The sequence below is a fragment of the Typopeltis vanoorti genome, chromosome 3, assembly GCF_054136105.1.
Source record: "Typopeltis vanoorti isolate ZY-2024b chromosome 3, IOZ_Tvanoo_1.0, whole genome shotgun sequence".
Taxonomy (NCBI): domain Eukaryota; kingdom Metazoa; phylum Arthropoda; class Arachnida; order Uropygi; family Thelyphonidae; genus Typopeltis; species Typopeltis vanoorti.
In genome coordinates, this window is record NC_143551.1 from 58,855,983 (window position 1) to 59,954,561 (window position 1,098,579).

The 1,098,579-nt window shown below is 35.7% G+C and overlaps 3 protein-coding genes, 2 long non-coding RNA genes and 1 other non-coding gene across 13 annotated transcripts; 4 read left to right on the plus strand and 2 right to left on the minus strand.

Moving 5' to 3' along the window:
* The first annotated feature begins 27,441 nt into the window (after positions 1-27,441).
* On the plus strand, positions 27,442-150,241 carry LOC150108180 (uncharacterized). 5 transcript variants are annotated; one of them, XM_090415636.1, is made up of 9 exons: positions 27,442-27,561; positions 74,549-74,606; positions 109,032-109,195; positions 112,994-113,185; positions 122,640-122,780; positions 127,977-128,117; positions 136,642-136,788; positions 137,112-137,261; positions 149,076-150,241. In XM_090415636.1, the coding sequence occupies exons 2-9, from the start codon at positions 74,594-74,596 to the stop codon at positions 149,145-149,147; spliced, it is 1,020 nt and encodes a 339-aa protein (XP_090271762.1). In that variant the 5' UTR covers positions 27,442-27,561; positions 74,549-74,593; the 3' UTR covers positions 149,148-150,241. The 5 variants fall into 5 exon arrangements, with proteins under 5 accessions (XP_090271762.1, XP_090271761.1, XP_090271765.1 ...); XM_090415635.1 differs by lacking the exon at positions 27,442-27,561 and adding an exon at positions 61,710-61,840; XM_090415637.1 differs by lacking the exon at positions 27,442-27,561 and adding an exon at positions 62,058-62,156.
* Positions 92,305-99,661, plus strand: LOC150108181 (uncharacterized). Its single transcript, XR_016550647.1, has 3 exons — positions 92,305-92,521; positions 92,718-92,780; positions 99,583-99,661. It is a non-coding gene; the product is annotated as an uncharacterized LOC150108181 (long non-coding RNA).
* Positions 150,242-178,504: 28,263 nt separating the features above from the next.
* r (carbamoyl-phosphate synthetase 2, aspartate transcarbamylase, and dihydroorotase rudimentary) lies at positions 178,505-668,172 on the plus strand. Its single transcript, XM_090390424.1, has 44 exons — positions 178,505-178,677; positions 204,251-204,351; positions 210,794-211,060; positions 222,874-222,932; positions 230,491-230,574; positions 245,069-245,210; positions 284,408-284,582; positions 293,455-293,640; positions 307,014-307,115; positions 327,096-327,255; positions 328,985-329,116; positions 341,949-342,182; positions 358,480-358,701; positions 377,045-377,233; positions 398,884-399,117; positions 405,825-405,962; positions 430,833-430,915; positions 435,179-435,425; positions 447,811-447,909; positions 448,041-448,142; positions 461,616-461,798; positions 471,527-471,745; positions 480,519-480,686; positions 490,789-490,971; positions 506,003-506,107; positions 520,863-521,108; positions 530,071-530,319; positions 544,733-544,897; positions 550,910-551,041; positions 569,045-569,246; positions 573,644-573,759; positions 582,597-582,812; positions 587,119-587,241; positions 594,703-594,817; positions 597,577-597,651; positions 600,213-600,415; positions 603,992-604,069; positions 620,793-620,934; positions 624,863-624,933; positions 625,238-625,363; positions 630,588-630,743; positions 651,325-651,426; positions 657,237-657,331; positions 668,070-668,172. Exons 2-44 carry the CDS (start codon positions 204,267-204,269, stop codon positions 668,170-668,172), a joined length of 6,513 nt encoding a protein of 2,170 aa, XP_090246550.1. The 5' UTR covers positions 178,505-178,677; positions 204,251-204,266.
* On the minus strand, positions 583,619-583,689 carry LOC150108183 (small nucleolar RNA SNORD36). The gene has a single exon (XR_016548150.1). It is a non-coding gene; the product is annotated as a small nucleolar RNA SNORD36 (small nucleolar RNA).
* A 10,965-nt stretch (positions 668,173-679,137) lies between the features above and the next one.
* Positions 679,138-734,049, plus strand: LOC150108184 (uncharacterized). 3 transcript variants are annotated; one of them, XM_090390638.1, is made up of 11 exons: positions 679,138-679,318; positions 687,299-687,441; positions 687,606-687,791; positions 697,119-697,304; positions 700,181-700,255; positions 713,320-713,436; positions 713,906-714,067; positions 722,609-722,626; positions 725,890-725,974; positions 728,118-728,200; positions 733,831-734,049. In XM_090390638.1, the coding sequence occupies exons 2-10, from the start codon at positions 687,363-687,365 to the stop codon at positions 728,194-728,196; spliced, it is 987 nt and encodes a 328-aa protein (XP_090246764.1). In that variant the 5' UTR covers positions 679,138-679,318; positions 687,299-687,362; the 3' UTR covers positions 728,197-728,200; positions 733,831-734,049. The 3 variants fall into 3 exon arrangements, with proteins under 3 accessions (XP_090246764.1, XP_090246763.1, XP_090246762.1); XM_090390637.1 differs by lacking the exon at positions 728,118-728,200 and having other exon boundaries at positions 687,562-687,791; XM_090390636.1 differs by lacking the exon at positions 728,118-728,200.
* A 38,772-nt stretch (positions 734,050-772,821) lies between these two features.
* On the minus strand, positions 772,822-809,014 carry LOC150108185 (uncharacterized). 2 transcript variants are annotated; one of them, XR_016548121.1, is made up of 3 exons: positions 808,838-809,014; positions 788,474-788,603; positions 772,822-773,243 (listed from the first exon to the last, which is right to left on the minus strand). It is a non-coding gene; the product is annotated as an uncharacterized LOC150108185 (long non-coding RNA). The 2 variants fall into 2 exon arrangements; XR_016548120.1 differs by lacking the exon at positions 808,838-809,014 and adding an exon at positions 808,352-808,440.
* Positions 809,015-1,098,579: the final 289,565 nt, after the last annotated feature.

The following is a 1,098,579-nucleotide window of genomic DNA, read 5'->3' on the forward strand; positions in this document are numbered from 1 at the left end:
CATCATCTCGGTAGACCTTTTTCTCCATGTATAGGTTTTATGTTGGGGTGATCGCTGCGACGGGCTTTAGTCATTTTTCATAGTGAGTTATCTTCAGTTTTTAAGGAGCTTAGTTTCCTCTCCCATTGCTGATTCTTATGGTTTTTGATTGCATATTGGACTAGGTTTGTTGCCCTGTTAAGCTCTTGTTTATCCTGAGGTGATAGTGTTGCATGGTACCGACGTCTAATACTGTTTTTGTTGTGGATAAGCTTTAGAATCTCTTCTGGGAGCAGGTTAGTTTGAGCTGGAACGGTAACGGTGGAGGCTGTTGCAAGGCCAGTTTGGATTGTGCTTTCCAGTTTATTGATCGCTATGTCTACTTCTTTGGGTGAGGAGATAGTTTGGACAGGGCCTGTGATGTTGCTGAGAGTTGAGTTGAGCTTCTAGAGATTTATGCAGGATTGTCCGGGGATGGTGTCTGCTCTGTATGCGAGATGAAAATACTGAGTTTCTGGTAGAAAATTCTACTACCTCAGTGGTAAGTTGGCAAAAGGAAGCGTTTATTTTATGTTTACTGACTATGAGCCTATGTAGCTCAGTGGATTGTGGCGTTTGCACTCCACGGCGCTTGACTGCACAAAGGAAGACTTGTTTTCGAATCTAGTCGGCGACTAGAGGAAATTTTCTAAACCTTTTTTCGATTCCCTAGTTAGTCGATCTCTGGCACGGGGAAGCGGTTTTTTTTCTCCCGGAAACTCGTGTATTTCGTCCCGTAAACTCAAGAAAATCGACCGTAGAACCCACACCATTTTTAGACATTAAAAATATTGTGTTAGGGTTAAGAACCACGTGATGGTGGCACTTGTTGAGCGCCTCTTCACTGCTTGCCGTTTAATTAGTGATAGCGTTGGGCTAGCTATCTCTGATTGGCTACCAGCGGAGATTGAACTGGCCACTCAGTCTCCGAAAGTTAGGTTAGGCTAAAACGGCCTCGCTTACTTCCTATTCGGGAACAAAAAAGCGCTAGCTGATTTTTATTTTTTTTATTTATTTTATTTATTTATTAATTTTTATTTTTTGTCATGTTCACTGATTTAAAGCAGCTCATTTCGTGAAACCTGCTGTTTTCCAACAGACCAGAAATTATTTGCTTTACCTGTATATTAAAGAGTTTTTCTCCTAGAGTTACAGAGAATGAAAACCGATTTAACTAAAATTCCTCACCCCGTGCCTGAAAACAAGCTTAACTTGTTTTATTTATTTTATTTTAATTTTGATTTATCCCTCGCTGATTTCTTATCCACCTGATATTTTACCAAATAGTATCGAATTACATCCAATCCATCCCTAGCAATTGCTACCAAAAATTTTTACTACTAAAATAAACATTTCTGAGTATTTATTTCCAATGATTCATATAAGTCATTTGTAAATGATGCCAGTTAATTAACTACTTTACAATTCTCAAAGAAATTAAGGCAGCTGTATTCAGATAAATAGCAAAATTTTTGAGAAGTTACCTAGGATCATTTAAACTTAACTAGATAATGGCTCTAACAATGAAGAAGAATGAGAGAATTGTCCACAGCAACCTGAGAATACCTACATTTCCAAAATTCTTGCAACATCGCAAAAAAAAAAAAAACTATATAAAATATTTTAAGTGTCTGTTTTTAGACTTGCAGCAACGGTTCTGACCATAATGCTAGACTACCTTAAAAAAGACTGTTTATAGGTTAGTATAGTCGCCGACTTTTTCTAGTCTTTTTTTAGCCAGTTCGCGAATTAATCGGGCTATGATGCATTTCAATATCTCGGGTCATAAATTCCACAACCCAGAAAAATCGACAGAACTCACAGTATTTCGACAATAATTTGAGATCGAGTTTAGAATCACAAGATCTCGACAGCTGATTCAAATCACAAGATTTCGATCTTGTGATTTGAATCGTTTCCCAACGGTTTTAAAAATCATTGGTATCTATGAATTGAGCTATCGGTGAGATTGCTAAAGATGGAAACTAGCTGCCTACTAAACCTCAAATGTATAAATTTTATAATAAATTGTATTAACTTGTATAATAAATAAATTTATTTATTTATTTAATGGGCATTTTACTGTGAGGTCTGTTTTGACCTACAAAACAGCATGTAGCTTGCAGAGCCTGCTTTGTTTACCCAGTTTAGCAGCTACATCAGTTGATGACGTATAAAAATTAGACCGCTAACACTTTTCATTCCCCCAAAGGAATAGATGAAACATTTATTAGCTCTAATTAACTTTTTTGAAGACTAGTGACTAGCCTCCACCCTTACCCAATCACCGAATAGCTGGCCCATAATCATCAATTATATTAATTGGTACCTGTGGAGGAGAGCATGGCAGACAACTGAAGTCATCTCAGTTCCTAACCATAACATTTATGTTATTATCTGAAATAATGCTACTTATACTGTAGAATTTCTTGAGTTATGTGATGATGAAACACTTGGTTTCTTGGAGAAAAAAACCGCATGCTTGTGCTAGTGATCCACTAAACTAATCGAAAAAAGACTTAAAAATATCCTTCTTGCTGGTGACTAGAATCAAACTTAGAACAGCCTTTCTTTGGAGAGCCTAACGCTATGGATATAAATGTCATTTTCACAGGACTACACGGGCCTTCTTGATGACATATCTGTCCAAATACGCCTCTGTTCCTTATGGAAAGAGCCGAAATCGATAGTGAATACCATTTTCACTTCAAAAGTAGTATTCGCTATTGATTTCGCTAATGTTACTCAATGAGTTCGAACTCCATTTAGTGCCACAGCCACTGAGCTGCTAACTAAGTGAAGCAGCGTCCATGAAAATACCTAAATATAATATAAAAAACGTAATACACAGAGTGTGCTAATTTCAAGCGATTGGAGGCAGACGTCAACTATCAAGTGCAGAACTCTCTTCTGGATACAATCTAGCATTATGAGGGAACTTTGGGTGCAACACCCCAGCTGTGATTTAAAATTCATAGTGTTGGGAGATGATCAGAACAGAAGTAGTATTTCGAGCAACAAAGAACATCAAGCTTCTTGAAGGCCAAAGAGACTATAGACCTAATGTGTTTATGCCAGGATAGGCTGAAAATGAAAGTTAACCCAAAAATTGAAAAATAGTCGTCATTTGTGAGTAGAGAGTGTTTACAAAAATTGAGGGAGATTGACATGATCTTTCTTCAGGAGATGGCAGCTTAGCCATCTACTGAAGAAAGACCATGCCAATTGGAAATGCCGGTGGAAATATCAAAAGCTATCACACGAGATTCTTCAAATCTTTCCATGACCACGATCCAAAAAGTGGGAGTAAGGTTAGCGAGGTCTGCTGTAGAGGAAGAATGACGAAATTCGTAGTGGTGATCACTAATTAATCTATGAGTCTCTAGGTACTGAATAAGCTAGTTACTGATATCTTCTCTATCACTGTTAAGAGTATTCAGGTGAGGACGTTAGTTTGTGGCTGAATTTTATAACTCTTTTCAAGAACAGGCTGGATAAAAGCTTGCTTCCGTTGTGTTAGATTCCATATGATAAAGCTTGCAAAGGCGATATAAGAAGAGTGTTAATTCTAGAGCTCAGGCATCCAGCATAACTAGAAGGATACCATCAGAGCTGGCGGACTTATTACATATGTGATTGAGTATTATTCTGCTATCCTTCTGATGAAAGATCAAAGTAGATATACCATGGATAGTTTGTGGAATAATAGGGGGAGATTTGCTTCTGTTGTCTAATGAAGAGTTGTTGTTGTTGTTGGTACACAGGGACCTCTATGTAGTCCTAAGAGTAATTGTGTTTGTAGGAGAAGACTGATAACGAGAACAAGAGGTCTGCTTCATCTCTAAGAAATGTTGCCATTGTTTTGTCAGCATTGATATACATTTGATGCAACGGATTTACTCGGATATGTGACATAACTGTAGAAATTTAATGACTAGAAGTCGAGAAATACCAAGATAGAAAAAAAACCTTCATTATTTGAATGCGTAAGTAGTTTCCGCTTCTTACAAGACTTCACTGGGTGCATGACATGGAAAGAGAAATACAAAAAAAAAAAAAAAAAATATATATATATACATTACAAAGGAACAACAGCTATAAATTAAGTTGCAAACATATTACTGACATTTGAAGGTATGCCATAGCATTGTTGGCCACGTTCACACGGGCATGATCTCGTATGTGTCAAAGCTGGACAGATGAAGAGTGACAATCAGATAGGTTATAGCTAAGGTTAGTATGAAGATGGAATGGATTGAGGACAGTTTCTACTGATTCCACAATTCTCCTCTCCAGTTCATCATAGCATCTAAAAAGGTTTTCTCATTAATTCCTGAACACTGAATGAGTGATGGAATCGTCACCGTTAGATTGAGCAGAATTAAAAACGTGATTAGTTAGTATGGTGGCTCTAGTTTTGCCATGCGTGATATCTCTCACATGCTCTTCCTTACGCAACATACTCTTCTGTATGGATTTCTCCATCTGAACAAAATACCGCAGATTGCAGTTACAGGAAAGATGGTAAGATTGACTGCTATCCAACTTTGGCTCAAACGAGATCATGTCTAACAACATTATTGTATCCAAAACGCCTTCAAATATCAGCAATACGTCTGCAACTTTATAGCTACTGTTCTCTTGTAATGTATACTTTTGCATTTCTCTCTTTCATATTATGCACCCAGTGAAGTCTTTTAAGAAGACGAGTCTTGTTCTGCATTTAATAATAAATAGGTTTTTTTTTTTTTTTTTTCATTTTGATATCTCTCAGCTTCTAGTCATTAAACTTCTTGAAATTTTGACTGGATCTCACTCTGCATTCATGCAGAGAGTACAACTATTGTTAAAAATTACATCCACAAGAAAGCATTAAAACGGTAAAGCCATTCACTACTTATATAATGGTCTAAAATTAGTCACATGATTTTAGACCATTACATAAGTAGAGAATTCCTTCCTCCCACTTTATTGGAGGAAGAATAATGTTGCTGCTAAGATTAAAAATTGTTCATGATGATGATGCTGCCGTGCAAAGCAAACAGGTGACTCCTTTTATTTCAATTTTAATGGAACAGGTCAGGGTTGTTGTTCTCTATTTGGTGATGATGTTCACGATGAAGGCGACTTCTCAACTTTTGTTTGGAGACTGCAAGAAGATAAACTCTCTCGGTGAGGTGTGTTGCGCTATCTGTTCTTGTGTGCCAAAGGTAAAACTTGTATAGCACTGCTTTAGCAGTGATGTAGAAATAGCTGTGGATTTTGTGGTTTACTGATTGCTCTTATATAAGGTTGAGATATTCTTCAGAGTGCAGATGGCAGCAGGTTGGTACTACAATTTTCCAAGACGAAAGGATCAACTGGCTGTTAGTGGAGCAATCTAGATAGACAACCCTTACAGTTCTGGTCCGATTGCAGAAGAGACAGTTTGATACCAAATCCGGATTAAATTAGTGTAGTTTATTCGGGGGGTAGGAAGGACATTATGCCACATTCGCCATTATACGTGTGCATCGGAATTGGTAGCTGTACTCCGATTGGGTAAATATCATTTGATATTTACCCAATCTGAGTTAAATATCACTTGAACATCGCTTACTGCGATGTTCAAGTGTTGTCTGTTGAAGGTATCTGCTGTGAAGGTTGGATTATGATTGCATATACTTTGTGAATGTTGGACAAGTTGAGTGCCACCGTAGTTGTGCTGGACTGTAAGGCTTATGTAGGTATCAAGTCTTCTGCTGTTGGTTGTTGAAAATCTGCTTCAGATGTGATTTCTGGAATAGCCCACTGAAGCGAAGTAGGTTTAGTTATTAAGTAGTTATTACCAATACCTGTTTCCAGCAACATCCACGATGAACCTATATTTGGATATCTAATATCGATAAGTCAAGGCACCAGGTTGATTACAGTCTTGTTCTCCATCCTCCATCGGTGGAAGATAAGCATCGCTGACGTGTATACTTGTCCTGTAGCAGAGTGTATTACAGGCCATTAGCTAATAAGAGCCAAAGAAAACTAAGACTGCGAAACCTTCCAAGTTAGGCAGGTCCCATAAGACTGGACTCCAGAATAATTTCTAGTGGATTCACAGAAGAAACTTCAAATATGTTGGATGATATTTTTGAAACTAGTGAGGCGAACTCACCTAAAATGCTTTGGAAAGGAGTAAAGGTTATACAAGATACATACAATAAGTATCTAGACCTAATTAGAAAACCAAACATGGGATCTACTCGAAAGAATGCGGTTGGAGGAACAAAGACACAGAACTGGGGAATATAATAGTTTTAACCCACAATGAATATCAACAAACACAGAAATGGAGAAGTACTAACAGAAGAACTGGAAATCATAAACAGATGGAAAGAATACTATGAGGACCTGTACAGCAGAAAGTATAACGAATATTTCAAGGAGTCTTCTCACCAGGATTATTTCGATTTGGAACCTTCTCCACTAAGGCATGAGGTCGAAAGGTCACTTAAACAAGTTAATAGCAATAATTCCCCAGGTTCAGATGGAATTCCAGCAAAGTTAAGGCCACAGGGAGATGAAGGGATAAATACAAGAATATGGGAAAGAGCATCATGGAATAAAGCAGTGGTTCTTAACCTGTGTTTCCCGGAACATTTGTGTTCCGCGAACTGATTAGAAGTGTTTCGCCGGTGAAAGATGTCACATAACACAGTTCTGATTGTAATTGGCTACTATGATCCTAACAGCAGAAAACTGCTCGTTGACTTCTAAACCAATAGAATTTATGGTACGATTTTTAATGTGTAAAAATTTAACAATATTGGAAGAAAAAATTTCGAGTTCTTTTCCTTCCTTAAATACATATAATTATAACTGGATACGAAGTCCATTTAGCACAGTTTTTACATCACGTTGTGAATTTTCGTTACAAGATGAAGAACAATTAGTTACCTTGTCAACGGATCATACTCCAAAAATGAAATTCTTTGAAATAACTCTTGAGGAATTTTGGATTTTTGTCCAATCCGAATACCCAGCTCTCTCCACAAGAGCAATGAAAATTTTGTTTTTTCAACCTCATATTTGTGTAAGCTCGGTTTCTGGATATTAATCAATATAAAAACTAAAAAGCGTGAAAGACTTACCAGTAGTGCACTCAGGATTTTATCTTGGGGGGGGGGGGACGAGTTGAGTAGACGATTTGAGAATACACACTACGCATCGAATACGACCTATGACTGAGCATCTGCAATGATCGCTAATATTAGACCTGATATTGTAGAAATCTGCAAAAGCGGCCAAGCTCAAGCATCGCATTAAAATAAGTTCTATTTTTATAAAATTCAACACCATGCATATTTCATGGAGTTCATGGAGTTGCATATGCAACTCCATGAACACCAAAAGCATAATGCTTTTGGTGTTCCCATAATTTTTATTATATCAAAAGTGTTCCGTGACTTCGAAAAGGTTAAGGACCACTGGCCTAGAGACTGGAAGTAGTTGGTTTCGTTTTCATACCACCACTACATAAAACAGGAGATATTATTATTATTATTATTATTATTATTATTATTATTATTATCTGAAACCTCCAGGGAGTCAAGGATACATCGAGGTAGGCTGTAAATTATCCAACCCAGCTATCATTCCTACCCTTGAATTCATTTACGCTAGATGCACTCACTACCCCTAAGGGCAAATTATTCCGCTCACTCACTACTCTCTGAGAGAAAAACCTAGCTCTTATCTCTTTCTTCACTGAGAACAACCTTACCTTCCATGAATTCCCCCGTATTCTCTCCCCGCCTTCCATATAACGAAAAATGTCATCATTTGAAATTCTATAACACCCATTCAAAAGTTTATAGACCTCTATCATATCACCCCCCCTTTCTCCTGTTAACCAGCGTCTGTAATCCACATACTCGCAATCTGTCCTGGTAATCCAAATCCCATAATCCTGATATAATCTTTGTAACTCTTCTTTGCACCCTTTCCACAGCTTCTTTATTCTCTTGGAGCCAGGAAGACCAAATTTGCGCACATTAATCCAAGTGTGGTCTTATCAAAGTCTTATAAAGAGGCAAAATTACTTCTTTATCCTTACATGTCAAGGTTCGCTTCAGCATAGAAATTATCCTCTGAGTTGTATTTGCAACTTTTGCTGTGTGACCTTTTAACTTTAAATTCTTATCCACCAAGATCCCTTGCCTCTTCAGTTTCTTGTAGCATAATTCCGCTAATATAATATGCCGCCGGATCTCTAATCACGCCAAAATGCATAACTTTATACTTACTAACATTAAACTGATAGCCATTTTCGTTTGCCCAGATTTCCAGTCTATTCAAATCATTTTGTAATTGCTGAATATCAGTAGCATCCCTGATTACCCTGCCTATCTTCGCATCAGCAGCAAACAATTGCAAATATGATGATAGACCCTGCTTGATTCATTAATGTATAATGAATCTATTCATTATACATTAATGAATAGATTGAACAATAATGGCCCAAGGACTGAACCCTGAGGTACCACTGGTTACCTTAAATCTGGCAGATTCACACCACTGTGTACCACTTTTTGATATCTGTCTGTTAACCATCCCCTGATCTAAGCAAATAGATTATGTTCCAATCCAATTTTCTCCAGTTTACGCAACGGCCTATCGTATGGTATCCTATTACATGCCTTAGAAAAATCCAACATTATCATAGTTTATCCATTTCCTTTATCCAACTCGGCAGTAACATTGTTATAAAATATGAGCAAATTGCTAAAACATGAAACACTTATTAAACCCATGCTGTTCCCTGCAGAGTACAGAATGATTGTCTACCCATTTCTGTATGCAAGTTCTTACTAACTTCTCTAAAATCTTCACTACCACACCAGAAATACTAATAGGTCGGTAGTTAGACACATCAGTTTTTGCACCATCCTTGTGCAATGGAACTATATTACATTCCTTCCCTTCCTGTGTATCATTCCTGAGCTGAGACTCAAGTTATACAAATGTGTGAAAGGCCTAGCCAATTCAGCTGAACATTCCTTTAACAAACGGGCAGATATTCCATCTGTCCCTATTGACAAATTCTTATCCAGGTTATCCAAAAGCTCTTCAACCTCATTTTCAAGAGCCTCTAACTCTTCATCCAACGTAGCAATATCACTATGCACGATACTACATACACCTGGTTGATATATCTTAACAAAGTGAGCACTCGTTAACTGAAACAATCTCTTTAGTTTGAGGGATTGCGTGAATTCCTCTTACGTCCCAGTAAGAGGAATTCACGCGTGGGTATTAGCTACAATATTGGCATGAGAGAGAGAGAGAGGCTACTAACTTTTGAAGGTTTCTCATAAGGTAAGAAATCACTTATATAGTGTGATATTAAGAAAACGATTCTTTTGATATAATATTTAAATCTAACTCATCTTAAAAACCGCATTAAGATAAGATTTATGGAAGAGCGAAAGAGAAGGAGACAGCAAGAGAGAACAATAGGATGGATTATATGTACATGTATATACTGTGAGATCGCAGATGCGAGACCCCTCCACACTTCTGCGCATGCCAGAACAAGGCGAATCCATTCCGATAATAGGGTAATCAATGCGTTTCGTGAGATGTCTTTATATATATATATGGCAGAAACTGCTTAACATACTTGGCAAGGAACAGAAAGCTCGACTGTCATTTATAGGGGTCAAGGTTAGTGCATTTGGCCATTACATATCCTGATTTAGATTTTCTGCAGTTATTACAGGTTCTAGCGTAAACTGAATAAGATGCTGGAGTTTTAACCTGAGATACTGTGTATGCTGCAATTTTAGCTTGGACTGCTTTGGCACATTTTTTGAAAAACGAAGGATACGATAAGGGTTGTGGATTTTGACTGGAATGGGGAATAAAGACACTCATCCCAGCAAGAATAATTTCATTATTAGATCACAGCAAGCGCTTGGATCAGGAGTGCAGAAGCAATAAGTAGACAACAAGAAAGAGGTATAGAAATCCCAAATGTCATCTCAATCAGTATGATCATAGTGCTGCAGGATTCAAAGCTGAGAGAAAGGCTACTAACTTTTGAAGGTTTCTCATAAGGTAAGATATTACTTATATAGCGTGATATTAAGAAAACGATTCTTTTGATACAATATTTAAATCTAACCTGGAAGAAGGACGATCTGTAGAAAATGAATGATGAACAACGTTGTGGTCTGTGTTGCCCAGAGGATAGCGAATTTCACCAGTGTATTCGGAGGGAGAGCTGTTTAAGAAAAAAGTCCAGGTTGCTGGGAGAATGATAGAATTATCTAGAATCCTGGTGAGTTGGTGAACAATTCGACTTATATCATTACAGATAGCGAACAAATTCAGCTTCGTTTTTAGCTTGGTCTGTAAAATTAGAGAAGATGAGCCATTCGGACTGCTGGACGATGAAATCTCCAAAGATGATGAAAACTGATTGTTTGGACGATTAGACTCTATGTGATCAATTACAGAGATAGATAATCAGAAAGTTCAGTAAAAATCATAAGAATTAGAAGAGAGGTCAGTGTTGCAAATTAAGGCAACAAAATGAGGCAAAGAAATATGAAACAAAGTAGAACATTTAAAAGACATTCCAGGTCTGATTATCTTTGGCATGGGACATCAGACTTGACAAATACACATGTTCCACCATTCTTACGAAAGGTATCATACACGATGCACTGGGAAAAGTTTAGGTTAGCTTTATTTGTAGAGGATACCAGTTAAAAATTAACCATGATGAATAACAGATCTGGTCTGAATGTCTGTAACTGCTAGTGCACTCACTTTTTTACATGCTGTTTTGTTGTTTTGATGGGAGGATACATTTGCTTATTTTTGGGGTGTAAGTGCACTAATTGGAAAGAAGTCAATGTGTATCATGCCATGTAAGGAGTCACGTGTTTGTAGCTGATATAAATTTGAAGAATGTGATGCTCCCAAGTCAGTGCAATCGTATCCGGATGAAATGGCTGCAAGAAGGGAACTGACAGAGAATGAATGAGGAGTTGTGATAGGTTGCCATGTTGCATGTCTCTTACCAGTGTTGACAAATTGGGCTATTCCAGGTCAACAGTTAGTGATACCATACTGAGATGAAAGCGCATAGAGTCAACTACAAGTGCTACTTGCATTAGATGACCCACCACACTCACCAAACATGACTGTAGGGTGCTACGAAAGATAATATGTAAAAACCACAAAGGTATCGGCGGACACTTTGAATACGAAGTTGCGGACATCGACTTGAATACGAATATGCACAAAAACATTCAGAACCGAGGCTCACTACATGGGTCATGGTAGGACAACAATGTGCAAGCCCGACATTACCCGAACCAACACACAGGATCGTCTTCAGTGGTGCAAATAGCGTGTACAGTGGGACGTGTGAGCTTGAAAAGCTGTGTTATGGAGCGACGAATCACGCTACACCCTCTGCCACGCAGATAGACGGGTGTGAGTGTGGCGGATGCCAGGTGAATGGCCCTTATCAGAGTGTGTAACCCCAACTATGAAATTCGAGGTGGCAGTGTGATGTATGATCCTGTTTTTCCTGGTTTGGCCTCGGATCTCTGTGGTATCGCGAACATTGAACTCCGAGAGGTATCTGAATATTCTAGACAATGCAATACTTTGTGGTATTTCTACGGAAATATCTCTTTCAGCTAGACAATGAACCTATCATATGGCTGCTGCTGAAACTGTGTGATTTGTTAACATGAACGTCACCACACTTGACTGGCCTCCACAGAGCTCTAATCTCAAACATGTTGAACATCAGTGGGATGAACTGGGGTGTCGAGCAAGGTCAAGAGGTCCGCCCTACAACAGTACAGGACCTTATTACATGCCTGTAGGAAGAATTGTCCAAAATTCTCATTGATTGATATCGTCGCTTGTGGAAAGTATGCCCCGTAGGATTGCTGCAGTCATCAGCGAAAGAAGGTCGTACATCTTAATACGGTGGTGTATGTACAGTATATGTATATACACGCCAGTGTGTGTGTGTGTGTGTGTGTGTGTTTAGGAGTGGGGTATATGGTATGTACTATTTTTGTTTACAAGAGACTTTTGCCTTAGAAAATTAAGTAAGGGTAAACAGTCAAAAAAATACATTTCTTAATGGCATTCTTCTACATTGAGGACATTCATTACCATAGCAAGTAAACCTACAATTGTATTTTTTTTTTTTTTACTTTATACTGTAAAAAAGTTATCATCGCCATTTCAAATCGTTTTGGAAATAAAAAATGGAATTATAAGGGGGGGGATATTCCATAAAGCTCACATATTGCAGCAATTCTCTCTCTCTATATATATATATATATATATAATTATAAAACAAATATATATATATTTGTTTTATAATAATTGTCGTGCGGTATAATATGTAGTTTCGAAGTTTGAATTCAAAACAATTCTTTCTGTTTATTAAATCATTTATTATACCTCGCGATAAAGTTGTCGTGCCATTTTAGAGAAGTTAATTAACACTTCGCAACTTTTCAAAGAATGAAAGCTAATTGGAAAACAAAGTAAGGTAAACATGGTGTTAGAGTGTTTGGTGCTCTTTCTAACTTTGTAAAGAAATCGATTTTAGATTCCTTGCTAATTAACGAGTCATTTAGGAATCCAAGTACTTACAAAGTAGTCGATTGTTGGGTTGCACTTAATCATGTCGTTATAAGAGCAACAGGCGTTCTTAAAATAGAAAGTTTTTTTTTCACTTTCATTTGCTTTATAATTATGAAATTTAATAACTAAACCAGGAATTCTCAACGTTGACGATAAATTTCTTATTTAATCACTTCATGTAGAGAATTTTCCTTTATTTATGGATATGCATTTGACGGAAATTGTTAAAAGAGCTACAGAGGTAAGGTTACACGTTTGTCTTTAATTTAGTTGCTTCTCTGATATATTCTCGATCGAATGTTTCGCTGATATATTCCAGGAAGGTTGCAATTGCTTTTAACCACGTTGAAACTTCTGGCCACTGTGGAGACAGTGTTGACAAAAACTGAATTATAAAAGACTTTTCATAGTTTGATTGAAATTCAGTTATTATTATTATTATTATTATTATTATTATTATTATTATTATTATTATTATTATTATTATTATTATTATTATTATTATTATTATTATTATTATTATTATTATTATTATTATTTTATTCACATAATTGAAACACAGTCAACACAAGATATCATTTAAACAACAATTTGACTGGTGATACAGAACAGTTCAAATTCTACCCAAGAATCTAAGAATAGTCCGTCAGGTAGCATCGTAAAATATGGACTGTTCCAAGTAAGACTGTTTTTTGTAGTTCATATTGGGATCACTTCTTTGATGTTTAATTGCTGTAAATAATTGGACATCTTCTTTGAAGTTACACCAAGTGCACCGATAACTATTGGATGACTTTGATGTGTTTAAGCCACAGTCGGCCAACTTCGATTTCCAGATCTCGATATTTAGTAATTTTTTCCAGTTCTTTGTTGTTAACGTTGTTATCACTGGGCACTGCGATATCAATAATCCAAACCTGTCGATATTCGATAATTGTGATGTCAGGTCTAGTGTTCCAAATACCAATCAGTTTGTATTCTAAAGTCCCACAGAATTTTCGCTGTTTCGTTTTCCAATACTGTCTCTATTTTATGCTGCCACCAGTTATCAGAAGTAGGAAAGCCTATATAAAAATGTTTTGCATACATGAAAATAAATTATTTTGGCTACTTGCTGCAGGCACTGATTAGATGTTCTACAGTCTCGTCTTTCTGATCGCGTAATCTGCATTTGCTGTTATTATTGATGTTCAAAATTTTTGTTTTCGTTGCATTGGTTTGTAAAGCCTGTTCTTGAGCTGCTAGAATAAATCCTTCCTATTCTTTTTTTTAATATATCCATATTGTAGCCATTGCCACGTCTTGTTCACGTCAATTTTGTCCGTATTTATTCGAGATACTTCTCGAATAAATTGGCCATGCAAGGGTTTATTTTTCCAGCGCACATATCGGTTATTTTGTTGTTCCTTTTTTTGTAATCAGATTTGTTTCCTGTTGCTTTTAGAAAGTCCTCTTGTCTAATTGAATGAAGCATTGGCTCAGAGCTATTGTTGATGTAACTTCTTAAACTAATTTCTTCTTCTTCAACAGTCTGTCTCACTTGCAGCAGACCCCGTCCACCTATTCTCCTTGGTAGGTACAACCGGTCAACATCACTTCGTGGATGTAATGCATGATGCATAGTCATTCATTTTCTCGTTTTGCGTCCAATTTGTCAAGGTCTTCTTTTGTCCAATCTATTATGCCAGCTGCGTATCTGATCACTAGCATAGTCCAAGAATTCATTGCTATAATTGTGTTTAATCCATTTAATTTTGTTTTCAAAATATTTCTATCTCTTTTGATGTATTCTGATGCTGCCTGCTGTTTAACTTTCGAGTGGAGAATATCACTGGCTTCTAATATTCCTAGGTATTTAAAGTGTTCGTCAGCTGAAATTGCTTTTATATATTTCTCTTGATAAAATTAAAATTGCTAGTGTCATTAATTTTTTCCTCGTTTATTAGATAAAATTGCGCATTTATATAAACCAAATTCCATTTTGATGTCCTGACTGAAAATACGAACTATGTTCAGTAAAGAGTCTATATGCTGGACCGATTTTTCATATAATTTCAAGTCACTCATATACAATAGATGAGAAATGTTAATATTACATTTAGGAATTTCATATCCAAGTTTTGTTTTCTTCAAAATCATAGATAAAGGTATCAAAGAAATGTTGAAGAGCAATGCTGACAAGGAATCCCCCTTGGAAGATTCCACGTTTAATGCTAATATCTCCGAATCGTTCATTATTCAATATTAAAGTTGTTTTCCATGATTTCATACCAGCAACCAGAAACGAACATATGTTTTTGCTCATTTCAAATATTTGTAGTGATTTTAGGATCCAAGAGTGTGGGATGGAATCGAATGCTTTCTTGTAGTTTATCCATGCCGTGTTTAAGTTAATTTTTCGTCTTTTTGAATTTCTGAGAATAATTTTTGAAAATTGCCTTTTTGTTCAATGGGATAAATCTGATAAGTAGTGGTACATGAAATTTGCTATGATTGCAGTGAACAGCTTAAGCATAGTTGGTAGGCATGTTGTTGGACGATAGTTACTTGGGTCTGCACCCTTATCCTTATCTTTCATGAAAAGAAAAGTGCACCCAGATATTATCCAGTCTTCCACTACGCCTGGCTGCAACAAATAATTAAATTGTTCTGCCATTCGATAATGTGGACTGGTTAGATTCTTTAACCAAAATCCATGTAGTTCGTCTTTTCCAGGTGCACTCCAGTTTTTTTAATTTTCTAGCTGTGCACTGATCATTTCTTTAGTGATAATGACATTTTGCATTTGTTTTTGTTTCATTTCTGATTCTATTTCCTTAATCCATGAGGCATCTTTATTGTGTTCAATAGGATTAGCCCAGATTGACTTCCAAAATTTGACTGTTTCTTCTTTTTCTGATGAATGATTGTTTGTATTTGTATTTCTCTGGAACGAAGTGACGTTGGTTCTGTCGAAATTGCATATTTTGCACATATTGGTTTATTCTGGCTTCATATCTTTTAATTTTCTGTGCAGTCGCTATAATTCTTCGGTAACTTCAGCAATTGTTTTGTTGGCCAAATTATATGTATTAATCAGTTTGTTTTTGATGTTATTATTTTTCAGCCATCCTTCTTTAAAACTCTGAGTTGCTCAAATCAGTTCGAAGTTTGTTGACTTTTCGATTCAACCGGATTTTCCATGGTGCAGAATGTTTCATCCTCGGCTTTTGCTCTTGAAGTTTGCAACCAAGCTTCACTGTAATTATATAGGCTGTGCTGTATAGGAGCCGATTGGTTTCCTTTATGCTGTTGGTTGTGGTGGTTTTAATCACAGCATTTGCGTCTAAGAGGAGCTGTTTTTGCTTAACTTTCTGTAAAGCTTTTAATGGTGGTAGTCTCATACGGTCATTTATGGAGTTCATATGTTCCAATATCTCTGACTTCATTTTACGCTGCACTTCTGTCAAAATATGCTGAGGTATGTCGTCAGCTTGATGCTTACTGAAATGAATTCCAAAGTTTGATATAGCTACCTCCTGATGATTTGCTGTTACTGGCGTTGTTGGTTTATTACATGACTCTTGCAGCTCAAGTTCGGTAAATATTTTGTTACGGAAAATGAAACCTTTTTGGTCCATAAGTCTTTGTTCTGTTATTGCAGATTCTGGGAATTTTTGTTTACAAATTAAATGCATACGTTTTCTAAAACCTCATTTTTCTGGTGCTGATCTGTAAAAACATTTCATAACTTCTCTGTTTTCTTCTACAATACAATTTTTTACGTTGGGTTTCTTCTAGTCGCCTTTCAGCTTCCTGCCTTGATTGCCCAGCAAGGAGAGCTGGGTCCTGTAGCCCACTTGTCGCCTGATGCCCAGGATCCCCAACATCTGATGCAGTCCTTGATGACCTGAGCGTCAACTGATCCGGTATGGATCTCTTCTCACTTTTCACCATTAAGATGGGGAATGGAACACTGTTAGTCTGGCTCCTCAGTTGAGACCTGTCTGACAAGGGTGGCCGTGCTCGCAGCTATGCTACCACCGGAATAGCTCTCAACATCACTGAGCACGCAAGCCCCGCCACCACGACAAGGCCATGTTCCTTCGAGGGATTATTATTATTATTACTATTATTATTATTATTAATTTATTAACTAGACATGTCCATAGAGTACAAAGACTCATCGTGGGAGGCCCTAGTTACTATTATTCACACAATACCAATCATACCTCTCCTTAAACTGGTTCACTGGAAGAGTAATCATCTCCAGAAATCCATTCCACTCATTCACCAGTCTACACTCAAAAAAAAAAAAAAAAAAATCTAGACCTCACATCCCTACTAACCATCTTTTTGCTGAACTTTCTATCGTTCCTTCCTCACCTAACATATATTGAAAACTCGTCAGCTTATATGTTTCTGCCATATCTCCTCTCCTCTGTAAAATCTTGTATGAAGAAAAATTAGAACAAAATTTTTCTATTCCGATTTTACTTGGGAATTAAAAATTATACAAGATACTTGGAATTAACTTTTAACTTAATTTTGCTGTTTTATATCTGGTAAAACATTAGAGTAAATTGTTAAAATATTTAAGAACCACTGAACTTTTACAAACAAAGAAATGGCTCAGACAGGATTAGACATGTAGACCTGAGGCTAGCGCAAATCGCGAAGGTCAATGGGTTGCAGGTTTTCCGCCAAAACTCAGCAACAGCAGGATGGCGGAGAAAACCCCTCCAAGAAAATCTGGACTGTTTAATCTGAGGAAATTCCAAGATCGGGAGAGTAGGATAAAAGGAAGAAATCGAGGGGACAAATCGCTCTGTTCCTAGCTCTCGCTTTGAAGAGGGTCCTGTGTCCAGCCGTTCCAAGGACGGGGGTTTCACGTCCCGCCAGCAGAAGTCCTACGATGATAGGAGGTTCGTAATAGTGACGGTCTATTCCAGAAGACCCACCGCGAAGTTTCTTGAGTATGCTGTATCATCGTTGCCGTAAACCAGTGCCTGAACGTGGTTTTCACTGGAAGGAAGATAAATGTGTTCGTGATCTCCAGGATCTAATATACTGAACTAGCTGCCAAGCTTGCACGTAAGAATTTTGTAGAACTCTAGATTGTGAAAATTAAGGCTAAGAATGCCGATCCCATAGTTTGCATAAAGAATATTCTTGTGAAGTCGGAAAGCCGCACTTCTAATTAATTGTGAACTAATTGTTTACAGAGTTCAGAGAAATTTGCTAATGTTATGTGATGAAAGGGAAATTGATTGTAAAGTTCAGTTATGCCTAATTCTGTTTATTTGCCTGAGTTTAGTTATGTTAGAGTGTGTATATGTCTATCCACGTGTCTGATTGCCATGAGCATCTATATTATCTTTGTCGTAAAACTTAAGCGAGAAATGCTAATATAATCGAGTGGAGAACCAGACACGTGCTTTACTTTGTCTCCATTGTTATTTAGCGGAGTTAATCAGAGACAGATATTTTGATATGTGTAGTTTTAATCTTTGTGATTACCTTGACTTAGAATGAATAAACAGTTTTGTTTGTTAATAGCTTGCCCGATTCTGCCTTACCAATGCATTGTCTCATAAAACAAAGAACCTGTGTGTCCTGAAGATAAAATATCCACAACTGACTGATATTACGTTTTAAACATTGTTTGAATTAGAATTAAATTTTTGAGATATATCCTTTGCCCACAATGTTGAGCTGGATGTTTCTCTTGCATGTATGGGAAAGACATACAATTCCTCTACGCGATCTTTAATTGCGCAGTCGAAAAAACAAATCAATTTTTAAAGATCAGTGCAAGAGAAAGTCAGCAAGATAGACAAGGGAATTGGTTCCATCCCAAATCACTTCCTGAGTCTAGACTACGTACACGTGAATATTAGCATACTTACGACCTAGAAAGGGGGGGGGGGGGTTAAATTATAGCCAGAGAGGATTAAAAGTGATTGAACTAGCTCAAGCAACGACTGATAGGAAAAAAGATATTACAAAGGCGCTGTCCGACATTTAATAACAAAAATTAAATTAATAACATCATAAAAATAAAATAAAAAATAAGAGATATTATTACACCTCCGTTTGTATCATATTTTCTCTACTCTTGATGTGTCAAGAGTATGGAATGCTTCCACACTCCAGAAACCATCTTATTCACCCGCTTCTGAATCCTCAATTATTTCCATATCCCCAAGAAATCTCCTGCTACCATAACTGAGCCTAGCAGTCTAAATGTGGACGTATCAAAGCGTTATACAGAGGAATAATGACTTCTTTATACCCACTAGTCAGTGCGTTTTCAGCATTCAAGTGCTGAAATTTCATGGTGAACTGGGAAACTCAAATTCCTCTGAAGTTCAGTTCACAGTCCAGCGTGAACTCCTGAAACCCTTAGCCTCACCAATTTCTATATTTGCCCACAATGTCAGTTTATTCGAGTCATCCTGCAGGATTTCAGTATCGCTTTTATTTACTATTTTCCCCTCTCTCTCTAAGTTAGCATTATTGGCAAACAACTAAAGATTACCTATCAAATCATCTCTAGTAGTTAATGTTCATATTAGACAGCAGTGTTCCAAGAACAGAGCCATGCAGCAAAACACTGGTCATCTGTCTATTCTATCAGCTGCCATGTTATTCATTTTACCAATGTCATATCCCTCTCCATTTGCACTAGTTTACTTAACAGATTACCATGTAGTTCTGTTAAATACTTTTCCAAAATACACATCAGAGTATAACCATTTCATTTATCTATAAAAAACTTTAGCACCTTTATTTTATTTATCTCTGTTATTACTCTAATAATGATAATAATAATAATAATCCGTATTACTTACATCTCTAAGTCCCACGACCTACCAAAACTAGTTTTCAGAACAATAATTTCAGGATAACATAGTAACGTGCCTAAATATATATTTTTGTCTGTAAATTACGTGCGTTCTCCCTGCTGGTTTTTCCTGGTTGCGAGATAAAAATACTCGATTTCCCTAGCAGAAAACCTTCCATCTCATTATGAAGTTGACTATACTCACCTTCCATAGAAAAGCCCGAAAGTTCATCGCGACAACCTGGATTGTAATCCAGTTTTTTCCAACGAAAGGGCTTCGTTGAAACTTACTGAACTACGGACGCTTTCCACTCTACTATAGAAGCAGAGTAAATTGCTAAAACCAAGATTATCTTATTCCTATCTATCATTCCTGAATTTTGGTTTTCACTAAGTTTTACAAAATCTTACCCAGAGGCGCGCCGGCCATATGTGCAATGTGTGCGACGCACACAGGCGCCAGGATAGTAAAGGCGCCAAAGATTTGGTATGATATTTTAAATAAAGTGAATTTTGTCAGCAAAATACTGCAGTCTTCATCTATGAATTTCTAACTTGCTTTAGATGCATTGAATGATCTAAATCAATTTTTAAATGATTATAGGTCTGATGAAACTTTCAAAGAAATTGTAGAAAGCTCAAAATTAATTGCAGCAAAATTTGACGCAGAATCTGTATTTTGTAGTAGTAGACCACGAAGGCGACGTAAAAAGACAACACAATTAAATTTCGAACATGAAAATGTAAATATGAATTCATTTCAGTTTTTGTATTTGTTAAGTACTTGGAAATAAAGAATATTTATTATCTTGTTGTAAAAAGTTACTACAAAAATTAACACATGAGAATCATTCAGACATTGACGTAGACGATTTATGCAAAAAAATTTTATACCGTCATCTATTTATTTCTAATTTTAAAAACGTTATATATCAGATAATTCAGTATATTTATTCAAATGACTTAACTACATTTATCCAAACTTTACAATTGCTCTTCGGATTTTTTTGTCATTACCGGTATCTGTAGCATCTGAGGAACGGTCCTTTTCTAAACTTAAAATTATTAAAAAATACTTGCGCTCCACAATGGTACAACACAGACTTTCAATTGCCATTATATCAATAGAGTCGGATATTTTGGATCAACTTGATGTGCATGATATTATTCGAGAATTTTCATTAATGAAAACTAGAAAAGTTCAATTCATTAAGTGATTTTTCTTTATGTTTAAATATTTATTTAACTATTTCTTTTCCCAATAATGTTGAATATGTTCCTTTATATACTTGTAAGTTACTATTATTTATTTATTTTATTATTTATTTACTTTATTATTATTTTTTTTTAAATTATTTTTGTTGTTTTTGTACTCTTCTTGTATGCTTATTGTTTTTTATACATTTTTTTGTAATTTCTGCTTTTTGTCCAATAAACTTATAATTAATATTAATATATTTCGTATTTCATTTTTACTCACTGATAAGTTTTTATAAAGTGATTTTTTATTGTAGGGGTATAGCGCGCCCGTTGTGTCAGGCATACACAGGTGCCTGACACAACTAGCGCGCCCCTGATCTTATCCATCGCTCCTGAGACAGTAGCATGTTTGTAATTCGTAAACCTTTGTTTATAATCCACCCTTATGTCATGGAACTAATTTTATCTCATAATTCGAATTTGCTTTATGTACCATCAGAGTCGGTTTATAAGGCCAAATGATATCCTAAGCACGGCCCAACAATGGTGTCACCTCTGCCCTTCCGTTACTAAATTGACAAGACATGCAAACTTAATAAGTGCTGAAGGTAAAACAAGAGATTGAAAATTCAGTTTCTTGCAGGCCAGACTCACAACTATATTAAATAAAAACTGATTTTTAAAAATTTTATTTAACACTAAATAGAAGTAAGCAATATAATCAAATTATTTATCTTATAACAACAAAAACAACCACAACAACAACAACAAATTTTCAACGCTGTTTTAGGCATTTTTTAATAAAATGGTTCCAAGGAAAGGAAAAATACAAAAATTTAATGAAAATAATTTTTAATCACTCTCCCACCAAAGAGTGTTGCAGAAAGAGTTATGGACTGATATCTAGGGAGAGAAAAACTGTGGCGCTCTAAATGAGTACTTAAGGCACCTTCTTTGGTGCCCTAAGCAGTACCTTATTTCACTTAATGGTTAATCCAGGGCTGAGCACCGCGTTCTACATTTCTAACCTGTGCTTTACTGTTCATGAGCCTGATGATCACATATTGCTTGATATTCCCTCCATAATATCTTCTTCGAAGCTCCTGCTTAATGATGCTACTCATCCATTTAACTTCGACCTTCTCCTCCTGACTCTAGGAATGCAGTTTAATATTGCTTCCTTCAAATAACCCTTGCTTATTTCCCGATGCACAGTTAACTCTTTCCCTAACTCCCAGCTGTCCCATAAGATTATCGTAATCTCTAGCTCTGTAATTCCACATAAATACAGTTAAATGTACAGTAATTCTATAAAAATACTGGTAGAACTGTATTTTTTAATTATATTTTTAACTAAATCATATCGAAAGTTGATATTGATCTACTTTGATATATAATTTTTTCTATTCTTTGAAGTTTGGTATTGGGAAAATATAATTTCATTCACAGCAACTCACATGTCAAGTTATCGAATATCAGTTTGGTTACTCTCTTTGTGAAAATAATAAACAATATTTCTTTATTATTTTTTCGACGCGTAGTCACAGTCTATAGAAATCAAGAAATGAAATAATGTCATCTCGAATAGGATATAGAATTTCATTTCTTGATTTTTTTTTATTTATTAATGAGAAACGTGTACAAATTTCTTTGATATACGTTATGTATAGTACTTTGCTTTTTTTTGTTTCTTTGTTTGTGTGCGTGGTTTGTAGCAATTGCGCAGTGAGTCCATTGTTTTAAATTTATCGCATTCACTTAACTTTTTATCAACCTGAAGAAATTAAATATATAATTACTGTTATATTAATTATTTAATAATAAATTTCATTAATTTTTATATTGATTCTAATTCATATAAAATGTAAGAACTTCAAACCAAAGCTACTATCGTTTCATAAAAAGTTGCTTCCTGGAATGGACAACAAATAACATAATCTCGCATTCTCTCCCTCTCTTTTAATGCAGATGATAAAGAAGGAAAAAAAAAAAACACTGTCTTAATCAATTATAGAAGCGAATAATCGATAATAAAGAGTTTGCTAGGTTACGTTTACTCAGGTTAGAGAACTCTGGAATGATGTCATATTAATAACAACGAATACTCTCGTCTGTCTCGTTCTTAAAGCATTATGTTTGCGTCACGAAAGTTTTAACTGCTCTGATAATGTGCATCTTTATTTTTGGAAATGGATATCAGATTATGAAATTGCTATATTCATGGATCAATAGTGGCAGAAAAAGAAACGGTTTCCAGACATATTCAGGTTTGCTAAGTTTGGATAGCAAAAATGGTGAATAGCTTTCTTTCTCTCAACACGGGATATTTTCCTTCACTTCTAACTCAAAAAACTTAAAACAACAGTTAATTAGATATTCTATAAACAATGGACTCACTGTACGTAAAACAGATATTATTTAAAATAACAACGAAAAAAAATATTTTTTTTTTGTTCGTATGCATGACAGTATACAACAAAAATCATATAGTTTTCTCGCAGAAGTTAGCTGTAAATAAATAAATCTTCTAACATCTTTCCATTTACACAAAAAAAGTAAGAAGTATTTTTTAAGTCAGAAATATGTAGTAAGTAGCATCAACGACAACAGTTGCGCTTTTAAATCAGGATTTATCTTTAAGTGTATTTTATTTATTTTTTTATTTTTATTTTTATTATATATATTATATCTCTTATATTGATGGAATTCCGCCGTTGTAAATATGTCGTTCAAAGCATATGCTTGTTTTGCTTGTGCCTAGAGTTAGTCCTGTCCACAGAGCATGTTATGATGAAGACCTCTAACCACAGGGTATAAATGATGAAAATTTATTTTCAGTTTGGAATTGTATAAAATTTTTGTATATGCATGTTTAATTATTTTATTAATTAAAGAAGAGGGAAATATGTAACTTGAGATAATTTTTAAGTTCAAACTATCATGAATAATAATATACTTATAAAGTTTTAAGACACTCCCATTTTAAACCCGAATTTTATTCTTCCTAATAATATCCAAAGTGCTCTTCATGATCCACAAGGTACAAGAATCATACCGTTCCAGTCTATAGTATGATGCGATCATCTGAATTTGGCCCTCAGTGAACCCCCCCTTCCCGTTCTGTACAGCCGATCCTGGCCAGTTTCCCACTCCTCCTTCTCGTCGGTCTTGTTATAGATGCCAACTTTCCCGTAGATTTTCCACTTATTTTTGATAACGCTAAACTGAACAGAAAAAATCAGATCTGTCTTCTCGGTCTGACTCCAACGTTTGTCGGGAATAATCGCAGCACTTCTGTAACATCCCTTTTCGCTTAAGACGTTGCTTCTCTTCTGAACAATTACTTACTCTGTACAAATCTCAAATCTCCTCAACCTTGGAAAAATTACTCTCGTGTTTTGAATGGTACACCTAAGACTTCCCTAAAAATTCTTGACGCTGTTCTGAAAACGTGGTTCGGTTGATTAACGGCACCTCTCTCACACAAACTCTCTTCAGTCACTCTCTAATAGAGGATCAGTTACCGCATTGTGTCTCTTCTACAGATATTTCCTTGGCCGCTGTTAAGCAGAACTACCATCGATTATGCCTTCCATTTCTGCCAATATCTACAGAACTTGAACAACAACTGCCAACATCTCTTTACAGTCGAATTGCATACTTACCGAACTTGCTACTCCTAGTCATTTTTCATTCTATCCACCTCAATTTTGCGGAACAGTCCCCTCCATGAAGTATTTCAGAAAGAATTACAATAGCCAAGTGTTTAAGAAGAATATCAAGAGATTACTCTGCTCCTGATCCCAACCCACACGCCGCATTTATTTTGTCATAAACCCTTCTGCCTCTTGTGTGGGTGGGAGTGATGAGCAGGGCTTATAGCAAATATATGCGATAAGTGGGCTGAGTTCAAGAGTATGTCATTCATCGGCCAGTATTTCTTTGGAGGAAGGAAAACCCCAAGTTTCGATAGGGGAAAAATCCTTCCGCTATCATCTGCGATTATATTGAAGAATTTCAAGCCTTATGAATTTAGACTCCGTATGGTAATGTGTTTCATAGACTACTCTAAAGTCTTTGACTGTGTTCAATGTGAAACTGTGGAAAGTAATGAAAATAACGGGTTTTCCTCAACGCACTATCAGGTTGATAGCTAACTTTTACAGCGAGCAAGAAGCCACGGTAAGAACAGGTGTTGGGTAAGTGATTAGCTTCAGGTAAGAAGGGAGTCACGCAAGGATGCCTACTTTCTCCTCACGTGTTTAGTATCTATGCTGAGGACATCATGCGTGCAGTGTAGCATTGGATGAACTTAAGACAGGAATTAGGATAGGTGGTAGATTGATCGGTAATCTGAGATGTGCTGATGACACAGCACTACTGTGTAATGACAAGGAAGAATTAATACAAATTCTTGACAAAGTTAATAGATCAGTAAGAACAGGGAACTTCAGCTCAATACTCGCAAGACAAAGATTATAGTTCTCAAAGGAAATACAGACAGAGGAGCTCCTGTGAAATAAGAGTATTTTAAAGGAGAAAGAATTGAGGAAGTCACCAAGTTCGAGTAACTGGGATCCATTATTAATATGAAGAATTGCTGCTCAGAAAACGTCAGAAGAAGATTAGGAATGGCTAAAACAATAGTCAGAGACTTGTCTACAATCTGGAAGGATGGATATATCTCCACACCTTAAAAGAACAAAGTTGAGAATTTCGGATGTAGCTGTTTTTCCAACAGTGACTTATGAATGTGAAACATGGAACCTAAAGAAGTCTGATAGGAATAGGATTGCTACTTTTGAGATGTGGTGTTACAGAAGGCTGTTGAAGATATCGTAGTATAATGAAAGGCGAACAAACGGATGGGGGCTACAAAGGATCGGTAGAACTTTAAGATTCCTTAAGGATACTAACAGAAGAAATTTGAAATCCGAGGGACACGTTGAAACGATGAAAGGATTTCTCAAAACAGTAACAGGAGGTAAAGTTCCTGGAAAAAGAGGAAGGGGTAGATCGTCAATGAGTTGGATTAATAGTGTCTCTGGAGTGACTGATCTCCAGAGAGTTGAAGCCTCCAGAAAAGCACACAACAGTACTACCTGGCATGGAGCGGCGTGGTATATAACAAGCAACTGAGTGACCATACCATCTGATGATGTCACTGAATAGATAGATGGATGAAACATTATTTTCCTTTTGCAGTTTAGTCGCATATATTAGGTTTCAATACTATTTTAAAATAGCTTCAAAAAGTATTTTTAATGAAATTGCTTTTGTAAATTCCCAAGCGTTTAGCTTGGTCAGTATCAACAATTCCCTGTGGTCAGAAAGACCTGGGTTTGATTCCCGCCTATGATGCGAAGAACTCTTAAAAGGGTTTTTTTTTTTTTTTTACTGTTTATTTATTTTATTATCTGCAGGCGAGTTAGACGGTCTCATAGAGTAATGGTGGAAGGTTTTTTTCTTCCCAATAACTCGGGAGAGAAAAACTCGAGCTTTTCATCCCGCAAAATAGGCAAACCAGCGAGAAGAACATGCAATTAAATAACATATTTGGTCTCATAGTGTTAATTGCTTCAGTCCTAATTCCAAAACAATTTTAAGTTCCTTCTGGTCTGGATTTCTAATAGAGGTTGTGTGTGTGTGTGTGTGTGTGTGTGTGTGTGTGTGTGTGTGTGTGTGTGTGTCCCCTTACCCACCAAAAATATAAGGTACATTATAAAATCCGTAAAAATATGACCTAGTTATTTGTCTCACCGTCCAAATTTCAAAGCCTTCCTAATTTACTGAAAAGATCTGGAACAGCGTACTCCATTTGCCGGATACATTTTGGTATTAATGCATTAAAAAGTTCATTAAATTAATTTTAATTGAATGTATGTTATTAATTATATTTAATTACATAAATGAAAGAAATCTGTCGCTCGGAAATTTATTTTTATCTCTAGTCAATGAAATTAGAAAAAATAAATAAATAAATAAAAATAAAAGAAGAAGAAGCTGCAATGGTTGGAAAACGATTTTTTCAATGAAGAATCGGCTAATTGACGGACTCATTGATAATAAGTCCTATAATATATAATATTTAAGAACCAATTTACTTTTCTTAGTCCTTATGCAAGACACTTCACGAAAACTGGCCATTTTCTTTTTTCTTTTTTTTTTTTTTTCATTCGTTCTTTTTTCCCCTTTCCTCTGCAAATAAGTGCTATCTATAGTTATTATAGTAAGATAAGTTAGCAACTACAATTCATCATGATGCAATTCGTCTTTCCTCAGTTTTGTACATTCTCTATCGCTATTGATCCATGGGGTTTTTACTACGCCTAGCATACTTTTTTATTGCGTAGTTATTTTTAATAACCGACTTTCGTGCATTTTGAAAATGTGTGCGTAATCTTCTGTATTACAGCACTATTATTTATTTACGTCATAAATAATGCATTATTTAGTGTGATAAAAAAAAAATGTGTTTTTATTATACTCGTGGCCAACCAAAAAATTACCAAACTAAAAAAGTGACCTTGACATTTCCATGTGAATACCATAACCTCCTACAGTCAAGTGACATCGTTGAGTATTCGATAAGAAACTGGAATTATCATTATGTGAACATAAAATGAAAGGACAAAGGACAGAGATATATTTCGTTAAATTTAGTGGGTAAACCACACGCTATCATCTAATGAGTAAAATCTCGTCATATTCGTACCTTGGTTAGTTTCTAAACCAAACTTTGGATCACTAAATATATCATATCGCATTGATATGATGACTATGTTTAACCAGGAGGATACTTCAACTTTAAAGAGAAAGGAGTGCTTGAGATTGTAGAAGAAGACGGATAAATATTAGTAGGTTTTCTAAAATTTCTCATTTTATTGAAATAATTTATTTTGATTTTTCACAAATAACGTTTATTTCAAAAGTTTTGAATAAAAACCAATTGTTATGTTCGTGTAACGCCTTTTAATCACCAATGTATGTGTATGTGTGTGTGGGGAGGGGGGGGTCACAGCCTCAGTCGGCAACAGCCATGACATTTAATTGAAAATACATGGGCTTGATGCTAAGACGCTTTAAAACCATTATAAAAGTATGAAGTATGAAGAACCATTATAAAAGCCAAGTTGAAGTGAATTATCTTAACTCAGAAGGGCTTCCCCCCCCCCCCAGTAAAACAGGCAGACCTTCCTTAACTTACATAATACACTGGCTGTCTCAAAGTCTTAATTGTTTTAGTGTAATTCCGAAGAAGCCAATCCAATTTCCAACTCAATCGCTAACGATGATACCCCGTTAAGTGGATAGACCTGGTTTGAATCCCACCTAAGACACGGAAGATCTCTATAGGGACGTTTCAACTGAAGGTAAGTCAACTGTTTCCATAAGGAACTGTCAAGGTTTTTCATTTCACAAGACCGATAAACCAGCCAAAGAATATGCACAGTTGATTGGCAGACAAGATTAGATGCAACAGACAGCATTAAGTCCATTTTATAAATATACTAGAGGGCTCCTCCCCCCTGACGCCTACAGCACCCAATCCCCCAGTGTTCCGGTCTGGTAAACCGGTTCTCCTTGATTCTGATTACTCGAATTTTGAAGACTCGACACTCAGGGTAGCCCCTGAGTCTCAAAACGTTTCAAATAACTTGACAAAAATGTTACACAAAAACGTTACAGCCTACATTTGTTTCAAGCCGACATCACATTCGTTTCCAATTTCAGCTTATCATTTATAGTATAGAATTCATTTATAGTATAATATATGGATTTCTTTTGTTATTTTGTTATAAAAAATTCACAACAGTTTTTCGCTTTGATTTCTTGAGGAAGGGAAATATACGAATTGGTTAAGAGATGGAAAGCTAACGTGCTAGCAATAAACAAACAATTGCAGTTAAACATTATATTCAGATGAAAACAACTCGATACATTTTTGACATTTGTTTTTCATAACAACTGCATCAAATCTACGTGTTTAAACTGTGCAACGTCAGCTATTCGTGTTTTGCGTTATTTTAGAGAGCACGTATATGAGAGCAAAGGGTATTTGAGATATCCTGGATATGAAACAGATTTCAGGCTGCATGTTGTGCTATTGCAGGACCACGCCGAAATAAATAAGACTATGAGTAGTAGTATGTTGATTCAGGAACGCATGTAACCGCATATTTATTTTTGTAGAAAAAACAACATTCCCTTACTTCTTATATGTATAAATTTCCTAATTTGCAATTATTAGAACTTAAAAATAATGTTTGGACAGTTTAGCCCTGTTATTTACATAACGCAAAGATAGTAAACATTCTGGTAAATATAGTTGGTCAGTCATTAGCGATTCTATTAGTGCTGTTATTCTGTTTAAACAGTGGTGTAGCTAGAGCGTTTGCCACCCGGGGCGATCCCTGAGTTTGCCGCCCCTCTCAATACACATCAAAAATACTACAAAAAGTCAAAACGACGTATAAGGAAATAAATTAAAACATTGTGTTTATTTTTGAAGTAAAACTTTAATTTCAACATTCTAAAATGCTATTTTTCTTGCTTTTCTGTTGGCAAAATCTCGATGACATTGGAAAGTCTATTTCATAGTAATGTAGGTAATTCTTAATCAATTTTATTTAGAAAAACTCCTCTCATAACTAGCAGCACTTACAGCAACTGTGAGGAAAATTCGCAGATATTTCAATATTTTGAACTGAGTTCTCGAGACTGTGTTTTAGAATTAACTGCAAAAATTCAAAAAAGGTTCAAAGTTCCGCCCGGGGAAGACCCCCTCCCCTCCCCTAGCTAGGTCTCTGTGTTTAAGTGTACATTATTCAAAATTATTTGTATAATTTTACTGCAAATCGTCTTCCTTGAAACATTTGAAAGTCATTCACAGTTCATTAAATTGCACGTGGTTTGTAGATTGTAGCAAGCAGCTCATTACAAGGTACACATCGTGTGACATTTAAATACATACAGACAGTTTATGGCATTCACTACATACGCATGTCAAAGCCTCTGTTTAAAACTTCGATGCATTGTTGGTCTACCTTTGGCAATGACTACGAGCATTGGTATTCTCCTACAGCCTTACTGAATGCTGAATGCTGATAAATGGGCACATGCATTTTGGCTGATTCCTCCACCAAAAGTGCAGTCAATGCTTGTACTAAAATTGGGCACTTTAGTCTCGCCAACGTTCATGGTCTTCCCCAAATTGACCGTAAGTTCAATGTAAGGCTCTTACATAAATATTTTTTTATTTATTCGTGTGGGGGTTCCCCTTGTTCCTCGACCGTCCCTTAGGACTGGTTGAGCCCCTCCTAGTGAGGGATTAAGTATGTATTTTATGAGTGTAGATCCGTGTGTGTGTTCACGAGACAAGTTTGCCTGTTCTGAGAGAGACGAAAACCCCGAATTTCCGGGTGAAAAAACCCTCTACCATCGTATGAGACCAGCTCGGGAATCGAACCCAGGTCTTTCCAACCAAAGGGCTTCGTCTATACCGACTGAGCTACGGAGGCTCAACATAAATAAATAATACAATAATAAAATCTTAGTAGCTATCCTATATAAGTATGTGATATGAAGTGTGTATAGTCGAACTGGTCTCATAGACTTCGGTTTCGGCCAGTAAACAACCTGAATCGAATCGAATTTCGAGCCTTGTTTGGGGCAATATGGGATAGAAGAAGCAGCAGTCCTGTCACGGAAACTGTGGCTGTGGAGTTCAGTATAAAACTTTTATGACACAAATCTCTACAGCTGATCACCTGGTGAAGAGAACCCACTGATGCACACAGAAATAAATACACAAGCCTTACCATCATTGTTCGATATATTTCCGTCAGTTGATGTAGCCTCCAGATGATTATTTCTTTAGTTTCTTTTTCCAGTAATGTGTCTATCTTGGGATGATCTAAATATGCTGAAATACGGACAAATCGGTCAGAAGAACACACGCAAATTAAAGACAAAAATATCATTTGAGGTGAGACAGTTAATAGCGTTATGTGTAGTTGTAGTGGAGATGGTGGATTGTGTGCAGTAGAGTGGAATATCCTCCTTCCATGCGTTCTTGGACTCTTGGAGGTGAGAAGTAATAGTAATATGCTGAAACGGTCATTCTTTGCCTTTATATGCTGCTTAGCTTGTCACTGAAAACTGGCTAAGATTCGCATAATGTTTGCAATAATGTATGAGTATATAGGGTATAGAGGGGAGAGGGTGAAAAGTAGGTTAGCTAACATAACCTTCTTATTGGACATAACCATAATGTCCAACTCATGAGCTTTTATGTACTAGCTTCAAACCCACATCTTCCTGCAGCTCAATAAGCTCTGTCTCTATTGAAGTAACATTCGCGGTAAAAGGTGTGACACCAATCACAAAAGGATTCACAAGAAATTCAAAACATGGCTTTAACTTTTTTTTTTAGTAATGCGCTTGCGCAGCTCAGTGGATGCTTCGTTTGCATACCACGGCACTTGACCGCACGAAGGAAGAGAATCTTAAAACTCCTTGATTTGATATTCTCTCTGTATAGTTAATCTTTTCAATCGTTCTATAACACCACATTTCCAATGCATTAATTCGTTCCATATCTCTCTTTCTGAGTGTCCATGACTCACTTCCATAACTAGCAATACTCCAAACTGTTGCTTTCTTGAATAGTGGAAAGTTAAACCATGGTGGAAAGTTAAACTGTTGTTTAACTTTCCACTGTTCCAATTCTAACACCTATTTTAGTGTTCTTGTTATTAAAATTCTCTTCATTTCCATAAATGCCGATTTAGCTTTAGCCTATTCTATTTCTAATGTCCAACTCTGAAGTTCCTTTCTCTGAGATCCAGCTACCTAAATATTGAAATCTTTCCACTTCTTCTAAAATCTTTCTTCCACATCTTATCTTTACATTATCTCATATTTTTCTGCCCATTACCATTATCTTGGTCTTCTTTGTGTTAATCCTTTAGTTCGTACTCTTTACAAGAGTTTTCAATTCTTTGAACAATTTGTTGTAATCCATTTTCACTTCCTGCCATCACCACTACATCATACGCATATCTTAAGCTATTATAGATTCTTCCATTTATTTTTATTCCTTCTTCTACATCCTCAAGTGCCTCTCTAAACATCTGTTCACTATAAAGGTTAAACAATAATGGTGATAACTTGCATCCTTGTCTAACTCCTCTCTCCGCCGGGAATTCTCCTATTTCCTCTCCATTTACACATACTGACGCTGTTTGTGACCAATATAATATCTTTAAAATTTCCAAGTTATAAGAGTCAATATCGATATTTTCTAGAATATCAAAAAGCCTTTTATGTTTCACTGTATCAAATATCAAATGCCTTTTCAAAATCTAGAAATCCCAAAAAACAACTTTCCACCATGGTTTAGTGTTTTCTCCCCAATAATTTTTAGACAAGTTATAGCCTCTCTAGTTCGTCTGTTGGTTCGGAATCCAAACTGTTCCTCATTCATTTCTTTTTATATTTTATTCTTAATTCTCTCGAAAATTATTTGTGCCAAACTTTTTGCTGTGTGAGTTATGACTTATCGTTCTAAAATTGTTACAGTCTAAAACTCCCGTCTTTTTGGAATGACTACGCAAATAAAATAGAATAGTTTAAAAAATATAAAAAAATACTGATAGAAAATTAAGTGCCAAACATTCCTGAGACCTAAAAATTTTTCAGCAGCGTGCAAAGTTGAGTTATAAGACGTGACAGCAAAGCTTTTTCCTCAAGTCCCTTACTTTGGTTATTTAAAAGTTATTACTACCAAGTGGTATAACTCAACTCTGCACACTGATAAAAATTTTCGAAATCCTTCCACATGCATGATGAGTAAATTGATTTAAATATTTTTCTTGTCTTTTTTTCAAAGTGATATTTTATTAATTTGAACTCAGCATGAGTACATCATTACCGAGACCTAGAGCTTTCCTCTGAATTGTCTGTAAAATTGTCATGACACTTCAATATTTTTGAATAATTCAGTGCATGCTGGATTAATGTGTATGCTAAAGCATTATCAGTTATTAAATTCATGGAAATAGTAGCAAAGTTCCCCCTGATAGATAAACTTCATAACCAACTTCCATTTCAGTAGGTTCCACCAATATTTTTCAATAATATTATAATAAATTTAACTGATATTTTTAATAGATATTCGACTTTTTTATTTGAATGCTCTTGGATTTAAATCCCATCAAAAATGAAAAAAATTTTCTAACCCTTGCTAGGAAGGCTGATCAAATTTGTCCTAGAGAAGAGATTCAACCCTACCCTCTAGGAATCTATGGATTTTCTTCCGCAAAAAAAGTTCATTAGAAAAGCAGTGAGGTTTTCGGTTAATTATACAACTGAAGGCCATAGTCTAGATATTGTGTAAATCCTTGTGTACTAAAATTACTATAATTGCAAATTCCATCAAGAAGATACCACATAAAAAAATTAAATAAAATAAAAATAAATAAATAATAATAACTTATTTGTCTGCCAAGTTGACAGAGTGAATAACAAATCAGCTCTCTAACAGACTAACTTCGAATCTCGTAGTGGATATAAATATTTTTGCCAGTGTCTTTATGTGGGAGACGAATTTCATCGTTGGGGGTGAGTCCATTGCCCGCTTATTTCAGGCTTGAAGTGGCTTAAAAAAGTTCCTTGTTTGGTGTGTAGAGCTGGTTTCAGGATTGCGTAAAAATTATTATTATTATTATTATTATTATTATTATTATTATTATTATTATTATTATTATTATTATTATTATTATTATTATTATTATTATTATTATTATTATTATTAAGAGAGACCTCCAGGGAGTCAGAGGCTCATCGAGGGAGGCCACATACTACACACACCAGTTATCATACTTATTCTTGAATTCATTCACACTGCTTGCACTCACAACATTCAATGGCAATCCATTCCAATCACGCACCACCCTCTGAGAGAAAAATCTAGCCCTTACACCCTTTTTGGCAGCCTTCAATCTCAGCTTCCAAGGATGCCATCGGATCCTTTCCCCACCCTCCATAAATTGAAAAATCCTGTTTGACTCTTTCAGCAGTTTGTAAGTCTCAATCATATCACCCCTCTTTCTCCTAGTGCTTACAAATCTACATATCTACAAATTCTCAACCTGTCTTCATAATCAGTATTCCATAATCCTGATATCATTTTTAACACTTGCCTTTGTACTCTCTATGTAAATACATATACATATAAATTATATGTATGTGTGTATATAAAATACACATATACATATAATGTAAAAATATCCTTAGCCCGGCCATAGTAATTATGCACTATAAATTTACAACGTTTCATTGGTGGAAGTCACATTTAAAAAATAAAAATGAAAAATGTACTCAAAAATAACATGCCACATACGTTTATTTCACCTTTACCGATGTCATATGATGTTTTATGCTTCTTTATTTTTGCTTTCTAGAAACCAGTAAACCCTTATATATGAAATTCTAACTTAACTAGAAAAGTAGGAAAAAACAATTGTTCTACTTCTCTCAATGATTTCTCTGTGTCTAGTGTGGATCATTCTGTTAACGTTTGCAAACATGAATCATACCATGATCGATGTTAGATTTTCCAGTACTGTTACGCTGAATTATGAGTAGATGGGAATGTGTGGTGCATTACGTTTTTGAACAGCTGAAAAAGAAAGTTTGTTTCCGATTTCAAAATCTTCATCTCTTTGTAAATCCTGTGCCCATAGACTGTACTAATGTTCCGCTAGCTTTATACTACTACTAATAATAATAATAATACCTTTTTTTAATCGATAACATTTTTTTATTATCATAAAGAATATTTACGATATATACAATTAAAACATATTATTACATTTTCTACTCAGTACTAAAACAACATAACAATAACAATAATACTCTTATTGACCTTTGAGTATAGATGCACTTTTTTTTTTAGCACCGTGATACAAAGATTTCATTGTTAGTACTTCGTTTTTGTTACGTTTAGTTTAGTCAAACAATCGGTAAAATTAATATATACAATTATTATTAATAGTATTAATAACCATTATTAAATAGTTATTCAATCTTCGTAATTCATATGTATTATTACAATTTATACGTTGCACATTTGTTCAAACAAATACTTGTTATAGTCATATTGATATTTAAAAGCCATCATCTTTATCATCATCTTGCTTGCATTGTATGGTTCATTATATAACAAGGATATAGTTATTACATTCGTTCTTTATTACACGGATTAAGGTGCAATTCTAGAAGCATTCTTTTTTTTTCTTTCCTTCTTTATTTATTTTATTTTTTTATTTTATAACTATACTTTTCATAGAGAGATTATTATTATCATTCAGGATATTTGCAGTTATACGGTTAACACATTGACGTCTGGTCGAGGAACTTAATGTTAAGTTGACTGTTGACTTCTATGGCAAGATGGACATCAATCCCTTGGATTTTTATCCCGTAATCGGTATTTTTTAATTGTTTAAAGAAAGAAAGTTTTGAGCACTTGGATCGCCCTAATTAGGGCTGTGCTGTGTAAAATTATTTCAATCTGTGATCAGAGTTGCCTTTGTGTTTCCATCTGTCTTTTTCATCGTAATCTGATGATTCACGAATGAGTTGGTTGGGATGGAGTGATGCCTGAGCAAAGTACTTGGCTGCTATCTGGAAGAGGAACGTAGGTATGTCTGGCAGGTTTCAGTCTTGGTGGAGGAGAGTGTTCCTTACAAACCATGGGACATCGAAGATCATTCGGAGGCATTTATTTTGGATTACTTGTAATATTTTGATGTTGTTAGGGGAGGTGTGGCTCCACGCTGGTGATCCGTAAGTTAATGTGGGGCTGACGATTGCTTTGTATATTCTTAGTTTGTTTTCTGGACTGAATTTGCTTCTTCGGTTGAGTAGAGGGTAGAGTTGAGTTATTGCTGAGTTAGCTTTGTTACAGGCTTAAGAGATGTGGGAGTTGAAGTTGAGGCGGTTATCTAGTTTGATTCCCAGGTATTTTACTTCTTTTTGCCATGGGATATCCGTATCGAACATTGTGACTGCTCCGTGGTGGTTTGCTTTCTTCCTTGTAAAGAGTATGGCCGTGCTCTTATCTGCATTGACGTTTATTCTCCATTTTGAAACCATTTTTCAAGATTTGTTACATTTTGCAGTCGTTGCGTGGCTAGGTGTGGTGTGATTGATCTGGCTAGTATCGCCATGTCATCTGCATAAAAAGCCATGATGGTTGATGGAGTGTTTAGGATGTCTGAGATGTAAATATTGAAGAGTAGTGGCGACAGAAGTGAGCCTTGTGGGACACCTGCAGTGATACTTCTTGCAGAGGATCTGAGGCCAGGCAGTTTCACTTGAAATTTTCGGTCTTTCAGATAAGAGTCTATGATTTGGATGAGGTTTAGTGAGTATTTTGCAGTTATTAGTTTGTAGATGAGGCGTTTGTGCCACACTTTATCGAAGGCTTTCGCCACGTCCAGGAAGATTGCACCTATATGTTGTTTCCAATTGAATCCGGTAGTTATGTATTCTATAAGTCTGTGAACCTGTTGAGTTGTGCAGTGACCTGTGCAAAAACCAAATTGTTCTTTTGGGATTAGGTCTAGATTGTCCGTTTCGTTTTGTAGGCAATTTAGTATTACTTTTTCTGCGATTTTCCCCAGGCCTGACAAGAGGCTGATAGGTCTGTAATTCTGGGGGAACTGAGGTGCTTTCCCCGGTTTGTGGATGAGGATTATATCTGCCTGCTTCCAGCGAGTGGGGAAGTAGTTTAGTCTTAGCATCACGTTGATGATAGCCACTAGATGCATTATTGTTTTGTGAGGGAGTGCTTTTATAATTTTATTTGAAATCTGATCAGGACCTGGTGCTTTTCTGTTGTTGAGGTTCTTGATGATTTGTTATATTTCCTTTGGCGTAGTATAGCTTGCGTTGTCCCGGCTGATGGGATGACGAAGTGCACAGCGTACTTGCCTGTGGATTTTTTCGATGAAGCTCAAGTCCGCATGAGTGTAGTTTGGTTGAAATTGCAGCTCCTGGGAGTCTGCAATGGCTTCTGCTTTCTCATCATCTCGGTAGACTATGCCTCTTTCTCCATGGATTGGATGTATGTTGGGGCAGTCGCTGCGAAGGGCTTTAGTCATTTTCCATAATGAGTTGTCTTCGGTGTTTAGGGAGCTTAGTTTCCTTTCCCATAGCTGGTTCTTATGGTCTTTGATCGCATATCGGACTAGGTTTATCACCCTGTTTAACTCTTGTTTATCCTGGGGAGATAGAGGTGCATGGTAGCGACGTCTGATCTTGTTTTTGTTGCGAATAAGCTTTGGAATCTCTTGTGGAAGCAGGTTAGCTTGAGCGGGAGCGGTAACGGTGGAGGCTGTCGCAAGGCCAGTTTGGATTGTGCTTTCCAGTTTATTGATTGCTGTGTCTACTTCTTTGGGTGAGGAGATGGTTGGGATAGGGGCTGTGAGGTTGCAGAGAGTTACGTTGAGCTTTTAAAAATTTGTGCACGACTGGTTGGGGATGATTTCTGTTTCCCCATCTAGGCTAAGCAGAACCGGGTTATGGTCGGAACTGAGATCATTAACAACCTGTAACTGCAATTGGTATGAGGTGTTCCTGAAGATGGCTATATCCAGCACATCAGGTTTGCCCAGCGGTCCGTAGTGTGTTGGTTCGGCAGGACCTGCTATGGCGATGTTTCTTGTCATAGCAAACTTGTGTAGGCTCCTCCCATTGTTGTTGGAGCTTCTACTATTCCACGCTGGATGTTTAGCGTTTAGGTCTCCTGCCATTATTGTTACTTCATTTGTGTTGAGGAGCTGGGAGAGATCCGCGGCTAGTAGTGGTTTGCTTGGAGGGTTGTAAACAGAATGTGGTTTTATTCTACCTGTATTGTTGGTGTGTATCTCAATTCCAGTTTCTTCCAGGTTTGTGGTCGTTGTTTTCTTGATCTCATTGTATCTTTTTTTTTTTTTTTTTTTTGTGAAGATAGCTGTGCCACCCCCTCTGGCGTTGAGCCTATCATTCTTGAGTAGTGTGTAGCATCTTAGTTTGGGGTTATGACATGGCCGGAAGAGAGTCTTGTTGATTAAAAGGATGTCCACTCTATAACGCGCAGCAAATTCTTCCAATTAGGAGATTATTGTTTAGCCCATTAGTATTCCAGAATGCGATCTGTATGGAATTTATTGTGATGGTCGAATTATCCATTAATGATTGAGAATATGACTTGGGTATTTTTAAGAAATCTGTTTGTATCACCCTGGTTTGGATTTGATTTGCTAAAATCTGTTAGCATTTCTCCTGAAATGGCGGCAAACATCGCGGCGGAGTTTTGACTGCTTGGTATAGTTTCTGCCGATTTGGTGTGTGAGGAAACCACTGAGGTGTACGATCTATTATCTGGTGTAGGGGGGATGTAGCATGCTTCTGAGTTGATGGGACTCCTGTTTCTCTAGCTTTAGAGATTAGATGGATGGGATGAGTAACCTTTGTAGTTCGCCGGGTGCGGCCCACCGCAATTTGTGCATTTAGCGGGAGTAGTGGGTGGTTTAAAACATGCATGAGAGGGATGATTGCCTCCACATTTAACGCACTTGTACTCTTCTGCGCATGCCCATATTTCTGGCAGCGGTGGCATTGACCCGCAGATGTTTTCCTTCTGAGAGGCACTGTCTTAATTACTAGGTTGCAAACAATTTTTAGGTCATATATTTCTCTCTGGTCTTTACTAATTTCCTAAAACCAGAGGCATGGGACGTTTGTCTGCACGGTACATGCGCGAGATTTTTATAGGTTCTAAGCCTTGTGACTTGATATCAGCGGCTATCTCCTCTGATGTTATTGGATGACGTCAAATTCCTTTCTAATATCATTATTTTATTCTAATGTCTGTACGCATGCGCGCGCGCGCGCGCACACACACACACACACACACACACACACACACACACACACACACACACACACACACACACACACACACACACACACACACACACACACACACACACACACACACACACACCGAGCTCAACAAATGAGCTCGCCCGTTGAGAGAGGATTCGGCAGCTAGCTCGTAGCTACAGACTGAATAAAATAGAACTTTTTTTTTAATTTAATAAAAATTAACTTTCTAAACAAAATATTTTTAATTTTAAGAAAATGCAAATTAATATGCGTACTATAAAGGACATTCTGGTAACAAAAATTAATGTAACAAATTATATTTTCCAAAAAAGTTCAATGTTGTTTTTACTATTTTTTTCTATTATTATTCATTCAATTGTCCTTCTGGGAATGGCTCTCACGAAAGGAAAGCTCCAACCACGATACAACGCTACTAATTCCTTTATTATTATTATTATTATTATTATTATTATTATTATTATTATTATTATTATTATTATTATTATTATTATTATTATTATTTGGTGTTTAATGTGTGTAATATATATATTACACATATATATTACACACATTATTATTACACATATTATTACACACATACACTATATATATATATATAGTGTATGTGTGTGTGTTTCACATAATGCAAAACATCTCCTTTTGGACGTGTATATTGCTGTGTGTATTATAGGAAGGGTCACTATCCAGGCTCATTTCGCTATTACTGTGGTCTCATCGGCAGGATCCACATCCAGAAAGATGCCAAGGTTAAAAAAGAGTTTCATTGCTTCAGATGTCATGTAATATTTTCATAACCAAAATTAGATTTAATAGTTCAGTGGTAAGTTACTTACGGCCACTTACAATTGTTCTGGTTTAAGAAAGAATTGAAAATATTTACTTTTATTTTAATTTAAAATGAATTATTTTAACTCTCACTACGCGACAAAGCTAATATGTGTAGAGAAAGCGAGATTTTTTTCCGGCTTATAATATGGGCGCGCGCGCGTGTGTGTGTGTGTGTGTGTGTGTGTGTGTGTGCGTGCGTGAGAGTGAGAGAGAGAGAGAGTGAGAAAGAGAGCAATCGTATTGGTCTTTGTTTTATTATTAATGGCACTTCTTATTTGTGTTATTTAGCAAACTATTCAGTCATAGCCTTTTGTCCAAAAATTAATAATAATAATAATATTAATAATAATAATAATAATAATAATATTATTATTATTATTATTATTATTATTATTATTATTATTATTATTATTATTATTATTATTATTATTATTATTATTATTATTGTCACCACATGCCGAGAAATCTTATCCCAATTTACCTCCGACTTTATTTTCCACTGTAAAATAATAAGGTTGTGTATATTGTGCCAACTACTTCACACTTTTGCATTTAAGAATGACATATGAAAGGTCACTTTTGGTGTTAAAGTGTGGAATATGGGGACTAATTGGTCGCTGAGTTATATATTTGGTATAAGTGGACAGCGGCCAGAAAAGTTTGGGAAATACTGACTTAAGGAATCACCATTACTAGCAAACTTGTTAAAATATCGAATTAAGGGCCGTACTTATGCACAGGCGCATGAAGCTCTAGCTGGGGGTTCAAAAAGTAGGACCCCAAACAATAAAGGAGGACCCTGGAGCATTCTAGCGCCTCGGAGCCCCCGCCTCGAGAAAAGTGTAAGTACGGCCCTTGTCTCATTAAATATTTTAAAACGATGACAATTTAGGTCATTTGCATATGTTCTTACACATGTGACAAGAATGTCTGACAACAGACACTGGGCAAAGAAAACAACAGAATGGATACAAAGAACTGTTATAGGAAACCAGGTAGACCGGCGACATTTTGACCGATCTTGTGCATTTCTCCACCATAAATGTCCATAATATCTTTTTGATGATATAAAAAAAAAAGATATTATGGATAGAGAGGCATTTGTTCAGCAGTGGACTGAAGAAAGCTGTTGTTCTTGATGATGATGTTCGCAAAAGACAATAATTACGCGAAATACAGCATTAGAAGAAGATAACGATGAAAATACTTTGGATAAATGATGGAATATGGAAACGAACGAGATTGATTAAATTAAGGAAACGTCACTTAATAAGGTGCGACTGTGTATTTTATTTGAAATAATCGTCGTCTGGAGGCTGTCAGTTTTCTCGGTTGACAATCCTATGATGACATAAAAACTGATGATGAACTGATGATATGATGAGACTGACTGAAACAGATTTACTCAAAAACTTTAACTGAAAAAAAAAAAAAAAAAGCAGTTCAGAACAATATGGAACTAGCACAACTTGTGACTCTATTGATTGTATTTTTCATATTTACACTACTTTTGCTTTTCCCGTTTCTATGGATGTTCATATGCAACAGTAATAGAGAAATATTCTGCAGGTCATGAAATAAGATTTCTTTATCATACTTGTTTGAAAAATCCAATTTGCTTCACACATAGTTTTTAAATGGAATATGCTTTCTGTGCTATCACTGAATTTTTGAGTAACAAAAGCCTCACACCCTTAATGGTTTTCAGAGGAACACAAACCTGTTATTACAAACGGATTTTTTTTTTTTTCACAATGTGCAAACGGCTTATTTCTTTCTCTCTATAACAAAATGGATTTAAAGAAAAAGATATGGACGCAAGGAATAATTAGTTAATACTGATCAAAATCCTGACTAGTAGGGATGATTTATGCCGCGGCCTCTTTATATGCTTATATTCATAGTGAACATTTTCTAAGCCATTTAAAACTTCTGAATAAAATTTCCATTTCATTTTTCATTTGCAGAAGTTTTAAACAAGCTTTTCGTACCTTGCAAGAAAAGAAAAAGAAATAAAAAGCAGATGATGCCTAGGAAATCTTTTAAAACAACATCGACCGGAATATGTATACTACGATGATTGGCAATACTTTCCATTCTGTTTAAACATTAGAGAGAGAGAGAGAGAGAGAGAGAGAGAATTACCTAAAATTTATAACAAATTATTATAATATTAATAAATAAATAAAAGAACCGAGAGTATTGCAGTCACTGCGCACACACTGATTCAAGTATACGTTTTCAAATGATTGATTCCTTAAACTTAAACTGGTAATACAGCTTACACTTATGTTTAAAATTAAATACATATTGAGATTCAAATTTAAATACAAAATGAACATTGATATCAGCTTTCTTTAACCAGGATCGCTTGTAGTTTGAATGCAACAGACTCACAGAGATCGCTCACCAGATCAATAATGTTATCTTTCTCCTGTTGCTACGGGTACTACGATCTGGCAGCAGACAGCCTGACATAAACACGTTAACTGCTTTTGAATATACCAATGACTGTCTAGCAGCAGCCTTCGGTGACTGACCGTGCTGATTCCGGCAGTATGAGTCATCTTTATACAGCATTTTGTGCCTTAAACGGTCGATTTTTTGCAAAATTTCATATGTAGGTCACAAAACCATATGTGTAAAAGAAACTATATTATATATTAGTACATTTCTGAAAGTATCGTTTACTCAACATATTATTTAAATTAAGTTGTTTCAAATGAGGCGCTTTTAGCAAATATATGTATAATACATATATATTATACTATATATGTACTATATATTATACTATATATGTACTATATATTATACTATATATGTACTATATATAGATAGCATCAATGATAAACTGAAATGTTTCATCTCTATTGTGTTTGTTTGTGTCGCATGTTGTATTGTTATTTAAATCTGATTTCAAATGACCATGACCTAGTACTACTGTGATGCTCGACCTCGTTACTTGTGAAGGCTATTTTGAAAATTTACTTTAACAAAAAAGAGTGGGGTTTATCCGTCACAGAATCTAATGTCATAACATTATCGCTTATGTTTTGTATATATGGTCACAGAAAATGGTAAAAATAAATCTGTGATCTATCAAAATACATTGGTATTTTGATAGATCTTAAAGATATATCAAAATACCAATGTTTTTGCAAAATATAGTTTATTGACATATGAAACTAATTAATTGGCTTATTATTATTATTATGCAATCTGCATATTACGATAAAGTGACTTTGTTTTTTTTTTTTAGTGAGTTCGGAGACGGGGTCAATATATTTATATGTTGCACTTTTTTTTTTATTACAAAATCTTTATTTTTACATTGTTAATTTACAAAAAACAAAATTTTATGCCACTTGACTAGATGCATCAATTAACATAAAATGGAATATTTTCTTGAGGAATGTATATTCTTAAATATATATTGAATCACGACTTAGTGCCACTTTTCCGCTGAATACCAAAATAAGAAAATATTTGTTTTAACAGCTATAATTACTCCTACTGGCAAATGTAATTATAATCCGGAAGGTAACATACATAACGGGGGGGGGGAGGAAATCTGCAACAAAACAGGGGATTAAAATAGCCCGAGACAAAAGCCTTGTTTTGGGGATTGTCCCTGAAAATCAGAGACGAATGGTCACCTTAATATACGATGACATTACTAGTGTCAAATAATCCTTCAAATATTTTTCTGAAATCGTTTGTTTTTTTGAGACATTCATCTGTGAAAAATGTCATATCACCGAAATATGAGAAGGCAAAAAATCACCTGCATAAAGTTTGGACTATGAATATAATAAAATATTGTAATGTTTACTCATAAGAATAGCCAACAGTGCTCCCAAACATTTTGCCATATAGTAGATAAAAATCTTCAACTTATAGGCTGAAGTATAAAGAATTGTATATTTCCATGAATTACAAGCTGAAGTATAAAGAATTTGTATGTTTTCCTTAATATAAAATTCAAGGAAAATATACACATCGCTGCCATTTACTTGCTAGAAAAAAAAAAAAAAAAAAAGAGAAAGAAAACAGAAGCCTGCATTGAAGCAGTAAAACGATAGCTGCATTGTGCCAAATGCGCTCAAACACACTGCACGAATTGCCCTAATTTGATTTATTCTCAAGCTAAAATAACTATGTTTTTAATTTAGGTACAAGTACAATAATTGTCGTTTTTATGCTTTCAATCCTTGAAGTCCCCAGACTTTCGTCAGTTAATATATAATACAGTATTGTGAATATCTTGAAAGTGAACACAGTACTGTCAGCTTCCACTAGCATTTGCCGAAATATATTTTTTTTAAGAAAGTTATTCAATTACATTAATTTAAGATTTCGCTGTTTAGAAAAATACAGGCGAAAAAAGTAATTAGAAGTCAGCGCATGACGTATGATGAAATGCTTGGGATGTAATTATTATAATATATATATATATATAGAAAGTATGGATCAAAGTGTAGGATCAGCTAGACTTGCATCACTTGCAGGCGCAAACTTGACTTGTTTGTCTGTTTGCTTACTTGGGAAATGGAGTAAAACCAGGTTTAAAATTGCTTGGTATTTTTAACATATATATATATATATATATATATATATATATATATATATATATATATATATATATATATATATATATATATTGAGGTAATGGGATATAGAGGTACAAGTTTATAGAGAAATTGACTGACTTTAAGGCCGGAAAGATTATTTATAAGTGGAAAACAAATAAAATCAGATAGCGAAATAATAAAATGGGCTCAATGCAATGAAACGATGAAAAAAAAAAATCTAGTTGACATTAATGTAGATAATACAGAATTTCTCTGCTGAATGTAGATAGAGTAGAATTCGTTTCTTTTCAAAGTTATATGGCTTGCATTAATGAGAAAAGAAACGAATTCTATTGCAAAAATAGCAAAATGTAAGTATGTTGGGCCTTCAGAGCATGCGTAAAGCGCATAACGTAACTGAGGTTTATTTAAGTTCAAAAAAGGTGGAGTAACGACATATTCTTTTTTCTTTTCTTTTTCTTTTTTTTTTTTTTGACATTCATGGCACATCATGAATTATGCATCATTACGCATTCATATTCAATGATCAAAATGTGAAGTCACTATTGTATTCAGAATATTCTGCTACGATTACAACCCAAGAAGTGGCACTTGGAGATTTGTATTTCGTGATAACAATACTACTTTCCTTCCTCACTCCTCTCTCTCTCTCTCTCTCTCTCTCTCCCTCTCTCTCTGCTTTATCTTGCAGGAAATTCCGCATCCTCCTTGCTCCTTGTACAAGTTATTGACATCTGGTACCAAGAATTTTTTTTGTTGTTGTTTTGTTCAAGATTCAAGTTTGCACTAAAGAGAAGATATGGTGATGATTACAAAAAAGCAGGCAATTTTTAGAGTATTTATATTTATTTATTCATTTTTTTTTAACACTTGCCGATTCAAAATACACGAGTTTTCCAAATAGTTTCATCAATGGCACAAACAGCGAGCTCGCTGGTCAAAATACGCTGCCATAGTATGCATTTTATTTTTGTTGCAGTCTACCCCTCCCCCCCTTCCTTTTCATCAACTACCTTTTAATATTTCACTAATATAACTAAATAGTATTGTTAGCAGTTTTCTGGTTATTCTACTTCTGCTGATCGCTTCATTAATACGTATTTAAAACAAAGTGATCGCAACTGGTTATGCAAAAGCACACTTGTTATACACGACATGGTTTTGCTCGTTACTCGAAGAAGAAAGACGGTTATAGGAAGTTGTGAAGTGGGCGTTTAAAATCGATCTAGTGCAAGTTCTTAAACCTGGAAACCAGTAACATGAGGCCTACACAGGTTGTTAAATACCTGTGTAGGCTTCATTTTTCCAACGGTCGTAAAGTCCGTTGAAGGCCATTAACCGTCCTCCACCCTATAAGGAAATGGCACCGCCTACGTGCTTGTGCCGAGATCTTTCTTTAACGTCTGGTATTTCTCCCTACACCGCATGAATCATGCCATAATCTCTAAGAGATGTTTATATTCAACGGTTGCCGACGATGAACTTCATTAAATGGAAATGGAGGGGTGCGGGGGGGGGGAACACCTCAAAGTTAATGAGATCATCTTTTCTCTAATAAAAATATTCTATTCCTTTCATGCAGGATTAGACTTTTAATATTGTATTTCTATTTATATTTTGTTGTTCATCTCTTTAACTATATATATATTTAACTATATATATATATATATATATATATATATATATATATATATATATATATATATATATATATATATATATATATATATACACACACACACACACAAAAATTTGTTGGGCAGTCTTAATTTTTCGTTTCAGTACGAAAAATTTGCAGATGTCAAAATAACATTTGGCAAATTATTTTACTATCATTTATTTATACAAAACAAATTCTCTCTAGCTGGATGGAATTTAATATCATTTGAGATTTAGGACGTCTCCAAAAATACGCCCACTCAGTTCAAGTTTGGTTTCAGTCGGACCATTTTTATGGCAAAAATCTGGAAGAGCGATTCGAAATCTATACTAGAATATGTGCAATCAGTTTTGGGGTTTAATTTGTCCATTTTCAATAACAAAATTAGGCAAATTTTGCAAAATAAAATCACATGCTTACAGTAGATAAGATTTATAAAAACAACGACAGGTTCAATAGTCGAGATAATGGATAATGTTGCTATATAACAAAGGATTCTTCTTATGATTGTCTCTAATGATGTCACTGATTGTCAATGATCAGATTTTGATTATAATTTGATTTTTTAAAAAAGCAGTTGTTTAGAGTCAGACAAATCTTTTTAACATTCAGGTCATTTATATTTGCATTAAATATTTTCTTAACCACATTTATATAATTTATTCCATATTTAAATATTTTATTTTATATTCACATATTTTATTTTTTAATTCACACATTAACCATATTTATACATTTTTTTTTAATTTAGCCAACCTTGAAATAAGAATGGTTAAAGGAGATGAAAAGTTCAACGGAAGTATTCCCGAAAATTTGCCATTGTGAATTGTTTGAAATGTGAATAAGAAATGCTTAAATAGGACAAAATCAAATTGCGTGCCTAGAGCTTGAAAAACACATAGTGAAACTTGTGCAATTTCATTAAGCTAGACATTCCCAGAAAAAAATGTGATATGGAAGGAATACCTTTGGTATATGAATAAAGTCAGTCATGAAAATTCAAAGCTCAGGCGGAAGAGTTACAATATTTGTAACTCTTCAGCCTGAGATTTGAATATAAATAGAAACTGGCTTTGCCTGCGGAAATCCAAAGAATTCTATTGTTATGTTGCAAGTAAAAAAAACAAAACAATGATTCTGAAACTGAGTGCGAATGATGTGTTGGTGGCAGATGGAGAAGAGATTGTTCAGCTGATGAGCTTTCACTTTGTTAATAGCTATATCAAATCAGAGTAAGTGATATAGACTCAGTGTCACATCTATAATGAATAATGTGTACGAGGAAGAGGTACTAGCATCAACTAAAAAAATAATTCGACTATAGGTGCTGATGAGATTTCAGCACGAATGCTAACAGTGTTCAGCAGAATCGGCTGTGACCTTGACTAGGCTATATAACTCGAGTCTTAGAACAGGGAAGATTCCAGAGGAGTGGAAAAAACCTATGCTAATCCCGTTGCACAAGGCATTCAAAGACTGATGCATCTCACTGTCCAGTAGTAGTGAAGATAATGGAAAATTTGGCGAGATCTCGTATACAGAAATGGGTTGGCAGACATTATATGCATTGTAATGAATAGTTTGTTAAGGAAGTTCATGTTTGAGTAAACTAACATTTTATAACAATGTTATGGTTGAATTAGACAAGGGCAATAGATATACCATGATTCTCCTTGGACTTTGCTAAAGCTTTTAACAGGATACTACGTGGATGACTGTTGCATAAGTCGGAGGATATGGGATTGGAATATAAACTATTAGTTTGGATGTGAGGATGGTTGATTGAAAAGTAAAAAGTGGCGTATGGGATGTGAATCTGCAAGAATTAAGGTCACCAGTAGTGTACCTTATGAATCATTCTTCTCTCCATATCATTAATGATATGGAGAGAAGGAATTTGATTGGACTAATTGATCTGTTTCCGCAACTTGCTCACATTTTACATGTTGCCGTTGAGTTGGACAAGAGGGATGGATACACCATGACAGTTTTCGACAGTTTCCAAGTCACAGCATGGAAGAATGTTGCATAAATTAGAGAATATGGAACTGGATTATAAAATATTAGCGTGAATATGAGGATGGCTGACAGACAGATATAAAAAAGTGTTATATGGGGAATATGAGTCTGCACGATTTCAAGTGACCAATGGTGTACCACAGGGGTAAGTTCTCAGTCCATTGTTATTCAGTCTTTACATTAATGACATTGGGAAGGATTTGACACGTAACGTATAGCTGTTTGCTGATGATGCAAAGATAAGTAGGTAACCAGGAATACAACTGGCAAGCATCATTTATAGAATGTTTTGAATAAGGTGAAATTGAAGGCAAGTGAAAATGAACACCAGTGCAATGTCAATAAATCTAAAGTTATGCAGTTTGGTTGAATGAGGTCATTAATATCGTATCACATTGGTGGGGTCATCATAGAAGAAAGTGATCAGGTTATGGAACTTGTTTAATAGATAGGAAGCTAGACTTTAAGGATCATATATCAGAGATTATGAATACAACCTAGAAGATAATAGTGACGTAGAAACGAAGCTTGATTTGTAAGGATAAGGAAGTCATTTTGCCTTTTTATAAGGCTATGATATGGTCATCTGACTCTTCTGCATTTAGTACTGTACTAAAAACTGAAACTTAAATATGAATCTAAAGTGTTTCAGGATCCACTATGTTGAGTGGAGAAGACACAGTTTTAGGGCGAGTATATCTGTGCTATAGTATTTATTTATTTTTTATTTCATTTTATTTTTGTGGTGGGTCAGGGTGAAGAGGAGGAGGAGAGTAGAGTGGTTAAAACATACATACTAAAGATACCCCCCCCCTAAGAGTTTTTTTTTTCTTCTTCTTCAACTTTATTGTATGAATGATTTATTATATAAATCTTAACATTTAATGGCACGCACAGTTACTGACTTGCCTCTGACTCATGACCTTCTGGTAGCAATGTTAAACAGCATGGGGGGGGGATGCATATCTCCATCTATCAAAGAATAGATGGAGATATGATTTTCAAAGGTGGCATTTCATAGGGAAAGATTTTTAGATCTCATTAATATCTCACTTGTCATGCAAGAATCTTTTATTCACATAGTTTTAACATTATTAAACTAACGGATAATTTTTGAAGCCAGTTATATTGAAGGTCTTGCAAAGCGGTACTTGTTGGCAGGGCCGGCCATCTCGGGGATGCAGTGGGTGCAATGCGCCCGAGCCCCACGATCGAGTGGGCACAGGCGGTATACATTTGCGGAAACGTATTATATTTCGAATGTTTTTTTTTGTTGCTTTTTTTTGATTTCCTGTGCCAAAATCATTTGCAGGTAAGAGGTTTTACAATACGTTTATTTCGAATCCTTTAATTTTTACCTTTGAAAAATATTTTAGGGCCCCAAAAGATTTCTTGCACCTGGGCCCCTTTATAGAGAAGGCCGGTTCTGCTTGTTAGCAAGAATTTTACAGTAATAATGAGCTACAGTAAATGAATTTCAAATTGGAGGGGGAAGAAAATCGAGAGGAATAGAGGAGACGAAAAGATGGGGTGACATTGATCGAGTTATAGTATTCCTTTATTTCCCATTCCGTCCTCTTTCCCTTTTAAAATTCAACTAAAGTTGGCGTGAAAAGTGAGACATTTGTTAATAAATATTTCAGGGAATATCTATTTGAGAATATTTTAATCAAACGTTTATTGTTGATTAACAAGAAAACGTGACTATGTCGTGAATCCTATTTTACGAGTGGTATTCTGTAATGTTTCTTTTGTCATTATTTAAATAAATAAATAAATAAAAGAAAAGAACACTAGTGATTTTTTGAATATCCAATAACTGTGTACCGAATATCAGATAACTGTTTCAACTTAGAAGTACTTTAAAAAAGTAATAAAAAAAAAGAGCGTTGGTGCCTCTAATACCATTTTTCCAGATTTTAGTAGGGTATTTTCCTTAGCACTAATTTACTGTGTAGTATATCGAATTTCAGATTTTAATTCTATTTGGACATGTCTAAAAAAAATCGGCTATAGTCGTGTACATTGTTTTTTAAAATATGGAAATTCAATCCTGAGATCGTACAAAATTTCTTAAAGATAGATTGATGATGATTTTATGCTCACTCGTAGACCCGCACTTCACATGTGTAGCCATTCTCATACTGTGGCTAGTTAACTCACCTTTAGTCGAAAGAGACCACATAAAGGTTCCTCACCTCATGGACGGGAATCAAACTCGGGTCTTTCCGACCCCAGGGCTTCGTCTATACCGACTAGCTACGGAGGCTCAAGAATTGGTTATATATTCAAAAGTAATTAGTACATGTTGACAGGTGAAAAATGGACAGATAGAATGATGCAAAATTGAAACTTAAAATTTACACACGAATATCATTAAAAATTGCTCAGCTTTACCTTCATAATGAAGGTCATCATTATTATTACTGTATTCAATTAACAGTCGCAGTCAAAGAGTTAACGATGTAACCACGTAACGATGTAATGAAATCTTTGACTGGCAGGTGAATCGAAGTTGGGCCTTATGCAAAGACCTAGGAATTAACTAGATGGGGTCATAATGTTTCATAAATACGTCTGGTTGCTCCTAGCATTCCTATGATAATTGAAACTCTCCTGTTGAAATTTTGTTCCAAATTCTTTGAATTTCAATCTCCAGATCCCTAAACTTGGTGAGTTTTTCATGCAGTTTTCCTTCTACTCTATCATCCCCCTTAATGCTACTTCAGTAAATCACTTGTTGTTCAACTATAGTGTTATTATTATTAGGCTCGACATGAAGTGCAAAAATTCATTGTCGGTGATCTAACCATACCTAACTAACATGATCCTAAATGAATTCAGCCTTATTAGTAGCAAACCACATATTGCTGTTCATGGATTAAAAAAAAAAAAACAACAACTGCAAGTCTTGTTGAATTAATTTGGCTTCACTAAACCACATATTCGCTCTTCTGGGATCAGCATATACTTTCACACAAAACCAATTGTTACATTCTAATAATCGACACTTATCAATACGAACAGAATCAATAAATAAAAATACAGTTAAATGAAACTATTTTAAACAGATTTAGTAATAGTAAATTTATTTCTATTTTTACGTTAATCATATCACTACTTATTTTAAAAATTCAGTTAATTTTTTTTTTAAACAATAAATACGTACATATCTTTATATCAAAGACCTTTTTGTACTGAATCCCTTCCCCAAGATTAATGTTTACAAGGAACTCAACGAATTTAAATTTACATTAACATTGAAATTAAATAAAGATGAACATTGAAGGTGTTTGGACAAACACTGAATCCAAGATTAAAATCTGAATGAAAATTTGCTAACATTACTGTCCTTAGGACTCACTTTCGTCTTCAACATGTCAAAAAGAGTTTTGAATGCAGTCTCATATTGTACTCCGAAAGACAAAATACAGTGTGAGCCATTTGATTGGAAAAAAGACTTGAATTTTTCAAGAATCTTTTCTTTTTTTTCAAATGAAGGTAATTATCCAGTGTCATATGAAAGCATCATGTTTTTTTCGTCTTAGACAATCTACTTTAATAGATGAGTTTGTTTTTTTTCTGGTAAATCAAGCAAATCTACCGAAGATACACTCAATTAACGGACAAAGTACGTTCGATTGATGGAATAGTGATGTATAGTGAAGTGTCAAGTGCTATGCAATAATAATAATAATAATAATAATAATAATAATAATAATAATAATAATAATAATAATAATAATAATAATTTACAGCAATTAAACATCAACGAAGTAACCCCCATATGACCTACAAAAATCATTATTACTTGAAACAGTCCACATTTTACGACGCTACTTGACGGACTATTCTAAGATTCTTGGGTAGAATCTGAATTGTTCTGTATCGCCAGTCAAATTGTTGTTTAAATGATAACTTATTTTGACTGTGTATCAATTATGTGAATAATAATAATAATAATAATAATAATAATAATAATAATAATAATAATAATAATAATAATAATAATAATAATAATAATAATAATAATAATAATAATAGCAATGCAGCATAAAATAGAAACTGTATTGGAAAACGAAATAGCAAAAATTCTCGGGGACTTTAGAATACAAACTGATCGGCATTTGGAACACAATAGACCTGACATCACAATTATCGAACATCGACAGGTTTGGATTATCGATATTGCAGTACCCAGTGATAACAACATTAACAACAAAGAACTGGAAAAAATTACTAAATATCGAGATCTGGCAATCGAAGTTGGCCGACTGTGGCTTAAACACACCAAAGTCATCCCAATAGTTATCGGTGCACTTGGTGCAACTTCAAAGAAGCTGTCCAACTATTTACAGCAATTAAAAAGCAATGAAGTGACCCCATATGACCTACAAAAAACAGCATTACTTGGAACAGTCCATATTTTACGACGCTACTTGACGGACTATTCTTAGATTCTTGGGTAGAATCTGAATCACCAGTCAAATTTTTATTTATATGATATCTTGTTTTGACTATGTATCAATTATGTGAATAAAATAATAATAATAATAATAATTTTTAAACTGTAATAACATTTTATTTATCATACAGAGTATTTACATATATACAATAAAGCATACTATTACATTTTCTGTTCAGTACAAAATGTAGAGTACAGTGATTTTTTAAAAAAATGTAAATGTACATAATTTTTTTTTTCAATATCAATATCATAGCTTATTATTATACAACCTATTTACGTATACAATTTTTTTTATATTAGTATCTTCATTATTATTATACATACTGACCGTTTTGTTACATAATTTGCAGTCTTTGATTATGAGGATTAAGTGTAGTTGAATGAGGCGGATTAATCCCACCTACTTCGAAGCTTGGGTCAGCTTTTATGAAGAGAGTGGGATTAGCCATCACTATTTATGTTGCTGTTACTGTTTATGGATGGGATTTAAGCATTGGATGCTGGTGATTTGTGATGTGTATATTAGTGTTAATGGTATATTAACTTTGTTGGTATATTTTCCAGAGTTCGTGTTATGTTCTGTAGTTGTCTATGTGTTTTAAATTTCTTGTTAGGTTGTTGAGTAGTGTGGGTATCTGATGTGATCTCACAAAAGAACCGTATGAGTTATTGAGGGGTGTAGGGATGCAGAGAGTTGTTGTGGGTCGAGTTATGCGATATGTGTCTCTGTTGTTTCTATAGGTGATGTTGAAGTAATTCTTTAGTAATATTATGTAGTGTTTCAGATTTTTAATGCTCAGGATTCTGTGTATTGCCATAGCTGGTCGGATAGTGGTTGTTGTGTATAAGGTGTCGAAATCATTGTTGACACAATTTTCCTATGTAATATTTCTAATTTTGTTAGGTGGCTGTTTGATGTGTTTGCATAGACTGTTATATCGTATCTGAGTAGGGATTCGCAGATACGGTGATATAGGAGTTTTTTTTTTTATGTTAGATGGAATAATGTCTTTTACTTGGAAGAGTTTTGCTGCGATGATGCGGAGTTTGGTATGTAGGTATTCTCTAGGTTTTGTTCATTTAAGGTGGCAATCTATGTAAAGATCAAGGTATTTTGCATGTGTTGCAGGTTTGATTTCGGGACATTGGCAGGTTTTTTTTTTTGTTGTTGTTAATGCAGCGGTATGTGTGACAGCGTATCGATAGTGGTGCGGGTCGCATGATTCTCGGGTTGTGTATTATTAACATCTGTGTATTGGTGCCGTTGATTACAATTGCGTTTTGGTAGAAGTATGTTGTGATTTCATTTAGGTTAGGTTTGTGCTTTGGAGAGAGCCGTGTTGATGTCTGTGTGGATCGCTAGTAGTGCGGTGTCATCTTCTTACTGAAATATTTGACTTCTTATGGCCAGGTTATGAACATCGTTAATGTATATCTTGAATAGAGTGGGTGATAACATGGCGCATTGAGGGACACCGTGTTTTATTTGTATACCCCAGCTGTGATATGTACCTATTTTGGTTACTTGTGTTTTGTTTGAGAGATATTTCCTGAACCAGGTATGCAGTGTTCCTCTTACACCTATTGAGTATAGTTTGGTGAGTAGTATGTCATGATCAAGTGTATCAAATGCTTTGGTTAAGTCAGGCAGTATAATGGTGTACTTGTTTTTTTATCGAGAGCTTTGTTTATTGCGTCGGCGATGTCTTCTAATAAAGTGATGGGGCTTTTTGTTTTCTGGAAGCCGTATTGGTTTTGTGAGATGATGTTGTACTTCTGTAAATAGTTCTATAGTCTGGTGTGTGTTATTTTTTCTAGAATTTTTGGAATGACTGGTAGGGTAACTATTGGTTTGTAGTTCTGAGTATCGTTTCTTTTACCATGTTTGTAAATTAGCGTAATTATTGCAGTTTTTAGTTGTTGTGGTATTAATAATGCCAGTGTCGAATATTATGTTCACGAGTCTCAAAAAATTGGATTTATTTGTTCAAAGTGTGTTAAAAGGTTTGTGTGTCTTATTTTGTCTATTCCTGGAGTGGTCTTTGATTTTAGCTGTAAAAGTTCTTCTTTCAGTTCCTGTTTTGTTACAGGTGGAAAATACATAGTTTGTTTGCTGACTTTGGGCCGGTAGTTTTTTTGTTGATCGTTGATAGATTGTATTTTTTGAGTTGTGTGATATTGTTTGTGAAGGCATGGTTGAATGAGTTTGCTAGTTTCTCTTGGTTTGCATCCTGACCGAAACTTTTTGCAATAAAATCTTGTGCTGAAGTTTTCTTTTTTCGAATTACTAATTTGTTAAGTGTAGCCCATGTTTGCTTCATGTTGTCGTTATATTCCATGAATTTTTGGAAGTAGTGGTGTCTTTTTGCCCTACGAATTTTTGTTGTTAGTTGATTTCTTGTGTATTTGCATAATGTTTGTAAATGTGTGTTACTGGGTGACTTTTTTAGTTTTTTCCATAGATTTTCTTTTACAGTAATGCTATTTAATATGTCGCATTTATCCATGGATTATTGTCTGTTTGTCGCCTCATTTGTAGGCCTTGTTGCTTTTTTTGTATATTTCTGTGAACTTTAGTTGGAAATTCTCATATAATGTTGCAGGATCATTATCGAGTTTTGTCGACTTTTGTAGTGGTGGGAAGGGGGGGATAGATAACGTAATAAAACGAAGTTGAGACAAAGTAGTGATCGGCAATTTTGACGTTAATTACTGATGATGTATATGTATGGATGGGAGCCCGTATGTTGATATGATCAATACACGATTGTGTTTGAATTGTTGAGTATTTCTTCTCTTGTTGGGGAGTTAATGGAGTTAATTACTGATGATGTATATGTATGGATGGGAGCCCGTATGTTGATATGATCAATACACGATTGTGTTTGAATTGTTGAGTATTTCTTCCCTTGTTGGGGGAGTTAATGGTAGGGTTTATGTTGTACTGACTTAGTATATCAAGGTATGTGTTAGTGGTTGAAGAAGCGTGGTCAAGAGTATTGATATTATGTTTGTCGCTATTTGCAACTTCCAAAATTAGTGTTTCCGCATGTTCGAAATGAGTTTGTTTTTCAGTCGCATTGTATTTTTCATTGTATTTCATAAATGCCATCTTCTCTTTTGTTTGGTAATCTGGAAAATTGGTAAATTGGAATAATAATAATAATAATAATAATAATAATAATAATAATAATAATAATAATAATAATGTAACGCAGATGATGTAGATAAAGATTTGCAAAGCTCCTGTCAGATGACGTGACTTTTCTTGAGCGAATGCTATGGAGTAAAATTAGGGGAATTAAAAGATATTTGTTTGACATAAGTACATTAGATTCACGATGTCGTTGATTCACCGTTTGTACAGGAGTGTGTATCACGTATTTGTTAATTAAGCGGAAGCAGATGAATAAGAAGATTGGAGTATTTTAAATGGAATAAAATTACAAAGTTGCAAGAATAAAAACAATACTGATTCATCATTTAGAAATTTCACTAGATTTTCGACTGTTATTGGAAACAACACGACTCGTCATTAATAATAATAATAATAATAATAATAATAATAAAGCAGGTTTGATGTGAGACTTTATTTGATCTGGGTTAAAAAAAATAATAAACTATGGCATAATTCTTTGTAAAATGAAACCAAGTAAATTATTATTATTATTATTATTATTATTATTTAGGCCTCCAAGGAGTCAAAAGACTCATCGCGGGAGGTCCTTCTGATTACTTTTGTTTAAAATAAAGAAATAAAGAAAAAAAAAAGTATATCTGAAGGTCATATTACCGTAATAATGACGTAATTTATAGAATAGTAGTTTCACTATACATAAACGTCTTTTTCGTCTTTGCGAAATTCAGCTGTAATATTTTTAATTTCACTTATTATCGCATTTACACTTCGTATTTCATTATTACGACACATCCAAGGAATCATCACGAGAGGATGCCCCACTTCATACCACCCACCATCTACGCACATTACCATCTACTGCCTACCAATATAGCATCTTTGTCTGTAAATTGCATGTGCTCTTTGTACGATTTGCCTTGGATGAAAAACCGATTTTCTTGGAGAAAAAATCTTGCTAATTCCGTCTTAACTTACCTTCAAGAAATTCTTGAAGGTAAATATAAAGATTTTTTATATAAATATTCTTCTCTTGTCGACGAGAATCGAACTCAGGTATTTTCCAATCAAAGACACAATTCCCCATCGCTCTTTTAACTGGGCAACGGAACCGCATAACAAGTACCTCTTACTCATAAAGCAAAATTTTCTTCCTCTTTATTCATTCCTTTTATTGCTGTCTTTAGAGAAGTCTCTCCTCTCACGTATTTCCTAAAAAGTACAATCTACAGTTCTTCAAATTCAATGCTAACATGTTAATTCTTACTCCTCACCTTTCTGCCCAGTCACCGTAATAATGCACTATAGGGTGAACAACCCTCTCATGGATGGGATTATTATGATTCTATTTCAATGCAAATGAAATCCTTATTTTTTTTCTCTTGTTTTGGATGAAAATTTAAGAAACGTAAGGTGGTTTGAAAGCACAAGGTAAAAATATAACCAGATTCTTTTTGTTAAAAAATATTCATAATCTCTAATAGAAAATTATAGATAAAATACATAAATTCTCTAACACCTTTTCATTCCCCAGAAACAGTAGAAGACATTTCACCCATTACCCAACTTTAGTGCATTCTCATTGTGTGCTATATAAAAGGTGATTGGGAAAAACGGGGCTTTCGCTCCCCTTCTGTAAAAATAAGATACTTGGCAAGCATGTCATCGCTACACCTTCAACGGGTCTAACAAACAATTTGGGATTTTCTTTCTAAAGTTGAACTAAAATTATGAGCATTCTGGAATGGACAGTTTCGTAAAGTTCACTTTTTAAATGAAATAATATTAAAAATGTCATCTTGTGATATCCATTGACATCAGTGGATATCACAAGACGGGTGGTGATAAGGTACAGCTTCTTCTTCTTTCGCTACGCGTTATTCCCGCTTCCTATGAAGGGTCCACATGTTACTTAGATGCGACTTCTTGTTAGTACTACTCCCAACCGACATGTCGCCTGGTCTACCGCTGGAGGGGGGGGGGGTGTATATTTTTGACTGTAGAGGCGTATGTTCATGGGGCCGATTTACCTGCTTGCGGGATGAAAAACGCCAGATAAACTGGCGGAAAAACCCTACTGACCGTGCCCAAGATCGGCTAACTTGGCTATGCCTGAAGAGCATCCTCAAATTCCTCACGTCTACGACGGGAAGCGAACCTGGGATACTCCTTCCACAGGCATATGGTTGCGAAGCGCAAAGCACTAGGCCAGGGGTCGGCAACCTGCGGCTCGCGAGCCACATGCGGCTCTTTGGATGTGAAGCTGCGGCTCTTTAGTTCCATACGCAAATATTATTTATTTTATCAAAAAAAAAAAAAAATGTAAAAATCGTTCTGAATCGATTAACGAGGATTAGGCACCGATTCTATCTCTCAGCCACTTGTACTCGCTTTTCACGCACCCCTCCCCCGTGACACGCATCGTCACTGTCGTCAGTCCGTCAGAAGCTCTCGGAAGTTTATATGTTTGGCAATTTTCATTGATTTCGGCATAGCTGGGCATAACACCTTTACTCGTAAACTAAGTATCTAATATTTGCCAAAATTAAAAAAAAAACTAAAATGTGCAGACTGCGCCGTGATAAACACGTTCTGACAAGTCCGTTCGTGCCAGTCGGCGATCACCGCACACGGGAGGCGACCACAGATGCGACGAAACTATGTACTTATAGTCAATCAGTACGTGAGAGTGAGACAAACAGTGTTTCGTGTCTAAATTATTTATTTTAATAATTAAATTATTAGAGAATTATTTATTTTATTTAGGTAGGTATTTTTAATTGGGAAATATCGTTGTAAAATGTTTTTTGATAAATTATATTTCATTATGCCCAGCTTCTCGTATCCGCTAAAACAGTACAAGAGAGAATAGCTAAAATGTCTTCAAATGTAACATATTTGCAGGTGGAAGATATTCAACCTTCTTCTGCCTTATCACTTGCTATAGATGAGTCTTGCGACATAAAAGACACGGCACAAGTTGCCCTTTTTGTCAGGTATATGTCTTCCCAAGGTCCAAAAGAAGAACTTCTAGGATTGCTACCGCTCTCGGGACAAACTAGAGGGGAAGATATAGCGAATGCCGTGCAAAAATGCCTTGAAGACAATAAGATCTTGTGGCTCTTTAAAAACTTTTTAAAATTTTGTGGCTCTTTAAAAACTTTGAAATTTTGTAAATTGTAATTTTTGACTCTTCCGACTCCAAAGGTTGCCGACCCCGGCACTATGCTACCCGCGCGGACGCTGATAAGGTACAGCAATATCATGAATTTCGTGATAACTCTTAGTAAGGGAATACCATGAGTATACATATAAATACTAAATTAATGACCGAAAATCTTATGTAAAAAGATTTTTTTTTAATAGTATAATTTTCGCCTGTGTGTCACAGGCATTTTCAGTACATGTTAAGCTCAAATTAAACAATAACTGACAATTCCAACAAAAAAGCGCCACCTAAGTAGCTAGTGTAAGAATAACTAAAAAGGTCAATAAAATTTCCGAACAACAACAACAACAACAAAAAAAAACTATATATATACAATAAAAAGTTAGGAAAGAATAGCTGATTTGTAAAGTACTATCTCCCATAAAGGGGATAGACGTAAACCATCGGATCTGTTTAAGTTAGGAGAGTGGAGTAAAGTTTCACATGTTTCTTTATAAAGCCGTTCTATGAGAAACCGACTTTTGTGAAGGAGTCTTGTGTTTTATCAATGAATTCTATGTCTGGTTAAGATGGCATGTTCTGCAAGTCCAGACTGTTCAGGTTTAAGGTACTGAATATAAGACTGGTGTTCTTCTAGTCGAATAGAGGCAGATCTTCCTGTTTGTCCGAAATAAGATAATCTACAAGAGCAAGGAATCTGGTAGACACCTGGATAATTAAGATGTGGAAGCTTGTCCTTAGGAGAAGTGAGAAAGGTGCAGATTTTTTTGATCGGTCGAAAGGTAACAAAATATTCAGTGGTTTTAAAACTTTTGCTATACGTTCACTAATGCAATGTACATAAGGGATAGGAATGTGCGTTATTTCTTCTGTATTTGAAGAGGAAGACATATTAAAACTACTCAAAGCTCTTTTGATGAAGGAATTCTTATATCCATTAGATAGAAAGGCAGAAATAATATATTGCAGTTCTTTCTGTAAGAGAACGTCTGAAGAACAAAAGGAGTTGGCCCGATGAACCAGTATTTTAATATTAAAACACTGGTTCATCGGGCCAACTCCTTTTGCCAACAACTATTCCCCGCGAAATACACACACACACACACACACACACACACACACACACACACACACACACACACACACACACACACACACACACACACACACACACACACACACACACACACACACACACACACACACACACACACACACACACACACACACACACACACACACACACACACACACACACACACACACACACACACACACACACTTCCCATGAGGCTAAAAATGTTTACTGAAATTATCTTCATGAATCATCATCATAGTACTATATGAAAAATTTACATCATTACTAACTTCTTATCTACAATTTTCTTCCAAATCAGTTTGTTACTTGTCAAGACTCCAACATTATCAGATCTTATATTTCTCTCGTCTAAGGCACTTTGTACCATATGAATCCACCTATGTATATCTTGGTCTTCCTCTGGATCGTTTTCCTTGGTCTTCCGGAAAACTACCCAGATTGGCAGAACAAGCAGAGAACACTTGTTTTGCTAATCTTTCCTCACCCATTCTGTTTAAGTGACCATACCACCTGAGATTAGCACTGCTAATGCATTCCTGGATCCTGACAATGTCAAGTTCTTTCCTAATGTCCTCGTTTTTAATATGATATTGCCATTGATGGCATCTGTTCACGCCTCTAATCATTCTCAGGACTACTCTCATATCTGCAGTCTCTAGTCTTTGGTCAAGTGTTTTACTTCTGACCCAGCTCTCAGATCCATAAGTTAAAACTGGTTTGAACACTGTCTTGTATACAGTTAATTTAGTTTTCTGACTAATTTCTCTCTTATTCCATATGAATTTATTCAATTGACTTCCTACCATACCAGCTTTGTTGATTCTGTTGTCTATTTCTATATTTAATTTACCATCTTCACTAAAAATCATGCCTAAGTAGCTGAAATGTTTTACTTGTTCCAGAGGTTCTCCGTTCACAACACAGTTGATATTTTGAGCGATTCTACCTATTTGCATTGTCTTGTTAGATATATTCACTGTCTCTGCGCTCACCACACTCTCAGGCAATGCATTCCAATCACTCACTACACAAAAAACCTGCTCCTTACTCCCACCCTCCTTATGAAATTATCTTTCGTATACATAAATGGAATTTTTTTCACTGTTTCCGTTAAATAAACTTCGCTTTATTCTGATTATACTGGCTAATAAACGGAGTGATAACATCAACAAAACCTCCCAACAGGATTCTATAATAAAATGCAACTTTTTATAAATAAAAAACCAGCAACTTGTAATAATTATTACCTCTGGTAATAATTAATTTGGGAGGTTTGGCTCAAAATGGGTGAAGATAGCAGGAGAACAAGAGGTCATCCTTGTGAGCAAGGGAGTAAGGAGCAGGTTTTTTGTATGGAGAGTGATTGGAATGCATTGCCGGAGTGTGGTGAGCGCAGAGACAGTGGATATATTTAAGCCGCGGTATGATAAGCTGTGTGTATAACAGTGGACCTTCCACGATGAGTCTTTGACTCCATGGAGGTTTTTATAATAATAATAATAATTATTATGAAATTTTTAAACTACCACAAGCGAATAGCAAATACTTCTCTTTCTTCCTAATTAATATATTATATTCAGTAGCTCTTTAAACATTATACAGTATCATATATACTGTATCCTAATATTCTAATTATTATTATGTTTAATATAACTAACGTATTTTCTGTTTTGTTTCACGATTTCACCACGAAGATAGACTTATGTTTGATGGATAAAACTTTCATTTCTGTTAATAATTAATTGGGGAGGTTTTGCTCAAAATGGGTGAAGATAATTTTTAAGTTTGCTCGGGTGCATAACTACTTTTCATTTTTTCATTAAAGGACATCTACATCTTCTGGGATTTCTGAATCTGACCGTTGCTATGTTTGTTCCTTGTGGGTTGGCTTCTTTTTAACATGAAGCGCAACCTGTTTTTCAAATACTGTGTCTTCCTGTTTTCGTAACTCAGTGATAAGCTAACATTAATAACAAGTATCTGCGTCGAGAGTTTGGCCGTCGCCCAATCAGAAGCTTGAATTCAAACTTGCAGCCAATTATTTTAAGTTCGTCTCTTGGTGCTTTGTTTATGATTTTTAGCGGTACCTATAAAATAACAGAAAGGAGTATATCGTTAGAAATTTTGATCTAGAGTGTTTTTTAAGTGCGTTTATTTTAGCAGTTGCAGTTAAAGTATTTTCGTTTGTTTCGTGGTGGTGAATGGTAAGAGTTTAAAGGTTTTATCTCGTTTTTATTTATATCAGTGAAACTTGAATGATATTGGTTGCAATCGTTGGTATAACGTCATATTCTTTGTTTATTTTTATTTACACTTCGATACACCTTTCGATTAGCGTTTGGTAGACATTATATCTGATATGCGCAGTAACTATCTAGTCAAGTGTTCCATTTCTTATGCGAAATTTCTATCAATTTATTCACCAGAAAGTGACTTTCGCAGGTTTTTAATCTCGGAAGTCATTTAAGTGTAATATATGTTTTTGTTTTTTTTAATCTCATCACGGAATAATTGCTAGCGGTAAGATTGGTCTTTTCAGTGTGGGTGGGTGAAATCTTTTTCACAATGAAATTAATCTTATGGATTTTTTAGTATACTGATGTAACACGAATTACATTCAAAGTTGATAGTTTCCCTTTTTTCACTGAATATTAGGGCAGAGTGGGGATCGTATTCTGAGTGAGAAAGAGAAGAACATTCAATATTTATATTTATTCCGACCTTTCTAGTCAAGTCCCAAAGCTTCGCATTAATTGTTCGTAATGCCGTAATCGAATTGTTTTCTGCATTAATGGTTTGAAGTATCTGACTAGAACAGTGGCTTCTATTACTCATAGGTCTATGAGCTTAGACTCCCTGGAGTTGTAGTCCACGAATACAAATAAGCTTCGTAGTCAGTCCTTACTAATAAAGTAACATTTGCACAAATGCTTAAGAATTACGAAATTGTATATCTTGCATGATACTTGAGAGAACTGTTAGATATGGATTTCTAACATTTAAAAGTAAATGATAATGTCGCTATCTACAAATCGGAAAAGAAATGTGGAATTTGTGTTTTATCTTTGCTGACCTTCGGATCATTTGTAGGGAACATGATTGATTTGATTATTTGAAGTTCAGAAACTAAAGTCTAACTTCCAGTAGATGTAATTGTGCATGATAAAATATTTCTGAGATTAGTTGGTTGTAATTAGAATTGAAGCAGTTTCATGACAGTTGACTTGTGTATCTCTAGTAGATAGCTGAAAAATCTAGGTTCATAAGAATTTATAATCTAAAATATCAAAAACACCCTGTCAGGATTATGGAAGAACAATCTTCTGATCTTCTTTTAAACCTGTTGTTATTTGATCAGTAATCCTGACCTTTCATGGTTGGGAGTTGCATAACAAAGTTTTATGTTCATAACAACTATTAAATTCAGTAAATATAAAAATTCCATTCTGCCTACTGATATCTTATTGACAGGATAGCAGGTTCCTAACCACTTTGCTGAGATGACCTGTTGGTATTATAAACTGACAGATGTTGAATTTTTGTATTCAACATCTGTCAGTTTTGGATGGACCCTCCATCGCTCAGTCGGTATAGATTAAGCCCTGTGGTCGGAAAGACCTGGGTTCAATTCCTGTCTATAACACAAGGAGCCTTTATCATGTTGTTTTGGCTAAATGTGAATAAGCTGAACTGGAGGTAGAGTTTTTACTCCCAGAAACTTGAGTTTTTATCTCTCAAAACAGGCACACTGATCCTGTGAACACGTACATTTATAGACATAAATACTTGCTGTATGGCAAGAAATGCATTGGGAAACCACTTTGTTCCATAATCGTTATTCTCTAGTAAAATAGCATATTGCTATCCCACCAGTAATAAGGTTGAGGAGGGATGTTTAGGATGGCATTTTTTTCTGTAGGCTTCTGTGCCAGACCTAGTCAAAGATCCTGTAAATGTTAAACATCTGCAAGTTTGTCCTTTCCACAGTGTTAATAATGCAGAATAAATTTATGCATCTAGTAGCAAAATTCATACTGCTGTGTGTGGGAAATTGAATGTTACCTCCATTATTTTTGACAGAAATAAGTATAGTAGTTTGCTGGCAGACATTTTAGGGATTAGCTCCTCGTTTGTGAGATAATTTATTTGTTCTAGTACTTTTCTAGAACAAATAAATTAACTTTTCTATTTAGTTTTCTACCACTTATTTGTTCTAGTACACAAATAAGTGGTAGAAAACTTCTTTAGGATTGTATGTGGTCAAAATTCAAATGTGTATCTATGCAGATATACGAAACAAGTGCATAACTTCCTTTTTTGTGTGTACAAAAGCAAGTTATTTTTCTGCATTTGGTACTTTCAAAGTAATTCAGATTTTAATTTTAGCATCAGTTGTACTCTTAATGTAGTTAATTATGCAGACTCCTCTGAAAAGTTGAAGTTATCCAAGGAAGACATCTTCTAATTGTCTATCTTATCAGATGTCGTCTCCTTCCAGGAGGTTGACTACCATAAGCTTCCACCATGTATGGTTTTTGGGCTTCTTTTACATTCTTCATAGGACAAAAAGCAGTCCTTAATATTTCCCGTCCAATCTGTTCTTTGTCTCCCTCTTCTTCTTTTTTCTTGCATCATGGCATAAAAAGGGGGAAAAAATTTTCCCTTTTCTTAATGATTTTCAACAGAGTCTTATCTTCTCCAGTCATCTCTAATATTCCTAAATGAGTTTTTTTGGCAGTCCATGGGACTCGAAGAATTCTTCTGAGGATCCACATCTCAAGGGCTTTTAGTTTATTTTCACAATATTTTGATATTGTCCAGGTTTCTGCTCCATATAGCAGTGTTGACCATATGTAGCATTTGGACAGCCTAATTGTTTTTGTGTGAATTTCCCTTGAGGTCAGACTTCTTTTCATGCTAATGAAGGCTGAGCTAGCAATTTCTATTTTTCTTAATATTTCCTTATCACACTTTCCATTCTCTGTAATTAATTGACCCAAATATAACTACTTGATCTGAAGTATTTCCTCTGACCTTAATATTTATATCGGGTATTTTCTCTTGTTACCAGCATGGTTTTGGTTTTTGAAGTTGAAATTAAGTCCATATTTTTCATTAGTTTCAACATCTCTTCTAGTATGTTTTGAACATTTTTTTTATTTTCAGCTAGCAGTACTGTATTTGCATATCTTAAGTTGTTCATATTCCTGTCTCCTATGCTGATCCTTTAAATATCTTCTAATTGCTGGAAGATATTTTCAGTATAGAGGTTAAACAATATAGGAGAAAGAACACTGCCTTGTCTGACACCCTTTTTTACTGAGAATTCCTCTGAAGTTTCTCTTGATATTTTTATTGAGGCAGTTTACTCCCAATATAGATTTATCAGTAATCTGGTATCTTTACCATCTACTCCTAATTTTCTGATGCATTTGATTAGTTGTTTATGTTGTATATTGTCAAAGGCCTTTGCGTAATCAATAAAAAATAAGTAGACTTCTTTCTGCTTCTTCGGATATCTTTCTATAATAGTTCTAATGTTGAAGAGCCCTTCTCTAGTTCCTTTATTTTCCTGAAAACCAGATTGTTTCATTAATTTCCAATTTGATTTTATGTTTACTTCTTTCTAGGATGATATATAACATAACTTTTGCTATCAGACTGATTGTTCTGTACTCCTCACATTTGATTGTCTTCGATTTTTTAGGTATTGGTAGGAATGTGGAGTGTTTAAAATCTTTTGGCAGGTGTCCAGTTTCATATATTTTGTTACATATGTCAGTCAGTGATCTTATAGCCTTATCATCTAAAGCCTTTAGATATTCTGCCATAATTCCATCTATTCCTGCGGCTTTTACTGGTTTCAATTTCCTAATGGCATTTCTTACTTCCTAGGTAAGAATACTAGGCCCCTCTAAATCTTTTTTGCATTGGCTTATCTATCCTATCATGATTGTAGAGTTCCTTTGAATACTCTCCATCTATCCCTTAATTTGTTTTTCTCCATTAGGATGTTTCCACTGATATCTTCAATGCAATTTAGAGCCTACTCCTTTTGCAAGATTTGCTAGTTAACTCCATAACTTTTTCATGAAGTTCTCTGGTTTTGTGCTTTTTGTCCAAAAGTTCAATTTCCTTGCATTTGTTGAGCTATGGTTCTTTTGCAATCCTACATTCTTTCCTGATTTCCTTGTTTAAGTTCTTGTATTCAGGACGAATTTTGTGTTTCTTTCTTTCCTTCATTTTCAGAATCTTGTCATTCATCGAGGGTTACTCATCTTCTCAAATTGGGGAATTGTTTGTTTTACTGCCTTTTTTATGCCCTCTTTAAATTTCTGCCATCTATCCTCAATCTTGTCTTTAGGGTAAGGATACTTGGTGTATGTATCGGGAATGTTAACAGCAGTGGATTGTGTCAGTTCCTTTAAAAATTTATCTTGTATTTCTTCATTTTTAAGAGAGCCAAGGTCATTTTTCTATGTTTTATAGGTTTCATTGTTTTCTTTAATTTTATTGTTGCTTTAATGACCACAGGGTTGTGCTCTGATCCAATATCAGCCCCTGGGTATGTTTTGGCTTGTAAGATGTTATTCCAGAATCTTTTTTTAATCATTATATAGTGAATCTGGTTCCTACAGCTGTCTCTAGGACTTCTCCATGTGTAAAGTCTTCTAGGAGGGTTGCTTAACAAATACTTTATTTAGCAACCCTCCTAGAAGACTTTACACATGGAGAAGTCCTAGAGACATTGTTTTCTTCACAGAACTGTTTTAATCTTTCTCCTCTTGGATTTCTCTGTCCCAAGCCGTGGTTTCCCATGCAGGAAGAGATCTTTTTTGAGCCTACTTTAGCATTTAGATCTTCCATAATAGTTATATCATCTGATTTAGCATTGTTAAGTGCATTTTGAATGCCTTCATAAAAACACTATCTTCATCTGGGTAATCAGAAGTAGGTGCATATATTTGGACAATAAAAATATTAAAAGGTTGAGCTACAATTTTTAATGCAATTATCCTGTCACTTATGAGCCAAAATCCAAGTAAGTATTGTGTAATCTTATTTTTTAGTACAAATGCTACTCCATTCCTATGACTGTCTCCACATGAGTATATAATTGAACGGCTCTTTCTGTTTATTTTTCCACTATTAGTCCATTTGACTTCGCTGATACTAGCATTGTCAATTTTCATTGCTTCAAGTTCTTGCATAAGGTTATCTAACTTCTCAGCTTCATATAAGGTCTTTACATTTTAAGTTGCAAGAATTAAGAGATTCTTGGTTTTCAGACATGAAGGATCAGGAGATGTCCTCCCTGGAGGGTTTAAGGTATCTTCATCATATGCTATTTTCATAGTATCTGGCTTATGTTCTCCAGTTTCTTTTTCTTCTTCCTTGTAATGTTTCCAAGAGACAAAAGTTGCAGTGTCCAACCTTGTCTCTATTGCTTAAATCCCACATGTTCTCTGGTTCATGGTTTACTACGGAAGGTTACATGGTGAGGTCCCTGTCTCTTCCACTGTGACTGGCCACATCTGTTTTGTCTCAGAGTGTGCCTGGACTGTGTCACATAGTTTGCTGTCATGCCTTCATTACCATTGTCAAATTAAAATTTGGTCATCTGCTAATTCTGCCATTCCAGTCTTCAAGTGCAACAAATGACCATGCCTAAATATCTATAACCTGCAACTGCAGATTCATGCATCCACTTGTATGCTATAAGAACCTGACTTTGCATATTTCTAACTATACTACTATACTGTTAGCTAACTTTCTGAGATGAATTTCCTTTGCTTGTCACAAGCTGATGAATTTTGCTTATCTAAGTTCTTACTAACTTGTGTCACTTCTTTTTCATTCATTACTGAAACTTTGGTCATTCCCTCAGTTTGTCCTCTTGTGTAAAATTCCACAAGCTTGATTACCTTCTTCTGGATCTTCACATTTGGCTTCTCTTCCTCTCTGCACTCCAAATGACCATTACAGAAGCACTCAGGATGTCTCATCAGAGCTTGTATGGTTGAAATAATTCCTTATTAGAAGTTACTGTTCTCTTTTTAATGTAAGGGTTTAACCACTCAATCTGATCTAAACTTATTCTGCCCATTATCATTCCCATGTCTAAAGCTGCATTGACCACTTATGACAAACTACGTTAATATAATACCCTTCCCACAATGCATAACCTTGCACTTGCAACATTGAATTGAACTGATTCATTATCATCTGTCCATAATATCAGTTTACTCTGATCAGAAACTTCCTTTACTCTTCCTTACTTGATCACACAGCAATATCCTACATATATTACTATTCAGACTAAATCCAGTATATTCTTCTGCAGCTTCTCCCACTTAAGTGGGGTCACTGTTGACAATGAGTCTCCTCCGCACCTTCCTGTCTTGGGCTGTCACCACATCCAAGTTCTTCAACCTCAAGTTCTCTTCTACCAGCTCCCTCCATCTCTTCTTTGGCCACCCACGCTTCTGCCTTCCTTGCACATCCATCTGCATGACCCTTCTTCCCACATATTCATCCTCCCTCCTCATCACATGACCAAACCATCTCAACCTTGCCTCCTGTATTTTCGTTCCTAAGTTAGTAATTTTCACTGTTCCCCTGACATAGTCATTTCTCAGACGATCCTTTCTGGTCACACTGCACATCCACCTAAGCATTCTCATCTCTGCTCCTTCCATCCTGCTGATGTTATTTTTCCTCAGGGCCACAGTTTCTATAGCATATGTCATAGCTGGCCTCGCTACTGTCCTATAGATTTTGCCTTTCAGATTGATCGGCACCTTCTTATCTCATAACACTCCAGCCATCTCCCTCCAGTTCCTCCAACCCGCTTGTATCCTGCATCCCACTTCCTTTTCAGCTTCTCCATCTTCTTCCACTGTTGAACCTAAGTATCTAAAGTCTCTCACCTTCCTGATGACATTTCCTTCCAGCTCCAGATCTATCTCCTGTCTGTCCTGTCTGCTGCCCACTGTGCAACACATACTGTCTTACTTCTGCTCAGTCTCATACCTCTCTCTTCCAGTACTTTTCTCCATCTTTCCAGTTTAGTTCCCACTTCTCTTGAATCTGCACACAGCAAGATGTCATCTGCATACAACATTGTCCAAGGTGCATCTTCTCTCACCCCCTCTGTTACCAACTCCATCACAATATTAAACAGAAACAGACTTAATGCTGACCCTTGATGCAGGCCAACTGTTACTTGAAAACTTTGTCTGTCCCAGACAGGTCCGAACACTTGTCTTCACATTTCTGTACATTTCCCGCGACAACCTGACATATTTCTCCGGCACTTTCTTCTCCCTCAGACACCTCCAGACTTCCTGCCTTGGCACTCTATTGTATACTTTCTCCAGATCAATAAATGCCAGATATAGCTCCTTTTGTTTCTCTCGATACTTTTCCATCATCTGCCATAATCCAAAGATAGCATCTGTTGTTGATCTACCAGGCATGAAGCCAAATTGTTCCTTTGCAATCTCCACCTCCTTCCTCAATCTACCATCAAGAACCCTTTCTAGGATTTTCATTGTGTGGGACATCAACTTTATTCCTCTGTAATTTTTACAGTCTTGTGCACCCTTTACCCTTGTAGTGGCAAACTTTCATGAACAGGTCTCACAGCAGGTCAATTCCCTCTTTCCCCCAGTGCTCTCCACTGGAATTCTGTCAGGGGCCCACTGATTTTTCCATTCCTCATCCTCTTCATGGCCTCCATCACTTCCACTCTACTGATGTTCTGCCCATCTCCTGAGTCCTTGCATTTTCCTCATTCAAAAGTCTCTCAGAATATATTTTCCATCTGTTTCTTATGTCCACATCCCTCCATAATACTTTTCCTTCAGCGTCTTTGATCTGCCTCACATGCAAGATGTCCTTTGCTGCTTTATTTCTACAACTGCCTAAGTTTAGAACCCTGTGACTAACCCACTTTCCATACTCTCTCTCTCTTAGACTTAGAACCTTCATGCATGCTAATTAGCAACTATCATTATTGCAGGCTTATTTGCATATACTTAACTCTAGAGTTTTAGTAGCTTTACCTCCTGACTCCTTCATTTCCATCCTTTGATCTATCTAGATGGTTAGTGAATTTCTTCTTTTTGACTACTGATTTCACTTTCTTCACCATGGCTATCACTGCCTTAGCCTGATCTTCCTTTTTTTTTTATACTGCCAGTTTGTCCATTACCTTTTTTTTTTCCTACACAGTGCCCATTAAGTAATGAGATTGAAGTGTGTTGTAATTGAAGTTGCAGCTTTAGAGTCGGGTGATGTAGCAGTTTTCGTTTGGCAACTGTTGAAGTAACAATGTGAGTGGAGCATGTCAGAAGTTCCATCATGGAGCAAAGAGTTGTGATAAATTTTTATTCCTGAGATTTGTTCCTGAGTCCCCCATCCACAGTGAACAGTCTTGTGGTAAAAATTTATCATAGCTCTTTACTGTGATAAATTTATCATAGCTGTGATAATTTTTATTGTCCTCAATACAATTCTTGTATTGAGGACAATAAAATTTTATTGTCCTCAATAACTGAGTCCTCAATACAATTTATTGTATTGAGGACTCAGTTATCACAAACTTTTTTTATTATCATAAAAAAAGTTTGTGATAACTGAGCTGTGCACAGGTGTTCTGCTGGTTTTCAATATTTAAAGAGGAGAGGGACTCCCTGAAGTGGCAAGACAATTTTTTTTCTTTTTTTTTTTTTTTTCTTCAAATGCTGCTGGAATTACCCACTCCAGATTTGTTCCTGAGCCCCCCACCCACAGTGAACAGTCATTATTATTTAGGAGTAACGCAATGTCTGTATGCCTGCATATGTGTCAGGAAAGAACTGTCCCACAACAATTGGTTTCTATTGCACACTGTGCGCTGCCTGAGAAGCAGTATCTGGCTTCTTGGTCTGTGTGATTGGGAATCTCCTCCCCTCCCCCCCAGATTTGGCTCCTGCAGACTTTTCCTCTTCCCAAAGATCAGGTGTGCCTTGAAAGGAGGGAGGGGTTTCAGGAACATTAACATCCAACACGGTGTAACCTACTCAAGGAGGTTTCCATTCAGCACTTCCACTGTGCCCTCGAATACCTGTACTACAGATGTAAATATTGTGTGGAGTTGGAGGGAAATTATTTTGAATCTATGTAATTGATAATAAGTTATATCAAACAAAGAACTATTTATTTAATTGATAAATAGTTCTTTTGTTTTGACATAATAATTGTCTCATTACTTAATGGGCACACTGTATATGCAGCTTTTGTTATTCTTAATCATCCATTTAATTTAAACGATACATCATGTGGACTGAGTGGAGGATCTTCAGTTGTTTGTTGATGATGCAAAGTTGAGAAGAATTATAAGTAGCACTGCTGATGTTAATTCCCTTCAGGAAGATTTGAATGGACTTTTTACTTGGACAAAGGAGTGGAGTTGTAGGCTTAATATTAATAAGTGAAAAGTGTTGCGTTTTGGAATGCAGAAATATAAGGCTCTGCACTATATTGATGGTGCCGTACTGCAGAAAGTGATAGAGATTTAGGAGTGATGGTTGACAGTACTCTGAAGTTTAGAGGGCATGTTGCAAAGACTGCTGCTATGACAACAAGTAATCTAACATGTAATAAATTTAGTTTATTCTTTTATCCAAGTGTGAGCAAACAAAGTTTGCACCTGAAAGTATCTTCAGGACTGGGGTAAGGTGGTACAACAATGGGCAACTAACTTGTTGCAAAGGTGGAGCAAGCTAACATCACTCCTATCTCAGTATCTTCCATAATGCAAAACACATCTGCTTGCAGATATGTATGTTATGCATTAAGGGAAGGGCCACTACCCAGACTAGTTTCAATCTTTATTGAGGTCTCTTCAGTGGGAGCCAGGCCCAAGTGGATATACCAGGCAGAAGCATTAGCAAGGTCATCTCTACCTATAGGAATTGCCAAAGTTAGCTTACTCCACCTTTGCAATGAGTTGCCTGGTGTTGTTCCACCTTACCCCAGTCCTGAAGATACTTTCAGGTGCAAACTTTGTTTGCTCACACTTGGATAAAGAATTAGACTAAATTTATTATAGTCTAACCAAGTGAAAAATAAACTTTCAGCATCTTTCTCTAATTCCAGAGTAATTTAATAAAAAGGTGGCACATCATTTGGCAACTCCTATAGGTAGAGATGACCTTGCTAATGCTTCTGTCTAGTATCACCACTTGGGCCTGGCTCCCACTGAAGAGACCTCAAAGGTAGAAACTAGTCTGGGTAGTGGCCCTCCCTTTAATGCATAACATTGTACATATCCGCAAGGAGATGTGTTTTGCATTATGGGAGATACTGAGATAGGAGTGTTGGTAGCTTGCTCCACCTTTGCAACGAGTTGCCCGGTGTTGTACTACCTTACTCCGGTCCTGAAGATACTTTCAGGCGCAAACTTTGTTTGCTCACACTTGGATAAAGGATTAAACTAAATTTATTATAATCTTAACTAAGTGAAAAATAAACTTTCAGTACTCTAACATGTACAGAAGTGGTTGTGCCACTATAAAGCACTGGTCAGACCACACTTGGACTATTGTGCTAAAATCTGGTCACCTGCTTCTCGGTGTGATTTGGAGACGGTTGAGAGGTGAGACAATATCATGACTTTGGACTGCTGGCTATGAAGAGGTTGAAAAATGTGGATTGCAGAGTTTAGCAGATAGAAGGAAAATAGGTGATAGGCATTTTAGTTAGATTTTATAAAGGATTAATTCAGATGAGATAAGGAGTAGAAGGTGAGATGGGAAAAACCAGAGGTCATCCCTGGAAGTCATGTAAGAGTGTGGTGAAAAGGGGTGTAAGGAGTAGATTTCTTAAGTATTTTAAGATTTGGTGTGATAAACTCCTACAATGAGTAACTCCATGGAGGGTGCAGTTTAATCTCAAGATTAAAACTGCATAATTGCTCTCCAGTTGGAGACAGAACAACAATCTCATTTATACCCAGATTCTCACTTATCCAGTCTTCTTGCATTAGACACATGCTGCTTAAGGTAATTTTCTCAATAACTCTACAAATTCTTTTCCTTGCATTGCATGCTTTCTGCTCTAGTTTGCACCCCAATAGTTAATTACCCATAATGATAAATCTTTTTTGGTTATAAGGAAGACTATTCCTGCCTGTCCTCTTCAGGTGATCTTGGTGTATAAACATGAACTGTTTTTTTGGTCCTGTTAACCTCTATTTCACACAAGTCTTGAATCCTTTTCTTTCATTTGGTGCTAAAAATTCATGCTTTTTTTATTTGATGCTTCTGTCATAGTATAAACCACCAGACTGTTTTCAAATTGAATACATTATGTTTCAAGTAAGCAGTTTGAGTTGATTCATCAAATTCCTTACCTTGCTGCTATAGTCATTGTTTTTTCTTGTCTGAGAATTAGTCTCCTGCCATTCTTGGACATTCCTTCCATGTTAATCATTTTTTCTCTCTGGAATGTCTTCTGTCATTTACTTCATGTTTCCATGCTCTTGTGAATCTACCTTGTTATATCTAATAAATATAGATAGATTTGTCTATCTATATTTATTTATTTTATAACAACAAGCTCGCAATCTTAACTTCATATTTACTCTTTGCTTATTCAACTACTTTCATATCTTCTCATCTCCTACTTCTCCTTTTATGTGGTCTGTTTTAAGCATTTCCATCACTTGTTTTATCTGTATGTATACAATCACATCATGAATCTTACTCTTGGAAATCATGCCTTTTGTTAGCATAAACATAACTGTATCAGTTAAATATCTATCAACTTTTTTATATACATATATCCCTGTCCCAGACTAGAGTAGTTTGTCTGTATTTTGCATTGTGAACTCTACTGTACTAGAACAGTTCTTGGAATGGGGAATTTTTTGTGCTATTGGTCTATTAGGATTTTGAATTTTCTGTTTAACCTGTTGGTTATTTTATAATTTTCCTTAATTATCCTGTTGAAATCCTAGGTACTGCCTAGGATTTTATGCTACTCTTTATTGAAGAAATGCAGACTCTACCAACTTTCATAGATATATTTGCATAAGAAATTAGTCATTTCTTTCCTGTTTAATTTTCTGTTAGTAGAACCTGATTTTTTGAAACAAATCACAAGAGTAAGTTAGATGAAACAATGTTGAAAATTTTTCTACTTAGTTATACTATAAATTAAAAATGCCTAGAAATTATATTCTTTGTTTAATCCTTTATCCAAGTGTGAGCAAACAAAGTTTGCACATGAAGTAACTTCACGACTGGGGGGGGGGGGGGGAACTTTTATGCTTGGATAAAGAATTAAACTAAGAATAAAATTTCTTGGAATCTTCAATTTATAGTAAAACCAAGTGGAAAAACTTTCAACATCTCTAATTGAGATGTTTTAGTAATAAGGGGGGTGGCACCTTAATATGACTTCTGCATTACTTCAACCTTGGTATCACTTCTGGGTCTGACTCCCACTGATGAGACCTGAAAGGTTGAAACTGGTCTGGGTAGTGACCCTTCCCATAATGCATAGCATTATACATGTCTAAGGATATGTGCTTTGCATTATGGGATACTAAGGTAAACAATGTGAAGTCATTAGCCTCTATGCCCAGCCGTGAAGTTACTTTGTACACAAACTTTGTTTGCTTACACTTGAATAAAGGATTAAACCAAGAATATAATTTCTTGGCATCTTTATTTTATAGATGAAACAATCTCTACATTATAAAAATAGAAATGTTTGGAATGTCACTACACTGCCACTAATTTAATCATAATTTCAGTTTTTTTGGAATTTTTACTGCTTTAAATACTAAGCACTTTCATAAATTGATAAATACTAATAATATAATTATTTACTTATTCTATGACATTTATTTTCTCCTTTAGAACGTAATACATCTTTTGAGGTCATCTGTAAGAAGCATTTTCACCATGTCTTCTGAACGTGAGTATTAAAGCTTCTTAATTTATTTTGTTACATGAAACTGATTTGTATTTTATTACAAGAAGTTAGTTGGTCACCATTAAAATTATCCAAACAGCTCCATGAATATTAAAAGTTTGGGGTCAAACAAAATTTAATTTTACTAGAATTCATCTCCTGCCATACCTTGAAGGTGATTTAACAAATCTGTGGTTGCCAGTTTGCTACATTTATTTAAATAAATTTAAAGAAGCATAAAAAGTAATACCATTCTGATCAGGCAGCAGATATTTCAACTGTATATAGCAGCAGCAGCAGCATCATGGTGAACTTAACTAGAACATAAATGACTGACTGCCTTTTTCTGCACTGAGTTACGTATTTTTGAATAACTTTTTATGGAACCATCTTCACTGGGTAAGCAATGTGCAGTTTTGTTTGTAGCTAAGTAATATAGCAGCTAGAGAATCTAGTTGCTTGGATTTCAAGGTGATGAAATGTTTAACATGAAAATTGGAGGAATGCATCCCAAAAAGAAATAGGGAAGTGGTCTCCCACTAAAATTCCAGAACTTGGAGATTCCATGCAACTTAATTATATTGTAGTTATAAAAGTTTTTTTTTTTTTTTTATTATTATTATTGGACCATTTAAGTTTATTCTTAATATTTCTGTGTTGAGATAAGAATCCACTGCAAATTCTTTAGAAGGCATTGGATTGAATTTGTGATCATTGAATTAGGTGAGAGCCCTGTAATATTGTATGGAAAGATTTTCAGGATAAAGATCTGTCCACATCACATCCAGTATCTAGCCACAAAATCAGTATCCCAGTTGATTGCATCTTGACCCCAGATTTGGTCATCTGGGTTTTCTTGGAGACCAGGAGGTGGTAGAGAAGATTTAGAGACAAGACTAAGCTGATATCAAGTCTGTGGAATGCTCCTATGAGGATAGATTGAAGGTGTTTGGGTTACAAAGTTTGGTTGATAAGCCTAACTTTTGAAACTTAAGATATTAAAGGGATTATGTAAAAATTGATTCAAAGGAAATTTTTTCAATATATGGCAAATAGTCATAGAACTAAGGGTCATCTGTGTAAGAGTGGTTAGTGAGCTGAGGTGCAGACTAGATTTTTTTTCATGTAGTAGAATGGATTGCCAGAATTAGTTGAGTTTCCTGACTGTGAATAAGCTTAAGGAGAGGTATGTGTGTATGATAGTTTAGGTCTCTCATGATAAATCTCTGGAGTTAATGGAGATTCTGTATTGTTGTTGTAATAATGTTTTGCTTTACACTAAACATAATTCTCAAGCCATTTCAGGCTTCCAGTAATTAGGTCAGTGGTCTTACTTCAGCACTGAGATTTACCTACTACCCAAGGATAAACATCTATCCATCACAGCATTCAGATCCATAGCTTAGCTGTCATTGACATAGATGCTTCGGAAGGATTCTACTAAATAAGATATCGAAGGAGGTAAAAAATCACTTGTAAGAACTTATGAGATGTCTTTATGGGAAAACTAACAAGCATAACTTCTGCACCACACTTCAGTTTATACAGAAATTTACTATTATGCTGAATTGCAATTTTGTTGCTGATGGCACTAAAATTAGCATGTAATCAACAGTGTTTTATAAATGATGTGGATAAGTTGATGTGTTATTATGGTTTGGAAGTCATAAAACTTAAGGTAAATCTCAGTCTTTGACAGGGGTCTTCAACCTTTCAGATAGTGTGGGCTGCATTAAAAATTTCAATGAAACCTGCTGGCCACTAAAGCTATACTGCAGTATTTAGAATTGTAGATGCTTTCCAGATTCACAAGGAACACTGTGCATTTGATACTTTACAAAAAGTCTTATAAAAATAAGCAAACTCAGCTTTAAGAGCATAGGTAGGAGTTGGGTTCATGATGAGTAAATATAATCAATACTTGAAAAAATAATGTAATGAAGAAAACATTCATTTTTTACAACGTCAATGGGAAACTTGGCAATGTTTTTTCTTGACCAGCTTGTCGATGTTGGAAGTTGCTATGTGCAGAGTATTCTCGAGATGTTGGTCTGTAATCTGAGTCTTGGACTTCACATGCTTCATTCTAGAGAACTGCTCACATAAGTATGTGCTTCCTAACAAAGTGCACATCTTCAAAGCATGCTGGTGAAGATTAGGGAATGAGTCCTCAGAAATGTAGTCTTTTGTAAAATGTAAGCAAGGGCACATTGAATAATTTTTCTCTCAAAGAAGAGTTGTTTTGGAGTTCAAGCAGTTCCATTTGTATTGAGCCTGGCATTTCGGCAGAATTGACACTGAATGGCATTGAAAATAAATCTAAAGAAGACTGTTGGTTATGAAAATCACTAAATATCGCATTGCAACACGGTTAATTTTGTAACGTATTCATCAAGATATGAACAGTTGGACTCAGCAAGAAGCTGAAAATGAATCTAGTTTTTTTTGCGAGTTGTGCCTTTCAAAGTTTGAGCTTGGCCACAAAAGCTTTGTGATCAGACCGTGTGCACCAGTTGATCTTTGGATTGTAGCTGCATACTTAGGTCATATGCAACGCGATGCCAGTCACAAAGGTGAAGTCTGTCATCCACTTTGGATTGTTAAATTCTGCAATCAGATTCCCCTTGGTTTGCATGAACTTTTGTATTTCGCTCCTTAAGTCAAAGACTCTTAAGAACCTTCCCTCTGCTCAACCAATGCACATCACTATAATAAACCACATCGCCGTGATCCGCTTTGCACTCTTGGGTCAAAAACTCTTGGAATTGACGATGATTCAATCCTCTTGCTCTAATGTTGACGACACTCGCAATAACTTTTATGACATTCTCAAATCCAATAGTTTTCATGCACAAATTCTCTTGGTGGATTAAGCAGTGGTAACAGACAATCTTTTCCTTCTAGTTCCGGTTCTCTCCGTAGTAGTGCAACAAATCCTTCGTTCTTTCCCACCATAGCAGGGGCACCATCAGTTATCACACCCTCGATGTTGGTTAAGCTGAGGTTGACACGCTGGTGCCTTTTCTTGGTGGCTTCAAGAATATCAGTGCCTTTCATAGGTATGAGCACTGACAGTTCTTCTGTCACAGTGAATTGTTGATACAGCCAGTTGTGCTGTATCTTTCACATCTGTGCTCTCATCTAAAGCAAATGAATAAGACATAAATTCGGACGACTGTTTTTTTTTTTTTTTTTTATTAAAGTTCCTTCAGTGTTATTGACAAGTTCTTCGACACGTCGTGTTACAGTTACCCCAGACAAACTCGGTTTTTTTTTAAACACTTCCTTATTATTTGGACACAGAATTTTGCCAGCAGTGATGACACTTGTCCAAGAAGGCTTTTGATTTTTTTAGCAATTTTTTCAGCTATTACATAACTTACTTTGATGCATGCTTTGCTCTCTTCTCTCTGCCTTTTTAAACATGCCCTGCTGGCATTTTAAATCAATTTGGAGATGATTCACTTTATCCACACAAAAGCTGCTCTTGAAGGTGATCGAAATTGGATGCATGCTTTGTCTCATAGTATTATTTTTATATTGTATTCTTTTTACACTGACTCATGACAAATTAAAACACCCTGGCTTATTGTCGATCAGCACAAAAAAGTACAAATTGGTCCACTTTTCATTAAAAACCCAACAAGAATCTCTTGATTTAAGCTTTTTACTTGTAGATGCCATAGTGATGGAAGGTGAACCCAAAAAATGATCCAAAATTATCCACTGAATGTCTGGCAATATAAAACCACAATAGGTTATGGCTGACACGACGAACCTGCATGTGCATATATATACGAATATCACGCTGTTCATGACCAACTGTGGATGAGATCCTCTTTATTTATATGAAAATAACAAAGTATTGAGAACCTTAGATGTATCTGGAAGGCACTAGTGCACTTGAACGAACTACTGCTTCAGCCATCTACCTGTGATTAGTAATTAAGTACTGCTTGATGCTGGTAGAGATGGCTGAAGAAGCATGTCTTTATTTTTATAGGATTTTATGTAAAGTATTAAATGCACAGTGTTCCATGTGAATCTGGAAAGCATCTTACAATTCTAAATACCGTAGTAGTATTTAGTGCTTAGTAGTCAGCAGACTTCATTGAAATTATTTTTTATTTAATCGTTTTAATATTAAGTGGCCATTTTTTCAAAATGGCCGGTGGGCCATGGCAAAGAGCTCCGCCGGCCATGCGTTGAAGACCCCTGCTTTATGAAATTCATTTCTCATTGTTCTATTATGCTATTTTTGGGTTGGGAAGAAAAAAATTTCTTGTTGGGGACCAATAGTTATTTTACTGTTTGAGTCAAACCTTCAGAATTTTACTTTGAGATTTGGTTATCTGCTGATAACCACTGATTTCTATTGCTATTAATTTTTATGTACTATACTATGGAAATGATCAGAGTTTTGGATTAACTTGTTTTTAATTTATTTTCTGTGAAATTCATTTTAAAATAGTGGTTTTGGAGTCTCCGTAGCTTATTTAGTATCGACAAGCCCTTTGGTCGGAAAGTCCTATGTTCGATTCCTGTCAGTGACATGACGAACCTTTTTATCTGATCTCTTTCGACAAAAGGTGAGTTAGCCGGTCTCATACTGAGAAAGGATTCACCTGGGAACTCAGTTTTTCATCCCTGAGAATGGGCAAACAGTGAACACATGCATTTACAGACATAGAACGCACCGGGAGGTATAGGGCTAACCACCTTATCCTTGAGTTACGGTTGAGAAGTCCAAGAATAGTTGGAAGGGCCTGGGTGCATAAGTGCTTGTTAGAACCACTGACAAGATGGTTTTGTTACATCTTGTTAACTGCTACCTTTTTTTTTTTTTTTTTTTTTTTTTTTTTTTCAAATAATAAACATGAATTATAAATCATATTTAGGGGATATGATAAGTTGGTAGGTTCTCACTGAGTACTGATGAGGATGGGCTGGCAGTGTGGGATATAATCAACCAAATCATTCTCACATTCCTGACATATACCCTGGGGGGGGGATGCAAGAATTACAACATATTAATTCCACCTTCTTATCTAATGATTTTAAAGGTTCTTTCATCAAAAGAGCCATTTAACAGTAATGGTATCTATACCTCTCCAAATATAGAAGAAATAACTTTAATCTCATTCTTATGTGCTAGGCATTAGTGAAGGCATAGTGAATATTTTTGTTACCTTTTGCTCTCTCAGAAAAATCTGTGGGACAAGCTTCCACCTCTCAATTATCCAGGCATCTATTGAATTCCTTGCTCTTGTGGGCGATCTTATTTTGGACAAACAGGAAGATCTGTTTTTCTTCAGCTAGAAGAACACTCTTATGAAATAAGAGTCTGGACTTGTGGAGCCTGCTATCAACACTAAATGTAGAGTTCATTGGAACAATAAGAGACTTCTTCATAAGTTGTTTCTCGTAGAATGGCTTTATAAAGAAACAAGCAAAACTTTACTTCACTCTCCTAACTTAAACAGATCTGATGGTCTACATCTATTCCCTTTAGTGGTAGATAAGAAAGATTAGCTGATTTAAAAAGTACTAACTCATCGTTAAATTCCTGACATGTACCCTCAAGGGGTGTACAGGATATGATAGTACTACATGAAAAATTTACATCATTACTAAGTAGGGCAGCCTTTCTCCATAGTACCTTATGAGAGGTGTCCAAGGCATGGTCAGAAAGCCCTGAGCGACCATAGTGGTGGAACTGGATTTAGGCTTTGTGTCCAATAATTTGGCTATCTGGCCATAATAGGACAGCCTGCAACTGCATGATGGATCTTGGTAATGGCTGGTCTTTGGGGGGTGGGGGTGAATATCACTGCGTTCACATTACTGCTTTATTCCATGAAAATAGCAATTTGACTTTGCCAAAATATTGCAAAGTATTAAGTTTTTCTAATTAATAAGATACATTGCTAATTTCCTTTAAATAATACTAGCTTTAGATGTCTGGAGTAATTATGTTGAAAGACTTAAATGAAATGAGCAGTGATAAAACAGTAAAATATCAAGTGGAATGCAAAAGGAGTATATATATGTATTTGAGATAGAAAAAGCTATCAAAATCCAGAAATGTGGGAGTGTAGCTATAGTCAATGTTTGGTCAGATATAGAGGTATAAAACTTGTATTGGCTACACTACATAATTCAGAGGGCCTGGTCAGAAAGTCTAATTCCAGATCATTAGAGTAGATCATCTATCTCTCCCTTCCATCTGCTTCAGACGGGTTGGGTTTCCTCCTAATGAGGAGTCATGGCAAAATAATGAAGTCAGCATGCCACTCCTCTGCTGCATCCTTATTGGAGTATTCATGACTGTAGTCAGTGTGTGTTCACGGGGAGCCGGATTGCAGGATGAAAAAACCCCAGCTAAACTGGTAGGGAAAACCCTACTGCCTGTGCCCAAGACAGGCTAACTTGGCTATGACTGAGGAAGATCCTTGAGCTCCTCACGTCTCAGACAGGAATCGAACCTAGGATACTCCTTCCCCAGGCATATGGCCGCGAAGCGCACAGCCACTAGGCTAACCGTGTGGACAGAGTAGATCATAAATAATGAATTTCTGTGGTTTAACGAATTATTTAATTTCTGGTATGGTGACCATATGTCTAAACAGATTGATTTGATTTAAATAAGAACTTAAACCAGTAAGGTTTTTAAGCCATTGCATTATCCAGGACTTGCATCATCTGGAGTTCAAGATGACTAGAAAAAAATTAATTGAACATAACTTTTTATAAGATTCAACAAATAGTGACAAAAATTGCATTATATTAACTAATGTGGTTTTTGCTGTCATGTTCTCATATCCCAGTTCTGTAGTTAGATTTTTGATGAATGCAGACCCTACTTGATGTAGGATTAACATTGGTTTTTGTTGCATTGTGTGGAGCATTTTTAAGGCATCCCTTTTTTAAATTTTCTTATAAAACAGTTATGATCAATATATGGCATTTTCTTTTTTTTTCTTGCTAAATTACTTGGTTTGGTGGCCTGTATTTGTGTGGAAGGGTAATCCTGATGTCTGCTTTTTTCCCTTTTTTTTTCTTATTGTCCTTTGTGTTCAGACATGTATTTCTCCAATTTTATATATTTGGTTTAATCCTTTATCGAAGTGTAAGCAAACGAAGTTTGCACATGAAGCATTTTCAGGACTGGGGCAACTCGTGGTAAATGTGGTATAAGTTCTGATCACTTGCCTTAGTATCCCATAATGCAAAGCCCATCTCCTTGGTGACATGTATAATGCTATGCATTAAGGGAAGGGTCACTACCCAGACTGGTTTCGACCTTTATTGAGGTCTCATCAGTGGGAGCCAGACCCAGAGGTGGTAGAAGTAATGCAGAAGTCATATCAATATCACATGTATTTCTCCATCTGGCCTACATGGCAAATGCCACAAGAGCAGCGAATATTTATATACTCTGGTTTCTTTATTGGAGAATGTGGAGAATTTATTGAATGTATAAACCTCTAAATCTTATACATTGGGAAAAAGAAATTACTTGTAATTGTGGAGCAGCATTGCAACTTTTATCTTGCATCAAGGATTTTGTTAATCTTCAGTTTGTATCCATTGAGGAAAGAGCAAGTATGCTGAAGGTAATGCAGTTATTTTTTAAATTTCTTTCTCTGATGTGCTGAAAATGTAGGCCTTAGCCTGTAATGCTTTCACCATGCTTACCTTTTCTAATGAACGCTGGTGTGAAAGTGGCATATCTTCCAGTTGTGATTAGTTTTCTGTGTACAGAAAAGATAAATGTTTTTCCTTCCTCAGATGCATCCATCAAATAAGATGTCAATGAACAGTAACTTTCTGTGAGGACCTCCCAGTTCAGGAGTGAAGTTAATTTTGGATGCAAGTTTTTTTTTTGCTTTGTTTTTTGTTCCCAACCAAATAATGAAAATCTCATCTGTGTGCTATGATGCCTACTTTTGGAGATAAAGCAGTTAAGATGCCATGCTCTCAGGCAATACATTCTAATCATTCATAACTCTTGATGCAAAAAAAACTGCTCCTCGCAGCTTCCAAGGATGACCTTGTTCTCCCTCTATCTCCCACCATTTTATAAAAAAACCTCTGTAATGTTAATCCTATAACAAATCCTTACCAATTTATATATCTATCTTATCATCCTCCAGACCCTGTAAATTGCATCCTCTCAACCTTTCTTCATATTCAACATTCCAGAGATCAGAAACTACCTTAGTCACTCTTGTCTAGACCCTTTCCAGCATCTCTTCATACTTTGAAAAACTAGGTGACCAAATCTGTGCAGGGTCCATATATGTGGCCTAATCAAGGCATTATACAATGGAACCAGAATCTCTTGACTTCTGTAAGTCAGTATTCTCTGCATCATTGTTAGAATTTTGTGTTGTCCTCTAAATTTTAGATCCTTATTCACTACCACCCCAAGATCTCAGATTTCCTCCATCTCTAACTATATATCTCCCCACATCCATGCCTATTCACTGTATTTATCTTTCCTCTTCCAAGAAGGCCACAACATCTCTACTTCTCATAGTTTACTGTTTGCAGATGCAAAGTTGGAATAGTGTCCCTAAAACAGACCTCTGAGGCATGCCACTTTCCTCTTCCAAGATATTGTCCCCCTCCCCATACACAACTAGCTGACATCTATCACTTAGCTAATCTTTAGTTCAATGCACTAGTCTAATATTCAACCCCATGTGCTCTAGTTTGATTATCAACTTATGCAGCAATCTAGCAAATGGTTTTGCAAAATCTAAGTATACTACTGTGTATATCCATATCCCTCATCCAATGTAGCTGTCACCTTATTCTAATAAGTAGATTATTAAAACATGACCTCCCTTTAGCAAATCCATGCTGTCCAAAGATAATACCACTGTCAATTCAATTCTGGACCTGGTTCTTACCAGCCTCTCGAACACCTGACACACAGATTGGCATATAACTTAATGTTTGAGTTCTGTCACTTCCCTTATGAAGCAGTACAATCTTGCATTTCTTTGGAATGCAAGATTGTATTAAACAAATTCAATTCCCTGGGCACTTTCTTTCAAAATACATGGTGATATATCAAGTCCCATAGCCTTATTAACATAAAGTTTTGTTCAACTTCCTATATACCTCTTCTTCACTGTCTCTCCTCATCATCCACTGTTCCAAATTTTCTATTTTGTCACTTTCACAAGGATGAAAGACCTTTATGAACTGATTATTAAATATCTCAACTATATCCTATGCAGCAGCTATTCTTATACCATTTTCTCCAACCACTGCTATCCTACCATAATCTATTTTATTGTTGGCTACATATTGAAGAACACCTCCCTAACGGTATTTTGCTTCATTAGCTAACTGCTGCTCATCTGCACTTTTGCTACCCTTACAGAGTCATCCTCCTTGCCTGTTCTTTGTACTCCTCATCGAATTGATTATCACTCATCTTATGTTGCCTTCTTTGTATTGCATGCTTAATCTCTTCATTCATCCATTTCACACCTACCTTATTTAACCTTCTGACCCTTGAAATACATTTAGACATTGCTTCTACTAGATTGTAGAAGAGGAATTAACATATTTCATGGTGGCATATATAGACATGACTACTCAGGAGTCAGCCAAAAACGTTTTGTGGATGGATAAATTTGGAGGCACAAGCATAAGAGATATTTCTAAACTATCACTGGTAACAAGTTTGTGTGCAAGATTTATTTAAATGATTCTAATTTAGTGATGCTTAATCCAAATCTGCAGATTCAATCTGTTTTTTTAACAGAAGCATATCTTTAACATATTTTCATAGGCTCTAGAATATTTTATCAAAAATTAATTGGTACTGAGGCATTCATACAGCAGTAGTCTGAAAATAGAGGTTTGATTTGAGTAATAGCATAACACTCAGCTTTAGTTCTCACTTGCACTTGGATATCTTTTGGATCTCACTTTAAAAAATGAGTTGGAAAATAAGTGTACAATGTTTTTGTCTATCGTACATATTAAGCTGAAATCTGGAAACAACAAATGCAAAGTGAATCAGGGTGAGAGGGAATGATGGAAGAGGAGAGAATAGAACCAGTAGAAGAAAGTGAATGAGAAAATGCAAGTGTGTATGTGTGCGAGAGAGGTGAGCAAGGAAGGAACATTGGTAAGAGGTGTGTGATGTATGGAGACTAGATTTGTGCTGTGCAAAATAGAATGCCTGGAGGAATTAAAGTATGGCTATGCCAATTAAGAGAGGTGAAAGGGTGGATGAGATGACTTGACTGGTGGTGGATAAGAATGACTGGAGAGGCAGTGCAAATTGGGTGGCAAGAGATCTGAGGTTCATGCTCTAGGTTGTGTGGACTAAGACAGAGGGAAGATTGTATGTGTTGTCTAGGTATGATAATGCAGAGAAGAATATTAATAATGAATAGTATAATAGCCAGAATGTGTTTAAGATAGTTGGAGGGCATTTTGAGGACAAAGGAACAATATGCAAGAGATGGCTTACATTTGAACGAGGAAGGATGTAGGTATCTGGAGTGAATGCTGTTCTCTGAACGAGTTGCTGTGCAGGGAAACTAGAATTATTGGGGGGGAGAGCTCTTATGGGAATAGATGCTTGAGAGAAGGGGAATAAGTTCAGTAATACTGAATCCATTGGAATCTGGAGGGGATAATGATAGGTATAGAAAGAATGAGTTCTTTATACTAATGCCAGGAGTATCTGGAATAAAGGAGACTAATTGGTGGCACTGATAGCATCAGTAGGTCCAAAGATTATTGGGATCTCTTAGACATGGTTGATGGAAGCTGATATACTAACAGGAATAGAAGTAGCAGGGTACAGCATTTTTTAACAGTATAGGAAGGGAAAACAGTGGCGGACTACTGCTTATAAGTGACATGTCCTCTCAGAGTGTAGGATTTTGGAGCGCAATAGCACTGATTTTGAAAGCATATGGTGTGAGGTAGAGTTGGACAGGATATTTAGTGGGGGTGTTACTACAAGACATGGAGCATAGAGGGGATGAGGAGCAGGAGATGTTTAGGCAGTTGAGCTTGGAAAGTGCAAGAAGAATGATTTGTTATAGGAGATTTTGACTATAGCAGTATAAATTGGGAAGAGGAAGCTGCATGTAGTAATAAGGGAGTGGAATTTCTAGAATGTCTTAGGCAACATGTAGTAAAAGGAACAAGAGGTTGAAGAGTTTTTTTTTTTGGATTTGGTCATAGCATCAGAAGAGCTGATTATAATTGAGATGGCATCTCTCTTCCCAGTTGGAGAGAGAGAGTGACCATGTGGTTTTGACTTGGAAGATGAATAGACATGCAGGAATATCAAAAAGAATTGATGTGGCTATACTAGTTTTAGATATCAGATGACTATAGTCTTAGATATCAACTTGAGGTAGTTGCATGGAGGGAGGAATTGTAAGGGGAAGATATCATTAGTGCTTGGGAAGGAATATTTATTAGCAACAATACCAAGCTGTATACTGCGAATGAAGACGACAACAATATGGTGTAAAATGGATGACGAATAATATCACGGAACTGCAGGTAAAAAAGAGGTTATGGAAAAGATAAGGAGCTAGGTGGAGAGAGATGCATGAAAGATATGACTCAGGCCAGGAGAGTGACAGTGTGGTAAGAAGGTAAAACTGGAATATGAGAAGAGATTGGCTCTGAGATCCAAAAAAAAATCCTCAGCAATTTTTTTGCTATGTGGCTAGTAGGAGGAGAAATGTAGAAGAATGACATGGGATACAAATGGGAATAGTGACTGATACAAAGGACATAGTGGAGTTGTTCAATGAACACTTTATTGGGATATTTCATCCTGAAGAAATTAGTTTTAATACTAGAGGGATAGGGCAGGTTTGAGGTTTAGAAATGCAAGAAGAGAATGCTTTAAATACCGAGCACTCTAGATGTCAATAAAGTAGTAGGACTGGATGGAATTTTCGACTGGTTTTGAGATAATATGCTAAAGAATTGAGAGCTCCCTTGACCTGGCTTTTTAGTGAAAATCTGACCAAGTAGAAGGGTAAGATAGTGCCATTGCATAAGGGTAGTAGCAGACTGGAAGTGTCAAACTATAGACCAGTTTTTTCATCAGTAGTTAAGCTCTTGGAGAAACTAGTGAGGGATCATATACAGTGTTGGGTAGAGATGAGGGTAATGTTATCTGTGCGAGTCAACATGGATTTAAGGGGCATTCTTGCTTTAATAATATGATTTACCTTTTTATAATAAAGTGACAAGAGTAGTTGATGAGGGAAAGGCATGTTCTACCATTTTTTTATTTGGATTTTACAAAGGCTTTTATAGGGTACTTCATGATAAGCTGATATTTAAGTTTTAGCACATGGGTTAGATGTCAAGTTAGTGAACTAGGTTCAGGATTGGCTATCTGATAAGCATCAGAGTTGTGAATGGGAGAGCAATATCAAGAAGGCAGAAAGTTAAAAGTGGGGTTCCACAGGACTTAGTACTGGCATCTATGTCTAACCTTTTATATCAATGACATTGCAAGGGAGATATTCAGTTTGCAGATGTTGGTAGCCCTACAAGTTTTGAAAAAACTGGATAGATGGACAAATCAATGGGGTGTCAGTTAAATGCAGCTAAATGTAAAGTCTTCAAGTTTGGGATATATTGATGGGAGGCTGCATCCTCTATTGGAACAAGTAGGGGAGGCAAGGGATCTTGGGGTGATTGATAGAAACCTGAAATTCAGGGAACATATTGTAAAGGTGGTGAATGTAACTTAGAGGATTGCTGCAATATTGAGGAGGACACTGACCTGCAGAGATAAGATTTGTCATTCCATTGTATGAAGTCCTGATTAGACCACACTTGGACTATTCTGAAATTTGGTCCCCAGGATTTGAAGGAGATAAATTAACTGGGAATGAGTGCAGAGGTGGATAAAGATGATATCAGGACTGTACAATATTAGTTATGAAAACAGGCTGAGGGAATGTGGACTGCAGAGTTTGGTAGATAGGAGAGGTGATATGATTGAGACTTAAACTGTTGAGAGATAGTTACCGAGTTGACACTGAAGATTTCTTTTTGTTTGGAACAGGGGAAGGAGCAAGAAAGAGAGGCTATCCATGGAAGTTATAAAAGGAAGGGGGTGAGGAGTGGTTTCTTTGCATGAAGGGTGGTTGAACCATGGAATTCATTTTCTGATAGTGGTGAAAGCATGAATGATTAAGGAGTGGTATACTTTGTTTTCTAGGATGGGCCTTTCATAGTGAGTCTTGTGACTCCATGGAGGCCTGAATCATAATAAAAGTCACTTGCATAGTAAGGACTACATATTTTCACTATAAGTAAAGATATCCAAATCTTTTAACAGCTTGCAAATCTTTTCAAGAAACAGGAGAAACCTACAGATTTGATCTAAGAAAACTACATATGCAGATTTTTGACCTTCATTAGCAAATCGGCAATACAATACAAATTGGAAATAGTACAAAAATTGTCATTCATTCTTTTACACTACAAAAATCTAACAACAAAAAAAAAAATTTTTATATTGTACTCCTTGATTATTACAGATCTAAATTTTCAGAATAAAATTAAAAATTTAAGTACCAGAAATTTTTGGTCACCAGAAATGATATTTATTTTTTGGTACTTGGTCCAAGTCTTATCTTGACTTTAGTTATGAAATGTGGAACCAGTATAAAAATTGGACTCCATTTTGCATAATCTAAAATTAATTTGATTCAATGGAAATGCTAGTTTTAATTTGGAGATAATGATCATTTAGTTATCTGAACTTGACTCGTGAAGCATCATTCTTTGGATCTTCCACTACAAGATTTCAGCAGATGGAATTAAGTGACCTTCATTAGACTTGAATTACTTAACCATTAACTTTTTAGTTTGGATCTCTTTTTTCAGTAATGGAACTTAGGAATTTTTTATCTCCTGTATTTTAAGACCAGAATGCATAGCAGTACAGACTTCAGAAAGGAGAGTGCATTGCATGATGGGATACTTCACATGCAGACTTGCACTTGAGTATTGGATTAAACAAGCATATATTATTTCTTCTGTTTATAATTTACATAGAATAGCGATTTAACTACCATAGTGTTAGTGGTCTTAATTTTTTAGCCCAAAACTTGGTTCTTATTTGTGTATTATCAGAACAAACTTAAAGTATTTTCCTTGTATAATACTAATGGACTGTCCATACTTATTGCAGTACATAACAAATATATTTTTGATTTCTAAGTTGGTGGAAGTACTAAGATGCAAAAACCACCATTTTTAATATTTGACAATTGTATACTCATTAGTAATTGCCTTACTAATGAGTACACAAAGGAATTTAGAAAACATTTGCTTATAACACAGGAAGATAGTTTCGATTTAAACTGAATCCCCCCCCCAAAAAAAAATTTTCTATGAATATTAAACTTCCAAACTTTGTTCAATGCTTCAACAAAATTGGACCTCTATTATAATTTAACTTAAATTTCTGAATTTAAGGAAGATTGATGCTCAAACTAATGAAGTATTAAAACATTCTCATTAAGCCTTTTAATGAGAATGTTGTAATACTTCATTAGTTTGAGCATCAATCTTCCTTAAATTCAGAAGTTTAAGTTTAAAAATTAGAGTAACAGAATTGCATGTTAGGAAAAAAAAATATTTAATATGTAGCTAAAATTCTACATATTAAATTTTTTTTCTAACATGCAATTCTGTTATTGTAATTTTCATAATAAACTAGAAATATTGGCCTGTGACTAGTAGGCTTAGTGCATTTTCTAAGCTTCAGTTGCTTCTGATATTGGTCAAGTCCTGTATTTTTGATTCATCTCTTCTTTAGACCAAAGAATTGATCTATGAAAAATGTTTCTACTGAGCAGTATAATAGTATTGATGGTATCTAAAATGTGATTAGTAAAGTCTGTTGCTAGTACTCTGTATGAGAACTTAAAACAAAAAGGTAGTCTTTTTTTATTATTATTAAAAAATAAAAAGCTAGAAATTGAAATAACCAGTAAATTAATAGTTACCATGAAACATCCATCCTGACATTTACATGTATCCCCCCCCCTCCTCTTATTTACTAAAGTTACTGTATGATGCAGGAAATAAATGCATACTTGTGCTCTGTGCCAGTTTTTTTCTCTCCCTTTAGTTAACAGTTTATCAGCAAAATAATACCACCATTCCATGTCTCAAACTTAAATTTCACTATAAATTGGTTGTAACAACTAATACAAATCCTGTATTCTAACTAGATGCAGACTAGTTCTAATACTACACTGTGGTAGATAATAGATGAAAAATTAAAACCCTTCGGAACAGAATTAAGTTGAAGCAACATTGATGCATAGTGTCATCTCTTTGAATAGTTTGGAGGTACTTGTTGAAGTTTAGTGAAATCAGAATAGAGAATTTCCATCCTATACGATGTCAATTTGGGTAGCTTACAGGCCTATTCAAAATAGCTATCTCTGAAAGATAGTAATCCCTAATGCAACCAGGTGTGTGTAAAATTCTATATTCTTGTGATCTAAGGTATCTTACATAAGTTCTGCTTGTTGATCTGATCTTTTGAAATAAACATCTTTTGCAGTGCAAAATACCCAAGTTAAAATCTGGGCTTGAACATCATGCAGCCATGACAAATCATGCCATTGATTGGGACATGCCAATCATCATTACACATCTAATTGAGGAATTCACTTCCATGGCTTTCAAAAGAAAGAAACTAGCAAGTCATCTTATGACATCTGGAAATCTTAGCAGATCTAAACATACCATGTAAAACTACAGTTTATTAGTAGTAAATTAACTATCAAAACCTTTTAATTTATAGCACCTTACCATATCAGATTACATGTCTGTAGAATACTATGGTTTCATGGAATGCCACTCTACATGATACATTTTAAGTTATGGTATATGGAATAACTAATTTTTATGTACATGTTAGAAAATGCCTTTTAGGAATTTCAAAAATCTTACTTCATGTAGAGCACTTTTGTTTTTATTGGACTTGGTAAGTCTGCATAGAATTTCTGAAACTTCTTTTGGATTTTTTTTTAAAGTTATGAATCATACAATATTTCTGCAATATATTTCTTTTGTTGCCTATTTCAGTTCTTTTCTGCATCTTTAATATGTTCTGTTAGGATCTCTGTAAACCTTCCTCTTTCATAAATGGATGGAGACTACTTATGTCATTTTGAAGTAATTTAGATGCTGTCAAGATGTAAGGCAGGGTTACTGCATCTTTTTTGTATTTTTGATTTTCATGGTTATTTTCTCCCCTTGGATGGGAAGATGGAGATTATCACTCTCTTATGTATTTTAAAATAGGGTGTGGCTGGGGCATAAGTTCAGACTCGTTCCGTTACTGTTATGAAACGGTCATTTGAACCATAGTTATTTAATGCCTTGTATATGCATGCTTACTACACAAGTGACATAATGGAAACTTGGTACCACATCAATACAACACAAGCTTAACTTGCCCTCAGTTTTTGTCCAATTTTGGGTGAAATTCTTCAAATGGTATAAGAATATTCCCTTTATTCATGCAAATACATTATACATTTAAAAAAACATAATTTATTCTCCCCCCTCTTTTTTTTTTCAATACAGAATCTTGGGAGTAAAGCATTTGATGGGGGGGTGGACTTAAAAGATGAATGATCCTTTTCTTACTTCAGATCCAGTTACCTTAGATTCTCTACCAACTTCCTGAACCTGCAAGTTGTGAATTAGTCCTCTTGGAAAGGCATGATTGTAAGAGATTTACTGCTCAGAGGATATAAAATTGAATCACTTAAATTCTTCTAAAATCTTATTTAAATCCCATGGGGGATAAATCTAGATATTTATAAACTTGTATATTTAAAGGTATTGGGCAAATACCTTTTAAAATTTTTGTAAGTCCATACTTTCTTTCTTTATACAAGAAAGTTCGCTTTCTTTGACTTGGTTAATTCTGTGCCAGTGCAGTTGTTTTAAATCGCATACTTTCATTTAATTAAGATCTTTTAAATTAAAAGTTGGCATGGCTCATGTATTGATAGTTCATGTAGTTCACCTGATTGCTGAAATTTAGCTTAGTCTCCTTATGAAGAAAATAATCTAATTTAATGAGCACCTAATTGAAATATAGTGATAGAACTTAATAAAAAAAAAATAGAATCGCGTAACTCCATATTACTTAATTTTCTTTTAGACTCTAGCATATTGGCGACTTGCATACTTTGACTCGATTTCGGAACAAATATTTCATTGCAAAGTACGAAAATCATTTTGGTCAAAAATACGACTATATGCCATTATGAGATAGTTAGTGGATTATTTTATTTAGACGAAAATATCGAGCATATATTTAGAGCTATACAACTCTTGACTGTATTTTCGATATGAAATTTGCTTTAATTATAGTGCACAACTTTAGACTTGCTTTAAAATTCACGATTTCCAATCAATTTTGGTACACCCCTCTCTTAGGAATAGAGACTACCCATGAGTCATCTCCTTGCTCCTACCTATCAAATACTTCGACGCAGACAGTGGTCTGATTAAGCAGAGAGGCGACTGTCTGGCAGGAGACGCCGTAAAATCGTAGGGAGTTTACTTGAAGTGGCTTGCTCCTCTGGCATCGCCTCGTCTGGGTGTTGGCTTCACTGCAGAAACATATCTAGTGCCGGAAAGCCACCTTCATTCATTGCCCACCGAAAATTCTCCCCATCCGAAAATGCACTTGTGAGCTTACTGTTAAACTTTTAAGTACGAATTTTTAAGATTTAATATCTACTCGCAGCATCCTACATAATCATTCACAATGGTGGGAACAGCCCTAATAGTAGATGCTGTTAGGAAATCTGTTCTTCAATGTTTCTGCCGATCGTGCCAAGTAGCAATTGTAGGTGAGTTGAGCCCGGCCAGTGTTTCTTTTCGATATTTCTGCAAAACAGTTGCATGAGCTGCATGTTGATTAACTCGTGCATGTTAATGCGCATTCTCTTCGTCCTTAAATTTTAACGTGCTTAAATTGGAGGCAAAAGCATCTGCATTCGCCATTTTCTGTTTCTACAGAAAGATATCAAGTTTTTTACTTTTCAGAAAAGCCACCTCCATCCTCTAAGAGCGTGGTGAAAAGACCTCCGAAAAAGGTGGTTTTCTTAGGTAAGAAATTAATGGTATATTTTCTTTATCGGATGTTATTTCAAAATGAGTAAATTATTTTATTTTTACTAATTTCCAAATTGTTTGGTGGTTTGAAAAGGTTGTCCAGGTGACTCACTGCAGAGATCTGCACGTTCGCGCATGAGCATTGAAATGCAGAGAATAAAATAACGTAGAATCTCGTCGCCCAGTGCAAGCACTGATGAGCAGTGCATCCTTTCGTTAAATTAAGTAATACTTGGAAAATCTAAGTTTTAAATAAGCCGTTATTTTATCCAAGAATAAATGTAGAATATACTTCATAATACCTAACATAGGAATACCTTTTCGTAATTTCTTATGAAAGAAATTTAATAACGATATTAAGGCAAATTAAACTGAATCATTGCTTATGTACTAGATGTATACATAACAGCAAGTAGCAGCTCCCTCACAGTTCTAGTTGCTACCGACTTAGCAACGGTGTATGGTAAAGCATAACGCAAATGAATTTGAATTATGTACTCCTTACCAAAACGAAAAAGAAAAGTACAGTGTATTCTGCCTCCGCATCTCCAGTTTCTTCCTTGACTGTTCATCAAAAAATAGTAGGCCTGCTATGCTTAAAGCTGGGTTTACTGTTAACCCATATTGAAAAAAAAAAAAAATCTCTTCCCCATTTTTGATTCTGGCTCCTGCTATAAATGCAGTTCAGATGTAGCCATATTATGTGGTTATCCCTATAACAGAAGGCATTGGCAAAAGATAGCCAAAATAAGTTTAGTTTTTTGTTGTTGTTTTTTTAATTTATTTTTATTATTAACTGGTAATCGTTTTGGGAGTATTAACTCTTGAAAAATGTTATGCCACCTGAATCAAAAACTGAAACTGGATACTATTAAATTCAGTTAATTATTTGAACTAATTGTTCAGACATTAGTCGTGCTATTTCGATATGTAAATACTGTAAGGAATTTACAATGTCCAAATATAGGTTTTATGCACAAATTCTGTTTGCTTAGCTGTGCAGCAAGAACCACGAAATTTCTTAATAGCTTATCCTGTCACGCGCAGATAGATTCCTTTTTAAACTTGCACGAGTGAGGGTTCAGATGTAAATAATATTACTCTGATTCCAAAATTGTTTACAAGACGAAAATAACACTAAGACGGTCTTCACTATAAAATTCGATTAACATTAGTCAGGATATCATTAGTGTAGTCGAACATTTTGCTTCCTCCACTAATGCTAACGTCCCGAGAGTAATCCATTGAAGTCAGAAACATGTACTAAAGAACATGTCTGAACAATTAGTTGTAATGGAAGCTCCACCAGACGCCCTTGATAAACGTTGAAGATAACTTTCAAATATGCATGTAAGATCATCTGGGCGGGGTTCTTGGGTTTTTAAGCACTACAATACGAAGCCAACTCGTGCTATAAGTTTTAGGATCTATCACTTTGGAAGCTTTAGCAATTTGTTTATTTGTCTGTAAAATAACGTGCAATTTCTTTAAATAGTAAGGTTCATGTTTCAATAACAAGACAAGTTATAACGGTAACTTATTTGATGTGCAGCATATTCGTGATATTAATATAGGTGACCCCATTGTCGTATAGATTAATTCCTTAACGCTTCGATACTAAATAAACATCGAGCGAAATTTTAATGCTTTGGAAATTAGTTTCTTTCACTATACCTTCTTTACAGTAAAGAAGATAAAATGGATGGTATCAGTGCTTTCCCTTCTCTCCTTCCTTTCGTAAATTAAAATTCACGATGTCTGAAATTTTATACGAATGCTAATAGAAGCATTTTACCACAACATTTAATAATCCTTCAAAAATTTCAACCTAGCGATAATTAGAATTGAAGTGGGAAAATAAACCAAGTAGGTTTCATGAGATTGTCTATTTTTGTTATATACTGTCAGGCTGATCATGTAGATTTGAAGTATAGGTTGGATATTTTATTCTAATACCATTCCTACAAACTCATTTGTAGGATTTCCCCCCCCCCCCCACTGTAACTTCTCAGTGTGGGAAGAGGTTATCCAGTTGGAGAATTCTGAATATTCGCAAGAAACTCGTGTAATGCAAGATGAGTTCTGCGTAAAATACGCAAGCCTTAAAGGTGTTTCTCATTTTCAGAACGAGATCAATGACAGACGCATGTAGGTGAATTCGCTGGTGTTTCTAATGTGCATTAGTTCAGAAGTTGCTTAGTATCATGGACGTGGAGTGTGATGCTACACGATGGGCAAATGAGCAAATTTCATCTGATTCACGTGATATTTAGCTTCGAATCTAAGGCAAATCTTTACACATTACCAGTTCAATGGGAATACTACCTGGGTTTCCTTTTCTCACCATAATATTTCGAAGTTGCGTTTAAAATTATTTTGGACTGGAAATTGTACAGGAATATTTGATTGATAGTTTTTTTTTTTTTTTTTGTTCCAGGAAAAGAAATTCTTTTCAGTATGAAATGTTTAGAACTTTTACGGATGAATAAATGAAATCTTCGGTGTTTGAAGTATGACTGACGAACAAACGAACCACTTATCAATCTGCATTTCTGGTTGAGATCGTCTTCTGCCATTAACTAGTTTTTGAGGTTCAGCATATTTTGTATTTGAGATACGAGGCTATTTCGAAATATTGAGTAACCATTGCTTTGCAAGGTCGATAATCAAAATAGTAATTTAGCTTCTTAGTGTGTCACTTAATAGCAATCTTTAGAGATCTGGGTAACGATATGTGTTGGCATCGATTCTACAAGACGGAAGCATTCAGCAGGTATACTCGTCCATGACAAGTATGCCTGCTGTGCTATGCTAACTTCCATTATGAGATAGATTTCACTGCTTGGTCTTTCAGCTCTATTGGAATCCTAATTACAGTTAGGAAAGTTTTAAGCAGGAAGGTCATTCATGCTCGTTCAATGCTTTCACGATGTGAACACTGGCATGTTTCATCTTGCTAGTAGTCGCAAAAGAGCAAGGAACTCACCTGCCATAGTGCTTACGTAGGATGTTGGTCTCAACTTATCAGTGGGTAAAGAAAACCCTGAGGACAAGAAGGTTCTGTTCATAACCTAAACAAGAATAACTGAAAAATTATGCCTAGAGTACATAATTTAAACTCTTCAGGAATCATGACCAGGCCATAACTTTGACACATTGCAACTTTTACAAAGGCACCGTCACATATATGTTATGGTTAAAGTGATAAATCCGATTATTATTAATAATTGCCGGTTAAAGTGAATAATTAGAATTAATCACTTTAACCGGTTAAAGTGAATAATTCCTAGAGGAGTCTGGTACATGTAATAAAAACATGTTTATAGGTTTTCATTCTCAATAGAAATTATAACAGGTTAGGTTATAAAGAAAAGTAAGAAACGTTTTCGGTGGGAAATCATTATAAACTAACCTAATCTTTATTGGTTAGGTTAGTTTATAATGAAAAAAGTAAGGAAAGTATTTCTTTTGCACTCAATGAAATCAGAAATCTTCATAAACTAACCTGCATGTCGAACCAGAGTGTAGTTTGTCGTGGGCAGATGAATGGGGATAATAGATAAATCGGAGAGGAACTGATCAGTGTTGATGAGAAAAGAGGTACAGCAACGACGTTTATCTATTATTCCCATTCATCTGCCCACGACAAACTACGACTACACTCTGGTTCGACATGCGACATCCAGGTTAGGTTAGTTTATAATGATTTCTGATTTTCATTGAGAGCAAAAGAAGTACTTTCCTTACTTTTTTCATTATAAACTAACCTAACCTGTTATAATTTCTATTGAGAATGAAAACCTATAAACATGTTTTTATTACATGTGCCAGACTCCTCCATGTGTGTGTGTGTGTGTGTGTGTATATATATGTGTATATATACACACACACACACACACACACACACACACACTGTTGTAATAGAATATTTTTGCAAAAACATCTGAAATATATTAATTCCATTGATCATAATGCTGTATAGTGTATTAAAAATAATACAAGAAATGTTAACAGTGTAAGTAGAAGCAAATGTGGGATTAGTCTTTCGCTGAAACTTTCTTAATCCCCCCCCACACACAAGAACATGCTTCATGTTAAGGGAAGCTATTGATCGCTTTCTTCAAGTTGGGATTGTAGTTGAACACTTCCTGAGAGAATAGAAACTGTTTCACTTAGATAATAAAGGGTATGTGGCTAGCCGCTATATTTTAATACTTAATCAAATTACTCTTTGGTTCAAGATAAGAATTAACAAAATGGTTTCGTTAATTCTCTTACTTTTCAAAAATAGGATTTGAAATATTCGTTTTTACTATAAGCAACAGTTTTAATTGCTAAATACTGTATAGTGAACCTATCTACAATGAAAAATGCTCTAAAGGAAATGTGCGTTCCGTAAATATTCTTATTTGTTACGATCATTTCCTTGCTTGTTCTGATCATCTGTAGAGGGTGAAATAATCTTTCGGTGATATGGCAATGTTTTGACTTGCAGTTTTTCGATGCAACTTGCTAATTTTACTTCATATGGACCGTGCTTTCGGAGTAAGATACCTGTTAGCACTGTCATCTGCTGTTCTGTTATGCTCAATAAGCGTCACCTTTTTTCTTGTATTAAAGTGTGACAACCGCATACCAATCTCAGAGCTGATAATGTCCAATACACTGGCCTTTTGAAATGGGTATTTTGAATTAAGTTTAAAAAAAAAAAGTATTTAATCAATGATCCCTTAAAGCTGAGATTGCTATAATCTGTTTATTGCTGAGAATAGCTAATGCTGTTTTTACTTCGTAAAACAAACTGATGAAATATATTAGCCTGCCACTTTCGTAAAATGTTTGACGTAAAAGCGGTAAATAGTGTCCACTCGATCGCGCATTTCGATTTCGTGTTAAGCGAGGTTTTTCCTGTAGTCTTGCTTCTCTATTGTCTCTACTTGAATAATTAATCCAGGAAAGAAAGTTATTCTAGCAGATACGCCCTTCGCGGTAAGAACATTCATCAGTTTTTTGCCTGTTAAAATGTATTTCGAGTTTTGAAATTTATCGTTGTTTTTGTTCTCTACTTCTTTTCTTGGTAAGATTTAACTTAAATGACGTTAAGAAAAGTATCCTCGCTCTATGTACAGCGAGGATAAAGGATGCAGTTTTTTCGCTATACGGAAAATTCTTAAGCGCTTATCAGATTCATCGTATGCTATGCTTGTGATTTTGACATTTATTTTGAAATCTCAAAATACAATTACCCCCCCCCCCCCAACTGGATCATTTGCAGCAGCACAGTTTATTGATTATATTTGCAATTGCCTGAATGAAATTTCGTTAAAATATATTCCACCCCTAAATGACTCGCTTTTGGTTTTAACCAGATTTTTATTAACAAAGCGTTCCAACCAATAATTTCAGTGGCCGAATTTAATTATTTCAATGAGCTGAAATTGATAATGCACATTTTAGTTCAAACCTTAAATTTTATTAAATTGACAGTTCCAGTAGCCTTGTGCAGTGCCGTTTCGTTAACTCATAGTTTCTATATTCGGCATGAAACTCTAAAGTTCGGCGATTCCAAGCGTGAGCAAATACCTGGATAGAGCAGCAACTGACCCTTGAAAGTAGTGCAAGCTGAGGCAACTCATACAAAGAGTGGAGCAAGCTCCGATCACTATTCTTGATATTTACCCATAATGTGAACTTAACTCTTAGGAGCTGTATTATTGTTCAACATTATGAGAGGTCACTACCCAGACCGGTTTCGACCTTTTTTGAGGTCTCATCAGTGAGTAGGTAGACCAAGTTAATACCAAGTTTGTAGCGAACAGAACTTGCATCCCTTCTATGAGGATTGCCAAGAGGTGTCCTATTAAATTACTAATTATAATGAAGAGCCAAAGGTACAGCTCCTAGGAGTTAAGTTCACATTATGGGTAAATATCAAGAATAGTGATCGGAGCTTGCTCCACCCTTTGTATGAGTTGCCTCAGCTTGCACTACCCCTTCAAGGGTCAGTTGCTGCCCCCCAGGTATTTGCTTACGCTTGGAATCGCCGAACTTTATATAGTTTCTATATTCGGCATGAAACTCCTTAAGTTTCTTATTCGGCTAAGAAACTATGGGATATAATATCCCTTAACTTAAGTTCATGTCGCCGAATTGAAGCCTTTGGCTCTTCATTATAATTAGTTTCGTTAACTGTTTCCAATTAGAATTACATCGGGAAATAAACCAGGTTTTTCTTAACTAGCTCAATAGTATCCATCGATGCATTAACTTTGTCCTGGAAGAGGACATTTCCTGGACGCTTATGATCCATCTAGCCCGAAACTTCAATAGCTAGAGAAAATAGTTTTTGTACCATCTAGAATGGCTACCACATATTCAGTGTATAAAAATCGCTTAGACAGTCCTCTCCCGGGAAATTGGATAATTTTTTCCCACGCTTCAGTTTTCTGAAAAATTTCCACGGAAAATCAATGATTTCAGCTTCCTTAGTTCGTGGATCTCTGGTCTTTGCAGAATTCACTTTGATTGTGCGATCTGTTACTCTTACATCTAGGTAACGATGTTTTTGGTATATACCAAAATCGTTAGTTCGCTCTCTCCCCTCCCACCATCACAAATGGAAGCTAGAAATTTAGTGATAGCATTCTTGCAGAATTCCGTTCACGGTAGTTGAACCGAATCAATTTTGAAAATATTTGATCATTTTAACATTTGAATCATCTCATTTAGAACTTTTAATTGCAAAAATACACTGACAAAGCTGTTCTCCATTGTAATAAGTTGCATTCATTAACAGCCATCTTCCCTGGAAGTCTGTCACCTTTTTTAAAAAGTCATACTATTTTACGTATTCGGAGTTAATTGCAGTAAAACTTACTTCTGGACACCGGCATTTCAGGAACTGTCAGTGCTGTTCTTCAGTTATTTCACAAATTCTGGATCCATATTGTTTATTCTCTTTTCGCAGTCGCTGTTCATATTGCATGTAACAGAGGATCTGATTGCTCGTGGAGTGACTTCCGTTATTTCATTTCAAGTGAAGACAAAGGGCTACTGCTTCAAAACGAAATGACTTTATTTTGGAAGATAACTTATAGTGGAATGTATGTCTGATTATTGAAAAAGTGCTAATCAACCATTGAACAACAGTGTAGCAATTTTTCACAATGTATGACTTAGTTGTTATGATATGTTTAAAATAATAAAGATCAAAAGAGATCACTAATTTATATCATATCCAATTATTATTCTAATATATTACAAGTACACTACTATGTGAGCCCTCGTAGTAACTGAATTTTGCAGCGACTGTATCGCACAAATTTAATTTTCCAGTTACCAGTATGGTCCACGGCCCTTGGTTACTCATAAAAAATGTATAAATTATTGTAAACATTCACTAACTTATTTTAAACATATAAGGAAAATATTTTTGTTTATAACAATCAGCTCAAAATAAATATTAAACTAACAAAATGTTGATGCTTTACTTGAATTATATATTTATAAATATGTGTTGAGAATAATAACATTTTGTACAAAAAAAAAGCCTACTGTATTTTGCTTTCGAAACGTGTCATTTGAGTGGGTTATTCATTCAATGCTAATTCTGAAGTACACTAGTCTCCCCTTATCTGTTGGGGATACGTTCCAAGACACTACTGTACCCTATATACTTCCTATACATAATACCTATAACATTTAATTTATAAATTAGGCACAGTAAAAGATTAACAATAACTAATAATAAAATACAACAAAATCATAGCAACCTCAGCATGCGTTTTTATTATTTTATGAAGTCGGACTTTCATCTTTTTTCACTTAAAATGCATTTTATTTTCGCTTTGGGGCCTTATTAAGTAAAATAAGGGTTACTTGAATATGAGCACTGCGACAGTCGATCTGATAACCGAGAACTACTCAGAACGGCGCGCAATTTAAAATTTATGGATTGTCTATTAGTAAAGAGCCATACGGATTCATTTCGGCGATGTAAAATTGCAAAGGCAAAGTGGATATTAGATCCAACATTCGGCTTTGAAATAATGTCGGATCTAATCTACTTTGCCGATGTAATTATAAATTGGTTTTATGGAATTTTCCATTTAACATTTTCAGACTGGGGTTGACCGCGGATCGCGAACCCGTGGATAAGGGGGTGGGGTATCTACGGTAACTGGAAAAATGATTTTTAAAGCATCAAATGGTTGACTTCATCGTTGGAAAAATAGCCAGTGTCAGTACATCGGTGACTTCAAAGGATTGGTATCCTTGGATAGTGATAATGAATTTGCTTCAGGATTTCTAACGCTGAAATGGATTTTTATATTTCTAGCTGTACATGGACACGTTGATACAAAGGAAGACAAGCAAGCGAGCGATTGAGATATTTATCATTAACGCCGGTCGCGCACTGTTCCGGCATATACGTTAGATTCCAGACTACAATCATATAGTGAATCACTGCTTTTTTTTTTTTCCCCGACTCGTGCTTTATTGACGTGACTAAAGCACTTATATACGTCATATTGTGAAAATTATTCTAAATTTTTCATTTGAATAAAGTTATTCTGAATAGTTTGGCATAAGAACATGTCAATCAATAGTTTGGTCATCAATGTACGCTATTAAGGTGTTCCCATTTCGGCAATAAGATTGTCTCGTTTACGAATAACTGTGATATTAACTATTGTAGCACTTTTCAACTAAGAACTCCTTCGTTTTTAACTGTAACAATAGTGTGAGGTAAGTTCAGTCTATCTCGTTGTTCATCACACCACTCAAATTAATAATTTTACTCTAACATGTAGTAATGTTAAATAAGTTTACGCATCTTTGCAGTGGAAGCAAAAGTACTCTTACTTAGAAATTTTCTACCATTATAAACAATAAAATGGTTTTTAATTCACAGCCAAAAACAATAAACACGGATGTAGTGTAGCGAGCAACGACGTAAATAAACTCGGGTCACGAATACTGCGTACTGTTGATTCACGGTATCGTCCTGTCGCTGAAACTCGTACGAGCTAATGAGTCTCTAAATGGGAATTAGTCATAATTGCAAATCGTATGAGCGGATCGCTGTAAAGTGGGGTATTAGTGTACAGGTAACCCTCTTATAACGCGGTCTACAATTTCTAGTAACCCTTTATTTTATTTATTTTTTCATATTTTTCACCGCGGGATTTAAAAATCAAATTTTATCTTCGTTAAATTTGTCTGTCCGTATCGCGCAAGTAGTTATAAATATCGAATTTAGTTTTATTGTATCACTGAATAAGGTACTGTACTGTACAGAGGGCTTTTGCGGTCTGTCATTCTCAACAAATAGTACTATTAGAGACGATAAAAACGGAGCTAACTAATAAATCACATCTCCCCTCTCAGAAACTACACTGTATAGACTTGAGCAAAACCATATGTTGCACCGAAACACAGTATCTTAATAAAAGCTATTGTCCAATTTTTCAATTATGAAATAAGTGTTTTTTTATTGCATTTGAAATTCTCGATGTCATTATGACAGATCACAAAGGCTAACTTAAAATAAAAGACTACCAAGAATTGAAATATGCCATATAATGTATGCGAGTTCGTTCGCCTGCCACCTCAAACGCCAACAAGAAGCCATAAAATTCAACCAAGCGTTGAAACGTTTGTGTGATTTGAGCCAGTCAGTAATAAGAAGTTCCATCGGAACGATAAATAACACCGTGTTGTGAATGTGTTTAAAACTAATAATGAATGTTATGATAGTTTCAGATGTTATGGAATTCGATTGAAGAGAATTAGCATTTCAACTCAACAATTGTTGGTTGGTTTGTCTTTGGGTCGGGTGATCTTTTGTTAATACCGCACCAAAACGTCTTTGGTGTAAAACAAAATTCAGCTTGTATGTATTGTAACAATTAAAAAAAAGAACTTGACTAATTCATAAGCATATAAAAGGATATCACCTGTAAATCGTTGATGTGCCAGCAAAATTCTCAGATGCCACCTCTGGCATGAGTGCCATAGGTTCGTCATCTAGGGTTTACTGTATAAAGTGTTTATTGTTGAAAATTGTCTTAGTTTTCTGCCAGGAAAGCGCATTTAAAATCATAAGTGTGTTATTCTCAAGCAGAGCAATTTATTTTCTGGTGAGTTACATATGTAATGATTTTTTTAATGTAAAAGTTTATTTTTATTGTAATGGCCACTAAAACAGCAACGAAAGGGAAAAAAATCAACATTGAAGAGGAAATTAATTTCTCTCGAAGAAAAAATTAAAATCTTGGATCGGTTGAAAATTGGATAAAAACCAGGAGTTGTTGCAAGGACTCTGAATTTAAATGAATCAACAATTCGAACAATCAAACAAAATGAACATAAAATCCGAGAAAGTGTTATTGCTGGGTCAACAGCAAGTGCAAACCGCGTTGCTCGTGTTCGCGATATTCTAATAGAAAAAAATAGAGAAATCTCTAATGGTTTGGATAGAAGATTGCACTCAAAAGAAAATTCCTTTGGATGGACACCTTATTAAGCAAAAAGCTCTCAAAGTTTATAAACATTTAAAAGAACTTGATCAAGATTCTTTAGAAGAAATCTCTCAGCATGGATTTTCTGCCAGTAAGGGTTGGTTCAAAAACTTTAAAAAGCGGTTTTCTTTGTATAATCTTAAAATCCAGGGAGAGTCAACATCAGGAGATGTTGAAGCTGCCTGGAAATACTCAGCAGAACTTTTAAAAATCATTAAAGAAGGTGGTTACAGTGCAGACCAGGTGTTCAATGTGGATGAATCTGGGTTATATTAGAAAAAAATGCCAAAACACGCCTATATTTTGAAAAATGAAAGATCAGCTCCTGGATTCAAAGTTTCTAAAGATAGAATTACTCTGTTTTGTAGTAATGCATCAGGTGATTACATGACAAAACCAATGTTCATTAACCGATCTACAAATCCTCATGCGATGAAAGGGCTCGACAAATCCATCCTACCTGTTTATTGGCGGGCCAACAAAAAGGCATGGGTTACAGCTAGCATGTTTGAAAATTTGGTTTTTCAAGTGTTTTGTACGTGATATAGAAAGCTACACAAAGAAAAAGAATATGGACTTCTAAAATTCTACTAATTTTAGATAACTCGCCAGGCTGCCCAACAAATTTAAGCCATTTGAATATTAAAATAACTTTTGCTGCCTAATACTACTTCACTTATTCAACCACTCGACCAAGGAATAATATCAACATTTAAGTCATTATATTTGGCGACCATTGCAATTAATTTTGGAAAAAATGGATTCTAATCCAAATAAGACGCTGCCTCAAGCGCTTTCAATAAAATTGAAAGGAAAGAAAGTTTTCAATATTGAATTGTGTAAAAAATTATTTCTCTGTCCATTAAGGAATTGCAACCCTCTATGCTGAATGCTTACTGGAAAAAAATATGGCCTGAAGCCGTAATGGAACAAAATTTCGTACCTCCAGTGGATGCTAAGCTATGTTGTATAATAAACGTCGCACACATTTTTGGTGGAGAGGGCTTTTGCAATATGGTTGAAAATGAAGTTAGTGAATTAATTGATGGAGAAATAGATTTAAAAGAGGAACTGGTACAATTAATAGATGGGATCACACCAAATGGTAGGGAAAGTTCTGCTGAAGATTGTGATGAATCTGTTAAAGAAATTAGCAGAAGGATTGGACTTGTCAAGAAAGTTAAGTTATTTTATGGATAATGATCCCTCAATGGAGCATTGAGGGATAATTTTCCCGAGCGCTCTGCTCGGGAAAATTCACGAGACAATTGGATATTTGTTTAGCGCCATATTATGAATTTAAAAAAAAAAAAAAAAAAAAAAAAAAAAAAAAAAAAAAATTGCAAAGTCTTATTACTGACTTCTTGACTAAACCAGCTGAAGTATGCAATGAGAATTATACAAATGTCCAAGAGATTTCAAGTGGTGACGACCTCCGGCCACTTAAAGAACAACTACGTAATGTTATTTCTGAAGACCATGATGACTATTAAAATATGCGCTTTATTTTATTGTCTAAAATATTTATGCATTATGTGCAATGAAATTTATCTACAATTTGTAATTTTTAGAATTTTATACAACGTATTTGCCATAGTTTGTTTTCTTAACCTACATGAATTACCTGAATTAAATAAAAATATTATTTTTGTTGGATATGTCATTGTTTATATAATTTAAAAAAAAAAAAAAAACGATTTCGGGACCTAACCCTACTTTTTCTATGTGATCCATGTCTCGTATAACGCGGCGTTTCTATGGAACCTAACATCCACATTATACGAGGATTACCTGTATTTTGAAACGGCCACCCAAGGAAGTTACCATGGCTCTGCTTTCTGCACAAAGTTGACTATTAAGTGAAATATTGTTCCTGTATTTTGGATGAAAATGTAGACAGGATTATGATTATTACTATTTAATTCCATGACAAATTTTTTACTTTTGATTGCCGCCCAGTGTTAAGCATATATGTGCTTCTTCCCCTCCCCCCCCCCTTAACTATTGTGAAATTAGAGGAATTTTACTGTCTGGTAGCACATAAATTTTCCTGTACCAGGATGTAGAACAGGAAGTACTTTGTATTCAAAATTAAAAATTGAAATTTTTGTGAAATCAGATTGTTTATACCTTAACTACTTTGTTGCATCATGAAGTAGTTAACTGGGATCAAAAGCTAATCATTGACATACTCCTGAATCTAAACTTAATGTACGTTTTGAAGAGAAAAAAAAAGCTTTCGGTTTTAAAAAAAATTAACTCTCCTTATGAAGCCTATTTTACTGTTGGTTTTCAGAAATCAGGAAACATTTTCATTTATAAATGTTCTGGAATCCTCTACATGAATATTTCCAAGGACTTGTTAATTAAAAGTGTTTCATGATCTGATTTCTCCAATAACTAGACAACTTTTTTTTTTTTAAATAGCATTCCTAAATTCAATAATATTTTCTCCTGAAAAAAAAAATGGCATGCTGTCATGCTAAGAATTTTTCATCCAAAGTTCCAACAATTATTGTTGCTTGAGTATGTATAATTATTTAATATATAATTAGGGTGGTTGCATTTTTGTTTTGGTTAGTCACATGTGACATCATTTTGATGCCATATGGTCACTCTCCTACCTCATTGAGTTTTTGGGAGTGAAGCCTTTTGCTAGGTCACAGATGCCATTTTCAGAAAGAGGTGTTTGTAGGACAGTCACAAATATCAATCTCCTTTAGCCCTTACACAGTAGTAACAGGTAATGCATGCTTTGCTAGCAGAAAACTGTGAGTAACTTGCAAAAATACCCAATTATAATTTACTGAATGGTGATTGGAAATTGTGATTGCCTGAAAATTGGGTTTTCTTGAACTTTTATTTTTCATGCATAACACTAGATAATAGCATCTCTAGTGAAGTTAGATGTGCATCCTTTGGATGTGTGTTTATTTATACTTGGCTGAAAGGGTGGGTGCTTTGCATTATTGGATACTGAGGCAATTTATGTGAAGGCATTAGCCTCTATATAGGGACTTAGATGTTGGATTAGATGGGATATCAGCTAGGGTTTTCCAAGACTGTGCAAGGAAACTGGCAAAGCCTTTGACTAGGCTCTTTAATTGAAGTCTCAGCTCTGGTGGAGCTGAGAGCCCTTTTCCATGGGAAAAGAGAGAGCAAAATAATTCCATTGCATAAAGGAGGTTCTTAGACTGCAGTAGCAAATTATTGACCAATCAATATCTCAGGCATGGTGGTAAAAGTACTAGAAAAATTGTCCTAAAAGAATTCAAGAATGGATAAATACAAATGGTACTGTATGAGGGTCAACACATGATGGGTTGTTAATGTCTTAATGATTTACTAACTTTTTATAATAGAGTAATAGCCAAGTTGGATAAAGGAAATGACTACACAATGATTTTGCAAAGACATTTGACAGAAAACCACATTGAACTGTTATACAAATTTAGAACGAATGGGAATGGACATGACACTGGTAGTGAATAAAACGGTGGCTGCTGGACAGATATCAAAAAGTTGTTTATGGAGGGGCAGAATAGAGGTGTAAACAGGTTATTAGTGGTTTATTGCAAGGTTCAGTGTTGGGACCATTGCTGTTTAATTTGTACATAAATGATATAGGAAATATTCTGTTTGTTGATGATCCAAAATTAGGTAGAGTAATAGTTAAAGCTATAAGTGGAGAGCTTGTAGGAGAATTTAAATATGCTGTCGGTATGGGCAAAAGATAAGGGGTGCAGTTTAATGTCGAGAAATGTAAAGTCATGCATCTTTCCCTAAGTGCGATGCTCTTGTCATTCTCAGTAAATCTTTCTAGGAAAGTGATGCTATAATTACAAGCAGTGTACCACATTGATCACACTGTACTCCAGGAAATAGATGAAGCTAGAAATTTAGGGGTGGTGGTAGACAGAGTTAAAGTTTAGAGGACATGTTGCTAAGATAGCCCATAAGATTATTTGGCTATTGAAGAATACATTAACAAGTAGAGATAAGAAAGTTATTCCTCTTTATACAACCCTGATACACCCACATTGGGATTACTGTGCTCAAGTCTGGCTCTCTTGGTGATGAGAAAGCTGTGAAGAGGATTCAGAGGTGAGTAGCTGGTGAAATATTCCCTATCAGGATAGATTGGGGGTATGTAAATTGCAGAAGTTTGTTGATAGGAGAAAGAGGGGACATGGTAGAGACCTTTAAGTTGTTTAAAGGGTTTATAGAATTGATGCATGGGAAATGTTTCAGCACTTGGCTAGAGGGACTACAATAAGGGGTCATTCCTGGAAGTTGAATAAAGGTGTGGTTAGTAGAGGATGTTAAGACAAATTTTTTGTTTGGAGAGTGGTGAACAAGTGGAATGGATTGAGTCATTTGAGTGCTTTGTCTGTTAATGGCTTCAAGGAGAGGTATGATAGATTGGGTCTCCTGCAATAAGTCTTCGGATTCCATGTAGGTGCTCCCCCCGTATTATAATAATATACAAATAGCCCAGCCATGAAAATACTTCATGCATAAACTTTGTTTGCTTACATTTGGATAAAGGAGGTAATCATGAATATAATTTCATGGCAAGTTATAACCAAGTGGAACTTTCTACACCTAATTAATCATGGTTAAGTGGCCATGTGTCCACTCTTCACTTGAAATAAGAAGTGCAAACTATTGGCCCATCCAACAACTTCTAGAATAAAGATTTTTTTTTTTTTTTTTTTAAAAATGCTATTATGCTTATCTGAAAATGGCATTTCTAAGAAAATTCTTAACTTCTTGATTTTTCTAATTCATTATGCTTTCAGTGCCACCATGCATGCTCTAATTCATTGATCTTAATTTTTATGGGATGGTAGACTACTGGGCCAAATGTAGTTATACAAGATATATAACAAGTGACCTTGAAAATCTACCTTCCCACAAAATGCAACGGCAGGTATAGTGGAAACCAATGCATAATTTTCAGTTTTTTGTTCAATTCTTTAATACCTCTGTTTTAATCTTGCACCCAAGCATACGCCATGTTTTTTTTGCATAGGATTAAAGCGAGAATATATTGTCAAGTATAACATGCTTTGTATCTAAGCAGAAAAGCTTCAACTTGTACAAGCTGATGTATTTGATGCCAATTTATTCTTAGCTGTCAACTTGTTTGTATGAAATTAATTTTGATATTTAAAATAATTATTTTATTACTTTTGATGTAGTTCCAATCCATGAAAGGCTTATTTGTAAACCTACAGCACATTTGTGTTGTGGAATATTTTATTGATTTTTATTTTTTACATAGACTAGAAATCCTATTCTATGGACTGAACATTGAACTTTAAACAAAGCCACTTCAGGCATTCAATAAACAGGATGGTGATCTCACACCAGGTGATGAAATTCACCTGCCTAAAGACAATATCAAACATCCATGGCAGGATTCAAACTTGCAACCTCTTGCATATTGTTAAATTATACATTTCATAAATTTTAGTATTTGTAAACATTTATTTCTACAGCAGTCTTCACTTAAAATCCTGCAGTAGCAGAAAGAAATGTAGCATGGCTCTGAAAATAATTTTCTCATATGACTGTTTTTATCTTTACTATTTCAGTTAAAGTACTTCAAACACAACTCCACATAGGTAAAATACAAAATTTCATTTTATCTCTCTTCCTCATTATTGCATAATTCCTAATTCACTTTTTCATCTAATTGGAATTAAACATTTTCCAGCTACTGAAGTGCGTGCCTCAGAACAATCAAAGGGAGGAATGAAGTATGAGCTGGTGCTATCTGAACCAACAACGGATTCACCAAGATTGCCTCCAACCCCACCTAAAAATATCTCTGTAGAACACATTGAAAACAAACTTAAAGCAGCAGAAGAACGAAGACAGGTAATTTCATTTTTGCATAATTTAAAATTAAGCCTTTATTTTTATTTGATACAGAATATTAAAATTAAAAACCATAGTTGCTTTTTGATTTTCAGCAGTTTCATGCTCAACAGTACTAGTTTTATTTGTAATGAAACTAATTGCTAAAGTTTCACTTGGCATTGAACCATAGTCATCTGAATTTTGAAGAAAGTTTGACCTTATGTGATGCACTTTGGTTTTATAGTGTAAAAATCTGAAAATCCATATCAACTCATCTCAGATTTCCTGTGGATAGAATGAAATGACCACAATTGCATATGGTACTGTGGAAACCAGTTGGTTACTTGTTTTTTGCATATTATGATTATTTTGATCTCATTTGGCATGTGATGTGGTCCAGACTTGTGTGCATTCACTCATCTAGATTGTTTATTTGTTTTCTTAGCATGCTTTCCTTTAAAGTTAATCTTCTTATTGTAGCTAAATTCTTGTGATCCTGGTATAATTATGAATGCCACTTATAATACATTTTTGGAAAGATAGGGTTATAATATTATACAGGGTGTTCGGGATAAATTTGACATATTTATAATTAATTATATTTTTCCGTAAGTTACATGTATTAACACACACTTCTCTTCATTTAAAAGTTTGGACCCTTCTTCATTCATATACAAGATGTCAGAAAGGATGGATAGCTGGAACCCACCTGAATCATGGAAGAGAATAACTTGTATCATGATGATTCGTGCCCGCCATCAAAATAAGGATATTACGACTGCTGCCCAACCCTGATTACAGTAAAAACAATCAGGCATGAACTAGAGACTTGCAATGGTGACTACGAGGATGTAGCAAGAAGAAAGATCCCTAGCAGACGATCTGATTGCGTTCGTACAGCAGAATTCCTCGCAAATCTGCAGGAACAGGTGTTGAAGAACCCTGGCATTGGAATTCGGGCTTTGTTCGTGGAGTTGCTAACTGTAGTCAAGCCCTGGATAACAAGGGTAGCCAATGGTAGGCCGTATGTATGGCAGCAGGATTCGGCCCCTTGCCACACCTCTGGGAAAAGTCAAAAATGGTTGTCTGAAAATTTCTACGACTTCACCAGTCCAAATGTTTGGCCTCCAAACTCCCCAGACCTTAACCCCATGGATTATTTTGTATGGGGCGCAGTTGAAAAAGACACCAATTGGAGTGAACCCTTGTGCATATAATATATAGGTACACTCGAAAATAAATCAACAATTATTTTTAAACAGAGATCATTTCTATATGCAGGATTAAATTAATAAAAACCCTATATTTAAATAATGGTGCAGCTAGTAGGATTAATATTATGATAATATTCTTTATATAAACATCCTTAAATTAACACTATCTCATTTGTTATGTTTATTATTACTTTCAAATTTTAAATTTAATCTATTTCTGAAGCTTAGATTTTCTGTAAAACTAACCCAGTGAGATAATCACCAAGGAAGGTGAAGTCTCCAACTGTCTTCCCTTTACCAATTCCACTGACTGAACTGGAAAAATAGCTCATGTATTTGCTATTGATCTTAACTATTTCTTGGATCTTTTATCTTGTGATGCCAAGCAGTGTGACATGTAATTTCATTTAATATTTTCTGTGGTCAGATTACTATCTCAGGTTGCTTGATCCAAATACTTGCTTTAATTTGGTTAATAAAATAATTAGTTTGCATAAAGGCTTCATTTTCCCATGATCTAAATCTGTCCACTTTTGAACTTTTCAACAAGTGCTAAGATATCGTCACTAATCCAGCAAACCTTCAGAACACTCAAATGTTGAGTTATTACTCACTCTGGGCTTATTAGTTTTGACTGAAAGAATTGTATAATTTTTTTTTTTTTTTTGCAAAAATGTGTGCATTCTTCTCTGTTAAGACCAGTAGAGTAACCTATCCATAACTCATTGAAACTTATTTTTCCTAAGTCGTGCATCAGATATTAGAAAAGATAAACCTGGGTCAATAGCTATATAATTGAGAAATTCTACCTCAGTCAGATGAAACCTGCTTTTCAAGTTTCGAGTGTCTACTGCAGGTGGAGTCCTGAATTTCTGTCTTATTTCATTGGACAGTCAATTCCAGTGTGATTAAATGTCGCACTGGAATTCTAACTAGACACTATAAACTTGGTCAGTGTTGCCTGCTTTCCATTAAGATGACTTACTGAAACAATCTTAATTCATCTAAATCATCTCTTAAATGAGATTAAACAAAGTAAGCCCCTTAATTTAAAATTCTTGATAAACATTTAAAATCTGTTCCAGGTGAAGATTTTTTAAAGGAATTTTTTTTCTTTTTAATCCAGAAATCCTGCTTTAGAACTCCCCCCCCCCTTTGTATTGTTTGCTGTTTTGTGCCTTTAAAAAAAATTACCTAGGGGAAAAGGACTACAGAAATTTTATTTTCTGTTTGGATTTTTTCTCAAGTTATGACAATTGATATAAGTTTATGGTGAAAATGCTAATGTCCCAATATTGATTTAAAAATAACATTGCAAAAATATCCTGCGACTTGTTTATTTCCTGGTTTTATTAAGGAAACTGACATAGCCAAATGCAATTGCTATCAAAATAATATATAAATGAATAACTTACTTTTCATAATCATTTCAAGGAAATGATACCATAATTATTATACACTACTTGACCAAAAACTATAGCTATAACTCCTTTATTTTAAGGAATTACATAAATGTTTAGCATTTAGTCATTTTTTAACAAAATATTGTCTAAGATAGAATCTTTATAAATAAAACTTCTAGATGACTCTGCCCACTACCTCCAATCCCAGGAATTTCCGAAATTCAGTGCACCTTTTTACCATACAACAAATCACTTGAACCTATTTTTTTCAGTTATTTTGATGTAACAAATTTTAAAAGATTAGGCTGTTATTAGTGATAAAGCCAAATTTTATATTTGGCAAGAGCCTATAGCTAAACTGAAAAAGCATTCTAATTTTATTTTTGCTGTTCAGGCAACTGCTATAGGCAGCAAAACATTCTCCCCTCCCCATTCGATTAGGGAAGAAACACTGATAAAGAAAGAAATGCAATGCTGAACATTTTTCTAATGTCTATTCCAAATTGTATTTCTTTGTTGGTGATATATAGTATTAACTATATATTACTCAAAAGCATAGTATAAGGTATAAGCTTGTGATTTAAGATTTTGTTATTTTATTTTTTTTAGGCTCTAATTATAATTATTTTTGACATTTTTTTTTTTTTTTTTTTTAAAACTGAACTTGTGGCAATGGCAGCCCTAGCTCTATGTTAACATAATGCTTGCTTACAAAATGAATTTTTTCCTCAAGTAAAAATGTTAGCAGTGCTATTTGCTTAAAATGGATAATTTGTTAGTATATGCCTTTCTGAACTAAATCACAGAAATGAAAGCTTGATGCCATTAAAATGTGAATTAATTTTTGTCATAAAGATGCTAACTCATTGATTTGTTTCTTGGAAAGTGTACCATTTTAAGAGTATAGGAATTCAGTTCCTTGCAAACTAAGGAATTAATTTTTTTTTTCTAATATTTATGGTTTCAAAAAATTGGCATTTAAGAAATTGATATCAGAGAAATGCAAATCTTGAACCTTCCTAAATTTAAGTGGAACTTCTTTAACCTGCATAGTTTCAATAAGCAGTTCATGTTATGAGAAGACTTCTGTGTCAAATAAAACTAAATGTGAGCTGTTCAAATTTTTGTGTATGTAATAATATAATAGTGGTAGTTCTGTATCATTAGAACAGAAAATTTATCTTAACACTTTTTTATAGTCACTAGAAGCCCAGAAAATAAATAATCTAAATGCGAAATTGAACCATTTGCAAGAAGTAAATCAAAAGAAGCAAGAATGGAACAACGTCTTTATGCAGTCTACAAGACGAAGCTTAGAGAACAAGATGGAAGCCAATAAAGAGAATAGAGAAGCATATTTGAAAAGTATCCAAGAAAAAATGAGAGAACATGTAAGTAACTAGTTAACCTATCAAAAGCAAAATTTTATGGCACTTGCAGGCAGTCAATGAAATGTCTAATTACAATAGTCTAGAAGAATAAATTTTTACCTCTTGTTTCTTTTGATCATCATGTTTCTTCCATAAAGCCTCCATATAATGATTACTTTGCACTTGGCAAACTAATTTGCCCAAACATTTCCTGCTCATCATAGCTATATTCCCTGGTCTATAGCAATGTTCTAAATATATTGTCTATCTTGCACCAACTCTCAAAGCTATTAGTGTTATTTCCACTGATTCTCTATCCTGAGAGGATTCATTTGATCTCTTATCATAACACCCCACCATGTCATTTATCTTCCTTCTCCTGTCAAAATATATATATACCCTTCTAATTTCTATCCCTATTAGAACATCCTCCTCTGATGCCAACAATCTCGGGAGAGCATGAGTCAGTGAATGCAACAAACTCATTCCCCTCTATTCCTAATGCTCCTAACATTTGCACACAGGGAAATCAGTGTATTGTCAGTATTCTTGTAGCCATTATTACTCCACTTGGTTCTGCAATAGTGTACACCAGTGATGGCGAACCTTTTTTACCCAGGATATTAGGTTATTTATTTAATAGGACATTGATATAAAATCTATGAATTCATATTATACAATTAATTTAATAAAGTGAAATTACAAACTTGCATTACATTTAATGACTTTTCTGTTGCTGAGTACTGGTAGAAAGTTTCTTTATAGAAGGGCTATAGTGTGTACATTTTATTGCTACACAGGCAGCGCTCAAATCATTGCTCAATCTATTTCTCCCTTTTGATTTGATATTATTTAAGGCAGAAAATAGTCACAAGAGTATGTAGAAGAGAAAATTGTTAGAGCTTTAACAAAGATTTTAAGAGCATGAAAGTTTTTGGGAAGGCTATTCCACACGCTTAGAATTTCAGTCTGAATTTTTACATGTGGTATCATGCAGACATAATTTCTCAAGTTCTAATTCATTTCTATGAGCAGTAAACTTTCTTTTCCAGATAGGATTACATGGGAAGTTGGCTAATTGCATTTCTAGATCTTTTAAATCTAACCACTCAAAGCTATCTAATTTAAGATCCATGAATTCTGTTTCATCAGGATACTTTTTGAATTGGATTATTTGTTCCAACATTCAAAATTTCTCAAATCTAGAAGAACACTGTTCAGTTACTGACTTTAGAGCTTCGATAGATTGGTTGATATGTTATTCACGATTTTTGGGGCTGGTTTCATTAAAAAAAAAAAAAAAAAAATTTTTTCACTCTTGGGAAATACTTAAAATTGTTACTTTCTAAATCACGTTGAAAGATTTTGAGTTTGTTCTCAATGCTCTTGATTGTGCTAAACTTAACATCGACAGATTTTCCAAAACCTTGCAATTGTATATTAAATTCGTTCAGGTGCAATGAAAAATCTGTGAAAAACATCAGCTTACTGAGCCAAGCAGAATCATTCAACTGAGAAAATTCGTGCTCCATGCCCTTCGTATTTAAATATAATTTTATTTCATTTAAACATTCAACAAACCGTTCAAGTACTTGGCCATGACTCAACCATCGAATATTATTGTACATTAATAGACCATTGTACACTGATTCAACTTCGCTTAAAAGTGCATTAAATTCTCGTTTGTTTAAAGCCCTGGCAGCAATAAAATTAGTTACCTTTGTCACAATTCTCATCACATCATCCAAATACTTTAAGCCTGATTTTGCACACAGTGTCTCCTGATGTATAATACAATGGAAACAAATCAGGGGATGACCAACATATTCTGTAAATTGTTTGATAAAACCGGCATTATGGCCAACCATATTAGGCGCGCCATCAGTTGTAATCAAATGTTTTCGATAAATCTGTCTATTTCTCATGGAACACTTTAACAACAGAGCCACATGTCTTTTACCTGTCAAATTTTCTAACTTTATCAACTCCTCGTGCATAGAATCGCCGTGAACATACCTTGCAATAATAGCCAATCGAGCTGATGATGTAATATCTGTAGTTTCGTCAAGACAAATGGAAAAACAATGGCATGAGTTCAAGTCTTGTTGTATTTGATTTTCTGTACTAGCATTCATTGATATAACTCTGTGTTTAATAGTATGCCTACTTAATGGTAACTCTTTCATGCACTTTACAATAGCTTCCTTATTATGAAAGTCTTCAAATAAAAATAGTGTACACCTTACGAAAGCTTCTTTAATGTAATCACCATCACTAAGTTATTTCCCATGTTCAACAATAGTATGTGAAATACTATAACTTGCAGCTACTAAATTTGAAGGTCCTGAAACAAATTTAATTAAAGTCCCTGATTGTGATTCTGCCAGTTTTAGATGTTGCGATATGTATTCTTTGCGTTCTTCAAAAGGTTTTTTTCTAGGAGCCATTTGTGCTTAGTTTCAAAATGTCTTCTTACATTCCAAGTTCTACTCACAGATAGCTCGCCACACAATTTACGGAGAACTTTATTGCCTCTATCAATAACACCACATTGTTCAGTCCAGGCATCTTGGAAATTTCTTCCACTTCCTTTCTGTGAAAATTTTAGTTTTTTATTAGTGCTAGCTGCCATTGTAAAAGGGTTCACAAATTAAAAAAAGAGCACAGTTATATACAGTAATAATTAATAGTAAATAGCAATTACTAGAAATGAATTATACACCATCAACTCAAATTACTTAAGTGGCAGACCATGCCATGCAAGACTACCACTACTTCTTTCATCAGGGTTGCCAGATTTATTACCGGTACGTTCATAGCAACCTTGTTACATTTTGCTCTGTCATGCTACTAAATAGCAGCTATTTAGTAGGTTTTGTTGCGACGTCATCTTAAGTTGTTACTATTTGCATCATTTAATAAAATTTATTGAATTTATTAAAACTATAAAAATGTTTTCATTATTTACTCAGATAAATTCAATATTTAATGCTGCGAATCATTTTTTTCTGTTAAAGTGGTTTTAAATATGTTTAGAACTTATTACTCAGTCAAGAGACTTGGAATGCATGCATGAATGAATTTCACACAGAAGTCAAATGAAAACTTTAAAGTTTATAATATATAAAGCACGTATTTATAAGTTTGTATCATATAATATTGATGAGTTTTATAATATCATATGACTATGCAGAAATTATAATGATTAAGAAAATGTAAACTTAAAACGCTCATTGGCTAGTTATTACAAAATAAAATAGAAATACGCTAACTATAAAATATAATTCTTTCAATGAACCGAACCCTACCTTCACCTTAAGTGAGAGCAATCTTACACGATTTATTGCAGTTTTTTCATCAGAATACCAATATCTTTCAACATCCAAAGTGTCACCTGAAACCCTCAAGTGTGTCGGTGCTAACACGAGTGTCATAGGTTTGCCATCACGGTGTACACCCTCTTCTTTCTCAAGCCACTGTCTCCACATGAGGTGTTCCATTCCACCCTTGCAATTACAGTTTCCCTACCCTGATGCTCACTTGAAAGGATGAAGGCATTTTGATAATGTCTTCATCCTTAAATTTTCAAATGTAATCCATCTCTTGCACATGGCTCTATTCCATTCTCAAATGTACTCTACAAATCTACATATTCCAGAGGTAGTATGCAACATGCTCACTATCTTCCCTCTGACATTTCTGCTCCACTATCTCTAATATGAAATTTCATACTCCACAATTCACACTGACTCCCAGGTCATTTGTACTAATCATTACTATCATCTCTACATTTTCACCACTATTCTGCATATCTCAAATCAATGAATCTCCATACTATCATGATATTCAGAAAAAATTCATCCATGTTTCACCAGCATCCCTGACTCTTTCTGCTTCCATCCACTTTCTTAGTTCCTCTCATATTTTTGCCTTGCTTTCCCATCTCACCCAAGTTTTTCCAATTTCCTCTTCCCTTGTCTCTCCCATTCTCTTGCCTTCCTCTGTGTTTTAAGGCTTAAGTGTTGGAAGGACACAATATTGGAAGTTTAATGGACTATGAACAGCACTGGGAAAGGATTAAATATTTTTAATCTTTCCAGTATTTCATCTCGGTCTGCTATCTTCAGGAAATATAAACTAACACTTGTAACACACTCACACAGACAAGATGTCTCTGACTGAGACAAAATATTGAAAGGATTAAAAATAGTTTTTATCCTTTCCCAGTATTATTCATACTCCATTAGACCTCCAACATGACTTCCTTTCTTCTTGCACTAGCCAACATCCTAATCTCTTTGCCTTCTCCAACTGACTTCATTCCTTCCATCTCCTTTCTCAGCAGTTCTATTTCCTTCCATACATCCTACTTTCGGCTCATTCACACACAATCATGGCCATCATATATAAACCCATCTCCCTCTGCCACACTGTCATAGTCAAATCCATATGTAGTACATCTTTTCTTTTCACCCTCTAGCACACTACTGGTATCCACAATTTCACTTCACCTGTTTCCAAGCACTATCTCCCATTACTTCCAGCTGGCCACATTTCATACACATTTCTAATCCTCACTTGTCCCATTTTTAAACCATGGGAGGCATACATGCTGCATGCAAGCTATGAAATCAATGTTACAAAAGTCTTTAAATGATGGTGCATTGGGCAACAATGTGTTAGAACTGGCTGCCACCATGTTTAATATGATCAATACAATTGTACTGTATCCAAGTGTATTAATATGATCAATACAATTGGATACAGTACAGAATAGTAATATCCTAACAAAAAACTACACTAGTGATGTGGGGGGGGGTCAATTTCAGCAGCACAAACATATTGGTAATAAAATTCTTTCTTATTAATACTTATCTTTTCTGACTGTTCATGCTCTATCACTGCCCATATTTTATTCTAAATGCTGACTTCGGTTCTACATCTAGGTTTTTAAAGCTTTTGCTTTTGGTACATTATCATGATATTTCTTTTTAGATCTGCTTTTATAGATTGAAAAAAGCTATACAGTTTTTTTTTTTTTTATAAACTACTTGTAATAAGGGATTATTAAGACCATATTTTATTGTATTTGATATTTTAATCTCCTGGCAGCTTATGGTTTCATAAATATTTTATGGAACCATAAGCATAGTTTCTACTTTCTACTGAGATAAAGTCCTGTAATCAATCAATTTATATGTGAAAAGGAAAAGTGTATGCTCAGTTTTGTAACTTGAACCTTTTTATTCAAGCATATTTGAACATCTTTAGCAAATATCAAACTTCAAACTACTTCTTTTTTTTTTTTTATTCTCATTAAGGCCGAAGACTTACCAAGATTGACTAAAGATATCTTTATAATATAAAGAGTGAAGATTTCTAATAGCATTTTCCAATGTTGATTTGTTCCTTATTTCTTGGGATACTTTCTGGCTCATTTATTTATTTTTTTCAAAATAATTACATCAGACATGACTTATCTTCACTCCCTATCATAAAGAACAGCTTTTGTTTATTAAAAAAAAGTTTAATGTGATTTAATAAAAAATGTAATACAAACCAATCTGAAGATGCTGTTCTTAACAGCAATCTTCTAGCATCACTGGAGTATTATTGACTGTTCCATTCCTGGAGCAGAAATCCAGTAAGCTCCAATTTTCTTATAACATTTTTGTAGATGTGACCCATTATTTTTTTGTTTGTTGTCAAAGAACTTTAATTTTCTTATTTACAGAAAAACCTTTACTGGCAGAAATAAGCTGTTTCTTATTTCTAAATGTACTCACATTACTTGAAACTATTTTTCATCCAAGTTTATCTTCATATTTAATGTTGAGTACTTTAGCTGGTCTTCCCATTCCGTCATCCTTAGTGTCTTGAATAAACTTTTTCTATGTAGAAGGCATTCACTATTTTGGTGTATATGTTATGTGACACCTCCAGGGAGTCCAAAGACTCGTTGAGGGAGAGCGTGCAAACAGGCATCGAACAATTGAACCCCTTCCAACTACTGACTGCGCTCAAACTTTCTTAACTTTTTGCAGCCATTAGTAGCAGAGGCTTTACCGACTGACCAAGTTTGAGTTACTTGTTTCTAGGTATATACAACTCAGTTTTTTTGCAAAGGAGGGAGGAAAGAGGTGCAATATTTCCACATTTCTTTCATTGACCTGGTCTTGGAACATTTTAGAAATAGTTTTTAAATTTTTCTGAATTGCAGCATATGCCATTGTAGTCCAACACTAATACATAACAAACATAATAAAATGTTTGCATTTGTCTTTCCCATCTTACTCATTGTATTTCTTTGAAAACATTGATGTGCCATCCTTCTAAAGGAAAGGATGTAATTTGACTATTGACAGTGCTCAATTTTCATTAAATTCTCAGTATAGCCAAAATAAATATAAACTTACAATTTAAAATTTCAAATTGTTATATTGAGTGGTTGTGTACTTTAGTACTTGTGTAAAATTGATTTTTATGTTGTGTTTTTACATAAGAAAATTAGTGTAGATTTCCATGTTTTTAGAGTTTTAGTGGCTTTATGACGTTTTTCTTGTGTCTTTTATTGTGATATTGTCAGCATGGCACCAATGTGATGAACAAAAGAAAGAGATCCTACATTATACCTTCTGTAAATTGTACAGAAGGTATGGTGTAGGATTTGTTGGTCTGTGTTTGATGGAAAGAAGGATTTGTACAATGCTGATGGACTACATCTAAATGGTTTTGGTGCTATTTAAACTGAGAGCTTTTGTTCGTTGAGCATGTTGAAACGCAAAATCAGGAAAATTTAAGCAATTAGGGTAAAAGCAAGTGAGTTTGTGTGAAGGCACCCATGAGGCGAGTAAATGTGAGCAATACCAAGCATGGAATCTAGTATCTCGAGCAAAAATATTGAATAGGGTAGTCAATTCACAAAAAATTGGGCTACTAAAGGGTTGCTGCAGTTTCTATATACCAATTCCAGAAGTATCAGGAATGAGAGGAAGTTTTTGGCATTGGTTAGTGCAACTCGACCAAAAGTTGAGCATTAGTGAGACTTGGCTAATGTAGTTACAGGGATTGAATGTGAAGGGTTTAGTATCTTCAGAGAAGAGAAGATAGGATGGGAGGAGGAGTAAATGCTGATGATAGCATGCGAATTGCAGCCAAAAAGGACAGGAGGGAGGGTGGGTGGCTGTTCATTTGAAACAATCTGGTGTGAGATTGTTTCACACCGGTGGAAAAGTCGCAACCAAAATTAGTTGGTTGTTGCTATAGGCCAGGGAGTTCCACAGATCTGGAAGACATGTCATCAGATTAGTACAATGAGTACATGTCAAGTGATTATTATGGGGGACTTCAACTATGGAGATATAGACTGGAAGGAAGATCACATAGCAGGAAGGAAATATAATTTATACACCTGCTAAGAGAATTACTTCAGGCAGAATGTGATGGAGACTAGGAGTGGACCAGAAGAGCTATCCATAACCAAGGTGACCATATTGCTTCCAGTTGGTGAAAGTGACCATGTGGTCTTGAGTTGGAGATTGTAAAATAAGGATTATTCTATCAAGAAGGGGTATATGTGGAACTACAAGGTAGATGATTATGACCAGCTTAGGAAGAAGCTTAAATCTATGCCATGGTATAAAACACTGCAGGGTAAGGATCTTAATAGTGCATAAGATATACTTAAGGGTCATCTAGAGGAAGTAGTATTAAATTTGTATACCCAGGATAAGGAGAGTTAATCAGGGAGGAGTTAGATGGATGAGTAATATCACTAAGCATGAGCTGTAGAAGAAAAATGCTGTGGGTATATGAAGGCAAAATCAGACTATGAGAAGAATCTAGCCCAACAGGCTACAGGAAATTCCAAAGAGTTTTTTGTTATGTGGCAAGTTACTGAGTGACCACTTTGCAAGGGTATATCATCCTGGTGAGGTTACTGCTTTAACCTATGTGACCCACTAATGTGGGAACAGAGGTGAATGAATTTGAAGTTCTCGGAATATTGCACAATCTCAATGCAAATATAGCTGTGGGATTAGATGGGATATCAACTAGGGTTATGTGAGAATGTGCAAGGGAACTTTAAATCATTTCTGGTAGAGTTCCAAGGGAGTGGAAAAGGGGAAAAATAATTCCCTTGCATAAGGGAGGTTTTAAGACTGCAGTAGCAAATTATAGACTAATCAGTGTCTCAGGCATGGTGGTTAAAGTACTAGAAAAATTGGTAAAAAGAGAATTCAAGAATGGGTAGATTAAAAAAAAAATGATATTGTATGGTCAGTCAGTAAATTACTTTTAGTAATTTACTAACTTTTTATAATAGAGTAACAGCTGAGTTGGATAAAAGAAATGACTGATTTTGCAAAGACATTTGACAAATACCACATGGAACTCTGTTATGTAAATTAGAACAAATAGGGATGGATAAAACTGGTTATGTGGAGAAGAGGCTACTGGACAGATATCAAAAAGTGGTATATGAAGGGGTGTATGAATAGGAAGTGGTATATGAATTGAGGCAAAAACAGATGACTAGTGGTGTGCTGGGAGCATTGCTGTTTAATTTACACATAAATTATATAGGAAATATCCTGAAAGTAAATATTCAGTTGTTTGCTGATGTGAAATTAGGTACCTTAATAGTTAATGAGAGTTTGCAGGATTTGAATAAGCTGTCGGTATGGGCAAACGATAATGGGTGTCAGTTTAATGTTGAGAAATGTAAAGTTTTATGCATTTTGGGATAAGTAGATTACAAACCATGTATCACATTGATGGCACTGTACTCCAGGAAATAGATAAATAGAGATTTAGGGGTAGCAATAGAGTTAAAGTTAAGAGGACACATTGCTAAGGTAGCCAATAAGATTACTTGGCTATTGAAGAATACATTAACAAGTAGAGATAAGGAAGTTATTCCTCTTTATAAGACCTTGATACATCTACATCTGGATTACTGTGCTCAAGTCTGGTCTCCTGTTTCTTGGGGATGAGAAAGCAGTTGAGAGGATTCAGACGAGTGACCAAGATGGCGAGTGCTTTGGAATGTTTCCTATGAGGATAGGTTGAAGGTGTGTGGATTGCAGAAGTTGGTTGATAGGAGAAAAGGGATATGATAGAAACATTTAAATTGCTTAAAGGGTTTTATAAGACATGCAGGGGAAATGTTTCATTACTTTGCTAGAGGGAAACAAGGAGTTGAATAAAGGTGTGGTTAGTAGGGGGTGTGAGGACTAGATTTTTTTGCTTTGAGAGTTGTGAATGAGTGGAATGGGCTGCTAGAGTTAGTTGCAAGTTCTGTGTGTGGGTGTGTGTGTTAATGGGTTCAAGGAGAGGTATGATAGATTGGGTTTCTCAGGATGAGTCTTCAGACACCATGGAGATGCCAATAATATGCTTCAATATAAGATTCACTTGTTTTATATGCTAGCTGATTTGAGAAAATATAATCTGATATAACCTTTCTTTTCAGGGATTGCATGTAGATGAGATCAGAAAAACTGTTGACAGTCCTAATCTAGAAATCTTGGATGCTATTCAGAAGAAATTGGAAATTGCTGCTGAATCTAGAGAAACGCATATTGCTGCACTGCAAGAGCGTTTAAAAGAACATGTAAGAAGTGTATTAATGCTATCTTTATATTGACCATTTTTGATAATCTCTCATGAAAGATTGGAAACAATGCATTAGACATGCACATTTAAAATTGTGTGTGAGAGAGAGAGTATTCTTTTTTTTTAATATTATTTTTATAGTGGCTACTAATATATTATGAACAAAAATAAATTAAATCTATATGAATATTTGAAACTCTGAACTTTAGACATAAAATTCAAGTTGTTAGATTTGCAAATAATTTTGTTCTGAACACCTTTTAGTATGGGGGAGGGGGAGGGGGCTGGATAGTTCTGATAAACACCTAGAACAAAAATATTAAAGCAACTGATATAACCACAATAATGAACATGCTAATAACAATTATGAAGGTAACTTATATCCTTGTATGTTCTTTCTTGTAATTATATCATTTTTGTTTCAGGTGTTTATCAGCCCTTTCCCTCCTTGTATTTAAATATTGTTTATTAATCATGCACTTACCTGGATTAACAGGTGTAAATAGTACTGTAATAGAAAATTTAGTAAAGAAAAAAAAGTAAAACATGGGAAAACTGTTCAATTGCAGACCAATAGAACAAGTAAAATATTCCTGATATTGAGATGGTTTTTATAGTGAATTAGTAAATTAATGGAATAAGCAAACTAGTATGGTGTTGAGCCACTTGAATAAATTTATATGGAAAAAGATTACACAAACACTAAATTGTATTAGACAAGATTCAAATTTCAACTTGCATATCTGAGTTTAGTTGAAAAAAAAACCAATATGAAAAACTTGACTAGATATAAGTTAAATTGGAGTGATTGGATGTCATCATCATCAGTGGCTGAAACATTAAAAATTAAGATATCAGAGAGGAACTTCATGTTAGCACTTCGAAAATATGTGAGCAAATCTAATTAAAGCATAATCTAAGATGCTATGGCCACTTTGGGGAGAAAAGGCAACAAAACAGGTTTAATTGTGCGAAGACCAAAAGCTTAGGTGAAGTGATGCTTTTAGAGTTGCCTTAGACATAAGATCTGACAACAGTCGAGACAAATTATTTTGATAACTTGTTGACACAGAGCTAGTATTAATGTAAACTTAATCATGTACTATTATATATCCTGTGAACAAGTTGTACAGAACTTTCTTGTGGAGAGAAAGTTTAAATGTACATACAGTTAACTTTCTGGCATATTTGCTATTCTACCTTTTTTTTTTTAAGCAGGAAGATTAGTGAGCGATGAATTCACTAGGGGATGCAGTTAATATCCTAGAGGAGCAATCAAAATCAGTGCCAAAGTGTATGCACTGTCAACAGTGCTGTTGCTTTTTATGTTGCTCCCGCCCATAAAAGGTTATTTGGAAACCTATGGTATTATGAAATTTTATGTTTGTTTTATATCTTTTTAATTTATTTTTTTTTACATAGTATAGAGACCAAACACGAGACTTTTTTAGCCACTTCGGGCCTCCAGTAAGTAGGGTAGTAGTCTCGCATCACCTGATGAAATTCATCCCCCCCACCTAATATTGCTTGATATGATGCAGCAGTGGAAGATGCATTTTTGTTTTTAAAGTGCAAGTTATCAACAGTGTTTAAGTTTCTCTTGAAGCATTAAGTACCATAGTTGGGTCATCTATTAGTTTTCATGTTGCCTACTGTGAAGCTAATACCAGTATACAGAAATGAACAGAACCTTAAATCCTTAGTCTTGAGAATTGGCACAACAGCATACTTTGGAGATGAATGATAGATTAATTGCATCTGTTTCATAGCATGAAAATGAGTAGTTACCCAAAAAACATTCTGCTATGTTATTTGGGTTGTCTAAATAGCTTGACATGTCTTAAGTAATTGTTTTTAAGAACAAGCATTATTGGTTACTTGCAAAAAAAAAAAAAAAAAAAAGAAAGTCTAACACCAGATTCAATTAGCCCTATTGTGTAAAAATTTATCTCTGTAGAAACTGAATTTCACATTAGACATCTAGTAGGAACATACAAAATAATACTTCTCTTGCAGCAGGACAAGTCATTTTGACTGGTCAAAACTCTTTGCCTAAAACTTTCTATCAGTAACCTTTTTTTTTTTTTCTTCAAATTCAAGCCAAAACACTGGCTTTGGAAACCAGTTTAAATTTATATGAATGAACCAAGATCATCAAGCTTAATGAAGAAACTTCTATATAGTGAACCAAATCAATCTCAGTGAATTATACTCATTTTTAGCAGATTTTGATAACTGCAATCGAGTAGTTGTATCAAAGATGGTAAGCATGAAAGGTATTTAGTAAACCTAATAAGTATGTAATATCTGTGGAATAGTGGAATGAGCAGTTTGAAAAGGATCTGCATTTTGAATTACTATAGAATGCAATATTTTGCATGTTGAAGTATCTCTATGGATCATTTAGCATTATAAGTTGAAGCTGTTCAGATAACTGAAATATTCCATCTACTATTAGTATGCCTAAATCTAATAAACAAGAAACTTGGATATTTAATCTGCAAAATTTTAAATGAGCTATTTAGCCTTCCTTGCAAGTACAAATTTCTCTGTATAGTTTTTAAAGGTGCCTATATATATTTTTCACTTCAACAAAGTGAACAACCTATTCCTGTGAATAGGTTGTTTTGAAACTGAAGTTCCTGATACTTATTAATGCTCAAAATGGTTTCATTACTTGTATTTTGATAAGTAGCCACTGTTACTTAGCCATTTGCAAAATGACTTTAAAAAGTTACTTTTGTTGAGCTGATTCAGTAAAATCTTATTTACATTTTTAAGCTGTACTGTTATGAAATGTGTAGATAGATATCAGATGGTATTCTGATATGGAGAATATCTTGTAACTTATTGAAGTTTTTTCCACTTGGTTAGACTATAATAAATTTAGTTTAATCATTTATCCAAGTGTTAGCAAACAAAGTTTGCACCTGAAGTAAAAGAGGGTATAAAGATGATGAGTATTTTCAGGACTGAGGCAACTCATGGTAAAGGTGGACCAAGCTCTCATCACTCCTTGTCTTAGTATCTCCCATAATGCAAGGCACATCTCCTTGCAAACATGTATAAATGCTATGCATTAAGAGAAGGGCCACTACCCAGACCGGTTTCTACCTTTATTGAGGTCTGCAAGGAGATGTGCTTTGCATTATGGGAGATACTAAGACAAGGAGTGGTGAGAGCTTGGTCTACCTTTACGACGAGTTGCCTCAGTCCTGAAGATACTTCAGGTACAAACTTTGTTTGCTTACATTTGGATAAAGGATTAAACTAAATTTATTATAGTCTAACCAAGTGGAACAAAACTTCCAACATCTTTTTGCAACTCATATAGGTAAATGACTTCTCCATTGCTTCCACCTTAGTATCACCGTGTCTGGGTAGTGGCCCTTCCCTTAATGCAGTGTTTCTCAAACTTCCGATATCCGTGTACCCCCTTCTTAAATTTTCATTATTACCAAGTACCCCCTAATTAATAAAAAAAATAAATTAATTTAAAATATTAATTAAAATTATATCTATTTTGAATTTATGTTCATGTAAACAAAAAAAATGATTTATTTTTAAATTTTGGTTTTCTCTAGATATGTCAGATGACACACTTGTCAATTTCATTGGATCCAGATGCAATATCAATGTTTTCTTGTTGCTTACAGTTGTATTTGCTATATTGCTCTTTTTTTGGGGGGGGTGGGGGGGTGTTATAAATCCAATCTTTAACCAATGATCTATACGTAAGAATTTGAAAGCTAAAAAAAAATACTGTATTTACTCGAATATAACTAACTTTTTTTTTTCTCAAAATTAACGCTAAAAAATTGTGTTGCAAGATGCATGCGGGAATTTTCAGAAACTAAAGTTTTCAGAAAAAAACTGAAAATGGTACAACCTACCAAGAAGCTCCTGCTTGCTATCACTACTTTTGGCATTGAGAGCAGTTTGTTTGTGTGCCTCATCAGAATCATCTACCCAAATAGCATCATCTTCTTTCCCATTATTTCAAGCAAAAATTACCAGTAATTTACAAGACTTGAGATACGTAGAGCAGCTTTGAAGAAGTGCATATGATTGGTGCGGTATTAAGACAAATTAGTATTTCAACAGTTGAGTTGAAATGCTAATTCCCTTCAACAGAATTCCATAATATCTGAAACACATTCACTATATAATTCTTAGTTTTAATACGTTAATGACAGGGGTGGTATCAAGCAAAACCATATGTTCCACCAGCAACATATGGTTTGCTTGGTCTATACAGCAGTTTCTGTTGGACAGGGGTTGCGATTCAGTAGTTAGTGTCGTTTTATTCCGGTTGTTTCTAATTGCACTGTCTGTTGAAAAATGACTCCTTTAATTATGCATGGCTGAAAATGCCATGTACCTCCTAACGACCTTTCGTGTATCCCCAGGAGTATGCATACCACACTTTGAGAAACCCTGCCTTAATGCATAGCATTATACATCCTCTGCAAGGAGATGTGCTTTGCATTATGAGAGATACTAAGACAAGGAATGATGAGAGCTTGGTCCACCTTTTACCATTAGTTGCCTCAATCCTGAAGATATTTCAGGCACAAACTTTGTTTGCTAACACTTGGATAAAGGATTAAACTAAATTTATTAATATCTTTTATGTTAGCCCTATTGTGTATAAATTTATCTCTGTAGAAAGTGAAATTTCTAGTAGGAACATCCAAAATAGTACTTTTCTTGCAGCAGGACATAAGCCATTTGGATTTGCATTGAAAGTTTAGGGAGAAAGGAAACAGTTGAATAAAAAATAATAAAATAAAATAAACCTTCAGCTGACATTCATTTTGAATAGGTTTCTTGACATTTCAAGGATATACTTACAAGGCTTAGTCCTGTTTTAAACAGTAATGATAGAATGTTTCTGAATATAACTAGTTTTAATTCATTAAACAAAACTGTTTATTCAACCATTCATTGCAAGTTTCATGTTTTCTGTACCCTGTTAGCAGTTAAGTTGCACCTGTATTGATTTTTAATGTTAAAGATCTAGAAATATTCCATTGTGGATGATAAGTTTCTATAACTTTACTGTTATTGTACTTTTCACTGAAAATATGAAATATGGTCTTCATTTCAGAAAGATAAAATTATTGTAATTAGCATCCGAATATTAATTGTAAAAATTTTTGTTCATTGTATAACTTTGTCTTTACATTCAAAGGACAAACACATTGATGAAGTAAGAAAACAAATTGATGAACAGTCTTCCCAACTTAGAGAGAGGCTTCAGAAAAAGTTAGAGGTTGCCCAAGAGAACAGGGAGTCACTTTTGAAAGAACTGCAAGATAAACTTCAGGAGCATGTAAGTACTTAAAATATTGTTTATGGCCAGAAAAATAAAACTTAATCACACAAACCAAGCCAGAATCTTTTCACTAAAAACTCGCATTCTCATCCACTTTATTAACATCTGTGGCATTTACACAAACATAAATGACATTTGCTACCACTTGCAGTCCTCAGACCAGACGTTCTATTCTTGACAGAAAAGCAAATTGCAATTGCATCTCCTATTGTCCACACCCAGTGCCCAAACTACACACTTCACAATTCTTTTTGCCACTAGGGTGGCACCTGTGTTGGATTCTGATTATATAGAGAGTAGAGTAATTATTTGGTTCAGAATCCAACATGATCTTCCATCACAAAGGCTAGACTTGTAAATATTATTTAATGTAAACAACTTATTTTACAATTTAATATTCATATAACTACTTTAATTTTATCTAATTTAATTAATTATTCAAAGATATATGTATTAATAATGAAAAGACTGTGTTAAATATTATTAATCTATTTTAATTATTACTATGTTAATATAAGAACTTGTATTTGATAATTTAACTGCGCATTATTTGGAATGTAAATATTCTCTATTTATTCCTGTTTGTAAAGTTTAACGTTATGTAATAGCTCAATTTTATTATTTTATTTTGTTGTCATGGAAATGTATGTAAGTGAGCGAGCACGTTTTGGAACACCACGTGAAGTTTATTGAAAGAGTTTTAGAAAGAAATCACGAAGAATTTAGGCGGGAAGAACAGATATATAAGCGATAAACGCTGAAATTAGAATTAAGGGGATAAGAAGGAAACAGAGAAAGAGGATTAGCATTAGGTTGGAATCGGAGCATTCGGGAATCACAGTGCGATAATAGAGAGTCGGCAAGTCACTCAAGCAGCTAATAAAGTCTATTAGTCGAAGTGGATAGCTAACAAGTTGTAGAATAACAATTATAGCTACGGAAGACAGCTGAGTGACTACTAAATAGACTAGCAATACTTGAATTGAGATTTAATTTCAGGGCCGACCTTTCAAGGACACACAGAACCTTGAAGCAAAGCACGAAGTTACTAAAGAATAGTAGAGCTGTAAAGTTGAAGTATACCGATAGCTGTGTTTAGAATTGTAGTGTCTAAGAATTAATTTAATGCCGGAAGAGTGAACAACTGTGCATATAAAACCTAAAGTTAAGGAATTATTGTGTTGCCCTATTTCATGAGTGATCAGTAGTACTTTATGCAACATAGTTTGTTTATGTGTATTTGGACCGATGATTAATTCAGTTATTGCTTAGAAGAGTTATTTTAATGAGTGCCGCTTACTGTTTAAAGTGTTTACAGTTATAAAAAAGTGTATAAGTAGATGAAGATAGAAGATTATCGGTAAGATTATTCCAACCATTAATATTTCTATACCGAGAAGTGTGAGTTTCATCCTAGAATTTCCTTATATTAACAGTAACTATTGCGGAGAATTAGCTAAAGTGTATATTTAAAAGTGTTAGTTTGTGAAGAGGTGGTACTGCAATTTTTGTCATATTTGGAACTTAAGGAACTGTGAGAAGACTGTATTATAGAGATAACAGATTTACCATTGTATGAGTTGTATGATTGAATTTACCTGAGGAGTTAAAATGTTTGTGATATCTTAATTAGTGATTTGAAGTTAAGTGTAAAATTTGATTTTAAAATTAAATGTTTGTTTTTGTTTATCTAAAGTTGTATTTTGCCTGAATCTCTTACTGCACCATTCATAAAATATTCAAACCAAAGCGGGTAAATTAAGTAAGTCAAATATACTCGGCCAGTATATATTTTAAGGAGTAATAGTTGAGGGTTGATTTATCTTCAATTCTTGAACTAATCCAGATATAGAGTGGCGCAGTCTATAAATATAAATTTTCTCTATATTTGTATTAGAAATCAATTAGCAACTATTTTTTTTAGGTTAAGAACATCGTAATAACTAAATGTCGGATCCAAAGTATAGATTTGGAAGAATTAGGATCCAACACCTGTGCCTTTTTGTGAAATCAGATATAGAATGGCTAACTTATCTGAAAGTTAACCAGAGAATGGTTAACTTTTGACATTCTTTGGCTCAAGGTTTCCTTGTCCTATTTAGTAACACTAATGTGTTGCATTCTCCAAACACTGAACCATTCTGACCTCTTCTCATTCTGTTCCATGAATCTCAACTATCTACAATCTAGCTATCCAAATTGTGAGGTCATCTTCCTGAGCAACCTCAATGTTCACAATTCCAACTGGCTTGCCTATTACAACACTACTGACTAAGCTGTACAAGAAGCAGAAGTCTTTGCCATAAGTAATGACCTAACACAAATCATACATCTTCCTATTTGAATTCCTGATAACCTGCTTCACTCCAAATACCCTGGGACTCTCTGACTAGTTCTCCTTCCAGATACATGGTAGAGGTCTCATTTCCTCTTAGCAACTTGCACCACAATCTTGTACAAGTCTCCTCTCTCTCTCATAGAATACCACTCTTAACCTTGCATTCTCAGACACTACAAAGGAGCCAACTGGGATGACCTCTGGAATTTCTGCGCATCCTTTTCTTGGTGTGACTATTGTTTCTGCTCATCTCAACCTAATGCCTGCTGTGAGTGAGTTACAGAAATTATTCTCACTGGCATAGGAAGACTTTCATCCCCAATTCAAGGCATAATCCCCACTTGCTTTCCAAGCCCTAGTTCAGCTGAAAGTGTATCAAAACAGTCGAAGAATAAAATTTAGCTTACCACAAGTGGCTCACTTCAACATATGCAAATCAGTCATCAGCAGATCCAAATCTTTTTGTAAAGGCAAATAAAAAAAAAAAAAAAAAACTTGGCTCCTGTCCAAATGGAAGCCATTGGATGCAACTTCTCTCCTGCACTTTCATCTCTCATCCTAATGGCACCCCTATTACTTCACTTAAAGATAAAGCTGACCTCTTGGCATCATTCTTACTCAAACTCTGGCATTGATGACCAAGGAAACCACCACTTACCGTAACAGAATCTACTGACCAATTGCCATCATCTTAGTCCTCTTCAAAATAATGGAAAAGTTATCAATAGCCAACTCCTCCACTATTTGGAGGCCCACCAATTAATCAGCTATCACCAGTACAGATTCCACCATCCAAGATCCGCAGTTGATCTCTTAGCTTACATCATCCACCTACTTAACATATTGCCATCCTTTGGTCTCCCTGCTACCCTCTAATTGGGTAACCAGCTTTTGCTCTGGTCATTCTGTTAGTCATGGAGTGCTTCGAGGCTCTGTCCTATCACCTACTTGTTTATAAATGACCTACTTTCAACACCACTAATCCTATCCACAGCTTTGCTGACTATAGTATTCTCCACTCATTCAACAGACATGCAGTACTGTGACATCCCAGGCTACAAGATCTACAACCAGTGCCTTTAAACATTGATCTTTATACTATCCTTTATTGGAGCAAGGACAACCTTGTTCATGTTCAATGCCACTGGAACAGTCTTGCCTTTTTTTCTTGCAAAAGTTCTCAAATCACTTATCCTTACCCTCAGTAACACACACAAATTGCCAGACAAGATCAGATTTCTCTCTACTTGGATTAACGTCTCCAGTCTGTTCTGGTATAAACACATCATATCAATAGCATCCTCAGCATCCAAGGAACTAGGCCTTTTCTTTCATTCAAAAGGCTGTTTTACACCCAACCAATTCCTAACTATATACTGATCCACCCTTGCTTAGAATACTACTTGTGTGTTGGGGGGGGTGCACACTTAGAAGGGTTTTTTTTTTTTTTTTTTTATCTCAGTCCTCATCTGCACCCCACACATGGGATCAATATATAAAAAATAAAAGAAAATTAAAAAATCTCTGGTTTGAAGCTTTTTTTAGTATAGCAAATCTTTCATCACTTCCAAAAGTGATTTGTCACTTTTGGACGTGATGGGCAATCACAGTTTACTTAAACATCCAGTAGATTCTTGTTGTGGATCAGGAAAGAAGAGTTGATTTTGCAGTCGTGTTTCTCACCATGCTGAGGGATTTGAGTTGCATAACTTGTCTTGATAGCAAAGGATGTATAACTTAAAATACTGAAGTACAAGATGGTATTTCTTAACTCTTGAGGTGCTGATAGTTGTGTTTACAAGACATGTTATAAAGCTTGTTAGTACTATATGGATGCAAGCTTAGTTGCTTTTGGGAACTGGGAATCTTCCTGTCGAGTTATTTTTACTTTGTTTCAGGTTTTCTAGGGTAGGGTAGTCACCTCCCTATCGTAGCCTAGCCTAACCCATTTATAACAGTATGAATGAGATTTAATTTGTTCAAGAATGTTTTATAGTGAAAAGATTTTGTACTGTGAAGAAAAGAATTAAACTCTCCACTTGGTGAGTGGTTACACCAATTGATTCACTGTCTTGTAACCTAACCCTTCCCTCCCACAAATCACAACTTATGATCAGTACTGTTAATGGTTGCTATTTGTTGCACCATTGTAAACTATGGCTATCTATTTATTCTGTATTATTAATTTCTTATTCTTGGTTCTATCTCTTACTCTACCTTCCGTGATTATATTTTTATACCTGAGAGCGCTAGAATTTTATTTGTTAAGCTGTGCCACCAGGCCTCCTTGTGGTATAAGAACAAGCAGTACTCCCAGTAGGTCCTAATCTAACACAAAATCCTCTCTTAATCAAATTACACTTGTGGCTTTCTATGTGTTCCTTATCTATCATTTAGTTCCCGCTCACAGGATTGTGTTTATTTGGAAACATGCATTGCATATTAAGGATCGGGCGGTACTCATTGAATTTAAATAACAAGCATGTTTATTAAATACTAATACTGAACATGCAATAAGGAAGTTGCTTCTTATATCTTTAACTTAAGCTACACTCTATATGACAAATTTCTACAGCATACTTCCACAATTATATAACATATCTTACAAAATCACTGCAATATAATTTGACTCCTATTTTAAACAAACTAATTTAGAACAGAAACTCTATGGTAATTTTCTGTAATTATGCAGCATAAAGCCTTAGAATTCCTTACAATTAAACATTTTGCCCAATCACTTTTTAGGAATTTGCTATACTCTGATCCATACACTTAATAATTCCAACCATAAAGTTGCATTAATTATTTTCAGGCTATAACTATCTTATCACATTAAACTTAGCAGTCCATTAAGGTAGTTCCCCTACATCACATACAAAAATATTATACAACAATTGACTCGCATGAATTCTTTTTGCCTTTTGTGCACTTCTTCTCAGAGTCCTTAGTTTCCTTTTCTGTCTCGGATTTTGAGTTCTTTCCTTAGAGGTTTACGGAGCACCGGCATTTCATTCAGAACAATTGGCAGGTGTGGGACATGATTTCCCGGCATCTTGGGGATTCAGCGTACAGAGCACATGCAGATTTGGCTCATCGGCAACACATTGGGTCCGGCCTTAGTTAATTGCTTCTGGTAACCGCCATTTTTGATCTGGACGATTTGCCGTGGATTGACCTCTACCTTGTTATCTCCTTAGACTTCTCTCTGTTCTAGCCAAAACTGTCTGCCCACTTTGGTTGAAGATCCTTGCCTTTATATTCAGTCTTTTCTGGAACCTTGGTTTAAGGGTTGAAATCCCTGTACTTTACTTTCCCACGCAACCTCTGGATGTAGGTTTTGGAACCCTAGATATTTTCTCGTGGCTCTCTTGATCTAAAATTTCCACCAACTTCTCTTTTCTCCCCTTTTGTATGTTTTTAATTCTTTTTACCGGACTGCGGAACTATGTTTGAATCTTTCCGCCCCTTTCTCCACTGATCTTGAGGGTCATCTAAGACTGAACGTGTAAACAAAAGGGCTCTCTTACACTTTAAACAGAGCACTAACATCAAATAACCTTCAGATGACAAAGGCATTGCTTTTGGCTTTACCACTTTGACATTCTTTTGTTTGTGCAAGCGAGCAAGCTAATTCCCTTTGGGCTTTATACATAGGCTTTTAGTATTCTATTTACAATAACAAGCTTTCTAGATGCGACCTCTGTAAAAGTCAATGCAATAAAAAATATAAAAATTTATGTTGCATCAAATTTTACAGTACTACTTTCACTACAAATCATGTTGCTTGAGCCTCTTCTGTTTGTCTAAATCGGTGTTTATGTAAAAATAGTGACTGGGAAATTTCGTATTTCTCTCTATGCAGCTGGAGGTGATAAGATGATTTTCATTGTTTCGAAGTAATTTAGATATTTTTGTCACATTTGTTCTTACCTGAGTTAATGTCCTATCTTGATGTCTTTCTGCAAAACTTTGGGTTATACTGTGAATTTCCATATTTCTGGAAATTGAGAGAATGCAATATAAACAACATATCCAATGATTTACTCATTTATGCAATTTATGTGAAACACTGCAAGAAAAATAGTTTCTGTAGACTAAACAGTAGATGTATTACTTAAGCTTTTAATGTTTGTTTTGCAATAATTTAATCTTCAGTTAAGTGATTTCTTATGCTAAGAGCTCAATCTGGTTACCATGTATTACTACTACTGTTATTTTTAAAAAATTTTCTCTTGTAAAGGCATTCACTGCATATTTTTTCATTAAAAAAAAAATCATGCACAGAAAGCAATTTCTGCAAATTGCACCATAATCTTAATTCAGTAAAGGGTAATATGCTATCGTTCCTTATTTTCAGAATAAGGAGGAATTCTGGAAAACTGGAGTTTTATAGTTTCAGTAGATGAAATTAGAACATCCAGCACTACTTGTTCATATTTAGTTATGAACATGGATGGCATGGTGGTGAATATTAATAATTCATCTGTCTTCCTCTAGTTTTTTTCTTTCCATTTTGATTCAAAATGTCCAATTTCTGTTAACCTTTCACTTTCCATTCCACTTTGACACACTACCACAGCTTCCATTACTGAATATTAATGGCAGGAAAAAAAAACTAGAGGAAGACAGGTGATGTAATTTATGTCTTCAGAAGATGATGGAAAAATAAGATTATCCAGACTGTCAGGTGTGATTAAACTGGATGTTTGGATATGACAAGCACATTATTACTGCTGCTAATAATCCCAAAGATGGTTTGATATAAAACCAGACTTTAGGCAGAGGTGTGTGGTATCCTCATTTTTATTCACTGTATGGATCACATTATTATTATTATTATTATTATTATATCACACCTCCATGGAGTCCAAAGACTCATCGAGGGAGGGCATGAACTCTACAACTCTTAGTCTCACTACTCCACCAACCTTCATCTACCACCACTAGTGCTTTCACAGACAATCTCAAACATCCATGCCCATGGTGGGATTTGAACCTGCAGCCTTCTGGCTGGAGAGTGGATATGCTAACCACCCAGCCAACCAGGTGCCGGCCTGGTTGGCTGAGTGTTTAGGATAGAAAGTGGCATTAAACCTGATATCAGATAAAAAAAAACAAAAAAACTTGGCATTTTGCTCTGTAGTCGATAATGTTATACTCCTAAATCCAATCTTCAGGACTCTAAATTGAATAACTGTTATAAAATTGATATGAAAACCAGTAAAATGAAAATTGTGTGGTATAATATGTGCCTTCTTGAAAGTACATATAAAGAAAGATTTGTATAGCCTAGCATATTGTCCTTTCATTTTATTTGCTAAGTTCAAAGGACTCATGGCCAAAAAACTTAAGCATCTAAGGTAACTAGCTATTTGTCAGTTGTATTCTCAGACCATTTTTTCCTGAAATTCCAGTTTATCCCAAAGAACAAACTTAGACATCATGTGAGATAAGCTAACTTGCAACGATTGTGAAATATCTTTCACATGGCTAGTACTATTTATCCATAAAATCAACTCAATGCATACATTTGTGCATTAACTTTGACTGCTTCAATAAAACGGTTAAAGCAGTACCCTTCACTAAGGACAGCAAAAATTCACTTGTCTACCTACTAATGATACCAATATGAATTGGTCTCTAGATGTAAGGCAGCTGTTGTCACAAATACTCAGAAAATACAGAAATTACAATGAAGTTATATCATGCACAGACTGTAATGGAGGAAATGTGAAAATAACTTGCCAATTATTTTCTAGTCTGATCACATAATACCAGGCTATTTTTTGCATTTACTCAGCAGTTCTGTTGTTGAAATGTTTTGTGAAGAAAGGATGATTTTTAAAAGATGTGGACCAGATATGTAATATATCATCTTAAATCAAAGTGCCTTTATTTATTTACTGTTAATGCACTTGTACATTTGGACACGTACCACAATTTCAGTACTTTTTTGAGAGAGGCATATCCTGATGGTAATGCAGAGGTAAACTAACTAGTAAAGAAGCTCCCCCCCTCCTAAAGTACTGTATATGCTACTTAAAATAGCATGGATCTTATTTTACTAATGATGTTCAGATGGTATTTTTGAAATTTGCTATTTTGACCTCATTTGATGTATATTTGATAGTTATATGTATATGTTAATGTATCTTCTATGTTTTTACTCTTCCTATTTCACAGAGGAAACATGTACTTCAAGTGCGTCAGGTGAACGAAATAAATATTGACAATTCAAGTAAACTTCAACAAATTAGCCAAAAACTGAATGAGGCCGAATTGAAGAGAATGATGCAATTGCAGGCTATACAAGATCGGCAACAGCAGCATGTAAGAGTGCTTTCTTAAAGGAAGCTGAAACTTTTAAACTTGCATTACATAATGCTGGTGACTTTGGTGCTTCCTCTTCTGTTTGCATTGTATCATGCTTTGCTTTATTTGATTTTATGCTTGCACTTGCACATAGGCATGCAAATTTCAGAGAATTTAATTTGCTGTTTTGGATGTAATTCAAGTTAGCAAATGAATTTGTTTTATGGTTTGGTTTTGCAACAAGTTTCAATTTTTAATGTTATAATTAGGAATTATTGCATGTTATGTTATGCATGTACTAAGTTACCTTTTTTATTCCTTACCTATATTGTACGAAACAGAAGAAACATATACTTGAAGTGCAGAAAATGAATGAAACATATGTTGAAAATTGCAACTGTAAGTTGCAACAAATTGCCCAAAAACTGAGTGAAGCTGAAGTAAAGAGAGTACTCCAGTTGCAAGCCATGCAAGATCGTCTTCAGGAGCATGTAAGGCTACTTTCTTTTTGAGAGCTATTGCAACTTGTAAAATTGCTTGCATTAAGCTGATTTTTCTTACCATCTTCTGTCCTCTTAATTTTGGTTTATGTTGCTATTAATGCTTTGTTCCTCTTAAACTCTTTCCTTTTAGTAGCATCTTGTGGTAACTTATTTGCACCTAGTGTTATTGCTCATAGTAAGTAAAAATGTTTCTAATCTTTAAATGATTAGAAAAATTTTTAATTTTTCTAATCATTTAATTTAAAAAGTGAAAATGCTTATTTGTACTAATCATGTGTTATCAAGATTAATTATGTTAACTTTTGAATAACTATTAAAAGTTGGATTTGCTTAACTCCATGAAAAATCATTCTTAACTGGATATGTAGCTTGTCTTGCAATCAGTAAAGAATACCGAATATCCATAAATAGGATTGTCTTAATTTTTTAATACAGTATTTGGAGTATTATAGACTGAAAATATCATTAAATTTTAAAAATTAATGGAATTGACACTAATGCAAAATAATATTCAGATCTTGAATAATATTGATAATATTGGATGAATAATATACTAAGTTTATCCCTAGAAATAAATTTCATAATAAATGGAAGTCAGCTGGATGACCAAGTTTTTATTACATCCTTGCATTCTTAAAGGAATTTAATGTAAGAAAAGGTATGGAAAGGAATACTGAGTTGATAAATCTGCTATTAAGTATGATAGATTAGACTATACTTATCCTACTAAATAAGTATATGATGTTATATTCAGGCAATAAACAAGGAAAGGAAGGAGTAGCAGTAGCATTCAACACGAAACATGAAGATAAATTTTTTGATTCCTAGGTAGTTATGTAGGCAAAATGAGAAATTGGACAATGAAACTTATTTGTGCTAATGGAAGGATCTCCTAAGGAATAAGTGGAGGAATTTTTCGAATCACTAGAGCAGGCAAGCTGACATAAGGAAAATAGAAAAAGTGGTACTTTTTTGGAAATGTAGAATAGGAAGTGAATCCCACCAGTATATAAACAGGTTTTGAGCAAAATTGGAGAAAAGGGCAAGACTAAGTATCTGTTGGATTTCTGTTCAGGATATGGACTAGTCATTATTAACCATGTTCCAACATAGGTACACTCTTGTAAAATTATACCATAATTTTACACTGTGATGGTACAACATGATCTTCCAACATAAAGATGTGCATAAGTTAATGTGGAGAAAAGACAAGAAATAAGAAAATCTCGACTTATTTTTAATAGTAATATCACGTTTCAAGATGCAACAGTGCACAGGGGATTTGAAATTGGAAGTGACCATCACTTAATTTTAAGTAGGATAAAACTGAATATCACATAGCATATATAAAGTTTTTTTTTTAAGATAAAGTTCAACCCTTTTGGTAAACTGTAGACAACTATACAAACATGGCTGAAGAAAAAGTTCATTGATTCAGCAAGGGAGACATGTCTTAGCCTGCAAGAATAGAAAAATAAGAATGCCATGGTGGACACAATTTTGTATATTGACGAAATGTGGAAAGGCAGCAGGAGTAGATCATATTTGACCAGAAATGCTGAAGTATGGTGGTATAAAAGTCTTATAGTGGCTGCACTGAATGGTTCAGAAGGCCTGGACAGAGGGAAGAATTCCTGATGATTGGAGGAGAGCTCTAATAGTATCCATATATAAAAAGGGAAATAAAACTGAATGTGAGAAATACAGAGGTATTTCCCTACTGAGTGTTCCTGGCAAGATTTATGCAAGTGTACTTGAGAAACGGTTGAGAAGAATTATGGAAGAAAAGCTTGGTGAAGAACAAGCTGGATTCAGGCCAAATAGAGGCTGTCAGGATCAGATATTCATTTTACAACAAATAGTTAAGAAAGCATGGGAATATAACAAAGATCTGTATTTAAGTTTTGTCGATCTGGAAAAGGCATATGACAAGGTGCCAAGAGAGAAGCTATTCAATATGCTACAGTTATATGGTGTGAATGGGGCATTATATCAAGCCATACTTAGTCTTTAAGTTGTAAGTCAGCAGTTAGAATTGAAGGAAGTACAGGAAGATGGTTTAATGTTAAATCTGGTGCGAGACAAGGATGTACATTATCCCCTCTGTTATTCATTATCTATATGGATCACATTATGAAGAAAAGTGGTATTAAACATGATATCAGAATTGGAGATGTTAATGTCAGCTCTTTGCTTTATACGGAAGATGTTATACTTTTGAATAAATCCGATACAAGTTTGCAAGATTCCCTGACTAAATTGAATAACTGTTGTAATAGATATAGCATGAAGGTCGGCAATAAAAAGATAATGAAAATAGGTAGAATCGTTAAAAATGTCAACTGTGTTGTGAATGGAGAACCTGTGGAACAAATAAAACATTTCAGCTACTTAGGCACGATTTTTAGTGAAGATGGTAAATTAAATATGGAAATAGACAACAGAATCAACAAAGCTGGTATGGTAGGCAGTCAACCTGAATAAATTTATATGGAATAAGAGAGAAATTAGCTGTATATAGGACTGTTCAAGCCAATTTTAACTTATGGATCTGAGAGCTGGGTGTAAAACACTTGACCAAAGACCAGTTTGCAGATATGAATCCTGAGAAAGATTAGGGGCATGAACAGATAACATCAATGGCAATATCATATTAAAAAAGGTTATTAGGAAAGAACTAGACATTGTCAGCATCCAGGAATGCGTTAGCAGAGTCAATCTCGGGTGGTATGGTCACTTAAACAGAATGGGAGAGAGGAAAGATTAGCAAAACAAGTGTTCTCTGCCAGGTTGGCAGGAAAATGACCCAGAGGAAGACCAAGATATAGGTGAATTGTTACGGCACAAAGTGCCTTAGACGATAGAAATATATAAGATATGATAATGTTGGAGTCTGACAAGTAACAGGCTGATTTGGAGGAAAATTATAGATAGGAAGTTAGTAATGATGTAAATTTTTCATGTAGTATTATCATATCCTGTACACCCCTTGAGGATACATGTCAGGAATTTGATGGTGGACACAAGAAGTTAGTCCTGGAAAAGATGAAAGCATACCAAAAATTCCTAGCAAAAAGTTAGCATATGACCTAAAAGAATACAGAGAAAAATGCAAGAGCTAAGCTATGTATGAAAGTAGCTACACAAGCCATAATACTTCAGTTATAACATAGAATGTAAATATTGCGAAATTATTTTTGATGCTATTGAAAATTTTTGAGAGTACCATAAAAGGAATCAAAGATGATAAAGGTGACATGAGAACTGAAGATAAGGATATCCTAGATGTCTGGAGTAATTACTTTTAAAGATTTGAACAGTGACAGAATAGTAGAAAAACTTGTAATAAAAATGTAAACAGGAGTACAAATCAATACTTGAGGTAGAAAAAGCCATCAAAACTTAATGTGGAAAGGCAGCTGGAGTAGATATTTGACCAAAAAATGCTCAGATATAAGTCTTGCAGTGGATATACTATATCATCAAATTCCAGTTGATTGGAATAGTTCCCATCTATTTAAAAAAAAAAAAAAAAAGCTGAATATGAGAATTAGAGGAATTTCTAAGTGTTCCAGATAAAATCTATGCAAGCATTCATGAAAAACAAGAAAATTGTGGAGGAGAAGCACAAGCTGGATTCAGACCAAATAGAAGTTGTGAAGATCAGACTTTAACTTTATAACATAAGTTAGGAAATCATTGGGAATATGACAAGGATCTGTACTTGAGTTTTGTAGATCTGGAAAGGCATGTGGCAAGGTGCCCAGAGAAAGTACTCAAAACACTACAGTTTTTTTGCTCTTATTTGTCTATATGGATGACATTATGAAAGTAAGTTGCATTAAACCTGATATTAGAATTGGTTCAAAATATCAAACTTTGTTTTTTTGTTTATACAGATGAAGTACTCTTAAACACATCCAGTGTTTATGATCTTAAACTTTCCAATATTTGCTAACTAAATTGCATAACAATGATGTGTGAAATGGCATCAATGGCAAATTCATATTAAAAAAAAATTAGAAAAGAACCTGACATTGTTTGCACTCAAGAATGTGTGAGCAGTACTAATCTAAGGTGGTATGGTCACTTAAATAGAAGGGGAAAGGAAAAGTTATCAAAACAGATGTTTGATGTAAAGATGGCAGGAAAAAGATCTAGAGGAAAACCAAGGTCTATGTGGATTGACTATCAGAAGTGCCTTTAGAAGAAAGAAATGTAAAAGTGTAGTGCTGTCACAGTAGCCTGAACACTTTTTGAGAGAACATATCAGGAAATTGATGATAGATTAAGACAATCGGCATTAAATTGATTTGATTTAGATTTGCAAAGCATCACTTGAACTAGTTCAGAATGTGAAAATTAGCTCAATGCTTTGTAGATATGCAAACCAGTAAGGATAAACAAATCAGGCATAACAGCTCCTGCAATTACAACTATTCAGCTGTGGTTGCTGTAGAGTAATACTTTACAAGTTTATATATAAAGTGCATCTGACTAGGGAAGTGGTCAAATATATGGATTTTTTTTCAGAAAAGGTTACATTATGACCAGCTGAGGAGTAGACTCTTCGTTGTATCATTTGCTTAGATGGAAGGGATACTGGCATGGGATGCATTTAGAAAATACTTAAATGATGAGATATTGGAATCTGTCCCTAGTTCAAAGAATAATTAAAATTGGAATGGATGTGACAGAATCAGAAGAGATTGCCTATTTTGTTAGCTCTCAGCTGAACAGTCAACCTGGTGTAAGAGGAAGTACTTCTTCTTGCATAATCTCAACAAGAATGGGGATTGGGATGTCATTTTGGATGCTAAGTGTTCAGCTGAACTGGCTATGCTTTTGACCAGACTGTATAATTTGAGTCTCAGAATAGGGAAGATTCGACTGGAGTGAAAAGAATACATAATGATAATTTCATTACACAAGGATGTCCAAAGACTAAGTATTGATCTATTATCTCAGGAATAGTGGATTTTGGAGATGTTAACTTCCCATACAGAAATGTGACTGTGAATCTATACAGCATGGATTTACTAAAGGAAAGTGATGTTTGAGCAAGTTGTTTCATTTTATAATGTTATGGGTTAGATAAGGGGAATGGATATAGCACGATAGTCCTGGATTTTGCTAAGGTTTTTGATAGGATATAACATGATATACTATTTCTTAAGTTAATAGATATGGGATTGGGTTATAAACTCTTATTTTGGATTAAGGTATGGCTGATTGACCAGTAACAATTGTCCTGTATGAGGAAGGGTAAATCTGCAGGATTTAAGTTGATCAGTGATGATACCACAGATCAGTTCTCGTTCCATTCATTAACGACATTGGGAAAAATTTCACAGGTGACATGACTGTTTGCTGGTGATGCAAAGATTAGGGAGGGTAATTAGGAATGAATGACATGCAGCACTTGAAGGATGCTTTGAATAGACTAGAAATATGGGCATTGGAAAATGGAGCAGTTCACTAGTAAATGTCAAGTTATGAACCTTGATGTGATAAGATATTCAACGATGTATTATTATATTAGCAGTATTATACTAGAAGAAATTGATCAGGCTAGAGATCTTAGTGTTAAAGTTGAAGTTCAAACACCATATAAGGATTGCAGTTATCCTCTGAATTGTTTGCAATACTGAAATGAAGATAGACATGTTGAGTCATTTTGACTCTATATAACTTTGATATGAATGCATCTGAACATTCTTCGCACAAATCTTGTTTTTAAGTGATGCAGATACAGTGGAGAGAGAGTACAAAGGAGCGTTAAGATATCAGAATTGTGAAATGCTTGAGGACAGATTGAGAATTTGTAGACGCTAACAAAGAAGAAAGGTTGCTGCGTGTGTACGGGGAGTGAGAATAGGGACGCGTGCGGCCTGCCTGTGGGTTGTTTTTGATTTTTAAGAGTGAAAAAATAAAATAATTTGAACCAAATTCATATTAGGTATTTTAATTCTATCAATAATCTCATGTTGGTAATTTTATTTGGTGTTTTTACATCACTATGCACCCACATTTTTCAAATATTAGATGTGTCAAAGAAGCGTTCTTACACTGTTTTGTTCCAATGCGCATGCTCCAGGTGCTCACAGAGAACAAGAGCACACAGTTAGTGTTGTTTGTTCAGTTATAGAGGTTGTGTCACTGCTGCATTGTGATGAGACTCTCGTATAAATCTTTTTTTTTTTTTTTTTTTTTTTTTTTTTTTTTTTTTTTTTTTTTTTTTTTTAATGCAGCCCTCAGATTACCTAAGTTTGGACAGCCCTGGGATAGACGTACAAACTTCTGAAAAGGTTGTTGTATAGGATATTGGAATTTTTAATTTTATGGAGAGTGGGGAAAAGGATGAGAGGGCATCCTTGGAAGTTGAGAATGAATGCATTCAAACTGGTTAGAGCTAGATTTTTTTTTTTCTCTGAACAATGATTGGAATGGATTGCCTTCAGAGGATATGAGTGTGGTGAGTCCCTGACTGTCTGGAGGTTTCTAGTAATACATGCACACTAGTTTAAGAGGTAAATGGTACTTGAGGAAGAAGATTCAGATATTATCTCATATTATATGAAAAAATTTTAATTTCTGTTGCTTTGTAATACTTTTTGGAGAATTGCAAGGATTATGGATGAGCTTTGTTCAAAAGTAATGAAAAAAAAAAAACAAAATAGAAACTTTATTCAGAATGTTCTGGAATGATGGAGATAACTTTTACATGTCTACTTTTTGAGGTCATGAGGGGAAATAAGTTGATTGCCATGTGATTTATTTGGATTTTAGCAAAAGCCTTGGATACTGTTCTGTGTGACAACTTATACCAAGAAAGAAAGTATACCGAATCGGTATTGAAATGTCAGAAATCGGTTGATAAATGTGCCCTCTAGTTACTGTAGTTTTATTGTTTTCCTGACCCATATGGAGTCGCAAGATCCATCGTGGGAGGTGAACACAGTATCATACCACTTCTTAAAATCATCCAGTCTGTATGTTCACTATCCTCTCAGGCAATGCATTCCATGTTCCTACGTGCAGAAAAAAACTTACTTTTTACCCTTTTACTCGCTCTCCTTTTTTGCAACTTCCAGGCCTCTTTGTCCTTGCTCCTTTCCTGTGTTCTATATGAAAAATCTCCGCAGTGTTTTTGATAACTCTTCAACAGCTTAAATGTCTTGATCATATCCTTCTTTTGTCTTCAATCTACCAAACTCTACAGTCTGTATGTCCTCAATCTTTCTCATAATCAACGTTGCACAGTCCTGACATAATTTTTGCTCTGTCTCTCCAAGGTTACTTCATCCCCTTCAAATCCTAGTGACCAGATCTGAGCACAGAAATCCAGATGTGATCTGATCAGTTTTATACAATGGGACCAGACCACTTACCTTTCATGGTCAATGCTCTCCTCAATAATGCCACAGGTCTGAGATATCTTCACAACCTTTGCAGTATATCCTTGCAACTTCAGACTCTTCATAACTCCACCAAGTGAGTATGAAGCATCCTATCTGTGGATCCCAAATTTTAAAACCTTACATTTAGTTGCATTAAACTGATATCCTCATTGTTTATCCACTTTTCCTGATTCAAATCCTTCTGAATAGCCAAAATGTCAGAATTATTACTAATAACCTTCCCATCTGCAAACAACTAAACATCTTCTTGTAGTCTTGTGACAATAACATTGCCAAAGATTGAACTGCAATGGTCTTATGACTGAACCCTGTGGAACTCCACTTGTAACCTTCCTACTCCATGATACTGCTCTTCCATATACAATTCTCTGATCTCTATCAGAGAACCAATTACTAATCCATTCCACTAACCTGATATCCAAACCCACATAACGCAACTTAAAAATCAACTTGTCATGTGGCACCTGTCAAATGCCTTGGGGAGGGGCAGGGTGACCATTTTACCTTCATCCACTGCTCTTTTTACTCTGTAAAAGGTAACCAGATTATTAAAACATGAAACCCTTTAACAAATCCAAACTGGTTTTACCATCATCTGCCCAATTCTGTCTACAAGTTCTTATCAATTTCTCCAAATTCTTAACGACTACAGAAGAAATGTAAACGGGTCTATAGTTTGATACCTCCCATTTTATCACTACTCTTATGTAGCGGTACTGTCTTACCCTCCTCCCCATTGTGAGACTTTCATTAAACAGACAAGAAATTATATTCTTAGTTTAATCCTTTATCCAAGTTTAAGCAAACAAAGTGTGCACGTGAAGTTACTTCATGACTGGGATACTTGTATACAGAGGCTAATGACTTCACATCAGTTGCAATGCACATGTCCTTGCAGACGTGTAATGCATTATGAGAAGGGCCACTACCCAGGATATGTGCATTGCATTTTGGGATACTAAGGCAATTGATGTGAAGTCATTAGCCTCTGTATACAAGTAGTCCAGTCATGAAGTAATAACTTCACATGCAAACTTTGTTTGCTTAAACTTGGATAAAGGATTAAACCAAGAATATAATTTCTTGGCATCTTTAATTTAATTTATAGTATAACCAAGCAGGAAAAACTTTCAACAATAAACAGCCAAGTTAGTTCCATAGCACATTCCCTTTAAAACATGTGGCAAAATTCCATCTAGTCTCCTGCCTTATTGACATTTAGTTTATTCATTTTTCAGAATACATTCACTTCTAACATTTCACCACTTATTCCACTTCTAGGAATGAAGCGTGTAGTACCAAGATTGAAAGTGATTATTGAATAGCTCAATTATGCCATCTGCTTTGGTCACCTGATTCTCATCCTGCAAAATAATCCATCCACTACCATTTTTTATATTCTAATTTTTTTTCTCTTTAAAATACTAGTGACTCTCCTAGCCTGAGCCTTATATTCCTCGTGCAACTTCACCTCTTTTTCTATGCTTTCCATAATCTTTTTCTTCTGAAAATCCCCTTTTGTCATCCATTTGACTCCAAATTGCTTTATCTTCACTTGAGATATGATCTGTCATTGCTGTCCACAATTTTTTCTTAAGTATCTCTCATGCACCAACATCCCTCTTCCTTTAAATTCTTTTATCTACTGCATTGCTGCAAGCTAGTTTCTAAGTCTGATATAGTCACCTGCCTTATAATTCAACATAACTTCCTTCTGTTTTGATACCTCCCCATGCCTATTCATCCTCTAAGTCAAGACTACCTGGTCACTCTAACCAACAGTGGGCAAGTATGCCATCTTGGTCACAATCAGATCCTCTGATGCTATTATGACAAATCCAGAACTCTTGCATTCCTTCTGCCACATGCTGTCTAAGATCATTTTCCCTCAAGAAATCCAAAAATTAAATTCCCTTATTACTCCATGCTGTCTCCTCTGCCCAGCTTAAAGTGAAAAAAAATTACTTCCTCTCCAAAGCATTTAAAATATGTGGAAGGATTTTTTTATTTTTATTTATTTTATTTTACATAGTCTAGAAACCCTACTCTAAAGACCAACATAGTGTTTTTCAAGCTATTTCTGCTCTCCAGTAAGTAAGGTAGTGTTAATTCATCTCCCATCATCCCATCTTTTGCAGCCAGTTAGAGAATTGAAAATGTCAAGTTTTAAGAAAGAATTGGTTATTATAGCAAGAGTTAAATTCTTGGATAATTTTTATATATAAATATGTTTAGGAGAAAAAGAATGGAAAGGCGTAAAGATAGGTTATAAGTGAATATACATCTCGCCTTATACACGCTTCAATTATGTGATTAAGCATTATAGGTATTTAGTTTCCTTGCTGTTCCTTCTAGCATTGATTAGTTGGACTATGATTTCTGCTTATAAACAAAACTGATCCTGAACATATTTGGTAATAGTTTGGTAGCCATTCAGCTTTAAGTATGAATTGGATACTTTATGGAGTTTGTCATTCCTGCCTTAAATGGACTTCTCTCCTGGTGAATAGTAATAATTGTAGTAATTGAAAAAATTGTAGATTACAATTGAAGAAAACCAATAGAATACTTTGGCTTCCTTATTTCTTTGATTTGCTAAGAAATCCTTTAGAGTATGCTCTGTGCAAACACAATGCATTTTTGAGGTAGATAGTTATTAAACAGCAGTAACTACTGAACTCTTCATAACTATAGGTTTATAGTTTTTTTTTTTTTTTTGGTGGGAGTTGCAAAGAAAAAGCTTATTCTTAATGACATTTGAGAATAATACTTGCTGATATTTGTTCCTCAAACAAAATTTTTTTTAGATATGATGTAATAAAAATTCTAAATGATGTGTAATATTGATATTTAAAAAAACTGGAAGTACGAAACATCATGTGGTCCCTCTTGCTCTGATGGCTGGTCATTGACTCTCCTGTTGTAGTTAGGTGTTTATTGCCATAAGTGATACGTCATGAAAATTTCTTCTGTACACTTAAATTGGATTATGAAAATCTTCATTTCTAAGAAGCCAAATGAGTTCCAATTAAATATGGAGAAGGCACAGTAATTCTTCTCCTCCCCAGCAGTTTTATGTGGGTCCTACCCATGAAAGGTTTTGCAAACCTGTAGTACATTTATACCTATTTGGGCTAAGGATTTTTTTATTTTTATTTATTTATTTTATTTTACATAGTCTAGAAACCCTACTCTAAAGACCAACATAGTGTTTTTCAAGCTATTTCTGCTCTCCAGTAAGTAAGGTAGTGTTAATTCATCTCCCATCTAAAGACGGTGAGGCTGCAACCAAAATGTTGATGTTATATATATATATAAACCCTAAACAATTCAAACATCGATGCCCACAGTGGGATTTAAACCAACAACCTGTTGGTGGTTAAGAACAGATATGCTAACCACTCAACCAGGCTGTCTATCTAGCCATGCATTGTATTCAGTACAAAGCAATGTGTTGATGCCCTAAAAATATTGCCATCAATTTCCACAGCATCATTAACACTTTGTTTCTGTTGTGGTAATATTAAAAAAAAAAAAAAAAAAAAGTAAAGTAGCACTAAATTTTAATTTTGTGGAAGTCCGTATGCCTGTAAAATCAGTGAGGCTGCAACCAAAATGTTGATGTTTATATATATTAGTCCTAAACCAAATTTTCACAATGGAAAATTGCTGTGATGGAGGAAAGCATACTGCAGATAAAGCAAAATGGTACTGTTTTTTCAACTATGTAGAAAGTGTTAGTAGAAACTTTGGTCAATGCATTAAGTCTCTTAGTTTGATCCTATATTTTTTATTCAATTTAAAAGAAAAAAAAATTAGAAATGACTTTTTCTCCTCCAGTTGAATGCTGTTTTCAGATGTAAAAAATATTTGAATTATTGTGCCTACCTTCAGTATTTTTTAATACTTAAAAGTTGATCAAACTGTTGTTGAAACTCTGCTTTCTTTAAAATTCACCACTACTAATAAAAACTAATTCATTAAGAAACCTAGATATGATTGTGTTTTTCATTTTATTGACTAGTTTGTTTATATGCATATGACAATTATATTATTTCTACTTATTTGCTACTCATTTCACCTAAAATATTTATGTATAATATAGTAGTCTCTGAAGTGTCCTTAAGAATCCTTTGAAGTATCTTTAGAATGAGTCCTTCGAAAAATTATTGAAGTCATAAAAATAAAAGTAATGAATTTCTATTTGGGAAATGCTTTAAATAAGCTTCATGATAACACTGCTTATTCTGTAAATGTGGATTTGAAGAATTGTTATTGAACTTCAGCTACAATAATTTCAAATCACTAAATTTTATTTTATATAATGTAAAAGTTTATTTAATATAAATATGTAATTAACGTTTGTTTTCATGTCTTTCAGGAACGCCATGTTGAAGAAGTGCGCAATAATAAAGCATCCAACATCAACTGCATTGCTAATTCATCTGGATAACATGCTCAACCTTGATCACTGCCACCACCTGAAATACTCCTGTAAACGATTCAAATTTACACTTCTGGCAAACTATTCTAAGATTTAGTGTTAGATTGCATGTGCTAGTATGATGGCAACTGTCTTTGTGAATGATTCTTCAAACTGCTGCTTGATGTTTGTAAATTTGCTGAATGTATAATTGCCTCTGAAGTGGTAATGACAGTGTCAACTGAACAGCACCTGGAACAATTTCCAGTGCATCTGTGAAGCATAGTCACCAATGTTTAGTATCTAATGGATGCTGAATGCTTATTGCTTGATTAGAGGGAAACAGCAACAGAATTATCAGAGCAATAGAACTTCTCTGGATGATGTCCTTTTTTTGGGCTTAGTCACTGTAAAGTTCACTACTTAATCTCAAATGTTTTAAATACTACTCAGCATCCAGAATATACAAATAGCTTGGTGAAGTAAGGCAAATGCTTAAAATAGCAACTCTGCCAATAAAATGCACTTTCTTTATCTGCAGTAACTCAACTGCATATTGTAGATAGATAGAACTGCCAAAAATTAGAAACTCTTCAATTTGTTATAGCCAAAATATTTGGTTCAAGTTCAGTCTAGTTATTTCACCAAGCTAATTGTTTTATCATATGCAAATACTATCATTGAAATATATTTTCAAGTGCCCATCAGTTACTTGAAATATAAAAGGACCAATTCTACACTACTAAACTTGGTCCACACAGATACTGATTTCTGCCTTAAGATGTTCTGTGATTGCAGTGTTAAGAGTAAATTTTGGGTGTGGACCTTGATTTGATTTTGCTGTTAAGCACTTAGAGGCAAAAGTTGTTGCTACTTTATATTTTTGTACAATATTTCCTTTGCAAATTTTGTAATGTTTGCTTTGTTTGTTTTTAACCATACTGTTGTATGTAGTCCTTTGTCTTAAATCAATAGTCTCTTTGACACTAACTTGTTATAGTGTTTTTAAAAGAAAGATCTTCCCTTGTACAACAGCTAAAGGCTTGACAGGAGTTCGTAACCTGGCTGCTTGTGCTTTGTTACTGATGTATGTTTTGAGTCATTAAAAGCTGCTGTCATGGGTATGAAGTGTGATGTAGTCAATTTTATAATTCCCTTTTAAATACATTTTCTTTAAAAATTAAATGGCTCTCATTGCTGATTTAAATCTCTTTTTTTATCTTCTTATAAAATATTTCTGATAGCTAACAGAACATTTTCTCCATCTACTGATTGTTAATCACCAGGAAAACTTAATGAGAAAATGTGTGAAACAACTAGTTTTGAATTAGTTTATCACAAATATTTATCAAGTCTTTTATTTAAAAAAAAAAAACACATGACCACTTAAATTATTAAAATGGTACAATAATTCCTTCTTGATAAGAGCAGAATAACATGTTAAATTTTTAGTGCTGTTGCTGATAAAATAATACTTAAGATTAGAACAATGTTTTTTAGAATTCCTTAAAGCTGTTTTGAAGGCAAAATGAACAGCTGTCTCCCACTAGATGCTGTGATTAGTTGTACATTGTTCATAAGTCAGGTCTATTGGACAGTGTGCAACTCTTGATTTCTCATCTTCATGTTTGAATATAGTAGCTAATAGCTAAACTAACTATACTCAAACTAAGAATGAAGACCATCTTTTAAATAGTGTTCAATTCTTCTTGACTGCAAAAAAAAAATATTTGGAAGTTGAATTTAAATAGATTGACAATCATGCCTCTATACTAGAGCCAAAACTACAGTATGTTGATTTACCTTCTATCTTATAAATTATGTGGCTTGTTTCCTCTCTAATGGATAGCTTTATGGTTTCTCGACCAGTGTCAGACTATCCCAGAAGTCTTTTTTTTTTCTACTTTTGTCCCTCCACACACATGTAGAAAGTTTTGTTTTTTTACCTTGGGTATAATATATGTTAAAGATGCCAAGCTATTTTAAACCTGGTTTTACTCCATTTCCCAAGTAAGCAAACAGATAAATAAGTCAAGTTTGCACCTGCATGTATTGCAAGTCTAGGAGACCCATAAAGTAGTAAAAGTCTAGGCAACTTGTGGTAAAGGTGGAATAAGCTCTGATCATTATTCTTAATATTTACCCTTAATGCAAAGCCCATCTTCTTGAGATGTATGATTCTATGCATTGAAGGCAAGGGGCCACTACCCAGACTGGTTTCTACCTTTCAGTGGGAGCCAGGCTTAGAAATACCAAGGTTAAGTAATACAGAGCTTAAAAGTATTTTACCAAAACAAGTTACCATAAGGTGCTTCGCCCTTATTAAATAACAAATCTCAGGATGAGAGATAGATGTAAAGTTTTTTTTATCTCTCATCCTGAGATTTTTTATTTAATAAGGTCAAAGTACCTTATGGTAACTTGTTTTGATAAAATACTTATATAAGCTCTGTATTACTTAACCTTGGTATTTCTAAGCCTGGCTCCCACTGATGAGACTTCAATAAAGGTATAAACTGGTCTGGATAGTGGCCCCTTGCCTTCAATGTATAGCATCATACATCTCCTCAAGGAGATGCCCTTTGCATTAAGGGTAATTAAGAATAGTGATCAGAGCTTATTCTACCTTTACCATAAATTGCCTAGCCTTGTACTACTTTACAGGTCACCTAGACTTGCAATACATGCAGGTGCAAACTTGACTTATTTGTCTGTTTGCTTACTTGGGAAATGGAGTAAAATAGCTTGGCATCTTTAACATATATATAAAAAAATTAGTTTGAATGACTATGTACCGAGAATAAAAAAAAAACAACAAGGTTTTAATATTAAGACACAACTAGTTTCGTTGAATGATTCAACTTCAGGTATCACAGGCAAAGAATTATACAAAAAATGACAGACGATAAAATTACATCAACAAATCTAGTATCTTAGTTGTATCTTAATATTAAACCATGTTGTTTTTTCATTCTTGGTATATAGTCATTAAAACTAATTTTTTATAATATTTTCTACCCAGTAAAGATGAACAATAATATCAATTTTCCTGATGACGAGGAATTAAATTTGCTTATCAAAGAATAACAGAAACATCTCAGGACCATTGGATTATTCATTAACAGACTAGTCTTTCTCAAAAGATAGAATGCCACTTATATCGTCCCCCGTTTTATCAATTTTAAAGAATCTATTAAAACTGCTAGAGCTGAAAGAATTTACCGCAGAGCTAAACTAGAGCTTTTATCGAAACGCATTTTTGATACCAAACATAATCTAGCTTCTTATTTCTCTAAAAAGACCTCTTGAAATCCATTTATCTAATTCTCTAGACAGTTCATCTTTGTACAATTTAAAAGAAATTAGTGCTCTAAAAGCTTGAGTCCAGAACACAAGTTTAACCTCATCAGAAAATTTGATTCTCTTAAATGTATACAGGATCGTTCCACTTCTCATCATAATTCTACTTTTTTTAAAAATAGTTGTAATTAATAATTTTTCCCATTGGCTGAAGAAAATGTACTTGCTAAAGGTCTACAATTTTGTTATCGCTCCTACCTCCATACCTAAAGAATTATTTTTAACCAAGATAGAAAAAGCTGCATCCTTATTACCAAACCAAGAAGCTAACCTTTGTATGGAAGCTATATTCACCATAAATCATGCAAGACCACCTTCAGATAACATTTCTCATTCTGAAAGATCAGCCATTAAAAACTTAAGAAATAATAATGACATCATCTGAATTAAATAGTGACCCTACAATAGAACTACATAAGAGGACCAACAATTTACTGAAAACCACCTTGGAGTTACCAAGAAACATCCATCTTTCCCTCAGGTCTCTTCATCCACTAATCCCACAATTATATAGCCTCCCTAAGATCCATAAATTAAACTCTCTGCTCAGACCAATTGTTGAAGGCATACTCCCCTACTTACAACCTATCTAAATACCTTGCATCCTTTTTAAAAAGCCCATCTGGAACTTCCTCATCTCATATAAAAAATAAAAAAAAATTCAGCTGATTTTGTGTCAAAAATCAAAGACATCAAACTTAACAAATCAGATTTAATGGCAAGTTTTGATATAGTTCCTCTCTTCACAAATGTAAGAAGTCCTCCATCTTCTCCAGAACAAACTATCCAATAAATTCTTTTCCTTACTCTCACTGTGTAAATTCAGGATACTTCAAATTCAAAAAAGATCTACAAACAAAACTCAGGATTGGCTATGGGCAGTCTGCTCTCTCAGATTCTTGCTGATATATTTCTATAAGGATTTTGAAGAAAAAGCAATTAATTCCTCCACTCTTAAACCAAAAATTTGGTATCGTTATATAGATGATATATTCCTCATCTGGGAACAGATGACGAATGTATCAACAACCTCAATTTGTTTCTAGACCACCTCAACAAGTTTCATGAAAATATCAATTTTACCTTCGAACTGGAATCCAACTACTGCCTCTCCTTTCTGGACTTAAAACTTACGAGATGTGCTGAAAATATCAAAATCTCAATTTTTAGAAAACCGACTCGCACAGGATATCTTCATGCTTCTTCCCATCACTACCCTCTGCAAAAATGTAGTATTATTTCAACCCTGGCACATCGAGCCAGATCTTTACTTACAGATGAAACAGAACTTTAACTCCATTTTCTTAAAAGGACTTTTGTCAACAATGGCTTCTCTCTTAAACAGATTGATAGATTTTTCTCTTTCCATCACTCTACTGCTACTGAAGATTCTTCTCTCCCAAGAGCTTTTATTTCACTCAAGAAAATTGCCATACATCGGCTCTCTCTCCTCAAAACTAGCAAAAATTCTTAAAAAATTAAACATTACAACTTGCTTCACTACATTTCTAAAACTTGGTTCCATACTAAGTAAACCTAAAGTGAAACATCTCTCTACTCACTATGGAGTCTACAAGATTTTGTGTGAATGTGGAAAACCATACTACGGCCAGACAGCTAAATCCATTCTTTTGCATATGGAAGAACACCAAAGAGACATTTCCTACGATAGGACCAGAGCCAGTGCTTTCTCTCTCTAGCCACGTTCTCTTCTCTATTAACTTGAAGGCTGCCAACACCTCTTAGACTGGCCAAAAACTTCTAATATCCATGTGTGTTATGATGAACTTGAAAGATCATCGAATCTAGAGAAATTTCACTAGATTCATCCCGTATTAATAGCTGCCTTAGCTTCAATCTCTGATGCATACATTGCCTCTGTTCAGTATTGGTGCACTTGTGGCAGCTCATGCACGTAGTCAACTTTAATTTAGAACTCAAGCTCTCATTCCTATTTTTAAAATGTACTATTGTCTTTTATACTAGATTTGTTGATGTAATTTTATCATGTCTCTGTCAGTTTTTGTATAATTCTTTGCCTGTGATACCTGAAGTTGAATCATTCACGAAACTAGTATCTTAATATTAAACTTTGTTTTTTTCATTCTCAGTATAGTCATGCAAACTAATTTTTTATATTTTCTACCGCGTAAAGATGAACAAAACAATTATATGACCTTCTTACGCTGATGTCAAATCCCATTCATACAGTTTTGCTGATAAAAGTATGCTCCATTTTTCTTTGACAAGTTGAAGAATATTCAAATATTCCATACTGCTTCACGATTATGCATAACTACATGCTGATCTATTTGCTATTCTTCAGTGGGGGTGAGTGAGACTGCATCATTAATTTCAATAATACTTAAAATGGTCAGGTTTTCTTTTTTCATGAAGATCTCAATCTTAAGATTTTAATGTTCAGATCACCGAACAAGATTAATCGCCTTGTATTTGTTACCATTCAACTCTTTACTTCTTTGGGATACAGATGTATCCCAAAACTTCTTTGTTCCCCAAGTCTTGTTGACTGTGGATGGTGAATCAAAAAACCTCCCTTAAAAATCTTTTTCTACATGAAAATGGTCAGGTTAATTGAGGATGCTGCATATGTTGTTTCCTCTTTTTCTCCTCTCTACAAATGTTAAACATCTGCTGGTATTCAAACCCACTGAACCAACATAAACTATTTGCATCTTTCATGTCACCTTGTGTGTGTGTGGAATTGAAGTAGAATAAAAAAAAAAAAAAAAAAAAAAAAAAAATATTCAATAAAGTAGATATCAGTGTAACTTTATATACTAAAATGCTCAACCACACTGAATTGCATTTCAACAAAAAATGACAGACTTCCTCCAGAAGTCACATATCTTTTATTATTATTATTATTATTACGGGTATCTCCATGGAGTCAGTAGACTCATCGCGGGAGACCCAAACTAGCAAAACAATATCTGTCATATCTCTTGAATTCATTTACAGATGAAGAGCTCACAACAAAGTCAGGCAATGAATTCCACTCATTCACCACCCTCCAGGCAAAAAACCTTGTTCTGACACCTTTGTTAACCACACTCTTCTTTAATTTCCAGAGATGACCTCTTGTTCTTCCATCACTATCACACAGCTGAAACATTTCCCCTGCATCAATCCTATAAAAACCTTTTAGTAATTTGAATGTTTCTATCATATCCCCTCTTCTTCGCCTATCAACCAATCTCTGCAATCCACAAGCTCTCAATCTATCAATGTAGGGAGCATTTTTTATATCACTCACCAACTTGGTCACTCTTCTCTGAACCCTCTCCACAGCCTCCTAATCTCCAAGGAATCCAGGTGACCAGACCTGAGCACAGTAATCCAAATGTGGAGGTATCAATGCTTTATAAAGGGGAATAATAACCTCTTTATCTCTGGATGTCAGTGTGTTCCTCAACAACCAAGTAATCCTATGTGCAATCTTGGACACCTTAGCAATGTGTCCTCTGAACTTCATCTCCTTATCTACCAATACCCCTAAGTCCCTAGCCTCATCAATCTCTTGGAGTACCTTTCCATCTATGTAGTACACAGCTGGTAATCTTTTAATCCCAAAATGCAGGACTTTACACTTTTCCACATTGAACTGACATCCATTTTCTTTTGCCCATTTTACCAGCTTATTTAAATCCTCCTGCAAACTTTCAACATCAGCTTGATTTTTTATTGCACTACACAACTTTGCATCATCAGCAAACAACTGAATATCTCCCTTTAAGCCGTTTCCTATATCATTTATATACAAATTAAACAACATTGGCCCAAGCACAGAGCCCTGAGGCACACCACTGGTCACCTGCCTCATTCTGGACTCGGCTCCTCCATACACCACCTTATGGTATCTCTCCCTGAGCCATTCTCCTATCCATATCACCAATTTAATATCCATTCCCATCTGCTCCAATTTGCGTAACAGTGTTCTATGGGGTATCCTGTCAAAAGCCTTAGCAAAATCCAGAAGTACCACTGTGTAGCCAGTTCCTTTGTCCAACTCTGATGTTATTCTATTATGGATAGTTAATAGATTGCTAAGGCAAGATCTACCTTTAACAAAACCATGTTGGCCTCTATAGAGTATCATATCCTGATCCACCCATTCTTGAATTTTGTCTTTAACCAACTTTTCCACTACTCCTGAGATGGTGATTGGTCTGTAATTCAATACCGCAGTTTTAGAGCCACCCTTATGCAAAGGAACCACTTTGCCTAACTTCCACTCCCTAGGGACCATACCAGAGTTCAAACTTAAATTAAATATCCAGGTAAGAGGGGTTGACAATTCATTTGCACATTCACGCAACACCCGAGCTGATATTCCATCTAAGCCTACCGCAGTGTTTGCATTTAAGTTTCGCAATATATTTAATACCTCTGATTCTTTAGCTTCAATTCTCACATTAGGTATTGCTATAGGTATAGAGATATCCTCACTTGGGTGATAGACTTTTGAGAAGTGATCACTCAGTAACTCGACTATTACATCTGATTTTGTCACCTCAATACCATCAGCACCCACTAAGGTTATCCTTCCGAAGTCATTCTTCCTCTTACTTGCCACATAGCGGAAGAACTCTTTGGGATTACCCTTGATCTCTTTGGCTAAGGTCTTCTCATAATCTGATTTAGCTTTTCTTACTATGCTGGTAACCTTCCTAGCTTGAGCCTTGTACTGCTCATGGGTGTCCTGATCGCCCTTCTCCTTGTAAATTCTCCATAACATTTTCTTTTTTTGTAGTTCAAGCTTGATACTACTGCTCATCCATCTAATGCCTGCCTTGTTTGACCTCCTGACCATGGGAACACAATCTGATATTGCTTTCCTCAGATACCCGCTGATTTTATCCCAAGCACTGCTAACATCTTTCCCTTGCAATATGTTCTGCCATGGGATGGCTGCAAGCTCACTCCGAAGCTTGTTATAATTGCCTAACCTGTAGTTTCGTACATACCCCTTCTTAATAGAAAAATCCACAGATTTTGCAACCTCCCAAGTCAATACCACATGATCGCTTTCACCAACTGGAGGTAACGAGATCACCTTACTTATGCATATAACCTCTGAACCAATAACCAGGTCCAACACTCTCACACCAGGTGTCCCTTCAGTTACGTGCTGTTTCAAGTAATCTCGTAGCAGATGTATGAACTCCATTTCCTTTTTGCTACGTGATATTTCCTCCTTCCAATTGATATCACCATAATTAAAATCCCCCATAATAATCACTAAGCCTTCACTCATTGCACTAAGTTGCTGATGCATGAATTCAATATCTCCCCCTGTACTCCCTGGCCTATAGCAGCATCCAACTGTATATTTGGTTGCGTTGGTCACTATTTCGCACCAGACTGCCTCAAATGAACTCTCATTCACATGTCTATCATCATGATATACTACTTTCTTTGGCTGCAACACATCAGCTATCATCAACAGTACTCCTCCTCCTGTTCTATCTTCTCTATCCTCCCTGAAAATACTGTACCCATCACATTCAATTCCAGTGACCACATCTTCTGCTGACAGCCAAGTTTCACTAATGCCTACAACTTTTGGTGAGATTTCACTGACTAATGCCAAAAATTCTTCTCTCTTATTTCTAATGCTTCTAGCATTGGTATACAAAAATTGCAGATTCCCTCTAGATCTTGTACCGGCTTTAGAACTGATATATAAGTCACTAACTACCGTAGTCCTATGCCGATTTTTTTCCCCTCTCTTCTGCAATTTATTCTGCCTATAAGGATCAATAAATACGCAATCAGTGCTAAAGTTTCTCTCTCTTACACTCAACCTTTTCAATATTAGTTTCCCTGCCCAATAACTTCAACCTGTTCAGAAAACAATAACTTCTTCAATCGCTTATGTCCTTCCATGTTAAGATGCAGTCCATCTCTAGCATACAACTGCCTTTTTCTTTCAAACACACTCCAAACATCAACAAACTTCAGACCTCTTTTTCTGCACATTCTTGCAATCATATCATTCATTATCATTGCTCGTCTACTTAACTTGTAATTGTCAAAACGAGGTAGCACACACACTATTCTCCCATTGACACTTTTCCTCTTCACAATATCTAATAATGTTCTTAAATCTTTTCCTACCCGATTTATACTACCTCTCAGGTCATTCGTACCCACCATAACTATCATCTTGTCTGTTTCATGCCCTCTCTTTATTGCTAAAGCCACTCTTTCTATTGTACCATCAGCCAAGCACTCCTCATGCATACCACTCTCCATACCCTTAATCATAGAATCACCATATATTTTACCACTATTAACTTCATTCAAGTTCACACTCATGGACTCATTCTCTACACTATTCAGCATGACTCTCCCAGCTTCATTACTCAACTCTCTAGTACTTACCCCCCCACTCTCACTACATCTCATTTCTTCTTGGCCACTTGTGGTTTTATTATGTTGACTCCCAATCACTCCCATACTATTTATTACTGAATCATTCATCAAAGACTCACCCATATGTAATCCTGTTCTAGTTACTTCAGCTAAAGTAATCTCTATAGTCCTAATTTCTCTGTTTAACACATTAAACTCAGCTTTAACTTCCAGTATCTCCTTACCGATCACTTCCACTTCCTCATGAAGAAGATGAAGGTCATTTTTCATTTTCATAAACTCCCGCCGAAGTTCTTCCGCTACGGTCCCGATGTCAGCTTCCATTCCTAAACGCTCCAGCCTATCCCGACACTTCTCACATACGTCGACATTTTCTTTCTTTTCATTTTGCCAGACCGACCACAGATCCTTCACATTTTTCGGTGCATACATGTAGCAGTTTCCGCAACGCATCCATTGCGAAAAATCTAACGCTGAGCCAGCCTTTCGTGTAGTAGTAGAAGTCCTGCGCGCCGCTGACGTACGTTTCTTGTTGGACGCCATCTTTACACGTTGATATAGTGAAACAAACGGCAGTGAAAACACAATATATACAACACAGTTCTAAACAATAATACCACTGAAGGACACTTGTTTCTAACCGATGCACAATTTTAGCACAATTTGTGACAAAAAGCCACACTATATTTAACTTTAAAAACACGTTTTCTAGACTAGCTTAACTCGACCGCCACATCTTAGCTGTTCAAAGAAACATTAACATGCTCTCTTTTGGTATTTTTCACCATTTATGTATTTGTGGTAGTGCTATGCTATAGGTTTTTTGCCTTGTGTGTGGAATTGAAGTAGAAATGAAAAAAAAAAAAAAAAAAAACTGTTCAATAAAGTAAATCTTATTGGTGCTTAACTTTATATATACTAAAAAGCTCAGCAATTCTGAGTTCTGATGTTTCAACAAATATTTTCATTTATAACAAATCTATTCATTGGTAGCTTTTCTATAGTGTGATACTTAAAAACCAGGTTAGGAGAAAGACCAAATAGCAGAATTTTCAAGTCAGAATGGAATATAAAGAGATGACAGTATTTTTCAAAGTGCCAGATTTTTGTATTTGTTAGTCATTTATTCATCATCCAAATAGACATTTTATTTAGAAGATACTATATAAACAAATAGAGATAAATTGCTGTGTGTTCCATTAGCTAAAAGAAGCCATAACAGTTTTCTTGGATTTGTTTATCAGACAGTATCTTCTAAGTAAAAAGTCTACTTAGATAAGTGGGCTATACAAGTGGAAATTTGTAATAGCACGAAGTTCTTATGTTTGTGAATCAGTCACCATCAGTGAATAAAATTTCCATTAGAAATGGAATCAGATACCATTAACATTTCTCACTGGAACAGTTAAGAATGACAAACTTCAGATAGTGCTGCCATTTCATTATATGCTGTTTTCTACACTTTAGTAGGTATGGCCACGGGTACTCGTCCTGTTGGCTAGAAGCTAGGCATTGCTGCCTAGAAAAAATAATCACTAAGTATGACTATCTTCTCTCAGCTGTGAATTTTTGTCATACATCTTAACTATATATCACTACTTCATATGCTAAAGACATTTCAGAAGGGAAAAAAAAAAAAGTTATTCTACATTGCTTTTTGCTTAAAATCCTTTAGACGGTCATCATCCTTGATTAGTCCCAGGCACCGACTATATTCAGTCTTTCTACAATTCTAATTACAATAGACAGATTTGGTTTCTTTATTAGGACCATGGTAATTTACTTCCAACTCTTCAAGGTTGGATTCCTTTTCAGAGAATCTGGAATGTTTTATATCAGCCTATCTTAAGTGACTGTTCCATCTCCTGTGTGAAAAATTATCAAATGGGAACATTTAACTGATCCAGTAGATCATGCCTGCTGGATCAGTGTTGCAGCAATGCGTAGCTTCTGGCCAACAGGATGAGTACCTTTTTTTAATGTCTATGCATATTTTGGCTAAAATGTGTACCTTTTGTAAATTTCAGTGATTTCCCACTGGCCATATCTTTTCTTTTGAGAATGCCAAAACTGAAGTAAAGGGCATTTCAAAAAGAAATATTTAATGCTTTTTAATTTATTAAAGGTTTTAGAAGTAAATAGTAAACTAAAATGTAAATTTTTGATGTCATTGTTTACAAAAACTTAAACCTTCACTTCAAAACTAAACATTTCATTTCTAAATACATTTCCAGATAGATTCAGTTGGGTATTTTATACAGTTCTCTAACCAATCTCCAGATTTAACATATTTAAATTTTTATCTATGGGACTGATAAGGCTAAAATTTAACATAAAAGATATATTGTGGAATTGAAACAATGTATTCAGGAAGTCATCACAACATCTCCCTATTTGTACTGGAGTGTGCTATTGAATTAGAATGTAGAGAATGCTAGTGTCAATCTGTGAAAGATATTAGTACCCATCTATTTATAAAAAAAAAAAAAAAAAAAAAAAAAAAAAGCTGAATGTGAGAATTACAGGCATTTCTCTGCTAAGTGTTCCTGGTAAGATTTATGCACATATTTTTGAGAAACAATTAAGAAATTGAGGAGGAGAAACTTGGAAGAACAAGCCGGGTTCAGGCCTAATGAGAGTTGTCAGGATCAGGTTTTAACTTTTAAGACGTAGTTGAGAAAATCATGGGAATATAACAAAGATCTGTAATTGAGTGTGTAGATCTGGAAAAGATATAGACAAGGTGCAAAGAGGAAAGCTTTTCGAAATGCTATAGTTATATGGTGTAAATGGGACATAACAAGTAATACATAATCTATATTTCAGTTGTAAATCAGTTAACTTCCTGTACCTACTTAAATTTTAAGTCAGGTGTGCAACAAGGGTGTACATTATCTCTACTGTTATCATCTATATGGATCACCTTATGAAGGAAAGCAGTATTAAACCTGATATCAATATTGGATATGTTATTTTCAGCCCTTTAATTTATGCAGCTGATGTTCTAGGTTTATATTTAGGAGTATATATATAAGTCTGCAGGATTCCCTGATCAAATTGAAAAACTGTTGCAATATATATATATATAAGTCTGCAGGATTCCCTGATCAAATTGAAAAACTGTTGCAATATATTTGGTACGAAAATCAGGATTAAAAAGACGACGAAAATAAGCAGAAACATTGAAAACATCAACTGTATCCTGAATGGAGAACCTGTAAACCATTTCAGTTATTTAGACAATTTTTAGTGAAGATGGCAAATTAAGTTTGGAAATAGATGGCAGAATTTGCAAAGCTAGTATAGTAGGAAGTCAGCTGAATAAATTTATATGGATTAAGAGAGAGTAGTCAAAACACTAAACTAGATATATACAAGACTGTGTTCAAACCAATTTTAACTTATGGATCTGTGAGCTGGGTTAGAAATAAAAACTTTTGATCAAAAGACTTGGAAACCTGAGAAAGATTAGGGGACTGAACAGATGGCTTCAATGGCAGTATAAAATATTAAAAATGAGGATATTAGGAAAGAACTTAACATTGTTAGCATTCAGGGATGTGGTAACAGAGTTAATGTCAGGTGGTGTGGCCACTTAAACAGAAGGGGGGGTATTAACTATACAGTTATTTGCCATGATGGTAGAAAAAAGACCCAGAGGAAGACCAAGATGTAGGTGGGTTGATACAATAAACAGTGTCTTAGAAAACAGAAATATATAAGGGCTGATAATATTGAAATCTTGATGGATAATGGGCTAATCTGGAGGAAAATTATTGATAGGAAGTTAGTACTACATGAAAGTTATATCATTACTATCATAAGATCCTGTACACCCGTTGAGGGTATGTCAGGAATTTGATAAGTATACTAGTGTTTAGGATTAAAATGGTATCTTCACTTAATATCTTAGTTCTTATTTACTTGGAATTCTTTGGTATTCTTTTTTGAGAAGAATGCCCAGAATTTAGAACTAAATGAGTAATTTAACTTAATAAGAATTAGTAAATTAATTGAAGCTAATATAGGGTGTATTAGCTTCAATTAATAACTTAATTGTTTAATGCATCTTCCCTGTGATTATCTGCTAGACACTAATTGCAAGCTTTCTACTGTTGATACTTCATGTGAATACTTAATAGATATTTGTGCATTATTTTATTATTTAAGAAATTTTTTCTCAAACACTAGATAATACATAATACACCATTATGTATTATCTCAGCAGTAATGCACATTAAACTGAATTTCTGCTCTATCATTTAACTGAGGAGAGATAAGTCTCCATAGCTCCTTGGTATAGACAAGTGCTCTGGTTGGAAAGACCCAGTTTCAAATCCCATCTGACATGAACTTTTATTAGTTTTTCAGTCAAATAGTAAGTTAGTTAGCTCGTTCATACATAGGTGGAGGATTTTTCTCCTCAAAACTGGTTTTTTGTCTCTCAAAACAAACTGGCTACATGAACACACACCCATATATACTTATTGGATATAGCAGATGAGTAGCATTCCAGCTGCATTAATTCAATGCGAGTGCTAATCAAGACTGGGCTCCACCTGTCTTAAGGGCCAGATGGATTGAAGAGAAACTCTCCTTAGTTAAAGAAAAAAAAAGTAGTTATGTTATAGTGGTGACGAATAGTGAGCAGTTAGAACAGTAAACAAATAAGCAGTTTTAATTTAGTTTAATCATTAATTTTTGGTAGTTTTTTTTTTATAAGGGCAATAGTATGCTGTTAAAAAAAATTGTCTATTATTATCATCCTAAGACCCTCCTGACTGGAGTTGCTCGTCTAGAAGGGACACGCAGCTCATCATACCTTGCCTTAAACACACACAAAGACACAACACTCAGGCAACACATTCCAATCATTCACTATACTCCATGAAAAAAATCCTCCCTAGAAGCTTATACAGCTTCTAGGGAGGACCTCTTGTTCTCCCACCATTATATGAAAAACCTCTTCAACATTAATCCTATAACCCTTTACTAACTTGTATGTCTCTATCATATTACTTCCCCTCTTTCTCCTATCCACTAAGTATGTTTTATGTATTATACTGGATATTGTTAGTATGGTATCAGTGCATAATAGAAATTATGGCAGCTGAGATATCTTTTGTTCATTAAATTCTTGATATGTACCCTCAGTTGGATATACAGGATAATCATACGTTGAAGTAATGGTGTAACTTTTTCACTACATGAAAAAAAGTTACACCATTACTAGCTTCTGATCAACAATTTTCTTTCAGATTCATCTTATTGGAATAATATCTTGACAGATTCCAATATTATCAAATCTTATTTCTATCTTTTAAGAGGATCTTTTTACTGTATCAATCCACCTACATTTTGGTCTTCGTATGGGTCTTTTCCCTGCCAACCTTGTTTTGCTAATCTTTCCTCTCCCATTCTGTTTAAGTGACCATATCACCTGAGATTAGCTCTACTAACACGTTCCCGAATATTAACAATGGCAAGTTCTTTCCTAATATCCTCATTTTTAATGTGATACTGACTGCAATCTGTTCACTCCACCAATCTTAGAACTTTCATATCAGAGGTCTCCAGTCTGTAAGTGTTTATTTCTAACCCAGCTTTCAGATCCATAAGTTAAAAACTGTTTCAACACAGTCTATTGCTAATTTAGTGTTGACTAATTTCTTTCTTATTCATATAAATTTATTCATCTGACTTCTTACAATACCAACTTTGCTAATATTGCTGTCTATTTCCATATTTAATTTATCATCCTCACAAAAAATTATGCCTAAATAGCTGAAATGTTTTACTTGTCCTATAGATTCAGGATACAGTTGATGTTTTCAATGTTTCTGCCTACTTTCATTGTTTTTGTCTTTTTATTGCGATTTTCACCAAACTTATTATAGTTTTTCAATGTTCAATTTAATCAGGGAATCATGCAGATTTGTACTGGATTTACTCAGAAGTATAACATCTGTATAGAGCTACAATTAACATCACATTGAAACTAGCTATATATATATATATATATATATATATATATATAATATTTTTCCTTCATAATGTAATCCATATAGATAACAGTGGAGATAATGTGCACCCTTGTTGCACACCTGATTTTACCTCAAACCATCTTCCTGTATCCAGGGATGTACTTACACTTTTCTTGAGGCACTAGTGTGCTCTAAGACTCTTCCTCATTGTTTGGGGTCCTTAAATTGGTCCTAATTTTTGGGACCACCAGAGTCACCTGTGCATAAATATGACCCTGCCTGTACCTCTTTCAGGTCTAACTGCTGACTTATACCTTAGAGACTATGTATTGCTTGATATATAATGTCCCATTTACACCATAACTGAAGCATTTTGAAGAGCTTTCCGCTTGGGATTTTGGTGTTGACTAATTTCTTTCTTATTCCATATGCCTTTTCTAGATCAACAAAGTTTAAATACAAGTTCTTGTTATATTCCCAAGATTTCTCAACTATCTGTCTTAAAGCAAAAATCTTATCCTGACAAACTATTTGGCTTGAATCCAGCTTGTTCTTTACCAAGCTTCTCTTCCACAATTTTTCTTAGCTGTTTCTCATAAATCTTACAAGGAACATTCAGTAGGGAAATACCTCTAATTCTTGCATTCAGCTGTATTTCCTTTTTATAGATGGGTACTATGAGAGCTCTGCTCCAATCATCTGGAATTTGACCCTCTGACCAGGCCTGAATTATGCAATGCAGCCACTTTAACACTTTTATATCTCCATACTCACAAGAAGAAGATGATGTGAAAAGAATATCATGAGAATAAGAGTGAGAAGGGTTATTAAATATATAAAGCTCAGGCCAGAAAAGTAACAAGTATTGTGAGGAAAGCTTAATCAGAGTATGAAAAGAAATTGGCCATGCAATTTTAAAGGCAATCCAAAAGAATTTTATCATTATGCCACAAGCAAAAGAAAGAATGAATGTGGAAGAATAACTTTATTGAATGCAGATGGTTCTCGAGTGTCAGAAGGTCATGAGATTGTTCAGTTAATGAGTGCTGTGCTAAGATATATCAACCAGGTGTATGTAACATGGTGCGCAGTGCTACTGCTACATTGGATGAAGAGTTAGAGATTCATGAAAAATGAGGTTGAAGAGCTGTTGCATAACCTGGATAAGAATTTGTTTATAGGGACAGGTGGAATATCAGCCCATTTGCTAAAGGAATGTTCAGCTTGGCTATGCCTTTCATGTTTGTATAACTTGAGTCTCAGCTAAGGAACGATACCGCAGGAATGGAAGGAATGTATGATAGTTCCATTGTACAAGGGTGGTGCAAAAACTAATGTGTCTAACTACCGACCTATCAGTATCTCTGGTGTGGTAGTGAAGATTTTAGAGAAGTTGGTGAGAACTTGCATACAGAAATTGGTAGAAAAACATGCTGTACTCTGCAAGGAACAGCATGGGTTTACTAAAGGAAGGTCATGTTTTAGCAATTTGCTCATATTTTATAACAATGTTATGGCTGAGTTGGATAAAAGGAATGGATACACTAGGTTAATGTTGGATTTTTCTAAGGCATTTGATAGGATACCACAGGAAAGCTGCTATTGCATAAACTGGAGAATATGGGATTGGAACATAAACTTTTGACTTGGATCAGGGAATGGTTGACAGACAGATATCAAAAAGTGGTATACAGTGGGTGTGAATCTTCCAGATTTAAGGGAACCAGTGGTGTACCTCAGGGTTCAGTCCTTGGGCAACTATTGTTCAATCTATACATTAATGACATCAGGAAGGATCTAATATCAGATGTGCAATTGTTTGCTGATGATGCAAAGATAAGTAGGGCAATCAGGGATGCTAATGATATTCAGCAATTACAAAATGATTTGAATAGACTGGAAATTTGGGCAAATGAAAATGGAGTTCCAGAGGCATATTATATTAGTGAGGTTATGCTACAAGAAACTGAAGGGGCAAGGGATCTTGGCATATCGCTGGATAGGAATTTAAAGTTCATAGGTTACATAGTAAAAGTTGCAAATACAACTCTGAGGATAACTGTGATGTTGAAGTGAACCTTGACATGCAAAGATAAGGAAGTCATTTTGCCTCTTTATAAGGCTTTGATAAGACCATGCCTGGATTATTGTGTGCAGATTTGGTCTCCTGGGTTCCAAAGGGATGAAGCTGTGTAAAGGGTGCAAAGAAGAGTTACAAAGATTATATCTGAATTATGGGATTTAGATTATAAGGACAGATTGTATGTGGATTGCAGACTCTGGTTAACAGGAGAAAGAGGGGTGATATGATAGAGGCCTATAAACTTTTGAATGGGTGTTATAGTATATCAAATGATAAAATGTTTTGTTATATGTGGAATTTGGGGGAGAGAACATGAGGCATCTGCAGAAGTTAAATTTATTTGCAGCCAAGAAAGGGATAAGATAAGAACTAGGTTTTTCTCCCAGAGAGCAATGAGTGAGTGGAATAATTTGCCCTTAGGGGTAGTGAGTGCATCTAGTGTGAATGAATTTATAAGGGAAGGTATGATAGCTGGTTTAAGTAATTTATAACCTCCCTCGATGAGTCCTTGACTCCCTGGAGGTCTCAGATAATAATATTTGAGCATTTCTGGCTATATTTCATCTATTCCAGCTGCCTTTCCACATTACAGGCTTTTGATGACTTTTTCTACTTCAAGTATGGGTATGTATTCCTGACTGCATTCTTGTTGAGAGTTCCTACCATTGTTGACACTGCTATTTCATTTAGCAGTCTTTCAAGGTAACTACTCCAGACATCTAGAATATCTTTATCTTTAGTTTTCATGTCAAATTTTATCATTTTAAACTTTTTCAATAGCTTCTAGAATATTTTGCCATGTTCCTGATATTTATTTTCTATATTCTTACAAAAGTCTTCTGATGACTTTTGTTTAGCTAGTTTTACACAGTGCTTTGCTTTCTTACATTGCTGTCTGTATTCTCTAAGAGCACAAGCTGACTTGCTTGCCAGGAACTTTTGATATATGTATGCTTTTCCTTCACTGCCTCTTTAACTTCCTTAGTCCACCATGGAGTTCTGATTTTTCTATCCTTACAACCTCAACACATTCTGGCTGAATCAATGTTTCTTCAGTCTACCTCTGAAAGCTGCTCAACCTTGATTTGTTTTTAAAACTTTCTCACTCTTTTCAATATGAAATTCAATTTTATCCTGCTCAAAAGTAGTGATCTCTTTCTATTTCAAATCTTCTGTATACTGTTGTGTCCTGAACCAGTTGGAAAACATTGTTATCAACTATAATATAGTCAAGAAGATTTTCTTATTTCATGCATCTTCTATCTATTGAATTTGTGCACATTTTTATGTTGGAACATGGTGTTAATAACTAATCCATGTCCTAAAGAGAAATCCAGCAAGCATTTACCATTATTATTAGCTTTGAGCTTTTTCTCCCAATTTTCCCAAACATTTCTATGTCTAGTAATCATTTCCTACTGTGTTTAGATTGCCAATAAGGACCTCCTTTTTCATTGAGTCAGCTGCCTTCTGTAATGCCTCAAAAAATTGCCTCCATTTCTTCCTTAGTAGAACCTTCTGTGGGAACATAAGCACAAATAAGTCTCATTGTCCAGTTCTCCATTTTCTGATATTTACCCACATCACTCTTGATATTGCCTGCCATTCAAGATTATCCTCGTATTTAGTGTTGAATACTATGACTACTCCATCTTTTCTCTGATTGTTATTGGCTGAACATAACATTTTGAATTTGTCGCTAAGAAAGATCTCACCTATTCTTGTCTTCTTTGTTTCGGTCATGCCTATTATGTCCATCTGCAGTACTTATCCAATTCTTTTGCTAGTTTAATTTCTTTTCCATTGATGCTTCTTATGTTTACTAGTACCAATCTTGAATTCTGATGTTGATTTGGGACGTTCTGGGATTTGTTTCATGTTTTAGCTGGCTTTTCACTGTTTGTCCTGGTTCCCTGATGAAAACAATGAGGACCTTGTTGAACTGGACAATGCACCAGCCAACATGAAATACTGTTATGTACCATCATTTTACATTGTGGTTTAAGTCAATAAGAATACAGTTTGGCTGGTGCATTGTCCAGCTGGTCCATCCTTGTTCGTTCAGTATCCAGGTAGACCTAACAGGGCGCACCATGAGAAGGTGAGGATTGAACATTAGTTCAGAAGCCCCAGTCGGTTCTCTGCATTCCCTAGTCATACAGCTCTGACCCTTATGCATCCATATCTTTTGTTAGGGGAGTTTAACATAAGATTTTGTTTGCAGTATACTATATATTTGCTAGCGTAAATGAAAGATTTGTGGAAATAAAGAAATATCAGAAGTGTTTTGGAAATGAATGCCAGTTGTGTGAGATGATGAATTAAAAGCATAATGGAGTGGAGAATGTTGACAAAAGGGAGGAAAATTAGTATCTACAAGATTAAAAGCACATTAATGGAAAACCGGAGATAAGAGAAATAGTACTTACATGGAGTTGTCCTTTCAAGGACAGCATGAGGCACAACTGTCGACATGTTTAAGAGAGAAGAGAAAAGAATGCATGACACAGTTGAACAAGAGAAAAAAATTTTTTTTTGTCTTGATTATACAAGAGGAGTACTTAATAAATTTAGTTTAATCCTTTATCCAAGTGTGAGCAAACAAAGTTTGTGCCTGAAAGTATCTTCAGGACTGGGGTAAGGTAGTACAACACCAGGAAACTCGTAGCAAAGGTGGAGCAAGCTCACAACACTCCTATCTCAGTATCTCCCATAATGCAAAACACATCTCCTTGCAGATATGTATAATGTTATGCATTAAGGGGAGGGCCATTAACCCAGACTAGTTTCTACCTTTATTGAGGTCTCTTCAACGGGTTACCCCAGTCCTGAAGATACTTTGGTGCAAACTTTGTTTGCTCACACTTGGATAAAGGATTCGACTAAATTTATTATAGTCGAACCAAGTGAAAAATAAACTTTCAACATCTTTCTCTAAATCCAGAGTAATTTAATAAAAAGGTGGCACACCGTTTGGCAACTCCTATAGGTAGAGATGATCTTGCTAATGCTTCTGCCTGGTATCTCCACTCGGGCCTGGCTCCCACTGAAGAGACCTCAATAAAGGTTGAAACTGGTCTGGTTAGTGGCCCTCCCCTTAATGCATAACATTATACATATCCGCAAGGAGATGTGTTTTTCGTTATGGGAGATACTGAGATAGGAGTGTTGTGAGCTTGCTCCACCTTTGCAACGAGTTGCCCGGTGTACCACCTTACCCCAGTCCTGAAGATACTTTCAGGCGCAAACTTTGTTTGCTCACACTTGGATAAAGGATTAAACTAAATTTATTATAGTCTAACCAAGTGAAAAATAAACTTTCAAGAGGAGTACTTAGTTTGAAGCTTTTATTCATGTATAAAAATTAATATTAATGAGGCTGTCAAGATGCAAAGAGGTGAAGTGAAAGTTGATTGTTTTATTATGCACGAATGACGAACGGTGAAAAGTCAGGTATGAGAGAAGATGAGAATTATTGGAAGAGTGAAAAAAAGAGTAAAGATTGTCAGTTATCACAGTATGATAAAGGAGTTGAAAAAGGAGTATATGATTGCAAATGAGTTAATGCATAGGTTGTGAAGGAGGAATTTTGTGCATTTTGTAGACCTATGTACAGAAGGGTTTACATAAGACTGATGCTGCATTTGAATGATAGAGGTAGGTGTGGTGTTGCACTGAGAATGTGGAAATGCAGTCAGGGAAACAATGTTTTTTTTTTTGGAGGTGGGAGGGGGGATGCAGTGAGTATGTACTGGTACCTATGAAGCAAGAGAGTACAATGAGCAGACAAGTTGAAAGCAGTCTCTCAGCTGAGTAGGTGGTTGTGGATGATGTAATGGGATACTGCAGTTTACGTATATGAATACAGGAACATCAAGGAATATATATGGAGTGTTTTTTTTTTTTTTTTTTTTGCATTGGTTAGTGCAACCTAACCTGGAATTATAGGTATAATCTGATTGGAACGCGTGGATAGGCTTATGTGTTCGTCAGACATGTTGTAATAGGTTTCACGATATAAAAAGAACACAGATGGTTAAGAAAATAACTATTTATTAACTTAAAAGCTAATATTTCGCTGGTATTATATCCAGCATCTTCAGAGCACACAACACGAAGTTTGTTAAAAGGCAAGACAACCACAATCCGATGTAACAGTGGGGACAGTATAAGTGATTGCAGCATGCAACACAAGACTAAAGTCCTAATATGGCGCCATCTAGGTTTAAAAAAAAAAAAAACTCAAAGTTTTGAAATAGTAGTCCAAATGATAAAAAATAAAAGTAATAAATATTTATTTGGTCTTAGGATGACTGTCTCCCAAATCTTTGGTAGATTTATACAGCCATACTTGTTAAAGTTTGGAGTATGTTTCAAGGCTTCTATTTATTCCAGGAACAACCTCTCTGACTTGTAGAAGCTTCTGTGCATTACTTTTGTTTCTTTCCAATTGATCTGTGTGCAGGGGTATCCAAAGCATGGTCTGCCAGACCCGACTTACCATAGCAAAAGTGTCGAATATATTTTTTGTGTTCACTGAGGTGGATGTCCACATTTCTTCCTGTCTGTCCGTAGTAGGCTTGATGGCAAGAACAGGGCACTTCATAGACACCTGGATGTGATAAAGAAGTGCATTTGTCCTTAGGTGAACGGATGAGAGTGCTAATTTTATGTAAGGTTTAAATACTGTGCGTAATTGGTGTTTGTTAAGCACCCTAGATATCTTTTCAGATGTGCCTTTAATGTATGGGATGGTGATGGTTTTGTTGTAGTCTTCTGTGGTAGATAGAGGGGATTATGGGTAGCATTCAGTATGTTATCTATTTTACGGGGATTATAACCATTGTTTAAGAAGGTTTGACGTAGGTGAGAAAGTTCAGCACTGAGAGCAATGTCATTGGAACAAACTTTGTGTTGTGTGCTCTGAAGATGCTGGATATAATACCAGCGAAATATTAGCTTTTAAGTTAATAAATAGTTATTTTCTTAACCATCTGTGTTCTTTTTATACCGTGAAACCTATTACAACAAATCTGATTGGAAGATGCGAGTTATTAGGATAGGATGAGAAGTATGGCATTTCCGGGAGAAAGATGAGAAAATAAGATTGAGGAGACATATTGTTGATAATAACAGTAACTCTCCCCAGTTGTGATAAGGTGATAAATAGGATAAAATATAATTGGAATTGGATACAAGAGAAGTTGTATGCATTTTCTCAAATTAGTGCAGGTCAAGTAATTATTATGGAGGGGGAGACTTCAGCTAAAGAGGCATAGATTGAAAGAGAGAAAATCACATGGTGAAAAGGAAACAATTATTTTAAAACAGCAGCATATGGTGATGATAGAAAATAATTTGTAGAAGTTGGTTAAGAAGTTCTGGATCTGGTGATAGTATCAGGATCTTTCCATAATCAATGTAGCCACACTGCTTCCAAGTGAAATGTCAGTTTTTTTTTATAAGTCTAAAGTTATGCATTTTTGTATAGAAAGATGAGCTGTGTACTACACTGATGGAAAATTTATTTCAGAAATTTAAGCTAAATTTGGGAGATAGGGAAGTTGAAGTACAGAGCATATTGCAAGAGTCGTCAAAGTAGCTTATAGGATTACTTTGTTATTGAAGAATAACAAGAAGAGATAAAGAAATTATCATTCCTTTTAAATCCTTAGTTTTTTTTTTTTTTGGGAGGGATGAAGTGGAGAGAATCTAGGGATGAGTGGTCTGTGGAATGCTTCCTACAAGGATAAATTTAAGGTTCGTGTTTGTAGAAGTTGAATGATAGGCACATAAGATATGATAGAAACAAGTTGCTAAAAGTTTTATAGGATTGATGGAAAACAGATTTTTTAGTTTGTGGCTAGCAGGAATAGAATAAGAGGTCATATCTAGTAAAAGACATCAAGACTACAAATTGCTTGAATGGTGAATGAGGCATATTGGCTGCTAGTCTGAATACTTTGTCAGTGAATTTCTTGAAGGAAAAATATAATGAACCTTGTGAATGGATAATGCAGGCTTCCTGAGATGTTTCCAGACTCCCTGGAGATGCTGGTGCAATAATAAAGGGCATTAAATTAAGGGGATAAAAATCCCTTATTATTTCTGGTGAGACCTCAAAAAAGGTTGAAACTGATCTGGGTATGACCTCTCCTCATAATGTAAAGCAATATTACATCTCCTAGGAGCTGTGTGTTTTTACATTATGAGAAAATATCAAGGATAATGAGGGAGCTTGCTCCACCTTTGCTTCGAGTTGCCTTGGTGTGGTACTACCAGGTGGTCACTTACGCTTGGATTTGCTGATAGTTCGTCGGCATGAAACTCTTAGATCGTAGTTTTCGATCTTAGAGTTTTGCATGCTGGCTGTTAAATAATAAGGGATTTTTATCCCCTTAATTTAATTAACTTCGCCAGAAAAATAGCCGTTTGGCTTTTCATCTTAGTTATAATAAAGGGCATTGTTCATAAATATGTAATTAGTAAACTTTCTCTGAACAAATTCGTAAAAGATCCAAGAAATATATGGTTACAATGAATTTTTTAGAACAGCATTAATCCTACAGACTTTTTGCTGGGACTTTTTTTTTTTTTTTTTGCAGAATGTTACAGTGAATGAGATTGCTGTAAACAATGATGGTGAGTCACTTTGTCATAGTGTTAGTCCTTAATATATAGAAGCTAAGAAAATATAATAGCCATTATGCATATAGCTTTGGAAACTTACATTTTTTTAAAAAATAACTTTCATTCCCTATGTGACTACTGCTTACCTCTCTTAATGAACTCAGAACAAGGTTCCTGGTTCATATAATCTCTTTCTTGCAATTTTTTTAAGCTGTAATTTCTATTTTTACAAGGTACTTGAAGCCAACTGGAATAGTTATAAGAAATTTTTAAAAGTATAGGGTTTTTGTGGGAGAGGGATATTCTAGTTTGTTTTAAAGCTTCTTAGAAGCTAATGAATCTGTTAAGCAATAGTACAAAAATGACTTGATATCCATCATAACTAACAAACATTGAAATGTCTTACCAGGATGAAGATGCAATTGTATATATTCAAAAATAGATAAATATAGAAACACACTTTCATTTGTGGCTTGCATCAATGACCTAGGAAAAATCAGTCAATATTGTATTTCATTTGATCATCTTCCACAGATATCACAATTCTCAAGTCACATTTCTCACCTGTGCTGAATATATGAAATTCACTCTGGCTAGACAGGTACCCAGTGATAAAATCAATGTATATATCACTTTCACACTAGACTCAATTAATATGGGGAGTTGCTATTATTTATAACTAATTATAGTGCTGTACATTCAACAAAAGATGACCATCTAATTGCTATAGTGGCAAGAGATTGACAAAATTGTGCTTCCCAGGTGGAAAAATTAATGATGTTAGGCTGTTAGAGCATAAAAGGGTTAAGCGAAAGAGCTGATAATTTTGGCTGGAACAAATGATTTGAAAGAAAAGTATGGCATGAGGGAGGACATGAAAGAATTACTGGAAGTAGCAAAAGAAAAGACCTAAGAGTTAAGATAGTGAGGCTGTTGGTGTGATATGACAGTAGAACTGAGAAGAAGGGCTATATGACTTGATGCATAGGTTATGCAGGAAGAATGGTGTGGAGTGAGTTTTGATGAGCAAAAGGACTTATACAAGGATGGTTTGCATTTGGTCTGAATGAATTTGGTGTTCAGAGTGTAGAAAAAAAATGTCAAAGTGAAAGTGGATGTGCAGAATCAGGGAAAGTTAACTTTTAGGGGAGAAGCTGTTGAGTGGATATGCAGATATCGGTGAGGCAGTTGAGTGTAAGAATGTGTATAAAATACCTAAGTTAGGCATTTTATACACTGGTAACAAACCAGAATGGGACAATTAGTATAATGTGTAAGGATAGTGATAGGCCAAAGGGGCTTTGTACTTTATATGTACACTAATGCGAGAGGAAGAATTTTTGGTATTGGTTAGTTCACTCCTGGGCAAAGGTTATTGGCATTAGTGTGCCATGGCTGATAGAAGATGATGTAGTTAGTGGGATAAAATGTGAAGGGTATAATGTATTATCTCCCAGATATCTAGGTTACCAGATGTGTGCAGAAAAATCCAGATGTAGAACTGAAACAATAGCTTGATCACTTCTTTATCCCCAGTTGTCGGCATCTATTTCATGATGCCAGCAAATTTCTAAGTAACCTTCACAACTTTTTTTGCATGTCTTAACTTCAGTTCATCCACCAACAATCTCTTATGTCTTCCTCCACCTGCTGAAGTGAATCAACTGATATAATACATCTTATTCCATCTCTTCTAGGTGAAGTGCCAATGTATTCATATCCTCTTGTAGCAGAAATACACTGGAGCACTGTGTCATTACTTTCCTCAACTTGGCATCATCTACAAACAAATATATCCTCTCAATCCTTGGAAGTATTTCAATAAATATATAAATTAAACAGCAATCCCACAATAGTGCCCTATGTTACATCACCCTTCTTTTTTTGAAACATTGCTTTCCCATACAGAAGTGGAGCTAGATTATGTCTGCATGGTAAAAATCATACTTACATTCTTTTTTTTTTGAGTGTGATAATTAGTAAAATATTCAATGCCATACCTTCCTACGCCACTGCTACCATGTGCAACTTGCTGTCTTCTGTCATCTAACTGTTCCTATATTCAGGCTATCAGTTCACTATCAACCCATCTCAATTTTACCAATGATTTATCATGGCATGTGATCTAATTAATGTTAATTACTTAAAATATTACAGACCTTATTAGAAATCCCTGGAGAGCACTCTACATCCCTGATGTCTAACCCTATTGCCACTACATTCGTCAAATTGTAACTTCTAGTGGTGTTAATGTCCTTTTGTGTGTGTATAATTTTCTGCATAAAAATACTTAAAATAAAATTTAAAGGAATTTAATTTTTATCATAAAAATTATGAATATAATTTGATTTTTATTTCAACAATTACCATCTTTGAGATTCACCCATTAAAAATTACCTCTTTCAAAACATAATTTAATTACATGTGACCAGTGGTGTACCCAGAGGGGGGGAGGACAGGGGACCTTTCCCCAGCCCCCAAAGAAAAAGGGGAAAAAAAAAACACCAAAAAATTTTCCAAAAATCTTTTCCTAATTAAAATTCATTTTTTTTAAAAATGTATGTTGTGTCTTGTTTTCTATTTCTATACTAATGAATTAGCGATCATTGCAAATGCTCAGTCATAGGTCGTATGCGATGCATAGTGTGTATTCTCATATCGTCTACTCAACTCGGGGCCCCACCCAAGATTCAATCCTGAGTGCGCTACTGCATGTGACAAACACATTTCATACCAGAAACTACTGTGAAAAGGTTGGACACCATTGCTCTGCACCGTACAAACAGCTGTCTACAATGCTTGACTTTTATCGATACATCGTACAAACAGTAGTATCGATGAACGATCGAGAATTCTCTGGAAGATTTGCTTTTATGTGTAGTGAAAACTGTTTTCCAGAGGGGTGGGGGAAGAAACCTTGATACTTCCGTATGAGATCAGACTTAACTCATCCTGAAATGGGGGGAAAAAAAAAAAAGGATTCTTATCATTACGACGAAAATAAGAACTGAAAATATACGTAACTCTTAATTACGCAATGTTTGATAGTTGTACACTTATAACAATGTAGTTTCATATAATTATATTATAAACACATTAAATCATGAACGTTGCAAAAAAGCGAGGTTAATAATGGACAAGAAATTATATTCTTGCTTTGATCCTATATCAGACAATACAATTTCTTGTCTGTTATGCTTTACTTGATAACTAATTGGAAAAAAAATAACTTTCTCCAAAGCTCGATTGTGTATTAATTTACATTACGTTACGTAGCAAAGATTTAATATTTGTAGGCACATATTCATATGTACAATGGAGACAGGGACGCGATGTAGTGTCCGGCGCCTGTGTGCAAAACTTTAGTTGGCGCCCCTATCCTCCCCCCCAATAAAAAACCACTTAAAAAAAACGTTTTCTTTAAAGTATTTCCTCCTCTTTGGCGCCTGTGTGCGTCGCACATATGGCCGGCGCGCCCCTGAATGGAGATAAACATTTACAAAACAGATTTCAAACGTTAAGATCAGTGCAAAATAAGTCGTGATTCATTCTCTGTCTTCAGTTCTGGCCATCCCAAGAATTGCCGTATTGTCGAATCTTCATTGCTTGAGATCAATATTTCATTGAATAGCTTTTATACCATCATTACATAGCAAATAATTTTTTGAAGTCCGATGTAGTTGTGTGATCCATATTTGCATATCTTAATATGCAGAGAGAATGGCTTTTAAATGTTAAGATCTAATTAGAACTAAATCACAATCAACAAAACTAGCTAATTCCTTGGATATTTGGGATGCATATGAAGTTGAAGATAGACTAGATTAAAAGTTTATAATACACTAACATTGGAAAGACTTTTAATAGGATTATATTGATCAAGTGCATATAATAAACAACTAAGTTATACCAACTAGTTTCACCAACTAAGGCTGTTGGCATCTTCAGGGTACATAATTGATGTAAGGCACGAAAAAGTAAAGTAGTTGTTTATTATATGCACTTGATCAATATAATCCCATTAAAAGTCTTTCCAGAGCTTTTTGGTCAAGAAAATTAAACGTTTTTTAACATACATTAACATTACCAACACTATTATGTGGAAGTGAAATTTCGACAATAAAACAAGCCAAAAAAAAAAAAAAAGCAAAGATTAATAGCAGCTGAAATGAAATTCATGAGGAAAAATATGTTTACTTTATTTGATCATAAACACAAGGACATAATGAAAGCATTAAATCATGATCTAATAATGGAGAGAGAAAATAAAGAAATAAAATTGGATGGTGCATGCAATATTAATTAATAGAAATAGACTACCCAGATAAGTCCATTATAAACCATCAGATGAAAAAGACCAGACCTCTCATTGAAGAGACGACTTGCTGATGGTTTTCTGAGGCTGGAAAAGGCTTGAATCCTTGAAGCGCATGATGAACATCAAGAAAGGCAAATTAATTTTCGCATAAGTCTTATGACAATTGTTAACTCTCTTGACATTCATACACCTCGAATTACGATTCCATTTCCAACTTTCTATTTGAGATTAAGTGAATGTGATCTTGTCATGTCATGCACTTTGGCGGTGAATTTAAAATAGTGGATTGAGAGTGTGGCGCTAGTTTCCAAGCGCCGCGAGAAATGACAGCACTATATAACGTGTTTGCCATGTGGATTTACTTCTTTTCGCAAACTGGATTTGTAGTTAGTTTATATGTAGTACACGTGTTATACATTTTCAGTTAAAGGTGAGCATCTCACAGAAATTAACATTTATTTCTTTTGTTTGCTGCTATGGTTTAAGAAAAGTGATAGTTCAGAGTTGCAGTGTTCCTGTGAAAACTTTTGGAAATAAATAAATAAAAAAAAAAAGATTTTTTGCCAGTTGTTTCAGAGCAGTATTTTTCACTATGCGAATTCCGGACAAACATGTGACGCAAACGTCTACTGGACTTTGAAAAGAACGATGTTGAAGTGTTTGCTTTGTTATTGCATTTCGCTTATGTTTTTATGCTGATATTTTACGTTATGATAATTTTAATATCATGCTGCTGCTGACGCTAAATAAATATTAATGCTAATCCTTGAAAATAACATGAAATCAGTTAGTACATTTTGTCATGTTTGTAATAAGTCAAATGAGGTATTACGAAAGCATATTACAAATTTCGTTGTTCTTATAGAGTTAATACGTTTTAATGAAAGTAAAACAAATATTTTTGTTGTGATATACTAGTGCCGTCTACTTTATGTATATTCGGGGACCGGTTTTATTATTTCGTAGTACAGTGAGATAATTGAAAAAGAAGAAAACTAAAGGATTCCCTACGCAAAGCACCCTCCCCCTCTCCGCAGGAAACATATTGCACATGAACCTTCTATATTGCGTTTTTTGAATTAAACGATTTGTATGTGTTTTTGCGGGATATATGAGTAAAATAATTTGATTATCTCTCGTACGTGCATGGTTTTTAACTCATTAGTATCCAGCGCTTTTATTTTGATCATCGAGGAAAATGGGGATACTTGTTTTTAATTGTGCCAGTGTAAAAAATAATTTAGGTGCCAAATAACGTCATACAGATGTATATGTATGCAGGAGTAACATTCATTCGAATTGCTGGGAGCTAAATTACGATATTTCCAAATTACGGAAAATAAGATATTACAGTTGAAAAGGAATAGTGAATTAGTTTTTAAAAGCAGAACTTTTCTTTTTTGTTATGTTCAAAATAAAATTTCTTTCACCATCTCATCCTGTAATATGCAAATCGCTTATTGACAACTATAAATAAGAACATCGAAAAAAATCTTTATATGGAATGTTAGTTATTACCAATAGAATGATTTTTCCATAGGTCAGATTATATATTGCATTGAGGAAGTAAACAATTTAGTTTACTTCCTCAATACAACAATGATCAATCTACAAAACCAAAAAAAAAAAAAAAAGACTTCTGTCCTACAAATGAATGAGGACACTTATAAAGGAACATATTGACAGAAATTAACATCCCTCTTTGGCTGTGAAAACTGCTTCACTGCATAGAAGACTTTCAACAAATTTTTGATAGAAAGTTAGCGATTTGTGCTCTGCTACTCCTTTAGAGCATTAAGTTCCACTGGAGAGGACCATCTTGGCCATGTCCCTAATTCTGTGTTCCTGTTCATCTAACCCCAATGCTCTGCCAAATTCAGGTTGAGGCATCGTGCTAGGCTACTAGTAATGTTCCAGTGTTATTCTTTTCATATTGCATATGTCAGTCATTGTTTTGCAACGGTCTCATACACCTACTAATCTAAGTATAAGGACTAGGACCATAAAATTGCCAAAATGTAGGATAAGTGAAGTTGTCTAGAACATCTGTATAGGATGATCTAGCAGTCTTTTTTTCATGTGCCACTAGCAGTGAACCTTCATGTCATGAGGAGTAACTTCATATTGTTACATTGCCATATTTGAACTTCTTAATTGGCGTAACACTTGGGTAATAAAAGCATGCTCCAGGTATCCATCCTCCATACCTATATGGATCCATCAGACTGGAAGATCATGTAGCGGAGCATGATTTCTGTTTGCTCCACTACCTAGGTTCTGTGTATTTTGGTCTGTCAATTTGGTGCTGTTAAAGGACTGTATGCTGTAATTCTTATTACATGACACACTCCAAGGAGCGTAAGGAGTCTTTGTGGGAGGACACTCGACTAGCTCCATTACACACATTCCAATGTCTTCCCTGCTTAATCCTCCAGCTGCACATGATGCTACTCCAATCAACATGCCATCTACTGTCCACTACTACCACCAACAACAATAGTACTTTTCCTGTAAATTGCATGTGTAATCTTGGCTGATTTACCTGTATTCAGGATGAAAAACTAGTTTTCAGGAGGAAAAAAAACCCTAATCTCTGTATGAGATCAGTTATTTTTTTTCTCACTTGAAAAAGCCCATATAAGGATTTCTCTTGTCATGACAAGAATTGAACTCTGGTCTTTTTCCAGTCAAAGGGCACAAATGTCCTGCTGTTCTAGTTGCGCTACGAAGCCACCTAAAATTTGTGTCCCTTGTCAAGGCTTGAACCTGGGACCTTTTGAGTTAGGTGGATGTGATAACCACTGTATTACAGATATTTATTGCATGCATCCATCTACATGTTTTGGAAACATTTAAGGGATTGTTTATAGCTGCTTACATCTCTAGATTCTTGAGCACCTGATTTGCAAGATGAGAACTAATTTTAAGGAGTTTTTGGTTTCTGTTAGTATTTTAGTCCTATGTGGTGATGCTGTGGGCTCACTGTCACCTGTGATTATTCAGCACATAATCAACTGTGGCCTTGGGAAATTCTAGATTGCTGCTATACGAATGGAGATTTTCCTCAAATGATATTCATCTATCATTTTCCTTGGAAATGCTGTTTAACTCTCATCATCAGCATACTGTAACAGCTCAAACTGATCTCAAGATAACTTGATTAGAGGTTTTTTGTGTTGCGCCCACCCGTGAAAGGTTAATTACAAACCTATAGTGCATATTGTGCCATGGGTGGGCTGAGGATATTATTATCAAGTTTATATATTTTGTATTTCTTTTTAAATTTATTTTTTACATAGTAAAAAACCTTCTGCTAGAGAACAAACATGGAACTTTTTCACTTTGAGCCTCCAATAAGTTGGGCAGTGGTATCTTACCTGTCAATGAAATTTATCTCCCGCCTAAAGACAATTGCAAACATCCATGCCCTTAGTTGGATTTGAAGCCACAGCCTATTGGAGAATGGGTATGCTAATCACTCAGCCAATCAGGCTGGCAGAGTGGTATCCCATGACTTGTGGTAGGATCGTGTACATATTCATGTGTTTGTATATATGTGAATATTTCATTATACTAAATGAATTGAGTATACATGCATGTATATACATACTTAATTCTAAAAGGAATTAATGTGGAATTATAAGACAGGTGATATTATAATCTTAGAAAATGGCTTGGGCAGTTGCATTAGTGGAAGAATTGGAAAGGAGAAACATAGTACAATTTCATCAAATGACATGGTGTATGCAAAGGTATGTGGCAGTGATGGCAACTTTGTGTATATACACAATATGTACCTTATGTTAAGTAGCTGCTTGATTTACATTGCCCTGTAGGAAACCACTTATGATTACTTTAGATGTGAAGTGACATAGAAATCGTGTGTTCTCCAGAGAAGGTTCCCAGCTTACCCAGCTCTTGCCTGTGCAGTATATTTGTATTGCACAAGCTTTTATACTTAACAGGAATTGAAATAGAAGGGTATAGTGTGTTTCAGCAGGAAAAGAAGGGCAAATGGGTGGGTATTGCTGCCTTATCCAGTGGAACCACTGCATCTTTCTTGACAGGTTATCATCCTTGTAGCAAGTTTTTTTTTTTTTTTCTTATCATCAGAAAGGAAATCATATTGGACAAGAAATTATATTTTTGATTTTATTGTTTACCTAGACACCAGTAAACAATATCTCACATTTTGAATAATGAGATCTTTAAGACTGGTCTGTATAGGTAAAGTTGATAAGGCTCTGTATTACTAAAACCTTGGTATTTAGGGTTTAGCTACTCACTGAGGAGACCTCAAAAAAGGTTGAAACCGGTCTGGGTAGTGACTCCACCCATAATGTATTGCAGTATACATCTCTTAGTGAGATGTGCTTTACATTATGGAAAATACTAAGAATGGTGATCAGAACTTTACCCACCTTTACAATGAGTTGCCATGGTGTTGCACCACCTTTAGACTTGAACTACGTTCAGGCACAAACTTAACTGTTTGCTTACTTGGGATTAGGAGTAAAATAACCAAGTTTATAAAATTACTTGTATTTTTTATATATATATATATAGAGAGAGAGAGAGGGAGGGAGGCTTTTGACTTTACATTGAATTACCTCATTATTCCCATAATGTAATACCTCTTTTTTGAACATGTATTCCAAGCATATAACGTAATTTATTGTCATACATAATTTCCTTTCTAACCAATGGGGTGGGGGGAAAAACTTGCTACACCTACTTTCATCCAGATAATTTTAATAAATGATAAATTATATTATTATTATTACAGTGTTACAGGCAACTCCAAAGAGTCCTTAGACTCATCAAGGGAGGCCCTATACATGTCAAGAACTATCCAACATTTGTGCAGTCATCACACCCATAACAGACTCTGGCAACCTATTCCACTCATTCACTACTCTTCACACAACAAACCTAATTCTAACACCCTTGCTCAGTTTACATGGATGGCCCCCTAGTCCTTCCACCAACACAGCTGTTCTGAAAAATTTCCTCTGAATATTTCCAAGAAACCCTGTCACCCAGATCTGCATGCAGCAAGATGGGGTCTAATCAAGGCTTGATAAAGAGGAACAATAACCTGCTTGTCTCTGCTCATCAAAGTATTTTTCAATAACCAAGTGATCTGATGAGCTGCTTTAGCCACTTTTGTTTTGTGACTCCTAAACTTTAACTCCTTATCCACTGACACTCCCAAGTCTCTGGCTTTGTCAATTTCCCAGAGTACAGTTCCACCAATGTGATATACAGCCGGGAATCTTTTCATCCCAAAATGCATAACCTTATACTTTCCACATTAAACTGACATCTATTCTCCTTTGCAGTCTGCCAATCTATCCAAATCATCCTGCAAAATTTTGATATCGTCTGTATTAACTATTGCTCTACCTAACTTTGTATCATCGCAAATAACTGAACAGTTCCTCTCAGATCCTTTCCTATATCGTTAATGACGGTCCAAGAACAGAATCCTGTGGCACGCCACTAGTCACAGGCCTTCTTTTGGACTCTACTCCTGAATAAACTACTCTCTGATATCTCTCCATCAACCACCCTCCTATCCATCTCATCAACCCTATATCCATGTCAATGTGCTGCAGTTTACTGATTAGAATTCCATCACAACTTCTCTAATACTTTGACAACAACTCCTGATATGCTGATTGGTCAGTAATTTGCTACATTAGACTTGGAGCCTCCTTTGGAATGCAATGGAACAATTTTCCCCTCTTTTCACCCCCCCCCCCTTTAGGACTAACCTAGAGCTGAGACTTAGATTAAACAATATGGTCAAGGTGACAGTGACAATTTCCTTGCCACTTCATGCAAAACTTGAGCTGGTATACCATCCAATCCCACAGCTGTATTCACATTAGGGTTCTGTAATATGCTATCACCTCTATTTCATTTACCTCAGTTCCCATATAAGCCTTTGACTCTCTCATTCCTACAATATCACCACCTGGATATCTACTATTTTGACTGATTCAGTTATCTCTCTAGCATTGGCATTCCTTCAAATCATTCTGCCATATACATTCTTTCTATTACTTGTACCATATTGAAAGAACTGTTTGGGATTCTTTTTAGCCTGCATTGCTAAAAAGAATCCTGTCATAACCTGTCATAGCTAACTTCCTGTCATAACCTGCTTTTGTCTTTCTTTCCATACTAGTTATATTGCTACATCAGTAAGAACTACAGATTTACCTCTCACTGATGCAACCCCAAAGGTTGAAACTGGACTGAGTGAACCTTCCTATAATGCATGGCATTATACACATCTGAAAGATGGATTTCTGCGCATTATAAGATATTGAGGCCATTTGTCTTGAAGCCACCATCTTTGTATATGAGTAGCCTAATTGTGAAGATACTTCATGTGCTTTTGTTTTCTCATGGAAGAGTGAGGGAAAATGGAAAGAAAGATGATTGTGACATAATTAATGAATGATTCAAAAGCGGCACTTTATGGAGATTCAGTTATTAGAGGTGTGGTTAATGAGAAACTGCACAAAATTTATTTTTCTGGAAGTAGAGCAAGCAGAGTGATTGAGGCATTGGATGTCAGGAGTAAACAAGCAAAAGAGTTGGTAATAGGAATGAATTTTGACACTTCACGTATCTCCTGCAGGTTGCTGTGGAAACGGGGAAGTCACTGATGATATGTTTGATGATCTGTAGAATATGTGTGCAGTCACAGTAAGGGCTATCTGCCATATTTCATTTATGTAGGAGATGCTGCATCTGCCCTGATTCACCCTGATTTTGTTAATAGTTATTCATAGCCATCTAGGAAGGATGAAGCCAGCTGGTGGCTGCAGGGGTCTTTCACAAGAGAGAGAGAGGGGGGAAAGCAGTGAATAGAAGAGGCAGGAAAGTAGGGTAGAAGAGATTGAAGGAATGCTTATGGAGAGATGACTAGAATGAGTGAAAGGAATGAGAATAAGAGGTCAAGACATGGAGAAGTGGGGGGGGGGTCAGGATGGATAAGGAGAATGCACGAGAAGTGTTGATGCTGAAAGTGAAAGTGGTTGCATGAACAGACAAAGAAATGGAATGGCTTAAGTGTGTATGTGGGAGGGGGATGTCTAGGGGAGGGATATGGAATGGGTGGTGATTACCAGGGAGAGGTATGGAGGAGTTGCATCTGATAAGTAATGTTGGTACTACTTGTTATAGTCTGAGAAGTGAGATATTATGTTTGTTTGCAAATGCTAGAAGTATTTGAAATAAGAAGGAACGAAATTGTTGTATTGATTGGTTCATTTAATGAAAAATTATTGTTGAACAGTTCGGTAATGTAACTTATGCTAAAAAGTTGCATTTATGTCTCCAATCATATCTGCATATAACTGCTGAATATAATAATAAATATAGGGCTCTGTACAGGGGGGAGAGGAGTGTTAAAGACATCTTCGGTATAAAAATAAAAGTTTAATCAAGCTGATTGTTAACAAGTATGTGGCAAAGGCTTTGATTTGAATTGTTTTCTGCAAAAGAAATAAAACTGGACACAAAGTGTTTTGCAAAAACTGGGAATTACAACAGAATCTAGCTGCAATCGTAATACAGAAAGCAATGGTGGACTCACTTTAACAATGGAGAGGCATTTTGGAGGAAAAAGTGTGGTTTACTTAACTGATAAAACTGATGATCTTTCCATCAGTTGTTGTATTGAACCAATCAATACAACAATTTCATTCCTTCTTATTTCAAATACTTCTAGCATTTGCAAACAAACATAATATCTCACTTCTCGGACTATAACAAGTAGTACCAACACTACTTATCAGATGCAACTCCTCCATGCCTCTCCCTGGTAATCACCACCCATTCCATATCCCTCCCCTAGACATCCCCCATAAAACTTTTAACTGATGATCATTCCATCTGAAAACTCATTGCAGGAGACCTGCATTCCATTTATGTAGGAGATAGCTGCATCTGTCTTGATTCTGTTAATAGTTGTCTATAACCTTCTAGGAAGGAAGAAGGTTATAGACAACTATTAACATATAGACAGTTAATTTTAAAATCTCTTCCCCTATCTATCATCCCTTTCCTTGAACCAATCAACAAACTGCTCACAACTGATATTGCAACCCATTCCATTCATTTACAACTCTCGAAGTAAAAAATCTAGTCCTAGCACCCCTACTAACCAAGCCTTTACTCAGCTTTCCAGGGTTGATTTCTTGCTCTGCACCCTCTAGTCCAGTGCTGAAACATATCTCCTGCTTCCTTCTATAAAACTCTTTAAGTAACTTAAATGTTTCTAACATATCTCCTCTTTTTTGCCTATCAACCAACATCTACAATCCACATACTCTCAATCTATCCTCATAGGAAACATTCTGCAGACCACTCACCATCTTGGTTGCTTGCCTCTAAACCCTCTCTGCTACTTCCTCATCCTCAGGAGACTAGACCTAAGCACAGTAATCCAGATATGGATGTATCAAGGCCTTATAAAGAGGAATAACAACTTCCTTATCTCTACTTGTTAGTGTTTTCTTCAATAAGCTGAGTAATTTTATGAGAAACCTTAGCAGCATGTCCTCTAAACTTCAATTTCTGTTTGCCACCCTCCCTAAATCCTTAGCTTCATCTCTTTCCTGGAGCACAGTTCCATCAAGGTGGTACACAGCTTGTAATCAATTTATTTCTAACTGCATAACTTTACATTTCTCCACATTAAACTGACACCGTCATCTTTTGTCAATACTGACAGCCTATTTAAATCATCCTGCAAGCTCTCTTCATCATCTTGATTAACTGTTATCTAATTTTGCATCATCAGCAAATAACTGAATTTCCTTTCAAATTATTTCCTATATCATTTATGTACAGATTAAACAGTAGTGGTCCTAGCAAGGAACCTTGTAGTATACCACTAGTCACATGTTGCAATAATGAGACCAAGTTTGATGAGGATGACAACCTGACAGGAATAGAGATGGAGGGACATGTTTTCCATGAAGATACAGGGCAGGAAGGAAGGGGAGAGCTGTTGATGATAGTAGAGTATGTCCATCCAAGGTGGAGACACTTCTTCTTCTGCAGCTTTTCCCACTTAAGTAGGGTTGCTGTTTGTAGTGAGTCTCCTCCACAACCTCCTGTCTTGGGCTGTAGCCACATCTAAGTTCTTCATCCTCAAGTCTTCTTTCACCATCTCCCTCTATCTCTTCTTTGGCTGCTGCGATTCCTCCTCTCCTGCACATCCATCTGCATGACCTTTCTTCCCACATACTCTTCCTCCTCATCACATGACCAAACCATCTCAATCTTGCCTCCTGTATCTTTGCTCCTAAGCTCGTAACTTTCACCGTTCTCCTTACATAGTCATTTCTCAGACAGTCCTTTCTGGTCACACCACACATCCATCTAAGCATTCTCATCTCTGCTACCTCCATCCTGCTGATGTTATTTTTCCTCAGGGCCACAGTTTCCATAGCATACGTCATAGCTGGTCTCACTACTGTCCTGTAGATTTTGCCTTTTAGATTGATTGGCACCCTCTTATTGCATAGCACTCCAGCTCTCTCTCTCTCTCCAGTTCCTGCATCCCACTTCCTTCTCAGTCTCATCATCCTCTTTCATTGTTGAACCTAAGTATCTAAAGTCACTGACCTTCCTGATGACATTTCCTTCCAGCTCCAGATCTATCTCCTGGCTGCCATCCCCTTTGAGTAGAAGTAAGACAGAGTATGTGTTGCAGTCTCATACCTCTCTCTTCCAGTACTTTCCTCCAACTTTCCAGTTTAGCTGCCACTTCTCTTGATTCTGCACTCAGCACATTGTCATCTGCATACAACATAGTCCAAGGCATGTCTTCTTTCACCACCTTCGTCACTGCCTCCATCACAATATTAAACAGGAACGGACTTAATGCTGACCCTTGATGCAAGGCAACTGTCACTGGAAATCTTTCTCTTCCAGGCAGGTCTGAACTCTTGTCTTCACATTTCTGTACATCTGAACCAGCCTGACATATTTCTTTGGTACCTTCTTCTTCCTCAGACACCTCCAGACTTCTTGCCTTGGCACTCTATCATACGCTTTCTCCAGTTCAATAAATATCAGATATAGCTCCTGTTGCTTCTCTCGAAACGTTTCCATCATCTGTCGTCGATCGACCAGGCATGAAGCTAAATTGTTCCTTTGCAATCTTTACCTCCTTCCTCAATCTACCAGCGAGAACCCTTTCTAGGATTTTCATTGTGTGGGACATCAACTTTATTCCTCTGTAATTTTTACAGTCTTGTGCATCCCCTTTACCCTTGTAGATGGGGACAAGAGTACTCTCCCTCCATTCCTCGGGTATATTTTCTTGTTGGCAAACTTTCATGAACAGGTCCCACAGCAGGTCAATTCCCTCTTCCCCCAGTGCCTTCCATGCCTCCACTGGGATCGTGTCAGGGCCCATTGATTTTCCATTCTTCATCCTCTTTATGGCCTCCTTCACTTCCACTGTACTAATGTTCTGCCATCCCCTCATAAGGCTCCCCATCTTCTCTGTGAGTCCTTGCATTTTCTTTATTCAAAAGCCCTTCAAAGTATATTCTCCATCTGTTTGTTATATCCACATCCCTCCTTAATATTCTTCCTGTCTTTGATCTGCCTCACATGTATGATGTCCTCTGATGCCTTATTTCTACATTTTGCCAATCGATAAATCTTTCTCTGTCCTTCCTTTTGTTTCTAATTGATCATAAAGGTTTTGATATGTCATGGCCTTCGCCTGTGCAACAACTCTCTTGGCTTCTCGCTTTTTCTCTCTGTACTCCTCTCTGTCCTCTTCCACTCTTGACTCATCCCACTTCTGCTTTGCCTTCCTCTTAGCAGTCACTGCTTCTTGCACATTATTATTCCACCACCAACCTTCCTTCTGCTCTCTAATCTTTCTAGATGTTTCACCAAGCACCTCAATTGCACAGCTTAGAATTGCTTTTGAATTATGTCTCCACCAATCTTGTATACTCTCTAGTCCTTCCGAGATTCTCTCTAACACCTTCCTAAAATGGTTCCTTACACTCTCTTCTTTTAAGCGAAACCACTTAATTGTCTTTCTCCCATGGCTTCGAAAGGTTCTTATCTTCGACTTTATTTTAAAGTCTGCACACAGCAGACTTTAAAATAAAAAGTCTGCGCACAGCATCCAGTGTTGCTGCACCACTTGATCTGTTGGGATTACCTTACAATTTTTTACTGCCTTAAGATGTTTTCTTCTAGTCAAAACGTAGTTAATCTGTGAAAATTAATTACTTTGTGTTGTTGCCACTTCTAAATGTTATCAAATGCTCTTCCCTCTTACAGAAAAAGGAGTTCACAGTTGCCAGATCAAACGCTACTGCAAAGTCCAAAATCCTCTCCTTCCTGGTTCATCATTCCCACTCCATAGCCACCATGTACCCTTTCACAGTCCCTATTCTGTCTCCCTATGTTCCGTTCAAGTCTCCTCCGACAATTACCATCTCGTTTTCTTCCAGTTCTTTCATTTCTTCATCTAGCATGTTCCAGAATTCATCTTTCTCTTCTGCTGTACAGCCAACTTGTGGGGCATTGACACATAAGATGACCAGTTGCTCTTCTCCAAGATCCAGTTTCATTTGCATGATCCTGTCGTTCCTCATACCCACTTCCAGTACTTTGCCGTTCATTCTGCCACCATTTCTTCCCTCTTTATTCGTTCTGGAGTAGAACAATTTATACTTGTCTCCTAATTCTTTCGCCTTTTCCCCTTCCACCTTGTCTTCTGCACGCATAAAATGTCCAATTTCCTCTTTCTCATCATGTCTGCCACCTCTCTTCCCCTTCCAGTCATGCTTCCAACATCCTAGGTGGAGACACTAAGGGGAAAATAATGTCAGTGGTTTTTAGGTAGCGCTGTACTAGAGGTGGACAGGATGAAATACTTGGGCATTGCTATAGACCTGGTAATGTGGAATATAGTGAGAAGGAAGGAGACTATATAGCTTGCGGCTATATCATGGAATGAGGAACTGGATTGAAAGGAGATCAGTGCTGCTTGGACCCTACTTAAGAACTGTCTAGCATAGGCAGCTTGATTGTATTCCAAGGATTAGGAGGTTAAATAAGGTAATGTGAAAAAGACAGATGAAAAGGTGCATGCAGTCTGGAAGAAGGCATTATGGAGGCAGCACAAGATGAATGGTATTAATCAGTTGCTTGAGGATTACAAAGAGCAGGCAAGGAAGGAGATTCATTTAATAAGGTATGAGCAGCAATTAGCTAGAGACCAAATAAACCCAGTAAGTTATTGCAATATATGACTAGGAGAAGAAATAATGATTATGGAAAGATATTGGCAGACATAAATGTTAGAATAAATACTGCAGAGGATATCACTAAGATATTAAATGAGCAATTCACAAAGATATTTCCCTGTAAATGTAACATCATGCAGTGCTTATTGCAGTAGGAAGGAAGGAGGAGGAGAGAACAGGAGGTATGTGGGAAATTGAATGAACTTGATGTTAAGACTTGAATGACTTAATTGATTCATCACTGTTTAGAGGGAGTAAACCGTTACTTTGACATCGTTCTTTAACATGAGTCTTACAGTGGGCCAAGTTTCATAGGAGGACAAAATTGTAATACTTCATCTTCTATCCCTTTTTATAACCATTTATGGTTATAGGCCTCCTCCATTTGCCTCCAACTTTCTCTGTTGAATGCTTCCTAATGCAACATTATCCAGCCATCTCCTCTAGGTCATCTTTCCATCTTCTCTCTGATTGTCTAGGCATTTGTCTTCCTTCATATAGATGATTGGCTTTGTCCATCTATCACTGTTCATCTGAGCGATATATCCTGCCCATATCCATTTTAATTTGAAAATTTCTTCCCCTATATCAAACACGTTTGTTTATTTTCTTATATCTTCATTCCTTATTTTGTCTTTCAGTTTGATGTTTAGCATGGCTCTCTCTCCATTCTATACTCAGTTTTCCTCATTTTGTTCAGTATTTGTTTGGTTATTGGCCGCATCTGATCCATATGTCATAATTGGGATAAAAAAAGTTTATCTCTATTTACTCGTTTTATTTTACTGCACAGAAATTTTTGCAGTTTGCTAAAAGCTATCCAACCTAGTTGAATTCTCCTTTTTATTTCATAAATGCTTTTTTTTCCCTAAGGTAAAGGTTCCACCAATGTCTACATATTCTATTTTGTTATTGTATATTGTTATTTGTTCTTCTGTTATCTGGTTTCTTTCAATATTTGTCAGTATTTAGTCTTTTCATTGTTTAATCCTACTTTATTTGATTTGTTTAATTCATTCATCATTTCTTCTAGTTCTCTTTTGATGTTTAAGATTACTACAATATCATAAGTATATTGTAAATGATTTAGCTTTTTACCATTAATGTTAATCCCTTTGTCACTCAATCTGATTCACTCAGGGCTTATTCTAATACTGCATTGAATAATTTGGGTGAATTAGTATCTCCTTGGTGTACTCCTTTATTTGGAGTGGGCTGCTGTGTTCATTTATAATGATACTAGCAGATGCTTTTTGTATATTTTATTAGCTGTATATTATTTTGGCTTACTCCATGTTTCTTCATTGCTGTTAGGATTTCTTGTTTTTTCAACTGAATCGAAGGCTTTTTTATAATCTATAAAACCTAGGTACAATATCAAGTTGTACATATGTTTTACTAAGTCTGCATTTTTCTGTTAGTTGATTCAATGTATGCAGATGGTCAATTATGCTTAACTCCTTTCTGAATCCAGCTTGTTTATTAGGCCGATCTTCATCCAATAATCTTTTGATTCTGTTTGTTACTGTTTTTATAAATAGTTCATATACTTGTGACAATAAGCTTATAGGTCTGTAATTTATCTTTTTCTGACATGTCTTCTTATATATCCTAAAAGAAAAAGACAAATTATTACAATTTGATGAAACATGAGGGTTAAAGGGTTTTAAGATATGTTCATTCTTGTGGTTATATCAGTTTAATATCATTTTTGTTCCAGGTGTTTATCAGAACTTTTCAGCCCCCTCCCTTGTATTATTTTAATAGTTTTCTGTTCTGATGTTCACACTATGATATATGCTACCCAATAGAGGTCATCATGCTGCTGGCAACCACACAGGTAATCACTTCATTGTCACTCTCACCAACTGGAGGTTGATTTGACACCTCATTTATAATTACATAATCTGATGAGATGATCAAATTCAAGACGCTCAATCATCTTGTGCTCTCTGTTACATACTGTCTGAGGTAGTTGTCCCTCAAAAACTCACTCATTTTCTTTACTTCCAGTTGCTATCTCATCATCTCACTCTATATTGTCATAATTAAATCGCCCATAATGATCACTCTTTTCTTATTTGCTTGACTAATTTGATTATACATTTCTTATTTCATTCTATTCACCTCTATCTCACACCATACTGCCTCAATCAAAACCACTGGCACTATTTCCTTCTTGCATCGCTACTTTGTATGGACATAACTTTTTCTCTATCATCAATAACACTCTCCCTCCCATTTTACTCTTTCTATCTTCATCTTCATGAAACATATCATACCCTTCCATCTCTATTCCTGTCAGGATGTCATCCTCATCCAACCATGTCTCACTTATTCCAGCAATTCTTGGGTGAACAGATTCAATTAATACAAACATTTCATTTGCCTTGTTTCTTACTCTTCTAGCATTTGTATACAAAGATATTAGCTAATTCCACTGATACTACTTATTTGATATGACTTATTCACTTGTTACAATGTTGCTGCATCATTTCCAATCCTCTGAGGAAAAAAGTCTTTTACTTGTTGCACGAACCAATCCTCAGCTGCAGATATGACTATCTGTGGTAAATTTTGTACCTTTCAAATGTTTCTTTAAATGTGAGAATAGGAAATAGTCAGATGGGGCCAGGTCTGGCAAATAGGGTTGGTGAGGCAGACATTGAAAGCCCAAGTTGTGTTTTGTCTGTTGGGTTTCATGAGCAAGTGCAATGTCCTGCAAAAGCAATACGCCTCTTTTCAGTTTCCTGTGGCATTTTTCCTTCAGTACCTCCTTCAATTCCTTCAGAGCTGTTGAATAAACTGCTGCTGTAACAGTTTCACCTTTTTTTTGGGTTACTTGGTAAGGATTACACCATCCGTAAAAGACAATGGCAAGAACCTTTCCTACTGACTTGTGGGTTCAGAACTTCTTTGGTCATGGAGAACCTTTGTCTCCACTCCATTGATTGGTCTCTGGGTCATAGTGATGAAGCCATGGTTTCATCAGCCATCACAATATTACCCAAAAATTTTATACCTAACTTCTCAAAATGATCCATTCTTTGAGATGGCAGCACACGTTCTCTCTTTTGCTTGGCATTCAAACATTTGGGGACCCACTTTGATAGAGCTTCTGCATGTTCAGATCTTGGTGGATAATGACCCCAAATCCTTGGATGTCCCCAGAGTCTTTGCAATGTTTTTGGCTGGTATTCATCTATTATCAAAGATCATGGCATGCACTGCATTGATGTTTTCAGATGGATTGCTGTGGAAGATTTTCCTGATCTGGGGACATCTGTTGTTTTGGGAAGCCCAGTTTTAAACTTGGCCACCCACCTGGCAACTGTTAGATATGCTGGGGCACAGTCTCCTAAAGTCTCACATAAAGCTTGGTGAATCTCAGTTGTGGGCTTTCTTGCACCACAAAAAAACTTGATGATGGCCTGCACCTCTGTCTTTGAATTTCTTCAAAACCTCTGACATGTCTTCTTATATATCCTAAAAGAAAAAGACAAATTATTACAATTTGATGAAACACGAGGGTTAAAGGGTTTTAAGATATGTTCATTCTTGTGGTTATATCAGTTGCTTTAATATCATTGTTTGATATACTTTTGTTTATGAGAAAACCTAGTCCTCTCTGCTTGACATAATCTGGTCCTTTCTAGTAAAAAAAAAAAAAAGTCCTTTCCTCCCTTTATACTTCATGAGGAAGGTAATAAGACTAAGGTTTCGAATTATAGGTAAGTTATGTTTTAGTAGTCTTCTTATGGCATTATCAGCCATTATTCTCTCCACTACTGGATGAAGACCCTCCTCCCCACCCCATAGTCCTCCATTCAGTTTTATGTTGAGTTTTTCTATGCTTCTCAGATGGAATGCAGATACATAATGTGTGGGGATATCTTGGTGATAAGGGATGCCTTGATCAGGTCATATATGGAGCACAGATTTACTTATCTGATTTTCAAAATGTTAGAGATATTGGAAGGGATCCAGTGATGATGGTAGTTTCTGGTCCTAGGAATGTTCAATATGAAGAAAGATTGAGGAAATGTAATTTTCAGAGCCTAATGGATAGTTGAAGGAAGTTTTTAAGGGGGTTATTACACAATTAATGAGAAGTGTATTTGTAGAATGGGGGAGAGATGGGAGAGGGATAAAGAGGCCATCCCTGGAAGCTGTATATGGAAGGTGAGCAGAGGGATGAGTAGGTTTTTTTGTGTGGTGGTGGGTGATTGGAATCTGTTGCTTGATAGTATGGTGAGTGCAGAGATAGCTCATCTAACTGTCTTAAATAGATTCACTATGTGTGTGATAGTAGGACTTCCCATGAGAATTTTGACTACTTCTTTCCATTCTTTCAAAACTCATCCAGTCCTACTGCCTTGTTGATCTGGAGGAACTCATTTTTAATCCATTACTTTCTCCTTCCTCTAGGAATGAAACTTCACTTGTCAGAGTGACCAGTTAGACATCCAACCTCTTTCTCCCTCTGAGTTTATTCCATTGCATGCTTTACCCATAGCTCAAAATAGATGTTTTTGTCATCATACTTTTCATGGATTTAGGCATAAAATGGCCTGTTCCAACTTCAGAAGTCTTCGTTGAATCTCTTTAGAGGACATCCTGGTTTTCGTTTTCTTAATAGTTTGTCATTTAATACTTGTTTTGGTAATCTTTCTATTTTCTTTCTTTGAATGTGTTCCATCCATTTATGTTTATTTTTTAATTTTTTTTCTATTACTGATTCCTGGTTTATATTATAATTGTCAGTATCCATATTTTTTATAAGTAACTTTTTGACACATTACTCTGTGGGATATATTTCAGCAATATCCTACATCAAATTGTATGGATGGTTTTTAAATGCGCTTGGACCAAAGCATGTTACATTAGATATCAGAGTCAAATGCAGGTTTGGATCTAGTGTACATCATCCATCAGTTATGCAATCTGTACAAAAGTGGTATGAGATAAGATCTGGAAAAAAGTAGAAGTAGAATACACCATTTGTCTACCCTGAAAAATAATGGATGTGTAGTTGCTGAACCCAAAGCAGTCACACTTTAGGAGAATGCTTTGCTAGAATTTCATATCCTCAAGGAACAGCAAGAGAAACAGAGGCTAAACTTCTCAGATGACCCTACAGCTAACCTATCTATTCAGATGGGTTAGCTGTATAGTCATCTGTTCGTTAAGGAGAAGCTGAAAAGAATGCTTCTTCTTGAATGCATTGTAGCATCTGAGACATTCCTTTCTTTTAGTGTTGTATGGTAATCAGCTTCTCTCAGATAAATTTCTCTTGTGTTATCTTAAATAGAATTTAGCTTTGATGTAGTTTCTAAATAATTAATTAATTTGTGATTTTATCTGTATGCTAGAGATGGGCTGCATCTGAACATGGAAGGACATAAGCGATTAAAGAAGTGACTGTTTTCAGAACAAGTTGAAGTAATTGGGCAGGGAAACTAATATTGAAAAGGTTGAGTGTGAGAGAGAGAGAGAGACTTTAGCAGTGATTGTATATTTATTGATCCTTATTTGCAGAATAAATTGCAGAAGAGAGGGGATAAAAATTGGCATGGGACTACTGAAATTAGTGACTTGTATATCAGTTCTAAAGCTGGTACAAGAACTAGAGGGAATCTGCAATTTTTGTATACCAATGCAAGAAGCATTCGAAATAAGAGAGAAGAATTTTTGGCATTAGTCAGTGCAATCTCATCAAAAGTTGTAAGCATTAGTGAAACTTTGCTGTCAGCAGAAGATGTGGTCACTGGAATTGAATGTGATGGGTACAGTATTTTCAGGGAGGATAGAGAAGATAGAACAGGGGGAGGAGTACTATTGATGATAGCTGATGTGTTGCAGCCAAAGAAAGTAGTATATCAAGATGATAGACATGTGAATGAGAGTTCATTTGTGAGGTGGTCTGGTGTGAAATATTGACCAACGCAACCAAATATACGGTTCGATGCTGCTATAGGCCAGTGGGTACAGGGGGGAGATATTGAATTCATGCATCAGCAAATTAGTGCAATGAGTGTAGGTTTAGTGATTATTATGGTGATGTCAATTGGAAGGAGGAAATATCACGTAGCAAAAAGGAAATGGAGTTCATACATCTTCTACAAGATAATTACTCGAAACAGCACATAACTGAAGGGACACGTGGTGTGAGCGTGTTGGACCTGGTTATTGGCTCTGAGGATATATTGCATAAGTAAGGTGTCCTTGTTACCTCCAATTGGTGAAAGCGATCATGTGGTATTGACTTGGGAGGTTGCAAAATCTGTGGATTTTTCTGTTAAGGGGTATATACAGAACTACAGGTTAGGCAATTTTGACAAGCTTCAGAGTGAGCCTGCAGCCATCCCATGGCAGAACATGTTGCAGGGGGAAAATGTTAGCAGTGCATGGGATAAAATCAGCGGGTATCTGAGGAAAGCAATATCAGATTGTGTCCCCATGGTCAGGAAGACAAACAAGGTAGGCGTTAGATGGATGAGCAGTAGTATCAGGCTTGATCTGCAAAAAAAGAAAATGTTATGGAGAATGTACAAGGAGAAATGCAATCAGTACACCCATGAGCAGTACAAGGCCCAAGCTAGGAAGGTTACCAGCATAGTAAGAAAAGCTAAATCAGATTATGGGAAGACCTTAGCCAATGAGATCAAGGGTAATCCCAAAGAGTTCTTCCGCTATGTGGCAAGTAAAAGGAAGAATGATTTTGGAAGGATAACTTTAGTGGGTGCTGTGATGGCATTGAGGTGACAAAATCAGATGTAATAGTCAAGTTACTGAGTGATCACTTTTCAAAAGCCTATCACCCAAGTGAGAATATCTTTGTACCTGTGGCAATAACTAATGTGAGCATCGAAGTTAAGAAATCAGAGGTATTTAATATATTGCAAAATTTAAATGCAAACACTGCTGTAGGTTTAGATGGAATATCAGCTCGGGTGTTGCATGAATGTGCAAAGGAATTGTCAACCCCTCTTACTTGGATATTTAATTTAAATTTGAACTCTGGTATGGTCCCTAGGGAGTGGAAGTGGTTCCTTTGCATAAAGGTGGCTCTAAAACTGTGGTAGTTAATTACAGACCAATCGCCATCTCAGGAGTAGTGGTAAAAGTATTGGAAAAGTTGGTTAAACACAAAATTCAAGAATGGGTGGATCAGAATATGATACTCTATAGAGGCCAACATCGTTTTGTTAAAGGTAGATCCTGCTTTAGCAATCTAACTTTTTATAATAGAATGACATTTGAGTTGGACAAAGGAACTGGCTACACAGTGGTACTTCTGGATTTTGCTAAGGCCTTTGACAGGATACCCCATGGAATACTGTTACGCAAATTGGAGCTGACAGGAATGGATACTAAATTGGCGATATGGATAGGAGAATGGCTCAGGGAGAGATATCAGAAGGTGGTGTATGGAGGAGCAGAGTCCAGGATGAGGCAGGTGACTGACCAGTGATGTGCCTCAGGGCTCTGTGCTTGGGCCATTGTTGTTTAATTTGTATATAAATGATATAGGAAATGGCTTAAAGGGAGATATTCAGTTGTTTGCTGATGATGCAAAGTTGGGTAACACGATAAAAAAATCAAGCTGATGTTGGATGATTTAAATAAGCTGGTAGAATGGGCAAAAGGTAATGGATGTCAGTTCAATGTGGAAAAGTGTCAAGTTATGCATTTTGGGATTAAAAGATTACCAGCTGTGTACTGTATTGATCGAACTGTACTCCAAGAGATTGATGTTGGTAGATGTTCAGGAGACACATTGCTAAGGTGTCCAAGTTGCACATAGGATTACTTGGTTGTTGAGGAACACACTGACATCCAGAGATAGAGGTTATTATTCCCCTTTATAAAGCGTTGATACTTCCACATTTGGATTACTATGCTCAGTTCTGGATTCCTTGGAGATGAGGAGGCTGTGGAGAGGGTTCAGAGAAGAGTGACTAAGTTGGTGAGTGATGTAAAAAATGCTCCCTACATTGATAGATTGAGAGCTTGTGGATTGCAGAGGTTGGTTGATAGGCAGAGAAGAGGGAATATGATAGAAACATTTAAATTACTGAAAGGTTTTTATAGGATTGATGCAGGGGAAATGTTTCAGCTGTGTTGATAGTGATGGAAGAACAAGAGGTCATCCCTGGAAATTAAAGAAGAGTGTGGTTAACAAGGGTGTGAGAACAAGGTTTTTTGCCTGGAGGGTGGTGAATGAGTGGAATTCATTGCCTGACTTAGTTGTGAGTTCTTCAAATATAAATTAATTCAAGAAGAGATATGACAGATATTGTTTTGCTAGTATGGGTCTCCTGCGATGAGTCTGATTCCATGGAGATACCTGTAATAATAATAATTTTTTATTTATTTATTTTTATTTTTTCACTAGAGGTCATGCCAGTAGAATAACTGGTGATCAAATCATCGTTTCTTTAGCTAACTGTGTGAAATGTAACTCAGCTCGTCCTTGTATATACTTCAGATGATGACCTTAATATGAAGGTCAAAATGTCAGGAAATTAAAATAGTTATTTATAACACAGTTGTTAAACTCCATAATTTCTAAAATCAATCTGAGACATTCATTGTGAGATGATAAAACATCTCCCTGGACCACTTCCTCTTACTGTGCAACAGAATGCTTACTAAGGAGTTGTTCCTGATTCATGGCAAAATTTGTCATTACCTTTTCAAGCTGGGTAAATATCAAAAGATCTTTCACTGAAGAACTTTCTCCCATAGTAGGTGGTGAGCTGTATGTTAATGACTACAATTTTCTGTCATTCTTAAAACATTAGGGACATTGATCGACAACTTCATCAAGCACTTGATCAGTGTGTTCATGAGCTCAGAGATAGGTTGGTGTTTCAGCAGGAAAAAAAAAATCTTCTGTATATGTTTTGATTGAAAATATAATCCTAATTGCAAAGAGCACTGAATATCTTCAGCACACTAGAATGGGGGTGCTGATTGATGTTCCTTGCTTTACTGTATTGTGCACTTATTTCCTGAGAACCGAATTAGATTATAGGTCACAAATCTATGGTTCTGCAAGAGAGAAACAACCTGCAATGGTTGGATCATATCTGTTGGGGGTGTACTGAACCAAAGAAAGATGAATGAGAGTAAAAGTGAGAAGAATGATAGTGAAAGTTGGATGCATGTTAGTCCGAAAGTACGGAAACAAAGAAAGATATGTGAGAGTGAAAGTGAGAAGAATGATAGTGAAAGTTGGACGTATGTTGGACCAAAAGTACGGAAACAAAGAAGGATGAATGAGGGGGAAAGTGAGAAGAGGGGGTCGAGAGTTAGAAAGTTAGAAAGATTTAATGATAGACTGAATTGTCGCGAGGTTCGGAAGGCGAATTGGATTGGATGAAGCAAGAAATGAAATGGATGCGGAATGAAATTAAGAGAATTCAGGTCAAAACTATTAAAATAAATCATGATGGCATGAAAGAGTTAACAAAAGATGAGCGAGTAGCATTGTATGGCGACTCCATTATTAAAGGTGTGCTAGAGGATAAAATGCACAAGGTATGTTTTCTAGGCGGTAAAATGAGTAGAGTGATTGAGGCATTGAATATGAGGCGGGAACGAGCAAAAGAGTTAATTGTATTAATTGGTACAAATGATTTGAGAGAGAACAAAGAGCATGTCAAAATGAATGTCAGGAGACTGCTTGGAAAGATAAAGGAGAATAGTGTGACAGGAAGGGTGGTCAGTGTGTTGCCTAGGTATGATTGTGGTGAAATGAAGCGGAGAGCAAGGATATTATGAATGATATTCTGGCTGAAATGTGTGAGGAGATGGGAGTACAGTTTGTTAATATGTGGAATGAGTTTGAGGGACGAAGTGAGCTGTATGGGAGCGATGGACTGCATTTGAGTGGTTATGGTGTGAGTCGCTTGCAGAGACTGCTGCTGGAAGGTAGAGAAGTGAATAGAGAGAATGAATCAGATCGAGAGGGGAGTGATGTGGAAGAGCAGGAGAGTAAGACAGGAGAGATTGAAGGAGTGGAAATGAATGTGGAAGTGAGTGGTATGAGTATAGAAAATGAGAGAATGGGTGTGCAAGAGGAGCAGGGAAACGGGGAGGCTCAGGGTGGACAGGGATACACAGCATGAGAAAGGTGGATGCTCCAAGAGGAGGTGAGAGCATGTGTAGGCAGGAAAGTAATGGGATGATCAGGGATCAAAAGGAAACAGATGGAATTGCAAAGGGTTCTAAAATGAAGAAGCAGAAAGGGAAATGGCCCCAGTCCAGCATGGAGAGATCACATCGAGTGAGTGGTATCAGTGGAACTAGCTGTAGATCCAGAAATGAGTTGTTGTGTTTGTATACCAATGCTAGAAGTATAAGAAACAAGGCGGATGAAATGGTTGCACTATTTGCGTCTGTGCACCCAGAGATTGTCGGAATAAGTGAGACATGGTTAGATGAGGATGACATCCTGACAGGAATAGAGATGGAAAGATATGATGTGTTTCATGAGGATAGAAGGGGTAAAAAGGGAGGGGGAGTGCTATTGATGATAGAGAAAGAGTTATGTCCATACAAGGTAGAGATGCAAGAGGGAAATAGGGCCAGTGGTTTTGAGGCAGTATGGTGTGAGATAGAGGTGAATAGAATCAAATACTTGGTGGAATGTTGTTATAGACCTGGTAATGTGGATGGTGGTGATAGTGAAATGTATAGTCAAATAAGCCAAGCAAATAAGAAAAGGGTGATCATTATGGGTGATTTTAATTATGCCAATATAGACTGGAATGAAGAGATAGCAACTGGAAGTAAAGAAAATGAGTTTCTTGAGTTTTTGAGGGATAACTACCTCAGACAGTATGTAACAGAGGGCACAAGAGGATTAAGGGTCTTAGATTTGGTCATCTCATCGGAGGATGTAATTATCAATGAGGTATCAAATCATCCACCAATTGGTGAAAGTGACCATGAGGTGATTACTTGGGTGGTTGCCAGCAGTGCAAGGACCCCTGTGAAAAAAGGGTATATGTGGAACTACAAGGAGGGTGATTATGAAGAGCTCAGGAGACAGCTTGCAGGTGTAGCATGGAATGAGGAGTTAGCTGGAAAAGAGATCAATGCAGCTTGGGGGATTTTCAAAAAATATTTAGTGGATGCAATGTCTAAATGTATACCACGGGTGAGAAGGTTAAATAAGGTAGGTGTGAGATGTATGAATAAAGAGATTAAGCATGCAATACAGAGAAAAAGGGCATTGTGGAGGCAGCATAAGAGAAGTGGAAGTAACCAATTTCATGAGGTCTACAAAGACCAGGCAAGGAGGGTGACTTGGTTGGTGAGAGTAGCTAAAGAGAGGTATGAACAGCAGTTAGCTAATGAAGCTAAAAAGAATCCTAGGGAGTTCTTTCGATATGTAGCCAGCAAAAGAAAGAATGATTATGGAACGATGACATTGATTGGAGGAAATGGTATAAAGACAGCTGTTGCAGAATGTGTGGTGGAGATACTTAATGAGCAGTTCATAAAGATCTTTCAATGTTGTGAATGTGACTTCGTGGAGAGATTAAGAGCAGTTGATGATGGGGAGGAGAGACTGACTGTAAGTGAGCAAGAGGTGTTTGGGGAGTTGAGTAAACTAGATGTAAATAAGGCTGTGGACTTGATAATATATCACCGCGTATTCTGAAGGAATGTGCCAGAGAGTTGACACCTGCCTTGACATATTTTTTTAATACATGTCTTGCACTTGGTCAAGTCCCTAAAGAGTGGAAGGAGGGCAAGATTGTGCCACTTCATAAAGGAGGTGATCGAACTCAAGCATCAAACTATAGGCCTATCTGTGTGTCAGGTGTTGTGGTTAAATTGTTGGAGAAGCTTGTGAGAACTAGGATCCAGAGTTGGGTTGACAACAATGGTATAATCTTTGATGGACAGCATGGATTTGCTAAAGGGAGGTCATGTTTTAGTAATCTACTTACTTATTACAATAAAGTGACTGCTTCCTTGGACAGAGGAGAAGGATACACAGTAATATACTTGGATTTCGCAAAAGCTTTTGATAGAGTACCTCATGATAAGTTGACAGTCAAACTAGAGCAGATGGGGTTGGATATTAGATTAGTGCATTGGATTGGAGACTGGCTATCTGATAGGTATCAACAAGTTGTGTATGGGGGTGCAATATCCAGGAAAAGGAAAGTCACTAGTGGAGTGCCTCAGGGATCTGTTTTAGGGCCATTACTATTTAACTTGTATATTAATGATATTGGTGAAGATTTGGATGGAGATATTCAGTTGTTTGCAGATGATGCAAAGTTGGGACGAACCATAAAGAGTAGTGAAGATGTTGTGGCCTTGCAAGAAGACTTGAATAAATTGAGTGATTGGGCAAGCAAATGGGGATGTGAGTTCAATGTTGCAAAATGTAAGGTTTTAAAATTTGGAAAACAAAGATGGGATGCAGAATTTATGCTTGGTGAGAATATATTGTTGGAAGTAGAGGAAATAAGAGATCTGGGAGTGATAGTGGATAAGGATCTAAAATTTAGGGGACACATCGCCAAAATTGTGAAGACAACACAAAGACTTCTGGGAATGATGAGGAGGACACTGACGTGTAGAAGTAGGGAGATTCTTGTTCCATTGTATAAGGCTTTGAGTAGGCCACACATGGACTACTGTGCCCAGATTTGGTCACCTGGTTTTCAGAAGGATGAAGAGATGTTGGAAAGGGTCCAAAGGCGACTGACTAAGGTAGTTTCTGACCTCTGGAATGTCGAGTATGAGGAAAGATTGAAAAGATGTAATTTGCAGAGTCTAGTGGAGAGAAGGAAGAGGGGAGATATGATAGAGACCTACAAGTTGGTAAGGGGTTGTTATAGGATCAATGGTGGAGAAGTTCTACAGAGAATAGTGGGAGATCAGGGGAGAACCAGATGTCATCCCTGGAAACTGTATAAAGAGGGTGTGAGTAGGGGAGTGAGAGGCAGGTTTTTTTCGTGCAGAGTTGTGAATGATTGGAATGCCTTGCCTGAGAGTGTGGTGTCGCAAGGAGTTTGAATGTGTTTAAGACCCGGTACGATGAGATGTGTGTGAGATAAAAGGACCTCCTAGATGAGTCTTTGACTCCATGAGGTCTTGTTTAATAATAATAATAATAATAATAATAATAATAATATGAATAGCTATTAGTGCATTTTGCACATCACCTGTTCAGAGCCTTTGTCACAGCAAATTAACTTGCTTTTGCTGTGACAGTAATAGTTGTCATTTAACTATTCCTTAAAAAGTCTGAGTATCCTATATAGGCTAGTATTTTTTTCTCTGTTCAGAAATTCAATACTACATGCAAATGCAGTGCTATTTACCCCAATTGGTATGCATATGAAAGTAATTATACAAGTTCTTGAGCTTAAATGTAGACATTACCTGGATTGAACATGATAGTATTTCCCCATGGGAGGTTTGTACTCCATCATGCAGCCTCTCACTGTTGCTAAGTAAGGGACTCACTCCATCAGTCTGTTTGCAGTTGTTTAATGCATAGAGTACTCTGATTACTTATGTCTGTAGGTGATAGTTCAAGATCTCAGACCTCTGCTGGATATGCTGTTTTATTTATTTTTTGTTATTTGTTTTATTTTATTTCTGTATTTTTTCTTCTATTGATTCCTAGTTTAATTCTTTCATAATTTCATTTCTTTTGTGATTGAATAGAGTGATCGACATAATCTTTTCTTTAAAACTACCATAGTTTTAAAGAATTTCTACCATATTTAAATCTATGGTAGTTTTCTACCACAGATTTAAATATGGCTTCTTGTGAAGTCTTGAAACTCCTTTAAGGAGTCTTGATCAATAGGTCTGTTTCTAAGAAATTGTTTTTTTTTTTTTGCTGTGCAAACTATAATAGCCTCTTATGTATCCATCTATATTTTACTTTTTTTTCTATATTTTACTCTATATTTTCACTGCACTGAATGTGCTTTTATTGGTTAAACATTGATATCTTCATTAAACATTTGACTTCTGTCTGAAGAATATAATTATTATTTTTATAGAGTTTTGAAATAGAAAATGCTCGCACGCTTGATTCTAGAAGATAATTCTCAGTTTACCGGAACTTTATTTGGTTGCCAGACAAATGTTGCTGGTGAAATTGGTAAGTATATAGATTTAAATTATTTCAAGGTATATTAATTTGGGAATAAACATTACTTATGAAGAATTAATATCATTACTAGCTTGTGTTTTTCTGCTGTTTGAATTTCATTTTAATTAAATGAATTATATACTGTACATAAAAGGTATTTTAGTTCCTTTCCTGTACATGAAGAGATACTTGAAGGTTTGCCAATACAGCTCTATGATCATTGAAGGTGTGGATAGGGTTTTGGCCAGTAAGAGATTTATCAGCATAAAAATAATCATAATTTGTAATTATGAATCTTTTTTAGTTTTTTTTTTGTTACTTTTTATTAGTTTTAGTTTTAGGAGTATAATTGCCATGTGCCTGATATTGATATCAAAACGAAATGTAAAGTATGTTAGATTATTATTATTACGTGACTCCTCCAGGGAGTCCAAAGACTTAGTGGGAGGGCACCTACTCCCAGAGTCCACCAACTACAGCGAACCTCGTCTGTCAACGGCATCTACTGACCGCCACAACCACTAGTATTTTCACAGATATGCTAACCACTCAGCCAACCAGGCTAGTTTTACTGTACTTACTGGATATCTGATAGTTCTAATAATTTCAGTGTTCTTTATTGTAATTCACATTATGTAATTCTCTTTTTACCAACAGTAATTACATATTGCCCATTACTACTGTCTTGCTTGTGGCTTAAGAGAACAAGTTGGCATGCTCACTGAGGAGATCGAGTGATGGATAGCTTAGAGAGAGAGCATTTTGTATACCTTGGTAATGGAAGGGGAGGAAAAAAAAGCGAGAGAATGGAAGTTTGAGAATGTAGAATATATTAATAGATTTCGAAAAGAAATTGTAGCAAGGTGAATTTTTTAACTGAGAATGAGTTGAGACTGTCAACAAGTGAATAGTAAATAAAAGGAGATATTAAGTAGACATTCTATTTAAATGTTCGAAGAAGTGCAAAATGGAAAGTTTCGTCTTCTGTCTTAAGAATACTGGTGATATTATTTTATCAGAACAAGAGACAGAATTAGTGAAATCTGAAACGGTAAAGTGACTTTAATGAAGAGCTCTATTTTAATAGATTTTAGCTATAAAGTAGTAACAGAAAATGTTTTTTCTCTGGTAAAGAATTTGCAATATGTGCATCTTATAATAAAATTACCTAAGAATATCTGTACTCCAATAAAACAGTGAGGATGATTGGAAAAATATATGCTAAATGAGGAAACTGCATAATCCTATGGAAGTTAGTTTTATATTTTGAGAAAAGGCCTAATAAAGAACTGACTAATGAACATTTATTGTTTATAGGCATTCATTGTGATAAACAATGTTCAGTGTAGTAGACTAATTAAGCTCATGTAAAATGAACTATTAATAGAATGAGTTAGTGAGAGAATGACTTTATCCTCTAAAGATAGAGATCATCAATTCTAGTTTCTGTTTAAGGCATTGAATTCTATTAGTTGTATAGATATTAATTTATCAGAAAGAAATAGAAAACCAGAGCATTCAAAATGAAATGCTTAAGAAATGTAACTCGCTGGTCATAACACAAAACAAACGAGCAAGTCAAACACAAATTAAACTATAGAGAAGATATCATAGCTATAATTCTTAAACAGCAATTAAGATGATTTGGAAACCTCCAGAGAATGTCCTTTCAAAGATTACCAAATATAGTCTTGAATGGAATCATTATTGAGCTTCAGAGATGACAGAAATGGGCAGAGAACCAGATGGCCAAGATTTGTACATAGGGACTCAATCAATCATCTGACAGATGAGAAAGAAGAATTTAATTATTTACGATATATATAGTTCTGTTTAGTTTCATTAAAAAAATATATTTTTATTCAGTGTTGAGTCAATCATTTCTTGGATTCTAAAATAAGAATTAAGTCATTATGCCAATTGGATTGAACTCTTGTATTTTACCTAACACTCGGTGTAAAAAGCAATCTCATTACAGAGAGAGATATTAACATAAATGGCACAGTGGACAGGATTATGAACAGAGGGAAAAGGTGCTTGGAACACTTCTGTGTTAGTAGGGAAAGTCTTAAGTTACAAATGTTCAGTGTTATGTACATTGAATGGCAAGAGAGAAAATTCTCTACAAAAGAGAAAACATAAGATAGGAGCTTGCAAAAGGATCCCACAAGTTAGTTCTGAATTAATGAAGAGCTCTATTTTGATGTTGCTGGATTCTGTATGGTCACTCCCCTGCCTCATAGAGTTTGGGAGTGATTCTTTCTGCTAGAAGTGGTAGATGCCCTTTCCACATGTAAGTAGGATAGTCACAGGAATACTAGCAGAAAGGAATGCAAGAAAAAAAACCTTACGAAACACTGGTTTTGTGCATAGCTACTTCTCAGTGTAGAATGATGTCAAGAGGTTGTCATGTTTAGCAATTGGCAGTTGACATTATCACTGAAATAAGCATTCTAAAAAAAGCAAAAACATCTCAAGAGGTTGATATGTTTAGCAGTTGGCAATTGATACTATCGTTGAAATAAGCATTCTAAAAAAAAAAAAAAATGCATTTTTGAGCTAAAATAAAAAGGCTGAGGTTTTTATGAAACATTTGTGATATTTTAGTCTCATCCAGAAAGTAAGTAGTGCAGTTGAACATCACTTGTTCATAAATGCTGAAATCTAAAACTATCTAAGCAGTGAGATAATCCATCCTTGGAGATTTCAGCCTTCACAGTTCTGATTTGCTCCTCTTTAACTTCACAGAATAAGCTGGAAGAGAAGCTGAATTATAAATTAAAGATGCCAAGAAATTATATTCTTGGTCTAATCCTTTATCCAAGCGCAAGTAAACAAAGTTTGCACCTGAACTATTTTCAGGACTGGGAGACTCGTATAAAGAAGCTTATGACTTGCTCATCACTTGCCTTAGTATCATCTCATGCTCTGGCCCCCCACTGATGAGACCCAAATAAAGGTTGAAACTGGTCTGGGTAGTGACCCTTTCCATAATGCATAGTATTATACATGTCTATAAGGATATATGCTTTTGCATTATTGGAGACTAAGGCAAGTGATATGAAGTCATAAGCTTCTTTATACTAGTTTCCCAGTCCTGAAAATAGTTCCGGTACAAACTTTGTTTGCTTACACTTGGATAAAGAATTTAAACCAAGAATATAATTTCTTGGAATCTTTAATGTATAGTAAATGAAGTGGAAAAACTTCCAACAAAGAGAAGCTGAATTTTTTACTGTTTTAATGATCTAATGTAAATTTTTAACCTACCTACCAGAATTTTAGATATTTCCCATCATTCGTCCAATATCCTGGATCTTTTCTTAACCATATCTCCCTCTAAATATACTGCTGACATTAGATCTCTTGGCAACTGAACACAATCTTGTTTGATTCATTTTCTATAGATTATCTTTCTCCCAGCCATTCTCAGCCTTGTATCCTATGGCACTACAGTGGTGCCATTTAAGATGACCAAGATTTTTGCGACTGTTTTCCATGTTCTGATTATTGCTCTATCATGTTAGATTTGAAGGCCTGTGCATTGTATTCCTTGGGAAACACATGAGAGGGAAGGCTGTTCCAGAGTGTAGCATGAGGAATAAAGGAGGAGGAAGAGAAACATGTTCTATGAGTATGGAGTTGGACTGTGAAGGGGTGTTGAATGGCACCTGCACATGTTTCAGTGGATTTTGTAGAAAGAGAGAGCAGGAGTTAATAATGCCAGTTCTGATGAACATTTACCATGGAAATATTAGAAGTTTTCATGCAGAAGATAATAAATGGCTCTGTGAGAGTGGTTAGAATGAGTTTGTAAGATATGAGTCATTTATCAGTTTGACTGCTCCTTTCTGTATTGATAGAGAATTTTTAGGGACCTCTTGGTGGCACCATCCCAGATGTGTGAGAATACTCGATGGATGAGCAGATATGTGATTTGTATGGAGTTAATAGCTGTTCAGAGGTAAACTAATGCCTTGAGTGAAAGAGATCCTAATTTTTTGGATCTGAGCTGGCAGTAGTTTCTAATGTGTTTATGCCATGGGTGTTTGATGTCATGGTAATCGCAAGGAGAGAAATCTCATCTTTCTCAGAAATTTGGGTGTTGTCAAAGGTAAGTCTTGGGAGAACATGTATCTTTTTTTGTGGGAAATAAGGCAGAACTATTTTGCAGGCATTGAAATTGACAAGGTTATCCAAGTCCCATTGAAGAATAGTTTAGAGATCAGCATTTAGGTTTACAGTGGTTGTTACTCTGTGAGTTGTGTTAGTGTTTAGTGCAGTGTTTGTCAAGTGAGAAGGACAAATGTAGTGTACTGTTGTTGGTGAAACTGGAGTGATTGTCAACTAGAGCACATTATTGATATACAGAAGAGAGTGGATGAAAGGACAGAACCTTGTGGGACCCCAGCATTAGTTACATAGAAGATAGGGAATCGCCATCACACACATGTTGATGTGTGTGATGGTGAGAAAACTGTGAGATCCATCATTCAGCCTGTCGCATTTCTGCAACACAGTTGCAGAAATGCGACAGGCTGAATGATGGGAGCTTAGTTAATGGGCCCTTGTGCCAGATCTTATCGAAAGCACTTGGATATATTAAGTGCAACCACTTGGGATTTGCCAAACCTTTCTATGCTACTTGTCAATAGACGAGTAACATAGGTGAACAGATCCCCCTGTTGAATGGCATTGGCAGAATTTATACTGACAGTCATTTATTTACTCGAGTGCTCTAAAAGTAGTGTAGGAGTTGGGTAGTGATGGTTCTCTCCATTGCTTTGGAGAGGACTGAGGTGAGAGATTGAGCAGTAGTTTGATGGTAAAAATTTGTCACCCTTTTGTTACACATGGGCTAATTTCCATTGTGTAGGGTAGATGCTAGTGGAGTAAGAGAGCATTAAGAGGCAGCATAGAATAGAAGATGGCTTTGGAGCACAAGTTGTTAGGACAACTGGAGGAATGCCATCAGGACCAGAGGACTTCTTTTGGTATCTAATTCAGACAGAATTTTCCAACTGAGTGAGCAAATGAAATTAACAAATGTTATATTTGTTGTCAAATATTATTTGTTACACTGGCTTCCTAGCCAAAATTTCGACCAGCCAGTCAGTTTGTTTAGTCATAGCATGTAAGATAGTGTAGTAATGTTTTGCCCCCCCCCCTCCATCAGCCCAAAAAAAAATTAAACATAAAGGGAATAATAATGCTTATATTTTGATAACCATTATTTAAAACTAGAATTTATCTATTTTAAGATGAATTCTAAATTTTTTTTTTTTTTCCCCATTACATTATTTATTTCATGTTTCGTTATACATGTCTGAAAGGAAGTGTGCTTTACATTATGGGATACCAAGGCAGTTGATGTCATTAGCCTCTATATACAAGTAACTCAGCCTTAACATGTTCGCTGCCATGCTACTTCGGCATAGTCTGTTCCCGTATGCCGAGCAATTTCACTTCAAGGTCAGTACGGTAATCTTGTTGCCGGTGGTCAGCGTCATACAAGTATACTCATAGTTGGCTTGTGCAGAGCATATGCCATCTATAAGAATACACAGTTTTGATGCTAGCTCCACAAGCCAAGCATTTTCACTTCTTCAAGGTGAGTACGGTAATCTCGTTGCCAGCAGTAAGCGTCATACGAGTATATTCGTAGCTGGCTGTAGCTGGTTTACCAACTACAAGTATACTCGTAGTTGGCAGCGAATGTGTTAAAGATATTTCATATGCAAACTGTGTTTGCTTGCACTTTAATAAAGAATTAAACAAGAATATACTTTCTTGGCATCTTTAATTTATAATATTGCCAAGTATTTTAATAATAATGTGATACACCTTTGAACTACTTGTACGTGAGAAATATGTGATTTCTGCATTACTTCAACCTTGGTATCCTTTATGGTGTGGTTTTCACTGATGGTAGCTTGCTTCCAGGGGAGTAGAGGCTCTTCTCTTGCTTGGTGGTGGGCATTTGCCTGTCACTGAGTAGAGCCACTACTCAGCCTACTACCCTGGAGTGATTCAAGTCAGGATTGATGAGTTTAGCAGTGATCTGATCCTTTAGTCACTCAGTGCAATTTAGAATGATCCTGTAGATCACTGTGTTTTTGGAGAGGTATCCCTGCACTTTAACATACCTCAAAGCTCAACAAAATTGGTCTGGGTAGTGGCCCTTCTCAGAATGCATTGCATTATATATGTCTGAAAGGAGGTATGCTTTATGTTATGGTATACTAAGGCAATTGATGTGAAGTCATTGACTTCCCTATACAAGTAGCCCACTCATGAAGATACTTCATGTACAAATTTTGTTTGTTTATTTGATAAAGGATTAAATCAACATTATAATTTCTTGGCATCTTTAATTTATCTAATTTGTTTGTTTTGAATATAAAGATTTAATTTTTGTTTTATGATGTTTATCTCATAATTGCTATGTTAGTGTTCCAGACAGGCATGGTTGGCTATCCAGAGTCACTCACAGATCCATCTTATCATGCCCAGATTTTAGTGTTGACATATCCATTAATTGGAAATTATGGCATTCCAGGAAGTGACTCAATTGACAGCATTCCTGTGTCGTTTGAGTCTCATCGTATTTGGCCAGCTGGATTGATTGTTGGAGAATTAAGTGAGCACTACAGTCACTGGAGTGCAGTTAGATCTCTTTCAGATTGGATGTTGGAGTATGGGGTTCCAGGAATACAAGGTAATTAAATTCATTTCTCGATATGTATGAATTATATAAAGACATGAAATTTTTTATCTGTAATAAAAATATTTCTCTCTTTCTGAGAAATGAGAATTGGTTATGTAACTGCAGACCATAATAAATTGGGAAAATTTGTGGAGCGTTTACTAGTACTTCTTTGTTTTCTTAATGTAAACAGATTCAAGCAACTACAAATGTCATGTTGTCTTAACAAGTGTTTTAGAATAGACATACAATGTTACCAGGGTGGTCTGAAAAGTTCTTGGCCTAACAATAAAAAAACAAATTTATGATTTAAAAATTATTTTATTTTTCAGCATAATCTCCCTTAAGACTAATACATTTATTCCACAATGCTCCAGCACCATTATCCTGTCCTTGTAGTGGTTCTCAGTAAGATCTGCAAAATATCCCCTCTAAAGGTGCAATCAACTCTTGATTAAAAAAAAAAAAAACGCTGACCAGTGAGGAAGAGTTTTAGTTTTGGGAAGAGATAAAAGTCAGAGGGAGCCAAATCTGGGGAATAGAGTGGATGTTCCAACAATTCATAGTGCAAGATCCCTTAATTTTCTCATTGCCAAAACACCTTGGCGTGCAGGTGAATTGTCCTGATGAAAAATGATTTTTTTTTTCTTCTGCAAACTGGGTCTTTTCTCACGAATTTTTTTGTCTAGTCTGGTTAAAAGATCGGAATAATATTCCCCGTTATTGTTTTACCCTTTTCAAGATATAAAATAAACAAAATAAACAGCATCCCAAAACACTGATGCCATGACCTTTCCTGCTGATGGAACAGACTCTGTCTTTGATGCCGAACAACTGGCTTCTGTCCACTGTTTTGACTGCTGTTTAGATTCTGGTGTTTAATGGTGAATCCAAGTCTCATCCATAGTAATAAATTGATGCACAAAATCAGTTTTATTCTTGTTAAAATGCTCCAAGCACCATTCAGAGATTTTCATGTGAGTGCGTTTTTGATCTGCTGTAAGAAAGCACGGCACCCATCTTGCGCAAAGCTTTTTCATTTGCAATTACTCATGCAAAACATATCCTACATGTTCTTTTGAAATGCCTATAGTCTCAGCAATTTCATGCACTTTGACTCGCTGGTCATACAATACCATATCGTGCACTTGATCAATGATTTCTGGTGTTGTTACACTTTTTGGACGTCCTTCACGTGGATCATTTTCGAGGCTGGTATGGCCACATTTAAACTCGGCAGCCCATTTCTTAATTGTCAAAAATGAAGGAGAAGAGTGCCCATAAACTTTTATGAATTGCGAATAAATTTCTTTTGGCATTAAACCTTCTTTTACAAAGAATTTTATAACCACGTGATACTCAATTTTATCCATTTCAAGGGATACAGACAACACTTTTGCTTCAGACAGCTGTATAAAACAAACTACTTGATAGAATGACTTGCTATTTCACATGGATGCTTATGACAGATGTACCAACTTAGAAAAAAAAAATATCTTGCCGATAGTGTTACCATCTATGGTCGAGGCCGAGAACTTTTCAGACCAGCATTGTGTGTAACAACATATATACCTTCTTTTTTTTCCCCTATATATATATATATATATATATATATTGAGAAGAGTGAGAAGTACACTGTCCCACATTCTTCACTGAATTTTGGCATTAGTTTGACTACTGTGGTAGAATAGGCCCAAGTAGAATGATGGTTGTTAGGATGATAAGGGATTATCTGAAGATATGCTGGAAATGTTGAATCAGAGTGCTTTAATTTATCCTACTTCACATTTCAGGTTGAGTATCTTGCCTATTTATTACCGTTTTGTACAGAAAAGATCAGCACTGAGTCTTCTATCATGGAAGATTGAAATCCCTCTTCAGATCTACTCTCAGGCATAGTTGCCTGAAATGCAGATTCAATTATGTCTGTCTGTTCAGCCTAATTGCAAAATTCGAAATTTGCAAATACTTTTGGAAAGCACCACATGAGGCTCAGAGAAAGAATGTTAATTAACACTTTCACACCTTGCTGGCTTCATGCCGAAGAGAAGACCTATCTCTCAATGATGGGGAGTTTTTACCATCTTGTTGAAGATGGGTTCCGTAAGAATCTCAGGAAGTGAAGCTGTCTTAATTGTCAAACCTTCTATTAAAACTGTCTATAGATTTAAGCTCTTCCATCTTTGAAGATCGTCTTTGTAAAAATTTGTTAATTTCTTGGGTACACGAGATTCTTAAAATGTAAAGAGGAGAGAGGATGTCTCTAGTAGCAAAGGTGAAGGTATATTTATGCACCTTTTCCTGGGTTTTGTTAGGTGTTAAGAAAGAACAGAGCATAAAAATATCTTGTAGTTGGGTCTCAAATTTTGAGACCCAACTACAAGATTTTTTGGAGCAAGAAATAAATTTATTTAGTTACACATTATCAAAAAATACAGTTAATCTATTAAGTGTTCTAGGATAATGAGAATCTTTATTGTATTGTGAAGGACACTAGCAGCTATTTAATAATTATTATTCTTCCTCTTATGGCTGCAGTGGTTTGTACTGCAACCTACTGTTTCTAGTACTTGTTCAGCATATTAAATTTTATCTCAGTTCTTATTTACATAAGAATGTTCTCCTAGGTGAATTACTAAGTATCTGTCTGCAAATCAGTGACCAGACATAAGAGACACTACAAATTAAACAAACACGTTTTTAGTTTAGTTCTTGATATTCCTGGTGTGCTACAGCATCAACAGACACTAAAATTATAGCTTGGTAAGAATGATTAAGATTGGTTGCTTACCTAACATGTTTATTCAAAGGATTCTATGACAGTTGCATAAAGGGAGACCAGAACAGCCTTGTTCTATACCTCTGCTGTATGATATAGGTATGGTAAGCCCATTGTTAAATCTTTATGCAGTAAATGAACCAACTATCAGTGTTAGTGTAACATTTTAATGGCTTGAATTATGCCATATGGCCAAAATTGTAGGCTTTTGGCCCTGGTACATTCAAGCCCTGGAAATAATCAACAGCTTTTTCTTGATCTAGCATTGGTTTAACTGTTGTTTGCAACACTTCTTAGATCCCTAATAAGATGCAAGTTTTTGTGGATGGATCTTCTTGGGAGAGAATAGTTCAGGTGCTTGTCTGTTATTTCAGTCAGAATGTTTGAGTATGTTGGCAATACTTTTTTGATATTATTTTACAGTTGTGACAACAGATTGATACATGTTATACTGGGCTAGAAGCCATTATTCCACAGCTACATCCACATTATGTGGGGAATAGGTCTAAGCTGTTTCAAGAAAAATTGATAAAATTCAGCAGGTAACTTGGAGGTTCTTCTTTTGGTAGAGAAGGGCAGGCTTTTATCAAATCTTATAGGTTGATCAGATGCTCTTTATAGTACATTGAGGAAACTTTGCAGGAGAATTTTGTTAGCATCTTCTATGATTCTACTACCACCTTGTTATAGCAGAAAAGATGCTTGACATTTTTCCAATGAAAAATGTTCTTGAGTGCATGTGTTTATGTTGTGATTTTATTCAGGTTCCTATTGCAGAGTGCCCCAGGCTTTAGCAAAAACAACAGCAAGCATGTTATCTAAGTTCACTGCTGCTACAGTTGATATGAAGGTTGAATATCTGCTCAGATTCCTTTTGACTGTATTTTTGAATGAATACCTCAACTTTAGACTCGAAAGTGACCACCAGTCAATGATCTATGCCTGTGAACACTTTTTGATACTATATGTTGATATGTTTGAGCTGTTGAGATTCTGTATCATGCAACAAACAAATGGTAGATACATTATGTACTGTTTCTGTGTCTATGTCCAGAGGATAATGCAATCAAGGTCTGATATGAGATAAAAAATGTGTGATGCCTCTTATGAAGGGATATGCTTGGATATAGTACCTGCTTAGACATGCATAATAAAGGACTCTGGTAGAGCCCTTATCCCTCTTCGGGAAGAACGTTTTGTGTGCAAGTTGACATATATAATCAGTCACATGATTGATAATTTCCTGAAGTGTTAAGCTAAGGCTAGACACTGTTCACGATATCTATCCATTGCAGGGTGTTGTTAAAATCTCAGGTCCTACTCTGCAGTGTTAAGGTGGCTTTGTATGACTTCCAATCTGCACTGTGACCTGTAATCCTGGTGGGATATAGATATTATATGTATTTGCTTCAGCAGAAGTTGTAATGAGTGATTTTAGGGCAATCAATCATGGATTGATTGCCCTAAAAAGAAATCATAATTTTCGAGGCTTAGTAGCTTTTATTGTGTATTCTGACTGTGACTCCAAACAGTTGTATAGCTGCACAGTGGTGCAGGTGTAATGCCAGTGCTTCCACTGGTTGGAAGTTTTTTTTTTTTTGTAAGGAGTGGATATTATTCTCCTGCAGCATAACTATTTCAAGGATATGTTGTTGTAGGATAAGGTTGTTGTACAGAGTTATCACACATCCTTTGGCATTTAATGTTAGAATTGCTAGGGAATTACTCATGACTTGTGTTATTTTAGTTGATTTGGAAGGTGTGATTAGGGCTTATGGATAGTTATGTTGCTGCTGCTGGGAAGTCCCTAATCAGAATTTTTTTTTCTGAGATTAATGATTTCCATTTTTCATCCCAAAGTTTTTAGTTATAGCTTAGTGATCACACTACTGATGCCACTGGTGTAGTTTATAGCTTACAGATCATAGCATCTCCTTAAAAGTGCTTTGTTGCACAATCACAGAAAATTTAAAATCCTCTATTTCTTTGCAATATGAATTCTAAAATCCCTTTTGATCAAGTAGCTGATGATGTTCTGAAACAAACTATATGACTGGTGTAGTCATATGCAGTGACTGGTTTTTGTGATAGCCTCAATCTCTGAAGCTCCGAAAATGCTCAGCTGTTAGTGGGTCTTCTATGTGAGGGGAAAACTGCATTTTGTTCTTCATCTGAGGACTTGGGAAGCTTGAGCTCCTCTTTCCACTATGTTGGATCCCTCCTGTAGAAGCTTCTCTCATGTAACCATGATGATTCACTTTTAGTTGTTTGGATATCTATTTTCCTGTATTTGTTATGTTTTTTGTTTTTGTTACTTTTGTCTGTTTCCTCCTGCCCATTTTTTTGCAGGCTGCTTTTAGAGAGTGCTAGTTGAAGTTCTTCCAAAGGCAAAATTTCATCAGTGGTATTTTATTTTGAATTTGGGATATTTGGTATATGTTTTGCACTTTAGAAGCTTGCTGTTTCCATTTTTTGTTGTATTTTCAGTTTCTGATTTGTTAGTATTGATGGTATCATCAGCTGGTTTCTTGTTTGTTCTTGAGAACATATGAGTGTGCTTTCTATATATATTGCCCTCTTCATGGCAGTAGAAACTAAGCAGATATGTTGATTAACCATTCAAATTGCCATATGGATAAAATGTATCAAAACTATAATCTTTATCTATGTTACTTCATTAGTATCCAAATGTTACATTAATTTTAATGAACACTTCACATCAAGGCCAGTTTGGTGGTTAAAAGGTGTAAGCTGCTCTATTTATCATTTTTGATTGGGAGTCATTCGTTGTCATCCAAGTTTTTGGCGTAGACAGAACTAGATAGTAGTGTGCAGAGAATTCATTTCTTGACTTATTTCTGGTGGGGCAGTAGGAACTGTTACCTTGCCATTGATTGGTGTAAGTGTTATTGGTGAGAGATACATGCAGCATGCACCAACATTCATGCCTTTTTCAGTTAATGTCTTAGACCACAGTGAACAATGTGTCAAAGTCTATTTTCATGGTTCCAGCAGCTCTTGAAACTTAATATTTTTGGATGAGACAAACTTCTAACTTCAAAAAACTTCTAAAATCAACTGCTTCTAAATATTCTTCTTGCAGCATATTTTTGATTGTAAAAATTACTATTCAGTTGTCTCGAGCAAACATAGTTGGTTGATTATGCATTATTTGTATTTGCCATAGCTATCCAAGTAGGAGAAATTCACACAGGGCTATTTGTTACAATATTGCCATAAAGAGAGAGAAAAAAAAAAACTGACCTTTTTTCCTTAACTTTGGGCAGCGACTGGTGTCTTTTCTGCTGTTTGGAGCTTCATGAGACCTTTGACTGATTCCCGAGACAGGACAGGTGGTGTTAGCAATAAATCATCACTGCTTGTTGCAGTGATGATTTGCATATTTTTTGATGGTTGTGGCTGCAGGGAATGTGAGCTTGAAAGTTATCACAAACTCATGCATTCATTTACAGTGACAAATATGACTTATGATGACTATGCATATATCAAGAAGAGATTTAATAATGTGATAGATCTTAGGTTTATGATTATTTTAATACAATATTTAAGTATAACCTTAAAAACTGCATTAAAATTATTTTTCAATAGGGGTGACATCTATACATTGATTTGTATAGATGTGTATACATGGTATAGACAGAAGGGATTCATGGGATTTGAACACATGTTAACACAGTGTCATTTAATTATTAGTGATTGATATTAAAAACCTGGTGCCAACAGGCTTTTAATTTTCATATAATTAATCTCCATCCAACCATTTAGATTCCCTAATAAAAATCGTTTTTATGATAAGGACTGGATTTTTTGTTGTAAGATTTTTATTCATAGCAACATGCTTTGATTCCTGGTAGCTTTCCTCAAGATTTTTTAATAAAACAAAACAAATAAGATTTAAACGAGCTGCACCATCGAGAATACTGATTACTGGAATAATTGAGATCCAAGCTGTGGTAAGGATCTATTTAGTGATTTGTAAACATGAAAAAAGAAGCCTTATTTCCATGAAAATATTCCTGGTTTATCTGAAATTGGATTGTATGTTATTGTTGACCAGCCACTTCATTTTTATAAGTTTGGAGGATATAGGAAGATTTATGTAAATTTATGTGTATAAAACAGTCCATGTGACAGAACTGTGAAGGTGTTTTTTAATGGCAAGTTGATTTGCAAAAAGTTGGACTCCAGAGCATATTAGTATTTTGAGTGAGAATCCTCCTCTGGAGAACCAACAGTTGTTTATAACTTGCAATAAGTAAAGCTACATCATACAGTGAAACCTATCATTTAATGGCTTTCATGAACACATCAGTGCCACAGTGCAATTCATCTTTGCATCCATTAGTGGTAAAACAGAGGCTTGACCTATTTGGCCAGCAGAAATATCATTAAATAATAATTTAAAAAAAAAAGTTGGTTAGAATAAACTATTTTGAGATTTTTCATTTTCAGTCTAAAATGTTGGTAACAGTATTCTAAGGTATGACAGATTTAGGATTTAAAGTGACAAGTAATGCCCTTGCAATTTATCTTTTGGAAATCAAAGAATGCAAAGATATGTGTTAGACAGCTGTAGGTAAATTCTTAGATCTAAGAAGAGATCTAATCTAGGATTTAAAATTATTAAAGATAAGGGGAAGTAATATATTTTCATAAGATATAAGACTTTGTAGTATTTCCAGTGATTTTCTTGTAAAGCAATAGATGCTAGTAGGAAAAATTTTAAATTAAAAGGATATGGGGAAAAAAAAACAACTATTTACTGATATTTTTATTTCAGTGGTCTGGAACCTAACCTGTCATGAGTATGGGGTATGCCTGTACTGAATAATAGCAGAAGAAATGAGCATCTAGTCTTAAAGGAGAGAATTTTTATTGTTATTTTTATAGCTTTAAGTTGTTGCTTTTGGCATTTTAAGATGGATACCAACAAAATAGGATAGCATATAATCATCAATTTTGTGGTGTGTGTGTGTGCTCAAGGGGTGTTCTAGCTACTATGACAGAACAGCATAATTAAGTTTACATTATTATTAATCTCCTATCAACAATTTTTCTCCAAATTGGTATGTTAGTTGTCGGCACTCCATCTTTGTTGTATGTAACATTTTGTGCTTCTAATGAACTTCTGACTGAATCAGTCACCCTAGACTTTGGTTTTCCTCTGGTCTCTTTCTTGCCATCTTGGCACATCGAACAAACACCTGTTTTCCTAACCTTTCATCTCCAATTCTGTTTAAGTGACCATGCTACCTTAGATTTGTCCTGCTCATACATTCTTGAATGCCGATAGTAAAGTTCCTTCCTAACGTCTTCATTTTTAATATCATCGATGCCATCTGTTCAGATCTCTAGTCTTTAATCAAGTGATTTATTCTAGCCTGATTTCAGATCCATAAATTAAAACTGGTTTGAGCACTGTCTTGTATACTGCTGTTTGGTGTTTTAACTAATTTCTCTCTTATTTCAGGTAAATTTATTCAACTGGCTTCGCATGATATTAGCTTTGATTATTCTGTTGTATATTTCCAAATTTAATTTGCCACGTTCACTGAAAACTGTGCTTATAAGCTGAAATATTTTACTTGTTCTGTAGTATCTCTATTGAGAATGCAGCTGAAGTTTTCTATGTTTGTACCTATTTTCAATAGTTTTGGTCTTTTTATTGCCGATTTTGATGCCAAATTTATTACAGCTGTTATGCAATTTAGTTGCAGAACTCTGAAGACTTGCACTCGATGTATTTAGGAGTACATCTGCATAAAGAAATAAGTTGAAATCTCTGATTCTAATATCAGATTAAATGCTGCTTTCTTTCACAATGTGATCAATATAGATGATGAATAAGAGTGGAGATAATGTGCATCCTTGATGTACCCCTGATTTTATATCAAACTATCTTCCTGTATTTCCTTAAATTCTATTTGCTGACGTACAATATAGACTATGTATAATGTTCCACTTACTTCATGTAAATGTAGTGTTTTGAAAAGTTCTTCACTGGGCACCTTGTTGTATCCTTTTTCCACATCTACAAAACTTAAGTAGAAATGCTTGCCAATATTCCCATGATTTCCAACTATTTGTTGTAAAGTGAAAATCTATTCTTGACAACCTCTGTTTGGACTGAACCCAGATTGTTCTTCTCTAGATTTCTTCTTCCACATTTTTCCCAACCTCTTCAAATATGCTTGCATAAATCTTACCCGAAACACTTAGTAGTAGAGAAATTTCTTTGTTATTCTCATTCACTTTTATTCCTTTTTTAAATAGATGAGAACTATACTCTCTGACCAGGCTTTCTTTCTGCTTTCATTTTTTGCTTCTTCCAGCAACTTCTTTACATCCTCCCTCATACAATCCTTCTCACCTCTCAAGTCATTAATGGCAGCCAAAACAATCTTTCACCTTACATTTTTGTATCCTGACATTATCACTAATATTATTAATTTTCATACCAGGGGAACCATATTTTGTTGCTCTTTCATTAAGTGCTCTCATTATAGATCCTCCATACAAAATTACCTCCTTGCCTTGTTTCTCTCATTCATACGGTGTTTTTTCCTGGACCTCTTGCTTTTTCTCTTTTCAGCTCTGCTGATCTCTTCATGTTTCTATAATTTTTCAGTTTCACACTTTGTCCTGTGAAGGACTACATGTAAGTGCAGTATTTTCTTATTGAGGTTCTCTTCATTCTCCTGTCCTTTCACCTTTGCATGTTCAACATTAATTCCAGTATTAACAATTTTCAGTCTGCTGTCAATATTGTATACTTCTATTATTATATGCTTCATTCTCTTCTCACAACTGGCACACTCGCTTTCAAAACATTTGCCACACATTCATCCAGGTTCACTCTCCTTTCACAAATCCTTCAACTTTCGAGACAAATACATCTCTCACTCACTCTCACACACACACACACACACACACACACACACACACACACACACACACACACACACACACACACACATACTGCACTGAACAAAACCATGCAAATTCATCCAACAAAGACGTCTTGACAATCGTAGTTCTACCATCCATTGGTGCCATACTGATATCTATTTTAAGTAAGTTCAAGTTCTAAGAAAGAAATGGAGGAATTTTTTGATGCATTAGAGAAGGCAGCTGACTCAACGAAAAAGGAAGAGTTTCTCCTTGTGGGAGATCTATGCAGCAGAAAAAGAAATGATTACCAGACATGTAGGAATGTTTTGAAAAAATTTGGAGAAAAGAGCAAAGCTAATAATAATGGTAAGTACCTACTAGATTTCTGTTCAGGACATGGACTGGTTATTACTAACTCCATGTTCCAACATAAAAATGTCACAAATTCACATGGAGAGATGCAAGAAATATCTCATTGACAATGTTATTGTTGATAGTGATGTTTTCCCCCTGGTTCAGGTATAAGAGCATAAGGATATGAAATAGGAAGTGATCACTATTTAGTTTTGCAGGATAAAATTGAATTACATATTGGAAAGAAGAGTATGTAAGAAAGTTTTAAAATGAATCAGTTATTGAACAGCTCTGAGGTGAACTGTAGACTAAAATACACAAACAGCATTCAAGAAAAGATTGAGAGTTTGAAAACAAGAATCAAACCTTGGAGGTTCAGTGGCAAACCCTGAAGAAAACATTGCTTGATTCAGCTAGAGAGGTATGTGTGGTGAGGTTGTAAGGATAGAAAAATCAGAGCTCCAATTAGTTGCAGTCAGGGAAAAGAAGAAAGCATAAAAGAAAGAATTGTAAGCTATCTGGTGAAAAGATATGCTGTTAGGAAGCTTGTGAAAAACTGTGATTTTTCCTGGTTTATTGAGTGTTTTCTTATATTAACTAGTTTATTTATTGTACTAGAACATTTAATAACAATTGTAGAAGTAGTGTTAGTTTTTACTACTCTTATTAAGAATGGTTCCAAAAACTCATTGCAACAAGGCAGTGTCTAAAGCACAAGTTAAGGTTTTTTTTTTTACTACAGAGAATCTTTGTCCCGATGATCGGAAGCATTGCTGCAATGATGATAATATATACGAGGATAATTTGACATTTGGAATATCCTAATTAAAAGAAATTATTAGAAAATTAACCAGAGAACTGGAAAAAGTGGAAAAAGGTTTAACAAAACTTAGACAAGATAAGAAAAAGGATCAGAACAAGATGCAGGAAAGCAGTGAACTTGATAATAACAACAACAAGGTAAGTGAATTAAAATCTAAAAAAAAAAACAGGTGATATGGTACAGTGATTCAATTGTAAAATTTACACTTGCCAAGAGGAAGTCACTACTTCTAGCTTCCCAAGGGCGAAAATTAGATATGACAAATGTAATTGAAAAACAGAAAAGTAAGTGATGGTAGTTCTTGTAAAAACTAATAATTGAAGTAGCAACAAATACGATATAAGTGAGAGGATATGAAAGGTCTATTGGAAGAAGTGAGAGAGTAAAAATTGTAGGCTTGCTACCCAAATACCACAGTACCAAGTTAAGGAGGGCAATGATAGCAAATGATTTGATGTGCATGCTGTGTAGAAGAAATGGATACAGATTTGGAGATATGTTTTTGATAGCAAAAAAGACTTATATAAGAGAGATGGCCTGCACCTGAATTCATTTGGCATTAATAGCCTGGAAAAATTACTTATTGGGATGAGACCTAACTCAGAGTAAGGGGAAACTAGATCATCTAGAGAGGAATGGAGAAAATGTGAAAGTTCAGCTATAGTATGCAAACATGAGAGATATGAATGGCTTTGAACATGGTTATGTATCTGGCAAAGGGGTGGAAATATATGCTTTGGGTTCGAACCTTTTGAAATAACTTATTTATTAATAAATAAGTTATGTATAACTCCATATGAAAGAAAAGGCTGAAATATATTAGATCCACTGCAAAACTGCCATTGCTAATGCATGATTAAGCATTAAATACCAAAGTTATTTTTATTTTTACTCTGCTTGACATGTAATGTTATTCAGAATATGATCATTAAATGCAATAAATTTTTCTGTTTTTAGGTATCGATACAAGGGAGTTGACCAAAAAGATTCGTGAAGAAGGAACAATGTTAGCCAAGGTAAATACTATTGAAGTTGGTCATTATTATGGTCAGGCGATGGATAACAATATGGTAAACATGAATGTTGAACATGTGATTGGGTGACATTGATTTTTATGTTGTTTGGTTAATGCATATTTTGCAGAATGATCTGTAATGATCTTTATGATATTATTAACTCAAACTTTCATTCTACACTGGATATTTTAAAGGATGATATTAATACTATAGCAGCTGTTTAAGGACTGAAGTTTGCTTATATATCAGGATGAGCTGTAGCCCATTTAATACCATGGGCAAGCCAGTAATTTTGGAATCCTACTGTTTGAACTTTTCAAGCCACCTTGCACTTTCATTAAGTAGGAAGTTGGTATTACACTGGACAGTGAACGTCATCTGCCATTTAAAAGGTTTCTACAAATATTCATACTGCACAGGGATTTGAACCAGTAATCTAGTTGGAGATTAGTGTTACTGTCCACTGGCAGAGATTCACATATCATGTAGAAATGGAGAACAAAATAAAGCTCCCAGTATTCATTCCACATTTTCCATTCAGGATGAGCTAGCAATTTGTAACCTCATCTTCAAATTCCTACCATGTACCTTCAAGGGGTGTACAGGATATGATAGTGCTACATGAAAAATTTACATCATTACTAACTCCCTATCTACAATTTTCATCCAAATCAGTCTGTTACTTGTCAAGACTCCAACATTATCAGATCTTATATTTCTATCATCTAAGGCACTTTGTACCGTATCAATCCATCTATACCTTGGTCTTCCTCTGGGTCATTTTCCTGCCAACCTAGCAGAGAGCACTTGTTTCACTAATCTTTCATCGCCCATTCTGTTTAAGTGACCACACCACCTGAGATTAGCTCTGCTAACGCATTCCTGGATGCTGACAATGTCAAGTTCTTTTCTAATATCCTCGTTTTTAATACGATATTGCCATTGATCGATGCCATCTGTTTGTGCCTCTAATCTTTCTCAGGACTCTCATATCTATGGTCAAGTGTTTTACTTCTGACCCAGCTCTCAAATGCATAAATTAAAACTGGTTTGAACACTGTCTTGTATTCAGCTAATTTAGTGTTCCGACTAATTTCTCTCTTATTCCATATGAATTTATTCAATTGACTTCCTACCATACCAGCTTTGTTGATTCTGTTGTCTATTTCCATATTTAATTTACCATCTTCACTAAAAATCATGCCTAAGTAGCTGAAATGTTTTACTTGTTCCACAAGTTCTCCGTTCACAATGCAGTTGACATTTTCAACGATTCTGCCTATTTTCATTGTCTTTGTCCTTTTATTGCTGACCTTCATACCATATCTATTACAATAATTATTCAATTTAGTCAGAGAATCTTGCAGACTTGTAGCAGATTTATTTAGAAGTATAACATCGTCTGCATAAAGCAAAGACATTAAAATCTCCAATTTTGATATCAGGTTTAATACCACTTTCCTTCATAATATGATCTATATAGATAATGGATAAAAGAGAGAAAAATGTAAATCCTTGTCTCACACCAGATTTAACATTAAACCAGCTTCCTGTACTTCCTTCAATCCTAATAATAAAGACTGAGTATTGCTTCATATAATGCCCCATTGACACCATATAACTGTACTGTATTGAATAGTTTCTCTCTTGGCACCTTGTCATATGCCTTTTCTAGATCGACAAAACTTAAATACAGATATTTGTCATATTCCCATGATTTCTCAACTATTTGTTGTAAAGTGAAGATCTGAACCTGACAGTCTCTATTTGACCTAAATCCCGTTTATTCTTCACCAAGCTTTTCTTCCACAATTCTTCTCAACCGTTTCTCAAGTATACTAGCATAAATCTTACCAGGAACACTCAGTAGGGAAATACCTCTGTAATTCTCACATTCAGTTTTATTTCCCTTTTTATATATGGGTACAATTAGAGCTCTACTCCAATCATCAGGAATTTGTCTCTCTGTCCATGCCTTCTGAACTATGCAGTGTAGCCACTGTAAGACTTTTATACCACCATACTTCAGCTTTTCTGGTCGAATATCATCTACTCCTGCTGCCTTTCCACATTTCAAGCCTTTGATGGCTTTTTCTACTTCAAGTATGGATATGTATTCCTGACTGTATGCCTGTTGAGTGTTTTTCACCACTGTGCTATCACTGCTTGTTTCATTTAGCAATTTTTCGAAATAATTATTCCATACTTCAAGGATATCTTTTTCTCCTGTTTTCATGTCATCTTTATAATCTCTAACTCCTTTTACATCACTCTTCTCTCCATTTCTGAGCTTCTTCAACAACATCCAGAATATTTTGCCACCTTCTTGATATTTATTTTCTATGTTCTTGCCAAAGTCCTCCCATGACTTTTGTTCAGCTAGTTTTACACAGTGTTTAGCTTTCTTACATTTGTCTCTGTATTCTCTAAGAGTACCAGCTGACTTATTTGCCAGGAACTTTTGATATGCTTTCTTCTTTTCCTTCACTGCCTCTTTTACTTCTTGTGTCCACCATGGAGTTCTGATTTTTCTATCCTTACAGAAAACCTCACCACATGCCTCTCTAGCTGAATCAACCAATGCTTTTCTTAAGGTCGGCTTGCCACTGAATTTCCAAGTTTTGGTTCCTGTTCTCAAACTCTTTCATTTTTTCTTTAATACTCTTTGTGTATTTTTGTCTACAGCTCACATCTGAGAGCTGCTCAGCTTTTATTTGCTTTAAAACTTTCATACATGTTATTCTTTTCAATATGAAATTCAATTTTATCCTGCTCAAGACTAAACAGTGATCACTTCCAATTTCAAATCCCCTGTACACTCTGGTGTTCTGCACCAGGAAGAAACACATCACTATCAACAATAACATAGTCAATGAGACTTTTCTTATTCCTTGCCTCTTCTCTCCATGTGAATTTGTGCACATTTTTATGTTGTAACATGGTTAGTAATAGCCAGTCCATGTCATGAGCAGAAATCCAACAGGTATTTGCCATTATTATTAGTTTTGCTCTTCTCTCCAAATTTTCTCAAAATATTTTTGTATGTCTCACAATCACTTCCTACTCTGCTATTTAGATCCCCAACAAGGACCAACTTTTCATTTTTCATTGAGCAGCTTTCTCTAGAGCCTCAAAAAATTCTTCAATAGAGCCTTCTGTGGGACCATAGGCACAAATAAGTCTCATTGTCCAGTTCCCCATTCTGATATTTGCCCATATCACTCTACTTGAGACTGCTTGCCATTCAAGAAGATTAGTGTTGAATACTATGGCTATTCCTTCTTTTCCTCGATTGTCATTGCCTGAATATAACATTTTGTATTTATTGCTCAGAAAGGGTTTTGTCTTTTTTGTTTCAGTCACCCCTATTATATCGATCTGGTACTTATCTAATTCCTCAGCTAGCTCCATTTCTTTGCCATTCAGGCTTCTTATGCTGATAGTACTGATCTTCAACTCTGGTGATATTGAGTTGGGGTGTGTTTTAGGGATTGTTCCAGTAGTTGACTTTTCGCTGTTTGCCCTGGTTCCCTTTCAAAAATAAAGGGGGTGCCTTGTTTAACCAGGCAATGCCCCAGCCAGCATGAAATTTTGTCATGTTGTACCATCATTTTGTATTTTGGTTTAAGCCAATAAGAATACAGTTTGGTCTGCTAAATCCCAAATTGCCAGCCCATCCTCATTCGTTGTATCCATGTAGATACCCAACAGGGTGCACCATGAGAAAGTGAGGATTGGACATTAGGTCAGAAGCCCTGGTCGGTTCTCTGCATTCCTTTAAAGGCTGTTTGGAGTTTTCCTCTCAGTTGTATAGCTTTGACATTTAAGCACCCCAATTTATAACCTTGCTAATCAAATTGTATTTTGTATTGGTGGAAATCTGAACATGCACCATGGGCAGCAGCACAGTGAGAAATAATTATGATGTATCATTACATCGTAATTGGTCTGGACTTGCTTAGTTATACATAGTTCTGCAGATTTTGGATCAGGCCAAGTAAGTTCGAAGTTAGTCATAGAGTAGAAGAAATAGAAATATTATAAATACTTCAAAATAATTAAATTTCTTCTTTCAAATTATGAAAGATTCCATCTTAAACAAAGACCACCTCATTTAATAAGAAATATCTGATATATATATTTTTATGGTTTCACAATAATACAGTTTTTGTTTATTCACAGGCAAATTTAAATAGCAAATGCTATGAGTAGTTGACATGGTTATAAGCAGTGCTTTTTTTCTTAGGTTTTTAAAAATTTGAGATTTATTGACAGCAAAATGTATTATAAATATTCCAGTAGATTGTGTTCATGAATTGAATTTTCAGTTTTGATTACTCCTGTTGTACGCAACTGGAAACAGGAAGTTGTGTTCACTTCCGATTGCTTCCAATATCAGTTCAATATTCACTTTGCAACAGGCAGGTGTTCACGTGAGTTTTGATTTAATCTAAGTTAAATCGGTGCAATCATTGTTCATAATGAGTAAAATAAGTAGTTGCTTTATGCCAATGAGTAAAAAAAGGAAGGCTGATGGAGCAGAAATTGTTGAATCTACTTGTGATACTGTAAAACAGAAAATTAGCACCGAAAATACACTTGGCGAAGGGGATCACCAAACCAGGACTGAAGATCCACATGGTCAAAAGGAAGATTCTGATAATGATTGGCCCCAATATTGGACTCTTTTGCAAAAAAATGTTAGAGAAACGAGTGGCTGTATGTCAAGAATAAAATGTTGGGATGTAAAGTGTGTCATGATGTCGGAAGTCTTGCCGTCGATAAACATGGGAACGAAAATTTCAGCAGAGTGGGAAAATGGTAAAATCAGTCATTTTGGAGAATCTTGCAAACAACAGTTAATGTCATTAAGAAAAAAGATTTACAATCATAAGGAGAGTGCAGTGCACAAAGCGAGACGACGAGGGTATATCTGAGGATATGCTAGAAGTGTGGAAGTTGCTGTAATAACATCTTCATGGTGAGTACTGGCACCTTTTTTTCCTGAAAAAAAAAGCACTAGTTATATGTATATTAATAATTCTGTTGCCCCTTTTGATCATGCAATAAAAATTTGTAACTGTGGTTAATTTAGTGGTTAGTGTCTTCTTTGCTTTTTAGCCAACAGACTATTGGTTTTGGTGGGTAGAATTCACATTAAAAAAAAAGGGGGTTGCTTTCAAAATAGTATGAGCTGAAACATTTGACAGTCAACTTTATTCATTAACTAAATCTCTAACTTCTGTCCACTGATCAGTTCTCTAAAAGATGTGCCCATATCTGTCTGCAAAACCAGCATTTGTTTTCACTTTTTAATGCACAGAAAATGATTTCATTCCAGTTTCATGTCTTCAAATAAAATAAACTGCTGTTATCTCTGCTTTACTCTTAGATATTGATTAACTGGCGAATAATTGAAGGATTTTTTTTTCAATGAGATTAAAAAAAAAAAACAACTAATGGAACAGCAGTTAAGATAACACAAAAAAGAGCACCAAGACCTGCTATATATTTTCACAACTAAGCAAAATCACCTTTACATAGAATTCATTCCAACTTACTGTTTATAAATTGCATGAATCCTTTTCCTTTAAATACCTAAAGAAAAGTTCTTAATTTTATCAATTTACTCAAATTATCAATAAGTTATTTTAACTCAACTGAAACACGTTAATTTAAATGCACATCAAAAAAATAGGTGAATATTGTGGAGGATCTTTCTCTACATTTCCAAATGTTAAAATAATTTTAGAATTTTAGAATTTCTTCACAATAAAGAAGAATACTTTAAATCACAATTTTTCTATATGAAACCTGTCTTGTCTTCACTGAATTGAGTTGCAACATGTAGCCAACATGGATGATTATGCAGGTTGAAGGTTTATGCTGCTAACAGAATTTGCATTTTGCTTCATAAATCTAGTAGAATTTTTCTAGAGTGAAATCAGTAGCATTCTGAAAATGTGCACTATTAAACCTTCTTTTGAAATTCAGATTTAACTCGCATTACATAACATAAGTCACATGGAAATTTGCTACAATGTGAATGTATACTTGAATCAACCCATACCAAACTTATATTGCAGTCTTCTTCTTGATCCCCCCCACCCCAGCATCTTTGTTTAAAATGCTTGCTTTACTATTCTTTCACCTCCCATTGTGTGCAGATGATCATACCATCTTAGATTAGTTCAATTTACATTTTTAAATATCAAGTTCTTTCACACACACACACACACACACACACACACACACACACACACACACACACACACACACACACACCTTTTTCATATTATCCATTGATGCTATCTGTTGAACCTAATTTTCTTCAGAACTCTTGCATTATCTATTCTTAGATCAACTGTTTTATTTCAAACCCAGTTCTCAGATCCTTAAGTTAATTAGCAAATACTGTCTTGTATATAGATGACTGATCTTTTTAATAATTTTCCTTAGTCCATAAAATTTTAGCTGGCTCCTCCATACCAGTGTTTTCTGTTTTGTTATCTGCATCAATATTTAATTTGTTATCTTCATTAAAAATTGTACCTAAACAACAAAGTATTCAACCTGTTTTATTTGTTTACTACTGAGAAGGCACTTGTTTTTCATATTTCTCTTTATAGTTTCTTTTTTGTTGCTGCTTGTTATCAAACCAAATTTTTAACACTAATTTAGTGTTGCAAATTTCATAGAGGATAAATAGTAAGCATGGCAATTGGGAATGAAACTAATCTTTATCAGTTGCTCAGTTTCCTGCTTAGTTTCACTACTTCTTCCATATAGGAATCTTTTATGGGTCATAGACAGGTGTCATTATTCCCATTTTAAAATTTGACCACATGACTCTTGTGGTCAAATTTTAAAATGGGAACAATGACACCTACACATACATTCTTGATGGTTCCATTCAAGAAGCTTCTTGTTTAGTTTTCTTTTTATACTTGTGTATTACGAGGCCCTTTACTTCATTTATCTGAAACTTGACTTTACTATAGCTAGTCCTCAGTGTGCTGCTAATTGTAAAATTTTTAATTTTCAAATAATGATTGGAGACCAGCATTTTGAGAGTTCTGAGTAAACAGATTGATATTCTATTTATTTGACTTAATTTGATTTGGCTATTTGTAAATCTGACACCATTAGCATTCAAAAAGGAAAGGTAAGCACAGTGTTTTTTTCCAGAATATAGGAAAACAACCCAGTTTGAAGACCAAGATGGATACATTTAGTAGTGCCTTTAGAAAATATAAATGCAAGATTGAATAGTATATGATATCTTACAAACAAGATTCACTGGAAAAAAATTTTTCATAGATTTTGTTGTTATGACTCCTGAACCAAAAAAAAAAAAGTTCCTAGTATGTTGCCAATAGTATTACTATGACATGTGTACTGTACTTGTATTTTTATATAAACTCTTAATTTCTCATCTCTGCTTATGCATTTATTACTTGCTTTGCAAAGTTTAGTGTAACAATGAACATGTGAATGATAAATGTCACATTGTCAGTTAAAATTCAATATTACCAACAGTGTTTTTTCCTGCTTTCAGATTATAATTGAAGGTATATCCATTAATGCCATTCCTTTTGTGGATCCAAATGAAAGAAATTTAGTTGCAGAAGTTTCTTCCAAAGTCAGTTATTTTAAATTCCTATGTATAAACATTTATTTATTTATTTTGGATAAAATAGTTGGAAAACAATGTTTATTTGAATTTAAACGTATCATCGTATCAGTCGATTGAAATTTTACTTCAGTGTTTTCCACCATTGTAATTATAACAATTCCACATCTTTCCAAATCAGTTCCCCATTGAATGTTTCCTTCTTTTCTGTCATACAGTGGCTTATTAAATAATTCATGTATTCTTTAACTTAACGATTTTGTAAAGAATCAGTTCTCACAAGAAATATGCATTGCCCCCTTTTAAAATCCAAGGCCCACTTACCAGAGATTAATATATGGATCAATAATTCCCAATTAGACAATGATTAGAGATTTGAATAATTTTGAATGACTGAGCAGCTGAGAGATACAAACATGCTATTTTAAATATACTGTATTTGCTGGCATATAAGAAGCACTTTTTTCTTTTGAAAATAGGTCTGAAAAATAGGGTGCGTCTTATACACCGATACTCCAGTTTTTTATTACTTTCATTTCTGGAAATTTTCTCTGTTCAGAGTTATGCGATTTCTTTCTTGCTTTCTTGCGGTGTGTGAGAGCATTCCAGTTAAGTAGAGTTCAGTGGATGTGCTTAAAACTGCTTAAAAGAGTGTTTGTACATGTTCACACAAAAGGCTGGATGGATGGAGGAGGAATGAGGTTATGGATAGCTAAACTTTGGTCTAGGCACCATGGCGGATTGTTGAAGATGCCTGCTTTGCTAGTATGAGATCAGTTTCATTCTCACAGAACAGAAGATGTTAAAAATAAACTCAAGGAATTGAAAACTCGGTTATCTGTAATTCGAGGAGGTCTAACTAGTCAGCTTCAACCTTTAGGAACAGCTGGATGCAGTCTTCAGATTTTGAGGTTACGCCATCAGGAAGAAGGAAGAGGCCTAACATTTTGCAAGTTTGTGAGTGGATCAAAGCTTCATGGGATGCTGTGAAAACTGAGACAGTGGTTAAATCATTTAAGTATGGCATTAGTAATGCACTGGATGGTACAGAGGACAATTTGTTGTATGATTACTCACATTCTGATTTAGAAGAGGTTTCAAGTGTCTCTTCATTTAGCTCTGGAGATGAATTTCTGGGTTTTGACGAAGAAGATTAAAAGGTGGGTATTCTTTCCTAGTTAGATTAGTTATTTGTTGAAAGTAGACCTACTTATTACTTTATATTTGAAATACTGTAAATTCATTATAATATTCAGTGCTGAAGTTTTTTTCCTAAATAATGTGTACAAAAAAGGGGGATGCATCTTATACACCGGGAAATACAGTATATCTTAAAGTACACAAGATATGTATAAATATCTTGAACAGAAAAATAAAGTAAACATAGAAATATTAAAAGAGAATAAATTTCATATCATATTTATGATGTATACCCTCAAATGGATGTACAAAATACTGTATACTCCAGTTTTCCTTCACATTTTCCTGTTCTCTCAGGACTCCACTATTGTTGGATCTCATATTTTGGTCTTCTTAGGAACTTCTGACTGCATAATCAAGCTATATCTTGGTCTTCCTCTATCTTTTTTCTGCCATCCTGGGATCAAACACCCGTTCTTGCCTCTCATTCTGCTTAACTGACCATGCTGCTTAATATTAGCTCTGTTTACATCTTCCTGAATGCTAGTAATGATAAGCTTTTAGCATCTTTATTTTTTTTGATTTAATATGATCTGCCATTGTTGCAATCTGTTCGTGCCCCTAATTTTTCTCAGACTTATATCTGTCATCTCTAGTCTTTAATCAGCCCGTTTTATTTCTAACTCTATTAGATTCATAACTTAACTGTTTTGAATACTGTCTTGAATATAGCTGGTTAACTGTTTTGACTAATTTCACTCTTATTCTGTATTCATTTGACTTCCCATCACACCTGGGGGAGGGCGCTTAAGAGTCAAAGCTATATAACTGAGAGGAGACCCCTCCACATAGCCTTTAAAGGAATGCAGAGAACCGACCAGGGCTTCTGACCTAATGTTCAATTCTCACCTTCTCGTGGTGCACTCTGTTGGGTATCTACCTGGATACTGAATGAACAAGGATGGGCTGGCAATTTGGAATTTAGCCGACCAAATTGTATTCTTATTGGCTTAAACCAAAATTTCAAATAATGGTACAACATGACAGAATTTCATATTAGCTGGGGGCATCACCCAATTAAACAATGCCCCCATTGGTTTTGCCAGGAAATCTGGGAAAACAGCAAAAAGTCAGCTACTGGAACAAATACTAAAACTCACCCCAACTCAACATCACCAGAGTTCAGTACTATCAACATAAGTAGCCTGAATGGCAAAGAAATGGAGCTAGCTAACGAATTGGATGAGTACCGGATCGACATAATAGGGGTAACTGAAACAAAAAAGACAAAAACTGGTGAGATCTTTCCAAGCTATAATACAAAATGTTATATTCAGGCAATGACAACAAGGAAAAGAAGTAGCCATAGTATTTAACACTAACTAAATACAAGGCTAATCTTCTTGAATGGCAGGCAGCCTCAAGTAGTGATGTGGGCAGATATAATAATGGGGAACTGGACAATGAGACTTATTTGGGCCTATGGTCCCATCGAAGGTTCTACTAAGGTAGAAGTGGCGGAATTATTTGTGCCAGTTGCTTTCTCTAGAGCAACTGGTACAATGAAAAAGAAAAAGTTGGTCCTTGTTTGGCGATCTAAATAGCAGAGTAGGAAATGATTGTCAGCCATACAAAAATATTTTGGAAAAATTTGGAGAAAAGAGCAAAGCTAATAATAATGGCAAATACCTCTTGGATTTCTGCTCAGGACATGGACTGGTTATTACTAACACAATGTTCCAACATAAAAATGTGCACAAATTCACATGGAGAGAAGAGGCAAGGAATAAGAAAGGTCTCATTCACTATGTAATTGTTGATAGTGATGTTTTCTCTGGTGCGGGACACCAGAGTGTACAGAGGATTTGAAATTGGATGTGATCATCATTTAGTCTTGAGCAGGATAAAATTGAATTTCATAATGAAAAGAAGAACATGTAAGAAAGTCTTAACACGTTCATTGCCAATCGCGCAATGCGAGTTCTCACCAAACGGCCTATCGTGTGGACGTCACCAACTAAATTAAAAAATTAAAAAAATTTGGCCACCACACGAAATTCCAATTTTCAGCTTGGCAATGAAAGTGTTAAAGCAAATAAAAGTTGAGCAGCTCTCAGATGTGAACTGTAGACTAAAATACACAAATATTATTCATGAAAAAATGAAAGAGTTTGAGAACAGAAATCAAACCTTGGAGATTCAGTGGCAAACCCTGAAGAAAATACTGATTGATTCAGCCAGAGAGGCATATGGTGAGATTGTCTGCAAGGATAAAAAAATCAGAACTCCATGGTGGACACAGGAAGTTAAAGAGGCAGCGAAGGAAAAGAAGAAAGCATATCAAAAGTTCCTGGCAAATAAGTCAACTTGTGCTCTTAGAGAATAGAGACAAGTGTAAGAAAGTTAAACACTGTGTAAAACTAGCTAAACAAAAGTCATGGGAAGACTGGTAAGAACATAGAAAATAAATATCAAGAAGGTGGCAAGATATTCTGGAGGTTATTGAAGTTCAGAAATGGAGAAAAGAGTGCTGTAAAAGGAATTAGAGATGATAAAGGTGACATGAAAACTAGAGAAAAAGATATCCTTGAAGTATGGAGTAATTACTTAAAAAAAATTGCTAAATGAAACAAGCAGTGATGAAAGCACAGTTGTAAAAAAAAAAAAAAAAAATACTGACCAGGCATGCAGTCAGGAATACATATCCATACTTGAAGTAGAAAAAGCCTGAAATGTGAAAAGGCAGCAGGAGCAGATGATATTTGACCAGAAATGCTCAAGTATGGAGGTATAAAAGTCTTACAGTGGCTGCACTGCATAGTTCAGAGGAATGAACTCCAGGTGATTTGAGTAGAGCTCTCATAGTTACCTTGATGGTCCTGTGATTTCAGTCAGGATTTCTCCAGCTATTCCTGCCTTGGGCCTTTCTTTTCCATTTTCTTCCGACTTTCTTAATCATTGGGTCTTCCCACCTTAAGGCTGGTCTTCCAGGTTTCCTTTTGATATCTCTCGGATACCAGTTTGTAATTCTGACTGTCCATCTGTTGTCTCTCATTTTGGCGAGATGTCCTGCCCATCTTGTTTTGCTGTTGTAGATTGCTTTTATTACATCTGTGAGTTCAGACTTCTTCCTGATTTCTGTGTGTCTTATGTGGTCTATTTTGTTTATATTGCACATTCTTCTTTTTATTGCACGTTGAGTCGTTGTTAATCTTTGTTCTTCTTTTAAAGTTGTGTTCCATGTTTCACTGCCATAAGTTAATGCTGGTGAGATGTGACTATTGAAAAGATGGACTCTTATTTCTATATCTATGTTTTGGTTGGTAATTGTTGATTTTATTTTGTTGAAGGCTATCCAAGCAGCTCTTTTTCTCTTTGATACGTCATTATTCATTTTGATGGATTGGCAAAAGTAGATGTAATCTTCAACTTTTTTTTTTTTTTTTGATGGTGTGGGATTCTAGAGTGATTGTATAATCTTTACAGTATTTGTTTTTCATCCATCTTGTTTTGTCCAGATGTATTTCCACTCCAATTTTTTGGTAGTTTTGGCTTATGTTATTCAGCATTGATTCTAAGAGTTTGGGTGAGTGAGATCAATACCACATCATCGCCGAATGATAGGATATTTAACATTTCACCATCAATGTTTATTCCACCTTTCATGTCAGTTTCTTGAATGATGCTGTCCAGAGTAGATGTGACGAGATTAGGTGATAGGACATCGCCCTGACATACTCCTCTACTTAAGTTAATTTTAATCGGGTGATTGAAAAGGGGTGATATTTGTGTCCTCTTTGAAGATATCTTTTATGAGTTGGATGTATGCTTTTTCTATGCCTTGTTCTATTAAAGCTTGGAATACTGTGTTATGTTCAACAGTGTCACATGCCTTTTTAAAATCTTTCAAAAGAAGACAAAGTGGTATCTGGTATTCTCTGCATCCTTCTGTTAGCTGAGTAATAGTTTGAATGTGATCTATTGTCAAAGCCTTTTTTGAAACTGGCCTGTTCTTTGTAGCTATTTTCGTTGATGGAGGTTTGTATTCTGTTTAGGATGACTGGCGAATATTTTGTATGTGTGTGCTAATGGGCAGATGGGTCTGTAGTTACTGATGTCGTCTTTATCATCTTTTTTATGTAGAATTATGGTCTTGGATGTTTTCCATTCAGCAGGTACTTTCCTTAATTGTGTGTGTGTGTGTGTGTGTGTGTATATATATATATATATATATATATATCAGGTAAATCTTTCTGCTAGAGCTTTAAAGAGTATTTGTCCACCCATTTTTAATTCATCAAATTTTATACCGTCAATTCCTGGTGATTGGTCATTTTTCATATGGTTGGTAGCCATTTTTACTTCTTCTTTAACAGGCCTTTAAGGCCGACAACCTTCCAAGCATGCTTATATTTAGTAACCAAAGTAAGAGGATAGGATGGTCACCCCTATGCCTCTAAGTATTCCTGGCTGTATCCCTGTGTTTTCACGGGGCCAGTTTGCCTGCTTGCGGGATGAAAAACCTCAGATAAACTGGCAGAAAAAAAAACCTGCTGTCTACGTCCAAGACTGGCTAACTTGGCTATGGCTGAGGAAGATCCTTTAGCTCCTCACATCGGCGATGGGAATCGGACCTAGGACACTCTTTCCCCAGGCATATGGTCGCAAAGCCACTAGGCTAACTGTATGGACTTAGATGAGTAAAGGCTCTCATAAAACGATTTTACTATTTTTTTCCATTTCAGCTCTGTTTGTGTGTCTGTTTCCTTGATTGTCTATGAAGGTTGATGGTAGTGGTTGCTTTAGATTTATTTCTTTTTCTACTTTTTTTTAGGCTACTGCAGAGCCTAGCTGCTTATGCCAATTTTGTCATTCTATATATGTTATAGTCATCTTTGATATTTTGCCTCAGTTGTTTACAGATAATTTTATATTCTAAACAGTCTTTTCCTGTTTCTTTCAGTATTCTTCTTTTCTTCAATAGTTCTATCGTCCTTGGCGTTCCCTGGTCTTAGGAGGAAGTTCATAGGAGTTTCTTCCTTTGCAGTTCATTAACTGATTATTAAAGATTTGTTAAATCTTCGATGTCATTTTTTAATTTACAGTCGGTTTCTTCCACATTTTTTTAAAATTCTTCTGGGTTTATCTGTCTTGAGTGTTTTTTATGGTTGGACTGTGCTCGTATGCGTTCTGCATTTTTTCTATGTATTTTGAGGGTGGCTCTTATTAGACGGTGGTCTGAATGAATGTCGCAGTAGGTTTTCCCAGTGACTTTGACATTTTTTTATTATTCTTTTGCAATATGTTAGAATGAAATCAATTTCATTTCTTGTTTCTCCATTTGGAGGTTGCCACGTCCATCTTTTTCCAGTTCTCTTTTTAAAAAATCTATTCATAATGTACAGCCCTTCTGTTTTTTGACACATCAAAGGCTCATTAATCGAAGCATTCTTTTCACCAACATTACTAAACCAAATTTTTAATGCTGATTCAACTTGAGTATCCTTACCGATCAGGCTCTCCTCTGATTCATCTTCTCATTAGCGCAATTGGAAGAACGATGGTATGTTGCACCCTTCGATTAGAAAAGGTCTAAGTTCGATTCTCGTCATGACGGCAGGAATCTTTATGGACTTTTTTCAATTGAAAGTGTGATAGCCAATCTCATATGGAGTTAGCATGGTTTTTTTCTCCTGGAAACTCAGTTTTTCATCCCGCATACAGATACAGACAAATCAGCCCTGCAGAACAACATGCAATTTATAGACAAAAAATACTAGTGGTGGTGGTTGTTGGCAATAGATGCCGTTGATGAAGGTGATTGTAGTAGAGGTTCTGTGTGGTAGTGGAGACGGAGAGTTGTACAGTGGGTGTCCTCCCACGATGAGTCTTCAGACTCTTTGGAGTTGTCACAAATAATAATAATTAGTAAGAGCTAAAGGTTCAATGTTTGATCTATTCTTCAAGATCTTACACAAGAGTGATTTAAAAATTTTTAAATGTACAGCTGCACTACCCTGATTCATTTTGGGCAACTTATCACTCCAAAATTGTTTCTTTTTCTTAAAGATAAATCTAAGTTTTGTTTCTGCCATAATGCTAAGGGCTGTTTTAACGAGCACTTTAAGTCAAATTCACTTACTAAAAGAGAGCATGAAAATAAACTCAAAAATCACAATTAGATTCTATTTATACCCCTCCACCCCTCCTGCATTTGCCTAGAAGATATGATTTACAGGAAGAATAAAATTAACAAAAAAAGTCAGGTTTCGACAAATGTTCTTTGTCAAATTTTCTCCTGATTAACCCATATTTCTTAGAATTCTGAGATGCAAAAGGCCAAACACTTGAGGATTTTAATAACAATAACGGAAACTTTGATTATAATAGACAGATTATTTTAAATGGTGTGTTTTGGGACTGACCGATTTTGATAACAATAACCGATTGATAATATTATCTACGATCACGATAAGCGGATTCTACTGTAATAGAAATTTATCAGTAGTTAAAATTTGTAAAATACACCTAGTTTCAAACCAGCTAAAATAGAACTGGTAGCTTCATCAGGTCTTAAATATCAAAAATATGTAAATAGATCACAAAGTTAACTAAATTCTGAAAGACTGTTACAAGAAAAATAAATTCATACTAACAAATAATTATAAAATTGAGTGGCATGCATTAGCTGTCTGTAGGTAATGATGGAGAGTGATTGTTGGCCAAGTTGAAGTCTCTGGTATTAAAAGATTTAATAAGTGATTTCCATATGTGACATATGGAAATTTTTTTTATTATTTTTTTTTATTATTTTTTATTTTTTATGTTGGGCCCATATACAAGAGGTTGGCTGGTCAACCTATAGTATGTTAGTACCGTATATAAGTGATGGGTTGTGAAAGGAGAAACCTGTTTACATTTGATTTAAATGCCTGCATATTGTATTCCTTGGGAAATATGTCAGGGGGGAAGACTGTTAAATATCAGTCTTCCCCCTTTTCCTCCTCATTCATCCCTGCTACTGCAGTACTGTTCCACAGTACTGCAGTAGCAGGGATGAATGAGGAGGAAAAGAAACTTGTTCTGTGGGTTTCGAGGTGTACTGTAAAAGGATGTTGGGCGGCAGCTGTACATGTTCCGATGGGTTTAGTACAGGGTGGGGGAATTATTGATGCTGTTTCAGATGAACATTTCCCGTGAAAGTATTTATAGAATATACAGATTGCAGAGACTAAGCATCTACATGAAAGTGAGGGGAGCGAGTTGGTGAGGGATGGGTCATTTATTAGCCTAATTGCTCTCCTCTGTATTGAGTCAAGCATTTTGAGGGTGCTTTTTGGAGCCCCCCACTCCAGATGTGAGAGCAGTATTCGAGAGCTGGGCGGATTTGTGACTTGTATAGTTTTAATAGCTGTTTTAGGAGTGAAGTAACGTCTTGAGCAAAAGAGAGAACCTAGTTTTTTGGAAGCTGAGGATGGAATGGTCGTGATGTGTTTATGCCAGGAGAGGCTTGATGTCAAGGTAATTCCGAGAAGAGAAATTTCGTCTTGTCTGTGAATTTGAGTGTCATCGAAAACAATGCTGTGGGAAAATGTTCTTTTTTGTGAGAAATAAGACAACTGGGTTTTACTAGCGTTGAAGTTGACAATGTTATGAGCCGCATTGGTGGACGGCTTGGAGGTCGGAATTAAGGGCAGTGGTGGTTGATGTTCTGTGGGTTGAGGCGAGTTGTGTAGAGTAGGGTTTGTCAAATGAAAGGGAGGAATCTAATGTGCTGTCATCTGCAAAACTGTGTATTGGGTTAGAGGTCAACTGAAGTAGGTCATTGATATATAGAAGGAAGAGGGTTGGTGAGAAAACTGAATCTTGAGGGACCCCGGCATTAGTTGGATGGTGAGAGGATAGGGAGCTGTCTACCATCACACAGTCCTGAGGCAGTCCAAATGATGGGAGTTTGCTTAGTAAGCCTTTGTGCCAGACTCGGTCAAAGGCTTTGGAGATATTGAGTGCAACTACTTGAGATTCAGCAAATTTTTTCATAGTGTTTGTCCAGTGATGGGTGATGTATGAGAGTAGATCTCCTGTTGAACGGCTTTGACGGAATCCATACTGATGGTCGCTTAATAGCCGGGTACTTTCAAGGTAGATTAGGAGTTGAGAGTTGTTGATTTTCTCCGTTACCTTTGATAGGACTGAGGTGATTGAGATGGGGGCGGTAGTTAGATGGCAGTGATTTGTCACACATTTTTAGCAATGGGTTGAATATAGGCCAGTTTCCAGGTTGGGATATACACCAGTGGAGTATGAGGGTATGTACAGGTGGCATAGGATAGGAGTCGGTTCAGATGCACAGACCTTCAGGATAATTGGAGGAATTCCATCTGGGCCAAGAGACTTTTTAGTGTCTAATTTAGACAGCAGGTTTGTGATGTCTTTTTTTGGCAAAAGGATACAAGGAGCATTGTATGTTGGGCAGTTGGAATGACTGGAGGGCATTTGCCATTGTCAGTTATGTGTGCATTGGAGGCAAAGTGTGATGCCAGGAGATTAGCTTTTTCTATGGATGATGTTGCAATTGAGCCACCCGGGTATGATAGAGATGGGAATTGTGTAGGGCAAAAGTTATGGCTAATTGCCTTGGCAAGAGACCAAAAGGCATGGCTGCCATTTGGACAGGCTGCAAGCTTCCTGCTTTTGACCCGTTCAAATTCTGTTTTGGAAGTATTGATAATTTTCTTGCATTTGTTTTGGGCTTCAGTATAGATATTGAATGAGGATGGGGTTCTTGATTTGAGCCAGTTGTGGTATGCCCGATTCTTCATTTGTACAGCCTTGGCACATTTTTTGGAAAACCAGGGTTTAGTTAGGGGATGGTAGGTCTGAGTAGTGTGGGGAATATGTTTTCATGCAAGTGAGGATCACTTTGGTGATGCGTTCAGTGCATATGTTTGGACTGGAAGACCGGAAGAACAATAGTCTAACCATGGGAATGAAGCATAGTAGTCTCGGAGACTGTCCCATTTGGCACTGTTATAATGCCAAACTACTCTTGTGTGGGAGTGACAGTGTAAGTGTTGTTACATGGGGGAGGAGATGAGCACTAAGTTGTGGTCAGAATTGCCCAGGGAGGCTCACTACATTCACTGCATATTTGGAGGGGTCATTAGTAAGGAAGAGATCTAGGGTATTTGGGGAGCGGTTTGGGTTATCTGGTATTCTGGTTGGTTTTTGAACAATTTGTGTGAGGTCATCGGTGACTGCAAATGTTTCGGCATTGCTGTCTGCAGGATCTGTATAACTGGAAGAGGAACGCCAATTGATGTTATGGATGTTGAAATCACCCAGGAGGATGATTTTGCTGTTAGGAGAGTGGGACTGAGAAAATCAACTTTTAGGGAGAGGAAATGAGAGAGCTCAGAGTGATTGGTGGTATTAGGAGAGCGATAGACAGCAGATGAATTTGACTGAGTGGGGGAGGGATCTCTTCAGTCAAAGAAGGTCAAAGTTTGGTGATTCTAAGTTAGTTGCTCTCTGGCAGGGTATGTCAGAGCAGATATATGTACAGACGCCTCTCTTGGGTCAAAAGGAGTTAAATAGTGTATGATTAGGAAGGTTGATGAATAGTGCTGGGGGGAGGTGATATTTGAGTTTCTGTTAAGAAGAGTAGGTGGGGTTTGGTGGACTGCAGATGGTAGTAGATGCTATTAAGGTTGGAGTTGAGGCCGTGGATGTTGGTGAAGTGGATATGCAAGGTTCTGTGAGGCATGGATTTTACCCCAAGGGTCTTGCACATGTACTAGGCAGTGTCTGCATGCTGGTGTCCTTGGTGGCTGCTAGTGGCATTCCTTGGTTTTTGTACACGTTTGGATTGTTTGTAATTTATCACTCAACTGTTATCTCCATTTGGTGTTTTTCTTCTAGTTGTCTTTGGAGTTGGCGTCTTTTTTCTCTCCGGGCAAAATTTTCTCTCCGGTTAAATCAGGTCGAGCGCGGATGTGCGACTGGGGGAAAGTGTCCTTTTGCTTGTTGTCTATCACTGTTATAAATTTGGTTGTGTTTATTGGTGAGTCACAGGTCACTTTTGCGAGACATAGATAGTTTGTTCCGTCCTTTCTTTTGTTTATGGGTCTGATATAATGGCATTTGACGATATTTCTGGGATCGAAATTGCATTCTCCTGCACGTTTGCCGATATCTTCTTTTAGGGAATTACCATTTTCTGTCGGAAAGTTGAGGATAACAGCATTGAGTTTCCTATTTTCTTCCTCGAGCGACTCGTGTACCTATGATGTGATTAGGTCACGAAGCTCGTTAGCAGGCACGGGTGCACTTGCGGTCGGGCGCTGATTGTTGAGCGTCTCGAGCTTGGTTTCCAACTTTCCGATTTTGGAGGAGATGGTATCGATCATGATATTAAGCTGTTGCTCGAGGTTTGTGACTCTTTTGCCTAGGTTTAGTATCTGTTTTACAGAATGGAGGCACATCGTACAGAAGTAGGGTTGGTTTAGATCGGTGAAAAGCTTGTGTGCTAATCATTTATTTTTGCACAAGAAATATGTATCCAGTTGCTGCAGAAATCGCACAATATACCTTTTTTCCTTCTTTGACCTCAGTTTCACAGCTGTGGCATGTCGTAATGTCATTCGATTTGTTGGTGGTCGGCGACGCTACGCTAATGGGACTCGAGGTAATCTTCTGTTGTTGGCTTTTGTTACCGTCATCTTTATTTCAGACAGTAGGCATAATGCTTTCACGTGGCTGTTTTTTAGTTGTAAAATATAGCAGTTTTAATGGACTATGGGTACTTAGGATTTCTGCTGTAGTAATTGGCTGCTTAGTATCTTCTGCTACTTTTCCATTTGCTGCTTATTTTTTTACAAAAAAACACTTGCAGTTATGATGAAATGCGGGAGCACAAATTTAACATTACTTATTCGCTGGCATCACCTATCACTTTGTCACTTATGTTTATTGTTCGTCGTATGTCACTTAGTTCTTGGTTTTTATCCAGTGATCCTTGTGAAAAGATCACTCTAAACAATTCTTTCAGAAGTGGGAATAAAAATTTTCATCTACACAAGTCATGGTCGAAACGTTCCAGTCATCTGCATGGTTAGTATTATAAGTATGTTAAGCAGGAAAAAAAAAAAAATCTGATCCAGCCAACCAATGCATGATACACAAATAGTGTAACTGTTCATGCATTGGGGAAGTTATTGGAAAGTCCTTCAGTCATGTCTGAAGTAAATATTAATTTACTTCAGACATGTAAATAATCAACTTGCCAATCTTCACATAAAATTAGGAACACAAAGACCTTGAGACAGCAATGAAGGGCTGTTGTGCTTAAAATAGGCATTGGTATCCACTGGCATGCAAGAGTGAGCACCAATGGCTATCTGTATGATTTACATGTTTGCAGAGCAGCAAGGTGATTTAAAATAAATTACAAATACATTTAAAAATCACATCGATTTGCATGAAATATGATTCTTTTAGTTGTATAAGTAATGGAATAATTATTTCTCTTATCATGATGATGAACAGAGTAGATGTAATTTATATCATGGCACACACATTGCACAACAGTGAAATATTACACTGTACATTGGTAGAATTAATTTGATGTCTTGTATGTTTTTGTAATTTTATAGATCACCCTCTTCCTGAACAAAATAGTCACACAACATGTTACAAATTGCTTACCCTCTAAGTAAAGTTAATCTTGAAGGGACATTTTATTTGAGATTTAAAACTACTTTGTCCTTGTCATCCTTGCAAAAAGGTACAAACTTAGCCACAAAGCCTGACTATTGGTGCGATGAGGGAAAAAAATAAAACATCAGACTGAACTCAACTCTGTATCTGTGTAGTGGTTAATGCTATCAAAACTGTAATTAAAAGTAACAATAGTGTGAGATCTTCCCCCCCTCCCCCCACATTTTAAAGTGCAGTTATTTTTATCTGCCCCCCCGTGTAATTTATATAAGGAAATGCATGGTCATCAAAATGGAAGTTGCTATCTGCAACTTCCATTTTGATGACCACCTCAAAGATGGAATCAACTTTTATGCTCATTATACCCTATTGATTCTGGTACATGATTATAATTGGAAGTAAAATTATAAACAGTTTCAATTTGGATAGCTATATGTCCATGAAAGTTGCTGGTTATTATTAGTATGAACTTAAAACAATTGCATTTAATTTTTGTGAGAAAGGTTTGTGATCATTGTGCTGAGGCTAGTAGCAAAATTATGCTTATACTCCATATTTCAACAAGAATCTTGCTGTTTGTGATTTATGAGTGAAGAGTTTTCTCTTCTACATTATCCTTATGTGGACAAAGAATAGTTTATAGCATTAGGTTTGCTGTAAATGCATTTTCTTTAGAATAGTTGCACTGATGCTATTATCTGGGATTTTTCAGTAATGTGACAGTGAATGAGTTCACTATAATGGCATTGGCTGTTTTGAAAATTGTCTGTGCTACCTGAAAAAGGCTAACTGCTGCTGCTGCTATTAGAACTTCTGATAACATGGGTGGGAAGTAGCCAAGTTGAACTTAATGAGAGACTTTGAATCATTTGGCAAAGCTCATATCCATTCAGCTTTCTCTCTGCCATAAGCAGCAGAGAGGGGGGTGGGGGGGAGGATGACTAAATGACTGGACCTTATTGAGTCAAAAACTTATCAGTGTTTGGGTTTGCAGAGCAATTCCTTATTTCTTGGTATTCTTATGTGGGGAGTAATGTATTTTGAAAAATGCATATTGGGTGACTTCATTTTTATTCGAAACCATTGAGTGATGGAAAAAATATATGAATTTATCAGTACTTACAATAGTTGAAGTTCATCTTTGCTATCATGAATTACACGAACCTTAGTTTGTGTAATTGGACAAACTGGTTTATTAGATTGAAAATTTTGAGAAGTTTTTTGTCTTTCAAAATATTTTTGTAAAAAGAATCAAAAATCAAATGAGTTAAACAATAAGAAGAAGCCATGTACTTGATCAGTCTGATGAAACCGCACCTGTAAATGTAGTTTATTTCATTTATCTCCAGCAGGGTTTGTCTTAGCATTAATTTATTCATTCAGAATAAATTATAAAAATTTCAATAAATTTGAATCAAAATTAAATAAACCAGTAAGATATTTTTATCACTTCTGCAAATTATCAGAAAACTGCAGAGCAAAATCAAATATCAGCTAAGTATTTTAAATCACTAAATCACTCCTTTTCAAAAAGCAAACATTCATTTCATTTAAAGTAGACATTTTAAGTTTAAGAAAACTATAGTTTTTAGTAATAGCTTATAATAATTACATTTTATTTCATGCATCTTTAATTCTTTTGAAGGCACCCATGGAATATAATACAAATGGATCTCCCAGAATTTTGTTTATCGACTGTGGACTTAAAAATAATCAAATAAGATGTCTTGTTCAGCGAGGTGCTGCCGTTCGGGTTGTACCATGGGACTATGATTTTTACAATGAAGGTAAAGTGATTTTCTTGAGTGTTTCTTTCACACAATACTTTTCCCAACATTTAAAGAAATTACTTATGTTGTTTCAGAAATAAAAACAAAATCACTTAATTCCAAGCAGTTAATGATATAACTGCTCTTTAAACAGAAATGCCACTTAAATGAAGCAATTTATAAGTTGAATGCTGATTCACCACTACATAACACTGCATAGTCTTCTGAGGCTGCAGTTTTCCAGTTTGTTTTGAATGTATTTCTGCCATTCCCTTCTAGACATTTCTATGTTTGATTAATTTCATTATACAGGCTCCTTCAGGGGGTCTGGCTCATTCTTCGTATAGGAGGTCCTCTTGTAGATCATATAATGCTTATCTACCTGTCATATCTGTTTGAAAACATTTACTTCATATGCATTCACAACATTCACTCGGAGCCCATTCTGTATACTTTCCACATGTCACGAGAAGGACATAGATCTTGTAAGTTTCCTAATCACACACCCTTGCTCAGTTTCCAGGCACTAGCTTTTTTCTCTACCCCCCTACCCTACCATGAGCTGTAAACTTCATTTGGGTCTATATTGTAGGATTTCTTAAGCAATTTATGTTTCTATCATGTGTCTCTTCTCCTCTGTCTGTTACTCACTTTGAAGACCACATTCCCTCATTCTATTCTCATGTACACAATTCCTTAAGTCCAGTCATCTTGGTTAACTGCTACTGGTTCTTTTGAACTCAGGTGACAATGATGTTTGCCAATTTGCAGGAGCAATTATCATGAAAGTACCTGTAGAAGAGACACAAAAATTAAATAATTTTTTATGTGAGAATGATTAACATGATCCTGTGTGTGTGTGTGGGGGGGGGGATGGTCATCTAGGAATAAACTTGCGGACAGCATCAAGAATTTTTAATGATGTTTTAGGTGCACCACCCCAAATTTGTGAACAATATTCTAAGGATGTGAAGATTTGGGATCTATATAAAATTAGTAGTTGGGTGAGTGTAAAATAGTTGAAAGTTTTTTTTTTTCACTTGGTTATACTATAAATTAAAGAGGCCAAGAAATTATATTCTTGGTTTCATCTTTTATCCAAGTGTAAGCAAGCAAAGCTTGTTTGTGAAAGTCACTTCACAACTAGCAATTGATGTCATCATCAGCCTCTATATACAAATAGTCTAGTTGTGAAGTAACTTCATGCACAAACGTTCTTTGCTTACACTTGCATAAAGGGTGAAACCAAGAATATAATTATTTATCATCTTTAATTTATAGTATAACCAAGTGAAAAAAAAATTTTCAACATCTTTCTCTAATCTAGAGTATTTTAGTAATAAGGTGTTGACACCTTTTGATGACTTGTATATGGAAACCACTTCTGCATTACTAAAACCTTGGTACCACTTCTGGGTCTGGCTCCCACTGATGAGACCTCAGTAAAGGTTGAAACTGGTCTGGATAGTGACCCTTCCCATAATGCATTGCATTATGGGATACTAAAAACTATTGGGATGGAATCCATTGGAAAATTATTTTGGAATCCTTATATAGTTTGTTTTTTGCTATGTCTAAGTATTTCTTGATAGCTAGTGTAGCAGTTCTTAATAGCTTGAAGGGCTGCTAAGGAATCTGTGAAAAATATAAATTCCTTTTGGTTTTGTTTATCCAAATGTTGCAGTGCTGTGCTAATGGCTATTAATTCTGCATGGTATGAGTTTGCATTCTATTCTGTTGGTTGTTTTTGGCTCTATATTTTGAGAACCATAGATGAGTCAAAGGCTAATCTAAGGTGATATGGTCATGTAAACAGAATGGGAGAAGAAAGTTTAGCAAAATAGGTGTTTGATGCCAAGATTGCAGTGAAAAGACCAGAGGAGACCACAGTCTATTTGGATTGATTCAGTTCAGAAGTGTCTTAGAAGAACAAAATGCTAGATATGACAATATTGGAGTGCTCACAAGTAATAGACTAATTTGGGAAAATTGTTGATAGGAAATTAATAATAATGTAAACTTAATCATGTGGTGCTGTCATAGTAGCCTGAAACTTCCTTTGAGGGCACTTATCAGGAAATTAATGTATTTTTTGTCGAAAGTCCACAAGAAGCATACAGTGTTCAGTTGATGGCATGAAAGGAGGTGAAGGATACTGCGTTGCCAATTCTGTTACCTATTTCCAAAAGGGACTCTGTGTCATAGTCCATTTTGTGTCCTTTATATTATCTGGTGTGAAGGTGAGGTTGACTTTACAGGTAGAGGCTGTATATTGTGCATCCCTGCTCATTAGAGGCATATATAGTTTTGTCAGTGCCTTGGACAGTAGACAATTCTTTACACCTTGTTCTCATTGAGATTGTATAGTCAATAATATAGAGGTGGCAGTTTTATTCCTGAAAACAGGCATATTTTTCATCTTGCAAAACAGGCAAACTGGCCAAAACTCGTAATTTAGCCATAATACTCTGTCTCATAGCCTTAGCTGCTTCATCCATAATTCTGAACAGTAGCAACAATCAAGAATGCAATTATTTGATGTTATGACACATTAACAGTCTGACTCTTAACTTTCTATTATCACTAAGGTCTCTAGCTTCATTGACTGCTTATAGCAAATTGTCATTAATAAATACTCTGCTTACGATGTCTGGAATTTAAAATTCATAACCTTTTGCAGCAATGTTGAACTGATATTCATTTTCCATGTGTTAAGGCAGGGAAAAACTGCAGGGAAAAACTCATGTTAGAGGCTCAGTGGAATGAAATAGTGCTAAGAAAAGATTAAAAATGTTATTTAACTTAGATACTTCATGTGCAAACATTGCTTACAGTTGGATAAAGAATTAAACCAAAAATATATAATTTCTTAGCATCTTTAATTTATAGTATAACTAAGTGGAAAAAACTTTCAGCATCTGTCAATCCAGAGTATTTTGATAATGAGGTGCGACACCTTTTGACTACTTGTATATGGATAATACTATGGTTTAAGCCAATAAGAATACAGTTTGGATGCAAATGGTGGCTCGCGTATTAGTGATGCGTTTTGATCAGTGCAATAGTTTTGAATGATATTTATAGAGGTAAGTATTCTTCATTTTCTGAAATTTCATATGCTATTGCTTTGCACATTTAGTTAATTGCTCGATATTGCTGGCAATCCTTTTAATCTGCAATATCCGCTACAAAATTTCTGCTGGCAGGTCTCGAGACCTGCGGGATTTCTAATTGCGATCATAAGCAATTCCCCAATCACCACCTACTAGATATAACAACGAATAAAACAGACATGGATAATATAACTGATCTTCTAGAGCATCTAAACAAAGAGCAAGCACTAAAACTGTTTAAATTATTGCTTAAAAAATTTGATACGGAATGGCCAGGTTTCCTAAACCTGTACACACAACCAGAAGAATCCGAAGATATAGAGGACGAAGTAGAAGAGATCAATGACATGACCATCTCCCTACCCGAGAGCCACAGTCAGACAGTCTTCACAGAAGAACAAACGAATAAAAGACGAAGAATCGAGGATGATCATATGGAAAACGAAACACCCTCATAAACAGTGCCGGAAAAAAGGGAAAAGGTCCCCCTGGTAATTCTCCGTGAAAAGGAAAAATGGACCACAGTTGCAAGAAACCTGAGAGAACATCAAATTGATTACTCCTGGGCCAGAAACACCGACGAAGGAGTAAAAATTCAACCAACAGCAGTCACAGACTACAGAGGGATAACAAAAATGATGGACAACAACAAACTGCAGTACCACACCTTCGCACTAAGCAGCGAAAGAAATCTAAAGGTTGTACTGCGAGGTGTCACCGAAGGCATTACCTCTGAAGAGATTGTGGCAGACTTTACCCTGCAGAGCCTAACACCAATCAAAGTCAGCCGGATGTACAGATCCGATAAACAACCGATGCCATTAGTATTGGTCAAGATCCAGAACACACAAAGACGAATTTATGACATAACTGCAGTATGTGGACTTAAGATAACAACAGAACCACTCAGGAAAAGGACATCAGCAGGGCAATGCCATCGTTGCCAAAAGTTTGGCCGTGCCCAAAGAGTGTGTAAAGCAGAGTTCAGATGCCTGAAGTGTGGCGAGAAACATCAAACCATTACATGCACAAAACCAAGAACCACATCAGCCAACTGTGGAGGTCTCCACCCAGCAAACTATAAAGGATGCAACCACCACCCCAGAAATCACAGAACTACAAGACCCGTCCAACCTCCCCCAATCTGGACCACTCAAAGCATCTCTGCTGCACAATCATCAAACCAACAAAACCCTATCCATAAAAGTCAGGAAAGGGCTCAACCTTCCACCAAGACCTATGCAGAAGCAGCCCACCCAAAGGACACAATACAAAGCAATCAAATAGGCTCCAATATTACAGCAATACTGACTGCCTTGCTAGCCACTATGCTGCAGGAATTCAGCAGAACAAACCCAACTCCATCCTCCACAAAGAGATTCCTGCAAGGAACCTATTCCATACTCATAGCACTGAATTATGAATAAAACAAAGATAAAACCCAACTCGCTTCTAATTGCAGCCTGGAATGCCAATGGCCTCACCAACAAGACACTAGAACTACAGGAATTTGCACAAAGACACAACCAGGACATAATGCTGATCAACGAGACCCACCTAAGACCTGCCAACAACCCAAAAGTGAGAGGATACACAATATACCGTACGGATAGACTCGGCACCAGAGGGGAGGCACTGCCATCTACATCAAACCGTACCTCCACCACAATGCCATATCCAACCCACAGACTTCAAACCTGGAGACCACAGGAATATAAGCCCACACAAACAATGCTGGAAGCCTCAAGATATTTGCTGCCTACAACTCACCAAGCAACCCTCTACTGACAACAGACCTGGATGCAGTCCTTGGCACCACAGACCCCACCATCATAGCAGGAGACTTGAACGCCAAACACACAGCATGGTTTAGCACCACCAACAACAGAAGTGAACGCATACTACACAACTATTCAACACTTAACTCAGTTGTGGTAGCAGGACCCACTGAGCACACCCATTACAGCCCTCATGGCAGATCAGATGTACTTGACATAGCTATCCTTAGAAACATCAGTTATCAATTCAAACTAGAGACGATCAGTGAACTCTCATCTGACCACAACCCAATCCTGATCAAACTTGGCATGCAAGACCAACTGGCCCACCAGCACACCTTCATATCATGGGATAGGCTAGCTAAAATCCTACCAGAATACATTGGTCCTGTACCCATCATACACAAAAAAGAAGAAATAGATGAAGCAGTAAGCAATCTAACAAGCCAAATTAAAAAAGCACTAGAAGCAGTCACCAAAACCACAACCAACCACCCAACCAGTTGGCTCCCAGAAAACATCATGGACCTCATCAGAACAAAAAACAAAGCCAGGAAAAGATACCACAACACAAGAGCCCCACAGGACAAGAAAATACTGAACAAGTTGAACAACCAAGTCAGAAAAGCACTTCAAATCCACAGGAATCAGGATTGGGACAATAAACTATCATCACTCAACCCAGAAGATTACTCAATATGGAAATTTCTGAAGAGTCTGCGCACCAAACACCCCCTACTGCCCATGCAAACTGCTCATGGAATGGCGCACACTGATAAAGAAAAAGCAGAAGCAATAGCAGAAAACCTAGAAAAACAATGCAGCCCATCATATGACAATATAAACATCGCCCACATTTATAAAGTCCACCAACAGGTCAAGCGTACCTTAAGACAGTCAGAAGACAAACCAGCCAGCATCACCCCCACTACTCCAGTTGAAATAACCAACATCATAAAACATCTAAACAACAAAAAAGCTCCAGGTCCAGATGGAATTACTAACAGAATCATCAAATTACTTCCTAGAAAGGCTATCATACACCTGGTTAACATAACCAATGCAATACTGAGGATACAACACTTCCCCACTGCATGGAAAACAGCCGACATCATACCAATAAAAAAAGCCAGGAAACAATCCACAACTCCCCCAAAGCTACCGTCCAATAAGCCTCCTTTCCAACCTAGGAAAGATTGCTGAAAAAATTATCCTTTCAAGACTACAAAAAAAATCAGACCAATTTGGAATAATTCCAAACGAACAATTTGGCTTCCGCTGTATGCACAGCACAGTGCAACAAATACACCGACTAGTGGAGCATATCACTCAAGGATACAACTGGAACCTTCACACAGCTGCAGTTTTTCTGGATATTGCCAAGGCCTTTGATAAGGTATGGCATCAAGGATTACTCTACAAACTCATTCAGGCCAACATTCCAATAAACCTTACCCGTCTAATAAAATCATACCTCACTGACAGATCCATGCAGATAAAAATAAATGGCACCATCTCAACTAGGCGCCAAATCCTGGCAGGAATACCGCAGGGATCTCTATTGGCTCCTTTACTTTTCACAATCTACGTGGCTGACATTCCTCAGAACCTGAGACTACCATCACAGCCCTATATGCTGACGACACAGCCATAATGACAAGATCTCTCCACCCACACCTGGCAATCAGTCGTCTCCAAGATACCATCACAAAGCTAGAGAAATGGTTCTCCGACTGGAGGATACAAGTAAACCCCATCAAAAGCTCAGCTATACTATTCACCAGACGCAAAGCCTTCATCCAAGATGATATTCATCTCTTCGGTAAAAAGATACCATGACAGACAGAAACCAAATACCTTGGAGTACAGCTAGACAAAAAGCTAAATTTCAACAGCCATATCAAGCTCATAGGCACAAAGACATCCAGAACCATATCCCAACTCTATCTTCTGATCAATCGCAACAGCAAATTGGATAAACGCAACAATCTGTTATTATATCAGATGGTAATACGACCAGTAATCACATATGCATCCCCGGCATGGAGTCGCACATCCAAATCTAACATCCGGAAACTACAGAGGATACAAAACAAATGCCTCCGGATGATCTTGGACGTCCCATGGTTCGTCAGAAACACGCAGATCCACAGAGAAACTGAAACCCCCTGACATCCGTTCTCTCCTTCATGACCATGCGGAAAAGTTCTTTAGCAAGGCACATTCTCATCCCAACCCACTAATCAGACACGCTTCCAGTTATAGTGAACATGACTATCACAAACATAAAAGACCTAAGGCAATCCTGCTTTCAGCAGAACAGAGCTAATTCCAAGGTTCACAAAGTGCGAGCATAAGACCCACAACCTCCCCCCATCAAGCTTCTCGACACAGATAAAGGGGAAAATAAAAAGCATTTTATGCTTCACCCAGCAAGCCAGTAACGTTGTTGTTGTTAATACAGTTTGGTTAGCTAAATCCCAAATTGCCAGCCCATTCTCATTTGTTCAGTATTCAGGTATACATAGATTTGTTCAGCAATAACAAGACAATGAAAATACGCAGAAGCATTGAAAATATCAACTGCATTGTGAATGGAGAAGCTATAGAACAAGTAAAACATTTCTGCTACTTAGGCACGATTTTTAGTGAAGATGGTAAATTAAATATGGAAATAGACAACAGAATCAACAAAGCTGGTATGGTAGGAAGTCAACTGAATAAATTTATATGGAATAAGAGAGAAATTAGTTGGAACGCTAAATTAGCTGTATACAAGATAGTGTTGAAACCAATTTTAACTTATGGATCTGAGAGCTGGGTTAGAAGTAAAACACTTGACCAAAGACTAGAGACTGCAGATATGAGAGTCCTGATAAAGATTGGAGGCACGAACAGATGGCAATATCATTAAAAATGAGGATATTAGGAAAGAACTAGAATTTAGCATCCAGCAATGTGTTAGCAGAGCTAATCTCAGGTGGTATGGTCACTTAAACAGAATGGGAGAGGAAAGATTAGCAAAACAAGTGTTCTCTGCCAGGTTGGCAGGAAAAAGAGCAAGACCAAGATATAGATGGATTGATATGATGAAAAGTACAAGATAGAAAATTGGAGTCTTGACAGGTAATAGATTGATTTGGAGGAAAATTGTAGATAGGAAGTTAGTAATGATGTAAATTTTTCATGTAGTACTATCATATCCTATACATCCCTTGAGGGTACATGTCTGGAATTTGATGTATATGGATAATATATGATTTTTGCATTATTTCAATTTTGGTATCTCTTCTGGGTCTAGCTCCCACTGATGACCTCAAAGGTTGAAAATGGTCTGGGTAGTGGCCTTTTTCATAATGCATAGCATTATATATCTGAAAGGGTGCATGTGTGCTTTGCATTATGGGATACTGAGGCAATTGATGTGAAGTTATTTAGCTTCTATATATAAGTAGCCTAGTCATAAAGATACTTCACACTTGGATATAAAGGATTAAACCTGGGGTGGGGAACCCCCTCTCCCGCAAGTCTATTTCAATTTCCCCTCTGCTGATGTACTTGTATGTACATGTAAATAAAATTTTATAATAATTTAAATTTATTATAATTAAATTTATTTAAATTTAAATAATTAAATATACAAAATCAAAAATATCTATATTACATAAAATATAATCGTCTTATGTCTGGCAACCATCAAATTAAGACCAGCCATTAAAATAAAAATAAATTGAGAGCATTTCTTTGCAGGCAAAGTTCAGACTTTCTCTGATTGGTTGCTTCCCAATTATCGGCATGACATTTTCCCGTGTGTCAAAACATTTTGACTTTGTTTTTCTCATGCAGTACTGTGAGTGCCTTGTAATTAACCAGTTGACAACTTTATTCAGTTTATTTTTTTAAATGACAAGTTGTAGTGAAAAGCGTTAAAAAAAAAAAAAAAAAAAAAAGTGGTGAATATGCTCCGTTTTGTGAAAAATGGACAGAAATACTTTATTGAAATTAATGACAAGTGCATTTGTCTTATTTGTAACAAGCATGTTGCAGTTTACAAAAAATATAATCTTGAACCACATTATTTGAGTAAGCATAAGAAATATGAAAATTTAAAAGGATCAGAACATTTAGACAAGATAGCGACTTTGAAAGAAAATATAATCAAAAGCTGATCTCTTTTTGAAAAGCTTATTCAGGAAAGACCATCTGTAACTCAAGCTAGTTATGCATCGTGTGAACAAATTGCTAAAAAAACTTAAAACCCATAATGAAGGTGAGTTTGTGAAAGATTGCATCCTTACTACCATCGAGATTTTATGTCCAGAAAAACTGAGTTTGTTTAAAAATATTAGCCTATCAAGAACTGTTTTTGACATTATTAAAGATATCACTGATGACATCCAAACTTCTTTGAAAGTAGATTCAGCAGAATTTGTGTTTTACTCATTAGCCATTGTTGAGACTACTGATCTATCAAATACTGCACAAATAGCTATATTTATACAGGGAATAACTACAGATTTCAATATACAAGAAGAATTTCTTGTTTTAAAATCAGTGAAGGGGACAACTAAAGGCGAAGATTTATTTGAAATGGTCAATTCAGCATTAAAGGATTTCGATTTACTGTATGAAAAATTGAGTGGTCTCGCTACAGATTGTTAAATTTGCTTGATTGTTATAATTATGTCTTCTTCTTCTTCTTGAGTATTCTGCAATTCAGTAGGTTCTTCTTTTAGTAGCAGAAACTTTCCTTCCACTCTATTCTGTTCTGAGCCTTCTCTTTCAAGGTTGTGTACCTGTTTCCATTGAGCATGTCATCTAGCATTGTTTTCCCTACTCTTCCTCTGGGTCTTTTTCCATCTTTTTTTCCTTCAATGGCATCTCTGATGATTCCATTCCCTCTCAGAATATGTCCGATCCAGTTTTCCTTGCTTCTTTTTATCCTCCTTAACAGACTTCTTTCTTCTTCTACTCTTTTTAAGACCTCTTCATTAGTTATTTTATCTGTCTATTTGATTTTTTCCATCCTTCTCCAAATCCACATTTCAAAGCTTTCCAAAATCTTAATTTCTTCTTTCTTCAATGTCCAAGTTTCAGCTGCATAGAGGGCAACACTCCACACATAACATTTTATTAGTCTTTTCTTTAGGTTTTTATCCATTTTACTTCTGAATAAATTCCATTTTCTATCAAAGGCATCTCTTCCCATCACTATTCTTGCTTTTGTGTCACTTTTACATCTTCCATCACTGCTAATTATATGTCTACACAATTGTAATTAAACGATACCATATCAGATGAGAATGTTGCATATTTACTTATTGAGATATATGTTGCACACTACACACACTATATATGAGTTAAAATTTGCCAGTCGCCCGCAGAAGCGACTGGCAATTAGCAATTTTCGCCCTTGATACTAAAAAGGTTCCCCACCCCAGGATTAAACTAAGAATATTATTTCTCGGCATCTGTAATTTAAAAATGTTATTAAATTCTTCCAATATTTCATATGTCACTGAGACATTGTCTGGGATTACAATGTGAGGCTTGTAACACACACACACACACACACACAGGCACCACAAACTAAGTGAAACACATGAGCAAAAGACCAGTGTCCTAATTGAGTGGGGCACCCTTCGTGGGCATCTGTTGACAGCCTAGGTTATAAACTGGGATCTTATGGGAACTATTAGTGTTTCCTATATTTTGGGAAGTTTTATGCAGCCATATTTATTTGGTTTAGGTTGATATTTGAGAGCAGCTGCAAATTCCAAAAATGGTCTCTCTTCTAAATTTACTGTGATGGAGCATGGTGGTCTTTTTCCAGTTGATTCTATGAACTGTAGCTAAAGCATGGTCTATAAGGCCCGATTTGCCATAGTCATGACTGCAGATGTATTTTCTGTGTTCTTCCAAGCAGATGTTGGCTGATCCTCCTGTCTGTCCATAGTAGGCCAACTTGCAGGCACATGGCACTTTATATATTCCAGGCATAGAGAGCGGAGGGAGATTATCTTGAGTAGAGTGTATGAGGGTAGCAAGCTTTCATTGGGGCTTTCAAACCCATGCAGGGATTATATTTTTTTAAGATTCTGGGCTGTATTTTTTGAAGCGCCTTGGACATATGAAATTATGATAGCATTACTAAAAACCTTTCTGAAGAGAAGGTTGAGGATTGGGGAAGGACTAGTTATTATTTTTTTATATGGAAACTGTAGTCCTTAAATAAGGTGTGGTGTATATGATTCAGTTCTGTAAGAGAAGGACTCACTGGAACAAAGGCTGGCTATAGGCTCTATTGATAGTGTTTTAATGATACCATATTGTTGATGGGGAAGGGGTAAGTTTGTGAATGTATCTGCCTGTTTAGGTGGACTTCCTATATACCGAGAAGGACAAATTACCATTGGGTAGGCATGTTACCAAGGTGTCTTGAAAGGCTAAACTATTATTGGTTTCTTTTTCCATTGTAAGACTGGATTCTAGGATAGACTATTGAGGTGAGAGAGGAAAGAATGTAATGTCTGGGCCATGAGGCCAAATGAAGAACACATCACCAACATATCTTAACCAGATAGAAGATTTGAGAGGAGCCAAGTCAAGAGCTTGTTTTTCAAAATATTCCATAAAAAAAGTTGGTGGGGGATACAACCTCCTCACACCACCAACTTAGAGGGCACACCAAATAGAGGTATACCCGCTATCTGTTTATGAAATTTGTGCTTTCATGAAAAATATCCAGAATGGATAGCAAAGGAAAAGTGATCAGTAATATCAGGAGGAAAAACCTTTTTTTTATAATTGATAAGGTGTCATTTCTGTAGCATCTACTTTAGGTCTTGGGGGGGGGGTTCTGTATCTTTGGTAATCCATATATCTGGGGGGGGTTGAGAACTGAAAGATCTGAGTTTTTTAGTGACTTCAGGAGGAAACTTTGAGCAGACTTCAGTTTTTGATCTGAAATTTGGTGGGATTGTAATCTAAAGGTGTGTAGGTGGAGTAGTCTCTGAGAATGTCCATTTTTCTATTGTGTTTGCTGGTATTAGGACTAATTGAAGAATTAAATAACATTTTTTAATCCTCTCTTATTGCTGTTTCACTCCATTACCTATGACTTGATATTCATTATCATTTGGCCATTGAACTTGGTTGTTCAGCTTACAAGAGTTCTGTATCAGAAATGTCCCATATAACTAACTTTGCACATTGAACCTAGAGCAACTCCAACATCATGAAAATACAAGTAGCAAGATTCCAACTATATATAGAATTCCATGATACTCTACTGGTCACCTTTCTCTGTCAGCACACTTCAATGCATTACTCGGATATGTCAATTGGTTGCTCTCCTAACCATGCCACAGGCCTATTTTGCATACCCATCCCTTTGAGTTTGTGTAACAGCCTTCTGTGTAGAATCCTGTTAGATGTCTTAGCAAAATTCAGAAAGTATTGTGGTATAGCTATTCTCCTTTATCCAACTCTGCATTTACTATTAGTCACTAAAATGTGAGCAAATTGCTAAAGCAAAACCCACTATTAACAGTGACATGATGTCCTCTGTAGAGGATTAAGATGCTGTCTACCTCTAGTTGCAGATCCTAATTAGCCACTACTCTTAATGACCTTCAAAAGATACTGATTGGTCTGTGATTGTTTTCTTCTGTCTTCTGATTATCTTGCACTTTTTCCACTCATTAGGAATTATGTTCATGTTTGAACAACTAAATCAGAAGCGCTGCTAATTTTCTTGCATGTACCTTTGCACCATTGCAGATATCTGATCTAATAATCCTACTGCATTCAAATGCAGCTTTTGTGGCAGCTTTAATATAATTGTCAGGCTATATCAAACTTTATGGACAACAGGAAAGTTTGTCATAGTCCAGTGGTTTGCTATAGTAAATTGCCTTTAACACAGCATTGTATCTGTTTGGCTTGGTTAGAATTTTTGCTAGTTTGTTATAGCAGTGTTTGCTATATTTCCTCAGCATCCTGATAATGAATGAGTTTGCCAGGATAAAGTGATTGCTTTAGAGTTCTGCTATTTCTAATGCATCTGACACTTTCCTATCTTCCACATTCATTGAGGCTACTTTTCTGTGGTTGTTCTTCCTTTTATTTTCTGCACTTAAAAAAAAATATTTTGGGTTTCCCTTTATTGGAAAGGATAACTGCTTTTCATGGTCATATTTCTCTTTTGCTGTCATTTTCTATCCTGCTTTTTTTAAAAATTCTGCTCCTGGATCCACATTTTCTTTTTATGCAGTTCTGACTGTAGTCTTATTCATTCATTTTAATGCCTATGCAATTTATTTTCCTAACACTTGGAATGCAGTCATAGCTTCTTTAGACATCTGTGACCACTTCCTAAGTGGTCACAGATGTCTAAAGAATCAGCTTTCTAAAGAATGTCTAAAGTAGAGGAATCAGCATAGTAAAGGAATGCTGATTCCTCTATTATGCATTTTTTCATGCTAATGAGCTAGCTGCCTTCTTTTATAATTGCCTCTATTATAGTTCCACATACAGTATATCCCTTTTATTCACATTTCTCACATGATTTTCCATATTTCATCCATCTTTGATACATAATCTCACTCTCTCCAAATGGAGACAAAACACACTTTATTTACATACATATTCTCAGATGCTCTTGCTAGATACAATATTCTTGCACAAGTCTAATCACATGCTGGTTAACACTATAAATTCTTTCCATTGCGTGGCCTACTTTCTCTCTCTCTCTCCAGTCTCTATCCCCCATAGTTGAAATCACCTATGATTGTAGTCTTACTGGCATCCACAACAGTAATCTGTCTGCAGTTCAGTTCTCTTCAGAATGATCCTTTTGTGTGACAGTACACAACTATATTTTTTTCCTGTTAACATCATCCTCTCACTAAACAACTTCATACCTACTGCATGTATTATTTATGCTACTGCCACATGGGATGTCTACCATAGTTGGTTTTAATTCCTCTGTGATCATTGGCAGTATTCTCCCACCTACTCTATCCTGTCTTCCCTGAATACACTGTACCCATCACTTTCTATTCCTGTTAGGATAGTCAGGTCTCACTAAAGCAAATAACATATAAATAAATCTGATAGTCTTTTATACCTCTACAGAGAATAAGTAAGGCCATTTTAACCCTATTTAACTTTTTGGAGACTGAGGTGACAGTTCATTCTTCACCAGTAGCCAATCAGAGGTAGTTGGCTCAAGATTATCACTAATTATAAATGGCATCCAGTAAATAGATAGTGAAAAAGTGTGCCATCTCATAGTCCTTAATACAATGTATTTGTCTGAAATAGTGTGGGTTCTATGGTCAATTTTCTTGAGTTTTCAGAACAAAAAAACTATTTTCCGAGACAAAACCCACTTGCTCATGCAGAGATCAGTATTGTGGGAACTAGTTGAAGAAAAGGCTTGAAAAAGTTCCTCTAGCTGGTGATTAGATTCAAATTGAGAATGCCTTTCTTCATTTGGTCTAGTGCCATGGATGCAAGGACCATGTCCATAGAGCTATACAGGCCTAATTTTTAATTCCATTTCATTTACTAACACTTAAAATTTATCTTTATTCTTAGTGCTTATAGGATTAGTAAACATGCATAGTAACTTACCACAAGGGCAATTCATATACAAGTAACTTAAAACCTGATTTTTTAAATAAGCAGCCTATGTTGTTCATCAACTAAATTCCTTATTTTACTGCTATAGTCACTGCTTTTGTGTGACAAAACTAGTCCCACAGTTCCAGAGTCATCCCTTTTGTACTGTCCTATCTTTTTTTCTTTCTCATTTTCACTCTCATAACAGACCAGATATCTCACTTTAGTATATGCCTCCAAGTATTCATGCAGCAGTTCTGTTGCACCTGGTTTTCCTGACTATGTATTTTCACTCTGAAAAAATTCTCCATGAACTTAGAACTTAATACCAAATCCATTCAAGTGTAATCCATTTACCAAAATAAACAAAATCGCAACTTTTTGGAGACTGATACTATATATATCTCACCTTAGCGTATGCCTTATACACATTATATATATATTGTGCTGCATCAGTTTTTTTCTGCATGGTTTGCATTGAATTATTAGCATACACTGCTGTCTAGGGGTTACTCATTTCAAACCTTAGCAGTAGATTCAGTCTTGACCTTTTTTTTTTTTTTTAATTTCATTCTTTCTCTTATCATTCAGTTTCTTTTGGCTAATGCAATCATATTGTCCATTTGTTCTTACTACTGCTTATAGCACCATTCATGTCACGAATGTTCATTTCTTATTTGCTCACCTAGCACATCAAGATATCCTGTACTTTTTGATACTTCCTCTTCTCATATGTTGTCTCTCTTTTTTTTTTTTTTTTTTTTTCCCACTACCATTGAGTATTATGAAGTGTTCCTTGAAGTTGTGAATTTTTTGGGCTGCCCTCTTATGCTCATTCTTCTACTACTTATGTATTACCTATTCCACTACATTTCTCATTACACGTACAATCTTCCATATTATCACTTGTAATTTGGTTGCTTTTATTCACTCTCACTGACAGTTTTGTTGCTATTATCTCTAATGATAATCGCAACAAAAATTTGTGAACTTACTTTAGAAACACTTTTTACACAGTATTCTGCTTTTAAATCACAAACCATTCACCTTCACTCATTGGAGTACATTTCACACATCCTACGCTTCATGAAGTTCCTTATATCATGCTACTTAAAGAAGAATTTAGGTGGCATTATTCTGGCTGGTTCTTTCTGATGCCATGTATCATCCTATTACTTTATAGCACTCTGCATACATGTACACTGTATATCTAAAACTATCCTGACACAAATTAGAAATCAATAGCACTAATCTTTTTGGCAATCATTATCTTCTTTGGCTTATCCACCTACCAACTGTTAGAGATGTTAGATCTGTAGCATATTCTTTAAACCAATAAAATCAGTTTAAGGAACATTACCTACCTATGCTGTGACGTATTCACTTTCGAATAGTTCTTCCTTGTGAATAAGTTAATATTGCAAAATGGGGAAAAATGATGAATTATGTTGTGCATCAAAACATTGCTTCACCATTTAATGCCATACTTTGCAACACATGTTTAATCATTTTTACTGTGATACAGTAACTCATATCTTGCCACACATTTTAGTCCTATTAGCCATACATTAGTCATAAACTGGCACTTTTACTGACTAGTTACTTTGATGCCAAGGCTGGCAGCCAACAAATACTTGTCTGCTTTTAAGACTTCAACTCTGGTCCTGGTCAGCAAATCTCCAACAAGTAGGTCATGAGTTTAAATCTCACTGTTGCTGTACATGTCTGTATTAGTATTATATGTCGGCCTGGTGGCTGAGTGGTTAGCGTATCCACTCTCCAGCCAAAAGGCTGCAGGTTCGAATCCTGCCATGGGCATGGATGTTTGTCTGTGAAAATACTAGTGGTGGCAGTCGGCAGTAGATGGCATTGGTGTAGATGGCGAAGGTAGTTATGATTGGTAGAGACGGAGAGTTGTAGAGAAAGTACCCTCCTTCGACGAGTCTTTGGACTCCCTGAACGTGTTATATAATAATTATATTGCATTACTTCCAATCCTCCATGGAGTCAGAAGACTCATCATGAGAGGTGAAACTCTCAAAGATCATTATCATACCTTGCCTTGAACACATTCATTGTTGGAGTACTCACCATCCACTCTGATAGTACATTTCATTTATTCACCACTTGACACACAAAAAAAATATTCTTTTCACTTCTTTATTCCCATGACCTTTGTACAGTCCCAGGAATGACCTATCATTCTTGCATCACCCATATCCTGCGCAGTAATTCCCCTTTGTCTATTCGGCAGGCTCCTCTCACCAATTTCATCATCATCATACGTATCAAGGATTTAGGCCTAGTATGGCTTGTTCCGGCCTTAGAAGTCATCGTTGAATCGTTTAAGAGGACGTCCTGGTTTTCTTTTTCCTAATGGTTTGTTTTGGTAATCATTCTGTGAACGTATTCCATCCATCTATGTTTATATTTTTTAATTTTTTCAATTACTGGTTCTTGGTTTAATTCTTTCATATCTTCGTTTCTTTTGTGATCAAATAGGGTATACTTTGCAGTTTTTCTCATAAACTTCATTTCTACTGTTGTTAATCTTTGTTTGTCTTTTTGTTTTATTGTCCAGATTTCGCTTCTATACATTAAGACCGGTAGGGCTAATGTATTGTATACTTTTAGCCTGGTTTGTTTTTGAACTAGGTTTGGTTTAAATATAGAGTTAATTACTCCTGTTATTTTTAAATATTTTGCAATTTTTATGTTTATATCTTTTCCATTTTCATAAGTGATCATACATCCTAGGTAGTTAAATGAATTCACCTGATCTAAGATCTTGTTATCTAATACTATTTTAGTTCTTTAAAGGATATTGTCCTTTAAAGGCCATAGTTTTTGATTTTTCTGTTGATATTATCATACCATAATCTTTGGATATCTCATTTAGATTTAAAATAGCTTTCTATAAGTTATCTTCAGAATTTGTAATTATTATTTGGTCGTCTGCAAAGAGGAGAGTGTTTAAGTTAACTGTAGGTGAAAGTTTAATTCCTTGATGTAAATTTTTACTCCATTTTATTATTTCATTTAAGTAGATATTAAAAACAGTTGCTGAGAGGGGACATTCCTGTCGGACCCCTTGGTTTATCTCTCTTGTATATGATAGCTCATGATTTAATCTTATTTGTATTTGATTATTTTCATATATACTTGTGACAGCTTTTAGGATATTATTTGGTTTTTGTCTTTTTTTTTAATATGTTAAATAATGTTTCTTTTAACTTTGTCAAATGCTTTTTCAAAGTCAATAAATGCAATATGTGTTTCTAAATTATATTCTCTTCTTTTCTCTATTATTAATTTTAGGCAGAAGGCTGGGTCTATACATGATCGTCCTTTTCTAAATCCATTTTGTACCTCTAGAATAAAGTTTTCGGAATATTTCATTAGTTTGTTATTTAAGATTCTGCTGTATATTTTGTAACATGAATTTAGTATACCGATAACTCTATAGTTTTTAGGGTCATCTCTATTACCTTTCTTAAAGATAGGAATCACAATTGCTTTTTTCCATTCTATTGGGGGGATACCAGTTGAGTAAACTTTATTTAAAAATAATAAGAGTCTTCCTTTGAATCTTGTTCCTGCGTATTTATATAGTTCTGAACCTAGCTTATCTTCTCCAGGTGATTTTCCGTTTCTTGTTTCTTTCAGGCTGATTTCTAATTCTTCTTCAGTTATGTCCTTTTCATTTTCGTTAATTGTTTGCCAGTTGTCTTTTTTAAAATATTTGTCTATCCACAGTTCTGTGTAATAATTTAGAAATTCTTCTAATTTCAATTCAGTGTTTAATTTTATGTTTTCTTTGGTATCTGCATTAAGGTGTTTCAAAATCTTATATACATTGGGTCTTATTTTATATAAATCATGTTCTAAATTAGAAACAAATTTATTCCATGATTCTCTGTCTTTTTCTGACTTCTCTTTTAGCTATGGCTCTTATTCTTTTATATTCTATTTCATCTTCTAATCTTTTACTGCTTAACCATTTGTGATAATCTTCTTTTTTCTTTTTGATTATTTCTTTGATTGTATCATCCCAGATCTTCAGTTTTTTTCTTTTATTGAATTTTTTGGTCTTTCCTAAACTTTCATTTGCTGCTGCATTTAGTATCGTTCTTATATTAAGCCATTCTATTTCTATTTCTTCATTTTGTTTTATTTTATCTAGATACTGGTTAATTCTTTGTTCATATAGCCATTGTACATTTGTGTCATTCAATAGTCTAGTTCTATAAACAAATGTTTCAATTTTTCTTTCTGTTCTTGTTACTTGTAGCCATTTAGGTGGTAATCTTAATTTTATTTTAACAAGGAAGTGGTCACTGCTTATTTCATATCCTCTGTGAACTCTAACATCTAGTGAATATTTTGATGTCTTTTCATTTAATATGAAGTAATCTAATATTAATTTCCATCCTCTTGCTGCCCAAGTATATTTATGTATGTCTTTATGTTTATAGAAGGAATTCATTATTTTTAGGTTATTATAAACTTCAAAGTCAATCAATTTTTTATCATTTCTGTTTAGAGTGTGTTCTCCATGTATTCCTATATTATTATTAATTTTCGTGTTTCCAATTCTTGCATTTAAGTCTCCTGCTAAAATTATGTAATCATTTTTATTTATTTTATTATATATGTTTTGTAGCTGATTATAAAAATCAATATTTTTATAATCAGTATTTTACAATCAATATTTTTATCCTTCTCTTCCTTCTTCTGGGGCATATAAACCAATTATTGTTAAATAGCCTCTATCTATTTTTATTCTAGCTTCTATTATTCTTTCATTCCATAATTTATAATGTTTTAACTGTTTTGAAAGGAAGTTATGAATCCAAATCATGACTCCTGCTTGTGCTCTTTGGTCTCTGTCAACTCCACTGTATATCACATTAAAATTTTCAGTTCTCATAGTTCCTTTTAATTTCTTTTTTGTTTCAGTGATTACTGCTATTTTAAAACTTCTTTCATTTAATAACTGGTCTAATTCTATTTCTTTATATGCTATTCCTCTTACATTCCAGTTTGCTATGTGTATTATATTTTGTCGTTTCCATTTTCGCTTTCCCTTTTCCATTCCAGGGTCGTTTCCCATAGATTCAATCCGATCATCTTTTTCTGTCAGCTTACAAGTATGGTTATGTTCTCCATGTCAGGGGACTAGCCTGACGATGGAATAGTTCAGTGGTAGGGCTGCTATCTTAAGGCTTCTGAACTCTCCTTCTTCCAAATTTAAACCCATAGGAGGAATAGGGTATATTGAAGGGGAAAGGGTAGATTATAGAAGAAATATAGTAAGGTTTATAGAGAGGACATAGTAGTAAGGCCAGAAATGAAAAGACCCCATGGCCCTCGAGTACTCTAATAGCACAAGGGTCATAAAGTAAGAAGAGTTGGCTGATAAGGCCTTATAGGAAAGATTAAAGTAAGTGGGTCTTCCTCAAAGTAGAAGAAGGAGAGGATAGATCCAGCTAGGGGTCCATGGGAGTGCCGCTTCCCTTACAATCAAGATGATTGCCCCTTATGGCCCTGTTGGTCCACGAGTCCTTATTCAGTATATTCGGACCATCCCACCATATATATATATATAAACACGCACGTGCATGTGTACACACATACACACGCACGCATGCACACGGTGGGCTCCCCTATCCGCCACCCAGGGGACACTCTCTAGGGGTTACAGGGTCCCCTGAGAGCTCTCACCAATTTATACATCTCAATCATATCACCTCTCCTTCTTTCTCTTATTGCCCAGCTCTGAAGACCACATTCCCTCAGTCTCTCCTTATATTCAATATTCCATAGTTCTGAGACAGTCTTAGTTAGTTGCCTCTGCACTCTCTCCAGTTTTTCCTTATTACAAATATAGCTAGGTGACCAGATCTGTTCACAGAAATCCAAATTAGGCCTAATTAGTGCAGCATCTTTTGCATTGTAGCAAAAGATGCTGCACTAATTATCCAGCAATTTTCTGGATAACTTACACATTCATGGTGTCTCCTAAACTTCACTTCCCTATCCACCAATATAATATCCCCAGATCTCTTACCTTCTCCACCTTCTGAAACAAAGTTTCTCCCAATATGGTAAACTTCATTCCATCTTCTCTGGCCAAAAGTGTATAACTTAGGCACACTGAAATCACATCCCCATTCTTGATGAAATCACTAACCTATTCAAATCCTCTTGTGACAACAGCACATCAGAACTTTCTGACATTGCTCTTCTTAATTAAGCATCATCAGCAAACAACTGAATATTAGTGTTCCCAGAATTGAATCCCGTAGCATCCCACTTGTCACCTTTCTGAACACTGTACTTCCATACACAACTTGCTTGTTCCTATCAGTCAACCATCCCTGTAACAAAGCTATCAACCAACTATCCATCTCCATCCTGCTGAATTTCTACAGTAGTTTATCATGCAGTACTTGACTGGATGCTTTAGCAAAGTTCAAATAAATCACCATGTTGGTCTTTCTTCTGTCCAGTACACTAGTCATCCTATTACAAAATGCAACCATGTGAGAAAGAAATGAAAGGGGAGACAGACTGGAGTTTTGCAGAAAACACACAAATTGATAGTGACTAACACCTGGTTTCAACAACATGAGAGAAGACTATACTTGGAGAGCACCTGGACAGAGAGGTGAAGAAATCAGATTGATTATATATTAATTAACTCAAGATATAGAAATGTAATAAAATATGCAAAAACTTATCCTGGAGCAGACTGCAATAGTGACCATAACCTGCTCACAGTTAAAGTAAAAATCAGATTAAAACGAATAAAGAAAATGCAACTAGAAAAATAAGAATTGATGAACTAAAAGAAAAAATATCAGCGAGAAATATCAAGCTGAACTAGAAAATAAGATTAGCAGTATTAATACTGCTAGAAGTAATCTGGACCGATCCAAGAGAGAAAATCAAGGAATATGCTAAAGGTCTTCCTGGTGAGGCAGAGAGGAGAGGAAGTAAGCCCTGGATTACTGAGGAGGTGATAGAAAAAAATGGATGAAAGAAGAAAATGAAAGAATAGGAACAGCAATGAAGCCCAATTCAAGTATAAAGAAATCAATAAACAAGTAAAAATTCTGGCTAAAAAGGCAAAGGAAGAATGGCTCAATCAAGTCTGCAAGGAAATAGAGGAAAATGATACAGCAAAGGATATGAGAAAGGTCTATGAAGACCTGAACTTGATTTCAGGGAAGAGAAGGATGAAAGAGGAAAGATTTTGTTGGAAAAAAATTAAAAAATTATAAGATGGAAGAAGTATGTTACAGTACTTCATGTAGATGAAGATAATTTGGAATGTAATCAGATAGAAAATGATGATGCCCCAGAAATTAAGAAATGGGAAACTGAAGCAGCCATTAAAAGAATAAAGGATAGGAAAGTTCCAGGAGTGATGATATTCAAGGAGAGTTACTGAAGGCATTGGGAAAGGAAGGAATAAAATTTCTATCCATCTTTAATAGAAGTCTGGAGGAGGATCGAATACCTAAAGACTTCGTAAGATCTATTTTTATTCCTATTCCCAAGATTACAGGAACGATGGATTGCAGCAAGCACAGAACTATCAGCTTGATTAGCCAAGTTGCAATAGTCCTAATCAACATAATATATAGAAGAATGGAACAGATGATAGAGAGAGAGAGAGAATTAAATGAAGCATAGTTTGTTTCAGGGGAACCAGGGAAGCTATCACAACACTACTGATATTGGGGGAAAGAATGATCAAGTGCAATAAAGATTTATATCTGTGCTTTGTGGACTATGAAAACGCTTTTGATAACGTTAATCACTGTTTTATTTGATATTTTGCATAAAATAGGAATAGATAAAAATATGAGAATTTTGTTCAGAACATACAAAACTCAAGAAGCCAGGGTCAGATTTGAAGGAGCGGATACTGAATTGATCCCCATAAGAAAGGGTGTGGGATGTCCCCATTCCTTTTTAATCATGTTGGAGGCTTAATGGATTTTTTACAACACTCAAAAAGAATTAAAATAGAATTTAATACTTCCTATATTTCATCCTAGTCACTAGGACATCTACAGGGATTACAAAAACAATTAATGTAACATGCACACACAAATCTTACAATACTAAGCCCAACCACGTGGGTGACACTAAAGTCCTATCTGGGTGGAGCGCCCTCTAAGGGCGGTGGCCTGGAATGTAAGGTGGGAACTCTGGTGATGAGTGTTTCCCAAATCTTCAGAAGCTTAATGCAACTGTATTTATTAAGATTTGGTTGGTTTCTGAGAGCTGCTGCTGCTGCTTCTAAGAAAAGTCTCTCTTTCTTGAATTTGCTGTGGTGGAGCATGGTGGTGTCCAAAACATGGTCAGCAGCCTGAATGGCCATAGTTGTGTTTACAGATGTAGGACTTGTGTTCCTCCAGGCGGATGGATGCTGATCTGCCTGTCTGTCCAAAGTTCGCCAGCTTACAAGAACAGGGTACTTTGTAAACTCCAGGCAGTGAGAGAGGAGGGAGCTGATCTTTTGTAGAAGTATTTTAATTCTTTTTTTGAGTGTTGTAAAATATCCATTAAGCCTCCAACATGATGTCCTCACAGCACTTAAGCCTCTACACACAAATTCCTTTTTAATGTCTATAGTGAATGTATGATAAGGGAGGCCTTGGAAGATCTGAAGGATGGAATCAAGATAAACGGGCAGATGACATTGTACTTATGACCGAAACAGCGGAAGGCTTGCAAAGAATTTTGAACAGACTGAACAGAATTGGAAATGAGAGATATAAAATGAAAATAAACATTCAGAAGACAAAGTAATCAAGATTTCAAGGAAAGGAAATGATGGGATGGAAATCACTTTGAATGGACAAAGAATAGAAAATGTAAAAAGCTTTGAATACCTTGGAAGTTGGGTAACAGAAGACAATAGATCTGATTATGAAATTAAGAACAGAATTAAAAAAGCAAAAGCAGCGTTTTTCTAAATATACCACATATTAGGAAACAGAAATCTGAACAAACAGTTAAAAGTAATAATCTTCAAGACATTGATCTGGAGCATGGAGACATGGATATGAGTCCTGGACAATCAATAAGGAGATGAGTGACCGATTGAATGCATTTGAAATGTGATGCTTGAGAAAAATGGGTCGTATCAGCTGGGCTGAAAGAGTGAACAATGAAGAGGTTCTTAAAAGATTCAAAATGAAAAGACTATATGGCTATTATCCAAAGAAGAAAAATAGCATTTGCAGGAGACATTTGATGAGGGATTCTTCTGGAGAGCTTCCCAGAATAGTATTGCAGGGGATGGTGGAGGGAAGGAGAGGAAGACCCAGACTGCAATGGAAAGACAACATCAAAGATTGGACAGACAAGAATCTTACAGAAGCAATAGATAGAGAGGCATGGAAGCGGACTGTTCATCAGCTGCAACCCTCTTAAAGAGGCGGCCACAGGATTAGATTAGATTAGATTAGTCTCTCTCCTGTCCAGTACACTAGTCATCCTATTATAAAATGTAACCATGTTGCTAAAGCATGCCTTCCCTTTAACAAAAGATTTTCATTCTCATCAATCCAGGTTTGTATTCTGTCTCTAACCAGCCTCTCTAACATCTTCATAACTACACTTTGATATACACACTAGCCTATAGTTTGATACTACTGACTTGGATTCTTCCTTGTGGCACTATTTTTCCTCCTTTAAACTCTTCTGGGACTGTTCCTGTTGCCAGCCTTTGTTAAACAACCAAGTCAAGGGCACTGTCAGGTCTTTTGCACATTCCCATAATATATGTGGTGATATCTCATTCAGTCTCACAGCTTCATTGGCATGAAGGTTATTTAATATTTTAAACACTTTCCCACTCTTGAACTGTTAATCTTTTGTCCTCCTCCTTATTGCTATTCAACACTAATCTTAGCTCCTACTTGAAATACACAAATGAAATACTCGTCGAACATTTTCTCTATATCTAAAGTCAGTCTTTAACTATAGAATTCTCTAAGATTTTGCTTTACTGCTTCAACTGATCTTTTTACATGCTAATTTCTTTCCGTACTACATTTATTACCTTCTTAGCCTATACTCGTCATGTTTCTGAGGGGTATCGCTTCAGAAGCATGAGGAAGTGCCTGCATAATTTCTCAATACATCCATTTCTCTCCTACTTTATTTATTTCCAAACCTTAGGAATTCAATCTGACTTTGCCATGAGTGATTCTGCACTAAGTCTCAGGCACTGCTGATATCTTTCCCCTTCAGTTGATCAAGCCACTTGGCATCATCAGTCTGTTTTCTTAATTTATCATAGTCATCTGTTCTGTAATTTGACCCATCTCATGTTCTGTGCAGCTTGCACCTGGCTTGCCACTCCCCATGTTAAAACCATGATCCCTAATCAGTGACGTCTTGGTGACATCTTCTATTATCATTGTATGAGATAATATTATTAAATCTAACACTAAGTTCCATGTGTTGCTTCAGGAATGAAGGTTAAGTCCAAAATTAATCATTAGCAGTCTAGTCAATGTAGGAACAGAGGAGAGTAGATTGTTCTTCTTGGCTCTGCATATGTCATCATCCCACACATTATTTACTAAGGGCTGATGACCCATCTATGTGTAGGAAATGTAACACCTGTCTTACCATTCATCATTCTGATGGAGTGTGAGCACTTCACTCAAGAGAGAAATTACAAATTTACTTATCTGGCCGATAGCCAGTTGTTATCTGACTTGGACAGATTGCATGATGTGTTTGGATTTTTAAAAGAATGTTAATTTATTCAAAGGCATTTGATTATGGATTTGTGTGTATGTGTATATATATGTGTGTATATATATAAACAGTAATGCGTTGAAAACAGTGTGTGTGTATATATGTATATGTTAATTAGTTTAAATGACTGATACCGAGAGATAAAAGAGGTGACATGGTTTATTTAAAAAGATTTTACTTACTTAGTCAACTAGTTTCATTGAATGGATCAACTTCTTTAGGCATCACAATCGAAGAAATATACAAAAAATAACAGACTTAAAAATTGCATTAATAGTACTAGTACAAAAGACAGTAGTATATTTTGAAAACAGTAATGCGAGCTTGACTTCCAAATAAAAGTTGACTACGTGCTGTCACGAGTGCACCAGTATTGAACAGAGGCAATGTGTTTGTCAGAGAGATTGAAACTTAGACTGTTATTGATATGGGAAGAATCTAAGGTAATTTCTCTAGATTCGATAATCTTTCTTTCAAGTTTATCATAGCAAATATGGATATTAGAAGTTTGTGTCCAGTCCACAATGTGTTGGCTCCTTCATCTGAGTTAACAGAAAAAAGAACGTGGCTAGAGACAGTGCTGGTCCTATCTAGTCCTGTTGTTGTAGGAAATATCTCTACGGTGTTCTTCCATACGCAAAAGGATGGATTTAGCAGTTTGGCCATACTATGGCTTTCCACAATCGCATAAAATCTTGTAGACTCTTGGAAACTGAGTGGGAAGATGTTTCTCTTTAGGTTTACTTAGTATGGAGCGAAGTTTTGGGAGCGTAGAGAAGCAAGTTCTGAAGCTAAATTTCTTGAGAACTTTAGCTAGTTTTGGTGAAAGAGAGCTGATGTAAGGCAAAGAAATAAAGGCTCTGGGGAAAGAGGGATCTTCAGAAGCAGTTGAGTGATGGAGAGAAATAAATTTATCAATCTTATTAGGAGAGAAACCATTATTAATAAGTCTTTTTAAGAAAAAGGAGTTCATTTTCAATTTCTGTTTCTTCTGTATGTAAAGATTTGGTCCGGTGTGCTAAGGTGAAAATAATACCAAATTTTTGCAGTTCGAAGGTAAAAGATTTTTTTATGAAACTTGTTTAGGTTGTCCAAAAATAAATTGAGCTTCTTGACGCAGTCTTCCCAGATGAATAATATATCATCTATATAACGATACCAAAATTTTGGTTTAAGGGGGAAGGAGTTAATAGCTTTTTCTTCAAAATCGTTAAGAAATATATCTGTGAGAATCGGAGAGAGTGGGCTGCCAATGGCCAGACCTGAGTTTTGTAAGTAGATCTTATTGTGATATTTGAAGTATCCTGCCTTTATGCAATGGGAGAGTAAAGCAAAGAGTTCTTTGGATAATTTCTTCTTAAGAAGATTGAGCACTTCTTGAGCAGGCACATTTGTGAAGAGAGAGACAATATCGAAACTAGCCATTAAATCTGTTTTTTAAGTTTGATGTCCTTGATTTTTGATACAAAATCAGCAGAGTTTTTAATATGAGAAGAGAAAATTCCAGAAAGATTTCTTAAAGTTGTGAGGTATTTAGAAAGGTTGTAGGTAGGTGAGTGTATGCCTTCAACTATTGGTCTGAGTGGGAAGTTTGCCTTGTGTATCTTGGTGAGACCATATAATCGTGGAATTAAAGGATGAAGTGACCTAAGTGAAAGGCAGATGTTTCTTGGTAACTCCAAGGTGATTTTTAGTAAATTATTGTCATATTGTGCAATTCTATTATAGGGTCACTATTTAGTTCAGAATAAGTATTACTGTTTTTGTATGGAAGCCATTTTCACCATAAATCATGCTAGACCACATTTCTTACTCTGAAAGAGCAGCTATTAAGTCCTTAAAAAATAATAATGACATCGTTATTCTACCTGCTGACAGAGGGAATGCAATTGTCATCTTAGACAAGTCTGATTACCATAATAAAATTTTGGAACTTTTAAACAGTGATACTTACTCTGAACTAAATAGTGATTCTACAGTTGAATTGCACAATAGGACTAATAATTTACTAAAAACCACCTTGGAGTTACCAAGAAACATCTGCTTTTCACTTAGGTCACTTCATCTTTTAATCCCATGATTATATGGTCTCCCCAAGATACACAAGGTAAACTTCCCACTCAGACCAATAGTTGAAGGCATACACTCACCTACCTACAACCTTTCTAAATACCTCACAACTTTAAGAAATCTTTCTTGAATTTCCTCTTCTCATATTAAACACTCTGCTGATTTTGTATCAAAAATCAAGGACATCAAACTTAAAAACAGATTTAATGGCTAGTTTCGATATTGTCTCTCTTCACAAATGTGCCTGCTCAAGAAGTGCTCAATCTTCTTAAGAACAAATTATCCAAAAAAACTCTTTGCTTTACTCTCCCATTGCATAAAGGCAGGATACTTCAAATATCACAATAAGATCTACTTACAAAACTTGGGTCTGGCCATTGGCAGCCCACGCTCTCTGATTCTCGCAGATATATTTCTTAACGATTTTGAAGAAAAAGCTATTAACTCATCCCCCTTAAACCAAAATTTTGGTATCCTTATATAGATGATATATTCCTCATCTGGGAAGACAGTGTCAACAACCTCAATTTATTTTTGGACCACCTAAATAAGTTTCATGAAAAAATCTCTTTTACCTTTGACCTGGAATCTGACTGCCTTCCCTTTCTAGGTCTGAAGCTTACCAGATGTTCTGAAAGTATTAAAATCTCAATTTTTAGAAAACCTACTCATACTGACTGATACCTTCATGCTTCTTCCCATCACTATCCTCCACAAAAATTTGGTATTATTTCTGCCTTAGCACACCAGGCCAAATCTTACTTACAGAAGAAACAGAAATTGAAAATGAACTCCTTTTTCTTAAAAAGAATTTTATTAATAATGGTTTCTCTCCTAATGAGATTAATAAATTTCTTTCTCTCCGTTACTCAACTGCTTCTGAAGATCCCTCTTCCCCCAGGGCCTTTATTTCTTTGCCTTACATCAGCTCTCTTTCACTAAAACTAACTAAAATTCTCAAGAAATTTTAGAACTTGCTTCTCTATGCTCCCAAAACTTTGCTCCATACTTAGTAAACCTAAAGAGAAACACCTTCCCACTCAGTTTCCAGGAGTCTACAAGATTTTATGTAATTGTGGAAAGCCATAGTATGGCCAAACTGCTAAATCCATCCTTTTATGTATGGAAGAACACTGTAGAGATATTTCCTACAACAACAGGACTAGATAGGACCTGCACTCTCTCTCTCTCTCTAGCCACGTTCTTTTTTTCTGTTAACTCAGATGAAGGTCGCCAACACATTGTGGACTGGACACAAACTTCTAATACCCATGTGTGCTATGATGAACTCAAAAGAAAGATTGTTGAATCTAGAGAAATTACCTTAGATTCTTCCCATATCAATAACAGCCTAAGTTTCAATCTCTCTGACACACACACATGCATTGCCTCTGTTCAATACTTGCGCACTCGTGACAGCACGTAGTCAACTTTTATTTGGAACTCAAGCTCGCATTACTGTTTTCAAAATGTACAAGTGTCTTTTGTACTAGTACTGTTAATGCAATTTTTAAGTCTGTTATTTTTTGTATATTTCTTTGATTGTGATACCGAAGAAGTTGATCCATTCAGCTAAACTAGTATCTTTTTAAATAAACCATGTCACCTCTTTTATCTCTCGGTATCAGTCATTTAAACTAATTAATAATATTTTCTATCGAGTAAAAATGAACAATCATAATATATATTGGATACTGCATTGTAAATACAAAACTTTGTACACATATTTTATACTTTTCATTATTTTATCTCCTTGTAACTATTTATTCATCGTAACTTAGGGCTGCCATATTTTGGGAAACCCAATACCGAGGCATGGGTGACCAAAAGAATGATGAGGCTTTATGCCATGAAATGCCATAGTTATTTTGGCAGTGCTAACTTTTCTTTCATTGCTGGTATTTGGCTTTACAAAATAAGTATCAGTTGGAATTGGAACTCTAAATACTCAATTTGAGTTTCTGAGTGTTAATGTGTTGTGTGATATCTGATCGTCCCCCATCTGCAATACTAAACATTCATCTACAGATTTTGCCAACTTCATCGTTATGTTTCCTTTTGCAGTAAAATTCCATTCTTTCGAATAATCATCGTTAAAAGCGCACTTTTGTTTTGACATTGTTAAAGGCTTGAGGAAAGAAACAATTTAATTTACCTTTTGTATAATTAATAAAGAAAATATAATTTATCTTTAATTATATATTTTATGTATTAACCAAATATCGCACATTCGAAAGAGGTGATATATTATTTTTTAATAATTATTGAAATAATATCCACATACTGTACAGATACTGCACAAAGTCCAAATAAGAACTGTTTGAAAATACAATATATCTCTACAGAATTATAAATAAAATGCTTATACTAAATAAAAAGTGACCAATGAAAAAGACAGTTGCTGCCATGCCACTGCCGCCATAAACTGTAAACGCAATTAATTTCCTCGAATTATCAGTTTTTATGACTTACAAATCAATTTAAGTTGGATTATTCAAAAAGAATATTAAATTATAATTACTTAACATAATATATATAATTTTATCTTTTCATTAAAAGTACAGGTCATTAGGCTGTCCCTACAAGTACAATATAGGACGGACAGCAAAATTAATAAAGTACTGGACATCCTGTATATATGGGATGTCTGGCAAGCCTATTGTAACTATTATTTATTTATTTATCTACCAACACCCTATGTACTGCTGTAATCCATGTCATGGTGTAGTGTGACCTTTGCTGGACTTGCACCATTAAACCCCAAATCATTCAATCACTCAAGGAATTAGATCTCCTTACCCACACATTTACTTCTTCCATAGTTAGTCACCCATTATTATCACTCTCTCCTGTCACTCATTACTCTTGTCTCTCTGAACAATTCAGAATCATCTTCCTAAGCATTTCCTGGCTTATCATCTTGCTAAATATCTAAAATTTGTGCTAATCTCATACCGAATGGTCCAGAGCTATTATGTTGTTTTCTTCAGATTCCACATTGAGAGGGCACAACTGTTCTGAAATCATTAGTACTACTCCACCTCCTCCTCTATCTTTTGTCTTTTAAAAAATGCTATAATCATCGCATTCTATTCCTTTGAGAACATACATCATTCTCTGTTAGCATGTCTCACTGACACCAATGATTTTGAGGGCCGACTGACTGTATAAAGGCAGCAAATTCTACACCCTTATTCAATACTCCTTGCAGTGGTGTATAAGCATAATAGTTTTTCCCTTGTTCCCCTTTCCTTTCCATACTTCCTTATCTCATATTTTAAATAATTTGACTCTGTTGCTCCCATTGAGGCCATTCCTATCTTGTCTTCCTTATCTCACACCATTTCTGGCATCTTACTCACAGTCCCACCATAGCACCATCATCATAGATATCTTCACGTTGCAAATGAATTTCATTGTCTGGTGTGAGCCTATCACCATTCAACTTAGTTGAATAAAGTTGCTTGAGAGCATGCCTCAGATTAAGGCTTCTGGATTATCTAATCCTTAGCCTATCAAGAAACACATAATCTGTTTAAGCCCTGTAGGAAATATTTAAAACCCAGTGAGGAACTCTACCTTAATGCATTTCACTGTTATTTGCGAGCAGGAGTAGATGATATTCGACCAGAAATGCTGAAGTATGGTGGTATAAGAGTCTTACAGTGGCTGCACTGGTTACAGGCAAATTCATCGAAAGACAATTCATCGAAAAAGCAATTCGCCGAACGACAATTTAACGAATGGGAGATGGTCCTGCTCTTGGTGGATGGGGGTCCCCATCCTAGTGGGCAACAACACTTTTTCCAGCATACTCGGCTTGATATGGCTCTGGAAGTAGCCATTAATCTGTCAATGTAAAATTTCATATTACAATATATTCCATTTATTTACAACTGGGTTCTGAGTTAAATCAGATCCTATTTGTACCTGCCTCAGCCCATACTTGTTGGTGACTTTAATGGTCTCACTTTGTGGGATAGTGCAGACACGAAGGGATGAGGCTGTATAGTTGAGCATATGCTTGACAGTAATGACCTCTCCCTTCCACAGACATGCCTGTAAGTTCTACAATAAATCTTATAGTCTGCTCTGCTGCTGTTCATGGGGAATGTCAGAGAACATATATGGAACTGATAATTTTCTTGTGATTGCACTATACCCTCACAGGAGCTATGTTCTCCCACACAACGTCCATGTGGAAAATTGACTAGGCTAACTGAAATATTTTATTTCGTCTTGCAAAATTTAATGTTGAAGCAGTCAACTAGACACCTATTGATGAAGTATGTTACAGATTGTATTGTACAGGCAGTAATTGTATTTTACAAACTTCATCTCATTTTCTACTCTATCCAGGGCTATGATGGAATCTAGAGTGCCACCATAAAACAAGATGAGCAAGGGGTATATTTTGCAGATCTCTATCACATCAAATCTCATAGCTTTTAAACATGCTCAGCCCAAAGCACTTATGTTAGATATCAGTCAGGAATGCCTGTGGATTGAGTTTACATCATCTGCTGATGATGAAAGTTATGGGATAAGATCTGAAAAATGCAGGGTAGATAAAGAACATGCCATTCATTTCCCTTGCTGAACGTAAAGCAATTGCAGACCCTTTTAGGGGAAAGCTTTGCTATGATCTCCTACAGCTTCCTATCCTCCTGAATTTTTAATATTGAAAGAATAAAAAGAGAAATGGCTGCTGAACATTTTCTACAAATGCGCAAGATTTATACAATCAACCATTCTTTAAGAAGGAACTAAAAAAGGATCTGTTTACTATCTTTCTCTCTCTCTCATGCCAGTGTGGTAGGGCCTAGTGACATCCATTATCATGATAAAGCATCTACCATCTTCAATATAGATCCTCCAAGTATTCTACAACAGAATACTTGGAGGAGGAGTTTCCAAATTCATGGCATAATTGCAATCACCATTCCAAAATTAGGAAAAGATCCAACAGAAGCTATGCATTACCAACCTATCATTCTTAATCAGCTGTCTTTGTAAGATATTGGAGAAAATGGTAAATTCCAGACTGCTTTTCTGTTTAGAAAAGAACAATCTTTTCTAAACATCCCGTGTGTCCAAAGTATGAGAGGAGTACCTACCTCCTCTCATATTTTGGACACACAAAATGTTCTGTTGAAAAATGACTCTAAGAACACCAGTCTTATATCAACAACAATAAACCTGAAAAATTTTGCCTTACTCATCATGGAGTGGACACTGACCATAGTATCCTCTGATCCAATACTTGCCTCTCATATCTGTGCAGATTTAGATCATCAGATTTCTGACATGTACCCTCAAGGGGGTGTACAGGATATTATGATAGTACTACATGAAAAACTTACATTATTACTAACTTTCTATCTACAATTTTTCTCCAAATAAATCTGTTACCTGTCAGGACTCTAATATTATCAGATCTTATATTTCTGTCTTCTAAGTCACTTTTTATCAATCCATCTGTATCTTGGTCTTCCTCTGGGTCTTTTTTCTGCCAACCTGGCAGAGAACACTTATTTTGCTAATCTTTTCTCTCCGACCATACCACCTTAGATTAGCTCTAACACATTACTGGATGCTAACAATGTCATGTTCTTTCTTAATATCCTCGTTTTTAAATATTGTCATTGATGCCATCTGTTTATGCCCCTAATCTTTCTCAGGATTCTCATGTCTGTGGTCTCTAATCGTTGGTCAAGTGTTTTATTTCTAACCCAGCTCTCCGATCCATAAGTTAAAATTGGTTTGAACACTGTCTTGTATACAGCTAATTTAGCATTTTGACTAATTTCTCTTTTTTAATGTTTATTCAGTTTACTTCCTACCATACCATCTTTGCCAATTCTGTTGTCTGTTTCCATATTTAATTTACCATCTTCACTAAAAATTGTGTCTAGGTAGCTGAAATGTTTTACTTGTTCTATAGGTTCTCCATTTACGATGCAGATTTATGTTTGAGCAATTCTTTAAAGAAAGTGAAGTACTCCTACACCACTCACATTAAATCATAATGGATGCCTTTCTATTGCCAAGATTTAGGAGAGTCTCATACACATAAATGTAACCTTATTTTATTTTGTAACAACCTGCAAGGTGACCCTTCAATACATGGCTCAGCTCTATAAATAGAATTGCCATTAAAACCTTGAAACACAAGCTAAGTTCAGACAAGTGATTTCAAAACTGGATTTTCTACTTTAAGACAGTGTTGTGAAATCGTTTTTTTTTACATTATGACAGATTATTTGGAAAACGATTATCTGTATTAAAGTTTTGGTGATTGGGATAATGAGCATGCAAAGGTGCCTCAAGAACTGCTATTCAAAACATTACAATTTTATGCTATTCAAGTTCAAGATTGGAGTGCTTGCTGTCTTCTGTTAGAGTATGAAAGCTCTGAGAAAAATCGAGTGAACAAATGATGACATAACAGAATCATTTAAAAACGATGTTAGAAGGAAACTTGGCTTTATCATTCAAGAACATGAGAACAAAACTATTATCAGGTGATATGTCAGTTAAACAGAATGGGAAATGCAAGTGTTTTATTCCAGGATAGCTAGAAAAAAGCCCCAAGAAAGAGACTAGGATGTGAAGGTAGTTTGATGCAGGTAATAGTACTTAAGAAGACCATGGTGTAAGATTATTTGAAGATGTGATAAATTATGAATTAGTGTGTCAGAAAATTCTCAGGAAGCTGGTAGTAATTTGAATGTAATTATATAATAGTATTATAATATCCTCTTTAATAAATTTAGTTTAATCCTTTATCCAAGTATAAACTTCCAACATCTTTCTCTATATCCAGAGTAATTCAATAATAAGAGGTGCGCCTGTTTTGCAACTGCTATAGGTAAATATCTTTCTCCTATTGCTTCTGCCTTAGTATCTCAAATTGAAAAGATGGTGGTATCGATAGTTTGGATTTTGATAGTTGATATAAAATGTGATTTAAGGAATTTTGACTAGTTAATTTACTAGTAGTAAATAGTTTTATTACTATAAACAATTGGTTTATTTTCAAAGAGGTCTTTTTTATACACCAAAAAATCAGCTACGTAGGTAAGTCAACAAATTTCAAAACAAGGGTGATACGTTAGGCCTACTGCCTTTAGTATCACCATTGTTTCATTGCTTCATTCACTTCATTAGAAACTGTCTATTATTGTGGTAAGGGAGAGACATGTCCTGCTCTACAGAACAGGGCTCGGGTCAAACCATGAATGCACCATACGAAGAACTTAATTTTAAACAACTTCTGGCAATATTTAAACACGTAGGCAATCTTCTTCACACAAAATGGCCAGGAAAAATTGTAGTTCATGAAATAAAAGAAGTTGATATACAGATGACTCTCATCTCTTAGAACTTCTTCAAGACAGCACCAGCAAAATAGCAACAACTGTTGAGGATAATCTCCTTACAGACCACACTGATTATCAGGAGGTTCGCGCTCGCAAAAAACGCAAAACTGCAGCCTCTGAACCATCCAATGCAGATGGAATGGAAGAAGATGGTCCTGTCCTGCACTTTTCCACCTCCTCAAGGGAAAAGATACCCCTGATTATTCTGCATGAAAAGAATAAATGGATGTCGCTAAGGGCTACAATGTACGACCTACAGATCTCGTACAGCCAAGCGAAGAATGTCACAGACAGTATTAAAATCCAACCCAGGTCAGTGATGATTATTGACAGTTAACCTCTGAATTGAATACCAGAGGTATTCAGTACCACACTTTTTCACTAGGATCAGAAAAAAACCTCAAGGTAGTGATTAGATGTGTATCTGAAGAAGTCACTGCAGATCTACACCAGCAAGATTTACCACCTGTAAAGGTCAGCAGAATGACCAGAAGAGACAGGACTCCAATGCCACTGGTATTAGTAGAGATCAGTCAAACCTACAAGCACATATATGATCTGATGTCCATTGTGGACTGAAAATTACTATAGAACCATTAAGGAAAAGGGCTTCAAGAGGGCAATGCCACAGATGTCAGAAGTTTGGTCATGCCCAGAAAATGTGCAAGGCTGAATTTAAATGCTTGAAATGTGGGGTTAGCCACCTAACAAATACATGCTCTAAGCCAAAATCTACCCCAGCTAAATGTGCCAACTGTGGTGGTCCTCACACTGCCAACTACAGAGGATGTGCACACAATCCAAGAAATAGAAAATCAGAAGGAACATACTCTTCCTCTCTTAGCACACCTACATCAGAGAATACTTCACAGCCTCCTAAAGATCAACATAAAGGGTCAGAAGCCCATCTGCTGAAGTCAGAGGCCCTTAAAAGAACAACTAAGCAACAACAGTCTAGGACATATGCAGATGTAACTCGCCCTAAACAGACATCCCCAGAGCAGCCAACATCACATCCAAATCTGACAGCTATCATTACCTCTTCTTTGGCAAATATGCTGTTGGAGTTTAGCAGATCTGACCCCTTACCATGCTCTACTAATAGATTTCTAAAGGATGCATAAGTCATTATCTCAGTGCTCACTCATGAACAAAAATAAAATAAAAATGCAAACGGATTAAGAGGTAGAATCCTGGAGCTCCGGGAGTTCACCCAAAGGCATCAGCCGGATGTACTCTTGATAAGTGAAGCCCATCTCCGGCCATCAGATAATCCCAAAATAAATGGATACTAGCTGTACAGAACAAACAGATTATCCTACAGAGGAGGCAACACTGCTATTTACATTAAAAATTACATCAATCATCACTCTATAAATATTCCATCTACCACTAATCTTGAGATTACAGGCATAGAAATTCCCATGTGCACGGTGGGCAAACTAAATATTTTTGCAGCATATAATCCTCTGCAAAAAACATTACTGTTTTCAGATCTGAACGCTGTACTGGTCAACAGGGAGCCTGTCATCATGGCTGGTGACTTTAATGCCAAGCATCCTATCTGGAATAGCCGTTCCACAAATAAAAATGGTCACATCCTCGCAAACTACTCTGGATCCAACAATGTTGTTGTGGCAGGCCCCCACACTTGTCTTCCCCCCTCCACTTATATATACCTTGGGATAAGCTATCCAAGATATTCCCAAAATATATTGGTCCTGTACCATTGATTAAATCCACAGAGGAAATTGAAACAGCTATAAAGGATCTAACTAAACAAATCAACACTGCTGTTGCAGCAGTAACTATTTCCAGAACTACCCCAAGATCTAACCACTTGCCAGAAGACGTTATGAACTTGATCAGAGAAAAGAATAGAGCAAGAAAAAGATATCACAACACACGAGTACCTCAAGATAAAAGAATCTTGAACAGATTCAACTCTAGAGATGCCCTCACAGCACACAGAAATCAAATTTAGGAAGGAAAATTGAATTCTATCTCTCCTGATAACCACTCCATATGGAATCGTATCAAAAACATCAAGAATAAAAATACCTCTTCCCTCTCTCCAAACAGATACTGGCCTTATCCATGCCGATGCAGACAAAGCAGAGGCAATAGTAACATCTCTAGAAAAGCAATGCAAACCCTCTTATGACCATCTTGACTTCAATTACATGTACAAGGTCCATCGACATGTCAGATCTTCGCTCAAACTTTCTGTCACATACTCTAGTGACATCACCTGTAGAATTATATGACATAATCAAGAAGCTTAAAAACAAAAAGGCTCCTGGACCTGATGAAATCTCAAACAGGGTGATAAAACTACTACCCTGCACAGCTATTGTGCATCTGACTAACATAATAAACTCCATCTTACACTACAAATATTTTCCTTCCCACAAGGAAACTAGCAGATGTAATCCCAATCCATAAACCTGGAAAAGACCCACGATCACCTCAAAACTACAGACCATTTAGCCTCATCTCCAACTTAGGAAAAATTGCCGAGAAAGTCATTCTCACCAGACTCCAAGAACTAGTGCACAAACTAAACATTCTTCCTGAGGAGTAATTTGGATTCCGTCAATTTCACAGTACTACACAAGTATACAGATTAGTAGAATATGTCACCACAGGATTTAACTGGTGTATGCACTGGCACTGTTTTCCTTGACATAGCCAGTGCATTCGACAAAGTCTGGCACTACGGCTTGCTATATAAAATAACATCTGGAATACCATTGGAAGTGGTTCATCTGATCAGATCATACCTCTATGATAGGCGCATGCAAGTTAAGTTAAATGGCACACTCTCCATACAAAAACGCATCTTGGCTGGTGTCCCACAATGATCACTACTGGCACCCTCTCTTTTCTCCATTTATATGTGTGATATTCTGCACAACCCACTGTCATCTTTCAAAGCCTTATATGCAGATGATACAGCGATATTAGCCAGATCTTTAAAACTGCACCTAGCAATCAAAACTACAGGAAAATCTACTGATAATTGAACAATATTTCACCAAATGGTGACTTAAAATAAATCCTCAGAAGAGCATAGCCATACTGTTCGCCAGAAGATCAATGCTTCCTGCTTGAAACATTCTCCTGTTTAACACAGAAATCCCTTGGCAGTCTGAGATCAAATATCTTGGCATATTGTTGGACTGAAGATTGACTTTCAGCTTCCATATCAAGTCTCAATGTCTAAAGACGTCAAAAATCATTGCACAGCTCTATCCTCTAATAAACAGAAACAGCAAATTGAGCACCAGAATCAAGCTACTTATATATAAATTGATGATTCATCCTATACTCATCTACGCTTCTCCAGCTTGGAGTCATACTGCTAATGCTATCCTCAAACTACGTGTGCAGAATAAATGTTTCAGAATAATCCTGAACGCACCATGGTTCATACGCACTGTGCAACTTCACTGAGACACAGAATTCCCCTATATTTATACCTTCATGCAAACTATAGCAATAAAGTTCTTTTCAATAGCATCTGTACATCCTAATAATCTAATTCAACTAGCTGCAAATTACGACGCAACAGATTACACCAAGTACAAAAGACCGAAAGCTATTTTAAACTGCTACCTCAATGATTAATTCTCAGGGCGAGCAACAGGCTCATTAATATTTTCCTTCTCACAGTCTTCCTCATCAGATAGTGGAGAATATGAAAAGCATCTGCTTCACCCTTTAAACTGATAAAGTTGAACCTTAGTATCTCCATGATTGGGTCTGCCTCCCACTGACAAGTCCTCAATAAAGGTTGAAACCAGTCTGGGTAGTGGCCATTCCCTTAATGCATAGCAGTATACCATATCTGCAAGGAGATGTGCTTTGCATTATGGGAGATACTGAGACAAGGAGTGATGAGAGCTTGGTCCACCTCTGCTCGGAGTTGCCTGGTGTTGCACTACCTTTCCTCTGTCCTGAAGATATTTTCAGCCTCAAACTTTGTTTGCTTACACTTGGATAAAGGATTAAAACTAAATTTATTATATTCTAACCAAGTGAAAAATGAACTTCCAATATTCTCTTTGCTCATTTGAGGGTTCATATCATATTTATTTATTTTTTAATACAAGAATTAAACTGAGTTATCTCATTAAGCTTCTGAGTCAATTGTCCAGCCATGTGGACTCGGTTAAAATTGAGTTAATATAAATGATTTGGAAGATGACTCTTGATAGGAAGTAAGGAAAATCTTAATTTGAGTTCATACACAATAATAGGATAGAATGTGCTTACTGATGATTTGTTTAGTTGAATGATATTTTGGAATGCAATGATGTTGCAAAGAGAATTACTGCATATGTTTAAAGGAATAGAAAAATCAATTCTTTATAAGCATGAATTCTTTAAGTGTTTTATAAAAGATTTGTCCAATATTTAAGAAATTGATTTTTTTTTTTTTTTTTTTTCAGATTTTGATGGTCTTTTTCTGAGTAATGGCCCAGGCAATCCAGAATTATGTGCAAAAACCATCACTCATATTAAAAAATTGCTGACTCAAGAGAAACGACTAAAGCCAATATTTGGAATCTGTCTTGGTCACCAGTTGCTTGCATTAGCTGTTGGAGGTAGGACGTACAAGATGATGTAAGTGTTATTTACTGCGATTTTCGTCATCAGTGCCATGGATCCAATGCTCTTTTGTATCTGATACATTTTCACTTTTTCCATTGCCATGTGACACAAGTTGTTTCCTCCTAATCATTTTTTGCATTAGATTCTCTTCTAGTTCTTCATTCATTACTTGTTGCATTGATCTAATGGACCAGATCACATTGACTAGTTATTACTAACACCATGTTCCAACATGAAAATGTGCATAAATTCACAAGGTGGGAGGCAAGAAACAAGACTGTTGTTAGTGATGTTTTCCCTCTAGCTAGTACACAAGAGTGTACAGAGGATTTGAAATTGGATGTGATGACTATTTAGTTTTGAGCAGAATAAAATTGAATTTTATATTGAAAAGAAGAGTGTATAAGAGTCTTAAAATCAAACCAAATTTGAGCAACTTTTATAGGTGAACTGTAGACTCAAATACAAACATTATTCAAGAAAAAAAATGAAAGAATTTGAATATAAGAACCAAACCTGGGAGATTCATTTGCAGATCCTGAAGAAAACATTCATTCTTTCAGAGGGGGCATGTGATGAGGTTGTTTGCAAGGATAGCAAAAATCAGAACTCCATGGTGGACTCCAGGTATTTTATGGTATTTTAAGAAAAATACCATTCAACATTTTGACCTCTATGTAAGTCAGCTTGTACTCTTAGAGAATACAGAGAAAAATGGAAGAAAGTGAAGCACTGTTTAAAACAATGATCTTTACATATATGAGTGTGTGTATAGAGAGAGAGGAGTTCATACATTATGTATTCCTGACTTACATAGAGGTCAAAATGTTGAATGGTATTTTTCTTAATTGTAAGTAAAATAATTGCCCTAATGTGTGTGTTTGTATCCATAAATGATATGATCGTAACATGCAGGTTCCAGTCATATCCCACTAAAGGAGTGTTATAAGCCTGAAGAACAAGAGTTAGCTCTGGAAATTGTGTGGGAATTTTGGTTAGTAAGCATTGTACTTTTGTTTTGTTTGGAATGTGGCAAGTGTGTTGTATTCAGCACACTTGCCTCATTTGAATAAAAAGTGCTTTGTTCGTTGAGTAGGGGGGGGGTATGGATATTCTGCAATGTTTTCAGATTATGTATGTACAATTGATAGCTATCATATATCAGTTAACTTCTTAATTGATTGTTGATCATACAGGTGAGGGGAAAAAAATTGCTAGTAATGCATGAATCAGTTGCCTGTTTGGCCTATCACAGAGGATAGGATAAATTGTGATGGGCATGAGTTTACATGGCACTTTCCTAGTTGGTGGCATCAGTTACACATGAAAGGGAACCAAGCAGTACACAGTTGTTTAGCATAAGTTGATACTTTCTTGAACTGAATTAAGGAAGCAGTCTGTGTGGTTAACAATTCTTTTTTTGTACTTGAAAGGTTAATTTTTTCCTCTGTATGGTAAACTAAATTGTTCATTAAAAACCACAGGCTTTATTTTCTTAATAAACAGAAAATATTTTAGATGCTTAATTTTTGATATCTGTATGAAGAATATTTCAAATCTTATTCTCTAGGACACCTTGATCTGAAAAAGCATATGTGCACATCTTTTAAATGAACTATTGGAAAAGAAAAAAAAGTTCTTTGCACTTTGTGAATAATATAATAGCTGTTTTAGAAACAGTTATGAATAGTCATACCCTGACTTACGTGAATCCAGAGTTATGCGGTTTCTTATATGTACATATTCCCGTTTCACTTCACCACTCGCTGTATGTTTCCGGCGCCAGCCGCATTCGCCAGTGTCGCACATGCTGTGAACAAGCACTGACGTGTTTCGTGCATTCTCCATTCATACATGATTTTTATAGTCTACAAACCTTGTGATTGTTTAATGTTATGTTCTTGATACAAATTTTATCACATAAAAAATAATGTCATCCAAAAAAATCAAGTCCGATTCTTATATAGCTAGCAAGAAAAGAAAAACATTGACTTTGGAAACAAAACTCAACATTATTAAGGATTTTGAAGGTGGAATGAAAATTTGTGAGCTAGCAAAGAAGTTCAATCTACATGAATCTACAGTAAGAACAGTCATAAAAGAAAGGTTTACAGATTTTGGAGCACATAGATTCTAACGAGGAACGAATTGTAGCCACAAGGCAAGGAATAAAAAAATCATTGGCTTGCTATGAAGAAATTTTGCGTGATAAGAAAAAGACATTATGCTGTCAGACGAATCTATTAGATTTTATGAAATGATCAACATAGAAATAACTTTCTTTTTTTTATGTACGAAAAACTACAATTATGATTGTATTTCTTTAAAAAAAAAAAATAGGTGTTTTTATAAACCTTTGTCCCAATTAACTAATATTTTGTATGTTTGTATATATAAATTACATGCAAAATTATACCCTGAGTTATGTGAATTCGACTTGCGTGCTTTTTGTAGGTCCCACCTACTGCATAACTTTGGGGTATGACTGTACTGCAGTCCTATCCTATAAGAAATGTTCATCTCTAGCCTCCTGGAAACTTAAAGAATAAGTCTGAATTTGAAATGCACTTACTTCACACAAAATTCTTGAAATGATTTCAGTTGTCTAACTAGTAAGCTCAGGATATTCAACATAAGATTCATATTTCAGAATTCAAAAATATGACCTGAATTCTGAAATTTTAAAAATAATCATGCTATGCATAAGAAAAATAAGTATAAAAGAAACAAATACCAAGACATAAGCATCCAGCACAAAATACTATAGGTGCATTAACTGATTCAGAACTAAAATAAACTATTCTATAGGGAATGAAGCAAATTATTATACAATTAATTCTAGACAATAAATTATTATTATTATTGCACAGCCACCTTCATGGAGTCTTAAGACTCATCATGGGAGAACCAAACTATCAACACTATCGTACCTCTCCTTGAAACCATTAATAGACAAAGCACTTACAACTGATTCAGGCAACCCAGTCCATTCATTCACCACTCTCCAAGCAAAAAATCTAGTTCTCATGTCTTTGCTAACCACACTCTTACTCAACTTCCAGGGATGACCTCTTGTTCTGACTCCTCTAGCCAAGTGCTGAAACATTTCTTCTACATCAATCCTATAATATCCTTTAACTTAAATGTTTCTACCCCCTCTTTTTTTTTTTCGCCTATCAATCAACTTTTGCAGTCCACAAACCCTCAATCTATTCTCATAAGGAGCATTCCACAGACCACTCATAATCTTGGTCACTTGCCTCTGGAACCTCTCCACCACTTCGTCTCCAAGAAACCCAGGTGACAAAGAAGAACGATAACTCCCATATCTCTGCTTGTTAATGTTTTTCTTCGATAACAAAGTAATCTGTTAGCTACCCTGGCTACTTTAGCAATATGCCCTCTAAACTTCAACTCTATCTACTACTACCACCACCCCTAAATCCCTGAATTCATCAATTTTCTGGAGTGAAGTTCTCTCAGTGTGATACACAGCTTGTAATCTTTGTTTGCCAAAATGTATAACTTTATACTTTTTCACATTAGACATTTATGTTTTACCCATACTGTCAACCTATTGGAATCATCCTATCACCTTGATTAACTATTACCCTACCCAACTTTGCATCATTAGCAAACAACTGAATATTCCCTTCAAATCATTTCCTATATCATTTCTGTACAAATTAAACAGTGGTCTAAGCACAGAGTCCTGTAACATGCCACTGGTCACCTGGATTCTGCTCCTCCATACACTACTTTTTGGTGTCTGTGCATCGGCCACCCTTCTATCCATATCAGGTCATATTTTTGAATTTGCATAGTACAGTTCCATGTGGTATCCTGTAAAATGCTTTCACAAATTCCAGCAGCCCAAATCCAAAATTCCTTTATCTAACTCAGCTCTCACCATATTATAAAAAAGTTAATAGATTACTAAGCCAAGACCAATGTTGCCTGTCATATCATATTTTTATTCACCCATTCCTGAATTCTCTTTTTGACCAACTTTTTCAGTATTTTTATCATCACTCCTGAGATTCTGATTAGTCTATAATTTGCTGCCACAGACCTAGATCTTCCTTTGTGCAAAGGAATTATTTTGTCCTCCTTCCATTCTCTTGAGACTGTCAGAACTGAGAATTAAACAGCCTAGTCAAAGGCATTACTAGTTCCTCTGCACATTCTCTTAAAATGGGAACTGATATCCCATCCAATCCCACAGCTGTATTCAAATTCAGATCTTGCAATATCCTAAGAACCTTCAAGTTATCAACCTCTGTTCTCACATCAGTCTGTCACAACAATATCTTGTATGATATACCCTTGCAAGGATGATCACTCAGTAGCTTAATTTCTTCTGCCTATATTACTTCTGCTATCTGCACTCATTAAAGTTATCCTTTCATAGTTATTCTTCCTCTTATTGCCATGTAACAAACTCTTTGGGATTTCCTTTCACCTGTTTGGCTAATTTCTTCTCATCTGATTTTACCTTCCTTAGCATGCTGATCATCTTTTTGCCTGATCCTTGCACTGTTCATGAGTTAGCTGGTTAATCTTTCTCTTTATATACCCTAGACAACACTTTTTTTTGCAGCTCATGCTTAATGATAGTACTCATCCATGTAACTCCTACCTGATTTATCCTTCTTACCCAAGGTAAGGAGAATAAATCAGGCCTATAGCCTGATTTATTCTCCTTAACCACTTGTATATTTTGTCCTATTAGCCTCGACCTCGCACTAGATTGACTCAAAAGATTAGTAGTCAGTCATGTCATCTGCCTGACTGACTCCTAATTTTGTTGGCTACAATTCATCTGCTATCATCAGCAGTATCCCATTCCCTGATTTACTCTATCCTTCCTGAAAATGCTAATTCTTTCATGGTCTATACCTATAACTATGTCACCTGCTGTTAACCAAGTCTCACTAATGCATGCAACTTTTGGCAAGATTGCACTAACCAAATGCCAAAAACTCTTTCCTCTTATTCCTGATGCTTCTAGCATTGGTATATAGAAAATTGTAGCATTTCCTTATGCCCCAATCATCTTACATCCTGAATTGACTACTCCATTCGATATTGTTATCTGAGAGACTAGATTCCACTTTTTTTTTTCATTCACTTCATGGATGCATCAACACACACACACACACACACACTTGTCTTTATCCACCCTAATTGCTTTAGTTTTCTTTACTCTGTGCCACATTCTGTGAACAAAGCTCTCTGACACCTACTCCAAATCCATTTAAGGCAGTCCATCAGCACTTTACAAATCTTTCTGTCCACCAAACTTAGATCCATAGGGTGCACAAACCCTAAGTCATTCCTTCTGCACTCAACCTGCGTATTGATTCATTAGCTATTGTCACTTTCCTTCTCAGTTTGCCTCTATCATAGCATGGCAGTAGACCTAAAATTTCACACTCTCGCTCTTTTTTTGCTTCTTCCAACAACCGTTTTTCTATCCTTCCTCATACAATGTTTCTCACCTCTCACGTCATTGGTTCCAATATAAACTGGCAAATTTATATTTTAACTGTGCCAGCCAGCTTCCTATTACAAGAATATAATTCAGGTTCAGGGAAATATTCCTAGGTTTTAGGCATATACGTTAATCTAGAATTCACATGCGAGTATATAGATCTCGGTACCTTGCAATTGTGACCTTAGATCTAATCTCAATTATATAATTATCTAAACTCCTTCCTGCTATTTGGTTCTATTTTCACAAGTGGTAGTTTGACACCTCGAATTCAGGCAAGACTCAGGTTCAAGTAACAAAACAAGTTTATTAATGCTAAAAGATAGGTACATTAAATTTTGTATTAAGTTATCAACACTTCTGAATTGCTAGCTAAGTGAATGTCTTATGCTTAGCTATACAAACTGTTCAATACTAATCTAACCTTTTTACATAAACTGACATGCAAAATCATGGATAATTAAACAATGTCGCACTCAAGTTGAGTTCCTTCATTCACATTTACTTTAAATAGATATTTCACAACTCATTTCTCTCTTAGTTAAATTTACTTAATTAACAAAGAGTTTTCACTACTTCAATCATATACAAATCAGAGATTTATCCTATACAATTCTTTGTCTAATAGAATTGGCTGTATTAATTACTCTATCCTGTCAAAGTTCTCTAAAATGTCCTCAGTCTTGCTTTATCAAGACACAAATTCTACCTTCAAACAATCTCAAGATATAAAACAAAAGGATCTTTACTTTACCAAGTACCTCCGAAGGTCTATTAGCTGACCCGACCACGTGTTGCTCGAGTCATCCTTCGTCTTGGCTGGTTCTGGGTCAGGTCTCATGACTGAGTTGTTCCGTGCTCTGCTACCGGACACAAATCAGGAAATGGCTGGAACTACGAGCCTTCTCTGCTCACTCGGGTGGGTCATTCAGCGTTTGGCACCATTCTGCATGAACTATTGATTCTCGTACGAGTCTCTACGGAATACCTCTCAGTGCAAGTCATGAATACGGCCGGCTGTCTGTCGACATAGCACCCTCAGGTTGTCCTATCTCCGATCACTCGGCGAGAGTCCTCAATCTCCAAAATCCCGAAAGAAAACAGAAAAAAAGCCTAGAGCTTGGTGTTTATTGCCTTAAATATCCTTTCTCAGTGCCCTCTTTTTCTGTATTGTTTTTTCGCATGATCCATAACTTACATTGCCCTTAGGTTGATCCCTTGCTTTCCCTCCTTGCTATTAGGTGTTGTTTTCGTGGAAAGGCACTTATGTCAGCCTTCCCCGTAAGCTGCAGCCTTCGGCGTTACAACAGGCACTTGCTGCTTAGATGTGACCGTTGATCGTCATTTCTTACCTGGCGACTTAAGATTTTTTTGAAAGCTTAATAATACATAAATTAAGCCATTATTCCTTTACATGAAATGCTAATCTGACATAATTCTTGATTTTAGCTTTCAGTTTGACAATAAATAATTCCAGTACACTTTCACATACAACAACTTAGGTGTTTCTTACTTTCTGCTGGTAAGCAGGTATTATGCAAATTTCTTTATTTTATAAGGCTTACATGTTAGATCCTGAATGAATAACTTGTCAAGAAGTTCTCCATTCAATATCTAACAAAGGTTCCCTCTTTAATGAAAAAAATTTTATATTAAGAAAATTTTTTCTTAACAGATGTCTCCCTTTCATTTTCTTTGCTTTCCTCAGTTCTTTGGGATTTGCCCCTACATTCTGCTTGTGAGCATAATTAATAAGCAGTATACTTGTTACATTTACATCTCTGTCTGCAATATCTTCATCTGGGTGTCCCTTTTCTTCTGCATGGTCTAATTTGTCAAGATTTTCTAGAACCAATGTTGAAGCGGCATTGCTCTGTCCTACAATTGAAGACTGTATGTACACTGTTTCCTTTGGTTGTTCTGTGCTTTCTTCCTCTCAGGTGTTTTTCATGCAAGTTGTTATCCCCTTTTTTCTGTACTATCGGTCCCTTTTCAACCTCCATGGTCTTTCTTCTCTCTTTGAAACAAGCTTCCTTACTAGCGTAATTACAGGAAAAACTGTACTTAGACAGGAAGTCATTTCCTAGGATTAATCCTAAGTGTGGAGAGGAACATTTTGGCAAGATTGGAAAGTTGTGCCAGACACATGCCAAATGCTGGTAAATTGATCTTTAGTCTCACAGACCTCGTAGCTCGGGTGACTGAGGAGGATGTTCCCAGTAGTTTGATGGGCTTCCTTAGAATTGAATAGTGTAATGTTCAATAAATATTAACTGATACTTCTACTTAAGTTTTATTATTACATTTAATTTACCTCTCATACTTTTCTAATGTATACCACAGATGTTCATCTTTAATGAATTTAGACTTTTTTTTGTATAGATAACACATCCGTTATCTATCAAAAAAAAAAATACAGTACTTAATGGATCATAAGTTTCCTTTCTTACTCCAGAATGGTTTAAACTGAAATTTTGCTAGTTTTATCTGAAGAAAAACCAAGACATTGCAATTTTGTACACAACTTCTCCTATTGTAAGTGAAAGCACTGTACATTTTTAAATTTTCTCCTCCTTCTGGGAACCTAAACTTTTGTAGATTTTTATCCAAACTGAAAGAGCAACAGTCACTTGAACCTGAAGATCAATAAAAGTTCAGCCCTTACTCTCTAATCCCTTGCAAACTTGATGGTAAAACACTCTTGAAAAGTTTTACTAAACATGACATTGTAAAGCATTATAAGGTTTTTTTCATCTCCCACTTCCATACTCTGTTGTCTTACTGAAGTCTATTTTGCCTAAACAAAAAGCTATGATTACAAAATTTCATACACAGCTGCTCCTCATAAAAAAAACATAAAAATGAAAACGTTCTATTAAAGTATCATTAGTCTCACATATAACTATCTCTCATCTAAACTGTTATTGATTTTATGTAATGGTTAAAAGCCAATACTCTGTTACACCATTAAAATCAATTGCATGATAAAGTAAGCATATGTATTTGTTTCTGATTTTAATACAAAACATGTAATAAATTTTACATAAATTCTCTGAGACATGGTGACCTCCTTTTCTATCTGTTGCCATTAGGGCTGGGTAGATAAAGTTAAAACTTTCTCAGATTAAAATTTTGGATGTTTGGATTATTACATGGCTCAAAATTTTCTAGGAAATTCAGTTTTTGTACTGCATATTTTCACTGTTTGCAATAATGAGTTCAAAATATTTGGTTCTGTGGACTAACACCTGAATTTTCCATATTATAGCAGAGTTATAGTGCTTCTCTTCATTATAGTAGTGTTTGTTATAGTATATCTTCTAATTTTCTCTTTACTTATATTAATGCTAATGTTTTGGTGTACTTTCAAGTTATTTGTATTTCTTCCAGATATGGTAATAGAGGTCATAATCAGCCATGCATTTTGCCAGACACAAAAAGATGCTGCATTACTTCTCAGAATCATGGATTTGCTGTAGATTCTGAATCACTTCCTGATGATTGGTCCCCACTTTTTACCAATATCAATGATAATACTAATGAAGGTATTGTACATAATACAAAGCCTTTCTTTAGGTAAGAAAAAAATATTCATATATACTTTTTTACATGTTTTAATAATTAGCATGTTTAATTTCAAAATAGTAAACATTTGTTTTAATGTCTACAAATTGCTAAGGTTAGTATCATACATTGTGAATTGGTGTCAAGGGTGACTACTGTTTGGGTTCAAGATGATTTTTATTGCACCTCGTCTTTTATTTTATACATTAAAACTGCTTGCTTACTTACTGCTGCCATGTCTGACTTTTTAGCAAAATAAACTGTATATATGTGAACTATATGTAGATATGACTGAGGAGTATGCTGGGTTCTGCATCATGGTATCGATTGTAGGATGGGAACGATATTGACAGTGGATGAAAATGTTTAAAAAAATACTTAAATGATGCAATATTGAAATGTGTCAGGAATACATAGGGTAGGAGTGAAATGGATGTGTAATCTTGTTAATAAATTTAAGAAAAAGATGATGTGGCAAGAATACAGTGTGCATAAAGATTTCAGTTATGAATATTATAAGTAGCAGACAAGAAGAGTCAACTTTTGTATGGAAAGCAAAGTCTGAGTTTGAAAAGAAACTGTCTGTAAACTAAACATAAGAATTCTATTGCCATACTGAAAGTAAGAGAATGAATATGAAGGATAACTACTGAATGCAGATGGTATGTAAGTGACAAATGCAGAAGAGATTATTCAACAAATGAGTGTCCATTTTCCTTTAAAAAAAAAACAAAAAAACTATCAACTTGGCGTATGCAACATTGCGCTTGCTGCTTCCTCTTCACTGGATGAAAAAAAACTCTGTGAGGAAGTACTAGAAATGTTGAACAAACTGAATAACAATTCAGCAAGAGGGGCTGATGAGATATCAGCATATATGCTAAAGGAATTGTTCAGCCTAACTGAACTACCCTTTTGACCAGCCTATATAATTAAAGTCTAGGAAGTTTCCACAGGAGTGCAAAGAATGTATGGTAATTCCATTGCACAAGGGTCCAACTATCAGCCTGTTAAAATCTCTATAGCAGAAGTGAAGATTTTGAAAAAGTTAGGGCTTGCATACTGAAATGGGTTGACAGATAATCTATATTTTGCAATGAACAGCTTGACATGACTAAGTGAAAGTCATGTTTGAGTAGCTTGCTTAGATTACAATCAATAGTAACATAAATAATGTTCCTGTTGAGTTAGACAAGGGGAATGGATACACTATTACTTTTGGACTTTGCTAAGACCTTTGACAGAATACAACATGGATGACTGATGTAAATTTGAGCATATGGGATTGGTTTATAAAATATTAGTGTGAATATGAGGATGACTGATATCGAAAAGTGGTATATGGGGGATGTGAGTGTGCAAGATTTTGGGTAGCTTGCATTTGGCGTACCACAAGGATTGGCCCTTGGTCCATTGTTATTCAATCTTTACATTAATGATATTGGAAAGAATTTGACAGGAGATGACTGTTTTCTAGTGATGCAAAGATAGGCAGGGTAATCAGAAATACAGCTGTTATGCAGTATTTGCAGAATGATTTTAATAGGCTGGAATTGGCATATGAAAATGGTTGTCAGTTGAATGTTTGTAAATGTAAAGCATGCACTTTGATGTGGTGAGATATCCAATGTCCAATTATATTGGTGTGATTATGCTAGAAGAAACTGATCAGGCCAGGGATCTTTTGTAGATATGAAATTTTTCTGGATATGAAACTGCAGTTCAAGATCCATATAGCAAGGATTGCAAATACATATCAGAGGATAAATGGAATGTTGAAATGAACCTTGACATGTAAAGATAAGGAAGTTATTTTGCCTCTTTACAAGGCCTTGATATAAGACCTGAATTGGACTATTGTGTGCAGGTCTGATCTCATGGTTTGTGGTGACTGACACAGTGGAGTGCAAAGGAGGGTGTTAAAAATTATATCAGGATTATGGATTACAGATTATGAAGACAGATTGAGAATTTGTGGACTGCAGACACTAGCAAACAGGAGAAAGATGTGATATGATTGAGTCCTACACACTTATGAAAGGATCATGCAGGATATCAGTAGATGGAATTTTTCATTTTATGGAGGATGGGGAAAGGACGAGAGGGCATCTTTGGAAGTTGAGGATGAATGCCATGGAGAAGTGAGATGAGAGCTAGATTTTTCACTCAGAGTTTGTGTGATTGGAATGGATTGCCATTGGAGGTAGTGTAAATTCAAGGTGTGACAGCTGCTATAGGTAATATGTGGCCTCCCTTGATTAGTCCCTGCCTTCTTAGGGTTCTCTCTTAATAATAATTAATTATACCATCTTCCTAGGCTCAGTGACCTCTCATGGTCAAGTGACTTGGTTCCTTATAACAAGCCTGCTTACTGTTATGATAGAACAGTCAATCCATCTGCTTTGTCTATAAATTGCATCTATTTTCTTCTGGCTAGTTTACCTGTTTTGCAAGATGACAAACACCAGAAAATACCAAAATGAGCTTTTTATTCTCATACAGAAATGGCAGTGTTTTCCCTCCTGGAAACTTTTTTCCAGAAGGAAAAACTGCCACCTCCATATGGGCTATTAAGTTAATTTTTTTCTGAATTATTGCAAACCATGGGAACATCCTCATTCTTTGCCTTTACTTTTTTTCTTAATCACTTTTCTACAAATGTCTTGTCTTCCATTCTCTTTAAATGGGAATGATTAGCATTCAAGAGTAGAAGAAGCATTTGTTCCTTTGTAATATTTTGGTTTTTAATGTGTCTCTGCCATTTCATTTGTTTGCATCTGTATTCTCAGAACTGCTGCTGTTAATTAATTGCTTTATTTCTGAAACAGTTGATTAACAGCTAATCAGGTAATTTTCTTCAGAGATTTGCAGTCATATAATAAATCTTGTTAAAGCTTATATTCATTCTGGGCAGTATTCACATGTGCAGACACTCCCCAGTATGAACTTACTTTACCATATGAGTGCCACTTCTGTTGCAGGTGGGAGCATTTTCACAAAGTTTACATGCAATGTTTTTGTTAGAATTTTATTTCTAAAATTAGCATTTGAACTGTCTTAATGATATTGAAAATCTCAAATGCATTTCAAACTGATTTAAAGTTTTACACACACGTGGGTATGCATATTCTATGTGTAAGCTATATAGAAGGAATGAATGCAGGTTTTTGAAGGAGTGAGTCTGTGGAAAGACGGTTTCTACAAGAGGGATGGCCTACACTTGAATGTGTTTGATATCAGAAGCCTTGAGAAATAATTAATTGGTATTAGACCCAACATGGAGTCAAGTAAACTAAATTTTGATGGGATGGTAGTAATGTTAAGAATCTGTGTGTAAGAATAACAGTGTTACATAGTTATGTTAATGATAGGAATGGGCATTATCCTGGAAATGATTGGGAAGAGAATTCTGTTCATCCAGTTTGAACTTAAATGTTTTGTGGAATGAAAAACCCTGACACCTCCTGTTTCTTTGAAGTAAAGCTAGGTTAATTCACAGAAACCATATCAGATAAACACCTATTCAATGAGATCAAAGGCTGTTCTATATTATTGTTGCACAAATTTATGATTAATTATATATAATAATAACATAAAACGATAGATGTTAACATGATTCCTCCAGTATAATTTTATTTTACACTGCCACGTATATCAATAGCCTTTTATCCCTTCTACTTGACAAGTTCATGTCAGGGCAATTAGAAATCTCTTGCTGACACCTTTATGTGTGTCAAGAACAGTTGTGAATAGAAATACTTTCATTACAGGCATATGAATTATTAATCATAAGTTGAAAGCCTGTTGTTTTTATCAGGGAACCAGAGTGAACAGTGAAACGTCAGCTCCTGCAACACTACCTTATTCATTATCAGCATAATTCAAGATTGGCACCATCAAAATGAGCATCGATGGAAAAGAAATGGAACTAGCAGAAGAATTGAATTAGTACCAGATTGTCATAACAAACAAACAAGACAGATGCGATCTTCCTAAGCAACAATTTCAAATTGTTATATTCAAAAAATAACAATAAAGGAAAAGGAGTAGCTATAGTACTTAACACTAAATACAAAGATAATCATCTTGAATGGCAAGCAATATCAAATAGTGATGTGGGCACACATTACAATGGAGAAACTGACACCTGTTTGTGTCCACACAAGGCTCCTAAGGAAGTAGTAGAGGAATTTTTTGAGATATTATACATCCTCTGTCCAAAAAGAAACCGAACTTTTCAAAAATAGAAGAAACTAGTGGCGTCAACTGTTTTGTTGTTGAAAGTGGCAACCTTTATTAGTGTTGTGTCAACAGTTTGTGACATTTGTTTCATTAGAAGCTGAGTTATAGTGCCAAGAGTGACGGTATGTTTTGAGGAATGGTTGGTCGTCACGATATTCATGCCATATGCGACGAATTCTCGCTATCAATCGCTTCATAACTTCAAGATAAAACTCGCCATTGACCGTTTGGCCAGGCAGAACGAATTCTTTGTGGATAATTCCCTTGGAATTGTAGAAACAAATCGGCACTGTCTTTATTTTTGACTTCTTCAAGAGACTTTTTTCTGATGCCCCTCTTCTGGTGTCTCCACTCAGTACTCTGGTGCTTTGTTTCGGGCTCATACTCAAAACACCACATTTTGTCACCAGTGACGATCGTTTCAAGGAAGTTTGAGTCCTTACGAGCGGGTTTAATCAGGTCCTTGCTGTGGGACCTACCCAGACTAGTTTCGACCTTTATCGATTTCTTCAGTGGGAACTCTTGGCAACTCCTATAGGTAAAGATGACCTCACCATTGCTTCCGCCTGGTATCTCCACTTCTGGGCCTGGCTCATACTGAAGAGACCTCAATAAAGGTTGAAACTAGTCTGGGTAGTGGCCCTTCCCTAAATGCATAACATTATACATATCTGCAAGGAGATGTGTTTTGCATTATGGGAGATACTGAGATAGAAGTGATGTTATCTTGGTCCACCTTTGCTACGAGTTACCTGGTGTTGTTACTACCTTACCCCAGTCCTGAAGATATTTTCAGGCACAGACTTTGTTTGCTCACACTTGGATAAAGGATTAAACTAAATTTATTATAGTCTAACCAAGTGAAAAATAAACTTTCAGCATCTTTCTCTAAATCCAGAGTAATTTAATAAAGGTGGCACACAGTTTGGCAACTGCTATAGGTGAAGGTGGCCTCGCAGTTGCTTCTACCTGGTATCTCCACTTCTGTGCGTGGCTCCCACTGAAGAGACATCAATAAAGGTCAAAACTAGTTTGAGTAGTGGCCTTTCCCTTAATGCATAACATTATACATATCCGCAAGGAGATGTTTTGCATTATGGGAGATACTGAGATAGAAGTGATGCTAGCTTGGTCCACCTTTGCTACGAGTTACCCGGTGTTGTTACTACCTTACCCCAGTCCTGAAGATATTTTCAGGCACAGACTTTGTTTACTCACACGTGGATAAAGGATTAAACTAAATTTATTATAGTCTAACCAAGTGAAAAATAAACTTTCTACCCTTGACAGATTTTGACATGTTAAGTTTTGATATTCGCTAATGTGCCTTTGACAGAGTCCTTTGACCTCATTAAGCCACATATCATTCCTGAAATAACTGCATTATTCTGATTCACCATATATGCAGGTTATTTCTTAGGGACAGAAAAATATACAAACAGCTGGACAGGACTGCAATTGGCTCACCTCTGTCATCCCTCTCTCTATAGCCAATTTCTATATGGAACATTTTGAAAATCAAGCACTCAGCACAGCAACACTTAAACCAATAGTTTGACTGTGCTATGGTTGATGTGTTTGCTGTTTGACCTCATGGTCCTGACACATTAGATACATTTTTGATGCAGCTTAACAGCCAACTTCCTAAAATAAACTTCACTATAGAAAAAGAAAGTAACAGAGGTCTACCTTCCCTTTCTTGATTACACTAGTGGCACGACTGCTATTGGCTCATTATCCTTCATTTGCAGAAAACCCACTCACACAGAAAAGCATTTACAGAAACACCACTGCTATTCTCCCAACAGTATAGCATTCTCAAAACACTCAAGCCAAGTCTATTTGTTCAAATGACACACAGCCCTTGAAACTGAGCTTGGGGAACTTTGCAACACCTTTTTAGCCAATTGCTACAGCCCATACAAAATAGATAAAATATTGCATGCATCCCCATCCTCCTACATTCAACACACTGCATCACAGCAAACTATTTCCATCCTACATGTTAAGGATACATTGGAAAAAATAGCCAGTTATCTACAAATATGATCTCCAAGACTTTCCAACTTTGTATCAACTAGCCTTCATACATTCTCCTAAAGATCAACTGCATTCTCTTGAACATCTCAGAGTGTATAAAGCTGCATGTATCTGCAGTTTAATCCACTTTGGATAGACTGGTAGATTAGTTTAACATCCACTTTAACATCTTCCAATCCTGACTTGCCACATGTGATCAACTGTATGGCAAGTCAGGATTGGCAGTCCATTCTCTGGATACTACTCCTACATATAGGATTAGATGAAGGGAAACATTTATATTACATAGTTGTTATAGGTCTGAGCCACTCTTTTTAGAATCAGCTATGAAGCACCCTCCAAACATCAACAATTATGGTTGCATTAATTTAGTGAAGATCTGAGAGACTGTCACTTTAAGACCTGATAGCCTGCATTTTCTAAATTAACTTTATGATTATCCAACCCATAGAGGATGCCATTAAGGACATTAGTTCTGTTGTCATTTATAATTTATATTGTTTTCCACAATTACTTAGTCTAATGCTGTGTCTGTCAGTTATAATTGTGCTCTGATGATGCTGGGTAGAAAACCAGTTAAATATTAATGAATTTAATGAATGTGTTTTTAATTTTCTAGTTTATTTTTGTTTTTAAGTGAGGTCTTGTGAAGAATTTTGTTGATAGTATTTTGGCTGAAGCCATTTTTCAGGAAGGTATTGCTGATAACTTTTAATTCATCTTTAAGTGCTTGTTCATTGGAGCCAATCTTCAAAACCCTGTTTTTCAGCATGTGAATGACACCTAGTTTTTGTGTTGGCTGGTGGTAGGAGTTTGTGTATATATTGGCAGTATGTATAGTGTTACGTTTTTACCCTTTGCTCATTGTTATATCGCTATCTTTATATATTATTCTTTACGTGATTTACTTTCTTATATATACTTTGGCTTCTATTTGCTATCTTTAACTTCATGTATCCCTAGGTCATCTATCTTACTTGAATATGTGATCTTATTGCTTATCTAGCAAACTTTTCAATTTTTTTGGGCCCCCAGAAATACCTGATCACTATAAGCTATCCTTATTCACTCAGGCAAATTTATTTACTGCGCCAGCCTGGGCCTTAAGGGTAGAGTTAAACTCAGCCTAAGGATAGTTATAGCGTATCAGGTACTACTAATATCATTTACTATAATTCAGAAGCCTTTATTTGCAGTCATGTCCCTTTTCTTTCTTAATTGGGATATCCCTGCGCACATATATGATCAGGTTCGAAATTTTATGAAGGGTCAGCCAGCATGCTCAGAAATACAGGCATGAAAGGTATCAAACAATTTTAATGAATTCATTACTTAATATAATACAGGAACAAAGCAATTATTAATACTAAGTTAAACTCTTATTTTCCTCTCACTCTCTCGTTCTTAAAATAAACATTGATTTCTAAATCTTTACAATTCAATTTTCTCAACTTATTTGACATTTTAGTTTACAACTCATTAGGCCAGCTAGGCATTTAGCACATTAATATTTTCCCTCGAGTGGATCACGACCAAGTATCTAATAAACTAATAGTTCTTAAAGTTCAGTCCAAAGGTATAGTTATTCACATAAATTTCAATTCTTCATACTTCCTTTTATCACATATTTGATAATACACTCTTTTCCGTACTGTTAGCAATTTCTCTAAAAGGGGCTAGAACATATGAAAATACTTATCTACACTGTTTCAGTTTCTCTCCGTCCTTCCTTCTTTGTGAAGATTCTGGCTATCTTGATTCTACCGCCACGTGGGATTCAAGTGCTCTTCCTGAATCGGGCGCTGTTTCTTTGGTATGGATTTACGTCAACACTTCTTCTCATTGACGGCCTACATTCGATCTTGCCATGCTGGAACTTCTCGAAGGTCAGCTCTTAAAAATAAGAACTGAACCACGATGAACACTTGTAGCACACGGTGAGAATACAGGAACAAACAAAACGGGGCAGTTTTACTTCGTGTTGCGGGTTTTATACGCTCCCCAAGAGCGTCTCTTTCCTTTCCGAGTTTGATTTCTCCTATCGTCCTGCCGATTGGTCCCTGACTGGGTGACCTCACCGATCCTCATACGGAGCTTTCTAATTCCGGGAATACATGCATCGTGATATTTTTTCAGTTGTAACACCTGCGGGCGCTTACGCTCCTCTTGTAGCATTAGGGTGACCTTTGCCCCATCTTGCCAAATAATTTGCATTCTTTTACATGTAGACTATCACTAATAATTTCTCTTACAATTTGCCCCTTTTTGTTGACTTAGTTCATTTGATATACAGATACATTAACTTCAGTTCAAAATTTAATTTACAAGATGTTATTTCCTATAAAACATAGTCACACTGTGCTAAATGATAAGTATGCTTATTTAATTTATGTTTACTGTTAGACTCTGGAAGGGTACCCTCATTTAGAGTGAGGTAGCCCGTTTCAGATCTAACAGTAGGCTTCTGGTAAACAGTGAAGGAAAGGCCGCCAGAAGGAAGACATGTGACAAGTGTATCTAGAAAAGGAAGTGTGTTCTGACTTTCCATCTCAATTGTGAATGGTATCCATTTGTGTTTAGGTGGCTGAGGAAAGTGTCTAATGGCTGGCAGCCATGTGACCAGATTGTGAATACATCAACGTATCTAAGCCAGACTTTTGGTTTTAAAGTAAAGGAATTTGGAGCACATTGCTCAAAAACTTTCATATAAAAGTTAGCAATTGGGAGAATAACAGTGAGCTCATGGCTGTGCCTTCTTTTTGTAAAAAGGATACATTGTAATTTGTAAGTAGAAAGTGTTTTGCCACATGAAATAGCCTGAACATAGAATGTAGTAGATGTGCAAAGAGCATTGTGATATCAGATGGGGAATCTATACCTTCAACTATGTTCTGGTTGTGAATTTTTAAACCATAAATTCTCAGGAAGAAGCATAGTATGGAAGCGTTTTTTTTTTTTTAACTATATCCTCGGGCTACTGAAGGAAAGAAAAAAGAACTTGTTTTACTAATATTTCCTCTCCCATTCTGTTTAAGTGACCATACCATCTGAGATTAGCTCTGCTAACACATTCCTGAATGGTAACAGTGTGAAGTTCTTTCTCAGAACTAACTTTCATATCTGTCTCCAGTCTTTGATCAAGTGTTTTATTTCTAACCCAACTCTCAGATTCATAAGTTAAGTGGTTTGAACACTGTTTTGTGTACATCTAATTTAGTGTTTTGACTAATTTCTTTCTTATTCAATATAAATTTATTCGGCTGACTTCCTATCATACCAGCTTTACTAATTCTGTTATCTGTTTCCATATTTAATTTGCTATTTTTGCTAAAAATTGCACCCAAATCGCTGAAATGTTTTACTTGTTCTATAGCTTCATTATTCAGGATACCGTAGATGTTTTCAGTCTTTCTATCTTCATTGTCTTTGTTTTTTTATTGCTGATTTTCATACCAAATTTATTACAACAGTTATTCAAGTTACTCGGGGAATCTTGCAGACTTGTACTGGATTTATTAAGAAGTATAATATCTGCATAAAACAAACATCTAAGATTAACACATTGCCAATTTTAATATCAGATTTAATACTACTTTCCTTCATAATGTGATCCATATAGATAATGAATAAAAGTGGAGATAAAATGCATCCTTGTTGTACACCTGATTTAACATCTGCCTGTACTGCTAACTTAAAGCTTAAATAGAGATTATGTATTGCTTGATATAATGTCCTATTTATACCATATAACATGTTTTTGAAGAGCCTTCCTCTAGGCACCTTGTCATATACCGTTTCCAGATCTATGAAACTTATACACAAATTCTTGTTATATTCCAAGATTTTTCAACTATTTGTCTTACAGATGAAAATCTGATCTTGAATCTAGCTTGTTTTTCACCAAGCTTCCCTTCCACAGTTTTTTTTTAGCTGTTTCTCAAGTAAACTTGCATAAATCTTACTGGAACACTCAGTAGGGAAATTATTTCCCTTTTTATAGTAGGACTCTATTCCAATTCATCCAGAACTTGACCATCTGACCAGACTTCTGAATCATATAGTGCATCTGCTGTAAAACTTTTATACCTCCATATTTGAGCATTTCTGGCCAAATTTCATCTACTCTAGCTGTCTTTCCACATTTCAAGTTTGTGATGACTTTTTTGTTGTGTTTTTTTCTACTTCAAGTATGGATATCTATACCTGACCCCATTCATGTTGGGAGTTTTCTACCATCATGCCAACACAGCTTGTTTCATTTAACAATCACATTTTTTGTTTGGAACATTGTTTTGGTAATAACTAGTCCATGTCCTGAATAGAAATCTAGCGGGTAGTTACCATTACTATTAGTTTTGTTCTGTTTTCCAGATTTTTCCAAAACATTTCTATACTTACACCAAGTTGGTAGATCTTAGTGAAATTGGTACTCATTAGTTTGAACAATCTCTTCTGTTTATCATCTCCATCCAGTCGACATTCTTTCAGGTGCATGTTTTCTTTTACTTGCAGCATAACAATAAATTCTTTTGGGTTGTCTTTAGCTAGGAACACATTGCAATATTGCATGCTTTCCATGTATTTCTAGTATCCTTCCCATCCAGCAACCAATACCATAAGACTGATATTCTTCAGTTAGTTGTAATTTAGAACATGACCTTTTCTGAATGGAATATCCATATACTTCCCAGGTCAATACAGCATAACCGCTGCTACCGAGTGGAGTCAGAAGAGTCTCATCTGTAATGGAAATCCCCTCTGACACTATGATTTAGGTCTATCTCTTTGACCTTCATCACATGTTGCTTGAATTTGTCTTGCAATAGCATTTGGATAATTAATTCATCCATGGTGATTACTCATTTAGCATGCACACCAGGTTGATTGGGTGATGTATATCATTGTCACCAGCAACTGATCTGCTAGTTCTGTAACAATGACCTGCTATGTATTTAATCTTTTTAGGCTCTGCCTCACACCAGATAGCTTCAAACTCACTGCTGCATTGAAAAATTTTACTAGTATTGCCACCATAGCTCTTACCCTGACTCAAGTCATTATCCTGGTATTAGTGATATCATGTACTGCATACCTTGTCCTCTCATATCTTGCCTTTCTTTAAAAATAAGGTTCTTTTTATACTTGATTCCATTTAATATATCTGCCTCTGAGATCCAGGTTTCACTAATGTCAACAATCTGAGGCTTCAACATATTTATCAAGAAGGCCATAAACTCTACCTGTTTACTCTTGTCATTCATGTACAGATACAAATTACCTTCAGGCTTTTTTGATTACACTTCTCTGTAGTTTGTATGACCCAGTTTGGACAAGTTTCAGATTCCTGTTCATATCTACTGCCTCACTTATGCAGACATCCTTGAAATACTTAATAAGTAAGCACTGGACAAGCATATAATCATTCTTTCATCATAAATCGCATCCATGTTTATAAATGCTTGTCATTCACATAGTTTCATAACTTTGATTCTCTAACATAGATTCTTGCAATGATTCTCATGATTTATTTATTGCTCCCAACTCTGTATTAGGTTTCATACCATTAAATAATTTCTCCAGACTCTTGATATCAGACATTCAACTGTAGGCCATCCCTCTTATAGAAGTCCATTTTTCCTTCCGAATGGATTTGATCCTATATATTGGGATGAGTACCAGCTGGTTATGAGAGTATAAGTTCTGGTATGCAGCTTTTTATTATTATTTTTATCTGCGACCTCAAGGGAGTCAAGGACTTATTGAGGGAGGCTATAAATCACATAAACCAACTGTCATACCTTCTGTTAAATTCATTTACACTAGATGCACTTGCTACCCCTAAAGGAAAACTATTTCACTCATTGCTCTGTGAGAGAAAAACCTAGCTCTTACCCCTTTCTTGACTCTGAACAAACTTTTTTGATACCACTCATGTTCTCCATACCTTCCATATGATGAAAAATTTCATCAGACGATATCCTATAACACCAGTTCAAAAGTTTATATACCTCTATCATGTCACCCCTCTTTCTCCTGTTAACCAGAGTTTGTTATTCACATGCTCTCAATCTGTCCTCGTAATCTAAATCCTATAATTTTGGATGTATCTTTGTAACTCTTCTTTGCACCTTTTCCACAGCTTCTTTATCCCTTTGAAACCCAGGAGACCAAATGCACAATAATCCACTTGTGATCTTATCAAGGCCTTTTGAGTACAGTTCAGGGAGATATCAGGATGAGAGGATTTGTATCTAGGTTATTTTGATTATTTTTTCTTGAGAAAGATTACCTGAAGATATATCTAATCTCCTGTCTTGTCACAGCAGTACTAAAGAGGAGCTGCAGAAATTATGCTCAGTATCTTTTATAGGAGACCAGAAAGCATGACCACCATTTGTACAAGAGGTGAATTTTCTCTAGTTTGCCCATTCAGATTTGGAATTGTGTGCTGAGAAAGAGATTACAGTTTTTGTTGGCTGAGAATGAGCCTGGAGGTCGTGTGTTAATTGCTTGCTACTGGCTGAATTTTTTTGTCTGGGACTGCTTTAGCACAACTCAAACATGAGTTGGATAGCTGCTATGGGTATTAATTTTGAACAGAGTGTAGAATTATTATTGTTATTCAGGCCTCCATGGAGTCGAAAGACTCATCGTGAGAGGTCCTTCCTAAGAACATAAAGTCTGTCAAGACTCATCGAGGGGAGATCCTCATAATGAATGATGACCATTTTAGCAAGGATAATTTTATTAACTTCCTTGGAAGAGAACTGTAGTTTTTTTTTTTCATTAAGCATTTCTGTTCATCTTAATTCTGAAAAATATTACAACAGGCATTTGAGGCAAAAATGATAGCATAAAATTTCAAGTGTAAGAATGATATAGTTTGTTGCAGCTATGATAGCAACTAAGAGAAAAGGTATAGATCAGACTAAATAAGAATTGAAAGAATAATTATTTAAAAATGTTGGAGAAAACTGGTGATGAAGTTTTATGATAAGTTGTTTGTGTTACTTTAGCTAAAATGATAACAGGAAATTTATTCAATATTTAAAGAATAACAATTCAAAATATAATTGTTTTTCTAAACTTTATTTATTTTTTAGTGTCCAGTTTCATCCAGAACATAGAGCTGGACCTGAAGATTTGGAATTTTTGTTCGATATATTTATTGATTCTATAAATGGTCACAGGATGGGCCATGAAGGGTAAGTGTTTTAATTACCCTTTAGAAAATCAGATTTGGTAAATGACAATCAAAATACTAAAAAAAATGCATAGTTGCTTTATGTTAATTGTATTGAATATTCTGGAAAACAAGTTTGCCTAGTTCTCAACAAAACGAAAACAACTAAGCTTTATAGTAATGGCACTTCCACTCTTTATCTTTGTAGGCTGAAGATTAAAGAATTAATTTAAAATTTTTAAAATAGAGTAATGAATTGAATACCTGGCTAATTTTGAAGATTGAGGTGCAGTATTCAATATTCAGTTGAAAAATAATGTGAGATTAGAACACATTATGGAGGGAGAAAACCAAATACAAGCATAAATATATACACCCATGTATTTAGTTTTAGTAACTACATGAGCATATATCTAAAGTGATTATGAAATTTAAAAATTTTTGAGCTAAAAATTTAAACGCTGTTAGTAAACATGGTCAGTTAGCAGTATAAATGAATGTTCTGGCCATTTCAATTGGATTTGTTAATGGAATAAAATTTAATAGCTTGCTGGACTAGATTAAAAAAAGAAAATTGTTACAGTAATCTGGACTAGATTAAAAAAAAAAATTGTTACAGTAATCTGTCATTTATCTGACTACAATTTGTAGGCAGTTTTCCATTCTAATAATTGAAGGATCAAATAATTTAAGTACAATTACATGGTGCTCTATCATAAGCTGGTTGAGATACATGCCTTATTTAATTGAAGGATTGTTATTTTGAAGGGCAGATAAACTGTAGATTACTGTAGTTGTAGTATGTTGGTTTGTGAGTAAGGAGGAGTAATTTATCTTAACATGAGGGCAAGATTAGATAGTCAGTCATTGATATGAACATAGTATAAAAAAAATATGAACATATATATAGTAGAGAGAGAGGGTGGTTAGGTTATTTGGATTTATAGCAAAAGCAGCTCATGCTGTGAGTGTATTATGTCTGTTAATTGCATGTGTTCTTATGGCCAGTTTCTCTGTTTTGACAGATGAAAAAAAACCTGAATCTCTGGGAGGATAACCCTTCCCCACCCTCCCCAATTGTGTAGAAGATTGGCTAAATCATCTTAGGTTGAAATTCCTGATAAATGTTCTTCACATCCTGGACAGGATTTGAGTCCAGCTCTTTGCAACCATAGGGGCTTAGTTTAAACTAACTGAGGTACAGAGGCTCGAGAGAGTGAGCAACACATAGGTCTCCACTTAAGTTGTAATGTCAGCAGTTAGAAAATTCATTGAAGTATAAAAAAAAAAAAAAATTATTTGTTGAATCGGAGATTATGAGGGCAAGTATCATTACACCTGATTATCAGGATCAGAAATATTCAGCTTGGCTGTTTACCTTATGCAGATAACATTTATAAATATATGTGGATAACATATTCTGGACTTAATTACCACTGTAACAGTTTGTTTCTTTAGAAACAAAACAAGAAAAGAAACTATTCTCAACAGTGGCCTATATAACAAGATGTTTTTTCAGCCATTTAGGTCCAAATTTTAGTGAAGATGGGAATTAAAATTTGGAAATAGATATAGAAGAGCACAACTGGTGGGGTTGCTGGTAATAAATTATCATTACATGACACCTCCGGAGTGTCATGTAATAATAAGCCACTCTGTCTCCAACAACTACAACGAACTGTAACTGCCATCATCACCAATACCATCTACCACCCACCACCACTATTATTTTCACAGGCAGTACAAACATCTGTGCTCATGGTGGGATTTGGATCTGCAGCCTTTTGGCTGGAAAGCAGATACGCTAACCACTCGGCCAGCTAAATTTATGTGAAATAAGAGTGAAATTAGCAAAAACACCAAGCTAGCCTTATACAAGACGGTATTCAAACCAATTTATGGATTTGAGAGCTTTGCTACAAATTAGAATTGATCAATGACTAGAGCACAGATGTGAGAGCTGACACATTAGACTGAATGGATGGCATCAGTAACACATATTAAAAATGAACTTGATGCTATCATTTAAGAATTGGCTAGTAAAGTTAATCTGAGATATTATATGGTCCCATAAACAGATTGGGAGCTGAAAGGTTAGCAGAACAGCTGTTTGACAGTAAAAAGATCTTGGTGAATTAATTTGGGTGTAGGAAAACAGATTTAGGTGGAAGTATATTGATGTTTTAGAAGACTGAAACAAAAGATCTAACAATATTTGAGATGAAACAGATAGCATTAATTTGGAAAAAAAATTGTTGAAGGAAGCTAGCAATAATGTAAACTCGGTCAACGTAGTATTATCATAATATCCTATACACCACTTGTGGGTACATATCAGGAATTTGATGACATGGTCAAAACATCTGCATTCTACTTGGCTGCCCATCTCTGTGCTTTGTAATACTGCTTCTATAGCTCTCTGAATGATTGATCATGTTATATGTGGTGTCCACATCATGGTGTCCACTTTTTGAATTCATAAAGGAGAACAAAAGGTCAGCAGCTCATTTTACGGAGGTCTCTCCTAGTGAGACACTTGTGGAAATTATACCATCTATATATTCAATAAGTCCATAACTTGCATTTTATCTGAGTTTTTTCCTAATGGTTTTAAATCATAGCACAAGAATAATAAGAGAATAAATTAATATTTATTTGCTGATATTTCACTGATGTTATACCCAGCATCTTCAGAGCACAAAACATTTTCACGCAATATGTGAACAGCCTACTAGTTTTTCACATACTGTGTGAAAATGTAATGGATGACACAGAACTAAAGTCTTAATTGGTGTCCTAGAGTTTAACAAGTATTAATTTGATCTTAAAATTACTGCTCCCAGATTTTTGGTAACTTGATACAGCCATACTTGTTGAGGTTTGGAGAATGCTTTAAAGATCTTTCTGATTCCAAAAGATATCCAGAGTTTTTAATAATAAACTCCTCACTACTTTTGAATAATATATCAAATTGGCAACCCTTATTCATTCATCTAAGGATAATAAACTTTTTATCATGTCCAGGAGTATATGAAGTGCCCTGTACATGTGACCTGGCTTACTCTGTTGACATCCTCCTCGGAGAACATAAAAAAAATGCATTCACATCATCGTTATGGCAAGTTGGGATTAGCAGACCATGAGTTGGATACCCCTTCATACAGTATTAGAAGAAAAAAAGTGCTATTTATAAATCAGATTATTTTTGGAAACAGCTTTAATAGATTCCCTAAACTTCTAGGGAATCTATTAAAGTGTGGCTGTATCAGTTTACTAAAAATCTGGACATAGTCATTTTTAGATCAAATTAATACTTGTTAAAACTCTCTTCATCCAACAATAGATGATGACACCAATTAAGACTTTAGTTCTCTGTGTTATCCACTGCAATTTTAAACTGTTCCTACTATTAACTAATTGTTGCTGTTTGTGTACTGTGACAAACTGTTTTGTGCTCTGAAAATGTAAGTGTAACATGAGAGAGATATCAGTAGATAAGTAAATCAATATTAATTTTTCACATTCTTACCATTAAAAGAAGCATAACATGAACTGCTACAAAACAGTTGAATTTTACTCCATTAAGTTGAATCTTTAATGAATGCAAGTGTGACTGCACAAATCAGTATTTATTTGGGTGTATTCTCACCAATCTGCAGGATCTGTGATCACTCACTGACAAAAGTTTCTTATTTTCCTTTTCAAAGTGCTGTGCTTCTTGAAAATGATGATAGAGATGTAAATACTCTTAGTCCTTGCATATCAGACTCCTGTTCATGGTTAAGAGGACATCCCAGTTATGGTAATGGCCCTCTTCATTCTTCCTCTTCTATACTTTTCTTATGTTCTTTGCTTTATTTCTCTTCAGTTATGTTTGCTCTTTTGCCTTATTAGTGGAATCCAATGTGAGATTTTTTGCCATGTGATCCATGGTTGGTGGGAGTATGCATCTTTTATTTTCAAAATTTTCAGGATCCTTCTTCCCAAGTATCCTACTAATTGCAGATACCATTGATAGGCAATAAGGGTTCTAGCAGTCTTTCAATGATTTGGCCTCTTCCTCAGCATTATCATAGGGGATCCTGGATGGCCCATCCAGTGTCCTTCAGCTAGTTTACCCATAATTCAGTGACAAGGCCAAATTCTTGCTGTTGTAATGTCTAACATAACCCTGCCATGCCATTTCCTAGGTGTGTTTATTGCTTGCTGGAGTGAACATTCATTTTTTTTTCTCTCCATAGTTGGTAGATGCATGCATCCTTTATTTTGAAATTTTTCAGGAGCTTTCCCAGGTACCCAATCAATTGCAGATACCATTGATATACATCATTTGATAACAGAAATAAGAAACAGAAGTCTGACACATGTATAAATATACCATTGTTTTTCATCATCTGTGCCACAGGCAAAAGGTAATAGGAAAATGTTACTATTCTTTATTCAAAAAAGTTTAGCAGCATTTTCAGTATCTCTAATTTAAAAATAATTTAAATGTCAGGAATATCATTCTCAGACTGCTAGTTGTGATATCTGCCACATATTGTTTGGTGTGGTAGTAAAGAGTGTGATAATTCTTGCTCTGCGAAGAAAACTAAACGTATCAACTTTGAAGGGACATTTCTGAATATGCCAAAAGTGGACTGGTGAAAAAAAAGATGCAAATGTCTGACCAGAACATCCCATATCAAGTTTCAAGAAGGAAAGTCCCCACCAAACATCCTTGTCCGAAAGTCCCTGTATAGTGAGAAGGTGACAGTTAATAAAATATCAAAAGCACTAGCAATCTAAAGATGTAGCCTTCATCTCATATTTTGAACACAGGTGAGCTTTATGATAGTGCTTCTCTTTGGAATGTACTAATTGCACAAGGTATGGTCTTCCTCCTGAAACAAATTATCCCATTAAATGAGAACCCATTTGTTAAAAACTTGCAAAGCAGTACTATATAAAAAAAAATTACCAGATACATCTGTAGAAAAAAATATTGATACTACTTTGTTCACTGAATCTAATGTAAGCATAAAGATGATGTATTAAACATTTTTCCAGAGGGAAGGGTTGTATGGGTACTGGCCTTTTTATACTTATCAAAATCAAAAAAAACAAAAGCCAGAAAAAAGTAAGTCCTCATTGTTTGAGAAATCAGATAAGTCTACAAAGGAAGAGAGAAAATTTTTATAGTGAAACTGTTGTAGATTCTGCAAAAAGACCATGATATGTATGATATCATGGTCTTTTTGCTGAGATACACGTGCTTCTGTCTGTAGGAGATATTAAAACACAATTTGAGGATCTACTGTAACATTTCTGTTATTCATAAAACCTTGCTCATGGAGGAGTTATCATCCTTCTGGGCAACCATATCCCTTTCCAGCGCATCCACATTAACACTATTCAGGAAGCTTTAGCCATCTGCCTCTCATTGGGATTTTTTTGTTGCAATGTGTTCCATTTATGTGGTTCCAAGTTAACGTGGACCAACCATGATAATCTTATATTAGTCATCATCATGTCTATCAAGGATTAAGCCTAGAGTGGCCTGTCCCACCCTTAGAAGTCATCATTGAATCTTTTAAGAGAGGACGTCCTGGTTTTCTTTTCCTTAATGGTTTGCAGTTTAAAGCTTGTTTTGGTAATCTTTCTGTTTTCATTCTTTGAATGTGTTCATCCATTTATGTTTATAGTTTTTAATTTTTTTCTTTTTACCCATATTTTTTATAAGCAACTGTAAAAATTCGATGTTACCAAAATAAATTATCTAAAAACATTGACTTTTTACAATAGGAATTCACCTGAATATTTTTTAAAAATGTGTATTTTAACCACCTATGTAAAGCCATCTGTATAAAGAGCAAAATAAGCCCAGAGGGAATTAACTTGCTCATTGTTTAAGAAAGGATGTAAAAGTATTGAAACCAAGAGCATCGCCCGAAATTCGGCATGTCTTTTGAAGATTATTTGCAAGACCCATTACAGGTGACCTTCAAGGTCAATATTGAAAGGGTGTGGCGCGAGTAAAGGGAGGAAGTAAGATTGTCGGCGAATTTTCGAGAAACATAATACAGGGTTCTCCAAACTACTAGCAAGACTCGCACGGGGACGCTAGGGATCCCAAAAACTTAATCAAAGGTGCAGGGACTCTGGTGTATAAAAGGGTTGGTTCGAAGATGAGAAGGGCTTCCTTTTTTCATGATCAGTGATCCATCCACGAGAGAACGAGGACTGAAGTGTCATAATTTCCAGTGGGGAAGACGGAGAGGCCCGTCCACTGATTGTCGTTCCAGTCACAGCCGAAGATATCCAGAGGTGATAAGTTAAGGAGAAATCTTGCTGTATTGGTCCTGACGTCGAGTAAGCACATGACTTGACCTACGCAGCGATCCTTTGCCAGGCAGTTCAAGATGCCGGAAAAGCCTACCTATATCCCGTCAGCTGCCGTGACTATTCATCGGTGCCCTATAACACTTTGAGGAGAGAATCCCCCCCCACCCCACCCCTCGAGTGCCGGAAAGGGAAAAAGGACGGAAGACACATGCAAGATAAGAAGAGACCCATGTTAGTCTATTTATTCATAATTTGTTTGTGATTTAAGAAAGAATTTCCTATTGAACTGCTAAATTGTCTAGTTTAAGGAGACAGTGTTTAGAATGTTAACATGTCTCATAAAAGTGTGAAATAGCTAATGAGTGAAACATGAGCTAGTTAATTTCCCTGGGAGAAAATATTGAGCTATTGAAATTTTTTTAATTGATTATATTTATGATTGAATTTTATGATAGAGTATGTTCCTGGTATCATACCATTGGAATGTTTGAAACTCAATGAGGTGGATTGTATAAATATTATTGCCTAGATTATGATGAAGTACTTGAAAGGAATGAGATTCTGAGAGAGATATTTGTATACATGTATGTTATATTTTGATAGATACTAAATTGGAAATGTCAAGCGCACCTAACGAATTCATGTTATGTGTATAACTTCCTGATAGTTTTAATATAAAGTATGCTGTTTGAAAGTCTAAGTGCGAAAGAATATATTAGAAACCAAGTTGAGTGATTGAAAAAGACTAAGAATTACCTTTCATAAATGAATCTTGTGATTTCATGTGATATGTATAATTATTTGATCAGAAATTAAACTTGTTATTGTTGATAAAAATAGTTGTCTGGTTCAATCTTTTTGCAATGCACTAATCCAAAAAACACTATTTTGTACCTGAAAGCGGAACCCCACTGATTAGAAGTGATTTATGAGTAAAATTTGCCATGACTGCAAACCTGGCTAAAATAGGATATAAGTGATTAACTGATCTACTAGGGTATAAAACTTTCTTTTGCCTATAGGGGAATTTCAGAGGCACAGTCTTCAATCAAATAAATATCTGGAGATCCCAGGCAAGAAAAATTATACTTAAGGTAGAACAATAAAGAAGGGAAATAATAGAAAACTAGTGTTAAGTTGAAGAAACATATATAAGCAGAGATATAAGATATACAGAGAACAGACTTGTCTCATATATTACACAACTTTCTGACACATTACTCTGTGGGATATATTTCAGCAATATCCTACATCAAATCTTATGGATGGTTTTTAAATGTGCTTGGACCAAAGCATGTTACATTAGATATCAGAGTCAAATGCAGGTTTGGATCTAGTGTACATCATCCATCAGTTATGCAATCTGTACAAGTGGTATGGAATAAGATCTAGAAAAGAGTCGATGTAGAATTACACCACTTATCTACCCTGAAAAATAATGGATGTTTAGTTGCTGAACCCCAAAGCAGTCACACTTTAGGAGAATGCTTTGCTTGAATTTCATATCCTCAAGGAACAGCAAGAGAAACAGAGGCTAAACTTCTCAGATGACCATACAGCTAACTCATCTCTTCAGTTAGCTGTATGGTCATCTGTTCGTTAAGGAGAAACTGAAAAGAATGCTTCTTCTTGAATGCATTGTAGCATCTGAGACTTCATTGTGAGATGATCAAACATCTCCCTGGATCTCTTCCTCTTACTGTGCAACAGAATGCTTACTAAGGAGTTGTTTCCTGATTCATGGCAGAATTTGTCATTACCTTTTCAAGCTAGGAAAAGATCTTTCACTAAAAAACTTTCTCCTATAGTAGGTGGTGAGCTGTATGTTGATGATTTTCTGTCATTCTTAAAACATTAGGGACATTGATAGACAACTTCATCAAGCACTTGATCAATATGTTCATGATCTCAGAGATAGGTTGTGTTTCAGCAGGAAAAAAAATCTTCTGTATATGTTTTGATTGAAAATACAATCCTAATTGCAAGAGAGCACTGAATATCTTCAGCACACTAGAATGGGGGTGCTGATCAATGTTCCTTGCTTCACCTGTATTGTGCACTTATTTCCTGAGAACTGGATTAGATTGTAGATCACAAATCTATGCTTCTGCAAGAGAGAAACAACCTGCAATGGTTGGGGGTATATAAATAGCTATTAGTGCATTTTGCATATCACCTGTTCAGAGCCTTTGTCACAGCAAATTAACTTGCTCTTGCTGTGACAGTAATAGTTGTCATTTAACTATGCCTTAAAAAGTCCAAGTATCCTATATAGGTTAGTGTTTTTTTTCTCTGTTCAGAAATTCAATACTACATGCAAATGCAGTGCTATTTACCCCAATTGGTATGCATATGAAAGTAATTATACAAGTTCTTGAGCTTAAATGTAGACATTACCTGAATTGAACATGATAGTATTCCCCCATGGGAGGTTTGTACTCCATCATGCAGCCTCTCACTGTTGCTAAGTAAGGGACTCACTCCATCAGGCTGTTTGCAGCTGTTTAATGCATAGAGTACTCTGATTACTTGTTTGTAGGTGATTGTTCAAGATCTCGGACCTCTGCTGGATGTGCTGTTTTTCCTGACAGCATCTCTAGTCAGATTCCACTATTACTGCTGAACTGCATTCCATACAACTTGAGAGTATGCTGAAAAGTTGTGATGATCACCATGAAGGAATTGAAGTATAACCATGTAACTTACACCTTATTCTACGTATTTCCCATGAAGTGTTATGCACTTGTTAGCGTGTAACACTTCTGCATCATTTGCAATCCTCTGAGAAAAAAAAGTCTTTCCCTTGTTGCACAAACCAGTCCTCAGCTGCAAATGACTTCATTGTGTGTGGTAAATTTTGTTTCTTTCAAGTGTTTCTTTAAATTTGAGAATAGGAAATAGTCAGATTGGGGACCAGGTCTGGCAAATAGGGTGGGTGACGCAGACATTAAAAACACAAATTGTATGTTGTCTGGGGTTCATGAACAGTGTGAGCAGGTGCATTGTCCTGCAAAATCAACACACACCCTGCTCAGTTTCTCACAGCACTTTTCCTTCAGAACCTCCTTCAGAGCTGTTGAATAAACTACTGCTGTAACAGTTTTGCCTTTTTTGAGGTACTTGGTAAGGATTACATCATCCATATTCCAAAAGACAATGGCAAGAACTTTCCCTGCTGACTTTTGGGTTTGTAACTTCTTTGATCATGGAGAACTTTGTCTCTCCACTCCATTGACTGTTCATTAGTCTCTGGGTCATAGTGATGAAGCTATGTTTCATCAACAGTCACAATATGAACCAAAATATTTGCACCTGATTTCTCAAAATGACCCAAAATTCCTTAAGATGACACTACACAGTCTCTTTTGTTTGGCATTCAAACATTTGGTGACCCACTTCACCGAGAGCTGCATGTCCAGATGTTGGCGAATAATGACCTCAACTTGTTCTCTGGATATCCCCAGAGTCTTTACAATGTTTTTAGCTGGTATTCATCTATCGAGGATCATTGCATGCATTGCATCAATGTTTTCAGGTGTGATTGCTATGGAAGGTCTTCCTGACCTAGGGACAATTGTTGTCTCAGGATGCCCAGTTTTAAACTTGGCTACCCATCTGGCAACTGTTGGATATGCTGGGGCACAGAGACTTTAGAGGACTAAAGTTTCACACACAAAGTTTGGTGAATCTCATTTGTGGACTTTTCTTGAAGCACAAAAAACTTGATGATGGCCTGCACCTTTGCCTTTGAATTTCTTCAAACCTCTGACATGTCTTCTTATATATCCTAAAAGAAAAAGACAAATTATTACAATTTGATGAAACATGAGGGTTAAAAGGTTTAAGATATCTTCTTTCTTGTGGTTATATTAGTTGCTTTAATATCATTTTTGTTCTAAATATTTATCAGAACTATAATCCTCCCTCGTACATTAAAAAAAAGTCCAGAAATGCGATTTATACAAACTTGCCGATGTCTTTATATGGAATTTCTTCTCTTGCATATATTCCACATCTAGTGCTCTATATTTTGCAAATATTGTATCAAATGAAGACCATTAATATTGATGTTTGTGCTAGATTCCTGATCATGTTGGAATGAAGGGGAAATGACTGCAGAAACAACTGCTAGGTTTGCTTGCACTTTCTCTGTATGCAGTTTGTTACTTCCTTATACAGAAGGTAATTAATAAAAGTAATCAGTGACCATCATAGGAGACATTAACAAAAAAATTTACAGTTTGGTAGAAGCACAAGGGAAAGTTGTTCTTGCTGGGTTAGTCATCTTACATTCATATCTATGTGAGGGCAGGTGACCCACTTATGATATTAACAATTCTTGTTAATATCTCGAGACAGCAAAGAAGAATTTTACTAATTTAATTTTTATACACTCATACAAATCTTGTCAGGCTTGGACAATTATATGAAGTTTTTAACGTTTTGCAAAGAATCAATTTGTATAGATATCTCTGATCAGGAAATGTCATATGTTAGTATTCAACTTTAGAAATATTTTTTTATAAGATGCTATTTATCTATTTATTTGTTATTACCTGGTTTATTGCTATATATGATGCAGTATAACCTTGCTGCTCTTGCACCAATAAATAACCAATCAACCAACCATTTTTTACTTAATGCTTTTCAGACAGCCATTTTAGAACAATTAAGGGTGGGTGTGTGTATATATATTTGCTAAGTACATTCAAGACCACATTATACTGCTCAAACAATATTATTTTGAGTTTGGCTTTTAATGTCACATAAATTAGCTGTATACAAGACAGTGTTTAAACCAATTTTAACTTGTGGATCTGAAAGCTGGGTTATAAGTAAAACACATGACCAAAGACTAGACTGCAGATATGAGAGTCTTGAGAAAGATTAGGGGCATGAACAGATGGCATCAATGGCAATATCATATTAAAATCAAGGATATTAGGAAAGAACTTGATATTGTCAGCATCCAGGAATGCATTAGCAGAGCTAATCTTAAGCAGAACAGATTAGCAAAACAAGTGTTCTCTGCCAGGTTGGCAAGAAAAAGACCCAGAGGAAGACCAAGATATAGGTGGATTGATATGGTAAAATGTGCCTTAGAAGACAGAAATATAAGAGCTGATAATATTGGAGTCTTGACATTTAACAGACTAATTTGGAGGAAAATTGTAGATAGGAAGTTAGTAATGATGTAAATTTTTCATGTAGTACTATCATATCCTGTTACACCCCTTGAGGGTATCTATCAGGAATTTGATGATTTTCATACAGCTCAAAATTATCTAGTTTCTTACATATGTGAATGTACATAAATAAGAAATATGGCATTTAGGGATAATGATTACAAAATCACTATTGGTATCCTCAGCAACAACTCTTGAGTTCTACTACAAAAACTGAAGTGGATAGCAGCATAATCAAAGCTTAATGACATAGCCAGCTTTTTGCCTGTGTTCAGTTCAATGACTTAAAATGGAATGCATTGCTGTTTACATGTTCTCAGAGAATTAGCCTGTGCAACTTTGTCATAGTACATAAACATAGTAGTGCTGTGGTAGCTGAACTGCAAAATTATCACCCTGTTCCTCTGAAATCCAACATAATAAACTGTATTGTTTAAAATGTAAGGAATCAATCCTTTAAGTTTAGCAGATTTCTGTTAGAAGTACTGTGTGTGTGTGTGTGTGTGTGTGTGTGTGTGTGTGTGTGTGTGTGTATTTGCAAGTACTCCATATATACACATTTGTTATGAATATTGGTATGTTTTTTAAACTGAATGTACAAATATTAACACATTCATGCTGTGCCAGAACAAATCACCCTTGTTCTATACTTCATCATGGGGTATTTATGCAAGAGTTTGTCTTATGATGCCTGTTTATATATTGGTGGGCACATCACTAATTGTGTTTGTTTCAGTTGAAACCAAAACAAATCTTGTAGACTCCCATCCCATATACCACTTTTTGGTATCTGTCAGTTAGCCATACTCTTATCTATGCTAATATTCTATAATCCAAACCCATATTCTCCAATTTATATAAGTCTTCCATGCTGTATTCTGTCAAAAGTCTTAGCAAAATCCAAGTGTCATGGTATATTCATTCCCCTTGTCTAGTTCTATGATAACAATGTTATAGAATGTGAGCAAGTTGCTAAAACAAGGCCTTCCCTTAGTAAACCCATGTTGCTCATTGCAAAGTAGAGATTCACTGAATGAATGAAACAAGTATCTACAAATCATGCAGATACAAAGCCATGTCTTGTGTATGACACATCATACACAAGACATGGCTCAGTGTGAATGTGTTAATGAAGGAGAATTAGCTCTTATGCTGCTGAAAGTTTTTTCACCTGGTTCTGTAAATTAAAGATGCCAAGAAATTATATTCTTGGTTTCATCCTTTATCTAAGTGTAAGCAAACAGTTTGCACATGTAGTAGTCACTTCACAACTGGTCTACTTGTATATAGAGGGCATGTACAGTAACCCTTGTATAACACAGATGTTAGGTTCCATAGAAATGTCACGTTATATAAATCTCCTTATTATAGATCACATAGAAAAAGTAGAATTATGTTCCAAAATCGTTTTTTTTTTTTTCAATTATATAAACAATGACATCCAACAAAAAATATTTTTATTTAATTCAGGTAAGTCATATAAGTTAAGAAAACATAAATCATGAAACAAAATACATAGTATATAAACTTATAAAAATACAAATTGTACGTAAACTTCATTGCACATAATGCATAATTATTTTAGGCCACGGGTCTTCAACCTTTCAGACAGTGCAGGCTGCATTAAAAATTTTGAAGCCCGCGGGCCACTGAGCTATACTGCAGCATTTAGAATTGTAAGATGCATTCCAGATTCACAAGGAACGCTGTGCATTTGATACTTGACATAAAATCTTATAAAAATAAACTCAGCTTTAAGAGTATACGTAGAGTGTCGAGTTCGTGATAAGTAAATACAATCAATACGTGAAAAAAAAGATAAGTAAATACAATCAATACGTGAAAAAAAGATAATTTAATGAAGAAAACATTCATTTTTTACAATGTCAATGGGCAATTTGGCAATGTTTTTCCTTGACCAGCTTGTTGATGTTGGCATCAGTGTTGGAAGTCGCTATGCCCAGAGTATTCTCGAGATGTTGGCCCGTAATCTGACCCGTAATCTTGGACTTCACATGCTTCATTCTGGATAAGAACTTCTCACATAAGTATGTGTTTCCTAACAAAGTGCACATCTTCAAAGCATGCCAGCGAAGATAGGGAATGCATCCTCAGAAATGTAGTCTTTGTAAAAATGTAAGCAAGGGCACATTGAATCATTTTTCTCTCAAAAAAGAGTTATTTTGGAGTTCAAGCAGCTTCATTTGTACCGAGCCTGACATTTTGGCAGCATTCACACTGAATGGCATTGAAAATAAATCTAAAGAAGACTGTTGGTTACGAAAATCACTAAATCTCTCTTTGAACTCACTTTGCAACATGGCTAATTTTGTAGCATATTCATCCAGAGATGAACAATTGGACTCGCCGAGAAGCTGAAAATGAGTTGTCTTTTTTTGCGAGTTGTGCCTCCCAAAGTTTGAGCTTGGCCACAAAAGTTTTGATGTGATCAGAGTGTGCACCAGTTGATCTTTGGATTGTAGCCATGTATTTAGGTCATTCATATGCAATGAGATGTCAGTTACAAAGGCAAAGTCTATCATCCCACTTCGGATCGTTAAATTCTGCAATCAGTCTCCCCCTTGGTTTGCATGAACTGCTGTATTTCGCTCTTTAAGTCAGACTCTTTTAAGAACCTTCCTCTGCTCAACCAATGCACATCGCTGTGATCCACTTCGCACTCTTGGAATTGATGATGATTCAATCCTCTTGCCCTAAGAATGTTGACGACAGTCACAATAACTTTCATGACATTCTCAAATCCAATAGTTTTTGAGCACAAATTCTCCTGGTGGATTAAACAGTGGTAATGGATGAAATCGTTTCCTTCTAGTTCCCGTTCTTTTCATAACAGTGCAACAAACCCTTCGTTCTTTCCCACCACAGCAGGGGCACCATCAGTTATCACACCCTCGAGGTTGGTTAAGCTGAGGTCGAAACGCTGGAGCGTTTTCTTGGTGGCTTCAAGAATATCAGTACCATTCGTTGTTCCATTCATAGGTACGAGCGCTAGCAGTTCTTCTGGCACATTGAATTGTTGATCAGTGCCATGGACAAAGATAGCCAGTTGTGCTGTATCCTTCACATCTGTGCTCTCATCTAAAGCAAGTGAATATGATGTAAATTCGGACAACCGTTTTTTTTTTCAAGTTCCTTCAATGTCAGGCAAGTTCTTCAACACATCTTGCTACAGTTACCCCAGAGAAACTCATTTTTTTAAACACTTCCTTATTATTTGGGCACAGAATATCACCAGCAGCGATGAGACACTTTCACAAACTCTCCGTCCAAGAAGGCTTTTGATTTTTTAGCTATTACATAACTTACTTTGACGCACGCTTTGCTCACTTCCCTCTGCCTTTTCAACGTACCCTGCGCATTTTAAATCAATTTGGAGATGGTTCACTTTGTCAATACGAAGCTGCCCTTGAAGATGATCGAAATTGGATGCATGCTGTCGTTATGTTGTATTCTTTTGATACTAACACTGATTTACGACAAATTAAACACACTGGCTTATTGTCAATCAGCACAGAAAAAAGTACAAATTGGTCCACTTTTCATTAAAAATCCGACAAGAATCGCTTGATTTACGCTTTTTACTCGTAGACGCCATAGCAATGGAAGGTGAGCCCAAAAAAATGATCCAAAATGGCCGTGTAACAGTTATTATCCACTGAATATGAGACATATTGCACTAATGAAAAAAGTTGGGCAATATAAAACCACAATAGGCTATCGCTCACACGACAAACCTGCTTGCACTTATTCACGAATATCACACTGTTCATGACTGACTGACTATGGATGAGATCCTCTTGTATTTATATGAAAATAACAAACTATCGAGAACCTTTGAGATGTATCTGAAAGGCACTAGACAGTGCACTCAAATGAACTACTGCTTCAGCCATCTAACTGCAATGTTAGTATTAGCACCCAAGTACTGCTTGGCACTGGGTAGATGGCTGAAGAAGCATGTCTATTTAATATTTATTTTTATAGGATTTTATGTAAAGTATGAAATGCACAGCGTTCCTTGTGAATCTGGAAAGCATCTTGCAATTCTAAATACCACAGTATAGCTTAGTGGCCCACGGGCTTCATTGAAATTATTTTTTATTTAATCTCATTTTAATGTTAAGTAGCCATTTTTTCAAAATGGCTGGCCAGCCAAGGCAAAGCGCTCTGGGGGCCACAGGTGGTCCGCATGCCATGCATTGAAGATCCCTGTTTTTAGGCAAAATAAAAGTGCATATTTTAATCGTCATCATTACTTGAAATCTCTTGGACATCATTAGTATAATTCTCATTGCATATTTTGGCTGGTTTAGCTATCAAGAAGTCAGTAATAAGACCTTGCTTATCACTATGCTGCAATTTTTTTATTAAGTTCATAATACGGAGCTAAACAAATATCCAATTGTCTTGTGAATTTTCTGGAGTGCTCGATTGAGGGATCATTATCTGTAAAATAACTTCCTAACTTTCTTGCCAAGTTCCAATCCTGCTAATTTCTTTAAACTGAATTCTTTAACGGATTTATCACAATCAGGATCTTCAGCAGAACTTTCCCCACTATTTGGTTAGACATCATCTATTAATTGTTCTTCCTCATTTAAATCTGTTTCCCCATCAATTAATTCACTAATTTTGTTTTCAACCATATTCAAAAGCCCTCTAAGTGGCCTAATACTATAAAAATAAAATTTTTACATAAAAAAAGCATTACATATTGTATGTAACTCACCAGAAAATAAAGTGTTCAGTTGAGATTAACACACTTATGATTTTTAATGCACTTTCCTGGCAGAAAACGAAGACAATTTTCAACAATAAACACTTTATTGTTGAAAATTGGTAAATACCCATTAGCCTACATGCATGCTAATGGGTATTTACCCTAATATAAATTCGCCACTTATAACTACATGGAAAATATGTACAGGCTGATGCAAATTTAACGAAGATAAAATTTGATTTTTAAGTCTCATGTGAAAAATATATGAAAAGATAATGGGTTTCTACAATTTGTAGACTGCGTTGAACAAGGGTTACTACAATTTGTAAGACTGCGTTATATCAAAACCGCATTGTATAAGTACCACGTTATACAAGGGTTACCTGTATAATGCTATGCATTGTGGTATGGGCTATTGGTGTTGCATTATTGGATACTAAAGCAAATGATGTGAAATCATTAGCCTCTGTATACAAGTAGCCCACTGATGAAGTAACTTTACGTGCAAACTTTGTTTGCTTACGCTTGGATAAAGGATGAAACCAAGGATATAATTTCTTGGTTTTTTTTTTTTTTTTTTTTTAATTTATGGCTTGTGTTCTTACTATTACCAACAGTTTATAGTATAGAAACTCCTATTCTGTGAAGGTTTCTAACATCAGTATGTTAAATCATATTATGTTGAAGTTCTGGGATGTGATGAAATTTAGGACTTATATAAAGTTCCTAAATTGTGGAATGTAATCTACACTCTTTCAGTTTTATTATCAGATACCAAAGAAAACAAAATTAAACACCGAATTGAAATTAGAAGAATTTCTAAATTACTACACAGAATTGTGGACAGACAAATATTTTAAAAAAGACAACTGGCAAACAATTAACGAAAAGGAAATAACTAAAGAAGAATTAAAAATCAGCCTGAAAGAAACAAGAAATGGAAAATCAGCTGGAGAAGATAAGCTAGGTTCAGAACTATATAAATATGCAGGAACAAGACTCAAAGAAAGACTTATTATTTTTAAATAAAATTTATTCAACTGGTATCCCCCCAATAGAATGGAAAAAAGCAATTGTGATTCCTATCTTTAAAAAAGTAATAGAGATGACCCTAAAAACTATAGAGGTGTCAGTATACTAAATTCCTGTTACAAAATATATAGCAGACTAATGAAATATTCCGAAAACTTTATTTTAGAAGTACAGAATGGATTTAGTAAAGGTCGATCATGTATAGACCCAGCCTTTTGCCGAAAATTCATAATAGAGAAAAGAAGAGAATACAATTTAGAAACACATATTGCATTTATTGACTTTGAAAAAGCATTTGACAAAGTTAAAAGAAACATATTAAAAGAAAGACAAATACCAAATAATATCCTAAAAGCTATCACAAGTATATGTGAAAATAATCAAATACAAATAAGATTAAATCATGAGCTATCATATACGAGAGATAAACCAAGGGGTCCGACAGGGATGTCCCCTCTCAGCAACTCTTTTTAATATTTAAATGGAAGAAAAATTTACATCAAGGTATTAAACTTTCTTCTACAATGAACTTAAACACTCTCCTTTTTGCCAAAAACCACATAATTACAAATTCTGAAGATAACTTACAGAAAGCTATTTTAGATCTAAATGAGATATCCAAAGATTATGGTATAATATCAACAGAAAAATCAAAAACTATGGCCTTTAAAGGACAAGATCCAGCAAGAACTAAAATAGTAATAGATAACAAGATCTTAGAACAGGTGAATTCATTTAACTACCTAGGATGTATGATCACATATGAAAAAGATATAAACGTAAAAATTGCAAAATATTTAAAAATAACGGGTGTAATTAACTCTATATTTAAACCAAACCTAGTTCAAAAACAAACCAGACTAAAAGTATGCAATACATTAGCCCTACCAGTCAATGTATGGAAGTGAAATCTAGACAAAACAAAAAGAAAAAGATTAATAACAGCAGAAATGAAGTTTATAAGGAAAAACTGCAAAATATACCCTATTTGGTCACAAAAGAAATGAAGAAATTATGAAAGAATTAAACGAAGAACCAGTAATAGAAAAAATTAAAAAATATAAACAAATGGATAGAACACGTTCAAAGAATAAAAACAGATTACAAAAACAAGCCATTAGGAAAAAGAAAACCAGGATATCCTCTTAAACGATTCAACGATGACTTCTAAGGCCGGAACAGGCCACGCTAGGCCTAAATTCTTGATACGCATGATGATGATGATTATTCGGGACACCTCCAAGGAGTCCGAAGACTCATCGCGGGAGGACACCTATTGTACAACTCGCAGTCTCCGCCACTACGTCGATCCTCTACTACCAATCTCCAACATCAGTGCCATCTACTGCCTACCACCACAGCTAGTATTTTTTGTTTGTAAATTGCGTGTGTTCTGAAGGGCTGATTTGTCTGTATGCGGGGATGAAAAACCAGAGTTTCCGGGAGAAAAAACCCTGCTAACTTGCCTTCGATTGAAAAAGTTCATATGAAGATTCCTCCGTCATGATGAGAATCGAACTTAGGCCTTTTTCCAATTGAATGGCGCAACATATCGTTCTTCCAATTGCGCTACGGAGGTGCTTTTTGGTTAATGAAAAATTGAAAAATATTCCTGGATCTCTAGAAATATGTTTACATTTTCAAAATTGGCTGTTATGGAGAAAAACATTAAACTCTATAAAGAGTTTAATGTTCTATATTAAACTCCATTCACAACTGTGTTGTGAATGGAGAACCTGTGGAACAAGTAAAACATTTCAGCTACTTAGGCACAATTTTTACTGAAGATGGTAAATTAAATATAGAAATAGACAACAGAATCAGCAAAGCTGGTATGGTGGGAAGTCAAGTGAATAAATTCATATAGAATAAGAGAGAAATTAGTCGGAACACTAAATTAGCTGTATACAAGACAGTGTTCAAACCAGTTTTAACTTATGGATCTGAGAGCTGGGTCAGAAGTAAAACACTTGACCAAAGATTAGAGACCGCAGATATGAGAGTCCTGAGAAAAATTAGAGGCGTGAACAGATGGCATCAATGGCAATATCATATTAAAAACGAGGATATTAGGAAAGAACTTGACATTGTCAACATCCAGGAATGTTGACAATGTCAAGCAGGGCTTGACATTGTCAACATTCCTGGATTAGCAGGGCTAATCCAGGAATGTTGCAGGGCTAATCTCAGGTGGTATGGTCACTTAAATAGAATGGGAGAGGAAAGATTAGCAAAACAAGTGTTCTCTGCCAGGTTGGCAGGAAAACGACCCAGAGGAAGACCAAGATATAGGTGGATTGATACGGTACAAAGTGCCTTAGACGATAGAAATATAAGATCTGATAATGTTGGAGTCTTGACAAGTAACAGACTGACTTGGAGGAAAATTGTAGATAGGAAGTTAGTAATGATGTAATTTTTTCATGTAGTACTGTCATATCCTGTACACCCCTTGAGGGTACATGGCAGGAATTTGATGATGATGACTTTTAGATACAACATTGACTATAATTTTTGCACAGTCTGCTTCACTGGGCTGCTCATTTTTAAACAAAAATGAAAAAATACTGTTTTTAAAAATGAGAATTGTTCTATAGTTTATAAAGCATTAAATACACATTTATTTCAAGTGTGGTTAATAATGAATAGATTAATAGTCCTGTTATAAGATTCAAATATATGTGTTAATTTTTGCATTTCCTTTTCTATAATCTTATAGACCATCAGTAAAAGAGCGTATCCAGTCTTACTTGGGATGTCAAACAACTGTGAGTGATGTATTTTTATCTTCAACCAAAAGACCAAAGAAAGTCTTAATCCTAGGTTCTGGTGGCCTGTCTATTGGTCAGGCTGGAGAATTTGATTATTCTGGCTCTCAGGTTTGGTCCTGTTTAATGTTAAATTCAGTATAGTGATCTTCATAAATTTTTCTACATGTTATACTCTGATTTTTATATTTTCGTAATAATAAAACTATGCTTTTTTTTTTTTTTGGAGGGGGGGGGGATAATAAAATTATGTATAGTCTGCCCACAGTTCAGAGAACTATAGCTGGCAGAGTGCTAAGAAGAGTCAATTCATATTGACTCTTCAATATAATAGTACAACAATATCAATAATGTTGTACTATAATTTTACAATAATATTGGTGTCTTGACAGAAATTGGATGAAAATTATTGATCGGAAGTTAGTAATGCCAGAAAGACAAATTGGTTGAGTTTGTTGCTTTGAATATATTGTGGCCTAAAATTGTTGGCATTAGGGAGACCTGGCTCTCAGAGTCAGATATGTTAACTGGAATTGAATGTAGGTATAGTATTTTTAGGAATGACAGAAGAGATGGTAGGTATTACTAATGAAATTAGATGACTTAAGTCCACTCATCTGATTTCACACAATAATGTCCCATGTAGTAGTGAATATCTGGTTTGAAGTGGAGGCTAATAGGTTGAAATATATGGTGGGTGTTGCTAAGATTGAAGAAATGCATCACCAAGTTACTGTGAGGTGCTAAAAAGGATAATTATTATAAGGGAGTTAAGTTATCCAGACATTGATTGGGTAACAGAAAATCCATAAAAATGAAAGAATTTGCTCAGTTGTTACAAGACAACTTCCTTAAATGAAAGAAGCAACTTAAGGCCAAAGTGTTAGATTTGGTCACAGAATCAGAAGGGGATCTCAGTTGAGGCTGTGACTGTTTTGCCATAATTTGATTACAGCAGTTGTGCCATTCTTTACTGGAAAGTAGTAATCATATAGATGTTCCAATTAGGACAGGTTACATCTTGAACTACAAAGCTGGAAATTTTGACCAACTCAGAAGAATACTATCTTTAGTCCCTTGGTATTAATTACTGAACAGGAAAGATAGCAGTGCAATGGGATTTTTGAAAAAGTGCTTAAATGAGGCAGTATCTAAACATATCTATAGAGTTTGATAAGGGTGATGGATATACTGCAGTGTTTTTGGATGTTGTCAATGTTTTGATAGTTTTACACTAGTTGTCACATGAACTTCCAAAGTATTTCAGTGAACTGAAATGTAAGTAGATAATTAAATAAAAATTAAATAGCTATAATTTCTCTACATTCACCAGAAACACAGCAACATCTAATGGTAGATTAGATGTTACCATTCCAAACAGTCAGCCCACCATGGATCTCGCATTCTCCACGAGAACCTGGATCTCACATTCTTCTTAATTAGCCACACTGACCAGCTTTTAGACAAGGACAGATGTCATCTTGGTTATCTACTGCTCGATCTTTTTTTTTTTTAGCTGTCTACCTATCTCCCTCTAAACCATAGTAACTATCTGCAGACAGCAATCCAGCTGTGGTCTTATTTATGATGATTTGTTTTTGTAATCTGATCAAAAGATGCTAGCTGGTATTACTTTTTAGCACATTGATTACTGACTATGAGAACTCTTAGCTGGCAGTCTGTATTTGGACGCCAACCACAAGATATTTCGTATTGTCTTGGCAATATAAATGCAATTTTTTGCAATAGGCAGTCAGTGTGTTAATAAATGTTTGCTTTCATGTGTAACAATTCACTCTGAGTGAGCAATTAACTAAGAGTTAAAATTTTTTTTTTCCAGGCTATTAAAGCATTAAAAGAAGAAAAGATTAAAACAACATTAATAAATCCAAATATTGCAACTGTTCAGACTTCGCCAGATCTAGCTGATAAAGTATATTTTTTGCCTGTTACCACTGATTATGTTACTTGGGTATGTTTTTTTTTATTATTATTATTAGTGAGTCTTTAATTATGTAATAATAACAAATATATACTATTGCCTTCAGTTCTAAGCTGCTTTCCTTAATCTGTAATATGCTGTTATTCTCAAAATATTCAAAATGTCAAGTCTGATTATTTATTTTAAGGCTATTAGACAAATAAAAATCATTATGCCTTTGTTAATGACATGTTGTCATTCTATATATATCAGTAAGCAAAACTTTGTTTTCATTACTGGTAGCTGAGTCTAATTATTCCTTGAAACCTGAACATCATTAGAAGACACAACCTCATTAAAAGCGAAAACTAGGTTTACACCTGGACTAGCTGTTTTGATAGATTTTCACCTGGACAGCTAGTCCAGGTGAAAACAATGTGGCTTATTGAATTAAATATCTAGAAAAAAAAATTGTTCAAATCATATTCAGTGCATCTTGAACTTATATGCATAGAAGATAAATGAAATTTGCTTTCTTCAGGATACAATTGACAATAGATGATCCCTAATTAGGGACTCCACCCGTTCCAGTGAGCCCTCTTGTTTTTATAGCCTTGGTGCAGGCTGTAAACAAGAGGGCTCATTGGAATGAGTTAGAGTTCCTGATTAGGGATCACAATGAATTAATGCAACTGGCATATCACTCCTCTGCATCCCCTAAAAGCTGTAATCTATGTTCATCGGTTTGCCTATTCTGGAAGATGAAAAACCCCAGTTTCCAGGAGGAAAAAAGTCCTCTACCTTTTGTGCAACAGTGGTTAACGCATTATTTCATTATGTTGGAGGTTTAATGGATTTTTTACAACACTCAGAAAGAATTAAATTAGAATTTAATACTCCTATATTTCGTCCTAGTCACTAGGACATCTACGGGGATTACAAAAACAATTAATGTAACATGCACACAAAAACTTACAATACTAAGCCCAACCACGTGGGTGACACTAAAGTCCTATCTAGGTGGAGCGCCCTCTAAGGGCGGTAGTAGGTGGCCTGGAATGTAAGGTGGGACCTCTGGTGATGAGTGTTTCCCAAATCTTCGGAAGCTTAATGCAACCGTATTTGTTAAGATTTGGTTGGTTTCTGAGAGCTGCTGCTGCTTCTAAGAAAAGTCTCTCTTTCTTGAATTTGCTGTGGTGGAGCATGGTGGTTTTCTTCCATGATACTCTGTGGGTGGTGTCCAAAACATGGTCAGCCAAGACTGAATGGCCATAGTTGTGTTTAACGATGTACGACTTGTGTTCCTCCAGGCGGATGGATGCTGATCTGCCTGTCTGTCCAAAGTACGCAAGCTTACAGCAACAGGGTACTTTGTAAACTCCAGGCAGAGAGAGAGGGGGGAGCTGATCTTTCGTAGAACGGATAAGGGTAGCAAGTTTGCGGTAGGGCTTATATGCTGTGTGTAGGTTATACTTTTTTAGTATCTTGGCTATTTTTTCCGAAGTGCCTCGGATGTAGGGTATGGTGATGGCATTTTTAAATTCTTGTTGACGAGAGGGACGGGGAATGGGGGAGGAATTGATTATTTTTTTGATACTGTGTTCACTGTAGCCATTGGAGAGGAAAGTTCTGTGTATGTGGTTAAGCTCAGTAGTGAGGGCGGTTCCACTGGAACAAAGATTGTGGGCTCTCTTGGTAAGGGTTTTAATAATGCCATATTGTTGTGAGGGGTGGTGGTGGGAGAGTTTGTGAATGTATCTACCTGTGTGTGTGGGTTTTCTGTATACAGTGAAGGCAAGTGTATCATTGGGCAGGCGCGTGACTAAGGTGTCTAGGAAGGGTAAACAATTGTTCTTTTCCTTTTCCATAGTAAACTGGATTCTTGGATGTAGGCTATTGAGATGACCGAGGAAGGAGTCTAACGTGTCTGGGCCATGAGATATTCCAAGAGAAATACCCAGAGTTGATGGCAAAGGAAAAGAGATCTAAGATGTCTAATTTAATTCTTTCTGAGTGTTGTAAAAAATCCATTAAACCTCCAACATAATGTCCTCACAGCACTTAAGCCTCTACACAAGAATTCTAATCATCCATGGAGAAGATTTAGCACGTAAATCCAAGCAATATGGTAAGTCAAACTACGACTATCTGGACAACTAAATAGGCTGGCCTTTTTAAAAAGATGTCGGGATACAAGAGTGATACCGAAATGCGTTAAAATGGAGACCAATTTCCATTCCAAAAAAGCACTCCGTATGTATAAACGTGCCAGCCTAGCATTACTACGCAAGCAAATCGCCTCTACTCGTGCCGCCCTCGCAGTGACGAACGCCGCCATTGGCTCCCTACATACAGAGCTCTCCACCATTCTTAACCCTGAACTTTGGTCGATTCTCTCTGACATTTCAGAAACTTCCGCACAGAGAGAATTTCAAAAAATAAAAAACAAACACGTCAAGAAATACAGCAACCTGGTTAAAGACAAACCACAACCACAAATTCAACTGCTTCAGACAGTAATTAACCTCTCTTCCAAAAGACTCAACGAGGATGCCGTCAGCGCCCTTGGCCTCGGCCGTAATTTTGCCGTCGCCCCAAAAGAAGTGCCGATGCTCGATGTAATGGTTAACGTCGAACAGGGGATCGGTCGCCTACTGTCGGAGGTAGCCAACATCCTCGCTCACTCTTCGCCTCCAAAAAGTAACTTATCATATGCCCAACGCATGGCTCTCCAGAAACTACGCAAAGAAAAAAGTATCGTCATCACCAGAGCGGATAAGGGTAATGCCACAGTTGTTCTTAATACCAGCGAATACAATTGTAAAATGAACACTATCCTCCTCGATCGCGCTACCTACATCCTGCTAGAACACGACCCCACAAAAACACAAGTTAAGAAATTAAAAATCTTACTTAAAAAAGTAACCTCCTGGCCCCTGGCCCCTGACATCACGAAAAAAGTTACACCTTTCTGCTCCCATCCCCCCCGAATATACGGTTTACCAAAAATCCACAAACCCAATTCCCCACTCAGACCTATAGTAGATGCCACCAATGCACCTTGTTACAGACTGTCTAAACAGCTGGCCAACTCTCTGTCCCCCCCTCACCGGAAATTCAGCTTCCTATATAAAAAACTTGACCCACTTTAAAGCCCTCACAGAAAATTTAACCTTGAACAATACAGACATATTGGTAAGCTTTGATATCTCCTCTTTGTTTACCAATATTCCTTTAACTGACACTTTATCTCTCTTAGAAAACGTTTTCCCCTCTGACATCTTAGATCTCTTTTCCTTTGCCATCAACTCTGGGTATTTCTCTTGGAATAACAAAATCTACAAGCAGATAGAAGGAACCGCCATGGGTTCCCCCCTCTCACCCCCCCTTTCCAATTTCTGTATGGAAGATTTCGAAAAACGAGCCATAGACTCAGCCCCACTCAAACCTTCTATCTGGCTAAGATATGTAGATGATGTGTTCTCCATTTGGCCTCATGGCCCAGACACGTTAGACTCCTTCCTCGGTCATCTCAATAGCCTACATCCAAGAATCCAGTTTACTATGGAAAAGGAAAAGAACAATTGTTTACCCTTCCTAGACACCTTAGTCACGCGCCTGCCCAATGATACACTTGCCTTCACTGTATACAGAAAACCCACACACACAGGTAGACACATTCACAAACTCTCCCACCACCACTCCTCACAACAATATGGCATCATTAAAACCCTTACCAAGAGAGCCCACAATCTTTGTTCCAGTGGAACCGCCCTCACTACTGAGCTTAACCACATCCACAGAACTTTCCTCTCCAATGGCTACAGTGAACACAGTATCAAAAAAATAATCAATTCCTCCCCCATTCCCCGTCCCTCTCGTCAACAAGAATTTAAAAATGCCATCACCATACCCTACATCCGAGGCACTTCGGAAAAAATAGCCAAGATACTAAAAAAGTATAACCTACACACAGCATATAAGCCCTACCGCAAACTTGCTACCCTTATCCGTTCTACGAAAGATCAGCTCCCCCTCTCTCTCTGCCTGGAGTTTACAAAGTACCCTGTTGCTGTAAGCTTGCGTACTTTGGACAGACAGGCAGATCAGCATCCATCTGCCTGGAGGAACACAAGTCGTACATCGTTAAACACAACTATGGCCATTCAGGCTTGGCTGACCATGTTTTGGACACCACCCACAGAGTATCATGGAAGAAAACCACCATGCTCCACCACAGCAAATTCAAGAAAGAGAGACTTTTCTTAGAAGCAGCAGCAGCTCTCAGAAACCAACCAAATCTTAACAAATACGGTTGCATTAAGCTTCCGAAGATTTGGGAAACACTCATCACCAGAGGTCCCACCTTACATTCCAGGCCACCTACTACCGCCCTTAGAGGGCGCTCCACCTAGATAGGACTTTAGTGTCACCCACGTGGTTGGGCTTAGTATTGTAAGTTTTTGTGTGCGTGTTACATTAATTGTTTTTGTAATCCCCGTAGATGTCCTAGTGACTAGGACGAAATATAGGAGTATTAAATTCTAATTTAATTCTTTCTGAGTGTTGTAAAAAATCCATTAAAACTCCAACATAACGTCCTCACAGCACTTAAGCCTCTACACAAGAATCATTATTTCATTGAAAAGACTTTTAAGGTTCTTGACATCATAGACAGGATTCAAACCCATGTCTTTCTGGCCAAAAAGCTCATTTATATCAACTGAGCTATGGAGATTTCAGTGGAAGATTTAAATTAGATATGTTTATCACAGCTTTTCCTGTTGCTGCATGTAGTTAGTAGCCAGGAGATCCATGGATAGACTTACTGCCATGATCTCTCTCTAGCTCATTTAGCATTATCCAGGGTGCACTTCGAGGAGGCACAATGGAAATGGGAATGGAACATGAATACTAATGCCCAACTCGAAACTTGGTTTGATAGGCATTGTCTCAACATCCCAGTATGGAATTGAGCTGAAAGACACGGATAACATTGAACAGGATTCATACCGGCCATGGAAGATGTGCAAGCTTTCTGTACAAGTGGGGAAAATTCCTTCACCAGAGTGTGACTGCGGGCACCCGAATCAATCAATCCACCATATTTTCACTGAGTGTAGTCTTCGTGCATATATGGATCAAAGAAACTACTTCCTGGAGGCGACAACGCCTGTTAGAGATTGGATCAGGGAACTCGATCTTGTTCATCGAAAGTGTAATTGTCTTTGTTTTACTCTGTTTGTCACTTACTTTTTACATACTTATATTGACTTGTGTACATGCACCTTTATAACTGCCTGTAGGTTGCCATATGCTAAATAAAAAATAAATCTTTCATTTTTCAATTGACTCAAACTTTTGAAATTTTAGTGAAGCCCAACTTCCAATTTCTTCCAGATGCAACCTTGAAGTTGCATCCATAAGTAAACGAATTTTCCAGAAAATGACTGTTGATCATTTGAAGAGTGGACATTTTGTAGGCAGCTAAAACAGTGTTATTTGTTAAAGGTTGAGAGTTTTTCAATCTGTTAACATATGGTATGGGTCCCGTGACAATTTCCTATATATATATAAAAAAAAAAAAGTGAAATACTGAGAGAATAAGAGGTTTGCTGTAGCTTAGTGACATTAATTTTCTTAGTAGGATTGTTGTTGCTAGTATATTGGAATTTCAAAGGAGGACTTGCTTCTGAAACCAAGTAGTCATTTCTCAGTTGCAGCATAAGTATCTGAATTTGTTCAAGATATATTATTATTAAATCTCCATAGAGTCAAGACTCATTGTAGGAGATCCCATTGTCACGTGTATTACACACATCTTTACTTTGCTTCTAGACAAATTCAACTTATTATTATTCTTGTTAGTTTCAATAAGAAACATTGTCAAATGATATGTCAATAGTACTTATAGTGTCATTTTCCTGAAGTTCTGCCAAATTTTTTTAATTTGTATGATCATTTATTTTAAAGCTATTGGATACACATGAAGAAAATCATTATGCCTTTGTTAATGAAACATTGTCATTCTAATATTTTACAAAGCAGTAAGTGAAACTTTTGTTTTTGTCATTGGTTGCTGAGATGCTATTGAGTCTAATAATTCCCCAAAACCTAATCATCACTGGAAGACACATAATTATAACTCATTAAAATGTTAAAACCAGGTTTATATAAACCAGTATAGTTTTTGTACTTGTTAACTGCTAAATCAAAAGTTAATCTAACATAATACAGTAACTGGTCCTCCCAATACTCCTCTATGGAACTGAATGCTGGAATCTCAAAAAGGCTGAAGAGAAAAATTATTAGTTACTGAAATAGGTTGGCTAAGAAGATTACTTGGAGTATTTCTGTTGGATCGACTAAGAAATGAAGACATAAGGAAACGACTAAAACAAGAAATAACAATAATAGACAAAATCCAAGAAGGAAGACTGCGATGGTTTGGCCACGTGACCAGAATTGAAACAGAAAGACTACCATCTAATGCCCTGAATACAACGATGGAAGGTAAAAGATCCAAAGGATGGCTTAGAATTAGATGGATAGACAAAATAAAAGAGGACCTGAAAACCAAATCCTGGACAGAATTGTTTTGTCACTCACTTTAGCAAACTCCTAGGTGACTGTAACGATAGTAATGAATAGTTTGCTATATTTAAAATGTACTTTGAATGGTGATTTTTATATATACTTTACTGAAGCTTCAATAATAAGTTCCTATAGTTTAAATTATTAATTGGAGCAATAAGCTACATATTGAGGATTTCAAAACTGTGGCTAATAATTATTCAGATGAGAATTATGTTGTTAAAAGGAAAGAGAATAGCATGTACTAATCTTATCAGACAGTCAAATGGATGTGTAATCCTGTCGAGCAAGAGATTCATAAGAAAAGAATTATGGAAGGAATACTGGGTGTAGTATTCCTTCCACAATGCAGCAACTATCCCCTTATGCCTTATGTAGGCATAAGGGTATAGTTGCTGCATTGAATTCCTCTTTGTAAGCCTATTGGAAGTTAGATTAAATCTTAATAGACTTCCAATAGGCTCGCATATTATCATCACTCTGCCAAGCAACCAACTGTAGTGTAGAAAGTACTGATGATATTATGGAATTGTTATTGAGAGGGAGATGAGGAAATGGAAATTATTATTAATGGGAGAAATTTAAATAAAATGGATGATAACGAAGGAGAATGAAGAAGCTGATAGTACAACAAGTAGTAAATTTTCAGAGCAACATTATAAAGCTATTTGAAACTTTTACATAAATCTACTGTAAAATAGAATGGATACACTAATGCTTGGTTGGCTGGCTGGTTGATTGAGTGTATAGCAAATTTGCTCTCCATTCAACAGGCTATGGGATCACATCCCACCTGTAGGTGTGGATGTTTATGAATGTATTTAGGTGCTAGGTGAATTTGGTTCTCTGGTTGGAATCATTACTCTTTTTGGAGAGCTGAAATGACTTGAAAAATTTTTCTTAGAACAATGCTTCAAAATTGTCTAACATTTGGCTTGTCCATAGTACTAATATCAATGCATTATAGGATTTACCTTTTATGCATGGTATTTGCAAAAAAAAATGTGTGTGGAAAGTTTTTTTACTTTGGGTGTATTATATTATACATTACAGATACCACGAAATTTCATACTTGGTTTTAATATTTTTCCGAAGTAAGCAACCTTGCATGTGAAATATATTCACGTCTGAGCTACTTATATATAGATGCTAATGACTTTATATCACTTGCCTTAGTATGTATCCCATAATGCAAAGCACATCTCCTTTCAGGCATATAAAATGCAATGCATAATGGAAAGGGTCATTACCCAGACCGATTTCGACATTTATTAAGGTCTCATCAGTGAGAGCCAGACCTGGGAAGAGATACCAAGGTTGAAGTAATGCAGAAGTCATATATATCTCATATACAAGTAGACAAAAAGGGAAAAGGATTAAAATATGTCTTTAAATCAACTGTTTTATTTCTAACTTAACTCTCAAATTTATAAAGTAAAAATTCATTTCAATACTGTATTGTATACTAGTTGTTTTGTCTGATTTCTTTCTTATTCTATATAAATTATTCACCTAGCTCCCACCATACCAGATTTGCTTATTCTAATATCTATTTCCATATTTGTGGCATCACTAAATAGCTGAAATATTTTGCTTGTTCTGTAGGTTTTCCATTGAACATGCAGTTGAAGTATTTCATTTTCCTATTTTCACTGTCATTTTAATGCTGTAACAAATTTGACTTTTCATGTCAAATTTGTTACATTAATTACACAAATTCACTATTCATTTGATATCATATTCTTACACCTGATATTAATCAAACCACCTTTCTGTATTACTTCTTTTAATTCTAATTACTATAATACAACTTATATATAGATTATGTATTACTCTGTGTAACATTCTATTTAAATATCCCATATAATTAGAGCAGACTGTGAACAACTTTTTTTCTTGGCATCTTGTTGTATGTTTTTTTCCACATCTATAAACTTAAATCCTTGTTATGCTAGGAATGTTTTTGTCAGTGTTACTCCACAGTTAAAGAATCAAATGGGGGGAGGGAGTGGAAAACTAATTTTATTGATTAACCGACTAGTTTTGTGAAAATCTTTTGTTTCACATCATGAAAATTACATGAATAAACTAAAAAAAAAAATGGGTAATAACAGTGAGCATCATTACCCATGGGTCCAGTGCCCATTGGTTCCCGATACTTGTGTCGCCATTCTTTTCCATTTCTCTCTGTCCATAGCCAGGCGACTCAAATCTGCAAACTCCCTTTCACATAACTCTTTTACATCAAGCCCTCTTGCATTGGCCATCCTCTTCTATTTATACCGTTCATTGTTCCAAGCATTAAGGTTTTGATCTTTCTGCTGTTATCCATTCTACAGATATGTTCAAAAAAACTAAATTCTTTTGAATTATTTTCTGTATTAGATTCTTTTTGCAGTTTACTTTGTGATACAGTTCTTCAATTGTTGCCTTTTGCACCCATCCAGTTCGAAGAATCTGTAACATGTTCTTTCAGAAGTCAATATTTGTCTCAGTCTTTGACCTTTATCCATGTCTCACAACCATAGAGACACTTGTGAATATGCATGTTTACAACAGTCTCAGCTTTATAGGAAGGCTCACTAATTTATTTTAGTTTTTGTTATCCAAGATCTTATCTCTTTTTAAGAGATAAGATCTCGCATCTCAGATTTTAAGAGGTACAGCAGTTTGTGGGATTGCTGTATATTACCAGTAACTATGTGTGTTGTGAAGAATTAGAGAAGATCAGACCTGATGTGAAATCGTTCCTTGTTTTTAGTTGTGCTGTATAGAATGTTTCATTTCAGCTGATTCTTTTCTCCACATAGATTTTTTTTTTCTTTTCAAAATCTATGGAGCATTTTTGTTTTTGCCATAATGCTTGGTGTTTTGATTGATAAAATGAAAGTCTGATTCTGACAACCTTTATTTGGCCTAAATCCAACTTGTTCAAGTTTATCTTCCACAATATATCTTATCGTCCTCTTCAGTATACTTGCATAAATCTTAATTGAAATAGTTAATAGAAAAATTACTCTGTTATCACTAACTCTTCTGACACAGGCCAGAAGAGTTACAATTATCACATCAACCTCCTTGGAGTTAGCAGTAGTTAGCAAACTGGCTCTGCATGCTAGTTAACCCCAAAGGATTCTATTATTGGTGCAAGTAAAAGAAAGAATTAATGTGAAACATCAATTATTAATGAGGATAGTATATAGGTAACAGATGGTTCAACTAATGAGTGTCCATTTTCTAAGAACTAACACTGAGCTCAATGTTGCATACCTGGTGTATGTAATATGAGCCCAGGTACTACTACATCAGATGAAGAAACTCACTTTGGCAGTAGTCTTGGATATCAGCATGGATGGTAAGAGTGTTCATCTGTGGCTTTGAGTTGGCTATACAACTTGTCTCTACACAGGAGTGGAAAGAATGTATGATGATCCCTTTGCACAAGGATGGTACCAAGACTGATATGTCTAACTATAGGACCATCAGTATCTTTGGAATAGTGCTGAATATTTTGGAAAGATTGGTAACAGCTTGCATACAGAAATGGGTTGACAGAAAATCTGTACTTTTCAATGAATAGCATTGGTTTTTACTATGTGAAGATCAGGTCATGTTTGAGTAACTTGCTAATATTTTTATAATAATGTTAGTTGAGTTAGACAAGATGAATGGATACACTGATAAAGATTTTGCTAAGTGTTTTGACAGAAACAGCATGGAAGGCTGTTGTACAAGTTGAAGGATATGGAATTGGGTTCTCAACTACTTGCTCGGATAATAGGATGGCTGACTGATAGATCAAAAAGTGATGTGTGTGTGTGTGTGGGGGGGGGGTCTTCAAGATTTAAGGTAACCATTGATGTACTCTAGGGGTTAGTAGTCCTTGATACGTTGTTCTTCAGTCTTTACATTAATGTACTGGAAAGGATTTCATAAGAGACATACAGGTATGCTAATGCAAAGATAGGTAGATTAATGAGGAATGGACTGACATGCAGCACTTACAATGATTTCGATAGGCTGGAATTGAGCATATGAATGGCTTTCGGTTTGAAATGAGTAAATAAAGTTATATTATCTTTATTATACCATCTTAAAGTTATACCATCTTATGTAGGATCACTTCTGTGATGTGATTTCCAGTTGCATGTTATAAATGTAGGATCATTCTAGAAGAAACTGATCAGGCTGGGGGATTTCTGAGTTTTAGTAGATAGGAAGTTGAACTTTATGTATCTTATAGCAAAGATTGCAAACAACTCAGGATGGTTGCAGTGCTGAAAAACAGACATTGACATATAAGGATAAAGAACTTATTTTGCTTCTTTACAAGGTCTTGATACTATCACACTTGAACTATCGTGTTCAGATCCGATCTCTTGATTTCTGAAGTGATGCAGATTTTCAGAGGTAAGGATGCAAAAGAAAATGTTAGATATTCCAATTACTGTAAAATGTAGTTTATGAAGGCTGATTGAGAATTTTTAGTCTACAAACTAGGCAGACAAGAGAGAAAGAAGTGATATGATAGATCTTCTAACATCTGAAAGGGTTATGTAGGACCAGTAGATGGAATTTATTTTATGGAGAGTGAGGTGAGGACTTGTGTGCATCCATAGAAGTCAAGAATGAATGCTGTCTAAAGAGATGAGCTAGATTTTTTTTCTCGTAGAGCCTGTTGCATGATTGTAATGCCTTACCTTTGGAGGTGGTGAATGTAGATGATGTGAATGAATTCAAGAAAAGATGGATCATTTCAACTAAAATTATCATGGGGGCTGAAGTTGCATTATTTTGTATTTCGAGCAAGTCATTTTGTTACTCCATCTTTTAAATCAAAGAAATTTTTTTAAAAAAAATATATAATATTGTGCCATATCCATTTTTTTCTGTATTTTCTAAGAAACGTTCAATACACTTTCTTCTTTTCCTTGACTGTCTCTTTAACTTCCTAGGTCCACCAAGGAGTTCTGAGTTTATTCTTGTTAACAATTTAATCAATTGGTGTTTTATTCAGGGTTTGTGACAATGTCCAAGGTTGGTTCTTGTTTTCAGACTTTCAGTTTTTCCTGAATAATGTTATCCAGAGTATTTTATTGAAATTTGGTATTTATATCCTTAAATAGTTGAGCTCCTGTGAATGGTCTGAATGACCATTTACAGGAGCAAGGAATAAATCATTTTAATATAATCCCCTCTAGATGGATGGAATCCAGGATTTGTGATGTACAATGTGTCCATCTATATATGGTGATTCAAGTTGGTGGTTATTTTTATTCTCAAATTAATTTTAACTGATATTAATAATTCTAAAGATGAAATTTATCACAATATGGTATATAGAATATGTTGAAATTTCAGTCATTTCAATTTTTATATCAACTAATTTTATTTTGGTATATTGAATGCTGTTACCCTATAGAAATGCTGTTATGATATCCACATTTCTGTGATTGTAATTGTTTTCATAATTATATACCATTACTAATTATTTAGAATATTTTGATTATTCATAGATTTACTATGTTATGTTGGCTGTATATACTATTGCAAATTTCATGTATCAAAAGAGGAAATAAATCCTGGTCCAACATTCCTTTAGGATAGCCTCTTGTTATCTGTATGTGTTCTGTTACTGTCATCCTCTGCAGGAACATTATCTTTGAGGAAGGGTATTGTAAGCTGATATGCTAGTATTAAATGTAATAGTCATTACTTTTATATATTAACACCATAAATACTTGTTTTATAAGGGCCTGCGTAGCTCAGTGGAAGTGGTGGTTGCATCCTTTGTGCTAGACTTAAGTTCAAAGTCTAGTCACCAATAGAGGGGTCTTTTCTAAGCCTTTCTTCAATCAGTTCCTGAGTTAGTCGGTCTCTGGCATTGGCAAGCAGATTTTTTTCTCCTGGAAACTTGGATTTTTCATCCCATAAACTTGAGAAAATTGACCATAGAACCCACGCTATTTCAGACAATAACATATCCTGTTAGGCTTGGGTATCAAGAGATGGCAGAACCTGTTTGCTAGTCTCTTCATCAGTTGGTGCTTATAATTAGTTATAAGTTATAGTTATAGATTTGGGCCAGCTATCTCTCTGATTGGCTTCCAGTGGAGATTGAACTGCCGACTTAGTCTCCAAAACTTAGATAGGGCTAAAATGGCCTTGCCTATTCCCTATAAGGGAATAAAATGCATTACCTATTTTTTTTTTATGCTTGTTTTATCTAAGACAATGATTTTTTCATTTTGGTTTAAAGTATGATTTTAAATGTTATTTTTCAATATAGGTTATCAAATCAGAAAGACCAGATGGTATTTTATTGAATTTTGGTGGCCAAACTGCACTTAACTGTGGTATAGAATTGCAGAAGAAAGGTGTATTTGAAAAATACAAAGTTCAGGTATTAGGAACTTCAATTGCTTCTATAATAAATTCTGAAGATAGAAAACTTTTTGCAGAACTGGTTTCAGAAATTGGAGAAAAAGTTGTACCAAGTGCTGCTGCATACTCTGTAGAAGAGGTGAGTTTTTTAATTAAATGGCTGTGCATCTATTGTTATTGTAGTAACTAATCACTAAGTCTGAATTAAGCACTGCTTTCAATTATAATGAATAGTGTTGACAAGTCTGTTTTTTCCTATATATTTCTGAAAATATCAACTTGCTGTTCTCTCCCTCACTGGTCCTAAGGTGTAGGTAAGATAATAGGGTCTTGCAATATCATCATCAAATTCCTGATATCTACCCTTATGGAATATACAGCATATTGTGATAGCACTACATGAAAAAGTTGCACCATTACTAACTTCTGTTAACAATTTTTCTCCAAATTAATCTGTTATCTGTGAAGACTCCAATATTATCAGCTCTTATATTTCTGTATTCTAAGGCATCTTATACTGTATCAATTCATCTAGATCTAGGTCTTCTGAATCTTTTTCCTGATAATCTAACAAAGAACACTTGTTTTGCTAATCTTTCTTCTCCAAATTCAGTTTACATGTGAGTTGCAAGACTCAAATGTAGATTGAATACTGCCTGATGTAATGTTCCATTTATACCAAATAACTGTAGTGCTTTTTGAACAGCTTTTCTCATGGTACCTTGTCATATGCCTTTTCCAGATCTAAAAAACTTAAATATACAGATCCTTGCTATATTCCCATGATTTCTTAGCTATTTTTCTTAAAGATGAAAATCTAATCCTGACAACCTCTGTTTGGCCTGAAAATTCCTATGTAATTCTTACATTCAATTTCCCCTCCTCCCCCATTTTTATAGATGGATACTAGAAGAGCTCCACTACAATGATCTAAAGTTTGACTCTCTGTCCAGGCCTTCCGAATTATGCATTGCAGCCATTGTATAAAACTTTTACCTCTGTTAATTTTTTTTTTTTTTTTTTTTTTTTAGGTTCTATATTATATTTTTCACCTAACTTTTTACAGGTTCTTTCCCTAGGCCTGTGTGTTTAGTGTTTCACTATACCAGTCACATGAAAAATTAAGCTTCTGTTTATATATTTTATTAAAGCATGTATCTCTAAATATAACATATAAAATAAATTTGTGTTAGAATATTAGTGACTCTCTCTCTCTCTCTCTCTCTCTCTCTCTCTCTCAGCTGTTCATTTCCATAATCACAGTAGAGCATATGCTGTATTCTGTCAATTTACACCTGCATGAAATGATATCATGAGAGCCATATATCATGAACAGCAAAGAGACATTTTTCCAAAAATGGAGAACTGGATACTTTTAATTGCAATGTGATGAAATTTCTTTTTCCACTTGATCGTTATTTCATTGCACTCAGTCTACAGGTATTTTTTAATTCCAACAATGTAGAAAGGTATGTACATTTAGCAGATTTGCTGCTAAATGATAAGCTGATTCTGCTGATGACTTAACCATGGGACATGGTAAGGGTTATGGTCTTGCTAATCAACCACTAACAGTGAAACTACAAGTATTGCTACCATATTCTTACAGTAAAATATCATTTTAACATAATATCAACATAAATTATATTTTTATACATTTTTTATTTCATTTTCAATTACCTGAACTAACAATATTTTCTACAGAAAAAATGTTATTTTGAATATCTTAACATCTCTATATTTGAGCATCATCTACTCCATCTATCTTTTCACATTTCAAGTTTTTGATGGCTTTCTCTACTTCCAATTGCAATCCTGTTGGGTTTCTACCACTGGGCTGTCACTGCTTGTTCCATTTACTAATCTTTCAAACTAGTTACTCTAGACATCTAATATCTTTATCTTCAGTTTTCATGTCACCTTGATCATCTCTTATTCCTTCTGCAGTACTCTTTTCTCCATTTCTAATAGCTTCCAGGATATTTTGTTACCTTCCTCATATCTATTTTCTATGTTATTTTCAAAATTTTCCCATGACTTCTGTTTAGCTAGTTTTACAGTTCTTTGCTTTCTTACATTTTTCTCTATATTCTCTTAGAGCACAAGCTGACTCACTTGCCAGGAACTTTTAATATGCTTTCTTCTTTTTTCTTCACTGCCTCTTCAACTTCCTGAGTGCATTATGGAATTTTGATTTTTCTTTCTTTTCAGATAACTTCACCACATACCTTTTTCTGGCTGAATCAATGTTTTCTTCAGGTTTTTCACTGAATCTCTAGGGTTTGGTTCTTGTTTTCAAACTTTTCATTTCTTCTTGAAATAGCTCTGTGTATTTTAATCTAGAGTTCACATCTGAAAACTACTGACATTTGATTCATTTATATACTTTCTTACACGCTCTTCTTGTCGATATGAAATTCAGTTTTATCCTGCTTAAAAGTAAATGGTGATCACTTCTAATCTCATACTCTTATGTCCTGAGCCATTCGGAAAACATCACTATGAATAATAACATTGTGATTTAGATTTATTTCTTGCGTCTTCTCTCTGTTTGAATTTGTGCATATGTTTATGTTGGAATATGATGTTAGTAATAACTAGTTGTGTCCTGAACATACATCCAGCAGGTACCTACTATTAATTATCTGATTACATGTTGTTCAAAAACACAGTAAACCTTCATAATGCCAGCATTTCAGCAGCATACTAGGAGACAACGTAATTATATCCTGGTGTGTTTTCATGTTTGGTTCCTGCCAGTCCTTTGTGTTCTGTCATTGATGTACAATTTTCTGTTGTTATTATTATTTTTTCCCACCCATGTAAGGTTATTTGCAAACCAGTAGTATATTTGTACTATGGCTGGGCTAAGGATTTTTTATTAATTATATATATTTTTTGGTATTTTTAATTTATTTTTTTACGTAGTCCAGAAACCTTGCTCTAGAGCCCAAACATTGAACTTTTTAAAGCCACTTCAGGCCTCTAATAAGTGGGGAGGTGGTCTCACACATCAATGAAATTCATCTCCCACCTGAAGACAGTCACAAACTTCCATGCCCACAGTAAGATTCAGACCTGCAGGAAGGGGCTCCTTTAATCTCCACTCAAAAGATCATTGATATGTCGATAATTCAAACTATCTCCATTTCTGACTTCACAGACCCTGCTGGAATAGAGGCTGAATTGTTTGCTTTCATTATTAATTGAACATAAGTCATTCACCAACCCGGAATACCAGATTATCCTTATAATTTTCCTAACATCCTGGTCCTTTATTTTAACAGCACTTACTTCAAATATCCTTCTGATGTTAGCTCTCCTCTTGGCAACTCTGACCATAGCAACTTTTTTGCTACAGATCATTCTTCTTCCAGCCTGTTGGTTGGAGAGTAGGGATCATAACCACTCAGCCAACCAGGCTGGCTCATTTCCTTTGTTTTATTTCCTTTATTCTGTTTCCTGTTATTTCCTTTATTCTGTTTTCCATCATTTCTATTCTGTTTCTGCTTTCTTTATTTCATTGAAATGAAGTGTGAAGAGTAATCTTTTTTTCCTACATTCATTATATTGAGTCTTGTGTGTGTAACAACCTGTTTCTCTGGTCCCTAAGGGTTAGCTGTATTGAGCATCTATCTGCTGTACCACAATATTCCTCCTTAGCCCAAATATGATTAAAATTTTTCCAAATTATATAAACTAGTTCTATATCATCTGATATGTGCATGTATGCACAATAACAGCACTGTAAGAAGAATGAGTTATCTTTTGAATGAACTAAACTATGCAAGTCATTGAAAGTTTATCAGTACCTTAATAAGAATTAATATCTAAAGCACATCCTTTGTTAATTTATTACTGATCTGGCATTCAAAATACAGTGAACTGTCAATGATACCATCTTTATCAACAGGTTTGTATGTGGAACACTGTTAAAGGCTTTGCTGGAATCTAATTAGATCATTGATATGTCCATAATTCAAACTATCTCCATTTTTAACTTCACAGGTCCTGCTGGAATTGAGGCTGAATTGTTTGCTTTCATTATTAATTAAACATAAGTCATTCACCAACCTGGAATACCAGATTATCCTTATAATTTTCCTAACACCCTGGTCCTTTATTTTAACAGCACTTGCTCCAAATATCCTTCTGATGTTAGCTCTCCTCTTGGCAACTCAAGGCCATTCTCATGCCTTGTAGTACTGCATTAGTAATACTGAATTTTGCTTTTGCTCTTCTAATCCAAGCATTTGCTCTAATCGAATAACTGAAATTATTCTTGTAGGAAGGGGGCTCCTTTAATCTCCACTCTAAACCTCTGACTCCTATCTGGCTCTGATTCTTCAAATGTGCCAAAGCAGTCAGAGACAGAAATTCAGCATACATTCAATGACTCAAGTTAAATCTTCAGCTTCTCAATCACTTAATTACAACCTTTAACAGCTGTAAAAATAATAATCATTCAATCCAAAAGACTTCAGAAATACGAAATATGGTAAGCTTGCCTTCTAGTCCCTTGCTAAAGCTGTTGGGCTTAACTTCTGCCCTTCCATATCTCTCTCTCTCTCTCTCTCTTTGGATAATATTTCACTTACCATCGAAGATCAGTTTTCTCCCCTTGGGTTGACTTTCATATCTAGCCTATTCTGGTACAAACACACCAAGTCTGGATCCTCTTCAGTCTCCAAAATGTATTGTTTTTTATTCTGACAGTTCTCTTATGCTCAACTCGACATTCTGAATTTACAATCTGTCCAGCCTTAGAATGTTGTTCGATTTGAGGTGATGCAGTCAAACCTCCCTCAAAATGCTTGACTAGATTTGCAAATTGAGATCCAATTGGAAGACTATATACAAAATGCTAAATAATTACAGAAGTCACTTTTCTTACATTTACATTGTTTATTCTACAAATAAACAATGTAAAATTGTTTATTTGTAGAATTATTGGCTATGTTTCATAGCAATTTTCAATACACTATAGGAAGATAACCACAAAAAGAGAGAACAATTAAATTGAAAGTGTGATATTATATGTGCTATGACCGCAGGAGAATAACTCCCTCTGTATTAATAGATATTAAAAAATAAATTAAAGATGAATATTTTAAATTTAAATAATTAATTACAATTTATTAAACACATGGATAGTGAGTATTAGTTAGGATAACTTCCAAAATTGAGACAGTTTCAGGCAGTTGTTTTTGTTGAAGTTAGGATTGTGAATGTGTGCTTCACAGCTTTCTTTATACAGTTCTTTCAAGAAGAAAATACCTTTTGTGTAGAACTTCAATAATATTCTACTGAATTGTGTATTTTGTAGATAAGGCACCATTGCTAAAGAGCTCAATAAATCTGGTTATCTAGATTATCTGATTTAATAGATGACCTCTTTCTCACTGCTACTCTCCAATCCCTTTCCCATAGAGGTCCTTGATTCTGGCTGCCACCACTCCTCTACTTCTGCTACTCATCAAAATTTCAGCTCCAATCTCATTGAATCAACTTCTAATTCACATCTTTCATTACATATGCCTCTGTTCTTTTGGAAGTTTTTTCCATTCAGTTTTCCCCAATGAATAAAACCTCCTGATGTTTACAAAATACATCAGATTTATACACCAATGAATAGAACCTCCTGATGTTTACAGAATACACCAGACCTATTATAGGTCTGGGAGCTGTGTGTGTAATAATCATCCTAGTTAACACTACTGTTCAGTGTTGTTTTTTTTATAACTCTTTTGCAAAAACTTTTAAAATGGTAATTCCCAGAATCCCCCAAACTTGCCACCTTCAATCATTAACACCAACTAAGGGTACATAATTTCCCAGCTAGCTTAGATTGAAAATGCTAAATATACTGTGACTCCCTTAGTATTTTGATGTGCTTGGTACAAATTACTTGGTAAAAATAATTTCCTTTTGAGACATGTTAAAAAAAATGTGAAAGGAAAAGCCAGGGATGCAGAAAAAAAACATTTTCCTGTATTTAAATTGTAAGCATTAAAGTGGTTAGATGCAGGCGAACATCAGTTGATACAGGTGCTTCTTTGCAGTTAGCAACATCTACTATAAGCACATTTAAAAAGCACAGTAATTGACATTCATATGTATCTGGAGAGGAGCAAATTCAGATACAAAAGGCAGCACAAGATGACCATATAAGTAGAGCTGTAAGGCATGGTGGGATATTTTGAAAGCAGTATCTTGCTACATAGTGCTCCTTCATAAGCAAAAATGGAAACGATGATCATCCCTTCATGCTACATCTTCAAGATGCTGAAGCTCTCAGAAAACACTCAGGCTGGTCTTCATTTAAAATGTAAAACTATATGCAAATGCCAGTTTCTGTGGTTTAGTAGTTCTATGGGAAGTTTTCGGTATTGAGACCACATTATTACGTAATTAGAGTTTAATAAAAATAAGCAATTAAAACTACAAGTTTCGTAAGTCGCATGACTTACATCAACAGGGGTACTGGTACCTAAAAGGTTTACAAAAAAAAAAAAAAAAAGCCTGTTAACAATTAATTACACATATTATTTTTTTGATAACGTCACAACTGTAACATATAAGTGATAAACCAGAATACAAATGGCAAATTTGTTACTGTATGCTTGTTGGCTTTCGTAAGTTGTACGATTTACAAAACTTGTCGGGTTTTAATTGCTTATTTTATTAAACTCTTTAATGACATAGTAATGTGGTCTCAATACCAAAAACTTCCCATAGGTATAAAACTATAGTTTTTGTATAATAATATTGAATAAATCTCAATACTGTTCTATTCATGTTTTGTTTTTACATTTCCCTATTTACATAAGGTTAAAATGATCCTATTTGGCATAGTTTCATTTAGCACTCTAAATTAGGATTACATTATTACTAAACTTCTATCAGCAATTTTCCTCTCTCTCTCTCTCTCTCTCACTAGTCAGCATTCCAATATTCTCTAATCTTATATTTGTCTTCCTGAGGGTTTTTTTTTTTTTTCCTGGCATCGAACCTCTTCGTTAACCTATCCTCTTGCATTCTCTTTGACCATAAACCTTAGATTAGCTGTTCTCACACATTTTTGATTACTCCCAGTGTCAACGTCTTAATATCTTAATTTTTAATATCATGCTGCCATAAAACCAATGAACAGTAAATCAGTATACATATTTCACTGTGTATTTGTCTTGATGAGGCAAATTAAATTAAAGCTTCAAAATTTATATTGGCTTTTAAGTTTTTGCAGGCAAATTTGGCAATCCCTTAGCAACTTTTTGATTTTTTTTTCTAGGTATCTACCTGGATACTGAACGAATGAGGATGGGCTGACAATTTAGGATTTAGCTGACCAAATTGTATTCTTATTAGCTTAAACCAATAAGGTGATGGTACAGCATAACAGAATTTCATGCTGGCTGGGGCGTCGCCTGGTTAAACAAGGCTTCTGTTGTTTTCGCCAGGGAACCATGGCAAACACTGAAAATTCAGCTACTGGAACAAATCTTAAAACCCACCCAAACTCAACATCATTAGAGTTTAAGATCAGTACTATCAACATAAGAAGACTGAATGGCAAAGAAATGGAGCTAGCTGAGGAATTGGATAAGTACCAGATCGTCATAATAAGGGTGACTGAAACAAAAAAGGCAAAAATTGGTGAGATCTTTCTAAGCAATAAATACAAACTGTTATATTCAGGCAATGAAAATCAAGGAAAAGGAGTAGCGATAGTATTCAACACTAAATACAAGACATCTTCTGGAATGGCAGCAGTCTCAAGTAGAGTAGGCAAATATCAGAATGGGAAAATGGACAATGAGACTTCTGTAGAAACTTCTGTGGGACCATAGGCATGTCCCACAGATGTTTCTACTGGTACAGGACACTAGATTGTACAGAGGATTTGAAATTGGAAGTGATCACCATTTAGTCTTGAGCAGGATAAAATTGAATTTCATATTGAAAAGAAGAAGAAAGTTTTAAAGTGAATAAAAGTTAAGCAGCTGTCAGATATGACTGTAAACTGAAATACACAAACATTATTGAACTAAAAAAGAAAGAGTTTGAGAACAGGAACCAAACCTTGAAGATTCAGGGAAAGCCCTGAAGAAAACATTGATTTGATTCAGCCAGAAAGGCATGTAGATTATCCTCAAGGATAGAAAAATAAGAAGAACTACATGGTGAACACAGGAAGTTAAAGAAGTAGTGAAGGAAAAGAAGAAAGCACATCAAAATTTCTTGGCAAATAAGTCGGCTTGTGCTCTTAGAAAATACAGAGACAAATGTAAGAAAGCTAAACAAAAGTCATGGGAAGACTTTTTTAAGAACATAGAAAATAAATATCAAGAAGGTGGCAAGATATTTTGGAGGATGTTGAAGAAGCTCAGAAATGGAGGAAAAGTGCTGTAAAAGGAATTAGATATGATAAAGGTGAAAAGAAAACTGGAGAAAAAAATATCCTTGAAGTATGGAGTAATTACTTTGAAAAATTGCTAAATGAAACAATCAGTGACAGTACAGTGGTAAAAACTCAACAGGCATGCAGTCAGGGGCGAATTCTCTCTGCTTGCTATGCAAGCTCATTACTTGAGAAAAGAAGTAATATTTATTTGTTAATAAATGTGCATTTATAAGCATTCCATTTAGGATTTTATTTTTGTAGACAAAAGACTTCTTAAGCTTGCACGGCAATTTGAACTATGCGTTGTGTATCGAAGGCCGATGCTTGCTAGTCTAGTCAAAGCTATCACGGCTTGCCCGGTTGTGGGAGCTTCCAGGTCCTCGCTGCAGCACTGTGATTTCATGCGCACGTATAGCCAAATGTCTATGCATTTGGCTATGCGCGTCACGTCGTCTTAAACACAGGCTGTATTCAAATAGCTAAATTGAAAAAGATAGAATATCATTTGTAAAGTAAATGTTGTATTTGTATGATTAAATGTACATACATTTCTAAATATATAGTTTTAAATGGTCAGTAAATTCATTATATCGCTAATCGGACTTCAATCACACCTCTCACTCCCTGAATGATAACAAGAGCAACTGTGAATTTCAAGACCAGCATTCGCCCCTGCATGCAGTCAGGAATACATATCCATACTTGAAGTAGAAAAAGCCATCAAAGGCCTGAAATGTGGAAAGGCAGCTGGTGTAGATGATATTCGACCAGAAATGCTCAACTATGGAGGTATAAAAGTCTTACAGTGGCTGCACTGCATAGTTCAGAAGGCAGAGGGACAAATTCCAGATGATTGGAGTAGAGCTCTCATGGTATCCGTATATAAAAATGGAAATAAAACTGAATGTGAGAATTACAGAAGTATTTCTCTACTGAGTGTTCCTGGTAAGATTTATCCAAGTATACTTGAGAAACGGTTGAAAAGGATTGTGAAAGAGAAGCTTGGTGAAGAACAAGCTAGATTCAGGCCAAATAGAGGTTGTCAGAATCAGATTTTCATTTTGCTACAAATTGTTGAGAAATCATGGGAATGAGAGGAGATTTCCACATAGCTTTAAAGGAATGCGGAGAACTGACCAGGGCTTCTGACCTAATGTCCAGTCCTCACCTTCTAGTGGTGTACCCTGTTGGTTATCTACCTGGATACTGAACGAACGAGGATGGGCTGGCAATTTGGGATTTAGCCAACCAAATTGTATTCTTGTTGGTTTAAACCAATATACAAAATGATGGTACAACATGACAAAATTTCATGCCGGCTGGGGCGTTGCCCGGTTACACAAAGCCCCCATTGTTTTTGCCACATAGAACCAGGGCGAACAGTGAAAAGTCAGCTACTAAAACAAATCTGAAAGCACACCCCAATCCAACATCACCAGAGTTAAAGATTGTTACTATCAACATAAGAAGCCTGAACGACAAAGAAATGGAGCTAGCTGAGAAATTAGATAAGTACCAGATCGATGACTGAAACAAAAAAGACAAAAACTGGTGAGATCTTTCTGAGCAATAAATACAATATGTTATATTCAGGCAATGACAATCAAGGAAAAGAAGGAGCAATCATAATATTCAACACGAAATACGAGACTAATCTTCTTGACTGGCAGGCAGTCTCAAGTAGAGTGATGTGGGCAAATATGAAAATGGGGAACTGGACAATGAGACTTATTTGTGCCTATGGTCCCACAGATAGTTCTATCAAGGTAGAAGTGGAAGAATTTTTTGATGCTTTAGAAAAAAAAACTGACACAATAAAAAAGTAAAAGTTGGTCCTTGTTGGGGATCTAAATACCAGAGTAGGAAATGATTGTCAGACATACAAAAATATTTTGGGAAAATTTGAAGAAAAGAGCAAAGCTAATAACAATGGCAAATACCTGTTGGATTTATGCTCAGGACATGGACTGGTTATCACTAACACCGTGTTCCAACATTAAAATGTGCACAAATTGACATGGAGAGAAGAGACAAGGAATAAGAAAAGTCTCATTGACTTTGTTATTGTTGATAGTGATGTTTTCTCCCAAATGCAGGATACCAGAGTGTACAGAAGATTTGAAATTGGAAGTGATCACTATTTAGTCTTGAGCAGGATAAAACTGAATTTCATAATGAAAATAATAACATGTAAGAAAGTTTTAAAGCGAATAAAAGTTGAGCAGCTCTCAGATCTGAACTGCAGACTAAAATACACAAAGCTTATTGAAGAAAAAATGAAAAAGTTTGAGAACAGGAAACAAACCTTGGAGATTCAGTGGCAAACTGAAGAAAACCCTGATTGATTCAGCCAGAGAGGCATATAGTGAGGTTGTCTGCTAGGATATAAAAATCCATGGTGGACACAGGAAGTTAAAGAGGCAGTGAAGGAAAAGAAGAAGGCATATCAAAAGTTACTGGCAAATAAGTCAGCTTGTGCTCTTAGAGAATACAGAGACAAATATAAGAAAGCTAAACACTGTGTAAAACTAGCTAAACAAAAATCAGGGGAAGACTTTAAGAAGATAGAAAATAAATATCAAGAAGGTGGCAAAATACTCTGAAGGTTGTTGAAGAAGCTTAGAAATGGAGGAAAGAGTGCCGTTAAAGGACTTAGAGATGATAAAGGTGACATGAAAATGGGAGAAAAAGATATCCTTGAAGTATGGAGTAATTACTTTGAAAAATTGCAAAATGAAACAAGCAGTGATAGCACAGTGGTAAAAAAACACTCAACAGGCATACAGTCATGAATACATATCCATTCTTGACGTAGAAAAAGCCATCAAATGCTTGAAATGTGGAAAGGCAGCAGGGGTAGATGATATTTGTTAAGAAATGCTGAAGTATGGTGCTTATAAAAGTCTTACAGTGGTTGCACTGCATAGTTCAGGAAGCCCGGACAGAGGGACGAATTCCCAATGATTGGAGTGAAGCTCTCATAGTACCCATATATAAAAAGGGAAATAAAACTGCAAGTGAGAATTAAAGAGGTATTTCCCTACTGAGTGTTCCTGGTAAGATTTATGCAAGTATACTTGAGAAACGGTTGAGAAGAATTGTGGAAGAAAAGCTTGAAGAACAAGCTGGATTCAGGCCAAATAGAATCTGTGAGGATCAGATCTTCACTTTACGACAAATAATTGAGAAATCATGGGAATATAACAAAGATCTGTATTTAATTTTTGTCGATCTGGAAAAGGTATATGGCATGGTCCCATGAGAAAAGCTATTCAATATGCTACAGTTTGTGGTGTCAATGGGGCATTATATCAAGCAATGCTTAGTCTTTATTTGAGTTGTAAGTCAGCAGTTAGAATTGAAGGAAATACAGGAAGGTGGTTTAATGTTAAATCTGGTGAGACAAGGATGTACATTATTCCCTCTGTTATTCATTATCTATATGGATCACATTATGAAGGAAAGTGGTATTAAACATGATATCAGAATAGGAGATGTTAATGTCAGCTCTTTGCTCTATGTGGACTATGTTATACTTCTAAATAAATCCGCTACAAGTTTGCAAGATTCCCTTACTAAATCTTTATTCTTGTAGGGCTGTATATTCGTTTTTGGATAAGTTGGATTTTGGAGGTTTGGGTTTCGTGAGAACAATTAAAAAACAACAAAAAAATAGTAATCACCAAAGCTGATAAGGGAAGCTCCATTGTGGTACTCAATCAAAAAGACTACAAAGGTAAGCTAAATTCTTTAATACGAGACCGTACTATTTACCTCCCCATTGAATATAATCCGACCAACTCAGATCAGAACTATCCACAGACTCCTTAAGAAAGTCACTTCTTGGCCTATGGAAGTCACCAACAAACTTAAACCTTATAACTCTAGACCCCCCCGATTATATGGACTCCCAAAAATACATAAACAAAATGTGCCATTACGTCCCATAGTGGATGGCATTGATTCCCCCACATATAAATTAGCCAAACATTTAGCCAAAACGCTCACACAGTACACTGGCAACACACCATCACACATAAAAAACTCGGCCCACTTTAAAGCCAGTATAGAAAACCTCACACTCCAACACACTGACATAATGGTCAGTTTTGACGTCTCCTCCCTATTCACTAATGTCCCACTCAAAGAAACCTTTGAGCTCATCCAAGCCAAGTTTCCTCCCGATATCTCAGCCCTATTTCAGTTCACAATGAACTCAGGCTATTTCGTTTGGCAAGGAAAGTTCTACAAACAGATAGAGGGGACAGCCATGGGTTCACCACTTTCCCCACCCTTGGCCAATTTCTTTATGGAGACATTTGAAGAGAAAGCCTTAAACTCCGCCCCACAAAAACCCACTATTTGGCTTCGTTATGTGGATGATGTGTTTGCTATTTGGCCACATGGCTCAGATACACTCCACTCCTTCCTAGCACACTTAAACAACCAACATCCCAGAGTCCAGTTCACCTTAGAAAAAGAGGAAAACAACACCCTCCCCTTCCTAGACACTTTAATCACCCGCCAGCTTGATGGAACTTTGGTTTTCTCTGTTTACAGAAAACCCACCCACACTGGCAGATACATTCACCAGCAATCCCACCACCCCCCTCACAACAATATGGGGTGATAAAAACACTATATAACAGGGCAAAATTAATCTGCTCAGATGACAAGGCCCTGACTATGGAACTAAACCACATCCTCAACACTTTCTTAGCCAATGGCTACAACCCCCAAAAAATCCAAAAAATACTGAAACCTATAAACCACAACCCCCCTCCCCCCCCTCCACAATAAAGACTACACCAAGTCTATCACTATCCCCTACATCCAGGGCACCTCTGAAAAAATAACTAATATCCTCAAAAAATATGACCTTACTTCCTGTTACAGACCATATAAAAAGTTGGCATCCCTTATCTGCTCTACCAAAGACCAACCACTTCCCCTAGACCTACCTGGTGTATACCAGGTCCCTTGCAGCTGCAAATTGTCCTACTTTGGCCAAACAGGCAGAACAACAAATATCAGGATTTCAGAACACCAAGACTACATCCGGTTTCACCAGTACAGCCGCTCTGGGCTGGCAGACCATGCCCTAGATACCCACCATAAAATTCGTTGGATGAAGACAAAAATAATCCATCGCAGCAAGTTTAAATATGAAAGACTATTCAAAGAATCTTCAGCAGCTCTAAAAAACGTTCCTAACCTCAACAAATTTGGGTGCATGAAACTGCCCCAAATTTGGGAGACTTTCATTTTGAGAACTTCAGCCCAACTGCCAAGACTACCAAATTAGCCTGCAAGAGGGCACCATTAGGACTTTAGGAACAAAATTAGTTCTTATTTTCTTCCTCATTTGCTTTGTTAGTTCCTTAGTGCACATACCATATCTTTATGTTCCCGAAGATGGCAGTGTGACATTGCCGAAATATAGAAGTGATTCATTAAAGTTATCTTTAATTAATTTACTTTATATGCGTTGTCAATTCCGTAAATTAATTACCAGTTATGTCTAACCAACGTATAAGTCTTACTACTAGTATTATTTAATTTATATATCTATGATATAATTCATGGTGTGAAAGGAGGTTTTTTTTTGCTGATGATCTTAAATTAATAAGCGCAATGTCAGGAAGTCCTGATGTGATGTTATAAGAGAATTTGAGTAGATTGTAATATAAATTGAAAGCCAATTGGCTATTTTTCTGGCATCCTTAATAATAATTAAGGGGATACAAATCCCTTGTTGTTCGACTGCCAGTAAGCAAAACTCTAAGATTGAGTACTACGAATCTATGAGTTTCATATATACCGGAAAACTATTGGTGAATCCAAGTGTAAATGACCACTTGGTAGTAAAACACCAAGGCAACTCGACGCAAAGGTGGACAAGCTCCCTCACTGTCCTTGATATTTTCTCATAATGTAAAAACACAGCACCTAGGGGATGTAATACTGTAATTACATTATGAGGAGAGGTCACTACCCAGACTGGTTTCAGATAACTTAAACCTTGTTATCTTCCAGGTATACCTACTCACTAAGAAGACCTTAAAAAAGGTTGAAACTGGTCTGGGTAGTGACCTCTCCTCATAATGTAATTACAGTATTACATCCCCTAGGAGCTGTGTTTTTACATTATGAGAAAATATCAAGGATAGTGATGGAGCTTGCTCCACCTTTGCTTCGAGTTACCTTGGTGTTATACTACCAAGTGGTCATTTACACTTGGATTCTCCAATAGTTTTTTGGTATATATGAAACTCATAGATTCGTAGTTCTCGATCTTAGAGGTTTTGCTTACTGGCAGTCGAACAACAAGGGATTTGTATCCCCTTGATTAGAATTTGAGTAGGTTTGTGCTTGGGGCTGAAAAATGGGGATGTCGTTTCAGTGTTCCTGAGTATAAAGTTATGCACTTTGGTCAGATAAGATAGAATGAGGTTAACCATATTAAAGGAATTTTGCTTCAGGAGATAGAGGAGATCAGAAATATGGAGATGATTTTGGATAGAACTGAAGTTCAGGGATACACTGCAAAATTTGTGAGGATTACCCAGAAACTTGTGGAGAATGCTGATGTACAGATAAGGAGGTGATAGTTCCACTGTGTAAGACATTGATTTGGCCTCATTTGGATTTCTGTGCACAGATCTTTTCACCTGGCTTTATTGGTGATAAGGAAACGTTAAAAAGAGTGCAGAGGGGATTAATAAAATAGTGTCTCTGGATTCTGGAAGATTGTGCATGAGGACAGATTGAGAGAATGTTGTCTTCCAAGCTTGGTGGATAGGAGGGATGATATAATTAAAATGTACAAGTTGGCGAGAGTGGCGTATCAATTAGATATAGAGAAGTTATTGCATTGGATAATATATTGTCATATATTGGATAATATATGACAATGACAGGCTTTTGAGCTAAGCACGTGAGGGAAGATGGGATAATAAATGATGCGAGAATGAGAAGTTATTCCTAGAAACTGTAGATAGGTCATGGGAGTATGGAAGTGAAATGGAGATTTTTTTTGCTTGGTAGATGGTGAATCAGTGGAATGTATATTAGTGGAGTGGGTGGTAAGCACTCCAACAATGAATGTATTCAAAGTAAGCTATGAAAATTGTTGTGGTCTGTGACTTCTTGTAATGAGTTGTCTGATTCAAATTATTGCTTGCAAGCAATACTAATAATAATTAGCCTCCCAATATGGGGCAGATAAACTGTATGCTATGTTGATGGATCAGTACTCCAAGAATTTGATGAAACTAGTGATTTGGGTATGTTGGTGGCTGGCGTGTGCGTTTGAGTTCACCAGGCATATTGCAAAAGTGAGAAAAAAACACGAGCTAATAAGATTCGTTTGTTATTGAAGGACACACTAACAACCAGAAATAAAGAAGTTATCAGTCCTGCAAGGTTTTGATTACGGCAACAAATAGATTACTTTGCATGTCTGGTTACTTGGGTTTCTTGTGAAATGAGGAAGTAGGGAAGATCTAGAGGAGAGAGACTGGCTTAGTGAATGATCTGTTAAATACTATCTAGGAAGATAGATGAAGGGTTTGTGGGTTGCAGAAGCTGATTTATAGATAGAACAGAGGTAACTGATTTGTTTAGAACTGGTACTAAAAAACTAAATGTTTTATGAATGATATAGAGGAAAATTTTTGTAATAATATAGTTTGCAGGGGTGTGAGGACTAGATTTTTTGCTTTGTTGATAAATGCATTTGTGGAAATTCCCATGTAATAATGGAGATTCCTGTGCATTAATAACAGTAATAGTATTCTTTTTATTCACACTGCATTTTTTATTGTTTAAGCTTTTAATAATCATATAAGTTGCGTTAATATTAATTCTTTGTTTTATAGACTTTGCATAAAATTTTCCATATACTGTAATTGAAAATAATTACTGCTTGCTTGTGTTTCTTAGATGCTGGTAAAATGTTTTTTTAATGTTTGCAGTTCATTCTGTGAAATTTACAGCTGTAATTTTTTTTTTTTTTTCTCTTTGCTAATAGGCACTTAAAGCTGCTGAAGATCTTCGATATCCAGTATTAGTGCGCACAGCTTATGCTTTGGGAGGATTAGGCTCTGGTTTTGCAAATACACCTGAACAGTTAAAAATGATTGTCTCACAGGCATTAGTAAGATCTCCTCAGGTTTTATTAGACAAAAGTTTAAAAGGATGGAAAGAAGTGGAATATGAAGTTGTTCGTGATGCTTTTGATAACTGCATAACAGTAAGTTTATTAAATAGTGTGTATTCTAATAGTCTGCATAACCGCAGACTACTACTACTACTAGCAAAATAGCTTGAAATATAGAAATGAATGCAAAAAGTGATTTGCAGTATTTTTTTTTTTTTTTTTTAAATATCTCAGATGCCCCTGATCAGAAGGCTTTCAAAAATGAAAATATTGGGAAAGTATTATTTGCATTAACTTTCTGTATTTTAGTAGGCTTATTGTTGTTTTGTCTGTTGTCATCAGGGAAATACAAAATAGTTACTTAAACTGCTAGTATATATAACAGGCTAATTTTTTTTTTATTCTTAACCATTGTGCAATTTATTCATGTACACAATTGTAGTATTAGCTTGTTTCAGCTCACAGATTTTAACACTTCCAAATTTAGTTTAAAGTGCCAAATATACATAATAAATGATACATGCATTAGTATGTCTAATCAAGCTTGGTATCTTATCATTTCTGTTGTGGATGAAGCAAGCAGTTTGAGCAGCACATCTGAATAAAGAGAGAAGAGTCATTCCACAATGATTTTCTTTATTCATATGTGTTGCAAATCCTTTTCTAGGATTTTGCTTCTCTTTATTGTTTATGCTCTTTCAAAAAGTGGTCATCAAATTCCTGCCATGTACCCTTAAGGGTGTGTAGAGGATATGATAGTACTACATAAAAAATTACTAACTTCCTATCTACAATTTTCCTCCAAATCAGTCTGTTACTTGTCAAAACTCCAACATTATCAGATCTTATATTTCTATTGTCTAAGGCACTTTTTACCATATCAATCCACCTCTTGGTCTTCCTTTCGGTTTAAGCTTTTAATCTTTCCTGATCTTTCCTCACCCATTCTGTTTAAGTGACCATACACCTGAGATTAGTTCTGCTAACGCATTCCTGGATGCTAACAATATCAAGTTCTTTCCTAATATCCTCATTTTTAATATGATATTGCCATTGATGCCATCTGTTCATGCCTCTAATCTTTCTCAGGGCTCTCATATCTGCAGTCTATAGTCTTTGGTCAAGTGTTTTACTTCTGACCCAGCTCTCAGATCCATAAGTTAAAACTGGTTTGAACACTGTCCTATATACAGCTAATTTAGTGTTCCAACTAATTTCTCTCTTATTCCATATGAATTTATTCACTTGACTTCCTACCATACCAGCTTTGTTGATTCTGTTGTCTATTTCCATATTTAATTTACCATCTTCACTAAAAATCGTGCCTAAGTAGCTGAAATGTTTTACTTGTTCCACAGGTTCTCCATTCACAACGCAGCTGACATTGTCAATGATTCTGCCTATTTTCACTGTCTTTGTCTTTTTATTGCTGACCTTCATACCATATTTATTACAACAGTTATTCAATTTAGTCCGGAAATCTTGCAGACATAGCAGATTTATTTAGAAGTATAACATCGTCCGCATAAAGCAAAGAGCTGACATTAACATCTCCAATTTTGATATCATGTTTAATACCACTTTCCTTCATAATGTGATCCATATAGATAATAAACAACAGAGGGGATTATGTACATCCTTGTCTCACACCAGATTTAACATTAAACCACCTTCCTGTATTTCCTTCAATTCTAACTGTTGACTTACAACTCAAATAAAGACTAAGTATTGTTTGATATAATGCCCCATTGACATCATATAACTGTAGCGTACCGAATAGCTTCTCTCTTGGCACCTTGTCATATGCCTTTTGCAGATCGAAAACTTAAATATAGGTCTTTGTTAGTACAGATCTATACAGATCTCAAAAAGTGGTGTTACTTGCAAATACATAGTATTTACAGGGAAAAATTGTCTTATGTCTGAATTAGTCTTTTAATGGTATATTTGTGAATAGAGGCTATCTCAAAACTGACCATGATGTTAGTGTCTTTAAGGATAGAAGGATAGAGTCTGAACAAGATTTGAAGTGCAGAGTTTTTAACACATGAAGTGTGGCCTGCAATGAGAGAGAACTCTTGGGCTAAGTGTTTTGTCACTTTATGTGTAGGGAAAGGAAACTAGGTATGTCTGTTATGGGTCTCAAGGAATGTGTTCTGTTTGTGCATTTTTGGTAGTCTATAAATCAAGGGAGGGTGAGAGCTGGATTATACGATTTAAGTTTTTGAATATAATAAAATTAGTTTAATCCTTTATCCAAGTGTGAGCAAACAAAGTTTCCGCCTGAAAGTATCTTCAGGACTGGGGTAAGGTGGTATAGGTAGAGATGACCTGCTAATGCTTCTGCCTGGTATCTCCACTTGGGCCTGGCTCCCACTGAAGAGACCTCAATAAAGGTCGAAACTAGTCTGGGTAGTGGCCCTTTCCTTAATGCATTAAGGAAAGGGCTTGCTCCACCATTGCAACAAGTTGCCCTGGTGTTGTACCACCTTACCCCCAGTCCTGAAGATACTTTCAGGTGCAAACTTTGTTTGCTCACACTTGGGTAAAGGATTAAACTAATTTTATTATACTCTAACCAAGTGAAAAATAAACTTTCAACATCTTTCTCTAAATCCAGAGTAATTTATTAAAAAAGGGTGGCACACCATTTGGCAACTCCTATAGGTAGAGATGACCTGCTAATGCTTCTGCCCGGTATCTCCACTTGGGCCTGGCTCCCACTGAAGAGACCTCAATAAAGGTCGAAACTAGTCTGGGTAGTGGCCCTTTCCTTAATGCATAACATTAAGGAAAGTTGCATTATGAGAGATACTGAGATAGGAGTGTTGGTAGCTTGCTCCACCTTTGCAACAAGTTGTCCTAGTGTTGTACTACCTTACCCCAGTCCTGAAGATACTTTCAGGCACAAACTTTGTTTGCTCACACTTGGATAAAGGATTAAACTAATTTTATTATACTCTAACCAAGTGAAAAATAAACTTTCAACAATAAGTTTTTGAATGGTTTCAGGAGGACAGGATGTAACTTTTTATAATGATTTTTTCTTGGAGTACATTTTTTGTCTGAGCATGGTCAGTGTCAATTAAGCAGTAAGTAGATTGATCTCTGAATTAGATCAACATTTTGTGATCATATTCAGACCGATCAAGCACTACCATAGCATCATCCACATTAGTGGTGGTGATATTTTGGTTTTGAAATTGCTTTTTTAGTATGGCTAGCTTTTTTTTTTTTATTTTGGTTTAACCAATAAGAATGCAATTTGGTCGGCTAAATCCCAAATTGCCAGCCCATCCTCGTTCGTTCAGTATCCAAGTAGATACCCAACAGGATGCACCACGAGAAGGTGAGGATTGGACATTAGGTCAGAAGCCCTGGTCGGTTCTCCGCATTCCTTTAAAGGCTATGTGGAGGTCTCTTCTCAGTTATACAGCTTTGACCCTTAAGCACCCCCCATGATATCAAAATTGGAGATGTTAATGTCAGCTCTTTGCTCTATGCGGACGATGTTATACTTCTAAATAAATCCGCTACAAGTCTGCAAGAACTGTTGTAATAGATATGGTATGAAGGTCAGCAATAAAAAGACAGACAATGAAAATAGGCAGAATCATTGAAAATGTCAACTGTGTTGTGAATGGAGAACCTGTGGAACAAGTAAAACATTTCAGCTACTTAGGCATGATTTTTAGTGAAGATGGTAAATTAAATATGGAAATAGACAACAGAATCAACAAAGCTGGTATGGTGGGAAGTCAATTGAATAAATTCATATGGAATAAGAGAGAAATTAGTCAGAACATTAAATTAGCTGTATACAAGACAGTGTTCAAACCAGTTTTAACTTATGGATCTGAGAGCTGGGTCAGAAGTAAAACACTTGACCAAAGACTAGAGACCGCAGATATGAGAGTCCTGAGAAAGATTATAGGTGTTAACAGATGGCATCAATGGCAATATCATATTAAAAACGAGGATATTAGGAAAGAACTTGACATTGTCAGCATCCAAGGAATGTGTTAGCAGAGCTAATCTCAGGTGGTATGGGTCACTTAAACAGAATGGGCGAAGAAAGATTAGCAAAACAAGTGTTCTCTGCCAGGTTGGTAGCAAAACGACCCAGAGGAAGACCAAGATATAGATGGATTGATACGGTACAAAGTGCCTTAGAAGATAGAAATATAAGATCTGATAATGTTGGAGTCTTGACAAGTAGCAGACTGATTTGGAGGAAAATTGTAGATAGGAAGTTAGTAATGATGTAATTTTTTCATGTAGTACTATCATATCCTGTACACCCCTTGAGGGTACATGGCAGGAATTTGATGATGATGTATGGCTAGCTCTGCATAGAATAAATTTTATTTTCAACACTTCTTGCCAATTTTAGAATGTTGGTTATATCCAGCCAAATATTATTGGCAGTGTGCATAGGAAATGATACAGATGACTCTTTTCACCATTATTTGAGAATGAACAGTTACTTAGGAGCTGTAGTGGCTGAATTGGAGGATTGTGATAGCTTCTTTCTTTAACTGAATGGATGATAGGTTGATCAGTCTGGTCTGTTGGCAAATGAGGATTCTGTATTTTCCTTGGGAAGATTGTTGAATTTATGTATATTGTGGCTTCTGCTTTTTAAATTCCTTTTGTGCTGAAGTGTTGGAGATCTTCAAAAGAATTGTCCAAAGCTTCATCTTGAGTGAGGTCACAAAACTCATTCTTTAGCACTTGAATAGCGTCATAGGTGTCAACCAACGTGGCACGTGTGGTATTTGACACTTACTGAAGTGATGTGCCTTATGTCACTTCCGTTACGATCCCTAATCTGATATGCGTATACTTAGATAATTGCATCATCATCCATTTCCTGATATATACCAAAAGAGGTGTTCAGGTTACTATGACAGCACTACTGTCATAGTAACATGAACAACCTGGCAGAATCTATTCTCACATTCAGCTTTATTCCCCTTTTTTATAGATGGATACTTACTTTCCTGCCAACCTGTTGTTTTGGTGTTCAGATTACTATGACAGCATTACATGATTAAGTTTATATTATTATTAATCTCTAATCCATAGTTTTCCTCCAAATTAGTCTATTACTTGGCAGCAGTCCAATATTATATCTAACATTTTGTGCTTCTAAGTGACTTCTTACTGAATCAATGCACCTAGACCTTGTTTTCCTTTGGGTCTCTTTCCTGCCAACCTGGCAGAGAACACTTGTTTTGCTAATCTTTCCTCTTCCATTCTTCTGTTTAAGTGACTATACTACCTGAGATTAGCTCTGTTAACATGTGTCATGTTCTTTCCTAATGCCCTCATTTTTTATGCGATTCTGCCACTGATGCCATATATTCACTCCCCTAATTTTTCTCAGGACTCTCATATATCTGTATTCTCTAGTCTTTGGTCAAGTGTTTTATTTCTATCTCAGATTCATAAGTTAAAATTGGTTTGAACACAGTCTTGTATTTGTACATTGAAGGAGCCTCCTCGTGGATTGTGTTATATACAAAAGTGATCACTCAGAAATCACAATCGGGCGTACCCTGGGCGACGTTGGCTAATCCTTCAGCTACCGGAACAATCATGCGAACTATAAATCAGCCTTCTTCAAGGCTAGCTTTTAAGACAACTTCAATAAATATTGAAGGACTGTCATCCAAAAAGGAAGCTTTATTAGCAGACATGTGTGATGCACGCAAATGTGATGTTTTAGTTATCCAGGAGACACATCGAGGGGTAAAAAGCAGTAGACCAAAAATTCATGGCATGAAATTAGTTGCTGAGAGACCACACGAGCAATACGGTAGTGTTATATTTGCTAAACCAGACTTGGATATTAAATCTATACATATGACATCCCATATTAATATAGAGATATTAACCATCGAGATCAAGTCCTGCACAATCACATCGGTATATAAGCCACCTAATGAAGATTTTGTCTTCAAAGAATCTACCAACTTTAATGCCCAGAAGGTTAAAATAATACTCTGAGACTTTAATTGTCAGAGTTTAACATTGGGCTACAAAATGACTGACAGGAATGGTGCTGAGCTGGAAAATTGGGCTGAGAGAGGAGGACTGAAGCTGATCCACGATTCTAAGTTAAGACCATCATTCAATAGTGGAAGGTGGAGAAGAGGATAAAATCCAGATAACATCTTTATCAATGAACAAGTAGCTGTGCAAGCGACGAAGATAGTAGAAGAGCCGATACCAAGAACTCAGCAGAGACCTGTTACTTGTGAAGTCAGAGCCGTTATCAATCCAGAGATAGTACCTTTTAAGCGACGGTTTAATTTTAAAAAAGCAAGATGGGACGGATTTGCGAAGAAACTTGATCAAACAGTAAACACTCTTGAAGCAGATCCAAGTAACTATGAAGAGTTCGTGAATACCATCAAAATAGTATCTCGGCGGCACATACCATGAGGGTGCAGAACTCAATATATCGCTAGGCTTAATGAAGACCAGACGGAACAACTAAAAGAATATAAAATCAGATATGTCAGGGATCCTTTCGCTGTAGACACAATTGAGGCAAGCAGAAAACTGATGGACAAACTCACAAATGGTAGAAAGCAGAGATGGATGAAGCTACTGCAGGATTTGGATATGAAACAGAACAGCAGACGAGCATGGAAACTGGTGAAGAATTTAAGCAACGATCCAACTAAAACTCCAATTTACGTAACAAAGGTCACGCCAAACCAGATCGCTCACCAGCTATTATTGAATGGCAAGACAGACAAGAAGATAATGAAAACCAATCTTACGTGCATTAAAGAAGCTGAGACTAATTCATTAGCCTCTCCGTTATCCGAAGAAGAACTAAGAAAAGCTATATGTCACCTGAAAGAGAATAGAGCTGCTGGCCCAGACGACATTCAGACAGAACAGATAAAGCGTTTCAGTCCGGTAACCATCCAATGGCTGGTGAAATTGATGAATAGGTGTGTAGAATCTCTTCAGTTGCCCAAATTATGGAGAAAAGCTCAAGTGGTTGCTTTACTTAAACCAGGAAAGGAACCTACAGAGTCGAAGAATTTTTGCCCTGTATCTCTCCTCTGCCACTTGTATAAAGTTTTTGAACGAATGATTCTGGAAAGAATAGCAGCAAACATTGACAAGAAACTTATACCTGAGCAAGCGGGTTTCCGTCTGGAAAATCCTGCTGTGGCCAAATTCTGAATCTTATGCAGCACATCGAAGATGGTTACGAGAAGAAGCTTGTGACTGGAGCAGCTTTTATCGATCTTTCAGCAGCATATGACACTATTAATCACAAGAAACTGTTGGTCAAGCTGTACCAAATAACAAAAGATTTTCACCTCATAAATGTAGTTAAAACCATGCTCCAGAATCGACGATTCAGGGAAAGAAGAGCAGATGGAGAAATCAGAAGAATGGTTTACCTCAAGGAAGTGTATTGGCCCCGATGCTCTACAATACTTATACTAATGATCAGCCAACCCACCCACAAGTGAGGAGGTTTATCTATGCTGAAGGAGTTTTGAAGAAGTTGAGAAGAGGTTGACAGAAGCCTTAGAAATACTCTAAGGCTTCTGCCAGTTACTATGAGACCAATTGCCCGAAGCCTTAAAATACAAGACTCAGGTATATGCTTTCCATCTGCGCAACAGGGAAGCAAAACGGCAGTTAAATATTGTCTGGAGAGGAAAACGCCTTGAACATTGCAGCAATCCCAAATATCTTGGAGTTAAGCTGGATCGTACCTTGTCGTATAAGGTACATTGCCAGAAACTAAAAGGAAAAATCTATGCAAGAAATACATCATAAGAAAAATAACTGGCACGACGTGGGGAGCTCAATCAGAGGTACTTCGCTCGACGGCTTTGGCATTGTGTTTTGCTGCAGGGGAGTATGCTACCCCAGTGTGGGTGGCATCCTCCCATGCGAAACACGTGGATGTGGCTTTAAATGATACCATTAGGATCATAACCAGATGCCTAAGACCAACCCCCAGTCAACAAGCTGTATCCCTTAGCAGGCATAGCACCACCAGGCATAAGACGTAAGTAGCCAGTGAAATGGAGAAAAAAAGCAGATGATGGACGAAAGACATCCAATGTACGGCCATATCATCACGGCTTCTCGACTCAAATCGAGGCATAGTTTTATGCATAGAACTAAACCATTGATCCATAAACCTGAGGAGTGACGCCTTGTTCTATGGAGGGAATTGGTTCAACTTCAAGAAGCCCCCATAATTAAGGAAGAGTTAACTAAGGGATAGCACCTGGAGGACTCTGAACCATCTTAGAGTGCGAGTGTCCAGATGCAGAAGTAACCTGATGAAATGGGGTTATGCAGATGATGACAACTGTGACTGCGGAGACGTCCAAACTGACGAACATCTTTTATGTTGCCCAGATCTAATCGATGTGTGCTCCACAAATGACATTCTGATGGTCAATGACAAGGCGATACAAGCCGCTGTTTTTTGGATGGAGAGGATATGATTGGTGTTCAGAACTCGGAAGGTAAGTAACACAGTCTTGTATGCAGATAATTTAGTGTTTTGACTAATTCCTCTCTTATTCCATATAAATTTATTCAGCTGGCTACCTACCATGCCAGCTTTGTTTATTCTTGTCTATTTCCAGATTTAACCTACCATCTTCACTAAAAACTCTGCCTAAAATTGTTCTTTAGGATCTCCATTCAGAATGCAGCTGAAGTTTTCTATGCTCCTACCTATTTTCCTAATTTTAGTCTTTTTTATTGCTGATTTTCATGCCAAATTTGTTACAGCTGTTATTTGATTTAGTTAGAGAATCTTGGAGATTTGCTCTAGATATGCTTAAGAGCAGAATGTCAGGGGTCCCCTTTGTAAAAGGGGGCCTTGACATCCAAACTTGTGGAAGTCAGGGCCCACTTTGTAAAAATTTAAATATTTCACGGCCCCCCTCGAAAAAAAAATCGTAATATACAACATATATTATTATAATATTTATTGTATTTATATTCAATACAAAACATACGTATCGAATATTGCAAAAATCAAATGCAAATATTACATTTTTAGCATCTTACATACACGTTTGACATGGCACATTATCTTATATAGATAGATGTTATTGTACATTTGCAGTACAAGCATATGAAACATAAAATGATTAGTAATAAAGAAAGAATTAAAAACATAAAAGAAGTTTAATAACAATTCAATGTGATGGATGTGTTTCAATACTGCTACACTAAAAGTCAATATCAGGTGAAATATTTGAAACTGCAATTCTTGATAGATTTCTGCTTTGAAATGAAACATATGAATAAGCATACGTTTACTAATATTCAAATACGCAATACGCAGGAAGCAAAATTTTTGAACCCCTGCACCAATGTGCGATTTTTTTCCATTAAAATATAAAAAAAGAAATAATAAATAAAAATTAAATACGTTTCTTTTAAGATGAAAAAAAATCTACTTAGTCTTGAAGCATTTTCAATTTGTTTTCGTTATTTCATGGCCCCCTTCAACAAAACCTACGGCCACCAAGGGGGCCGCAGCCCACAGTTTGGGAAGCGCTGCTTAAGAGTACACCATCATCTGCATAAAGCAAAGAGCTAAGTTTGACATCTTCAATTCTAATATCAGGCTTGATGCCACTTTCTTTCATAATGTGATCTATATAGATGATGAATAAGAGTGGAGATAATATGCATCCTTCTCTTAATGCTCATTTTATATCAGACAATCTTCTTGTATTTCTTTCAATTTTAACTGCTGACTGACAAATATAGACTATGTATTGCTTTGTATGATGTTCCATTCACCCCATATAACTGTACTTTCTTGAAAAGCTTTTCGATGGGCACCTTGTCATATCCCCATGATTTCTCAACTTTTTGTCTTAAAGTGAAAATCTGATCTTGACAACCTCTATTTGGCCTGAACTCAGCTTGTTCTCTTAAGTTTCTTGTCCATAATCTTTCTGAATCTCTTTTCAAGTATGCTTGCATAAGTCTTACCTGGAACACTTAGTAGAGAAATTCCTCTGTAATTCTTACATTCTGCTTTATTCCTCTTTTTTTATAGATGGATACTATGACAGCTCTACTCCAATAATTAGGAATTCAACCTTCTGACCAGGCCCTCTGAATTTTTATTACATGATACCTCCAGGGAGTCCAAAGACTCATTTAGAGAAGCCACCTCTCTACAATTCTGAATCGCAGCTGCACCAATGCCCTCTACCACCCACCACCACAACTCGTATTTTCAGGCAATCACAAACATCCATACCCACAGCGAGATTCGAACCTGCAGCCTTGTGGCTGGAGAACGGATATACTAATCATTCGGCCAACCAGGCCAGCAATTATACAGTGTAGCCACTGCAGAACTTTTATCTCTCCATACTTGAGCATTTCTTGTTGAATATTCTCTACTGTTCTTATCAGCTTAATATATGATATGAGCTACAAGATACTAAACTGATTTTTGAAAGAGGTGGTAAAGTGCTTAGGGCCTGCGCCACCTTTGCTGTGAGTTGCTTGGTATTGTATAACCTCAGAAGCAATAACCTTGGATTATTGCTTCTTGACCTCTCTCTCTCTCTTCTTTTCTGTGGTGATAAACATCACCATAGAAAAGAAAGTAACAGTTGAACGAAAGTAACATTTCTTAAGAAACTAGTGAAAAGACTAACAGCTCATTATCCTTCTCTATTTACAGAAAACCCATTCACACAGGAAGGTATTTACATACACGCTGTGTGTGTGTAGGGTCAAGATTTAAAGTGTATTTTTTATTGCGGGTCATGGTCAGAAAAAGTTTTGAAAAATGATGTATTAGAGGGTAGCTGAAATAAAGGAAATTTCTGCTTCTTGATTTAAAAAAAGAAGAAAAAAAGCAAATTGTGAACAGCAGGAGAAAACTAATATCAGACATACCAAAATATAATGGTAAAATTTGAAAAAAGAGTGGCATTAGTAAATAAGTACCTTCTAGATTTCTGTTCAGGGGTGGGGGGGGACATCGGAGCAGTTTGTTATAATGAATTCCCTTTATCATGGCATTGTACCTTATGGAATATGCAGGTGAGACATTTTGGCACACGGTAATAGCCATCATCCTAAAATAAACATCACCATAGAAAAGAAAGTAACAGCTATATCTCCTTTCTCTTAAGAAAGGAACTAGTGAGAAGAAACATTCACACAGGAAGGTATTTACATAAGCAATCACCTCCACCATCCTCCAAACAGTATGATATCCTTAAAATATTTACTCACTAAGGCTATTTTAGAGTTCAGTTGACACAGTGCTTAAAACTGAACCCAGGGAACTTTACAACACCTTTTTAGCCAATGACCTATATAAAATAGATCCCTTCTACACCTGACACAGGATCACTGCAAAATCATTTACCATCTCTCATAAGTTAAGGGTACATTAGAAAAAAAAGCCAAAGTTCTCTGCAAATATGGTCTCTGCTTATAGAAACCATATTAGAACAGCTTATTACCTTCATATATTCTCCTAAATATCAACTGCATCCTCTTGAACATCCTAGAGTGTATAAAGTGGCTTGTATCTGTTTTGGACAGACTTGTAGTTTACATCCACCTTGATGAACACCAAAATTACATCTGCAATCATTTTTATGGAAAGTCAAGATTTAGCAGATCATCTTCTTGGTACCTCTTCATACAGGAGTAGATGAAGGGGAAATGTCTATATTACATAGAAGTTATAGGTTCGAGAGACTATTTTTGAATCAGCATTAGCTCTGAAGTATTCTCCCACCCTCAATGAGTATGGTTGCATTAACTTACCAAAGATCTCAGACTATCATTTTAAGACCTGATAGCCTGACTTCTCTAAATTAATTTCATGATTATATCATACCTGTAGACATGTAAGAACATTAGTTTTGTTTTCAGTTTCAATTTGAATTGTTTTTCACAATTACTTAGTTCTGTGGTGTGTTTTTGTCTTACACATATAATTGTGCTCTGATGCTCGTTAAAAACCAGCAAAATATTATAAGATTAATTAAATGTGTTTTGTTTATACCATGAAGCATTACTATGAGTTATAGTACCAAATAAATCCAGTACAAGTTTTGTGAGATTTCCTGACTAAATTGAATGACTGCTGTGAGTAACAATTTTGGTATGTAAATCAGCAATAAAAAGACAGAGAATTAGGCAAAAACATGGTAAACACTGACTGCATCCTGAATGGGAGAACATATAGAACAAGTAAAACAGTTCAGCTATTTAGGCACAATTTTTAGTAATGGTGGCAAATTAAATATAGAATTAGACAACAGAATTAGCAAAGCTGGCATGTTAGGTGAGGTCTGCAGAAAGTAAAGACATAAGAATAACATCACATCACCAATTTTGATACCAAGTTTAACCACCTAACTGGCCATGACGTCTATAGATGTCAAGCTTATCAAGGATGTGAAGTGCATATTAAAATTGTAATACCATTGATAATACATTGAAACATATGATGGGTACGAAGTGCATGAGGAATGTGTATTTTATCCATGTGGCCGGTTGCATGGTTAATATCACTTTCGTAATGTGATTCATATAGATAATAAATGACAGTGGAGATGATATGCTCTCTTGCTGCACATCTGATTTAACATCAAACCATGTTCATTTACCTCCTTCAGTTCTAACTATTGAATTTACAGCTGTTATAGAGCCTATGCATTGCTGATATGAAGATTGATTTATACCATATAACTGTAGCGTTTTGAATAGCATTCATCTTCACACCTTGTCATATGCTTTTTTCAGATCTACAAAACTTAAAAATACAGATCCTTGTTTACATTCCTATGTTTTCTCAACTATATGTCTTAAAGTGAAAATCCATTCCTGACAACCTCTGGTGAAAATCCAGCTTGTTCTTCACCAAGCTTCTCTTCTATAATCTTCTTAGCCATTTCTCAAGTATGCTTGCATAAATCTTACCAGGATTAGGGAAATTAGGGAAATACCTCTACGTATTACATTCAGTTTTATTTATCTTTTTATAGATTGGGTACTACAAGAGTTCTACTCCAATCATCCAGAAATTAACCCTCTAACCAGACCTTCTGAATTATGCAGTGTAGCCACTGAAAATTTTTTATGCTTCCATGTTGGAGGATTTCTGATTGAATATCATCTACTCCAGCTGCTTTTTCCACATTGCATGTTTTTGATGGCTTTTTCTACTTCAGGTATCTATTTATTCTTGATTGCATTCCTGAAGTAGAAAGCCATCAAAAACATGCAATGTGGAAAAAGCAGCTGGAGTAGATGATATTCAATCAGAAATCCTCCAACATGGAAGCATAAAAAGTTTTCAGTGGCTACACTGCATAATTCAGAAGGTCTGGTTAGACATGGAAGCATAAAAAGTTTTCAGTGGCTACACTGCATAATTCAGGTCTGGTTAGAGGGTTAATTTCTGGATGATTGGAGTAGAACTCTTGTTTGGTAATTGGAACAAGCAGTGGAACAATCTTTAAAAGTTATTATGTCACCATTATCTTCCATTTCTAAACTTCAACAGCCTGTAGAAGGCCACCCTTCTGATATTTATTTTCAATGTTCTTACCAAAGTCTTCCCATGACTTCTGTTTAACTAGTTTTACACAGTGCTTTGCTTTCTTACATTTTTTTGTTATGCTTTCAGCACAAAGCTAACATGGAGGATTTTTTGAGGAATTACAGAAAGCAAGTGACAACAAAAAAAAGGAAAAGTTGCTCTTTGTTGGAGATGACTATCAGACATGTTGAAATGCTTGGGGAAAATTTAGAGGAAAGAGCAAAGCTAATCAGGAACATTCAATACACTTTCTTTTCCTTTCCTTTCCTTTTTTTTTGAGCCCACTATGTGGAGGTTTGATTTTTCTATCCTTGCATACAAGCTCACCACATTGCCTCTCTGGCTGAATCAATCAGTTTCTTCAGGGTTTGCCACCATATCTTTGAAGTTTTGATTTTTATTTTCAAACTTTCATTTTTTTTTCATTAATAATGTTTATATATATATTTCTGTCTGCAGTTCACCTTCAAAATCTGCTAGATTTTGATTCATTTTAAAACTTTCTTATTCTTCTTTCAATACGTAATTTCATTTTATCCTGCTTAGGATTAAATGGTGATCACTTGTAATTTCAAATCCTCTGCATATTTTTGTGTCCTGAGTCAGTCTTAGAACATTGCTATCAACAATTATGTAGTAGTCAATGAGACTTATTTCTTACACTTCTCTTCATGTAAATTTGTGCACATGCAGGTACTTATCATTATTATTAGCTTTGCTCTTTCCTCTAAATTTTCCCCAAACATTTCTACATGTCTGATAGTCATCTCCAACAAGGACCAACTTTTCCCTTTTTTTTTTTGTTGTCACTTGCTTTCTGTAATTCCTCAAAAAAATCCTCTGTCTTCATTAGTAGGACCTTCAGTGCTGACCATAGACACAAATAATTCTCAGTCCAGTTTCCCATTCTGATATTTTTGCTCTACATCATCGTGCTTGATATTGCCTGAAATTCAAGGTCTTTCTCGTATTTAGTGTTATTATCGGAAATTTTTTCCCACTTGATTAGACTATAATAAATTTAGTTTAATCCTTTATCCAAGTGTAAGCAAACAAAGTCAAAAACAACAGACAAGATATATCGAGCTTATCTTCCCATTTCTCCAGAACCAACCATGTCATTAAGTGGGATAAAAGCTGTACTCCTTACATAGAAGGGGATTACCCCTCTCGTATTTTTAAAGCAGCCACAACAGTCACCCGTTGTGTAGAAAATCCTACTAGGAACCAAGGTTTAATCTTATCCGAGATCTGGAAGACCTTAATTAGATCTCTAAACACACAAGAAATGAACTTTAGTACCAACTATAAAACGTTTTCCTAAACAAGTGAAATCATGTACATGCCACACGTGTATTGCACACGTTCATTATTGTTTTGTAATTTATAATTAGAATTCTGTTAATGTCTAGTCTGTAACATGTTTTGTTAGCTTTAGTTCCTATCATCAGTCCTGTACCCTGAAGATGCCAACAGCTCAAGTTGGTGAAACTAGTTGGCATTAAATAGTTTTTTCTCAGATTCTTGATCAACATTTCCCAAATTGTTTAATGGAAACTGACACATACTGGCCAATATATACACAAAAACTCCTACCACCACCCAACACAAAAACTACGGGTCTTGTTCAGGAAATAGTCAAGGGATATTTGAGCAAAGTAGTATCAGACTAAATACTAGGGTTAGGCGGATAAGCCAGGTAAAAGTAAAATGAATGAGCAGCATGATTAAGTAGGAAGCACAAAAGAAGAAAACATTATGGAAAATATATAAGAATAAAGTGATCAGCAAGCTCATAAGCAATACAAAGCACAAGCAGGAAGAGTAACAGCACAGTGAGAAAGGTAACATCAGATTATGAAAGAAAATGAGCAGGGTAGGCCAAAAGAAATCCTAAACAGTTCTTTTGCTATGTGATGAGCAAATGGAAGAATAATTATGAAAAGAATTTATTTAACTAACGTTGACAGTAATAAGGTGACACAAGCAGAAGAAATAGATGAAATAGTTACTGAGTGATCACTTCCCAAGTGTGTATTATCCTGGTGGAGATAATACAAAGAGGCTGATGTGACAAACTACGATGAGAATAGAGGCAGATGAACTCAGAGTGTTTCAAAAATTAAGAAATCTGTAGGTGACCATGGGATTGAATGAAACACCAGCCTGTGTGTACGTGGAATATAAACTCTTGACTTGGATTGATTAAAGGTTGACAGACTGGGTGTGAATCTGCCAGATTTAAGGTGACCAGTGGTGTACCTCAGGGTTCAGTTCTTGGGCCATTATTGTTCAATCTCTATATTAATGACATTATGCAGAGTCTATCATCAGATGCACAATTGTTTGATGAGGATGTGAAGATAGGCAGGCAATCAGGGGTGCTACTGATATTCAGCACTTACAAAACGATTTGAATAGGCTGGAAATTTGGGCAAACGAAAATGGCTATCAGTTTAATGTTAGTAAGTGTAAAGTTATGCACTTTTGCATGATTAGAGTTCCAGCGGCATATTATATTAGCATGGTTATGCTACAAGAAACTGAAGAGGCAAGGGATCTTGATGTATTGGTAGATGGGAATTTGAATTTCAAAGGTCAGAGCTAAAGTTGCAAATACAACTCAGAGGATAATTGCGATGTTGAAGTGAACCTTGACATGTAAGGATAAGGACGTCATTTTGCCTCTTTATAAGGCTTTGATAAGACTACAACTGGTTTATTGAATGCTGATTTGGTCTCCCAGGTTCCAAGGGGATAAAGGAGCTGTGGAAATGGTGCAAAGAGGAGTTATTATTACATAACACCTCCAGGGAGTCCAAAGACTCATCGAGGGAGGGCATCTATTCTACAGCTCTCCGTCGCCACGAATCCACCAACCATAACTACCTTCATCATCTACATCAATGCCATCTACTGCTGACCACCACCACTAATATTTTCACAAACATCCATGCCCATGGCAGGATTCGAACCCGCAGCCTTTTGGCTAGAGAGCGGATATGCTAACCACTCGGCCAACCAGGCTGGAGTTACAAAGATTATATCTGGATTATGGGATTTAGATTATGAGGGCAGATTGCGAGCTTGTGGATTGCACTCTGGTTGATATGAGAAATTGAGATGATATAATGGAGATCTATAAACTGTTGAATGGATGCTATAGGATATCGTCTGATGAAATTTTTCATTATATGGAAGGTGGGAAGTGAACAGGGTTATCCATGGAATTTAAATTTGTTCGTAGTCAAAGAAGGGATAAGAGCTAGGTTTTTTCTTACAGAGCAGTAAGTGAGTGGAGTGCATCTAGTGTGAATGAATTTAAAGGAAGGTATGACAGCTGGTTTGGGTGATTTATAGCCTTCCTCAATGAGTTCCCCACTCCCCAGGGTCTCAGATAATAATAATAGTTATTTTGTCTATAATGGTATGCACACTACATAACCTATTCATATCTCATGGCAGAGAAAATTAGGATTCTGTTTGATAAAGTAGGGAATTACTTTGTTGTACTGCCTTCTAGTTTTGTTTTTGTCAGTTCATTTGCCTCATATGCTGCTTTTTCAGAGATTTGAAACACATTGAAGTTTTTTTAATTTTTATTTTTTATATTGTACAGATAGTATAGTGTATTAAATTTTTAAATTAAAAGCATACAGTTTGAGTTAACTGCATTTAAGTTGTCAGTTCTACACCATTGATCTTTATCTCACAGGTACTTACTTTTTAAGTTTGTTCACCAGAATGCACTAATATAAAATGGGCTAGTAGCTAATGTTTTTGTGCACTTGCAACGTACAGTCCTGTAAGCTTTCTGAAAAAATTTACTTGTACATAATTTGACACCTACAAATTCATGTCTTGTATTTAGCGGTGGTTATTCTGAACACTATGCTGCCAACCACCCACTCATGCATCACTGTATACCATTCAGCCTATACCATCACAGTGGGAAATCTTCCAGTGGATGATCTGGATTCTGGAAATTTGTGACAGTACTGAGATTCTGTTTTAACCATCTGTCATATTTTAAGACTGACATTATTTCTCTTGGTGCAGCCATTATTTTACCAATTTTATTAATCTACCTGAATCTTGTATACTCAGCTTCTATATGATTTATGAAATATACCTTATTTCTAATTTTTGATGATTTATTTTTATACATTTAAAAATGTTTATATGCAGGCTTTTTTATATTATACATATACAAGTATTTTCATGATGCTGTTTTGTCAAATTGATTTTCATTATTCTACCACTTCCCTCACAGCTGCAAACACAACAGCTGTGAGGCTAATAATAATCATTTGCAATTTGTCTTCACAGATTTGCATTTTTGCCTTTCTCATATTTTATTCATATTGAAGGATGTCAGCATTAATCTTTTTTATAAAAACAGTAATGGTGCTCTTTCTTAAATAGCACTTCTCTCTCTCTCACACACACACACACACACACAAAGCACCAGTGTGCTATATAAGCTTTGCAACCTGTTGTGTGTGGGATTAGTGTATTAAAAAAAAAACTAAATTATTCGTAAAAAGATACTAAACTTTCTTACAAGAATAGCTTCTACAGAACTATTTATGGGAAAACAATCTACAGTGTTAATAACAGCTTCAAGTTTTAAAATTATATTTACTAAACAAAGAATGGTTTAAAATATAAGAAATTAGAACTGGAGTTATTTTTTATAAAGCTCAGATTAAATTTTTAAGCATGATTTTGATGTCAATTTTGTATTTATATTCTAGATATGGTTTATTTGATCAATATAACAAATTATGTTGCTTCACTTTATTAAATTATATATTTTTATGTTTGCAGGTGTGTAATATGGAAAACATTGATCCACTAGGTATTCATACAGGAGAATCAATTGTGATAGCCCCAAGTCAAACACTTACAAATGATGATTATAATAAGTTAAGAACTACTGCCATCAGTGTAATACGTCATCTTGGTGTTGTTGGAGAGTGTAACATTCAGTATGCCCTTAATCCCAACTCACATGAAGTAAGTTCTATAGTAAGGTTGAATTTTTGGAAGTCAGGACTGATTTTAATGTTACTATATGGGATATATTATGTCTTATAGAATTTTAGCATTCAAAATTTTAAACCATTGAAAATCATGAACATTATTAAAATAATGGTGAAAATAATATGGCAGACTTAACTGGCCAGTATGTTTCTAGTGTTTGTGTGAATGCTGAGTCATCAAAAATAAAGATCAGTAACAAATGAAAGTGAATGAGTGAACAAATGGATCCACTAACATTAGTGAAGTTCCACTTCATAGTGTGAATTTATGTTTATACTACTAGTTGCCTTACTACTACATTTTTGAAGATTTCTATCACATGTTTAATACATTACGTCGAAGCTGTAAGATTTATTTACTTTGGAAGTGTCTATAAATTTAAACTATTTTTTCTAAAAATGTCTTATTTAAGACATTTTTAGAAAAATATCTTAAATAAGTCATAAGTCTCAGTTCAATTCTGAAGATATGACTTCAGAATTTAACTTTCTGAAGTGATATCTATTCAGAATTTGTATTTCAGGTAAAATTCACTTCCTTCCTTCTCCATTATAAAGAAACATATTTTTGACAATTATGATTGCACAATTTTCAGTCTATGTATGAACATGCATTAGAATATTCATACATATTGTTTATGCATTTTTTTTTTTTTTTTTTTTGCAATTGTAGATAGGAAGTTAGTAATGATGTAAATTTTTCATGTAGTACTATCATACCCTGTACACCCCTTGAGGGTACATGGCAGGAATTTGATGATGATGATGATTGTTTATGCATTCATTTATAGGATCCATAACATAATTAATTCACAGTATTAATTGCATAGTATTACAAAAATAATCGATGTCTGCAGTTAGTGAGAACATGTGCTTATTCCCCAAATCACTGATGACAGATCAAGCTGTAATTGTCTTTAGTGATAGCCAAACTCTTGGGAAAGGTTTGTACTGGTAGTTTTGGACCATATTGATGATTGCTTCATCTGGCATCAAAATTTATCTTCTATAATGAATTGAGGTTAAGGCTCTTTAGTGAACAACCAAAGTGCCATTACATTGCTCCTACTAGTTGTCTCTGAATCTTGCATTAAGACATGCTAATTGCTCTATTCATACAAGACCAGAAGTGACTACCATCATGTTGCAAATGTAGAAGGTTTTACATGTGTTTACAAAGTAAATTATGCTAGATAAGGAATTATATTCTTGTGTTAATCCTTTACTCACACATGAGCAAATAATTTATGCTTGAAATATCTACTATTTATTCAGGTGTAGTTCTGAAGATATTTTATGCTCATAAATTGTCATTTTGTAACAATTCCTTGTTACGTGATGCACATTCATTCTACAAACTTGGATGTCAATCCTAATGAGGATATAGTGCATTCATTTCTCCCAATGGACTTCCAGTTCTGCTTTTTGTGGTATGTTTGGAGTATTTGGAATACCTAAATCTAGAACTGTAGTTGATTGCCTACATCTCTGTAACTGCATCAATTGAAGAATTTGAAGGAAAAAAAAAAAAAAATCTTGAGAAAATTTGAAACCAAACATTGAAAACATTCCAGCCATAGCTAGAGCAGTATCACAGAGCTCTCAATTTATCATCATAGCCACTCACAGAAAACATTTGCAGTCAATGAATAATTTTATCATTACTGTTGGATGTTTTTTCTAGGAATTTCTGGTCATGATTTCTAGAAAACTTGACCAACATTGATGTCAGACCTGTTAATTTTATGGGTATCGCTTCACTAAACTAGCCACTATCATTTCGACTCTTCTAAACATCTAAAAATTTGAAGAACTGCTGGTCAACATCCATATTGATTTCAGTTTCACATCAAATCCTTCTCACTCTCATCTTTTGTTCCATCTACTCGTTCTTGGGAACAGCCTTCCTCACATGTTTCTCCCGAGAGATATGACCTCTAGATATTAAAAATATGTATCTACGGTTTTTTTTTTTTTTTTCAAAACTACTAATCCACACATGATAGTGTAATAAATTAAAGATACCAAGAAGTTTTATACTTGGTTTAATCCTTTATCCAAGTGTAAGCAAATAACGTTTGTGCCTGAAGCATTTTCAGGACTGGGGCAACTCGTATAAGGAAGCTAAGACTTCACATTACTTGTCTTAGTATCCCATAATGCAAAGCACTTCTCCTTGCAGACATGTATAATGCTATGCATTATGGGGAGGGTCACTACCCAGACCAATTTTGACCTTTATTGAGGTCTCATCAGAGGGAGCCAGACCCAGAGGTGATACCAAGGTTGAAGTAATGCAGAAGTCATATTTTCATATAAGAGTTGCCAAAAGGTGTCACACCTTATTATTATAATACTCTGGATTAGAGATAGTTAGTTGTTAAAAGTTTTTCCACTTGGTTATACTATAAATTAAAGAACCTTGGTATCACCTCTGGGTGTGGCTGCCAATGATGAGACCTCAATAAAGGTAGAAACAGGTCTGGGTAGTGACTGTTCCCATAATGCTTAGCATTATACATGTCTGCAAGGAGATGTGCTTTTGCGTTATGGGATACTAAGGCAAGTGATGTGAAGTCAATACCACCTTTACCATGAGTTGCCCCAGTCCTGAAGATACTTCAGGCACAAACTTTGTTGCTTACACTTGGATAAAGGATTAAACCAATTATATAATTTTTTGGTATCTTTAATTTATAGTATAACCAAGTGGAAAAACTTTCAACAAATAGTGTAATAAGGTTTGCAACCTCTCATCTATCAGTTTAAGTTTAAAAGGGAAAGCTGTTTGTTCCAATGATACAACTACTGAAAGTTTATTTTTCACTTGGTTAGACTATAATAAATTTAATTTAATCCTTTATCCAAGTGTGAGCAAAGAAAGTTTGCGCCTGAAAGTATCTTCAGGACTGGGGTAAGGTGGTACAACAACGGGCAACTCATTGCAAAGATGGAGCAAGCTCACAACACTCCTATCTCAGTATCTCCCATAATGCAAAACACATCTCCTTGCAGATATGTATAATGTTATGCATTAAGGGAAGTGCCACTACCCAGACTAGTTTCGACCTTTATTGAGGTCTTTTCAGTGGGAGCTAGGCCCGAGTGGAGATAGGTAGAGATGATCTTGCTAATGCTTCTGCCTGGTATCTCCACTCGGGCCTAGCTCCCACTGAAGAGACCTCAATAAAGGTCGAAACTAGTCTGGGTAGTGGCCCTCCTCTTAATGCATAACATTATACATATCCACAAGGAGATGTGTTTTGCATTATTGTAGATACTGAGATAGGAGTGTTGTGAGCTTTCTCCACCTTTGCAACGAGTTGCCCGGTGTTGTACCACCTTATCCCAGTCCTGAAGATACCTTCAGGTGCAAACTTTGTTTGCTCACACTTGGATAAAGGATTAAACTAAATTTATTATGATACAACTACTCTGTATTCCTTTTCTAGCTAATAGTTTCAATTCCCATAAAATAAGTATATTGTTACACATTTCCCCCCCACACAATTGGTCTTTCAATTTCTTCCTTTAGTTGTTTCATTATGTTGTTCTGTATGCTCTTGTTTTCAAGTTTCCCACCTCTGTTGGATTACTTTCTGAGTTTCTCTCCCAACCCTTCCCATACATTAATGACCTCTCAATACTCAAATCCCCTTCATAGTTGGAATGTCTAATGGTTCTCCAATAGATATCCCATCACATAAAAGTATGCACAATAAAACTAAGCACTAATAGAACTTAAGTTTAAAAGACTTTGGAATCAGTAATTATTAGCATTCAACTTAATATATGCTGACATCATTACAGCAAGTCCATTTTTGTAATAATGGTAGCACATATGTATCCAGAGCAGAGTAGACAGTGCTTAGTGTTAAATTGTGAATGAAGACATTTGGGAATTATAACTCTTCATTCACATTTAACATAAATTGCCATAACTTAAGCAAGACTTGTAAATATTATTTGATGTTAATCTCTTGCTTGTAAATTATTATTCATATAATTACGTAGAGTTTTGTTTGTTATTAATTAATTATTTAATCTTAGAATATGTAATAATAATCAAAATACTCTATATAAATATGTCATTCATTTTATTTAGTTTATTCTGTAAAATTTATTATGAGAAACTGTGTGTAAGTAAATTTAAATGTATATTATATGAATTGTAATATATCTTTTTTATTTTGTTTCTGTATGTAAGAGTGATTTTATGTAATTCTTCTGATTAGATTTGATTGGTTGTTGTCAAGGAAACTGAGTTAATTTTAGATAACGCATGCGTGGAGCGTGAGCTATGGTATTCGAAGGGAGAAGGAGTTGATATGATCTGAACTGGCTAGAACCGGATTTTGGCTGGAAGAATGAAGGTATTTAATTGGAAAACAAAAGTAAAGAGGAAAAAAGCGTTCAGGACAGCAAGGAGTGAAGTAACGGGTGGCAGTAAGGGGATTTGGGAAATGCCATAAATCGATTAAGAAAGGACCGTGAAATTAATAGGCAATTCGGAATATTTCTACGGAATTCTAAAATTACGATGGATTCAAATTGTTTTGAGGAAGAATAGTGTAAAGCTGAATTTAATGCATAGAAGAAAATAAGGAATAAGTAGATTACCTAAAATGAGTGTGTCAATACTTGTGAAACTCTATGTTTAATATTTCAGTTATTATAGTGAAGATTTCTTTTGAATAGTGTTGCTTCAAAGTAATAGTTAACTACAGTTTTGAGTGTGCCTATAGTAAATCCAGTGTGTAAAAGGTGTAACCCGGTAAGAGCAGTCTTTCTTGTATTTCAGTGTGAAGAAATAAGAGTTAGCTCCGCCTGATGTTCTTAACATTACCTGTGGCGTTCTACTAAAAATAGCCGAAGTATGGAGGTTTAAAGTGTTTCCCCCCTTGAAATGATAACTGCCTCATAATTAAATTAAGTGTTTGTTGACTAAGAGAAAATTAGAGAAGTCTACCTTAAGAATAATTACTGTAAAATTCTGGAACATTGAACTGTGTGAACCAGTTTCAATTATTCGGAAGAATATAGAATTGACAGCTGAATGTTTAATGCCTAATGTTTTATGTTTGTTATGAGTATTTGAACTAAACTGATGTATAAAAGAATTGAATTATATCATTGAATATAGACAAGTTGTGATAATAGTATTTAAGCGTTGGAGAATAAGATCTGTAAATTTAACTTCAATCTTTTACCAAACCGAGAGGCTACTAGTGTCTCAGAGATATTTTGAATATTGTTCAATTAGATTATCTTGCTTAGAAAATTATACTTAAATGTACATGTTCTATAACCCTGTATTAAATGTTTATTTTATTGAATTCAATTTGTTGTTTGCCTGATTTTTCTTCATTGCACCGCTCATAAATTTATTCGAACCTTGCGGAAGCCTTAAATGATAATATTAACCTCGGCCTGTATAAAGTGAGATTGCAAAGGTTAGTTGATGATTGATTCCTCTGTATTGTATAGACTAATCTGAATATAGGGTGGCGCAGTATAATATAAATTTCCTTATACTCGGATCAGTATCAATCAGCATCTAACAAAATAAAAACGGAATTTCAAGAAATAAGAATAGATGGAACAATTAGCAAGATGGACGATACAACAGTGCTTTGAACGTACCTTCATCACAAATTCAGATGAAAAAAATCTTCATAACTTGCTGTGGAGTTTAAAATCTAGTTATGGAGCATCAACAGTTAAATTTGTTCCTTAATCTAAAGAACTATAGTTGAATTTTTTTAATCCAAAATTTGAGATTGTTATCTAATCATATAGGATTCGATATCATAATCTATAGCCAGCGGACTAAGCTGACTGTTGTCAGCTGAACCCACTGGCTATAGATTGATATATTAAATCCCGGATGATTTTTTTTTATTATTATTATTCAAATTGCATGAGGCCTGCCTTATTAATTTTTTTTTGAGCCCACCATGGAGGTTTAATTTTTCTATCCTTGCAAACAACTTCATCACATTCCTCTCTGGCTGAATCAGTCAGTTTTCTTCAGGGTTTAAAGGTTGATTCTTATTTTCGAACTTTCATTTTTTTCTTGACAAGTATGAATTTAATTGTGACAAAAGAAAGTTCCAGACAAAGAAATATTCCAGACGGATTAACTTATGACCTTAGACAATTACTGGCGAAGGTCAAGTATGTACTGGGGCTTCCCGCCTTAACACAACGACGGAAAAAGGTGGCTAGTGGAGACCCAGGAAATACCCAAGGGATCAAAATTGGTAGCAGTTTCAAGGTCAAAGGAAGAGAATAAAAGGGGGATGGATCGAAAGTTCAGGCTCTTTCTTCCCCGCAGGTAGTAAGAAGGCTCTTTCTCATTATTGGCGTGTGGCTCTTAGGTGCACACTTTTTGGATTTGTCATCGCCTTTACCCAGACGTTCTGGCTCTCGATTCCAGCCGTAGATGCAAGGAATTCCAGTGTGTTTTGCAGACTCAAGGTCGCCAATCCATGTCCTGCCAACAGACGTCCGGAAGTAATAGAAGGCTCGATTATGCAGTAATGACGGTCAGTTCTGAAATTCCAGCCACCAAGTTTTCTAATGGTTTCTGTCGATGAAATATCTTCGATATTGTAATAGGTGCCCGGTAGTGAGCTATAACGAAGGCAAAAGAAGGATCTACAATTGCAGACTGTACGACCAAGTAAGGACTTGTATTAGAAATTTCTAATACAATGAATGAAATGTGTGGAAGAGATTGCTATTGTATTGAAAATTTTGTTAGAGTTAAGATCATTAATAAGGACTCTAGGTCATGAGTTTAATTTTTGTGAAATAATCTGCTGAGTTATATGTGGTAAGATAGAGTTAGCATATGTGAAGGTTTAGAGTGCTTGATATAATTTAATGTCTGAAGTAAAAATATGATGTAGTATGCACAAATCTGTTTTAGTGTATGAATAATTATTGGAATAATTAGTGCATTAGTCAATTTGTTTAAAGAAGAATTGTGAAGCTAGGTTGATTAATTTGAATCCAAGCTAATATTGATAAAAAGTATAGAGCCTGAGAGATATTTTAATTTTAGTATTGATCCTTTTGTACTTTCTTTCAATTAGAATGAATAAATTGTTTTGTTTATCAAATAATTTGCCTGATTCCTGCATACTAATGCACTGCTCATAAAAATCGAACCTATATGATCTAAGGGGATGGTTTGCCACAACTTGCATGTAAAGAAATTGTGCAAACGTATCAATTTAATTTTATCTTCTCGCCCTAACTTTCAAGCAGTAGAAGATCAATCAAGTGGCACAGTCATTACAAAAATATAAATTTCTTAATTGATTTTGTGCGATTGTTTAGGAACTGCTACGTTAGGTAGGCTTACCACACAAGGTCTAACTAACTGCAGAAAAAAAAAGAGGGGGGGACAAAATATAAATTTAAGTGAAGACGTAGATAGATAGAAAAAGAATAAACTAACGAATATTTTACAATGTTATGGAGCACCCAAGATCAGAATGTGTCTTGAATGCAACTCTATTGCCAACCTTTGTTGTACTTTTGGCAGTAACAGTCTTCGAAATATGGAGTGAAGATTGCAGATGGTGACTGATTTTATTCTGATGATGGCTTTCTCAAAACAGCCTTACTCTTCACCCTTTAAATTGATTTAATCTTTCATCATATATTGTTTTACTTTCAAGACATTTACATTCTTTTCTTATCATTTACAGTTTTTACATTCTAGTTTTTAATATTTTTCATTTTTAAATTTTATAATGCAGGAGTTATGGGTGCCAACCCCCTGCACAGTCAAAAATCTGCATATAACTTTTAACTCACCCAAAACTTTACTAATAGCCTACTGTTGACCAGAAGCTTTACTGATAACAAACAGTCGATTAACACATTTTGTTAATCGACTGTTTGTTATCAGTCGATTAACAGAAAAGAAAATGTCCCTGCGTGTGTTCTACTGGCAAACCGGCCAGTAGAACACACGCAATTTACAGACAAGAATACTTAGAGGCATAGGGGGTAACCTGCTTATCCTTGTATTACGATTAGGAAATCCATGGATAATTCGAAGGCTAATGGGTGCTTAAGTGCCTGTTGGATGGAGAAAAGAAAATCATAAGGAAGAGAAATACATTTACAGTACTGTACTACATTTATCAATACCGTAAGTTTATGTTGTCTGTTTACAAGATGAATTGCCTATCTGTCTGTCTTATATGATACAAAACACTGTAGATATTATGTATTACTAACACTAGACATCAAAAATGAAAAGATAATGTGAAAAAGAAATTCATATTTATAGGTATAACTATTCATCCATTGTATAATAAATTTAGTTTAATCCTTTATCCAAGTGTGAGCAAACAAAGTTTGCGCCTGAAAGTATCTTCAGGACTGGGGTAAGGTGGTACAACACCAGGGCATTCCTTGCAAAGGTGGAGCAAGCGACCAACACTCCTATCTCAGTATCTCCCATAATGCAAAACACATCTCCTTGCGGATATGTCTAATGTTATGCATTAAGGGAAGGGCCACAACCCAGACTAGTTTCGACCTTTATTGAGGTCTCTTCAGTGGGAGCCAGGCCCAAGTGGAGATACCAGGCAGAAGCATTAGCAGGTCATCTCTACCTATAGGAGTTGCCCAATGGTGTGCCACCCTTTCTTAATAAATTACTCTAGATTTAGAGAAAGATGTTGAAAGGTTATTTTTCACTTGGTTAGAGTATAATAAATTTAGTTTAATCCTTTATCCAAGTGTGAGCAAACAAAGTTTGCACCTGAAAGTATCTTCAGGACTGGGGTAAGGTGGTACAACACCAGGGCACTCCTTGCAAAGGTGGAGCAAGCTACCAACACTCCACTTGGGCCTGGCTCCCACTGAAGAGACCTCAATAAAGGTCGAAACTAGTCTGGGTTGTGGCTCTTCCCTTAATGCATAACATTAGACATATCCGCAGGGAGATGTGTTTTGCATTATGGGAGATACTGAGATAGGAGTGTTGGTATCTTGCTCCACCTTTGCAAGGAGTGCCCTGGTGTTGTACCACCTTACTCCAGTCCTGAAGATACTTTCAGGTGCAAACTTTGTTTGCTCACACTTGGATAAAGGATTAAACTAAATTTATTATACTCTAACCAAGTGAAAAATAAACTTTCAATATTCATCCATTGATGATGAAAAGCAGCAATATGATTGCTTTATGGTAGCCTACTGTAATGGATACAGTTGTTTCACGGTAACCTAGTTTGTACACTAATGAATGAATCATCATAAAATTTTTATGGCATACAGTATTACAGTCATAAGCTGATACACAGTTTCTTCAATTACAAGAGAGAATCATGCTGTACAGTAATGTACAGTACTCTTTGAAAGCAAAGTTATAAAACAATAAAAAAAACTAATACATTATTAATTTTACGTTAAATATCACTCATCTTATGCCTCTGTAAGGATAGGCTATCCACTTCCATATAAGTCTTGCACATGATATTCTATATGGCGAATACTTAGGCAATTATCATGACACAGAAACATCTCATGCAGTTCTTGCAGACAGTTATTAGATTTTCACACACACACACACACACAACAGATAAGTTTATTAATTGTACGGCATGATGATTATATACTATTCATTAAGTAGAAGTGGATCATCATAAAGGTCTTCATCCTTGTCTTCATGTTGAGTAGGCAGAAGAAGAGGAGGGGTTGGTCTTGTTGTTTCAGGGATGGCTGATGAGGAGGTGGAAGGAGAGGCAGGCACACTTGATGAAACTTTACGGAAATACATCGTAATTTCTGTCTGGCTTTTTTGCTTTTTCATTTCCCCACTAAAAATCTTTCTATATGGTACTACTCTTTCTTTCACCATTTGCTTTAGTTTCAGGATCCATGTCGTAAAAGAATTCAAAAGCAGTCTTGAATAATCAGAATCTTTCTGCCAGATAGTCTAATGTTAATTTGTTTTCTGGCACTGCTTCCTCCTCTGTCTTCCTCATCATCCGGCACTGGTTTAGAAGCATTCATCTAATCATCTTCTGTTAATTCTTCTGGTGAAGTGTCTGTTAGCTCTTGAATTTCTATAAGATTCTTCCGCCCCACCTTTTTTGTCATATCCACAATTTCTTTCGTGATTTCCTCGATTGACTCTGCCATAAATCCTGGGAAGTCATGTAACATCTGGACACAATTTTCTGCAGCAGGAATTTATTGTTTCGGGCTTGACTGCCTTTCATATCTTTTTCTATAATGACAATGGCATCTTCAATGGTGTAATTCTTCCAGACTTTTATGATCTCTTTATCGTGGTTCTCTTCCATAGCATTAACAATACTTTCCATAGAGTACCATATGTAACGAGGCTTAATTTTTTATGACTTCTGGTCTTCAGGCTGAATTAGATGTGTTGGGGGAAAGTAGACCATTTCGGCACCTTCAACGTACTCATGAGGTTCTGGGGTGCCAAACAAGGGAATTGTCCAATATCAAAAGAACTTTAAAAGCCCCCCCCCCCTCCCTTACTGGCAAGATACTTCCTGACTTCAGGGACAAAGCATCAATGAAACCAATCCATAAAAAAAAAAGGTTCTTGTTATCCAGTCCTTGTTGTATGACCAAAAGACTGGCAGCTGGTGTTTGACCTTTGAGGCTTGGAGGTCAGCAGTTTTACAGATAAGGGCAGTCCTGATCATAAACTTAACTGTATTTGCACAAAATAGAGTTAGCATATCTCTTCCTACCTAAAATCCTGTTGCTCACTTCTCCTCCTTACTAATAAATGTGGCTTTTTTTATTCCAGAATAGGGCTATTTCATCTGCATTAAAAACCTGTTCAGGCAGATATCCTTTCTCCTCAATGATTTTCTTAATGGTGTCTGGAAATTCGTCTTCTGCCTCTTGGTTGCAGAAGTTGCTGTTTCTGTTATCTTGATAATTTTTAACCAAACCTCTTTCTAAAATTATCAAACCATCCTTTGCTGGCATTAAATTCTCCAGCTTTAGATCCTTCACCTTCCTTTTGCATTAAGTTGTCATGTATTGACTTCGCTTTTTCTTGAATCATATCATCATCAAATTCCTGTCATGTACCCCCCAAGGTATGTACAGGATATGATAGTACTACATGAAAAATTTACATCATTACTAACTTCTTCCATTTTCCTCCAAATCAGTCTGTTACTAGTCAAGATTCCAACATTATCAGATCTTATATTTCTATCATCTAAGACACTTTGTACCATATCAATCCACGTATATCTCGGTCTTCCTCTGGGTTGTTTTCCTGCCAACCTGGCAGAGAACACTTGTTTTGCTAATCTTTCCTCGCCCATTCTATTTAAGTGACCATACCACATGAGATTAGCTCTGCTGACGCATTCCTGGATGCTGACAATGTCAAGTTCTTTCCTAATATCCTCATTTTTAATATGATATTGCCATTGATGCCATCTGTTCATGCCTCTAATCTTTCTCAGGACTCTCATATCTGCGGTCTCTAGTCTTTGGTCAAGTGTTTTGCTTCTGACCCAGCTCTCAGATACATAAGTCAAAACTGGTTTCAACACTATCTTGTATACAGCTAATTTAGTGTTCTAATTTCTCTCTTATTCCAATTTATTCATTTGACTTCCTAGCATACCAGCTTTGTTAATTCTGTTGTCTATTTCTATATTTAATTTACCATCTTCACTAAAAATCGTGCCTAAGAAGCTGAAATATTTTACTTGTTCCATAGGTTCTCTGTTCACAATGCAGTTGACATTTTCGATGATTCTGCCTATTTTCATTGTCTTTGTCTTTTTATTGCTGACCTTCATACCATATCTATTATAAGAGTTATTCAATTTAGTCAGGGAATCTTGCAGACTTGTAGCAGATTTATTTAGAAGTATAACATCGTTTGCATAAAGCAAAGAGCAGACATTAACATCTCCAATTCTGATATCATGTTTAATACCATTTTCCTTCATAATGTGATTCATATAAATAATGTATAACAGAGGGGATAATGTACATTCTTGTCTCACACCAGATTTAACATCAAACCACCTTCCTATACTTCCTTCAATTTTAACTGCTGACTTACAACTTAAATAAAGACTAAGTATTGCTTGATATAATGCCCCATTGACACCATATAACTATAGCATATTGAATGCCTTTTCTCTTGGCACCTTGCATAAATCTTGCCTGGAACACTCAGTAGGGAAATACCTCTGTAATTCTGACATTCAGTTTTATTTCCCTTTTTATATGTGGGTACTATGAGAGCTCTACTCCAATCATCGGGAATTCGTCCTTCTCTCCAGGCTTTCTGAACTATGCAGTGCAGCCACTGTAAGACTTTTATACCTCCATACTTCAGCATTTCTGTCGAATATCATCTACTCCTGCTGCCTTTAATGGCTTTTTCTACTTCAAGTATGGATATGTATTCCTGAGTGTATGCCTATTGAGTGTTTTTTACCACTACGCGATCACTGCTTGTTTCATTTAGCAATTTTTTGAAGTTATTACCTCCATACTTAAAGGATATCTTTTTCTCCCATTTTCATGTCACCTTTATCATCTCTAATTTCTTTTACACCACTCTTTCCTCCATTTCTAAGCTTCATGAACAAGCTCCAGAATATCTTACCACCTTCTTGATATTTATTTTCTATGTTCTTGCCAAAGTCCTCCCATGACTTTTGTTTAGCTAGTTTTACAGTGTTTAGCTTTCTTACATTTGTCTCTGTATTCTCTAAGAGCACAAGCTGACTTATTTGCCAGGAACTTTTATTATTCTTTTTTCTTTTCCTTCACTGCCTCTTTAACTTCCTGTGTCCACCATGGAGTTCTGATGTTTCTATCCTTGCAGACAGCCTTCCCACATGCCTCTCTGGCTGAATCAATCAGTGTTTTCTTCAAAGCTTGTCACTGAATCTCCAAGGTTTGGTTGCTGTTCTCAAACTCTTTCATTTTTTAATACTGTTTGTGTATTTTAGTCTACAGTTCACATCTGAGAGCTGCTCAACTTTTATTCGCTTTCAAACTTTCTTACATGTTGAAGCCTATTGGCTCTTTATATTTAAGTTTCTTACATGTTATTCTTTTCAATACGAAATTCAGTTTTATCCTGCTCAAGACTAAATAGTGATCACTTCCAATTTCAAATCCTCTGTACCAGGGAGAAAACATCACTATCAACAATATAGTCAGTGAGACTTTTCTTTTCTTTGCCTCTTCTCTCCATGTGAATTTGTGCACATTTTTATGTTGGAACATGGTGTTAGTAATAACCAGTACATGTCCCGAGCAGAAATCCAATAGGTATTTGCCATTATTATTAGCTTTGCTCTTTTCTCCAAATTTTCCCAAAATATTTTTGCATGTCTGACAATCATTTCCTATTCTGCTATTTAGATCCCCCACAAGGATCAACTTTTCCTTTTTCATTGTGTCAGTTGCTTTTTCTAAAGCATCAAAAAATTCCTCCACTTCTACTTTATTAGAACCTTCTGTGGGACCATAGGCACAAATAAGTCTCATTGTCCAGTTCCCCATTCTCATATTTGCCCACATCACTCTACTTGAGACTGCCTGCCATTCAAGAAGATTAGCCTCGTATTTAGTGTTGAATACTATGGTTGCTCCTTCTTTTCCTTGATTGTCATTGCCTGAATATAACATTTTGTATTTATTGCTCAGAAAGATCTCACCAGTTTTTGCCTTTTTTGTTTCAGTCACCCCTATTATGTCTATCTGACGCTTATCTAATTCCTCAGCCAGCTCCATTTCTTTGCCATTCAGGCTTCTTATGCTGATAGTACCGATCGTTAACACTGATGTTGAGTTGGGGTGTGTTTTCAGATTTGTTCCAGTAATCGATTTTTCGCTGTTTGCCCTGGTTCCCTGGTGAAAACAACAGGGGCTTTGTTTAACCAGGTGACTCCCCAGCCAGCATGAAATTCTGTCATGTTGTATCATCATTTTGTATTTTGGTTTAACCAATAAGAATACAATTCGGTCGGCTAAATCCCAAATTGCCAGCCAATCCTCATTTGTTCAGTATCCAAGTAGATACCTAATAGTGTGCACCACGAGAAGGTGAGGATTGGACATTAGATCAGAAGCCCTGGTCAGTTCTCCACATTCCTTGAAAGGCTATGCGGAGGTCTCCTCTCAGTTATATAGCTTTGACCCTTAAGCACCATGTGACAATAGATATATAAAATAGATATACAAATCAAATATTTACTGATAATAAATCATAAAGAAATTTATTTTAAAACAATTCTTTGGTATACATATAATTTGACCATTTATTAAAGAAGAAAGCAAATTTGCATACTAATGAGATTGACGTGCTTGATTATTTTTACGTAAATAATTAAATCCTGGCTATATATTTGATACTGCAGGACATAGAGCATCTTCAACGTGTTTCAGAGTTGATCGATGTTTTGATTTTATAATTGTCAATTCTGAGTATGCTGCTTCACATAAATATACGTAGTACAGTATGGCTGATGTATTTAGGGCCATTTCAGAAATTGTTGGAAATTCTGTCCTAATCCAAAGTCAAAATTCATTTAACGATTTTTTGGAAAACTCTAGTTTTAAACCTGTGCTTGATAACTCGGCAAATTATTCTTGAACTTTTAATGGCAGATGACTGATGTTTTTTGATTTCATTTGAGTATAGTTTATGAACCCAACTTAGTTTTTTCGAATCAAAATTTGAAGGGAAGTATTTCAGAGACTGTGTCTGCAGGCACTACGGATGATCAATTATAATTCTTACAATTAAATCTTTGGGAAGATTATTTTCAATCATAAAAATCATCTGTAGCTGTAAACATTTCTAAAGAACCATTTTCCATCCTATTCTTCCATATGTTAATTAACTTATTTAGTAAAACTTTCAATTTTATCTTTTAACATAAATGTTAAAATTTTTTATTTGAAGCGACATGTTCAAATCATTGAGTTTTTTGAAAATTCCAGCAAATAATTTTTTTTAAAGCCATATGTTTATGAAAAAAATTAACAAAATCAATTTTCTGCTCAGTCAAAAATAGAACTTCATCTTTCAATTTCAATAATCTGTTTAAAGTTTGCTCTCTTGAGAGCCATCTTACCTCTGCATTTAGTAATAAACTTTTGTTATCGGAGTCCATGTCTTTACGAAGGCTTTAAAATAAACTAGCTTTTAATGAAGTTAATGATTTTGGTAGTATCGCGAAACACATCTACCTCTGGTGATATTTTTTTGGCTACGAGTGCCTCCCGATGGATAATTCAGTGAGTAAAAGTGATATGTTCATAGCCACCAGCTTTAACTTTTGCTACAAATCCAACATTCTCGTCCATCATTGCTCCAGCCATCTGTACAGACTCCAACACAAATTTTTCACTGTAAATCTTCATTTGTGAAAAATTCATAGACTTCAAGATATATATCTTCCCCTCTTGTATGCCCTTCCAAATGGCAACAAAACAATAATTCCTCATGTATGCTTCCTTCATAAACATATGTTACATAAAGTCACAACTGTGCCATGTTAGAAATAAGTTGTTTCATCTAACTGAATTGCAAACTTTGGGCTGCCCTTAAGCCTGGTAATAAGCTGCTGGAATTGGTCATTATTAATTTCAAAAATTCTTTTGGAAACAGTATCATTCGATAAAGGAATTTAAGAATTTCATCCCCATACTTTTTCCCATGAACTATTCCTGACATTTTAATAGCAGCAGGTAACATGAGGGCTTTTTAGTTTTTGCAATTAAATAAGAAGTTTCATAAGATAAGAAGATTAAATAAGAAGTTTCATATTGTTACTGTCAACGAAAAGTAAATACTTTTCGTTGACAGTAACAAATTTCTCAAAACATTTGTTTTTCTTTATTTGAAGATTTTAAAAGTAGTTCATAGTTCAAAATATTCCTTTGGTTTATTGCAATACTCTGCATGATTGATATTAAGGTGGTGTTTTAGTTTGGCTGATTTCATGCTCTCCACAGCCAAAACTTCATTGCAAATTAAGCAAAGAGTATTTTCCACATCATCATAATTATTAGAAGTAAATCCATATTGCAAAAATTATTAGACCTATTTTCTTTTTCTTGTCAATCCAGATGTGCTAACGATGTACTGCCTGGTAGTGAAGATGGCTGCATTGTCATCAGTATTTTTACCTTTTCTGTCTAAATTTAGCCATTTATCCGTAACTGAAAAATATTTTTTTCGGTTATGACTACATGAATGATAGTAGAAAAATATTAAGTCTTTGTTTTCCATAATTAAACTATTATGTTTCTGTAAGAGCAGAAAACTTTGTATATACAGTAAAAACACTGCAATTTATAACATACAATAGTTCTCGAATCTGAGCTGAGGTGTTTCTGGTAGCGTTCGGTAGCATTGGCGGTACATACAGTGCAAAGTGCGGGCGTTGTGTGTTCAGAAACAAGGCTGCAGCGAAGTCGTGTGATGCATCATGGGCAAGCGCTGCCAGAAACACCTCAGATTTATTACGCGTTTGTTTTCAAAATAATTTTTGGTCATTGCGTGTTAGAAACCTTTTACTGTAGCCAAATTTTTTGTGACCCCCACATCCAAATATGCAATCCCATATGGGGTCGCAACCCACAGTTTAAGAAGCTTTGGTCTGTAGGTATATATATTTCTTATAGTAATTTTGCTCCCACGTAAAAGCTGCATTTTCAGTAAGAGATGGGGAGGGAAAAAAAAGATATTTCGCAAAAAAGTGCAGTTTTTGTACCTGCTGGTGTAGATGCAGAGATGGCTTCATGAATTTCCTTTTCTGTTTTTATAATGGTCCTTACACTGGATTTATTTATCTTGAAATGACTGGCAGCTGCAGAACTCAATCTATGGTACATATCAAGCAATTCAACTGTTTCTTGTAATGTCATGACTTTTCTGTGCTTTTTGGGAGCACTTCCAGCATTACTAGTGGTACTTCATATTTAAGGTGTACAGTGTTGCACTAAACATGAAAACTAAGCAAGAACTACAAGAGATCACTATTTACTGTAGAGATGAACTGCTCAAATGAAGATGATTTGCGTCATGGCGTTTAAGCAGATACTTGCAACACTTGAGCTTGCCACAATAGTAACAGGTGACAGCTAAGAAATTAAGTAGTACAGTATGTATTACAGTTAATTTCATGCAGTTATGATTTAATACTGCATCTTTATGTTTGTTTACACTTCTCTCAACTGTGAATGGCAGCATGTAAGGCCTGTAAGTTTTGGTAAATTTTAACTTTTTATAATAGATTTTTGTATATTTTATGGTAGTAAATGATAAAATAGACTAGTATCTACATATATTTTATGCATTCAAGGCATATCTAACTTTTTCTTAATTTTTTTGATATTTCTAGGCTTCATGGTTATTCTGAGTTTTTTCAAATTGTCACAAATCTCCAAAAACATTTCCAGTATATATATTGAAAAAAATCAGTGTATAAGTGGACCCATGTTGTTTAAGGGTCAATTGTATTTTACTAGTCATATCACATCATTCATTACTGGATTTATTTTCATCTTTTAATACTATCCTATTATTTTTATGCTTTTTAACTTCTTTTTAAATTTTAAAACTCAATGGAGTTCCGTCTTACTATTTTACTTATCACTAATATCATGCTCGTTCATTACCATTTGCAATCTCCACTCCATATTTCAAAGATCAAAAGCACAACAAAGGTATGCTTTAAATTAAAGATATACCAAGAAATTATATACTTGATTTAATCCTTTATCCAAGTGTAAGCAAATAACGTCGCCTGAAGTATTTTCAGCACTGGGGCAACTCGTATAAGGAAGCTAAGACTTCACATTACTTGTCTTAGTATCCCATAATGCAAAGCACATCTCCTTGCAGACATGTATAATGCTATGCATTATGGGAAGGGTCACTATTATGGGATACTAAGGCAAGTCTTGGCTTCCTTATACAAGTTGCCGCAGTCCTGAAAATACTTCAGGCACAAACTTTGTTTGCTTATACTTGGATAAAGGATTAAACCAAGTACACTTGGGTCTCATTTTATGCGTTTTGAAGTTATGCACCGCATAACTTCAAAATGTATGTGTTGCAGCACATTCTGGCGTAACGTGTAAGCAGCGAGTGTCCGTAAAGTTTAATTTTGCATGTGTGTTTGTTTTTTCGTTATTGTAAGTCTACATTTTGCTAATTTTTATTTTAAAGATTTAATTTGACACAATGGAGAAAAAAAAAAGCACCAAAGAAAAGCAATTTCTTTGGAAATGAGAATTGCAATTTTAGATCGCTTAGCAAAAGGAGAGGGATCTATGGCGATTGGTAAACATTTTAATTTAGGCAAATCTACTATAAGAGCAATTAAAAAAGAATGAAGTCGCAATAAGAAAATCTGTCATTTCTGGCACAAAACTAAGTGCCAAATTATTATCGTATTCAAGAGATGCTTTATTAGAAAAAACGGAATAAACGTTCGTAATTTGGATTGAAGAATTAACTGAAAGAAGAATTCCTATAAGTGGTTATAGGAATTCTTGTTTAATTACGTTATTTAATTAAACAAAAAGCTCTTCGGTTTTGTGAACAGATGAAGCAATTGGAACCCTCTACTTCCGCTTCCCAGACTGATAAAGAATTTTTGGCTAGCAAAGGATGGCTAACTGGGTTTTTAAAAAAGAATGTACTTCATAACGTGAAGATTACAGGCGAGGTTGCAGTAGTTTAATGCTGATGAAACAGGATTGTTTTGGAAGAAAATGCTTAGTCAAACTTACATCGCAATGTCTGAGAAAAAACCAATTGGGTTTAAAGTAAACAAAGATCGAGTAAGTTGTTGCTTTGTAGCAATGCATCAGAGAATCGAATGTTGAAACCCCTCCTAGTAAATCGATCTCTAAGACCACGTGCTCTAAAAGGCAAAGATCTAAAATTGCTGCCAGTACATTGGATGGCTAATACAAAGGCCTGGATAACAACTGCTGTATTTACTAAATGGTTCAATAATTGCTTTTGTACCAGAAGTGGAAACAAATATGAAGCAGAAAAGCTCTCGATTTTAAAGTTTTATTAATTGTTGACAATGCACCAAGTCATCTGCATTTAGAACATCCAAATGTGCAGATAGTTTTTTCCACCCAATACAACAAGCATTATTCAGCCTTTAGATCAAAGCATAATTGCTACTTTTAAAAAATATTACGTTAAGCACACTTTTCAATTTATATTGGATAAAGTAGAAAATGAATCATTAACAGTAACTGATGTTTGGAAAAAATTTTCTATTTTGGACTGCTTAAATCATGTTGCATCTGCTATCGCTGAAATAAGACCACAAACTTTAAATGTCTGCCAGAAAGCAGCTTGGCCTGGAGGTATTGCAACCATACAAACATCTACATTATCAGCTGAAATCATTACTTTGGTACTTGAAATTGGTGGAGAAGGTTTGATAGATTTAGCCAGAATGATGTAGACGAATTGCTTGTGGATAATACCTTAAGTGTCGATGATATTATTGGATATTGATTAACTTTAGATATCGTCGAAGATCCTGAAAATGATAGTGAAGTGGAAGAAAAACCTGTCTCCCTGACTCTGACTGCAAATATAATTTGGAAAAAGGTCTTGAACTGTGCAATAAATTGGAATTTTTTTATTTATTTTTTTTTTTATTTTTTTTTTTTTAATACAAATTCTGAACGAGCCTTTAAATTCCAATGTGAGCTGATGAACTATGTCTGGATATTGTGAGCTGTATAAAAAATTAGTAAAATCATCATCATCACAAAGTTTAATTATTGATTACATTGTCAAGAAAAAAATCAGCACAGAACGAGGGTGAAGCTATAATTCTGTTTGTGAAGAACCATTGCCTTTACCATACAGATCTAATGCACTGTATCTTTTCTGGTGATAAAAGTGATTATTTCGCCAGTTCACAAACGTTGCTGAATATTGTCTAATAGCCACGATAATTCTGATTAAAAAATTTAAAAAGAATTGTTTCTTTTCAATAAAATTAAATGAATAAAGCTTTAAAACAAATTTAGGCATTCCTATTTTCCTGAATTGTTATGAACTTTTTCATGCGATTTTAGGTTTATTTTAATTTCTTCGGTTTCATGTGGTTTTAGAAAATTATGGAACCTATTCCTAATTTTTCAACATAAGTTAGGTCTTTTTTGTGCGATTTTTTTATATGCTGTTTTCTGTGGAACGTATCTACCGCATATAAAGAAACCTCACTGTATATAATTTCTTGGTATCTTTAATTTATAATATATCCAAGTGAAAAAAACTTCCAACAAAGGTAGGCTTATTATTATTACATTATTATAATGGTATCTCCATGGATTCAGAAGTTTCATTGTTGGAGACCTTGCATCAACATACTAATCATTATTCACACAATACCTATCATATCAATACCTTAAACTCATTCACAGATGAAGCACTCGCAACTACCTCTGGCAATGCACTCCGCACATTCACCACCCTCCAAGCAAAAAATCTAGTCCTAATACCCTTGTTAACTACACTTACAATTTCCAGTGATGACTCCTCATTCTCTTCCTTCCTTCTGCACTATAAGAAAAAAAGTCATCAATATCAATCCTACAAAACTCCTTTAATAACTTTGTTTTTATCATATCTCCTTTCTTACACCTATCAGCCATTTTTTAGAACTCATAGACCTTCAATTTATCCTCATATGAAGCATCCCTCAGATCTGCAACAATCTTTATTACTTGCCTCTGGATCCTCTCCATGACTTCATCACCAAAAAATCCAAGTGACCAGATCTGTGCACAGTAGCCCAGATGTGTACTTAATGCCTTATAAAGTTGAACAATAACTTCCCTATCCCTGATTGTTGATGTGTTCAACAACCATGTAATGATCATAATTTAATATATATGCAATGGCCATGTAATATATGTATATATTCATTAAATTTTTATTTAGTTTTAATCAAAAAATAGAGTTGCAGTCAAAAGATATGTTCTGATGTTAGGTGCTCCATAACATAAAAGCTTTGCTTATCTCTTTACATCAAAAAGTGTTTTACCATAATCTTTCTAGAAAGCATTTAAAAGAGGAATGCTAAACATTGTTTGAAAAAAAAAAAAATCAGTCAATGATTTTACTATCCAAGTCTGAACTTTTTGTATCTCTCACTATGAATAGGAAATCTGGTTATTTTCAAGATTTTTGTCAGAGAAGTTATTTTCTAATCTGCTTTTTAGATCTCCAACCAGGATTTTCTAATGCCTTGAAAAATTCTTCCTTCTTCCTTATTAGAACTTTTTGTGGGACCATAGGCACAAATAAGTCTCATTGTCCAGTTCTCCATTCTGATATTTGGCACATTACTCTACTTGTTATTGCCTGCCATTCAAGAATTTTATCCTCGTATTTGGTGTTGAATACTGCAATCTTTTCTCTGATTGTTATTGCATTATTCATAAAATATTATAAAAAATTAGTGTCATTGGGCAATTATTTACAGTATTTATTATAATCATAGTGGTTAAGCACTAACTGCACTACTCATTGCTTTAGTAAAAAAAATTTTTTTTTCTCTCTTTTAGTATTATATAGTAGAGGTGAATGCCAGGTTATCCAGAAGCTCAGCTTTAGCTAGTAAAGCAACTGGTTATCCACTAGCTTATGTTGCTGCCAAGTTATCATTAGGTATTGCCTTACCTGATTTGTGTAATTCTGTTACCAGTTCTACAACTGCATGTTTTGAACCAAGTTTGGACTATTGTGTGGTCAAGATACCACGATGGGATCTGGGAAAATTTCTTAATGTCAGCACTAAGGTGAGTTTCATTATGCCTATTGATATAACACAACTCAGCAAAATATTTAATTTAGATAATTTACCTGTTGTCTACTCATTAACTTTTTGTGTTCCATATCATTAGAAGTTTTTCACTTATTTAAATGAACAAGGATGTGCTTGATGGGTTGGTACCATTTAACCAAATTGTATTCAGTTAAATTGGTTACCTTACCTGCTGTTGTGATATTATATAGAAAGGTATTTAGTGTTTGGCATCAGAATAACCTTGAAAGAACTGAAAGTGGGCTAATGTTGTATGAAATATCAATCAGAAGTAAGTTTATGTTGGAACTGTAGAAATACTGTTGAAATAAGTGGTGCTGCTGAAATAAAGACCATAAACAGGTGATATCCTTCTAAATAAAAATGGTATGAATTATTTGCATCTTTTGGCTGCTGAAAATTCAAAAATGAACAAGATAGTTATTAGAGAGAATGACTATGGTAAAGTAAAACAAACTTGTGCTTGTTGGAGGGGAACTAGTGTAGGTGCTGCCCTTTTCACTATCTCTCTCTCTCTCTCCAGAAAATACACTAAAATTATCAGGTTACACAACAATCTTTCATTAAGAAGAAATATGAGTGCCACAGAATAAAGAGCCCCAGACACCCCAGCAGAAAAATAAAATCACCAAAATTCTAAGCATTGTAAATAGAGTTCAGTTTGATGACTTCTTGGTGGATGCTTTTCCTGAAGACAAAGATATTGACATGGAGTATCAGTTTCCCAAAAACAATCCAAAAATGATAAAGCAAAATCTCAAAAATTAAAACAAGAAGCCAGACAGATCCACCATAAATGATTAATACAGTTCCTTCAATGAAAATATAATGTATTCTGAAAAACCATGGATAATATGTGACCTCTTGTAGTAGCATAAGCTGGTGTGCAGGAGATTGTTTTGAAACCAGATGAGAACTCTTACAGTATGTCAGTATTCATCTCTATGTACAGAATAGAGAATGAACCTTCCCAAAGTTATCCTTATAGATGACCATATCTCAGTTCAGCAAGTTCTCTCAACTTGTTGTAGGTATTTCCCATAATCCTAATGATCTCTTGCAGTCAAACTTCCATTCTTGTGGGAAATTTAAATGGTTACAAAATTTAGTGAAGTATTGCTCATATCAAAAACTATAGCTTCGCCCTCTTTAACACAGAAAACATCTTCCAAATTTCTATCCAAGAATTTCCTGTTAGTGATTATTCTCCTTGCTGGTTATAGTGTGTTTTCATGTCATATCAGAATTGAATTAAATTAAGGAGTGCAAGCCATCAGCCATCTTCATTATAAGCTGTAATAATCTTTTGCACTTAAAACATAACTGAATTAACTTGTATTCATAGCTGTGTCCCAGAGGTATTGTTACTGTATGCTAGAAATGTGCAGTTGCTTATTCAAGATTGCAGGCAGTTCTAATTATAGATCTTAGACTAAATATATACTATACATTTTATATTTCTAGTTCCTTTATCATTTAATTATAGTTTATTCTTAATGGCAGGTCAAAATAAGAGAGAGACTTGTATACTATAACATAGTTTATCTTTGGTGTGGGGGACAATTGATATCGAAAATGGTTGTAATAATTTACTGAACATATTTGGGTTATCTTCCAGCTTGGTTTGTGCATTGATAACGTATTATATTTTTAAGAAAAATGTTTGTGTGAATTATAAAATTTAATCCTTTAAGATTTCAATTTTAGTGTATAGTTCATTAGTTGCATAATCAAACAAAATATGCTGTTTGTTGAAATGTGGCAGTGAATATGAGAAGTGGAAGTTGGGATGGGTTTGTTGATGTCAGTAAATTTGTTAGATTGTTCCATTTCTTATTATGGTGCTGCTTTATTATATAATGTATTTTATATATTTATTTATAATATTTTCTTTTATTATAAACCAAAAAAAAAGGTCAGCTTTATTTATTATCTTACAATTTTGTGGCTACATGAAACTCATTTCAGAATATTTCAATGTCTTAAGCATTTTATTTTTACTCAGTGATATCACAGAAATATAACTGAACATGAATGCTGATCACCATGTAACCTTAAAAGAAAGAGTTAACATGAGAAGTTGCTACTAAAGGCATGGCAAGTAAGCTGTTACAAAGTTAAATAGTAAAGTTTTAGAAAGTTTTCTGCTTGGTTATCAAGTAAATTATAATAGATAAATTATATTGTTATAGGATAGGCAAGCAAAAAAATTTTCTACAGCTCTCTCTGTTCCAGAGTATTTTAAAAATATGGTGATGTACCATTTTAATGCACCAATTTAACTTTTAATGCCAAAATTGGGAAGTTCACCCCAGGCACGGAGGATATTATGGGCAGGTTCGGAGTTGATAACAGAAATGAAAGAGGTGAAAGAATTTTAGAATTTTGTAAAGCAAATAATCTATTTATCTGTAACACTCTTTTTTTTTTTCCATAGACCTTCCCACAAATACATATGGACCTCACCAGATGGTACAACAAAGAACTGTATTGATTACATTCTAATCAAATGCAATTGGAAATCATCAGTGCAAAATGTTAGAACTTTAAAAACTCCAGACTTCGACACTGACCATGAACTGCTAGCAGCAAAAATTAAACTAAAATTCAAGTATCGTAAATCACGAGCTCCTATCAACAAAGTGGACCTGTCAAAACTGAAAGAGAAATCTATGCTAGATAATTTTCAGACACTAATAGGAAATGAGTTTAGAAGATTATCCTATGACAATATGGAAAATACATGGAATCAAGGTAAAAAAATTGTTACAAGTACTGCAAGAAACATACTTGGTACAACATCAAGACCAAATCATGAATGGATAACCCCTGAAATTCTAAATACTTCAGAAGAAGAAAGAACAGCAAAGCATATATTAAATATAAAAAATACAGAAGAAAATAAACAACATTATAAGAATCTTAAAAACAAAATGTGTCATTTTGTACCATCATTTGTATTTGTATTTTGGTTTAACCAATAGGAATACAATTTGGTCGACTAAATCCCAAATTGCCAGCCTATAGTGGAGAAATCATGGGAATATAACAAAGATCTGTATTTAAGTTTTGTCGATTTGGAAAAGGCATATGACAAGGTGCCAAGAGAGAAGCTATTCAATACGCTACAGTTTGTGGTGTCAATGGGGCATTATGTCAAGCAATACTTAGTCTTTATTTGAGTTGTAAGTCAGCAGTTAGAATTGAAGGAAGTACAGGAAGATGGTTTAATGTTAAATCTGGTCTGAGACAAGGATGTACATTATTCCCTCTGTTATTCATTATCTATATGGATCACATTATGAAGGAAAGTGGTATTAAACATGATATCAAAATTGTAGATGTTAATGTCAGCTCTTTGCTTTATGCAGATGATGTTATACTTCTAAATAAATTTGCTACAAGTCTGCAAGATTCTCTAAATTGAATAACTAAATTGAATAACTGTTGTAATAGATATGGTATGAGGGTCAGCAATAAAAAGACAAAGACAATGAAAATAGGTAGAATCATTGAAAACGTCAACTGCATTGTGAATGGAGAACCTGTGGAACAAGTAAAACATTTCAGCTACTTTTTTTATTGAAGATGGTAAATTAAATATGGAAATAGACAACAGAATCAACAAAGCTGGTATGGTAGGAAGTCAATTGAATAAATTCATATGGAATAAGAGAGAAATTAGTCAGAACACTAAATTAGCTGTATACAAGACAGTGTTCAAACCAGTTTTAACTTATGGATGTGAGAGCTGGGTCAGAAGTAAAACACTTGACTAAAAACTAGAGCCCACAGATATGAGAGTCCTGAGAAAGATTAGGGGCGTGAACAGATGGCATCAATGGCAATATCATATTAAAAACGAGAATATTAGGAAAGAACTTGACATTGTCAGCATCCAGGAATGTGTTAGCAGAGCTAATCTCAGGTGGTATGGTCACTTAAACAGAATGGGTGAAGAAAGATTAGCAAAACAACTGTTCTCTGCCAAGTTGGCAGGAAAACAACCCAGAGGAAGACTGAGATATAGGTGGATTGATATGGTACAAAGTGCCTTAAATGATAGAAATATAAGATCTGGTAATTGGAGTCTTGACAAGTAACAGACTGATTTGGAGGAAAATTATAGATAGGAAGTTAGTAATGATGTAAATTTTTCATGTAGTACTATCATATCCTGTACACCCCTTGAGGGTACATGGCAGGAATTTGATGATGATAAAAACAAAATTGATAAAATATGCATATCTGCCAAAAATAACTGGTTGGAGGAAAAAGCAAAACTCTGCGAAGAAGCTAATAAAAGAAATTATAATTAAACGGTATACAAAATTATCAAAGAATTAACTAAGATCTATAAAGATAAACCATTAACAATGAAAGATAAAAACAATCTAGAAACTGGGTCAATACAAAAAATTAAAATTATTTGGAAGGACTACTATCAAACATTATTTCAAAAAGAACAGGAGGAGGAAAATATAACAGAAAAGATGATATATGAAAAGGCACCACCCATAACCTCAGCAGAAATTATAAATGCAATAAACCAAATGAAACTTTCAAAAACTATGGGTAAAGATGAAATATCTATTGAACTATGGAAATATGGTGGCAAGGAAGCCATTAATTTGTTAATGAATTTATTTAATCAAATTCTTTATACTGGAGTAATTCCAACTGACTGGAAAATGGGAATTATTATACCAATTGACAAAAAAGGAGACAAAAGAATATTACAGACCCATAACACTCTTAAGTCATAGTTATAAACTATTCATTCGAATTATACAAAAGAGAACACAGGTCCTTACAGAAAAAATCATAGAGGAAAACCAAGCAGGATTCAGGCCACATAGTTCCACTATAGACCATATCTTCACCATTAATAATATAGCAGAAAAATATTGGGAATACAACCTGCCCATATACTGTTGTTTTATAGATTTTAAGCAAGCCTTTGATTCAGTTAATAGAAACAAATTGATCTATCCTAAAAAACGTAAAAATGGATTCTGATATTTTAACATTTATTACAAATTATTATGGAGACACCAAAGCTTTTGTTAAAACAAACAACATTAAAACCGAGAATTTCAGAGTCGAGAAAGGTATAATGCAGGGATGCCCTCTCTCACCCCAACTCTTTATCCTCTTCCTAGAAGAAGTCCATAGCCAAAGTCCATGTAAAACCATAGCCAATGAACCAGGTGTAAAAATCAATGGTACCAACATTAATCACATAAAATTTGCGGATGATATCATTATTTTAGCAGATTCTAAACCACAGCTAGAAAAAACTGTTAATATTTTAAATGACTCTTGTAAAACTTATGGTATGAAAATAAATCTTCATAAAACAAAAATAATGAAGATAAGTAGAGAAGAAGAAAATATTTCTATAAATCTTGAAAATCACCTGCTGGAACAAGCTAATAAATATGTTTATCTTGGCAGCCTTATATCTAGTAACCTCAACAATATGGAAACAGTAAAACACAGGCTAAACCTAGGTTGGACCAACATGAATAAACTAAACAAAATATGGAAAAATAAAAAAATCCCAACGAGGCTAAAATTAAAATTATATAAAACAATTATTATCCCAGCGGTTACTTATTCTTCAGAAGCCTGGAGATTAACTCAACAACCAATCAAGAAACTTTAAGCATTTGAAATTAAATGCCTCAGAAAAATTAATAACTTCCCAGATAATATAATAGACACAATCATTAAGCATCAACTGAGATGGTTTGGTCATATTCAGAGAATGGCCCCTCATAGACTCCCATATTTAGCTCTGAATGGATATATCGGAAGAAAAAAGGCCTAGAGGCAGACCAAGAAGTACTTGGATAAAGTTGCTGAAGGAACGTTCACATCTACCCAGCTATAGAGTCATGATTGAGATGGCTAAAGATCGCAATAAGTGGAGAACCTTTCTTCTTAGTGGACTCAACCCGTTACCAATCGGATGAGATGATGATGTACCATTTTGCTTATGATAGCAATATACTTTTATATATGAAATATGACTTCCATATTGATAATTAACCTTGGTATTTTCCTGGGCTTGGCTCCCACTGAGTGAGGAAACCTTATAGGTTGAAACTGGTTCTGGACAGTGGCCCTTTCCATAATACACAGCAAATATGAAGTGTGCTTTGCATTATGGAGTAGATAAGTAGCCTAGTCACAAAGATACTGCAGACATTGTTTGCTTACGCTTGAGTATATAGGAATAGATAAGAAATTACATCTTTATTTTACTATTATTTACTTGATATATATTTATATCATTTATATATCTATACCGATTCACGACACTTGCAATGAAATAGAGTATGGAATATCATTGCAAGTGTTGTGCATTGGCTTACTCACACTTTATTACTGAAAATCATTTGCAGTCCCCCACCCTTTTAAGAAATTAAAAAGGATAGAAATTTTCTTTATTTGTGCTATAAATATATTAATATATCATTACATAAATCATACTACAACCACATGCATCTTTGGTGCATGTGTTTGTATGAGAATGTGTGGCAACTCTTGGTCGCTGATCATTCTGACCATAAAATAATTTAATTTCTGGATTTCAAAATATGAAAGTATTTTGGTTACAAAATGGTTACATAACAAATTATATATCAGTTTTATTATTTTTCTTTTCCTCTCTAGATTGGCAGTTCCATGAAAAGTGTTGGGGAAGTGATGGCTATCGGAAGGACTTTTGAGGAAGCATTTCAGAAAGCTTTGAGAATGGTAGATGAAAATGTCACTGGGTTTGATCCTTATCTTAAACCTGTCAGTGAAGAGGTACTTTTTAATGTAGTTATTTATTTATTTGTATTTTTGTAAATAATTATTTTCATCCAATTTGGATATCAGTTATGCAAATCAAAAGGTGACTCATTATGTTTTATGAAATCATAAAACATAAACGAATCAGTCACATCATCTTCCTTACCACACACCTTTGCAAGTCTTTTGTTATCCATAGAACAACTGAATTACCAGTAGCTAAGGAGTTATTTCCACGTGTTATTTAATTACTCATTAAACAGCGCTTAAAGTATTAAAAAAAAATTAAAAAAAAAGCAATGTTCAACATTGGTATTGTTTAAGGGCTGCAAGAAAAATATTCCTTTTTTTTTTTTTCCCCTTCTAGTAAGCAAATTTTTTATCGAATAGGATAAATTTGATATTTCATTAGGCCATGACCTAATGTACTATCAGTAATGAAATACTATGAAATATCTTACATTTTCTGTGTGCATTGTTGCAACTTTGTCTTAGTCTTGCTTTTATTTTGAATAAAAGATTTTATTCAAAATAAAAGTAGTATCATTCAATTAGTAGTATATTTTTTTTAAATGATCTTTAGATAAAGTTCTAAGATCCCCTCAATTTTTTTTTTATCTCACTCATCCTCAGGAGCAGTTTGAGATAATATATTCGACCAGCCTGGTTAGTACAGACTGTTGCTTAAATCCCTAAAGACATCAATAGTTGAGGTGCTATATACATTGACAGGAGTCAAGTTTTCTCAGTGTCGATGTGCCTCTATATCTGAAAATAACAAAGAGCAAACTGGCATCTGGCTCCAATGTAATAGTGACTTTAAAATACTATTTTAAGGTCACTATTATAAACAGAAAAAGCTCAAAGCCTTCTTGTTAGCAAACTGAATTTCCTATGAAATGGCAGGAAATTGTACATGGATGAAAAAATCACAACTGCAAAGAATAATAGGAGATATATGAGAAAGAACTAAAAGAACACAAAATTATAAAAATGAAAATGCAGAATTAATGTTTAAATTTCAAAATTCTGTATTACCTGAAATTAATGTTGCTTAACTGGAAATTTTAATAATCAATTAAATAAGTGCAATTTACTATGGCATAAAGATCTGCAAAGGAAGGATATTCACAGTGCATGGAGGATAGTAGTCAAGAGTTATCTGGAGGAAGCAATATCACACTACCCAAGGTCAGAAGGGTAAATTCGGTAGGAGTTAGATGGCTGAGTAGTATCATTAAGCATGAGCTAGCAAAAAAAAAAAAGAAAAAAAGAAAGAAAATGTTGTGAAGGGTATATGGGTTGAAAGGTTGACCAGCTTATTCAATGAACAGTACAAGGATCAGACAAGAAAGGTGACTAGCATGTAGATTATGAGAAGAAATTAGCTGAGCAGGTGAAATGAATTCCCAGAGATTTTTGTTATTATTATTTATTTATTTATGTTGCAAGTAGGAGTAAGAAAACGATTATGGAAGGATAATTTTAATGAGTGCAGATGGTAGAGAGGTAACAGAGGCAGATGAAATTTTTGAGCTACTGCGTGACTACTTTGCAAGGATATATCATCCAAGTGAAGATATTGTTATTGCAGAAGTGACAGGGACTGATTTAAGAAGTTGCTGAATTGGAGGTACTTAGGATATTGCATAATCTGAATGAAAGTACAGCTGTGGGGGTTGAATGGGATATCTACTCACATTTTACGAGACTGTTCAGGGGAACTGGCATTGTCTCTGCCTAGGCTGTTTAATGTATGTCCTGGCCAGTGGAGGCTCATGGCTTGAAATCGTGGGGGGGGGGGGTGCAACTTTCGAAATATACATACACACTGTAAGTACAGTGTATACGTGTTTGAATAAAATATCAAAATTATGGTAAAAATTTTAAAAAAAATTAAACATGAAAAAATATTGTTTATTATTGATAAAATTATAAAGTTTAGTATAATTCAAAATTATTTAAAAATTAAATTCATTATCGTAACCTCAATAATGTTCTAAAATAAAAACTATAACAAATGTTATGTCTTTGATTGTAGTGTCCAAATATTTAAAGAGATGGAGTAAACAGGATAAGCACTACGAACACTCTACTACTGGCACAAACTGCATATAAACAACAGTGGAACTGCGCGACAGACAGCACTGCATTATACTAAAGCTCGCACCTCACTATGACATGCATATGCTTGCGCGTGTAGCAATATGACACTGGTAAACAGTGCTGCTAGCGTCCTTCGTCCTCCTAAGTGCTACAGGATGATTTTTATTTTTTATACAAAATAAGAAAATTTTTTAGGATTGTTGATGATAAAATTAAATATTACAAGCAAATATAAATAAATTAATAAAATATTTATATATCGAGAAAAATTGGGGGTGCTGCAGTTCCACCAGTGGCTATGCACGAGCCTAGCTCTGGCAAAGTCCCAAGAGTGGATGGAGGGCAAAATAATTCCTTTGCATAAAGGAGGATAGGATCTAAGTCTGTGATAACAAATTCTAGACCAATCAGTATTTCTGGAGTGGTGGTAAAAGTATTGGAAAAATTTGTCAAAAAAAGAATTCAGGAATGGATGGATAATAATATGATCTGAGGGACGGCATGGCTTGGTAATCTAACTTTTAATAATAGGGTGACAAATGACTTGGATAAAGGGAATGACTATACAATGATACTGTTGGGATTTTGATTAGGCATTTGACAGGATACCACATGGAACGTTATTATGCAAACTGCAACAAATGGGAAATGATATAGGAAGGGAGATGTCCTGTTATTTGCTGATGATGCAAAGTTAGGTAATAGTTAATCAAGGTGATGTAGAGAGCTTGCAGGATTTGAATGGTTTGATTTGAATAGGCTTGACAGTATGGGCAAACCATAATGGGTCTCTGGAAAAGTGTCAAGTTATACATTATGTATATTATAACATTATACCATAATGTTATAATGTATCTAATTGTTATTGTATAAATCTCTCTCTCTCTCTCTCTTTTCTGTCTCCAGTAGTGTCAAAGATTACAACCTATGTACCACATTGAGGGAAATGTACCCCAAGAAATTAGTGAAGCCAGGGATTTGGGGTAGTAGTAGAGTTGAAGTTTAGAGGGCGCATATTAGCAAGGTTAGCTCACAGGATTACTCTGGTAATTGAAGGATGCCCAACAAAGCAGGGATAAGGAAGTTATAATTTCTTTTAATAAAGCATTGATATGACCACATCTGGACTGCTGTGTTTTCCTCTGGTCACCTGGGAAATCAGGCCTGAGCACTACATAATTTCCACGCCTTTCTGAAGAAGTATTATTTGAATTTCAAAGATGTAAAAACAAATCAAAGCAGTGATATGTTTAGGGAAAACATTTATTTTATACGAGTTGCCCCAGCTTGCACTATCCTTTGGGATCAGTGCTGCAGTATCCAGGTATTTGCTTACGCTTGGAATCGCCGAACTTTATATAGTTTCTACTATATTCGGCATGAAACTCTTTGAGTTTCTTATTCGGCTAAGAAACTATATGGGATGTAATATCCCTTAACTTAAACAAGTTATATGTCGCCGAATCGAAGCCTTTGGCTCTTCACATATCTAATAATTTATTAGAGCACCTCACGGCAATACTCGTAGAAGGGATACAAGTTCTGTTCGCTACAAACTTGATATTAACTAGGTCTGGCTACTCACTGATGAGACCTCAATAAAGGTCGAAACCGGTCTGGGTAGTGACCTCTCTCATAATGTGAACAAAAATACAGTTCCTAGGAGCTAAGTTCACATTATGAGCAAATATCAAGAATAGTGATCGGAGCTTGCTCCACTTCTACCACGAGTTGCCCCAGCTTGCACTACCCTTTGGGATCAGTGCTGCAGTATCCAGGTATTTGCTTACGCTTGGAATCGCCGAACTTTATATAGTTTCTACTATATTCAGCATGAAACTCTTTGAGTTTCTTATTCGGCTAAGAAACTATATGGGATGTAATATCCCTTAACTTAAACAAGTTATATGTCGCCGAATCAAAGCCTTTGGCTCTTCACATATCTAATAATTTATTTTATTTTTATGTCAAAATAATGCTTTGTTCAGCTGTATAAGCACTGAGACCAATTGCTTGTCACATTTATATGTCAAAAGTAGAGCACAACAGACCACCTTCAAGAAAGCAGTACATGCAACCATGTTTGAGTATTTACCCCCCCCCCCAAATGCTGAATTACATTTAATGTTTCTTTAAACATGTGATCTCTCCAGCCCACAAGCTCTTTGTCCATCTAGCTGGAAACTACTAGTCATAATAGAGCTTCATGGTACAAAGAATGCCAAAAGAGGAAAAGATACATTTATTAAACTTAATGGTATTTCACTGGCTTTTTACTCAGCATCTTCAGAGCACAATTATAACTGTGACAAGTACATGGCACTAAACTAAATAAATATGGAAAACAATTTACATTGTAACTGAAACTGAACAAATGTCCTTATGTGGACTAGATAATAACCTTAACTTGGAGAAGTCTGGCTATCAGGTTTCAAAAACTACAAAAACTTCATAAAGCAATTTTTTTCAAAAGCAAATAAACATATGTACATATAAAATTCAAGCTCTATTCAAGTTATATGCATAACCTGAAATAGAACTACATTTGAAATTTTCCGTATCTTTATGACAGTTTGTAATACTAATTGAACAAATAGGTTCAAACAACAAAATTGAAACTAGCATGAAATACATATTGAAAACTATGTGTAAAAATGGACCTGCCCATCATGGAAGAAACATGATCTGCAGTTGAGCAAGTTCCTACCAGGTGCACAATATGTGCAAAACAAAGACTGAATTGAATGTGTCACCATCATCAAGTTCCTGCCATGTACCCTCAAGGGGTGTACAGGACATGATAGTACTACATGAAAAATTTACATCATTACTAACTTCCTATCTACAATTTTCCTCCAAATCAGTCTGTTACTTATCAAGACTCCAATATTATCATTATCAGATCTTTTATTTCTATCGTCTAAGGCACTTTTTAACCATATCAATCCACCTATATCTTGGTCTTCCTCTGGGCCGTTTACCTGGCAGAGAACACTTGTTTTGCTAATCTTTTAATATTTAATCTTTTGCTAATTTTTTTCCTCTCCCATTCTGTTTAAGTGACCATACCACCTGAGATTAGCTCTGCTAATGCATTCCTGGATGATGACAATGTCAAGTTCTTTCCTAATATCCTCGTTTTTAATAGGATATTGCCATTGATGCCATCTGTTTGTTCTCCTAATCTTTCTCAGGACTCATATATATCTGTGGTCTCTAGTCTTTGGTCAAATGTTTTACTTCTGACCCAGCTCTCAGATCCATAAGTTAAAACTGGTTTGAACACTGTCTTGTATACAGCTAATTTAGTGTTCTGACTAATTTCTCTCTTATTCCGTATGAATTTATTCAATTGACATCATACTGTAAAAATAATCATAATTTAAAATTCTGAATATTTTTACAAATTGTTAGTAGATTATTAGTTTTGGTTTCATAATACGTATTGTTGGCACTTGCGATGTGTCTGTTATTGATGTTATTTTGTCAAAATGAAATGTGAAGCATTAAAAAAAAACTTAAGTACTTACTGGATTTGGATAGTTGTGTTACTTTCAGAAATTTTATTGTAGTTTAAAATTATTAAATATTGTGTTTTATGAAGACATTCTCTGGTCGCTAACAGAGACAACGTGTCAGCTATTACACTTAACTTCTAGCTTGCCACTTTCATGGAGTACACGTGCTCGCTGAGGAGTTTGATGTGTGATTGACAGCTGACAAGAAGAACATTCAGTATTGAGGTAAACAACAAGAGAGCATTTGTATCGAAGTAACAGAAGAAAAACGAGAGAGAGAGGTAATGGAAGTTTAAGAATGCAGATGGAGGAATTTTGTTCTTACGAAGTTTATTTAGTTGTATCTGACAGTGGGAGGAATATTAATAGAAGATTCTAAAAAAGGAATCGTAGAATTGTGAACCTTTAAAGTAGAGGAGTTAAGACTGTAAATAAGTATTGATAACTAAAAGAAAATTTTGCAATTGACGTTCTATAGGAATGTTTGAGGAAATACTGATAAAAAATTATACCTGTCTTAAGGACACCGGATCTATCTGTTATTTCTACTGGAAAAGGAGACTGACTTTAACAACTTAGATAAAGCAGTAGAAGAAACCTTTTTTGCTGGTACAAAATTGAACTGCATGAGGTAAGAGTACTTAACTTCGGAATTCAGAATATCTATACTTCAGGAGGAATAATGTGTACTACATAAGAGTGACGAGAAAGGATCCTATGGAAATGAGGAGAATCTTAGCCTTAACAAAGAAACTGACTATGAACATTTTGTTACTGTGTAAACAAGGTGTTTGGTCTAGTAGATGTGATTAAGTATATGTTAAACAAACTAGTAATAGAATGAGTCTGAGAATGGATGATCTCTAAAGTGTAAGTTTATTTTAAAAGGTCTAGGATCCAGTTAATTTTGTAGTTAGTTCTGCAGTTTTGTTTTATTAAATGTGGATATTTTGTATTTGATATTGAGTCAGTGATTTTTCGGAGATTCTGAAAGAAACAGTTAAAAGTCATTGCACCAATTGGAATTGAACCATTGTGCATATATTAAAAAACACTCGGAAATAGAAATAATTGTTATAGAGAAAATCTCATAACAAATGAGGATTGATAATAATTAATAAATAATCTCTTTTATAACACTACCATACCACCATTGTTGATTCTGTTGTCCCCCCCCCCCCACCCCCCCCCCCCCCCACCCCCCCCCCCCCCCACCCCCCCCCCCCCCCACCCCCCCCCCCCCCCACCCCCCCCCCCCCCCACCCCCCCCCCCCCCCACCCCCCCCCCCCCCCACCCCCCCCCCCCCCCACCCCCCCCCCCCCCCACCCCCCCCCCCCCCCACCCCCCCCCCCCCCCACCCCCCCCCCCCCCCACCCCCCCCCCCCCCCACCCCCCCCCCCCCCCACCCCCCCCCCCCCCCACCCCCCCCCCCCCCCACCCCCCCCCCCCCCCACCCCCCCCCCCCCCCACCCCCCCCCCCCCCCACCCCCCCCCCCCCCCACCCCCCCCCCCCCCCACCCCCCCCCCCCCCCACCCCCCCCCCCCCCCACCCCCCCCCCCCCCCACCCCCCCCCCCCCCCACCCCCCCCCCCCCCCACCCCCCCCCCCCCCCACCCCCCCCCCCCCCCACCCCCCCCCCCCCCCACCCCCCCCCCCCCCCACCCCCCCACTCTCAGTGAGAACAATAGAAATGAATGAAGCATCTTGCTTCAAAGAAGATGTTGCTTCCTGCCTGCCATTCTACAGAAAAAAATTAAGAGATTTATGGATTAAAAAAATGGTATCATTTGCTTAGTGAATACAGTTTTGCCAGATCCAGTGTTAATAATGATACACCTTGATGAATGAATTGTATGAAATCAATTACTAGCTGATTTTTGAAGTAATATACACATCTGGAATGTGATGATAAACTCAGTGATATCTTTAAAAAAAAAATTGCATATAACATATTAAGACTTTATATTATGTTAAGTTAGATAGGGCTAAATGGTCTCGCCTACTCCCTGTACGCGAATAAAAAGGCATTAGCTGATTATATTAAGACTAAGTGTTGATTATGATCATGATTGGCCTAAAAGTGTACATTAAAAAAATATATTTTTGATTGAACAAATGTGAGTTGTTATTCTGGAATAATATTGATAGAGAGTTTCTAAAGAGTAGTAAGACAGGGTTGAATGAAGAAAAAAGTTTCGATGAATTTGGAGCAGCTTCCCAAAAGAGAGTGGTTATTTTCTAGCTGCATTTCAGTCAGGCAAAATTTTTGCACCATGTGAGTTTTGTAATTGCTGACTTTGTTAAGATAGTTTTCAGTACACTTAATTAAGTGGAGATACCAGGCAGAAGCATTAGCAAGGTTATCTCTACCTATAGGAGTTGCCAAACAATGTGCCATCTTTTTATTAAATTACTCTGGATTTAGAGAAAGATGTTGAAAGTTTATTTTTCACTTGGTTAGACTATAATAAATTTAGTTTAATCCTTTATCCAAGTGTGAGCAAACAAAATTTGCACCTGAAGTATCTTCAGGACTGTCGTAAGGTAGTACAACAGAGGTAGAGATGACCTTGCTAATGCTTCTGCCTGGTATCTCCACTTGTGCCTGGCTCCCACTGAAGAGACCTCAGTAAAGGTCGAAACTAGTCTTGGTAGTGGCCCTTCCCTTAATGCATAGCATTATACATATCCGCAAGGAGATGTGTTTTGCATTATGGGAGATACTGAGATAGGAGTGATGTTAGTTTGCTCCACCTTTGCAACGAGTTTCCTGGTGTTGTACTACCTTACCACAGTCCTGAAGATACTTCAGGTGCAAACTTTGTTTGCTCACACTTCGATAAAGGATTAAACTAAATTTATTATACTCTAACCAAGTGAAAAATAAACTTTCAACATCTTTCTCTAAATCCAGAGTAATTTAATAAAAAGGTGGCACATCGTTTGGCAACTCCTATAGGTAGAGATGCCTTGCTAATGCTTCTGCCTGGTATCTGCACTTGGGCCTGGCTCCCACTGAAGAGACCTCAATAAAGGTCAAAACTAGTCTGGGTAGTGGCCCTTCCCTTAATACATGACATTATACATATCTGCAAGGAGATGTGTTTTGCATTAAGGAATTGTGTAAATGTAGCTCAACAGAATTCATATGATAAATTAAGGCTATGAAAGACCATGTTTGAACAAAATTAATCATAGAAGATAAAATAGAATAAATGATAGTTAAATTATTTAGTTTGCATAATCTAAACGCTATTAATGAAGAAATAAGTAAATTTCAGAGGAATGTGTTAAATAATTTTAAACAGATGCTGAATAAAAAAAAATGATGACAAATCAAAGTTAAATTTTATAAAGTAATGGCCATTCCCATTTTGTTAAAAGGTTTAGAAATGCAAACTGTTAGAAAGAAAGATGAGAGTAGATTAGCAGCAGAAATGACATTTTAAGAACAAATGTAGAAAATTAGACCTAAAAAATGAATACATCATAAAAGAGCCTAGGTTATTTATAATATAAATGAAAAGATAAAAGGAATATAGAGAAAGAGCATTTATATACAATGGAAAAATATTGGCTGACAAAAAAAGTAGATAAAAAATAGACCGGTGGCAAAAAGAGAGAGAGAGAGGAAGCCCACTTGTAAGATTGAAAGACCAATGAAGCCAGAACATGGGGGGGAAAAAAAAAAGTCTAATCTTTAAATAAGAAAAAAAATAGAGAAGAGTTCAACAAAAGGCATCAAAGATCAAAATAAGTTAAAACGGCTTATGGAATTACCCAGTGGTAATTTGAAGGGTTTTTTGTAGGATCTCTAGACAATTGTGTCATCATCAAATTCCTGACATGTAATCTCAAGAGGTGTATACAGGATATGATAGTACTACATGAAAAACTTACATCATTGCTAGCTACCTATCTACAATTTTCCGCTAAATCAATCTGTTATCTGTCAAGACTCCAACATCATCAGATCTTGTATTTCTTGTAGATAGACTTATACGTTCGCTACACATGACTTTAAATTTTTCAGGAAATGAAAAATTTAAAGTCATGTGTGGTGGGAGAAAGCCACTTTACTACACCGTAGCAAATATAAATATGAAAGATTGTTCCTGGAATCAGCCTCAGCTCTAAAAAAAATAACTCAACAAATTTGGGTGCATGGACTGCCCCAAATTTGGGATGCTTGCTTCCTTAGAACAACAGCCAAGACAACTCAATTTAGCCAACTAGAGGGCACTTTTAGGACTCTAGGACCAATGCCATTTGCCTTCTTCGGCCTCATTTGCTCATTGTTAGCGCCTGCATGCACATATCATAGTTTTATGTTCCCAGAAGATGGCAATGTAACATTGCTGAAATATTGGAAGGTATTAATTAAAGTTTTTTAATTAATATTTTAGTATATGTTGTTATTTCCTGAAAAATTTAAAGTCCTTATATTTCTGTCTTCTAAGGCACTTGTTACTGTATCAATCCACCTACATCTTGGTCTTCTTCTGGGCTTTTTTCTTGCCAACCTGACAGGGAACCCTTGTTTTGCTAATCTTTCCTGTTTAAGTGACCATACCACCTGAGATTAGCTCTGCTAACACATTCCTGGTTGCGAACAGTGTCATATTCTTTCCTAACACCCTCGTTATTGTTCATGACGTGGATCTTTCTCAGGACTCGTATATCTGTAGTCTCTAGTATTTGGTCAAGTGTTTTATTTCTAACTCAGCTCTCAGATTCGTAAGTTAAAATTGGTTTGAAAACAGTCTTGTATACAGCTAATTTAGTGTTTTGACTAATTTCTCTCTTATTCCCTATAAATGTATTCATTTGACTTCCTACCATACCAGCTTTGTTGATTGTTGTCTTTTTCCATATTTAATTTACCATCTTCACTAAAAATTGTGCCTTTGTAGCTGAAATGTTTTACTTGTATAGGTTCTCCATTCACAATGCAGTTAATATTTTCAGTACTTCTGCCTATTTTCATTGTCTTGTTATTGCTGACCTTCATACCAAATCTATTACAACAGTTATTCAATTTAGTCAGGGAATCTTGCTGACCTGTACTGGATTTATTAAAAAGTGTAACATCATCTGCATAAAGAGCTGAGATTAACATCTTCAAATTTGATATCAGGTTTAATTAATACAGCTTTCCTTCATAATGTGATCCATATAGATAATGTATATCCTTGTCTGACACCAGATTTCTCATTAAACCATCTTCCTCTACTTCCTTCAATTCTAACTACTGACTTACAACTCAAATAAAGACCAAGTATTTCTTGATATAATGCCCCATTGACACCATATAATTGTAGCGTTTTGAATAGCTTCTCTTTTGGGACCTTGTCATATGCCTTTTCCAGATCTACAAAACTTAAATACAGATCTTTGTTATATTCACACAACTTCTCAAGTATTTGTTCTAAAATGAAAATCTGATCCTGACAGCCTCTATTTGGCCTGCATCTAGCTTGTTCTTCATCAAGCTTCTCTTCCACAATCCTTCTCAACCATTTCTCAAGAATACTTGCATAAATCCTACCAGGAACACTCAGTAGAGAAATACCTCTGTAATTTAATTCTCGCATTCAGTTTTATTTCCCTTTTTTTACATGGGTACTATGAGAGCTTTACTCCAGTCATCTGAAATTTGTCCCTGTGTCCAAACCTTATGAACTATGCAGTGCAGCCACTATAAGACTTTTATAGCTCTGTGCTTGAACATTTTTGGTCGAATATCATCTACTCCAGCTGCCTTTCCACATTTCAGGGTTTTGGTGGCTTTTTCTATTGCATGTATGGATATGTATTCCTGATTGCATGCCTGTTGAGTACCATTGAGCTGTCACTGATTGTTTTATTTAGCAATTCTTCGGAGTAATTTCTCCATGGATCAAGATATCAACTTTATCATCTCTAATTCCTTTTACAGCACTCTTTCCTCCATTTTTTGAGCTCTTTTAACTTTTAACAACATGATGAAAATTGCTTCAAGCAATTTTCATCATGTTGTACCACCACAATGTAAAATGATTGTACAACCTGACAATAATTGTATGTGAATTCAAATAATGTATATGTTTTGACATGATAAATCCACTACTGTTAATTGCATTCAACTCTTACTACGTTATACTCATTGACACTAAAGGAATGGTTTGTTATAATGAATTCGTTTTAGAATAGCAGTGTGATTGCATCTCTGTGTTTTGTGTAGTTTGTAGTGAGTCAGTATAGGTTAACTGTACAATAGGTGTGTGTGTGTGTCATTTGGTTGTTTTTTTTTATTTGCTGCCAGGCTTAATATCACTTTCTTGTTAGGAGTGAGCAGTTTTGTATTGTTTAAGATTGGTACTACCTAAAATTGTAGTTTGTTTTCCCCATTGTAGGAGCAGTTCTTTGATATACATTCATGTCTGTTGAAATATGTGAATAGAAGGCACCTTGGAGCATTCTCCAGTTCCATGCCTTTCAATATAAATGTTTCACCCATTGTTAACAGATGATGATGATGATCATTGATCCGTTGATGTCAGGTAGAATGTGTGTGTGTGTGTGTGCGTGCGTGCATGCATATTGATATATATATATATATTTGTAATTTTCAATCATCTATGGGTGAACTAAGAAATAGAGGAAACAATACTTGAAAAGTGTGCTTTATATAGTAATTTTGAGATATTTTTATGGTATGTGCTGTTGGTCAAAAACAAAAAGAAGAAAAATAGAAATATGGTGTTGTAAATTCCTCTCTAATCCTCATAATCATGAATGTCAGTGTTGTGTAAGAAAGGCTATTGCTTGATTTTGCTGAAGTAGCCTTTGTATACATAGGATTGTAGTGAAATTACAAAAAAAAAAGTATTATGGATAAGGTTTTAGGTTATAGTACAGATTGCTACTGAACTATGGGCTCATCTCCATGGAGAAGTACCTAGGTTTGAATTCTGTCTGGGAAGCAAGAACCTTTATAAGAGTTTTTCACTTGAATGCGAGTTGAGATGCCATGATTTTTTATCCTGGAAAGTCAGCCAGGAGAACTCAGACTAAATAATCTAAAACATAATACACTGCATTATGTTTTAGATGGTTTCAACACTTAAAATCATCCACAGACAATTACCTTTCCAGTGTAGCAAATACATCTTAATTTCAAAGATTTAAAAACCTTTCGAGCAAGTGAAATCATTAATAAGATTTTGTTTGGTATTGTTTGATATCCTCTTTTCCCTGCAGGAAAGCATGAAGTTAATGAAACATTTCTGCCAGATTGTGTTGAAAGCAGGTTATTTCTCCTACAGAATAAGAGAGACTTAAGTGAACTCCATGGACTTTTCCAGTGGCAAATTTTACATGATTTAGTATTTTAAAAAAGAGAAAAAAAAAGTTGTTTTTCACCATTTTTGTATTGATGTGTTTGTGGTTTAGTTTCAAGAACCTCAACGATGTTTTTGAAAATTGAATAGTATCCTCAGATTCAATTCTCTACTTAGAACCAATCCGGTCTTTGATTAGGGAACCTACCATCACTGATAAATGTCATCCTTGTTCTGAAGTCCAAAAACTAACTATCAAAAGTATTGTTAAGATAACCAAGGCCTTTTGAGGAAACAGAATGAAAAAATATAGTCCTAAATTATGCTTATTTTTCTCCTTCATTAGTGGCAAAATCCTTATGGCATACTTTGAGCAGGCAGCATTATTTCTCTTTTCGAAAATATTAAAGCTAAGCTGGCTATTCAATTTCTATGGCATATCAAAAGGATACAAGTTCCACAAAGAAAAAGCCACTTGGATTTTCCAGCCAAACCTCAACAAAAATAACCTGCACATCCAGTTTGGTCATTCCACAATTAAATTTTTTTATTGTGGGTTGTTCAGATCACTTATTCAAGATACAAAGAAATTCAGCAGTTCCTTCTGTTCCTCCATCCTTTAATAGAAATTGATTTTGTGTGTGTGTGCGCACGCACATGCATGCATGCATAAACTTAGTTTAAAATGAGATGATCTCCATGAAATGGCCAGCACACTGGCTGGCTTTGTATATATATTGCAAGTTTGTTTTATTTGTTTTTTTTTTCCCTTTAAGTTGTTAAATTTTTAGTTCTTAATCTTTTAATTCTTAACTTTAAAAATCCACAGTTACCGTATATTCTGGCATACAAGTCAACCTGGTGTATAAGTTAATATTGGAATTTTTTGAGTTTGAGTTTTTATAGTATACTCATCGTATAAGTCGACTTGAAAAATTTCTTTAAAAATAAAAATTATGACAGTATTCAAGTAAAATTTTTATACAGGCGTCAACCACTAGGATCATAACTGCCTTTTTAGTCCTTCCATTCTTTGTTTTAGCAAAAGATATAAAATACCTAGTTGACAAAAGAAAATTTATTTCGTATTGACCAGTTGACCAATAGTGAACTAAAGTGTAATGGCTCCTTTTAAAAGAATGAAATATGACACGAATGCAAAGATTAAATTTGCAAAAGAAAATACTAACTGTGTTGCTGCATGTTAGTTCGGAGTAAACGAAAAACTAGTTCGCGATTGGAGAAAAAAATGAAACTTTAATAATGAAAATGCCAAAAAATAAGTGCGCATTACGGAAAGGAATTTGTAAGTGTCCTATTCTGGAAAATAATGCTGCAGATTGGGTTCGAGAAAATCGCCAAAATGGATTCATTATAACGAGAAATAATATTCATTTATTTGCTTTGAAGTGGGACAAAGCAAATAAAAAGGACAGCAAAAACTTCATAGCTACAGTGAGTTGGTCTAGCTAGTTTATGGAAAGGAAAAATTTAGTGCTTTGACAAAAAACAAAAATCGCACAGAAGCTGCCAAAGGATTTGGATGATAAGTTAAGTTTTCAAAGATTTATAATTGCTAAAAGAAAGCAAAAAAATTATTTATTGTCTCAAATCGGAAATATGGATGAAACTCCAGTTATGTTTGACATGATCAGGAATAGAACAGTAGAATTGAAAGGAAGTAAAACTATTTCTTTAAAAACAACTGGACATGAAAAAAGCCATTTCACAGTTGTACCTGCTTTTATGGCTGATGATACTAAATTAAAACCTGTGATGATTTTTAAAAGAAAAAGAATGCCAAAGATCAAAATTCCAAGAAACGTTTTGTCCATGTTCATGAGAATGGTTGGATGGACGAAGCAGGAGTTAAGCTGTGGATAAAAAATATTTGGAATGCACGACACGGTGCATTAAAAAATCCAAACAGTCTTTTAGTGTGGGACATGTTCAAATCCCATTTAACGGAGAGCACAAAATCTTTATTAAGAGAGAATAATACCAATATGGCAGTGACTCCAAGTGGGTTAACTTCACTAGTGCAACCGTTGGATGTTTGTATTAACAAGCCATTTAAAGACAGTTTACAAAAACAGTGGAATGCATGGATGCAAGAAGGAGAGAAAAGTTACACAAAAGGAGGACAAATGCGACATGCGTCTTTGGTAACAATGTGTGAATGGGTAGCGAAAGCATGGGATGAAATAAAACCAGATACAGTAATAAAATCTTTTAAAAAATGTGCTATATCTAACAAATTAGATAGCTCGGAAGATGATTTTGTTTACAACGATGATGAAATTGATGCTAAATCTGATGGAGAAAACAAATATAATTTATATGACGATATACCAGAAGAAATTACAGAACCAGAGTACAATGAACTTTTCATACATTCAGACAGTGAAAATTAAATTTTAATTATGTAGTGTTACCTACCTATTTTTTTTTGTAAATAAATAATTATATAACATGTAAATAATTTTTTCTGTAAATAAATTTGATATAAGTTGAAATATTTTTACTTATTTACCCTTTTTGTAATTGCTAATAAATTTAACAGAGTATGATACGTACTAGTTTTTTCTTGGAAAGCAATCAATTTTTGACCCAGCGTATAAGTCGATCTAAAAAATTTAGCTTTTTTTCAGTCCTGAAAAGTCAACTTATACGCTGGAATATACGGTAATTTAATTCATTTTTTCTTTGTTATTGTTTTTATTCGTGTCTCATTTTGTTATTGGATTTCTACACTCATTTGTTCTTCATTCATATTTTACATTTTCATCTTTATCAAGCCCGCCCCAAATATATATATATACGATGTCCTCACTTTCTTCAAAAAATGTAATGCTTTTTTAATATATAAAAATCTTAATTAGAACTAAATTTAGCTGTGGATTGGTTCACAGGGGAAGCTCCATTATTTTATTTTTTTGTCACTTATTTAAATATATAAGCTATATGGAAAAAATTCAGGAAATCATCAAGTCTTCTATAAGAAAGTTTTACATCATCATCATCATCATCATGCGTATCAAGGATTTAGACCTAGCATGGCCTGTTCTGGCCTTATAAGTCATTGTTGAATCGTTTTCGTCATCGTTGAAGAAAGTTTTACAAACACTCAAATGTGAGATACTCTCAGAAATGAACTATAGGCTCTAATATACAAATGATATTCAAGATAGAATGAAAGGGTTTGAAAAAAGAAAACAGGAAAACAGGAAACCTTGGAGACTCAGTGGCAAACTCTGAGAAAACACTGATTTAGCCAGTGAGGCATGTAGTGAAATTGTCTGCAAGAATAGAAAAATATTCTTCATAATGGTCTTAAAGTAATTAAAGAGGTGGTCTCCAAAAGAAGAAAGTATATTAATACTTGAGAGAATACAAAGAGATATAAGAAAATTAAGCTCTGTCTGTCTGTGTGTGTGTGTGTGTGTGTGTGTAAAAGTAGCTATTTAAAAGACATTTAGTAAAAATATGAAAAACAGGTATCATTAAGATCTGGAAGCTAATGAAAAAGTTCAGAAATGCAGGAAAAATTACTGTAAAAGGAAACAGATGTTAAAACTGAAGATAAATATATCCTAGTTGTTTAGACTGATTACTTTGAAAAGTTATTAAATGAAACAAAAGTAACAAAATGGTGTTTGAAAATATTTGAGAGCAATACAATCAAGAGTGCATATTAATTTGAGGTGGAAAAAGCCATCAAAAATGTGAAATGTGGAAAGCCAAGCTAGAGTGAATGATATTTGATTAGAAATGCTCAGATTTGAAAGTAAAGTTTTACAGTGGCATCACTGAATAATTCAGACATCATGGTTAAAAAATCTAATTCCAGATGATTGGAATACAGCTTTCATAGTACTGACGATTTTTAAAAACAGAAGTAAAACTGAATTTCAGAATTATAGAGGAATATAATTTAATGCGGTGGTATCTGAATGTATCCCTAAAGTTCAAAGAATAAATAAATTGGGAGTGAAATGGATGTGTAACCTTATTAAGCAAGAGATCCACGAGAAGATGATGTGAAAGAATGTTGTGAGAATAAGAGTGAGAGGAGTTATGAAAATATTATTATTATTACAGGCAACTCCAAGGAGTCTTTACTCATCGAGGGGGCCCTAAACATATCAAGAACAACTATTCAACATTTGCACAGTATCTATCATACTTTGCTTTGAACTCATTCACAGTCATGGCACCCACAACAAACTCTGGCAACTTAGTCCACTCATTCATCACTCTCTCTCTCTCTCTCTCTCTCTCTCTCTCTCTCTCTCCAAGTAAAAAACCTAGTTCTAACACCCTTGCTAACTACACTCTTGCTCAGTTTCCATGGATGGCCACTAGTTCTGCCATCATCAGACCTTTTGAAAAATTTCCTCTGAATTAATCTTGTAAAAACCTTTCAGTAGTTTGAATGTCTTAATCATATCACACCTTTTGCACCTATCAACCAATTTCTGTAACCCACAGATTTTCAACCTGTTCTCGTAAGGTTCATTCCATAGACCAGCTACAGTCTTGGCCACTCACCTCTGGATCCTCTCTACCTCCTCCCCATCAAGAAGAAACCCATAGGGGCACAGTAGTCAAGATTAAGGCTTGATAAAGAGGAACAATAACTTACTTATCTCTGCTCGTCAAAGTATTCTTCAGTAACCAAGTGATCTGATGAGCTGATTTAGCCACTTTTGCTATGTGCCCCCTAAACTCCCCTATCCACCAACACACCCAAATCTCTGGCTTCGTAACTTCCTGGAGTACAGTTCCACTAATGTGATATACTGTTGCTAATTTTTTCACCCCAAAATGCATAACCTTACACTTTGCTACATTAAACTGACATCCATTCTCATTAGCTCAGACTGTCAATCTATCCAAATCATCCTGCAAAATTTTGACATCATGTGCATTCACTATTGCTCTACCCAACTTTGCATCATCAGCAAACAAATGAACAGTTCCTCTCAGATCCTTTCCTATATCATTAATGAACACATTAAATAGCAGTGGGCCAAGAATAGAACCCTGCAGCACACCACTAGTAACAGGCCTTCTTTTGGACTCCACTCTCTGACATCTCTCCATCAATCACCCTCCTATCCATTCCCATGTGTTGCAGTTTACTGATTAGAATTACGTGTGGTATCCTGCCAAAGGCCTTAGCATAGTTCAACAGTATCACTTTATATCCTTTACCCTTATCTAGTTCAGCCGTCACTGTATTATAAAACATGAGAAAGTTACTGAGGTATGATCTACCCTTCACAAAACCATGCTGTCCTCCATACAGTATCCCATTTTCATCTATCCATTCCTGTATTTTGCTCTTGACTAATATCTTCAAAGCCTTGACAACGATTCCTGATATGCTGATTGGTCGCAATTTGCAACAGCAGTCTTGGAACCTCCTTTATGCAATGGATCTATTTTCTCCTCTTTCCATCTCCTCAGGACTAACCCAGAGCTGAGACTTGAACAATATGGTCAAGGGAACTGACAATTCCTTTGCCACTTCACGTAAGACTCGAGCTGGTATACCATCCAATCCCACAGATGTATTTACATTAAGTTTCTGTAATATACTATGCACCTCCATTTCATTCCCTTCAATTCCTGTATCAGCCTTTTGCTGTATACGATTTTTCTTTTACTTGCAGTATATCAAAAGAACTGTTTGGGATTCATTTTAGCTTGCATTGCTAATTTCCTTTCATAATCTGCTTTTGCTTTTCTTACCACACTAGTTACCCTTCTGGCCTGTGTACTGTTCGTTTGCCTGCAGGTCACCTTTCTCCTTAAATTTCATCCACAATTGTTTCTTTTTTTTGCAGCTCAAGCTTAATAGTGTTATTCATCTATTTAACTCTCACTTGATTTACTCTCCGGACTCTAGGTATGCAGTCAGCCATTACCTTCCTCAAACGCTCCTTAACCACTTCCCATGTACTATCAACATCCAGCCCTTGCAGTTTAACATGCCATGGCACTGATCCAAGCAATCTCCTAAGCTTGTCATACTTACCAGCCTGATAATTCCACATGTAGCCTGTCTTAATTAAAAATTCCACACATTTAGCCACTTCCCAGGTCATGGAAAGTGGCTAAATGTGTGGAAACCTTATGATCACTCTCACCAATTGGTGGCAATATGGTCATATTCATAATAGTCAATTTCTCAGATGCAATTACTAAGTCAAGCACTCTCAAACCCCTACTATATTCCATTACATGCTATCTCAGGTAGTTATCCCTTAGTAACTGCATAAGATTCATTTCTTTCCTCCCATTTGTCCTCTCCTCCCTCCAATCAATGTTACCATAGTTGAAATTCCCCATAATAATTACCTGTCCTCCACTCATTGAGTCTATTTGCCTATGCACTATCTCCTTCATCTATTCCATCACTTGGTCTATAGCAGCCCAACTGTAAATTTTGTTCTGCTGACCTCAATCTCTCACTAGATAGCTTCAAATGTGCTATTTTCACTATCCTGAAGTTGAACTTCTATTCTCTTTTTCCTGCAGTTCATCAGCTATCATCAATAACACTCCCCCCCCCCCCATCCTTTTCTCTCTGTCTTTCCTGAACACACTATACCCTTCACATTCTACCCCACTAACTCTATCATCTTCTGTTAGCCATGTCTCACTAATGCCAATAACCTGTGGTCAGGAAGAACTAAGGCCAAAAAAGTCCCCTAGTCCCATCCCTATTTTGATGCCTTATACTAACTATCCCATTTTGGTTTGTTATCTTTCATCCTAACTCAGGCATATTATACACATTCTTACACTCAACTGCCTCACTGATGTCTGTATGTCCACTCAACAGCATCCCCACCCTCCCTAAAAGCTCTTGTTTCCCCGATTCTGCACATACACTTGCATTTCATTCAGCAACAATTTTTCCAGTTTCCAAATACCAAATCCATTCAGATGCAAACCATCCTTCTTGCATAAGTCCTTTTGCCTGCTAAACTCGCTCCACACATCCACAAACTCCACACCACTTCTCCTGCATAACCTATGCATAGTCATTTGCAATTATGGCCCCTCCTTCTCAACTCTACTCTGTCATACTGTGGCAACAGACTATCTTTCTTAACTCTCTCACTCTTTCCTTTTGCTACCTCTAGTAATTCTTTCAAGTCCTCTCTCTTAGCAAATTTTTCATCTTTTAAATCATTTGTTTCGGCCACTACTATCATTTCTTTCACCCTATGCTTCTGGGCTCTAATGGCCTCACTTACATTATTAATTTTTGCACCCGGAAAACAAAATTTTGTCAAACTCTCATCTATTACACCTTTTACTACTGAATCACCATATAACACTCTCTCCTTAATTTTTATTTCACTCACGATCATGTTCTCATTTATCTTATCACGCATTTGCTTATTTTCATTAGCTGATCCACTCAGTAGCATTTTAGTAATCGCTCCAACTGCCACTTCGCCCTATGTATCACTCTGCAACCAAGCTATCTCCCTCATCACAGCTAACCCTTCATTTTTTTTTTTTTATCAGTCAAACCATTCTCTCGCTCTGTACTTTTACTTTCACCATCAACTGTATCACTTTTAAACTCAATCTCTATGCTATCTGGCATTACATCACAATTTTCTGTTACATTCTGACTTTCATCCACTACTCCAATCTCACGACCTGAGACACACTTCAGATCCTCTCTTTCGGCACACTTTCCCACTACTATCGCTCTCAAACCAAACTCCAGCCACTCTCGACAAAGCATACATTCCACGGACCTTACACTGGACAAATTCCCTTTGGTTAAATTCTTCAAACAAATGATTTGAACACCATTGTCTTTCTTGGCTTTGGTGTCCAAATATATTTGGACACCAAAGACCAAAGGCTTAGAATATATTGCAGAGTTAATTAGTTTAGCTTAAAAAGTTTGTTTTAAATCGCATTAATTTAGTATTTTGATAAGACACTGCATAGCATAGTACATAGCATCTTATCAAAATACTAAATTAATGCTATTTAAAACAAACTTTTTACGCTAAACTAATTAACTCTGCAATATATTCTAATTCTAGCACAATCATTAAACTAACAATGCTATTTTTTTAAAAAACTAAATAACTTATCTTTCAGAGCTCTTCAAACACAGTACTACCATCAACGTGCCCTATCATATGAACCAATATAAAAATCAGAGGCTACAAATGTAACAAGTATTATGTGGAAAGCTAAATCAAAGTATGAAAAGAAATTGGCTATGCAGGCTAAAGGCAATCCAAAAGATTATCATTATCCCTCAAGCAAAAGAAAGAATAAATGTGGAAGAATAACTTTACTGAATGCAGATGGTACTCTGTTGTCAGAAGTTAATGAGATTGTTTGATAGCAAGTTTGGGGGTAAGGTGGTACAACACCGGGCAACTCGTTGCAAAGGTGGGGCAAGCTAAGGTGTTGTACCACCTTACCCCAGTCCTGAAGATACTTTCAGGTGCAAACTTTGTTGCTCACACTTGGATAAAGGATTAAACTAAGTTTATTATAGTCTAACCAAGTGACAAGTAAACTTTCAACAAGTATGGATATGTATTCCTGTTTTTTTTATATTTTCTTATATATATATATATATAAATGAAGTAAGCTGATGAGATGTTAGTTCGTTCGGTGTGTTCGAAGCTGGACAGTGTATGGGTACTGGCCAGTGGCCTGCTCTACTTCTTATATGGCTAGAAGAAAGTGGAGTGTAGCAGCAAATTCAGAGGAGCAATGAAGTACCTATATTCAGAGGAGCAATGAAGTTCCTATAGAAAAGGCACAATGCTGAAACAGAGCCATATATGGTCTGGCAGACCATATATTGTCTGTCTTGGACAAATTGCATGATGTTAAATTTTTATAAAGAATTAATTTATGGAAATACATTGATCATATCTGTATTTTTTTTATGTAGATATGGCATGGCTCAATTTTTCGTTGAAAGTTTATTTTTCACTTGGTTAGAGTATAATAAATTTAGTTTAATCCTTTATCCAACTGTGAGCAAACAAAGTTTGCACCTGAAAGTATTTTCAGGACTGGGTTAAGGTGGTACAACACCAGGGAAACTCGTTGCAAAGGTGGAGCAAGCTATCAACACTCCTATCTCAGTATCTCCTATAATGCAAACACATCTCCTTGCAGATATGTCTAATGTTATGCATTAAGGGAAGGGCCACTACCCAGACTAGTTTTGACCTTTATTGAGGTCTCTTCAGTGGGAGCCAGGCCCAAGTGGAGATATCAGGCAGAGATACTGAGATAGGAGTGTTGATAGCTTGCTCCACCTTTGCAACGAGTTGCCCTGGTGTTGCCCTTAACCCAGTCCTGAAGATACTTTCAGGTGCAAACTTTGTTTGCTCACACTTGGATATAGGATTAAACTAAATTTATTAGGCTCAATTTTTCTTTTTTAAATGTACTTTCTTCCATCTAATTGTTGTGTGCCATTCTTGTTTATTTGTATATTTCCCTTATACTTTCCTTTCCTTTATATCTTATCCTTTTTCTTTGCGTAGCGTCACCTCCATACTAGAAATCTAAGCTCTTGCTCCTCTTAGTATCCTAAAACATTTATTTTTTAAAGCTGCGCCATTTAGGACATTTAGTTTATAAAGAAATTTAAAACAAGAAGCCAATTCCTAAATAAGTCTACAAGTGAAATAATCATGCAGTCGTAACCTTGATCTCGTAACTTAACCTTTTCTTTCCCCCCCGCACCTAGACTCATACGTTATAATGGTGCATTGAATGGCAATTTCAGACAACTGAATATTTAATAAGCAAAAGTTTATTGAGCACATAAATACAATACAATACATTAAATTCTAAAAACTCCATTTCAATACTAAAATGATACACTGTTAATAAGACTGGCAAAATACAAACATTGAAAATTTCACACTAGCACGTGGGATAAACTGTTAGGCCTCCACAAAGGACTCTACACACACACAAGATAAAGGGGGGGATTTCCCATTAATAATTAAGTTGGCTTAAATCCTTCAACCTCTTAAGCACAATAATGTGATACAATGTTTCAATTAGACACAAATGGATTACACACATTAATTCACAAGAATTATGAAGGCTTAGCAATTCCATTGCTACAATGAATGCCGCATTCAGTTCTTTTGACCTTTCTCAGTGAAGGGTAAATTACATATACTAGTATCACTACACACTATTGCTCATTCAGTAATGCTGATAAACTAATTCCCTCTTTCTCTATACTATTAAGTGAGCTAAAGTCCTAGTTCAACTCTCATTCAAGTCCTTCAAATTGCTTAGTAATATGAACTACAATTACAGCCATATTAAATTAACAGAATTAACATAAAATCTTTCACAATACCATTTGCTGAAGCTCTTCTACTAGACGTTACTTGTCTGCGATTCCTGAAGAAAAACTCCTGTAGTGGGATATATTTGGGGTACTTCGGATCATGAGGGCCATCTCGGTTGCAGCATATCAGGCTTCTTCTAAGGAAACACGATCTATCTGCTGTTCTCTAGTAATCAGATTCGCCATGAGGATATCCACAATTTCCACGGATGGTCTCCTTCCTTTAGACCAGAGCTGTCTTAGTATGTGATAAATACCTTTCTTCCCGACCACGTGGCGTCCTTTGTTCTTGATGGTAGGAAAATGGGACCTAAATCCCACTTACTAATATTCCATGTCATGGCGGACGGAGGGGACTCCTGACCATCACTCAGGAATCTCATAAGGTAACCTCCAAACGAAAATTGGCAAAAGACCTCGCGCGGGGGGGATCCTAACCCTTTTATATTATGACCCTACCAGCACCTCCTGCAATTAATTTTCTTCCCCCCGACATTAGGATAAGTTTATCGTAACTTGTTAGGGTGACGTCACCCTGCTGAACTTTTCATCTTTGGTGGGCCATGTGCATACAACTGACCCACTGCACTGTCTAAATCGGGAACCGTGACCTTGGACTTTACTTCGGTTCTAGGTAACCCAACCCTATGAGTCAGCTTTATCAAACTATCAGCTCACCTATTTTTTCTAAGAATTAGCATGACTTACAATCTCTTGTTTCAAGTGTATAACAAGCAAGCCTTTTACATGCAAAATTCTTATAACTAAATACTTTAAATTAATTCTCATTTTTCTAATATTATTTAATCAATGTTTTTATACGAGTTAGCAATTATTCTTTTCAATATATTTATTTCATTTTATACTTAGATGCTAGCACGAATTTCTTATTAAGGTTTCTACTTATTAAATTGTGATCAAGTAAATTCTCCTATAAAGTTTACAAAGATCACAAATTTAACATAACCAAGTTATTTACTTGATTTAGCTGTTTATTTCTTACTGCACTGTTCTGTTGTAACTTTTGTAATGATGCAGTCCTTTGCCAATAACTTGCAAATTAACCAACCATCCTCTTTCCATCCTTGGCTGATATCATTAATTTTTGCACCAGGTAAACAAAAAATTAAGTTTCACTCTATTCCTGTAATCATAGAATTACCATAATTTTGCCAATTTTTGCTGTCATTTTGCTAATAACTCACAAATTGACCGACCAACCATCCTCTTTTTATCCTTGGCAGCCTTACTGATATCCTTCATTTTTACACCAGGTAAACAAAAATTAAGTCACACTCATCAAGTATTCCTGTGATCATAGCATTACCATAAACTTTCTTCTTCTTTTCTTCTCTTGCTTTGTTGCTGTAGAAATGAAGATTCAAAAATTTTACAGTAAAAGAGAAAAAGAATACTAGCTAACAAAATTAGATTTAAATTTGGTAAGGCAGGAACTTTTTGGCTTTTTATCTTTCACTATTATATATATATATATATATTTGAAATTATTTTGTTATCTGTAGAGCTTGTTATTTTATCTTTCTCTTGCAGCCAATATCATTAACAAAAGAAGTCTTGTTAAAGGCTAAGCAATTAGGATTTTCAGATAAACATATTGCGCTTTGTATCGAGAGGTAAGTTATAGAATGAATTGTGACTTGAAACTGACTCATTACTGTGAATGCTTAGGATTTTAGAATTATGATTTATTGCATAAAGTAATACAGTCAACTCTCATATGAAGCTCATAGGGACTACAGGAATAGTTTGTTATACTGGATAGTGGGGTATAATGTGAAAGTTTACTGCATTAGTAATTTAAACCAATTTCTAATTCTCTAAGATTTCTTGCAGGAGAAGAAACAGATTATTGAAAGAAATCTTAGAATGTTTTATCTCCTTCTGTGACAACTTGTATGAACAATTTCTCTTTTGTGAAATGTATTTTTAACATTTCATTCATTCATTCATTTTGAATTCCATGTTCCTTTCACCATCAACTCACTCCCTTCTCCTCTGGATGATTGGATTTTTCTTTCTATCAAACATTTGGTCTGTGCAACTTATCACCGTACCGTATGCTATTAAATAATAATAATAATAATAATAAAATACATACCAGGATACAAGGGAAAAGAAAATAGTAATGATATCATAAATCACCAGTGTGAACAATAAAATATGGCATGTGGTTTGCAGCATACACAAAAATAACAGTTTGCGACAGTACTAACTATTGTTTGTACTGTTGTACAACATCATTTATGAATGATAAACATTTATTAGAACAGTATTTTAACTTATTTGCCAAGGTCTTAACTCGGGTGTAGTTTTTAACATTTTAGCAGTTATAGCGTGATTCTACTTCAGTGCTTGATAAGCACCAAAAGTAAACCTCGTTTTTATCATAATTTCGGATATTTAATCTCAAGATGTGTGCTGAATGCTGTAATAGCACTGCATAAATCCACCTAGATGTTAGTCTTCATTTAGGTCTCTTTCTGGTCATCTTAGCATTAAAACATCTGCTCTGCTAATATTTTCTCTCCAAATCTGTAAGCACTTCTAGTCCAACATTATTAGCATTCTTAAGCGTTAATGTCAAATTCTTTTCTGACAGAATTATATTAAAAAGAAGATGAAAATGTCTTTGATGCCATCTGTTCACTAAAAAAAAATGTTATATTATTTTAACTGAAAATTAGACTGAACGATGGTGTGTTATTTCATACCCGACTCTGAGATCCATAAATTAAAAAGTAGTTTGAGCTCCTGTCATATATTGTTAGTTTTAATAGTTTAGTTAATTTTTATCTTTTTACTGTATAAATTTATATAACTGGCTTTCCACCCATATCTGCATTGCTTATTCTATTCTCTTTCCAAACTTTGCCATCCTAAAAAAAAATGCTGACATATTTAAAATTTTTTTCCTATAAATTTTCCATTAAGAATGCAGTTGGTGTTGTCTACCTTTTTATTTTATTTTTATCTTCATTTTCACTGAATTTTTCACATAATTCAGAATAAGCTGTCATAGTTTGGAAGGCTTATGCTTTATTTATTTAGCAGCTTAACATTATACCATATGCTGGGGTGCTTAAAGATCAGAGTTATTTAAATGGGAAGAGACCTCCACATAACCTTCAATAATTATGGAGAATTGATTGGGGCTTCTTACCTAATGTTTAATTCTCACCATCATGTGGTGCTCCCCATCAGTATGTATCTATTGGATACTGAAAGAATGAGAATGGATTGGCAGTTTTGGACTTATTGGACCAAATTGTATTCTGTATTGACTTGAACCAGAAACAAACACGATGGTATGTTTTAATATTAGCCAACCAAATGGCATATGGATAAAATATCAAAAATATATGGTTCATATTCATGTTATTTCACCCATATCCAAAAACTCCTAAAAATAGGAGTTTTTGGATATGGGTGAAAAAAAAAAAAAAAAAAGTGGAGTTATTTATTACTTGGATTCACAGCCAAAATCTTTAGGCCCCTGATGTGGTATGTATATTATGCAATAAGATCTTATCAAAAAGTTCATTAGCACCAGGTAAATTATGCAGACATTTTGAAATGAAAAAAGATTTCAAATTTTTTGAAAGAAAACTTGTGTCCCTTGACAAAACTAAACATTTTATGCTCAAAAATGTTTTCGGATAAAAAAAGGACCAATGATGGCTTCTTACAAAATAAGCTACCGTATAGCGCTTTCAGGTTAAGCACATAAAATTTCTTAAACTCTCAGAAATGTATGTGAACGCATGTAAAACCGTGCATCAAAGATGTTGTTCAATGCATGTTTGAGAAATCCTATCAATAAATTGATAAAATTTCTTTCTCAAATAATGCAGTTTCATGCAGAATTCATGATATGGCTTGAGGATATTCAGTAGGAACTTATTTAAGACTTCAGTCATGTGATGAGTACTCTTTAAAATTAGATGAGACAACAGATGCTGAAAACCTATTAATTTTATTAGTTGACTTCGCACCATCGCTATCATTGACTTCGCACCATCACTACATGCATCAAGACATTTCTCCTAACTTATTCCACGAGTCTTCATAAAATCATCGATACATTTAAATATCATTTGTCTTGTTGTATTGGTTTGTAAATTTTCAGACAGTAACGTCTTCAACAGAATTATTATAGTGTATCGATGATTTTATGGCTCGTGGAATAAGTTAGGAGAAATATATTGATGCATGTAGCGATGGTGCGAAGTCAATGATAGGACCTGTGAAACGGTCAGTAACACAAAATTAAAATATTGCTTAAACATTTGAGTAGTCTTTGTGTTCTTCATAGGCATACACTGGTTGCTGAAAATATCCCTTCATCGTTTAAAATGCAATTTAAATGAAGCAGTGAAAATTATTAAATTTGTGAAAACACGACCATTAAAAACAAGATTATTCAAAATTATATGTGAAGATATAGGCAGCCAACAAACATCTTTGCTGGTACATACTGAAATTTAGATGGCTGTCACATGGCAGAGTTCTTGTCAGATTGTTTGAATTACTAGAAGAGCTTACCATAGTCTTGCACACTGACAAATTTCTATTAGCAGATTGTGGTTGAGTCAAATTGCTTATTTGGCAGATATATTCACAAAATTGAATGATGTTTCTCTCTCCCTTCAAGGAAAAATGTAAATATTTTCAACACAAAAGATAAATCATGATCATTATTATGAAATTACAATACTGGACCATAGTTGTTGGGGAAAAAAAAATTTGGAATCATCTCAAACTTTAAATTGCTTTTTTACAGGAATTGAACTGTGAAATTCAAAAAGAGATTGTCATCTAAAATCAATAAATGTCATTAAATGAATACTTTCCTCTTCCCAGTGATGACCATAACTATTGGGTTTGCAGTCCTTTCAATATTAAAGAAAAAACCAGAGGAACTATCTACTTCAGAATATGAAAACCTTGTCGACCTGATCTAACAGCCAAATAAAAGTGGTTTGAATCAATGCAGAATACACTTTTATCAGCTAAGTCCTAAATTTCCAGTATATAAATTTTATTCAGGCTAGATACTGTGTGTTGAGGCTTAAGTGCTGTGAGGACATCATGTTGGAGGCTTAATGGATTGTATACAGCACTCAGAAAGGAGAATTAATAAATACGGTTGCATTAAGCTTCCTAAGATTTGGGAAACACTTATCATCAGCGATCCCACCTTACATTCCAGGCCACCTACAACCCATAGAGGGTGCTCCACCTAGATAGGACTTTAGTCACCCATGTGGTTGGCTTAGTATTGTGTGGTATTTGTGTATATGTTGCATTAGTTTTTTTGTGTAATCCCTGAAGATGTCTCAGTGACTGAGACAAAATATAGGAAGTATTAAATTCTGTTTTAATCCTTTCTGAGTGCTGTATACAATCCATTAAGCCTCCAACATGAGGACAGCATCTAGATAACTACTGATGGAATGCACCATGAGAAGGTGAGAATTGGATGTTGGACAGGATCCCTGATCGGTTCTGTATTCTTTAAAGGTTATCTGGACGACTTCTTCCAGTTACCTTACTATGACTTAAACAACTTTTGGATCTATGAAATGCAAAAAAACTAAATGGAAGAAAGCTTTATTTCTCTCCTCATCATAAATTTGATTTATCATGAGTATTTATATTAAAAGTTGTTTAATTTCAAAGAAATCATTCGTTATATATAAAGCATTTCATTCATCTTTATAAGATGAAAATAAGACATAGTAATCACTGTAAGTCTGGTTTTAATTTTGTGAGGATGGGATATGAATAGAACATATAAGACTTATGAAATATTTTTTATCCCTGTACAATTACTTTGATAAGTGTGCTTGTATTTCAAATTAATAATGTTTACTTAGTACAGAACTAGTGGTGCGGAAAACTCGCCAGGCCCTTGGAATAATTCCCCGAGTTAAGCAAATTGATACTGTAGCTGCTGAATGGCCAGCTGCAACCAATTATTTGTATCTGACATATAATGGTTCTTCTCATGATCTTAAGTTTCCTGGTGAATCAGTAATGGTATTAGGATCAGGAGTATATCGAATTGGGAGCTCAGTTGAATTTGACTGGTGTGCTGTTGGCTGTGTGCAGGAACTAAGAAAGGTAATTGTGTTGTTACAACTTAAATGCTAGTGATTATTTTAATGATACATAACCTTTAATATTATGAAAACACTTAGTAGTTGGACGTTAATCATCTCCTTTTCATAATGTTGCAAAACCATAAAAATGAAAAAAAAAAATGTTATTAACTGGGCTTATATTTTGTTGGATTTCAAACCACCTTCAGAGCACTTTTTCTTGTCAAAGTATAGAGGAAATAATTCATTTAATGGCACAAGACCTGAAGTCTTAATTTGGTGCTCTCTAATGTTGAATAAGTAGCAGTTTTTTTTCCAATTGTTGGATTGAAGTTTATCTTAAGATGATTACTCAATGTCTCCCAAATTTTTGACAGATTATTGTAGACATGCTTGTTGCCATAAATCTTGACTTTGATTCCCCCCCCCCCTGCATTTTTGAATTATTTGCATTTACTGTGCATGCACATTATTTTACTTGGCAAAGAAAAAAACTACAAATAAATGGTACTGTAGTGGATTTGGCTCCCCTCTCTGCCTTTTTTTGGCTCATTTTTATATGGAACCTTTAGAGAACAAAGCACAACTGCTTTAGTCTGGCTGCACTATGTGAATGACATTCAACATTTTGTCCCAAGGACAAAATACACATACCAGTCACTAAATTGGAAACATTTATGCAGATGTATGCAGCATATATGCAAAATACTTGTTCACATGTCACCAGGTGTTCTAGGCCAGTGCTTCCCAAACTTATGGATGCCAAGGCTCCCTTTAGAAAAATTAAATAATTCATGGCCCCATCAAAAAAAAAAAAAATCGTAATATAGACGTAATAAATCCAACAAAAATATATTATTATAATATGTTTGAAATCCAACAAAATATATTATTATAATATTTATTGTAATTTATATTCAATACAATTTATATTCAAGATTTTGCGTTTGTAATCTTTTTTTTTTTTTCTGTTTCTTATCAATACCTTTGAAATGAAACTTATAGGAATAAGCATATATTTACTGATATTCATTACTCGGCGAAATACGCAAGAAGCAAACTTTGTGAACCAACACCAATGTGTGACTTTTTCCATAAAAATATAAAAAAGAACAAAAAAAGAAATAATAAAAATTAAATACATTTCTTTTAAGATAAAAAAAAAATTACTTACTCTTAAAACATTTTAAATTTGTTTTCATTATTTCATACCCCCCCCCCCCCAACAAAACTTACGTCCCCCAAGGAGGCCGCAGCCCACAGTTTGGGAAGTGCTGTTCTAGGCAACTATTTATGAATGCTGCTGGTCAGTAGTGTTCATTACAATGAATGAAACAAAGGATCTTTCAAAGTCCAATAAAGGGCTTGTTGTAGGTACCCATCTGGTTGGAGCCACGATTTTGAAAACAGCAGAGCTTGACTGGTTTCTTAAAAGGTGAGATCTTCTGGTTGTTTAATTAATGGGAAAAAACCCACATTGCTTGTCTAAGAGGTGTAACTATGGTGCCAAGACAGGAACAAGATCACTGTCATCTAAGAAGGCTTGTACAGATAAACTGAACTTTGTGTGTGTGTGTGTGTGTGTGTGTGTGTGTGTGTGTGTGTGTGTGTGTGTGTGTGTGTGTGCAGTAATTGACTGAAACATTTAATGAAGGCTGTTCCTGACCATATCTCACCGAACTATGTACAGGGAATTGAAGAGGATCAGTATTGGCAGTTGCATGCCCATGTGGAAAATGCTGATTTCTGTGAAGAACTGAAAAGTTTATCTACAGTAGTGTCAGTAACACTGACTGGTGCTGGGAGACTGGGGAAAAAATCATGTGGGAGACAACTCACAGTAGGCAGAGAGTTTGCAGGAGCCCCATAAAGCAGTGAACCCACCTTGCCTCGTAAACACAACTCCAAGTTCTAGAGGTAGTGTCATACTGTGTGGCATGTTTTGTTGGTATGGAACAGGTCCCCTGATATTTCTAGAAAGTCGGATGTCCTCAGATATATCTGAACATTGCTGCTGAAGTCCATCCTGTAACGCTGACTTTTTATCCAACGGGTGACAGTTGTTTCATGGACATCAATGGTATAGTCCATCATACAAGAATTGTTCAGGAGTGGTTCAATGAGCATGACATTGACTTCCACCATCTTCCCTGGCCACCACAAAGCCCTCATCTGAATTCCTTTGAGAATATAATGGACATGTTAGAAAGCAAAGTCCTCTTCCTTCAAATCTGAGCCAGTTAAAGGACTGTCTGATATGTTGTGGATGCAATCCAATACTTTTTTTTGGAGTCTCTGCCAAACCTCATATCTGCTATAATTTGGGCTAAAGGAGGTGCAGAGTATTTGTGGTTGGGTTTGTTCATTGATTCTTTTGTAACTTATGTAAAACTGCCAATGCCTTAAAATACATTTAACGTTAGAAAAAGGATCAAATAACTGCCTTCCCTTTTTTGTCATACCAGTCATGTTTCTTTCAAATCTTTCAATATATGTTTTTTTACTGGTCTGGTTGGCCGAGTGGTTAGCATATCCCCTCTTCAGCCATGAGGCTGTGGGTTCGAATCCCACCAGGAGCATGGATGTTTGTGATTGTCCTACTAACTGTCTACTATATGTATTGCTGTAACCCATGTCTGGGCATAGTATGATCTTTGATGTCTTTGTTCCATAAAAATAACTGTTTTTCATAAAAAAAAAAAAAAAACAACTCACTGTAAAATTTGCTTGCATAAGCAATCATGCTATCCTAGAGCTACTGCAATTTTTTCTAGTGATGCAGTTTGTCACAGAACTCAACTACTTAACCATGCATTTAGCTAATTGCTACAGTTCATTCCTGTCCACCTCCCCCTTCCCTCCCTGAACACAAGAACAAAACACTAGTTTTACTATTCCCGTATACACTGCTTGTAAAGAAGTCAAAGGACACCATAGTGTGAGAAACAAAAACAGCCATGGCCCATCTTAATAAGATGTAGAACCTCCTTACTCTGTGAGAACTGCAGCAATCCTATGGGTTGGTAGCTTGCTACACCTTTGCAACGAGTTGCCCTGGTGTTGTATCACCTTACCCCAGTCCTGAAGATACTTTCAGGCGCAAACTTTGTTTGCTCACACTTGGATAAAGAATTAAACTAAATTTATTATACTCTAACCAAGTGAAAAATAAACTTTCAACTTGATCTTCTTCTGGGTCTTTTTCCTGCCAACCTAGCAGAGAACATTTGTTTTGCTAATCTTTCCTCTTCCATTCTGTTTAGGTGAAGCTCTGCTAACACATTTCTGAATGCTAACAACATCAAGTCTTTCCTAATATTGTCATTGATGCCATCTGTTCGTGCCCCTAATTTTTCTCAGGACTCTATCTGCAGTCTCTAGTCTTTGGTCAAGTGTTTTCCTTCTAACCCAGCTCTCGGAATCCATAAGTTAAAATTGGTTTGAACACTGTTTTGTATACACCTAATTTAGTGTTTTGACTAATTTCTCTTTTATTCCATATAAATTTATTTAGTTGACTTCCTACAATACCAGCTTTGTCGATTCTGTTGTCTATTTCCATATTTAATTTACCATCTTCACTAAAAATCGTGCCCAAGTAGCTGAAATGTTTTACTTGTTGTATAGGTTCTCCATTCACAGTGCAGTTGATATTTTCAATGCTTCTACCTAATTTCGTTGTCTTTGTCTTTTTATTGTTGACCTTCATACCATATCTATTACAACAGTTATTCAATTTACTCAGGGAATCTTGCAGACTTGTAGTGGATTTATTTAGAAGTATAACATCATCTGCATATAGCAAGCTGATATTAACATCCCCAATGTTGATATCAGGTTTAGTACAACCTTTCTTCATAATTTGATCCATGTAGATAATGAATAACAGAGGGGGTAATGTACATCCTTGTCTGACACCAAATTTAACATTAAATCATCTTTCTGTACTTCCTTCAATTCTAACTGCTGACTTATAACTCAAAGACTAAGTGTTGCTTAATTTACCCCACTGACTCCATACAACTGTAGCGTTTTGAATAGCTTCTCTCTTGGCACTTTGTGTCATGTCTTTTCTAGATCTACAAAACATAAATACAGATCTTTGTTGTATTCCCATAATTTCTCAACTATTTGTCATAGAAAATGATTGTAAGACACAAAAATATTTTGGGAAATTTGGAGAAAAGAGCAAAGCAAATAATAATGGTAAATACCTATTTTATTTCTGCTCAGGATATGGACTGGTTATTACTAACATAATGTTCCAACATAAAAATGTGCTCAAATTCACATGGAGAGAAGAGGCAAGGAATAAGAAAAGTCTCATTGACTATGTTAGTGTTGATAATGATGTTCTTCTCCCTGGTGCAGGACACCAGAGTGTACAGAGGATTTGTACTTGGAAGTGATCACTATTTAGTCTTGAGCAGGATAAAATTGAATTTCATATTGAAAAGAATAACATGTAAGAAAGTTTTAAAGTGAATAAAATTTGAGCAGCTCTCAGGTGTGAACTGTAGACTAAAATACACAAAGATTATTGAAGAAAAAATGAAAGAGTTTGAGAACAGGAACCAAACCTTTGAGATTTCAGCGTTAAAACCTGAAGAAAACATTGATTGATTCATTCAGAGAAGCATGTGGTGAGGTTGTCTGCAGTGATAGAAAAAATCAGAACCCCATGGTGAACAGGAATTTAGAGGCAGCGAAGGAAAAGAAGAAAGCATATCAAAAGTTCCTGACAAATAAGTCAGCTTGTAGAGAATGCAGAGACAAATGTAAGAAAGCTAAACAGTGTGTAAAACTAGCTAAACAAAAGTCATGGGAAGACTTCGGTAAGAATATAGAAAATAGATATCAAGAAGGTGGCAAGATATTCTGGAGGTTGTTGAAGAAGCTCAGTTTTGAAGTGATAGTTTTAGTATATATTCCAGGAAAAACCATTATCACTCTGGATGATAGGATTAAAGAACAGATGAGTTGGCTGTGATGAGAGCTTAACTCAAATACAGAAATTGGACTTGGTGGAGGTTATTAGTGTGGGGTACTGAAGTAATAAGTACCTAGCGGGGCATATACACTGAATCTAAAAATCGAACAACCCAGTTAGATTGTTCAACTTTGATCTCCATTATGCATTGGTGAAGAGCTAAGACTTATGCAGTGAATTAAGACTAATTGGTGTCGGTAATTTGCTGTATCTATACCTAGCTTTTCCAATACCTTGAAGACTGACTGGTATGGTCTTCAATGTATTGGAAATGTTTGTTAGGAATTGCATCCAAAGGCAAGGTATCAACAGTAGGATCATATTTTGAGACATCATGATGAATTGGAGAATTCCTGACCAACCGGTATCAGTGATGTACGCTGGTGGTGTTCTACATAATTCTGTACTTCAGCTGTTATTTGACATGTTTATTAATAATTCTGGAAGGTTTTGAGTGTGATATTTAAATATTTGCACAGAATCCCTGCTGACTAATTTGAACCGAGTGTTATATGGATAAATGACAATGAATGCCATTTCATTGTTGCCAAGTGTAGTTATGCACTTGGGGGGGGGGGGGGGGGCTTATTCCACATAGCCTTTAAGGAATACAGTGAACTGACCACTGCCAACCTGTCCAGTCCTCCCATGGTGTGCCTCATTAGTAGATATCCAGGTACTGAACAAATAAGGATGGCCTAGAAATTTAGAATTAAGCTGAACAAATTCTTTCTCTATTGCTTGCCTTAAACCAGAAACACACACATAATGGTACATGTGGAAATTTCCTTCTTACTGGAACATCATTCAGTTAAACAAGTCACACCTGCTGCATTCATCAGGGAATCATAGCAAGCAGTGAAAAGTGAGCTTTGACAACGGTGTCAAAAGAATTTGAAAATAGTTACCTGATCAATATAGAGAATATCAATGAAAAAGAAATTGAATGGGCCTAAGAACTAAAGAAATAATTGCTGTTACAGAAATAAAAGAGGTGAGATCCTACAAATGATACATATAGAATGTTGTTTCAGGCAATAGTGATCAGGAAAAGAAAAGAGTAGCAGTAGTATTCAACTGGAAACTTCAAGGTAAACGTCTTGATTGGCAGCCAGTTTCTACTAGTTACATGGACTCTTTAAATACTGGAATTATATAATGGAACTTATTTGAGCCTATCATCCTGCAGAATGTTCTAATAAGGAAGAAGTGGAAGAGTTATCATTAGAGAAAACAGTTGACATAAAGAAAATGGTAATAGTGGTTCTTTTTGAAGCACAGCAGGGTAGGAAATTAATCCTAGGCATACAGAAATGTTTGGTGATAACTTGGAAACTTGGAGAATAATAATGAGTACCTGCTGAACGTCTGTTTAAGAACGGTAAGAAAATTTCTGGTAAGGAAGTCTGCACATGCCCTAAGAATATAGAGAAAAATGCAACCGAGCTGAACCATGTATAAATTTTATGAACAAAATTCATGAGAAAGCTTTATAAGAATGTAGAAGGTAAATATCAGTAGTGTCAAAATGTTCTGGAGGCTATTGAAATAAAGCTTTGATATGGAGGAATGAGTAAAGATAATGGTGCTATGAAAACTCAGACTAAAGGTATTCATAATAGCTATACTGCCTAATTCAGAAAGCCTGTTCACAAGGTTGAATTCTGGATAGAATGTGAGAATTATTAATAGTAGATAATTAGTAGGGGAATTTCTCTACTAAGTGTTCCATGGAAGATTTCCAAAAGCATACTAGAGTAGTTTAAAAAAAAAAAAAATGTGGAAGAGAAACTTGGATAATAAACTGGCTTCAGATCAAATAGAGGGTTTCTCAATGGGGTAAATGGTACACCGTGGAGTTTAATGTATAGCCTAAATACTAGTTTGTAACTCAGCAGGAATGAGATGGTTCGATAGAAAATCTGCTGTAAGGCAGGGCGCATATACTATCTTTACTGTAATTCATCACACTCCTCATTTCAGGCTTTTGGTAGCTTTTTTATCTTGAGTAATAATAACTACTCCTGTTTGCATTCTTCTTGAATGTTTTCTTCTAGTTACTTCAGACCTCTGGAATGTTTTTATCTTCAGTTTCCCACTTTTATCATTGATCTCCATGGAGTCAGAAGACTCATCACGGGAGATCCACACTAAGATTTATAGTGGGCAATACCTGTCATATCTCTCCTCAAACTCATTCACTGTCAGGGCATTCACACAGCTAATTGTGTGAGATTGCCAGATGCAACTAATTGTGTCTGGCAATCCATTCCACTCACTCTCAAATGCACAAAATCTAGTCTGCACACCTTTATTATAACCATACTCTTACTCAACTTCTTGGGGGGAGGGATCTCTGGTTCCCTCCCTATTTGTCGTGTCTCCTTTCTTTTTTTATCAACTGAAATTTGCGGCACTCACATCTTCAACCTATCACTGGCTTGGTCACTTGTTTCTGAGTCGTCTCCATCACCTCCTGATCCCTAAGAAACCAAGTGGCCAAATCTCTACACAGTAGTCAAGAGGCAGACATATCATAACCTTAGAAAGAAGGATAACAACCTTCTTATCCTTACTTGTTAGCTGTAAGCTCTTTTCAAAATGCATGTAATCCATTGAGCTATTTTATCAACTTGTAAAATATGCCCTTTGAATTTCAACTCTCTTTCTGCAATTATCTAAGCAGTCCTTAGCCTCGTCAGTTTCACTGTATATTTTTACTGAAGTGTTCCATAGCTGACTTATTTGCCAGGAATTTCTGGCATGCTTTTTCTAGGACTACTTGTGTTCACCATTGTGTTCTTATTTTTCTATCCTTGCAGACAAATTCACCACATTCTTCACTAGGTGAATCAAACAATATCTTTTTCCAATGAGGCTCCAAGGTCTTGCTTTTGTTTTTGAACTGTTTTGTGTTTTCTTGGATGTTTGTATAGTTGAGTCTAGACTTCACCTATAAAAGCTTCTCAACTTTAATACTTTTTTTTAAAAACTTTCTTACATATTGCTGTTTTCAGTGTCATATTAATTTTTATCCTACTTAACACTAAGTGGTGTTCATTTCCAGTTTCAAATCCGCTGCGTACTTCATAACCTGAACCTGCATGAAGTTATCGCTATGAGCAACAACAACATAATGTGGCTCTTCTTATTTCTTGTTTTATCTCCATGTGAAGTGCATATCTTTATGTAGGAACATAGTGTTAACAGGCATATACAAATGTTTTCTTGAAACATTTGTATATGTCTGACATTAATTTCTTACTCTGCTTGAGAACAAGGACTCTGGTACTTGTGGGAGAATGATTTTCTTTGTCATTTGCCTTTTCTATGACTAGACACAAAATAGGTTCATTGTCCATTTCCTCACTCTGAATTTTGCCCACATGACTACTTGAGACTACCTGCCAATCAAGTTAGAAAGGTTATCTTCATGTTGAAAATAACTTTCTTGATTGGCAGGCAAGGTATGACGTGAACGTTGATCAGTGAACATTACATTAGAAACTAGAAAGTTTTCTGCATTTGTTGCAGGCTATTTGGGGTTCTGTTCTCCTCCCAGTTTTCTAGCTTTGACTCTTAACTGACCCCAGGATTTTATACTCCTGGTTTTTAGTTGACTGTTCTGATTGTGTATTGTAAGGATTGTATTTTAAAATTGCACACTAAAGTTAAATAAAGGAGAATTTTTTTTTCCCTGTCTGAATTATATTATGTTTTAATCATAATAGGGCATGTTTTCCAGGTGGAATGTTGAAACAAATCTGATCCTTTGCATGAAAGGAATGGGCATCTGAATTATAGTAGCTGTGAGCACAAATGACTTGAATGGCAAAAAAAGAATGTGGATAGAAATTTGGGAAGGTTAGTATTGTTGGAAAAATGGTTAGCATGTTGCCCAGATATGAAAATGAGTTCAAAAAAGGAGAGATAATGAATGGCAGCATTGATGGATTGTGAGATGCAAAGCGCATTCAGTTAGTGAATTTAAAGGGAAGTTGGAGCGGTTTAAAGTTGATAGATTGCATTTGGATGAGTTTGATGTTGGACATTTAGAAATTGCTGGTTGCTGTGAAGTGTGTTGTGGATGGACAAGAGGAAGATGTGATTATGGTAGGACTGAGTGATGGAATGCATAATTAATGGTGGGAATGTGAGAGATATGTGGAAACAGGTCAGGGAAACAAAAGTAGTCAAAGAGAGATCCACAGCTATAGTAGGGAGTGATGGTGTAGTGGAATGATCTAAAAGAAATTTTTATGTTTGTGTACTAATGTAAAGAGTAACAAACTCAGCTGCCTTAGAAATAAGGGATCTGAGTTTGTTGCATTGATTCAGTATGCTCAAGATAATTGGTATAAGAAAAACTTGGTTAGATGAGATTGTAGGATGATACCATCATTGAATACAAATGGGAAGCATATAGAATTTTCCATAAGGACATGGGGATGAAAGGAGGCAGGAGATACTGTTAATGATAGAGGAATTCTGTCTACTAAGAGCAAAAGCCAAAAAGGCTAGTACAGTGTGGTGGGGGGGAAAAACAGTACGGAATAACTACAACAATATGTCATGGAGTAAACGGGTTTATCAGCAAGTTTACATATAATATGTACATCTGCAACTATTGGTGGAATCTTGGTTGAATAAAGCATTAACAATAGTAGATTACCTGCTCGAAATGGGCACTTAGACAGGTTTTTAGTGCTTGTTCTCATCTTGGAGAATAAGGGTTTTGGAACATCTGCTGGATAGATACATGTAATTTTATCCCTTAGTTCATCAAGGTTTGAAAGCAGGTCATGGTGGAATACCCATTCCTTCAACATATCCCAAACAAATGCATCAAGTGATATGGATATGGGAATTCTGTGAACCTTGAAATGAGCCTCCTGGGGTGCTCTCATAACTAGGCTCTAGAACCACATGATGTGTGGCAGGTTGTGCTGTTCTGTTGGAATACCTGTGCATGAAATGAAATGTGCTCTACCAACTCCATATGAATGAGAATAATGCTCAACAATAAATGTCTTTTCTTCCAACGTCAACACCATTGCCACAGCTAAATGTAATGGCATAGACTCTACACATGCTCTTCTATTAATGTGCATGCAGTCGAATGTCATATCTTGTAGCATATGTACTTGAAGGAGGTGTTAAACGTCAGTACTGTTTGAAGTTTAACACTTACATGCATGTTGAGTATAACGTTGAAATTAACTGTCTAGTATGTCTTAATAGGATGTTGCTTTAGATGAGAGAATGTAGAAAGCTGATTGCAAAATATTTAGTCAAATTGGTTGGCATCTAAATAAAACATGAACCCAGTGGCAGTTATTAATTCCAGGAATGTGGATTGGAAGCAGGAGATAGTGTATGAGAACAAGGAGTATGAATTTGTTGAATTTCTCCTATTTCAAGCAATCTGTGATGGAAGTCACTCGAGTTTTTTCACATGTTGGATTTGGTGATATAATCACACTGTGTGGTTATTAATAAAGTATCAATGCTATTACCGATTGCTTGAGGGTGATTATGAGATACTGGTTTGGGAAGTGGTTAACAGGAAAAGACTACTGACAAAGAGGGGTATATGTGGAATTATAATGTAGGTTGTCATCTGAAGTTGGGTTGATGAGCTTTGCAGTAAAGATGTTCACACACACATGCATTGCTTGTTTCATTGCATATCACTAGAGTAGGAATGAAATGGGTGAACTGTGAAATCAAGCCCGCAGTGATGGAAAAGAAGTTATCGAGAAAGTACAATACAATGATAAAGTACAAGATAGTGATTACATGCATGTTGAGTATAAAGTGGGTTAGAAAAATGACAAGCATGGTAAACAATGAAAAAGTGAGTGGAAATTGGTCATTGAGCCAAAGATGATTCAAGGGAATGCTTCTGTTATATGGCAAGTAAGAGACAGAATAATTATGACAGGGTGACACTACTTGATGGTTATGTTATCAGAGTGATTATTTCAGTGGATGTAGCAGAGTTACTTCATGAGTGTATATCATACTGGTGTAAATGATGCTGTGCAATTATGTAATAGGGAGGCAAATGTTATTGTATTAGAGGTGACAAAATTAGGTGTGCAAATGTTAATTGACTTAGATGATAGTCTTTGGAAGTGGATGATGCATTACAGATTTTTTAAGCAATGTGCAGGAGTTATGTATGCCCTTGAACTGGTTATTTAATGAGTAGTAGAAAACATTCGTAAGTGCTGGAAAGAAGGCAAAATAGTACAGCTCCACAATCATGTTTCTTGGACAGACATTTTGAATTCTAGACCAGTCTGTATATCTGCAGTTCTAGTCAAGGTGTATTGGAGAGGTTGGTTAGAAATATAATATAGGATTGAGTTGATGGCCCTAGAATTCTTCAGGGTGGGTTTGTCAGTGGTAGGTCTTGTTTTAGCCATTTAGTTGCATTTTATGGTAAGGTGATGAATGTGTTGGATAAGATAAATTTATGTACAGTGATACTCTTGGACTTTGCAAAAGCATTTGTTGGTGTACAAGCTGGAGGGGGATGGGAATGGGTAATAGCTGGTTGGATGGATTGAAGGTTGGCTCCTCTGAAAAATACCAGCAGGGTATATATGTGGAAGCAGTGTCTCAAAAAAAAAAAAAAAAAAAAAAAAAAGCAGGTAACTACTGTTGTGCCCTCGGGTTGTCTTCTTGGTTCCCTGCTATATCTAAATTACTTACAATGAGAGGAAGACTAGCTGCAAGATGGTAAGGCCAGAACCTAATCCTTTTAAAGAAGACAATATTTCATGTGGATTGACTAGAGATCTTCCAGTGTTTAATAAAGATGCACATAAGGAGCACTGTTGATATTAGTTGCCTTCAGAAAGATTTCAGTAAATTTTTAGTTAGACATCTTCATGTAATAATGAACATTGGCAGAAATAAGTATCTTTACAAATTTGCATTTGTCATCTACTTTTTTTATATTTGTGGACATAGGGAGAGTTAAATTTTAAGGTTCAGTATGATAAGTTGATTGGGTTAACCTCCTGTCATGAGTGCTTACTCCATGGAGGTTGGTATGAGCATAATATAACAAGTTTAGATTGTCATGTGATAACGAACATTGGTAGAAATAAGTATCTTTACAAATTTGCATTTGTCACCTACTTTTTTATATAACCAATTACTTCTGCTGATATTTATGTCCATTTTATTGTCAGTTTTCTTTAGTTTCTTCTTCCATTCTGATTTAGATATGGATAAGTCTCTTTACCTGAAAATGGTTTGCCAGAACAGGTGTATTGTCTTTTGAATTATGAAGAATTGTTTGTGATATTGTACAATATTATTTTATGTTTATTATGAGATATGCTTTAGTTGTATTTTAATATAAATTTAATTTTTTTTATTTTCTTATTTTTTTTTTTAATAGATGGGAAGGAAGACCATCATGTTAAATTATAATCCAGAAACTGTTAGCACTGATTATGATATGTGTGACAGGTTATATTTTGAAGAAATTTCATTTGAAGTGAGTATAATTTTTTTTATTTGAAAATTGTATCACGCATAAAATCTTAATTTAAAGTTGAAGTTCTATTTCATTTTATTTTATTTATTATTTTTATTTTGACAGTAAAGCAGTATTTTCCTCTCTTGTAGACTGTAATGGATATCTATACACTTGAGCAGCCAGAAGGAATAATTCTGTGTATGGGAGGTCAGCTGCCAAACAACATTGCTATGGATTTGCACCGACAGAAGGTGACCCTTTTGAAATGTAGTTATGTATTTTGCAACGCTTACTTGGAGCATTGTAGTCTTTCTAATACATTCTAGTGAACTGTAATTTCCTTAGAATGTTTTAGTAAGTTTTAGGAATTTCAGTCACTTACCTACTGCATTGAGCTAATTTGAACTAAGAAAATTGGTGAAATTTTGCTGTTTTGAGTGAAGTGTTATGTAAATGTAGTATTGGTAAAATAGTAAATGTACATTGGTACATTTACTATTTTGTCCATTAAATCTCTGTGGACTAAGTTTTGTTTTCCTTTGTTAGCATAACATTGGAAGATTGGTTAGTTGGTTTATAGTTTATTGGCACAAAAACAGCAAAGGTCATAACCGTGCCATAGTAATACACAAGGTCAAAGGTTACATCACTACATAAACATTCAAAGAAAAATTGTAAACAATATGTAATACAAAAACCAAGCCAAGCAATGCAGCATATACATATAAACAAAATAACAACAAAGGTTAAAGAAGCACATATAGAGTCATTAGAAATTAGTAAACAATATTCATGCACAGAAATTAAGTTCCACAATGCAGCATCTATATGTAAACAAAATTTATGAAAAAGTTACTGCAACATACAAGGTCAAAAGTTGCAGCAGTACATAAATAGTCAACAGTACAAAATAATAAACAAAATGCATGTATAAAAACAAAGCCAAGGAATGCATATCTATATATAAATAAAATTACAGCAGCACCATAAATAGTCAAAAAAGAAATTATTGTACAATATGCATACATAAAGTTTAGCAATGCAGTATGCAGTATCTACATGTAAACAAAATTACAACAAGGTTACAAAAATATGCAATCAAAGGCTACAGCAATTCGTAGATTGTCAAAAATAAACTAGTAAGTAATATGTATGTACAAAAGTTAAGTTAAACAATGTAGTATCTACATATAAACAAAATTACAGTCAAATGTGTTTGTACAAATTCTTTGTAGAAAGTTAAAAACCTCATGCAATCTACCGCAGTGTAAAGTGCTAGCACTCTGCCAGGATATGATAAATAGTGAGACGTATTGCATTTTTCATGCATGGAGGGTCATCAGCCCTCAGTAAATAAGAATGTATAAGATGACTATTACCGATGTGGAATCTAGCAAAAACAGCTTCCTCTCTTCTCTGTATAAGTTGACTAGAATGCCAATGTTTAATTTCAATGTGGAATCTAGCAAAAACAGCTTCCTCTCTTCTCTGTATAAGTTGACTAGAATGCCAATGTTTAATTTCAGGCTTAATGTCATATAATTTGTTTGTTGATGCTTCCTGCCATGATTCGAGCAATTAGCTTTGATTTTATCTGTATATGACCATGTAGTACGTAGAGAAAGTATGAGCTGATCTAGCAAATGCATCTACACTCTCATTTCCCTTAATTCCAATATGGCTGGAAATCCAGCACAACTGAACATCTAAATTAAGAGTTTAGTACAACAGGTGTAACACTTCATGCAACATTGGATGTAGATTATACATAGGAAGGGAGATATCCTGCAAAGAGCTGAATGTCTATAAATTACACAGCGATTTTCTTTTATATGTACAAGTGCAAGCTGGATGGCATGCAACTCTGGTGTATAATTACTGCAATCATGTGGAATCTGGTTGGAGATAATAATGTCAGGAAACACAGCTGACATGGTATCAGTTGTTGAACCTTAGATGGCAAGAAATCAAAGTGGGCTGCTCTCTGTGCATTAAACAATTGCAGGTAGACAGATGTTGGAGTATGAAACTTCTGTAGCTGACAAAGTGAGAAGTTGCAGGATGGAGTGCAAACCTGCCATGGAGGGATGCTGTTATGTTTGGTGTAGGCAATATCAATGTTCATACCAACAGGTTGCATAGTCTCTTTAACACGCTTAACAGAAAGATGTATGGCAGTCTGAAGTGTGTGATAATGAGTTTCCAAATGCAGAGAATAGAGATTAGTCCATGTAGTGATGATCTGGGAGAGACTTTATCTTTAGGACATATTAAGAGACAACTGTTTCAATCTGAGCGATAGAGCTGGTTCATTTGATTCAGCATAAATGAGTGGGTGATGTGCAAAAGCCACCAGCAGCTATCTGTATACCCTGACGATGGATGGGATCCAGCCATCACAGGTCCATAGACTTGAGACCCATAATCCAGCTTTGAACATATAAGTGCATGATAAAGATGAAGCAATGAAGATCGATCGGCACTTTACTCAGTAGAGGATAGAGCACGAAGGAGGTTCAATGCTCTCTCTTGCACTTTTCTCTTAGTAGATGAATGTGTGCAAGGAATGTAAATTTTCTGTCAAAGATGAGTCCCAAGACCTTGGCTTCTGTAACTACTGGAATAACAGGTTGTCTCATTCTTAATTCAGGATCTGGATGAAGAGTGCATTTTCTACAGAAATGTACACAGATACTTTTTTCTGTTGAAAACCTGAACCTGTTACTAAGAGCCTACAGAGAAACATGATCAATTTGCTTTCCAAAGTTGTCTTTCAATTACCCTCACATTACGAGAATGACAGTAAATTGTGAAGTCATCAACATATAGAGTATTGTCTACAGTGGGAGGAAGCTGTTCAGTGATTGAGTTAACTTTGATAGCAAAAATGCCACACTTAAGACAGATCCTTGGGGAACACCCTGTTCTTGATGATATGGTTGAGACAGCATACTTTCCACTCTGACTTGGAAAGTTCACCCAGACAGAAAGTTTTTAATAAATGCAGAAAGGTGTCCTCTGAGATCTAGTTAAAGAAGTCTTAATATGCCATATCTCTGGGCTGTATCTTTCATGTCAAAGGAATGTTCAGGAATGCATCCTTTAAACAAGTTTCTAAACAAACCATATGGTCTAAAGTTTGAACAATGTGTACGAAAGCCACATTTGCTTTCTAAATACCAGCAAAGTCTGGCATTAGCCATTTTTTCTATCTTACAAAGACAGCTGGTGAGAGCATTAAGTAGATAATTATTTGCTTTTGTTGGATCCTTTCCTGGTTTTGGGATAGCAATGATAACTGATTTATACCAAGAATCCAGAAACTCTTCCTCTGCAAGTATTCTGTTGTATATTAAGAGGAGGAGGAGATCCACAGAAGATGATGATGGATGTTTTATCATTTCGTAATGGATGTCATCAGGCCCTACTGCACTAGGATGAGACAGTAAAAGAGGTCTTTTTATTTCCTCCTTAACAAATGGCTGATTGTATGGCTCAAGTCCATTGGTACAAAATTTAAGCCTTTGTTTCTCGTGCTGCTCTTTCAGTGTTAAAAATTCAGAAGGATATGAAGCTGTTGCTGAAATGCTGGCAAAATTTTCTCCCAAAGTGTCTGCAATAGCTTTTGGGATCAGCAATGACACTTACTTTATGGTCTAAGGTAGATGAAAGGTAGATATAGATGGTTCTATATCTACCTTTCATTTTCTGGATTTTATCCCATACGATTTTGGCACTGGTCATTTGATTAATCGATGCAGTAAATTGGATTCATGATCATCTCACATAACATGGTTTGGCTTGAGCATGCTTAAAGCTGTTAAGTTTGTGGTGAGGTATCTGTGAAAAATATACCCCATTCTCTGTGTTGATCTTTTTTGCTGTTTAGCATATCAAGGCTTTGGATAGAGTGGAAATCAAGATGATCTTGAAATGGAGGCTATTACTGCATGGATGCAGTGTGTTATATACTTGACTGCTTCATTGATAGGTGTTTGACTGACAGTATCAGCATTAAATTTTGCAAGATGAAAAAAATGTTCCAGTCACCATGGTCCATTTCCATATGGGCATCCATGTAGGTGAACATGGTTCCTGTGAAGATGCTGAGCAAAGAATAGGAAAATGATCTCTTCCATATATGTTCTCTTCAATGTCCCACATGAGCAGTGGAAGAATGGAAGGGGAGCAAATTGTAAGATCAATTACAGAATATTAGCAGGTAGGCATGTGCAAGAAAGTATTGAGTCTATTATTCAGAAAGGAGAGATCATTATCGTCTATTTGTGGTGGCACTCCCCCTACAGAGTAGAGTATTGTGAGCATTAAAGTCACCCATCATAAGTATGGGTTCAGGCAGTTGCAAGATAAGATTATCAAGATTAATTTCATTTAACTCAGCACGTGATGGTAAATGAATTGAACATACTTTAATGAGAAATCCCATGGAGAGGCAAATTGCTACTGCTTCCAGAGCAGTATTAAGTTGGACATGATGGAAAGGAATATGACTCTTCACTAAGATAGCTACTCCTCCATGAGCAGGACCACCTCCAGTTCTGTCCTTGCATACACAACAGTGAAATTCCTTAAGATAGGTCATCATTGGGTCTTAAGTATGTTTCCTGTAGACAAATAAAAAGTTATTATACAAATTAAGTGGATATTGAATCCAACATTATTTCACAGCCGAATATAGAAACTACAAGAGTTTTGTGCTGTAGAAACTATAAAAGTTTCAGCGGATCCGAGCGTAAGCAGCCTTTCAGGACAGGGGCAACTCGCAGTAAAGGTGGAGTAAGTTGTGATCACTTTCCTTAGTATTTTCCATAATGTAAAGCACATCTCCTTGCGGACATGTATGATGCTATGCATTATGGAAGGGGGTCACTACCCAGACTGGTTTTGACCTTTGTTGAGGTCTCGTCAGTAGGAGCCATTCTTTCCCATATGAGTTGCCAAAAGGTGTGGCAACTCATATGGGAAAGAATGACTTCTGCATTACTTCAACCTGGGTATTTACATCTGGGTCTGGCTCCCACTGATGAGACTCAACAAAGGTCGAAACTGGTCTGGGTAGTGACCCCTTCCATAATGCATAGCATCATACATGTCTGCAAGGAGATGTGGTTTACATTATGGAAAGTACTAAGGAAAGTGATCAGAATTTACTCTGACTTTACCACAAGTTGCCCCTGTCCTGAAAGGTTGCTGGATCTGCCGAAAGTTTTATAGTTTTTATATTCGGCTTTGAAATGATGTTGGATTCAATATTCACTTAATTTGTATAATAATTTTGCATCGCCGAAGTGAAGCCTTTGGCTCTATATTTCAGAAACAAAAAGGTTTATTTCTGCAACAAAATCTTTATCATAGATATTCTGCCAAAAACCATGACAATTCCATTGTAAAAATTTTCCTATTGTGTTAGCTTTATAGACTTGTCAGGTTTATATTTATCACTTGTTTTTGGGAAGTATGGATGGCCAGTGTCCATCTTTCTCTGGTAAAATATTCAATACATCTGATGTTTTAAGGTTAGTTAGCAAGTTTAATTTACTTTCAGTGGCTACTGAAATATTGTTTTTTTTTCCCTGTGGGAAGTCTAGTGGTTTATCTTTAAGCTATATCTTTGCCATAATTTTTTTGACAAGTGGGTTTTCCTCAAATGGGACCATTTTTGGAGTTGTCTCTGGATTAAGGCTATACGTCATACAATTGATGCACTCAACAAAGAAGCACTTGTGATTATCAAGTTTGGGTATATTGAAATTATCAGATGGTGGAATAGACATGAGTTTGAGTTACTGTTGACATTTTCTTAATTATTACCTTCTCAGCATATGAGGGTCTCAGATAAGGTGCGGTGGTGGCTAGTTTTCTTTTTACATGTTTTGATATGTTTTAAGTTTTTGTAGTTCTTTTTCATCTTTCTACTTCTGACATGCATGAGAGTAAGCTGGATGATTTCCCACCTAACACATTTAGCTTTTTTTTTTTTTTGCAAAGCATGATTTGTTATGCTCTTTACTACCACATTGGACTCAGGTGGTGGAACCATGACAGGCAGTTTGGGCATGCCTATATTTATTTTTCTTGTGTATTAGTAGTAACAATTAATAAAGAAATAATATATTTGTATTATATATATATTTTTTTTTTAGATTCTGAGAGTGAAAATTTTTGTTCTGACTCAAAAATACTTCTTCAAAGGAACAAGTAAACTTTCCAATCCAAATAGATTTTTTTTTTGAAAAAAAAAAAGCTACTTTTGAATTTTTCTGGGAAGAACATTTTATTATGGTTCAAAACATTTCAATCCCTGAAATTGAATAGCCAACAATTCATATAGGTTTCATTGCACTATCATAAGTAGTAAACAGGTTTCTTAGAAGCCAAGTTACTTCACTGTGATAGGTCATTGAGCCTAACACAAAAGGGTGTATCAGATTGGATTCATTTTTATCCTACTCAAAACTAAATTTTGACTACTTTCTATTTCTAATCCCTTCTGATCAAGGCTTTTGAAACATTAATTTCAATAGTACTTTCTGCCACGACTAGTAGGTAGTATATGGACATATCCTGAACTCCGAAGATGTTACTGTCAACAAGAATCTGATTTTCCTTTTTAAGTCAGTCTTATCAAAGAATTTGTTTATGCTGTCTTTCTTAAACATTATCCTCTGGAAGAGATTTTTTTTTTTACCCTTTAATTATCTGCCACTTATGATGAATTTTGTATTATTTTTATTTTTAAACTGCTATTAACAGAAACCTGATTGCTATCTGGAAAATGAAAGATAGACAGACATAGTCTATCTTTCATTTTCCAGATAGCAATCAGGAAATTTTTTTGTCTACCTTGCAGCATATTGGATCTGTGGTTGCTGAATCGAAAACTTTTTTCTGGGAAAAGGGGGAAATTTGGCTAGACTTTTCACAATAGCTTTCAATCCATCTAAATGTTCAGTAAGAACAATAGGAACAGTGGGTCATTTCTACAAATGAGCTGTACCATTGACCATTTGTTATGGAGTAATTAAAAAGAGCACTTTTACTTTTCATACCAATACAGTTCTTCTCTTATTGTGCAGTAGAACCAAGGAGGAGTTTCTAGACTCATGGCATAAGTCAATTGGCATTGCCATTCCAAAACCAAGAAAAGATCCAAAACAACAATTGCCAACCTATCACTCTGATGCTATCTTTGTAAGATATTGGAGAAAATGCTAAATGCTAGGCTTCTTTGGTATTTGGTTAGCAGTTATCTTCTAACACACACACACACACACACACACACACACACACACACACACACACACACACACACACACACACACACACACAATGGCTATCATAGACACTGTTCGATATTGGACTATTTTGTTTGTTTATAAACATGTGTAAGAGATGAATTCCTGAAACAAGAACAGCTGGTTTGTTTTCTTTGACATGGATACAGCATATTAAAATACCTCTATAATGCAGGTTGTGGGATCAGAGGGATTTTTATCTTTCTCTGTAGCCAGATCTCTCAAGCTCGCATGGGAAGCACATTTTCTTGGTAATTCTGCAAGAAGAGTGTTTTCACCAAAGCTCTGTCTTAGGTATGATACTCTTTGTTGTCATAGTAAACTTGATCGCTAAACAGCTTCCTCCCATTGTAGATATCAATTTTCTTCTACAGTAGTTCTATATGTTGATAACTTCACTGTTTACTTTATTATTGTAACATGAGGAGGTCATTGAAATGCAACTTCAACATGAAATCCATCATATCTGTTCATGAACTCCTTAGAATAGCTTCAATTTTTCATCAGAAAAAAAAAAAAAAAGTCGTAACGTGCTTCTGCCAAAAATGCAGAAACGTGTAAGGACACAAAATGCAAAAATCTCTTTACCCAGATTTAGTATGGGACAAACTTTCTGGCCTCACATTTTTGAACTAAGATAAGAGTGCAGAGAGCACTGAAGGTCCTTGGCATGCTATCCTCTATAGCAGAGGTTCTCAACCTTTTCCAGTGGCGTACCACTATATTTAATTCAAGATAATAAATGTACCATTAAGGCAGTGGCTCACGTACCACCAGTGGTATGCGTACCATAGATTGCAAATCCCTGCTCTACAGAATGGAGTGCTGATTGATGTTCCTTGTTTTGCCTTTACCTTGCACTTGTTTGCTGAAAGCTTGCTTATTCATTAAGGTACAGGAATAGCTACTGGTGCATTTCTTATTGTCTGTTCAGTCTTTGTCAGATTATGAACCTTGGTATTGCTTTTACAGAATCATTTACCTCTTAACTGTACCTTAAAGCTAGTATTTTATGATGTTTCTTTGATTTTTGTTGGTTTTATTTCTATTTTATTGGTATTGAATGCTTGATTACATTACATGAACTGGACATTACAGCCTTCCTCCAACGACAGATTTGCACTCTATCATGAAACCTCTCACTGTGCCAGCTAAGGAAGTTTCATATTCCATTTCTCCTGTCTAGTTGTGTTGTAACATGCATATAGTACCCAGATTTCTTATGTATCTATGCTGATGGTTTTGAGATCTGAGATATCCATTAGTGGTGCTATGTTTCCTGACTGTTATATCCAGTTAGATCCCCATTGAAGGGAGTAGTTATACAGCTGAGCCCCATGCCATTCAGCTAGTGCTTGTACACATGTAAGAAAATTGCTACCAAAAATGTATGATTTATAGACTCATTGAGTTCTATATGAGCCATTCCTCTCCTGTGTATAATCCACACCCGTTGCTTTATGATGTCCTAAAATAATTGTATAAAAGTATGGTTGTACTGGCTTTCCCAGCCCCACAGATATTGAGGGAAATGAGACCACAGAATCAGCTGCTATGTCAGTTCGTACTTTGTCGATGTGCTATTTATCAATTCTGTATACAGACAGTTTGAGATCAAGCTTATTAATGAGTGGCAATCAGCATGACTGAATGCATAACCAATTACATGAAATTTACTTGAAATTAAGTATTGGCTGTCTATTAGATGTCTTTGAGAGTGTCTGCTGTTGCATCCTATTTCTTCTCAATCTATACTTTGGATCTGACATTTAGTTATTATGATGTTCTTAACCTAAAAAATAGTTGCTAGTTAATTTCTAATACAAATATAGAGAAAATTTATATTTATAGACTGCACCACTCTATATCTGAATTAGTTCAAGAATTGAAGAAAAATCAACCTTCAACTATTTCTCCTTAAAATATATACTGGCCGAGTATATTTGACTTATTTAATTTACCCGCTTTGGTTCAAATATTTTATGAATGGTGCAGTAAAAGAGATCAAAATACAACTTTAGATTAACAAAAACAAACATTTAATTTTAAAATCACAAATTTTACACTTAACTTCAATTCAGTAATTAAGATATCACAAACATTTGCTTCTCAGAAAGTTCAATCATTCAACTCATACGATGGTAAATCTGTTATCTCTATAATACAGTCTTCTCACAGTTCCTTAAGTTCCAAATACAACAAAAATTGCAGTAACACTTCCTCACAAACAAACACTTAAATTTACACTTCAGCTAATTTTCACCAATAGTTACTGTTAGTATAGAGAAATTCTAGGATGAAACTCACACACTTCTCTGTATAGGAATATTAATGGTTGGAATAATCTTACCGATAATCTTCTATCTTCATCTACTTATACATATACACTTTTTATAGCTGTAAACACTTTAAACAGTAAACGGCACTCATTAAGTAAATTCTTCTAAGCAATAACTGAATTAATCATTGGTCACAATACACAAAAACAAACGTTGTTGCATAAAGTACTACTGATCACTCATGAAACAAGGCAACACACAATAATTCTTAACTTGAGGTTTTATATGCACAGTTGTTCATTCCTCCTGCATTCAAATAATTCTTTAGGCACTATAACTCTAAACACAGCTAATGGTAAACTTCAACTTACAGCCTCTACTACTCTAGTAACTCCGTGCTTTATTTCAAGATGCTGTGTGTCCTTGACAGGTTGGCCCTGAAATTAAATCTCAACTCAAGTATTGCTAGTCTATTTAGTAGTCACTCAGCTGTATTCTACAACTTATTAGCTAACTGCCTCTCCACTAATAGACTTTATTTAGCTGCTTGAGTGACTTGCCGACTCGCTATTATCGCACTGTGATTCCCGAATGCCGAATGCTCCAATTCCAACCTAATGCCAATCCTCTCCTTTCTCTATCTCTCCTAATAATCTCTCTTAATTAATTAATAATTTCAGCATTCATCGCTTATATATCCGTTCTTCCCTCCTAAATTATTCTTGTGATTTCTTTCTAAAACCCTTTTCAATAAACCTTCTCCTCACGTGGTGTTCCAAAACGTTCTCGCTCACTTACATACGTCTCCATGACAACCAAACAAAATATAATAAAATTGAGGTATTGCATAATGCTAAACTTCTACAAATAGGAATAAATAAGGAATATTTACATTTCAATTAATACGCAGTTAAATTATCAAATACAAGTTGTTATAATATTAATATAGTAATTAATAAAGTAGCTTAATATTTAAATACAGAGTCTAATACTATTATTATATATCTTTAATTAATTAATTAATTATTATTAGAACTTCAAGGACCCCCCCCACCCCCCCCCCCCCCCACCCCCCCCCCCCCCCACCCCCCCCCCCCCCCACCCCCCCCCCCCCCCACCCCCCCCCCCCCCCACCCCCCCCCCCCCCCACCCCCCCCCCCCCCCACCCCCCCCCCCCCCCACCCCCCCCCCCCCCCACCCCCCCCCCCCCCCACCCCCCCCCCCCCCCACCCCCCCCCCCCCCCACCCCCCCCCCCCCCCACCCCCCCCCCCCCCCACCCCCCCCCCCCCCCACCCCCCCCCCCCCCCACCCCCCCCCCCCCCCACCCCCCCCCCCCCCCACCCCCCCCCCCCCCCACCCCCCCCCCCCCCCACCCCCCCCCCCCCCCACCCCCCCCCCCCCCCACCCCCCCCCCCCCCCACCCCCCCCCCCCCCCACCCCCCCCCCCCCCCACCCCCCCCCCCCCCCACCCCCCCCCCCCCCCACCCCCCCCCCCCCCCACCCCCCCCCCCCCCCACCCCCCCCCCCCCCCACCCCCCCCCCCAAAACCAGCATGTGGCTAATGTACGAAATAAGTACTGAAATTATTGCCTATGAGAGTTTTCTGGAGAACTTGAAACAGAAGTTATGTGGGCTGAATGTGACCTTGTTTCTGTGTTGCAGAATTCATGATTCTGCTAAGAAGAATGTACAGGTCAATACTTTCATCCAATGAGACCCCCCCCTCCACCAACACACACACAAAATCACACTACCTCCACTCTATGTGTCCCCTGGTTCTCTCCAAATCAGATCATGCTTAGTATCACTTTGTATAGCAGATTGTAACTTTATAGAAAGTATTTACAACAAAGATAAAGAAATTTATTCAATAGGGTGATGGTTTGGGGAGGCATCTCGTTGACTGGATGTATCAAAAAATCTATTTGCTTCTTAGAAGAACCATAAATGCTAACAATTTAGGCAAGGTGCTCTACTCCCATATTCATCTGTATACAGGTGTGAATAGGGAAGACATTTATCCTACAATATGGTAATACTCATTCTCATGAACCCACTGGTTAGCCATATCTCTTGACCTTAAGCCTATTGAACATGTCTGGGATGCTCTAGGTCAGGGGTCTCAAACTCAAATGCAGTAAAGGGCCAGTCAATTAGATGTATATTAGACATGGGCTGTATTCATTATTATTCTGTGAACCAAAACATAAACTAAAAAAAGAAAGGCTCTTTTGTTGCCAGGGCTTTGACTTATTTAAAAAGTCACACCACCTTTTAAATTTATAACCATTTTTATTTTTAAATTTTAAAAATATAACAAGTTTAGAAAATATAAGTTTAATTACATTTTATTCATACTTTAAGAAAATTATTTAAATAATAATTTTGACTTGCAAAAATAAAGATTTTTATCTACGAGTCCTTTTTTTAATTTGATTTTGATCCTAAAACCTGACATCTTTTTCCTCTGTACTAACATGTCAATATCTTCTTTTTCGTTTCGTGTTGCAATATGAATTTCGTGAGCATTTTCAAGACTTTTCTCAATACACCAATGTAAGTCATTTCCTGACATAGGCACTATATCCAATAGTTCTTCGGTCACATTCATATCATCATCAAAGCCATGAATAAATATTGCTAACTGGGAAGAATTAATAATATCTGTACATTCGTCAACTGCAATGGAAAATGCTACAAAACTTTATTTTTTCACGCACTATATCTTGGAAGTTCTCTACTATATCTTCAACATGCCCGCAACTGTATTTCTTGATAGGTTTATACTTTGAAATGCTTGCTTTTTTTCCTGACATATGATTTTGACTGCACTTAAAATAAAATTTTTAATAAATTCTCCATCAGTAAAAGGTTTCAAAGCCCGAGCAATTTTTTCACTTATGACGTAACTACATTTAACAGCAACATCACTTGTGATAACATTCGAAAATATCCTCTGTTGAAACTTCAGTTCATTTTTTAAATCTTTTAAGTTTGGCATCGTGCATCTTTTCTGTATATTTATCACAGTTCTTATGGTTTGTTTCATAATGAGTTTTAGGTTATATTCTTTCACCACGGTGACACTTTGTCTACATATCAAACATGTTGGAATATTTTTTACTTCCACAAAGAAATATGCTTTCTCCCATTTTTCTTGAAAAGTTCTGCCTTCTTGATCTATTTTTCTTTTTTTAACTTTAAATTCAGACATTGTTATGGGCAAAAAAAAATAAGTTATTGAGGTAACTTTTTATTAGCACATTGTCATATGACAATGGTAACCTGTAACTTATTGACATTGTATCACGTGGCTTAAAATGGCTGCATGACAAGTAACTTCCATTCAGTATTGCCAACATTTGATGATAGAAACATGGTACAAAGAATTGTAGTAATAAGTTTTACTTTTTTTTAAAGCTGTCATAAAACATTTAGAATTTTGAATTTTTTTCTGTTTTTAATCCCCGCAGGATGTTAGAAACATTCTTTTTTAGAAAAGAAATCATTAAGGTCGTGGGCCACATCCATCCTGTGGCCACCAGTTTGCAACCCCTGCTCTAGGTAGGGGTTGATAACAGTAACTAGATGTGTTACTGTTATCAACCCTCTCCAAAAAAACCTTGAGGAGCATTTACATGTACCCATTTGTTATTGAATTAAACTTATTTATACAGGTTTTGAGTTATTGTGATTTTTTTTTTTTATTGTTCTTTAACAGAAATTACTAACATAGTAGTTGTCTCCATAATTTATTAGAATGAAAGTTAGAATTTTTTAAATGGTGATATCCTCAATTCAGAACTGCTGTTTTAAATTTGTAATATAAGTTAATTGCTTTAAATACCTTCAGATTAATTATAAGTTTGATATTACAGTTGGCCTCTCTATGTAGCAAACATGCTACTATAACAAACTACTTTATATATTAAAAAAAAATTCACTAAGTCTCATATGCACAGTGCCATTTTAAAGGAAATTCTCTATAGCAAACTACTATAACAAACTATTTCTGCAGTTATGTTTGCTATAGTGAGAATCAATTGTATGATGCACATTTAAAATATTGTTTTTAATCCTTTCCCTTCTCCCTTATATCATTGCTTAACCATGATGTGATTTTTGTAGACTGCTAAACAATTCTGTGAAGAAGTTGGCTATCCATGTCTGGTTCGTCCATCATATGTTCTTAGTGGAGCAGCTATGAATGTAGCTCATTCGCACCAAGATCTGGAGACGTATCTTACTGAGGCTAGTGCTGTATCCAAAGATAATCCCGTAGTTATTTCAAAGTTTATATTGGAAGCAAAGGTAAATGCCGTTTTTATATTTATAAATATATCCTATTTATATAATGTATTTTATGTATTGGACATAAAAGTAGGGCTGAAGAGAACCTTCTCAAAATAGCCAAGATAAATGGCAGCATGCAGTGATAAACCACTGAAATTTAATATGCTGATCAACTGATATCTTTAGCCACAGCAAAATAGAATAAGTTCAACTTAGGGAAGTGATCATTCTGCAACAACCAAAACCTCTGCCTACACTTACATGTTGGTTGGTCTTTTAGTAGTTGATATGTCTCTCAGTCAATAGATATTAGACCATGAAACATGGAATGAACTGTCATTATTCTTGTTGAAAGGCTTATACGCTGGTTAAACATGATAACTATTATTTAAGGAATTGACAGCGTATACTAGAAATATAGATTAAATAAACTTTAATATATACTTTCCGATATTTCGGCGAACGTCACGTTGCCATCTTCTTGGGAACTTACTATAAAGACACGTGCACGCAAGTACTAATAACAGCAAATGAGACTGAAGCTAGGAAGCTAGCGTTTTCGTAAAGGCCTGATGGTTCCCCCTGGCGGGCTATATTGGTAGTTCTTGGCCTTTAGGCTGAAGTTCTTCTGATAAAAGTTTCCCAAATTTGGGGCAGTTTCATGCATCCAAATTTGTTGAAGTTTGGCATGTTCCTAAGGGCCGAGGCTGGTTCCATGAATAGTCTTTCATACTTGAACTTGCTGCAGTGTATTACTGTGGCTTTCTTCCATCTTATTCTGTGGCGAGTATCCAGAGCGTGGTCTGCAAGCCCAGAGTGGCTGTACTGGTGAAATCGGATGTAATCCTTGTGTTCCGAGATTCAGATATTTGCTGTCCTGCCTGTTTGGCCAAAGTAGGACAGTTTACAGCTGCAAGGGACCTGGTATACACCAGGTTGGTCTAGGGGAAGTGGTTGGTCTTTGGCAGCCGGGTCAAGTTTGGCATCCACGTCTCAGAGAAGAGACCAAAGACCAACCACTTCCCCTAGACCTACCTGGTGTATACCAGGTCCCTTGCAGCTGTAAACTGTCCTACTTTGGCCAAACAGGCAGGACAGCAAATATCAGAATCTCGGAACACAAGGATTACATCCGATTTCACCAGTACAGCCACTCTGGGCTTGCAGACCACGCTCTGGATACTCGCCACAGAATAAGATGGAAGAAAGCCACAGTAATACACTGCAGCAAGTTCAAGTATGAAAGACTATTCATGGAACCAGCCTCGGCCCTTAGGAACATGCCAAACCTCAACAAATTTGGATGCATGAAACTGCCCCAAATTTGGGAAACTTTTATCAGAAGAACTTCAGCCCAAAGGCCAAGAACTACCAATATAGCCCGCCAGGGGGAACCATCAGGCCTTTACGGAAACGCTAGCTTCCTAGCTTCAGGCTCATTTGCTGTTATTAGTACTTGCGTGCACGTGTCTTTATAGTAAGTTCCCAAGAAGATGGCAACGTGACGTTCACCGAAATATCGGAAAGTATATCATCATCATCATCATCATCATCATCAAATTCCTGCCATGTACCCTCAAGTTTCCCAAATTTGGTGTACAGGATATGACAGTACTACATGAAAAAATTACATCACTACTAACTTCCTATCTACAATTTTCCTCCAAATCAGTCTGTTACTTGTCAAGACTCCAACATTATCAGATCTTATATTTCTATCGTCTAAGGCACTTTGTACCGTATCAATCCACCTATATCTTGGTCTTCTTCTGGGTCGTTTTCCTGCAAACCTGGAAGAGAACACTTGTTTTGCTAATCTTTCCTCTCCCATTCTATTTAAGTGACCATACCATCTGAGATTAGCTCTGCTAACGCATTCCTGGATGCTGACAATGTCAAGTTCTTTCCTAATATCCTCATTTTTAATATGATATTGCCATTGATGCCATCTGTTCACGCCTCTAATCTTTCTCAGGACTCTCATATCTGCGGTCTCTAGTCTTTGGTCAAGTGTTTTACTTCTGACCCAGCTCTCAGATCCATAAGTTAAAATTGGTTTGAACACAGTCTTGTATACAGCTAATTTAGTGTTCCGACTAATTTCTTTCTTATTCCATATGAATTTATTCAATTGACTTCCCACGATACCAGCTTTGTTGATTCTGTTTTCTATTTCTATATTTAGTTTACCATCTTCAGTAAAAATTGTGCCTAAGTAGCTGAAATGTTTTACTTGTTCCACAGGTTCTCCATTCACAACACAGTTGACATTTTCAATGATTCTGCCTATTTTCATTGTCTTTGTCTTTTTATTGCTGACCTTCATACCATATCTATTACAACAGCTATTCAATTTAGTCAGAGAATCTTGCAGACTTGTAGCGGATTTATTTAGAAGTATAACATCATCCGCATAAAGCAAAGAGCTGACATTAACATCTCCAATTTTGATATCAGGTTTAATACCACATTCCTTCATAATGTGATCCATATAGATAATGAATAACAGAGGGGATAATGTACATCCTTGTCTCACACCAGATTTAACATTAAACCATTTTCCTGTACTTCCTTCAATTCTAACTGCTGACTCACAACTCAAATAAAGACTAAGTATTGCTTGATATAATGCCCCATTGACACCATATAACTGCAGCGTATTGAATAGCTTCTCTCTTGGCACCTTGTCATATGCCTTTTCCAAATCGACAAAACTTAAATACAGATCTTTGTTATATTCCCATGCTTTCTCGACTATTTGTCGTAAAGTGAAAATCTGATCCTGACAGCCTCTATTTGGCCTGAATCCAGCTTGTTCTTCACCAAGCTTTTCTTCCACAATTCTTCTCAACCGTTTCTCAAGTATACGTGCATAGATCTTGCCAGGAACACTCAGTAGGGAAATACCTCTGTAATTCTCACATTCAGTTTTATTTCCCTTTTTATATATGGGTACTATGAGAGCTCTACTCCAATCATCGGGAATTCGACCCTCTGTCCAGGCTTTCTGAACTATGCAGTGCAGCCACTGTAAGACCCTTATACCACCATACTTCAGCATTTCTGGTCGAATATCATCTACTCCTGCTGCCTTTCCACATTTCAAGCCTTTGATGGCTTTTTCTACTTCAAGTATGGATATGTATTCCTGACTGCATGCCTGGTCAGTGTTTTTTATCACTGTGCTGTCATCACTGCTTGTTTCATTTAGCAGTTTTTCAAAGTAATTACTCCATACTTCAAGGATATCTTTTTCTCCTGTTTTCATTTCACCTTTATCATCTTTAATTCCTTTTACAGCACTCTTTCCTCCATTCCTAAGCTTCTTCAACAACCTCCAGAATATTTTGCCACCTTCTTGATATTTATTTTCTATATTCTTGCCAAAGTCCTCCCATGACTTTTGTTTAGCTAGTTTTACACACTGTTTAGCTTTCTTACATTTGTCTCTGTATTCTGTAAGAGTAAAAGCTGACTTATTTGCCAGGAACTTTTGATATGCTTTCTTCTTTTCCTTCACTGTCTCTTTAACTTCCTGTGTCCACCAGGGAGTTCTGATTTTTTTATCCTTGCACACAACCTCACCACATGCCTCTCTGGCAGAATCAATCAATGTTTCCTTCAGAGTTTGCCACTGAATCTCCAAGGTTTGATTCCTGTTCTCAAACTCTTTCATTTTTTCTTCAATAATCTTTGTGTATTTTAGTCTACAGTTCACATCTGAGAGCTGCTCAACTTTTATTCGCTTTAAAACTTTCTTACATGTTATTCTTTTCAATATGAAATTCAATTTTATCCTACTCAAGACTAAATAGTGATCACTTCCGATTTCAAATCCTCTGTACACTCTGGTGTCCTGCACCAGGGAGAAAACATCACTATCAACAATAACATAGTCAATGAGACTTTTCTTATTCCTAGCCTCTTCTCTCCATGTGAATTTGTGCGCATTTTTATGTTGGAACATGGTGTTAGTAATAACCAGTCCATGTCCTGAGCAGAAATCCAACAGATATTTGCCATTATTATTAGCTTTGCTCTTTTCTCCAAATTTTCCCAAAATATTTTTGTATGTCTCACAATCATTTCCTACTCTACTATTTAGATCCCCAACAAGGACCAACTTTTCCTTTTTCATTGTGTCAGTTGCTTTTTCTAAAGCCTCAAAAAATTCCTCCACTTCTACCTTAGTATAACCTTCTGTGGGACCATAGGCACAAATAAGTCTCATTGTCCAGTTCCCCATTCTCATATTTGCCCACATTACTCTAGTTGAGACTGACTGCCATTCAAGAAGATTAGCCTCGTATTTTGTGTTGAATACTATGGCTACTCCTTCTTTTCCTTGATTGTCATTGCCTGAATATAACATTTTGTATTTATTGCTCAGAAAGATCTCACCAGTTTTGGTCTGTTTTGTTTCAGTCACCCCTATTATGTCGATCTGGTACTTATCTAATTCCTCAGCTAGCTCCATTTCTTTGCCATTCAGGCTTCTTACGTTGATAGTACCGATCTTTAACTCTGGTGATGTTGAGTTGGGGTTTGTTTTCAGATTTGTTCCAGTAGCTGACTTTTTGCTGTTCGCCCTGGTTCCCTGGCGAAAACAACGGGGGCCTTGTTTAACCGGGCGGCGCCCCAGCCGGCATGAAATTTTGTCATGTTGTACCATCATTTTTTATTTTGGTTTAACCAATAAGAATACAATTTGGTCGGCTAAATCCCAAATTGCCAGCCCATCCTCGTTCGTTCAGTATCAAAGTAGATACCCAACAGGGTGCACCACGAGAAGGTGAGGATTGGACATTAGGTCAGAAGCCCTGGTCGGTTCTCCGCATTCCTTTAAAGGCTATGTGGAGGTCTCCTCTCAGTTATACAGCTTTGACCCTTAAGCACCCGGAAAGTATATATTAAAGTTTATTTAATCTATATTCTAGTATACGCTGTCAATTCCTTAAATAATAGTTATCACGGAATGAACTGTCCATGTGGGATCTAGGCAGCCATGTCAAGTTTGGCATCAACGTCTCAGAGAAGAGACCAAATTTCTGTGGCACTATGTGGTAGATGAGATTTGCCACCCTGCAGCTTTTGCTTATTAAAAGCTAAAGTGGTCAAAAAGTATGCTTGGAATCCAGAATAAGTCTCTTCACAATTGTTTGACATCATAGAGAAATGAACATTTCTTTTCGCAGTGACAACTTTAAAATAGTTTTTCTATTGACTGGCTGCTAGACAGCATACTGGACTTGAGCTGATATCTAATAGTAATGATGCTTTTAGAGTCTCCCAGATTAACTACTGAATAATATTGATTCTGTTAGGTGTGTCTGGAGGGATAGAGTGTAAGGGGGTGTGTGTGTGTGTGGACACTGCTGGGGTGTTGGATGAAATTCTCCATTTGAATGGTATAGTGAAGAATCCGTTACTATACATGCAGATAAACATTCCAGATCCACTTTACAAACATGAGGTCTTAACAATGTTCATTTCCCACATCAATTTGCATAACCACACCTAATTTTCCAAACTCAAATTTCAGCTATTTAAAGCACTGCTCACCTTCTTAGTTTCCCCATTTATGCTCACTTGTGCTTTGTCTAAAAGATGGCATTTATGACTCTAGAGCAGTGCTTCCCAAACTTCTGGATGTCAGAACCCCCCTTTGGAAAAATTTAAATATTTCACGGCCACAGAAAAAAATCATAATAGACATATATTATTATAATATTTATTGTATTCAATACAAAACATACACAGCGAATATTGCAAATATTACATTTTTAGCATCTTACATGCACATTTGACATGGCACATTATCTCATATTTTTATATAGATAGATATATCGTTATTGCACATTTGCAGTACAAGCACATGAAACGTAAAATGATTAGTCAAGAAAGAATTAAAAACATAAAAGAAGTTTCATAACAATTTGATATGATGGATGTGTTTCAATACACACAAAAAAGTCAATATCAGGTGAAATATTTGAAACTGCAATTCTTAGATTTCTGCTTAGAAATGAAACTTATATGAATAAGCATATTTACTAATATTCATTAAGCGTCGAAATATGCAGGAAGCAAAATTTACGAACCTGCACCAATGTGTGATTTTTTTTTTCATTAAAATATAAAAAATAACAGAAAAGAAATAATAAAAATTAAATGTGTTTCTTTTAAGATAAAAAAAAATCTACTTTTAATCTTAAAACATTTTAAATTTGTTTTCATTATTTCACGGGCCCCCCTCAACGAAACCTATGCCCCCCCCCCCCCAAGGGGGCTGTGGCCCACAGTTTGGGAAGTGTTGCTCTAGAGAATGAACATATGCAAAAGTTTAATTATTCAAAATTTCCTCTTTTTCATCTTTGTCCAAGAACTCTGCCTTCCCTCCCATCAAATTCATTCGCTGTCCTTTGCTTTTTATTGTTTATAACTATAGCCACGACAAATACCATAGATTTGTTATTTAGTATGTTGTGGACATAGGTATTTCAAACTATGATGCAATATTGATTTCTTCTCCCATGGAGCAATATTGCTCACAGAACCACTCTTATCTACATATTGTTTGGCATTATAGGAATGTCAAATGGGATGTTATTTGCAATATTTGTGCATAATTTTCTAGTTGGATTGTTTTCTGTCTTCTGATTCATACATTTGCAGTTAGCACATCTATTTAGCAATTCTTATTTGTGTGGAAATACTTATTCCCATCCCAGTTAAATTCTTGTGCCTTGGTTTTCTATGAAGGTGTGCCATGCCAAAGGTAAAATAGAAGAACTTGGTATGTTACAACTGGCTTTCATTAAAATCTCCATCTTTTGTTTTCCATTCATATCAGAATACAAAATAGCTGCAAGGAAACTATTAAAGCATCCAAAATAGATTTTTAAAAAGGTTAAAAGTTGGAATCCTGCATTCAAAATGGCAGTCATTACTTTCTGATCTCTTAATATAGCTATTGGATATAACTTTTGTTCAATCCTCTTGCACCTCTTTTACACTTGAATGATTTCTTTGCATTGTTAACTATTAGGTAGAAGAGCCATGACTTCTTACTTCTGCTGAAGTTCTTGATAAATATGCAACCATTCCAAATACTCATTCAGTTCTTACTTTGATTTTTCACTAACAAATAGGTCAGAAAGAATGTCGTCCTTGTCTGAATGGCATTTCTAAAGTCGTTCAAAACCTGTTTCCAGAATTGACTCCAGTTCTCTGCCAAGTTATTTTCTTGTATTCTTTTGCTGTCATGCAATTTGAAAATTTGCGCAAATTATCCCATTTCTATGAATAATGATAAATCTTTATAGTCATATTACCATCCAATTTCTCACTTCAGTTCTGAATTAATAGAGAAAAACCATTAATACAACAGCAATGCTGCCTTGAAAACTGCTAACATATGAACAGTGGCTGATCTTTTGATGTTGCTTTTTTTTTAGACAAATGACAGACAATGAAAATAGGCAGAAGCATTTAAAATATCAACTCCATTGTGATTGGAGAACCTATAGAACAAGTACAAGATTTCAGCTACTTAGGCATGATTTTTAGTGAAGATGGTAAATTAAATATGGAAATAGACAACAGAATCAACAATGCTGGCATGGTAGGAAGTCAATTGAATAAATTCATATGGAATAAGAGAGAAATTAGTCTGAACACTAAATTAGCTGTATACAACACAGTGTTCAAACCAGTTTTAACTTATGGATCTGAGAGCTGGGTCAGAAGTAAAACACTTGATCAAAGACTAGAGACTGCAGATATGAGTGTCCTGAGAAAGATTAGGGGCACGAACAGATGGATGGCATCAATGGCAATATCATATTAAAAATGAGGATATTAGGAAAGAACTTGACATTATCAGCATCCAGGAATGCGTTAGCAGAGCTAATCTCAGGTGGTATGGTCACTTAAACAGAATGGGCGAGGAAAGATTAGCTAAACAAGTGTTCCCTGCCGGGTTGGCAGGAAAACGACCCGGAGGACGACCAAGATATAGGTGGATTGATACGGTAAAAAGTGCCTTAGAAGACAGAAATATAAGAGCTGATGATATTGGAAATTTTATCTTGTGTTCTTTTTTGTCTTGGTGTTTTATTCTATATTATGTTGGCTCTGTTCAGCAAATATTTATTATGATTATAATCCATGGAGTTTGGAACTCATCGAGGGAGACCATTTATTACTGTCATGCCTTCTCTTGAATGCATTCACACTGTCTACACTCACAACCTCAGTAGGTAAAACATTAGCCACTCACTACTGTATGAAAGAAAATCTAGCTCATCCCTTTCTTGAATGCATTTATTCTTAACTTCCATGTATGCTCTCATCCTATCCCTGCCTTCCATAGCATGAAAAATTCTGTGTACTTGTATCCTATATGACCCTTTCAGTAGTTTGTATGTCTCTATCCAATCAACCCTCTTTCTCCTGTCTGCCATTTGAATCCACAAATCCCCCACTCCATTATCATCATGTCCTTTGTACCATCTCCATTATATCTGTATCATTGTGGAAACCAATAGTCCAGATGGGGTTGTATCAAAGCCTTGTAGAGAGGCAAAACGACTTTCTTATTCTTCCATGTCAGTAATGATCTCAGCATTGCAATTATCCTGAGTTGTATTCACAGTCTTTGTTATATAGCTCCTGAACTTCAACTTTGTGTCTACTAAAACTCCAAGATTCATAGTCTGATCAATTTCTTCTATTATAATCCTGACATCGAGTATCCCATTCCACCAAAATTTATAACTTGCAATTTACTAAAATTGAAGTGAGCATGTGAAAATGGACATTAGAATGTAAAATTGAAGTGGGCATGTGAAAATGACTTTTCATTTTCACATGCCCACAATTCCATGTTATTCAAATCATCCTGCAAGTGCTGCATGCAGTTGCATTTCTGATTTCTCTTGCCTATCTTTGCATCTTTCCTGTTAAATCCTTCCCAATGTTATTAATGTAAAGGTTGAATAGCAATGAACCGAGGACTGATCCCTAGGGTACACCACTGGTCATCTTAAATCTTGCAGACTAACATTTCACTTTTTTGATGTCACTCAGTTAGCCATACTTTCATCCAAGCTAAGAGCTTATAATCTAATTATAAGCAAAAGTGAGTTAGCTAGTCTTAGTAAATGTCATTATCTTATCTCTCCTGCGAAGCTTACAAATTTAGTCTAAGGAATACATAGGTGTAACCAGTTTTGATCTCATCTTATTTAGTGTTAATCTTGTTAGTATAAACAGATCTTAAGCCATTATACTATATATATATATTCATGATGTTCACTGGACATTTTGTCGTAGGAAAAATCCCAACTTCTAAAAAAATAATAATAATAAATAAAAATACTGCCACTCAAGGCTGGATCACTGAGCCCTGTCTAATATGACATATTGAACTTTGAATTATCCCTGTCTAATATGTCAAAGTTCTGATCACCAGTATGATTTTAGCTACAGTGCAAGTCAGTTATAATTTCAGGCACTAAAAGTTCTTAATATTAGAATATTTCAATGACAAATCTTTACATAAGTCAGTATAAAATATAAGTTGATGGTTAACTTACACGTTCCATACTGAGCTGAATTTTCATTGTAGAAAAGTAAAATTATTATAAACCAGATGGCACAATATATTTTGAAATTTTAGTTGGGTTGAAACAATTATAATACTCAATTTAAGTAATAACTTTTTTTTACTCCTACTACGTTAGGAAATTGATGTGGATGCTGTAGCTGTGGATGGGGAGCTGCTGATTATGGCTGTTTCAGAACATGTAGAAAATGCTGGTGTTCATTCTGGCGATGCCACACTTGTTACACCACCTCAAGACTTAAATTCAGAAACTCTTTCAAAGATCAGGAAGATCTGTCATGCTATTGGCAGGGCATTAGAAGTAAATGGACCATACAATATTCAACTTATTGCTAAGGTATAAATAAATGTTTTTATGTAATAAATTTAATGAATTGTTTTAATCTATCAAATTATTGTTTTTGATTTATGTCTTATATTGCTAAATTTTATCTTGCACTTATATTGGATAATGTCAAAGAATGCTTGTAACATTAATCCCAGGATATTCTATACTGCATATAGATATAAGAGTAATTTCAAAAGTTTTGCTGCAATATTGCTGATTAATAGCTGGTAAGATGATTTAATAGTTTTCATCTTCCATATGTTTTTGTTCTGTTAAATAGAATGGAAGAAGAATCTGAATCAGGTTGGATATTGCACCCATTTTGCATGACAGTGTGAGGCCACATATTTCATATGAAGTACAGTAGAGACATAAAATAATGATCAGCACTGTATCTATTGAAGAGTTCTAGCCTAATTCCCATACAACCAGTGCCATTTTAAGTTCACTTTTGCAAACAGCAATAGCACAAAACCTTCATAATAGTGAGTAAATTTCCTCACAAATTACATACAATCCACATCACAAAATATAGCTATTAAGAGTTATCCTGTAAAGTACTACATAAAATTTGTGTTTTGTATTAAAACTAGAAAATAAAAGATAGGAGAAAATTGTAATCAGTAAACAAGGGTAATAGCAGAAAACAGAAGAAAGGACATAGTGAGAAATCATTCACTGATGACAGAATGGAAAAATAAAATGGCAGGGCATCATACGTTAACAGGACACAAAAGATTGGCAGAGATCATATATAATGCACACAAAATTACAGCATGAAAAAATAAAATGAAAACAGCAGTGGGGGATATGTAAGAAAGTAGAAAACTATGTATAGTATGTACTATAAAAATCAAAAATAACCTGAAAATTTGGTCAGTTAGTCAACTTTGTAATTGATCATTTGCAAATGATCAAATGCAGAGCAAAGGGACACAAGTGTTGAACAACTTGTCTGCATTATTTAGCCTAAAGGGAAGGGAAAGGTGGTTGGTATAGTTGGTGCCAATCGCTTATTGGACAGACGTAATGTCTGTCATTGAGCCTTTGTGAGTTTAGGAAGCTTGACTTGCTCAGACCAGCTATACCAATCCCTGCCCTTAGGCTGACTAATGCAAACTAGCTATTCATTGGTTGTTTCTTCTCTTTCTATGGCAGAGACTAATTATATGGTTAACTGAGTGCTTTAGTTTCAGGTCATTTTTGATTTAACGGTTACAGACTATATTTAGCTCACTGTGAAACTAAATGTGCACATTAAGTGGCATTAGTTTAGATAGAAATACAATAAGCAATATTAATATGAGATAACATAGCACTTTCATCTTTAATATGTTAATTCTTGATTTTCATTATTATAATTTCACTTTCTGATATTTCTTCTCTCTCTCTCTCTCTCTTTTATTTACATGCCTCATTATTGCCTCCATTTGTACGTTTTTTCATGTAGTCATTTTTATGTATGGTTTTAGCAAATAAAGGAAATGACAAGAAATTGTACTTAGTAGTGTCAGTGTATAATTTCTTGCTATTTCTTTTGTTTCCTAGGAATGAATCAAGGATGTCAGTTTTTACCTATAGATATCTTGTGTTATAATGAACCATTTCCATGGTCCTTAGGATTTGTTTTAGCAGAAGTCGATTGTATCTGATCTCATGGAGAAGTATGGATGCCAATTGCTTCCTTATCTCCCAGTCACGAACCGTCTAGACATCAGTCTTTTCCAATTCTTAATGGAATATTTACAGCACTAGGAAAGGATTAAAAACTAATTTTAATGCTTCCAGTATTTCATCTGGCACTGAAACATCTTTAGGGATTACAAATAACTCTTATAATACACAAAAAAGACAACACTATACGAAACACTTGTAATGTGAAATAGTTCCTCTCCCATTCCTTGTTCTTGTGGAAAGGCTTAGATGTTGGTTAGGCATTTTTACTAAATAATTTAAGGAATTGCAGCCGAATATGTTGAAGTTTGGATTGTTTCTTAGGGCCGAAGCTGATTCCATGAAAAGCCTTTCATATTTGCATTTACTACAGTGTATTATCGTGGCTTTCTTCCACCGTATTCTATGGCAGGTATCCAGCGCATGGTCAGCAAGACCAGAGTGGCTGTATTGGTGAAACCGGATGTAGTCCTTGTGTTCTGAAATTCTGATATTTGCTGTCCTGCCTGTTTGGCCAAAGTAGGACAGCTTACAGCTGCAAGGGACCTGGTATACACCAGGTAGGTCTGGGGGGGGGTCTTTAGTAGGGCGGATAAGGGATGCCAATTTTTTATATGGTCTGTCTGTAACAAGAAGTTAAGTCATGTTTTTTTAGGATTTTTGTAATTTTTTTTGAGGTGCCTCAGATATAGGGTATGGTGATGGATTTAAAGTAATCCTTGTTGCGAAGGGGGGAAAGGGGTTGTGGTTTATTGGTTTCAATTTCTAAAAGCAGAGAATGGAGTTTATATTGAAGATCTGTAAATATACTTTCTTAAAAATTTAGCTTAACAACGGGAGTACAGTATGCAGAACTGTTGAACTGGCATTCATGTTACATTCAGCTCTTGCCATTTGATGATCCTTTTATCTCTACCAGCTATGTTATATAATCTAAAAGCTATATTATATTACGCTAGTAATATAATATAGCTTTTATTATTATTATGATTACAAAGTTCTCTACCTTAAGTTTCATGTGTTAAGGAGTTGTTTATAAGAAATTAAAACTAAAACTCGGGCAGCCTAACTCAGGAGTACCGGTGACTTTATCACTGTATTGTAGTGATAATGTCCAAAATTATTGAAAACGGTCGCTACACTCCTGATCAATTTGGAACGCAGATGAGACTGGCCTTTATTTTGGAAAAAAAAAATGACAAGTAAGAACTTATAGCGAAATCACAAAAAAATGTTGGTGGCTTTAAAGCAGCTAAGGATCGTGTGACTATTATTTTGCAGCAATGCTTTAGGAGGTTGGTTATTAAAACCATTACTCATTAATCGATCTCTAAGACAGCTGGCAATGAAAGATGTGGATTTCAATACGTTACTAGTGCACTGAAGGCTGTTTTAGAACACCCGAATGTGGAATTTTGTTTTCTGTCACCTAATACAACCACACCACTAGACCAAGGGTGTGATTGCTACCTTCAAAACTTTTTACGTAAAAAGGACATTCCAATACATTTTGAATAAACTGGATAATTTACTGACAGTTATTGATGTGTGGAACAAATTTTCTGCTTTAGATTGCATGAAACTTGCTAAGCTGGCATTATCAGAATCGACACCACCAACTTTAAATACATACTTTTTTTAAATTTAAATACATACTTTTTTAAATAATGAAACCTGTGGTGAGATCATAATTAAAAGAAACACACGTATTAACCACAGTGAAAATTATTTAATTGTAAATATTTCATCCTAAGTATCTTAGGATATCATCAGTACAGTAGTTTAATAATAATAGGAATAACATACAGTTAGGGCGCATGATTACAATAGAATCTCTTTTTTTTTTTTACTTCTGTAACACGTTACGCACGTTTAATGAGATTCTATTGTAATCATGCGTCCCCCTAACTGTATGTTATTCCTATTATTGTTTAAACTACTATATTGATGATGTCCTAAGATACTTAGGATGAAATTACAATTAAATTAAATAATTTTCACTGTGGTTAATGCATGCATTTCTTTTAATTAAATACATACTAGATCCCAGATTAGTACATGCAGTTGGCGGAGAAGGATTTGAAGATTTTTCGTCTGCAGATATTGATGGTTGACAAGGCTGTTAATAATGACAAAATAATAGAAGCTGTCCTTGAGAATCTCGATGAAAAGGGATGATGAAGAGATTTTGCGCTCACTGCAGGATTAATTAAAGAAGGGCTTCAAATGGCTAGTAAATTGCAGTCATTTTCTTGCACGTGATCCAAATACTGAATGAGCTGAACAGTTTTAAACTTGAACTGAATTCATGTATGGCGCGATATGAAGAATTATACAAAGATCTAGTCAAAACAGGATCTCATTGATAATTAGAGTACATGGTAAAAAAAAAAAAAAATCAACCTTCAGAATTATTGGAAATTAGTGCTAATTTAGTTCCTTTTACTAAAGAAAATGTTTCACCATTGCAGTATGAACAGGATGGCCAAAGTGTTTCAAGTGATGGGCGTGAATAATTCCAGTCCCACACAAAAGAATGCAGCTGCTGTCAAAAAGTGACAGCGAATAAAATTTAACTAATAACCATATGCGAGAGAGTGTATTTGGACCTTTTCAAATTTCTGTTTTATTAGTCACACACTACTGTAGTTTCTTTAAGAAAGATAGATATGTATATACTTTAAATAAGTATTTAAAATAAAAAATATTCCATTAAAATTAAATAGTTTTATTCCATGATTTTCATATGTTTTGTTTGAAAATAATTTATTGATCGTATCGGGTTTTCACATCTGGAGCCATGCTTCTATTTTTTCATATGCATTGTATTCTCTTTTACATGGTTTTCATTTACATGTATTTTTCTGGAACCAATCTACCGTTTAAATGGAGAATTGGGTGTATTTATTTATTGTGGGAGATTGTATTTTAACTATATTGACTTTCATGGTAGTGAAATATTAGGAAAATCTAGAGCAGCTGGGAGAAGGATTTGTGGATATGACCATCAGCAGGGAGTGCTCAATCTCCAATCGAAATATCATCCCCCACCAGTACACCCTGCTGTCACAACCTGGCAGGAAGGGGGGTTACAGCAGGATTATTTGAAAGTTGATCAGAAATCCTACTAAAGCGTTACAAACAGATTTGGTGCTGTGTACTATCTAACAGCCAGCCTGGAAACAGTTATATTGCTGTGCCCTTAAATGGATGTGCTGACTAGTTAATTGATTACAGGGGGAAAAGCACATTCAGAAAGACTATCATCTTCATAGCATATGTGAAGAAAGGATAGGATAGAAAGCAAAGCTTGAAACACATGACCATTTCATGCTTCCATTACTCTGTTTACAACAGGGCGATGGTGTTTCAAGAGGCGATGAGTCATCTAACACCTACTACTTTTTTTCCACCTAGGGAAGAAATGCCTGTAACATGCACTGTACGTTAAACTAGTTTACATAGAATAGTAAATCAACCCAGTCGAATATCTTGCAAGCAACAATACTCCAAGGTATTTTTGCTTGCAATAAATTTATTCTCTTTTGGAAAAGTTTTCCCCTTATAGTTTCTAAACCTCTAAAGAAGACAATTTATAAACGAAACGGTCGAAATGTCAAGTTTTATTTTATTAGTAATTAATAAAATAATCTGTTCAACACGTGTGTTTTTGTGTCCCTAAATTTACAAATATGAGTGCTGATCACAGTATAACCTTAAAAGAAAGAATCATCATAATTCATGGAGATGTGACCCACAAGCAGTGCAGCCTCTACGGCAAGGTAAAGATACGTGTTTCCTTGTTAACGAATCGATTAGCCTTTTTGAAACGATGTAGAGACAGCAACGTAATACCCAACTGCATTAAACTAAAGAAGTTTAAATCAGCCAAAGTACTCCATATTTATGCCCGGTTGGAAAAAGCCTTGTTATGAGAACAAATCCATGAGGCATGTAAAAATCTAACATCCACCCAAGCCAAAGTTCTACAACTTAAATTAGAGCTATCCAACTATGTGATTCCAGAAATTTGGGAGATTTTAGACAGGATCACAGACGACTTGGCCAAGCACTCATTTCTGAAAAACAAAAATTAGTAATTAAATTTCAAGCCCTATAACAACAGAAAAGCACAAGACCATCAAGACGCCATAACGAAAGGAACAGCCAATCACAAACTGACATCAGAAGGAGCAGCCAATCACCCACAAACAAAGTTAGGAGCAACCAGCCACCATCAGACCACTGCTTGGTTATCAACCAATCAAACCACAATCTCACCCAAGGTGAACTCTTACTGCTAAAGAAAGGTTTGAATTATGCCATTGCTCCGAGGTCAGTGAACAAACTTGATTTCGTGTATCATATCGAGAGAGGTTTAAGATCCCTCCCCATCATTTTGGCTGATAAAATACGAATGGAAACATCGTGTATACTAAATTCAAACAAAAAACTAAGCACCAACTTAAACAAAACCGAAAATCTAGCCCTTAAATCCTTAAAAAATAACCAAGACATTATAATCACGAAAGCAGATAAAGGCAATGCCACTGTCCTTTTAGACCGTACAGCATACATTGAAAAAATGAACCATTTAATATCAGACCACAACACCTACCAAATGGTAAACTACAACCCTACAAAACGTAACAAAAAAGAAAACAACTGAATTCATCAAATCTGTCCACACATGGCCCGAAGAAACAACAAAAAAATTAATACTTTATTATTCCCGTGCACCCAGAATTTATGGCCTGCCAAAATTACACAACCAGGCACACCACTACGTCCGGTTGTTGAAGGAATTGACAGCCCAAATTATCACTTAGCCAAAAAATGAGCAGCCATACTCAAGGATTTGGTAGGTCAGTCCCCTTCCTACATAAAAAAAAAAAATACACAACATTTCATTAATAAAATTAAAAACATTACACTCAACGACCAAGATTTATTAGTCAGCTTTGACATAACTTCCCTTTTCACCAATGTCCCAATCAATGACACTATCTTGTTCCTACAGAACATATTTCCACACAACATCACGGCCCTCTTTTGCCCACGTGCTCTGCTCCGAATATTTCGTGTGGCAAAACAATTTTTACCTTCGAAAAGAAGATACAGCCATGGGCTCACCCCCCCCCCAGCTAACTTTTATATGGAAGACTTTGAGCAACATGCTCTAGAGACAGCATGTCTAAAGCCCAAATTTTGGCTCAGATACGGCGACGATATTTTCGCCATTTGGCCCCACAGCTGCGAAGCTCTAAATACATTCCTTAGCCACCTAAACAAACAACGCAAACGTATCCAATTCACCACTGAAATGGAAAAAAAACAACTCTCTTCCTTTCCTAGGCACACTTGTCACGTCTTCCCTCTGGCTGTCTCTCCTTCTCAGTTTACCGCAAACCTACACACACACACACACACACGCACACACACACACACACAGGCCAATACATACACAAAAATTCTTACCACCACCCAACACAAAAACTAGGTGTCATAAGCACCCTTAAACAAAGAGCTCTAACTATTTGTTCTAATGAACAGGCTCTAAACCAGGAATACAATATCATCAACCACACATTTATAAAAAAAAATGGATACAGTAAAAAAACTATTCACAAGATCCTCCATAAAGATACCAGTAAGAACAAAAAAGATTTCAGGAATGCTATTGCCATTCCTTATGTTAGAGGCATTTCTGAATAAATAGACAGAACACTACGCAAACATTAAAACCACCTTTAAACCCCCAAATAAGTTAAGACACCTACTCAGTTCTTCTAAAGATCCTCTTCCACACCTAGCCCACCCAGGGGTATACAAAATACAATGCACATGTAACATACCATACATAGGGGAAACAGGGTGAATTATCCCAATCAGACAAGACGAACACAAACGGCACATTAAATACCTCCATTTTGGTAAAACTGGCCTTTCTGACCACGCACTCCAAACATACCACAGAATTGATTGGAAAAATACCAAGTCCCTACACCGCACCAAAGCCTGGTTTGAGAGAAAATTTAAAGAGTCGTGAAATGCTCAAACACAACCCAAATCTCAACAAAAATGATGGCTTAACCATTTCAAGAATGTGGAGGACACCTGTATAACAACCTAAACTAGCCATAGAAAAATCCCACTACAAGAAGACAACCTGGTGAAGTGTTTGTAACATTCAACAGCAACTGAAAGAAATCATATTATAACAATCAGAACTATTCAGAAGAATGTTAATACATGAGGACTTTAGCAGTTTATTGTAGTTGTATTTATTTTTTTATTTTATTTTTTTTTTATCACTAGAGGTCAGGCTAGGGAAAAGGATTAATTAAGTAGATTTAGTTTACCAGTATACAGAGCATGTAGCTTGGTTCCTTATATGCTTGTATTATTCCGATGATGACCTCGATACAGGGTCGAAACGTCAAGTTTTATTTTATTAGTAATTAATAAAATAATCTGTTCAACACGTGTGTTTTTGTGTCCCTAAATTTACAAATATGAAGATAATTTATAAATCTTCAAATTGAACATTAACAAGTTTCCTCTTTCTCCTTACCTTTCTGCCCATTATGATACTAATTGTTAAACAATGTCTCATGAATGGGATTATAATTTAAAAAAAAAAAAAATCCTAGATTGGGATAAAGAGAAAGGAAGAGCTCAAAAACAAGAGCCAAAATTATAGATAGCCCTGACTTCAAAATTGAAGAATTCAGTTGTTTAAACGATAAAATGTGAAGCTGCTACATGACAAAAAATAAAATATAATATATATAATTAAGGCAGCATGGCTATAGTTAATTATAATTTTAATTATCAGCTATAGTTAAAAGAAGGGAAAAAAAATGGGTGTTTGGCAGGAAAAGTATTGTACAAGCCCAAAATAAGGTGGACTCGATGCATATAGGCAGTGTGCATCAAGCTCACCTGAAAGAAGAAAATTGATAGGAAGCATAGTAGCGTAAACTTGATAATTTACTGCTATCCTAGTATACTTATGGTTATTGAAGATGTGTATCAGAAAATTGTTTGCAGTGATGTGTAGTGTCTTACTGTCTTGGAACTAAAAATATGTTTCTTGAATTTCTAGGATAATCAGTTAAAAGTCATAGAATGTAACTTAAGGGTTTCAAGGTCATTTCCGTTTGTGTCAAAGACTCTGAACTGTGACTTTGTAGCATTTGCCACTAGAGTGATTATGAGAGAAAAGAGAGATCCAAAAGATATTATATTTGGATGTGGTAGAGTAGGTGTTAAAGTAAGTATCTTTTTTCAACACTGTACTGTTATTAAATTTTTGTTTTAAAAATATTACTCTCCAAAAAAATAATGCTGTTTTCACTTATGAGCCTTATTTATTTTATATATTTAATCATGTAAACCTACACATAAAAGCCAATACATGTACAAAGACTCATACCACCATCCAATACAAAAGCAAGGGGTTATCAACACCTCAAACATAGAGCTCTAGCTCATCCTCTGATGAGTAGGTGCTAAAGAATAAACTGCCTTGATCTAAAGGATTGTCATCTTAATGAAAATTAAGAAACTTAGAGGAATATGAAAAACTTTTTATATTCCTCTAAGTTGCAAGTTTCGTGTGGAGATATGATTGGTGTGACAGTTAAATAGTATGCTATATTTAAAAGGCAATGGATAAACAATAAACTTTAGTCAGAAAATATGTTTGTGGTGTGTTTTGCAATATGTCTACCATAGCCATCTAATTATTATGGCATTAGTGATCAGTTGGTTACATCAACAGAAAGTTGTCAAAATTATATTAATCCCTTAATAAACTGCTAGATGGCGGCACCTGTAGAGCTGTCTCTCTTCACTGCATGCCGCTTAATTAGTGATAGCCTTGGGCCAGCTATCTCTGATTGGGTACCAGTGGAGATTGAACTGCCTACTCGGTCTCCAAAAAGTTAGATAGGACAAAAAATGGACTCGCCTACTCCCTGTATATACGGGAATAAAAAGGCTTTAGCTGATTTTTTTATTTTATTTTATTATTTTTTTTTAATCATATAAATTCCAAATTGCTGAGCATTCTCATTTGTTCACTATATACATAGATAACTAGTAATGGCACGTTTCCAAAAAGCAGGATTTCACAATGGGTCAGTAAGCCTACATTTACTTATCTAGCTTGAACTTTTAAATGACTGTGTTTAAATTGAATAAATGAAAATTACATACTCGTGCTATAGATTTTACCCCCTCTTGCATGTGTGAAGGAGTGGAAATATGCAAAACAAGCTGTACTAATAATGCCTTGTGATTATGCTGTGTCAGCACTGATTACATTCTATGAAAGTAGCAGAAAAGTGATTTTTGGAAGAATTTTCTTAGCTATTCTTTTTAATCAGTTTTTGTATCAACCTCCACACACAAGAAGACTTGAGACATAAACTATGTTGATAAAAGTATTTGGTCACCTTACGTGCCATGCAAATTTTGGATCCTACTACATCCAAACATTCAGGGAGTGTCTGCCTAAGTCTGGTAATAAAAAGTGGGATGCACTGCATGTTTTGCATTGTATTCCTACTTGGGATAGTAGTTTGGTTTCACATCAGTGGTCATTCTGTCCATGATGTTGCTACCCATCTCAGTATATGGAATTCTACCATTGCTTATGTCATTTGTAGTTGGAAAGTTGGTAGTACCACTGCAGTAAAACATCCTGGGAGGTCACTGACACTCATCGACTGATATCGATGAGTTCTGTCTCAGAATGTTTGAGCATCCTGTGTGTCATCAGAGACAGACCTTGCAGTCAACCTGGATAATTCTGCAGGGGCATCCGTCACCACAAGAAATGTCTGCAGAGAGTTGCATGTCTTAGGTTACCATGGCAGAGCTGCTGCTACACATCATTAACCCCCCCCAAAATACACACACAAACACACCAATGTCTAGAGTGGTTGTTTACACTGTTCCTGGACCATTGAATGATTGATAAATGATGCTTCCAAATGTTTCAGTCTGATGGTTATGTTTGGATGTGGTGTTTGCAGTAGGACTTCACCTTTCCAACTGTCAAGTTTCATGGAGGTTTGGTTCGTTGGTGGATATGCCTGAAACGATGGTGTCTGATAGCTACCTGAAGATCTTGAAACAAACCAATGAAATATCAGCTAATAAGTTAATAAATATTTTCTTACCATTCTGTGTTGTATTCAATACCATTGAAATAAACTAACAATGATTGCTGTCATTCAGGCCAAAGATGATCCCACTCAGTACTAGAATTGTAATTTAAAAAATAAAAAAAATTAACACGACTAGGTATCCAAATACTTTTATCCACATAGTGTATGACACAACTGCTGCACATATGGACAAGTGGTATAGAGAAGAAAAGAATTAATTAATGTGTTTTTGTTTGTTTGATGCTGAGCAACCCTAAATGGATAACCACCAGTAGTAATAGCCTATCTTCATATATGATTAGAAGAAAGTGGGAGAAGTGGTGGTGGTGACCAGTTCAGCGGAGCAGCATCCATGGAACATCTGTAGAAAGTTGCCTGAATCTAGCAGTTAGATACTTGGTTGTTGGAGGCTTTATTTTATTTTAAATTATAATTATTATTATGTGACGCCTCTAAGGAGTCCATCATCGAGGGAAGGCACTTACTCAACAACTGTCTCCATCACTCAATCCACCAACTACAGTGAACCATGGCTATCATCATCATCATCTACACCAACTCCCTTTACTGCCCACCACCACTAGTATTTTCACAGACAATCACAAACATCTGTGCCCATGGCAAGATTTGAACCTGCAGCCTTTTGGCTGGAGAGCAGATTATTATTATTTCATCATCATCAAATTCCTGCCATGTACCCTCAAGGGGGTATACAGGATATGATAGTACTACATGAAAAATTTACATCATTACAACCTTCCTATCTACAATTTTCCTCCAAATCAGTCTGTTATTTGTCAAGACTCCAACATTATCAGATCTTATATTTCTATCGTCTAAGGCACTTTGTACCATATCAATTCAACTATATCTTGGTCTTCCTCTGGGTTGTTTTCCTGCCAACCTGGCAGAAAACACTTATTTTGCTAATCTTTCCTCACCCATTCTGTTCAAGTGACCATACCACTTGAAATTAGTTCTGCTAACGCATTCCTGGATGCTGACAATGTCAAGTTCTTTCCTAATATCCTCATTTTTAATATGATATTGCCATTGTTGCCATCTGTTCACTTCTCTAATCTTTCTCAGGACTCTCATATCTGCGGTCTCTTGTCTTTGGTCAAGTGTTTTACTTCTGACCCAGCTCTCAGATCCATAAGTTAAAACTGGTTTGAACGCTGTCTTGTATACAGCTAACTTAGTGTTCCGACTAATTTCTCTCTAATTCCATATGAATTTATTCAATTGACTACTTCCTACCATATCAGCTTTGTTGATTCTGTTGTCTATTTCTATATTTAATTTACCATCTTCACTAAAAATCATCGTGCCTAAGTAGCTGAAATGTTTTACTTGTTCCACAGGTTCTCCATTCACAACACAGTTGACATTTTCAATGATTCTGCCTATTTTCTTTGCCTTTGTATTGTTGACCTTCATACCATATCGATTACAACAGTTATTCAATTTAGTCAGTGAATCTTGCAGACTTGTAGTGGATTTATTTAGAAGTATAACATCGTCTGCATAAAGCAAAGAGCAGACATTAACATCTCCAATTCTGATATCATGTTTAATACCACTTTCCTTCATAATGTGATCCATATAGATAATGTATAACAGAGGGGATAGTGTACATCCCTGTCTCACACCACATGTAACATTAAACCATCTTCCTGCACTTCCTTCAATTCTAACTGCTGACTTACAACTCAAATAAAGGCAAAGTATTGCTTGATATAATGCTCCATTGACACCACAAAACTGTAGCGTATCTAATAGCTTCTCTCTTGGCACCTTGTTATATGGCTTTTCCAGATCGACAAAACTTAAATACAGATCTTTGTTATATTCCCATGATTTCTCCACTAATTGTCGTAAAGTGAAGATCTGATCCTGACAGCCTCTATTTGGCCTGAATCCCAGGCAATTTTTCTTCACCAAGCTTTTCTTCCACAATTCTTTTCAACTGTTTCTCAAGTATACTTGCCAAATATATCTTACCAGGAACACTCAGTTAAGGAAATACCTCTGTAATTCTCACATTCAGTTTTATTTCCCTTTTTATATATGGGTACTATGAGAGCTCTACTCCAATCATCGGGAATTCGTCCCTCTGTCCAGGCATTCTAAGCTATGCAGTGCAGCCACTGTAAGACTTTCATACCACCATACTTCAGCATTTCTAGTTGAATATCATCTACTCCTGCTGCCTTTCCACATTTCAAATCTTTGATGGCTTTTTCTACTTGAAGTATGGATATGTATTCCTGACTGCATGTCTGGTCAGTGTTTTTTACCACTCTGCTGTCATCACTGCTTGTTTCATTTAGCAGTTTTTCAAAGTAATTACTCCATACTTCAAGGATATCTTTTTCTTCCGTTTTCATGTCACCATTATCATCTCTAACTCCTTTTACAGCACTCTTTCCTCCATTCCTAAGCTTCTTCAACAACCTCCAGAATATTTTGCCACCTTTTGATATTTATTTTCTATATTCTTGCCAAAGTCTTCTCATGACTTTTGTTTAGCTAGTTTTACACAGTGTTTAGCATTCTTGCATTTGTCTCTGTATTCTCTAAGGGCACAAGCTGACTTATTTGACAGGAACTTTTAATATGCTTTCTTCTTTTCCTTCACTGCCTCTTTAGCTTCCTGTGTCCACTAGGGAGCTCTGATTTTTTTATCCTTGCAGACAACCTCACCACATGCCTCTCTGGCAGAATCAATCAATGTTTTCTTCAGAGTTTGCCACTGAATCTCCAAGGTTTGATTCCTGTTCTCAAACTCTTTCATTTTTTCTTCAATAATCTTTGTGTATTTTAGACTACAGTTCACATCTGATAGCTGCTCAACTTTTATTTGCTTTAAAACTGTCTTACATGTTATTCTTTTCAATGTGAAATTCAATTTTATCCTGCTCAAGACTAAATAGTGATCACTTCCAATTTCAAATCCTCAGTACACTCTGGTGTCCTGCACCAGGGAGAAAACATCACTATCAACAATAACATAGTCAATGAGACTTTTCTTATTCCTTGCCTCTTCTCTCCATGTGAATTTGTGCAGATTTTTATGTTGGAACATGGTGTTAGTAATAACCAATTCATGTCCTGAGCAGAAATCCAACAGGTATTTGCCATTATTATTAGCTTTGTTCTTTTCTCCAAATTTTCCCAAAATATTTTTGTATGTCTGACAATCATTTCCTACTCTGCTATTTAGTCCCCAAAAAGGACCAACTTTTCATTTTCATTGTGTCAGTTGCTTTCTCTAAAGCATCAAAAAATTCCTCCACTTCTACCACTATTAGTTCCACTATTAGTAGAACCCTCTGTGGGACCATAGGCACAAATAAGTCTCATTGTCAGTTTCCCATTCTCATATTTGCACACATCACTCTACTTGAGACTGCCTGCCATTCAAGAAGATTAGTCTCGTATTTCGTGTTGAATATATGGCTACTCCTTCTTTTTCTTGATTGTTATTGCCTGAATATAACATTTTGTATTTATTGCTCAGAAAGATCTCACCAGTCTTTGTCTTTTTTGTTTCAGTCACCACTATTATGTTGATCTGGTACTTATCTATTTTCTCAGCTAACTCCATTTCTTTGCCATTCAGGCTTCTTATGTTGATAGTACTGATGTTTAACTCTGGTGATGTTGAGTTAGGGTATGTTTTCAGATTTGTTCCAGTAGCTGACTTTTCACTGTTAGCCCTGCTTCCCTGGCAAAAACAACGGGGGACCTGTTTAATTGGGTGACACCCAGCAGGCATGAAATTTTGTCATGTTGTACCATCATTTTGTATTTTGGTTTAAGCCAATAAGAATACAATTTGGTTCGCTAAATCCCAAATTGCCAGCCCATCCTCGTTCGTTCAGTATCCAAGTAGATACCCAACAGGGGGTGCACCACAAGAAGATGAGGATTAGACATTAGGTCAGAAACCCTGGTCGGTTCTCCACATTCCTTTAAACGCTATGTGGAGGTCTCCTCTTAGTTATACAGCTTTGACCCTTAAGCACCCCTTATTATTATTTATTTATTTATTTTTTTTTTTTTTGAAAATTAGAATAGATTTCTTATTACTTATGACAAAAAGTGATTAAAAATAATAAATAAATAAACAAGAACATGGATAATATCACCTTCATTCTTAGTGAAACCCAAACATAAGTAAATGTTTCAGACATTTACATAGTTTTTAGTGAAGATGCCAAATAAAATATGGAATAAAATAATCAGTATGGTGGTGAACTTCTTGAATAAAAGTATATGAAATATGTGAGAAAATTAAGGAGAATGCAGAACTAGTGGTATATAAGACTTCAATTTTAATTTATTGATCTGAGAATCGGTATTGGGGGCTGACAAAGATTAGATCAATGATAAAAGTTTAGAAGAGAATCATTGATATCAAGGTAACACCATAAACTTAGTCATATAATGCTATCACAGATAGTGTTCTATGTACCTGCCTACAAAAAGCTGTTAAGTTCTTGTATGCTTTTTGCCCAATATTTACATAATCCACAAACCATGCACTACATACCAGGTATTGCTCTTTTCAAGCTATCAGGTCTCCACTAAGAAATCTGTTTTTACCACATTAAGCATTGGTGGAAATTGTCTACCAGTGAAATGCATTCCCAAAAATCTGTGTTGCAGGGAAATTTTAATAAATATACTGTTTGTTGGAAAATATCAATATTATCCACTTTGTCAACCAATATCATATCAAATGTATTGCAGTTGGTATTGGTAAGTAATATGGCCTACACAAATATAATAGTCAGCACATGGTGATTATGCGAGAGTTGTCTGAAAAGTTTTCGGCCTCAACCATAGATGGTAACACTATCGGCAAGAGATTTTTTTTCTAAGTTGGTATGTCTGTTGTAAGCATCCATGTGAAATTACAAGTCATTCTATCAAGTAGTTTTTATACAGCCTTCTGAAGCAAAAGCGTTGTCTTAGTGTGGTTATAAAATTCTTTGTAAAAGAAGGTTTAATGCCAAATTTTATGAACACCAAATTCATTTGATGTTCATAATAGTTTACAGGCATGCTTCTCCTTCATTTTCGACAATTAAGAAAAGGGCTGCAGAGTTTAAACATGGCTGTACCAGCCTTGAAGATGATCCACGTGAAGGACGTCCAAAAAGTGTAACACCACCAGTAGTCATTGATCAAGTGCATGATATGGTATTGGATGACCGGCAAGTCAAAGTGCACGAAATTGCTGAGACTATAGGTATTTCAAAAGAACACGTAAGATATATTTTGCATGAAGAATTGCATATTAAAAAGCTTTGTGCAAGATGGGTGGCGTGCTTGCTCACAGCAGAACAAAAATGCATGCACATGAAAATCTCTGAACAGTGCTTGGAGCATTTTAACAAGAATAAAACTGATTTTGTGTGTCAATTTATTACTATGGATGAGACTTCGATTCACTATTATCCACCAGAATCCAAACAGCAATCAAAACAGTGGACAGAAGCCGGTTATTCAGTGCCAAAGACAAAATCGGTTCCATCAGCAGGAAAGGTCATGGTATTGGTGTTTTCAGATGCAGAAGGCATTTTGTTTATTAATTATCTTAAAAGAGTAAAACAATAACTGTGGAATATTATTCCAATCTTTTAATCAGACTAGACGAAAAAATTCATGAGAAAAGACCCGGTTTGCAGAAAAAAATAATCTTTCATTAGGACAATGCACCTGCCCACAAAGTTGTTTTGGCAATGGGAAAATTAAGGGATTTGCACTATGAATTGTTGGAACATCCACCCTATTCCCCAGATTTGGCTCCCTCTGACTTCTATCTCTTCCCAAAACTAAAACTCTTCCTCACTGGTTAGCGTTTTCTTTGAATCAAGAAGTGATTGCAGCTGTAGAGGGGTATTTTGTAGATCTTACTGAGAACCACTACAAGTACGGGATAATTGTGCTGGATCATTGCTGGAATGAACGTATTAATCTAGGAAGATTATGTTGAAAAATAAAAATAATGTTGAGATTATAAATTTGTTTTTTCATTGTTAGGCTGAGAACTTTCAGATCACCCTCGTATTTACATAACTTTCTGGCTAGGCAGAAAGTTATGTCATGTCAAGAAGCAAAGAAAGTTGCCTACATTGCATTCTTGTTTTTCAGAAGGTGGCAGTTACTAAAAGATCAAAAGGAACACAAACTCAATTGTTTATCTAACCATCCAATATTTCAGCATCTTTGAATTTTATGATCATGTGTTCTTCTTCAAATAGAAGAACATGCATCCCCTTTTTTGTACACATTTTTTAGACAAAAACTTTATCACTGAATATTATAATGAATTTACAGTATTTCAAATATAAAGTAATAAGTAGGTCTACTTTCAACAAATGCCTAATACGCAATCACATGTAGTTTGTATGCAATATTGTAGCAATGTGGATGTTTATCAGCCATAATTTGCCAAGGAATTTAGAGAAAATTTAACAGCAAAAATTTCTCACCGTTCACAACAACCATGGCAACAGTTGGAAAGTTTTTAAACGAACAGGAACACAGCTGTGATCGTCGACGACGGCGCATGCACATCCACTGAACTCTACGTAACTGGAATGCTCTCATGCACTGCAAGAAATAAACCGCGTAACTTGGAACAGAGAAAATTTCAAGAAATGAAAATAATAAAAAAACTGAGTATCGGCATATAAGACGCACCCTGTTTTTCAGACGTATTTTCAAAGAAAAAAGTGCATCTTATATGGCGGCAAATACGGTATTTATGATCTCATTCACGAAGCTGAAAAACAAACTGGTAAAATTGAACCAGATTGTGAAAAAATTGCCTCACATAAAGAAACTGCTGGACGTCTCCAAAAATAAAAAAAAAAACTTTTGTTTATGTTCAATTTAAAATAAGCACAAGAACTGATAACATCAGATAATGTAAACTGTTCTTCTAGAGAAAGAGATATAAATTGGTCTTCCATACTTAGCAAATCAGTTCCATTTATTTGCCACTGAGTTTCAAGTGTCCAGAGGATTTGTAATTGAAAGTGATCATTGCTTAGTTTTAAGCAAGGTTAAAAATGAGTTTCATTGAGAAGAACAATATGTAAGTAAGTTCTAAAATGAATTAAAGTTGAGCAGCTTTTACAGATGAACTCGAGACTCAATTACACAGACATAAGTTTCTTGATTACAGTTGCATGGGTATGTTATACAGTTGGCAATCTTTTCACTCTAAAATGCATGACCCTGCACTTCACCATATTAACTGGTATCTGCTCTTATTTGTTCATACCACTAGTCTATTAAAATCTTCCAAAATTGTAACATGTTGACCGACTATTTCTTCTGATCATTTCCTATATAATTAATGAACAAATTAAATAATAGTCACCCAGATGCAGAGCCCTGCAGCATGCCACTAGTCCCATGGACTAGTGGCATGCTGCAGGGACTTTCATTGTGAAATGAAAATTCTACTTGACTTTCATTGTGAAAAACTACTGTCTGGTATCTTTTCAACTACCCTAATATGCACATCACCAAAATTAATATATTGTTCACAGCTGTGGCAGGGAAGAACTACAAATAAATTACATGAGATCACATCTTGAAGTTAAGCATTGGCAATCTTATGTATATAGGAACAGAAGTAAGGAAGTTGATCTTGTTAGGCTATTCATAGCTCACAGTCATTGCACATATTTTCTGCTACTAATAGATCTACCTGTATGTGTGTGATAGCACTGTCTTACCATATATCATTGTGGAGTTCTATTTAATCTGGAGCAGCACTGTGTCTTATTCTGAACTTAATACACTCCAGTAGCATTTTATCAAAAATTCATGAACTTTTATTTTTAACAAGGATAGTTCATATGTATTCATACTCAGTGATGGTGTTTGGAAAGAGCTTGAAGAATTGCTGATCCATGATTGGCTAGAACCTTATTTTCAAGTAATAATATTTTAATTTCCAGTTTTTAGTGAAATGATTGGAAAGTAAAAAGATATTAAAATAAATACTTGTCTAAATTTGAAGTGATAAAAAGAAAATTCTGTTATTTGAATAGATACAGTATGTAAATTGAATTCAAGTATTAAAAAAAAATGATCCGTATAAAACAAATTTGTAAATAGATAGTATTACATCTTAGATTTAATAGACTTTCTCCCCCCCCCCCCCCATAGGTTCCTCAGTTTTCCTTTGCACGGTTAGCGGGAGCAGATGTTATGTTAGGAGTTGAAATGGCAAGTACTGGAGAAGTTGCTTGTTTTGGTGAAAATCGTTATGAAGCCTATTTGAAAGCCTTAATGAGTACAGGATTTTGCATTCCAAAACGATCTATACTCTTGTCAATTGGTAGCTATAAGGTAAGAAGTATATTTATATATACTATGGTTATACTATAATTATAAATAACTCACTGTTATGTGAGTACCTTATGATACTTTGTGCAGATGTTGGCAATTTAACTATTGCATTAGCTAGCCAGTAGCAAAGAATTATTGTTAATGTTGAGACCTTGGGAACATGTAACTATAATACATGGGTTGACTAGGCCTATCAGTTTTGTCAGCAAGAATATGGCATTCTGCTGAGATATTATATGAAGGCTATAAATGGATTTAAACAGCATAATAATTAATGAAGATTACACTTCAATATTGATAAACATTAAACAATAAATTACAGTACATCATCAGTGCATAGAAACAAGCAGATCAAAAACGGGAATACAGAGTACATACAGCAGTTGGTGGTTTACCAAATAAAAACTGTTGCCGTGTGCTAGAAAATATTTTTAAATATTATTAAAAACAATTTTTGATGGTTACATAAAATAAGAATCTCCCAAACTTTTGGGAGAGAGAGACAATTGTTCCAATTCAGATTTGGTCAATGTAAAAGGGCATCACAACTTTTTTTGAAAAGGCATCACAACTTTTTTCATATTTAAACCTGCTTCTATAAAGAAGATGAGCTTTATTCCACTGGATACTGTGTTTAGTATCAATACTATGTTGTACCAGACTTTTGAGGTTTCACATATTCAATATAATATTGCTGTTCATTAATTCTTTTTTCCACAAAATGGCCTGTCTGCCCAAACTTGTTACATTACATTCACAAGGTATCTGGTAAATGCCAGCTAATGATAGAGGTAACAGTTCGTCTTGTGTAGATGGCAACAGATGGGAAATTTTGTTGATAGGAAAATATGTGGGAATGAGATGATACTTCTAAATTCTATCAGTTGGTTCAGAGATGCCAGAAATATAAGAAATATAAAGGAACCAGAACTCTTCCCCTCCCCTCCCCCCAAAAAAAGTTTAGCAGATTCTTGTTTTATGTAACCATCAAAAATAGATTTTAATAATATTATTTATTAATATTAATTACGAGCATGTGGCAACAGTTTTTAATTGATAAACCACCAACTGCTGTATGTATCTTGTATTCCCATTTCTTTGATTTGCTTATTTCTACGCATTGATGAAGCACTATTATTTTCAGTACAAAATATCTGTACTTTCATTTCATTAAAGTTATTACTGTGGTTATCATGTAATTTATTGTTTATAGTCATGCCACAGGTGCCTTTTAAAGATTAGACTTCGATACTGATATTTTACTATAGTTACTGAAGCATTTTCAGGATATTATGGTCACAATGGGATCAGTAAATAATAGTAGAAAATTATTCATGAGCATGTTTAAGTGTTTTCTTGAGTTGAGATGTTTTGTGACTGCTGCTCTTATTGACAGCTTGAAGCAGTGTCTCTATCGCTTGGTCAGTAACAACAATACTCCTTGGTTGGAAAGGTTTGGGCTCATATCCTGTCTAGGAAGTATATTTTTAAGGGCTTCTCAACTGAAGGTTATTTAGCATGTCTTTTATGAGAGGTAGCAATTGTAAGAATTTTGCTACAATTCCTACAATTGTAGCAAAACCTGCAATTCGGGGTTTTTTCCCTGGAATTGCAGTTTTTTACATATCAGAAAGTACGCAAACCAAGTAGAGCACATGCAATCTGTCTGTCTGTAGAATGAAACACGAATTATCCAGGTGGAAAAACTACAATCTGCATGTGAAACTAGCAAACTCAACAACAATAAATAAACTGCTTTATTTTGATATATTATATTAAAGTGAAGTCTATCACTTTAGACTTCACTATGAACTCTCTAGAACAGGGGTCGGCAACCTTTTCAGATTTGCAGACCACATTCAACTTTTATTTGTAATAATCTGGCCTCAGGCATTTAATTAAGAGAAAATGGCGAGTGAAAAAAATACTCAAGTTATTAATTTTTATTAATCAGTCTTAAAAAAAACACAGAAATAATTTAAAGTATGAGATTACTAGATAAAGTGCAACATTCTCATAATGATGCCTGATATTATATTCTTTCATAACAGCAACAATTTTATGATAAATGAGACAAAGGGGCTTACCCCCATTTTCAAAAGAAGTACTTGCCGTTCCATTCATCATTAAACCTTTATCTGCAATTATATGTTTTCTTGAACCCATTTTTGTAATTATTTTTAACAAATATATATCCTCTGAAAATAAAAGTTTATGTTATTGAATTATATTCCATGGACCAGGGAATGCGACTGCAAAAGTGCCAAAATCTCTGTTGTTGTCGGATGAAGTCACCTTTCTTATCCCCACTCATGATGACTTGTGCCGAGTTGCACAGCGATATCACGAAGTATAGATATAAAATTATTTTTAATTTCTTATTCATATTATAAAATGTATTATTTAAATAATTCAACATACAAACCACATGCCATGTAAGTATTGTCAACCTTTTGTGGGCTGCATGCAGGCTGCTGGTTGCTGATTTTTAAGAAATTATTTTTAATAAATATATATCCTCTGAAAATAATAGTTGATGTTATTGAATTATATTAAAAGATGGACCAGAGAATGCGACTGCAAAAGTGCACCAAAATTTCTGTTGTTGTCGGATGAAGTCACCTTTCTTATCCCTATTCATGATGACTCGTGCCAAGTTGCATGGTGATATCACGAAATATAGATATAAAGTTATTTTTAATTTCTTATTCATATTATAAAATGTATTATTTAAATAATTCAATGTACGAACCACATGCCATGTACTGTCAGCCCTTTTGTGGGCTGCCAAAAATAAACGTTTGGACTGCTTGCAGGCGTCTGATTGCTAACCCCTGCTCTAGAACACAACCTTTACATGATAAACCCCCTTAATTCATTCATAATTATTCTTAATGGTATAACCAACAATAAGAGTAAAAAAAAAAACATTTATTAAACTCACTAATATTTTGCTGATTTTCTACCCAGCATCATCAGAGCACAGTGATAACTGACAGGGACACAGCACTAAACCAGGTAATTGTAGAAACAATTTAAATTGTAACTGACACCTAATGTCCTTATATAGCACCCTCTATGTGTCAGATAACTACCAAGTTCATTTTAGAGAAGTCTGGCTATTAGGTTTTAAAATGATAGTCTCCCAGATCTTTGGTAAATTAATGCAACCGTGCTTGTTGAGGTTGGGAGAGTGCTTCATAGCTGATGCGGATTCTAAGAATGCCCTCTCAGACCTGTAATGACGTCTATGTAATAGAGATGTTTTTCTCATTCTGATCCTATATAAAGGAGTAATCAGAGCATGGTCTGCCAATTCTGACTTGCCATGCAAATGATCTCAGATGTAATTTTTATGTTCTTCAAGATGAATGTTAACTGATCTACTAGTGTGTCCCAACTAGGGTAACTAGCAGGTACAAGGAACTTTACACTCCCAGATGTTCAAGAGGGTATAGTTGATATTTAGGAGAACATATTAAGCATCTAGTTGAATGAAAGTTTTGAAAGTGGCGGGGAGATCATATTTGCAGAGAACTTTGACTATTTTTTTTTTTTTTTTTCGTGTACCCTTAATATACACAATGGGAATGGTTTTACTGTGATCCTGTGTGTTTGGGTGTAAGCATGTAATATTTTATCTATTTTATATGGGCTGTAGCCATTGGCTGGAAATGTGTGGGAAGGTTAGCAAACTTATTTACAATGGCTGTGTCAATTGAACAAATAGATTTGGCTCAGTGAGTAACAATTTTAAGGATGCGATATTTATGGAAGGGGTGTTGGTGATTGTATATATAAACACCTATCATTATGAATGAGTTTTCTGTAGATAGAAAAGGGTAATGAGCCATATATAAAAGAGTAATAGGATGTTTGTCACCAGTGTATCTAAAAAGGGGGTACTATTAAACTGCTTCTTCTGTGGAGAAATTTATTTTTAGGAATTTGGCTGTGAAGATGTACAAAAAGATGTATCTGGATCATGGGGCCAAACACTGAATACCACATAGCACAGCGAAACTGTTGGTTTATGTGTGGATGTGTTGAGTGTTTGGTTTTCCAAATTCTCCATATAGAAATTTGCTTGGTTGGGAGGAACCTATAACAGTCTCATCTGTCTGCTCATATATTTTTCCTATCCACAGAATAGGAATTCAACAACATAATTGAATCTGAAAAATTCAATTATGTTATTGGGATGGGGTGGCTTAATAAGCTCAAGGGTCTCTGTCAAAAGTACATTAATACTTTTGGTACTGATTAATAATTAATAAATTTTCTATTAAAGTTTTACAATGTAAAGAATGTTTAATAGATGGAGAGTTGTCTGAAGGAGAGGAAAGTGATTTGGATAAATTTTTACCTAATTTGGAGATGGGGCTGTCTATGCTATATACTATTGAACAAAGGGAGTGTATTGGGTTTGTGAATTTTAGGGATCCCATATAACTGGGGTGGTTTAGCATACAGTTTAGCAAAGAAATTACATTTTTTTGTAATTTCTTTAGGCAAGGATGTAATTTCTTATTTTTTTTTTAAATAATTTGTATACTTTTTTTTATTTTGAGATTTTTTAGGATCCCAGTGTATGATCTGATAAACTGAGGAGTTTTTAAGAAGTTGATTCATTTTTCTGTTGTACTCTGCTTAGTTCATAATGACAATAGCATTTCCCTTATCAGCTTTAGTCACAATTTTATTCTTACTTAGTATTATAAGTGCTGATATTTCTTTTGGTGGAATGTTATTCTTGGCAGGTTTGGAATACTAACCACATCCAATTGAATGTTATTAGCCACTGTTGGTGTGAGTTCGTAGGTATCACATTCTAAGCTGGTCATAATTTTTAAGAATGGTACTTTTCTGGGTGTGATGGTGAAATAATGCCCAAAACTAAGTGCGTTAAGTGTGCCCTCTGAAAGGTGTTTTCGATGATAGATTTACTGCTATATGTTCTTGTCATTGTTGCAGTTGGGAACATCTCCACTGTTGAAGCACTCATATGGAGATTAGAATAGACCACAGTTCTGGATTGAGTATTTCTGAAAGTTCTTTGTGTAATGTGGTGATGGTGGCATTCATTTTTGACAACTGGATGTGAGGGCCACTGATCTGTTCAAGAATTTGTGATATACTTGCCCCTGTATAAATGTATTTGGCTTTTGCAGAATTAAGACTTCTTTTGGAATCTTCAACATTTGGAATGATATTTGTGTCCCAACATCTCTTAAGGAAGACCACCGATTTAGTTGTCTTGACAATTCAGTTTTCACTTTTCAAGTTGATGTGATTTATGTGTAATTTCTTGTATGTGTAGAATTTGAATATGTAATGAAAGGCTTAGGTGTTGTTCATTATTCATAATAATGCTTAACACTATCACCAACACAAGAGGGGGAAAATATACCTCTCTAATGTTTCACTGGTTTGTTACCCATCATCATCATCGGAGCACAATGATAACTGACAGACACACAGCACTAAACCAAGTAATTATAGAAACAGTTTAAATTGTAACTTAATGTCCTTACATGCTACCCTCTATGGGTCAGATAATTACAAAGCTAATTTAGAGAAGTGTGGCTATTAGGTCTTAAAAAGATAGTCTCCCAGAATCTATGGTAAATTAATAGTCATACTTGTTGAGGTCAGGAAAGTGCTTTATAGCTGATTCTGATTCTAAGAATAGCTTCTCAGACCTATAATTGACTTCTGTGTAAAATAGAAGTTACGATCATCATCATTGAATATGGTATCTGTGAACTTGCACTAATGAGGACTAACAACATTTGGTTGGATGTTGCTAGTAATTATTCTAATAAACTCAAACCTCCCAAGAATAACATTCCACCAAAAGAAATATCAGCGCTTAGAAAGTTATATAAGAATAAATAAATCATGACTAAAGCTGATAAGGGAAATGCTACTGCCACTATGAGCCAAGCAGAGTACAACAGAAATATGAATCGTCTTCTTAAAGACTCCTCCAATTATCAGATGTGGTGTGGATCCTACAAAATCCAAAGAAAAAAGGGTACAAATTATTTAGAAAAGCTATATCCTAACCTAAAGAAATTACCAAAATACTTAAATCTTATCATGTCAAACCACCCTAGATATATGGAGTCTCTAAAATTTACAAACCCAATACCCCCCCCCCCCCTTCATCCAGAAGTAAGTAAATAGTAAAGTAAATAGTATAGATAACCCTACCTACAAAGTGCCTAAACATTTATTCAAATCACTTTCCTCCCTTATAGGCTACTCATCCTCATCTCTTAAAAATTCTTTGCACCTTAAAATATTAATAGGAAATTTAACTTTGATAGATTCCGACATCATGTTTCATTTTGATGTCGGCTTACTTTTCACTAATGTACCTTTGACAGAGACCCTTGAACTGTCAAATATCCCCCCCCTCCACACACACACACACACACACACACACACACACACACACACACACACACACACACACACACACACATCCTCAACATAATTACAATTTTCAGGTTCATCATATATGCATATTATTGCCTGTGGGAAGGAAAAATATACGAGCAACTACATGGGACTGCCACTAGTTCTCCCCCCCCCCCCCCCCCACACACACACAGCAAACTTCTATGTGGAGTATTTTGAAAACCAAGCTCTTAATACAGCCAAACCAACAGTTTAGCTGTGCTACATTGTGTTTTCTGTTTAGCCTCATGGTCTGAACACATTAGATACATTTTGGGTGCATCTTCACAGCATCCTACAATAAACTTTTCCATTAAAAAAAAAAAGATGGTGATAATAGTCTCCCCTTTTTAGATACACTAGTGACTAGTGACATGTCTTCCTAATGGATTGTTATCTTTCTCTGTCTACAGAAAACACATTCATACTAGTAGGTATTTACATGAACAATCACACCGCTGCTCTTTCCAGCAGTATGGTATCCTCAAAGCTCTTATCCAAGCCTGGGCTATTTGCTCAAATGTCTCAGCCCTTGAAACTGAAACTGAGGGGCTTTCGCAACACACTTTTAGTCAATGGCTACAGCCCATATAAAATAGATAAAAATTACATGCACACCTTACACACAGGATCACAGCCAAACCATTTCCATTCTGAATATTAGGGTACCTCAAAAAAAAAAAAAAAAAAAGTAAAGTTCCTTGCAAGTATTGATCTCCATACTACTTTCAAACTTTTCATTGAACTAGGTACTTATGTTCTCCTAAGGATTGACTAAACCCTCTTGAACATCTGAAAGTGTATAAAGCTTCTTATGTGTGCAAGTTAGCCTACTTTGTGTAGACTGATAGATCAGTTAACATCTGCCTTGAAGAACATAAAAATTACATCTGAGATCATCTGTATGGCAAGTTGGAATTGGCAGACCATGCTCTGAATACTCCTTCATATAGGATTAGATTGAGAAAAAAATCTCTATTACATAGAAGTCATTACAGGTCTGAGAGGCTATTCTTAGAATTGGCATCAGCTATGAAGCACTCTCCCTACCTCAACAAGTATGGTTGCATTAATTTACCAAAGATCTGGGAGACTATCATTTTATGATATAATAGCCAGACTTCTTTAAATTAACGTAGTAGTTATCTGACCCACACAGTGCTAAGGACATTAGGTGTCACTTACAATTTAAATTGTTTCTACAATTATTTGGTTTAGTGTTGTGTGCCTGTCAGTTATCATAGTGCTCTGATGATGATGCTGGTTAGATAGCTGGCGAAATATTAGTGAGTTTAATAAATGTATTGTTTCCCATTTGGTGTTAGTTACACCGTTATACATTATTATGAATAATGAACACCTAAGCCTTCCTTTACGTATACTTTAATCATTAACTGATAAAAGCATACAAATAAGAGTAGATTTCACATACAAACTATATGTATGTGAAATCTACATATACAAAATATATGTATACATTTCATATACAAATAGGTGTAGTACAATTAAATATTTTATACTATTTTCAATTTCTTCATTTCATATTTATGAGCACTATTTCTTAATTGAGTTTTTTGGATTAACAAAAAATTGAAGCCCTTCCCAGAGAAAATAAAAAAGAATGAGTTGTTTCTATTGGAGTTTATCAATGTGGAAATTGAATTGCATTTTTAGGTGGATGCATTATAGAGATGCTGTAACTTGCTTGATCCTCTCTCTTTCTCACATTTGTCATTTGTATGCCAACATGTTAATCTGAGTGTTATCAAAGATCTGTGTGTTAAAGCTTAAGTTCTGAGAGGATGTAATGTTGGAGGTTTAATTGAGTATTGACAGCACTAGGAAAGAATTAAAAACTTTAATGCTTCCAATATTTAGTCTGTCACTGAGACATTTTCATGGAGCACAAACACTTGTAACACATACACAAGACATGACAATACTTAATGAAACACATGGGTTACTCCAATGTCCTGTGTAGGTGGTGCAACTTCTGTTGGCATTTGTAGGCAGCCTAGGATGTAAACTGGGACCTCTGTCAATTATTGTTTCCAAAATTTTGGGAATTTTTATGCATCCGTCTTTGTTTAGATCAGGTTGATTTCTGATTGTCACTGCAGATTCCAAAAACAGTCTTTCCTTTTTAAATTAACTATGGTGGAGCATAGTAGTTTTCTTCAAGAAGATCCTGTGAGTTGTGTCTGATATGTGGTCAAGGCCAGATTGACCATAATTGTGATTGCAGATGTAAGATTTGTCTTTATCTAAATGGACAGTGGCTGATCTATGTCTTTCTGAAGTAAGCCAACTTGCAAGAGGAGGGAGCTGATCTTTGGTAGAACAGATAAGGGTTGCACATTTCCAGTGGGACTTAAAAGCTGTGTAGAGGTTGGTCTTTTTTTTTAAAGACCTGGCTGTTTTTTCCAATGTGTCCTAGATGTAATGGATGCTGTTATGTCACAATAGACCAATTATTGTGACACAATAGCAGTAACTATTACATTATACAGAAACCCATGAATGATGGATGATGCAATGCAACAAAACGTCTAATGATAAACCAGTGAAAGTGAACATTTAACTGCTAAAAATGATATTTATGTAAGGTGATGTGGTTTCTATGAACAGGAGTGTATATATTTCCAGGTGGAGCAAACAATTCATTAAAAAATAATGCTCTGTCTGAAAAACACACGCATCCACACACATATTATACTGTGTGCATGCGTGTGTGTTTCAGGAGCATTATTTTCTAAGAGTGAAATTTTTTGCTCCGACCTGGAAATATATCTTTAGTGAAACAAATAAATTGTTCCAGTATGGATAGATTAAAATAAAAAAATAAAATTCTATCCAGGATTATTAATTCTTGTGATTAGGGGGGGGAAAGTTCCTTTTGAATTGTTCAGAAAGGAACATTTTATTTTGGTTCAAAACCATTTCAACACCTAAGAATAGCTTTCGTTCTAATTTTCAATAAAAAAATCAAAAATTAATCGAAGCTACATTAACTTCTCCATACAGGCTAATAAGGAATCCACGAAAAACAAATACTCATTCCTTATATTTTTCTTTATTTCTCAAATGCAATCATTTACACCTCTCACTTATGTTCTTATATCCATTCCTTTCCCCCCCCCCCCCACACACACGTCAGTGTTTCTCTCTCTATGTGTATTCTCTTTCTCGTGTCCATCAGCTGTTCATTTCAATCACATTCTTGTTTTTGCTGCTAAATGGGAAAACTATTTCCACTAGTATATTTTAATTAAGTAACACTATAAATTAAGGGGATGTTATTTAGATAAAAAACTGTTTGGCTTTTTTTTTAAGTAACACTATCTTGCATAAACAAAAAAATCACAAATATATTTCTTTTAAGTACTATCACAGAAAAAGAATAATTATACAGCTAACATAGAAATTAAAGGTAAGGATGTTTTGAGATGTGAGAACAATTACTTTGTGAAAAATCATGATCTTGAATATGAACTTGATAGAGCAGTCAAATAATAATGGCAAATATTTGTTGTATTTCTGCTCAGGACATGGACTGGTTATTACTAACACCATGTTCCAACATAAAAATGTGCACAAATTCACATGGAGAGAAGAGGTAAGGAATAAGAAAAGTCTCATTGACTATGTCATTGTTGATAGTGATGTTTTCTCCCTGGTGCAGGACACCAGAGTGTTCAGAGGATTTGAAATTGGAAGTGATCACTATTTAGTCTTGAGCAGGATAAAATTGAATTTCATATTGAAAAGAATAACGTGTAAGAAAGTTTTAAAGTGAATAAAAGTTGAGCAGCTCTCAGATGTGGACTGTAGACTAAAATACACAAAGATTATTGAAGAAAAAATAAAAGAGTTTGAGAACAGGAATCAAACCTTGGAGATTCAGTGGCAAACTCTGAAGAAAACATTGATTGATTCTGCCAGAGAGGCATGTGGTAAGGTTATCTGCAAGGATAAAAAAAAAACAGAACTCCCTGGTGGACACAGGAAGTTAAAGAAGCAGTGAAGGAAAAGAAGAAAGCATATCAAAAGTTCCTAGCAAATAAGTCTGCTTGTGCTCTTAGAGAATACAGAGACAAATGCAAGAATGCTAAACACTATAAAACTAGCTAAACAAAAGTCAATGGAGGACTTTGGCAAGAATATAGAAAATAAATATCAAGAAGGTGGCAAAATATTCTGGAGGTTGTTGAAGAAACTTAAGAATAGAGGAAAGAGTGCTGTAAAAGGAGATAGAGATGATAAAGGTGACATGAAAATGGGAGAAAAAGATAACCTTGAAGTATGGAGTAATTACTTTGAAAAACTGCTAAATGAAACAAGCAGTGATGACAGCAGAGTGGTAAAAAACACTGACCAGACATGCAGTCAGGAATACGTATCCATAGTTGAAGTAGAAAAAGCCATCAAAGGCTTCAAATGTGGAAAGGCAGCAAGGGTAGATGATATTGGACCAGAAATGCTGAAGTATGGTGGTATAAGAGTCTTACAGTGGCTGCACTGCATAGTTCAGAAAGCCTGGACAGAGGGGCGAATTCCCGATGATTGGAGTAGAGCTCTCATAGTACCCATATAAAAAGGGAAATAAAACTGAATGTGAGAATTATAGAGGCATTTCCCTACTGAGTGTTCCTGGGAAGATCTATGCAAGTATACTTGAGAAACAGTTGAGAAGAATTGTGGAAGAAAAGCTTGGTAAAGAACAAGCTGGATTCAGGCCAAATAGAGGCTGTCAGGATCAGATATTCACTTTACAACAAATAGTTGAGAAAGCATGGGAATATAACAAAGATCTATATTTAAGTTTTGTCAATTTGGAAAAAGCATATGACAAGGTGCCAAGAGATTGAAGCTATTCAATACACTACAGTTATATGGCGTCAATGGGGCATTGTATCAAGCAATACTTTGCCTTTATTTGAGTTGTAAGTCAGCAGTTAGAATTGAAGGAAGTACAGGAAGATGGTTTAATGTTAAATGTGGTGTGAGACAGGGATGTACATTATCCCCTCTGTTATTCATTATCTATATGGATCAAATTATGAAGGAAAGTGGTATTAAACATGATATCAAAATTGGAGATGTTAATGTCAGCTCTTTGCTTTATGTGGATGATGTTATACTTCTAAATAAATCCGCTACAAGTCTGCAAGATTCTCTGACTAAATTGAATAGCTGTTGTAATAGATATGGTATGAAGGTCAGCAATAAAAAGACAAAGATGATGAAAATAGGCAGAATCATTGAAAATGTCAACTGTGTTCTGAATGGAAAACCTGTGGAACAAGTGAAACATTTCAGCTACTTAGGCACGATTTTTTACTGAAGATGGTAAATTAAATATAGAAATAGACAACAGAATCAACAAAGCTGGTATGGTAGGAAATCAGTGGAATAAATTCATATGGAATAAGAGAGAAATTAGTCGGAACACTAAATTAGCTGTATGCAAGACAGTTTTCTAACCAGTTTTAACTTATGGATCTGAGAGCTGGGTCAGAAGTTAAACACTTGACCAAAGACTAGAGACCACAGATATGAGAGTCCTGAGAAAGATTATAGGCGTGAACAGATGGCATCAATGGCAATATTATATTAAAAATGAGGTTATTAGGAAAGAACTTGACATTGTCAACATCCAGGAATGCGTTAGCAGAGCTAATCTCAGGTGGTATGGTTACTTAAACAGAATGGGCAAAGAAAAATTAGAAAAACAAGTGTTCTCTGCCAGGTTGGCAGCAAAACGACCCAGAGGAAGACCAAGATGTAGGTGGATTGATACGGTACAAAGTGCCTTAGACGATAGAAATATAAGGTCTGATAATGTTGGAGTTTTGACAAGTAACAGACTGATTTGGAGGAAAATTGTAGATAGGAAGTTAGTAATGATGTAATTTTTTTTAATGTAGTACTATCATACCCCTTGAAGGTACATGGCAGGAATTTGATGATGGTGACATCCTATCTTACTTTACCATTGTTCTTTCTTTCTTCCATTTTTTAACTTTTTAATTGCTTCTAGAACATTTTGACACCTTCATGATATTTATATTCTGCATTCTAACCAAAGTTTGACTTTTTTTTTTTTGGTTTGTTTTATACATAGGTTAGTTTTCTACATTTTTATACACATTTTCCTAGTGCACCTGTTGACTTACCAGAAAATTTTGATGTGATTTCTTCTTTTCCAGGAGTGCCTCTTTACCTTTTTGAGTCCATTATAAAGTTATGATTTTTTGTGTTTTCTTACAATTTTACCACGTGCACCTGTACCTTCAGTGAAACAATCGATATTTTCTTCAAAATTTTCCACTGAGTCTTCACCATCTGGTTTTTGTTTTCAGACATTTTCACATTTTTCTAATGTTTATATTTGATGGCTCTGTTCACTTCTGAAAGTTGCTTGGCTTTGATTTGATTTAAAACAATGAGATTATCAACTATTTTTTTTCCACCTCTGTTAGAAAAGATTACTTTGATAGAATCTCCATCCTAGATGGAGATTCTATCTAGTTAAGACATTGAAATGACTTGTCGTTTCAAAACACATCTCTTGTATCTTAAAGAAGTTCAAAATTTCTATCAGATTTAAACCTGTTCATTCAATCAATTCTATGATACTATATCAGAAAGATAAAATTCCTCCTCTACTGCTGCATGGAATGGTTTCAATCCCATGCAACTGCTGAGACTGAAACCTTTGAACGAACGGGTTGATATGTTTTTATACATACCTCTGAACATCAGTCTTACACTTTTTCCAAGAAATCTGGTCTGGCAGAACATGGGATTACTAATACTGTCCACAGAATCCTTTGGAATGATTATAAATTAGCATCTATATGTTCCTATAAATACAAACAACTCTAAAGAAAGTGCTGAGGTCCTTTTACATTGCACTATCAACTCCAGTGAGGACTTTCCATGCCAGAATCCTGGGAAATTATTATCAAGAACTATATTAATTGAATATATAATTGTTTATTACTTGTACTTACTCATATGATCCTAACTGTGTTATTTTTTTTCCCCTTTGGCTGTCTCATAAGTAGATAGGAAGAAATTTGTAAATTGTAGATAGGAAGTTAGTATGTTGTAATTTTTTCATGTAGTACTATCATATCTTGTACACCCCTTGAGGGTACATGGCAGCAATTTGATGATGATGATGATGATGATGATAGAGCAGTCAAAGTAAACATACAGAAAAAATAAAATCATGAGAAATTTTAATACTTAAGTAGAAAAAAGCCAGCAGAAATGTGGAAGGATAGCTTGAGTGAATATTCAACCTAAATGTTGAAATACAGTATAAAAATTTTACAATGGTATACCACTGCATTATCCAAATAAGGTCAAATCATAAATGATTGGAGGTATTAATTATAATGCCAAATTGTGAAAGGGAAATAATGTGAGAAGTACAGAGCGATTTCTGTACTAAGTTTTCCATTAAAGCATTTGTGATGATTAAGAAAAACTGAGGAAGAACATACAGGGATTTAGCCAAATTTTTGCCAACCTGGTTGACCAAGGCTGCGGGTTCAAATTCCGTCTTGGGCAGTGATGTTTATGATTGTCTTTAGGTCAGAGATAAATTTTATCGACCAGTGCAAGACTACCACTCCACCTATTGGAGGCGTGAAGTGGCTTAAAAAAGGTTCCAAATTTGGTCTAGAAAAAGGTTTCCAAACTATATAAAACTATAAATAAAAGTACAAAAAACAATGTGTATTCATTTAACTACCTAGGATGTATGATCACATATGAAAATGAAAAAGATATAAACCTAAAAATTGCAAAATATTTAAAAATAATAGGTGTAATTAAACTCTATATTTAAACCAAACCAAACTTAGTTCAAAAACAAACCAGACTAAAAGTATACAATACATTAGCCCTACCAGTCTTATTGTATGGAAGTGAAATCTTGACAATAAAACAAAAAGACAAACAAAGATTAATAACTGCAGAAATTAAGTTTATGAGAAAAGCTGCAAAGTATACTCTATTTGATCACAAAAGAAACAAAGAAATTATGAAAGACTTAAACGAAGAATCAGTAATTTAAAAAATATAAACATAAATGAATGGAATGAAAATAGAAAGATTACCAAAACAAGCCTTAAAGTACAAGCCATTAGGAAAAAAGAAAACCAGGACATCCTCTTAAAAGATTCAACGATGACTTCTAATGCCAGAACAGGCCACGTTAGGCCTAAATCCTTGATATGCATGATGATGACAATAAACAATGTATAAAATTAATAAAAATAGAAAAAGAAATCCTTAGCACGTTCACGCACACACACACACACACACACACACACACACACTACACTGCAACAGTATTATAGGCTTACAAGATAAAACAAGGCTCGTGTTTATCTTTATTGATTTGAAAATGCATAATGATGCAGAGCTAAATAAAGAACTGTTCAAAATGTTATAAATTTGTAAATGAAACCTTATATAATTGGATTACGAATTGATTGATGTTTGTGGCTATCAGATTTGATGGAAATGTATTAATTTTTTTTTTTTTTAGCATAAAATGGAAATGCTGCAAAGTGTTCGAACACTGCAGAAGATGCATTATAAACTCTATGCAAGTATTGGTACTGCAGACTTTTATAATGAGCAGGGCATTCATGTAAGTTTTTTTTTTTTTTTTTTGTTTAATTTATATTTCATTGCTTTTCTTTAGAAAGTTTTCTAATATAAATCACATTTATTTTACTGTGCTTTACATGTAAGGTTAATATATTTTTGTGTTTCAATTTTGCACATGCAAAGAGATTATATGAAAATTTAATGTATGCAACATCATTTCTTTATTTATGTTAATAATTTTTTTATCATAAGCTTTTACAATCAATAATCTTATTTATAGGCTGAGTAGTTATTTTCTACCCCTTGAAATGTTTACATGATCATTAGGAAGTCATGTTAAGAATTTAATTAGGGAAGCTTGCTCAATTAACCTTTTTTTTTTTTTCCCAAGCTGCTTCATTCCTCTAAGCAGGATAGTGTTTCTCATGGGAAAATAAAAGATCTGTAACTAAAGAGATTCATAAATATGATGGTATGCTATTTATAAAAGAAGTATTTCATTTTAGTGAAAAAAAATACATTAACTATGGAAATAGATACAGAATGAGTAAGGTACTATATTATGGTAGAGACAGCTGTATTAAGTCATATTAGTTTATTTTGTCAGGAACCAATGTGAACAGAAGGTCAGATACTGGAACAAACTTAACAAGAATTCAAGATGGCTACTCTGAACATAAGAAGTAGCTATCCACAGAAAAGAAATAAAACCAGGAACAGTAAGAGAAATTCTAAATCACAACATAAAAAAAGAGGAAAACAGATGGGATTCTTTTAAATAATAATTACAAGCTGTTATGTTCAAGGATTGGAAAGAAGAGCTATAGTAGTCAACACTAAACACAAAGATAATATTCTTTAATGCAGACCATTTTAAGTTGATATGTCAGTAAACATAAGGAATTGGACAGTGAGACTTATGAGCCTATAATCACATAGAATGTTCTGTTAAAGAAGTGGAAGAATTTTCAGGTCATTAGAGAAGAGACAGCTGCCATAAGTTGGTCCTTAGTGGAGATCTGAGCAGGAATTGAATATGAGCCATAGAAATGTTAGGGAAATTTGGAGAAAAAAGCAAATAACGATAATTATTTGCTTCTTATTAATACTGTGTTCAAACATAAAAATATGCACAAATTCTCACAGAGAAAAGACACCAGAAATAACTCATTGACTATGTTATAGTTGATAGTGATATATTCAAGACCAAAGAGTGCAGCAGATTTGAAATGGAAGTGTCTTTTAGTTTCAGACAGGATTAAAAGGAATTTCATATTGAATAGAAAAATATATACAGAAGTTTTAAGAAGAATCAAAGTTCAGCAGCTTTTGTTGTTAAACTGTAGACTCGAGCATAAAAATACTATTGCAGAAAAAATGAAGTTCGAAAAACAAGAATCAAACCTTATATTCTAGTACTAATCTTTGTGGTGAAGATCTGTTTGTAAAGATAGAAATAATCAACTCCATTGTGGATTCTGAAGTAGCCATTGAAAAGAAGAAAGTTCATCAAAGCAAATAATTCAGTATATATTCTAAGATTATTTAATACTGTTTCAAAGTAATTACTCCAGACATCTAGAATGTCTTTTTCTTTATTTTCCTGTTAACCTCATCTTCTCTAGTTCCTTTTATAAGATTATTTTCTCCACTTCTAAGCTTTTTCAATAGTCCTCAGAACATTTTGCCACCTTCATGATATTATTATTACTGACACCTCCAGGGAGTCCAAGGACTCATCGAGGGAGGGCACCTACTCTACAGCTCTCTGCCTTCTCCTACTACATGAACACCATCTACCGCCCACCACTACTACTATTTTTTACAGACAATTACAAACATCCATGCCTGTGGCGGGATTCGAACCCACAGCCTTATGGCTGGAGAGCAGATACGCTAACCACTCGGCCAACCAGGCTGTCTATATTTTTTAAAATATCAGCAAAGGGAATTTCTCAAAGAGGCTAAACAAAGTTAAAGGGAGCATTTGATAACAATATAGATGACGAATATCACAAAGGTGTTCTGAGGACTATTGAAAAAAAAAACTTAAAAGTGAAGGAAAGAGTACTGTAAAAGGAATTTGAGATGATGAAGGCAACATGAAACTGAAGAAAAAGATTCCAGATGTCTGGAGTAATTACTTTGAAACAATGTTATATTAAACAATTAAGCAGAGTGCATATCAGTGTACTCTGATTACATTCCTCTTAAGGTGGAAACACCCTTGTGTTTCCACCTTAAATCTCATGTGAAAAGGCAGTATGTGTAGTAATAGATCTATTTGAAACAGAAATGCACAAATATGAAGGTGTAAGAATTTTGCAGTGAATATATTGTATAATTCGGAAGATCCAATTCCAGATGATTTGAGTAGAGTTTCCATCTATAAAAAGGAAATTAGAACCAAATGTAAAAATTAGAGGCATTTCCCTATCAAGTATTCTGTTTTTAGATTTATGCAACTATACTTGAGAAGGAATTACAAAAAATACTGGAAGAGAAACTTAGGGAAGAACAACAGGCTGAGTTCAAGCCAAAGGTGTCAAGATCAAATTTTTCTGTAGAGAAATAGTTTAGAAATAATGATAGTATAACAAGGTTCTGTATTTAAGTTTTGTAGATCTGGAATAGTATATAACATGGTGCCAAGAGGAAAGTTGTTCAGAACACGATGTTTATATTCAAACAGAGGTACATAGCCTACCTAAGTTATACATCAACAGTTAAAATTAAGTAGGTGATATCCTGATAATTAAGTAGGCTAATGATGTCAGTTCAGATGTAAGACAAAGGTAAAGCTCTTATTCACTGTCATATTTGTCACAATAATGAAGGAAAATGCCATTCACCCCAATATCAACAGTAGGGATGCTAATCTTAGCTTCTTACTTTATGCAAAATGATATCACTGTGAAATAAATACAGTGCAAGTCTGCAGGATTCTTTAAACTGAATAACTGCTGTAACAAATTTGGAATGAAACTCAGCAATGAAATAGACTGGAACACTAAAAACATCAGGTATATATGCTTATAGAACAAGAAAAACATTTGTTATTTAGGCACAGTTTTAAGTAAAAATAGACAACAGATTAACCAAAGCGAATTTGAGGGAACCGAATAAATTTATATAGAGTAAGAGAGGGAAACTAGTCAAAATATTAAATTATAGACTGGACAGTGCCTAAGCTAGTATTAATCTATGGATCTGAGAGCTGAATTTGAAATGACAGTTGATCAAAGACTAGACCATAGATATGAAAGTTTAAAAAAAATTAGGAAAGTGTACAGATTACATCTGTAGCAGAATCCTATTAAAAATGAAGATATTAGCAAGGAATCTATGATTGTTATCATTTAGGAATATATGAGTAGAGTTAATCTAAGGTGGTATGGTCACTTGAATAGAATGAGAAAAGAAAAGTTGACAAAACAGATGCTTGATGCCAGAATGGCCAGAAAAAAGATCCAGAGAGACAAAGGTCTAGGTGAATTTCTGTTGTGTCTTAGAAGATTGAAATATAAGATATACGGTATTGGAGTCTTGAGAAATAGCATACTAATTCAGAGGAAAATTGTCGATACAAGGGTGGTAGTAGTATGTAAATTTTTCACTTAGTACTACCATACTATCCTGTGCATCCATTGAAAATACATATTAGAAATATGATGATATCGAGTGTGTTATTTTCCATGTCCTCGTGGAATCAGTAGATAACTGCAGAGGGACACACACATCACAATATTTATCATACTTTTCCCTGGAACCATTCAGTGTGGACAGACACATTCACTAACCACTCTGGTAATACATTCCATTTATTCACTTATTCTCCTGCCACCTATTGTTGTTTGTAATAATTTCCCTATATTTATCTGATAAGCTCCTCTTATCTACCAACTCTGCATACCACATTCCTTTAATGCTCTCCACAGTGTTCTGAGTCAATTTCACTTGTTTGCCTTTGCATTTTCTCTCTGTTTACTAATTGCCACTTAACTATCTGGCTCACTCTGTACATAGAAATTTAATTTTGCATTGATGATAATGGAACTATCACCTCTTTATCTATACTTGTCATGTTCCTTTGCATTACAGTAGCAATTTTCTGAGTAACCTATACAGCTCTTCACTGTTTCCCCTGAACTTAGCTACATATCCACCAATATCTCCAATTCTTACCCCCTTCCTTCTTGTTCAATCTTCTATGGCCAAAGTACATAAATTTACCATTTTCAACTTGAGTCTTCCATTCTTCAGTCCTACAGTACAAGCATATCAACATCACATCCTGTCTTTTAGACTATCATCGCTGGGATCAAATTATCTGCTGCTGTGGGATGCAACCATTGGTCATCCAGAAAAAAGGGTCCTGGTACACCATACACACATCCAAGACAAGCAGTCCTGGATGACCTAGCCATGATCACTCACCCAGTGGACTTGAATGTCAGGGTCAATGGTGTTACGGTAGTCCTCCAAGTGCCCAAGGCTTGTTGCAGTTTGGTATAGTGTCCTGTCTAACCTAAGCATTTCTGATTGCATCTATTACTGGGTAGAGGGCATCCATGTGGAGATCTCTGGGCCAAACCAAAAAATCTCTTTCAGCAAGAATCATTCCTCAGATTTTTCCATTTTTATTTCTGTTATCAGAAATAAAAATGATGGTAACAGAAATAGTAAAAGAATCTGACAGTGCATGGCATGCATAAATATACAGTGTTTCTTACCATCCCAGTGACAGGTGAAAAGCCAGTGCAGAAAATGTTGTTGAAATATGTTAGCAACACTGAGAATAATTAATGCAAGCAACATCACTGGAGGGAAGGGGGAGAAGGATACCATTTGCAGTAACACTTCAGAAAACACTCGTATTCCAGGAGCAGGATATCAGAATGAGATTTAATTGATTTTTTTCCAGATGGTTCTAACCTCGAATATCATCTTTAATTCTGATACACCCAACCCCCTCCCAACATTGCAAAAAGCAGGATACTCAACTTTCCTGTTGGCTTTACATCTGTAGTCCACTAAGTTGCTTTAAAATAAGAAATATGTGCATGCCCAGAGATATACCATTTGTGCCTCTTGTGATGGTAAAGAGCATAATAATAAAATGCTCTGCAAAGAAACTGAAACATATTTAACTGTGAAGGAGGCCATCTAGCCTACTTCCATGCATGCCAAAGGTTGAAGGATGGAATAGAAATACAAACAATAAAAACTGAACAAAATCCATCCAATAATTTCAGATTATATGTGTGTTAAGACTCAAGTCCTGGGATGACATCATGTTAGAAGTTTAATGAAGTATTGACAGCACTAAGAAAAGATCAAAAACTTTTTTAATGCTTTCAATATTTTGTCTTAGTCACTGGACATCTTCACTGAGTACAAGTAACACTTATAACATGTATGCACGCACATAGAAGCAGCAAATACTAAATGAAACATGGATATGACTCTGAAGTCCTGTCTAGGTGGTGCACCTTTTATGGGCATTTGTAGGAGGCTTAGGATATAAATTGGTACCTCTAATGATTAATGTTTCCCAAATTTTCTGAAGTTTCTTGCATCTTTATTTATTTAAATTCGATTGATTTCTGAGTGTTGCTGCAGATTCCAACTTTATAACAATGTAATAAATTGTTAATTTACTGTGGAGCATGGTGATTTTCTGCCAGAAGATCCTGTGAGTGGTATCCAACATGATCTGCAAGACCAGATACCATAGTCACGATTGCCAATGTATATTTTGTGTTCATCTAAACGGATGGTGATTGATCTATTGGTCTGTCCAGAATATGCCAACTTGTGGGAACGGTTCACTATTTACTCCAGCATACCTGAACTTTTAGGATCATGTGTGCTTCTCAATGGAGTGCATTAGTTGCCAATCCTAATGGATGTCTACTGAATATAAACTAAATGCAACTATATTGCCATGCTGATATCCTTCCCCCCCCCCCCTCAGAAAATGATACCATGGAGGATTTTCCTGAGTTTGTAATTTTCAGCTTTCTGGTTTAGCTTGTGATCTTCCTTCATTGGAATATCCATGTATACTGGTTTCCACAAATTAAGAAACAAAGAGAAAAGTTGCAATAATAACTTGGAGAACAGCAGGAAAAAAAAATATGTAAAAAGTAATGCTGAGTCTGGTTATCATATACAATGAGTGGTTGTCATAGGTATATGCAAATGGTTCATGACATAAAAGTAGGCAGTCATTTTGAAGTGGCTTTCCATTTCTTGTCTGAAGTGAGAACAAGATATTCTGTGATAGCAAAATTCTTGATATAGCTGCAAGATATCTTTTAACCAAATTCAGGTAGCAAGCCATCATAAGACTAGGGACTGGCCAAAGTCAAGTGGAGGAGCCAAATGGTTGCATGGGAGTCATTCTGTAACTCACAGACCGTGGAACCAATTTCGACTGCACAAACAACATTCTGGAGATGGAGTGAAGAGAAGCCACAGGCTACATCTACTGAAGAGGCCAATATCTCATCTGCTTGCTGAAACAGGGAGCGCTATCCCAAATTAGCTATGATCTTACTTCACGTTGGCTACAGGAACATTGGTATCTGCTTCTGCTGTGCACAGAAGGCTTCATGAAGGTGGTCTGTATGCTGGGTAACTTGTAGTCTACATTCCTGTTTCTTCATGTCACAGAGAAAATGTTTAAAATGGACCATGCTTCACTTCAACTAGACCCAATACCAATAGGGGGTCAGGGTTGTTTGCATACAAGTAGGCCTGATTTTCTCTACAAAGCTGATACTAGGGATGCTCTGATCTAGAGAGAACCAGGGATACATTATCATCCCTCTAATTACCATGAAAGGGAAACTTATGGTGGAGGTAATGTTGATGTTTTGGGAGGCATCTTGTTGGGTGGAATACCAACCTGTACATGTTCTCTTAGTGATGCAGCTTATAAAGAACAGGTACTAAACCTCTAGGTTCATCCATATGCAGGTGTGATAGGGGAGATATTTATCCTATAAGGTGATAATCCTCACCCTCATTGAGCAAAGCTCATCGACTAATATCTTCAAGAAGAGATTCATAAGTATGGAATGGCCAGCTGGGTCTCCTGATCTTAATCCTATTGAGCCTGTCTGGAAATATCTAGGTAGGCATGTTGCTGCTCTCTTAACCCCCCCCCCCCAAACCTTGAGGGATTTAGGAGAAATTTGCAAGAGCAACAGTTATTACCATCTGAGCTCATGTACACCATTATAACCAGCATATCACTGTAAGCACTGTATTGCTGTAGAAGGTGTCTGCATTCGTTATTGAAATGTTTTTTGACAATCTCATTTTGACCTGTTTTTGACCATTATTTTTATGTACACATTTGTTTCTGAATTAAACTATTTATTTACAACTTTTTGGGGGGATGTTTCTTTCATCCTACTACTTTTTACCAAATTGCATAAAAATTCACCATACAGTCACCTTAGACCACAACATATTCACCAAAGCAAGCATAAAAAGGAAGGAAAACTTCCTTTTTATGCTTGCTTCTACACCCTAGTTGTGCAACCTTCTCTTTTCCACACAAACACACCCAAAAACTCCTAATTCAAAGCATACCTGTCCCTTCACCAGATTAATAACCATGCTCACTGACATTCATATCATTTCATGTTTAACACACCTTTGCTGAACAAAGCTTTTCCATTCCTCCTAGGATAATCTAGTTCATCTGACTCTCTAAATTAAGTCTCCTAGTAAATGTTTCCAGTCCCCTGATGCCAAATCCATTTGCAGGCCATCCTTCTTATGCAGTCTTTTCCACCATCAAACCCACTACACACACACACATCCAAAAACTCGTACCATTTCTTCTATTGCAGCTTGGGCATCGAATCATTTGTCCTCCTTAACTCTGTAATATTATTCATGTCTTGGTAATAAACTAAACTTTTCAGTCTTTTGCTTCTTCCAAGATTCCTTTAATATCCTCTTTCATATTATATTTATCACTCCTTAAACCATCTGTTCCTATGAGCATCGCATCTCTTTTCTTTTCTGTTTTTTGATTGCATTTGCCATATCCTTCCTGGATTATCATGTTCAAGGCCTTCAAAAAATCTGAAGATAAATTACAATGACAAAAGACTTTATCAGCTATATAAAAAACAAACTGCAGTCATAGAAAAACAGGGAAAAGAAGCTAAAATAAGAAAGACCATTAGACAAGGGGGGGGGGTGTACTCTTACCATTATTTTTTAATATTTACATCAAAGACACTCTGAAGGAATTCAAAGAAAAGATCAATGGCAGGCTTTATAATAAAATAAGATTTGTAGATGACATAGCATTAATAGCAGAAAATGAAAAATAACTACAAGAATCCCTTGCAGAGATGAATAAACTCATAAATGCAAGTTGAAAATCAGTGAGAAAAATACAAAAGTAATGAAATGTACCAGCAAAGGAGAGCAAATCATAAATGTCACAATAGATGGGAGAAGTGGAAGCACAGGCATAAAAGGGGTGCTTAAGGGTCAAAACTGTATAACTGAGAGGAGACCTCCACATTGCCTTTAAAGGAATGTGGAGAACTGACCAGGGCTTCTGACCTAATGTCCAATCCTCACCTTCTCGTGATGCACCCTGTTGGGTATCTACCTGGATACTGAATGAACGAGGATGGGCTGGCAATTTGGGATTTAGCTGACCAAATTGTATTCCTATTAGCTTAAACCAAAATATCAAATGATGGTACAGCATGACAGAATTTCATGCCGGCTGGGGCGTCGCCCAGTTAAACAAGGTCCCTGTTGTTTTTGCCAGGAAACCAGGGCAAACAGCAAAAAGTCAGTTACTGGAACAAATCTGAAAACACCGCAACTCAACATCACCAGAGTTAAAGATCGGTACTATCAACATAAGAAGTCTGAATGGCAAAGAAATGGAGCTAACTGAGGAATTAGATAAGTACCAGATCGACATAATAGGAGTGACTGAAACAAAAAAGACAAAAACTGGTGAGATCTTTCTGAGCAATAAATACAAAATGTTATATTCAGGCAATGACAATCAAGGAAAAGGAGTAGCCATAGTATTCAACACAAAATACGAGGCTAATATTCTTGAATGGCAGGCAGTCTCAAGTAGAGTGATGTGGGCAAATATGAGAATGGGGAACTGGACAATGAGACTTATTTGTGCCTATGCTCCCACAGAAGGCTCTACTAAGGTAGAAGTGGAGGAATTTTTTGAGGCTTTAGAAAAAGCAACTGACACAATGAAAAAGGAAAAGTTGGTCCTTGTTGGGGATCTAAATAGTAGAGCAGGAAATGATTGTGAGACATACACAAAAATATTTTGGGAAAATTTGGAAAAAAGAGCAAAGCTAATAATAATAGCAAATATCTGTTGGATTTCTTCTCAGGACATGGACTGGTTATTACTAACACCATGTTCCAACATAAAAATGTGCACAAATTCACATGGAGAGAAGAGGCAAGAAATAAAAGTCTCATTGACTGTATTATTGTTGATAGTGATGTTTTTCTGCCTGGTTCAGGACACCAGAATATACAGAGGATTTGAAATTGGAAGTGATCATTATTTAGTCTTGAGCAGGATAAAATTGAATTTCATATTGAAAAGAATAACATGTAAAAAAGTTTTAAAGCGAATAAAAGTTGAGTAGTTCTCAGATGTGAACTGTAGACTAAAATACACAAAGATTATTGAAGAAAAAATGAAAAAATGAAATGAAAACCAAACCTTGGAGATTCAGTGGCAAGCCTTGAAGAAAGCCCTGATTGATTCAGCTAGAGAGGCATGTTGAGAGGTTGTCAGCAAGGATAGAAAAATCAGGACTCCAGTGGACACAGGAAGATAAAGAGGCAGTGATGGAAAAGAAGAAATCATATCAAAAGTTCCTGGCAAATAAGTCAGCTTTTGCTCTTAGAGAATACAGAGACAAATGTAAGAAAGCTAAACATTGTGTAAAACTAGCTAAACAAAAGTCATGGGAGGACTTTGGCAAGAACATAGAAAATAAATTTCAAGAAGGTGGTAAGATATTCTGGAGGTTGTTGAAGAAGCTTAGAAATGGAGGAAAGAGTGCTGTAAAAGGAGTTAGAAATGATAAAGGTGATATGAAAACATGAGAAAAAGATATCCTTGAAGTATGGGGTAATTACTTTGAAAAACTGTTAAATGAAACAAGCAGTGATGACAGCACACTGGTAAAAAACACTGACCAGGCATACAGTAGGGAATACATATCCATACTTGAAGTAGAAAAAGCCATCAAAGGCTTGAAATGTGGAAAGGCAGCAGGAGTAGATGATATTCAACCAGAAATGCTGAAGTATGGTGGTATAAAAGTCTTACAGTGACTGCACTGCATAATTCAGACAGCCTGGACAGAGGGACGAATTCCCGATGATTGGAGTAGGGCTCTAATAGTGCCCATATATAAAAAGGGAAATAAAACTGAATGTGAGAATTACAGAGGTATTTCCCTACTGAGTGTTCTTGGGAAGATCTATGCAAGTATACTTGAGAAACGGTTGAGAAGAATTGTGGAAGAAAAGCTTGGTGAAGAACAAGCTGGATTCAGGCTGTCAGGATCAGATCTTCACTTTACGACAAATAGTCGAGAAATCATGGAATGTAACAAAGATCTGTATTTAAGTTTTGTCGATCTAGAAAAGCCATATGACAAGGTGCCAAGAGAAAAACTATGCATTATATCAAGCAATACTTAGTCTGTATTTGAGTTGTAATTCATAGAAGGATGTACAGGAAGATGGTTTAATGTTAAATCTGGTGTGAAACAAGGATGTACATTATCCCCTCTGTTATTCATTATCTATATGGATCACATTATGAAGGAAAGTGGTATTAAACATGATATCAGAATTGGAGATGTTAATGTCAGCTCTTTGCTTTATGCGGATGATGTTATACTTCTGAATAAATTCGCTACAAGTTTGCAAGATTCCCTGACTAAATTGAATAACTGTTGTAATAGATATGGTATGAAGGTCAGCATTAAAAAGACAAAGACAATGAAAATAGGTAGAATTGTTGAAAATGTCAACTGGTTGTGAACAGGGAACCTGTGGAAGAAGTAAAACATTTCAGCTACTTAGGCATGATTTTTAGTGAAGATGGTAAATTAAATATACAAATATACAACAGAATCAACAAAGCTGGTATGTAGGAAGTCAATTGAATAAATTCATATGGAATAAGACAGAAATTAGTCAGAATACTAAATTAGCTGTATGCAAAACAGTGTTCAAACCAGTTTTAACTTATGGATATGAGAGCTTGGTCAGAAGTAAAACACTTGACCAAAGACTAGAGACCGCAGATATGAGAGTCCTGAGAAAGATTAGAGGAGTGAACAGATGGAATCAATGGCAATATCATATTAAAAACGAGGATATTAGGAAAGAACTTGACATTGTCGGCATCCAGGAGTGTGTTAGCAGAGTTAATCTCAGGTCGTATGGTCACTTAAACAGAATGGGCGAGGAAAGATTAGCAAAACAAGTGTTCTCTGCCAGGTTGGCAGGAAAACGACCCAGATGAAGACCAAGATATAGGTGGGTTGATATGGTACAATGTGCCTTAGGCGATACAAATATAAGATGTGATAATATTGGAGTCTTGATAAGTAACAGACTGATTTGGAGGAAAATTGTAGATAGGAAGTTAGTAATGATGTAAATTTTTCATGTAGTACTATCATATCCTGTACCCCCCTTGAAGGTACATGGCAGGAATATGATGATAAAAGGCATTTAACAAGAAAAGAACACTATTAACATTAAAGTGTATGTCATTGAGAATAAAGAAGTACTATTAAAAACTGTCTGGAGTGTTGCCCCTCTACAGATCAAAGATATGGGCTGTAAAAAAAAAAAAAAAGACAGAGAGACAAATCAAGACTTCTAGCATTTGAGATGTGGTGTTGGTGCTATTGCTGAAGATTGCATGGACAGAAAGAGTGTTAAAAATAAAGTATTAAGAAAGGTAGAATTTAAAAAAAAAAAAAAGGCATTACATATGCTAGAAAAAAGAAGAAATAGCATGATAGGACACCTATTAAGACACTCAGACTGGTCTACAAACTAAGAGAATGAATGAGAAAAGATCTGGCAGAGGAAGACCAAGAAACCAATACATGAGTGACATTCTACCCTGCAACCAATAGGTTGAGGAGTGAGAAGAATGAGACCTCATCAGTGGAAGCTAGACCTGTGCAAATCAGTTTCTTCCCATGATTTTTCTTTAGCTATTTTTACACCTTTGGTTCTTCTGATTCAGATGCCTGCTCTGACCATAACAGAAATTATCCTCACACTAGACGACTTTCATTCCTTATTCCATTCCAAATTCTCAGCCACTATCCAAGTGTGTTCTCAAAAAAGTGTGCCTATGCTGTAAAGGAAAAACCTCTGCTTACCACAAATATCGTAAGAAAAACTTCAGCCAGCTGCTCACTCTGCGTATACTGCAGCCCACAACAACAGTTGTAAAAGGATCATCACCAAGTCCAAGTCAGACTTTAAAAGGGCCAAATGCTGCAAAGTCACCTCCTGCTCAAATGGCAATGGCTCTTTCTGGTCCCTTGCCAAGGCCATTAGTCACAACTTCTGCTCACCCAGGTTTCCACCACTTTCACATCTGGATGGTACTGTACTTCTCACCTAAAGAAAAGGCCAACTTACTGGCATCACTCTTCTTTTCCGATTCCTGCATTGATGACCTTGGGAGAAGTTCCCTCCACTCTACCAAGAATGGCTCTCTTCCTGTCACCCATAGTCTTCCAACAAAAAGAAATCAGACTAACCCTTAATAACCTGAACACAAACAAAGCATCTGATTCCGATGGTATCCCACCTATTGTATTAAAAAAATTCTGCCCCAGAGCTAACAACTAACACCTATCCTGTATCTCCTCTTATCTATCCTATTCAACTAGCATCTACCCTACAACATGGAAACAGATCCACATCCAGCCCATCCAAAGAAAGGTGTTAAAAATTAACCAATGAACTATCATCCAATTGTTCCCACTTCTGTTCTCTCTAAATTATTGAGAAGGTTATCAACAACCAACTCTTGAACCTAGAAACACACCAACTAATTAGTGACAGCAGTATGGATTCCACCATTTGCGATCTATAGCTGATCTCCTTGCTTTCACCACCCACCTCTGGACTCAAACCATGGAAAAATTTGGAGAAACCCACATGGTTGCCCTCAACATTTCAAAGGCATTTGATTGGGTTTGGTGCAAGGGTATACTTAACAAACTGATCTGCCTTCTACTGCAACTGAATTGCTAATTTCTCACTGATCACTCACTAGGTGTTGTGGTGAACAGATTTCTCTACCAATGCAGGAGTATACCTGGGTTCTGTTCTTTCACCCACTCTCTTCCTCTTGTATATAAATGACCTGCTCTCACAGACTTCCAGTCCTATCCATATTTTTGCTGATGACAGTGCACTCCATTCCTCCTTTTCATTTGACAAACTTTGTAGTGCTCAAGTATTAGAATCCTCAAGTTCTCCCACAACCAGTGACCTGAACTCAGATCTTCTAACTATATTTTAGTAGGGCAGTGACAACCTTGTAAACTTCAGTGCCACCCAAGTCAGTCCTGTCTGTTCTCTCACAGGGGGGGGGGCGAAAGAGCTCACAACCCCCCCCCCCCACACACACACACACGCTTACCTTCAGTAATACTAAGATATTCAAACACGATCAGATTTCTCTTTATGGACTGACCTCACATGCTATCTTTCCTGCCATTTCAACTAGAGCTTCTGCAGCTGCCAAAAAAGTTGGTATAGCCTTTACGGCTGCTAACTCTATACAAAGCACAAAATCTGCCATCCATGGAATACTGCTTCATATTGGGGTTGTGCACCAAAATCCTCTCTAAGATTGCTTGATTCAATCCAAAAGAATGCAATCCTGCTCCCTCTCTCACATATCCCCCCCCCTCCCCACTTCAATTCCTCTTTCACTGATTTTCAATCTCTGCCTTGTGCCTCTTCTACCTTTACTTTCATGGACAGTGCTCTCCTGAATTGGTCACTGTTATTCCTCCACTCTCCTCTAAAATCATTAAAACAAGACCCACTGATAACCATCACCTTTTTACAGTCTATCTTGAAATTCACCGAGTCATCTTCACTTCCTCCTCTTTCATTCCAACTACTTCTGCCCTATGGAACAGTCTCCCCCCTACCCCCACCTCCACTCTATTTTCCCCCAAAGATTACAACTCTCAGCTGTTCAAGTAAAATGTGAATAGATTCCTCCTTTCTTCTATTCCTCTTGCCCACACACAATAACGTGCTATCGGGGCTTGTGGCCTTTCGTGTGTGTGTGTGTGTGTGTGGATCGGATATACTAAAAACTTAGCTTTCTCATATATCCTGTATTCTCTAATGGCACATATTGACTTATGATACAGTTCTTTTTAAGGACTTAAGTCTATTGTGAAATTCCATTTATCTGCCTTGGTAAACAATTTTGCTGCTGGCTCCTTAACATTTGGTGTTTGTTTTCAAACTGTCACGTTTTATTCAATAATATTCGTATAGTTTGCACTCAATAGTTCACCTATGAAACTTCCTCGACTTTGATTTATTATATTATTAGTATTACTTATATTTTTCTGTGTTGATTAAATTCATCATTAATGTAACCAATTAGTTGTTCAAGTTCACTTCATTTTCATATCTTAAGAATTAATTTTTTTTATTTTTATTTTTATTTTTTTTTTAAGATTGAGGCTGTAGAGTGGCCATTTGGAGATATTGGTCAGCAGAGTACAACTAAAGGCCAGCTTCGTCATATAGCTGATTATCTGGCTCAAAAGCAATTTGATTTGGTGATAAATCTCCCAATGCATAGTAGTGGTGCTTGTCGAGTTTCATCTTTTCTCACACAGGGTTATCAGACAAGAAGAATGGCTGTTGACTATGCTGTTCCTTTAATGACGGATGTTAAATGTGCAAAACTCTTAGTTGAGGTAAGTGTTGAGGTAACTTTATGATTTATCATTGGGCCACCATGGAGTCTAGACTCATTGTGGCACTAATAATATCTCAACCAGTGTATAATCTTAGTTATGACTTATGGATCAGAGATATGGCCAGTAATTATTATTGATCATAATCGAATAAACAGTTTTTTTTTTTAATATATATATATTGGAGAAGAAATTAAAATGAAAATGGGTGGCATATTGCACAGATGAAAAGTGACTAGGCAGAGACAATTACTCAATAGCATTCATATGAAGGAAGATGAATGAATGCCTGTCTATAATGAAAAAATGATTATAACAAAGGGCCTAAAAGAAGAATAGCATCTCAAGAAATGTGTATAAATGAGTAGCTATTTTGCTTCACATTGAAGAAAGGTTTCATGCAGGGGCTCACTTTCAGGTTGCCAAATCATGAATAAAAATGTATATATATGAGGAGGGACTGGAAGATTCTGATAAACAACCAGAACAAAAATTAATTAATTTTATGTCTTCTTATATTTCCTAAAAGAAAAAGAACAAATTATTAAAATTTGAAACATGGGAGTTAAAAGATTTTAAGATATGTTCTTTCTTATGATTATATGTCGGTTGCTTTAATATCGTTTTTGTTCTATGTGTTTATCAGAACTTTCCAGACCCTCCCCCCTTGTATATACAAGGCATGTGATTATCATAGCACATCTAGAAGCAATGCTTTGGCAGATGGATCAGCAGTGCATGCAAAGTGATCAGAGAATGTCTGAAGGAAGCCATAAGTATACCAGTATTAAGAGAATAAATCAAATGGGAGTTAAATGAATGAATAATACTTTGAAGGCAAGAGCTGCATAAAAAAATATAAAAATCAGCTAACGCCTTTTTTTTTTCCTGTATAGGGAGGAGGCAAGGCTGTTTTAGCCTTATCTAACTTTTGGAGACTGAGTGGGCAGTTTAATCTCCACTGGTACCCAATCAGAAATAGCTGGCCCAAGGCTATCACTAATTAAGCAGCACACAGTGAAGAGAGACAGCTCAACAAGTGCTGCCATCTCATGGTCCCTACACAATATATTTAATGTCTGGAATAATGTGGATTCTACAGTCAATTTTCTTGAGTTTATAGGACAAAAAACTCGAGTTTTCGGAAGAAAAAAACCCTCTTGCCCATGCCAGAGATCGACTAAAAGGCTTGGAAAATTTCCTCTAGTCACCGACTAGATTCGAAAGCAAGTCTTCCTTCATGTGGTCAAGCACTGTGGTATGCAAATGCCACGTCCACTGAGCTACACAAGTTCCTAAAAAATAATATATATATATATATCCAGATCCGATACCAGGAAAAAGAAAAAATTCAGAAGAATTTTTTTTCCCTGTAGTGAATGTAGAAAGTGTCAAATGTTTTCTGGGGTTTTTTTAATCACTTAAGCAGGGTATACATTCCAAGCAGACCTATTTTCTGAGTGCTGAAGTGGAACTAAATGAAAAGACAGAGGCAGATGAACTGTAGATATTAAATCTATTGCAAGAACTTGATTCAGATACAGTTGTGGGGCTGGATGGAATATCAAGAAGGGTGCCAAAAGAATTAGCAGTGCCTCTAACTTTGTTAGTCATATGATTACAGTTTTTAATGAGATAAAGGATTAAAACCACCAATTAATAGATGGATCTCTGAGTGGTCGTTAATGTATTCTATGTACAATTTGTCCACTGCATATGCTTCACTGGATGTTTGTTTGGGGGGGGGGGGCATATGGCACAGAAAATAACCATTGTCATTCTTTTAAAACCACATTTACTGTCTGTATGATGATTATTGTAGTGAAAAGTGTTAAAGCCAGTGCCATAAAATTGTTACACATGGACAGTTGTATAGAGCAGCAGTGTGCTTTGGAACAATAATGAATTATCTGGCTGATTGCATATCCAAATATTGATTTTCTAGAATCTGGACATGCTAAATTTCTGCAAAAATAGCACAGTCATTTCCCAAATTGATATTCATTATTATCAATTCTCTCTCTCTCTCTCTCTCAAACTCTGGTGTATGTTTGCATACTCATTGTTCAGCACAGAAAATCAAAATGAGCAAACCATTGTTTTCCTGTTATTTCTTGGGCATTTCCATGACTGACACATACACACTCTCATCATGCGATGCCCCAAGGAACCATTATTTACAATAGCATGCTTTTTGAACTTATTCACCAACAAAACACTCACAGCTTCCTTAGTCAACCCATTCACCACTTTCAAAAAAAAACTTCTAGCAACTGTGATTCCCTTGTTTAATGTCTGGAATAATGTGGATTCTACAGTCAATTTTCTTGAGTTTATAGGACAAAAAAACTCGAGTTTTCGGGAGAAAACTCGAGAATATAGGTAAACTCACAGAATATAGGTAGAAATATCTTGCCCTGTCTCTACATGTCAGCTGAACCATGCATACTGGAAATCTTTAATTTATCTTTGTAGAGACTAACTTTTCCTAAACATCTCTACATCCTCTTCTCCATCTTTCTCAAAGGAATCCAGGTGATCAGATGTGTACACAGTAGTTGAGTGTAGCAGTATCAGTGCCTTGAAAGAGGGATAATACCCCTCCTCCCTTATATCTGCTTGTCATTTATTTTGACCACATTGGCTATGTGCCCTGTAAACTTCAACTCCTTGTCCACAATTACTCCAAAATCCTTACTCATCAATTTCCTGTAGTCCAGTTCTGTCAGTGTTACACAGCTTGTAATTATTTCATTCCAAAGTACACAAACTTTATTCAAAATGGTAGCTGTTCTCTTTTTTTCATACTGCCAGAATATTTATCATCCTCCAGCATCTGTAGATTACCTTTATTAATTATTGCTCCTCTCAGTTTTGCTTCATTAAGCAAGTGTATATTATGCTTAAATCATTACCTATATTGCTAATGTACAAATTAAATAGCAACCTAGTATAGATAGAGAGATCTGCATAACTGCACTAGTCGACCACCTTATCGATTATATATTTGTTTTAATCCTTTATCCAAGTGTAAGCAAACAGTTTGCGCCTGAAGTATTTTCAGTACTGGGACAACTCGTAACTTCTCATCACTTGCCTTAGTATCCTATAATGCAAAACACATCTCCTTGCAGACATGTATAATGCTATGCATTAAGGGAAGGGTCACCACCCAGACCGGTTTCAACCTTTATTGAGGTTTCATCAGGAGGTGGTGATAGTAAGGTGGAAGTAATGGAGAAGTCATATTTCTATATACCAATTGCCAAAAGGTGTCACATCTTATTGAAATTCTCTGGATTAGAGATAAGTTGATGGAAGTTTTTTCACTTGGCTATGCTACCACTTATATATTTGCAACCAATTATATAAGTATAAGCAAACAAAGTTTGCACCTGAAGTATTTTCAGGACTGTGGCAACTTGTTTATCTCTAATCCAGAGAATTTTAATAATAAGGTGTGACACCTTTTGGCAACTGGTATATGGAAATATGACTTCTCCATTACTTCCACCTTAGTATCACTGCCTCTGGGTCTGGCTCCCACTGATGAGACCCCAATAAAGGTTGAAACCAGTGACCCTTCCCTTAATGCAAAGCATTATACATGTATACAAGGAGATGTGCTCTGCATTATGGGATACTAAGGCAAATGATGAGAAGTTATACCACCTTTGCCACGAGTTTCCCCAGTTCTGAAAATATTTCAGGCACAAACTTTGTTTGCTTACACTTGGATAAAGGATTAAACCAAGTATATAATTGCTAGCATAGCCAAGTGAAAAATCTTCTATCACCTTATGGATTGATTTCCGCTCCCTCATATTATCCCCTTGCCTATCCATCAGTTATACTTTTATCAAAATCTACATATCCATTACCATATATTCCATGGGAATGAATATGTCAAAACGTGGGATAAAATGTGCATTCAGCTGGATAAAGGAAATGGCTGCTAATAATATTGATGAACTTTGCACAATCCATTTGAGAGGATACCAGATGGAACACTTTTACATAAATTAATAAAACAAAATCCATCTTACTCGAAACAATGCCTTCAATGGGGTCATATTCCCATTCACTTATTTCTAAATGCTTCCTTCAAACCCCCCCCCCCCCCCCAACTGGCCATGGATACTATTCTGTAATGCTCGTTGAATACCATGAATATAAGAAGTGCAATTTGGTCTCGCTATTTCATCCACCTTGCTGGTAGGGAGATTAACCAACTTCTCCAATACTTCATCACTACTTTTATGAAACTGCTAGTTTCCTTGTCCATCTCATAATATTCATGGAATGATAATTCCATCTAACCCCTTGTCTGTATTTGCATTAAGATTCTGCAGTATCTTAAGCATGTCTATTCTTATCAGTCCTTATTTTGGGATTAGCTTTGACCTACTATGCTATAGTTAACTTTCTTGCTATGCTTTCCCATGAGTTTGCTGCTCACCTTTCTTCTTATAAACTCCACATTTTTTTTTTTTTAGTTCCTGCTTCTTGTATTCTTGTATATAGTATCTTATACTATTTTTTCAAGGATTCCTTGATTAGATCTCCCCCCGGACTGTACGTAAACATCTTTCCTTTTGCAAATTTTTATGCCATGGCACAGCTTCAAACTGCCTTCTCAGCTTATGGTCACCTGTTCTGTAGTTCTGCATAATACCCTTTCTTAAATGAAAAGTCAACATCCTTGTTAACCTCCCAGAATTTTCACCCAGAACATTTGGTATTGTCAAATATTCTGCTCATCAGAGTCAGTCAAAGTCTCAGACTCTAAATCCTCTTCATTACATTTCTCAGTAGCTGTGTAAATTAATTTTCTTCCCTTCTTAACTTTTTCCTTCTTCCATTCTGTGTTTTCACAGTTAAAGTTCATCCTCATATTTGCTTGTTCTCTGCACTTATTCTGTTAGTGAATGAGTGCTCTTCCCCCCCCCCCCTCCACCCTCAGACCTATAGTAGAAACTAACTACAAATTTTGTCCAGTTAGCCTCATATGCACTTACTCTACATCTCAGTTCTGACTTTTCTTTTTTGGTTCCAATTCTTCTCATTAGGAACACATTTCTTCTTCTCTCCAATGCTGTTCCCTCTTTCTTCCTTGGAAATGTTATACTTTGTACAGTCTATCCTTGTAACTATATCATCTTTCAACCATGTCTGACTAATGCTTTTAACTCTTTTGGCCATACTGAATTAACCAGTATGGGAAACTTCATCCCCCTCATTCCTGAATAAGATAATTTACTCCTGTATTAGTAATTTACAACCATTCTTACACTGTTATTAACTATCCAACTTAAGTTTTGGACCTGAGAAATTACATCAGTTAAGAAAGGGCATTATGCAGAACTATAGAACAGGTGATAATAACAAGCTTTTGTTCATTTTGCCACTTAATACATGCCACTCATTCTCATTGTATCCCCTTGCTAAGTTCTAGTGTAAAATTCGATGCGGTGAAATTTTATATAAAGATTTTCCGACATCGATTTTTACAGAGGTCATAAATCATGTGGAAAGAACAAAATTGTAAATGACTGTATTTTAAAGGAGAGGTGCTGATTGTAAACTTGTAAAGCTAACTAACAAAAAGAATGATATAGAAATAGTTCACAAATTATAAAAATATTGTAAAGGTTAAAATTGTGCATTATGTTGATTTGATGTAACAGAATGTTAAAAGTAATTCTGCCTTAAGTTAAGGGGATTAGACAAGATTATGTTGGCTACTTGAAAGTAAACAAAGTATTGGAGGTCATTCAGATGTAGAGATTGTTGTCGCAAAATCTGAAGGTTAAGACAACAGTGACATCAGATATTTACAGAAGATTCAGGGATCTCCGACCCTAAAAACAAGGAGCTTCTGAATCACATAAAAGAGGTCTTGAGAACCTAGAGAAGTTTTTTTTTTTTTTTTTTTCTCATCTTGCTGCAGTCCATTGGCCTGCTTGGACCTCCGTATTTTGTCGTAGAATCGTGACCCCTAGGTACGGGGAAAACCCAGCAGAGGCAGATCATTCTATGGAGATGTATTTTCAGTAGCGGAACATGCCGCGTGCAACATGCGGTGCCAACAATAGGTCCAAAACCGACGGTGAGCTATGCTACAAATCCCGAAAGAGGACTACACCAGGATGCCCACCAAAAGCTGTTCAGCAAAGGCTAGGAAATAGGACCGAGGAAAGTAGTCAGCAGAACCACCACAAATCTTCAAGACTGGTAGGACTGTATATGTTTCTATGAATTTGTGAGCAGATTCTAATATATTAACGCTGAGATGGTGATTAGGAATTGTATGTCTGCTGAACGTTGCTTTGTTAAAATAGTTGTATAAGTCCCTATAAGAAGTAATTGAGACTGAAAATTAACTAATATATTTATTGAGAAAAATGTTAGCCAATGATATTGATTGTAACAGCTAGTAATTGCCTAGATCTTGTAAAGCAAGTTAATCAAGCATTGTGAATTGCAGGCCTAAATTGTAAGGTTACAATTTAAGTTTAAAATATTGTATAGAACTTAAGGTAAAATAAACATGTTTTGTTTGTTTAAAACTATCACCTAATCTTTGACCAATGCATCGTCTCACAACAGTAATAACCGATTCTGTGTGCTTAAATTAGAGAAATTGCCACGACTGACTATTTAAGGTATTATTTTAGAAAATTATCTATTCTATAAGTGTTATAACTATTCTTCCCATGCTATAACATGAATTCAGGGTGGCACAGTCGAAAAACAAATAAATTTTCCCTAAATTATATTGCATGGGAAATAGTTACCTGTAACTGTGAGTTGCCTTTTCACTAACAGCACTAATACTTGTAGAAAGTATAAGGGATCACAAGTGGGGACTAAATTAATTGGTTTAAGTTAGAACAAGGTAAAGAATACTTAACTGAGAGTTAGAAGTTAAAGTACACATAGAAATGATAACGGAAAAAGAGTAGAATTAATACAAAGGCGGAACAGCCGAGATATTGATGAAGAGATAATTAATTATCATAATAATATAAATTACTAATCGCAAAATATTACACGAGTTTTTCTGACTTATCCTTCTAGATTCATCAAGCAATGCTTTCTCCAGATACTTTACTCCAGATCCATTCAACTGCAATCCATCCCTCATATACAAGTCCTTTTATTCAAATCATTCACTCAAATTTTGCATTGTTATGCCCATTATTTTTAATCTTCAGTCATTCTGAGACTGTAGGTGTGTTGCATATGATTAACATGTGAAATTCCATGTTGCAGCTCCCTTCCTCTATCCTGAATTTAAGATCTGTGCAGTCATACTCTTAGAGGTCTCTCTTTGGTCAAGATTTAAGGATATTTCTCCAAGAAATAATCATGGAAGTTGGAGAGGGGATGGTGAAGTATGTTGGTATAAAAGTTTTACAGTGGCTGCACTGCATAGTTCAGAAGGCTTGGACAGAGGGACGAATTCCCGATGATTGGAGTAGAGCTCTCATAGTACCCATATATAAAAAGGGAAATAAAACTGAATGTGAGAATTACAGAGGTATTTCCCTACTGAGTGTTCCTGGTAAGATATATGTAAGTATACTTGAGAGCAAAGAGAGAGAGAGAGAGAAGCAAAGGTGCAAAGAGAGAATGGTGTCAATGGGGCATTATATCAAGCAATACTTAGTCTTTATTTGAGTTGTAAATCAGCAGTTAGAATTGGAGGAAATACAAGAAAATGGTTTAATGTTAAATCTGGTGTCAGACAAGGATGTACATTATCACCTCTGTTATTCATTATCTATATGGATCACATTATGAAGAAAAGTGGCATTAAACATGATATCAAAATTTGAGATGCTAATGTCAGCTCTTTGCTTTATGCAGATGATGTTATACTTCTAAATAAATCTGCTACAATTCTTCAAGATTCCCAGACTAAATTAAATAACTGTTGTAATAGATATGATATGAAGGTCATCAATAAAAAGACAAAGACAATGAAAGATATAATCACGTAATCACAAGAAAGATATTTATTTAACCAAATATTTCGGTCTGGAAATAGCAGACCATCGTCGGTATCTTTCTTGTGATTACGTGATTATATCATTCAGTCTTATGTCGCAAGTATCCTTAAAACAACAAAGACAATGAAAATAGGCAGAATCGTTGAAAATGTCAACTGTATTGTGAATGGAGAAGCTATAGAACAAGTAAAACATTTCGGCTCCTTAGGCACGATTTTTAGTGAAAATGTAAATTAAATATGAAAATAGACAACAGAATCATCAAAGCTGGTATGCTAGGAAGTCAATTGAATAAATTCATATGGAATAAGAGAGAAATTAGTCAGAACACTAAATTAACTGTATACAAGGTAGTGTTCAAACCAGTTTTAACTTATGGATCTGAGAGCTGGGTCAGAAGTAAAACATTTGACCAAAGACTAGAGACCACAGATATGAGAAGCCTGAGAAAGATTAGAGGTGTGAACAGATGGCAATATCATATTAAAAACAAGGCCATTAGGAAAGAAATTGACATTGTCAGCATCCAGGAATGTGTTAGCAGAGCTAATCTCAGATGGTATGGTCACTTAAACAGAATGGATGAGGAAAGATTAACAAAATAAGTGTTCTCTGCCAGGTTGGCAGGAAAATGACCCAGAGGAAGACCAAGATATAGGTGGATTGATATGGTACAAAGTGTCTTAGACGATAGAAATATAAGATCTGATAATGTTGGACTCTTGACTAGTAACAGACTGATTTGGAGGAAAATTGTAGATAGGAAGTTAGTAATGATATAAATTTTTTATGTAGTACTATCATATCCTGTACACCTGAGGATACATGCAGGAATTTGATGATGATGACTTTTGAGAATTTTTATTTTTTTTTAAAGTTCACCATATTTATCTGTTGGAATGTTCAAAATAGCTATATTTGTATATTTTTTTTTTATATTACTATAGGCTTTGAGGAAAGTAGGTGTAGCTCCAATGATGAAAACTCACATAGACTGTTTCACCTCTCGTCAAATAGTTCGCTTACCTGGTTTAATTGATGTTCATGTGCACTTGAGGGAACCAGGTGCAACCCATAAAGAAGATTTTGCATCAGGAACTGCTGCTGCTTTAGCTGGAGGATTTACACTTATCTGTGCAATGCCGAATACTAATCCTCCTGTTGTTGATAAAGAGAGTTTGTCTCATGTTCAACAGGTAAATTTAAATTTTGCAATTCTGGAATATTTAAATAACAAAATAGCCTCTAAATTACAAATATTCTATCACCATGTTATTTTTAATAATGATGATTATATGCACAGGTTAACACGACACTCCCTTTGGAGAATATAGTTGTAGACTGTATGGTTTTTATATTGGTTAGTTTTATAGATGAATTTTACACATTGTTTAATATTTTTGGTTTATGGCTGCTGCTTTTAGCTTTATATTGTTATGTAAATGCACAACTGATATGATTCATTTGTGCTGGATGAAGTTGCACAAATCAGAAGATAACCTTGTTATGGTGGAGGTTATCTCATAGTAATGAACTGCACATTTTTGATTTTCATGATTTCTTCTCTTCCCATGCTCTGTTTTATTTCTCCCAAGTCATTTTTATTTTCCTGTTTTCCAAACCATCTTCCCCTGTGTTTGACATGTAGTGTGTGACCTGTGGACATTCATAAGGGGATCCTGTTAGTATTGCAGTACTTTTGCCTCTTTGACAGTCCTGGCCAGCTAGTGAGCTTACCTGAATGAACAGTACTGCAGTAAGTCTCCTTATCCCATGATCCAGGAAGAGGATTTAATTCCTATGGTATTGGGTAGCCCTGGCATTCTACTTCTGAGCACAGACAGTGTTTTGAGATAGTGGGTATCTGTCTGCAGCTATTTGGGAAGTAGGGAGCTCTGGCACTGAATTTTTCCTTCTGATTAGAACAAGGACATCCTCCTCACATCAGTTCTCCCTTTTGATGAGAATGAGGACCCTCCCAAACTCAACCAGAGCACTGTTTTCATGCACTCTATTATATAGTGAAACCTATGGAGTATTCATAACTTAAACATACACAAGTGACCAGGGTCACACCGTGGGTAGGAAGCGCTCTTGTGCAAAATTTTTTCACGCCCCCCATAAAAATAAGTTTCCATGAAAATTTTTTTGCGAAAATTTTACTTTTTTAAAAGTACAAAACAGTTTATACGCATACATAATAATAAATTGTATTTAACAGTAGTAGAACATTATAATCACTGAAATTCATCAATAAGGAATTTTTAATAATAAAAATTTTCAGAAATGTTTATTCCTTAATATATAAATACAAGAGAATATAATATAAACAAAAATTACATTTAAATATAAAAAGAAATATTACATAACAAAGATAATTTGGAAATATGCTTTTAACTATATAACAATTAGTATAAATGTAGATTTATTTTACATATTTATCCGTCTTGCTTTAGCCGCCACAAAATTTTTAATAATATCTTTAATGTCTAATGAATCCACAATATTATTTTCAATTGATATAATTGATATATCCGTTAGACGCTCTCCAGACATTGTTGACCGCAAATAATTTTTTATTAGTTTCAGTTTTTAAAAACTTCTTTCCCCTGATGCTACGGATATTGATAATGTTAAATAAATACGCATCGCAATCGCAGTATTCAGAAACCTGTCCGTTAATTTATTTTCATATATATAATTTAAAACATCCTGAGGAGCCAACTCCTTTTTAATAAAACATTGCAAAGTTTTTAATTCCTCAAATAAAGTCATACCATCAATATTGCGGTTGTCGGAATCTTGATTATCGCTCAGTTTTAAGTGCAGATCTTTACAATGTTTCATTAAATCTTCATCGCTCCAATCTTTTGATTTGCTAATGTCTCTTATAACTTTAAAGTCCTCGCTATGTTGTTTTAAGAGCATGAAACTTTCCGTGACTGAAGTTATTGTCATGTCTAAAATCGTGAAGAAAAAATTTATTTTAAAATTTTGTTTAGGATCATGCATTGTCTCATCTGATGCTTCGTAACCAAACATTTTTGTTTTTGTTCTTTTGGGAATGTCTGGAAAAATAGGATCAATATTAAGATCATTTGCTACTTCTTTTGTAGTTCTAATAATATTTTCAAAATATTGGTCTGTTCGGTGAATTTTTAATTCTTGTATAACATAATCAAGATTTTCTGTAATTTTTCCTATATCAAATGTCGGATTCTGCATTATTTTGCTTGCAACATTTATGAGACTTAAGATTTCGTACCAAACATGAACAGAGCAAATAAATTTAAACGAATGAATCTTTGAAATTGAGTTGTCTGCCTGAACTCTAGAATCGATATCTTTAGTTTCATCTTCCGTAATATCAAAAAGAGCCTGGTAAATTTCCTTGATATTATTTTTAAATGGCTTTATTGCTTCTACTGTACTTTCCCACCTAGTAGCAGAAAGTGGTTTCAAATTTAAAACATGAATGTTTTTTAATATAGCCCAACGCTTCACAGATATTGAAAAATAATTATATAATTCCTGTATTACCCCAAAAAAATTTACAGTTTCACAGGATATCTTAGCTGCAACATTAACTACCAAGTTTAATGAATGAGCAGCACACGGAATAAAAAGAATGCCCTTGAATTTATTTCAAGGATTTTTTTCTGCAGTACATTATGTTTGCCTTGCATATTTGAACCGTTATCATAAGCTTGGCAGCGTAAATCCGAAATGTTAATATTCAATAATTTTAAATAATTTTTTATAAATTGAAATAGTCTTTGCCCAGTGATATCTTCTACAGATTGAAAACCCAAAAAATGTTCATGAATTTCTGCTATATTTGTATCTTTATTTTGATTAACAAATCTAATAACAATAGATAATTGTTCTGTGTGGCTTATGTCCAGAGTAGTGTCAAGAATTAATGAATAATATTTTGCCTCTTTAACCATTTCTAAAATTTTTTGTTTTATAGCTTTAGAAATTATACGGATGATTTCATTTTGTATTTTATCACCTAAATAATGAGCAATGTTCTTTTTTTGTGATGTTTGGATGCGATGCAAGTGTTCTGCCATTTTGGTCGAATCAAATTTAGCAACAGTTTCTACTAACTTTAAAAAATTGCCGTTATCATTTTCAAAAAAGTTTTTGTGAAGAACCTCTAAAAGCTATACACTGTCTTGATAAATATTGTATTATGTAGATTAACTGTTCTGTAACAGATTGCCAATATTTTTCTCAGTTTCATATAATCTTTGTTTTGTGCAATCAATAATGCATTTCTTAATCACCGACATATTAAGTTCGCTGTATTTTGGACAGTGTTTTTAATGTGCGCGGAATTTGTCTCGTGTATTTTTAGTATATGACTCAAATGTTGCCTATTGTTACAACCATATTTGTTAGTAAGTTGGGAATTTTGACTACCAAATATTTTGCAATAATAACAGAAAACCAAATTTCGCGATTCTGAATAAACTAAACAACTTCGTAAAAATTCTTCTCCATTTGGTAAAGTTTGAAAACTTGCGGCCAGATTCATCTTTGGGAAATTCTTTATTAATTACTTGACGCAGGCAATGCTCAACTAAACAATCTCTAACTTTAGTAGTTATATGATTCGGCCAAATACCTGGATCATTAACATTAAAATTTAAAGTAAAATTTGAAGTTTCGTGTTTCGCTGAATTGGAATCCAATATTTCTTCTGCTGCAACTTCAGTAGACAGTCCAGTCAGGCCAGTTTCATTTTCGCATGTAACATTTGTTTTTTCATAGTTATCTTGTGTCTTCTCTTTTTCTGTTGTAGAGCTACATGTAGCACTTGTTTCATCAGAACTTTCTGTTCTTCATTTTTTATGTGGTCCTGAAGTTAAAAATTTATTCAGCGATCCAGCCAATTTATGTTCCAGTTGTACTTGTTGCAATTGTCTTTTTTTGTTTTGTGCACCAAATAACTTCTTTGGCTTTTTTCCGACATCTAGGGGTTAACACACTTGATTAGACTTTAAAATAAGAAGAGCATTAAAAGTTGTCCACGAAAATAAATAATAATTTCTGAAATTTTCCCTTAAACTTATTTTTTAACCCCTTAACCGACTATTATTTTTAAGGTGAATGGCCCAAGACTGACTATTTTTTTTATTACAGAATTTGATTTTTCAGATGTTTTGAATAATAAATATGCTTACATTTTGGGTATTTTTTAAAAATTAACATGTAGAGATATTAGGCTGATTGATTTCTTGGTGATATTTATTTAATATTTTTTACGTTCTGGTAATTGTTTAATAATTAAGAAATTTCTAGAATATTAAAATTATTTATTAAAGAAATTAGTAAAAGAACCCCAACCCCAATGTCTTCCAACCAGAACAAGAACAAATATATAAATAAATCTCGTATTGAAAATTATTTATTTTCTAGACGTCTACCCAACATAACATAAAAATCTTTTGTTTTCAAAATGAGATAATTAACTAAAATGAAACAATTTAACATTTTCAAACTTAGCAAAAATAAAATAGATGTACTTACTTTACGTGAATAATAATCCAAATTCACGAAAAATTTACTAAACAACGATAAATATATTTTATAAAACAAAAGGCAACTACACAGTAACACTGTTACTGTAACGCACAAAATGAAATGATGCAAAAATACACCAAAAAAAAGTATCAAGAAAGGGCCCATTGCAGTATGTAAACAAAGATCATCTAAAGAGTTTTATAACTCATAAATAACCTATATTGTTGTTCTTCTTCTTCGTCTTCTTCCAAACATGGAATTTAGGCCAAGTGGCCTGTTCCGGTCTCATGCCATCTCTTTCTTGGTCTTCCGATTCTTCTTTTTCCACTTATTTTCTACCTGTATAATATTTTTGATACTCTGCTGTTGTCCATTCGATTTAAATGTTCTAGCCATTTTTGTTTATACTGTCTTATGTAGTAATTAATTGGTTTTATTTTCAGGGATTGTAAGATTTCTTCATTTGTTTAGTATATTTATTAATTTAATTCGAGTCGTATCAGCCTGACGCACCGATAGTCTATCCCGCATATATACGGGATTTTTAGCTATGGTCAGCTGATTAATATGTTTATAATTTATAAACTATTATCTTTAAAATTTTATTTGTCTATCAAAAATCTAAAAACAAGTACACAATTAAAATCAAAGTCAAATTGTCCAAAGTCACTTAAACACAGAATATACAATACACCCAATATGTTTCACATTCAAAATTGAAATGACTCCAAAAAAAATTTAAGAAGTGCATATTTGGATAGACGCTATTTCGTCTATCCAAATTTGAAGCGGAATTTAAGAAAATGAACATCGTAATGTACACCTATGTTTCAGACTAAACATTTTTGGATGGATCAGTGTTTCTGAAACTTCAGATATCCGTGTACCCCTTTAATTTTCATTATTACCAAGTACCTTTTCAAAATATCCTTATCAAAATAATAATAATAACAATAAATAAAAATATATTTCATTGTAAATGTCTGTTGTATTTGAATTTAGATGTACATTTCAATAAAACAAATATGATTTATTTTTAATAGAACAAAATTTATAAAGATACTATACATTTTTACTTAATATAAATAATTTATCATCAATGATAGGAGTAAAATTGCTTAATTCTATATCTGCTATATTGCTCTCTTTTGTGCATTTTATAAATCCAGTCTTTAACCAATGATCCATACTTTACAATTTGAAAGCTAAAAAAATTACCGTATTTACTCGACTATAGCTTGCACTTTTTTCTCAACATTAAAGCTAAAAAATCATGCTGTGAGATATATGTGGGGATTTTTGTAAACTAAAGTTTTCAGGAAAAAAAACAACAACTGAAAATGGGTAAGACTTACCAAAAAGTTTCTATTCACTTCTTCTTCCTCCAGAGCGGTTTTCTTGTGTGCATTCAAAGTTATCTACCCAAATAGAGTCATCTTCTTTCCCATTATATCAAACAAAAATTACCAGTAATTTAAGACTTGAGATACGTAATGAACAATCCTTGACAAATTACTAATGAGAAGTGAAAGATGTGTGCAATTGTAGGCCACTAGAGAAAAAGTAACTATTAAGAAGTACATATGATTGGTGCGCTATTAACAAAAGATTGCGCGATCCAAACAAAACAAGCTGACAATTGAATTGAAATGCTAATTCTCTTAAACTGATTTCCATAATATCTGAAATGCATTCACTATATATTTCTTAGTTTTAACACGTTCATGATGGGGGGGGGGTAGTGTCAAGAATATGTTGCACCTGCTGTATATAGTAGTTTCTGTTGGAGGGAAGATGTGATTCATTAGTTAGTGTTTATATTCCCAGTTGTCTGTAATTGCACTATTTGTTGAGAAATATATTACACAGTCTGCAAATGATGTCTGTGAACCTTATCCAGTGACATGATAAAACTAATTGGTTTTCGTGTTTCTGCAGTATAATGGCTGTTGGGGATGGCGTATTGTTTACTGCAGGGAGTGAATTATTGCTGAAATGCGAAATTCGGGGCGATAGAGACTTGCAATTTGAGTAGGAGAATTCATGCATAATATAATTTAATATATATTTATATATAGACTATAAAAGTTTATGAAATTCACATTGTATGATACTTTATTTGTTGTTTCCTTCAGTAACAACAAATAAAGTATCATAAGCGGGTTCTAAAATGTTTAGTTTTAGTATGTATGACTGTAATTTTTTTATTAATAAAATATAATAAGCACATATTTGACTGTCAATGGGAAATGGCGCTTCTTTTATTTGGTAAACTAAATGCTGTATTATTGTAAAATATCTTGTTGCCGTAATACAGCTGAACGAGCGCCCTTATTAAGCAGTGCCGTGAGGCAGGCTGCCTCTATGCTACACCCTGCCAATGGTACTGGGCAAAGCACAGTGTAAGAATGAATTCACGGTCTGTCTTAAACTAACAATTTCCACTAAAAATATAAACAATCGAGAATATTTATAAAATTTTCGCTGAGTTGATGCTTACTCTGTGGAATAAAATCTGTGGTAATATTGATAACGTTTCACTTCAAACAAATTATAATAAAACTGGTGATGTATTAATTTAAAACAGATTTCATTGATTAATAAGAATTCATAATAATTTGACTGATTTAAAATTTCACTTTTAACTATAATTAACTATAATTTGTAATTGTGTAATTTATATTGTACGATATAATTCAAGAATAAAATAATTTATTTATATTTTTTTTTATTATTTCCCGTGATGAAATGGTGCCCCTATCTTTAAGTGCCCTTGTGCAGCGCACAATCTGCACAACCGCACGGCACGGCCCTGCAAGTGACAAGCATACACAGTGAGTACTTAAATTATTTAATAAGTAAATAATTCATCCTAAGTATCTTAGAACATCATTAGTACAGTAATTTCAAACAATACTAGGAATAATACAGTTAAGATGCATGCTTACAATGGAATCCCACTATGTGTGCAGTAGTGTGATATAGAATTAAAAATTAAAATATATCTGCTAAAAAATAAATTAGATTAATTAAAATTCATCATAATCATCAAATTCCTGTCATGCACCCTCAAGGCATGTACAGGATATCATAGTACTACATGAAAAATTTACATCATTACTAACTTCTTATCTACAATTTTCCTCCAAATCAGTCTGTTACTTGTCAAGACTCCAATATTATCAGATCTCATATTTCTATCGCCTAAGGCACATGTACCATATCAATCCATCTATATCTTGGTCTTCATCTGGATCGTTTCCTGCCAACCTGGCAGAGAACACTTGTTTTGCTAATCTTTCCTCGCCCATTCTGTTTAAGTGACCATACCACCTGAGATTAACTCTGCTAACAATGTCAATTTCTTTCCTAATATTCTCGTTTTTAATATGATATTGCCATTGATGCCATCTGTTCACTCCTCTAATCTTTCTCAGGACTCTCATATCTGCGGTCTCTAGTCTTTGGTCAAGTGTTTTACTTCTGACCCAGCTCTCAGATCCATAAGTTAAAACTGGTTTGACACTGTATACAGCTAATTTAGTGTTCCAACTAATTTCTCTCTTATTCCATATGAATTTATTCAGTTGACTTCCTACCATACCAGCTTTGTTGTTTCTGTGGTCTATTTCCATATTTAATTTACCATCTTCACTAAAAACCGTGCCTAAGTAGCTGAAATGTTTTACTTCTTCCACAGGTTCCTCGTTCACAACACAGTTGCCATTTTCAACAATTCTACCTATTTTCATTGTCTTTGTCTTTTTATTGCCGACCTTCATACCATATCTATTACAACAGTTATTCATTTTAGTCAGAGAATCTTGCAGGCTTGTAGTGGATTTATTTAGAAGTATAACATCGTCAGCATAAAGCAAAGAGCTCACATTAACATCTCCAATTTTGATATCATGTTTAATACCATTTTCCTTCATAATGTGATCCGTATTGATAATGAATAACAGAGGGATAATGTACATCGTTGTCTCACACCAGATTTAACATTAAACCATCTTCCTGTACTTCAATTCTAACTGCTGACTTACAACTCAAATAAAGACTAAGTATTGCTTGATATAATGCCCCATTGACACCATATAACTGTAGCGTATTGAATAGCTTCTCTCTTGGCACCTTGTCATATGCCTTTTCCAAATCAACAAAACTTAAATACAGATCATCCTTAATTATGTAAAATAAATTTATGTAAGTTATTTTAATTTAATCGAATTTATTTTTTATCAGATATATTTTAATTTAATTCTATATCACACTGCACGTATAGTGGGATTCCATTGTACGCATGTACCCTAACTGTATATTATTCCTAGTATTGTTTGAAATTACTGTACTGATGATGTGCTAAGATACTTAACACAAATTATTTACTTATTAAATAATTTAAGTACTTAAGCATAAAAAACTTATTGTTTAATACTGACCATATACAAATATTTTAACATTCTTTGCCTACCAGTTTCGCTAGCAAACTGTCTAGCTTTTTCAAGGCATTGACGGAAAAGTATAAAAAATAATAGCAAATGCAAATTGAAAGGAACATTAAAAACATTATAAACACTCTAGTAGCTAAGGCTACACGTTCGCGTAGATCGTGTGACAGAGACTGAGTGGACTTATTGTTCTTAATCATTATCACACATGCGTGTTTGTTGTAAACGCATAATGTGATTACTAGCTAGCTCTAGTTCAGATGGATTTAGAGAGAGGATGAGGTTTCTCCATGAACTGTTAAGAATAGTACCCTGGTTTCTGTTGAGGTTTCCACCAGTTTTTAACACTACTGCGGCTTCCTTGAATAAACAATGTCTATAATCGTCGTTTAAATATGACATGGAGTATTTTGCCACTCTATCATGTGGTTAGACGTACAGAAATGATGTGCTAAGCCGGAAGAAATACTTCTGTTGTGGTTTACATCACCAACGTGCTCTCTCTCTGCCTGATGTTCAAACTCTGTGAAGTTTGTCCGATGTAGGCGAGACCACAGGAGCAAGGAATATAATATACTCCTGGATATTTGTAGAATGGCACCTTGTCTTTTTGGTGATCCTAATAAATATTTGATGCTGGTGGTTGGTTTGAAGATCACTCTGATGTTGCAGGCTTTTCGTATTCTGGCTATTTGATAACAAATTGACTTGATGAAGGGAATCACTACAGTAGAAATTTGCTGGGAGTTTGGTTCTTCTTGTCTGGGGTTGTCACGGTATAGATATTTTTTGATGATGTTCGGAGGGTATCCATTTTGTGATAATATTTTGGCTATTAGTGAGATTTCAGTGTGTGTATCCTCCTCTTCTGATATGAACTTATGTGCTCTATTTTTCAACATATGGTAATGCTTAGTTTGTGTGTCTTGTGATGGTTATAAGTATAATGAAGGTATCTTCCAGTGTCTGTCAGCTTTCTGTAAATAGATAAATTGACAGTATTTGATTGTCTTTTTATCAAGATGTCTAGAAAATGCAGATGATGGTTGTTTTCAACTACCAGAGTGAATTTTATCTTGTTATGTATGGAGTTGATTTTATTCACAAACAATTTTAGGTTTTCTAAGCTATCTTGCCATATAATGAAAATATCATCAACATATCTCCACTATATAGATGGTCTAGGGGAGATTGTTGAGAGAATTTCTTTTTCAAGTTTTTCCATGAAATGGTCTGCACAAGATAGTGATAGCGGACTTCCCATTGCTAGGCCTTCTAATTGTTGGTATATGGTGTTATTAACCTTGAAGAAATTAGACTGAAGGCAGTGTTTAAAAATCTGTGTGATGTCTAGAGGAAAGAGGTCTTGAATGATGTTTATTACCTCTTCTACTGGTACCTTGGTGAAGAGGGACACAATATCCAGACTGACTAGTATGTCTGTTGGTTCAATCTTAATGGCTTGGAGTTTATTTATAAAATGCTGACTATTCTTGATATAGGATTCTGTTGATCTTATTTTGTTATTTAATAAGTTTACAAGATGCTTAGCCAAAAGGTAAGTTGGGGATGATCTCCCATCAACGATTGGACGGAGAGGTATATTCTTTTTATGTATTTTAGGTGTCCCATATAGTCTGGGAGTAATGGTGGGATGTGAGGATTTTATTCTTCTCTTCACCTCTTCTGGCCAAATGTTGCAATTACGGATTAGTTGGTTTGTTTCACTGTGATTTTTTATGGTGGGATCTTTGTCTAGGGTCTTATAGGTAGAGTTGTCTGATAGTAATACGTTTAACTTATCATAATAGTCTTTAGAATTAAAGATGAAGGTTGAATTTCCCTTATCAACCTTGGTAATGATGATTTTTTGTGTGTTGATTTTTAACTTTTGTGTGTGTGTAGAAGTAGATGCCCTTGCCAACTGTTACGCTTCAGATCTTACATTTTGACACTGTACTATTTTAGTATAGTGAACTTACTATGTTATGATGAGGGTGTGCTGAAAAGTTGTGATAATCATGTAATTATGTATTATACTACGCATTCTCCATAAAGTGTTATACACTTGTTTCAATGCTTCTGCATAAGTTGCAATTTCCTTTGTTCTCAGCTGCAGATATGGCTTCATCTGTGGTAAATTTTGTTTTTTAAATTTGGAATAGGAAATAGATGGTTGGAAGTTTTTTCCACTTAGTTAGATTTAGTTTAATCCTTTATCCAAATGTAAGCAAACAAAGTTTGCAACCGAAGTATCTTCAGGACTGAGGAAACTCGAGGTAAAGGTGGACCAAGCTCTCATCACTCCTTGTTTTAGTATCTCCCATAATGCAATGCACATCTCCTTGTGGACATGTATAATGCTATGCATTAAGGGAAGGGCCACTACCAGACTGATTTCAACTGACAAGACCTCAGTAAAAGTTGAAACCGGCCTGGTAGTGAAAATCTTAAAAGCAATGTTATCTAATTGTCAGTAATAAATAAAAACATCCCTTGTTTTTAAAATATTTTTATTACATACATTGGTTTGGTCATTTTTTGAATATATATACCAGAATGTAAATGCTAAACTGATGGGTAGAATTTCAGTTCTTATCTTCCATTATCCATTATTTATATTTTGTTTACCAAAGAAAATTCAAAATCCAGAATATGATATATGGTATATTTCTGTGTCAGAATTATTGGCATATTTGAAATGCAAATTTTTGCATAAACTTTCACTTTCTTAATTCCATTTGTTATCATAGGTAATGCTGCTTTCTTTCACAGACTTCCAACATAGATGTGCTGTTTCTGAATAATTATTATTAGTAGTAGTAGACTTCCATGGAGTTAGTGACTCGTCATTGGAGGTCCTCCATCTCACACACACACAGCTCATCGTGCCATGACTTGAAATGCATCCACTGTCTCCACACTTACGACACTTCTAGGTAATGCATTCCAACCACCCACAACTCTCCATGCAAAAAAACTATTTCCTCACTTCCTTGCTCACACCCTCCTTATATAGCTTCCAAGAATGCCCTGTTGTTCTTCCCCTTTCTCCACCCATTCTATAAAAATAATCTGATCCACATGAATCCAGTAATAACTCCTTATCCAACTTATGTCTCAATCATGTCCTCCTTCCCTCCTATTCACTAGACTGCAAATGCATTCCCTCAATTTGTCTTCATACTCAACATTCCAGAGACCAGAAACCTCCTTAGTCAATTGTCTCTGAACTCCTAACATCTCTTCATCCTTTTGAAAACCAGGTGACCAAATCTGTGCACAGTAATCCATATGTGGTCTGATCAAAGCCTTATTATACAAAGGAATCATAACATCCTTACTCCTACATGTCAGTGTTCTCTGTATCATTCCCATAGTGTGCTGTGCTGACCACACAATTTTAGCAAAATGTTCCTGAAATTTCAAGTCTTCATTTACCAGGTCCCTCATCTCTGCTGCCAGATCTAAGATATGCCCACCAATCTTAAATTCTGTATCCTATCTGTACTTTCCAAACTTTAAAATCTTACACTTTACTGCTTTGAGCTTTTAGCTTCATTCATTTGCCCATTCAGAAAGTCTATTCAAATCCCCTTGCAAGACTACAACATTCGTTGTGCCCATAGTTCTTAACTTTGCATCATCATCAGCAAACAACTGTATCGCCATTCAAGCCCTTCTCAATATCATTTATATACAAATTAAACAGTAATGGACCCAAAACAGACCCCTGGTGACTTTCATCCTTTGGGATATCACTCTTCCATATATAACTTACTAATACCTATCGGACCACCAATCCAGTGCACTAATCTACTATCCAACCCCATTTGTTTCAGTTTAATTGCCTGTTTGTCATGTGACAATCTATCAAAGGCTTTAGAAAAATCTAAATATATCACAGTGCCCTTTATCCAATGCATGTTTCACCTTGTTATTGTAAGTAATTTCTAAAACGTGACCTTCCTTTAGCAAACCCAGTTCTGAATCCTGGTTCTCCCTGGCCTCTCTTTAATACCTTTACCACAATTCCAAACAAACAGATTGGTCTGTAATTGTGGTAGATTTGTCTGCTCAATCTACTCCTGGAAAGGAAGCCTTATGCACATTCTCATTACCATACCTAATAATCGAATCACCATACATAGTCACTCTTGAATCATTGGACATCTCTTTCATGATGCCATCTTTTATTCCATATTTAGAGAGATTAACAGGCATGTATAGAAGGGAGAGGAAAGCTATAAGCTTTCCTCTCCCTTCTATACATGCCTATTAATCTCTCTACTTCACTCTGCAGTTTCCTCATCTCTTGCCTTGTCTTTACCAACTCCACTCTCATATCCTGAGTTAGTTTCTTGCTGCTCTTCGCTATCTCTACCAGTTCAAATGTACTTTCATCCTAACTACCTATCATGCTCATTATCTATGCGCTTTCAACGCTGATTTCTTCTACTTCATTTTCTTGCTTCCAACGTTACTTTTATGGCTCTTATAATATCCTTGACATGCTTTCTCTCTCTCTCTCTACCATCACTATCATATCACAATCCCTTTTCTCTTGCCAATGAATATATTTCACAAAATATCCCATATCAAATCCTCTGCACAGCGATGTCTTGGCCACCATTGTATATATTTGCCATGAGTAACAGAATTGAGTGTTGAACACAGTATAAATATATCAAAAACAATATACACACTCAATGATAGTCATACACAAAGATACTATAGTTGGTAATTATCATTAAATTAATATTAAAACAATGACAGCTACGAGCTCATGATCATGTGGTCTGTCCAGTACACACCACCTGGCGTCGGTATGTCTGTGGATACGTTCATCCATGCCTGTATTGAACTGGCCACCATAACTTGTCATCCTCCAATTTTGTGTATTTCTGTTCTTTGAAACAGCTTTCTCATACCATTTTCCTCAAGAACTATAATCTCCATCTGCTCAAGCACAACAATCATTACTCCCCAAACATTCCTTTATATTGTGCTGTTTTGTTATAGACTTTGCAGTCTTTCATTAGTGGCTGATGCATAAAATAAAATGAAGTTCATTTGCTAGATTAAAACTGTTCTTTTACAGATTCATGATTCCCTTCACACAGAACTATATGCCCATCAGTGCAACCTCTAGCCATACTTATCTTCTCCAATACCTGAACTATTACTGCAGATATACAGATATGAGTGTAAACTTGTATCTTGGAATATACCCAAGGCATGGCTTATTAAACAGCCAAGCCAAAATTGGGTAACTCATTTATTCTTTCTCTAAAATGTGTGGTAGTATACGACCCCTCCCAAATGCATACTCTAGACTTCCTTGTACAGAATCATTTGCTAATATGATATATTCTGACAAAGTATTAATGAAATTTCACTACAGCCTATCATTAGTTGCTTTATAAACAGCAGCCAACTCCATCCTTCTGTAATCACTTTTATTTGCCTGATGAAAATATTCCTTCAGATTTTGCTTAGACCGATAGTGCAATTTTCTCTCTTGCTCAAATTTTTTCAAATTCAAGGATATATTAGTTCAATGTCAGTATGTATCACGATCTTTTTAAAAAAACATTCTTTTAACATTAGCTTTTTTTTTTTTCAGCTTGCCAAAGTAAGTGCACGATGTGATTATGCCTTTTTTGTTGGAGGTACTTCTGATAATTATGAAATGCTGCAACATGTTGGGAAAGGCGTGGCTGGATTAAAATTATATCTCAATGAGACATATGGTCCTCTTCACCTAAGCTCAGTTAGTGATTGGATGAAGGTAATTTTTTTACATATTTGAAAATGTCTATTATATATGTATAATATTATGTAAAATTTTACACATTTTGCATTGTGTAAAATGTGTATAAAATTATTTCATTATATTATATTTTAAATTAAAAAAAACGTTCACATATTAGCAATACCATATCAACTTACACATTAAAGTTTTGAATTCTCATATGCCATTGGTCATTATCGAAACTTTTTAAAAAATTTTAGAAGCGGATATTTTTTGCCTATATCACATAAAACAGTGATAATTTTTCTCAATAAAAGCATCAGTATAATTTTATTCTTATATTCAACATATAATAACAAGCCTATAATCATTTATAGGCTTATTATATGGTGAATATAAGAAAAAAAATGTATCCATCTTCTTTTTATGTGCTATGTTACCCCTAAAATGTATTTATTATTAAAACATTTTAAATAAATAAATACGAAGGTGTTTGACCATAGATGGCAACACTATTAGCAAGATTTTTTCCTTCTAAGTTGGTACATCTGTCATAAGCATCCACGTGAAATTGCAAGTCATTCTGTCAAGTAGTTTGTCTTATACAGCTGTCTGAAGTAAAAGTGTTGTCTGTATCCCTTGAAATGGATAAAATTGAGTATCGTGCAGTTATAAAATTCTTTGTAAAAGAAGATTTAATGCCAAAAGAAATTCATTCGAAGTTTATGGGGACTCTTCTCCTTCATTTTTGACAATTAAGAAATGGGCTGTCAAGTTTAAACATGGCCGTACCAGCCTTGAAGATGATCCACATGAAGGATGTCTAAAAAGTGTAACAACACCAGAATCATTGATCAAATGCACGATATGGTATTGGATGACTGATGAGTCAAAGTGTGTGAAATTGCTGAGACTAGGCATTTCAAAAGAATGTGTTGGATAAATTTTGCATGAAGAATTGTATATGAAAAAGCTTCGCGCAATAATGGGTGCTGCACTTGCTCACAGCAGATCAAAAACGCACTCGCATGAAAATCTCTGAACAGTGCTTGGAGCATTTTAACAAGAATAAACTGATGTTGTTCATCAATTTATTAATATGGATGAGACTTGGATTCACCATTACACACCAGAATCCAAACAGTAGACAGAAGCTGGTTGTTCAGCACCAAAGAAGACAGTCGGTACCATCAGCAGGAAATGTCGTGGCGTGGGTGTTCTGAGATGCTAAAAGGCATTTTGTTTATTAATTATGTTGAAAAGGGTAAAACAGTAACCAGGAAATATTATTCTGATCTTTTAACCAAACTAGATGAAAAAATTCATGCGAAAAGACCCGGTTTGCAGAAGAAAAAAATCATCTTTCATCAGGACAATGCACCTACCCACAAAGGTGTTTTGGCAATGGGAAAAATAAGGGATCTGCACTATGAATTGTTGGAACATTCACCCTGTTCCCCAGATTCGGCTCCCTCTGACTTCTATCTCTTCCCAAAATTAAAACTCTTCCTCGCTGGTCCGTATTTCTCTTTGAATCAAGAGGTGATTGCAACTGTAGAGAGATATTTTGCAGATCTTACTGAGAACCACTACAGGGATGGGATAATGGTGCTGGAGCATCACTGGAATAAACGTATTAGTCTTAAGGGAGATTATGTTGAAAAATAAGAATAGTTATAAATTCGTTTTTTAATTGCTAGGCCGAGAACTTTTCAGACCACCCTCGTATCTATGATAATTACAGAAGAATCCTGCTTAATGCTGTTTCATTATAGTGCTCATGCTCAGTAATTCCTGTGAGAGGCCATTATTGCTTTATCACTAACATTTATAGAGTCGTTCAGTGTATTTCTTTAGAATGCAAATACATAGTCAGCTGCCATGAACTTCTGCAACTACCAACACTATTAATACAAACCCAGTCCCTCGTCTAAAATGCAGTATTTGAGGGTCGGGGTTCTGGAAAGTTCTGATAAACACCAGAACAAAAATTAATTAACTTTGTCTTCTTATATATCCTAAATTTTTTCTTTTCCTAAAAGAACAAATTATTATAATTCGATGAAACATGGAGGATAATGGGTTTTAAGATATGTTCTTTCTTGTGGTTATATCAGTTGCTTGAAACTATTCAAAATTACAACATTTTGAATAGTTTTCCCCTTGGCACCTTGTCATGTGCCTTTTCCAGATCTACAGAACTTAAATACAGATTTTTGTTATATTCACTGTTTTCATCAGGGAGCCAGGGCAAGCAGTGAAAAATCAGCTACTAGACTCAAGCACAACAAATTCAACATCCAAAGATAGCAACTATCAGTATAAGAATTATTAATGGAAAGAAAATCAAGCTTGTAGAAGAACCGGAGAAGTATGTTGACATGATTGGCATCACTGAAAAAAGAAGCACAAAATGGGTGAAATCTGATTCAATTACAAGTATATAGGATGTTATATTCAGGCAATAATGATCAAGGAAAGGATGGAGTAACAATAGCATTAAACTGACTTTCCATCAAGAAGATAAACTTTTTGATGGAAAGGCAGGGCAGTTTCAAGTAGTTGTGGGCAAACTTCAAAATGCAAAAATGGACAGTGAAACTTAATTGTGCCTGTATTCCCACAGAAGATGCTGCTAAAGGAGTGGAAGAATTTTCCAAGTCATTAGAATAGGCCACTGACATAAAGAATAAATATGGGAAAAGTGGTACTTGTTGGAGATATAAACAGCAGTGTAGAAAGTGTATCTGAATCCCACCAGGCATATAGAAATGTTTAGGGAAATATACCAACCAGGGGCCTGGTTGGCCAAGTGATTAGTGTATCTGCTCTCCAGCCAAAAGGCTGCAGGTTCAAATCTCCCCCGTGAGCATGGATGTTTGTGATTGTTTGTGAAAATACTGGTGGTGGAGGTGGTTGACAGTAGATGGTCAGGTGGTGGGAACAGGGAGCCCACTAGCCTATAGCCATAATAATAAAGTAAACTATTATAAGAATAACCAAGATCTAGTTAGTAAGATATGGGAAGAGCATGGGGGCAACTCAGAGGTTTACCAGCACCACCATCTCTTTACATGGCCTGTGGAGCGCAGATAGCTATAAGGACTTAAAATAGCTTGGGCTTACACAGAAGGATATAAAAGTTCTTTCCTTGAGGGGCCCTACAGGGCAGCACACTGGTGGCATGGTGTTGCCACCAGAGAATAACTACAGTGATACCTCAGCTAACGAAGATAATTCATTCCGGAATCACATTCATTAGTCGAAACGTGATTTCCCATAGGTTTCTATAGAAAATCATTTAATTTGTTCTGGATGCTGCCTACTATTTCAAGATAAGTTTTATAAAATAGTAAAAAGCACACTATAAAAGGGCAAAAACTCACCAAAGGCTGAGATGAACAGCTATCCAATTGTTTGAAGGAGAATGGAAAGTAGAATGAAAAACTGACGATCTTTACACTATTATATACACTTTATTAAACTGAAAATATGTACACAACGTTTTTACTATTCTTCTTCCAAATTTTCAAAGTTTATTCAAGATAACTCCCCTCTTCTTCAGTAGCTGGCCTTTGTCTCTTTGCTAAAGGAGAAGTCAAAAATCTGTCCAAAGTTGATTGAACTTCTCTTTTTTTCAGAATGTTTTTAAAGTGATTCAGATACTTGTCTTCAACCAAGGCACAAAGTCTGTTCGTTTCAGCTTTGTTGGGATGTCACTTTGTAGCCAAAGACTGAAACTTTTCCCAGTAGTGCAGCATTTCTTTAATGCCACCTGTTGGCATTCTTCCCTTTTTATTGCTGTCCTCCTCTTCTGATGAGCACTCTTTATCTTCCTTGTCTCTTTCCTGATTCAGTTGCTTTTTCAACTCTTCAAGATCTTCTGTTGTCAGATCTTTTGAGTGTTCTTCAACTAATTCTTCTACATCTTCTTCATTTACCTCCATATATAATGCTTTGCCCAAGGAGACTATCTTATCTGCAATGTTATCAACTCACTTTTTGCTGTCTCAAACGTAAACAACCCAGTCAGGTTGGTGGGTCTCCCCTATGTGATGTGGTCAGCTCATTTCTTTGTCACACACACATACAGATGGAAAAGATAAGCTCCTGGAATGGCCCGACCGTTCATGTTTGCTGCTTTATATTAGCATGCGCATCCGCTAAAACATTCGTTAGCTGAGTCCGAAAAACAGCGAAAAAAATCTTCGTTAGCCAAAAAATTCGTTAGCAGGGTCACTCGTTAGCTGAGGTATCACTGTACAATGATAACTAGAACAGGCATAGGGTAAAACACTTGTAAAGACTTAGGCCTATACGAAGTCTGGACGAGTATAGGCCTAAGTCTTTACAAGTGTTTGTAAAGACTTAGGCTGGGTAGTACTACCCATTGCCAGTACAAAGATTAATTTAAAAAAATAAAAATAAATAAAAAATAACAAGTGGTGTACCACAAGGATCAGTGCTTGGTCCACTGTTATTCAACCTGCACATTAATGATATTGGTAAGGATTTGACAAGCGACATACGACTATTTGCTGATAATGCAAAGATAGGTAGGGTAATCAGGAATGCTACTGATATGCAGTACTTGCAGAATGATTTGAATAGGCTGGAACCGTGAGAATGGGAATATGGATGTCAGTAAATGTAAAGTCATTCACTTCAGGGTGATTAGATATCCAATGTCGTCAGGGGCGAATGATGGTCTTGAAATTGATGCTTGCTCTTGTTATCATTCAGGGAGTGAGAGGTTGATTAGCGGAATAATGAATTACTAACCATTTAAAACTATATATTTAGAAATTTATGTACATTTAATCATACAAATACAACATTTATTTTACAAATGATATTCTATCTTTTTCAATTTAGCTACTTGAATACAAATTCTACCCTACAGGTCTTCTTTATGAACTGGTCAATAACATCGTCATAAAAAGTTGGTTTTAACTTAATTTTCCCGAGCAACACGCACACTTGTAAAGGCTAGAGCTACTTTCACTGCATATGGCCTGTGTTTAAGACGACATGAAGGGAGCGGAAATGGCTATGTGCATGCATGAAATCACAGTGCTGTAGCTAGGACCTGTAAGCTCACACAACTGAGCAAGCCAAGTTAGCTTTGACTAGACAAGCAAGCATCGGCGTTCGATACAACGCAAAGCTCAATTATTGCCACGCAAGCTTAAGACATCTTCTTTCTACAAAAATAAAAGCCTAAATGGAATGCTTATAAATTGCATGCATTTATTAACAAACACATATTACTTCTTTCTCGATTAATGAGCCTGCGCACCAAGTATAGCAAGCATGGAAAATTCAGCACTGAATGTCATATTATATTGGTGGGATTAGGCTAGAAGAAACTGATGAGGCTAGGGATCTTAGAGTGTTAATAGATAGGAAGTTGAAGTTCAGGGGCCATGTGACAAAGATTGCAAATATAACTCAAATGATAATTGCAATGCTGAAACAAATGCTCACATGCAAAGATAAGGATTTTGTTTTGTCTTTTTACAAGGCCTTGATAAGACCTCACTTGAGCTATTGTGCATAGGTCTGGTCTCCTGGTTTTCGTTATGATTCTGATATATTGGAGAGTGTTAACAATGATATCAGGATTGTGGTTGTTTACCAGTCTTTCCAGATTCCCTGGAGTTCTCTCTTAATAATAAATAATAACTTATATAACATATCTTATGTTGATCTATTACATATCTAAAGGTGAATCTGGAAAGACTGGTAAACAAGTGGAACTGCATTAGAGTTATGATAATTCTCATTTTTTGTTCAAACTGAACAAACAATGCCCTCTCTAAAATGCCAACAAAATAAAAAAATAATAAAATCACCATAAAGACATTAAAATCATGGCAATTTGAAACAAATTATTAAATTTTCTCTGAATTTCAGTGTTTATAGTGCATTTCTGTGGTAATTTTCATTCTGCATCCAGAGATTATGTAATTTTGCTAATTTTATATTAAACAATATAAATAATTATATTATTAAAATGTGTATGTTATATATGTATGTATTATCTAGCATTTTGAGAGTTGGCCACGTCATATGCCTTTATGTGTACATGCTGAAGGAGCTACAACAGCTGCTGTCATTCTGTTAGCAAATCTTTATCAGCGTCCAGTTCACATCTGTCATGTTGCCAAAGAAGAAGAAGTAAGTTTATGTATATAACATACACAAAACCCACCTGTCGTGTTTAAGTTATATAAATGTGATTACTTAATAGCATTGAAGGTTTGAGGTTGATTGTACTTACTTGACACATTCACTGCTATATATTGTGCATTCTATGAATCAATGCTAGGTGCATTTTACAAATTCATTAAGATTGTGGAATGATAGTTTTATTATTGTAAAACTAGTATTTTTGAACTCTCTTAATTGCATCAAAAGCAAAATCCAAAAGTAATGTTATCCTGTTTTGATTTTAAAAATATATTTTCATTAAAATATAATACATTAATTCTTTTGTAACACCTTACTAAGGTTATATGCATGCCTAGGTCAATTACAGTTTTATGATTATAACTTGCTACATGATATACAAAGCAACAAGAGAAAGCAAAAAGCAGTCATTTTTTAAATGATTTTATTTAATGAACAATATCACAGTTGCTGCAATATATAAGTATCTTGAACTGCTGTATCGTCTACAGCTGCAGGGAATTTTTGAAATTTGATATCATTTTGAGAATGGCTTATTATCCCATAAATCAAATCATATCTTCCCATGCATTATGGGAAGGGTCACTACCCAGGCTGGTTTCGACCTTTATTGAGGTCTCTTCAGTGGGAGCCAGATCCAGAGGTGATACTAAGGTTGAAGTAATGCAGAAGTCATATTTTCATATACGAGTTGCCAAAAGGTGTCACACCTTATTATTAAATCACTCTGGATTCGAGAAAATTGTTGGAAGTTTTTTCACTTGGCTATACTATAAATTTAAAGGACATGACCTTTCCCATAATGCATAGCATTATACATGTCTGCAAGGAGATGTGCTTTGCATTATGGGATACTAAGGCAAGTGATGTGAAGTCATGTTACCTTTACCGTGAGTTGCCCAGTCCTGAAAATACTTGATGTGCAAACTTTTTTTGCTTACACTTGGATAAAGGATTAAGCCAAGTATATAATTTCTTGGTATCTTTAATTTATAGTATAGCCAAGTGAAAAAACTTCCAACAATATTATTGTTAAAATGAGGGGTAGTTACTATTCTAATTTCCCTCCAATTTAGTCATTGAAAATGCAATCAAAATTATTTAAAAATTAGAATACTACAGTAAGTTATCATAAAATTATCATATACATTTTTTTCATTTACCAAAGAGAATTCAAAATTATGTCATAGGTCTTTTACACACTTCTATATCAAATCAGGTTTATCAACAGATTTCAAAATGCCTCACAATTTGTTATTCCACCCTTTACTTTAGGTGATTTCCAAATGCAGTCAAAAACCTGCATATAACTTTTGACTCTCCAAAAACATTGAGTAATCTTTTTAAAGCAATTTTGATTCTGTGTCATCAGAAATAATGAATATAACTAGTATATCAATCAGAAAATCTACAGTCAAAACTAATAGCTAAATTGATAATACATATAATTTAGTATAGTTTTTATACTGCCGTGGGCCTGTTGTTGGCCACCTATGATGTAAACAGTTGATTAACACATTTTGTATATTATATACTGTATTCCTACAACAAAGTAAACTCAAGAAAAGAAAATGTTATTAAGAAAATATCATTACAGTACTGTACTATATTTATTGATACTGTAAGTTTACATTGTCTGTTTACAAGATGAATCGTCTGTCTGTCATCCTACATCAATATTGTCTTATATAATACAAAACCCTGTAGATGTTATGTATTACTAACTCTTCAAAAATGAAAAGATGTGTGAAAAAGAAATTCACATTTATTTACAGGTATAATCATTCATTCATTAATAATGAAGAAACAGCAATAATTGCTTTATGGTAGCCTAGTGCAATCGATAAGATTGCTTCGTGGTATCCCAGCCTATACACTAATGAATGAATTATTATAAAATTTTATTTTTATGCTAATTAATTTTAACTAATTAATAATAATTTTATGCAGTTATGATTTAATACTGCGAATGGCACCATGTGTGGTCTGTAAGTGTTTGTGTGCATAAGTTTTGACAAATATTTAACTTTTTATAATAGATCGGTGTATATTTTATGGTAGTAAAATAAAATAGACTAGTATCTACATATACTGTATGCATTCATGACGTAATTTTTTTTGATATTTCTAGGCTGTGTGGTTTGTCTGAGAGTTTTTCAAATTGTTGCTAATCTCCAAAAAATTTTCCAATATATTTATTGAAGGAAATCCACATATAAGTGAACCCACTCAGTTCAAACCCATGTTGTTCAAGGATCAACTGTACATTAAAGGATCAGTATGCCCTTCTTTTATTTTTTGGAAATAAGCTCTGAAAATACTAAAGGAAATCTATTATCATGTTCTTGAAAAGCTGTGGGTTTGTATTCATTGGGGGAAGAAGAAAAAAAACAGTATAGGGAGGACTGTTATAAAGAACAAAGGTAGATGGAATAGACGAAGAAGATAAGAGGTTCATTTAAGTTTGGAGTTGAGCATTTTATGTGGCACTGACAAAAGTTTATTTGTAAACCTATAGTACATTCACACTGTGTGTGGACTCAGGATTTTTCCCTTTGTTTTTGTGGATTTATATATAAAAGGATGGTCTCTCATCAGGTGATATCATCTCCTACCTAAAGACAGTGACAAATATCCATTCTTGCAGCAGGATTTGAACCTCTACAGCCTGTTGGCTTGGAGAGTGGACACACACTAACCACTTGGTCAACTTTGCCAAACTGAGTATAGATGTTAACCAGTGGCTACTCATGCTCTTACATAATTAGAAGAAAGCAGAGGAATAGTAGTGGCCATTTGGGTGGAGCAACACCAATGAAAGCATATGTCTAAAAAGAAAATGGTGAAACAGATTATCTATAAGAAAGTGATGGAGTATCTCAGTTATCATTTTAAAGTGGATTGTCTGCACCTTTATACTGTCAAAAACTCAAAGGTTTTGGGTGCATCACCTTAAATTTGATAACAGGTTAGTTGGATTTTGGATTTATAGTGTCAGACGTTGAGCAGGCAAGACGTATTTCAAGTAAAAAAAGAAGTTTCTTAGATATTGAGGAAGCTATGAATGTATATGTTTATGCCATGATAAACTAGATGTCAAAGTCAATCACAAGAAGAAGTGAAACTTACCTTCACTGGAAATTGGAACATTTTCAAAAGTAAGAGAAAATGAAGTAGATTATATGTCTTTCAGGCATAACAAGACAGGACTATCTTGATAGCATTGAAATGCAACCTTGTACTGGATTTATTTAGGAGTATAACATCATCTGCATAAAGTAAAAAGGTTAACATCTCCAATTTTTCTATCAGGTTTCATACCAATTCATAATGTGTTCCATATAGATGATAAATATAATAAAGATAATGTGCATCATTGTAACATGAAACCATCTTCCTGTACCTTCTTCAGTTTTAACTACTGACTTATGGCTCAAATATAGACTAGTATGGCCTGATATAACATGCCATTTGCATTCAAAATGCTACAGTTATATGATAACTATATTTTGAACAGCTTTTCTCTTGGCACCTTTTCATATGCCTTTTCCAGATCCACAAAACTTAAATACAGATCTATGTTATATTCCCATGGTTTCTTAGTTATTTGTCTTAAAGCAAAAGTCCGATCCTTTCAATCTCTATTTAGTCTGAACCTGGCTGCTGCTGCTTCTCCAAGCTTCCCTTCCACAATGCTCAAGTATACTAGTATAAATCTTACCAGAAACTCTCGGTAGTGAAATTCTTCTGTAATTTTCCCATTCAGTTTTATTTCCTTTTTTCATTATGAGAGCTCTGCCCCAATCGTCTGGAATTCAGTCCACTTACCACCAGGCCTTCTGAATTATGTGCAGCCACTGTAAAACTTTATACCTCCAGATTTGAGCATTTCTAGCTGCTTTCCACACTTCAGGTTTTTAATGGCTTTTTTCTGCTTGAAGTATTGATTGCATTTCTCTTAAGTGTTTCATTTAGCCATCTCTCTAAATTCTTACCTAATTCCTCTCCTGACCTATGTTTGGTTAGTTCCACACAGTGGCTTTGCTTTCTTACATTTTTCTCAGTATTCTCTCACAGCACAAGCTGACTTGCTTACAAGAACTTTCAATATGTTTTCTTCTCTTCTTGACTGTCTCTTTAACTTCTTGAATTCTGACTATGGAATTCTGATTTTTCTATCCTTGTGTACTACCTCACCACATGACTCTGGCTGAATCAATTGATGTTTTCTTGGATTTGCCATTGAATCTCCAAGGTTTAGCTCTTTTTCAAACTCTTTCATTTTTTGTGTATATGAGTCTATGGTTCATGTTTGAAACCTGCTTAACTTTCATTTGTTTTAAAACTTTCTTTTCAATATGAAATTCAATTTTATCTTGCTCAACACTAAATGGCGATAACTTCCAATTTCAAATCTTCTGTATATACTTGTCCTTAACCAGTGGATAAACATTGCTGTAAACAATAATATAGTAAGTAAGATTTTTCTTGTTCCTTGCATCTTTTCTCCGTGTGAATTTGTGCTCATCTTATGTTGGAACATGGTGCTAGTAATAACTAGTCCATTTCCTGAACAGAAATCCAGCAGGTAATTATTATTAGCTTTACTGTTTTCTTCAAATTTTCTCAACATTTATATACTTATGGTAATAATTTCCTACTCTGCTAAACCAAACAGAAGGGTAGAAAATCTAGAAGCATCTACAAGGACCAGTTTTTTTTATGAGCTGCCATCTCTCAAAATTCCTCCACTTCTTCCATAGTAGAACTCTGTATAAAGCTATAGGCACAAGTCTCATTTTCTAGTTACTCATTCTTATACTTGCTCACATTGCTCTACTTGATATTGCCTGCCATTCCCAAAGATGATCCTCATATTTAGCATTGAATACTATAGCTACAACTTCTTTTCCTTGATCGTTATTCCCTGAATATAACATCTTGTATTTTTTGCTTAGAAAAATCTCACCTTTTTTTCTCTACTTTGTTTCAGCAGTTATATCATATCAATTATATCAATTTGATACTTATCCAATTTTTCTGTTAGTTCCATTTCTTTTCTGTGGGTGCTTGTTATCTTACTGGTGACATAGCATCTTGAACTCTGCTGATGCTCAGTTTGGATTTATTCCAGCTACTGGAATAAATCCAAATTCCATTATTCCAGCTACTGGAAAATACACCTCAGCCAGTATGAAATAATGTCATGTTGTACCATAATTTTGTATTATTGGTGAAGCCAATAAGAATACAGTTTCATTGGCTAAGTCAGAAATTGTCAGCCCCATCCTTATTTGCTCAGTATCCATATAGATACCTACCATGCCACATGAAGTCAAGAAGTCTTTAAAGACTATAGGGAGGTTTCCTCCCAGTTGACCAGCTTTTGTCTATAAGCACCTGCTTGTTTGTTAAATGGATTAAATCTTTACTCTTGATAATTCTGATTGATTTTTAAAGTCTATGCACCATCAAGGAAATTAATCTCAAAACATTATTTACATGACTGGCAGTTGCAACATATTCTTTCATGGGCATCTCCATGAAGTCTGTAGACTCGAGGGAGATCCCAACACCAAGCACTAACCCTAAATCTTGCAGACTCACATCCCCATATACCACTTTTTGATATCTGTCAGTCAGCCATCCTCTTATCCATGCTAATATTCAATAACCCAAACCTATTTCTCCAGTTTATGTTATAGTTTATCATATTGTATTCTGTCAAAAGCCTTAGCAAAATCCAAAAGTATCATGGTGTATCCATTCCCCGTGTCTAGTTCAATGGTAATGTTGTTATAGAATGCAAGCAAGATGCTACAACATGACCTTCCTTTAGTAAACTAATGTTCTCATTTGCAAAGTAGAGATTTGCTTTAAACCATTTCTGAATGCAAGCCCTAACCAATTTTTCCAAAATCTTCACCACCACTCCTGAGATATTAATTGGTCGATAGTTGGATACATCGGTCTTTGTACCACTCTTGTGTAATGTAATTGCCATACATTCTTTCCATTCTGGTGGAATCTTCCCTGTTCTGAGACTCATATTAAACAGCCTGGTCAAAGGAATGGCCAGTTCAGCTGAACACTCTTTTAGCACACATGCTGATATCCCATCAATCCCCTATTGCCGAGTTCTTATTTAATATGTGCAACAGCTCTAATACCTCATCCTCATGCACCTGAGTTTCTTCATCCAGTGAAGAAGTAGCAGTGAGCTCAGTGTCATGTACACCATGTTGATAGCTTTTAACAAAATGGGTCCTCATTAGTTGAACAACCTCTTCTGCATCTGTAACCCTCACACCAGCTGTATTTGGAAGTTATTCTTTCATATTCGTTCTTTCTTTTACTTGCAGAATATCAATAGAATTCTTGTAGGTTGTCTTTAGCATGCAGAGCCAGTTTTCTTTCATACTCAAACTTTGCTTTCCAAACAACAGTTGTGACTATTCTAGCCTGCTGCTGCTTATAATTTTCATAAGACATCATGCACACAGTATTCCTTCACATCATCCTTTTCTTACAAATCTCTTGCTTAATAAGATTACACGTACATTTGACTCATACCCTATTTATTCTTTGAACTCTTGGGACAGATTCTGATATTGCATCATTTAAGTATCGTTTAAATACTTCCCATGCACTGTCGATATTCTTCCCATCCATCAACTGATCCCCTTCCACTAAACTTAGTATAATCCTCAGCTTGTCATAATTTTCTGCTTTGTGGTTCAGCATCCACAGTTCAGATTCAGATGTGGTTCAGATTCCAAAATGAGCACCGCATGATTACTGTCACCAACCGTTGGCAGAATAGTTACATCTGACACTATTATCAAATCTAACACTTTTTGACTAGAGTTCCTTCTGTCACATACCGCTTGAGGAAGTTGTCCCCCAACAGCTCAATAAATGCATTTTCATTCTTCCCGATTCTACTGCTACCTAATCAGTATTTGGATAATTAAAGTCTTCCGTGATGATTACTCTTTTCGCACTCACCTTTTCTATTTGGTAATACATTTTTTCTTCACTGGCAACTGATCCATCAGGTCTGTAACAACACCCCACTGTGTATTGATCTTGTTAAATTCCACCTCACACCAGATGGCTTCAATCTCACTGCCACATGAAATACTGTTAGTAGTAATACTACAATCATAGGTCTCAACTCTAACTGGATTCAAGTCATCCGATATCATTAGCAGCACGCCCTCTCCTCTCCTTTTCACTCTATCCTTCCTAAAAATAGTGTACCCTTTACACTCAATACCAGTTAGAATGCCTGATTCTGATAGCCAGGTCTCACTAATGTCTGCAATCTGAGGTCCCAACATATTGACTAAGGCAACAAAATCCACTCCTTTGTTTCTGATACGCCTATCATTTGTGTACAGACATAATATGTCTGCATGGCACAGTTGGACAACTTGCAGATCTCTATTCTTCTCTAGTGACTTATGTATGCTGACATCTTTGCTCATGTTTGAGCCTGAACTGGATGAATACAAAATTGAAATCATTCTCTTCTCGTTAACATTTCTGTGACAAAGCCCATTTCCATCATTAACACAGTTATATAACATTGTTGCTCTTACACTCACATTCTCGCCATTCCTCCCTTTATCATTTAGCTTCCCTGACTCTCTGTGTTAGGTCTCATACCAGTTATTACTTGTTCTAGACTCCTTATACCAAACGCATTCAAGTCTTATACAAATCCAATCTTCCCTCAAACTCACTTCGCACATCCAAAAACTCACATCCATTCCTTCTACACAGAATGAATTACTAAGGCATGACTTATCCTTAACAAAACCATGCTGCCCTGCACACAGTTTCCATCTCTATCTGCCCATTTTCCTGAATTTTGACCTTGACCACTGTTCATGGGGTGCTGATCAGTAACTAATTTGCAACCTCTGTCTTTGAGCATTCTCCTTTATGCAATGGAATTATTTCCCCCTCTTTTCACACCCTTGGGACCAACTCAGAGCTGAGACTTAAACAATCTCAGCTCCTGCACGGTCATCTTAAGACCAAATTAATATTTTTTAATTTATATTTTTTCAATTTGAAATTTTTTGACTACTATTTCAAAACTTTGATTTTTTTTTTTTTTTGTTTTAACCTAGATGGCGCCATATTAGGACTTTAGTCTTGTGTTGCACGCTGCAATCACTTATACTAGCCCCCACTGTTACACCGGATTGTGGTTGTCTTACATTTGTAACAAACTTTGTGTTGTGTGCTCTGAAGATGCTGGATATAATACCAGCAAAATATTAGCTTTAAGTTAATAAATAGTTATTTTCTTAACCATCTGTGTTCTTATTATACTGTGAAACCTATTACAACAGGAGTGTTCAAAAGTTACTGCCAATTCTTAACACATTCTTGTAATGTGTGAGCAGCTATACCATTTAATCCCATATTGTTTTCACATCAAGATTCTGTACTATTCTTTGTTCCTCTAGTTCATATGCTTCTATTTCTGTATCAGACCCTGTCATGTCTAAAAATATCTCCATTTGGATGATACACCTTTGTTAAGTGATCACTCAGTAATCCATCTATTTTTTGCTACATTCGGTCACCTCCCTACCATCAGCATTCATCAGAATTGTTCAACTGTGCTCATTTTTTCCTTTTACTTTCCTCATATTGAAAGAACTCTTTGTGATTACATTTTGGTTTCTGCAACCAATTTATCATGCTCTGATTTTGCCTTATCATATGTGTTTCCCTTCACCTATGCTTTTTAATTCTCAGGTACTTGCTTACCACCATTCTTTTTAAATTAGCTCTATGAACCCCTAGCTTCTTAATGATGCTACCATCCATTTAACTCCCTCTTAGTTCATCCTATTTATTGTAGTCCATTACTACTTCCTTCAGACAACCCCTTATTTCTTTTCCCATGCATTATAAACATCCTTTCCTTACAGTTTCTTATACTGTATTGTATAAGAAAGTGCCATCTTAGTGCAATACTTTTGTATTGCACTAAGATGGCATTTGCTTTGTAATTCCACATATACCTATTTTTACCTTAAAATTCTACATGTTTATTCACCTCCCAAGTCAAGACCAGAAGATTATTATTTATGATGTTATTACTAGAGTAATAACATCAGAGGACTTGTCTATAATTAAAGTGGCCACATTCAGATGCTGAGTGTAATGCCAAATCTAGCTGGCATTTTCAAATTTCTGGTATCTTCCATTGCATGCCACCTCAAGTAGTTGTCTCTTAGTCGTCATCAAATTCCTGATATGTGCCCTCAAGGTGTACAGGATATGATAGTACTACATGAAAAATTACATCATTACTAACTTCTTATCTACAATTTTCCTCCAAATCAGTCTGTTACCTGTCAAGACTCCAACATTATTAGGTCTTATATTTCTATCGTCTAAGACACTTTTAACTGTATCACTCCACCTATGTCTTGGGATTCCTCTGGGAAGACCAAGACATAGGTGGATTGATAATTGATAATCTTTCCTCTCCCATTCTGTTTAAGTGACCATACTACCTGAGATTAGCTCTGTTAACACATTCCTGGATGTTAACAATATTAAGTTCTTTCCTAATATCCTCATTTTTAATATGACATTGCCACTGATGCCATCTGTTCACCCCTCTAATCTTTTTCAGAACTCTCATATCTGTGGTCTTTGGTCAAGTATTTTATTTCTAACTCAGCTCTCAGATCCATCAGTTAAAATTGGCTTGAACATTGTCTTGTATACAACTAAACAACTAATTTAGTGTTTTGACTAATATCTCTCTTATTCCATATAAATTTATTCAGTTGACATCCTACCATACCAGCTTTGTTGATTCTGTTGTCTATTTCCATATTTAATTTACCATCTTCACTAAAAATCATGCCTAAGTAGCTGAAATGGTTTACTTGTTCCGTAGGTTCTCCATTCACAGAGTTGATATTTTCTTGTCTTTGTCTTGTTATTGTTGACCTTCATAGCATATCTATTACAAGAATTATTCAATTTAGTCAGGGAATCTTGCAGACTTGTAGTAGATTCTTTTAGAATTATAACATCTGCATAGAGTAAAGAGCTGAGATTAACATCTCCAATTTTGATATTAGGTATAATAACACTTTCCTTCATAATGTGATCCATATAAATGTTGAATAAGAGAGGGGATAATGTACATCCTTGTCTGACACCAGATTTAACATAAAACCATCTTCATGTACTTCCTTCAATTTTAACTGCTGACTCAAGTAAAGATTAAGTATTGCTTGATATAATGCTCCATTGACACGATACAACTCTAGCACTTTGAACAGCTTCTCTTTTGGCATTCTGTCATACACCTTTCCAGATCTACAATACTTAAATACAGATCTTTGTTATATTCCCATGGTTTCTCAACTATTTGTCATAAAGTGAAAATCTGATCCTGACAGCCTCTATTTGGCTTGAACCTAGTTTGTTCTTCACCAAGCTTCCCTTCTACAATCCTTCTCAACCATTTCCCAAGTATACTTGCATAAATCTTACCAGGAACACTGAATGGGGAAATACCTCTATAATTCTCACATTCAGTTTTATTTCCCTTTTTATATATGGGTTCTGTGAGAGCTCTACTCCAATCATCTGGAATTCGTTCTCTCTGTCCAGGCCTTTTAAATTATGCAGTACAGCCATTGGAAGACTTTTATACCTCCATACTTTAGCATTTCTGGTCAAATATCATCTACTCCCACTGCCTTTCCACATATGGATATGTATTCCTTATTGTATGCCTTGTCAGTGTTTTTTTACCACTGTGCTGTCACTGATTGTTTCATTTAGCAATTTTTCGAAATAATTACTCCATACATCAAGGATATTTTTCTCTCCAGTTTTCATCTCACCTTTATCATTTCTAATTCCTTTTACAGCACTCTTTCCTCCATTTCTGAGCTTTTTCAACAGCCTCCAGAATATTTTGCCACCTTCTTGATATTTATTTTCTATGATCTTACTAAAGTTTTCCCATGACTTTTGTTTAGCTAGTTTTACATTTTCCACAGTGCTTAGCTTTCTTATATTTGTCTCTGTATTCTCTATGAGCATACACGCACTGACTTATTTGCCAGGAACTTTGATGTGCTTTCTTCTTTTCTTTTACTGCCTCTTTAACTTCCTGTGTCCACTGTGCGGTTCTGATTTTTCTATCCTTGCAGATAACCTCACCACATGCCTCTTTGCCTGAATCAGTCAAAGTTTTCTTCAGGATTTGCAAACTATTTCATTTTTTCTTGAATAATGTTTGTGCATTTTAATCTTTTTAAATCTGAGAGCTGCTCAATTTTATTCGCCTTGAAACTTTCATGCATGTTTTTGTTTTCAGTATGAAATTCAATTTTATCCTGCTCAGACTAAATGGTGATCACTTCCAATTTCAAATCCTCTGTGCACTCTGGTGTCCTGTACCAGTTGGGAAACATCACTATCAGCAATAACATAGTCAATGAGACTTTTCTTATTCCTTGCCTCTTCTGTCCATGTGAATTTGTGCACACTTTTATGTTGGCACATTGTATTAGTAATAAACAGTCTATGTCCTGAGCAGAAATCTAACAGGTATTTGCCATTATTATTAGCTTTGCTCTTTTCTCCAAATTTTAACAAAATATTTTTGTGTCTGACAATCATTTCTTACTCTGCTATTTAGATTCCCAACAAGGACCAACTTTTCCTTTTTTATTATGTCAGTTGCTTTCTCTAAACCCTCAAAAAATTCTCCACTTCTATCTTAACCTTTTATGGGACCATAGGCACAAATAAGTCTCATTGTCCAATTCTCCATTCTGATATTTGCCCACATCGCTCTACTTGCTATTGCTTGCCATTCGAGATTAGCCTTGTATTTTGTGTTCAGTACTATAACTACACCTTCTTTTCCCTGATTGTCATTCCCTGAATATAACATTTTGTATTTATTGCTCAAAAAAATCTCGCCGGTTTTTGTCTTTTTTGTTTCAGTTGCCCCTATTATGTCGATCTGGTACTTATCCAATTCCATAGCTAGCTCCATTTCTTTGCCATTTAGGCTTCTTATATTGATAGATCTTGAACTCTGGTGATGAGTTGGGGTGTCTTTTAGGATTTGTTCCAGTAGCTGACTTTTCGCTGTTCACTCTATTTCCCTGGCGAAAACAACGGGGACCTTGTTTAACCGGGCAACGCCCCAGCTGGCATGAAATTCTGTCAAGTTGTACCATCATTTTTATATTTTGGTTTAAGCACAATAAGAATGCAATTTGGTTGGCTAAATCCCAAATTGCCAGCCCATCCTCCTTCATTCAGTATCCAGGTAGATACCTAACAGGGTGCACCATGAGACGGTGAGGATTGGACATTAGGTCAGAAGCCCTGGTCAGTTTTCCACATTCCTTTAAAGGCTATGTGGAGGTCTCCTCTCAGTTATACAGCTCTGACCCTTATAGCTGAACTAATTTCTATTTCCTTCTACTCAAGTATCCTCTTTTCAGTCTGTTCCTATAGTTGAGGTTCCCCATAATAATTACCTACTAGCATAGAGCACAACCAACTACATATTTTTGTCCTGTTCACTTCAAATGCTTCTCTGACCTCCTGAATCACTGTTTTTTGTTGCAAATCATCTGTTTTCATCAGCAGTACCCCCCATCCTATTTTCTATGGTCTCTAAAAAGTCTATCCCTTGCATTGTATTACCCATGCATTACTAATGCAAAAAAGCTCACTTTCTTATTCTGAATGCTACTGGTATTAGTGTACATAAAGTGCACTAGGTTCACAACATCCATTACACTTTAACTGTTTCATTCTGATTACCTTCAGAACTATATTCACTTGCCTCATCGGTGTGCCCACACACACACACACACAATCTTTCACCTCTACTCCCTTCCCCCTCACTCTAGTAATTTGTTTTTCTGATTTTATGTACAGAGTTGCTCCATTCATCAACACTTTCTCCAGATTCCAGTGAAAACTATTAGCCTTTTATAAGTTTTTTCATCCATTGAACTCGCTCCACCACATACAAACACAAATTGCAAATCATTCATCCTCCACAACCTATGCATTGAATCATTTGCGATTATGGCCCTACTTCACTCCTCTATCATACTGTAGCAAGAGAGGCTCTTTTCTGTTCTCCAATCTTATTCCAAAAATATAGTGACCAAAACAAAGAAATATTCATTTGCTTTATCGACTTCGAGAAAGCATTTGACAAAGTCCAACATACTGAAATGATTGCACTATTAAAAATAAATGGATTTTGTAGTAAAGACATCAGGATCATTGAAAACTTATATTGGAACCAAAAGGCTATATACTTGGCAATCACCACAGGATAATAATACAAATATAGTCAGAAACTAAATTGATTACTTGCTAATTAATCAGCGATTTCGAAGTTCTCCTGGCTGACAGATTCAGGATCTTCAAAATCTTCTGGAACTAGTGAAAAAAATGGGAGTAAAAAGAAATATCTCCAAAGCTAAATTCATGGTCATAAGCAAGAAACCAATTCTTAATTCAGCACTTTCTTTAAATGGGAAACAAATAGAAAGAGTGACAAAGTTTAATTATCTCGGATGCTGGTTAAATGAAGAATGCAATCCAGAAATGGAAATAAAAATTAGAATTGAAATGACAAGAAAAAATTTTCTCCTGATGAAATCAACACTGTGTAACTGCAATTTAAATTTAGAGCTTAGAGTATGCATGGTTAAATACTGTGTATGGTCTGTACTGCTGTACGGTGCAGAAACTTGGACTTTGAAGACAACCTCAATAAAAAAAAAACCTTGAAGCCTTTGAGATGTGGTTATACAGACGAATGTTAAAAATTCCATGGACAGCAAAAACACCCAATCAAGAAGTACTGGAACAAATGGGGAAATCATGTGAACTTTTAGATATGATAAAAAGAAGGAAAACTGAATGTCTTGGTCACCTACTTTGTAATGAAAAATATAAGATACTTCAATTGATTATAAAAAGAAGATGAATGGAAGAAGAGGACAATGAAGACAAGGAAAATCTTGGCTGGCAGACTTCAGACAGTGGACTGACATGATCTCTGAGGGACTGTTCAGAGTGGCTGAGAATCGCTCAAAAATTTGTCAAGGTAGTCTCCGGCCTCTGATAGGAGATGGCATTCGAAGAAGATATGCACCATACATTGTCCCAGTTCGAATTTCTTGAATAAACAGGACATGCCACTGCTCCTCCAGTGCCATGTGTCGCATTATGAGGCATATGGTATACAAAAACTTAAATATTTAAGACTAATCGAATTGAAATTGCATCTATATCTAACACAGTTTATAAGTAATATCACTAGTTTGTTAAGAACTATTCAGAGCACTGTCTTGAACTTCTACCAGATGCTATCTATTAGTCGATATCAATTGGTTAATTCACTCAAATTAATGGATTGATGCAGTTAAGAATGTTTTGGATCATGAAAATTCTTAATGGTCACCTGACAAAGAGCAAACTAGCTGACAGAAAAAATTGGTGACAGGAAACTTAATAGTGAAATATTATGGTGCACTATTCAAGTTATAGACTAGAAAATGATAATCATGTGACTTTGATGCTCGTTTTTTTTTTTTTTTTTTTTTTAAAACAATACCAATTTAAGTGCTTTTAATATATCTCAAGGTGCTGCATCCAATTTTTAGATCCAAAAATTCCATCATGCAGTGTTTTGTCTCTCAGCTTTGTATTTTATCGTGAATCAATCAGTACTGGTTAGCATTTTAAAATTATCTCTGCTTTTAAATGAATAAAACTTTGGTTGGTTATAGTTGTGCTACATTTAAAAGTTAGACTGTAAAATAAACATAGACTGTTTTCACTTTTTTAATGATTGTTAAGCCGCTACATGGCATTGTTTGCATCTCAAGTATTGTTATATTGTCATTACTTTAGGTAAGAAATGGAGGACCAAGATGAATAGTGGGCTGCTCTTCATTATTGCTATGAATCTTAAAATTAATTTAACTCGGCAAATTGAAATTTTTAGTCTTCTGGAATGCCAATAAACCAAAATCACATCTAGCAGAAAATATTTATGTTCAGTTAAGTTATCTATATTAATTGTTATACTAATGAGAATCCAGGTCTAATCTTATGTGCTTATATGTTCCATAGAAGATATTTGGGAATTATGCTGTTTCAATTTAAAATTTTCCTCTGAATGTTTTACATTTTATTATTATATTCAGTCCTCCAATGGAGTCAGACACATCATGGGAAGGCCAATCCTAAAAAACAGTATCATACCACTCATTGACCATTTGTGCTCTCACAACTCATCAGGCAATTCATTCCATGGGTTAACCACCCTCCTGCAAAGAAACCACTATTCACCCTCTTGTTCATGCTTCCTTTTGTAACTTCCAGGGAGAGGTCCCTTGTCCTCGCTCCATCTCCCTGTTCCACCAAATGAAAGAACCTCCCAGTGTCAACCCCTGTAACAACCTCTCAACAGTTTAAAAGCCTCAATCATATCCCTCTCCTTCTATCTACCAAACTGCAGTCGACATTTCCCCAGCCTGTCCTCATAACTAACATCGTACAGTCCTGAAATCATCTTTGTTATCCACCTCTGTACCCTTTATACAATGGAATCACAACTCTTATCTCTGCAGGTTGGCATCCTTCTCAGTATTGCAGCAATCCTCTGGGTTACCTTCACCACCTTGGCAGTATGTTCTCTAAATTCCAGGTTTCTATCAATTATCATTCCCAGATCCCTGCTTCCTCCAACAGAGTATGCAGCCTCCCATCGATGTATCCCAAACCTCATGACTTGACATTTAACTGCATTAAACTGACACCTCCATTCATTAGCCCATCTGTTCAGTTTATTCAAATCCTATTGCAGGACTGTGACGTCTGCAAACAACTGAACATCTCCCTGCAATCCATTGACAATGTCATTGATAAGGTTAAATAACAGGTCCCTGTGGAACCCCTTCTGCCTCCTTGATTTTGCTCTCCCATACACAACTCTCTGCTACCTATCAAATATCCAATCCTGAATCCAGTTCACTGGCCTGGCATGTAAATCCATGTGCTGCAATTTAAATATCAAAAAATGGCAGAATATGCCTTTCCCTCATCAACTGCTCTTGTGACTTCATTGTAAAAGGCAATTAGATTACTAAAGCAAGAACATCCCTGAACAAATCCATGTTGATTCTCACAGATAACATTATCCTCATCTGCCCAATGGTGTATATAATTCCTCACTAATTTCTCCAAGATCTACTGATGAAACACAAACAGGTCTATAATTTGACACTTCCAGTCTGCTACCACCCTTATGTAATGACACTATCGTACCATCCTTCCACTCCTTGGGTACCTTTCCCTTGGCTAGACTTTCATTGAAAAGCCACGTCAAGGGAGCTTTCAGTTCTTTAGCACATTCTATCAAAACTCGTGGTGAAATTCCATCCAGTCCCACTGCTTTATCAACATCTGAAAGAGTATTCAGTATTTGAAACACTCTCCCCCTTGCACTTCTAAACCTAGAACCTGTTCTATCCCAGTAGTATTAAAACCTACTTTTCCAGTATAAGACACCTCAATAAAAAGTTCATTGAACAACTCCACTATGTCATTTGCATCAGTCACTCTATTCTCATTTTTAATCAACAATGCCATTCTTCTACATTCATTTCTTCTCCTACTGGCCACATAGCTAAAAAGAGTCTTATATTCTTCATGTATCTGCTCTCCACCCCTCTCCTTGTATAACCTGCAGTTTTTGTTTGATATTGTGTCATCCACTTAACACCAAATTGTGTTTTCTTCTTTGCTTGGAGAAAGTAGTCAAGGGAAAAATACAGGAATCGATTGATGAAAATGAGATACTGTATGGGAGAACAGCATGGTTTTGTGAAGGGTAGATCATGCCTCAGTAACTTGCTCAGGTTTAATAACACAGTGACGGCTGAACTGGATAAGGGTAATGGATTTACAATGATTACTGCTGGACCTGGCTAAGGCCTTTGCCAGGATACCACATGGAAGTCTAATCTGTAAACTGCAACATATGGGAATGGATATAGGGTTGGTGAGATGGATGGTTGGGTGGTTGATGGAGAGATATCAGAGAGTAGTTTACTCAGGAGTAGAGTCAAAAAGACAGCCTGTGACTAGTGGTGTGCCGCAGGATTCTGTTCTTGGACCACTGCTGTTTAATTTGTTCATTAACGATATAGGGAAGGATCTAAGAGGAATGGTTCATTTGTTCGCTGATGATGCTAAGTTGGGTAGGGCAATAATGAATGCAGAAGATGTCAAAATTTTGCAGGATGATTTGGATAGATTGGAGGTCTGTGCTAAGGAGAATGGATGTCAATTTAATGTGTGCAAAATGTAAGGTTATGCATTTCGGGGTGAAAAGATTAGTTGCAGTATACCACATTGGTGGAACTGTACTCCAGGAGATTGATGAGGCCAGGGACTTGGGAGTGTTGGTGGATACTAAGTTGAAGTTTTGGGGGCACATCGCAAAAGTGGCTAAATCAGTTCATCAAATCACTTGGATGCTGAAGAATACTTTGACGATCAGAGATGAGCAAGTTATTGTTCCTCTGTATTGAGCCTCGATAAGACCAATCTTGATTACTGTACCCAGATCTGGTCGCCTAGGTTTCTTCTTGATGGGGAGGAGGTTGAGAGGATCCAGAGGCAAGTGACCAAGATGATAAGTCTATGGAATGAACCTTATGAAAACAGGTTGAAGATTTGTGGGTTGTGATGGGCATGATGTTTAGGGCCTCCCTCGATGCGTCTAAGGATTCCATGGAGTTGCCCATGATAATAATAAAAAGTAGAATCAAAATTCCAATTTCTTTCAAACAAGTAATTTTATTCATGTATATTTCTAAGTAGAATTGAAATTAACATTTTTTTTAAAATTCTTTATTTAAATATCTTGTATAGATATTAGTTATAAAGGCTGCCAAGGAACAGGGCCTTCCTATTACCTGTGAAGTATGTCCTCATCACTTATTTCTTAGCAAAGATGACATTAATATCCTAGGAAATAAAAAGTGCCAAGTGAAGCCACCTCTAGCAATGATACAAGACCAAAAAGCACTCTGGGATAACTTGGATATAATTGACTGTTTTGCTACTGATCATGGTGAGTGCTAATTAAGTTTTGTGGTAAATTCAACAATTTGCATTTGTGAGATTTTTTTTCACAAATTCTATCCATGAGAGATCTTGTAGACCAGACCACTAGATGCTTATAACCAGGGTTGTGATTTCACACTGAAAGACAATTCTCTACAACTTGCATCCACAGAAATCAATGTCTGTGGTAGGATTTCAGTTCACAACTTGGTGGTTAGAGAGTGGCAATGCTTGCTTAGCTAAATAGAATGAAAATTCCAATTTTTTTCAAATAAGTAAATAGCACAAACATATGATCTAGCTTTTGCTTGGTACTCTTTGAATTCAGATGTTCTGTTTTTTGTATATTTCATACTAGGGGGCTCTGTCCCCTGGCAAGTACGCCCCCCCGTTCCGGACTGGTAGACCAGTTTTCCTTGAATTCTGATGACTTGAATTTCGAAGACTCGACACTCAGAGTAGCCAATCAATGTCGAGTCTTCAAAAGGTGGGGGGGGCTTCCGTCTCCTGGCACTTGCGGTCCCCACCCCGAGTTCTGGACTGGTAGGTTGGTTCTCCTTGAATTCTGAAAACTCGAAGGGGGTATCTCCCCCCCAAGTTCCGGACTGGTAGACCAGTTCTTGAATTCTGATTACTCAAATTTTGAAGACTTAACACTCAGGGTAGCCCCTGAGTTTCAAAATGTTTCAAATAACTTGACAAAAAAAGTGACACAAAAACATTACATAAAAAGGCTTATCATTTTATATAATATATTAAATTTATATTTTTTATATAATATATGATGACGAAGTTACTATACATTGTCATTATGCTTATCAAGGATTTAGGCCTAGTGTACTGTTTCAGCATTAGAAGTTATTGTTGAATCTCTTTAGAGGATGTCCTTAAAATTACAAACCATTTTCCTAATAGTTTGTAATTTAAGGCTTGTTTTGGTAATCTTTCTTTTTTTTTTTTTTTCATTCAACATGTTCCATCCATTATGTTTATATTTTTTAATTTTTTCTATTGATTCCTGGTTTAATCCTTTCATAATTTCTTCATTTCTTTTGTGATCGAATAGAGTATATTTTGCAATTTTTCTCATAAACTTCATTTTAGCTGTTATTAATCTTCGTCTGTCTTTTTGTTTTATTGTCCAGATTTCACTTCCATACAATAGGACTGGTAGTGCTAATGTACTATATACTTTTAGTCTCTGGTTTGTTTTTGGCTAGGTTAAGTTTAAATATAGAGTTAATTATTATTAAATATTTTGCAATTTTTAGGTTTATAACATTTTCATTTTCATATGTAATCATACATCCTAGGTAGTTAAATGAATTCACCTGTTCTAAAATCTTGTTATCTATTACTGTTTTAGTTCTTATTGGATCTTGTCCTTTAAATGCCATTGTTTCTGATTTTTCTGTTGATATTATCATTCCATAATTAGTTTTTTTATTTAAAATTCTGCTATATATTTTGTAATAACAGGAATTTAGGATAGTTATTTTATTTTCATTAAATGTTTGCAAGTTATCTTTTTTTTAAATATTTATTTGTTCACAATTCTATATAGAAATTTATAAATTCTTCTAATTTCAATTCGGTGTTTAATTTTACACTTTCTTTAGTATCTGTACTTAATATTTCAAAATCTTATATACATTGGGTCTTATTTTATATAAATCATGTTCTAAATTAGAAACAAATTTGTTCCATGATTCTGTTTTTCTGACTTCTCTTTTAGCTGTGGCTCATCTTTTATATTCTATTTCATCTTCTAATCTTTACTGCCTTAACCATTTATGATGTGCGTCTTTTTTCATTTTGATTATTTCTTTGATTGTATTGTCCCATATCTTCAGATTTTTCTTTTTATTGAATTTTTTGGTCTTTCCTAAGCTTTCATTTGCTGCTGTATTTAGTATTGTTTTTTATATTAAGCCATTCTATTTCTATTTCTTCATTTTGTTTTATTTATCTAAATATTGGTTAATTCTTTGTTCAAATAGCCATTGTATATTTGTATATAATCTAGTTTTATAAACAAATGTTTTAAATTTTCTTTCTGTTCTTGTTATTTGTAGTCATTTAGATGGTAATCTTAATTTTATTTCAACGAGGAAGCGATCTACTTATTTTGTATTATCTGTAAACTCTAACATCTAAAGAGACCTTTGTCTTTTATTTAAGATAAAGTAATCTAATATTGATTTCCATTCCTTTGCTGCCCACATATATTTATTATGTCTTTATGTTTATAGAAAGAATTCATTATTTTAAGGTTATTATAAACTATATTTCCTAAACTATATAAACTATAACTATATATCCGTATATTCCTATATTATTAATTTTCATGTTTCCAGTTCTTGCAATTAAGTCTCCTGCTAATATTACATAATCATTTTTATTTATTTTATTATATATATTTTCTAATTGATTATAAAATTCAATATTATTCTGTTCTCTTCCTTCTTATGGGGCATATAAACCAATTATTGTTAAATAACCTCTATCTATTTTTATTCTATCTTCTATTATTCATTCATTCCAAAATTTATAATATTTCAACTGTTTTGAAAGGGAATTATGAATCCAAATCATAACAACTGTTTGTGCTCTTTGGTCTCCGTTCACTCCACTATATATATTACAATAAAATTTTCAGTTCTTTTGGTTCCTTTTAATTTCTTTTTTGTTTCAATGATTACTGCTATTTTAAAATTTCTTTCATTTAATATTTGATCTAATTCTATTTCTTTATACACTATTCCTCTTACATTCCAGTATATGTATTGTATTTTTTTGTTTTACCTTTTCCATTCCAGGGTTGTTTTCCATAGATTCATTTCGATTACCTTTCTCTGTTGGCTTAAAAGTAGATGAATGTTCTGCATATCGGTGGTAGGGCTGCTACTTTAAGGCTTCTGAACTTGCCTTCTTCCAAATTTAAACCCTATTCCACCTATGGGTATATTGAAGGGGAGATCCAGCTATGAGACCATGGGAGTGCCACTTCCCTTAATCAAGATGATTGCCCTCTTATCGCCTTGTTGGTCCACGAGTTCTTATTCAATATATTCGGACTACCCCTCAATATCTTGTAGTCTCTCCTTTCCACCACCCTAGAAAGCAGTTATTATACATCCTAAGTAAATTTTGGATCAGCTTAATATTGTATTATAATCTAGGCTTTGCAGAAGAGAGTTAGCTTTGTCACAAGCCAAAATTTTCAAGTATTATCTTGGCTTAAATCATCATGGCTAAAGGTTGTTCAGATTCCTCTATAGGCATGAATGTTTGTGATTGTCTTCAAGTGGGAGATAATTTCATAGTTCAGTGTGAAACCACCACTCTGCTCATTTGGACATCTGATATGCTTGAAAATGTTCAATGTTTGCTCTCTAGTCTGGAAATCCTGCTAGAGCAGGGTTTCCAAACTATGTAAGAGTAAATTTTTAAAAATATAAAAATTATAACTGGTTTTGAAAAAAAATTCTTTGCCTGTCCATGGTACTGATATGCTATCTAATGTACTATTGTGAGTAGGAGACACAAAGCTAAATTCAGTATGTGCAAATCCACCCAACAGTTTGTTAGTTTTTGACTATTTTTTATCCTCTCTGGTTCTACCAGTCAGTTCAAAATAGGTTTTATTTCTGAAGTCTTTGTCCATTCCCAGCCATCAGACCCACATAAAAATTACATTGTAAGACAAAACACTCCTCATTGGGTATTCTGTTATAATGCCATGTTGGAAGAATATCTTGCTGAAATTAATCAGTGATATGAAAATCAATATATACAACTTTTGTTATGAGAACTTCTTGCCTTCTTCCATTTATAAAAATAATAATATTTATTTATTTTTATTAGATTTATGCTAGCACTTCAGGCATGTGTTAGTGATTTCACTTTCCTCTAATAACAGCATCATGAAATTACACTTATCATATTACTTTAACAAATCAAAATACTCATATAATGACATGACCTAGAAATATAATCTGATAAATCTTACTCAAAAGTAGTGTGAAATTAGGCTTGTGTTTTATTAACACATTCGCTACCAACTACGAGTATACTCGTAGTTGGTAAACCAGCCACACAAGCCAGCTACGAGTATACTCGTATGACGCTTACTGCCGGCAACGAGATTACTGTACTGACCTTGAAGAAGTGAAAATGCTTGGCTTGTGGAGCTAGTATCAAAACTGTGTATTCTCATAGATGGTATATGCTCTGCACAAGCCAACTACAAGTATACTCGTATGAAGCTTACCGCCGGCAACAAGATTACCGTACTGACCTTGAAGAAGTGAAATTGCTCGGCGTACTGGAAGAGACTATGCCAAAGTAGAGTGGCAGTGAACATGTTAAGAGATTGCTAATTTTGTTATCCTTTTTAAATAGCTCCTCATACACTAGAAGAGAAGACAAGTGAGAAAGCCCCTCCAGGATTTCCTGGTCTAGAAACAATTCTTCCTCTTCTGTTAACAGCAGTTAGTGAAAAGAAGCTAACTCTTGAGGTAAGATGATTGATTTTTCACTCTTGTTAAATTGAATTAGTATTGTTTAAATTCAATTATTTTTGAAGCTGGTAATTAAGAAGCAAAAAATATAATGATCACTGAAAATATAACAAAGATTTCCATGAAGCCTGAAAGGAGTATGGAAGACCAGTTACTCTTGTCTGTTTGTTTTCACCCTTTTAAAGTCCATTCCATTAGTATGCATGCATTTGATTGAATAAATGAGAGAGAATTTGTGTGTGTGTGTGGGATTTAGCTGACCTTGTCTGTATTTTTCTTTTTCTTTCTCGTCCATCGGATGAAGGGTTGAGTCCCCTATGAATTCTTTATCTCTGGCCATTTCTGTCATCTCTCTGAAACTCTAAATGTGAACTTTCCTTCAAAGACTGTAGCCAACTTCTGTTTGGTCTGCCTCCATTGATTCCATTCAAGACTATTTGGTAATCTCTGGAGGTGTCCAAACCATCTTAATTGTTGTTTAAGAACTATAGCTATGATATCTTCTCTGTAGTTTAATTCATGTTGTTGACTTGCTCATTTGTTTTGCACTCAGACAAGCGAGTCTTATTTTTCTTAAACATTTTATTTTGAATGCTCTGATTTTCTGTATTTTTTTATAATCAAGTGTCTTTATGATCCATGTCTCAGCTCTACATGTTGCCATTGGTATTATAATGATTTTATAGAGTTTTAGTGTGAGGTTTTTTGAAATGCTGTTATTTATAGTTATAACTCATGCCTGTTGTTCCTGTTTAGAATGCTAATAAAGTAGTTTTGGTTTTGAAAACTGTTCTTGAGTAGTTGATTTTTTTATGAGTCACAAGAGCAGTTAAAATAAAGAGTGAAAATTAGCCATTTTGCAGGTAAATGTAATTAGAAGTGTCTTAGAAGACCGAAATGATAAGAGCTGTCAATGTCAAATATATGATAGACCATCATCACAAATTCCTGATCTTTAAGAGGTGTACAGGATTATTACATAAAAATCTATTATTGAAATCACTTTCTGTTGACAGTTCTTCTCCAAAATTAGATGTTATCTGATATTGGAGAAGAACTGTTATCAGGATACGCGTACTGTCCGATCTTTGTATTTCAGTCTATTAAGGCACTTAACTGCATCAATTGTAAATTAATATTTTTTATCTTCATAAAATAAATCCTTTCTCCTCCCATTCTAGATAAAGTGATCACATACCACCTTAGATTAGCTCTACTCATACATTCTTGAATGCTAATAATGCTAACTTCCTATCTCCATTTTTAATGTGATTTTCTCATTGATGAAATCTATCTCCCACCCCAGTTTTTCTTGGAACTCATATCTGTGGTCTCTATCAATTGATCTATTTCTCACCCTTCTCCCAGATTTGTAAGTTTAAATTCATTTGAATACTGCCTAGTATACTGCTAATTTTAGTATTTTGGCTAATTTCTCTTGTTCTATAAATTTATTCAACTGACTCCCCACCATATCAGCTTTGACATCAAAATAAGATATTTTGTTCAGAGTAAGTAGCTAGCCATCACAACATCTGTCCTGAAATTCTCTTATTCTGAGATGGTTATAAAATATCAAAAGGATATCAAAAGTAACACGTCTATTCCACCATTTGATAATTTCAGTATACCTGACCTTTTGTAATCATTAATAATTTTCTATGGAGTGCGTTAGCTGCTCAACCTGTTACAGTCTCACTCCTGAAACAACTCCAAAATGATCCTACTCATTGAGTAACTGCTTATCAAAAAGTTATGGCAAGAGCAACACTGAAAGAAAAACTACCAGAACTCTTCCCGTCCCAATGCACTCACATATACAAACAGAAAAAAAAAACTGCTCTAACACATCAGATCTATTAAACTTTTTTTTTTTCCCCTGGAGGAGGAGATGGAAAATACCCATCCATACTTTCCAAATGACAAACACAAACTAGAAGTAAGCTCCCAACCTCTCAGAAATCAGATAAGTCTAGAAAGCCAAAAGAATAGGAAAATTCTTTCAGTGGTGCTGTTGTGGATTTCACCAAGATGTGGGTGATATCAAGATCCTACTCTACAGAAGCATAAACCATCTATTTCTATCTGTGGGGAACACTTAAAAACCCAGTGAGGACTGCACCATGAGGCTGTTATTCTTATTCATAATGATAGAACAGGAGATGGGCTGCTGATCAAGGAAAATTTTAAAGCGAATAAAAATTGAGCAGCTCTCAGATGCAAACTCTAGACTAAAATACACAAACATAATTGAAGAAAAATGAAAAAGTTAAAACAGGAACCAAACCTTGGAGATTCAGTGGCTAGCCCTGAAGAAAACACTGATTGATTTAGCCAGAGAGGCATCTGGTGAGGTTGTCTGCATGGATAGAAAAATCAGAAGTCCATGGTGGACACAGGAAGTTAAAGAGGCAGTGAAGGAAAAGAAGAAAGCATATCAAAAGTTCCTGGCAAATAAGTCAGCTTGTGCTCTTAGAGAATACAGAGACAAATGTAAGAAAGCTAAATACTGTGTAAAACTACCTAAACCAAAGTCATGGAAAGACTTTGGTAAGAATATAGGAAATAAATATCAAGAAGGTGGAGGTTGTTGAAGAAGCTCAGAAATGGAGGAAAGAGTGCTATAAAAGGAATTAGAGATGTTAAAGGTGACATGAAAACAGGAGAAAAATATATCCTTGAAGTGTGGAGTAATTCGAAAAATTGCTAAATGGAACAAGCAGTGATGACGGCATAGTGGTAAAAAAAAAAAACACTGACCAGACATGCAGTCAGGAATATACATATCCATACGCGAAGTAGAAAAAGTCATCAGAAGCCTGAAATGTGGAAAGGGCAGGAGTAGATGATGTTTGACCAGAAATGCTCAAGTATAGAGGTATAAAAGTCTTACAGTAGCTGCACTGCATAGTTCATAAGGCCTGGACAGAGGGACAAATTCCAGATGATTGGAGTAGAGCTCTCATAGTACCCACATATAAAAAAGGAAACTGAAATGCGAGAATTACAGAGGTATTTCTCTACTGAGTGTTCCTGGTAAGATATAAGGAACTTTTGCAAGTACACTTGAGAAGGATTGTGGAAGAGAAGCTTCGTGAAGAACAAGCTGGATTTAAGCCAAATAGAGGCTGTCAGGATCAGATTTTCACTTTACAACAGATAGTTGAGGAAATCATGGGAATATAACAAAGATCTGTATTTAAGTTTTGTAGACCTGGAAAAGGCATATGACAAGGTGCCAAGAGAGAAGCTATTCGAAATGTTAGTTATATGGTGTCAATGGGGCATTATATCAAGCAATACTTTGTCTTTATTTCAGTTTAAGTCAGCAGTTAGAATTGAAGTAGAGGAAGGTGGTTTAATGTTAAATCTGGTGTCAGACAAGGATGTACGTCATCCTCTCTGTTATTCATTATCTATATGGATCACATTATAAAGGAAAGTAGTATTAAACCTGATATCAAAAATTGATGATGTTAATCTCAGTCTTTGCTTTATGTGGATAATGTTATACTTCTAAATAAATCTGCTACAAATCTGCAAGATTTCCTGACTAAAGTGAATAACTTCGTTATAGATATGGTATGAAGGTCAGCATTACAAAGACAAAGAAAATAGGCAGAAACATTGAAAATATCAACTGCATTGTGAATGGAGAACCTATAGAACAAGAAAAATATTTCAGCTATTTAGGCACGATTTTTAGTGAAGATGGTAAATTAAATATGGAAATAGACAACAGAATCAACAAAGCTGGTATGGTAGGAAGTCAACTGAATAAATTTATATGGAATAAGAGAAATTAGTCAAAACACTGAATTAGCTGTATATAAGACCGTGTTCAAACCAATTTTAACTTATGGATATGAGAGCTGGGTTAGAAATAAAACACTTGACCAAAGACTAGAGACCGCAGATATGAGAGTTCTGAGAAAGATTAATGGCATGAACAGATGGCATCAATGACAATATCATATTAAAAATGAGGATATTAAGAAAGAACTTGACATTGTCATCATCCAGGAATGCGTTAGCGGAGCTAATCTGAGAATGGGAGAGGAAAGATTAGTAAAACAAGTGTTCTCTGCTAGGTTGGCAGGTAAATGACCCAGAGGAAGACCAAGATATAGGTGAATTGATATAGTGAAAAGTGCCTTAGAAGATAGAAATATAAGACCTGATAATGTTTGAGTTTTGACAGGTAACAGACTGATTTGGAGGAAAATTGTAGATAAGAAGTTAGTAATGATGTAATTTTTCATGTAGTACTATCATATCCTGTACACCCCTTGAGGGTATATATCAGGAATTTGATGATGCTATCATATGCTTGTGGAAAATGTGTATATTCTGCATCCCAACCTTACCTACGAAATTTCAAGACCTTACACTTTGCAACCTGATAAACTGCTAGCTTCACTTGCATAGTCTGTCTTTTGAGATCTTCTGCAAGGCCACAACATCTGCTCTACTTCTCATAGTTCTTCCAAACTTTGCATCGACAAATAGCTGCACATCTCCAGATAAGCAATTCCTTGTCACACTCCACTTCTGATGACCACCTTTTGGGATATTACTCCACCATACACAACTTGCAGATACCTATTAGACTGCTAATGAGCTATCAACTGATTAGCATCTTATCTAATCTCATCCGGTTCAGTTTAGCTATAAGATAGTCATGTGGCAATCTATCAAAGGCCTTTGAAAAATTCAAGTATGCCACTATATATGCATTTCCTTTATCCAATGCATTTGTTACCTTGTTTTAATAGATAAGCAGATTGCTAAAGCATGGCATTACTCTTAAAATCCATGCTGATCATCAGAGAAAATACTGCTATTATGAATCCATCTGTGAGTCGTACTCCTCACCAACTTCTCTAACACCTTAACAACTTCAGACACGAATTGGCCTGAAATTTGTAGTCTCAGTCTTATCTCCCCCCCCCCCCCCCCCGAAGTGAAACAATTTTTCCCGTCTCCCATTAATTTGAAACTTGGCTGTGTTGCAAGATTCGTGTTAAACAGGTGTGCCAAAGATGCTCGTAATTCTCTATAGCATTCCTTCAAAACAGATGGTTATATTGTCAAGTCCTATTGCCTTATTAACATCAGGTTTAGTTAATTCGTCTTATACTTCCTGCTCATTCACCATCAGTTCCTTCTCCACCGTATCCTCTGCACTCCAGCTTCTCATAATGTTGCCTTCATGAGGATGAAATATGCTGATCAACTGCTCATTGAATTCAACTATATCCTCTGCATTAGTTATCAATCTGCTAGCATTATTCTTCTACTTGTCCCATATCAATAGAACTCTAGGATTTTTCTTAGCTTGATTGGCTAATTTCTTCTCAAACTGCACTCTTGCTGTTTTTACTGACTGAGTCACTTTCCTGGTCTGCTCTTTGTTTTTTTACATGCAACTAGTCATTACTAACATTCATCTTGTGTTTCCTGCACAGTTCCTTCTTCCAGATTTTATGCTTGATCTCTTCATCCATTTTACTTCTACCTTGTTTAGCCTTTCCTCCTCTGGAATATATTTAGACCTTTGTGTTAAATAACTCTTGATCAATGCCCATGCATCACTTGACTCTTCCCACTCAGCTCCCAATCTTTCCATTATTACCAACCTTGTAGTTCCATATATATCCCTTCTTTATAGAAGTACTCATAAGACTGGCCACAACCCACGTGATCATATAAAACTTTTAATCCTCATGTGCCCTTTATTACATATTGCCTAAGATTGTCCTATAAGAATTCATTCATTCGCCTTATTCCCTGATGCTATCTCTTTATTCCAATCAGTATTGCCATAATTGAAATCACTCATAATGATCATCCTTCACTTGCTCATAAAGCCAAGTTGTCTATTCATTTCTTTGTCTCCACCCTCCACATTCCCTGGCCTGTAGAAACACCCAACAAAATATCTCATTTTATCCATCTCCACCTCACACCATACAGCTTCAAAACCACTGCTACTTTTTTCCTCCTGTATCTCAACCATGTGTGGACATAATTTCCTCAGCACTCCCCCTCCTTTTTTCCCCTTCCTATCCTCACAAAAAACATCATATCTTTCCATTTCTATGTCAGTTATATTTCAACAGGAAAGTCAAGATATAGTTCTTATTCAACAGTGCTTTGCTTATTCCAACTATTTTTGAGCAAATAAACTCAATCAACACAACAATGTTATCTCCCTTCTGATACTCCTGGCATTTGTAAATAAGTATAACGATTCATTTATCAGTCTATAACCAGTCTTACCTATGCTGCCCATCATCTGTGACTTCTTCCACACACACACATACACACACCCATATCTTCCAGGCAGTTCCATTCCTATATGACCATCCCCATATATGCATTCATTACTGCTTTCAGAATTTGCTCTCCTTATACTGTTTTCTTGACACACCCTGTTTCCCTGCCCAATGGATAGTACTAAACTCTACATATACTATGTTTTTTTTTTCCTATACATATATACATACCTATAATAGTTTAATTTATAAATTAAGCGTAGTAAGAGATTAACAACAATAACTAATAATAAAATAGAAACAATTATAACAATATACTGTAATAAAAGTTATGTGAATGGAATCTTAGCATATGATTTTTTTTTCTTTCCTTATGAAATAGAGAGCTTTCACCTTTTCACTTAAAGGGAAGCACTTTACTGCTTCTCGTTGACATATTCGAATTGCCAGCAGCACTACTCTTGTGCTTTGGGGCCACAATCAAGTAAAATAAGGGTTACTTGAACACAAGCACTGCAATACCGTGACAGTATATGATAACTGAGACAGCTACTAATACCTAACGGGCAGGTAGCATATACAATACAGTGTGCATACACTGGACAGAGGGATGATTCACATCCCAGGTAGCAGGATGATGCAAGATATCATCATGCTACTCAGAACGGTGCACACTTGAAATCTTATGAATTGTTTTTTTCTGGAATCCATCAATATATTACACTTTCTGCAGACTGTTACCCTCTCACTTTTGTTTAATTTCTCATCAAAATCATCTATATTCACCCATGCATGCATATTACACTTCAGAAAGGGAACCATTTTAGCAGAATCTACCCCTCTCAACACACTATTTTTATGCGATGCATCTGGTTGTTCCTGCTGCTAACTGTTGCACAAAAATCTCTACAAAACCTACTAACAACCTCGATAATTAATACACATTTAGTCTCAGCATCACTAATTAAATAAATTTATAGTGAAATGCATATAATTCTTAAATTCCAAAAAAAAAAATAAAACTTATCTCTACTTTTACAATACTACTAACTGTTGTTAAGTGAGTTTCCTCCACAGCGCATACACACACACTTGTATAATTGAACTACAAAATAACCTCATGCACTTTCCAGAATTGATGTTTTTGATTTTACCTTTTCATTATCTGATTATGGAAAGATTTCTTGTTCTTGTATCGAACAAGAAATTTTTATTTGACTTGTTTACAAGAAAATTTATTCCATCAGTTCAACAGCATTTACAATCACTTAATTTGCCACAGAAAAGCCATTTTGCTTTTGGACAACCTTTCTGGTCATTTTAAGCAAGAAAATTTTAAAATCTGAAGATGGTAATATGTGTCATCATATTCAACAGCCTTGATCCAACCAGTGGATCAAGGGGTCATTCAAAATTTTAAAACAGTTTACAAAAGAAACTTATTTAAATTAGTTAAGGAAGGTAATTTGTTGGTATATCGGATAAATATTACAGTATTGGGTGCAATTTATGAAATCTCAAGCATTTAAATCATTAAATTAAGATTTTATTTTATTTATTTAAGATTAAGAAAATACCATCCACACACAAGTTCAACATGAAGGTGCAGATGATAAAAGGAGTATGTGAAGCCATAAACAAACTGATTGATTAAGCCTTTGAAATTTTAGATATAAAGCAATTGGTGAATGGATTAATTTGGACAGTCTTTGAATAGACATGATTTATTGATGAAAATTATGAACAAAGATAAATCAAGTCAAAATGAGTCAGGAAGGCAATTTGTTGCTGACAAATATCACACGTCACTTTATTCTATGTGAAAGCTCTACTTGATTACACAGAACAATAAGAAGACATTACTCCTGCTGAAAAAGGTGTGAAATTTTCATTGCACAAAAAAAAAAAAGCTAATGACAGAAAAGCAACCATGCTTTTTCTGTTATTAGCTATCATATTGTTTTCAGTGTGAGCTATTTAATCAGAGTTATTTAAGAAAAGATCCATAAACAAAATTCTTTTTGATTTAAAAGGATATTGAAATTTTTTTTTAGTCTTTAATGTCATATTAGTTTTGTCATTTTGCTGGTTAATCGAGGATTTAGTTATCTGGGGAAGTTCTTTACCAAATTGGGAGTCTACTGTCTTGTGTGAAAAGCATTTTTTATCCAGTTAAACTATACCACTTTAATCCAACAAACGGGAAGCCTGTTATTTACTCTGATCGTGTTGCACATGGCTACTGCATATGTAATTCTGCTATATATTTTAGAATTACATGGCTAGTTCTCATAGTTTTTGATCAGAGCTATTTAAAAAAATATCTTCGTAAACAAAAGTCTGTTTTTGATTATAAAAGGATATTAAATTTTAATACTTGTAACTGAATTTGTAACATAACTTTAAACAGCTGTAATGAAAAAAATCTTGTAAATAGAAGAGAGAAAATCATTAAGTAATAGTAAACTAGTCATTATAAATAATTGTAAATAATAGTTTGTTCACTAATTAATTTTTTCAATATATATATATATATATATATATATATAATTATAGGATTTGATAAATAAGCTGTATCATAATCCTCGGAAAATTTTCGGACTTCCTGAACAACCAGATACCTATATAGAAGTAGATCTTGATGAAGAATGGATTATTCCTTCCAAGCTACCCTTCAGCAAAGCAGGTTGGACCCCTTTTGCTAATAGAAAAGTCAAAGGACAAGTGAGGAGAGTTGTGCTTAGAGGTGAAGTGGTATTTGTGGATGGCCAGGTAAGCAAATGTTTTGTAATAACTGGGTGTAAGGGATAGATGACATGCAATTATTATTGTGCATTGTAGATGTTAAACTGTAGGCTACTATTCTATTCTTTTAGTGCCAGTAAGCCATTTTACTTTTCACTGAAGTTAACATTTTTGGTGGTGATTTTGCAGATTGTATAGTAATCAATTAATGTCCATAAGTCAAGGGCTTAAGCACTCGTGTGTGGCATAATTATCAGCTTAATTCTTTAAGATTATTGTTTCTCTAAACAATATAATAGGGTGGTGGAGGCATAAGGTAAAGAATGCACATCCAGTGATTAGTAATATGTGCAATGAACTTGTTTATGATAGAGATGATCTGACAGAATGGTGTGGACCCTTTTCATTTCAGATTATATTCATAATGATCTGGCAAACACTAGCTAGATAGAGGTGAGCATTTATCTTTTGTAGATAGTAAAAAATTGGAAATTTTCTTAATAGGAGAATATGTGGGTATGAGGTAAACTTCTTCAAGGAATGTCTATAGCTTTGGACATGCCAGAAATATATAGGACAGGTAATATCCTGTGTTCTAGTGAAGTTTTGATAGTGAGAAGCTCTTGTTGTTAGGCTGAAGGAGAAGAAACAGATATTATGTGCTTTATTCATTAATGATTCAACAACCCTGATTTTTTTGGGGTGGTGTGATTGAGCAGAACTTTGTCAACACTAATTGACAAAGTACCAGAGGCCATGCAAGTGAGAAGGATGTCCAAGAATGGTAAATACTCAGAACTGTTGTTTTTCCTGGTGAATTGAATATGTAGGCTATTGATTCAGTGTAGAAAGGTGGTTAGTTTCATTTTCAGAATGATTTCAGGTGCAAAAACATCATCTACATAGCAAACCCAGAAAGACTGCTGAGAATGAATGATTGGGAACAAGGTATCTTCTGGATGGTTTGAATAATAATCTGCCAAAGGTGGAGACAGAAGGCTCCCCATGGCTGTACATTCAAATTTATAGATGTTATTTTTCCAGCTGTGAAATATCTTGATTCTATAACACATTTATAGAATCTATAACACATTAGAGATTCTATAACACATTAGAGATATCTTCACAACATTTGGAGAGAAACCATCACATAGAAGACAAGGAAATGTTGAGAAATAGAGAAACAATATGAAATCTGACTTGAAACATCAGAAGTTTGTATTGAAAACCTTTTTTTTTTTTGAAGAAAAAGAAGATAAAGGAATTATTAATATAAGTTTTAATAATTATATTAATATAATTATTAATATAAGTGACCCTGGATTGACTGATATCTCCACTTAGTATATGGGGAAAAAAAACTTCATCATTCTATATTTTTCATTTGGCTCCCACCCATGAAAATATCTTGTGTAAACCTATAGTACATTAGTAATGTAAGGAAGCTAAGAATATTTTTTATTTATTTATTTTTTACATAGTCCAGAAACTCTGCTTTAGTGACCAAACATGGAACTTTTTCAAGCCACCTCAGGTCTCCAATAAGCAAGCAGTCTCGCACCTGATGATGAAATTCATCTCCCACCTAAAATATATATATATATATATGAAAGCCATTACAGTTCACATTTGATCTCACAGGGCAGAGTCTAATAACTTCATAAAAGGAGCTTATTTAATTATCTATGTTTTGATAGGATTATAATTAATGTCTTGATTAGTAGAAGTCTCTTCCTGTTAGTCATTTTTATCCATTACCACTATTAGCTTTTCCTTATCTGCTTTTGAAATAGATATATGGTTCTTTTCTTTCAGTGAAAGTGATGTACAGAATTTGGTTGTAACTAGGATAATTCTATTCAAATTGTAGTTTGTTAGCATCATCACTTGAAAAACCAGAAAGGTTGCATTCAATATTATACAAAAAATCAAGATACAGAATGTCTTAGGCAAAACTGCAAAATCATGTCCTTTATCTAGTACACCTAGTCTCAGCATCAGTCAATGGACATTCAGAAATGTTAAATACCCATTTATCAGTAGAAATGTTTCCATTCGTAAATTTGTGCTGTCTGAAATATAATGAATCGGTAATATAATGAATACGCCTGTGTGAATGTCTTTCATGAGAGCAAGTTAATGATTGTTTTGAGACATGAACAATGTCCAGTAATTTGCCATCCAAAGTAATAGATATTACTCTTTCAAAATCTGAAAGAATGTATACTAGATGCTAAATTTTTTTAGCAGTTTGAAGTTGGTTCCATACCAGTGAAAAATCTTGTGGGTGTATATAAATGATACAAGCTCCTATGATGTAATTTATTAAATGATTAATTTACTATTTTTTATTTTTTTGTATGATGATACAACAGCTGTGAGCACCTTTTACAGGCATCTCAATCCCCCCCCCCCCCCAACACACACACACACATTTTTATCCGGGCTTGGGACTATAGCTGATGAATCACACTTATGGCTGGGAGGGACCATCTTAAGTATTCCTGGCTGTAATCCTTGTGTGTTCACAGGGCTGGTTTGCCTGTTCTTTGAGACAAAAAACCAGAATTTCTGGGTGACCCCCCCCCCCATATTACACTCGCAATTAATATCACTTAATTTAATGCACACACGAGTCCTTTCAATCCAGAGTCATCCAATACATCAGCATACTGCATCCCATTTGTCATACAATCAGTACATCTGTACATCTTAGTACATCTCATACAATGTACTAAGCAACTTATTTGCAATCTTAATCCTGTCATATGTAGCAACAGACTCACAATCTTTACTCTTTTGCTCTTCTTTTCACCTCACTCAACAACTTTCATCTCTCTCATACCATATTTTTTTCCCTTCAGATCATAATGCCCATATTTTGTTCTGGATATTGCACCCAAGACACATGCTGTTATTGCTCGCTCATCCAGTATGTCTCTGATCATGGAATCACCTATCACAATATTCTTTTTCTCTGTTTTCTTGACACTTGTTTTTGCCTCCTTTTTGCTATTTATCCTGCACTTTTTTGGTCTCTCCAACTGAAATTATTTCAGCTGTTTCATCAGGATTTTCACTTCATCTGTGAATGATGCCAGCCTGGTTAGATTGATTGGATTACATATCCACTTTCCAGCCAACTGGCTGTAAGGATCAAATGTAATGGTGACATGGGTGTTTGTCAAGGCTTTAGGTGACTGGCAATTTATGTTGCCTACTGGAAGACCATTACTTTGTTTTAGAAGTTGTAGTGACTTGGAAATGTTTCATATTTGGTCTCTAGGGTAGAGTTTCAATATTATCCAATCATTTAGGCCAGCCTGTCATTGGTAAGATTCACATAAGAATAAAGTGTACCACACAGTCAGGATTTGTGGGCACCAATACATATTTGCTTGTGGCTAATATTCTGCCTCTTCAAGATGCGTGCTGAACTTGCAAAACAATAGAAACATAAATGCCTTTTGCTTTTGTTCTCCATTTTATTAACTTGAAGATGTTCAGATATTTGCTTCTAAAGTTTGTTCTAGGACTGTGTTGTACTGCTTGGAGCATGTTATTTTGAACTTGAGATGATTGTATCAAGATGTCAAAAACTTGATTAGCAACAGCAGCTCTTGCTCTGTAACAAAAGCTCCAAGTGCAGTGAGTGTCAGCATGCTCTTTGTTTAAAAATTTAGATGGCTTCTTTTCACTAAAAGCTTATTTTAAACATGGTTGGTCTAGTTCCACAACAGAGAATGGTTTACAAGCTTCAAGAACTGTGATTTGAGAAGACTGTGTGACAAGAACAAATTACATTTACACTGCTGCGGTAACTAATGGCTGAATCACAAAATGGCTAACTTCACTACCCATCAAACCCCTGTTGATGAAAATCTTTTGTTTAAAATTTGCTCATTGAATCCCCCCCCCCACCCCCAAAGTTGGGCAGATTCTTTCTAAAGCATTCAATACAGAGAAATTACCCAACAGCAAGGCCATTAGAAGGTGTGAAGTCAGGCAAATAATATAAAGATCAGGAGGAAAATAATCCTGCCATACTTCTCAGCCAGTTTTACATTGCACTGTCATTCAATAACAGTAGCTGTCTCTCCAAACTTCTTCATATTTGCTCAGTTGGTAATAATATTAAAAGTGTCTTTCATTGATTACTTTCACATGGTAACATTTTTCCTTGAAATAAACTATATAAAAATTGAATTTTTGATGGAATAAATTCATGTATAAGAAAAAAAAATTAGATTATGTTAAAATATTGCAGTCTAAATAAAATAAACAAAAAATTTATTCATTTTCACAATCTTTAAGCTTATTTATGTATTTTTAGCTTCTAGTTGAGCCTGGATATGGTCTTGATGCTTTAAATCAGATGTCTGAAACAGAATGCCAGGAGCGTTTGACAGTTCATGCTACTAGTTCAGCATCTCCTGTTCCTTTGATACATTCACAGGTGAATTTGACTACTTGTAATTTACTTCATATATATATATATATATATCTATATATAAAAGCCATTGTGAAAGTTATTCAAATGATGTATAATTATAAAGTAATAAAACTGATTTTCAGTAGCTAAGATATAGTGAATAGGATAGTTTCGTCTGACATCTTTTGAATATTTTGACGCATCAGATTTTGGTGTTGTCCAAGAGTCAAAGCTTAGATATCTGGGAGGAGACCTTGCATGGCCTTTTAAGGAATGCAGAGAACTGACTTATGTCCTATCCTCACCTTTTCTTAGTGCATTTCATCAACCAATTAAACAAGGATTCCACCCTACACAGTTCATCAGATTGGAAAAATTGGATAAAGAGACTTATTTGTGCTTATTAGAGAAGGCAGCTGATGCAAAGAAAAAAGGCAATTAGTCCTCATTGGAGATCTAAACAGTAGAATAGGAAATGAATACCTAAGTACCTGCTGGATCTCTCGTTAGGGTCACATGGAGAGAAAACAGTCTCACTCTGTTATTGTTGATAGCAATATCTTCATGCTGTTTCAGAATAGAAAGAGATCATTTAGTTTTGAGCAAGATAAAAATGATTGTTATACTGAAATGAAAAATATATAAGAATGTTATAAGATCAAAGTGGACAGCTTTCAGGGGTGAACTGTAGACTTAAATATGCAAATAATATTAGATGAAGAGAGTTTGAAAACAAAACTTTAGAGGCTCACTAGCAGACTTTGGGAGGTGGGGGAGAGACTCTTTGATGCATCTAGACTTGAAGTTTACAAGGATTTAAAAAAAAAAAAAAAAAAAAATTCAGATGGACTTGCAGTCTGCAGCTACTCACCAGTTGGCAGAATTTACTTACCACATGTGAGTGAGCAAGCATATTTGTCAAGCCCTGATCATGAAGATGGTAAAATGTTTTCTGTCTATTGAAAAAGCTTAGAAATGAAAGACAAGTACTCTGGAAGGAATTAGATGATAAAGATATTCTAGATGTTTGGCACAATCTGAAATATTGCTAAATAACACAAAGTGACAGAACAGTGCTAGAAAATATTCAAGGAATGCAATCAGGAGTGAGGTAGGAAAAACCATTCATTACCTGAAATGATGAAAGGTATCTGGAGGAGATTATTATTATGGGCGACTCCAAGGAGTCCTTAGACTCATCGAGGGAGGCCCTAAACATCATGTCCACACAACTCTTTGACATTCTCACAGTATCTATCATACCTTGCCTTCAATTCATTCACTGTCATAGCATCCACAACAGACTCTGGCAGCTTATTCCACTCATTTACCACTCTGAAAGTAAAGAACCCAGCTCTAACCACACTCTTGCCCAGCTTCCATAGATGTCCCCTAGTCCTCCCACCACCAGTCCTGATCTCAAAAATATCCTCTGAATTAATCCTGTAGAAACCCTTCAGCAATTTGAATGTCTCAAACATATCTCCTCCTTTCTGTCTATCAACCAATTTCTGCAACCCACAAATCTTCAACCTGTTCTGATAAGGTTCATTCCATAGACCTGCTATCATTTTGGTCACTTGCCTCTGGATCCTCTCAACCTCCTCCCCATCAAGAAGAAACCTAGTGACCAGATCTGGCTACAGTAATCAAGATGAGGGTCTTATCAAGGCTTGGTACAGAGGAACAATAACTTGCTTGTGTCTGCTCGTCAAATTATTTTTCAGCAACCAAGTGTTTGATGAGCTGATTTAGCCACTTTTGCAATGTTGCCCCCTAAACTTCATCTCCCTATCCACCAACACTCCCAAGTCCCTGGCCTCATCAATCTCCTGGAGTACAGTTCCACCAATGTGGTATACTGCAACTAATCTTTTCACCCCAAAATGCATAGCCTTACATTTTGTCGCATTAAATTGACATCCATTCTCCTTAGCCCAGACCTCCAATCTATCCAAATCATCCTGCAAGATTTTGTCATCTTCTGCATTCACTATTGCCCTACCCAACTTTGCATCATCAGCGAACAAATGAACCATTCCTCTTAGATCCTTTCCTATATCGTTAATGAACAAATTAAACAGCTGTGATCCAAAAACAGAACCCTGTGGCACACCACTAGTCACAAGCCATCTTTTGGACTCTACTCCTGAATAAACTACTGTCTGATATCTCTCCATCAACCACCCAACCATCCATCTCACCAACCCTTTATCCATTCCCATATGTTGCTGTTTACAGATTAGAATTCCATGTGGTATCCTGTCAAAGGCCTTAGCCAGGTCAGCAGTATCACTGTAAACCCATTACCCTTATCCAGTTCGGCTGTCACTGTGTTATAAAACTTGAGCAAGTTACTGAGGCATGATCTACCCTTCACAAAGCCATGCTGTAACCCATACAGTATCTCATTTTCATCAATCCATTCCTGTATTTTTCCCTTGACTACTTTCTTCAAGACCTTGACAACGACTCCTGGTATGCTGATCGGTTAGTAAATTGCAACAGTAGTCTTGGATCCTCCTTTATGCAGTGGAACTATTTTCCCCTCTTTCCACACCTTCGGGACTAAACCAGCTCCGAGACTCAGATTAAACAACATGGTCAAGGGCACTGATAAATCTTTAGCCGCTTCACGTAAGACCCATGCCGGTATACCATCCAATCCCACAGTATTCACATTAAGGTTCTGTAATAGACTATTCACCTCCACTTCATTCACCACAATTCCCATACTTCATTCTTTCAATGGCACCACCTGGATGATATACTCTTGCAAAGTGCTCACTCAGTAATTCAACTATATCAACTGATTCAGTGACCTCCTTGCCATCGGCATTCCTTAAAATCATGAGATGTTAATCAACAAGATATGCTCAGATATGGAGGTATAAAAATTTTACAATAGCTGCACTGCATTTGATCAGAAGAATGATTTGGAGGAGAGCTCATCTAAGATGAGAAATAAAGCCATGAGAATTAGGGAAATTTACCTACCAAGTGTTCCAGATAAGATTTACGCATACATAGTTTTGAAGAGGGGTCAAGCTGTGTTTGGGCCAAATAAGGATTGTTAGAATCAGTTATATGGTATAAATAGAATTGAGCAATACGTGGTTTGTATTTGAGTTGTAGGCCAGCAGTTAGTTAAGAAAGATGACTTGATGTACAATCAGCTGTAAGACAAGTGTGCACACCATCTTCATTGTTCTTCATTCATATTATTATGAAGCATTCATCATTTTATGGAGGAAAGTGGCATTAGCCTGATATCAGAATCGTGGATATTAAACTGAACTCTTTGCTTTGTTCAAATATCATATTAATAATCAAATCCAGTGTACATCTCCAGGATTCTTTAACTAAATTGAATAACAGCTTGAACAAATTTGGTATGAAAGTCAGCTATAAAATGACATACTGTGAACGTAGGTAGGAACATTGAAAGCATGTGCTGCATCCTGAATAGAGAATTTGTAGAATATTTCACCTAAGACATGACATGATTTTTAGTGAAAATAGAAAATTAAATCTGGAAATAGACAATAGAATAAGTGAAATTACTTGAGTTAACATATGGCAGCAATAACAGAGCCATGTTAAAAATAAGGATATGAGGAAATTAACATTGTTAGCATTCGATAAAATGTGAATAGAGCTATTCTAAGGTGGGAATAGCTTTATTCCCACCTGAAAATATAACAGAATGAGAGGGAAAAGATTTGCAAAATGTGGGTGTCAGCAGACACCTGCCTGTTTTGCTAATTATTTAAAAGTATATCATCTGCATAAAGTAAAGATCTGAAATTAACATCTCCAATTTTGATATCAGGTTTAATATCACTTTCCTTTAAATGTGATTCATATTGATGATGTATAACAGTGGAGATAATGTACACCAGGGGCAACCAACCTTTTATGTTCCATATGCCAGTTTTTTCACCTACGAGTTCAGATGCACCATGCACCTTAAAACTCCTGTACCCTTAAACTCCCTGTAAAAATTTTAATATGAATATATTTTATATTTTGATTTGGAGAAAAGAGCAAAGCTAATAATAATGGCAAATACCTGTTGGATTTCTGCTCAGGATATGGACCGTTTATTACTAACACAATGTCCCAACATAAAAGTGTGCACGGAGAGAAGAGGCAAGGAATAAGAAAAGTCTCGTTGACTTTTCTTATTCCTTCTTGTTGATAGTGATGTGTTCTCACTGGTGCAGGACACTAAAGTGTACAGAGGATTTTGAAATTGGAAGTGATCACCATTTAGTCTTGAGCAGGATAAAATCGAATTTCATATTGAAAAGAAGAACATGTAAGAAAGTTTTAAAGTGAATAAAAGTTGAGCAGCTCACAGATGTGAACTGTAGACTAACATACACAAAGATTATTGAAAAAAAAATGAAAGAGTTTGAGAACAGGAACCAAACCTTGGAGAGTCAGTGGCAAATCCTGAAGAAAACATTGATTGATTCAGCCAGAGAGGCATGTGGTGAGGTTATCAGCAAGGATAGAAAAATCAGAACCTCATGGTGGACACAGGAAATTAAAGAGGCAGTGAAGGAAAAGAAGAAAGCATATCAAAAGTTCCTGTCAAATAAGTCAGCTTGTGCTCTTAGAGAATACAAAGACAAATGTAAGAAAGCTAAACACTGTGTAAAACTAGCTAAACAAAAGTTGTGGGAAGACTTTGGTTAATAGAAAATAAATATCAAGAAGGTGGCAGAATATTCTGGAGGCTATTGAAAAAGCTCAGAAATGGAGGAAAGAGTGCTGTTTTTACAGCACTCTTTCTTTCTATGTGATTAGAAATGATAAAGGTGACATGAAAACTGGAGAGAAAGATATCCTTGAATCATGTATGGAGTAATTACTTCGAAAAATTGCTAAATGAAACAATCAGTGACAGCACAGTGGTAAAAAAACACTGATAAGGCATGCAATCAGGAATACATATCCATATTTGCAGTAGAAAACCATCAAAAGCCTGAAATGTAGAAAGGCAGTGGGAGTAGATGATATTCGACCAGAAATGCTAAAGTTTGGAGGAATAAAAGTCTTCCGGTTGCTGCACTGCATAATTTAGAAGGCCTGTACAGAGGGACGAATTCCAGATGATTGGAGTAAAGCTCTCATAGTACCCATACATAAAAATGGAAATAAAACTGAATGTGAGAATTACAGAAGTATTTCCCTACTGAGTGTTCCTATAAGATTTATGCAAGAGTATACTTGGGAAACAGTTGAGAAGAATTGTGGAAGGGAAGCTTGGTGAAGAACAAACTAGGTTCAAGGCAAATAGAGACTGTCAGGATCAGATTTTCACTTTACAACAAATAGTTGAGAAATCGTGGGAATATAACAAAGATCTGTATTTAAGTTTCATAAGTCTTGAAAAGGCATATGACAGGGTGACAAAAGAGAAGCTGTTCAAAGTACTACAGTTGTATGGTGTCAATGGAGCATATATCAAGCAATTCTTAGTCTTTGAGTTGTAAGTCAGCAGTTTGAATTGAAGGAAGTACAGGAAGATGGTTTTATGTTAAATCTGGTGCCAGACAAGGATATACATTATCCCCTCTGTTATTCATTATCTATATGGATCACATTATGAAGGAAAATTTAAGTAGAACGATGTATACTTTTAAATAAATCTAGTACATATCTGCAAGATTCCATGACTAAATTGATTAACTGTTGCAAAAGATTTGGTATGAAGGTCAGCAATAACAAGATAAAGACAATAAAAATAGGCAGAAGCATTGAAAATATCAACTGTATTGTGAATGGAGAATCTATAGAACAATTAAAACATTTCAGCTACCTAGGCACAATTTTTAGTAAAGATGGTAAATTAAACATGGAAATAGACAACAGAATCAATAAAATTGGCATGGTAGGAAGTCAGCTGAAGAAATTTATATGGAATAAGAGAGATATTAGTCAAAACACTAAATTAGCTGTATACAAGACAGTGTTCAAATCAATTTTAATTTATGGATCTGTGAGAGCTGGGTTAGAAACAAAAACGCTTGACCAAAGATTAGAGACCACAGATATGAGAGTCCTGAGAAAAATTAGAGGCATGAACAAATGGCATCAGTGCAATATCATATTAAAAACAAGGGTATTAGGAAAGCACATGAGACAGTTTGCAACCAGGAATGTGTTAGCAGAGCTAATCTCAGTTGGTTATGGTCACTTAAAAAGAATGGGAAAGGAAAGATTAGCAAAACAGGTGTTCTCTGCCAGGTTGGCAGGAAAAAGACCCAGAGGAAGACCAATATATAGGTTGATTGATATAGTGAAAAGTGCTTTAGAAGATAGAAATATAAGATCTGATAATGTTGGAGTCTTGACAATTAACAGGTTGATTTGGAGGAAAATTGTAGATAGAAAGTTAGTAATGATGGAAGTTTTTCATGTAGTACTATCATATCCTGTGCACCCCTTGAGGGTACATATCAGGAATTTGATGATGATGACGACATAGAATTCATGCTTACTATCACCTTCTGCTTTCCTTTTGCACTGTGATTGAATATAAAATGAAGGCTTAATTTTTCAAAAGGTACAATGCTGCAAATATTCATGAAGGACTCACAACTCTGTAGCTCATTTTGTCAGTCAGTTTACAACTGATATAGTATCAGTTGTAAACTGACTGACAAAAACCTGTGATGCACTGCTGTTGCTAATGCTTGGCACCTCAGGATCAGACAAGCGATTGTACGAAAGATGAATACGAAACGATGAAATTGTTGAAAAATAATTACTAAGTTTTAGCTTATTTTTTTATTATTATCATTGGTTTCCAATGCACCACTTTGGACACACTCCATAGGCTGGTCATCCCATGTCTCATGCCTGATTTAACATCAGACCATCTTCCTTATCGTCTCCTTTAATTCTAACCGCTGACTTTCAACTCAAATATAGGCTAAGTATTGCTTAATATAATTTTCCATTAAGGAAGAAAATAAGAGTATGAAATTGTAAAAATGAAAATCTGGAATTAATATTTAAATTTTTAAATGTTTTTAAATTAATTTCACTTACTTGAAATCTTCATAATAAACTGAATATGTGCAGTCTGTTCTGTTTAAAAAACAAAATAACCAGAAAATTTCTGCAGTCAGTCAACTTTATAGTTTTTCATCTCCATACAGTGAATAAAAAAAAAAAAAAAAGCTTTCTCCCAGAAAACAGACTGGTCTCATAGCCTTAGGTACTTCAGTTTTATTTCCAAATTAAACTTTGCAAATTCTACAAAACTAAAGATTATTTCTTTTGAGTTGAATTCACCTATGAACCAATGTACTCCGTTTATGAAACCATGATTTTTACAGCATCAGTTTAGATATCAGAATTATGCATAATCTTTCTTTTGGTGAAGTTTAGACTTGTGAACAGTAGTTAGAAATAAATTATCTTAATAATCATCATCACAAGTTAACTTGACCTTAAATTTATAAATAGGTTTCTGGTAATGTTTCACCAAGAACAGCAACTCCTGTTCCTTTTGTTGCTGTCGACCATATACCAGTTTCTAGTATATCCCCTGCAGATGGCCTACAGTCTTCATCCATAACAGGTAGTTTTAACTTCAGTTTTTCTTTGTTTCTAAAGTTTTAAATAAGTCATATCCTCAGTTATTTTAATTAATATCTAAATAGTTAATTTCTTAATGTTAGTTTAGCCATAATACATTCTTTTTTCTTTTAGTCTTTTATGAACCAATGTACTCCATTTATGAAACCATGATTTTTACAGCATCAGTTTAAATACATTCCAGTACTTGCAATTATGGCAGTTAATTTTAAATTCTGTAATTTTTTCATTGAAATTTTTAATTGTTACCATATACACATACCGGCCACTGAATTAGAAACTTTTATGCAGGCATACATAAATGTCACTTATGCAGTAACTATGCAAAATATTTAGTCACATGCATCACCATGTGTTCTAGGCAACTATTTAAGGAAGCTGTTGGTCTGTAATTGTCAGTAATCTTGGTCGCAATGGGAAAACAAAGGATCTTTCAGAGTTCGATGCTGGACTTACTGTAGGTGCCTGTCTGGCTAGAGCTGTGATTTTGAAAACAGCAGAGCTGACTGGTTTCTCAAAACGTGAGATATCGGAGGTGTTTAATCAGTGAAAAAAATAACTTGCATTGTATAGAAGCATAACTGTGATCCTAAGACAATCTGTCAGGAATGAGATTGCTGTCGCCTGAGAAGGCTTGTGTGGACTAACAGAACTTACAATGTGCAGCAATTGACCAAAGCATTTAATGAAGGCTGTTCATAACCCATATCTCACCAAACTATGCACAGAGAATTGAAGAGGATCAGTATTAACACTCGCATGCATATACATAAAATAAAAGTTTCTAATTTCGTGACTAATATAAAATTGTAATACCACAACAAAACAATAAATAGAAGAAATTAGACTAAGCCTAAAGAGATGCCCTCAATGGGAGGTCTATGAATTAGTTTCCCAAATCCTGGAAAGTTTAACAGTCATATTTATTTAAATTAGGTTAATTTTTTAAATCTGTTGCTGATTCGGAAAAAAAGTCTTTCAAGTTTTTATTTGCCCCAATGAAGAATGGTAATTGTTTTCCATTTTGATTCTGTAAGGCATCAAAGGCACGATCAACTAGCTAGACCTGGTTGATCATAGTTGCAGTAGCGAATGTATTTTTTGATCTAATAGACAAGTGTAGATGTTGAATTTTATTCGTAACCTATTTTAACAGTATTATAACACCAAACCAACTGAATGTTTTTTGTTTTGCATTTTTGTGTTCTCCAAGTTGGATTTATAAAGGCTTTTCAAACTGGAAATGAAAGACTAGGTTTATTTGTAAGTGGCAGGGTTTTACCATTGGGGGGGGGGGGGGGGAGAGAAAAAAACAAAAACAGGCCAGACAACACTTGGCTTGCATTTCACAAAAAATAATGTAAATATCCCCAGTAATCTTGTTTCTGTGACATAATTATAAATAATGCTGATAATTAACAGCTGCCAAATCATTTGTTTACACATTTGTGATTGTGCTTATTAGCAGTCATTTATATACTCTTCATTAATTGAACAGTGTTCTGTATGCTGAATTCTCCAGGAAATGAACAAGTATGAACGGATATGATAGAAACATTTAAGTTGCTTAAAGGGTTTATAGGATTGGTGTAGAGGAAATGTTTCAGCACTTGGCTGTGCAGGGGCCAGAACAAGGGATCATCTCTGGAAGTTGAATAGAGGTGTGGTTAGTAGGGGTGTGAGCACTAGATTTTTTGCTTGGAGAGTTATGAATAAGTGGAATAGATTTCTAGAGTCAGTTATGAGGGCTTTGTCCATTAATGGGTTCAAGGATAGGTATAATAGATTGAGTGGATAGTTTTGGGTCTCCTGCGATGGGTCTTCAGGCTCCATGAAGGTGCCCATACAATAATAATATAGGTAGGAGTTGTTCCTTCACATCTGCACTATTTTAAATAAGAATCAAATCTCTACTAAGCACACTATGCAGTAAATGATGGCCATTTTAATGCTACCTTACTTTATTAGTCTTGAAAATATCAAAATCACATTTGTGTACCACAGTTTTATTATTTTCATAATCTGAATATGTTTGAGTTTATGCCAGTGTCACAAATTTCACATAAGAGCTGCAGAAATGTTAACTGCTGAAAAATATTTTTTTTTTCCATACTAGTAACTCAGTAAAGATATCCACAAAAAAAAAATGTTATATTTTTCAGTTAGAAATAGCAACAGAGGGTCCCATTAAACTGTACCTTGTTACTAAAATTGTAATAAGTGTAACTGATTTTAGTGCAGTATTAATGTGATTTGCCAGAAAAATTGGGGGATGTTATATAACACAACACCAGTGGCTAAACTACACAAAGGTCAATAGAATTCATTCAAAGGACAAACTTTGTAGTACATCTGTGAATTTGTTTTGTTATGTAGCCATTTAACATTATAAATAGTAAATGCATTGCATTGTGAGCATTAAATAAGTGCAGTGTTTTGCATTTATCATTTGCATAAGAATAAGAGTATGCAGGAGAATAATAAAATCTTGATTGAAATGCTTAAATTTATATCTTAACTGTATATTGTTCTGTGTGACATGTTTTAGGTTGAATATAGTAAGCCTTTATAAAATTTAGATTGATATTAAATTGAGTACAAGAATCCACGTCATGCTGATCTGCAAACTTCAGAAAGTATTCTTAATAAATTCAAAACCTAAAGAAATTTAACTTATGAAATCTAATTTGTCCAAGTATTTTTTTAGGTTTCCTAACTGCATCCTTTTGACTTTATGTATAGAAATGAAAGAAAGGTATCTGCATCCCTACTGGCAAAGTCATAACACCCAAGGAAGATTAGAAAGATTTGGCTCTGGTAAGGTTAAAGCAGCCGAAAGGTATTATTTATCAGTACATGATGGTTTCATTCCTGTCCCTATCTTGGCAAAGAGTAAGTTGGCTTTGCATGACAGATTCATTGTCAAAATCATGTGTGTCATTGTTTGGTCTGTGTTGCCTGTCCTTTATTTTGATATGGCTTGTTATTTGTTGTCTTGCTTTTTTGTTCTCAGTGTTTTAATGTCATGTGTTCCCCAGTCTTGTTTTCATTGTGTTAAAGCCAATGGCTACTAAGGCATGATTGCTTTATTTAACAGTACTGAATAAGTTCATTTTCCTTTGTTAGAAATGTACTTGGGCTTATACATAATTTAGGATTCTTTCATACATCAATTCATTTTACAACATTCCACCCCTCCCCCCAGAAAAATGATTTGGGGGAGGGAAGTTACATGGAAGTTATTTTCAAATATAATGAGATTCTGTAAAGTAATATCCCATGTGTTTATCCATAATACTAAAAAAAAGTTTGTCATGTGAAGTCTTCTGCCTTGTGTGCATGTCTCTGTTTGCATAAATATCAGCAGAGCCTGTGCTTTTAGTTTGTTTTTTTATACTGAAATTTGCCATATATGCAAATTCCTTTTTTTCCCCATGCTGCTAAACCTGAGCTTATGGTAAGTTTGTTTCTGCTTGCTTTTGTTTTGTTGTTTGAAATATGAAATTGGAAAACTTATAACTACAGAATATGTCATCAAATCGCATTTGTTTATTGAGATAATAAACAAATGACTAAACAACTAAAATATTTTTTTCAGTCTTTATAAACTAGTTCTTACCTTTATATGCATTACCTTTATTTGCAACTAGCAGAAATGTTTAAATGATATAGGGAATTTTATTATGTCTTCATTTTATTTTAATATCAACTCCATTGACTATCTCAGTCTCTTTGACAGCTCCTTGCAGCATGTCAGCTCTATGTGATTTTTTTTTTTTTTTTTTTTTGTATCATATTATTTTCTCCCACTTTCTCTGTTTCTCCTCTTGGCCATTACTGAACTAATGTTTTTTATTGTCAGAGTACCTGCCAAGTTTGAGTGTATTTAATCTATGGGTTCTCTCTACAGATTGTTCTAAATAGGAGTACTTTAATTTGAAACATCCTGTATATATTTTTTTACAAGGGTGTTTCAAAATAATACTCATGGTACAAATCTTACTTGAACCATAGAAATTTGGCATTACTCATTAACTATAATAAATTGCTATTTTTTTATAGCAGGGCTATGACATTTGTTGAGAAACCCCTAAAGCAGAGTGAATTTTGCACTCTTCCTTATGTACCAGCCACATGTTTTGATAGTCACTAATAATATGAATGCTAATGTTTGTTGTGATAATTATAGAACATCGCTTTAATTTCACATGTTACACCTGATAAAAATTATGAAAGATAGACGTGTGAGTAAGGCCACGAAAGTTAGAATTGTCAATGCAATGGTATTTCCAGTAGTGATGTATGGATGTGAAAGCTTATTAAGAAGAAAGATAGAAAGTGAATTGGTTCATGGGCTGCAAGAATGACCAATAAGGTTTTAGAGAATATAAAGACAGAATGGAGGCTAAACAGAAATTGATGTACTTTAGACATATTATGCAAGCTGATGAAACATTGGAAAATGCAGTTATGTTGGGGAAGATTGGAGGAATGAAAAGAAGAGGAAGACCACAAAGGAGTTGGGTGGACAACATAAAAGAACTTACCAACTTGAACTTACAATTACCTAAAGAAAGGATAAGAGGCCAAGTAAGATGGAGAGCCTTTGTTCACAAGATCACCAGCACCAAGAGTTGAAAACGACTGGATGGCACATAACAACAATGTTTATTGTTTTACATTTAAAAAAAAAAAAAAAAAAGTTGCCTATAATCCATTCGAGAATCAGAAGTCTTGAGATTGTCAACAATAGCAACTTTTCAGAAATCTGAGTCTATAAAATTCATGGCTAATGCAGTAAATTTGGACAATTAAGTGGAGATCTGAAAGAACAACATCTTGGCAGTGTCTCATCAAAAGGAAAAATTAGGCATAACTGCATGTCTCTTTTGCAAACCTCAACATGGAATCCTTTTATGCCTTAGTTTCTCATTGTGACTTATCATCAAAGCAATCCACTGTGTTAAAGAATCCATCATTGTTATTCTTTTTCACAGTTCCCTCAGTAGGAACCAAGGATTAATGTTACATGATATCTGAAATCTTGTTTATGATCTCTAAGCAACTGAGTTGAGTTATGCTTACAATCATATGTGAAAGGTCTTCAAGAGAACATATAATTCATGCTTTTTTTCCTCCATAACAGTTTGTATTATTAACAGTTTAGTTTCAGATTAATTATATCCTGTGCTCTTTATTATGAATTTATCCTGAAGAATCTACCTGCTGATGGGTAGTAAAACTGTCAGATTAATAGCTGTTGTAAAATTTAACATAATAAAAATCTTAGTTTTTATAGATATATTCAAAATGCATATTTGTTCACACTGGGGAAGGGGGGGATTCTACCAATAACTAAATCAAAATTTTATTTTTAGAATCAAGTCACTTGCAACAACCACTAGATAAAGATCGTCCTAAAGAGCAAATTATGGATGGACATGGCAGTTTAGGTCGTTCCTCAGATTTGTTTTTGTCATTTAATACTCCAGTGCATAGTGCTTTTCAACCCTTCACATCTATTCATCACGGACTCCAAGGGCAACATGTTATTAGCGTTGATGGCTTCCACAGGGATCAGGTAATATTAAAAAATAATTTATTAAAAAGAATTTCCTTTTAAAAATATTGTTCAGAATTCTGTGATTTGAATAATTAGTAAAGAACCTATGAGGATTTTAAAAAAATTGAGTCTTGTGACTGAAACTTTTTTTTTATAATAAAATGAACAAAAAATGCTGATCAAAAACTAAAATCTTGATCATTTCCTGGCACATGTACTAGATATTGTGACAATCTAATATGTTTAAAATTCATTACTTGTAGCAATTTTCTGTTATCTGTTATTGTTTAAACTGATCCCAATCTTAAAGATTGGGATGTTTAAGCACGTACATAATTTTATTGTGAGGATTGGGACATCTAATCAAAGCAAAATCCTGGATAGAGTTTGAAGTAAGAAGAGTTCTTTTATGTATAAGATGAATGCAGACAATAGAATAGAGCCTGGGGCACTCTTTGTATTGGTAGAGCTCTCTGGAATTTTCTCTACCAATACAAAGAGTGTTCCAGGCTCTACAATACCATCATGGTGCCATGAAAGACTTAGAAAAACTAGTTACATTTTCAAAGGATAAGAAGCAGACTTTAGGATATCAGTTTGGCAGAATGCTCCTGAGCTGGACTCTGGCTTCTTTTCCAAAACCTTGCTTTGGGGGCCTCGAGTAAGTAAGGTGTCTTTCATCAAGTTATGGTCATCAAACACCTATTGGGTCTAGGTAGAATTTCCTCCAATTAGAAAAATATCATCCTCTTTTGCAGTGAGAATACTTTTCTCACTGATTTTGCCAGAATTTTTTTGATTGAAACTGGCCACATCCTGAAAAGATGGAGTTGACTAGTAGATTGTATATTGTGTTTTTTATATATCTGTCATTTTCTAGCTGTTTCCTGACTATGGGGATCAGTTAGTGCAAAAAATTCAGCCATTTACAATTAACTCGCTGCCACAGTTGCTTCTTCAGATTCTTTGTGTACAGAAGAAAAAAAAAAAATCCATATAGTACCTAAAGTAGCCATATGGTAATTTCTGCAATACTGAATTGGCAGAAGAATGTTATACAGTCATCTAGATGTAGATTGGAAGGAAAAGAGATGACATGGCAGGAAGGAAATGGAATTTATACACCTACTGAGAGATAATTATTTCAGGCAACTTGTAGTAGAGGGGACTTCAGGTGCAAGAGTATTGGACCTGGTCATAGGATCAGAAAAGCTATCAGTAACTAAGATGGCCACATTACCTCCAATTGGGGAAAGTGACCATGCAGTCTTGACTTGGAGGATTGTAAAAAATTAGGAATATTATACTTAGTAGGAAGCTTGAAGCTGTGCCATGACATAAAATTCTGCAAGGATGTTAGTAGTGCATGGAAAATAGTTAAGGGGCATCTAGAGAAAGGTATATTAAATTATATACCTAAGGTGAAGAGGGTTAATCAGGTAGGAGTTAGATGGATGAATATTATCATTAAGCATGGATTTCTGAAAAAGAAAATGGTGTAGATGGTATATATAAGGAGAAAGATGATCAGCATACTCATGAATGGTACAAGGATCAGGCAAAGGAAGGCAAAATCAGATTACAAGAAGAAACTAGCCGAACAGGCCAAAGGAAATCCCAATATGGCAAGTAAGAGGAAGAACGGCTATGGAAGAATAATTTTAATGAGCGCTGATGGTCACAAGGTGATAGAAGCAGGTAGTTGAGTTACTGAGTGACCACTTTGCAAGGATATATTATACAAGTGAGGTTAATGCTATGATAAATGTGACAGAGTTATGTGGGAACAGAGGTGGATGATTTGAAAGTTCTTAGGATATTGCAGAATCTCTATAAATACAGCTGTAGGTTTATATGGGATATCAACTTGCATTTTGTGGAAATGTGCAAGTGAACTCCCAATGCCTCTGACTAGGCTCTTGAATTTAAGTCTCAGCTCTGGTAGAGTTCCAAGGGAGATGGAAAGAGGGCAAAATAATTCCCTTGTATAAGGAAGGTTCAGTTCAAAGACTGCAGTAGCAAATTATAGACTGATCAGTATCTCAGTAGTGGTGACAAATGTACTAAGAAATTGTTGGTCAAAAAGAGAATTCAAGAATGGGTGGATAAGAATGACTATATGAAGAGTAGCATGATTTTGTTGGGGGGGGGGGATGCCTTAGTAATTTATAACTTTTTATAATAGAGTAACAGCTGAGTTGAATAAAGGAAATGGCTACACAATGATTCTGCTGGATTATGCAAAGGCATTTGGCCAAATACTGCATGGAACTCTTATGCAAATTAGAATAAATGGGAATGGATATGACACTGGTTATGTGTAAAAGAGGGTGCTCCTTGACAAATATCAGAAAGTGGTATATGGAGGAGTAAAATCCAGACAAAAACAAGTAAGTATACTGCAATGTTCAGTGCTAGAACAACTACTGTTTAATTTATACATAAACAATATAGGCAATAGCCCAAAAGGAAATATTCAGTTATTTGTTGATGATGCAAAATTAGGTAGAGCAGTAGTAGTAGTGAATCAAAGTAATGTGGAGATCTTGCAGGATGATTTAAATAGGCCAGTATGGGCAAAAGATAATAGGTATCAGTTTAATGTGGAGAAATGTAAAGTTATGCATTTTGGAATAAATACATTACATACTGCACATCACATTGATGGAACAGTACCCCAGGAAATAGATGAAGCCAAGATTTAGGACTGGTGGTAGATAGTTGAGTTTAGAGGATATATTGCTGGGATGGCTCATAAGATTACTTGGCTATTGAAGAACATTCTAGACTAGCTTCCTCCCAATTTCCAAAAGTTATAGCTAAAGATGTGTTTCACCTACTATCTTTTGGGAATAAAACAGCATTATTTATTTTTAAAAATCAGTTAATGACTTATTTCCTTATGGAGAGTAAGTGAGACTATTTCCTCCCTATCTGACTTTTTGGAGACTGAGTGGACAGTTCAGTCTTCGCCAGTAGCCAGATAGCTGACCCAAGACTGTCACTAATTATAAGCAGCATCTGATATGGAAAAGAGTTACAATTATTGCCATCTCATCGTCCCTAAATCTAACAAGATATGTTATTTTCTTTCAGAAAATAACATATCTTGTTAGATATGTTAATAAGAAAATAACATATTCTGAGAAAAAACCTACTTGACCATGCCAGAGATTAACTGACTCAGGGACTGGTCAAAGAAAGGTTATGAAATGTTCCTCTAGTCAATAACTAGAATTATTGAGTAACTAGATTTGAACTTCAGTATCTTCAAGTGGCCTAGCACAGATAATGCAAACACTTTTTCCACTGAGATATACATGTCTAACTTATTTTATTTAAATTGAATATTAATATATTTTTCATATGCATCATTCTCTCATCTGCTGCATTAATGTCTGTTTTTTTTTAACTGATAGTGCCAAGCATAAATTTCTGCAAATTAAAACTATAAAAGTATTGTTTAAGTAATAGTTTGCTTTCTTTTGTTAGGATAGAAGTAGGCAAACATGTTTTGAAGGAAAAAAAATAACTTTAAATCTTGTTTTCATTTAAAATTATATTCAGTTAATTTTTTTCAATTTTTCTTTCCAGCTGCATGCACTTTTTAATCTTGCACATACATTTCATATGTGTGTTCAGAAAGACAGACCATTAGATCATGTATTAAAGGTTGGTATATTTTATTTGTTGTAATATTATTTCCAAGAAGCAAGTACATGCATTTATAAACAAATTTTAATTTGAAAATTTCAGATTGTTTACAGTAATAATTTTTCCAAATGAAATTGACTGAGATCTTAATCATAATTATCCTAATAAATAAGCCCATAAAACTGAAATAGCTGTATATCTGGATAAGGCTGTCAGTATATCATACAGTAACTTTTAATTTGAGTAAAAGTACTGAACAGTGTAACAAACACAAATTTTATAAACCTCATTAATTAGTATACTCAAAGCTCTATAGCAAACTCATAGAGACTGGTGTTAAGAAGTTTTAAATGACAGTTCCACCCACAGCTAAAAAATAAATAAATTGAAAAAAAAATTCACATTTGATGTTCATAGATGCCATATGGTATCTCCTGTACCTCACTGGGTTTTGGGGTGATGCCTTTTGCTAGAAGAAGTGGTAGGGTTGCAGATGTCTTTTCCGCATAGTAATCGACAATCACAAACATTCATGTCCTGGGTGGGATTCGAACCTGCAGCCTCTTGGCTGGAGAGCGGATCCGCTAGCCACTCAGCCAACTGGGCTGACAGCTGCATAACTTAATTATTGTGGTTGTAACAGTATCTGGTTTTGGATATTAACCATAAAGTCATCATCATTATTAGTGTTCTGTCTCTTGACAGGTCCAACAGTATCTCAGCAAAATCTCTTCCTCCAATTTCTTGCTTCCTCCTTCATTACTTGAATATCCTCTTGTGCCCATTATATCATCAAGCATCATTAGTTGTCTCCTTCCTCTAGGTTGGTTTCCTTCAATTTTCCCTTCTATCATTCTTTTCAATAGGCCGTCTTCTCTTAACACATGTCCTATCCAATTGATTTCTTTGTATTATGGTCTTTAGTAAATTCCTTACTTATTCATTGGTAATTTTTTCAGTCCACTTTATTTTCTCCATTCTTCTCCATAACCATATTTCAAATGCCTCCAACACTTTAGCTTCTTTCTTCCCAATTGTCCATGTTTTCGACCAATATAAAATTATACTCCAAATATTAAATTTTTATTTATTTTATTAATAAACAAATTTTTCTACTATAAAATGCATATTTTCCTTTGTTAATTCTTTCTTTTATTTCCATGTCACATTTTCCATTTTCTTGTATTATACTACCAAGGTATTTTAATAGTCTCACTTGTGCTACATTTTCTCCATTCATCATCACCTTAACACTTCCTGGTTTCCTGGAAATTCTCATCACTTTTGTTTTCTTTGTGTTCATTTTCATACCATATTTTTTGCATATACTTTCAATTTTTTTTATTAGATGCTGTAGTTCATCTTCATTATTAGCTAATATTGCTTGACCATCTGCAAATCTATTATTTTGTATTGTTCTTCCTCCAATAGTGATTCCTTTTTTCTTTTCATCAAATGCTTCTTTTATCATTTCTTCTCCAAATATATTGAAAAGTGTCAGTGACAGGCAGCATTCTTGTCTCACACCTCTACCAATCACACATTTTTTTAGTTTTTTTCTACTTTTGTCTTCTTTATTGGTAGTCTGGTTCATATATAATTCAACTATTAACCTTCAGTCTCTCCAATCTAATCCTATTTTATGTAAACACTTCCATCATCTGTTTGCATTTCACCATGTCAAATGCTTTTTCAAGATCGATGAAAGATATATAAACTTCTTTATTTACTTCTATATTCCTTTTGCATATAGACCTCTTTACTCCAATTGCATCTCTAGTTCCTCTGTCTTTTCTAAATCCAAACTGATCATCCTCCAGAAAATACTCCACTCTATTATACAGTTGTCGATTCAGTATTCTTAGAAGTACTTTAGAGGCATGCAAGAGTATGTTTATAGTTCTATAGTCACTGCACTTAGTAGGATTGCTTTTCTTTTCAATTGGTATAAGAATACTCTGTAAAAAATCTTAGGATTTCTCTTCTCAGTTCATTGTTTAATACTTTGTATTTTCTTCTTCAGTGTTTACATTTTTCCATCTTCTTTCTTCTATTTTACTTATCATTTCATTTGTAATCCATGGTTTCTTAATTCTTCTTCTTAACCATAAAGTATAGTGTTGAGTTTTCAGTAGGCTGACTTAGTTCACTCATATCAGTTATTATTAAACTGTGTTTATATAAATTGTGGAAGAGAAACTTAACAAGATGGGTCAGGCCAAATAGAGGTAGAGGTTGTCAAAATTAAATTTTCACTGGACAACAAATAGGTGAGAAATTGTGGGATTATATAAGGGATCTATACTTAGGTTTTCTAGATCTGGAAAACTCGTATGACAAGGTGCCTAGAGGAAAGATTTAAAAAAAAAAAATTTATGGGGCAAATGGAACATTCTACAGAGCAATATTGTAGTCTATATTTAAGTTGTAGTTCAGCAGTTAGAATTGAAGGAAATACACAAAGATTCTAAAATCATGTTTGAGACAATGATATACATTATCTCTATGCTTATTCATCATCTATGTGGATCATATTATAAAAGTGACATTAAACTTGATATTAGCATTGGAGATATCAAACTTAGCTTTATGCAAATTATACTGTATGCAGAAACAAATCCTGTGCGAGTCTCCAGGATTCTCTAACTAAACTGTAAAAAATAGTTGTAACAAATTTGGCATGAAAATAAGCAATAAAAAGACCAAAACTATAAAAATAGGTAGGACTGTAAAAAAACTTCAACTGAATTCTCAGTGTAGAACTTATAGAACAAATAAACTATCCCAGATATTTAGGCACAGTTTTTAGTGAAGATGGCAAATTAAATATGGAAAAGACAACAGAATAAGCAAAGCTGGTATGGTGGAGAACCAGTTGAATATATTTATATGGAATAAGAGTTTTAACTTATTGATCTGGGTTAAAAATAAAGCACTTGATCAAAGACTAGAAACAACAGATATGAAATTTCTGAGAACAATTACAGGAATGAACAGATGATATCAATGACAGAATCATATTAAAAATGAAGATATTATTAACAGGAACTTGGCAAAAGGACTACCAAAATCTGCATGAATGGACACCGTAAAAGTGGCTTAGAAGAAATGGTTAATTCTAGTCATTTATGATTTTGTTTCTGGAGAGTAATAACCTTTCTTTCAAGACACAATCTGGCTTCAAGACATCTGACATTAGAATTAATTTCTCATTAGACTGCAAACATCCATATTTCCTCAGATATATGTACTTAATGTTGGTTTTCTTTAGCATGGAAAACTTCTATCCCTTGGAGTTTGCCCTACAAACCACACCTTCCAAATCCATTTGAGATATATTCTCCCAACCCTGTCTCCAAGAAGAGGGAGTCCCATAGGGCTTCATTTTAAGTATTGTGAAAAATATCCTATAAGATAACTTTACCATCTTTTGATGACTTTGTTTGCTTACACTTGGTTAAAGGATTAAACAAAAATATAATTTCTTAGTATCTTTAATTTACCATCTTTTGTCATTCCTTCAGGTATTGTTAGCAGTGACATATTGTCTTTCAGGATCATAGACAGTCACAGTAGGCCATTAAAACATGTAGGTTCTTTTCAATGGACTTAGTTTTTACCCCATTTAGAAAATCAGTTGCACTCTTTTGTTGCAAATATAATCTTCACCCTGACCTAGAGCTGAAACTGGAATGTTAAACCCAGTTGCAACAGAGACAAAGTTCTTGGGACTCATATTTGATAAAATAATTAACATTCTTGCTTCACATTTATCAGTTGTGGGATAAGTGCTGGAGAGCAAGAAATGCCTTGTCTTCCACCTTTTCTAGGATGATTTTCTTTGCTACATCTCGCTATCAAGAACTTATCCCATCACAATTCAATTATGGACCCAAATCTATCTTGAGATGGATGATATGATTTGGTTATTAGATCATATCAACATCAGATAGCTGGAATCACAGTTGGAGCATTTTGAATGTCACCTGTTCCTAGCTTTATATTGAAGTAAACATACTACTGCTCTTGTTTTGATGACAACTAAAATAAAATTCCCACCAGATCATTCTTCATGGACCTGTGTTTTTGGTTACATTTGGAAAACATGCATGGCTATCACACAAATATAACACATGCCTTGCTGCAAATAAAAGAATTAATACAAGCTCTAGCCATTACTGGATAATAATGCATGGATGCCTCTGCAAGTTAGGAACATTCCATCCCTCCCTCACTCTACCAGCAATTCTTTCAAAAAAAAATGAATCTATAAGTCTCTTATAATGCCTGCTGGGTATGGTTTTCCTTCTCATTTTGAAAGGCCATATATTTGATAATTTAGTTCTTTTAGTTGGGTGTGTAGATTGTGCATCTTCTTATTCCTGTATTGCTGCTTAATGTCGTTGTGCTTCTTTATCATTTCTTCAGTGGTTTGTATTACCCATTTCCTTTGAGAAGATGAAGTCTTGATGACTAAAGTTTTTGCTGCTACTTCATGGATGGATTTATACTATATGAGCAAAGCTGTGGGATGGTTCTTCAGGCATTGGGCCTTCTGTTAGTTTGTTTGGTAGAGCTTCTTTATACTGAGTTTGTGTGATATGAAGAGTTAGGTCATTCCAGTGATATTTATTTCTTATTCTTGTTTTAGGTTTAAGAGCAATGAGACAATTTTATATGTGCACTTACTATTCTGTGATTGGAGTTCCACACTGTTGTTTTGAGCTGATCTCACCCACTTTCTATTGATTAAAATATGATCCGTTTGTGATCTTGTTCCATTTGGATGTTCTCAGGTCCATTTTCTTCCAGAGTTGTGTGGAAATTAGCTCTGTAGTTTGACAAGGTTGAGTGTTGCATAGTTCAGCTAGAAGATATCCATTTTCATTTGTTGTATTGTGGTACGTTGAAATACACTAATATATTGTGTAATTCGTAACAACTGTTGCTTGTATTAAAGTCTTTTTACTATTTTATATTTTTTAATAATAATCTTTTGTAAAAAATTAAAATACACACGTGTGTGCCCATTAAATAAAGAGATAAAGTTCATATAAAAATAAAAAGCAACTGAGACAGGTGAATCAGTTATTTTGAATATAATCTCTCCTTAAGTCAATACAACATCACTCATGCAAATTTTCAAAGCAGTGCTAGTAGGTGTTTGAGTTTGGCAATCGCACTCTTTTTTGTGACTTCCACTGAGTCAATTTAGCATCCTTTGAATTTCATTTTCACTGTCAAAAAAAAAAAGTCCACCACTGCCAAATCCAGCAAACACTGGTAGATTTGGAAGCAAAAAACTGTTTCGCATTTAAACGCACATTGTACAGGCATTGTTATACAGAAACAGCCAGCCATTTGTTTGATTGTGCTTGTCTCTTGTATATCTCATGCATTGATTCAGATGTTACATGACAAAGAGTGGACTTTTACTGCAATTTCATTGGTCTGAACTGAGACAGACCTTCCTGGTCGTGAATAGTGCAAGCTACTCAAATTAATTTATTGAACTTGCTAATGTTTTACTAGTTTTCTATACAACAGAACAGCATCTCCAGAGTACAAATTGTAACTGTGACAAGCACAGTGATTAAACTAAATCATTAGAAACAATTCAAATTGTAACTGAAATAGAACTAATGTCCTAAAATGATATCCTCTGTGGGCCAGATAACCATTTGGAGAATTCAGGCTGTCTGGACTTGGAATATGTGTCTCCCAGATCTTAATTAATTAAGGAAATTAATTTCTGGGATATAGTCATTCTTAACTTTATGGTTATTCAGCCCATAGAGGCACCATATTGGATGTTAATTCTATTTCAGTTACAATTTGAATTGTTTCTAATGATTTAATTTAATGCCTGTGTGCTTGTCACAGCTATAATTTGCGTTCTGAATACACTGGGTAGAAAAACTATTGTTTAAGTTCATAAAATGTTTCTGTTTCAGTTACAATTTGAATTGTTTCTAACAATTTAATTTAATGCTGTGTACTCGTCGCAGCTATAATTTGCTCTTAATACACTGGGAGAAAAACTATTGTTTAAGTTCATAAAATGTTTCTGATGGAAGTTTGCCTTGTTTAAAATAGTTTTCCATTTTTGACACAAGGCACTGACACAGTCTGTTGCTCAAACAGATCAACACAAGAACTAATGAAGCTATTGCAATGTACAGGTGTTTGTTGTGAAAGAACCACTCTAGTGGCTAAAACAGTATACGATTTTGTCCAATTCTATTGACAGTATGCCTGTAAAGTACTACTAATAATAATAATGAAATAAATATCTGCCTCTTTATTTAATGGACATGGTATTCATTCAGTTACATTCAGAAAACTCAGGAGATATGGTAGAATTCACACACAATTGATGATCAAACTGATTAAGAAAGGATGAGAAATTCTCCTCCCTATCTGCTTTTGGGCAAAGGCATGTGGATACTGGAGAAGGCAAATAATTGTCAGAATTATGGAATATTAGTCATGAATATGAACTGAGGGAATTTAGATTACAATTTATGGAGATGAGGCAGTAGAGTAGAGATGTACATTAGAGAGAGAGAAGCTGCAGTTTTAAGGAAAGGCACTTCATAGAACTGTTATAGGATACATACTCATTCAGTTTAGTAAAAACTGAAATTTGAATTTCAACTGGGATGCAAGGAACCTTTATTAATGCCGTTTCAACTGAAGGGTAGTTAGCTGATCTCTTACACGGGTAATCTAGAAATTCTGGTTAGCCTGCCATTGCACAAAACTCATATGAGCCTAAATATGCATCCACAGATAGATATAAGAGCTCTTCCCTCTTAGCCTTAGGTGCTTTGGCATTGTGTGAATGGCCAACACTGACAGCTGAAACTAAAGAGGAAGCAGGCCAATTCACTCTTGAAATTTTGAGGTTGCAGCAGAGAAAACAATGAGAAAATTATTGAATGAAGAATTGATAGGCAAGTACTGCAGGACTTTTGCTGTAGTAAACTTCTAGAGACCACTGAAATAGTTTGTTATATTACAAAATTCACTATAGTGAATTTAGAGAAAAGAAAACTGATCCTTCCCATTTTCCAAGAAACAGAGGCAATGGCAGGAAACAGAACCAGAGGCATTGGAAGGAAATCATACATTGACAACAGAACATAGATTAGCATGAACCATACAGAAAGTGCACAAAATGACAACAGGGGGGGGGAGTACAAATGCAAGCAATAATGGGAGACATATAAGAATCAAGAGAACTAGAAGGGTTTCAAATTCTAAAAATGAAAGTCAAATTTCAAAGTGTTATGTTTGATTCCACTGACCAAGCTTGAAGAGAAACAAATCATTCTCCTCCCCCTCCAATCAGAATCCCTGACAATCCTCTTCATTTATTCAATACTGGATCTTTCCTGGCCAATTCTTTCAGGTACACTGAGTTGTCTGCTCTTCTTGGTAATTCAGATCACAATCTCATCCAAGTTTCCTCTTTGGTGGAATATCTTCCCCTCATCCATTCACATTAATAATATATATATACCTGAGAAGGTTTAATGCAGTGTAATGAAACAGCTTTAAAATATATCAAATTTCACTGGATGAGTGAAATTTGGCATTTTATGTTTTTGCATAATATTTTATGCAAGTGGCATATTTGTCTTTTAATGTATTCTTTTAAAGAAATAGATGCTCTTACATTTTCTGTAGTTTGCATACGAATAAATAAATAATTAAATCCATTCACATCATCATCATGTAGTCTGGCACTACAACATCAAGTGGTAAGATCTCTAACTTTTACTCTTCCTTTCTATGATAAAATTTAGTCAATGGTTTGGACCAAAACTTAGCTTAATTTACAGCCTATACTGAGGCCCTTGTAAAAGGGCTAAATATAGAACCCTTATACCCATGCCATTTGTACCTTCCAGGAGTGGTGGGGGCTTGCAAAAACCATTGGGCATAACTTTTGTGCATCTATGCTTTTACCTCTTTCTCACCCAAATGGTAGCATTGCAACATCACCTGAAGATAAAGCAGACCTTCTGGCATCATTCTTCTCATCTTACTCATAGCTAGATGGAGCATCTTTACCTGAAACATTGCATTGTATACCTCCTGTAGTTCTGCCAGGCATCAGAAAATCTTGAACCTGGATACTTTTAACACCAAAAAAGCTTCTGGTCCTGATGGGATCCTACCAGTTGTGAAAAAATGTGCTCCTGAACTAACACCTGTTCATTATCATCTATGCACTATATTATAATTAAAGATTCCAAGAAATTATATTCTTGTTTAATCCTTTATCCAAGTGTAAGCAAACAAAGTTGATGCATGAAGTGTCTTCACAACTAGGTTACTCATATGACTGATGACTTCACATTAATTGCCTTAGTATCCCATAATGTAAAGCACACATCCTTTCAAGGGTATATAATGTTGTGCATTATGGGAAGGACCTTCTGAGATTAGTTTTGACCATTATTAAAGTACTGTTAAAGTACATTATTAAAGTGTCTGATCACTCAGCTTTTGGCATGTCTCCAAAAGCTGAGTGATCTACAAGATCACTACTAAACTCATCACTTCAGGATATGAAACTCAGTGACAGGCTAAAGCCTGTCACTGAGTACAGCTTTCAACATCTAATAATGTGTTATACCTTTTCACTTCAGTAAAGTATTAAATAAGAATATAATTTCTTGGCATCTCGAATTTATTAACCAGAAAGTGAAAAAACTTTCCAAACTGTATATTATGCTTGGCTGGCATCCATTTAACAACAAAAAGGCTTCTGATCCTGATGGGATCCTACCAGTTGTGAAAAAAATGTGCTCCTGAACTAACACCTGTTCTTTATCATCTATACCAGCGCATCCCAAACTGTGGGCCACGGCCCCCCTTGGGGGCTGTTAATTTTGTTGAGAGTGGGGCCGTGAAATAATGAAACCAATTTTAAATGTTTTAGGACTACGTGTGCCATGTCAAATGTGTACGTATGTAAGATGCTAAAGATGTAATATTTGCATCTGATTTTTGTAATTTTCGCTGTGCATGTTTTGTATCAAATATAAATACATTGCATTCTTATTGGTTAAACCAAAATAAAAAATGATGGTACAACATGACAAAATTTCATGCTGGCTGGGGCGTCGCCCAGTTAAACAAGGCCCTTGTTGTTTTAGCCAGGGAACCAAGGCGAACAGTGAAAAGTCAGTTATTGGAACAAATCTGAAAACACACCCCAACTCAACATCACCAGAGTTAAAGATCGATACTATCGACATAAGAAACATGAATGGCAAAGAAATGGAGCTAACTGAGGAATTAGATAAGTACCAGATCGACATAATTGACTGAAACAAAAAAAGACAAAAACTGGTGAGATCTTTCTGAGCAATAAATACAAAATGTTATATTCAGGCAATGACAATCAAGGAAAAGAAGGAGTAGCCATAGTATTCAACACAAAATACAAGGCTAATCTTCTTGAATGGCGGGCAGTGTCAAGTAGAGTGATGTAGGCAAATATGAGAATGGGGGAACTGGACAATGAGACCTATTTGTGCCTATGGTCCCACAGAAGGTTCTACTAAGGTAGAAGTGGAGAAATTTTTTGATGCTTTAGAAAAAGCAACTGACACAATGAAAAAGTAAAACTTGGTCTCCTTGTTGGGGATCTGAAGAGCACAGTAGGAAATTATTGTCAGACATAAAAAAATATTTTGGGAAAATTTGGAGAAAAGAGCAAAGCTAATAATAATGGCAAATATCTGTTGGATTTCTGCTCAGGACATGGACTGGTTATTACTAACACCATGTTCCAACATAAAAATGTGCACAAATTCACATGAAGAGAAGAGGCAAGGAATAAGAAAAGTCTCATTGACTATGTTATTGTTGATAGTGATGTTTTCTCCCTGGTGCAGACACCAGAGTGTACAGAGGATTTGAAATTGGAAGCGATCACTATTTAGTCTTAAGCAGGATAAAATTGAATTTCATATTGAAAAGAATAACATGCAAGAAAGTTTTAAAGCGAATAAAAGTTGAGCTCTCAGATGTGAATTGTAGACTAAAATACATACACAAAGATTATTGAAGAAAAAATGTAAGAGTTTGAGAACAGGAACCAAACCTTGGAGATTCAGTGTCAACCCTTGAAGAAAACCCTGATTGATTCAGCCAGAGAGGCATGTGGTGAGGTTGTATGCAAGGATAGAAATATCAGGACTCCATGGTGGACACAGGAAGTTAAAGAGGCAGCGAAAGAAAAGAAGAAATCATATCAAAAGTTCCTGGCAAATTAAGTCAGCTTTTGCTCTTAGAGAATACAGAGACAAATGTAAGAAAGCGAAAAATTGTGTAAAACTAGCTAAACAAAAGTCATGGGAAGACTTTGGTAAGATATTCTGGAGGTTGTTGAAGAATCTTAGAAATGGAGGAAAGAGTGCTGTAAAAGGAGTTAGAGATGATAAAGGTGACATGAAAACAGGAGAAAAAGATATCCTTGAAGTATGGAGTAATTACTTTGAAAAATTGCTAAATGAACAAGCAGTGATAGCACAGTGGTAAAAAACACTCAACAGGCATATAGTCAAGAATACATATCTATACTTGAAGTAGAAAAAGCCATCAAAAGCTTGAAATGTGGAAAGGCAGCAGGAGTAGATGATATTCGACCAGAAATGCTGAAGTATGGTAGTATAAAACTCTTACAGTGGTTGCACTGCATAATTCAGAAAACCTGGAGGGGCGAATTCCCGATGATTGGAATAGAGCTCTAATAGCCCATATATAAAAAGGGAAATAAAACTGAATGTGAGAATTACAGAGGTATTTCCCTACTGAGTGTTCCTGGCAAAGATTTATGCCAGTATACTTGAGAAACTGGTTGAGAAGAATTGTGGAAGAAAAACTTGGTGAAGAACAAGCTGGATTCAGGCCAAATAGAGGCTGTCAGGATCAGATCTTCACTTTACGACAAATAGTCGAGAAAGCATGGGAATATAACAGAGATCTGTATTTAAGTTTTGTCAATCTGGAAAAGGCATATGACAAGGTGCCAAGAGAGAAGCTATTCAATATGATACAGTTATATGGTGTCGATGGGGCATTATATCAAGCAATACTTAGTCTGTATTTGAGTTGTAAGTCGGCAGTTAGAATTGAAGGAAGTATAGGAAGACCGTTTAATGTTAAATCTGGTATGAGACAAGGATGTACATTATCACCTCTGTTATTCATTATCTATATGGATCACATTATGAAGGAAAGTGGTATTAAACATGATAATAGAATTGGAGATGTTAATGCCAGCTCTTTGCTTTATGCGGATGATGTTATACTTCTGAATAAATCCGCTACAAGTTTGCAAGATTCCCTGACTGAAATGAATAACTGTTGTAATAGATATGGTATGAAGGTCAGCATTAAAAAGACAATGAAAATAGGTAGAATTGTTGAAAATGTCAGCTGTTTTGTGAACGGGGGACCTGTGGAACAAGTAAAACATTTCAGCTACTTAGGCACGATTTTTAGTGAAGATTGTAAATTAAATATGCAAATAGACAACAGAATCAACAAAGTTGGTATGGTAAAAAGTCAGTTGAATAAATTCATATGGAATAAGAGAGAAATTAGTTGGTACACTAAATTTGCTGTATACAAGATAGTGTTCAAACCAGTTTTAACTTATGGATTTGAGAGCTGGGTCAGAAGTAAAACACTTGACCAAAGACTAGAGACCACAGATACGAGAGTCCTGAGAAAGATTAGAGGCGTGAACAGATGGCATCAGTGGCAATATCATATTAAAAACAAGGATATTAGGAAAGAACTTGACATTGTCGCTATCCAGGTGTGCATTAGCAGAGCTAATCTCAGGTGGTATGTTCACTTAAACAGAATGGGCAAGGAAAGATTAGCAAAACAATTGTTCTTTGCCAGGTTGGCAGGAAAACGACCCAGAGGAAGACCAAGATATATGTGGATTGATACAGTACAATGTGCCTTAAATGATAGAAATATAAGATCTGATAATGATAATATTGGAGTATTGACAAGTAATAGACTTATTTGGAAGAATATTGTAGATAGGAAGTTAGTAATGATGTAAATTTTTCATATAGTACTATCGTAGTCTGTACACCCCTTGAGAGTACATGTCAGGAATTTGATGATGAATATTATAATATATGTCTGTATTATGATTTTTTTTTCTCAATGGGGGCAGTGAAATATTTTAATTTTTCCAATGGGGCCTTGGCATCCATAAGTTTGGGAAGCACTGATCTATACACTATATTATAATTAAAGAGTCCAAAAAATTATATTCTTGTTTAATCCTTTATCCAAGTGTAAGCAAACAAAGTTTATGCATGAGGTATCTTCACAACTAGGTTAATCTAGGATATAGCATGGAAGCAAGTTCATGTATATCCAATTCTGAAAAAAGGACTGGGATTATAAGGGTCTACCATCTAATTGTTGATCTATTGCTCTCATTTTAGTGTCAGTGTTAATGGAGAAAGTCATCAGCTGTCAACTTGAGAATCAGATATGGAGAACTGTCAACCAATCAGTGACCAGTGTGGATTTTGCGAATCAAGATCAAATGTGAGAACAGTGTTTCAAGGTTGGGTGAATCTGAGATTTACTGTTAGGGGATTGAGATGAAGAGAAGTAATGTTTTGAATGGAAAAGAACACAAAGCTTGTTAGAGGCTGGGGAGACTGTGTATGTATATAAATTGTTTATCTCAGGATGTTGCACCTGACATTTCCAAGGCTTTTTTTTTTTTTTTTTAAGATATCCCAAAGATCACAGGATCTATAACACTGCAGTGCCATGTGTGAGCAAGTGATTAAGGAGAAAGAAGCAGCTTAATAGCGTGCTTCTTAAAGAATTGGAGTTTGTACTCAGGAAAAACTATACAGTGGGAGATTGTTCCAAAGAATGGAGATGGATGGGATGAAGAGTGTTAAGTTTGTTTGGTATGGTTAGAGTTAGAGAATGTTGGCTAGTGGCTGCTCTAGTTATTATGTGCATGGAAGAAAGTGGAGGAGTGGTAGTGGGCAATTCATTTTAGCAATTACCTTGAAAATACCTATAGAGTGCAAAAATATGGGAAAGTGAGTTGTTGGGAAAAGAGCCACCTATTAAACGCATTGCTCTCTTGTATTAAGAATTCTTAGTGGTTTCAGGTGCACCACTCAAATGTGAGAACAGTGTTCCAAGGTTGGGTGAATCTGAGCTTTAGTGTTAAGGGTTGAGAGGAAGAGAAGTAATGTTTGGAATGGAAAAGAACACAAAGCTTTTTAGATGCTGGGGAGGCTATGTATGTATATAACTTGTTTGTCTCAGGATAAAGTGGATATGACAGTCTGCCCATGAAGCAAAAGCTGATCTTGAAAGGAAATTATAACATTATCAAAAGTAAGAGGGAAATGAAGTAGGATCTTCCTTGTGGGTAATAAGTCAGGCTTAATTTTTATGGCATTGAACTTTAAAAAGTTATCTTCACCTCATTTGAGGATAATGAGGAAATCAGTGTTTAAGTCATAAGTTATGAAAGATCTTGAGGCTTCTATCATTTGAATACCACAGGGTTTCTCAAATGAGAAAGAGGAATGAAGAGTGCTGTCATTGGCAAAACTCTGAATAGGATTTGAAATCAAAGAGAGAATTACTATCACATCGATCTCTATCCCTTCAGTGCTTCCAAAATAGTTTTGCCTGTTTTCTTGTTACACACACACAATGTGTGTGTGTGTGTGTGTGTGTGTCATAATCACATTACTTCTCTCTCTCTCTCTCTCTCTGTTTGCTTACTCCTCTGTGCAAATCTCATACCTGTTCAACCTTGGAATAATGCTCTCACATTTAGTGTGATGCGGTTTGGTTGACTGCTGTTTGGTTGCAGTTTTTGTTTACTGGTCGATTGATGACTCACTCTCTCTCTGTCTTTCTCTCTCAAACTCTCCTCAGCCATTGTCTTATAGATGGTCAGTTTCCACATTGTCTCTTCTATAGATATTTCCATTGGTGCTGTTAAGCAGAACTAGCACCCATTATGCTTCCCATTTCTGTAAACCTGCTGGAACATAAGAAACAGCTGCCCAATATCATTGAGCTACAGATCCACTGAACCTGTTACTCCCAGTCATCTTTTATGCTATTAACCTCAGTTTTGTGGAACAGCCTTCCCCTTGAAGTATTCCTCAATGACTGTGACCCCCAGCTCTTTTTAAGGAGAAAATCAACAGATTATTTTGCTCTTGGTCTCAGCCTACATGTCATTTATTTGCTTTATAAGCCTTGTCGTCTCATGTGGGAATGATGAAAAAAAATTAATTTATGGCACTCAGTATGCACATATATAGTTAATGAACTGAACTACATAAGTTCAGCCTCTTCAGTTAAAATCAAAAATAACCTGACAACATCAGCATTCAATCAACTTTATAATTTGGCATCTCCTGTTAAGAGAGGAGATAACTGAGCAGCAAATAGACATAGATTGGAAAATTCTGGTAAACTATTAACCTTCCTAATTGAACAATGACTTAGTGATTTTGACATTAATTAACTTGATTTTAAGCTAATGTAACACTTTTAAATTTAAGATTCTAGATTTTGTATTTTATTTCATACTTTTCTAGTTCTCTTCTTTCTTATGTCTCCTACTGTATTTACTCGGCGTTGTTTTTGTGGGCATTATGTATGCTTTCTACCATTTCCCTTTGTTTACTGACTTTGGTTACAGTTTTCTCCTTTCTTTTGGTTATCCTAGTTTTAATAAAAAATGTGAATGAATTTTATGCAGTACATCCCATAGGATTATTTCTGCCAGCTATATTTTGTAATGTTGGTTATAAAGAAATTCAGTTTGTTGTAGTGAAGGTTTTATGTAGTGTTTGCAATTGTATTGTGTTCTATTGTTATGTGCCATCCAGTCATTTCTGACTCTTGGTGATTTTGCAAACAAAGGCTCTCAATCTCACTTGGCTTCTTGTCTTTTTTCCCAGTAGTTGGTCATTTCCTTTGTTGTCCATTCAACTCCTTTGTGGTCTTCCTCTTCTTCTAATACCCTCAATCTTCCCCAGTATAACTGCTTTTTTCAATGATTCATCTGCTTGCATAATATGTCCAAAGTACATTAACTTCTGTTTAGCAATCATTGCCTCCGAGGAGCATTCTGACCTTATACTCTCTAAAACTTTCTTATTAGTCATTTTTGTATTCTGTGGGATTCTTAATAGTCTCCTCCATGCCCATAACTTAAATGAATCGATTCACTTTGCCTTCTTGATGATCCAGCTTTCACATCCATACATTACTACTGGAAATACCATTTGCTTTGACAATCCTAATTTTTGTGGCCTTGCTAACATCTCTATCTTTGATACTTTTTCTGAGGTTTAACGTAGTTTTTTTTTTTCCCCATACCTTCCCTTTTAATTTCATCTTCATGTTGACCATCATTTCTTATTCTAGTTCTCAGTAAATCATAACTTTCAACCACCTCTATTTTATCTCCCTCAATCATAAATTCATCTAAATTGCCAGAAGCTACCACTTTTGTTTTGCTGATGTTTAAATTAAGCCCAGCTTGATTGCTTTTCCTTTTAACCATCAAAATAAACCACTTCATATCTTAGTTTCTACTTATGAAGGTTGTTATCACCTGCATATCTTAAATTATTTTTCTTCCACCAGTTTTAATTCCGGCTGGGCCTTTTGTCTAAGTCAACCATTCTCATAATGCATTCACTATAAATGTCATACAGCTCTCTAATCAAGAGAATTAGATGCTCATTGATTCTCATCACAGTCTGTTGTGATCCACACACACAGTGGATACTTCCTTCTGAAATTCTCTTGTTTACTATCTAGTCTTTAGTTCCTCTACCTCTCCTAAAGCCTGCCTGTTCTTCTAGCATTTCTCTATTCACATTATAACTCAGCCCTTATTGGATCACTTTGACCATAACTTTTGTTGCATGTGAAATTAAAGCAGTGGTTCTGTAATTCTCACAATCTCTGAAATTTGATTTTTTTTTTTTTTAATTGGCATGAATATTGATGTTTTTCAATCTCTAGGCCAGTATATTTTCTTCCAAACCTGTTGACAAATAATATATTTGCTATTTCATCCTCACCAACAGCATTTCTTTTGGGCTGCTGTTCCATCGTTGGAGTTGATATCACTTTGCTTTTCATTATTATGAGTACCTCAACAAATTCTCTCCTTTCTGATTCTCCTTCAACATTAATATTCTTCTTGTACAAATCCTTTACATACTCTTGTCATCTTTTTTTTTTTAACAAACTTTTTATTACTCTTAATCTAAACATAAACTTCTGTTTAACTTCATTTATCTTTCTTGTTCTACCTTAAGCATTAGTTCTATAGGGCTTTGGGGAGATCTGTGATACTCTTTTCTGTAGTGGATCATTTCATTATAGTGGTGTTGCTGTAGTATGCATCTGCTGTATATGCACCATTAGGCATTAGTGTATTAATATTGTGTAAATTTAAGAAAATGCATGATATTTAGTGGGAATCTTCTGTGATGTCAGTAACTCCATAATAATCTTCCCTAAATATAGATATTCATCGCTCTTTGTTTACATTTTGATTTCTCTGTTTCCTGTTAAATATAACACTACATCAATGGATTTTTTTTTTTAATTCTTAGTATTTCATATTATATTGAATCATTTATTAAAATATTCATGAATTCCATTGTAGGGCAAGGTAATGGCTTCAATATTTTATGAAGTGAGTACTAGAACAAGTTGTTCTTTCTCAGCTGCAATGCAACGTCTTGGTGGGCATGTAATCTCAATGGATGCTTCAACTTCTTCTGTCAAGAAAGGGGAAAGTTTTGAAGGTAAAAGCTAATTTTAAAGTAGTTTTAAATGGACTTGTTCTACACCTAAGAAATTTAAAATTGCTGTTGAACTGTTAATGTTTATAAATCCTTATCCTTTCAACAAAGTTGGTTTTAGTAAGACATGCGAAAAACACTCAGATATGAACTACAGTATATATGTAAACCTTTCTCTTCTGTACTAGTACAAGTTGAGCCTCTCATGGGATGGTGATTCACTATTTTCTCCTCTGTTGTGCAAAATCTTTTATCTTCTGGCTTACAAAGTTTGTAATGTCTGTAACCATATTAATTGTTCTCCTCTTCATCTGTCCAGTACCCTGATCCATTCTCCCTATGTGACTGAATCAATTCTGGCTATTGTCATTTGATATTATCCAGAATTGTATGTGTGCTATGAAATTCATATCTTATTAGTTCATTTGAATTTTGAATTTTCTGGAGACATTTTATTTCAAAGGCTAACAGTTTTCTTCCAGATTTTCTGATTGTCTGTATCATTTCCATAAAAGCTAGTGGAAATAATGATTGAAACATAGAACTTAAGTTTTAGATTGCTGATAATTTTTTCCATCCATCCATTCCTCATCTGACTAAGATGGATAGAGTCCCATAATTAGGGGTTTGGGGCAATTTAATGCAGCTGGCTTGCATTCCTTTAAGGGTAAGTTATTTATCTGTAGATGTGTGTGTTCATACAGCCAGTTTATCTGTTTGGGAGGAAAAACCATGCAACCTGCATATGAAACTTGCTAAACTTTCATCTTCATTTGAAAAGCCCCAATAAAGGTTCATGTCCTAGATGGGGTTCAAACCTAGATCTTTCCAGCCAAAGAACCTTGTCTACACTACCTGAACTGCAAAGGCTCTACGATTTATTATTTTTCCATATTTTTTTTTATAATTTAGTCATTATCCATCCTTTTGAGATATTCTGTGTTCAATTGCTGCATTATCATTTAAATCAGATGTGATCACTGAAGCTAAGTGGTTAAAACTTCATTCTGTTGCTTGTTTAAAATTGTTACTTCCTGTGCTTTTCTCCCTATCTTGTATTTTTTAGTGTTATAATTTTGTTGTGATACTGTAGATTAGGTTTATTAGTATCTGCAATATCAAACTGAATCAAATTAAGTAAATTCTGGTTGATTAATCATCCAGAGTGCATAACTTTACATTTGCTAACATGGAACTAATAGCTATTTTCACATGCCCATAATTCCACCTTATTCAAATCATTCAGCAAATACTGTGTCACCTGTTAATCTTTCACAGTATCATTAATGTAAAGAATGAATAACAATGAACCAAGAATTGATCCCTGGGGTACACCACTGGTCACCTTAAATCTTGTAGACTTACATCGCAAATACACCACTTTTTGTTATCTATCACTTGGTCATCCTCTTACCCAAACTTTTGAGTTTTCTTTATCCTGCAGAGCCAGATCTTTTCATACAATAGCTGTAACCCTTCTGACCTGAGTCTTATAATTTTCATAGCTCCTTGTGCATATGGAATTCATCTTTTTCCTAAGAATCTCTTGCTTAATTGCATATTGCATTTCACTCCCACTCTGTTTATTTTTTGAACTCTGCAACACATTCCAGTATTGCATCATGAATGTATTTTTTTTTTTAAATAATTCCCATGCACTACCAATATCCTGTTCATCTAGCAACTGATACAATGGGATCAAACCTTGTATTTTCCTCATCAGTTGGTCATAATTTCCTACTTTTAAGTTTAGCATGTAACATTTACTGAATGGAATATCCATACACTTAGCTACCTTCTCACATCAGAACAGCATAATCACTGTCACCAACAAAGCAGAACAGCCATCTTTTACTGAAATCCCCTTATGACACTATAATCAGGTCTTATGTTCTTTGACTTTGAGTTCCTCTCACATACTTGAAAAAGTTTTCATGTATGTGAAATACTATAAATACTTAAATCCCTTCTTTCGAACTCACTCCACACATCCAAGAACTTGCAACTATTCTTTCTATATATGATAGTACTCTATGATTAAGTCATTTTTTGTTGAGATCACTGCTTCCCAATCAATATTCATATAAGCAAAGCTACCCATGATTGTTTATTACCGATTAGGGTTGTTTGGCAATGCACTTTGTCACTAGCAGCTGATCTGCTCCTCATCATGCAACATCTTACCATGAATCTGATCTTGTTAGACTCCACCTTATACTATATAGCTTCAAACTCACTGCTACATTAAAACTGTTATAGTACGCCCACACTTTCAAGAGCTTCGCTTGGCGACTTGCTAAGAATGGTCAATTCATGCTGAAGGGGAGAAAGAAATGAAGGATGTACGAATTGGTTGTCAACACGCGAAATCGCGTTCTTTATAGGTAAAATTTTCCAACTGTTATACAAGCAAAATAGTTACCACTTTAAAAACTACAATGATCATAAAAGAGAAGTTAATTTTCCGACATGTAATAATAAACAACTCATCCCCCAATATGGATTGATTCCCCTATTATTGGAATGGATTCTCCTTCTGTTGACATGCACAGAAGTGTCGAAGGGTCTCATATCTGTCAGCATACTATAGTAATATTGATTGCAGTCATAGGTTTCTATTCTAACTAGACTTAAGCTTATCCAGTATCATTAGTATCACATTTTATCCTTCCTAAAATACGGTACTTTTTACACTTAATACCAGTTATTACATCTGGCCTCTGAGAGCCAGGTCTCACTAACACCAATAATCTAAGGTCATAACATATTCACTAAAGCAAGAAACTCAACTCATTGTTCCTTATAGTCCTGGCATTTGTGTGCAGACAAGTCATCTCCATTCTTTCTTTTATACTCTTCTCTGTAGGCTGCAATACAACACTTGGACTAATTCTTTACTTATGCAGACATCCATACCAATACTTTACAAGTCCAAACTGGACAAACACATAATCATCTTTTCATTCAAGTCAACTCCATTAATGAAGAATTGTGTCATTAATATATGTTCTATAACTTAGCTCATATACACAGATTTGTTCATTGCTCTCATCATAATCTACTTTCCTTGACTCTATTTTTGGTCTCATGCCAATAAGTAATAACTTCTCCAGACTCCTCATACTACTTACATTCAAGTTCTGGCTGTCCCTCTTATATAAATCTCTTCTTTTGAACTCACTCCACACATCCAAGAACTTGTAGTTATTCTTTCTATATATGATAGTACTCTATGATTAAGTTTGCATTATTGTGAGCTACCTAGAAATCTACCCCCCCCCCTCCAATGATAGTCTTTCCATGTATTCATTTGGCAATAAATGACTTCGGAGCAAACTGTCAACTTCCCTTATTGGTTGCAAAAATTAATATATTACGTAGTTGCATTTATATTCTTGTGGTCAGTAGAGTGCTCATGAATTTTTATAGGTTGCTGCATTGTTCATTTTACCAAATTGGCCCAACTCAGTCTTTTGGAATCTATACTTATGAATTATCACTGTAAAATTCTTATACAAACATATATAAGTGGTATCATAATCTTATTACTTACCATATTTCACATCGGATGTTATTAAACTCCTGATAATCTTCCAGTGTTTTAAAAATTTATTCATGATTATATTCCGTCTGCATATTATCTATCATAGTTTTATTGTTGATTATTTCCTTAAATAATGTTTTGAAATTATTCCATACTGGAATATCTTCTTTTTTTTTTTTTTAATAACCCTGCCATCTTTACCACTGTTTCTTTCCTTACAAGATTTTAGCTCTAAACATTTTACTGATTCAGAAATACCATATTTCCTTTTATGAAATTATAATTTATTTTTATGATATACTATATTGTTTTTATGCAGAATATTCATATCAAAAGTTTTAGGAAAAAATTTACAAAAGCCATTTTTCTTTTCCTCCATCTTATTAGATACAATCACAATAATGTCGGGATACAGTGATGTAGTTGTATTAAGGCATCCAGAACCTGGTGCTGTGTCTGTAAGTGTTATATGTATCACATCACATATTGGTATTATATATTTCCATGCTATGAAATTTAAATTGCAAGAATAATTTTTGTAATAGTAATTATTTCATGCATTTATATCTCAATGATACTCAAGAAGGATAATTCTTTCACAGTAAATAAAAAGTTGCACTGGAAACCAGTAACTTATATTAGTTTCCGCAAATTATTTTTTTCAAAATTTTCAAGAAAGTGGTTTCTAATAGTATATATATATATAGAAACTACATTTTCTACAAGGTTATTAAAATAAAATGCATTGTGTTTTTATTTTAGCGAGCTGCAAGTTTGTGTAGAAGACCTATGATTAATGCTGGAGATGGTACAGGAGAACATCCAACACAAGCTCTCCTGGATATTTTCACAATAAGAGAAGAAATTGGTACTGTAAATGGCCTTACGGTAAATATTTTTTATCATAAATGCAATTCAATTATTTAATTTTCTTTGTCCTTAAACAATAATAAATGGTTGTTGGTTATTGCTTTGACAACATCTAACTTAGAAACCAGCTAAGAAAAGACCTACAAAAATTTCCTCTAGGCTATGATTACATGGATACCTGTAATATCTGAAATTTTTTTGTTGTAATTCCCACCAGGGAAAGGTTTTAAACCTAAAGTAGGTGCACCAGTAATACACAAGTGGCCTCAGGCCTGTAGGTGAGACAGTAATCTCACACTTAACAATGAAATTTTTGCCCTTGAAATAATACAAGATTGTGAGAAATATGCCTTCACTCAAGCTTATGTATTAGTTATACACATTCATTATCATCATTATAGTGAAATTGCTCAATATAACTACTGCAGTCTAGGAAAGATTTGGCTAACTCCCTCTTTTTAATATTATTTTAAAAGAAATTCTATAACAAGCTGTTCTTTGGTCTCTATGGGGTTGCTATAATGAGAGATGACTATCATTAAACTGATACCACCAAGGACTTTTCGTTGGATGCCTACTCACTCCACAACAGCCATTATACTTAAATTCATCACTGAAAATGCTCGCCCCCCCCCTCTCTCTCTCTCTATTAGCAACTTGTTCAAATCGTTTATTATAATTTAAATGAGTTACCAGAAAACTATCACCATAGCACAGTCATGTAAAAAAAAAACGGGTTGAAATCCATCTAGGATAAGAGGGAACTATTATAATGTTTTTTTCAAGTGAATTTGAGTTAGCTGTGGAAAGTCCACAGGTTTTTTTCTCCTGGGTGTTTTCACAATAAGAAAAGAAATTGGTACTGTAAATGGCCTTGTGATAAATATCTTTTATCAGGTTTTTGTTCCTGTAAAACACAGTGTGTTACAGGAACAAAATCAGTTAACAGGATCTCATGCAGTTAACAGATATACTAGTTTCATGCCCTTGGTTTACTTCTGCTGCAATTCCAAACAGTATCAATATCTTTTTATCACCTTTCTTATTATCATTCCCTTATTCCTGTTCTACAATCATGTCAACTTGGTTATCAGTCTCAATACTCTTAAATGTTTCCTCATCTCCTTGAAAAACCAGACAATTAGATATGAACATAGCAGTCGAGATGGTTATATCAAGGTCTTGATATCACAGAGCAGCTTCTTTATCACTAGTTTTGTCTTTGTCAAGATTTTAGATAATCCTTTGCTTTTTTTTTTTTTTATTGCATTTGCAATGTAGCTACCGATCAGTAGAATTGAATCAGTTTAATGCTACATCTTGAATCTTTTCAGAAATCACAGATGCCCATTCTTGTTTTTCATAGTACTAGACTATTGCACTTAAGTTTGTCCTTACTAGTTGAGTGTAATCAGTAAACATTTTTGATCTCTCTCTCTCTCTCTCTCTCTCTCTCTCTCTCTCCTGTTATATCCTAATATCACTAACACAAAAGATAAACAGCAAAGGCTCAAGGACAAAACCCTGTGTACAAGGCTCTGTCCTGGACCTTTGCTGCTTATCTTGTATAGTAGTGGCCACTTAATTTTTAATTTATAGAGTCCCTTACTCTATATATTTTATAGTAGTCTTAAACATGAGATATCTTATGTTTAAGACAAAATTGTTTTGTCTGTTGTAGTAGTACAGTCGATTTGAAGCAAGTTGAGAAAGAAGAAACTTGTTAATATTAGTTTTAAGGAATGTATAAAAAGTGTGTTCCAATTGATGGCAGTAGCAACACCAACTACCAACACCAATCTTCAATTCCCTGCACGTAGTACGGTGAGATATGGATTAGGAACAACCTTCACTAAATACTTTGGTCAATTGCTTCACACAAGAAATTAGTTCTGTGTGTCCAAGTACAAGCCTTCTCAGACCATGGCGATCTCGTTCCTGACAGAATGTCTTAGGACCACAATTGCGACTTTTAGACAAGCAATTTGGGTTATTTTTCCACCAATAAAACACATGGGATATCTCACCTTTTGAGAAACCGGTCATCTCTGTCAGCTTTCCTGTTTTTAAAATCATGGCTCCTGCCAGGTGGACATCCACAATAAGCCTTTATTGAACTCCAAAGGATCCTTTGTTTTTCCCATTGTGATCAACACTATTGAATTGGTGAACAGCAGCATTCTTATCTAGTTACCTAGATCACGTAAGTGATGTTTGCACACATCTGCATAAAGGATTCTAATTGAATGGCTGGTATGTATATAACTCTGGAGTTGAAGTGACCAGTAATTGTACATGTTCTAATGGTTTAGTAGAGAGTAGGGAATTGTCCTTTCCATTGAATAGATGGTGGCAATATCTATACAATGTAGGTATAGGAAGAACTGAATATCAAAGTGAAAAACAGAAAATCCTCAATGTGTGAATGGATTCCTGATTTGTAGAGAGTTAGTAGTTTTTTTTGGAGTTAAATTAATACCTTGAGCATAAGGCGGGAAGAACCTGATTTCTTCTATGTGGAAGTTCTTGTGATATGTTTATGTGATGTTTAAAGATTATCAGATAATTATCCAAAAAAAAAAAAAAAAAAAAATTGGCAAGAGATTTAGATCTTAAAATTTAAAGAAAAGGTTTCTGTGAGAAATAACAGGTGTGAGTTTTGCTAGCACTTGAAGTTTAGGCTTCCACAACAAAAGAATAAAAATGCGAAGTTGGAACATAAAATAGATATTTCGTGAAGTTTCTTAATCTCATTAGAGTGTGCAGTTTGTTAAATGAGAAATAGGAATGTAATGTACCATTCTCAATAAAACTGAATTGGATTTTGTCTTAATTCCAAATTCTTTTAAAAGTTTGACAAACAAAACAGTTCATTTTTAATTCCTTCAAAGTTTTGCAAATCAATTTTACAAATTGAGATTTCTTATGCACTTGTACAATTGATCCAAAATGAGAGCTTTTTTGCTGTTTCAAAGTTAGCATCCCTCATTAAAATCATTTCTTAACTTGAAACAAAAAATAAAATAAACATATCCTGTCTTTTGCAGTCCTCAGTATGAAAGTCTCGTTGATGTTTGATGCCTGTTTTACTATCTTCTTCCACCTTTCTTTGTCCAGTGCACAGTGTCGCAGTTTTTTTTACACCTATTCCACACCAGTCTTTTATATCGTGTATCCATTCTCTGTATGGTCTACCTCTTCTGTTTAAAAACCATCCAAAATACCAAACATAAATGTCTTTATCTTCCGGTCCTCACTCATTCTACAGATGCGTCCAAATAATCTTCTGCATTAGATTCTGTTTTGGTTGTATCTTCTGATAGAGCTCTTCACTGGTGATTTTCTGTACCCATCCTATTCTTAGAATCTTCCTGTAACAAGTTCTTTCAAAGGCCAAAATTCTTTTTCTTGATTCCTTATTTATTACTCACATTTCAGATCCATACAGTACACCGCTGAAGATGCATGTTTCCAATACTCTTAGTTTTGTTTGCAGACTGATCACTTTACTTTTCCAGATGTTATCCATGTCCTTCAGATTTGTTCTTCCCTTTGCAATCCTGATCTTTATTTCTTTTTTACAGTCCAAGTCATATGTCAGTTTACTTCCCAAATATGTGAATTGTTCTACGTTTTTGGTAATTAGTTTACGGAATGAACAACGCATATAAAGTATATTAATTAAAGATAACTTTAATAAATAACTTCTATATTTCGGCAACGTCATGTTGCCATCTTCAGGAACATAAAGATATGGTATGTGCACGCTAACAAAAGCACATGAGGAAGAAAGCAAGATACTAATATTGTTCCTACAGTCCTAATGGTGCCCTCTGGTGGGCTAATTTGGTTGACTTGGCAGTTGGGCTGAAGATCTCAAAATGTAAGTCTCCCAAATTTGGGGTAGTTTCATGCACTCAAATTTGTTGGGGTTAGGAACGTTTTTTAGAGCTGATGAAGATTCCTTGAATAATCTTTCGTATTTAAACTTGCTGCGGTGTATTATTTTTGTTTTCTTCCAACGAATTCTATGGTGGGTATCTAAGGCATGGTCATTCTCTGCATACTTCCAAGGTTGTGTGGAGGTTATGAGCCCTTTAGTTGGAAAGACCTGGGTTCAAATCCCATCTGACATGAGTCGTAATTTGTCGTGACCCATCAGGGGACTCTACCCATCCCAAAGGATTGGATGAGTTGAAGAAGAACATGATATTACTCCATGTTAATCCATAATTTCAATTACCAGTATTGACTATCTTGTTGCCTGGCAACATGCTCTTTTTATGATGGACTGCCACTTTCTCCATGAGTTCTTATGATGTAGCCAGGTTTAGTGAAGTTTGAAACAGTGGAATGACTGCCTAGTTTCATAAGGGAAAGCTACTTGTGTTCATATGCCTAAAAACCTTTTTTGAATAGGAACCACTTTAAAAAAAAAAAATTGCAAACTTAAAGAACATTGAATACTATCACAGACATTTTGGTGAAAATATGAAGAACAATAAATCATGTTAATTTTAACACATGCAGAGCACTAATTTTTAAAATAGAGTATCTGTCTTTATGGGCATTATAGTTTTGATAAGTCATGTTATCCAATTCTCACTGAAAATTACTGATAAAGCCCAACCAGAGTTATATAAGCATAATGCTGCTCTACTACAAACTACTTCCTGATGTCTTTACCATAACAAGGGTTGACTGTAGCTACAATTTTGCCTTTCCCTGATCACTATTCCTTGAATATAACTTTCTATATTTATTATTTAGCAGAATCTTACCTGTTTAAGTGCTCTTCATCTCAGTAATACCCGTTATGCCAGCTTGGTATCTCTCTAGTTCATCTGCCAGTTTGACTTCTTTTCTAGGAATACTTTTTAACGTGTGATGGTGCACATTTTTAATTCTGTAGTTGTTAATGATTTTTCCCTGATGAAAACAGCATGTGGTCCTTGTTTAATTGCTCTACTAAGTGAGTCCCAAATTGTCAGCCCATTCCTCCTTATTCACTGTCTTCATTGGATTACTAACAAGGCACACCATGTGAAGTTGGGAATTGGACACTTCATCATAAGTCCCAGTCATTTCTCTCATTTCCTATAAGCTACGAGGAAGTTGCCTCCCATGTATGTAGCTTTGACCCTTAAATGACATGTGCAAGTGCAATGAAAATAAAATTTGCTTGTTTTGAATTGGACTATATTGTTGAATTTTTTTTTTTCTTGTTTTTTTTTCCCCTTAGGTAACAATGGTTGGTGATCTGAGACATGGACGAACTGTTCACTCACTGGCACGCTTACTCACTCACTACAAAGTGCATCTAAGGTATGTTTCGCCACAAAATCTAAGTATGCCAAAGTCTATCATTGATTATGTTGCTTCTAAAGGAGTACCTCAGGTAAGAATAAAGATTGGTTAAATTATAAATATTCAATTTACAAGGCTATAATTCAGTTTTTCTTTATATATATATATAAAAATGATAAAAAATCAGAAGTTGGTGCCAAATATTTTATAATATGTGATACAGAATTTATTTTATGTGTGCTATATGTTACTCCTGTACTGTAGGTGGGTTAAAGATCCAAAAATGTCAAGGGCTTAATATTTCTCAGGTAAATGCATTTTTGTGGGTTTCAGGGTGTTTGAAAAAACAAAATGATTCATGATTCCATCAAACATCTATGTAGCATATTGGTGATATGGCATCTAATGCTCAAGAAAATATCCCAAAATATATGGGAATTAAGTATGGCAGAAGACCTCAACAGTGGATTTTAATATATGATTCTACCATTGATGCCATCTTTTTGCTCCTTTAATTTTTTTTCAGAACTCTCATATTAGTGGTTTCTATGCTTTCATCACTTCTATTTCTAACCCAGCTGCCAGAGCTAAGTTAAAAACAGTATGAGCATTGTCCTGTGGCTGCCTGGTTAATTAAATGTTTTGGCTAATTTCAATTATTCCATATAAATTTATTTAATTACCATCTTCATTAAATATTGTATCTAAATAGCCAAATTGTTTTGTGTTCTGTGGTTTTATCCATTGAGAATAAAATTTCCATTATAATAGACAAGAACATGGAAACTTCAGTTTCCATATTCTTGCCTATTTTTATATTTTTGGTCTTTGATTGCAGATTTCCATGCCAAATTTTAATATCAGTTGTTCGGGAAGCTTGAAGACTTGTGCTGGATTTATTTTTTAATGTCAAGTTTAATGCCACTTTCTTTCATAATGTGATCCATATAGATGATAATGGGCCCTATTATCTTACACCTGATTTTACAACAAACTATTATCTTCCTATTCTTACATCATTGCTAAAGACTGACTTACAACTTAAATACAGACTATGTATTGCTTTATATAATATATTATTTACTACATATAATTGTAACTTTTAGAACAGACTAATCTCTTAGCATACTTTGTCATATTCCTTTCTAGATCTATAAAACTTATATACATATCCTTGTTATATTCTCATTATTTCTCACTATTTATCTTAAAGTGAAAATCAGATCCTGACAACCTCTGGTTTGGTCTAAAGTCAGGTTTTTATTATCCTAGGTTTCTCTTCACTTTTTCTTAGCTTATTCTCAAGTGTGCTTGCATTGATCTTACCGGAACAGGACTTTGATGCCAAGATGGCAGAGAAAAGACCCAGAGAGAGACTAAGATCTAGGCAGATTGATTCAGACATAAACCTTTGAAGACAGAAGTGTTAGATACAACAATATTGTAATGTTGCCATGTAATAGACTAATTTGGATGAAAATTGTCGTTAGGAAAGTAGCATTAATGTAAACTGAATCACTTGGTATTGTCATAGTAGATGGATGAATGAATGATGAGACGCAGATCATTCATTCCAAAAAAATTACAGCATATATGCAGTTTAGGATAGATGCCACAAGGTGTTGGATTACATCTTTGTCTACAACATACCAGGCATTCACCAGTCCTTTAACTGGCTCATATTTGACAGAACTTTGTTCCCAGACAAACGGCACTCCATTTCTGCATTTTGTCAACTTCACACCAAGACAACTAACATGCGTCTGAATAAAGAGCGGAGGGTGGCAGTGAGTTAGCATATAACATGTGGAATTATTTCTCAGTCTGCATCAACATGCCATTTGTCAGGCTCTTATGTTTAAACTTACCTACATTGCCACAAGTTTTTGCAGGTTGTTTGAACATGAGAATTTTAGATTAAATTATTAGCTTATTTAATTTTCAAGCTGGACAGGGACCATTTAATCCTGAATGGTCATATTATTTTTATCATTTTAGTTCTAAAAATGCTATTCTCTTTCTCTTGAAATTGAAATGGAGTCAGTTGTACAAAAAGAAATTAAATTGCAGATTAGATTTCCTGTGATTAGACATTTGATGCTTTTTTTTGTATCCATACCTAATTGTTAATTTTATTTCTCTTTAAGCATTCATTCAAATCTTTTTTTTTTTTTTTATTCTCATTGGCTGTTGTTACATGGCATACCATCCATAATTCTGAAAAAAAAGTGTTGGTAAGTGGATATGCTAATATACCAAAAGTGGTGCAAAAAAAAAAAAAAAAGTCTAGGCTAAAATTATGAAAATAACGAAGCGGGACCAATTTTCCCAACTGTCATGAGTATCTTTCATAAATATTTCAAATTTTTATTTGGTCCGCTGCATAACATTGTCTGAGGCTTCAAATTCAGTTTTTCCATCTTTGATATTTGAGCTTTTTTTCATAACATAGAAGAATAACTTCAGTCAAAGGCATATGTATAACAAATTTTATTTGTTGCCATCTTTGTTTGGCAACATTTCCAGCGCATCCAGCTTAACACTACTCTCAATGCTGCAGCTGTCTTCCTCTGTGGAATTTCTTATTACAATATGTTCCTTTTATTTACACCAGGTTTTCAAATAACTAAGTCTAACCTTGAAAATCACATTCCAGTTGCTTCTGTTCTTAAGACTGACTTTAATGGCCATAATACTCAGTAGGTTAGTGCTAATGTGAATGAGCGAGGCTGTATTGTTGAACATATGCTTGATGCCGATTACTTTTTTCCATAATGGATAAAATACTTTCTTTCATATTCCTACTTGCTTGTATTCTGCAATAGATCTTGCCATCTGCTCACTTGCCACTGTTTTTTGGGATGTCAAAAAGAACATATATGGAAGCTTCACTTTCCTGTACATTCTAATATATCTTCACCAGAACTATGTTCTCAATCATAAACACCCAGGTGGGTAATTGACCTTATTGACTGGAATACCTTTCACATTTTAAATCTAATCCTGAGAGAGTCTGCCAAACACCCATTAAAAAGACAGTTAATACACATAATATTTTATTATCCAGGTATCAACAACTCTAATTCTAAAAATATTCACTAGATTTCTGCTGGTCTCCACTGTACTTTCACTAAATCATGGTAGAGCCTGGGAGTATATTCTTGAGATACCTGCAATATCAAATATTACTTCTAAACATATTTGGACCACAACATGTTTTATTAGACTTTAGTTAGAAACAATAATGGATCCATTTTACATCATCTATAAGCCATGTAGCACTGGTTGCAAGATATGATAAAATCAGGAAAATGAAGTATAGATATTATGCTGGAATTTAATGGATATGTAGTTGCCGAACCCAAAGGTTACAGAACTTTAGGAGAAAGCTTTGCTAGAATCTTAGCATGAGCATCATATTTTTCTGAATTTTTGATATTCGAGGCAAAACAGGGGCTGAGGGCAAATGTGCTACAATTATATACATACCAGCCACTGAATTAGAAACTTTTATTTAATAGTTTCTGTTAAATAAATTTAACCGTGTTGGACCTCCTTTAGCATGAATTGCAGCATATATGCAGTTTAGCATAGATGCCACAAGGTGTTGGATTACATCTTTGTCTACAACATACCAGGCATTCACCAGTCCTTTAACTGGCTCATATTTGACAGAAGAGAACTTTGTTCCCAAATTTGTTTTTCTAACATGTCCTATATCCGGCTTGTCCAACCTGCAGGCCGCATGCGGCCCAACAAAAAATCGTAAACTTACAAGCTTTATGAGATTGTGACTAAAAAATACCATTAATTATACTACAAATACAATTTTAACATGCTATTAATTTATAAGCAATGAACTTTTGAATTTAACACGATCGTTAGCAATGAGAGATTCATAAAATCATTCTCAAATAATTGTATTTATTCAAAATTGCTGCTCATGCGAGTAGTTACTTCTCGACATAATAAATGGCACTAGCGCTCTTGCTTCCTACTTTTACCACGCAATAGATGTCTCTCTATGTGCGCCATGGGTACGCTGGTACGGCTTTCGTATCAGTGCAATTGTAAACAGTTGAGTTGACACCGAAGAAAGGTGCAGACGTTACGTGTGTTTGTGGCGATTTGGCGAGTAATTTTTTTAGTAGTAAAAATTTTGTAATTATTAAACCTAGCTTTCTAATTTTGAATCTTTTTTTTTTTAATTCCAGCATGGTTTCCACAGAGTCTTAAAAGAAAGCCGAACCAAAAAAAAAAAAAGGAAAAATTATAGAAGAAGGAAGATTGTTCAACGAAAAGTGGACAGACGACTACTTTTTTTGTCAAGGCAGATACTAAGGAAATCTGCTTAATTTGTAGGGAATTTGTGCCAGTTTTCAAAGACTACAATTTGAAGAGGCATTACACGCAAAAACATACTGCGAAATTTAGTGCATATATGATTTGCGAAATGAAATCAAGTCGTTTATGGAATCGAAAACAAAATTCGTGCCAGAACTTGACGATGAAAACTAGCTCACAGATTTGGCATTTTTAGTAGACTAGACCGATCATTTAAATGAGTTAAACATGCATCTTCAAGGAGAAAACCAACTGATCAATACAATGTTTCAAATTATAAGAGGGTTCGAAATGAAACAAACTATGGTAATCTCAAATTAAGGCAAACAATTTTATGCATTTCGACACATTGGGTAAACATGGTCCTGTGAACAACGAAAAATATGCAGCCTTGCTTTTCGATTTGATACAGGAATTTGAGAAGAGGTTTCAAGAATTCTGGTCATCAATTTTTTGATATATTTGAGACTCCATTTTCAGTTGACATAAACATATCACCTGCCAATTTTCAAATGGAATGCATAGAGCTACAATCTGACATTCGACTTAAAGAAAAACTTAATCATGTCTCTTTAGTGGACTTCTATAAGCTATATCTTCCCAGAGAAAAATATCCCTCGCTTCACAATCATGTCTTATTCATGTCATCACTATTTGGAAGCACCTCATTTGTGAGCAGCTATTTTCAAGGATAAAGCACACGAAGAATAAAACTAGAACCAAAATATCAGATGAGCACTTTGAGAACTCACTGAGAATTGCAACTACTTCCATCGAACCAAATATCGAAGCATCGGTGTCTCAAAAACAATGTCAAACATCTCACTAATTTCATGTCTGTCTTGTCTTTTACTTTTATAATAAAAAATTCATGAATTAATGAAGTTTAAATTACTTAAATATGTTAACTGGGGTGCTTAAGGGTCAAAGCTGTATAACTGAGAGGAGACCTCCACATAGCCTTTAAAGGAATGCGGAGAACCGCCCAGGGCTTCTGACCTAATGTCCAATCCTCACCTTCTCATGGTGCACCCTGTTGGGTATCTACTTTGATACTGAATGAACGAGGATGGGCTGGCAATTTGGGATTTAGCCAACCAAATTGTATTCTGATTGGTTAAACCAAAATAAAAAATGATGGTACAACATGACAAAATTTCACGCTGGCTGGGCATCACCTGGTTAAACAAGGCCTCCGTTCTTTTCGCCAGGGAACCAGGGCGAACAGCGAAAAGTTAGCTACTGGAACAAATCTGAAAACAAACCCCAACTCAACATCACCAGAGTTAAAGATCGGTACTATCAACGTAAGAAGCCTGAATGGCAAAGAAATGGAGCTAACTGAGGAATTAGATAAGTACCAGATCGACATAATAGGGTTGACTGAAACAAAAAAGACCAAAACTGGTGAGATCTTTCTAAGCAATAAATACAAAATGTTATAATCAGGCAATGACAATCACGGAAAAGAAGGAGTAGCCATAGTATTCAACACAAAATACGAGGCTAATCTTTTTGAATGGCTGTCAGTCTCATGTAGAGTAATGTGGGCAAATATGAGAATGGGGACCTGGACAATGAGACTTATTTGTGCCTATGGTCCCACAGAATGTTCTACTAAGGTAGAAGTGGAGGAATTTTTTGATGCTTTAGAAAAAGCAACTGACACAATGAAAAAGGAAAAGTTGGTCCTTGTTAGGGATCTAAATAGCAGAGTAGGAAATGATTGTGAGACATACAAAAATATTTTGGGAAAATTTGGAGAAAAGAGCAAAGCTAATAATAATGGCAAATATCTGTTGGATTTCTGCTCAGGACATGGACTGGTTATTACTAACACCATGTTCCAACATAAAAATGTGCACAAATTCACATGGACAGAAGAGGCTAGGAATAAGAAAAGTCTCATTAACTATGTTATTGTTGATAGTGATGTTTTTTCCCTGGTGCAGGACACCAGAGTGTACAGAGTATTTGAAATTGGAAGCGATCACTATTTAGTCTTGAGCAGGATAAAACTGAATTTCATATTGAAAAGAATAACATGTAAGAAAGTTTTAAAGCGAATAAAAGTTGAGCAGCTCTCAGATGTGAACTGTAGACTAAAATATAGAAAGATTATTGAAAAGAAAATGAAAGAGTTTGAGAACAGGAATCAAACCTTGGAGATTCAGTGGCAAACTCTGAAGAAAACATTGATTGATTCTGCCAGAGAGGCATGTGGTGAGGTTGTGTGCAAGGATAAAAAAATCAGAACTCCCTGGTGGACACAGGAAGTTAAAGAGGCAGTGAAGGAAAAGAAGAAAGCATATCAAAAGTTCCTGGCAAATAAGTCAGCTTTTACTCTTACAGAATACAGAGACAAATGTAAGAAAGCTAAACAGTGTGTAAAACTAGCTAAACAAAAGTCATGGGAGGACTTTGGCAAGAATATAGAAAATAAATATCAAGAAGGTGGCAAAATATTCTGGAGGTTGTTGAAGAAGCTTAGGAATGGAGGAAAGAGTGCTGTTAAAGGAGTTAGAGATGATAAAGGTGACATGAAAACAGGAGAAAAAGATATCCTTGAAGTATGGAGTAATTACTTTGAAAAACTGCTAAATGAAACAAGCAGTGATGACAGCACAGTGATAAAAAAACACTGACCAGGCATGCAGTCAGGAATACATATCCATACTTGAAGTAGAAAAAGCCATGAAAGGCTTGAAATGTGGAAAGGCAGCAGGAGTAGATAATATTTGACCAGAAATGCTGAAGTATGATGGTATAAAAGTCTTACAGTGGCTGCACTGTATAGTTCAGAAGGCCTGGACAGAGAGAAGAATTTCCGATGATCGGAGTAGAGCTCTCATGGTACCCATATATAAAAAGGGAAATAAAACTGAATGTGAGAATTACAGAGGTATTTCCCTACTTAGTGTTCCTGGCAAGATCTATGCAAGTATACTTGAGAAACGGTTGAGAAGAATTGTGGAAGAAAAGCTTGGTGAAGAACAAGCTGGATTCAGGCCAAATAGAGGCTGTAAGGATCAGATCTTCACTTTACGACAAATAGTCGAGAAAGCATGGGAATATAACAAAGATCTGTATTTAAGTTTTGTCGATTTGGAAAAGGCATATGACAAGGTGCCAAGAGAGAGAAGCTATTCAATACGTTGCAGTTATATGGTGTCAATGAGGCATTATATCAAGCAATACTTAGTCTTTATTTGAGTTGTAAGTCAGCAGTTAGAATTGAAGGAAGTACAGGAAGATGGTTTAATGTTAAATCTGGTGTGAGACAAGGATGTACATTATCCCCTCTGTTCATTATCTATATGAATCACATTATGAAGGAAAGTGGTATTAAACATGATATCAAAATTGGAGATGTTAATTTCAGCTCTTTGCTTTATGCGGATGATGTTATACTTCTAAATAAATCCGCTACAAGTCTGCAAGATTCTCTGACTAAATTGAATTGCTGTTGTAATAGATATGGTATGAAGGTCAGCAATAAAAAGACAAAGACAATGAAAATAGGCAGAATCATTGAAAATGTCAACTGTGTTGTGAATGGAGAATCTGTGGAACAAGTAAAACATTTCAGCTACTTGGGCACAATTTTTACTGAAGATGGTAAATTAAATATAGAAATATACAACAGAATCAGCAAAGCTGGTATTGTAGGAAGTCAATTTTTATAAATTCATATGGAATAAGAGAGAAATTAGTTGCAACACTAAATTAGCTGTATACAAGACAGTGTTCAAACCAGTTTTAACTTATGGATCTGAGAGCTGGGTCAGAAGTAAAACACTTGACCAAAGACTAGAGATCACAGATACGAGAGTCCTGAGAAAGATTAGAGGCGTGAACAGATGGCATCAATGGCAATATCATATTAAAAATGAGAATATTAGGAAAGAACTTGACATTGTCAGCATCCAGGAATGCGTTAGCAGAGCTAATCTCAGGTGGTATGGTCACTTAAATAGAATGGGAGAGGAAAGATTAGCAAAACAAGTGTTCTCTGCCAGGTTGGCAGGAAAACGACCCAGAGGAAGACCAAGACATAGGTGGATTGATACAGTACAAAGTGCCTTAGACGATAGAAATATAAGATCTGATAATGTTGGAGTCTTGACAAGTAACAGACTGATTTGGAGGAAAATTGTAGATAGGAAGTTAGTAATGATGTAATTTTTTCATGTAGTACTGTCATATCCTGTACACCCCTTGAGGGTACATGGCAGGAATTTGATGATGATGATGATGATGAAATATGTTAACTATACATTCTATGTTTTTTTGCTCATCAGCTATCATTAGTGTTAGTGTATTTTATGTTTGGCCCAAAACAACTCGTCTTCTTCCAATGTGGCCCAGGGAAGCTAAAGGGTTGGATATCCCCTGGCCTATATGTTCTAAATGGGGTTTCAGATCCAGGCTTTGTGGTGGCCAGGAAAGATGGTTAAAGTCGCTGTCATGTTTGCTGAACTGCTGCTGAACAATTTTTGCATAATGGACTTGAATGGTAATGATGTTCAAATATTCCTTGGAGGACACCTGATATCAGGGGACCTGTTTCATACCAACCGAACATACCCCACATCATGACACCACCTCCAGAACCATCAGTTGTGTTTATGAGCAAACTGAGTTCATTACTGCATGGAGCTCCAACCAAACTTTTTACCTACTATTGGTACATAACAAAGTGTACTGTGACTCATCGGACTAAGACTTTTTTTCCAGTGTCCAGTCACAATCTTCCTGACACCACCAGACGAACTTTCTGGCTCTTTGCAGAAATGAGTGGTTTCCATATAGGTATGCAACTGCCATTGACTGACCCTATTCAATTCTCCGTGCATACTTCATGAGATATAGGTCAAGAACAGGCATCGTTAATTGCGTGTCAGTTGCCACACACTGAAAGTTCTGTTTGTCCATACAAGCCTTCTCAGAAGATGGTAATCTTCCTCCAGATCAGTTTAGGACCATAGTTACGCCTCTTAGACAAGTAATGCAGGTTATTTTTCCACTGATTAAATGCCTGGGATATCTCACCTTTTGAGAAATCAGTCAGCTTTGCTGACTGATTTCTCAAAAGGTGAGATATCCCAGGTAAAAGTTAGAAGTAAAATCATGGCTCTTGCCAGACAGGCATCCACATTAAGCCCTTTATTAAATTCTGAAAGATCCTTTGTATGATCTTGAGAAAAATGGTTAATGCTAGATTTCCTTTTTATTTAGAAAGCAATAATCTTTCTTTAACACACACACAATGTGGTTTCATATATATCAACACTGGATGATTTGGTTCATTTAGAGACTCCTTGTTAGAAATGCATTCCTAAAATGTGAATTTCTGTTTTGTTTTTTTTTTGACAGTGTAAAAGTTTATAACATTGCCTAAAAATATGGTACATTAAAACACCTTTATAATCTAGCCTCAGGGGACATCTTCCAAGTTCAAGTGGGAAGCAAATTATCTCAGCCATGCTGCAAGAAGGTGTTTCCCCTTGCTCTATCTTTAGTAATATCATTTTAATATTTTTGCTAGCAAGGGTAAAGAGGGCTGCTTAAAGCCAGATAACTGGGAGAAGACATCCACATCATCTTTTTGCAGAGAACTGAACTCAGAAGCCCGAGTTCAGTATGGAATGGAATGCCATTGGAGCAGGCACTTAACACAGCTGAAATGGGAAAAGTGATCCTTGTTAGAGATCTGAAGTTGAAGATAAGCAGAATAGAAAATGAATCTCACCAGGCATATAGAAAGATTTTGGGAAAAAATTGAAGCCCCTGGTGGATTTCTGCTTAAGATATGGACTAGTCATTACTAATACCTTTCTCCAACATAAAGATGTACACAAGTTCGTGTGAAGAGAAGACACAAAAAATAACAAAAGATTCATTGACTGTGTTATTGTTGATATTGATATCTTCATGTTAGTTCAGGATACCAGAGTATTTGAAATTGGAAGTGATCATCACTTGGTTTTAAGTAGGATTGAAAAGAATAGTATGTAAGAAAGTTGAGCAGTTTTTAGAAGTAAACTGTATACTCAACTATATAAACAATAATCAAACCTTAATCTTGGCAGCAAACTCTTAAGAAAACATTAATTCAACTAGGGAGGCATGTGATGAAGTTGTCTGTGAGGATAAAAAAGAAAAATAAGAACACTGTGGTGGACACATGAGGTTAAAAAGTAATCCTGGAAAAGAAGAAAGCATACTGAAAGTTCCTTTTAGGCAGATGCCCCAAAAGAATACAGAGAAAAATATAACAGAGCTAAGCTATGTGTAAAAGTAGCTAAACAGAAGTCATGGGAAGACTTTGATAAGAATATAGAAGATAAATACCAAGAGGTGACAAAATGTTCTGGAGGCTATTGAAAAAGCTTAGAAATCGAGCAAAGAGTACTGTAAAAGGAATCAAAGATGATAAAGGTGACATAAACTGAAAATTAGGATATTTTAGATGCCTAGAATAATTACTTTGATGCTGGTAAAATCGTGAACAGGGAGGTTTGCTCCAGTCAACAGAATCCTGCCATTTTGGAAACTAATAAGGATGTTGAACATGCATTAACTCTGAAAATATCTAGACTAAAACAGATTATTAGACAGAGAACAAGGAAATTGGTATCAGAAGGATATGAAACATAAGCAGCCAAAAGGAGAAAGAAAAAAAAGTACTCAGTTTAAGAACAGTATTGTGTAGTGATAATCAAGTAAGTAAAATCAATATAAAAAAAGACATCTGGTAGGGAGATTTAGTTAAATAATGTGCAATTGATGACTATGTTACTATTTTGAGATTTCCAGGTGCCAAAAGCAACAATTTAAGGAATGTAATTGAAAAGCAAATTGTAGCACAAAATAGATGGTAGTTGGTAAGAACAAATGATTTCACTGGTGATACAGTATGAAAGGATTGCTGGAAGAAGGAAAGTTTGAAATGAAAATAGTACATTACCTTATAATAGTTTTAATGGAGCACGTGTACTAGATTTATTTAAAAACATTCACAGTTTATGCATGTAAAATATATATGTATAGAGAGAGAGAGAGAGAGAGAATTTTATTTGAAAACTCCAATATATTTTATCCAACATTCTGTGGACATCATCAAGGAGACAGACTGCTAATTGCATTCGAAACATGAATCATGAGAATGAGTTATAAAGCATGTATACTATGTTGACAAAGATAGCCATAAAATGTGGCAAAAAACTCAATTGTTGGAAGCTCCATAAAATAAAAATTAGGTTACGACTCTGACCAATAGAATATTGGTCAGAGTCGTAATACAATACAACACAGAAACACCAAACCAGCATGACATAGCCTCCACTTCCCTCATGAGCTCCGAAGATGATGCACTGTCAAAATGGCTCACACCCCGTTCTTCTGCCTCTGATCTTATCCCATAATATCCTTCTCCTTCCCCAAAAATTTCTATGTTCACCCCATCCCAAAGTATTCTCTTCCCACCTTTAATAATTTAAAAATATAAAAAAAACCTGGGTTTTTCAAAAAAGTTCTCATACCTCTTGTCTCACCAATAATTCTCCTGCATCTCTCAAACTCCACCTTTCTGACCCTTCCATTCGGCCATACTTTCTTCCTCCAACAATGAATGTGTATCACCATATATGCCAGGATGCCGTTGAAAAAGAAGACAGCCAGCAACATCCCACAAAAGTATGTCCGGTTTTTTAATTTCTACATTCCCCCTCCACACCCCCTTACATATTCTTTATATGTCTGTCCATATAAAACATAAGTAATGCCCTAGAATTTGAGTAAAAAGCCAGTGACATTATAAAAAAGGGATACTCTTAAACAAAAATAGGTCAAATAGCCATAAAAATAATATAACATTTTAATTACATTTCTAGCATCGAGTGGGGACTACCTTTGATCTGAAAGACAGCAGTTATCCTTTGGGGCATGCTTTCAACCAGTTTCTGATACATTGCAACAGGATTATTCTTCCATTCCTTGTGCAAAGCTATCCCCATTGCTGGTGATGGCCACTGTGGTCTGGAGCAAATTTATCATTCTAATTCATCCCAAAGATGTACCTGGGAGTTGGGGGTCTGGACTCTGAGCCAGCCAATTCAACAGTGTTTTGTGGAAAACAGTCTCAGACACACACAGTGCAGTATGGCATGGAGCATTGTCATACTGAAACATGCAAGGGCCACTGCTGAAGTACTTCATTGGAAGCATGCATGAAGATATTCAGGTAGCAATCAGACATCATGGCTTTAGACATATCCACCAATGGACCAAGTCCCATCCAACTAAACACCTCCATACCGTTACTGGACCTCCACCAAGCTTTATAGAATGATGCAGTCCTGCTGGAAACATTCCCCGGCTAATCTCCAGATCCAAACACTACCATCAGAGTGAAACCTTTGGAAGTGTGATTTGTCATATTACAGAACCCTTTTCCAATTATCTACGGTCTTGGGAATGGTGTGAAAGATACCACTCCAAGCATTGTTTTCCATGGGTGGGGGGGGGGGGAGTGATGTATAGCTTGTCTGCAGCAGCTCTACCATGGTAACCTAAGGCAAACAACTCTGTGGACAGTGAAAAACATGCAGTACATCCCAATGTACAATCTTGGGATGCCACTACTGTTGAAAGGTTATGAATTCATTATGCACATCTACTTTGTCTCTATGGTCTTCTTAAAATCAATAATGATGGCAACCCACTATATCCAATAGTAGAGTGTTTTGGCTTTCCCACTTACTACCTTGACTTCAAAGAAACAAATTAGAGCTATGTCTCTAATAGTGAGATCATGGTTATATTTAATATAGCCTCTGAGAGACTTTTTAGTTTTTACAACCTAATTTCCCAGAAGACATTGTTAGCCTATTTAAATGCAGATTATTTTACATGGCGTAATAAGTTGTTCAAACAGATCGAAGGAACAGTAATGGGCAGTTATCTCACCAACTTTAGTTGATTATTTTATGATTATTACATAACTCTTAGTAAGGGAATACCGTGAGTAGACATATAAATACAAAATTAATGACGGAAAATCTCACGTAAAAAGATTTTTTATTAGTATAATTTTCACCCGTGTGTCACAGGCTTCTTCAGTACATATTAAGCTCAAATTAAACAATAACTGACAATTCCAAAAAGCGTCACCAAAGTAGCTAGTATAAGATAACTAAAAAGGTCAATAAAATTTCCTAACAAAAAAAAAGAATAAAAACTATATATGCGATAAAAAGTTAGGAAAGATTAGCTGATTTGTAAAGTACTATCTCCCATAAAGGGGGATAGACGTAAACCATTGGATCTTTTTCAGTTAGGAGAGTGGAGTAAAGTTTCACATGTCGCTTTATAAAGCCATTCTACAAGGAACCGAGTTTTGTGAAGGACTCGTCTTTTTCCAATGAACTCTATGTCTGGTTAAGATGGCATGTTCTGCAAGTCCAGACTGTTCAGGTTTAAGGTACTGAATATAAGACTGGTGTTCTTCTAGTCGAATAGAGGCAGATCTTATATTCAGTACCTTAAACCTGAACAGTCTGGACTTGCAGAACATGCCATCTTAACCAGACATAGAGTTCATTGGAAAAAAAGACGAGTCTTTCACAAAAGTCGGTTCCTCGTAGAACGGCTTTATAAAGAAACGTGAAACTTTACTTCACTCTCCTAACTTAAACAGATCCGATGAAGGGGATAGATGTAAACATCTATCCCCTTTATGAGAGAGAGTACTCAGCTAATCTTTCTTAACTTTTTATTGCATATATAGTTTTTTGTTAGGAAATTTTATTGTTTAATTTGAGCTTAACATGTACCGAAGGCACCTGTGACACAGAGGTGAAAATTATACTATTAAAAAAAAATCTTTTTACGTGAGATTTTCCGTCATTAATTTTGTATTTTTATGGGACATCTAGAAAAACAATTCGCTGACACTATATTTTCTTAACCTTGTATATCAGGAGTGTCAAACTCAATTGGGCTGCAAAAAAATTTTAGACTAAAAAAGCTACACTAATTAGAATCGAAGGGAAGTGAAAGAATGAGTATAAATAAACTGGAAAATTAATAATGAAAATTTTTTATTTTTTCTAAGTCATTACATAACATATAAAATAATAGTATAATGATTATGACAACTCAAAAATATAAAGAATATTTTTTATTATATTAACATTTACAATATATAGCATTTAAACCAAATTAAACTGAAATTAAATTTTATTTGAACAAATCAAATATTTATACAGTCTATAAAGTCTCATTAATAACCATCACAAAAATTTATTGAGCCTCCTGTTAGTTTGAAATTTTTTGTGTTGAAATAAAATACAGTAGATCCCTGTATCCACGGGGTTTGGTTCCATCGTCTTCCACGGATAGTAGCAAACCCTATATATACACTATGTTTTTTTCCTATACATAAACACCTATGACAAAGTTTAATTTATAAATTATGCACAGTAAGAGATTAACAACAATAACTAATAAAACAGAACAATTATAACAACATACTGTAATAAAGTTATCTGAATGTGAATGGAATCTTAGCAACCTCAGATGTGTGTAGCTTTCTCCACCTTTTGCAACAAGTTGCCCTGGTGTTGGATAATCTCTGCGATCAGCCGAACTATCTATTACTAAAAGAAAGAGTCATATGGCTTCATTTCGGCGATGTAAAATTACATAAGCAAAGTGGATATTAGATCCAACATTATTTCAAAGCCGAATGTTTGTAGAGACTATGAAAGTTTCGTATGTTAATATCTTCAGACCGAGGTTGACTACAGATATGGGGGGGGGTCCTACTGTACTTCTATTTTGGGGTAAAAAAAATATATACTTGCATAATATAATTATAGTAATTTAACTGTAGTATTTTATTTTTTTCCCAACACTTGACAACGTTTATTGTTAACCAGATTGCCAAAATTTGGACTCAAAGATTGAGAGCATATGACCTTCATTATGACAGAAAGATTGACGTCAGTTAGTCTTGATCTGTTGGCTGTTTTGTTACCTTTCATACATGAGAATATTTGTTCACATAAATAGGTGCTTCCAAAATAACCTAGAACATTTGCTGCAAACTTTTTTATTTCTGGATATTTTTGACCTAAATAAGTATTTTTTTTTAACACCAATTTCTTGGTATTTCTCTTTTAGAATGGAATCATTTTGGAAAACAATAAGTTCGATTTGAATACAAATAGGAACTTTTTCGAAATTAAAGGAAAAAGGACCTGTAAAAAGCAAAAAAGAACTTCTTCTTGCTCCTTAAAATCTTTAAATAGCTTATCAAATTCTTCTTTAATCTTTTCTAGTTTGGGACAATATTGAGAAAAGGTAAAACTTTGATTCTTATTGTTCAACTGTTCACACATAGGAAAGTAATTTAGAATAATCTCTTTTAAATGATTTTGAAACAAAACCAATTTACATCTAAAACTTGCCAGTGAATTATACATGTGTCTTATTAGCTGATCTTTCCCCTGAATTTTGACATTTAAATCATTCAAATGTCCTGTAATATCAACTAAGAATGCTAGATCTTGTACCCATGTCTGATCATCAAGAAATGCAACATCATGATTTTTCATTTCTAGGATCAATTTTATCTCCTCTAAAAGTAGAAATAAAAGAAAAAAGCTTTTTAGAACCTTATGACAAGATAACCAATGAATCTCCGTGTTAATAAGGTAGCCCTTCAAATTCACTCTCCAAGTCTTTAAGAAATTGTGCAAACTGGTGGTGATTGAGGCCTCTGGATCAGATGAAGTTCACAGTATTTGTCACAGGCTTAGGTACACTGCTCATTTCCAATACTTTGGAGCACAGAACCTGCCGATGAATAATGCAGTGGAAAGATTGCAGTTTTGGAATGTCTGGATATGTTTCCTTTAACTTTGCAAGTCTTGGTACAAAACCTTTATTTTTGCCTGTCATTGCTGGAGCATCATCGGTTATCACAGCTGTGAGCCTGTTCAGAGGACAGTATTTTTCCAAAATGGTGTCATAAATGTCTTCCCCTGTAGTGGTTCCATAGATGGGAATCATTTCCAAGAACTCCTCAGTAATATTCATATTGTCAAGCTGAAGAAAGAGCAACTTGAGCCACATTGTGAATATCGAAACTTTCATCAAGTGCAATTGAAAAGCACTGTATGTTTGTGGATATTTCTTGCAACTGATCATGCAGATTATCTGCCATTTCAGTTATTCTTTCAGTCACAGTATTTATGGACAAACAAATATTGCAAAATACTTGCACATCTTTGGGGCATACATTTTTGGCTGCTTTTATCATACAATCCTTAACCAAGAAACCGTCACTAAAAGGTTTGGAATGTTTCTCTAATAAATAGCTGATTTCATAACTGACGCTTACTGCTGATTCATTGTCTTTCATAATTTTTGAAAATACTTTGACTTTCAAGTGAATTCTTTATACTTTTTAATTTTTCTTCTCTCAGTTTACCCTCAAAGGGTGAATATTGTTCTTTTGTGAATTTTATCATAGTGCCCTTTTATATTATATATTCTTTGGCGACACTAATTGTTTCATTACAAATAATGCACACAATTTTGTTTCAGTGCAGAAGTAATTTAATTCCCAATTTTCTTGAAATTTTCTCCCCTCATCAGCAATTTTTCTTTTTCTTGTTGTCTTAGAAAGTGGCATTGTCTGGGTGAATAAATATATTATTAATAACAATTTTTATAAAAATGTATTTATATAATTACATTATTAAAACTACATTTATTGAATAAAATACAAAATTATAGCCCAGTGCATGATACTATTGCAAATAAAAAATAATAAAAAAAAGGGGTGGGGGGGGATTCTCTCACAACTAGATTACGTTGCTTGTGTCATTGGATCACATTTTTCGTGCACTGATGTGTGCTTCAGAGATTGCCAATTGACTGTAGTAGGCAATTATAAATTCGCGTAGTCTGGATTCACATGGGCACGTATGCTGCACGCTACCCACAGCGTGCTATAAATTAACAATGAATGCATAAATATAGTTTGATTGATCAGGATCAGATCTAACATTGAAATTGCAATATATAAATTTTTATTATTGCAATTATATTATATCAGGTTGTTGCATCCATATTGTAACTATAAATGTTGTATGAAAATGAATAAATCAAATGTTTAAATTTCTGTTTTATTGTAAAAAAGCAACCACCCCTTTTTTTTAATCTTTCCTTGGAGTGCTGCAGGCTGCAAGAAATTGCTTTGCAGGCCACCAGTTTGACACCTCTGTTGTATATGGTTACATTTTGTTCATGATATATGTGCAGTCTAGTCCTGCTGACTCAGAATTATTTCAGTTCCTGAAGAAAATAAACTTCTTATATATCCATATCGAGTTCACTATTGAACGTGAATCCAGTAACCATCTACCCCTTTTGGATAACTTAATAATTAGAAATCCTACAGATCATGTGGAATTTTCAGTTTATCAGAAATCAACCTGTACTGCCAGATACAGTCACTCATTCTCTTACCATCATTCTTCACAGAAAATGGGTATCATCAAGAGTCTTGTACATAGAGCTCATATAATCTGCTCTTCTGATTCCCTTTTGTTAGAAGAATGGAATAAAACTAAAAGCAATCTGATGTGTAATGGATACAACAAAACTACCATTCAAAAAATTATTGATAATTATCATCCTTCAATCAGACTACAATCCAATGTGAAAAGAATTTCAATACCCTGCCTTGAAGGAATCTCGCAACAAATAGCACGGATTCTTTGCATATTCAATCTATACACTTCCTTCAAACCAGCTTGGAAATTTTTCCTTACTAGGTATCTATCAAGTATCCTGCTTGTGTCATCTTTGCTATTTTGGATAGACTAGACATTCTTCTTTGTATGTCAAGATTATATTATATTTTTGCAATCCAACAAGTATGGCCTTGCTTCTCATGCCATTGACACTAGGCACAGAGCTCTTTGGAACCAGACAAAGGTTCTTCATTCCAGCAAGTTCAAATTTGATCATCTGGACTTTAATCATTCAGACTGTATGCCATTCTCTAAGTTTTGGGAAGTGATTAGTATTAATGGATCAAAATGTGTGTGTGTGTGTTTTAATTATTTTTTATCTATGCAACTTTTATAGTTGTTCTTTTGAACTCTGATAGTGTAATCATATTTGAGCTGCAGCCAAGACACAAGCTAGTATATACATGCTTCATATTTCAAATGTAGTTACCAGTCTATCTCCCTGATGATTTTGAATAAAATTTTATATATTGTTTTACATGCTTAAGCCATAAAACTTTTTAAATAAGTATATTACATAGATATGACAGCAAAGAATTAAGAGTGGCTATAATGGCAAATGATTTGATGTGTAGGCTGTGTAGAAAGGATGGTTGAGTTTTTTTTTTGTGTGTGTGGACTGAATTTGAAGGAAGAACGGTTTTATATAAGAGGATTGGCTTGTACCCAAATGCAATTGGTATGAGGAGTCAGATAAACTAGATTATGATGAGAGGAATGGTGAGATGTGTAACATTGACTAAGTTATGCAAGTATGTTAATGATATAAATATGCTTAAAAATGGAGGCGATTATGATAAAAGAAAGATTGTGTTCATTCAGTTTGGGCTTACTAAGTACATGCAAGGATGTCCGCATAGGTGAAGCATTAGATATGAACAGAAATCTGAAAGTTATCTAACCAAATCATGAAGCTACAGAGGGGAGTATACAAAAAAGTATTATGTCTATACACAAATACCAGGAGTATCAGGAACAAAAGGGTTGAGTTTTGTTGCCTTGCTGAATATATTATGGCCTCGGATTAGTAATGTTAGTGAGACCTGGCTCTCAGAAACAGATGTACTAGCTGATATTGAATAAAGGATGCAGTATCTTTAGGAGGAAGGAAAGGCAAGATAGGAGGGAGAGTGTGATGCTAATGATATTGGGTGAATTTGAGTCCAGTTAGAGTAGAAATCTATGATTGCAATATTAATTACAGTTTTTATGTAGCACTGAGTTTGAAGCTATGTAATGTAAGGTGAAGTATAACAAGATCAAATACATGGTAAGGTGTTGCATTGAACTTCGTACCTCATCACCAGATTAGCAGCTGGTGATGAGGTACATTGCCAAATAAACGTATCTGATACTGAACAATTAATCATCATGAGTGACTTTAATTATCCATGCATTGATAGAATATTTGGGAAATCTTGTGAGAAGAATGAAGTGAATTGATTGAGCTGTTGTGACATAATATCCTAAGAAGCATGTGACAGGAGGAACTCAAGCTCAGTGTTAAATCTAATTATTGTGTCAGAGAGGGGGGGGGTTCACTAATAGATGTGGCTGTACTGACCTGGGAAGTGACTAATTGTGTGGATGTTCCATTTAGAAACGGTTACATGCTGAACTACAAAGCAATAAATTATGACCAGCTGAGGATAATACTAGGCTTGATGCCATGATATTGGCAGTGCATGTGAAGTATTTTAAAAATACCTAAATCATGCATATTTGACTATTAAATTTTATGCACGTGTCATTGTTGTATGTTCCCATGAAGATTGCCGAAATATAGGAGGTATTTATTAAAGTTTCTTTTAATTAATATCCCAGTATATGTTGTCAATTCCTTAAATAATTTAATAGTCATGTGTTACCAATGTATAAGCCTATCTACAAAAACTAAAGCATGCAATATTGAAATGTGTCTGTAGTGTTTGAAGAATAAATGGGTGGGAGCAAAATGGATGCTTAAAAAAAAAAAAAAAATTGCATTTTAGTTCATGGAACAAGTAAAATATTTCAGGTATTTAGGCACAATTCTTAGTGAAGGCAGCAAATTAAACTATGAAAATAGACAACAGAATAAGAAAAGCTGGAATTATGGGATTCAGTTGAATAAATATATATGGAATAAGAGAGAAATTAGCCAAAGTGTATGGATAAAATACAAGAAATTATTGAGCAATACTATATACAGACTGACCATTCAAATAGCCAGTAGATGGCACTCTCTGGGAGTAAATGTAAATTCCTGAGGACTCCAGGAAAAGAGCGTATGGGGCAGTCATGATGCATAGTCTGCATAGTGCCACACACACACCAAAAGAGTGACTGTGAAATTCTCCATGGATGTAATAATTGGGCACAGTTACCTTGTGCAGTCATAAATCTGTTTGGCTGATTCAGAAAGTGTATTATATAATTTGATACTGAAGGATGAAAACTTATGCCACTAGGACTCATTATAAATGTGTTGTAATTTACTTGTATTCTTCTAATTTTCAGGGAATCTCCAACTCACTTGAAGAGGTTTTGCCTGAGACCGATGTTCTGTATATGACAAGAATTCAAAAAGAGAGATTTGCTAATCCAGAAGACTATGAAAAGGTGATTATAATATAAAAAACCTGGTGCTTTACGGATATTAGTTTTAATAATTGTCTATGCTAATGCTGTTATAGTATTGCTTAAATTTCAGACATAAATTTACATTCATAATTTAAGCATAATATCAGCAAGTAGTGCTTCCAAATTGCAGTCTGCTTCATTTGTATATGACTCGTACCCCCCACACACATTTGTTGTATGTGGTGGGGCGGTGAGTCACATCAGATGTCACCTAATTTTTTAGATGAAGTTGATAAAACATGGGCTGATAACAGTGTTCTCCTTCAGTTGAATTTAGATAATGCAGTCTTTTAATGTCATCTTTTAAATGGGTAGAATACTGATATGGAATCCTGTGGTATCACTTCATTTGTAAATCTGAAATTCTTCATGGATATTAACAATGTACATTTGTGCAGTGAATTCTATGATATCCTTACATACACACACACACACACACACACACACACACAAGTACATAATTAGAAGAATAAAGAGGGAAAAGTTTTTAGCATTGGTTGGTATAAACCAGCGTTTCCCAGATTTTTCCTAAGACAAAACACTTCACAAATCCTGAAATTTTCACAGAACACCTTGGTTATTTTGTAATGTATTAAGAATTAATTATGGCATAATCATAAAGAGTATTAGTACACTTATGTATATGGTGTGACATGTTGACAAATATAAAATTACATTTAAATCAGTTATTGATCACTGGACTAACGAAATCTTGTAGCATATTGTAGTTTCCTCAGGCCAGCATCATTAAATTAATTTGTGCTGATTTTCATTGACATTCTGATCACCAAAAATTTATTATAATATAAGTACTTACGAGTGAATGCAGACTTTTTCTCATGTGTGCTGGAGGTGAATGAATCGCTATCTGTTGCATCACAAACACCTTCAATAAGAGATTTCTTAACACCAAAATTAAACAAAGTTGCTTGTCTCTTATTCATATTAAAATTTAAAACTGCAGGCCTATTACTTTTAAAAAATCATGGCACGACAGTTTCGAAACAAGCATTTTCACCCTACGATATGAACTTGCGAAGAAAGTATTCAGTATTACTAGATTTGAGAACCGGATACAGACTACCTTGATCTTCAATTTCAGTGGAAAAATTTTCTTTATACTTCCTTGCTGATTGGTCACTAACATTTGCAATACAGATGTTATTTCGTTCAGTTTTGAGAACAGAGGATTTGCCGCCCATTGTTGTAATCGGCTTGCAGGCAGTTTTTATGACCAGTCATAAACAGTGATATTCCCTTTCCCGAATTACTTCCATGTTTAAAAATACACAGCTTGGTCACTGGCATCACCAACACTTATTCACTTTCCTGCAGAACACAATTTGGAAAACCCTGGTGTAAACAATGTAAAAAAAAATTATAGAAACAAAAAAAGTTATCAATACCAAGTTCTAGGATTAGTAAGGCTTGGTTCACAAATAATGCTCTTCAGAGATAGAATGCAAGAGGTATACTATTTTCAGAGAGAATAGGATGGGGGAGGAGGGGCACTACTGATAATAGCAGATGAACTGCAGCCAAAAAGAGGTCAACATAAGAGGGACAGTGATATGAAAGGCAGAGCACCTGAAGCTCTCTGGTGTGAGATAGAGGAAAAACAGGACAAAACATGCAGTTTGGTTGCTACTATAGGCCCATGGAGTGCAAGAGAAGATGTGCATGACATTACTATTATTAAGTGACACCTCCAGGGACCCATTGTGCGAGGGTACTCTACTTCACTATATAGCATCTTTTCATCTCCCTTACTACTTCTCCAACTACACATTACTCAACATCTCCACTACTTAATTCTCCAACTACATACAATGATGCTGCTGTCATCAGCACACAATTCCACCTACTGTCCATCGCTTCCAGGAATAGTATTATTTGCCTGTATGCGAGATGAAAAACCTGAGTTTCCAGGAGGGAGAAACCCCATATGAGATTGGGTAATTCACCTTCCATTGAAAACTCTGATATAAAGATTCCTCTTGTCATGATGAGAATCACACTCAGGCCTTTTCCAATCAAAAGGCGCAATGTTCTAATTGTGCTACAGAGACACTGTGACATTATTATCATAATACGGGCACCTCCATAGAGTCTGAAGACCCAATCTATCATACCATACTTCTATTTGAACTCATTAACAGACAAAGCACTCACAACTGACTCTGGAAACTCTTTTCACTCATTCACAACTCCAAGCAAAAAATCTAGTCCTCACACCTCTACTAACCACACCTTTATTCAACTTCCAGGGATGACCTGTTGTTCTTGTCCCTCTAGTCAAGTGCTGAAATTTTCCCCTGCATCAGTCCTATAAAATCCTTTAAGCAACTTAAATGTTTCTATCATATCTCCTCTTTTTCTCCTATCAACCAACTTTTGCAATTCACACACCCTCAATCTATCCTCATAGAAAACATTACACAGGTCACTCACCATCTTGGTCACTCACCTCTGAATCCTCTCCACCACTTCCTCATCCCCAATGCATTGGCAAATTAGCTAGTGAAAACCAAATATTATTATGGGAGACTATGAGGATGTAGGTTGATACAAGGAATCATCACATGATGGGAAACAGAATAGAATTTACTCAGTTACAGCAAATTACTTGAACAGCTTATGATGGAAGGGGTGTGGGATGTTTGAGTGCGCTGAAGTTGGTGATAGCATCAGAAGATCTGCCTGGAACCATGGTAGCCACATTGCCTCTAGTTGGGCAGAGTGAAATTCCCCAATGCCAGATACGTGAAATTTTCACTTAAGAAGGTGGGGAAGGAATATGTGTGGAACTACAGTGCAGGAGATTAGAACAAACTTAGGAGGCAGCTTGAAGCTTTGCATGGAAGATGGTCCATGGGTACATGAAGCACTACCAAACTGTATACCAAAGGTCAGGTGGATAAATCAGATGGGAGTTAGATGGATGAGTAGCATCATTAAATAGAAGAAACATAATTTTGTGATGGATATATACTACTAATGATATCAGATTACTTAAGTCCAGTTAGGGTAGAAACACAAGAAAACAGTGATGTTAACAATGTTCCCATGTAGTGGTGAGTTTGAGTCTATATGGTGTGAAGTGGAGGTTAACAGAATGAAATATATGGTGGGGGTGTTTCTACATACATGGCGGCTCAGTTGCAGGGGATGAAGAAATGCATTGCCAGTTTATGGATACCAAATGAGTGATCATTATGAGTGACTTTACCAAAGATTGATTGTGTAGAAAAGAAATTTCATGATAATAAAGAAGAGGAATTTATTGAATTGTTGCAAGACAACTTTCTCAAGCAGCATGTGAAAGAAGGAACTCGAGGTCAAAGAGTGTTGGATTTGCTCATAGCATCAGAAGGGAGTCTCTGTTAAGACGATGGCAGTTTTACCACCAATTGATGACAGTGATCATGGTGTGCTTTCTTCGGAAGTATCTAATTGTATTGATGCTCTAATTAAAACAGGTTACATGCTGAACTGCAAAGCTGGAAATTATGAACAACTTAAGAGAATACTATCTTTGTCCCATGGTATCAGTTACTGAATGGGAAAAATGTCAGCAATGCGTGGGAATATTGAAAAGGTGCTTAAATGAGGTGGTATCTGAATGTATCCCTAGTATTTGAAGAATAAATAGGTTGGGAGTGAAATGGATGTGCAACCTTATTAAGCAAAAGATCCACAAGATGATGATCTGAAAAGAATATCGTGAGAAGAGTTATGAAATACATAAAACTCAGGCTAGAAAAGTAACAAGTATTGTGTGGAAAACTAAATCAGAGTATGAAAAGAAATTGGCCATGCAAGCTAAAGGCAATCCAAAAGAATTTTATCGTTATGCCGTAAGCAAAAGAAAGAATGAATGTGAAAGAATAACTTTATTGAATGTAGATGGTATTTGAGTGTCAGAAGCTAATGAGATTGTTGAGTTTATGAGTGCACACTTTGCTAAGATATATCAACCAGATATAGCACTATGCACCATGTAACATGGTGCATAGTGCTACTGCTACATTGGATGAAGAGTTAGAGGTTCATGAAAATGAGGTTGAAGAGCTATTGCATAACCCAGATAAGAATTTGTCTATAGGGACAGGTGGAATATCAGTCCATTTACTAAAGGAATGTTCATTTGAATTAGCTAGGCCTTTCACATGTTTGTATAACTTGAGTCTCAGCTCAGGAATGGAAGGAATGTATGATAGTTCCATTATGCAAGGGTAGTGCAAAAACTGATGTGTCTAACTACCGACCTATCAGTATCTCTGGTGTTGGTAGTGAAGATTTTAGAGATGTTGGTAAGAACTCGCATACAGAAATTGGTAAACAAACATACTATACTCTGCAAGTAGCAGCATTTACTAAAGGAAGGTGCAATTTTTTAGCAATTTGCTCATATTTTATAACAATGTTAGGGCCGAATTGGATCGAGGGAATGGATACGCTATAATAATGTTGGATTTTTCTAAGGCGTTTGATAGGATATCACATGAAAGGCTGTTGCATAAACTGGAGAATATGTGATTGGAATATAAACTCTTGACTTGGATCAGGGGATGGTTGACAGACATATCAAAAAGTGGTATACAGTGGATGTGAATCTGCCAGATTTAAGGTGACCAGTGGTGTACCTCAGAGTTCAGTCCTTGGGCCATTATTGTTCAATCTATACATTAATGACATCAGGCAGAGTTTAACATCAAATGTGCAATTATTTGTCGATGATAAGATAAGCAGACCAATCAAGTATGCTACTGATATTCAGCACTTACAAAATTATTTGAATAGGCTGGAAATTTGGGCAAGCGAAAATGGCTATCAGTTTAATGTTAGTAAGCATAAAGTTATTCACTTTTGTCCAATTAGAGTTCCAGCAGCATGTTATGTTAGCGGGGTTATGCTACAAGAACTAATGAGGTAAGGGATCTTGGCATATTGGTGGATAGGAATTTGAAGTTCAAAGGTCACACAGCAAAAGTTGCAATTACAGCTCAGAGGATAAGTGCAATGTTGAAGCAAACCTTGACATATAAGGAAGTCATTTTGCCTCTTTATTAGGCTTTGATAAGACCACGCCTGGATTATTGTGCGCAGATTTGGTCTCCTGGATTCCAAGGAGATAAAGAAGCTGTGGAAAGGATGCAAAGAAGAATTACAAAGATTATGGAATTATCTGGATTATGAGGACAGATTGTGAGTATGTGGATCACAGACTCTGGTTAACAGGAGAAGGAGGGTGATATGATAGAGGTCTATAAACTTTAGAATGGGTGTTATAGGATATCATCTGATGAAATTTTTCGTTATATGGAAAGTAGAGAGAGAGCACTGGGGGCATTCATGTAAGTTAAGTTTGTTCACAGTCAAGAAAGTAATAAGAGCTAGGTCACTCACTGTTTCACTATTCTTTTATGAATTTAAGGAAAGATATGACAGCTGGTTTGGGTGATCTATAGCCTCCTTCAATTAGTCCTTGATTCCCTGGAGGTCTCAGATAATAATATGTAAGGATTAGCAAGCTCACAAGTAGTATAAGGCACAACCAAGAGGTGTGATCATTATCCCGAAGAAGAACAATTATGCCAGGACATTAGCTGAACAGACAAAAAAAAAAAAAAATCAGTCTGCAACATGGTCAATTAATAAAAAAATTAATATAGCTAGCTTTTTAATTATGATATCTAAATATCCTGACTAAAATATCATCTATAAATGAAGAGATCTCATACTGAGAATATCTTGACTATCATTTATTTGCTGAATTTTTTTTCTAGGCTTGTAATCATTTTATCATCACACCACAGTTGATGACTAAAGCTAAGAAAAAGATGGTTGTGATGCATCCATTACCACGTGTCTTCGAGATTAGGTGAGTGTTGAATTAATATAGTTTCAAATATAAATAACACAACTGATAATTTATCATTTGTGTTCTTAAATTAGCATCTCACTTGTAAGATACAAAAAATGACATGGTAAATTTCCAAATACAATATAATCCATAGTTTGTGTCTTTATCACTGACCTGCCTATTTGCTGTAGGACAAGAAAAAAGTAGCCAAGGATAGGAATATGGAACCCATCTTCTTTCATTTATGCAATATTAGTCTACCTGTGAATTTTATTTTTGGTAATTTTTAAATGTTTAGCAAAAGAAATTCAAGTAGAAATAAGTATCAACCATAAAATTCCTGATATGTACCTTCCAGCAGTGTATCATGACTACAACATCATTAAGTTTACATTACTTATTTAAAGAAAATTGTTGATAGGAGATTAGTTTTTGTGGACCACACTTTGAGAAAAGCAAGTAGACTGCAAGAAAATCTTACTAGCAAATAAATATTTTTTTTTATCTTTGTAAATTTTCAGCTACAGATCAGCATATTAAAATCCTATTAAGTTATTTTATATATAATTTGTTTAATTTCAGTACATGGTTCATGAAATTGGCAGCTATGTCACCACTGTATGTGCTGAAAAATGCGGGGCCTGCCTCACTGTAAAATCATAAATGACTTCAAGCAGCACCTATGAAGCCAGTCCTATGAATCTAATTAAATATTTTGCGGAAACCAGACAGGATTTGACTGAATCGAGAATTCTTTTACATGGACAGAGTACACAAAAAAATATCCGGAGTAAGCATTCATCGAAAGAGAGAGCCTTGTGGAAATAGCTTTAGGCATGTCATTGAAGGGAAAAAAGAGTGGCAGACTTTTGGATCCATGTACTTTTTTATACAGACTTAATTCCTTGAATGCTTGCACTTGAGTAAAGAGTTAAATACACGTGAATCACTTTTTGGTATAATTCACGATATATCCTATTCGTGTCCTAATTTTCCTTCAGCTTTCCAGTGATAAATATTAAGGTTGTGTATATTATATCAACTGCTGCACAATTTTGCACTAAGAACCAGCATATGAAGCCAGTCCTATGAATCCATTTTTTAAAAAATATATATATTGCAAATCCAGAGACCGGATTTGACTGGATCGGATATACTTTGGTGGTAAAATACATAGTGTGCTCATTAGTAATAAGATTGTACCAAGACCTAAAATAAGTTTATGGCAATGAGGGTCTGAGCTGTGCATAGGTGTTCCCAGCAGAAGTCAAGTTGCAAAAATCACGTGTCATGGTCATTGTTTTTTCGATGCTGCTGAAATTATCCACTGGGAATTTGTTCCTGAGAGTACCACAGTGAACAGTGAGTATTATTTAGGAATGATGCAACGTCTATACACCTGCATGCAACATGTCAGGAAAGAACTGTTCCACAACAATTCTTTCCTATAGTGTTATATGGTGATCAGCATTCATTTTAGACAAATTATGGATGCCACAACCATGTTAGAAATAATTAATTTAATTTCCCAACGTTTTGAACTTTCATATTAAAGTCTTCATCTGGAGTATACACATATATACAGAGACAAGCTATATTACATTTCACACACTAAAGAGACAATGATTTGATCAACCGTTATTCTACTGGCCTGACCTCTAGTGAAAATAAAATTAAAATCAATAAATGAAATAAAATAACTATATCAAAGCTACATTCTATTTAAGACAACATCAGAGAAACTTTCTTTCTTATAGATAGTTTTATTACTGTAAAAATGATATCTAATTTAACATGACAAGTGTTATATCTGGAATACCTCTGGTCCTATTTATAATTAACTCTTAGGAGAAAGGTTAAGTGGATAGAATATGTGTCTTCCATATTCTTGGGATTTTTAGACCATTATTATTAAGATTAGGGTGGTTGATAAGAATTTCACAGGCCGCCTTAAATTTACGTTCATACCATGTTTTAGTGTGATGTAAAAAACAGGTGCTTTTCCTGTCAATTCTATGTAAAGTGAAGTGTTCAGGGCATGATCAGAAAGGCCAACTTGACCCATTGTTATTAAATTTAACGTGCTGTTTATGTTCCTTTTTTTGGATAGGAATTGTGCAAACTGTTTCACCTATATAGGACAGATTACAGGTACAATGAATATGGTATACTCCAGGGTGGGCCAGGAGAGAAAGGTGGGTCCTTGGATGAGTTGAATAAGTTCTTTAATTTTGCAAGAGGTTTAAAGGTGGCATCAAAGTTGTATTTCTGTAGTATTCTGTGTATTTTATTAATGTGTTAATGACACCTAGTTTTTGTGTTGAGTGGTGGTATGAGTTTATGTGTGTATATATTGACCAGTGTGTATCGGCTATCTGTAAACAGTGAAGGAAGACGTGACAAGTATATCTAGAAACGGAAGTGTGTTCTGCTTTTCAATCTCATTTGTGAATGGTATGCGTTTGTGTTTTTTGTTTAGGTGACTGAGGAAAGTGCCTAATGTATGACAACCATGGGGATCAGACGAAAACATCGCCAACGTATCTAACCCAGACTTTGGGTTTTAAAGGAGAGGAATCTAGAGCACATTGCTCAAAATATTCCATGTAAAAGTTAGCAATTGGGGGAGGGTAATGGTGAGCCCATGGCTGTGCCTTCTTTTTGTAGGTAGAAAGTGTTTTGCCACACAAAATAGCCAGAACATAGTACATGTGCAAAGAGCGCTGTGATATCGGGAGGGAATTTGTCCTGTAATAGAAGGATTGTGTCGTTGAATGAGACATTTGTGTAGAGGGCAGAGATGCCAACACTAATAAATCATCTTTTTCCAGCATGATGTCTTTGAATTTGTTTACAAAGTATTTGTGTTTTTAATATAGGATGGGGGAATGACCTACCAACTCCTTCAGTGTTGATGCTAGGTGATAATTGGGGCTGTCTTATATCTTCAATTATTGGCTGGAGTGGTATGTTCTGTTTGTGAATCTTTGGTAAATTGTAAATTCTTGGGGAATGAGCATAGTACAGAAATAATTTTTTAACTGTATCTTTGGGCCAAATAGTGACTGATTTAAGTAGCTTTTCAGTTTTCATTTTTATTCGATTGGTTAGGTCAGCGTTTCCCAAACTTTTCTTACAATGGAACACTTCACAAATCTTGAAATTTTCACGGAACACCTTAGTTATTTTATAATGTAATAATTAATTGTTAATTTAGCTGATGTTTTATTAATTAATAATTAATTAAACATAAACATCATTAAATTAATTTGTGCTGATTTTCATTGACATATCCCATTCTGATCATCAAAAATTTATAATATTATAAGTACTTATGAGTGAATGCAAACATTTTCTCCTGTGTGCTGGTAGTTTTCCTTTACTTTTATATATCCTGGAGATCGCTTTGTAGGCTAGTGTTGGATGACTCACTATCTGTTGCGTCACAAACACCTTCAATAAGAGATTTCTTAATACCAAAATTAAACAAAGTCCCTTGTCTCTTATTCATATTAAAATTTAAATCTGCAGGCCTATTACTTTTAAAAAATCACAGCACTATGGTTTCGAAACTTTCACCCTACAATATGAACTTGTTGAGAAAGTAGTCAGTATTACTAGATTTGGGATCCGGATACAGACTACCTTGATCTTCAATTTTAGCAGAAAAATTTTCTTTATACTTCCTTGCTGATTGGTCACTAACATTTGCAACACAGATGTTATTTCTTAAAGTTTTGAGAACAGAGGATATGCCGCCCATTGTTGTAATCGGCTTGCAGGCAATTTTTATGATCGGTCATAAACAGCAGTATTCTCTTTCCTGATTGTTGAAAGATTTCGATGTGTGAAAATTGATAATTCATGAATATTTCCATGATTAAAAATATGCGGCTTGGTCACTGACATGTCACAGATGTCAATTCCTTCAATTTTTAGAACAGAGGATATGCTGCCCATTGTTATAATCCACTTGCAGGCAATTTTTATGACCGGTCATAAACAGCGGTATTCCCTTTCCCAAATGTGTGAAGATTAACGATAATTCATGAATACTTTCACGTTTAAAAATACACTGCTTGGTCACTAACACTTGCTACACAGCTGTTATTAGGTCTTCTGGATCCTTGCTTTTCAACATATTCATGAATATTATTCTCCTCAGAATATTTCCACTATAAAATATTTATTCATGAAAAATGCTTAGAAAATTAAAATGACAAATTCAAGGAGAACTTCTCATGGAACACAGTTTGGGAAACCCTTGGTTAGGTCATAGTTATCAAGTTGATAGGTTCTGTTGTCCAAAATAATTAGATTCATGTTTCCAAATATGTTCGATTTAAAATAACTATGGCACTGCTTTTATCGGCTCTAGTAATTATGATGTCTGGATTTAATTTTAGCGATTTCATCGTTATCAAATTCCTGACATGTACCCTGAAGGGGGTGTACAGGATATGATAGTACTTCATGAAAAATGTAAATCATTACTAACTTCCTATCTATAATTTTCCTCCAAATCAGTCTGTTACTTGTCAAGACTCTAACATCATTATCAGATCTTATATTTCTATCGTCTAAGACACTTTGTACCATATCAATCCACCTATATCTTGGTCTTCCTCTGGGTCGTTTTCCTGCCAACCTGGCAGAGAACACTTGTTTTGCTAATCTTTCCTCGCCCATTCTGTTCAAGTGACTATACCACCTGAGATTAGTTCTGCTCATGCATTTCTGGATGCTGACAATGTCAAGTTCTTTCCTAATATCCTCATTTTTAATATGATATTGCCATTGATGCTATCTGTTCATGCCTCTGATCTTTCTCAGGACTCTCGTATCTGCGGTCTCAAGTCTTTGGTCAAGTGTTTTACTTCTGACCCAGCTCTCAGATCCATAAGTTAAAACTGGTTTGAACACTGTCTTATATACAGCTAATTTAGTGTTCCGACTAATTTCTCTCTTATTCCATATGAATTTATTCAATTGACTTCCTACAATACCAGCTTTGTCGATTCTGTCTATTTCCATATTTAATTTACCATCTTCACTAAAAAATCATGCCTAAGTAGCTGAAATATTTTACTTGTTTCACAGGTTCCCCATTCAAAACACAGTTGACATTTGCAATGATTTTGCCTATTTTCATTGTCTTTGTCTTTTTATTGCTAACCTTCATATCATATCTATTACAACAGTTATTCAATTTAGTCAGGGAATCTTGCAAACTTGTAGCGGATTTATTTAGAAGTATAACATCATCCACATAAATCAAAGAGCTGACATTAACATCTCCAATTCTGATATCATTTTTAATATCACTTTCCTTCATAATGTGATCCGTTTATAGATAATGAATAACAGAGGTGATAATGTACATCCTTGTCTGATACCAGATTTAACATTAAACCATTTTCCTGTATTTCCTTCAATTCTAACTGCTGGCTTACAACTCAAATAAAGACTAAGTATTGCTTGATATAATGCCGATTGACACTATATAACTGTAGTGTATTGAATAGCTTCTCTCTTGGCACCTTGTCGTATGCCTTTTCCAAATCGACAAAACTTAAATACAGATCTTTGTTATATTCCAATGCTTTCTCGACTATTTGTACTAAAGTGAAGATCTGATCCTGACAGCCTCTATTTGGCCTGAATCCAGCTTGTCTTCACCAAGCTTTTCTTCCACAATTCTTCTGAACCAGTTTCTCAAGTATACTGGCATAAATCTTGCCCGGAACACTCAGTAGGGAAATACCTCTGTAATTCTCACATTCAGTTTTATTTCCCTTTTTATATATGGGTACTATTAGAGCTCTACTCCAATCATCAGGAATTCATTCCTCTGTCCAGGCCTTCTGAATACTGCAGTGCAGCCACTGTAAGACTTTTATACCACCATACTTCAGCATTTCTGGTCGAATATCATCTACTCCTAGTGCCTTGTCCACATTTCAAGCCTTTGATGGCTTTTTATACTTCAAGTATGAATACGTATTCCTGACTGTATGCCTATTGAGTGTTTTTTACCACTGTGCTATCACTACTTGTTTCATTTAGCAATTTTTCAAAGTAATTACTCCATACTTCAAGGATATCTTTTTCTCCTGTTTTCATGTCACCTTTATCATCTCTAATTCCTTTTACAGCACTCATTTCTCCATTTCTAAACTGCTTCAACAACCTCCAGAATATTTTGCCACCTTCTCGATATTTATTTTCTATATTCTTGCCAAAGTCCTCCCATAACTTTTGTTTAGCTAATTTTACACAATTTTTCGCTTTCTTACATTTGTCTCTATATTCCTCTAAGATCACAAGCTGACTTATTTGCCAGGAACTTATAGTATGCTTTCTTCTTTTCCTTCACTGCCTCTTTAACTTCCTGTGTCCACCATGGAGTTCTAATTTTCCTATCCTTGCATACAACCTCACCACATGCCTCTCTGGCTGAATCAATCAGGGTTTTCTTCAAGGGTTGACGCTGAATCTCCAAGGTTTGGTTCTTGTTCTCAAACTCTTTCATTTTTTTTTCCAATAATCTTTGTGTATTTTAGTCTACAGTTCACATCTGAGAGCTGCTCAACTTTTATTCACTTTAAAACTTTCTTACATGTTATTCTTTTCAATATAAAATTCAATTTTATCCTACTCAAGACTAAATAGTGATCGCTTCCAATTTCAAATACTCTGTGCACTCTGGTGTCCTGCACCAGGGAGAAAACATCACTATAAACAATAACATACTCAATTAGACTGTTCTTATTCCTTGCTGCTTCTCTCCATGTGGATTTGTGCACATTTTTATGTTGGAACATGGTGTTAGTAATAACCAGTCCATGTCCTGAGCAGAAATCCAACAGGTATTTGCCATTATTATTAGCTTTGCTCTTTTCTTCAAATTTTCCCAAAACCTTTTTGTATGTCTGACAATCACTTCCTACTCTGCTTTTTAGATCCCCAACAAGGATCAACTTTTCCTTTTTCCTTTGGTCAGTAGCTTTCTCTAGAGCCTCAAAAAATTCCTCCACTTCTACCTTAGTAGAGGTAGAAGTGGAGGAATTGCCTGAATATAACATTTTGTATTTATTGCTCAGAAAGAACTCTCCAGTTTTTGTCTTTTTTGTTTCAGTCACCCCTATTATGTCGATATGGTACTTATCTAATTCCTCAGCTAGCTTCATTTCTTTGCCATTCAGGCTTCTTATGTTGATAGTACTGATCTTTAATTCTGGTGATGTTGAGTTGGGGTGTGCTTTCAGATTTGTTCCAGTAGCTGACTTTTCGCTGTTCGCCCTGGTTCGACGCCCCAGCCGGCAAGAAATGATTTCACCATTGTCAATTCAGATTTCGTTAGGTTGCTAGTTATTGTTTTTGTATAATTTAAATTTAAAATGTTCGAGGTTTCCAAATGTATTTTATCTGCTTTGATGGTTGGGAGAAATGTTATTCTTCTTTCAGTATGGTAAATAAAATCAAGTTTGTTAATCTTCCTGGGTGCGATGGCAAAGTTTAGACCTTCTGCTGAGCAGCAAGAGTGCATCATTATTGTTCAGGACATGGTTAGATAGGTTAATCACGTGACTATTTGCTGAAGGCAGTTGGCTGCTCCTGTTGTCCCTTGCTTCTGGTTGGTTGTCTGTTTTCATTTGCTGCGGAGAAATTCATATGAGTCCATTGGTTTTTTCCGAATATTGTCGATCTTTAAGTGAAAGAAATTTGGATGTGAGTTTTGCTTTCTTTGTTTCAAGGATATGATTAGCCGAGTTGTCCATGATGTAATATGACTTCTATATATATATATATATATATATATGTGTGTATACTCCAGATGATGACCTTAATATGAAGGTTGAAACATCTGTAAATTAAAATAATTATTTCTAACACAGTTGTAGAGTCTACAACAACAATTGGTTTCTGTTGCACAACAACGTGCCTGCACGCTGCATGTGAAGCAGTTTCTGTCTTTGAAGTTGATCTAGGTAATCAAACATCTCTCTTATTTGCCAGATTTGGCTCACACAGACTTCTTCCTCTTCCCAAAGATGAATTGTGTCTTGAAGGGGGGGGGGGTTCAGTGTCATTGAGGACATCCAACACTGTGTGACCCAGACACTGAAGGAGGTTTTCTTTCAGGACTTCCACCATGCCTTCAAGCACCTGTACAACAGATGTAAACATTGTGTGGAGTTGGAGGGAGATTATTTTGATTAGGTATAATTGTCAATTCCAAATATAGTTCTTTTGTTTTGATATAATAATTGTCATCTCATTACTTAATAGGCACACTGTGTATGATCTATCAGTAAAAGGTTGAGTGTGAGGGTTAGTGGAGACTGGCCAGAAAACTTTGAGAATCACTGTTCTATGGCACCTCTGACTGCATCAATCCACACAGATCATAGGCTTCCTCTGATTCTTTTTCCTGCTATTTGGCATCAAACACCTATTTTACTAACCTTTAAGTGACCGTACCACTTGAGATGCAATACCAAGCTCACACAAGACACCCATAAACTCTTAAATCAACTAAAGTGTTTAGGAAGAAGTTGCATTTTACAATGGATTCGTGTTCATGTAGGCATTGATTACAATGAAGCAGCTGATAAATTAGCAAAAGTAGCCAGAGAACTCAACCAAGAAACTCTCATGATAACTCTTGCTGATGCTAATGCTCTAGCAAAAGCTAAACTAATTCCACTGAAATCAGTGATACAACATCAAATTCCCAAAATCAATGCTGACAGAAAGACCTCCACCACGATAGCAAGGCTACGAATAAGACATTATAGATGAAGATCAATACAGATCATACGAGAACATATAGAAACTGCAACAACTACCCCAATACTGAACTGACACCCACTCACATCTTTACCTGTCCAGCAATCACAGCAGCCTCAGTTCATGCTGTCAACATTCTGCTGCAATCGTGTCTGGCCACTGCATTGTTCATGTTGTTCTTTTCAAACTACATGTTTACAGTCTTTGATTATAACATAAAGCATTGCTGTGTTGGAAGCTATAAAGAACAACCACTCTATACAAACAAAATCATCGACATAGCCAAAGCAGTTCAAGGAGCGCACGGAAACATCTAAGACTCTTCAAAAGGACAAGACAACAACCACTTGAGATTTACTATGCCTACACATTCCTGAATGCTAACAATATCATATTCCTTCTTAATAATTCTATCAATGATAGCATCTCTTCACTCCTCTAATTTCATCTCTGAACGCTCATATCTGTTGCCTCTACTGTTTTGTGACTACACATGCAATGGAAGTGCTGCCACTGCTCACCCCAAATCTACCCTCAGGCTAGCAATGCTAGGGTGTCATTTCTTACAGGCTACTCCCTCAAGGTCTAACCACAATTTGAAGTCAAATGCAGTCAGATAGGGACTTCCAGATGACCAATCAGATGGTGATGTGTGATGGGACACATTTGCCTCCAACCATTGTTGTGTGTCAGGAGCTGAGTCCTGTTGGAAGGCCCACTGCTTATTGTGAAACAAGTTGTTCTTCAGGGGGCTGTACCACAGGTTCCAGCACAGTGTCTTGATACATTTTATTGGAGGTTTTGACCCCTTTCTCACAGAAATACAACTTGGATATTCCCTAATATATCACTATGCCCACCAAACCAAAACTGACGTGGGGCGATGACTTCTCTGAATCCTGGATGCTATGGCACTTGCTCTGCAACCATCCAGGATATATACCTGATTGTTTTGGCAGTTAAACAACTCTTCAATTGTGAAAAGATCTCTGCATCTGTTGTTTGCATACTGCCAGAGAAGTGCTTTTTAATTTTATCACCCTCTGCCTCATAAGTTGTGGTGTTAGGAAGTGTCCAGTAGAATGGCAATAGGCTCTCATCCCCAGTTAGTATGACATTGATGAATGCAAACGTTCATCTCTCGCGACATCAGTTTCTTCATTCTCACAGGATTACAGCAGAGGCATGCCTTCATAGCCCTCACAAGCTGTTGCATCCTAATGCAGCGTGGTCGATATGTTGTTTAGTGGTCAGATACATCTTCTGTATCATTATAACAGTTAATAGTCTGATACACAAGCAGCCTACGGATCCTGAGTGTTTTTAGCTTGTTGAAAATAAAAGGTGGCTGCATTCCAACCTTGTGAAGTGCTCGTACAGCTACACTGTTTTCATAATCTCCCCACTGCATGTTTACCCATATAGCTAGACAACTTTACTGACAAACACAGATGTTGGATGCACCGCCACTGACAGAACTGATCTCATGCAATCCTGAGGTGTGTGTGGAAATTGTAACAGTATTTATTGCAAGGCTAGGTGTGGGTAGGTAATAAAAATAGAAAAAAAGTCTTTTGTCCACCCACTGTGCTAATGTAATATAGCTTTACATGCTTTTGTTGGGGTAGTGGTCAAATATATAGTATTCTGATGTGTAGTTAAAGTTTATTAAACCATTGCTAAATGGCAGTGACATCCTCAAGGATGATGACCGCATTGTTTATGTGAGACACAAGTTTTTACTGTTCTAATGATTATGTAAAATTATATCCATTTAGATTCATAGGATTGCTTTTAAAATATATATTGATGTGAAAATTCACATTTAAATGTGAGTGTGTACGTTGCAGTGAAAAATAAAGTATTTGAGAAATCTGAATTTAATTTTAATAATGTTTAGACTAACTTTCCGTTAATGGTTTTTGAATTTTAAAATACACTGCAAATTTTCTTTTTAATTTAGCCCTGATTTTGATACAGACCCAAGGGCTGCATATTTTAGGCAAGCAGAAGCAGGAATGTATGTACGTATGGCACTTCTGGCAATGGTTCTTGGAAGGTGTTAGTAATTTTTATAATTGTGAGATAAAAGGTTTTTATACGTTGTAAATTTTCAATAAAAACAATCTATTTTTCTTTTTGTCGTCTTATTTTATTGTAAAATATGTATAAGTCATCACTCTTCTGATACGTTACCTGAAGAGTAGACTTCTGCTGCTACCCAGTTAAAAAAAAAAAATCATGCAAATTATATTTGTTTTGTATGATGAAATGCACATGTAGCAGTTTGAATGAAGGTGCGTATATTTATTACTGTTCTGCACTTTTTTTTTGTAAACTTTCAGTTCTTTCATTAGTTCTGAGTTATATCAGTGAAACTGGTGCAGTGATTTAGTTTTAATTGAAAATGCTCCACAGATCAAAATTCATTGACAAATGCAAGTTTGTATCAAAATAAGTGTGCATTTCATGCTTATTCTCAACCTGCATTCACCATTAGATTATATATGCCAATGTTTCTTACTTTGGCACTCACTTTCTGAGAAGTGAATGATGTAATGCATTGTGTGGGCGATTTTCTTGTTACCAGAGAGATTTTTGCATTTCCGGCATAAAATTGTTTTGAATGTTTAGTTCTCATGTTCCCATGGTCATTATGTTAAAATGAAGATGCTAGTGCTCTAGAAAAATATTGGCTATAAAATCTTTTATAAATTAAAACAAGACATTTCATGCAAAAACATGTTGCATCCACTTGAATGTCTTGCTGCATAAGAGCTAATGGTCTAAAAACTCATCACCTCTAGTGAAAAAAAAAAAAAAAAAAAAAAATGCAGTAATCAAGTATATCCCTATTTAACTCATTCAGTTTTTGATTTTTTTAAAAGACTAAAATATTGATCACTTTTTGTCATTTCTTTTTTAGGAGGGAGAAGATTGCTTTATGTGGACATAAAGCAAAGAAAAGAGATATTCATCTCTTTTCTTTGCTTTATGCAATATTAGCTAAAATTATACAATGCAACCAAAATCTCGGTATTGGAAAAGTTACTGCTAAGTTTTCAGACTTTTTTCACATATGAAGTTCAAGATGCTAATGAGTTATAAAGTTTCTGCTGTTAAGATGAGGAGGGAGGTCATATTTCCACAAAAACTAAAATGTTTTGCAATAATTTCTCTAAGATTTGTTTTTCTGTACATTAACACATTTTTGCCTTCCCTTCATAAAAATTTATATTAGAATATGCTGGAAATGCTAAACAAAACTAGAAAGAGGCAAATAACTTAGGAACTTTGCCATAAAGAAGAAATCTAGTTAAATTTACTTTAGATCTTCAGTAAGCAAGATAGAAGTTTTACACTAGCCAATGAAGTATCACAATAATGCTTAATAAAAGTAATATCTAGAAAAAGCAGAAATATCACTTTTAATGAGAATATGTTTTTGCTGATTCCATCTACAAAAGGAACCTAATGAACCTAATGAACTCTTAGCACATTAGCAGTGCATCATATCACTGACTATCCCACACATTCCTTCCTTGGAGGCCTCAGGAACTTGCATTTATTTCCATATAGTGTCATCAATTGGTTAACTGAACTGTCAATCAGTATATAGCTTTGCTCATTAATTTCTGGTATTTTTACCCATATGCTAAACCTAATATTTTTGGAATAATAAAATCCACTACCTCTTTTTATCCTTCAAAAGTAATAGCTTTGATATTATCATGGGTTGTAGTACAATAGCACTATTACCGCTGCATAAAGAATATCACGCTTCCTCTTTATGAGGGAGGAGAATAGTTGCTATGAGATATTAGCAGAAAATTGCTGTTGTGCAAGAGTTGCCTCATATTTGACAGGCAACTGGATCCCTGTGTAGATGGGGGGGGGGGGAAATAAAAATATACATGCTGTACATACATTTTTTTTAAACAAGTAGGCGAAGGAATTCAGAAGAATGGAACACTAATCTTTATAAATGAATCAAAGTTCAACTTGGATGAAATTCACTACTCAGATGTAGACCTATTGAGGCGTTTTCCCAAGACTGCAAAATACAATAAAATTTCATACTATCCAACTAGCTTTGGATGCAGGATGTGAAGTCAACCAACAAATTCTTTTAAAAAATTTGTTGGAGTCCACATGCTGTTTCCTAAACTAATGAACACGTATATTGTTCGTTATAGTAGCGCTGCTATGAAGCTATTCAGAAAATAAATTAAATGATACTTCATTGCAGGTGTCACATTGTGGTGTAGCTATTAACGTTATCATGTACCATAGTACAGTCTGTCTCAACGAAGAAATCAATCCAAACACTTGCATTTAAAAAAAAAAAAAAAATTAATTTCGCAAGAAAATAAGTACAAAAATGAAACTCCAACTTGACCCAATAATTTATATCTGATTCTCTGTTCCTAATAAGGTCATTAATCAGGCATGGACTCTACCAATGTAGAACACATTTTTCTTGTGTTCTACATTGGTAGAACACAAGAAAAATGTGTTCTACTTCTGCATCTTGAACCCATACTTCTATAATAGATTGTATTAAGTTATCCTTTTTATCAGAATTTAACTTTCTAAGTCTCTTGACTTTCCAAGAAAATTTATGGGCCATAATAAAAACATTATGGCCCACGAATTTTCTATTGGGTTAATGTCAGGAGAATTAATTGAATTTTTGAGGAACTCTTTCACTTTTTTTGAAGTGTGGCATGAATCGAGATCCTGTTGGAAGATGAGCTCTTTGTCTTTCTAGATCTGCAGGACCACTCTTTTCTCCAGTATTTTTATGTATTGATCACTTTTCATCATACTGTCAACAGGCACAAGTGATCCTGGACCATCAAATGTAAAACAACCCCAGAACCTTTTTTTAGTTGGGTATTTAGGATCTTGTTTAACTGGAGACGTCTTGTCAGCCACTGATTTGTGAATATAGGGTACTTGTTCTCCTCGACAAAGAAATGGCTCTCATCTGGTGACCTTCTTCCACTTATCAACAGTCCAATCCTTGTGCATTTTTGCCCACTGGAGCCTCTTTTTCTGCATAGCCTTCAGCAACAGTTTTTTTAGTCTGTGGGCAGTCCTTCCTGCTTCCAACAAATGTTAAATCCCACTAGCTGCCAAGTCTAAGTCTACAGCAGACAATCTTGGGTTCATTTTGCTTTTCCTAATTAGCAAACGATCTTGAGTAATTTTCCTTTTCTGTCAGGAGAAAAGGTACCTGTCTCCTTAAACCTCTTTAAAATTGCATTTACCATATCTGACACCACACTCGTTAGCAATTTGTCTTTGAGTCAGGGATGTGTGCTGAGAAAGAATACATATTTTTGAACACTTTCTTGGAGATGTATTCATTTTATAGCTACACAAAATGAATAAAACACTACAAATGTTAACTTGTTTACACCATTAATAAACATCGTAGAGACAGTTAAATAGTACTTAACCAAAATACTGAACTAAAACAGAAACCAAACCACAAACTTGATGAAAATTCGACATGTTCTGATTAATTTGTTTGCTACTGTAGAAGTTTTTTGACTATTTCTTGCAAGGAACATTAAAACTGATGGCTATTCTTACATCCTGGAAGTTATTGTTGTCCTTGATTGAAGAATTTTGTACATTTAAAAACTGTCAGGGTAGCCATGGAACATGTCAGTGAGCAAAAAAATTAAGCATTGTTTTATATTGATATTTCTTATGTGATTATTAACGGTACAGGTTATTTCTGCATGTCATTAACCTTTTCTCTATTCCTCCCCTCCTCTCTTTCATTGTTTCTAGGTAAAAAAAACCAACAGACAAAATATCAGAATGCAACAATTCATCTGGTAACAGATCTTAATATCCCATTGAGCAGAACTGATACACTGTGTTGACAAAAGTATTTGGACACCTAATTATCTTCTTCTGCAGCTTCTCCCACTTAAGTGGGGTCACTGTTTGTAACGAGTCTCCTCCACACCTTCCTGTCTTGGGCTGTCACCACATCCAAGTTCTTCATCTTCAAGTCCTCTACTACCAGCTCCCTCCATCTCTTCTTTGGCCGCCCACGCTTCCGCCTTCCTTGCACATCCATCTGCATGACCCTTCTTCCCACATATTCGTCCTCCCTCCTCATCACATGACCAAACCATCTCAACCTTGCCTCCTGTATTTTTGCTCCTAAGTTCGTAACTTTCACTGTTCCCCTGACATAGTCATTTCTTAGACGATCCTTTCTGGTCACACCGCACATCCACCTAAGCATTCTCATCTCTGCTACTTCCATCCTGCTGATGTTATTTTTCCTCAGGGCTGCAGTTTCTATAGCATATGTCATAGCTGGCCTCACTACTGTCCTATAAATTTTGCCTTTCAGATTGATCGGCACCCTCTTATCGCATAACACTCCAGCCATCTCCCTCCAGTTCCTCCAACCTGCTTTTATCCTGCATCCCACTTCCTTCTCAGCTCCTCCATCTTCTTCCACTGTTGAACCTAAGTATCTAAAGTCTCTCACCTTCCTGATAACATTTCCTTCCAGCTCCAGATCTGTCTCCTGTCTGCCGCCGACTGCGCAACACATATACTCTGTCTTACTTCTGCTCAGTCTCATACCTCTCTCTTCCAGTACTTTTCTCCATCTTTCCATCTTAGTTCCCGCTTCTTCTCTTGAATCTACACACAACAAGATGTCATCTGCATACAACATTGTCCAAGGCGCATCTTCTCTCACCTCCTCTGTTACCACCTCCATCACAATATTAAACATAAACAGACTTAATGCTGACCCTTGATGCAAGCCAACTGTTACTTGAAAACTTTCTGTCTGTCCCAAACAGGTCCGAACACTTGTCTTCACATTTCTGTACATTTCCCGCACCAACCTGACATATTTCTCCGGCACCTTCTTCTCCCTCAGACATCTCCAGACTTCTTGCCTTGGCACTCTATCGTATGCTTTCTCCAGATCAATAAATACCAGATGTAGCTCCCTTTGTTTCTCTCGATATTTTTCCATCATCTGCCGTAACCCAAAGATAGCATCTGTTGTTGATCTACCAGGCATGAATCCAAATTGTTCCTTTGCAATCTCCACCTCCTTCCTCAATCTACTATCAAGAACCCTTTCTAGGATCTTCATTGTGTGGGACATCAACTTTATTCTTCTGTAATTTTTACAGTCTTGTGCATCCCCTTTACCCTTGTAGATGGGGACAAGAGTACTCTCCCTCCATTCCTCCGGTATATTTTCCTGTTGGCAAACTTTCATGAACAGGTCCCACAGCAGGTCAATTCCCTCTTCCCCCAGTGCCTTCCATGCCTCCACTGGAATTCTGTTGGGGCCCACCGATTTTCCATTCCTTATCCTCTTCATGATCTCCGTCACTTCCACTCTACTGATGATGATTTGGACACCTAGTTATGGTTTAAAAAAAAAACATTTTAATTATATTTCTAGTACTGAGTGGGGGACCACCTTTTTTTGGCCTAAATGACAGCAACTGCCCTTTTGGCAATGTCCTCGACCAATTTCTGATATGTCCCAACTATTATTCCGTTCCTCGTGCAAAGCTACCCCGTTGTTGATGATGGCCGCTGTGGTTTGGAGCGAATTTGGCATTCTAATTTATTCCAAAGATGTTCAGTGGGGTTGAGGTATGGACTCTGAACTGGCCAATCCAACACTTCAACATTGTTTTGTGGGAACCAGTCTAAGGCACACAGTGCAGTATGGTGTAGAGTATTGTTATGCTGAGGTAGTGTCGAAAGGATAATGTTGTCCGAGATCATGTAGTTCAGGTAGCCCTCAGACATCATGGTTTGGGGTACGTCCACCACTAGATCAAGCCTCGTCCAACTGAAATGTCCATACCATATCAGTCCCAAACAACCTCTGCCAAACTTGACAGTAGGAATGGTACATTACTACTGGAACTGTTCCTCGGATAATCTCCAGATTCAAACATAACCATCAGAGTGAAACACTTGGAAGCACAATTCGTTGTTCCACAGAACCCTTTTCCAATCGTCTATAGTCTACAAACAGTGTGAAAGACACCAGCCCAAATATTGTTTTGTGTTGAGGAGTGGATGATGTATGGCTTGATTGCAGCAGGTTTGCTATAACCTAAGGCACGTATCTCTTCCAACAGTTCTAGTACTGATGTCCCTGCAGCATTTTCCAGATTGACTGCAAGGTCAGCTGCTGCTGACATGCAGGATGCTTGAACATTCCGAGTTTTGTGGGAACCCAACCTTGCTGATTTCAGTCATTGACTCTCGGTGGCCTCCCAGGGCATTTTCCTGCTGTGGTACCACCATCAACAAATGACATAACTCTCCTCACAGAGTTAACAAAACTTCTCAATTACTGGAAATGGAATAAAACCAAATTTGTTGCGTCAAACCTAAATATAGAAATAAAATTTTCCCGTAGATGTGATGGAGTTAGGCACAAAAGGGGCAAGGTCACCTGATGACAGCACACCGGATGGTAACTTGGAAGAAATGAATGACAGATGACACTCCAGAATATGCCTTCTTCAGAAAGTATGTGTTTTACATTTTGGTAGACAATATTATAGCAGGATTAACTATCCACTTCAATGTTGTTAAGCAGTTGGCAGAAAAATTTGATTTCTTGTGAAAATATCTCGCCATGTCCAAAGTGATGTGGAGAGAAATGCTTTATCTTTATCAGAGCAATATCCTACTGACCTTAATGTGATGATCTTGGAAAAGAAATTGAACATTTACCCTCAGTATATAAAGCAAATTTTGGAAGTGCACAGTTAAAGCCATTAGATCTGTTGAACTTGTTAACAGAGTACAGACTTGGAGACCTGTTTCCAAGTGTTTGTGTTAGCTTACGAATACTATTAACAATTCCAGCAACAGTAACTTCTGGAAAGAATTCATTTAGCAAACTTAATCTAATTAAGAATCATTTAAGGTTTACAGTGTCTCGGGAACCTCTTTTGGATTTGACCAGACTAAGTATTGAATCAAACATTGCCAGGAAAATTAATTTTCATTCTGTGATTCGATATTTTTCGGGAAAAAAAAAAAAAAAAGCCAGGAAAGCGCTTTTTTTAAATAAATAGTAAATTTATCTACCTTTGCTTACTAATAGTTGTCTTTTAATGATCTGATCTGCATTGCAATATACAAGGATGTTTCAATGTGATTTCTCTCTCTCTCTCCTTATCTGTATTGCAGTGTAAACAAAGACATTTAAATCAAATGTGCTTTCTTATCGTTGATCACTTTTATTTTCTTTATATTTATCGTGGAGGGAGTATAAGAGCATAACTCCTTAAATGCAGAAAATTAACAGAATACGCCACCACCCCTGTCTCTCTCTCTCTCGTCTTCTGCACTCTTTTTGATCTTAGAGGCTACAGCTCATGGCATAAAGCAGTAGTGGATAAAAACAGAATGATTAATGGAGAAAGGAAGGGTCCAAAAGAAACTTTTTATTCCCTGATAAAATTCCTCTGAGGCCCTGTACCGTGTTACTATCTGAGTATATATTAGCGGTATGCATCTTAATATCTGGCTTAGCTGTCCAGAATTCAGCTAAGCTTGATTCTGGGCTGGTATGCCAGATATTAAGTTATTTTTGAGATTGTTCGTGGCATGCTCAAAAGATACTGCTGATTAGCAATATTCTTTTATTTTATAATAAATCGTTGCAACACACAGAAAGAGAATCGTAATAAGAAAGAAGTAAATTAGTAATTCTGAAGCAGAAAATTCATCTCTTGAAGTGTTTCTCAAACAGCTGAAGTTCTGAATTTCTTCAAGCTAGTCTTTGTTGGAAAACATCGTTCCTTCGCTCTGCCGAACAAGATAGATGGAATGAAAGAGAAGGAAGACTAATTTTAATTTAAGGGGGTAATAAATCGCTCATTATTTACACCGCCGGAAAAATAGCCTCTTGGCTCTTTATCGAAGGAAGAGTAGTTAATTTGGCTAATTTCATGATCGACATTAATGGGCGTTCACCAGCAGCTACTCGTTTCTCTACATCATTCCTTCTGTTCCTTCAAAAACTTTGAAAAATCGGTCGAAATATGTTGTTTCATCAGTTAATCGTATTCTCCTCTTTTTGATAGCGCCAAACATTCTTATTAGAGATTTGGAAGCAGCACTAAAAATGTATGAGCAGTATTCGAAGATTGGACTGATTTGGGATTTATACACTGTCAGCAATTGTACAGGTGAGAAGTATTATTGTGAGCGGTAAAGTAATCCAAGATTTTTTAAGACCAAAGAAGCTATGGCTGAGATTCGTTTTTGTAAGGAGAGCCCAGAGATATGTCATCCTAAGAAGAGAAATGTAGTCCTGTTTGGAGATCGTTATCATCAAGATTTAAGGAGAAGGGAAGTAAGATTCTTTCTTGGAAGAGAGAAGATAGGACTCTATTTCGATGGAAATTTAAGATATACGGATATCTTAGCCTAGTGGCTTTGCACTTTGCAACCATATGCCTGGGGGAAGGAGTGTCCTAGGTTCGATTCCCTTCGACGACGTGAGAAGCTTAAGGTTTTTCCTCAACCATAGCCAAGTTAGCCGGTCTTGGGCGTGGACAGCATTTTTTTTTTACCGCCAGTTTATCTGGGAATTTTCATCCCACAAGCAGGCAAACCGACCCCGTGAACACATGGATACAGTCAGGAATACTTGGAGGCATAGGGCTGTGACCATCTTATCCTCGTATTTCGGTTACGAAATCCAAACATGCTTGGAAGGTTGTGGGCCTTAAAGGCCTGTTAAAGCCATGGGGATAGGACATCTATGTCCCAGCAAGAATGTAACCTTGTAAAGTGGACGAATAACCATCATTCTTGCAAGTTAGTGTTCTCTTCAATATTGCAGTTATCCGATATCCTAACCACCTTGGCTATGTAGCCTCTAAACCTTTTCTCCCTGTACTCCATAACCATCGTCTTGTTTCATCAACCACCTTAAGTAAATTAATATAATACTCAGTCTGTAATGTCTTCAACCCAAAATGCATAACATTGCACTTGGCAACATTTAAACTGGCACTCATTAATCTTTGCCCATAGGATTAGTCTGCTCAAGTCATTCTGAAAGGATTCTGTATCTGAAATGATCCTTATCACTCGACCCAACTTGACATTGTCCGCATGTAATTCAATGCTTCTTTCCAGATCATCCCCAATGTCATTAATATACAAGTTAAACAGGAGTGATCCATTGACAGAACCCTGTTTGGTATTCTGCTACTCATTTTCTCAGATTTAGCTCCTTCAAACATCGATGTTTGATACTTATCAGATAACCACAGTGCAGCCATGTAACAAACCTGCTTTGCATGCTCATCAGTTCGTCATACACCTTCGAAATAATGAGTATATACCAATAAATAACTTTTATTATTAAAAGACCAGAAGATAAATGATAAAATATACAAAGAGCCAACAAGTTTCACTAGCCACTGTCTAGCATTTTCAAGGCTGAACTGGTGTGAAAACAAATGCATTGAGTTACATTTCAAAAACATACACTTTAGTAACTGTTAGGCCGTTACATTTGATCATTGAAAATGCTAGACAGTGGCTAGTGAAACTTGTTGGCTCTTTGTATATTTTATCATTTATCTTCTGGTCTTTTAATAATAAAAGTTATTTATTGTAATACATCAGACCAAATATGTACAATTTGAGTATATACCAAGTTAATAGCAATATGTAATACTTACAGAAATTTTAAAAAATGTACTGGATTCGTATTAAAGCTTGCTGAAATATACAGAATAATTGAATTTAGTTAATTATTTGGTTAAAATCTTGTTGACGTTTATATGGAAAAAAAGCTCCAACAAAAAGTAATCTTGAATTTGCGTAACTAGTATTTTATTCTTCAAAACAGACAAACCAATAACAAATGAAATTTAAGCACAAAGTAGCCTATCTTAGTTGCCACAATTCCAAATAATCTCTATTTGGAATTCCGACTGTGCATGACTTCTGTAATCTATAAATTTTGGCGTGCGCGCACACAGTACTTCGAAACTTTAATCTCATAAGATCCGAAAGCATAACTGAAAATGATAAAAACACGCAACTTCTCGATGATAAGATAGCAACAATTTATAGGAAAGGAGAAGCATAAACTAATTATGAATTGTAGATGTTGCTATTTCATATTAACTAATTGTAGGTTAGTTAATATGAGATAGAGTACTTCTCGTATAAATGAATTTCTTGCAATGACGTCAAATACCATTCATAGGTTTGCTAATGAACGTATGCTCCATTTTTTCCTCTTTGACAAACCAAGAAATATTCAAATATTCCTTGCTGCTTCACCATTTCCATAACTACAACTGATCTATTTGCTATTCGTAATTGCTTTGATAAAGAAATACGTTGATTCGATTCCACTGTTTATCAACCATTCCTTCCATTTTACTCTTTGCATTTGCTCATCTCGTTAAATAGCGTTCAGTAGTCGTCGTCGTCCTCCCCCCCCCCCATCCTGACACATTCATTTTCCATTCGTCTTTAATATGACGTGCTTTGAGAAACAACTTAGCGGAGGAAAGAAGAATCGTGCATGCTTTTGCCTCCATAGTGAAGAAATAGAGAGATGATCATGTTTGTTTCATTGTTAGCACTAACAGAGAAGAGAAGGTTCGACGGATGAATTCCCACTGTTTAAATTCGCATGCACTATAAATTGTGACATGAAATTAATATAAGCTGTTTCATCCTGGCACAATTTTTATCCTTTTAAATATTAAATATTTAAGTGGTTATATAATTCACATTTATTGCAACAGATGCTCAACTCTTGTTATAACTTACCTCTTCTGTGATATATTATTTAGGTTTATTGTTTTACAATTTGTTCTTCCTTTGTTTAGTATTGCTTTCAATATCAAACTCGAAGTTCCTGCTAGTTTTCCGCTGTTCACGGAAACTGGTCTTCCTTGAATTGCATCTGTTTTCACTGGAATGAAATGTGCCGTCGTTACACATCTCCATTTCATTTCAAACTTTTGGTTTAGTGATTTTACTCTGATTTGCAAAGTATTCTGATTTTAAAAACGACGCAGTAGTTTTTCTCTCAATGAAAATGATATCCCGAAAATATATCTGGTTGGTTTAAGCCAACTATGTACTAGTAATATCGTGTAATAATATACGGAAGTGCCGATTTCCTTAAATCTAGTAAGTGAAATAATTACTGATTTTTCTTAGTTACTATTAAATTAATATTTTCATGTAATGAACTTCTCTCTCTCTCCCTCACTTGTTATCTCAGTTTATTATTATTATTTTTAATTTCAAGTTTCGATGAGCTATACTTTTAATAATAATAAAATTACGTGTGATTTAAATGCTGAAAAAAGGCTAATTGAGTTGAAAGCTCCACCAATAATAAAAAAAAATCTTGCAATTAATTTTGTTGAAAGTTTTTTTTTTCACTTGGTTATACTATGAATTAAAGATGCCAAGAAATCATATTCTTGTGTTAATCCTTTATCCATGTGTAAGCAAACATCCTTTAGGGTGTGTCTAATACTATGCATAATGGGAAGGGCCACTACCAAGACCGGTTTTGGTAGTGGCCCTTCTCCAAAATCTTGAGAGGTCTACAATATCACTCTAAATCTCCCTGAGTGAGCTTAAAGGATTACTATCAAACTCGTCACTCCTGACATGAATCACTCCCCATCAGGAAACTCAGCTGTGGCTCCACCCAATGACAGGAAAAAACCCGCCACCGAGTGACAGCCTTTGTACTGCCCAAGAAGCAAGCAAACCCAAAGACGAACATTAAGAAACATCATTAGCGGGAGCTAGACCAAGAAGGGATACCAAGGTTGATGTGATGCAGAAGTCATATTTCCATATACAAGTAGTTAAAAGGTGTATCACCTTATTATTAAATTACTCTTCACGCGCAAATTTTGATTGCTTACACTTGGATAAACGATTAAACTAAGAATATAATTTATTGATAGTATAGCCAAGTGAAAAAACTTTGAAAATCTATCTCTGATCCAGAGTTTGCGGAGGAAGCGGACATTTTTGTAATCTGCTTCGTGAATTTAGAGCGGGATTAGTTTTTCAAAGAAACTTAACATCAGAAACACCTTCCAGATTTGAATTATACGGAATTTTGCGCAGTTTTCAAAATACCCCAGTTTATATATATATATATGTGTGTGTGTGTGTGTGTGTGTTTAGAATTTTTTTTTTTTTATCTTGGGTATACTATACGTTAACACGTTCATTGCCAATCACGCGATATCGCGCGATGCGAGTTCTCACCAAACGGCTGATCACGCGTTATCGCGTTGACGTCGCTAACTAAATAAAAAAAAATTTTTTAAATTTCACCACCACACGAAATTCCAATTTTCAGCTTGGCAATGAACGATATCACGCGATGCAAGTTCTCACCAAACGGCCGATCACGCGTTATCGCGTGGACGTCGCTAACTAAATAAAAAAAATTTTTTTTTAAAAATTGGCCACCACACGAAATTCCAATTTTCAGCTTGGCAATGAAAGTGTTAAAGATAGCAAGCAATTTTATAAACTTGGTTTTAATCCTTTTTCCCAAGTAAGCAAACAGACAAGTAAGTCAAGTTTGCGCCTGAACATAGTTCAGGTCTGAGGCAACTCGTAAAGGTGGAGTAAGTTGTGATCACTTTCCCTTATTATCTCCCCTAATGCAAAGCACATCCCCTTGCGGAGATGTACGATGCTATGCATTAAAGTCCCTTTCCTTTATTGCTTGGTATCTTTAACATATATATATATATATATATATATATATATATATATATATACACATATTCATCTTTTATTGACTGACTGAAACCGAGAAAATAGATAAGTTAATTTAATGGATCACACATGTTTCGTCAAAACGACTTCTTCAGGTGTGGTAACACTTAAAGCAAATTAAAAAAAAAAAAAAACCATAAAAACACTGTGCCATTATAATAACAGACTTGTAAACTGAAGTTAAGTTTGAATTGTCGTTATAGTCCGTTCTGTAGTTTTATTGTGCGAATGCGAGCGTATGAGTTCACGCGTACGCCAGTATCTAATGGCAGAACTATGCGAGTCAGGTGGACTATAACTGAGGTTACTGCTGTTGATGTGAGAAGGGTCTAGGACAATTTCTTTGAATTCAGCTATGCGCCGTTCTACTTCATCGTGACAAATATAAATGTTTGATGTTGCGTTCCAATTTACTCCGTGTTGGCGGCCTTCATCGTTTGTGTTCACTGAAAATAAGACGACTTGAGAGTGCGCTTGCTCTGATTCTATTGTATGAAATGTCTCTCTGATGTTCCTCTAGCTGTAGGAGAATTGACTTTTCAGTGTGTCTGGCCATAGTATGGCTCCCACAATCACATTATTTTATATACACCGGAGAACTAAAGATGATTATAAGCTTGTTTTGGGTGGCTTAGAACTGACCTTAGTTTTGGCAGAGTTGAAAAACACGTTTTTATATTAATTTTTTTCAGAATTCTTCCTAGTTTCCTGGAGAGCGAGCTGATGTACGGTAAAGAAATATAACCCTTGGGGGTTGTTAGGGATCTCTGTGTTGTTTCGAGGGCGCTGGTATAGTTGCCTCTTAATGTTTTTGGAAGAGTATTCATTATTTAAGAAAGTTCTTTCTAGATTTTTTAGTTCTTCATCGGACAATACTGAGCGAGCACGGTGAGCCAATGTGGTAATGATACCTAACTTTTGTGCGGGATAGTGATGTGACGATGCATGTAGGTATCTATCCGTGTGTGTTGATTTCCTGAAGATTGAGATCCTTAAAGAATCAGACATCTTAGTAAGCTTCATGTCTAGAAATGAAAGGGAACCATTTTCTTCAATCACGACGGTAAATTTTATGTCTTAGTGGAAGTTGTTTAAATGATTTAGGAAGATGTGAAGATTCTCTACACCATGCTCCCAAATAAGGAATATATCGTCCACATAGCGGAGCCAAATTCTAGGTTTTAATGTTGCTTTAGAGATGGCTTTTTCCTCGTATTCGAAGAAAATGGCCATTATTAGCCCCCAAAGGAGTAACTATGGGGGCTATCCATAGCTAGATATAAATTTTCTCTTCGAACTTAAAATACCCCGAACTAATACAGTGTGAGAGGAGAGCAAAAACCTTTTTAGAGATCTTGATTTTTAAAATGCTGAGAACATCTTGCGTTGAAATATTTGTAAAAAGTGCCACAACATCAAATCTCGCCATAATATCGAAATTCTTCACTTTTATATCTTTCGTTTTAGAAGCGAAGTCTGTTGAATTTTTAATATAAAAGAAAGATTTTCCTACTAGACCTTTTAAGGAGAATGCTAGATATTTTGATAATTTGTATGTTGGTGAATCAATACTATCAGCTATTAGCTTGAGCGGACAATATGCTTTATGCACATTTGGAAGACGTTGTCGTCTTAAGGAGATCGTTTGTTCAATTATGTATCTCTCTCGTTGGGTTTCGGTCTAGTTCAGAGTAGGTATCTGATTCTAGTAACGTCAGGATTTTTTCGTGATAAACTTTTATTTAGTCCGACCGTTGCATTGCCCTTGTCTGCTTGGAGGATAATAATATCTCTATTTCTTTTAAGTTTTTTGATGGCTAGTCTTTCACCAGGAGAAATATTGCGGACTGGTGGTTTTGCGTTGTTAATCGCAAATATTGCCTCCATACGAAGTAAATTTGCGTTTGTTGTAGGAAGCAATGAGCTAGCTTTTTCTGTCTTAGTAAAACAGTTTTCTAGGGATGGATTTTGGCAAAGGAACAAAATTAAGAACTTTTGAGAGAATATGCTCTTCTTCCGAACTGAGGGTGTAAGATGATTTGTTTATTACTAATTTTTAAGGCCTTCATGATGCTTATTACGTGCGAAATTTCGCTTTTTGGTAAATTCTACTCGCCCTTTCCATTGTGATGATTTCCTTGAATTGTAGGAATTTCGAAATGATTGAAAAGAACTTACAGCGTTTTAAAAAGACAAGCCTGTTGATGAATAGTCCAATGCTTCTAGTGATTTTCTGATAAGCTTTTGTAAGTTGGGGTGTATCCTCGTCAGAGGATACATCCCAATACTGATACATCCTAATATTGATCATTAGTTACATTGACTAGTGATTCGATATATTCATCTTTTTTTGTCTGACTGAAACCGAGAAAATAGATAAGTTAATTTAATGGAGCACAACATGTTTCGTCAGAACGACTTCTTCAGGTGTGGTAACACCTGAAAACGAAGAATCCTCCTACGGCTGGAGGAACATCAGAGAGACATTTCATACAATAGAATCAGAGCAAGCGCACTCTCAAGTCGCGTCTTATTTTCAGTGAACACAAACGATGAAGGCCGCCAACACGGAGTAGATTGGAACGCAACATCAAACGTTTATATTTGTCACGATGAAGTAGAACAGCACGTATTTGAATCCAATGAAATTGTCCTAGACCCTTCTCACATCAACAGCAACCTCAGTTATTGTCTACCTGACTCGCATCTGCCATTGGATACTGGCGTACGTGTGAACTCATATGCTCGCATTTGTACAACAATAGAACTACAGAACGGACTATAACGCAATTCAAACTTAACTTCAGTTTACAAGTCTGTTATTATAATGGCACAGTGTTTTTATGTTTTTTTTTTTTTTTAATTTGCTTTAAGTGTTACCACACCTGAAGAAGTCGTTTGACGAAATAGTATGCTCCATTAAATTAACTTGTTATTTATTTTTTCGGTTTCAGTCAGTCAAAAACAGATGAACATATCGAATCACCGAGTCAATGTAACTAATGATATATATATATATATATATATATATATATATATATATATATATAATATATAATAATAAATAATAAATATATATATATATATATATATATAGAATAGAATCAATTCTATATATATATATAGAATCGAAGTTATAGCAGGTAATTAAGCTAGGGTCTATGATAAACATAATAAGGGTAATCAGTGATTAGCACTATTTGATTTAACTCTCACTGCCGTGACTTCTGATACCACGAAATTCTACATGGTGGAAGCGAGTACGTGACGATTTTCGAAGCGTGAATCCCATCTGAAACTTTCGTACAGTCCACTGAAACTTCGCTGTTTACGATAAGACCGAAAAATAGTATCGCTGTTTCACATCACATTAGTTATTTATCATATTCATCCCGAAAGTCAACAGTCAGATGCGGCTTATTTTACTCTGACATAAAACAACAGTGAGTTTCACTTTTCAATAATGCGGAAGTTTAAAACAGAACCAGTCATACTACCTCCTATATAATTTGTGTGTGCTCATAAACTATTGAAATCAGAATATTTAATTATTTTAAGTACGTTATTTGCTTATTTATTAATAACATTGACCTGGAGTTCAAAGGATAATTGATGAACAGCCTGATAAAATTCTTTTGTCCCAACATAAATTATTCAGATGAATCAAAATTCCACTTTCCTTCTACCCATCTGTGTGACACCTGCATGGAGTCCAAGGACTCATCTCAGGAGGGTCCTCAATACATTGTCAACTACAGCCCACTGTCTGCATCATCTTTCAATTGCACAAAAAATTTCTGCAATCATGCACTCATAATTTATTGGCATGTCCTGTTTAAACCCACATCTCTAATATTTAAAATTACCAGTTAGCTCTGTTTCCAAGTTTCGCATAATTCTTCCGTACATTGTCTTTCTGAGCCAATATATGATCTTGTCTCACTAATCCCTAACTCTCGGTTTTCACTGATGTCCTATCCATGAACTGCCTTTATTCTCTGGCTGTTTTTGTCCAGTTTGCGAGACAAAATTTCCGAGAAAGCAGAGTGGGTTAACTTTTCCCTCTAGTACTCCTTATGAAACTAGCCTTATGAGATTCACTTATAAAAATTCTTTGCATCCTATGGATTTGAATCAGTGTTTTTCCAATCTAGAGGCGTCGTTATTACGAAATGTATTAAGGAGGCTGGTTATAAATAAATTTGACAACGCCTTTTATTCCCCAAAAGGAGTAGACGAGGCTGTTTTAGTCCTATCTCTACCCTTAATCACTCAGAGATAGCTAGCCCAAACATCAATGCTATTAAATATCAATCTAATATTCTTCCTCCATGCTAATAAAACCGCATCTGGCGAAGACAGTATGGAAGACACCGGCCGCCATCTCTTGGACTCTAACTGAAATGGTGTGTTCTATGGTCAATTTTCTTGTTTGCAGAATGAAAACTCTAGGTTTTGGAGGAAAAATCCACTTGTGCTTGCCAGAGATGAACTAACTCAGGAACCGGCAGGAGAAAAGCTTAAAATTTCCTCTAGTTGGTTTCTAGAAACAAACTGTCTTTCTTCGGGCGACCTAGTGCTATAGATGCAGACACCATTTTTATAGGCCTACACAGACCTTCAGGAAGCTGATTAAAGTAATTTAATGTGTATAAGTAAAATCACATGATTTTACTACGCACACTGTTGGGTCGTTTTTTTTTTTTTTTTTTTTTTTTTTTTTTTGTATTGCATTGTTTGTAGCGATTTAATTCTGAGTACTCACGTTAAAGGAAGCATAATTTATTATTATTGTTAAACTAATGCAAAATCTATAAAAAAAAAAAAAAAAAAAAAAAAAACGACCCAACAGTGTGCGTAGTAAATAGCAACCTTACTTCTTAATTATCGAAGTAAGGTTGCTATTTTTTTGCATTGATAACACATTTTCTTAATCAAACTTCATTTCCTTGTAGTGCGACGCGAAACACAAATGTTGTGTCTAAAATCCGGAAAACTAAAAAGAAACAAGTTTCCAGTAATTTCAAAATACAATTAAACCCCATTTTTACGTTCCTGCAATTTACATTTTCCTGCCATTTACATCATTTTCTGTTGGTCCCCCTTAAGGCCTATTCCCACGATGTATTGTTTTCCCGCCATTAACAATTTGATGTAGACGTTATTTCCCGCGATTTGCGTTTTTTTTTCTCGGTGGCAATACCGATTATAGAATCGATTTCAGCGGAAATATGCGCATTTCTGTTCTCAGATGGCGTTGCTTTCGGCTGTAGTTTCGTTTCCGCCATCACGGTGACTTGGGCGCATGCAGCAGTACTGTAGTGATGAGTGATTCCGTGATTTTTCAATCACAGTACGAATTGATATTGCAGAATTTCTGCAACGTAATTTAGCGTGTGAAAGTTGTGGTGGTGGATTATCCATGTTAGTAACATGGAGAAAAAGACAGAAAATGTGTTTCGTAGAAGAAAAGATGGCAATTCTGCGACGTGTAAATTGGCATGCCGGAACACGTGTGCATTTAGCATAAGATCTTGGACTCTCCGTGTCCACTTTGAACACGATAGTAAAAAAACAGGTCAAGCATTGAACTCAATGCAAAGCAATCTAGCGCTAAGTCAAAAAAAAAAAAAAAAAAAAAAAAACGAAAAGCAAAAACAATCAACAATTAAAGATTTTTTTTAAATAGATAAATGTAAGTACATTGTAAATTCATTTATTTTCAGTTATTAAATTTCGTAATCTAGTATGTAGACTCACATACTAGCAGTAAGTCATCTTTTAGCCTTTTTTAATGTTTTTTTACATTTCCTGCTATTTGCACTTTTTCCCATCAGTCCCCTGAAAAGTGTAAAAAAGGGGTTTTACTGTATGTTAGCTCTGTAGTACATTATAAACACATTTTAATTTAAGCAGCTAAAGAAAACTTAGCAATGATGCACTTTTCATTAACTATCATTGTAATAATTTCTTTTATAATATCTCTCGTAATCCCGCATTTTTAATTTTTTTAATTTATTTCCTAATGATTAGGAAATACACGAAATGATCTTAAATGACTTTTTAGGTATTCCTTAACAACAAGTCAAGGTACTGGAACTCGTTTCAACTGATTCTGTAGCCACCTGGCTCTGAAAATCTAGTATCCGTGAAGCTAATGTTTTTTTTTTTTTTTTTTGAATTTTAATTAATCAGCAGAGGTAGGGAATAGTTTTTCAGAGCCAGGTGGCTACAGAATCACTGATTCTGTAGCCACCTGGTGGAAAGTGACAACACATAAAATTTAAATATGTATGAATGTGTGTGAGAAAGAACAACATAATATGAAATTGCTTTTATTTTCTTTTTCAGTCGAATTTCTGCAAGCAAAATTCAAATAGCTTATCCCATTCTGCATGAAGTCGACGACTACACGATGTTCATTTCGTGTATGAAAATGAACAGCTTTTATGTCTTTTGCTGCATATTTTGCTTGTTCCACTCAGAAAGTCAGCGTACGTATTATTCCTATATTATGCTTATACATTTCATTTTTGTTTGTATCTGTAACCAGATACGAGAATTCATTAATTATTAAGCACTTTTATCCTGATTTCATTTTTTTTTTTTTTAAGGAAAATGAAGAATTATATATCAAACTTTTACTTAAACCTTGCAGAAATCGAACATGCCTGTGGAAAACCGGACATAATCGAACAAGGTTTTTATTATCCGAATTTATCAGCGTACTCTCTATTAGATGAAGTTACTTATTCGTGCAATGATAATGTGTCTTCGTTATGGGGAAATAATAAAAGAAGTTGCCAGAGCGATGGTACATGGAGTGGAGATATCCCATACTGTGGTAAGTGTTTGCCCTTTTCATTTCAAACACCATAGATATTGTAACTTCTTGGAGGGTGTAGATTATGAGCATATAGCACGGCTGTTATTTAAAATTATTTTAAATAACACCGTTATTTAAAGCTATGAGGATAGCGTATCTGAGGACAGCGGAAGGAGCCAACAGAAACTACCCGCTATGGAAACTAAATAACAGTATTATTAACACAGATCAATTTACATCGGAAATTAAACAAATACTAGACAATATAAAAAAAATAACAAATGTAACGGAGGCATGGAACAAATTTAAAATACAAGTAAAAAAAGCCGCCATAAAGATAGGGAAACAAAAAAAAAATACAACACAAACAAAGAAAAAATAAACATAATTAAAGAACTAATGCAGAAATACAACACAGACAGAACACTTCCAGAAAATAAAATAGCCATTAATGCACTCAGAGCAAAACTAAAACAAATTGAAATAAAAGAGGCTGAAGGGGCCTGGGTTCGCGCTAAAATAAAAACAATGGAACAAGATGAAGGAAGGACCAAAGCTGCGTGGCTCTTTGAAGAGCAAAAAAAGCAGAAAGCACAATTTAATAAAATAAAACACGAGGGGGTAGAAATCGAGGGAGATGCAAATCTCCTCCGATTCTTCCACTCACAATACACGAATACATTCTCTGAAAAAGAAAACGACGAAACAGAAACACAAAACTTCTTGACACAACTACCGAGACTCACAGACAAGGAGGCAGAACACATAGACTCACCAATCACGCCAACAGAATGCAAGAAAATCATAAAATCCCTATCATTACACAAATCCCCAGGACCCGACGGCCTCACTGCGGAGTTTTACAAAGCATACTACCCCCTGTTTGAGACACTATTTGTGAAAATGCTATCCGAAATACACAATTCGGAGAGCATCCCAGAACATTTCAACCTCGGCTACATAGCATTAATTCCCAAAAAGAAAGACAAAGCAAACAACGAAGAGACACAATGGAGAGGAATCACACTCCTCAATACTGACCAAAAAATATTAACTAAAATTATTTCCGAAAGAGTGCAGAGACACATAAACCAGATCATATCCAAATCCCAAACCTGCGGAATAAAAGGCCGCAAAATAGAAGTATCCTTCAAATTCGATGTATATACGAGCACTACCAGGCAACACAACAACCATGTCTACTGGTAGGTCTCGACATTGAAAAGGCCTTTGACTCAGTGAGTCATCATTACCTACATGAAGTCATCAAAGCTACAGGTTTTGGGAAAAAATTTCAAAATCTGATTTCAAATATTTACACCACAGCAGAATCTCGCCTAATCATAAACAAGAAACTGTCTGCACCGATCAAAATTAAATGCTCGGTCAGACAAGGAGACAGTCTCTCTATGATCCTCTTTGGTCTCGCCTTAGAGCCGGTGATACGAGAAATATCTAAGCATTCCGGCATAGCGGGCACTCAGATAGGAGGTGAAGGAAAAACAAAAGTGCTCGCCTATGCCGACGATGTAATACTAACCGTAACTACAGCCGAGTCCTTCACACTCGCACACAACATACTCAAAAAATTTGAAAAAGCGTCAGCACTGAAAGTAAACCTTCACAAGTGCCATGCGATGTTCGTCGGCAGGTGGGTAAAAAGGCCTACCATGCCGAACGACATAAAAATAGACAAACACCTACCACTACTGGGGATCGTCATAGGGAAACAAATTCAACACAACACACAATGGGAGCTTGCACATACAAAAATAACCAAGAAAATTACACAGATGAGACACAGACAACTATCACTAACAAGTAAAGCTAAAATATGCAATCAATACCTACTGTCTAAGATATGGTACCTCATGAACAATACCAACTACAACGGTCGAGCAGTAGACAGAATACACAGAGAGTGCGCAAAGTTCATCTGGGGTTCCAAATACGAACCCATCAGAAGATCCACAATATTCCATGACATTGAGGCGGGAGGACTCGGCTTAATAAACGTACACCTAAAAACTCTAAGTGCGAGAGCAAAAGCATAGAGAGAGCTTACACGGAGGAAAAAGCGTGGAGCGCATATATAATATATTATATGCAGAAGATAATGCCCGACAAAGTAATATGTTCCCTTCCGCGTTCGAGTGGCAAAACACCAAGAATGTTCCACGAGATTGCGGAAGGTTACAACTTCATTAACAAATACATAGGAATAAACGAATTCTTGAAGATGAGACCTAAAGCAGCACACATCAAACTCACGCGCACAGTTATACCACCACCACAACACCGGGAGATTGAAAGAGGGACATTAAGACTATCAAAGGCACTTAAAAAAGCTTTCAATCTGCCCATAAACCCCAAATTAAAAACCTTCTACTACAAAGTACACCACGCTTGTTTGCCCACCAAAATATGGTGCACAGCGAAAGGGATCCCTCTTCAAGGCCCCGCCAGATGTCATTTTTGCCCCCAACCAGAAACTTACCACTTAATGATGTACTGTCCTCACACCTCCCGAATATGGAACACGGTTCAAACATTCATAAAACACAAACAACCCCTTACAGAACACACATTATACTGGTTAAACGAAGGGAACATTAACACAACTAAAGCAATCATTATTATAACAACCACGTACTCGATTTGGACATACAGATGCGACAAAATTTACGGAAGGGAAACAGGACCAGACATACTCAGGAAAATAAACAACATATTAAAAGAAACAATCACAGATACCATAAACAGAAACAAAATAACAAAACACCAATGGCAGCAAGTAGGTCTCATCTCAGAATTCGAAGAACAACTGCAAATCATAGAAATAAAGGACCCACCATAAATTTAAAAAAGAAGCATAAAACACACATATACACGATAAAATAAATATACATAAGCGAAAGAAAAGCATATTGTAAACTTTTTCATTAAGCTGTATAATCATTTGTACATTAATTGCTTTATGCTATGATTAGTTGTAGTTCTGTGCATAATATTTGTCAATTATAGAGGTTGTAGTTTATTTTTATGTATCAAAAAATGTCAATGACAGTTTATATAGTGGAAGAACTTGATGACATTTTGCATCCGGTGGGTAACTCGAATATCTGCCAAAATGTAACCCTCTCCTTCTATGTTAAAACAAATACTACATATGTATATAGACATTTGCAATCTGAAAATGATAATAATGAAGCAATAAATCATGTAATGATATGCAAAAATAAGTTTTAGTAATTATATGTTAAGAATATTTATGATATGTAAAATAACTACATGTGTATGTATAAATATGGTATATGTAAATAGCGCTTAACACTTCATGATAAGTTAATAATGTATAATCCAAACTATATCTGTATAATCCAAACTGTATATGTATAATGTACAATCCAAAATGTACATTATACTGTAAATGTATAATGTACAATCCAAAATGTTTACAGTCCAAATGTAAAAGTGTCAAGTCAAACATAACAAAGGGCTATAAAGAAGTGTCTCCGAAAGAATAATTATATGTATTATAAGTAAAATAGTCATATGCATAAAAGACGTATTATATGTAAAATAGTAATAGGTATATATGTATATGTGCGTATATGTACATACATGTATAAATATGTATATTTATATATGAATATTGTCAGATTAGTTAACAATATAAAATCCATTGTTGTATATTTTAAAACAAACCTTACATAGGTTTAAGGAAATGTGTCTCTTATAGGAATTTCATTATAAAAAGGAAATATGAATTATGGAAATAGAAATGTGATGACTGGTAACTTAAATTCATAATACGGAATTCCATGGATAGTAAAGTTATGTTACATTAAATGAAAAATACTGCTCAACTCATGTAAAAAGGACTGTAGGAAGAAGCAGACACTGAGCAGATTATTGATGTTAAAAATAAGGAAAAATAAATTGTACATAATATATATTATTAAGATCAAGAAATGTAAATCAAAACGCCAATTAGAATAAGCATTCTATATACAAATGTATATATATTTATTTGGATTGTACGTAGATGCTTTATGGTTAATAAAATATACTATAGTTCGCCCACCGATTTGAGGTCCCTCGACACTTCTGCGCATCTCAGAAAAAGGAGAATCCATTCCGATAATAGGGTAATCAGTCCGTATAGTGGGATGAGTTGTTTATTATTACCGGTCGGAAAATTAACTTCTCTTTTATGATTATTGTAGTTAACTATGTTGCTTGTATAACAGTTGGAAAATTTTACCTATAAAGCACGTGATTTCGCGTGTTGGCGACCAATTCGGACGTCCTTCATTTCTCCCCTTCAGCATGAATCGACTATTCTTGGAAAGACGCGAAGCAGGGACCTGCAAACGGTGGGCGAACTATAGCCTGTGTAGCTCAGTGGATGTGGCGTTTGCACACCACGCCGCTTGACCGCACGAAGGAAGACTTCTTGGTTTCGAATCTAGTCGGCGACTAGAGGAAATTTCTCTAAGCCTTTTTTCGACCGGGTCCCGAGTTAGTCGATCTCTGGCACGGGCAAGCGAGTTTTTGCTCCCAGTAACTCAAGAAAATCGACCGTAGAACCCACACTATTTCAGACATAAAAATACGAGTGTTAGGGTTATGGACCACGAGATGGCGGCACTTGTTGGGCCGTCTCTCTTCACTGCGTGCCACTTAATTATCGATAGCCTTGGGCCAGCTATCTCTGATTTTGTACCAGTGGAGTTGAAACTGCCCGTTCAGTCTCCAAAAGTTAGATAGGGCTAAAACGGCTTCGCCTCTACTCCTTATACGGGAATAAAAGGCGTTAGCTGATTTTTTTTTTAAAAGGACAGCGTATGTTTGTTAATTGCGTGTGTTCTTCTGGCCGGTTTTTCTGTTTTGTAGGATGAAAAACTGAGTTTTCCAGAAGAAAAACACCTCCATATGAAACCGGCTACTACACACAGCAAGATTTGAGCCTATCAAAACAATCCAAATGAGGGATTGGCATCCCTGATTTTAACTTAGCTGAAACAAAACTTCTCATCAAAGATTAAATTGGTTTCTTCCACTATCCATCTTTTCCTGACCTCTGGACTGTTTCTGTTTGTATTCCGTCTCTAAAAATAGTAACGGCATTACGTTGCTATTTTGTTATTATGAATTAGGCTTGAAATTGAAGTTTGATAGGTAGAGAAGAAGTCATGGTAACAAGTTTTTTCCTTTCTTCTTTTTCTTTATTTTCATGTGCTCTCAGCTTATATTCTTCAATGTCATAATATTGGCCTTCCGAAATTACTTTAACTAATAAGTTGAAAACGATTATTTCTTATTATTCACTGTGGCACGTAATGTCCTTTTTTATTGACGAATAGATTCCACTTATCTTTTAATGTGTTAGAGAGGTTAAAGTCACTGCAATAAATAAAAAAAAAATATGAAACTCATACCATTTCAGACAACACACACGTTAAGATCACGAGATAGCGTCAACTCTCTGTCGCATTCTCCCCTCAATACTGTCAAAATCACAGGCAGTCATTAACTCAGCTATCGCTGATGACTAAGGGTGGGAAATAGTTGCACACTGATTTCCAAAAGTTGGTTAGGAATGAAAGAGTTGCGAGTTCAAACTCAAGAATACCCACCATAATACGTAAGATATTCAGTTTACCGATGAATAGATTCCAATTTTAATGTGGTAGGATTTTGAAGGTACTTCTGAGAGACAAATACTTCTATTTTTTTCATTTCAAAAGTTATCTGATTGATGTGGCTGTGTGACATCAGCTATGAAAATACTTCAAAAGGGTTTTACTTTCAAGATGGTTCGCATCTAGCAACATTATTCGTCACTACCCCTACCTCAATATTGATCCACGGGTGTTGTTTTAGTTTAACGAACATATCCTACACCCATAATTTCACTTAAATGCTCCACTTGTTATACGTTCTACAGCAAGATTGATGCATTTCAAAATGCTACTACCACCTAATATACCATACTCACGATGTTTGTAGACATGGACTTATGGCGATGTTGCCATCTTTGTTAACTCAAACGTCTTTTTTATATTTCCTAATAATACAGTGTTTTTCTCTAATTTTGTATAGAATCTGAAGTGTTTCTTATGAATTATTTTTCGTTTTTAATTTATTGTCTGTAGCATTCTCCCCTCAATGCTGTCAAAATCACAGGCAATCATGAACTCAGCTATCGCTGATGACTAAGGGTGAAAAATAGCTGCACACTGATTTCCAAAAGTTGAAGAATGAAAGAGTTGCGAGTTAAAACTTTAGAATATCCACCATAATACGTAAGATATTTAGTTTACCGATGAATAGATTCCAATTTTAATGTGGTAGGATTTTGAAGGTACTTCTGAGAGACAAGTTTTTAATTTATTAATAAATTAAAAAATAAAAATAATATTAAAAAAAAATCAGCTAACGCCTTTTTATTCCCATATACGGGAGTAGGAGAGGCCATTTAGCCCTATCTAAAAATAATATTAATGAATAAAAAAAATTAATTAATAGTTTTGCATAGTTTTAAGTTATTGTTAGGTCTTTAATGAGAACCGTGAAAGAGTGGTTAAACGTCAATGTATAAGAGAACTAAAAATCTGGTTATATTCATAAGACTCTTAAGTCCATGCTTCGATAAAAAACGCGTTAGTATGTGATTATAAGGACGTTCATGTTCTAAGACCAGAAACATAATTGGGATTAAGCACATTTCATGCTTAACCCAGATTATGTTTCTTGTCTTTAACCTTAATTTTAAAATAATAATAATATTTTTAATGAAAACTTTGTGAAACGTGCGAACGATCTCAAATCCTTTTACATATTTGTTTATGTAAAGCAAATATGGGATGATGTGATACATAACAGAATATGAACCAGCCATAAAGAGATGTATATGCAAAATTATTGTATAGCATGAGTTTTAAAATAAAGCTATAAACACCAGAGCTGTCTTTTTTTTTTTTAGATCGAGAGCCTGATCCATATCTTAAAAGTTAATCATTTTTTCAAATAATACCTTAACAGAATTTCCCGAATATTTCATAATGGAGGTGTCTGTGCACTCTTCATTATGAAATATGAAATGGCGTTTGCAAACATTGCTAGGTCTCTCGAAGAAAGACCGTTATAGTTCGATTCTAGTGACATTAAAGGAACTTTTTCTGTCTTCCGTGGCCCGGTTCCCGAGTAAATCGCTACAACATGGATAAGTAGATTTTCCTCCAGGAAACTGGTTTTTAGCCTAACGTCACGAACGTAGAACTCACACCATTACAGACAATAACACAAGTGTTACTTAGTGTCTTGAGATGTGCAGAACTCTCTCTCTCTTGAAAGGCTTTAATTCACTGATAGCCTTAGCTCACTAAGGAAGTGAGCAGCCAGTCTATCTCCTTCAAGTGAAGGCTTGAAGGAGATAGACTGGCTGCCCACTCGTCTACAAAAGATTAGTTAGGGCAAAACGAATATATTGCCTTTGGCCAATAAAAGCGTTAGAGGATTTATTTTATATTACTTTCTCTTAATATAATTAACGGCTATTTAGCCTGTTTTTGTTTAGGAGTGTCCCTTATATTTAATACATTGGCTAACATAACTCAAAAGGGGTATATATATATATACTGTATATATAATTTAGGACATTACGGGCCAGTGTAGAAGGCAATTATGGCAGAATAAAAAATGTTGAAAAATTATGTACATACCTTGATTTTGGTTTAAAGATGCCTTCTAAATCCAAGCTCTTGTGGAAGGGGGGGGGAAGAGGGAAAGAACATGGGGATGTACTTGGGACACGGGAAATAAGTTTGGGAACCCGGGTTACTATTAATAATATATATATAAATATATATATATATATTACTTTGTTGTGGGGAGAGGGGGGGAAAGGAAGGGGAAGGGTATCCTTATGTGGAAACTGGGGCAAGGGTTTACGGGGTGTGGACCGTTTCGGTCATCGTCTGACCATCGTCGGAACTTTGTGGGAATGACTGTAGGGCTATGTCAAGGCTGCAAGATGTGTCTGCCAAATTTGGGCATTTGTTGTCGCTAAATGGCCGGAGGCGTGGCTTAATTTGAAAGTTTTGGATCGTCCAACATTCGGAAATTAGGTAGGGGCGGTGGACGTTGATAGAATTACCATCACATTTTATGGCAATAGTTTCGGATATTCTAAGCATCGTTTCGTTTTCTTGTTTGTCAATGATTATGGCTTTGTCAATTTGGGGAATTTTGTTTTATAATTAAATACCACACAAGGTTCGCCAATATTTCATTTGGAGCTTAGGGTGGTCAACTGTATATCGTGCAAGATTAGCGTTGTTTGCCACACGCCTTAAACAACTAAAATTAACACTTTTAAATCCTTCTATTTTTTTTTTTTTTTTACTTTGTTCCCTCTCTAGAAGTTTTCGATTAAAAAACACAAATTACAAGCCGATTAAGCCACGCCTCCGGCCATTTAGCGACAACAAATGCCCAAATTTGGCAGACACATCTTGCAGCCTTGACATAGCCCTACAGTCACTCCCACAAAGTTCCGACGATGGTCAGACGATGACCGAAACGGTCCACACCCCGTAAACCCTTGCCCCAGTTTCCACATAAGGATACCCTTCCCCTTCCTTTCCCCCCCTCTCCCCACAACAAAATAATATATATATATATATATTTATATATATATTATTAATAGTAACCCGGGTTCCCAAACTTATTTCCCGTGTCCCAAGTACATCCCCATGTTCTTTCCCTCTTCCCCCCCCCCTTCCACAACAGCTTGGATTTAGAAGGCATCTTTAAACCAAAATCAAGGTATGTACATAATTTTTCAACATTTTTTATTCTGCCATAATTGCCTTCTACACTCGCCCGTAATGTCCTAAATTATATATATGTACCCCTTTTGAGTTATGTTAGCCAATGTATTAAATATAAGGGACACTCCTAAACAAAAACAGGCTAAATAGCCGTTAATTATATTAATAGTGTTTTAGAGGAGTAGCATGGGAATTTCCCAGAAATTATACTTAATACTTACTTTCTCTTGTTTAGTGAAAACATTTTACACACACGTAATGGTTTGCATGTTTTCTATTTTCATGCAAAAGATCAAAGACTATGTAAGAAGGTATGGATTTTTGTTCAAAGTAATCATTTGTTCATTTCTGAAAGACATACTTTTTACTTTATGAATTTTTATGATCCTCCAAAAATCTATAGTAATTCATTTGATCAACAAACAAAAGAATCTGGCATTGATTTATGATTTAAGTACTTAAATATGCTTTTCTGTTCCTTCTAACTTAATTTATTATTATTTAGGAACGAGTTTTTACATGAATATCGACAAACCGCTTCACTCCAGTACAGTAGCTAACATCTCCGATACTGAAGATGAGATATTCAAGTGTTTGTCAAGTAACATCCAACCCGTTCCTTTCTGGAGAGCGACGTACTCTGAAGACTACCAGTTAATGTCTGTTCGTCTCTCCTTCCCATCAGATCAAGGTACAGTGAAACTTTCATGAAGCGTAGCATTCGTACAATAAGAGAAATGAGACAATATTCAATTACAGAACATGAAGGATCAGTCGTGTTTCCATGTGGGAAGGATTAGGCTCTTTGTCAAGTAACGTTTGAACAAGTAAAACAGAAGAAAATAATCTCGCGTAATTTAATCGTTTTAACAAAATAAAACGATATGATTTTTTGCAATTACGACTAGCTAATAAATAAATAACTAATTAGAGAAGCTAACATTATTAATCTGAAGATTGAGCATGGTCAGATTACTTTTTTAAAAAAAATGATATGAGCATTTATTATAGAAATGGAAAGAACTATGCAAATGAAGTACAAACTTCATTTTGCCTATATCATCATTATTAAATTTCTGATATGTATTCTAGTGCAAGGCTTCAAAAATCCGCTCGCCATAGGCGATTTATCAGAGACAAGCGGCGAATGAATTTTCAGCCTCGTTCTAAAGGCATTCAAAATTATTATTTTGCATGATTTACTTTTTTTTTTCTTAAAACATCTCATTCACTGTAAAGTTATTTCATCACAGTTGCTGGCTTTTTCTATAAATCATAACGTAAGCCAATCATCTTCACTTTCTTCCCTCCTTTAATCTCCTTTTAGAACTTTATTTTTCTTTCTATTTGAAGGACTGTTCGTTTCTTCGTAGTAGAAACGTTTCTTCATTGTAGAAGAAACGGCATGCTGAGTTAAAAAAAAAAAAAAAAACTCAGCATGCCGTAGCTTCCCCATCCCAAGAGTTGTTCTGTCGTTATTGTCGTACCATAACAATTGATGACTTTTAAACATTTTTTTTTTTAATATATGAAACACTTCATAAATATCCGCTTCAGTATTATAGGGTACTTTTTACTTCATGCATGCTCCGCTACACTACACACTTCCTGTTTTCATTTCAGTTATGAAGTGAGAAAAATGAGTCGTCATTACGTGTTTTTTATTATTATTATTAGTAGTAGTAGTACGTAACAACTCCAAGTTACAGCACTTTACTTGAAAACAGTAAATTTCGCACACTTCAAGTGTGCGATAAAATATGTAAGTTTTTCCTATCGTATATTTATTACTATTATTACATAATACCTCCAAGAACTTATCGCTGGAGGGCACTCTACTACACTCCGCTACACACAACTATCATCACCGCCATCTACCACCCATCATCACCTCCAACAGTATTTTTTTGTCTGTAAATTGCAGTTAATCAATAAATACGAATCAAATGAATGCATTCATTTAGTTCAATATTAAACACACGTATATACAGTACGCACGGCATATATAATAGACAATCTATTCTTTACAAAACTAATTGTATTTTTCTTACAATATAATTTCATCAACAAAATAAATCGATAATTATAAACACAAAAATTAAAATTGGTACGATCTAATCAAATACTGCAATACATCTATATGTCTTATTCTTAGAACACCTTTACCTCTTAAATAGGTACGCAACGGCAATATAGTTCTTAGTTTTACAACTCAACTCGCATCATGTTGCTTAGTATAATTAAATGCGTGTGCTAATGTGCAATAATAATAACAATATCTTCAAAGACAGGTCAGAGTGAATCGTGAAAGTGCATTGTGAAAAGTGGGTGTCTGCCTCCATATCGAGTGCTACCCACATTTTTGTTTTTGTGAATTTTATTATTTGCCTCCCCCCGTTAAATTATTGCCGTGGATAATTTATATAAATTCACTCTTCATTATGAACAATAAAAAAAAATGAATAAAAAATGTAAGTTGTGATGAGCTGTGTTGTTGTGGCATACATTTTAAACCCACCTTAAAAGCCTCTTTCTGTATTATTACGCCTCATACATAGTGAGAATAAAAGAATGTATTGCTTTGTTTTATCAACATAACATTTTTTATAACGTCTTCTATAAAGCAGATCGATAACTAGGGCGAGTCAAGTTTTTTCTGGCTAGAACATTTAAGTTGTATTTCTGGAGCCCTGGAATATAGTGGGATGTTCAGAATACAATGACAGTATTACATGGTTAAGTTTGCATTTTTATTAACTTCTTATCAAAAATTTGCTTCCAAATTAATTTGTTGAATAATAGGTATAGTCATATGTAACATTTTCCCTATATATTTGTCCAATTTACATTATTCTGTGAGCGACTTGAGTACCAAATAGCAACGTGCGCTTTATCAAAAATACAGATGGTAATACTGCTAGAGTAATAGCAGATACTCAGTGGAAACCGAAAGCCACTTTGGTGGAAGAATGGCACTGTTTCGCTCTTTGTTAATACTGCCAGATCCATATTAACACATTACATCAAATTTAGGCAAGAGCCTTTTAAACACGCCAACTTTTGCTACCGTGTGAGAGTTAGCACAACTCGCCAGTGAGAGTTAGCTTGTATCTATTAGGTATTATTTTTGAAAAGTCAATAATATTTGCCTTTCCCAGGGGGTTCTTTTCTATTCTTTAGGAATAACAGAATAATGCACAGAAATATCTTATTCCAGTTTTGATTGTGTTCATAAATTCTCCCGGTGATCCTATATTCTATTGGATCCTTAAAGAAAATCTATCACCAAAAGATCCCATATTTTATGGGATCCTTGAAGAGAAATATCCCCAAAATTAAGATTCGTACTCAATGTGCATCTAGATAATTAGATCCTAGGAAGAACTTTGCAATGATGCCTTTTTAATTTGAGTGGGGAATTTAATAAAATTCCCCACTCTTATTCATATCGCTAGATCTGTCAGTTTTTGTCATTCGTGAATGCTCGATTTTTTTTTTTTTTAATCTGAATGTTACTCCAACTTTAAACTCTCTCATTGTGCAGTTTATTGTTAAATATTATTTCAGATGAAGTGAGGTCCGAAGTTTTCCTATTAAATTCGACTACACAGACAAGCTGTGGCCGATTCAAAGGAAAAGAAGGTAAAATATTTATTTTATTAAAATATGTTTCTTTTCTCTCTCTCTTTCTTTCTTAAGAGAACTCAGAACATCTGAGAAAAAAATATATATGTGTTAATTCCATATCCATAAATGCGGTAAAATATCCATACCGCATAGATTCAGTAGAATAATAAAATCAGCAACGTTTTAGTTCTAATAGTAAATAAATGAGTTTATTTTATACCATTTATGTTTCGTAGTTATACATACCTAACACGTAGATATGAGACTATCCCATGATGCGTACTGTGCATTAGTTCTTACAGTTCCTCTTTCTTTGTGCGTTTTCAGTTATTATTATTTTTTTAAAAATAATAATAATAACTGAGATGCGTCCCTATAATTTGTTTAGGAATTTGGTATTTTTCTAAGCTATGTAGTGATTTTCAAATTAAATACATCTATGATCGTATATTTACTTTCAAACTCCAAATGTTTTTGTTTTGACCATTTGTTTAAAAAAGGATCTTTTGATTCCTACAATGTGAGTGTGTTGTCACACACAAATCTAAAATTAAAGATAAATCGACAAAAACTAAACAGAGTTCAACGCCTTATAGCCATACGTATAATTAAAGGATACAGGACAATATCTTTCAAGGCAGCTTGGGTCATTGCAGCTCTAACACTGATCTGCCTGAAAATACAAGAATTATCCATTATATATGACGTCACTTCCGGAAGATATAATGAAAGTTGCAACATCGATCCAAATTGCTACGAACGTCCGCTTCACTACAGTAAGTGGCCTCACCCATCAAAGAAAACAAATATTAAGGAGAAGGAAAGCTCTGAAAGTGACGAATTCCAAATATACACTGATAGAATCAAAACCAAAGGGAACTTCGGTTGTTCTTTCACTGCATCCAACAGGTCCATCATACAAGAACGCTGCTCCAGACTGCATCCTTTCTGTTCCAACAACCAAGCAGAACAACTTGCTATAGTTCAGTCACTTACATATCTCCAGGAATTAGAACTCAACATCTCTCATCAAAAGACAGCAACAATTTATAGTGATAGTAGAAGCACTGTAGACGGCATTAGAACAGACAAGAAATCTGGTTCGAAATCTCACTCTATAAGGATGGGAAATCAAGTTCTGCTGTGTGAACGCGCATACTGGAATAGCAGGAAACGAGAGAGCGGATCAGTTGGCTAAAGAAGCAGATAGAAACAAGTTACCAAAAGTACTCGAAATCTACTATAAAAACACTTGCAGAAGAGAAAAGCCTAGACATGTGGGAAGAAGAATGGACAACATCAAAAATCGGATCAACAACAAAAGAATTCTTTCCTAGCATCAGAAGCAGACTCCGACTGAAAAAACACATTTCTTCAGGTTTAACCACGCTACTAACGGGACATGGAAAATTAAGACACTACTTACAGATTCCATATCCTGGAATCACTATCGTACATTTGCAGTCCACACCTTCAACAGATTATTGACCACATACTTTACGGCTGTCAGTTGAACTCCATCCGGATTATACACTATTTTATTGGCAAATTAATTAAATTTGCCAATAAAATCAACTTCCAGTCCTTGTAATCTAACATAAATACTGTTATTATGTGAATTATAGTGTTAATGTGTGTATATATAAAAATATAAATGTAAATATGAAAATTGATACAAAACTATAAATAGAAATGTTAATCAGTACTTGTAAGCTACATGTATGTGGACTGTTCAATAAGTAATAAGACTAATTTTACTGTGGCGAAACCACTCATCATTATATTAATTTCTGTGGAATAAAGAAATGTTGCTGTATGTATTAACAAAAGAGGTTGATAGATGGCATATACGGGCTGATGCCAGAGTGTCACGTGACTAAACGCAAGTGCTCATCGGCGCGCCTACGAGGTGCAACCAGTCTTCGAAATGGAAACGTCCTTGGAACAGCGTTATGCGATTAAATTTTGTGTGCGTTTGCAAAAATCGGCATCGGACACTTTTAACATGATACGCGAAGCTTTCCACGATGAAGCAATGTCGAGGGCAAGTGTTCTTCGCTGGCATAAAACTTTTAAGGAAGGAAGGCAAAATGTGGAAGATCGTTAACTTGAGGGAAGACCTTCAACGTCCATCACAGAGACAATGATCAACACAGCAGTGATTATCATCAAGCACGTCAAAAGGAAGCGTCCATTGCTGAAGAATGGCAGTAGTAGGGGTCCCACTAGTGACCAAATACTTCCGGTGGGCGTGGCTTCTCCCTGAGGGCATATGTGTCAATGGCTTCAGCTTGGAGGTTCTGACCAAATGCTTCCGGTGGGCGTGGCTTCCTGACGTCATTGTGAGTGACGTCATGAGTTTGGAATTTCCATGTGGGCAAGTGTGTGAATGGCTTCAGTTCTTGTGTTTTGGTTCGCGTATGGGATTATGGGTGATTTTTTTTGTTCGTGAATGGAATTGTGGGTGAATTTTTTTTGTTCGCGTATGGCATTATGGGTGATGGTAGAGATAAGGATTCGTGTTGTGATTGGTGGGATAATTTAAACCAAATGCTTCTGGTGTGCATGGCTTCATGGGTGTGGAATGTTTGGAATTTCCCTGTGGGCATATGTGTCACTGGTTTCAGTTCTTGTGTTTTGGTTCGCGTATGGAATTATGGGTGATGGTAGAGATAAGGATTCGTGTTGTGGGTGTGTGTTGTTTTCAGATGTAGATACGTGACGTCATTTGTTATTTGTAAATAAATGTCGTCATTTGTAAATAAGTGACGTTGTTGTTTTGAATGGAAAGGATGATATTAGTGGATAAGTAATCGTCTCGTGATTGGTGGGACACATCTAACAAGATCAAGATCAAGATAACATTAGGATTCGTGACATGAATGTTTGTTGTTATTGAGTTTGGAATGATAATTTAATTTAACTATATTCTATGTCACACAAACATACAGTTTTTTTTTCTTCTCTAGATGGTTGTACTAATTTTCCAATACATTTTGGGTATTTCTTTCCTGTTAAAGTGTGGGAATTCTTAGAGAAAGTCGTGATGGCTCTCGTGTTTCGATCTTTTCTGAATAATTAATTATATACTTAAAGTACCTGTCCTTAAACACACACACACACACACATACACATTAGACATAAAAAATCGCTAATGTGTCCATGTTGATACTCTAATATATAACCTATGATTATTCTTATGGAAAAAAAAAACTATTCAGTATTAGAATTACGCTTACCAAACAACATGCGATCAGTTATGTTTAAGTTAAAAAAGTACTTACAGCTTTCCAGATGACTCTTCGAAATTCGATTATTCCAAAATAGTTCAATTTTATATCCACAACACAACACAAACACAAAAACCACAAAGAATGAAATTTCTGTAAATACTGTAACCTGAACTAGTTACTTCATCCTTTAGATTACGGAGCGTAGATGGTGAGGTTTCGTCATTGCAATATCCCCCAGCGAGCGCTTTTCTTCAAAGGGGATGACATGAGTCACATCCATAAATTGGGAATTTATTTTCCAACACTGAATATTTCTCATTAAGTCTTTTACAGTAGGTTTTCTGAATATTCCAATTGTTGATTAACATGTATTCACAGAACACAAACACAAATCTGAAAAGAACATTTCACTTTTTCATTATAGCTTACTGTGGCTAACATATATTCACACCACAAAACACACAAAACATAGGAGTTGATAGATATTTCTGTAAATAACCAGAAAAGCTAGTGGACTACTTAATTTACTTTAGTATCCGTTTGGTTCTCTGTATTAATCTTTCCCACGGGTGTCCATCCTCGGTAGGAAGCTGTATGTGCTGTTTTGTTTAGGGTAAGTGTTATTTCCGGTTTCGAATTCCGATTGCTGTTAGAGTATGGAATTCAGACAAGTGAAATTATTATTATTTTTTTCAAATTGATTGGTTATTTTCTGTATTTTACTTTTAAAAGTCATATTCTAACAGAATAACTGAGTAGAATTAATAAATATATAAAGTATATGTGAATTTATTTTCCAACACTGAATATTTCTCATTAAGTTTTTTCTTAAAGTTCCCCAAGCTTAGTGGGAAAGTCTATGTGCAGTTTTGTTTAGGGTAAGTGTTATTTCCGCTTTCGAATCCCGATTGCTGTTAGAGTATGGAATTCAGACAAGTGAAATTTTTATTTATTTATTTTTTTTCAAATTGATTGGTTATTTTCTGTATTTTACTTTTACAGGTCATATTCTAACAGAATAACTGAGCAGAATTAATAAATATATAAAGTATATGAGAATTTATTTTTTAAACACGGTATATTTCTCATTAAGCCTTATCCGGTCGCCTTTTGTTGTACGTAGGTGAGAAATCGTGTGTTTTGTTTCGAACTTTTGGTTTCCGCTGGGAAATTACCAATATAACTATTAATTTTACCTTCGATTCCTTGTGCTCTTAACCTATTTCTGTAAGTAGAATTTATTTATGAATTATTTTCCCGCACTGTTAGTTTTCATTCATTAACCTTGTTTGTAGATAACGAACAAATAAGACTTTTAATTCAATGAATCAAAAAAAAAAATTCTCTGGTTACTTTGTGGCATGAAATTTCACAAGGAAAAAAAAAAAAAAAAAAAATGTTATCTTCCTTCTTAAATTTGTATAACACATCTACGACACCCAATTTGTTCATTTAAATTTACACATTTTATTGAACGAAATATTATTTACAAATTGTATTTACTGAATCTAACAATACAGAAAATAAATAAATTGAAAAATACATCAAAGGTTCTTCCATGGTTGTGGAATTGCCATCGTATGGTTTTAACAATGTGATTCTCATCTGAAAGTTAATTTTCATTTGGTGTTTGTTTGTTGGGAATTTATTACTGTAGTAGTAAAATTAAGGGTTGCATATTTATATTTTCGAATCCAATACGTATACTTCAGAGAATTATTAAAAGCACAGAATCTTTCGTTATGTTTCCAAAAGCATTTAAAAGTACACATTATGTTTTCACGTTTTGGGCATCCAATTTCATTTAAATCAAGAACAGACCTCCCTATTAACTTCGTTAATGTTTTTGATTTTTCTCTTCCTTTGGCAAATAATATATGATATTTGCATGTTGATTCTATCATCCAATCTCTTAGTTTGTCCAAAGCTAGTGAACCAATTTCCCACTTCAGCTGATGGTTATATTTTATTAACCAAGAATTCTGTTTTTTAACTCTTTCAGGTAATTCTTTCCAACTACAAGGTGATTTTGTCACTGCATATCTTACACTAAATCCATCAGAAATACAAATTTCTTTAGGAAATAAATTTGAACTCTTATTCAACAAAAATTGTACATCAATTATCCCAATGATAAGTGAAAATTCGTATTTTTCACCCACTGTCGATTTTTCATAATCGTTTTCCTTCATTCTTCTTCTTCGATTACTTCATATGGCACCACAAATAAATAGTTATTTATTATTATTTCACTGATTATTAGCTCTGATCGTATACTTTATGGTAACTTTCGTTTACAAAATTCTAAACAATTAGAACTTTTCACAAAGAAACTTTCAATGAATTTGTGGCTCACCCATTATTTTTGCATTACCAAACACAAATCACAAAACAGCAGCTGCAGTGGATGAACGATTACCTTAAGTCCAAACTCACTCGACTCTCTGGTATTTTCTTATAGTACTGTTTACACTTACCATCCCCTACCCTGACCGTTCCTTCAAAAATGAACCTTTGTGCAGATGACTCAACGACATGTTTTCACATGCTGTTGGATATACTGTTGGTGTGTTTTTATCTTACTTTGTGTAGGGAAAGGTAAAATTTGTATATGTGTTATCTGTAGAGTACAAACATTTTCTCTATGCCAAACTTTAAAGAAGTGTTAAAGTCACGTTTTGTTGGTTTAATTAGATGCTTCTCTCTTTCTCTCTCTGTAAAATAACCAAATTCTAACAGTTCGGATTTTCGATTATGTGAACGATTTGTTTTCAGGTAACTCAAATAATGTCAATAGATAGCATTAGACAATTTCTAAAATAATCAATACATGGATTTTCGTTTTCAACACTTTTTTTTTCCTGTCCTGGCATTAATTTCACAGTTGTGATTTTTTTTAAATAATTAAACAGAATTGCATTAAGATATAAAGTTGTGGATTTAAATATCAAGATCTAATCAGAATAACTGAGTAAAAATTCACTGTGGAAAAACACAACAACAAAAACACACATCTTTGTTCATTTAAGTTTACAAATGCACATTTTATTTTGCTGAAATACTATTTACAAGTATATTCACTGAGAAAAATTCGAAACATGTAATTACCTAAAAATATTTCACAATATTTAGTTTAGACTCTTAACATTTTCCAAAGAGTTCAATGAATAAAATTTTTGTTACTCACTGTTTCTTGGTTACATTACATCAAAATAGCTGGTCACGCAAAAGAATTTTTAAATCAGATACCATGGTAACCACACTTCCATACGTTTGATATTGTGTCAGTCTGGAAATGACACCATGCCTCGCTAAACATTCTGTGTATTCTTTTGTCAGCAAATATACACAAACAGTTTTTGTAAAATGTTCGTAAATGTCCCAAAATAAAGAATCTTTATCGAATTGGATAAAATCTTGAAAGTCTAATTTTACCATTGATGAATTTAAATGTTGAGCGATAATTTTTCCCATTAAATGGACAGATGGTAATTCAGTTTCCAAAAATAGTAAATGATTATCAATGTCGTACATTTTTGTTGAAAATCTCTCAGCTTCTTCACAACTAATAGAAAAAACCTTACTTCCATCAGCTCCTGTATCATCAAGTATTAGTTCCCCATCTTGGCATTTCAGAATATAACAATCACCGAGGTCCATTTCGTAGTCAACTCTTCTTTGCAAGTAGCCGAGGATATCAGACCACTTCCTGCGTAATTTTTCCCAAGTGGTCTGGGATAAATACATCACAATGTACGTGTCTTCTAAAATAATAATCGGTTTCCATCCTTTTAGAGCTAGGTGAAGAGTTTTGTCTCGTGCTATTTTCCTGAAGAAAGAAAATTTCAATGACTTTTGTGGCTCACCCATTATTTTACTTTACTTTACTTTCCTGGATACCAATCACCACAACACAATACGATAACTTCACAGGATGAACGAATTGTCGTAACTGCAAAGACACTTGACTCGTTTATTTTTCCTTATAGTACTGTTTACCTGACCCTTAACCCTGACCGTTCCTTCCAAAATGAAACTTTTGCGCAGATGATTCATGGACATGTTTCTACATGGTGTTGGATAAACCATGACGACAATGACGGATGTGTGTCACCCTGGGAAAATTCCAAGATATCTTATCTCAAAAACATCACCCACAATTCCATAGCCAAACAAAACATGACAACAATGTCGTTATGTGTTTGGATATTTCTGGGGAACATATGTCTCTCATACTGTGATATCACAGAGGGTGACAGATGTCTTCCCTGCAATGCTCCCCCAACCTAACCCCATCACCCTAGTCTCTCACCATCCCCTCTCCTCCAGAAGATGTCTGCTCAGCCTAGTGGAGATGAGTGAGCTCATCGTTTGCGGATATCTTTTAGTGATGTCACCTCCAATTGATACTGATAACTTTTTTGGGGAAAAAAAAAATTTAAAAAACTGGTTTTTTATGATAACTTTTTAGGAAAAAACGCGTTTTTTATGAAAACTTTTTTTGGAAAAAAAATAAAAAAACGCGTTTTTTTATTTTTTTTCCAAAAAAAGTTCTTGATTTAAATGAAATTGGATGCCCAAAACGTGAAAACATAATGTGTACTTTTAAATGCTTTTGGAAACATAACGAAAGATTCTGTGCTTTTAATAATTCTCTGAAGTATACGTATTGGATTCGAAAATATAAATATGCAACTCTTAATTTTACTACTACAGTAATAAATTCCCAACAAACAAGCACCAAATGAAAATTAACTTTCAGATGAGAATCACATTGTCAAAACCATACGATGGTAATTCCACAACCATGGAAGAACCTTTGATGTATTTTTCAATTTATTTATTTATTTTCTGTATTGTTAGATTCAGTAAATACAATTTGTAAATAATATTTCGTTCAATAAAATGTGTAAATTAAATGAACAAATTGGGTGTCGTAGATGTGTTATACAAATTTAAGAAGGAAGATAACATTTTTTTTTTTTTTTTTCCTTGTGAAATTTCATGCCACAAAGTAACCAGAGAATTTTTTTTTTGATTCATTGAATTAAAAGTCTTATTTGTTCGTTATCTACCAACAAGGTTAATGAATGAAAAACTAACAGTGTGGGAAAATAATTCATAAATAAATTCTACTTACAGAAATAGGTTAAGAGCACAAGGAATCGAAGGTAAAATTAATAGTTATATTGGTAATTTCCCAGCGGAAACCAAAAGTTCGAAACAAAACACACGATTTCTCACCTACGTACAACAAAAGGCGACCGGATAAGGCTTAATGAGAAATATACAGTGTTGGAAAATAAATTCTCATATACTTTATATATTTATTAATTCTGCTCAGTTATTCTGTTAGAATATGACCTGTAAAAGTAAAATACAGAAAATAACCAATCAATTTGAAAAAAAATAAATAAATAAAAATTTCACTTGTCTGAATTCCATACTCTAACAGCAATCGGAATTCGAAGCGGAAATAACACTTACCCTAAACAAAACGGCGCATAGACTTTCCCACTAAGCTTGGGGAACTTTAAGAAAAAACTTAATGAGAAATATTCAGTGTTGGAAAATAAATTCACATATACTTTATATATTTATTAATTCTACTCAGTTATTCTGTTAGAATATGACTTTTAAAAGTAAAATACAGAAAATAACCAATCAATTTGAAAAAAAAAATAATAATTTCACTTGTCTGAATTCCATACTCTAACAGCAATCGGAATTCGAAACCGGAAATAACACTTACCCTAAACAAAACAGCGCATAGAGCTTCCTACCGAGGATGGACACCCGTGGGAAAGATTAATACAGAGAACCAAACGGATACTAAAGTAAATTAAGTAGTCCACTAGCTTTTCTGGTTATTTACAGAAATATCTATCAACTCCTATGTTTTGTGTGTTTTGTGGTGTGAATATATGTTAGCCACAGTAAGCTATAATGAAAAAGTGAAATGTTCTTTTCAGATTTGTGTTTGTGTTCTGTGAATACATGTTAATCAACAATTGGAATATTCAGAAAACCTACTGTAAAAGACTTAATGAGAAATATTCAGTGTTGGAAAATAAATTCCCAATTTATGGATGTGACTCATGTCATCCCCTTTGAAGAAAAGCGCTCGCTGGGGGATATTGCAATGACGAAACCTCACCATCTACGCTCCGTAATCTAAAGGACGAAGTAACTAGTTCAGGTTACAGTATTTACAGAAATTTCATTCTTTGTGGTTTTTGTGTTTGTGTTGTGTTGTGGATATAAAATTGAACTATTTTGGAATAATCGAATTTCGAAGAGTCATCTGGAAAGCTGTAAGTACTTTTTTAACTTAAACATAACTGATCGCATGTTGTTTGGTAAGCGTAATTCTAATACTGAATAGTTTTTTTTTCCATAAGAATAATCATAGGTTATATATTAGAGTATCAACATGGACACATTAGCGATTTTTTATGTCTAATGTGTATGTGTGTGTGTATGTGTGTGTGTGTGTTTAAGGACAGGTACTTTAAGTATATAATTAATTATTCAGAAAAGATCGAAACACGAGAGCCATCACGACTTTCTCTAAGAATTCCCACACTTTAACAGGAAAGAAATACCCAAAATGTATTGGAAAATTAGTACAACCATCTAGAGAAGAAAAAAAAAACTGTATGTTTGTGTGACATAGAATATAGTTAAATTAAATTATCATTCCAAACTCAATAACAACAAACATTCACGTCACGATTCTTATCTTATCTTGATCTTGATCTGGTTAAAAGTGTCCCACCAATCACGAGACGATTACTTAACCACTAAAATCATCCTTCCCATTCAAAACAATAACGTCACTTATTTACAACTAACAACAAATATTCACGTCACATTTCCTTATCTTATCTTGATCTTGATCTGGTTTAAAGTGTCCCACCAATCACGACACGATTTCTTATCCACTAATATCATCCTTTCCATTCAAAACAACAACGTCACTTATTTACAAATAACAAATGACGACATTTATTTACAAATAACAAATGATGTCACGTATCTACATCTGAAAACAACACACACCCACAACACGAATCCTTATCTCTACCATCACCCATAATTCCATACGCGAACCAAAACACAAGAACTGAAACCAGTGACACATATGCCCACAGGGAAATTCCAAACATTCCACACCCATGAAGCCATGCACACCGGAAGCATTTGGTTTAAACTGTCCCACCAATCACAACACGAATCCTTATCTCTACTATCACCCATAATGCCATACGCGAACAAAAAAAATTCACCCACAATTCCATTCACGAACAAAAAAAATCACCCATAATCCCATACGCGAACCAAAACACAAGAACTGAAGCCATTCACACACTTGCCCACATGGAAATTCCAAACATTCCAAACTCATGACGTCACTCACAATGACGTCAGGAAGCCACGCCCACCGGAAGCATTTGATCAGAACCTCCAAGATGAAGCCATTGACATATATACCCTCAGGGGGAAGCCACGCCCGCCGGAAGTATTTGGTCACTAGTGGGACCCCTACTACTAATGGCTTCTTATTGCACCACGACAATGCAAGGCCACATATTGTTGGTTGTGTAGTGGACGTTTTGCAGAAGAACAACACAGATATCCTACCACACCCTCTATACAGTCCTGATCTCGCACCTTGCGATTTCTGGCTGTTTCCTCAGCTCAAGAAACCACTAAGAAGCCGCCATTTCCAAAGCAACAATGCATGTGTAAAAGCTGCGGAGGCGGTTTTGAAAGAACTCTCAAAAAACGGGCTCTCACATGTGTTTAAGAAGTGGACGCAACGTTGGGACAAATGCATCGCGTCTCACATTAGTTATTTCGAAAAAGACCATGTAAATGATGACGATTAAAGGTAATCTGTTTTCTGTATAAATATAGTCTTATTACTTATTGAACAGCCTACGTAATGTGAGCATTGTATGCAATGGAGCATGTAGGAATAAATTACCTTCCTGGTAGGGTTACTATTGGAAGGAAAACACACACACACACACACACACACACACACACACACACACACACACACACACACACACACACACACACACACACACACACACACACACACACACACACACACACACACACACACACACACACTACAGGAAAGCCTGTGTACCTCACTGGAAGTAACGTTTGCTTCTTCAGCACTAGGCCGTCCCCAGAGAAAGGCTTAGGTTCAATTCTAGTCGCCGACTACATGAACATTTTGTAAGCCTTTTTTTCGACCGGTTCCCATTCTTATGATATTTATTAGCTTTTGCTATTAGGTTATCATCTTTGAGATGGCAGCCTAATAGCAAGTCCAGATTAATATGTTACGTGAAATGGTAGATCGATCTTCATTCTCAAATTTTGCAACTACTGATAAGATACTATAGGGTTCCGTTATTTTGCCTACTCTCTTCATGAACATGAGCAACCTTCTGCAGGTGAAGAATACGATCCACAATTTAGCTGATGAAAGTATATTTCACTACTCTTTTCTGAGTAGGAAAGCTTTGCTTTACGCAAATGATCAAAAAATTCTGGAATATTTCATTTTCCATTCATAAATTGTAATGTCCAAACCATTCTTCGGTGGGTTCTAATAATCGTTTTAATTTGTCTTCGCAAACTCAATTCTGTCTTATTTTTTACAAACAAAACTGGTCTCTATCTCACACCAGATAGCTTCAAATGTGTCATTTTCACAGGGGCTTGCAGTCGAACTTCTACACTTTTTGGTTGCAGTACATCGGCTATCATTAATAACACTCCTTTCCCCATTTTTTTTCGCTCTATCCTCCCTGAACACACTGTATCCTTTACATTCTATCCCACTAACTATGTCATCTTCTGTTAGCCATGTCTCACTAATACCAATAGCGTTTGACCAGGATGAGCCAACCAATGCCAAAAATTCCTCCTGCTTCTTCCAAATGCTCCTGGCATTAGTGTACATAAAGTGCAAACGCCCCTTAGGCCTGCTGCTATCCTGATGCTTTATACTAACTCAGTCATATTATGCACATTCTTACAGTCAACTGCCTCAATGATGTCTGCATATCCACTCAACAGCTTCCCCTACCACAGCCCCAAAAAACTCTAGTTTCCCTGATTCTGTGCATCCACTTTTCCTTCATTCAGCAACACTTTTTCCAGTCTTTGAACACCAAATCCATTCAGATGCAAACCATCTTTCTTGTATAAGTCCTTTCACTCTTCGCACTCCCTCTACACATCCACAAACTCCACGCCACTCCTCCTGCAAAAATTACGCATAGAGTCATTCGCTATTATGGTCCTTCTCAACTATACTCTGTCATACGGTGGCAACAGACACACTCTTTTCTTTTGCTACTTCCAGTAATTCTTTCATGTCCTCTCTCATACCATACTTTTCTCCTTTTAAATCATTCCTTCTAGCCATTATGATAATTTTTTCCTCCTACCCTTTTTTGCTCTGATAGCCGCACTAACATCATTCATTTTCGCACCTTTCAGCATGATTTTGTCAAACTCGCGCGTCGATTGAATTGCCGTACAATACTCGCTCCTTAATTTTTCTTTCTCTCTTGGTCAAACTCTCATTTCTCTTATCTCGCACTTCTTTCTTTCTGTTATCAGCTAACCCACTCGTCAGACGTTTCTGCATTTTCTGCATTGGACAATCAGGATTGTCTTGGAAATACTAGGGCTTCATATAATTTTGAAATACATTTTTAAATACATACACCACATAGAAGCCCTTGTTTCTGTATTTTAACAATGCATAACTGGCAGGTCTATGATATGGATTAATATATTTTTTTCCCCTTTCAGCTTTGCATACTTTCCACTGCCCTTTTAACAAAGGTACTCAGATAGTACATGTGAAAGACTGGACAAGAACAAATCACACACTTCGTTTCTGTGAAGTGAACATTCATGCATTCAGAGGTGAGTTTTGAAGTTCATTATCGTGCAATTTATTTCACTGAATTTATCGATTAAAGCAGCAGAATATGTCAGGAAATATTCGAGAGGATCATGCTTAAACGTCACATTCTTGGAGTCTGGAAAATGCAAAACTGACAAAGGGGCAGAAGAAGATCCGATTTGACTGACTACTTTTTTTTGTAATAAAATGGATTACGATTACATATAGTCCATGAAATAAATGGCTCTTTCTGCTCTGAAGCCTTTATTAGGGACTATGGTATTACACCAAAGTTTTTTTTTTCCTATACTTTCAAAATATCCCGGTATGGATTTACCATCGCTACCGTTACAAAAATAGAAATAAATTTCCCTTCAAATGTATTTCCACTTAAAAAAAAAAACAGTCCCCAAAAGTGACATAATTTAAGTGTGATCCCAACTTATTAATAGCATTCCAATTTTTCATCTTCGAATGTTAATTCTTCAGATAAGGTGTGCCCTCTCTTGAAGAGTGTAAAGAATGGAAGACTAAAGGTGAGCACAACAGAAGCCGAACTTGAATGTCATCAAGGTTACCAACCCGTCTCTGAAGATAAAATGATTTGTTCTGTATTTGGTTCTTGGAGTCCGACATATCTAAAATGCAAAAGTAAGTGGCATATGCTTGTTACTTGAACACTTTGTTTATGGCAGTCATCCGATTTTGATCACGCCACTAAACCAATGTAGTAAATTTAGTTTATTTAAGTTGTTTTTTAAAGTTAGCTTCTTCGGTTGCAATACATATTGGTCGATTATCCGTAACTGTCCGATTTTCTTGAAATCACTGACGGAAAAACAAATAAATTTCGGAAGTTAAATATCCAGATTTTTATCATGATTTCATTAACAAAAGGTTTAATCGAATTTTTCATGGGAAAACTGATGGAATTAATGGAAACTGAATTAAATGTGGGATTTGTTTATGTTTCAGCCATTATACACTGCTTGGAAAGAAGTCAACGGACACCATGGTGTGAGGAAGAAACAAACAGCCGTGCACAACTTAATGAGATGAAAGCCCTCCTTTCGCTGCGATGAGTGCAGCAATCGAATGGGCATACTTTCCACAAGTGTACGATTTTGGAGCATTCTTCCTGTAGGCATGTAATGAGGCCCTGGACTATTGTGAGGAAGACGTTCCTTGTTCTCATTCGACGCTTCAGTTTATTCCATAGATGTCCAATTAGGTTGAGATGAGGGCTCTGTTGTGGCCAGGCAAGTGTGGTGACGTTCATGTCACACAAACCACGCAGTTATAGCAGCAGCCTTATAACAAGATGCATTGTCTTGCTGAAAGAAAACATGGTCAGTTACGTAAAAACGCCACAAAGTAGGAAACATTACATTATTCAGAATGTTCAGATACCCCTCAGAGTTCAGTGTTCGTAGCACCACAAACAGAGGTCCGAGGCCATACCATCACACCGCCACCTCCGAATTTCATAGTTGAGGTTGCGCACTCTGATAAGACATTCACCGGACATCTGCTACACCCACTCCCGTCCATTTCCTCCTTAGAGGGTGTAGCATGATTCCTCGCTCCATAACACATTTTCTAGCTCCCACATCTCACTGTACATTCTATTTGCACCACTGAAGAAGCTGCATGTTGGTTCGGGTAATGTGGGGGCTTGCACATTATGGTCCTACCATGGAAATCCATGTTGTGAGTCTTGGATCTTTTTTTTTTTTTTTTTTTTTTTTTTTTTTTTTTTTTTTCCAGACTCGTGTTCTAGTCGATACTCAGAATTTCACATTCAACGTGTCGGCCGACGAATGGCTGTTTTTACATATCATCCTTCGCAGCGCTCTACGGTGATGTTCGGCGAGTTTGGTGGGTCATCCACTGCGGGTAGCATTTGCAGTTGACTCCCTGCGCTTCCATCTCAGTACCATCTTAACACTATTGTAGGTCCCTGGGCAAAGCAATGCAGTGGGCTCCCACCCACCTACCGGAATAAAAATGTAAACGGTCAATAAAATCAAGCCTATAGATTTATTGGTACTTTTAATTCACCCGGAAAAATTTTTTTTTTTTTTTAATTTTATTTATAGTATAGTATGAAAAGTATTTAGTTATTGCCGTATTGTGCGCCATCTCCAGTTCTCTTTCTTAGCTCAGTGTTCCAGCGAGAGGTCGAGTAATTTATACACTCTCCCAAGAGATCTCTCATGAACAATATGGCAGCATGGGGTCTCTGGGCAACTGCCCAGTGTAGCATCCTCTCACAACGCCTCTTTCAAACTCCATCAGTTCTCTTCTCGCTGCTATTTCACACAGACACAGTTGCACTGACTTGGGAGCATCATATTCCTTTAATTTATACCGGCTACAAACACGTGACTCATTACATGCCATGATGCTCCTTGCCCAACGGAGATGTCCGTTGACTTCTTTCCAAGCAGTATAGATAGATATAACAAAGGCAGAATTTGACTTTCTTTCCATTGTATAACAGCGGGTATGCTAACGGGTGGACTGAGAAATCAACACAATGACGTATTAATTACAATAGAAATAATTCAGTTCAAAGAATGATAACCTATTTTTCAAGAGAACGCGTACCATGCGAAGAAAGGGAGTTTATCCAAGAGATCTTATATTTCTTTACTTATTCATGAAATCTTTTGAAAATATGGGCAATAAAACATATAATATAAACCGTTAAATATTCCCGCGTTATAATTTGAGTTTTATTGATGCTGTTGATATGTTTCTCATCTTGCTAAGAATAATAATTAAAAAAAAAAAAATCTTGATGCGGAGTACTTTGAATAGCTTAAACAAAAGAAAAAAAAACTTTTACTAAAAATTGGGGGGGGGAGTCACTCCCGTTCCTAAATTCATTAATTTCATTCCTCCTAAGTAAAATACATAACGGTTGCATATATACGGGGGGGGGGAATTACATTGGTGATATTTACATTCCAGTTCTAACTTTTACGCTGCTCAGAAAGTAGGTATCATAAAATTCCAAAAGAATAAAATAGCTTGCCTAAGAGAGATCCTTGTAAAAATGACTACAATATGAAAACAATTAACATCCTAAAAATAAAAACTGCGCCAGTAGTCAAGAAAATTAACACTATAAAGGTTTTGGACACATCGAACGGATGGAAGGAGGACTTCTCAGAACAGTAATAGAAGGTAATGTTCCTGGGAAAAGAGGAAGGGGTAGACCATCAATGAGATGGATGGATGGTGTGTGTGTGTGTGTGTGTGTGTGTGTGTGTGTGTGTGTGTGTGTGTGTGTGTGTGTGTGTGTGTGTGTGTGTGTGTGTGTGTGTGTGTGTGTGTGTGTGTGTGTGTGTGTGTGTGTGTGGAGAGTGACTGGTCTTTAGAGAGTTGAGGTCGCCAAAAAAGCAACAACAGGACTACATGGTGATGCCTGGTGTGGCACATCACCGAGCATCGGAAGGACCATATGGCATCTGTAGATGCCCAGTGAACATAGAGAGAGAAAAGGCATGGTCATTTTACAATACAGAAAAAATAGCAAGGTGCGGAAATAACTACTTAAAGTGGCGTTCATAGGAATGAAAAAAAATTAACTCGACATAAAATGATTTTTGTGTTAAACAAAATGTCCCCCTTAGGAATCATCGGTCTTCTGGTGAATAGCATGGCTATGCTCTTCTGGGGATTCAGCAGTCTCCATTTGGAGAACCATTTTTCAATCTCTAGTAGGTTTTCTTGTAGTTTTTTGATGGCAAAATGTGGCTGTAGAGATCTGGCTAATATTGCTATATCGTCCGCGTAGAGGGTCATGATAGATGACAATGGATTGTGCAGGATATCAGACATGTATATGGAAAACAGAATCTGTGCTAGTAAGGATCCTTGTGGGACACTCCAGCCAACATACGTTTCTGTGTTGATACTGTACCGTTGATCTTGATTTGCATACGCCTATCAAAAGGTATGACTTAATTAGGTGAACCATTTCCGATGGTATTCCAGTTGAGATCAGTTTATGCAGTAATCCGAAATGCCAAATTTCATCAAATTCCCTGGCTATGTCAAGGAAAACAACCACAGTGCATTGATGCCAATTGTATCCAATGGATATGTATTCGACTAGTCTATGTGTGGTACTATGGAATTGACGGAACCCAAACTGCTCTTTAGGAAGAATATTTAACTTGTGTACCGAGTCTGGTAACAATAACTTTTTCTGCGATTTTACCTAAATTTCAGTGAGTCTGATTGGCCGATAATTTTGAGGTAGGTGCGAGTCTTTTCCGGTCTTATGGATTGGAATTATATCCGCCACCTTCCAACAGGAAGGGAAATGTTTGAAACGGAGGATGGAATTAATTATGTTGGTCAGATGAACAATAGCTATATGAGGTAACAGATTTATCTCTTTGTTCGTAAAGCTGTCAGATCCAGGAGCCTTTTTGTTTTTTAATTTATTGATTATATCATATATTTATGTTGATGATATGGGTGAAATTTGATTGGAGCAGGTTACAGAAGATTTTAATGAACATCTGACATGTCGATGAATCTTGTAGATGTGATTGAAGTCTGGATGTTCATCTGAGGGTTTACATTGCTTGTCTCAGTTTTCTCCTATTGCTTCTGCTTTGTCTGCATCGGTGTAGATGGGGCCGAGATCTGTTTGGAGAGGGGGAAGAGATTTGTTTTTGTTTTTGATCTTTCTGATTAAATTCCAAATGGAGTGATTGTCAGGAGAGATAGAAGTCAATCTTCCTGCCCAAAGTTGACTTCTATGTGCTTTAAGGGCATCTCTCTCTCTCTCACTGCAGAATTGAGCCTATTCAGGATTCCTTTGTCTAGTGGTGCGCGGGTATTATGAAACCTTTTTCTAGCCTTATTTTTCTCCTTGATCAGGTTCATGATATCTTCTGGCAAGTGGGTTGTGACTGAGGGCAGTTGTGGAAATAGTGACCGCTGTAAAGACTGTGCTAATTTGTTGGGTCAGGTCTTTTACAGCTGCTTCAATTTCTTCTCTGGATTTTATAAGCAGAACAGGACCAATATATTTCGGGAGTACTTTAGTCAACCTTTCCCATGATATGAATGAGTGTGTGGGGGGGGCAGTTTTTCTTGGTTTCCCCACTGAAGCAGTATTGGATTGTGATCAGATGAAAGATCATTTAGTGTCATTAAACTGTATTGGAGTCTCACATTCTGCAGTATGACTATGTCCAAGACCTCAGCAGTGCCATATGTATTATGATGGGTAGGTTCAGTGGGACCAGCCACAACCTCATTGTTCGATCCTGTATAGTTAGCAAGTATGTGGCCATTCCTGTTGGTAGTTCGACTGTTCCAGGCGGGATGCTTGGCGTTTAAGTCACCGGCAATGATGACAGGCTCACTGATCCCCAAGATCATTACTGTTCCAAATTCGAGAACAGTAATGATTTTAATGGAGGATTATATGCCGCATAGATTTTTAATCTACCAACGTTACTACTAATCTCAAGATTAGTAGTAGGTGGGATATTTACAGAGTGATGACTAATGTAATTCTTGATGAAAATGGCAGCGCCGCCGCCTCTGTGGGTCAGCCTGTCAACCCCCAAAATCAGGGGATGATATCCTCTGATTTTGGAGTTGCCGGTGCGTTTCACTTATGCGTTTCACTTATCAAAACTACATCTGGCTGATGTCTTCGGGTGAACTCTTGGAGCTCCAAGACCTTATTTGAGGCTGTTCGTGTTCCACGCGAAAATCTTCAGAGAGTCTGGATTTAGTTTATTCCAGTTCATGAATAAGCGCTGTGAGAATGTTTTTTTGTATCCTTTAGGAATCTTTTAGTAGAGGATGGTCTAGGGTTGGATCTGCTGAAGTCTAGTAACATATTTGCCAGAGAAGAGGTGATGATAGCTGTCGAGTTTGTGTGGTACTGGCTGATCCTTTTCATGAGTTATCTGCTAAGAACGGACTACATCCGCATATGTCCTTGTCTGTTGTTGTTGAGTTATTCTTTTAAAGGCCTCTGACTGTGGCAGATGGGCTTTTAGCAATTTTTGCTAATCATTGAGAGGCCGTAGAACTAAGGCCTCTGGCGTAGATCTACTGGGAAGGAAGAGTGTCTGTCACTCTCCGATCTCCTATTTTTTTGGTTTTTGAATACATTCTCTGTAGTTGGCTGTGTGTGTTGGCCACTGCAGTTGGCACGTTGGCACATTTAGCCAGGGTGGTTTTCGGCTTTCTACAGATATTGGTTGGGTAGCTGTCCCCACATTTTAGGCATTTAAACTCAGCCTTATATATTTTATGGGCCTGGCCAAATTTTTAACATCTGTGGCACTGACCTGTTGAAGCGTTTTTTCTTAAGGGTTCTGGGCTGATTTTAAGCCCACAGATTGACGTCAGGTCATAAATTTGTTTGTAAGATTGATGAATCTCAACTAATACTAGTAACATCGGAGTCTTGTCTTTTTTGGTCATTCTGCTGACCTTGATGGGTGGCAGGTCCTGATGGTGTAGATCAGTAGCCACTTATTCTGTGGATACGTCTTCAGACACTCCTCGGAGCACCATCTTCAGATTTTTCTCTGAGCCGAGTGAAATGGTGTGATACTGAATGCCTCTGGCATTCATTTCTCCTGTCCGTTTTCGGTAGTCCATCACTGTGGTGGACTGTATCTTGATGCCGTCGGTGACATTTTTGGCGGTGTTATAAGAGATCTTTATATTGGACATGGTGGCCCTAAGAGACATCCATCTTTGTTTTTCGCGTAGTATGATTGGAGGTACCTTTTCTGTAGTGGAGGCAGAGGGGTCCAAAACTGGGCCATCTTCTTCCACTACATCTTTTGGTGGTTCAGAAGCCGTGGCTTTTCGCTTCTTATGCGCTCGGACCTCTGTGAAGTCTGAGTGGGCCCTAGATCACCAAGTCCAGCCTCTCTTCTGTTGGAGCATTGTCGTTTCCCCCTCTTCGTAGTTCCCCCTCCCCTGACATAAAGTAAAAATTGATTTCAAATTTTTGGCTAGTTAAGTTAAGTGACTCTACCATGCGGCAGCGTCAACTTCACTCATTTTGAGAAAATTAGGTGTAAATGCACTGTTTTAGCTTAAGTGCGCGTTAAAGTCCCGTAGACCCAACCCGTAGAAACAATCCCACAGCCGCAAAAGACTGCTAGCAAAACCGAGCGTTGGCAAAACGCTCGAAGTAGCAGCAATGGTTTAAATTAAATCAACCGTGGTTTAATGGGGGGGTCTCTGTGATTCAGGACCTGCCTTGTCCCTTCTTTCCACCAAGTGTAGACTGGCAGTCGAAATCTCCAATTAGAGGCGGAGGACTACTGACGGGCATAGTTGCCTGGGAAAGCTGCATTACAGCCAAAATCTTACCTTGCTTTGAATGAATCCAATCATTCCAGTTAAATCGTCGCCAAACCATCGTGAAAACTCACAATCCCAAATCCCTCCAAACTCCTGTATTTAAATAACTTATACTAAGAACTATTGTTAGTATTATATTCATATATAATTCGAGTGAGTTTTGAAAATGCCGAAATTTTTAACGTTTATGGCTTTTACTGGATATGTCATATAATAATAATAATGGTCATTTATTCATTTGCAACGTTTGAAAACTTGTAATAAATCTTAAAAGATTTATTTCATAAATATTTTAAAAATTTATTCAACCACGATTTGAAAATGATGCAGTACACACGTAGGCATAAGTATATAATAAAATAATAAAGCTTTATTTCGACAAATATCAGTCTGATGCATCCTTAGTATTAAGCTAGATAAACCAGATAGAATGCAAACAGTGACTTTAAAAAAAATAATAAAACGCCATGAGCCGGTATGCATAACAAGGTATGATGAAAAATGAGATGTAGTAAAATGGTAAATTAATGCCAAAAAAAAAAAACTATTGATTCCTGATAAGATTTTTTATTGGTGAAAATACGGTTAGTGTTCTTGTAATATTTTCTCTTAGAGCGCCCAGTGTGTCCGAAGTAGAAGAGGTTGGCAAACATGTAAATCCTGTACACGCCTGAAAGGGAAAGAAGAGGTCGTTTATTCTCAGAGGAAGGCATCCAGGAAGCGAGTTGAAATCGAAAGAAAAAAAGAATGTAGGTAGATACTACATTGTATTTCTTCAGGATTTTTGAAATTCTGTAGATTGAACTTTCCCATATCATAAACTAGAACTTCGCAGCGTTCAGCGTATTATGCAAAAAAAAAAAAAAAAAAAAGTCGGCTTCTCCCAATGGAAGGCAGCGTTTTTTTTTTTTTTACTCCTGCAAGCCTGTTCTCGCAAGCAAGAATACGAAGTGTTCCAGTTCCATATATTTCACCTATTCCCGAACCAATTTCAGAAATCCTCAAGAAGTACAACATAGTACGTCATTTTTTTCCCTACCAGTAAACTCTCCTCCTGGCTACCTTTCTCTGAGGATAAACGATCTCCTTTATCACTTCCAGGCGTACCAAGTGCCATTTGATTGCAACTTATACTGTGGACAAACTCGGTGCTCAATGCAAAAAAATTACAAGAACACTAATTGTATATCATTAATAAGAAAACTGAGAAATACTGTTAAGCAAAGTATAGGATTGATGTCGACATTATTTATATCGGAACGATGTCTCTCCTTGCCCAAAATCTGAAAAAATCTCATTCTTATCACCTATCAATGGTTTTTTTTTTTTTTTTTTTTTTTTTTTTGCATGCATTTATCTGTTTACGAATACTACATTTCCCTGCGTCTTATTCATCATATTGCGTTATGACATTACACAGCTCATAATTTTTTTTTACCTTGTTTTTGAAATTTTACCTTGTTTAAAGTAGCTTAACACTGAAGTTGAGTTGTTAGTCTTCGATCGAAATACATGTCAAAATAAAAGTTCATATTTATTATATTATTGTGTCTACTTGTGCATAGTATATTCAATATGTCACAAGTACCTTTGAAACTTCGTCTACTAACCATTTGAAAAGAACAAAAAAAAAATTCATTTATTCTACTCAATATGCGTATGAAATAAGAAACCGAACAGAAATACCTCTGACAAATTACGTTATTATTATTACGTTGATTTATAGACAGTGTATTTTCGTTGCATATTCTTTTATGTATAAACATTTCAATTTCATAAACATTTTTGCTGCTCATATTCAAAGAACTTTTTTTTTTCTTGCAGAGATGTCTAATTTGCCAGGTAAGTGTTGTTAAAAACTAATTCTAAAAATACACCTTTCTTAAAATAGTTTGTGTTCAGTGTATTATATATAAGATTTACACATATAGTTTCTATGCGTTTTATTCATTTACAAAGAATATCTGTTTACTCTGTGGATTAATCTTCCTGCTATGGATAAAGACATGCTACTTAAGGCGGACCAAATCTCTTTCACCAAAGTTCAGGAACCAATTGAGGATTTATGTTAAGTTATGTAAGCGAGATGTGATGATTCATATAGGCTAATTCATAGTTGAGGAACAAATTTCACAATGCACCTGAGTCCAACGCCCAATTAGTGGTGAAGCCGTTGGAGCAATCGGACTAAATTCAAAAATTGCTTTCACAGAGAGTCGCTACCACTAACAAAAAAAAAATTAGAAATATTGTTGCGTAATATCTACTGCAGGCCTCCGTAGCTAAGTCAGTATAGACGAAACCCTTTGGTCGGAAAGACCTAGGTTTTATTCCCTTCAGTGACGTGAGGAATATTTATCTGGTCTTTATCTTTTTTTCGCTAAAGGTGAGTTAGCCGGTCTCATACGGGGGTAGAAGTTTTTTTCACCTAAAACTCGGGTTTTTCGTCCCTCAGAACAGGCAAACCTCCCCGTGAACACACGCGGATTACAGTCATGAATATTGACCTTAGAAGATGCAGCAAGTAGTGATAAACCGGCTGCATTAAATTCGTCATAAACTCCTCATTAGGATGGGACTCTATCCATCTCATCCATCCCTTTAGGACGGACTCTACCCGTCCTAAAGGGATGGATGAGATGAATCAATCAATATGTACTGCACTGCATGCCCAAAATAATTGGATCTACTTTGTGGAGAGGGTAGAAGAAAGATATCCGAATGAAGTCTTTGAATAAAAAGAGATAGCAAAGTCTAGGAGAAATAATAAAAAAGGACACGGCTAAAAGAAATCTAATGGGCTGTTTTACTGTACCTGACTTTGTTGCGGAAGTTGCACGTAATGGCTTTTGCCATTACGTGCAACTTCCGCCCATCCATGTTTCCATACTCTCTCTCTCTCTCTCTCTCTCTCTCTCTCTCTCTCTCTCTCTCTCTCTCTCTCTCTCTCTCCTCTCTCTCTCTCTCTCTCTCTCTCTCTCTCTCACACACACACACACACACACACACACACACTCACACACACACACACACACACACACACACACACACACACACACACACACACACACACACACACACACACACACACACACACACACACACACACACACACACACACACACACAGAGTAACATTGTATCACCCCAAAGAGATGCACATTGGATACTTCCTTTAGCCTTTCATCAACAAAAGACATCAAATGAACCATGAATAGCTTGGATACCAATAAAACTTCTGGTTCCGATAGCATCTCTCCTTAATTGCACTTAAAATTGTGCTCCTAAACTAACACCAATCCTGTACCGTTTTTTTGCAATCTCTCATGCTCATCTGATATCTATCCTTCAGCATAGAAATTAACTATATTTAACCAATCCCAAAGAAAGGAGATAAAAATCCAGTCATCCAGCCCAATCTTATTGCAATCATCTCAATTCTATCGAAAATAATGGAGAAAGAGATCAACAATCAACCACTTTACCACACAGAAACCAACTAATTAATCAGTAACCACCAATATGGATCTATCATGGGTTTCCCCAAATCCTTCCAAGGTTTGGAAAGATTTAGTGAAACCCATGTGGTCGCGAAATTTCCAAGGCTTTTGATTGTATCTGGCAGAGAGGCCTACTTATCAAATGATGACCATCGTATGTTTCTACCGTCCACACTTTGTAGATATATTGTAGTTTTCTCTTTGGTTGTTTACTGCATTTCATAGTGGATGGCCTCCGTTTTTCAGATTTCTCAACCAGTGTCAGACCTCTGAGGGGCTCTGTACCTTCTACCACGCTCTTTCTCCTATTCGTTATTATCCACATCCTATCCACAATTTTGCTGGCGACAGTATACTTCATTCATCTTTTTCATTCAACAAACCTTGCATTGTCCATTTATCCCAAATCAGAATATCTTCCTTAATCATTGCAATAAGCACTGATCTACTTGCTATATTGCAGTGAGGTGAGAGCAACCCTGTCAATTTCAACGTCAGGAAAACACAATTCTGACTTATTTCATGTAAGAAAGCCCACACTTCATCTCCCCTCACCTTGTAATACTCAGATCGCCAGATGAGTATTATAAGGTGAGGGGATTGATTCACACTTCTTAGATTGATTCACACTTCTAGACTCCTGGCACAAGCATATTATATCCGTAGCCTCAGCATTAAAAAAAAAATGAGAGAAAAAATGTGTGTGTTTTTCTGCTCAAGACATTGTCTCCCCTATTACTCCTAACCCTACAAATCCCAAATCCAACCTATCTTAGAATAATGTTCTCACTAATAGAGAATTGCACCAAAAATCATTCAAAAAATGCAGTTCCGAAAGAGGATGATTTTGTTAATTGGTGACTGCTGTCCTAGTGACTGAACTGTGTCCTCCTACCTGGAAGAGGTATGGGCGTTGTTCTCGAACATCGTTTCTGCATTTTCCTTCTGACCCATGAACACGCCAGTAGCTGATGGTGAACATTCGTTCACTGTCCACCTCCAAACATACCAAACCAACTTCTCATCCACCCCTTTCAAATCTTGTGTGTTTGTAATCTAGAAGAGTCTTCTATAGACACAATTTTTTTCAAATGACAACTAAAGGAAACTAAAGAAAGTGTCCTTTATTTGTTCAAAACATAGAATAGGTTCCTTCTTTTTTTCTTGATCACCTGCCGAACGAATTGTATGGGTCTCGCGACCCTCGTGTGGAAATTGATCCAAAAAATAGCAATAACAAATCAGAGTTTTTTTTAATTTGGTTCCAGGTTACTTTGGACTTCATGTGAGCTTGTTCAATTGAAAATACGATGGTCACAAGGTTTCATTGATCAAAAACTCAGTTTCTTTCCACAGTCAAACCAGATAGAAAACACACGTAACAAGCTGACAATATGATTTCTAGGAGGATCATGCAATGTAGAGCGATCTCTCACGACGAGACTTAAGTTTTTGTGGAGGTGCAGTGTAATAAATAATATTAATGTTAATATAGAAAAAAGAGTGAAAAATTACAATTAACTATAAAAATTCACATAAATATTTAATATAGTTGAAAACACTTCAAGCAATAAAATTACTCTTTCATAATTATTTCTATTTACAGTAATATTAGCTTCGACAGCAGCTGGTTGTATTGCAATCATTGTACTAATTATCATTTTGACAATACTGATCAAAAAACGAAGACGGTAAGTATCATTAAGAAGACTAGTTCGATAATTATAGAAAAATTGAACAGTATATTATATATATTTTTAGAATAATTCTAATCCATTGCTGACTCGAACAGTTCATTCATGTTTCGAAACTTATATGAATTACATTTATTTTAGATGTAATTATCATCCCGCACACTATTCGATATCAATATCTACTCGTGTTCAGTGGCATGCATCTTGCTTTTCATATAAAGAATGCAAGAGAGAGAGAGAGAGAGAGAGAGAGAGAGATGCCATTTTTTTTGTAAAGAATATTTGATAATAAAGATGTCGTCATCATGATTCGTACCTTCATTCGACTAATAATTATACGACAGTCATTCTTCAAATTATCCTCACATAAAGAACCTAGTAAATAAACAGAATTATAGTAATTATTAACAACATACAGTGATGGAATTTTCAAGATCAACACAAAATGTGAATGAATATTCGTTTCGATTATATGTGTTTGGTAACAATTATTTGGTCTATAAACTGCTAACTTTCTCCTTCAAGCGACGATGAATTAGATTTGAATATCATTTTGAGTGTCTCTCTCCAAGTTTTATTTACAATTAAGCCATCATCATCATAATTTAAATGACTGCAGTTCTCAGCTCTTCCGCCGAGGATAAGATATAAGATTTAAGTTCTTGATCTGTATAATACTTTGATGTTCCGATTAAAGCTATATTTAACCTCTGGCCAGATTTCCACAAAGCTGCAAACTTGCCGTAGAATACCTCTCCTTCAATTAGGACTGCAATAGTCTCAGTTCACTGACTACTTTAAAAATTCAGCTCAGTTTTATTAATAATGATGCAATACTAACGATAGAGACTGACTGCCCCCCCCCCTTCCTTCAAAAATTTAGTTAGGGCTAAATCGACTTCGCCTACTCCCTATGGACAATAAAAGGTGTTACTGGATTAATTTTAATTCTTGCAATACTAATACAGTAATAATACATTAGTAATTCTTTTACGTCTCATAAAAGTATAAAATGAAGTAATCCAAAACCATTAATAAATATCGAAATAGAATATGATTTCGGAACGTTTTATAAGAAAAACGTTATATAATTTTTTCCCCACAGCATTTATTGAGTGAACATCCATTTTCATCTGCTTCTAGCATGTGTTTCTTTCAGGCAAGTAAAACATTGTCTAAGTGTTATTTTGTGATCGGCACATCCATGTCAATGCGTTCCCGAGATGCTATCAAATCATTACATAATTACAAATCATCTAATCGATTATTTTGCTTGAGACTTAAAACGATTTATTGTGGATTTTTTTTTTTTATTATTATTATAAATTACAACCACTGCTTTAATTTTTTTTTTTTTCTTATATTCACTTTTAAAACACTTTGGGTCTTCCTGTTAAGCACACAAATTCGAATAGATCAAATACAGATCGGAAGGTTTTAGTGAATGCATCTTGACTAAAACCAAAGTCAAGATTGAAGTGCAATTCAAAGCATGATTTTAACGTATCAAACAAAAGAATGTTTTATACTTAATTGGCTAAAGAAAGTGACCATGTCTTCAAACTTGAAAAATGATACACGTTTGCAGTTGCCTGAAAAACAAATAACGAATTGCGAAAACAGTTGCACAACAATTATCGTAATATCTGTGCAGTCTACATCTTGAGCTAGGTAAAAGCTGCATTTGGTTTATGGCAGGTGAACAAATGTTTAGAGAGAATTTATTATCCAACGTATTACATGTGCAGAATGCTATTACTTTCATACCCTTTCTTACTGGGTTTTAAATCTCGTGTATTCGTCCTCCTGTACAGAAAACGTTTTAATTAGTTTCGCACTATTTTTGCAAAACGTGTTAACAAAATACTACACTACTTCATTTAGGACGGACTGCTCTTTGATATCCAAAATTCATTTCATTGGAATTTCAATATTATCGTCCTAAACATTGTCAAATAATTCTTTCTGAAAACATCAGCGACGCAAATAAATAGCAAAATAAAAAGTGGGTGGATTATTGAAATATCAAAAAACGTTTTGATATCAACACAGTTTCTCTCATAAACCAATATTATATCATCATCATCATGCTCTGTTTACAGCTACACCCTGCTCACCGTATCTTCTCTTTAACTTCTAGATTCGGATGCTGCCATAGACGGTTTAAGAACAGGAGAAGTATAATCGAACCTGCCTATGTGGATTTTTTGGACAATTGAAAAGGTTTGATGCACAAACCATGTTTTCTTATATACCAGTTCTATAATAAAAAAAATAATAATAAGCTAACGCCTTTTTATTCCCTTAAAGGGAGTAGGCGAGGCTTTTTAATCCTATTTAGCTTTTGGAGACTGAGTGGGCAGTTCAATCTCCACTGGTAGCCAATCGGAAATAGTGGCACGTGACTATCACTATTTTATAAGCCGCCACCAATGGGAAAGGCATCGTCCGTTATGAATTTATACCACGTGGTCAGATGGTAAACAAAGAGTTGTACCAGGAAGTTTTAGCGCGTTTGAGGGATACTGTGCGCAGGAAGAGGCCTAAATGGTGGAAAAACCAGACCTGGATGTTGCACCATGACAACGTGTCGCTTCTCATCCGCAGTTATATAGCAAAACATCAGACACCCATTGTTCCCCATCCAGCCTATTCTCCGGACTTAGTCCCAGCAGACTTTTTTCTGTTTCCCAAACTTAAAACACTTTGAAAGGATGTATCCAAACCATAGAGAAGATTCAGGAAAACGCGATAAGAGAACTGTGCAACATCGCAGAAAGTGCGTTTCAGGAACCATTCCAACAGTGAAAGGAACGTTGGGAACGGTGTATCGCCAGTAGAGGGGACTGCTTTTAAGGGGAATAGTGATTAAAATGTTGTAAAATAAGCAATAAAGTCTTTATAGAAAAAATTTCGGTATTTTTATGAACATGCCTTGCATATATATAAAATCATCCCTGATTTACTCTTACACGCGTAGACCAACACTTCGCCGTCATGCAGTATTCGAACGAAATCTGATAGAATGGGGAGATTAATCCTTATTCCCGAAATGTTATATGCCTGAATTGTGTGTGTGTCATTTAAATAGTTTGCCTATTTTTTTGGGGGGGGATGAAGTTTTGGGAGAAAAATTCCACTACCACGTATGAGACCAGCTAACTCATCATTTGGTTGAACACACTGATAAAGATTTCTCACGTCATAGATGGGATTCGAACTATATGAGCTATGATGGCAGCTACATACGAGTATATTAGGCGCTAGTAATAATAATAATATATATATATATATATATAAGGCCACCCGATGATAGACTTAAGTCTAGTCGCCGACGGGAAGAACTTTCTCTAAGCCTTTCTTCGACCGGTCCCCGAGTTAGTCGATCTCTAGCACTGGCAAGCGAGTTTTTTTCGTCCCGTAAACTCAAGAAAATCGATCGTAGAATCCATATTATTTCAGACTAACATATCCTATTAGGGTTAGGTACCAAGAGATAGCATCACTTCTTTGCTCTTCTCCGTCTCTTCAGTTTCCGCTTATAATTAGTGATCGCCTTGAGCCAGTTATCTCTGATTGGCTACTGGTGGAGATTCAACTGCCCACTTAGTCTCCAAACGCTAGATAGGGTCAAAAGGCCTCGCATACTCCTTATAAGGGAATAAAAGGTGTTAGCTACTTTTTTTTGTCTCACTCGTATTATCAACATCTCAACTGATTGTGTTTCAAATTACAATGTTTGAAATCTAATTATAGTTACATTATTTTTAAAATTGTTTACGTGATAACCACCAAAACAATTTATTTTATCAAAAAACGTTTCATATTGTACTCATCATTATGTCATTTATGATCAGAAGCTTAAACTGCATTTTTTGATTAAAAACAGAGTGGTGATTAAAATGAAATCTAAAAACACATCCTACAAATATAATACATATCTTTATTGGGCTATTAGCATAAATAAAGTACCATTCATTATTTTATCCTGCCTATATGCAAATCAGCCAGAGTACACATGTAATTTACAGGCAAAGAAACTATTAGTGGGAGGTTGATGGCATTGTACAAACATGGAACGGCATTTAGGTTCTGTTGAGTGAGTTGCCCTTCTGCGATGAGTTCTCGGAGGTATCACATAATGATAATAAATAAAACAAAATAAATTCGCTGAGGCCTTTTTATTCTTCAAAGAGAAGAAGCTAGGCATTTAGCCCTAATTTCTGGAAACTGGGGGAAGCAACCCTTAGCCAGAGATATCTGGCCAATGCTATCAATAATTTTATATGGGTTCCAGGGAAAAACTCTACTCTTAGCCAGAGATAGCTGGTGTATGTTATCAAAGATTTTTATATGGCTTCCGGAGAAAACAATACGACAAACAAACTGCCGCCATCTCGTTCCCTAACACTTATATTATTGTATGATATAATGTGAGTTCCACTGAGGATTTTCTTCAGTTGCAAGAGATTAAAAACCCGAGTTTCCAGGAGAAAAACCCTACGTGCCCATGTCAGAGGTCGATTAACTCGGGAACTAATCAAAGAAATGCTCTGAAAATGATCCTTTAATCATTCAGTGAAATCGAATTTATAATGGTCATTCTTCGGCCATCTGTTATGGATGCAAGTGATATTTCCTGGAGGTTACACAGGCCTTGATGATGATGTTTAATTAATCACAGTTCTGCTATCTGCATTAGTTATATGTAAGAGAGTGTTGCGATGCATGTTACTTTAATGCTTTCTGTTTTAAATTTCTCTATATTCTTAAGATTACGTACCTTAAAGAATAAATTATTCATTTTAGCTTCAATTTTTATCTTATATTTCTACCTTATTCTGACTGGATTCTTCTTATTATTATTTAAGTTCTTAACATTGTTTGTAGCAATTTGCTTTTCATTTCTTAACATTTTTTATTATTGCAATATAACTCCCTGACCATTTTTTTAAATAAGAACTATCTCCAGTCATAAATTACAATAATAAAAACATATCGTGCAATTTATTAGAACCTCTGTAGCTCGGTCGGTATAGACAAAACCTTTTGGTCGGAAAGACCTGGGTTCGATTCCCGTCCATGACGTGAGGAACTTTTATCTGGTCTCTTCCGACTAAAGATAAGTTAACCGGTCTCATACGGCGGTGGAGGGTTTCATCTCCCGATAACTCGGGTTTTTCATCCCTCAAAAACAGACAAACCGTCATCGCGAACAAACATATCTACTGACATACATATATTTCCCCCTCAACGTCAGGCTCTGCAAAAGCCTGTTGGGATCGCTTAAAATCACATGTAAAATAGTAGACATTGCACCAAGGTATTTTAGTATGGATATATTGTTTTTCCTTCAACGTATTAGGCACAGTGGCATCTCATTGTCAAGAAATTTGGCTTCGTAGAAACGTAAGTAATGTAGTGACAGGACGATTAACTCTATTTGCTAGTCTGTTATGTTATGTCTATTCTCTGATCAGTTTGCCTCTGTGCACGTGGCACATAAAATCCAACCACTGTTGTATTGAGACTGATAAAATTAACATCGGTTGAAAAGCTCTTATTTCCAATGGTGCATAAAATATGATTACGATACTTAAGTATAAAGAGCTAATAAGCTTCATTTCGGCAATGAAAACATTACTTAAATTAAGGGGATATTAAATCCCACATAGTTTTAAAACCAATAAGAAAGTCAAAGATTGGAATCAGAGAGTTTCTTGTCGAATATAGTAAACTATAAAGTATCGGCGAACACTAGCGTTAGCCAATGCAAGTGATCCTAGTACGTAGTACAAAACTGGGCAGCTCGTTGCAAAGGTGGAGGAAGAAGTTCAGATCGCTATTCTTAGGTATTTTCCATAATGTAAAAACACATTTCCTAGGAAATGTATGCTGTTATTACATTATGGAGGGAGGTCACTACCCAGACCGGTTTCAGCCTTTTTTGAGGCTTCATCAGTGAGTAGCTTGACCAAATTAATACCAAAGGGTATAGCGAAAAGAACTTATGTACTTTGCGAACGAGTTTCCCAAACAGGTGCAACCATTAAGTTACTTAAGTATAAAGAGCTAATAAGCTTCATTTCGGCAATGAAAACATTACTTAAATTAAGGGGATATTAAATCCCACATAGTTTTAAAACCCACATAGTTTTTAAATCCCACATAGTCTTTTTAGGATCACTTGCATTGGCTAACGCTAGTGTTCGCCGATACTTTATAGTTTACTATATTCGGCAAGAAACTCTCTGATTCCAATCTTTGAGTTTCTTATTCGGTTTTAAAACTATGTGGGATTTAATAGGATTATGATATAACAAGCCCTTAATGGTTCCGAATTTTTCACCAGGATGGCGATGAAAAGTAGCATTGATAAAAAGGTCAATGTGCGTTTCTTTTCAAAAAACGGAATTACAATAATCAATAAATTACAAATATTCAATAAATCAAGAAATAATCTTGTAACACTGTGATCATAGTTTGTGTTCTACTGCATAACTTCAATTCCGAGAACTGAATTACGTTATATCAAATCTGCCATTTTTAAAAAATGGTTTTACTCAGGCTTTTGTCCACAAAGCATTTAACAGCTTTACCATCCTGGTCTATAGGCTTTAGGGAAATAACTCTCAGATTCAATTCATCTTCCGTATATTAAGGAAATATGTGATATATATATATATATATATATATATATGATGAATTATTGACTCGGTTGAAATACGTATTGTGAAAAGAGTTGAATGACTTAAACCAGAGTTAGGTAAAAGGGGGTTTAATAGTAAAACACGACTAGTTTCGGCTTATAACGGCTTTCATCAGGTGACATTATAAAAGAAAAAAACACTACTAAACACTGAAGGCTAAAAAAAAAACTATGAACAACATAGAGAGTCTCTATACATAATTAGTATGAAAACGTTGTATTGTATCTAAAGCTGTTCTTTCGTTTGTTGCATTGTTGGGAGAGTGCGTGCTAGTAGCATTACGTGAACGCCAGTACATGATTACAGCTGAATGACTATCTGGGAGGTTGTAACTCAAGTTATTATTTAGATGTTGAGAGTTGAGGATGATTTCCCTAGACTCTACGATGTATATAGACTCTATGTTGTTCATAGTTTTTTTAGCCTTCAGTGTTTAGTGTTTTTTTCTTTTATAATGTCACCTGATGAAGACTGTTATAAGCCGAAACTAGTCGTGTTTTACTATTAAACTCCCTTTTACCTAACTCTCGGTTTAAGTCATTCAACTCTTTTCACAATATATATATATATATATTCCCATAATAATAGGTGCTTTAGGCGCCATCCCTAAAACATTGAAAGAACATCTAGAAGCACTCGAGTTAGATGGATTAAAAATTGGGCAGCTGCAAAAGGCCGCTTTGTTCGGCACAGCTTTCATTTTCAGAAAGTATTTCCACAACTCATAGGCCCTTGGGTAGGGCTCGAATTAGTGGAATATAACCAGCCTTTTCTTAAGACTGAGGAAGCAAATCAAGCTTTGATGAATATTATATATATATATATATATAATATATAATATAATTAAATTATATTATATATATATATATATATATATATATATATAATATAATATAATTTAATTCAAATTAAATTTTTAATTTTTAAACAAATTATATTTTAATTTTTTTTTTTTTTTTGAATTAGAAGTTTCAAATTTATAGTATAACACATATACAGTATTTCAAGAATAAATGTTAATAATTTTTAATCCAGGAATTTTCTTTTCCCAACGATCTAAAGTAATCTAATACTATAAATGAAATTTCACGGTACAATTTCTATTCATTTAATATAGATGTTTTTTTTTTTTTTTTAATTTAGGAAGCCGGAACGTTATTGCGCAAGAATGAAGCGAACACAAAAATGCAAATTGGATAACTTCTCCAACATCCGTATGGATCACGAAGTATCTTCTGAAGAACACCACTATGAAAGAATTAACTACGAAGCAATTTTAGGTACAGTTCAATTGCCCAAACGAAAGTAAAAATTCTACACACAAATTAATCAAAATAAAGCTATATGTTCCTAGTGAGTAAATTTTGTATTGATATGTTTGTTCGGAATATATGACTCCATTTATTGTGCCCAAAATGTGATGCAAGTTTTTGCAACTGTTTAAGTTTCTTATATACCTCACTGCTTCGCTTTGCGAAAAGATGAAATCAAGCAATTTATTTATCGCGTTTACAAGGAGAGGTTCTGCCCATAGATTCTATGAAGTTAAAAAAAATCCTCTAATGCTTTCCCCACAGGGAGAGAAGGAAACACATTGTCGGCACTGACTAAATTTTTCGAAATCGGTAAACAGTCCGATAGATCCCTAATCATTATCATCGGTAGATGAGCTCTTGATAACCGACAATTTAAGAGAGTAACGCCAACAACTACTACTATCACATGTTTTTTTTTTTTTTCGGTAAGTGATATTATCACCTGAAAGAGTATGAGGTAGATTTTTCTAAGTTGCAAAGTTAAAGGATTCGAAACTCCAATATAAAGACCTTACTTCTAGTGCCTGCCCTAGCGGTTCTGGCTCGCCGATGCAATTTTAAGTTGAGCGCCGCTTACTTCTTTTTAAAATGTACTTAAAATTTAACGGTTAAAAAAATTTAAAATACATATTTTTATGTAAAATTGTCTTCTTTGAAAAATACATATATTTACCTCCCAACTGGCCAGGACGTCCATATACGTCCAGCGAAATTAGGATACGGTGCATGCTATCTGTTTGAAAGAATATGGATAACAGGTGTGATTTGGCCGTCATGTTCATTAGAAGGTGTGATAATCCTTCATACTGAAGATAACACTTCAGTTATCTCGCGATCATAGCTGCGTCTCAGTTGCCTATAACAAGAAACGCATTCCCTTGTTCTATGCTGGGTAACTGGACTTTAAGTTATATGGGATAGACTAAAAATATAGAAATTATTTTTATTTTTGCTTTCTCCTTTTATAGTACAATTTTTAATGCCAGGGCATAAGAGATCCTTGCATGCTCTCTTCACTTAAATATTGCATGACCTTGGAGAACCAAGGTCATTTTAATTTTTTGTGCTCATTTTGTCTAATCGCTTAGTCGACAATACATTTTATTTGTTTTCGAAGAACTTAATTCAAAATATTTATTTGAAATATTTTGAAAAAAAAAAGGGTGCCGACGTTCCAGATTATGTTTTTTTTAATTTTTTTGTTAAAAATCGAATTTCGTAGAAATTGCCTGAAGGATGCGCTTTGACGACTTTGCTTTATAGATAATAATATGGAAATCTTTAATCATATCAAATGTGAAGTGTACATACTGTGAAAAGTATGAAATACGAAATTAGAAGAAAGTAGATATTTATAATTCAGTTACTATGAGCGGTCGTGGCAGAGAGAGGGGGGGGTTAGGATACTTCAAAACAAACATCAAATTTTAATCAATTCTGATTAAAATTTGTTTATTTTACAACGGTAAAGAAACGGCATTATTATTATTGAAATAAACACTCTACAAATAACAATAATAATAACAATTTGTTTCGTTTTTCAACTGCGAGTTCATTTGAAATACTACTGAATATAATTTTGCGATATTTTAAAATTAACCTTGAAATAAAAATATATAATGTAATTTAACGTCTTGTTCATAAAAGCAGAAAGAGTTGTTTTCAATATATAGACACACATTTTTTAATTTATTTATATACGGGGGGGGGGATACTGAAAAGCTCTGATAAAATCCAGAACCAAAATGATATTAAAGCAACTGATAAACCAACAAAAAAAAGAACAAATTAATACAATGTGATGAAACATGAGATTAAGTGGTTTAAATATATGTTTGTTCTTTATTGTGGTTATATCGGTTGCTTTAATATCATTTTTGTTATAGGTGTTTATCAGAATATCACAGCCTCCATCCCCCCCCCCTCGTATATATTAAATTTTGTCGATTTATTCGAAAACATTAAAGAGATTCGCAAATATTAGTTGTGTTTCTCAGGCATCCGAGATGATTAAAGAAACAAAAAACAATCAATTAAACCATGTTGTTCAAAAATTGTCCGAATTCCTTAAACCATTTATTAAGTGGTTTAAGGAACGTATGGCTGTATGGCTGTTAAGTTTATGCGTAGACCTCACAGGCTTTGGAAAACTGTCTGATGGAAGAGTTTGATTATTCGCTATTCCCGCAGTATCCCATGTCTCAAGTTGCGTGTGTTCTTCTGTCCAATTTGCCTGTTTCGTATGATAAAAAAAAACAGAATTTCTTGGAGGGTAAACCCGGCCACCCCTTGTGAGACCAACTAACTCACCCTCACTTGAAACGCTGTGATAAATTATTGGCATCCTAGACGGGATTCAAACCCAGGTCTTTCCAATCAAATTCATCGGCGAAACCGATGACTTTGATTTTTGAGTTTAATGGTTTTATTATTGATATTATTATTACATAACACCTCGAGGGGTGGGTACCTACTCTACAACTCTCCATCTGCACCACTCCACAACCCCAACTACCTTCATCATCTACACCAACGCCATCTACTGGGCGGTCTAGTGGACGGCACACGTCATTTCCACTGAGCTGCACAGGTGCTTTTCACAAACTTCCATAATAATAATAATAATAATATTTTTAATAGCTTAATACTTTATTTTGTCTCAGATAAATTGCATACATATAATATAAAATTTAAGCAATGATACTACATTTTCTTTCATGTGATTCAAGAACAACTTCTAATTAATATCATTATAATTTGCATAATGTGCAAATACTATAACAGGATAATTCATGTATTATTAGTAGCAAATATCATACTACAATACTTTACGTGTACTACTGTTAAAGTTAACATTGCAATGTAAACTGTAACATTGCATGTAATTAAATTTTTTTTTCAAAGTTTGATAAAATATGATCATATACATACATACATAATATGATCATATAAATAATTAAATATTAAACATATTTAATATCAATAATTTTTTGAACTGTAATAACATTTTATTTATCATCATACAGGGGTATTTACATATATACAATAAAGCATATTATTACAATTTCTGTTCAGTACAAAATGTAGAGTACAGTGATTTTTTTAAATATAAATGTATATTTTTTTTCAGTATCAATATCATAGCTTGTTATGATATAACCTATTTACATATACACAATTAATAATAATAATTGTTTCTTTTGTTTCTTTGGGAGGCATTTCTGATTTCTTCCTCGAAGCTTTGCAGAGCTTATCTGAGGAAATAATAATAATAATAATATTGTTAATATTTAATTTCAGTACCATGTAAAAACTTACTCTTAAGTAGTAAAAGCAATTATTTCAAGAAATTAGCATCAATAGAGCTCTTATCGTAGTCAAAATTGCCTTTTGCTTGGATAATACATACCCTCCCTCCTCTCCTCCCACATACAGTCGCATTAATTGTTCCCAACAAGTGTGTACTAAACATTTACGGAAAACTAAATAGTTGGTAATTCGATTCAACTAGTTAACGAGGATTTTTCACAAGCCCCTAAATGTTCAATACGAGTTTATTGAGTCTATCTCGAGTGAACGTGAGGTCATAGATGAATAAAGTGTACCGTCACACAGCACAATTCTACAAATACACAAGGACTAAATTTACTCGTGGCTCATAGCATGTCTCTTCAAGATGTTTTCCTTGCAAAACTGGTATACCGATGTCCAGCAATATATCTTTACTCGGTAGAAATATAAAAAATTAGTTTAAATGACTATATACCGAGAATGAAAAAACAACAAGGTGGTTTAATATTAAGATACAACTAGTTTCGTTGAATGATTCAACTTCTTCGGGTATCACGGGCAAAGAATTATACAAAAAATGACAGAGACATGATAAAATTACATCAGCAGATCTAGTATAAAAGACAATAGTACATTTAAAAACAGGAATGCGAGCTTGAGTTCAATTAAAGTTGACTATGTGCGTGAATGCCACGAGTGCGCCAATACTGAACAGTGGCAATGTGTGCGTCAGAGAGATTGAAACTAAGGCTGTTGTTAATATTGAATATATATGTATATATTCAACATATCAATTCTTAATTAATATGTTTCTCATGGAAATAACATACGTTTAGAACAATTATGCGTAATTATTATTATTTTAAATGCAGTTTTAGTACCAATTCTGATTTAATATTTGCCAAAAATAGCAACCGACTATTCAGTTAAAAATTTCAACTCTTAATGGGTTGATCGCATTTTTAATTTTGTATATAATGGAAGAAAATCTGGTATTTTGATCAAATGAATTTATTTATTTTTTTAACAAACAAAACTTATGTGAAAAGAACAGTAGAGAAACAATTTTCTTGACTCATTCTTCACGTGAGAGAACAGTATGTTATTATTATTATTTTTTTTTTCGGGAGTTTCTTTTTCTTCAAGTATATTTAGTTTCAAGATTATTTTTCTCGTCTTCGGTGATTCTTCATTCCTTTCTTTGTCTTCTCTCTCTCTATTTTTTTTTTTGTTTGTTTTGTTTTCTGGAGTTCCCCAACCTCCCTTTCCCATCCTAGGGGAACTCCCTTTTCTACAAAATCAACAATAAAAAGTCTCTTTGCCTTATTCTTCTTGTTAAGAGGCGTCACATCTTTGTTTCAGGAGTTTCTTTCTTATCGAGTACATTTGCTTCCAGGAATTCACGTCTTGGGTAATCTTTTTTTTTTTTTAGTTCCCCAACCATCCTTTCCCACTCTAGGGGAACTCCCTTATATATGGTACTCCATTCTAGGCATTCCTGACTTCTACCAATCTTTCTCATCCTGCAGTTAGACGGATAGTCCCTTCTTGAATTCTCGTCCTTTTCGGGAAGAAGAGAATTGCAATACTCCTTCAATAATTCTCCTTAATGGCAATGTCGGTCCTTTCGAAGAGGTCTCCACATTTCTCTTCAATAATGATCTTTTTTTTAATATTGGTCCACATTTTTTCTTGGTTCTCCAGATTTGATTTTTCCAATGCTAATTGAAAATAAAATAATATATTAATTAACATCGAATAATAACAATTATTATTATAAGAAGTAAAGACTTTAGTATCTCTTGTAATAGTATCTATCTATACCTTGTAAAGACTTTAGTATCTCTCAAACAAATTAATGTAATTACATGCATATATATATATTCTTCTTCTTCTCTTCAAGAATTAGTAATTTGCCTCTTCCAGCTTCACTGTCTTTCCATCTTGCAGCTGATCTCTCTCTCTCTCTCTTTAGTCCATATTTATCCGCTTCATTCGGCAGCTGATAGCTTTCCATCCTAGACAGATGTTCTTTCTATTTCTCTCTATATTGCTTGATCTTTTCATTTATGTTATAAATAACTAGTTATTTTCTGATGTCTTCATTTTTTATGAGGTCCAATTTTGTGCATCCTTTAATTGTTCTTAAAAATCTCATCTCTGCAGCTTTTACTTTACTTCCATCTTTCTTTATTAATAATCCAAGTTTCTGAACCATATAACAGAGTGGGAGTGGCCATTACTTTATAAACATTTAGCTGAGTTTTTCGTCTTGATTTATTGTTGTTTAGTGTTCTTTTAATTGTTCTACAGATTTTCTGAAATTTTTTATTCTTTCATCTATATCTTTATCTTTTAGATATGTTATTATGCAGCCTAAATAATTAAACTGTGTCATCCGTTCTATTATTCTATTTTCTATAATTACTTTTGATCTAAAACGATCCCGACTTTTAAATGCCATGGCTTTTGTTTTCTTTTGTGAAATTTTTAAATTATAATGTTGGCTTATTTTGTTTAATTCGTAAACTGATTTATGAAGGTCATCTTCATTGTCTTCGGAGATCTCAGATATATTACAAGATAATGAAGATAACTCATAGTTGCTCATGTTAAATAATAATACATGCTTCAGTTCACAATTTTTGCCAAGTTTGACAATTAATAATAATAATAATAATAATAATAATAACAACATAAATATTGCAAACGAAAACGAAAACCAGAACAACACTGTACAATACCTAGACACGCTCTCCATGTATAACCTAATACCAACAATAACATCATGTACTAGAGAGGAAATATTCGGAAATACTATCACTGCTTCCTGCCTAGATCATATAAACATCCGAGCACCACCAAATAGTTACACTGCATCAGTCATAAAGTGCAAAGTATCAGATCATACTTCACGGTTCTAAACCTGCACACTAAGACAATATCCATGCAACGCCTCACAGATGGAAAGCAACACAAAACAATAATAGACGAAGAAATAGTCAACCACGAAATAAGAAAACCGACTGGGAACACACGGCATCAGATTCAGCAAATATCTTATACAGCAACATTAAACTCACACTGAAGGAAATATATACGAAAGCTGCAAAGAAAGTCAGAATTCGTTCAAGAACAACCCAAAATCCTTGAATAACAAAACTTAATCCTAGAAATACACAGAAAGAATTAAAGCGATATCCAAATAACACAGCTTTAAAAATTGAATATAAGATAACAAGGAATCGCCTTACAACACAAATAGGAAATGCAAAAAGAAACTACTACAGAGACAAATTAACTTCTGCACAAAACAACATGAAACAAACCTGGCATGTGATCAATGAGATGCTAGATTGTGTTCCCAACACCACCGCCTCCGAAACCATAAAACACAACTTCATGAAAGACGCAAAACCTATCCAACAACTAGCAAACGACTTTAACCAATACTTTGCAGACTCCATCCAAGAACTACACAGAAATATTCCCCCAATCACAAAACGAGGCCCTCCAATCGGACCACAATCAAAACAGACATTATGGGTTCCCAACCATAAAAGAAGCAGAACTTCTCTCTCTCTCTCTCTCTCTCTCTCTCTAGAATACATCAAATCAAACCAAACAAAAGCCCAGGAATTGATGGTATATGACCTAAGGATATCAAGCAACATGCAACTAGCTTAGGCTTTATCCTACTAAAATTAATAAAATATTTAAAACAAGACAAATACTAAGTATGCGAAAGACCGCTATAATCACACCCATATACAAACATGGAAAAAGAAATTTAATCAGCAATTACAGACCCATACAACATTACCAGTTATCAATCAAATTATGGAGCGGATCGTACTAAAGAAACTCATAGCATATACAGAGAACATTATTATCCCAAATAAAAATATTATCCCAAAAACACAATATGGTTTTCAGAAAAATAAAGGAACGACGTCTCTCTTGGAAGACTTTACAGAGGTAATTAATACCGCCTTAGACAAAAACAAAATAGCCATGGTAGTCTTTATTGATCTAACTAAAGTATTTGATACATTCGCACATCAAACCTTGTTAGAAAAGCTGAGGCATGTTGGAATAAATGGGCCTCTGCATAGGTGGTTTACAAACTACCTTCAAAATAGAAAGCATATCACACGTATCGGGTCAAATCGAAGTAGAGAGCTACCAGTAACCTGTGGAGTGCCACAGGGAGCTGTACTCCCCCCCCCAACACTATTCAATATTTACACGCACGATATTAATCAGCTACCACTCAATGGTAAGATCTTCCAATACGCAGACAATACAGCTATAATATCCATCCATAATAACGCAAGCATAGCCCAAACAAATATGCAACATGACATAAATCTGCTCATAGACTGGCTCACCCAAAACTCTATACACCTAAACTCAGATAAGACAAAATTAATGATATTCAGAAATCCACTGACTCGACCAGTTGATAACAAATATATAACCATCCATCATCCACTCTCCAACATAAAACACACACAGAACAGTAAAACCACTACAATTACTCAGGTTGAAACAATGCGATAACTTGGAATTTACTTCGATGCAGATATGAATTGGAATAGCCACATAAACCATCTACACAACAAACTCCGAACAATAACTGGCAAACTCTACAGGTTAAAAGACATAGTTCCCACACGCCTAAAAACACTAATATGCAAAGCACTATGCCAAAATATAGTAAGGTATGCTATAACAACATATGCTTTCTGTGCACCCTACAAACCAAACAGATTAATGTCGTTATAGTACAAAATGATAAAACTGATCTTTTGGGAACAAAGAGAAAATCACGACTTTATATACACTGCAATGTCAGAACACAAAATACTGACAGCAAAACACTTATGTCACTATGCAGCTTTGTAAAACATTATTTTGATGACAACTACAGGACAGTCAGAAACACATACCGTATAACAAGACCTCAGACAACTAACTATATCACATATAACTACAATAATCACTACGGAAAGGCCACGCGAAACTTCTACATCCCAGACATGATGAACAAATTACCTTTTGAATACAGAAACCTTACGAACTACAATAGCCTGAAAAGAGCTGAAAGACATACTATGAACAAAAAACACGCACCCAAAAAATACCATACAAACTTAATGAAACACAATATATTTGTTCAGGCTTCCAGTTCAGCGATGCCTCAAGACATTCCAAGTTATCGTATGTGTGTGTTGTGTGTGTGTGCGTGTGTGTGTGTGTGTGTGTGTGTGTGTGTGTGGCGTGCGCGAATTTCTTAATCAACGGCTGCAGTGGTAATCAAACCTATTAAACGTAGGTTTGATTTTGTAATCCTCAGAATAACTGTTGTCATCCTCAGATAAGCTTACAAATAAGCTTCGAGGATGAAAGCTGAGAAATTACATCTCATCCAAGATAAAACAAAATCGAAACCCATTTATCACATTTCAATGCTGTGGTTACAGCGCTTAAAGGTACTATAAAAAAATAAATAAATATATATATATATATATAAGCGAAGTATCTGACATACTGCCAAACAACAGCATGAACTGCTGACTATTCAACAGAACTTTAGCCAAAGGTCTAAGTCTCACAACATTTTCTGTACAAGTGCCACGAGCCATTGTATGAAGAAGTGGATGGGCCATGTTGTACAGGTTGACAGAGGCTACACTATTAGTGTTCCGGATTTTCGACCACCTGGAAGGCAAAAATATATGACATTCAGAACTGCCGACCTACCGTATTTACTCGAATATAACTTGTCCTCGGTATATCTCATCCCTCATTTTACTTTACGCAAAAAGAAATTAAAAAATTACATATACCTTGCATACACAAAAAAAGGTTAAAACTAAGAAATAGATAGTAAATATTGTTATGGCAGAAATAGTAAAAACTCTTTCGGATGTGAAGACCGATGTAACCATTATTCCTGGTGGTCTTACACCTTGTCTACAGCCCTTGGATGTATCGGTCAAAAACAATTCAAGGACTACATACGAAAATTTTACATGGAGTGGATCGCAATCCGCCGGCTACGACCTAACTCCGGCATGGAAGATTAAGAGACCATTATTAGAACTGTTGTGCAACTGGATTTTGAGAACTTGGAACATGATTTCGCCAGAAATAATTGCCAAGAGATAAAAAAAAAAAAACGGCATCTATAATGCCCTGGATGGCAACGAAGATAGTGCTGTTTGAGTAGATTGACAATGCTCTCGAGACCGGAAATAGCGACAGCAAACAGGAGATTCTTGGAAAGTCATCCATTTTCGGGTTTTTTTTTGTTTTTTATTCATGATTTGTTCATTGTCCTTTTACCATTTTATTCATGATAAAATGGCAAAAGGACAAGCAATAATGAAACTGTTTGTTTGAATTTAATTACATTATTTACTTAATTAACATAATTACGTTATTTACGCGGCCTGTCGCCTAAATAACGTTGATAATTAAAATTTAAATGGCTTAATAATTATTAATAAGGTAACGCATTTTATTCCCTTAAAGGGAGTTGGCGAGGAATTTAAACCCTATCTAGCTTTTGGAGACTAAGTAGGCAGTTCAGTCTCAACCGGTAGCCAATCGTAGATAAGTGGCCCATGTCTATCACTAATTATAGGAAGCCACCGTAAAAGAGATCAGCAAACAAATGCTGTCATCTCTTCGTACCTAACTCTAACATGATATGTTACTGTCTGAAATAATGCGAGTTCTACAGTCGATTTTCTTGAGTTTACGAAATGAAAAACCCGAGTTTCCAGGAGAAAAAACAGCTTGTCCGTGCCAGAAATCAACTAACTTGCGAACCGGTCGAAGAAATGCTAAAAGTTCCTCAAGTCTGCGACTAGACTTGAACTATAAGTCTATCTTCGTGTGTCTAGCACATGGGATGCAAGTGCCACTTCCAGTAAGCTTCACAGGCCTAATTTAAATGCATTCATTTTTATAAATAATGTGGACAATTTATTTATTCATTCGTATGGGTTCTCCCCTGTCCAGGACAGGTTGAGCCCACTTAATGAGAGATTAAGTATATGCATTTTATGCCTGTAAATTCGTGTGTTCACAGGGCCACTTTGCCTCTTCTAAGGGTTGAAAAACCAGAGTTTCCCTCCTCCTCCAGATATTCACCTTTAGTTGAAAGAGACCAGATAAAGGTTCCTCACGTCTGGGACGGGAATTTTCAAAGGGCTTCGTCTATACTGACTGATCTGAAGAGGCTCTATGTGAGCAATTAAAATTAAGATTTATTAAAATAAAATAAAGCAATGAGTACTGAGGATTTAATTATAAGATGAATTATGTTTTTCATGAAAAACTTTAGTTTCCGAAAATCCCGTCATATATCTCGCACCACGGTTTTTTAACTTTAAATTTTGAAGAAAAACGTGAGATATATTCAAGTAAATACGGTATAGCTAATTTGCCTCTCATTTCTAAACTTGAAAAAGTAATATACACAATAGTATAAAACGTCTTACAGAAATGCATCACTTCACATTTAAGTTAAGGGATATTACATCCCATATTGTTTCATAGCCGAATAAGAAACTCAAAGAGTTTCATGCCGAATATAGTAAATATATAAAGTTCGGCGAGTCCAAGTGTAAGCAAATACCTGGATAGTGTTACAACTGAGGCAACTCATGGTAAGGGTGGAGCAAGCTCCGATCACTATTCTTGATATTTCCCCATAATGTGAAACCCAGCTCCTAGGAGCTGGATTACTGTTCTACATTATGAGTGAGAGAAGGTCACTACCCAGACCGGTTTCAACCTTTATTGAAGTCTCATCAGTGAGTAGGTAGACCTAGAAATATCTTCTCACAAAAGCAGTACGCTTTCCAGAAATCGAAAAGCACAACCATCTTATTAGACAACATTACAAACGAACTCAATAAGCTCTTCATAAAAATAAATTTGCGATCCTTTCTTGACCGAACCAAAGCGTTTGGCACACTTGATTATGAAATACTGCTCACCAAACCATGCTCATCTGAAAAATAGGGACGCTGCATACCTGGTTTAGGAATTATCTCCCAGACAAGAACGCAAATGCGGGCACACATCACAGCTGGAGAATAAAGATATAGCACGGAATCCATCGAGGAGCAATATGATCACTAAAACTTTCAACATGTACCTAAGTTACATTGCAAAGTTGGCCATACAAAATCAAATATATCAACATGCAGATGATACAGCACTACTAACAATCCACACAGCCATGCTCTCTCTCTCTCTCCCCAAAGCACAGTAAGACCTAAACCAAATAATCAAGTACTTTTACCATAATTCAATTATAGTAAACAACACTAAAACGCAAATGCTTATCATAAAGAACCCAAGCAGAATGCGCCCTATCCCACAAATGATATATAATTACACACCGTTGCATTAATCATGGAACCTGCCACTATTCCCAAATCACATTCATGGTGATCGTGAAGTGACTTCATTGGCAAACTTTGTTTGCTTATACTTGAATAAAGGATGAAATCAAGACTATGATTTCTTTGCATCTTTAATTTACAGCATAAATTGCCATGTTCAATTTACATAGACAACTATTTTAAAGTAGAGCCTGTGTAGCTCAATAGAAGTGGCGTTTGCACTCTACAGCGCTTGACTGCACAAAGAAAGGATTTGGTGGTTCAAATCTAGTAGCCGACTAGAGGAACTTTTTCTAAGCCTTTTTTCGGCCGGTTCCCGAGTTAGTCGATCTCTGGCACGGGCTAGCGGGTTTTTTCTCCCAGAAACTTGGGTTTTTCGTCCTGTAAACTCAAGAAAATCGACTGTAGAACCCACACTATTTTCAGACATTAAAAAAATATTCTGTTAGGGTTAGAGACCACGAGATGGCGGCACTAGCTTGCCACCTTCTTCACTGCGTACCAATGAATCAGTGATAGCCTTGGGCCAGCTATCTCTCTGATTGGCTACCAGTGGAGATTGAACTGCCCACTCAGTCTCCAAAGTTAGATAGGGTAAACGGCCCTGCCTACTCCCTATACAGGAACAATATAGGCGTTAGCTGATTTTTTTTAACTATTTTAAATGGACTAAACAAATAGTATAGCAAACTACATATTATTGCTACAAAACTCTTCGAAGCAAAAGCTTTCATGCCAACCAGCATAAAAAAAAAATCATATCTCATGAAATTTGTGAAACAATTCTGAGGTACAGTACAACTGCCTACATAAATACAGCAAACTATTATTTATTAAATTTAGAAAAACTTCACCAAAGAATCGTTTTAACAGTGTTTTGGAGACTCAACATACACCAGACATACATCAACATAACCGATTCCCTAATGGCCATCACAAAATCCTAAAGAATCTAACACGCTAGGTACTAAGACACTATTTCAATAACGCTTACCATAATAATAGAGAAACGTATCGCATACACAAACGCACACACACAACCCTGTAGAAAAACGAAGAACCATAATTTGTATGGAGCGGCTGTGATGGAGCATCTTATAGTCATACTACTCAACAACTTTCCATATAATGTAAACCATCTGGACAGTTACAAAACATTAAAAATTGAACTGTGAAAACTGTATCAGCATACTCAGTGCTGCAAAAGTTGCCTTACATGCCACAGCAACAAACACTAACAACAACAGAAAGTTAAGTTACTCGTTAATCCTACTATATATTCAGAAAATCTAATTCTAGCTTCCAAGCAGTAGAATTACTCCATCTCCTCAACCTTTTGATGAGATGGAGTAATCTTTTGCTAAGCGGTGATAGTACTAAATATTAGCACCAAATAAACTATAACTCATTTTCATGAATATATAATTTTCATTCCTTTACATTATCATATCTATAAGATACACACACGTACTCAAATATACTTAATTTACTCAAATAAAGTTCTTAGACTTTTAAAAATCTTATTGAAAATGAACAAGAAAACAGAGTATTTATTGCATTAAACATAATAAATTAATATTAATATTAAAATTATTAAATGTAATGTAATAATATAATATAAAATATGAATAGAGCCTGTGTAGCTCAGTGGATGTGGCGTTTGCACACCACGGCGTTTGGCCGCACGAAGGAAGACTTGGTTTGGAGTCTAGTCGCCGACTAGAGGAAATTTTTCTAAGCCTTTTTTCGACCAGTTCCCAAGTTAGTCGATCTCTGGCACGGCCAAGTGGGTTTTTCGTCCCGTAAACTCAAAAAAATCGACCGTAGAACCCACATTATTTCAGACATTAAATATATTGCGTTAAGGTTAGGGACCACGAGATGGCGGCACATTTGAGCCGTCTCTCTTCACTGTATACTGTTTAATTAGTGATAGCCTTGGGCCATCTATCTCTGATTGGTACAAGTGGAGATTGAACTGCCCACTCAGTCTCCAAAAGTTAGATAGGGCTAAATGGCCTCGCCTACTCCCCGTATACGGGAATAAAAAGGCGTTAGCTGATAGCTGAGCTGAAAATATGAATATTACTATGTATAGCATAATAATGTAACACTGTTACTACACTGAAGTGCCATTGAATTAGGGATAGCTACTTGTTGGTCCTCCACTGGCTCTGATAACTGCTGCCACGCGACTCAAGAAGCGTATGAAAATGTTTCATGGATGCATGGGTATGGCAACCCATACATCCTCCAGAGCTTCTCGCAATTCGATAAAGTTCAGCGGTGATGGGACACGAGCTAGAGAACTGTGCTCGCCGATATACCAAAGATTTTCGACAGGATTTAAATTAGGATGACTTCTAGGTGGCCACTTCATTATTTCAAAGTCAACAGAGTGCTCCAGTAACCAAGAAGTAGGGTAGCATGCCTGGACGTGAGAGATGAGCAATTGTCTGCTATGAGTTCCACGATCCGGGATGCATTGTAGTTGTTGGTACATGTGCCAAAAATCTCCAAGACGTCCTACTGAATAAAGACACCCAAGGCCATTACTGAGTCACCATCAGCTTGTAAGAGTTCCCACCTGACATGAAGGATCCATGGCTTCGTGGAATTGGCACCATATACTTCAGTTTCCCATCTGCGCTATGAAGTTTAAAGCGCAATTCATCATTCATGGCTACATGTCAATTCTCATTCGTCCACTTTCCATGTTCTTTAGCCAAGGCTAAAATTTTGATGTTCCTGAACACGCTTGAAACCGTCGTACGAAAATCAAAGATCATTGTTTTTCCAGCCGTCTTGTTTTAGTTACATCCCACTTGAATCTAGTATCCAAGGGTCTCTTCGGCTTCTTATTGGGCTGAGATATTTTGGCCAAGAAAATTCTCAAGATTGGTCGCAAGTCATGGCTCTTCTGACTTCTACATGCAATCTCTCTTATTTTACAGTCTCCGTGTCTCTGTTTTTCTCGCCTTCTTATTTCGGTTAGATCCCACATGGAAGCTAGTGTCCAAGGGTCTCTTGGGCTTCTTATTGAGTCGAGACACTTTTGGCTGTATCCCGTTTCTTGAACCAATAAAATTCTCAAGATTAGTCTGCGACTAATCTTGAGAATCTAGACGTACCGCGAATAAAAAAAAATCTTTTCCTCTTCTCATTGTTCCTTATTCATATTTTACCAATAAATAATATTAACGTCAATTAGAATACATTCATTTAAAATTAATAATTTTAGTAATAATTAATAATTTGTTAATATTTTAAACAAGAAGTTTATCAAAGCAGATATGTATATAAAAAATCACCTACTTAACATGGAAAAGCTGATAGACGAGACAAAATTTGAGCACTTTTATTCGGAATTTATCTGCTTGCGTGAGGTGCTTAGTAGTAGGTGGCAGAGAAAAGTAATACTCTATGACACGTTTCCCCCACAATTGTCGCAGATGGCAGTCAGGAAAACGTGACGGCATCAGACATCGAACAGCAAAGCTTGAGGCAGCCACTAGATCCTGAGGATGCGGAAATATCCCCAAACAATGCCCACCATATATTGAATACAGCTGACACAGAGGAAGAATTTCAAACCGTTAAAACTAAAAAAAAAAGAAATTTTCCGTTACTAGAGAATCACCCAAAACAGTAGAAATGGAGATTGATGTTAATACAAACTCAAAAGAAAGAATACCCCCCAGTCATCTTAAGGGATAAAAACCACTGGACATCATTGTTACATCACTCCGAACTCTAGAAATATCATTTACGAAAGCCACTAATACAGAAGAAGGAATTCGCATCCAGCCAAAAACTTCTACCGAGAACTCCATGTCCAACTTCTACGACAATCCAGATAACTAACAAAATTTCTGGATAATAGCAACTTTCCCTACCACACATTTGCACTCAATAGTGAAAAAAAAACTTAAGGTTGTACTCAGAGGGAGTAACAGATGAAGTACAAGTAGATCTCAAAAACAAAGGCTTCAGACCTACAGAAGTCAGCCGTGTGCGTAGAGCTGATAAAACCCTTTATGCTTTAATATTGGTAGAGATCAGTAAAGACCAGAAACACATATACGATCTTCAAACTATTTGTGATTTAGGCATAAAGACTGAATCGCTAAAACATAAACAAACAACGACGCAATGTCATCGCTGTCAAAAGTTTGACCAGTCACAACGCTGCTGCAAATCTATGTGTTAAATGTGGTGGCAAACACGCAACAAATGAATGTCAAAAATCCCGCACACAACGAGCAAAGTGTGCAAATAGCATAGGCCCACACCCCGCAAACTATAGGGGCTGCATAGCATTTCCTCAAAACCAAAAGACACAACTTCAAACCAGCAAGCCTATACAAGAACGCACATCCTCCCATCAAACCACAATCTCCACAACAACGGACGGAAGGACGTATGCTGAAGTAACAAGACCAACCTACCTAAAAGACCCAAAGCCAAAACCAAACCAGTCACAGCAAACCAACAAACCTATCCAACAGAACATAACAAGCCACATAAGAGAAATGCTTGCTGAATTCCGGCAAACCATCCCAACTCAAGAAGCCAAGGATATCATCTTAAGACACACTCAATCACTGCTTGTTGAAATCCTTAATGAATAAGGCTAATAGAAAAACCTAAATCATTACAGATTGTCAGCTGGAACATAAACGGACTATCCAACAAATACATGAAATACAGGAGTTTGCAGCAGAAACCCAAGCAGATATCATCCTAATAAATGAATCACACCTTCGTCCAAGTGACAAGGTCAGAATCAACAATTATAGCACTTGCTGTGCAGCCAGATCCTATGCAAGAGGAGGAGGCACCGCCATTTTTGTCAAAAGAAACATAAAGCATGATATTATAGCCAAACCCCAAACAGAACACACGGAAACCACAGGAATAGAAATACATATGGAAAACACAAGCAGTATCAAGTTATTCGCAGCCTAAAACACCCTCAAATAAAAAAATAGATTCAGATCTGAATGAAATACTAAACGCAGGTAGAGCAGTAATCATAGCTGGTGACTTTAACGCCAAACATTCCACATGGAACAGCAGAAACTCGAATATCAATGGCAGACTACTGAATTCATATACCACTACAAGAAACATGACAATAACAGAACCCACACACTATGGAGCAACCGGCTGTCCAGATGTACTTGATATAGCAATACTAAAAAACATTGCACACAGCTATCAAATACAAGCAGTTAACGACTTAAGTTCTGGTCACAACCCCATCATACTGTAACTAGGCGCCATACAAGATCTAATGGAAAATGCCACCACCTTTATAAACTGAAAACAACTACCCTCAGCTTTCCAGGATAACATTGGCCCAGTTCCACATATAACATCCACTGAAGATATAGAAAAGGCAATGAAAACCTTTGAAAAGCAAATACTAACAGCAATGTCACATTCGGACCCCTCTGCCTCCACTATAGAGAAGGTATTTTTCGCGGGGTATGATCTCCGATCATACTCCGCGAAAAACAAAGATGGATGTCTCTTACGGCCACCATGTCTAATCTAAAGATCTCTTATATCACAGCCAAAAATGTCACCGACGGCATCAAGATACAGCCCACCACATTGATAGACTACCAAAAACTGATAGGAGTAATGAATGACAGGAGCATTCAGTATCAAACCTTCTTGCTCGGCTCAGAGAAAAATCTGAAGGTGGTGCTAAGACGAGTGTCTGAAGTCGTATCCACAGAACAAGTGGCTGCTGATCTACGCGACTAGGACCTGCCACCCATCAACGCCAGCAGAATGACCAAAAAAGACAAGACTCCGATGCCACTAGTATTAGTTGAGATCCATCAATCTTACAAACAAATTAATGAACTGACTTAAATCTGTCAGCTTAAATTCAGCCCAGAACCCTTAAGGGAAAGGGCTTCAACAGGTCAGTGCCACAGATGTCAAAAATTTGGCCATGCTCAGAAAATGTGCAAGGCTGAGATTAAATGTCTAAAATCCAGGGACAGCCACCCAACCAATATCTGTAGAAAACCAAAAACCACCTCGGTTAAATGTGCCAACTTCAATGACCTACACACACACAGTCAACTACGGAGGATGTATTCAAAACCCATAAAATTGAAGATCGGAGACAGACAGACACTCTTGATCCCCCAGTAGATCCACGCCAGAGGCCTCAGCTCCACAGCTTCTCAATGACCAGCAAAAATTGTCACAAGCCCATATGCTGCAGTCAGAGACCTTTAAAAGAATAACTCAACAACGACAGACGCGGATGTAGTCCGTTCTACAGATAATTCATGAACAGGATCAGCCAGTATATAGTACACCAAATGTGACATTGCTGTTAGTATTTGCTTTTCAAAGGTTTTCAATTGCCTTTTCTATATCATCAGTGGATGTTTGTATGTGGAAATCCGAGACCCTTCTCCACTTCTGTGCATGTCAACAGATGGAGAATCCATTCTCATAATAGGGTAATCAATCCGTATTGTGGGATGAGTTGTTTATTATTACACGTCGAAAAATTAAGTTTTCTTTTATGATCATTGTAGTTTTTAAGTGTTAACTATGTTGCTTGTATAACAGTTGGAAAATTTTGCCAATAAAGCACGTGATGTTGCATATTGGCGACCAATTCGTACGTCCCTCATTTCTTTCTCCCCTTCAGCATGAATCGACTATTCTTGGCAAGTCTCCAAGCGTAGCTCTCTAAAGTGTGGGCGTACTATACCACACACACACACACACACACCTCTTCTCTGGCAAATATGCTACTAGACTTCAGCAGATCCAACCCTACACCATCCTTTACTAAAAGATTCCTAGAAGATACACAAACCATCCTCACAGTGCTCATTCATGAACAGCAATAAACTAAATCCAGACTCACTGCAGACTCACCTTAGTATTTTCCCATAATGTAAAACACATCTCCTAGGAGATGTATGATGTTATACATTATGAGCGGGAGGTCACTACCCAGACCGTTTTCGACTGGTGTTTTACATTATGGGAAAATACTAAGGACAGTGATCGGATCTTACTCCACCTTTACTACGAGTTGCCCTGTCATGAAAGTTTGGCGTACTCTTGTATCCGCAGAAACTTTTATAGTCTCTATATTTGGCATGAAACTCTTGTAGTTTCTATATTCGGCAATGAAATAATGTTGGATTCGATATTCACTTAATTTGAATAATTTTGCATTGGCGAAGTGAAGCCTTTTGGCTCTCTTTTTCACAAATTTTAGGTGCCTTTTGTAATGTGACACCTTTTTTAGCAACTCTTATCGTAAAGTACAAGTTCTGTATAACTTCATCCTGAGTATTCTTGGTCTAGCTCTCACTGACGAGACCTCAAAAAAGGTCGAATCCGGTCTGGGCATGGCTCTGAGAGGCTCTGCTTGGGGGTAGGATTTTGCCTGTCTCTGAGTGGGGCCACCACTGAGATTATGGCTCTGCTTGGTGGTGGGGTGAGCTTGCCACTGGGTAGAGCCAATGCTGAGAAATTCTTCTCGGTGATGGGGTGAGCCTGTCACTGAGTGAAACAATGCTGAGTTGGGCGATCTTTTGGGATCGTCTTATTTTTAGAGCCAGTTTCACCTATACAAAGGTTGAAACCAGTTGGAAGCTTGGCTCTGAGAGGCACTACTTGGGGGTAAGTTTTTGCCTGTCTCTGAGTGGGGCCACCTCTGAGAGTACGGCTCTGCTTGGTGGTGGGGTGAACCTGCCACTGGGTAGAACCAATGCCGAGTTCTTTTCGGTGACGGGGTGAGCCTGTCACTGAGGGGAACAACACTGATTTGGGTGATCTTTTGGGATCGTCTAATTTTTAGAGCCCGCTTCACCTATACAAAGGTCAAAACCGGTCTGGGTAGTGACCTCTCCCCATAATGTATAATATCACACATCTCCTAGGAGATGTGTTTTATATTATTTGAAAATACTAAAGACAGTGATAGGAGCTTGCTCCACCTTTACTACGAGTTGCCTTGTCATGAAAGGTCGGCGTTTCGGTGGATACAAGCGTATCCACCAAAACTTTTAGTCTCTATATTCGGCATGAAACTCTTGTAGTTTCTATATTCGGCTATGAAATAATGTTGGATTTAATATCCATTTAATTTGAATAATTTTGCATTGCCGAAGTAAAGCCAAAAGGCTTTGCTTCGGCACACAAAAACCACTGACCCCCACCCTCACACATGGTCATCTGTTTCGCCCCCAAATTAGCTTCCCTGTTTCTGTACATTAGACCACATTTTACTCTATGCTTTCTTCGCTTCAAATATTGAACTCTGAATTTATATATAGATCAGGAGAGGCCAACGTTTTACGTTCCATGCGCCATTTTTTTCACCCATGAGTACAGATGCGCCATACAACACTTGTACTCTTAAAAACTTCATGTAAAAATTTTAATATAGACATGATATATTGATTTAATACAAAAACAAGACAAGAGACTTTTGATTTTGCCAAATGTTTAATGTTTGGAGGTAAATTAGTTACAAAGAGCAGCTCTATATGTTTCCCTGGGCATCCACAGATGCTGTATGGTCACTCTGATGCTTGGTGATGTGCCACACCAAGCCTCGCCATGTAGTCATGTTTGCTTTTCTGGAGGCCTCAACTCTCTGAGGATAAGTCAGCACACACACACACACACACATCATCCATCAATCTCATTGATGGTCTACCCCCTCCTTTTTTCCAGGAACTTTACCTTCTATTACTGTTCTGAGAAGTCCCCCTTCCATCCTTTCAGTGTGTCCAAAATATTTTAACTTTCTTCTGTCAATATCCTTAAGGAGCCTTAAAGTTCTGCTGATCTTTTCTAATACCCATTCATTTGTATGCCTTTCAGTATATGATATCTTCATCAGCCTTCTATAATACCACATCTCAAAAGCAGATATCCGTTTCTTATCTGACTTCTTTAGGTTCCAAGTCTCACATCCATAAGTCGCTGTTGGAAAAACAACTGCATCCAAAATCCTCAACTTTGTTCCCATGGAGATAGATCCATCCTTCCAGATTTTAGACAAGTCTCTGACTGTTGTTTTAGCCATTCCTAACCTTCTTCTCAACAGAAATTCTTCACATTAATAATGGATCCCAGGCACGCAAACCCAGAACAGCAGAGAATTCAAATTTGAATCAGTCAGTAGCGACCTCATTTTGTTTTTAATCAATTTCATGGCTGAAAATGTTTGTTCACATCTGTACGTCATTCCGAAACGACAGATATAACTGTAGGCAAATTTTCTTAATTCTGGAAAATATTCACAGAGTAATGATCACCAAAAATGAATCATGTCGGAAGCATTTGGGACTGAGAAAAGTTCATCAAAGTTCATGTTCGGTGATGAATTTGTTTTCAATAAGTTCCATTTGTATGTTACTAGGCATCTTCGTCATTTTTTGTTCACTAAGTGAAAATGGGTTTATAAATGCAAGTATGCATTCTTCTTTAGTAAAATCACGAAAACGACTTTCAACTGATTTGCAATAACCCGATTTTTTTCGATATATTTGGTAAAACTGCCATATTTTCAACACATTCCCTCTGCTCTTTTAAGTGCGGAAACTGGCTCAAATCCTCATTTCCTAACTGAGATGTAAACAGTTTTAACTTCATCTTGAACGCATTGATAGGAAATAATTTGGTGTTGCCCTGCAGTTTCAAATTTAGATCAGTGAGGTGGCTGGTAACATCAACTAAAAATGCTAAATCAAACAGTCAGTTGTCATCACATAAAAGGGCTCTTTCCTCAGGCAGTTCATTTTTCTCTTCTAGAAAATTACGAACAGTATTTTTCAGTATTCAAACTATACCCAGAACCTATCCTCTAGAACAGCGCTTCCCAAACTGTGGGCCGCGGTCCCCTTGGGCACCGTAGGTTTTGTTGAGGGGGGACGTGAAATAATGAAAACAAATTTAAAATGTTTTAAGACTAAGTAGATTTTTTTTATTTTAAAAGAAACATATTTAACTTTTATTATTTATTATTTCTTTTTTGTTATTTTTTATATTTTAATGGAAAAATTCACACATTGGTGTTGGTTCACAAACTTTGCTTCTACTTATTTCGGTGCTTAATGAATATTAGTAAATATTGCTTATTCGTATGTTTCATTTCAAAGCAGTGGTTAATTGTATTTACTTCGAATTCTCTCCAGGGAAGCTCCAAATCTTCCTGTCCCTTTCATTAGGCGTTCGTAATCAGGGACTGTTGATATTGACTTTATATACATATCAAAACTCGTTTTATATTATCACTGTCATCCGAGCTAGTTTTCTGTTACCAATAAAAGTTTCGCATATACTTCACACATGAAAAAAAGCTTAAACAAGTTCATGTGGGGAGATAGTAACTCGCTTGCAGTGGTAAACAACACGCCCTCCCTAACAGCCACTATACTGCAGAGGCAATAAACACAATTACTTTTATTATGCCAGTGAATAAGGTATGAGGAGTCTGTGTAATATATTTCTCAACAAATAGTGCAATTAGAGACAAATGGGATAAAAACCTAATTAATGAATCACATGTCCCCTCATACAGAAACTATGCTTGTATAGACTGAAATAAAACCTGTTGCATGGGCAAACACAGTATCTAACTAAAATCTATTGTTATTAATTAGATGTGTGTGAGTTCGATTTACCAAGGCAGCAATAAAATTCAACCGAACGTGTTAAAATTCGTAAAAGTGTTAAAACTAAGTAATATATATAATATATAATGAATGTTGTGGCAGTTTCACATATGGAATTCGGTTGAAGAGAGTTAGCATTTCAATTCAATTTGTCAGCTATACTTTTATCTTTCGGTTGCGCGATCTTTTGTTAATACCGCACCAATCATATGCACGTTTTAATAACCCGCCTTTGCTGTCTGTTTCGCGTTAGGTTTAATTACCGTAAAGGGAGAAAAGTCACAAAAGAGAAAAATGTTCCTGGTCCGGGGATTCCCTTATTCAGGTAATATTCACTAATTTCATGTTATCAGTCTGTGGTGTGCCAGTATCGGTAAGTGGTGATATTATTTGATCTATTCTACGTTAAAAAATTTAACCCTGAGATGAATAAGTGGCTGATAAAAAATAATAAAAAAATCCCGCGAACAATCAGAAGAAGCAGAAACAGACTAAAAAAAAAGGAGACAGTATTTCATATTTTACCAGAACAGCCCGCATCGTCTTCAGAACCAAACGGTAAGAGGCAAAAAATGTAATATATGCATTTGATTTTTGCAATATTCGCTGCGTATGTTTTGTATTGAATATAAATACAATAAACATTATAATAATATATCTTTCGTGGGGGGCAGTGAAATATTTTAATTTTTGCAAAGGGGGCCCTGACATCCAGAAGTTTGGGAAGCACTGGTCTAGAAAGCCAGCGCATCTTACGATGAAGAACGAGATCGCCATATTCAAAATCTAATATTTCACAATATTCTCTCTTCTGTTTAATCCTCTTGCTCTAATTTTATTCACACATTTTACAACCGGTAATATAACGTGCTGCAAATTTAATGTTTTTCCACACATTGACTCTTGGTGTATAAAGCAGCGATAATTTAGTAAAGGACGACATAAGAAGTTTTCAAGTAAAGTTGTAGTCACAGCGGCTTTACCTATCATTGACGGCACTTCATCAGTACAAACACTGATGAGTTTGCTAGAATATGATTTCGCTTTCTCGAATATGTCTGATCCTCTTGTTTTTCCATGATGTGATTCAAGAAGATCTTCAAAAACGTTAAAATTATCAATTCCTCTTATAAAAATGCTTAACTAGGCTACATCACATATGTCAGCAGATACGTCAGAGAAAGTACGAGCACGGAGCTAAGATCTTTCAGTTGCTCATATACATCATGAGAGAGTGTCGGTGGGTCTTGTAACTGTTTGCTTTGACAAAGCAATTTCGTCTACTTTCCTTTCGATATCTTTATCACCAAGACATATTGCAAATATTTGGAAACAGAGCTTAGCAAATTCTTCTTCGTGTTTCTCTGATGGCCAAAAACAGAAGTTTTTTGGCCAACTAAATCAATTTCGTAGGACGCTTCTGTCATCGCCAAACTTTCATAACTTCTTTTAACAAACATGTTTCTTCTTCTTTTGATTTCTTCCTTTTTCTTAATCACATATTCTCTCCGTAACTTAGACCCAAGCACTAGCTTCAGTTTTCCTTCTATTTCAGTCTGTTGTGTTTTATAGTGTCAATTAAGACCATGTCTTTTATTACGTGCGAAAGGGTTTTCACAAACAATGCACAACGGTTTTCCTGGCGTATTCGCTATAAATAACTCAATTTCTCACCGGTCGTTGCATTCACGTTTACTATCACCTGTTTTTATTTTGCACTGTGATGGGTAACTGAATGTAAAAAAAAAACAAGGCTTAATTTTCAGAAAAGTACAAAACCGCAAATGTTTCAAAGGACGAACATAGAACAATTTCGTCCAACACTAGTATCAGTTGTAAACTGACCGACATATACCTACGATGCACTTGTTTGATCCTGAGCCGTCAAGTTTTGCAACACTTGGCACCTCAGGATCAAACAAGTGAATGTGTAAAAGATTCGCACGAAATAATAAAATCGCTAGAAATAATATGATTAAGTTTTTGCTTTTTTTTTTCCCTACAGATCGGTTTTTGGTTAATACTTTTTGCATAAATAGGATTTTTATTATCATCACTGGGATCCAATGCGCCATAGGTTGGCCACCCCTGACCTATATTCTGATCTTCAAGCCCATCTTTGATGGGGTTTCAGAAGACTTTCAGTTTCAATGATAGAAAAACACACCCCTACTTCCTACAAAAACAGAACCACATTTGTCAGTCTTACTCTCGATAACCCAAATATCTGAACAAAATGAGAACTATCATCAAATCTCTTGTCATAAATGCATTACAATACAGAAGAGAGCAACTAAGTTGATTACTGAGCTTTCTTTCTAAGCAATTCACTCAACCCATTCGTTGAAGGTTCAGTTTCTGCTACTTGTACTTCTAGAAATACTTCTACGACCAATGTTCATCTGAAGTCACATCAATAATTTCTCCATTCCCTGTAAAATCCATTGAAACAAATGCAGCAAATTCATCACTCCTTCTCAGTCAACTCAAAACTGGGACAGTATCGTTTTTGTATCACAAGTAATACAATCCACAGCTCATTCAAACTAAATTAGAATAAATTCATTTTTGCCTATCTACAGTACTAACGTACAATAAGTTGTCCAACTTCTTGTGAACGGGATTATCATAAAAAAAGAAATAAAATTACATCGCCACAGTTCTTTCAAATCTGAGACATTGTTTAGTCTTACGATCTGTATTCTCTTTTGGTGTTCGTTCAAAGATCTGGAGAAATACGCATGAACGAACACCAAAAGGATGTACAAAACAGAAGAGAACACAAATCAGGTCTGGCTTTCCATACCACTTCCACCGGCCACAATGTACTCTGGCAGAAAACAAACATGTCTTATATAGAAAAAAACTGTTACATAAGGAAATTTAAAGAAGCTGCAAACATGTGCTTAGAATTCCAACACAATGCAATAAAAACCAAGGCTTAATTCTACACCAAGTTTGGTCAGCTTTGATAAAAAATATACCTCAGTCCGACCGCGGACTTTATGATCAAGAACAACAGAACGTGGCGTCATCAAGCATTGTTTAAACTTAGCACTGCTTTGAATCTGCATTCTGATTTTTTAATTTTATAAACAGTCAGACGGCTACACCGTATAGTATGAACTATTAATCCCTTTTTAGTTGTTTTTTAACTTTCAGTTACCTTTTACCCTGAAGATGTAAGTCAAACGACTTACGAAACTTGTCGGGTTTTATTTCTTTATTGTGCTTTTAGCTTAATAAAAAAAAAATGTGGTCCAATTACCGGAATATGCCTTATTCATTCGTTTATTGTATTTTCTACCGAGCTGATAGCTATAGTTTTCTCTATTTTTTTTTTTTTTTTTTTTATTGTGCTGTGATTTACAGTATTAAATAAGGGAAGTAAAAGGACGAATTATATGAGCACAGCGCCCACTCGTGAAGGTAATACGACTGATTTCGAGATGAAATTGAATATCATGAATTATGGTGATTAACATATTGCACACTTATCACGTGGCTTTAAACTTGGCTACATAGCCCGCGAATACAACCACATTTAGGATGAGCCTGCAGCAAAAAACACATTTTAATTACGTAAATCAGTAGTTCTTAACCTTTTATGCTTCCCGTACCCCCAGGAAATGTGTATATGACTGGCGTACCCCTTGTATAGATAGATAAAACTATAGTTTTCATATAACGAAACCTGTGGTGAATTCATCACTAAAAACACACGTATTAACCACAGTAATGACTATTTAATTCGTAAATATTTCATCCCAAGTATCTTGGGGCATCATATGTACAGTACTCAAACAATACTATTTATAGGAATAACATACAGTTAGGGCGCATGATTACAATGGAATCTCAATATGCGTGCAGTAACATGTTATAGAAGTAAATTAAATATAACTGAAAAAAAAAAAAAAATTAAAGAGTACAAAATTAAATTCCAATAATTTATATGTGCTCCTCTGTTCCTAATAAGTTTCCTTATTAATTCCCTTAGGCACAGACTCGACCAACGTTTTTTTTTTTTTTTTTTTTTCCAGTTATATTTAATTTACTTCCATAACACGTTACTGAACGCATATTGAGATTCCATTGTAATCATGCGCCCTAACTGTATGTTATTCCTAGTATTGTTTGAACTACAGTACTGATGATGTCACAAGATACTTGGGATGAAATATTTACGAATTAAATAGTCAATGCAAGTGATCCTAGTACTACGTACTAGGATCACTTGAATTTGCTAACGCTAGTGTCGCCGATACTTTATAGTTTACTATATTCGGCAAGAAACTCTCTGATTCCAATCTTTGAGTTTCTTATTCGGTTTTAAAACTATGTGGGATTTAATATCCCCTTAATTTAAGTAATGTTTTCATTGCCGAAATGAAGCTTATTAGCTCTTTATATTTAAGTAATCAACTCCTCTTTATTGGTTTGGAAGAAGCTTAGGTTCTTCCAAATCAAAAGTGAAGGGATCTCCATTCCATTCTTGCGTTTCATCAGGTGGTGGAAAATACTGCCTTATAAGAGTGCTTAAGTCAATTATTTGCTTTCCGATGTCTTCAAAGTCTGCAATCGTTCGCTCATTTTCTTTAAGGAATGAATCTAGTCTCTGAAATTGGTCACAGCCTCTTATTTTTTTATTCCGTTTTCTCACGGCATACCCTCAAAAATTTTACCACGTACCCCCAAGGGGGTCCGCGTACACCACGTTGAAAACTCCTAATCATTGAAATCCATTATCAGAAATACCTTACAAACGTTTACAAATTTACCTATTACTGATGATCTAAATTTAATGTATGTGTATATATATACTCAATGGACGAAACAGAGATGGGGATGATGGGAAGTTAACAGTAGCATCCCAACGCAGAATGAAACGTGCCCAAACCGAACGCAGACATCGCCTGCTTCCCAACAATGGATCGCAATTGCCGAACAGGTGCAACGGCTGTGTGTCGGCAAGAGTTTGATTTGTTCCACGCTTATACTTAGCTTGTTATTGCTTTTCTTGCTGTTGTCAAAAATTACTAACGGTGTTTCTTTTTGTTGCAAATGTATATATTTATATATTAACCTTGTTGGTAGTGCATCCGCGCTATGGAATTAAACAGTTTTACGAACCCTGATTCTTTCTTCTCTTTTTTATAGGCGCAGAGTCACCATGAGTAAGATGATCCCTGTCCCACCGAAGACCAGGACTTTAGCAGTGGAGATGCGAGGAGCCCAGAGTCCTCACCAAAGTGCTTAAAGAAATCATAGGAGCTGATAACATCTATTCCTTCACTCCTATGGGGGAGGACGATTCTTAATCGTTGTAAAGAACATTGCTTCGAGAGACAAACTACTTCAGGATTTATCCGTCTCGGGGAAGCACTGTACCAACTGTGATATGCTCTCAAGTGAGACAGTTAAAAATAGAACGCTTCCCCATGAAATATCTTGAGGCTGGGGACGATGTGCTCATTCAAAGTTTCAGCAAATGGGGAAAAGTGAATAACATAAAAGCCTCCAAGGAAAACCCCGCATGGTACTCGAGTGAAGTCACTTTCACCATGGATATGCGTTTACCAGTACCCAATCTCGTCAACATTGGAACATCCCTGGTAATGGTAAACTATCTCAGAAGAGACAGTGCTTGCGTTGCAACTCGACTGAACAGATGGGAAACAACCACTCTCGAGCCAACTGCTTTAATTATGTGAACGTCGGAAACATTTTCAGCCAGTGCCCACACCCCTGCCGAAAGTGCAACAACACAGAGCACAAAATAACATCGTGTCCTTAGCGCACATTTGCAGAACGGGCAGGGGCACCAATTGAGCCATTAAACCTGGAGCCTGTCGGAGATGCAAATGAGAGTTTCCAGCACTTTCCAAATAAAAAAATACCTTTTGTACAAACAGTCTTGAGTAAAATTTAAAAAAAGACCTCAAGAGCAAAAACATCCGATGAAGGATGTTTTCGCTTTTGTGTTCAGTCACTACCACCCTTCCATCGGCCACAAAAGAGGAACACACAGCTTAAGAAACACTAACAGATGAACAGAATAAAGCCAGCATTCAGCCAGTTGCAACATCAGAGAATTACAACTGTTACTGAAGAACCCAAGATCCTCCCTGCAGTAACTAGTGCCCACCCCCCCTTTCACAAGAAATGCAAGTCCAGGATGGGGAAAACAGTTGCCACCCCTTAAAGAATCACCAAAGAAAAAGGAAGCTTCTATAAAGGGGAAAAAACACACACCAGATGATCAAGAGAGAGAGAGAACATCAGAATCCAAAATAGAAATCTCAAAGATAAGAAAGCATCATTGAAAAAATAAAAATATATACTGGCTCGTAATTTAATTGCTATGATATCAAAACATCTGATAACTAGAAAGATAATAAGCCAAAAGGCTATTTTACCAGCGAATTTGTTAATTAAGAGGGAGATGTTAAATCCCGTTTTATTTTATAGCCGGGTACGAACTCGGGTCGAAATCCATAGAGTCTCAATGCCGAAAAAATTATCGGCGGAACCAAGTGTAAATGATCACTTGGATAGTACAACACCAGGGCAACTCCATGCAAAGGTGGAGCAAGCTCCCTCACTAACTTTAATATTCTTTCATAATGTAAAACCCAGCTGCTAAGAGATTTAAATATAATGTTTTACATTATGAGAAGAGGTCACTACCCAGACCGGTTTCAACCTTTTTTGAGGTCTCATCAGTGAGTAGGTAGACCTGGAATATCAAGGTTTTAAGTGAACAGAAACTTACATACCTCTACTATCGAATTGTCGAAGTGGTGTACTATATATTAACAAATTCGCCGGTAAAATAGCCTTTTGGCTTATTATCTTTGTAGTTAACAATATTTAACAATCTATAGTACACCACTGCAGCAATTCGATAGTAGAGGTATGTAAGTTTCTGTTCACTTAAAACCTTGATATTCCAGGCCTACCTACTCACCGATGAGACCTCAAAAAAGGTTGAAACCGGTCCGGGTAGTGACCTCTTCTCAAAATGTAAAAATTTATATTTACATCTCTTAGGAGCTGGGTTTTACATTATGAAAGAATATTAAAGTTAGTGAGGGAGCTTGCTCCACCTTTGCATGGAGTTGCCCTGGTATTGTACTATCCAAGTGATCATTTACACTTGGTTCCGCCGATAGTTTTTTCGGCATTGAAACTCTATGGATGTCGATGGATTTCGACCCGAGTTCGTACCCGGCTATAAAATAAAACGGGATTTAACATCTCCTCTTAATCTGATAACTAGCTTCAAGATCAAGCCAAAAGTACTCCATCGTATCATTTTGGAGTTTCAGAGTCGGGGTACTTATGCTATTTTCCCCCTTCCCCTCCTTGGAGCGTTCCGTAACATCCAGAGGGATGCAAAAGGGAGAATTCTCGCAATCGACTGGAAGTACCAGGACTGCACCACTAGGTTTATCAACATCTATGCCCTGGTAGAACTAACAGCAAGAAAAAGATTCTTCCAGTGGCTCAATACCTATATTTATGGCACCCATCATGTCATCCTGTTGGGGGATTTCAATTGAGTGGTGGACCCGGCCTTGCTTAAGTAGGCAGAAATCTCAATACCTGCACTGCTGGCTACACAGAACTAGAACCCACTTAAGAAATGCCCAGCTTACCGGCTTCTGGAGAGCACGAACCCCCCACCCCCCCCATAATGTCGGGATTACAAGTGGACAGGTCAAGGAATCAATACGAAGCTCGACTGTTTTTATCTTTCACCATCCCTTGTCTCCAGAGTCGAGACCATAAGCCAAGTTAACATCGATGCAAACATCTCGGACCACAAACTGGTTGTGCTCAGTTATCAGTATCTAGAAAAAGTAAACGTTAGTCCAGGTTCCTGGAAGTTATGAGACTTCCAGTCCCTGTTCTAGGCCAAGCTGCACGAACTGTGGGCACAACTGAAAATCACCATCAAAGAAAATATGATTAAATGGGGAAAGAACGCGCCTTCCTTCATAGATCTCGACTCCATGAACAAGAAAAGAAGCTGGTTTGTGACAGCCAACACTGCAGCTCTCCATGTGAAAGCATCATCTGTGACACTAATCTCGACATGGAGTAACAGAAACAAGAGGAGGAAAGGAACTTTAAGATCAGGATCCATCTGTGCTCGGAAGATAGACAATCAGGCTACGTCAATTTACGGCAGGAGCAAACCATCATAAACATCAACAAGAACAGGTGTGATAAAACCCTGACGGGGGGGGGTATACAATCAACTCTGTCAAAACAACAGTATCTCCTCTCTCAGGAACATTGAGGGGGGGGGGTACTGTTGTCATCCAAAGATTACTCCTGCTGAAACATCGACTCTTTCCCTGTGCAGATCCAGGCAGTGTTAGACTGACTGATAACAGCAATTACTCTAAACCTGAACTTGGACAGATTAGTGACAGAACTTTTCATGAAGGCTGGAATTCCATCCTTCCCATTCTCGTGACACTCTTCAACACCAGAAGTCATCCACAACACTGTCGTATGCCATACCATCTTCATCTCTAAAGTGAAGAGAGATCCCACTAATATCAAAAATTGGAGAACCATCAGTCAGTCGAACACGGATTACAAGATCCTCACCTGTGTTCTGAACAACAGACTGAATATACAGATGAATATCATCAACAGCACACAAGTTTACGGTGTTCTCGGTCGATCGATACGGTTTCTCATTCTCGTAAGAGAAATGTTACATCTGGTCAAACATGAAGAAATACTCAATGACATTGCTGTCCATCGATTTGAACCGAGTGATTGACAGAATCATTCCTTTCTGTTCAACATGCTTCAGAAAGTCAGGGTCAGCAGTGGATTTCATTCCATCATCAGAGGCTACCACAACTCTATCTGCATCCTTATCAATGGACCCCATTAATTTCCAAAACGGGGGTCAAACAGGGTTCTGTCTTCTGCGTTTCCCATTATTGAGCCATTTTTACAGGCAATTAACCCTCGTGCTGTCAGGATTCCATTACCTCTAACCATGGATGAATCCAAATAGTATAGGCAGATGATGTGGTGGACACCCTGAGATGCTTCAACATCCTAGATAAGTTCAATATGTGTCAGGGCTCACATTCAACCCCAACAAAACCAAAAGTTATGAAGTCCTGGGCCCAGGACTTTTGGGTTTTGTCCCTACAGAAGCCCCCACCCTCTCATCATTTTGGGGATTCCATTTGCAGCACAGCCTGCTCAACAGCGAGAATCTCAAAACCAAAACAGTCACGAATTTCAAGGATTGGTCAAACAGACAGCTGTCACTTTCCTCCAGGGCTACCATAATCAAACTATCCTGTCCTGCCTACCAATACCAGCAAGGATCAAGAAAACCCACTATATAGGAAACACCCAAAGTTCTTCTGGGGTAATAGATGCAAGGAGGCCAACATCAAGATCCTTCAACTTCCCGTCTTGAACATCAGATACCTGAATAATATTGCTTTCCATTTTAACAGGATACTGTAAAGCAACTATCTCTGCAATTATCCTTGGGTTTCAGACTTCCCCTTTTTTGATCATAAACCACCGTGGTCCCAAAGCGAAAATTGTCCAAGAGCAGTACAAGTTGCTCTAATACAAGCGGATATTAGAGCAACTCTGCTGCTTGGGTATTATCATCGCCGACATCCAGAATAGCAACACCTGGTAGTAACACTTCAACATCCTTCGTACAAAAGTTCCCGATTTAGGAACCAACATCTGATTTAGTCATCATCAAACATCGAGGCTACCCTTCAAGAGGGGATCTAGCATGGAGGATAATCTACCTTCCAGTTATCATCTGGATGTTCCACAACACCAAGAACCACTTCTGCCAAAGACTGGACAACATGGAGCATGCCTTCTATAAGTGCCCTCTAATATCATATGGAGGATTTTGAGCGACATTCTCCATATCCCCCTCCTACTGTAGTCATCCACCTGCAGTTTGCCCCACCATTTACCAACAGACAGAAGTTATCGGTGCTTATTATAAGCAAGATAAAATACCACATATGGAAGGTAAGAAAAAATTTTTCTAATAATGCTAATCCTCCTAGCTTGTTGCAACTCTCTTGGATTGTCCTTCACAGGTTCTATCATTCCTTAACAAGGTTTTTACATCTAAAGAAAGGACTTTGGGCAAAACCAGATTTGCCATCTAATGGTGTACCCCTCCCATCATGTGCACTAACAGAAAATGAATCATGAAGTTCTGCATTAACATCCCTTTCAGCATTAGCATATCCACTCTAAGTCTGATTACTGGTCTTTATGTCTTTCCTCAGTGTCTGTCTGACAAATATTTTCACCAAAGTGTTAAAAGACATTAGGAGCTGAAAATATCTACGCCTTTACTCCCTACGAGAGTGGTAAATTTTTAGTCATTGTGAAACCGCTGATTCAAGAGATAAACTTTTTGGAGGATTTCTCAGTATAAGGGAACCGCATAACAGCAGTGATGGTAGGCAGCCAAGTGAGGACTCTTAACATCAACAGATCCCCCTATGGAATGTATTGAGACTAGAGATAGCATATTGGTTTAACGCCTTTGCAAAGTTGGGAAAAGTAACTGTATATCAACAGCATTTCAAAAGATCCCATTCGGTTCTCCGAGAGTGACATTCACCATGGATATGAAGTCTCCAGTGCCTAATTTAGTCATCATCGGTATGGCACGAGTCATGGTGAATTACCCTAGAACTATCCAATGCTACACTAGAGTAGCGTTGGATATTTAAGTGTAATACTACGTGGGCTGTTCAATAAGTAAGACTAATTTTACTGTGGTGAAACCACTCATCACAATATTAATTTCTGTGGAATAAAGAAATGTTGCTGTCTGTATTAACAAAAGAGGTTGATAGATGGCATATACAGGCTGATGTGCCAGTGTCCTGTGACCAAACGCAAGCTTGTTTCGGCACGCCTACAAGGCGCGACCAGTCTTCGAAATGGAAGCGTCCTTGGAACAGCGTTATGCGATTAAATTTTGTGTGCATTTGCAAAAATCGGCATCATACACTTTTAACATGATACGTGAAGCTTTCCACGATGAAGCAATGTCGAGGGCAAGTGTTTTTCGCTGGCATAAAACTTTTAAGGAAGGAAGGCAAAATGTGGAAGATCTTGAACGTGAGGGAAGACTTTCAACGTCCATCACAGAGACAATGATCAACACAGCAGCGATTATCGTCAAGCACATCAAAAGGAAGCATCCATTGCTGAAGAATGGCTTATTGCACCACGATAATGCAAGGACACATATTGCTGGTTGTGTAGTGGACGTTTTGCAGAAGAACAACACAGATATCCTACCACACCCTCCATACAGTTCTGATCTCGCACCATGCAATTTCTGGCTGTTTCCTCAGCTCAAGAAACCACTAAGAGGCCACCATTTCAAAAGCAACAAAGCATGTGTAAAAGCTGCAGAGGTGGTTTTGAAAGAACTCTCAAAACACAGACTTTCACATGTGTTTAAGAAGTGGACGCAACGTTGGGACAAATGCATTGCGTCTCACGGTAGTTACTTCGAAAAAGACCATGTCAATGATGACGATTAAAGGTAATCTGTTTTCTGTATAAATACAGTCTTATTACTTATTGAACAGCCTACGTAGATAGCATTTCCTATCTAGTGTTATACTAGATAGTGTTAGATAGGACCTTAAATTATAAGCGACGCATAGGGAAGACAGCAGCTAAAACTGAAACGTAATAATATTCTGCGCTGATTAACATCATCTCTGTGGGGTGCTAGTCCACAAGTACCGTGCACCTCTGTACTGGCACTTTGCTTTTTGATAGCCGAGGATGCTTAGCCCTGTTTTGGGATAGGCATCCTCGGCTTTATTGATAGGCTTCATTAAGAAACATGTCAGCACATTACCTTAAGCCTACAAAAATTGACTCACTGTCTGCTATTGCACCTCCTCACTTCAGGATAACATAGCAGATATGAGCAGAAACAACTAAATGATGAATGGCATCCTTTGTATGGACATGTTACAGTACATAAGAGGCTAAAATCAAGGAAAAGTTTTACTCGTTCAGTGGAACCGCTGGTTGATTCCATAAAAGCTACAAGGTCAACAATGTGACAAGAACAATCTTCAGAAGCTCTAAACTTAAAACGAATTTCTTCCTTCTGGCTTAAATCTAGACTGGCAAAGATGGAAGGCATTGAATAGTCTTCATTCCAGATCAAAGGGAATATGGTCAGATGGGGCTACGCAGACAATGACAGCTGCTCATGTGGTGAAACACAAACCATGGAACATCTTCTGCAATGCTGTCTAATAGTGTATGTACCCGAGAAGATTTAATACAGTGTAATAAAACAACTTTAAAGTATATTAGTCATTGGATGAGTGAAATTTGACATTTTATGTTTTTGTATATTTTATGTAAGTAGCATTTTTATGTTATTCATGTTTTTTTTTTAATGTCTATTCTTTTAAATGTATGCTTTTAATAATTTATATATATGCTCTTACATTTTTTCTAGTTTGCACACGAAATAAATAAATAAACAAATACCCAGGAGTGCAGAGACAATGCCTATGCTGCAGCTCAGTTGGGCATCTGGGCAAAGACTGCCCCTGAGCCAAGTGTTTCAATTGCATCAGCATTGGGGACATCTCAGTGTCAGTGCACTGACCCCTGCTGCAAGTGCAACAATCCTGAACACTGGATTACCAGCTGTCCACTACCAACTTTCTCTGAGAGAGCAGGGACACCAATTGAAACACTGACAGAAAAGCCTACCATCAATGCAAATAGGAATGAATTTCCAGATCTCGCTAAAAACATCAGAGAGAAAATGTTCACACAAACAGTCCTTGGAAAATCGAAGAAGACAGCTACACCTTCCACCGCAACAATATCAGTGGCTACAATGGAACTGGCACGCACAACATATATCCGGCAACATCAGTAACATCTACAGGGCTGACATATGAGGTCAAACCACATCAGAAGCTGTAGCTGCTAGACAGCCAATTTCCACAGAAGCAGGCAACACCAGTCGATAATGCCGAGGACAAAATACTCAGGACTGTAGCCAGTGACCCTTTCCCTGCAGAATAAATGGAAGAGAGGAAAATACAGGATCTCAAGGAGGATCCAGTTCCTACACAAGACAAAAACTGGCCAGTGAAACATCAGAATCTGAAAATGAAATGGACCACCTCCCTTCTAGAGAAGGCACTATAAAAGAGAAAATTAAAAGGTACATGGGATCACAGTTGAATAACTATACCTGCAAGATATCCAAAAAGATAAATTGATCAGCTTCAAGATCAAGAACAGCAAACTTGAGTTCAGAGTCTTGATGAACTCATGTTCCAAGCTTGAAGCAAGCCTACAGGGACCGAATATCCTAACCCCCCATGAATTGAGTCCTTACAATGTTTCGCCAAACATCTTAAAGTCAAGGACTTAGACTAGGTATAATTAACTAATGATACCACCGCCCTTCTGCATTGCCTCACTTAACATCCAAGGCCTTCATTCACCATTCAAACAGGAGGTGGTATGGAAATTAATGTTAGCATATAACATCAGGCTATTGTTCCTGCAAGAGACACATTTCTACTATTACAGAGACATGCAGGAACTTAGCCAAAAGAACCCTTTAATCATACTGGAGCTTAGGCCCAACAGCATTCAATGCTGGAGTCGGGGTACTTATGCTAGCTCCACCCCTCCTAGGAGCCTTTTACAACATCCAAAGGGATGCAAAAGGAAGAATTCTTGCCATAGACCATAGACTGAAAGTATCTGGGGCTATACCACTAGGTTCATTAACATCTACCTTGGCTAGCGCACTTGCAATACCAGCATTCTTCCAGTCTCAATAACTATCTCTATGGTAGTTATTGAGCCCATCATGTCATCTTGATGGGAGATTTCAACTGCATGGCAGACCCAGTCCCAGATAAAGTCCTCAAAAGTTTGGGAGGTCTAGAACTCCAAAGTCCTCAGGAACACCAGGCTACAGAGACCTGGGAATTCAGATTAGAAATGTCCAACTGCTTGGTGACATCACAATCCCCACACCCGTGATTACATGTGATTTTTCAAAGGAGTTGGTACTCTGCGCGACTGCACTTATCTACCATCATTTACTCCTTTCTAGAGCTGAGAAAATAAGGCATGTCAACATCGATAACAACATTTAGAACTTCTAAGTGTTTGAGGTATGAGTTTAAGGTTCCATACACACACACACGTAGATATGTTGCTGTTGACTCCATGGATTATGTGTAGATAACACAGTTCAACAAAATTAATAAGTTAGAAAATGTGGTGAAACTTATTGTTTGCAATGAAGCAGACAGAATTTGGTATGCTGTAGAACAGAACAATGAAATAAAGATGCTGAGAAGCATTAGACAGGAATAAGGAACATTGCACAGGGACATATAAGATTATACCAAAAATATCACATTAGTATAGTGTATGATTCCCTCTAGTGGCTAACTGTCCTGAGAGTGGCAGACCATGCCCAATAAGAGTGGCTATAAAGATTCTCTGGAGTCCCGTTCTCCCACCAGAGCAGATTTACTCACCAAGCGACTGTCAGCATGCAATACAATGGCCAAGGGCATCACACATTCAATTGGATGTCTCATGACCATGCTGGAGATGAGTCCTTGGATACCTTCAGTTTCAAGATACTCGACCACGTGAGCTCTATGGGCTCAGTGGCAAGGTAAAAAAACAAAATCTACACAAACATGGTACCTATGCATAGTTACAGTATCCTTGTCAAAAATATGAAACAGGACGAGGCCACTAATCATTGTTCTGCCTCACATGAGATTACTGTCTCCATCTTTATTGTGTCCCTTTCTCTGATGTTAGATAGATGATACTACATTCTATTTTCTCTCCAGAGTAAACACATAGACTCTGTAACAGGACACATCAAAGACCAGAATTATACTTATTTGGAATGTGAAGCATTCCAAAAGCAAAACAGTATTTTAAGTTTGGATGGAATTGGGATTTATGTAGTTACCAGATGAGAAGTAATGTTTTGGACAGAAAAGGACAGCCTTTTGGTAACTGAAGCAAGCCATAAATGTGATATGCATGTGTCAGGAAAGACTATAGCCCACAAAAAGAAATCTGATCTAGACTGAAATCTAAGATTATCAAATATAAGGGAAAGTGAAGTGAAATCCTTACTAGAATAAGCCAGGACCATGTTATGGTAGAACTAAGTTCACTAGGGCCTCATCTCAGAAGAATAGTAAGAGATCAGTTTTTAACATACTGGTTATGGAAGAAAAGGCACATGGAATGACATGTAGTGAACAAATAGAGAAAACTAGTGATCCAATTGCAAAGATGGAAAGTATACCATAAAGACTAATTTTGGTAAGTAGGGCTCAATGACAGACCTACCCAATGCTCTGGAGATGTCAAGAGTGACCATGAGTTTCTCCAAATCTTTCAAAGGAAGAGATGAGAAGCAAATGTGAGTGATGTTGGTTATGACAGTGTTCTGTATGTCATGAGCAGCAGAATGTATATTGGTAATCAATAATTAGTACACTTCCAGGAGGTAAAGTTGACTCTTGATAACCTTCTCCATAATTGATATGAAGTCATTAGCCTCTATATACAAGTAGCCCAGTCATGAAATTACTTCACATGCAAACTTTGTTTGCTTACGCTTGGATAAAGGATAAAACCAGGAATATAATTTCTTGCATCTTTAATTTATAGTATAACCAAGTGAAAAAAATTTTAACATCTTTCTCTAATCCAGAGTATTTTAGTAACAAGGTGTGACACCCTTCTGACTACTTGTATATGGAAATATGACTTCTGCATTACTTTGACTTTAGTATCATTTCTGGGTCTGGCTCCCACTGATAAGACCTCAATAAAGGTTGATGGTCTGGGTAGTGGCCTTTCCAATAATGCATAGCATTATACATGTCTATAAGGATATGTGCATTGCATTATGGGATACGAAGGCAACTGATGTGAAGTCATTAACCACCATATATACAAGTAGCCCAATCATGATGTGACTTCATATGCAAACTTTGTTTGCTTACACTTGGATAAAGGATGAAACCAAGAATATAATTTCTTGGCATCTTTAATTTATAGTATAACCAAGTGAAAAAAACTTTAAACATCTTTGCATTATAGAGGATGCAATGCAGTGACCATGAATGATTTTAAGAAAGGATATAAAATACACAGCTAAAGCTGTTCTCTAATATCAAGTTCTATGACTTGAAGGTTAAACAGTAATCATAACATCAATATCACAAAAAATATTTTAATAACAGAAAATTTACATAGAAAATATGCAATATGATATATATATATATATATATATATATAATTACAAATGTTTCACCACGTATAAATTTAAACCAAAGAAAGCATTGTTTTTCTTCACTGCACTCCATAACATGTTACTCTTGAAAAGCTGGCAATGATTGTTATGTGCTTTATATGCAAATAACAAAACTCCAAAATTGAACAAAATATTTGTAGCCCTTTAAGCTATATTCTTACTTTTCTGAAACATTCTTGAATTATAATTAAACTGCTAGAATGGATTTTAAAAACCTTCCCATAATTCAAACATTTGACAGCTTTCTTTTCATATCAGGCTCAGATGATTATGCTATGAAGTTTTGGATATCTTTATTTTATTATTATTATTTTCTCTTTCAGCTTTACTTCCAAGTCGCAAAAGCTGTCACTACAATCCTAGATTAAACAAGTTAGTTATCTGAATTTAAATCAGAAGAGCAATATCCAACATTTTTCACTGTTGCCTAAAAACCAGAGGGGAAAAAAACTTATGTAAAAATTATTTTAATGTTTCAAAAATAAAATAATTGCAAATTCCTTTTAAAATAATTTAAAATTTTTGCCCAAGTATCCAAGATATCTGTAGGGCAATGACAATCAAAATACGAAAACAAAAGCATTTTAAAAGCATCATCATAGTGTAAGTAAGGCAAGCAGTCAAGATAGATAATTCTCGATTAAAATATTGTATATATTTACACCAGACCTCCCTGGAGTCAAGACTCAATTGTGGAAGGCACAAATTGTTACACACAAAGTTCATCAAACCATAACTGTGTGGAAAGGCTTATATTCATCGGTATAGATGTGAACAAAGATTGATAATAAAATAACTATCTATTAACTTAATTGCTAATATTTCACTGGTATTCAATTCAGCATCTTCAGAGCACGCAAAGTTTGTTACAGTAGCGAGACAACCACAATCCAGTGTAAACAGTAGGACTAGTATGAGCAATTGTAGTGTGTAACACAAAGGCCAAAGCCGGATTAAGGACGTCTAAGGAGAAGAATAGATTTGTCGGCGAATGTTCGAGAACTGCCAATCTCGTGATGTTGTCTGGGGTTCTCGTAACTACGCACAAGACATGTACGGGGACATTTGGGGTCCAATAACCTTGAAAAAAAGTGCAGGGGCAATGAGAGATATAAGGCTCGGAGTTATGTTAAGAAGGGCTTCCTATTTTCATCTTGCTTGATCTACCCATGAGAAGTTGAGGTGCCGTAAGTCGGTCCACCTGAGGCAGTTTTCCAGTGTGAAGCAAAGGATAATCTGGAGGACAATCTAAGGAGAAATCTTGCCATGTGAATCCAAGCCTTGCCTCTCCATTTGAGTACATGCATGCCCACTGTCATATGACTTTCCTCACCAGTCAAATTATTAGAGAAGATGAAGCGACTCCTCATCAATGCCCTGAGACTCTTTTAAAGGAAAGGAAAAGAAGTAAAAACCCGGAACAGAGAAGAGACCTCTGAAGCACCAGAAGAAAATAACAAACAAGGAGGGAAGATGTATGCAAGACAGTCAGAGACCCACGTGAGTCTGTAATGTTCATTTTTTTTATGTGTGTGACTTTAGATAATTCCCCTAAAGAACTGCTGAACTGATTAGTAAAAAAAAAAAAGTAGCAATTTTTCTTATGTGCATGAGTCACCCATAGATCTATGCTAAACTGTAAACAAGCCAAATGTCAGCTAAATCAGCTAACGCCTTTTTATTCCCGTATACGGGGAGTAGGCGAGGCCATTTAGCCCTATCTAACTTTTGGAGACTGAGTGGGCAGTTCAATCTCCACTGGTACCAATCAGAGATAGATGGCCCAAGGCTATCACTAATTAAGCGGTACAGTGAAGAGAGACGGCTCAAATGTGCCGCCATCTCGTGGTCCCTAACCCTAACACAATATATTTAATGTCTGAAATAATGTGGGTTCTACGGTCGATTTTCTTGAGTTTACAGGACAAAAAACCCGAGTTTCTGGGAGGAAAAACCTGCTTGCTCATGCCAGAGATCGACTAACTCGGGAACCGGTCGAAAAAAGGCTTAGAAAAATTTCCTCTAGTCGCCGACTAGACTTGAAACCAAACGTGAGAGTAGTAAATTTCCTTAAGATGAAATTGGATTAATTTGAAATTCTTTTAATCTTTGCATGTGCTGAATTAATTTCTTGTTGAAATGTTTAACTCAGAAAGGATGAAAGCATGTCAGTATAATTGCCAATCATATAACTAAGCCTTTAAAATTAAGAGTGAGAGAGCTTAGGAGTTATATGATGTGTGTGTGGTGTGTTGGATTCTGATTATGTAGAGATTAGAGTAATTATTATTTGCTTCAGAATCCAACATGATCTTCCATCACATAGGCAAAACTTGTAAATATTATTTAACGTAAATCACTTATTTTACAATTAAATATTCATATAACTACCTTAATTTTGTCTAATATTAAATTGCTTAATCAAAGAAATGTTTTAATGGTAAATAATTCTGTATTAAATATTATTAAGCTGTTTTATTTATTATTTTGTCAATATTGTAAGAACTTATATTTGTAATTTAACTGCGTATTAATTGAAATGTAAATAGTCTATTTCTGTTATAGAAGTTTAGAGTTATGCAATAGCTCAATTTTATTATATTTTATTTGTTGTCATGGAGACGCACAAAGAAGCGAGCGCGAGTGGAACAGAGCATGAGCTAGGAGAAGGATAATAAAAAAAAATTATATAGAGGTAACAAGAGAGAGTTGGAACGGAAATTTTGAAGTGAAAGGAAGCAAGGGTATAAACTAGACAGGTGGAAGTAAATAAAAAGTTCTCAAGGGCGGGATAATAATTATAAGCGAAAAAAGACGAAGTGAATTTTATAGTTAGCTGAAAGTAAAGTCAGCAGTGATAATTAAAGGAATTTAATGCCGCAATCAGATAATATGAAGAAACTGGACGTTCAGTGAAGAATTCTGATTAAACCCAGTTAATCTAGAATTGCGACTTAATTCTAAATCGCCCTAAGCAGAACTGCACAGTGTTTAATTATTTAATGAGTGGTAACAAGGATAATCAAAGTACCTTACAGTTGATATCCATAGTCATGAAGCGTGATTAATAGTGTTTTAGTTATAACTGCGGAGAAGTCTTATAAATGTGTTCTTAAGTGCGACAAATATATTTTGAAAGTTATTCGCAACGTAATTGATGTACTAGGAACTGTTTCTGGTAAGCACTGACATATTGATCATTTTCAATGTATGAAGAATTGAATGTTAGTTACGCTACATTTAACCTAACTTTAACTGTGGAAATTCTTTACGAATGAGAATTTGAAAATAAAAATTGTTGAGAGATATTTACAGCTGTCAGTGCCTGCGGTGTTCTTTAAGTGTATAACATAGCTGAGAACTGTGTGGAAACCATTCAGATGGGAAGTTCTATTGTGTTTAATTAAGTGTAGGAATTTTGTGACTCAGAAACTGAGAAAGTGTATGTAATGTTTGGAAGATTGAACTAATGTGATTGACTTGACCTAATATTTAACTTTATTGTATTGTTTAAAATTAGAGGTAGAATTTATGTATGTGTCATATAGCTTATATTAAATGTTTTATTTTGTTAATCTAATTATTGTGTTTGCCTGAATTCCTTTTTATTGCACCGTTCATAAAAATTCGAATCTTGCGGGTGCCCCAAGTAGAATAATAATAATTGATTCGGCCTAATGAGAAGACTGCTAACTTAATTAAGAATTGATCCTACTATTTTATATAGACTAATCTAAAATAGGGTGGCGCAGTATAATTATAAATTTCCCTACTTTTGGATCAGTGATCAATTCGCAATTAGTTATTTTATTTATAAGAGTGACTTGAAACTAGATGGTAAAATAGAACACAACATGAAAATAGAACGTCACGACAGGTGCAATGCTAGAAGATTAATTACTGTTGCTATACACAGCTAAATAGTTCCTTGTTATGTGTGAAGAAATTTTAGTAATTGTGAAGTGGAATGTACTAAATTGAGTTTAACTGAGAATATATATATAAAGTCCCTTGAATATCATGCTTGAATAATTGTTTAAGAATAAGAATTTCTTTTGTGAATGAAGCTTAATTACTTGCACTGTATATAATTCCTTGACCTGTTATTAAATGTTGATTGTTTTTTTTATACAATGTTTCTGGCTCAGTTTAATCTTTTGCAATGCACTGATCCTAAATAAAATCGGACCTGTAAGGTGGGAAACTGTAAAGTGGGAACCCAGAAGTTATTAATGATTTAAGAGGCTTAAACTAGAAAATTTTTGGTCATGACTGCAAACTGTGGCTAAGTTATGATATGAGTAAATTCTTTGTTCAACAAGGGTATTAATGCTTTCTTGTGTCATAAGGGGAACTTCTGAGGTGCAGTCAAAATAATTGAAATAAATATCTAGAGATCCCAGACACAGGGAGGAATACTTAAAGTAGAACAAAGACAGAATTAGAGATTGACATAAGCATAGTGATAAAAAGTGATTTACAAAGTATTACATAGTAAATTACAAACATTACAATAAACGACAAACAAATATTATATTACATAAATATTACAATATCCCCTCTCCTGCTCCTATTCATGAGGTTTTGCAAATTGCATTCCTCAATCTGTCTTCATATCCCACTTTCCAAAGACCAGTAACCACCTTAGTCAGTCTTATGTGGACCTTTCTAATATATCCTCATCATCATGAAAAACAGGAGATCAAATCTATGCACAATCCATATGAAGCCTGATCAAAAACATAACACCATATTTGATGTTATGTTTCCTACAATGGAAACATAACATCAAATATGGCATCACTGCTATATTTGATGCATGCCAGCCTGGCTGGCCGAGTGGTTAGCATGTCTGCTCTCCACTTAAGAGGCTGCGGGTTCAAATCCCGCCATGGGAATGGATGTTTGTGATTCTGTGAAAATACTAATGGTGGTGTTTGGTGGTAGATGGTGGTTCATTGTAGTTAGTGGAGACAGAAAGCTGTAGAGTAGGTGCCCTCCCTCGATGAGTCTTTGGACTCCCTGGAGGTGTCATGTAATCCACTCTATATATAGTCTTGACAAGTAACAGACTGATTTGGAGGAAAATTGTAGATAGGAAGTTAGTAATGATATAATTTTTTTCATGTAGTACTATCATATCCTGTACACCCCTTGAGGGTACATGGCAGGAATTTGATGATGATGATGATGATATATAAAAAGATAAGCTGAAATTTGAAACGTTTTCATGTCACGTTTTTTGTCTGGCATATATAATATAACATATATGGTGTGAGTAGTGTAATTATTTTTATATAAAAAATTTAAGGAAAATAATGGTTTTTTTTAAATAGAAAAATATTAAATGTTGCACTATTTTTATATAATATATTTTTTTTAATAGAAAAATATTAAACGTTGCACTATTTTTATAGATATTTTTAATTATATAAGACAAAGCTAATATTGAACAAAAATGGCTGTTTTCAAGTCTTAGCAAGCAGTGCAACAACAAGGCGACTCGCAGCAAAGGTGGAGCAAGCTCCAAGCATCTGATCCAAAAATAACCAGCTTACCAGCCCGGAACTTGGGGGGGGGGGACTTGGCAACAGGGAGACAGAGCCCCTAGTAACAATAATAATATCATATGATGAATTCACAATGAACTGATGGTTCCACTCATTTGCCATCTCATTCAATCTATTCAGGTCCTCCTGTAGGGCCAAAACAACTGCTTGATTTCTCATTCTCCTCAGTTTTGCATTATCTGCAAACAGATGCATGTTTCTCACATATACAAGACTACTTGTATATATGAAATACATGACTTCTGCATTACTTCAACCATGGTATCTCTTCTAGGTCTGGCTCCCACTGATGAGACCTCAATAAAGATCGAAACCAGTAAGGGTAGCCCTTCCCATAATGCATAGCACTATACACACACATCCATTAGGGTGTGTGTGTGTGTGTGTGGGGGTGCTTTGCATTATTGGGATACTAAGGCAATTGATGTGAAGACAATAACCACTATATACAAGTAGCCCCCAGTGACAAAGATACTTAATGTGCAAACAGTGTTTGCTCACACTTGGATCAAGGATTAAACAAAGAATATAATTTCTTGGCAGCTTTAATTTATTAGATGTATATTTCTAGTTAAACCCATAACAATATTACTAATATACAAGTAACATAACAATGGCTCCTTAAGGCACAAGAAATTAGTAATTTCTTCCAGGATACTGCACTCTTATACTAGGGTTCCCATTTGTCCTGTTTTTTTATAAAAATGTCCCAAGTTAATTCTAAAAGTCCTGCTTTTTTAAGTATCCTTCAGGGAAAAAACAGATAAACAGATTTTATCTTGTTTTTAGTACCAATTTCTATTACAATGTTGATAATAATAAATTTTATTTATAATAATAATCATTAGTATTATAAATAATATAACTAACTAATAATAACTAATGGCAATGTTCTTTTTTCCCATGCTTCTGTTATAACAGTATCTTACTTGATCAATACTTTGCGTGTTATAATTTTTATCATTTTCTACCCCTATAATGCCGAAATGTAAGTGCAGTATTAATGATAATATTAGAATAGAATAGAATTTCCTTTCATTAAAGGTGTAGATGAAAATGTGGAATGTACTTTATGTAACTGTAAATTTTGTATTTCGCACGGTGGTCGGTTAGACGTAGTCAACCACATGAAAACGGAAAAACAAAGCTGCTGTTCGAAGTAAGGCTTCCAACTGCAGTATAAGTAATTTTTTAACTGTGAAAACCAAGAGTGAAAGGGAAAAAGAGTTATCACTGGCAGCACAGGAAGCAACCGTCGCATATCACACAGCAGTAATAACCACAGCTTTAACTCCAAGAACTGCACAACAACCATCGTGAAAAAAAATTTTCAACGATAAATTCAGGTGTTTGCAAACAAAGTGCAAGGCAATAATAACCAACGTTATTGCGCCATTAGCAACAAAGTAAATTGAGAAAGAGCTAAAAGAAGCTTGTTTCATATCAGTACTAATCGATCAAACCACTTTGACATGAAATTAGTGCCTCTGGTCATTAGATACTATCATCCAGAAAAAGGTGTGAAAGTGAATTTGTTGGAATTAGTTAATTTAGGTGGTGAAACTTCAGAACTTTTATTTTTTATGTGTTGGAAGTGTTACAGAAGTTAGATCTCCTGAAAAAGGTTACTGCTATATTAGTAGATAATACAAACTTTGGTGGAAAGAAGAGAAAAGGAGAGAATAATCTGTACTTCAAAATGCAAGAAAACACTGTGAACAATTTAATTGGAATTGGTTGCCCTGTACATGTGATACATAATGCTGTGCAGACTGCCTCAGATTGCTTACCTATCGATCTTCAGTTAATAATTAACAAGATTTACCAATATTTTCACATATATTGTGTACGAGTTGAGGAACTTAAATCATTTTGTGAATTCACAAACACAGAGTATAAAACTGTTTTGGGTAGCAGCAAGACAAGATGGCTCTCTCTCTCTCTCTTTTGCCTGCAATCCAGAGGACGAGTGACATGTTCCCTTCATTGAAGTCATATTTTCTTTCTATTGACAAATGTCCTATCAGTCTCAAAAATTTCTTTGAAAATCCACTTTCAATTACACTCCTGCATTTCCTTGCCAGCCAGCTAAAAACCTTTTATGATACCATTAAATGTATTGAAAAGCAAGATATAACAGTAATTGAAGTGAAGGATGAAACAGACAAACTGGTGGAAAGGTTAAATTGTAGGAAGGCAGAAAAGTTTCTTACAACAACTGTGAGAAAACAGTTGCAAGAATTAGAAAAAGTACACATAACAGTTGAAAAGTTTGAAAGCTATGTAGTAGATTTCTACTGCACCTGTACTGAATATATTCAGGAGTGGTCATTAGATACTATCTAATTTCTCACACCTCTTCAGTCTATGGATTGGATTAATTTGAAGGGAAAGGATCCTGTGACTTGGAAGAACATACAAGAAAGCTCAGTGATAAATGGTGTGAAATGTTTGCTCATTTTACAAAGCAGGGTATAAATTCTGGGAGTATTAAATGCCTAGTTAGTTTTTGTTTAGCACTGCCAGGAACTAATGCAGCGCTGTTGCACGTGTGTTTTCATTAATAAATGCGCTCTGGACAGATGAAAAAAAACAGACTTAAAATTGAGACAGTAAAAGCTTTAATCATTGTAAAGAAACATTTTAAGAATTTCTCTTGTGCTAAGTTCTATAATCAAATATCAAAAGAAAAAAAAATTCTTGAATAGGTCCATAAATCTGATAAATATTTTTCTAATTAAATATGTTTGTGATTAATAATCCTTTTTTAAAGTGGATTTAATGTTAATGTATATTTATAGCAGTATTTAATTTAAAGTGCAACATATATATCATAGTTTTATTTATGGTTTTCTTAATTTTTAAGATGTCCCATTTTTTCACAAAATGTCCCAGGTTTTTTAATTTCAGAATGTCCCAGATTTTAGTAAAACATTATGGGAACCCTATCCTATACATAACTTGCTCATGCCTAACTCACAGACAGTTACTTATCCAATCTAAGTATACTACAGTATATGCATCTTTCTTGTCCCATATGTTCATCACCTTGTTACAGTAGGTAAAACATGACCTCCCTTTAATAAACCCATGCTGACAACCACAGATAACACTGTGTTATTAACCCATTTCTGTATCCTAGCTCTCACCAAACTCTCCAACACCTTAACTTCAGATTATAGATCAGCATGTAATCTGTAATAGCCTTATCACCACCTTTATGAAGACATTAATTGTGAAGTGGAACAATTTTACCTTCCTTCCACTCCTTTGGGGTTTCTACTGTTGGAAGACACTTGTTAACCAGGTAAGTCAACTGATGTTAACTCCCTGGAATAAGCCCTTAAGACAGGCGATATGTCATCAAGCTTACTTAACTTAAGCAGGAAAGGAAGGTAACTGTTGGTAAGAACAATAAAAGTGCAATATAAGCAGAAATTAGCAAATCAGACTAGGAAAAATCTTATGGAGTTTTTCAATATGTTAGAAGTAGAATAATTATGGCAAGATAATGTTAATGGGTGAAAGGGGTAGATCAGAAACTGCTGCAGAGGACTGTCTATATTCAGTGAGCACATCGTTCTTAGTGTGAAATCAGAAGTAGCTCAAGTGTAGAGGTACTCCAAGGTATGACAATGATTTTCCTACTAAACTATAGATTCATTTTCTTCATTAACCACACCTCTAATAATGGAATCTCCATACATTGCTATTCTTGAAACATTCATCATCTCTTTCTATACTTTCCTTCATTCTATCATTTTACACTCTTTCATTCCTTTCCACCAAATGTTTAAGATCACACATATTCCTCATTCTGAACAACTCATTCTTCAAATCTTGTATTCTGGCAATTTCACTTTGTTGCTCCTACAGCCTTGCCCCCCCCCCCCTTGTTCTACTGTTTTTTTTTCTATTTCCTAATTTCTACTTTCTTTTGCTTCCATGTCACTTACTTTTGTTTTTTTCATTTGTATATTCTTTCACTCCCACAGTTTCACTTGCTTTTGTTCCATTATTCACATTCTTTTGTCCCACACTAGCTTTCATTTCTTCGGTTTGTTCCACATTTGCTGATAACTTTTAGTCCAGTAAAATATTGCATTCTACAAATTCATACCTTCTCTCATCTACTGTTTAGCATCTCTACAAGCACATCTTTCACATTTCACCATGCACACGTTACACTGACGGCATCAAACCATTCTCAAAAATATGTAATCAAAAACATTTGATTGCTGCATAGTGTGCAGATCTTGTTTGAACAGCTTTTTTGTTTTGTTCAAGGCAAGCTTCAGAATTCAATAAAAACAAAGTTAGTAACAAATCCACAAAGTCCAACATTCATGCAGTTATACTAAGCTATCAAAAAGACAATAGTCAACTAAATGAAACAGTATCACAAATTACTACACAAAACAGCCTATTTCAGAAGCTTTTGAGCAATAAGTATGTTAAGTATGTTTGGGCCCCTCTATCATAAGAAAGAAAGGAAGAAATTAATAAATGATTGATAAAATAATTTCCCCAAAGGGGATAACCAAAGACCATCAGATTTGTTTAAACTTGGACAATGTAAACAGGTCTCAATTTTTGGGTAATATATATATGTTCCATAAGGAATCTGCTCTTGTATGAGCTTTATTTTCTTCCATAGTATTCTATGTTTAATAGAGATATCATGTTCAGCTAATCCACATTGCTGAGGTTCATAGTATTGGATATAAGATTTATGTTTCTTGTGGTGGACAGCAGCAGCAGCAGACCTGCCAGACTGTCCAAAGTAAAGCTACAGGAGCAAAGATCTGGTAGATACTTGGAAAGTTAAGTGGAGGAAGCCTGTCCATAGATGAAGAAAATAAAGTAGAAAATTTTTTGACAGGACAAAAGGACACTACTAACATGAAAATTTTGCATCATTAAAATAATTTTCATGTAAGTTTTTTTTTCATCTCAATTTTTTTGGCAATTATAACAGCTTATATATCCATTCTTAAACAAATATTTTTTATTATTATACATTTTCTTCTCTATAATTCAAAGATAAATATTGTAGCTCAAATGATACAACTTTCAGGGTTTTCTTTCTGAGCCCCACCAACTACAAGTACTGCAAGGTTTTGCATGTTCACACATGAACCCTTCAGTGTGGAAACCATGCGTAGGTGTAGTCTTGGCCACTACCATTTACACTGGCTTAAAGCCTTCTGAAAATTCATAAGCTAGTTAAAGGCTTCATATCATGATTTGCCATCAGAAATGGTAATTTTATGATTAATGTAAGCAAGTGTACATTGTTCAGATAATCTGAGATGTTGCAAAAATGTTTTTTGATCTTGAAAATCAATGGAACAATATGAACATGCTAACTTCTTGGCTGATAATGACTGAGTGTCTGACTGGAAAGTCACAATACTGTGATAATTCCTATCGCAATTCAACTCCAGATGCACAAGTGCCCTTAAGGCATCCATTTCTAAACCACATATACATTTAATGCTAAATGTTGCTGGTATTTCAGTTAAAGGTATACTCTTTTCTTGAGAATAAGAAACAAGTGAGGATTTATTTTCACACATAAAAGTGCTATTGTTTGCTGCACATTCTATAGTTTTCCCATATTCTGAACTCTCCATTTTCTGTTCCTTCACAGAAACTGGGCATGAATGATTCACCAGATCATTCAAAGAAAGAGCAGCAGTTCCACAAAACTGACAGTCCCAAACATCATTGGAAACACTGCTAAGCTTTGTCTTTTGCATCATTCCATTAGACTGAACAGAATACATTCGGTGTATACTCTTAAAGTGAAATGTAAGAGCTTCAAAACTTTCAAACAGAGAATCATTGCAAGCTGAACATTTCCAAAGTGTTTGTATAACTTTCACTTTATTGTCTGGCATATTAGATGGCTGTTGCCAAGCTGCAGAATTTTCTTCTTTCAGAAGTGATTCAACCTTTACAATTTTATTTGCATTCTCTTTATCATCTGGTACATTAGATACATGTTGCTGGACTGCAAAATTTTCTTCATTCAGAAGTGATTCAACCCTTACAATCTTAACTGTCTCTTTCTCATTAGACTCAGATATGGCAGCATTTGAATGACATGCAATGTGAGAAACATATCCAGATCGTTTATGAAACCCTAAACCACATCTGCCACACCAGTATCGAAATAGCACTTGATCAGAAGGATTTTTCTCATCTATCCGATGCAAGTACACAGAACACGAGTTCATATATCGCAATAATTTTTCACAATTATGTGTATGAAATGATACCGCATCTACTAAACGATGACCACAGCGTAAGCAAAATCCTTTCCTATTGTTTGCTGCACTTTCTATAATTTTCCCATATTCTGAACTCTCCATTTTCTGTTCCTTCACAGAAACTGGGCATGAATGATTCACCAGATCATTCAAAGAAAGAGCAGTAGCTCCACAAAACTGACAGTCCCAAACATCATTGGAGACACTGCTAAGCTTTGTCTTCTGCATCATTTCATTAGACTGAACAGAATACATCCGGTGTACACTCTTAAAGTGAAATGTAAGAGCTCCAAAACTTTCAAACAGAGAACCATTGCAAGATGAACATTTCCAAAGTGTTTTTATAACTTTCACTTTATTGTCTGGCATATTAGATGGCAGTTGCCAGACTGCAGAATTTTCTTCTTTCAGAAGTGATTTAACCTTTACAATTTTATTTGCATTCACTTCATCTGGTACATTAGATACATGTTGCTGAACTGCAAAATTTTGATCATTCAGAAGTGATTCAACATTTACAATTTTATTTGCATTCTCTTTATCATCTGGTACATTAGATACATGTTGCTGGACTGCAAAATTTTCTTCATTCTGAAGTGATTCAACCTTTGCATTCTCTTCATCTGGTACATTAGATACATGTTGCTGGACTGCAAAATTTTCTTCTTTCAGAAGTGATTCAACCTTTACAATTTTATTTGCATTCTCTTCATCTGGTACATTAGACACATGTTGCTGGACTGCAAAATTTTCTTCTTTCAGAAGTGATTCAACCTTTACAATCTTAACAGTCTCTTTCCCATTAGACTCAGATATGGCAGCATTTGAATGATATGACTGAACAGAATACATCCGGTGTACACTCTTAAAGTGAAATGTAAGAGCTTCAAAACTTTCAAACAGAGAACCATTGCAAGATGAACATTTCCAAAGTGTTTGTATAACTTTCACTTTATTGTCTGGCATATTAGATGGCTGTTGCCAGACTGCAGAGTTTTCTTCTTTCAGAAGTGATTCAACCTTCACAATTTTATTTGCATTTTCTTTATCATCTGGTACATTAGATACATGTTGCTGAACTGCAAAATTTTGATCATTCAGAAGTGATTCAACATTTACAATTTTATTTGCATTCTCTTTATCATCTGGTACATTAGATACAAGTTGCTGGACTGCAAAATTTTCTTCATTCTGAAGTGATTCAACCTTTATTTTATTTGCATTCTCTTTATCATCTGGTACATTAGATACATGTTGCTGAACTGCAAAATTTTCATAATTCAGAAGCGATTCAACATTTACAATTTTATTTGCATTTTCTTTATCATCTGGTACATTAGATACATGTTGCTGAACTGCAAAATTTTGATCATTCAGAAGTGATTCAAAATTTACAATTTTATTTGCATTCTCTTTATCATCTGGTACATTAGATACATGTTGTTGGACTGCAAAATTTTCATCATTCAGAAGTGATGCAACCTTTACAACTTTATTTGCATTTTCTTTATCATCTGGTATAGTAGATACATGTTGCTGGACTGCAAAATTTTCATAATTCAGAAGCGATTCAACATTTACAATTTCATTTCCATTCTCTTTATCATCTGGTACATTAGATACATGTTGCTGGACTGCAAAATTTTGTTCATTAAGAAGTGATTCAACCTTTACAATTTTATTTGCATTCTCTTTATCATCTGCTACATTAGATATGTGTTGCTGAACTGCAAAATTTTCATCATTCAGAAGTGATTCAACATTTACAATTTTATTTGCATTTTCTTTATCATCTAGTATATTAGATACATGTTGCTGGACTGCAAAATTTTCATAATTCAGAAGCAATTCAACATTTACAATTTCATTTCCATTCTCTTTATCATCTGGTACATTAGATACATGTTGCTGGACTGCAAAATTTTGTTCATTCAGAAGTGATTCAACCTTTACAATTTTATTTGCATTCTCTTTATCATCTGGTACATTAGATATGTGTTGCTGAACTGCAAAATTTTCATCATTCAGAAGTGATTCAACATTTACAATTTTATTTGCATTTTCTTTATCATTTAGTATATTAGATACATGTTGCTGGAATGTAAAATTTTCTTCATTCAGAAGTGATTCAACCTTTACAATTCTATTTGCATTTTCTTTATCATCTGGTATATTAAATACATGTTGCTGGAGGGCAAAATTTTCTTCATTCAGAAGTGATTCAACCTTTACAATTTTATTTGCATTTTCTTTATCATCTGGTATATTAGATACATGTTGTTGGACTGCAAAATTTTCTTCATTCAGAAGTGATTCAACCTTTACAATTTTATTTGCATTTTCTTTATCATCTGGTACATTAGATACATGTTGCTGGACTGCAAAATTTTCTTCATTCAGAAGTGATTCAACCTTTATAATTTTAACTGTCTCTTTCTCATTAGACTCAGATATGGCAGCATTTGAATGATATGCAATGTGAGAAACATATCCAGATCGTTTATGAAACCCTAAACCACATCTGTCACACCAGTATCGAAATAGCACTTGATCAGAAGGATTTTTCTCTTCGATCCGATGCAAGTACACAGAACACGAGTTCATATATCGCAATAATTTTTCACAATTATGTGTATGAAATGATGCCGCATCTACTAAACGATGACCACAACGTAAGCAAAATCCTTTCCTAAAATGAACATATTCCAATGGATAGAAATTTTCTATTTCTTTTGTTGATTTGTTAAATAAGACAGTATTTGTATTAGAATTATTTGAAGTTGTGGCCTTTTTACTAGGACCTATATAATGACAAACTGTATTGTGTTTTTTAAATGAACTCATACTGTTATACAATGAATGACACTTGACACAAATGGCAACTATATTATGAATGGCTGATAATTTAAATGTCTGCTTTCCACCACATTTAACTGCATGAGAAATAAACATTTTAAGGTTTTGAAATACAGTAGTACACTGAAGACACTGAAACTCATTGTCTTTAAAGCATGCTAATATACAACCAGGCACAAGGGGAAACTTGGACACTTTAATATGCTGCACTTTCAAACAACTCCGTAAATGGGAGCGAAAGGTTTCAACAGAGAAGAAGTCAGTGCAACAGTTAGAACAAGTAACAGAAAACTTTTCTGATACTAAAGTTTGCTTTCTAAATAGAGAATTTGAAACTTTATCAACTGGTTTAGCAATTTTTTGGGTGTCAACCTCCATAGCATGGTTTTTAAATTGAAATGTATTATTTTGGGAATTCATTTCAACATTTGTATGTAGAAAGGTAATGTTTTGGACATTTAGCTTGTTTTTGAAATCTTTTCGTGCTATTTTCATTACATTTTCATTTCTGTCTTCATAAGGATATTTTACTGTATTCATAACAATAAAGCCTTCTGTATTTGGCGTTCTCTTTCTTTTGTTGTGGCAAGAATCCAGTAATATTGAGTCTGAATTTGATTTATATATTTCATCACTGGGAACATCTCTTTTATAGTTTCCATTAAGTAGCATTTCTGTTGCTGCCTCTGTGAAATTTTTATTATGCATCAGATCAGTAGATGTAGCTTCACATTTATGTTCTTCTAATGACTTTCGATTAGTGAACTGCATACAGCAGATGATACATCTCCACTCTAAATATTCAGAATTGTCTTCTGCATTAACCTCCTCCATTGTGAATTCTGATTTTTTTTTTTTTATCTAATTATGGACATCAAAAAAAGTTGATTAATTTTATTACTGTTTAAAGTGAACATTAAGTTAAATGTGAAATATTTCTTAGGCTTGAAATTAACCTGTCTCCTGGATCTGGAATAGAAGAATAAGGACTAGTTTTCTTAGTGCACATAGATTCAAAACTGTCTTCCAAACATTTTTCTCCTGGATGTAATTTTTATGATCATAAAGCTGTAGTCTCAGTTTCTCCTGTAAGAAAAATGTTTTAAGTTTAGCACATGCATCACACTTGCTAATTTTCAGAACTGTACATAATATACACAACAGCAATTAATTTTCTGCAATGCAAAAAAAAGTATTTATTATAATTATTATCATCTCCCAGGATTCAAGGGAGTCTATACAACAATCATCCACACCAGTTGTCATACTTTCTCTTAAACTCATTCACGGTGCATGCACTCACCACTTTTTCAAAAGGCAAACTGTTTCACTCACTGCTCTGTGAGAGAAATCTAGCTCTCAATCCTTTCTTAACTGTACAAAAACTTAACTTTTGCAGATAACTATGCTCTCTCCCCCCTTTCAAATAACAAAAATCATCAACCAATGTCCTATAATATCCTTTCAGAAGTTTACAGACTTCTATCAGATCATTCCTCTTTCTTCTGTCTGTCAGCATCTGCAGTCCACATAGTCTTAATCTGTCTTCATAATCTGCATTCCACAAGCCTGAAATCATCTTTGTAACTCTTCTTCGCAGCCTTTCCACAACTTCTTTATCCCTTCAAAAACCAGAAGACAAAATCTGTGCACAGTAGTCCAGGAGCAGTCATATGATGACCTGGTAAAGAGGCAAAATAACTTCCTTATCCTTCATGTCAATGTTCATTTCAGCATTGCCACCTCTGAATTGTGTTTGTAATTTTGCTCTGTGACCATTGAACTTCCACTTCCTATCCACCAAAGCTCCAAGATCCCCAGCCTCAGTTTCTCCAAGCATAATCCCACAAAAATAATATCTCATTAGTAATCTTATTGTGTCGAAGTGCATAATTTTACATTTCCTAACATTGACAGTCATTATCATTTACCCACACTTTCAGCATATTCAAATCATTTTGTAAGCGCTTTATTTCAGTAGATTCCCTAATTGACCTGCTTATCTTTGCATCATCAGGAAACAACTGCACATCTCCTGATGGGTACTTACTAATATCATTAATGTATAGAGTGAACAACAATAGTCTGACTGATCCCTGAAATACACTACTGGTCACCTTAAATCTGACAGATTTGTATCCCCCTATATATTACTTTCTGGTACTAGTCCATCTGCCACCCACTTATGTCAATACAGTTCATATTCTAATTTCATATCATGGCATCCTATCAAGTTCATTAGCAAAGTGAAATAGTATCATAATATATCCTTTCCCTTTATCCATTATGTTAGATTTAGATTTTATGGCCTCAACTACCATTTGAAATTATTATCATCACCATATTAATCTCCATAAAGTCACACTCATCTTGGGAGGTTCACTCAACCATGTATTTTTCATATTGAATCTTAAAATCTTTAACACTCCCAGTTTTCACAACATATTCTGATAATATAAATTAAAAACATTAAAATTCTACATTTTCACCTTTATATTGAGGTCATCTTCAAGAACACACACATACACAACATTAAAGAAACCACAAGCACTGTACTATTGTAAGCTACATAACATCTAAAGCTAATAAACCTGCCTAGCTTGACCTCTTATGGTAAAAAATATAAATTTAAAAAAAAAAAAAAATTAGAATAGTCCTATAATTATAATTCCTATTTTTGACATCCAGTTATTAAACCTCTATAGTTAGTCTTACCACTTTATATTACTATATTCATTAACAGCTTAGCTCTATTAATTCTATGTTTGTATTTAGCCTGGAGTCCATAAAAACTTTGCTCTTCTGCTGACCTTTCTTTATTGCAGAGTTACTTTGTCTGCTTTGAAGTAGTCAATACTGCTGTGATAGTCATTATTTTTGTTACTGTCATTTGGTACTTAATCAGTCTAAAGTACCAAAGGTCAACAGAAGAGCCACGTTTAAACAGACTAAATGCAACAACTATATTCCACAGGGCTCAGACTAGGACCTGTATCATTTAACAATTATATCAATGAAAATGTTAGTGGATTGAAGGAAAATATTCAGTTGTTTGCAGATGATGTGAAGCTGGGAAGGATTATTAGTGATAGTGGTGATGCAGTGGCCCTTTAGGAGGATTTGAATAGGCTGGACAGAGTTTGGTAGGGAGAAAAAGTGATGATTGAGAGATTGAAACTGTTGTGAGGTACAGGGCTCAATGTAGAGATCTTTTGTATGATAAAACAAAGGGAAGGAATGAGGACAAGGAGCTATCCTTGGAAGGTACAAATGGAAGTGGTGAGAAGAGGGCAAAGAGTGGCTTTTTTTTGCATGAGTTGGCTGGACCATGGAATCTGTTTCATGATAGGGTAGTGAGAGCATGAACACTGAATGAGTTTAAGGAGTGGTATGATAGACTTTGTTGTCTAAGATAGGCTTCCAAAGAAAAATCTTGCAACTCCAAGGAGATCCTGAATAATAATAATAATAATAATAATGGTCAGACAAAGAATTAACAGGACTGTGTTGTGAATAAATACAGTAATATAAAGTGGCAAGTTTTACTATACAAGTTTAAGAACTAGATATCACAAATAGAATTTTTTTTGATTGGCTGATGCAATTCTTTTATTTTTAATTTATTCATTTTCTGCAAGAGATCAGGAAATAGGTTAATGAAGAAGGTTAGTTTCAGACATTATGTAGCTTACAAGATTAGAGTGCTACTTACTTCAATGTAGTATTTACATACATGTGTACATTCCTGAAGATGACCTTAATAAATCATGGTCAAATAGAATTTCAATGTTATTAAAGCCTTTTAACTCAAACAGTAGTAAGTTCATAAATCTAATATAATGAATGCTGTTCGCTGATCAATTACACTGAAAGAAAGCACTCCCTTTACCCAACTCAGCTGTAACACTGTAATAACATATGAGTGAATTGTTCAGAGATGACCTCTTTAATAAACCCATGTTCTTCCTTTAAAAATATAGCTCATCTGTCAACCCATTTCTGTTTGCAAATTCTTACCAACTTTAAAATTGCCACAACCACTCTGGAGATCGTTGTTGCAAACAGAGCACAGCAGATCATGGCAATAAGGCTTTGACCAAACTGCATATGAATTACTGTGCACAGATTTGACACCTGATTTTCAAAAGAAAGAAGAGATAGAAAAGGTCCAGAGATGATGGTTTGTAGTCTCTGATATATTGAGTACGAAGAAAGATTGAAGAAATGCAATTTGAAGTTTAGTGATTAGGGAGGAGGAGAAAGGGATATGACTTAGACATAAGTTGGTAAGAGAGGGATTATTACCAGATTAATGTGAATGAAGTTTTTCACAGAATGGCAGGAGACAGTCAAGAATAAGATGCTATCTCTGAAAGCTGTAAAGATGGTGTGAGTAAGGAGTGAAGAGTATGTTTTTGCATGGAGAGTGGTATGTGATCAAAACACATTGCCTGAGTGTAATGAGAGCACAGATGAATATATTTAAGGCAGGTTATAAACATGCGACTTCCCATGATGAATCTTTTGACTCCATAGAGGTCTGATTATAATAATAATAATAATAATGAGTGAACAAAAAATCTCATCAATCTTTTTTATAGCTGCATTTAATATACACTACTGGAATATCTTTTTACTTATTTCAGGGAGACCACAGAAACATTCCAACTGTAAAATTTATGAAAGTTATAAATAATTTACATCATAAATTATTAAAGTTTGCAACTAAATGGTTTGCATGTACAGCAAATTTTACAACTTATTTCACAATTAATGAAGTGGGAGTAAATTTAGATAAGTACAAGTCAAAGAAGCTGCAAAAGGATGATTTAGGAATAATGTATTTCAAAACACTTATGAGTATCATACTGGTCAGTTTTAGGAAATTATGGTACTGAAAAGTACCCGAAAGAGTGTTTTGAGAAAGATCCCACAAGCAAATTATCTTAAAGCACTCCTTACTATCTGCTTATAAAATAAAGGTCAATCCAGCTACATTCTATTCTATGATATAACATTTAACTATACATGTTTCTCTATATAAACATTATGAAAAAAAAAAAAAAAAAAATCAGCATTTTAAAATTTAATACATAATTAAAAACCATAAATGTTTTTTTAAGATCATCTGTTAAGTTTAAGTTATTTTCAATTTAAGTTTTTAAAGATGATGTCATTTCTGAAAATGATAATAATCCAGGGTTAAAATCTAAAGAAATGTGAAATACAGAAATTTTACACACATAGATAAAATTTTGAAATCTAATTTAAATCTTGTTATAAGGTTGTATGATTCCCTGGTAATCTCTGGCCTCGGAAGGTATAGTATAATAAGATTTTATTACAGTTACTCCAAGTACAGCAGACATTTTTTTTTTTTTTTAAATGACTAATAATTTGAAATACCCCTTCATATTAAACACAACATAGCAATGGGGGGGGGGGGCTGAGTCATTTGCTTCTTTCTATGCTCTTTTCTGAATAGAGCTTCTTCACTAACCCCCCCCCACTCTGCATTGATAATTCACTTCCCATTGATCTTAATCCATTAAAAATCTGAATTAGGATAAACTGAGAAGTTACTATTATGTGAAAATTATCACACTGGACTATACATGTGATTATCAAATTTAGGTCAATTTGTGACCTAGAATTATGTACATGTCATGACCACTTGCATCCTAAAAATACAGGAGAAAGAGTTGGAGGTCAATTAGACAATTCCAGAGAAGAAGAGTATACAATAATGTTCCAAAGTTTCAAAGGAAATGTTTTTTTTAAATACGTAACTCACAGGAGAAAGAAGGTTTCTCCTGCGAGATCTAAAAAAAAGTGGTACATTGCCTATTTGTTCATATGGCTACCATATGACAGGACTACATGAGCAAATATGGCTACAATATTACTTACAAGACAGCAAATTAGAAACATGATTATAGAAGTCATGGTTAGAAACACAGAGGAGCACAGTGTGATTATGGTTTCCATATGTTAAAAGCACCACACTTGGTAAAAGTTTATAGAGTAAATTCTGGGATAAAATACTCTCCCCCCCCCCCCAAAAAAAAAATTAAAATAAATAAAAGTTAAAGCAATGCCATCAGCAAAGAGCCAAACTAATAACTTTTGGAATAGTTTGGTTCTTGAAGGTGTGCTTCTGGATGAGTTTCATAACTGGGATGATAATGTGGTAAAAGATACTGCAATACGCTAGATCAGTTATGGCTGGCTATTTGTCACAAACAACCTTAGGTGCTACATGAAGTTGTCATCAATAATGCTGGGAAACGCTCTTCCAATTGCATGCACAGAAATTAGTCCTACAACTGGAAGGTTTGGCCCACCAATTACAAAAAAGTCCTGATCACACTGATTTTCATCTCTTTAAACAATTGAAGGAACAAGCTGGCAATCAATATGTAATGGACAGCAATGTTCATACTGAAAGTTTCTCTGTCAAAGATCCTTGACACCAATTTCAAGGCAAAAATGCCTTCATGCCACACTGAGACAAAAGCACAAACACCTTTGATAATTATGTGGATATGATGTTCCCCAATGTTGACCTACTGTTATACATGCATTTATGTCAGAATGAAGTCCTTCATTTAAAAAATCTAATGTTTATTTTTTGCAACATCCTCATTGCATGCCATATATTATCCAAAAATCTCAAAATGCCTATCGCACCATAAAACAGAAGAAAAAGAAAACAATGGATGGATGTACAAATAATACATAGTTGTTTTTTTTTTAATGACAATTCTACATAGAGGTATCAGGCAACAACTACGGTTTAAATAAACAGAGAATCCTGGTCTGTCAAAAATGAAATGAATTTCCTGAAACATTATTTTAAAGCATGCAGTGATGAGCCTCCGTAGCTCAGTCAGTATAGACGAAGCCCTTTGGTCGGAAAGACCTGGGTTTGATTCCCATCGGTGATGTGAGGAACCTTTATCTGATCTCTTTTGACCAAGTTAGTTGGTATCATGTTATCTCTATGTAGACAGATGTTATATTTATACTGTGAAGCAGTATTACAAATAACCAACACCTAGTATTTTCTTTACAAAAGAGTTTTAATGGTAAAGGAAAGATGGTCCATTGCCAAACCACAGCAGATAATTCACCATCACTCTTCTAGTCCCAATGCTAAGGAAGCTGGATACTAGTATCTTCATATTCATTGTGAATGTAACTTCACTGGAGTGCCATCTCGGATCTTCTAATGTAACATTTCCCAAAGTGTGGTGCATGGACACCTGGGGTTCTTGAAAGGTCTTTAGTAGGTACAAGGCACTTGTTTTTCCTTCTGATTACTGTTCCCCCCCCCCATCACTTTATCACAAAGAAGTGCAGGTTTATTCTATAATTAATTTTTCAATAAATAATAAATTCCAAAGGAATTTTAAAATGTATCTGATGTGTTGGTATGAATGGACTGACCAATGATAGGATCACCTCTGATTAATGACACAATCATGATCCAACCATGTGGTTTGAACCGTCTGCAGCCATGCGATCAGAACTCTCTGCTAAATTTTGGATTCATTCACATCTTAAATTGTAATGGTCATCAGTGATTGTTTCCATGTGTGTGCATCTATACATGCTAAATCATGCTTGTGTCATAAGTTGCAACAGATGTACAGGTCATACACTCGAAGTTAGGTTTCCTATGCTTGTGGAACTCAAAATGCAAGATGGAACCTGATTTACTGCTAAAGATAACAAATATAGAACCAGATTTCACTGAGCTAACTTCTTCCTGGGTGAAACAAAAGTCATCTCACTTTTTTTTTATTATTGAAAATTTAAATTTCATAATTTTTGTTTCTACTGTATACATATTGGATTCATAAATTGTCCAAAGTTTGTAACTTATCATAAATACTTATTTTTAACAGTATTACAACACCACAAGAACTGAATTATAATAAACATATTTTTTATAACTTAGTTCATTTGGTGTTGTAATAGTGCTAAAAATAAGTTCTGAAAAAAAAAAAAAAACTATACAAAGGTAAATCCCCCTCCTCTCCAAAAATTGGAAAAATAACAATGGAACTGTCATGGATTTCGCCAAAAGACAATGATGCAATGTCCTTTTATAGAATATATACCTGCTTCTGTCCGCAGGAGCATATCTCAAACCTAATAATGACACCACACTGCAGTATTTTACTATTATTCACAATAACAGAACTTGGGATAGGCTCGCCCATAGAGGAGTCACTATCACTGTGAGCAAACAAATCTTATTTTAGCATGTCCAACTTAATGCTTAGTCTAGAGCCATTTGTCTCTCAGATTTCTTATTAAAATATATTTTGGAAAATTATGGAGACAACTACCATGTTTGAGTAAAACTTTAGTTTAATATAAACCAAAATTAATCAAACACTCGACATTTCGACCTTCATATCAAGGTCATCTTCTGGAGCATATAGACTATACACAGAGAAACAAGCTGCACTATAATCTACATGGTTTGCTAAAGTTACTGACCAACCGTTACAACAATTATTGGCCTGACCTCTGGTGAAAAACCTTTACTACATCAATGCTAGAGTCCTATTATTATTATTATTATCATCTATCTATTGGTTACAAATTGCATTGGGCTGGAGAGTAACATGTTTATATATATATATATATATTAAAAACATGATTATGCATATAGATTTCAACCAATTGGTATAGAATAGTTTCCAATTCTAGCTGAAGGTTGTTTGCTTAAAGTCTTCAAGTATGCTAGATACTAAGTATTATGTAGGCTGAATATGTGCCATTCAGATTCTTGGAATTTTCATGCCACTATTATTGTTGATATTAGGGTGATTAATCAGTATTTCGCAGGCTTCTTTAAATTTTCTTTCATACCAGGGTTTTGTATGGTGTAAAGAGCAGGTACTTTTCCAATCAATTTGGTGTAAGGTGTTGAGAGAGTGGTCTGAGAGGCCTGCTTCACCAAAATTTTTTTTTTTTTTTTTTTTTTTTTTTTTTTTTTTTTATGTATAGGGATTGTACGTCCAGTTTCACCGATATAAGGTAACGCACAAGCCACATTAAATATAGCAATTTTGGTGAAGCAGGCCTCAGACCACGCTCTCAACACCTTACACCAAATTGATTGGAAAAGTACAGCTCTTTACAATACAAAAACTTGGTATGAAAGAAAATTTAAAGAAGCCTGCAAAATTCTGATTAACCACCCTAATATCAACAATAATGGTGGCATGAAAATTCCAAGAATCTGGATGGCACATATTCTGCCTACATAATACTTAGTATCTAGCATACTTGAGGACTTTAAGCAAACAACCTTCAGCTAGAATTGGAAACTATTCCATACCAATTGGTTGAAATCTATATGCATAATCATGTTTTTAATATATATATATATATATATATATATATATATATATTTGTATAAAAATAATTTAATGACTGAAACCGAGAATAATTGTAAGGTTTTAATGGTATAACACACTACTAGTTTTGGCTTTTGACAGCCTTCTTCAGGTGTCTTTTAAAAATAGGAAACAGCAATAAAAACACTGAAGTTTAAAAAAAACTGAGAAACACAGGAAAAAATTGCAGTACATAATTAACATGAAAAACACGTAGTTACATTTAAGTTGTTCTTTCAATCGTGGCATTGTTTGGCAAGTGCATGCTTGCAGTCTCTTGTGAATGCCAGTACTGAACAACAGGAGAATGGCTATCTGGGAGGTTGTAGCTCAAATTGTTATTTAAATGTTCATGATTAAGGATGATTTCTCTGGACTTCACAATTTTTCTTTCAAACTCATCATGGCAATGAAAGATGTTTTTGGAGCTATCCCAGCAGACACCTGAAGAAGGCTGTCAAAAGCCGAAACTAGTAGTGTGTTATACCATTAAACAGTTACAATTATTCTCGGTTTCAGTCATTAAATTCTCTTTATACAAATGTATCAAAACAACCAAGTCAATATTTCTCAACACATACAGTGGCGTAGCTGGGGGGGGATGCGGAGGGGGCGGTCCACACTTTGAACCTTTTTGAACTTTTGCAGTTAATTCTGAAATACAGTCTCAAGAACTCAGTTCCAAATATTGTAATACTACTGCGAATTTTCCTCACAATTGCTGTAAGTGTTGCTAGTTGTGAGAGGAGTTTTTTTAAATTAAAATTTGATTAAGAATTACCTACATTACTATGAAATAGACTTCGCCAAAGTCATCGACGATTTTGCTAACAGAAAAGCAAGAAAAATAACATTTTAGAATGTCGAAATTAAAGTTCTACTTCAAAAATAAACATGGTGTTTCAATTTATTTCACTATACGTCGTTTTGACTTTTTGTAGTATTTTTGCTGTGTATTGAGAGGGGCGGCAAACTCAGGGACCACCCCAGGCGGCAACTGCTCTAGCTATGCCACTGAACACACACACATATAAACAAACATGTTGCTCTCCAGCACAATGTAATTTATAACCAAAAGATAATAATAATAATAGGACTAGCATTGATGTAGTAAAGGTTTTCACCAGAGGTCAAGCCAATAATTGTTGTAATGGTTGGTCAGTAACTTTAGCAAACCATGTAGATTGTAGTGCAGCTTGTTTCGCTGTGTATAGTGTATATGCTCCAGAAGATGACCTTGATGTGAAGGTCTAAACGTCGAGTGTTGATTTTGGTTTATATTAAACTAAAGTTTTACTCAAACACGGTAGTTGTGTCCATAATTTTCCACAATGTATTCTGATCACCGTGTAAGCCTGAAAGAAAGGATTCTTATTAAAATATGTTCCATATACTTCATAGATGGTAGAATATCATCATCCCACTTATGAGTCAATGTCCACACATGCACAGAAATGAACGAGCAAGTCACTGTTTGATGAACTCTGTAGCAGTGAGAACTTTCTGTGATGTTAGCCCGACCTTCTTTGTGGTTTTTGAGCGAATGGTTTGTAAGTAACTGGATGATAGTTTGTTGGGTGACTGGGAATGAGTTTTCCAAGTAGGGTAGATGTCAGTCGAGTAGGAAAGATTGAAGAGGCAATATGGGTTAGGTGCCAATTCTGGAAAACAAGGTTTTTAGCAAAACAAGGGGTATGCCATTAGGATCACATGCCTTGTTCATGTCCAAGTTGGCCAGGTAGAAAACTAGATGGGGGGGGGCGATGGAGTGAATAGGTCTTGCTAGAACTACTCGTTCCGTGTGTGCATACTCATTCCAGGTGTATGGGGGAAGAATACTTTCCCATGGTCATCGATGAAATCAATGAATGGAATTGGAATAGAAGCACAATACCAATATACCTGGCATCTCTCCAACAGTTTTTAGGTAGGAGGAGAATTTCACTGCCTGGTGTGAGACCACTGCCCTGCTTATTGAAGGCATGAAGTGGCTTGAAAAAGTTCCATGTTTTGGTTTCCAGAGCAGGGTTTCTGAACTAGATAAAAAAGTAATTAAAAAAATATATAAAATTAATAAAAATAGATGTACTATTTTATGATATGGTACTAATGTACTATAAGTTTACAACCTTTTATGAGTGGGAGTCACATAAAAAAAAAAGTCAACCTTGATCTTTGGATAATGTTGTTACAATAGTATGAATGGATGCGAGTGATGGAAGCATGATTAGGCAGAAGTTGCAGCCCATGGCCTTGGATATGGACCAGAAGGCTTCACTGCTATTAGAATAAGAGGCAAGTTTGTGGTATTTGGTCCTTTCAAAATTGGATTTAGTTTTATCGATAGTTTTTGTTACAATCTGCAACGTGGGCTGAGGGTGATGCTTAGTCTCAAACCATTTGTGATATACTAAATTTTTTTCATCGACTGGATTGGAACACTTGTTAAAAAACCAAGACTTGGATAATAGTTAAGAATTTTGGCAGCAGTAAGTAATGAAGGACTTCATTCTAGTTAAAATTATTTCTGTTATTTTTCTGAGCAGGTATTAAGATCAGGAGAAATGAAGCAGCAGTCACAGAGAGATCATCCCATTGTAATGATCGACATTAACATAATGCCAGAGGATACGAGACTGAGAATGGCTGGGTGTAAGTTCTAAAATGCAAAGAACTTGGATCAGGTGGCAGTCTGAGTTACCAAGAGAACTGACATCCACAGTGTATTTGGAAGGAGAGGTTGTTGGGGATGTTTGTAAGATGGTGGGGATTGTCTGGCATTCTAGTAATAAGAGGGACTATCTGTGTTATGTTGCTGCTAATGGCAAATACCATGCCATTCTCTACCTGCTTGACCAGTTGCACTGGAGTAAGGATGGCAATTTGAATTAAGCAGTCAAGTCCTTAAAGAAGATGGTCTCTCTTCTTTAAATTTACTATTTATTAAAGTTCCTCTAAATCAAGTTTTAGAGACAGGTATTCAAAGAGGCCAGAGTGGTTATCTGAATTTAGAGAATGATAGATATAAGAAATTAATGCAACGTGGTTTGGTAGAAAAATTTAGCTAAAGTAAATCAAAGAGGGAGAATAAGGTTTTGTATTCTCTGACATGAGATATCAGTTCTTATGACATAAATGCAACCTCAGTGACAGAATGAACTGTCAGCAAGGTTTCACTGTATGACCTGTACATCTGTAGCAACTTATGGCACAAGCATGATGATGATGGTGGTGCACATTGTTTAAGGGTGTGTAGGAATGGACTGACCAAAAGTGCACATTGTTTAAGGGTGTGTAGGAATGGACTGACCAAATGGTTACTCTGACATAGCAAATGGCCACTTTACATCTCCGACTGTGAAATTATGGAGCTATTTATTTTTATCTTATGTACTGCTGTAACTTTTGGAATGGAAGTTGTTCAGCATCTATGTTGAGGATATCATGAATGTAGCACTGAATGAACTGAAGACAGGAATTAGAATAGATGGTATATAGGTCAGCAATCTGAGATATGCTGATGATAAAGCTTATCTCTGATGACAGGGAAGAACTGGGATGAATGCTTTATAGAGAGAGATCAGCAAGAATGGAGGACTTAAACTCAACCCCAGTAAGACAAAGATTCTCAAAGAAAATATAGACAGAGAAATTTCCAAGAAACAAATGTACTTTAATGGAGAAATAACTGAGAAAGTCACCAAATCTGAATATCAACAAATCTTCACATTGATAATGAATCATGCTGAGATTCATTATCAATGTGAAGGATTGCTGTTCAAAAGACATCAGATGAAAGTTAGAAATGGCCAGAATAAGGCTTATCTAAAATCTGGAAGAAAAGATCTATAACTACTCAAGAACTGAATACAACCTACAACTATTGTATTAGTAGCTACTTATGAATGTGAAACTTGCCACTTAAAGAAGAGCAAGATAGCAGCTTTTGAGATGTGGTGTTACAGGATATGGTTGATCTCATATGGTGAAAGGCAGAAAATGGATGGGTTGTAGAAAGAATTGGTAGAAGATTGACTTCTTAAAAAGAGTAGTAACAGAAGATAGCTGAAATACTTTACACATCGAAAGAATGGTAGGATGACTTCTCAAAACAATAATAGAGGGTAACATTCATGGAGAAAGAGGAAGTGATAGATCATTGAAATGGATGGCTCGTCTGGAGTGAGTGGTCTTCAAAGAACTAAGCCTCAAAGAAATTCTATGATAGGAATGCTTGGAAGAATTTGCATGACATCACTGAAGTGCTGCAAAGAGATCAGCATCTGCTGACGCCTAGTGAAATAATGGATGGAGGGTTTTTTAATATCTTATGAGCAACTGTACCCCTTTAAAAGCTGTTCTTGTGCCAATAAAATCTGAAGTAACCACTACAGAAAAACTTTACAATTTTTTTCCACATTCTCTATTATTTTTATTTGAATACATGATTATATGGGGTGTATGGAGAGGTAGCACCTTAGTATCGATGTCAGCTGCTGATCTCAGGGTCAGGATGTTGGGCTCTGGACCTCACATACACTCAACTCTCAATTATGGCTCCAAGAAGTTGGTAGTGCACACCAGCGGCCACACCCCGGTAAACCATCTCGGCTGGTGGACTAAGTGAGGATATCAGCAATATAGAATGCTGTAAATAGGGAATGTCACCCCTTATGTGCACGAAGTCTGGAATGGCCAATATGGCAGAAGAATCAACACTGACTGATCAATGGCATGACAGCAAGATGTGTGGCACATCGAGGGCACACTCCCGACATCTAAGGGACTTGTGGCCAGCCGTCGTGAAAGAGATTGGAGCCTCACCACGTATTTATCCATTGTCAACCATGAAACACACCATGTCACAATATGAAGTTAGAGATATGGTTGAGACCCCTGCAACCATCAGCTCTTATAGCTACAGGGAAGAAGAGCTTGAAACTGGGAATAGTAAGACAAGAACTACTAAGGTAGTGTATGAAGATAATATCCCAAACCCTCCAGGGAGGATATTCTCAGATATCCCTTGTCTGAAAACCAGGAGCAAGCTCTTGAAAATAGTAACATGGAACGTCAGAACACTCTACGAGGCAGGCAAATTAGATAACCTACTCCAGGAATTAGAAGTGATGAAGGCCGATATTGCAGGTATCAGTGAAGTGAGGTGGACAGATACAGGCATAATAAGAAGAAAAAATCACATTATAATCTACTCTGGCAGTGACTTACACCTTAATGGAGTAGCGCTTGTCCTAAGTAACAGAATTGCAAAATCTCTACAGGGATATTGGCCCATAAATGACAGAATCATAACAGCAAAATAACTACACAACCATTCAACCTGTATATTATCCAAGCATATGCACCAACCCAAGATCACCCAGGTGAAGAGTTGGAACAATTTTATGAAGACATCCAAACTGCAATCTCCAGTGCTAAGTCAGACGATGTTATTATACTAATGGGTGACCTAAATGCAAAAGTGGGCTCAGAAAAATCTCATTTTGCATGGGAAACCAAGGGCTTGGAATCAGAAATGAAAGAGGTGAAAGATTAATTCAATTCTATGAAACCAATGACCTAATAATTGCCAACACACTGTTTAAACATCCTTCCAGAAGACTATATACTGGACAAGCCCTGGGGACATCTATAGAAACCAAATTGACTATATAATAATAAGCAAAAGATTCCGAAATGCAATAACACAAACAAAAACATATCCTGGAGCAGACATAGGATCGAACCACAACCCAGTGACTGCAAAAATCAAAATAAAACTTAAGATACCAAGCCAACCATTCATAAGAGAAACTTATAATTCAAACTCACTTAACAACCAAGAAGTTAAAGACTGCTTTATAAAAGAATTCACAGAATCCCTTAACAAATCTGACACCACAACTCACACAGAAAATAGAATGGCAATTGATGAAATTAACATGAACTGGCAAACATTCAAGAATAGCATCAATGAAAGCCAAAAATACACTCCCGAAATTAAAAAGGAAAAGGAATAAATCTTGGATGAATGAAAAATACTGACGTTGATGGAACAAAGAAAAAAGTTAAAGAACAAACCTGAATATAAAAGCATGAATAAAGAAATAAAAAAAGAATGCAGGAAAGCCAAAGAGGAATGGATTAAATATAAATGTATAGATATAGAAAACCTTGATAGAAAACACAGAAGCAGAGAAATGCATGAAAAGATCAGAGAAATGACAAGCAGGACAAATACAGCAAACCATGCAAGTGTCATTAGAGACTCAAGAGATCATATTCTAATGGATAAAAAAGAATTCATGGAAAGATGGATTGAATACACAAGGAAATTATATGAACAACAAAGAAATGATATTCCTGAACAGACTGATTTAGAAGGACCATCCATTTTACTCTGTGAAGTTGAAAATGCCGTCAGAAAACTAAAACCACATAAAGCTGCAGAAACAGATAACATCTTGGCAGAATGGTTGAGGGCTCGATGAAGGAGGACTGAAATTTCTAACAAAATTATGCAATAAAATATACGAGACTGGATTTCTACCCAAAGATATTAATCACTCAATTTTTGTTCCAATTTCGAAAAAAACAAAAGCTACAAGATGTGAAGAGTTCAGGACAATCAGACTTATCAGTCAAGTATCAAAAGTCCTCCTATACGTTATTCTTGAAAGAAATAAAAGAAAAATAAACATAGAAATAAATGATACACAAAGTGGCTTCAAGGAAAATGTAGGTACAAGAGAAGGTATTTTCAACGTCAGAACCATCATAGAAAGATATCTAGAAAAACAAAAACGTGTACCTCTGCTTCATAGATTACAAAAAGGCATTCAACAATATCCAACATGAACACTTAATTGAAATCCTTTCAGAAATAGGCATGGATGGAAAAGACATTAGGCTATTAACTAATCTTTACTGGGAACAGACTGCATCTTTGAGAATAAATACAGAGACCTCAGAAGAATTCCCAGTTCAGAAAGGTGTGAGACAAGGCTGTGTCTTTTCTCCGATTCTCTTTAACCTATACACAGAAGAAATATTTAATAAAATTAGTAACCTCAAAGGAATCACTGTAGGGGGCAAAAATATTAAGAACCTAAGATATGCAGATGACAGGGTTCTTCTAGCTGAAAACAAATATGACCTCAAAACTCTTATAGATGAAACCCTCAAGTATAGGAAAAGTATGGCCTCAGTTTCAACTTTAAAAAGACAAAATGATAATTTCAAGAGAAAAGAAAATACCAAAAATATGCATCGATATAAAAGGAAATAAATTAGAACAGGTACAAAAATACATATACCTTGGACACTTGATCACAGAGAATGGCAGGACAGAGGATGAAATTAGAAAAAGGATTGAAATCGCACGGTCAACTTTCAACAGTATGAAAAATCTACTAACATCTAGAGAATTAAATCTGAAAACAAGACTAAGAATCTCCAATGCTACATATGGTCTACGTTATTATATGAAGTAGACACATGGACACTCTTAAATCTGAGTGTGAAAAAACTGGAGGTCTTTGAAATGTGGATGCTGCGAAGAATTATGAGAATATCATGGAAAGAAAAAAAGACAAATGAAGAGGTACTAGAGATGGCAGGCATCAACAGGAGCATGGTGAAAGAAATTAAAAAGAGAAAAGTCAGATATTTTGGACATATTCTGAGACATAACTGCCTACAAAGGACACTTCTCAAAGGAACTGTTGAGGGAAAGAGAAAGAGAGGAAGACAAAGACTGGAGTGGATGAAAAATATAGAAGACTGGACCTATCTCTCATATGAGGAATGCAGCAGAGAGGCACAGAATAGGACATGGTGGAGACACATGGTAGTCAATCTCCTGGAGGGAGAAGACACCTGACAGGACATGATTATAGGCCTAAAGTGATAATAGTTATGATTTATTTATTTAGTATCTGTCACATAAATTCACCTTATGTTCTACTAATGCCTTTATCCCTCTATAGCCATTACCAGGCTATAGAGGGATCTGTTTTCAGCATACTTTTTTTGGCCAACCATATAAAAGGAATAATAGCATATTTATCAACTTTTAAAGATGTTCCAAGTGCTAATAATAAAAAGATAAAAACTTGAAAATATGATACTGGTAATTTTAGCAGTCTGGTTGACAAAATGGATAGCATTTCTGCTCTCCAACAAACAAGTTATGGGTTCATGCTTCAGGCAGATGTTTGTGAATGTCTTTCAAAGATGAATTTTGCTATCCAGTATGAGACAGCACATGCTTGTTAAAGGTCAAAGTGACTTGAGAAGAGGAAAAAAAAAAAAAAAAAAAACTATTCCCTGTATGTCTAGAAAAATGAAAATTATGTATATGTAGCTTACCCATGGTACTAATGGGCGGCATGTTTACAACCATCAAGTGGGTGGATTACTTGTTAATGTTAAATGTTAAAATTACTTGTTAATGGGACAATGTTTTAATACACATTGTGGTCCCATTTATAAGTGAGTTTTTGGTTTTAATAACTGTCCATTTGCAAGATACTAGGAAACAAAATGACTGCTTAGCATAACTGGATGCACTCTAAAGTATGCAAGTTTTTTCAATGAACAAATTCAACAACAAAAAGTGAGTTACATGCCTGGATATTGTCATTTTTAAACCTGTACAATGTACTAGGATTAAATTATGACAAAAGTGGAAAGTAACTAAAGCCAAATAATGAACTTGTGATTTGGATAAGAACCCAATTCCATGATATGTATCAATTCTCAGGCTGATACTGTTCAACCTATGTGCTGCATTCTGATATAATTATCAAGCAAATTTAATTATATATATTAGGAACTTGAAGGTGAGAGGCTTTTCTTTCATTCTGATAACTAAGGAAAGAGTGCAAGATTATAAAACAAAAGCAAGACTACTGTGACTTGGGATGCGAGGGATAAGTTTTACTCTGTTTTAAATGCAAACTTTTTTCCTTTTATAAGGAAAACATTTATTGGAAAGTTTTCTTTCTCACAACCTGGAATTGAAAAATGCACTTGTCTGCTATCTGTAACAAATGAGAATTTTTAGCTGATGGAAAAAAATCAGAAGAGTTTAAACTTTACTGTCAGTTTTATTTAGGGAATGCCAATTCTACAGCACTGCTATGTCATAAACAGTTTTTTATGTTGATTTTGAACATTTTACTCTTGACATCTGTTTATAATGGCACAGAAATTGTTTGACTTTTTTCATAATAGTAATTTAAGACATAGTTAAAACATAAGTGTTAGAACTGAAAATGTGTGTGAAAATGATCATGTATCATTAATAAATATATAATAATAAATGATCTGACACTAATGTATAAGTTTTTTTCCTTTATGCCTCAGACTGATAAACACACCAAAATATAAATAATTGACATATCGGATTCAACACTGGCAGTTAAGCAGGGTAAAAAAATTAGCCACAGCATTAACAAAAGCTTTTAAATTGACCAGGTCCATTATTAAAAACTACTGGGATATATCTGATTACCCAGGTTGACAACTAACTAGTATTTATAACATCATATTATAAAACTGATAGGATAAAACTGAATAGCACATTGAAAAGAACAGTGTGTAAAAAAGTTTTAAAAAGAAAGTTAAACTGTAGATTCGACTATACAAATATTATTGAAGAAAGAAAGAATGAAATGGTTTGAAAACAAGAACTAAACCTTAGAGTCTCAGTGACAAACTCTGAAGAAAACTGACTGATTCAGCTAGGGAGGGCATGTGAAGTTGTCTGTAAGGATAAAAAAAATCAGAATGCCATGTTGGACCCAAAAAGTTAAAGAAGCAGTCCTGGAAAAGAAGAAAGCATACTGCAAGTTCCTAGCAATTAAGTTGGTGGATGTAAAAAGAATACAGGGGAAAATGTAAGAGAGCTAAGCTATGTGTGAAAGTAGCTAAACAAAAGTCATGGGAAGACTTTAGTAAAAATATAGAAGGTAAATATTAGGAAGGTGGCAAAATGTTCTATTGAAAAAGCTTGGTAATGGAGGAAAGAGTACTGCAAGAGTAATGAGTAAAGGAATCAAAGATGATAAAGGTAACATGAAAATTGAAGATAAGGATATCATTGATGTTTGGAGTAATTACTTTGAAAGACTTAAATGAAACATGCAATGAGAGAACTATCATAGATAATTTTCAAGAGAAATGCAAACAGGAGTATATATCAATACTTGAGGTACAAGAAGCAGTCAAAAACTTGAAATGCAGAAGGGCAGCTGCTGGAGTAGATGATATTCGAACAGAAATGTTCAAAAGTTTTGTTACCTCAAAAGGCATAAAAGTTTTGCAGTAGCTACACCACATAATTCAGACATCCTGGTTAAAAGGACAAATTCCAGATGATTGGAGTAGAGCTCTCATAGTTCCCATCTATTAAAAATATATATATAAAGTTGAATGTGAGAATATATATATATATATATATATATATATATATGACTTATGGTGATGAATATAAATCCTTTTTTCTTCCCCCCCCCCCCCCATTATGCTCATTCATAAATATCAAACTTTTTGATATTTAAGAAGAATGAACATCAATTCTGATATACATCATGAAAAATTACAATGCTTTGGGATTATACTTCCTTTCAAAATCCTGTCCAAGCAACTTAGTTTAACAGTACTGTTCACTTTTCTAAAAATAAGAATAATAATAATGAATCTAATACTTTAAAACTCTCTTAGAGATAAATTTTATACAAAAATCTTAAACTTCCTGAACTATTAATTCAAACTTCAGTAATATAATAAGAGATGGATTTCTTTAACATAACTACACCATAAATGTATCATTCTGGACTCATATATTAGTTCACCTATAAAAGATAAGCGATTTTATTATAAAATAACTGGAATTTTTTCATGGTATATTAACTGGAAAGATGTACGAAATGGTAAATTTTTGATATTTTGTATTCAACAGCATCAAGATGCTGGCTAAATAAATGACATATGCTTTTAAATTTGTATTTCTGAACTGACGACAGAATACTGCAGAAGAAATTTTGAGGTGCGTGTGCATATCCCGAAACATACTTATTATTACGGAAGAGAGAAAAGAATTATACTGGAATTTATAATCAAAACAATCAAACCGCATTAATTACTTAAAGTAAGGAAAATACCGGACTTCGTAATCCACAAAATTATGATATGTTATCAAACTTGTGCCCCCCCTACGATGAGTCCTTGGAGTATGACGTGTGAATTTTATGGTAATTCCACCTATAAAAAGTTGCAAACAAAGTCCATATCACGAGCGGGTCAGATAATTCAGAAACTACTGTGGAAAACAAATGAATAAAATTTCTAATAAGAAGACAGTAAAATGAATGAAATGGAAATTTGTATATTAGCAGTTTATCCCTGCCTTACTTTCAAAACGGAGCAAACAGAAGGCATTTATCTAATAACAGACACTATACTCCTTGTAATACTAATTAAGTAGATATCCTTTGTTCAGCCATTCTCGGTGTGCTCGCCAGATGAAAACGCGGTGCATATATCTTCATCACTGGTGGCCAACGCAACCACTTAAACATAACTCATAGTCAGTTTTTAAACGGCAGAACTGGATGTAAAAAAAGAACTGCATGAAGCACAGTTCGGAAGTAAATCACAGATCCAACTGCAATAACTATTGAAAATATATTACTGACATTACTAAATATATTTTAATATACATACTGGACAAACTTGAATATGATATATCAGCAAAGCAAGAGGTCTGGAAACCTCCTGGATAGGAATGATTTTATTCCTTAACCATTTTCTACCCCATCGTGATTATTACTATTAACAGATTCTATAATTAATCGTATTAAAATCTCTACATCAAAAAAAGAGTGATTGACTACCTACACAGTATCAATGCAATAAGTGAAGCTTTGTAATGTTGTGATACCCCAAAGTTGGTAAACACATTATGTACTAACAAGTCATGTGGAAGATAGCGGCAGTGGATGAACAAAAAATGCAAACAATGCTGTAGATAAGTTATACAGTTCTTTCCAAACAACAGCATATCTCTAGAGAATGTATAGTACTATTTTTCTCAACTCGTCGTTTTCTTTTCGAATAGAACAGCGGGTAGGAATAAGCTAAAAATCCTGCAAATGCTTTAAGCTGTTTCTCAAATTATATTCTAGCTTAAGACCTGATCTGTTTATAAAAAATCACTATGGAAAATTATTTTATTATACTATATAAAAATGACACATATTATTATATTTCAGATAACTGAACAAATTGCATTCGGTGAAGTATCCCTACGCGGAAACGTCACTAAAATGGTCGCGCGTGATTGGAGCATCGTTTACTTTTCCGTTGCTCAGATAGAGGGCGCTCTAAAACGCACTGTTGTCACATAGCAACCAAGTCGATTAAATTAAACGATAAGATTAATTATTAGATTAAATTACACGATTAGCTTCTTTGTAATTATAAACAGCAATAATTGAAGATATCTTGCACGTGGTAAATTATGAGATAAGGGATCCAGGAATTTTTGAAATTTTGAAGGCTGTAGGTTCGAATCCCTCCGTAGGCATGGATGTTTGTGATTGTCTGTGAAAATACTGGTGGTGAGTTAGTAGACGGCGTTGGTATAGATGATAATGATTGTAGTTGAGGTTAATTGGGTTGGTGGATTGAGTTGTGGAGATGGAGACTTATAGAGTAGGTGCCCTCCCTCGATGAGTCTTTGGACTCCTTGGAGGTGTCGAATAATAATAATATTATTTACAGATTATCAAAGTGATGCAGAGGACACTGATAGGTAGAAGTAAGGAAAATGTGATTCTTGTGTGTATGTAAAGTTGCACATGATTTACTTTGTACAGATCTGATCTCTTTTTCTGGCGATTGAAGATATAATGGAAAGTATCAGTGCCATGTGATTACCTCTATCACATGGCACTGGTGTACTATAGGTCCTTGGGATAAATATATTAAACAAATATAAATTGTTTTACAAGGAAAAGTAAGATGCAGCTACTTAAATATATCAATGGATTAATGTATGGGTGAAGAGCAGAAAAAGACGGTGTATTTTTGAAGAATAGGAAGAGAGCGTGCTGATGGTAGTACTGTGTTTGAAGAGCTCGGAAAGATAAGTTATTTAGTTTTTTAACACTTTCATTGCCAAACTGAAAATTGGAATTTCGTGTGGTGGCCAAATTTTTTTATTTTTTTATTTAGTTAGCGACGTCCACGCGATAACGCGTGATCGGCGTTTGGTGAGAACTCGCATCGCGCTATATCGCGTGATTGACAATGAACGTGTTAAAAGATAGCGTTATTAGTTTAAAAATTGTGCTAGAATTAGAATATACTGTAGAGTTAATTAGTTTAGCTTAAAAAGTTTGTTTTAGAGTTAATTTAGTATTTTGATAAGACATATCAAATACGTAGTGTAGCACATGGCACCAAAGCGAAGAAAGGCAATGGCGTCCAACTCGTCATATTTGTTTGAAGAATTTAATCAAAGGGAATTCGTCCAGTGTAAGGTCTGTGGGATGTATGCTTTGCCGAGAGTGGCTGGAGTTTGGCCTGAGAGCGATAGTAGTGGGAAAGTGTCATGAAAGCAAGGATCCGAAGTGTGTCTCAGGCCACAAGATTGACATAGTGAATGAAAGTCAGATTGCAATAGAAAATTGTGAATGTGTGATAGAAAATTGTGATTTAAATGCAGATAGCATAGAGAGTGAGTTTAAAAGTGATACATTTGATGGTGAAAGTAAAAGTAAAGAGCGAAAGAGTGGTTTGCCTGATTAAAAAAAATGAAGAGTTAGTGCAATGAGGGAGATAGCTCAATTGCGGAGTGATACATAGGGCGAAGCAGCAGCTGGAGAGATTACAAAAAAAGAAGCAAGTGCATGATAAGATAAATGAGAACATGATCAGGAGTGAAAGAAAAATTAAGGAGCCAGTGTTATATGGTGATTCAGTAGTAAAATATGTAATTGATGAGAGTTTGACAAAATCGTGTTTTCCGGGTGCAAAAATTAATAATGTAAAAAAAAATCAGCTAATGTCTTTTTATTCCCGTATATACAGGGAGTAGGCGAGGCAGCCCTATCTAACTTTTGGAGACTGAGTGGACAGTTCAATCTCCACTGGTACCCAATCAGAGATAGCTGGCCCAAGGCTATTACTATTTAAGCGGCACGCAGTGAAGAGAGACGGCTCTCAAGTGCCGCCATCTCGTGGTCCCTAACTCTAACACAATATATTTAATACCTGAAATAGTGTGGGTTCTAAGGTCGATTTTTTTGAGTTTACGGGACGAAAAACCCGTGTTTCTGGGAGAAAAAACCTGCTTGCCCGTGCCAGAGATCGACTAACTCGGGAACCGGTCGAAAAAAGGCTTAGAAAAATTTTCCTTTAGTCGCCGACTAGACTCGAAACCAAGTCTTCCTTCGTGCGGCCAAACGCCATGGTGTGCAAACGCCACATCCACTGAGCTACACAGGCATAATATAAGTGAGGCTATTAGAGCAAAGAAGCATAAGGTGAAAGAAATGAGAGTGGCCAGAACGAATGATTTAAAAGTTGAAAAATTTGCTATGAGAGAGGAATTGAAGGAAATACTAGCAGAAGCAAAAGGAAAGAGTGAGAAAGTTAAGATATTTAGTCTATTGCCACGGTATGACAGAGTAGAGTTGAGGAGGGCCATAATTGTGAATGACTCTATGTGCAGGATGAGTGGTGTGGAGTTTGTTGATGATTGGAGTGAGTTTATCAGGTGAAAGGACTTACACAAGAATGATGGTTTGCATTTGAATGGATTTGGTGTTTGGATACTGGAAAAATTGTTGCTGAATGAAGTGCAAGTGGATGTGTAGAATCAGGGAAACTGAAGCTTTTAGGCAGGGTGGGGATGCTGTTAAGTGAACATGCAGACATCAGTGAGGCAGCTGAGTGTAAGAATATGTATAATATTTCAGAGTTAGGACGAAGGATAACAAACCAAGATGGGATAGTTAGTATAACGCGTCAAAATAGGGGTGACACTAGGGGACTACTGCACTTTATGTGCACTAATGCCAGGAGTATTCGGAATAAGGAGGAATTTTTGGCCTTGGTTAGTTCTTCCTGACCACAGGTTATTGGCATTAGTGAGACATGGCTAACAGAAGATGATATAATTAGTGGGAAAAAATGTGAGGGTATTTTGTGTTCAGGAAAGACAGAAAGAAAAGAATGTGGGGGATGAGTGTTATTTATGACAGCTGATGAACTGCAGCCAAAGAGAATAGAAATTCAACTTCAGGATAGTGAAATTAGCATATTTGAGGCTATGCTATCTGGTATGAGATTGAGTTCAACAGAACAAAATTAATAGTTTGGTGATGATATAGACCAAGCGATGGAATAGATGATGTAGACAGTATGTATAGGCAAATAGACTCATTGAGTGGAGGACAAGTAATTATAATGGGGGGAAGTGGATTTCAACTATGGTAACATTGATTGGAGGGAGGAGAGGACAAATGGGAGGAAAGAAATGAATTTTATGCAGTTACTAAGGGATAACTACCTGAGATAGAATGCAATGGAATATACTACGGGTTCGAGAGTGCTTGACCTAGTAATTGCATCTGAGAAATTGACTATTATGAATATAACCAAATTGCCACCAATTGGTGAGATTGATCATAAGACCTGGGAAGTAGCTAAATGTGGGAATTTTCAATTAAGACAGGATACATATGGAATTACCAGGCTGGTAAGTATGAGAAGCTTAGGGGATGCTTGGATCATTGCCATGGCATGTTAAACTGCAAGCGCTGGATGTTGATAGTGTATGGGAAGTGGTTAAAGAGCATTTGAGGGAGGTAATGGCTTACTGCATACCTAGAGTCTGGAGCAGTGGCGGCCCGTACATAAGCACTGCGACACTGCAGCACCCCCAAGGAAAAAAATGAAAAACTTAAATTTTGTTTGTGTTTATAAATAATAACAATGCTTACAACATTATATAAATACAATACAACATTTTAAAGGTTACAGGTTATGTTTTGACATTGAGAAAAAAATCAGCTAACGCCTTTTATTCCCTAATAGGGAGTAGGCAAGGCATTTAAACCCTCATCTAGCTTTTGGAGACTGAGTGGGCAGTTCAATCTCCATTGGTAGCCAATCAGAGATAGCTGGCCCATGTCTATCATTAATTATAGCAGCCACCGATGAAGAGACTGGCAAACAAGTGCTCCCATCTCTTGGTACCTAACCCTAACAAGATATGTTACTATCTGAAATAATGTGGGTACTATGGTCGATTTTCTCGAGTTTACGGGACGAAAAACCCGAGTTTCCGGGAGGAAAAACCCGCTTGCTCGTGCCCGAAATCGACTAATTCGGAAACCGGTCGAAGAGAGTTTTGACATTGATTGAATAGTTAAGAATTGGAAATATTTGATTAATGCTTTAGATTACAAACCAAATGCACTGCAATCTAACACCGATATTCGTTTTGCTCTTTTCATTGCACGTTATGTCATTCCCAACTGTAACTGCTCAAACGGCAGTGTATTTTTAGTATGCTTACGCACCTTATTTCTGTGATATATGAAATGTTTATAATTGGTGTGTGTGCGTGGTGAACTATTTTTTGTAAATCTTATTTTATTTTGTTAAAATAACATAGAATTATTTATTTATTATAGATACAAGGCTGAATTATGACTTGTGGCACTGTTGAAAATAGGAAAAGAATTATATTTTTTCAATTATCGTTACACGAAACAAATGCACTGCGATCTAACGCCGATATTCGTTTGCTGTCGTTATTAGATACACTGCCGCTTGGGCAGTGTATCATATGCCTGCGCTCGTTATTTCTGTGAGATATGAAATGTTTATTATTGGCGCGTGTTCGTGGTAAACTATTTTTTTGTAAATCTTATTTTATTTTGTTAAAATATCATATAATTATTTATTTATTATAGATACAAGGCTGAATTATGCGAGTGTCACTGTTGAAAATATGAAAAGAATTATTTTTTTTTTTTTTTCGAGCCTGTGTAGCTCAGTGGATGTGGCGTTAGCATACCACCGCGCTTGGCCGCACGAAGGAAGACTTCGTTTCGAGTCTAGTCGGCGACTAGAGGAAATTTTTCTAAGCCTTTTTTCGACCGGTTCCCGAGTTAGTCGATCTCTGGCACGGGCAAGCAGGTTTTTCCTCCCGGAAACTCGGGTTTTTCGTCCTGTAAACTCAAGAAAATCGACCGTAGAACCCACATTATTTCAGACATTAAATATATTGTGTTAGGGTTAGGGACACGAGATGGCGGCACATTTGAGCCGTCTCTCTTCACTACGTACCGCTTAATTAGTGATAGCTTTGGGCTATCCGTCTCTGATTGGGTACCAGTGGAGATGAACTGCCCACTCAGTCTCCAAAAGTTAGATAGGGCTAAATGGCCTCGCCTACTCCCGTATACTGGAATAAAAAAGGCGTTAGCTGATTTATATTTTTTGAATTATCGTTGCACGAAACAAATGCACTGCAATCTAACGCCGATATTTGTTTGCACTTGTCATAGCTATTGATACGAAATTTTTATTATTGGTGTTTGTTCGTGATGAGGATGAAATATTTTTAATAAAGCTATTTTTAATATGTAAATTTATTTATTAATAAATTCGTTGCTGATTAGTGTGGTAAGAAAAGCAAAAGCGATTATGAAAGGAAATTATAGTCCCACCACAGAATCGAGAGCTGTCGTTGGCAGGCTGTCAAGAAGAATCCATTCATGTTGAAGGGTAGAAAGAAAAAAGGCGATGTATGAATTGGTCATCACCATGCGAAATAACATGCGTTATACGTAAAATTATCCAACTGTTATACAAGCAAAATAATTACCACTTTAAAAACTACAATGATCATAAAAGAGAAGTTAATTTTCTGACGTGTAATAATAAACAACCCATCCCACAAGCGGATTGATTACCCTATAATCGGAATAGATTCTCCTTCTTTTCACATGCGCAGAAGTATCAACGGGTCTCACATCTGTGGACGTACTATAGCAATGCAAGCTAAGGTGAATCCCAAACAGTTCTTTAGATTTGCTGCAAGAAAAAGAAAAAATGTATATGGTAAAATGATTCCAAGGAATGCCGATGGCAGGGAGATGACTAAATAGCTGAAATAGTACAATTACTAAGCGAACACTTTGCAAGAGTATAACATCCGGGCTGTCATATTGCAGGAATGAGAGAACGAATGGCTGATACAGGAATTGAAGTGAATGAAATGGATGTGAATAGTATATTACAGAACTTTAATATAAATACATCAATGGGATTGCATAGTATACCAACTCGAGTCTTACGTGAAGGGGCAAAGGAATTGTCAGTTCCCTTGCCCATTTGGTTTAATTTAAGTCTCAGCTCTGAATTAGTCGCAGGCGGATGGAAAGAGGGGATAATAGTTCCATTGCATAAAGGAGGTTTCAAGACTGCTGTTGCAAATTATCGACCTATCAGCATATCAGGAATCGTTGTCAAGGTTTTGGAGATATTAGTCAAGAGCAAAATACAGGAATGGATAGATGAAAATGGGATAGTGCATGGAAGACAGCATGGTTTTTCGAAGGGTAGATCATGTCTCAGTAACTTGCTTACGTTTTATAGTACAGTGACGGCTGAACTGGATAAGGGTAATGGATTTACATTGATACTGCTGGACATTGCTGAGGCCTTTGACAGGATACCACATGGAATTCTAATCAGTAAACTGCAATACATGGAGATGGATAGGAGAGTGGTTGATGAAGAGATATCAGAGAATTGTGTATTCAGGAATGCAGTCCAAAAGAAGGCCTGTTACTAGTGGTCTGCTTGGACCACTGCTATTTAATTTGTTCATTAATGATATAGGAAAGGATCTGAGAGGAACTGTTCATTTATTTGCTGATGATTCAAAGTTGGGCAGAGCAATAGTGACTGCACTTGATGTCAGAATTTTGCAGGATGATTTGGAAAGATTCATAGTCTGGGCTGATGAGAATGGATGTCAGTTTGATGTAGCAAAGTGTAAGGTTATGCATTTTGGGGTGAAAAGATTAGCAGCAGTATATCACATTGGTGGAACTGTACTCCAGGAAATTGACGAAACCAGAGATTTGGGTGTGTTGGTGGATAGGGAGTTGAAAATTAAGGGGAACATAGCAAAAGTGGCTAAATCATCTCATCAGAGCAGAGATAAGCAAGTTATTATTCTTCTTTATCGAGCCTTGATAAGACCCTATCTTGACTACTGTGCTCAGATCTGTGCTCCTGGGTTTCTTCTTGATGGGGACGAGGTAGAGAGGATCCAGAGGCGAGTGAACAAGATGATAATATATAATATATGAAAAAATAATATAGTATGGAATGAACCTTATGAGAACAGATTGAAGATCTGTGGGTTACAGAAATTGGTTGATAGGCAGATAAGCGGTGATATGATTGAGACATTAAAATTACTGAAAGATTTTTACAAAATTAATTCAGAGGAAATTTTTCAGAACAGGTCTGGTGATGGGAGAACTATGGGCCATCTATGGAAACTGAGCAAGAGTGTAGTTAGCAAGAGTGTTAAAACTAGGTTTTTTATTTGGAGAGTGGTGAATGAGTGGAATAAGCTGCCAGAGTTTGTTGTGTATGCCATGAGTGTAAATGAATTCAAAGCAAACTATGATAGATACTGTGCGAATGCTGAATAGTTGTTCTTGATATGATATTTAGGGCCTCCTTCGATCAGTCTAAGGACTCGTTGGATTTGCCCGTAATAATAATAATCTGAAGTTTAACTGTGGTTAAAACAAATATATTTACTATTTGCTCACAATCCTCTACTACAGATCATTGCTAGAGATAAACTAGAAATCATTATTTCTAGCCGACAAACTAAAAGGTAAACACAAACAAAAATTAAACTGAAAAGGCTGCATTTGACTATGAATTTATTAAATCATCAGCAGTCTATATGAAAAAAAAAAAAATCAGCTAACGCCTTTTTATTCCCGTATATACGGGAGTAGGCGAGGCCATTTAGCCCTATCTAACTTTTGGAGACTGAGTGGGCAGTTCAATCTCCACTGGTACCCAATCAGAGACAGATGGCCCAAGGCTATCACTAATTAAGCGGTACGCAGTGAAGAGAGACGGCTCAAATGTGCCGCCATCTCGTGGTCTCTAACCCTAACACAATATATTTAATGTCTGAAATAATGTGGGTTCTACGGTCGATTTTCTTGAGTTTACAGGACGAAAAACCCGAGTTTCCGGGAGGAAAAACCTGCTTGCCCGTGCCAGAGATCGACTAACTCGGGAACCGGTCGAAAAAAGGCTTAGAAAAATTTCCTCTAGTCGCCGACTAGACTCGAAACCAAGACTTCCTTCGTGCGGCCAAGTGCGGTGGTGTGCAAATGCCACATCCACTGAGCTACACAGGAGATAACAATAATGAGCATGAAAGGAGATGAGAACAGAACAAATAACAGAATAAAAAAAAAACAAGGAAAACTCCTTTTGAAAGCCAAACGGCTATTTTTCTGGCATCCTTAATAATAATTAAGGGGATACAAATCCCTTGTTGTTCAACTGCCAGTACGCAAAACTCTAAGATCGAGAACTACGAATTTATGAGTTTCATATATACCGAAAAAACTATCAGTGAATCCAAGTGTAAATGACCACTTGGTAGTACAACACCAAGGCAACCTGAAGCGAAGGTGGAGCAAGCTCCCTCACTATCCTTGATATTTTCTCATAATGTAAAAACACAGCCCCTAGGATTAGAGTTTTGCTTACTGGCAGTTGAACAACAAGGGATTTGTATCCCCTTAATTATTATTAAGGATGCCAGAAAAATAGCCGTTTGGCTTTCAATTTATGTTATAATATACAAACACACCTTTATGGCATTCGTATAGTAAAGGTATGTAAGTTCTTTTCACTTAAACCTTGTTATCTTCCAGGTCTACCTATTCACTGATGAGACCTCAAAAAAGGTTGAAACCGGTCTGGGTAGTGACCTCTTCTCATAATGTAATTACAGTATTACATCCCCTAGGGGCTGTGTTTTTACATTATGAGAAAATATCGAAGGACAGTGAGGGAGCCTGCTCCACCTTTGCTTCGAGTTGCATTGGTGTTGTACTACCAAGTGGTCATTAACACTTGGATTTGCAGATAGCTTTTTTGGTATATATATATATGAAACTCATAGATTCGTAGTTCTCGATCTTAGAGTTTTGCTTACTGGCAGTTGAACAACAAGGGATTTGTATCCCCTTAATTACTGGAAACTTCTTTTTCCAAAATTATTTAGAATATGCATGAATGAAATAATCATAGAATGGAAATTATTCAGAATCGAAGAGATTCAAATATAAAATAATTTTATCTTAGATACCTTACTCTTTGCAAATATACCAAGTGATATTTGGAACAACTTAGGACAATCTATAAAAAGCGTTATAAAATTAATAAAATAATATAATATGGCAAGCAAAGGGAAATGGCCATCCGAACTAAAATGGTAATAGAAAATAAAATAATCGATTAAGTGTAGAATTTTAATTAATTGGGTTATATATTAAGTAATTAGGATTTAGATATTTCTAACAAATTCTCTAAAAGCTACATTCTCCTAAGAATGCATAATATTTTGTCTAAACCAAGATTGTTATATGGACAATAAGTAAAGCATGGACAATAAGAGAAAGAGATAAGAAAAGAGTCATTATTGTAGAAATGAAATATATGAGAAAAACAGTAGATTATATAATACTAGATAAAAATAGATATGAAGATGTGCTGAAAGAACTAAACCAAACAAACAACAATAATAGAAACTATAGCCAAGTACTCGGTGGAAGTGGTGCTTACATCCTCTGTGCTTGGACGAATGAAAATAGTCTTATAAGTTCGAGTCAAGTCGTCGACTGGAGGAACTTTTTCTAAGCCTTTCTTCGACCGGTTCCCGATTTAGTCGATCTCTGGCATGGGCAAGTGAAATTTTTTTCCAGGAAACTCGATGTATTTTCATCCCATAAACTCAAGAAAATCGACCGTAGAACACACATTATTTCAGACAGTAACATATCTTGTTAGGGTTAGGTACCAAGAGATTGCAGCACTTGCTTGCTCATCTCTTCATTGGTGCACCTATAATTAGTGATAAACATGGGCCAGCTATCTCTGCTTGGCTGCCAGTGAAGATTGAAATGCCCACTCAGTCTCCAAAAGCTAGATAGGAAAGCTATCTATAAAGGCCTCGCCTACTCCCTTTAAGGGAATAAAAAGGCATTTTATTCCCTTAAAGGGGGTAGGCATTTTATTCCCTTAAGGCATATATATATATATATATATATATTTGGTTCTGTATTTTGTATATATATATATACATTTATACATATGTTCTGTATATATATATTTATGTAACCTGTATTATGCTATATATAACTGGGAAGGAGGCCTGTGTAGCTCAGTAGAAGTGGTGCTTGGGTTTTTCATCAAGTTAACTCAAAAAGATCGACTGTAGTACCCACATTGTTTCAGACAGTGACATATCTTGTTAGGGTTAGGTATTAAGAGATAGCGGCACTTGTTTTCCAGCCTCTTCATCGGTGGCTACCATAATTAGTGATAGACATGTGCCAGCTATCTCTGATTGGCTACCAGTAGAGATTGAACTGCCCACTCAGTCTCCAAAAGCTAGATAGGGTTTAAATGCTTCACCAACTCCCTATAAGAGAATAAAAGGCATTAGCTGATTTTTTTATAACTGGGAAGGACCGGTTATACATCTCTAGTGAATTGCTGTGTTTATTTAAAATGCCAAGAGCATCAGAAAAGGGACATGACATAATTTCATTGATTGGATTTACTCGCCCAATTTTTTTAGAACAAGCGAAACATGGTTGCCTCACAGGAATATAAAGGGAAGAGTATGATGTTTACTGTAAGGATAGAAAGGGGAAGAAGGATGGTGGGGGATGTTGAAGATAGAAGGTGAATTATGTAAAGGCAAAATGCAGTTGAAATGACAGCAATGATGACTTAGGAAATTGAATTGTTTGGCTCTTTGAGAGACAACTATCTCAGGCAGTATGCAAAGGAGCGTACGCGACGATCGAGAGTTTTAGATCTGATCATTTCATCAGAACATGTAATTGTGAGTAGGGTTTCGCAGTTTCCTCCAGTTTTTGAGAGTGACCATGAAGTGATCATCTGGGTTGAGGTTAGCCATATGAAAAATTCTGTGAGGAAAGGATATATGATATGCAAATACAATGCTGGTGATTATGAAAACCGTAGGAGACAACTTGGAACTATAGGATGGTATAAGGAGTTCGGTAATAAGGATATAGATGTTGCTTGGGAACTGACCAAAACTTATTTAACAATGGTATGCGAAATTATTCCGCAGCTCCAAAGACAGAATAATGTAAATGTCAAATAGATGAACAAAGTGATTAAGCATGGAATTTGGAAGAAGATGATACTGTGGAGGTAGCACAAGATGAATAATGTTAGCAGTCAATTACAGGATTCGTATAAAGAGCAGGCCTGGAAGGTGACTCAATTGGTAAGAACAGCAAAACTATAGTATGGACAGAAATGAGCAAATCAGGCCAAGAAAAAACATAGAGAGTTTTCAGATATGTGGAAGCAGAAGAAAAAAAGAAGAATATGGTAAGATGATGTTAATGAAGGATAATGGTAGAATGGTAACTGTTACAGAAGACATAGTTGAGGCCTTCAGTGAACAATTTTTATAAGAATATTTCATCCTCATCAGGATGAAATCATGAGAAACTCAAGTGTATAGGACATAGGAGAGGATGTCTTAATTGTGAACAAGCAGGAGGGATATCAGGAAATAAATCAGCTTAATAATCTAAATAAGGCAATAGGATTTGATGACATATCACTACGTATTTTAAAAAAATGTTACAGGGAATTGGCATGACTGTTTAATATGAGTCTTACAACAGCACAGGATTCAAGAGAGTGGAAAGAAGGTAAAATTATTCTACTACATAAAGGTGGCGATAAAGCTGTGTCTACAAAGTATAGGCCAATCTGTATATTTGGAGTTGTAATTAAGATACTGGAGAAGTTGGAAAGAACTAGGATTCAGAAATAGGTTGATAACAGCAATATTCTCTGCTGTGGTTGTCGTCGGCATGCGTTTCTGAATGGGAGATCATGTTTTTCTAACTTACTTATGAACTATTACAAGATGGCAATTGCCTTGGATAAGGGAGATGCATATACAGTGTTATACTTAGATTTTATAAAAGTTTTTGATAACTATTACTATAATTACGTATATTAAAACAATTATTAAACCTTTCTCCATAGCAAATCCAGGACACTCATTATAGGACTTCAATTTCCATTCCTTTTGTTGGTACACTTTCACGAAAAATTGCCAACCTCCTAAGGTCTCACAACATTCGGATAGCCTTCAAACCGATTAGGACAGTATGGAATATGTTACGCTCACCAGAATGCGTTCAATAAACACCCTGGAGTTTACAACATTCCTTGTTCTTGTGGAATGAATTACATCGGACAAACTTCAAGAAGTCTAGATAAGACAAAAAGAGCACATTGGAGATGTTAACAACAATAGAGAGGACAGTTCTGGTTTAGCATTCCGTTTTTCCAACACTAACCATAACATTGAATGGGATAAAAGTACTATGCCATACTCAGATGACTACAGTTCCCGCAAAATAAAAGAAGCCGCAGTAGTAATCCGCTCGCAAAGCACCCTGTACATAAAACCAAGAAATGATCCTTTGTGATATCTGGAAATCACTCATAAGTTCTCTCCATACATCAGAATTTAATTTCGCAGCTAATTATAGGACGCACCTGCTTAACAATGACTGACCAAATGCATCCATGCTCCACGTATTTGTACTGTGTAACGGTTCCTATGAATTAGATACGATTTCATTTTTCAGTTATGTACTGATTCGTAATCTAACTCGTTTATTTTAAGCTGTTATATGTATATTCATCTAACCCAGAAGAAGCCACCGGTTAACGTGCGAAATTAGTCGGTTACTAGTTGTATCAAATTTCCGACCGATTAAAACGCAATTTTCAGTTATCGTATTTAGTGGGAAATAACATTGTTCAGAATTTGAATACCTAAGAATGCTGAACACATTTTTAAATATTATATAGCAATTACGAACGAAATGCTAAGAATTAAAGTTGAAAGTTAAATCAACGTTTTTCACATTTTTAAATAGAATATTAAAGCTTGTAACAAAAAAAATATATATACAGGGTGTTCGGGATAAATTTGACAGTTTCGTAAGGAAAAAGAAAATCTTCTTTGTATCTATTAAATTTAATGAATTGACAAAAAAACATTACAGGCAGAGTTAATTACAAAACTATCAACAAGATTTACTCAAAATAACCACCATTAGCATCGATCACAGCTTCAATTCTGCTTCGGAACCTCGAACAAGCTGATGCTACAGTCTCCCTGGGAAGGGCCGCAGAAACTGTTTTAATTTTATCCATTAACTGGGCTTTTGTATTACTGGAAGTGCGATTGGTGTCTTTTTCAACTGCGCCCCATATAAAATAATCCATGGGGTTAAGGTCTGGGGAGTTTGGAGGCCAAACATTTGGACTGGTGAAGTCGTAGAAATTTTCAGACAACCATTATTGACTTTTCCCAGAGGTGTGGCAAGGGGCCGAATCCTGCTGCCATACATACGGCCTACCATTGGCTACCCTTGTTATCCAGGGCTTGACTACAGTTAGCAACTCCACGAACAAAGCCCGAATTCCAATGCCAGGGTTCTTCAACACCTGTTCCTGCAGATTTGCGAGGAATTCTGCTGTACGAACGCAATCAGATCGTCTGCTAGGGATCTTTCTTCTTGCTACATCCTCGTAGTCACCATTGCAAGTCTCTAGTTCATGCCTGATTGTTTTTACTGTATTCAGGGAGCATTGGGCAGCAGTCGTAATATCCTTATTTTGATGGCGGGCACGAATCATCATGATACAAGTTATTCTCTTCCATGATTCAGGTGGGTTCCAGCTATCCATCCTTTCTGACATCTTGTATATGAATGAAGAAGGGTCCAAACTTTTAAATGAAGAGAAGTGTGTGTTAATACATGTAACTTACGGGAAAATATAATTAATTATAAATATGTCAAATTTATCCCGAACACCCTGTATATATATATATATATATATATATACAGGGTGTTCGGGATAAATTTGACAGTTTCGTAAGGAAAAAGAAAATCTTCTTTGTATCTATTAAATTTAATGAATTGACAAAAAAACATTACAGGCAGAGTTAATTACAATACTATCAACAAGATTTACTCAAAATAACCACCATTAGCATCGATCACAGCTTCAATTCTGCTTCGGAACCTCGAACAAGCTGATGCTACAGTCTCCCTGGGAAGGGCCGCAAAAACTGTTTTAATTTTATCCATTAACTGGGCTTTTGTATTACTGGAAGTGCGATTGGCGTCTTTTTCAACTGCGCCCCATACAAAATAATCCATGGGGTTAAGGTCTGGGGAGTTTGGAGGCCAAACATTTGGACTGGTGAAGTCGTAGAAATTTTCAGCCAACCATTTTTGACTTTTCCCAGAGGTATGGCAAGGGGCCGAATCCTGCTGCCATACATACGGCCTACCATTGCCTACCCTTGTTATCCAGGGCTTGACTACAGTTAGCAACTCCACGAACAAAGCCCGAATTCCAATGCCAGGGTTCTTCAACACCTGTTCCTGCAGATTTGCGAGGAATTCTGCTGTACGAACGCAATCAGATCGTATGCTAGGGATCTTTCTTCTTGCTACATCCTCGTAGTCACCATTGCAAGTCTCTAGTTCATGCCTGATTGTTTTTACTGTATTCAGGGAGCATTGGGCAGCAGTCGTAATATCCTTATTTTGATGGCGGGCACGAATCATCATGATACAAGTTATTCTCTTCCATGATTCAGGTGGGTTCCAGCTATCCATCCTTTCTGACATCTTGTATGTGAATGAAGAAGGGTCCAAACTTTTAAATGAAGAGAAGTGTGTGTTAATACATGTAACTTACGGAAAAATATAATTAATTATAAATATGTCAAATTTATCCGGAACACCCTGTATATATATATATATATATATATATATATATATATATATATATATATATATATATATATATATATATATATATATATATATATATATATAGAGAGAGAGAGAGAGAGAGAGAGAGAGAGAGATACAAAACTAAAATGACCATGGTTTATAAAGTGCAGGATGCTGGACTAGTTCCAGTTGTTGAACATTAAAAAAATACATACAAATTTTTCATGTTTTTTAAATAAATACGATTTACATTTTGACGTCTATGGGGAAAAATCAACGGAAAAATCAAAAACTATGGCCTTTAAAGGACAAGATCCAGCAAGAACTAAAATAGTATTAGATAACAAGATCTTAGAACAGGTGAACTCATTTAACTACCTAGGATGTATGATCACTTATGAAAATGAAAAAGATATAAACATAAAAATTGCAAAATATTTAAAAATAACAGGAGTAATTAACTCTATATTAAAACCACACCTAGTTCAAAAACAAATCAGGCTAAAAGTATACAATACATTAGCCCTACCAGTCTTAATGTATGGAAGCGAAATCTGGACAATAAAACAAAGAGACAAACAAAGATTAACAACAGCAGAAATGAAGTTTATGAGAAAAACTGCAAAGTATACCCTATTTGATCACAAAAGAAACGAAGATATTATGAAAGAACTAAACTAAGAACCAGTAATTGAAAAAATTAAAAAATATAAACATAGATGGATGGAACACGTTCAAAGAATGAAAACAGAAAGATTACCAAGCCTTAAAGTACAAGCCATTAGGAAAAAGAAAACCAGGACGTCCTCTTAAACGATTCAACGATGACTTCTAAGGCCGGAACAGGCCATACTAGGCCTAAATCCTTGATACGTATGATGATGATGATGATGATATATATATATATATATATATATATATATATATATATATATATATATATATATATATATATATATAATATATATATATATATATAAAGAAAGAAAGAGAGAGAGAGAGAGGAGAGAGAGATACAAAACTAAAATGACCATGGTTTGTAAAGTGCAGGATGCTGGACTAGTTCCAGTTGTTGAACATTGAAAAAATACAAATTTTTCATGTTTTTTAAATAAATACGATTTACATTTTGACGTCTATGGAAATTAAACAAATCGAATATTTTGTTCTAAGTTGTAATTACAGCACACTGACTTGAAATGAATTTCCCTCTATTTCCTCGCTCCCTTCCCTGGTCTGTAATAACTTGATAACTTATTTTCGAGATTTAAGTTACTCGATGAATTTTGATTAAATTCAATATAAAAATATAATTATTAAAACCAGTTAAAACACGAAAATAAAGAGTGCAAATTAGATACATTAGCTATATAATGAATTAATTATATAGTGTTATCTTTATATCCCTACAAACATGGAAATTCTATATACCACAGTGAGTGCATTTTCCCAGTCTTATTCAGGAAAGGTATGTAGGTATTGATTTAGAACTAACCTCATTAAAATTAATGGGATTTTTTTTCAGTTCTTCTTCTTCCTATTTTTTTTTTTTTCTTGTTGGTACAGCGAAAGAAACTTGGGGAAGTCTTGTGATTACTAGTTACCTTCTGAACCGAGCTCTGCAGATTAGAGGGGACGAAAGAACTAGAAATGAAAATGAATAGAATCGCTATGGATTGATTTTCACGTTGTTTCATAACAGTGTCAGCTAATCTAAGCTTTCTTGCTAACACTCGCAAAAGAATTTCAGAGAAAGTGAGACTGAAACCATTACTGAAATTAGTTCGCCGTTATTTTATAACTTCAGATTCTTCAAAGTTATCTTTCTTTTCATACCAAACCTAGCTGTGAAAGGAGACAAAGGATAGAGAAGAAAGGATATTAAAAGTCTTCTTTTTCCCTTTGAAGATTTTATATACATCCAAAAAATGTGAAAATGTGTTTTAAAATGTATAATAATATTTATTAATATTGCTAACTTTCTGAAATTAGCAGTTACGAACGAAATGCTAAGAATTAAAGTTGAAAGTTAAATCAACGTTTTTCAAAACTACAATTTAAATAGAATATTAAAGCTTGTAACAAATAATATTTGTTACGATTTAGTACGAAATAAGGGACATTTGGCCATCCTGCATATTCATCCACTTCCTCTAGTATAGTTTCACCAATAGTAAGCAACTTTTCATCTGTGGATCCAAAAGTTCACAACAATGCACTTAGCTAGATTAAACTGGCATCCCTATATTAGCTTAAATTTCCAGCTCATTCAAATTTTCCTGAAGAAACACAACATCAGCATCCAGTGCCGTAACTAGGCAGGTACAACGGGTGCACAGGCCAGGGAACAGCACTGAGGGGCTCTGAAATTGGGTATCAAAAATAATCAGTATTATATTTTGAATTTTAAAATTTTAAATTTTGCCGCCATGAGGGCCGGTTCCGTAACGTTTTTGGTTAAAGTAAAAATCAATCGACCAATAAGAAACAACTATTAAATATTAAATATTTATTAATTAAGTTTATTTTATTACATGTATTTTATTTATTACAACTATTAAATATTAAGATTTTATTACAGACTTGAAACTTATTGCAATTTTATAATAAAATCCACACGTTACAACTTTCATATTAATAATATTTCTTCCTATCAATCTAGCTTTATTATTCATAAATAACATTTACTATATATATATATATATATATATATATATTAATGTAAAACAATTACATAATAATATTAATTAAATGTTTGCTCTACGGGGATATCGCACAATAAAATAATTTATAAGCTCTTCTAAATTTAAATTATAAGCTATGTTCCGCCTCTATCAAAATGCACATTTAACATTTTGTTCACATCTTTTGAAGCCAATGTTTGGCTTTTATAAAGATATTTTAGGTGTCATTAGTGTATATAATTAGACTACTAATAGCTCTATACTAGATACCCTTTAGTTTGTATGTTTAATGCTTTATTAATTATTGTTATCATGTATACAACGTTCTGAATAATGATAACAATAATCATGTATTCAGATTTATTAATATATGATAATTATTAACTTTCTGATACATTTATTACACAATGCTGAAGGCATTTATTTTATTGTTTTAATATATATAATCAGGGCCGTCACCAGATTAGATCGCGCACTGAGGCAAACAATTAAATATCGCTCCTGATAGATTATAAGACAAAAATACAGTATAAGAAAATCTCCAATTGCTATTTTGTTTTTATTACATTAATGAAACATCATTAACAGAAACATTAATGCAAAACAATTACATAATAATATTAATTAAATGTTTGTTCTACGGGGATATCGCACAAAAAAAACAATTACTAAGCTCTTCTAAATTTAAATTATAAGCTATGTCCGCCTCTATCGATATAGTTGCTAGACCAACCAATCTTTCTTGGGTCATTGCTGTTCGCAAATAATTTTTAATCAGTTTAAGCTTGGAGAAACTTCTTTCCGCACTTGCTACGCTAGCTAACAGGACTAACAGGAATTGTTAGCGTAGCGACGGCGCCTACCGCAATATGGATGACCGAGCGCCTCTATGCAACACCCTGTCGACGATACTGCATGCAATTATAGAAATAGTAATAATAAGTAGTATATCATATCAGCAATATATTTCTCAGTTTCTTCACGTATGACTTATGTGAAGATGAATTTGTTGAGCATGGATAACTTTTAGTTTCCTTCGGGCAATGCGATGTATGACATTTCAATGATATGTGTGAGAGATCTGTAGCCATCCGAAAGTTTCTAAATATGAGTTGAGATTTGTTGCTATTTAATACGATAGAATAACGCATGAGGCAATCAGTGATTATGTTGAAGTCTGTAAATGTGAGCGCATTGATGGGTCTTTGTGTATGGCTATGAGTAGTGTGTCAACTGATAGATGTGACTGTATAGCCGTAGGTTGGAGATAGATTGTTTATAAAATGTGGAAGAGACATGGCGATAGGATTGCCCCTTGCGGAATGTCACAAATCTCATTTCTGTTGCTGTCGATACAATTTATTTTTGTAATTTTGGTTCTGATTTTCAGAAATTCTTCTAATCAGTTATGGATTTTTCATCTTATGCCTACCGCTTCGAGTTTTTTTTTTTTTTTTAATTTTATTTCAAAAAGAATTGCATGATCTATAGTGCCAAAAGCTTCAGACAAGTCAAGAGCAAGCGCCAATACGAAGTGTTTTTTTTTTTTTTTTTGTCCAGGGATGAGTTCATTATATCACAAAGATCTTCCAATAAGATAGTGGTTCCTTTATTTTTACGAAATGTCTATTGAGTGTTAGATATTATTTCGAATTTCTCTAGATGAGTGGATATTTCTTCATTCACTATCTCTACACGATTGTTTCTGTTACTGACAGCGATGATATATGTAGTTGTTAATTTCATTGGATTTTCCTGTTTTAATGTGGTGGAGTTATCACTGCTGTTTTTAGATGTGGTGGTATTTTACATTTCTGAAAAAATGAGTTTCACCATATGAGTATAACTGGCGATACGGCTGAGTAGTGCAATTTGATATCCCTTGGTTGTATTTGATCAAATCCAGGAGATGTTTTGAAATTGATTTTTGAGATAACTGTATCCATATCTTTTTTGTATTATCTGGGGGAAACAAAAGAGTCTTATTTTGTGTCTGGATAGTGTTGGTATTTGGCTTTCTAAAATCGGGTATAGTTCGCCTTAAATTTTTAATTTGTTCTTTAAAAGTATTATTAAATTTATCCACTAGTTTCTTGTTACTTAAACCTTGATTATCAAAGTTCTGGAAGTCGTTGAGGCAGGAGGAGGTGGTATCTTATTGAGTTATTGAGTGCTTCGTTTATTGTTGTCCATCTTTCTTTAATTTTTTCTTCATTTAATTTAATTTTATTGGTGTAATCATTACGTTTAATTCGTCATATTTCTGAATTGGAATTTGTTTCTGCATTGTGTATATTTTCTTTTTAAGCTTTGATTACATTGATTTCTTTTTAACTGGTGTCATAGATGATCTTTTTGTATATTTTAAATAATATAGTCGTTTAGCCATGGAGGTGAATCCGCATTGCTTCTAATATTATTAGGTGTATACGACGCATTGAATTGAACGAAAGAGTCATCTAATTCTTCCTGATTATCAGATTACATTATAAGATGCCATGAGGTTTATTAATTTCTTCATCAACGATGTTATCGTCTATTACTTTTTAAACTACGGAGTGACTAAGGAATTCGAGTTTTCTTCGGAACTGAGAATGTGTAATGATGTAAAGTAGTGGTCTGCTAATTTTGTTTTAATAGTTGAGGATAAAAATCTGTTTTCTCTAACACGAACGTTAATATGATCCATATAGGATTGTGCTATGTTTTAATTTATCATTTCCTCTCTGGTAAGAGATAAAATTATTGCTGTTAAATGAAAGTTGTATAATGTATCTAAATGAGCTGTAGTTATGCTTGATTCGGTGCTTAGGGTATTATAGACTGATTAAGCTGATTATTATAGGATGATTAAAGTTTTATTAGCCTCATATAGTATAATCCTCATATAGTACTCAGATCATGGCTGGAAGATCTAAACCATTCAGATGACATAGTTTAAATATAATCAAAATACATTGATATACAAAGTCAGATGCATTGTATAAAAGCAGCTGAAAAAATTGTACTTCAAATAAATATGAATAAATTAAAGTTCTTAAATTGAGCAGCAAATGCCAGAAGAAATTAAAATCGATAAACATATAGATATTTGTGAGGCAACGTGGATACTGTAGGTGTATCAAAAGATTGGTAAAAGCAAGTGCTGCTTTCAGAAGATTGAGAAATGTTTGGAAATGATCCAAATAATCCAAAATAAAGATCTTCAATATGAAGACTATATCATGGATCAAGGGCATGGAAATTGACAAACAAATAGGAAACCAAATTTAAATAGTTTTAAAAAAAATGTTGCGTAAATTATTAAAAATATTTTGGCGAAAAGCCTAAACTAACTTGGCAGAAAATAACAAAAAAAAAAAAAAGAAGAAAGAAATATCGATGGTCAGAAGAAATGGAGAAAAGTAGAATTCGTTGCAGAAAGCAGGGCTAAATGCAAAAGATGAATCTCAGCCTTTTGTGCCACGGAGAACGATGAGGACAGTAAGTATGTGGTTAAGAATCTGCTGCAGTACTTTGATAATTGTTAATGTAGCCAAGGCCGTATTCGTGGGTGTGCGAACTGTGCGGTGGCACAGGGTCCTCAAAGCGCAAAAAAATGAAAAAAGAAAATCAATTAATTTTTCTTTAATTATTATATAAATTAATATTGTAATTATTATATAAAAATATTATTATATAGAAAAATATATGTATATAATTTTACAACCAACTATTGTTGTTATAGTAAGTTAAAATATGATCGTTGCGCTAGAACGGTAGTATTTGAAACTACTCTATAACATTATGTTGAAACGATATATAACAATATCGTACAACATAGTGTTAAATAGGGAAAAGTGCATTTTATAACAGGTGTTTTTAATAATTTTAAGGAGTTTTTTTATTTTAGTTTATGATTTTATGAACAAGTAAGTATATGCACGTACTGTCATGTCAATTTTTTATGTGACATTACTTGCAAAACGTCTTAAAAAATATATTTTGTAAACTGGTTTTAAGTTATCCGACATCAGAATTTTTCTTCAATAGCAGTTTTCAATGTATATTAGATTTATTTATTTTGCTTCAACTTCACGCTGGGACATATTAAAGAAATTTGTTAAACAATTAACTCCAAAACCGTTATGTGATACGAGATCGGAATGTAGAATAGAATCAGTTAAAGTTGTACGTTTTCAAATTCCAGAATTTTTTAATTCACTAAAAGAATTATTTAAAACTGCATCAAATAATACTATCAAATTAGACGTGGCTTCAATATATGAACAAATAGATTCATTTGAGTTTATACTAAGCCTTGTAATTTGGTATGAGCTTTTGTCAAAAGTTAATTTAGTAAGTAAAGGATTGCAAAATGCAAAAATCCCCATAGACGTAGCAACTAAGCATATTAAAGAGTTAGTACAACATAGTGTTGTAAGAGCAGAGAATGAAAAAATGATTTTGGGATCAAATAAATCAAAATAGCTGTTTTGAGATTGCTAAAGAACTGTGAAATCTATTAGAAATAGAAATTAAATTTAAAGAAAGTCGAGTACGTCAAAGAAAAGTATTTTTTTATTATGAAACGCCTGATGAATCACACATAGGTGATAACAAAGATAATTCTAGGATAAATTTATTTTTTGTAATTTTAGATACTGCTCTACAATTCTGTCAAAAAAAGATTTGAATTGTATGAAATTCACCAAAAATCCTTTGGATTTCTTTATGATATGAAATTAATAAGAAAAATGACAGAAATGAATTAAAATTTTATCAAAAATTAAATACAGATATTGATGAATCTGAATTTTACAATGAATTAATTATTTTTAGAAATATTGTTCCAGAAGATGCACCCATTAATATTTCAAAATTCATAATCGCAAATAATTTGTCGGATAATTATCCAAATATTACTACGACATTTAAAATATTATTGACTAGTCCAGTTACGGCAGCATAAGCAGAAAGGTCATTTTCCAAATTAAAATTAATAAAAACCTATTTGCGATCGTCTATGTCTCAAGAACGTTTGTCGTCCCTGGCAATAATATCTATAGAGCATGAAATTGCAAATAATTTGAATTTTGATAGCGTTATAAATGATTTTATTGATAAGCACATTAGGTTAAATAAAATTTAATATATTAAGATTTCTTTTAAATCTTATAAGTTGTTATACCTATATTTCATTCTTTATAGTAAAAATGGATATTTTTTTCATATTTTTATATTATTATTTATATTATTAAATAAATCATTGTTCTGGCGTATTATATGATAATGTGTACTTACATAATAAAATAATATATCATGTACATACAAACACATTTATTTTTTTAACTAATTTTTTCCATTTTCTTAAATTGATGCTAAAGAGCATACTTATTTATTTATGTGCATAAGTATTTTTCATATTTGATTTAATTAATTAATTAACAAGATATTCTTCCATTTAAAATGTCCATAAATGTTACAACTTTCAGGGACCTCGCTTTTCCATTTCGCACAGGGTCCCGCAAAATGTAGAAATGGCCCTGAATGTAGCTATAGGCTATAAGTCCCAAGTTCTTGTTTGTAGTGATAATTTAAGTTTTTTGATAGTTTAAGGTTCTAAATCTTTAAACTTCTAGTACATTAGTACATAAAAAAATCCTCTGCCAACCAGCGGTACGCTGATTGGCTAAGGATTTTTTATGCTTTTTTTTTTTTCGTATTTTTATTTCTTTCTCGCATAATCCGGGAACCCTACTTTAGATACCAAATATGGATTTTTTTTCAAGCCACTCACCGGGTGATGAAATTCATCTCCCACTTAAAGGCAAATTCATCTCCCACCGACGACCACTGGGGAATTAGAGCCCACAACCTCCTGATTGAAGAGCGTATAATCTAATTGCTCGGCCAATCCGGCTGGCTTTCAGAAGAAGAATATTTGAAATATTATTCTTCTTCTTCTTCCCTTCACGTATTAGGCCTAGTGGCCTGTTACGGAGCTATCCTTAGCCCTTCTAAGCCGTACCTGTCTCAAAGATAAGGTGGCTAGCCCTATGCCTCCCAGTGTGTCCTATGTCTGTAGATGCGTGTGTTCACGGGACCGGTTTGCCTGCTTGAGGAAGGAAAAACCTCAGATAAAATGGAGAAAAAATCCCTGCTGTCCGGGCTAACTTGGTTAACCTGGAGACCGGCTAACTTGGCTATATGCTAAGAAAGATCCTTAAGCTCATCAAGCTGGCGACGAGAATCGAGCTCAGGACACTCCTTTCCCAGGCATATGGTTGCGAAGCGCATAACCACTCGGCTAACCGCGCGGATTTTGAAATATTTTATTTATTAATTTTAGTTTGATCAGATCCTGGCTAACTGCGTGTTGCTTAATCTATTTGGATGTGATCATATAAATTCTGCGACCTTTGTTTGGATTAATTGGATGAACAGAGAACTGTTCCTCTTCTGTTATGACCGAAAACCAATGCATCTAATTTGCTTAGTGCAAGTAGATGATCGTGCTTTGTGAGCGGATGGATCTCTTTTCTGTAGTTCTATGATGGAATCTACAAAATACTAGTTGAATGCCTTTGTTGGAAAAGTTATGCTTCTTTCATGAGGCTGCGTTTTATGTTTTAAGCTGCTATAACGAATAGAGGTCATCATTACGTTGTAGCCACTTCTTGACTGTAGGTGTGCAGAGCAAAGACCATTATGACTTCAATTTTTGTCAGAGAAATAATTAAGGAAATTTTTCTAGAACTTTTTTCAGCGATTTCAAGGATATTCGATGATTTTTTACGAAAGAAACACAGCGTTTTAATCCAGTAATTCGGTAAATTCTATTGCAGAAAACTATACACTAGGTCAGGGGTCGGCAACCTGCGGCTCGCGAGCCACATGCGGCTCTTTGGATGTGAAGCTGCGGCTCTTTAGTTCCATACGCAAATATTATTTATTTTATCAAAAAAAAAGAAATTAAAAATCGTTCTGAATCGATTAACGAGGATTAGGCACCGATTCTATCTCTCAGCCACTTGTACTCGCTTTTCACCGCAACCCTCCCCCGTGACACGCATCGTCACTGTCGTCAGTCCGTCGGAAGCTCTCGGAAGTTTATATGTTTGGCAATTTTCATTGATTTCGGCATAGCTGGGCATAACACCTTTACTCGTAAACTAAGTAACTAATATTTGCCAAAATTAAAAAAAAAAAACTAAAATGTGCAGACTGCGCCGTGATAAACACGTTCTGACAAGTCCGTTCGTGCCAGTCGGCGATCACCGCACACGGGAGGCGACCACAGATGCGACGAAACTATGTACTTATAGTCAATCAGTACGTGAGAGAGTGAGACAAACAGTGTTTCGTGTCTAAATTATTTATTTTAATAATTAAATTATTAGAGAATTATTTATTTTATTTAGGTAGGTATTTTTAATTGGGAAATATCGTTGTAAAATGTTTTTTGATAAATTATATTTCATTATGCCCAGCTTCTCGTATCCGCTAAAACAGTACAAGATCTTCTTATTGTGCTGTCTTCTAAGTCAGCGACCATCTTGGCGAATAAACCGCGCTCATGTGCTAATCTGAGCAGTTGTGCACTGCTCTTTCCTGTCCAGCACAAAATAGAATAGCTAAAATGTCTTCAAATGTAACATATTTGCAGGTAGAAGATATTCAACCTTCTTCTGCCTTATCACTTGCTATAGATGAGTCTTGCGACATAAAAGACACGGCACAAGTTGCCCTTTTTGTCAGGTATATGTCTTCCCAATTTCCAAAAGAAGAACTTCTAGGATTGCTACCGCTCTCGGGACAAACTAGAGGGGAAGATATAGCGAATGCCGTGCAAAAATGCCTTGAAGACAATAAGATCTTGTGGCTCTTTAAAGTCATATGAATTAAGAGCATCCCTCATTTATCTAGAACGCCGAGAAAGTGTACTGAACCTCTGCGATTGCGAGTAATAATGATCAGACACATATCGCTAAAAAAAGGGATAGAAAAGAAGTTGGTAAATTTATTTATGAATTAAAAAGAGGTTGATTTAATTATACATTTAAAAATCCATTATTAATATTTGATCTCTATTAATTATTGGCATTAATTATTAATCGTTGTGGTGGCGCTATTAAAATATCTCAAAAAATAGATATATGTTCAATGCATGAACATATATCTATTCAAATATTCAAACGATTATTATACTTTTATTTAGTACAATGATTACGCATTCATTAAAGAACCCAACATGATGACAAAAATTAAAATAAAAAAAAAATAATGATTTCTGTACTTATATCAAAAGATAACGATCTTCATATCAGAAATAAATCAATTTTAGCCTTTAGAAACAATTTCGGGATAATGTATTTTAGTGAAATAAAATTCAGATTAACTTGAAAGAAACTAAACCAAGCGCGTCTGCTTTCGGATAAAGCACTTCCTAAATTAATAGTATTGGAAAACCAATTACTTCAAAATTCTAGAAAGCACCAACATTCTTTCTTTCTTCACTTCTTCCTTTTGCACATGCGTTGTAATCGCTTCGTGGAAATGTACAGTGATTGCGTCTCAGAATGATTCTTGTCCACTAGAATCTAGAAATAAAATATTTTGATGTCTATTGCTGCTGCTGCTGTTCACGACTCAAACACCGATAAGGAGCTTTCGTTTGCTGTTCAAAGGTAAATAAAATGTTTGAAATCTTGTTCACTAAACTGTAATAGTCATAAATTCTTTTATGTATTTTTAAGCCAACGACTATTAAAGCTATAAAGTTTTTTTAAACTCTTTTAAAAACCTATAGTTTCAAATTACTCTTTTAATCAATAATTTTTAATAATAACGTTGAAAACTTCAATAACTTTCTCTTCCAAAGTTAATAATATTATTCAATATTTCAACAATTTTCTTTTTATATTTATTTTATAGTAAACAAATTATTTTTGTCATTAGTTTACCGTAAAATACTGTATACTATTGGAAAGAAATATTGTTCATGTAAAATTATGCAATGCGTACGCAAAGTCTACAGCAAACTGCTCCATTCCCAGAATAAACCAGGATGGGAAAGCTTGGTGCAATAAAGCTTTAAAAACACTACAAAATTGGAATAAAAGGCCTAGCCTCACTACCTGCAATGAAGTATATAAAATGTACAGATTCTGGCTACTGTGGGTCGGTCTCTCTCTCACACACCCCAGAATTTAATTATTAACAAACTCCAGAGAAAATACCCAGACACTTCTTTCAGTGACGAATCTAGGATTGAAAATATATACAGTAATTGGTATTCAAAATGTGCGAAGTGGTACCAAGAAACAAAAATGAAAACCATTAAGGAATTGGAATTTTAGTTATTACCGCACAAAGAATAATTTATTGAATCAGGAAACTATATGAACCTACACTACTAGTATTATTAGCATATGGTTAGAAATATATCAACTATTCAATGCTATTCATTAACAAAACATGCAGATAGAATTAAAAGAAAGATTTTATGGTAAACTTATAAAAAATCTATTGAAAATAAAGAAATACCATATTTTAATTTTGATAAGGGATATGAATTCAAAGGTTGGAAATCATATGGAGGAATGAGTATGTTAAGCATGCACGCACACATACATAAATACATACTGTGTATATAGGGCTCAGCAAATTATGCAATATCCCCCCCCCTTTTTTTTTTTCTTTAATGATATGTATCAATAAATCAGTAGGAGAGTTACATAAACTGATCAGTGTTACTGCATCTATGTTTTTTAAAGTTAGAAATATTAAAACAGGAGCAGATGCAGGAAGTGACTTTGTATCTTCCAACATTAGATTAAACATGTCACAAACGCAAGTTTTGTTAGACAAGAAGAAATATACGATGTTCAGGAAATGAGATGACGAGAGCAAGAAAGAATTCATAATTCAAGTCAAAAATAGATTTAATGCCATTGAAAAATTAGATGAACTGGAAGAAGATAAGGAGGTCATCAATACGGTTGAGAAGATGTGGTGTACAATAAAATCTGTATTTTCAGATATTAGTTAAAATGCCATTGAATTTATGAAAAAATAAAAATAAAAACTAGATTACAGAAGAAGCATGTAAGAAAATCTGAGTAAGGGGAAAACTAAATGTTAACCTACCAAAGCAAAGAAACAGTGTAATGAGAAAAAATAAGGTTGATTTCTTCTTATTTGGAATCGTGGCTTAAGACTGCGAGGCCCTCTAATAATTGCGCCTATTATTTTTTCTGCTTTGCGAAATGAAGAAACAGAGTTTTCGAAGGAAAATTTTCTGCCACATTATACGAAACCGGCTAATTCATCTTCAAAGGCCATTAAAAGATCTCGAGGAAGAACGAGATTCTATCCCAGGCCAAATTTCGTTTTTATTTGAGATTTGATTCGAACCTAAGATAAGTTTAGTGAAGAAAAAAAGACTAAGATGGCTAAAAGAAAACGGCTAAAATAACAAAATTTGGTAGTAGAAGAGACTTATAACATCACTAAGATATTATCGAGGAAACAATTTACCTCAAGAAGACAAATAAAAGACAAAGAAGATAAATTAATAATAAAGACAGAAGAAAATTGAGGAAATTAATATTATCGGGAATTTCTTAGTTTAGAATAAAGATATAATATTCGAAAATAGCAGTAATAATAATAATAATAATGTCCTCATCGCGGGAGGACACCTACACACACTGATACAACTGTCTCAACCACTACACCGAACTTCTACTACGAATTATCTCAATCAACATATAAGAAATTATTTCACATGTTTTTGAAATATACAAACAAAAGCAGAATTTATAAGAGCAAGAAAGAATTTTTTTTAAAAAAATGAGAAAATTTCTTTATTCTGATAATCCTTCCGAGGTAGTAAAAACAAATATCGGAACTGCAGTCAGATTATTATTACAAGTCAAATAAGTTTAGGAAGAAGAAGAGACATCCAAGGACTGGAAAACACGAACATTGATTAAAATATCTAAAAGAAGGAGATTTAATCATTGTGATAACTGGAGAAAAATCACTTTTATCTAATTTTATCTAGATAAAATTAGATATCCTTTTTATAAAGGATAAATATATCGTTTTAAGATATTTACAAGAATTCCTTAAAACTGAATAAAGAAAGCACTTGACAATAAATGGGAAGGTGCATTAACCGAGAAAATAGGACTTGCACAAATTAAATAAACACCATGAGAACAATAATTGAACAGTCAGTTTAATATTAATCACCTTTATATCTTATGTTTATAAATTTCGAAGGAGATTTAACTGTATGCCTTTATTGCAATACAATGGCTATATATGTAAGATATAAAATTTTTAAAAAATGTCAGAACGAATAACAAAAAACGTTGGTGTGACAAACATTGTCGACACTCACCGATAATATTTCTGAAGAGACTCTATATTGTATAAGAAAAGAACAAAGAGATAAAAAAATGGAATACAATTTAATAGAAAAATTAGATCTTAATTCTGGAGATGATCTTTGCCTTTTGTCACATTTAATTAACTGATTTGCAGATAGGAATACGTAAGAATTTCAATTGATTCAATAGTTTTACCATAATGGGTGGAACAGAAGGAGATATAATTAAAATTAAGAAAGCATGCGAAAAGCATTTATTCACTTAAAACCTATCTGAGAATCAAAAACTAAACACACGCGTTATTATGATGATCAATACGACAACAGCTAAAATATATGGATTAATGTAAATTAAATTAAATAACAGCCATTACAATATAAGTCCCTGCATCCAAAGAAAACACATAAAATACAAAGAAGAAAAAAGCCAATAGTGTTGATTTTCTTTGATCAAGAAAATGTACATGATCAGCGAAGCCAGAAAAAAAAAAGAAAAGAAAAGAAAAGAAAAGCGAACATCAAAAGCATCAAAATTTTACTATGCTGCAATAAACTTAAACCGACCTGAACACTTTCTCTGCACTTGCTCGACTTAAAAAACTGTATTGCAGTTACCAGAGAAATCGTGTTGTTACCAAAGCTAAAGTTGTAAGCACTACTCCTGTACCTCTATATGACTTTTGCTCTACCATTCATCCATCCAATTCTCTTCAATTTAAGACGTACCGAATCCCCAGATTATTATTATTATTATTATTATTATTATTATTATTATTATTATTATTATTATTTTAACGGTGTCTCCATGGAGTCAAAAGACTCATCGCGGGAGACCCGACATTGACACACTAACCATTATTTACACAATACCTGTCATACCTCTCCTTAAATTCATTCACAGTTGAAGCATTCACAACCAGTTCTGGCAAAGCATTCCACCCATTCACAACCCTCCAAGTAAAAAATCTAGTCCTAACACCCTTGTTAACCACACTCTTACACAATCTCCAGGGATGACCCCTCGTTCTCTCACATCCTGCATTGGTCTTAAGAATATCATCAGTATCAATCCTGTAAAATCCCTTTAACAATTTAAATATCTCTATCATATCTCCTCTCCTACGTCTATCAGCTAGTTTTTGGAGCCCACAGATCATCAATCTATCCTCATAGGGAACATCCCACAGACCTGCAACAATCTTTGTAACCCTCCTCTGAATCCTTTCTACCACTTCCGCATCACCAAGAAATCCTGGCGACCAGATCTGTGCACAATAGTCCAAATGCGGCCTTATTAATGCCTTATAGAGTGGAATAATAACTTCCCTATCCCTGCTTGTTAGTGTGTTCCTCAACAACCATGTAATTTGATGTGATGTTTTGGCAATCTTAGCAATATGCCCTTTAAACTTATGAAGAGTTTTTAAGCAATTGCAGTTTTCCTTCAATAATAAGTAAAATCTCATTGATTATGTTATTTCTGATGGCAGTATCCTCTCGCTAGTTCCGGATACAAGCGCGTAGAGAGGGTTTGAAATAGGAAATAATCACAATTTTAGTTTTGAATAGGATAAAATGGAATATGATATTGAAAAGAAAAGCGCGTTAGAAGGCTTATAAAAGAATCAAAGTTAAGCAGCTTTTAAGGTGAACTATGAACTCATAGTTTTAACATAATTATGTCAGAGAGGCATGTGGAGAGGTAATAATTTTCAAGGATAGAACAATCAGAACTCCATGGTGGACTCAGGAAATTAAAGAGGCAGTCAAGGAAAAGAAGAAAACGTATCGCAGAGTAAGTCTGTAGATGCCCTAAAAGAATCCAGAGAAAAATGTAAGAGAACTAAGATATGTGTAAACGTGTGTATGCTAAACAAAAGTCGGGAGTAGTATGGGGGGGGTCACTAGTGACCAAATCAAGATCAAGATAATATAAGGAATCGTGACGTGATTGGTCGTTGAGATGATGGCTTCATTGTGGGTGTGACATCATGAGATTGGAATGTTTAGAATTTACCTGGGGGCATATGTGTTAGTGACGTGAGTTCTTGTGTTTTAGTTCGCATATGGAATTATGGGTGATGGTAGAGATAAGGATTCGTGTTGTGATTGGTGGGGCCCTAGTGACCAGATCAAGATCAAGATAAGATAAGGATCGTGCCGTGGGTGTGTGTTGTTCTCAGATGTAGATAAGTGACGTCATTTGTTGTTGTCAATAAGTGACGTCATTTGTTAGTTGTAAATAAGTGATGTTGTTGTTTTCAATGGAAAGGGATATATATTAGTGTATGAAGAATCGTGTCTTGATTGGTGGGACACTAGTGAGCAGATCAAGATCAAGATAAGATAAGGAATCGTGATGTGAATGTTTCTTGTTATAGAGTTTGGAATGCTTGGAATTTCTCTGGGGCCCTCGTCTGTCAGGGACATCACGTGGTGTTTTTGATTCGCTTAATGCATTGTGGGTGATATTTAGAGATAAGAATCGTGACGTTATGTGTTTGGAAATTTCTGGGGAACATATGTCTCTCTGTGATATCACATGGTGTTTTGGTTTGGCTATGGAATTGTGGGCAATGTTTTTTAGATAAGTTATCTTGGAAATTTCGCAGGGTTATGCACATCCCTCATTGTTGTCATGTTTTGTCGTTGGTTGTCTATCGATGGGTGTACTAAGTTCGAATACATTTTGGGGTATTTCTTTCCTGTTAAAGGGTGGGAATTCTTAGAGTAAGTCGTGATGGCGGCCATATTTAGGATTTTCTGAATAATTTAATTATATGCTAATGTCATTCAACCATACAGTTTTTTTCTTCTTCTATAGATGGCTGTACTAATTTTCCAATACATTTTTAGGTATTTCTTTCTTGTTAAAGGGTGGGAATTCTTAGAGTAAGTCGTGATGGAGGTAGCGTTTCGAGCTTTTCTGAATAATTTCATTATAATCTGGTGTCCCTCACACATACACTTTTTTTCTCCATAGCTCAACCCTATTTTCTTCTATATTCTAATTCAAATTCATATTTTATTCAAAATTCATCCGAATATTTTGATTTGCCTAAAATTAAGATCTTAAAGTTCAATAAATAAATAAATAAATAAATCGTGTGTGAATTCATGGTGATTTCAAAAGTGCTCTTACTTAAACATACATAACATATCAACGACACTGTTTATTCTTTTAAATTTACATATTTATTTCACAGATATTATTTACAATGCTATATGCAGAAATAGGAATTTACAGACATCGCCACTGTCTGTGAATGGAATTGTGGGTGAGGTGTTTGAGATAAGATATCTTGGAATTTCCCCAGGGTGACACACATCCGTCATTGTCATCATGTTTTGTGTTTGGTTGTCTATAAATAGGTGTACTAATTTTCCAATACATTTGGGGTATTTCTTTCCTGTTAAAGGGTGGGAATTCTTAGAGTAGAGAAGACTCTAGTGGCGGCTGTGTTTTTTCGAGCTTTTCTGAATAATTTAATTATATGCTGGTGTCTCTACGGCATTTAAACATAAAATAAAATAAATGGACAGTTAAATGGATTACAAAACATTTTCTATGTATTCTAGAAATTCTAATGATAATTTAAATTACTTACTATCTTTCCAGAATGGCTCTTCTAAATGCGAATATTCCAAAATAGTTGAATTTCATATATCCACACCACAACACAAACACAAAAACCAGAAAGAACGAAATTTCTGTAAATACTGTAACCTGAAATAGTTGAGTACTTCTTCCTTTAGATTTCAGCCCTTAGGATCATGCTATGTTATCGTAATGAGCAATATCCCCCAGTGAGCTGTTACTACAAATTGCGGTTTTCTTCAAAGGGGTATTTCATGAAGATGACATGAGTCATATCCGTAAATTGTGGTATTGTTCAAAAAGGTATAACTTTACCAAGTTTGGATGTTTCTCAAATACTTACATATGACTAAGTGATTAGCATTCACATGATTCTGATGACACATATCCTAAAATTATTCTTCGTTCCCATGGGAAAATATTGCTGTAGTAAATTAATGCATACATTTATTTTTTAAAACCAATATTGACTTTTAATTTTACCTGCGATTCCTTGTGCTCTTAACCTATTTCTATAACTGAAATTTATTTATTTTTTCTTTAGCATTAGTAATTTTAAGTAACGGATATGCAATAAACAAGGTTTTGAACTGGCTGTAGCATTTTCTTTTAGAAATTTCTTTTGCCTGCACAACAAATAAATAGTTGTTTCTTATTATTTCAAATGAATATTAGCTCTGTAATATATACTTTGTTAATTTCTATGTTACCTTTTATTTGACTGTAATATTATTATCAAATTGTATTTACTGAATCTAACATACAGAAATTAAATAAAGTGAAAGAGACAGGTATCTACATATATAATAAATAAAATGTCACTTTTCAGATGACATATCCTCCACTAAAATTCTACCTATTATTTTAATACCCATTTCCTTTTGCTTCTAAGAGTTGACACAGTTTCATTGAGTGGATTTTAAAAAAAGTCTCTGGTGAGTTTGTGGAATGAAATTTTACCAGGAGAAAAAAATGTTTATGGTCTTACTTAAATTGTATAACACATCAACGACACTCAATTTGTTCATTTAAATTTTCATATTTTATTTGAATGAAATAGTATTTACAAATTGTATATACTGAATCTAACATACAGAAATAAATAAAGTGAAAAATGCAATCTATTTTTTTTTGTTCCTTAATCTTCTTATTGTTAAATTTGCACTGTTGTTCAAAGCTTATTCCCATGCTTGTGGAATTGCCATCATGTGGTTTTTGACAGAGTGACTCTCATCTGAAAGTTAATTTTCACCTGGTGATTGTTGGGAATTTATTACTGTAGTAAAAGTAAGGGTTGCATATTTATTTTTTGAAACCAATACATATACTTCTGAGAATTATTAAAAGCACAGAATCTTTCGTTATGTTTCCAAAAGCATTTAAAAGTACACATTATGTTTTCACGTTTTGGGCATCCAATTTCATTTAATCAAGAACAGGCCTCCCTATTAACCTGGTTAATGTTTTTGATTTTTCTCTTCCTTTGGTGAGTAATATTTGATATTTGCATGTTGATTCTATCATCCAATTTCTTAGTTTGTCCAGAGATAGAGAACCAATTTCCCACTTCAGCTGATGGTTGTATTTTATTAACCAAGAATTACGTTTTTTAACTCTTTTAGGTAATTCTTTCCAACTACAAGATGATTTTGTCAATGCATATCTTACAATAATTCCATCAGAAATACAAATTTCTGAGGAAATTATTGTGCAGTTTATTGAACCTTTTGTGCAGATGATGCAACGACATGTTTTCACATGCTGCTCGATATACAGTTGGTGTGTTTTTTATCTTACTTTGTGTGAGGAAAGGTAAAATTTGTATATGTGTTATCTGGAGAGCAAACATTTTTTCTATACCAAACTTTAAGAGTTAAAGTCACGTTTTCGGTTAATTATTTGCTATCTCTCTGTAAAACAACCAAATTCTAACAGTCCGGATTTTTGATTATGTGAACGAATTGTTTTCAGATAACTCAAACAATGTCAATAGGTAACATTAGAGAATTTCTAAAATAATCAATACATGGATATCAGTTTTCAACACTTTTCCCCATTCCTGGCATTAATTTCACAGCAGTGATTTTTTTAATAATTAAGCAGAATTGCATTAAGGTATAGAGTTGTGGATTTAAATATCAAGTTCTAATCAGAATAACTGAGTAAAAAATTCACTGTGGAAAAACGTAACAACAAAAGCACACATCTTTGTTCATTTAAGTTTACAATTGCATATTTTATTTTGTTGAAATACTATTTACAACTATATTCACTGAAAAAAAAAAAAATTACCTAAAATATTTCACAATATTTAGTTTACACTCTTAACATTTTCCAAAGAGTTCAATGAATAAAAGTTTTGTTACTCACTGTTTCTTGGTTATATTACATCAAAATAGCTGGTCACGCAAAAGAGTTTTTAAAGCAGATACTATGGTAACCACACTTCCATACATTTGATATTGTGTCAGTCTGGAAATGACACTATGCCTCCCTAAACATTCTGTGTATTCTTTTGTCAGCAAATATACACAAACAGTTTTTGTAAATTGTTCGTAAATGTCCCAAAATAAAGAATCTTCATCGAATTGGATAAAATCTTGAAAGATAAAAAACACGCCAACTGTATATCCAGCAGCATGTGAAAACATGTCGTTGAGTCATCTGCGCAAAAGGTTCATTTTCGAAGGAACGGTCCGGATATGGCATGGTAAGTGTAAACAGTACTATAATAAAATACCATAGAGTCAAGTGACTTTTGACTTAAGGTAATCGTTCATCCACTGCAGCTGCTCTTTTGTGTTGTGGTGTTTTGTGTTTGGTAATGTAAAAATAATGGGTGAGCCAAAAATTCTTTGAAAGAGTCTTTGTGAAAAGTTCTAATTGTTTAGAATTTTCTAACAGAAAGTTAACATAAAATATACGATCAGAGCTAATAATCAGTGAAATAATAATAATAATAATAAATAACTATTTGTTTGTGGTGCCATATGAAGTAATCTAAGAAAAAGAAGAATGAAGGAAAACGAGTGTAAAAAATCGACAGTAGGTAAAAAATATACGAATTTTCAGTTACCATTGGGATAAGTGATTGCCAATTTCTTTTGAATAAGACTTCAAATTTATTTCCTAAAGAAATTTGTATTTCTGATGGAATTATTGTAAGATATGCATTGACAAAATCATCTTGTAGTTGGAAAGAATTACCTGAAAGAGTTAAAAAACGTAATTCTTGGTTAATAAAATACAACCATCAGCTGAAGTGGGAAATTGGTTCTCTATCTCTGGACAAACTAAGAAATTGGATGATAGAATCAACATGCAAATATCAAATATTACACACCAAAGGAAGAGAAAAATCAAAAACATTAACCAGGTTAATAGGGAGGCCTGTTCTTGATTAAATGAAATTGGATGCCCAAAACGTGAAAACATAATGTGTACTTTTAAATGCTTTTGGAAACAAAACGAAAGATTCTGTGCTCTTAATAATTCTAAGAAGTATATGTATTGGTTTCAAAAAAATAAATATGCAACCCTTACTTTTACTACAGTAATAAATTCCCAACAATCACCAGATGAAAATTAACTTTCAGATGAGAGTCACTCTGTCAAAAACCACATGATGGCAATTCCACAAGCATGGGAATAAGCTTTGAACAACAGTGCAAATTTAACAATAAGAAGATTAAGGAACAAAAAAATAGATTGCATTTTTCACTTTATTTATTTCTGTATGTTAGATTCAGTATATACAATTTGTAAATACTATTTCATTCAAATAAAATATGAAAATTTAAATGAACAAATTGAGTGTCGTTGATGTGTTATACAATTTAAGTAAGACCATAATTTTTCTTTTCTCCTTGTAAAATTTCATGCCACAAACTCACCGGAGACTTTTTTTTAAATCCACTCAATGAAACTGTGTCAACTCTTGGAAGCAAAAGGAAATGGGTATTAAAATAATAGGCAGAATTTTAGTGGAGGATATGTCATCTGAAAAGTGACATTTTATTTATTATATATGTAGATACCTGTCTTTTTCACTTTATTTAATTTCTGTATGTTAGATTCAGTAAATACAATTTGATAATAATATTACAGTCAAATAAAAGGTAACATAGAAATTAACAAAGTATATATTACAGAGCTAATATTCATTTGAAATAATAAGAAACAACTATTTATTTGTTGTGCAGGCAAAAGAAATTTCTAAAAGAAAATGCTACAGCCAGTTCAAAACCTTGTTTGTCGCATATCCGTTACTTAAAATTACTAATGCTAAAGAAAAAATAAATAAATTTCAGTTATAGAAATAGGTTAAGAGCACAAGGAATCGCAGGTAAAATTAAAAGTCAATATTGGTTTTAAAAAATAAGTGTAAGCATTAATTTACTACAGCAATATTTTCCCATGGGAACGAAGAATAATTTTTGGATATGTGTCATCAGAATCATGTGAATGCTAATCACTTAGTCATATGTAAGTATTTGAGAAACATCCAAACTTGGGAAAATTATACCTTTTGAACAATACCACAATTTACGGATATGACTCATGTCATCTTCATGAAAGACCCCTTTGAAGAAAACCGCGACTTGTAGTAACTGCTCGCTGGGGGATAAAGCTCATTACGATAACATAGCATGATCCTAAGGGCTGAAATCTAAAGGAAGAAGTACTTAACTATTTCAGGTTACAGTATTTACAGAAATTTCGTTCTTTCTGGTTTTTGTGTTTGTGTTGTGGTGTGGATATATGAAATTCAACTATTTTGGAATATTCGCATTTAGAAGAGCCATTCTGGAAAGATAGTAAGTAACTTAAATTATCATTAGAATTTCTAGAATACATAGAAAATGTTTTGTAATCCATTTAACTGTCCATTTATTTTATTTTATGTTTAAATGCCGTAGAGACACCAGCATATAATTAAATTATTCAGAAAAGCTCGAAAAAACACAGCCGCCACTAGAGTCTTCTCTACTCTAAGAATTCCCACCCTTTAACAGGAAAGAAATACCCCAAATGTATTGGAAAATTAGTACACCTATTTATAGACAACCAAACACAAAACATGATGACAATGACGGATGTGTGTCACCCTGGGGAAATTCCAAGATATCTTATCTCAAACACCTCACCCACAATTCCATTCACAGACAGTGGCGATGTCTGTAAATTCCTATTTCTGCATATAGCATTGTAAATAATATCTGTGAAATAAATATGTAAATTTAAAAGAACAAACAGTGTCGTTGATATCTTATGTATGTTTAAGTAAGAGCACTTTTGAAATCATGAATTCACGCACGATTTGTTTATTTATTTATTTATTGAACTTTAAGATCTTAATTTTAGACAAATCAAAATATTCGGATGAATTATGAATAAAATATGAATTTGAATATAGAAGAAAATAGGGTTGAGCTATGGAGAAAAAAAAAGTGTATGTTTGAGGGACACCAGATTATAATTAAATTATTCAGAAAAGCTCGAACACTGCCGCCATCACGACTTACTCTAATAATTCCCACCCTTTAACAGGAAAGAAATACCCCAAAATGTATTCGAAATTAGTACACCCATCGATAGACAACTAATGGCAAAACATAATGACAATGACGGATGTGTGTCACCCTGGGAATATTCAAAGATATCTTATCTCAAAAACATTGCCGCTAATTCCATAGCCAAACCAAAACACCATGTGATATCCCAGAGAGACATATGTTCCCTAGAAATTTCCAAACACATAACGTCACGATTCTTATCTCTAAATATCACACATAATGCATTAAGCGAATCAAAAACACCACGTGATGTCTCTGACAGACGAGGGCCCCAGAGAAATTCCAGACATTCCAAACTCTATAATAACAAACATTCATATCACGATTGCTTATCTTATGTTGATCTTGATCTGCTCACTAGTGTCCCACCAATCACGATACGATTCCTCATACACTAATATATATCCCTTTCCATTGAAAACAACACTGTCACTTATTTACAACCTAAAAAATGACGTCACTTATTGACAAAAACAAATGACGTCACTTATCTACATCTGAGAACAACACACATCCATGGCACGATTCCTTATCTTATCTTGATCTTGATCTGGTCACTAGTGACCCCCATACTACTGTCGGGGGAGGACTTCGATAAGTATATAGACGATAAATATCAGGAAGGTTATAAAATGTCGAAGAGTCTATTGTTAAAGCTTAGAAATGCTACAAAAAGCTACAGTTATATGGTATAAACGGGATATAGTACCGAGCAATATATAAAGTTTATATTTGAGTTGTAAATCGCTAGCAGTTAGAATTGAAGGAAGTAGAGGAAGACTGATATTAAATCAAGTGCAAAACAAGAATGCGCATTATTTCCACTGTTTTTCATTTATATGTATAAGATTATGAAGAAAATAGCATTAAACCTGATAGCAAAATTGGAGATATTAATTTCAGGTCTTTACTTTCTGCTGATGATGTTAGAGTTCTGAATAAATCCGGTAAAACACTGCAGGATTCCCTGACCAAATTGAATAACAGTTATAATGAATTTGTTATGAAAATCAGCAATAAAAAGAAAAAGATAATGAAAATAGGCAAAAATGTAGAATGCTTGAAAGGAGAACCTATAGAACAAGTAAAACATTTCAGCTATTTAGGTACAATTATTAGTGAAGACGGCAAATTAAACATGGAAATAGACAGCAGAATTAACGAAGCTGGTGTGGTATGGAGTCAACTGAATAAATTTATATGGGAGAAGTGAAAAATCCGCCAAAACATATGACAGTGTTCAAAACATCAAAATCAGTCAAAACATATACAGCTGTCATATGTTAAAACAAATGATAGCTATGACAGTGTTCAAACTAATTTTAATTTATGGATATGAGAGCAGGGATAAAGTACTTCATGAAAGATTGGAGAGCACAGACATGAGAGTTTGGAGAAAGATTAGGGGAATGAAGTACATAGAAAGCATCAATGATAGAATTGTATTAAAAACCAGGATATTAGTAAGTCGACATTGTTAACATTCAGGAATGCATTAGCAGACCTACTCTCAGGTGGTATGATTGCTTAAATAGAATGGGAGAGGAAGGTGTAGCAAAATAAATTCTTTTTTTTTCTATCCCAGAAATTTGGGAAAAGACACAGAGGAAGACCAAGATCTAGGGTGATTGATAATATAGTAAAAAGTACCTTAAAAGATGAAATACATATAACATCTGATAATATTTGTCATGGAAATATTGACAAGGCGAGAACGATTTCGGGTTTGTGTTCGTCCGGTTTGGACCCATCATATGTGTTCAAAGATGTCTACATGTGTAAGGCATTAGAGAAGAATAGAGATCTGCAAGATGTCTAACTGTGTCAGGCAGACTGCAAACAAGATTATACAAAAGAACATAGGGGTAGATTATTATGTCTGTCCACGAATGCTAGAAGTATCAGAAACAAAGGGGTAGAGTTTGTTGCCTTAGTAAATATGTTGCGACCTCAGTTTGTAGGAATTAGTGAGACCTGGCTATCAGAATCAGACCTACTAACTGGTATTGAGTATCATGGGTGCAGTCTTTATAGGAAAGATAGAGTGGATAGAAGAGGAGGAGACGTGCTGCTAATGATAATGTATGACATAAATCCAGTTAGAGTTGAGACCAATGAATGTAGTAATACTACTAACAATATTTTATGTGGCACGAGTTTGAAGCCATCTGGTGTGAGGTGGAATCTAACAAAACAAATTGCTTATTGGGGGTGTTGTTACAGACCTGGTGGACCGGTTGCTGGTGATGCATCACAAAACAGAAATGGTGAGCGCGAAAAGAGTAATCATAATCCTATCACAATGGTTTAACAGGCCTTTAGGCCCACAACCTTCCAAGCATGCTTGGATTTCGTAACCGAAATACAAGGATAAGATGGTCAGCCCTATGCCTCTAAATATTCCTGACTGTATCCCTGTGTGTTCACGGAACCGGTTTGCCTGCTTGCGGGATGATAAACTCCAGATAAACTGCCGGAAAAAACCCTGCTGTCCACGCCCAAGACCGGCTAACGTGGCTATGGCTGAAGAAAATCCTTAAGCTCCTCACATCATCGACGGGAATCGAACCTAGGACACTCCTTCCCCAGGCATATGGTTGCAAAGCGCAAAGCCACTCGACTAACCGCGTAGATGAGTAATCATAATGGAGACTTTAATTATCCAAATATTGATTGGGAAGCAGTAAGAAGCTCATGAGAAGAATGAAAATGTATTTTACTGAGCTGCTTGCGAGACAACTTCCTCAAGCAGCATGTGACAGAAGAAACTCGAGGTGAAACAGTATTAGATTTAATTATAGTGTCAGAGGGCGTTTCAGTTAAAGATGTAACTATTCTGCCTCCAGTTGGTGACAGTGATCATGCGGTGAACATTCATAAACTTATTCACTTGGGAAGTGACTAAGTTTATGAATGTTCCATTCATAAAAGGTTACATGCTGAACTACAAAGCAGGAAATTATGACCAACTGAGGAGTATATTGAGTTCAGTGGAATGGGATCGGTTGCTGGATGAAAGGAATATCGACAGTGCATGGGATGCATTTAAACAATACCTAAATGATGCGATATCAGAATGTGTTCCGAGAGTTCGAAGAATAAATAGAGTAGGAGCAAATGGATGTGTAATCTTTTTAAGCAAGAGATTCGTAAGAAAAGGACGATGTGGAAGGAATACCGTTTGCATAAGGATGATGTCCGTTATGAACGTTATAAGTAGCAGGCTAGAATAGTCACAACTATTGTACGGAAAGCAAAGTCTGAGTATGAAAAGAAACTGGCTTTGCATTCTAAAGACAACCCACAAGAATTCTACGGATATGCTGCAAGAAAAAGAAAGAATGAATATGAAAGAATAACTCTTCTAAATCCAGATTGCGTGAAAGTTACAAATGTGCAGAAGAGGTTGTTCACTTAATGAGTGCCCATTTCATTAAAAGCTCTCAATCTGGTGAACGCAACATTGAGCTCACTGTTACCTCTCCACTAGATGAAGAAACGCAGGTGTGTGAGGCCGAGGTATTAGACCTGTTGCAAAAACTGAATAAGAATTCAGCAATAGGGACAGATGGAATATCAGCATGTGTGCTGAAAGAGTCTTCAGCTGAACTGGCCATTCCTTTGACAAGGATGTTTAATATGAGTATCAGAACAGGGAAGATTCCACAGAAATGGAAGGAATTTATGTAATTCCATTGCACATGGGTGGGGAAAAGACCGATGTATTCGACTATCGACCATTTAATATCTCACGAGTGGCGGTGAAGATTTTGTAAAAATTGGTCAGGGCCCGCATTTAGAAATGGATTGACAGTGAATCTCTATTTTGCAATGAACAACATGGGTTTATTAAGGGAAGGTCATGTTTTAGCAACTTGCTCACATTCTATAACAATGTTACCATTGAACTAGACAAGGGGAATGGATACACCATGATACTTTTGGATTTTGCTAAGGCTTTTGACAGAATACAGAATGCCAGACTGCTGCATAAATTGGAGAAAATAGATTTGGGTTATACAATATTAGCATGGATAAGAGGATGGCTGACTGACAGATATCAAAAAGTTGTGTGCGGGGGATCTGAGTCTGCAAGGTTTAAGGTTTAATCTCTCATCCAGACTCATCTTCTGGGAATGGATACCACAGATCAGTTAAATGACTACCTCCATGCTGAATTCTCCGAACACTTGTTGCCTTGTCGACATCAGCCTAAATATCATTCTACAATGACTTTGCCAAATAGGAAACAGAAGAAGAGGGCCTATGCATCAATGCAGGCGCTCTATAAACGGAATATAATCTGCCAAAACCATCCATGATGTTGCTTCCCCCTCTACCTCTAGCAGACTTACATGATAATTTTGTTAGATTCTGGAGTACATTCTTTTCTGCTCTGCCTCCACACTTCCCTGATGATGATTACCATCCTACGATATTGAGGTCCATTCCTGCCCTTCAAATATACCAGCCTGTCTCCATCCAGGAGATCAGAGCAGCTCTTCCATAACATTTCTCCGCCTCTGGATCTGATGGCTTTCTTGCGTTTAGGCTTCGGAAGGTGCCGCTGAAGATTCTTCAAGACTTACTGAACATTCTCCTTTCCATTAAGCAATACCACTATATCTACGCGCTTCAAGAACTATCTTCATTCCGAAGAAAGAAACTTCAAGCTGTGCATCGGACTTTAGACCTATTACCATCTCCCCAGCGATACTTAGACTCTATCATAAAATCTTAGTTAAACGACTTCAGCAACATATACAGTATGATTATAGACAGAGAGTTTTTGTCCCTTCGGACGACTGTGCCGAGAATATATATCTTGTTTATTTTCTTCTCTCTTATTCCCGACGTTGCCTTAATCCTCTATACTGTATATGGCGTCGCTGGGCCTCCAAAAGGTCTTTGATAGCGTCTTTCTTCCTTTTCTCCTTCGAGATGTCCAGAATCCTTTCTTTCCTATGTTATATAAAGCTATACTTCGGGAGCTCCATCACTATCACTACAGGATCCTGTGAGACTTCTATTCCTGCAGTGCGGGATGTTCGCTAGGGTGATCCTCTATCTCCCCCTTTTCTTAAACTGCGTCAAAGTTGAGTCACTCTCTTCCTAGCCATATAGGCTGCTATCTGAGCGCTTCTTCCTTTAATGCTATGGCCTTTGTGGACGATCTTATTCTCGTAGCCTCTACTAAGGTAGGCTTGCAGGAACTCCTTGACCTGGCAGTTGACTTTTTCTCTATTCGAGGCCTTTCTATTAATGTGGAGAAGTCCTGCTCTTTAGCTCTTGTCCCTTCTGTTCGTGACAAGAAGCTGAAGGTCGAGATTATAGAGTCTCGAAATTATAACGGTCAAAGTGTGCAACGGCCTCCCTGCACGAGAGGCCGATGCATGCTTTGACCATCCTGGAAGAGTGGAGAGTTCAGCCCAAAAGGAAAGTCTTCTGTCCCTTCTATCCTAGAAGGTGGGATCGCTTCTTTGAGGAAAGCTCCTCTCAGGTCCCAGCAAAGACTGTTTCTCCTTTCCTGCTATCTCTTACCTCACTTTTACGACAAGTTGGTGCTTGGTAGGACATATATCTCGGTACTGTCCCGAATGAACAGGGCTATCTGTTCAGCTGTGAGATCATGGCTCCGACTGCTGTTGATACCCCTGCTGCATATTTCCACCCGAGGGTGAAGGAGGGTAGGTTCGGGGGTTTCCATCACTTAGATGGGTGATCCCACACCTGCGGCTGTCCAGAATCGCAGGTGCTGACTCAATTAATTGAGTCAGCACCTGCAGAACACAAGAGATGGGCATCTCTGCTGCACTCTTCTGTAGATGGTGCTCCTTTAAAAAAGTCTCATATCTGGTGGTTCCCCACCATGATTGAGTAAGGGATGGTACCAGACTCCTCCCTGGGTTCGAGTATATTGACGTTATCAGAACGAGGATCAATGCCTTACCCACTTGAGCCCGCACAGCTCGATGGGGTTGTGATGACTCAAACTGTAGAGCTGGCTGCCACTACAGTGAGACATTGTCTCATATAGCCCGGTGTTGCTTCCGCACCAATGGGGGGTCCGCGTGCGGAGGCATGACGCCATGGTCTCCATTCTGAACAACCGCAGTGGAACTACATTATAGGACCTCCGCGGGTTTACGTAAGCCAACCTTGGTGATTAAAAGAGATGGTGATGTTTGGGTAGTTGATGCCCAGGTGGTGGGAACAGGGCGCCCACTAGCCTGTAGTCATAATAATAAGGTAAACTATTATAATAATAACCAAGATCTAGTTAGTAAGATAAGGGAGGAACATGGAGCAACTCCGAGGTTTAACAGCGCCACCATCTCTTTCCATGGCGTATGGAGCGCAAATAGTTATAAAGACTTAAAACAGCTTGGGCTTACGCAGAAGGATATTAAATTTCTTTCCTTAAGGGCTCTACAGGGCACACTGGTGGCATGGCGTTGCCACCAGAGAATGACTACAATGATAACCAGAACAGGCATAGGGTAAAACACTTGTAAAGGCTTAGGCCTATATCAAGTCTGGACGTCATGTAAGGATAGTACTGCCCATAACCAGTACAACGATTAATAAAACAAATAATAAAAAAAAAAATAAATAACAAGTGGTGTACCACAAGGATCAGTGCTTGGTCCACTGTTATTCAATCTACACATTAATGATATTGGGAAGGATTTGACAAGTGATATATAGTTATTTGCTGATGATCCAAAGAGAAGTAGGGTAATCAGGAATGCTGCTGATATGCAGTCTTTGCAGAATGATTTGAATAGGCTGGAATTGTGGGCATGGGAAAATAGGTGTCAATTTAATGTCAGTAAATGTAAAGTCATTCACTTCGGCATGATTAGATAGCCAATATTGGTGGGATTAGGCTAGAAGAAACCGATGAGGTAGGGATCTTGAAGTGCTAATAGATAGGAAGTTGAAGTTTAGGGGCCATGTGGCAAAGATTGCAAATACAACTCAAAAGATAATTGCAATGCTGAAACGAAAGTTCACATGTAAAGATAGGGATGTTATTTTGCCTCTTTACAAGGCCTTGATAAGACCTCACTTGGATTATTCTGCGCAGGTTTGGTCTCCTGGTTTCCGTTGTGATTCTGATATATTGGAGAGAGTACAAAGGAGAGTGTTAAAAATGACATCAGGATTGTAGAATACTGATTATGAAAACAGATTGAGAATTTGTAGACTGCAGACACTAGCAAACAGGAGAAAGAGGGGTGATATGATTGAGACTTACAAACTTCTGAAAGGGTCATACAGGATTTCAGTTGTTGGAATTTTTCGTTTTATGGAGGGTGGGGAAAGGACAAGAGGGCAGCTTTGGAAGCTGAAAATGAAGGGGGATAAGGGCTAGATTTTTCTCTCAGAGGGTGGTGCGTGATTGGAATGGATTGTCATTGGATGTTGTGAGTGCAAGCAGTGTGAATGAATTCAAGAATAAGTATGATAGCCGTTCTGTGTAGTATGTGGCCTAAGGTAGTGTTTTGCATATACATGTATGTTCATGGGATCGGTTTGCCTTTTTTACTGGATGAAAAATTCGAGTTTTCAGGAGAAATAATCTTCCACCTCCGCTAACTGTCGAGGTAGGTATTCTTGCAACCACACCCGTACTTGAGGATAAGGTGGTTATATATCTGTACCTCCCCAGCGTGTCCTATGTCTGTAGATGCGTGGGTTCACGGGGCCGGTTTACCTGTTCTGGGGAACGAAAAACCCGAGTTTCCGGGTTAAAAAAAAAAATTAAAAAAAAACTACCTTCGTATGAGACTGGGTAACTCACCTTTCGTCAGAAGAGACCAGATTAAGGTTCCGTGAATCGAGCCCAGGTCTTTCTAACGAAAGGCCTTCATCTATACCGACTGAGATACAAAGGTTCTATATGTATTTTATACTAGACAATAATTTTCATTCCTGTTTTACAGGGCCGGCGGAAGCGGACATGCAGAGCATGCGGGCGTCGCTACGATGGGGGTACCGCCGCCATAGAACGGTTCATAAGTTAATTTTTATCATAAAAACAAAATAATTCTTAGAATGATCAATATTGAAATAAATGAGTCCGTATACACCGAATAAAAATTTTAAAAAATGTATATTGCCGCCTCTTTGATCAGCCAGCTGTTTACAATTTTGCAGCGAGAGCAGGCTAAATGCTTGCCTGCAGAATGTTGTGTCTAGTGCAGTCTATCTAAAGTGAAACGGTGAACAGTTTTTATGCGCAGAAACGAATTTTCGTACAAAACATTTGTTGCTAGTTAACCAGTCATGGTATCATTACTGGTTAACTAGCGCTACTGTCAGTAGGCTGCTGCGCTACTGTCAGTAGGCTACTGACAGTAGCGCAGTGCGGACTATTATTTCGTCTCTGTGTCGTGTTGTGTAATAATTTCTTGTGGATATAAAATAGAAATGGAATCAAAAATTAAAAAAAAAGTTATCCGTTGCACAAAATCATAAGCGTCACGCTGCGAAAGAAGCAGATATTAAGAAACAAACTGGGGCTCTTAATAAATATGTTAAAATATTAAAATATTCTGATGCAGATTGTAACCAACTCGATACATCAGAAATCAGAGTTGAAGAACCGTGCACATCATCCAGTTTGCATGAAGGTACTATTGCAACTATTGAACAAGATAATTGAACATGATTTAAGTGAAAAATAATTAGAATTTAGTCAACTACAACAAGATTTAGTTGTAGTTGACCACGAAACTAACACATTGTTAGTCTCTCTGAATTTAGGAGATCCAGGTGAACGGGGAAATATTGATGAAAAATTACGAGTTGTTTTAATTGAAATGGGGAATGTTCAAAATAAAAATATAATATATCCCAGAGATACATATGGCTCATTTATTCCGAAACTTTAAATTCTGTTTTTTGCTTTTGTTGCAAACTTGTCACACCTACTGAATCAACTGAATCACCCACTGAGTGTAGAAGGTTATAACGATTGGAGAAATTTAAGTATAACTTTACATAGACATGAAACTAGTTTACCTCACATGAAAAATTTCTTAAAATGGAAGGAACTTGATAAAAATTTAAAAAAAAAAAACTACTATTGATTTCCAGACTCAAAGCATGTATGAAATGGAAAAGACACATTGGACGAGTGTTTTAGAACTCTTGATTGAAATTATAAAATTCCTTGGTAGCCGAAATTTAGCTTTTCGCGGATCATCTGATAAATTATATGAAAGAAATAACGGCAATTTTTTAAAATTAGTCGAGCTGTTTGCGAAGTTTGATCCCGTTATGGAAAATCATGTTGAAAGGGCCCTACAACGAAACAATAGAGTACACTATTTGAGTAAATACAGTCAAAATGAAATATTGGAAACTTTAAGTAACGCAATCAGGGATACAAGTTTATTATCAATTCGAAAATCTAAATATTATTCCATAATTTTAGACTGCACACCTGATGCAAGTAAAACAGAACAAATGACCATTATTATTCGCTTTGTTTCCTGTGACAATGGAATTGTCAAGATCAGAGAAAACGTTTTAGGTTTTGCAGATATATCAGATTCCACAGGACGTGGTTTATGTGCAACAATAATGGAACAACTGGAAAAATGGAACATTCCCATTGAAGACATGCGAGGTCGAGGGATGACAATGGGGCAAATATGGGCCCCAAAATTTGCTTTTGAACAAAAATCGTCTAGCTTTTTACATGCCATGTGCTGCTTATACTCTAAATTTAATCATTAACGATGCAGCCAAAGTGAATGCAGATGCAATTAGTTTCTTTGCAATTATTCAAGAAATATACAATTCTTTTCACTCTCTTCCAAACGTTGGGCAATCCTTTTAAAGTTCGTAAAAAAAATTAACATTGAAACAGCCATCAGAAACGCAATGGGATAGTAAAATTAATGCAATCCGCCCTCTACGATATCAGTTAGGAGAAATTTATGATGCACTTTTTGAAATTTTAAATAATGAAAATTTTAATAAAGAAACTCAGCATGAAGCACAAACATTATGTGCTAAAATAAAGGATTACAAATTTATTTGCTCTCTTATAACTTGTATGATTTACTTAACAGAATAAACCCTGTAAGTAAAATGCTTCAAGACAAAAATATGAACATTATAATTGCTTTAGAATCTATCGAAAACTTAGAAATATTCCTACAACAGTATCGATCAGATACAAATTTTAAAGAAGTTCTAAAAACGGCAAAAGAACTGAGTGAAAAGGTGGATGGAGAACAAGAATTTAAAACTGGTACGGAAGTTTGACGACGAAAGAAGACACGGCAATTTGACTACGAGCTTCATGACGAAACGCCACAATCGCCAGAAGATAAATTTAGAGTGAATGTGTTTTATACACTTCTAGACGTTGCGATGTGTTCGTTTATAGATCGTTTTGACAAGTAAAAACATATTATGATAATTTCAATTTCTTGTATAGATTACTACAAATTAATAACGAAGATTTACGAAAAAATTATGACGATTTAGATATTCTCTTAAAAGACTGCGACAATAAAAACGCAAATGCAATAGAACTATATGACGAGTTATGTGCTTTCCGGGATATTTTTCGGATGGATAATTTAAATATTCAAAAGCCCTTTCGATATTCTTAATTTCATTGTGTCCAATAATTTATCTTTCCCTAACTTTTCAATTGCTTTAAGAATACTATTAACCTTAACTGTCAGTGTAGCGAGCGGTGAACGTTCCTTTTCCAAGTTGAAATTGATTAAAACCTACTTAAGAACAAGTATTTCACAAAAAAAGGCTTGTTAGTTTGGCGTTAATAGCTATTAAAAATTATATATGTGTGCGGAATTAGACGTTAAGACCATTATTTCTAATTTTGTGAATATGAAATCAAAAACCTCAAAATTTTAATTAAAAAAAAAAAAAAATCAGCTAACGCCTTTTTTATTCCCGTATATACGGGAGTAGGCGAGGCCATTTAGCCCTATCTAACTTTTGGAGACTGAGTGGGCAGTTCAATCTCCACTGGTACCCAATCAGAGACAGATGGCCCAAGGCTATCGCTAATTAAGCGGTACGCAGTGAAGAGAGACGGCTCAAATGTGCCGCCATCTCGTGGTCTCTAACCCTAACACAATATATTTTAATGTCTGAAATAATGTGGGTTCTACGGTCGATTTTCTTGAGTTTACAGGACGAAAAACCCGAGTTTCCGGGAGGAAAAACCTGCTTGCCCGTGCCAGAGATCGACTAACTCGGGAACCGGTCGAAAAAAGGCTTAGAAAAATTTCCTGTAGTCGCCGACTAGACTCGAAACCAAGACTTCCTTCGTGCGGTCTAGCGCGATGGTGTGCAAACGCCACATCCACTGAGCTACACAGGCTCTAATTAAAAAAATTTCAAGTATATTCATGTAATTTAATTTATTTTCTGTTATTCTGTAAAGATATTATTTTTTGAATATTTATATTAAATGTTCTAATTATATCTGAATTATTTTATTATTTTCTCATCTATCTTGAGTTTCTTTTAATTTTCTAAAAGATAGTTCCACTTATAAAAATTATTACAAGTTACTAAGAATTTAGTAACTTGTAAAATGCAAGAATTTTTCAAACTTTAGTTCAAATAAATTTTAACTTTAATTAAAATTCATTTTAATTTTGTTAGTGATTCGGGTCGGTGAGAAGGCTATAATCCCTATATCATTATATTCAACGATTAAAGGGAAGTGGCTTTATCAAAATTTGCTTTAACTTTTGAGAATTTTTGGAATATACGGGTTTTTAACGATTATCCTGCCTAGTCAACACTCCTGGTTCGTTACATTTAGCGAACCAACGTGTGGCTGTTCTGTCAAAATTTATTTAAGAAATTTCAAATAATTTACATTTTTATTATCGTAAAAGAACCACACATTTCCGGATCATTACAGGGGCGCTTAGATAGAAATTGCATGCAGGCGTCAAAGACCCTAGCGCCGGCTCTGCTGTTTTAATCCCTAGCCTCGGCGTAAGCAAACAAAGTTTGAGTGTAAAGTATCTTCAAGATTAGGCTACTTATCAATACAGGGTATTTACTTCATATCATTTATCTCAATACTTCATAATGCACGAGACACTTCCTTTAGGACGTGTATTTTGCTATGCAATAGGAAAGGGTGATCATGACTTAAAGCGGTTTGGACATTTATTGAGACGTTATCAGTGAGCGTTACATCCAGGAAGATACTGAGGTTAAATCAATGCTGAAATTTGCCATATATAAGTAACAAAATCTTAACATCATAATTATTAAAATACATTTGATCAGAGATAGTTGTACAAAGGTTTTGCTGTTTGTAAATAAAGGGAACTATTTGTTCCCTTTATTTACTCATCATCATCGTCATCAAATTCCTGACATCTACCCTCAAGGGGTGTACAGGATATGATAGTACTGCATGAAAAATTTACATCATTACTAACTTCCTATCTACAATTTTCCTCCAAATCTAAAGCACTTTGTACCGTATCAATCCACCTATATCTTGGTCTTCCTCTGGATCGTTTTTCTGCCAAACTGGCAGAGAACACTTGTTTTGCTAATCTTTCCTCGCCCATTCTGTTTAAGTGACCATACCACCTGAGATTAGCTCTGCTAACGCATTCTGGATGCTGACAATGTCAAGTTCTTTCCTAATATCTTCGTTTTTAATAGATATTGCCATTGATGCCATCTGTTAGTGCCTATAATCTTTCTTAAGACTCTCACATCTCCGGTTTCTAGTCTTTGGTCAAGTGTTTTACTTCTAACCCAGCTCTCAGATCCATAAGTTAAAACTGGCTTGAGCAGTTTGTATACAGCTAATTTAGTGTTCCGACTAATTTCTCTCTTATTCCATATGAATTTATTCAATTGACTTCCGACCATACCAGCTTTGTTGATTCTGTTGTCTATTTCCAAATTTAATTTACCATCTTCACTAAAAAATTGTGCCTAAGTAGCTGAAATGTTTTACTTGTTCCACAGGTTCCATTCAAAACACAGTTGACATTTTCAACGATTCTACTTATATTTTCTACTTTTTCCTTTTCCAGCAACAAAAAACTTGCCAATTTAAGCTCTAAATTAATTTGGTGAATTCTGATTTTATAATCTTCCATTTCGTTGATTCAAACGTAAATTTATTCATAAAGATAAAAACCATTTAGGTTAATGGCTAACATTATGCAAATAAGAACACGTAATGAATATAAACATACTTGCAGAGCAAATTCACTTCTCGTAATGCTGTAGTTGTTTGGAGATAACATAAAACAAGAGAAAGTTATGTATAATTTGTTGACAACTCTTTTAGCATTCGTTTAGCAGTACTCTGCTTCAAATTATTAGTGTTTACAATAATTTGTAATAAAATTGTTTACAACAAAAATAATTTGAAGACATTAAAATTCAATAAACACGCCATCTTTTATATTTTCTCTCTTTTTTTTTCGGACAGGATTTTTAAATGGATAGTCATTGTATTTTGAAGAACTACTACAGAACTGCTGCTCTGTTAATAGTTGGAACAGGATGTATAATTTTATTTTTCTACCAACTTACGACGTTTCTACTAGCCTACTTTTCTTACCCCACTGTTAGCACTTTTCAAATGCGTACACCTGCAGAAGTGGACATTCCAGCTATTTCTTTATGCAATGCCAACTTGTAAGTTGATTTTTAAGCCATTCGTATTAAAATATTGAATAAATTACTTGAAAAAGCTTCTCGAGCGCTTTTCTCAGATATTGAGAAAATTAGTAGCAAGTAAAAAAAAAAAAAATAATAATAATCAAAAAACGGTGAAAGAACTGTCATACTTAAAAAAGAAAAAAGAAAAGAAACGAAAGAAGTGATATTTGTTTAAATTTAAATTGAGGTGTCATTTAGATATTTGTAATTGATTACAGTCATGAAGTAGAAGTGGAAGTAACGATTAACGTTATAAATCTAGATATTTGCTCAGCACTGAGCAAATGGTTTAGATGGTTTAGATTGGAATGGGGCCAAAGTAAATTATGCCCTTCACCAGTTTCTCACATAATTTTTGTTTTCATAACTAAGCACTTCATTTTTCATCTCATAAAATAATCCAGTTTCCTTATTTTGCGAAATGATAAACGTTACAACTCCATTATGAGTTCGTGTAGTTTACCTTCATTAAAAAGCCCATATCATGCGATCTTTATAATATTAAAATTTGTTTATTTTTTAATTGAAAGGATATTATGGTGAAAGTAATTATAGTGTGCAATAATGTAAAAATACTAATCTCTCTCTCTCTCTCTCTCTCTTTCTCCCTCTCTCTCTCTCTCTCTCTCTCTCTCTCTCTCTCTCTCTCACACACACACACACACACACACACACACACACACACACACACACACACACACACACACACACACACACACACACACACACACACACACACACAAATAATAATTATACGTACGAAGTGTCAATGCGTTTGAACTGCTTGAAACGTATGTTTGTGATGTAACAAGTTAAACATTCCGTTCCTCTCGAAGAATAGCTTTCGTTATAGACGCAGATTTCCTATATTAATTTTCTTGAATGAAGCAGTAACACTCATTCTGGTATTTTTATTTATAAAATAAATTCGTTAACTCCTTTTATTCCACGGATAAAGTGGACAAGGTTATTAGCCCTTACTAAATAAGGGCTAAATAAGTTTTGGGGACAGTCATCTCCACTATTAGCCAATCACAGATGGACGGCCCAAGACTATCAGTAATTTAAACCGTCATCCAGGAAAGATAATTACAGCAAACAACTGCCGCCATCTCGTAGTCACTAAATCTTAACACTATCAGAGGTTCCCAAACTTTCTCGGTTCACAAAGCCCCTAAGCCAAAAGAAATACATAACAGTTTCGTTTATTTAACTAGTTTTGTCCAAACTACTTAGTTTCTTCTTAATACTCCTAAAAACTTAGTAGCCGTTTGAAAAAAATAATACACAAACACGAATTTTTGCTGGAGCTCTGCAACGCACCTTTTGGGAACCGCTGACATATATTACTGAAAGACCGGAGTTTCGGGAAGAATAAAAAAATCCACTTGCCCATGTCAGAGTTCGAGAAACTCGTGAGCCAGTCAAACAAAAGATTAGAAAAAATCCCGCTAGTCAGGAATTGTCCACACGGTTAGCCTAGTGGCTGTTCCCTTTGCAACCATATGCCTGGGGAAGGAGTGTCTTAGGTTCGATTCCCATCGGTGACGTGATGTCCCATTGTGACACAGCACTGTGTCCCCTAGTGCTACGTCACAATAGTGATAGACATGGGCCAGCCATCTCTGATTGACTACCAGTGAAGATTGAACTGCCCACTCAGTCTCCAAAAGCTAGATAAGATATAAAGGCCTAACCTACTAACTATAAGTGAATAAAAGGCATTAGCTGACTTTTTTGATAATTAAAATATTTTAATATATATATAAAATTAAAATATTTTAATTATCAAAAAAAATATTCTAAAATATTTAATATATTTTTTAAATAAAATATTTAAAAAATATTGTAATTATATATATATATATATATATATATATATATATATTAAAGACATAACATTATGTCCCCTAGTGCTATGTCCTATTCATCCCTTATAATTCTATAGACTTACAACCCATCATCAGGGCCATACTTATGCACAGGTGCTTGAGGATCTAGCTGGAGGGGCTCCCCCAAAATTTAGGGCCAATTTAATGGTGCCAAACAATGAGATTTAAAATTCAAGAATTAAAAATATGACTAATTAAAAATGAGGCATGCGTAGCTCAGTGGAAGTTGCACTTGCATCCTGTGTGCTTGGTCACATGAAGTGAAACTTAAATTCAAGTCTAGTCTCCGACTTCTGAGCCTTTCTTCGACCGATTCCCGAATTAGTCGATCTCTGGGACGGGCAAGCTGGTTTTTCCTCCTGTAAACTCGAATTTTTATCCTTTAAACTCAAGAAAATCAACCGTAGTATCCACATTATTTCAGACAATAACATATCTTGTTAGGGTTTGGTACCAAGAGATGACAGCACTTGTTTGCAAGCCTCTTCATTGGTGGCTGCCTATAATTAGTGATAGTCATGGGCCAGCTATCTCTGATTGGCTACCAGTGGAGATTGAACTGTCCACTCAGTCTCCAAAAGCTAGATAGGGTATAAAGTCCTCGCCTACTCCCTATAAGGGAATAAAAGACGTTAGCTGAATTTTTTGATAATTAAAAATGAACATAAAAATATAAATAATTAAAATTGAACATAAAAATTACAATCGTTTTCTGTTAAATTTCCTATATCACTATAATATATATATATATATATATATATATATATATATATATATATATATATATATATATATATATATATATATATATATATATATTTATATTTATATATATATATATATATATTTATATATATATAAATATATATATATATTTATATATATATAAATATATATATATATTTATATATATATATATATATATATATATATATATATATATATATATATATATATATATATATATATATATATATATATATATATATATATATATATATATATATATATATATAAATATATATATATTTATATAAAATATATGTATATTTCAATTAATTGAAATATATATTAATTTTATTGAAATATATTTTAATTGAAATATATATTAATTTTATCCAGAACGGAGTTCTGGATAAAATCTTAATTGAAACCAGGGAATGATGATAGCTAACATGTGGAAAACCTTAATAAGATCACTCAGTCTGCCAGAATTTAATTTCTCTCAAAACGACAGAACGTGCTCCCATAACAGTGGCTATACAACACGCCCCATGCGTGTAATGTTACGCGTTCTGTTTTAATGTTTAATTTATACGATAGTGTTACTCCTCCATTTTCTCTGTACTAGCCACTTTGAGTTTTTTTTTTCTCTTACCGTTATAAGCCCTGAAGAAGTCGGACAGCCCCGCCGGCGAAACTTGTTGGTATTAGATGTTTATAAATCATGGTCAATTAAATATCAATAAATATTTCATTTTAATTACATATTTGAATGACCAAATATAATCTAAACGATTATTCTTATTTTTATTGCATTCGCTGAACGCGATTTCGCTTAGCGCGCATTAATTGATTGATTAATTAATTGCGTAAAGCAAGGTTTTCCTATACTAAAATGAACAATTTTCTGCAGCATTCGCAGGTCAGCTTTCTGCAGTATGTTTCCACAGAACTGTTATAAGAGACGAGAAGTGTTGCAATACTGTACACAGTTACCTTACTTATGTCAAAACGGAGGAAAGGTAAGTTAAACTCAATTCTCAGAAATTTCAGTTTTTTTTTAGTCATAATTTCTTAAAAGTCGTGTTTTCATTATTAAAAATATTACAATTACAGTAATAGAAGAACAATTGAATTAATTTTTTAAAATCGACAAGGGAATATAATGAATAAGATTATTTATTAAATTCTATAACTTATATAAAGAAGAAAGAATTCTTAAATGTTATTCAAATTTCACTTACCAGTTTTGCATGGTCTCTTTTGTATGGCTGCGTTTGAAGACGGTAGGCAATGTAAGAGCTCGTATGCCTTTTGTCACTTTGATTCTTCTGAATTGTGGGATTAAAATACAAGTTTCTGACGGACAAACTCCATTTATGCATGCTAATTATCGACTAATGTTGACTCTCCATTTTATTGAATGGAATTCAGTTACTAAACGTTCATTTGAACGTTTGGAAATGTTTATGTCCGTAAGAAGGTTACTGTTGGACTTTGGCTGGCTCGAGCGGATTTAATAAAGTTTAATATTTAGAATCTTTACAAAAATTTGAGAAGCCATCTCAATTTAGTTTTATTTGTATATTTTACTGGACGCAAAGGAAAGGGGAAATTACGAACGCATTTGAATTGCAGTACTCATGTATTGTAATAACTCTACTTTGGCTAAATGGAATTTAATAAAATTTATTTAGGATTCAAACAAGATTCCCACACAGGCAAAATTTGGTTTCAAATCGAACTGCTTTTGTTGGTAATATAAAATGAAATGCACGAGTACAATGCATATTCGAAAAACAACTTCAGGTTTAATTCGTTTAAAATGAAGGATGTTACTATAAAACAAATCTTTTAAGTTGTTTGTAATTATAGTCAAGGCACCGAAGTCTATGCGACCATTATAATCGTGTCTGATAATTTTTTTTTTTGGTCTATATTACGAGATGAAAAAGATTCTGGCGTCTCCTTTCCATATAAGACTGGATAACTCACTCTCAGTTGAAAAGCTCTTATGAAGCTTCTTCCTAGCGGAGATTCGAACCGAAGAAGATTTTGAGGAATGCAATTACAAAATGCACACTTTTTAGACATCTTGAGAAGCATTTGTTATATTCGTTTTTTTTTTTTTAAATTGATTTTTCTAGAATAATTTGTACAGTAATCCCTCGATTAGTGCGCCTAATGCGTTCTTTAAAACAAGCGCATTAATAGAAAAAAAAAATCGCACTGATCGAATATAATATTCGTTCCTCAAATTTCTTTTTTGAACCTTAATTTTTTTTATAAAACAATTAAGGTATGTCTCAGGGCCTAGTTAAAGAAAAACCATGAAGCTGAAAGACAATAAAACATATTCAGAATATAAATTTTATTATTCTACTTCTTAACAAAGAATTGAGTTAACCTAGTTTCGCGGGCATTTTGTTTATTTTTTCATATAACCGACGGTAAGACCCTATTGCCTCATCTACTCTTCTGCAAATTTTACTGCTTCTGTCTTCATCAGGGTCAGCCTATAAGCATCGCTGCTTAAAAACTTCGATTGTACGAAAAATATTTTCAAATTGTTTCTGTGAAATCTCTTTTGCTTGACTATCAGTGGTTAAAATTTTCTTCATAATCTTCGGGATCTTCCTACTGTGCATCTAAATTTAGCAGGTCGGAATCGTTTAATTCTTCAGAATGAGATTTAATTAACTCTTGGACGTTATCATTGAAGGGGAGAAAGAAATGAAGGACTTACGAATTAGTCGCCAACATGCGAAATCACGTGCTTTATAGATAAAATTTCCCAACTGTTATACAAGCAAAATAGTTACCACTTTAAAAACTACGATGATCATAAAAGATAAGTTAATTTTCCGACGTGTAATAATAAACAACTCATCCCACAATACGGATTGATTACCGTATTATCGGATTCTCCTTTTTGTAACATGCGCAGAAGTGTCGAAGGGTCTCGAATTTGTGAGAGTACTAAAGCAAACGACATATATTTTGGCGGTAAAGTCCAAATGACTCCATAATAATAGCAGGAGATTTCAACTCAAAACACACATCTTGGTACAGCTCATCTACTAATACCAAAGGTCACACACTTTTCAACTATGCAATGCTCAACTCTATTGTAGTGACCGGCCCTACTGAGCCCACCCATTTCAGCCCTTCGGGTGGCTCGGATGTGCTGGACATTGTCATCTTTAAAAATTTAAGATACCAATACAAATTGGAATCAGTCAACGAATTATCTTCTGACCACAGTCCAATAGTGCTTAATCTAGGTTCATCAGATCAATTCTCTCCTCTGCACACATTCATACCATGGGACAAGTTAGCCAAGGTCCTTCCTGATCATATTGGTCCGGTACCCAATATCAGTAAAAAGGAAGAGATTGACACAGCAATAAATAACTTAACTATACAAATTCAGAAAGCAATTGAATCAGTCAGACAATCCACTGCCTTCAACCCAACTAACCGAATCCCTGAAGAAATCATGGATCTAATCAGAGCAAAAAATAGAGCCAGGAAGAGATACCACAATACCAGAGCCCCACAAGATAAAAAAGTATTGAACAATCTAAACAGGCAGGTCCGAGAAGCTCTTCAAAAACACAGAAACCAACAATGGGAAACCAAATTGACCAACATTAACATTGATGATCATTCTGTATGGAAATTCTTAAAAGCAATCCGCACCAAAAAACAACTCATACCCCCTATCCAAACCAAGAAAGGAACAGTTCACAAAGATGAAGAGAAAGCCGAGGCAATAGTAGATAATCTAGAATCTCAGTGCAACCCATCGTATACTAATTTAAATATCAACCTTATATACAAGATTCATCGTCATGTTAGGTCAACCTTAAGACAGAACAATGTCAACTCAGAACTTATCACTCCTACTAATCCAACAGAAATGATAAATATCATCTCCCATCTAAACAATAAAAAAGCCCCAGGACCGGATGGCATAACTAATAGAATAATAAAACTACTTCCAAGAAAGGCCATAGTCCATCTCGTCAACATTACAAATGCCATCTTTAGATTCCAGCATTTCCCTTCTACATGGAAAACAGCCACAATCATGCCACTGAAGAAGCCAGGAAAAAATGCTCACCTACCTGAAAGCTACAGACCCATAAGCCTATTATCCTGCCTCGGAAAGATAACAGAGAAAGTGATCCTCTCAAGATTCCAAGCAGAAACAGATAAGTTAGGAATTTTGCCTAATGAACAGTTCGGCTTCCGTAGGGCCCATAGTACATCCCAACAAGTGCACCGGCTGGTAGAAATTATTACTAAAGGTTTCAACTGGAAACTCAATACAGTTGCCATCTTCATCGACGCAGAGAAGGCGTTTGATAAAGTATGGCATCAAGGTCTTCTCTACAAACTGATAAAATTTAATTTTCCAGTCAGGCTAATAAAGGTAATACATTCTTACCTGAAAGACAGATACATGCAGGTCAGGGTAGGCGAAACGGTTTCGACCAGACGCAGGATCTCGGCAGGCGTACCTCAAGGATCACTTCTGGCACCTCTACTGTTTTCAATATATGTAGCAGACATCCCTCTGAACCCAAGAACAACATTCACTGCATTATATGCAGATGATACTGCACTGATGGCAAGATCACTGAGCCCAAAACTGGCAACTAAAATATTACAAAATAGCATACACACCTTAGAAAAATGGATGGCAGACTGGAGGATCCAAGTTAACCCCCAGAAAAGCTCAGCCATACTGTTCACTAGAAAGAAAATTCACACCATGGAGGATATTTATTTATTGGGAGTAAAGATTCCATGGCAGACTGAAGTTAAATATCTTGGAGTGATTCTTGATAGTAAACTCCTATTCAGCAAACATATTAGTTACATTACCTCTAAGACATCCAACGTCTTAGCACAGCTCTTCCCTATGATCAACAGAAAAAGTAAACTGGATATGCAAACAAAATTAACAATCTACAAGATGGCAATTAGACCGGTTATCACTTACGCATCCCCAGCTTGGAGCCACACTGCAAATTCAAACATTCTAAAACTTCAGAGATTACAGAATAAGAGCCTGAGGATGATTCTGGATGCCCCCTGGTACATAAGAAACACCCAGATCCATAGAGAAGTTAATATCCCTTATATCTCTTCCCTTCTCAAAAATCTAGCTGAGAAGTTCTTTACCAAGACAAGTAACCACCCAAACCCTTTAATCAAGGAAGCCTCGGAATATAATGAAGAAGAAATCAACAAATATAAAAGACCAAAGTCTATCTTAAGTTCAGCTGAACAAAACTAACTTCACTGCCCTCAATGGGCGAGCATAAAGCTCACAAACATTCCATTTAAAGTCCTACCATTAAAAGACAAAGGGGAATATGAAAAGCAATTTTGCTTCACCCATCTAGCCAGAAATGTTAATGTTAATGTTAATTTGGCGGTAAAAAATTTGGAACATAGTATACATATTGTACATGGAAGTAGTGTAGCATGCCATTAAAAATAACTTTGTAAAATGCTTTAAATCATTAACTAAATTATTTCATTCTGGTGAGTGATTTTTAAAAATAGCCATAAAATGTATAGATAGAAAATTTTTAAAATCTGGAACATTTATTTTGAAGATGTGTATAGGCACACTAATCGAATTTTAGAGGCACACTAATCGAATATTTGGGTATCGAAAATAAGGACGTACTAATCGAAAACGCACTAATTGGGGGCGCATTAATCGAGAGATTACTGTACATCAGCAAACTGTTCCAGGACTATCTGGCTTGGCAGATTTTATGAAATCTAGAATTTGAAATCATTACAAAATGTATCAAACAGTTCCAATGTATTTGTGTCAATCCCATCATTTTTATTCACACACCGAATCAAACTGCTATTATTATTGTGTTGAATTTTTTCTTGACTATTATTTATAAAACTATTACACTTCTTTATTACAATTTTTTGTATGAATTAGAACCATCAGTTATAACCTAGTCTGTTACCTTCATATAGCTTACTAGTTTGTATTCCCTGAAGATACCGATAGAAAAAAATTGGCTAAACATGTAGGATAATAAAATAAAGCTACTGGACGAACATTATATAAAAAAAGTGTAATAGTGCTATTATTATTATTATTATTATTATTATTATTATTATTATTATTATTATTATTATTATTATTATTATTATTATATGTTAAAGATGCCAAGCTATTTTAAATCTGGTTTTACTCCATTTCCCAAATAAGCAAACAGGCAAATAAGTCAAGTTTGCGCCTGCACGTAGTACAAGTCTAAGTGACCCGTAAAGTACTACAAGTCTAGCCAACTCGTTATAAAGGTGGAATAAGCTCTGATCGCTATTCTTAATATTCACCCTTAATGCAATGCCCATCTCCTTTAGGAAATTTATGATGCTATGCATTAAAGGCAAGGGACTGCTACCCAGACCGGTTTCGACCTTTATTGAGGTCTCATAAGTGGGAGCCAGGCTTAGAAATAATACCGAGGTTAAGTAATACAGACCTTATACGTATTTTACCAAAACAAGTTACTAAAAGGTGATTTGACCTTATTAAATAAAAATCTCAGGATGAGAGATAGATGTAGGAAGTTTTTTGCCTTGGGTAAAAAAATTCCTACATATATATACATATACATATATATATATATATATATATATATATATATATATATATATATATATATATATATATATATATATATATATATATATTATATATATATATATATATATATATATATATATATATATATATTATATATATATATAGGAAAGTTTTAATGACTGTTACCGAGAGATAAAAAGATGACAAGATATATTTAAAAAGATACTACTGGTTTGCTAGTTTCGTTGAATAGATCAACATCCTCAGGTATCACAATCAAAAAATTATATAAAAAATTACAGAGACTTAAAATATATATATATATATATATAAAATATATATCAAACAGAACAAGTATAAAAAGACAGTAACGTGTTTGAAAAACAAATGCGAGTATGAGTTCCAAACAAACGTATACTACGCGCTGTCGCGAGTGCGCCAGTACTGAACAGAAGCAACGTGTGCGTCAGAGAGATTGTAACTCAGGCTGTTGCTGATATGAGAGGAATCTAGAGAAATTTCCCTAGATTCGACAATCTTTCTTTCGAATTCATTGTAGCACACATGGATATTAGAAGTTTGAGTCCAGTTTACAATGTGTTGGCGGCCTTTGTCTGAGTTAGCTGAAAAGAGAACGTGGCTAGAGATAGCGCTAACTCTAGTCCTGTTATAGGAGATATCTCTACGGTGTTCATCCAAACGTAGAAGGATGGATTTAGCGGTCTGTCCATAGTATGGCTTTCCACAATCACACAAAATCTTGTACACTCCTGGAAACTGAGTAGGAAGATGTTTCTGTTTATGTTTGCTAAGTAATGAACGAAGTTTTGGAAGCGTAGTGAAGCAAGTTTGGAAGTTAAATTTCTTGAGAATCTTGGCCAGTTTTGGTGAAAGAGAGCTGATGTAAGGCAAGGAGATGAAGGCTCTTGTTGGGGGAGAGGGATCTTCAGAAGTAGTTGAGTGCCTGGGGGTAAGAAATTTGTCAATTTTCTTTGGAGAGAAACCATTATTAATAAAAGTTTTTTTAAGAAAACGGAGTTCATATTCAATTTCTGTTTCTTCTGTAAGTAATGATTTGGTTCGGTGAGCTAAGGTGGAAATAATACCACATTTTTGTCGGGGATAGCGATGGGAGGAAGCATGAAGGTATCTGTCAGTATGAGTAGGCTTTCTAAAAATTGAGATTGAATGCAAAACACATCCCCTACCTTGTGGCAATTTGTTCAGGTAAAATTTATATAAGCTCTGCATTAGTTCAACCTTGGCATTTTTAGGTCTGGCTCCCACTGACGAGACCTCAATAAAGGTCGAAACCGGTTTGGGTAGTGGCTTCTGCCTTTAATGCATAGCATCATACATCTCCGCAAGGGGATGGGCTTTGCATTAGGGAAAAATACTAAGGAAAGTGATCGGACTTAACTCACCTTTACCACGAGTTGCCTCAGTCTTGCACTACGTGCAGGTGCAAACTTATAAGCTCTGTATTACTTAAACCTTGGTATTTCTAAGCCTGGCTTCCACTGATGAGACCTCAATAAAGGTCGAAACCGGTCTGTGTAGTGGCCCCTTTCCTTTAATGTATAGCATCATACATCTCCTCAAGGAGATGTGCTCTGCATTAAGGGTAAATACTAAGAATAGTGATCAGAGCTTATTCCACCTTTACCACGAGTTGCCTAAGACTTGCAATACGTGTGGGTCACCCAGATCTGCACTACATGCGGGTCACCAGACCTGCACTACTTGCAGGTGCAAACTTGACTTACATGTCTGTGTCAGCAAACAGACAAGTAGGTCAAGTTTCCTGCAAGTAGTGCAGATCTGGGTGACCCGCATGTAGTGTAAGTCTTAGGCAACTCATGGTAAAGGTGGAATAAGCTCTGATCACTATTCTTAGTATTTACCCCAGAGCACATCTCCTTGAGGAGATGTATGATGCTATACATTAAAGGCAAGGGGCCACTACCCAGACCGGTTTCGACCTTTATTGAGGTCTCATCAGTGGGAGCCAGGCTTAGAAATACCAAGGTTTAAGTAATACAGAGCTTATAAGTATTTTACCAAAACAAGTTACCAAAAGGTGCTTTGACCTTATTAAATAAAAATCTCAGATTTCACCTTTACCATTAGTTGCCTAAGACTTGCACTACTTGCAGGCAAAGTAACTTGACTTACTTGTCTGTTTGCTTACTTGGGAAATGGATTAAAACCAGGTTTATATTTAAAATATCTTGGTATCTCTAAGGTATATTATACGAAAGGTAAAAAACTTTCTACATCTATCTCACATCCTGAGATTTTTATTTAATAAATTCAAAGCATCTTATGGTAACTTGTTTTGGTAAAATACTCATAAGCTCTGTATTACTTAAGCCTTAGTATTTCTAATCCTGGCTCCAACTGATGAGACTTCGATAAAGGTCGAAACCGGTCTACGTAGTGGCCCCTTGCCTTTAATGCATAGCATCAACATCTCCTCAAGGAGATGTGCTATGCATTAATGGTAAATACTAAGAATAGTGATCAGAACTTATTCCACCCTTACTACGAGTTGCTTAAGACTTGAACTACATGCGGTCCACTCAGACTTGCACTACTTGTAGGCGCAAACTTGACTTACTTGTCTGTTTGCTTACTTAGGAAATGGATTAAAACCAGGTTTATATTTAAAATAGCTTGTTATCTCTAACGTATATTATACACAAAGTAAAAAACTTTCTCTCTATATATATATATTTATATATAAACGAGGGATTAATCTAATCCCTCGTTCTCTCCATTCCTGCACTGATCTTAAAAAAGTTATCAGTATCAATCATATAAAACTCTTTTAATAATTTATGTCTCTATCATGGCTCATCTCCTATGTCTATAAACTAGTTTTTGAAAATCACACACCTTCAATACATCCTCGTAGGAGACATTCCCCAGGCCTGCAACAAATTTCGTAACCCGCCTCTGAATCCTCTCCACCATTACCACATCACCAAGAAATCCAGGTGACCAGATATGCACACAATAGTCCAAAAGAGGTATTATTAATGCCTTTTAAAATGGGACAATCACTTCCTTATCCATGCTTGTCAGTGTGTGTTCTTCAATAACCATGTAATCTGATGTGAATTTTGGCAACCTTTGCAATATGCCCTCGAAACTTAAGTTCTCTGTCCACAATAACTCCAAAGTCCCTAACCATCTTGCAGTTCAGTTCCATTAATATAGTAAACAGCATGTGATCTCATCCTTCCGAAGTGCATCACCTTACACTTGGCCACATTAAACAGGCAGCCATTTAGTTTAGCCCAAACCGTCAGCCTATTTAAGTCATCCTGCACGATATCGCATCATCTGAATTAACTATCGCTCTTTGCAGTTTTGAATAATCAGCAAACAAGTGGTTATCTCCTTTCCAAGTATTCCCAATATCATTGATGTATAAATTAAATAATAGAGGACCATGCACTGAGCCCTGAGGCACACCACTAGTCACCTGCCTTCTACTGGACTCCGCTCCACCATAAACCACTCTTTGATATCTATCCACTAGCCACCCTCTAATTTAAATCACTAGCCTCGGATCCATACTCATTTGCTCCAATTTATGCAACAGAGGTCCATGAGGAATCTTGTCAAATGTCGTAGTCCCCTGACCCTAACACTCGTATTTGATGTCTGAAATAATATGGGTTCTACGATCGATTTTCATGAGTTTACGGGACGAAAAACCCGAGTTTCTGGGAGAAAAAACCCGCTTGCCCGTACCAGAGATCGACTAACTCGGGAACCGGTCGAAAAAAATCTTAGAAAAATTTCCTCTAGTCGCTGACTAGACTCGAAACCAAGCCTTCCTTCGTGCAGCCAAGAGCCGTGGTGTGCAAACGTCACATCCACTGTGCTACACAGGCCCATTATTAACACATAGAATCATTATAAAAAATAAAATAATTATTATAAACATATATATTTCTCAATAAATTATATATTATGTGTGAATTCTCCTACTCAAATTGCGAGTTACTATCACCACGGCGATAGCAACTCGCTCCCTGCAATAAACAACACGTCCTCCCCAACAATGCCACTATACTGAAGCAAGAAAAACAAGTAGTTTTATTGTATCACTGAATAAGGTACAGAAACATTTGCAGTCTGTGTAATATATTTCTCAACAAACAGTGCAATTAGAGACAACTGGGATAATAATGGCAGTAACTAATGAATTACATCTTCCCTCCAATAGAAACTGCTGTATAGACTCAAGAAAACCATTTGCCGGTGCACCGTATGGTTTTGCTTGACACCACCCCAGTCGTGAACGTGTTTAAACTAGGAAATACATAGTGAATGTATTGCGGTAGATGGCGTTAATGGAGATTATTGGTAGTAGAGGTTCGGTGCTGTGTTGGAGATAGTTGTATAGTGGGTGTCCTGCCACAATGACTTCTTGACACCTCCAAGGATTGCATTGCTATTCAAGATGAGGTAAGTGGAACTGTCAGTTCAATGTTGCCAAGTGTAAAGTTTTGAGATTTGGTAAGCAACGATGGGATGCCAAGTATACACCTGGTGGGGAAACTTTAACAGAAGTAGAGGAGATGAGAGATCTAGGTATGATGGTGGACAAGGACTTGAAATTCAGGGGCCATATTGCACAAGTTGTGAAGACATCCCATCAAATAATGGCAATGATGCAGAGAACCCTGACATGCAGAGTAGAGAGGTTATGATTCCATTGTATAAGGCCTTGATCAGGCCTCATACGGATTATTATGCACAGATTTGGTCGCTGGGTTTTCATGGTGACGAGGATATGTTGGAAAGGGTACAGAGAAGTTTAACAAAGGTAGTCAGTTGTCTTTGAAATGTGGAGTACGAGGACAGATTGAGGGAATGTAAGTTGCAGAGCCTCGTGAATAGGAGGAAGAGGGGGGGAATATGATTGAGACATATAAACTGATCAGGGGTTGTTATCAGGTAGATGTGGAAGAGATTTTTCATAGAACTGAGATGGAAGTAGAACAAGAGGCCATTGCTGGAAACTGTATAAGGAGGGTGTGAGCAAAGGAGTGAGAAGCAGGTTCTTTGCATGGAGGGTGGTTGGTGAGTGGAATGCATTGCCTGAGTGTGTTGTGGACGTGGGCACATTCAATCAGTTTAAGATGAGATCGGATAAGCATTGTATGTAATAGTGAGTACCTCCCACCAGGGTCGTGCCAACCCGGGGGTGCAAGGGGTGCACCGCACTCAGGTGGCAACATTGATAGGGAGGCATTTTATGGCTGATATCTAATTTGGATTATACAATGCAGTATTAGTGGAGGTCGATAAAAGTTTGCACCTAGGCGGCAAATACTCTTGGCGGTCCCCTGCCTCCCACGATGAGTCTCTGACCCCATGGAGGTCTGGTGTCGATAATAATAATAATAATAAAAATTACATAGGAAACCATGACTGGAAACGCCACCCGAAAGTGATAGGTGGTGCTGTCCGCCAGCGCTCCAGGTGAGCAATTGGGGTTTCCACATTCAAGCTTTCGACGTCGTACGAAGAACATGCGTCGTTTTATGAACGCTGAGATAGCAGACATGCACCTTGTTTACCATATTATGTATCCAATTATTACTGAACTGTTCAGTTACGCCTAATAAAGTTTTTTACACTACTTACTGCCTTGTGTTATTTCTGTATCTTTGTGTCCTTGTTAGTACCTTCCGGTGGCCTTTCCGGAAGAGGCGTAGCTGGAGGAGGGGAACGGTCCGCCCCTGGCAGCACTTTGAACATTTTTTGAATTTTTGCAGTAAATTCTGAAATACAGTCTTGAAAACCAGTTCCAACTATTGTAATACTACAGCGAATTTTCCTCACAATTGCTGCATGTGTTGTGAGAGGAGTTTTTCTAAATAAAATTGATTAAGAATTACCTACATTACTATGAAATAGACTTCGACAATGTCATCGACGATTTTGCTAACAGAAAAGCAAGAAAAATAACATTTTAGAATGTTGAAATTAAAGTGCTTCACTTCAAAAATAAATATTACATTATGAGAAAATATTAAGGATAGTGACGGAGCTTGCACCGCCTGTGCAACGAGTTGCCCTAGTGTTGTACTACCCAGGTGATCACTTCCGCCTGGACTCGCCGATAGTTCTTCGATATGAAACTCTTAGATTTCGATCTCGAGTTTCGTATCCGGCTTTAAAATAAAATAATGAGGGATTTATTATCCCCTTAACTTAATAGCGTTTTAATTTATTTCCCTTTACGTCGTTTTGACTTTTTGTAGTATTTTTGATGTGTATTGAGATGGGCGGCAAAAGCTCTGGCTACATCACTGGTTTCCGGTCATGCTTTCCTATGTGAATACGATTGATTTTGATGTTCTCTACCTCCCTTCAAAGTTTGCACGTGGAATTTTGAGCCATCCTGTATATATAATAAAACAAACAGTTAAGAACGTTCTTTCTCCACTTAAACCTCACATTGTGTGCATGTGTTTAATATGTAGAAATCACTCTGATAGTGGCAAGGTTGTAAATATAAATTATTATTATTACTCTATAGGACATGTAGAACTTTTATCAGGACTATTGAGGTGAAGGTGAGTTAGATGATCTCATACAAAAGTCCAGTTTTTTTCTCATGGAAACTCGGTTTTCATCCGCCAGGAAGCGCACACAATTTACATAAATTAGTTATAGGAATAGGTCTACCTACCTTATCCTGGAATCATGGTTACAAAATCCACAAGACACCTTGGACAGTTATGGGGCAGGACCTGTTAAGAATTGTAGAAGAAAATGATCTCTCCTCACAAGAGCTGTAGAAGAAAATTGTTATTATTGTATGGATACCTCCATGGAATCCAAAGACTAATTGTGAGAGTCCCTAACTATTCACATGGATATCTCTCCTTACGATGACTCTGGTAACCTGTTCCATTCATTCACCACTCTCCAAGTGAGAAATCTAGTCCTCACACACACTCTTGCTCAACTTCCAAGGTTAACCTCTTGTTCTGCCCCCCCCCCCCCCCCAGCCAAGTGCTGAAACATTTCTCCTGCATCAATCCTGTAAAACCCATTAAGTAACAAATGTTTTTTTTTCATAATCCCTCTTTTTTTGCCTATCAACCAACCCACAAATGATCAATCTGTCCTCAAAGGAAGCATTCACAGCCCACTTATCAACTTCGTCACTTGTTCCAGATCCTTCTCATCTAAAAATGTTTTCATAAATGCTTAAAGTTTGGTCAGATTCAAATTAGATCATATTACATTTGAATAACCTTCTTATTAGAGATAGAGAACTCTATAATCTGCAGATTTAATGTTAGAACTCCTCATTCATAACTATTTTGTCTGTTTACGCATGTCCATGTGTACACGAACACAGACATATTGAACCATCACAGTTTAACAGAAACAGACAAGATTTTCAAATATATGTTTCTAATAGATTGTTATTTTTATTTTTTTATTTACAGTTTCCAAACATTACTAAGTTGTCCACTGCTGAAGTCCAGTCATTATCCAAGACTATCCTAACAAACCTTGGACACCAGGGAAATTCAGTTGTACAAGATTGCAGATTGCAGTCTCCAAGTAATGAAAAATGCAGGTAAGAATATGCTACTTGAATAGATTTTGTCATGAAATATATAAAAATAAATGCTCTAACACGTTTTATTCCCAAAGAGAGTAGGCAGAGCTCCTTCAGCGTTATCTGACTTTTGAATATAGGCAGGCAGCTAGTCTTCATTTTTCTGTCACCACCACTGATAGAGCTCAAAGTTATGAATAATCAAGGATTTCAGGGGAGAGATTATGGTAGAAGTGCAACCATCACATGGTCCTAAACCCTAATAGGTATATATTATGTCTAAAATAGTCTGAACTGTGCAGCCCATTTTTTGTTGCAGGTTTAAGACCTGTTTCAGGGAGAAATACTGTATTCACCTATTCCAAAGCTTGACTAAAAATTTATTTTTAAGAAATTTATTTTCTATATGTATTTATTTTAATATATTGAAAAGAGTGAGAGAGTTAAGATAGTGAGTCTGTTGCCTGTTGCATGAAAGAGTAAAGCTGAGAATGAACACCATAATAGTGGATCACTCACTACATAGGTTATGCAAGAGGAACAATTGGAGTTTGTGGATGTGTGGAGTGAGTTTGATGGGTAAAAGGACTTATACAAGACATATGGTTTCCATATGAATGGATTTGGTGCTCAGAGTCTGGAAAAAGTGTTGTTGAATGAAGTGAAAGCAGATGTGAAAAATTAGAGAAATTACAGCTTTTAGTGGGGGAGAGGAGGAAGCTGTGGAGTGGATATGCAGACATCAGTGAGGCAGTTGAGTTTAAGAATGTGTATAAAATGCCCAAGTTACTACCACTGGTAACTAACCAGAATTGGATAGTCAGTATAAAGTGTCAGGATAGTGGTGGGCCTAAGGGGCTTTTGCACTTTATGTACACTAATGCCAGGAGCATTCGGAACAAGCAGGAGGAATTTTTGGCAATGGTTAGTTCATCCTGGCCAAAGGTTATTAGCATTAGCGAGACACAGCTGACAGAAGATGATATAGTGGGAGTTAAATGTGAATATCATTAGTGGGACAGAATGTGAAGGGGTCTCTATCCTCCCTGAACTACTAAGTGTGTTCAGAGAGGATAGAGCGGAAAGAATGGAGAGAGTAGTGTTATTGATGATAGCCACTGAAATGCAACCAAAGAGTAGAACTTCAAATGCAGGCCAGTCAAATTAGCACATTTGAGGCTATCCAGTTTGAGATAGAAGCCAACAGAACAAATTATGCAGTTGGATGCTTCTCTAGACCAGAGAACAAAAAATATGATGGGGGGATAGTATGCATCGGCAAATAACCTCAATGAGGTGGAGGACAATTAATTATTAGGGGGGATTTCATCTATAGGATTGGAAGGAGAAGAGAACATATGGGAGGAAGGAAATGGAATTTATGCAGTTACTAAGTGATAATTACCTGAGACAGCATGTGATGGAATATATAAGGGGTTCAAGAGTGCTCAATCTAGTGAGAGTGATCATATGGTCTTGACCTGAGAGATGGCTAAATATCCATCTTGCCCCACTGGGATATAACTTGGAGATCTGAGTTCAGGTCCTTGGTCATGGTAGATCTTAAGAATTCTAATACTTGAGCATTACAAGGTTTGTTAAATGAAAAGAAGGAATAGAGTATATTGTCATCAGCAAGGCTATGGATAGGACTGGAAGTTTGCAAGAGCTGGTCATTTATACAGAAGAGAAAGAGAGTGAGTGAAAGAACAGAACCCTGAGGTACTCCTGCATTGGTGGGGAAATAGGAGAGTAAACTGTCCACCATGACATGTAGTGAGTGATCAGTGAAAAAGTTGGCAATCCAGTTCCAGAATACAGAAGGTGAACCATAGGATGACAGTTGGTTAAGTAGGCCAAGGTCCTTCTGCCAAACCCAATCAAATGCTTTTGAAATGTCAAGGGCAACCACGTGAGTTTCTCCAAATTTCTTCATTGCCTAAGTCCAGAGGTGGATAGTGAAAGCAAGAAGATCAGCTGTATATCACGAGTGGCAGAATCTATACTTACTGCTGGTCACTGATTAGTTAGTAGGTCTCTAGGTGGTTCAAGAGTTGGTTGTTGATGACCTTCTCCATAATTTTAGAGAAGTGGGAGAAATTGGATGGTAGTTTGTTGGCTGACATTTATCATCTTTCTTTGGGATGGGCTGAATGCAGACCTGTTTTCGTGTTGTAGGATGCCAGTTGAATAGGATAGATTGAAGAGGCCATACAGGATAGGTGTTTGCCAGTGATGCAAAGATGGGTAGAGCAATAGTTAATACAGATGATGTTAAAATTTGCAGGATGATTTGGATAGACTGGCAGTCTGGGCAAAGGAGAATTGATGTCAGTTTAATGTGACAAAGCGTAAGGTTATGCATTTTGTGGTGAAAAGATTACCAGCTGTATGCCACATTGGTGGAACTGTACTCCAGGAATTTGATGAAGCCAGAGACTTGGGAATATTATTGGATAAGGAGTTAAAGTTTAGAGGGCACATAGCAAAAGTGGCTAAAGCAGCTCATCAGATAATTTTGTTCCTGAAGAAGACTTTGATGAGCAGAGACAAGCAGGTTATTATTCCTATTTATTGAGCCTTAACAATACCCCATCTTGACTACTATGCGCAGATGTGGTCACCTGGGTTTGTTGGCAATGAGGATGAGTTTTAGAGATCCAGAGGAAGTGACCAAGATGGTAGCAGGTGTATGGAATGAACTGTATGCAAATGGGTTGAAGATTTCTGGGTTTCAGAAACTGGTTGACAAGCAGAAAAGGGGTGATATGATTGAGACATCAACTACTGAAGAGATTTTACAAGATTAATGCAGAGGAAATGAAATCTGATTGTGTTTGGACATCTCAGTATTACTGAAGGGTTACTGAAGTATTACAGAACAGGTTTGGTGGTTGGACAACTAGGTGCCATCCTTGGAAACTGAGCAAGAATGTGGTTTGCAAGGATGTTAGAAATAGGTTTTTGCTTGGAGAGTGGTGAATGAGTGGAATAGGTTGCCTGAGTATGTTGTGGGTGCCATGGCTGTGAATGAATTCAAAGCAAAGTATGATTTGATTTTTTAGCGATACTTGTGACATAATGATTAGAAATATATACACATTAACACAAGAATAATGTTTAATTTGCCAAATATTTCGGATATTACAGACCATCTTCAGTGAATATTACAGACCATCTTCAGTGAATATTACAGACCATCTTCAGTGGCTACATAGGAATAGTTTTAAAAAACAAAGTGGAATACAAACAACTGATCATTCATACATAGAACGCGCCGCGTGATGTCATATCACACGGCGCGTTCTATGTATGAATGGACAGACTATGCCTATCTCTAAGTTTTGGGAAATTATTGCTGTCAATTCTTTATAATTTTTTAAAATTAATTATACATCTATATCTCTGAACTCTAATAGTGTTACTTCCTCCTGTACAGCTGTGCACAAGACATATGATGTTATACACATGCTGTATGACTCATTCTTCTATTCAGAACTAGTATTTTAATTTGAACATTGAATTTAAATGTTGTTACCAGTTCTTCTGCTTTCTCCTGATTTAAGCTCATGACATATTGAGTGAAATATACAGGAGTAATTTCTATTTAGTTTTCTTTTATATCTGGAGAATCTGTTATTTAAAAAATATATACTATATTTAGATTTTGCAAATCTATGCATATACTACACTATTATATATGCATCTCTCTCTTATACATTGCATTTTTTCATCCTTATATAACATGTTGCCAAAACCATCTCTCTTTAAAAAACCTATGATGATCATCACAGAGAATCCTGCTGGTAGGACTACACTTCTGGATCCTAGCCCTGAGCAACCTTTCCAACACTTTAATCATAACTCTGGACACAAAACTTGCCTGAAAATTTGAAACTTCAGAGTTCCATCAGCCCCAAATCACTTTCTGAAGATTGGTGGGCAGCTGATGTCTACTGCTGCCATCATGGATAGTGAGATCAACTTTGAACATATGTTGTTCAAGGTTGAGAAGGTGGTTAAGGTAACCTAGAGGAATGCTGCAATGCATGAAGGAATCTTTAACCAGCAGACATAAAAGAGTGGTGATTCTGTCATGTAAAGCCCTGATCAGACCAATCAGATCATAACTGGATTATTGCTGAAATTTGGTGGATTGAAGGGGATGTAGTAACCCTGGAATATGAATATAGCAGAAAAAACAAAAATGATATCAGGGCTGCACAGTGTTAATTATGATAATAGACTGATGACAAAGTTTGGTGGATAGAAGATGAAGGGGTAATATGATTCAGACATGATTGTATACTAATGCAAAGAGTGGATGACTAGCAATATAAAGCAGGAGCTGCAAAAAAAAAGAAAGCATTATGGAAGGAACATAAAAACAAGGTGATCAGCATGCCCATGAGAAGTACAAGGTACAACCAAAACGGGGTCACCTAAATCAGATTTCGAGAGAAAATTAGCTGAGCAAGACAAAGTAAATCCAAAAGGGTTTTTTCATTATGCAGCAAGTAAGAGAAAGATTGATTATGGAAAGATAACTTTAATCAGAGCTGATGGTAAGAAAGTGACAGTAACTAATATGAGCATTGAGGGTAGATGAACTGTAGGTACCCAACATACTGAAAAATATCAATGTGAATATTTTTCACATTGATATTTTAATAATTTTAATAATGTTAATAGTAAAGTATGTCTGCTCATGTGCTACAAGAATGTGCAATGAACTGGCAGTGCCTCTGACAAAGTTGTTTAATGTAAGTCTCAGCTCTGGCAAGGTTCCAAGAGAGTGGAAAGAGAGTAAGATAGTTCCATTACATAAAGATGTAATGGAACTCCAAGACAGAAGTAGCAAATTATAGACCAATTAGTATCTTTTGAGTGGAAGTTAAAGTATTTGGAAAAGTCGGTTAAAAGTAAAATTCAGGAATAGGTGGATAGGAATATGATACTTTATAGGAGGCAGCATGGCTTTGTAAAAAGTAGGCTCTGCATCAGTAATTTATTCACATTTTATAATAAGGTGATAACAGAATTGGATAAAGGAAATAGCTACACCATAATACTGCTGGCTTTGCAAAGGCATTTAACAATTCACATGGAAAACTGTTACATTAGCTGGAGCAAGTGGGAATATCAGGTTGGTGGAATGGATTGGGGAGGGTGACTGATAGACAGACATCAGAAGATGGTGTATAGTGAAGTGGAATCAAGGCAAATGAAGGTGACTAGTGGAGTGCCCCAGGGATCTGTACTACGACAAGTACTCTTTATTCTGCTATATCATATTAATGATATAGCAGAATATTTGAAGCGGAGCATTCAGTTGTTTGCCAATAATGCAAAACTAGGAAGGTCAGTAGTTGATAAAGTGATGTAGATATCTTATAAGATTATTAAATAAATTGGCAGTATGGGCAAAGGACAGTGGTTTTCAATTCAATGTTCTAAAATGTAAGGTAATGCACTTTGGGATGAAAAGATTACACACTTCATATTATACTGATGGTATGGGAAATTGATGAGGCTAGGGATCTGGGGCTGATAGTGGATAGAGATTTGAAATTCAGAGGACATATTTCAAGAGTTTGCAAAATAGCTGAAAGGATTACTTGGAAGAGCACATTGACAAGTAAAGATAGGGAGATTATTATTCCTCTTTATAAGGCTATGATTTGGCCACAATGTTGACTACTGTGCACAGAGTGCACAGATTTTGTCACTTGCATTACATGGAGATCAGGAGGTTGTGGAGAGATTCAGATGAGTGAATAAGTTTGTGATAGGTCTGTGAAATGTTCCATATGAGGATAAATTGAGGGGTGTGCGTGAGATGCAAAGTTTAGCTAAAGACAGAGGAGGGGGGGGGATATGATAGAAAATTGTACAATACATAAGAAGTAGGGGGGGGAAAACAATAATCATTGTAATCAATACCATTAAAAATGTGAAGAATCCCAACCAGTACACATAAATGCATAGGGAGGTGATACCTCCACTGTATAAGGCAGTGATTCTCAAAGTGTGGTCTGTGAGAGAATTTTATTAATAAATAATTTTTTAAATCTTAGTTTGTATATAATTAAGAAGGTTTTATTAATTAATTTTTTACATAATTCATTGAATTTCAATATAATAATATGCACAATATTTTGCACATGCTATATATCTCAACACTTGAGATATCATAAAATCATCCACTGTGTCACCATGATATGCTGAAAAATGCACCCAAGAAACTCTATCCCAATTTTCCTTTGAAATATATTAAGGTTGTGTGTGTTATACAATTCACTCAAGAATTCTGCACTTAGGACAGCATATGAAAGCTCATCTCTATTGGTAAAATATTACCTATTGGTAAAGGGTGGAGGTATGGAGGCTTGTGGGTTGTTGCTGAATTATATGCTTTGTCCAGTTGGTCTGCAGACAAAAGACAATGAAAAACATTGCTGTAAGGAATCGATCAAGTCTTATTTGGATTTCTGTAGAGAGTACATATGGAAATAACTAAGACCCTCTCAGAACTCCGAAATGTTGAGTACGAGGACAGGGAATGTGGTCTGCAGAGCTTAATAGATAGGAAGAGGAGAGGTGATATGATCAAGATATATAAGTTAGTGAGAGGAACCTATTAGATACAGGGCAGTTATTGCACAGGGTAGCAAATGATGAGAGAATGAAAGATCATCCCAGAAAGCTGTAACAAAGGTCATGTGAGTAAAGAAGTGAACAAGAAATTTTTTGCATGGCTGGTGGTGAATGAGTGGAATTTGATCTTGGAGTGGATGGGGAGTGCTCCAACAATGAATGTATTGAAGAAAAGATATGATGACCTCCCACAATGAGTCTTCAGACTCCACTGGAAACTTGGGAGTAATACTAATAAACACAGTGGGAAAAGAATGAGGAGCATAATTTTTACAGGAGCTGCAGAAAAAGAAACATTGTGGCAGAAGGAATAATGGAGAAATAAAGATCTGCATGAACCATACGAAACAGAGCAGGAAAAGTGACTAGCATATGTTGAGGAGGTCTAAATCAGATTATGAGAGGAAATTAATTAAGCAGGCCAAAGGAAAGCCTAAAGAGTTTTTTGTTATGTAGCAAGTAAGAGCAAGAATGATTATGGAAGTGTAACTTTAATCAACACCAGTGGTAGGAAAGTGACAGAATCAGTGATACCAAGTGATCATATTCCAAGGGTGTATCATCCAAGTGTAGATGTTGCAGGTGCCATTCACCCACAATTATTATTATTAGTAGTATCTTCAGATCTCCATGATGTCAAAGACTCATCATGGGGAAACCATACGAAACAGAGGCAGGAAAAGTGACTAGCATATGTTGAGGAGGTCTAAATCAGATTATGAGAGGAAATTAATTAAGCAGGCCAAAGGAAAGCCTAAAGAGTTTTTTTGTTATGTAGCAAGTAAGAGCAAGAATGATTATGGAAGTATAACTTTAATCAACACCAGTGGTAGGAAAGTGACAGAATCAGTGATACCAAGTGATCATATTCCAAGGGTGTATCATCCAAGTGTAGATGTTGCAGGTGCCATTCACCCACAATTATTATTATTATTAGTAGTATCTTCAGATCTCCATGATGTCAAAGACTCATCATGGGAAGTCCCTCTGTCACACACACACAATCTCATCATACCATGCCATCAATACATTCATATTCTTTGCAGTCATTCCACTCTCAGGCAGTTATGGATTCCAATCATTCAGCACTCTCCATGAAAAAAAAAAAAAACCCAACTTCTCATTCCCTTGTTCAGATTTACCTTTATGAATGACTCATATAATATCTCAAATATATCTTCTGCAGAGGTTATCATACTACCATTTTTATCAATCATTATCATCCTTCCATAATCATTCTTTCTTCTACTGGCCACATATCAAAAGAACTCTCTGGGGTTTCTTTCAGCCTCATTAGCTTGCTGCTGCTGCACATTTGCTACCCTTACCAAGCATGTCACCTTTTTCATCTGCCCTTTGTGCTACTCATGCAACTGATTATTGCCACTCATCTTGTGCTGTGTCCATAATGCCTTCTTCATTCAGATGAATGCTTCACTTTTTCAGTCATTCATTTTACATGACCTGGCTTATTCAACTTCTTGATCTTTTGAATACATTCATACAATGCCTCATCTGCCAGATAGTTCAGGAGTAGATAAGCAGCATTGATCCCTTCACATTCAATTCTCCATTGTATAATATGACTGCAAGCCACCTCCTGAGTTTGTGATAATCACTAGCCTTATAGTTCCACATATATCCCTTTCTAATATGGGTGGTGGCCACCACAAAATGGAAGAAGATTTGATATCTCACTTATAATAACATTATCTAATGAGAAGATCGACCAAGATCTTTCAATCTTCATATGCCCTCTGTTAAGTACTGCCTAAGGTAGCTGTCTCTCAAAAATCCAGAAAATCATTCTTTTTTTCTCCCAAGTGCCATCTCTTCATTCTATTCTATATTACCATAATCAAATTCACCCATAATGATCACCCCTTTTCTTATTTAAAAAATTATATTCTTTTTAATCCTTTATCCAAGTGTAAGCAAACAAAGTTTGTGCATGAAGTAACTTCATGACTGGCCAACTCATATAAGGAAGCTAAGACTTCACATCACTTCCCTTAATATCTCATAATGCAAAGCACATATCCTTGCAGACATGTATATAATGCTGTGCATTATGGGAAGGGGGTCACTATCCAGACAAGTTTCCCTGTTTATGTGCAAAGGCTTATCTCTCCAAAAACTCATAAGATCCCTCAGATCACCCAACAATGAGCGACCTGAGTGATCATTTAACTCAGCGTTGGCTCTGCTCAGTGACAGGCTCCCCTATCATCAAGCAGAACTGCTCATATCCCAGGGAAAAGCATCTGTCAAGGGAGCCCTAATAGAACAGATCCAAATCCTTGGATGCTCAAAAGCTACCCAAGGCAAAAAAAACCTTAAGAGAACAAAAAAACTCTGCTCCCCTGAATGAAGCTACCACAGGGTCAGCAAAAGCTGCCTTTCCAACACCCTACAGCGACGCTCAAAGCAGCTGTGCAGGTTGCACCCCAGTCCAAATAATCTCCAATTCAACAACTCAGGTAAGAAAACAACTTGCAGCAATGACCAAAACTTATGCTGAGGCCACATGAACTAAGGCTATTCCATCCCATGAACAAATAAGCTCTAATCTAACATCAGTATTAACTGCCTCACTAGCTACCATGTTACAGGAATTCAGCATGACAAATCCTTTGCCATCCTCCACGAAAAGATTCCTGCAAGGCATGCAATCAACTCCCTCATTGTCACTGCATGGAATGCAAATGGACTGAGCAACAAAATCCTAGAACTGCAAGAGTTCACTCACAGATACAATCCTGATATAGTCTTAGTAAATAAAACACATCTCAGGTCAGCTAATAGCCCTAAATTACAGGGCTACATGTTGTACAAAACAGATAGACTCACCACCAGTGGAGAAGGCACAGCAATATTCGTTAAAAACTATGTAAGCCACAATGCCCTGACCAATTCGCAGACCAAGAACCTTGAGATAACAGGTACCAGAAGCATCAAAATCTATGCTGCTACAGCCCACCTGGCATCCCATTGTTGGCATCTGATTTGGATTCCATTCTCAGCTCTATGGACTCCATTATTATGGCTGGAGATTTCAATGCTTTATTGTTGATTGTGGAGCTTAGTTCAGCTCCACAATCAACAATAAAGATCATACATTAAACAATTATTCAACACAAAACTCTATAATTATAGCTGGACCTACAGAGCACACCCATCACAGTCCATTTGGAAGCTCAGTTGTACTTGACGTAGTCATCCTCAGAAACATAGATACCAGTATCAGCTGGAAACACTGAACGAGCTGTCTTCTGACCACAACCCCATCCTGCTTAAGCTCGGTATACTAGAGCAATTCAACTCACTGAGCAACTTAACTAACTCCTCCACACTCCTTTATATCCTGCGACAAACTCTCTACAATTCTCCCAGAGCACATCGGCCTGGCCCCCATTATTCACAATAAAGAGGAGAGATAGACATTGTAATCAACCTAACCAGCCAAATCAAAAAAGTAATAAAATCAGTTACCAAAACTACAGTCTTTCACCTGATCAGCTAGATCTTCCGAGGAAATCATGACCCTAATAAGAGCAAAAAATAAAGCTTGAAAGAGATACCTTTTGCTTGCTTACTCTTCATATCCAGTGTCCCATCACACTGCTTATTCTACCTCCAAGAAAACAAACCTTATGCATGTTGCCAGATTGGGCTGTGAAGTAAGAAATTTAAAATCTGATAAAATTTTTAGAAGACTTTGCTGACAAAAAAAAGCAGAAAAATTTCTTTATAATTAGTATTTTTCATAAAATATACTGAATTGATATATTATTTGTTTTTTCATATTGTTTTAATAAGCATATATTCTCAATACCTAATTATCTGAAATTAACAGCCTACCAAAACAATTCCTATTTGATCCAGCATTTCCTAAGGCCAAGACTGATTTTAATTAATCTAACAAATTAATTGGCTGAACTATCAAGATATCTGGATTCTGTATTATACATTCTTAAAGATAATCACCAGAAATTTATGATAATTGTATGATATTGATAAGTGTATGATGATAATGCCCAATTTTATTGTCAGGTTCCATGTTAGATTGCTACCTGTTATTAATTCTGGACTTCGGCATAACTGTTTCATCGTGAACATTTTACAAAAAAATGCTACACGGCTTATTTCTACAATGTCAGGTAAGCAATTAAATGGTAATAGAAATACTGTTTAAGTTGTTTTAATGAAATTAGTTGAATTGATAAATAATGATACTACCACACTTAGAGGAATGCGAATCAGTTTAGCTACAGATTGGAGAGTGATATTTAAGATTGTGCAATAGAAGAGTATGAGAAAAAGAGCACATCAAGGATAATATCCCTTGAGGGTATATATCAGTAAATCGATAATGGTGGTGATATATACTGTATTGCTTTTTTATTTTAACAAAAGGATTTATTTTCTTTTTTATTTTTTTTTTAAATTTTTAATTTATATATATACAGTATATATATCACCACCATTATCGATTTACTGATATATACCCTCAAGGGATATTCAGGCTACTATGACACCACTACATGACTAAGTTTACATTATTAATAATCTTTTGTCAACAATTTTCCTCTGCATTAGTCTATTACTTATTGGCACTCCAATATTGTTGTAACTAACATTTCATTCTTCTAAGGCACTTCTGACTGAATCTATCCACCTAGAACTTTGGTCTTCCTCTGGATCTCTTTCCTGCCATCTTGCATCAGACATCTGTTTTGCTAACCTTTCCTCACCCATTCTCTTTAAATACCACCTTAGATTAGCTCTACTAACACATTCTTAAATGCTAACAATGTCAAGTTCCTTTCCAGTATCTTCATTTTTAAAATGATTCTTACGTTGATGCCATCAGTTTACTTCCCTAAATTTTCTCAGAACTCTCATATCTTTGGTCTCTACTCTCTGATCAAGTGTTCTAACCCAAATCTGAGATCCATAACTTAAAACTGGTTTGAACAGTCTTGTTGTTATTATTACTATTATTTTACGGCACTAGATGGAGTCCAGAGACTCATTCTGGGAGACCCAAACCCACCATCATACCTTTCTTTGAATCCATTCACTGTCAGGGAACTCTCAACCAATTCTGGCAATCCATTCCACTCACTCACTTACCACTCTCCTTTCAAAAAATCTGGTCTGCACACCCCTACTAACTACTTTTACGCAGCTTCCATTGATGGCCCTAGTTCTCCACTATTTGTCATATATTGAAAAATTTCACTTGCATCAATTTTATAAAACTCCTTTAATATCTTTAAAGTTTCTATCACGTTTTCTCTTTTCTGCCTATCAACTAAACTTTGTAACCCAAAAACCTTCAATCTATCCTCAAAGGGATATTCCACAGACCTGTCGTCATCTTGGTCACTCGTTTCTGAATCTTTTCTACCACCTCCTGGTGCCCAAGAAACTCAGGTGACCAAATCTGTATTCAGCAGTAATCAAGATGTGGCCAAATCATAGCCTTATAAAGAGGGATAATAACTTCCTTATCCTTACTTGTAGTGCCGGATTAAGGGGGGCGGGCTGACCAGGCATCCACCCAAGGCACCAAAACTAAGACTGGCACTGGGGCCTTAGAGCCTGCACTCCTTCCAAAAATAATGAAAATAATGATTTGCAAATTTCAAATTCAAAAATGACAGTTTACTTTTGGAAAACATCAATTCGCTGTTAGAAACGTTACAATTTTTAAAAGCAAGCAATTTTCAGAATATGGTTCCAAATACGTGTGTTGCATTGAGAATTTTGCTGATAATTCCTATAATGATAGCAACAGCTGAAAGAAGTTTTAACAAATTAAAACTTATCAAAACATATTTACGATCGACAACAGGAGTGAGAGATTAAATTCTTTAGCCTTGCTGTCTATTGAAAATGCTGTTGCTCAGAAAATAGGCATTAGTGAAAGAATAAAAGCTTTCACAGATTTAAAATCAAGAAAAAAATATATCTAAATTATAATTGATTAAATTAAAATTACAGTGTAAAATCAATAATTTTTGTTTGTAATCATTTTTATTTGTTTCTCTTTTATGTGGTATATCTGAGTGAATAAAAATGATAGGTAGAAATAATGAAGTTATGAAACTATTAATAATTTGAAAAAATATTAATACTTAATATCAATAAACTGCACACCATTCCTCCTGCACAATCTTCTCATTGACATTCATGGCCCTTCTCAATTCTGTCCTATCATACTGAGACAGCAGGCTCACAATCTTTACTTTCTTACTCTTCATTTTTGCTTCCACTAACAACTCTTGATATCTTCTTTTATTGCATATTTCTCAATCTTCAAATCATTTCTACCAGCCAAAACAAATAACTCATTTGCTTCATTCTTCTGCATACTTGCAGCGTCACTAACATCCTTTATCTTCACACGTAGAAAACATGCTTTTGTCACATTCTCATTAATCATATACTTCTTATCATCAAATCCCCATACAATACCCCTCTTTTCTCCCAGTTCCTTGCACTTTTATGCTTTTTCCATTAACCTTTCTTTCTTTCATTCTCCATCCTTCTGTACCACATGCCAGTTATTTCTCCAGTTGATCAAGCTCACATTTTGTTCTGTGAAGGAGTCAGTGTAAGTGTCAATTTCTTTCTGCACTAGCATCTCATCATCCACATTATTACTTGCAGCCACTTCCTTCAAACTCTCATTCATATTTTGTGCACTATCATTCACTGCTTCTGGTACATTCTCCACAACACTTTGACAATCCTGCCTTATATCCTTATCATCAGTCACTTCATTCTTTTCAGACATTGCTGACAAATATTTTCTCCATTCTCATTCTCATACCACAAACCATTCACTCTTGGCAACGAATACATTAAACTAATGCTACATTGCACTAAATCAGTAATATCAGTAAACATTGATGTCTTGGTTACCTTTTTTCTCAGATGCATCGGTGCCACAATGAAAAATGATTCTATAAAGTATATCGCTTAATAATAGTTGACTAAACAACATGACTTGCACACGCTCACTAAACAACACTTTCTCGAAACATCTAACTCTGAAACCATTTGAATGTAGTCCATTGGCCATATATATGTCCTTTTTCCCATCAAATTCACTCCATACATCAATATGCTTGATGGAATGGAATGATTGGCAAGTCAAAAATAAACAAATTACCACCAATTTTATATATAAAAATATTGCTAATATCTACTAAAAAATAATGACTTAGCTGAGCAACGAGTGTATGGCATCCGCTACTAAGGGCGACACTAGCACCCCTCCTTCTATATTTTCATATAGAAAATATAGAAAACTTTAGCTGTTTTCATAGTTTGGTCTTTTTATTGCTGATTTTCTTGCCAAATTTGTTACAGCTATTATTCAATTTAGTTAGCAAATTCTGGAATACATTACATCATCCAGACCTAGTTAGCTGAGTGGTTAGTGTATCCACTCTCTAGCCAAAACACTGTGGGTTCGAATCTTGCCGTGGGCATGGATGTTTCTGATTTTATGATGTCTGTGATTTGTGATGTCTGCGAAAACCTAATGGCAGTTGCGGACGGTAGATGGCATTGATGTAGATGATGATGATGATAGTTGCGGTTGGTGGAAACAGAGCTGTAGAGTAGGTGTCCTCCCTCGATAAGTCTTTGGGCTACCTGGAAATACCATGTAATAATAATAATCTGCATAGCGCTAAGTTTAACATGTCCAATTCTAATAGCAGGCCTAATGCACTTTCTTTCATAATGTGATCCATATAGATGATGAATAAGAGTGAAGATAATGTGCATCCTTGTTTTATCCTTGATTTTACATCAAATGACCCTCTTGTATTCCCTTCAATTGTAACTACTGACTTTCAACTTAAATATAGACTGTTGCCCTGTATAATGTTCCATCTACGCCATATAACTGTAGTATTTTTTTAAAAGCTTTTCCCTGGTCGTGTGTCTTTTCCAGATTTACAAAACTTAAATACAGATCCTTGTCATATTCCCATTATTTCTCAACTATTTGTCTTAAAGTGAAAATCTGATCCTGACAAACTGTGTTTGAACTGAATCCACCTTGTTCTTCTTCCAGTTTCTCTTCCACATTTTTTCTCATCCCCTTTTTCAAGTATGCTTGCATAAATCTTACCTAGAACACTTTGTAGACAAATTCCTCTGTAATTCTCACATTCAGCTTTATTTCCTTTTTTTTATAGATGGGGACTATAACAGCTCTACTCCAAACATCTGGAATTCAAACTTCTAACCAGCCCCTCTGAATTATGCAGTGTAATCACTGCAAAACTTTTACACCTCCATATCTGAGCATGTTTGGGTGAATATAATCCAAGTATTCTACTCTTGAAAGTTTTCCATATGGTTCTGTCAGTACATGTTTCATTTCACAGTGTTTCAAAGTAATTACCCCAGACATCTAGGATCTCTTTATCTTCAGTTATCTTGTCACCTTTATCATCTTTGATTTATTTTACAAATTTATTTTACTCTTTCATCTGTTTCTAAGCCTTTTCAATAAGAGTGATTAGCGAGTGGTTTGCCTGCTCTCTAGCCAACAGGTCATGGGTTCAAATATCACTGTGGACTTGGATGTTTGCGATTGTCTTTAGGTGGAAGATGTTCATCACCTGGTGTGAGACCACTGCTCTGCTTATTGAAGATCTGAAGTATCTGAAAAAATTCATGATTGGGCTCTAGAGCAGGATTTCTGGACTATGTAAAAATAAATTTAAAAAAATACAAAAAAATATAAAATTGATAAAAATAGAAAACAAAAATTCTCAGCCCATCCAAAGTACAAATAATGTACAATGAGTTTAGTAATAACCTTTCATGGATGGTAACCACATTAAAAAAATAAAACTAGATTTTTTTTAAAATTTCATTTCTATCAATTTTGTATATTTTATTGTATTTTTATTTATTTTTTACATAGTCTGAAAACCTTGCTCTAGAGACCAAACATGGAACCTTTTCAAGCCATTTCAGGCCACCAGTAAGTAGGATGGCAGTCACACCTGGCTATGAAATTCATCTCCCACCTAAAGGTAATCACAAACATCCATGCTCAAGACAGGATTTAAATCCACAGCCTGTTAGTTAGAGAGCAGATATGATAACCACTTGGGCAACCATGCCGGTATATCATATTTATTTTCTTCTGCCAATCAACTTTTGCAACCTACAAACCCTCAGTCTATGCTTGTAGGGAGCATATCCCTAGACTGTTCATCATCTTGGTCACTCACCTCTGGATCCTCCTTACCACTTTCTTTTCCCACAAAAAAATCAAGGTGATGAGATCTGTGCACAGTAATTCAGATGTGACCATATAGTATTAAATCTTTATGAAGGGGAATAATAACTGATTTATTTCTACTCATCAGTGTTTTCTTCTATAGCATGCTGTTTAATAGAATATATACAACACTAGGAAAGGATTAAAACTAATTTCAATGCTTTCAGTATTTCGTCTTGGTCACTGAGATATCTTCAAATAGCTCTTGTAACACACACACACACACACACACACACACACACACACACACACACACACACACACACACACACACACACACACAATACTAAATGAAACGTATATTGTTGATATTGTATCACTTAACATGCATTTTGTGTATGCATCTTATTTATTGCTTTATTTTTCGAATAATCATGTAATGCTGTAGGACATCTTACGTATTTGTGTACTTTCTAGTAATTCTGTTTATATGTATTCTAAATTCTGTTTCTACTGCACGTATGAAAATTTAATTTTCATACATGCATATTGCATGATAATCCCTTTTTGCCTATTTTTTTGTACTGCTATAAAGGCATCTGTTATAATTTTACATATATGTAGATACTGTGTTCCTTGGCTTAGTGTTTTATATTTTATGTATTAACTTATATTGTTAACTATTTTTGCACTACTGTAATAACCTCTGATCTTGTGTGTTGCTGTGCCCTCTGCAGCAGTTCTGTTTACCTAGAGATGCTGCTTTATGAAATTATTTTTCTGTAAATGCTTATAACCTTTAGTATGGTACAGTATGACCTTTGTAGTTTTTGTACCAAATAAACTAGAAACCAACCAACCAAGAAGAGTCAATTCACGTTGAAGGGGGAGAAAGAAATAAGGCAATGAATGAATTGGTAAACAACATGCAAAATCGCGTGCTTTATAGGTAAAATTTTCTAACTGTTATTAAATAGTTACCACTTTAAAAACTACAATGGTCATAAAAGAAAAGTTAATTTTCTGACATGTAATAATAAACAACTCATCCCACAATACGGATTGATTACCCTATTATCGGAATGGGTTTTCCTTCTGTTGACGTACACAGAAGTGTCAAAGGGTCTCGTATCTGTGGGCATACTATACTAAAGGCAAGGACTCACAAACATTGCGTTTTACTTCAAGTTGGGAGTGGAAGGTTGTAGATCCCAGTCCTCCTCAACACTTCACTCCTAGAGTTCCAACTAGCCCTGAGAAATATTAATAAAAAATTGATGATCAAAGAAATGACAACTCTGCACAAAACAATAGAGACAAAATTGTTAGCACAGGAACATACTAACTGGTTGAAATCAGACTTCAATGCCAGAGGTTTCAGAACAAGCATTGAGCAGTTCTGTATGGAAGTAATGTTGTTATGATCTGTCAGAGTGATAGTTACTACCATGGAGTTCATCAGCAGTGTCTGTATTACAGCTTTTGACCATCTAGGTGCAGACCATTCCAAAGATAAATGTTTTAACTGCTTAGGAGTGATTTATATTTCAAGACATTATTCTGGGTCATGTAGGAAATCACACATAAACCTGTCTCTACAGGACTTATGCAGCAAAAAATCAGAGATTCCGTTGAACCAATCTTCATCTCCAAGGCACATCTCTGACTGGTTAACGGCAGTAGCTAAGCCTCAGTTAAAACTTCATTGGCTACAGGCATTGCCATCCACTACCCTGGAAGTCTTAAAAAGGACTCTCTCAGCAATCAGGTGATACTAAATTGACAATTAACATTTATGTCTTTAGGGGTGAAGCAAGATGCTTTTCATATTCCCCGCTATCTGTTGTGGTTACAGTGAGGATAAAATTTATGAGCAATTTGCTTGCCCTCAATTGGCATGGAGATTATGCATCGCTATAGGAGGCTAATATAGCTTTTGGTCTTCTATATTTGAATATGTCCGTTGAATCATATGCTGCAGCTTGCTGAACCAAATCGTTGGGATGTGTGGACGTCTTGAGGAAAAACTTGGATGCTAAGGATTGTAGAAAAGAGAAAATATAGGGAATATTTGTGTCTCTGTGGAGTTGATTGTTTCTAACATACCACAGGGTGTTCAGAATCATTCTAAAGCACTTGTTCTGCATTTGCTGTATTTTGATAATGTTAGCATTAGAGGTGTGGCTCCAGGCCAGAGAGACATAGGTGATTATAGGATGAATCGTCATCTGATATAGTTGCAATTTGATTCTGTTGGTGAGCATGCTATTTCTATTAATTAGCGGATAGATCTGAGCTATGGCTTTAGATGCCTTTGCGCACTCAGACTTGATTTGTTGGTTGAAAGATAACTTTTTTGTCGAGAATTACACCCAGGTAATTTGTTTCTGTCTGCCAGGGAATTTCAGTATTGAATAGTAACACAACTCCTGCAGGAGACATTGGCCTTTTTGAAAAAAGAACGGCTGAGCTTTTCATGGGGTTGACTTCCAGTCTCCACTTGGAGAACCAGCCCTCCAGCTTTAGGAGGTTTTCTTGAAGCTTTCTGTTAATGAAATGGGGTCTGAGAGATCTGGTTAGCATTGCCGTATCATCTGCATACAGGGCCAAAATGGAAGTCATCGGATTGTGCGGGATGTCTGACATGTATATAGAAAACAGCAATGGAGCCAGTAGAGATCCCTGCGTCACTCCAGCAAAGATATGGCGCTGGGACGATGCAGAACCATTGATTTTCACTTGCATTGATCTATTCTGAAGATCAATGCAAGTGAAATCTATTATGAATGGATTAGATTAACCATTTTAAATGATGTACCAAGTGAGATAAGTTTGTGCAGGAGACCAAAATGCCAGATTTTGTCAAATGCTTTGGATAGGTCTAGGAAAACAGCTCCCGTACACTGGCGCCAGTTGTAGCTGGTGGTGATGTATTCAACAATTCTGTGGATTTGCTGAGTAGTACCATGGTGTTGCCGAAAACCAAACTGTTCTTTAGGGAGGATGTTTAGGTCATTTACTGAGGTTTGGAGTCGTGAGAGGATGACCTTCTCTGCAACCTTACCCAAGGTGATACTAAATTGACAATTGACATTTATGACTTTAGGGGTGAAGCAAGATGCTTTTCATATTCCCTGCTATCTGTTGTGGTTACAGTGAAGGTAAAATTTATGAGCAGATTGCTCGCCCTGAATGGGCATGGAGATTATGCATCACTAAAGGAGGCTAATATAGCTTTTGGTCTTCTATATTTGAATATGTCCGTTGAATCATATGCTGCAGCTTGCTGAACCAAATCGTTGGAATATGTGGACGTCTTTAAGAAAAACTTGGTTGCTAAGGATTGTAGAAAAGAGAAAATATAGGGAATATTTGTGTCCCTGTGGAGTTGATTGTTTCTAACATACCACGGGGCGTTCAGAATCATTCTCAAGCACTTGTTCTGCACTCGCTGTATTTTGATAATGTTAGCATTAGAGGTGTGGCTCCAGGCTGGAGAGGCATAGGTGATTATAGGACGAATTGTCATATGGTATAGTTGCAATTTGATTCTGTTGCTGAGCTTGCTATTTCTATTAATTAGCAGATAGATCTGAGCTATGGCTTTAGCCTTTGTGCACGCAGATTTGATGTGTTGGTTGAAAGATAGCTTTTTGTTGAGAATTACACCCAGGTAATTTGTTTCTGTCTGCCAGGGAATTTTAGTATTGAATAGTAACACATCTCCTGCAGGAGACATTGGCCTTTTTGAGAAAAGAACGGCTGAGCTTTTCTAGGGGTTGACGTCTAATCTCCACTTGGAGAACCAACCCTCCAGCTTTAGAAGGTTTTCTTGAAGCTTTCTGGTAATGAGATGGGGTCTGAGAGATCTGGTTAGTATTGCCATATCATCCACATACAGGGCCAAAATGGAAGTCATCGAATTGTGCGGGATGTCTGACATGTATATAGAGAACAGCAATGGAGCCAGTAGAGATCCCTGCAGCACTCCCTCAAAGATGTGGTGCTGGGAGGATGTAGAACCGTTGATTTTTACTTGTATTGATCTATTCTGAAGATATGAATGGATTAAATGAACCATTTTTAGTGATGTACCGGCTAAGATAAGTTTGTGCAGGAGTCCAAAATGCCAGATTTTGTCAAATGCTTTGGATAAGTCTAGGAAAACAGCGCCTGTGCACTGGTGCCAGTTGTAGCTGGTGGTGATGTATTCGACAATTCTGTGGATTTGCTGGGTAGTACTGTGGTGTTGTCCAAAACCAAACTGTTCTTTAGGGAGGATGTTTAGGCCATTTACTGAGGTTTGGAGTCGTGAGAGGATGACCTTCTCTGCAACCTTACCCAGATTTGAGATGAGACTGATTGGACGATAATTTTGCGGTAGGTGTGGGTCTTTGCCTGGCTTATGTATAGGAATTACGTTAGCCATTTTCCAGGTGGAAAGAAAATAGTGAAATCTTAAAATTGCATTTATTATACTGGTCAGGTGCACTACTGCTTTTCGGAGCAGAAGTTTAATCACCCAATTAGTAATGCCGTCTGGCCCAGGAGCTTTTTTATTCGTTAATTTTTTAATAATGTCATATATCTCAGCAGGCAATGTTGCTGCAATATGGTCAGTGCTGGTGATAGGAAGTTTGAGTGATTGTCTGACCTTGCTGCGAATCTTATATATGTGTTCAAAGTTCAAAGAGAAGCAATGCAGGCCTTCGTTTCCATACGAAGGCCTGCATTGCTCCTCTAAGTTGTATGCTATAACTTCTGCTTTGTCTACATCTGTGTGAGCAAGGCCCTGGTCAGAGAATATTGGGGGAAGGGATTTTTATTTTTTCAGTAGTCCCCAAATGGAGTGATCACTAGGTGAAATGGAGGATAACTTTTCATTCCATACTTGGTCTCTATGAGCTTTGAGTGCATCCCTTACTGCCCCATTTAATCTGTTTAGATTTACTTTATCTTGTGGTGCACACGTGTTACGGAATCTTTTGCTAGCTCTGTTTTTGTCTCTGATCAAGTTCATGATATCTTCAGGCAAACGATCTGGCTTGCGGGCAGATTTGTAGGAGGAAGCTACCTTTATAGTAGAATTAATTTGTTGTGTGAGATTTGTAACAACAGTTTCTACTTCTTCTTTTGTGCGTATGTGAGGAACAGGTCCAATATAATCCTTCAGTGCTGCTGACAGTCTTTCCCATGCAATGTAGGAGTGAGAAGGAGGGCATAGGTATTCTTGATTTCCCAGCTATAGTAGAATTGGATTGTGATCGGATGATAGTTCATCTGTAGATATGATGCTGAATTGAAGTTTAATATCCTAAAGGGTAGCTATATCCAGGATGTCAGCAGCGCCGAACGTACTGAGATGAGTTGGTTCGGTGGGTCCTGCCACAACAGCGTTGCTTGATCCTAAGTAATTGTAAAGGATGCAACCATTCTTGTTTGTGGTTGTACGATTCCACGCAGGATGCTTGGAATTCAGATCCCCGGCAATAATGGCGGGCTCTCTGATGCATAAGATGGCATTTAGATCAGAGTGAAGTAGAGATTTTTGGGGAGGGTTTTAAGCTGAGTAGATTTTCAGTTTGCCAGTGGAGCTGGTGACTACTTCCACTCCTGTGATCTCAAGGTTAGTTGTTGAAGGAATGCTCACAGAGTGGTGCTTAATGTAGTCTTTAATGAAGATGGCAGTGCCGCCACCTCTGTAGAGTAGTCTGTCATTTCTGTATAGGTGATAGCCCCTTATTGTAGGATTGTCTGAGGGTTTTAAATGAGTTTCACTGATTAAAATAACATTTGGTTGATACCTAGATGTGGTGTCGGAGTTCCAGAATTTTGTTTTTAAGGCCATTTGGGTTTCAAGCAACTATCTGAAGAGATGCTGGAATGAGTTTGTTACTATTCATTTATGAGAGCTGTGAGGATGACCTGTGTTTCACGAAGAAATCTTTTAGTGGAGATTTCAGTAGGGTTTGATAGGCTGAAATTTTGTAGCATGTTTGCTAGTGAGGCCGTAATAACAGCTGTTAGGTTTTTAGGTGCTGTTTGTTGATTTTGTTCTGGTATTGGTATATTTGTACGGGTCACATCGGCATAACTTCTTGTTTGCTTTTGGGTGTCTCTATTATTGGAGGTCTCCGACTGTGGCCACTGAGTCTCAGGTTTTGATGCCTGAGCCTCTGGTGTTCTTGTACTGAAGGAGGAGGACTGATTGATTGCCTCCATCTGTCTGTTCTTGGGGTGCTGAGTACATCCTTTGTAGTTCGCAGGATGAGGGTCACTGCAGTTGGCACATTTGGCTGAGGTAGTCCTCGGCTTTGTGCAGGTATTGGTTGGGTGGCTGTCTCCACATTTTAAACATCTATATTCCACTCTGTATAGATTCTGGGCATGGCCAAACTTCTGGCACCTGTGGCACTGCCCAGAAGATGATCTTTTATGGAGTGGTTCCGGTGTGACGATGAGACCACAGACTGTTTTTAAGTTGTAAATATCCTTGTATATTTTATGAATCTCAACAAGGACTAATGGCTTTCTCGTAGATAGGTTTATACGTTGGTTATGCATTTCTAAATAACTTAGGGAATTGAAACAACGTAGATCCGAATATAAATTAAATAATACTTTAATAGATATCTCCGATATTTCGGCAATGTCTCATTGCCATTTTCTATAGGAACTTACAAAAGGCAAGAGCACAACAAGCTCTAACAATATAGTAACTGGAAATGAAGATACGAAGCTATCTTTCTCCTAGAAGTCCTGATGGTGCCCTCTGGCGGGCTAAGTAGGCATTCTTGGCCGTTGGGCTGAAGCTCTGCTGATGTATGCCTCCCAAATCTGGGGCAGTCGCATACAACCAAATTTGTTGAGGTTTGGAGAGTTTCTTAGGGCAGAGGCTGATTCCACAAATAATCTTTCGAATTTATATTTGCTCCGATGTATTATTTTGCTTTCTTCCACCGTATTCTGTGGCGAGTATCCAGAGCATGGTCTGCAAGACCAGAATGGCTATATTTGTAAAACCGGATGTAGTCCTTGTGTTCAGAAATTCTGATATTCGCTGTCCTGCCTGTTTGGCCAAAGTACGACAGTTTACAACTGCAAGGGACCTGGTATACACCAGGTAGGTCTAGGGGAAGTGGTTGGTCTTTGGTAGAGCGGATAAGGGATGCCAATTTTCTGTAAGGCCTGTAACAGGAGGTGAGGTCATGTTTTTTTAGAATTTTGGTAATTTTTTCCGAGGTGCCTCGGATGTAGGGAATGATGATGGATTTAGAGTAATCTTTTTTGTGGAGTGGGGGAGGAGGGGGGGCTGTGGTTTGTAGGTTTTAATATTTTTTGGATTTTTTGGGGGGGGGTAGCCATTGGCTGAGAAAGTGTTTAGGATGTGATTTAGTTCAGTGTTAAGGGCTATGTCGTTAGAACAGATTAGTTTAGCCCTGTTGTATAGTGTTTTTACCACTCCATATTGTTGTGAGGGGGGGTGGTGAGATTGTTGGTGGATGTATCTGCCTGTATGGGTGGGTTTTCTGTAAACTGAGAAAACCAAAGTTCCATCAGGCTGGCGGGTGACTAGTGTGTCTAGGAAGGGGAGGCAGTTGTTTTCCTCTTTTTCCAGGGTGAACTTGATTCTGGCGTGTTGGTTGTTTAAGTGTGTGAGGAAGGAGAGGAGTGTTTCAGAGCCATGTGGCCAAATAGCGAACACATCATCAATGTAGCGAAGCCATATGGTTGGTTTTAGTGGGGCAGAGGCTAAGGCTTTTTCCTCAAAGGTCTCCATAAAGAAATTGGCTAAGGGTGGGGAGAGTGGTGAGCCCATGGCTGTCCCCTCTATTTGTTTGTAGAATTTTCCCTGCCAAACGAAATAGCCTGAGTTCATTGTGAACTGAAATAGGGCTGAGATATCGGGAGAAAATTTAGCTTGGATTAGCTCTAAAGTTTCCTTGAGTGGGACATTGGTGAATAAGGAGGAGACGTCGAAGCTGACCATTATGTCATTATGTTGGAGTGTAAGGTTTTCTATGCTGGCTTTGAAGTGGGCTGAGTTTTTTATGTGTGATGGTGTGTTGCCAGTATAGTGTGTGAGCTCTTTGTCTAAATATTTAGCTAGTTTGTATGTGTGGGAATCAATGCCATCCACTATGGGACTAATGGCATGGGAGTCTTGTCTGCTTTGTACATTCTGCTGACTTTGACTGGAGGCAGATCCTGAGAATTTAGGTCAGCAGCTATTTCTGCTGTGTCAATGTCTTCACAGACACCACGAAGGACTACTTTTAAGTTTTTTCGGAGCTGAGCACAAAGGTATGATACTGGATGCCTCTGTCGTCCAGTTCTTTGGTCAACCTTCTATAGTCTGTCACTGTTGCTTGCTGGATCTTTATGCCTTCATCCATGTTTTTGGCCTTAATGAAGCCAATATGCAAATTGGACATTGTGGATCTTAAAGCTGCCCACTTCTGTTTTTCTCTAAGGATGATCGGAGGCACCTTTTCTTTGGGAGAAATAGCGGTGTCCGAACCCTGAGAATCCTGTTCCATTTCAGTATTGTCATTGTGCAGTTCATCTGTTGTTCTTCGCTTTTTGCGTGCGCGCACTTCTACAAAGTCTGAAGGAGTAGAAGGCACCGATTCTAAATGATCTTCAGCAACAACGTCTGGGACACATTCGGGGGGAAACGTGTCATACAATTTCACTTTTCCCGGCCAATTATCACTCGGCAGCTTTCCCAGTCTGAGGAATTCCTTGCATACTTCCTCGAGTTTGGTTTCATTCACAAGTTTTGCCATTTCAAGACACAGATGGAGAAAGAGTAGAGATTTCTCAGGTGTCCCAAGCAGGTAAAGATAATCCTGTGGACTTTTGAGGGTCCACTAGCAAATCCCGTAGACACTCTTAGGTGTCTACCAGCAATAAAATGTCGCTATAAGAAACAAACAAAGGCGATACTAGTGGCTGTAGGCCTAGCGTATCGCCCTTGTAATTACAAATGACTTACCTGGATAAAGTGACTGTTTATGGTAGCAAGCAATTAACTACTATTACTAATGAATAAGCATAAATATAAATCGTTAAAAACATATCAATCAAATTTACAATTGATCATCAATAATACACGACACTAAACACTAACACACTAGCCGCCATCTTTTTTCAAGACCATTTCATACCCACTCCCGTGATAATTAAATTAAAAATTTAAAAGAACTGGGCAACGGACTGAGTCCTTGACTCTTTATCCCATCATCTGAATGAAGAAAATCTGTGTGGATGGAGTGTTATTGAGCTAAAAAGCTCTAGTCATGGCTGGGTAACGGCAATAGCCGAGCCTCAGTTAAAACTTCATTGGCTACGCATTGCCATTTGTTACCCTGGACGTCCTCTCTGATTTCCCCATGATAATAAAGTTGAAGTAATGCCAAAGTCATTATTTCTTATATGAGTAGCCAAAAGGTGTCACATCTTATTATTAAAATATTCGGATTAGTGATAGTTGTTGGAAGTTTTTTCACTTGGTTATTCTATAAATTAAAAAATTTTTTGGTTATACCAAAAAATTATATACTTGGTTTAATCCTTTATCCACGTGTAAGCAAACAAAGTTTGCATCTGAAATATTTTCAGGACTGGGGGTAACTCATATATAGAAGCTAATGACACCACTTTCCTTAGTATCCCATAATACAAAGTCCAGTCCTGAAAATATTTCAGGTGCAAACTTTGTTTGCTTACACTTGGATAAAGGATTAAACCAAGTATATGATTTCTTGGTATCTTTAATTTATGGCATAACCAAGTGAAAAAAATGTCCAACAACTATCTCTAATCCAGAGTATTTTAATAATAAGGTGTGATGGCTTTTGGCTACTTATATAAGAAATAATGACTTCAGTATTACTTCAACCTTAGTATCACCTTTGGGTCTGGGTGGTGAACCTTACCATAATTTTGGAACTATCCCCCCCCCCACACCACCACCACTTATATCACTTTCACATGATGCACAATTTATTTCTGCAAAGTTTCAGTCATGTGGATCATTGGGTGGCCTCCACAAGGCCTTATACAGGGATACTTTAATTTGATCAAATTAAATTAAAGTATAATAAATAAATAAATAAAGTATAATAAATTGTGCATTATGTGAAAGTGATATCTGAAGCGTGAGCAGATGCCAGGGCTTTATAATGTGCGAGGACTTTATGGATAATTTAGAGCATGCTCTAAATTATCCATAAAGTCCTGGCATCCACTCACACCTTTAGCACATTTACCGATCAAATGACTATATGGATGAAATACAGGATGATCAAATTAAAGTATACCTTGTGGAGGCCACCCAGTAATATACATGGCTGAAACTCTGCAGAAATAAATTGTGCATCATGTGAAAGTGATATCTGAGGTGTGTGTGTGTGGTGGTGGTCGGGGGGGGTAGTTCCAGAATTCACTACCAGGGCACTGTATGTGTATACTGAATGTAAATGTAATAATTTTTTTGTCTGTGTAAGAAGAAGGAGAAAAGTGACATATACATAAATAACACACTTTTATTCACTTCCATTATGCATTCATGGGTATATGCCACAAATTGCATCCTTTGCAAGGTGTGTTCAATGGCAGAATGCAGCTGGTCAGGACTGGTGTTGTGCACATGCTCCATTGTGCTATCTTTCAGCATTGGCAGGTTATCAGGATGATTCCGATAAACCCTGTATTTGAAAAATCCATAGAGCCAGAAGTCACAGGAGCTCAGATCAGGTGAATAAGGCAGCCATGTAGTATGAAACTCAGCTGATCACTCTGGCTTCTGTAAAATGTTCTCAAAGAACCTCCTGCATGGATCGCCAATGTATGGAGGGGCCCCATCCTGCATGAAAATGACTGAATCCATCACAGGCATTGTTGTAGCACAACAAAATTGTTTATCATCTGGCAATACCTCTCGGCAGTAACTGAGTAGATCACAGGACCTTATGGGTGAATGTCCTCAAAGAAGAATTGTCCAATGATAAACGAAGCTGTAAACCCACAACATATGGTAACTTTGGGTGAATGCAAAGGTTATCTTGGACTATTATACACTGCAGGGTTATCTTGGATTGTATGCTAGTTTTTCACAGCCCATACCTGGAAATTGTGGGTATTCACAGCTCTGTTCAGGTGAAAGTAAGCTTCGTTTCCCCACAAAATCATCCATGGCCACGCAGCATCCAACTCCACTTGAACAAGGAATGTTAAAGCAAATGCCAGTTGACTTTCAAAGTCCTGAGGGTGCAATTCCTGTGTCAGGGTTATCTTGAATGGATAGAAATGTAGAATCTTTCATAGAATTTGCCAGACAATTGTGTACGGCACATCCATCTGTCTTGATATGGCATGTACACTGCAGGAACCAATGCTGTTATTCATGGCCTGCTCCACAACAGCAGTAGCAATTTCATTCACTTATTGTAAACTAATTAGGTTGCAACCTCTGTAAAGCTTAACTCCCAATGATCTCGTTTTTTCAAAGCGACTAATCATTTGTCATAAAGCACATGGAGATCTCGTCAATATTTGTTCAGGTGATGAAATTCACAGAGTGTATCAACAGCATGGCAATTGTTTAAGTAGTATAGCTTTATGAGCAAAGCATATTGGGGAAAAGTTAGAACCATCACTGTGGATGGTATTAGAAACCAGAATGAAGGGAAAAATCATGTGTCCATCTTTTTAAACCTTCCTGCCAACTGCTGAGTTGCTTGATATGTAAAGTCCATGCATTTTGTGTTTACATTGTCCCTAATGGCGAATTTTGGAAAATTACTTTCTTTTTTTTTTTTTTCCCTCAGATATTGGAAAAACTTCCAATATCTGAGAAACACACGACACAAGACCTTAAAGAAAGGATACTTTAATTTTGATCAACCTGTATATCAGCTAATTTATGCTTTAATCCATGTTATTTCAGTGTTATCCAGATGTTAAATCAATTTCAATGGGCATTTTGTAGTTATTGATGGGTAACTGTGTCAAGGCCAGAAAGGGAGTTAATTAATTACTTTCTAAGTTTTTCATTACTTCCATTTGGAATCACTAGTCACAGGTACATGGACTGACCACAGGAGTTGTACCCATGCACTGTCACCAGACATTCATACAACACAAGAGTGTTTATCCTCCATAATCAACAGGAGATTTATTGGATCTTCTTTAATCTGTTTCATCAAAGTCTTTTGGTTTGAAAAAATACTGAATGTGCCTGCAAAAGTTTAAACCGCAAGGAATATCTAGCCTCATGGTTAGCATACCTGCTCTCCAACCCACAGTCTGTGGGTTTGAATCCCACCATGAACATGGATGTTTGTGACTGTCTTTAGGTGAGAAAATTTCATCATTTGGTCTCTATATAGCAGGGTTTCCAGACTATGCAAAAAGTAACTAAAAATGTAACATTTATAAAAACATAAATATTTGTTAGTTCATCCAAACTACAATGAGCATACGTTATGAATTTTTATGGGCAATGGTAAAAAAAAACAATATATATCATGTTGTGATTTGATATGGAGGACCTCATGTTTGAGCTTTAATGGTGTATTCACAGTACTAAGAAAGGATTAAAAACTATTTTAAATGCTTCCAATATTTTATCTCAGTCACTGAGACATCTTCAGGATGTACAACTATCACTTATAACACACATGTATACACAAAGTCAGCACAATATTCAATGAAACATGTGACTGTGACTCACAAGTCAGTCCTATCATGGCGGTATGCCCTCTATGAGTGTAGGAAGCCTAAGATATAAATTGAGACTTCTGATGATTAATGTTTCCCAAATTTTGGGAAGTTTTTTGCACCCATAGTTGTTTATATTTGGTTGATTTCTGAGTGCTACCACAGATTCCAAAAACAGTCTTTTTAAAAAAAAAATACTGTGATGGAGTATGGTGGTTTTCTTCCAGGAGATCCTGTGAGTGGTATCCAATACATAGTCTGCAAGACCAGATTGGCCGTAGTCATGGTTGTAGATGTAAGTTTTGTGTTCACCTATATGGATGGTGGCTGTTTTATTCAGACGGACAGTGTCCATCTGAAGTATGTGAACTTTCAGGAACAGGGTACTTTATATACTCCAGGCTCTGAGAGAGGAAGGAGATGATCTTTGGTTGAATGGATAAGGGGTAGAAAGTTTTCAGTGAGACTTAAAAGCCATGTAGAGATTTTAATTTTTTTAAGACCTTGCTATGTTTTTCAATGTACCCTGGATGTAGAGAATGGTGATGGGATGGCCGAGGATGGTGGTAAGAATTTATTACTTTTTTTCAATTTTTTTAAGAACTGTAGCCATTGGATAGGAAGGTGCTATATATTATTATTATTACCGGTAACTCCAGGGAGTCCTTAGACTCATCGAGGGAGGCCCCAAATCATGTTCATCACAACTATTCGACATTCATACAGTATCTATCATACCTCACCTTAAACTCATTCACTGTCACAGCATCCACCACAGACTCTGGCAGCCCATTCCACTCATTCACCACTCTAAAAGTAAAGAACCCAGCTCTAACACCCTTACTAACAATACTTTTGCCCAGCTTCCATGGATGTCCCCCTAGTCCTCCCACAGCACTGTCCTCAAAAATATCTTCTGAATTAATTTTATAAAAACCCTTCGGTAATTTGAATGCCTCAATCATATCTCCCCTCCTCTGCCTATCAACCAATTTTTGCAACCCACAAATCCTCAACCTGTTCTCATAAGGTTCATTCCACAGACCTGCTATCATCTTGGTCACTAGCCTCTGGATCATCTCAACGTCTTTCATCAAGAAGAAACCTAGGTGACCAAATCTGGGCACAGCAGTCGAGATGGGGTCTTATCAAGGCTCGATACAGAGGAACAATAACATGCTTGTCTCTGCTTGTGAACGTATTCTTCAGCAACCAAGTGATTTGATGAGCTGATTTGGCCACTTTTGCAATGTGTCTCCCTAAACTTCAACTCCTTATCCACCAATCTCGTGCCTCATCAATTTCCTTGAGTACAGTTCCACCAATGTAGTAAACTGCTGCTAATCTTTTCACCCCAAAATGTATAACCTTACATTTTGCCACATTAAATTGACATCCATTCTCCTTAGCTTAGACCTCCAATCTATCCAAATCATCCTGCAAAATTTTGACATCATCTGCATTCACTATTGCCCTATCCAACTTTGCATCATCCACAAACAAATGAACTGTTCCTTTCAGATCCTTTCCTATATCATTAATGAACAAATTAAACAGCAGTGGTCCAAGAACAGATCCTTGTGGCACACCACTAGTCACAGGCCATCTTGTGGACTCTACTCCTGAATAAACCACTCTCTGATATCTCTCCGTCAACCACCCTCCTCTCCATCTCACCAACCCTATATCTATCCCCATATGCTGCATTTTGCTGATTAGAATTCCATGTAGTATCCTGTCAAAGGCCTTAGCAAGGTCCAGTAGAATCACTGTAAACCCATTACCCTTATCCAGTTCAGCCGTCACTGTGTTATAATACGTGAGCAAGTTACTGAGGCATGACCTACCCTTCACAAAACCATGCTGTCCCCGTTACAGTATCCCATTTTCATCTATCCAATCTTGTATTTTCCTCTTGACTATTTTCTCCAAGACCTTGATAACGATTCTGATTCCTGTTATGCTGATTATCCGGTAATTTTCAACAGCAGCCTTGGAACCTCCTTTATGCAGCAGAACTATTTTCCCCTCTTTCCACCCCCTTGGGACTGACCCAGACCCGAGGCTCAAATTAAACAAAATGGTCAAGGGTACTAACAATTCTTTAGCCTTTTCACTTATGACACGAGCTGGTATACCATCCAATCCCACAGATGTATTGACATTGAGGTTCTGTAATAGACTATTTACCTCTACTTCATTCATCACAAATCCAGTATAAGTTGGTTCTTCCATTCCTGAAATGTCACCCACCTGGATGATATACTCTTGCAAAGTGCTCGCTCAGTAATTCCACTATATCGACTGATTTGATTACCTCCCTACCCTCAGCATTTTTTAAAATCATTCTGCCATGAACATTTTTCCGTTTACTTGCAACATATTGAAAAAACCGGTTTGGGATTCTCTTTAGCCTGCATTGCCAATTTTCTTTCATAATCCGCTTTTGCTTTTCTTACCACCCTTGTTACCTTCCTGGCTTGAGCTTTATACTGTTCCTGCACTGCTGGTCACCTTTCTCCTTAAATTCCCTCCACAATTGCTTCTTTTTTTGCAGCTCAAGCTTAATAGTATTATTCATCCATTTAACCCCTACTTGATTTATTATTCGGACTCTTGCTATATACAGTCAATCATTGCCTCCTGCAAACACTTCTTAACCACCTCCCATGCACTATCAACATCCAGCCCTTGCAGTTTTACATGCCATGGCACCGAGCCAAGCACACTCCTAAGCTTGTCATACTTACCAGCCCGGTAATTTCACATGTACCCTGTCTTAATTGTAAATTCCACTCCTTTAGCCACCTCTCAAGTCATGACCTTATGATCACTCTCACCAATTGGTGGCAACATGATCATGTTCGTTACAGCCACATTCTCAGATGCAATTACTAGGTCAAGCACTCTCTGCCCCCTAGTATTTTCCACTACATGCTGTCGCAGATAGTTGTCCCTTAATAACCGCATAAAATCCAATTCCTTCCTCCCACGTGTCCTCTCCTCCTTCCAGTCAATGTTACCATAATTGAAATCACCCATAATAATTACCCTCCTTCCACTCATTTCTTCTATTTGCTTATGCATACTATCCCCACCAACTATTCCATCACCTGGTCTATAGCAGCACCCAATTGTATATTTTGTTCTGCTAGACTCTATCTCATGCCAGATAGCCTCAAATGTGCTCTTTTCTCTATCCTGCAGTTCAACTTCTATACTCCTTGGCTGCAGCTCATCAGCTATCATCAATAACACTCCTCCCCCTTTTTATTCTCCCTGTCTCTCCTGAACATGCTATACCTGTTACACTCAATCCCACTAGCTTTATCATCCTCTGTCAGCCATGTGTCACTAATACCAACAACCTGTGGCCTGGAAGTACCAACCAAGGCCACAAACTCTTCCTTCTTGTTCCTAATACTCCTGGCATTAGTGTACATGAATTGCAGAGGCCCGTTAGTCCCATCCCTACTTTGATGCCTTATACTAACTATCCCATTCTGATTTGTTGTCCTTTGCTCGGGCATATTATACTCATTCATACACTCAACTGCCTCCCTAAAGTCTGCATATCTATTCCCCCCCCTTAATAAATCTAGTTTCCCTGAGTCTGTACATCCACTTCATTCATCAACACTTTTTCAAGCCTCCATACACCAAATCCATTCAAATGTAACCCATCCATCTTATATAAATCCTTTTGCCCATCGAACTTACTCCACACATCTACAAATTCCACACCAATCTCCATGCATAACCCACGCATAAAGTCATTGGCAATTATGGCCCTCCTTCTAAACACTTTACTGTCATACCGCGGCAAAATACTCGCCATCCTAACTCTCTCTTCTCTTTTGCTACCTAAAGTAATTCCCTCACATCCTCTATCATTTCCATTTTGTCTTCTTTCAAATTATTTGTTCCTGCCACGATTACTATTTCTTTCACGCTCTGTTTTTTGCACTCGAATAGATTCGCTGACGTCCTTTACGTTCGCACCCAGTTGGTACGATTTCGTCAAACTCTCAACTATCACACCTCTTAATAATGAATCTCCGTACAGCACTCGTTCCTTCATTTTATTTACGTTTACTTCGCCATTTATTAGTTGGTACGTTCAGTACACATTTTTCCATATGCTCCAGTTGCCGTTTTGCTCTGTGTATCGCTCCGCTCAACCGTGCGATTTCACTACTCTCACCATTTTCATTATCATTTAAATCATCCATTCGTTCTGTATTTCTACCTTCATTTACACTTTCAACAATGCTCTCACACCTATCTGGTACTACCTCGCAATTCCTTATCACATCACTATTTTCTATATTCTGGCTTTCTTTAACGATATCACTCTCGCCACCCGAAACACGCTTCAGATCCTCATTCTCCTTACGCTTTCTGCACATATTAACTCCACTATCACCATCTAACCAGACTCCAACTGCTCTTCGCAAAGCATACATCTTACAGACAGCACATTGCATAAACTCTTTTATATCAAAACTCTTAAACAGACATGGCGACCAAGCCATCATTTTTTTTTTAATCGGTGCCATATGGACACTATCTTATCTTAAAAATAATAATTAAAATAACACAGAAAACACATAAAAATTGCACAGACACACTAAGAAATGAAAAGCAAACAATACTACGTAAAATTCTAGTAAAATTGCCAATGATAACATAAAATACTACTGATCTTTTCAGGACCTCTCTACAAGCCGATGATCATATCAGTGCGGTTGAGTTCTGTTGAAAGAGAGATTCCACTGTAACAAAGATTGTAGGTTGTATTGGTTAGAGTTTTAACAATGCCATATTGTTCAGAGGAGTGGTGGTGATGGTGAAAAAAAGTTTGTGAATGTATCTGCCTGTGTTGAGTGGGTTTTCTATATACAGTGAAGGAGAGGTTACCATTCGGAAGACATGTCACTAAGGTGTCTAGGGATGGTAACCTCTCCGTGAATTTCTTGTTTCGTATATTATAACTTGCTTTGTAAATGAGTGGAAAAACTTTTTTATAAGACCCAACTTTCCAGTAACAGGATGTATCACAGGAAGGAGAGAATCTGATATTTGATCCAATCCCGGTTGGTTCTCTGGATTCTGTATAGGCTGTAGGAGTCTCCTTTCAGTTTCTAGCTTTGGCACTAAAGCAATCACTTCAGCAGAATGGAAGATGAAAGATTATCTAAACAAGTTTGAGACCAAGAAGGAAGAAGACATCCATGATGCAAATCAGTATAGTTAGGAGTGCTCTTTAAAAGATGAAAATGTAAGAACAGATCGAATCAGAGAGCTGACAAATAACATATGAGTGTAGAAAAAAGGTTTTGATCATAAACTAATCATAAAATGTTAATTGTTTTTGACTGTCATAATATTTAGTACTTTGATACACCAGAAAATGATGGTGAATGAGGAGTCAAAGTTCAGGATGTCATAAATTCTTCGTCTTCTTCTAGTTTTACAACTCTTTGTGAGTTTTAGCTTGCAAACACACACAAAGGTGTTTCAAAATTAATTGAACACTTGTAAATGGTCATTATTCAGTTTTGAAGTTTCATATGAACATGTAGTCTAAATCAGTTTGTGAAGGAACTATCACTGTTATTGTTATAATCTTACAAATGTTTAATATACTACCTATTCACATGAAACCTAGTTACTGAGCAATAAATATTTATTTGATTTGAAGCAATAAATAACTATTCAATTCATTTTTAAACACACTATATTTAACAAATGGGAACAAAATAGCACAGAATTACTTGAATTTCAAAAAAAAACACTGCCAAGCAGGAATAATATGTTTTAGTAATTTACTTACTTATTAGACCAAAGTGACAGGCACGTTAGACAAGGGAGATAAATATATAGTAATATACTTTGATTTCACAAAGGCTTTTGATAGATTGCCACATAAGCTGATAGTTAAACTAGAATGGATGGGGGTGGATATTAGATTGGTGCATTGGATTGGAGATTGTATATCTGATAGATATCAGCAGGTTGTGTATGCGAAGCAATATCGCAGAAGAGGGAAGTTACTAGTGGGTATACCTCAATGTTTTAAATCCATAGCTGTTTTACCTGTACATTAATGGCATTAGGGAAGATTTGGATTGGATATTCAGTTGTTTGTGCAGATGATGCAAGGTTGAGAAGAACTATGAGAAAGTTTTAAATTTTGAAAACCAAAGATAGGATGCAGAGAATAAAATTGATGGGAATATATTGGAGGAAGTAAAGTGATCTGTGGGTGATGGTGGATAGGATCTAAAATTTAGATAACATTACTAAAATTATAAGGAGAGCATAATGAATTCTGGCAATGATTATTATCATTATTATTATTAACAGGGTATCCCCATGGAATCCAAAGACTCATCACAGGCCCAGAAGCATTGTTCTTCACAATATACCTATCATACCTCCCATAATGCAACCAAAATTTCACCATGAGAATAAGAAACTAATCATTATTAACGCAGTACTTATCATACTTCTCCTCAAACTGATTCACCAACAAAGAACTAACAACCATCTCAGGCAAACCATTCCACTCATTCACTACCCTTGAAACAGAGGAGACTGAATTGTAGAAATAAGGTGATTCTGGTTCCATTGTATAAGGCCTTGACTGTGCACAGATTTGGTCACCTGGCTTTCAAAAGGATGAAGAGTTATCTGCAAAGGTCCAGAGGCAGTTAACTAAGGTTGTTTCTGGCCTCTGAAATGTTGAGTATAAAGAAAAGTTGAGAGGATGTAATTTTATTTGTAGAGGCTAGTGGATAGGAGGAAGGGATGATGTGATAAAGATGTATTGGTAAGAGGTTCTTATCAGATTAATGTTGAGGCATCTCAGAATGGTGGGAGATGGATAAAGAACAATAGTTCATCTCTGTATGCTATATAAGAAAGGGGTGAACAAAGGAGTGAGAAGCAGGTTTTTTACATAGAGAGTGGTGATTGATTGGAATATATTGCCTGAGAGTATGGTGTCTGCAGAGAATGTGCATGTATTTAAGGCACAGTTTGATATGTGTATATGACAGACTTCTTGCAATGAGTATTTGACTCCATAGAGGTTTAAGGATAATAATAATAATACATCTATTGTTCCTCTTTATGAAACTTTTATATAACCAACTCTTGATGACCTATGGTTTTCTTAGAGATGAGAAGTTGTGGAAAAGGATCTGGTGAGGGTGATGACAGGTTTGTATATTGGAAAATTAGGTTGAGAGTTGGAAAGAGAGAATGTCATAAAAACATGTTTTCATGTCACTCACCAAAATAGCACACTGGCCATCTCTGGCAACCCATTCTACTCATACCATTATCCAACTAAATATTTTAGTCTTTACATTTTTCATTAACACATACATTAGAGTCATGTAGTAGACTTTGTATTGTCTAAAATAGGTTTCTTGCGATGAGTTTTGTGACTTCATGAAGGTCCTGAATAGTAATAATAAGTATTCACCTAAAAAAAAAAAAAAAAAAAAAATGATTCATTTCAGGCATATCCATAACAGAATATAAACTAAACTGAATCTTCGGTAATGAATTATTATACTTCATGATGATCATATAATAATTTTATAATTACATGATGATAATAATAATTTATGATAATTTTATTATTCAAGGATTTGCAGTGGATTTAAATTTTGAACCAGAAGAATATTCTAATCCTGATTCACCTGTCTATCTCTATATCTCAGTTCATGACTCAAGAACAGTTCTGAATCCCTTTGTTGATGGCTTCATTGCTCATCCTGGTAACAGTTATGTTCTGTATCCTTTTGTTGTAAGTAGCATTTTTAAGTGTGCAGTTTATTATTATTATTATTATTCAGGCCTCCACGGAGTCAAAAGAATCACCATGGGAGGTCCTTCCTAGGAAACAGAAAGTCTATCATACCAATCCTTGAACTCATTGATCGTTCTTGCTCTCACCACTCTATTAGGCAATGCATTCCATGGCTCAACCACCCTCCATGCAAAGAAACCACTCCTCACCCTCTTGCTCACGGCTTCCTTTTGAAACTTCAAGGGATGCCCCCCCCCCGTCATCGCTCCTTCCCGCTGTTCCACCAAGCCAAAGAACTCCCCAATATCAACCCTGTAACTACCTTTCTACAGTTTAAAAGTCTCAATCATATCACCTCTCCTTCTTCTATCTACCAAATACTGCAGTCCACATTCCCTCAGCTGGTATTCATAATTAACATTGTACAGTCCTGAAATCATCTTTATTATCTGTCTCTTTTCACACCCTTACCTGAGTGTTCCCTGAATTTCAGTTTTCTATCAATCATCACCCCCCAGATCTCTTGTCTCCCCCCTACTTCCTCCTGTTCAGCTCCTCCAATCGAATATGCAGCCTCCCAATTTCAATATATCCCAAACCAAAGCTTTACATTTTGCTGCATTAAACCGACATCTCCCATTCATTCGCTCATCTGTCTAGTTTATTCAAATCCTCTTGCAGGGCTGCTGCATCTGTACTATTACTAATGCCCCTTCCCAGCTTCACATCATCTGCAAACAACTGAATATCCCTCTCCAATCCATTGACAATGTCATTCATATGAAGGTTAAATAATACAGGTCCCAGTACTGAGCCCTGTGGGACTCCACTTGTAACCTTTTGCCTCCTTGATACTGCCTCACCATACACAACTATCTGATACCTATCAGACAGCCAATCCTGAATCCAGTTGACTAACCCGACATCTAAACCCATGTGCTGCAACTTAAATATCAGCTTATTATGTGGCACCCTGTCGAATGGCTTTGCAAAATCCAAAAAATGGCAGTAATATGTCTTTCCCTCATCAACTGCTCTTGTCACTTTATTATAAAAGGCAATAAAGCAAGAGCACCCCCTTAACAAATGTTGACTCTGACAGATAACATTACCTTCATCTGCCCAATGCTGTATATGATTCCTCACTAATTTCTCCAAGATCTTTATAACTACTGATGAAACACAAACTGGCCTATAAGACACATCCAGTCTGCTACTGCCCTTATGCAATGGCACTATCTTACCTTCCTTCCATTCCTTGGGCACCTTTCCCATAGCCAGACTTTCATTTAAAAACCAGGTCAACGGAGTTGTCAGTTCTTTAGCATTCTCTCAAAACCCATGGTGAAATGCCATCCAGTCCCTCAGCTTTACTGACATCCAGGTTAGTTGGTATTTGGAGCACACTTTCTTCTTGCACCTCTAAACCTCGAACCTGCCCTCTCCCTCTAGTATTAATACTTACTTTTCCAGGATGAAATACTCCAATAAAGTGTTTATTGAACAACTCCACTATATCCTCTGCATCAGTCACTGTATTCCCATTTTTATCCACAATGTCATTCTTCCAGAATCATTTCTCCCCCTACTGGCCACATGGTGAAAAAATTCCCTAGGATTTTCTTTGGATCTTAGTGCCAATCTCTTCTCATATTCTAATTTTGACATCCTTACCATATTTAGTCACTCTTCTAGTCTGAGTCTTATATTCTTCATGCATCTGCTCCTCTCCATCCCTCTCCTTATATCTCTTCCATAACCTCCTTTTCACTTGCAGTTCCTGTTTGCTATTGTTTGTCGTCCATTTTACACCAAATTGCGCCCTCTTCTTCAATCGTGGAATACAGCTTACTGTTGCTGCTAACAAATATTCCTTCTCAATTTCCCAAGCACTAATGATATCCGGGCCTTCCAATTCTGCCCTCCATGGAACTCCCCCAAGTTGATATCTAAGACTATTATAATCACCTGCCTTATAATTCCACATAAGTTCCTCTTTTCTATGATACTCCTGCATGTCTATTCATCTTCCAAGTCAAACCACATGGTCACTCTCTCCAACAGGGGGGAAAGATGCCATCTCAGTTATTATCAACTCTTCTAATGCTATGACTAAATCCAAAATTCTTGAACCTCTTGCTCCCTCTATTGCATTATGCATTTTCCTCTTCCCAACTTATACTGCTGTAGTTAGTTTAAATCTCCCATTACAATCACTTTTCTTGCACTTGCCAAGCTCAACTACTTGAACATCTCCTTCTCCCCACCCTCTGTGCTCCTTGGCTTGTAGCAACATCCCACAAAATATCCTGTCTTGCCTGCCTCTACTTCACACCGTATACTTTCAAAACCATTAGCATCACTGCCTTCCAAAGCCTCCACTCTTAGAGGACATAAGTCATCACTTGTCATAAGCAGTACTCCACCACCATGTTTTCCCTTCCTATCCTGCCAAAAAATGTTGTACCCTGCTACTTCTATTCCTGTTATTATATCATCTTCTGTCAACCACTTCTCAGAATCCCAATAATCTTTGGCCAGGCTGATGCTATCAACACTAGCAATTCATCTCCTTTATTCCAGATACTCTTGGCATTAGTATACAGCATAAAAATGTCACTGCTTCTGTACCTATCATTATCCCCTCCAGACTCCACTGGACTCATTGTTATTACTTGATATCATCCCCCTTCCCTCAAGCACCCATTCCCACAAGAGGCCCCTGTTACCATCCACCCTGGGACTAAATTTTTTGCCTCGAGAGTGGTGAATGAGTGGAATAGGTTGCCAGATTCTGTTGTAGGTGCCATGACTGCGAGTGAGTTCAAAGCAAAGTATGATAGATACTGCACAAACGTTGGATAGTGCTTGGCATTTATAGAAAACCTGATAATTTTCAAAGGTTGTCAAGCCTGATGATTTGACATTCTTTGTAAATGATGAAATTATCATTTTGCATTGTACATGACAGGTCACTCTCATTATTCTAATATTAGATCATTATTTATAAGTAAAAGTTGTTTTTAAAAGTGCCTGTATCAAGTGGCATGTGGACTGTGTTAGGACTGAGCTCTCCAAACACAGTTGTTAGGACTGTGTTTGGAGAGCTCCGAATGCACTTGGGTGTTTAGTTTAACAAACAATAGCAATATTAGTTAAAAATTGTGTTAGAATTAGATTGTATTGTGGTGCTAATTAAATGTAAGTTAAGAGTTTTATTTTCAATACAGTTAATGTAGTCATTCTGCACTGTAATTTGTATTGTATAGCGTAGCACGTGGCACCTATACAAAGCAAAACAATGCCGTCTAAGTCATCATTCTGGAAGTTTATTTTCCACTTGGTTAGACTATAATAAATTTAGTTTAATCCTTTACCCAAGTGTTAGCAAACAAAGTTTGCACCTGAAGTATCTTAAGGATTGAGGCAACTCAGAGTAAAGGTGGACCAATCTCTCATCACTCCTTGGCTCAGTATCTCCCATAATGCAAAGCGCATCTTCCTGCAGACATTATACATGTCTGCAGGAAGGGCATTACGGGAAGGGCCCTACCCAGACTGGTTTCAACCTTTATTGAGGTCTCATCAGTGGGAGCCAGACCCAGAAGTGCTGATACTAAGGCAGAAGCAATGGAGAGGTCATATTTACCTATACGAGTTGCCAAAAGGTGTACCACCTTATTATTAAAGTACTCTGGATTTAGAGAAAGATGCTGGAAGTTTATTTTGCACTTGGTTAGACTATAATAAATTTAGTTTAATCCTTTACTAATAAGATGGTACACCTTTTTTGCAACTCGTATAGGTAAATATGACCTCTCCATTGCTTCTGCCTTAGTATCACCACTTTTGGGTCTGGCTCCCACTGACAAGACCTCAATAAAGGTTGAAACCCATATGGGTTATGGCCCTTCCCTTAATGCATAGCATTATACATGTCTGCAGGAAGATTTGCTTTGCATTATGGGAGATACTGAGACAAGGAGTGATGAGAGCTTGGTCCACCTTTACTTCGAGTTGCCTCGGTCCTGAAGATTCTTCAGGCGCAAACTTTGTTTGCTAATACTTGGGTAAAGGATTAAACTAAATTTATTATAAGCCATCATTGTTTAACATGTTCATTGCCAAGCTGAAAATTGGAATTTCGTGTGGTGGCCAGATTTTTTTTACTTGATAGCGACATCCACGCTATAACGTGTGATCGGCCGTTTGGTGAGAACTCGCATCACATGATATCGTGTGATTGGCAATGAACGTGTTAAAGAATTCAACCTTAGAGAGTAGGTTGAAGATTTGTGGGTTACAGAAACTGGTTGACAGGTAGAAAAGGGATGATATGATTGAGACAGAAATTACTGAAGAGTTTTTATAACAGTAATACAGAGGAAATTTTTCACAACAGGTCTGGTAGGAGAGAACTAATGGCCATCATTGGAAACTGAGCAAGAGTATAGGTAGCAAGGGTGTTAGAACTAAATTTTTCGCTTTGAGAGTGGTGAATGAATGGAATAGGTTGCCAGATTCTGTTGTGGGTAATTTTTTTTGAAATTTTTCCTATTTCCTATCTAAACTTTTTGCATGAGTTTGTTCTGCTTTTTTTGAATTACGGAAACTATTGTACTGATTCTTTTATCTCATTATTACAGTACAGAGGTATTATTATTGCCGCATATGAGCCATTATAGCTTTATTATTATTACTACCATATATGTACTGTTCATCAGGGATCTGTTACTTATAAATTCAACCTAAAGACGTTCTCAGGAACATGTGAATGAGTTCAAAGCAAAGTATGATAGATACTGCAAAAAACATTGGATAGTGCTTGGCATGTTTAGGGCCTCCTCAATGAGGCTAAGGACTCCATGGAGTAGCCCATAATAATAATAATAACATGATCCAAAAAATTGATAAAGTTAAAGACTTTCTTGATGGTATTACATTCATCAGTAAAAATGAATTCTGTTATTTTACAGATTGAGAAGTACTATCTTCATTCGCCATATGATACACATTGCATGAATTATGATTCTACATCCAGTGATTTTGGAAAATTAAATCAGGAGGTGAGATTTCAGTAATATGTTAATTTAATTTTCTGATTTGTACCAGAAATAAGTGAGCATTTTGTTAAAAAAAAAAAAAAAAAAAAAACTGTCTAAATTTTCTCCAGTCAGTGCCATCCTATCATAATCATTTCTTTTTTTTTTGGTTTTATTAGCTAACTACTGCTCATATCGAACTTTTGCTACCCTTACCAACCAAATCATCCATTTTTTGCCTGTTCTTTGTATTCTGCTTGGAATTGATTATTACCACTCCTCTTATGTTGTTCCATAATGCCTGCTTTCTCTGTATTATTATTACGTGACACCTCCAGGGAGTCAAAAGACTCATCTAGGGAGGGCACTTATTCTACAGCTCTGTCTCCACCATTCAATCCACCAACTACAATGAACTGCAACTGCACCAACACCATCTAACATCACTACTAGTATTTTCACAGACAATCACAAAATCCATTCCCACGGCAGGATTCGAACCCACTGCCTTTTGGTTGGAGAACAGATACGCTAACCACTCAGCCAACCAGGGCTGTTTTCTCTGTATCATATGCTTAATCTTTTTATTCATCCATTTCACAACTACCTTATTTAACCTTGGGAGTACAATTAGACATTGCTTCTACTAGATAGTTCTTGAATATCACCCAAGCTGCATTGATCTCCTTTCCACCCAACTCCTTATTTCATGCTACAGCTGCAAGCTGTCTCCTGAACTTTTCATAATCACCAGCCTTGTAGTTCCACATATACCTGTTTTTTTCACAGAGGTCCTAACATGGTTTTCAACCACCCAGGTAATCACTTCATGGCCACTCTCACCAAGTGGAGGGAGATTTGACATCTCATTTGTAATAACATCCTCTGATGAAATGATCAAATCCAAGTCCCTCAATCCTCATGTGTCCTCTGTTACATACTGCCTGCGATAGTTGTCCCTAAGAAATTGAAGAAACTCATTTTCTTTACTTCTTGTTGCTATCTTGTCATCATAATCTATATTGTTGTAATTAAAATCATCCATAATGATCACCCTTTAACCATTTACTTGGCTAATTTGCTTATGGTGTATCCACCATCATTTCATCTTGTTTCATCCAGATTGTTATCTTGCTTAATTGCCATTTTCACACTCTATGGTTCTTTCTTTTAAGGTTACATAGTAGTCAGCAGTCATAGTGAAGAATTTATGGAGATGAAAACACGTGTTGGAGTAATTACTTTACTTATAATTAACAAAATAACACTACATTTCCACCTCTATATTGAGGTCATCATCAGGAAAACATACACATGCACAGGATACATGAAACTAGACAAAAGTAAGATAAATCTAAATGCTTTCTTAATCGTTTACTCTAACCTGACCCCTGGCCGAAAAAAAACTAAATAAAATATATACAAAAATACAAATTAATTAACAAAATAAAATAAACTTTATTTTACATATCACTAGAATGATATACAGATGATAAAAAAAAAACAGAAAAATCTCTAAATAAATAAAATAAAGTTTTATAAGGAAACTAAATTAACCAATTTCTATAGTCTTCTTATATTAAGATTTTCTTATGTTGGAATGTTATATTGATTAAAGATGGGTTCTCCAGATTCTTGGAATTATTAATCCAACATTCTTGTTTATATCCAGATGATGTTTCAGCATCTCACAGGCTTCTTTGAACTTTCTTTCAAACCAGATTTTGGTGCGGTGTAAGGACTTGGTGCCTTTCCTGTTGGTTCTGTGACATGTTAAATGTATGGTCTGACATTTAACATGAGGAATTTAATGTGGTGTTTATGTTCATCCTTTCTTATTGGGATGGTTTGCCCTGTTTCCCCTATGTTAGGTAGGTTGCAGGTGCACTGAATTTCATAAACTCCTAGGTGGGCAAGGTAGAAAAGAGGATATTTGGATGTGCTGAGTCTATTTCTTAACTTTACACAAGAGATTTTAGACCTCTTTCAATGTAGTATATGAAGTTTAGTTTATTTATTGACCTTTGGTGCGACAGTGTAGTTTAAGCCTTTTTGCAAAAAGAAGGAATGGCCAGGAGCTCACCTCTCCCACCCACCAACCCCCTAAGTTAACTTTTACATGGAAGACTTCAAGCAACAAGCCTTAGATTCATAAAGCCTAAAGCCCAAAATCTAGCTCAGACATGTTAGTGATATTTTTGCCATTTGGCCTCAAGGCCACAAAACATTAAATACATTCCTAAGCCACCTGAATAAACAACATAAACATATCCAATTTACCATTGAGATTGAAAAAAATAACTCTCTTCCTTTTCTAGACACAACTGTCACACGTCTTCCCACAGGCTGCCTTTCATTCATGGTCTACCACAAACCTACACAAACACACAGGCCAATACACACATAAAAATTCATACCCCTGTCCAGCACCCTCAAACATAGAGCCCTAACAATTTACTCCAATGAGCAGGTGCTGAACAAAGAATATGAAATTATTAGCCAAATGTTTATAAATAATGCCTGCAATAAAAAAACAGTTCACAAGATCCTCCATAAATATACCATTAAAAGCAAAAAATGTTACAAGAATGCTATAGCAATAGCATACATTAGGGGCATATCAGAAAAACTATATAGAACACTACATAAATACAACATTAAGGCAACATTGAAACCTCCTGCAAAGTTAAGAAATATTCTCAGTGCACATCCAAAGATTCTCTTCCCTCTCTTGCCCACCCAGGGGTTTACAAAACTCAGTGTACTTGCAGTGTGCCCTGTTTCCTTTATGAATTTTGTAAACCCCTGGGTGGGCAAGCATTCCTTTAGCATTCTATTTTCATACCATGCATTATTCAATCTCCATACATCACACTCCTCACTGATATGTTCATGCCTTTTCCTCACCTGCATTTCTCAATCCTGTGACACACTCTCTCCTTGTTCTCTTACCTACGTTCTACCATCCTAATAAAAAAAAAAAAAGAAGAACATGAACACCACATTACATTCCTCCACTATAGTAAAACACAGACTATGCACTTCAAATATGTTATTTGTTACAAAATACAAGTTTTCTTGTATTTTTTTTATCATATGCATATTATTATACTGATATGTATAAAAAGTTTATTTTATTTTGTTAATTAATTTATATTTTTGTATATATTTCATTTAGTTTTTTTTTTTCTTCTCACCAGAGATCAGGCTAGGGTGAATGATTAACAAAGCATTTAGATTTATTTTACATTTGTGTAGTGTCATGTAGCTTGTGTCCTGTACATATGTATGTTTTCCTGATGATAACCTCAATACAGAGGTCAAAGTGTTCTTTTCTTAATTATAAATAAAGTAATTACTTCAACATGTGTGTATTTTTGTATCATAAATTCTTCACTATGAACACTGTTATTTCTCCAGGCAAGCATTCCTCTAGTGCAGCGATTTTCAACCAGTGTGCCGTGGCACATTGATGTGCCACGAGAGGTCTTTGGGTGTGTCACAAGATTTGTGAAATCAAATTAATTGAAAGAAATAATGTCGTAATTTGCGCATTTATTCCCTTGAAGCTCCCAAAAAGAATAAGTAATTTCAATTATTAATATCTTCTGTATGTAAATCAATCAATATTATGTCTATTTTTTGTCAGATTGTCAAAAAAATTAAAAGAATGCCGTAGAATTTTAATAATTAGTCTAGGTGTGCCATATTATGAAAAAGTTTGAAAATCACTGCTGTAGTGCAGTGATTTTCAAACTTTTTCATAATATGGCACACCTAGACTAATTATTAAAATTCTACGGCACACTAAAAATATATTCTTTTAATTTTTTTGACGATCTGGCAAAAAATAGGCATAATTTTGATTGATTTACACACACAAGAAGATAGAAGACTAGACACTAATAAATAAATATGCAAATTACATCATTTCTTTCAATTAATCTGTTTTCATAAATCTCGTGGCACACCTGAAGACCTCTCGTGGCACACCGGTTGAAAATCGCTGCTCTAGTGTTTCTATTTTCATACCATGAATCATTAAATCTCCATACTCCTCTACACTCTCTCTCCTTGTTCTCCTTCCCTCTTATTTATTTACTTGGCTAATTTGCTTATACATTTCCAGATGGAAGTATATAAGGTCACTACCCTCCACATTACCAGGTCTATAGCAACATCCAACAATGTATTTCATTCTATTCACCTCTGCCTCACACCATACTGCCTCAAAACTACTATCAATTTTTCCGCCTTGTATGGAGATTACTCTTTTGCTATCATCAATAACACTTCACCCCCTCCCCCCTTTTTTTTTACCCTTTCTATTATTGTCTTAATGAGGATAACTTCCTGTCAGGATTGTATACAGATTTGTATACAAACATAACAGCTCATTCCTGGATCTATAATGGAGTCTAGAGGAATAATAATAAGTACAGAAATACTGAGAATGCACTGATTTTTCTTATAGCCAGGAGTATCAGGAAGAAATTAAATGAATTGGTGACATTGATAGTTTCAGCCAGTCCATACACTACTGGAGACTTCATAGAAAATGATATACTGACAGGAATAGAAGTAGAAGAATATATTTTAGTAGAACATGAAGGATAAATGTAGTGGTGGAGAACTGCTTATGAAAAGTAATAAATTGTGTCCTCTAAGAGTGGAGCATTTGGAGCAAAGTGGCATTAATGGTTTTGAGAAACAGATGATGTGAGGTGAAAATACACAAGAGAGAATATTTAGTGGGATATTGCTTATTATAAGTCAGGGAACACAGAGGTTGAAGAGACAGAAGAGAGGATATTAAGATTTGGATTTTTTTGGTAAGTGTAAAATGAGAGACAGTTATGGAATATTTTAACTTCAGCAATATAAATTGGGAAGATGAAACACCATTCGGTAGTAGTACTAATTATTATTATTATTATTATTATTATTATTATTACGGGTATCTCCATGGAGTCAGTAGACTCATCGCAGGAGACCCAAACTAGCAAAACAATATCTGTCATATCTCTTCTTGAATTCATTTACAGATGAAGAGCTCACAACAAAGTCAGGCAATGAATTCCACTCATTCACCACCCTCCAGGCAAAAAACCTTGTTCTGACACCTTTGTTAACCACACTCTTCTTTAATTTCCAGAGATGACCTCTTGTTCTTCCATCACTATCACACAGCTGAAACATTTCCCCTGCATCAATCCTATAAAAACCTTTTAGTAATTTGAATGTTTCTATCATATCCCCTCTTCTTCGCCTATCAACCAATCTCTGCAATCCACAAGCTCTCAATCTATCAATGTAGGGAGCATTTTTTATATCACTCACCAACTTGGTCACTCTTCTCTGAACCCTCTCCACAGCCTCCTCATCTCCAAGGAATCCAGGTGACCAGACCTGAGCACAGTAATCCAAATGTGGAAGTATCAATGCTTTATAAAGGGGAATAATAACCTCTTTATCTCTGGATGTCAGCGTGTTCCTCAACAACCAAGTAATCCTATGTGCAATCTTGGACACCTTAGCAATGTGTCCTCTGAACTTCATCTCCTTATCTACCAATATCCCTAAGTCCCTAGCCTCATCAATCTCTTGGAGTACCTTTCCATCTATGTAGTACACAGCTGGTAATCTTTTAATCCCAAAATGCAAGACTTTACACTTTTCCACATTGAACTGACATCCATTTTCTTTTGCCCATTTTACCAGCTTATTTAAATCCTCCTGCAAACTTTCAACATCAGCTTGATTTTTTATTGCACTACACAGCTTTGCATCATTAGCAAACAACTGAATATCTCCCTTTAAGCTGTTTCCTATATCATTTATATACAAATTAAACAACATTGGCCCAAGCACAGAGCCCTGAGGCACACCACTGGTCACCTGCCTCATTCTGGACTTGGCTCCTCCATACACCACCTTATGGTATCTCTCCCTGAGCCATTCTCCTATCCATATCACCAATTTAATATCCATTCCCATCTGCTCCAATTTGCATAACAGTGTTCTATGGGGTATCCTGTCAAAAGCCTTAGCAAAATCCAGAAGTACCACTGTGTAGCCAGTTCCTTTGTCCAACTCTGATGTTATTCTATTATGGATAGTTAATAGATTGCTAAGGCAGGATCTACCTTTAACAAAACCATGTTGGCCTCTATAGAGTATCATATCCTGATCCACCCATTCTTGAATTTTGTCTTTAACCAACTTTTCCAATACTTTTACCACTACTCCTGAGATGGTGATTGGTCTGTAATTCAATACCGCAGTTTTAGAGCCACCCTTATGCAAAGGAACCACTTTGCCTAACTTCCACTCCCTAGGGACCATACCAGAGTTCAAACTTAAATTAAATATCCAGGTAAGAGGGGTTGACAATTCATTTGCACATTCATGCAACACCCGAGCTGATATTCCATCTAAGCCTACCGCAGTGTTTGCATTTAAGTTTCGCAATATATTTAATACCTCTGATTCTTTAGCTTCAATTCTCACATTAGGTATTGCTATAGGTATAGAGATATCCTCACTTGGGTGATAGACTTTTCAGAAGTGATCACTCAGTAACTCGACTATTACATCTGATTTTGTCACCTCAATACCATCAGCACCCACTAAGGTTATCCTTCCGAAGTCATTCTTCCTCTTACTTGCCACATAGCGGAAGAACTCTTTGGGATTACCCTTGATCTCTTTGGCTAAAGTCTTCTCATAATCTGATTTAGCTTTTCTTACTATGCTGGTAACCTTCCTAGCTTGAGCCTTGTACTGCTCATGGGTGTCCTGATCGCCCTTCTCCTTGTAAATTCTCCATAACATTTTCTTTTTTTGTAGTTCAAGCTTGATACTACTGCTCATCCATCTAATGCCTGCCTTGTTTGACCTCCTGACCATGGGGACACAATCTGATATTGCTTTCCTCAGATACCCGCTGATTTTATCCCAAGCACTGCTAACATCTTTCCCTTGCAATATGTTCTGCCATGGGATGGCTGCAAGCTCACTCCGAAGCTTGTTATAATTGCGTAACCTGTAGTTTCGTACATACCCCTTCTTAATAGAAAAATCCACAGATTTTGCAACCTCCCAAGTCAATACCACATGATCGCTTTCACCAACTGGAGGTAACGGGTATGAAATTTCTGGAATTCTTTTGGGAGAACAAATGTCTTTGGCATATTTGAGCTTAGAATCAGAGGCTCTAATAGTAACTGAGATGTTACCCTTGCTCCATCTGGAAATTGGAGAGACATGCAGATGTATCAAGGTTAAAAAGCAATTCATGTGGAATTATAAGGTGGATGATTATAATAATCTTAGGAATCAACTTGGTGCAGTTCCATGGGTGGAAAAATTAGAAGGAAGACATATCATCATTACTCACCAAGTTTCACTGATACCATTATTAGATGCGATTTCTCCATACTGTCCTCAAGCCATTTCCAACGTACTTACCCAATGTACATATTCAAAGTGATTAGTATTTGAAAGGCATTCTCCTCATGCACTTCTAAAATTTGAATATTCCCCATCCCTCTAGTAATAAAATTTGCTTTTCCAGGATGAAATACCCAAATAAAATGACCATTGAACATTTCCAGTATGTTTCTACATCAGTCACTTGTCTCCCATTTTCAATTAGCACTGTCATTCTTCCACAATCTTTTGTACTCCTATTGATAACATAACAAAAGAATTCCTTAGGATATTTCCTGGATTGCAGGGCTAATATCTTCTTATATTCCAGTTTTGTTCTCCTTAGCATGCCAGTTGCTTTCCAAGCCTGAGTCTTATATTCTTCATGCAACTGCTCTCCATCCCTCTCCTTATACTTTTCATCTGTAGTTCCTGTTTGTTTTCATTAGTCATCCATGTTAACCAAATTGTGTTACGTTTTTCATTTGTGGTATACAACTTGCCATTACTGCTAATAAATATCTCTTCACTAGTTCCAATGTACTGTTGATATCTCTACCTTCTAATTCATCCACCCATGGAACTGCCCCAAGTTGATTCCTAAGATTATTATAATCATCCACCTTATAATTCCACATGAATTGCTTTCTTCTTGATACTTCTACATGTCTCTCCAATTTCCAGATGGAGCAAGGGTAACATCTCAGTTACTATTAGATCCTCTGATTCTAAGATCAAATACAAAACTCTTAAAAACCTTGTGCTCCTTCTACTACATATGCCAAAGACATTTGTCCTTCCAAAAGAATTCCAGAAATTTCATACCCTTACTACTACTATTGAATGGTGTTTCATCTTCCCAATTTATATTGCTGTAGTTAAAATATTCCATAACTGTCTCTCATTTTACACTTACCAAAAAAATACAAATCTTAATATCCTGTCTTCTGTCTCTTCAACGTCTGTGTTCCCTGACTTATAATAAGCAATATCCCACTAAATATTCTCTCTTGTGTATTTTCACCTCACATCATCTGTTCTCAAAACCATTAATGCCACTTTGCTCCAAATGCTCCACTCTTAGAGGACACAATTTATTACTTTTCATAAGCAGTTCTCCACCACTACATTTATCCTTCATGTTCTACTAAAATATATTCTTCTACTTCTATTCCTGTCAGTATATCATTTTCTATGAAGTCTCCAGTAGTGTATGGACTGGCTGAAACTATCAATGTCACCAATTCATTTAATTTCTTCCTGATACTCCTGGCTGTAAGAAAAATCAGTGCATTCTCAGTATTTCTGTACTTATTATTATTCCTTTAGACTCCATTTGATTCTGCAATAAACAGTGCATTCTTCCATCTCCCATCAGCTATTTCCACAACAGGCTGTCTCTGCTACCATCCATCCTGACAACTCTAGTTTCCCTGCCATAATGCTCTTGCTTACCAGAGAAGAGCATTCTGGCCAGATGCCTACTTCTTCCTTTGTTCAAATCCATCTCTCTCTCTCTCTCTCTCTCTCTCTTGCATACTGCTCTATTCTATCCTCAAATGCACTCCAGGCATCCACATAATCCAAGTCTCTCTTTCAACATATTCTTACTATTATGTCATTCATTATTGCTGCTCTCCTCCTCCTCAACTCTGCTTTATCATATTTGTTAATATGCTCTATCTTACCTTTTACACTTTTCTGCTGTATTGTCTCAAACATTAATCTCAGACCTCTCACCACCCGATTCATGCTACCTCAGTCCAGATTATCATCTTGATAATCTGGACTCTATTGTTCCTCCAGGCAAGTACTCCTCTAGCATTCTATTTTCATGCCATGAATCATTGGATCTCCATACATCACACACCCCCTCACTGATAAGTTCATATCTTCATCACCTGCATCTCTCACTCCTCTGACACTTTCTTTCTGTTCTTTTATCTGCATTCCTCTCATCTCTCTTTCCCTTGCTCCTGCACTATCTCATCTTTTGCTTCTTTCCTCTTTTTCCCTAGTTCTCTCATTCTCTCCCCGTTTTATCATTCACCTAATGCTCTTTATCACTACTTTTGTTCACCTCACATAATTTAGCCTTCCAAGTCTCCTGATTTATTCCTTCACACTTCTCAACTAATTTTTCATACCTTCTACTTCTTCTCTTAATACCTTCCCCCCCCCCCAAGCATTCTACCCTTCTTTTGCATTCACCTAACCAATCAGGTATCATCTTCCAAATCTGCTAAACTTCTTAATGTTATATCCATCTCAATGTCACTCCTGTCTCCTCTGCCTCCATCATACTACTATCTCTCTGCCAGTACTCACACATTTCTGATATAACACTACTGTTACTGAAATTGGTTACACTTATATCGATAGTACCCAGATCTTTTCATTTTCTACATTTTATGCAGCTATGCACTCCCTGGTCTCTTACTTACCACAATTTTAACTACCTAGATGCAAGCAGCATTGCATGCTACAAAATCTTGTGGAATACTGAGCAGAATGTAGTTCTTTAACGATAGCTTGGCTGGGCAATAATGTATCAGCTAATGGACTTATGCAGCTACCATTATTGAAAGACACAGTATAGGGTGCACATAAGATATATTAAAAAGATACTAGAAACTCTAAAAATCCAAAATATAAACTCCACACAATAATGACAATTTAGACAAGTCTCACCCTAAATTTAGGAACAAATGATTTCCAAAGAAATGAGTGTGAATGAAGTGGTGCAAGATTTGTGTTTCTAGAGAGAGTGAAGTGAAAAAAGTGCGACAGGGAGAATTGTAAGTGTATCGTAATGTATCATACCTTAGTAACATGATAGTAGGGAACTGAGGAGAAAAGCAATAATTATCACTGGCACAAAAGCTAGAATGGACTTCAGTTTGTAGATGTGCGGGATAAATTTGAAGGTGTGAGAGAGAGTTGTTTGCTGCATATTATCTGCATTTGAGTGAAAACAGTAGTGTGAAACTTGGTAGATTGCTGATGAGAGGAGAAGAGTATGTAGCCAATATGGGAAATGAAAACCAGACAGTAACACTATGAGTGTGAGATAACAGAAATTGGTGTGAGATAAAGAATGAAGGAAAACAATGGAATGCAGGGATGGCCTTGATAAGATCAGCAGAGGAAAGGAAAGGGGAAGGGGTACCAGTAGAAAATTACTGCTTGTACACCAATGCAAGGAGTAATAGAAATAAGGTTGCAGAGTTTGTGGCCTTAACACAAGTCATCATCATCATACGTATCAAGGATTTAGGCCTAGCATAGCCTGTTCCGGCCTTAGAAGTCATTGTTGAATCGTTTAAGAGGACGTCCTGGTTTTCTTTTTCCTAATGACTTGTACTTTAAGACTTGTTTTGGTAATCTTTCTGTTTTCATTCTTTGAATGTGTTCCATCCATTTATGTTTATATTTTTTTATTTTTTTCAATTACTGGTTCTTGGTTTAATTCTTTCATAATTTCTTCATTTCTTTTGTGATCAAATAGGGTATACTTTGCAGTTTTTCTCATAAACTTCATTTCTGCTGTTATTAATCTTTGTTTGTCTTTTTTGTTTTATTGTCCAGATTTCGCTTCCATACATTAAGACTGGTAGGGCTAATGTATTGTATACTTTTAGTCTGGTTTGTTTTTGAACTAGGTGTGGTTTAAATATAGAGTTAATTACACCTGTTATTTTTAAATATTTTGCGATTTTTACGTTTATATCTTTTCCAATTTCATATGTGATCATACATCCTAGGTAGTTAAATGAATTCACCTGTTCTAAGATCTTGTTATCTATTACTATTTTAGTTCTTGCTGGATCTTGTCCTTTAAAGGCCATAGTTTTTGATTTTTCCATTGATATTATCATATCATAATCTTTGGATATCTCATTTAGATTTAAAATAGCTTTCTGTAAGTTATCTTTAGAATTTGTAATTATTATTTGGTCGTCTGCAAAGAGGAGAGTGTTTAAGTTAACTGTAAGTGAAAGTTTAATTCCTTGATGTAAATTTTTACTCCATTTTATTATTATTTCATTTAAGTAGATATTAAAAAGAGTTGCTGAGAGGGGACATCCCTGTCTGACCCCTTGGTTTAGCTCTCTTGTATATGATAGCTCATGATTTAATCTTATTTGTATTTGATTATTTTCATATATACTTGTGACAGCTTTTAGGATATTATTTGGTATTTGTCTTTCTTTTAGTATGTTAAATAATATGTTTCTTTTAATTTTGTCAAATGCTTTTTCAAAGTCGATAAATGCAATATGTGTTTCTAAATTATATTCTCTTCTTTTCTCTGTTATTAATTTTAGGCAGAAGGCTGGGTCTATACATGATCGTCCTTTTCTAAATCCAATTTGTACCTCTAGAATAAAGTTTTCGGAATATTTCATTAGTTTGTTATTTAAGATTCTGCTGTATATTTTGTAACATGAATTTAGTATACTGATACCTCTATAGTTTATAGGGTCATCTCTATTACCTTTCTTAAAGATAGGAATCACAATTGCTTTTTTCCATTCTATTGGGGGGATACCAGTTGAGTAAATTTTATTTAAAAATAATAAGAGTCTTCCTTTGAATCTTGTTCCTGCCTATTTATATAGTTCTGAACCTAGCTTATCTTCTCCAGGCGATTTTCCGTCTCTTGTTTCTTTCAGGCTGATTTCTAATTCTTCTTCAGTTATTTCCTTTTCATTTTCGTTAATTGTTTGCCAGTTGTCTTTTTTAAAATATTTGTCTGTCCACAGTTCTGTGTAGTAATTTTGAAATTCTTCTAATTTCAATTCAGTGTTTAATTTTATGTTTTCTTTGGTATCTGCATTTAGATGTTTCAAAATCTTATATACATTGGATCTTATTTTATATAAATCATGTTCTAAATTAGAAACAAATTTATTCCATGATTCTCTGTCTTTTTCTGACTTCTCTTTTAGCTATGGCTCTTATTCTTTTATATTCTGTTTCAGCTTCTAATCTTTTACTGCTTAACCATTTGTGATAGGCTTCTTTTTTCTTTTTGATTATTTCTTTGATTGTATCATCCCAGATCTTCAGTTTTTATCTTTTATTGAATTTTTTGGTCTTTCCTAAGCTTTCATTTGCTGCTGCATTTAGTATCGTTTTTATATTAATCCATTCTATTTCTATTTCTATTTCTTCATTTTGTTTTATTTTATCTAGATATTGGTTAATTCTTTGTTCATATAGCCATTGTACATTTGTGTCATTCGATAGTCTAGTTTTATAAACAAATGTTTCAATTTTTCTTTCTGTTCTTGTTACTTGTAGCCATTTAGGTGGTAATCTTAATTTTATTTTAACAAGGAAGTGGTCACTGCTTATTTCATGTCCTCTGTGAACTCTAACATCTAGTGAAAATTTTGATGTCTTTTCATTTAATATGAAGTAATCTAATATTGATTTCCATCCTCTTGCTGCCCAAGTATATTTATGTATGTCTTTATGTTTATAGAAGGAATTCATTATTTTTAGGTTATTACAAACTACAAAGTCAATCAATTTTTTACCATTTCTGTTTAGAGTGTGTTCTCCATGTATTCCTATATTATTAATAATTTTCGTGTTTCCAATTCTTGCATTTAAATCTCCTGCTAAAATTATGTAATCATTTTGATTTATTTTATTATATATGTTTTGTAGCTGATTATAAAAATCAATATTATCCTGTTCTCTTTCTTCTTCTGGGGAATATAAACCAATTATTGTTAAATAGCCTCTATCTATTTTTATTATAGCTTCTATTATTCTTTCATTCCATAATTTATAATGTTTTGAAAGGGAGTTATGAATCCAAATCATGACTCCTGCTTGTGCTCTTTGGTCTCTGTCGACTCCACTGTATATCACATTAAAATTTTTAGTTCTCATAGTTCCTTATAATTTCTTTTTTGTTTCAGTGATTACTGCTATTTTAAAATTTCTTTCATTTAATAACTGGTCTAATTCTATTTCTTTATATGCTATTCCTCTTACATTCCAGTTTGCTATGTGTATTATATTTTGTCGTTTCCCATAGATTCAATCCGATCATCTTTTTCTGTCAGCTTACAAATATGGTTATATTCTCCATGTCAGGGGACTAGCCTGATGATGGAATAGTTCAGTGGTAGGGCTGCTACCTTAAGGCTTCTGAACTCGCCTTCTTCCGAATTTAAACCCATAGGAGGAATAGGGTATATTGAAGGGGAAAGGGTAGATTATAGAAGAAATATAGTAAGGTTTATAGCGAGGACATAGTAGTAAGGCCAGAAATGAAAAGACCCCATGGCCCTCGAGCACTCTAATAGCACAAGGGTCATAAAGTAAGAAGAGTTGGCTGATAAGGCCTTATAGGAAAGATTAAAGTAAGTGGGTCTTCCTCAAAGTAGAAAAAGGAGAGGATAGATCCAGTAGGGGTCCATGGGAGTGCCGCTTCCCTTACAATCAAGATGATTGCCCCTTATGGCCCTGTTGGTCCACGAGTCCTTATTCAGTATATTCGGACCACCCCACCATATATATATATATATATATATATATACACATGCACGCACATGTACACACACACATGGTGGGCTCCCCTATCCGCCACCCAGGGGACACACTCTCTAGGGGTTACAGGATCCCCTGAGAGCTTAACACAAGTTAGTCCACAAATTATTGGTGTCAGGGAAACAGGTTTAATTGAGGATGATGTATGTACAAGAATAGAATGTAATGGTTATAGTACCGTCATACCCCGACTTACACGAATCCGGAGTTACGCGGTTTCTTATATGTACATATTCCCATCCTGCTTCACGCCTCACCACTAGTTGTATCTTTCAGGCGCCGGCCGCATTCGCCAGTGTCGCACATGCTGTGAACAAGCACTTGATGTGTTTCACGTGGTCTCCATTCATACATGATTTTTATAGTCTACAAACCTTGCGATTGTTTAATGTTATGTTCTTGATAAAAATTTTATCACATAAAAAAAATAATAATGTCATCCAAAAGAAGCAAGTCCGATTCTTCTACAGCTAGCAAGAAAAGAAAAACATTGACTTTGGAAACAAAACTCAACATTATTAAGGATTTTGAAGGCAGAATGAAAATTTGTGAGCTAGCAAAGAAGTTTGATCTACAGGAATCCACAGTAAGAACAATCATAAAAGAAAGGTTTACAGATTTTGGAGGACATAGACTCTAATTAAGAATGAATTGTAGCCACAAAGCAAGGAATAAAAAAATCATTATCTTGCTATAAAGAAATTTTTCGTGACAAGAAAAAGGCATTATGCCGACAGACGAATCTATTAGATTTTATGAAGACATCGAAATAACTTTCTTTTTTTTATGTACGAAAAACTGCAATTATGTTTATATTTCTTAAAAAAATAGGTGTTTTTGTAAACCTTTGGTCCCAATTGTATGTTTGTATATATAAATTGCATGCAAAATTATACCTCGAGTTACGTGAATTTGACTTACGTGCTTTTTGTTGGTCCCACCTACTGCATAACTTCGGGGTTTTACTGTATTTTTAAAAGACAGAGAGGATAAAAGAGGACATGAGCATTACTGATGATTTTAGAAGAATTTATAGTGAAACGTGAATAAAGCAGTAATAATAATAATGGCTTTGAGGCCATTTGGTGTGAGGATGAGGTAAGCACATATTTTAGATATTTATTGAGGTATTGCTATAGGCCAGAGAATGCAGAGAGTAATGATTCTGAAATGTTCAGACAGTTGACATGGGTGAGCGTTAGGAGGGGGATTAATAATAGGTGGCTTTAACTATGAAAGCATTGACTGAAAACTGAAAGTAATATATTTGAGTAAGGATATTGAATTCCTTGAGCTATTTAGCAACAACTATCTTATGCAGCATGTAGTTGAAGAAACACATGCAACTCACATGGATCTTGGTGGATAGAGAACTTAAGTTCTCTGAACTTCAAAACTTCAAACCTTAAAGTTGTAAGGTTTCCCCAAATATTGCTGCTATAATGCAAAGAACACTGGTATGTATGGGTAAGGAAGTGATAGTGTACCACTGTATAAAATGCTAATTAGGCCTTATTTGGATTTCTGTGCACAGATCTGGTCACTTGGCTATATTGATGATATAAGGAAATTTTGGAGAGAGCTGAAAATATTGGAAAGTGGAAAAAAAGCAGCTTATAGGATTCAATGGTTAATGAAGAACATATACATTAATAAGCAAATATAAAGAAGTTATTCATATTTAAGTATTTAGGGACACAAAGCACACATGTTGAAGTGATTATTTTACTAATTATTAATAAAATATCACTTGGACGTTTCGACCCTTGTATCGAGGTCATCATCAGAAGAATACACGTGTATAGGAACCAAGCTACATGCTGTTGCACTCTATAGAGGTAAATTAAATCTACGTTGTTAACTAATCTTTTTCTTAGCCTGACCTCTAGTGATAATAAAAAATAAATAAAATAAAATAATAAATAAATAAAATAAAATAAATGAAAGCTACAATAAACTCTGCTGAAGTCCTCATGTACTAAGATTCTTCTGGAATTGTACAGTTCATATTGTTATACTACGATTTTCCTCTGGTATAGAAGAAAGAAAATCATAGTATAACAATATGAACTGTACAATTCCAGAAGAATCTTAGTACATGATGACTTTAGCAGAGTTTATTTTATTTAATTTTATTTATTTTTTATTTTATTTTATCACTAGAGATCAGGCTAAGAAAAAGATTAGTTAACAATGTAGATTTAATTTATCTTTATAGAGTGCAACAGCATGTAGCTTAGTTCCTTTACACATGTATCCTTCTGATGATGACCTCGATACAGGGGTCGAAACACACTTGGGCAGTGCATTTCACTCGTCAACCACTCTCCATGCAAAGAAACTTCTGCTCACACTCTCCTTATACATTTCCAGCAGTGGTCTCTTGTTGTACCCCCCCCTCTCTCTCTCTCTCTCTCATTCTATGAATTTATTAATAATTAGTAAAATAATCATGCCAGCCTGGTTGGCCGAGTGGTTAGTGTATCCGCTCTCCAGCCAAAAGGCTGTGGGTTCGAATCACGCTGTGGGCATGGATGTTTGTGATTGTCTGTGAAAATTCTAGTGGTGGGCAGTAGATGGCGGTGGTGTAGATGATGTGGTTCGCTGTAGTTAGTGGAGATGAAGAGCTCTTAGAGTAGGTGCCCTCCCTCGATGAGTCTTTGGACTCCCTGGATGGAAGTGTCAGATAATAATAATAATAATAATCATTTCAACATGTGTGTTTTGTGTCCCTAAATTCTTAAATATGAATGCTGATCATAGTGTAATCTTAAAAGAAAGAGTCATAAAGAAGTTATTATTCCTTTTTACAAGGCTCTGATATATGATATACAGATATGGTCACTTTGGTTTTATGGAAAGGAGGAAGTGATGGTGAGAATCCAGAGGTAAGTGACCAAGTGGTTTCTGGAATGCTCCCTGTGAGGATAGACTGAGAGTTTCTGAGTTTCAGAACTTGTTGATAGGCAAAAAAAGAGAGGATATGATAAAAACATTTAAGTTTCTATAAAGGTTTCGATAGGATTGAATAGACAAAGAAAATGTTTCAGCATTTTGTTAACGGGGATCCGAACAAGGGGTTATCCTTGAAAATTGAGTAAGAGGATGGTTAGTAAGGAAGTCAGGACTAGATTTTTCATTTGGAGAATGGTGAATGAGTGGAATGGGTAGCCAGAGTGTGATATGAACACTTTGTTGGTGATTTTGTTCAAGAAAAGGTATGACAATAATGGTCATTATTTTCAAAACTTGTATTTTTTTGGTGAGACTAGAGTGGAAAGTGGTATCTATAATCTCTCACCCACAGTGTCTATAACATTCTTTTTTATTATTCTTCTTCTTATTATTAACATCTGACCTCCATGGAGTCAGAGACTCATTGTGGGAGGTATACACTATTGTACACTGTTATTTTTTATATATTATATTCCCTCTTTTTTATATATATATAGTATATATATATATACAGGGTGTTTGGGATAAATTTGACATATTTATAATTAATTATATTTTTCCGTAAGTTACATGTATTAACACACACTTCTCTTCATTTAAAAGTTTGGACCCTTCTTCATTCATATACAAGATGTCAGAAAGGATGGATAGCTGGAACCCACCTGAATCATGGAAGAGAATAACTTGTATCATGATGATTCGTGCCCGCCATCAAAATAAGGATATTACGACTGCTGCCCAATGCTCCCTGAATACAGTAAAAACAATCAGGCATGAACTAGAGACTTGCAATGGTGACTACGAGGATGTAGCAAGAAGAAAGATCCCTAGCAGACGATCTGATTGCGTTCGTACAGCAGAATTCCTCGCAAATCTGCAGGAACAGGTGTTGAAGAACCCTGGCATTGGAATTCGGGCTTTGTTCGTGGAGTTGCTAACTGTAGTCAAGCCCTGGATAACAAGGGTAGCCAATGGTAGGCCGTATGTATGGCAGCAGGATTCGGCCCCTTGCCACACCTCTGGGAAAAGTCAAAAATGGTTGTCTGAAAATTTCTACGACTTCACCAGTCCAAATGTTTGGCCTCCAAACTCCCCAGACCTTAACCCCATGGATTATTTTGTATGGGGCGCAGTTGAAAAAGACACCAATCGCACTTCCAGTAATACAAAAGCCCAGTTAATGGATAAAATTAAAACAGTTTTTGCGGCCCTTCCCAGGGAGACTGTAGCATCAGCTTGTTCGAGGTTCCGAAGCAGAATTGAAGCTGTGATCGATGCTAATGGTGGTTATTTTGAGTAAATCTTGTTGATAGTATTGTAATTAACTCTGCCTGTAATGTTTTTTTGTCAATTCATTAAATTTAATAGATACAAAGAAGATTTTCTTTTTCCTTACGAAACTGTCAAATTTATCCCGAACACCCTGTATATATATAGTATATTAACTATTTGGTCAACCGGCTGTGCCTTTGTTAATAATTATACTATATACTTATGAGGTGATTTATTATATAAATCTCTTTTACTAACAATTATTTTTATTTGACTCCGAGTGTCCCTATATGTTATTGTATTGCACAAAAGTTCACTCCAATTGGTGCAATGACTTTAACTCTCTCTTTCAGAATCCAACTAATCATTGACTCAAAACCAAGTACAAAATAAACACATTTTAATAAAACTAAAACAATATATATACACTTCTAGCAATAATATATAACTATAACTACAGATTATATGGATCCAAGGCCTTATTTAAAAACATAAACTTACTCTTAAGACTAAACACTTTTTCTTTCACAATCACAAAAAAATGTTCATAGTCTTTTTCTCTTTCTGTTAAGGCTCTTTTTCAGAAGTACATGGCTCTGTACTTCATTTTCAGGATCCTTTTCATCAATCAATGTAACACACATAAAAGTCTTCTTGACTATCTTGTTTCCTTTTAGTAGCAATACTCATCAGATCATGCATCCTTAATACCTATAAATCTTCTTAATCAATATATTTTCTAAACATTTACTTTCAGGCATCCTTAATACTTATAGAACTTCCTTATCAATATTTTATCTAAGAAAAACATTCACTTTAGAATGTAAGCAACAAGTTCTCCTTTCATTCACAATACTAAATGACAGTCTTAACTTTTTCCACTTTAAAAAACTTAGTTTCAAGATTCCCTTTTATTCATTACTTATTCCTCCTTGAAACCTATTATTTCCACTATTCCTTTTTCGGAATACACTATAAAATTTCTTCCGACTGCCACACACAAAAAAAATCAAGTTCCTTCTAACTTCAATATTTACCGGCCAGTGTTCTAAAAACTTCCGAACGCTCTCTTGTTTACAACTGTTACTTGGATACGCAACGCTTTCCTTGTCAGCTGTCAATCACACATCAAATCCTCTCCGGGAGCATGCGCACTCCACAAAAGTCAGAAACTACGCACTGCAATAAAATGGCTGACTCGCTGTATCCATTAGCGCTAAGAGAAAGTCTTTCACAAAACACAAAATTCAAAAATTTTAAACCACAACAAACTTTCTTATAAGTAACACAAATATTCAGTTTAGTAAGTACATCAATATTTTTACTTCTTTACATGTTACTTCTAATATAACACTTTCACAACGAGCACATCACAAGTACAGACACTGCGTGTCTGAAAACAAAACTAACAAGCATAATTAATACGTAAAAATATTCAGAATTTTTTAATATGATTATTTTTACAAGGATTGAATAGACAAAGAAAATGTTTCAGCATTTTGTTAACGGGGATCAGAACAAGGGATTATCCTTGAAAATTGAGTAAGAGGATGGTTAGTAAGGAAGTCAGGACTAGATTTTTCATTTGGAGAATGGTGAATGAGTGGAATGGGTAGCCAGAGTGTGATATGAACACTTTGTTGGTGAGTTTGTTCAAGAAAAGGTATGACAATAATGGTCATTATTTTCAAAACTTGTATTTTTTTTTTTTTTTTGGTGAGACTACAGTGGAAAGTGGTATCTATAATCTCTCACCCACAGTGTCTATAACATTCTTCTTTATTATTCTTATTATTATTAACATCTGACCTCCATGGAGTCAGAGACTCATTGTGGGAGGTATACACTATTGTACACAATGCTCATTCAATGTGTCTACATTCATAACACACTTGGGCAGTGCATTTCACTCGCCATGCAAAGAAACTTCTGCTCACACCCTCCTTATACATTTCCAGCAATGGTCTCTTGTTGTACCCCTCCTCTCATTCTATGAAAAATCTCTACCATGTCAATCTGATAACAACCTGTGATTAGCTGATATGTCTCAATCATATCCCTCCACTCTTCCTTCTATTCATGACTTCGCAATTTACATTCTCACAATCTCTCCTCTTACTCCACATTCCAAAGACCACTAACCACCTTTGTGAATCTTCTCTGGACCCTTTTCAACAATCCTCATCACCATGAAAACTCAGCAACCAAATCTGTTCAAATAATCCATATGAGGCCTTGATCAGACCTATGGATTATTTGGACCACAGTGCAACCCCCCGCATTACACAAGCACTTTGCACCATGTTGCACCACTAAATGTCATTTTCAGTGGTGCGAAGAATTGTCATGCTGTACCCTCTACTGAGCAGATGGATGGATGTAGGTGCCCAATGAACGTCTTTTACCAGAGCGCATAACCCTCAACTATGAAATTCAGAGGGCGGTGTATGATATGGTCCTTTTTTTTTTTTGTTTGGTTTTGCCTTGGATCTCTGTTTGTGGGACCACAAACAGGTATCTGAACATTCTGGAAAATGCAGTGCTTCCTACTTTGTGTCATTTCTAGGGAACTGCTATTGTATTTTTCAGCAAGACAGTGCACCGTGTCATAAGGCTGCTGCTGCAGTAACTGTGTGGTTTGTGAACATGAACATCACCACACTTGATTGGTTTCCACAGAGCCCTGTTGTCATCCCTACCGAACATCTGAAGGACGAACTGGAGCATTGGGTGGGGGGGGGGGGGCAAGGGACATCCACCCTACAACAGTCCAGGACCTCATTACATGCATACTGGAAGAACGGTCCAGAATTCCCATTGATCGCTACGCTATTGTATACTTGTGGAAAGTGTGCCCCATAGTTTATTATTATTATTATTTACATATCCTCATCACCATGAAAAACCCAGCAACCAAACTTGTGCACAATAATCCATGTGAGGCCTGATCAAGGCCTCATATGGATTATTGTGGGTAGGACCACAGCGCATCCCTGCATTACACAAGCACTTTGCACCACTGAAGTGTCATCTTCAGTGGTGCAAAGAAAGTGTATAGTGGGATATGGAAACTTGGAAAGCTGTGTCATGGAGCAACGACTCACTCTACACCTCTGTTGAGCAGATGGACAGATGTGGATGCCCGATGAACGTCTTTTACCTGAGTGCATAACCCCAACTATGAAATAGTTGGGGTTATGTTGTTCATTCCTATGGCACCTATGGACTTCTTTCCAGCTAGTGTAGGTTGAATAACCTATATATTCTGTAGGTTGAACAACATTTTGTCTGCTGGATTACCATAAAAAATATCATCAAGAGACAAAGCCAAGTCTTCATTTGTATCTGTCCTCAAATTCCAATGTTATTTACTATCTTGTACTGTAATAACCCTATTTCTGATTCTGATTTTGCTTTTGTCTTTAGCCTCTTCTTTTTAAGCACAGCATTTGCCAGCATTATATTGCTTTTCAGATTTGCAGGATGTGCGGGTTTCATGCTTTGTAGTACAAATGTGGGTGGACAGCGACAAGAAACTGTTACTCTGTTTGAATGGTTAGTACCTTGAGGAGATATGAATTTAGTGTAATGAGTGCTGGATATGAGCATTGCAAATAGTTTTGAATGAGTAATGCAATGAGGATAAAGATGTTTTTTTTTTTTTTTTTTTTTTAAATATAAGGCTGTTGCCAAGTGTGGTAAATATGACAAATATGCAGCTAGTATGGAGAGTGTGAAAAACATTACAAGTAGAGGATTGAGTGACTGGAAAGTGAAATTAAAGCAGAGTACTTTCAGTTGTGAGTTTGAATGATTTGAGAGGTAGCATGAATTAAGTGGCAAGGGATTTGGAAAAGATCTTGGAGAGGGTGTGGCTAAAGATTGAGAGGAGAAGAATAGCATATGTGTATGTATGCTGTGAGTGACTTTAGTCTGAAGTAAAAGGTGTGCAGAAAGGTTTAAAACCAAGCTGGAGATGAAACTGGATTTAGGGATGAGAAGCAAGATTGGCTGATGGAGACAGAGAATGGAATGAATGGAAAGCAATATAGTATACTAGATGTAAGTGTGAGGAATGGCATTGAAAGAGAATTGGAGAGAATGAATAGGAATTGTGCACAGTGGTAAAAAAGATAATGTATGGAAATTCAGTGATTCAGGATGGGCAGTACAAAAGTTTTTCGAAAGAGTGTTACAGTTACTCTAAGGAAGGGCAAGAAAATAAATGAAAATACTTATGATGGTGGATTTGAATGATTTGAGAGGTAGCATGAATTAAGTGGCAAGGGATTTGAAAAAAGATCTTGGAGATGGTCTGGCTAAAAAATGATAGGAGAAGAATGGCACATGTGTGTATTGCTTAGATATGATACTGGTGAATTGAGAAGAGCATTATCAATGAATGAAATGTTGGCTGGAATGAATGGGGGGGGGGAAAGGCTTAAATGAGTAGAGTTTGAATGAATTTATATTCTTTTGCTAACTATATTCTCTCAAAATTAACATGTGTCAAATAAGGGAAACTATAGTGCTAAGGGCGTTCTATCTCGGAGTGGAATTGGAGCTGTGGGAAATTGCTTAGAGCAGTGCAGGGTAGAACTGCTGTGTTCCTGAATGCAGTAAATGGGGATAAGACTATTTCAAAATATAGGAATACACTGATATATTTATATACCAGTACTAGAAATATTAATAAAAAGGGGAAGAGTTTTGGCTTTAATAATGTCAGCTGTCCAAAACTGTAGTAGTAGTAAAATAAAGTTGACCAAGAGTGAGGAACTAGCTGAAATAAAAATGTCTTGGTATTGCATATACTGAGATTATTATTATTATTATTAAGAGAGATACATCCAGGGAGTCATGAACTCATCGAGGGAGGCCATACTATTTGCACCAGCTGTCATATCTGGTCTTGAATTCATTCATGCTACTTGCACACACACACAACATACAATCCAACAGCAATCCATTCCAATCATGCACTACTCTATGAGAGAAAAATCTAGCCCTAACCCGCTTGTTGACAGTGTTAATTCTCAACTTCCAAGAATGACCTTGTGTCCTTTCCCCCCCCCCCCCATAAAATGAAAAATTCCATCTACAGAAATTCTTTATAACCCTATTTACTAAAATAAAGAGCCAAAAGACTAGTTCACCAATGCAAAATCATATAAGTAAAGTGGATATTAGATCCAGCATTATTTCAAGCCAAAAGACTAGTTCGCCAATGCAAAATCATATAAGTAAAGTGGATATTAGATCCAGCATTATTTCAAAGCCGAATGTAGAAACTATGAAAGTTTCGTAAAAATAAGTTGACCAGAGAACTTATAGAAATATCCTCACCGGCATTCACGAGTTGCCTTAGCACGGACAACTTAGAAAACACAAACATTGTCTACAGGGTGGTTCAAAATTCCATGTACAAACTTTGAGGGGGAGGTAGCATCAAAATCAACCATATTCACATAAGAAAGCATGACTGGAAATGCCACCAGAAGGTACTAACAGGGACACAAAGATACAGAAATAACACAAGGCAGTAAGTAGCGTAAAAAACTTTATTAGGTGTAACTGAACAGTTCAGTAGTAGTTGGATACATGATATGGTAAACGAGATGGATGTCTGCCATCTCAGCATTCGTAAAACAATGCATGTTCTTCATACGACATCAAAAACTTGAACGAGGAACCCCCAATTGCTCACTTGGAGCACTGCCAAACAGCGCCACCTATCACTTTCGGGTGGCATTTCCTGTCATGCTTTCCTATGTGAATATGGTTGATTTTGATGTTCTCTACCTCCCCTTAAAGTTTGTACGTGGAATTTTGAACCACCCTGTATACATTTGCTTTCTATTAGTCCATTTTGATAAGGTTTCACTGGCCTGGCAGCTGTTTCCAACTGGTTGGTTCTCCTCAGAGACTTTAAGAAAAGCACCTCTCTAAAAATTAGGCAATTTCCCAGACCCCCCCCCCCCCCTACAAGTGACCAAAAGATCATCCAACTCAGCATTGGTTCCACTCAGTGACAGGCTCACCCTACCGGTGAGCAGAAACATTCATATTCCAGGGAAAAACATCCACTGACACAGCCCTGATAGAAACCCTGCCAGAAAATGTCAATCCTTGGAGACTCGAATTCTCTCAAGGTAAAACTCTCCACTCACTCCCCTAAGATCTTAAGCCCCCCCCCCTCAGTGGGAGCCAGACCTGGAAGAAATAAAAGGGAGACTATATAAGTAAAGTCCTTTCTAAAAATTAGCCAATCTCTTAGATCACTCTAAACAAGTGATCCGAGGATCGTCCAACTCATTGTTGATTCCACTCAGTGAGTGACAGGCTCACACTACCTCTGAGCAGAACTGCTCATATACCAGGGAAAAGCATTCACCGACAAGCCCCCCCCCCACAGGATATGGTGGAAAACACCCCCCGAGACTCAAATTGCTCTCTCAAGGCAAAACCTCCTGAAATCTTAATCACCATCAGTGGGAGCCAGACCCAACACTGTTTAAGTAAAGCACCTTTCTAAAAATTAGGTGATCCCCCTATGAGTGACTGAAAGATCGTCCAACTCAGCATTGGTGCCACTCATTGACAGGCTCACCCTACCACTGAGCAGGATCGCTCATATTCGGGACAAGCACCCACTGACATGGCCCGGATAGAGGCGCTGCTGGAAAACGCCAATCCCTAGAGACTCAAATTGCTCTCTCAAGGCAAAACTCTCCACTCACTCCCCCAATATTTTCAGTCCCACCTCAGCAAGAGCCTGACCCTGAAAAAAAAAGTGAGAAACCTTAAGAGAGTAAAAGTCTTGCTCAGTACTAAGAAACTTGAAATGTCAAAGAGGTGTATTTTTCGTAAGTGAACTCTCGGTCGGTGCATAAAGTATTTACTAAAGAACCAAAAGACTTCAGTTTGCCAATAAAATTTGTATAAGTAAAGCGGATATTAGATCCAGCACTATTTTAAAGCCAAATGGAGAAACTATGAAAGTTTCATAAAACTCCGACATTTCAAGCTAGTACCGAACGTGAGTTTTTGCTATCTTAAGCTTTCTGCCTCTCTGAGTTGAATCAGCAAGTTTGAAACAGCTGGCCTGACAGCTGTTTCAAATATATATGTAGACGTGAAGTGAATACATAGATGCTTAGGGAGCATTTATGTTTTCCAAGTAGTCTGCACTAAGGCAACTTGTGAATTCCAGTGAGTGTATTCCCATAAGCTCAATGGTCAACTATTTTAACGAAACTTTCATAGTTTCTACATTTGGCTTTGATATAATGCTGGATCTAACATACACTTTACTTATATAATTTTGCATCACTGAACCATTTGACTCTTTATTTTAGTAAATACTTTATGTACCAACCGGGAGTTCGCTTATGAATAATACACCTGTCCGAAATTTTAAGTTCCTTAATACTGAAGAGAGTTTTTGCTCTCTTAAGGTTTTTGCCTGGTCTCTGAGGTGAACCAGCCAGTTTGAAACAGCTGTCAGGTCAGTGTAACCTTATCAAAATAGAAAGCGAATATATAGATGCTTGGGCAGTGTTTATGTTTTCTAAGTGGTCCATGCTAAGGCAAATTGTGAATGCCAGTGAGTGTATTCCCATAAGCTCTCTGGTCAACTTATTTTTATGAAACTTTCATAGCTTCTACATTTGACTCTGAAATAATGCTAGATCTGATATCTACTTTATTTATATCATTCTTTATATCCCTTTCAGAAGTTTGTAAGTCTCAATCATATCACTCCTTTTTTTCCTGTTTGCTAGCGTCTGCAGCCTACAAATTTTCAATTTGTCTTCATAACCTGTATTCTGCAATCCTGATATAATTTTTGATACTCTCCTTTGTACTGGCCTGGAAACCAGGAGACCGGACCTATGTTCAATAGTCCAAGTGAGGGCTTATCAAGGCCTTGTAAAGAGGCAAAATGACTTCCTTATCTTTACATGTGAACATTAGTTTCAGCAGTTCCATTATTTTCTGAATTGTATTTACGATTTTTGTTATGTGACCCTTGAACTTCAACTTCCTGTCTACTAAAACCCCAAGATCCCTAGCCTCATCAGTTTCTTCAATCATAATCCCACCAATATATAATATGGCACTGGATTCACATTTATTAACATTGAAGTGACAGCCATTTTCATATGTACACAATTCCAGCCTATTTAAATCATTTTGCAAGTACTTCATATCAGCAGCACTCCTGATTATCATAATCTTTGCATCAGCAAATAGCTGTATGTCACATGTCAAATCTTTCCCAATGTTATTAATGTACAGATTGACTAATAATGAAGGACTGATACTTGAGGCACACCACGGATTACCTTGAATCTTGCAGATTCACCACACCCTCCATATCTGTCAGTCAGTCATCATCTTATCCATGCCAATAGTTTATACTCCAATCCCATATTTTCCAATTTATGCAATAGTATTATTATTATTATTATTATCATCATCATCATCTCGGGCAACTCCAAGGAGTCGACAGACTCATCGAGGGAGGCCCTAACATCATGTCAAGAGCAACTATTCGACATTCACACAGTATCTATCATACCTCACCTTGAACTCATTCATAGTCATAGCACCCACAACAGACTCTGGCAACTTATTCTTATCCACAAATCTTTCACCACTCTCCAAGTAAAAAACCTAGTTCTAACACCCTGCTAACCACACTCTTGCCCAGCTTCCATGTATGGCCTATAGTCCTTCCACCACCAATCCTATTTCAAAAATATCTTCTGGATTAATCCTATAGAAACTCTTCAGTAATTTGAATGTCTCAATCATATCACCCCTTTTCCGCCTATCAACCAATTTTTGTAACCCACAAATCTTCAACCTGTTCTCATAAGGTTCATTCCACAGACCTGCTATTATCTTGGTCACTCATCTCTGGATCCTTTCCACCTCCTCCCCATCAAGAAAAAACCCTGGTGCCCATATCTGGGCACAGTAGTCTAGATGGGGTCTTATCAAGGCTCGATATAGAGGAATAATAACTTGTTTGTCTCTGCTTGTTAAAGTATTTTTCAGCAGCCAAGTGATTTGATGAGCTGTTTTGGCCACTTTTGCAATGCACTCCCCCCCCTAAACCAACTCCCTATCCACCAGCACTCCCAAATCCCGCCCTCATCAATCTCCTGGAGTACGGTTCCGTAAATGTGATATACTGCTGCTAATCTTTTCACCCCAAAATGCATAACCTTACACTTTGCCACATTAAATTGACATCCATTTTTCCTAGCCCAGTCCTCCAAATCATCCTGTAAAATTTTGACATCCTGTGCACTCACAATTGCTCTACCCAGCTTTGCATCATCAGCAAACAAGTGAACACTTCCTCTCAGATCCTTTCCTATATCGTTAATGAGCAAATTGAAAAGTAATGGTCCAAGAACAGAACCCTGCGGCACACCACTAGTCACAAGCCGTCTTTTGGACTCCACTCCTGAATAAACCACTCTCTGGTATCTCTCCATCAACCACCCTCCTATCCATCTCACCAACCCTATATCCATCCCCATCTGCTCCAGTTTACTGATTAGAGTAACATGTGGTATCCTGTCAAAGGCCTTGGCAAGGTCCAGTAGAATCACTGTAAACCCATTACCCTTATCCAGTTCAGCAGTCACTGTGTTATAAAACACGAGCAAGTTACTGAGGCATGATCTACCCTTCACAAAACCATGTTGTCCTCCATACAGTATCCCATTTTCATCTATCCAGTCCTGTATTCTTCTGTTGATTAATTTCTCCAAAACCTTGACAACGATGCCTGATATGCTAATCGGTCGGTAATTTACAACATCAGTCTTGGAACCTCCTTTATGCAGTGGAACTATTTTCCCCTCTTTCCACCCCCTCAGGACTAACCCAGACCAGAGATTCAAATTAAACAAAATGGTCAAGGGTACTGACAATTCTTTAGCCACTTCACATACAACATGAGCTGGTATACCATCCAATCCTACAGTATTCCATGCTATATTCTGCCAAAAGCTGTAGCAAAATCCAAAAGTATCATAATGTATCATTTCTCTTATCTAACTCAGTGGTAACATTATTATAGATTGTGAGCAAGGTTCTAAAACATGACCTTCCCTTAGTAAACCTATGCTATTCATTCTTTATTCTTTTTATTTATTTATTCTTTGAACTCTAGAAACACATTCTGATATCACATCATTTAAGTATTTTTTAAACACTTCCCTTGCACTGTCGATATCCTTCCCATCCAATAACTTATGCCATGGTGCAGAACCCAGCATACCTCTCAGGTGTTCATAATTTCCTGCTTTGTAGTTCAGCATGTAATCTTTTCTGAATGGAACATTCATAAACTTAGCCACTTCCCAAGTGAGTACTGCATGATCACTGTCCCCAACCGGAGGCAGAATAGTTGTCTTTAACTAAAACATGACCTTCCCTTAGTAAACCCATGCTGTTCATTGCTAAGTAGAGATTCTCTGTCAACCCATTTCTGAATGTGAGCCCTAACCAACTTTTCTAAAATCTTCACCACCACTCCTGAGATACTGATTGGTTGATAATTGCATACATCGATCTTTACTCTTTCACTAACACTCTTTGACCTTGAGTTTCTTCTGTCACATGCTGCTCGAGGAAGTTGTTTCACAACAGCTCAATAAATTCGGCTTAATTCTGCTCATGCAATTTCATAGCTACTCAATCAATGTTCAGATAATTAAATTCTCCATTATTATTACTCTTTTTGCACCCATTGTATTTATTTGTTGATGCATTTCTTTATCACTAGGCAACAAGTCCACCAGATCTGTAACAAAACCCCACTATGAATTTAATCTTGTTAGACTCCACCTCACACCAGATGGCTCCAAGCTCACTTTCACACATGAAAAATTGTTACTAGTATTGCAGTCATAGGTCTCAACTCTAACTGGATTCAAGACATTTGATATAGCAGCAGAAGTGAACGTACTCTCCCCCTCCTTTTCTATCCTGTCTATCCTTCTTAAAAATGCTGTACTCTTTACATTCGTTGATACCAGTTAATGCATCTGCTTCTGATAGCCAAGTCTTACTAATCCTTACAACATGATGTCCAAGTATATTAACCACAACAATAAATTCTACTCCTTTGTTTCTGATATGCCTAGTAGCATTCGTGTACAGATATAATAAATTACCTGCATGCTCTTTTGCATGCACTTGTCTGTGAGGCTGCATGACACAGTTTGACAACTTGCAGATCTCTGTTCTTATCTAGTTATAAGTATTTCCTTACTTATGCAGACATTATTACACATGCTTGATAGGTCCAAACCAGATGAACACAGAATCATTCTCTCTTCATAATCATTCCCATAATAATAATAATAACTATTCCCATCATTAACACAGCTATCTAACATTGTCACTCTCACATGCACAGATTCTCATGATTCCTCCCATCATTATTCTGACTCTGTGTTAGGTCTCATATCAATTAATAATTTTTCAAGACTCCTGATGCCAAACACATTCAAGTGTAGGCCATCCCTCTTATACAAATCCAATCTTCCCTCACACTCACTCTACACATCCAAAAATTTGCATCCATTTCTTCTATACAGTCTACACATTGAATCATTTGCTATCATAGCCCTCTTCTTAATTCATTTTTATCATATCAAGGTAATATATTTACTATTTTCACTTTCTCACTCTTCGGTGATAGGAAGAGGAATATTGTTAATGATAATAAAGAGTTACATCTGCTCGGAGTGGAGATCAAGGAAGAAGGTAGTGGTGGTGATGCTTTGAGTTTAAGGATGGAACTTCTGAGTTTAAGGACACAGGATATGAAGTAGAGGTAAGCATGTACTGTACGCTCACAGATTATTATTATTATTATTATTAAACAAGACCTCATGGAGTCAAAGACTCATCTAGGAGGTCCTTTTATCTCACACACATCTCATCATACCGGGTCTTAAACACATTCAAACTCCCTGCAGACACCACACTCTCAGGCAAGGCATTCCAATCATTCACAACTCTGCACGAAAAAAACCTGCCTCTCACTCCCCTACTCACACACTCTTTATACGGTTTCCAGGGATGACCTCTGGTTCTCCCCTGATCTCCCACTATTCTCTGTAGAACTTCTCCACCATTGATCCTATAACAACCCCTTACCAACTTGTAGGTCTCTATCATATCTCCCCTCTTCCTTCTCTCCACTAGACTCTGCAAATTACATCTTTTCAATCTTTCCTCATACTCGACATTCCAGAGGTCAGAAACTACCTTAGTCAGTCGCCTTTGGACCCTTTCCAACATCTTTTCATCCTTCTGAAAACCAGGTGACCAAATCTGGGCACAATAGTCCATGTGTGGCCTAATCAGAGCCTTATACAATGGAACAAGAATCTCCCTACTTCTACACGTCAGTGTCCTCCTCTTCATTCCCAGAAGTCTTTGTGTTGTCTTCACAATTTTGGCGATGTGTCCCCTAAATTTTAGATCCTTATCCACTATCACTCCCAGATCTCTTATTTCCTCTACTTCCAACAATATATTCTCACCAAGCATAAATTCTGCATCCCATCTTTGTTTTCCAAATTTTAAAACCTTACATTTTGCAACATTGAACTTACATCCCAATTTGCTTGCCCAATCACTCAATTTATTCAAGTCTTCTTGCAAGGCCACAACATCTTCACTACTCTTTATGGTTCGTCCCAACTTTTCATCATCTGCAAACAACTGAATATCTCCATCCAAATCTTCGCCAATATCATTAATATACGAGTTAAATAGTAATGGTCCTAAAACAGATCCCTGAGGCACTCCACTAGTGACTTTCCTTTTCCTGGATATTGCACCCCCATACACAACTTGTTGATACCTATCAGATAGCCAGTCTCCAATCCAATGCACTAATCTAATATCCAACCCCATCTGCTCTAGTTTGACTGTCAACTTATCATGAGGTACTCTATCAAAAGCTTTTGCGAAATCCAAATATATTACTGTGTATCCTTCTCCTCTGTCCAAGGAAGCAGTCACTTTATTGTAATAAGTAAGTAGATTACTAAAACACGACCTCCCTTTAGCAAATCCATGCTCTCCATCAAAGATTATACCATTGTTGTCAACCCAACTCTGGATCCTAGTTCCCACAAGCTTCTCCAACAACTTAACCACAACACCTGACACACAGATAGGCCTATAGTTTGATGCTTGAGTTCGATCACCTCCTTTATGAAGTGGCACAATCTTGCCCTCCTTCCACTCTTTAGGGACGTGACCAAGTGCAAGACTCGTATTAAAAAAATATGTCAAGGCAGGTGTCAACTCTCTGGCACATTCCTTCAGAATACGCAGTGATATATTATCAAGTCCCACAGCCTTATTTACATCTAGTTTACTCAACTCCCCAAACACCTCTTGCTCACTTACAGTCAGTCTCTCCTCCCCATCATCAACTGCTCTTAATCTCTCCATGAAGTCACAATCACAAGATTGAAAGATCTTTATGAACTGCTCATTAAGTATCTCCACCACACATTCTGCAACAGCTGTCTTTATACCATTTCCTCCAATCAATGTCATCCTTCCATAATCATTCTTTCTTTTGCTGGCTACATATCGAAAGAACTCCCTAGGATTCTTTTTAGCTTCATTAGCTAACTGCTGTTCATACCTCTCTTTAGCTACTCTCACCAACCAAGTCACCCTCCTTGCCTGGTCTTTGTAGACCTCATGAAATTGGTTACTTCCACTTCTCTTATGCTGCCTCCACAATGCCCTTTTTTCTCTGTATTGCATGCTTAATCTCTTTATTCATCCATCTCACACCTACCTTATTTAACCTTCTCACCTGTGGTATACATTTAGACATTGCATCCACTAAATATTTTTTGAAAATCCCCCAAGCTGCATTGATCTCTTTTCCAGCTAACTCCTCATTCCATGCTGCACCTGCAAGCTGTCTCCTGAGCTCTTCATAATCACCCCCCTTGTGGTTCCACATATACCCTTTTTTCACAGGGGTCCTTGCACTGCTGGCAACCACCCAAGTAATCACCTCATGGTCACTTTCACCAATTGGTGGATGATTTGATACCTCATTGATAATTACATTCTCCGATGAGATGAGATGACCAAATCCAAGACCCTTAATCCTCTTGTGCCCTCTCTTACATACTGTTGGAGGTAGGTATCCCTCAAAAACTCAAGAAACTCATTTTCTTTACTTCCAGTTGCTATCTCTTCATTCCAGTCTATATTGCCATAATTAAAATCCCCCATAACGATCACCCTTTTCTTATTAGATGCGAGACCCTTCGACACTTCTGCAAATGTCAGAAGAAGGAGAATCTATTCCGATAATAGGGTAATCAGTCCATCTTGGGGGATGAGTTGTTTATTATTACATATCAAAAATTAACTTTTCTTTTATGAACGTTGTAGTTTTTAAAGTGGTAACTATTTTGCTTGCATAACAGTTGGAAAATTTTATGTATAAAGCACATGATTTTTGCATGTTGGTGACTAGTTCGTACATTCCTTATTTCTTTCTCCCCTTCAGCATGAATTGACTATTCTTGGCAATCTGCCAGACCCAGATCTATGAAGTGTGGGCATACTATACTGTTGTATTCCTGGAAATGTAGAGAAGAATAAGCAAAATTAGTTTACTTTGCACAAAGTTGTAATCATTATGGTAAAGTTTAACTATAGTAATCCAGGGCATAGAGAGAGAGGAATCTGCTTGTGGGAATAGTGAATGAAAGAGAGAGAGAGAGTGAGTGAATGAATGAATTTTAGAATTACTCAGAGATAACTATAGATGAAGAGAGTATTCATATTGTGTGAGTTTCCTTATATGACCACGAGATGGAATCACATGAGCATCATATGGTCACTTCATCAGTTGTAGTATAGCAGGACAACTGAAAACACACAGTTGCACAATGTGATCCAATTTTTGTGCTTTAAAGGTATGGCATCTTAGGAATTCATTAAAGGGTTTTAAAAATATATAGAGCAAACATCTCCCTATCATCTCTGTCTACAAAACAATTCAAAGCAACATCATCAGCAAAGAAAGTAATGGAAGAGTGTTTTAGAATCATAAAGGTATGCTTCTCATTGTGTTTCTTAACCAGGATGATGGTCAATACTGAATGCTACTGTAACACAAGGGGCTAGTTGAAACTGGTTACTCATTGCAAATCCCCACCAAAGTACCATGTCATTCTTCCATTGCATGCACACACACAAGGGTTATGGCTGTAGCTGGGAGTTTCTGGATTATCCACTGCACAATCTTGCACAACCACTGATTTCCATCTCTTTGAACAACTGAAGATGCTGCCATTTCTTAGTTAAAGATACTCGACATTGTTTCCTATATGCTGTAACAGATGGCACAGTGGACCAAAGTCATCATATTACCTTATTTTTTGGAACCTCAGAAATGGATTGATGCAGTTGCAACTATGCAACTATCTTAGAAGATAGAAGAGTAAGAGTTGATCATATCTGAAATTTAACAAATAATTGAGCAGTTTAGAATAAAATGAATCATTGATTTTAAAAGAAAAAAAAACTTATAATGAAATCTTGATGTCATTAAACTTGTCCTGCAGGAGAGTACTTTATTGGGATATCTCAGTTAATGATAACATACAGATGTAATGGTAGAAAGCTCTAATAATGCTTAACAATTATTATTTACAGATAATAGTCATAAATAAATTATATAACAGTAATTGTTTTTTTTTTTTCCAGTTATGCATGAACATATGTAAATCCAAGCAATCCCTTGAACTGTGCCAGTGTATAGACAGACGTATTGCTTTAGACTTCAGTAATGAGACTACTTGTATGCTTGGTATGATATGACATAGTACCTTTTTCTCGATATATTTTAATTTTGAAAAATAAATAAACATGGATTAGCTGATCCCTGCAGCACTAAGATAGTTTGTATAATTGAACTGGATGTTTTTATTTTTTTCATATGCATCCCACCCATAAAAATGTTTCAAACCTATTGACATTAATACCACAGATGAGCTAAGGGTTACCTAATTCTAAAATAATGTTGAAGACTTATTACAGTAAAACAGTACTGGAAAAGGATTAAAAACTATTTAATTTTTCCAATATTTCATCTGTATCCTAAATCCTGTTCTAGAGACCAAACATGGGAAATAGTTTCAAGCCACTTCATGGCTTCTAAGCAGCAGAGTAGTGGTCTCTCAATGAGAATGGAAAATTTCTGTCATCTAAACACTTTCATAAGCATATATGATGCAGTGGGGTTCAAACCTATAGTCTATTTGTTGTAGCATAGGGATACTTTCTACTCATCCAACAAAACCAGTAGATGATTATTTATACTTATGGGAGGGGGGACAAAGTTGCTCGCGTCCATAGTGATCTTAAGGCTATATGTGTCCCCTGGGTGGTGCTAAATGAGTAACAGCGATAGGCAGCCAGTCCATCCTAAGGATCTCCTGGTCAATTTTATGATGTCTACTGAATTTATTGAATATAGTGACTTCCAGAAACCAGAATTTAGAAACATTGGCCCTACACTACGTATTTGTCAATTAAATATTGAATCTATTAGCAAAGCCAAATGTGATTATTTATTAAATTATTGTTAACCAACAATGTTGATGTGATTGCTGTCCAAGAAACACGTGCTGCTAATCATGAACAGCTACTTAAAAGAGGTCGCATTCCAGGTTACACTGCTATTGGTGCAACTTATCATGAAGTATATGGAATAGCAATATATGTGCAAAATCGTCTTAAAGAAGTTTTTCTTCTATCTCAAAATATTGTAGAAAACATATATACAGTAGTGATAAAAGTTCAAGATATTACAATTACGAATATTTATAAGCCACCTGGATCACCTTGGCCGGAAAAAATTATTCCTATTGCTGAACATCCTGCAATCTATATTGGGGGACTTTAATAGTCACCATGAACAGTGGAATTATGCTCGAAACAACGAATGTGGCGAAAAACTTGTTGATTGGATCGAACTAAATAATCTTTACTTAGTCTTTGATGACAAAGGCACGTTTAGATCTGCGGCCTGGAAAAGAGACTATAACCCTGATTTATGTCTTGTGAGCAAAAATAATTCAGGTCACCCTATGCAAAATCTGAGAAGGGTCTTAACTGACTTTCCTCATAGTCAACATAGACCGGTATTAATTGACATTGGCATTTCCATTCCATTTGTAAGATCGAAGCCTATCCCATGCTGGAATTTTAAAAAGCTGACTGGAATAAATACGCAAAAGAACTTGACAAATGTATTCAATAAGTAGTAATTTTCATTGATTTAGAGGTGTAGTCCTGCTTGCTGCCAAGAAAAGTATTCCTAGAGGTATTAGACATAACTATATACATGGTTGGAGCGAAGAATGTGAATTACTTTATAATGAATATCAGATAAACAATGACCCAAAAACAGCAGACGAACTCCTAGAAAACTTGGATATATCCCGAAGGAACAAATTGGTAAATACAGTTGAAGGTATAGACTTTACTCATTCCAGCCATAAAGCTTGGAGGCTTCTTAGGAAACTAGGTGGTAGTGCTCCTTTGATTAAAGAACAACTAAGAATCACCCCAGATCAACTAGCTATACATATTATTAATATATCACGTATCCCAAACAATAAAAAGCATACAAGATATATAAAAAGAAAAGTAAAAGAGTTTAGCAAGTCTTCACCTATAGCTTCAAATTTTGCACACCCTTTTACACAGCAAGAAGTTGAAGCAGCGTTAAAGGAATTAAACCTGGTAAGGCTCCTGGTTTTGATAACATTCATCCAGAATTTTTGATTAATCTGGGAAGAAATGCAAGATTATGGTTAACAAAGTTCTATACTGACATTCTTACAACTGGTAAACTTCCCACTATTTTTAAAAAAGCAAAAGTACTTTCAATTTTAAAGCCTAATCATAAACCGGAAAGTTACCGACCTATTACTCTCCTCAGCTGTTGTTATAAACTCTTTGAAAGACTTATTTATAATAGAATAAGCTCCACAATTTTTAAAAATGTCCCAATAGAACAAGCTGGCTTCAGACCAAATCGTGGGTGTTGTGACCAGGTTCTCTCTTTGGTAACTCACATAGACGCTGGTTTTCAAAAAGGTTTAAAAACATCGGCAGCATTTATTGATTTGTCAGCAGCCTTCGACACTGTTTGGAGACAAGGCCTTCTATATAAATTATATAAAATTATCCCATGTAAAACAATAGTCCATATTATTAACAATATGCTAAGAGATAGAAGATTTATAGTGATTATAGGTAATAAAACTAGCAGCGAAAGGAAGTTAAATAATGGACTGCCACAGGGATCTGTTTTATCTCCGTTATTATTCAATCTGTATATATCTGATCTTCCCGTTACTTCATCAAGGAAATTTTGTTATGCCAACGATATAGCAATAACTACACAGCATAAATGCATAAGTCGTACAGAAGAAATTCTAAAAGTTGACTTAACTATTCTGGATGAATATTTTAAAAGATGCAGACTCTGTTTAAATAGGAGCAAAACGGTAATATCTTGTTTTCATCTAAATAATAACTTGGCAAATGTGAAACTAAAAATTGAATTGAACAACACTATACTTCCATATAATACATTCCCTAAGTACTTGGGAGTCACACTTCACCGTTCTCTCACTTTCCCGCAACATCTTTCAAACTTGGCATATAAACTAAGGACACATAATAATATCCTACAAAGACTGTGGACTACCTGGGGTTCTAGAGCCTCTACTCTTCAGACAACAGCCCTTGCTTTGGTATTCTCAAGTGCTGAATGTTGTGCTCCTGTGTGGCTAAATAGCCCTCACACAAGGATTATCAATTCTCAATTGAACAATACCTTAAGATTAATTACAGGCTCTATTAGATTGACCCCAACATATTGGTTACCACTTTTAGCAGGCATTATTCCTACAGAACTTCATAGATTGAATTCTTTAGTCCGTGAATTCCAAAAAATTGCTGGTAATCCGAACCTACCTATTCATCAGGATTCTCCCAACTCTTAACGTCAATAGATTGAAATCTCACCATCCATCACTGTGAGCAGCAGAAGAACTAGTGCTAAATAATTTTAATCCTTTATCAACGTGGGAAGAAACATGGAAGGAAAATATGAAAGAACATTTGCATAACATCTTTAAAGGTGATCAAATCATCACAGGATCAGATTTACCTCGCAAAACATGGATGGTACTAAATAGAATTCGGACAAATCATGGCCTATGTGGAGATACTCTCTATAAATGGAACAGACAAACATCTCCAGAATGTGACTGTGGTGCTCCACAACAGACTATGCAACATATTGTAACAGAATGCATCTTCCGTGCTTATCAGAATGACTGGAATGACTTTTTACAAGTGGCTCCTGAAGCTGTGACCTGGATTACGAACTTAGATCTGAATTTATAACAATATATGTTTCTTTTCCTTATTATACCATGTTAAGACTTTTACTTTTAACTCTTATTTTAATTTTCCAACTTCTTGGATTAGATCTGTGTTTTCCTTCAAAGTTTTAACTTAAAATATTTTAAATTCTTCAATTCTGTTAATATATAATGACATCATGATTCTCTTTATTAACATCGTGTTTTTGCCATGAGCTATGTATGTATGTATACTTATAGGTATAATATTCTTATGGGCATGATTTGTACTTAGGGATATAATATCTCATGGGCATAATTTCTACTTATGGGTATAATTATTTCATTAAATTATAATGAAATATTCATTATAATTCATCATCATCAAATTCCTGCTATGTATCCTCAAGGAGTGTACAGGATATAATAGTACTACATGAAAAATTTACATCATTACTACCTTCCTAACTACAATTTTCCTCCAAATCAGTCTGTTCACTGTCAAGACTCCAACATTTTCTGATCTTATATTTCTATCTTCTAAGGCACTTTCTACTCTATCAATCCACCTATATCTTGGTCTTCCTCTGGGTCTTTTTCCTGTTAACCTGGCAGAGAACACTTGTTTTACTAATCTTTCCTCTCCCATTCTGTTTACGTGACCAAAATACCACCTGAGATTAGCTCTGCTAACGCATTCCTGGATGTGTTAGCAGTCAGTTGTCAATGTCAAGTTCTTTCCTAATATCCTCATTTTTAATATGATATTTTAAATTTTAATGTCTATACACAAATGCCAGGAGCATTAGAAACAAAGGGGTTGAGTTTGTTGCTTTATTGAATACAATGTGGCCTAAGATTGTTGGCATTAGTGAAACCTGGTTATCAGAATCAGATATGGTAAGTTGGATCTAGTGTAATCGATATACTATTTTTAGTAATGACAGAAGAGATAGGAGAGGAGGAGGAGTGCTACTAATGATATCAGATGACTTAAGTCCAGTTAGGATAGAAATACAAGAAAACAATGATGGTAACAATGTTCCATGTAGCGATGAGTTTGAGTCTATCTGGTGTGAAGTGGAGGTTAACAGAATGAACTATATGGTGGAGTGTTGCTACAGACAAATGCATCGCCAATTTAGCCTTATGGGTACCAAGCAAATGATCATTATGGGTGACTTTAATTTTCCAAACATTGATTGGGTACAAGAAAAATCTCATGATAAGAAAGAACAGGAATTTATTGAATTTTTGGGAGACAACTTTTTCAAGCAGCACATGAAAGAAGGAACTCAAGATCAAAGAGTATTGGATTTGCTCATAGCATCAGAAGGGATCTCTGTCAAGAATATGGCTATTTTACCACCAGTTGGTGACAGTGATCATGCACTTCTTTCTTGGGAAGTATCTACTTGTATTGAAGCTCTGATTAAAACGGGTTACATGCTAAACTACAAAGCAGGAAATTATGATCAACTTAGAAGAATACTATCTTTGGTCCCATTGTATCAGTTACTGAATGGAAAAAATGTCAGCGATGCATGGGAATCTTTGAAAAAGTACTTGAATGAGGCGGTATCTCATTGTATCCCTAGTGTTCGAAGAATAAATAGGTTGGGAGTGAAATGGATGTACAGCGTTATTAAGCAAGAGATCCACAAGAAGATGATGATGTGGAAAGAATATCGTGAGAATAAGAGTGAGAGGAGTTATGAAATTTCGAAAGCTCAGGCCAGAAAAGTAACGAGTATTGTGAGAAAAGCTAAAACAGAATATGAAAAGAAATTGGTATGCAAGCTAAAATCAATCCAAAAGAATTTTATCATTATGCTGCAAGTAAAAGAAAGAATGAATGTGGAAGAATAACTTTATTGAATGCAGATGGTACACGAGTGTCGGAAGCTAAGGAGATTGTTCAGTTATTGGATAAGAATTTGCCAATAAGGACAGATGGAATAATATCAGCCCGTCTGCAAAAGGAATGTTTTACTGAACTGGCTAGGCCTTTCACACATTTGTATAACTTGAGTCTCAGCTCAGGAATGATACCACAGGAATGGAAGGAATGTATGATAGTTCTATTGCACAAGAGTGGTGAAAAAACTGATGTGTCTAACTACCAACCTATTAGTATCTCTGGTGTGGTAGTGAAGATTTTAGAGAAGTTGGTAAGAACTCGCATACAGAAATGGGTAGACAAGCATTCTATACTCTGCAGGGTACAGCATGGGTTTACAAAAGGAAGGTCATGTTTTAGCAATTTGCTCATATTTTATAACAATGTTATGGCTGAGTTGGAAAAAGGGAATGGATACATTATGATAATGTTGGATTTTTCTAAGGCATTTGATAGGATACTACACAACAGGCTGCTGTGTGAACTGGAGAATATGGGATTGGAATATAATCTATTGACTTGGATCAGGGGGATAGTTGACAGACAGATATCAAAAAGTGGTATACAGTGGGTGCGAATCTGCCAGATTTAAGGTAACCAGTGGTGTACCTCAGGGTTCAGTCCTTGGGTCATTATTGTTCAATCTATACATTAATGACATCAAGCAGGATGCTATCATCAGATGTGCAATTGTTTGCTGATGATGCAAAGACAGGCAGGGCAGTCAGGGATATACTACTGATATTCAGCAATTACAAAATGATTTGAATAGACTGGAAATCTGGGCAAATGAAAATGGTTGTAAGTTTAATGTTAGTAACTGTAAAGTTGGTGTGATTAAAGTTCCAGTGGCATGTTATATTAGCGGGGTTATGTTACAAGAAACTGAAGAGACAAGGGATCTTGGTGGATAAAAATTTAAAGTTCAAAGGTCACATAGCAAAAGTTGCAAATACAACTCAGAGGATAATTGCTATGTTGAAACAAAACCTTGACATGTAAGGAAGTAATTTTGCCTCTTTTATACGACCACACCTGGATTACTGTGTGCAGATTTAGTCTCCTAGATTCCAAGGGGATAAAGAAGCTGTGGAAAGGGTGCAAAGAAGAGTTACAAAGATTATATCCGGATTATGGGATTTAGATTATGAGGACAGATTGCGAGTATGTGGATTGCAGACTCTGGGTAATAGGAGAAAGAGGAGTGATGTGATAGAGGTCTATAACCTTTTGATGGGTGTTACAGCATTTCAAATGATGAAATTTTTCGTTATATGGAAGGCATGGAGAGAATACGGGGGCATCCATGAAAGTTAAGATTGTTCGCAGTCAAGAAAGGGGTAAGAGCTAGGTTTTTCTCCCAGAGAGAGCAGTGAGTGGAATAATTTGCCCTTAGGGTTAGTGAGTGCATCTAGTGTAAATGAATTTAAGGGAAAGTACGATAGCTGGGTTGGGTAATTTACAGCCTCCCTCGATGAGTCCTTGCTCCCTAGAGGTCCCAGATAATAATAATAATAATAATATTATTATTATTATTAATGATGCCATCTGTTCACACCTATAACCTTTCTCAGGACTCTCATATCTGCAGTCTTTGGTCGAGTGTTTTATTTCTAACCCAGCTCTCAGATCTGTAAGTTAAAACTGGTTTGAACACTGACTTGTATACAGTTAATTTAGTGTTTTGACTAATTTCTCTCTTATTCTATATAAATTTATTCAGTTGACTTCCTACCATGCCAGCTTTGTTGACTGTGTTGTCTATTTCCATATTTAATTTATCATCTTCACTAAAAATCAATCCTGAGTAGCTAAAATGATTTACTTGTTCCATAGGTTCTCCATTCATAATGCAGATGATATTTTCAATGCTTCTGACTATGTTCATTGTCTTTGTCTTGTTATTGCTGACCTCTATGCTATATCTGTTACAACAGTTAATTTAGTCAGGGAATCATGCAGACTTGTAGCTGATTCATTTAGAAGTATAACATCATCTGCATAAAGCAAAGAGCTGACATTAACATCTCCAATTTTGATATCAAGTTTAATACCACTTTTCTTCATAATGTGATCCATATAGATAACGAATAACAGAGGGGATAATGTACATCCTTATCTGACACCAGATTTAACATTAAACCATCTTCCTGTACTTCCTTCAATTCTAACCTTCAAGACTTACAGCTCAAATAAAGACTGAGTATTGCTTGATCTAATGCCCCATTGACATCATATAACTGTAGCATTTTGAATAGCTTCTCTCTTGGCACCTTGTCTTATGCCTTTTCCCAATCTACAAAACTTAAATACAGATATTTGTTATATTCCCATGATTTCTCAACTATTTCTTGTAAAATTAAAATCTGATCCTGAAGTGCCTCTACCTGAATCCAGCTTGTTCTTCACCAGGCTTATCTTCCACAATCCTTCTCAACTGTTTCTCAAGTATAATTGTGTAAATCTTACCAGGAACACTCAATAGAGAAATACCTCTGTAATTCTCACATTCAGTTTTATTTCCCTTTTTATGCATGTGTTCTATGAGAGCTCTACTCCAATCATCCGGAATTCTTCACTCTGTTCAGGCCTTCTGAACTATGCAGTACAGCCACCACTGTAACACTTTTATACCTCCATACGTGAGCATTTCTGGTCGAATATCATCTACTCCTGCTGCCTTTCCACATTTCAGGCCTTTGATGGCTTTTTCTACTTCAAGTATGGATATATATATTCCTGACTGCATCCCTGTTGAGTGTTTTTTACCACTGTGTCACTGCTTGTTTCATTTAGCAATTTTTTGAAGTAATTACTCCATACTTCAAGGATATCTTTTTCCTCCAGTTTTCATCATCTTTATCATCTCTAATTCCTTTTATAGCATCTTTCCTCCATTTCTGAGAGTTTTCAACAATCTCCAGAATATCTTACCATCTTCTTCATATTTATTTTCTACATTCTTACAAGTCTTCTCATGACTTTTGTTTAGCTAGTTTAACAAAGTGTTTAGCTTTCTTACATTTGTCTCTGTATTCTCTAAGAGCACAAGCTGACTTATTTGCCAGGAACTTTTGATATGCATTCTTTTCCATCACTGCCTCTTTAACTTCCTGTCCACCATGGAGTTCTGATTTTTATATCTTTGCAGACAATCTCACCACATGCCTCTCTGGCTGAATCAGTCAGTGTTTTCTTCAGGGCTTGCCACTGAATCTCCAAGGTTTGGTTCCTGTTCTCAAACACTTTCATTTTTTTTTTAATAATGTTTGTGTATTTTAGTCTACAGTTCACATCTGAGAGCTGCTCAACTTTTATTCGCTTTAAAACTTTCTTACATGTTCTTCTTTTCAATATGAAATTCAATTTTATTCTGCTTAAGACTAAATTGTGATCACTTCCATTTTCATATCCTCTGTACACTCTTCTGTCCTGCACAGGAAGAAAACATCACTATTAACAATAACATAATCAATGAGACTTTTCTTATTCCTTGCTGCTTCTCTCCATGTGAATTTATGCATAATTTTATGTTGGAACATGGTGTCAGTAATGACTAGTTATTATTTCTTACTATCATTTCCTACTCTGCTATTTAGATCCCCAACAAGGACCAACTTTTCCTTTTTCATTGTGTCAATTGCTTTCTTTAAAGCCTCAAAAAATTCTTCCACCTCTACCTTAGTAGAACTTCTATGAGAACATAGGTACAAATAAGGCTCATTGTCCAGTTCCCCATTCTGATATTTGCCCACATCACTGTACTTAAGACTGTCTGCCATTCAAGAAGATTAGCCTCATATTTAGTGTTGAATACTATTGCTACTCCTTCCTTCCTTGATAGTCATTGATTGCCTGAATATGACATTTTGTATTTATTGCTCAGAAAGATCTCGCCAGTATTTGTTTCATTTACCTGTATTATGTCGATCTGGTACTTATCCAATTCCTCAGCTAGCTCAATTTCTTTGCCATTCAGGCTTCATATGTTGATAGTACTGATGTTGAACTCTGGTGATGTTGAGTTGGAGTGTGTTTTAGGATTTGTTCCAGTAGGTGACCTTTCACTGTGCAATGTCCTGGCCAGCATGAAATTCTGTCATGTTGTAAAAACATTTTACAATTTGGTTGGCTAAATCCCAAATTGCCAGCCCATCCTCATTCATTCAGTATCCAGGGTGCACCAAGAGAAAGGTAATGATTGAGACATTCTCATTTGGATATTGAGGTTCTACGTATTCCTTTGTCCATTCCTCAATGTCCAGTTGTGGTTCTCAGTTGGACATTGAGGTTCTCTGCATTCCTTTAAAGGCTATATGGAAGTTCCTCTCAGTTATACAGCTTTGACCTTTAAGCATCCCTTTATTATAGTTTATTATAATAAAGGGATAAATTAAATTATTATAATATAATTGTATTGAATATTCTTAGCCTTTTTAGTGTATTTGTATGTGAGGAGAGGGAATAGTTTTCAAGGAGCAATGAGTCCCACACTTTCAGAATATTTTGTATAGTCAGTGACTATTAGCATGATGTTTAAACTCATTTCATTACAAAAAAAAAAAAGAGTGTTTACACTATCTTGAAATAAGCATCATGGAAGACATTGGAAGAGAATAGTTCCCCAAATTATGTCCTCAGCCTTTCAAAATGAACAATAAATTCAGTAAAGAAGTTAGAAGTTCTAGAAGTGAGTGACCAAGGTGCACGAAGTCTATAGAATGCTTTTGAGTAAAGGTTGAAGATTGTAGGTTAACCGAAATTGATTGATAGGTAGAAAAGCAGTCATAGAGATTACATAAAAGTTTTTATAGGATTGATACAAAGGAAATTTTTCAGCAGGGTTGTAGTGGGAGAATAACTAGAGGTCATTCCTAATAATTGAGCATGAGCATGGTTAGCAAGGATATTAGGACTGGATTATTTGTTTGGAGAGTGATGAATGAATAGAATACGTTGCCAGAGTCTGTTGTGGGCTCCTTGTCAGTGAACAAGGTTAAAGCAATATATGAGGGTATTGTGCAAATGTTAATTAGTGCTTGACAAAATGTCTAGTGTTTCTCTTGACAAGCCTGCAGATCCAATGTAGGTTACCTGTGTAATAATAATAATAATAATAATGAATGAGCTGTATAGACAGGTTTACATTAGATTTTTAGAAATATATTATCTTCTGAATTTTTATTATTATTATTATTATTATTATTCAGGCCTCCATGGAGTCAAATGACTCATCAGGGGAGGTCCTTCCTAGGAAACACAAAGTCTAGCTACCACTCCTTGAACTCATTGACCAATTCTTGCACTCACTATTCTATCAGGCAATGCATTCCACGGCTCAACCACTCTCCATGCAAAGAAACCACTTCTCACCCTCTTGCTCACAGCTTCCTTTTGCAACTTCAAGGGATGACCCCCCCCCCCCCCCCCGTCATCGCTCCTTCCCGCTGTTCCACCAAGTGAAAGAACTCCCCAGTGTCAACCCTGTAACTACTTCTCAGCAGTTTAACAGTCTCAATCAAATCACCTCTCATTCTATCTCCCAAACTCTGCAGTTATCTGCATCTGTACCCTTTCCTCAATTAATTTATCCCCTTCAAATCCTGGGGACCAAATTTTTGAACAACAGTCCAAGTGTGGTCTGATCACCGCTTTATACAATTCTTCGATGACAACTCTTATCTCTGCAGGTCAGCGTCCTCAGTATTGCAGCAATCCTCTGGGTTACCTTCACCACCTTTGCAGTATTTTTGAACAACAATCTTGCAGGGCTGTCGCATCTGCACTATTACTAATAACCCTTCCCAGCTACACATCATCTGCAAACAACTGAATATCCCCTTGCAATCCATTGACAATGTCATTGATATAAAGGTTAAGCAATACATGTCCTAGTACTGAGCCATGTGGGACCCTACTTGTAAACTTCTGCCTTCTTGATGCCCCACCATACACAACTCTCTGATAACTATTAGCCAGCCAATCCTGAATCCAGTTGACCAACCCGACATCTAAACCCATGTGCTGCAACTTAAATATCAGCTTATTGTGTGGCACCCTGTTAAATGTCTTTGCAAAATCCAAAAAATGGCAGTAATATGCCTTTTTTTGGATTTTCATCAACTGCTCTTGTCACTTTATTATAAAAGGCAATCATATTACTAAAGCATGAGCAGCACCTTTAACAAATGTTGACTCTGACAGATTATATGCCAATGCTGTATATGATCCTCACTAATTTCTCAGATCTTTATAACCACTGATGAAACACAAACTGGCCTATAAGAGACACATCCAGTCTGCTACTGCCCTTATGCAATGGCACTATCTTACCTTTCTTCCATTCCTTGGTACCTTTCCCATCACCAGATTTTCATTGAAAAGCCAGGTGTGAATGGAGCTGTCAGTTCTTTAGCACATTCTCTCAAAACACGTGGTGAAATTCCATCCAGTCCCACAGCTTTACTGACAACCAGGGTACTCAACCTTTAAAGGAACCTGTGGCATAACTATAAATAATGAATTACATGATAACCACAGTAATCATCTTTAATGAAATAATGGTACAAATATTTTATACTGAAATTAACAGTAGATCATCAGTGTAGACAACAAGCAATGCAGAGGAATGGAATACAAAGTACATAACAGTCAGAATTATCAATTAAAAACTATTGCTGCATGCTTGAAATTAATATTAATAAAATAGTATTAAATAATTCTTAAAAACCATTTCTTTAATGGTTACATAAGATAATAATCTCCAAACTTTTGGGAGTGAGAGTTAATCATTTCGATTTAGATTTGGGCGATGTAAAAGGGCTTTCCAACTTTCTTTGAAAAGCATTCATATTTAAACTTGCATCTATGGAGAAGACGAGCTTTATCCCACTGGATGTTGTGTTTAGTGTAAATACTATGTTGTGCCAGACCGGACTTTTGAGGTTTCATGTTTTCCATGATACAGAACCAACTTCAGGCAACTAAAAAAAGATTTAGTACCTAATATTCATTCTATTTTGGATCTTGAAAGAAGAATTTCAGCTGTACTGGATGACGAATTACTGGATATTGTTCTTCGTGCTTCCAAACAATCTTTAATCTATTCTTATGAAAGACATTCTTGCAAACTGATGCAAAAATATGAATCTTTATACCGTAAGCAAAAAATTACCTTAGACAACACTCCTACTAATAAATGGATTGTGAATATTTCTGGATGCTTGTTATCTGATGCCGAAACTAGTGCATTAGCTAAAGGCCTTGACTTTGCCATAGTACCTAAATCATCATCATCAAATTCCTGACATGTGCCCTCAAGGGCTGATACAGGATATGATAGTACTACATGAAAAATTTACAGCATTACTAACTTCCTATCTACAATTTTCCTCCAAATCAGTCTATTACTTGTCAAGACTCCAATATTATCATTATCAGATCTTATATTTCTATTGTCTAAGGAACATTGTACCTTTCTCAGGACTCTCATATCTGCAGTCTCTAGTCTTTGGTCAAGTGTTTTACTTCTGACCCAGCTCTCAGATCCATAACATAAAACTGGTTTGAACAGTTTTGTATACAGTGTTCCAACTAATTTCTCTCTTATTCCATATGAATTTATTCAATTGAATTCCTACCATACCAGCTTTGTTGAATCTGTTGTCTATTTCCATATTTAATTTACAATCTTCAGTAAAAATCGTGCCTAAGTAGCTGAAATGTTTTACTTGTTCCACAGGTTCCCCGTTCATAACACAGTTGACATTTTCAACAATTCTACCTATTTTCATTGTCTTTGTCTTTTTAATGCAGACCTTCATACCATATCTATTACAACAGTTATTCAATTTAGTCAGGGAATCTTGCAAACTTGTAGCAGATTTATTCAGAAGTATAACATCGACTGCATGAAGCAAAGAGCTGACATTAACATCTCCAATTCTGATATCATGTTTAATACCACTTTCCTTCATATGTGATCCATACAGATAATGAATAAGAGAGTGGATAACGTGCATCCTTGTCTCACACCAGATTTAACAATAAACCATCTTCCTGTGCATCCTTCAATTCTAACTGCCGAGTTACAACTCAAATACAAAGTACTGTTGATATAATGTCCCATTGACACCATATAGCTGTAGCGTATTGAATAGCTTCTCTCTCTCTCTCTCTCTCTCTTGGCACCTTGTCATATGCCTTTTCCAGATCGAGAAAATATAAATACAGATCTTTGTTATATTCCCATGCTTTCTCAACTATTTGTCGTAAAGTGAAGATCTGATCCTGACAGCCTCTATCTTGCCTGAATCCAGCTTATTCTTCACCAAACTTCTCTTCCACAATCCTTCTCAACCGTTTCTCAAGTATACTTGCATAGATCTTGCCAGGAACATTCAGTAGGGAAATACTTCTGTAATTCTCGCATTCAGTTTTATTTCTTTTTATATATGGGTACTATTAGAGCTCTACTCCAATCATCGGGAATTAGTCCCTCTGTCCAGGCTTTCTGAACTATGCAGTGCAGCTACTGTAAGACTTTTATACCACCATACTTCAGCATTTCTGGTCGAATATCATCTACTCCTGCTGCCTTTCCACATTTCAAGCCTTTGATGGCTTTTTCTACTTCAAGTATGGATATGTATTCCTGACTGTATGTTGAGTGTTTTTATCCCTGTTAGTGTTTTTTACCACTGTGCTATCACTGCTTGTTTAATTTAGCAATTTTTCAAAGTAATTACTCTATATTTCAAGGATATCTTTTTCTCCTGTTTTGATGTCACCTTTATCATCTCTAACGCCTTTTACAGCACTCTTTCCTCCATTTCTAAGCTTCTTCAGCAACCTCCAGAATATCTTACCACCTTTTATATTTATTTTCTATGTTCTTGCCAAAGTTCTCCCATGACTTTTGTTTAGCTAGTTTTACACAATGTTTCACTTTCTTACATTTGTCTCTGTATTCTCTAAGAGCAAAAGCTGACTTATTTGCCAGGAACTTTTGATATGATTTCTTCTTTTCCTTCGCTGCCTCTTTAACTTCCTGTGTCCACCATGGAGTCCTGATTTTTCTATCCTTGCAGACAACCTCACCACATGCCTCTCTGGCTGAATCAGTCAGGGTTTTCTTCAAGGCTTGACACTGAATCTCCAAGGTTTGGTTCCTGTTCTCAAACTCTTTCATTTTTTCTTTAATAATCTTCATGTATGTTAGTCTACAGTTCACATCTGAGAGCTGCTCAACTTTTATTCGCTTTAAAACTTTCTTACATGTTATTCTTTTCAATATGAAATTCAATTTTATCCTGCTCAAGACTAAATAGTGATTGCTTCCAATTTCAAATCCTCTGTACACTCTGGTGTCCTGCAGGGAGAAAACATCACTATCAACAATAACATAGTCAATGAGACTTTTTTATTCCTTGCTGCTTCTCTCCATGTGAATTTGTGCACATTTTTATGTTGGAACATGGTGTTAGTAATAACCAGTCCATGTCCAGAGCAGAAATCCAACAGGTATTTGCTATTATTATTAGCTTTGCTCTTTTCTCCAAATTTTCCCGAAATATTTTTGTATGTTTGACAATCATTTCCTACTCTGCTATTCATATCCCCAACAAGGACCAACTTTTCCTTTTTCGTTGTGTCAGTTGCTTTTTTCTAAAGCATAAAAAAATTCCTCCACTTCTACCTTAGTAGAACCTTCTGTGGGACCATAGGCACAAATAGGTCTCATTGTCCAGTAGTACCTAAATGCATTCCGTATCTTGGTTTACTTCGAATGCAATCTGTCAGAACTTTCTAGCAAAGATGCTAATAAACTACTGTGTTTTTAAAATTTGTTTTTAAAAGGTGAAACAGCAACTTTGAAGTTGCTGTTTCACCTTTTAAAAACAAATTACCTCCATGTAATTTATCGAGTGCTGAAACCTGTGTACTAACCTCATTAAGAAAAAATAGCGATATATCTATTTCAAAAGTTGATAAAGGAAAAGTGGTAATGGATAAGGCTGACTATGAAAGAAAAGTAGACTGCTTTTTGCAAGATACCGCCACCTATCAAGAAATCAATCATAAATCTACAAAGTCGCAAATTAAACAATGAAATAAGCTGCTTGATAAAGTTGTCAGTTGGGATCAAAATACCTTGGACAAGTTGCGTACTCATTTTGGAAGAACTCCTCGTTTATATGGCCTCTCAAGAATTCATAGAGAATGTTATCCAGTAAGACCCATCGTGAATTGTATTGACTCTCCCACTTATAGAATTGTTAAATTTCTGTCACGTTTATTAACTGCCCATACTGGACAATCCAGATCTTTCATCAAAAATTCCACACATTTTCTTGAACAAATGAAGGATGTTCAAATACAAGAGTCAGACTTGTTAGTCAGTTTTGATATTGTTTCCCTCTTTACCAATTTTCCATTATCTGACAATGTTAATTTACTACATTATGATTACCCTCCCAATATTGCAAAGATTTTTGAATTTATTATACATTCAGCATATTTCAGCTGGAAAAACAAGATCTATAAATAATTTTAAGGTACTGCCATGGGTAGCCCTCTGTCTCCACCTTTGGCAAACTATTTTTTGAACCATCTGGCAGACACCTTCTTCTCATCCATTCATACCCAACCCTCTCCTTGGTTTCGTTATGTTGATGATGTCTTTGCTATTTGGTCGCATTCTGAAGAGGAACTTACCACCTTCCTACAACAGATCAATAGCCTTCATCCGTCCATTCAGTTCACCGTGGAAAAAGAAAAGTTTATGATTTTTGGCCATCCTTCTTACACGTAAAGTTCTGATAATTTATCAACCAGTGTTTATCGAAAACCTACCTTTACTGGCAGATACATTCATCAAAAGTCTGCTCATCACACCTCTCAAAAAATTGATATTATCAGGTCTTTAATTAATAGAGCACATAATGTGTGCTCCTCTCCCTCAAGCTTACAACAAGAATTTTTCACTATCAAAACATTAATGGAATTTAATGGTTACAACCTAATCAAATCCAACAGATAATTGACTCCTGTGTTCCAACACCTCAGGATTCTTCAACAGACCACAGGGTTCCAATTCCTTATATTTATGGTATCTTAGAACCAATTCACAGAATTTTGAAGAAGTATGATCTCATTCCCACATATTTTCATGTCAACAAAATTTCTCACCTGTTGCCATCTACAAAAGACAAACTGGTACCTCTATTATTAGCTGGCATTTACCAGATACCATGTGAATGTAATTTAACATACTTTGGACAAACAGGCCATTCTGTGGAAAAAAGAATGAATGAACATCAATATTATATCGAATACATGAAACCTCAAAGTCTGGTCTGGCACAACATAGTATTGACACTAAACACAATATCCAGTGGGATAAAGCTCGGCTTCTCCACAGATGCAAGTTTAAATATGAACGCCTTTTCAAACAAAGTTGCGAAGCCCTTTTACATTAGCCAAATCTGAATTGAAATGATTGTCTCTCTCTCTCCCAAAAGTTTGGGAGATTCTTATCTTATGTAACCATCAAAGAAATAGTTTTAAGAATTATTTAATATTTTATTAATATTAATTTCTAGCATGCGGCAACAGTTTTTAATTGGTAATCCACCAACTGTTATGTACTTTGTATTCCATTTCTTTGAATTGCTTGTTGTCTACACTGATGATGTACTGTTAATTTCAGTACAAAATGTTTGCACTGTTATTTCATTAAAGATAATTACTGTGGTTATTGTGTAATTTATTATCCAGGGTACTCAGTATTTGGAACACACTCTCCTCCTGCACCTCTATTGATTTTATTGATCAAAATATCTGAAAACAGGAATTTATTATTAAAATGATTTAACTAGTGTGTTCAAGTTCATTATATTTTCAGATGATGAATGTCATTCATATGACATATTCATTTGTTGGCTTGGTTGGTCAAATGAATAGCATATCAGTTTTCCAGACAATAGGCTATGAATTTTGAATTCCACTGGAGGTATAACTATTTGTGATTGCCTTTACTTGGTATATGAATTTTGTTGTCTAAAATGAGACACTGCTCAGTTTATTAAATGCCTGAAGTTTCATATATGATTTCTAGAGCACGTTTCCAGATTATCTCTTAACCCACCTGTTCACAATACTAATATACTCTATGTTTACCCTTTCATGGATGTGATTTGTTATATGTATCATATTCATGAAACAGAAAGTTTTAAATTTGCTTTCAATAGAAGATCTTTAGATAGAAGCATCTGTTCATAATAAATTGTCTACCTGCAGTGATAAAGGAATAAATCATACTGTTGGTTATAAATTAGAACATGAAAACAGCCATAAGAATATCATCATCCTGGATTTCTCCTGATGGGTCCATTGATCTCAGCATATTTATGGATATGTCTTTGACTATGGTATGGCGACTTTTCACCACATAACAGTTGTTGGGAAAGAAACCCGGATTTAAATCTCATCAATATTGTGAAGTATTATTATTATTATTACGTGACACACCCACGGAGTCCAGACTCATCAAGGGAGGGCACCTACTCTGCAACTCTGTCTCTACTCAATCCACCAACTACAATGAAGTGCAGCTATATCAGTGCCATCTATCGCCAACCACCACTACTATTTGTAGTGGTGGTTTTCGGAAAATCACAAACATCCATGCCCATGGCAGGATTCAAACCTGCAGACTTTTGGCTAGAGAGTGGATATCCTAACCACTCGACCAACCAGGCCAGGTACAAACATTCAGGTAGAAGATATAGTAAGTTTTTTCTTATTCCTATCTTCTAGTAAGTTATTTATTGAAGTGGTGAAGAGGATCCAGAGGTGAATGATCAAGGTAATAAGGTGGTTCTCCCACTGACTGCAGATTGAAGGTTTATAGTTGGTTCATAGGCAAAAAAAAAAAGGAGGGAGATAGAAATGTTCAAGTACTAAAAGGGTTTTATAGGATTTGATGCAAAGGACATTTTTCAGCACCTAGCTTGGGGGGGGGGGGGGGGGGGGAAGAAGAACAAGAGGTCATCCCTGGAAATCAAGTAAGAGTGTGGTTAGCAAGGGTGAGAGGATTAGATTTTTCACTTGGAGAGTGATGAACAAGTGGACTGCAGATTATGAGAGATAATAGATATTGTATGGATAGTGTGGGTCTCTTTTGATGAGCCTTCAGACTCCATAGAGATTTCATGTAATAATAATAATAATGACTTCAGTTTTGTGTTTCACAATAACAGGCAAACCAACCCCCATATGATCTACATATAACATACTAAACTGAACAAATCAACAATGTGTCCAATGCCAATCACTGTTTGATATCTGCAGTATTGTACAGTTTAGCAGATTTAAATCTGAAGTAAGTACATCTATGATTACTTGTATAATTCTATAAATGAAATGCAGATGCAATAAATCAAACAACTGTAAGAAATAAGTAAATTTTATCCTTTCGGTACAAATTCATTTTATTCAGGTTGACATGTAAAATGTATCTATTAATTTATGAAAGTTCTCATAAATATAACAAATTATTTGAACAAAAATGAAACGTAATATGTATTATCGTTCATTATAATCTGTAATCTGTATTATTATAATAACTTCAATTAGTATTTTATTATGTAGCTGCTTGTAATTTTAATAATTATTAAATGTTTTTTCATTTAAATCTAGGTAAAGATTGTTTAACACAAAATATTCATATTTCCTGCCTCTCTGACTGTGGCATTCCCTGTTGGTGAGCATATTCATTTATCTGAATACACATTTTATGTAATCAAATCACATTAACTTTTTAACATCATTACTTCAAACAACATGAGAGCAAAATAAATATAGTATATAATTATATATACAATATATAATTTTTTATTTAAATTAATATAAATTATATATAAAAATATATAATTTTCTTCCAGGGGTCAGTATTAATTGCTAATACTGATTCTCAGGCTTGTAATGGACTCTATGTAGCACTGTAATTTTCTTCCATTTAGTAATGTGTTAAAGGGATGTCTAATGCATAGTTTACCAGTCCTGATTGGCCATATGATAGTAGCATATGTATTTCTTATGTTCTTCAAGGCAGTTAATAGTTTGTCCTGTCCGTCTATAGCAGACTAAATTATAAGCACAGGGATATTGTCCTGGACGTGTCAAAGGATGTTGCTTTTAATGGTAGGAATGAAAATAGTCTGCTGTGATTTTGTTGGGGGGGGGGATGTAGTATTTTATGTTTTATAGTGACTGTAGTCATTGATTAAAAAAGTGCAGAGTAGATTGAGTTCTGTGCCAAGAGCTGTGTCATTGGAAAACTTATTAAATATAAAGAAAATAAGGTAATGCACCATTTGAAAATTCGTGCAACTGTGTCTAGGGAGGACACTCATTATTTTTTATTTTGTTTTTAAAATTATTTTTTATAACAAAGCATGTTTTACACATACCAACCACTGAATTAGAAACTTTTAATTAATACTGTGTTGGACCTCCTTTAGCCTGAATTACAGCACATATGCGATTTGGCATAGATTCCACAAGGTGTTGGATTGCATCTGCCTTCGACATACCAGCCATTCACGAAATAGGCATTTAAATGGCTCAGATTTGACAGAAGAGAACTTTGCTCCGAGATCTGTTTTTCTAACATATCCCATACATTTTCAAATGGGTTTAGATCTGGGCTTTGTGGTTCCAGGAAAGATGGTGGAAGTTACTGTCAGTTACCGAAGTTATAAGGCAGACTGGGTTCATTACTTCATGGAGCTCCTGCCAAACTCTCTGCCTGTTATCGATACAAAACAAGGTGTACTGTGACTTGTTGGACCACGTGACTTTTTTCCAATGTCCAGTCATGGTTTACCTGACACCCCTGTAGCTGAAGTTTCCAGTTTTTCACAGAAATCAGTGGTTTACCTATAGGCATGTGACTTCCAATACCGATCCTGTCAATTCCCTGCCTATAATTAGGTGAGATATAGGTCTGGAACAGCCTTTATTAAATGTTTCAGTCAATTACTGCATATAGGAAGTTCTGTTTGTCCATGCAAGTCTTCTCAGATGAATCTGATCTCGTTCCTGACAGACTGTTGAAAGTTTTTTCACTTGATTATACTATAAATTAAAGATGCCAAGAAATTATATACTTGGTTTCATCCTTTATCCAAGTCTAAGCAAACAAAATTTGCATGTAAAGTAACTTCACAACTGGGCTTCTTGTATATAGAGGCTAATGACTTCACATCAATTGCCTTGGCATCCCATAATTCAACACACATATATAATGCTGTGCATTATGGGAAGGGTCACCACCCAGACCAGTTTTGACTTGAGAGAATCCCTGAATTGCCTGAAAATCCCTTGGATCACCCAACAATGAGTTACCCAAAGAATCATTTAACTCGGCAGTGGTTTCACTCAGTGACAGGTCCACCCTGTCACAGAGACTAATCCTCAGCAGTGGCTCTGCCCAACAGCAGGCTCACCCCACCACTGAGCAGAGCAACTCATAAACCAGGGAAAAACATCCACCAAATCAGGCACAAGTCCACTTCAGCAGACTTCCCACATCAACAGATAGCTGCATCAGTGGGAGCCAGACCCAGAAGTGATACCAAGGTTGAAGTAATGCAGAAGTCATATTTTATTTCCATATACAAATAGTCAAAAGGTGTCCCACCTTGTTACTAAAATACTCTGGATTAGAGATATATGTTGAAAGTTTTTCCACTTGGTTACATTATAAATTAAAGATGCCAAGAAATTATATTCTTGGTTTCATCTCTTATCCAAGTCTAAGCAAACAAAGTTTGTGTATGAAGTAACTTCACAAACACTCTACTTGTATATAGAGGCTAATGACTTCACATCAATTGCCTTAATATCCCTAATGTAACATGCATATCCTTATGAACATGTATAATGCTATGCATTATGAGATACTAAGGCAATTGATGTGAAGTCATTAGCCTCGATATACAAGTGGCCCAGTCATGAAGTTACTTCACACACAAATTTTGTTTGCTTACACTTGGATAAAGAATAAATCCAAGAATATAATTTCTTGGCATCTTCAATTTACCTGACAGACTCAGGACCACAGTTACACCTCTTAGACAAGCAATGTGGGTTATTTTCCCACTGATTAAACACCCAGGATATCTGATGTTTTTAGAAACCAGTCAGCTCTGCAGTTTTCAGAATCATGGCTCCAGCCAGACACTAAATACCTACACTAAGTACCTACAATAAACCCTTTATCAAATTCCGAAAGATCCTTTGTTTTTCCCGTTGCAATCAACTGCTGACCAGTAACTACTGACCAGTAACATTCTTAAATAGTTGCCTAGAACATGTGGTGACACACGTGACCAAGTATTCTGCATATACGTTGCATGAGTAATGTTCACTTGCATCTGCATGAAGGTTTCTAATTCAGTGGCTGGTATGTGTACTATCATCAGGTCTTCAAATTCAGTGTTAAGAATTTTTTTTTCTCCTCAACTTTCAGCCACTACACAGTATTAATGTACTGTTGTTGGATTTTTTATGAGATTTTTATATAATCTATTAGTGACCATTATAATAGTTATTCATTTTTTTTACTTTGTAATTGGAGACTAGCTGTCATTATTTTCCTCTGTTGTTATCATTATGATATCCTACCACTACTATTTTTTGGACAGGTGCTGACAGGTAGAATATGTGGTGATGCAAGCAATCAAGTATTTTGCATTATAGTGGCATGACATTTACACACATCTACATAAATGTTACTAATTCAGTGGCCAGTATGTCTTACCCAGTCTGGACTGGTAACCACATCAGCCTTACCCAGAATGGACTGGGTAAGACTGATGTGGTTGCAAATGGAGAAGAGAATGTGAGAACAGGAATGAAAGTTGGACAGGGAAATGGGGTGGGCCAGGGAGAATCAAATCTCTGTGGTTTGATATGTTTACCATAACTGACACATATTTAGCCTGTTTCAATCCAATTGCTATTTCTCACATTGTGTAAGGTGTCAGGACATTCACTAAAACTGATTGGCACTTTGTTCACCCACATGTAAATTTCTTTTGAAATAAACTTTTCACTATTACAGAGGTGCAATCCATTGACCTCAAAGAAAGGTTATGTTTCGCTGCATGAAACGCAAACAAACCTTCATGAGCTGCAAGACATTTACTTTTGTCAGTTAATTTTCCTTTTGAATTTTTTGTGAAAAATGATGTAACATCTTGACTTGAATTGTGAGCAGCGGCTGCCAATTTATGTTTTTGCTTCATCAAATGCTGTTTTATATCAGAATGGTCTCCATGTTAAATTGAAAAAACCAAACAACACACAGTACATTGCAACTTGTTTGTTGTTTCATTGTCTTTCAAGAAGGGATATTCTTCTTTTAAATTCTGAATGAAACTACACTTCCTTTTCGGCATAATAAAATCTGGATGAAATATCACCACTCACAGTATATACTCACTTTAACTTTCACAATTACAAACAGACTGGCATAAGAAGCACAAAACAATGGTATGATAGACAAAGTAACCTTGTTACCGCCTGGATGTAGCAGTGCTGCCACAAGTTGCAGCATTTTCGTACTATCACAGAGAGAGAGCGAGTGCATTCATAACGGTTGATAATCATCATAGCATGCATGTTTTCAATCTCGAGCTATCACATGTCACCAGCAGAGACATTATCCTTTCCATATTCGAACATACGAGAATGAAGTCATACCACGAATTCAAAAAGGGACAAAATGGGACTAAAGTTAATAAAAAGGGACAATTAGCATCCTGTTAAGGTTTTGTTGGGACGACAGGACCAGAATCTAAAAAAGAGATGTCTGATTACCCTAGTCTGGGGAGCTGTGTGTGACAGAAGATGATCCGGCAGGAGCAAGTGAGGAGAAATCACAGATGGGGGACAGCATGAGCAGGACTAGTTATAGACCAAGAAATTAATTGTTATGTTTATTTACAAATGCTAGAAGTATCAGAAATAAGGGAGATGAAATTGTTGCATCGATTGAGTTTATGTGCCTAAAAATAGTTGGAATAAGGGAAACATGGTTAGATAAGAATGACATCTTGATGGGAATAAAAATACAGAAATAGAAATATGATGTGTATCATGAAGATGGTAAAGGCAAAAAGGAGAGAAGTGCTGATGATATCAGGGGAATTGTGTCCGCCCAGGTTGAGATACAAGGAAAAAAAAGTGGCAGTGGTTTTGACGTAGTATGGCGTGAAGTGGAGGTTGATAGAATGAGATATGTGGTGGGGTGTTGCTACAGGCCAGTGGAATGTGGAAAGTGAAGACAAAGAAGTGTATAAGCAACTTAATGAGCAAGCAAAGGGTGATTATTATGGATGGGGCATTGGTCAAAAGCTATTTAACAGCAGCAATCCTGAGTATATCCCAAAGGTGAAAAGACTAAATAAGGTAAGAGTAAAGTGGATGAATGAAGAGATTAAGCATGAAATCTGGAAGAAGAAGAAGGCACTGTGGAGGCAAGACAAGATGAATGAATGTTGGTAATGATCGGTTATTTGCTATTCATGCATGCAACCGATCATTCTAGGAAGATAACTCGGTTGGTAAAGGCAAAAAAAGTGCAGTATAAGAAGTTAGCCTATCAAACTAAAAAAAATCTTAGTGAGTTATTTTAATATGTGACAAGTAAAAGGGAAAATGACTTTGGAAGGATGATGATAGTTGATGACACTGGCAGATTGATAACCAATGCAATTATTCAATGATCAGAATCCTTTCTTTTAAGCTTACACGGTGATCCGAATGCATTTTTGAAAATTATGGAGACAACTACCGTGTTGGAATAAAAACTTTAGTTTAACATAACTAAAATCTACATTCGACGTTTCGACCTTTATGTCAAGGTCATCTTCTAGAGCATACAACTATACACAGAAAACAAGCTATACTACAATCAAACTGGTTTGTTAAAGATACTGACCAACCGCTGCAACAATTTTGGCCTGACCTCTAGTGAAAAAAAAAAAAAATTATACATCAACGCTAGACTCCTATTATTAGTGTTATCTGTTGGTTGTAGAAATATATTGGGCGTAATAACAAGTATCTATCTATATACATATATTAACATGATGATTATACTTGTACATTCCTGCCAGTTGGTATGGAATGGTTTCTAATGCTAGCTGAAGATTGGCTCGAGTCCTGACTTATGCTGGATCTTATATATTAGGTAGGCTGAATGTGTGCCATCCAGATCCTTGGATGGCACACAATTTTCATTCCAACTTTGTTGTTGATATTTGGGTGGTTTATCATGATTTCGCAGGCTTCCTTAAATTTCCTTTCATACCAGGTTTTTATGTGGTGTAAAGAGCAGGTGCTTTTCCAGTTGATTTGGTGTAAGGTGTTGAGCACGTGGTCTGAGAGGCCTGCTTCACCATAATGGTTATATTTAATGTGTTCGTTCTTGCATATAGGGATTGTCCATCCTGTTTCACCAATGTACGGTAAGTTACAGGTGCAGCGGATGCAATAGACTCCAGGATGTGCTAATGGGAGGAGAGGATCCTTAGAGGAGTTGAATATGGCTTTAAGTTTAGTGGGTGGTTTAAAGGTGGCATTGAGGTTATAATGTTGTAGGATTCTCTTGATTTTTTCTGATAACTCTTTAATGTATGGGATGGCTATGGTTTTACTGTAATCTAGGTTTGTTTTTGTTGTTGTTTTGTGGAGTATTTTATTAATAGTATTTTTGTTATAGCCATTATTGATGAATGTATCGCTGATGATTTTTAGTTCTTGTTTCAGGGCTTTCTGGTTAGAGCAAATTGTTGTAGCTCTGTTTTTAAGGGTGTTAATGACTCCATATTTTTGTGATGGGTGGTGGTATGAATTAACATGTATGTATTGGCCAGTGTGTGTCAGTTTTCGGTAGACCATGAAAGATAGACTGCCTGAAGGAAGAAGTGTGACTAGTGTGTCTAGGAATAGGAGTGAATTTTGATTTTTGATTTCGATGGTGAATTGTATGCGTTCATGTTGTTTGTTCAGGTGGCTAAGGAATGTGTTTAGTGTTTGTCGCCCGTGCGGCCAGATCACGAACACATCGTCAACATATTTAAGCCAGACTGTCAGTCTTAACATGAAATCAAGAGCCCTTTGCTCAAAGGTTTCCATGTAGAAGTTAGCGATTGGGGGGGGGGGGGGGATAATGGTGAGCCCATGGCTGTACCTTCTTTCTGTAGGTAAAATTTGTTTTGCCACACGAAGTAACAGGACTATAGTACGTAGGCAAAGAGGGCCGTAATGTCGGGAGGAAATTTGTTCTGTAGTAGGAGAATTGTGTCATTGATGGGGACATTATTGAAAAGGGCAGAAACGTTGAAAGTGGCTAATAAGTCATCTTTGTCGAGTGTTATGTTTTTAATTTTGTTTCTAAAGTGTTGTGTGTTTTTTATGTAGGGGGAATGACCTACTAACTCCTTGAGTGTTGCCGCTAATTACTTGGCTAAGTGGTAATTGGGACTGCCTATTACTTCTACGATTGGTCGATATGGCACATTTTGTTTGTGTATTTTCGGGACCCCATATATTCTGGGGGGGGGGGCCTAATGGGGTTTGAGTTTTTTAACCATGTCTGGTGGCCAAGAAGTGACGGACTTGAGTAGTTTCTCTGTTTTATCCTTTATCCTTTTTGTTGGGTTATAATTTACCAGCTTATATGTGTTGTTATCGGTTACTAGTTGATTCATTTGAAGTACTTATGTTGATCTGTCAAGGACGACAGTAGCATTGCCTTTATCTGATTTTGTTATTATTATGTTTTGTTTGGCTTTTAATGACTTAATTGCTGCTAATTCTGTTTTTGTGAGATTGTTCTGTATGGTTTTCTTAGTGTTCAGGACATTACTAGTTCTAATCGTATTTTATCTGCTATATTGTTAGGTAGGGACCTGATGCCTCTTTCTATGTGGTAAATAAAATCCAATTTGTTTACCTTTTTAGGTGCTATTGCGTAGTTAAGTCCTTTATTCAGTAGTATAAGTTCACCGTAATAGAACCAGTAATAGAAAAAATTAAAAAATATAAACATAAATGGATGGAATACATTCAAAGAATGAAAACAGAAAGATTACCAAAAGAAGCCTTAAAGTACAAGCCATTAGGAAAAAGAAAATCAGGAAATCCTCTTAAATAATTCAACGATGACTTCTAAGGCCATGCTAGGCCTAAATCCTTGATATGCGTGATGATGATGATATAAGCTCGCTGTTGTTCAGGGTGTGGCTTGATAGGTTGATCACATGGTTCTTGCTTGCCGGTCGTTGGTCGCTCCTTGTCTCCCTTGTTTGTTGTTCATTGTTGGTGTTTATCGGGAAGGGAGGTCTTCTGATTGGATGGATTCCTGTGATTGGCCACCATATTTTGCCATTGTTTCAAACTGTGGAATTTGGTCCTGAGTTTTTCTTTATTCTTTTCCAGGGTATATATGGCCGAATTGTCAGTAATTCTTTCAAGTACTTGTAGAATGTCTGAATTAATATAGTTCGATAGTTCAGATTGCAATTTTGAAACCAGATTTTGTGTTGTTGCTAGGTTTTGGCGGGCTGTTTGGATCTGTTCTCTGAGTATTGCTTTTTCTGTGTGGTCATAAATACAGAGTGCCTTAGCAGACGTAAATTTCTTTTTTAGCCTGATGCAGATAGGAATAAGGTTGTTGTCTCTGCATCTCTTTAAAAAGGCCAGCCAATTGATCAAGAGGGAAATACGAATCTTTAACTTACCATAGCGATTGCAGCGCTTATGGGTATCATTTCCATGGATGATCTGAATCCTTTCTTTTAAGCTTACACAATGATCCGAATGCATTTTTGAAAATTATGGAGACAACTACCGTGTTTGATTAAAAACTTTAGTTTAATATAACTAAAATCTACATTCGACCTTTATGTCAAGGTCATCTTCTGGAGCATACAATTATACACAGAAAACAAGCTATACTACAATTAAGCTGGTTTGTTAAAGATACTGACCAACCGCTGCAACAGTTGTTGGCCTGACCTCTGGTGAAAAAAAAAAATTATACATCAATGCTAGAGTCCTATGATTAGTGTTATCTGTTGGTTGTAGAAATATATTGGGCGTAACAACAAGTATCTATCTATATACATATATTAACATGATGATTATACTTGTACATTCCAGCCAGTTGGTATGGAATGGTTTCTAATACTAGGTGAAGATTGGCTAGAGTCCTGACTTATGCTGGATCTGATATATTAGATAGGCTGAATGTGTGCCATCCAGATCCTTCAAATTTTCATGCCATCTTTGTTGTTGATATTTGGGTGGTTTATCAGGATTTTGCTTCCTTAAATTTCCTTTCATACCAGGTTTTTGTGTAAAGAGCGGGTGCTTTTCCAGTTGATTTGGTGTAAGGTGTTGAGCGCGTGGTCTGAGAGGCCTGCTTCACCATAATGGTTATATTTAATGTGTCTAATGTGTTCGTTCTTGCGTATAGGGATTGTCCATCCTGTTTCACCAATGTACGGTAAGTTACAGGTGCAGCGGATGCAATAGACTCTAGGATGTGCTAATGGGAGGAGAGGACCCTTAGAGGAGTTGAATATGGTTTTAAGTTTAGTGGGTGGTTTAAAGGTGGCATTGAGGTTATAATGTTGTAGGATTCTCTTGATTTTTTCTGATAACCCTTTAATGTATGGGATGGCTATGGTTTTACTGTAATCTAGATTTGTTTTTGTTGTTATTTTGTGGAGTATTTTATTAATAGTATTTTTGTTATAGCCATTATTGATGTATGTGTCGCTGATGATTTTTAGTTCTTGTTTCAGGGCTTTCTGGTTAGAGCAAATTGTTGTAGCTCTGTTTTTAAGGGTGTTAATAACTCCATATTTTTGTGATGGGTGGTTGTATGAATTTGCATGTATGTATTGGCCAGTGTGTGTCGTTTTTTGGTAGACCGTGAAGGATAGACTGCTTGAAGGAAGACGTGTCTAGGAATGGGAGCGAATTTTGATTTTCGATTTCGATGGTGAATTGTATGCGTTCGTGTTGTTTGTTCAGGTGGCTAAGGAATATGTTTAGCGTTTGTCTCCCATGCGGCCAGATCGCGAACTCATCGTCAACGTATTAAGCCAGACTATCGGTCTTAGAAAATATACAAACAGAATGTGCCCCTTCGACCAATCGTAGAAGGAATAGACAGTCCCACTTAGCCAAGAAATTAGCGGCAACACTAGATGTTGGTAGGTCATTCCCCCTCCTACATAAACAACACACAACACTTTATAAACCAAAGTAAAAACATAACACTCGACAAAGACGACTTATTAGTCACGTCGACGTTTGTGCCCTTTTCACTAATGTTCCCATCAATGACACAATTCTCCTACTACAGAACAAATTTCCGCCTGACATTATGGCCCTCTTTGCCCATGTACTACAGTCCGGTTACTTCGTGTGGCAAAACAAATTTTACCTACAGAAAGAACGTACATCCATTGGCTCACCACTATCCCCCCCCAATCGCTAACTTCTACATGGAAACCTTTGAGCAAAGGGCTGTTGACTCCGCCGCTAAGACCGACAGTGTGGCTTAAATACGTTGACGATATGTTCGCGATCTGGCCACACGGGCGACAAACGCTAAAAACATTCCTTAGCTACCTGAACAAATCAACACGAACCTCAACACGAACGCATACAATTCACCATCGAAATCGAAAATTAAAATTCACTCTTGTTTCTAGACACACTAGTCACACGTCGTCCTTCAGGCAGTCTATCCTTCATGGTCTACCGAAAACCGACACACACTGGCCAATACATACATGCTAATTCATACAACCACCCGTACAACCAAAATATGGAGTCATTAACACCCTTAAAAACAGAGCTACAACAATTTGCTCTAACCAGCAAGCCCTGAAACAAGAACTAAAAATCATTAGCGACACATTCATCAATAATGGCTATAACAAAAATACTATTAATAAAATACTCGACAAAACAACAAAAAAAACGAATCTAGATTACAGTAAAACCATAGACATCGCATACATTAAAGGTTTATCAGACTGGAGTCTATTGCATCCGCTGCGCCTGTAACTTACCGTACATTGGTGAAACAGGACGGACAATGCCTATACGCAAGAAAGAACACATTAAATATAACCGTTATGGTGAGGCAGGCCTCTCAGACCACGTGCTCAACACCTTACACCAAATCAACTGGAAAAGCACCCACTCTTTACACCACACAAAAACCTGGTATGAAAGGAAATTTAAGGAAGCCCATGAAATCCTGATAAACTACCCAAATATTTACAACAAAGATGGCATAAAAATTCCAAGGATCTGGATGGTACACATTCAACCTACCTAATATATAAGATCCAGCATAAGTCAGGACTCTAGCCAATCTTCAGCTACTATTAGAAACCATTCCATACCAACTGGCTGGAATGTACAAATATAATCATGATGTTGATATATGTATATAGATAGATACTTGTTGTTACACCCAATGTATTTCTATAACCAACAGATAACACTAATAATGTGACTCTAGCGTCGATGTATTTTTTTTTTTTTTTTTCACCAGAGGTCAGGCCAACAATTGTTGCAGCAGTTGGTCAGTATCTTTAACAAACCAGTTTGATTGTAGTATAGCTTGTTTTCTGTGTATAGTGGTATGCTCCAGAAGATGGCCTTGACATAAAGTTTGAAACGTCGAATGTAGATTTTAGTTAATTAAACTAAAGTTTTTATTCAAACACGGTAGTTGTCTCCATAATTTTCAAAAATGTATTCAATGATCAGTTTATTAGTGTATTTCATCCTTGTGATAGCAACCTCAGAAGAAGCTGGAGTGTGGAGGATATGGTGGTGTAGGAGGGCTGATGGCAGATGAGTAAGAAGTATATGAGGAATTAAGTGAACCTTTAATAAGACAGTATGATGTGACAGTATATCAGCATGTCTGTGGAATGAATAGCATGTTTGGCACAACTATTTAATTAGTCTTGCAATAGGGCAAGTTCCAAAAGAATGGAACATGAGAAAAATTATTCCACTTCACAAAGGGGGGGGGGGGTAAAACTAAGGTTACAAATTATAAGCCAATCAGTTTATCTGGGGTTGTTGTTAAGGTATTAGAGAAGTTGGTGGACTAGGATTCAGAAGTGAGTTGATGATAGTGGTATTCTTTATGATGGTCAGCATGGGTTTGTTAGGTGAGGGCATTTTTCAGCAATCTGCTTATGTATTACGACAAGGTCACAGATTCCCTGAATAAAAGAGATGCGCATACAGTGGTGTACTTGAATTTTTCAAAGACCTTTGCTATTGATGATAGAGAAAGAGTTATGTCCATACAAGGTAGAGATGCAAGGGGGAAATGGGGCCAGTGGTTTTGAGGCAGTATGGTGTGAGATAGAGGTGAATAGAATCAAATACTTGGTGGGATGTTGTTATAGACCTGGTAATGTGGATGGTGGTGATAGTGAAATGTATAGTCAAATAAGCCAAGCAAATAAGAAAAGGGTGATCATTATGGGTGATTTTAATTATGGCAATATAGACTGGAATGAAGAGATAGCAACTGGAAGTAAAGAAAATGAGTTTCTTGAGTTTTTGAGGGATAACTACCTCAGACAGTATGTAACAGAGGGCACAAGAGGATTAAGGGTCTTGGATTTGGTCATCTCATCGGAGGATGTAATTATCAATGAGGTATCAAATGAGGTGAAATGAGGTGAAAGTGACCATGAGGTGATTACTTGGGTGGTTGCCAGCAGTGCAAGGACCCCTGTGAAAAAAGGGTATATGTGGAACTACAAGGGGGGTGATTATGAAGAGCTCAGGAGACAGCTTGCAGGTGTAGCATGGAATGAGGAGTTAGCTGGAAAAGAGATCAATGCAGCTTGGGGGATTTTCAAAAAATATTTAGTGGATGCAATGTCTAAATGTATACCACGGGTGAGAAGGTTAAATAAGTTAGGTGTGAGATGGATGAATAAAGAGATTAAGCATGCAATACAGAGAAAAAGGGCATTGTGGAGGCAGCATAAGAGAAGTGGAAGTAACCAATTTCATGAGTTCTACAAAGACCAGGCAAGGAGAGTGACTTGGTTGGTGAGAGTAGCTAAAGAGAGGTATGAACAGCAGTTAGCTAATGAAGCTAAAAAGAATCCTAGGGAGTTCTTTCGATATGTAGCCAGCAAAAGAAAGAATGATTATGGAAGGATGACATTGATTGGAGGAAATGGTATAAAGACAGCTGTTGCAGAATGTGTGGTGGAGATACTTAATGAGCAGTTCATAAAGATCTTTCAATCTTGTGAATGTGACTTCATGGAGAGATTAAGAGCAGTTGATGATGGGGAGGAGAGACTGACTGTAAGTGAGCAAGAGGTGTTTGGGGAGTTGAGTAAACTAGATGTAAATAAGGCTGTGGGACTTGATAATATATCACCGCGTATTCTGAAGGAATGTGCCAGAGAGTTGACACCTGCCTTGACATATTTTTTTAATACGAGTCTTGCACTTGGTCAAGTCCCTAAAGAGTGGAAGGAGGGCAAGATTGTGCCACTTCATAAAGGAGGTGATCGAACTCAAGCATCAAACTATAGGCCTATCTGTGTGTCGGGTGTTGTGGTTAAGTTGTTGGAGAAGCTTGTGAGAACTAGAATCCAGAGTTGGGTTCACAACAATGGTATAATCTTTGATGGACAGCATGGATTTGCTAAAGGGAGGTCGTGTTTTAGTAATCTACTTACTTATTACAATAAAGTGGCTGCTTCCTTGGACAGAGGAGAAGGATACACAGTAATATACTTGGATTTCGCAAAAGCTTTTGATAGAGTGCCTCATGATAAGTTGACAGTCAAACTAGAGCAGATGGGGTTGGATATTAGATTAGTGCATTGGATTGGAGACTGGCTATCTGATAGGTATCAACAAGTTGTGTATGGGGGTGCAATATCCAGGAAAAGGAAAGTCACTACTGGAGTGCCTCAGGGATCTGTTTTAGGGCCATTACTATTTAACTTGTATATTAATGATATTGGCGAAGATTTGGATGGAGATATTCAGTTGTTTGCAGATGATGCAAAGTTGGGACGAACCATAAAGAGTAGTGAAGATGTTGTGGCCTTGCAAGAAGACTTGAATAAATTGAGTGATTGGGCAAGCAAATGGGGATGTGAGTTCAATGTTGCAAAATGTAAGGTTTTAAAATTTGGAAAACAAAGATGGGATGCAGAATTTATGCTTGGTAAGAATATATTGTTGGAAGTAGAGGAAATAAGAGATCTGGGAGTGATAGTGGATAAGGATCTAAAATTTAGGGGTCACATCGCCAAAATTGTGAAGACAACACAAAGACTTCTGGGAATGATGAGGAGGACACTGACGTGTAGAAGTAGGGAGATTCTTGTTCCATTGTATAAGGCTTTGATTAGGCCACACATGGACTATTGTGCCCAGATTTGGTCACCGGGTTTTCAGAAGGATGAAGAGATGTTGGAAAGGGTCCAAAGGAGAGTGACTAAGGTAGTTTCTAACCTCTGGAATGTCGAGTATGAGGAAAGATTGAGAAGATGTAATCTGCAGAGTCTGGTGGACAGGAGGAAGAGAGGAGATATGATAGAGACCTACAAGTTGGTAAGGGGTTGCTATAGGATCAATGGTGGAGAAGTTCTACAGCGAATTGTGGGAGATCAGGGGAGAACCAGAGGTCATCCCTGGAAACTGTATAAAGAGGGTGTGTGTAGGGGAGTGAGAGGCAGGTTTTTTTCGTGCAGAGTTGTGAATGATTGGAATGCCTTGCCTGAGAGTGTGGTGTCTGCAAGGAGTTTGAATGTGTTTAAGACCCGGTATGATGAGATGTGTGTTAGATAAAAGGACCTCCTAGATGAGTCTTTGACTCCATGAGGTCTTGTTTAATAATAATAATAATAATAGACTGCCACATAACAAGCTCATAGCTAAACTGAAACAGATAGGATTAGATAACAGACTAGTAATTTGGACAGCCAACTGGTTGTCAAACAGGTACGAGTAAGTTATATATAGAGGAGTGGTATTCCAAAGGAGGAAGGTCGCTAGTGGAGTACCACAGGGATCTGTTTTGGGACTATTATTGTTTAACTAGTACATTAATAATGTTGGATCTATCCTAACTAGAGATGTGCAGCTGTTTTCCAATGGTGCAAAGTTGGGAAGGGCTATGAGAAGTAGAGCAGATGTAGAGCCTTGCAGGAAGATCTGAATAGACTGTGAGTGGGCAAATGAGTGGAGCTAACAATTTAATGTTGCAAAGTGCAAGGTCTTGAAATTTGGTAGGCAAAGTTGGGATACACAGTATACAGTTAATGGAGAAATTTTGAAGGAGGTGAGAAATCTAAGAGTTGATGGTGGACAGAGATTTGAAGTTTAGGGGTCATCATCATCATCATCATCATCAAATTCCTGCCATGTACCCTCAAGGGGTGTACAGGATATGACAGTACTACATGAAAAAATTACATCATTACTAACTTCCTATCTACAATTTTCCTCCAAATCAGTCTGTTACTTGTCAAGACTCCAACATTATCAGATCTTATATTTCTATCGTCTAAGGCACTTTGTACCGTATCAATCCACCTATATCTTGTTCTTCCTCTGGGTCGTTTTCCTGCCAACCTGGCAGAGAACACTTGTTTTGCTAATCTTTCCTCTCCCATTCTATTTAAGTGACCATACCATCTGAGATTAGCTCTGCTAACGCATTCCTGGATGCTGACAATGTCAAGTTCTTTCCTAATATCCTCATTTTTAATATGATATTGCCATTGATGCCATCTGTTCACGCCTCTAATCTTTCTCAGGACTCTCATATCTGCGGTCTCTAGTCTTTGGTCAAGTGTTTTACTTCTGACCCAGCTCTCAGATCCATAAGTTAAAATTGGTTTGAACACAGTCTTGTATACAGCTAATTTAGTGTTCCGACTAATTTCTTTCTTATTCCATATGAATTTATTCAATTGACTTCCCACGATACCAGCTTTGCTGATTCTGTTGTCTATTTCTATATTTAGCTTACCATCTGCAGTAAAAATTGTGCCTAAGTAGCTGAAATGTTTTACTTGTTCCACAGGTTCTCCATTCACAACACAGTTGACATTTTCAATGATTCTGCCTATTTTCATTGTCTTTGTCTTTTTATTGCTGACCTTCATACCATATCTATTACAACAGCTATTCAATTTAGTCAGAGAATCTTGCAGACTTGTAGCGGATTTATTTAGAAGTATAACATCATCCGCATAAAGCAAAGAGCTGACATTAACATCTCCAATTTTGATATCAGGTTTAATACCACATTCCTTCATAATGTGATCCATATAGATAATGAATAACAGAGGTGATAATGTACATCCTTGTCTCACACCAGATTTAACATTAAACCATCTTCCTGTACTTCCTTCAGTTCTAACTGCTGACTCACAACTCAAATAAAGACTAAGTATTGCTTGATATAATGCCCCATTGACACCATATAACTGCAGCGTATTGAATAGCTTCTCTCTTGGCACCTTGTCATATGCCTTTTCCAAATCGACAAAACTTAAATACAGATCTTTGTTATATTCCCATGCTTTCTCGACTATTTGTCGTAAAGTGAAGATCTGATCCTGACAGCCTCTATTTGGCCTGAATCCAGCTTGCTCTTCACCAAGCTTTTCTTCCACAATTCTTCTCAACCGTTTCTCAAGTATACTTGCATAGATCTTGCCAGGAACACTCAGTAGGGAAATACCTCTGTAATTCTCACATTCAGTTTTATTTCCCTTTTTATATATGGGTACTATGAGAGCTCTACTCCAATCATCGGGAATTCGTCCCTCTGTCCAGGCTTTCTGAACTATGCAGTGCAGCCACTGTAAGACTCTCATACCACTATACTTCAGCATTTCTGGTCGAATATCATCTACTCCTGCTGCCTTTCCACATTTCAAGCCTTTGATGGCTTTTTCTACTTCAAGTATGGATATGTATTCCTGACTGCATGCCTGGTCAGTGTTTTTTATCACTGTGCTGTCATCACTGCTTGTTTCATTTAGCAGTTTTTCAAAGTAATTACTCCATACTTCAAGGATATCTTTTTCTCCTGTTTTCATTTCACCTTTATCATCTCTAATTCCTTTTACAGCACTCTTTAGGGGTTACATTAGTAAAACTGTAAGAACATCCCAACAGATTATGGTGATAATGAGGAGGACATTGACATCCAGAAGCAAAGAGGCCACATATGGACTACTGTGCACAGATTTAGTTGCCTGGTTTTCAGAGAGATGAGGATGTATTTGAAAAGGGTCCAAAGGTGATATGATTGAGAACAAGATTCAAGGAAGAGAGCTAGAGGCCATCTATGAAAGCTGTATAAGGAGGGTGTGAGCTAAGGAGTGAGAAGAAGGTTCTTTGCATGGAGAGTGATTGGTGAGTGGAAATCATTACCTGAAAGTGTGGAGGGTGCTGAAATTGTGAATAGATCAAGGCATGGTTTGATGATCTTTTTTGATAAAAGAATATGGATCTCTTGCAATGAGTCTTTTGACTCCATGGAGGTCAGATATTAATATAATAAACAAGCTAGCCTATATGTTGATGAATATTAACAAGCCAGCATATAATCGGGAGATGAATTCCATGTTATTCATATTAGTTTGGCTGCAGTAGTTATTATTCGGTATGATTTGCTATTGTTTACTTCATATTTGTCCATCACTGAATTAGTTTCAGACTGTGACCATGGGTTGGTTTTCCTCCAGGTGCTTTGGTTCTACTCATACAAACTCAACCTTGAACATGTGGTAGTGGTAGTGTGGTAGCTATCTTTGTTCAGTTATAAATATGAATTTGGGTGATTCTTAAAGGTTTATACTGTTACTACTCCAGATGTAATTTGTTTAAAATTAGAATACTGTGAGCAGGCACACTAATAATGTTATTACTACTACTAATAATAATAATAATACAAGATGAAAAACTGGCATGAAAATCTCGATGTTTAATTGTAAAATTTTCACCGTGTTGCAGGCTACAACAGAAATGAAACAATAATATAACTGGAACATCTTTTCTCTGACAGGGAAGGAGAAGGAACTGGTCGAGGAAGCCAAGCGCTACCAACTAGATTTAGTCAGGCTTTCTTCGACCAAGAGGAGAGGCTTTTTGGAACTGTCAAAGTGGATGAGGGGGTGGAAGCGTTACTATTCACTATTCTGGTGTGAGCCTGACAATGTCTGCCCAGGCAGGTGGGGGAGGGATACTCACAAGCCCCCAGCTGTCAGACTGTGTTGCTGAGTTAATCCCATTGGGTGGGGGGTATTAAGGCTCCAGATGAAAAACTACGACTTGGCTGTGGAGCAAGCCTATGCACCGAATCTGGAGTTAGAATGCTCTGCCTTCCTAGAGGAAGTGGATACTGCTTTTGACAGGGTGGCAGACATGGAATCAGTCCTTCTAATGGGTGACTTTAATGCACATGTTGGAACAGATGACCAGATGTGGAGGGGTGTGGTTGGGAGGAACAAGGACCCTGACCTTAACACGAATGGGTTGAACTTATTGGACTTCTGCTGTACTTGGGCAAAGGTCTCTGATTGACTTCTTTGTAATCTCAGCAGACCTATTTTCCTCATTGCTGGACGTTCGTGTGAGGAGAGGGGGCAGAACTGTCAACTGACCACCACTTTGTTGTCAGCACTCTATGGCTTCAGAAACCAGATGCTACCATTACTACTGGTAGGCCTAAGCAGCTATACTGCATGAAATGGGGGAGGCACTGGAAAAGGAGGCAGTGAGGAGGAATACTCACAGCCTCCTTTTCGACTTGGCTGTGGAGATGACCTCCAGGTTCAAGCATACTGCAGATGTTGAGGAGGGGCAGGAGCTGTTCAGAACAGCTGTAACTGCCTCTGCACTCTAAAGCTGTGACAGAAAGCAGCTCAGCGTGGCAACAGACAGTGAGAAAAGGACACCTTGGTGGAACCAAGAGGTCCAAAAACTGTCCGGGCAAAAAAGGAGGCCTACCTAACATGACTTAGGGTCAAGTCACCTGAGATGCGTTTTCGGTACGCTGAGGCACAAAAAGCTGCTTCTGAGGCAGTAAAGACAGCAAAGCAGAACGTGGGAATCCTTTGGAGAAAGATTAGACTCATCCTATGCAAATACAAACAAAGTATTCTGGTAGACCATCCGCCACCTTCGAGGGAGGAAATCGTGCACAGCAAGGGCAATTAATGGTGCACTGTTAACAACTGAGAAGGATATCCTCCACAGATGGAGGGAATACTTTGATTTGATGTGAGACTAGTCATTGGGACGATGACTAGTCTCACAGCAGAAGAGGTCCATTTAGCAATAAAATTGCTAAAATCAGGCAAGGCTGCTGGTGATGATGAAATTCGGCCTGAAATGCTGAAAGCCTTAAATCGAGACAGTGTTCTTTGGCTGACTCGAATGTGTCAGGCTACTTGGATATCTGGGAACACCAAAGCAATAGCAGACAGGCATAATAATACCAATCTTCAAGAAGAGAGACCAGAGAGATTACAGCAACTATCAAGGCATCTCTCTCTGCTCAGCGGAGAAAGTATATGCTAGGTGCTTGGAAAGAAGGTGCAAGAGTATACTTGAGTCAAAGTTCCAGAAAGAACGATGTGGCTTTCGTCCTAGTAGAAGCACAACTGACCAAATTTTCACTTTAAGGCAAGTCTTTGAGAAATCTTGGGAATATGCCAAGAATGTCTGCACATGTTTTGTGGACTTGGAGAAGGCATATGACTGGGTTCCTCAAGATAAGCTTTGGCAAGTAGTACAGGAGTATGGAGTGGATGGTATTAGCTGCCATCAAGTCCCTATATGAATGCCTGGAGTTTTGTGTCAGGGTAAACAGCACAAAGTCTGAATCTTTCACAGTCTCCATTGGCCTCCCCCCAAGGGTGTGTTCTGTCACCCCTCCTTTTCATAATATTTATGGACTAGATTGATAGGCACAGCTGAGGCAGTGAGTGTGTCAGAATTGGAAGATGTAGCATTGGATGTCTGCTTTTTGCAGATGACCTAGTTCTGCTTAGCTCTTCCACAGATGACCTCCAGCGGACCCTAGATAGGTTTGTAGCTATTTGTGCAGAAGCCAGAATGAAGATCAGTGTGGCCAAAACTGAAACATTTGTGGTCTGAAGACAACCATCCCAGTGCACTTTACATGTAAGTGGAGTCCTACTGAGGCAGGTGGAGAAGTTTAAATACCTTGGGTCCATAATCACGAGTGATGGAAAGTGGGACATAGAGCTAGATACTTGGATTGGCTCAGCAAGTGCAATATTGCGAGAGCTTAGCCATTCGGCAGTATTGAAGTGTGAGTTATGCCAGAAGGCAAAGTTGGTTGTCTTCAATACAGTCTATGTCCCCATGTTCACCTATGGTTATGAGAGTTGGGTAATAACCGAAAGAATGCAGACACGAATCCAAGCAGCTGAAATGAGGTTTCTTCAAGGGATTGTGGGACTGACAAGACTCGACAGAGTAAGAAGCTCTGCAATTTGGGAAACCCTCAATACTCAACTGCTGCTTCTCTGTTTTGAGAGATCACAGTTACATTGGTACAGGCACTTGGTCAGAATGCCATGAGAGAGGCCCCCAGCAGGCCCACTTTGCCAAGCCAGAGGGTGGGAGGCCACACAGAAGGCCAAGGACTCACTGGATAGATTATATCCAAAACCTTGGGTGGACATGTTTGGGAGTCCCACCAGAACACTTGAGCATGGTGGTGGAGGATCGTGTCCATTGGGCAGCTGCTGCCCTCACAACCCAATTAGGAAAGGTGGGCCTTGAAAATGAATGAATGTATCTGCATGGAGTCAGAATGATCATTGGTGATCCATTTATTCACACACTAGCTATCATTCACACAATATCTATAATACTTCTTAAACTCAATCACTGATGAAACACCCCCACCTCTGGCAACTCGTTCCACCTATTCACCACATGCCAAGCAAAAAAAGCCTTGTCTTAATACCTTTGCTAACCACACTCTTATACAACTTTCAGTGGTGACTCCTTGTTGTCTCCCCCTCTTGCCATGTATTGAAAAAAGTCTTCAGTGTCAGTCCTATAAGACCCTTTTAATAACTTAGATGCTTCTATCAGGTCACATCTTTTTTGTCTATCAGCTAATTTTTGAAGCCACATTTTCGAAGAATACAGCCTACTCTCAATCTGCTCTCATAAAGAGCATTCCAGAGACTTACCACAATCTCTGTCACTCACCTTTAGATCCCTCCACAACTTTTTCACCACAGAATCTGGGAGTTCAGATCTGTGCACATTAGTCCAGATGTAGCCTTATTAAAGCATTATATATGGGAACGATAACCTCTCTATCCCTGCTTGTTAGTGTGTTCTTCAACAACCACATAATCTGATGTGCTGTTTTGGTCACCTTCAAAATATGCCTCTAAACTTCAACTCCTTGGCCTCATCAGTTTCCTGCAGTTGAGTTCTATCAATATAGTACACAGCTTCTGATCTCTTTCTAAAGTGCATCACCTTACACTTGGCCACGTTAAACTAACAGCCATTTACCTTTGTCCATGCTGCTAATCTGTTTAAGTCTTCCTGTAGGATCTCTGTATCACTTCCATTTACTGTTGCTTTTCCCAGTTTATATCATCAGCAAACAACTGAATATTTCCTGCAAAATCATTTCCTATATCATTGATATACAAATTAAACAGCAGGAACAAAGTACTAAGCCCTTAGTGCACCACTAGTTACTTGCCTTCTCCTGGACTTAATTGCTCCATAAACCACTCTTTGATATCTTTCCATCAGCTACCCTCTAATCCAAATCACCAGATTTATATCCATCTCATTTGCTCCAATTTATGCAATAGAGATCTATGTGGGATCTTGTCAAATGCTTTTGCAAAGTCTAACAATATCACTGAGTAGCCATTCCCCTTATCCCACTGAGTCACTTGTTTATAAATAGAAAGTAAATTACTAAGGCAAGACCTACCCTTTACAAAACCATGTTGTCCTTCCAATACTTTCTTCCAATACCTTAAACATCACTCCTGTGATACTTATTGGCCTATTATTTGCTGCTTCTGTCTTGCAGTATCCTTTATGCAAGGAAGTATTTTTGCCCTCTTTCCACTAAATTGGTACCTTCCCAGTACCAAGGCTTAAATTAAACAGCTTGTTCAGAAGAGCTGATAATTCCTTTGCACATTCTCGTAATACATGGGCCGATATGCCATCTAATCGCATGACTGTGTTTGCATTGAGATTCTGCAATATTTTAATCACCTCCATTTCTTCAACCTCTATTCTCCTATCAGTCAGTGTCACACCTGCCATTGCAATGTCACCACCTAGGTGGTATACTGTTGCAAAATGCTCACTCAGTAATTCAACTATTTGGTTTCGTTCTGTTACCTTCTCACCATCAGCACTTTTTAAAGTCATTCTTCCATAATCATTCCTTCTTTTACTTACCACTTAACAAAAGATTTAGGATTTCTTTGGCCTCATCAGCTAGCTTTCTCCCATGATTAGCTTTGGCCTTCCTTACCATACCAGTCACCCTTCTTGTGTGTGCCTTATACTGGTCATGAACATGTTGATCACCTTTTTCTTTATAATCCCTCCACAACCTTTTCTTTGTGTGCAACTCCTGCTTAATGAAGCTGTTCATTGTCTAAACTCCTACCTGATTTATCCTTCTGACATAGGTATATATTGAGATACTGCTTTCTTCAAACATCTCTTGACCACCACCACCCATGGACCAACATCCCCCCCCCTCCAAATTCTTATGCCATTTCTCTGCTGAAAGCCAACTCCTCTGCATGATATAATCACCTGCTTTATAATTCCATATATATATTCTTAATAGAAAATTCTGCATGACTAGCAGTCTCCCAGGTCAAGACTACATGATCACTTTCTCCAAGTTGAGGCAACATAGCTAAATTGGTTAGTGTTAAGTTCTCTGGTGATATACCTGAGGAATGGAGGAAAAGTACTCTTGTCCCCATCTACAAGAGTAAAGGGGGATGCCCAAGACTGTAAGAATTACAGAGGAATAAAGTTGATGTCCCACAAAATGAAGCTCCTAGAGAGGGTTCTTGATGGAAGACTGAGGAAGGAGGTAGAGATTGCAAAGGAACAATTTGGCTTCATGCCTGGTCGATCGATGAAGATGCTATCTTTGGGTTACGACAGATGATGGAAAAGTTTCGAGAGAAGCAACTGGAGCTACATCTGGTTTTTATTGATCTAGAGAAAGCTTATGATAGTGTGCCAAGGCAAGAAGTCTGGAGGTGTTTGAGGGAGAAGAAGGTACCGGAGAAATATGTCAGGTTGGTGCACGAGATGTACAGAAATGTGAAGACGAGTTCGAACCTGCCTGGGAGAGACAGAAAATTTTCCAGTGACAGTTGGCTTGCATCAAGGGTCAGCATTAAGTCCGTTCCTGTTTAATATTGTGATGGAGGAGGTGAGAGTAGACGTGCCTTGGACTTGTCGTATGCAGATGACATCGTGCTGTGGTCTGCGCGGTTAGCCTAGTGGCTTTGCGCTTCACAACCATATGCCTGGGGAAGGAGTGTTCTAGGTTCGATTCCCGTCAATGCCGTGAGGAGCTCAAGGATCTTCCTCAGCCGTAGCCAAGTTAGCTGGTCTTGGACATGGATGGCAGGGTTTTTCTGCCAGTTTATCTGGTGTTTCTCATCCCACAAGCAGGCAAACTGGTTCAAGGATACACACACATGGATTACAGTCAGGAATACTGACCCAGCCATAGGTCTGATTTGTCAGCCTATGCCGGTTCTGGAGCCCAGATAAAATTTGGGGGGACTAGATGGTACCGTGAACTCCTATATAAAGGGAGAATGCTGTATCATCACACAGAATTATTTATTTTATTGTGCTGTGTGCAGAATCAAGAGAAGAAGTGGCAGCTAAACTGGAAAGTTGGAAGAAAGTACTGGAAGAAAGAGGTATGAGACTGAGCAGAGGTAAGACAGAGTATGTGTTGCAAAGTAGATGGCAGCCAGGAGACAGATCTAAAGCTGGAAGGAAATGTCATCAGGAAGGTCAACAATGAAAGAGGTGGTGAGGCTGAGAAGGAAATGGGATGCAGGATACAAGCAGGATGGAGGAACTGGAGAGAGAGAGAGAGAGATGGCTGGAGTGCTATGCGATAAGAGGATACCAATCAATCTTAAAGGCAGAATCTACAGGACAGTAGTGAGACCAGCTATGATGTATGCTATGAAAACTGTGGGCCTGAGGAAAACTAACATCAGCAGGATGGAGGTAGCAGAGATGAGAATGCTTAGGTGGATGTGCAGTGTGACCAGAAAGGATCATCTGAGAAATGATTATGTAGGGGGAAACGGTGAAAGTTATGAACTTATGAGCAAAGATACAGGAGGTTAGGTTGAGATGGTTTGGTCATGTGATGAGGAGGGAGGAAGAGTATGTGGGAAGAAAGGTCATGCAGATGGATGTGCAAGGGAAGAGGAAGCACGGATGGCCAAAGAAGAGATGGAGGGAGATGGTGGAGGAGGACTTGGGGATGAAGAACTTGGATGTGGCTGCAGCCCAAGACAGGAGGTTGTGGAGGAGACTCACCACAAACAGCGACCCTACTTAAGTGGGAAAAGCTGCAGAAGAAGAAGAAGAAGTTAAATTCTCTGATGCAGTGATCAGATCCAGCACTGTTTGAATCTCGTGTATCCCTCCATTGCATGTCACTTCAAGTAATTATCTCTCAGCAGCTGTAGAAAAATTCCATTTCCTTCCCTGCCTGTAATCATTCCTCCTCCCAATCTATATCCCCCCTAGTTGAAATCCTCATAATAATTACTCAACCAGTACTCATCATGCATGTTATTTACATAATCCCTTATATTCCCCCTCCCCAAGACTATAACAGCAGCCAATTACATATTTAGCCCTGTTGGTTTCTCTCTCACACCAGAGTCTCAAATGAACTGTTCTCTGAATACCTGTTTCCCTGATGTATTTCTACTCTATTTGGCTTTAATTTTTCTGTTATCATTAGCATCTCTCCACCACCATCACCAGTCCTGTTCCTTTTGTCCTCTCTGAAGACACTAATTCCCTTACATTCTATTTCTATGACCATATCATCCTCGGTCAACCACATCTAATAATGCCTATAACTTTTGGCAAGTTGTGATAAGCCATGCCAAAAACTTCTCAACCTTATTTCGAATACTTTTAGCATTGGTATACATAAACTGCAATACCCCCCCTTTCATCCTGCAACCTTGTTTACATCTTGTATTACTTAGCCCAATAAAGTTAACCTGGGTGCTATATTTTGCATCATGTGATCACTCTCCCACTTACTAACCTCTAGGTTGTCTGAATCCTGAGTTCCTGCCTAAACATTCTAGTTTTCCTGAATTTGTATGACCCAACTTTCATTGGACAGCACTTTCTGAAGACTCCTGACACCGACTCCATTTAGATGCAAGCCATCCACTTTATATAAATCCTTCCTTCTATCAAACTCACTCCACAAGTCCACAAACTATACACCATTCCTCTTGTACAATTTGTGCACTAACTCATTTGCGATCATGGCTCTCCATCTCACCTGGCCTCTATCATACTGTGACAACAGACTCACATCTTTTACTTTCTCAGTCTTTTTTTTTTTTGCATGCACTAGCAACTTTTTCATGTCTTCTTGCATACCACACTTGTCACCTGCTAAATCATTTGTACCAGCCTTAACTGGTAGTTTTATGCCTCATCTGTGATGAAATTAAAGTTTGTATGTGTAATTCAAATAAAATAAAAATTAGTAACACATTTGAACTTATAAGAAAAACTCAAAGTCCAGGGACTCATCGTTGGTGGCCTCTTCTACTTGATATACTGCTTTCTTCAAACATCTCACCTATAATACTGCTCCCTTTGCTCATAGACAATGCAATCACCACTTCTACCAGCAGTCCATATCTGGAAAAAAAATCTACTCTTCTCACTCTCGCTAACCACATCCCAACCCAACTCAAGGGATGATCCCCTTCTTTGTTCTCTTTCCCTTCCACCTTATAATGAAAGATTTCACCACCTCCAACCTATATAGTCCTTTTACCAGCTTGAATTCTATCATATCATCTCTCCTTTCTTTTACCTGTTTCCCAGAGTTTGAAATCCACATTCCCTGAAGCATATCTTATCTTGGTTACTCACCTTGGTTTTCTCACATCCTTGAAATCCTGAAGAGAAGATCTGAACATTTTAGTCCAGATGACATTGTATCAAGGCCTTGTAAAGAGGCACAAGGACTTCATTATTCTTGCATGTTACTGTTATGCTCTTTGTCATTTTTATAGCTGTTGAATAATCTCTGAATTTTAATTTCCTGTTCATCATCACTCTGAGTTTCTCTAGTACTGTAAGTTTACAGTTATAAAGTTGCATCAGTATAGTATAGTATACCATCTGAAATTGAAATCCTTTCAGTCCAAAACACAAACTTTGCATTTGTCTGCACTGAACTGATTAATCAATTATCTGCCCATAGCAACAGTCTCTTCATATCTTCTTTGCAAGCACTGCATATTGAAATAGCTCTTTATCAACTTCTCAACTTTACATAGTTATTTGTTTGCTGACTATGTAAAGTTGAGAAGTTGATACTTCTCTCTTCAAGCCATACCTAATGTCGTTCATGTATAAATTAAGCAGCAATGTTCCAAGGATCAGTGGAATACCCTGTGGCATCCCACTGATCTATTTCTGAACTCCAATCTCTCTGACTCTGTCCCTACATACATTACTTTTATACCTACACTGGTAAGTCCTTATCCATGCTAGTTTATTTTCTATTGCCATTCACAACAGTTTATACAATACAGTAACCTTCTAGGCTGTATTCTGATGAATGTCTTAATGTTGGCATTAAATTTATCATAGGTCTCAGCATTATGAATTCCAAACCCAAATCATCAGCCATCTTTCTACTCAAGTAAGTAAAATAAGTAAAGTTTTTATTTAGTTATTTTTTTGTTTATTTAAATTTTAGTAGATTTTCTGTTTTAAATTATGTTATGATTTTCTTCATAATTTCCATATGAATTTCAAGAAATTTATTTGACAAGAAAAATTCATAGTAATTTATATAGGTAATAAGTCGTTATAAATCAGAGAGATTGTTTTTGAAAACAACAGAAGCCCCTTGAAACATACTTCAAACCTCAACAACCCTTACTAACCATAACCATGCTCTTAGATGGTTTCCAAGTGTGACCCTTTGTTTCCCCCCCCCCCCTCCTACTCCTCATGCATTGAATATTTTCTTCTATGTCAATTTTATAGTCTCCCTCTAGTAACAATATGCCCTTGGAATTTTTTATCACTGTCAAATCATCACCCCAAGACTCCAAATCTCATTTACTTAATGAAACACAGCTCCAATGTGGTATGCAGCCTTATATCTCAGCACTCCAAACTGTAGCACCTTGGATTATTGTTATTAAAACTACAACCCCACTCATTTGTCCAAGCTAAAATTATATTGAAATCTTCCTATAAAGAATTAACATTAACAATACCTCTGATAATTTTACCTGACTTCACAACATAACAAATGTTTGAGGATCCTCAGTCAATACACCTGAAATATCATTATCAAATAAATTAAACAGGACCAAAAAACAGAATCGTTTGGAGACTGTAGATTAACAGAAATAGGGGATATTATAACTCCATTATCCTTATGAAGCCTTTTAATCTTAAGTCTTTTAGGCTGTTTTCAATAATTACAATTATACACCAACCAAGAGTTGACTTATGAAAAATACTCTAATGTAGGATTGCTGTGGTATTAAACAGAAGGTTTTTGCTCGCTTAAGGTCTCTGATGAGAACTAACAGTTCGAAACAACTATCAGAACAGTGAAACTTAATCAATGTACTAATTAAAGGCAAACATATGGATCCGGGCAGAGCTTGTTTCTTTTAAGTAGTACAAGCCAAGGCAACTACAATCCAATGATTTTTCAAAACTTTTTTTAAGTTTCTATACGCTCAGCTATGAAATAAAGATGAATTTATGATATCCCCTATTTCTATTAATTTATAATCACCGATATTGTGAAGCCTTTTAAGCTTTTCTTCAATAAGAGAAGGTGCTAAGGGAATTGGCAGTGCCTTTGATCTCATTGTTTAATGTAAGTCTAACTCTGGGTTGGTTTCAAGAAGACTGAAAGAGGAGAAAGTAGTACCATTGCATAAGCATGGCTTCAAGACTGGATGAATGGATGTCAGTTTAAGGTGGTAAAGTGTAAGGTTATACATTTTGGAATGAAAAGATTACCTGCTGTGTACCATACTGATGGAACTGTACTTCATGAAATTGATGAAACCAAGAATTTGGGAGTGTTAGTGGATTTGGGAATTAAAATTATAGCGAGCATATTGTGAAAGTGGCTCAAACAGATAATTGGATTACTTGTTACTGAACAACACTGATGAGCAAAGATAAGTAGGTTATTATACCTCTTTAGGACTTTAAAAGACTCCATCTTGACTACTTTGCATAAATCTGGTCATCTAGATTTCTTAGAGGAGGAAGAAGTGAAGAGGTTTCATAGACTTGCCACCATTTGGTCACTCACCTGTGGATTGGTTGGTAGGTGGAAACTGTTGATGTGATTGAGACTGACAAATTACCAAAACATTTGTACAGGATCAATACAAAGAAAATTTTTCAGAACAGATCTGGTGGTGGAAGAACTAAGGATTATCCTTGGAAATTGAAAAAGAGTATGGTTAGTAATGATGTCAGGACTAGATTTTTTACTTGGAGAGTAGTTAATCAGTGGAATAGGTTACCAGATCTGTTGTGGGTCATGACTGTCAATGGATTGCATGTATATTGGATAATGCTTGGTGTAATGTTTAGGGTCTCCCTCAGTGAGGAATTATTCTCACTTTTATTCTCACAATTATTATCCTCACTGAGGAATTGGCTCTCTGAATGATACCAGCAGGTTGTGTATGATGGAGCAGTTTCTCAAAAAAGAAGAGTAACCAGTGGTGACCCATGGTTCTGTTCTTGGGCCCCCCACCCCTGCTGTTTAACTTGTTTGTAAACAATATATCATATGGACTGACTGGGGATCTTCAGTTATTTGCTGATGATGCAAAGTTGGGAAGAATTATAAGTAGCACTACTGATGCTGAATCCCTTCAGGAAGATTTGAGTAGACTTTTTACTTGGACAAAAGAGTGGGAGAGTTTGTGAATGTATCTGCCTGTGTGTGTGTGGGTTTTCTGTATACGGTGAAGGAAAGTGTATCATTAGGCAGGCGTGTGACTAAGGTGTCTAGGAAGGGTAAACAATTGTTCTTTTCCTTTTCCATAGTGAACTGGATTCTTGGATCTCTTGGACAAGCAGATACATTCACAAACTCTCCCACCACCACCCCTCTCAACAATATGGCATTATTAAAACTCTTACCAAGAGAGCCCACAATCTTTGTTCCAGTGGAACCGCCCTCACTACTGAGCTTAACCATATACACAGCACTTTCCTCTCCAATGGCTACAGCGATCACAGTATCAAAAAAATAATCAACTCCTCCCCCATTCCCCGTCCTTCTCATCAACAAGAATTTAAAAATGCCATCACCATACCCTACATCCGTGGCACATCCGAAAAAATAGCCAAGATACTAAAACAGTACAACCTACACACAGCACATAAGCCCCACCGCAAACTTGCTACCCTTATCCATTCTACAAAAGATCAGCTCCGTCTAGAGGAACACAAGTCTTACATCTTCAAACACAACTATGGCCATTCAGGCTTGGCTGACCATGTTTTGGACACCACCCACAGAGTATCATGGAAGAAAACCACCATGCTTCACCACAGCAAATTCAAGAAAGAGAGACTTTTCTTAGAAGCAGCGGCAGCTCTCAAAAACCAACCAAATCTCAATAAATACGGTTGCTTTAAACTTCCAAAGATTTGGGAAACACTCATCACCAGAGGTCCCACCTTACATTCCAGGCCACCTACTACTTCCCTTAGAGGGCACTCTGCCTAGATAGGACTTTAGCGTCACCCACGTGGTTGGGCTTAGTATTGTTTGTTATTTGTGCATATGTTACATTAATTTTTTTGTAATCCCCGTAGATGTCCTAGTGACTAGGACGAAATATAGGAAGTATTAAATTCTATTTTAATTCTTTTTGAGTGTTGTAAAAAATCCATTAAGCCTCCAACATGATGTCCTCACAGCACTTAAGCCTCTACACACGTATCCCATGAGGATCAGCTTTCTTGTACATGTTCAACTAATTTGTCTAAACACTCTGCTGTGTTGCCCCCCACATTCTCTGTCCTATAACAACAGCCTGTTAGATATACTGTTCTGTTGATCTCAACCTCAAACCAAACAACTTCAAAATTTTCACATATACTGTACATATAATGCACTTCACATGTAAAATTTTCACATTTCACTTGCACTCAGCGTATTTCTGATACTCCTCTTGTTACTACAGACATAACATTCCACACTCTTTGAAGTCATCCCACCAACACCATCACTGTGTATTCTGGCTTTAGTATACCTCTCTCTTTTTGATCTGACCAGACCAATTTCCCTGATCATGACTCTACTTTCCAGCTATATACCTCTCTCTCTCTCTCTCTCTCTCTCTCTCTTTCTCTCTCTCCCTCATCACCCACATTTATGCATTGCTCTAATCACGTCCTCACCTTTGAATCCAGCTTCTTCCTAGTCTTGTATAATCTGCCTTTCAATCTCTGTCTCTGATCCTTAGCCATACTAATTTTATTTTGACTGTTAACAAAAAATAGTTACTCCAAATGTCTAACACAAAATATCCATTCAGTTGAAATCCATAACTTCAAACTGTTTTCACTTCCCTTCAAATTCATTCCATACATTCACAAATGTATACCCTTGTCTGACACATTTCAGCCATGTTGTCATTCAGTATTATTGCTGTCCTTCACAACTCCAGTTGCTTGTTCCCACCATTAATGTTGGTGCCTGTTGCTTCCTTCCATGCAAAGCATCAGATATTTGTTTCAATATACAACCTGGAAAACATGTCTTATGTACCTTTTTATTCATTACATCTCCAATGATTGAATCTCATGCAAAAGTAACCCAACATCCTTTCATGCTACTTCTTATTAACTTCTTTTTCATTCACATCATTCAACTGCTTCTTTAGATGTTGAGTTTCCTCTTTCATATGCTTAACTTCACTCTTCATTTTTGACAACCTAAGCTCTTCTGTTATTCTAAACTCTTACCTAAGCTCTTCTGTCATTTCCATTATTATCATTGCCAACATTTCCATCCATTATCTGATTACTTCTGGTGATGCTGTTCTCATTTTTGTAATGCTAGTCTATAATTGCACTTCTCACACACTCCGATACTTTCTTTTTTTATCGTTAACCTAACAGTCCATAAATCTTTCACATTTTTGAGGCATACATGTGATAATTTACACAGTGTATCCACTGCAAAAAATCCAAAGAAAAAACTTGATCTCCGAAATGAAATCTTCTGTGCTGCTGATATGTATGCACTTCCTCTGCTAGCATTTTTGAAATGTCAGCTGCCATGCCAAACAGCAGCAAATTAAATTAACAAAATTAAAATCACAGTACCACAAGACAATACCTGTATTCAGTCTGGCTATTACATAAAGGCACTATTACAAAAAAGCTGAAGAATATAATTAAAAAAAAAAAAACACTTTTCTTAGCACAGTTCAAATACAATACTACTTCTTTTCATACATCATTTATCTTTCAGCATACTGACTCAACCATTGCCACAAACTCATACTCTTTATTTCTGAATACTTCTTACATTAGTATACAAACATAACAGTTATACATCTTTGAGGAAAACCATCAATCTCTATTCTGGCTGCTATAGCACACCTATTTGATCTGGCCTATAAACTTCTGAAAAGGGATTATAGGATACTGGTTGATGGAATTTTTTGTTATATGGAAGGTGTGCAGAGGATAAGAGAGCATCCATAGAAGATGAGTTTGTGTGCAATTAAGAAAGGAGTGAAAGATAGATTTTTCTCTCACAGAGTAAGTGGGGTGGAACAGTTTGTCCGTTGAAGTAATGAGTACATCTAGCATGAATGAGCTTAAGAGAAAGTGTGATGTATAGCTTCTCTCTCAGTGAGTCCTTTACTCCCTGGCAGTCTCTGATAATAATAGTAATAATGATTAACCAACATTTCTGAGATATTGAATGGTCTATAATTTGCTGTCTCTGTCAGCAAATATTGCCTTGTTTTACCAAACTTTTTTTTTTTTTTTTTTTTTGCAAATGTAGATTATCCTGTTGTCTAGAACTGGGATTATCTTAACTTATCTCCAGTTTTTAAAAAATAATAATAAATAAATGCTGTAAATGTTCCGTAAATGTTCCCTGCATCCTAGGTGGAATTGAAATCTAGGTCTTTCCAAACAAAGAGCATATCATTCTTCTGACTGCAACAATGGAGGCACATCAAGAGGAGAAATTAGATTCAGATTTTGCTTTTTCACTTCCAAATTTCACTTTTTAATTAATTAGCAAGACCAAATTGACTGATCCTGATTACAGCAGAAACTTAAACAGGACATCTGGGATCTAAAAATTACTTTTAAAAAATTGTCTTTCAGCATTGCTATTTGACCTAATTTTTTTCCATGAGTGAAACTCTCCCACTTTGATTTTATCATATAGTTCCCATTATAGCAATGTTAATAAGGTTCTAAGGCAAAAACACAGACTTCTAATGGCTGGAGATGGTTCATAGATTTTATCAAGTTAATTCAGGGCTATGTTATTATGTTAAAAGTATGCATCTTTTTTACCAGGTAGTCAATCAATTGATATGAAAGAACCATATCAAAACATAAAGTTTCTTCTCAGAAAAATTAAATGTGAGTGATACAAATGGTGAATACAGCCAACTGTGCTATAATAAACACTGTTACTCACACATCAAAACAAAACTCCTGGACAAATCCCCCATAGCATCAGTGCTATTCTAAAGAAAATTAACTTCTCTTTCAGAAAAACTCTTCTTTTTATTATTATTAACACCAGACCTTCATGAAGTCAAAAGAATCATCGCAGGAAGTACACACTGTCATACACAAACCTCATCAAACTGTGCTTTGAACTCATTCAGTGTATTTGCAATCACCACACTCTCAGGCAATGCATTTCATTTATCACCCACTCTTCATGCAGAGAACCTGCTTCCTCACTTCTTTGCTCACATCCTACCTATACAGTTTCAAGGGATAGACTCTTGTTCTATTTCCCCTCCCATTCTATGAAAAATTTCTTTCATTAACCTGGTGACAACCCCTTACCAACTTATATATCTCAATCATATCCTCTCTTCTTTTCCTATTCACAAGGTTTTGCAAATTACATTCCCTCAATCTGCCTTCATACCCTACATTCCAAAAACTAGTTACCAGCTTAGTGAATCTTCTCTGAACCTTTCTGATGTATCCTCATCATCATGAAAACCAGGAGTGAACAAATCTGTGCACAAAAATCCAGTGAGGCCTGATCAATGCCTTATACAATGGAACCATAACCTCTTTATTTCTGATCAAGGTCCTCTACATCATCGCCATAATCCAATGTGACAATTTCACAACCTGTGCAATGCAACCCCTGAACTTCAGGTCCTTGTCCTCCACCACCACTCCCAGATCTCTCATCTCCTCTACCTCTTCAAACTTTTCCCCAAATAGATTGCAAAATATCCACCAAGTATATACTTTGCATTATTGTTGCTTTTACCAAATTTCAGAACCTTATACTTTGCAACATTGAACTGATAGTTCCACTCACTTGCTCTCTCTTGCAATCTAGTCAAGTCCTCCTGTAAGGCCAAAATATTTTGTTTGACTCTTTATTGTTCTTCCCAATTTTGCATCATCTACAAAAAAGTTGCATATCTCCAGTTAAACCCATCTCAATATCACTAATATGCAAGTTGAACAACAATGCCTACACCAAATCTCTGTGGCACACCACTAGTGACTTAGTGACTTTTCTCTTCTAGGATATCACATCATAAAATGCAACTTGTTGATACCTATCTGACAGTCAGTCACCTGTCAATTTACTAATTTGTTACATGTTTCAGTTTAGTTATCAGCTTCTCATGTGGTGATCTATCAAATGTCTTTGCAAAATCTAAGTATACCGGTGTATATGCATCTCCCCTTTGTTCAATGCATTCTTTGCTTTGTTATAATACATAAGAAAACTTGTAAAACATGACTTTCCTTTAACAAGCCTATGCTTGCAATCACAGAGGATACAGCTGTTATCAACCCATTTCTGTATCCTAGCTCTTACTAAACCTCTTCAATATCTAAACCACAAATACAGATATACAGATTGGCCTATAATTTGTAGCTCTAGTCTTACTAGTACCTTCATGAAGTGGAATGGTTTTACCTCCTTTTCACTCCCTTGGGTAGAAAGAAGTTAAAATATGGTTTAATAAAAGTCTTGCAACAGGCAACATGCCAAGGCTAATGATTTGCCAACTGTCAGGAACATCCCATTAAGACATGCAGTGATATGTCATCAAGCTCTCTTGCCTTGTTAACATCAAGTTTGCTTAACCTTTTAAGGTACCTGTAGCATAACTATAAACAACAAAATTACACAATAACCACAGTAATAAACTTTATTTCACACATCAGTTTTAAAAAATTATATAAAGTTATAAGTTATTTCACATATAAGTTATAAAATTTCACAGAAAGTTCAGTTATTTCATACTGAAAATAACAGTACATCATCATCAGTGTGTAGAAACAAGCAAATCAAAGAACAGGAATACAAGGTACATGCAGCAATCAGTTTTGTTAATACTTGTTTTCTCTACTCTATTTTAATTTTTCTTTTTCTCTCATTCACTCTATTACTATCTTATTCACTTGTACTTATTTATCTTCTTACTTACACCTTACTCATTTAAAATCCTATTTGCTGCGCTAATGTTATATCTTGTCCTTGGTAAATGTGGCGGTCGAGTTTAGCTAGTCTAGAAAACATGTTTTTAAAGTTAAATATAGTGTGGCTTTTTGTCACAAATTGTGCTGCAATTGTGCATCGGTTAGAAACAAGTGTCCTTCAGTGGTATTATTGTTTAGAACTGTGTTGTATATATCGTGTTTTCACTGCCGTTTGTTTCACTATATCAACGTGTAAAGATGGCGTCCAACAAGAAACGTACGTCAGCGGCGCGCAGGACTTCTACTACTACACGAAAGGCTGGCTCAGCGTTAGATTTTTCGCAATGAATGCGTTGCGGAAACTGCTACATGTATGCACCGAAAAATGTGAAGGATCTGTGGTCGGTCTGGCAAAATGAGAAGAACCAAAATATCGACGTATGTGAGAAGTGTCGGGATAGGCTGGAGCGTTTAGGAATGGAAGCTGACATCGGAACCGTAGCGGAAGAACTTCGGCGGGAGTTTATGAAAATGAAAAATGACCTTCATCTTCTTCATGAGGAAGTGGAAGTGATCGGTAAGGAGATACTGGAAGTTAAAGCTGAGTTTAATGTGTTAAACAGAGAAATTAGGACTATAGAGATTACTTTAGCTGAAGTAACTAGAATAGGATTACATATGGGTGAGTCTTTGGTGAATGATTCAGTAATAAATAGTATGGGAGTGATTGGGAGTCAACATAATAAAACCACAAGTGGCCTAGAAGAAATGAGATGTAGTGAGAGTGGGGGGGTAAGTAATAGAGAGTTGAGTAATGAAGCTGGGAGAGTCATGCTGAATAGTGTAGAGAATGAGTCCATGAGTGTGGACTTGAATGAAGTTAAGAGTGGTAAAATATATGGTGATTCTATGATTAAGGGTATGGAGAGTGGTATGCATGAGGAGTGCTTGGCTGATGGGACAATAGAAAGAGTGGCTTTAGCAATAAAGAGAGGGCATGAAGCAGACAAGATGATAGTTATGGTGGGTACGAATGATCTGAGAGGTAGTATAAATCGGGTAGGAAAAGATTTAAGAACATTATTAGATATTGTGAAGAGGAAAAGTGTCAATGGGAGAATAGTGTGTGTGCTGCCTCGTTTTGACAATTACGAGTTAAGTAGACGAGCAATGATAATGAATGATATGATTGCAAGAATGTGCAGAAAAAGAGGTCTGGAGTTTGTTGATGTTTGGAGTGTGTTTGAAGGAAAAAGGCAGTTGTATGCTAGAGATGGACTGCATCTTAACATGGAAGGACATAAGCGATTGAAGAAGTTATTGTTTTCTGAACAGGTTGAAGTTATTGGGCAGGGAAACTAATATTGAAAAGGTTGAGTGTAAGAGAGAGAAACTTTAGCACTGATTGTGTATTTATTGATCCTTATAGGCAGAATAAATTGCATAAGAGAGGGGATAAAAATTGGCATAGGACTACAGTAGTTAGTGACTTATATATCAGTTCTAAAGCCGGCACAAGATCTAGAGGGAATCTGCAATTTTTGTATACCAATGCTAGAAGCATTCGAAATAAGAGAGAAGAATTTTTGGCATTAGTCAGTGAAATCTCACCAAAAGTTGTAGGCATTAGTGAAACTTGGCTGTCAGCAGAAGATGTGGTCACTGGAATTGAATGTGATGGGTACAGTATTTTCAGGGAGGATAGAGAAGATAGAACAGGAGGAGGAGTATTGTTGATGATAGCTGATGTGTTGCAGCCAAAGAAAGTAGTATATCATGATGATAGACATGTGAATGAGAGTTCATTTGAGGCAGTCTGGTGCGAAATAGTGACCAACGCAACCAAATATACAGTTGGATGCTGCTGTAGGCCAGGGAGTACGGGGGGGAAATATTGAATTCATGCATCAGCAACTTAGTGCAATGAGTGAAGGCTTAGTGATTATTATGGGGGATTTTAATTATGGTGATATCAATTGGAAGGAGGAAATATCACGTAGCAAAAAGGAAATGGAGTTCATACATCTTCTACGAGATAATTACTTGAAACAGAACGTAACTGAAGGGACACGTGGTGTGAGAGTGTTGGACCTGGTTATTGGTTCAGAGGTTATATGCATAAGTAAGGTGTCCTCGTTACCTCCAGTTGGTGAAAGCGATCATGTGGTATTGACTTGGGAGGTCGCAAAATCTGTGGATTTTTCTATTAAGAAGGGGTATTGAAAGTTTATTTTTCACTTGGTTAGAGTATAATAAATTTAGTTTAATCCTTTATCCAAGTGTGAGCAAACAAAGTTTGCGCCTGAAAGTATCTTCAGGACTGAGGTAAGGTGGTACACACCAGGGCAACTCGTTGCAAAGGTGAAGCAAGCTACCAATACTCCTGTCTCAGTATCTCCTATAATGCAAAACACATCTCCTTACGGATATGTCTAATGTTCTGCATTAAGGGAAGGGCCACTACCCAGACTAGTTTTGACCTTTATTGAGGTAGAATGGGAGTTCATGCCTTTCATCACTGGCCTCTTTAGATTTAAAAAAAAGTTGTGCTGAGAGTCAGCTTGATAGAGAGAGAGGAGAAGAAAGATAGAGTGGATAGTAGTAGGTAGTTAAAAGAGGCCTCAGTCGATCCACCTGGCCTGACTTAAATGCCAGCACCAAGCAGATCTCCAACATTATCTCCCTCCATCCGTTCTCCTCCGCGTTCTCCGGCCAGCCACCTCTTCAGATGTCTGGCCGATGAAAGAAGTGAAAAAACAAATGCAGGAAGACACACATAAATTGAAAATCAAAAGAACTAGGACACACATAAACAGAAACAACAAAGGAGCTAGAACACGCATAAAGAGGACAACAAAAACAGAAACAACAAAGGAGCTAGAACACGCATAAAGAGAACAATAAAAGTCGGTGAACTAACAGAAAAGTACTGCAAGAACGGGGGAAGAGCCTGGCCCGAGTGATGCAGCCCGCAAGGAGCTGCACCGCCTCGCTGTAAGCCTTCGCCGCTTGGGTTCTCAGGTCTGCCCCCTCCTATGTGGATTAAGCGTGAACATACAAAAACAGAACCAAGAAACTTAGAAGGGGCTTTTTTTTTTTTTTTTTTTTTTTTTTTTTTTTTTTTTTTTTTATGTCATATTTGCCCTGCTATCTCTTACCGCTTCCTCATAGTCTTTTACCACGTTTTCCATCACTGTGAGTACGTTGTACTGACTCTTCATCATTAAGTTGCCATATTCTCTTCAAGCATTCATTCCATTCTGCTTGGTCGTAAGTGACTTTCCCAAACTTGAGCCATATTCTAAGACTCTCTAGCTCACCTTCACATTGCAAAGCCACGTCTCCCTTTTCCTGTACAGCTGTGTGGACTTTGTTTTTTATCTCGGGTTTATTCCTAAGATAGAATAGGATTCGTTCTGTTACATTCGAATATTCATATCGGGGTTCTTTTCTTTTTACCGATTTTGTAATGGCGTGAGAAGAACCGGTGTTTGTATCCTGTTTATTTCGTTTCATTTCTCCTTCTTCTTCTGGTGTGATGGGTCGTTTTGTTGTACTGGTGTTGATTTCCATTTCCTCTGTTTCTGTACTGTTATTGTTGCCTTCCGATTCATTGGTGTAAGATTTCATAGTGTTCTGTTTCTTTTTCATCCTAATTCTCCCTTCTGCGTTCCTCCCAGTAGTCGTTGCGGTAACTGGCGGTTGGAGGGCTGGAAACTCTTCTGGTTCAGTTGTTTGTGGTTCGTTTACTGTTTGGCCGGTAGCTCGAGAGTCCTGTGTTGTGAGCTTAGGAATGGCTACTGCCACAGGTGTTATGGAGCCTCCTGCTCTTTCTGCAAGGGTCCTATTAGGACAAATATCTATTTTATGGGATGTGTTCCCACATTTACGGCACGGTGACTCACATTGATTCAATGTGTGTTCTGTCGATAAGCAGTTGCGGCATGTGTTGTTTTTCGGGCAGTGAGCGCCTAAGGTGACCCAAAGCGGTGCACCGAAAACATTGTTTTCTTACGCCTGGATAATTGACTATTACTCTTGCTGAGCCTAAAAAAATCAAGTTGGGGACCTCGGTTTTCATCTCGATTGAAATGCTCACTTCCCCTGATTTCCACTCTGGGATATCCGCGTCTTGTCCGAATGTTACGTTTCGGACAGTCCCCCACTTGGAGAAAATGGTTTTAATGATTTCCTCCCCTTTCTCTAGATATTCGAGTGGAAACCTGTCAATTTTTATGGATTTTAAAATACTTCCGACTAGGAAGGGTAGGTATTTTTTCCCTTCACATTCTACACCCTTAAGGAGCGTTTCTCTCGTTTCTATGTTGTTTGTTACTACTTGGAATCTACCCCCCCCCGTAAGGGGTAAGCCCATAAATACTTTCTGCTTTGACAACTTTGAGAAGAGCTCTCACAAACGTCGCTTTGTCGATGTTTGGGTCAATTTCGATCCCGAGAGTACGAACTCTTGGCAAGAATTTCGACATTGTTTAAAAGCAAATACCTTACCAACGGAATAGCAAATTTCAGTCCCCAAAAGGAAATACCCTAAAACGGACCTGCACCGAATGGAACGAGGCCGCAAAAAATAAAAACCAACAAAAGAAAAACTAGAAGGGTTCTTACCAAACAATACTGTAATAGGAGCTCTCTCTCGGGATCTGGTAACTGGCAACTGGAATCCAAAAGAAGACTGGAACATGGAGCTTTCTCTCGGGGCCGCTAAATCTGGAACTTGAGGTCTCTTCAGTGGGAGCCAGGCCCAAGCTGAGATACCAGGCAGAAGCATTCGCAGGTCATCTCTACCTATAAGAGTTGCCAAATGGTGTGCCACCCATTTTTTATAAATTACTCTGGATTTAGAGAAAGATGTTGAAAGTTTATTTTTCACTTGGTTAGAGTATAATAAATTTAGTTTAATCCTTTATCCAAGTGTGAGCAAACAAAGTTTGCGCCTGAAAGTATCTTCAGGACAGAGGTAAGGTGGTACACACCAGGGCAACTCGTTGCAAAGGTGAAGCAAGCTACCAATACTCCTGTCTCAGTATCTCCTATAATGCAAAACACATCTCCTTACGGATATGTCTAATGTTCTGCATTAAGGGAAGGGCCACTACCCAGACTAGTTTCGACCTTTATTGAGGTCTCTTCAGTGGGAGCCAGGCCAAAGCTGAGATACCAGGCAGAAGCCTGGTTTGCTCACACTTGGATAAAGGATTAAACTAAATTTATTATACTCTAACCAAGTGAAAAATAAACTTTCAACATCTTTCTCTAAATCCAGAGTAATTTATAAAAAATGGGTGGCACACCATTTGGCAACTCTTATAGGTAGAGATGACCTGCGAATGCTTCTGCCTGGTATCTCAGCTTGGGCCTGGCTCCCACTGAAGAGACCTCAATAAAGGTCGAAACTAGTCTGGGTAGTGGCCCTTCCCTTAATGCAGAACATTAGACATATCCGTAAGGAGATGTGTTTTGCATTATAGGAGATACTGAGACAGGGTATCTCAGCTTGGGCCTGGCTCCCACTGAAGAGACCTCAATAAAGGTCGAAACTAGTCTGGGTAGTGGCCCTTCCCTTAATGCAGAACATTAGACATATCCGTAAGGAGATGTGTTTTGCATTATAGGAGATACTGAGACAGGAGTATTGGTAGCTTGCTTCACCTTTGCAACGAGTTGCCCTGGTGTGTACCACCTTACCTCAGTCCTGAAGATACTTTCAGGTGCAAACTTTGTTTGCTCACACTTGGATAAAGGATTAAACTAAATTTATTATACTCTAACCAAGTGAAAAATAAACTTTCAACATCTTTCTCTAAATCCAGAGTAATTTATAAAAAATGGGTGGCACACCATTTGGCAACTCTTATAGGTAAAGATGACCTGCGAATGCTTCTGCCTGGTATCTCAGCTTGGGCCTGGCTCCCACTGAAGAGACCTCAATAAAGGTCGAAACTAGTCTGGGTAGTGGCCCTTCCCTTAATGCAGAACATTAGACATATCCGTAAGGAGATGTGTTTTGCATTATAGGAGATACTGAGACAGGAGTATTGGTAGCTTGCTTCACCTTTGCAACGAGTTGCCCTGGTGTGTACCACCTTACCTCAGTCCTGAAGATACTTTCAGGCGCAAACTTTGTTTGCTCACACTTGGATAAAGGATTAAACTAAATTTATTATAAGAAGGGGTATGTACGGAACTACAGGTTAGGCCATTATAACAAGCTTTGGAGTGAGCTTGCAGCCATCCCATGGCAGAACATATTGCAAGGGAAAGATGTTAGCAGTGCTTGGGATAAAATCAGCGGGTATCTGAGGAAAGCAATATCAGATTGTGTCCCCATGGTCAGGAGGTCAAACAAGGCAGGCATTAGATGGATGAGCAATAGTATCAAGCTTGAACTGCAAAAAAAGAAAATGTTATGGAGAATTTACAAGGAGAAAGGCGATCAGGACACCCATGAGCAGTACAAGGCTCAAGCTAGGAAGGTTACCAGCATAGTAAGAAAAGCTAAATCAGATTATGAGAAGACCTTAGCCAAAGAGATCAAGGGTAATCCCAAAGAGTTCTTCCGCTATGTGGCAAGTAAGAGGAAGAATGACTTCGGAAGGATAACCTTAGTGGGTGCTGATGGTATTGAGGTGACAAAATCAGATGTAATAGTCGAGTTACTGAGTGATCACTTTTCAAAAGTCTATCACCCGAGTGAGGATATCTCTATACCTATAGCAATACCTAATGTGAGAATTGAAGCTAAAGAATCAGAGGTATTAAATATATTGCAAAACTTAAATGCAAACACTGCGGTAGGCTTAGATGGAATATCAGCTCAGGTGTTGCGTGAATGTGCAAATGAATTGTCAACCCCTCTTACCTGGATATTTAATTTAAGTTTGAACTCTGGTATGGTCCCTAAGGAGTGGAAGTTAGGCAAAGTGGTTCCTTTGCATAAGGGTGGCTCTAAAACTGCAGTATTGAATTACAGACCAATCACCATCTCAGGAGTAGTGGTAAAAGTATTGGAAAAGTTGGTTAAAGACAAAATTCAAGAATGGGTGGATCAGGATATGATACTCTATAGAGGCCAACATGGTTTTGTTAAAGGTAGATCCTGCCTTAGCAATCTATTAACTATTCATAATAGGATAACATCCGAGTTGGACAAAGGAACTGGCTACACAGTGGTACTTCTGGATTTTGCTAAGGCTTTTGACAGGATACCCCATAGAACACTGTTACGCAAATTGGAGCAGATGGGAATGTATATTAAATTGGTGATATGGATAGGAGAATGGCTCAGGGAGAGATACCATAAGGTGGTGTATGGAGGAGCCGAGTCCAGAATGAGGCAGGTGACCAGTAGTGTGCCTCAGGGCTCTGTGCTTGGGCCAATGTTGTTTAATTTGTATATAAATGATATAGGAAATGGCTTAAAGGGAGATATTCAGTTGTTTGCTGATGGTGCAAAGTTGTGTAGTGCAATAAAAAATCAAGCTGATGTTGAAAGTTTGCAGGAGGATTTAAATAAGCTGGTAAAATGGGCAAAAGAAAATGGATGTCAGTTCAATGTGGAAAAGTGTAAAGTCTGCATTTTGGGATTAAAAGATTACCAGCTGTGTACTACATCGATGGAAAGGTACTCCAAGAGATTGATGAGGCTAGGGACTTAGGGGTATTGGTAGATAGGGAGATGAAGTTCAGAGGACACATTGCTAAGGTGTCCAAGATTGCACATAGGATTACTTGGTTGTTGAGGAACACACTGACATCCAGAGATAAAGAGGTTATTATTCCCCTTTATAAAGCATTGATACTTCCACATTTGGATTACTGTGCTCAGGTCTAGTCACCTGGATTCCTTGGAGATGAGGAGGCTGTGGAGAGGGTTCAGAGAAGAGTGACCAAGTTGGTGAGTGATATAAAAAATGCTCCCTACATTGATAGATTGAGAGCTTGTGGATTGCAGAGATTGGTTGATAGGCGAAGAAGAGGGGATATGATAGAAACATTCAAATTACTAAAAGGTTTTTATAGAATTGATGCAGGGGAAATGTTTCAGCTGTGTGATAGTGATGGAAGAACAAGAGGTCATCTGTGGAAATTAAAGAAGAGTGTGGTTAACAAAGGTGTCAGAACAAGGTTTTTTGCCTGGAGGGTGGTGAATGAGTGGAATTCATTGCCTGACTTAGTTGTGAGCTCTTCGTCTGTAAATGAATTCTAGAAGAGATATGACAGATATTGTTTTGCTAGTTTGGATCTCCCGTGATGAGTCTACTGACTCCATGGAGATACCCGTAATAATAATAATAATAATCTTCTTTTACTTTCTGTATACTTTCGTTTTATATAATATACCAATATACTCCCCTAAGAATGCCTTACTTAACTCCACCTAAGAATGCTTCCTTTTCTGACACTGGCAAATTTATTTTTTATTGCTGCGCCAGCCAGAGTCCTATAATATGAGCTTATTCAAAATTCAGGGAATATTTCTAGGTTAATTGGCATTCATTCTAAATAGATACTGGTTCTAATTTCAGTTGTGGCCAATAATCTATTTTACTCTAACACTCTCATTAAATTCCCTCCCTCTATGGTTCTAAATTTTTGCAAGTGGTAATTTGAATTCTCGAAACAAACACAAATCAGGCATATACAACAAAACATGTTTATTGGAACAAAATACACTTTACAGCTATAATTGGAATATGATACTAAGCTTTTCAAAATCTCTTGCTAAGTTAGTTATTCAATACTAATTTAACAGAACACTCGTAGATTAACTTTTTAATCTCACACAAACTCATAAAACATTAAATCTAGCTAATTATCTTACTCTAAATCAAACTCTTATTTCATGCTACATTAAAATACATTTCACAACCTGATATTATTCTGGTAAAAATCATCTACAAAATTCTAAATTCACATATATTCTCAGTCACATGCAGCTAAAGTTTCACTCTTGACATTCCTTTGTTTATCAGAATTACTCTATCTCAAATTACAAATCCTTATTATAGTCCGCTATGAATTGTCCACTTAATATGATCTAACACTAAATTCTGTCTCATTCAAACATACAGTAAAGGTCTTTACATTGTATACTATAAAGATTGTATATTATAAAGATTATAACCTATAAAGATTGGGCAATATTGTCACACAACAATATTGCCCAATCTTTTTTCTTCCGAAGGTCTGTTAACGGCCACGTGTTTTCGGGTCCTCCTTCGATTGGTTGCTTCCGCAATAGGCCTACGACTACTCTGTCCGTTTTACATTCTTCCCGGACTTGAACTTCTCACTGCCATGATACAGCACATTCTCTGCTCCTACTTGAGTGGGACATCCCTCTCGCTTGTCCCTACTCCGTCCGCTAGTCAGGAATCCTCAAAGTGAAATTGGGAACAACCAGAAAAAAAGGCCCGCATTATCGCGTGCATTCGCTTATATTTTGTCCCTTCTTTCCCATATGACCCTTCGTCTTCATGCCCCTAAGGTGATCCTCCAAGTTCTGGCTGCCATTAGTGCTGTATTCGAATCCCGCTTGCATCATATTCCTCGTACGTTGTAGCTGGCGGCATTATGGCCGATACGTGCGTATGTAACTCGACCTTTGCACTCATTCTCTTAACTTCTTTGGTGACTTATTAAGTTTAAGACAGCTTAATGGGACAAGATTATACCACAATTTCCCCATTAAAATTCATTAATCCTATAATTCTTCAGTTTAACTGTCAACTACAAGATTTTTCTAGTGCGTTTTACATGTTATTATATAAATTCCTTTACAACAAAATTCAGAACAGTGTGCTGTCAACCAGGTATTATCTGAGTTAGCCAAATTCTTATGTTAGATTCTGAATGAATAATTTCTAAAAAATCATCCATTCAGGATCCAACAGTTTACCAATTAAAAATGGTATTTCTAATTATTTATATTACTTTCCACAGACAGGCTGTTTTGTGATGAACATCAGTACTACACTGACTACGTGAAACCTCAAAAGTCTGGTCTGGCACAACATAGTATTGATGCTAAAACACAGTATCCTGTGTGTAGCATCGATACTATGTTGTAAGCACATAAGCAGTTTTAAATATGAACGCCTTTTTCAAAGAAAGTTGTGATACCCTTTTACATCAGCCATTTGATACCCACTTTATTCAGCCTTTGTTCTTCAGCATACATTCACACAACAATATTGTTAAATATCTCTTGATCAGTAATGACCAAGTAGCATTTATCTCCTTCCTTCTTAATGCCTCATTTCATGCTATAGCTCCAAGCTGTCTCCTATGCTTCCCATAATAACCCTTGTAGTTCCACATGTATTCTTTTCTCACACAAGCTTTCATATGGATGACTACCACCCAGGTGATCACCTTGTGGTCAGTCTCACCAACTGAAGTGAAATGTGACATCCCACTCACAATCGCATCTTTTGATGAAATGATTTGATCTGAGTCAATCTCCACGTCCCCTCCCTTACATACTGCCTAAGATAGTTGTCTCTCCACAACTTAAGAAATTCATTTTTCTTATACCCAAATGCTTTTCTTTCAATCTAATTTATATTATCATAATTAAAATAACCTATAATGATCACCATTCATTTGTTCACTAACCCAAGTTGCTTATACATTTCTTCATCACCACTCTCCACATTCTCTTGCCTATTAGCAATATCTGACTAAATATCCCTTTCTGTCAATCTTTACCTCACACTATACTGCCCTAAAACTATTACCATGATTTCCCTCTTACATCTCCACTTTGTATGGACATAATTCCCCTACTGTCATTAGCAGCACTCCTCTTCCCTCTCCTCTTTTCCTTTTTATGTGCATAAAAAAACATGATGCCTTTCCATTTCTATTCCCATCAGGATATCATCTTTATCCAACCATGATTCACTTATTCCAGTAATTTGTGGGTGAATAAATTCAATCAGCAAAACTATTTTATTTCCCTTGTTTCTGATACTTCCAGCATTCATAAATAAACACAGAAATTCACTTTTAGGGCTATAACCATTCTTATTCATGCCACTTCTTGTGATTACCTGCCCATACCTAGTTTATCTTTATCCCTGTTTACTTGATATATCTCCTTGGACTTAACTATCCCCATCCCTTACATCCCAGACAATCTGTATGCTGACAATCCCCAGTATACTACACTTTGGCTACTACTATTCCCATTTATGATCACTGCAGTCTTACTAGCTCCTCTCTCTCTCTGTTGATCTTTCACCTCGCCTCTTACTTCCTCTGATCTCTTGTTCATAATTACTCATTACACTTCCTTCTAGCGATAGTTGCTCTGGTTGACTCACACCAGATCCATTTAAATGCAAACTATTGCTTTTGTACAAATCTGTCCTTCCCTCAAATGCATCCCACACATTTAAAAACTTCATTCTCCTCCTCAGACATCTCTGCCAACATACTATTCATGATTCTTGCTCTCCATTTCAGCTTGTCACTATCATATTTGAAAACACAACATGACCTCTTTGGTTGGAAGACTTGGGTTGGATTTTTATCACTGACATGCAAAACATTTCATCAGAATAAAAGGCTTTTTTTTTTCCTCTCTCAACTCAGGGTAAGTTAGCTGGTCTCATAAAAGTCATACAAGAACATCGGTACATATAATTGATCCACAACTAGTGCCTAAAATATAGGTTAGGAGTAGCCTAAGAGATAGGAGACCTGGATTTGTGTGTTTGGGGTTGTCTAATTAGTGCCTTAAGTAGGGACTAGAATAGATGAAATATGATTCAGGGAAATATTAAAACTAAAAATCAGAAATGTGGACTACTATTATTATTACATGACACCTCCAAGGAGTCCAGAGACTCATCGAGGAAGGGCACCTACTCTGTCTCCACCACTCAATCCACCAACTACAACGAACTGCATCATCTACACCAACACCATCTACTGTCCACTACCACCACTAGTATTTTCACAGACAATCACAAACATCCATGCCCATGGTAGGATTTGAACCTGCAGCCTTTTGGATGGAGAGTGGGTATGCTAACCACATGGCCAATTAGACCATCGATTAGATACCATAAACAGGAACCTGAGATAGGTAGATGTCCAGACTCAAGATCTCCTTCAGGAACCATCTCCTGTATCAGTGTTTCTCAACCTATGGTCCGCAACGATGGGACAGGTGGTCTGCAGGCAGACTTAAATTAATTGAATATAAATAATATAAATATTAAATATATATATATTTTTTAATTATCTTAACAAATTAAAATTGAATAAGTAAGTAAAAATTATTGAAATCAAATGAAGACTTAAAAAAAACAACAGCAAATATCGTCAGAATGTTCAAAGGCGGAAGTAATAAAACTATATTGTTGCTAAATTTGTAGTGGCAGAATGACAATAATAAAAGAGGGGTGAAGTGAATAATAATATAGTTTTATTGCTTCTGCCTTCCCTTGCTGTTTTGTCAGATTTGAAGTGAACATGTGCTATCCACATTTCAACCAAGGTTCAGTATATCTTGAGAAGTGCTAAGTGATATTTGGACAAAGGGTGTCCTGAGTTAACCCCAGTATTATATATTTCTATATTTTTTAGAAACGTTTTTTAATAATGGAAAAGTGGTTTAGAACTATGACTTTGAAAAGAAGGGCAAATGAAACAGGTGATGCTAACCCTAATTGTGATATACAAGTGTTGTAATGGCGAATAAATCTGATACTATTAAAGAAGAAGAAACGAGCAGTTCAAAGAAAAAATACAGTAGGAAATATAACAGTTCATACTTGGAATTCAGGTTTACTTGGTATGGAGATGAAAGTGAACAGAAACCTCAATGTGTTTTGTGTTGTGAAGTGTTGTCGAACGAGTGCATGAAACCCAAAACTCCGATGACATTTAGAAACTAAACATTGTGATGTGAAAAATAAGCCAATTGAATTTTTTCAGCGACACTTAGGGACATTAAATCATGGGAAAGATATAGTTTTGGCAATGGGTTCCATTAATAGCAAGGCACTGGAAGCATCCTATCTCTTAAGTTTGCGCATAGGGAAAACGGGAAATTTTGCTACTTCCAGCTATAAAAGATGTGATAAAAATGATGTTTGGCAACAAGTTACTAAAAGATGTTGATTTGGTTCCTCTTTTATGATATGAATTATGATATGACAGGTGACATAGAATTTCAGTTAATCGAACGAGAGTTAAGAAGAGCCTTTTTTATGTGTTACAAATAGACGAGACTACTGATGTTACAAGTGATGCGCAGTTAATATGCTATGTAAGATATGTGCATGATAACAACATTTATGATGATATTCTGTTTTGTAGAACTTTGCCATCCCGAACAACTGGAGAAGAAATATTTCACACACTCAATAATTACATAATACACATAATCCAGTTGGAAAAATGTAGAAGGCTTCTGTTCGGATGGAGCTTGCTCCCTTACAGGCATAGTGGGGTTGTTTCTATGGTCAAGGAAGTAGCTCCGGATATGAATTGGGTACATTGTTTCATAGGAAAGCATTAGCCTTTAAAGGAATGTCACCAGAATTTAAAACTGTGCTATACAATGCCGTAAAGCTAGTTAATTTTATTAAAGCTCGACCATTAAATAACAGATTATTTTCAGTACTCTGTGATGAAATGGGCAGTGAATATATACAACTTTTGCTTCATTCTAAAATTTGCTAGCTTTCCAGTGGCAAAGTACTAACAAGGTTATTTCAATTAAGACACAAAGTTTTATTATTTGTAAATGAACATAATTCTGATTTTGCATCAATCCTTGTTGACGAAGCATGGTTATCAACACTATCCTATCATTCAGACATTTTTTCGAAATTAAATGAACTAAATCTCTTCCTTCAGGGAAATTCTTTAACTGTTCTTGATGCCTACGACAAAATAAAGATATTCGAGGAAAAACTGGTTTTATGGATTAATTAAGTGAAAGACAGACAATTTGCACCTTTTCCAACATTGGAATCCTTTTTAGTGGAAAAGGATATTTTTGTTGATTCTGAGTTTCTGGAAAGGGTTTGTGACCACCTCAAAATCTGAAACGGAATTTTGAAACATATTTTCTGAATAACTTTTATAAGAAATTTCTGTGGGTTTGCGATCCATTTCAGGCTTGCAGTTACAAGAACGACCTTTCGTCATCAAAAAAAGAACAGTTCATTTGAGCTTTCAAATGACAGTGGACTTTAAAATGCAATTCCGTGATCTTGGTTTGGCTCGATTTTGGATCTCGCCTTCAGTGAGAAGTGAATTTCTCAAATTATCTGAAGAAGAATTGAAAATCGTCATGCAGTTCTCTATAACCTATCTTTGTGAGAGAGAATTTTCATCGCTCCTTCAAATAAAAACAAAATACAGAAATCATCTTTGTGTGTGTGCCGATCTTCGACTGAATTTGACCAATATTGAGCCAGATACCCAGCAACTCTGCAAGGGCCAAGAAGCTCAACCATCTCATTCAAAGTAAGGAGTAACATAATTATATCATATTATTTATTTGTTTAATAAAAATTAAAACTTTGTTCAATGATGATACACTTTTAATCGTTTACTTCCAATTAATTATGTTTCCATATGTATTCAAAACATGCTTTTAGATTTATTATGTTATAAATGCCACAGTTTTTCTGAAATGTTGGTAATTCCTACTTAGGTGTTTAAATAAATTACGAAAAGTCAAAATGACGTATAGGGAAATAAATTAAAAACACTATGTTTATTTTTGAAGTAAAACTTTAATTCCAATATTCTAAAATGTTATTTTTCTTGCTTTTCTGTTCACAAAATCGTCAGTGACATTGTCGAAGTCTATTTCATCACTCAGTTGATGTTTTATAGACAGTCAGGCAAGATTTCTTAAATGCCAAAAAAGTGCTGCCCGGGCAGTGGCGTATTTAGGTATTTGCCGCTCCTAGAAAGTGCCACCCCTCTCATGGCCTGCCCATAGGCAGGTCATGATCCCAACCTCCAGTGACTGAAGTTGCTATAGAATCCCACTTGCTTCACATCGCGTAACTCTCTTCTGGTTGGTGTCATTTTCAATTTCGGACAAAGTGGAAATTATTTCCATCCATCTCTCACGAAGACTCCGACAGGCATCGTCACAAGCTGACTAACGAGTAGGAGAAGGATGTTTGATTACTTTTGCAAAAGTTTCCAGGTGCTTTCTAAGAACACTCCACCGATGTGTTGAAGATGTGAAAAATATGTACAGTTTCTGAAGGACATCAAAAAATGCAGAAGAGTATGAACAGGATTCGGCAGCACAAGTACCAATTTGAGACAGAGAATATCCAGCGCACGATATGAATTCTGCCAATGGATTTATTTCAAGAATTCTTTGTTTGCAATCCTGTGTACTTGCCTGACATGTTACTAGCATTATCATATGCCTACCCTCTGCAATTTACTACATAAATTCCAAGCTCATTTAGTGAAATCAATACTGCCTCTTGTAACTCTTCAGATTTGTGATTTACGTTAGGAATGAAACGCAAGAAACACTCCACAAAAGTTCCATGTTCTTTCAAGTATCGTACAATGAAGGACAGCTGATCAACATGAGACAAGTCTAGTGTTGAGTCAATATTTATGGAATAGTACTGCACTATTTTAAGTTCTTTCACAATAAATTTGATTACTTTCTCACCCGTTATTTTAATAAATTCCTCATGCATGGCAAAGGAAAGATAGGAACGAAACTTTTTCCTTTTTTTTCCCGATTTTGGCAATGTGCTCAGCAAGAAAGGATCAAATTCACTAATCCCTAGTGCCTTTGTGTCAGGTTACCAACAACAATACAGTAGCTTTCCATGCATGTGTCTCGGTTATGCAGAGTCTGATTACATGCCAATACGCTTGCAGACTAAACTTACAATGAGGAAAAGAAAAATATTTCTCTACTTGTGAGTAGATGCGGCATATAAGGAACATGTTATAACTAAAAAATGAGAGCCTGGAAATTTCTGCCGCCCCTCAAAATTTGCCACTCTAGGCCCGGGCCTATACCTAAATACGCCACTGCGCCCAGGGCGGATTGCCCCCTGCCCCCAGCTACATCTCTGTAACTTAGTGGTCCATAGAATTGTTTTCAGCATTATTTTACTGGTCCTTGGCCTTAGAAAAGTTGAGAAATGCTGCCCTATATGATAACCAGCCAGCCAATGCTGAGAAGCAAACAAGAAGTTAACAAAGCTTAAAATTTTTAAGTTTTAAGATAATATATATTGAAATAAATTATTATCTAATTCATATTCTTGTTACATATTTCTCCCCCAAAAAAAAAAAAAAAAAAAGTTTAGGTCAGCTTGGTTTCATCATTTCCAAGTACATATAAAACATTAAACTTTTTTCTAAACTGCTTTTAGGAGGAAGGGGAAACAATTAGTAAATCTGTTGTATCATGTGTTATGAAGAGATTTGGATTCCAATTGTCTATATATATCTTCCACCTCCAAAATTGTATTTAACTGACTAGCTTGAAAATAGACTTACAACTCTCTCTCTCTCTCTCTCTCTCTCTCTCTCTCTCTCTCTCTCTCTCTCTCTCTCTCTCTCTCTCTCTCTCTCTATGTACAAAGGAAGCTACCATTTTATTTATTTGTTGTGACTATAATCAAAGGCCCATTAAAAAAAGATGCAAAAAAGTTGACATTTTTCATTCTGAATATTTTATATATAAAAATTAGACTAATTTTTAAATGAAACAATTTTCTTATAAATTGAAATTATATGTTTAATATGACCTGTATCAGTTTTCTTAACCAAATAAAATTCATTATATTATATACATGCATTTCTTTGCTTAATGCATTTCATTTCTTTGCAGTACATTGGCAGCAAACGTGTTGATAACAGGAAATTGTAAGAATTTTTTAAAAATTTCATTCTTCTCAATATGCTAATTTCTGCATTCTAGTAAAGACTGGAAAAAGAGGATCATATTGCAAAATATGAAATATGTGCCTTTTGTATTTTGTGGTATAATCACAAAAGACAAATTAATGTGAATTATTATAAATGAATTTTTTTTTGACTTGCTATGATATGTACAGCTATTTTTAATTTTATTTAATTTCATGTTCTCTTAGTATCATAGGCATCACCATTAACTACTGTTCTGGCTACAGTGTGTTCACATATAAATGAAAAGTGTCCATTGAAATTGAAAAATAACATGGATACAGCTTTTTAAATTATTTTATATATTTCATCCAAATGACCATTTTGGTGGTTAAAAATAGCAATGCTAATCAGAAGAAGTTGTTTTTTATATGTATATAGAAGTTAAATAATTTCTGTGTTAAACAGTCATATCATTTATAGCTTTTAGGTGATTAATGATATTAGAATTTTGGAGGTCAAAAGTTTTTAAAAAGTGCCATGTTTGTTTCTAGAGCATGGTTCTTAGACCTTTAGCTCACTCCAACACTAATGCACTATAGATTTACACATTTCATGAATAGTACTTGCATTGAAAAAATCATACGTATATATATGTGTGTGTGTGTAAAAAAGCTTTAATGACTGTTACCGAGAGATAAAAAGATGACAAGATATATTTAAAAAAGATACTATTAGTTTACTAGTTTCGTTACATGAATATCCTCAGGTATCACAATCAAAGAAGTATATAAAAAATTACACAGACTTAAAATTGTAATAACAGAACAAGTATAAAATGACAGTAGCGTGTTTGAAAAAAATGCAAGTATGAGTTCCAAACAAACGAATACTACGCGCTGTTGCGAGTGCGCCAGTACTGAACAGAAGCAACGTGTGCATCAGAGAGATTGTAACTCAGGCTGTTGTTGATATGAGATGAATCTAGAGAAATTTCCCTAGATTCAACAATCTTTCTTTCGGTTCATTGTAGCACACATGGATGTTAGAAGTTTGAGTCCAGTTTACAATGTGCTGGCAGCCTTCGTCTCAGTTAGCTGAAAAGAGAACGTGGCTAGAGAGAGCGCTAGCTCTAGTCCTGTTATAGGAGATATCTCTACGGTGTTCATCCAAACGTAGAAGGATGGATTTAGCAGTCTGTCCATAGTATGGCTTTCCACAATCACACAAAATCTTGTACACTCCTGGAAACTGAGTAGGAAGATGTTTATGTTTGCTAAGTAATGAACGAAGTTTTGGAAGCTTAGTGAAGCACATTTTGAAGTTAAATTTCTTGAGAATCTTGGCCAGTTTTGGTGAAAGAGAGCTGATGTAAGGCAAGGAGATGAAGGCTCTTGGGGAAGAGGGATCTTCAGAAGTAGCTGAGTGCCTGGGAGAACGAAATTTGTCAATTTTATTTGGAGAGAAACCATTGTTAATAAAAGTTTTTTTAAGAAAACGGAGCTCTCCCTAGCCACGTTCTCTTTTCAGCTAACTCAGACGAAGGCCAGCACATTGTAAACTGGACTCAAACTTCTAACATCCATGTGTGCTACGATGAACTCGAAAGAAAGATTGTTGAATCTAGGGAAATTTCTCTAGATTCCTCTCATATCAACAACAGCCTGAGTTACAATCTCTCTGACGCACACATTGCTTCTGTTCAGTACTGGCGCACTCGCGATAGCACATAGTATTCGTTTGTTTGGAACTCATACTTGCATTTTTTTCAAACACGCTACTTTCTTTTTATACTTGTTCTGTTATTACAATTTTAAGTCTCTGTAATTTTTTATATACTTCTTTGATTGTGATACCTGAGGATGTTCATGTAACGAAACTAGTAAACTAGTAGTATTTTTTTTTTTTTTTTAAATATATCTTGTCATCTTTTTATCTCTCGGTAACAGTCATTAAAGCTTTTTTATAATATTCCAACCAAGTAAAAATGCATTTTGAAAAAAAAAAAAAAAAAAAAAAAAAAATATATATATATATATATACTGACTATAACCGAGACTAGAATAACAATTAAATTTATTCAAAACGCAACACCACTATAAAACGACTATCATAAAATTCAGTTAGCTTTGAACTGTAGCTACAGTCCGTATTGAAGGTCTATTGTTATTTTATCAGACGCATGCAGCGACTTAACAATAGAACTTCAATATGGACTGCAGCTACAGTTCAAAGCTAACTGAATTTTATAATAGTCGTTTTATAGTGATACGATGTTTCTTATAGTGTTTACTTGCTTTCTATGTTCCCACACCTTAAGAAGTTGGACAATCCAATGAAACATGTTGCGTTTTTGAATAAATTTAATTGTTATTCTAGTCTCGGTTATAGTCAGTATATATAAATATGAACATATCCCAGTACTGAGTTAATATTACAAATTGCTGTATTATATATTATAATTGCTATATAATATATATATATATATATATATATATATATATATTTAGCCGACCAAATTGTATTCTTATTGGTTAAACCAAAATAAAAAATGATGGTACAACATGACAAAATTTCATGCCGGCTGGGGCGTCGCCCGGTTAAACAAGGCCCCCGTTGTTTTCGCCAGGGAACCAGGGCGAACAGCGAAAAGTCAGCTACTGGAACAAATCTGAAAACAAACCCCAACTCAACATCACCAGAGTTAAAGATCGGTACTATCAAAGTAAGAAGCCTGAATGGCAAAGAAATGGAGCTAGCTGAGGAATTAGATAAGTACCAGATCGACATAATAGGGGTGACTGAAACAAAAAAGACCAAAACTGGTGAGATCTTTCTGAGCAATAAATACAAAATGTTATATTCAGGCAATGACAATCAAGGAAAAGAAGGAGTAGCCATAGTATTCAACACAAAATACGAGGCTAATCTTCTTGAATGGCAGTCAGTCTCAAGTAGAGTAATGTGGGCAAATATGAGAATGGGGAACTGGACAATGAGACTTATTTGTGCCTATGGTCCCACAGAAGGTTCTACTAAGGTAGAAGTGGAGGAATTTTTTGATGCTTTAGAAAAAGCAACTGACACAATGAAAAAGGAAAAGTTGGTCCTTGTTGGGGATCTAAATAGTAGAGTAGGAAATGATTGTGAGACATACAAAAATATTTTGGGAAAATTTGGAGAAAAGAGCAAAGCTAATAATAATGGCAAATATCTGTTGGATTTCTGCTCAGGACATGGACTGGTTATTACTAACACCATGTTCCAACATAAAAATGTGCACAAATTCACATGGAGAGAAGAGGCTAGGAATAAGAAAAGTCTCATTGACTATGTTATTGTTGATAGTGATGTTTTCTCCCTGGTGCAGGACACCAGAGTGTACAGAGGATTTGAAATTGGAAGTGATCACTATTTAGTCCTGAGCAGGATAAAATTGAATTTCATATTGAAAAGAATAACATGTAAGAAAGTTTTAAAGCGAATAAAAGTTGAGCAGCTCTCAGATGTGAACTGCAGACTAAAATATAGAAATATTATTGAAAAGAAAATGAAAGAGTTTGAGAACAGGAATCAAACCTTGGAGATTCAGTGGCAAACTCTGAAGGAAACATTGATTGATTCTGCCAGAGAGGCATGTGGTGAGGTTGTGTGCAAGGATAAAAAAATCAGAACTCCCTGGTGGACACAGGAAGTTAAAGAGGCAGTGAAGGAAAAGAAGAAAGCATATCAAAAGTTCCTGGCAAATAAGTCAGCTTTTACTCTTACAGAATACAGAGACAAATGTAAGAAAGCTAAACAGTTTGTAAAACTAGCTAAACAAAAGTCATGGGAGGACTTTGGCAAGAATATAGAAAATAAATATCAAGAAGGTGGCAAAATATTCTGGAGGTTGTTGAAGAAGCTTAGGAATGGAGGAAAGAGTGCTGTAAAAGGAATTAGAGATGATAAAGGTGAAATGAAAACAGGAGAAAAAGATATCCTTGAAGTATGGAGTAATTACTTTGAAAAACTGCTAAATGAAACAAGCAGTGATGACAGCACAGTGATAAAAAACACTGATCAGGCATGCAGGCAGGAATACATATCCATACTTGAAGTAGAAAAAGCCATCAAAGGCTTGAAATGTGGAAAGGCAGCAGGAGTAGATGATATTCGACCAGAAATGCTGAAGTATGGTGGTATAAGAGTCTTACAGTGGCTGCACTGCATAGTTCAGAAAGCCTGGACAGAGGGACGAATTCCCAATGATTGGAGTAGAGCTCTCATAGTACCCATATATAAAAAGGGAAATAAAACTGAATGTGAGAATTACAGAGGTATTTCCCTACTGAGTGTTCCTGGCAAGATCTATGCAAGTATACTTGAGAAACGATTGAGAAGAATTGTGGAAGAAAAGCTTGGTGAAGAACAGGCTGGATTCAGGCCAAATACAGGCTGTCAGGATCAGATCTTCACTTTACGACAAATAGTCGAGAAAGCATGGGAATATAACAAAGATCTGTATTTAAGTTTTGTCGATTTGGAAAAGGCATATGACAAGGTGCCAAGAGAGAAGCTATTCAGTACGCTGCAGTCATATGGTGTCAATGGGGCATTATATCAAGCAATACTTAGTCTTTATTTGAGTTGTGAGTCAGCAGTTAGAATTGAAGGAAGTACAGGAAGATGGTTTAATGTTAAATCTAGTGTGAGACAAGGATGTACATTATCCCCTCTGTTATTCATTATCTATATGGATCACATTATGAAGGAATGTGGTATTAAACCTGATATCAAAATTGGAGATGTTAATGTCAGCTCTTTGCTTTATGCGGATGATGTTATACTTCTAAATAAATCCACTACAAGTCTGCAAGATTCTCTGACTAAATTGAATAGCTGTTGTAATAGATATGGTATGAAGGTCAGCAATAAAAAGACAAAGACAATGAAAATAGGCAGAATCATTGAAAATGTCAACTGTGTTGTGAATGGAGAACCTGTGGAACAAGTAAAACATTTCAGCTACTTAGGCACAATTTTTACTGAAGATGGTAAACTAAATATAGAAATAGACAACAGAATCAGCAAAGCTGGTATCGTGGGAAGTCAATTGAATAAATTCATATGGAATAAGAAAGAAATTAGTCGGAACACTAAATTAGCTGTATACAAGACTGTGTTCAAACCAATTTTAACTTATGGATCTGAGAGCTGGGTCAGAAGTAAAACACTTGACCAAAGACTAGAGACCGCAGATATGAGAGTCCTGAGAAAGATTAGAGGCGTGAACAGATGGCATTAATGGCAATATCATATTAAAAATGAGGATATTAGGAAAGATCTTGACATTGTCAGCATCCAGGAATGCGTTAGCAGAGCTAATCTCAGATGGTATGGTCACTTAAATAGAATGGGAGAGGAAAGATTAGCAAAACAAGTGTTCTCTGCCAGGTTGGCAGGAAAACGACCCAGAGGAAGACCAAGATATAGGTGGATTGATACGGTACAAAGTGCCTTAGACGATAGAAATATAAGATCTGATAATGTTGGAGTCTTGACAAGTAACAGACTGATTTGGAGGAAAATTGTAGATTGGAAGTTAGTAATGATGTAATTTTTTCATGTAGTACTGTCATATCCTGTACACCCCTTGAGGGTACATGGCAGGAATTTGATGATGATGATGATGATGATGATGATATATATATATATATATATATATATTAATGGTTATTATTTACTCTGTAGAACTGTATATAAAAAAGGAAATTAAATGACTCTATACCGAGAATGACAAGTTTAATGTTAAGATATGGGGTGCTTAAGGGTCAAAGCTGTATAACTTAGAGGAGACCTCCACATAGCCTTTAGAGGAATGCGGAGAACCGACCAGGGCTACTGACCTAATGTCCAATCCTCACCCTCTCATGGTGCACCCTGTTGGGTATCTACTTGGACTGAACGAACGAGGATGGGCTGGCAATTTGGAATATAGCCAACCAAATTGTATTCTTATTGGTTAAACCAAAATAAAAAATGATAGTACGACATGAAAAAATTTCATGCCGGCTGGGGCGTCGCCCGGTTAAACAAGGTCCCCGTTGTTTTCACCAGGGAACCAGGGCGAAAAGTCAGCTACTGGAACAAATCTGAAAACAAACCCCAACTCAACATCACCAGAGTTAAAGATCGGTACTATCAACATGAGAAACCTGAGTGGCAAAGAAATGGAGCTAGCTGAGGAATTAGATAAGTACCAGATTGACATAACAGGGGTGACTGAAACAAAAACTGGTGTGATCTTTCTGAGCAATAAATACAAAATGGTATATTCAGGCAATGACAATCAAGGAAAAGAAGGAGTAGCCATAGTATTCAACATAAAATACGAAGCTAATCTTCTTGAATGGCAGTCAGTCTCAAGTAGAGTAATGTGGGCAAATATGAGAATGGGGAACTGGACAATGAGACTTATTTGTGCCTATGGTCCCACAGAAGGTTCTACTAAGGTAGAAGTGGAGGAATTTTTTGAAGCTTTTGAAAAAGCAACTGACACAATGAAAAAGGAAAAGTTGGTCCTTGTTGGGGATTTGAATAGCAGAGTAGGAAACGATTGTGAGACAATCGTTTCCTATCTCCAATTGTTTCCTTTTCTTTTCTCTGAGAAAAGAGCAAAGCTAATAATAATGGCAAATATCTGTTGGATTTCTGCTCAGGACATGGACTTGTTATTACTAACACCATGTTCTAACATAAAAATGTGCAAAAATTCACATGGAGAGAGGAGGCAAGGAATAAGAAAAGTCTCATTGACTATGTTATTGTTGATAGTGATGTTTTCTCCCTGGTGCAGGACACCAGAGTGTACAGAGGATTTGAAATTGGAAGTGATCACTATTTAGTCTTGAGCAGGATAAAATTGAATTTCACATTGAAAAGAATAACATGTAAGACAGTTTTAAAGCGAATAAAAGTTGAGCAGCTATCAGATGTGAACTATAGTCTAAAATACACAAATTATTGAAGAAAAAATGACAGAGTTTGAGAACAGGAATCAAACCTTGGAGATTCAGTGGCAAACTCTGAAGGAAACATTGATTGATTCTGCCAGAGAGGCATGAGTGAGGTTGTCTGCAAGGATAAAAAAATCAGAACTCCCTGGTGGACACAGGAAGCTAAAGAGGCAGTGAAGGAAAAGAAGAAAGCATATTAAAAGTTCCTGTCAAATAAGTCAGCTTGTGCCCTTAGAGAATACAGAGACAAATGCAAGAATGCTAAACACTGTGTAAAACTAGCTAAACAAAAGTCATGGGAAGACTTTGGCAAGAATATAGAAAATAAATATCAAGAAGGTGGCAAAATATTCTGGAGGTTGTTGAAGAAGCTTAGGAATGGAGGAAAGAATGCTGTAAAAGGAGTTAGAGATGATAAAAGTGACATGAAAACGGAAGAAAAAGATATCCTTGAAGTATGGAGTAATTACTTTGAAAAACTACTAAATGAAACAAGCAGTGATGAAAGCATAGTGATAAAAAAACACTGACCAGACATGCAGTCAGGAATACATATCCATACTTGAAGTAGAAAAAGCCATCAAAGGCTTGAAATGTGGAAAGGCAGCAGGAGTAGATGATATTCGACAAGAAATGCTGAAGTATGGTGGTATAAGAGTCTTACAGTGGCTGCACTGCATAGTTCAGAAAGCCTGGACAGAGGGATGAAATCCCGATGATTGGAGTACAGCTCTCATAGTACCCATATATAAAAAGGGAAATAAAACTGAATTTTGAGAATTACAGAGGTATTTCCCTACTGAGTGTTCCTAGCAAGATCTATACAAGTATACTTGAGAAATGGTTGAGAAGAATTGTGGAAGAAAAGCTTGATAAAGAACAAGCTGGAGTCAGGCCAAATAGAGGCTGTCAAGATCAGATCTTCACTTTACGACAGATAGTCAAGAAAGCATGGGAATATAACAGAGATCTGTATTTGAGTTTTGTCGATTTGGAAAAGGCATATGATAAAGTGCCAAGAGAGAAGCTATTCAATACGCTACAGTTATATGGTGTCAATGGGGCATTATATCAAGCAATACTTAGTCTTTATTTGAGTTGTAAGTCAGCAGTTAGAATTGAAGGAAGTACAGGAAGATGGTTTAATGTTAAATCTGGTGTGAGACAAGGATGTACATTATCCCCTCTGTTATTCATTATATATATGGATCACATTATGAAGGAAAGTGATATTAAACATGATATCAAAATTGGAGATGTTAATGTCAGCTCTTTGCTTTATGCGGATGATGTTATACTTCTAAATAAATCCGATACAAGTCTGCAAGATTCTCTGACTAATTTGAATAGCTGCTGTAATAGATATGATATGAAGGTCAGCAATAAAAAGACAAAGACAATGAAAATAGGTAGAATCATTGAAAATGTCAACTGTGTTGTGAATGGAGAACCTGTGGAACAAGTAAACCATTTCAGCTACTTAGGCATGATTTTTACTGAAGATGGTAAATTAAATATAGAAATAGACAACAGAATCAGCAAAGCTGGTACGGTGGGAAGTCAATTGAATAAATTCATATGGAGTAAGAGAGAAATTAGTCGGAACACTAAATTAGCTGTATACAAGACAGTGCTCAAACCAGTTTTAGCTTATGGATCTGAGAGCTGGGTCAGAAGTAAAACACTTGACCAAAGACTAGAGACCGCAGATATGAGAGTCCTGAGAAAGATTATAGGCGTGAACACATGGCATCAATGGCAATATCATATTAAAAACAAGAATATCAGGAAAGAACTTGACATTGTCAACATCCAGGAATGCGTTTGCAGAGCTAATCTCAGGTGGTATGGTCACTTAAACAGAATGGGCAAAGAAAGATTAGCAAAATAAGTGTTCTCTGCCAGGTTGGCAGCAAAACGACCCAGAGAAAGACCAAGATATAGGTGGATTGATACGGTACAAAGTGCCTTAGACGATAGAAATGTAAGATCTGATAATGTTGGAGTCTTTATTATTATTACGGGTATCTCCATGGAGTCAGTAGACTCATCGCGGGAGACCCAAACTAGCAAAACAATATCTGTTATATCTCTTCTTGAATTCATTTACAGATGAGGAGCTCACAACAAAGTCAGGCAATGAATTCCACTCATTCACCACCCTCCAGGCAAAAAACCTTGTTCTGACACCTTTGTTAACCACACTCTTCTTTAATTTCCAGAGATGACCTCTTGTTCTTCCATCACTATCACACAGCTGAAACATTTCCCCTGCATCAATCCTATAAAAACTTTTAGTAATTTGAATGTTTCTATCATATCCCCTCTTCTTCGCCTATCAACCAACCTCCGCAATCCACAAGCTCTCAATCTATCAATGTAGGGAGCATTTTTTATATCACTCACCAACTTGGTCACTCTTCTCTGAACCCTCTCCACAGCCTCCTCATCTCCAATTTGCAGGAAAATTGTAGATAGGAAGTTAGTAATTTTGTAATTTTTTTCATGTAGTACTATCGTATCCTGTACACCCCTTGATGGTACATGGCAGGAATTTGATGATGATGTTAAGATACAACTAGTTTCGTTGAATACATCAACTTCTTCGGGTATCACAGGCAAAGAATTAAATAAAAAATAACAGAGACATGATAAAATATATTAACAGATCTAGTATAAAACACACAAGTACATTTACATTTAAAAGAGAGGAATGCATGCTTGAGTTCCAACTGACGTTGACTTCGTGCGAGAGCTGGCATGAGTGCGCCAGTATTGGATAGTGGCAACGTGTGCGTCAAAGATATTATAGCTAAGGCTATTGTTAATATGAGATGAATCAAGCAATATTTCTCTAGATTCAATTATTTTTCTTTCAAGTTCATCATAGCACACATGGATATTAGAAGTTAGTGGCCAGTCTACGAGGTGTTGGCGGCCCTCATATGAGTTGATAGAGAAGAGAACGTGCTAGAGAGAGTGCTGGCTCTGGTTCTGTTTGAGGAAATGTCTCTTTTGTGTTCTTCCATGCTTAAAAGGATGGATTTAGCTGTCTGGCCGTAGTATGGTCTGCCACAATCACAAAGAATCTTGTAGACTTCTGGATACTGAGTAGGGAGATGTTTCATTTTAGTTCTACTAAGTATGGAACGAAGTTTAGGAAACGTAGTGAAGCAAGTTCTAATGTTGAATTTCTGGAGCATTTTAGCAAGTTTTGGAGAGAGAGAGAGAGAGAGAGAGAGCTGATGTAACGAAATAAAAGTTCTTGGTGGAGAAGAATCTTCAGCAACAGTTGAGCAGCAGACAGAGAGAAATTTATTAATCTTCTTAAGAGAGAATCCATTGTTAACAAAAGACCTTTTGAGAAAATTCAGTTCGTAATCAATTTCTGTTTCATCTGTAAGTAACGATCTGGCTCGATGTGCCAGGGTTGAAATGATACCAAACTTTTGTGGAGGGTAGTGATGGGAAGAAGCTGAACAATTTTCATCAGAAAATCAATTTCACCTGTGAACTTGAATCCAACGACTGTCTCCACTTTCTGGACATAAAACTTACGTGATGCGTTGAAAATATCAAAATCTCCATTTTTAGGAAACCCACTCACACAGACAGATACCTTCATGCTTCTTCCCATCACTACCCTCCACAAAAGTTTGGTATCATTTCAACCCTGGCACGTCGAGCCAGATCGTTACTTACAGATGAAACAGAAATTGATTACGAACTGAATTTTCTCAAAAGGTCTTTTGTTAACAATGGAGTCTCTCTTAAGAAGATTAATAAATTTCTCTCTGTCCACCGCTCAACTGCTGCTGCATATTCTTCTCCACCAAGAGCTTTTATTTCGTTACATCAGCTCTCTCTCCCCAAAACTTGCTAAAATGCTCCAGAAATTCAACATTAGAACTTGTTCACTATGTTTTCTAAACTTCGTTCCATACTTAGTAGACCTAAAAGGAAACATCTCCCTACTCAATATCCAGGAGTCTACAAGATTATTTGTGATTGTGGCAGACCATACTACTGCCAGACAGCTACATCCATCCTTTTATGCATGGAAGAACACAAAAGAGACATTTCCTCCAACAGAACCAGAGCCAGCGCTCTCTCTAGCCACATTCTCTTCTCTAGCAACTCGGATGAGGGATGCCAACACCTCGTAGACTGGCCACTAACTTCTAATATCCATGTGTGCTATGATTAACTTGAAAGAAAAATAATCGAATCTAGAGAAATATCACTTGATTCATCTCATATTAACAATAGCCTTAGCTATAATATCTCTGATGCACACGTTGCCACTATCCAATACTGGCGCATTCACGCCAGCTCTCTCATGTAGTCAACATCAGTTGGAACTCAAGCACGCATTCCTCTCTTTTAAATGTAAATGTACTTGTGTGTTTTATGCTAGATCTGTTAATGTATTTTATCATGTCTCTGTTATTTTTTATTTAATTCTTTGCCTGTGATACCTGAAGAAGTTGATGTATTCAACGAAACTAGTTGTATCTTAATATTAAACTTGTCATTCTCGGTATAGAGTCATTTAATTTTCTTTTATTATATATATATATCAGTTATCTCTGACTTGAAAATCAAATACCATTTCAGTTTTCTTGCCAGTTCATTATTATTTCCACTTGCATAAAAGAATAATAGGATTCATCAAGAATCTGAAGCAATGATGCTTCAAATTTTTATCCACTATCACCTGATCCCTGGTCTCTTGCACTTCCTTTACCATAGTTCTATCAATAAAATATGTAAGGTTCAATGAATGAATCCCATAGCATACATTTTGCATTAAGCTGATATACCATTCATTTACCCATCTAACTTATTTAGGTCCTCCTGAATAGTGCTACTTTCAGCACTGTTACTAATATCCCTTTCAAGTTTCACATCAACTGCAAACAACTGATCTTCCTAGGATCAAACTAGTGACAATATTATTGACATAAAAGTTAAACAGCAAAGGTCCCAGTACTATGGAAATCTATGGAACCTCACTTGTGATCTTCTTTTCCGTGATACTACTCCATTATACACAACTCTTTATCTTTTTTTTTTTCCAAGTTCCAAGACCTCTGATAGACTGCCACATGGCAAGCTGGTAACTAAATTGAAATGGATAGGATTAGATAGATTGTGTATTTAGCAGTGTATCCAAAAAAGGGGAAGGTCACTGGTGGAGTGCCACAGGGATCTGTTTTGGAACCATTATTGTTTAACTTGTACATTAATGACATTGGATCTGGTTTAACTGAAGATGTGCAGCTGTTTCTCAGTGATGCAAAGTTAGGAACAACTATGAAAAGTAGAGCAGATGTTGTGATCTTACAGAAGGATCTGAATAGACTATATGAGTTGGAAAATGAGTGGAGCTATCAATTTAATGTTGCAAAGTGCAAGGTCTTTAGATTTGTTAGGCAAGGTTGGAATGCAGAGTATACAATTAATGGCGGAAATTTGAAGGAGGTGGAAAAAATTATAGATCTGGGAGTGATTGTGTACAGAGACTTAAACTTTAGGAGTCATGTTGCTAAAATTGTAAGAACATCACAATGGATTATGGCTTACGATAATATATAAACCTTGGCATTGGAGTTGTCTTAGCTTGCAGAAAATTTCATAAGTTTCTTCAAACGTTCGGCTTTGAAATAATGTTGGATCTTTAATATGTTTTGTAAAATTTCATAAAAAATTCATAAAATTTGACCCAAGAGCTTATGAAAATACTGTCCTCACCATCTGAGTTGTCTTAGCTTGCAGAAACTTTCATAATTTTCTACAATCATTTGGCTTTGAAATAATGTTGGATCATGATAAATATTTTTTCAACCACTATATATTATATAAGATCACAGAAAGATTGGTTTTAATAGTCAGAGATTTTGATACAAACTATTAGGCTACTAGTTTCGCCACGTTAACCTGGTGCCTTCTTCTTGGCCAGATAAATCTACACATAACAGCTTAAAAACAAAAATGAGCTTAAGTTACTAATTAATACATAACTGAAAGATGAAAAAATACCGAGGAATGATCCTTTGCAATATCTGAAAATCACTCATAAGATCTCTCAACACATCAGAGTTCAACTTTGCAGCCAATTATAGGATGCACCTGCTTAACAATGACTGACCAAGTGCTAACATCCACGCTCCATGCATTTGTGTAACGGTTTCTATGAATTTGATATTTTTTCATCTTTCAGTTATTAATTAATTAATAACTTAAGTTTGTTTTTTTGTTTTTAAGCTGTTATGTGTAGATTTATCTGACCCAGAAGAAGCTATCAGTTAACATGGCAAAACTAGTAGGCTAACAATTTGTATCAAAATCTCCAACCTATTAAACCCAATTTTTCTGTCATCTTATATAATGTTGGATCTTTAATATCCACTTTTCCTATGTAATTTTACATTGCTGAAATGAAGCCATGTGGCTCTTTTTCTTTTAGTAATTACTCCATTACTTTGCCTCTAATGGGGGAGAGTGATCATGTTTCATTCCATTAGGTTTAATGGAATGAATACAGCACACAGAAGTTTAATACAACAATAAAACAGAAGTTTATTAGATCCTATAGTTTGTCCCTATCACAAAAACATCATCAGGAAAACAATCTCAAAATTGTAAAATCACACACACACACACACACACACACACACACACACACACACACACACACACACACAACAATAAGTAGAAAAAAAATTAGACTTAAAAGTGGAAACTTATATGAGGAGCTTGGAAAATATGGGCTCTAATAAGGAACTGTTCATTTATTTGCCGATGATGCAAAGTTGCATAGAGCAATAGGGAATACACATGATGTCAAAATTTTGCAGGATGATTTGGATAGATTGGCAAACTGGGTGAAGGAGAATGGATGACAGTTTAATGTGGCAAAGTGTAAGGTTATGCATTTTGGGGTGAAAAGATTACCAGCTGTATACCACATTGGTGGGACTGTACTCCAAGAAATTGATGAAGCCAGAGATTTGGGAGAGTTAGTGGATAAGGAGTTAAAGTTTAGGGGGCGCATAGCAAAAGTGGCTAAAGCAGCTCATCAGATCACCTCGTTACTGAAGAATATTTTGATGAGCAGAGACAAGACAACAACCTGTTCCTCGATAAAGAGAAACAGGTTGTTGTTCCTCTTTATCGAGCCTTAATAAGACCCCATCTCAACTACTATGCACAGATGTGTCACCTGGGTTTGTTGGCGATGAGGAAGAGTTGGAGAGGATCCAGAGGCAAGTGACCAAGATAGTAGCAGGTCTATGGAATGAGCTGTATGAAAACAGGTTGAAGATTTGTGGATTTCGGAAACTGGTTGACAGGCAGAAAAGGGGTGATATGATTGAGACATTCAAATTACTGAGAGTTTTTACAAGATTAATTTAGAGGAAATTTTTCAGAACAGGTCTGATGGCGGGAGAACTAGGGGCCATCTATGGAAACTGAGCAAGAGTGTAGTTAGAACTAAGTTTTTTACTTGGAGAGTGGTGAATGAATGGAATAAGCTGCCAGAGTGTTGTGGGTGCCATGACTGTGAATGAGTTCAAAGTATGATAGATACTGTGCGAATGCTGAATAGTTCTTAACATATGATGTTTAGGGCCTCCCTCGATGAGTCTAAGGACTCCTTGGAGTTTCTCGTAATAATAATAAACTTGCATTTTACTGTTTCTCTTTGCTGTATTCACCCATTAAACCTAATAATGAGTTTAAACTTAGTAGTCAGCTTGCAGCAGTAGCAGGCTGTAGCAAATTCAAGGGAAGAATATCAGTTATACATGGCAACGATTCAGGTAATATCAAATTGCATACCTAAGATCAGGAGAACAAACCAAGTGAGTTAAAAGAATGAGTAGCATCATGAAGCAGGAGCTGCAAAAAAGTAAAACATTAAGGGAATTTAAGGTAGACAAACTGGATGCTCAACTTATTGAGAAAAATCTATGTAAATACAGTAATACGTTTTGATGGCTGGAGTAGGGCTCTCATAGTACCCATATATAAAAAGAGAAATAAAACTGAATGTGAAAATTACAGAAGTATTTCCCTACTGAGTGTTCCTGGTAAGATTTATTCAAGTATACTTGAGAAATGGTTAAGCAGGATTGTGGAAGGAAGGTGAAGAACAAGCTGAATTCAGGCAAATAGAGGCTGTCAGGATCAAATATTCACTTTACAAAAAATAGTTGATGTAAGTGGAATATAATAAAGATCTGTATTTAAGTTTTGTAGATCAGGGAAAGGCATATGACAAGGTGCCAAGAGAGAAGCTATTCAAAACGCTACTGTTGTATGGTGTCAATGGAGCATTATATCAAGCAATATTAGTCTTTATTTGAGTTGTAAGTCAACAGTTAGAATTGAAGGAAGTACAGGAAGATGGTTTTATGTTAAATCTGGTGTCAGACAAGGATGAACATTATCCCCTCTGTTATTTATTATCTATATGGATTGCATTATGAAGGAAAGTGGTATTAAACCTGATATGAAAATTGGAGATGTTAATCTCAGCTCTTTACTCCATGCAGATGATGTTATACTTCTAAATAAATCTACTGCAAATCTGCAAGATTCCCTTGACTAAATTGAATAACTGTTGTAATAGATTTGGTATGAAGGTCAGCAATAGACAAAGACAATGAAAATCGGCAGAAGAATTGAAAATATCAACTGCATTATGAATGGAGAACCTACAGAACAAGAAAAACATTTTAGCTGCTTAGGCATAATTTTTAGTGAAGATGGTAAATTAAATATGGAAATAGACAACAGAATCAACAAAGCTGGCATGGTAGGAAATCAACTGAATAAATTTATATGGAATAAAAGAGAAATTAGTCAAAGCACTAAATTAGCTGTATACAAGACAGTGTTCAAACTAATTTTAACATATGGATCTGAGAGCTGGGTTAGAAATAAAACAGTTGACCAAAGATTAGAGAGCACATTTATGAGATTCCTGAGAAAGATTGGAGAGATGAACAGATGGCATCAGGCAATATCATTAAAAACGATATCAGGAAATTATTAAAATAATATCAGGAAAGAACTGGTAGTGCCTCTGACCAAGCAATTTAATCTACGTTTCAGCTCTGGCAAGGTTCTAAAGGATTGGAAAGAAGAGAAGATAGTTCCATTATATAAAATAAGCTCCAAGATAGACATAGTAAATTATATACCATTCAGCTTTTTCAGTACCTTAACCACCAGGTTAAGGTACTGAAAAAGCTAGTTAAAAGTAAAATTTAGAAATGGGGAGAGATATGAATATGATACTCTATGGTGAGCAGCATATCTTTGCAAAAAAGTTGATAGTGCTGCCTTAGTAATTAATTCCCTTGACAGCTGAGTTAGATAAAGGAAATGACCATACTATGATACTGCTAGACTTTTGAAGGCATTTGACAGAATGCTGCACAGACAACTATTATATAAACGGGAGCAAATGAGTATATAAATGAATTTAGTGACATGGATAGGATGTGGCTAGCAGATAATAGAGAGTAGTTGATTTGCTAATCAAGACGTAAGTGGAAGACACTATAATAATAATAATAAATAAATACAGCTTTCACTTACGTAAATATATTATTAATTTTCATGAATGTTCAGTTATGTTTCATAGCCATTCTCAATACAGTAAGAAGAGGTCAACATAAAAACAAACAACAATTAAATTGAAAGTTTGTGATATTATATGCACCATCAACTGCAGGAAGATAAACTCCATCTACATTAATAGATATTAAGAAAAAAAAATGTAGATGTAGTTATTCTCCTGCAATTGATTACACACATAATATCACACACTTTCAATTTAATTGTTGTTCATTTTTATGTTGATCTCTTCCTACTTCCTATGAATCATAGCCAAAATGTCTATGAAAATAAATAATATATTTATGTAAGTGACATCCATATTTATTTATTATTATTATTATTATACCAGAGAGTAGTATATGATGGAAAGGAATCTAGGAAAACGAGGGTGACTAGTGTAGTCTAGTTGTTTAATTTCTATATTAATGATATTGGGAATAGTTGTTGTCTGATTATGTAAAACCGAGAAGAGCAATATTTAATAAGGTGATGTAGAGATTCTGCAGAATAATTTAACTAAATTGACACTGTAAGCAAAAGATAATGATTATCAGTTTAATATGACAAAGTGTAAGGTTGTGCACTTCTGGATGAAAATATTGCATACTGCATATTAATTGATCGAATAGATTAAGGGAAATTAATGAGGCTAGGGTTTGGGAGATTATGGTGGGTAGAGTGTTGAATTTCAGAGAACATATTCCAAAATATGAAAAAATATCTAAAGGAGTACATGGATATGTTGAAGAACACATTGACAAGTAAAGCTAGGAAAGTTATAAGGCTATGGTATAGCTGTATTTTCTGTCTATCACCTGGGTTTCCTGGGATGAGGTATTGGTTGAGGGGATCCATAGATAGGGACCAAAATTATGACAGGTTTGTGGCTTCTTATGTGTTTGTTGCTAAGTTTATTTGACAGATGGAAAAGAGGGATCACCAGGAGTCACCCTAGAAGTTGTGTAAGAATGTGGTTAATAAGGTTGCAAACTAGATATTTTGCTTGGAAAGTGGTGAATGACTAAAATGGATTACCAGAGGTTGTTGTGAGTTTCCTGACAGTGAATAAGTTTATGGAGAGATATGGTAGCTATTGTGTGAATAAAGGCTAGTGTTGGTCTCCCGTGATGGGGCTTCCAAACCTATGGAGATATCCATAATATTAATAGTAACTTCAACTTCTAGATTTTTCTACAGTCTAATTCATTCGGTATTGCAAACAGTTGGTAATCTTTTCAGTCCAAAGTGGATACTTTTCCCACATTAAATTGGTACTGAATATCCTTTTTCCATACTGCTGGCCTATTTGATAGTTGATATTTTTTATTATTATTAATTTAATTAATAACATTTGGCCTCCATGGAGTCAGAAACTCATCGTGGGAAGTGCATACTATTGCACACAATGCTCATCCAATCATGCCTTAAACTGATTCAATGTGTCTACATTCACAACAAACTCAGGCAATGCATTCCACTCACCAACAGTCTCCATGCAAAGAACCTGCTCTTCACTCCTCTGCTCACACCCTCCTTTTACAGTTTCCAGGGATGGCCTTGTTCTATCCCCCCCTCTCCCATTGAGTATTGCAAATATGAAAATTCTCTTCCATGTCAACCTGATAACAACCCCTGACTAGCTTATATGTCTCAATCATGTTCCTCCCTCTTCCACTTATTCACAAGGCTTGACTTATTCTCAATCAGTCCTCATACTTCAGATTCCAAAGACCACTAACCACCTTTGTGAATCTTCTCAGGACACTTTCTAACATATCTCCATCACCATGAAAACCGGTGACCAAATCTGTACACAATAGGAGGCCTGAACAAGACCTTATACAATGGCATCATAACCTCTTTGTTTCTCATGTCAGTGTCCTCCACATCATTGCCATTATCTGATATGATGTGTTCACAACTTGTACAATGTGGTTCCTGAATTTCAGGTCCTCATCCACCATCATTCCTAGATCTTTCATCTCCTCTACTTCTGTTAAAGTTTCTCCAACAAGTGTATACTTTGCATCTCATTGTTGCTTACCAAATCTCAAACCTTACACTTTGCAACATTGAACTGATAGTTCCACTTACCTGCCCATTCATGCAATCTACTCAAGTCCTCTTATAAGGCTAACATCTGCTTGACTCTGCATTGCTCTTCCCAGTTTTGTATCACCAGCAAACTGCTGCGTATCACTAGTTAAACCCATCCCAATATATAAATGGCAGAGGTGACAGGGACTGATGTGGGAACAGAGGTTGATGAATTGGAGGTACTTAGAATATTGCAGAATCTGAATGCAGATATAGCTGTGGGATTGGATGGGATATCGGCTCTCATTTTAAGAGAGTGTGCAAGGAAACTGGCAATGCTTTTGACCAGGCTGTTCAATTTAAGTCTCATCTCTGGCAAAGAGAGTGGAAGGAAGGCAAAATAAATCCTTTGCATAAAGGAGGATCGAAATCTGTTGTAGCAGATTATAGACAAATCAGTATTTCATAAGTAGTAGTAAAAGTAATTCTTGTAGATAAGCTTATATGTTGGTTAGACATACTTCTAATTTTTTTAGGAAAGGACATTGTAAATTAAATTACTAATTATAAAAATTGTAATTAATAACTACCTGTATTTCGGCAATGTCACATTGCCATCTTCACTGATCACAAAACAGTGATATGTGCATGCAGGCACTCGCACTAACCAAATGAGGCTGAAGAAAGGCAACTGAAGTTAGTCCTAAAAGGTGCCCCCTAGTCGACTAAATTGGGTTTTCTTGGCCTTTGGGCTGACAATCTTAGAATGTAAGCTTCTCAAATTTGTAGCAGTCTCATGCACCCAAATTTGTTGAGGTTTGGAAAGTTTTTCAGAGCTGAGACTGATTCAAGAAATAATCTTTCATACTTGTACTTGCTGTGGTGTAATAAAGTGTTCTTCTTCCAGTCTATTCTGTGGTGGGTGTCCATTGCATGGTCTGCAAGTCCTGAGTAGCTGTATTGGTGGAACCAGATGTAGTTCTTGTGTTCGGATATGCTGGTATTGGCTGTCCTGCCTGTTTGGTCATAGTAGGACGTTTGCAACTGTAAGGGACCTGGTATACTCCAGGTAGGTTTAGGATAAGTGGCTGGTCTATGGTGGAGCAGATAAGAGATGCCAATTTCTTATGTGGTTTGTAACTAGTTCTAAGGCCATATTTTTTTAAGATTTTTGTTAGTTTTACAGATGTACCTCAGATATATGGAATGGTGATAGATTTAGAGTAATCTCTGCTATGGAGGCAGGGGAGGGTTGTTGTTAACTGGCTTTAATATTTTTTAAGGTAAAGTTCAGTAGTTAGGGCAATGTTATCTGAACTGATTAATTTTGCCCCTTTATGTAGGGTTTTTAAAATCCCATATGTTGGGAGGGGTGACTGCTGATGAATGTATCTACCTGTATGTTTAGGTTTTCTGTAAACTGAGAAAGCCAAGGATCCATCAGGCTGGTGTGTAATTAGAGTGTCTAGGAAAGGGAGACTGTTGTTTTTCCTTTTTCAAGGTAAACTGGATCCTGGAGTGTTAATTGTTTAAGTGTGTTGAGAAATTGTGGAGTGTATCCAGGCCATGCAGCCAAATGGCGAACACATCATCCACATAGCATAACCAAACAATGGGTTTATGTGGGGCAGAGTTTAGAGCTTTTATTCAAAGGTCTTTATAATGATATGATATGAGAGAGAACCCATGGCTGTCCCCTCTGTCTGTTTGTAGACTTTTCCTTACCAAATGAAATAGCATGAGTTCATGGTGAACTGAAATAGGGCTGAGATATTGGGAAGAAATTTGGCTTGGATGAGGTCTAAGGTATCAAATGGGACATTGATGAATAACGAGGCAGCATTAAAACTGACTGTTAGAAGTGAGAGGTTTTCTATACCGGCTTTAAAATGGGATGAGTTTTTTTTTCTTTTTTTTTTTGTGATCCCTGAAGATGGCTATGTAACATTGCCGAAATATAGGTAATTATTAATTAAAGGTTTTATAATTAATAATTTAGTTGATGTTGTCATTTCCTAAAAAATTAGAAGTGGTAGACGTACTGGAAAAGTTAGTCAAAAAGAGAATTCAGGAATGGGTGGATAAGAATAAGATACTCTATGAGGGGCAGCATGTCTTAGTAATCTATTCTAAGTAATCTATTCTTTATCCAACTCAGCTGTCATCCTATTTATAATAGGGTGACAGCTGAGTTGGATAAAGAGATTAGCTACATGATGATACTGCTGTATTTTGCAGAGGTGTTTGACAGGATACCAAATGGAACTCTGTTACACAAACTGCAACAAATGGGGATAGATATGAAACTGGCAATATAGATAAAAGTGTTGCACATTGACAGATACCAAAAAGTAATATATGGGTGACTAGCGGTGTGTCACAGGGCTCTGGGCTTGGACCACTGCCATTTAATTTATACATAAATGATATAGGAAATAATTGAAAGGAGATATTCAGTTGTTTGCTGATGATGGAAAGTTGGGTAGTTAGCTTGATGTAGAGAGCTTGAAGGATGCTTTAAATAGGCTGCCAGTATGTGTAAAACATAACTTATGCTGATTTAATGTGGAAAAGCATAAAGTTATTCATTTTGAAATACAAAGATTGCAAACTGGGTACCACATTGAGGAACTTTACTTCAGGAAATTGATGAAGCAAGGGATTTGGGGATAGTAGAAAATAGGGAGTTGAAGTTTAGAAGGGAAAAGTAGCCAGATTAGCTCATGGAATTACTTGGTTATTGAAGAACACACTAATAAGCAAAGATAATGGAGTTATCATTCCTCTTTATAAAACCTTGATATGACCACATCTGGATTACTGTGCCCAGGTCTGGTCACATGGGCTTCTTGGGGGATCAGGAAGGTGGAGAGGATATCCAGAGGCAAGTGACCAAGGTGGTTTGTAGAATGCTCCCTATGAGGATAGATCAAGGATTTGTAGATTGCAAAAGTTGGTTGATGAATGAAAAAGGGGGAGAAGGGAGGATATGATAGATAGAAACATTTAAGCCATTTAAGGGATTTTATAATACTGATGTAGGGGAAATGTTGCAACACTTGGCTAGAGGGAGCAAAACAAGAGGTCATCCCTGGAAGTTGGGTAAAAGTGTAGTAGCAAGGGCATGAGGACTAACTTTTTGTTTGGAGAGTGGTGAATGAATGGAGTGGGTTGCTTGAGTCAGTTGTAAGTTTTTTGTCTGTTAATAATTTCAAAGAGAGGCACAATAGTATTGTGTTGATAGTCTGGGTCTCCCACGATGAGTCTTACAACTCCATGTTGTTTTTGCATGGGTCCCATGCAAAAACAATAATAATAATTAAATCATTCTGCAAGAATTCTCCATTGTCTTGAATAGTTATTCAATTAATTTTTAAAAAAATTTATAATCAGCAAATTGAATATTTTTTTCTTCAAATCATTTCCTATATCATTAATGTACAAGTTAAGTATTGTAATCTGAGTCTAAGTAAATTTTTATTAATTAATTCATGGAAATTTTTTATGGAATATCACTGAAAATTAATGTATACATTCCAATATTACAGAAAAACTACTGCAACAACTACTATTCATATTATGTTTGAGAAAACCAAGATCAAAACTTACAGAAGCATACCGAAATATTCTGTAAGTATAAATGTGGAATTTTACTACAAGCTTTATATGATTTTATATCTGATAAATGTTTATTTTTATCAGATATGTATTAGGTTCAGATGATCTCTATTTTACCTTAATAATACTTAAGAATATACAATGAATTGCAATAAATTAAATTATATTATTTAAACTTTAATTTACTTTATTGCTATGGAGAGACTTTCTAGCTCAGTTAGTATGCTGGAAACCCTGTGGTGGGAAAAGATCTAGGTTTAAATGCTATCTATGGTGTAAACTTTGACAGGACTTTTCAATTAAAGGTGAGTTAGTGGTCAAGTATGGAAATGGCAGGGTTTTTTCCTCACAGAAATTTGGATTTTTCACCATGAAAAATAGGCAAAGTGGTCAGAAGAACAGAAGCAGTTTACAGCCATAGCACACACACACAATGCAGATAGGATTACTTACCTTATCATAAGCAGTATTAGATTTCATGTTAGAGGCTTAACAGAGTGAAAAACAACATTGAGAAAGAATTAAAACCAATGTTTAATGCTTTTGTGTATGTTACAATTGCAAAATGAATGTTATTCTCTCAGAGACAAGACTACTTATATTCCATTAAATTACAGTCCCACTAATTCTCAGATTAAGACATTACAATTTTCTCAGAAAAGCAGCTTCTTGTCCTGAAATTACTAAAACATTAAGTCCATTAATTCTCATCCCCCCCCCACCCCAGATACATGGTTTACCAAAAATCCAAAAACCTAATTATCTTCTTATAGCTATGGTAGATGCTATCAATTCTTCCTCAACTTTGTCTTATAGATTATCCAAACAATTAGTTTATTCTCTTTTTCCCCTCACTGGTCATACTTTTCTTCTTCTTTTCCTCATTAAATTATTATTATTAACACCAGACCTCCAAGGAGTCAAAAGACTCATTGCAGGAGGTCCACATTCTCATGCAAAATAATCATCAAACTGTGCCTTAAACCCACCCACACTCTCGGATGCATTCTATACTCCAACCACTCTCAATGCAAAGAACCAGCTCCTCACTCTCACTTGCTCCTCCTCCTCTTGTTCTACCCTGTGTTCCTCTGCTCTAAGAAAAATCTCCTCCACATTAATCTAGTAACAACTCTTCACTAACTTGTCATATTCCCTCTTCTTCTTCTTCTATTCACGAGGTCCTGTAAATTGCATTCCCTCAGTCCATCTTTATATCCTACAATCCTAACACCAACTTAGTGAATCTTCTCTGAACCACCCTCAAAGTGGTCCATCTCCTTAAAAATGAAGAGGGGTTGCTTAGTATGCAGTAGTCCATAAGTGGTCTAATCAAGACCTTATACACCAGAACCTTTTTGCTTCTGCATGCCAAGGTCCACCTCATCATTATCATAATCTGTTATAATGTTCTCCCAATTTTAGTAATGTGACTCCCAAACTTCAAGTCTTTCTCTGATTACTATCAATCCCAGATCTCTCATCTCTTCTACCTCCTTCAGAATTTTTCCATTAATTGTATATACTCTCATTCCATCATTAACTATCAAATTTCAAGACCTTACACTTTGCAACATTAAACTGACAGCTCCACTCTCTCTTGCTTACTCACACAGTCTATTGAAATCCTCCTCCTATAAGGCCACATCTGCTCTGCTCCTCATAGTTCTTCAACTTTGAATCATCTGCAAACAGTTGCATATCTCCAGTTAAGCTTGTCCAAATATCATTAAACAAATCACACAACAATGGTCCCAAAACTAACTCCAGCTGCGGCACTTTGTTAACGACTCTTCTGTTTTGGGATAACACTCTTCCCCCCATATACAACCCACTGATACCTATCTAACAGACAATCAGATATTATTGTTATTATTATTACTACAGGCAACTCCAAGGAGTCGATAGACTCATCGAGGGAGGCCCTAACATCATGTCAAGAGCAACTATTCGACATTCACACAATATCTGTCATACCTCGCAATGAACTCATTCACAGTCATGGCAGCTTATTCCACTCATTCACCACTCTCCAAGTAAAAAACCTAGCTCTAACACCCTTGCTACTCTTTCCCAGCTTCCATGTATAGCCCCTAGTCCTCCCACCACCTATTCTCAAAAATATCTTCTGAATTAATCTTATGGAAACCCTTCAGTAATTTGAATGTCTCAGTCATATCACCCCTTTTCCACCTATCAACCAATTTCTGCAACCCACAAATCTTCAACCTGTTCTCATAAGGTTCATTCCATAAACCTGCTATCATCTTGGTCACTCATCTCTGGATCCTCTAAACCTCCTCATCAAGAAACCCTGGCGCCCATATCTGGGCACAGTAGTCTAGATGGGGTCTTATCAAGGCTTGATACAGAGGAACAGTAACTTGTTTGTCTCTGCTTGTTAAAGTATTTTTCAGCAACCAAGTGATTTGATGAGCTTATTTAGCCACTTTTACGATGTGCCCCCTAAACTTCAACTCCCTATCCACCAACACTCCCAAATCCCTGGCCTCGTCAATCTCCTGGAGTACAGTCCCACCAATGTGATATATTGCTGCTAATCTTTTCACCCCAAAATGCATAACCTTATACTTTGACACATTAAATTGACATCTATTTTCCTTAACCCAGTCCTCCAAACTATCCAAATCATCCTGCAAAATTTTGACATCCTGTGCACTCACTATTGCTCTACCCAACTTTGCTTCATCAGCAAACAAATGAACACTTCCTCTCAGATCCTTTTCTAACTCAGATCTCAGATCTTTTTTGCTAACTTGTCATATTCCCTCTTCTTCTTCTTCTTCTGTTCACGAGGTCCTGTAAATTGCATTCCCTCAGTCCATCTTTATATCTTACAATCCTGACACCAACTTGGTGAATGCAAAGCACATCTCCTTGCAGACATGTATAATGCTATGCATTAAGGGAAGGGCCACTACCCAGACTGGTTTCAATTTTGGTTGAGGTTTTCGTCAGTGGGAGCCTGACCCAGAGGTGGTATTACCAAGGGGGAAGCAATGAAGAAGTCATCTTTACTTATACGAATTGCCAAAAGGTGTCTCACCTTATTATTAAATTACTCTGAATTTAGAAAAAGATGCTGGAAGTTTTTTCCACATCTACCTATTTCTGAATTCTTTCCTCATCAGCCTGTCTGACAACCTCAGACACACAGATGTGTCTGTAATTTGTTGAATCAGTCTTATCCTTACTTTGTGAAGTGGAATAATTTTACCCTCTTTCCACTTCTTTGGCATTGGATCTATTGTAAGACTCATGCTAAACAGGTGCATCAGGATGTCATTAGTTCCCTGGAGCATTCCTTCAACACAGGTGGTGATATATCGGCAAGCCTAACTGCCAAATTAACATCACGTTTACCTAACTCCTCATATACCACTTACTCACCCACTATCAGTTCCTCCTCCACCACTCAACCTTCTCATGATGTCACATTTATGAGGATGAAATATTCTGATAAATTGCTCACTGAATACCTCACCTATATGCCCTGCAGAAGTTGCCAGTCTACCATTGTCATCTGCTAACATCATTCTCCCATAGTTATTATTATTATTATCCTAAGACCATGAGGTTTCAAAGACTCGTAGTTTTTCGAAGACATATTTCAAAAACACCACAAAAACTCATCTAGGAGGTCCTTTGTCATACCATGCCTTAAACACATTCAAATTCTCTGAAGACACCACATTCTCAGGCAATGCATTCTAATCATTCGCAACTCTCCATGCAAAAAACCTACTTCTCACTTCCTTCCTAACCCCCCCATATACAGCTTCCAGGGATGACCTCGTGTTCTCCCTCCATCTCCCACTGTTTTATGAAAAACCACTTCAATGTTAATCCTATAACAACCCCTTACCAACGTATATGTCTCTATCATATCCCTCCTATCCACTAGACTTTGTAAATTGCATCTTCTCAACATTCCAGAGCCCAGACACTACCTTAGTCAATCACTTTTGAACCTTTCCAATATTTCTTCATCCTTTTGAAAACCAGGTGACCAAATCTGTGCATAGTATGCATATGAACTTTGTATAATCGGAGCCTTATATACAATGGAACCAAAATCTCCTTCTATAAGTCAGTGTCCTCTGTATCATTGCCAGAATTCATGTGTTGTCCTCACAATTTTGGCAATATACCCTCTAAATTTTAGATCCTTATCCATCAGCACCCCAAGATCTCTTGGAGTGATGGTGGATAAATTTAACGTTCCTCCTTTGTTTTCTAAATTTTAAAATCTTACATTTCACAATATTGAACTATTATCCTCACTCCTGTGTTCATTCATTCAGTTTATTCAATTCTTGTAAGGCCACAACATCTGCTCTAGTCCTGAAAATACTTCAGGTGCAAAATTTGTTTGCTTACACTTGGTTTAATCCTTGGATAAAGGATTAAACCAAGTATATAATTTCTTGGTATCTTTAATTTCTACTCCTCATAGTTCATCTCAACTTTGCATTATCTGCAAACAACTGAGTATCCCCATCCAAATCTTCCCCAATATCATTAACATACAAGTTAAACAGCAATGGCCTAAAAACAGACTCTTGAGGCATACCACTGTTGACTTTCCTCTTCTAGGATATTGCTCCCCATACACAACTTGCTGACATCTATCAGATAGCCAATCTCTAATCCAATTCACTAGTCTAATACCCAACCTCATTCACTCTAGTTTGACTATCAATTTATCATGTAGTAATCTATCAAAGGTCTTTGCAAAATCGATGTATACTATTGTGTATCCTTCTCCCTCATCCAATGCAGCTGTCACCTTATTGTAATAAGTAAGTGGATTACTAAAACATGACCTCCCTTTAGCAAATCCATGCTGTCCATCAAACATAATATCATTATTGTGAACCCAGTTCTGGATCCTGGTTCTCATCATCCTCATCAATCAGACACAGATTGCCCTATGGTTTCATGCTTGAGTTTTGTGACCTCCTTTATGAAGCAATACAATCTTCTCTTCCTTCCACTCCATCAGAACTTGACTTAATATAAGACTCATATTAAACAAATATGTCAAGGCAAATGTCAACTCCCTGCACATTCCTTCAAAATATATGGTGATATATCAAGTTCCAATCCTTATTAACATCAAGTTTGCTCAATTCCCCCATATACCTCTTGCTTACTTACAGTTGTGTAGAGGCTTAAGTGCTGTGAGGACATCATGTTGGAGGCTTAATGGATTTTTTACAACACTCAAAAAGAATTAAAATAGACTTTAATACTTCCTATATTTCGTCCTAGTCACTAGGACATCTACGGGGATTACAAAAAAATTAATGTAACATATGCACAAATAACAAACAATACTAAGCCCAACCACGTGGGTGACACTAAAGTCCTATCTAGGTAGAACGCCCTCTAAGGGCAGTAGTAGGTGGCCTGGAATGTAAGGTGGGAACTCTGGTGATGAGTGTTTCCCAAATCTTCGGAAGCTTAATGCACCCATATTTATTGAGATTTGGTTGGTTTTTGAGAGCTGCTGCTGCTTCTAAGAAAAGTCTCTCTTTCTTGAATTTGCTGTGGTGGAGCATGGTGGTTTTCTTCCATGATACCCTGTGGGTGGTGTCCAAAACATGGTCAGCCAAGCCTGAATGGCCATAGTTGTGTTTGAAGATGTAAGACTTGTGTTCCTCTAGACGGATGGATGCTGATCTGCCTGTCTGTCCAAAGTACACCAGCTTACAGGAACAGGGTACTTTGTAAACTCCAGGCAGAGAGAGAGAGAGAGGAGGGAGCTGATCTTTCGTAGAACGGATAAGGGTAGCCAGTTTGCGGTGGGGCTTATATGCTGTGTGTAGATTATATTGTTTTAGTATCTTGGCTATTTTTTCAGATGTGCCACAGATGTAGGGTATGGTGATGGCATTTTTAAATTCTTTTTGACGAGAAGGAAGGAAGGGGAATGGGGAAGGAGTTGATTATTTTTTTGATACCGTGATCGCTGTAGCCATTGGAGAGGAAAGTGCTGTGTATGTGGTTAAGCTCATTAGTGAGGGCGGTTCCACTGGAACAAAGATTGTGGGCTCTCTTGGTAAGAGTTTTAATAATGCCATATTGTTGAGAGGGGTGGTGGTGGGAGAGTTTGTGAATGTATCTACCTGTGTGTGTGGGTTTTCTGTATACGATTTTTTTGTAATCCCCGTAGATGTCCTAGTGACTAGGACGAAATATAGGAAGTATTAAAGTCTATTTTAATTCTTTTTGAGTGTTGTAAAAAATCCATTAAGCCTCCAACATGATGTCCTCACAGCACTTAAGCCTCTACACACGTATTCTAATCATCCATGGAGAAGAACTAGCACGCAAATCCAAGCAATACGGTAAGTCAAAACTACGACTATCTAGGCAACTAAATAGGCTGGCCTTTTTAAAACGATGTCGGGACACAAGAGTGATACCAAACTGTGTTAAAATGAAGATCAATTTCCATTCTAAAAAAGCACTTCGTATATATAACCGTGCCAGCCAGGCATTACTCCACGAGCAAATCGCCTCTACACGTGCTACCCTCGCAGTGACGAACGCCGCCATTGGCTCCTTACATTCAGAGCTCTCCACCATTCTTAACCCTGAACTTTGGTCGATTCTTTCTGGCATTTCAGAAACTTCCACACAGAGAGAATTCCAAAAAATAAAAAATAAACACATCAAGAAATTTAGCAACCTTGTGAAAAACAAACCACAACCACAAATTCTACCTCTCCAGACAGTAATAAACCTCTCTTCCAAAAGGCTCAACGATGATGCCGTCAGCGCCCTTTGCCTCGGCCATAATTTTGCCGTCGCTCCGAAGGAAGTGCCGGTGCTTGACGTAATGGTGAACATCGAACATGGAATCGGTCACTTACCGTCGGAGATAGCTAACAACATCAGACTTGATGTAGCCAACATCCTCGCGCATTCTTCTCCGCCAAAAAGTAATTTATCATATGCCCAACGCACGGCTCTCCTAAAACTACGTAAAGAAAAAAGTACCGGCATCACCAGAGCAGATAAAGGTAATGCCACAGTTGTTCTTAATACCAGTGAATATAAGTGTAAAATGAACATTATCCTCCGCGATCGCGCTACCTACATCCCGCTAGAACACGACCCCACAAAAACACAAGTTAAGAAACTTAAAATTTTACTCAAAAAAGTATCTTCCTGGCCCCCAGATGTCACGAAAAAACTTAAACCTTTCTGCTCCCATCCCCCCCGAATATACAGTTTACCAAAAATCCACAAACCCAATTCCCCACTCAGGCCTATAGTAGATGCTACCAATGCACCTTGCTATAGACTATCTAAACAGCTGGCCAACTCTCTGATCCCACTCACTGGAAGAACCCCTTCCTATATAAAAAACTCGACCCACTTTAAAGCCCTCACAGAAAATTTAACCTTGAAGAAGACAGACATATCGGTAAGCTTTGATATCTCCTCTTTGTTTACCAATATTCCCTTAATTGACACCTTATCTCTCTTAGAAAAGGTTTTTCCCTCTGACATCTTAGATCTCTTTTCCTTTGCCATTAACTCTGGATATTTCTCGTGGAACAACAAAATCTACAAGCAGATAGAAGGAACTGCCATGGGTTCCCCCCTCTCACCCGCCTTGCCAATTTCTATATGGAAGATTTCGAAAAACGAGCCATAGACTCAGCCCCACTCAAACCTTCTATCTGGCTAAGATATGTAGATGATGTGTTCTCTATTTGACCTCATGGCCCAGACACGTTAGACTCCTTCCTCAGTCATCTCAATAGTCTACATCCAAGAATCCAGTTCACTATGGAAAAGGAAAAGAACAATTGTTTACCCTTCCTAGACACCTTAGTCACACGCCTGCCTAATGATACACTTACCTTCACCGTATACAGAAAACCCACACACACAGGGAGATACATTCACAAACTCTCCCACTACCACCCCTCTCAACAATATGGCATTATTAAAACTCTTACCAAGAGAGCCCACAATCTTTGTTCCAGTGGAACCGCCCTCACTAATGAGCTTAACCACATACACAGCACTTTCCTCTCCAATGGCTACAGCGATCACAGTATCAAAAAAATAATCAACTCCTCCCCCATTCCCCTTCCTTCTTGTCAACAAGATTTTAAAAATGCCATCACCATACCCTACATCCGTGGCACATCTGAAAAAATAGCCAAGATACTAAAACAATATAATCTACACACAGCATATAAGCTCCACCGCAAACTGGCTACCCTTATCCGTTCTACGAAAGATCAGCTCCCTCCTCTCTCTCTGCCTGGAGTTTACAAAGTACCCTGTTCCTGTAAGCTGGCGTACTTTGGACAGACAGGCAGATCAGCATCCATCCGTCTAGAGGAACACAAGTCTTACATCTTCAAACACAACTATGGCCATTCAGGCTTGGCTGACCATGTTTTGGACACCACCCACAGAGTATCATGGAAGAAAACCACCATACTCCACCACAGCAAATTCAAGAAAGAGAGACTTTTCTTAGAAGCAGCAGCAGCTCTCAAAAACCAACCAAATCTCAATAAATATGGGTGCATTAAGCTTCCGAAGATTTGGGAAACACTCATCACCAGAGTTCCCACCTTACATTCCAGGCCACCTACTACTGCCCTTAGAGGGCGCTCTACTTAGATAGGACTTTAGTGTCACCCACGTGGTTGGGCTTAGTATTGTTTGTTATTTGTGCATATGTTACATTAATTTTTTTGTAATCCCCGTAGATGTCCTAGTGACTAGGACGAAATATAGGAAGTATTAAAGTCTATTTTAATTCTTTTTGAGTGTTGTAAAAAATCCATTAAACTCCAACATGATACTTACAGTTGGTCTTTACTGCTCATCATCCAAAACTCTCCATGATACCACATTCACCAGGATGGAAGACCTTTATGAACTACTCTTTAATTATCTTATACCATTTTCTCCAATCAGTATCATCCTACCATAATCATTCTTTCTTTTTTTTTTTTTTTTTTTTTTTTTTTTTGCTGGCTACATATAGATGTAACTTCTCCTTACTCATTCCAAAATCTTCAAATCCAGTTTTCAATCTGCCATTATCATCTGCTAACATCATCCTCCTACTTTTCATATACTGAAAGAACTCACTAGGATTTTTTCTTAGCTTGACTGGTTAATTTCTGCACTTTTGCTGTCTTTACCAACTGAGTCACCTTCCTGGCCTACAATTTGTACTCTTCATGCAAGTGATTATTAGCAATATTCATCTTGTGTTGCCTCCACAGTGCCTTCTTCTTCTTCCAGATTCCCATTTAATCCCTTCAGTAATCCATTTTACTCATACCCTTTTTATCTTTTCACCTTTTGAATACACTCAGACATTGCTGCTGTTAAATATCTCCTAATCACGGTGCCCAAGCAGCAACTATCTCCTTTCTATCTAATTCTTCTTTTCATGTATAGCTGACAATTACTTCCTAAGAAAACATTGAAAAGGTTTGCCAGGCTATCAGTGAAGATCATCAAAGGACCATTAAGCAAGTTTCCGAAGAGACAAATTTGTCATGAGGTTCATGCCAGCGAATTTTAACAGAAGATTTGTCTGTCCAACAGTTCTTGACAAAAAGCAACATGGCAGTTGTTTCCCCATCATCCTTACTCACCCAATCTCTCTCTCTCTCTCCATGTGACTTTTTTTATTTTCACGGACAAAGAAAATCACGAAAGGGCAGCGATTCATTGATGCAGATGAAGTGAAAGAAAGTTGCTGGAAACCATAAACAGTATTCCAGTTGAACAGTTCCAGAACTTTTTCTAGCAGTGGAAAAGACATTGGGACAAGTGTATTGACTCACATGGAGAGTACTTTGAAGAAGACTAGAATATGGTATTATAAACTTTAACAACAATTTAAAAAAAAAATAATAATTCTGTTTATTTTTGGTTTCCTATCATATATCCCTTTTTTCACAGAAGTTCTCATTAGATTGGCGACATCCCAGATGATTACCTCATGGTCAATCTTGCCATCTGGAGGAAGATTAGACAGGTCATTCTCAAGCACTTCATTTGATGATAGGATAAGATCTAAGTCTCTCAAACTACGTGCCTCTGTTACATATGGCTGTGGTAGTTGTCCCATGCAAAGTCAAGAAATTTTATTCTTATCCATTGATAGTAGCTCTTCATTTCAATCAGTATTGCCATAATTAAATTCATCCATAATGATCACCCTTCTCTTGCTCACTAAGCCAATCTGCCTATCTATATATGTCTTTGTCTCTGCCCTCCACATTCCATGGCCCAGTTAAATATCATATTCTATCAACTTCTATCTCACACCATACTTCAAAACCTGCTTCAAACTATTGCCACTGTTTTCCCCTCAAATCTCAACTTTGTGCAGACATAATTTGCCTGCTACCATCAGCATTGTCCCTCTCCCTTCCTTCCTATTTTCACAAAAAACTTAATTATCTCTATTCCCATATTCAGGATTCCATACTCATCTGACCATGTTTCACTTATACCAACTATTTTCAGGCAAATAAAGTTTATCAATGCAACAATTTCATCTCTTTTATTCTCAACACTCCTGGCATTCATAAATAAGCATAGTAATTCATTTCTTGGTCAATAATCGTCATAGTCATGCCACCCTTTATCTGTGACTGCTCTACACCTGCTCCTGTCTGTACATCTTCATAGCTCTTTACCTCATTTATCTCCCCAAGTTCAGCTACTCCCCGTGCATCCAAGGCCATCCCATTCCTATGCTGACCATCTCCATGCTTACATTCATTACTGCTTCCAGAATCTGCTCTTCTCATACTGTCTTCCTGACCACCCTGACTGTAATAATAATAATAATAATATTGTTTCTCTGTCCAAATTGCATTCCTGTTTTCACATTCTCATCTGTCGCAGTATCTTCTCCATTTGCAAAAACTTTAGTCTCACTTGATTCACACTCCTGTGGATCAAGTGAGACCAAAGATTAAAAATGGTATCTGTGTATTTTAAATGCTATAATAAAAGGTTAAAAAGGAGACCATAGATTAAAAATGCAATCCATTTGAAAGCTTCTATTGAAAATGAAAATTTCATTGTAAATAATTCTGATATATTGGTTAGCTTTGACATCACCTCTCTGTTTACCAATATTCTCTTGAATGAATGAATGGATGGCAAAAGAAAAATGATTTGCGATATCAGGAGGAAATGTTTTTCCTCCTGATATCACATATCTATTTTCTTTTACTATCCATTCTGATTACTTCTGTCTGGAAAGAACAAAATTTACAAACAGAAGTTATCGCTATGTCTTCCCTTTCTCACCCCTTTACTTACTTTTTCATGGAAAATTTAGAAAAGCATGCTCTTGATTCAGCCCCTCATTAATCTTTTATATATTTAAGATACATACACGGGTGGTCTGAAAAGTTCTCGGCCTTGACCATAGATGGCAACACTATCGACACTTTTTTTTTTTCTAAGTTGGTACATCTGGCATAAGCATCCATGTGAAATTGCAAGTCATTCTATCAAGTAGTTTGTTTTATACAGCTGTCTGGCACAAAAGTGTTGTCTGCATCCTTTGAAATGGATAAAATTGAGTACTAAAATTCTTTGTAAAAGAAGGCTTAACGCCAAAAGAAATTCATTTGAAGTTCATAAAAATTTATGGGCACTCTTCTGCCAAGTTTAAGTGTGGCCGTACCAGCCTTGAAGATGATCCACATGAAGGACGTCCAAAAAGTATAACAACACCAGAAATCATTGATTAAGTGTACGATATGGTATTGGATGACCGGCGAGTCAAAGTGCATAAAACTGCTGAGACTATAGGCATTTCAAAAGAATATGTAGGATATATTTTGCATGAAGAATTGCAAATGAAAAAGCTTTGCGCAAGATGTGTGCCTTGCTTACTCATAGCAGATCAAAAACATACTCACATGAAAATCTCTGAACAGTGCTTGGAGCGTTTTAGCAAGAATATCAAAGAGTTGTTTATCAGGTACAGCAACAGAGAAGAGAAGGTCACAAGTGGGGTTCTACAGGCTAGATACTGTAGAATCTTTATTGTTTAATCTTTATGTCAATGATAATGTCAGTGGACATCATGGAGATATTCAGTTGCAATGAGATATTCACTTATTTAAATATGAAGCTTGGAGGATTTGAATAAGCTGGAAAGATGGGTGAATGAATGAATGGGAATTTCAGTTTAATATGAAATGGATTGACAGAGAATGTATACTTTGCAATGAACAGCATGAGTTTACTAAGGAAAGGTAATATTTGAGCAACTTGCTCACATTCTATAATAATGTTACTGTTGAGTTAGACAACGGAGATGAATACACCATGATACTTTTGGGCTTTGGTAAGACTTTTGACACAATACAGCATGCAAGACTGCTACATAAATTGGAGAATACTGAATTGAATTATAAAATGTTAGCATGGATAAGAAGTTGGCTGACAGCTATCAAACCATCACATATGGGAATGTGAGTCTGCAAAATTTAAGATAACCAGTGGTGTACTACAAGGATCAGTCCTTGGTCCATTGCTATTGCTATTCAATCCACACATTAATAATACTGAGAAGTATTTGACAGGAGACACGATTATTTGCTGATGATGATACAAAGATAGGCACAGTAATCCAGAATGTGGCTAATATGCAGTTCTTTCAGAATGATTTCAATTAGACTGGAATCGTGGGCATATGTAAATGACTGTCAGCTCGATGATAGTAAATGTAAAGTCATGCAGACTTTGGTGCAATGTGATATTCAATATCATATTAGATTGGTGAGATTATGCATGAAGAAACTGATCAGGCCAGGATCTTGGAGTCTTAGTGAATAGGAAGTTGAAGTTCAAAGGCTATAGCAAAGATTGCAAAGATATTTCATATATATAAATAAAGGATAATTGCAATGCTGAAATGAACCTTGGTATGTAAAGATCATTTTGGAAGTCATTTTGCCTCTTTACAAGACTTTGATAAGACTTCACTTAGACTATTGTTCACAGGTCTGGTCTCCTGGTTTTCTTAGTAATTTTGATACAATAGAAAGAGTGCAAAGGCGAATGTTAAAAATGATATCAAGATTGTGGAATACAGATTATGTATTCCACACATATTGATAATTTGTAGACTGCAGACACTAGCACATGGGAGAAAGAGAGATGATATGATTGAGACTTACAAACTTCTGAAAGGTTTGTGCAGGATATCAGTAGAGGAAATTTTTCATTTTATAGAGGTGTGGGAAAGGACGAGAGATCATCCTTGGAAGTAAGCCAGATGTTTCCCTCATAGAGTGGTGCATGATTGGAATGGATTGCCATTGGAGGTGTGAGAGCAGGTAGTATGAATGAACTCAAGAACAGGTATGACAACTGGTGCTGATAATATGTGGCCTCATTTGATGAATTCCTGACTCCATGGAGGTATTTCTTAATATTAATAATAATAATATAACTAAATGAGGTCTTAAAATTTGAGTTCCACCAATAAGTGTCTTCATACTCTGTTAGTGGAACTATGCTGGAAAAAGTAGAGGAAGCAAGGGATATTAATTGATATAAATAACTAACTATGGATTTATTATTTTTTACCCTAGTGTCTTGAGCAATTTGAGTATGACTTTCAAATTAAACAAATAGAAGAGAAAATTGAAAGACTCCACGATGAAACATGTGAACTAACCATGCATGGTATCAAGTGGCACAGTCTAAAATATGTTACTGTCTAACTGTACAAATTTAAACAAGAAACAAAGTATTAATGATATTTATTTATTTATATTTATAAATATATGTTTATATTTTGAAAATTTTTCCACTTGGTTAAGCTATAAATTAAAGATGTCAGGAAATTATATTCTTGATTTAATCCTTTATCCAAGTGTAAGCAAACAAAGTTTGCTCGTGAAGTAATTTCATGACTGGGCAACTTGTATATAGAGCTCAACAATTTCACATCGCTTGCCTTAATATCCCACAGTGTAAAGCACATATCCTTACGGACATGTATAATGCTATGCATTATGAGAAGGACTACCCAGACTGGTTTCAACCTTTATTGAGGTCTCATCAGTGGAAACCAGACCCTGAAGCAGGTCTGGCGCCCACTGACACTCCATACTGACTTTACTATTGCTTCTCATTCATTCATTCCTTTGCTCTTTCACTTTCTATCTCTTCTATCCTCTGTCTATGTCTCTCTCTCTCTCTTTCTCTTTTGCCGTCTTCCAACTCCTCTATATCATAGAGCACTGCTATACTACATTCATTCCATCTGACTTTCACACTACCAATATTTCTTTTCATAGAATTCACATTATTTTCACTAGCTTATTTCATACAAGATCATTCACTTTTTTCATTCTTATTAATTTATTAATCAACATTATTAATCCTGATTAATCTTTGATTAAACCACATTAATAATCATTAATCTAATCCATATTAATCTTTATTGATATTAATTAATAATAATAAAACCTATAAACAGAATTCCCATTTAATTTTGATTTTTGAATTTGAATTTAAATAAATAAAATGTAAATTTTTTTTATTACTCATCACTCATTTTCCATTTATTTCTCTTGCAGACAATAGAACTGTTAACTTATGTAGGATTCTATATCCTAATATGGATGGGAATCTCTGTATTCATTCTGCACAAAACCCTGAGACCTCTCATCATCAAGCTGTGGAAAATGACAAAAAAATCTCATAGAGTTAAGATTCGACCTGTTGTAATGAATTTCAGAACCTATAAATAGTGAACCAAAATGCTGGCATAGCATTTTTAAAAAAGAATGCAATATACTTTTAATTAGAAAATCTATACAAAGCTTATATTAATATTTAATTAAAAATAAAATTAACTCAGTTGATCAATTTTATTTTTAATTAAATATTAAAATATGAAGTATAAAACTACAAAGGTGACCCAAAAGTTTTTGGAATTTGTCTACATATTATATTGTTATTTTTTACTGTGCATTCATAACAAATATATCTGTTCTGTATATCAAATTGCATGGCTTGCTCTTGGAAACAAAATAATATATATGATTGCTTTAATATTTAAGTGGCCAAAGTTGTATAATTGGAGAAATTTCATTTTACAAGTCCAAACTTGCAGCCAAAGTGAAGCAATTACAAAGTGAAAGGACAGAAAGCTATGAAGAAGGGTATGCATTTGATTGGTTCAGAATGTTCAAAACAAGTAGCATTATTCTCAAATACAAACTTCATACCAGATTATCACTTTTCAGTAGATCCCAAGAATCCATTCAAGCTGTTGAAGCTTGTTCAGTTTCAGGTTTATAGAATGTTGTATCAAACATTCATATCAGAGAAGCTATAAATGTTTCATACATATTGGCACCAGAAACTCAGCATTGTAACAATATGTACAGAAAATTTCTTTTATGTCTTTGGAGCAAACAAATTATTACCCATGATATAAAAGTAGAGCTATTTTGTAATAGACTCTACTTATTTTCACACAGGCATTTGTTCTCTGCAGTCTATATGGTCACTGTTCACCAGAATTGGCATCAATAATTCCTCCACTCTTCAAATCCATCCAAATGTGTGCAGTAACTAACCAACAACCTCTCACAGTTCAACTCCAAACCTAAAGAACAAATTTCTCCTCTTCTTTGATATAATCCACATCTTTTCAAGTCAAATGTGGATAGGTTCTCCATTTAAAAAAAAAAAATTCATTAGTACAAATGTTACATGGCACCATATGACTGAAAGTAGGTGCCTCCTATACTACAACTCCAGAGCACACAGAGAAATTGAAATGCAAGAAAAAATTAAGGTGCTGAAAATGGATCTGCTCCCTTACTAAGCATATAGTCTAGACCTAGTGCCATGTGACTGTCACTTATTCTAGTCACTATCGCTCTTCTTGCAGGGATGATGGTTCACCAATTCTGAGGAAATTGAAACTGAGCAGCAAGAGTTCCCCTTTCTTATGGAGAGATATAGTATATTTTGTTAAATAATGTTTTCCAGCTATAAATAAATAAAATAAAAATTTGAACATTCAAAATAAATAATTAAAAATTCTAACATTTGAGTCATCATTAACTAGCATCTCATATATCAACATAAAATTTCACAAAGCAAGGAAACTTCCTTTTTCATATAGTTTTTGTTAATGCTTCTTAATTTTCATGGCCACATGCTGACTGTTAGTAAAATGTTCTATTAAATTTTGCTTTGTTCTAAAGAAAATATTAATTGATCAGTCAGGGAGGAAGTTGAAGTTGTGAAATTATTTGCAATTACAAAATGAAAGGACAGAAAGCTACGAAGAAGAGTACTGCATTTGATTGGATAAAATGATTTAGAGCTTATGGTGGACTCAAGAAGTCAAAGTCTAGAGAAAGAAGAAATTATATTAAAAGTTCCTAGTAAGTAATTCAGAAAATTCCTTTATCTGAGAAAAATACAGAAAAAAAAACTATTTTTTTTGTAAAAGTAGATAAACAAATCATGGAGAACATGTTTAGTTAAGAAGATAGAAGGTTACTATTATGAAACTGGCAGCATTCTGGAGACTGCTGAAAAGTTAAATATGGAGGATATATAGAAAAAAATCAATGATAAAGGTGACATAAAAATTGACATACACTAGATGCCTTGAATAATTACCTTGAAACAGTGTTAAATGAAAGTGACAGAAAGCAGTAACTGAATATATTTCTGCAATGGCAGAAAATAAAAATATTCAAGAAGAATACAAACAGGTGCATATCGATATTTGAGGTAAAAAATACTGAGAGAAATTTGAAAGAGTAGATAATATTCAAAATTATCAAATATGGAGATATAAAAATATAAAAAAATAAAACTATATAATCCAGAAGGTCAAGGTCAAATTTCAAATGACTAGCATAGTGCTTATAATATACATCTATAAAAACAGAAATAGTACTGCATATAAGAATTCAAGAATAATTTCCTTACTTTGCAGGCAAGATATAAGCAAGCATACTTGTGAAGAAACTTAGAAAAATTGTGGAAAAGAAACATGGAAAGAACAAGTTAAAATCAGGCCAAAAACAAGTTGTTTTGATCATATTTTTATATTAGACAAATAAGTTGAAAAATCATGTATAACAGGGATCTGTATTTAAGTTTTGTAAATCTGGAAAAGACATAATTATTATAATTATTATTAAGGGAGACCTCTGGGAAGTAAGGTACTCATTGAGGAGGCCACATATTATGCACCTGCTATCATACTTATTCTTGAATTCATTCATACTGCTTGCACATGCAACATCCAGTGGCAATCCATTCCAATCAACACACCACCACCACTCTATGAGAGAAAAATCTAGCCCTCACCCCCTTCATAGCAACATTCATTCTCAGCTTCCAAGGATGCTGAGAATGAATGTCCTTGTCTCTTGTCCTTACCCCGCCCTCCATAAAAATAAAAAATTCATTGACTGAAATCCTATATGACTCTTTCAGAAGTTTGCAAATCTAAATCATATCACACCTCTTTCTCCAGTTTGTCTTAGGACTCCATGGAGGTGCCCAAATGATAATAATAAGTATAATTCAAAATTACTTAAAAATAAAATTAATTCTTCTTGTTTTGTTTCGAGCAAAAAGGTCTATAACTTTTCCCTTGATGTTTGTGTGACTGTTGAAGAATTTTTTCTCATTGCAATTGAAATCATCGCAAGTGCATTTAACCTATCCTGATTCATAGTGCTCCTCAGAAATGTTTTAAATGTTTAAATACGATAAGCAGGGTGCTTTTAATTTAAATATGGGGTGCTTAAGGGTCAAAGCTGTATAACTGAGAGGAGACCTCCACATAGCCTTTAAAGGAATGCGGAGAACCGACCAGGGCTTCTGACCTAATGTCCAGTCCTCACCTTCTCGTGGTGCACCCTGTTGGGTATCTACTTTGATACAGAACGAACAAGGATGGGCTGGCAATTTGGGATTTAGCCGACCAAATTGTATTCTTATTGGTTAAACCAAAATAAAAAATGATGGTACAACATGACAAAATTTCATTCCGGTTGGGGCGTCACCCAGTTAAACAAGGCCCCCGTTGTTTTCGCCAGGGAACCAGGGCGAACAGCGAAAAGTCAGCTACTGGAACAAATCTGAAAACAAACCCCAACTCAATATCACCAGAGTTAAAGATCGGTACTATCAATGTAAGAAGCCTGAATGGCAAAGAAATGGAGCTAGCCGAGGAATTAGATAAGTACCAGATCGACATAATAGGGGTGACTGAAACAAAAAAGACCAAAACTGGTGAGATCTTTCTGAGTAATAAATACAAAATGTTATATTCAGGCAATGACAATCAAGGAAAAGGAGGAGTAGCCATAGTATTCAACACAAAATACGAGGCTAATATTCTTGAATGGCAGTCAGTCTCAAGTAGAGTAATGTGGGCAAATATGAAAATGGGGAACTGGACAATGAGACTTATTTGTGCCTATGGTCCCACAGAGGGTTCTGCTAAGGTAGAAGTGGAGGAGTTTTTTGAGGCTTTAGAAAAAGCAACAGACACAATGAAAAATGAAAAAGTTGGTAATTGTTGGGGATCTAAATAGCAGAGTAGGAAATGATTGTGAGATATACAAAAATATTTTGGGAAAATTTGGAGAAAAGAGCAAAGCTAATCATAATGGCAAATATCTGTTGGATTTCTGCTCAGGACATGGACTGGTTATTACTAACACCATGTTCCAACATAAAAATGTGCACAAATTCACATGGAGAGAAGAGGCAAGGAATAAGAAAAGTCTCATTGACTATGTTATTGTTGATAGTGATGTTTTCTCCCTGGCAGGACACCAGAGTGTACAGAGGATTTGAAATTGGAAACGATCACTATTTAGTCTCGAGCAGGATAAAATTGAATTTCATATTGAAAAGAATAACATGTAAGAAAGTTTTAAAGCAAATAAAAGTTGAGCAGTTCTCAGATGTGAACTGTAGGCTAAAATACACAAAGATTATTGGAAAAAAAAATGAAAGAGTTTGAAAACAGGAATCAAACCTTGGAGATTCAGTGGCAAACTCTGAAGAAAACATTGATTGATTCTACCAGAGAGGCATGTGGTGAGGTAGTGTGCAAGGAAAAAAAAAATCAGAACTGCCTGGTGGACACAGGAAGTTAAAGAGGCAGTGAAGGAAAAGAAGAAAGCATATCAAAAGTCCCTGGCAAATAAGTCAGCTTTTAATCTTACAGAATACAGAGGCAAATGTAAGAAAACTAAACAGTGTGTAAAACTAGCTAAACAAAAATCATGGGAGAACTTTGGCAAGAATATAGAAAATAAATATCAAAAGGTGGCAAAATATTCTGGAGGTTGTTGAAGAAGCTTAGGAATGGAGGAAAGAGTGCTGTAAAATGAGTTAGAGATGATAAAAGCGACATGAAAACAGGAGAAAAAGATATCCTTGAAGTATGGAGTAATTACTTTGAAAAACTGCTAAATGAAACAAGCAGTGATGACAGCACAGTGATAAAAAAAACACTGACCAGGCATGCAGTCAGGAATACATATGAATACTTGAAGTAGAAAAAACCATCAAAGGCTTGAAATGTGGAAAGGCAGCAGGAGTAGATGATATTCGACCAGAAATGCTGAAGTATGGTGGTATAAAAGTCTTAGTGGCTGCACTGCATAGTTCAGAAAGCCTGGACAGAGGGACGAATTCCCGATGATTGGACTAGAGCTCTCATAGTACCCATATATAAAAAGAGAAATAAAACTGAATGTGAGAATTACAAAGGTATTTCCCTACTGAGTGTTCCTGGCAAGTATACTTGAGAAACGGTTGAGAAGAATTGTGGAAAAAAAGCTTGGTGAAGAACAAGCTGGATTCAGGCCAAATAGAGGCTGTCAGGATCAGATCTTCACTTTACGACAAATAGTCGAGAAAGCATGGGAATATAACAAAGATCTGTATTTAAGTTTTGTCGATTTGGAAAAGGCATATGATAAGGTGGCAAGAGAGAAGCTATTCAATACGCTGCAGTTATATGGTGTCAATGGGGCATTATATCAAGCAATACTTAGTCTTTATTTGAGTTGTAAGTCAGCAGTTAGAATTGAAGGAAGTACAGGAAGATGGTTTAATGTTAAATCTGGTGTGAGACAAGGATGTACATTATCCCCTCTGTTATTCATTATCTATATGGATCACATTATGAAGGAAAGTGGTATTAAACCTGATATCAAAATTGGAGATGTTAATGTCAGCTCTTTGTTATGCTTTTTAATAAATCCGCTACAAGTCTGCAAGATTCTCTGACTAAATTGAATAGCTGTTGTAATAGATATGGTATGAAGGTCAGCAATAAAAAGACAAAGACAATGAAAATAGGCAGAATCATTGAAAATGTCAACTGTGTTGTGAAATAGAGAACCTCTGGAACAAGTAAAACATTTCAGCTACTTAGGCACAATTTTTAGTGAAGATGGTAAATTAAATATGGAAATAGACAACAGAATCAGCAAAGCTGGTATGGTGGGAAGTCAATTGAATAAGTTCATATGGAATAAGAGGGAAATTTGTCGGAACACTAAATTAGCTGTATACAAGACAGTGTTCAAACCAATTTTAACTTATGGATCTGAGAGCTGGGTCAGAAGTAAAACACTTGACCAAAGACTAGAGACCGCAGATATGAGAGTCCTGAGAAAGATTAGAGGTGTGAACAGATGGCATCAATGGCAATATCATATTAAAAATGAGGATATTAGGAAAGAACTTGACATTGTCAGCATCCAGGAATGCGTTAGCAGAGCTAATCTCAGGTGGTATGGTCACTTACATAGAATGGGAGAGGAAAGATTAGCAAAACAAGTGTTCTCTGCCAAGTTAGCAGGAAAACGACCCAGAGGAAGACCAAGATATAGGTGGATTGATACGGTACAAAGTGCCTTAGACGATAGAAATATAAGATCTGATAATGTTGGAGTCTTGACAAGTAACAGACTGATTTGGAGGAAAATTGTAGATAGGAAGTTAGTAATGATGTAATTTTTTCATGGAGTACTGTCATATCCTGTACACCCCATCCTGTACAAACATTTCCCCATCAATCCCATTAAACCCTCTAAGCAACTTAAATGTTTCTCTCATATCTTTTCTTTTTCTCCTAACAACTAACTTCTGCACTCCACACACCCTCAATCTGTCCTCATAGGGAACATTTCACAAACCACTAACCATCTTGGTCACTCACTCTGAATCCTCTCCACTACCTCATCCCCAAGAAAGTCAAGATATAGATGTATCAAGGCCTTATGGAGTGGAATAACAACTTCTTTATCTCTACCTGTTAGTGTGTTCTTCTTCTTCAATAGCCAAGTAATCTTATGAGCTACTTTAGCAACCTTAGCAATATGTCCTCTAAACTTTAAACTCTCTGTCTGCCACTACCCTTAAATCTCTAGCTTCATTTATTTCCTGGAATACAGTTTCATCAATGTGGTACATTTCTTGCAACCTATTTATCCTAGAATGCATTACTTTACATATCTCCACATTAAACTGACACTCATTATCTTTTGTCCTATTTAAATATCTTGCAAACTCTCCACGACACTTGATTAGCTATTACTATACTAATAGTAATAGCTATTAGTATAGTAATATTTCTATACTGAATATTTCCTTTCAAGTTATTTCTTATATCATTTATGTACAAATTAAACAGTAGTGGTCCAAGCACACCATTAGTCACCTGCCTTCTCCTGGATTCTGCTAAGCCATATACCACTTTTTATATCTGTCCAGTAGTCACCCTCTTATCCATATAGCCAGTGTCATATCCATCTCCATTTATTTTAATTTGTGTAACAAAGTTCCATGTGGTATTCTATCAAATGCCTTTGCAAAATTCAGCAGAATTATAGTGTAGCCATTTCCTATATCCAACTCAGCTGTCACTCTATAAAAAAAAGCTAGTGAATTACTAAGACTGACCCTTCACAAAATCATGTAAGAGTATCATACTCTTATCCACCCATTCTTGAGTTCTCTTTTTGACTAATTTTAACAGTACTTTTACCACCACTGCATAGGAATGAATGAATGACATATCACCACATATTTATTATTATTATTATTATTATTACGGGTATCTCCATGGAGTCAGTAGACTCATCGCGGGAGACCCAAACTAGCAAAACAATATCTGTCATATCTCTTCTTGAATTCATTTACAGACAAAGAGCTCACAACTAAGTCAGGCAATGAATTCCACTCATTTACCACCTTCCAGGCAAAAAACCTTGTTCTGACACCTTTGTTAACCACACTCTTCTTTAATTTCCAGAGATGGCCTCTTGTTCTTCCATCACTATCACACAGCTGAAACATTTCCCCTGCATCAATCCTATAAAAACCTTTTAGTAATTTGAATGTTTCTATCATATCCCCTCTTCTTCGCCTATCAACCAATCTCTGCAATCCACAAGCTCTCAATCTATCAATGTAGGGAGCATTTTTTATATCACTCACCAACTTGGTCACTCTTCTCTGAACCCTCTCCACAGCCTCCTCATCTCCAAGGAATCCAGGTGACCAGACCTGAGCACAGTAATCCAAATGTGGAAATATCAATGCTTTATAAAGGGGAATAATAACCTCTTTATCTCTGGATGTCAGTGTGTTCCTCAACAACCAAGTAATCCTATGTGCAATCTTGGACACCTTAGCAATGTGTCCTCTGAACTTCATCTCCCTATCTACCAATACCCCTAAGTCCCTAGCCTCATCAATCTCTTGGAGTACCTTTCCATCGATGTAGTACACAGCTGGTAATCTTTTAATCCCAAAATGCATGACTTTACACTTTTCCACATTGAACTGACATCCATTTTCTTTTGCCCATTTTACCAGCTTATTTAAATCCTCCTGCAAACTTTCAACATCAGCTTGATTTTTTATTGCACTACACAACTTTGCATCATCAGCAAACAACTGAATATCTCCCTTTAAGCCATTTCCTATATCATTTATATACAAATTAAACAACATTGGCCCAAGCACAGAGCCCTGAGGCACACCACTGGTCACCTGCCTCATTCTGGACTCAGCTCCTCCATACACCACCTTATGGTATCTCTCCCTGAGCCATTCTCCTATCCATATCACCAATTTAATATCCATTCCCATCTGCTCCAATTTGCGTAACAGTGTTCTATGGGGTATCCTGTCAAAAGCCTTAGCAACAGTTAGCTATGCTCTTGACCTGGTTATTTAATGAAAGTCTTCCAGTGGGTAAGGTTCCTTAAGGATTGCAAAGAAGGAAAAATATTACCACTCCACCAGCATGGTTCTAAGATAGAAGTTTCCAATTTTAGACCACTGTGTATAAGTGCACTTGTAGTCAAGGTGTTGGAGAGATTAGTTAGAAATAGAATACAAGATTGGGTCGATGGACATAGCATTCTTTACAATGGAAAGCATGGATTTGTACATGTTAAGTCTTGTTTTAGCAATTTATTTGCATTTTATGACAAGGTAACGAGTGTGTTACATGAGGGAGATTTGTATACAGTGATTGGACATTTGATAGACTGCCACATGATAAGTTGGTATACAAGCTGTAGAGGATAGAAATAAATAGTATATTGGTTAGATGGATTAAAGATTGGCTCTCTGAACAATATTAGCAAGTTATGTATGATGGAACAGTGTCTCAAAAAAGGAGGGTCACCACTGGTATACCTCAGAGTTCTATTTTTGGGCCCTTGCTCTTTGACTTGTTTGTAAATGATATATCATGTGAACTGACTGTGGAGAATTACAAGTATCACTTTGGGTGCTAATTCCCTTCAGGAAGATTTGAATTGACTTTTCACTCAGATAAAGGAGTGGGATATAGTTTTAATATTAATAAGTGCAAGGTGATGCATTTTGGAATACAAAAATATGACTGTGAACTATATTGATGGTGCTGTAATGCAGGAAATGGATGAAATTTTAGATTTCAGAGTAATGTTTACAGTAGACTGACATTTAGAGAGCATAGTGCAAGTGCGTTTCAAAGACAGCACTTCGAAGTGCCACTGTGATAAGAAGTACACTAACATGTAGGGACAAAGAGATGGTTATGCCACTGTATAAAGCACTGGTCAGACCACTCTTGGATTATTGTGCTCAGATTTGGTCACTTAGTTTTCATTGTGATGTCGAAACATTAGAGAGAGTCCAGAGACAAGTGAATAAGACAATATCAGGACTCTGGAATGTTGACTAGAGAGAGAGAGAGAGAAGTTGAAGGAATGTGAATTGCAGAATTTGGTGAATAGGAGGAAAAGAGGTAATATGATAGTGACATTTAAGTTAGTGAAGGAATTTTATTGGATTAATCCAGAGGGAATTATAAAATGCATAGAAGTCAATAGAGGAAGAACCAGAGGCCATTCCTGAAAGTTATGTAAGAGTGTGGTAAAGAGAGGTGTAAGGAGTAGATTTTTTACATAGAAAGTTGTGAATGAATGAAACACATTACTTTTAATGTAGGGAGTGTTAAGAATTTTAAGATTCATTATGAATAAATATGTTGTCAGTGAATGAACCTCCCAGATGAGTGCTGATGCTATACAGCAGTGATGGTCAACCTTTTTTACTATGCGAGCTACTTTTCTATAAAAAGTTATTCGGCGATCTATTCTCTTATATAGATCACATTCCCACAACCTGATATCTGATTACGCACAAATATACAACTAAAAACTTTATTTGTGTATTTAAAAATTTATTTATCACTTTTAATTATTTTAATACAACAAAAAAAATAAATATATTGGAATAAAATATTTATTTCTCTATTTTGGAAAACCAAAGTTAGAAAAAAAACAACAGATTGATTACAAACTCACAAGTTACAGGAAATGCTGGTTGATTTAAAAAAAAAAAAAAAAAAAAGTTAATGTGAAATTTGACATTGTTTAGACCTAGAAATATTTTCATAGTCAAGTTGATATGAAGACATGGCCAATCGCAGACAATCATCCAAATGATCATTTGTAATTTGGTTTCTTAACTGATTTTTTATGACGATCATATTTGAAAAAGCAGATTCTCACAAGTGTGTCGATCCGAAACATGACAGAAATTTTCGTACAATATCAGTTAATATTGGGAATTTTTCACATGCATACTTCCAAATGACTTCATTATTTATTGATTTTAAATGTAAACTATTCTGAATGTTTATTATCTCAAGTTCTACTTCAGCTTGGTTTATATCAAACAGCCCACTAATTTTATTTGAAATATCAGTGATGTTTAAGTTTTCTTGAAATGGATTATTGATAAAAGATACAATCATTTCAGTTTTCTTGAATTTATTTCTTCCTCGACTAATTCTATTTCACGAATAAATTCTTTTAAATCATAGCGAAGCATTTCTTGATTTTGTTCAAAAAATTTTAATAAATATGGGAGATGTCTAAATTTGCGGTCATTTACATTTTTCTTTAATAAAAGTAAGTAAGTATTGTTGGAAAGTTTTTATTGAACTTAACATGTCAATTAAATTTTTATCTCTACCATGTAACTTTAAATTTAAATTGCTTAATTTCATACAGAAATCTACTAAAAATGATAAGTGTAACAACCATTGTTTATGACTCAATTGTGGATAAATATCTCCTTTTTCATCAAGAAAAATTTTTATATCGTTAATTAATACAAGAAATCTTTCTAAAAATTGACTTTTGCTGAGCCAGCGAACATTATTGTACAACAGAAGTTCCATATCATCATCTGCCTGTAATTTAAATAACTGCTGTTGCAGGGCTTTTCCTCAAACAGAATTTACAATTTTAAATGTAATATCCAAAACATCTTTTGTGTTTAATCTTTTACTGCACAGTACTTGTTGGTGAATAAAACAGTGGTATGTTAAAAAATCTGGATATTTGTCATCGTTTTTACATAATGAAATGAAGCCTGATTTATTACCTATCATTGCAGGAGCACTGTCAATAGTAATAGACACAAGTTTAAAAAGCAGAAGTTTATGTTGTTTCACAAATTCATCAAATGCCAAAAAAATGTCTTCTCACCTAGTCCTTCCCAATAATGGTATAATTTTCGAAAGTTATTCTTTACTTGAATAATCTTGAAATACCATGCGAATAAATACCATTAACTGAGCAATATCAGTGAAGTCATTTGATTCATCAAATTGTAATGAAAACGCAACACACACACACACACACTGGTGAATGTCTGACATTAACCTAAATTTCGTACAGAAATGGCCTGGAAACTTTTCTCCGGCAATTGGAACTCTTTCTTTCGGCAATTTGAAACCTTATCTGCGGCCTAGAAGTAGTCTCTCTCTCTAGTGACGTCTTGAACCGAGAAACTCCTTTCTGGAAGCGGGAAACTCCTCTCTCAAGCAACGTGGATCAGGGCAGTCTCTCTGACGAGGACTCTGGACCGGGTGGCCTCTTCTCTGACAGCAATTCTGGAACCGGACTCCTTCTGCTTGCTTCAGTCCCTTTTTATTAGGCCTCCTCTGAGACCTCACATGAAGTTTGGCAACCCCCCCCCCCCAAAGAATCGATATAATTCTTTCATCTTAAGTTTCAAGTTCGGCACGCCTTTGGTTCTCCTCCGCTTTCTTTTGATTGTAAGTTGACAGCCATCGGAAAATTGTTTGAACTCTTTCTGACTGACTTCGGAGATGTTTACACTTAGAGCCTGCAAGCCTTTCTTATACATACAAGTTTCAATAACAATCTTTCTAATGCCTCTGTACAGCTTTGGCGACAAAAACATTGCCTTTGTTTTTAACACTCTAACATATTCTTATTAAAGCAGTATATACAGTTAGCTTCAAAAGAGTTATTTACAAAAACATCTAATACAAACTATACCGAGACAAACAAAGTTTATTTTTTTACAATATTCACGTGGGACTTATAAGTAAAAAATCGATGTAATGTGCTTTGCAATATTTAATATTTAAGCTACAATCGAGTTTTTACACTTTGCTTATAATCGTATTCACTCTCCAAATTAATTCATTTACCCAGACTTATAAGAAAATTACTGATTTGACAATTTTAACGAAAAATAAATAAACAATAGCAATACACTTAAAGTGAATTAAAAATAATGATAAATAAAATATTATGTTTTCAATTTTAATTAAATTTGTAAGTAAGGAGAAATACACGAGATCGACCAAAAATCGCTCAGCTATCGATGGGTTGAACACCCCTGCCATAGAGGGTCTAATAATAATAATATGTATTATTTATAGAAATGTGCCAAAAATGACCATCCTTACTATTTGTATAGGATGCACAGAGCATCCTATACAAATAAGATATTTTGATGCTAATGGAGAAACAGTTTCATGGGTCATCTGTGTGGCTTGTGTGATGAGCAGGGTTCCAGAAATAGAACTTAAATCTACTAGACAATTTTTTTATATTTTGTAGATTTAATGTTGTATTTTCCTTTCAGTAAAACTTTAATTCCAACATTCTAAAATGTTATTTTTCTTGCTTTTCTGTTAGAAAAATCATTGATGACATTGGCGAATTCTTATTTCATAGTAATGTAGGTAATTCTTAATCAATTTTATTCAGAAAAACTCCTCTCACAACTAGCAACACTTACAGCAATTGTGAAGAAAATTTGCAGTAGTATTACAATATTTGGAAATGAGTTCTTGAGACTGTATTTTAGAATTAACTACAAAAGGTTCAAAGTGCTGTAAAATAAAAAAAAAGTTCTTTGAGCCTGCAGTTTAGCCTGCTTTGGACAGAACAGATCAGCTTACATCCACCTTCAAGAACACAAAAATTACATCCATGATCATCTGAATGACAAGTCAGAACTGACAGACCATGCTCTGGAAATTCCTTTACATGGAAGAAAACATTATTATATGATTATTATGATGATGACTCTCAGGTCTCGATAGAGTCACAAGACTCAGTATGGGAGATCCACCGTAGAAAGCACAAAGTCTATCAAACCTCTTCTTGAACTCACTGACCATTTGGGTTCTCACAAATCTATCAGACAATGCATTCCAGTTCAATCACCATCCATGCAAAGAAACCACTCCTTACCCTCTTACTCGCAACTTCCTGGAATGGCCCTTTGTCCTGCCCTCCCCCCTCCCCCATTCCACCAAATGAAAGAATTCCCAGGATCAACCCTGTAACTACCTCTCAATAGTTTAAAAGTCTCAATCATATCACCTCTCTTTCTATCTGCCAATCTCTGCAGTCCTCATTCCCTCAGCCTATCTTCATAAGTAACATTGTTCAGTCCTGATACCATCTTTGTTATCCACATCTGAATTCTTTCCTCAGTTAATTTATCCTCTTCAAATCCTGGGAACCAAATTAGAGCACAATAGTCTAGGTGTGGTCTGATCAGGCCTTTATATAATGGAATGACAACTCTTTTATTCCTATAGGTGAGCATCCTTCTAAGAATTGCAGCAATTCTCTGGATTACCTTCACTACCTCTGCAATATGTTCCCTGAATTTCAGGTGTCTATCAATCATCACCCCCAGATCCCTTGCTTTCTACACTTCTTCCAGTACAGTTCCTCCACCAGAGTATGCAGACTCCAACAGATGTATTCCAAACTTCAAGACGACATTCCTTTGTCCATCTGTGCAATTTATTCAAATCCTCTTGCAGGGCTACCACATCTGCACTATTACTAATAAATTTTCACAGCTTCACATAATCTGCAAACAACTGGATATCCCCTTGCAATTCATTGATATAAAGATTAAACAATACAGGTCCCAGTACTGGTCCCTGTGGGACCCCACTTTCTGCCTCCCTGATACCACTCCTCTATATACAACTCTCTGATACCTATCAGATAGCCAATCCTGAATCCAGTTCACTAACCTGACATTTAAACCCACATGCTGCAATTTAAATATCAGCTTATCATGTGGTACCCTGTCAAATGCCTTTGTAAAATAAAAAAGAAATGCAGAATATGTCTTCCCCTCATCAATGTCACTTTATTATAAAAGGCAAACGTATTACTAAAGCAAGAGCGCCCCTTAACAAATCCATGCTGACTCTCACAGATAACATTACCCTCATCAGCCCAATGCAGTTTCTCCAAGATCTTAACAACTACTGATGAAACGCAATCTAGTCTATAGTTTGACACTTCCAGTCTGGTATCTGATATATCCCACTTCATTTAGTTGCATTAAACTGATAACTACATTTATTTGCCTATCTGTCCAGCTAATTCAAATCCTTCTGAAGGGCTACCACATCGATACTATTATTAATAACTCTTCCCAACTCACATCATCTGCAAACAATTGAATATTTCCTCCCTACCATCCACTGGCAATGTCATATAAAGGTTAAACAATATGGATCCCAGTACTGAGCGCTGAGGGTCCCCACTTGTAACCTTCTGCTTCCTTGTATACAATTCTGATACCTATCAGATAGCCAATCCAGTTACCTAACCTGATATCCAAATCCATTTGCTGCAACTTAAATATCAACTTATCATGTAGCATATCCTGTAAAATGCCTTTACAAAAAAAAAAAAAAAAAAAAAGAAGAAGAAAAAGCAGCAGTTGAAAAGGCAGTTAGATTACTAAAACAAGAGCTCCTCTTAATAAATCCACACTGATCCTCACAAATAACATTACATTACCTCATCTGCCAAATATTGTATATGATCACTAATTTCTCCAAAATTTTAATATCTACAGAAAATGTAGATATTAAGATTTATACTGCTGTAGTTAATCTCCCACAACAAGCATTCTTCTTGCACTTGCTTCGTTCAACTGCCTAAACATCTTCTGCTCTTCACCCTCTATGCTTCCTGGCTTATAGCAACACCCCATTAAATATCCTGTCCTGCCCACCTCTACCTAACACCATATGCTTTCAAGCCATTAGCAGCATTGTCCTACAAATTCCTCTAAGAGGCCATAAGCAGTGCTCCACAACTGTGTTTTCCCTTCTTATCCTGTCAAAAAATGCTATACCTGCTACTTCTATTCCTGTCAGTATATCAACTTCCATCAACCACATCTCAGAGATCCCAATAATCTTTGGACAGGCTGATGTTATCAGTGACACCAATTCATCACCTTTATTCCATATACTCCTGGCATTAGTATAAAGAGTCAAGGCATTGTCACTGTTTCTATATCTATCATTATCCCCTCCAGACTCCACTGGATTCAGCATTATCTGATGTATTCCCTCTTCTCCCAAGCACTTATTCCCACAAGAGGCCACCCCTGCCATTAACCTTGATAATTCTAGTGTCTCTGCATTGACACACTCACTTACTCAGAGAAATACATTCTCTCCAGATGCCTAAGTCCTTTCTCATTCAAATGCAAGCCAGCCATCTTTCTCTCTCTCTCTCTCTCTCGCATACAGTTCCTTTCTGTCCTCCAAGCATCCACGTATTCCAAGCCTCTCTTTCGACACATTCTGGCTATTATACTATTCATTATTGATGCTCTTTTCTGCAGTTCTGCATTATCATACCTGGACAGTAAATGCTATCTCTTCCCTCCTCAGTCTTCTTCTGTATAACCTCAAGCATGTACCTCAGATCTCTTGCCACACTATCTATCATTCTTTTAAGCAAACACTCCTCGAGCATTCTATCTTGAACACGGATCATCGAGTCTCCATACGTCACACCTCTTATCACTGTTTCTTCCTTTCTCACCTGCATCCTTCACTCTCTCTCCTCTAACACTTTGTTTCCCTGCTGTCCTGTCATCTCTCCCTCCCTGGTTCCAGCACTCTCTCACATTTTTCTCATTCCTTTTTTTTTTACTGGCTGTCCTATTTCCTCCTCTTCTATCATTCCAACTCTCTCATTTCTACTCTGATTCACTTTGCATTCATTGTTTCCATTCACCTAATCTCTTCTTTCCCGTTTCTCAACTCATTCCCAAGACATTCCACTTCTTTCAGTGCATCTATCTTTCTCTCTCTCTGAAAGCTACCTACTCATACTCACCATTCATCATCCAAATTAGCACCATCTTCAAAAGCTTCATGATGTTTCAAACTTACCATACTCCATACTTTTATTTTTTTTCATCCACATTCTGCTTGTTATCTTAACTCTTGATTGTGCTGCTCATCTCTCTCTCTCTCTCGGTCAGCATTCTCCCATTTCTGACATAATGCTACTGAGGTCCATTATACTAATGTTTAAATCACAAAGTTCTTTCCAATTTTTCTACATTTTTCACATATATGCACTTCCCAATCTCTCATCTGCCACATATCTGTCGAGATACATACATGCCGGAAGCACTACATACCACAAAATCCCATAGTATGCCGTGCAAAATGTAGTCCTTAAATGGGGGAGAGAGACTTGGTGATAAGCCATTGGCAAACTGAGCTGCAGCTGCTGCTCAGTTTGCCAATGGCTTATGCATTGAATGTTTTTAAATTGAATTGTTTGAACAATTCAATTTTTTAAATTGAATTGTTTGAATAATGGCAGCTGCAGCTGCTGCCATTATTCAAACCCTGCATTAAGAACTAAAGTACTAAGAACTACTACAAACTATGCTGAAATATTACATTTTTAAGTACAAATTCCCCTGCAAATTACCCACAGATATATGTTGTATCTAGCTTAGATTCCCCGTAATTTAAAGTAAAAAATTCTAATAAAAACTTATCTTTTTTTTTACTGCTACCTCTTAACATGTCTGACTCTGACCTTGCCCTCTGGCGGAAAGACCTATTTGCTACATAGAAGTTTCTCTAGGTCTGAGAGAAACTATTTTTAGAATCAGCATCAGCTATGAAGCACTCTTCCAACTTCAACAAATATGACCACTAATTTGCCAAAGATCTGGGAGAGAGTCATTCTGAGACCAAATATAGCCTGACTTCTCCAAATTAACTTTATGGTTATCTAGCCCCAAGAAGGCAGGCACCTTGTTAAGATTTTAGTTCTTTTCGGTTCAATTTGAATTGTTTCTACAACCATCTAATTGAGTGCTATGTCTTGGCACAGTTGTAACTGTGCTTTGACAATGCTTGGTAGAAAAACAGCTAAATATTAGTACATTCAATCAATTGTGTATTTTCCCCCCTTCTTGGTGGTGTTTATACTGTGAAGCACTGTTATGAACAACTTTCATGAAGTCAACAGACTAATCACTTAACCAATAGTAACATATCATATTAAACTTTAAAATCCAATATTCCCAGCATTCACAAAGAATTCTGGAAATGTGTTCCACTCATCAACTCCATGTGTTCCATTCCATGTAAACAATCTTCCTCACACCCTTTTTCATCACATTTTTCCATATGGTGGCAGATGACTTCACATCAGATTACTCTATTATCCCATAATGCAAAGTACACTTCCTTTCAGGAAGGATCATTATCCAGACCTATTTTGATCTTTATTGAGATCTCATTACCAGGAGTTAATGTAAGTTAAATCAATCCAGAAGTCATACTTTCCATATGCACATTCTTAAAAGTTCTAGAAAGTTTTCTCACTTTCTTTAACATTAAAATTTTGTTATTTACAAAGTTAATTATAAAATTAATAATACAAAGTATTATAATACAAATATAATAAAAATAATACAAAGTTGATAAGGTGATGGCTTCATTTGACAAAGGAGATAAAGTAGTATACATAGATTTTGCAGACTTTTGATAGATTACCACATGAAAATTTGATAGTCAAACTATCAACTTATCATGTGGATGGGAGTTGGATATTAGACTAATTTCATTGGAAATTGGCTATCTGATAGGTATCAGCAAGTTATGTATAGAGAAGCAACATCCCAGAAGAGGAAAGTCACTAGTGGTGTGCCTCAAGGATCTGTTTTAGGAGCATTGCTGTTCAACCTGCATGGTAATGATATTAGGGAAAATTTGGATGGGGATATTCAGTTGTTTGTAGATGATTCAAAGTTGGGACGAACTATGAGGAGTAGAGCAAATGTTCTCGCTTACAAGAAGCAAAATAGTTTATCACTTGAGTGAATGGATGCAGGGGTGGGGATGTCAGTTAATGTTGCAAAATTTAAGGTTTGAAAATTTGAGAAACAAAGGGTGTAGAATTTCCACTTGGTGGGAATATATTGTTAGAGGTGGAGGAAATAATCTTGGGATGATGGTGGATGAAGATCTAAAATTTAGAGGACACGTTGCCAAAATTGTGAGAACAACTCAACAAATTTTGGGAATGATGTGGAGTACATTGACTTGTAGAAGTAAGGAGATTCTTGTTCCATTGTATAAAGCTCTGATTAGGCCACACTTGGACTACTGTGCACAAATTTGTTCACCTGGTTTTTTAAAAGGATGAAGAGATGTGTGAAAGGGTCCAGAGGTAATTGACTAAGGTAGGTTCTGATCTTTGGAATGTTGAATATAAGGAAAGGTTGAGAAGATACAATTTACAGAGTAGTAGATAGGAGGAAGAGGGATGATATCATAGACATACAAGTTGATAAGGAGTTGTTATAGAATCAATGTTGAAGAGGTTTTTCATAAAATGGTGGGAGAACAAGAGGTCATCCCTGTAAATTGTATAAGGAGGGTGTGAAGAAGGGAGTGAGAAGCAGGTTTTTTTTGCATGCAGAGCTGTGAGTGATTGGAATGCCTTGCTTGAGAGTGTGGTATCTTCAGAGAATTTAAATGTGTTTAAGGGAAGGCATGATGAGCTATGCGTGTGTGACAAAGGGACTTCCTGGATGAGTCTTTGACTCCATGGAGTCTTGGGATGATAATAATAACTTACAAGAAATTTTATTAAATTATAATACATGAAAATTATTATTAGTAGTAGTAGTAGTAGTATTATGTGACACCTGCAGGGAGTCCAAAGACTCATCGAGGTAGAGTGTGCCAACACATCAAACGATTGAATTCCCATCCAACTACTAACTGTGCTCAAACTTGCTTAACTTTTTGTATGCGCCATTAGTAGCAGAGGCTCTACCAATCGATCAACCTTTGCTGGCAGTTTATAATTGCAGCTTTGCAATTATAATACACATCTAGATCTTTTCACAGATTAGGTCACCGGGTTTTCATGGTGATGAGGATATGTTAGAAAAGGGTATAGAGAAAATTCACAAAGGTGGCCATTGGTCTTGGAATGTGGATATACATATTATATATATATACTTTTTATAGTGGATACATAGGTTACAGGTATATTGTATATATTGTTTAAAAAAATGTTTTGTACATATCACCAATGTAAACATGAACTGTGGCAACCAAGGTATACCATGTTCAAAAAGTTTTATAAGGATTTCATGTAATGTAGCATGTGCTCAAAAGTCCTTGTTGAAGAGCCATCGCTGTTTAACTTGTGTGCTAATGATGTGTGGAAGAGTTCGGTTAGAGATGTACAGGTTGTTTGGAGATTTCAAAAGTTAGAAAGAACTATGAAGAGTAGAGCAGATGTTGTAGCTTTGCAAGAGGACTTGGATACACTGGGTGGGCAGCCATTTCATTATTACAGAGCATAAAGTTTAAAAATTCGAGAAGCAAAGATGAGCTACAGATTATTGCTAAAATTGTGAGATCACAATGAATTATGACAAAGATGTAGAGAACACTGACATGCACAAGTAAGGAGGTTGTGGTTCACTTGCAAAAGGAGCAGATCAGACGATATATAGATTATTATGCACAGATCCAGTCACCTGGATTTCAAAAGGATGAAGATATCCTAGAAAAGGGACATGGTTAACTAAAGTGATTTCTGGACTCTGAAATGTTACACGCAGAAAGATTGGCAATATACAATTTGTAGAGTCTAGTAGGAGCAGGAGGGTCATATGATATGCACAGATGTGTGCGCACACATCTAGATCTGTTCACAGATTAGGTCACTGGGTTTTGATGGTGACAAGGATATGTTAGAAAAGGGGTCCAGAGAAAATTCATAAAGGTGGCCGTTTTTCTTGGAATATGGAGTATGAGGACAGATTGAGAGAATGTAAATTGCAAAACCTCATGATAGGAGGGGGGGGGGGAGGATATGTTGAGACATAAGTTAGGATTGTTATCAGGATGGCAAGGAAGCAATTCTTCATAGAATGGGAAAGGGGGTATAGAACAAGAGGCCATCCCTGGAAACTGTATAATGAGGGTGTTAGGGGAGTGAGTGAGGTACAGATTCTTTACATGGAGAGTGGTTGTTGAGTGGAATGCATTACAGAAACCTCATCCAACTGCATCTTAAATGTGTTCATCTCTGCATTCAAAATCACTCCTTGCTCACATGCTCTAATAAAGCTTTAAGGAATAATTCCTTGTTCTCCCCCTACTCTTCTCTGTCTCCCACCATTCTATGAAAAACTGTTTCTAGATTAGTCTGGTAATAACTCCTTACTCACTTATTAATCTAAATTACATTAGCACCTCCTCCTACTAGATTCTGCAAATGACATTCTCTCAACCTTTCTTCTTACTTGACTCCAGAAACCAGCATAGTCAATCACCACTGGATACTAATTATTATTATTATTATTATTATTATATGGCATCTCCATGGAGTTAAAATATTCATCACAAAAAAACCCATGCTAATCATTATTCTAACAATACTTATCATACATCACCTTAAACTCTTTCACCATCAGGGCACTTAACTAATTTATGATAGATAAATTTATATTCCACTCATTCACCACTCTCCAAGCAAAAAATGTAGTTTGCACACCTCTTACTAATCACACTAATTACACAACTTCCAGGCTAGTTCTCTTTATATTCATTGTGTATTGAAAAATTTCCTTTATGTCAAACTTATAGAACCCCTTTAATAATGTATAAGTTTCTATCATGTCCCTTCTTTTTTACCTATCTACTAATCTTTGCAACTCACATACCATCGATTTATCCTCATGGGGAGCAGTGGCGCACCCAGAGGGGGGGAAAGGACCCTGGGCACCCCCAAAGAAAAGGAAAAAACACTAGAAAAATTTCCAAAAATAATTAATTAAATTAATTTTAATTTCCCTAATTAAAATTCATTTTTTTTATTTATGTTGTGTGCTACTTATGAATTAGCGATCACTGCAGATGCTCAGTTATAGGTCGTATGCGATGTGTAGTGTGCATTCGTAAAACGTCTCCTCAACTCGCCCCCCCCCCCCCCAAAGGTTAAATCCTGAGCGGTCAGTCCCCTCCAAGATTAAATCCTGAGGGTGCCACTGATGGGGAGCATTCCACAGACCTGTCACCAGCTTGGTCACTTGTCTCTGAATTCTCTCCAGCACCTCCTGATTCAAAAAAAAAAAAAAAAAGCTAGGTGACCAAATCTGTGCACAGTAGTAGTAGTAGTACAGATGTGGCCAAATCATAGCAATGTACGATAATAATCTCCCTACCTTACAAATGTGTCCTTCAATATGCAAGTAATTCTATGACCTCTTTTGCCAACATCTGAACTTAAAATCTCAGTACATTATCAGTACATTATCCCCAAATCTCTAGCCTCGTCAATTGTCAATTTCTTGCAATCCAGTATCATCAATATGAAAGTATGTCATCTTTTCATCCCAAATTGTATTACTTTACATTTTGCAACATTAAATTGACAACCATTGTTTTTTGCCCACGCTCCCAATTTATTTAAATCATCCAACAATACATCTACATCACCTGTATCAACTATTGCCCTTCCCAGTTGTGCATAATCAGTGAACAACTAAATATTCCCTGTAAATCATTCCCCATATCATTAATATACATATTAAAGAATAGTAGCCCTAGTCTTCAGGCACTCCACTAGTCACTCACATTTGCCTTTATTCCACTCCACCATATACCACTCTCTGATGTCTGTCTGTCAGTCATCCACCTCTTCATGCCATAGCTTCATATCCATTCCCATTTGCTCCAACTTATGTAATAGTTTTCCATGTAGTATTCTATCAGATGCCTTTGCAAAGTCTGGCAGTGGTATAATCATTTCATTCTGCTGTCACTTTATTATTAAATATCAGTGAATTACTAAGGCAGTGTATCATGTTCCTATCCTCTCATTTCTGAATTGTATGTTTAATCAACTTTTTCAATACTTGAACCACCACTCCTGAAATACTAATTGGTCTGTTATTTGCTACATCTGTCTTGGAGCCTCTATTATATAATGAACTATCTTGCCCTCTTTCCACTCCATTGTTAATTTGCCAGAGCTGAATTAAATTTAATTTAATTCAGCTCTAGCAAGAATTAAATTAAATCAGACTTAAATTAAACAACTTTGTCTGAAGCACTGTCAGTTCTCTTACACATTCTCATAGCACATGCCAACATATCATCCAGTCCCAATGCTGTATTTACACTGATATTTTTCATATGCTGAGTCCCTTCAGTTCATCTACCTCAATTCTTACATCGGCCTCTGTCACATCAAACCACAAAGTCTCGACCTGGATGAACCCTTGCAAAGTGATTGCTTAGTAGCTTGACTGTTTATTCTGCTAATGCGACCCTTCCATGGTAGGCTGTATTAAGGGCCTTACATCTTTTGTAAAAAAAAAACAAAATGAGAATGTTATCGTAACCCACTGCTTTCTTCATAGGGAGGCCTTGATGGCAAAAACATTGGGAGAAAAATTACGAGAAGTTTTAGATCAAGTTATTCAGATGGTAAACTTTATTAAAACAAGACCTGTCAAATCGCGTTTATTCGAAAAGCTTTGTATCGATATGGATTCATAACACAGACGGCTGCTTTTACACACTGAGGTGAGGTGGCTGTCAAGGGGGAAAGTATTTGCCCGTGTACACGAGCTATGACAAGAACTTCTTGCGTTTTTTGAAGAGATGAAACAATTACATTTTTGTAACCTCCTTCGGTGTGAATTTTGGATTGCTAGGTTACAGTATTTGGCCGATATATTTCAGCAGCTCAATATTTTGAATACTAGCATGCAAGGGAAAGAAGAAAATATTCTCACATCCACTGACAAAATGAAAGCGTTTCAGAGAAAACTACAGATTTGGAAAAGAAAAGCTGTTGAAGGTAATTTGGAAATGTTTCCATTGGTAAGTAACACTTGCATAAATGAAACACTTCCAATAATCGTTGAACAATTAACAAGTTTAGAAGAAAAATTGAGTTATTATTTTCCATCACTTAAAACTGAACAATACGATTGGATTAGAAACCTATTTATGGAAACTTCAAGTGATTTTGGTTTAACATTAACAGAAGAAGAAGAACTGGCAGCTATATCCACTGATCATGGATTGATGATTAAACATAAGGAATTGTCTCTTGAAGCCTTTGGATTTCTATAATATGTGTCAATATCTAAAAAAGCTTTGAACATTTTACTACAATTTTCAACATCATATTTATGTAAATTAGGATTTTCTACCCTCACCACAATTAAGTGTAAAAAGAGAGGAATGTTTCAATGTATTGACGAGGAAAGGAGAGTTTGCCTTTCAAATATATGCCCAAACATCGAAGCAATCACTTGGACACATCAGGCTCATGTTTCTCATAAACACAAGAATGAATAAACTTAAGGTATGTTTCATTTTATTTTTTTATCGCATTATTTTTTTTTCTGTATATATTTGACTTAATTATTATAATATATTTCTCAGAAATTGTATATAGTGCGCCTACAATTATTTGTAGCATTTTAAATGCACCCCGACTTCAAAAAGTTTGAGAACCACTGATATAAACGTTCATGTTAAAGTCTGTGTAGCTCAGTGGAAGTGGCGCTTGTGTCCTCTCCGCTTGGTCGCTAAATTAGACTTAGGTTTAAGTATAGTCGCCGACTGGAGGAACTTTATTTAAGCCTATCTTCGACCGGTTCCCAAGTTAGTCGATCTCTGGCATGGGCAAGCGGGTTTCTCCTCCCGAAATTTTCATTAATTTTCTCCCGTAAATTCAAGAAAATCGACTGTAGTACCCACATTATTTCAGACAGTAACATATCCTGTTAGGGTTATGTACCAAGAGATGACAGCACTTGTTTGCCAGCCTCTTCATCAGTGGCAGCCTATAATTAGCGATAGACATAGGCCAGCTATCTCTGATTGGTTACAGATGGAGATCGAACTGCCCACTCAGTCTCCAAACGTTAGACGGGATATAAAGGTCTCGCCTTCTCCCTATAAGGGAATAGGCAGTGATTAATATCCTTGGAGGGTAATGGATGGCAATGCTTTAGCCAATGAAGTTCTAACTGGGGCTCAGCTATTGCTGTTATCCTCCAGTCATGATCAGAGCTCTCGCCTTCTCCCTATAAGGGAATAGGCGGTGATTAATATCCTTGGAGGGTAATGGATGGCAATGCTTTAGCCAATGAAGTTCTAACTGGGGCTCAGCTATTGCTGTTATCCTCCAGTCATGATCAGAGCTTTAATAGCTCAATAACACTTTATCCCTACACTTTCCTTTACAGATAATGGGGAAGATGAAAAGCATTCTTGCTTCGCCCCTTTAAGATAGTCCTTATGACTATAAGGGAATAAAAGGCGAGAGGATTTTAGAAATTGTTTAATTAATAGCAGTGAGGTTCTGCTAGTGACTTTTGATGTGATCAGAAGCATTATATTAAACTGTGAATGGAGTATTGAAGAAAAACTTTTGTAAGTGATGCTTGTTGTAAATGTGTCCTGAAGATCACTCCATTTTATATCAGTGCTCTTACCTAAAAAATTCCGAGTCCTGCAGAAGTGCCGGCAAGGCTACAACTGCACGGTAAGCTTCTTTTTTTTTTTCTTCTTTCAAAAAAGATACTTCACATTAACAGATATGGAAAAACAGTTAAACGAGACAGCTCTAAGATCTACAATGTCCAATTTACACATTGGCTTTATAAAGGCCAAAAATGTGGATGAGGGTATAAAGATGCATCCTGCAATGGTGACAGAAGACATAGCTGCTGATCTTAACTTGCAGGATCTGCCTCTAGTTAAAGGTAGCAGAATGTACAGATCTGGCAAGACTCCCATGCCATTAGTCCTTGTAGAGATCCACAACATATACAATATACAAAAATATCTACAACTTAAAATCAACCTGCGGGCTCATTGTTACACCAGAACCACTCTGGGAAAGGGCATCTTGTGGGAAATGCCACAGATGTCAAAAGTTTGGCCATGCCCAGAAACTATGTAAAGCTGAGTTTAAATGTTTGAAATATGGGTATAGTCACCCAACCAATATCTGCACAAAGCCGAAAACCACTTCGGTTAAATGTGCCAACCGCAGTGGCCTTCATCCTGCCAACTATAAGGGATGTATTCAGCACCCAAAGAACAGACAGATGGAGACAGCAAACAGTCCTCCTCCAGTACAAGAACACCAGAGGCCCCTGCACCACAGCGTGAGGCTCGGCTGCCACAGTTGGAGACCTGCAAAGATAGAGGAAGCCAAAAGCAAACAAGAAGTTATGCCAATGTGACCCGTACAAACAAATCAGCATCTACAAACCTGACAGCTGTTATTAAGGCCTCTCTAGCAAACATGCTACAAGACTTCAGCCTGTCAAACCCTTAAGCAACCTCCATTAAAAGATTTCTACGTGAAACACAGGCCATCCTCACAGCACTTATAGATGAGTGGAAACAAACTTATTCCAGCCTCTCTTCAGATCATGGCATGGAATGCAAATGGACTTAGAAACAAAATCCTGGAGCTCCAAGATTTCATCTACAGGTATCAACCAGATATACTAATTAGCGAGACACATCTAAGACCCTCAGACAACCCTAAAATAAGGGGTTATCTCCTATATAGAAACGACAGGTTAATCTGCAAAGGCGGCGGCACTGCCATCTTCATTAAAAATTACATCAAGCACTATTCTGTAAACAACCCTCCAACCGCTAACCTCGAGATCACAGGTGTGGAAGTATTCACCAGCTAGGATGGCAGACTGAAAAATCTACTAAGCTTACAACTCACCCCTAAAAACTATACTACACTCTGATCTAAATGCCATCTTAGGCACCAGAGAGTCCACCATTATTGCTGGGGATTTGAACTCCAAGCACCCTGCCTGGAATTGTAGAATCAGCAACAAGAATGGCAGCATCCTTTTCCAACTATAGGATCAAACTATGCTCTTGTGGCAGGCCCCACCGAACCAACTCATCTTAGTACGTTTGGCATGCTGACATCCTGGATATAGCTATCCTGCAAGATATTAAACTTCAATACAGCCTAAAATCATTAAATGAGTTATCATCTGATCACATCCCAATTCTACTACAGCTGGGAAAACAAGAATACCTGTCTCCTCCTTCTCGTTCCTATATATCGTGGGAAAGATTGCCAAATGTGTTCAGGGATTGTATTGGACCTGTTCCTCATATATGTACAAAAAAAGATATAGAATCTGCAGTTACAAGCCTCATCCAATAACTCCGCTATAACGGTAGCCACCTCCTACAAATCTGTCTCCAAGCCTGGTCGTTTGCCCGAAGACATTATGAACTTGATCAGAGAAAAAACAGAGCCAGGAAAAAGATTTCGTAACACTCGCGCCACAAGACAAAACAGTTCTAAATAGACTAAATGCGGCAGTGAGAGATGCACTCAAGGCTCACAGAGACCCAAGTATAGAAAGAAAAATTAGCCTTTATCTCACCTACTGATCACTCTGTCTGGGGAATACTGAGAAATGTCAGAAACAAAGACAGATCCGTTTCTCCAATATTTTCTGACCAGGGCCTTGTTCACAAAGATGTAGACAAGGTAGAAGCCATAGCAAAAAATTTAGAAGAGTAGTGCAAACCTTCGTATGAAAACCTAGACTTCGATCACATATATAAAATTCACAGACAGGTCAAACAGTCACTCAAACTTCCTGATACCAGTGCTGACCATATTGCACCCACATCACCTGCTGAAATATATGATATTAAAAATTTAAAGAACAAAAAAGCTCCTGGACCAGACGGCATCACAAACAGGGTGATGAAGCTGCTGTCCCAAAAAACTGTAGTGCACCTGACCATAATAATAAATGCAATCTTAAGATTTTTCTATTTTCCTTCCGCCAGGAAACTGGTTAATGTAATCCCTATACATAAGCCAGGTAAGGACCCACACTTACCTCAAAATTATCTTCCAATCAGTCTCATCTCTAACCTGGGTAAGGTTGCAAAAAAAGATCATCCTCTCACATTTTCAAGCTTCAGTAAATGAACTTGATATCCTTCCTAAAGAACAGTTCGGTTCTTGGCAACACCATAGTACTACCAAACAAATCCACAGAATTTTGGAATATATTACCACCAGCTACAACTGGCGTTGATATACGGGAGCTGATTTTCGTGATTTGACAAAGCATTTGACAAAATATGGCACTTCAGATTGCTACACAAACTTATCTCAGCTGGTATCTCACTTAAATGGTACATTTAGTTAGATCCTATCTACAGAACAAGAACCATGCAAGTCAAGATCAATGGTACTACCCCATCTCAGTGCCATATCTTGGTAGGAGTACTGGAAGGATCCCTACTGGCTCCATTGCTGTTCTCTATATACATGTCTGATATCCCACACGACCCAATCATCCATCATGGCCCTAGATGCTGATGACACAGCATTGTTAGCCAGATCTCTCAGACCATAGCTCATTACTAGAAAGCTTCAAGAAAATCTTCTAAAATTAGAGAGATTGTTCTCCAAATGGAGACTAGAAGTAACCCCCCCCCCAAAAAAAAAAAAAAATCTCAGCCATTCTCTTCACGAAAAGTTCGATATCTCCTGCAGGAGACTTCATACTATTCAATACCAAAATTCCCTGGCAGACAGAAACAAAATACCTTGGTGTCGTCCTCGACAAAAAATTAACTTTAATCAACACATCAAGGCTATGTGTGCAAAGGCACCTAAAGCCATCGCCCAGATCTACCCCCTAATTAACAAGAACAGCAAGCTAAATATCAGAATCAAGTTGCTTTTATACCAGCTGATTATTCTTCCTATAATCACTTATGCTCTTCTCCAGTCTGGAGCCACACCTCCACTACAAATATTATCAAACTGCAACATGTGCAAAACAAGTGCTTGCGAATGATCCTGAACGCCCCATGGTTCATCAGAAACAATCAATTTCATCGAGATACAAATATTCCTTATATTTTCTCTTTCCTACAATCTTTAGCAACGAAGTTCTCCTTAAAGACATCCATACACCCCAATGATCTAGTTCAGCAAGCTGTAGCATACGAGGCAACAGATATATTGAAATATAAAAGACAAAGCCATTTTAACTTTCTGTAGCAATGCATAATCTCCATGCCCATCCAGGGCGAGCAAATTGCTCATAAAACTCTACCCTCACTGTAACAGATAGCAGGGAATATGAAAAGCTTCTTGGTTCACCCATAAAGACATTAATGTCAATTGCCAATAATCAAATTGTTTAATATATTCTATTCTAATATATTATATTTTTTCTTTTCTCTTTATTATTTTTACCTTTTTTCTTTTATTTATTATGTTTTTTATTTAATTAATTTATTAATTTTATTTTTTATTATAATCATTTTTTCCACCAGAGGTCAGGCTAGAGTAAATGAAATGCCATGAGATTACATCAGCGTAAATAAAAAGTTTGAAGTGTATTTAGATTCGTCTTACTTTTTGTGTAGTGTTTTGTCATGTAGCTTGTACTGAAGTAGTGAAGCCGTACGTCATACACCTAATCTTTTCGGAACGTTTTTCTCACTAATACAAAAGTCTGGGAAATTGTTATCCTGAAGTGTATAAAATAAATTTATCTGTCATATTTTGATTAAATAATTATTTTTTGTACAGACTAATTAGGTTTATTCGTTTATTAGGTTTATTAAGCGTCTCCGTAGCGCAATTGGAAGAACGACGGTACATTGAACCCTTCGATTGGAACAAGCCTAAGTTCGATTCTCGTCGTGACAGGAAGAATCTTTATGTGGACTTTTTCAATCGAAGGTGAGTTAGCCGATCTCCTACGGTGGTAGCAGGGTTTATTCTCTCTGAAACTCGGGTTTTTCATCCTGCATACAGACAAATCAGCCCTTCAGAACACACGCAATTTACAGACAAAAAATACTAGTTGTGGTGGTGGGCGGTAGATGGCGTTAATGGAGATGATCGGTACTAGTAGTAGTAGTTAGGTGTTGTAGTGGAGAGAGTTGTATAGTAGGTATCCTCCTGCGATGAGTCTTCGGACTTCTTGGGGGTGTCACTAATAATAATAATAATAATAATTTCATGAATACGCGACTGTATACCAGGGCTGCCACTCACATTTTTCGAAATTCCCCAGATTAGACCTCAAAAATTCCCCAGGTAGTAATAACTAGGGCTCTGATTTTTAGGTCGTAAAAAAAGTGCAAAATATGCATCCAAGTATACACTAAAAACATTTAAAACATCCGAAAATCCCAAGTACTTGGGCCAGCCGATAGTTTTTTCAGCAAGAAACTCTATGGATTACGATGGATTTCGATCCGAGTTTCGTACCCGGCTATTAAAAACATAAAGGGATTTACCATCCCCCTTTCTATTAACATGTTCGCCTGTAAAATAACCTTTCGGCTTATTAAATTAGTAAAGTATACTTTCATTTTAAAAAAAAATCATAAGTTTATATTATACGAAGAATATATGCTTTACTTACTTTAACTGACATTTCCTCCCTCTTCTTCTTCGCCAATATCTTCTGATATTGATCACATTGCCTTTGCTGCTTTGCGGTATTAAGTCGATTTTTATATCTATTATGAACTATGTGACTTTCCAACTCCTTGATTAATGTTTTCGGTGGCTCCCAAGAAGTACACGTTGCATTTTGTCTAGCTAAGCACTGCTTAGGATTCTGTCTCTCACAGTTTCTGTTTTTAATGAATTAGCTAATTTTGTTTTTATACAATTCACTTGTGAGAAAATTCGTCCACGCATGCAGATGAATGCGGCAAAATAGTAAGATTTGTCATAAAATATCACAGTAAACCATATTTATTATTATTCATGTCATCTTTTATGTCAGTCAATGAATGCCAATATCTTTAGGAATTTGTAGATCTGATGATACGAGACGATAACTTCTCCGCTCATCATCTATTTGATTTAACCTAATAAAAGTTGCTAGGGTCACTAGCAACTTTTCGTCCAAGATTCGTAATTTTGCAACAATGCTATCTTCTTCGAAGACAAATCTTTTCTTTATTTGCGAACTAAGTTCTATAAGAACCTTTAAACAATCATTTTAAATCTCAACGAAATAGAGTTATCTTCGAAAAGGTTTCTAATCAAGTGCGCCATTGCTCTACCACTGAAGTAAATATCATTGACATTTTTATAGTTGTTTTGGTTTCTTGGATAAATTTCTGATAATTTAGCTATTCTTAAAATCTCATCTTTAATGAAGCAACTAAATAAATCGAGATATTCTGTTGATACATTTAGGAATAGTTGGTGTAACCTGAAATGCTCTGATTGAAAATCTATATTAAGTGTATTTACTTTTTCAAGACTATACTGAAGGGAAAAAAAAGCATTGGTCTGATTCCAAGGTCAGTAAGTGTATCATAAATTTTTTTGGTATTGTCAATTTTATCTGTCCTTGATTCATTTTTAAAGTATAGAACTAATGCATTATACTGTTCTAAAATAGTTGATACCACTTTTTCCCTCGACAGCCACTTCGGCTTCTTGAATCAACAAAATCTCTTTGCCGCTTAGCGCTGCCGGAGAAGTAGGAGGTTAAATCCTTTAGAAAAGCTTCTAAGTATGAGGGTAAAACACTGAGCAAATGAATTACAAACGCAACCCATCACAAAAATAGGTGGGACGTCATCTTTTAATAGTTTGTGAAATCCACTGTTAACGCCCATCATGGGGAAACAGTTATCACTACCAAACCCAATAATATTGCTAAGGGGAATGCCATGATCCAGCAGAAGAGTTTTGACGCACTGTAAAGTCTTTTAGCACTTCCGTCCTCTACACATACTATGTCTAGTAATGCATCAGCTACATCTATTTTATCTGTATCAAAATACCATACAACAACAGCCAAGATTTGAGTGACGGAGATATCTGTATCTCATCTATTATAATTGAAAATTTTGATTCTTGCATATTTCAGTAAGTTGAGACTTTTCATGGAATTATATTCCATTCTGAATAACATAAGAAAGTTTAGTTTTCTTCATTGCCAACTTTCCAGCAATTTGGCTATCCGGAAATGCGCGTTTATACATCGTTACAAATTGATCAACATGAGAAAATAAGACGTTATGCTCAGAAAAATGAAGCTAGCAATTATTAACTCACTCCTAGCTAATTGTTTATCATCTGTTGACGCTTTCTTATTAAGAAATTGAGTAATAACAGCTGTCGACTTAGCAGACTGATAATTACTTTTATGTTTGGATGAATCTTTATGCTTTATTAGTGCAGATTTGTTTGCGTTTTTAAATGCGATATTACAACACTTACAGTAACTGATATCTTGATGCAGCCAATCTTTTAATTCAAGATATTTTAACCAATCTTCTTTAAATGCTTGAGAATACCACTTCTGTTTTTTATTTGATGGCTCCATATGGTTGGATTGGAAGTACAATAAATATGAAAATAAGTAAAAATAAATCTGATAAATAAAGGTTTATTTATCAAAAAATAAAATTCGTGAATATAATAGTAAAATATCCTGAAAGCTGTCACAAGTATATATGAAAATAATCAAATACAAATAAGATTAAAGCATGAGCTATCATATACAAGAGAGATAAACCAAGGGGTCCGACAGGGATGTCCCCTCTCAGCAACTCTTTTTAATATCTACTTAAATGAAATAATAATAAAATGGAGTAAAAATTGACATCAAGGAATTAAACTTTCACCTACAGTTAATTTAAACACTCTCCTCTTTGCAGACGACCAAATAATAATTACAAATTCTGAAGATAACTTACAGAAAGCTATTTTAAATCTAAATGAGATATCCAAAGATTATGGTATGATAATATCAACGGAAAAATCAAAAACTATGGCCTTTAAAGGACAAGATCCAGAAAGAACTAAAATAGTATTAGATAACAAGATCTTAGAACAGGTGAATTCATTTAACTACCTAGGATGTATGATCACTTATGAAAATGAAAAAGATATAAACATAAAAATTGCAAAATATTTAAAAATAACAGGAGTAATTAACTCTATATTTAAAAAAAACCTAGTTCAAAAACAAACCAGGCTAAAAGTATACAATACATTAGCCCTACCGGTCTTAATGTATGGAAGCGAAATCTGGACAACAAAACAAAAAGACAAACAAAGATTAACAACAGCAGAAATGAAGTTTATGAGAAAAACTGCAAAGTATACCCTATTTGATCACAAAAGAAACGAAAATATTATGAAAGAATTAAACCAAGAACCAGTAATTGAAAAAATTAAAAAATATAAACATAGATGGATGGAACACGTTCAAAGAATGAAAACAGAAAGATTACCAAAACAAGCCTTAGTTCAAGCCATTAGGAAAAAGAAAACCAGGACGTCCTCTTAAACGATTCAACGATGACTTCTAAGGCCGGAACAGGCCATACTAGGCCTAAATCCTACGTATGATGATGATGATGATGAATAGTAAAATATAATAGTAAAATAGTAAAATTCAAACTTTTGTTCAAATTTCCCAAGATTTTGGGAGTTTTTTTTTTATTAAAAATCCTTAGATCCCTAGGGTAGCGGCTAAATTCCCTAGATCTTGGGGAAAATCCCAAGGAGTGGCAGCCCTGCTGTATACATAGAGGGATTCCAATTTAAGCATGCACGCTAATGTTTTTTTTTATATTTTTTTTATTTCATATTGTTGTAAAATGATAGGTAAAACGAAATATTTATATATTAAAAAATTATCTACTTTGGCATACATGTTATTTTATAGATGTGTTATATCCTAATGTCTCTATCTCACACCAAACTGTCAGATCAAAAACCCTCATTATCTTCTATGTTTGTTGGTCGAAGTTCTTCAGCTATCATTAGTAATGCCCCTCCTTCTGCCTTATTTCCTCGCTAATCTCTGAAAATACAATATCCCTTACAGTCTATCCCTATAAATAACAATATCATATGTAAACTAGATGTTGCTGATGCCAATAATTTTGGGCCAAGTCATGCTGACCAATACCAAAAACTCCATTTTCTTTCTGATATTTCTGGCATTTATGTATATGCATTTCAGCATTTCATTGGACCCATAATTAGCCTTGTGTAATGTCATTACTAACCCATTCATATTCAAAACGTAGGAAACTGCACTCACCCATTCACGATTGTTTCTGTGCTCACACTCACTTGCCCTAAGAGTGGCTAGACATGTACATGCTTCCCTTAATTTGTACTTCCAACTCCTCAGTGAGTAACACTTTCTCCAAACATCTAACTCTAAAACCATTCAAATGGCATATTCAGGTGTATACAAGTCCTTTTGTCCATCATATTCACTCCATACATCTACGAACAGCACACCATTCGTCCCGCCCAATCTTTTCATTGATTCATTAGCAAACATGGCCCTCCTCAATTCTGTCCTATCGTATCGAGCAGCAGACTCACAATCATTGCTTTCTCATTCTTAATTTTCGCCCCTTTTCACAACTATTTCATATCTTATCTAATTGGATATATTTCACCTAGCAAATCATTTGTTCCTGCCAAAACAATCAACTTTCACTTTTCCCTTCTGAAAACAGCTGCACTCATATCCTTGATCTCTACACCTGGTAAACATGCTTTTGTCACTTTCTCATTAAGTACACCTATTATCATCAAATTTCCATACAGTAACTTCACTTTACTCCCAGGTTCTTGTATTTTTATAATTTTGCCATTCAGGTTTTCTTTCATTCCCTTCCCTGCTGTATACTACTACACAGCAATTGTTTCTCCAGTCACTTGAGCTCACATTTTGTCCTATGTAGAGGATTCCACATAAGTATGCTATTTCACTCCTCCCTTTTGCATCCTCATCCACATTACTTTCTGTCGTATTGTTGATATCTCATTCATATTTCATATCACTATAATTCACTCCTTCTAGTTCATTATCTACAACACTTTTACTGTCCTAACTTACATCATTAATATCAGTTACTTGATTCTCCCACTTTAGACATAGCTAACATATCTTGCACTTGCTTGCAAAACATTTACGACACACTCTCACTTTTATTTCACAAACCAATTGCTATTGGCAATGAGTACATTGAACCTAGACACTACATCACACGAAATCCCTCATATTGAAATAATTGAAACTCTTTGCAATATATGTTCATTCATTTAAAAGTGAAGAAACCAAATGCACGAAAGTCATATGTGGCTTGATATATGCCTTATATAATATTACTATGATTTTCTCCTTCCTTCCTTTCTTCCTTCCAATCTGATGAAGACAACCTTCTCAACTTTCATGTCACCAAAACAAACTGCTATCCTATTTCTTACACGAAGCTTTGCACAAGAAAATCGACCGTAGTACCCACATTATTTCAGACAGTAAAATATCTTATTAAGGTTAGGTGCCAAGAGATGGCAGCACTTGTTTGCCAGCCTCTTAATCGGCGGCTGCTATAATTAGTGATAGACATGGGCCAGCTATCTCTGATTGGCTACCGATGGAGATTGAACTGCCCACTCAGTCTCCGAAAGCTAGATAAGGTATAAAGGCCTCGCCTACTCCCTATTTTTTTTTCAAACTTTGCGCATTAACTCCCTTGTCCTTTGATAAACTCTGTTCTCTAAACAAGACCAGATTTCTCTTCAGCTTACACTTTTTCACTCGCGTTGCCAAATATGTTCCATTCAAACCCTCTGCATCCAAAAAACTGACAGTCTTTTCTGATCATGACATTACTTCTCATCTATATAAAGGTAAATTTCGCTACAGAAGTCAATGAACTCAATTTTGTAATGTTGTTTCCACATTGAGGGGACACCAAAAATTTACCTAAAAATTCGTGCAGCTGTTCAGAAGAGGATAGTTGGATTAAATGATTACGCCCGCTTCTCTTCTTCCTCAGTAATCAATCCAATTATTTTCACGTAGAGTTGCATTGCCTTTTCGTGTGCACTGCTCTAATGATTTCTTCCATCATTCCTGCACTTTCCTGTTAGCTTGTAAAATTGAAGGCAGATACTAGTCGTCAACATTCATTTTGAATTTCACATTCAAATACTGATCATTCATCTCTTTTGTTAATCATGCCTCGATCCTCTCGAACGTCTTCCTGACATTGTGTGTCTAAGACATACAAGGTACAGCTGTTCAAGAAGGAAATACAGTATGACGCAAAAAAGAACAGTGTTGAATAACTACAACGATATATGTTGTGGTTTAAGCGGATTTATTAAGAATGAAATGTACAAATCATCATGTTTACATATGATAATATGTACATTTAGAACAATCGGTAGAATCTTGGTCGATTAGAGCATTACCAACGGTAAACTATGCGTGAATAGGCACCTTTTCTTTCAAGACAGGTTTTTTTTTTAGTGCATATGAAGGTTCTCTGTTATCTTGAAAAACAAGGTTTGAGATATCTGCTGGACATAGAGTGCAATTTTATCCCTTACATCATTAAGGTTTGAAGGAGGGTCATGGTGCAATACCCGTTCCTTCAAATATCCCAAATATAAAGGCATAAAATGATGTGAGATCAGGAGAATGTGAAAGGTATGGGAATTCTGTGAACCTGAAAGTGAGCCTCCTGGTGAGGTGTTCTGATAAATATGCTCTAGAACCATATGATGTGTCGCAGGTTGCTCTACACTGTTGGAATACCTGTGCACGAAATAGATTTTTTTTTTTTGCACGACACATCCTATGCAAATCCTGGGCATCTGAAACAAAACATTCTCGATGTAGTATTCGTTATTCACAGTTACGATTACACAATCCTCTTCAATGAAGTAGGGCCAAATTATGCCACAGCCAGTAACTGCACATCATGTGATGACCTTCTCGCTGTGAAGAAGTTTCTCTTGGACAAATTCAGGTCTTAAGAAATTTGTAGGTTCGTCTCTTTACAGGACTGCTTAGATTGAATGCTTCATTCGAGAACCAGACATTCTGGTGGAAGGACGGATCCTCATAGACTTTGGTCAGCATGCGTGCACAGTATTCCCATCGTACAGAGTAACCTCTTTCTGTTGAACACTAACCCACCTGAATGAACGTACAAAAAGGCACCGAGCTCTTTAAGAATTCTCTGTAGTGACTGACCGCCTCGGTATCCCAAGTATTGCCGCTATTCGGCATTACCTGCATTTCTGACACTTGCTCCAGCTCACGCCCATTATTCTCATCTGTGTTAACAGTTCGTGGTCACTCTCCCAGTGTCCAATGCATTGAGGGAGAACATTTCTGATACGTTAGACCCTTTCCATTAAGGCAATGATGGCATTATTGTTTGGGAAAACTTTTACGGAAAGGACGAACAAAGTGCCCACAAACATTTCATAGGCTTGGACAATTTAAACTACCAACTCAGTATGAACGAAAATAATGCTCAACAATAAACGGCTTTTCTTCCAACGTCAACAGCATTCATATAGCTAATAGCTAGTGTTGAGATTGACTTCCTGATGACAAGAATAATAGCTTCAGAAAAGCAATCAGAATAGCCTTCACAGTTGCTGTGATTTGCTCTATTTGTTCCTTAGCCTTCAATTTTTTCATTCAACTGAAATTATTTTCTCAAATCTTGTAGCGTTTCATATGCTTCCCTATATTATCTCTGTGTGTGTGTGTGTGTGTGTGTGTGACTACATGCAAGGAAGTAAAGACTTTTCTTCATTGGCGATTATTAAAGTCCATAATTCTAATTGGTTTCTTTTTTCGAATACCGCTGACCATGTTAAAACAGTAACAAAGCTGCTTGTAGCCAACGATATAAAATAAATCATCTTTCCATTTAGGATCTCCAATAATTTTTCTATACCTCTAACCCTAAGCATCTTTTCTTAATTAATTTTCCTTCCAGGTACACTGCTGAGGTGAATGCTCTTAGTGGTAATTCAGATCACAATCAAATTCTCGCTTCATCTCTTGTGAAACGTCCTCTC

What these genes read in the sequence shown, in the direction of transcription:
- LOC150108184 (XM_090390636.1), top strand. Translation starts at nt 687,363, where the DNA reads ATGTTCATTTCGTGTATGAAAATGAACAGCTTTTATGTCTTTTGCTGC. An exon ending in CTCCTTCCCATCAGATCAAG is followed by an intron (nt 697,305 to 700,180) that starts GTACAGTGAAAC and finishes ATATTATTTCAG; the next exon opens with ATGAAGTGAGGTCCGAAGTT. An exon ending in CTGATCAAAAAACGAAGACG is followed by an intron (nt 725,975 to 733,830) that starts GTAAGTATCATT and finishes TTTTTAATTTAG; the next exon opens with GAAGCCGGAACGTTATTGCG.
- r (XM_090390424.1), top strand. Translation starts at nt 204,267, where the DNA reads ATGCTCGCACGCTTGATTCTAGAAGATAATTCTCAGTTTACCGGAACT. An exon ending in TTGATTATTCTGGCTCTCAG is followed by an intron (nt 327,256 to 328,984) that starts GTTTGGTCCTGT and finishes TTTTTTTTCCAG; the next exon opens with GCTATTAAAGCATTAAAAGA. An exon ending in CCACGTGTCTTCGAGATTAG is followed by an intron (nt 657,332 to 668,069) that starts GTGAGTGTTGAA and finishes TTTTTAATTTAG; the next exon opens with CCCTGATTTTGATACAGACC.
- LOC150108180 (XM_090415635.1), top strand. An exon ending in TTTCACCATGTCTTCTGAAC is followed by an intron (nt 74,607 to 109,031) that starts GTGAGTATTAAA and finishes AACATTTTCCAG; the next exon opens with CTACTGAAGTGCGTGCCTCA. An exon ending in CAGCAGAAGAACGAAGACAG is followed by an intron (nt 109,196 to 112,993) that starts GTAATTTCATTT and finishes ACTTTTTTATAG; the next exon opens with TCACTAGAAGCCCAGAAAAT.